Genomic DNA, 996,513 nt, shown 5'->3' with positions numbered 1-996,513 from the left:
CAACCAACATTTGCTACAGATGTTGTCACTAGGAACCACAATGGGATCCACCAACTTCCACATCATGCAGCTCCAACACATCGCCTGGCCCTGCATCTCTATTTTATTTAATTAGTTTTTCAATTTATTTTTAAATTTTCTAATGGTCTTTAGTTTATCAATCTAAAATATTTCTCCTATTTACCTTTAATCTGAAAGCAAGTTAGAATAGAGATTCAAAATACACTTTTCAAAATCAACTGGAACTTGCTCTCTCTGCTGAGTTGAAGCTGAAGTGTTTGGCCTCCAATCCTGGGCCCCTTTAATCATTGGTTTATTTAATTTAATTTAATTTAATTAATTACCTTTAATTTTCTTCACTGGTGTCAGGAGCCCCTATCGCCCATGTGCTCTGCTGACCCACAGCAACTCTGGGTTAAACATCACTCGATTATAAAATCCTCATCCTTGTTTTCAAATTTCTCCATGGCCTCACCCCTCCCTATCAATGTAATCTCCTCCAACCCCACAACTCCCCGAGATACCTGCGCTCCTCTGGCCACCTGAGTATCCCTGATTTTAATTGCCCCACCATTGGTGGCCAGGCCTTCAGCTGCCAAGGCCTAAGTCCTAGAATTCCCCACCTAAATCTCTCCACCTTGCTTGATTTCTTTTCATTCTTTAAGACACACCTTAAGACCTCCTTCTTTGACCAAGCTTCTGCTCATCTGATCTAATATCTCCTTATTTAACTCGGTGTCATTTATTGTTTTTTAACGCTCCTTTGAAAAGCACCTTGAGATAACATGTTAATGGCACTTTATAAATATAAGTAATTGATGGGGTGATGTGCATACAACATGGAGATGAAGATATTCTTATAACATGCTGCTTTTTTTCAGTGGTAGAGATCACAGGAGAGGGAGTGGCAGTTGCTGGGCTATGAGGTTAGAGATTGTGGTTGAGTACAATTCTTCTGCTGCTGACGGCCCACAGTGCCTCATTGTTGTCCAGTTTATAGTTGCTTGATCTGTCCAGATGGAATATAACATGGGTAAATGTGAACTTGTCTATTTTGGCAGGAAGAGCAGAAAAGCAGTATATTACATAAATGGAGAGAGATTGCAGAACTCAGTGGTACAGAGCGATCAGCGTGGCCTGGTACACGAATCACATAAAGTTAGTATGCTGGTACAGCAAGTGATTAGGAAAGCAAATGGAATGTTGGAATTTATTGCAATGGGAATGGAATAACAAGTGGGGATGTTTTACTGCAGCTGTACAGGGCATTTGTGAGACTACATCTAAAGTACTGTGCACAGTTTTGGTCTCCTTATTTGAAAAAAGTTATAATTGCTTTAGAAACAGTTCAGAGAAGGTTTGCTCGACTCATTCCTCAGATGAAAGGCTTATCTTATGAAGAAAGGTTGAACAGGTTCAGGCTATACGTATTGGTGTTTAGAAGAACAAGAAGTGATCTTTTTGAAACATAAGATCTTGAGGGACTGGATAGGATGGATATTCCTCTTGTGGGGGAAGCTAAAGCTTGGGGACATAGTTTAAGAATAAGAGGTTTCCCTTTTAAGGCAGTAATAAGGAGAACTTTTTTTCTCTCAGCAGGTCATTAGAGTGCAGAATTCTCTTCCCCAGAAGGTAGTGGAGGCTGGGTCTTTAAATTTATTCAAGGATGAGTTAGATAGATTTTTTGTTAGGCAAGGGAGTCAAGGGCTATGGGGTGCAGACAGGGAAGTGAAATTGAGACCACAACCAGATCAGCCTTGACCTTATTGAATGGCGGAGCTTGAAGGGGCCGAATGCCTACTCCTGCTCCTAAGTCCTATGAAGAAAGAAGCTGAAATATCATGAAACAATTCTTTTTCAAAATCTAGTTCATAAAAACCTAGAAATTAATCATGACTGAGCCAGTTAACAACATTACTCAAACATAGAATTGTTTATTTCAGGGCCACATCTATTGTTCAGCAATAGTTATTACTCAGGTTATCATTAAAAATGAAGTTACCCTGATAGAATAAGGTGTAACTTTTTCTCAGGTTTCTTACAGCCATGTGAGAGCAGAAAGGGGAACATTTTCACTACATCAACTGATTTCACTGATTGCTGGCTCTGGGAGGAGGGTGGGCGGCGTGGTTGGGCCACAGTGCAGCCTATGTCAGAACAGTTAATGACACTGCAACTTCAGGATTTCTGCATTGATCTGCATTTGTGCTAAATCCAGAAGCTGCAGTCAGATTCAGGGAGGTAAAGACGGCAAATGCTAATAGTTCACTGCCTATACCCCCACAAAATATGGATCACTAATTATTGTAACAGTACCTAAATAGGTACAAGGGACCAATAGAATAGAAAGAACCAAAGTTAGGTAACCAGATATATGCAAAATTGGAAGGCATAAGCCCAACTCAAAATGATTTTTAAGAAATACAGATCTTGTCTGGGATTTCTGTGGAATGCTCCGCTGGCTTTTCACCATAGCAAGGAATATTTTTGCTGGTGCTTCAAATTTCAGGCCATACTAGCAAGTTGTTGACATTCTTATGTTGATTTAAGCAATTGTTATGGTCCTCCCTCTTAGGAATCTGGATACACAACTGTTAAATTAGCCCACTGTTTAAAAGTGTTGCCTTACAAATCTAAGAGACCTTAATCAAATGCATGGCAATCAAGTCAAAAAGGGAGGTATTCACTGTGCCTGTCAACATTGGTAATATTACAATGCTTAATGGTTACAGAAGTGCACTAAAATAATATTTATTGCCTACCAGTTTACAAACCTTGTTTAATTGTAACAAACTCCGATTCTTACCGTTCAGGAACTACAATTCTCGGCGGACCCCGGGACTTCTGCACATGTGCTGGCCAGGGAATGGCCGCACATGTGCAGTTTGTTCATTGTCATACCTTTAGGCCAGGAACTGGCCCTGCGCATATATGCAGAAGAAAAGGAAGTAAAGAAGTGAAACAACGTGAAACTGCAGGCTGGGTGACCTGGAACCAGAGCACCATTCAAGAGGAGGTGTCCCAGGGAGTAGGACACAGGGAGGGGTTCAGGGAGAAGACACAAACCGAGAAGAAGGTCCCAAGGAATTGGGACAGAAAGAGGTCACAGAAGAATGTCCCAGGCAGGGACAAAGACAGAGATCAGAAAGATTGAATCAAGATAAATGACAGGAGCAGAGAAAGAGACTCCAGGTTAAAGAGCTGCAGGGAGCAGACTTGAAGCAAAGTGGGCTCAAGAGAAGCCCAGAAGAACTGAGAGGGCAGCCGAACGTTGGTGACTCCGTGCTGCAGGCTTTAAGGGCAAAGGTACTCTTTTAGAGCAGTGGTGTTCTGCTTGGCATGGCCAAAGATCTGATATTGTGCTTGGAAGGTGAAGTTTAAGTGTATGCAGGGATCCAGAGGAAAGAAATCTCTGAAGGCGAGATTGAAACTTTGGACGTGTCCTTGTTGAAGCCGTCCAAGTGGGAGTGACGTTTGGAGAGAATTCCAAGGCGAGTTCTTCAAACATGGAGATTGGAAACCCTCATGAGTAAGACAAAAGTTTCAGTGAGACTGGTTGGCTCACAGTGTGACGAGCATCTGGGTGGGTTATTGAGAAATCCATAGAATCTTCTTTGGCCGCATCTGTTATTTACTTTGCACTGTGGTGTATCTAACCACAGTTCACCAGTTGGTTCACATGTACCGTATACTTAACCTGAATATTGGAGTATCAGATAGATATGGTAAATTGTTTTATCTTTCCAAATTTGTATCTGTCTGTAAAGATATAGATGGGGTGAAGGAATCGTGAATATTTCAATCATTTTCTTGTGTTTGTATTAAGATCTTTCCAACCTTTTTGTCAGGTATAATATCGTTCATTTTTCTTACTTAATAAATATTTTATTCTTTGCGTTAAAAGTTCATCAACAGACTCCTGTGAATTTGTTCAGTAACGTTCCTCCGCGGTTAGGAAGAAAAGGTTAGGATCTATCCAGCCAGGTTCCCCTCTGGAATCTGTCTTGTCCAGTAGTAACATCAGCTGGGATTGCAGCATAATATACAAGTAACTTTATTTTCTACTGACCAGAATTTTTTCTTCTCATTTACTTTGCAAGATTTTTAAAATTTTTCTTCGCAGGAAGACTGTGCAGCATTTACATTAAATTTCTAGTGATCAGTACCTTGAACATATATTCTCATATATCCCATATTCTGCCTCTGTCCCTTCCATCCAAGGAGCCATAAAAATTCAGTCCATTAACTATCTTTCTCTATCCACACAGATGCTGCCAGACCTGTGGAGTATTTCCAGCATTTTCTATTTTTCCATGCTATAAAGGTTGCTAGCTCTTTTGTGAGCAGCTTTCTTCAAAGTCAGTGGCAAGCACCATTGCTTCACTGCTGACTGCAAAATCTAGTCCATAGGGTTAGCCCACAATATGTCAAAATGCTACTTTTTCTTCCATGTTTCTTGCAGTGGTTATCATAGATAAGGCTTCTGGATGAGGCAATCTTTCATGGACCTTCAATAACAAGTAGTTTGTGAGAAATGCCTCTCTTGGAAGCGATGTTAAACTGAGACCCCCAACTGCCCCTCTCAGGTAGGCGTAAAAGACCCCAGGCACTATTTGAAGAAGAGTAGGAGAGTTATCCACGTTGTTCTGGCCAATATTTAGCCTTCACCCATCACAAAAAATAAGATTATCTGGTCATTATCAAATTGCTGTTTATGGGAGCTTGCTGTACATAAATTGGCTGCCGTCTTTCTTGCATTATAACAAACTACACCGCAAAAGTATTTCACTGGCTTGGGAGATAAAACAGCGAGAGTTCCGGGGATAAAACAGCGAGAGTTCAGGAAATAAAACAGCCGAGTGGAGAGGCAATTAGGAATTGAAAACAGCATGAGTACAGAAACGTAAATTTCTAAACAAGCATATGGAAAGTAAGAATTTATAGGCACAGGAAAGGGAGCTGATTTATGAGTAAGGGCGGAGAATTTCTGCTTTCTACTAATCTCCAGTTTATAGTTAATAGTACAGGAGTAAGGTTAAAGTAAGTAAAATTAACTAAAGCTTAAGTAAAAAAGTGATATAAATGTTTAAAGTTAAGGCATGACAGGACAGCTCAGCCAAACAGAACGCTGGTCCTGTGGCATGTGGGAGTCGTGGACACTTCTCGTGACCCAGCTGAGCCCATGTGCAGGAAGTGTCACCAGCTGCACAAACTTGAGCTCCGCATTTCAGAGCTTGAGCAATGGCTGGAGTCACTGAGGTGCATCCTTGAGGCAGAGAACTATGTGGATAGCATGTTCAGAGAGGTGGTCACACCATAGGTTAGGGGCAAGTAGGCAGATAGGGAATGAGTGACCACCAGACAGTCCAAGAGAAACAGGCAGGTGGTGCGGTAGTCACCAGAGGTCCCACTCACTAACTGGTTTTCCATTCTGGATATTGGTGAGGGCAATGGATCCTTGGAGGACTGCAGCAAGAGCCAAGCCCGTGGCATCACGGGTGGCCCAGCTGTACAGGAGGGAAGGAAGAAGAACGGAAGGGCAGTACTGATAGGGGATTCTTTAGTTAGGGGAGCAGACAGGCGTTTCTGCGGCTGTCAACACGCCTTCAGGATGGTTTGTTGCCTTCCTGGTGCTAGAGTCAAGGATGTCACAGAATGAATGCAGGACATTCTTGTGGGGGAGGGAAAACAGCCAGAGGTAGAGGTCCACATTGGTACTAATGGCATAGATAGAAAGGGGGATGTGGTCCTGAAGTCAGAATTTAGGGAGCTAGGTAGAAAACTATGAAGCAGGACCTCCAAAGTAGTAATCTCCGGATTACTCCCAGTGCCACACGCAAGTGAGTACAGAAATAGGAAGATTAGACAGATGAATGCGTGGCTGGAAAGTTGGTGCAGGAGGGAGGGCTTTAGATTCCTGGGACACTGGGACTGGCTCTGGGGGAAGATGGCACCTGTACAAGCTGGACAAGTTGCATCTGAACAGAGGCGGGACTGATTTCCTTGAGGGTCGTTTTGCTAGTGCTGTTGGGAGGGTTTAAACTAACTCAACAGGGGTGTGGAAACCAGGAGAGAATATTAGAAAGTAATACCAGTGTGCACAGAATGTTGGGAGAGAGAGATAGCACTAAAATAGAAGGTAATAAGTTAATAAATGGAGTCGGAGTAAGGGACCAAATAATGAAATCTAAATCAGGGTTACACTGCATGTATGTGAATGCATGGAGTACAGTTAATAAAATTGGGGAGTTACAAGCACAGATTATCTTGTGGGATTATGATGCTGTGGCGATAATGGAGAACAGGTTTAAGGAATGGCAGATCTGGGTGTTAAATATTCCTGCCTACAAAGTGTTCAGAAAAGATAGGAAAGGGAATAAAGGAGCAAGCATTTTTGGTTAAGGAGAGTATTGCAGTATTGGAGAAAGAGGATGTGTCAGAGGATTCAAGGACAGAATCGATTTGGCTAGAGCTAAGGAATAAGAAGGGTTCAATACATTGCTCGGTGTAATATATAGACCACCAGGCGTTCAAACAATGCCACACAACAGACTTGTGAGGAAAGTTATAGGTCATGGAATAAAAGAGACAGTAGCAACGTGGATATAAAATTGGCTGAGGGATAAGAAACAGAGCAAAGGTTAGTGGGTATTTTTCAGGCTGGAAGAAGGTTTGTAGTGGAGTTCCCCAGGGTGAGTATTGTGACCCTTGCTTTTCGTAATACATATAAATGATCTAGATCGTGGTGTGCAGGGGACAATTTCAAAGTTTGCGGATGACACAAAACTTAATTATAAAGAATTATAAACTGTGAGGAGGACAGTGTAGAACTTCAAAAGGACATTGACACATTGGTGGAGTGGGCAGATAGGTGGCAGATGAAGTCCAATGCGGAGAAGTGTGAGGTGATGTACTTTGGTACAAAGAAAATGGAGTGACAGTATAAAATAAAGGATACTATTCAAAAGGGCGTGCAGGAACAGAGAGACCTGGGTGTATATGTACATAAGTCATTAAAGGTGGCAGGACAGATGGAGAGAGCTGTTTCTAAAGCATACAGTATTTTGGGCTTCATTAATAGGGGCATAAAGTGTAAGAGCAGGGAGGTTTTGATGAACTTATATAAGACACTGGTTAGACCTCAGCTGGAGTATTATGCACAGTTCTGGGCGCTACATTATAGGAAGGATGTGAACGCATTGGAGAGAGTGCAGAAGAGGTTTACGAGAATGGTTCCAGGGATGAGACACTTCAGTTATGAAGGAAGATTGGAGAATTTGGGACTGTTTTCCTTGGAGAGGAGAAGGCTGAGAGGAGACTTCATAGAAGTGTTCAAAATCATGAGGGGTCTGGACAGAGTAGATAGGGAGGAACTGTTCCCACTCGTAAATGGATCGAGAACCAGAGGGTACAGCGTTAAAGTGTTTTGCAAAAGAAGCAAATGCGAGGTGAGAAAAAACTTTTTCACTCAGCAAGTAGTTAGAGTTTGGAATGCACTGCCTGAAAGTGTGGTGGAGGCAGGTTCAATTGAGGCATTCAAGAGGGCATTAGATGATTATTTACATAGAAACAATGTGTAGGGTTACGGGGAAAAGGCAGGAGATTGGCACTAAGTTAAAATGCTCAGAGAACTGGTGCAGATACAATGGGCCGAATGGCCTCCTTCTACGCTGTAACAATTCTGTGATTCTGTGAAGCACTTTGGGACTACCTGTGGTCATCAAAAGTGCTATATAAATGCAAGTTTTTTTTTCCCCCCTTTTTAGGCCTTTGGAGTCCAAGTGTTATTTCCAGAAACTGAACAGAATTGATAATTACAAAAAAAACTGCAATAATTTCCGGGTCTCCAAAGTTCAGGATCCATATCCACCATCAAAGGTCTATTCGCATGTGTGGCATTTGCCGCACATCATCTAGGTCTCTTGCCTGACAATGCTTTCAGCAATTTACAGTTTGAAGTTCTAGGCCGGGATTTTCAGGTCCTGCCTGCCACGGGACTGGAAAATCCCACCAAAAGTCAATGTACCTTTGGCTAGTCCGTCAAATTTTCCATTTCACCCGCGACGATTCCCGCCACAGGCGGGGCCAGAAAATCTTGGCCCTAGAATGAAGCTCTCCTAGCCCTTTAATTACCAGGTAAATCACTGTGAGCTGCTTTGCCTCAAATAACATGGGATTGATTTTACTGGGAGACAGGATCAGTACACAGGGAACAAAATCATGCAGCATACACAGAAGCTAGAAATCAAAGCTAGGCCCAAATGATTTTAATCGCTGGGCCTCACTGTAGTAAGAATAGCGCCTATCGTATCACAGCAGGCTGCCCACCCACCAAATCCGCAATTTTCAGTGGAAGTCTTGGGCTACTACCTAAAGGACAAATGCATGTCCTAAAGGGAGGTTGCTGTAGCTCAATTTTAAAACTGCTTTTGAAACAACGTGACATCAATTACACAAACATCCTCTATTTGACATGAGACTTTTATGTTTTTGGTTGCGTCCGAGTGTCTAACAGCGCTCTCCATGGCTCTTGCCAATTCTAATGCCTTACTGAAGTCTAGATTAATTTCAGATAGCAATTGCTTTTGAATAGCATCGTCCCCGATTCAACATGTCGATCAGTCTCTCAACATGTCATTAATTTAAGTTCTGAACTCAGAATATTCCGTTAATTCCTTTAAAGCAGCTACATAGCCAGTGATTGTCCTTCCTGGAAGTCTATTCCTCAAATTGAATATAAAACTCTGCATAGTGACTGAGGGCTTTGGCTTCAGGTGGTTTTTTACAATGTTTACTAACTCGTCGGAAGTCTTTGTATTGGGGGTGTTAGGTGGTGTGAGGCTGCGGATCAGCCCATATGTTTTGCTCCCGCATGTGGACAAAAAAATTGCCCTCCTTCTTGTCCTCCCCTGTGATGTTGTTAGCAGTAAAGAAGAACGCTAGGCATTCAATGTCGTGAGATCAGTCATCAGAAACCGGGTCAAATGGTTCAAGATGCCCAAACTGTGGCCCACTCGATGACTAAGGAAACTCTTTCGAGTTACCAACAGTCACAGATTGCAACTTCTTTCGAGTACATTCACAGTTCTTGGTTTCCGGGAGTGGGACATGAACCCACAACCCTCTGATTCAAAGGCGAGGGTGCTATGAACTGAGCCACAGCTGACACCTCTTGATGACTAAGGAAACTGCACTTTCAAACAGCTTTCAAGATAGTGGCGACGTAACGCAGCTAGCTTACCGAGACTTTCTTGATTACCATCAATTGATCTGGTTTATCCTCGTTGCCAATTTTATGTTTTTCGTTATCAGGTTTGCTTTGTCCAGCGAATACTAGCTGTCCCCTTGATATTAACACATTAGTTGGAGCTTGAAACAATATAGGCAGAGAGATTGGTTAATTGAACAAACACTGGTGGTTTATTGGAACTAAGAACATGCACTAACACCATGTGTGCTTCTTCAATCATCTCCAGCTCTAGACTTACAGTTACCAAAGTAGCCCGTGCTGTGTAGTGATTGGTCAATATGGTCAATTAACTACATTCTCTTAAAGGTACATAGCACTCCACTTTACCACAGAGGCTATATCTTTTACCATAATTAGAAAAAAAAGGCAGCCTATAAAACTCAAATATAAGTCAATAGGTAGATTATGATTTGTTCAATTTCAAGCCAATGGAAATAAAAGCTGAGAGAGATGTAAATCATGCTGTTAATTTACCATCATTTTATACCATTGCACAAAGTCACGCTTTATCCCTGTGTCTCTGTAAGACTACAAATGCAAACTTAGGGGTAAATTTTGCACAAACACACCAGCACTAGCAGGATCTGCACACAGCCGGTAAGAATCTCAATATTGCAAGAATTTTGCCTCTGATTTTTCATTAATGGCATGTGCACAGTACGAAGTGAGCTGTATGCAAGACGTAGTGTAAATACCTTTTATTACATCAGCTAAATAGATTATAAATGATACCTTGTTTATATCTGAAATTTTATACATCAGCATAACATTTCTCCTGATGTAACCCTTTCCAAGAAATGTGAGTATGTATACTGATGAGAAATTGCACTGGAAACTGAATTAATCTTGCCTATGGGCAATTTTTCCTCTAAAACATTAAAGCTTAATATAAAACAAAAGCCTTTTAAGAAAGTGTTAGCTGTATGTTAGTGTCTGGAATGTGATTGCTTATTTTTTCTTTGCCAAAAGAAAGTTGGTACTTTTCTCAAGGTAGAAACAAATCGCATAGGGCAACAGTTTAATTTAGTGAGAGCTGTCGTTCATTTCTGAGCAGATGTGAAACTGTGCAATACGGTCAGCGGAATATAATTATTCAGAATTTTGAAGCCTCTTGTCAATCCATGTTATTTCTGGTTTGAACTTGGCTCTCTTCAGAAAGCAGTGATTTTTAGAACCTCAAGCAGAATGGGAGTGGGCCAAAAGTGGTAGTGCATCATCTGCCAACCCATTCCTGCCACAGATATGGCCACTGCCATTTATGATCCATGGCAGATCACTTGTTTTGGGGGACTCTATTTTAATGTGTAAATTTGAATCCTTCGTCAATTGTAGGATTCCACGGTGATCAGGCATAGTGTTGCGTGGCCTCAGCAACTATCCTCAAAAGAACAACTGCAGGCTGCTCTAGGAAAAGCTAAGCAAAGGTTATTTTTAGGATCCTTTTGGTGGCAGGGGAAGGTTTCATGCTCCTCCTAGCCCCTCCAAAAAATAACTCCCAGACCACTGCTGGTCGATCTGTTGTAAGAGAATAATATTTTAGAATCACACTTTGTTGCAGAATCAAGCCATGTATTCAGCTTTAACACATATATGTGTTTAGACTGTAGACTGAACTTTCGTAACCTTAGTTTGCATTTGAGCTCATAACTGCATGAAACTGTCAAAATCAGTACATAATTGATAAGGCGCCTAGATGTGTGAGAATTCTCCTACTTAGGAATGTTGTAGATTAAGAGTTGATGCCAGATGTCAGGGACCAATTAAAGATCAATTATGTGCCCTGGTAACTGGTCAATTGGCTCAAATGGTTTGTAAAGGAGGGGACTAAAAACTGATTAGAGTATAAGAAAGGTGGTTGAACCCATGTTTATTGTAGCAGAGACAAGAAAGATCCAAAGGGAAGGGGTCGCCCCAGCTGGGACCTGAGAACTACAGAAGCCTCAGTCATTCACAGAAGTCTGAGGAGCCTGCACCAAAGAGAAGTCCAAGAAGGACAAGAAGGAGAATCAATACATAAGTACGTAAGAAGTCTACAAGACAAATCCAGCCCGAGTTTTTGCACACACTGTTGTCCGTGGTCAAAATGGAAAGTATAATCTGTTAAACTGTGTTAATTACTGCTTAGTTTACTAAGTCATATTTTATGCTTAATAAATCGTTTTACTCTGCTACAACTTGACTGGTCTTGCTGTTGACTTAGTTATCATGCCCAAATTATCTGCACTGTGGCCCCACCGTATCACACCACATGATTGCTTCCCCACTTAACATGTAACTTCTGGTTTGAGTCTGCCCAAGAAACACCAGAATTTCCACCCCACCAACCTGTGAATGCTGATTCAGTGGTCTGAACATCGATGCCATTGGCACCTAATTGGCACCAAGGACCAGGGAGATTCATCTCTTACCATCCACTCATCTGCCAAATGGCAACAGCTGGCTCACAATCAGCCCCTTCTTTCATTCTCCTCTTCCACCCCCTCCCACTGTCACTCACCTGAGGGCTACTGCTTGTGTGGCAAGTAGTTTGAAATTTGAAGGCTGCAGAAGGGTGAGATGCCTGCAGAGGTGCACAGGCACTGGCTGCCACACTCATGTCTTTTAGATGAGATTCACAGCCCAATTTCAGTGAACCTTGGACTTGTGGCTTGGCCAGGCATTGTGACAAATTTCCACCCAGGTTTGAAAGATGCCAATTCTGTTTGTTCAGTACCACCTTACAAAACCAGTTGGGTATAATTTAAAGTTAAATTAGCATACGATTACAATACAATCAAATTGAAACAGCCAGATTCCTCTTGCTTGAGTTATTAAAGACAAAGACAGGCACAGGCATTAACTCTACTAAATTTAATCAACATAAAAGTTAACCATAACTAACATTTTCATAAAATAAAACATTGATTGATATTACAACAAGCATGTAGTTAGGCCTCCTGTTTACAGCAAGCATTTCATTAAAAATTTAGTTTACTGCAGACATTACGTTCACCATTGAGTTTACACCAGCCTTTGATTAACATCAAGTTTACAGTCAGCATTATGTTGCATGTTTAGTTTACAGTCAGCAATGGTATTAGCAATTGTCTTTATTGTTAGCATTCCATTACACACTGAATTTACAGTTGGCAATGGTTTAAGCATTGAGGTAGAAGTTATTAAATTGTCGAGCATTTAAATTATTCCAGGCACAATTGGACTTTCTGAGCTTCAGCTATAGTTGTGAACAATTCAACCTGAGGCTGCCATATGGCTCACTAAGTTCATTTATTACAGGGTCCTTCAGTAGCATGACTTTATGGTCCTGTTGGCTCACTTCCTTCTGGAGATTTACAATGTATCACCATCTGTAGTCATCTCTCTAGATCATCTGTTTTTCTTTGTGGTCCAGCTCCTTGTCAATTACCAACTTTGTTCTTTTGTTCATTCATTCTTAGGCCTAGAAGTCATGTCCACAGATCTCTGAAGGTAGCAGGACAGGGAGATAGAGTGGCTGAGATGGCACATAGGAAACTTTCCTTTATTAGTGAGGCATAACATTTAAGAACCAGAACAGTAAAAAAAAGTTAGATCACAGCTAGGGTACTGTACACAGTTATGGTAACCACATTACAGGAAGGATGTGATCATGCTAGAGATGATACAAAGGAGATTTACAAGGATGTTGCCAGGAGTGGAGGATTTTAGCTATGAGGAACGATTGGATAGGCTGGGGTTGTTTTCTTTGGAATAAAGGAAGCTGAGGGAAGATTGAATTAAGGTGTATAAAATTTTGTGCTGGCTTGATAGAGCGAATACAAAGGACATATTTCCCCTAGCAGAGAGGTCAATAACCAATGGCCATAGATTTAAAGTAGAGAGGACTTTAAAATAAATAGAGAGAGGGTTCTGGAAAGGGGATACGTAGGCTTACAAAGCAAGAGAACATGGCAGCCTTGCAGGGCAGCTATTTAGGTAATGATACCCAGAGTGTGACAGGAAGGGACAGAGTGTATAAACATAAAAAAAAGCAGCAAATAGGATCAAAAGGGGAATAATGGTAAAAAGGCAAACTTAATGGCCCTTTACTTAAACGCACGTAGTATTTGGAACAAAATAAATGAATTAATGCCCCAAATAGAGGTTAATGGGAATGATCTTATAGCCATTACGGAGATGTGGTTACAAGGAGATCAAAGCTGGGAACCAAATATTCAGGGGTATGTGACTTTTCGAAAGGACAGACTGGAAGGAAAGGTGTGGTAGCTTTGTTAGTACAAGATGGAATAAATACAATAGCAAGAAAGGACCTTGGATCAGAAGATGTAGAATCCATATGGGTGGAGGTAAGAAATAACAAGGGGAAGAAGACACTGGTGGGAGTAGACTATAGGCTTCCCGACAGTAGCTATACTTGCGGACAGAGAATAAATCAAGAGATAATGAGGGCATGTAAAAAAGGCAGTACATTAATCATGGGTGACTTTAATCTTCATATAGATTGGGAAAATCAAATTGGCAGAGGTAGACGCGAGCAAGAATTCATAGTGTATTCGGGACAGTTTCTTAGAACAATATGTTGTGAATCCAACCATCAGGCTATTTTGGATCTGGTATTGAGTAATGAGGCAAGTTTAATAAATGATCTCAGAGTAAAAGATCCCCTAGAAAACAGTGACCATAATAAGGTAGAATTTAGCATTCAATTTGATAGTGAGAAACTTGGGTCGGAAACAACTGTGCTAAACTTAAGTAAGGGTAATTACAAAGGAATGAGGGCAGAGTAGGCTAGGGTTGACTGGGGAAGCAGTTTAGCAGAAAAGGCGGTTGATGGAACAAGAAAATACTTCACAACTCTCAACAAAGATATATCCCAGGGAGGAAGAAGGATTCAAGGAAGGGAATCAACCAACATGGTTAACCAAGGAAGTTAAGGATAGTATCAAATTGAAAGAAAAAAAACATACAATGTGGCAAAGATTAGTGGTAAGCCAGAGGATTGGGAAAGTTTTAAAAACCAACAAAAGATGACCAAAAAATATAATAAAGAGGGAGAAAATAAACTTTGAGGGTAAACTAGCAAGTTATATAAAAACGGACAATAAGAGGTTCTTTAAATATATGAAAAGGAAGAGAAAAACCAGAGTGAACATAGACCCCTTAAAGAATGAGGGTGGAGAAATAATAATGGGGAACCAGGAAATGGCAGTGGAGTTGAATAAATATTTTGCTTCCATCTTCACAGTAGAAGATACTAATAGCATTCCAAAAATACTAAATAATCAAGGGGCAAAAGGTGGGGTGGAAATAAATACAATAACAAACACTAGAGAAAAAGTCCTAGGGAAACTAATGGGGCTAAAGGCTGATAAGTCCCCTGGACCTGATGGGTTGCATCCTAGGATATTAAAGAAGATAGTGGATGCACTGGTAGTAACCTTCCAAGAATCCTTAGATTCTGGAACAGTCCCAGAGGATTGGAGAACGGCCAATGTAACACCCTTATTCAAAAAGGGAGGGAGACAAAAAACAGGTAACTATAGGCCAGTTAGCTTAACATCTGTCATTGGGAAAATGTTGGAGTCTATTATAAAGGATGTAATAGAGCATTTAGAAATACATAATCTAAACAAGCAGAGTCAGCATGGCTTCATGAAGGGGAAAGCATGCCTAACAAATTTATTAGAATTCTTTGAGGAAGTATCAAGCAGGATGGATAAAGGGGAACCAGTAGATGTAATATATTTGGATTTCCAAAAGGTGTTCGATAAGGTACCGCAGATAAGGCTACTTAATAAGATAAGAGCCCATGGTGTTGGGGGTAGTGTATTAGCATGGATAGAGGACTGGCTAACTAATAGAAGACAGACAATTGGGATAAGGAGGGCATTTTCGGGATGGCAACGTGTAACTAATGGAGTGCCACAGGGATCAGTGCTGGGGCCTCAATTATTTACAATATATATGGAGGGATTTTCTTATGAGGAGAGGTTGAGTAGGTTGGGCCTGTACTCATTGGAGTTTAGAAGAATGAGAGGCAACATTATTGAAACATTTAAAGTTCTTAGGGGGCTTGACAGAGTAGATGCTGAGAGGTTGTTTCCCCTTGTGGAAGAGTCTAGGACCAGAGGGCATAATCAGAGTAAGGGGGCACCCATTTAAAACAGAGGACAGTCAATCTGTGGCATTCTTTACCACAGAGGGCTGTAGAGGCTGGGTCAATAAGTAAGATAGACAGATTTTTAATCAGTAAGGGAATCAAGGGTTATGGGGGAAAGGTAGGAAAGTGGAGTTGAGGTTTATCAGGTCAGCCATGATCTCATTAAATGGCAGAGCAGACTCAATGGGCCGAATGGCCTATTTCTGCTCCTACATCCTATGGTCTTATCCTTGATTAGACACTAAAGTAACTGGCAAAAGAACTACTGGGGAGTTGAAAAGAAAATTTTCACCTAGATGATAATGGGGCTGTCTAACTCTTACTGCCTGAAAGGTTGGTAAAAGCAGAAATCCTCGTGATATTCAAAAAATACTTGGGCATGCATTTTAAGAGCCATAACCAACAAGGCCACACATCAACAACTGGAAAGTGGGACTTAGGCTGGCACAGATGCAATGCATCATTTTGTGCCATAAACTTTTCATGTTTCTAAGGCCCAAAACATATGATCAAAGTCAGAAATCCTGTGTCCGAACCTGATCAGATGGAAAGCTACCCACTTACCTGTATATGTTGAAAAGGATCCAACTTCCAGTCCATGATGCAGAAGCATTCCCTCAGCACAGGAATCCTTGCAGAGAACAACAAAGAAAGTCAGTGCAGAAGCTTTGTCCCCTTTTTACAGCAGCAGCTGTATTGTGGTAAATATTTAAAGGACCCCAAGCTTCTCAGAATGTTAGTGAATGAGTGTATGAGTGAATGTGTGAGTGAATGGGTGAGTATGTAAGTGGGTAAGTTGGTGAGATAAGTGGGTAGGGTGGCAGCTAGGTAGGATGGTAGTTGGGTGAAGTGGGTAGGGTGGGTAAGTGGGTAGATGGGTTTGGGGAGTTTGGGATAGTCAGGGGGTCAATGTGAGTGATTGAGTGTCAGTTGTATAATCACACTAAGAGATAGACTAAGATTTTCCTGTCTAGCATTTCCTGGGTAATTATTCAGGTAACTAAGTCCAAACTGTCCAAAGTCTCCAGCTCTAACTCAGAGATGGAAACTTTTTTGGAGACTCCTGGAAAGCAAGGGAATTGCCCATTGGAAGTTCAAATTTTCTGGGCAATTCCCACAGAGTCAGTGCATCAGGACATCTGCTCTCTCAACATCTCTGACTGTGCCAAACCTGGATTTTGACTTTGACTACCAACTCCACTTAATGGTTGGGATTACAACATTGATTGATTTGTCTTAATCAAAGATCCTGGCTCACTTTGCTCTCCTGGTGGATTCTATGATACTGGAAAAATTTCAGTTACTTTGTGACTTTCACTTTATTTCTGACTTGCACTTTGGACTGTAGGAGCAATTTGGACTCTAGGAGGTTTATCATGCTCTCCATTTGTCAGATTTGGTCTTTCAAGCAAATGATCTACATGACACCAACAGAGTCTATCTCCAATCTTCGCTAGATATGTGAATGCATCTAATCTCTTTGCAACAATTCCAATCACATACTTCTCCTTATCACCTTGGTGCTTTCTCACCATGATCTCCTGAACAGCACTGAACTCTATGTTTTATGTCTCATGTATCATGACTCATTTTCACTTTGTCTTGCTTTTCTCTTACTTTGCTATTGATGTAGGGCTTAAGCAAACTAAACCTTGTCCAAGGAATGTGTTTAAAGACTAATTTGTCAGGTGAGCAACCTGTTGTAGACCGTGAAGTTATTCTATAAGAGAACAGAAAATTGCCTAACCTGTGTAGAAGCAAAATGTGGGAATTACTACCTAGCTTGTCACCTAGCAAATTCTTCTACAAAGACCTCTCACAATCTGTGCACTTCTTTCTGTAGCACCATTGGATTCTGGATAATATGGTGGTATTCAAGGGTGTTTGATTCCATTTGAATCAAAAGTTTTCAAACTATTCTGACGTAAACTGTGGACCATAACTTGACACCAACAACTCTGGCAACCCATAAACTGCAAAATCAGCTTCTCAAAACCTCAACAGTTTTGGCACTTGTGGTATTCGGCATACACTCGACATTTATCCACTCTTTATAGCTATCACCCAAAACAAAGTAATTCTTCCCTTCCATTTCAAAGAAATCAATATGTACTCATTCCATGGTTTTCTTGTGGTTGACCATAGGATGATAGGAACTTTGGTTGGATCATTTCTCATTCTGAGACACACATCACAACTTTTCACCAACTCTTCAATTTCTTTACCTACCTTTAGATACCAAAAAATAGTTTCTTGCTACTGCTTTCATATGGACTATTCTTGTTTTCTCTTGATGAAGTTCCTCTAACAATCTCTCTCTAAATCTTAACGGAATAATGATCCTTAAACCGCACAGGAGATTGTCTTAACCTACACTCAATTCAGTTTTATGTGTGAAATACTCCTGCAATTTCTCATCATCACACTCTTTAGGACAGTCATAATTGACTGAGCATCACATCCTTGCAAGTGTCTTCACTAATTTCTTTGGCAGACACTGCCATGTTATTTCTGTATATAAAAATATTCACAGGTAATGCAGTGGCTAAAAATGAATCAGTCTTCATGGGAAATCTCAAAAGAACATCCCTATTTGCAAGATCTTCTGACTTACAATATTTAATGTCGTACTGATGGGCCATCAAAATCAACGCCCATCCCTGAAGCCATGCTGCTACTAAGGATGGTACTCCCTTCGTGGAACCAACTAGCTTTCTTCATTCTTTCATGGGATGTGGGTGTTACTAGCTAGACCAGCATTTATTGCCCACTGGCCAGCATGTCACCCATTTATTGCCCATCTCTTTCTGCCATTTCCATGGCTATGGCCTCCTTCCACGTTAGCTTACTGCCTTTGCTCAGTGCAATCTCATTCTTACTTGTGCCATAATATGAGTACAGAATACCATGAATTTCAGAATAGTCCATAGTACTGGGGTCTCATGGGCGACATTGGTTAGGTACCACCTCAAAAGCATCTGGCCCCATCATGGTGAGGAAAATATTTACTTTATCCTCATCTCCTACTTTATTCACTTTTGGCAAATACGTATCCCTCATTTGTAATTATACCAGTCCTCTTTCTTACAGTTGAATTCCCCCATCGTCCTCAAATATGCCTTCAGTGCCATTTTTCAATTACATGCCATACTGGCTCGCTGTGTACCTGAATACAATATGCACTTGGAACAATCTTTCAAATTGCTCAAACTTCCTCAAAATCAACTTTAGAAGTTCCAATAATTGTGCCACAAGGTTCTTCAATCCTTAAGTTATCAAATGAAATGTAAGAAAGAATTCCATCCTATCCTAGTCACCTTCTTTCTGCTGTGTATTGCACTGAGTAAGGCTGACACATGCTCAACTGCAGGCAGCATTATTGAGTTACATTTATTTACACCTCCCCAACAGATAGGCAGCAGAGAGGCTACAACCTGCTTCTGTGCACATGTGCAGTGCTCACTAGCTGGTGCCACCTGTTCTAACTGTGCTGTGTGCCCCACTGAGTGGAAAGCATCCTTAGAAGGCACCTCCTCCTCTGAGATGTGGGCTGGCTCCAAAGCACCACGTCTGCCCCTGGCCCGGTGGGAGAGACAAGAGTGCAGTTAATGACACAGCCATGCACCCCTTTCTCCTGCCTGTACATGCTTCCAAATGTCATATGGTGATCATGGGCCACATAGATGCCACTGATAAGTCATAACAGAAGGAGTTGTGCCAGTAACCAAGGCAGCATTCAATCTTTCTGGGCTCCACATCCACTTCACCATTGGTGACAGCCTTTCAATCTTCATCACTTTCTCCTTCATCAGCGTTATAATTGTAAGGAAGGGCACACTATCAACCATCTGTCTCTGCTCTTATGTGCTCTCATAAGCCCTCTTCTCCCACAAAGCCACAAAGAGTCTCATACAACGTTCCTGCCCCTGCTATGCTGGTAAGGCTGTACAATTTTTAATGGCTATCAGTGTGGCACTGGGAGGCCTAGTGCTGACATTCAGCCATTCAGATTGGCACTGCTTTCTGCACAAGTGATTGACCATGATCCTCTGTCTTTAGTCACATATTGGTTCTCATTGAGCTCCTGTGCATCAGTCTTCTATGGCACATGTCGTGGCCACCATATTTTATATGCAGGGTTGCCACCTAGCCAGCACGCATGTTACTCATCTTGCCAGCCCTCATTAGGTCATTGAAGTACTTCCAACATCACATTCATGTCTTGCAACAGTCCCTCAGCTGCAACGCTCTTTGGTCACCTCTAACCAGGATATCTACATGAGGCTGGGTGCTCTCCTCCTCCTGTGCTCTGGGGAAGGAATCTGCCTCCTTTCCGTCATGACCTGCAGGTGCACCTCCAGGAAAGTCACTAAACTGAGGTGCAACCCTTCCTCATATTCCTTCCATTCCTCCATATAATACAATGCCTCCTGCTGCACCCCTCCTTCATCCTTTTCCATGTGCAGCCAGTATAAAGGCTGCAGTCTGCCCTTTAAATATGGTGGCCTCAATTGAACTGCTGACTGTCCTTGGTGCCACACACTGTGGAATGCAGCCTTTATGTCAAGGGAAGTCATCCTCACCCTACCTGTGGAATTCAGCTCTCATCCATACTTGAGCCAAGGCTGTAATGAAACCTGGAACTGAGTGTTCCTGTTGGAACACAAACTGAGCATCGCTGAGCAGGCTATTGCTACCTGATATTGCTTATGACTCTTTACATGGGCTACCCAAGACAAAAGTGATGTCCCTCTATCTTATCTATGAATGGTACTGCACGACATGAATTGGCCAGATGGTTGGGTGAATTGTTACAACCAGTTTTGAACAAGTTTTCCACATACGCAGTGAAGGATCCCTTCACATTTGCAAAGACCATACAGGACTTATCGATAGCAATGCTGTGTCCATGTGCTCATGACATTGCTAGCCTATTCACCAATATCCTACTTAAGGAAGCCTTATTGCACTGTATCATGGTGATCTAGACCTGCCACCATTGTGTGAATCAGTATTCGTTGAACTTATGAATTCGGCAACTCGCGCAGCTGAGTTCAGTTTTAATGACACCATGTATGCCCAAGTAGATGGTGTTGCCATGGGATCCCCTCTAGGTCCATCTTTCACAAACATCTTTGTTGGGTTCCATGAGAAACGTGTCTTCAATGGAATGAGACCTAACCTCCTACCCCTCACATATTTCTGATTTGTGGATGATACGTTTGCTACATTTAAATCCACAGTTGCATGTAACAATTTCCTTACATGTCTTAATGGGCTCCATCCTGCGCTCAAATTCACCTATGAAATGGAGCAGTCAAATGAACTCCCCTTCCTTGACATATTAGTTGAGAAACCTACCAGGGGATTCTCTACCATGGTCTACTACAAACCTACCTTCACTGGTCGATATAAACATTGGAATTCTTACAGTTCCACATGCCATAAGATTGATCTTATTGGTAACCTTGTAAATAGTGCCCAAGCCATTTGCTCACCTTGCAAGCTTGATGCTGAAATAGGGCATATCAAAGGCATCCTGCAGGACAGTGCTACCCTGATCAGATCATTTTGCACTGTATATCACGCAAACTCATGAACAGGCCTAAGGCCATCACTTGCAGCCTTGAAAAGTGCTCAGATTGCCATGGAAGGCCAAGGTATCTCAAAAATTTGAGCAACAGGTGAAGCTAGCTGTTTCACGCTGTTACTATGCAGTAGCAGCATGAGTGGTATTGGCCACTAACAGGATGCTGCCATCAATCCAAAAAGATGTTTTGCCTATCACACAAATGAATAATGTGGTAAATGCATTTCAGTGCCAGTGTGATGTTAGGTACATAGGCCGTATGTCCCAAAGACTGGCGGATCATATCAAACAGCATGTCCTGCAAACTGCTGTTTGCAACGGGCAGGGTACAGACCGTACCCAACCAGCCTGTGCTTGCAAAACTCAAAGCACATTGTCCAACATTAGATGCGATTCCATGATTGGGCAACATTTGCTAAATAATCCTCAATGTGCTAAGAATTATGCTGAAAATCATTTTAAGATTCAGTCAGGCTCGCAATGTGGCGCATTTGCATGTACTGGAAGCTACATATATTAATACACAGGGCCCTGCTCTCTACAGACAGAAAGAACATGTACATATATTGCGCCTGTTTCAGCTAAACAAAATAAGTGACAGCCATTCGATGACTCAATTCTTAGGCCAATGCCTTGACCAATCAGGTTCAAGCTGTCTGGTTTTAATTTCAAACAATACTTGGCAGTTAGTTGTCAGTCACCATAGTGGTGCATTCTCTATGGCAACGCCACTTGCCAACCAATCAGCACTCTCTTCACATACAGTATAAATTGTTGTTTTCCTCCTTATATTGGTATTCTTGTGAGTGTCCTGATGTGTGCAAGGTGAAAAACTTAGACATGTCTCTTTTTACAGCAATACTCAAGTGCTGTACTACCAAACTACTATTTCATTACTTTGATAATGATTGGGATTAGACAGATATAGCTGTAATTTTCAGGGTTGGATTTGTCCTTTTTTTTTGTGGATAGGACATTCCTGGGCAATTATCCACATTATCAAGTAAATGTAATTTTTGCATCTTTACCGAAAACAGTTTATCTTAGGTCATGGGTCTTTAGCACTAGAGTCAGGTATTGTCAGGGCCCATAGTATCTAGAGGAGACTGAGAAGAATCATCCACTTGACACTTCCAGCTGAAGATGTTTGTAAACACTTCAACTTTGCCTTTTGCACTCGTGATGGGCTGGTCATGGAGACCCAATTTACTGTGGTCTGGTCACAGGTCTTGTTGAGTGCATGCAGTATGCACAGCACTGGGTTGCACCATGATTAAGATGTGATCTAATTTCTAGGCCAGTAAGTCCAATGTTCCATATATTTTGTGTCTGAAATTAACCAATTTAGCATGAACTAAAGATAAAACCAGGGATCACACCAGTCTATTCAATTCGGCACTACATGATATGAGTAACTGAGCTATCTAGGAAGCTCTACTTCCCTTTCACAATTGTGTATAGATTATAGAAAATAAAATATATGCCTTTTAGAATGTGTTGTATTTTAATTTTAAATATCGTTGAATTATACAGGTAATAATTCCTGATGTTAGACGTCTTGCTGTTTATAATGTGGATTCCATCATTTATATTTTAACTAATGTACAACCCTTATAAAGAGAGCATTCTGAAACTTATAGGACATAAAAAAATCATCTCATTCATTCTGTTCAGTAATGTGTCTCTGCTTGTAATACTGCACCAGATGAATAGCAGCTTTTTTTAAAAAAGAGAATTAATTGAACATTGAAATTCAGGACTGGAGCAGCTATGGACAGTTGCCAATATAAGGAGTGGGTGACATAATAAACATAAGAGGACAAAACACAGCGTGACAAACAGCAAAGTCCATTATTTCAGTAGCAGTACGTGCAATACTAAACACCATTCCTTTTCAATGAGCTACTGTTCATTAATAGAGCTTAAATAAATATTGTATTTGCAATTCAACATTCCCTGGATAATCCTATGCCAATTAGAACTACCTCTTTATTTAGAATATATATAATATATGTATATTTTATATATATATGTTCAATTTTTTATCAGTATAATTGAATTGAGAAAATTAGAGGTAGACCATTGTCTAGCTGTTTGTTTTTAGTGACCAGCTGAATAACAGAATTGATGTATGCCTGCAGGAAGGTTATCTGTCTAACCTCTCAGCTGCAGGATGTGTACAAAACTGCAAGGTGCTTGCAGGGAGAAAGTAGTTGACAATTGTAGGCAACTCTGTAGCTATTTAAAACAATGATTAATCCTTCTAATGATGTTGACCCATGTATTCACACAGCTATCTGGCATGGTTGGAATGGATGCCTTTACAGCCTAACAAAGATTATTTTCCCCTTCAGTGTTCAATAACAAGCGTATAAAATTCAATTTCATTGTAGTGTGGCCTCCTGTGTAATTGCTTAACAGTGATTTTGTGTGTTTCCCAGCATCAAGGTACTAGGTCACATCACTGAAATTTGTCAAGTGGCTCATTTGTTTCAATAAATGTGTTAAATCTCTGTGATGTTAGCTAACATATGATTGGAACATTTAACTTTCAGCAGGCAGACTGGCAAAATCCAGGGAATTTGATCAATTTTCAATAAAAAAGAAAAAGATTTGAATTTATATGGCACTTATCACGAACATCAGACTCTCAAAGCACTTCACAGCCAATGAAGTACTTTTGAAATGTAGTCACTGTTGTAATGTAGGAATTGTGCCAGTCAATTTATGTGCAACAAACTACCACAAATAGCAATGTGATAATGAACAGATAATCTGTTTTTGTGATGTTGATTGAGGGATTAAATATTGACCAGGACGCCAAGGATAACTACCCTGTTCTTCTTTGAAAAATGCCATGAGTATTTTATGTTCACCTGACAGGGTAGACAGGGCCTCAGTTTAAGGTTGCATCCTGAAAGACAGTCCCATGACAGAGTAGCATTCCATCAGTACTGTGTTGGAGGGTCAGCTCTGATTTTTGTCCTCAAGTGGAACTTGAACATGAAACATTGTAACTTAAAGGTGAGAGAAGCTACCAACTGAGTCACAGTTGACAAATAAGTAAAATAAAATAAATAGAATTAACGTCTTAATACCTAAATTCCACAATTAAACTGCCATGGAGACATTTGATGGACCTCAGAGAGATGAAAAAGGTTGTGAGGATTTCAAAGAAGAGAGCATGTTGAAGACCCAGAAGTAACAGGAGCATCTTGAGATTCTGAGCAAGCAAAAGAGGTGATCTCATATATATTGTGAACAACATGGGGGCAGGGGTGTTGAATGCCTGTTGCCTCCGATTCATATAATTCTCAAAATTATGAAGCTATTGAGCTCACTTATACAGAAATGAAAATGAGGGGAAAAATAAACTTGTAGTTGGACTTGGGCAAATCCTCCACAGTGCTACCTAGTGGCAGGAAATCTGCAACTACATCATGATAAGAACTATTTACATAGGGAAATTTTTATTATAAATGTCTGCACAAGTATTTTCAATTGTATATGTTAACATATAAGCATTTTTGGAATCTTGATGTATAAAAATGCTGTGCTTTTGTCTGTGTATCACATTAAGAGTAATTAATTGCTTAGACAGCAATGAGAGATCCAAAACATGTATAGGTGACTATATCAATTATATTATCTGTATATTTTTTATGATAAGTGTTTGTTTTGCAACTTGGCATGCACAATGTATGTCAAATCTTTGTGCTAAGTAAAATGATTCACAATAATAGTCAAGATAAAGTAACTTATGGCTTGATCATAATTATTATCATGATTTAGTTATCCAATTTGCCCAGAGTAAAATTGCATCTGTAATTTGGTCAGAAGAGATAGAATTCATAAAGTTAATGTGAATTATCTTGTATTTATTCACTGTAGATCTACAAATGTCCCACTTGATGCTAATGAATATAAAGTGCAATAAACATTGATTCTTCACCTAACAGACTTTGCTTGTTTGCAGTTGTCACAGTGACACAGTAATAAAAGCAGAAAACGTTGGGCATACCGTTCTGATGCTGAATACACAACTTAAATTGTTGGAATCTATCTTTTCTGTTTAACTGTTTCCTTGTTGGTAGTACTATTATCCCAGAGTCAGTCAAGTTTTAAGTTCCACTTTGGAGCATATAATCTAGGTTGACACTTCATTGCAATACTGATGGACTGTTGCACTGTTTGAGGTGCTGTCTTTAGGATGAGTTATTAAACTGAAGTCATGTCTACTTCTCAAGTGGACATGAAAGGTCACATGGCATTCCTTGTTTTGTTCAACCAAAAACAGATTATCTGGTCAATTCAAAAACAGAATTACCTGGAAAAACTCAGCAGGTCTGGCAGCATCGGCGGAGAAGAAAAGAGTTGACGTTTCGAGTCCTCATGACCCTTCAGCAGAACTGAATAAAGTTAGGAGAGGGGTGAAATATAAGCTGGTTTAAGGTGGGGGGTGGGGTGGGGGGAGAGAAGTTGGGGGGTGGGGTGGTAGTAGGGACAAGCAAGCAGTGATAGGAGCAGATAATCAAAAGATGTAGTAAACACCTTGTCAAACACCAGGAGAGAAATGGAAAGCAATGAAGGTGAACAAGGCAGAAGAGAGATCCGAAAATCCTGTCAGAGAGCAGAGCAGTACTTCTTCAAGGTAGGCATTTCTTGAAGAGGAGTGGCAGTCAATTGAACACAGAGATAAAAACAAAAAACTACTGCAGATGCTGGAAATCCAAATCAAAAACAGAATTACCTGGAAAAACTCAGCAGGTCTGGCAGCATCGGCGGAGTTTCTGTTTTTGTTTTGGATTTCCAGCATCCGCAGTAGTTTTTTGTTTTTATCTGGTCAATTATTTCATTGCTGTTTGTAGGCAGCAAATTGGCCAACTTGCTTCCCTCGTTGCAACAGTGACTACACTTCAGTAATACTTTGTGGGCTGTGCATTGCTTTGGGGTGCCATGAAAACAGTCATAGCAATAGAAGAAGAACTTATATTTCTAAAAATCATGACAACCAGAAGTTGGAAAGGAAATGCAAGCATTTGCAAGGTGTATGTAGATTTATAAACATAGATTATTGATCCCATCCGGTCTTGGTTGAATCCTACAGTGCTATATGAACGTTGGTTCGTCAATCTATTCATGATGATATTGTGATTCCTATATTGTGATACAATGTTGCTACCTTTCGGAAAATTTTGATGAAATGTAACTTTTTAACAAGCGGCTCTGAGTAACAGTGTTATTGGCTGCATAATGGTGCTACTTTAGTCATTTAACCAGGATGCTCATTTTCCTCACTAAAATATATACTCTATATTTTGTTAAAATAATACATAATAAAGTGCCATATTCAAGGTTTTCTGAGGCTGTATGTCCACAGACCTCTCTAGGATGTGAATCCTGCATGTTTAACCCTTGTACCCACCTTAATAAATCTCTGGATCTTCACTGCACTCCATTATGTCATCCAAATGAAATTGTTGTGTGTCATCTTACATGTTGAGTGCCTACTCAACTTTTGGGGATATACAAGTCATTCCTCCCTGAAAATTCATAGGTACATTTCCAATAGGGATCGCTTGATTGTGATTTGAAGCAGAAACGCAAAGTGATTTTTAACTTCCTTTGCCAAAAATGTTAGGATCAGCAATTGGACCCAATACTACCCTGGTTGATATCAGCTAGTGAATAGAGACTGATCAGCCTTTACTGCAAGTTGATGGAATATAAAGGTATAAAAGTCTTGCTCCAACTGTACTGGGCATTGGTGAGACCACACCTGGAGTACAGTGTTCAGATTTGGTCTCCTTACTTAAGGAAGGATATACTTGCATTGGAAGTAGCTCAGGGAAGATTTAGTAGGCTGTTCCTTGGATGAATGTGTTGTCTCATAAGGAAAGGTTGAGCAAGTTGGGCCTATACTCATTGGAATTTAGAATAATCAGAGCTGAACTTATTGAAACATTTAAGATTCTGAGGGGGCTTGACAGGGTAGATGCTGAGAGGATGTTTCCTCACATGGAGGAATCTAGAACTAGGAGGCACAATTTAAAAATAAGGGGTCTCCCATTTAAGACAAAGATAGGGAGGAATTTCTTCTCTCAGGGGATTGTTAGTCTTTGGAATTCTCTCCCACTGAGAGTTGTAGAGGCTTGGGCCATTGAATATAGTCATGGGTGAGTTAGACAGATTTTTGATTGACAAGTTATGGGGGCAGGCAGGAAAATGGAGTTAAGGCCACAATCAGATCAGCTATGATCTTATTGAATGGCGGAGCAGGCTCAATTGGCTGAATGACCTGTTCCTGCTCCTATTACTTATGAATTATGATCTTACGGTCAAAGATTGAATTTGGGGGTAATTCCCATGAAATACCTTAACAGAGGGAATAATCCTAGAATCATGTGTGAAACAAGTTAATGCTGCAATGAAAGGAGTTTATCATCTTTTTGAGTGGATGAATTAAGATGGGTCAAATGGCCTTCCACATCCATAATTACCTTGTGGTTACAATTGAGAACAGACAGCATTGTGGGGAAGAAGTCTCCTTGCATTGGCAACATCGATGTAGTTCCAATTTCAAATAATAATTTGGAGCTACTTATTATTGTTTAATTACCCAATGCAATGGAGTGCAAAGTCAGATCCACAGTGCCACTGCAGATGGTGTTACAGAAGCCAATCATCCTCCTGAGGATGTGCCAACAGCCATTTCCAGCAGTGTACCATCTAGTAAAAGGTGTTCCCACAAGCAACACCCTCCATGCACAGAAACCTTTGAACTAGGAACATAGGAACAGGAGTAAGCCATTCAGCCCATCAAGCCTGCTCCACCATTCAATTAGATCATGGCTAATCATCTGCCTAAACATCACTTTCCTGTGCTATCCCCACAACCCTTTATTTCTGTCTCGAACAGGCTCAATGATTGCATTTCCACAGCCCTCCGGGGTAGAGAATTCCAAAGATTCAGCACTAAGTGTAGCAATCCCCTCTCATCTCAGTCTTAAACGGCTTGCCTTTTATTCTGAGGCTGTGTCCCCTGGTTCTAGACTCACCAGCCAGGGAGAACATCTTATCTACATCCACCCTGTCCTGTCTTGTAAGAATTTTGTAAGTTTCAATGAGATCACCTCTCATTCTTCAGAAATCTAGACAATATAGGCCCTCATAAGACAATCCCACCATCCCAGGGATCAGTCTGGTGAACCTCCATGCACTCCCTCTATGGAAAGTATACCCTTTCTTAGATGAGGAGACCAAAACTGTTCACAACACTCCAGATGTGGTGTGAGCAAGGCTCTATACAATTGCAGCAAGATATATTTACTCCTGTACTCAAATGCCCTTGTGAATAAGGCCAACATACCATTAATAACTTCCTAATTGTTTGCTGCACCTGCATATTAGCTTTTAGTGAATCCTGAATAAGGACACTCGGGTCCCTTTGGATATCAACACTTCCCAAACTCTCACCATTTAAGAAATAATCTGCCTTTCTGTTTTTCTACCAAAGTGAATAACTTCACATTTTGTCATGTTATATTCCATCTGCCATGTTCTTGCCCATTCACTTAGCCTGTCCAAATCACCTTGAAGCCTCTTTGCATCCTCCTCACAACTTACATTACCACCTGGTTTTATGCCATCAGCAAATTTGGAAATATTACATTTGGTCCCCACATCCAAATCATTTATATAGATTGTGAACAGCTGTGGTCCCAGCATTCATCCTTATGGTACCCCACTAGTAACAGTCTGCCATCCTGAGAATGATCTGTTTCTTCCTACTCATTGTTTTCTGTCTGTTAACCAATTCTCAATCCATACCAGTATATTACCCGCAATCCCATGTGCTCTAATTTTGTTTACTAACCTCGTGTATGGGACCTTGTCAAAAGCCTTCTGAAAATCGAAATACACTACATCCACTAGTCCTCCTTTATCATTGCTACAGGTAACATCCTCAAAAAACTCCAACAGGTTTGTCAAACATGATTTCCCTTTCATATATCCAAGTTGACTTTGCCCAATCATATCATTATTTTCCAAGTGTTTAGTTTATCACATCCTTTATAGTAGATTCTAACATTTTCCCTACTACTACTACTGTCAAGCTAACAGGTCTATCCTATCCTAACAGGTCCTCCTATCATGCATCACTCAGCCCTACCTCTAATCTGATGTAGTAATGATCTCCTTAAGGGCAGATCAACTGCTAGACTCACCAGCCAGGGAGACACAAGTCCTCTTCCTAAAGGATCCTCTTCCTGTAAGCAGCCGTCGCCCCCAAAGTGCTAGCTCATTTGCCATCACCTTCAAGAATGCATTGGTTCTGCCATTGATAGTGGCTCATAACGCTGAGGATGGGATCCTTACCTGAGCCTGGGGTAACTCGCAAAACAGCAGGAACGATCACCCCCTCAGGTCGCAAATTACCCTGCTAACCTTAAATTTGGAAGACGCATGCCCACTGGACAAATCTGCTTGCCATTCAGCAAAGATCAGCTGCACAAGGGGCCCAGCATTAACATTACTTAAAGGAACATGTACCTAACTTGTAGGTAAAGTAAGTTTGAGTAACTTCTAACATCACAAAGTCTCTGGAAGTACTGTGCAGTGTTTTTGTAGATGTTGTGTGAGTTCCTGGACTTTACAAGGACTGTTGCTTCATCCTCAAAGGGAGAGCAGATGGTTTGGTGACCTATCCACACAAAGGCTGCAACAGGTATGGAGGCTGCAGTTCTAGTGCCTCTGGGATTGCAGGATGACAGTGAGATAGAGCAGAGGCTGCAGTAGACGGCAAGCTCTGCACGATGCCCTCTACCAACTTGGAATCAGATATCTCCATATACCTTGACAGTGACAGGATGGTGTCTGGCAGGCCAGTCTATGTACCCAGTATTTTGGTATCCATGTGCATGAGTGCTCTCTTATATTCCCCCACCTCCTTCCAGAGTCTTCTGCAGCACAGCTTGTCTGCAATCTCACCTACTCCTCCCTCCAGTGAGCTGGCATCCCTCACCCTTAGCATGGCTGTAGCCAAATCATGACCACTGACCCATTAGGAGCTAACTCTATGCTAACTTTTAAGGTAGGTGAACAGCCAATATCTGAGCTGATGGCTGCGAGTGTCAGATCAAGTGATGGTGCCTCTTTATCAGTGCTGTGCTGTTGGTCTCTCATCTCCTCCTGGGGCTGTTGTGACTGGGCAGGTGGCAGTTCTTGGGTCTCTGAAAGCAAAAATCAGAAGGGAAGCTGGGGTGAGAGAGGGGGGATGAGATGGAAAACAAGAGGTCCATGGTGACACTATCTGCAGCTTGCTCATCATGCTAGGTAACAGGATAAGGGCGAGGTGGGGATTGAGAAGGTCATAAGGCAGGAATAGACCATCATCCTGAATGTTCCCAGCAATGTCAAATAGCATGGGCTCTGTCGCAGCCAGCCCATTGATGTTGTGAACCTTCTCCTCTATAGAGCTCAGGAGGCGCAGGCATCGTTGACCTCCCATTGGTTCTGCTCTGCTCCCTTCTATTGTGTGACCCCTTGTCCTGCAAGAGAGAGGGGAGAATACTGGTCATTATGCAGTACTATGTTTGTGTGACGTATCTGCCAGGTCTGAATAGCTGGAGGTACGTGGAGGCAGTGAGAGGTGGGTGTGAGGGTGACATAGAGTATTTGGATGTTATGTATAAGTCCTGAATGCCGGGTACTGATGCTAGATAAGTGATGGGGATTTGATGCATTGAACAGCGTGAGAGGCTGGTGCAGCAGTGGGTAGGTGAAGGTGCATTCACTGACTTTGACTATCCATGTGACTTCTTGTGGCACTGCTACCAGGCCCTCGGGTCCAGACACTGGGAGCTGACATCCCTGTCCACCTGCTCCCAATCCATTTTAAGTATTATCCTTGAGAGTCCCCTGACCTCCTGCAGAACCACAGCATTTGTCCCCTTGTCTACCTCCAGCAAAACGTCTGCAGCATGGCATCCGTGATCATGGAACCCGTTCTCTAATCTTCTTGCCCATCCTCCTTGTTCGGAATTGCAGCAATAGTATTCAGTAGCAGGCTCCTGCCATTCAGTGTTATTCATTTAAGGAGAGACTCCCTTTAAGAATACACCAGGTGCTATTAGCACATGCTGAGCAACGAGGCAGCCGAGGGCAGAGGAGATGCGTAGCTCTACTCTAAAATTAGTTAAATGAGGTGGCAGCACCAAATTTGTGTGCTGTCTACCACCACCAGAACTGACAAAGCAAGTCTCGAATCTCTACCCACGCACCTAAATTAGGGGACAGACCAATTTTTAGACTTTTAGATGGTGATTACCCCTCCTAATTTGGGCTCGTGCTGATATTCTTCTGCTTACCCTCAAGGCGCCTTGAGATGCGTCCCTGTGTTAAGTGAGCTAAATACATTCTTTCTGCTTAAAACGGCTGCACTGAAAGAACTCTGTGTATCCGGCTTCGTGTACCTGTAGTTTAGACAGAATCACTTCAAGGCAAACTTGAACGCTTATCTTGGGAGAGGGAAATATTCTTAACAATAAACAACCACCTCGCTAAATAATTGATTCATGTAAGATGATAAGAGAAAAACACCGACTAAATCAATCCTAAAGAATGTACGAACTCCAGATTTATTCCAGAATCCAGGAGGTTAAATATTAATCTAAATCCAAACCAATTTGGCTCTGATTGTTGTAACACGAGACACTGGATCTCTAGGGAGTACGGCTCCAACTCAACAGCACCTCTTCCTCAAGTTTTGCGTCCAGTTTCAGTGTTGCCTGGTGACAGGTCTGCTGAATGCAGCATCAGTTGCGATGTTACTGCAGACCTGCATCGGTGACGTGCCCATTCGAAAAGCCCCTGCTTCCACTTGGAAACCGCTGGTAGGCGCTGCTCACCCACAAGCTTCACTCAGACCGGGTACCGAGCTCACCGTCTTGGAAGGGCGGACAGTAAATTGGTTAGGGGCTGAAACCTGAACTGCCAGGATCCCCATTTGACCACTTTGCTGAGTCCAGTTTTATAAACTTCATGATTTATATGACACACTTGCTTAATATAATAATTTTGAAAGAATTATGTGATTTACAAATAACGCTGGCGTTCTCTGTAGAGTAGTAAAATGTACTTAGCAAATTAAACATTAAACTAAGATTAACATTTCTGCTTGCCTTAGTATGTGGTAAAAAGTCGCTGATAACATAAAAAACTATGCCAAGACACCATTAAAAAAGCCATTATATTTTACATCAGTAGATTAAACAGCAACTTAAATATATTAGAATTTGAATGTATTAGTTTACAGTCCTTGATTTGAGTGCGTGTTTTCTCTGTTTCACTTTGATTTCCCCACCAAACCATTCAAGTTTTTTTTAGGGTATCTGGTAAACAATTTCCCATGGTGATGGACACAGGGAATCGAAACCAAGTGGTAAAAACAAAAAACTACTGTGGATGCTGGAAATCCAAAACAAAAACAGAATTCCCTGGAAAAACTCTGCGGGTCTGGCAGCATCGGCGGAGAAGAAAAGAGTTGACGTTTCGAGTCCTCATGACCCTTCAGCAGAACTGAGTGAAGTTAGGAGAGGGGTGAAATATAAGCTGGTTTAAGGTGGGAAGGGGGGTGGGGTGGGGAGAGAAGTTGGGGGGGGGGTGGGGTGGTTGTAGGGACAAGCAAGCTGTGATAGGAGCAGTTAATCAAAAGATGTTACAAAGGAACAGGGAGGATATATCACCACCTTTAACACCTCCCTGTTCCTTTGTCTGTAACATCTTTTGATTATCTGCTCCTATCACTGCTTGCTTGTCCCTACAACCACCACCCCCCAACTTCTACCCACCACCCCCCCCCCCCCCACCCCAACCTTAAACCAGCTTATATTTCACCCCTCTCCTAACTTCACTCAGTTCTGCTGAAGGGTCATGAGGACTCGAAACGTCAACTCTTTTCTTCTCCGCCGATGCTGCCAGACCTGCTGAGTTTTTTCAGGTAATTCTGTTTTTGAATCAAAACCAAGTGTCGTTTTCAGTGAAATTAGCGTGCCTCTGTTTGTGTTCCACATGAGCCTGTGAGCCAGTTCATTCTGTCCTTTAAATTTCCATTATTAATCATTTCTCCAATTTCCAATGCAAATTGACTATGTAACCACGACACATTGTAATTACACTCTTCTACCATTGGTGGTGCTTCGACAGCTCGATTGGGGAGGCAGTACTATTTCAATGTGCTAAGTTTACCTAGTGCTATGCAGTTGCTATTATAAATGCGGACATAGGCATTTGTAATAGAAAAAAAGTTGGAAGGAATTTGGCACAGATATAATCTATTATGTTCTATGCCCATATCTATAATGTAAACTATCTATCTAAACTTGTCACACCCTATTACATCCTCCCAGCAATGGAGAAACTGTAGGGCCACCACTTGCAAGATGCTGTAATGACAGCATGACCAGTTTACATCATTTACAGTTTACAGCTAAGTTTACATAATCATATTCCATTCTAAATGTGGACATTGAAACTTGTGTGGAAAATATGAAAGAAACTGGGACTGAATTACATTTTTTAATTTGTTCACAAGATGTGGGCATTGATTGCTAGGCCAACATTTATTGCCCATCCCTAATTGCCCTTGAGAAGTTGGTGGTGAGCTGCCTTCTTGAACCATAGCAGCCCATGTGGTAAATCTCTGCACATCTGCGCACCTCTACCCTTAACCCTACTTCACCACAAGGCTACATGTAGTCTTCACTCCTCACATGCAACACATCATGAGATTGATTACACAATAGAGATGTGATAACAAGAATACTGTGAGGTTTGTTGGATTGCTGATGCTGAATGTAAATAGCAGCTGAGAAAATCTCACATGAGAAATTACGATTCAGAGCCTGGTGTATCCAGGATCCACTATTCAATCTAGGAATGCTCAATCCAATCATTGCAAAAAATGAGATGACATTCCAGTTGTCTTCAATATCAAACAATGAACGACAATGACAACAGATGTTTGTACTTTTTAAAAGTTGATTGCAACCCACCCTGAAGAACTATTTTCATTACTTTGGGTAGTAATGATAATGCTACAGGAACTATAAAAGTGTGAATTGTTAATTGTTAATAATTAATGGAATTGCTAAATTATTTAAATAGTTAACTTCCAGAATTTTTCCTGGATAAGATTTTAAAATTTTCTCTCTTGAATAAATTCAAGTAGAAATAAATAAAACTTTATCAATCCCTTCTGGTACATCAATAAATCAATAAATATGTTTATACTAAATGTGATGAACTCGCATTGATAGAATATTTATACATGTGCGTAGGGGATGGGTGAACAAAAAAAGCACAACTTCATTAAAAGTAAGGTTACTCCTGAAACAATAATAACACTGATTAGTTGTTGAAGTTTTACAAACCCTCAGTATTCATTTAGAATATTAATTTTTAATTTTAACTTGTTCTTTTGCAACTGTTACTCCCAATGCTGGTGCAAGTAACTGTCATTTCTAGCTTTAAATGTTTATTAAAACAAGTACACAAAATATTGTTAAGAAACAATATTGACAGTAATAAACACTGAAGGCTGTATATTCAAAATATTTTAATCACCTGAGCAATTGCTTTAATTTGTGTCAGTTAAGTATAGAAGTGGTTAAGTTCTGACATACATATGCCTTATCATTCATGATTTTAAAAAAGTTCTCCAACAGCTCAGTTAGCAAAAGCACCACAGGGTGTTGTGTTGATCTCTACAGACTCAAACCAAGAAGGTGCGCGTATAAATGCTGCTTCTGCACTCCTGGCCAGTGCCAGGAATATATATCACAGAACTGCAGAACAACAACAAATGATTTACCATTCATTCAAATTAATGAAAGAAAGTCATGGGCAGTGGAAAATTTCACTACACGTGCTTCCAGTGTACTCCAAGCACACAGAGGGGAATTTTCACCAAATGGTTCACTGTTTTGTGCTTAGTTAGCTGATCTCAGCAGGAATGGAGTTAGCAGAACTACAATCAGTCTTATTGTTCCTAGGCTAGGGAGTGAAAAATCATTCATTGTACCTGTACCTATTTGCTATCTCACGATTCGAACAGAATTGGAAATATGTGGATGATGGCAAAATTTAGCTTGACTATCATTTCCCTCCACCCTCCCCCTCACCCCCAACCATCTTATTTGAAATAACCTGGCAATCTAAACTGCCTAGAGGCTGAAGTAAAAAGATTCGATCCTGGCAGGAGCATTGATGATTTGCAATACTTGTGCAAATAACCTCACAGAGAAGAGGCAATGGAAGAAAAACAGGAAACTTGGAGGGAGAAAAAATGTCTTGTGTAAGAAAAGAGTATGTATCCTAATTTATTCTCTGTGATAAAGATGAAACCCAGATGTAACATATTTTCACCACCCCACCTTTCTGTGTTTCCATAGACAACAATGAAGTGGCTAAGAAAGGACTCCATTGAAGTTTGCAAAATGATAGAGAAGCAAACCCAACTGTTTTTTCAACATGTTATCAACATAACATCAGGATGAATATCAGAGGAGTGAATGGCCTTTGCTTGTCCTTGGTCTTTCTTAAGTTCTTACACATTTCATTGGCTACTCAGACTATATAGGAACATAGCAACATAGTGACAGGAGCAGACCTTGAGACTGTTGCACCATGCAATAAGATCATGGTTGATCTGTGACCTAATTTCATATAGAACTTGTTGCTTTATTTGTCCTTTAACTGAGGTGCAAATGATCAGCTAAAACACCAGAATTTACTGCATCAGTCAGTAAGTCACAAATACTTGACTAATACAATGTTATTGCATTTGTATAAAGTCAATCCATTTTTTACATATCCTGCATGTGGATTAAGATCATTTAGGTAGAGTCCTAACCCTATGCGATTGTCAAGTATTAGGCATTGAACGTGTTTGAATGCTTTCTGCAGCCATGCCTTGTACCTAAATCATCCTTGGGGATGTCAGCTCCATTTGCACATCCAGCTATTAGGCCCCCTCCCTGTGTTTATGTTGTTCTGGCACATGTGTTAACCTTGAAATGCTGCAAATTTGCACAGGCCATGATTACAATGAACACCAAAGCATCAGTACATCTCCATGCCAGAGATTTTATTGCATCAGAAATTGTTCATCACTAACCTTTGTCTTATGGCAAAAAAATCCCTCGTATTACAACTCTTTCTTTACCAAGCCCTATATTTCTCACAGATGTGCTGCAAAAACATAATTAAACCTAACATGGCCTGAAGGTGCAATGACTTAATGTACCAACCAGCTGATAATAGAACATGTGTTTTTCTTGCAGTTCCCCACACAGTAACTCAATGAATTCTGTCATGCCGTGGGTGGAAATGCTTCATGGAAAGAGACGTTCTTCTACAGGGAGGGATGTGGGAGGTGTGGAGATGTGTCTCAGAACTCGTACAGATCCTACCAGCTAGTTACAGTCATCGCAGACACCTTTGTGCAGATTGCCCTCAAACCTTCTCGGCTGATGAATGGTGACGGTGGTGTTCAGATAGAATTTAATAAAATAAATCGGTTACAACGATTGTGCTTTAAGTCAAAATAAAAAGGTTGATATTCAACCATAACTTGGATTGCCTGGCCATTGCATTTAAAATGTGCAACTTTTGAAACAAATTGAAATAGCTATTATACTTTTACAACTAGAGCATGGATCGCTGCAGTTTATGAATCAGCTATATTTCAATTCGTATCTCTTTATGAGTTGACTTCCTTCCTGCAAATATTATAATGAGAATGGGAAATCCCACAAAATATCTTGCACAAAAAATCTATCGGCGCCTATCCTCTAAAGACTGCAGTAGGATTTCGACACCGACATTTAAAAAAAAAACGAGGTTACAATGCTTGGTTTTATTTCAACAATATTGTGAATTAAGGGATACCCAGTTATTCTCTATATTTTCCCAAATGCCCTGTATCACGCTTAATCTTTAGAAATGTTACAGTATATATTCCACATGTTACATTATGGAATGCAACATGTGTACATAGTCGTAGTCTGTTCGGGCAACTGAAATAGTCTGTCGGGGCTCCAAAGCAGAATGTAAAGCGTTTGTCCCATCGAAACCAAATCGAAAGGAGCAATTTATTGCGATCATTGATCAATTAGTATTTGGCGGCGCCTTTTTTCGACAGCCTAATAACTGGTGTAACTGTAGTTGGCTACTACTATTTGCACCAGGTAGATATCGAATAACTGAAACGCGTTCATTCACTAAAACACAGAAACCGGTACAATAAACGCGCGGTCGCTAAGAAACGATAGAACGAATGGCAGTTTAGAGTCGCTGTTGCGATTATTTAGCAGGCAGGGACTGTGCCTGAGTGCTGCTTGCTAGTGTAGTAATGGCACAGCACTCTGTTGCTCAGCCCTGGAGGACTTTCTGACGTCTTTTGCGCATTTCCTGCATCAAGGCCAACAGTGGAGGAGGGGGCGGGGGAGGGAAGGAGAGACACACAGAGAGGGAGAGAGAGACAGAGTAGGAAATCACCGCAACCACCAACAACAACAACCTCTGCAGTTCGGCGCTCCGCGAGTTGCCAACAGCAGCCAACAAACAACAACAAAAAGAAAACAGGTAGTGGCGAGGGTCCCATTTCTCTATACGCCTCTCTCTCTCTCTCTGTGATCGTACCTGCGCTGAAAACCCAAATCCAATTTGTTTTTGACACAAACCAAAGAGAGAGAGAGGGAGAGAGAGGGGAAAAAAAAGTCGATTTCCTGCATGAAAATCCCTCATGCATCGTGTGTGTGTGTGTGTGGATCTGATCTCAGCGAAAGGAGGAAGAGCCGCGATGCGAACCGCTAGATGAGGAGCGGGAGAGCTCTCGTTTATTTTTTGATTGGGCTATTTTAATTAGTTTAAGGAACAATTCTCCCTGCTTTCTCCACCTCCCCTCTCGCCTCATCCTCCCCATTTTCCAACCTCTCTCTCATTGAAGAGTTGTTCTGTGTTGAGAAGTGGTGGTGGTGGTGGGGGGGGGGGGGGGGGGTGTTTTTTAAAAAAATATATTTGTGTTGCTGTCCCCTTTTTCCTGGGTCAAGTTGTGCCGCAGCTCCGGCGAGAGGGAAATCTGTCGACTGGGGTGTCGCGAGAGCAAGAAGGGGAGAGGGGGGTAGGGGGGGTGGGGAGAGGAGGGGGGGGGGGGAAAGAAAAAAGACACTCAGATCCACTCACACTTACACACACACAAAGATCGCTTTCCTCTCTTTGCCTTTCTGAAGTAAAATAAGGGCAGGTCAGTGAGGGAGTCAGTGGCGGCGCTGGATTGTGAGGCGGGTCCTAGGCGGATTTTCCTCCCTCTTCTCCCCCTCTTCTCCCTGTCCGCTCAGCCGGAGCGATGGTCGTCTTCAATGGATTACTGAAGATCAAGATCACCGAGGCTGTGGATTTGAAACCCACTCCCTGGTCCCTGCGACATGCCGTGGGCTCCAGGCCCCAGACTTTCCTGCTGGACCCTTACATCGCCTTGAACGTTGACGACTCGAGGATCGGCCAGACTTCGACCAAGCAGAAAACCAACAGCCCCGCCTGGAACGACGAGTTCGTTACCGACGTGTGTAACGGCAGGAAAATCGAGCTGGCCGTCTTCCACGATGCGCCCATCGGTTACGACGATTTTGTGGCCAACTGCACCATTCAGTTCGAGGATCTGTTACAGAATGGCAGCAGGCACTTCGAAGACTGGGTAAGACTCTTCTAATGTATAAACACTTCAAACAAACAAATCATTCCCCCCACCCCCCCCCCCGCACCACAGCACAATTTATATGACCGTCAAGCTGACATGCAATGTTTTGCTTGTGTTATTAAGTGCTCCCTTCGCCACATCCCTCCTTCTCTGAACAACGTGTGTCCCCAGCCTGTCATTGACAGGAGAGTTGCAGTTTATTGAGAATACGGTGCATGTAAGTTGCTTTGACCTTTTATTCCCGAACCAATGATTTGTGTCGCATCCAAATACTACTTTGCGCCTATTGACTTGTTCAGTGGTGTAATAATTGTGGAAAAAATTGGATTCATGTTTTATTTTATAATACTGCATGCATGAGCATATAGTGTGCATGTTTTAAGTGACACTAATATCAATTAGTTCATATCTCCAAGAACCCTTTGGTTGAACCTAAATGCACGTAGAACCTGTGCTAATGTACATTGTATAGATTCCGACATAGCTAGTGGTTGAGATAATGACTTTCTTCCTATCTGATTCCAGTACACACTGTCTGGTCACCATTGTGGCATATAAATAACTCAGCAGTTATATGCATTATTGAAATAAAGCTAACAAGATTTTTGATTTTCATTTTATTCCCTTCTCTGGAGGGACTTTGCTTTTATTTTTCAGCGGTGACTTTTCTTACATAAAAACACTTTAAAAAACACACAGATGTAATTAGATAGAATGCAGGCCATGGTTGTGTGAGGTGAAGGTTTGACTTGAGGATGTAGTGAGCATCTTAAGATAAACAGTAGCATCGCTTGACAGCTTGGGCAAATTTAAATTTAGGCGATGTACTCTGGCTTTTTAAAAGTTCTCCACAGTTTATATTGCTCAAGGTTATACATATAGTGGTGTTATGACACCTATTATTAATTTATTATATGAATTTCAGTGTAGGTGCAAATGGTTACGGATGATGCCGAGAATGTGCAGCTTTTTAAAATAAAATAATAACTCTTGGATACTGCAAGATATAAAGTGTGCCATTTACATAGATATCCTAGGGGAGATTTCCTTTGTGTGCTATGTGTAACATAATTTTGAGGCTGTTTATAAAGAATGTGTTTACAGTTTTACTACATAGTTTACAAAAGGAAATCTGTTCCCTCCCCCACCGTCAAGTGTCAGCTTATGCAAAGGAAACCAGCATAGATGAGAGTGGTGGCCTAGGCCCACAATGGTATCTGTCATTGAGCTAATTTAACAGTGTGAATTATTCATTTTAATATATTCTCCTTAGCGTTCACTGTGTATTGTGGAGGGAGGGGGTTGGTAATGCTGACAATGATTTTGGTAAATAATCCTGCTTAGGTGATCATTTGTCTCTGGCAAAGCTATTTGTATGCTCGGATGGATGGATATCGAGGTGACAAATATAATTTTTTTAAGGTATAAATTCCTCTTTTGTCCAAACTCACTTCTCGAGTTATCAGATCATAGGGTAGGAGTAGGCCATTTAGCCCCTCGAACTTCTTTCCCCATTTAGTTAGACTACAGCTGATCCACACCTCAACTCTATTTACTCTATTTACCCACCATTGTTCCATGTCCCTTGAAACACTTGGCTAAAGAAAATCAATCAACGACAATTTACATTTATATAGTACCTTTAATGTGTTAAAATGTCCCAAGGTGCTTCAAAGGAGCATTATGAAACAAAATATGACACCCAGCCACATGAGGAGATATTAGGTTAGAATGCTTGCTCAAAGAGGTAGGTTTTAAGGAATGTCTTAAAGGAGAAAAGCGACGTAAAGAGACAGAAAGGTGTAAGGAGGGAAATCCAAGGCTTAGCACCAATGCAACTGAAGGCACGGCCAGGAATAGAGGAGCGATTAAAATTGTGAATGCTTAAGAGGCAAGAATGAAAGGAGCACACATATCTGGGAGGGTTATGGGGCTGGAGGAGATTACAGAGATAGGGAGAAGCTATCAAGATTTAAGATTTTTCAATGTCCTTGGTTCTAATTTTATTTTTCTGTGGCATCTTTTTTTACCTAAAACAAAAAAACACTTTTTAAAATAAAACACATATGTAAGTAGATATGAATGCAGGTCAGGTTGTGTGAGGTGAAGCTTTGACTTGATGATGCAGTGAGCATCCTAGGGGAAGCAGAAGCATCAGTAGGCAGCTTGGGGAAATTTAAATTTCAGCAATGTACTCTGGCTTTTAAAAAATTCTGCACTGTTTGTATTATCTGCTCAAGGTTATACCGTACACATAATGGTGACATGACACCTATTTTTATTTTGTAATATGAATTTGAGTGCAGGTGCAACTGGTTACGGATAATGCTGAGTATGTGCAACTTTAAAATAAAATAATAACACTTGGCAGACTTTATATTTTGCAGTATCCATTTCCATAGATATCTTAGGGGAAAAATTTCTCTCTGTGTCATGTCAACATAATTTTGAGGCTGTTTGTAAAGAATGTGTTTACAGTTTTACTACAAATAGTGCACAAAGGAAAGACTGGAAAACAAGGATAAGAGTTTTAAAACCAAAACATTGCCTGACTGGGAACCAGTAAAAGTCAGCGAGCACAGGGATGATGGGTGAATGGGACTTGGTCTGATTTAGGACATGGGCAGCAGAGGTTTGGATGACCGCATGTTCATGGAGGGTAGAATTTGGGAGACCAGCCAGGAGTGTGTAGGATTGGTCAAGGCTAGAGGCAACAATGGCATAAATAAGGGTTTCAGCAGCATGAGCTGATATAGGGACGAAGTCGACTGATGTTGTTGAGGTAGAAATATCTGGTCTCAGAGATGGCTTTGAATATATGATTGGAAGCTCAACTCAGGGTCAGATATGACACAAAGGTTTCAAACAGCCTTGTTTAGTCCGACTGTTGCCAGAAAGTGGAATGGAATCAGTAGCTCGGAAACAGAGTTTGTGGCAGGTACCTGCAAATGGAGTGAAAGCTGCAGAGAGGGGAAGTTCTGCGAAGAGGAAAGAGGAGGAGGGATCTCCATTGAAAGCGCAACCCACCACTGGTTTCTCGAGAGCACTTCTCCTACCTCCATATTATCGATTCAAGTCTTGAAAGCTTCAATTGGTTCAGCGTCCACAGCTTCTTGGGAGAGCAATTCCCAGAATTCTCTGACCATTTGTGTGAAGAAGTGCTTTCTCATTTCACTCCTGAGTGATCTGGCTACAAATTAAAGATAAAGGCCCTGAAATTGGGTTCCATAGTGTTGTTGCTGCCAGCTATAGAAGCTCAAAAGGCCTAAAATGGCACTAGACGAGCTTCTGGCCACTTGTGGTGTGGTGGCCTATGCTGTGAAGGGTGCTACTGTGGGTGTGATATACATGCACTGGAAGTGTCAGAAGAAGTTCTATTGTGATGTCAAACAGCCGCTCCTGCTGATTTGACACTCAGTTCACTAACTTGGTTTATGCATGTACTCCGAACGCCTGTGCTAATTACTCATAGCTGAACAGACGTTCAGCAGCTCGAAGGCCTCCCCCCCACCCCCCACCCCCCGTGACCATCTCTGCACGAGGTATGGGTGCCTCTGGGTCTGCATCATGACTAACAAATGGAGCGAAGGCTGCTGAGAAGGAAGAATGAGGAGGAAGAGGGCTCTCCACAAAGCCCCACCCACCACTGGTTTCTCAAGGGCACTTTTCCCACCTCCACCACAACCAGGGTAAATGTCTGAGGGAACTCAGGTTCAGCAATGAGGTGGTGACAGATCTATGCCACCTCCTTCAACCTGCACCAGGGCAAGGACAGCGCTGCCAGTAACTATAAAGGTCACAGTGATATTGAACCTTTATGTGTTGGATCTTTTCAGATGGGAGCGGGTGACATTTCCAGCATCGCCCAGTATGCTGTCCGTCGATGCACCCAGAAGGTGTTTTAGGCTAACTATGCCAGGAGAGCCGAGTAGACCATTTTCTCCCTCAGCAGGGAGAAGTAGGTAGAGTGGACACATACATGGCTTTGCCAGGGGGATAGTGAGATTCATGATGATGTGGGTCATCACCAGCTGCAGGCACATAACTCTTTGTGCAGTCCATGTCAATGGGGAGAGATATAGAATCTGCAAAGGCTACCCATCTCTCAACATGCAGATGACCATCCATACATAATACACTATGTCAGCGAATGCCTGCTATCCTGGCAGTGGCCACCATGCCTTCATCCTCAGGTAGTCTCCCATTGCTGCCAATCTCGGCCTTCCAATGAAATTCAGAGGGTAGTTGCTTAGGGCACAGGCTACCCCCTGGCCAAGGGGCAGATGACCCCTTTCCATCACGCAGACAAACAAGGACAACACATGTTTAATACGAGCCATGAAGTAACAAGAAACATTGTAGAGCAGACCATCGGGGCATGCTCAAGCATTGCAGTGTTGGGTGCCTTCTGCCTGTGCTGCAATGGAAGTTGAGGCATTGGCCGCCAGATGCTACATCATGGGTGGGTTTGCAGGTGCTGTTATAGAGTTGGCCATCACTACCATGCTGAAAAGGATGGGCTCCAAATTCTGTGCGAAGCCCTGTGCCATGTTTGAGCTCGACTCTTCCACGCTCCGTGACAGTGACAAGAGGCTCTGTGGAGGTCTGCCAGTGCATCAGGCATCTCTGTAAGCATGCCCATCAGCGTTCGTACCCATGCGTGACCCATCTAAGTCCCCATCTGTGTCATCTGCAGCAAAACTCATCTGCGGCAGGCAAGTTATCTTTTCCCCCTAGCCTGCTTGCAGTTCACTCACGCCCAGTGACTCACCATGTGCAGGCCCCAAATCTACACGAACATCTGAAGTTTGCCAGATCAAGTGACAATGCATCTTCCTCAGAGCCCTGGTGCAGCTTTTCCTCCTGGCACTGCATGGCTGCGTGGCTGCGGATCTGAAAGCATAAAATCAGAATGGGGAGCACTGGGGTGTGAAGCAGTAGACCCAAGGTCACACCATCTGCAGATTGCACATAATGCCAGATAGCAGGTTGAGGGAGTTGAGAAGGTTAATAAGGCAGTAATATAGTTTCATCCTGAATGCTATCAGCGACTATGGGCTTAGTCACAGCCGGCCCTATGATGTGCAGCACCATCTCCTTGTCAGGCTCAGAGAATGAAGTCATGCCTATCCCCTGCTGATCTGGCTTTACTGTTTTCTATTGTGTATTACCTTGTCCAGCAAGAGTGTGACAGAATGCCAGTGATCATTTTGCACTGTATTTGGTTGATGTCCCTGCCATAACTGAATAGCTAGAGGTGTGTGGATGTAGCGAGAGGTGGACGTGAGGCTGGCAGCATTGGAAAGTGCGTGAGGGTCAAGTGGAATATCTGACTGCTAGCCGTGAGTCCTGTGTGCTAGGGATTGTTGATGGGTGAGTGGTGAGGCTTTGCTGGATAGGAGATATGTGAAGGTGCATTCACTGACCTTGACCATCTGTGTGAGGTGATTGAACTTCTTCCGGCATAATCCCAGGTTTACGGGGGCAGAATCCAGCAGTTGATCAGCTGGTCTTCTCCCATTCCCTTCAGAGGGCAGTCCTCGAGGGCCTGCTGCAGAAACATGGCATCTCTTCTCCTGGTCATCTCTATGACCAAGGCCTCCAGTGCTGAATCTGTGAACCGCAGAGCCCCCTCTCTGTCCTGCTGCTCCATTGCCATTTCCTCCATTTGCAATGATAGTCAGCACCCTCCTGCTTTCAGTCAGTGCAAGCTTCTCTTTAAGAGGGACAAACTGCCTGTAGATGCTGGGTTTATCCTTACATTCTTTTTTGAGTAAGGGTGTAACATTGCAATTCTCCAGTCCTCTGGGACTATCCTGGAATCCATGGAGGATTGGAAGATTATGGTTAGTGCCTCCTTAATTTTCACCCTTACTTTCCTCACCATCCTTGGATGCATCCCATTTGGTCCAGGTGACTTATAAACTTTATGTACAGCTAACCTTTCTAATAACTCTTCATTATCAATTTTTAGCCCATCCAGTATCTCAACTATCTCTTCTTTCACTATGACTTGGGTAGCATCTTCTTCCTTGGTAAAGACAGATGTAAAGTACTCATTTAGTACCTCATCCTCTATGCATATAACTCCCTTTCAGTCTCTAATCAGCCCCACCTCTCCTCTTACTACCTTTCACTATTATGTGCTTATAGAAAACTTTTGGATTCCCTTTTATGTTAGCTGCCAGTCTCATGTCATACTCTTTCCTTGCCTCTCAGATTTCCTTTCTCACTTCCACTATGAACTTTCTTTATTCAGCCTGTTTTTCAATTGTATTAATAACCTGATATCTTCACACACACCCTTTTTTCTGCTTCATCTTACCTTCCTTCTCTCTTGTCATCCAGGGATGGCTTTGGTTTCCTTACCTTCCCTCTTTTTGGGACTATACCTCGACTGTACCTGAACCATCTCCCCTTTAAGCGCAGCCCATTGTTCCACTGCAGGTTTGTTTCCATTACTCGATTCCTATTTAAGTGGGACAGATCCCTTCTCATCCCACTGAACTCGGCCCTCCTCCAATTAAGTATTTTTTTATTTTAGATTCCGCCTTGTCCTTTTCCATGGCTAACTTAAGCCTTATGATAATATGATCACTTTTTCCTTAAAGTTCCCTGACTGACACTTGATCCACTTGACCCACCTCATTCCCCAGAACCAGACCCAGCAATGTCTTCTTTCTTGTTGGGCCTGAAGCATGGGGGTAGATTTAATGCTTCTCTCGCTGCTTGGTTTGAAGGCGAGGAGTAGGGGGAAATGTAAAATCCAGTGGGCATGGTGCCCGTTGCCTAACCCCTGCCTCCACCTCGTCACAATTTTACCAGTGATGTGGTGGGGGGAGGTGGTATCAGGTGGCCTGCCAGCCTGTGGGCCAATTGAGGCCCTTAAGTGGTCAATTAATGCCACTTAAGGGCTTCGTCCCACTGCCACTGGGATTTAACCAGCAATGGGAGAGTACGACACCAAGCGTCCAGCCTGGCAGCTTTCCCTGCATGGGCTGGTGATGGGGAGAGGGTCTCTCCTTAACAGAGCCCCTGGGCCCATCGGAGGCCCCCCCATGAGGTTTAACATGCTCCCTGGTTCCCCTCCCCCTACTGTCCTTTCTACACTGGCCTCCCCACCCTCCCAGTGCCCCACCCCCTTTCTGGGACCCGCCGTCCTGGCCCCAGCGAGGCTCCAAGACCTGGACTCCTGGTCCAGGCTGCAATGCATCTCTCCCTCCTCTCAGCCTTGCTGTAATTTTCCTGCACATTTGCACCTCTGTTTCTTTCCCACTAGTTGCTGACCTAAAGAATACATCCAGTAGCTTAACGGCACCTCTGTTATTTCTTTTCACTAACCAAATAGATCCAGTCCTTCAAAAGAGCATTATAAAATGAATTGTGACAGCAAGCCACATAAGAAGTTATTGAAGATGATGACCAAAAGCTTGGACAAGGAGGTAGATTTTAAGGAGTGTTTTAAAAGAGGAAAGCAAAGGAGAGAGGCAGAGAGGCGTAGGGAAGGAATTCAAGAGCTTGGGGCCTAGGTAACTGAAGGGGCAGCCAACAATGATGGAGCAGTTAAAAATCGAGGATTCTCAAGAGACCAGCTTTAGATAAGCGCAGATATCTCAGAAGGTTGTGGGCTAGAGGAGATTACAGAGATAGGGAAATGTGGAGCCATGGAGGGATTTGAAAACAAGGATAAGAATTTTTTAAAATGAAAGCTTTGCTTGACTCGGAGCCAAAGCAGGGCAACAAAAAGGGAACAGGTGTGATAGGGGATCAGGACTTGCTGCGAGTTAAGACATGGGCAGCAGAACTTTGGACGGCCTCAAGTTTACAGAAGGTAGAATGTGGGAGACAGCCAAGGGAGTGTTGGAATAGTCCAGTCTTTAGGTAATAAAGGCATGGATCAGGGTTTCAGCAGCAGATGAGCTGAGGCAGGGGAGAAGTTGCGTGATGTTATGGAGGTAGAAATAGGTGGCCTTAGTGAGGCACGAATATGAGGTTGGATGCTCATCTTGGAATTAAATGTTGCAAATAGATTGGCTGAAGCACAGACTGTTGCCAGGGAGAGGGATGGAATCAGTAGCTGGGGAACAGAGTTTGGAGTGGGGTCCATAAACAATAGTTTCAGTTTTCCCAATATTTAACTGGAAGAAATTTCTGCTCATCTGGTACTGGCTGTCAGATAAACAATCTGATAATTTCATAATTTAGTGGAGGAGTTAAGAGAGGTGGTCATGAGGTAGAGCTGAGTGCCATCATCATACATCTGAAAACTAACACTGTGCCTTTGCATGATGTCATCAAGGGGCAGTTTGTAGATGAGAAATATGGGGGTGGGGGGGTGCTAAGCATATATCTTTGGGGGACATCAGAGGTAATGGTGCAGGAGCAGGAAGAGAAGCCATTACAAGTGATTCTGGCTATGATTACATAGATAAGAATGGAACCAGGTTAGGGCAGTCCCACTCAGCTGGACGACAGTGGAGAGGTATTGGAGGAGGATGGTGTGGTCAGCTGAGTCAAAAGTTGCAGACAGGTCAAGAAGGATGAAGGATAAGTTACCTTTGTCACAGTCACATAGGGCAGAATTTTGCTGTCGGCGAGCAGGGGGCGGGGCCCACTCGCCAACGTGCAAAATGACATTGGGGAACCCCCGATGTCATCCCGCCCCATTTAAATCTTCAGGAAGGCGGGGGCTCAGCGAAATCACCTGCGGGCCCGCCGACCTGTCAATGGCCAATTGAGGCCATTGACAGGATCAATTATACAATTAAAGGACCTGCCCGTCCAACCTTAAGGTTAGCGGGCAGACCAGGAGCCCCGGAGGCAAATAGAGAAAACATGAAACCTCATCCACTGGCGGGATGAGGTTTCATGTAGGGTTTAAAAATGTTTAATAAACTTATTATGTAAATTATGAACATGTCCCATCTCATGTGATACTGTCACATGAGGGGGACATGTTAAGGATTCTTTTTTTCCTATTTTTAATCTTTTTAAAAGTGTCAGCGATCTCCCTGAGGCAGCACTTAGCCTCAGGGAGATGTGCGCTCTGTCATGTGCATGCGCGAAAGAGCGCACTCTCACTTTTGGGGAATTCCCCCCCCCCGCCCACACAGGAAGCACATAGCGCTTCCCGCCGGACGTCACACTGGGCGGGCCTTAATTGGCCTGCCCATGTAAAATGGTGGCGGGGCCCACTTTTCTGGCAGAGATCGTCTCCCCGCCCGCTGGAGATTGGGTCAGGCCCGCCCGCCCGACAGGCAGAAAATTCTGCCCATAGAATGTCATTTGTGACTTTGATAAGAACTGTTTTAATACTATGCGCCGGGAGTAATCTAGAAATTACTACTTTTGAGCACTTGCTTGCTCGTCTCTTTCTTGGCTCCCTAAATTCTGCTTGGAGGGCCTCAACCCTCTTTCTGCCTGTGCTGTTGGTACCAATATGGGCCATGACCTCTGACTGTTGACCTTCCCCCTTCAGAGTGCTATTGAGCTATTCAGTGACATTCTCAACCCTGATACCAGGAAAGCAACATATCATCCAAGAATCAAGTCTGCAGCAACAGAAACTCCACAAAATCAAGATGAGGTGATGGCGTAGTGATAATGTCTAGTAATCCAGAGACCCAGGGTAATGCTCTGAGGACCTGGGTTCTAATCCTGCCATGGCTGATGGTAGAATTTGAATTCAATAAGAATCTGGAGTTAAAAGTCTAATGATGACCATGAAACCATTGTTGATTGTTGTAAAAACCTGTCTGGTTCACTAATGCCCTTTAGGGAAGGAAATCTGTTGTTCCACTAAGCCAGTAAGTAAAGTGTTTAAATGTCCCACAGCTACTTTGAAAATAGCTACAAAGAGAAGTTAAGTGGGTCAGGGGGAAGTTGTGTGGTGGGGACTACTTGGGTCAGGTTGGGGAGGTGTCAGGTGGTTGGGTTAGTTAGTGGTCAGGGGGCCAAGGTAGAGTTGAGGGGTGGTCACTGTTAGTGATTGGGGGGAAGAGAGTTGTCAGTTGTATAAATTGCTTGGGTGTAAGGCTAGAATCTTTCTGTCTAACATTTCCTGGGCAACTATTCAGGTAAGTAAGTTGGAACTGTCCGATTTTAACTCAGAGTTAGAGACTTTTTTGGAGAGTCCCAGGGAGCGGGGGAATTGCCCATCGGAAGTTCAAACTTCCCAGGCAATTCCCAAGGATTCCTTGCATTGGGACTTTCGAGGGGCCCCATAGCATCTTCTGGAGTATGTCCAATCTCCAACTATCTGGAGACTGGAAAATCTGGGCCATAAAATTCTTAATGGGCTTTACAGGGTAAATGCTGAGAAAATGTTTCCCCTTACTGGGGACTATGGAACGTGGGCTCAGAGTATTAGAAGAAGGAGTCAGACATTTAGGACTGAGATGAGGAGAAATTTCTTCACTCAAAAGGGATGCAAATCTTTACCCCAGAGATCTGTGGATGCTCAGTCGTTAAGTGTATTCAAGACAGAGGTTGATAGATTTTTGGACACTAAGCAAATTAAGGGACATTAGGAATAGTGTGGGAATGTGGACTTGGTAGAAGGTCAGCCATGATTTTGTTTAATGGCAAAGCAGACTTAAGGGGCCAAATGGGCTACTTTTGCTTCTATATCTTATGGTTTTATCCTTCCTGTAGTGCGATTCCCAGAACTGAAAGTTTTGACCTATCTAAACATCATCATTCATACATCTAAATTTGTAAACAGAAATAAGAAACGTGAGCTAAGAACTTTGACATCTCAGCTCCATTCTAAGTGGCCCAAGGAGGAGGATATTGCTGTGTGTGATCCATATGAAGTTAATATTGGTTCAAATAGATAAAAACAAAAAGCTAAAAGCTACTGCGGATGCTGGAAATCCAAAACAAAAACAGAATTACCTGGAAAAACTCAGCAGGTCTGGCAGCATCGGTGAAGAAGAAATCAGTTAACGTTTCGAGTCTTCATGACCCTTCGGCAGAACTGAAGCATAGTTAGGAGAAAGGTGAAATATAAGCTGGTTTAAGGTGGGGGGGCGGGGGAGAGAGAAGTTGAGGGTGTGGTGATTGTGGAGATAAGCAAGCAGTGATAGGAGCAGATAATCAAAAGATGTCACAGACAAAAGGATCAAAGAGGTGTTGAAGGTGGTGATATTGTCTAAGAAAAGTGCTAATTAAGAATGGAAGACAGGACACTCAAGGAGGTTGACCCAAACCTCCCTGTCGCTTGCCATTTTAACACTCCACCCTGTTCTCTTGCCCACATGTCTGTCCTTGGCTTGCTGCATTGTTCCAGTGAAGCCCAACGCAAACTGGAGGAACAGCACCTCATCTTCCGACTAGGCACTTTACAGCCTTCCGGGCTGAATATTGAATTCAACAACTTTAGGTCTTAAACTCCCCCTCCCCCCATCCCCACCCCGTTTCTCCCCCCTCCCTTTTTTTTCAATAATTTATATAGATTCTTCTTTTCCCACCTATTTCCATTATTTTTAAATCTAAAACTAAAACTTTGTTAGTCTTTCCACCCCACCCCCACTAGAGCTGTACCTTGAGTGTCCTGTCTTCCATTCTTAATTAGCACTTTTCTTAGACAATATCACCACCTTCAACACCTCTTTGATCCTTTTGTCTGTGATATCTTTTGATTATCTGCTCCTATCACTGCTTGCTTATCTCCACAATCACCACACCCTCAACTTCTCTCTCCCCCCGCCCCCCCACCTTAAACCAGCTTATATTTCACCTTTCTCCTAACTATCCTTCAGTTCTGCCAAAGGGTCATGAAGACTCGAAACGTTAACTGATTTCTTCTTCACCGATGCTGCCAGACCTGCTGAGTTTTTCCAGGTAATTCTATTTTTGTTTTGGTTCAAATAGATCTAGTTTTCCCCATATCTTTTATGTATTTTTAAACGTCATGTCATGTCTGCCTTGCACAATGACAGGCTCCTGGCTCATTGTCTGCTGATGTTTCATCCTGAGCCATATTGTTGGCAGCTTTTGTCAGTGGTGGTTAGTCATTACCTTCCACTCTCAGTGGCAGGGTGAGGAGGCAGGCTCCAAATCTACCTCAGCCTGAACGAGAATCGAGTCTGTGTTATTTTGAACAACGCGCTAGCCGTCTAGCCAATGGATCTAACCAGCCCCCATATTTGTTTTATTCATTCATGGGACGTGGGCTTCGCTGGCTGGGCCAGCATTTATTGCTCATCCCTAGTTGCCTTTGAGAAGGTGGTGGTGAGCTGCCTTTTTGAACTGCCTTGAGCTGCCTTCTTGAATTCTTAAATAATACATTTAAATCAACAGAATCAAACCTTCTAAACAACTTCCTTCTTGAAGTAAAGATTTATCAAACTCTTCTCAATGTTGTCATTAATATTTCAATAAAGCATAACACTGAATTTGTGAAACATTCATACTGGCCTTGGTTGTCTGATCATAATGCAATCGGGAACCCAACATTTTAATTCCATTCGTGTCAGCTTTACTGATGGGAGGCTGATATGTACTTGAACCATAGTACAATTTTAGCTTTTGTCTTCCCAGATTTGATTGTGTCTGGAGAGAGCACTTTGTACTGTGAAACGCCAGATTGCCGTACTCTTGTTTACAATTCTATATCAGTCGTGTTTTTGGGAGCAATTTGAAGTATGAGTAGTAGACAAAAGTTGCGCACAATTGTATATTAACATATCAAGTAAATTTTTTTTTAATCTTCACTGCCTTGGCAGTAAATTGGAATGAAAACTAGGTGCGCTTTGTAAAGGGCAGGTTATTCTCGCACCATAATACTGCCCTGATGCTGAAGACAAAAGTCTGTCCAATTGACTTTATGTGCAATTGCTGCTATAATGTCTCTGTGCCAATACATTAAGGAAACCTCATGGCGGGCATTGCGAATGCAGTTCTGGCATATTTATTTATGAAAATCTACAGAATTATTGTGTTCTCATAGCTGGTATTTTCATACCCTTGGCATGAAATGTCATTAATTAACAGATGTAGCAGAGGCTAGTGGGTAGTGGTGCTCTTGTGATTTAAACAGGCAGTGGAGTAGACTATTTCCAGCTAGCATCACAAAGCACTTAGCCTTTAAATAAACAGGTTTCCTATTTGACTTTCACTCTTTTTTTCAAAGATATAATAAAATAGTGACCACAGGCTCTTCGCAGCCAACTATTTCTTGCAGGTGTTTTCAGTATAATTATACTGTATCAGTGCAGTCAATCTCGTTCTATGAAGTTTGATTATAAGTGGCTCAGTTGCATATCTGCAATGGATTTCACTTTTGCCCAACATTTAAGCCATTGGCAAAGGAGCTTCTACACACTAGTTTAAAGCTGTACTTTGTGTTGCTGCAGCTGTATTTGCAACACTCGCAGTTTTGCTCCTTTGGTAATACATTATAACAGTTAATTCCAATAATTGTATAACGAGGAAGAATGAGTTGAAGCTAACCCGTACCTTATAGCAGATTTATTTCCAAGACAGCAACATTAAGTCACAAACTCCCCAGTTCCTCCCAGACTCCCTGAGTGAACTGGCTTATATACTCTTGCAATGATCCCCTAATCCATCCCCAAGTGGGGACAACTGTGCTTAATTACCAAGCATGTATTCAATTGCAGCACAATTGCAACATTAACAGTAATTATTTCCAGCAATACATTAAAACAATTGCTGGAGATATCACATTGAAAAAATGAAATACTTTTTTCTCAATACAATGTATGTGAGCTAAATGAAGTAAATATGGACCTTTCTCCAAGCAGCATTGGAATGCTTCTTGATAGTGGGGTGGAGGTTACATGATAGCAGATACATACGATAGTCAGCAGGATGCAAGTGAGGATGATCTGATCTGTGTTCTTCTAGGAAAATATTTCTGGGTCAGTACTAGTGCAACATAAAAGTGAGTTTTACTTTATGCCAGCCAGTGTGAATTTCTGTTCACAGTTGCAAGTAAAGAATGCATATGCAGGAAACATTTCTTTGATGGTATGTAATTTAATTATGAGTGGGAGACATACTCTCTCTAACTCCACCACCACCCACCCCCAACCTTACCCCATTTTCTTCTCACTCGCCTTTCTGTTCAGCCACATATTTCCTGTAACTGAGATGACAGGTTGACTGAATTGCTATCAGAATGGTGCTTTTAGACAGCTGCCAGGAGACTTAATGGGATTGGCCATCTGATTGATTGCCTTTACCGCACAGATAGACCTGGCTTCTGCACAGTAGTTCAATTAAGCAGTGTCGCTGAGATTGGGAACTCCCAAGATAATTTGAGTAAGCAGAGGCTTGTGTGAAGTATAAATATCAGCATTGACCAGTTGGGCTGAATGGCCCATTTCTGTGCTATAGATTATATGTAATTTGATGTAATAATTGAGGAGAGAATCTGCACCCACCACTTTGTGATATTGTTTATTGGAGCTGCAATGCACTCCACTGTGCAGTTTATGACACAATGGCAGTTTAGCATTTTCTACAGTTGGCAGGGGTGGAGAGGGAAGAACATGTTAACCCACTAGCATGATTTTGTATTCCAACAGCCTTTAATAAATGCTAATTATTTTCATTGTCTGTGAACTGTCTAAGTGTCCCCAGCTTTATATTCAAGTTTACTGAAATTAATGGACACATACGGCCTTATGTCAGAATATGCCAATTTATCCAATAGTTTGATCCCTGATGACAAATGACAACTTTATGTTGTCACCTGTAATGCCACATGACCATACTTTATCACTGGTTTTCTTGCCTGTGTAATTACCTCTCAGCAATGAACATAAGTAATAATTGGACAGAAAGTTAATTACCGATGTGTAGTATGGTTCCCCCGTTGATTTTCTGAATGTGCATGGGTATTCATAACTGCCTTACTGCCCCAAACCGAAAATGGAACTGCATTCCTTTCTTTAATTCACCCCGTGCTATGTGGTTTTGTATATGTGCTAGGCACAGCACATCAAATACTGCTTTGGAAGAGAATTATTCTTGTGATTTTTCATGTTCTGACATCACAACATGCATAAGAATAAACCTGTAATTTTTGCCATCTTAAATCATTCATCCACAGTTTTTAATTACAGATGCTGTCACTGTGTACTTGTACGGTTACTTTTATAGTACATTTCTTCTGTGTAGGCTATTTATTTTGACAATCCATTTATGCGCTGCATAGAATAGAATCATAGCAGAATAGAGCACAGAAGGAGGTCATTCAGCCTATTGTGCTTTTGCTGGTACTTTGAAAGAGGTATCTTGGTGTCCAGTTATCCCACTTCCATGTTATTTCCCTATAGCCTTGATTCCAGATAATAACAACTCAATGCATAAAATTTCTTTCCTCATGTCACCTCTGATTCTTTTGCCAGTTACCTTAAATCAATGTTGTCTGGTTGCTGACCCTCCTACCACTGGAAACTGTTTCTCTTTATTTGCTGTATCACAACCCTTCAAGATTTTGAACACCTCTATCAAACTTTCCTGCTTTAAGAAAAACAACAGTAGTTTCTCCAGTCCCTCCATGTAACTGAAGTCTTTAATCTCTGCTACCATTCTAGTAAAAATTCCTCTGTACCTTCTCCAAGGCCATAACATTCCTCCTAAAATATGGTGCCTGGACTTGACTGCAATATTCCAGCTGCGGCCTACTAGTGTTTCTTAAAGGTTTAGCATTACTTGCTTACTTTTGTACTCTGTGATTGAGGTTTCAACTAACTCAAAACCCATTCATTTACATTTTTAATTGACAAGGAAGTCAAGGGTCATGGGAGATGGACAGGAAAATGTAGCTGAGGTCACAATCAGATCAGCCATTATCTTGTCGAATGGCAGAGTAGGCTCGAGGGGCCGAATGGCCAACTCCTGCTCCCAACTGTTGTATTCTTATGCACACAGAGCTAAGATTGGGCCTATGTCTCTATAAAACCAAGGATCTCATATGCCTTTTTAACAGCATTCTCAACTTGTCCCTGCCATCACAAAGATTGGCCGGGTGGTTGAGTGTCTTGGGCTACAGGAAGATATAGACGGGATGGTCAAATGGGCAGATAAGTGGCAGATGGAATTTAACCCTGAAAAGTGTGAGATGATACACTTTGGAAGGAGTAATTTGACAAGGAAGTATTCAATGAACGGCATGACACTAGGAGGTTCTGAGGAACAAAGGGACCTTGGCGTGTGTGTCCATAGATCTCTGAAGGCGGAGGGGCATGTTAGTGGGATGGTGAAAAAGGCATATGGGACACTTGCCTTTATCAATCGAGGCATAGATTACAAAAGTAGGGAGGTCATGTTGGAGTTGTGTAGAAGCTTGGTGAGGCCACAGCTGGAGTACTGTGTGCAGTTCTGGTCATCACATTATAGGAGGGATGTGATTGCATTGGAGGGGGTGCAGAGGAGATTCACCAGGATGTTGCCTGGGATGAAGCATTTAAGTTATGAAGAGAGGTTGGATAGACTTGGGTTGTTTTCATTGGAGCAGAGAAGACTGAGGGGCGACCTGATTGAGGTGTACAAGATTATGAGGGGCATGGACAAGGTGGATAGGGAGCAGCTGTTCCCCTTAGTTGAAGGGTCAGTCACAAGAGGACATAAGTTCAAGGTGAGGGGCAGGGAGCTTAGGGGGGATGTGAGGAAAAACCTTTTTACCCAGAGGGTGGTGATGGTCTGGAATGCACTGCCTGGGAGGGTGGTGGAGGTGGGTTGTCTCACATCCTTTAAAAAGTACCTGGATGAGCACTTGGCACGTCATAACATACAAGGCTATGGGCCAAGTGCTGGTAAATGGGATTAGGTAGGTAGGTCAGGCGTTTCTTACGTGTCGGTGCAGACTCGATGGGCCGAAGGGCCTCTTCTGCACTCTGTGATTCTGTGATCTTCACAGACTTGAGTACATACACCCCAAGTCTCTCTGTTCCTGCACCCCCTTTAGAATGTACCACTTAGTTTATACTGCTCTCATTCTTGTGACCAAAATGAATTACTTATTATTTTCTGCATTAAACTTATCTATCACATGCCTGCCCATTTCATTATGCCATATATTCTGACACCAGGGGTCGGTGTTGAGACCCTTGCTCTTCCTGATATATATCAATGACCTAGACCTTGGTATACAGGGTGTAATTTCAAAATTTGAGGATGATACAAACTTGGAAGAATTGTAAATTGTGAGGAGGATAGTGTAGTATGTCAAAAGGACATAGACAATTTGGTGGAATGGGCGGACAATTGGATGATGAAGTTCAATGCAGAGAAGTGTGAAGTGATTCATTTTGGTAGGAAGAACATGGAGAGACAATATAAAATAGGGTACAATTCTAAAGGGGATGCAGGAGCACAGGGACCTGGGTGTAATGTGCATGTCATTAAAGATGGCAAGACAGCTTGAGAGTGTGTTTAATAAAGCATTTGGGATCCTAGGCTTTATTAATAGGGGCATAGAGTACAAGAGCAAGCAGGTTATGTTAAACTTGTATAAAATACTGGTTCAGCCTTAACTGGAGCATTGCATCCAGTTCTGGACACCGCACTTTAGGAAATATATGAAGGCATTAGAGAGAGTGCAGAGAAGATTCATGAGAATTGTTCCAGGGATGTGGAACTTTATTTACATGGATAGATTGGAGAATTTGGGATTAGACCATAAGACCATAAGACAGAGGAGCAGAAATTAGGCCAATTGGCCCATCGAGTCTGCTCCGCCATTCAGTCATGGCTGATAAGCTTCTCAACCCCATTCTCCTGCCTTCTCCCCGTAACCTTTGATCCCCTTACCAATCAAGAACCTATCTATCTCGGTCTTAAATACACTCAATGACCTGGCCTCCACAGCCTTCTGTGGCAATGAATTTCATAGATTCACCACTCTCTGGCTAAAGAAGTTTCTCCTCATCTCTGTTCTAAAAGGTCTTCCCTTTACTATGAGGCTGTGCCCTCGGGTCCTAGTCTCTCCTACTAATGGAAACATCTTCCCCACGTCCACTCTATCCAGGCCTTTCAGTATTCTGTAAGTTTCAATCAGATCCCCCCTCATCCTTCTAAACTCCATCGAGTATAGACCCAGAGTCCTCAAACGTTCCTCATATGTTAAGCCTTTCATTCCTGGGATCATTCTCGTGAACCTCCTCTGGACCCTCTCCAGGGCCAGCACATCCTTCCTGAGATACGGGGCCCAAAATTGCTCACAATATTCTAAATGTGGTCTGACCAGAGCCTTATAAAGCCTCAGCAGCACATCCCTGCTTTTATATTCTAGTCCTCTCGAAATAAATGCCAACATTGCATTTGCCTTCCTAACTACTGACTCAACCTGCAAGTTAACCTTAAGAGAATCCTGGACTAGGACTCCCAAGTCCCTTTGCACTCCAGATTTCTGAATTCTCTCCCCATTTAGAAAATAGTCCATGCCTCTATTCTTCCTACCAAAGTGCATGACCTCACACTTCCCCACGTTGTATTCCATCTGCCACTTCTTTGCCCATTCTCCTAACCTGTCCAAATCCTTCTGCAGCCTCCCCACCTCCTCAATACTACCTGTCCCTCCACCTATCTTTGTATCATCTGCAAACTTAGCCAGGATGCCCTCAGTTCCTTCATCTAGATCAGTGATGTATAAAGTGAAAAGTTGTGGTCCCAACACTGACCCCTGCGGAACTCTGCTAGTCACTGGCAGCCATCCTGAGAAGGACCCCCTTATCCCCACTCTCTGCCTCCTGCCAGACAGCCAATCTTCTATCCATGCTAGTACCTTGCCTCTAACACCATGGGCTCTTATCTTACTGAGCAGCCTCCTGTGCGGCACCTTGTCAAAGGCCTTCTGGAAGTCCAAGTAGATAACATCCATTGGCTCTCCTTTGTCTAACCTACTCATTACCTCCTCAAAGATTTCTAACAGATTTGTCAGGCATGACCTCCCCTTGTTGAAACCATGCTGACTTTGCCCGATTTTACCATGCACTTCCAAGTATTCTGAAATCTCATCCTTAATAATGGACTCTAAAATCTTACCAATGACCGAGGTCAGGCTAATCGGCCTGTAATTTCCCGTCTTTTGCCTCACTCCCTTCTTAAACAGGGGGGTTACATTAGCGATTTTCCAGTCCTCTGGGACCCTCCCTGACTCCAGTGATTCCTGAAAGATCACCACAAACGCCTCCACGATCTCTTCAGCTATCTCCTTCAGAACTCTGGGGTGTAATCCATCTGGTCCAGGTGATTTATCCAGCTTCAGACCTTTCAGTTTTCCTAGCACCTTCTCCTTGGTAATGGTCACCATACTCACCTCTTTCCCCCCCCAACTCTCTTGAACTTTGGGGATGTCACTCGTGTCTTCCACTGTGAAGACGGACGCAAAGTACCTATTCAGTTCCTCCGCCATTTCTTTGTTCCCCACTACTACTTCTCCAGCGTCATTTTCCAGCGGCCCAATGTCCACTTTTGCCTCTCTCTTACCTTTTATATATCTAAAAAAACTCTTGCAAACTTCTTTTATATTACTGGCTAGTTTACCCTCATATTTAATCTTCTCCCTCCTTATTTATTTTTTAGTTGTCCTCTGTTGGTCTTTGTAGGCTTCCCAATCCCCTGGTTTCCCACTGCTCTTTGCCGCATTGTATGCTTTCTCTTTAGCTATTATGCTGTCCCTGACTTCCCTTGTCAGCCATGGTTATCTCGTCCTCCCTTTAGTATGCTTCTTCTTCCTAGGGATGAATTTTTGCTGTGTCTCCCAAATTACTCCCAGAAACTCCTGCCATTGCTGTTCCACTGTCTTTCCTGTTAGGCTCATCTCCCAGTTATTCTGACCAGCTCCTCCCTCATGCCTCTGTAGTTGCCTTTATTCAACTGTAATACCGTTACATCTGATTCCAGCTTTTTCCTCTCAAATTGCAGGGTAAATTCTATCATATTATGGTCACTTCCTCCTAAGGGTTCCCTCATCTTAAGCTCCCTTACCAAATCTGCCTCATTACATCACTAAATCTAGAATTGCCTGTTCCCTAGTGGGCTCCACCACAAGCTGCTCCAAAAAGCCATTTCGTAGACATTCCACAAATTCCTTTTCTTGGGATCCACTACCAACCTGATTTTTCCAGTCTACCTGCATATTGAAATCCCCCATGATCACTGTAACCTTGCCTTTCTTACACACCTTTTCTATCTCCTGGTGTATCTTGTGCCCCACATCCTGACTACTGTTCGGAGGCCTGTACATAACTCCCATTATTGTTTTTTTACCTTTGTGGTTCCTCAACTCTACCCACACAGATTCTACATCATCTGACCCTACATCATTTCTTGCTATTGATTTAATTTCATTTCTTACTAACAAAGCAACCCCACCCCCTCTGCCAACCTGCCTATCTTTTCGATAGGATGTATATCCTTGGATATTTAGCTCCCAGTCCTGATCCCCTTGCAGCCATGTCTCCGTAATGTCCACCACATCATACCTGCCAATTTCAATCTGCGCCACAAGCTCATTTACCTTATTTCGAATACTGCGTGCATTCAGATACAACACCTTCAGTCCTGTATTTCCCATTCCCTTTCTTATTGTCATCCCTTTATCTGATGTGCTTGAAGTTAGATTCCTAGCCCTTTCCAAACACTCTGTCCTAATTTGTGTTCTGGAGACTTTAATAGCCTCTCCTGGGCTCTCCTTTCTTTTCAGTTTTTTCATAATTTTCCATGAAGTTGAATCCACCCCCCCACACGCTAACCTGCTGCATTGTTTCCCATTAGTCATACTTCTTGGAGTTTTACCCTTCCCTCCCCCCCACTTTCTAGTTTAAAGTCCTGTTGACCACCCTATTTACCCTTTTCGCTAGAACATTGGTCCCAGATCGGTTCAGGTGGAGACCGTCCCAACGGTACAGATCCCTCCTGTTCCAATACTGATGCCAGTGCCCCACGAAATGGAACCCCTCTTTCCCGCACCACTCCTTTAGCCACGTGTTTACTTCCCTTATTCTCGCGTCCCTATGCCAATTTGCATGTGGCTCGGGTAGTAATCCGGAGATTATAAACCTTGAGGACCTGTTCTTTAATTTAGTTCCTAGTTCCTGATAATCCCCAAACAGGTCCTCTTTCCTAGTCTCACCTATGTTATTTGTCCCGACGTGGACCACAACAACTGGATCCTCCCCCTCCTTCTCCAATATCCTTTCAAGCCGGTCAGAGATGTCCCTCACCCTGGCACCGGGCAGGCAACATACCATGCGGGGCTCTCGATCCTGCTTACAAAGGAAGCTATCAATTCCCCTAATTATAGAATTGTGTTCTTTGGAGAAGAGAAGGCTGACAGGAGATTTGATAGAGGTATTCAAAATCATGAGGAGTCTGGACAGAGTAAATAGAGAAAAACTGCTCCAACTTGTGAAATGATTGAGAATGAGATATAAGGTAATTGGCAAAAGAAGCAATGGTGATGTGAGGAAAACCTTTCACACAGCGAGCGGTTAAGGTCTGGAATGCACTGCCTAAGAGTGTGGTGGAGGCAAGTTCAATTGAGGCATTCAAAAGGGAATTAGATTGTTATCTGAAAAGGAAGAATGTGCAGGGCTGTAGGGAGAAAGCAGGCGAATGGCACAAAGTGAATTGCTCATTTGGTGAGCTGAAGCAGACATGGCAAGCCAAATGACAGCTTTCTGTGCTGTAACAATTCTGTGATATGTCCTCCTGCAGTCTATTACTGTCTGCCTCATTGTTGATTATATTTCTGAGTTGTATGCCTTATGAAAACTTTCAAATTATGCCCTATATACTCAAGTCCAGGAAATTATGCCCTATATAACCAAGTCTTCAGAAAGTGCAGTGGTACTAATACTGACTGTTGGGAGATATGACTGCATGTTTAATGTACAATCTGCAAAACAACCTAGTACTCTTTACTCCCTGTCTCTTAACCAATTTCATATTCATTCAGCCACTGCCCCTTTAATCCTATGAACTTCAATTTTGATAAGACATTTTCATAAGACACATTTTCATAAGATATTTTTCTTTGTCAAAATAGAGGTGCTACACATAATATAGAAAATAACAGATGGTCATTAAGTGTTTGAAATCTTTTCCTTCCTCTCCTCCTTTCCTGATGCTGTTAACTGGTTGCAAGGGTGCAGTTCCACTATTAGGTGGTGTTCTCCAGTGGTTAGCCCAAGTGGTTGTTCCTCATGCCTAAGACTTGAAGGTAAATGTCACAAGCTATTCAATCAATTGTTCCTCTAAGACCCACAAAAATAACTCAGCATTTACCTTTGACAGGCCTCTTCAGCTCCATTGCCTATGGAACTGATTGGAACCTGTTCAGTGCAGACTCCAAATAGCCCCGATCAAAGATAGCAATTGGAGCCCTATTTATGTCATATGACCCTGATTTCAATATTAGAAGAGGTTGATACAGGCAGACGCTTTGGCCACATCCCTTTCAAAATAGAACCAGCTGTATTACTGGTGTTAATGGGACACAGGATACTAACCCCATTTTGAGGCTGTTGCAATCTCATGTTATGTGAAGCTAGTGAAAATTGACTCCAAAGAGTCAGGAAGAAATGCTGTATTCAGGTTTAGCAAGCTTGGACAGCAGGATATAATTGAATTAGATCAAGGGAGAGGGGGGGAGAAGTGGCAGATGGAAAGATAGAGGAGGGTTAGCAGAATGAGGAGAGATGTCAAGAGAGGGAAGGAGAGAAGAAGGGAAGAGAAGTGGGTAGAGGGAAAAGAAGAAGGAGTAGAAATCTGAGGGAATATTGTATTCTCTCAGTATCCCCAGTGGGGGCAGGAATGGGTTTGATTCCTGTTTTTGTTGGGAGGTGGGTTGGAGTTAGGATTGGGTTTCCTGCCCTTTGCTAGAATTTCTCTCCATTGGAAATGTATCCATGTGTGTTTGTGTTTTTAGGTGGATGTTTTTCCTCATGGAGGTGAGGTAAGATGGTGCAGTCACAGTACCTTTTTTTTTTGCTGCAAGATGTATGTGGAGTCCTTCTGCTGAATCAGTCTGTGCTTTTGCCTTTCTTTCTGTTAGAGGGTCAATATCAATTGAAACTAGTGGGGCAGTGGTTTGCGTAATGGGTGCACTTTAACCTGATGTTTCGAGGAACTGCTTTGTCCTTTGTAAGTTTGTTTTACATTATGCTGACTTTTAATATTTAATTTACTGTTTAGCAGCTGTAACAATTTCAGAGGATACATGCTTCATCTTCTGCTTCTAGATACAGTTGCTTGCTTCTTTCCTGTCATTTTCATTTTTTTAGGTGCACATTTCTTTAGTTTTCAACATTTTTAATGTTTGCAGGGATAACCTTCGCAACCTTTTTGGAGGGACTTTAGTAGAGAAACCTTTGTTTTACACATTTGTTTTTGTTCATACATTTGTCCACACAGGTTGTTTTAAAGCATTGCCTGCTTGGTTTATGAAAGCCAGAAGACACAATTTTTTAAAGAAAGGAGTACCAGTTGATGCTGAGGGGTTAGATAGATGCCTGACAGGTAACATTAGGTGTTGTCTCACTGTTCTCATTGAGTCGTATTATGTTATACTCACAGTAAAGAAAAGAAAGACTAGTATTTAAAAAGCAACTTTCACAACTTCTGGACACCCCAAAGTGCTTTACAACCAATTAAGTACTTTTAAAGTGAAGTCACTGTTGTAAAGTAGGCAATGTGCCAGCCAATCTTTTGCTTAAAAAATCTCATTAATCATGTTTTTTTTTCTGCTCAATGTTTTTCTCAGCTTACATCCCTTTCATCTCCCTCCTGAATGTAGTACTCAGGTCAATTGCCCCAATTACTATTTTCCTGATGTGAGCTTGGACAGTATCAGCAGGACATTATTGATGAGACTGTCATAGCTGGAGTGTCCCACCATCCATTGATATTGATTTATGGACACTTTCAACAAGGTAGCAGTCAGTGATTTTCTTGCCCCTTCATAACCCAAGGCAGGGTTTTGAGGCAAAAACAAAAATTGCTGGAAAAACTCAGCAGGTCTGACAGCATCTGTGGAGAGGAAGACAGAGTTAACGTTTCGAGTCCGTATGACTCTTAATTTTGAGGCAATTTGTTGTATCCTAACTGAACACAGAACATAAACTGAACTTGATATGTATGGCTCAGTACATTACACTTCGTTCATCCACTGAACAGTGCTGACAGAGATGGGTGTGCCCTTTACCTCCATTTAAAAAAATCTACTTTTCTCCCCTTCTTTAGCTTTTTTTCCAATTTTACAGGTCACTCCCTTTTTAAATTCCGCCAGTCACTTCTGAATCATTTGCACTGCAGTGAGGAAGTTCACTTGACTTTTGATTTTCTTTCCCTTTTTGAAGTTAAATCAACTTGCCTCTTCACTGTATTTTCCTTCATGGTCTAACCAGAATCAGGAACCTGCTGCCTCAGATTAACAAAGAATAGAAAAACCTAGATCAGACCATTGCAAAATGCAACATTTGAAACACTAAACCCTGTACGACTAAAGTGTCATCTGGAGGAAAAAGGATAATTCTTAAGTAATTATATTGGGAAAATAATTCATTTATTTTGATACCCAGAATTATTCTCTGTGATGAGATTTAAAACAATTATGCTATGAATTTCATCTGACCATAAGATAACAGCATCATTTTCACAGAACTATTGTTCCTTCTGCAAACAATTCAGATTATGCTGAATTTTAAAACTGAGAGCATCTGTTCCTCTTTCACCCCCTGTTGCAGTACATAGCGTTAAATAGCCACTGTTCTCTTAGCAACCACATAACAACCAATGAACATGCTGCGAATAGGAGGTCTAAAATGACCAATAGAAGCACTCACTGTCACCATTCTTAAGAACCACAGTGGTAGTTTTAATTTGCTCAGTGAGACACCAAAGGGGTTGGATTAGCCGTCTTCAGTAGAAAGTAAAATCTGATGTGGTGTAAATTGGATGGCTATTCTGATGTCATCAGTTTCCTGCTGTGTGAATTAGGTTAAAATCATGCCCACATTTCAGTTTGCATTGACATCATCATGCACTGCAGCTGCATTAAGCTATCTTTAGTTTCATTCATATTTTCTTTTATTCAGAGAGACTCACTATTTCTTCCAGTGTTAGCGCTGGCTGCATTCAGAAAAACTATGGGCAAAATCTTTCGATCTGGAGTCTAAGTTCCGTGGCGAGTGGGAAAGTCGGTGTGATTCCTGCTGGGCAGCGGGATGGATGAACACGCGTGATCTTCCGATGTTCAGCTCATTAGTTTGCATCCGCAAGGAGCACAACGGATCTCATGGCAGGACAGGCAGCAAGTCACCCACCCTGCCATTACCTCATGGGGTCGAAGGTTCTAGTGTCATATTTAAAGGGCACCCAGACAGCCATTCACTCATTGCAGGCCAGGAACCCCATAATACTCCAGAGCCCTTGGGGCCGCAGCTCATCCTGGAGAAGCTGGCAGATGTGAGCAACCACATGCCGGGACATACGAGGGCGCCTCTGGCATTGCCTTTCACTCATTTCGAGATAAAAACACTACCTGCGATATACAGGCCAATGCTTGCCATTGCAGTGGAATCTGTTTGCCAGCATCTTGAGTTTACAGAGACCTCACCGTCCCTTGCTCCTCCTGGCCTTGTCCCAACCTGCGATGGGCCCCCTTCTCCTCATCTGGGTGAGAGCCATTACCAAGGCAAGGTTGCCTGCAGCCTGCATCATCGATGCCTCAGTGGACCTGTGAATGAATTGAAGTGATACATTTAGTGAGTAAGTCCTTTATGGGTTTGAGTCCATCTCACTGCCAGCAGGCCAGTGCTAAGCCTTTCGCCTGGCTTCTGTCTAGACATGGCTACCCCTCCCCATTCCTTGTAGGTGAAGGACATCTTGGAGGACCAGAGATGGATGTTTCTCCTGTTCATTCTTGACTGGGCATGGAGACTTTGCTTTTTGACTTGGGTGATGAAAGCCATGTGCGCGAGGACTAAATTTGACACTATTTCGCTTGCCTCCACTATCCTCATGACTCTATAGAGAGACCTTTGTCTTAGCGGCATAGTAAGACTAACCACATGAGCTCTTGTCAACCATGGCCATTCACCTGGGAGGATGGAGGTTTGGAGTCGGGAGTTGGCTGCCGTCCGCCACCATCCACCTCCTTCCCTCCCTTGATCCCTGCCCCTGACTGTAGCAGATCACAAATGGCACAGAATGAATTGCAGCTCCACACCTTACTGGGATCTCAATGTGAGACCCATGAGCCAGGAACAAACCTGCTGCTCTGTGGGCTTCACCATAGAGAGGAAAACACAACTGAGCATGGTTGACATCCAGTTGCCTCATAATTACTAGGGTGTCCCTTTAGTCAGCCACTGTGCTGCTCTTGAATTCTGCCCACCTGAAAAGACCCTCTTACCATCTCAAGGGATCTTACTGACTAACTGCGTGGTCAAGGTCAGATTTGAAAAATGGTGCATGTCACTTTCCAGACTAGGTCCACTTCCTTCAACCCTCTCCCTGACACCCACCAACTTCCCCCCCCCATTACCCTTGACACAGTCAAGATCACCATTCATCTTCCCTCACACCATTGAACCTCCCCCTGTTACTCTGGACCCTATTACAATCCACCTCCACATGTCTTTCCTCCCCTCAGAGCCGACATCCATTATCGTCCCCATGCCCACCCTGACCCTGGCCCCTCCTGTTATCTGAGCCACATGTCTCATCCCCCTCAGTGTCACTCCCATGAAACCTCCACCTACCAACCTCTCCCCCTGCCACCTGACTGCACCCCACTCCCCACTCTGACTGTTACTGTTCCCTCCTATCGCCAGCACCCTGACTCCACCCCCATACCCCACTGTCGACACCACCGCCCTCTAAGACACTCATCCACCCCCCCCCATTCCCTGGGCACTCTCCCCCTTTCTTCCCAGGACACTCTCCCTTCCATTCTTCCCTGCCTCCCATGTCCAGCCTTGGCACAGCTTTTGCTACCAGCACTTGATATGAGTGAAGTTATGCAAGGTGCCCGATAAGGCAAAATTAGCATCAGCTGACCTAAAAGTTGTGAAAGAAGTGAAGCTCGCCAGGTGCATGCCACTTTATACAGTCATAAAACTGAATGTTCTAAATTCTCGTTGGCCGGGAACTTAATTTGGAGGGTTAGCTTGATCCTGGCGAGGTGGCCTTTTAATGAGCATGCATGAGATACTAATGCATGCAATTAGGGCTCCAGCATTTTGTCAGGAAGCTTGACTTTAAGGACCCGCCTTTAACCTGCCTTGAAAGTCAGGAGAACAAAATTCAAACAGTTTATCCCACTGTCAGGAAACAGATTTTTTGCCTCTGCCAAATTAAGTGCCCCGCCCTCCACAATTCCTGCTACTCAGGTCTTCACGCGGCCTAACAGGCCCTTAAAGGGACCACTGCAGGCTCTTATAAAGGTATAAAAATACTTACTTGAATGTGGAGCAGGAAGGTGCAGTCCTCTTCCTACTAGTCCCATATTAAAGCCATGGACCGTTGCTGGCGACCACTTGTCCCTTTTCTGTCCTCAACCCTCCTGACCAGCCCCGGCCCCAAACTCTTCAGATCGCCCCCACGCTTGATCATTTCTCTTTGGCCTCCCTTAAATACTTGCATGAGGGCAGCTACCAATGACACAGTGGCCTGATCTTCAAGGCTCATTCTTCAGTGAGGCAATAGGGGATGACTGCTAGGTGTACACAGCTTGTCGTTCAATGATAATGAGGCTCAAGGCCTAATGTTAGGTGCATATCAGGGCTAACTAATTATTGTTCCCTGCATGTCCACTCTTGGGTGCAAAGGAAGTTTTATTCCATAGTTATGTAAATATGTTCAATTGAGTAGAGTGTTTACATAAAAAATTGAGAAGTACATGGGAACTTTAGATTTAATAAGCTGTACTGCAAACCATTCTGTAATGTGAAATGCGTAAAGGAAGATTATTATTAGCACATCAACGATTTTGCCAAATTATAAACAATAAGATATTCTTGTTTGTTTATTTCAATGCTAGTCTGTTTCTTATTGCTTTTTCCTTTAGTTCTCTTGCTGAAGACAGGTCCAACCCCCAGTGGCACAACCTGCAGCACTGGTAGGCCATGGAGGTAGGTCCCATATCCACCCTAGCCAGAATGGGGATTGAACCCTGTGCTGTGGCACCAATCTGATTCACACTGGCTGTTCAGCCAACTGAGTCAACTGGCCTCCCTAGAAGTCTTGAGTTACTGTAGCAACTTACACTCCTCCAGTATAATTAGGGATGGGCAATAAATGCTAGTGCAGCCAGCAATGCCCACATCCTATGAACAAATAAATTTTAAAAAGTGCATGTTGTCGCCTGGAGCTGTGGATACTGATGTTAGAGGCTCCCATTTCTTTCCATCACATGGCTGACCATCATCTCTCCCACTCTTAACGCTTGCCATTGGCATATGTTAGAAGGATTTACAAGTTGATACTCAACCTGGTTGGCCACATTATGAATGCACTTTCCTTGGGCATCAAGTCCTGGAGTGGGGCTTAAACCTGGAGCTTCTGGCCCAGAGGCAGGGACACGACCCACTGCACCACAAAACCTCCACAGTTATTGCTTAGTGTAGAAGAAAATCATATTAATCTTTTGTAAGGGTAATTTTTGTTGGAATTTCCACATCATAGTTGTATCATTGGCTATTGATTCACAAAAGCCAAAAGCATACTAAAAAGCACATAAAGATCAGATGTTGAATAAGCTTCCTCTGAAATTGCATTTATTCATAACTATACAGATGAAAATAGAGAAGGACTGTCAGTGGAGCATACCCTCTCTTCTGTCATGATGTGTAGTTTACAGTTTTAGACTTGAAAAATCACTCTAATTATAAGCCCTAAAGCTATTTCATTTCGTGTATGCTTCGAATTTATTATCTAATGAAAGGTCATGGTCTTTAGAGTTAGGTTTTTAATTTCAGGCGTTTGTTTTCAGACATCATAAAATGAGGTACCAGTTCTTGTTAGTCCTGTGTTAATTTGCATATCAGTAGTTCTAATATTTGGAGAAGGTATGTTGAAGTTTTAAAAAAGGCAATCACAAGGCAAGCTACACAATAGATCAGAACAGCGATACAAGACCAGACAGTTTAAAGATGAATATACCACTCCTTTTTCTATCTTCCTGTCCCAATTTCCAGGAAACTCCAGGACAGCATGTGTGCAGTCTTTTCCAAAAGCAGATTAGATGATGGCTAAATGCCTCCAATACATCCGAAATGATGCCCTAAGCTTCCTGTGATTTCCTATGCAAACAACTCCTCCCAGACCCACCCACATCTCTTCATCTGTGGTCCCCCACAGTGTTCCAACTGGACTTAATTCAAGCTTCAAGGCCTGAATTTTCCATTTGGCGGGGGGAGAGGGAGCGGGCACGGACCTGATCGCCACCTGCGATCGGGTCCGTGCTGCCATTTTACGCGGGCGGGCCAGTTAAGACCCGCCCAGCATATTTCTTGACCCCTGAGGATAGCGAGAGTGGGCGAGCGGTGGAAGGCGTGCACAGACCGCCAAATCCAATGGCGACCTGGCAGCCTGTTTAAATGAAGGCCTGGCAGCCTTTTCTAGGCTGCTCACAATGGCAAGTGCAAGGCCACAGCAAAGGGCTACTGGTGAGCAGGCCAGTCTGGAGGGTAGGGCAGTGGGACAGGCCAGGCCGGAGGATAGGGCGGCGGGCCAGTGTGCCTCCTCGTTTTTCAGATGACTGACTTGCTGCCCTCCTCAAAGAGGTGGCAGCACGGCGGGAGGTGCTGGTCCCCCAGGATGGGAGGAGGTGGCGGAGGTGGTGAGCTCCCGCGACATGGTGCGGTACACCTGGATCCAGTGCACAAGCGCTTCAACGACTTTTTGTGCTCTGGCAGGGTGAATACCACGTTGGCATTGGGCATTTAACCCAGCAAGTCAGCTAACCCCCTGCTGCCCACCCCCCCCACACAAGTGTGAGTGTCATGATTGCATTGAATCATTGACGGCATTTGTCCTTTGCTAGGTTGGCAAGCAGATATTGCCCATGCTGAGGTCAGCCTGAGATGGTGATGAGAAGATATGTTTTGCCTCCACAGCATGTGGTACACTGAGTCCCACATGACTGGTTTGGGGCAACCTGGAGGAGCTGCACCTAGGCGGTGTGTTAGAACTCCAGGACATGTCCTAGTCAGGGTGATGAGTTGGTGGGAGGGGAGCTTCAAGGTGGCGGGGCAACGAACCATCTGCGCTCTGCGCTCCACGTGCTTGCGCCTCCTTGCTGTGGAAGGAAATACCGTGTGGTGCCTAATGTGATGCAGGCAGCATGTCCAAGTGAGGGGTTGGAGGGAGGTGGGGAGCAGGCCTAGCATCTTTGTGAGTGCTCGGCAGCAGTGAGGTGAGGAGACACTGGTGCCCTGCAGCACCAAGATGTAGCACCCGGAAACAAAAGCATAAGGCACCTTAGGCACACCCCGGGTTTTTCACTGGTGCTTTTGTGTTGGCCTGAGATGAGGTCCTTTTTGATTTTATTTGATTTGTAACATTATTGTCTTTTTTTTGTAATAAGCTGCTTTGCTTGACACATTAAATTCAGATATGTCACCATGGCTGAGGGTGCCTGTTTTCTTCTGCATGCGTATGGTTTCCAAAACTGTAATGAGTGCTTTGTTGGACATTTAGCTTTATTAACAAGGCCCTTAATTACTGTTCCTAACCCGGTAGATTTTGCACTTGGGTGTCGAGTATCGAGCCGACAGCCCAGGCTTGTCCTGGTGGACAATCTGTGCTGTGCTAGCTGAAGGTTCGTTGGATTAAAGCCTCCCGGGTGTCGCTGCCTCCCTGGAGTATGCCCGGGTCAGCGTCTACCCCCTCAGCATTTCCCTGTGCGTGCTCATCCTTGGACTCACTGCTGGACTCATCGTGTGCAGCCGCAGCCACTGCATCGACATCTTCATCATCCACTACATCCCCTCTTTCCAGCGCAAGATTGTGGAGAGCGCAGCATGCAACCACTATCACCGGCACACGATCTGGGGGGTACAGGTGTGTGCCCCCTGACCGTTCCAGGCATCGGAAGTGCATCTTGAGAAGAACGATGGTTCTGTCCACCACAGCCCTTGTGGAGATGTGGCTCCTATTGTAGCGCTGCTCAGCTTCTGTTCTTGGATGGCGGAGAGGCATCATGAGCTACCTTCTGAGGGGATAGCCATTGTCACCCAGCAGCCATCCATCCAGCTGGGCTGGAGCACTGAAGAGCCCCGGCATCTGGGAGTGTCTGAGGATGTAGGTGTTGTGGGAGCTGCCTGGGTACCTTGCACAGACTTGTAGAATCAGCATCCTGTGATCACACACTATCTGCACGTTCATGGAGTGGAAGCCCTTCCTGTTGATGAAGGCACCGGGCTCACCTGCTGGCGCCTTGATGGCCACATGTGTACAGTCTATTGCACCCTGGACGTGGGGCAAGCCAGCAATGGCCGCAAAGCCTCTGGCTCGCTGTGCCTGGCTTGCCTGGCCCCAACGGAAGTGGATGAAGGTCAAAGTACGACTGAACAAAGCGTTTGTAACCTGCTCGGAACAAGTGTGGACAGCTGATTGGGAGACACCGCAAAGATCACCCACCGAGCCCTGGAAGGAGCCAGAGGCATAGGAGTTGAGGGCAGCTGTGACCTACAGAGTCACTGGCATGGGGTGTCCGCCCACACAGTTAGGAGAGATCTCAGAGCCAATCATCTGACGGATATAGTTGACTGTCTCCCTTGAGAGAGGGAGCCTCCTTCAGCACTGCACCTCAGACATATTGAGGTAGCTGCTTCGCCGCCTGTATACCCTGGCAGCAGGATAGTGGCATCTTCTGTGGCCCCTTCAGCCTTGGTCTGCCTCTTGGCCCTACGCCCCTTGTGCCTGCGCCTGTCCTCCCAAAGGTGGCTCCCCTGGAGGCTGAATGTGCACTCCTGGCTTCCTCTCCCTTCTAGCCCTCCCTTCCTCCTCAGAGAAGCTGCCTCCAATGGATAGGTCAGCTCCCATTCCCAGGCTAAGGGAAGACTTCCTGAAACCTGCAGGCCCAGAAAGGATTCCTCATTGCAGTGTGCTGACCTGAAGGTTAAGAGTCAAGACAGAGCAGCTGGCATGCGTTTAGAAGTACTGCAGATCACACAGGTAAGTTTGAAAAACTTTCAAAAATGAATACTTGACTGTGCACATTCACGACCCCAGTGAGCCCTCTTATCCCGCCCGTGGATGAGGTTAATACAAATGCCTCCTACCCGCCTGTCCATTGCGCCCGTGCGCCGACCCGAAGATTGGACGGGCGCCGAAAAATCGGCATCGATTGAACATTCAAGGGCCTTAAGCGGCCCGTTAATTAATGGCAGGCGCACATTGGACATCATTGCGTGCCCGCCCAGCGAAACATCGCGATGGCACACGGTGACGTCGGCACAGTCGCCCGATGTCACCACTCGTAAAATGACGCGTGGATGTGCGGGGCCCATCCCTGAACGACAACGGGAAAATCTGCTCCAAATTCCTAGCGTTTGGAGCTTTTTCAATTTATGTAAGAGCTCAGTTTATCAGAGCTGAAGAACTAACTATTCTAACGTTGACCACTGATTGTAGGTACTTGTTTAAAGAGAGTCCTGCAATCTGCAGGGGATCCATGATTCAAGCGTGTGAATAAAATGTTTTTCTGAGCAAATGATTATAACGTAGCCTTGTTTTGTAGCTTTCTGGACTTAAAACGATCCGGGGTGAAATTCGGAAACATGTGAAGGATGTTAGGCATTTGGAACTCTCTCTCTTAAATGCCAATTAATGCTGGGTCAGTTATTAATTATAAAACTGAGATTGATAGATTTTTGTCAGGGTTATGGTTTATGGAGTTAGGTGTCATGTTAGCCATGATCTTATTCAATGGCAAAACTGGCTTGAGGGGCTAATTGACCTACTCCTGTTCCTGTGTTCCAATGGCCGGAATTTTACCCGGAGGCGGTGGCCCCACCTCCCAGCTGAAAAGTTGGGGATTGGACCACCGCTGCAGAACTGGGAAGCCCTGACCTGATCTAATGGCAGTGGGCTGTTAATTGGCTCAGGTTGTGGCTTCTGCCGTCATCTGGAATGAAGTTCTGGTTCGAGAGGTACCGGCCAATCAAATGGCCTGCAGCTCTCCAGTCCCAGGAACAATGGCCACTGCAAGGACTGCAGCCAGTCCCTCACAAGGATTGTCACTGGACGCTGGGCACTGAGGTGAGTGGAGCAGTTTTGCCTGTCTGGCAGGCCCCAGTGAAGGAGGCGGCTGGGCTGTGATTTGGTGGCCTGGAGGAGGGTGGGGACAAGTGGGTAAGGGGACCACCATTTTGGGGGAGGGGGTGGGGACAAGTGGGTAAGGGGACCACCATTTTGGGGGAGGGGGGGTGGTGGTGGAACCTTCTGTTGTTCACAGTGCCTAAACAGGAGAAAGCCCCCCCCATCCTAGACCACAGCCAACCCACTAGGGTTTACCTGGTGGCCTTGCTACATATCGTGGACCAGCGACAATGTGAGGAGGCCCTTAAATGGCTAATAATTGATCATTTAAGGGCCTCAATTGGGCCAAGAGCAGGAAGCCCACCTGATACCTACTCCACCGCTGGTAAAATTCCAGCAGAGGCGGGTAGGCGCCCCTCCACCATCCCAACAGCATGAGTCCAGCACTGTATGGCTAGAGATTTCTTTGCTTTATTCTGTTCAGCAGCTATCACCCTAAGCTACTGCCATGTAGACAAGTTCGGAATTTTCACTTCTTGAGATAGCTCGCATGTTTGGGTATTTGTCTATAAACTGCAAAAGAACTAAAGTTGGTAGGATTCCAGAGACTATGGAACATCATCAAGGTGTTTTTCTGCATTGGATGCTACCAGTTTTTGGGGTACACTGGGCCTTTGGCTACGAGTATACCACTACTCTGGGATTTACAGAACAGCATCTGTTAATGAGATGCTAAAGTGCTGGTTGCTTGCTTTCAAACTCATGGAATTGGAAATCCTAATCAAAGCCCTGGCAGCCTCGCTTCTCTTAACTCTACTTCAGTTACATATTTAGAAATTTAAGTACAGAAATCTTGCATGTTCCAGTAAGTAACAGAAGTATTGAATAATATTGGAGTATTGACGTGGCAAGTTGCACAACTGTCTCTTTCCTAAATGACGCTGTTGCTTTAATAGCAATACAAGATTCAGAGCATGATACACAGCTGGCAGACTGTAGTTATACTTTCTATGATGCCTCACGTTGAGCTCTGTTTCCTGCTCAGCCATTAGGCACTGTTGAAAGATGATTTTGCCGTGAAATGTGATTTTATTTGTGAAGTCCAAGTTGAGGGCAGCCACCCAGTTGAGCTGGCACCTCAGCTTTTGGTTTCAGTGTGCTTGAACTTGAAATGCAAGCCGATTCAAGTTAAATTACTGCTTTTGCGCAGCTGAAACCACTTTGAATTAATGTCAAACTGTAAGTAAATTAAACATATTTAAAAAGAAAGTAATTAGTCTCAGTGGATAGGTTTTAAAAACGTTGCTGTGAAGCCAATTCTGCTTTTAATATATAGCTGGAGCTAGCATAATGTTTCAGGACATTGGAATGCCAACATGCTGCTCCACAGCATATTAGGACTTGGACGAGCACCCATAATCTCCACGTTGTTTTTTTTATGTTTAAGATGGATTTAGGTTTGATTATTTGTAGAAGTCAGGTCCCAAGTACAGAGGACCAATCTGGGAAATATGGGAGAATAGACTAGTTGTGTCTTCCTTAATTAGAGAAAATGATCTTCCACCATCATTACCTCCCCTACATGGTACTGTGATTATGAGTAAAGTGCACACATTATGGGCACAAAGCCATTCCCTGATTACACTGAGCCACCTCTTTGCAAACACTCTCTTTTCAAAGATAAGATATTGTATAATAGAACAGTTTGCAAAAAACTTTCGTTAAATTGTTTGGCATAAAAAGTTTGAGGAACTGAAGAAATTATTCAATAAGTTAACAAAACTCAAACCAAATCAAGCATTCCGAGGCAGCAAAATCAATTTTGAGGGAGTCATGTTATATCATTTAAAAATTCTATTTATCTTTTTCTTTTTGATAGTTGTTGGTATAGGTGACTCAAGATAGGTGAAACTGATACGGGTTCTTTTATAACGGTTTTGCTTGGCTGGAGTGAGGTACAGCATCAGAGCTATGAACTGGGTTTATATTACAGCTCAGAATCATATGTCCTAGAGAGAAACAATGGTGACTCCCTTGGTTGATTAAATATAGGATAAATGATCTTTGGGAGTCTGTTCGTACAAAGCAGGCATACATTTGTGAGATTTGTATGATGCCATACATGAAAGAGACTGAAGCACAAGCAGTTTCTGAATGAGGATCAAACCTCGGCAGTATTAACAGTATTTCTCTCATGCCCAAGTGTTGTCTCTTTTTTGATACTCACCATTCCCTGTAGTTTAGCTTTTGGGCAATTTCTAATTTGAGGTTTGAATACTTTCTCTTGTGGTACTATTTCCATTACACTAAAACATGCCTTGATATAATACTTTTACTGTAGCCAGTGACAATACATTAATTAGTAATAATTAATCTGAGGCATGTAGGGTATAGCGGTAATCAGCCTGGCGGATGTGTCATCTGTTACGATCCGATAAGGGACCAGTAATTTTTGTTTAAAGTAGACAAAATTTGAAATTCCAATTATCCACTAGGAGAATAAAACTACAAGATTCCATGGTTTTAAACAAACAAAATAAACTTTACCATACAATGTCCAAAAAGTAAAACAATTTGCAATATTTACCTTATCCTCTAACATTCAGAATTAACATGAGGTAAATATGAATTAACAGGCAAACTGTGGTTGAACACACCACACTGCACATTAAATGGCTGTTGCAACCAAGATAGACCCACAGGTTTCTCAGCAACCCATCCAGAAATCAGTGACCCCCATGAGTCACAATATCTTGTTAAGACTCTATCTCCCTCATGAGAGGTTTCAACGCTTCACTTTTGAAGATCTAGCCTTAGAATTCCCTCAAAAGCCACTCCGACTTGGACTGCCTCAACAACTGATTGTCTCCTGATTGTTCAATCCATTCTCCTGAGACTGCGTCCCATGGGATTCACAAAGCTGAACTCCTGCTTCTAATTACCGACACAGTTCCAGCTCTTTCGCAAACCACTAGCTTCACTTAGCAGGCACTTTCCCTGGGTTTCTCCCAACTCCAGTTACTCAGCTGTCTGGAGCTGTAAATGAGTCCTAGGGCTCCTTATGGGCTCTATCTGCCTGACATGGAACCAGTGAGCTTCTGCCACCTTCTCAGCTCCCCAGGACTTCTTAACACCCCAGGACTTCTCTGAGCACTCACTGCCTGTGCTAACAGCTTCCAGTGCTTCTCTGTGAGCTGCAAACTACACAAGGTCTAAACTGCATCTGACATTCTCCCCCCACACCCATCCCAGCAAACACACAGATAAATTAAAATCAGAGAACCTTCTTAAGCTCCACCCATGTCCATGACAGCATAGCCTTTCCGTGTTCACTGAATGCTTTTAAACTAATCTAGTTCTAACTCCCAAAACAAAACATCTCTCTGGACTTAATTTCTTTACAAGCAGTGTGGACGTCTCTAGCTCTCCAGCTAAGTAAGCCCACCTGCTCTTTATGGCTCTGACTTTATTAAACAAACAGGGGTAAACTTCTGAACTGCCATTTGTTTTTTAGATGTTCTGGCAGTCTCTAGAGCCTTCACAACAATAATCTTCCCAGAGCTAAAAATTACCTCTAAAATAATAAAATGAACCATGAACTAGATATTCATCACACATCTATTTGACCCCAGGGGGAGCAGTGTGTTAGAAGGTTATGCTTCAGAAGGGATGTGATCTCAATCCTGTCATTTCCTGGAAATAGATCCACAACAATGGAACAATATCCAGGTGACACTTAGTAAGAATGATACACTACTGGGCGATTGTGGGCACCAATGAGAGACATTGCTCAGACGAGTCAGTGTGCAGTTCAGAGCTCTGCTGAAATGGTAACATGTTTAATAATCACCTTGATAGTCATAATGGATTGTGAGAAGAATGTTTCAGAAGCTGGCCTAATAGGGTAGAGATTGGCAGAGTAGTGACCTGAGACTTTCAAATGTTACAGTCTCATCAGAGTAGCACAACAGAGCATTCTATCATGAGGACTCGAAACATCAACTCTTTTCTTCTCCGCCGATGCTGCCAGACCTGCTGAGTTTTTCCAGGTAATTCTGTTTTTGTTTTGTAGAGCATTCTATCTGTTCAGGGTCACAAGATGTACAAACAAGAAAGAGAAAAAATAAACTCCTTTGGCTATAAGAAAATCACCTGTCAGCCAGCTGTAAAAAACCATTAATAATGGTCATGAAGAAATGAACAACCTTACTGCCCTAATCATCTTGATAGAGTTAAGTGCATTGTAAGTCATAAAAGAAGACAACGGAATAAGAAAACTTATCTTGGTGGCGAATAATACAGCATTTCCAAGAGATAACCCGATTGATTAGGGATATCTCAGTGCTGTGACTGTGAAATGACATAAACTTTTACTTGCCAAATGTGCCACTTTAACTAATCTATACAACCAAAAGATTTTCACATAGTGGGGGAAATATTGTTAATGGCCCGTTTGCAGGTTTGAGGCAAGTGGAGAGCTCGGACTGCAAGGTCGAGGCTAGAGCCTTGTTTGAAATTCAGTCTCAAGGGATACCTGAGATGTGCATGCCACTCAGGCGTTCAGTGACAGCTTGCTGGTTTTCTGTATTCCAGTTTGGATGAGCTGCAATAACAGCAACGGCCCTCAGGTAGGTCCAGGGAAGGTGATGGAGCTAGACAGGAGGGGCCAGTCTGGACAGGCAGCGGCCACAATATTGTTGTGGAGCCAGGAGGAGCACTCCTGGTGATCCTAGCTGCTTATCAAGTTGCTAAAATTCAAAATTCACCATTCTGTTAGCCTGCTTCAGTGGTCCAATGTTGCTATCTGGTACCTCAAATGAGACAGACTTAAAAAGAGTGGATCACACTTTTTTTTTTGATTATCTCAGATAAGCATGATGCTAAGTTAGCCATATTGATTTACTCATGTAGGAAAAGCAAACAGTCAGAAACTAATTTAACAATGAATCAAATGATTCAATTTATTTTTTGTCAACTTCCAAGAACTGTGAGAAGCCTGTGGATTGTGAAAAGCCAGCCCTGAGATGCAGTTGGGCAGCAGTTTTTTCTATAATTAATGGAGATGTTCTTAACCTAATGGCACAATTGTCAGCTACTCAATAAGAACCTGGGCCTGCTTTGCTGCTACAAATGCCTGAGGCCTACATCACCCATTTTACCCCTCCTATGGTTGACTCTCCAGCACAGTTGGGAATCCCATCAGGGACCCAGCAAAATTATACAAGTTAGGATAACTCCGCTTCATGTGTTATATATTATTTTATTTTAAAGCAAAAAAGATCAAATGCAGGGGCAATGTCCCAATGTCTACTGGTTCTAATGGCTCCCCGATGATCTAATGGGTATGGAGTCACACAGGACTGCTAAGTCCCAAATTTAGTTCCCAGGCTGCGCTGAGCTTGTTAATGTAAGTTTGGGCAGCATGTTGACTCAGTGCTCCAAGGCGAGGGAGATATTCATAGCTACACCTCTGTATTCTTGTGTTCATAGCTCCCACTTCTGAATGTCATCCATTGAGCTCCACTAGAAACTGTGTGCATGATGTGTCTGCAATTGAATACGCTGCTGACACTGTACAGGTTGAAGAATTGAAGAATGGTTACTTGACGGAGGTACTGAAGTGTGACTGACAAGCATGGAACCGTGCCCAGCAAGATTCATTGCCTTCAGGAAATTAGTGGAGAATGTAGGGCTGGAAAGAAATTTAATTTAATTGTTTCATTGTTCGATTGTGGTAAAACCATGTTTGCATATAATTCATGTCTGGTGTGCCAATTTGATAATGGAAAGATTTCATTTTTAGACAGCTGTATAATGTAACCATAGTTGGAACTGAGATTATGTCAATATGTACTGGTCTTAATCTGAAATTAGCAGATCTTTGACCTAGGACCAATGATAATTTTTTGTTACCTCTGCTGGCCTTATTAATACCAAGAAGTAGTCATTATTAAATGAATTGTTTCTGAACGCTTTAAAGACTTTGATCTAGAATGGCTTTTAATCATATGAAGCATAAGAAGAAAAGTCATAGTGCCACTGGTTGAAGATTATTGAATTGCTATGTTCATTGTTTTCTAGCGTGCTTGTTGTGCCAGACAGGAACAGATGGTAGGTTTCTATGGCAGAATGACACGGTGTGAAAAGAGGTGGCAAAATTTTTATCTGTTATTTTGCAGGGTAAAATTGTTGCAGTCATAGCTTCTAAATATTGTTCTGAAATTAACTTCGCAGCTGACCGAGGTAGAAACTATCCTACTCCTATGGTACCTTATGTCCTATGGGCACTTTAATGATGTAGCAAACATCATTTAAATGTTCAGCATACCATCGTCTCATTGCCAGTTAGTAAATTAAACATCAGCTTTTCTTTCATTTAGTACTTTTGACTGTCAAAAATGAAACTATGAATATTTTTGTCTTAGCAATTCTATAAATCTTTCTCCTAAACAAAACAAAATAACAAAAGTTATCTGGACTTCAGAAAGAATATGTTGTAAAGAATCCAATTCTTGAAAATCTGCATTCAATATCTATTGAACACAGGTGCATGAAGGTTAGTGACGTCTACAAACTCATAAATAACTATATGATTTGATTAAAAATTGAATCGCCTAAATAGACTTTACGAAATTCTTAATAACCCAAGGTACAGTTCAAAGTTGCTTGAGGATGGAATATCTTCCATTATAAAATTCCTTTATAATTTCACTACACATGCCAATTAGTTGAATTTTCCCCTATTCATCTTAGGTGAAAGTACAAAGTTATTAGCGATCACAGCAGAATTAATGCAAAGGTTGATGGGTCATTAGTGTATTACTGAGTGAAGCATGAAGGAAATTTGTGGAATATTAAAAAAGGAACAAAAAATATTTGGCTATCAAAGCAGATAGTTCTCATTAACTTCAGCAACATATTAACAACCTGTGTGAACAATTTCAGGCTCCATTATTAAAGTACTAATTTAAAATCTAGGTGTACCAAGAGTGGTGCATTCCATGGACATTTTTGGATACCTGAGAATGATTATAATGCAGCAATTTTACTGGGGGTTGACCAGTTAAAGGCAGTCATCTGAATTCTGAAATGCATGTCCCACAATGTTACTAGAACTTTGTCCAGGTCTACAGTCCTAAATGATGTTCTGATTGAGGGCTATTCTCAAACATGCTGCCTCATGCAGTCAAGGGGTGCTGGTCTTATACAATTCCCCACACAATGAGCTCAGCCTATTGATCTATCTATCACTGTCTTGATTTCAGTTCTATCTCCATGTACCGTGGACCAGGGTAGGGCAGGAAAATAAACCATGAGGCCAAATAGTTCTGTTTTAACAGGGCACATTGAATTATGTGTGTTAGTGGAGTGCAGCCAGAACTCACACCTGTAATTATGTACACAGTAGAATTCATAGGTTTTATTCAATTTTGAGTCAGTCATTCCACTAGCTATTGCATATGTTGAGTTTGCTTCTCATTGTTAAGTCATGGCTCCATGAGGAAAGATTAATAACTGTTATAATGTGCATTTATTGAGTGTTATCAACAGTTAATTACTGAACAATAAACGTCTTAAAAGCATATGTTATGGGCAGAATTTTATGCTGATCGGGCGGGTGTGCGACCGACCTGATTGGACGTGAAATCGCGTGAGATGACGTCGGGCAATTAAGCCCCTTAACAGTGCACTTATCTGTTGTTTTACGTAGCCTGTCCAACCTTATGGTTGGGTGGATGGGCGAATTGGCCAGGCAGCCTTTACATTATTCAACCAACCTCGTCCACGGACGGAATGAGATTTCTGTGATGAAATTAAGTGTAAATAAATTTCTGTGGACAGCATTTTCATAAGCTAAATTTTCAGGTGACAGATTATGATGCATGGACACTTTTTTTTCAGCTTTTAAAACCTTTATTTTTGCTGTTTCAGGTCTTCAGCTCCCTGAGGCAGCTCTCTGCCTTCAGGGAGCTTTCTGTCATCGCTGGCCCTTGTTGATGTCATCACCCACCCTCTTCCCCTGCAGCGCTGAGTTATTCAGCGCACGTTTCACGCTGGCTGACCATTAATTGGCCAGCAGCACCCTGAAAAGGCACTCTCAAAAATTGGAAACCCCAGGAATGGGGTTGTGTTGGATCCTGGTCACCAGTTTGTTGGGACTTATGGATCCGGGTTGCATGCTTGTTTTGCGATGGCCGAGTTGGTACCATAGACAGAATAGGTCAGTAAACACTTCTTAGGTGGAACACATTCTGTTTATTTACAAAGGTATTCAGCAGCTATACTTGTGTGCTTTTAACTCAAACCCTGTCTCTACATTATAGACTGTAACTATAGACTACTGCTTACTGAGGTAGTCTGCGGTACTCTTCTATTGGATACTAAGATCATGTGATCTTCCATTATAACATCCTTCTTAAAGGCATATTACACGTCAGATTACCACAGGTTGGGAATCCTGGAATTGGGTCTTGGCTGCCATTTTCAAAGGGTGCCCTAGACATCCTGACAGTGAAATTCCAGGCCAAAATCATTCACAGAAATAAGCTCAGAGCTCTATGTGATCAAATTGTCTTAAATCAATAACATTTACCAAGGAATGAAACTAAAACAACCCTCCCCTCTAACAATTTCTTCCTAACACCTTTTGTTGCAGCTAATTTACTTACTCTAGTCCTTAATCCATTAGGCAAAGCTCCCTGAGTGGCATAACCATGGTGGTGAGTGTGTGGGATGGAGTCTTAGAGACCTGAGATGACTCTTAGAGTAGCTGTCGCCTTCAGGAAAGATGGCACTTACAAATGCAAGGGTATTCCAGGCCCGCGTCTGAAGCTTCTTCATATGAAGGCATTGAGGGGTGTTAAGGAAGTGGGCTTATTGCGCCGCTCAAAGATGGCAATGCCTGCATCTATTCCTTGCAGTCCATAGCTGCTGCCCCCAATTTTTGAGATGCTGCTGGTCAAGTTTCATCACAGACTAAATTGTTACAGTGAAGTCTTAGAAGCCTTGTGCAAGTGTGATGCCCAGCCTGATCCTCAAGGCATCTATTGAAACATTAACAATTTCCACTCTAAGAGCGACCAGTGCCCGAGAAGTTCTTCCTGGTCTTTTGGCACTGCTGAAATCTCCAGGATTGTCACAATACCTAGAAACATTCTGAAATGTTCTGTCATCTGCACCATATATGTGGAAATTGTCTCCATGACCTCCACATGAGATTGATGCTTCAGCATCGTCGTACTTTTGAAGACTTAACCCCTGAGGTCTGGTTCCCTAGACTTATCAGCTGAAGTGTTCTGAGCGTATGGGAAGTCTCTTTGCTGTTAAGAAGTCACACATTTATTTTTCAGTAATACTTTCCCTCTGACTTCTGATTTTTTTGAAAACAATCTTTCTCCATCAAAGATCGAAAAAAATTGACACTGTATACACATAGCAAATAATGGCCCCAAGTTAAAAATTGAAACTCAAACATGAAGGTTTGTGTGAAATATATAATGCAATTCTAGGATTCAGTTGATTTCATATAGTACTCGAGCTTCAGTGATGCTATCTTGCATCGTGCAGTCTTGCAGCAAACTTTATTTTCTGCTGGGGTAAAATTGGGCTGCATCATTGCAATATACAAATCTGTTGACACATTTGCGATTTACAGTTGCAAAGTACAAATTTGCTTCATATGCAAAACAAATGTGCGTTTTTTTAGGCTTTCGGAATTCAAATTCTGCAGTACCAAATTATTCTAATTTATCTTCATTATATCTCCTGGATAACTTTCAGACCATTTTACAGGCTGATTAAAATGTTGAATTATTTATAATTTTTTTCTGAAAAGGATGTACTTGCAAAAGGTGCATCCAATAAATATTTTAAATTGATAATCCCATTTGTATAAACATGAGAAAATGTTGACCTAATTAGGATTATATCAGGTGAACAACAGAGAGCTAATGTGCTGTCAAATCAGTATTTGGATGTGAAAGTTTGAGGAAGCAGTGCATTAATCCTAATCATTATAGTACCATAAATTTCACAAGTCTCTAATATGGCTGTTCATAAATTCTCATTGAAACTGTTGCATATTTGTGTGCTATGTGCTTTTTTTTTGTTTGGACATTCAGGTCTAATTTAAAAATATTTTAAAAAAATTATTGCTAAAATGACTCCAAAATGTGTCAGTGTTGACTTTTAGCATCCATCCTCTGGTAACCAGTTTGAGGAGTAAAGATGAAGTTGATTGACTATGTGCAGTAATTTTACTAAATTTATAAGATCATAAGCTCATAAGACGTAGGAGCAGAAGTAGGCCATTCGGCCCATTGAGTCTGCTGTGCCATTCAATGAGATCCTGGCTGATCTGATAATCCTCAACTCCACTTTCCTGCCTTTTCCCCATAACCCTTGATTCCCTTACTGATTAAAAATCTGTCTATTTCAGCCTTGAATATACTTAACGACGCAGCGTCTACAGCTCTCTGCGGTAAAGAATTCCACAGATTGACTACCCTCAGAGAAGAAATTCCTCCTCATCTCTGTTTTAAATGAGCGCCACTTTACTCTGAGATTATGCCCTCTGGTCTTAGGCACTCCCACAAGGGGAAACAAGCTCTCAGCATCCACCCTGTCAAGTCCCCCCAAGAATCTTATATGTTTCAAAATTGTTCACAATATTCTAGGAGTGGTCTAACTTGTTGCTTGTATAGTTTTCGTGAGATTTCTCTATTTTTATACTCCATTCCCTTTCAAATAAAGGCCAACGTTCCATTTGCCTTCCCTATTACCTGTTGAACTTGTATGTTAGTTTTTTGGGATTCATGCACAAGGACTCCCAAATCCCTCTGTGCTGCAGCCTTCTGCAGTCTTTCTCCATTTAAATAATATTCAGCTCCTCTATTCTTCCTGTCAAAATGCATAACCTCACGTTTTCCCACATTATATTCCATGTTTTTGCCTACTCACCTAACCTGCCTATATCCCTCTGTAGACTCTTTGTGTCATCCTCACCACTTGCCTTCCTACCTATTTTTTTGTCATCCGCAGACTTGGCAATAGTACATTCACTTCCCTCATCCAGGTCATTAATATATATTGTAAATAATTGAGGCCCTAGCACTGATCCCTGTGGCACTCCAGTAGTTACAGGTTGCCATCCTGAAAATGTCCCCCTTATCCCAACCCTCTGGGCAGAATTTTCAGTCTTTTGGGTGGGCGGGTGGGCCCGACCCAATCTCTGGCGGATGGGGAGCCGATCCCTGCCCGAGAAGCGGGCCCCGCTGCCATTTTACGTGGGCAGGCCAATTAAGGCCCGCCCAGCGTGACGTCCGGCGGGAAGCGCTATATGCTCCCTGTGCAGGTGAGGGGGGGGATTCCACAAAAGCGAGAGTGCGCACTTTCACGCATGTGCACGAAAGAGCGCACATCTCCCTGAGGCTAAGTGCTGCCTCAGGGAGATCGCTGACACTTTAAAAAATATTAAAAATAGAAAAAAAAAATTCCTTTACATGTCCCCCTCGTGACAATGTCACATGAGATGGGCATGTTCATAATTTACATAATAAGTTTCTTAAACTTTTTTAAACCTTACATGAAACCTGATCCCGTCGGTGGATGAGGTTTCATGTTTTTCCTTAAGGTTGGACGGACAGGCCCTTTAATTGTATAATTGATCCTGTCAATGGCCTCAATTGGCCATTGACAGGTCGGTGGGCCCACAGCTGATTTGGCTGCGCCCCCACCTTCCTGAAAATTTAAATGGGCTGGGATGATGTCGGGGGTTCCCCCCGACCTCATCCCGCGTCATTTTACGCATCAGCTAGCGCGCCCCGCCCCTTGCTCGCCGATGGCAAAATTCTTCCCTCTGCCTTCTGTTAGTTAGCCAATCCTCTATCCATGCTAATATACTACCCCCAACACCATGGGCTCTTTTCTTATTAAGAATCCTTATGTGCAGTACCTTAGCGAATGCCTTTTGGAAATCCAAATATATTACAACTACTGGTCCCCCTTTATCTATCCTGCTTGTTACCTCCTCAAAGAATTCTAATAAATTTTTCAGGCATGATTTCCCCTTCATGAAGCCATGCTGTCTCCTGTTTGATTAGATTATGTATTTCTAAATGCTCTGCTATTACATCCTTTATAATAGACTCCAACATTTTCTCAATGATGGATGTTAAGCCAACTGGCCTATAGTTACCTGCCTTTTGTCTCCCTCCCTTTTTGAATAGGGGTGTTACATTGGCTGTACTCCAATCCTCTGGGACTTTTCCAGAATCTAAGGTTTATTGGAAGATTACTACCAATACATCCACTATCTCTATGGCTTCCTCCTTTAATATCCTAGGATGCAGCCCATCAGGTCCAGGGGACTTATCGGCCTTTAGCCCCATTTGTTTCCCTAGTACTTTTTCTCCAGTGATAGTTATTGTATTTATTTCCTCCCCGCCCCCCCTTTTGCCCCTTGATTATCTAGTATTTTTGGAATGCTATTAGTATCTTTTACCATGAAGACTGAAGCAAAGTATTTATTCAACTCTTCTGCCATTTCCTGGTTCCCCATTATTATTCCCCCAGCCTCATTCTCTAAGGGGCCTATGTTCACTTTGGCCTCTCTCTTCCTTTTTATGTATTTAAAGAAGCTCTTACTGTCTATTTTTATATTACTTGCTAGTTTACCCTCAAAGTTTATTTTCCCCCTCTTTATTTTTTTTGGGTCATCTTTTGTTGGTTTTTAAAACTTTCCCAATCCTCTGGCTTACCACTAATCTTTATCACATGGTCTGTTTTTTCTTTCAATTTCATACTATCCTTAACTTCCTTGGTTAGCCGTGGTTGGTTTATCCCCTTCCTTGAATCCTTCTTCCTCCCAGGGATATATCTTTGTTGAGAGTCATGAACTGTTTTCTTAAATGTCTGCCATTGTTCATCAACCATTTTTCCTGCTAAACTGCTTCCCCAGTTAACCCTAGCCTACTCTGCCCTCACTCCATTGTAAGTACCCTTATTTAAGTTTAGCACAGTTGTTTCTGACCCAAGTTTCTCAGTCTCAAACTGAATGCTAAATTCTACCATGTTATGGTCACTGTTTCCTTAGAGATCCTTTACTCAAATGATTCATTAACCTGGCTCATTACTCATTACCAGATCCAAAATAACCTGATCCTGGTTGGATTCACAACATATTGTTCTAAAAAGCTGTCCCAAATGCACTCTATGAATTCTTGCTCGTGTCTACCTCTGCCAATTTGATTTTCCCAATCGACATGATTAATGTACTGCATTTTTTACATGCCTTCATTTTCTTCTGATTTATTCTCTGTCCTACAGTTTAGCTACTGGCAGAAGACCTCTAGACTACTCCCACCAGTGTCTTCTTCCCCTTGTTATTTCTTACCTCCACCCATATGGATTCTGCATCTCCTGATCCAAGATTCTTGCTATCGTACTTATTCTATCTCGTACTAACAAAGCTATCCCACCACCCTTTCCTTTCTGCGTGTCCTTTTGAAAAGCCACATACCCCTGAATATTTAGTTCCCAGTTTTGATTTCCTAGTAACCAAGTCTCCATAATGACTATAAGATCATACTCATTAACTTCTATTTGTGCCACTAATTCATTAATTTTGTTCCGAACACTACGTGCATTTACGTAAAGGGACATTAATTTTGCCTTTTTACCATTTTTCCTCCTTTTGACCCTATTTGCTGCTTTTTATTATGTTTGTACCCTCTGTCCCTTCCTGTCACACTCTGGGTATCATTACCTAAATAGCTGCCCTGCAAGGCTGCCATGTCCTTTTGCTTTGTAAGCCTACATATCCCCTTTCCAGGACCTTCCCCCCCCCCCACCCCTCTATTTATTGGTCCCAGCATGGTTCGTGAAGCCCATCCCACCGGAACAGCCCCCTTCTACCCCAATACTGGTGCCAGTGCCCCATGAACTGAAACCCATTCCTCCTGCACCAATCTCTGAGCCATGCATTTAACCCCTTGACTTTATTTACCCTATGCCAGTTTGCCCATGGCTCAGGTAGCAATCCCGAGATTTTTAACTTGGAGGTTCTGCTTTTTAATTTAGCTCCTAACTATTCAAATTCTTTCAGCAGAACCTCCTTTCTCATCCTATCAATGTCATTAGTACCAACATGGACGATGACAGTTGGATCCCTCCCCTCCCCTCCCACTCCAAGTTCCTCTCCAACTCTGAGGAGATATCCTTAACCTTGGCACTGGTGAGGCAACACAGCCTTTGGGACTCACGCTCATGGCTGCAGAGAACAGTATCTATCCCCCTAATCATATTCTCCCCCACCACTACTACGTTCCCATTTCCTCCCCACACTTGAATCGCTCCCTGTACCATGGTGCCATGGTCAGTTTACTCATCCTCCCTGCAGCTCTCATCCAAACAGCTTGCAAGAACATCGTAACTGTTGGACAGTTGCAGGGGCCAAGGCTCCTCGAACGCTACCCCCTGGGTCCCCAAACCTGCTTCAACTGCAGTCACACCCTCCTGTCCCTCATCACAGACCAAATTTGAATTACCTCATCGGAGGGGTGCGACCACCTCCTAGAGCAAAGTGTCCAGGCAGCTTTCTCCTTCCCTGATGTGGCGCAATGTCTGCAGCTCGGACTCCAGCTCCTTAACTCGGATCTGAAGTTCCTTGAGCTGAAAACACTTGGTACAGATGTGTTCACTCTGGATCACCTTGGTGTCTAGCAGCTCCCACATGCTGCACCAACAATACTTCACCTGTCTTGCCATCGCTATCATATTTATTCAATTTATTAATTAATTACTGTAGTATCTCCACTCTTTATGCCTTGTTATAATTATTTTTTATACACATTAGTATCAATCTTATACTTAACAAGCTACCTTTAAGAAAAAGAGAAAAAAAGACGAGAGATCTAAACACAAACTAAAGACCTCACTTTTACTTTAAAGACTAGAAATACTCACCAATCCTACTCACCAATCAGCTGCTCTCCGCACTCTTTAATGGTCTCGCACTCTTCTCTCACTCTCACTGTTAAAGGCCCCACTCTTCTCGCACTCGCTCCCTGTAAATGACCACGCTGCTTCTCTCACACTCTCTCTGTAAATGACCATGCTGTTTCTCTCATACTCTCTCTCTGAAATGACCATGCTGTTTCTCTCACACGCTCTCCCTGTAAATGACCACAGTTTCCCTCACACTCTCTCCCTGTAAATGACCACGCTGCTTCTCTCACACTCTCTGTAAATGACTACGCTGTTTCCCTCACACTCTCTCCCTGTAAATGACCACGCTGCTTCTCTCACACTCTCTGTAAATGACTACGCTGTTTCCCTCACACTCTCTCCCTGTAAATGACCACGCTGCTTCTCTCACACTGTCTCTGTAAATGACTACGCTGTTTCTCTCACACTCTTTCCCTGTAAATGACCACGCTGTTTCTTTCACACTCTCTCGTTGTAAATGACCCCGCTGTTTCTCTCATACTCTCTCTCTGAAATGACCATGCTGTTTCTCTCTCACTTTCTCACTGTAAATGGCCCCGCTGTTTCTCTCTCACTCTCTCACTCTAAATTTGTAACTGGGCAAGCTGGGAACCTTGCATAGGTGGGGAAAAAATTATGCCAAGCATCGGACTTTTGACACAATAGGTTAAACAACAGTGACTATGTTTTAGAAGCATACGCCAAAAGAGGCAAAAGATGCAATAAGATTCAGTCCTACATTCAGGTATTTTAATATACTTTCCTGTGAAGTCTTATATCTTAGATGTATTGGATCCTTCCCCAAAGTTGTTTTGACAAGAAAATCTGTTCTAAGACCCACCTACGTAGGAGGCTTCAATGATCTGCGCTAAATGTTTATTTTCCTCAAATTGGCAAATCTGGAATATAAGTAGATTCAAGTAGTTACCGTGGAGCTGAGCAGCCTGCAACACAGAACTGAGGTTTTCTGTGTAATACAGAACACCACAATGAATGTGCAGCCTGTAAGTGCATCAGGGAATCTGTGTGCAATATAAGTCATTTTCTGAGTGCATGGTGGTGGCAGGAAACCTCACCTGCCAGCAGTGCATATTGGAAAATTATTCCAGTATTATGCGTCATGTCCTGTGGTATTTCAAGTTAAAACAGAAACTAGAGAACTAATTAATAATGGCCAGAATAATGCTGCTAGGATTAGTGAGGCAGCTTTGTTTAATAAATCTCACTCCACTGCTCCTTTATATAATTATAGGGCATTGATACCATTCTTATATTAGTATATTACCAGTGGCTTAAGCCTAAGGAAGTGATGCTGTTGGGGAAAGTTATCTGAACTTTTCCACATAAATTTCAACTCAGCTGTCATGTCTCGTGTACTTGTGTAGCCTCTGTTTTATTTTAGTGCTTCTCCCCTTGCCTCCTGAAAGTGACATGTCATGCAGCAGTATATCTACAGGTGCTTGCAGCCCTTTATTACCCTGTCCGAATAGTGATTCTTCACACTTAGATCTAGTGAATGATATCAGATTGTTGATCACAGCTATCACAGCCAAACCTGGTCCAATCCTCAGCCAATATTTACACCCATACACTTTCTAGCAGAGATTATCGGAGAGAGATCAGGAATAGAAATATTTGCTGATTTTCTCCAATCCTTAGAATATTATTATTTCTTGTTGCACCCCTGACACCAGTTTGCTAAGATCAGCTGTCTTATCATTGACTAGGAGCAAATTTGGAACCAATATGGTCACCCTGAATTTTCAGGAATTTTTTTTAAGAAGACATTTCTTAAGTTGTTAGTGTTGTTAAAAAAAAACTTAAAACAATTGCAATCTTTAAACTTGATCCTTGTGGTAGTCCTGAAAATTGTAGAGGACAAGATTTGTTACCTTTAATGTTGTCAAGGAAAAGTGTTCATGCTTCAGTTCAAATATAAGTATCGCAGTGGTGGACCAGGTAAAATTAAGAAGCTGTGCATTGTCAGTAAGGGGCGCGTTAGGACACAGGCGACTACGCCGGAGTGAGATAGGGACCAAGGGAGTAGTGAATTAGGCTCACATGGGAATTCAGTGCATGATGGAAAGAGGTATACATAGGAATTATTCTAAGTCGGGAACAGGAATAGCTTAGCAGAAACAGACCTGGGTGTAAACTTCACCTTCGGAGCTGAGCTTAAAAAGAATTGAACAGTGACATCACAGGAAAACCGTAAGTTCATTTGCTGGTAGGACACTGCTGTTAGGGAATGTCTTTACTTAGCTGTAAATTAGATAAGTGTATTATTTTTAAAAATGTAGCTACTTGGATTTGAGTAAGAAGCACTAGGAATAAGAGGAAGTCAGGGCCAGTAATGTAAAGTAATATAAATAAGCCAAAGTAAAAAAAAAGTTAATGTAAGGAGAGCAAAGTTAAGACATGGCAGGGCAGCTTGGTTGTGTGGAATGCATGTCCTGTAATATGTGGGAAGTCATGGAGACAACTGGTGACCTAGATAACCATGTGCAGGAAGTGCTGCCAGCTGCAGAAACTTGAGCTCCAGGTAAACCCTGGCATTCTTTCAGCGGGCTTCGGGGGGTGGGCGAGTGCCTTCCTTTTTGGGTACTCCATGACCCATGGAACGGCCCCCACTGGCAGTGGCCAGTCCCACAGCAACAGCACTGCCTGCCCGCAACGACACTCTCGTGGGGCCTGCTTGACTGGCCTCAGTGCCCCCATACCCCACTTCCCTAACTTTGTGGGCAGGTGGTCATTGAAGCGCGTGCTTCATTCTCCACGTGCAGCTGCAGCAATGGCTGCTGGTAGTAGGATGGCAGCCCCAGTGCAGATTGAAGCCCTGGGCCCTGCTGCCTGCTTAAATGGGGTGATTTCCCATCCCCCCAGCCTTTTAGTCCTGGTGTGGGACCCCTGCCACATGAGAACGATTCTGCCCAGTGAACTGACAGCCCATTTGACACCTCACGTAATTTTTTTCCCATCGGGCAGGGTGTTGAATGGGCAACTGATTTTCAATTACCCGTTTACTCATGCGCTACCATCGAAGTCAAATTTGCTCTCCAGCAAACTTAATGAAAGGTAAAATTTTGAAACATCCTTGTAACAGCAAATAGTCAACATGAATTTCTGTATCAGAAAACTTATCTTGTTGCAGTTGGTGGTTGCATTTCAGTAGAGCAGGAGGAGAGGCATTGCATTATCAAATGGTGGAGCAGGCTGGAGGGGCTGAAGGGGCTGCTCCTAATTCGTATGTACATTTATGTTCGCAGGACCTTGATTTGTAGTGCGTATCCCCATGTAGGAGGTGTGCTGCAGCAGAGGCAGCTACCTTGAGATAGTTGAGAGCAGGCATAGTTGGGGAACAATATGTGAAAGACTCAACCTTGACAAGAAGGCTATGATTAAAGTGTGTCACCTGGTTGAGAATACCTGCAGGAACACTCAATTATCTGTTGCTGGATAGGGGAGGTCATCTCTTTTCTCAATTCATGTGTCACAGGACCTGTCAAGCACCCAGTTTATTTGCTTTTTAGATGACTGATGCCTTGTTCTTTGCACAATGAAATTATGGCAGACTGCATTCGTTTCCTCTATTTATGTGTGTTCAATAAAAGAGTGTTACTATCAAGAAATGACTCAAGATAGTTTGATGAAAAGAATGAAAATGTGGCTCTTTGATGCCATCCGGTCTCTGAAACCACCAGCGTAGCACAGGGGATGTTATGAATGCTGGGAGAACTGCATGCTTGATGTCACCAGCACTTTGTCAGCATAAATGTCTTGTATGAATGCTTGAATTTGTGCATATGTTTAGGTATTGTATGAAAATTAAATTCACTTCTAGACAATCATTTTGGGTACATGTTGATGTAATGTATCATGCAATTGAAGAATATGATTAATATGGTACACACCAGTAGTTTTCCTTCCTGACTGTTAGGCTTTCAGCATCTTCCCTCCTGAATAAATCAGTGATTGTTTCTCCATATGGAGTGAGTTGCTTAATGTTATGGAGTCCATCACCTGTTTCATACTGAGACCTCCTGTTATCTGCTAATTTTTCCTTTAAAACTAAGAGCAGTGGAGATTGAAGCATGGTGATTGAACTCTAGAAAGTATCTTATGTTTTATAATGTGGTTTGTACAATCCTGTTATTTTAATTTCTTGTAATTTACCTACTACGTCATAGCTAACATTTCTTTGACAGTTCATAATTTCTGATAGAAATCTTTAACAGCAACTGCCAGTCTATGTTACGTTCACATGTGCCCTGTGCTGCTACCTTACAATAATATTTATTCCTTAGCTTTGTCCTGTTCTTTAAACTGTGCATTTTCTTGCATTTCCAGCCAAGTCCTCCAAGTTGTTGAGCCAGTGTTCACTTTGCCACTTACTTTGCCACATGTAGCATTCTTACATATTTGGGGATTATCTTCACCTGTGAAAATAGTGCCAGCATCATTCCATTATTGAGCCTACCAGCACTCGTGCCTTGTTGTTCCAATGACATTTCCTTATTTACAATGCAGTTATTTTCACTAACAGTTGTGTGCACCATAGCTGGATTAAAGAAATTTTTGAATTATTTATTGGCAAGTCCCTTTTTAATTAATTGAGAAGAATTAAAGCATCATTATCACTGGTGTTTGTGTACTGGATGCTATTTTTCGAACAAAACCTCATACTACAAATCTGCAATCCCACAATTTATTTTAATTCCACGGAGAAATATGTATTTTCTGTATTTTCATAAGAGGAATGTTAACCAACAGTTTAGGGGTGCTGAATGGAGACCAGAGGGAGGAGCTGCCAACTTCCATATTTCTAGAACATTGCTTGCTGACCAACAGGAGGATTGATTGAGGCTTTGGGAATAGATTGCCTCTCCATCACTTGAGAAGTGCATTTGTGCATTGGGCAAGAACTGAACATGTTAAAATGCAATATCAGGATTTGGTGTTACATCAAGTTTTGTTGATGGATCCAATGTATTAGTGTCATGTTATTTCAGTTGCTTATTTCAAATTGCTGGGAAATGAACATTTTTGCATCCAAAACACGACTTTGAATTCTTAGGATTAGAATGGAGTCAATTTTGGGGCTGAGACATATCTCCACTGCTATGGCTCACAATGTCAGATGAACTCCTCTGCTAAATTGTCTTGCAATGAATTTAATATATTACTGAGCTTCTAATATTGATAGGATTTTGAGATATTGAAAATCCAGGTAGCATACTGTATAGAGGAACTTTCACTTTTTCCTCCTGTCACATTATACCCTCTGTCCTAATTGTTCTACATCATAGTCCTTACCTTCCTCCACCCATTAACTGTGTTACTCGATCATTCATGTGGTCACATTAAGCAATGACGAGTGATGATAGAAATATGGTTCCAGAAATGAAAAATTTTAAGTCCTCGAAAGCAAAACTGAACATGAGAAGCCAAACATCAACATTTTGCAAGAGGATCAGGGGTTCCAAACCCACACAACAAAATTCAATAGTACAAAATATAGATCCATGTGACAACACTGCGTGAATATGAAATGGAACAGGAAATTATGTTTATTCTACAGAGATAATAACGGATATGTGGGAGTGATTATAAGGCAGTAATTACATTGAGAGGTGGAAAGCAAACTTAAGTGGTTTCTATAACTATCAACTGAAACTGAAAATGAAATTACACCCTTGAAATCACTCCCACGTATCTGTTTTATTAAATATATGTTGGGTTCCAAAGACAGTTTTATTAAATTTTTGGTCTTTTTTAAAAATGCTGCTGATGAGTGTTATGGTAGATGTTGATACCCTCTGCACTCCTTGTGTTTATTTCATGATAATGTTGATAGTTCAGGACTAATGACTGTGTTTTGACTACTGTAAGTGTTTTAGTATTAGGTGATATAGCAGGGTGTAGTTGAAGACAACTGTAATGTGGACAGACCTCTCACTTATGACCCTGAGGCTTGCACAGAAGGACTTGAAAGAATTACTGGTGGATCAAAGGGAAAATCATAGATTTCCTGTATTTCAATGCTTTTAATGCTGTTTCAGCAAGCAATCATTCAAATTTTCTGTATACAAGAGGCAAAGTTCTAGGCAAATAATGGTGCCAGGGAGAGAACTGCACAAGCAGGAGAAGTTGTGTTTGAAGCATAATTACTGGACATTCTTTATGAACTATAACTGCAGTGGTTCTTGTATTCTTGGCGTCAGTGAGGAAGGCTGGCTTTAGTGCTAAAATATGTACTGTTCGAGCCATACTCATGTAGACGGCTGACTGCTTTTCCAAATCTGCTTGACTGGATTAAGGTATTGAGTCGGCTATTAACATGAAGTCTGCAGTAGACTGTATACCATTGGTCAATACTAAGTTGTGTTTCCTCTGCCTTTTGCCAAACAGGCTACAGCTGTCCTTTAGTTATGAGATTTGTGGAATACTGAGGATGCCGTTGGTGACTAGGTTTCCTTGGCATTCTCATCAGTTATGAAGTGATAATGTACATTGCACAATACAAATGCTGGAAATGTGTATCAGAAACTGTGATGCAGAATCAGGAAAGGAATGATAAACCACTTGCGTTTTGCGTTTGTGGCTTATGATAGTGTTGCTGTGTTTTAATTTAAACAGGGATGCTGTACCCCTTTTTAAAAGAAAGATACATCATTTGCCATGAAACTCTCAGTTGAATCCATTATAATAGTCTTGTGCTTTAATGTTGAAAACACCCATCCTGCCACATGACATAGAGCAATATGGAACAAGTCAATGCCCTTAATGCCGAATGTTAATGACAGTAATGGAAAGTACCTACTCCTACAGGAAAGCTTCAGCAACATTGTCAAATTGTGACTTATGACGCCAGTTAAACTTTTCAAGTATCTTACTGCAATACAATAAACCCCAGCTATTGTTTCTTATGTGAGAAATATGCTGCAGTCTTGATGTTATTCAATATTTGTCCTTAAAAATCATTTATGATCTAGAAGCACTTTGTGCAATGATATTCCTTGATGAGCTTTCCTAAGCTTGCCCTGTTCATGCAGTGTGGCAGATTTCACAACTTCTTAGGCGGTCTTAGGTAGGCCCTTGGGATCAAGGATGATTTACTTCCATTCTGGCTTGATGGGCTCTGAATTGGCTCATGTCCAATATGTGAGCTAAAGACCCTACCACATTGGGGCTAGAAGGTACTTGGAGGGTTGGGTAGATGAAGGTTTGAATGCTCAGTCTTTCACCTTGACTTTGCCTCTGCATGTTCCTAGCAAAGTTTCTCAATGTTTTGGATGCCTTCTCAAATGAACCTTCCCCATTTTGGCCAGTTACAAGCCTGGGTCTTCTGTGAGTCGGCAGGGATGTTAGACCTCTTTAGGGATGCTTCAAGGATATCCCTAAAGCTTTTTGCTATCCTCCTGCCGTGACCAAGTTCTGAGTAGGGCAGTTGCTTTGGGAGTCTGGTGTCAGGCATAAGAGTAACATGTCCTACCCAGCGGAGCTGGTTTTGAGTGATTAGCGCCTCAATGCTGGGCCTGTTGGCTTGTGGAGGATACTGCTATTGGACGGCCTTTTTTAGTCACTGGTGTTGTGCTGGGGAACTGGTTTGAAGAGGACCTTAGTTTTCCGGATGTTTAGTGAAAGGTCCATTTTCTCATATGCTTCAGAGAAGGAGTTGACAATGACCTGGAGCTCAGTGTCTGAGTGAGTGCACATACAAGTGTCATCTGCGTACTGAAGCTCTGTGACTGAGGTTGGTTTAGGATTGAGGGCTGCATGGGTTGAACTGCCTGTGGGTGACTTTCTAGAGTGCAGTATTGCAGCGAGGAAGATAGAGAAAAGGGCTGGTGCAATCACAAAGCCTTGCTTGACCCCAGTCTTCACTGAGATAGGTTCTGTGGTTCTGTTGATGAGGATCATGGCTTGCATGTCTGTCTGTAGTAGGCGGAGGATAACAGCCCATTTCTGAGGACAGCCAAATTTGTCGAGGATACTCCATAAGCCTTCAGAGTTGACAGAGTCACTGGCTTATGTGAGGTTGATAAAGGCCGTGTATAGTGGCTGCAGCTGTTCCTTGCACTTTTTTTGAATTTGCCGTGCAGTGAAGATCTAGTCTGTGCTGCCTCTCAATTGGCGAAAACCGCACTGTGACTCTGGAAAGAGCTCTTTGGCCACTGGGAGGAGGAGATTGAAGAGGATCCTTGCAGTGACCTTCCCGGGCAGACAGCAGGGAGACTCCTCTGTAGTTACTGCAATCGGACTTGAATATAGTCACAATCTCAGTGCCCCTGAGCTCCCTGGCATGGACCAATCTTTCCAGATGAGGGAAATGAGGTTGTGCAGCTGTATCAGGAGTGCTTCTCCATCATATTTCAGAATTTTGGCAGGGATTCCATCTACTCCAGAGGCTTTATTGTTTTTCAGTTGTCGAGTGGCTTTTTCAACTTCGCTCCCTACCTGGGTGGAGATTTCACAACACCAGGGCGAATGCACAAATGTAGTCATGCATGAAATATTGTTTTTTGTTATCGTTTGTGACTTGGTGTTTGACTGGTCAGTAAGGAGGAAGCCACATCAAGTTGGATGGGCATTAGAATAAGTAGCCCAACCTGCGAGAGATAAGAATCAAGCAGCTGCTGCCAGGAACAACATTGTTTGCTGAAACAATGGTAAAACATGTATCTTTGGTTGGGTCTTAGAGCATAAGAGGCATGAGGGCTATCCTGCTTTCTGTTGTTAGGACCAGTGAGGGTACATATCAGGACTCGACCTTTCTTTCCCATTCCTCGATTGATCATAACAGGTTTTTAAAAATAATTTTCAAGGATGAAGGTATTAATTCAGTGTCTATACTTAACCATTTATGTGCTGATTGCAAAGAATTCAGACTGGCAGGCTTTCTTGAATTTAAACGCAAAGGGTTTAGTTTTTATTATGCTAAAAACCCACCCAGGTAAAGATATAAAGATGCTTAAAAAGATAAACCTCCGTCCCGATCTTTGCAACACATACACACACACACACACACACACGCGCACGCAAAATTACAAGTTATACAGTAGGAGGTTACCTTTTGTCCAAATTTAAGATTCAATGATTAAAAGTAAAAAAAAAAGAGTTCACTGTTTATTAGTCCTTCTCTGGGGTTTGTGGCTAAGGCAGGTTTTTCCCATGTTGGTCTTGAAATTCCAGCGGCATTGAGGCCGATGTCAACTGCAGTTTCTGGAGACAGTCTCTTTTAAACTGTAATCTGTCTTTTTGATTGAAATTTTTTATCTCTGTGATGGATTCCACAATATACCAGAGGATAGGGCTCCGAACTTGAAAACAGGGGAGAGAGAGAAGGTGTTACTGCTCCATTGGTAGATTTCTTCTGGATTGACCTTTAGCAACTTGGGTGTTGTAATAAAAAGACACTCCAAAATAGTTATTCTGGTCACATGACCTCTACCCGAGAAGGTAATTGATTAGCCAAGGTCTGGGCAGACATGAGATACTGTTTTATGGCCTAGGTGATTAGTTTCTTTAATGTCCAAGCCATCACTTCTGAATGGACCATTCTTCCCTGTGATGAGCTAGGAAGAACATCTATATAGCCATTGTCCTGATGAACTTTCTGTCTCTGCCTGAAAGGTATCGTATATAAATGCAAATTGTGAGAGCTAGTACAGTTTCAGTTCATTTTTGAAGTAATTCTTTACATCAGCAAGTGTGAACTTCTGTAGGAAGTTGCCTTGGCATGTCCTAATTGCAATCCACATTGGAAACTTCCAGAAACTGGCCAACTTGCAATGCCAGATGTGTCAGGTGACCTGTGGTAGCCATCTTAAGTCAGTGTTTTTGCTTGCTTTTTAAAAGTCCTTTGAAAGTAATTCAATGCATATTTGACCACCCAATGAAATTAAAGGTTAATATTACACATGCACATGTCACATCATCATGACACTGTGCAGTAGCTGTGATGAAGCAACTGAGACATTAAGCATTTTCTAATGATTTGCAGCTTCCATACCAAGAAGTCAGAGAAGTAGCTTCTTGAGTTTCAGTTTTCATGCAGAATGAAATGAGATTCACTCTCATTTCATTACAAGACTGGGATAAAGCACAAAGAATAATAATAAAAAAAACAAATCCATACACATACATTCACCAACACCCTCACATCTTCCTTTTTACTCTGTTGGGTCTGTTCTGTTGAGGTTCGAGTTGTTGTTCATATGCGGGTTTTAAACTCTGGACAGAGCATCCACAATCACATTATTTTTCCCTGCAATGTGGGTAATTTTAAAGTCATATAGTTGGAGGAGCAAACTCCAAGGAAGTAGTCTTGCATTTTTGGTTTTGAACTTTTCTACAAAGATTAGAATGTTGTGGTCTATATAGACTGTGGTCTCTGTGTAGCCATTTCAGACATTGGGCAGGATGTTCCCGTTGGCGAGTGGGGGCGGGGCCCGCTTGCCGACGTGTAAAATGACACGTGGTGACATCGGGCGGAGATCCCGACATCACCGCGCCCCATTTAAATTTTCAGGTAGGTGGGGGCACAGCAAAATCAGCTGTGCACCCGCCGACCTGTCAATGGCCAATTGAGGCCATTGACAGAGCCATTGAAGCAATTAATGGACCTGCCTGCCCAACCTTAAGGTTGGTGGGCAGGCCAGGAGCCCTGGCAGGCTTCAGAAAAGGCATGAAACCTCATCCACAGGTGGGATGAGGTTTCATGTAGGTTTTAAAAAATGTAATTAAAGTTTTTTTAAAAAGTTATGGACATGTCCCAACTCATGTGACAGTGTCACATGAGGAGACATGTCAGAGAAATTTTTTTTCTATTTTTAGTGTTTTTTGAGAGTAGAAGCGATCTCCCTGAGGCAGCACTTAGCCTCAGGTAGACGAGTGTGCTCTTTCGTGTGCATGCGCGAAAGAGCGCACTCTCAGGCTTAGGGGATCCCCCTCTGCCCGCACAGGGAGTGCAAAGCGCTTCCGTTCGGACGTCATGCTGGGCGGGCCTTAACTGGCCCGCCCACGTAAAATGGTGGCACGCGCCCGATCAGGGGGAAAACCCTGCCCATTAACTCAAAGTGTTTGAGAGCTAGTAGTAATCCGAAGGTTTCCTTCTCCACAGTGGAAGAGCGTTTCTGGTGTCCGTTCAGTTTATTGGAGAAATACCTGATTAGTATCTCTATGCCTAATTCATCCTCCTGGAGTAGGACAGCCCCTACCCTCCAAGGGTGCGAGCATGATGGCTACTTTAAATGCTTTGTTGAAGACTGGAGCTGCTAAAACTGGTTTGTTTGCTAGAATGGCTTTGAGCTTCTCAAAAGCTGTTTGGTGCCGCCTTGTCCACACTACTTTTGCTTTTTTTCTGTAATAGGTCTGTTGTGGGGCAGCTATAGTACTAAAGTTAGGGAAACACCTGCGGTAGGAACCACACATCCGTAGGAATCTTCTTATTTCCTGTATTGCTGTGGGGATTGGAAAATTCTGCCTGTGCCTTCGCAGCTCTGGGCAGTTCTTGTCCTGGACCCACCCCCTGAGCCTTAGCGAACTCGCTTTTTGCGAAGTTGACCACAAGGTTAGCTGACTATAACCGTTGGAAGTGGGTTTCCAGTTATTCTAGTGACTTTCCCAGGTGTCATTATACAGTAGTAGGTCGCCTCGGTATACTTCACAGTTGGGCAGGCCCGCCAATACCTGGTTCATCAGCCTTTGAAAGGTGGCTGGGCCATTTCTGAGTCCAAATGGCTTGACTTGACACTGGGATAACCCATCTGGCGTTATGAAAGCCAAGGTCTCCTTCGCTGAGGTGGTCAGAGGCACTTGCCAGTATCCCTTTAATAAATCTATATTAGTGATGTAGGCTGTGCTACTGACTCTGTCTATGTAATCATCCAAGCTGGAGATCAGATAGGAGTCAGCTTTACTAGGCTCGATTAGTTTGTGCTCCAGCATATACTTGATCTCCTCCTGGACCTGGGCCAGTTCTTCTGGACCTAAATTGGCTGGGATTCTGTTTAACAGGAGAGGTTTCTCCCACATCCACATCATGTAGAGCTAAAGTGGTGGAGCCTGGTTCATCTCTACAGATGCTGTTAAATGTGGTGAGCAACTTTGCCAGGTTGCTTCTTTGTTCCGCATTTAAATGGGTGAATACGGTATCTAATTTCTCTAAAACTTCCGTATTTGCTAACTGGGTGGTAGGGGGTTCAATTTGGGCCTCACCCAAGCATCACTCTAATCCCTTTCCTCCTCCAGTTCTTTTGCTACTTTATACTTTGTTACCTGCTTGTCCCTTTCCCGGCTGCGGTACTGCTTTAATATGTTGACATGACACAGCTGCTGTTTTTTCCTATGGTCTGGGATGTCGATTGAATATGTCGCAATTCTCTTTGCTTCCCTGTACGGGTTACTGAACTGGTCTCTCAGGGGTTCACCCTCCATTGATAGGAGTACCAGCACATATTCTCCTGGCTGAAGGGTTTGGGCTTTGGCATGTTTGTCTGCCCATTTTTTCATACTTGTTTGGGAGGTTTCCAAGTGCTTCCGAGCCACACCACAGGCTCTTGTGAGCCACTCATGAAGCACAGATATATGGATACCTCTTTCTTCTCTTTAAAAATTTCCCCTTGATTAGTTTCAGGGACACCTCCCTTGGTGTCCATAAAATAATTCAAAAGGAGTAAACCCGGTGGACTCATTGTTTGAGTCCCTGGTGGCGAACAGAAGAAAACCCAGTCCTTTATCCCAGTCACGGGAGTACTTGTGACACGATTCCCTGATCATTGTTTTTATGGTCTGGTGGTTCTGTTCTAAAGCTCCTTGTGACTGTGAGTGATATGCTGAGGACTTTAGCTGGGTTACACCCAGGTTACCCATGACTTCCTGGAATATTCTGGACATGAAATTCGAGCCCTGATCTGACTAGATCTCGGAGGGCAGCCCATATCGTATAAATAATTTTGTTAATCCCTCCATCCTCTCTTATCACAATTTTGGGTCATTTATAAGGTTTAGTACCCTGTTGCATTGGTTGTCTGAGTGCTAAATAATCAAAACATTAGCCATTTGATCCAGCTTTTCTAACATAGTATTGTTGTTTTGTGTTGACATCATAAACCTGTTCCTTGCAGACATTCGTGCTCAGCTACAGTCATTGACCAATTAGAAGTTTTTGTCTGTGGTTAATGTGCAAACCTGGTTCACTGGGAGGACTCTTGCCTCTGTATCAGAAGCTGATGGGTTTAAACCCCATTCCAAGACTTCAACATATAATCTAAGCAATATCAACAGAGGACTAAGGGATGCTGCCTTACAAATGACATGTTAAGTTGAGTCTCCACTTCTTTAAGTGATGTAAAGGATCCCACAACTCTTTGAAGAAGAGCAGGGAGTTCTTCCAGTGCCCTGGCCAACAAATTACTCTCAAACAACATCACCAAAACAAATTCACTGGTCATAATTTCTTTGTTTTTTTGAGGGACCTGTGTTCAAATTGCCTGTTGTGTTTCCTTATGTAAATCCTGATGGAGTGGGGAGGGAACTGACTTCTCCTAAGATGGATGTGAAATCCTTGAATGGCTATGTCACCTGCTGGAAGACATCACCAAGAGGCCCAAACTATTTTTGGGTTCGGACCTCATTGCATGCTGGTGGCAAGCCGGGGTGTGGGGGAGGGCGAGTGTTAAGTGAGTATCTTGACTGCAACCCCCCCCCTGGTTATGGGATGCCATGAAACTGGCTGGCTCACACACACAGCTGGTTGGCAGTTTGGACCTTGTGGGGTGAGCACTTCTACTCCTCTTGATTGCATGAAAGTTCTCTGAAAAAAATTCTGGGCTTTCCATTTGTGGCGAAGAGGACCCTTTATAAAATTTGGGGTAGGCCGCTCACCGGTGAATATAAAGGGCAGAGCATGACAGAGCAGGAGCTTTGCTCATTTATATCTGAAATTTGCAATCTGGCAAAGGACCCCCATTTGAAACTTCAAGTAGCCTCCTGCCCAAAACAGGCCGATGTAATGCTTGCCCAAGGGGCGTTGGACAACAGTGGGGCAGCTGCAATGCCCCTCCACCCCTAGCATCCCCCCCTCCTCAATTTTCAACTGTTAATGACTTATTGTTCAGGTGGGAAACAGATGGATGGCAGTTGATAAAAACAATTCATGGGCTGGGAAGCAATCTGGAAAACTCCGAGGACATGTCAGGCGCTATACAAATGTAGCTTTATTTTTAAAGTGTGTTTTAGAAGCCGCTAAAGCTTACATAATCATTTTTCGTTTGGTTCTCATATGGTTGTATAAGATTCTGGTGAAGCCCCCCACCCGAAATAATAACAGGTCTTTTCTCTTTTCCAGCTGTATTGCCAGTGTTTCAGTTTTCAAATCCTAGCATTTGTAAAAATTGGAAACTTTTTGAATTACCATAGTTTATGTCTGAAGGTCTTGTGACTTGACTGAGCTAGGATATTAAGTATGAATGTATTGATAATATTTTGATTTGCACAAAATTAATAAAATCAAACAAAATCTTTTCCAAAATAGCTTATGGCCATGAGCTTATGCAGCAGTCCTGTGTTTCCATTAAAGCTTAAGATGTGCGGTACATTTGTTGAACAAAACATTGCTTTTTATTGATAGGAATCTGTCAGATCATAGATCAAAACAAAACCCTGTCATCCCATTAATACCATCTCCACCAACACACATTATAATTCTAAGGGATTTAGCACAGATTTGATTGGTGTTCTGGATATTATCCAAAATATCACGTTATCCAGCTGAGGACTAACATTGGAATGAAAACAGCTGAAACAAAAATTGGTGAATTTTCATATTTATCAGAGTGAGGAGTATCAGTGCTGGCTATGCTATTTTTATCACAGGGCTAGATGTACAGCATGTCACAAACCTACAACCTCTACCACCTAGAAGGACAAGAGCAGCAGATGTTTCCCTCCAAACCGCACACCATCCTGACTTGGAAATATTTCGCCGTTCCTTCGCTGACACTGGGTCAAAATCCTGGAACTCCCTCCCTAACAGCATTGTAGGAGTACCTACACTACTTGGACTGCAGCGGTTCCAAGAAGGTGGCTCACCACCACCTTCTCAAGGGCAATTAATGATGATCAATGTTTGCTGGCTGAGCCAGCGCGGCCCACATCCTGTGAACGAATAAATAAAAAAAAAAGATTAAAGTTTCTTTAACCCTGCTTTTGCCCCAACCTCAGAAGAGCACCATCTTCTTGTCCAATGTAAGTTTTCCAACTCCACGCACAAGCTATATTAATAGTCTTTCTAAGTTAGATTGCTGAGTTACCAAGGTAGCTGAGAGCCAACACCTGCTAGAAACAAAGTTGAGAATGCTTGAATCACATTCCACAAAGGACCCCTTTGAGTAACGAAATGTAAACCTTGTAAGTGTGGACTAGTTTCAAACCTGAAGGTGAAAGGCCAATGTGCAAAGCCAATGTACCTCCCTGCTTCCCCACAAGCATCAACATGTTTTTAATGGAAGCAGCATGGTAAGTGCCTGATCTCAGGCCTGCTTTCAAATGAAGATGTTGGAGGTCATTTGGACTTTGCCTGATAGTGCAAAACAGACATTTGAAGAGGTGTATAACTAGCAGCTGAATCAATACTGCCCATTTTACTCTATTACCCAAAGTCAAAATTACCCTGGTTACTTTTTGAGGTAACATTTCCTGCTCTGTTGACATCAAAATTTGAAGAAGTATTCTCCTTTGTGAAATGATCATGCAGCAATATGATTTTCCAATAGAACTCTGTGCTGCAATAAAACGTGATGTAGTCCATTAAAGTGATGATTAGCAGCACACCAGTATGGATAAGTGTGTTTTATAGGTTCAGTTCCCTATCCATGCTGCTGAGTTGTTATCAGCCACATCAAATGCCAGAGGGAAAAAAATAAACTTCTACTGTATTTCAACTACTCAGTTCTGAATTTCTGGCTTAATATTGCATTGGTGAAAGTCTGTGAGCAGAATGCTCATTTCATGGCACAATTGATTTGGAAGGACATTGAAATATATGAGTAGACCAATCAGCTCCTCGAGCCTGTTCTGCCATTCAATTAGATCATGGCTGATTTGTGCCTCAACTCCATTTACCAGTCTTTCTTTCATATCCCTTGATACCTTTACCAAACAAAAATCGATTGCTCTCAGCCTTGAAAGTTTCACTTGACCCAACATCCATTATGCCCTCACACAAAATTAAAATAATCTTAGATGCTAAGGGGGAGTAAAAGTATTTTGATTTTCAATATAACGTTACTTTGCTATTTGCTTTGCTTTCATTCCCCCTCGATAACACTTAAGATTATTTTAATTTTGTGCAAGGGCATAATGGATGTTGGGCGAAGTGAAATTTGACTAAATGGTAGAGAAGTCCATTCAAGCCATGAGTTCTGTCATGGCTCCAGTATGTGAGTGCATGGCTTGCTCCATGGAGGGGTTGTCAACCGACATGAAGAGCCAGGGAAAGCAGAACATTCAAGTGACTGCCGGATAAAAACTTGAACCTGAATTCTGTCACTTTGGCCATGGGCTTTATAGCCTGTTGGCTAGGTGAGGGGGCAACAAGGTACCTTGACCTTCCATCAGGTGCCCCCTCTCCTGGAGTCAAGGAGGTGCCGTCACACAAGAGCAGGGAGGAGAAACGCTAGTTATCTGCCTCGGGGGGCATCATCTCAGGGTGTTCCAGTGGTGAGTTGGCGCTTCTCCTCCCCACTGCCAATGACCCCAGTGCCTCCAGTAGGTGAGGTCGCTGAGGGTATACCTGCACTTGTGCAGCAGACCATTAGCAGGCCAGAGCCCTCAGAACACCAGAGCACGGCCGTCAAGGTCATCTCAAACATAGCTCTGAGAGGCTGCCTCCACCTCAGCCCTGGATGTCAAGGTCACACCAGGGTGTTTACGTAGGGTATCCAAGTCTAATCTGTTATATGGAAACTATTTGTTTTAATATTCTTTCCATGATTTTCTGTGTGAGTTTGAGATAGATTAGAAGTAATTGGAAAAGCTATATTCCCACCATGACTAAATGTTTTTTAAAATTGCACTAATTGTGGCAACGTTACTGTTGCTAATTACATTTTTTGAAAAACAAACTTTCATCTTTGTAGTAAACCTGCACCACCTTCTTTCTTAGATGCAGTACTGGATGTATTGGCTTGTTTCTCTATTTGTTCATAGTATGTGAGTATTGCTGGCAAGGCCAGCATTTGTTGCCTACCCCTAATTACTTTTGAGAAGGCGGTGGTGAGCCACCTTCTCGACACTGCACTCCGTGTGGTATAGGTGCATCCCCAGTGCTGTCAGGAAGGGAGCTCCCCGATTTTGACACAACCACAGCGAAGCAACAGAAATATAGCTCCAAGTTAAGATGGCCTGTGGCAGGGAGGGATCTTGCAGGTTGTGGTGGTCCCATGCATGTCCTGCCCTTGTTCTAGGTGGTAGAGGTTGTGGATTTGGAAGGTGCTATCGATGAAGCCTTGGTAAGTTGCTGCGGTGCATCTCATGGATGGCACACACCGCTGTACTCACAATGGTGGAGTGAGTGAATGTTTAAGATGGTGGATGGGGTACTATTCAAGTGGGCTGCTTTGTCTTAGATGGTGTCAAGCTTCTTGAGTGTTATTGGAGCTATACTCATCCAGGTAAGTGGAAAGTATTCTGTCGTACTCTTGACTTGTGCTTTGTAGATGGTCAACAGGCTTTGGTGAGTCAGGAGCTGTGTGACTCGCTGCAGAATACCTAGTCTCTGACCTGCTTATTTATATGGCTGGTCCAGTTAAGTTTCTGATCAATGGCAACCCCTAGGATGTTGATGCTGGGGGATTTAGTGATGGTAATGCTGTTGAACGTGTATGGAAGATGGTTAGATTCTCTTTTGTTGGAAATGGTCCATTACCTGACACTTGTGTGGCGTGAATGTTTCTGGAACTTAGGTTGAAGCCAGATGGTCCATCTGGTTTTATTCTTACTTGACTTTTCTGTAGCAATTTGACACAACTGAGTGGCTTGCTAGGCCATTTCAGAGGGCAGTTAGTAGTCAGCCACATTGCTGTGGGTCTGGAGTCACATGTAGGCCACACCAGGTAAGGATGGCAGATTCCCTTCCCTAAAGGGGCATTAGTGAACTAGATAGATTTTTTGTAACAATTCATTAGTTTCATGGTCACCATCACTAGGGTAGCTTTTTATTCCAGGACTATTAATTCATTGAATTTAAATTCCACCAGTTTTTCTGGTGGGATTTCAACTCATGTCTCCGGAGCATTAAAAACAAAAAGCTAAAAGCTACTGCGGATGCTGGAAATCCAAAACAAAACAAAAACAGAATTACCTGGAAAAACTCAGCAAGTCTGGCAGCATCGGCGGAGAAGAAATCAGTCGACTGATTTCTTCTCCGCCGATGCTGCCAGACTTGCTGAGTTTTTCCAGGTAATTCTGTTTTTGTTTTGTTCTCCGGAGCATTAGTCTGGGTCTCAGGTTTGCTACACCAGTAATATAACCACTATGCTACTGCCTTCTTCTATTTTAACAAAGGAAATACATTTGGAATTTTCTATTGCAGTTTGAGTGATGATGGTAAAGATATAGTGGGGTAATTTCTGTACTTTATGCTGATTATATTTAGTCATCTTGCACGAAGAATGTTGACATTTGCTTCTATCTGAACAACAGAAAAAAAAAGGAAAAAGGTGGGAGGGAGAAAACAGTGAATTACAGACTGGTTAGCCTAACGTCAGTAGTAGGAAGAGTCTGTTATTAAGGATATGATAACAGGACACTTAGAAAATATCAACAGGATTAGACAAAGTCCACATGGATTTATGAAAGGGAAATCATGTTTGACAAACATACTGAAGTTTTTTGAGTTTGTAACTAGCAGAATAGATAAGGGAGACCCAGTGGATTGGTATATTTAGATTTTCGGAAAGCTTTTGATAAACTTTCACATTAGAGGTTAGTGTGCAAAATTAAAGCACATGGGTTTGAGGTAATATATTGGCATGGATTGAGAATTGGTTCGTAAACAGGAAACAGAGTAGAAATAAATGGGTCTTTTTCGGAGTGGCAGGCGGTGACTAGTGGGGTACCGCAAGGATCGGTGCTTGGGCCCCAACTATTCACAATATATATCAATGATTTGGATGAGGGAACCAAATGTAATATTTCCAAGTTTGCTGACGACATAAAACTTGGTGGGAATGTGAGTGATGAGGAGGGTGTTAAGAGGCTTCAAGGCGATTTGGACAGATTGAGTGAGTGGGCGAAAACTTGGCAGGTGCAGTATAATGTGGATTAGTGTGAAGTTATCCACTTCGGTAGAAAATACACAATGGCAGAGTATTATTTAAATGGTGATAGATTGGGAAATGTTGATGTACAAAGGGACATGGGTGTCCTTGTATACTAATCACTGAAAGCAAGCATGTAGGTGCAGCAAGCAGTTAAGAAGGCAAATGGTATGTTGGCCTTCATTGCAAGAGGACTTGAGTACAGGAGCAAGGATGTCTTACTGCAGTTGTACAGAGCCTTGGTGAGACCACACCTGGAGTATTGTGTATAGATTTGCTCTTATTACTTAAGAAGAGATATACTTGCCATAGGGGGAGTGCAGCAAAGGTTCACCAGACTGATTCCTGGGATGGCAGGATTGTCGTATGAGGAGAGATTGGGCCGACTAGACCTGTATTTGCTGGAGTTTAGAAGAATGAGAGGGAATCTCATTGAAACATATAAAATTCTGACAGGGATGGACAGATTGGATGCAGGGATGATGTTTCCTCTGGCTGGGGTGTCTAGAGCAAGGGGTCACAGGACACGGGGTAGACCATTTAGGACTGAGATGAGCAGAAACTTCTTCACTCAGAGGGTGGTGAACCTATGTAATTCTCTACCACAGAAGGCTGTGGAGACCAAGTCATTGAATATATTTAAGAAGGAAATAGCTTTCTGGACCCTAAAGGCATCCAGGGGTATGGGGGGAGTGCAGGAGTATGGTGTTGCGATGCAGGATCAGCTATGATCATATTGAATGGCGGAGCAGGTTCGAAGGGCTGAATAGCCTACTCCTGCTCCTATTTTCTATGTTTCTATGATTCATGAGATTCCACTAGTGTGGGATGTTATCTGCTTTAGCAAGTTTGCATGCAGATAATATGTGGCTGGTAAGGAAAATATTACATTTATATAATGACTTATCATATTCTGAAGATGTACGAAAGTGCTTCACATCCAATGAATTACTCTTTTAAATGTAATCACTGTTATTATATAGGCAAACCAGTAAAATGAATGATCTGATAACCTGTTTTTGATGCTTTTGGTTGAGAGCGGGACATTGGCTAGTACACTGGCAGAGAGTGTAGTGTAGAGTCTGTTCCACTTGGAACAGAAAAACAGGCAGACAGAACGTTGGTTTGATGTCTTTTCTGAAAGATAGAGTGAGTTACAAAATAATAATTGAGCTATTCTGATTATGCCATAAGTTATGAGCAAGTATCAATCATCATTTATTTGCAATGTATTTTTATTGACTTTTTAATGTCATGCAGTAGCTGTGGCAAATCTGGCAAAGGCAGTAGTAGATCAGTGAAAGAGTAATAATAGTAAAGATGTTCTTGACATAGACTTGAACATATAGGGAGTTACATATGTCTAAAAATCTATAACTTGTGCTTCACCTCATATGTTACAATACAGTGTTATTAGTAGTTGTATGCATTATCAGAAATCTTTCTATAGGTTATATATTCATGTTAACAGCTCTTACACCTGAAGTGGAAGAACTAAACAAATTTGAGATTCATGTTTTCGGTGCACTTGTATATTACTGCAGATTTGTAACTGCAGTGGATTTTCATTTCTGAATGCTCATCATTTTCTAAGGTATGTGGCAAAACATGTATGAATGTTATCTTCAAACCACAGTGGGAGTCTCATGGCTGATGTTATGATCATCCACTTCCTTGTGCTATGAACAAAAACTGTTTTCATTTGCATCTCCCAGAGAGGGGGAAAAATCACTAGCAACTTTCCAGTGTCCTAACTTTGTTGGAAAACTAAGTGAAAACATCAGAAACTTAAAACATTCTCAGGTTATAATGGTTTCCATCTTTATGGATATTTGCAGTCACAATGATGTTGTAGAAGGGTTAACAAAAACAGAAATACCTGGAAAAACTCAGCAGGTCTGGCAGCATCGGCGGAGAAGAACAAAGTTGACGTTTCGAGTCCTCATGACCCTTCAACTGAACTAAGTAAAAATAGGAGAGGGGTGAAATATAAGCTGGTTTAAGGTGGGGGGGATGGGGGAGAAGTGTGGGGGGGGGAGGTGGTTGTAGGGACACCAATATCCATTACAAGCCTACCGACTCCCACAGCTACCTCGACTACAGCTCCTCACACCCCACTTCCTGTAAGGACTCCACCCCATTCTCTCAGTTCCTTCGCCTCCGTCGCATCTGTTCTGATGATGCTACCTTCAAAAACAGTTCCTCTGACATGTCCTCCTTCTTCCTTAACCGAGGTTTTCCACCCACTGTAGTTGACAGGGCCCTCAACCGTGTCCGGCCCATCTCCCGCGCATCCGCCCTCACGCCTTCTCCTCCCTCCCAGAAACATGATAGAGTCCCCCTTGTCCTCACTTATCACTCCACCAGCCTCCGCATTCAAAGAATCATCCTCCGCCATTTCCGCCAACTCCAGCATGATGCCACCACCAAACACATCTTCCCTTCACCCCCCCTGGCGGCATTCCATAGGGATCATTCCCTCCACCCTGGTCCACTCCTCCATCACCCCCTACTCCTCAACCCCCAACTACGGCACCTCCCCATGCATACTCAAAATATGCAACACATGCCCCTTCACTTCCTCTCTCCTTACCGTCTAAGGGCCCAAACACTCCTTTCAAGTGAAGCAGCATTTCACTTGCATTTCCCCCAACTTAGTCTACTGCATTCGTTGCTCCCAATGCGGTTTCCTCTACATTGGAGAGACCAAACGCAGACTGGGCGACCGCTTTGCAGAACACCTTCGGTCTGTCCGCAAGAATGACCCAGACCTCCCTGTCGCTTGTCATTTTAACACTCCACCCTGCTCTCTTGCCCACATGTCTGTCCTTGGCTTGCTGCATTGTTCTAGTGAAGCTCAACGCAAACTGGAGGAACAGCACCTCATCTTCCGACTAGGCACTTTACAGCCTTCCGGACTGAATATTGAGTTCAACAACTTTAGATCTTGAACTCCCTCCTCCATCCCCATCCCCTTTCCGTTTCTTCCCCCTCCCTTTTGTTTTTTCCAATAATTTATATAGATTTTTCTTTTATTTTTCCATTATTTTTAAATCTATACCTTTTATCCCCTTTTAGTCTTATTTCACCCCACCCCCACTAGAACTATCTGTACCTTGCTTGTCCTGCTATCCATTCTTAATTAGCACATTCTTTTAGATAATATCACCACCTTCAACACCTCTTTGTTCTTTTGTCTGTGACATCTTTTGGTTATCTGCTCCTATCACTGGCTGCTTGTCCCTACAACCACCCCCCCCCCCCCCCCCCCCCCCCAACTTCTCCCCCCTTCCCCCCACCTTAAACCAGCTTATATTTCACCCCTCTCCTATTTTTACTTAGTTGTGTTGAAGGGTCATGAGGACTCGAAACGTCAACTTTGTTCTTCTCCGCTGATGCTGCCAGACCTGCTGAGTTTTTCCAGGTATTTCTGTTTTTGTTTTGGATTTCCAGCATCCACAGTTTTTTGTAGAAGGTATACATTTGTGTTATCATTTTGAGGATATGTTCCTCCCACACTCCTAGAATTGGCAGGAAAAGCAAAATAAATCATGAGCAGTGGTGACAAGGCACTCTCATAGAGGCTGAGAGAAGTGAATAATTTATTTTACCCATGTGAACTGTTGCTGTATGTAAGAGGAACAATTAGATGTAGATAATGTGCAAATTATCCTTGTTTCTCGCTATGTTTGAAATATTTATTCAGTTTCCCATTATGAGAGGCAAAATGTCTTTGCTTCCAACACTCCCTGTGGAAAAACATTTCACGCTCTCACAATCTTAGGAACATAGGAGCAGGAGTAGGCCATTCAGCCCATCGAACCTGCTCCACCATTCAGTATGATTATGGCTGATCATCCACTTCAATATCTTTTTCCCACAATATCCCAATAACCTTTTACGTCACTGGCATTTAGAAATCTCTCAGTCTCGACCTTAAACATACTCAGTGACTGAGCTTCCACACCCCTCTGGGGTAGACAATTCCAAAGGCTCACAACCCTCTGAGTAAAATAAATTCTCCTCATTCCGATCCTAAGTGGCTTCCCCCTTATTTTGAAATTGCCTATCCTGGCTATAGACTCCCCAACAGAGAAAGCATCTTACCTGCATCTACTCTGTCTAACACTTCAAGTATTTTGTAGGTTTCAATGAGATCACCTCTCATTTTTTGAAACCCTAGAGAATACAGGCCCAGTTTCCCAATCTCTCTTCATAGGACAGTCCTGTCACCCTGGGACAAGTCTGGTGAACCTTCGTTGCACTCCCTCTGTTGCAATAATATCCTTCCTAAGGTAAGGGGACCAAAACTGCACACTGTACTCCAGGTGTGGTCTAACCAAGGTTCTGTACAATTGAAGCAAGACTTCACTACTCCTGTACTGAAACCCTCTTGCGATAAGGGCTAACATTCCATTAGCCTTCCTAATTGCCTGCATGTTAGCCTTCAGTGACTTATGGACAAGGACACCCAGGTCCTTTTGTACATTTACACTTTCTAATCTCTTACCATTTAAGAAATACACTGCGCATCTGTTCCTCCCACCAAAATGGATAACTCACATTTTCCATATTATATTCCATCTACCATGTTCTTGCCCAATCAATAGTTCTGTCGAAATCCTCTTGAAACCGCTTTACATCTTCCTCATAACACATATTCCCACCTAGCTTTGTGTCATCCGCGAACTTGCAAATATTACATTTGGTCCCCCCATCCAAATCATTGGTATATATTGTGAACAGCTGGGACCCAAGTACTGATCCCTGCGATACTCCACTAGTCACAGCATGCCAACGTGAAAATGATCCGTTTATTCCTACTGTTTTCTGCCTGTTAACCAATCCTTAATCCATGCCAGTACGCTACCTCCTATCCCATGTGCTTTAATTTTGCAAACCAGCCCCCTGTGGGGGACTTTATCAAAAGTCTTCTGAAAATCCAAGTATACTACGTCCACTGACCCTCGTTTATCAAGCCTGTTAGTAACATCCTCAAAAAACTCCAACAGGTTCGTCAAACTTGATTTCCCATTGATAAATCTAAATGACTATACCCAGTCGGATCATTATTATCTGAGTGTCCATTTATCACACCCTTTATAATAGATTCTAGCCTTTTTCCTACTACTGATGTAAGGCTAACAGGTCTATAGTTCCCTGTTTTCTCTCTCCCTCCCTTCTTAAATGGTGGAGTGACATTTGCTACCTTCCAATCTGCAGGAACCATTCCAGAATCTATAGAATTTTGGAAGATGATCACCAATGCATCCACTATCTCCATAACTACCTCTATCAACACTCTGGGATGTAGGTCATCAGGTCCAGGGACTTCTCAACCTTCAGTCCCACTAATTTCTTCAATACAGCCTTCTTACTAATAGTAATTTCCTTCAATTCCTCATTCTCCCTATCCTCTTGGATCTCTAATTCTGGGAGATTTCTTGTATCATTCACAGTGAAGTCAGACACAAAGTAATCATTTGGCTTCTCTGCCATTTCCCTATTCCCCATTATAAATTCTTCTGAAACAAAAACAAAAATAGCTGGAAAAACTCAGCATGTCTGACAGCATCTGCGGGAGAGGAATAATACAGTTAACGTTTTGAGTCCGTATGACTCTTCATCAGAACTTCATCAGATAAATTCTCCTGACTCTGGCTGTAATGGACCCACATTTGTCTTAACCAAACGTTTCCATTTATGTACCTATAGAAGCTTTTACAGTTTGTTTTTGTTTTTTTGCCATTTTATGTTCATATTCTATTCTTCTTTCTTTATCAGTTTCTTGGTCCTCCTTTGATGTATTCTAAAATCCTCCCAATCCTCAGGTTTACTACTATTTCTGGCAACTTTATAGGCCTTTTCTTTTAATCTTATACAATCGCTAACTTCCTTAGTTAACTACAGTTGACTGGCTTTTCTTTTTGGGTTTTTGTGCCTTAAAGGAATGTATAATTGCTGTGAACTATGTAATAATTCTCTAAAGACTGTCCATTGCATATGTACGGTCATACCTTTTAATGTATTTTCCCAATCTACCTCAGCCAATTTGCCCCTCACAGTTTCATAATCTCTTTTGTTCAAATTTAACACCCTGGCTTCAGATTGAACTCCCTCAATTTCAAAAATAATGTAAAATTCTATCATTATATGGTCACTCATCCCTAAAGGTACTTTTGCAACAAGATTATTAATTAGCCCTTTTTCGTTACATAATACCAGTTTTAAAATAGCCTGTACTCTAGTCATTTCCTCAACATAATGCTCTATTAAGCAATCGTTAATGCACTCCAGAAACTTGTCTTCCGTAGCATTAGTGTTCAATGGGTTTACCCAGTCTGTATGCAGATTGAAGTCACCCATAATTACTGTATGACACATGCTACATGCTTCTCTAATCTCCTGATTAATACTTTGTCCCACACTACGTCTACTGTTTGGTGGCCTATAAACATCTACTACCAATGTTTGCTGCCCTTTGCTGTTTCTTAGCTCCACCCAAACAGATTCTACATTTTGTTCTTCTGATCTGAGCTCTTACCTTACTAATGTACTGATCCCATCCCTTATTATCAGTGCAGCACCACCTTTCCCTTTTTTGCCTGTCCTTCCTAAATGTTGAATATTTTTGAATATTCAGTTCCCAGTCTTGGTCACCTTGCAGCCATGTTTCTGTAATGGTAATTAGATCATACCCATTTATCTCTATTTGTGCCTTTAAATTATCTTTCTTGTTGTGAAGGCCATGTGCATTCAGGTAGAATGCCCTTAACTTTGTCTTTTTGACAATATTCTGCATTCCAGGTTTAGTTGATGCTTGCCTTTGTTCTGCCTGCCTTCTAATTTCACTTGCCACTTTTCTACTTCAGTTACCAGCTTTACTTCCTTACAATTTGAGCTACCCCTCAGGTTCCCACCCTACTGACAAGCTAGTTTAAACCCTCCCTAACAGCACTAGCAAATCTTCCTGCAAGGATATTAGTCCCAGCTCTATTAAGGTGTAACTCGTTCAGCTTGTTCAGGTCAAACCTGCTCTAGAACCAGTCCCAATGCCTCAGAAAGCTGATGCTCTCCCTCCTACACTAATTCTCCAGTCACGTGTTCAATTGCTCAGTTCTCTTATTCCTATGCTCATTAGGACATGGCACTGGGAGTAACCCTGGGATCACTACTCTTGAGGTCCTGCTTTTTAATTTCCTTCCGAACTTGCCAAAATCTGCTTTCAGGACCTCATCTCGTTTTAAAATTCATTCACGGGATGTGCGCTTCACTGGCTGGGCCAGTATTTATTGCCCATCCTTAGTTGCCCTTGAGAAGGTGGTGATGAGCTGCCTTCTTGAACCGCTGCAGTCCAGTTCCTACCTATGTCATTGGTGCCAATGTGGACCATGACCATTGGCTGTTCATCTTCCCCCAGAAGGATGTCCTACAGCTGCTCCGTAATATCCTTGACCCTGGCATCAGGGAGGCAATGCACCATCCTGGAGTCACGTTTACTGCCACAGAAACACCTGTCTGATCCCCTGACTTGGAATTTCCTATCACTATTGACCTCCCACCCTTCTTCCTCCACTCCTGTGCAACTCAGCCACCTTATGGTGCCACAAACCTGGCTCTGGCTGCACCCCTCTGAAGAACCATTGCCCTCACCAGTATCCAAAATGGAAAACCGATTAGCAAGTAGGATAGACTCAGGGGACTCCTGCACTACCTGCCTGGACCCCTTAGACTGCCTGGCAGTCACTCAGTCCCTCTCTGTCTGCATGCTCTTAATCTGCGGTGTGATGACCTCCTTAAACGTGCTATCCACGTAGTTCTCTGCCTTGCGGATGCACAACAGTGACTCCAGCTGTTACTCAAGTTCTGAGGCCTGGAGCTCAAGATTCTGTGACACTTCCTGCAGATGTGCTCGTCTAGGACACAAGGTGCGACCATGGTTTCCCACATACGCAGGAGGCACATTCCACTCGGCCTGTAGCAAGAAATTTGACTTGACCCTCTCATCGCTCCTCGTGATAACTTTAAATCAGTATCCCTCTGCCAGACTCTCTAACCAGAGGGAAAAGTGTTTCCCTATTCATTCTACCCAATACTTTCAAAGTTTTAAAAACCTTTTATTAGGTGGTTGGGCTTAGGGTGGCGGTGGGGCAGTGGAGGTGGTTGACTTGTGCCTAAAGCTGCTGCAAAGTTAGTGGGAAGACAGTTTTGTGCTAGCCTGAGGCATGAGCCAAATTCAAGTGGGAAATGTCGGTGAATTCTCCAAAACCTCCAGCAATGATATTTTGAGCTGGGTGCTGGGATACCTGTGAGATTTCCTGCTTCCTCTTTTTGTGCTTCTGTTTAATGGCCTTCCTTAATGAAGCAGCTGAGATTTGAAACTTAATGGAATGGAAATTTCTATTACACAATACACTCGTGGCAGATGTAATGTCATTCTGTGCTCTGTGGTGACTATTATACTTGTTTGAAATTCATTGTTTTCTGGGAAAGGATGGTTGGAAAAAAAAAAGGAATAATATTGATTAAGCAAAGGCACTCCTTGAAATGACACAAAAATACTTTTGCCAGCAAATCATAAGTAAAAGCAAAATACTGCGGATGCTGGAAATCTGAAATAAAAACAGAAAATGCTGGAAAAACTCAGCAGGTCTGACAGCATCTGTGGAGACTCTTCTCCACAGATGCTGTCAGACCTGCTGAGTTTTTCCAGCATTTTCTGTTTTTAATCATAAATTTTAAATGGTCAATTCGCAATTTTTTTTTACACATAGAATAAATGATTTACAGTTGATTTAACTGCTGGTCTATTAATCAAGTTAAGGTGTGTGTTATTACATGCCTGTTCCCTGTGAAGAATCTTTGGGGTTAACTTACATTTTGAAAATGAAAATACATATAGATATTTGAAGCAGCTTCAATTGGCTTATGCGCAAAAACACTGGTGTACTCCCGTGCTGTGCAGACCAGAATGTCCCACATTTGATTCCCAATCTCTGTTAACTGATCCCAGCTATGGCAGTAGCTGAGATATTACATTTTGGCTGTCAGCATCACTCGACTAGGGAACGTAAGGAAAAATTAGTGAATGAAATCCTGTTGAAATGTACACATTTGGACACTGGTGAGAGGAGAATCAGGCTCGGCTATGATGTCATGCTCTGTCCAGACCTACGAATAATCACTTGGGTGAGCAGAAAAAGGTTGAACGTGCCATTGGTTTTGCAACTTGGAACAGCAGCCCGAATAGTGCTTTAATCAGAGGAATAGCATAGAAGAGGTAAGGTCAGCTTCCTGGCCACAAAGCAGCATGAACATGCTCTTTGGAAAATAAGAGTCTAAACATGGTAGAGGAACAAAAAGATCTGGGGTCACAGATACACAAATGACTCAAAGTACAGATGTAGGTTAATAAGGTCATAACAAAGCAAACAAAGCTCTGAGGTTTATTTCCAGAAGGATATAACTGAACAGCAGAGAGGTTATGTTAAACCTGTATGGAACTGTCACTAGACCACACTTGGAGCACTGTGTTTGGTTCTGATCTACATTTTATAAAACAGATATAGAGGCATTGGCGAAGGTGCAGAAAAGATTTACAAGACTGGTACCAGAAGTGAGAGGTTATACCTATCAGGAAAGTTTGAACATGCTGAAACTCTTTTTCCCAGAAAAGGGAAGTCCGAAGGGTGGACTGATAGAGGACCCTTACAATTATGGAATATTTGAAAGGGTAGGTGTAGAGAAGATGTTTCCACTTATGGGGAAGACCATAATTATAAAGTAGTCACTAATGGTAAAAGAAGGGAAAATCCCAAGATATTCTATAAGTATATCAATGGGACGAGGATAACCAGGGAAAGAGTAGGGCCCATTAGGGACCAAGGGGCCAATCTATGGTTGGAGCCAGAGGACATCGCTAGAGTGTTGAACGAATACTTCACATCCGTCTTCACCCAAGAGAATGAGGATGAAGGTATCGAACTCGGGGAGAGAGACTACGAGGTTCTTGAGCAAATTGATACAGGGAATGACAAGGTATTGGAGGTGTTGGCAGGCTTAAAATTGGACAAATCTCCAGGTTCGGATGATTTGTGTCCCAGACTGCTGAGGGAGGCAAGGGAGGAGATCGCAGGGGCTCTGACCCAAATTTTTAATTGCTCTCTGGCTACGGGGGAGGTGCCAGAGGACTAGAGAACAGCTAATGTGGTTCCGCTATTTCAGAAGGGTTGTAGAGATAAGCCAGGGGACTACAGACCAGTGAGTCTCACGTCACTGGTAGGGAACCTTTTGGAGAAAATTCTGAAGGAGAGAATCTATCTCCACTTGGAGAGGCAAGGTTTGATCAGGGATAGTCAGCATGACTTTGTCAGAGGGAGGTTATGCCTAACAAATTTGATTGAATTTTTTGAGGAGGTGACTAGATGTGTAGATGAGGGTAGTGCAGTTGATGTAGTTCATATGGATTTCAGCAAAGCCTTTGACAAGGTCCCACATGGGAGACTTATAAAGAAAGCAAATGCACATGGGATACAGGGTAACTTGATAAGGTGGATTCGAAAGATGGCAGATGGAATTTAACCTTGAAAAGTGTGAGATGATATACTTTGGAAGGACTGTTTTGACAAGGAAGTATTCAATGAACGGCATGACACTAGGAAGTTCTGAGGAACAAAGGGACCTTGGCCTGTGTGTCCATAGATCTCTGAAGGTAGAGGGGCATGTTAGTGGGGTGGTGAAAAAGGCATATGGGACACTTGCCTTTATCAATCGAGGCATAGATTACAAAAGTAGGGAGGTCATGTTGGAATTGTACAGAACCTTGGTGAGGCCACAGCTGGAGTACTGTGTGCAGTTCTGGTCGCCACATTATAGGAAGGATGTGATTGCACTGGAGGGGGTGCAGAGGAGATTCACCAGGATGTTGCCTGGGATGAAACATTTAAGTTATGAAGAGAGGTTGGATAGACTTGGGTTGTTTTCGTTGGAGCAGAGAAGACTGAGGGGCAACCTAATTGAGGTGTACAAGATTATGAGGGGCATGGACAGGGTGTATAGGGAGCAGCTGTTCCCCTTAGTTGAAGGGTCAGTCACGAGGGGACACAAGTTCAAGGTGAGGGGCAGGAGGTTTAGGGGGGCTGTGAGGAAAAACCTTTTTACCCAGAGGGTGGTGACGGTCTGGAATGCGCTGCCTGGGAGGGTGGTGGAGGCAGGTTGCCTCACATCCTTTAAAAAGTACCTGGATGAGCACTTGGCACATCATAACATTCAAGGCTGTGGGCCCAGTGCTGGTAAATGGGATTAAGTAGATAGGTCAGGTGTTTCTCACGTGTCGGTGCAGACTCGATGGGCCGAAGGGCCTCTTCTGCACTGTGTGATTCTGTGAATACAAAAGGGAATTCGAGAGAAACATCTTTATTCAGAAATTGGTTGGAATATGGAACTTGCTACCAACAGATGTACTTGAGGCGAATAACATAGATACATTTAAGAAGTTAGGTAAACACATGAGGGGGAAAAAGGAATAGAAGTTTATGATAGAGTTAGATGAAGATCTGGGGGCAGGCTAATCTGGAGCATAGATTCAGCATGGACCAATTGGACCAAATGATCTTTTTTTTGTACATTCCACGTAATTCTACGTAATATATCCCACGTAACGTTTAAATAGGCCACTTAAGTGAGGATATGGGAGCAGAGGTAAGAGTTTCTCCAACTGTATGCCCAGTCTCTGGAAATGTTACATTTTGGTTTGTTTGTATGCGTCAATAAACCAGTGAATTCAGAGAAGATATGTCTGCATTGTGGATTCATACATACATGAGAGGTTATTACTGAGGCCCAGCCTCAAAAATTAAACCTTTTCAATGCTTTAAACTGGATTGAATCTGTGCTTCACAGTAGAAAGAGCAGGGAATGATTAGTTTTGATACTGCACGTAGAAACCTGAATGTTTTTTCTGACCATTTTAAGTCTCATTTACAGTGCTCTGGTTGTTGGATTAAAAAACTGCTGAATGACGAAGAAAAAATACAAACAGTAAATTTTATTGAGCTAGTAAAGCCTCATAAATCTTTTGAGTGTTTCATCTTGTACTACTACTGTCCTTGGAGCATGGTGATGAGCTATATTTGTACACAGTTTATTTATGGTCACCAAGGACTTTTCTCTGGCAAGAAGAATAATATAAACTTTCTTCTTAGCACTTTACATCCCAGCAAAACACTAAGTTTAATTCCTTATGGGTTTAAAGGCACTAATAAAAATCCTGTTCCTTCCTATGTAAGTATAACTTGTTTCGTGCGCTAAGGTGGACCCAAATGTGCTAGGTTTGAATTCCATTTGATTCCAGTTCATCTATTTAGACATTGATCAAAATCCATCTCGGTATCTCACTGATTTGAAAGACAGAGATGGTATAGCTATTTTGTTTGTGAGAGAAGAATTCAGAAATGTAATGATTTGAAAATTATGGCACGGAGAATTGGGTGATGCAGTAGGTTAGAACTTTCTTTTAACTCTGGAACATGAACCTGATTGCAGCTGAGCTTGATGGGATAAAAGTCTCCTTTCTTCATTGGCCATGAGATTACAGCAAGACGTTAATTGTGACAGTCTCGACACAGTTCCCATTGCTGTCCTTTCTGGTTCTGCTCGTTGAATTTTGTTCCAATAGCTTTAGGAGACATAAAACTATTCAGTTTGATCATTAAATTTTATTTTATCGGAACTCAGATCCTCCAATTTCTGGATTCTAATAATACAATTTTTTTGTGACAGATGGGTGACACGGAGAGAAATGTATTCTATGTTTAAGAATCTTGGAAGCAAGGAAATGAAACATTCAACAAGGAGAGTGTCTGTTTGCCTGATGCTTTCAGAGAGCGTAAGTGTGAGTGAGGAGCAGGAGTGCCAAGGGTTAGTCACTATCTAAACAATGGTTTAAAAGGAAAACTAATCCTGAAATGGTGCTGATGAATAAAAGAGGCGTATGTGAGATAAACCTTCTGCTGAAAAATGTTGACCAGGATACTGGGAAAACTCTGGGGCAGGGGAAGGGTATAAATATCTTTAAAAAACATTCAGAAGGGAAGGTAACAACAATATATTTTGCAGTCAGTTGCAGCACTGACTAATAGCAACTATCCCCCAACAAAACCAAGACATTGGGCAGAATGTTCCCAGCTAGATGGAGGTGGGTTCTAATGCTTGGGGGTGTTGGGAAAGTCTCAGAAAATGGAGTCACGTCATTCCAACGTCATTCCAACGTCATTCCAACGTCATTCCAACGTCATTCCACTCTCTCCTGGCATTGCTTGGGGTGAGTTCCGAATCCAGCAGGGAACTCGTGGGTCTGGTGGGAAGCCAACTAAAGTGATTAACTTTTTAACCATGAATTCCTTCTTCCCCAGCACACTGTGAGCGGTTTTAATGGACGTGACAGGGGTCTTGCAAGAGCCCTGCATTACCTCTTTTCAGGAAAGTCTGCCAAATTATGTGCCAATTGGTGGGCCTTCCCTAACACTAAGGACCCTGGGGGCGGAAGTCCTGTCCGCCAGGATTTGCTGGCAAATTGGCACCCAAAGCCAAGGACCTCCATGCACCCAGGCACAGTGAGTGGATAGCGGGAGGGGGGTCGCTGGGGAGAGGTAGGCTGGGGGTTGGCAGCAAGGGCACTTTCCCATTGCCGCATCCCTCAATCGGGCACTCAATGTCTTTGAATGAGGGACACCCTTCTGACCCCAGAATCCTGCAAGCGAACATGTTAGTATTTACTGTTTGGACTTTCCACATGGTGACTTCTCCTGCTTGCTGCTCAGTGAAATGCAGCAATGGGATGAGGCCCTTATGTGGGCATTAACTGCCCACTTAAGGGCCTCAATTGGTGATGGGGCAGAAGGCGGTCCACGGGCCTTTCTGCAAAGGAGTTAAAGGCAGCAGGTTCCCCACCCACCATCCTCCCAGCTGATTAAATGCCCCAGTCACCAAACTCACCTTGGGGGAGGGAATTAAATTCTGCCCTGTGTCTCTGTTTCACCAGGGTCACTGAGACAACTGCACAGCTGGAAGAGCTTCTTAAGTAGCAAGCTGGGAAGGCTCTGATCAGTGAAACTGAAGAGCTCCAGTTATGGTCATTGAGAGACTGCTCTACAAAAGCACTTCTTCTCTCAGAGTGTACTTACACTGCATGATAGGTAATTGGCAACTTCTTGGAAGGTACTTCACCTATCTAGCACTTTACTTACCTTCAGTTGCATTTCCCAGCTGCCAGCCTTCACCATGACAAAGGTGCAGCTTTCTGCTGCTGCACCTTCCGCTCCTACTGAGGGGCAAGAGCAGAGGCCACTCCACTGCCTCAACAGTTCCACCAGGAGCAGGAGCAAAACCAGTAGCAATACCAATTGCCATCCCCTCAGCTGCATTGCACCCTCCGCAGGGCAGATGGGATGGACACCAAATCCAGCTGGAAGGAGGCGACACCCTCCAACACAAGATCTACAGACAGAGGACCAGATCTCTTGACATCTCTGAGCACCATTGCCTCACTGCTGATATCTGAAGCCTCCTAAAACAAGACCTCCTTCCCAGTGGACCAGGTGGGCACACATTTCCAAAACCCGAGAAGTTGTCTGTCGCTGGAGAGTCAGAGCCCCCAACTCCTCTGGGTCCCTGCCTATCGCCAAGTAGGATGTCCTCTTTTTTTGGCAAGGAGAGAGGTGTGAGTGTTCGTCATGGCTTGTGTGGTGAGGATCAAAGGACACCATTTGTGGAGGGAGTCTGTGAAGCATGGATGCCAGAGGCAATAAGCTGAGGTTGAGTGTGCATGATGGCAGTTTGGATGGGGATGTGAGGTGCCTGGAGAGAGAGAGGAATGAGTGGAACTGCACGGTGCATTGGCCTGAGGAGTGCCGTACAGGAAAATGCTGGGGAAATCAGAGTGAAAATCAGGGTAGGGCCTTGCACCTGAAAATGTTCCTCTACTTATCTTTCCCGCCCTGCTGATGCCCTGGATCCTCGAGGTGTGCTGTTTCCAGGTTGGAGGGCGCAATGCTCTTGTTGCTGACTTCCTCGGACAATTCCATCCATGCCTGCTTGGTTGGAGAGGTTGTCCTCGTCCTCCTGTCCTTGAGAAAGATTCCCTTGCTGCAGTCATTCCAATCCCGCAGGAAGACCTCCAGGTAAGGGTGAGAGATCCAGGGAGCAGCTTTCCCAGGTCTCCTCTCCATTTAACTCATGCTGCAGTCCCTTTGGTTAGAAATCATTCCTTTGACAGAATGGACACATTGTACGGAATCGTCCCAGATTTGCACTATATGCAGTAGTGGGCGGGTAAAACGTTTCACTTGCCGGCCGCAATGGCGGGTTTCACGCCATACCATCCCAAACCCGCCACATTATTTATGCATTCCTGGGAACACGCTGTTTCCATGGCAGGTGGGCTCCGATTCGCCTGCCACACCGTCACCTCGCCACTCCATCATGCCAGGCACCACATTTAAAGTACAGCCGTGCTCAGTGCTTCCAGCCCAGGGCTGCAGCAAAGAAGACATGGCCCCGAAAGGCAAGAAGACTGCAGCTCTCAAGTGCCTTTTGGACACTGTGGAGGCCTGCTGTGATGTCCTCAACCCTTGCTCTGGCCGCAGGAGGGGCAGCAACATTACCACTGCAGCTTGGTAGGCGATGGCAGTGGTGATCAGTGCCAGTGCTGCACAGAAGAGGTTAGCCATCCATTGCAGATAGAGGATGAATGATCTCATCCAGGGTATGGCAACTATCTCATCACTCTAAACTCACATACTCAAGCCCATCACACATTCACTGGCATCTCACTCACTGCCAGCTCAAGGGACATCACCACCCATTCTCACACGCATACCCTCACATGTCAATCTGGCCTCAACTCCTCTGGAGACTGCCTCCTCAGCCCTCACCATCTTGTGGTCACTTGAACAGATCAACATGTGCCCCCACACATACCCTGGGTTACCCTCCTTCCCCAGTACAGCCCTCGTCCTGCAGCTTCTTCCCTTGCCTGAGGCCACTTCTCCCCCTTCGCCAAGCAAATCCTAGCCCTGCAGCCATTGAAAATTCACACATATATGGCTGATCTGATAGGTAGAGACCTGCCCATGAGCCCCCCTCAAAGTGATGTGGTGCTGTCTGTGAAGCCTGGCGCTGATGACTGCGAGTGCTGACCGAAGCAAGGTAGGCAAACAAACCTTGAAGTCCCGAGTGAAGTGTAGCCCGCCAGGTACATGTCGTTTACGTGCTGTTATGAAACACGTCAGCGCATTTTCCCACCGATGTGGGTGGATGACCCAGCATGGGTGTTTGATTCCGGTGGGCCGGCCTTAAAATGATACGCTGGTGTAATGTAATGAGGTTCCCGACGTCCGATGGCGGAGAACGCGGTCCGCCATCGGTGGGCTGAGCGGACGATTGCGAACTGGTTTCACGCCGTTGTGAAACTGACCGCACCATATTGTCCACTCATTCCAACGAACATGCCCGACGCTAGTGTGCAAGGAAAATCCCGGCCATCATTTGCCCTAGAAGTGGAATAATAATGCTATTGCTTTGTGAAAGAGCCTTGACATTCCACAGGGACTAACTAGAAGATGCCAATATAAGGTGATAGGCAAAAGAACCAGAAGCGACATGAGGAAAAACTTTTTTTACGCAGTGAGTGGTTAGGACGTGGAATTCACAGCCTGGGATTTTCCTTGCACACTAGTGTCGGGCATGTTTGGTGGCATGAGTGGACAATATGGTGTGGTCAGTTTCACGACGTTGTGAAACCAGTTCCCGATCGTCCGCTCAGCCAGTGGAGGTAGATTCAATCATGGCTTTCAAAAGCATATTGGATACTTATCAGAAGAGCAAAAAATTGCAGGGCTACGGCAAAAAGCCGGGGGTGAGGCGGGGAGGGGAATGAGTGTGTGGGACTAGCTGAGTAGCTCTTACAGAGAGCCAGCACAGTCAGAAAAGGCCAAATGGACTCCTTCCATGCTGTAATCATTCTGTGATTCTAAATGGACAAGGTTCTATCCACTGACTCCAAAATTGAAAGAGTAGTTTCAGGTCATTTCTGCAATCTGAATCAGAGTCATACAGTGATAGAGGTCAGCAGCGCAGAAAAAGGCCCTTCGGCCCATTGAGTCTGCGCCGGTCAAACAAGTACCTAACTATTCACATCCCATTTTCCAGCACTAGGCCCATAGCCTTGTATGCCACGGCGTTGCAAGTGCACATCCAAATACTTCTTAAATGTTTTAAGGGCTTCTGCCTCTACCACCCTTTGGTGGTAGAGTGAGTTCCAGATTCCCGCCACCCTCTGGGTGAAAAAATTCTTCCTCACATCCCCTCTAAACCTCCTGCCCCTTACCTTAAATCTATGCCCCCTGGTTATTGATCCCTCCACCAAGGGGAAAAGTTCATTACTCTCTACCCTATCTATGCCCCTCATAATTTTATACACCTCAATCATGTCCCCCCCTCAATCTCCTCTGCTCCAGGGAAAATAACCCCAGTCTATCCAATCTCTCCTCATAACTAAAACTCTCCCGCCCAGGTTACATCCTAGTAAATCTCCTCTGCATTCTCTCTAGTGCAATCACATCCTTCAAACAATGCGGATTCCAGAACTACACGCAATACTCTAGCTGTGGCCTAACCAGCGTTTTATACAGTTCCAGCATAACCTCCCTGCTGTTACATTCTGTGCCTTGGCTAATAAAGGCAAGCATCCCATATGCCTTCTTAACCACCTTATCTACCTGTCCCACTACCTTAAGGGACCGGTGGACATGCACACCAAGGTCCCTCCGATCCTCGTTACTTCCCAGGGTCCTACCATTCATCATCCTCACTATTTATCACCCCACCAATTTTCGTGTCATCCGCGAACTTATAGACCAACCCTCCTACATTCATGTCTAATCGTTTATATATACCACAAACAGCAAGGGACCCAACACCGATCCCTGTGGAACCCCACTGGACTCAAGCATCCAGTCACAAAAACACCCCTCAACCATCACCCTCTGCTTCCTGTCACTCAGCCAATTCTGGATCCAATTTGCCAAATTGCCTTGGAGTTGAAGGACAAAGTAGAATAACAATTATGAACAGAGGAAACTATTTGGTTCCTGACTGCACAGTATTTTTACCCCTCTGAGAGCTAATGTTACGTAGTGCTCAATTTCTAACCTCCTCCCCAAGCAAATCATTTTTCCCTTTTCCCTTAGACTCCTTCATATTTCTCTCTTTTTATTAGTTACTCATATTCCATTCACACATTGCATGAATAATTTTCTTTTAATCTCCTCCATTATGTAACTGGTACTCATCTTGAGATCACAGCCTGTAGTCTTCAATTTATTAATAATCTATCAACGTTTACCTAGTCTATTGCTTTGATTGTCATAGTTAACCAGAGGCAAAATTTAAATTCAATCTGGTACTGAAGCAAAGGCAATTAATGTTGAACTTTGTAATGAATATCTTGTAATGCATCCTTTTTTTTGTGTGTTCCAATCTGGGGAAAAAACACAATGAGACAGGACATGTCAGATGTTGCCACACCCTTGCAATTATTCAGCTGTACCCATTTTAGGTTTGTGCATCTGATCAGAGCTCTTGCTTTTCCAGCAGTTTCCCACTCTTGTCAAGCAGTCCTTTGTCTTGAAATAAATGTTACAATGTCTGTCTGAACATTTAAATACAATTGCGTAATATGAAAATAAATCTGGTAGGGTTGTATGTTTTCCTTAGTTGTTTTATGTTTAGAGAGCAGCTTTCTGTGTGAAGTTTGAAAACATTATTGTCTGATTATAGAAGGAAACCTTCTAAAAGTAAAGCTGAGCCATGTTATTAGATGAAAAAGTACAAAACATATAAATAGAAAATCATAAGGTCAGGCAAGGTGATGCAATCTGAAATTTTAATGTCAACTCATTGTACTCGTTTGTTCAGTTTGTGAATTTATTGTGCTTAACACACTGTCACATTTATTCTTATGCCTGATTCTGAGCACATACTTTGACAGCTTCCTGCTGTTTCTATGACGTACAGATCACCAATAGGAACACTAAATATCTTGTCTTTGGGCCCCCATAGAAAAATGTGTTGGTGCATAATTGTCTATGCGGATACAACCAACACAGATGCTAAAAACCAAACTTTAAAAGTAAAGTGAAAATGGGAGAGGATGAGAGAAACAGCTATCCTAAAAAGTTATTCCGTTAGTACCCTGATAATGACAAATAAAATGGTCCTGCTATTTATTGGGTGGGGAGGTGTGTGTGTGTGTGTAGGGGGGGGTGGGGGGGGTGGGGTTGGAGGCAAGGGGTGCTTTTTTGCTTTTGGGAAACCTGGAATCATGGGTTCCCTCAAGTTCTGTTGAATTTAAAAGGACTTAATTAGTATTTCTGTCTCATTTTCCTGACTTCAGTCAGCCAGATTGAGAGGCTGTGGGCTGGGTTGACGGAGTGCTGGGAGGGAGGGTGTGGGTAGGGCAATAGCATCAGGCTGCAGCTGAGACACAGAGAAAAAGGGGGACTGGGAAAGATTGGAAGGATTGGGTTGGTGGGAAACTGGAAGAGTCAGAGGGGGAAGTGTGGTGGGGGTGAGATTGGAAAGGTCAGGGGTAAAATCAGATGGTTGGTGTCAGATTGGAGGCCACCACTGGAGAACAGAGGAGGGAAGGAGGAATCAAAAAGACTGGGGTGGGGAGAGGTGATGTTCTGGTTCAGGTAGACATTGTGGCTCGGGATGGGGTGGTGGGCAGTGTTCGAAAAGGCAGGGGCAGTGAGAGATCATGGCTCAAAGAGGTCAGATTGCAGGAGGTGGGAATGGCAAGTATTGAGGGTCTTGGGGGATGAGCTGGTTGGTTTGATGGGCTGGAGGGAAGGACTCTTGCACCTCCTGGCTGACAGGTAGGTCTGAAAACGCACTTACTTTCAGATCCAACAGTCCGTTCCTCCCGTCAGCTGCTGGATTTCTTGAGGCCCAAGAGGAGTTAACTGAAAAATAGAAATAATATTGAAGACATGCAGTCCCATTAAAATACCTAAGTGAGGGACCTTCCTCTTGGAAGCCCCCACCTCTCCTTGCCCACCAATCCCTGTCCTAAGACCGTAACTTAGCAGCCTCATGCCACTTGAGTTTGGGTGTGAGATTTTTAACATTTTAACATCCCATCTGTTTTTGGATGTTAAAATTCCCCCAATATGTCACTCAGCCATGCTTAATATTGGTTGGTTGATGTAGGGGCAGTACTGTTGGGCTTAGCAGGATTGGCAGGGAAGATAAATGGGCTGAAGGGTAGGGGCGTGGAGCAGTTCCTGCTCATGATCATTGGCCAGGGATTCATCCTGGAAAATGAGGTTATGTGCACATCAAATGAGGACAGGCTTCTCCCTCAGGGAGAGAAGGTTAGGGGGAGATGAACCTTAATAGAGGTGTTCAAAATCATGAAAGATTTTGTATAAAAGCAGAAATTGCTCACACTGCCAGAAGAGACAGTAACGAGAGGACACAGATTGAAGGAGATTGACAAAAGAACTGGAGGCGCCATGAGGAAAAATAAATTAATGTTGTTTTGATCTTGACTGCATTGACCGAAAGGGGTGGTGGAAGGGAATTGGATAAATCTTTCAAGAGGAAATATTTGTTGGGATATGGGAAAAGCGGTGAGGAAGGAGACTAATTGGATAGCTATTTCCAAGAGCTGGCACAGGCACAATGAGCTGAATAGTCTCCTGTGCTGCATCGTTCTGTAATTCTATGGGTGGACTCACCGAAGCATCTGTGATCTCTCTAAAATCAAAGTAGCCTGTCATTAACCGCTATCTAGGCTGGTAGATAAAGAACAACTATTTGAGTGAGAGAGACACTGTAGGGCATTTACTGCCTTGCAACTGTATCCAAGGATGAGTAAGCCTTTCCAGGAGCAGGGAAAACTAAAAAAAAATGCTGGGCTTGTTTCTCGTGATATTCTGCCCTACACGTTATTGTAGTTTTGAAACATGTAAGTATATCCCTGCGATTCCCCACAAAACAATTTTCCAGTCTGATTCCCCTTGGTTTGCCCATATAGCAGCGAATGAGATGTTGGAGCAACTTTATGCACTGTCCCTGTAGATCAAGAACAGTGTGTGCTACACAGAACCAAAAGAACAGAGGAAAACAAGATAAAGTAAAGCTAGCTTGGCCTGGAAAAGAATAGGTAGAGAAAGAGAAAATGAAAAACAAATGCCATCAGTGGATTTTTATGTGTGTCTTATTTTCACAACAGACCTTTTGTTTCAGAAATAAAGTAATTGAATGTTAATTATAAAATGGCATACAGAGAGGCAGGTAGGATATTAAGGTTTGTTGTTAAATTCCCTTGTGAACTTATCCAATTGACAGTAGTTTTCTATTTGCCCTGAATGCTGAGGCAATAAATGAAGGCCTATTCACTGATGCTGAACTATGTGCATGTGCTGCTGTGAGGCTGAAGTGTTTAGAAAAAAAATCATTAAGTACTGACTGCTCTTATGTCAAGAGGGCTAGATGAACAGGGCAAGAGGATGCAGTAAGCATCTGTGTCTAAAAATAAAGAAATAATGGACACAGAAGGATCTGTTTCCTGTTTGTAACAATAATTCTGAGGCTGCATAGGGATGTGATTCTTGAGGTTAAGGTTTGGATTGAGGCAGGGTTAAAAGTTTGAACAGTTCTGCTTACCTTCAGCTCTGATAACACGCTGAAGTGAATTACGTTTTATTGATTACCACTGCAATTGCTGAAGAACTGTTTTTAGTTTTTGTTCGATCAATTTAAAAACTAACATTTGCAGCAATGCTGTTTCTGCCAGTTGAAAAAAAAATCTTGAAATGTACATAACAGAAATGTATTACATTAGGGCCAAAAATAGGCAGCCCATCAGGCCCAGTGCACTCATACTGTAACTCTGACAAGGTGTGTGGTAGAAGGGCCAAGGCTTAGGTTGGGATCCAGATACTGGGTATAATCTTGTAGAGGCAATGGGGTTCTCCGCCACCGGTTGGAGAGCTGATGAGAGCCTCACATTGTCTCTTTTTGGGATGGCCTGCTGCATCTTGTGCCACTCAGGCACTTGACAGGCCAGCGGTGAGCCATCCCTGGAAAAGGACCCCAGGGGCAGAAGTTCACTCACCGAGAGCTCCACTCAGGCACTTGACAGGCCAGCGGTGAGCCATCCCTGGAAAAGGACCCCACGGGCAGAAGTTCACTCACCGAGAGCTGCTGGTACGACACCCACTTGAGGCCTCAGATTGAGGAGGAACCCAGGCATAGGTGAGTAATGGGGGGAAGGGGGTTTGTAGGGGATGGGGGTTGGCAGTATGGGCAGGGGGTTGGCTCTCAGCGGGTCTCTTCTCCCCCCCCCCCCCCCCCCCCCCCCCCCCCGCTTTACTCTGTCAGGCAAGCATGCCAGGGTTTACTTGTCATGCTCCCAACATGTCGAGTCCCCCCGCCCACTGCTTGGTTAATACCAGCGGAAGCAGGATTAGGCCTTAAGCGGGCATTAATTGGGGCCTCAGTTGGCAGTGGGACGAGAAGGCCCTCCACGGGCTGTCTATGGACTGTGCATTTTTGCTGTGCTTTCGGCATCTGGGAAATATGGCTGTCCAACATCTGCCACAAGCGGACCCACCAGTACCATAGGAACCAGTAGGAACATAGGAAGAGGAGCAGGTCATTTCACCCCCTTGAGCCTGTTCCGCCATTCAGTGAGATCCTAGCTGATCTGCGACTTGACACTATCTACTCACTCTTGTACGATTTCCCTTAATACCTTTGAGAAACAGGTCTATCAGTCTCATTTTTAAAACTAGCAATTGGTCCACCATCAACTGCCATTTTGCAGAAGAGAGTTGCAAACTTCTGCCAATCTTTGCATATAGAGATGAGTTTTCACTTCACTCTTGATATGTAGGCTATGTTCCTTGCTCTTATATTCCCCAGCCAGAGGAGCTGGTTTTTCTCTGTCCACCCTGTGTTCACCATTTGGATGGGATCTGCCACTGCCCCTGAAAACTCCAGTGCCAGATATCACAGCAGGCACATTCTGACACTTAGGGCAGAATCGTCCGGCCCCATTGGCGTCGGGTGTCATGGCAGGCAGTGGGGGAGGGGAACAACTCGGTGTGTGGGTCAGAAATTGGTTTCACGCTGGTGTGAAAGCACAGCGGGGTCATTCGATGGTGCCTGACATGGCGGAACGCGAATCCTGCTGGAGGCCGGCGGGAACCCGATTTGCATCCTGGTAAAAGGATGCAAAGTAAGGCCTGACTGGAATCATCCCCCCACGCCCAATTTTCCGTTACACCAGCGGGAAAACACGCTGGCCCAGAGCACATCTGGACAAGTGTGACGTGCAGACATCGGAATTTACCATTGGGGCCTTGCTTAGCTCATAGAGACATCTGAGGAGAAGAAGATGTTGGAGGCCTACAGCTACTGGACCCTGGAGGAACCCCTGCATCGCATGCTGGGCGGATTCTCATGGACATGGCACTGCCGCAAACCAGCTCACGGAAGGTGGGAGGCCTCTGTTGATACTTCAGGTCTGCTTCGGAACATCACGGTCTTGGCCACGGGTTGCAATGGAATATCGGCGAGGCGGGAAGAGAAAAGTCTATCTGAGTGGGAGAGGAAGGTATACCAGGGAGGTGATGGGGTTGGTGGGAGAGGAAGATCTAGGTTTGACTGGAAGAGGAGAGAATGTCCAGTACCATTTGCGACTCCTCAGATACTGAAGTTATCCATGATCCAAATGCAGCAAGACCTGGACAATATCCAGCCTTGGGCTGACAAATAGCAAGTCACGCGCCACACAAGTGCCACAGTGACCATCTCCAACAAGAGAGAATCTAACCATCACCCCTTGATGTTCAATGACATTACCATCACTGAATTCACCCACTATCAACATCCTAGGTTACCATTGACCAGAAACTGAATTGGACTAGCCATATAAATACTGTGGCTACAAGAGTAGGTTAGAGGCTAGGAGCCCCGCGATGAGTAACTCATCTCCTGACTCCCCAAAGCCTGTCCACCATTTACAAGGCACAAGTCAGGAGTGTGTTGGAATATTCTTCACTTGCCTGGATGAGTGCAGCTCCCATAACACTCAAGAAGCTTGACACTGTCAAGGACAAAGCAGCCTGTTTGATTGGCACCACTTCCCCATCATTCACTCCCTCCACCACCGACGCACAGTGGCAGCAGTCTGTACCATCTACAAGATGCACTGCAGGAATTCACCAAGGCTCCTTAGACAGCACCTTCCAAACCCACAGCCACTACCATCTAGAAGGACAAGGGCAGCAGATAGATGAGAACACCACCACCTGGAAGTTCTCCTCTAAGTCACTTGCCATCCTAACTTGGAAATATAACGCCATCTCTTCATTGTTGCTGGGTCAAAATCCAGGAACTCCCTACCTAACAGCACTGTGGGTGTACCTACACCACATGGGCTTCAGCGGTTCAAGATGGCAGCCCACCACCACCTTCTCAAGGGCAACTAGGGACGGGCAATAAATGCTGGCCCAGCCAGTGAAGCCCACATCCTGTGAATGAATTTTAAAAAAGGGAGGTGTACTGGGATGGGTGAGATTGGGAGTGGGGGTGACGAAGGTGTCGGGGTGGGGTGTGAGGTTGGGAGTGGGGAGAAGGGAATAGGGGGAGAGGAGGGTGTAACGGGGGAGAATGCAGCAAGTGGGGAGGTAGGTGTAAGGGAGGGAGTTTGGAAAGAGGAAGGAGTTTGGCGGGGGGAAGAAGTGCGAAGGGGGGAAGTAGTTTGGAGTGGGGATGGAATTCGGAGGGGTAAGCGTCTGGAGGGAGGAAGATTTCTAGGAGGAGGAGGGAGTTCGGAGAGAGGAAGGTGTCCGGGGGCGGGAGTGAGGAGGGAGTAAGTGTGGGGAATGTTCAGGTGAACATGCAAGGGAGGGGTCTGTGGAGCCAATGACTGCCTCCTGAGGAGCGAACTGAGGGTGGATGTGGTAGGAGGGAATGATGAGTATGAGAGGGGGCAGAGCAAGCCAATGGGGTGGGAGGGTGAGGGTGCGTTGGTAGTGGTAGAAGGCGTGGCGAGGGTGGTTGGTGGGGATTTGGAGGCAGCCATGGACTCGGGAGGTGCGAAGGAGGAGGTCAGGGAGGTCAATGTGGATGGGGGTGGGATTCTCAGGAAGGTAGGGATCGTGCATATTCACCTGGACATCCTGGAAAGACATGGGTTTGGGTTGGTAGGTGATGGTGGGGAGGTGGAAGGTGATGCCAACAGTAGTGAGGGAAATTACATGGGTGACTGGGGGAGGGGAAAGGACAGGGGAGTTGACAATAAACTCGACAGCTACAATTTTGCAGAATTTGAAAGTGAGCGGAGCCTCGTGTTGGACGGGCACAGGTGCTGCATGGGAGTGTGATCAGTGGGTGGGCGGAGATGCAGGTCAGCTCAGATGGACAACTGAAAGAGAACCCCAGCAGACAGCATTGAAATTGCTCGGGACAGTGAGATGAGTGATGGACGAAGGCCCCATGTGCATGGGAGAGTGCTTGTGCGAGGCTCTGAAAGGCCCTGCCACACACACGTTTCTCCCTCCAGAGTCACTCATGGTCCAGCTGTGTGCAACTGAACTGCTATTGGGGGGGCATGCAGTGGGTGGACTTGCAAACCCTGTCAATGAAGCTGAAAGACAACATTACATATTATTCAATGAAAGTGAATATATTTTCAGATTATAAACCGACAAAACCTGTTCACCAAAACAACCACCTGTGATCGGAATTTCTTAACTTTTCTAGGCCTGCCACTTCTAGGTGCTGCCCTGACGTCCTCAGCAGTGATGGAGACAGCCTGTAGAATGGTTGCCCTGTTGCATCTGATGACTTGGACATGTGTCCTCTGGAGAGCCGAGGCCTGGAGGGCCCGGCTTGCTTTGGCTGTCCTCCTGTGGGCCAGCTGCTCCCTCTGCAGTGGCAGAGGACGAGGTTGAGGGGGGTCACAGGCAAAGGGAACTCACAGGGAACGGACAGCCTCTGAGATTCCTGAGTGGATGACCCAGGGGTGTCCAGCTGCCGCTTCACCTCCCTTCGGGTGCCCTAGGGCCCTGGCCTGACTCCTTGAGGGATAAGGAGTGCCTGAAGGATGTCGAGGTGCCCCGTTTCCCTCTCATGTTGCCACTGCAGGAACTCACCCATGGTTCCCGCGATCGAGTGCAAGTCTGCGCAAATCTCTGCGTTCAGCTGGACGAGGGTCTTCATGGCATCCGCCATCCTTCCCATGGAGACCTTCATATGCACACATGTGGGCACCGCTTCATCGGAGAGCAACTCAGCTCAACTGAGTAGGGCTCACGTGATTTGTTCAACCAGTGTATGGCTAGCGCGGAGGAGTAAATTCAAGGGAGGGGTTTCCTAGGAAAATTTAAAAAAAAAATTCATTCATGGGACGTGGGCTTCGCTGGATGGGCCGGCATTTATTGTCCATCCCTAGTTGCCCTTGAGAAGGTGGTGGTGAGCTGCCTTCTTGAACTGCTGCAGTCCATGTGGTGTAGGTACACCCACAGTGCTATTAGGAAGGGAGTTCCAGGATTTTGCCCCAGCGACAGTGAAGGGACGGCTATATGAGGGGCTGGCTGGTTACAAACAGCCGTGGACGCTCTTGTATAAATAAAGTTTGTTTTGTTTGACTAAGGAGCCTCCCAGAGCATGTTTCGGCATTTGGCGATGAGGAAAAATCTATCCTGGCACTGTCTCCATCGGTGAGTATCGTGTTTAATCGACAACTGTGAATAGGAAATTATATTACTCACTGAGATGCTGCTTTTCGGCCGATAGACTGATTCGACTGCTCTGCAGAGGATTGAGGTCATTTCCAGCCGAAACCTCCAGTCATAACGCAACGTTTCAGTTTAACTCACGAGTGAGAACCCTGGGGTAGTCGATTGCGATGTACATTGTGAAACTCAAACAATTATCAGAGTGTTGCAATTTTGGTACGATGCTAAGTGACATGCTGCGGAATTGATTAGTCTGTGGCGTGTGTAATGATACCATACAATTGTTAGCGGAAGCTGATATCGATTTCAAACGCTCGATGGAGATTGCACGCGCCATGGAAAGCGCTGAGGTAGATGCATTGGAATTGCAGATCACACAAAGTGACACCATGCACCAGTTAGAGCCAGAACCAGCAGCCAGCCGTGGCGCCAAATCGACCAAGGCCATTGGAAAAAGGGAAGCATTTCCAGGAAGCTACAGAACTAAAAGATATAGTGGAGTCAGTGTAAGATCCAATGTTATTGATGGAGTAACCACACTCCTGAATCTTGTTGATTTAAAGAGGCTGAATGCCATATTGTGGAAAAAAAGGACACCTGAGGAGAAAATGCAGGGCTACTTCCAGGCAGTCGAATAGCCAATCCAACAAGATGTTACAGTGTGGAAGACCCTGGTACCAGTAATATTTACTCTCTTTGCAACCTCAAGGATGTTAAGCCAGACCCAATCTCTGTAACGCTCTGTGCGAATGGGAAGCCTCTGAATACGGAAGTAGATACATGTGCATCAGTCACTGTGATGGGTGAGCACACATTCCAGTGTCTGAGAGGGAGTGTCCAGCCTTTAAGTTTAGAGCTCTTCAGCCAAGCTGAAAACATACACCAGAGAAGAAGTAAAGGTGAGGGGTTCTACCATTGTACCTGTAAGCTGTGGACAGCAGCCTGCCCAGCTACCTATCGTAGTAGTAATGAGTGAAGGACCAAGCCTTCTGGGCTGTGACTGGCTCAAGAAAATAAAGTTAAATTAGGCTGATATTTTCCAGGTGAGGGCAGGGAGATTGTCAGAATTGTTAAGAAAATATGACAGTGTCTTCCGGGACGAGTTAGGCAAAATTAAGGGCTTACAAGCAAATATCCAAATGGATCCGGAAGTTACCCTTGATTTTTCAGTGCAAGACCCGTACCCTATGCTCTGTGTGAGAAAGTGGAGACTGAACTAAAGAGGTTAGAAGAACTCGGTATTATCCAGCCGGTTCAGTTTTCAGAATGAGCTGCACCCATCGTCCCCGTTTTGAAGCCAGACAAGACTACTCGCATTTGTGGTGATTACAAACAAACCGTCAATCAGGCCGCAAATCTGGACAAGTATCCTCTTCCACGAATTGAAGATCTTACTGCAAAACTGGCCGGGAACCAGTCATATACCAAGTTGAACAGTGGTCACGCCTACAAACAGCTTGAGTTTGATGATGGTTCTTGAGGATATGTCATGATAAACACCCACAAAGGGCTTTTTCAATCCATGTGCCTGCCTTTTGGTGTCTTGTCAGCATTTGCAGTATTCCAACGCACAATGGAGAGCTTACTACAGAGCTTGCCACAGGTTGTGGTGTACCTCAATGATGTACTCATCACTGGGGCCATGGAGGCCAAAAGTCTGGCAAATTTAGAGGAGGTGTTAAAAATCTCTCAGGAGGCTGGAGTTCACCTCAAGAAAGAAAAGTGCACTTTTCAAGCCGGGAGGTGACTTACCTGGGACACAGGATCAATGCTTAAAGGCTACCCCCGGTCAAGGAGAAAGTCAGGGCCATAAAAGAAGCGCCTTCCCCCACAATCATGTCTGAATTTAAATCGTTTCTAGCAATAGTTAATTATTATGGATGGTTTTTGCCAAATCGATCCACTGTGCTGACCCCCTTGCACATCCAACTAAAGAAGCACCACCGCTGGTTTTGGGGAATTCCTCAGGAAACGGCTTTCAACGCGATGAAGCAATTGCTGCAGTCTTCAAACCTACTTACTTTTACATTTTGACCCTTCGAAGGAACTAATACTGACGTGTGACGCCTCGAGATACAGCGTTGGGGCAGTGTTGTCCCATGAAATGGCTGACGGCTCAGAGAGGCCGATAGCGCTCTTGACACATATCCTATCAGTAGCTGAGAGAGGCTATTCACAAAGCGAAAAAGAGGGCCTATTAGTAGTTTTCGGTGTCAAAAAGTTCCATCAATATCTACATGGGAGACACTTCACTATTTGTTTCAGACCACAAACCGCTATTGGGCCTTTTTAAGGCGAACAAAGCTATTCCACCAATAGCCCCTGTGAGGATTCAGGGGTGGGCATTGATCCTGGCCTTCAAACACTGACCAGGGGTACACATTGCAAATGCCCTGAGTCACCTGCCCTTGAGACAAAGTATTAAATGTACATCTATTCCTCAAGAAATTGTCTTGTCCTTATACCTTTTTGAATACGCTACCAGTCTGTGTGAAAAAAAATCAAAACCTGGACCAGTCAGGATCCACTGTTAACTGGAGTACGAGATAAAATCCTTACAGGATGGGGAAATGAGGCAGTTTCAGGGGCATCAAACCCTACTCCATCTGTAAACATGAACGTAGTTGTCAAGATGGTGTTGTGTCATGGGGAGCATGTGTGGTCGTTCCTGTGCCAGGCAGGGAGCTACTCCTGATGGAACGACACAGTAGCCACCCTGCTATCTCGAATGAAAATGTTAGCCAGGAGTTGTGTGGTCGCCTGGAATCGACACTGATATTGAGAACATAGTAAGACACGGCAACAGTGCCAGTGCAGCAAAACCTGCCAGCCACAGCTCCACTACACCCTAGGGAATGGCCTGGGTGGCCATGGGCATCCATGTAGATTTATGTCGGACCATTTGTGGGTGCAATGTTTCTCCTCATAATTGATGCACATTCTAAATGGATAGAAATGTTTGAGCTGAAAACACCGACATTGATGGCGACCATCGAAAAGCTGAGGCATTGTTTTGCAACTGATGGTTTGCCTGAAGGAATCATGTCCAATAATGGGGCAATGTTCATGAGTGTGGAGTTTCAAAACTTCACCACTCCCAATGGTATAAAACACATAAAGACAGCACCCCACCACCCAGTGTGGAACGGCTTAGCCGAGAGAGCCATCCAAACTTTTAAATCTGGTATGAGAAAACTATCAGGTGGATCTTTAGCAACAAGAGTCTCACATTTTCTGCTGAGTTACCATCCCACCCCACGCGTTACGACAGGTGTTCCTCCTGCTGAAGTGTTAATGAAACATCGTCTCAGGTCGAGGTAGGTCAGGTGTTTCTCACGTGTCGGTGCAGACTCGATGGGCCGAAGGGCCTCTTCTGCACTGTGTGATTCTGTGAGGTTAAGTCTTGTGTTTCCAAATTCATAGGGGAAGGTAGAGCCAAATCAGTGCAACCAGAAAAGAAGTCACGATTCTCACAGAGCTAGGAAGTTCTCGACTAATGAAAATGTGTACATGAGAAACTTTGTTCGCGGTCCTAGGTGGATTCCCAGAAGGGTAGTGTCTGAGACCGGACCTCTTTCGTATCTTAAGGATAGAGGGACAGATCGCTCGGAAGCATGTTGACCACTTGAGGGGTAGAGAGACGTTCTCGCAGTCAGTGTTCCCACCAAGTGTTGGTGAACTTGTGTACACCGAAGATTCTGGCCGACCTCTAATAAACGTCAAGGACACCCCTGTGGAAGTTAATGATCATGAATTGTCTGTACCAAATGTGGCTGTGAGCCCAGGGCGGCTGGAGCGGAGGACTGTCAGGGAGCAGGAGGCAACTTGTCCCTGTGCCCACAAGAGGAGGAGCTCCGAGCAGTGGGGAGCAGAGCCCACAGGCCCACTCAAAAGGGCCAGGACTGAGCAGGAGCTGGTGGTCCTCCAGGAGGGACCCGTTCGTACAATTCCGGAAAATGTCAATCCTCATGATCTGTCAAACCACGCCACTCAACGCAAATTTGAAAACCACCCCAAAGGCTTAATTTATAACTATATTTGTAATTATTTCTAGAATTGAAAAATTCTTGGTTCAATTGTTTAAAGCAATTATTAACGAAAGATGTACAAAGGAGTTAAGGGAGGAGGGATGTGATGACTGCCACTTTAAGATCAGTTCAACTGAGTAGGGGTCACGTGATTTGTTCAACCAGTGTGCGGCTAGTGCGGGGGAATAAATTCTAGGGAGGGGTTTCCGAGGAAAAAAAATGGCTGTGAGAGGGGCTGGCTGGATACAAGCAGCCACGGAAGCTCTCGTGTAAATGAAGTTTGTTTTGCTTGGCTAAGAAGCCTCCCAGAGCATGTTTCTACAGACACGCTCCTCCGAATCGTGTGCCACTCTGCTGAGGGCTTCCGACAGCTATGCGTGATGTTTCCCACCTTCTGCTGACTCTCCATGAAGGTCAAATCTAGAGGCTTGTCATCGGACTTGGACCTCACAAATGCCTCTTCCCCAGCAAACCTCCAAGTGCTGGGGAGCTCGGCTGAACTTGCTTCCTCCTGCAACAGACATTTCTGTGCAGTGACCACCAGATTGTGAACCTGAGCCTGCTCTAGATCTAGGTCCCACCGAAGTGTGTGTCTCTGCGCTGGTGGAGGGTGTGGGTAAGCGCTGTGACGGGTCTTCCAGGCTGCTTATTTCCAGCTCTTCAGTGGAGGAGGTGTCCTCCTGACTGGAGGTGAGGACCTGGATGGAGCTGAGGGACTGGCTGGCTGAGGGCATCAGTCGCTTGGCAGAGCTCCCTGTGAACCAAAGTAGAGATAATTAATGCATGGCAGCAGAGTCAAAAGCAGGAGAGAGAGTTGAGAGAGGGATGATGTGGTGCAGGATCCTCACGCGGGTGTTTGCTGCCGACCTCACCGTTGCAGCAAGCACAGTCCATGTCCTCACTAGTCAGCCCGAGGCCACGTTCCTCAAAGTGAGTGAGGCACCTAATGTGGGCCACTCCACCCCCTGGTCTGGGGCCTCTCCCTCCGGTTGTGAGCCAGCTTCTCCTGCATGAAAACAGATGGAGAGAGTGTGAGCAGGACACATGGCACCACGTGGAATGTTTGTGTGATGAGTGGAGCCGTGGACGGGATGAGAATGTGAGCTCCAGAGGATATGAGCCTGATGGAAATGCAAGGGTGTATGTGAGATTTAGTGGTGGTGTTTCTTGAGGTGTGAGATCCCTGTGGATGTGTGATGAGTTTGGGAGTGTGTGAGTTGAGAGTGATGAGGTGGTTGACTTACCCTGGCGGAATGGATGAGAGCATTCATCGTCTTACTGCACTGGATGACTGACCCCCTCTGTGCTCCAGTGGTGATGACTGCTGCTGATACCGCCTCCCAGGCTGGATTAGTGACTCTGGTGGACCTCCTCTGGCCAGAGCAGAGGTAGCGGGCATTGTTGCGGCCTTCCACTGCATCCAGCAAGTGCCCCCAAAGAGGCGTCACTAAATTTGGGGGCTGCTGTCTTCTTTGTTTTCGGGGCCATCTACCGCCTGGAGCAGTCCTGGCCTGAAGACATGAAGTAGGCTGTGCTCTTTACACTTTGAATATGGCGCCAAGAGTGAGGAAGTGCTGAGGTCACGGTGTGGTGGGCAAATCCGAGCCCACCTACAAACGATCCAGAGCGTTTCCTGTGAATGCATTATTAATGAGGCGGGAATAGTTGGGAAGGGGGCGATATGTTGCAAAAACTCACATTACAGCCAGCGGGTAAAACGACTTTTTTCACACCCGCTACTGCACTTAGCGCAAAACTGGGATGATCCCGCTTTTAAACCAGAATATTGCCCCCTGGGTGTTCAGCTCCATGTTCCTTCTAATTTACCACATTTTAAAATTGAAAACCTAGATACAAGTCTTCAGTAGTATCGTTCTCAGGCGACCTTTCACCCACAGCAATTCAGTAGAATTTGGGAAGCAGGTCCTCTAAATAACAATTCGTTAATGCGCGAATGCTGCAAATGTTTAGCTTAATGCTAAGAGAATTTCCATTCTTAAAAGGAATAAGGTACATCAGGAATTAGTGATTAATGATGCTAAGCATACATTTAAAAAGCTTTACGATTGTAGAAGCGCGTGAGCAATGGAAAATTAGAAGGGACAAAACAAAGTTTCTGCTAATCGCCTCAGGATGCTGGGTCATCCTTGTGGGATTGTGCTGTTTCAGTGAGAGGTATTGCAGGTAATCCAAGAGATCAATCATCAACAAACATACATGTGACACAAGTTTAACATTCTTAGGGTGAATTTCTGCAGGGATTATCCTGCTATTCTGCTGCAACTTCAACAACAAAGCTGTGGAAACCCTGGGAAAAGTCATTTTTCTGGGAGCTCAAGAGCTTTTTCACCTAACTTACGGTAGACAAATGAGAAAACTCGCATGTAAATTCACCCCTTTGATGTACTATTTTAAAGTTCTTTGGATAACTTCGGTAATTTGTATCACAATTTGTTGAATTGTGTTGGATTTTGAAATGGCCAAAACCTTTCTTAATATTAGGCAAACAATGAATTTTAAGTGAACTTTTGATTTGTTTGGGAAAATGATATTGGTAATAGATCTCAAAAAAATTATGCTGCCAATCTATAATAATTTACCTCTAAACAAGGTCTTCAGGCCATCTTGATTAGTCTGTCTCCTTCTTGGAATGCAGTGTATAATTTACTGCCAATTGTTCTGTGTCTGCAAATTATTAGGATTCGGTTTTACACCTGCAATTCCTCACATGGTGATTTTCTGACGTCACTTTCCGTGATTGGATGCCAGGTGCTTCTTCCAAGGTGGGAAATAAAGCCAAGAACAAGAAAGTAATTCCTGGGGAGCAGAGCAGCATTGGCAATGGCAGCTTCTAAATTGCTATTGGCTGAAAATGTGCCGTGGGAATGGCGGAGAGAGAAAAGAAAAGAGAAATAGCTGAAAAATCTTAATTCAAAAGAAAAGAGATCAAGACCTTGACTTAAAGGTGGAGGTATTTGCTAGGGCAGTCATTTGACATGCCTTCTTAGATTACCTAGATATTTCTGCTCATGGCTGGAGTTTACTTTGTTTTTATTTGAAAATATGGATTGAATATTACACCATCGTCCAGAGAAGTGTCAGTTCTTTTTTCTTTCCGGGAGTGGGACATGAACCCACAACCTTCTGACTCAAAGGCGAGGGTGCTATGAACTGAGCCACAGCTGACACCTAATAACTTCCCTATGCATTGGCCCTTTTTTCCTCCACTGGTCTCCCTAGGCCTATCTCCTGTGGTTGATGGCTGATCTTCTCTTAGGCCTCTGGGCACAGCGGATGGTAAGTGCCGAGCTGCTCAAATCCCAGAGGGAAACTTGAAACAGCTGCCACAACTGTTCTGCAATTTGTATTTTATTTCGATATGCATGCCTTGAATTCAGTAGTAATGAGCCCACCAAGACTTAGAGGATTGTTTTTACAAAACTAATAAAACATTTATTAATAGAAGAAAAGATTTTAAGCACATACATAGGTCTACAAATTACTACTATAATAACTCCTAAATCCCCTAATTAATCTGGCTTCCAGTTACACCTCTATTAAGGCAATAGTAAAATAAAATAGATTTCAACAGACCCAGGCAAAGCACACAATACCCTGGACTGTGATATTCAAAGTGAATTCTCTTAGCTTTGGTTCCTGTAGACAGCAACTTAGTGCACAGAAGCTGGAGGCTTTTCACACATGTTAGATCTTAGAATTCCTTCTCCTTTCATGTAACTTCATCTCCTTTATACATGTTTCTTCCTTTTTAATGTAAATCCCATTGTTCCAATATGTCTTTGCAACTTTACTTTCCTCATAATATAAATCTTTCATAGTGCTCATCTTACCAATAACCTTTGGGAAACATAAACACACTGTTTGGCTTAACTTCTTATGGCTAAGTATAACATCTTACCATCTCTTTGAAATTCAAATTACTCTGCTTTATTTAAAAATGCAAATGTTCCTCACATCTCACGTTCTAAAACTTCAGCCATGTTTATGTATTTGGCATTTCAAACCTAGCTTCCCTTTTGATAACGCAAAAGCTCCAGACTAGCTGTCTGCAATTCAATTAAAACCCACACACATACATACACACAGAGAAACTAATCCAAACCCCACTTTTAACCTAGCTTTACAATAAATCACAATAATATTATGAAAATTATTATATTTTCATGGCACTCTGCCAGCACCTTTCTGAGCTTGTTGCCTGAGAAGAGTTCAGTACCTTTCTGGAATGATGCATTGGAGAAATGAAAAAAAAAAATGACTTGCATTTATGTAGCACCTTTCATGACCACTTGACATCCCAAAGTGTTTTTTAGCCAATTAAGTACTTTTGAAGTGCCGTCACTGTTGTAGAAAACAAAACATTAGTGACATGGTGGAATTAAGCCTGCACAACCCCATTCTTTTTGTAAGTGCTACACTGCTTTGAGCTACTGACCTACATCAAGTGGAAAATCTTTTAGGAAAATGTATCCTTTATCAGTTTAATAGTCGGAGGCACTTCACTTTGAAAGCATTTTCCCCACAGTGAAGTTCTCCTTTAAATAGGATTTGTAGCATCACTGTAGCAACTTGTTGGGTTTCCCCAGACACTGGTGAAAGTGAAAGCCTAATAAATAAAACAGAATTAAATCCTCTTATATCAACAAACTTTTATTACAGGCCTCATGAAGATAAAGCTTTCTCTGGCTCTATCCGAAGTTGTGTTTTGAATTCAAGAGAACAGCTTGAGCCTTGACAGGGTGAGCTGAGTTGAAGAGTGGCTTTTGACAGGTCCCTTTGGTTTTCAATAAAGATATCTACTGTGCCGTAAAAACCTGTCTTTATTTCCCATTATTCTTTTCAGTGAGAGCTGCATTAGATGGAGCTGATCACAAACAGCCAGGATGAGTCATTTAAACATAACTGGAGCATACACCTCAGTTAAGCAGTCAGGAAATTGCTGTATACGCCTGAATATAGAGCTAGGTCCTGGCATTTTGGTCCACAGTTATAATCTATAATCATAGCCTGTTGTATAAGAACAAAAAGTCTCCAAGGGCAAGACTACAGGGGTGAAATTGGTCCACACCAGCAGGGTGAAACAAACCCATAACCAATCAGCACCCTTTTTTACGCTTAACTAGTTTTTATTTTCTATTGATTTGGAAAATATTGTCAAGGTTTTTAATTTGAAACCATGTAAAAACAACAGTGAGACCAGGAAACAAATCTCAAAAAACAAGATTGAATTGTTGTTCTATGAATTTTGTCCACTTTGGCAGGAAGATTAGAAAAACAGTATTATTTAAGTGGAGAGGGACTGCAGAATGCTGTGGTACAAAGGGAATTGCATGCCCTTGTACACGAATCACAAAAGGCTAGCATGCAGGTGCAGCAAGTAATTAGGAAGGCAAATGGAAGGTTGGCCTTTATTGTTGGAGCATGAAAGTAAGGAAGTCTGGCTACAGCTATAAGAACAGTGGTGAAACTGCACCTAGAGTTCTACGTACAGTTTTGAGACCAATACTTGTATTGGAGGCAGTTCAGAGTAGGTTTACTAGGTTGATCCTTTGGATGAAGGGGTTGTTTTATGAGGAAAGGTTGAAGCGTATAAGATTCTTGGTGGGGGGAGGTGGGGGCTTGACAGGATAGATGCTGAGAGAATGTTACTCGTGGGCGAATCCAGAACTAGGGGTGAGTTTCAAAATAAGGGATCTCTCATTTGAGTCAGAGATGAGGAGGAATTTCTTCTTTAACAGGGCCATTGATCTTTGGAATTTTCTACACGAGAGCACAGTGGAGGCCAGGTCATTGAATATATTCAAGGCTGAGTGAAACAGATTTTTAATCTACGAAAGAATCAAGGTTGTGGGGGGCAGGCAAGAAAATGGAGTTATGGCCATAATCAGATCAGCCATTCTTGAATGCTTAAGATTCAAAGGATCGAATGGCCTACCCCTGCTTCTCATTCTTACGAACTTCATTGGAGTTAAGATCAGGCACCATGAAAGATCAGTGCCAATTCTTGACGAGCCTCTTTCATGTGACAGGCATGGATAAATTTCACCCTCTACATGGGCTTCACAGTTTTGCTTTAATTGTGATTATTAAAGACTGCCACCAATATTACAAGTTGTAAGATCAGAGTGTGACCTGAGACCTAGGAAGAAAAAGGTAGTGTGGCAAGGGTTGGCAGGATTTGCAGATAAGGAGAAATATTTTGAAATCAATGGGTGCAATTTTGAAAAACTGTGGATAGTGAATTGGTCACACATTTTGTGCCATGGCCAATTTTATTTCCCATTGACTTCTTTGGAAAAGAATATTGCATGCAGTGCAAAATGGACAGCTGATTCGTTACTGAGGGTTTTTTCTTATGCGATAAATGTTAAAATGACCCCCAATGTGTTGATAGATGGGAACCTGCTGCAGGACGTCAAAATCTGGCTAACAGGTGAACGGAACTTGAAGTGAGATGAAAAGTAGGTGGTGGAGTTCTCTATGAGCTCAAGTTTGGCTGAGCCTTGGGAGGCCAGCAAAGGAATCATCAGGGCAGTTGAACATGGAGGTGGCGAAGTGCTGGATCTGGACTTTGGCAGCAGTGGGAGTAAGACCTGCAATATTGCAGAGGTGGAAATACATGGGTACAGTGATGGACTGGATGCAAAACTTAAAGTTCAGTTTGGGCTGAGACAGGACAATGGGGCTCAGTACCATAGGATCATCCTTAGGAAGCACCTGGGAACAAGGATATGATCAAGGGTTAAGATTTGAAATCTTTTACAAAGAGAATTACTTCTGTCTTGCCAGTGTTGAGTTGGACAAATACCTTAATTTTACAATTAAATTAGTAATGTTATGGGAAGACAGGAATTCATCATGTAGGGAGATTATAGTAGTAGGACTCTATGGTGAAAGTGATTTACATTTGTAAATTCAGTTTTTATTATTTCATCCTAAGGATGAAGTTATCACTGTCATCCCTAGTTGCTATGATAAGGGGATACTGGATCTTCACCTTGAACTTCTTGTAAATGGAATGAATTACAAAGAAACATTAATAAATGAAGTGAATGGGAATAGGCTAATTTGTGTTAAATTGATTTCAGTGTAGGCAAGTATGATGTCATCCACTTTGGACCTAAAACGGATAGATCAGAGCACTTTCTAAATGATGAAAAGCTGGAAGCAGTGGCGGCCTGAAGATACTTAGAGGCATGGATCATTAAAATGTTATGGACAAGTGAAAAATGTAATCGAAAAGGCTAATGGAATGCTGGACAAGGAGTTACAAGTCATGCTTCAGCTATACAAAGTTCTGGTCAGACCATACCTGGAATGCTTTAGTTTAGTTCTGGGTTCCACAGCTCAGGAAGTATATACTGGCCTAGGAAGTGAGTGCAGCTTAGATTTACCAGAATTTACCTGGACTCCAAGGGTTAAAGTATAAGAAGAGATTACAACAAACTGGGATTGTATGCAATGGGCACACGCCCCCCAACCCATCTATTTTTTTGGTTCTCTTTAGCCTAGTCATATAAGTGCACACGACCTTTAAATTTTTTGCATGGTTGTGCAAGCACAGTAACTTAAGGGGCCAACTTCTGTCTGGCTTCTGTGGGAACTTCTGGATTAGAGAAAACATTGGGTGTATTCTCTGCAATTTAGAAGGTTAAGGGATGATTTAATTGAAGTTTTCAAGGTATAAAAGGGAGCAACTAGGTTGATAGAAACTATTTCCCCTGATTGGGAAGTCTAAAAATTAGAGCCAGATCTTTCAGGTGTGAAGTTAGGAAACACTCCTCCATGCAACGGTTGGTAGAGGTTTTGAATTCTCTTCCATAAATTGCTATTGATGCTAGGTTAATTGTTAATTTTAAATCTGAGATTGATAGATTTCTGTTAACCAAAGGTAATAGGTGCTATAGGACAAAGGCATGTATATGGAGTTAGGTCACAGATCAGCCTTGACCTTATCAAAAAGGCAGAACAGGCTCAAGGGGCCAAATAGCCGACTCCTGTTTCTATGTTGCAATATATTCCAAAGCACTACAGTCTTCTTTGTGGCCTTTTGATACAACTGCTAGGCCATTTCAGAAGGCTGTGAAAGGTCAACCATGGTATGGGACATGAGTCACATTAAGGACATTAGCGCATCAATCGGGTTCTTACAACAATCCAATTACTCCGTGTCCTCTCTTATTTTCAGATCTTTTGATAAATTCAAATTCTCTAATAAAATCTTAGAGTGCTTATGAAATGCTAGAATCACAAATTTTAATTTGATTGTACTTCGGTATAATAATTTACAATTGGTGCTGGCTGTCTTACAACATGCCAATCATTCATAGCTGAAAAATACCGAAAGCATAGATTTGACAAGCAGAACCGATGGTGTACTTTAATCATCCAATCCCTCCCCACATTTACAGTTTCCTGTCAAAGCAGCACAAACCTTGTGAATAAGAGTTCTGTAGACAGACTAAACAAAAGGTAACATTTCTAAAATAACAAGGATAAGTAGGTATTGTGAAAACTGGTAAGATTCTTTGAATGAAATTGAGAATGTAGGATAAGCAGTATACTTTCAATATTGAAAAGGTCCAGCCCATTTGAAGAAGTTAGAAAAAATTCTGACTTAATGAACTAACAGCTTGTGGAATAAGCGGCCGCCTGCTGATTCTTGTAAAGGGAAACTCGACAGATATCTGCTGTAGGAGGTTGTGAGTACCAGAGACTTAAAATGAGACCAAGGTAACATTATGTAAGCAAAGTATAAAGTTAGAGAGGACTGGAAAATCTGATTTAGGATCACTGTCCATACTAGACAGAAGAGGTTTGTTTGACTCTTCCTGTTTCACGGATTTTCTTTGTTCTGTCTTTTACTTTACCTAACATGTTGTTTTATTCTTATCAAAAAAGGACAAATATTTTAATAAGGAAAACATTACGTCCTGAATTTTCGCAACGACAGAGAGGATCTCCAGCTTATCTAAAATGACACCAGAGGCTCAATTCCTGAAGTCCCATCCCCAAACCTGGCATCTGCCATTTCACCGGAGGGGGAACAGGGAAGTTGTACTTTGCACATCCGCAGCTCACAGAGGCAGCTGCGCATGTAAAACTGCAGCTGCCTTCAATCAGATCGAATTTTCGCTAGAGGGATGTCCAATTTTCGCTAGAGGGATGTCCAAAACACAACTCATGCATCTATCAGGAGAATGTCTAAAGTTTTTTGGAGAGATAGGATAGCCTTTTGGAGAGGGAGGTACTTTTTGGATAGGTCCATGGATACCTGTGGAGAAGGGAAAGTGCCCTTTTGGAGTAGTCAGGTGTCTTTTGAGATGGTTAAAATTAGAAATGAATGTGTGTAAGAAGTGGATAAACACATTGGAACTGTCAAGTGCATTGGAACTCTCAAGCTGTCAAGGGAGCTGCCAAGCTGTTAAGGGAACTCAAAGCTCATTGAAAGTGTTAAGCCATCAAAGGATTTAAATCTCCTGGGTCTGAATTTTTCAGCTGGCACCTGAAGAGTTGGCAAAGAACCCCCCCTCCTCACCCGCTGACTCTGAGTACCCTGCAGCCATTTCATGCTTTAATGAGCATCAATTGGCTGCAGGCGGGACTTCTGCTCCTCACTCAGGAGGAATTCCCATCTGATTGGCCAGCAGCTCTCCAGTCCCTGTAGCAACAAAAGCTGCAGTGGACAGAGGAGGAAGTGCAACAATGTGCCTGAGATTAAGCCCCAGGCCAAGGTGAGTTTAAGGGATCCAAGGCGGGGGAGGGTAGGGCAAGGCTTGGGGGGTGCGAAGGGGTCAATTGGGGTCTCGGGGAGAGGCCGGCGACTAGAGGGAGATCTGGAGACCAGTGGCCCTTAAGGGTGGGTGCTTGTTAGGGTACAGCGGATGGTAAATACTGAGCTGCTCAAATCCCAGAGGGAAACTTGAAACAGCTGCCACAACTGTTTGCAATTTGTACTTTATTTGGAGATGCATACCATGAATTCAGTAGTAATGAACCCACCAAGACTTAGAGGTTTTTTTTTACAAAACCAAATTAAACATTTATTAATATGAGAAAAGATTTTAAGCACATACATAGGTCTACAAATTACTACAATCATAGCTCCTAAATCTCCTAATTAATCTAGCTCCCAGTTACACCTCTGTTAAGGCAACAGCAAAACAAGATAGATTTCAACAGACCCAGGCAAAGCACACAATACCCCGGACAGGGATATTCACAATAGCCAGAATCTTCAGGTCGGCGAGTGGGGGCGGGCCCTGCTCACTGATGCGTAAAATGATGCATGGAGACGTCGGGCATGTGTCCCGACGTCACCACGCGTCATTTTGACCTTCAGTTTTGTGGGCGCGCACCGGAGTTGGCTGCGCACCCGCCGAACTGTCAAAGGCCTATTAAGGCCACTTAAATTCCAATTGAAATAACTAACTGAGCTGCCCATCCAATCTTAAGGTTGGCGGGCAGACGAAGAGCCCAGGCAGCCTTCGCATTTATCACGAAACCTCATCCACGGGCGGGATGAGGTTTCATGAAGGTTTTAAAACATTAATAAAAATTTTTAGTAAAATTCATAGACATGTCCCAGCTCATGTGACACTGTCACATGAGGGGACATGTCTTAAATTTTTCTTTTCCTTTATTAAAATTTTTAAAAATGAAAGTAATCTCTGTCCCGCACAGGGAGGCACAGCGCTTCTGGGTGCGCATCACACTGGGCGGGCTTTAATTGGCCCGCCAACGTAAAATGATGGCATGCAGCTGATAGCGGGCAGCGATTGGTTGCACGCCCGCTCCCGCCCAACCCCCCCAACGGGAAAAAAATTCTATCCAATGTGCTTTCTTAGCTCTGGTTCCTGTAGACAGCAACTTGATGCACAGAAGCTGGAGGCTTTTCACACTTGTTAGATCTTAGAATGCCTTCTCCTTACACATAACCTCATCTCCTTTATGCAGGCTTCTCTCTTTTTATGTAAATTCCATTGTCTCAATATGTCTTTGCAACTTTACTTTTCTCACAATATAAATCTTCCAAAGTACTCATATTATCCGTAATCTTTGGGGAAAAATAAACACACTGTTTGGCTTAGCCTCTGTTGGCTAAGTGTAGCGCCTTACCGTCTCTTTGAAATTCACGGCTCTGAATTATCTAAAAATGCTAATTTTCTTCACACCTCACATTCCTAAAACTTCAGCCATGTTTATGTATTTAGCATTTCAAACCTAGCTTCCCTTTTGCTAACTCAGAAACTCCAGACTAGCTGTCTGCAATTCAATTAAAAGCCCCAAACACACATACACACAGAGAAACTAATCCAAGCCCCACTATTAACCCACCTTTACAATAAATCACAATAATATTATGAAAATTATTATATTTTGATGACAGTGCACGATTTCAGAAGGGGGCTTCTGATGGAGGGCCCCCCTCCTTCCTGCCCGAGATCTGAGTCAGTTCATTTTCAGGCTTCCCCCATGCAAGGTAAATCCTCCCACCAGCCTGAAAATTGAGGCTTGGCAGGAAACAGCCTATAAGTGGCTAATAATTGGCCACTTAAGGGCCTCACCTGGGGAAAGGGCAGGCCTTGCCCACCCTAATGTGAAATCACTGCGAGGTCAGGACAGGCGGATGCCTGGAGGGAATCCTTCAATTTCAAGCTCCTCATCCACGGCGCACACACACACCCCCCCCCCCAAAAGGCCTGAGAACCTACTGGTGGGGGAGCGCTTGATTACCAAGGGGGTAAAAGGTTACTGGGGGTAGGCAGGAATGTGGGGTCGAGGATACATTCAGTTCAGCCATGATTTTATTCAATGGCGGAGCAGGCTCAAAGTGCCAAATGGCCTACTCCTGCTCCTAATTCGTGTGTTTGTATTTTTAACTAGTGGATTCATCAGTAGACACTTAGAACTTTATTTCTTCTCAGCCTGGGTTCTGCGGCCTGCCTTTGGTGGATACTGGGTGAGTTGGCATGGAGGGTGTAGAGCAAAGGGTGGTGAGTGAGGGAAATAGGTTGGCATGAATTGGCACTCAGTTGGAATAGGGACTACAAAGGACCATGGAGGCTGGGTGGAGAGGGGTAGGTTAGCATGGAGAATATAGGGCGTTATAGGGGTTTGGTAGAGTGGTATAGATTGGTACCAAAGGTATGAGGGGCCATGGGGGGTTGGGCAGGGGCATGAGATGGCTTAGGTTGGCATGGATGGGGTATGGAGAGTATGTAGGGATGAGGGCTCGAGGGCTTTTATTGTTTTGTTAGTTTTTTGCAGCTGGGACAAAGTGCCGGATCACCTTGCTCAGGCAAGTATTTTTTTCTTTCAGTGATCCGCCCTCGGCGAGCCTGGTTTCTTATAGGGAAGCTTTGTTGATGTTCAGCCTATCAAGTTCCATATCGATCACAGCTGTCTTGTTAACAACCAGCTGCAAGTCATCTGACAATCCTCTTTCAGTTTGCCAATCGAAGAGCTGGCATCTTCTTTCTTTTTGTTTGTTTCATTGTTTGCTTGGTGTATTGGATTCCATCCACATGTTGAACAGATTCTATGCTACAAGCACCCACTGAAGCAGATGGCCCATTGCGGTTCAACATCTTACTAATCAGGCACTGTCTGACTTGAGGTGGACGGTGGCTGACCAATGGGACACAGTGGTCCTTCCCACCACCAGAGAGAGCTCGTAGCACCTGCTCTCAATGCTAATCCAGTTGGGTTTATCACTCATAACCGCTGATTCCCATGTTGTGTTAACACTGTGCAGCGATACTGGAATGTCCTCTCCAGTGCATAAGCCTTGGCAAAATTTATAGAGACCCTGGCTTGCACAAAATCAGGGGCCCCTCTCTATCTCCCCAGTTGAGTTCAAAGGATAATGCAAAGCACTATGCTTGGCACCATCTTGGTTGCAAGAATCTTTGGAAAGATGATATATTTAGACATAAGTCCCCTTTTGGGCTCCACTCTGGATGTTTTGTCTGGGTTTACTTCCTTTGCCTTCAGCTCTCCTGAGGTATCCACAAGGCAGTGAAGCTATTCGCCTGTAGCTGGGACTTTAATTCATGAGTGCCAGGACTTGCAAACTGCATGTCGGCAGCGGTGTGGGGGTGGTCGGCGGGAGGGAAAAACTCCCCCGAGTTCCTCTGAAGCTTTAGCCTGGGGCCATGAGAGACCCAGTTTCCGTGTGTCACTACAAGAAGGCACAGATGAGGACTTGCCGATGGAGAGGCTGTATCCTGACACGGGGAGACTTACACATTTGGCTTTCCTTTCTGCATTGCTGCTAGCCAGTGGTGCAGGCTAAAAATCAGAAACAAATCAGCACACAAATGTGGAAAGCATGCCAATTCTCTTTGGCTACATTCTAGATACATCACATTGACCTGTTCGACACAACCTCTTATGTGGCACCTTTATCGAATGCCTTTGGAAATCCAAATACACAACATCTACTGGTTCACCTTTATCCACCCTGCTTGTTAAGTCTTCAAAGAACTCTAATAAATTTGTCAAATGGGCTTTCCCTTTCATAAGGCCATGTTGAATTTGCCTGATTGTATTATTATTTTCTAAATGTCCTGCTACTACTTTCTTAATAATGGATTTCAGCATTTTCAGTTTTCCAATCTGCTTGGACCTTTCCAGAATCTAAGGAATTTTGGAAGGTTACAACCAATGCTTTCACTATCTTTGCAGTCACTTCTTTTAAGATCCTAAGATGCAGCCCATTAAGTCCAGAGGAATTGTCAGCCCTTAGTTCCATCAGTTTGCCTCATACATTTTCTCTAGTGATTGTGGTTGATTTAAGTTCCTCCCTCTGTTTGCCCCTTGAATTTCTACCATTCTTGAAATGCTTTTAACGTTTTCTACCGTGAAGACAGATACAAAATGTTTGTTCAAAGTCTGCCAGACTTATTCACCCAGTTTCACTCTCTTGTAGGTTTTTGATATAGTTATGGTGAGGCAGAGTTAAATTAGTTCCACTGGCTGAGTAAGTTTCTGTTGAATGATTTAAAAGCTAGATGTGCCATCATATGTATAATTACTGATGATAGATGGGGAGAAATTGTGCTTTTCAGTTTTCATGTACACATGTTTAATAGGTTCATGTGCGGCCATGCAGCAGTGTAGAATATATTGTTCTCTTTGAGAAAGAATGGGAGCCAATCTTTACACACTTCTGTAAGTTTTTGTTCACAGAGATACACACTGCAATGTGCACTTCCCAACCCAAACACCCAAGTTACTGTCCATTCCTATTTATAGGAGCACAAGTGAATCCCCTGTAATTGATATAGAATTAAAACATACTTCACAGGGGACAAACCGGCTGCGCGCAGCGAGGGAGCATTGGTTATGTGAATTAATTAGTATTTCTGGCACAGTTTAAAATCACAATGTTGGGTTTTGGGGAGATCTCCATTTTGCTGATATAATAGATTTTTCCTGCTAAAACGTGTGAATTGCATTGGGATAAAAATTTATTATTTAAATCATGTTATTACTGCCAGAAAAATAAAATCTTGGGAAATTAATGATTAGTTAAAACATTCACCCAATGACCATTTTAATAAGTGATCATTGACTGAGGATGCTTCACTGATCTTGTCACTCTGACTTTTTAAAATCAACTCCCTTATATTATTGGGCTCAGTATTTTATCCTAGCTGAAAATGCAATACCCTGAAAGTTACATCAGAGAGTCTGTAGAAGTCCTTGCCGAAAAGCATTTTGACTTGCTTTTGATTCCAAAACACTTTAGCTGTTAAAGTGCACAATCGGATAGATTTACAGCTTTACACGTGAGCTCATTTCGGTAACAAATGCACAGTCCTTTTGCTCGGCTTAATTTTAATGCAAGTGATTATACTTCTTTAACTTAACTTTTTCTGCTCTCCTCTCTTTCCCTGGACTGGTGCAACATTCGCTGACCAAGAATGCTGGCAGCTCTGAAGAGCAGTCATATACGGACTTGAAACGTTCACTCTGTTTCTCCCCACAGATGCTGCCAGACCTGAGTTTTTCCAGCATTTTCTGTTTTTATTATTATTCATGCAGGCAGTTAATCTGCTTCCATGCCTGTAGCCATACTGTTCTGTTATGTGCCACTTTGAGGTGAGTGTGACTGGCATAGTTTTAACCTTGAGCAGGTTTTGGGTGAGTGGAAAACTACCTTGCTGCTCCAGAAAATGAGACCCAAGCTACTTAAGCTCTGGGGCCGCATTTAAATCCCGCTGCCTGGCTTCCTGCACAAAACGACGAGAAATTGGCGGACAGCCATTTAACAGGCCTCCTCCTTGCTCACCATCTTTATTTGGATTGGGCAACGACATGGGAGGCCCAATGAGAGAGGGTCTGAAAATGAGTGTGGAGGGGGAGCCTCTCCAAGGAATGATTGTGGCCATTTCAAATTTGCAGCCCTGTCATTGTGGGGTTTCAGAGGTGATTCTGCTGTCCCTCCAACCTTCCGCTGGGAGGCTGTCTCCAAGTAGTTGCGGGACCCCGGACTCAGCGAGGTGTCTGCCCAATGCAGGTCCAGTTCTATCAGCGTGGGATAATGGCTCTTTGTCGGAGCCATAATTGGATTGATTGGCTGCCCACCTCTGTGGAGCGGGCTGCCGATTCCCATCGCAGCCGGTCCCTGGGAAAGTCGTCCGGAGGTGGGACAATGTTGGGAAGTCAGCCCAATGGGGTTTGCTGATACTTTCCCATCCCCCACCTCCCCACACCCCAAAACCACTTCCGAAGGGGTCAGGACGATTCCGTCCAACATGGACTCTTCTGGAAGAGTCTGGGTATTAGATGAGGGATAGATTTGGCTTTATCTGTGATCTGTTCAGCCTCACACTTGAAGCATAAGGGGCATCCCAAGCATAAGTCCACCGCTTCAGGAGAGGAGGGCCGAAGAAAGATTTGAGGAACTAAAGACCTTTCTACAGTGGAAGTCTGCAAAGCAGCAACATTCTTAAACTAATCTTAACTTTCTGCTCTACTCCTCCTCAAATGCTGGGAAATGTGGTCCCTTCAGCAGCAGCTACAAACAAAGTACAGGAAGATTTTCTTCATTTAATACTTCTGGCAAAACTTTAAATGTATTCTTGTTATTAGTTTTTATGATTTTGTCACAAGTTGTGAACAGAGGAAACCTACTCATGACTTCTTTGAAAATGATCCATTATTCAGAAGGAACCTGAATATAACCAATCTCTACCTTTCTGCCACTTGTCTAGTAATTCCAGGCATTATTGACCTGGATAGTGTCTGTGATATCTCTCTCCTTGTCTCTTAGCCTGCCCTGTAACAATTCAGAAATTGCTTTTTTCACACATGTAACAGGACCATCCGTCTGATCACAGCCTGTAAAATTAAAGCAAGACATGGTGGATGGAATGCTGTAAAGTGAATTTATAACAGGCTTGCTTTCTAAGAGAGGATATAATGGAGCATTAATGAGCTTGTATTAATGGTGGCACAGAGATTACATAAAATCATCACAGATCCGTCTCAGTGGATCTCAGGTGAATTCCTTCAATTTATTTTGGGTTACAAAACTTAATGCACACTTCCAGCTATTCAGTCATGACAGGCATATCACCCAAAGTGATTACACCACACTCATGACACACTTGCTTCTCTTCTGCAGGAAAAGGTGGCGCAGAACTAGAGGCAGCAGGTGCTAACCGGAGGGGAACACATGTGCCTGCACATCCTAACTGCCGTGGAGGAGAATGTGCTGGTCATTTTTGGGACATTGTCTGATGATGTGGCCGGCAGCAGTTTGAAGCCATTGAAGAAGATGGCATCTTCTTACCTAATCCTCCTCCACACATCCAGCTTACTCCTCAACTCACAATCTCTTCTGAGTTATAAGCTGCAGATGGTGTAAGCACACATCTCTTACAACAACAACAACGCCCTCCCCCCCCCCCCCCCCGCCCCCCCAACCACCACCAAGCTGCGGCACGGAAACACTTCCCAGCACTGCAAGCTTACCCTTTCAAATACCCCAGAGATACAACCTGGTCAGGCAATGGAGGAACAGCAAGAAGGCGGTAATAGTTAAGGCACACCATCACTTGATTTCACACTCTCAGCCACCAGCTCAGATACTGACACTGCCCTTAATTGAGAGGATAGATTAGGGGTGGAATTGCACATGGTGAGGCACTGGTCATGTGTGGGCTGCAGCCAGGGCTGGGGGCAAGGATAGTGAAGGTGTCAGCTCGCCAGAGGGCAAGGTTTTAACGTGGGTTCTACCGCAGAGGAGTTGGATGAGAACTGTGATGGGGAAGCCTACAGAAGAATGCTAATGGGTACGCACAACAAAATGCTTCATGCATTGGGAAGCCTGCCAGAAAGTCTGAGATCAGTGTTAAGGAAATGGAGGAGTCCAGCATTAAATTGGGCACTGGGCTTTGTGTAGAGCTTGGGAGACTATCCTTTCCAGCATGGAAGTGGTGGACAACTCCATTTACACACTTGTGGGCCCAGCCGTGATCTGTGTCTGATGGCTGTTGTCACATCTGCCAATGCAGCTCAAGCAACAGCCACCCAACATTTGAGTGCTGGATTGGAAGTTCAGACTGCTCCCATGCAGGGTCAGCTTGCTGCCATGCAAGCTCAGACTGCTGCAATCATGGTATTTGAATAAAGTGTGCAAAGAGGCTTGAAGGGTGTCACAACAACCTTGGGTAGCACTGCCTCCACCCCGGATGTCTGAAATGACCCTTTCATTTGAACCAAAAGTCCACTCAGTGCCTGTGCAATAAAGTTTAGAGCCACTCATGTCCATCATTAGCTACTGGTGTGCCCTGCACCAAAACAGAAAGGTGATACATGCTCGGGGCGTTACGACAAAAACAAAATTTATGTCATTTTCACAGTCCAAACAAATTAGTATAACCTTCTCTGTTGCTCCTTCCCACACCATTAAACATAAACAAAATATTACAGAACAGAAGATCACCCATGACCATTCCCTATTGTACTCATGGTGCCTTAAACTTACGTTTACGAGTGCTATGTCTTGGTGCCTCTCCACCTCGCTGGTAGCAGCATTGGAGACAGACTCTGCTGTCTTGTTGGCCATGATAACCTTGGAGGTCATCCTCTGGCCTGTGAAGCCTGTGCTGGCCCTGCCTGGGAGGGAGCGACCAGTGCCACGTTTGGCGTCTCCTCAGTCATCGCAGCCTCAACAGATGCCATGGTTACTAGCAGAGGAGTGGAGGAGCTGCTGCCATCATCCAGAGTGCTCAGAGAGGAGCCCGCAGAGACGACAAGCAGCTACTGCATCAACGTGAGGTTGCTCTGGACTTCCCTACTCGCCATTCATGAACGGGCACTAGCTGGGATACTGTGTGTCTCATCCATCTCCCACACTGGCACTGACCACATGAGGTCATTGCCTGTGTGAGGGCAACCCCAGGAAGCCCTGATTCTGTTCCTGGAGCTGCCTCTCCATGAGAGTCGCCATTCTCTCAATGGAGGAGGCAGTACACTTGTCCATGAGGGTCAATGCAGTGCTGATGCTACGCATGGACTCCTCCATAATGGAGACCATGGCACACCATCAATCTCCACCAGATCCTCCCGTGCATCTCGGTGGACATCCAGCATCTGCTGCCTAATGGTCAACTCCAGAGGCTCATCATCTGCCTTTGACTCAGCATCATCCTGGTCTCCAGCAGTCCCCCGACTGCCAGCGCCCTGGGCACTCTCTGCCTCTGCCTGCTCCTCAAGTGAGTGTGAAGTGCCCTCACTGCTGTGCTCCGACATTCTATCTGAAGAATGAATGCCTACCGAGTTGCTATCATATGCACTGGTGCCTGGTTTAGAGAGCGGGTATGACGCAGGTGCAGCTGAAGCCCGGCGGTCCTCTGGCGTCAGGGGTTGCTCTCTGGGGTCCTGTGAATGAGTGCGTGCTGGTGAATCTAAGGGAGAACAATGACATGTCATTAGTTTAAGTCATCACACTGTTGTGCATGCCAGGCACCCTGGTGACACAATGGAGCTCTACATCATGGTGCCATCGTCTTTCAGTGATCATTGGGGACTCCAGCTTTGAGGGTCCCATCAATGAAGAGACTACACAAGAATGTTTACACCATTTGAAACTCTCACCTCTGTGCACTGCACTCTTACCTTCCGTTGCCACGTGCTAGTGAGTATAGAAATAGGAGGTTAGTTCAGATGAATGCATGGCTGGAGAGATGGTGCAGGAGGGAGGGCTTTAGATTTCTGGGACATTGGGACCGTTTCTGGGGGTGGTGGGATCTGTACAAGATGGACGGGTTGCACCTGAACCGCAATGGGACCAACATCCTTGTGGGGAAGTTTGCTAGTGCTGTTGGGGAGGGTTTAAACTAACTTGGCAGGGGAATGGGATCCTGAGAGGAGGTTCAGCAGGGGGAGATGCACAGCCAAAATTAGAAAAGAGAGCAAGTGAGTCTGGAAGGCAAAGAAATTATAGGCCAGTTAAGGGAGTTTGGCAAGGTTGGATGGTATTTATTTTAATGCGAGGTGTCTAAAGAATAAGGCCGATGAGTTGAGGGCACAAATTAACACATGGAAGTATAATGTCATTGCTGTCACAGAGACATGGTTGAGAGAGGGGCAGGATTGGCAGTTCAATATTCCAGCATTATAGGGTCTTCAGGCGAGACAGTGAAGGAGGTAAAAGAGGAGGGGATATCGCAATGTTGATCAAGGAATCAATTACAGCAGTATGAAGGGATGACATCTTAGAAGGCTCCTCAAATGAAGCCATATGGGTAGAACTAAAAAACAAAAAAGGAGCAATCATATTGGTGGAAGTGTACTATAGGTCCGCAAACAGCCAGAGAGAAATAGAAGAGCAGATATGTAGGCAAATTTCAGAGAAGTGTAAAAATAATAGGGTAGTAATAATGGGGGATTTCAACTTCCCCAACATTAACTGGGTTAGTCATAGTGTGATAGGTTTAGAGGGAGTGGAATTCTTAAAATGCATCCAGGAGAGCTTTTTAAACCAATACATAGAAGATCCTACAAGAGAGGGGGCAGTCCTGGATATAATTTTAGGGAATGAAGCAGTAGCAAGCAGTGGGGGAGCATTTTGCATATAGTGATCATAACTCCGTTAGATTCAAGGTTGTTACGGAAAAGGACAAGAATGGGCCATAAATCAGAGTTCTAAATCGGGGGAAGGCCGATTTTAATAAGATCAGATATGATTTGGCCAGAGTGGACTGGGAACAGTTACTTTTAGGTAAATCTGCATCAGAGCAGTGGGACTCATTCAAGAAGGAAATAGGGAGAGTACAGGGCCAACATATTCCAGTAAAGACAAAGGGTGGGACCAACAAATCCAGGGAACCCTGGATGTCGAGGGATATACAGGATTGGATAAAGAGAAAAAGGGAGGCTTATGGCAGATACCGAGAGCTCAAAACAGCAGAAGCCCCAGAAGAGTATAGAATGTGTCGGGGGGAACTTAAAAAGGAAATTAGGAGAGAAAAAAGGGGGCATGAGAAAACATTGGCAGGTAAAATAAAGGAAAATCCTAAGTTATTTTACAAGTACATTAAGAGTAAGAGGATAACTAGGGAAAGAGTAGGGCCCATTAAGGACCATAGTGGTAATTTGTGTGTGGAGCCGGAAGGCGTAGGTAGGGTTCTAAATGAATACTTTGTGTCGGTGTTCACAAGTGAGAGGGACAATGTGGGTATGGAAATCAGGCAGAAGAACCGTGATATAATTTTTTAAATTAGCGTAGAAAGGGAGGAGGTTCTAAGTGGTCTGGCAGGCTTAAAAGTAGATGAATCTCCTGGCCCTGATGAAATGTATCCCAGGCTGTTGAGTGAGTCAAGGGAGGAGATAGCAGGGGTGCTGGCAATAATTTTCAATACCTCTCTGGCCAAAGGAGAGGTGCCAGGGGACTGGAGGACAGCCAATGTGGTACCGTTATTCAAGAAGGGAGGAAGAGATAAACCAGGGAACTACAGGCCAGTCAGTCTAACCTCAGTGGTGGGGAAACTATTGGAAGGAATTCTGAGGAACAGAATTAATCTACACTTGGAGAGGCAGGGGTTAATCAAGGACAGTCAGCATGGTTTTGTTAAGGGGAGGTCATGTCTGACCAGTTTGATTGAATTTTTCGAAGAGGTGACCAGGTATGTAGATGAGGGCAATGCATTTGACATAGTCTACTTGGACTTCAGCAAGGCTTTTGATAAGGCCCTGCATGGGAGACTGATAACGAAGGTAAGAGCCCATGGGATCCAGGGCAATTTGGTAAATTGGATCCAGAATTGGCTGAGTGGCAGGAAGCAGAGGATGATGGTCGAGGGGTGTTTTTGTGATTGGATGCTTGTGTCCAGTGTGGTTCCACAGGGATCGGTGTTGGTCCCTTGCTGGTTGTGGTATATATAAACAATTTAGACTTGAATGTAGGAGGGTTGATCAGTAAGTTTGCGGATGACACGAAAATTGGTGGGGTGGTAAATAGTGAGGAGGATAGCCTTAGATTACAGAAGGATGTAGATGGGCTGGTCAGATGGGCTGATCAGTGGCAAATGGAATTTAATCCAGATAAGTGTGAGATGATGCACTTAGGCAGGACAAACAAGGCACGGGAATATACGATGAATGATAGGACCCTGGGAAGTACTGAGGATCGGAGGGATCTTGGTGTACATGTCCACCGGTCCTTTAAGGTAGCGGGACAGGTAGATAAGGTGATTAAGATGGCATACAGGATACTTGCCTTTATTAGCCAAGGCACAGAATGTAACAGCAGGGAGGTTATGCTGGAACTGTATAAAACGCTGGTAAGGCCACAGCTAGAGTATTGCGTGTAGTTCTGGAATCCGCATTGTTTGAAGGATGTGATTGCACTAGAGAGAGAGTGCAGAGGAGATTTACTAGGATGTACCCTGGGCGGGAGAGTTTTAGTTATGAGGAGAGATTGGATAGACTGGGGTTATTTTCCCTGGAGCAGAGGAGATTGAGGGGGGACATGATTGAGTTGTATAAAATTATGAGGGGCATAGATAGGATAGACAGGAAGGAACTTTTCCCCTTGGTGGAGGGATCAATAACCAAGGGGCATAGATTTAAGGTAAGGGGCAGGAGGTTTAGAGGGGATGTGAGGAAGAATTTTTTCACCCAAAGGATGGTGGGAATCTGGAACTCACTGCCTGAAAGGGTGGTAGAGGCAGAAACCCTCATAACATTTAAGAAGTATTTAGATGTGCACTTGCGATGCCATGGCATACAAGGCTATGGGCCTAGTGCTGGAAAATGGGGTGAGAATAGTTAGGTACTTGTTTGACCGGCGCAGACCCAAAGGGCCGAAGTGCCTTTTTCTGTGCTTTAGACCTCTATCACTGTGTGACTCTATGACACCCCAGGCTCTCCACGACTGGATGACTGGGGTATGTGGTGCCTCTCCAGCACCAAGGCGACCTGCTCAAATCTTGTAAGGCTTAGGAAGTGTGTGGGGCCTCCGCCTGTCCGTGACCTCTCAATGTTGTTATGGCTCGTCTTCTCCTGAAAGGACAGAAAAGCACGGAGTAATCCACTCTCTACCTGCAGCGCCATAGCAGCCTGGCTAAACCCAACTGAGGAACATCTGGCAGGGCACATCCGAGTCGTGGCCCTCAAGCTGCAAGGCACTCAGTCCAAGCAGCCAGGATTCACCCCCTTTGGCCAGCTCCGATGTCATTGACACTTGGCACTCAGGCTATAACATCCCTGAGCTCCAGGGGGGACGGCCAGCCCTTAACACTTCACCACACTGATCCATGCCAACACAGTGGACACCCTTGCCAAGTGCAGCAGGTCGTTGAACCTTTTGCGGCACTCTATCATGTGCACCGCACAACGCCGTGGCTGCTGACCTGGGCAGCCACCTCCTCTCAACTGTTTTTTTATCAGATGCAGTGGCCTCCTCCTTCCATCTCTGGGGGCTGAGGGGGTCTCTCCTGGCAGCCACCTCCTCCAGGAAGACTACGAGGCACTCATCCGAAAACCAGGGGCCCAAGTGCCCATCCAACCTGCCTTCCCGCCTGGCATCTCCAGCTGCAGTTGAGGCCATAGCTTTGATCTTCAGCATAAAGGAGCCTTCAGGAGCTGCCTGTGCCATTTTAAAACCGCCTGCCGGGTGGCCAGGCCCCCGCCCCTGCCCGGTCCTTCCCGACCATCGGGAAGATGCGTTTCACGCTGGGCCGGCCTTAATTGGCCAGCCAGCATGAAATCGCGATCGGGGGCCTATCGCGGGTGGGGGCCCGTTTCAGACCTAGGCCCGCTGATTCCATGCGCCCGCCAAGGGTAAAATTCAGGCCAAATTCTTCATGGGCAGCCCAGGCAGAAGGGAGCTGTCTAAGTTGTCTCCTCCTTTTCACTTCACCTCTTATACGTCCTCATCCTTGTCCTCCTGCTCAGGCTCCTGCTCAACTGCCCTCCTTATAAATGGTGGCAAAGACGCCATGATGGTGAGTTTGTGCAGCATGCAGAAGAGCACCATGAATCCTGCCGCCTGGCCTGTCGAGTACTGCGGGTATCCTTCAGAGCTGTTCAGACAGAAGAAGTGTAGTTTCACCATGCCATTGGTCTGCTGTATCACATTTCATGTGACAGCATGACTTTCATTGCGTGTATGCTGCACACATATACGGGTTACATATGAAATCATGTTATCAGCCGTGTCATTAGTGGATAGCCCTTGACACCCAGTAACCACTCTTTGGCTTGTCTTGTTGACTCAAATACTTGTTCACTGAGAATGAGGCCTGAAGCCCTATATCTGACGCACCTCAGGTGTACAGCACACTGGGTTTCTAGGCCAATCTTTTTTTCCATCCTCTGCCTGCCAATTACTTTCTCATCCATTACCTTGTTTAAATCCACTCAAAGATAACCATTGGGGAGAATCTTCAGCTTGGCAAGCGGGGGTGGGGCCTGCTCGCCGAGGCATAAAATGACGTGGGGTGATGTCGGGTGTGCTTCCCGACGTCACCGTGCATTATTTAGATTTTCAGTTTGGCGGGCACGCAGCTGCCTTGGCTGCGCGTCCACCGAACTGTCAAAGGCCTATTAAGGCCATTTAACTAACAATTAAAATAATTACGGAGCTGTCCATCCAACCTTAAAGTTGGCAGGCAGGCGAAGAGCCCAGGCGGCCTTCGCATTATTCATGGAACCTCATCCATAGGCGGGCTGAGGTTTCATGAATGATTTTAAATTTTCTCAAAATTTTTATTGAAAATAATGCACATGTCCCAGCTCATGTGACAGTTTCACATAAGGGGACATGTCGTAAAAATTTTTCAACACTTTATTGAACTGTTAAAACTTAAAACTAATCTCCCTGAGGCAGCTCCGTGCCTCAGGGAGATTTCTGCGCAATTTCGCGCGCTTGCGCAAAAGAGCGCAGGCCCCGACTCAGCCTGCTCCCCTCTCCCGCACAGGGAACGCTAAGCGCTCCTGGGTGCGCGTCACGCTGGCGGGCCTTAATTGGCCTGCCCACGTAAAATGGCGGCCCGCCCCCGCGCAACCCCCCCAATGGGGGTGGGGGGTAGATTCTACCCATTGGGTTTTGGCACTTGTACAACTGTACTGGAGCAACAAATAGCTTCTTCTGAGGAAGAGAAAACGAAAGGGACAGTCACAGCACAAAAGACATTAAAAGCTCTTTGCTGATGGTGGTTGAAGTAAAAAAAAAACAATGCTGGCACGTGAGAGTTAATTTGGCTGAGAAGAGCATTTTGCTCTTTTTTGTTTGCAGCTGAAAAGGAAAGGGATCTGCTGGTGGGGTGTGGGTGGAGAAGCGGTAGCATTCTCCCAGGACCGCCAGTCTTAAATCTTCCCTAAATTTTTGGATGGCAGGACGTCCACCCAGAAAGTTTGGAGCTATCTTACTTTTAAGCAATTTTCCCACAGAATCATCTCCCACAACAAAATGTCTGCTTCTCATCAACACGGGCATCCCCCGAGTCTTATTAAAGATCCTCAGCTCCAGAAGATCTTGGTGTCACTACTCTAACAAGCGCTCAACCAGTTCACGTGCCTCATGTGCAATCCAAGATATGCCTGAAAAAGGCGAATCGTAACTTTTCCCAATAATTGTCGTGTTTTAAGTTATAAACGATATGCTGAAAACTCCATCTCTGTTATGTCACTGTCTGTTATTATTCCATTGACAAGAAAGTACTTTCGTTAGAAACTAATGGACCAGGATTTTACATCGGTTGGGCAGGCTTAGCGGGGGTGGTTGCAGAGCCGACTGCCGCCCGCGATTGGCTCCGTACCGCAATTTCACGCGAGCGGGCCAATTAAGGCCCGCCCAGCGTGGATCGCGAGCGGGCGGGGGGAGGAGGGAGAGCCGGGCCTAGCGCACAGTTTGCGCATACGTGCGAAAGAGCGCTTTAATCTCCCTGAGGCAGCTCCGTGCCTCAGGGAGATTGAAGCGCTTTTTAAAAAAATAAATAAAGACATGAAAAATTTAATGAAACATGTCCCCTCATATGACTGTGTCGCATGAGGTGGGGCATGTTTTTATTTTGAAAATGACGGTTTTATTTAAGTTGCATTAGCTTTAGGAAACCTCATCGCGCTCGTGGATGAGGTTCCCATAGAAAACGTAAAGGCCGCTTGGCCTTTTCGCCTGCCCACCAACCGTAAGGTTGGACGGGCAGCGTAAAATGCAACTTAATTACCTAGCTAACGGCTTTAATAGGCCTTTCAATTACATATTGTGCGAGTTCACGGTGAGGTTGGGGCACACGCCCGATGTCAGCACGCGTCATTTTACGTTCCGGCGTGCCCGCACACTGAATGTAAAATTCTGCCCATAGTTAATTTTGAATTAAATGCTATCTGACCTCGACACAGCTACACTGCTGTCACATGTGACATTCCTTTCAAGGATTAGACTCTTAAACAGATAAATTTGGAATTTTGAAACTAGCTGTGTGTGAATGTGCTTTGTGTGCTTGTTTACTCAATTAATTGATGCTTCTCCAGATTGTGATGAAACTTTTTCAATGCTGTATTTACATTGCCAGTCTGCTACCAATGACAGCTGCTGCCAGCCAGATAAGGTTTTCATTACTGGAGTACCACCAAAAGGGGAGAGGGTGGTAACTGGACTTCTGGTATCTGGATAAATTGAGGGCAAGCTTCCTGGACAATTTAACATTTACAAATATGCAAATGGGTGGTTATTTCATATCGCCCTGGATGGTAGGTATCCACATTTAGTTGTGTTTGCATATATAGGCTTTTATTCTTTCATTGTAGTATTCCAAAATGTACATGAACAGATTGCTTTAGGAGTTTGTGAGAAGCTGAAAACAGTGGAATGTTTAATAGCAGGTTATGCCTCAGTTAGCTTGTTTTCTAATTTTCTACTAATACATTCCGGTCTCTTTTACAACTCCTTATTTTCTGCTTAGTGTCAATTTAGACACTGGTTTTTCTCAGCTGATTGCTTTGTCAGTTGTTTGCTCTTCAGCTGTTGGAGCTCAGCAGCAGGCCCCATCTGGCTGACAGGAGAGAGCCTCTTAACCGAGATCCATTTTTTGTATCTGGCGTCAGAAAGCCATGGTTTCACAGCACTTCGTTTGAGTGCCTTTTGCCGAAATACCTGTTGTTTATTTTTCTTCTGGTTTTCAAGTGTATTGTGACGTTCTTTTGCAACGACCAGGGTTATCGCTCCTGATTGCTAACCAGTTTCTCCAAATAGAAGGTGCATACACGTGGTCAATTGGTAAGACAGGGGGTCAGGCTTGGCTGCCGTGCTCTCCCATGTTTGACTCGCTTGTTGACACTAATTACAACAGCTCATGCATGAAGAAACCCCATTTAAACAAGGTACCAAAGGGCTGCTGGCATTAGTGCAAGAAACATTGAAAACTGGATTTGGAAACTGGGGGTGGGGGGTGGGGTGATTGATAAGGATGGATGAGCAGGGTAACATCCCACTATCAGATCACATTTGAGAATTTTTATTCTGTTCCTTCCTCTCCCCTATCCTATGTAATCTGTAACTTTTTATTTCTCTAACTAGCTTTGCCAATTAACGATCTTGATTGAGAACCTGAGTCCTCCAGTTTCCTTGCAGAACACATTGGTGTACTTGCTGTCTGATTTTTATTGATAGTTGGAGAAATGTTGTATTCAAGCAAGCTGAAATAGATCTAAATTTTCCAACTTGTTTAAAAATTCATAACCAGACCATTACTTTTTTCACAGCCCTGATTACACAGAATTAAATGAGCTTTATGGAAGGAAAATCAAAGGGCAGGATCTTCTGGTAGACGAGCGGGGGCGGGGCTCACTCGCCGACGTGTAAAATGACGCAGGGTGACGTCGGACGGTACTCCAGATGTCACCTCGCGTCATTTCCATTTTCAGGTCAGCAGGGGCGCAGCCGAATCAGCTGTGCACCCGCCAACCTGTCAACGGCCTATTGAGGCCATTTAAAAACTAAGTAAGGTAATTAATGGACCTGCCCGACCAACCTTAAGGTTGGTGGGCAGGCCGGGAGCCCTGGCAGGCTTTGGAGAAAGCATGAAACCTCATCCATGGGCGGGATGAGGTTTCATGAGGGTATTTAAATTTTTATCGAATCTTTCAATAAAAGTTATGGACATGTCCCAACTCATGTGACAGTGTCACATGAGGGGACATGTCAGGGAAATTTTTTAATCATTTCTATTAAAAATTTTAATTCCGAGCCAACCTTCCTGAGGCAGCACTTAGCCTCAGGGAGATCAGTGCGCTCCTTTGCGTGCATGCACAAAAGAGCGCACTCCCGGCTGAGGGAATCTCCCCCACCGCCCACATAGGGAGTGCATAGCGCTTCCTGGCGGACGTCACGCTGGGTGGGCTTTAATTGGCCCATCCACGTAAAATGGCGGCGTGCCCCCTGATTGGGGGCGCGCCTGCTCCCACACTTCCCCCCACAACGGGGTGAAAATTTTTCCCAAAGCTTTTGTTGGTCACCTTACTACAGCCTTCCTTAAATCTGTGCTGTTCTAAAGTTACATTTATTTTCTACATCTGTTGTAAAAATTCTAATATATCCTCTATTGAAAGTACAACAGCTTAGCCATTTATTCCCTGAATTCCTATTTCTTTGCATTGATTTTATAAATTATTATATTTAATTTCCTATTAACAAAGCATATAATGTTTGCTATGTACCTCTTCGGAAAATAGCTCTGATGCATGCACTTTCCATTACCAGCACTGACATCCTTCATACTTTAATGTGCATAATATTTATCATTTGCTTTGAAAACAGAGTAAAAATGCTAATTGGACTTTAACCAAAAATCATAGGTGATTTCCTGTCATTAGATATGACTTTTCTTGTGAAAAGGAAGCTGGCTGTTGAGGTACTGATCATTATTGGCTAAATTACCATGGAGAAGGGAAAACAAAATACACTGTTACAGTTAGGAAAAAAAGAAATAACTCTGTAACATAACTGTGTAAGAATCTTTGGGTATATTTTATGCGTTGGTTTTTAAAAAAAACCAAACTTAATTACGAAATAACCAATGTTGGAAATATTTTCTGCTCCGATCTGATTGAAAACTATCTTTCTCTGCTGGATGGTGTTAGATCTGTTTGAATACAGGCTGATGGGATAAATGTTTCCTTTTTTTTTGCTGGCAGCTAGTTTGCTTTTCTCAAACCTGTTTTTAATGAGCTGGTTTGGTCATAATTTGTTTTTTTTTATTACACCTCTCTATGAATCACCTTGGGATCCTCTTCTATGTTAAAAGCACTATATATTTTCAAGTTGTTTTAGTAGCACTCATGAAGTCAATATTGGGTTATGGAATGTGCATTTAAATGCAACTCAGTATAGTTAGATGCCAAGTATTTTGCAGAAAGATACATACCAAACACTGTATGAATGAGAATGTCACCTGCTCGTTTAAGAATTGAGAGTTTGGTGTTTACATTATTGGGATAGACTGCCTACATGTATCCGTACTGTATTTGACCAGAGAGTACTTGCTGCTGATCATTGAATACCAAAAGTCGAAGATCTGATACCCTTCTGCTTCTCACGACGCATGGCCTCTGTCCTCAAGAGGACAACAGTCAGCTCACCCATGCCACTGACAATTCTGCTTGCAATTGCACATAGAAATTCAGAAATCAGAGCACTCTGTCCAGTTTCCCATTACCCATTGGGAGCCAAATGTCTGCCACCTGGTATAACCAGCATTGTGTAAATGAACTAAGGGGGCGGGGGTGGTCAATAACAGCCACAATAACAAAAACAGCAACAACAACATACATTTATATAACATCTTCAATGTAGTAATGTAGTAAAATATCCCAAGGTGTTTCATAAGAGTGTTATCAAACAAGATTTATACTAAAATTTCCAGGTGTAAATGTTCATGTTTGATCAAATTTAAAATTTTCCTAAAAACTAAATTTTCAAAAGCTTTTAAAAAATATTATTATACAGGGTCATTCCATTTTTATAATCCTTGTTTTCCCTCCCAGTACAAATATAAAGCTAACATTGTAAATGTTATAAATCTTGAAACAAAAAACAAAAAAAAACTGGAGATATGAGATATGTCAGTCGGTTTCGATGGAGAGATGGGGCATGTTTAACATTGAGCGTGGAGATCCTTCATCGGAACTGAACATTAAAAGAGAAGAGAGTTCTGTAGGATGGAAGAGGAAAGTTTAGTGATGAAGGTGGGACAGGCTTGGGGCAAGAGGAACAATTGATAGTCCAGTCACTGAGAGGAAGTTAATGAGTTTAATGGCCTATAAACTGTTTAATGAAGAAACTGCAACCTGATAAATAATATAAAAGATTATCTCAGAGAGGGAATGGAAAGACATTGGAAAAATTTAAACACATGCAAATAATTAAAGTGGTGCAGTGGCTGGGGGAAACTTATGCATGGAAAAATCAAGAAAATGTGAAGAATTGAGACAGAAGTATGTCTTAAGTTCAGGATTAGAAGAGAAACCAGTTGACTTCATCCACATAAGAAACCAATTGCTTTTGGGATAGCAGTACCGGAAGAAAGGAAAAAATAAAATGAATGAACTAGTTACTCCAATTTTTGAGACTAATGCAGTATAATGTTGCATAGTGATTTCACTTTATTTATATTAATACTGCTTTGAACTACAACCTGTTTTAAATCAGAAATGATATCATTTCAATAAAGCAACATGGAATGACATCCTAACATTACCTTAATATAATCAACAGCTCTCAGAAATTTGAGTGCAGATGAATGTTACTGCTATAGCTTGTCATTATTTATTAATCCATACACATGGATTTCAGATGAATTGACGTATGGTTGGACTAACAACATTGGAATTGCTTTGGCTATTTTTACCAATTTTGTTGTTATGTCGTTTTAAATAAGCTAATCAAAAAATAAACGAACTTCTCAATCTTAAAGTGGAAGATAAAATTCAGACTTATTAAATTAACCTTTCAGTTATTTTGGACTGATTTGTGGTACAAATGGTTTGGAGCTAACTGTGTGACACTAAGCTAGCTATTCTTGTTTGGATAGGTGGACCTATAGGCCATTAACCAACAGCCCTTGGTGATGTATTCAGGTCACCTGAGACTGTTCTGAAGAGGTGGTGTGGATTGAACTCTCCATTTTTACTGTGTCCGTAAAGACGCCATTATTATACTTTGGTTATATATGTTGGCAGCATTTCTCACTGGGAATTGATGGAATAGGAATTATATTGCATGAGTGTGAGAAACTTACTGGGATTACTGAAGTCGAGGTTTCATTAAATGTGTATACGCTTCACACGTGATTTTACAGGTGAGGCTCTTCCGCATGAAACCATTATAAATTTTGTTATGTGAAGTTTGTGGCAGACAATGCCTCTCATGTATTCTTGAGATATAAAAATTTAATATAACGGAAGGAGGCCATTAGCCCGCTGTGTACGCGCTGGCCATCCTGGAGCTGTTCAGCCTCATCTCATTTTGCGGCTCCAGGTCCATAGCTTTGTAGATTACGGAATTTAAGGAGATTATCCAAGTACTTATTAAAAGGTATGTGGGTTCTTCCTCTATCGCCAATTCCAGATCCCTATTACCATTAGGGTGAAAAATTCTCCCCTTGAATTCCCTCTAAATCTCCTATCACTTAGCGTAAACCAATGCCCCCTGGTTATAAACCCCTCAACCAAGGAGATTAGGGCCTTCCTATCCATTGTATATCAACCCTTCAAAATTTTATACACTTCAATCAGCTGCCCTCAGATTCCTCTGTTGTAAAGAAAACAACTCTTGCCGATCCACTCTTCCCTCACGACTAAAATTTTCCAGTCAAGGCAACACCCTCATTAATCTCTGTACTCTCTCTAGTGCAATCACATTTTTCCTATAGTGTGGTGACCAGAACTGCATGCAGTATTCTAGCTGTGGCCTAAACAGTATTTTAATACAATCAAGCACAAACCTCCCAGCCCTTATATTCTGTGCCTTGGCTTACAAAGACAAGTATCCTGTATGCCTTCTTGACCACCATATTTATCTGTCCAGTCAACTTTAGGGACCTGTGGACATGTAAATCAAGGACCCTCTGTTGGTCTACACTTCTCAGTATTCTTCCATTTATTTTGTATTCCCTTGCCTTGTTAGCCTTCCCCAAATGCATTACCTCACACTTCTCTGGTTTGAATACCATTTGCTGTTCTGCCTACCTGACTGATCCTGCAGTCTACAGCTTTAGACCTCTTTATCAACCACAAAGCCAATTTTTGTATCATCTGCAAACTTCTAACTCATATCCTCTATATTCAAGACCAAAAAGCAAGGGACCTGATACTGAACTTTGTGGAGCCCCACTGAAAACAGCCTTACAGTCAAAAAAACACTCATCGACCATTACCCTTTGCTTTCTGTCTCTGAGCCAATTTTGGATTTAACTTGTCACTTTGCCTTGAATTCCACGGGCTTTTATTTTCATGATCAGACTGCCATGTGGCACGTTATCAGCGTTACCAAAACCCACGGGCACAATTTTGCCCTGGTTGAGGGGGGCGCGGCGGGTGGGCCCCGGAGTGGCCGGGAAACCAGCGCTGCTGGGGTGGGGGGGCCGGAGGAGCGTGACAGAGCTGAAGTTTGCGCATGCACGTGGGGCACAGAGCTGCCTCAGGGAGCTGAAGATCTTTATCAATAAAGATAAACATTTTTTAAATAATGAAAACATGTCCCCTCATGTGACAGAGTCACATGAGCAGGGACAGATTAAATATGAGTGCAAAATTTCTTTTTTAGTCACTGGTCGAAACCTCATCCATGGGCGGGATGATGCAAAGACCTTTTGGCCTGCCCGCCAACCGGACAGTTGGACGGGCAGTGAAAATTTCCAATCAGTTAGCTGATTAAGGGCCTTAATAGGCCGCATAATTGTCGGCGGGCGCGCTGCTAACTCTTGCACATGCCTGCCGATCAAAATATTGCGCAAATGTGCGAAAACCCTGGGACGCTCGCCCGACATCATCGTGCGTCATTTTACCCTCAAGCTTGTCGGGCGCATGCCCGCCAAGTGAAAAATTCTGGCCCATTGGGACTACATCAAATGCAACATTGCTCCTTGTTACCTCCTCAAAAATGTAAATGATGTTAGTCAGACACAACTTTACCTTAACATATCCATGCTGACAGTCTTTGACTAACCTGTGTCATTATAAATGAAGATTTATCCTGCCCCTTAGAATTTTTTCCAATAATTTTTCTACCATCAAGGTTAGCCTGTCAGGCCTATGATTACTCGGCCTATCCCCTTCTCCCTTTTTAAACAATGGTACAATGTTAGCTGTCCTCCAGCACTCTTGCACCATGCCTGTAGCCAGAGAGGATTGGAAAATGATGGTCAAAGCCTCCCTTATTTCTTCTAGGCTGCTAAGGGAAGGGAGAAGGATACCTTTCATCTGGGTCTGGGAATTCATCCACTTTCAGAGATGTCGAACCCCTTAATACTTCCTCTCTCGTTATATTAATTTAATCTAATATTTCATATTTCTTCTCCCTGATTTCAATGTCTGTATAGTCTTTATTTTTTGTAAACAGGCAAAGTATTCATTAAGAGATGCCATACCACCATTTTCCCCTTCCATGCGTAGGTTACCCTCATGGACCCCAATAGGTCCCGCTCTTTCTTTAGTTGTCCTCTTGCACTTTATGAATTTATTTTAAAAAATCCAGTCCGCTTTAGCTTTAGTCCACATCTCAGCTTAGTAAAATTAGCTTTTCCTTAATTGAGAACTTTTATCCCTGGTCTATCTTTGTCCTTTTCCATAACTGCACTAAATCTAATTGAATTGTGATCACTTCACCAAAGTGCTCTCCAGCTGATACCCTTTCCACCTGCCCAACTTCATTCCTGAAAACTAAGTGCTGAATCTGCCCCTTGTTGGGCTTGCGATGTACTGGCTAAAAAAGTTCTCCTGAATGCTCATTCTGTTCCAGGTGCTGTTATGGACCATGATTTCTGGCTGTCCACCCTCCCCCCTCAAATGTCCTGCAGCCATTTAGTGACATTCTTGATCCTGACACCAGGGAGGCAACATACCATCCTGGAGTCACATCAGTAGCTGCAGATAAGGCTGTCTGTTCCCCTCATTATCAACTCCCCTTTTCACTATTGCTCTTCCATTCTTCTTCCTCCTTCCACCCCACGTGCAGCTGAGCTACCCATGGTATCGTGGACTTGGCTCCTCCTGCACTCCCCAGAGGAACCATCACTCTTCTCACTAGTATTCAAAAGTGAATACCAATTGGAGAGTGAAATACACTCTGGGGACTCCTGCACTACCAGCCTGGACTTCCTTGACTACCTGGCGGTCACCATTTCCTCTGTGTCTGCATTATCTTAAGCTGTAGAGTGACCATATCCAGAAAAGTGCCATCCATGAAACTTTCAACCTCACTGGTGCCCTGTGGTGACTTCAGCACTGCTCAAGTTCCCAAACCTGGAGCTTGAGCTGTTCTAGCTGGCGATATTTTCTGCACATGTGATCGTTCAGGCCATGAGAAGCACTTAGGATTTCCTACATGGCACAGGATGTGCATTTCACAGGGCTAAGGTGCCCTGCCATGCCCTTACTTTAGACTGCTAACTAGAAATACTTATAAGCTACTCACCAATCGACTTTTTCCCTGGTTTTGACATCATTTTGGTGTTTTGCAGATGTTGCTTTTGTTCTTGGTGATTTTACTGGAGGTTCCCTCCCTCACTTTAACTTCTCAGTTGCCTTGCTCAGTCTCCACCCACGTCCGCTGCTGCCTGAGAGTTCCTGGGCTGCCTGTCTGCTCCTCACTTTTAACTCCTCAGTGGCTGTGCTCAGTCTCCACCTCTGTTGCTGTTGCTGTGACAGATGAGCCTCTCTCCATTCGCCTGCATAGTCACCATGAACTGATGTTCCCTTTTTTGGCAAGTATGAGGGACAGACTATTATCATAACTTGTAGCTGCTATTTCATTTTTCACTTGTTCTGCTGTTTTATTTAATTCAGAAGTTCTTTGTTTCTATTTTATTTATGCAGGGAGGGGAGAGTTACTTGGACACTGTTTCAGGAGGCAGTCACACACCTTAGGTTATGTAGAATTTTAGATTGGTCAGTGGTCAGGGACAGGAGGGTGTGCATGCGAGTCAGGCAGGTATGGGGATCCAGGATGTAGTGATGGGGGAACCTTGGCCCTTGACTTTGACCAACTGGTTTGAAATACTTGCTACCTGTGTGGATGAGGAGCTGGACTGCAGAGTGGATGGATAACTGATCATAACATAATGGTGGAGGAAGCCATTCTAGTGGGGGCAGGGAGAATTAATAGGATTGTGAGAGGGAACATTATAGTCGGGAGGGGATACATACTGTTCTGTGCAGCTGTGACCAAGAGTTCCCAAGGTTGTCCTTGGGTTAAAGGCATCTCTTTATGGCTGGAGACAAACTTGGAATGGAAGGGCGAGATCCTGTTGTGCTGTTTCATGTAGGAACCAACAACATAGGTAGAACTAAGAACGATATTCTCTGAGAGAGTTTGATGACTTAGGGTCCAAATTAAAATGCTGAACATCAAGGGTAATCATCTCATGGATTGTTACCTGAGCCACGTGCCGATTGGCACATAATCAAACAGATTAGAGAATTAAACGTGTGGCTTAATGAGTAGTGTGGGAAGAAGGGCTTTTGATTCACTGGGCACCTGAACCAGTACTGGGGAAAGAGGGTGTTTTTCCATTGGGATGGGCTCCAATTCAACACAGTTGGGATCAGTGCCCTGGCAAATCGTATAACTAGGTCTGTAGATAAGGCTTTCAACTAATTGCACAACACCTCTGTATGGGGTGCAATGAATGTTTCCTGCTATCTCATCTCTGCATCATTATTCAATGAATGCTGGGAGGTACTGAAAGAGGATATCTTCTAAAACCAGGCTACAATTGTTCTACAGTTGTAAACTACCCGAATATTGTCCACGTTATTATAGTCATCATGACACTTATAGCAATCTAACCACAATGAGCCTTTGTTCGCATATAGATTTTAACTTTGTTGCTGTTTGAAAAGAAAACACTTTCAGGTTATTGCTTCACGGATGCCTGAATTTAAGTGTATTATGAACAGGACAAATTAGCATGCTTAGAAAGAAGCAGTTGTATAAATTATTTGATCAAATGTTCAGTATGTCAATCTACAGTCGAACTGAAAATAAACAATATTAACCTGCTTCAGGTTAATGGGCAGCAGGCCCTGGGGTACATTTGAACCCTGATCTTCTGTTGTAGTGGCTGAGTGGAAGGAATGTCAGCGACAGACGTTTTGTTGCGGCTGCAGTTTGTGGAGTGCAGTGTGGTCCGTACGTCAATTGCATTTCCCAGCTGATCATAAATAAAACATTGGAAGGATATTTAGGAGGTTGTACATTTTATCAACTGTGAAACTTATTTCCGTCTAAAGGGAAGTGGAAGAACAGCGATTGGTATTATCATCCTGTCAACAATCTATTGACTTTAAATTGTGCACTTACATGTATAGGTTAAATACTGAGAATCAAAACCAATGAGTGGGCTGGTTAGTTATCTGGAAAAGACACAGCTGCGGTTTTGCATGTTTATGGCGGAGAGGATGGTACATCCATAATTCTTCATATGGCAGGTTGCTGAACTTGACCAGATTTAGTGGGGTAAGGGAAAAGACTAAGTAGAGGCCAGGTGTTTCTCAACATGGAGGAAACCAGTGGGTGAGTTAGCCAGTAGGTGAGTTGGCTGCTCTCTCAATATCCCCCTCCTCCACTGGAAAAACTGAAATAAAAGAGGAAAATCCTGGAAAATGCAACAGAAATGTTGGGATTTATCATGGCAAAAAATTAACGAGAGCTGGATTTTATGGCTCCCCCCACCCCCCCTCAACAGACATGTTTCCGGCAGGGGGTTGGGGGGACATGTAAAGTATGATAGGTGGTTAGCCCACTGCCTTCCCACCCATTCCCGAACTGTTCCCCATAAAATGGCAGGTGCATGGGTGCAGAAATTGGCAACCTGCCCACTATTTTAAAATAATAATTACCGAGCGATTGAGCCTGTCACCAAGCCAATTGACATGAATATTGCTCTGCCAATGCCATTATATTGTTGGCATGGTCTGACGGGTGGGAGTTCACCATTTTTAAAATAACTTTGTTATTGCAGGAAGGGGTCACATCATTCAGGGGGCGCCCCGTGTGCCTTGGGGGCAACCCCCCCAAGATTTCAACCTCTCCCACTTTTATTCTTCCCTGCCTGGCCTCCAAAACTCACCGACCCCTCGCCCCCACAGCACCACCCCCCCTCTCCCTCTCCCTCCCTCCCTATGCTCCCTGATCCCTTCCTGTCCAAAACCCTGGACCTACCTGAGTCCAAACACCATGGACTATCTTCATACCAGGGTCTGCTTGCAGACTCAGCAGCATCCACTACTCAGTTCTCACGCTGCCGGGACTGTTGGAACTGCCGGCAGCTCTCAAGGGTGGGACTTCCTTCCAGTGAGGGATGGAAGTCTGACCCAGGCCAAGGCCACACACAGCAAGTTATGGTCATTGGTGCGGCACCAACATCTGTAAGGGTTGGTTGACTGGCCCCCCCCCCGCCCCTGTTAAATTCTGCCCCATTTGTGGTCAACTTCCTTCATCAGAACTGAGTGTCAATCTAAATTCATAACTTGACTTTCTGCTGCTGATGGACTGATTTTAATTTTCAGTGTTTTCCACCTTGGTTTACAACTCCACAGCTGCCAGCTGAGCCTCAGCATCTCAGTCAGCCGATCGTTCTTCCAATGTGAGCAAGATAGTTGGTTTTAGAGTTTGTAATGGTTTATGTGTTATAGAAGACATTTTCATTAATATTAAAGGAAAAGTCTGGGCAGTGATTTCAGCTGAAGGCACTCAATCTCCACCTGTTTGCAATATTCATCAAGTTTTGTTTTCCCTTCCGAAAGTATTGTGGCTTACTACTTCAGCTATACATCCCGTCAATGTTTTATGATCCCAGCTGATGTTACTACTGGACAACCTGGGTCCCAGAGTGGAACCCGGCTTGACAGATCCTAACTTTTATTTTTTTGTTTAGAAACGTAGAGGGCGGCTACTAAACAGAGTCACAGGAGACAGCTGATGAACTTTTAACAGAAGAATAAAACATTCGTTAAACAATAAAAGATGAACTATATTACAATGCTCTTTCACCCACAACTACACCTTTAAAGATATGTACAAATTCATAAGGATAACACATGTTACAAAAAGCTATCTTATACTCTAATGTTCACAATAAGTACACAGACCATGTAAACCAATAGGCCACCTGTGGTCAGACACACCGCACTCTGAAACCAAGTGACAGATGCCACCCCAAACAGATGCTATGGACCCTTCATCACCCCCCACCCCTCCGCCGACACTTGTCACATTGTGAGCCAACCAATCGCACTGAACTCTGTCTTTCACACAAGGGTTTCTAATCTCCACTCTCGAAGAAATTGCTTTGGAATCTTCTCCCAAATGACGCTTTCTCTCAGACGTCTTCCACAAGAGTCCACCTCCAGGGTTTTGAACTCTCTTTCTGATGTTCCTCTCCCCGGGTCACCACATGCATTGAAGCTTCCTTCCACGCACTCTCTCAAATGCTCATAGTAAAGAGCTACAGACCATCGGCTGTCTCCTCGGATTATCTGGCTTCTCACAACTTTATTTTGCTTTAAGTCTGCGTCCTGCAGCTTTCCCTCTTTAAACTTGGAGCCTCCCTATGCTCCTCACTCTTAACTTCATTAACAGGACCTTTTCCAGATTCCAGTCCTTGTCCTTTGACTTAACTTGGAGGTTGGGCCTTTCTCCTTTTCCTTTAGGACCTTCTCTCTGCAGTTTCCTCTTCCAGTAGACCGCTGACAACTTGGTATCTCCCTTAATATCCAGAACTCAATTGATATCCACTGTTACTTTAACTTTAGAGCAACTCATCTAAGATTCTTAAGCCTATTTTCCTCACCAGTTGCTTGTATGCCAGCTAGAGAGACTTAAACTCCTCCCTTCACCTTAGAGCATAATGACCAACTGAACCCAAACTGCTTTTGGTTTCTTTTTGTCTGTGGAGCTTCTCTCTCTCTGGACCCTTTTTGCTAGACAGCTGCATAGTTTTTTTCTACCTTGTGTTTGTTTTATCTCCCCTTCAAGAGTCGCAAACCTCATTAAGGTGCAGGCATGTTTTAAAGTGAAACTAAAACTCAAGTTCTCCTTTTTTTCCATACGCCAATACAGAAATACAAATTAAACTTAAAGCTAAAACTCATTCCTAACGCCCACAGTACAAATATAACTCACTTGAAACTATCTCTAGTTCCTAATAAATGTTTGTTTAAACCTGGTTGCTGCAGTGCGACCTCTTAGTTGGTCTGTTGGTTGCACTGAAGATCATTGTGATCGGTGAATGATCCCATTTGCAGCTGGTTCTCACATACCTAAATCTAGTTCTGCACAGAAGCCTGAGCATTAAGTGCATAAAATGCTTCTATTGGCCTGCCCACGTAAAATGACGGTGCGGACCCAATCTGGGGCGCCGATCGGGTCCGCGCCCACCCCCCGAACAACCCCCCTATGGGGGAAAATTCTCCCCCAAGTAAAATGCCACTTCGGGGCTATTTTCCAACAGCAACATCAGTTTCCCATTGTTGGAGTACCCCTCCCCCCCCAACCCCTGCTGAGTGCATAGCCTACCAGCTCCTTGCAGACAGCCTCTCACTGGGATGTTTGTGGCCCACCACAGCTAAACAAAATAAGTGACAGCCATTCGCTGACTCATTCCTCAGGGCAATGCTTTGACCAATCAGGGTCAAGCTGCCTGGTTTAAATTTCAAACCATGTTTGACAGTTAACTGGTCAGTCACCAACACTGGTGCATTCTCCATGGCAACACCTCTACCAATCAGAGTCCAGTTGCCAATCGATTAGCACTCTCTTCTCATACAGTATAAATTGTTGTTTTCCCCTTATATTGATATTCTTGTGCCCTGATGTGCAAGATGAAAAGCTTCAAAATGTCTCTTTTTCAGCAATACTCAAGCTCTGTACTACCAAATGACTATTTGAATGCATGATTCTTCAATCGTAAATATTGACCTTGTTTTACTAAGTCATCAGCTGTGATACACATGAACACTTAAATAGGAAGAGATTTATTAAGCACCTTTCATGAGCTCATAGGGCAGAATTTTCCCGTTGGCGGGAAAATGATGTGCGGTGACGTCGGGTTAGCATTCCGATGTCACCGCGTGCCATCGCTATATTTTGTTGGGCGGGCACGTGATGATATCCGATGCGCGCCCGCCATTAATTAACGGACCACTTAAGGCCCTTGAGGCGCCAATCAATGGTGATTTTTTGGCGCCTGTGTGATCTTCAGGTCGGTGCACGGGCGCAACGGGCAGGCAGGTAGGACACATTTGTATAAACCTCATCCACAGGCGGGTTAAGAGGGCTCAGGGTTACTGATACTTGCCTGTGTGATCTGCAATACTTCAAAACGCATACCAGCTGCTTGAACTGGACTCACGACCTTCAGGTCAGCACTCTGCAGCGAGGAATCTTTTTTGGGCCTGCATGTTTCATGAAGCCTTCCCTTAGCCTGGGAATGGAAGCTGAACTGTCCACTGGAGGCACCTCCTCTGAGGAGGAAGGGAGGGCTAGAAGGGAGAGGAGGCCAGGAGTGCACATTCAGCCTCTAGGGGAGCCACCTTTGGGAGGACAGGCGCAGGCACAAGGGGTGCAGGGTCAAGAGGTAGTCCAAGGCGGAAGGGGCCGCAGCAGACACCACTATCCTGCTGCCAGGGTATACAGGCGGCGAAGCAGCTACCTCAATATGTCTGAGGTGCAGTACCGAAGGAGGCTCCCTCTCTCAAGGGAGACAGTCAACTGTATCTGTCAGATGATTAGGCCTGAGATCTCCGCGAACTGTGTGGACGGACACCCCATGCCCGTGACTCTAAAGGTCACAGTTGCCCTCAACGTCTATGCCTCTGGCTCCTTCCAGGGCTTGGTGGGTGATCTTTGCAGTGTCTCCCAATCAGCTGTCCACATTTGTGTCAAGCAGGTCACAGACGCTCTGTTCCGGTGTGCATTGACCTTCATCCACTTCCATTGGGACCAGGCAAGTCAGGCACATCGAGCCAGAGGCTTCGCAGCCATTGCTGGCTTTCCCCGTGTCCAGGGTGCAATAGACTGCACACATGTGGCCATCAAGGCGCCAGAGCGTGAGCGCAGTGCCTTCGTCATCAGGAAGGGCTTCCACTCCATGAACGTGCAGATAGTGTGTGATCACAGGATGCTGATTCTACAAGTCTGTGCAAGGTACCCAGGCAGCTCCCACGACGCCTACATCCTCAGACACTTCCAGGTGCCGGGGCTTTTCAGTGCTCCAGCCCGGCTGGATGGATGGCTGCTGGGTGACAATGGCTATCCCCTCAGAAGGTGGCTCATGACGCCTCTCCGCCATCCAAGAACAGAATCTGGGCAGTGGTACAATAGGAACCAGGCCTCCACAAGGACTGTGGTGGAGAGAACCATCGGTCTTCTCAAGATGCGCTGCCAATGCCTGGACTGCTCAGGGGGCGCACTCCAATACCCCTCAGATTGTGTGTCGCTGATAGTGGTTGCATGCTGTGCTCTCCACAATCTTGCGCTGGAAAGCGGGGAATGCTGTGGATGATGAAGATGTAGACGCAGTGGCTGCGGCTGCACACGATGAGTCCAGCAGTGTGTCTGAGGATGAGTATGCACAGGGAAATGCTGAGGGGGTAGACGCTGACCCGGGCGTACTCCAGGTAGGCAGGGACACCCGGGAGGTTTTAATCAAACAAACCTTCAGCTAGCACACCACAGATGGACCTCCAGGTCAAGCCTGGGCTGCAGGCTCCACTCTTGATGCCTTAGTGTAAAATCTGACTGGATAGGAACATTAACTAAGGGCCATGTTAATAAAGGCGAATATCCCCACAAATCACTCATTACATTATTGGAAGCCATCCACCTGCAGAAGAAAAGAGGCTCCCTCGGCCATGGTGACATGTCTGAATTTAATATTACAAGCAAAGGAAACAAAATGACAAAGGTGTTAAAAATCACACCAACTCATAAAGACCTCATTGCGGGCCAACACAGAAGAACCAGTGATGAACCCGTGGTGTGCCTAAGGTGCCTCTGTTTATGTTTTCGAGTGCTACGTCTTGGTGCTGACCCCTCGCTGGGAGTGGCATCTGAGACAGCCTGCTCACTCTGCTGTCCTGTTGGCCTCGATGACCTTGGCGGCCGCCCTCTGGCCCGTGGAATCTGTGCTGGCCCCGCCTGGGACGAAGCTGCCAGTTCCACAGCTGGCATCTCCCCAGTCGTCGCAGTCTCATTGGGTGCAACTGTCACTGGCAGATGGGCGGAAGAACTGCCGCCCTCATCCAGAGCGCCCTGAGAGGAGCCCGCAGAGATGATGGAGGGTCACTTCGGACTTCCCTGCTCACAGTGGATGGATGGACACCAAGCTGGGAAACGTGATGCCCACACCATCTCCCACACTGGCATTGACCAGCTGTGGCCAGTGCCGATGTGAGGGCTTGCAGGAAGCCCTGGTTTGTCTCCTGGAGGAGCCTCTCCATGAGAGTTGCCACTTCCTCCATGGAGGACGCATGGCGCTTAGCCATGAGGCTCATTGTATTGGCGATAGTCCGCGTAGACTCCTCCCCATGGACACCAAGCCGAGCACAGCCTCATGTATCTCCACCAGATGCACCTGTCACATTTCCTGCATTTGCTGCGTCGCGGACAACTCCAGAGGCACATCATCAGGCACCGACTGAGCATGTGCCTGGTCCCCTGCAGTCCTCCAACTGCGGGCACCATGGGCACTCTCTGTTTCTGCCAGCTCCTCCAGTGACTGTGAAGTGCCCTCACCGCTGAGCCCCAGGACACCAGCCGATGTTCTCATTCCCACCCAGGAGCTAATATCTGTGCTGGTGTCTGCCTGGCAGAGATGGTGTGACGTTGGTGAGACTTCAGTGCCCTCAGGTGTGAGAGGGGGCCTCTGCTGCTCCTCCTCCCGGCCCTGCTCCGATGATGCTGAAAGAAAGAACAAGGACATTTGATTAGTTAACGTGGAGACAATGTCAATGTGCATCCCTGTCCCCCGGATCATTATGCGCTTATGCTTCCATAAGCAATGGTCAATGTTGCAAACTTCAATCACTGAACATTCAGCACTGCCATGGCTGCTGGGAGAACAGTGGTGACCTCACTGCTGGGCAAACATACCTGGCCGTGGCACCCCAGCCTCACCGACACCGGTGGACCTGGGCACATGACATCTCTCCAAATCTAGGGCCTCCTGCTTGAAGCAGCTGAGAATCGCCAACTGTCCTTGGCTGCCACCAGTCCTCAACCACTCGGCGGCATTATGTGCATTCTTCTCCTGAAAAGGAGAGAAGAGCATTGATTAGTGCTAATTGTACCCGGATTCTCTTCACGGACGGCCCACCCTAACCAGAGTGGGACATTGCAGGGCTCCAGTGTCTCCTCACCCCGCTGCTGCTAAATACTCACACAAAGATGCTAGGCCTGTTCCCCTTGTGGCCCCCCACCCCTCCCCGCCAACCCCCTTGGCCAAATGCTGCCTGCATCACATTAGGCACCACACGGTCTAACCTTCCATAGCAAGGAGGCGCAAGCACGTGGAGCACAGAGGACAGCAGATCGATCAGTGCCAACGCCACCTTGAAGCTCCCCTCCCAGCATGTCATCACCCTGACTTTGACATGTCCTGGAGTTCCAGCACTGCGCCTGGTGCAGCTCCTCCAGGTTGCCCCCAAAACAGTAATGTGGGTCTCAGTGTACCACATGCTGCGGGTGTAGAACCCATCTCTTCACCACCCTCTCAGGGTGACCTCGGCATGGGCAATATCTGCTGGCCCACCCAGCGAAGGACACATGCTGTCAATGATTCAGTGCAGTCCCTACACTCAGACTTGGGGTTGGTGGCACCAGGGGGAAGAGCCTACCTGCTGGGTGTAAGTGACCAATGACAATATGGTTCTCACCCTTCCTGAGTGCAACAGGTCGTTGAGGCATTTGCGACACTGGATCCAGGTGTGTTTCACCATGTTGCGGGAGCTCACCACCTCCGCCACTTCCTCCCAGGCTGGTTTGGTCATGTGGGGGGGGCCTCCTCCTCCCGTCCTGGGGTATGAGGACCTCCCGCCGTGCTGCCACCTCCTCGAGGAAGTCAGCAAGGCAATCATCAGAAAAACAGGGGGGTGGACATAGTGCCCCCCTGCCCTACTCTCCTGCCTGGCCTGCTCACCAGCAGCGCTCTGGGGAGCCCTTCCACTGGCCGTGATTCACAGCCTTTGAAAGGCTGCAGCATTTTTAAAACCGGCCGCTGGGTCGCCATTGGACCTGGTGGTCATTGCAGACCCGCCACTGCCCACCCTCTCCCACTGTCCTCGGGAGCTGCGATTCACACTGGGCTGGCCTTAATTGGCCCGCCCGCGTAAAATGGCGGTGCAGACCCGATCGCGGGTGGCAATTGGGTCCGTGCCTGCCTGCACCTGCTCCCGCTCCTGCACCACCCGCCTGACAGCAGAAAATTCTGCCCATAATGTCCAAAGGCGCTTGGGATATTTTACAAAGTTAAAGCCCCCAAGTTATGCATGCTGTTGCTTACACTTCAGGAAATACATTTGAAGCGTAGCCACTGTTGTCATGCAGCATACATGACTGCCAATCTACACAGCAAGGTCTCACAAACATTGAAAGAAATATTCAGATCATTTTTTAGGTGTTGGTTTAGGGATAAACATTGATCAGGATACTGAGGGGACCCCGGCTTGTCGTCGGTATAGTGTCTTGTGATCATGAGAGGGCAGACAGGGCTCTGGTGTAACATCTCATCCGAAAGACAGCATTATGGCAGTGCAGCACTCCCTCATGCTTTTATATCGGTGACAGTACAGTATTTGCCACTGATATCTCAACTGCTGGTCTTCTGCAGATTGCAACATGCCCAAGATAAACCTGTGGGATGCTCTGAGGCCAACGTTGAAGAAGATATGTCACCTTGTAGCCGTGACAGATCTTACAGGTTAATACTGGGCTGCTTCCCTCCGTGCAAGACTTTCATTCCAGGAGCGAGCAGTGCAGGACCCTTCCCTAACAGTAGAAAAGCAGCTACAGTCACTCTAGCACGTCACTGGATTGCAATACCTGTTCGAGTAGATCATTTTCCTCTCTGCAATTAAAGGATTGTTAGGTCAATTGTTGTACTGCTGCCCATCATCAGACTGGAATCAGGAATGTGGGTCTTTCCTCATTTGTATGGCTTAATCACATAGTTTTGCTATTCATTGAGTCATGAGGGCTTGGCCTGAAAATTGGATCTTTAACTTTGAAGTGTCCCACAAAAATGTCTTAGTGTTGCTTGGTATGCTCCCCAGACAAACAGGAAATATGTTCTTTTAGCAGCCTTGCACTGTTAGTGGAACATGGCTATAAATTTGTCAGCCTGCCAACCACAAGTGGTTTCTACATCTTAGTAACCAACACTGTGCAGTGCCTTATCTTTTAGATTCAACCATAGGCTTTCACTCTACACACAATCCTTTCACACGTTATATACCAATTTCAGTTATCTGTAAATTGTCACAGTACTTGGGTGGAGTGGTGAAATTTCTGAAGAGTTTACATTTTGTCTGCAGAGTACAACAAACTCACTGAGGTAAATATTTGCCTTAACTACATAGATGCTAATCGAGCAAAGTAGGTCACCTGCCTATTATAGAACCCAACCAATTTTTATTCCATTGCTTTATACTCAGTACAGTGTGGTACAAGTTAGAGAATATCTTGAATATTATGTTTAGATTTGATTACGGAGACACAAACCCTGGAGGTGGGGGCTGGAGTGTGTGGGTGTGGGGGGTGGCGGGGAGGTGTGTGGGGATTCTGTATGTGCTATAGGGAAGATGCACAAGCCTAATCCCCCACATCAGAGGACTAAGTTATGAGCAGATACTGGACAAATGTGGTCATTTCAGGCTTGAAAGGAGTGAGTGAGAGACCCCTTTTTCCCAATAATTTATATAGATTTTTCTTTTCCCACCTATTTCCATTATTTTTAAATGTATTTCCATTCATTGTTTTATCTCTGCCTTTTAGCCTATTTTGATCCCTTCCCCCTACCCCACCCCCACTAGGGCTATCTGTACCTTTATTTTCACATTCCTTAGATAATATCACCAGCTTCAACACCTCTTTGTCCTTTTGTCTATGACATCATTTGGTTATCTCCACCTATCACTGGCCCTCTATCCAGCTCTACCTGTCCCACTGCCCCCCCAACCAGCTTATATTTCACCTCTTTTCTATTTTTACTTAGTTCTGTTGAAGAGTCATACGGACTCGAAACGTTAACTGTGTTCCTCTCCGCAGATGCTGTCAGAGCTGCTGAGTTTTTCCAGGTATTTTTGTTTTTGTTGCGAGTGAGAGAGGACTTGATTGATGCATTTAAGATAATAAATGGTACAAAATAGGGAAAACTGCTGCAAATCAAACCATAAAAGTAGGGAAAGGTAAAAACAAATACCTTCTTTTTTAACCAGTGTTGCTTATATTTGGTCAGCTGTCCAAACAGGTCGGAGAACCTTCTGGAGGGTTTGTTTAATATGCTACATGTGGATCCAGGATGTGAAAAATCACTAGGGAGGGTGTCTTTGTCTGCTGGCCCATGTTTAAATCTATGGCACATGCTTGATAGCTAAAGGAATATGATAAAGCAGTGCCCAGCAGTTTGTTAGAAATTTTCTAGGTGGATATCACAGGACTTTGAAAGTTTCAGCAATTCCAGTTTCACAGTTGTTATGTAATGACTTAGTTGATGCATCTCGAGTTTGAACAGATTGCCAGGTATGTATCAATCATTATTGGGTCCTGCTCTTATCTGCTAAATCTGCTCATTATTCAGGATTATCCTGCAATGAGATAACCCTTAGCTTCCTTACTGTACTGTAAACAGTTTTCTTAAACCTTCTCCCCTCTATCTTTTACCTCCAACAACATATGTGAAAAACTCATTAACTTCTTTGTCACTAAGATACAATCAGCTGCCTCTGCTGTGTCCCTCCATTCTACTAGCCAACCTTGTCAAACTCCCTCCTCCCTGTCCTAGCCCTGAGCTTGCATCTTTTTCTAGTTTCTGCTCTCTCTTCCCTCATGCCTTCTCTGAGTTCATCTTGTCCATGAGATAGATCTCCTGTCCTCTCAATCCTATTCCTGTACACTTTTAATCACCAACCTTCCCCTTCTGGCTCCCATGCTGGCCAATATTGTAAACAGTTCGCGCACTTCAGGTGTTGATCCTCTCTCATTTAAATCTACCATCATCAACCTTTGACCCCATCACCATCCCATCTCCAACCTCTCCAAAGTGCCTCCCACTCTGTTCCCATCTTTCCCAGAACTCCCATAATTGAATCCCCCCAATCAGGTTTCCATCTCTGCCATAGTACTGGTAAAGAGCTCTTATCAAAATCACATATGACATTCTGTGTGACTGTGAGAAAGGTAAACTCTCCCTCGTCGCCTTTCTCAACTTGTTTGCATCCTTTGACAAGGTTGAGCACACCATCCTTCTTCAATGCCTCTCCACTGTTTTCCAGCTGAGTGGCATTGCTCTCACCTTCACTCTTGGCTTGTCTCCCACTTTCTACCCTCTGTACACTTGCCAGTCAAGCAATGTCTTGATTTTAAATTCTCACCCTTGTTTACAAATCCCTCCATGGCTTTGCCTCTCCCTATCTCTGTAATCTCCTCCAGCACCACAACACATCGTGATATCTGTGCTTCTCTAGTTCTGGCACCTTGTACATCCCCAATTTTGATAGCGCCATTTTTGGTGTCTGCCTTCAATTGCCTAGACTCCAAGTTCTGGAGTTCCCTCTCTATACCTCGCCGCGTTTCTACATTGCTGTAAGACACTTGTTTGACCAAGCTTTTGGTATTTGACCTAGTGGGTGGAATCTTCCAGCCACCCCCCAACCCCACACACCTCCCTCTCCCCCATGGCAGGCCCGGTGAGCCATTGAAATCTCCGTTCACATCACTGGGACCAGAAGATCCCACCAGTGTGAGGGGCTGGAAAATTCCAGCCAATATTTGTGTATGTGGCTCGGTCCTACTTTAAAGGCGTTATATAAATTGTTGTTGTTTATTAGCAGCCTCTGCCTTGTCTTGGTGGTTAAGGTGGAGGGGAGTAGGGGACAATATATAGAGTTTTCTTTTTCTGATATTGGGCTTGCCAAATGCCATCCCACTCGCCTGAACCAAATAGGACAGTAGGCCAAGAAACACAAGATCAAGTTAGTACAAGGAACATTGACAAATTGTATCAGAAGGATGTTCACACAATTAAAGAACAATACTTGGAACGACTCCCTGGATAAAGTAATGGACACAGAAAAAAATAGAATCAGTTCAGAACTTGACGGATGCTATGAAGGGAACAATAGGTACTCGCTGGGTGGTTGACCTAAAATGACCCATTAGCCTTCCAGATCTAAATCTATTTTTTAAATTCACAGGGCAGAAGTTGCTTTCTTCAACCTGTTAGTCATCTTCTAAGTCCAATTCCTGTTGGTCTATATAAAAACACAAGTAAGGTTCATACCAACCCCAACAATTACTGAAATAATCCAAATTCAGAGGCAAGAGCATCAGCAGCATACCACACAATGTTATTCCTTGAAAAATAACTTTTAAATCATTTTGTCAACAAAACATCTTTTAAAAGAATTATTTATTATGATCAATCTGTAACCAAAGCTATTTACTGGCAGGTTATCTCAGAAAATTATATTGATAAATTAAATTGTTTCATATTACATACAAGTTGTTGAGTTATTTATTGTGAAACTATGGTCACACAATAATTTAAATGCTAGTTGATGACAAACACTTAATGTACTGTATGATATTTCTTTGTAATTTTTAAGCTGACTAACCTGTTCTCTGAATGGGTCATCACTTCCACTCAACTAGTGAACAAAGGGTAATCATAATTTCTTGGTTCACCATAGGATTTTTTCCCTCTATGTCACCAACATAATGCTGTCCCCAGTAAACATAAATGGTGGCTTAGGATAATGTGGGATGACACAGGCATTGCATTGAACCTTGTGTTTTCCTTATCCACTGCCTGTATTTGCACACTTCATACTTTAAAGCTAGGACTGTGAAGCTGGTTGACCTTTACTCTACATAACTCAAGGTTCAAAGGTTAATTATTGTGCCACCAGCCCTTCTCTGTCCCACAACTGCTACCTGATGACAGCTGTTTCACTACTGACCTGTGATGAAATATAAAACTGCTGGTTTTTTGGCTCACAAGGCAATGAGCTAAGCAACTAAATTAACAGCAGACTCTTCAGTATTTTTTTTTGTCTCCTGAGCTTTTATAGTAACAATGGGAAGAAAGATTAGCTGCAGAAGGAATGTATAAATATAAAATCTGGTCAGAATTGTGACTGGATGCTGAAACAGTAATAATTCCTCCTGGAGCCTTTAGAGTTATATTTATAAACTTAGAAATTGAATCAGGAAAAATCAGAAAAATCCATTTAAACTGAATTGTCACAAAAGAAGATAAGTTAAAAGGGAGCACTGATGGAAACACATCATCTGAGTTGTGGTTGGTTGTTGTAGAAAGTGCTGTTGGAGAGCAGGTGGGTAAAGGAACCGGCCTAAGGTGTTTTTAGTAAAATCATTGAGAATAAAAATGACAGTGAAGTGAAAAGCTTGATCATATCTGACAGGAGTTTTCACATTCCTTTGAATAATCTTCTTAATTCTTTCTTAATTAATTTCAGTAGGACACCAACCATTTGGAAAACTAGGACTAGATTAATTTATAAACTGTATTTGTAATGTAATGTGTGTGTGTGTAATTGTATACATTGTTCTGCATCTTTTTTACACAATTTTCTTGACTTTATCACTTATGTAAATTACTGTTAGAGTCAGAAGATCAATTGTGTTTGCGTCCTAATTGGGATTCCAGAAATGCCAGGGGTAAAAAAAACTGCGTATGGAAGGAAATAAATAAAAACACAAAATGAAATTGGTAGTGAGATGGTGCCCGGAAGTGAGATAGGTGGGACTGCTCCTTCAGCAAATTGAGAGAGCGGTCCCACAGACTAGTCAAACAACAGCCTGACAATCATACTCACCGAACCATACCTTACAATGCCCCAGATACCACCACCACCATCCCTGGGTATGTTCTGTCTCTCCGGCAGGACAGAGCCTGAATAGCTGAACTTTCACAAGCATTTATTCTCGGCTCAATCTGTAAATACAACTGTTGAAGATAATCTTATGAGATTACTGGGTTAGCATGCACTTGTGAAAACAAACTACCCGTATATGTAATTTGTCATCTGAGGGCTCTTACTTTCAATGAACTCTTCAAAAACAAAAGGGAGATATAAACAATAAAAAAGGAGGAGAAAAGTTCACACTTGGCAGAGGAAGGCTCCAGGAATGAAGTCTCGAAAAATAAGCACCTTCATGTTCTGGGTGAGTGCAAGGTGAAACTAATCCCTAGCTCCTACTGCTTTATCACTCAGATTCATTTCTATCCGGGAAGTGCTGTGACCTTATTTGCCATCAAGTTCTGATGTAATAATGGTACATGAGCCTGCTGATAATTTACAAAGAGGTGCTTTGTTCATTATTTGGTCAGGAATAAGTTTAAGGCTCTTTTGGTAAGTCCCCAGATATTGCCATTATCTCACAAACAGACAAAGACTAATGCTGTAGTAAACCCATGAATTCTTGGGACATGTTTTGTCCCCACAATTTCAGAGTGCTGGGCACTTGCCTTCCTGTGCAAAAAAAAACGCTGGAGGAGAACATTCTGCACCAATAGAGAGAAAAAGACGAGTTTGGGAATCTGTCAAGATCTGAACAAGATAACAACAATAACAACAGCAACTTATATTTATAAAGTATCTTCTTCACAGAAAACCATTTCCAAGCCACTTCACAGGAGCATACTTTGACAAAATTTATTACAGAGCTAAAGGAGTCATCAGGTAACCAAACTTTTCAGTCAAAGATGTAGGTTTTAGTGAGGTTCTCAAAGGAGGAGGGAGAGATGGAGAGACAAAGAGGTTTCGGGAGGGAATTCCACAGTTTTGTGCTTGCATCGCTGAAAGCACAGCCATTAATTGTGGTTCAAAGGAAATTGGGAGAGCGGGAGTGCAGTTCTGGAGGAGTCAGGGTTGGACAAAAGTCCAGAATCGGAAAAACTTTTTTAAAAACTTCTATATTTTATAAATGGTATATGCTCTTATGGGAAAGCACTCCTTTAAAATTAGGAGATCAGATTGCGTTCTTCCTTTTAGAAATTCTTAAATTGATTAGCACAACTTTAGATACTGCATAATGAGATGCTCATTTATATTTATCAGACCATAACATGGTAAGGTGTGACCTATAGGACTAAAAAAAAAATTGCCAGTATTTTTGTATAAATATTTTATGCATTTAATAACCCATTTATTTTAAAAGGTTTATGCCATTTTAAAAAAAACTTTTTTTCTCTTTACCCTTCCTATATCCCTCTCTCCTGTTATCACGCCTCATTTCATCTCACCATCTTGGGTACTTTGCTCTCCTAAATCCTTTGCTCAACCTTTCAATACTCCTCAATCTTCCTACTCGCTTGCTGCTGCCCCAGGCTTAACTCCCTCTGAGATAAGCCTACAGCTTTCCTCTGTGCATCTCTTGATATCCTCTAAAGGGCCCATCAAGGCACTCGTCACTTTCTCTATTCAAATAGCAACCACAAGTGCCCCATCTTATTCTTCTGCCGAATTTCCCACCCAGAGTGCTTGCTGGGGGATATTCTTGCCAATCTCCTTCCCATCCAACTTAACCTCCCGGTGGTGACCTTGTGGATTTTGCCAGCAGATCAGTTGCCTGCTGCCCCTCTCTGTATCCGCTTCCAAAATGAATGACCTGTAACTCCCGAAGAAGGCCCTTGCCATGCATAAGCTTCTTATGGGTTTTGGCTTCAACATAATTTATGAAAGGGAAGTCATGTTTGACAAATCTGCTAGAATGTTTTGAGGATGTAACTACACTGGGGCCCTGCAGTAACACGGTCCATTGGGACCATATCACAAGAGCACACTTTAGGTGAGACCATGCTATATCAACCATCAATAAATAGCGTTTCTGACTTCAGTCGGTTTTTCTTCCCTTTTGAGATGACGTCAAAGGAAGTTCATTGAAGCTGTAGAAGTTGTGAAAAATGTCACTGCTCTGCTCTGCCTTACGACACACTTGGCAAATGTCAAAAGGGAGAAGGAGTTTGAAAAGTGGATGTTGCTACTGAAGAGTGAATGTTTATGAAAAATGATTAGCCGTATCACCTTTCTGGTTTTTAATTAATCTAGGAGTGGTCCGAATTCCCAGTGTTCACCCTGTTTCCATATCCCCCTCGCACCCCCACCCCCCCCAGCCCCACCCACACCTTTCCTTTAACCATATGTCTATATGTCCATTTTTAAAATGTCATGGGGCTGAATTTTCACTCCTGAGTCAGGAAAACGCCCAACTCTGCAAACCTGGCTGGGGCGAAAGTGCCCTGAATCTTTGGATTTTCATTCTGGTGGGGTGTGTCGGGGTGGAGGGGTGCGGGTGCTAACAGGAGTTGGGCTTGCCGACCCCACAAAGAGTTTGGTGGCAGCCACAGGAGCTGCTGGGTGTGGAGGCGGGCTGGTTAGAAGGTCCACCTTGGTGTCCTGAGACTTCGTCCAAGCTACAATAAAAACAACAAAACAAGTAACAACTCTCTAACCTCTCACCCCCATATACTCCCCATGCCTCATCCATGCCAACTTTTGCCCCCCGCCTACCCTCCCATGGCTCCTCACATCCTCCATGGAACACATGCCTCCCACTCACCCCAGGGCCATTTATAGCCCCTATGCCAATTTAGCACCAAACCATGCCCCCCATCCACCACCCTTTGCCCTACACCCTCCATGCCAACTCACCCAGTATCCACCTTGGGCAGACTTCAGGAGCCATGGTGAGATGAAAAAAAATACATTTCTAAGTGTCTATTGCAGAGTTCACTATATTAAAAAAAAAGCTAATAAATAACAAATAAATCCCTTCAAGTACTTAATCCATTACAAAACAAAAGTTTCCTTTATATAATTAATCCCTTATGAAAACAAACATTTGTATTCATAGCCCCACATCAAAGCAGCTAATCTCCTTATAAGCACTTGGAGCTGGCAATCAAACTTTGGCTTTACAGGCCTCTGACTGTGATTGTGATAGGTTGTGGAAGCAGTCAAGCAGCACTAATCCTATAATGATAATCCTCACGATTATGTCAACAAACAGTGAAGTAGCAAGCACCATTCTTTTCATCTACAGCTTGATGGTTTTTATCAAAAATTTAAAGTGCCTGGTGATTAAAATGAATTGACAGCTAGACAGTTCCATGGAGCTTATCCACTTTTTCTGCACATTCACACCTACTCTTAACAATCCTAAAGGGGCACCTGACCTCTCCCAAAAACATACCTTACCTCTCCAAATAACTTGAGGGGCGGAATTTTGCCCTTGATGGCCGGTCTCGGCGAGGGAGGTTGGGAAGCCGCCTGCGATTGGGACTGGACCGTGATTTCACACTAGCGGCCAATTATGGCCCGCCGAGTGTGAAATGCGAGCGGCAGCTCTCAGCGCTGCCTGTGCAGGGGGGGGGTGGAGAGGAGGGTGAGCGGGCCCGAGTGTGAACTTTGCGCCCGCACACAAGTGACCACCCTGAGGCCTCAAGGAGATGGAGCCTTTTTAAAAAATAAAATGAAGAAAATGAAAATGGCCTTTTTGCCTGCCCGCCCGCTGAGCGAAAATTTCTGCCCCAGATTGTTTCCTCAAATGTTTAAAGCTCACGAGTTGTGTTATGGAAACCCCAATAACAAATGTTGGTTCTGGTTGAAGGCACAGAAGGTGCAGCTGCCTCCATGAACCATGATGCGCAAAGGACATCCCTGTTCTTCCCCCCCCAAGTGAAAACGGCGGGTAATGAGTTTGGGGGGAAGACTTCCGGAATTGGGGATCCAGCGCCACTTTGGTTAAGGCACAGAACCCTGCTGTCTTTATGAATATTCAGTCCATGATTTCTGCACTGGTTCTATGTAAAACAAAGTTTCTGTTACTATCTCATAAATCTCTTACGTTTAGGGCAGAATTTTGCCCTCGTCGGGCGGGCTCAGCGGGGGTGAGCGGGAGCGGTTGAGAAGCTGACCACCGCCCACGATCGGGGCCCGACTGTGGTTTCACGCTGGCGTGCCAATTAAGGCCCTCCCAGCATGAAACACGCGCTGCAGCGCTGCCTGTGTTGCAGGAGGGCGAGGGTGCAAGTTTGCACATGTGCGTGGGTGCGTGCAGGAAAAACGCAGCTCTGTGCTTCAGGGAGATGAAGATTTATGAAAATAAAAAGAAAGATTAACAGCATTCCCCTCGTGTGACTCTGTCATGAGCAGGGACACGTTAGAACTTAGTTTGAAATTTTTTTAAAATGACGGATCGAAACCTCATCCCGCCCGTGGATGAGGTTTCGCAAAAAAGCCAAAGGCTGCTTGGCCTTTTTGCCTGCCCGCCAGCCATAAGGTTGGACGGGCAGTGAAAAATTTAATTCAGTTAGACCTTTAATGGCCTTAATGAGCCTGTTAATTGTCGGCAGATGCGCTGCCGACTCCCGTGTGTGCCGCCAACCAAAATATCACGTGAGTGCGCGATGACGTCGGGACACTCGCCCGAGGTCATCTCGCGTCATTTTACGCTCGTTCGGGTTGGGCGCGCGTGCGCCCAACAAGCGAAAAATTCTGTCCTTAATCTCTATCCCTCCTTATAAAGTCCTAAATTACTGGAAGCAGTCTGATTTAATGTACACTGTCTCATCCCTGTGCGAGAGGAGGACCCGGAGCCAGGCAGTCAGCAGCACCTAGAGGAGGGTGAGAGAGGAAGACCCTGGGACAGGCAGTCAGTAGTGCCGAGAAGGAGAGTGTGAGAGGAGGACCCGGAGCCAGGCAGTCAGCAGCACCTAGAGGAGAGTGTGAGAGGAGGACCCTGGGACAGGCAGTCAACAGCACCTAGAAGAGAGTGCGAGTTGAGAATCTTGGGACAGGCAGTCAGCAGCATCTAGAAGAGAGGAATACCCTGAGCCAGTCAATCAGAAGCACCTATCAGCTAACATCACAGGAGAAACTAACATTCATGGGTTGGTGAGAAACTGCTGTTAGGAAGTGTCATCAAGTAGCTGAGAATTAGAATAATGCATTCTTTTTAAAAGAAGGGACTACTTACATTTAAGTGAGAAACATAAGCAATAGGGAAATAAAGTTAAGTTGCAGCCAAGTAAAATAAAGTTGCATAAGTAAACCAAGGTTAATGCAAGGGAAGTAAATTGAAGCCATGATAGGTCTGTTTGGTCGCCTGGAATGTGTGACTTGTAATATGTGGGAAGTTGTGGACACTACCAGTGTCCAAGACGACCACACTTGTAGGAAGTGTCACCAGCTGCAGAACCTTGAGCTCCGGGTTTTGGAGCTAGAGTGGCAGCTGGAGTCACTGTGGCGCATCTGCGAGGCTGAGAGATACATGGATTGCATGTTCAGAGAGGTGGTCACACCACAGCTTAGGAGCCTTGAGGCAGAAAAGGAATCGGTGACCGCTAAGCAGTCCAAGAAAATTAGGCAGGTAGTGCAGAGTCCCCTGGGGTCCCACTCACCAATCAGTTTTCCATTTTGGATGCCGATGAGGGCATTGGTTCCTTGGAGGAATTCAGTCAGAGCCATGTTTGTGGCACCACAGGCAGCTCTGCTGTACAGGAGAGGGGAAAGAAGTGGGGAAGAGTAGTCGTCATAGGGGATTTGTTAGTTAGGGGAACAAGCATTTCTGTAGCAGTAGGCGTGACTCCAGGATGGTATGTACCCTCCCTGGTGCCAGGGTCAAGGATGTCATGGAGTGGTTGCAGGACATTCTTCTGGGGGAGGGTGATCAGCCAGAGGGTGTGGTCCAGGTTGGTACCAATGACTTAGGTAGGAAAGAGGTTGACACCCTGAAAGCAGGAAGGAGCTTGGAAGGAGATTAAAAAGAAGGACCTCTAAAGCAATCTAGGATTAAAGTACTCTCAGGATTACTCCCAGTCCCACATGCATGCGATTATAGAAATAGGAGAATTGAGTGAATAAACATGTGGCTGGAAAGTTGGTGTAGGAGGGAAGGTATCAGATTTCTGAAGCATTGAGACTGGTTCTGGGGAAGATGGGACCTGTACAAGCTGGACGGTCTAACACCTGAACAGGACTGGGATGAATATCCTCGCAGAGAGATTTGCTAGTGCTGTTGGGGGTTGTTTACACTAGATTGGCAGGGGGATGGGAACCTGAGGGCAAATTCAGAGCAGGGAATGGGAGATGGAGAATTAGTGAGTGACAGCATAAGTTAAAAAGTGTACAGCACAGAAATTTGACAGTGTTAAAAGCTTGATATGTAAATGCAAGGAGCAGAGTAAATAAAGCCGATGAGCTGAGGGGACCTGTAGACACGTGACAGCATGACATAATAATGATATAATGGGAATTTGGCTTAAGGAGGGGTAAAAATGGCAGCTCAACATCTCTGGAAATAGAGTTTTCAGGCAGAGTAAGGAGGGGGATAAAAAAGGTGGGCGTGTAGCATTATTGGTTAAAGAATCAATTATACCTGTGAGGAGGGATGATATACTGAATAAAGCATCAAATGAGGCCATGTGGGTTGAGCTCAGAAATAAAAAAGGGTAGCCACACTGCTAGGAGTGTAGGAGTGTATAGATCCCCAAATAATGGAAGGGAGGTAGAAGAGCAAACATGTAGACAGATTTCTGTGTGCAAAAACATTAGGGCAGTAATCGTTGGGGACTTCAACTACCCTAATGTCAATTGAGATATGAACAGTGTGAAGGGCACAGAAGGCGCAAAATTCTTGAACTGCATTCTAGAGAACTTTTTTAGCCAGCGCATAATAACCCAAATGAGAGGGGGCGCAATTCTAAATTTAGTCTTAAGAAATGAAGCTGGGCGAATGGATGAAGGAGAAGTGGGGGAACTATTTTGGAGATATTGACCATAATATAGTTAGATTTAGCATCATAATGGGAAAGGACAAAGATAGAACAGGAGTAAAAGTTCTAAATTGGGGAAGAGAAATTTTATAAAGCTGAGAGGTGAGCTAGCGAGAGTGGACTGGATAGAGCTATTAGAAGGAAAATCTGTGACAAATCAGTGGGAGGCATTCAAAGGTGAGATTCTACGGGCACAATATAGGCATGTCCCCACAAAGAAAAAGAATGGTACTGCCAAATCTAGAGACCCCTGGTTATCCAGAAGCATACAAGCCAAGATGAAGCAGAAAAAGAAAGTTTACGACAGTCACAAAAGACTTGGTACTGTAGAAAGCCTAGAGGAATATAGATAGTACAGGGGTGAAGTAAAAATGGAAATTAGGAAAACAAAGAGAGGATACAAAAAATGTTGGCAGATAGAATCAAAGAAAATTCTAAGATGTTTTTCCAGTACGTTAAGAGCAAGAGAATAACCAAGGAAGAGGTAGGGTCTATCAAAGATGTACATGGTAACTTGTGGGTTGATGCAGAAGATGTGGGCATCAATGAAGGTTCTCAATGAGTTCTTTATCTCCGTCTTCACTAATGAGAGGGATGATGCAGACATTCTAGTTAAAGAGGATATAGAAACATGCTCTGGGAGGCTTCTTAGTCAAACAAAATTAACTTTATTTACACTAGAGCTTTCGTGGCTGCTTGTATATAGCCAGTCCCTCTTACAGCCATTTTTCCCTAGGGAACCCCTCCCTAGAATTTATTCCCCCGCGCTAGCCACAAATTGGTTGAACAAATCACGTGACCCCTACTCAGTTGAACTGATCTTAAAGTGACAGTCATCACAGAGGAGGAGTGTGAAATATTAGATACAATAAGCATAGTGAGAGAGCAAGTACTGGAGGGACTGGCATCCTTGAAGATGGATAAATGACCAGGGCCAGATGAATTGTATCCCAGGCTGCTGAAGGAAGCCAGGGAGGAAATAGCAGATGCTCTGAGGATCATTTTCCAATCCTCACTAGATACAGGCGAGGTCCCAGAGGATTGGAGGTCTGTGAACATTGTACCATTATTTAAAAAGGGCGTGAGGGGTAGGTCAGAAAATTATAGGCCAGTCAGTCTGACTTCGGTGGTGGGCAAATTATTGGAAACAATTCTGTCATTTAGAAAGGCATGGATTGATCAGGGTTAGTCAGCACGGTTTTGTTAAGGAAAGATTGTGTCTTGTTAACTTAATAAAATTTTTTGAGGAAGTAACAAGGAGGATTGATGAGGGTAGTGCAGTGGATGTTGTCTACATGGATTTCAGTAAGGCACTTGACAAGGTTCCAAATGGCAGACTGGCCAGGAATGTAAGATCTCATGGGATACAGGGGAAGGTGGCAGGTTGGATCCAAAATTGACTCGGTGACAGGGAACAAAGGTTAATGGATGTTTTTGCGAATGGATAATAGTTTCCAGTGGTGTTCCACAGGGCTCTGTGTTGGGGCTCTTGCTGTTTGTTGTATATATTAATGATTTAGACTTAAATGTGGGAGGCATGATTGGGAAATTTGCAGGTAACACAAAAATTGGCCGTGTAGTTGATAGTGAGGAGGATAGCTGTCGACTCCAGAATTATATCAATGGTTTGGTTGAATGGGTGGAGAAGTAACAAATGGAATTCAATCCTGAAAATGTGGGGTAATGCATTTGGGGAGGGCAAACAAAGCAAGGGAATACTCAATAAATGGGAAGTTATTGAGAGGGGTTGAGGAAGTGAGACACCTTGGAGTGCCTGTCTACATATCCTTGAAGGTGGCAGGACAGGTAGACAAGGTGGTCAAGAAAGCATATGGAATGCTTTCCTTTATTGGGCGAGGTATTGAATACAAAAGCAGGGATGTAATGCTTGAACTGTATAAAATGCTGGTTAGGCCACAGTTGGAATTTTGTGTATAGTTCTGGTCACCACTTTATAGGAAGGACATAATTGTCCTGGAGAGAGTACAGTGGAGATTTACAAGAATGTTGTGAGGGCTTAAAAGTTGCAGTTATGAGGAGAGAGTAGATAGGCTAGGGTTGTTTTCCTCAGAACAGGGGAGGCTGAGGGGTGACCTAATTGAAGTGAGGGTCCTAGATAGGGTACACAGGAAAGGCTTGTTTCCCCTCGCTGAGAGGTTAATTATCAGGGGGCACAGATTTAAGGTGATTGGTAGAGGATTAGAGGGACATGATGAAAACCTTTTTCATCCAGAGGGTGGTGGGCGTCTGGAATTCACTGCCTAAGTTGGTGGTTAAGGCTGAAATGCTCAGCTCATTTTAAAGATACCTGGATCTGCATCTGAAATGCTGTAACCCAGCAAGGCTACGGACCAGATGCTGGAAAGCGGGATTAAAATGAGCTGCTAGTTTCTTCTTTGGATGGCGCAGACTCGATGGGCTGAATGGCCTCTTTCTGCACCGTAACTTTTCTATAGTCCTATGGTTCTAATTTTAAATGACTTTATCATGCTGAAATGTTCTCTCTTTTAGCAGAAGCAGCCCCAGCTGCTCGCTGTATAAACTCACTGAGAAAATATTGCTTCAGGTATTATTACTTCATCTTTATTCTGCTAGGCTCAGTCACTCCTCGGAATCTCAATTCTTTTGATGTCATCTGCAGTCTGGTTTAAACAATAATAGACAATGTAATAAATTAAAAGATTTTCATGCTTTCTTGAAAATTTTCAACCAAGATAAATATTTGTAATACTCTTGTCCTATCCTGAAAATTTTGATCCCTGAAATCAGAGTCAAATTTTGGGGTCCAAGACGAACCTGTGTTGTACCAAATTCTGCACTACAGCAGATTGCATAATAGTGGAGCCCCAGTGCAGTCAGATGGAGAAGGGGAAGCAATGTATTTGGATTATCAAAACAAATTCGATAAGGTGTTACACTAGATTAGGGCTCGTGGGATGGGGGGTAATATATTAGCATGGCTTGAGTGTTCGTTAGTGGACAGGCTGTAACCAGGTACCGCAAGTACCACAGCTTCCTTGCCTCAGCTATTTGCAATCTGTATCAACATAGGTGAGAGGATTGAGTGTAACGTATCCAGGTTTGCTGACAATACACAACTAGATGGGAAAGTAATGGTTAGGAGGATACAGAGAGGCTGCAGAGGCATATGGCCAGGTTGGGTGAGCGGGAAGGAAATGGCAGATAGAATACAATGTGGTGAAGTGTGAAGTTATCCACTTTGGTGGGAAAAATAGAAAAGCAGAGTAATTTTTGAATGGTGAGAGACTGGAAAACGCTTGCAGTCAGAGAGACCTGGGTGTCCTTGTTTATGAATCACAGAAAGTTAACATGCAGGTATGGAAAGTAATTAGGGAAGAAAAGTTTATGTTAGCCTTTGTTACAAATGGAACAGTGTACAAGAGTAAAGAAATCCTGGCCTGAATCTGACATCTGACCTATGTCAGGCGGGCTGTGCGGGAGCGGGCGGGGGCGGGCGTGGAGCCGATCGCTACCTACAATCGACTGTGTACCGCCATTTTAGCACTACCTGTGTGTGGGGGGGTGGGGGGGGGTGCTGGGGGGGAGTCAGGGCCTGTGCTCTTTCGCACATGTGCGCAAAAGGGCACAGCAATCTCCCTGAGGCACGGAGCTACCTCAGGGAGATTAGGTACATAATGAAACCTTTTTATAAATAAAGTGAAAAATTACTTAGACATGTCCCCCTATGTGACAGTGTCATATGAGCTGGGACATGTTTGTCAATTTAGCAAAATTTTTATTTATTAATTTTATTATATCTTCAGGAAACCTCATCCCGCCTGTGGATGAGGTTTCCTGAAAAACGTGAAGGCCGCTTGGGCTCTTCGCCTGCCCGCCAACCTTAAAGTTGGACGGGCAGTGTTGTCAACAACTTTGATTGCTTTTTTAATGGCCTTAATAGGCCGTTGACAGTTCGGCAAGCGCGCAGCTGCCTCTGTGGCGCGCCCGTCGAACAAAATATCGAAATGACACGTGATGACGTCGCGATATTCTGCCCCCTGTTTCAGTTGGCTAGCATGTGGTTCAGAATAACCCCAACAGTGTGGGTTCAATTCCAGTTTCAGCTGAGGGAGATTTGGGACCCGCCTCCTCACCTCGCCCCCGAGCGTGGAAGGCAATGGCAGACCACCATTAAAAAAAACAGCCAAGGAAATGGCTCAGGCTGAAGCATCAGCAGTCAATGACCCAAGGACCTGCCTTTGGGTAGAACACACATGAAATGGATGAATGAATGAAGTAGTGAGGCCACACCTGGGATTCTGTGTGAAGTTTTGGTCTTTCGAGGGAGAGTACAACGAAGGTTTGTCCTATGAGGAGAGATTGAGTAGACTAAGCCTATATAAAATAGGCAATATAAAATAAAGGACACAATCCTAAAGGGGTGCAGGAGCAGATGGACTTAGGGGTACATGTGCAAAAATCATTAGAGATTACAGGGCATGTAGAGAAAGCAGCTAATAAAGCACATGGGATCCTGGGCTGTATGAATAGGGACATAGAGTACAAAAGCAAGGAAGTTATAATGAACCTTTACTGGTTTACTGGTTCGGCCTTAACTGGAGTATTGTGTCCACTTCTGGGCACCGCACTTTAAGAAAGATGTGAAAGCATTAGAGAGAAAAAGATTTACAAGAACAGTTTCAGGGATGAGGAACTTGATTTAGGTAGATAGGTTGGAGAAGCTGTGCTTCTTCTCCTGAGAGAAATGAAATTTAGAAGAGCTTTGATAGAGGTTTTCATACTTATATGGTATCTGGACAAAGTAGTTAGGGAGGAACTGTTCTGTCCCTGATAATGAACCAGATCTGAAGTGCATAACCTGAGGGGCGTGACTGCCTCCTGAAACAGTGTCCAGGTAACTTCCTCTCTCCTTGTTGCATCGCAACATCTGAAGCTCGATTCCAGCCCATCAGTTCTGAGCTGATGTTCCTCAAGCTGCAGTTACTGCAGATGTGATTGCTGTGCATTAAATTGGTGTCCACCAGCATCCACATGCTCCAGCTGCAACACATCTCCTGTCTTGCCATCTAGAACATAAAAAATAGGAACAGGAGTAGACCATTCGGCCCCTTGATCCTGCTCCGCCATTCAATAAGATCATGGCAGATCATCTTGTGTTTTGATTTCTATGTTCCCATCTAACCTTGATAACCTTTGATTCCCTTGCCCAACAAGAATCCATCTACCTCTGCCCTAAAAATATTCAGTGACCCCACCTCCACCACCTTCTGAGGCAGAGAATTCCAAAGTCGCACAACCCTCTGAGAGAAAAAAATTCTCCTCATCTCTGTCCTAAAAGAGCAACCCCTAATTTTCTCCATTGTATTTTAACCACTTAGGATTTCAAGTTTTGAAATATCACTCAATTGTCTATTTATTGTTTTCAAATCTAGTTAATAACCTTGATTAATTGATTATATTTAGTTGTAATCAGGAGCAATTGTACAAAGAACAGTGGAAATGTGAAATTCTTTCTCCAAAAGGCTATGGACATTAGGTTAATTGAAATTTCTAAGAATGAGATCAACATTTTTTAATTACGTTAACAAAGAAAGGAATATGGCTCAAATATAAGTAAATTAAGTTGAAGTTCAGATGATATAACTGAATGGTGGAACAGATTTGAGGGGCTGAATGACTTATTTCTGTCCCGGTGTTCCTTTGAGTCATTATCATAGGTGTGTCCAAGATATTGTTTATTGTTCTGTTTTGTGGCAGTTGTTTCATAGTTGAGTATCTTGTTCACCATTTCAGAGAGCATTAAGGTTAAACTTCAAATGGAGAAATACAAAATGTTTATAATGGTACTTGTTCAGGCATTATACCCACAAGATTGAGAAACACTGAGCATATAGAAACCAGGAGCAGGAGTAGGCCATTCGGCCCTTCGAACCTGCTCTGCCATTCATTATGATCATGGCTGATCATCCAACTCAATAGCCTGCTCCCATTTTCTCCCCATACCCTTTGATCCCTTTCGCCCCAAGAGCTATATCTAACTCCTCCTTGAAAGCATAAAATTTTTTGGTCTCAACTACTTTCTGTGGTAATGAATTCCACAGGCTCACCACTCTCTGGGTGAAGAAATTTCTCCACATCTCAATCCTAAATGGTCTACCCCATATCCTCAGATTGTGACCCCTGGTTCTGGACTCCCCCACCATCGGGAACATCCTTCCTGCATCTACCCTGTCTAGTCCTGTTAGAATTTTATAGGTTTCTATGAGATCCCCCTCATTCTTCTGAACTCCAGTGAATATACTCCTAATCGACTCAATCTCTCCTCATATGTCAGTCCCGCCATCCCAGGAATCAGTTGGGTAAACCTTCGCTGCACTCCCTCTATAGCAAGTACATCCTTCCTCAGATAAGGAGACCAAAACTGCACACAATATTCCAGGTGTGTGGTCTCAGCTGTTTATCACAGCTGTTTGCTTTCATTATAGCCAATGGAGAGAGATGCAGGGCATCTAGAAGGTTCAAGAGGATGGTAAAAACCTGCAAAAGTTGACTGTAGACTGCCTGATAGTAGTAGCAATGAACCTTTATCATGGAGGGTGGCATGACTTGTCTGTAGCTTGACAATTAAGAGCGTAGTCCTAGGAAAGAGAAAACCTGACTCTCTCAGTTTCAATCTTTAGCTAGCTGGGTCCCGGTAAATCTTGAGAAATCCCAGCTGGACACACGCCAGGTCACTATTATCACGGGACCTAATTTTTAAACCAGTCCAGGTTTAGTTTGACTATTGGGAAGCAGGGATGCGGGGGGTGGGTTGGGGCGGGGGGTGGTACGTACGTTGACGGGGGAGATAGTTGGTGCAACTTATTTGGGATATCCAAGGAATAGCTGACACTCCAGAATGCAGAAATAACCCTTAACACTGACCTGGGGGAGGTGGAGGGAGGGGCTACAGTTTGATAGCAGTAGCTAGTTTTTGCATTTTATATCTGATTGTTTTTAAGACTTTTGTAGCTGAGTCTCTTGGAACAGGGAACAGTAATGACTTTAAATACAGATTCATAGCTCAGCTGGCGTGGGTGGATTCTGCTTTGACAAAAGCTTCTCAGTAATGAAACAACAACCAATCTTCTGGTAGGTGTTAGAGTACAACTGTCCCGACTTTCTATTACACATAACAGATGATTGCTAACTGCCAGGGGAGTACATCAGGGGAACAGATGTAGACAGGGCTCAGTGCCAAAGTGGCTCAAAAATAAATTGGAATTGAAGTTAATCTGGTTTGTCTTCCTGCCTGGGATACATACATAGGATTGAAATCATCCTGGATTCTTCATGAGCTTCTAGGAATTACTACCTGGTGCCTTTTCCTGATCTGGGAACATGAATATTAGGCAATTGCTGAACTACCTGACTATCACTCTTACAGACTTCCTTTACTTAATTGTTTCTCCATGTTATCTGCTTATGCTTGCCCATTTTTTTCTTGGCCTCTATATTCAAGTTTGTGTAAATTAATATTTTCTGTACTCTATGGCTGTGTTAGAATAGACATATCTACAATAAATAATTGGTGCTTTTCACAAAACAACTAACAAGAATAGAGAGAATGGATTGAACAGTGGAAAGGACAGAGACCAGAGAAGCAGAATGTGGACCCGTGACCAGCAAGGAGGGACTGGGATCAGTACCACTCTGCTTTTAGTTTCCTTTAGATGACCACTAAATACTATTAATGATATAGATGTGAAGTGTAAATATTTAGTGGTATACATATCTGTCTTTATTGTCAGCTTTCTCTTATTCCCCAGTTCCTAATCACTCCTATTACAAACTTTCTTCACATTGCTGCTATGTGTGGGCAAAAACAATGACTGGAACGGCACTACTCACAAGGTAACAGTGGAAAACAAAGGAGATCTTTTGCTAATTGCTCCTTATACTGCTCTTGCAACTTAATTAAAATAATTTCCTGATGCGCCTTGTCCATAGCGTTAGCTATGTATATTTGGAGAGATCACTTTCAAGGCTGAAAAGCCCAAGTTTCTCCAGTGATTCCTCATAACTCCAAGTTTTGACACTAGGGGCAAAATCTCAACTGAATGAACCCACATGCAGCAAAGAAGCAGGTAGTGGGTCAGGAACCTGTTTGCAATTGAAGTGGACTTTGTTGTGGTGATTTAACTCAACCAAGGCATTTGCATCCTGCTTTTGGGTTTTCCAGCCAATCAAAGAGGGGTGGAGGGGGGGTCAGTGTGGATGATGCGATAAAAGGGACCCTGGCAAGGGGGATGAATGGCTGAACTAGACATTGATTCCTGTGGCTTCAGCAACCACAGTAATGGAAATGAAACCTGGAAAGGCTGAGCCAGGGTCTCAGATTTTTAGCTGGAAGTCCTGCTGTGGAATCAGAGGGACTGCAGTGACGTGATGTTTGCCAAGGACAGGAGGAAGAGGCCAGCCTCGCAAACTAAGGAGCTGTGGATGGAAGTGGTCGAGGAAGCGAGCTGTAGGAGTGTGGTCCCTTGAACCTGGAAACAATGTCCCAAGAGATTCAAGGTCCTCAGGAAGGCAGGAAAAGTGAGTGGCATAACCCTTTTAGGTGCCAAGCCCCACACTCTGACTCCCAGCGTTTTGCTCCACAGCACTCCTCAGATCAATGCACCTTGCAGTGCCACTCATTCCTCTATCACCAGGTACCCCCTCACATCCCGATCTGAACAGCCGAAACTCACACTCACCCTCATCTTTGTGCCACCTCACACTGATGTCTCACAGTCACCCTCCACAAATGTCCTTCCTCCTCTCCACACAATCAATTTCTCACATTCACAATTTTCTGCTTTCTCTCCTTGCAGGAGAAGAGAGTGCAAAACCCCAGGGAGATACAGAAAGCTGGGGGTGTTGAGGTGCTCACACATGTTGAGAGAACTGATTCTCTGCCTATAGACTCTGAGTTAGGGGGGCAGTCTTACCTCCTTGGAGCTGGATCTCTGTCCATCACTTCTGTCTTGTGGAGCGGCAGGTGGCTGTTGCTCATGTTTCTGCTGCTGCTGGAGTTATTGGCAGTGGTGTGGCCTCTGCTCTTGACCATCAGCAGAGGTGGAAGGTGGAGCTGTGTAAGTTGCTCCCATGCCATGGTGAAGGCTGGTAGCCGGGAAGCACAGCTGAAGGTGAGTGAAGTACTAAACATTTGTAGTGTGTTCCAAGAAGTGGGAGATCATCTGTCACTGAAAACGTACTGTCAGAAGAAATGCGGTGAGCAGCAACCTCTGTCCTGGCTATGGCTGCAGCTCTTCAGTTTCACTGTTCATAGGCTTCTCAGCCATTCAGTTTTACTGAAGAAGGACTCTACACTTGCCTCGGTGACCTTGACGAATTGCAGACAGCTCAGGAAATGTGTGCAATGGCTGTTAAACAGAATACTTGATTAATTTATAAGATGCTTGCCAGTTTGCATATTGTAATGACTTACCCAACAGTTGCAAGAGGGTTCCCCACTCATCTGCCCAGGTTAAATCTGGAAATGGGTGGGATCGTGTCAGGTTCCCCACCTGATGCAGCTTTTTGAGAATTTAATCTGTCCCTTACGTCCCAACCCATCTTCCCTTAGCTGTTGAAATTCTACCTGTAGTGAATAGTCTCATGGCTCTTCTGGTGAAAATACTTAAAGCGTAGTCTGTCCAGAATACTATATAGTTTGATTGCTGCTATACATTGGTTGGACTGGTTGAGCTTTGAGTCCACCAAGACTCCTAGGTCTCTTTCAACTTCATTCTTAGCTATCTCAGAACCATTCATGGAGTTTAGTATTGGCCGCAAATAGACCAGTTGAATTGGGTTTCTTTACTTATCGCCTCTCTTTTAACTCAGGGAAGACTCGAGGGCAGTGAACTATTCAGCATTCCAGAGTATGACGCTCAGGAGATTTTTACCTTCCTAACACTGACCTCCACCTGAAGCTGGTGGGATGACCTTAACACTGGTGAGGTGTGACATGTGGGAAGCCAAGCTAGCAAAGTAAGTAAGGATAGGGAAAGCCCATGGTCAGTGGAGAGAGGGGGAGCCTGGGACAAGGGAGGCTCAAGGTATCCTTATAGGGTCAGAAGGAGAACTCCTGTACCTCCTGACCTACATGGGACCTTCTGTGTGCAAGATCCTGATTGCCGCCAGGTTCTAATGCGTTTGAGAACATAACGGTCCCTACTTGGGCCCATAGTTAAAATGGTGTGCATGTTCTAATGACATCATCAAGATGTGGCTTTGCCAATTCAAAAAAGCCCTTACTTCACCTGGCAGGCAGCACTTCCATGCCCGATTTCTGGCTAGTTAAGATGTTGGGGATGGGAACATGTCATGAACGTGGTAAAAATGCCCCCCTTCATCTTCGTTGACTGCCTGCACAGTTGCTGATGGGTTAAAATTTATCCTTAAGTCATTGATGGAAATGAGAAACAGTCATGGCCCCAACACAGATCCCTGAGTCATTTCAGTTATTACTTCTTCACCCTGACAAAACTCATCTAACAATTACTTGCAGCTTTCTATCCTTCAGCCAATTTGTTATTAATTTTATCTCTGTGTGGTTATCTTGGTGCTGCACCTAGATGATAACTGAAGGCAAGGTACCCAGGGAGGGAGCTTGCCTTTGTTGTGTTATTCTGAGCTCTGGAGAGACTTGTCAGCAGCCTACATTGCCATTACGGGTGAATGGACTACCTGGTTTTGTATTTTGTCAACTCTGTAAGTAGGCATTTGAGAAGGATAGCTTGAAAGATTCAATAAACTGACAGTAGAACAGAAGTCAAAATTATAAATGTAGAGCCTGAGCACCCCAGTTGTACTGAACCCTGAGTTCTCACTGGGGGCAAACCTGATGGTATCACTTCGATCTTGCAGACTGTGAGAAATGTCATCCTTAACCTCTCAAATTTGTCTTTTGTTATTATCATTCAAAGCTCCCTCTGGCCTTGAAAGCCACTGGTCCACTCTGAATGTACTAATTGGTCTGTACTACTCTCTATCAAATGTATGGATGCAGTTTTTCTTCTTTCTACCCCATCCCTTCTAGGGAGTGCTGCATTTTGCTGAACCCTTCCCCAGTATTAGCACTGAGGCTGCCATTGAACTTTGCTGTGGCTTCCCCATCTGTCTCAGGTCCGATCCTCTCTGATGGTCTTTAGTACTTCTATGTGAGTATCCTTTTAAAGAGGGCCTTGGTATCTCAGCCTGCAACCTCATTAGCCTGGAATGACTTTTACAGAGACTTCAATCTTCCCTGAGGAAATTTGACACCGGTCTTTTCAAAGCTTTAAGTTCCTAGATAAACTCAAAGCTTTAATACCAAGTTTATGATGATGAATTTTCATTGGAAATTCTACTAATTTAAATTTAATTTAAATTTAATTAAATTCTACTAATTGTGTCATGGGTTGAGTCTCAATCATGTCCTTCAATCATATAATTGAAATAAAGAGTGGCGAGCTAAATGATTTTGGCTACAAAGTTCAGTTTCAATTAAATACTTTTATCACTTGACTTTTGACCTTCTGAATTTTAAAAATGCATGGTCATATTGGTATCTGTGGAACTCCTATCCTTCCTCAAGATGCCCGTTCCTCCTACAAACTTCAGGTTTTTAAAAACCCAAGTATGGCATCACCTAACCACAACTCTTAACCACTACTTCCTGATTTTCTTTGCCTCTCTCCAAATCTTTTCAATGTTGCTGCTGTCCTACACTATGGGTCTTACAATTTGCCTTGATTTTTCAATCTTTAAAAAACACTTTTTTTTTTACACATTGGGAATAGATTTAAGGAAGTGGTGGTCATAAAGTTGAAGAGGATGGTTATAAGTATGAAGTTGATGTAACAGATAGGGGATGGTTCATACAAAACAAAAAGCCTTGGGTGGAGGTTAAAGGAGGAATGTCGTTGCTTATTTTCATGGATTGACCTTTTGGTGAAAAAATTTAAAATGTGTTAAATGTAATTTTCCCAAAAGGACGTATTGAATTTCCTTCAATGTTGTGTGTTGGCATTCTGGTGTTCCAACGAGACATATCGCCGGCAGGGAACATTTCCTCTTTGCATTACGCGTAGTGAAATCAGAAACACATTTATAAAGAATGTGTTTATGGTTTTTTTGCTGTTGACGCGCAGAGTATATCTTCCTTGTCGGAAGGTTAATTGTATCTTTGTGAGTGATACTAAGAGCTAGTTAAGCGATAGCACAATTCTTAATGATACTTAGAAAAGAGAAAAATGTAATTGAAAGTTCTTATTTTTTGTGCTTGAGGAGGACCAACACCACACTTTATTCTTTGTAATCAATAATTGAAATCCTTTACTTGTCGGTTAACAGACAAAGAAACAAAAAAGTGGCGTAAAAGCCCATAACTGGTTAGTGAAGTTTGAAATGAGAGCTAAGAGGATTTCATTCTTGTATCTGAATTTGTGTGAGTACGACCATACCTTAGCAAGGAGGCTAACACCTTTAGACAAAAGGAGAAAATTGACAAAAAAACAAAGGATTCCAGGTGCAATACTTAACAGAATTGTAACCTGAAAGCTACTGTAATGGTTGGCGAATGTATAATGAAGTAGATTTGTTGCATTGCTTTTTCCTGAATTTTAAAATCATACTTGCGATATTTTGAACACACTTTAGATTACATTTCAAACTGTGAAAAAGGTGCAGTCAAAAGTTGACAGCCTTATGTTAATTTATGGAGTTAAATGTTTGATACTTTAGCGTCATAGGGCAGAATTTATTGCCCTCCTTTGTGGCGGGTTTAGTGGCAGAGAACATTTAATTAGGTGGGAGGGTGGCAACGATCCCGCTTCCACTCTGAGTAAGTTCCTGGTGGGAGAGCCGATGGATAGCCTTCCCAATCTGCCACCAATTGAGGGGTCATGGGGTTGCTTGCAGGCTCCCAGAGTGGTCCCTTGTTCAAAATGCCTGATTGAGGGACCCGGCATTGGGAAGGGTGGGACTTGCTGAGAGCCCCCCCACCGACCTTGCTGCCAACCACCCTCCCCATGACCCCCCACCTGCCATCACTCAGCTGTGGCCTGGGATCCTGGGCCTTGTATAGGTGTTGTACCAACAGTAGCAACCGCCTCCCCAGTGGCACTGCTGTTCAACAGAGCTGTCACCTCTGATTGGCCAGCCGCTCTTGGTTGGCAGGGCTTGCAACCCTAAGGACCTTGATCCCGAGGAAGATCCGTTACTGTCCAGTTAAGAGCCTAAGTGGCACTTAATTCGGTGGGCCTTCCACAAAAGAGGCAGCAAAGTGCTCTTGTTGGCTCTTCAGCAGATGGGCAAAACCCTCTTTGCCTGCATTAAATACCTCCCATAGATTCATTATGGTACAGAAGGAGGCCAATTAGCCCATCAAATCCACTCTGGTTCTCTGAAGAGCAATCCACTCAGTCCTATTCCACTGCTCTATCCCCTGTCAGAACTTATAAAATAGGCACGTTAAAGAAGAGTAGCTTTGACTTTTTTTTCTACTTCTGTTATTTTTAATGGGCTATTTATATTGAAACTGTAACTGAAATAATTGGGGAAACAAGCTATGAAGGAGAAAGATAAATGATAGCAGTAGTGGTGGCAGGATGTGGGACATTACCAATTTTGTAGCTTTCAGTTTTATGTTCTCTGAACACATCTAGTTTATCTATTCCATGACTTTCTTCACCAATTGACAGAATTTATTTTATTTGTTTTCAAGAGTTTACATTTATATTAATTTATGGAGTGATTGTACATTTCGAATGCAAAGTCCTTGCTGGAGAAGTCATTGACACGTTAAGAATGTTTTGTATTGTTGTGAGTAATGCAACTTGAAGGAATTTAAAGCAGTTGGTTCTCAATCTCTGGAGCTGAGTGGCTTCTCTGCCAGGCCCTGAACATGGTTGAGATGTGAGTTAGTGATCTAAACTTTTCTGCCAATGCAAAGTATGCAACAGCAAAATGCATTGGCTAACTCATTGGTTTTCCTTCTTCCCTTCTAACTGGGAACTCCTGGCCTGCACTCAATGCTGTTTTCTCACTGTCCCATAACTCCCACCCCACCCCATTTCCACCATTTCCTCTTTACCTCTTCTGAAGGCTAGACTCCATAATACTTTCTCCAAATAGCCATTCTGCATTTATGAGTCTACAAAATGACTGTCAGGAAACCATATTGCCACATGCTCCCACCACAGTAGAGTCTGATACTGCATTCAGCTGATATCCACAGACACATATGCTCTAGTAAGAATCACAGTTTATTACCTCAGTTTTGTCTTCAGCTAAGTGAGTGTCAACAAGCCTTTTGAACATGGAGGACATCAGAGACTATGCCATTATGGTCATCATCTAACATTTACAAATTCACTTTCTGAGGGTCATTGGAAAGCTATCAAGAGGGGGAGCATGGATTGATTTCCCCTCCCCCCCACAACCCAGGCCAAATGTGGCCAATTGTAGCGTTGGCACGGCTATCTCAGCACAGAGCAGGAATTTAACTTGCATATAACTTGCATGTTTTATATGGCTTTTTTATTCAGTAGATTCAGTCTATTTTACTTTTGTTAACAACCTGGTGCAGTTTTATTCAACATCAGGACACCTATGTTCCACCCCTATAGCTTTGCTTGCTTCTGGTGCTCCCTCAAACCCATTGCCACAAAAACCATTATCTACACTTTTGCCACCTCGAGACTCATTGGTGATAATTTTGACTGAATACTTTGACTTTAATGGAAATGCATAACGGGTGGCGAAATTAAATCACCCATTTTACACTATCAGCCATCGTCAAAATTACTGCCAGTTTCTCTAATGTCCTTCTTTCTGATTTCACAGCTTCCACCTTTCATAAATACCAGTTTATTGTAACCTCAACCAACTGTATTTGTTCTAATAAGGCATGTTACCCTAAGTCCTTCATCTACTTTGTCCCTGTCGCTACTGATCTACATTGACATCATCACCTCTAATTTAAAGTCCTCATTGCTATTTTAATCCTTTAGTGGCCTCACCCCACTCTTGCAATTTTCTACAGCCTTATTTCCCATCCCAAACCTTCTAGTCGTCTAACTCTAGCCTTTTGTACATCAACTGCTCCACTCACCATTGGTGGTGGAGCTTCAGTTGTGTTGGCCTTACTCCCTGGAACTCTCTCCCTGAATCACTCTACTTCTCCATTTCCAAAAACTTATTGTTTGACTAAGTTTTCAGTCGCCTCCTGGGTCTCTCACTATAGCAAACATCACTTCCTTTGTCCCTATCTATCTATGTCATTTCCCTGCTCCCCCTTCCAGCATCCCCCTCCCTATCAACGTTAGAGTTCCGAAAATGGGACATTTACTACATTAAGGGAATGACCTAAATACCTAAATGCATATTTGATCTTCCTCCTTTTTTTCCTTCTCCTTCTTTATCGTCTAGCCTAGAAAGTACAAGATTACGGATATCGCTCTTAAGTGTATTTAACTAGAATTACCACAAATGAATTATTATGCCCCAAGAGTCATTCTTTATAAGGCCTGGGCATGTATCTTTGGATGTTGCTGGTAATTCTGTTTACTCATTATTATCATTATTTGAGTGTAATTTGTAAAAGCAGTGCATTAGAGAAAAAAATAAGCACTTCTCAGCTAATCTGATCTCTGGTGCTGTATTATAATTGCAACATGCTTTTAGTACATGTTTGATCTTTTCATAGAAAACTTGGAAGGACCTTGTTTGGTTAAAATAAGGTTTGAAAAGTGTGTAACATTCTGTTTTTGGAATAATAGGTTAGAGAGCTCACTGTCAGTTAAGTGAATAAAGAGCTGTGTGTGTGATTATTAACGTACCTGCTGGGATGAGGTAGTGAGGAAGCAGTTATTGGGCCTACTCAGAAACCTCACAGTGATGACACTTCTGAGAACTGGCAGATTCTTAGTACACTTCAATCTGTTTTTGAAGATCATTTATAACTCCAATAATTAAGGTCTGCTACATAATGGATCTTACTAATAATATTGTAATGTGCAGTGATTAAAATCATTAGGAAGGGAAAAGGCTATTAGGTCTGCACCTCCTTTATAGTTCTTCTGATGACTCCTCATTCAAGTGCTTCTTTCTTCCAGAAATCCACCTCATTGTCTCTTGAATCCATTTATACTGTCCATTTCTCTTTATTTGTACTTACAGTTTACTGTCCAATTTAAAGTTGCTCATCTGATTATGTGGGTTGAATTTTTGCCATGCTGCTCTTTGCCGTTAATGACTTCATCTGATGGAATAGATGTTATAAGAGTCGAGTTCATGATAATTGCAAGAATAAACTTCGAGATCTAACCTATAAGTTTCCAGTGAACTATTGAGATATTAATAATTACACAGTTTGGGTATTTACTAAAAATAAATCTAACTTGGAGAGCTTTTATCCTGCATGGCAGTTTGTGTCTGATATCTCACAACACCCCTGATTTGATCATTACTTGAATCTAAATAGTCGTTTAGTTGTACAGAACTTGAGTATTGCTGAAAAGAGAGACATTTCTAAGCTTTTCATCTTGCAGTCATTAGGGTACTCTCTTCACATACAGCATAAATTGTTTTCCCCTTATATTGGTATTCTTGCGTGTGTTCTGACAAGTGCAAGATGAAAAGCTTAGATGGTTTTTTTCAGCAATACTTGAATCTAATTATAAAAGAAAATAAGTTGTAATGAGCTATTTCAAGGGAAAAACATAGAAGATATCTTACTAGTTTAGAAGAGATATCGACCACAGGTCTGTTATTGTATCCAAATAAATCTGAATTAGTGTTCACATTTTCTTCAATAAAAACTAGCTGTCTGAAAATTGATGCAGCAGCTATTCTGCAAATAGAATCTATCTCAAAAACTCTATGGGTTGGTAAATTTCAAAAGTCAGCAAATTTCAGCTACATATTTAAATTGCTGACAAAGCACTTAATGTCTCCATCAGCAGATTAATGGTCATATTAACAGCTTCCCAGTTGTGTGGTCACATAGTTCGTTGAAAGTTTATGATCTCCATTAATTAGTTGGAGATCGGCCTCCATGCTACAGATTTATATGTTTTTCTATTCACTCTGAATCAATTAGAGGTGGGCAGTGTATGCATAATTTAATCTTCAATCCAAATTTATTGCCTGTTACCAAATTATGAGTTCAGGATTGTTATTTTTAACTTAATAAACTGTCTACTTGTCTAAGGAGACCTATGTCCTAATGTATTTATGGCAGCAGAATAACTCCAGAGAATCCAGATATTATAAGAAAATTCAGGCAAAACGTCAATGGTACTTTTGTAAGTTAATGTAATGTGTCATGTACAGAAATCAAAACCAGCTCAATTTTGAGACATACTTTTTCTTAGTACAGTGAATTGCACATAAATTAAAACTGTTCAGAGTTAAGTTAGCTCTTGCTTAAACTAGACTTTCCAAAGACAATAATGCATATATCAAACTCGAGGTTTTTACACAGGATTTTGCCTGGCCATAGTTCTCCTTTCATTAAAATAAATGAGGCAATTCAATGGTTGGCAAGGGCACAAGCTAAAGACCCTGCCCATTGCATGTAGATCAGTTCAGAGCTTCTAAAGAAATAAAAGTCAAGGACCTGGATTTTTGTAATGACGGAGAACTTATCCTACCCCTGACTATGGCACCTACCATTTTCTCGGGCACACGAATGGGCCTGGGTCAGGATTCGCGCATGCGCGCTTAAGGGAGACAGCTGCCTATAGAAATCAGCAGCTGCCTCCACTTGTGTGATTTTGGTATGAGAGGTTTCTGAAACCTGGCTTGCACAGATTAGACCTGGCAGCAGCATGTTTGGATTTGGTTGGATAGCTAGGGCACACTTTTGGAGAAGTAAGATACTCCTTTGGATATGGTCCCAGGACATGTTTGGGAGAGGTAAGGTGCCCTTTGGAAGAGATGACGTGCGCTTTGGGATCTCTAAAATTAGGCATGAATGTGTGTAAAAAGTGCATAAACTCATTGGAACTGTGAAGCTCATTGGAACTGTCAAAAATAACTGTCAGGAGTGTCAAGATGAATTGTCAAAGGGATCTGTCAAGCTGTCAAGGCATTTAAAACTCCTGCTCTTTCACTCTTTGAAAAAACTGTCTGAAATGTTACAAAAAATGATTGCCTGCTATTTCACTCTGTCTGTTGACATAAACCTTAGGGCTACCATTACTGGATTAGTGCTGCATGATTGATTTCGTAACTGCCCATTATCACATTAGGGTGTGTGCCATTTCACAGTTTGATTGACACCTCCAAGTGCTTATGGACTTTTGAAGTGGGACTATAAATTGAAGGAATGTAAATGTTATAAATGGCTTTTATGAATGAGAGTTTAAAAAAAAAAAATTCTGCAATAGACACTTGGAGCTTCACTTTATTTAATCGCAGCATGGGCCCTGAGGGTGAGTTGGCATGGAGGTGTAAGAGCAAAGGGTGATGGGGGAGAGCATAGGTTGGCATGAGTTGGCACTAAGTCAGCATAGCAGCTATAAAGGGCCATGGGGCATGGGTTGGCATGGGGGTATGAGGGGCCATGGGATGGGCAGAAGAGCATATATTATCTTAGAGGGTATGGGGTGGGCAGAGGGGCAGAGGTTGGCATGAGGGCCATGGGGGTGGTGGGCGCAAGAGGTGCCATGGGTTGGCATAGTTGGGGCATGGGAGTATATGGGGATGATGAAGGGGCGTAATGGTTGGAGGGCTGTTTTATGTTTTTCCTTTTTTTTGGTAAAACTTTGATAATGTGCTGGTGCGGAGACAGGCCTTCCGCACAGCCTGCCACTGCACCCAGCATCTTCCGCACTCATTCAAGGGTCGCCCACCCCGACTCCCACTGTACCCTGCCACCACAGAACGAAAACCCAGCCTTACGTGGCAGTTTCTCCGGGGTCGGGTTTGTGGAGTGGGGAAATGTCGCAACTCAGCTCTTCTGAACTGGGAGAGAAAATCCAAGCCAAGGCCTTCCCTTCTCTATCATTCTGCTTATCATTTTCTGAATTCACAGGTATCTACAAATCCTCTATTAGGCAGTAACAGTGACCTTTGATAGTACACATGTCTGGACCTCAATATTTTTAACTTGGCTCCAGAATTATTTTTGGGAGCCAAGTGTTTCCAGGAAAATCAATTTGCTTTGACAGCAGTGGCTGACATCCTCATATACTTCAGAAAAAACATCAACATACTTCAACAGAGCCTTTTTCAAGCCATACATTGTTTATCCCAAGCTTAGGTACAGACCAAAGATGGGATGCAAAAGAAGCATAATACAAGAGGAATGATGGAATAAATTTAAAATAAAACCTTGAACACAAAAGACCAGAAGAAGAAATTACAGAAAAACAGAAAGAGAAAACCTGACAGAAAAAAAAGAATGAAAACAGAAGTACGAAACAAAGGGGCTGAATAAAATAAATAAATTAAAACATGGGCCAGAATCTTCGGGTCAGCGTGCAGGGGCAGGCCCTGCTCGTCGACGGATAAAATGACACTATAACATCGGGCATGCGTCCCGACATCACCACGTGTCATTCAGACCTTCAGTTCGGCAGGCGCGCAGTGGAGTCAGCTGCGCGCCCACTGAACTGTCAAAGGCCTATTAAGGCCATGTAAGAACTAATTAAAGTAATCAACTCAGCTGCCCGTCCAAACTTAATGTTGGCAGACAAAGAGGCCAGACGTCCTTCACATTTATCATGAAACCTCATCCACGGTCGGGTTGAGGTTTATAATTCAAATAAATTTTTTTATTCAAGTTCATTGACATGTCCCAGCTCGTGTGACACTGTCACATGAGGGTACATGTCCTAAAATTTTTTTTTTTCTTTATTAAAATTTCAGATAATGAAACTGATCTCCCTGAGGCAGCTCTGTGCCTCAGGGAGATTTCTGCGCTCTTTCGCATGCATGTGCAAAAGAGCGCCAGCCCCAACTCAGCCTCCTCTTCCTGCCTGCACAGGGAGCGCTGAGCGCTTCCGGGTGCGTGTCACGCTGGGCGACCCTTAATTGGCCCAACCACGTAAAATGGCGGCGCGCAGCTGATCGTGGGCGGCGATCAGCTGCATGCCCGCCCATGCCCACTCCCATTCAGCCCCCCCCCGACGGGGAGTAAGTCCTCCCCATGAAGGAAGAAACCAAATCACAAAAACAAAGAGAAAAACTTGGAATGTGATGATAAGGAGAAAGAAAAAGATTGCTGCTCCCAACAGAAACAAAGCTTGATTCTCAAAAGCTCTCTATAAACAGCCTCACACACAATTTCAAACTGGAACAAACTGTATTTTTCTCTCTCCCCAAAATTTGCAGATCCCATTTGGAATTTCATCTTTTGCCATTCCCAATTAGAAATTTGAAAGTGATGCATTATTATACTTTTTACACAAATTATTGTTCTGATTTTAATTATATTTTATGTTATTTGATATTTTATATATATTTTACAGTTATTTTTATCTCATTTTATAGTTATAAATCATAAATCATATTTTATAGTTACTTTTTGAATCTCTAAATTGTCATTATGAAATTGTGCAGAGGTAATCAATTTTCAAGTGTGCTTTCAATTAGTGGAGTATTAAATGTTTGTAAAACAAAAAGGCTCCTCTCTAGAAGATGTTGGCTTGAGCTGGCGTACATTTCCATAAGTGCCACTCACCCTCTGCTACTGCACTTAAGTGAGTATTTTTTCAGGTGTGAGCTCAGGCCGTGAGCATTAAAAGGCACCTCGACGGCATCGACCATCATAGTCAGCTGTATCCTGCTTGCAACAAATGCCCACACACATACACTGTCCAGCAGAAGTCACTGAATGGCAGTTAAAAGTGGGATTTCCCTCAGAAGACAGTTGAGATAATTGTAGCAGCACACTGATTCCATACTTCTAACAAACTCAGGATATATTGAGAATCAAACCTATGACTTTCTAGCATGTTTGGCTCAGTTGAACACGGTCATTGCCAGTTGACCCAATAAAATGACTTTTTATGATGTACATAATAGAGCTTTAATCTTTGTGGTTACATTAGGTACTGTGGCTGCCACCCACCTCCTGTTATCCCTTCATTTTCTAATCTGAACTAACTAGTTTGTCTCAGTTGGCTATCACAGCTCAATGTGTGAAAAAATAGGTGGCATAGGCTTACTGAATGCTTGTGGTCTGTGGTTGCGGTAAATTACTGGATTTCCAACCAAAAAGTAACAGTTTTGAGTGCTAAGATTGCCTATGACGAGAATGTTCCTGTCTCATCAGGGTGAAACTTGTCTCCTTCATGCTGGGCTGCTGTGTGGAGCTATTGGCGACAGCGAGAAACTCTCAGGGTTGGATGGGGAGATGGAAAAAGGGAGAGGGATGCTCAAGTAAAACTTTAGGATTAGTCAACATATCCTATTTGACTCACATTCTTTGCCAGTTCATCTTTTGAGTTGCATTGATGGTGACCCAGAAGAGTCTGTGGTTTAGAATGCTATGTGTGCTGTTTACATTTTTCTTAGTCCTTGGCATCTTCTCACATTATATACTATATATATTTCCATGCTGAAAGGATGAGTTGAACCTGAACCTAAGCCACAGTTAAGACTGCCCTACAGGCAGTTGTCAGTAAGCCAATGAGGTGCCCAGAAATGAGGCTGCAGCTAAAGAGAGTCATAACATACACCTGGGGCTCTTGCTTTTTATGCATTCAAGGTAGCACAGTTTAGGTGAAAGGGTGGCAATTATTAAAGGAGACAAAGGGTGGAATTTTCCATGCCCATTGGCGGCGGGCGTGTTTGGCGGCATGGGAGGACAATATGATGAGAAGACCAAAAATTGGTTTCATGACATCATGAAACCAGTTAGCAATCATCCGCTCTGCCTGTCAGTGGACGCCGGGAACTTCATTGTAGTACATCTGCATATCATTATAAGCCCAGCTCTCTGGAATCATCCCCCCATGCTGGATTATCCAAGCCAGGCCAATGTGTTTCATAACTATACATAAGCAATGTGCACCTGGCGAGCTGCACTTCGCTCAGGACTTTGAGGTTTGTTTGCCTACCTTGCTTTGGGCAGCACTCACGGTCATCAGCACCAGCCTTCGCAGGCAGCACTGCATTACTTTTAGGGGGGCTCATGGGCAGGTCTCCACCTATCAGGCCAGCTGTAAGGCTGGGTGCAGGGCTAGGGCTTGCTTGGGGAAGGGAAAGAAGTGACCTCAGGCAAGGGAAGAGGCTGCAGGACGAGAGCTGTATTGGGGAAGGGGGGTACATAATAACATAAGAAATAGGAGCAGGAGTAGTCCATTTGGCCCCTCGAGTCTGCTCCGTCATTCAATAAGATCATGGCTGATCTTTTTGTGTTTCGATTTCCACATTCCATCCAACCCTGATAACTTTTGATTGCCTTACCTAATAAGAATCTATCTTAAAAATATTCAGTGACCCCGCCTCCATCACCTTCTGAGGCAGAGAATTCCAAAGTCGCATAGCCCTCTGAGAGAAAAAATTTCTCCTCATCTCTGTCCTAAAAGGGCAGCCCTAATTTTAAAACAGTGCCCCCTAGTTCTGGAGTCACCCACAAGAGGAAACATCCTTTCAAAATTCACCTTGTCAAGGCTGTTCAGGATCTTGTATACTTCAGTCAAATCACTCTTCTAAACTCCAGTGGAAACAAGCCCAGTCTGTCCAACCTTTCCTCATAAGATAACCCACTCATTCCTGGTATCAATATAGTAAACCTCATTTGAACTGCATCCAATACATTTACATCCTTCCTGAAATAAGGAGACCAAAATTGCACACAGTATTCGAGGTGCAGTCTCACCAATGCCCTGTATAACTGAAGGATAACATCCTTACTTTTATGTTCAAGCCCTCTTGTAATAAAGGATAACATTCCATTAGCCTTCTTAATTACTTGCTGTACCAGCATATTAACTTTTTTTGACTCATGTACTAGAACACCTAGATCGTCTGCACCTCAGAATTATGCAGCTGTTCTCCATTTAAGTAATACTCTACTTTTTTGTTCTTCCTGCCAAAGTGAACAATTTCACATTAAACTCCATTTGCCAGATCTTTGCCCGCTTACTCAACCTATCTATATCCATCTGCAACCTCCTCATGTCCTCTTCACAACCTACACACAACCTACATACCTATCTTTGTGTCATCTGCAAGTTTAGCTACCATGTCTTCACTCCCCTCATCTAAGTCACTGATGTAAATCGCAAACAGTTGAGGCCCCAGTACAGACCCCTGTGGGACTCCACTCGCCACATCGGGCCAATCAGAGAAAGACCCATTTTCTGCATACTCTCTGCTTTCAGCCAGCTAGCCAATCTTCTATCCATGCTAATATGTTACCCACTTACACCATGCACTTTTATTTTCCATAATAATCTTTGATGTGGCACCTTAGCAAATGCCTTCTGGAAATCCAAGTACAGTACATCTACAGGCTCACCGTTATCCACTGTGCATGTTACTCCTTCAAAAAACTCCAATAAATTGGTTAAACATGATTTTGCTTTCACAAAACCATGCTGACTCTTCCCTATTTCCTTGAATTCTTCTAAGTGCCCAGCTATAACCTCCTTAATGGTCAATTCTGATAACTTCCCCACGACAGATGTCAAGCTAACTGGCCTATAGTTTCCTGTTTGCTGCCTCCCTCCCTTCTTGAATAGAAGGGTTATATTTGGTACTTTCCAATCTGATGGAACCTTTCCAGAATCTAGAAAATTTTGGAAAATTACCACCGGCGCATTGACTACCTCATTGTCCACCTTTGTTAAGAGACTAGGATGTAGTCCATCGGGACCCGGAGATGTGCCAGCCTGCAGCTCCATCAATTTGCTCAGTACCGTTTCCCTAGTGATTTCAATTTCACCAAGTTCCTTCCTCCTGTTCACCTCCTGATTTGCAGCTATTACTGGAATGTTTTTTGTAACCTCTATGGTGAACACAGAAGCAAAATATTTGTGAATTTCTTCTGCCATTTCTTTATTATCTACGATTAACTCCCCACTGTCACTCTCTAGAGGACCGACACTCACTTTACTGACTCTTTTCCTTTTTAAATACCTGTAGAAACTCTTGCTATCCATTTTTACATTTCTAGTTAGCTTCCTCTCATGCTCTAATTTCTTTCTCCTGATTCACCTTTTAGTCATTCTCTGCCTTTCTTTATTTTCTGTCCAATCATCTGTCCTGCCACTCATCTTTGCGGAGTTATGCTTTTTCCTTAAGTTTTAACATCTTTAGTTAAACACAGATGGTGGGTCCTCCCCTTAGAATTTTTTTTGTATAATAGGAATGTACTTATTCTGAATACTCTGAAATATCCCCTTAAATGTCTGCCACTGCTTCTCTGTTGATCTATCCTCTAGCCTAGTATCCCAGTTCACTTCAGCTAGCTCAGTTTTCATCACCACATAGTTACCCTTATTTAAATTTAAGATACTAGTCTTAGTCCCGCTCTTCTCCCTTTCAAACTGGAAGTAAAATTCAATCATATTGTGGTCCCTGCTACCTTGGTGTGCGTTTACTCTGAAGTAATTAATTAATCCTGTCACGTTATACAATACCAAGTCTAATATAACCTGCTCTCTGGTTGGTTCCAGAACATGCTGCTCTAAGAAACTAACTCAAAAGTATTCTAAGAACTCCTCATCCAGACTACCACTGCCAAACTGATTTTTCCAGTTTATGTGTAGATTAAAATCACCCATGATTATTGCCGTCCCTTTGTCACAAGTTGTCATGAAGATATTAATGTATATAATGTTATTGAAAATTTTTTAACATTGAAAACAGAGGTTTAGTCTGTGGGTGTGTCTATGTGTGTTAATTGGATTAAAGCCAGCTAGTCTGGGTGCTTTGATGTATAGTAGTTTTGAGATGTAAACAGTAAGGTAGAGTGCATTTGCATTTTGTTGAATAGAGCATTCAAAAGTGGGAGTGAAATCTTGCACCTAGCTAGGAGACGCCAAGCAATATGTTTATATTACTAATAAAATTGGTACTATGAAAGGGGTTTTATTGTTAGAAGAGGCGCAGTTCAAAGGGCCTGGTGATACAATGAAAATTTACATTCAAAGAGAAGTGCTGGGTATAACAGACAGCAGTTTTGTATGTGCAGGGCAGAGGCGTGTAACATCAAAGCAGCTGTGAGCTTACAACTGTCTGCAAAGGAACCAAAGTGAAAGGAGTCTCATTTTGAATTTGTAAGGTGAAAATGCTTTGCCTGGCAGCTGCTTAAAGTCTATGGGTTGTTGTTCCCTTAGTGAAGATTAGTTTGGGAATTTGTTAAATAGTTATGATAGTAGCAATTTGTAACCATACATATATGTTTAACTTGTGTAAATTAATAAATGCCTCATGTAGTATGATATAAAAACCTCTCGAGAACTGGTGGTCTTATTCCTGAATTTAGAGCTGCATCTCAAACATACCAATTGAAAATATAGGTTATGATAGTTGTTTAAAGTTTCCCTCTGGGATTTTAAATAACAGCCTTCACCAACTGCTGTGTTATAACACAAGCACACAATATTTTCTCTTGGATATTTTGTCCTAAACTGTGGCTACTGTTAGGGGGCCTGTAGACCACTCTCACTAATGACATTTTTCTCCTACTATTCCTCATCTTCACCGAAACCAATTCTACATCCTGATTTCCTGAACCATGGTCATCTCTAACTATTGCACCAGTGCCTTCTTTGAATTACACTGCCTCTTCACCTTCACCTAGCTTCCTATTCTTCTTGATCCTAGGGTGTGTGTGGGGGTACAAGTTGATCTGTGCAAGTGGCCTCAAGATGATGAGGGCTGAGAAGGCAGTCTCCAGAGGAGATGAGGCTGGTTGGGAATGTGAGAGTGTGTGTGATAGAGTGAGTGGTGATGTCCCTTGAGCTGGCAGTGAGTGAGATGCCAGTGAATGTGTGATGGGCTTGAGTGTGTGAGTTTAGCGTGATGAGATGGTTGCCTTGCCCTGGCGGCACGGATGAGATCATTAATCGTCTATCTACATTGGATGGCCAACCTCTTTTGTGCAGCATTGGCACTGATCACCACTGCCAAGCCGGAGTGGTGAGTTTGATTGGCTTCCTGCGGTCAGAGTAGGGGTAGAGGACATTGTGGCGGGCCTCCACGGCGTCCAGAAGGCGCTCCAGGGATGCGTCACTGAATCGTGGGTCTGCAGTCTTCTTGCCTTTCGGGGCCTTGTCTTCTGTGCAGCAGTCCCGGGCTGGAAGCACTGAGAGGTGTGCACGCGGCTGCAATTCAAATATGGCACCCAGCGTGGGGGAGCGGCGAGGTGATGGCTTGGTGGGCAAATGAGAGCCTGCACACCACCGAAATGATGTATTTCCCAAGAATGCATGATTAATGAGGTGGGAGTGGGATGATACGTCGCAAAATCCCGCCATTGTGGCCGGCGGGCAAAACGTTCTGGGACGGTTCTGCCCAAAGATACATGGACATCACCTGACTGACACTTTGTGATGTTAGTTTTATTCCAGTAGCAAAATACAGGAAATGCACTGAACACATTAAGCAACAAATTTTCTAGGTGAGGAAAGTGGAATTCTGTTCTGAGGTAAAAATTAGTGTTTTGGTCTTGTTGGATTTATATTAATGTACCTAATTTAAGGCGTTTTGGCCAGGTTTCTCATTGGTGTGTTAGTGTTAATTGGGCTAATAGGAAAGAAATAACCTAACACACACGTTAATAAGAATGATTCCCTATGTTACCCAAAGTGAAGGAATCAAAACCAATAACTGAATCATCACAGACGTCATAGACGTGATATTTACTGGGAGGCAGGGAGGGAGCCATGGTGATATGTCAGTGACTGGGAAACCAGGAAATCCAAATTTAGTGGCAGGGTCACTTTAAAGGCTGGCTGAGTAGAAGGCAGCAGTCAGGGACTGATGGGATTGGACCCCGGCATTGAGATCAGGAGTTTGTGAGGGCGGGCAGCGGCTCAGAGCTCAAAGGAGGTAGAGATTGAAAAGTGAGGGAAGGATCAGATTTCAAGGGAAGAGATCAGCTTGCTGTTTATTAGATAGCTGTAATAGTGATCAGGGTGGGAGGGAGAGATCCCAGTGGGGGAGAAAGATCAGTCATGGGGGGAGAGAACAAGGCAGGTCTTCTGAAGGAGCAGGGGCAAAGCACTCCTGCTAATTGCTGGTTCGCGGACAGTGCTGAAAATAGCACTTGCCTTCTAGATCAGTCAGTTCTCGCCTCCCTAGCTGCTGAGTTTCTTGAGTCAAGGGAAACGTGGCCTGTAGCCATTAAATGAAGTGGCTGCCAAAGCCTGAGGAACACAATCTCATTAACATATTAAAATCACTGTCTCACCCCTCTGGAACAAGTTATTCGGATGTCCCCCCCACCTGCTTGTGTGTACCAAAAGTAGGCGCATTCAGGGCTGGTTGGGGTCGGGTTTCAGAGATCTTCTGATTTAATCCCACCATTTGAGATAGAGAGTTCAATAAGCATAAAATATTGCACTTGGATGTGCAGAGCCATCTGGGAGATGGTGGCGTAGAGATAATGTTGCTGGATTAGTAATCCCGCAGCCCAGGCTAATGCTTTGGGGACATGGGTTTGAATCCCATTATAGCAACTGGTGGAATTTGAAATCAGCTAATTAATAAAGTCTGGAATAAAAAGCTACTCGTCAGTGGTGGTGACCATGACAGCCATCATTGATTGTTGTGTAAACCCATCTGGTTCACTAATGTCCTTTAGGCAAAGAAATCTGCTGTATTTATATAGTCTGGCCTACATGTGACTCCAGACCTATAGCAATGTGGTTGACTCTTAATTGCCCTCTGAAATTGCCTAGCAGGCCCCTCAGTTTAAACGCAATAACACAAATGGCCAGCATCCCATGGAAGAATAAATAAAAATTCTTGTTCAATGTCGATTGCGACCAGTACCTAAAAACTAAAGCTAAGCACCATGTTTAAATAGAAAAGTACTTTTAAACAACCAAGTTCTGCCTGGAAATGATGAACGATAAAGGATTGTTTAGTCTGTTCACAATGTTTACGGCATTCTACATAATTTTGAATAATTTCTGAATCTCCCACATACTATGTAATTCTGAAAAAAAGTAGTGAATTATTAAACTGATGGGATCAAGCAGAGAAGTTAAAAGCATTTCACTTCATTGTCTTCACCAAGGCTGCACAGTCTCCTACCTTTGTGTCAGATGGGTTAAAAGGAAGTATTAATTGCTGGCTGCTTCCCTGGGCAGTTGTGGCTGTTACCAGTTCACCATTCTAGTTCCTGCTTTTGAGATTCAAGTTTGCTTGTTATTTAACAGTACGTCTTAACATGAGATTTGATTTCCTTTATTCTGCTTTAGTCTCTTAAATTATACTTAAACTCAATAAGAAGGTGCTAACTTCAGGCACATAAGAAAGGTGCTAACTTCAGAAAATAACACTTTTAAAATTCATTTGTGAAATGTGGGCGTTTTTGGCAAAGCCAGCATTTATTGCCTATCAGTTGTCCTTGAGAAGGTGGTGAGCCAGCTTCTTGAATACAACTGAATGGCTTGCTAGACCACTTCAGAGGGCAGTTAATTATGTCAACCACATTGTTGTGGGTCTGGAGTGACATTTGGACCAGACCAGGTAAGGATGGCACATTTCCTTCCCTAAAGGACATTAGTGAACCGATGAGTTTTTATAACAATTCAGTACTTTTATGGTCACCATTACTGATAATAGCTTTTTATTTTAAATTTATTTAATTAATTGAATTTAAATTTCTCAGTTGCCATGGTAGGATTTGAACTCCAGATTAATAATCTAGGGGCAGAATTTTACGGTTTCCTGCAGGCGTGTTTGCCGGCCAGGGGTGGGGGTGGTCCATAAAATTTTGCAGGTGACTTTCCCGCCACCTACCTGCCTGCCCCAGACTTCAGTGAGATTTTACAGGTAGCAGGTTAGGCCCAGGGTGGCCTGTCCTCCCTCACCCAAATTGAGGCCCTTGAATGGGCCAATAATGGCTGCTTCCCTTTCCAGCTGCAATCTTTTGACTGGTGGGAGGAGGCCTGTGTCTGGGGTGGAAGCCTGCAGATTAGCCTGCTCGGGCCCCGGACAGGAAAGGTGAAGAAGTGCTTCCTTCGCAGGCCCCCTTTTCCAATCTTCTCTGCCCCAGGTGCCCCTGCCCTGGCTGGTCTTTGCACCGCATCCACCACCCCCTTTGCCAGGTCCCAGCAGGGGTCACTGCTGGGATCAGAGGGCAGCTGGCCAGTTGGATGCATGGTAGCTCTTGGAGGCAGGACTTCCTCCCAGATGGGGCAGAAGGCATGTCTCCAGCCAATTAACATTCCTCAAATCATGATATGGCTGCACAGCAACCATCTGGAGCGGGGTTAGTTCCCTGACTTTTTTGGTGGCGAATGAGAAACCCTGTGACCTGTTAAATGCATCCTCAGATCTCTGGATTATGAGTCCAGTATCAGAACCACTATAAGAACATAAATATAAGAACATAAGAAACAGAAGCAGCCCCTTAAGCCTGCTCCGCCATTCAATAAGATCATGGCTGATTTGATCTTGACTTCAACTCCACTTTGTCCCCATAATCCTTGACTCCCCTATAGTTCAAAACCTGTTTAACAAAGTGTTGAATATTCAATGATTCAGCCTCCACAGCTAGTTTCAGTTTGCCACCTGAAATGACCCATTTATTCTGAGTCTCTGTTTTCTATTCATTAGCCAATTATTTGTCCATGCTGATATATTACCCCAACACCATTATCTCTTATCTTGCATAATAACCTTTTATGTGGCACCTTATTAAATACCTATTATATCCAAATATACCACATCTACTGGTTCACCTTTATTCACTCTGCTCGTTACATCCTTGCTGAACTCTAATAAATTTGACAAACATGATTTCCCTTTCATAAAGCTGTGTTGACTCTGCCTGATTGTATTTTGATTTTCTAAATGTCCTGCTACCACTTCCTTAATAATGGATTCCAGCATTTTCCCAGTGACAGATGTGAGGCTAACTGGCCTGTAGTTCCCTGTTTTGTATCTCCCTCCTTTCTTGAATAGGGATGCTACATTTGCGGTTTTCCTATCCACTGAGGCCTTTGAAGAACCTTAAGAATTTTGAAAGGTTACAATCAGTGCACCTACTCTCTTTGCAGCCACTTCTTTTCAGAACTTTAGGATATGGGCTATCAAGTCCAGAGGACTTGTCAGCTTTAGTTCCATCAGCTTGCTTAGTGTTTTTTCTGTAGTGATAGTGATTGCTTTAAGTTCCAACCTCCCTTTTACGCCTTGATTTCCTGTTATGCTTGGGATGCTTTTTGTGCTCTACCGTGAAGACCATACAAAATACTTGTTCAAAGTCTCTGCTATTTCCTTGTTTCACATTATTAACTCCCCAGTCTCATCCTCTGAGGGACCAATATTTACTCCAGCTACTCTCTTCCTTTTTATATAATGTAGAAGTTCTTACTGCCTGCTTTTGTACTTCTTACAAGCTTTTTCTCATATTCTAATTTCTCCCTCTTTATTAATTTTTAGTCATCCTTTTATGCTGATTGCTAAAATTTTCCCATTCTTCTGATCTGTCACTAATCTTCGCTGTATGTCTTTTCTTCTAATTTGATACCAACCTTAACTTCCTTTGATAGCCAAGGATAGCATATCCTTCTCGTGGAGTCTTTCTTTCTCAATATGATATATCTTTGTTGAGAGTTATGATATATCTCCTTAAGTGTCTGCCACTGCTTATCTATCATCTTACCTTTTAACTTATTTTCCCAGTCTTCTTTAGCCAATTCTGACTTCATACCTTTGTAATCGCCTTTGTTTCAGTTTAAGACACTAGTTTCGGGTCCAAGAGCAGAATCTTCAGTTCGGCGAGCAGGGATGGGGCCTGTTTGCCGACGCGTAAAATGACGCGCGGTGACGTCGACTGTGCGTCATTCAGATCTTGAGTTTGGTGGGCGCACACCAGAGTCGGCTGCGCGCCTGCCAAACTGTCAAAGGCCATTTAAATTCCAATTGAAATAATTAACTGAGCTGCCCGTCCAATCCTAAGGTTGGCGGACAGACGAAGAGCCCAGGCGACCTTTGCATTTATTATGAAACCTCATCCACGGGTAGGATGAGGTTTCATGAGGGTTTTTAAATTTTAATAAAATTTTTCAAAAAAATTCATAGACACTGTCACATGAGGGGACATGCCTTAAAAATGTTTTTCTTCCTTTATTTAAATTTTTACAAATCAAACTGATGTCCCTGAGACAACTCTGCCTCAGGGAGATTTCTGCGCTCTTTCGCAGGCATGTGCGAAAGAGCGCAGGCCCCGACTCAGCCTCCTCCTCCCACCCGCACAGGGAGCTCTCAGTGCTTCCGGGTGCGCTTCACACTGGGCGGGCCTTAATTGGCCTGCCCACGCAAAATGGCAGCACCCAGCCGATCGCAGGTGGCGATCGACTGCGCGCCCGCCCACTCCCACCCAACACCCCCCGACAGGGAGAAAATTCTCCCCCAAGTGTCTCACCCACAAGCTGAATGTGAAATTCATCATATTACAAACAAGCATCCCTAGGCGATCCTTTGCTATTAGATCATTAATGAATCCTGACTCATTACATATTACCAGATCTAAAACACCTGTTCTCTAGTTGGTTCCACAATGTATTGTTCTAAGAAAGTATTATGAACAGACTTTATGAACTCGTCCTCATGGCTAGCTTTGATTTCGATTTGTCCAATCTATATGAAGCTCACAATTATTGCAAGCCTTTCTTGCAGACCTCCGTTATTTCTTGATTTATACTTTGCCCTACACTGTAGCTGCTGTTGGGGGTGGCGGGGTGCTATAGGTTACTTTGACCACTGACTTCCTGCCCTCTCTATTTCTTCTCTCCACCAAACTGATTCTACAAGCTATGCTACTGTCCCCCCATTATAAGGCAACAAGCAGGAATTAACTTAATTCTTAACCTGGCCACAAGCATGCAGATGGTTTCAATTTTAAAACTATATAAACATTTTAATTCTACTCATATCTTGCAGTGTTTTGAGTCCGGTTACAATAAGCCAGTTGGTTGATTTATAAATATATTGAAAACTGTTTCTATGAGAGTGTGTGAATCGATGGACATGTGTGAGAGTGTGGGTCTGTTCCTATGTATGTGTGTGTTGGTGTGTTTGGGTCTGTGAATGTGCATTTATGTGATTGTATGAGTGTGAATATGTGGGTCAATGTGTGTGTCTGTGTGCGCTCCTGGCTCCTCAGTGTAGATCAGAGTACAGATCAGTTGAAAAAAGTTTTAAATTGCTTCCTGTGGAGACTGAAAACCAGATTGTGTCTCGTTTTGATTTCATGTATTTGGTCAGCGCGCCTAGTGAACAAGTCTACACTGCATTTCCCCAAGCTCTCTAATAAAATCACTTGACCCATGGCCTACCCCTCCAGTCATTTACTGGTAGCACTAGATCATCACGAGGGTGGCATGACAAATTGAAGCAATGATGCAATAAATGTGCAAAAGAGTGTGTGTGGGAGTTGCACAAGTGAACAGAGGAGCAACATGTGGGTGAATGAGTGTAATTGAGAGCAAGACTAGCGTGTGAGAGCAAGCTTGTAGATAACACTGGAAGTGGCACAGCCATGTCACAGTCTGGGGGTAATGAATGTGGAGTGAGTTGGGTGAAAAGCTACAGTTTTAAAAATTCAAATCTGACTAACATGCCAATGTCCACTTTTAACAGAGGTGGAGGATGGTTGGGTTTGGTGGGGTCGGTGGAGTAGGAGACCAATTCACTCTCAGGAACTGGATCAGTTAGCATAAGAAGGTTGCATACCTCCCTTTAACACGTTTTTATTTTTAACTCATGTCAACTGGATTTCCCTGAACTTGGAAAACCAGTGGGCCAAAGAAGCAAGAAGGGCCAGGACCATAAGGTTGTTTCCTTTATGACACTGCTTGTGAGCTAGGAGGAGCAGGAATGTTTCCCCCAGGTCCAACAAGTTAACCTGTAAACACCCATGCGATCTGTCTGACGCCTTAGCACCCCCCACCTGCAATCGGATCTACTACCATCGCCTCCAATGTCCTAGCAATCTGTCCCTGATCACCGTTTCTCCCTGCGATCTCTCTATGATCGCCATCTCTCCTCACAATCTCTCCCTGATCACCATCTCTCCCCATGATCTCTTTGTGATTCCCATCTCCCTGATCACTACCTCTCCCCTGAGATTCCATGTTAAATATCTCTCCTCATTGATCTCTCCAACCCCCATTTCTACCCCACACAAGCTATCCACTGAACATCATATTTACCCCCATGATCTCTTCCTGATCACCACCTCTCCCCTCCAAATCCCCTGATCACCATTTCACCTCTCGATCTCTCCCTGATCATCATCTCTATTCCCATGATCTTTCCCGATCACCATTTCTCCACCTTGATCTCTCCCCAACCTTAATTTCTATCCCTACAATCTCCCTAGATTACCATTTCTATCTCCATGATCTCTCCCCTTATCCCCACCAACTCTATCCCAATGATCTCTCCACCTGATCACCTTCTTTGTCCCCATGATCTTTGGTGTGTGACTTGAAGGGGAACTTCTTTTTTTTTGTTCATGGGATGTGGGCGTCACTGGCTCAGCTAGCATTTATTACCCATCCCTAGTTGCCCCAGGGTGTTTAAGAGTCAACCACATTGCTGCGGGTCTGGAATCACATGTAGGCCAGACCGAGTAAGGACAGCAGATTTCCTTCCCTAAAGGACATTAGTGAACCAGATGGGTTTTTACAACAATCGACAATGGTTTCATGGTCATCATTCGACTTTAATTCTAGATTTTTATTGGATTCAAATTCCACCATCTGCCGTGGCAAGATTTGAACCCTGGTCCCCAGAGCATTAATCTAAGTCTCTGGATTATTAGTCCAGCAACAATACCACTACACCATCGTCTCCCCCAATTTGCAGCTGGTGGTGTTCCCATGCACCTGCAGCTCTTGGTTTTCCAGGTGATAGAGATCGTGGATTTAGCAGGTGCTGTCGAAGGAGCTTTGGTACGTGGATGTACTGTTTCCAGTAGCTGGTATATATTGCTGCCACTGTGCACTGATGCTGGAAGGAGTGAATGTTTGAGGTGGTGAGTGGGCTGCTTTGTCCTGCATGGTGTTGTGTTTCTTGAGTGTTGTTGGAGGTGCACTCATCCAGGCAAGGAGAGAATATACCATTACACTCCTGACTTGTGTCTTGTAGGCAGTGAACAGGCTTTGGGGAGTCAGGAGATGAGTTACTTATCGCAGAATTCCAAGCCTCTGACCTACTCGTGTAGGCACAGTATTTATGTGGCTAGTCCAGTTTAGTTTCTGGTCAATGGTAACCCCCAGGACATTGATGCTGACAGATTCAGCGATGGTGATGCATTGAGTGCCAAGGGAAAATAGTTAGGTTTTGCTTGTTGGATCTCTGTAGAGATCAGTAACTTTTTTTGAAAGTAGACAAGATTAGAAATCCCAGTTATTTACTAAGAGAATGAAGCCACAAGGTTCAACCATTTAAAATGGAAGAAATTTTACTATATGAGTCAGCAAAGGAAACACTAAATACTATCTATCCAATACTCTAACATACAGAATTAAAATGAGTTAAACATGAATTAACAAGCAAATTGTGGTTGAATATAGGCTCTTAATTTGCACTTTAAAGGGCAGATGCAACCAAGAAAGATTTTATGAATTGGCTCAGATTTTAATGATCATAGTGAGTCACAAAGCCGTTCAAACTCTGTCTTCCTCATGAGGAATTTCAGTTCCTCTCCTTCTAGGATCCAATCTGATCCCCAGCTGAGAGCAGCACACAACCAACCTGAGGTCCACAGGCCTGGTCATCATTACAAATGACACACATCTGCAGAATCTGCTTAACTTGTCTGGATGGTGTAGATCCATCACTGATATATTCAAGTAACAGAAATAGCTGCAGCAACTTATTTTCTTTTGCTTATTCTCAGCTTCTGGATCTAGCCTTTTACTTCTTGAGTCTTCTTCAATTTGTCTGCCCTGCTGCAATGGACTCAACAACTGCTGCTGCACAGCTTGGACTGATCTGTGTCCTTTTATAACTTCCAGACAGTTTTAGTTTTGATTTACCAAACTCAGTTTGCTCCTGATTTCTTTAGAGACTGGGAGGTTCAAGTTCATTTCTGTGTTGGTCTTTTCTGCTTCTCTTTTAGTTCCATTTTCAGTTAAGCTTCTGTTTTGAGGTAGAGTCTGCCTCAAAAACATACAAATTAAAATTAAAAATATAGATTTCCTCACACCTGGCACTTGGGTGGAGTGAATGTTACTTGCTATTTATCAGCCCAAGCCTGAATGTTGTCCAGGCCTTGCTGCATGTGGGCACAGACTTAACAAGTTTCATTATATGAGGAGTTGATTATGAATGGTACTGAGCATTAAGCAATCATCAGCAAATATCACCATTTCTGATCTTATGATGGAGGGAAAGTCATTGATGAAGCCGCTGAAGATTGTTGGGCCTAGGACACTACCCAGAGGAACTCTGCAGCGATGTCCTGGGAGTGAGCTGATTGACCTCCAATAATCACAATCATCTTCCTTTGTGCTAGTTATGACCAGTGTAAAGTTTCCCCTCCTTGATTCCCAACTTTAATATTGTTAGGGCTCTTTTATGCCGCACTCGGTTAAATACTGCTGTGATTCAAGCATAGTCACTCTTACTGCACCCCTGGAAGTCAACTTTTTTGTCCATGTTTGGATCAGAGTTGCAATCAAGTCTGGAGTCAAGTGGTCTTGCTTTAACCCAAACTAAGCATTGGTGAGGAGTTTATTACTGAGTAAGTGCCACTTGATAGAACTATCAAAGATGCCTTCCATCACTTTGCTGATTGAGAGTGGACTGATGGGATGGTAATTGGTCGGATTGAATTTGTCCCACTTTTTGTGGACAGGGCATACCTGGGCAATGTGCTACATTTTCGGGTAGATATTGTTGTAACTGTACTGAAACAACTTGGTTTGGGGTGTGGCTAGTTTTGGAGCACAAATCTTCAGCACTATTGTCAGGATGTTGTTGGCTGCATAGCCTTTGCTGTATCCAATGCGCTCAGTCTTTTTTTGATATCACATGAAGTAAATCGAATTGGCTGAAAGCTGGGATCTGTGATGCTGGGGACCTCAGCAGAAGGCCAAGATGGATCATCTACTTGGTATTACCGGTTGCAAATGCTTCAGCCTTGTTTCTTTCCATTGATGTGATGGGTTCCAACATCATTGAGATTGGAGATGTTAATGGAGACTCTTCTTCCTGCTAGTTGTTTAATTGTCTACCACCATTCACCACTGGATGTGGCACGAGTGCAGAGCTTTGACCAGACAAGTGGTTTGTGAGATCGCTTAGCTCTTCCTTGAACACCATCTCCACACCTGCAGTCTTTCCCACTTCACCCAAGTAGAACCCCCGACAGCAATCTCTCCCTAAGCGCTCTGCAGCAGACGGCCTGTCAATCAGGTTGGCTGTTCGGCAGGAAACGTGGAGTAAAAGTTGAATAGATGTCCTGCAGTTGGAAACTGCGTAAAGAAGAAATAATTTATACAGCAGGTTTCACAATCTCAAGATGTCCCAAATTGTTTTGCAGCCAATTAAGTACTTTTTGAAATGCAGTCACTATGGCAATGTGTGAAATGCAGCAGCCAACTTGTGTACATTCGGGTAACCCATATTTTCAGGTTTCCTGTCCATAACTTCTCTTATCTCCGCTCCGAATGTGCAGCCTAATAAATATCGAGGCTACTGTCTTTAACCTCCCCTTCCTCCCTTTGGTTGCTTGTTTCTCTCACATTTTTGCTTCATCTTCTATTTTCAATATTCCCTGTTCAATTTCTCCATGAAATCATCCATGGGCAGAATTTTACGATCCTCCGCCGACGGGTTTGTAGGTGACCATAAAATTTCTCAGGTGGCCTTCCCACTGGGCTCCCGTCCAGACTTCTCTGCAATTTTATGCTTGGGTGGTTGAGACCTGGGCCGGCCTGGCCACCCTTGCCCCAAATGAGGGACTTAAGTGCCAGTTATTGACCATTTAAGGGCCGTTTCCTGCCCAACCTCAATTTTCATGCTGGCGAGAGGAGTTCAGGGGTGGGGGGAGCCTGAAATTAACCAAATTCAGGCCTCAGACGGGAAGGGGTGGGGGGGGCACCTCCATTAAGCCTCCTTTTAGCATCATATGCCCCCCCCCCCCTTCAAAAGGACTGGTCCCTCCATGTCCTTCCCCGCCCACTGGCCTTTCAGCCAACACCTTCACCCCCTCTGCCCACCACCCCCCCCCTTAGGCCTCACCTCTCCTTGCCGCTTTGAGACCCCCAAAACGTACCTGGCCCTGGAACCCCGGCACCTAGGCTCTGGGGGCTGCCTGCAGTCCCAGTGCTGTCCACTGCAGCTACTGGCGCTGCAGGGGTGAAAGAGCTGCCGGCCAATCAGATTGGCTGGCAGCTCTCTGAGGTGGGACTTCCTCCAGAGTGAGGGACGGAAGTCCCACCTCCAGCCAATGAATGCTTGTTGGAGTGTGAAATAGCTGCGGGGCAGGCAGTATCAGCAGGGACGTGTTCTCCGCCGATTCTTCGGATGGTGGGAAGGGAAACCCTGCCACCCTAAAAATCCTGGCCCATATCTTGTTGCTAACCTTCCAGTTTCATTTCACAGTCGTCTTTTTATTGATTAGCTTTTTAACTAAATTTAGCTGATGTTTTTCATATATTTCTGTAGGGCCTCTTTAACCTAAGAAAATTCCGAGCTTGCTTTATCAAAGCTTTTTCTTGTAATTGTCCATGCCTGATGGAGCATGCCAACCCACAAATAGAGCACCTCTAATATTTGGTCTGTGTTTATCTGTAAGCAAGTTTCTGAATTTCTGAAATTTGAAAGGTCAAGAAAGCAAATCATTTGGAATGCACAGCACAACTACCCAGGAGCAGAAAGTACCTTATTCATACAGGAAGCACAGGAGGGGTGATGTTATGTCTGTGCTACTGGTAGGGAGCCTTGTCTGCTAGCAGCACACATCAGTAATTCATACATTTGCTGCCCATAATTTTCTGACCATTTATTGACTGTGGCAGCATGGGGTCAGAAAACTGCTGCTAATGTCTGTACCCTCAGACTGACCTTAGCAATTGTATTTTTTAAGAAGAAAGCCAGACATTTCATTCAGAGCTGTGGCCTGAAATTTGCAACAAGTCACTTTCTATTTGGCATGGGAAGGCGGGGTGCCGTGATCGGGCAACCAATGGCAGGTTTGTGGGTTGGTGCCGCAGGAGGTCATGTGATGATACCTCCAGGAATACGTCCAATCACATTTGGCAAGCTGAGCAACCCAACTGAGATGAGCTAGATTTTATTAATAAGTGTAAAAGCAAAACGCTGCAGATGCCAGAAATCTGAAAAAAGCCTGAAGTATTCAGCAACATAAATATGTAATCCAAAGTTCAAACTGGAGACAGACATTTATTCCTTTGCTTCTTCAGCATCAAAGGACACCTGCAGCTGGGTGCTATGGTGCATTTATATATTGCATTACTCCTCATGTGATGAGCTCCTGACCTCGGCCATCCTGTCAGGGCAAGGTGCTGAGTAAAACTTTGCTCCACAGTCAGAGACAGAGAGAAAATCAAGGAGTCTTTCTGGACCACTCATAAACCTCCTTTTGGCCTTTTATAGAGCTGTACAGTCAGAGATACCGTGTGAAATGGACAGAATGAGAAGAGGATACTTTAAATTTGTCCAGCAAGCGGGGAACATAATACCTGTGCAGTACAAAATAAAGCAAATTCTTACTGCCGATTCTTTTGAGCTTTAGTAAGGAATACATACAGTCCTCGAGCAGGCATGCCACATACTAAAGTTGTCTGTTCAGTGTACCTTAATCAGCTTTAATTGTTGGAATTTAGCACACAATATGTTTAGATTGCCCGAGTTGAGCAGGAAATCTGACCTTTCCTGGTTGATAACAACAGTTGGATTAAACCCAACAACATTACTGTTCTGAAATATTTCAAATATTTTACATGTAGTATGGTAATTAGTTGTCAGGAATGTAATCACTGAAAAGAACAGGAGGGACAGATGTACTTTTTCCCTTCCATTCTGAAGACATATCATCACATGTGCCAAGATGATTGTTAATGGAGTTGCAGAAGAGGCCCTTCCAGGGGCAAGGTCTTAGCTGTGTCGGGCGGGCTGGGTGGGAGCGGGCGGGGGCGGTCATGGAGCCGATTGCCGCCCACAATCGGCTGTGCACCGCCATTTAACGTGGGCGGGCCAATTAAGGCCCACCCAGCGTGAGGCACGGCCGGTAGCGCTCAGCGCTACCTGTGTGGACAGGGGGAGGAGGGAGAGCCGGGGCTTGAGCGTGTGAAAGAGCGCAGGAATCTCCTTGAGGCATGGAGCTGCCACAGGGAGATTAAGCTGATAGTACAAATTTTTAATAAATGAGGGAAAAAAAAATTAAACATATCCCATCATGTGACAGTGTCACATGAGCTGGGACATGTTTGTGAATTGGGCAAAATTTAATTATATTATAAAATCTTCAGGAAACCTCATCTTGCCCGTGGATGAGGTTTCCTGAAAAATGCGAAGGCAGCCTGGGGCTCTTCGCCTGCCCGTCAACCTTAAGGTTTGACAGGCAGTGTTGCTAACAACTTTAGTTGGTTTTTTAATGGCCTTAAAAGGCCAAAAGAAATATCTAAATGACACGCGATGACGTCAGGACGCGTGCTGACGTCATCACGCGTCACTTTGTGCGTTGGCGTGTTGGGTCTGCCCCCATACACCAACGGCAATATTCTTGCCCAGGTATCTGAGCAATTGTCTTCTGATCTTTGTGAAATTGACTGAATTAGGAGTCGCTTTATCCAACAAAATCGGAAGATCAAGGAAAGTTCCTCCAACTGCACTCTTTTGCAGATGGAAAGTAAACGAAATCATTGAATAGATAAATGGTTTTTGACTTCGAGTGGGTATTTCCCACCCTACATATGTCAGAGTTTCAGCTGCCCAGTCTCCTCCACAGGAGCGCAAGCAATCACCAGTTAATCATGTTGTCTAAGCCTTTTATTGTACCAGCAATTTTGAAAAAATGCTAATTTGGGAGTGAGCGCGAAACATTTAAAAGAAAAAAAGAAAGACTTGCATTTATATATTGGGCAGAATTTTCCCATTGTTGTGCGGGGGCGGGCCCCGCATGTCTGCGTGTGAAATGACACGCGGTGACGTCAGGCAAGCGTCCTGACATCACCGTGCGCCATTGCGATATCTCACTGGGCGGGCACGCGATGAAGTCCGATGCGCGCCTGCCATTAGTTAACGGGCCGCTTAAGTCCCTTGAGTGTTCCATTGATGCCGATTTTTCGGAGCCCGTGCGATCTTCGGGTCGGCGCACGGGCGCAATGTGCAAGCAGGTAGGACACATTTGTATTAACCTCATCCACGGGTGGGATAAGAGGGCTCACTGGGGTCGTGAATGTGCACAGTCAAGTATTTATTTTTGAAAGTTTTTCAAACTTGCCTGTGTGATCTGCAGTACTTCTAAACGCATGCCAGCTGCTCTGTCTGGACTCTTAACCTTCAGGTCAGCACACTGCAATGAGGAATCCTTTCTGGGCCTGCAGGTTTCAGGAAGCCTTCCCTTGGCCTGGGAATGGGAGCTGAACTGTCCACTGGAGGCATCTCCTCTGAGGAGGAAGGGAGGGCTAGAAAGGAGAGGAAGCCAGGAGTGCACATTCAGCCTCCAGGGAAGCCACCTTTGGAAGGACAGGCGCAGGCACAAGGGACGTAGGGCCAAGAGGCAGACCAAGGCGGAAGGGGCCGGAAAAGACGCCACTATCCTGCTGCCATGGTACACAGGCAGCGAAGCAGCTACCTCAGTATGCCTGAGGTGCAGTGCCGAAGGAGGCTCCGTCTCTCAAGGGAGACAGTCAACTATATCTGTCAGATGATTGGGCCTGAGATCTCTGTGAACTGTGTGGACGGACACCCCATGCCAGTGGCTCTAAATGTCACAGCTGCCCTCAACTTCTATGCCTCTGGCTCCTTCCAGGGTTCGGTGGGTGATATTTGCGGCGTCTCCCAATCAGCTGTCCACACTTGTGTCAAGCAGGTTACAGACGCTCTGTTCAGACGGGCATTGACCTTCATCCACTTCCGTTGGGACCAGGCAAGCCAGACACAGTGAGCCAGAGGTTTCGCAGCCATTGCTGGCTTCCCCCGTGTCCAGGGTGCAATAGACTGCACACATGTGGCCATCAAGGTGCCAGCAGGTGCGCCCGGTGCGTTCGTCAACAGGAAGGGCTTCCACTCCATGAACGTGAAGATAGTGTGTGATCACAGGATGCTGATTCTACAAATCTGTGCAAGGTACCCAGGCAGCTCCCACGACGCCTCCATCCTCACACACTCCCAGGTGCCGAGGCTCTTCAGTGTTCCAGCCCAGCTGGATGGATGGCTACTGGGTGACAAGGGCTATCCCCTCAGAAGGTGGCTCATGACACCTCTCCGCCATCCAAGAACAGAAGCTGAGCAGTGCTACAATAGGAGCCACGCCTCCACAAGGGCTGTGATGGAGAGAGCCATCGGTCTTCTCAAGATGCACTTCCGATGCCTGGACCGCTCAGGGGGCGCACTCCAGTACCCCCCAGATTGTGTGTCTCGGTGATAGTGGTTGAATGCTGCGCTCTCCACAATCTTGCGCTGGAAAGGGGGGACGCTGTAGACAATTAAGACGTCGACATCGTGGCTGCGGCTGCACACGATGAGTCCAGCAGTGACTCCGAGGATGAGCACGCACAGGGAAATGCTGAGTTGGTAGTCGCTGATCCGGTCATACTCCAGGGAGGCAGGGACACCCGGGAGGCTTTAATCCAATGAACCTTCAGCTCGCACACCACAGATGGACCTCCAGGACAAGCCTGGGCTGTCGGCTCGATACTTGACACCTAAGTGCAAAATCTGCCAGATTAGGAACAGTAACTAAGGGCCTTGTTAATAAAGCTGAATGTCCCACAAAGCACTCATTAAAGTTTTGGAAACTGTACACATGCTGAAGAAAAGAGGCATCCACAGCCATGGCGACATATCTGAATTTAATGTGTCAAGCAAAGCAGCTTATTACAAAAAAAAAAGACAATAGTATTAAAACTCAAACCAAATCATAAGGAACTCATCTTGGGCCAACACAAAAGCACCAGTGAAAAACCCATGGTGTGCCTAAGGTGCCTTATGTTTATGTTTTTGGGTGCTACGTCTCGGTGCTGCCCCACCGCTCAGAGTGGCATCTGAATCAGCCTGCTGACTCTGCTGTCCTGTTGGCCTCGATGACCTTGGTCATCTCAAAGCACATCACAACTAATGAATGAGTCTTTGAAATGTGGGCACTGTTATAATGTAGGAATTGTAGCAGCCAGTTTTGTGCAGAACAAACTCCCACAAACAACAATGTAATAATGGCCAGGTAATATTTTTTGTGATTTTGATTGAGGGATAAATATTGACCAGGACGCTGGGAATAACTCCCTGCTCTTCTTTGAAAGAGTGGTGTGGAATCTCTGTCATCCACCCAAGCAGGCAGATGAGGCTTCAGCTTAATGTTTCATCTGAAAGATAGCCTCGCCAACAGTGCGGTGCTCCCTCAATACTGCACTGGAGCATCAGCGTGGATTTTTGGGCTCAAGCCCTGGAGTGAGACTTGAACTCAGAACCTTGTAACTCAAGAGGTCAGAGTGCTGCCAACTGAGCTGTTGCTGATATTATCGACATTGAGAAACCTGGGTTTTCTTGAAAAACGTAGTTTGCTTCTGGTGTGGGTTCAGTGCCAGTTGGAACTGTATTGACAGCACTAGAAAAAATGGCAGCACCACCTTTTGAGGGAGATGGCTGGTTACAATTGGAGCTCTGTAATCTTCACTGCATTGAAGGTGGTATGTAGAGTTGTAGTAAGTAATCATATGAAATGACCTTTCCACCTTATTCCATTTGTAGAACATACTGCATGAATCTGAATATTGACATGCCTCAATTAATTATGGCACCCAATTTTTGTGTCAAAATATTTGACCACTTGATATATTATTTTAACATCAGGGTCATCTCTGAAATCAAATGTTGTTCAGGCTTAACTTAAGGTGAATATACATAAAGCTAGGCATACATGATTGGTCAGTTGGCATCAAGAAGGATAAAAGACATGTTAGTGTATTGACTAGAACTCACCCTCTTGCAGATGCTGACTGATGGGCTGTGTATTTCCAGCATTCCCTACATATGCATTTTCAATCAAAAATTTGATCTGGCCAAACATAGAAAGATGCTGGGTAAACGAATGATCCATTTAAATGAATATTTAATTATGGGTACTTATAAAGCACCCCTTTAAGACTGATAATAAGCAGACCTACACTTATGATGACTGTCAAATTGGGCTTGGTCAGAAAGTATGCAAAACATGTAAGGAAAATAAATTCAAAAATTATCTAAATTTTAAATCCCATGGCGATAGTTAATTTAAATGGAAGTTTAAACATGGTGCCTGTTTCAGTATAACATTGCTTTGTAATCTAAATACTGATTTGTGCTATAACATGGCATAAACAATACATCTTTAATTATTAAACAGTCTAATTTAAACCTAATCTTCTCTAGGGACCAATATTCACAGTTTTAACACAGTAAAAGAAAGTATAAAGTATAACTCAGGATACAAAACAGCTTTAAATCCTCCCCTTCACCTCTTAGGCCTGTTATAATGGAGTGTTCTAATCAGTCCCATTTGCAAATGTTAATGAGGAGTGAGCTGGTGGCATAGTGGTATTGTCACTGGACTGGACTGGTAATCCAGAGACCCAGGGTAATGCTCTGGGGGCCTGGGTTTGAATCCCAACACGGCAAATGGTGGAATTTGAATTTATTAAAATTCCATGAAATCATTGTTATAATTAAGAGAGATCTTTAGAGAAATCTGTTTGGCCTACAGGTGACTCCAGACCCCACAACAATGTGGTTAACTCTTAAATGCCCTCTGAACAATTAGGAATGGGCAATAAATGCTGGCCCAGCCAGTGACACCACATCCCATGAACGAATGTCAAATTTTTGCAAAGCACAGTCAGTTGATGGTTTGTTGGTAGATTGCAAACAAATCAAGTTCACTGGTAATGTTGACTGGTTCCTCTGTACTGACTCTACAGTTCTATGCATAAGATATACTTATGTGTTGATACCATCATACATGGGTGCAATAATACCATTTTGTGTGAAGTTCTTATTGCCTTTATTCTGGTAGCTCAAGTATGCACATCACAGACATACAAGAGTACAGCTGGTAAACTGGCAATAAATTAAACCAATCAATTTGGATGATCTGGGACAGATCTGATTCTCAGATCACCCAGTCATAAATCATTATGCTGAGAGATTAAACTTGGTCTCTGCCTCAGCTCAGACAGATGGAGATGAAAGTTTTCGATCTATGATGACTGTTAAGTGAAAGGAGTTTGGGCGATTTCCATGCACTTCCTAGTGGGTGTGAACTAACACTACAAAACATGCCCATAATTTGTTGCTAATTGGGCAATCTCATTCAGAGAGGCCATATGGATGGCTGGTGTGATTGATTCAAATTTCACACGGGTACATGAAATGCTACCCATCTTGGGCACTAACCTGGAAACATTTGCTTAAAAAAAACCTAATCTTGATTATATTCCTAATTGGACAGTGTTTGCTTTTATCACCAGGAGGAAGAAGGGAAAGTGAATGAACCACACTTTATGAAACCCTCAGTGGACCTATTTCAAAAAAAAATCATCCATTCTTTTCCCATTGTATACAGTAACCCTACACTGTTCTAATGCCGAGGCATTTTAATATAAGTCGCTTTTCTTCCTGATTTGTGAGTATATGTGTGTGTGTGAGATACAAATCTGTCCCGCAATGATCTTTCTTAAAATTCTCCAAAATTACAATGAATAGGCATCTTTTTCAAGGCTGCGACAAGCTCCCCACTGTCCTCACTGGGCAGCTGATTCCTTGTCCCAAACTGATAGCTTTCTACAATCTCTAATGGTTTGGGATTGTAGTGCTGCTCAAGCTTGCACAGCATATCCCAGCAGCGGTGTGTGTTTTGCCTTAGCAGGGGCAAGCAAATTCTTGAGAGTTTCATATACATCTGGGCCTGCTTCCATCAAAAATATTGCCCTTTTCCTTTCTCCCGCTGCCTGATGAACAAGTGGATTATCAGGATTTTCAAGAATATTATAATCTTATATTATAAGATTTCTAGCCGCTCCACATAGGCATTGAAAGACTCTCGGTCATGGCTATACTCTCCCAGTTGCCTAATAATGCCTGTTGATGCAGCCATCTTTGAAGGTCAGTCCAGCCATGTGTACAAGCAACTAAGACCAGATTTTTATGCTTATTTCTCACCAACAAAATCTCACAGGTTCCTCTGGCTTCTCCAACCCAAATTTGCTCGGCTAGGGAATCCGCAATTCCACCGTGTTGCTTGACTGTGATATCTTTGCAGGACAAAAACACTGTGTGCAGCATGGGCCTCAATTTTGAAGGAACGGAATTCCCTCTGGCTTCCCGCTTATTTTGACCTCACAGCGATTTTACACTGGGTCTGTGTGGGAAATGGCCCTTAAGTGGCCAATTATTAGCAGTGAGAAATATTTCTTGCCTCTCCACGTATGTATTGTGGATGCCACTTAATGGCCGTTTCCTTCCTAGCTTCAATTTTTAGGTTGGCGGGAGGGTTTGCTTGACTGGGGTGGGGGGGAGCCCAAAAATAAATGTACCTTGGCCTTGGGTGGGAAGGGGGGAGCGGTGTGCATCCACCAGAAGCCCCCTTCTGACCTTGGGTGTACCCCCCTTAAGGCACTGCGGCTGCTGGACCTTACTCCACCCCTCCCCCCCCAAACCTGGCCTCTCCCCTAATACCCAATCGCCCACTTTCCACCCCCCAGGCCTTCCCTATCATCCCCACCTGGGACCCCCAAAACGTACCTTACTGTCCAGTCCTGCGACTTGGGCTCTGGCATGTTGAAACACTTCCTCTTTTGTCCACTGCAGCTCCAGTCACTGCAAGGCCTAGAGAGCTGCTGGCCAATCAGACTGGCCGGCAGCTCTATTAAGGCAGGCCTTCCTCCTGAGTGAGGGGTGGAAGTCCTGCCTGTAGCCAATCAATGCTCATTCGAGCGCGAAATGGCTGTGGGGCAATCAGAGTCGGCAGGGATGTGTTCCCAGCTGATTCTTCAGATGGCAGAAAGAGAAATCCCACGATTGGAAATATTCAGGCCATGGGGTGTAGTATCCAAGTGAAAACTGGTTTAATCTGGTTTGGTTTATGCATATGCATACACAAATGACCACAAGAGGGTAATATTGTAGGGCTTATGGCCTGAATTTTTCGGATAGTGGGGTCTCCCTATCATCCGAAGAGTCTAAGTGCACCGCAGCCATTTCATGCTTGAGTGGTTGCAAGCGGGACGTCTGCTCCTTACTCAGGACGAAGTCCTCCCTTAGAGATCGATTGGCTGGTAGCTCTCCAGTCCCTGCAGTGACAAGAAAAAGTGGACCAAAGAGGAAATGTAGCAATGTGCCTGAGTCTAATTCCCGGGACTGGGTCACTAAGTTTAAGGGGTTCCAGGGCAGGGAGGGTGCAAAGGGGGTAATTGGGGTGTCATGGGGAAGGCCACGAGGGGGAGGGAGATTCAGCGGCCACTGGACCTTAAGGGGGTGTGCCACAGTCAAAGGGGGCTTCTGATGGAGGCGCATTTCCGCCCTTGCCCTCCGACACTTCCCACCTGCGATCTAAGCCCGTTCTTGTTTGGGCTTCCCCCTGCCAGGTAAATCCTCCCACCAGCCCAAAAATTGAGGCTGGGTGGGAAATGGCTCTTAAGTGGCCAACTTAAGGTTCTCAACTGGGGCAAGGGTGGGCTTCCTGTCCTTCCTGTTCCTTGCCCGGCCCAGTGTAAAATCACCGTGTGGTCAGGAAAGGCAGGAACCTGGAGGGAATCCAGTTCTTTCAATTTCATGTTTTCCCCCCCTCCCCACCCCCCCGGCTAAAGACCTGCTTGTGGGGGAGTATGAAATTCTGGCCCATGTCAGCAAGCAAATTCTTCAGTATTGATGTCCCAATTATTTAGCAGGGAATTGATATGTGAAGAGGTAGTTTAAATAAATCTTAAAACAGAAAGTTGGGGAAAAAAATCTTTTGTTTAATGACAATTTAATGTAATTAGATTAGTGTATCTTTTTGAAGGTGAAGCACAATGTTACACTGAGTAGCTGTGCAGAATACAACATTTTTGTATTGACAGAAGGAATAGCAGTTTGTTGCTAAACAGACTTGAAATGATTTACTGATAGTGTCTGTCAGGTTATATCATGTTTGTTGTGATGATCCACTCATGCCTTTCCTGTGTACAGGAAAAAAGACCTTGTTTAATCCAGTAATGTCCTTGTTATTGTAAGGGTGCCAGTGCAAATGAGCCACATTAAACTATGTTGCCCTACTTGCTCTGGCAGGGTTATCTGTACTTCCTTTGAAACTCATTCGCTGCTCTGTAGGCTGTTCCACATTTTTATCGGAGCAGTGCCTAGTGCTGCCTCAGGGTAAGACATGTACACTTGAGACTTCAAAAGTGAATCATGAGTACGTGTTTTCTGGGGCCAATATGACATGTGGCGTGCCCGCACTCATTCAAGCATGTGTCACACCCCATATTGGTGTTAGGCTGAGATAACAATGATCTTCTTCCCACCTCTGCCATTTCCAAGATCCTTACATTGTTGCTGTATTTGATTTTGTAACTAGTCTCTTATGATATCTCCAATCGTCAAAAGGAATTATTGAAGTGCAAGTAGACATTTTCAGTGAATTACAGTTAGCTTACTTGGTTGTTCCTACTTGTCCAGTGATTGTAAGAGGGGAGGATGCTGAGGACATTCTAATTCTTAGGTTATTCCATCCTTTATTGGTAACAGCTCTGCTGTTTTACATCATTCATATCTAATTTGCATATATTATAAACTGAAGTGTTGGAACTAGTTTAAAATGAGCAGTTCACCATTGATGATATTGCATTTGTGGAAAAGGCTGTATTTTGGCCAGATTTGTGAAAAGAATGAAATTGAGAGTTTTGAGCATTTGTTCAATCTCAGTTGTCTGCATTATAATTGACTTTTGATTTTATTTATTAATTGCAGATAGACCTGGAGCCAGAAGGAAGAGTGTATGTTGTCATAGATCTATCAGGGTCATCAAGCGAAGGTAACGTTTCATTAAACAATTAGTCCAAGCATGACATCATCTTTGTTTTATTTTATTTAGCAACTCAAATATTCTTTAGCTTTCCCTTTTCACTGTCTTGTTAAGCTTTTCTCTCAATGACAGTATGTTAGTTGGTAAGCTCTCAGTACCACATTTTCCTCAAGCATCAATCAAAATAACTAATATAACAACATGTGACTGACTCATTATTTCATGGAGCTTTGAATGTTTAAGCTGTTTTCAGCTGTTCTGATGCAATGAAGATCATTTAAGGTCAACTAGAAGATCAATGACTGCTTCAAATCCAACATCTTTACATTATTTTTTAACCTTTCACCATCTGTAGTCAATTCCTTTGCCCTTCTATCAGATTTCTGAATGAACAGCCTTCAAGGTTGGAAGTGAAGGATCTGAATTTCAAAAGGATTTAATTATTTACACCCTATGGTACAACTACTGCTAAGTGTTATTTGAACTGTGTTTGGGTATGATGCACCCTATCAATTTATCTGCTCTATAAATAAAATATAGTTAACCAAAGTGGGGTTATGCTTTGTCTGCGCAGATATATAAGTATTTTGTTCATATTGTATTAGTTTAATTCTTGGAGTACTTGTGGATGTTTTACTTGCTTGGTGTCAACTCAGGAATGTTGTACATTGCTTTATTTCCAATTAATTGAAAATATTGGTGAAGGAATAAAAATGAGAATGTGCTACATTGCAGATGAAATGAAGTTTGGAGATGCTAAGGATTAAATCCAAAATCACACATATACAGAATGTGTGCCCTATCACTGAGCTGTATCCCTAAGGCTTTGCATTGCATCTGGAGAGAGGTTCTGCTAAAATATGCTAAAAACCACACATATAGTGAGCAGTAGCAATGTGGTGTTGGTGCAGATAATACACAAGGGTATTTTTAGCATCCGAGACATGCGGAATTACTGTCAGTAAATATAATGCGCTAGATTATTTGTACCTTACATTATGTATAGCTATTCCATTTTTTTAAATGAAAATTTCTGTATTTCTCTTGTGCTATTTTTAAGCATAAGAAAGGATCTTATTATATTTTTGCCCTTATGGAACAATCCTGCTTCAATAAGGGAATAGGATGGTTTACTGTACCCCTTGCTCACATTATTCATATCACCACTGGGAAGTGAGTCTGCTTCAAGCTTTGGAGGTTGCAGTGTGCTGATTGGAAAGATTTTAGAGTCTGGAGCTTTTTAACAATGACCTGCAACAGGCTTTGTGGAAAACAATTTTAAAAAATGTTCAAATTGATCCAAAAAAAATCCCCCAAAAGTCTTGTGGCACTGCCTGGCCAGTAAAACAGTGCAATAATAAAACTCTTGCAAGGCAGAAATCTACTATGGGCACAAGCATTAGAACACTACTTGTGAGCCAAAAGGAGCAGGAGTGCATTTCTCCCAGCAAAACCACCCACAATCTGCCCCTTTCCTGTGATCTACTGAACCTCCCTCCAAGCCAGTGACCTTCCCTTCTTCCTCACTGCCATGCTCTGAGCCCCTTCACAATGTGCTGATCTTTTCCGGTTGCTGGAGTCCATCTCTGCACTGTCCCTGGTTGTGGCCTTTATCATTGTTGGCTTTGCCGTCTGGCAGGTGGACAGTCTGACTGGCTGCTAGGTGGAAAACAGATGAAAAAATAATAATGAACTCCTGCCATTAAATTTGGCTGGATATCTGCGTTCCTGGAATTTCTGGGTTCCCCACCCTCTGTCCCTCGCTTGCAAACAGTGCTCCGCCTTCTTCCCCCCCCCACCCCCACCCCCCCGTAAATATTGGGGTCGGAAACTCCCAATTTTTCGAATTAGCTAGTGGAACAAAAAGAAATCCGAATAAAAGCAAAATAGTGAGGATGCTGGAAATCTGAAACAAGAACAGAAAATGCTGGGAAAAGTCAGCAGGTCTAATAGCTCATGTGGAGAGAAAAACAGAGTTAATGTTTCGAGTCTGTGTGACTCTTCTTCATAAAAGCTTTGAAAATTGTACAAAAGTTGTGCATCGTTTCACTCCAGTCTGACAAAGAAAATAAAACATACCCAGTGTATTTATGGTTATTTTAGGGGCAGCTTGAAATGTCAGCCGTTGCATCAGTGCCAAGTTTTTGAAGAAACCAATAGCCACTAACTGCTCTGACCAGAATATTCTAATCAAGGCATAACCAGTAAAATCATTCTTCTGCTGTTCTCAAATGTTTTGAAACTATGGATACTGGCATCAGTTAATTAAGGGGGAAGAAAGTAAATAGCGTTTGCTGTTTGGAATGGGCCATTTTGAATTTAATGCAGGTAAAATCGGGATCAGAATATGTCTGAAGTAAATTGGTGATCTCTGGTGTTAGAATGTAAACCATGTGCCAGTTGTCTTTTGTCACCATTGCAAGGCTGTGGTATCTTCATACTTTTGGGTAAATATTGAACCTTATTTTGCCTGTTTTACAGGCACAAAATAGGCACTGTGAGATTCAGTTTCGGGAACCAAAGTCATGTGCCCCATGCACACCTGAAATACATTTGACTGAAAATTGGATCGGGCCTTTTTAATCAGGTGTCCCCAGTAGTTGCCTAAATTATTTTTATTTGTTCATGGGGTGAGGGCGTTGCTGGCAAGCCCACCATTTGTCACCCATCCCTAATTGCTGTTTAGAAGGTGTTGGTGAGCTGCCTTCTTGAAGCATTGCAGTCAATGTGGGGTAGATACACTTACAGCACTGTTAGCAAGAGAGTTCCAGGATTTTGACCCAGTGACAGTGAAGGAACAGCGATATGGTTCCAAGTCAGAATGGTGTGTGGCTTTGACGGGAATTTGCAGGTGGTTTTGTTCCCATGCACCTGCTGTCCTTGTTCTTCTAGGCAGTAGAGGTCATGGATTTGGTAGTTGCTGTTGAAGGAGGCTTGGCCAGTTTCTGTAGTACATCTTGTAGTTGGTACACACGGCTGCCACTGAGCACCAGTGGTAGGGGAATTAAATGTCTAAGATGGTGGATGGGGTGCCAATCAAGCGGGCTGCTTTGTCCTAACTGGTAATGGACTTTTTGAGTGTTGTTGAACTGCACTCATCCAGGCAAGTGGAGAGTATTCCATCACACTTTTGACTTGTACCTTGCAGGTGGTGGATAAGCTTTGGGGAGTTTGGAGGTGAGTTACTTGCTGCAGAATTTCCAGCCTCCCACCTGCTCTTGTAGCCACTGTAATTACGTGGTTGATCCATTCTGGGCTCTTGTCAATGGTGACGCCCAGGATGCCAATGTTGGTGGTGCTGTTGAACGCCAAGGGCAGATGGTTAGATTCCCTATCTTGTTGGAAATGGTCATTGCCTGGCACCTGTGCAGTGTGAATGTTATTTGCCACTTATCTGCCCAAGCCTGACTATTATCCAGGTCTTGCTGCATGTGCGCACAGTCTGCTTCAGTATCTGAGGAGTTGCGAATGGTACTGAACATCGTGCAAACATAAGCGAACATCCCCACTTATGACCTTATGACATAGGGAAGGTCATTGATGAAACAGCTGACAATGGTCAGGCCCAGGATATTACCCTGAGGAATTCTTGCATTGATGTCCTGAGATTGAGATGATTGACCTCAGTTGTATCAAACCACCTCAAAGTCTAAAAGGAATGAAACCGGATGGACCATTTGGCATTGACTTAGGCATGGGAAATGGCAACAGTAAACTACACCAGATGAACTACAGCGGTTCACCACCTCCCCATGATCTCTGGCTCCTTATCCCGATTTCTGACCGCTTTGTGACCTCCAAAATGCTCCCATCCTGTTCTCTGAATACCTGCACTCTTTAATCTCCATCCCCTCTATCCCCATGTTCCTGACACCCCGTCCCAATCTCTGACTCCCCTCACCGCTTACCTGGTATCTGTTCCCAGGCTACTTTCCTGCCCAACAGACACACAGCCTGTCAATCATCTTGGCTGTCAGAGAGGAAACCTACTGAACAAATTGAAACAATGACCTACAGTTAAATCTTCCGGGTCACCCAGAAAATCTGGATTTCCCGTCTGAGAATTCTCCCCACTGCCACACCCCCCTCACCTCCGCCCCATCTCTTCACAAGTAAATATCAGGGCCAATACGTGTCTCAGGTTGTCTAAGTGAACACACCTGATTTTAACATAGAACAACATCAAGTTATAATGTAAGAATGAGAGACACAGAGAGAGCAAGTGAAATTCTAAATGGAAGTTTTGATTGAGCCTACACAGCACACACAGTATTATTACTGATAACCCAGCAGTGATCTTTTGTGACATTTTGTAACAGAGACCTTTATCAGATTAGCTTGTCCACATGGACCCTGTAGTGCATGTGAACACCAATGCAATCTAATTTATCTTTCTTGTGCATTCCCTGGAAAAGACCCAGAGCTGTAATTTATTCTGAAATAAGATACATTTGTGAGGGATGCTCAGAAAAAATTGTAGGGTGATGAGACAGTGAAGTGGAATAGAATACTTTTAAAAATTGCTTTTTATATTCAAAATATTGAAAAGATAAGAATGTTCCAAGATCCCTTCAGAACATGTTTCCCATCTGAATACTACTGATTTTCAGCCCTGTAACTATTGTAATTACAGTTGACACAAATTGCAAAGGCACTTGTTAAAACTCTAAGACATCTTAATTAAATTGCTGTAATCATTTGCAGGATGTATGACAAAGGTTGAAGCTAAGCAGCAAAGGAATAACAAAGATGAAGAGTTTAGGCAAACAAACTTGGGGCAGTGTGTTTGATTCCCTGATTATCATCAGCTTAATGCCCTTTTAATTATTATAAACAGGAGGTTTGGAGCTACAACCCCAGCCCAATTAGGTGAACTATTTTGTTTGCACTCTTTATGGTCTTATCAACTCACATTATTATTTTTAGCAATTTATGTGTTTATATTCCCAGCTCGCTTAGCCCTTCTATCCCATTTACATTTTTATCTTCCAAGGAATAGATGGTTTTCTTACTCATCCTACAAAAAGGAACTATCTCACACTTTGCCTTAGTGAATTTAATTTCCAATTTATCTCCTGACTATTTAAGCTTGTTAATGTCTTATTGTATTTTGATGCAGTCTTCCATATTATTAGCTATACCCTCCAATTTGGCATTACCTACAGGGCTCATTGCTAGAACAGAATACAGAGTACTTTACACACATCTGGTCTCCATAACATTCGACATAGACCAGTTGGGTCAAATAGTCTGTTTCTGTGTTGTGGATTCTATGCAACATATAATACATTGATGCACCTTGAATACAGGCAAAATATTTGTAAGGGTAGCTTAATGTTCCTAACAAGTAGAATCTCAATGGCAAACACAGCATATATGCCACCAGTGGAGTTATTTAGTGGAGCTTGTGTGTGACTAACTAGATACTTGCAGTGCAATATGATTTTGCTTTAAAATGTGAAATTTTAAAGAGCTCTAGTCTATGAAATAGGCTGTGGAATACTCTGTTTAATATTTAATGTATTTGTTTCAAATTCTTCTCCACTTAAATGGAAGCCTGGACATGTTTGTTTTAATGGATTAGCACTCTATGTGGTAAAATGTTAAATGTTTGCCTGATAACATCCCAGAGCATAAATCTTTAAATTATTCAAATATACTTGAAATATTCTAGGTATGAGAATACAAATATACATCATCATTTCTAAATTTAAATTTTCAATTTACTGTATGAGGATGGTCTTTAGTTGGTTGCAGTTACAATTAGAAACCGTGGCAGAGAAATAGTCAATTGTCTTATTCGCCAATAAAATGGTCAAATATGTACATGGGGGACTTGAAAGCATCTCCTTCCCTAATTATAACATATTCTGAACACATATTGAGTTCTGGTTGGTGGCTTTGAATATTAAAGCTATCCTTTACTTCAGGGGTTCAGAATTCTCAGAAACTAAGGGCAGAGTTCAAATCCCCCCCACCTCCCCCCCCAGGAGCATGTTGGGATGTGGTGGTGGGTAGGGCCTGTAGAATCAGGAAGGAAGGCAGGAGGCAGAGTTCCTGTTGCCTTCCCAACTCCCTCTGGTTAAATCAGGGACGAAGAAGATTGAGGATGGCCTTTCTGTCCTGAGGCCAATTGAGACTCTTAAGTGGCTGAATAATGGCCATTTAAGGGCCTCATCCTGCTGCTGCTGGTATTCTACCAGCAACGGGGCAGCTGTACACCACATGGGGAGGCCACCCATAAAGGTTGGCAGCTACTCTGCAGAGAGGGGTGGGGGTCATGGGGTGAGGTTGAGGCCCTCCTGTTCAGGCACACTGTGACCCACAGAGAGCATTTCCCTCACAGCAAAGGACTGCTCTAGTTGAAAAACTCCCCGTCATTCGCAATGACTCCTTCTACCCCCTTGCTAGAACCTGCCTGACTGGCCCGATAAACCCATCCCACTCACCAGGTGTTCCCGGATTTGCTGCAGTACCAGGAGTGGCCCCCAGTCTCGGTGGCGCTGCTGGAACTGAAGAACCTCTGCCCTTCCGATTGGCCTCAGAGACTGGCTCTTCGTCTTTACAGGCAAGGAAGCCTCGATAGCAGGCAGTTAACTGATTGATTCACATGTCATGCTGTTGGTGCTTCCAAAAATGACTGGCGGAATGGCTTTACAGACATCATTTGAGCCCCCAGTTTTTAACTCATCATTTGCTCTCTGGAATTTATATATATGTGTGATATACAATTTTGTAGCCTCTCTGCTTTACCACAGGTTTGGCAGCAGGAACAGTTTTATCTTTTAAGAGAAAAGAGGAAGAGGCACTGCTGTGGGAGAAGACTAAGGCAGTGGAATTAGTTTGAATTGCTTTAACAAAGAACCAGCACTGACACAATGGATTGAATGGCCTCCTTCTTTGCTAGATGGCTCATGGTTCTAATAAAATTGAACAAAAAGGAACTAATCCAAAGCTTTCAAGACTCAGGTATCATTGTGTAGGTTGACACATGAAGGGCTGTTGTCACATAGCCTAACATTAATAAACGGGCTGGAGTAAAGGTCAAAATCGTTGGCGGAAAATACATAAAATTACTTAACAGAAGCAATGAATGATGACATGAGCAGGAGTGGAGCCTGTTATCTTGCCATTGCAAGATAACACTACCACATGATTAACAGGCCAATCCAAAAAATGGAATTAGTTGCAGTTTAAACCAGAATTAGCACAGAATTGAGAACTGCAGTTTATATTTATACTATTGCTTTACTTTGAAAAAAATAATGAATAATTTTGCCCAAATAGTGTGAAAGAAGAACAATGTTGTCCAAAATGTTCACTAAATGGGGTGTTTGGTAATGTTAACATTGTTTTGTGCTGGTTTCAGCAGTCCGCATTCTGTTATATCATTTCAATAGCAACTGAATATTTTCCTAAAATTTCTAAAATCTAGTGAGTAAACTAAAGTGGAGAATTCTTGTGTTGCAAACCTATTTGTTTTTTGTTAATGGATAATGACAACAATAGTCATCATTTTCTATTGTAAATATAGTTTTTACTGGGATAAGTTCATTTCCACCCCTCACCACTTCTTTAAAAGAACTTACAATTAAACTTAAAAGTTTCAGTTTTTGCTATGATTCCTAAAGCTCCATTTTCAGTGCCCTTTTCCTTCTTCATTTTTGGTTGCTATGTAGCACATATGATTTCCCAACCGGTAGGACAGTGAATGTAACTTTTGACTTACTGGTTGAAGGGGGCAAGTGACACAGGAACAGGAGTAGACTATTTCTCAAGCCTGTATCGCCAATCATTGAGATCGTGGCTGATCTTTGACCTAACTTCATAAACCTGCCTTTTTCCCATATTCCTTAACAACTTTGATTAATAAAAATTGATCAGTCTCAGATTTAAAATTAACTATTGATCTAGCATCAATTGTCATTTGCAGAAGAGCATTCTAAACGTCCACCACCCTTTATGTGTACTACTGACATTAGAGGTGACGTGAATTGTTAATCAATCTTTTCCCTTCCCTTTCAAGATAGTATGCTTGCCTTTGTAACAACAATACTTCATGAAGGAGATCCAAAACTAATCACTGACTTATATTGATCAGAAATAAATTGTATTTCAATTCCCCCGGCTGCCCCAAAGCACTTCACAGCCAATGTATTGCTCTGGAAGAATAGTCGCTACTATTATAAGAGTGTGACAGCCAATTATCAGACTGCAAACAAACAAGTAAAATGAGTGACTAGTTCACCTGCCTTTAATGTTGTTGATAAGGCATAAAGGAGGAGAAGTGATAGTCTCCTGCTTGCCCCTCGGAATGGAACCCTTAAGAAGTACTCTCTATTTCCAGGCCTCATTTATTCAAGTCATATAATTTTGTTAGGGAAGTGCCTGTTGCCCATAATGTGCACATCATTGATAGTAGCTGTGCACATTGAGATGCTTTCTTCATGTCTGCTCCCTCTTTGAATCAGTCTGGTATTGCTCAATTCTGACCTAGAAACATTGGTTAATATCCTTGCTGGGGTGATTAACCAACTACAACTATGTAATAATACATGAAGTACAGTGAATTTGAACTGGGACTGGGTCTCGCAAAGACCTGAGAGAGGCTAAAAATGCACAAAGGAAAAAAGAAGTAATGTGTTCAAGAAACAAGGGCAGAACACAAAGTCGTAAAGTAATGGGAAAATTATTGAGACCCACCATTTGTTGAATAAACCGACGCATGTAGCTATTTAAACAAAACCGATTTCCACATGACCCTTGAATGTTATGGATAATTAACGATTAATATGAAGATATATGTTTGCTTTGTGTGTCAAGTCCTCATGTCTGAATAAACAAAAATGAAAAAATAAACAATTTAGTGTGTAGGATGTTTGGTGTCAGCTAACACATCCAGGACTGTCACATCATCACACAGCGCTGTTTTGATTATGCTTCTTCCTCCTGCTTCAACCTCCTGTTATTAAATTACAATTGTCAAGTCTACGTCTTTATTGGTAATTACCAGCAGCAAATTGTCAGCTTGCCTGCAACAGGCTCAGTGAAGGTTATAATCCTGCTCTTTGCTTTCATGCATTGTGTTGCACTCTGTTTTTAGCTTTTATTTTTAACTGTGTTTTCCCTAAGAAAGGGAAAAAAAAGGATTTGATCCTCCCTTTTATTTTCCGAAGCTATCATGAATGCAGGTTGTATTAGTTGACATCTTCCATTTGGTAATCCTCCGCATGCTGAAGCTTGTGACTTCTGGAGAACATGGCTGAAATCAGGAGAGATTTGGTATATGATTATGGATATATCACTTAACCATTAATGGCTAGGGAATGTGAATCAGATAGAAGACTAACACAGACAATAAGGTGAAAGGCAGACAGGAGGGGATTTAAGGTAGAAATATGGACTATGCAATTCTGTGTCATTCTGTACAAAATAAAATGCCACTCAGCGTTTGCTAAACAACCAGGCATGTTTACTATTCTCCTGTGCCTTAAGTGCTCCTTTTAAACAAACTAAATAGGGTTGCCTTCTTACTGTTTTATAATTTAGCTATAAGATAATAGGCCTTGGTCCGAGTGTCTGCCAACAATCATTGCTCTAACTCTGATCAGCTGATTTTTCAATTTGGGCAGTGGCAGAGTTATGTGAATTATTACTTTGTGATCTGAACTTCCAAAGAGCCTTTTTTGCCTGCTCTGAGTTGTGCACTTGGGAGGAGCAGCAGATTTATGAAGATGTGTCTTTCCTCCTTTCCCACCCATGCCAAGAAATTGGCCGTTTCACCTGAATTTAAACTTAGCAGTGTTCCTGTAATCTGACTGAAATATTTCATAAGCAGTACAGGGGCACTTTTGGTCACTGAAGTTCCATAGCTCCTATGGGTGGAATAGTCTCGGATTTGCACTAAGGGCGGGAGTGGGCATGAAAAAAGACGCTTTACCCGCTGGCCACAATGGTGGGTTTTTGCGCTGTATCGTCCGCTTCCCATCTCATTAATTATGCAGCCACGGGAAACACACTTTCTCGCTAGTGGGCAGACTCCGATTCCTCTGTCACGCTGTTACCTCACCGCTTCCTCATGCAGGGCGCCATATTTAAACTGCAGCTGCACACACAATTCTCAATGCTTGCAGCCCAGGACTGCTCCGGTGAAGACATGGCCCCAAAACCCAAGAAGAGTGCAGCCCCCGATTCAGTGACACGTTCCTGTGATGCCATCTGGATCCCGTGGAGGCCCGCCACGATGTCCTCTATCCCCACTCTGGCCACAGGAGGCCCATCAGTCTCAGCGCTCCGGTTTGGGAGGCAGTGGCAGAGGTGGTCAGTGCCAACGCTGCACACAAGAGGTCGGCCATCCAGTGTAGAAAACAGATGGATGATCTTATCTGCACCGCGAGGGTAAGTCGACCATCTCATCAATCTCAACTAACACACTCACAAACCCATCACACATTCACTGGCATCTCATTCACTGCCAGCTCAAGGGACATCACCACTCACTCTCTCTCACATGCCCTCACATCTCCATCTGGCCTCATCTTCTCTGGAGACTGCCTTCTCAGCCCTCACCATCTCGAGTCCACTTGCACGGATCAACATGTGCCCCAGCACCACCCGGGGATACCCTCCTACCTCAGTACAGCCCTCACCCTGCAGTCTCTTCCCTTGCCCGAGGCCACTTTTCCCCCTTCCCCAAGCAAGCCCTAGCCCTGCAGCTGTTGAAAAGCCACCCCCGCCTTACGGCTGGTCTGGTAGGTAGAGACCTGCCCGTGAGTCCCCCTAAAAGTGATGTGGTGCTGCCTGTGAAGCCTGGCGCTGATGACTGCGAGTGCTGCCCGAAGCAAGGTCAGCAAACAAGTGTCAAAGTCCCGAGGGAAGTGCAGCTCGCCAGGTGTACGTTACTTATGTACAATTGTGAAACATGTCGGTGTAATTGCCCAGATGATCCAGCGTGGGGTGGGGGGGTGATTCTGGCGAGCAGGGCTTATGATGAAATGCTAAAGTATTGAAATTAGGTTCCCGATGTGTGGCAGCGGGAAATGCAGCCCGTCGTTGATGGGTGGAGCAGATGATTGCAAACTGGTTTCATGACGGCGTAAAACTGGTTTTTGGCCGCCTTGCCATATTTTCCATGCACATGTGCCATGACACCTGCCCCCAATGGGACCAGACAATTCCGCCCAATGATGTTATCTGCGATTTGCCTTTCCCTGAGCTATAAGATTTCATTGAAGTAAGTCCATCATTGCCATTAACTCTGGAGGCCTAATTTTAACCCTCTGTTTCTGAGAGAAACAAGTCAGGTGGGTGGTTAGAATAGTGGGAGATTTTTTCCTGCTATATTTCCAACATACTTCCCCCACCACCATTTAAACTAGACATTATTGGGGGCAGCCGAGACCAAAGTTTCTTTTAAAATTTAGTTGTTGTACGTGGCCTGTTTTTGCAGTGTGCTGTCTCTTTAAATTTTTTTGGATAGCCACCTACATGTTATTTATTGCAGAACAAGGCCTTGCAAGCTGCTGCCTGGCTGCGCACCCACATAGGTTTAGCGGGTATATTGGCTGAAAGAGCCAGTGTAGACTCATGAATATATTTAAATTGAGGTCTTATGGTGCAATCAAGACATAAATGCCATTTTAACACAAAATCGTGGAAAATCCTGCCAGGTGCTGGACCTGCCAATAAAACCTGAGCCACTGAAACCATTTTTAATGGGGTACCTACCTGCAGCTAATTGACACATGGGCTGAATTTTGGGGGTGGGGGGGTGGTTGTGTGGGGGCGGGCCACCATTTTACGTGGGCAGGCCAATTAAGGCCCGCCCAGCGTGCCGCACACCCAGAAGCGCTGAGCACTCCCTGTGTGGGCTGGGGGGGGGCGGGATTCCCTGAGTCGTTCCCTGCGCTCTTTCACACATGTGCGCAAAAGAGCGCAGAGATCTGGTGCCTCAGGGAGATCGGTTTGACATGTGTAAATTTAACTAAAGGGAAATAAAAACTTTTAAAACATGTCCCCTCATGTGACACTTTCACGTGAGCTGGGACATGTGAAAGAATTATTTTGAAAATTTTTATTGACTTTTAAAATCCTTCATCCACCCTCACCATGGATGAGGTTTCATGAAAAATGCGCTCTTTGCCTGGGCTCTTTGCCTGCCCACCAACCTTAAGGTTGGACAGGCAGCTCAGCTAATTGAATTAATTACTATTTAAATGGCCTTAATAGGCCTTTGACAGTTTGGCGGGCGCGCAGCCGACTCGGCTGTGTGCCCACCGACCTGAAAATCTAAATGACGCGCGGTGACGTCGGGACATCTGCCATTTTACGTGTCGGCGAGCGGGCCCTGCCCTCGCTCACCGACCGGAGAATGATCCTCTTGCCATTTGACTTGCCAGGGAAATTTCTAATTTCCAGATTGCTTGATAGGAAGAAAACAAAAGCTTTTTTTTTGCTTTAATGCCTAGAGTAAACTTGCTCAGTTTGTAATGGTTCTGTTGTTACTAATTTCATTTGAATGGAGAGGGACAGGTGGAGGGAGTGGAGCAGCAGCAGCCTCAGCAGCCCGAACCTCAGCAACAGCGGTGCCCACCAGAAGACAGTGGGCGAGGGTGATGTTGGTAGGAAGCACGCACACTGTATAGGCCAAGAACCACTTTTTTGGATCTATCTGAAGAACAGTGCATCAGGGAAGTGTCCTTATTCTGTGCAGATTCCTGCAGCCTGCTGGTTAAGTGGGGGTGGGGAATGTTTTTCCAGAGTCTGTGAAAGTCACCACAGTCCTTAACTTCTTTGCTGGTGACTCCTATCAATCTGCTTTCGGGGACATCAGCTGCATATTCAGGTCTGCAATGCGTTAAACAGTTCACTGATGCCCTGGGCTGAATTTTCACCGAGTTTGGATGACTCAGGAGCTCTTTAAAAATGGCAGGCGGGTCCCATTTGTGGGATTCCTGATCCATTCCTGGGCTGCCTGATTTTCAGGAGTGCCTTTAAAGGATGCAGGCTGGCTCCTGTCAAAAACCCCCAGCCCACACTCCTGACCTGGCTGGCTCCATTGCGTAGATAGGCACGTCTTACTCCTCCGAAATTTTCATGGAGTCAGTCCATAAGACCATGAGATGTAGGAGCAGAAGTTGGCCATTCGGCCCATCGAGTCTGCTGTGCCATTCAATGAGATCATGGCTGATCTGATAATCCTCAACTCCACTTTCCTGTCTTTTCCCATAACCTTTGATTTTCTTACTGATTAAAAATCTGTCTATCCTTGAATATACTTAACGACCCAGTCTCTACAGCTTTCTGCGGTAAAGAATTCCACAGATTAACTCCCCTCTGAGAGATGAAATTCCTCCTCATCTCTGTCTTAAATGGGTGACTCCTTACTCTGAGATTGTGCCCTCTGGTCCTAGGCACTCCCACAAGGGAAAACAGCCTCTCAGCATCTACCCTGTCAAGCCCCCTAAGAATCTTATGGGGAAAAGTTTTCCTATGGTGGGCAGGGGTGGGCGGGGACTGGCACGGAGCAGCTCGCCGCCTGCAATCGGCTGCGCGCTGCCATTTTACGAGGGCGAGCCAATTAAGGCCCGCCCAGCATAGCGCGCAGCTGGTAGTGCCCGGCGTTACCTGTGCGGGGGCGGTGGGTGGATGAGGAGGGAGAATCAGGGCCTGTGCTCTTTCACGCATGCACGGAGCTGCCTCATTGAGACTAAGTAGGTAATAAAACTGTTATAAAAATAAAGTAAAAAATTATTTTAAGATGTCCCCTCATGTGACAGTGTCACATGAGCTGGGACATGTTTGTGAAGTTTGCAAAATTTATTTAATTATTTTATAAAACCTTCAGGAAACATCATCCTGCCCGTGGATGAGGTCTCCTGAAAAATGTGAAGGCCGCTTGGGCTCTTCACCTGCCGCCAACCTTAAGGTTGGACCGGCAGCATTGTTAATAAGTTAAATTACTTTTTAAGAGCCTTAATAGCCCGTTGACAGTTCGGCGGCGCACGCCCGCCAAATGCAATATCAAAATGACGCGCGATGACGTCGGGATGCACACCTGACATCATCTCGCATCATTTTATGTGTTGGCGTGTTGGGCCCACCCCCACACGCTGATGGCAATATTTTGCCCTATATGTTTCAATAAGGTTGCCTCTCATTCTGCTATACTCCAATGAGTACAGGCCCAACCTATTCAACCTCTCCTCATAAGAAAATCTCCCCATACCCGCGGTCAACCTCGTGAACCTTTTCTGCACTGCCTCCAATGCCAGTACATCTTTCCTTCGAAAAGGGGAGCAAAACTGTTCACAGTATTCTAGGTGTGGTCCAACTAGTTTTTAAAGAGTTGTGGCTCATGGCCACTCAGAGGAGTCATGAACCCTAGTCTGCATGAGGGGACCTTTGAAAAGGCGAGCTCAAAAAGTGCTCCTCATGTTCCCTATGCCAAGCTATGGCAACTTCTATGCCCATTGGCTCACTATACACTATAAAAACGTCATTAGAAGAGGAAGACTAGGAGGAAGGCGAGGAAGCAGGAGAAGACGGAGGAGCACCTCACCTTCATGCAGCGAGAGATGTGAGGGATTGGCAATTTCAATGACCAGTTCATTCCCCTGCCCTGAAATGTACACAGAGTCCTTATGTTCCTATAAATGACCCAGATTTCAGGGAATCTATTTATAGTAGTTACTGTGGCTTATTGAGGGCACCATTCATCCAATATATGTATTATTTTTGATATATCAGTTTGCTGTGATTTCTTGCTACCATTGGAGCTAGTATAATTATTCATGTAGTTCTGTGTTTTGCTTAAAAGAAAGAAACCTTTATGACAACTAAAAACAAAATCCCATGGTAACTCATAGGTCCTGATTACATCCTTCAGCACTTCCTCCTGCATTGAAGAACATTCAAATCATTCAGCAACCTTCTATATCAATGACATTCTGACATTGCAGACTCAGAAGCTGCTATCAAACCACACTGTAGACCAAAGTGTGAAATGTGATAAACATGATTCATTTACTGAATATCAGGAGTTAAAATGTTTTGAGCCCCATGCTTGCTATGTCACAGGGCCTTGCCACCCACCTCCACCACACCAGATTCACATACCTAGTTAAAGTTGGAGCTTGCAATTCAGTAACAATGAAAGATTGAATGAACGCATATGACCTCCATTTATTAAGCTATGATGGCATTAAAGCCCTGTAAACTGAATGAAGGTTGTGCCAAGCTTGTATTGCCATTATAATGGTAGAATTAAATCTAGGTCACAGTTGCAGGTGTGACAGCTAAATCCATCATACATAACCTGGGAAGATCAAAATAACTTAATAAAATGTAGGGCAAAAAGAGGAAATTAATTTTTGAAAAGACCCTCTTCTTGTCCCTTTTTAAAATTTCTTTTGTGACAGACAAAAATTCAACAACTTTAGAAGCCAAGCTTGCTGTTTTAGATTTTAAGTGCAAATATCAGCTCTCCCCAGTCTGCAGCCAATGAACTTATTGATAAGATGTCAATGGTTCTACCAGGTAGCTGCAGACCCAGCCTGTTGCAGTTATTTTCATTGCAAGCACACTGACCCAGATCTCAGGGAAGCCTATTTTCAGTAGTTACAATGACTTATTGAGGCTTCTCACTGTCTAGAATAGTCCAATCTTTAGTCAGGGCAACATTCATGCAATGTATGTATTTTTGATGTGTCATTTTGACACGTGACTTCTGGTTACCATTGGAGCTAATGCTTATTCGTGTTATTTACCTTTTGCTTAAAAGAGAAAACTTAAATAAAAAGTAAAAACAAATCCCAGGGTAGTTCAGAAAAACATATTTAACCGTCTTTAATGCTTCCTTGAACAGAGCAGGAGCTAGGCAACTATCTTAAAAAAATGCCATTTTGATTTCTAAGTTGTACCTTTTCTGTCCTCTGATAAGACTGGAATTTCATTCATAGAGGCTGGAGAAGGCTATTCAGCTCATCGAGCCTGTTCTATCAATCATGGCTAATTCTTGATCTCAGTCTTGAAAATTTCAATTGGATCAGCATGCACAGCTTTTTACTGGAGAGTTCCAGATTTCCACTAAACTCAGTGCTTCCTGGTTTTACTCTGTAATGATCAAGCTCTAATTTTAATAAATTCTTTTTTAAAAATTCGTTCATGGGATGAGAGCATTGCAGCTAGGCCAGCGTTTATTGCCCATCCCTAATTGCCCTTGAGAAAGTGATAGTGAGCTGCATTCTTGAATCGCTGCAGTCCATGTTGTGTAGGTACACCTACAGTGCTGTTAGGGAGGGTGTTCCAGGATTTTGACCCAGTGACAGTGAAGGAACGGCGATATATTTCCAAGTCAGGATGGTGAGTGGATTGGAGGAGAACTTCCAGATGGTGGTATTCCCATGTGTCTGCTGCCCTTGTGCTTCTAGATGGTAGTGGTCATAAATTTGGAAGCTGCTGTTTAAAGAGTCTTGGTGAGTTGCTGCAGTGCATCTTGTAGATGGTACATACTGCTGCTATGCGTCAGTGGTGGAAGGAGTGAATGTTTGTGCATGGAGTGCCAATTAAGTGGGCTGCTTTGTCCTGGATGGTGTCAAACTTCTTGAGTGTTGGAACTGTACTCATCCAGGCAAGTGGAGAGTATTCCATCACACTCCTGACCTGTAACTTGTACATTGTGGACAGGCTTTGGGGAATCAGGAGGTGAGTTACTTGCCATGGGATTCCTAGCCTCTGACCTGCTCTTGTAGCCACCGTATTTATATGGCTAGTCCAGTTCATTTTCTGGTCAGTGGTAACCCCCGGGAAGTTGATAGTGGGGGGATTTCAGCAATTGAATGCCATTGAATGTCAAGGGGCGATGATTAGATTCTCTCTTGTTGGAGATGGTCATTGCCTGGCACTTGCGTGGCGTGAATGTAACTTGCCACTGGTCAGCCCAAGCCTGGATATTGTCCAGGTCTTGCTGCATTTGGACACGGACTGCTTCAGTATCTGAGGAATCATGAATGGTGTTGAACATTGTGCAATCATCAGCAAATACACCCACTTCTGACCTTATGATGGAAGGAATGTCATTGATGAAGCAGCTGAATTTGGTTGGGATTTTAAAGACCTTGATTTGAATATGATTAGATCATCCTCAACCTTCTAAACTCAAGGGAATACAACGAAGATTATGGCCGGAATTTTCTGGCCCCGTTGCAGGCGGGACCCGCTGTGGGTCCAGGCGGCGCCCCAGCCAGAGGTCCATTGACTTCCGGCGGGACTGGAAGATCGCAGCATGGGTGGATGCGGAAAATCCCTCCCTACGTTATCTGCCATCATGATTTAAGCCTTCAAGCGCGGATACAATTTTGCTGAACCTACGTTATGCCCTGTCCAACATCACTGCTTTCTTCCTTAGGCTTAGCGCCCATAACTGAATGCAGTTCTCCAAATGGGGTCTGACCAGGGCTTATACGTTTGTCACCTTAATGCAGCATTAAAAGCTGCTTTCACTCTGACAGAAAGGGGGGTAAATTTGATCATCATTTGCAGGGTTGTAAGGCAGGGGAATGGGATTAATTGGATAGGTCTTCCAGAAAATAGGCACAGTGTGATGTGCCATAAGATTCTATAATCACCCTATACAGATCCTGACCACACCCTTGCGATTAGTCAAACCATTATCATCCTGGAACTGTGCTGGGAGGAATGGAATACCATCGGGTTTTTCCTCCTCCCTCCTCCCCTTAATTGGCCTTGGAATTTTTTTGTTTTGGTTTTTCACCTCTCCCAAGAGACTAAATGGCACCTGGGGAGTAAGGAGTGATGTATTAGGCATCACAACTATATGGGGTAAGCTAGATGGCCTAGCTGTCTTTTTCTGTCTGGTGTTTTTGTATGTTCTTATGTATCACGTACCAGAAACACTGGCCAGGATTTTTCCTACGGCGGGTGGGCTGGGCGGGAGCGAGCAGGGTGAACGCGGAGCAGATCGCCACCCGCGATGGGCTGCACACTACCATTTTACGTGGGTAGGCCAGTTAAGGCCTGCCCAGTGTAATACATGGCCAGTAGTGCTCAGTGCTACCTGTGTGGGCGGGGGGAGGAGGGACAGTTGGGGCCAGTGCTAAGAGCTCAGCAATCTCCCTGAGGCTCGGAGCTGCCTCAGGGAGATTGAATGGATATTAAAATAATTAAAGAATTGGCTTAAAACTGTATTTAAACATGTCCCCTCATGTGAGTGGGGACATGTTTTTATATTTATGAAAATTTATTTATTTATTTAATAAAAGCTTCAGGAAACCTCATCCCACTCGTGGATGAGGTTTCCTGAATAACGTGAAGGCTGCTTGGGCTTTCCGCCTGCCCGTCAACCTTAAGGTTGGACAGGCATTGTTCTCAATGGTCTTAATGGGCCGTTTACATTTCGGCGGGCACGCAGCTGACTCCGGTGCATGTCTGTTGAACGAAACATCACGATGGCGTGCGACAACGTTGGGACGCACACCCACCGTCATCGCGCGTCATTTTACGTGTCGGCACGTTGGGCCCGCTCCCACATGTTGACCAGATAATTCTGCCCACTATTTTCAATACTACAGTTGATCTAGAATCAAATCATGAGGAAGTCGACACAGATTGCCTTTATATTCAGGTTAGAAGAACTGGCGTTGTCTAAGTTTTTTTGATATCCATATGTGGGACTCAGTTGGCTTAAATTATGAAAATAAAAATATTTTTAAATATTAAGGCATGAGTTGTCCAGCTTTTACTAATATTAGTGGCAATTTAATGTACTTAGTCATGTGGCTAAGTGCATTTTATGCATAAAGTAGAATGGCCATTAGTGCCCACTTAATGGAAATAGTACGGGGTTATTTTGTTACTTTTGCTGTTATTCCCATTAAGTCACACTTAGGATATTTATTAATGATAGATGTAATGCATTGCTACATAAGCATTAAGCTAACGGTGCAACAAGTCATTAAAGGACAGGCCTTACTAAAGTAAGAACAATTATTTTAAATTAAACAGAGTAAAACAGGAGGTCACAAGTTTAAACTGTAAAATGCGCATTTTGGACTTATATCAGGAACTACTTCTCCACTGAAAGTGTGACAGAAATGTAGCATGGACTTCCAAATGGAGTTTTGGAAGTTACAGTTTTAGAATCATTTAAGAACCATGTTGATATTTAAGTGGAGGACTTTCGGTTCACTCTGAATAGATGAGCTAGAATGGGCCTAATGTCTTCATTCATAATTACTATGTGAAAATATCCTGTACTTGATATATTAGTATAATACACATATCCTTGAAGCTTAAGTGTCAGTTTGGTTCATTTGGTGCCACTTCTACCTTGGGGTTGGAAGGTTTTGGGTTTAAATTCCAGTCGCAGATTTCAGTACATAACCTAATCTTGCTGAAGTACAGAAGGGGTGCTGCATTGTTGGTGGTGCCATCTTTCGGAAGATATGTAAGGATGAGGCCCTTGTGTGCCCTCTGAGATGAATGAAAAAGGATATTAGGCACTATTCAAATGAGACAATGGTGTTCACCAGTGTCCTGACCAACATTCTTACCTGAGCAAACAGGGTACGTGGGATTAACTACAGTGAAGTCTAAGCCATTTCAAGCGCAGCAGATACCTTTTCTGATTTCAATTGCTTTATGTTTAATGTTAATGATCACTGCTCCCATGAACTTCTGTGCTCGTGGCTATGTGCATGCATGAATCATTCAAACAACCACGCTCGACTGTACCCAGGAGTTTGTTCATTCAGTCATCATGAAGGCTTAGTACCTTTGCCTAAAGGAGAGAAGAATTAACACATACACCATGTATAGCCAGTATTTCAAGGGTAATTCCTGATGTCAGCTTGTGGAGATACATTACCAGTATATAGTGACTTAGTGCCTGTGACGAAGTATCTGTAGGTGTTTTGTAATGCTCAGAATATCATCACCCATGCATATTCCTGGCTCAGTAATGATTCATGCATTCTGCTTCAGTCTTCTGTGCTTAGATTTGAGGCAGGTGATGGATTATGTGGAAGGTTTTTGGGTGGCCTCCAAAGTGGCATTGAATCATGGCTCATAATCCATAAACTGCTAGAGAGCGCAAATACATTGAGATACATAAATCCAGATGGTTATCTAATAAGAACAATTGGAATGCTGTAAGTTCTTGTAACTAAACAGAAGGTGCTCTTCAGTATTTACAACAGATCTTTATGCTCTTTATACCAGTTTGGCCACAGATGCCAAGAAAGAATGCTTATCTTAGCCATCGAGAATGCTAAATTACAACAGCTTGTTGATGTTGGTGAGTCAGTTGCCATGCCAGAGAAATAAGGGTAAACTTTATCTATTGATCAAAAAAAAATGTAAGATGTGATTTAATTTGGTGACTTATTTTATCTTTATTTGTAAGGAATTATGTTTGGCGATTGAGGATAATTCGCGTATTTATTGCCTGACAGGTTTTTACAGTTGCAGATGGGTCTACCCAACCAGCAATACAATTTTTTTTAAACAGTAAGTTTTAACATGGTCTGGCAACATCAGTCCTTTTCCACAAATGTCATCATTTACATCTGATTCTGTTTGGATGATTCCTTGAACAAAGTATAAGAATTCCTCTAGTTGCTCAATAATGACATTGTTAATGCATTGTTGAAGATCTCTCTAGCAAAGGTGAGAATCTGACCTCCATTCTTTTTGAGTTTATTGATGATTTTGCTCGAAGTGCAGGATAGAGGAATTGCTTGTAATGCACTGGCATGTTGTCGCATACAGAGATTACAGGCTAGGGGGGCGGATCTTGGGAGATCAGTCAATTTTTTCCACTCTGGATTTTGCCTGACACTAATTGTGTTTAAATACATATTGGCAGTGATAGTGTCAGTCAAGGAAAGTTAGGAAACCAAGAAAAATAGCAACAAGCATAGATTAAGGAAAATCCATAATCCCAATTCCAGTCAAAGTCTGTGCAAGCCTGTCCTATTCAACAGATAAAACCCAATGTGAAGTTGGGATCACCATTAGTTGTGCACTTCTTTTGTTGGTGGCATGACTTCTTATTAAGTAGTTTCCCACTGTATTACATTATACAGACTGAGTAGGCAGGTAGAACAAAAGGGAATTTCACAAATAAATACATTTCTGATGTTGTTCATCATAACCATTATAAGCATGGTTAAGCATAACCATAACCATCCTTGATGTTATGGCTCTATACAGATTTATACTTTGCATTAATTAGGTTCTGCAACTAATGGATGGCAGAAAGTTGGAGAATCCCAAAGATGATTTTTCATGTCTCCCTGCGGAAGTTGAATTTGTGGCACCCATCATTAACCCAAATGTGTGGATGTTTGCAGGCTCCATCCCACAACTCATCAACCCAGACCATTGCTCTGGCCCAGTGTGTGTGTATTATCTATTGTCAACACAGATATGATTGTCGATGGGGAGCTATTTAGATATTTATGTGTGCTTCGCATGGACTATAACTTCTATCATTTTAAGCACAAGCACCCTCTAGTGGTCAGTGACACATGATTAAGAACTAAAAGGTGAATATGCTGGAAATAGACAGCAAGTCTGTTAGAATCTGTGAAGGGATAAGATAAATTAATCTTTTGGGTGTAAACCATCTGTCAGTGCATAATATTGCGTGACAGTCTACATTTTCTATCTTTCTTGTTCCAGATTGCGATACCTACTGTGTCCTTTCAGCATGTTTTTAAAAAAAATTTGATATCTTCAACATCCACAGTCTTTCTGTTTATCGTTAGATAATTAGCTTTGAATTAAGTATGGAATCAGTTTGCTAAAATGAATGTTTTACACTGATTTGTATGGGGAGAATAGCTTTTGACTCCACTCCCCGCCCTTAGGCTGTCTTGAGTGAAACATTGACAACAGTTTATATGTGTTAGTGGGATCACTTTCATTTGGAAAAAAAGACACACAGAAGGTCAAGGTCTGGCCTTAAGTTAGATACATCTCAGAATTCATCATGTTTCTCTCATGTTGAATGCTGAAAGAGTTTCTACCATTGGAAAAATAACTATTTATTGCTTTTGTTCAGACAATTTAGCTCTGTTTTTCCAATTTCATCGCTCTTATATATTAAGCATTTATTATTTCATAAAATTTCATCCCCTCCCTGATGGTGAATTTGGTGGCAGGAGGCATTTAATCAGGTGGGAGGGTGGCGGGTGTGGACCCCACCACTTTCCCACAACTGCCCTGATTAAGTCCGTGATGGGACGATCCGTGGACAGGACAGCCTTCCTGCCCTGCTGCCAAATGAGGCCCTTAATTCTCTACTTAAGGGCCTATCCTGCCATCACTGATATGTCCCAGTGGCAGGCAGGGGGGCAGCTCGCCATGTGGAGAGCGTGACAAGCAACCCCGTGTGGGATCCTGGGGTCCCTCGTTCAAAGGCACTCAGTGCCTGATCGAGGGACCACGCATTGAGAAGGAGTGGGGTAGGGTTGTCTGCTGAGAGTTACCCCTCTGCCCTTGCTGCTGACCCCTCTTCCCTGTGACCCCCAACCCACGACCCCTCTCCCACCATCACTCACCTGTGGCCTGGGTCCATTGGTGGTCCTAGGTCTCGGGTGGATGCTGTACTGGCAGCAGCCACTGCCTTCCCAATGGTGCTGCTGTTCAGTAGAGCTGCTGGGCTCTGATTGGCCGGTAGCTTTTGGCAGATGGGACGTCTACCCCTGGGGTCCTTGATCCCAGGGAAGGCTTGTTGCTGTCCAGTATCTGAACGGCACTCACACAGTGGGCCTTCCCTAAAAGGGATAATTTGGGGCTCCTACTAGGTCTCCAGCTGGTGTGTGTGACCCCCGTCGCCTCCATTATATACCACCCATAGTCTTTTTTTTGCATTCTGTAATGGCTGCATTTCTTAACCATTTCTTCAGTGCTGGTTAAACTCATAGGTACATTGAATTTGTTTGATTTACAAAAAGAGTTTCCTAGTTTTACAGATGTTGCAGGAACTGTTGTCTGATTCTGTGGACTACTTGCTGCTTAGTGATTGTGGAACAGTTACACAGTAATTTCACCTGTTCTAGACATCACTGGTTAAAAAAATGTGATAAGAAATTGAGGTACAAAGCATATTGATTAATAAAGATTATCTAGGCATGATCTGACTTTATAGAAGCATAGGAGTTTTGTAACTTCAGTATATATTCCATCCCTTATACGTCCAGCATTAGAAAGAAAAATTCTAAAAGTAAATACAAGTCACTGTGCATTTATTAATAAAACACTTGTGTACATGCAAATAGGAAAAACTGACAATGCTGAACGCATAATTTCTAATAACTTCAAAGCTCACAGTGGCATGATGTTAGATATATGAGAAATGAACTGAAGTTCAGCTATGATAGTCAAAGAGAACAGCAAAATCCATGCCCATTTCAGACTAATACTGGGACAGTAAAGGGTAAGAGCCAACGGTATTATCTCAGAAACAGGGAAAAGGAACAATAATATGGGAGCATTGGCACCGCTTAGCTCAGTTGGCTAGCATGTGGTTCAGAATTAACACCAACAGCAAGGGTTCAGTTCCCATTTCTGCTGAGGTAGACTTTGTACCTCCTGGCTCTGCCCGTGAGAGTGGAAGACAATGGCAAACCACCAGTGACAAAAACTGCCAAGAAAAATAGCTCAGGATGAAGCATCAGCAGTCAGTGAGCCAAAGGACCTGCCTTTGGGCAGAGCATACATGAATGATTGAATAATGCATTAGGAAAATGAACAATTAAAAAAGGATGGTAATATATGTGAGCCACAAAGCAGTAGGCTAAATAAATAGGAAATGACATCATCAGTTTTTGAAACTGCAAATGAAATTATTACAATTTCAAAGTCTGTTTGCATAAAAGACCATTGGTTGCCACAAAATATCCTTTGATCTTTCATCACCATTGTTTGGTCACTGTGTTTAATTATGAACAGATTGAATATAACAGATTAAAGGATCCAGGGAAACAAACCAAACAATGTTTGAAAAGATTTCAGAATGATTGCAGTTGAGAGATTCTGTTCAAAGAATGTTATGCAAATCATGTAGCAACATGTTTCTGCACACATTGGAGAAGGAATTGAGCATCATGTATTTTAAGGTCATGAAATGAGTGCAGTGGGGTCGATTATTGGATGGTGGTTCGGTGGTCGCAATGCTCGACTGATCAAATTTTAGTTGCCCTAACTAAAATTTGGGCAAAAAATTTAGATGCCAGCCTGAATGGAGTGCTGAGGCAATTGAAATATATAAATATGTAAATACAAGCATCCTACAGTGAGGCTGGAAATGACAAACAGGAAAATAACTACTAGCCCATTCATCAGCCTGCCCTACAAAGCTGTAATGTTTTATGCATCACAATACAATGACTTCCCATCTATCCAAAGGGTTATGAGAGCATGGAATACTGTCACTCAGGGGAGTTGAGCCAGAGATTATGGCACCTTTTAAGAGAAAAGTGTGTAAAGGTTTGAAGTAGAGGGTTACGGGGAGAAAGAGAGCAGTGCAGTGGAGTTTTGCCTATTCTTCCCTGTGTCATTGGTCCCAATATGGAGCACAATGATTGGAATTTTTCCAGTCTTCTGTAATAATTTTTCAAGCCGGCACTAGATGTTTATTCTCTCAGTTCCTTCGCCTCCGTCGCATCTGTTCTGATAATGCCACTTTCAAAAACAGTTCCTCGGATGTGTCTTCCTTCTTCCTTAACCGAGGTTTTCCGCCCACGGTGGTTGACAGGGACCTCCACCGTGTCCGGCCCATCTCCTGCGCATCCGCTCTCACACCTTCCTCTCCCTCCCAGAACCATGATAGGGTCCCCCTTGTCCTCACTTATCACCCCACCAGCCTCTGCATTCAAAGGATCATCCCCCACCATTTCCGCCAACTCCAGCATGATGCCACCACCAAACCCATCTTCCCTTCACCCCCCCGGGCGGCATTCTGCAGGGATTGTTCCCTCCGGGACACCCTGGTCCACTCCTCCATCACCCCCTACACCTCAACCCCCTCCCACGGCACCTTCCCATGCAACCGCAGAAGGTGCAACACCTGCCCCTTTACTTCCCCTCTCCTCACTGTCCAAGGGCCCAAACACTCCTTTCAAGTGAAGCAGCATTTCACTTGCACTTCCCTCAATTTAGTCTACTGCATTTGTTGCTCCCAATGCGGTTTCCTCTACATTGGAGAGACCAAACGCAGACTGGGTGACCGTTTTGCGGAACACCTTCGGTCTGTCCGCAAGCATGACCCAGACCTCCCTGTCGCTTGCCATTTCAACACTCCACCCTGCTTTCATGCCCACATGTCCGTCCTTGGCCTGCTGCATTGTTCCAGCGAAGCTCAATGCAAACTGGAGGAACAGCACCTCATCTTCCGACTAGGCACTTTACAGCCTTCCAGACTGAATATTGAGTTCAACAATTTTAGATAATGAACTCTCTCCTCCATCCCCACCCCCTTTCTGATCCCCCCCTTTCTTTACAATAATTTATATAGATTTTTCTTTTCCCACCTATTTCCATTATTTTTAAATGCATTTCCATCCATTGTTTTATCTCTACCTTTTAGCCTATTTCGATCCCTTCCCTTCACCCCACCCCACCCTCACTAGGGCTATCTGTACCTTGCTTGTCTTGCTTTCTACCCTTAATTAGCACATTCCTTAGATAATATCACCACCTTCAACACCTCTTTGTCCTTCTGTCTATGACATCTTTTGGCTATCTCCACCTATCACTGGCCCTCTATCCAGCTCTACCTCCCCCCCCCCCCCCCCCCACCCCCCACTTTAAACCAGCTTATATTTCACCTCTTTTCTATTTTTACTTAGTTCTGTTGAAGAGTCATACGGACTCGAAACGTTAACTGTGTTCCTCTCCGCAGATGCTGCCAGACCTGCTGAGTTTTTCCAGGTATTTTTATTTTTGTTTTAGATGTTCCTCAGCCTGGCACCAGGTAAGCAACACACCATTGCAGAACTCTCCATTCTACTTACAAAAGATGCTGTCTGTTCCCCCTAATTATTGAATCCTCTACAGCAACCACGTTATGCTTCCCCTCCCCTCCTCTTCCTTCTCCCTTTGTACAGCTTCTTGCTCCAAAGTGCCAATGTAAGCACTCTGGTTGTCTTTCAGGCAGTCTTTATCCTTATCCTGTCAGGTTGCAAGTACATTGTACCTATTGGATCAGATCATTTTCTGTGGATCCTCATTCCCTGCCTTACCTGGGAATACCTTACTCTGTGCAGTTGGTTATACCGACCCTGTTTTAAACCTGCACCTCTTTACAAAGTTTTGACCAATGTCTGAAGCAAACTGTCCACATGCTCCTTCCCGCTATGTGTCAGACTGGCCCTAACTCAATGCCTCGGAGCCGGAGAGATTCAAGACAAAGACATCTACTGCTTAAAGTCCACTCCATATACAACTGCTCTGTGCAGCCACACCTGGAGTATTGTGAGCAGTTCTAGCCACACCTGAGGAAGGGAGTGTAGCATAGATTTATTAGAATGATAACTGGACTCCAAGCGTTAAATTATGAGCAGAGATCACATAGGCGAGGGCTGTATTCCCTGGAATTTAGAAGGTTAAGGGTGACTTAATCAAAGTTTTCAAGATATAGGAGAACAAATAGCTTCTCTCTATGTATCCTATTTCTCCTGTTTGAGGGGTCTAGAATGAGGGGCAATAGTCTAATAATTAGAGCCACATCTTTCAGGAGTGAAACTAGGAAACACTAATATGCATAAAGTGTGGTAAGAGTTTATTGCTAGTTAATTTTAAATCTGAGACTAATAGATTTTTGCTAATTTTTGCTTAAATATACGGCAAAGTGGGGGGGATATGTGGGCTTCAGCCTCAGATCAGTCATGATTTCAGTGAATGTCGTAATAAGCTCGAGGGGCTAAATGGTCCACTCTTGTTCTCAAGTTCCCATGCTCCATATGGCCTGCTTCTGTTCTGTGTATGCTTGTGGCTCATTCTTTATACTATTACATCATCTATTCATGGTATGTGCATTCACTGGGGCCTGCAATCTTCGAATGGGAACAAAATCAAAGTTCAATTATAACTCATGACTAATTTATTTTAATATATTTTACTATGTAACCTTTCTAGAATTAATTATTTTTGGCTTCAGAGGCAGTATAGATTGTATAATATTGGTAAATGCATCAATGCATTTGGTGGAGGAAATTAAAATGTCATATTGGTTCGGTGAAGGAGAATTATTCTCCAGCCTCCCTGCTATGATGCATATGTAAATAGTTAATCTTCAATGAGTATGTAAAATGAAAAATATATTCCATTCCATAGAACAATCATCCCTTGCCTTGGAAAGGGCAAACATTCACCAAAAAACAGGGCATACCACTCATTAATGATATCTCTCCTTTTAGTTAGGCTGCTGATATTTTTAAGTCAACCTAGTTAGTAAATATAGTCAAAAACCAGGCCATCTAAAATCTTAACTGAAATACATTTTGACACTTCACAGAAATACTTAATACATAAATAACACAGGGTTTATAATAAACATTACAATTAAGAGCAGTGGCAGTAAAATTAGAACCTCACATAAGTGACTAGTATGGAAAGCATGAATTGAATGTGGTGTTTCCACATATTGTAAACCATATCCAACAAGCGTTATTGGTGCCTAGGATTTAGCATCGGCCTTCTAGTTCCCAAGATGTTGCTGGCTAGTGTTTATTTATTGCAGATCAGGGGTCATTTTATCTTTACTTCTAATCCTACAATCTGTTGGATCTGCATCTTTTGGAGTCTCTCATTGCCCATTTCTTCTTCTCCATCTTCCCTTTCAGTTGATCATGCTATGATGCTGACTGCAATTGCAGCAAGCTTTACCATTTACACCCTCCTGCTCTGCTGTGAATTCGTAACACTGCATCTTTTGGGGAAGAAGGGAAAATTGAAAGCAAAATGACTTGTGTATGAGTCTGAAATATACCTCCTCATATTGCAAGGTAATTCAGACCATCAATGACGGCAATTAAACACCCAGGCATGACCTTGGGCACATGCACTTTCTCAGGGCTCACATTCATGATTACATTTGTGGCCACTGACCTTCCCCCAGTGTGAGAACTCATCCCGCCCATAATAAGAAAAACGACAGCTAGCAGACCTAGCCATTTCTTTTTTGGTAGCCATTTATGGTCAAGATGTGACAAAATTACTTCTGTTCTGTCTAACTGAATAGGGAAATGGCCTTCACCCAAAGGACAATGCAGCACCCCCTCAGTAATGCATTAAAGTGCCAGCCAATTATCTGCCTAAGGTGAGCCTCAAGATTGAAACACACAATGGGGGTAATTTGGACTTTGAGCGATAAAACTGGCTATATCGACTTGGTGACACAGTTGAACACCTCCCCCAACTTTCGTTTACAGTGAAGCTGATTCACCCCCTCTTTGCCTAGACAGCATATGTAAGCATCTGTTTTCTTTCTTCTTGTGAATTGAATTTGAGAGTTTAAAATCAGTCTGTAATTAAGAGAAATGTTTTATTGTGGCTGAGAGAGAAACAGTTACTGATGAATTTGTACATGTGAATTAGCAGATGTCTGAAAGAATCATTTTACATTTTGCTTGCTAAGCAGGTCTTGCATCTTGGGAAACTAATGGAATTTTATTTATGATGTGAGAGTGTTTCTGCAGAATTTCTGCCAAGATGTTTAACTTTCACATAACTGAGCCGACTGCAGTTGAACTGACTGTGTTGATGCTAAAGGGAGCCTGGGTTTATATAGTTTATAATACATACAGGTTTTCAGAACTCAGCCCTACAATGTGAGCATCCAGCAAGTTTAGAGTGTAAAGTCATATATGGCACAGAAGGAGGCCATTTGGCCCATCGATTCCATGCCGGTTCTCCATGGAGCAATCCAGTCAGTCCCACTCCCCTGCTTAATCTCCATCGCCCTGTTTATTTTCTTCAGATGCCCATCCAATTTCCTTTTAAAATCATTGTTTCTGCTTCCACCATGGGCAGTGAGTTCCAAGTCATTGCCACTCGCTGCATAAAAAAGTTAATTTTATACTTCATTCATGGGATGTGGGCATCACTGGCTAGGCCAGCATTTATTGCCCATCCCTAATTTCACTTGAGAAGGTGGTGGTGAGCTGCCTTCTTGAACCTCTGCAGTCCATGTGGTGTAGGTACACCCACTGTGCTGTTAGGGAGGGAGTTCCAGGATTTTGACCCAGCGACAGTGAAGGAACGACGATATATTTCCAAGCCAGGATGGTGAATGGCTTGGAGAGGAACTTCCAGGTGGTGGTGTTCCCATGCATTTGCTACCCTTATCCTTCTAGATGGTAGTGGTGTGGGTTTGGAAAGTGCTGTCTAAGGAGCCTTGGTGAGTTCCTGCAATGCATCTTGTAGATGGTACACACTGCTGCCATTGTGCGTCGGTGGTGGAGAGAGTGAATGTTTGTGGATGGGGTGCCTAGCAAGTGGGCTGCTTTGTCCTGGATTGTGTCAAACTCGGTCAAATGCTGCTTTGCTGTCAATAGCAGTCACTCTCCCCTCATAAGTATGACTATGTCAGGCAGCTGCTTGACTAGACTGTGAGACAGCTCTCCAACTTTTGGCACAAGCTCCCAAATGTTAATAAGCTGGACTTTGCAAGGTTGACAGGGCTGAGTTTGCCGTTGTCCTTTCCAGCGCCTAGGTCGATGCCAGGTGGTCCGACCAGTTTCATTCTTTATTGACTTTCTAGTGTGGCTGAATGACTTGCTAGGCCACAATATATTGTCAGTAACCTTTAGGAAAAATAAACACATTCCTTAGCCTTGCTTATCTGGCTAGTTGTAAACAGACTAAGATCCCTTTGAAATCCAAATATCCATTCATTTATCTGAAAATGCAAATTCCCTTCACACCTTACACCATATATGCTAAACCAGCATCTATGTTTACTTATTAGCATGTTAAGCACCTAGCTTCTTTTGATGATTTAAAGCTTGCAATCTACTGACCCAACTACACTTACCCCCATAAACCTACTTCACAATAAACCAGAAAAATATTATGAAAATAATATGTTAGTTTCATGACACCAGCAATTATTTAAACATGATTTTCCTTAAGAAATTCACACTGGCTCTTCCTAATCAACCCACATCTTTCCATGTGACTATTAATTCTATTTTGAGTAATTGTTTCTCGAAGCTTCCCCACCACCGGAATTAAACTGTAATTGCTGGGCTTATCCTTACAACTTTTTTTGAACAAGGGTGTAATGGTAGCAATTCCCCAGTCCTCTGGCACCTCCCCTGAGTTGAGGGAAGACTAAAAGATTATGGCCAGTGCTCCTGCAATTTCCACTCTCACTTCCTTCAATATCCTTGGATTCATCTCATTCGGTCCCAATGCCTGGTTAACTTTAAATACTGACAGTTTATCCAATACCTCCTCCTTATCAATTTTGAACCCTCCTAGTAACAGAGTTTCCTCCTCTGTCACCGTGGCCTGGGTAGCACCTGTGTCCTTGGTAAAGACAGATGCAAAGTATTTATTTAACGCCTCAACCATGCCCCCACCTCCATGTGTAAATTCTCTTTTTGGTCCCTAATCGGCTCTTACCACCCTTTTACTAATTATGTGCTTATAGAAGACAAAGTAGAAGAGTAGAACCGGGATCTATCTGCTTTCTGTCCTGTTTTTAAGAAAATGTCAAATTGCAGTAGGGGGAAGGGCAGGCAGCTCTCCTGCCCACTCCTTTATGTTCTAACACCAGTTTAGTTAGGAGTGTGGCCACAGGTATCTTTGGTCTACCACTAGAATCTTACCAGCGATGCTTCAATAGACTCATCTGTACTAGTTCCTATTGAGAACCAAATGTGGGTCACACAAGAAGGAAATTCAGTTCCTGCTAGACTCCGACTGCCAGCGTGGGATCAGGACTCTTGGCTTACAGGGTGAGATGAATACTCAGCAATTTGTACGTTCTTCTAGATCTTTGGCCTGACTGGGCAGTGGAATCCCTGGGGAATCCCTGAAGGGGAAACTGAGCAGTGGCTTCTTGAGGGATGAGACTATGTCATAATTTTTAAAAAGTAGTAAAAGTTTACCCTGCTTTAATCTCCTGGAAGAAGAGTTCCACCTGCAGAGAAAATCTACCAAAAAAACAATAAGATAAGTGACTAATTAATCTGCTTGCCTGATGCAGAGTCTTAGAATGATACAGCACAGAAGGAGGCCATTCGGCTTATCACTCATGTGCCAGCTCGTTGAACGAGCCAACCAGTCAGTCCCACTCCCCTGCTCTTTTGTTACAGCCTTGAGATTTCCTCCTTTCAATATTTATCCAATTCCCTTTTGAAAGTTATTTCTGAATCTGCCCCCATCAACCTTTTAGGCAATGCATTCAACATCTTCATTGCTGCATTTACTTTTTCTCTCATGTAACCCCTGGTTCCTTTTCCAATTATTTTAAACCTGAGTCCTCTTGTTACTGTTTTCTGCCACTGGAATTAGTTTTTCCTTTTTTACCCTTTATGATTTTGAACAGCTCTAGTAAATCTCCCCCTAACTTTCTCTGCTCTAAGGAGAACAACCCCAGCTTCTCTGATTTCTCTATGTATCAGAAGCCTGAATTCTATCCTTCCTCGCTGGCTGGTTTTTAGATTGTAGGGGGAGAGTGTGAAATTGAAGGAACATGTTTCACTCTGGGCCACTACCTGCTCTGACCTCGCAATGATTTTACGCTGGGGTCGGCAAGGCGTCAGATGGGAAGCCCACCCTTGCCCCAGTTGAGGCCCTTAAGTGGCCAATTCTTGGCCACTTAAGGGCTGTTTCCCACCAGGCTTCAATTTTCAGGCTAGCGGGAGGATTTATGAAGTGTGGGGGAAGCGTGAAAATCAACGGCTTAGGCCTCTAGTGGGAATTGGGGGATGGGACGCCTCCATCAGAAGCCTTCGTCTGACTTCAGGCCTCCCGCCACCTTAAGGTCTGTGGCTGCTGGACCTTCCCCAACCACTGGCCTCTCCCCCAACATTTCAATTGCTCATTTTCCACACCCCAGGCCTTCCCTACCCTCTCCACCCTGGGTCCCCCAAAACTTACTTTGCCGTCCGCTCCCAGGACTTGGGCTCTGGCGCACTGAAGCACTTCCTCTTCAGTCCATTGCAGCTCCTGGCACTGTAGGTACTAGGGAGCTGCCTGCCAGCCAATCTGATTGGCCGGCAGCTCTCTTAGACGGGACTTCCTCCTGAGTGAGGGATGGAACTCCTGCCTGCAGCCAGTTGACGCTTATTTGAGTGTGAAATGGCTGCGGGACACTTGGACTCAGAGGGGATGTGTTCCCTGTCGACTCTTCGGATGGCAGGTAGGGAAACCCTGCCATCCAAAATATGCAGGCCAGAGTCCTTCATTGTGGTACCATTCCAGCAAATCCACTCTGCATCCCCTCCAGGGCATAAGCATTGTTCCTGAAATGTGGTGCCCAGCTGAGGCCTAACGAGTGTTTTTTAAAGGGGTAACATAACTTCCTTGCTTTTGTACTCTTTGCCTTTATTTATCAAGCCAAAGATGCTGTACTCCTTTTTAACACAAATATTATGGAACAATTTTTAAAATTGAAATAGTCTGACAATAACAGGTTGAGGGGTAAATGTTTGCAAGAAAACCAGGAGAATTCCCTGCTCTTCAAATAATATTATGAGATGATGGGAACTTTTACATCGGGCTTTAGTTTAACATCATATCTGAAGGTTGGCACTTCTGGCAGTGTTGTGCTCCCTAAGTACTGCAGTGCCATCCCTTGCACGCACAAAATTGGTGTATCATTCTCAAGAATGCTTCATTATATTGTACCACAGAATGAAGGGACATGTGTCAGCACCTGCAATTTCACGTATGGTGAGCTCTGGATTTCAATCCTGATATTATAAGCTATCACCAACTGGTGCTTTCACTTGTATAATTATGATTTGATAATCCTACCCCTTAATGATCCTTTCATTTTCTCTTACTTGACTGTGAGAGAGAACATTGCTGAATCCCTGCTGCATCATTATCGCACTGCTAAACAGGCTGAGGGAAGGCCCAGAGACGGATGTTCAGGTGAGGAGGAGATAAGCTGCGTGTGAGTTCCTGACTCTATTATAACTACCACAGATGCAAAGCAGAGTGCGAACCTATTTATGGCAGACTGATCCTTGCTGACCTGATTTTTATGAATTACCTAATGCCATTTGTAACCAAGGAAGCTATATTTGGCCTGTAACACGAAGCAATGGAGTATAAGTGTCATTAGTGATGTTTGCAGGCAATAGGAGAAATTTGAGTAAAAAATAGAGTGACCGTGAGACATTGCCAAGATAGTTACACCTTGGCCCCACTCCAACCCTGTGTGCCTAGGTAGCTACCTGCCAAATTCTGAGTCTTGCACAGAAAGAAGCTTGTCCTTGGTTGAAAGAATGTTCTAGAGGTCGACCCATGACGTTTGTGAGAAATTGGTAAAATCAAATAAATCTTTGCCAGTTTACTATAATTTTCCAGGCCGCAGTGCTTGCAGTAGTTTGACTCATTAATTTCCAACTTATGCCAGTAAGTCATGTAGGCTTGCAATACGATAAGGAGAATTAGGGAGATGTAGCACTTGATCCCAAATTCAGTCTTGCACAGCTCAGATGCCTGGGTGAGGGAAGGTGACCTTGGTTGGGGGAGCATGAGGGTGATGTCCAATCATGTGGGTTGCTCAGAACATCATGCTGGATTCAGGAGGTCGGCCAAAAGGCACTCACCTCCTGCATCCTTGCCTGGGTGTAGCTGCTGTGTTCTTGAGGCCCTAGGGGACCCAACTGACCATCGTTGAAAAGCTGTATAAGAGAGAGGTTCCACACCCTCGTTATAATATTTAAAATGCCAACCTGGCTCTTTGGTGTGAGTTGGTTGCCCACCCACCTTCTGACCTCAGTTAAAGTCAGTAATGTGCAGGTCAGAGGCGGATCTGGGTAGGGAATCTGAGTTTTAAGACTTTAAAGCCCCCACCCCTCCCCCACCTCCCAACCAGACCCACACCTGCCTGTTTGTTTTTGGTTAAAACTCACCCATTATCTCACTTTCATTGATTAAAGGTTACTAGTTCCAACTATCCAAATGACTAATAACACAAAACTTTACATTGGTGACGTTTTAAAAGGCATTTGCCATTTGGCTAGAAGGAATTTTAAGATACTGTAAAGTCTTTTCATTTGTGTCAACGTAAATTTGGAAGAAGTGAGTTGAAAAAAGGAATGGTTTTGGTATAAACAAAGATGCACTCAGTGGTGTTAGAGAGGAACTAGAACAGGCCAGAAGAGAAAAAAAATCAGGGGTAGCAGACAGCAGAGAGAGAATGAGTGAATAACTTTGCTAGCATTAACTTGACATGGGCCATTGACTAAGATGTTTCAGTCTTGGTAAAGGTGGTGGTAAACAGATTAAATCCAAGATCACTTCACAATAAATACTGCTTTTGGTCTAATTCAGTAGCTCTTTCTTCATGGTAATCTGTTCAGATGAAGAGTCCATTCAAAATGGTCTTTATTATAAAACGGCATCTGGAGTCAATCTCTGTGGCACATTGTTTACTGTTGAAAAAAAATCTGTGTTTCTTTCCTACACCAAACAATAATTGTTGTCAGCTACTGCTCTTTGTGTCTCTTAATCCGTAAGGACTTGGTCTAATGCAAGGTTTTGAGTCCACTCCATTATTAAGAGGAGCATAAACACCAGCATAGAAAAGTTGGGCTGAATGCCTGTTTCGGTGCTCTTAATTGTATATAAAATCAGCTAGAAAGTGACTTAAGTCGGTTTGAAAACCTATGATCTCCATTTTTCTTCACTTCTCCCCCTCAGTTTTTTTTAAATTCCTCTGCTAAAGATGTTGGATAATATTCCAGGATCCATGAAGCTGTTCATCATATTTTCAGCTTAGAGGATGAATGCTGACCGAGGAAGGAGGATCATGATCGAGCTGAATCTTGACTTGTTCTGACGTTCTGAAGCAGGCTCTTGGTAACAAAGTTCCTAGAGAGCAATTGGTAATGGGAACTTGGCTTACTTTTCCCCTTCCTTAGTCTATGGGGACTGATGTTAATTGCTCCCACAATTGCCACAGAAGAGATCACCTCACTCAGTGGAGATAACGGATTGAACCTTGGATCTACCTGGGCTTTCCAGTTCAAATTGTAGTAGCACAAATTGCCCCAGGTCATTGTTGCAGAAGTTCCTCAGGGTAGTATCCTAGGTCCAAACATCTCCAGCTGCTTCATAATAATCTTCCCTCATTGTAAGGTCAGAAGTAAGCATGTTCGCTGATGATTGCAGTGTTCAGTTATATTCACAGCTTCTCAGATACTGAAGTAGCCTGTGCCTGCATGCAGCAAGACCTGGAAAGCATTTAGGCTTGGGTCAATAAATGGCAAGTAACATTGGCGCCACACAAGTGCCAGGCAATTACCATCTCCAACAGGAGAGAATCTAACCATCTCCCCTTGACATTCAATGGCACTACAATCACAGAATACCCGACCAACACCATCCTGGGGATCACCATTGACCAGAAACTGGCCCAGCCACTCTCCACTTGCCCATAGAGCCAACAACCTTCAAGAAATTCAACAACATCCAGGACAAAGTACCCCACTTAATCAGCATCCCCATCTACCACGTTAAACATTCACGCCCTGCACCATTAGTGGACCATGGCTGCAGTGTGTATCATCTACATGATGCACTGCAGTAATTCACCAAGGTTTCTTCGACAGCACCTTCCAAACCTGCAACCCCTACCACCTAGAAGAACAAAGGCACCGGGCGGCATGGGAACACCACCACCTATAGATTCCCCTCCAAGTCACACACCATCCTTACTTAGAAATGTATCATTGTTTCTCTAATAATGCTTGTGTCAAAATCCTAGAGCTCTGTACCTAACAGCACTGTCACACGGAATGCAGAGGTTCAAGGAATTGCCTCACCACCACCTTCTCAAGAGCAATTAGGGATGGACGATAGATGCTGGCCATGCCAATGGCACTCATGCTCCTGAATGAATATATTTAAAAAACTGTTCACCAGCATTGGGAAAAGCTGCACTCCATTTTACATCAGTATGAATGGATTGTTTATTTTTGGTGGGCAGGTACTGAGAAGAGGTGAGAAAAAAACCTGAGTTTATGAATGTTTAAAATTAGAAGTTCATGCTTACTGAAATTTTAAAGAAATAAACAAAACTTGTCCCTAAGAATAAGCATGTGTACTTGCTGACTCTGTTGTTTCTTTTTGTATTTCCCTCCCCAATTTCCACCTCCCTCTTCTAAAGACACATTGTAGCTGCATTGTGTTATGACCAGGTGAGAAGGGGTGAACTGGTTCCCCTCTATTCAATCTCCTGGATTGGTCACAACAAAGGTATAAGTTTCTTTTTTACAAGGATATGCCTTTTCCAAATCCAAATGTATTTAACCATTCAAGCTGTGAGCAATAAGGAGCCAATCAAGCAAGGTTTTCTCGAGTCAAAGAAAAGGCAAATTTATTAACCACTAAACACGAGGGTGAGAGTCCAATAATAAAGTTAAAAGAATATACAGCTAAGTGTCCTTTGATTGTCCTTGAGATGTAGATTTTTAAACATTGCGGCCAATTTAGGTTAACTGGTTTCGTGGATACGGTCGGATAGAAGATGTTGCAATTATCACGAGATCTCAGTTTGCTGGTAGATTTCTAGTAAAGTTGGCTTCTGAACTGGGTCATACACTTGTTTGCTGAAAACTTTCTTGCAATCTCTCTGCACTGGCTGCAGCCTGGCTTGAAATACTTCACCAATTGTGTATTTGCAAGGGGTTTTGGGTGGGTCTATCTGTGGCAACCATTGTTTCAGTATCCAGTGCTTTGCATTTTAATGTCTCTTCCTTAGACAGAGATGAGTTTTGATGGGTCTCTGAATTCTAGGAAATGTCCCTCTCTTCGCACTCCCCTGAAGGTGATTTATTTGTTTTTCACCTTCACCTTGGAAGGTGGCCTTGCATTTTTAATTAGCTCGTTCTGTCTCATTTTAAATTGCAAAATTTCCAGTCAGTTGAAAAATCATATTTTCAAAAATAAAGGGGCTTAGCCTCCTAACAATTGGCATAAGCTACCCTCCATTACTAGTGCAAATGATCGTTCTTCTTGTGTGAGCTTAAGTAGTGAGTGTCAGCGTACTATTTAATCATGCGGGTGCCAATGGTCAACTATGTAACCATCCCCAATTCTGTCTTCAACCTACATTCATATGTATCCAGTTTCCAGAAGGAATCATTGTATGAAAGTCAGGAGTGGCATCCTTGGGTGATTTTGCGCCTCCATATTCCGAAGTGCAAAAGCAGAACCGGAATCACCATTCTGGCTGAAATCAACCAACACAACATGGACCAGGGATCAAACCTTGGGACCTTTCTGCTCTGTGTGAATCAGTTCACTCGGCTGTTTATTGTAATAGTTAAGTTTCCTGGTAACAAGCTGCCCTTTGTGAAATTGACTTTGGTGCAAACAATGATCTATCCATTGATAAAGTGGACAGAAAGCATTAGTGACAGCAGGAAATGGAGCTCGCAGCTGGATTTATGTTTGTCTTACACAGAACTCTTCTGTGAGGGAGACATTGCAATGGAATACAAAAATATGGATTAAAAGAAGCTTGGGTGCACTGTGTTTTTTCCCTGTAGCTTCCTGATGTTGCAACACCATTTAAACAGTTTATCAGGCAAATCTTCTTCATACAAAGTGTGGTCAATATATGGAATAGACTTCTAGATTTAATAGTGATAGTACTTGCATTTGTGTCAAAATGTTGTTGATTCATCCAGAGATGAGCGCATAATTTAGGCTAGCCCTTGGGGTTCAGTACTGCACTGCCAGAGGAATTGGCTTTTGGATGAGAACCATAGAACCATAGAAAATTTACAGCACAGAAGGAGGCCATTCAGCCCATCTTGTCCATGCCAGTCCAAGGACACCCAGGTGCCCTTTCTAATCCCACCTTCCTGCACCTGGCCCATAGCCCTGCAGCTTACAGCACTTTAGGTGCAGATCCAGGTACTTTTTAAAAGAGTTTAAAGTTTCTGCCTCTACCACCAACTTGGGCAGCAAATTCCAGACACCCACTACCCTCTGCGTAAAAAAGTTCTTCCTCATGTTCCCCCTACACCTTCTGCCACTTATCTTGAATCTATGTCCCCTGGTTCTAGAATTCTCCATCAAGGGAAACAATTTTATCCTGTCCACTCTATCTATTCCCCTCATAATTTTGTACACCTCAATCAAGTCACCTCTCAGCCTTCTTTGTTCCAAGGAAAATAACCCCAACCTATCCAATCTCTCCTCGTAGCTACACTTTTCTAACCCTGGCAACATTCTTGTGAACCTCCTCTGCACTCTCTTCAGAGCTATTACGTCCTTCCTGCTGTTTTTGCCTACTGAACATTAATTCCTTGGCTGTGGTGGCCTGAGGATGTGAAACGCAGTCTAGTGTTTGCTTTCCCTGCTGGAGTTTTACATAGAATTTACAGAAACTGTTCATTTGGCCCACCTCATCTATGTTGGTGTTTGTATTCCACACAAGCCTGCTCCCTACCTCCTTCATCACGCTATCAGGTAAAAGTTCAGTTTCATTCTTCCTCGTGTGTTTATCAACTCCCTGATTGTATCTACACTAGAATCATAGAATGGTTGCAGCACAGAAGGAGGCCATTCAGCCCATTGTTTTTGTGTCAGTTCTCTGCAACATTAGTTTAGCTAGTCTCATTCCTCCACCCTTTCCTTGTAGCCCTGTAAAATCTTTTATCTTCAGATAATTATCCAGTTCCCTTTTGAAAGCCGCAATTGAATCTGTCTCGACCACACATAATGGCAGAATATTATGCAGGCACGCGCCCCACATGCCTGAGCGTAAAATGGCGTGATGATGATGTCGGGCGAGTGTCCCGACGTCATCGCGCAGTCTCGCGAGATTTCATTTGGCGAGCGCACGCCAAAGTCGGCTGTGCACTCACTGACAATTAACAGACCTATTAAGGCCATTAAAAATCTAATTAAATTCAAATTTATGCTGCCCATCCAACCTAACTGTTGGCGGGTAGGCGACAAGACCAAGCGGCCTTTACATTTTTTCGGAAACCTCATCCACGGCCGGGATGCGGTTTCAGAAGTTAAAGTGAGGCCCAATTTGCCTTTTGAGATGAATGTAAGCAATCCCATGGCAACCTTTTGAACAGATGGGGGCTGTGTAGCACCGCTGATGGTGGCCACTTCCACCGTGGCCTGCACAAATCACCATGCTTGGAAGGTTGCTAGCGTGAGTGTGCCGTGTCATTTGCTGGAAACATGCAGAGTGGGCAGATGATGATGTCACTCAGTGTCTAATGCTGATTTGACAACAGATTTGCCATTTTGGACCTTGCAGGTCCTGTTAATGCTCCGCCTCCAAAATGAAAATTCTAACTACTTGGCACAAGGTAACATTAAGAATGAGTCTCACATCTGCAGCCCCTTCTAAAAATGAATTGCAAGCAGTTAGCACACTCCAGTAATCTTCCCCCTCAATACTTCTGCTTAAAGTGAATGCTGACAAATGTCAGGATACTGACTTCCAAAGGTCCAACTGTGCAACAAGGGCAACACGCAAAATAATTCTGTAGCACCAAACTAGCCAACAGATAACAAATGGTTTAATTCACATATACTTCACATTTCAGTGATTTTTTTCCAAGCTAATATGATCATCTGTGCTTTAATGGGACATAAATTGGAACCCCTTGGCGCAGAAGCATCCTAGTTACATTAAGACGCATAGCACTTTATAGAGGTGGTTTAACTCACTAACTGTGCCGGCTGTTTAAGAGAGAGCTATCAAATTCATCCCTACTGCTGTCTCCTCTTACCCCATGGCCCTGCAAAATTGTTTCTCTTTGAATATTTATCCAATTCTTCACGCCTTGCTGCAAACTATTATTATTAATGATTTATTAAAGTCAACTCCGTCACAGCCAGTGGCTGAATTAAGGTACGTTTTACAGTCAATTTAAGTAAAATACAAAAATACAAGAAAAAGAAAGAGAAGCACAAAATAAAAAGTTCAGGTGAAAATTAACCAATAACATTGCAGCCATCATTGATTCACCAGGCAGCCATAACTTCCTTGAGATTGTCTTTTGCTTGAACCACTGTTTAATGCTGAAAACCTTCCAAACACCTCTAGTTCCAAATGCAGTTGTACTCCTGCTCCAAGTTGCACAGCCCATCAAAATCAGTAGTCTTCTTGAGAATGCCTTTGCAGACCAAGGCGTCAGCGTCTTTAAAGAATTTGCAAGCAAGGCAGTAGAATTCATTCAAGTGGAGACCCCGCCATTTCTCCATTGTCTTGGCTTCTATTTGCCCCTCCTGCTGCGGTTGGTCTCCTCCACGAACATCCCCGGCCCTACCCTGTCTACCCCCTCAGCCTGAGCCAGGTCCCCATTGAGACAAATCTGGAACACCACTGAGTGACTGGTGTGCAGGAGAGGCTACACTGCAGCCATGGGCAAGTGGAAACTGCAAGAACACCCATGGCCATTAATTCTCCCTCCAAAGCCTCCAGTCCATGGTCGTCTGTCTTGCACTGAACTGCAGGGAGCAGATTCATTCCACCCGCCCCCAAACCCTATCCTAATTTAAAAGTAAAATACTGTGGATGCTGGAACTCTGAAATTAAAACAGAAAATGCTGGACAAACTCAGCAGGCCTGGCATCGTCTGTGGAGAGGGAAACAGAATTAACGTTTTGAGCCTGTATAACTCCTTCTAGGTTACCTAAGCCTAACAGCAGAAGCCATTTCTTACCTCCTTTCAAAATGGCCTGCGGTCTAAGTGATCGGTGATGGCGGCAGCGCGATTAGCCAGAGAAATTGCTCCAGCTCCTCCAATCACAGGTTCCCTCTCTCCTGCCCTTACTGCTCCTTCAATCATAGATTCTGTCTCTTGAGGGCAGCAGGAGCAGGAGATGGGAAACCTGTGATCTGAGGAGCTTGGGCAGTGAGCATGGAGGAGACATAATCTGATTGGAGGAGACGCTCCATACGATTCTGTCTCTCCTGTGTAGGGGGTGGTGTGAGGGAGGACGTTTTGTACTCAACAGAGGCACTGCCAGTCTCCTAGAAGTGCTGGAGCCCAGATTGTTGGGCTACTGTGAGAGGCTGCATTCCCCTTTGAGCACTGGTATGATGGCACCAGCCTGGACTTGCATCTCAACAAGCAGAGATCTCATGACCTCAGTCTGAGCTCCCACTGCAGCACTGAAAAATTGGGTGGCTTCTGCCTGTGCTGTAGTGAAAGCTGAGACCTTGGCCATGAGATGCTGTGTTACAGTTGAGTCTGCAAGTGCTATGATGGAAGATGGCCACCGCTTCCATGCTGGAAAGGGCGGCCTCCAAGCTCTGTGTAATGCCCTGTGCCAAGCTGGAGCCAGTCTCCACCATGTTCCCTGATAGCGACAGCAAGCTCTATGGCAGGCCTACCAATGCAGGTGTGCCTATCTCCAACAACTTCTCTGCTGCTGCCTCTTGTTTATTGGCAAGATAGAGGGCAGAATGTCAGTGAGTGTGGAAAAAGTGTTTATGTGATGCGTCTGTCATAACTGAATAACTGGCAATGCATGCAGACAGCAAGATGTGGGTGGGAGTCTTGCTTTCATGATAAGTCAGTGAGGCTGAGGTAGAGAATCTGAATGTTAGGCACGAGCCCTGACTGCTGGAGATTGTTAATGGACGAGTGATCAGGGTGTGGATTATTGAGTGCATAAGGTTGGTTGATGTGCTGAATCGGAGATGACATTTGAAGATGTCTTCACTGACCTTGAATACTCATGAAAAGTCATTCAGCTATTTGTGACATTGCAGCCAGGCCACTCCCTGAATTGACCTCTTGCCTTGAGGGCCTCCTGGTCCTCTGCAGTCACCTCTCTCCTCATTTCCAGCTCCTGGATGTAGGGACTTTAAAGCGGTATCAGAAAACGTTGAATCCCTCTCTCTGGCCTGCTCCTTCACTGGTAATCTAATTCTTTCAACAAAACAATTTTTGTTACAGTTTTACCACTTGAAGCAGCCAGAATGCACTTTCCTTTTACGAGATGCAGATGCCATTAAGAGGTGCAGGTGGTAACGTGTGCTAGATACTCCTTTACCTGGGCTCCTGTTGAGCATGCAGTCATTCAGCAGCAAGTTTAGGGCTAGGCTACATACTGCAATCATTGAGATGAGGAGACAGCACAAAGTTTATTTAATGTCTGCACCATCTCAAACTGGCACAGGGTACAATAGCAACTTATATTTATATCACACATTGTGATCCCCATGTCCAAAAACTGACACTGTCCAGTTTGTTAGCCTGAGGAGTTTTCCCCAGTGTACTTGGTGTTATCAATCCCTCAGCCAAAATTACTAATAACTATTATATATAGTGATTTTCACATTGTTGTTTGTGGGACCCTGCTGTGCATAAATTGCCTGCCACTTTTTCTACATTTTAACAGTGACTACATGTCAAAAAAGTGCCATTTGAGCTTTGTGATAGCCTGAGATCATGAAAGGCGATGTGTAAATCCAAGTCTTTCTCCTTTTCTATGGGTAAACTTTGGGGCCATTCTGGATGGATGAACTGAAATGATTGACAGGCCTCCATCATCCATAATTATCTTGTGACCTTTGCAGACATAGGTACTTTACTGGGTTGTTATCTTGCAGGAAGTGACCTATCACAGAGCCATACATACCCCTACTCAATACTGGAGTGAAGCCATACCAGCACTCAGTTGTTCTTGAGAACCCAAGTGCCTATTAAAATGAGGGCCCTGATTTAGAAAGTAGTTGTCATGCCAAATGACACCATTGAGGTGTCATTTTCATTCTCTATGATACTAACTTCAAATATTGCTCTCATTTTTATTCTTAGGTTAATTGACTATCTCAGGCTTGTTACACTTTGAGCTTCATTACAAACTTTAATCATTATAATTAATTGCAACCACTATTCATTGAGGCACTGATGAATTTGTGTTATGTACTAAATGACAACTGACAGCAAGTGACTAGAGTACAAACAGTGCTCAAAGGAAATAACAGAATGTGAAACAAACATTCCCAGTTGATAGAGAGCAGTGAGTAGAGAGGGGAATGTGGGTGGAAGAGAGAACTAACAGTGATAAAGGCCATTGACGTGTGCTTTCAAATGTCATTTCTGTTGTGGAGGTGAGTGTTATATACCAGTGGTAAATAATGAGTGGAAAAAGAAACAGAGCTGAGGAGATTATCAAGCAACACAGATTCTGGGATGGCATGGCAATGCAGTGATGAATTTGAAGGGGCCTATCCTATGTTAGTTTCTATTTTAAACCACCTGTATGGTGTTTTCTTTGAAGTATTTACATTTGTTTTGCTTTTCCCTGGAAGCTTCTCTCGTTTTTTCTGTAGATGTCAAACCATACTAAGCTACATTTTACAAGTACTGACTTTGGTGTTTCATTCAGCCCTCCTGAGCTAAGTGCACTATTCAGCTGCCTAGACCCTAAGCCCTGGAATTCCTCCTTAAGCCTCTCTGCCTGCTCTACCTTGCTTTCCTCATTTAAAATACTACTTAATACAAACCTTTTCGACCAAGCTTTTTGTCATCTACCCTAATATTCTCTTATGTGACCAGGTGTCATATTTTGATACTATCTCTGTGAAGCACCTTGGGGCTTTTACTTACGAGGGTGCTACATAAATACAAATTGTGAATCCAAGTAGTAAGTATTGGCTGGCTATTTGGCTATGAAGAGCATCACAGCTCTGCCTGATCCTTTCGCCAGCTAGCATTTACATAGACAGCTAGAGCAGAATTCTCTCATGGATATCAGTATTCCAACACTGGGCCCATATCGCAGCATGACTGGCGTCACAATCTTCCGGGAGATGGCGTCCTAATTTATCAACTCTACACTTGTCATCCTATTAAGGATGGTGGGTGGACTCCTGATGCTGTAGGTCCAATCACAGGGCCTACAGCTCTGGAGTCTCAGTAACCTGACGAGGAGAGGTGGGCACTGCTGAGGCAGGTTGGAGATCACAAGGGCACCTCAACATAGAGACTTCCTCGCTGGCCTGCGCAGAATACAGAAACTAAAGACTTCCAAATTCCGTAGGGCCATTGGGATGGAGGGGAAGCCCCTCTGCAGGATCAGATGTGACTGCAATTGCAGCCTTTCAGCTATGTAGCTCCCGTCACTGGGGCATGATGTCTCTGGCTCCACAGGGCCAGGAAAATCCTGTCCCCAAGGTCATTGAATTGGGAGCATTTAGTTTTTGTCCCCAGCCCAGATTCAGTGAGGAAATTTGTATCACCTCATTTATTGTTCTAACTGAAATTTGGGATTTCTCTGGTCTCAGTATCACCTGAGCTGTTGAAATCTTTTCAAAGTGCTGAACAAAGAGAATGATAAAGCAACCAGAAGCAGGATTGCTGCAAGCCTATTTTTTCCTTTATTGCTGTTATCAGCATATAGATTAGCTCTCCACACGCAACAATGGGTAAAGTAAATCACAGATGCATTGAAAGATAAACATTTGAGCTCCAGTAGTTGCAAATACAATAATTTCTATTATGCTATAGCAAGCAGCAATTATTCAGGTACAACTGATACCAACATGCATTGAAGACTGATTATCAGATTGAGGCATGTTTTCAGCACAGACATATAATAAAAAGGTTAAGTGGTAATTCTGCACTCAGAGTGTATCTGACTGTTTCATGTCAGCATTGCATGAGGACGTCTTTGCAATGACCTTGAAATACTCGCTGTGGGCTAGTGTCTGGGTCAATTGCTATTCAAATAGGTTGATTTTTCATGAGCATTTCACACTTAATTACATCAGCTGATCACCACACACATCGTGTAAAAGTATTAGAAACTCTTCCTGTGAGGAAGCACCGGTGACTGCATTGAGCATCATGAATATAAATACCTATATCTCTTCATCCTTATCCCATTGAGAAGGTACCTCTATTTTATTCATGTTCCCTGCTTTGTGCCTCCTGGTGAGATGAGATTGGGGACTCGCAGTGAGAGAATATTTTGATAATACAGAGAAGACCTTCTTCCAGGTGTGGAGACCCCAGACACGAAAGTGAACTCTGTGAGGCAGCATATTAGTGCACCAGCATGCTGTGCTCCTCTGGACTTTTTTTTCACAAAGCTGTTAAAGGTGAGGACAGTCGATCACCACATGTTAGTTCATCCATCCAGAAAGATCCTGCAATCCTCCATGCTGGCAACCAGCTGCTTAAATATTTCCAGGACTTAGCTTTGACTGCCCAAGCCAAAATTCCATTCAAAAGGTTAACCACTTTTTGTCTGAAGAAGAACTTCTTGACATCGGTGCTCAATTCTCAATTGTATTTGTTCAAAAAACCAAAGCCCTTGTCTTATTCTCATAGTTTAGTTTGAAGTAATATTCCAGGTCAATATTTTCTGTAGAACTTATTTTTTCATATAAGGTCACTTGTCACTTCAAGGATGAAACTTAAGATTCTCCAGCCTACCCTCGTTACTCAGCCCTCTGACAAGGGGAATCAGTCTTTGTGGTTCTTCCCTGACTTGTCTCCAGGGCTTGAATGTCTCACATGTGTCTCAGTGAGAAAAACTGGAAAAAATATTCAAGGTGTGTGGTGCTTTAATAAGAGCATGATGCAATTTAAGTACGACGTCCTCTAATGTCCATTCCAATATATTGGCTATACAGATCAGCATTCTTTTTGCCTTGTTGATCACTGCTGCACAGTACCTAGACTTGGAGTGTTAAGTGCACCAAAATCCCTACATCCCCTTCAGCTTCACTTAAACTATTATGAGACCATTCATGGAATGTGTGGGCCATATTTTTTAATCCTATATTCAAAATTTACAATTGTTATAACTATTAAGATTAATTTGCTATAAATAGTAATTTTTTGCATTGACCAGATAATTAATACCGAAACTATAGTACTAGAGAACCTGCTGTTAAAACAGCATACTGAGGTCTTTGGCTCCTCAGTATAAATATATTTCAATGAATTAAAGAGAATTTTACAATATATCTAAGAACAAGTTTGAGTTATTACTAGTCTGGGATTCTGATGCCACAATCCCTCATTATGGTTTGATATTCCTGAAAATTCATTGAGTGTGAGAATTCAGTGAACGTGCTTGAAGGAAAGATGAGAAAATCAGCAGTACAGCCTTGCAGAGAGAGCAGGCTCAACAAAAAAATGCCGTGCCAACTGTAGCTTTTTGATCAGTATCTCAGTACTGATGCTTGGTGACATTATAGTATCTGGAGAGCTATCTGCCTCATTTGCCTGTCTGTGTGGTGAAGATTGGCAGATGGAAAAATAACTACCCAGACAGCTACTATAATGTAAGCCACTCAGCTGGACCACCTCAGGGAGCTTTGAGGAACTGTTCTGGTAAATTAAAGCCGTGGATCCAGCTGGGTCCACTAAAAAGTAGCATTAACAGATACTTAAAGTTGGGAATTGATTCCATGGATGTTCTCTGAAGAGCTGTAACAAGTATTTGAAATATGATGCACTTTCACAGTGATTTCCAAATCTCAGGGCTTGGAATGAAATATTTAAAAATTTAGACTAAGGCACACTTAATGCAAATTGTATCCTATTCAACATGCAAATTCCCTTGGGTTTGTGCAACTTGGAATATGCAGAATTGCAGGGATAATCTGTCTGGTGTTGTTTCTGGTGCTCTGTTCTGTTCTGCATGGTTCTAATGAGGCTAGATCAATTGATATTCAGCCTTGAGTCATGAACTAGAAAAGAACAGTCATTATCAGTTATGCCAAATTTGAACATGACTTCATCAATTTGGGCAAAAAAATCTAACATCTATACTGTCATATTTTAAATGAGTCTTACTAAATAGCAGACAAAAATAAGGATATGTATTAATCTATATTATAATATCTCAGGAAGAAAGGAAGGACTTGTATTTATAAAACACTTTTGGATCTTAAAGTGCCACAGTATAATTTTTGAAGTTTAATCACTGCTATTACATAGAAAAGTAGGGCAGCCAATTTGCAAACATCAATCACCAGTGAAGTAAATGGTCAGCTAATCAGTTTTGGTAATGTGCGATGGCCAGACATTAGAAGAGCTTTATGATCTTTAATTGGTGCCATATAATAGGAACATAGGAGCAGGAGTAGGCCATTTACATTTACCTAGATGGGCAGGCTGAGCCTCAGTTTAATATTTTAGCTGAAGGAAGGGGCTCTGCCAATGCAGCACACTCTGTATTGTGCCAAAATATCAGCCTAGATAATGGGCAGAGTTTTCTCTTTGGCGTGTGGGGGCAGGCCCCGCATATCGACGCGTAAAATGACGTGCAGTGACGTCGGGGCGTGCACTCAATGTCACCGCGCGCCATTCCGATCTTCCATTCAGCGGGCACATGACGGAGGTGGATGTGCGCCTGCTGAACTGTCAAAGGCCTGTTAAAGCCATTTAAAAACCAATTGAGATAATTGACAGGGCTGCCGGTCCAACCTTAAGGTTGGCGGGCAGGCAAAGAACCCAAGCAACCTTCACGTTTTTCATGAAATCTCATCCATGGGCAGGATGAGGTTTCATGAAGGGTTTATTAAATTAATAAATACATTTTTCACATTTCATAAACAAGTCCCAGCTCATGTGACACTGTCACATGAGGAGACGTGTAAATAATTTTTAACTTTATTAATTAAAAATTCACAGTATGTTCTGAATCTCCCTTAGGCAGCTCCGTGCCTCAGGGAGATTTCTGCGCTGTTACGCACACATGCGGGAATGAGTGCAGGCCCCAGCTCTCCCTCCTCCCCCCCCGCCCCCACAGGTGGTGCTGAGCGCTACCGGGCACGCGTCTTGCTGGGCAGGCCTTAATTGGCCCCCCCATGTAAAATGGCGGGGCGCAGCCTGCCCAAGCCTACTCTCACCCAGCCCGCCCGACAGGGAGAAAATTCTCCCCTATGTGATCAATTGTATAAGAGGACTTAAACCTACAACCTTCTCACTGAGAGGTGAGGACTACTAACTGATCTAAGCTGATGCTGTAGCTAACCTGTGCTCTGCACGCATATGCAAGCATGGAAAACACTATAGGGCTTTTGCTGTTGTTACTTAGTTTAAGCAGAGATTATGCAGTCTCTTACATATTTTATTTTTCATTTTTAGGCAATTTTAGTTCTGTACCTTTATTTTGCATATGATAATGATTTCCATTAGGTGCTAAGCTGTAACTTGAAACGGGCATCTAACCATTTCATTCCAAAATGTTCTTTTATGTTCATCAGTTCGGGTATGTTGGGTCATTTATGTTGATGAGATTACTGTGGATCTAACTGTACCGTGCAACCATTAGGTTGGTTTGGGCAAAGAAGGGGTATTAAGAGAGGAAGAAAACTTATCAGTGACTTGGATGAGGGGAATGAAGGCATGGTGGCTAAATTTGCAGATGACACAAGATAGGTAGGAAAGTATGTTGTGAAAAGGACATAAGGAGGTTGCAGACGGATATAGATAGGTTGAGTGAGTGGACAAAAATCTGGCAGAGGGATTATAATGTAGGAAAATGTGAAGTTGTTCACTTTGGCAGGAAGAATGAAAAAGCAGAGTATTCCTTAAATGGAGAACAGCTGCAGAATCCGAGGTGCAGGGGGATCGAGGTGTTCTGGTGCATGAATCACAAAAAGATAGTATTTAGGTACAGCAAGTAATTAAGAAGGCTAATGAAATGCCATTCTTTATTACGAGAGGAATTGAACATAAAAGTAAAGATGTTATGCTTCAGCTATACGGGATATTGGTGAGACCGCATCTAGAATATTGTATGCAGTTTTGGTCTCCATATTTAAGGAAGGATGTAAATGTGTTGGAGGCATTTCAGAGGAGGTTTACTAGATTGATACCTGAAATGAGTGGGTTGTCTTATGAGGAAAGGTTAGACCGACAGATCTTGTTTCCACCGGAGTTTAGAAGAGGATGACTTGATTGAAGTATATAAGATCTTGAACAGTATTGACAAGGTGGACGTGGAAAGGATGTTTACTCTTCTGGATGAGTCCAGAACTAGGGGGCACTGTTTTAAGATTAGGGGTCCCCCTTTTAGGACAAAGATTAGGAGAAATATTTTCTCTCAAAGGGTTGTGTGACTTTGGAACTCTCTGCCACCGAAGGCAGTGGAGGCGGGGTCATTGAATATTTTTTAAGGCAGAGGTAGGTAGATTCTTGTTGGGCAAGGGAATCAAAGGTTATCGGAGGTAGATGGGAATGTGGAATTCGAAGCACAAACAGGTCAACCATGATCTTACTGAATGGCGGAGCAGGCTTGAGGGCCCGAATGGCCTATGTCTGCTCCTAACATAAGAGCATAAGAAAAAGGAGCAGGAGTAGGCCATTTGGTCCCTCAAGCTTGCTCCGCTATTCAATAAGATCATGGCTCATCTGCCCCAGGCCTCAACTCCAATTTCGTATGTTTGTAAATACAAAATATGTAGCTCCATTGCCCACATAAGAAAAATATGGAAATTGTCAAAATGAGTGTAGTTACTGAAATTGACTTAATATCCTCAACCAGAGACGCACAATACAGGCTCTGGTGATGGAGGAGATGCGCTGTGTACTTAAGAGTCAGGACTCTTTTTTGCCTGTGATTAATGTCTGCACAATGTTGTTTGATGTTTAGAACATTTTGGCTCAGACATTTAGGTTCCTGTTATGCCTTTTGCAGAATAGTATTATGGAGCCAAAAGAGTGTGATTAAACAAGAAAACAATTGAAAGACTCAGATTTATGCAGCACCGTGGCACATCCTTGAGAAGCATTTCGCAATGAATTATTTCAAAATGCAGTGACTGACTGTATTAGTTGGATGAGTATGATTAGTGATTTTCTGATTGATTATCTATCTCTTTGTCTGGGGTCATTTAGGAAAGGGGAAACAAAAAAAATGGAGTAAGTTCATGTTGATGGGCATGAAAACATTTAATTCATCTCACGATCTAACGTGTGTTGACTATATATTAACGTCAGTCTGCTATGAGCTAGAATTGCTCGACAGGCACAATTGACCTGGTGCATGAAAAGCAGGATCTCAAGGGTAATTTGTGTCATGCTGTCAACTCCTTTTATGGTGCACAGGTCTGCACCTGGTCCTATTGCCAGCCTCCCCCACCCTACCTCCCCCTCCCCCTCCCAACCAAATCTAACCTGGAAACAGAGGGGTAAAATTGAAGCCTGGAATGCTCACTTTTATGCAGTACAGGTGCAGGATTGCATCCTTCTTAGTTTTGTCTTATGGTATTTTCCTGCCTCAACATACACTTTGAAACACCGTTGTGTCACATTACAAGGATTCTCTACAAATGTGGGACCTGCTGTGAGACCATGAACAATTGCCATTACAGTTCGACATAAAAATAGAGAGAAAATTGACAGAGAATTTGAGCCAGTTGTTATGGCTTCTTAAATTTTGGAAATGTTTTCAATTTTTTTAATTCATTACTGGGATGGGAGTGTCACTGGCAAGGCAGACATTTATTACCCATCCCTAATTGCCCTCGAGAAAATGGTGGCGAACCACTTCCTTGAACCACTGCAATGGTATACCCACAGTGCTGTTAGCTGGGGAGTCCCAGGGCTTTGATTCAGCAATGATTAAGGATTGGGGATATATTCTCAAGTTGGACTTGGGGAGGAACATGCAGGTAGTAGTGGTGTTCCCAAATGTCTGCTACCCTTGTTCTTCTAGGTGATAAGGGTCATGTATTTGGAAGGTCCTGTCAAAGAGGCCTTGGAGATTTACTACAGTGCATTTCATGGATGCTGCAACAGTGCACCGATGGTGGAGGGAGTGGGTGTTTAAAGCGGTGGGTGGGGTGCCAATCAAGCAGATAGTATTGAGCTTCTTGAGTATTTTTGGAATTGTACTTATCCAGGCAAGTGGAGAGTATCCCATCACACTCCTGCCTTGTGCCTTGCAGATGGTGAAAAGGCTTTGGTGAATCAGGAAGTGAGGTATTTACTGCAGAATTCCTAGCCTCTGACCTAGCCACAGTATTTATGCATCTGGTCCAGTTCAGTTTCTGATCAATGTTAACCCTCAGGATGTTGATGGTGGAAGATTTAGCAATGGTAAAGCTGTTGAATGTCATGAGGAGATGGTTAGATTCTCTCTTGTTGGAGATGGTCATTGCCTGGCACTTGTGCGGCACAAATGTCACTGATCAGCCCAAACCTGAATGTTGTCCCAGTCTTGCGGCATACGAGCAGGAACTGCTCGAGCTTTTGAGGAGTTGCAGATGGAAAGGAAGTGCAAAATAAGTGTGTGGCAAATGTACTTCACAAAAAATGTGACTTTTCCCTTGTACAAATGGCATTCAGCTATTTGCATTTCCAATGCAAATAATTTGATTTTGGGAGTAAACACAGTAATATAGGGCTGGATTATACACTGAGGGCAGGCTTCCCACACTCCAGCGGAAATTTCAGGGGCAAGCCCACCTCTGTCTGGTTGGTTCACCGCACCTCAATTTTTCAGGCGCCGGCCCTTTAATTAGTATGAGGCGGGACTTCCGTCCATCTCTGGGAGGAAGTCCTGTCTCATAGAGCTGCTAGCCAATTGGACAACAGCAGCTCTGCGCTGCACCAGGATCGTTGACCATTGCCGGTATTACAGGATCCTGGGAGGAAAAGGTATTTACTTACCCAGGTAATTCTGGGATCTCGTCGGGTCTGGGTTGGCAGGTCCCAACTAGGGGGTTGGGGAGGCACAGGTTGGTCGGTGCAGTGGTGGGAGGATGGACAGTGGAAGGGAGCTCTGATTGGCACAGGGAGTCAGGGAAGGAGGCAACACCCCCTCCCCTTTCACTGACCATCAGTACACAGGGTTAACCAAGCCGGGCTGCATGTTGGGCACAGGTCTCTCTCGCCGCCTGTGTAATTTACTTGGAGCTGGTGTACTTGGTGACCGCCTTTGTCCCTTCCGACACAGCGTGCTTGGCCAGTTCCCCGGGCAGCAGCAGGCGCATGGCTGTCTGGATCTCCCGGGAGCTGATGGTGCTGCGTTTGTTGTAATGGGCCAGGCGGGAAGCCTCACCCGCGATGCGCTCGAAAATATCGCTCACGAACGAGTTCATGATGCTCATGGCCTTGGAGGAGATGCTGGTGTTGGGATGAACCTGTTTCATCACTTTGTAGATGTAGATGGCATAACTCTCCTTCCTCGACTTTCGCCGCTTCTTGCCGCCCTTCGCTACCGGTTTCTTTAAGGCTTTCTTGCCTCTCTTCTTAGGAGCTGGTTTCTTCTCATCAACCATCGTCACTTAATTGAAGCACTGGTGGGATGGGGTCTTTAATTGGGCATTCATTTCCCACTTAAGGGCCTCAATTGGGCCACAGGTAGATGGCCCACCCAATGCCTCCCATTTCCAGTCAGCAGTGACAGCACCAATCTTTATATACTGCTTTAGCCTAGTAAAACATCCCAAGGTACTTCACAGGAGCATTGTCAAACAAACATTGAGCTGCATAAAGAGATATGACAGGAAAGGGGTAGGTTTTAAGAACCATTTTAAAGGAAGAAAGAGGTGGAAAGGTTTAGGGAAGAAATTCCAGAGCATATGTGTAGGCAGCTGAAGGCATTGCTGCCATAGGTTGAGTGATTACAATCTGGGATGTGCAAGAGACCAGAATTGGAGGAGTTTTCTAAGGGTTGTCAGGTTGGGGGAGGTTACAGATTTAGGGAGGGCTGAAGCCATGAAGGAATTTGAAAACAAGGATGAGAATTTTAAAATTGAGGTGTTCCGTTGAGGCACTGCTGGATCAAAAGCAAAAATAAGTCAGCGAGCACAGGGATGATGGGTGAACGAGACTTGGTGGGAGTTAGGATACGGGCAGCAGATTTTTGGGTGAGCTGAAGAATATGAAGGATGCAAGATGGCCAGGGAGCATTGGAACAGTTGAGTCTAGGGGTAACTAAGGCATGGAGTGAGAGATTCTGGAGCAAATGAACTGAGGCAAGTGGCTTTGGCAGTGGCCTTAGTCACACAGCTAGCACTATTTTGTTCTTGTGGCAGCATATACTCTGGGTATCTTGGATCTTAGCATGCTGACATTTGTCATTTCTGTAAGGGTTGTTTTCAAGTCATGTTGCAGAGAAGTGCTGTAAAAAATCTTCATTGGAGTAGACCCAGGATTGGAGGAGGTAATCAGACTGGATATTCCATTACAGTGGCCATCTTTTCCACTCTCCTGTTGGTGCAGTAGAAGCAGGAAATTGAATTTATAATTGGACTCTGTTCTTTCTTACATAACCTTTTTGGGATTCAGTAAAGGAATTCCTATTGAAGGCTAAACTTTTAAGTATTGACGAGGCCCAAATTTCTGTCATGCTACATGCCACTTTAGTTTCAGCATTTTTAAACAGAAGGGGTCCAAGGAAGAATTAATTTATACAACTTGCTGTGATCTGTCTTAATTTTAGCATGCGTAAGTTGTTACTGTCATGTTGGTCACGTGTTTTTTGGATAAATTGACCAGTTCCAAAACTGGTGTGGGAGCTTTCTTTTGAGCTGAGCTCAATGTTGATTGAGCCAACCTAAATTGTTTGCATAGTGTGGTTTAACTTTATTTATTCAACACTTTTCAATAGCTTTTATATCTATCCTCATATCTATCAGGTAGAGTCACCTGTTGGATGTGGTACTGGACTAGTGACTGAGAGGTTTGAGTTCAAATCCCACTGCAGCAAATAGTGCAATTAAATGAATTATCAGGAATTAAAAGTTTCATTTCTGAATTGCCCCACTCCAACCTGTCATGGCTTTATGTAACTCCAGCCCAACACGATATGGTCAACCAGTAAACGATCACTATTAAGTTCAAAAATAAGGAGGAAATTGGACAAACCCCTCAGCAAGAACCAGGCATTGAATCATGACATGACCTCACCTGGTAAACTCTGAAAAGTACTTAGGGATATCTGGATGCTTAGGTTGGGAGGATTATCCCACATACTAATCCAGCAACAGATTGTCTGAGTTGTACTCACGCAATTATATCTATCTAACAATATCCCAGATTTCAGATCCACCAGCAGTGAGTCCTCAACGTTGACTGCTCTGAAATCTCTTGTTTTCAGGTCAAACAAGATGCCGGAACCCTTGTGCTAACTTTTACTTTTTATCCACACCTCAACTGAAGAATCCGTTTTTCTCCATGCTGAGCATAATATAAAGGAGCCTCAAGGAAGGAAGGTTGCACAATGTACAGTAGGTGGGAAATTCACCAAGGTTGCCTGACAGTATTGCCTTCCCCTGTGACTTCTACCACTGAGAAGAACAAGAACAAGAACAGCAAAACTTCCAAGCTACACACCATCCTGACTGGAACACATGTTGTCATCCTTTCATTGTCACTGAGTCAATATCTTGATATTCCCTACCTAATTCCACTGTGGAAGCAACATCACCATCCAAACTGGAGCTGGAGTAGGCCACTCCACCCCTCGAGCCTGCTCCACCACAAAGACTTTGGCCCCCTACCCAGGTCAGCTAGAGATGGGAAATAAATGTAGCTTTGCCAACGCTGCCCAGCTTCTAAGAACCACTAACACATATATTAATGTTTGTTTATTAATGAAATCACTGTTTTAATTCCACACCTTATTTCCTTTCCTTGCCTTGTCTGATTTCTTGAATGTGCTGACTGTTGCTGTAGTACATTTCCATGGGTGTCTTGTACAAGTAGCCTTCCTTCATGCATGAGCACAAACAGCGATTGCCAGCTGACGGTTTGACTTCAGGAGTAACAGCATTGTCAAATATCCTCCTGATACTCATGTTAAGGTTCTCACCTGGAAAATTCCATGTTTGCTGTGGTGAAAGGAGTCTCTCATCCTGTCCTCAGAGGAAATTCCTATGTGAATTTTCCAGCAAAGGTCTGTTGCAAGTAGTAAAGGGCTCTGTAACAAGTCCGTAAAAGTACAAGTTGAAAGATGTTTGTAATGTAGTTTATAAGAAACTTATTTTACCAGAGAGCCAGTTTTCAGCTTTTCACCAGAAAAAACCTTCTGTGGCTTGATGTTGATAGTGACAAAGGAGCTAAGCTGGTTTGGAAATTTAAATGTTTTACTTAAGTAAACCTGTCTGCCAGCTTAGAGCCCAAGTTTCATTGTCATAAGAACATTTAGCTCATTTTTTTTGAAAAGAAAGGAATCACGTGGTGACTTGTGGTACACTCTAGTAATTGTTGTACTGTGTCAAGGCTCTCTGTTTTAATCTTTACAATTTGCAATCATTTACTAGATTTGGGGCAGTGAAAGGTGCGCTTTCATCATGGACGATGGGAGTGGTTGGTGTCACTAAGCATTAGAAAATACCTAGTTCAAAGATATGACAGAGTGATTGAATCTAGGAGCTTTCTGGATGGCATGGCTCAATATCACATCAGTACTTATTCCTCTGAGTCATTGTAGGAGCTCTTGGAGATCAGGGCCATGAAATTCATTAACCCCCAAAACAGACAGGGAGATCGCAATGTGCGATTAATCAGTTGTTTCTGATGCAGGCAGCGCAAAACTGTGCTGCCAGCTAATTTAGATGAATGTAGTGCACAACCAGGACTAAGCACCCTTTTGAATGGCTGTATACCTGAGCAGGGCATGCAAAACTATGAGAGGTTAAATGAGTTAAAGTTGGCCTCAGCTACTTGAAGCCAACCTGTAGCTCTGATTGGAGCAGATGCTGGAGGTCATTCCAGAAGTGACTTTTCCACGGGAAAGACACAAGAAGGTACAACATTGTAGAGGGAAGGCTCCAAGATTTTCTGGCACAACCTGAGGCTTGGTGCAGGAGGTAATGAGGAGGAGCAATACCATTTGCCCACAGGGGGTCAGGAGACCCTCCAGACAAACTTTGCAAAGGCAGTAGGACCAGATAGCTGGGGGGTCAATGCTAGGAGTCTAACCTTGAGGACTTGGTTGCAGTGCTGCAAAAAGTTCAATGACCTCACACGAGTGCTCAAGGTCAAGGTCAGTGTATGAATCTTCAAATGCCAAATTCTTACAAATGATCCACTAGTCTCATAATGCTCAGTGCGTCACGTCCCCATAATTCACCTACCAATAATCTCTGCCAATCATGACTCATACCTAACATTTAGAGCTCCACTTCACCATCGCACACTTAGCAGTGTTGCAAACCTCACAACTATTCATCTCACTGGTTGTACATACTGTCAATTAGTCAACCATGACAGTTACATCACCCAAACTTATTCATGATATTAATTCTTCAATGGCTTCAGTCCCACCACTAGCCACAGGCTTAACAATGGCTGTCTCGTCCATGGGAATTAGGACATACAATTACCCTGTCCCCCTCCACCTAACTCCTGTTGCCTCTGGTTGTCTTGCAGGAGAGAAGGATGTGTCAATGAATGTCATGTGATGTGTTGCGGTGATATGGTTGTCATGTAGAGTTGGCAGTGTGTGTGAGATGTGTGTGTGAAGCTTGCACCAATGTTAAGTGTGTGAGGGTGAGGTGAAGCGTATGAAGGTTAGTTATGAGACCTAATTGATGGAGATTGTTGGTTGGTGAGTGATGGGGGTGTGGTGATTTGAGCAGTATGTGAGGCTAGCGGTGCAATTGGTTGGATATGGCATCTGAAAATACATCCACTGAGCTTGATTACTTGTGTGAGGTCATTGAACTTCTTGCAACTCAGCATCCAGGCCCTTGGGGCTTGAATCCTAGCATTGACCTCCATGGCTATCTGTTTCCATTGCCTCCGAGCATGTGCCTGGAAGGTCTCCTAGTCCCCTGCTTACACGAGATATCTCTTATCCTTTCCACCCAGTCCATTAAGGTCTCTGGTGCGCATCTGAAAATCTTGGAGCCTGTGTTCCCCCATGTTGTGGCATTCTTCAGTGTTTCACAGGTCAGGCTCCCTTTTAAGAGGTGCATTCACAATATTGGGTCCTTGCTGATTCACCCAGCCATTCAGCAATGCGATTAGTGCTGAAGTCATTGAGGCACAAAGTTCGATAATTCCTGTGAAGTGCCTTGGGATGTTTTAATATATTAAAGGCACTATAAATACAAGTTGTTGCAGGTTGGAGGGATTCGGGGAGGGGAAAGTGTTGGAATGAGTGGATGGGGGAAGAGGAGAATGGGAAAGGGGGTCATGTTATTCATGTTCCCCAGCAAATTTAGAGGACCACATAGGTTACAATTTAAAATGGATATATTTTTAAAAAACTGTACATTTTGGTTAAAACTGGATGTTGATAGAAGGGCAGCTAAGTTACCACATGGGAGCTCCTCATCAGGTAGACTGTTGAAGGTAGGAAGATAACAAAGCAGCTAACACAGATATGAGTAGGGCCTTTGAAGCAGAGTTTAAATCATTCACAATCCAAACACTGAAGTTACATAAACACGGAGAAAAGGTTGCATTATCATGCCTGTTTTGCATCCTTTAAAGCTAACAGATTCACTTTTACCACAAGAGTAACTTTCTGGAGTATTTTTGTGTTCACTAAAGTGGGTGTGATCATATTGGGGAATGGAACGCTTTTCTGCTTTTAGTACCAACTGTCAGCATCAAGTACTTAGGTTATCAGGGGTTAAGAAAGTAAGCAGTTCTACTCACTAATATGCCTTACATGCTTATAAAACTATGATTTTCATGCCAAATGTGTGCCTGTAAATGCCAGTGTTAAAACAGCACAAAAATAGCAGGAGAAAGCAGTTGACTTGTGTTCCAGTTTGGCTTCTTCTTGACTGAGACCCACTAAAGCAGTCCATTCTGTGGGTCGGAAGCTCTGTGTTGAGCCTATTCTCTTGGGTTTTTTTTTAAACCAGTGCTTTTCCCCTTTTTTTATCTGTTGATACCCAGTTTTGCTATGTAGTTTCCCAGGCACTTTATTATCTCAGTCAAATTGTTACTTTTTAATGTGTGAATATTGCTACTGAATTTCTGCAGGTTATTCAACTATGGAGTTAATTCAGTTGAGTTTGGTCCTCACTAAAATCACACAAGCATATTTTCCAAGAGATATACTCCAACCAAACTTAGTTTCTTTGGATAACATGGCAAGTGAGTCGACCTACTGAACCACCCATGGTGTTCCCAAACCCACTGTACCACCCAGTGCCCAACGGTCCCCAACCTATTGTGCTATTCTGTCTCTAGACCCACCCATTGCCCAACACATTGTGCTACCCTGTTCCAAACCGATTGTGTCACCCAGTGCCCAACCTATTGTGCTGCTTTTTCCTCAACCCTACTACTCCACTTGGTCCCTGATCCCACTGCACCACTCAGCAAACATCATTCTGCAGTTTGGCATTTTTTGTAAATTGTCAAATAGGGGATGGGAATTTGCAGAACACTCAAGTTAGATTCAGGTAATCTAGTAATTCATTCTATGGCTTTCACAAAGCTTCGAAGTGGAGAATTCGTAATCAGTGTTGCTGGGCATCAAGTTAAACATAACAGACAGAATTTTTAGCTTGTCAGGCGGGCATGCGCCTGACCCGAATGAGTGTAAAATGACGCGCGATGATGTCGGGCGAGCATCCCGACATCATCGCACAATATTTCGGTCGGCGGGCGCACACAAGAGTCGACCGAAAAGGCCGTTAAAACACCAATTAAATGAAATTTTTCACTGCCTGTCCAACCTTACAGTTGGTGTGCAGGCGATAAGGCCAAGCGGCCTCTGCATCCACGGGTGGGATGAGGTTTCCAACAGCAATTAAAAACAAAATAAAAATCTTAACATTTCATTAATATCATGCCCCTGCTCATGTGATGAGTCACATGAGGGGACTTTTTCTTAAACATTTTATAATTCTTTATTTTTCATTTTCAAAACTCTTTATCTCCCTGAGGCAGCCCTGTGCCTCAAGGAGCTTTTCCTGCGCTCACCTGCACACATGTGCGAAGTTCCCCGCTCGCCCTCCTCCCATCCCTCCCCCCCTCCGCCCCCTGTAGGCAGCGCTGCAGTGCGCACTTCATGCTGGGCGGGTCTTCATTGGCCCGCCAGTGTGAAATCGTGGCCGTGGCCCGATCGCGGACGGCGGTCAGCTTTCCAACCACCCCCGCTGGGTCCGCCTGGTGAGGGCAAAATCCTGGCCAACAGATTTTTAGATAGTGATCTTGTACTTTTTAAGTTGATAAGACTTTCAACAGCTAATGGAAATAATTGGAATTTTGCTGCACAAAGGGTGACCATTTTGTTAAACATGAAATAAGCAAGTGCTGAATATTTTGCATGCCTTGCAATTTGAATCAAAATATTTCATATATTGTGTTTTGATTTTCTAAAGAAAACATTCTCTTTCTTGAAAAATAGCTAGTGCCTATATGTTCATGAAGTGCACACACGCATTGATGCCTGGTAGCCTACATATACCACTCCACATGAAATTAATGCTTTGAGGTATGTTTGATGTCATTTTCTGTTGATTTTTCTGACCTTGATAACCTTGCCTCTCTGCAAGCGCAGAAGCCCAAATCATTTATAAAAAAACTTGTCAATTTACAGAATCCTCACTCAACAACTTGCTTACTTCAAGCTCCCTTCGCATGAGGACCTGGTCCAAAACTGACCAGCTTGTCCAACCCCCAAGTACCACCTCCACCGCACACTGTCCCCCTGCACCCCACCACTGCAGCCGGGGAAGGCAGCTGACAGTAAGATGTCAGCTGAAGTTTGGCATTTGAACTAAAGCCAGGTGTATAATTATAGCTCTTTAGCACATGTGCGACTTCAAGTTAATGAGTAATTTTGCATATAATCCAATCAATGGCTGCTATATGTTTGATGTTTCTATATTATTGCTGAAAGAACATGGAGCTGAAGATTGGAGTGATTTCAGTAAAGCACTCTGCTGGTGAATACGGCAAATATCAGTGATGCAGTAGTTGGCACCATTACTGGTGTACACCGCTGAAGCTAATAGATGTAGAGCCATTCACTCAGGCAACATATTGAACGATGTGCCTGTAGAACTTCACTCTAGCAAGAAATGAAAATCTTGAGGAGTAGAGAAGAACATTGCAAAACAAAACTAATCCTGCCAAATTTCCTCTGCCTTTGAAGACAGGCGGCAGTGGTGTTCACTATGACTCACTTATGTTCTCGAAGGCTGACAGCTGTTGCTTTCCCATTCCTCTTGCCTTATATATCACGACACATCGCTACTTTCTTTTATTCTGTCATTCCCATCACAGCTTTTTTGTCTCATGCAACGAGACCATGGGAGGAATCTCAAGTGTATCCTCACTTAAGAAGACAAAGATTCCAGTCCTCTGCAGCATGTTGTTGTGACTGTAGACTGGAATACAAGAAGCATAGGAAGTAAAGTCTACACAAAGTCTACTAAGAGTCCACACTGAAACTGCTAACTGACCATCCTAATGGTTTCAGTGACACCACAAATAATGCAAGATGTCTGTTAACATGACTTTGCAACACTGATAATAGTGCATGATAACATTTTTAATTGTGCACACTGAAACTGTGCCAATAGTGGTCATTTTTTTCCTGCTGCATAGCTTTCCAGGATAGATTGAATTGAGATTAATCAAATCTTTTTTGTTTTCATTCTGTTTATGGGGCTTTATAAATCCAGCTAAATGACTCAACTTTGAATGGATTAAAACCATGGATTAGAGAGAATTTCAAATTGTCCTAAAATGGTGGAAAGATCATTGTTTCCTCTTACGTAAGCATATAAAAGCTGCTGTTGCAATCCCCATAGAAACCGATAACTTTTAAAAAGAAATTCTAACTTCCGGTTACCAGTTGAAAGAATGGCACGTCAAAATTTCACTTCTAAGACATTTACTGTAAGAAATGACTAAAAACACTCTTAACTAAACACTATAGGCAACCTATACTTTAAACCACAGATCGGAACACACCCCTTTTTATTCTTAGCCCAACCAAAAAAATTCTCACTTCACAGGTATACTTTACACTGTCCTTTATATAGACATTCGATTTTCCTAAAATCATTCCAAAATGATTCTTAGCTCCCAAGGGCTTATTCCTGTTCTTTTCCTTTCTCAGCCTGGCAACTTGTAATCTTAGAACTGTTTTTTACAGCGAGGATTTTCTTTTTCCAGAGTCTCTCCTATCCCAAACGAGGTGACTCTTCCAGCATCATTTAACTCCCCACGAGTTTAATCGTTATTATTTGGGCATGAGCTCCCATCTGCATTCCTCTGTGGTGAACCATCAAAGCTTTTTTTGGTTTCTAGCTGCTCCCTCTCTCCTGGATCCAGGCAGACGGAAAACCCTGTCTGTGATATTCAGTGACATTCTAGGAAAAGTCTGCAACCTGAGTTTTATAATAGCTTCCTCTGCATCCTTCCCCAAGGCAATGTGAATCACATGGGCCTTGAATCTAGGTATAAATGTTAATTAGCTATCTTCGAGAGCTCAACTCCCTTTCATTTTCAAATTAATTGGACAGTTTAAAGCACAGTGGTTTACAACCTGACATTCCCAACACTTTTCTGGGACTTTAGTGACTTCAGTTTCCACTCTTTACAGACAGGCTACTGCCATTGTCTCCAATAGTAAATATCTTGCACCTTCTTCCTGGCAAAACAATCTAAACCTTCCTTTGATTGCTAACAATCAAACTACCCAGGCTTACTGTCAGGCAGACTTCAGAACAGACTACATGACCCCTGTCATTTTACCTTAAATTTAAAGACACAGCCCAAAGCATAACAATCTTAACCTTATAATTGTAACACTGCATAGTAAACATCAATCAATTTTCACTGTGGATTCATGTTTATTGATGACTTGTTTCTTTTAGAATATTGATTTATTTTAATAGGTTACATTTGTTATTGATTTTGAAATAATTTCGCCCATTGAACTTTGCAGTGACATTTTTTCATCGTGTATAAGTTGAGCACTATACAGGATTAGCATTTTCCAATCTGTTTTATATAACACCTATCTTTACCAATAGTAATTTATATCTGCAAACATTTTCTCATGTATTGTTGTGGCTACCAAAGTTAAAACTATTTGTTCTAAGGATTGCGGCATTTTCTTATTGTTTGCACCCTGTACTAGCATCAGGCACCCAACAGATCATGAACAGCGTGACAAGATGTAGAGGGAGGCTTTGTAATGTCTCAACAATTTGGGCGGAATCGTCCAAGATTTGCACTAAGTGTGGTAGCGAGCAGGAAAAGGAATGTTTTACCTACCGGCCATATTGGCGGCTTTTCACTCAGCATCATCGCAATCCCGCCTCTTTAATCATGCATTCCTGGAAAACATGCCATTTCAATGACAGATGGGCTCTCATTTGCCCACCACTTTGTCACCTCGCCGCTTCCTCATGCCTGGCGCCATATTTAAAGTGCAGCCGCGCGCACACCTCTCAGTGCGTCCAGCCCAGGACTGCTGCACAAAAGACATGGCCCCAAAAGTCAAGAAGACCGCAGTCCCCGATTCAGTGTCACATCCCTGGAGTGCCTTTTGGATGCTGTGGAGGCTTCCGTGATGTCCTCTACCCCAACTCTGGCAGCAGGAGGTCCAGCAATCTAACTACTCCGGCTTGGTAGATGATGCCAGTGGTGATCAGTGCCAATCCTGCACAGAAGAGGTTGGCCACCCAATGCAGAAAGAGGATGAATGATCTCATCCATGCTGCCAGGGTATGGCAACCATCTCATCACTCTAAACTCACACATTCAAGCCCATCACACATTCACTGGCATCTCACTGACTACCAGATCAAGGTACATCACCACTCACTCTCATGCACACTCTCACATCTTCATCTGGCCTTATCTCCTCTGGAGATTCTCTCCCCAGTCCTCACCATCTTAAGGTCGCTTACAGTGATCAACTTGTGCCCCCACACACACCCTGCGATACCCCCTTCCCCAGTACAGCCCTCACCCTGCAGCCTCTTCCCTTGCCTGAGGCCACTTCTTCCCCTTTCACAAGCAAGCCCTAGCCCTGCAGCCATTGAAAAGCCACCCCTGCCTTACGGCTGGTCTGGTAGGTAGAGACCTGCTTGTTGGCCCCCCTAAAAGTGATGTGGTGCTGTTGGCGAAGCCCGGCGCTGATGACAGCGAGTGCTGCCTGAAGCAAGTTAGGCAAACAAATCTCAAAGTCCCGAGCAAAGTGCAGCTCACCAGGTCATTTATGTACAGTTATGAAACATGTTGACATGCTCGGATGATGCAGCACGGGCTGGGGGGGGTGCTGATTCCCATGAGCTGGGCTTATAATGATATTCAGATGTATTACAGTGAAGCTCCTGACGTCCGATGGCAGGAAATGCAACCCACCATTGACGGACAGAGTGGACAATTGCAAACTGGTTTCACAACGTCTTGAAACTGATTTTTGGCCTTCTCGCCATGTTGTCCTCTCATGCTGCAGACACGCCCGCCTGCAACGGGCAAAGAAAATTCCGCTTTTTGTCTTGACCCAAAATGCAGAACATGCTCCGCATTGTACCTACATGAGTTTTGTCGCATTACCACACCACCTTATTTGTGGCTTGGAGAGAGACTGTACCAGCTTGATGTTGTGGTTTGTGGCCTATTTGTTACGAAGTTGTCTGTGTTTCAGTTTATCACACTCAGAGCTGTAAAGAGAGGAACTTTTCAACCCCTCAATCCGGACTGAACTTGAACTCGGGTTTTGGAGTTGAAAGAACACAAGCGGTGAGAATGCATTTCACTCAGTCGCCTTGGATTTTTGTTTCAGTGATTCTCCAAATATTCAGGGGGCTAGAGTATACGCTGAGGGTGAGTTCCCGCACCCAAGTGTAAATTTTGGGGATGAGCCCGTTTCCTCATGGCTGCCCCACCCCATTTAAATTCTTTTGGGCGATGGCCCTTTAATTAATATGAAGCGGGACTTCCGTCTGCCTCCAGGAGGAAGTCCCAGCTGGTAGAGCTGCCAACCAATCGGAGGCCAGCAGCTCTGTGCCGAACCAGGATCAGTGGCCACTGTTGGTATTGCAGGAGGCCCAGGAAGAAGAGGGACACGATTACCCCCAAACCCAGGTAAGCCTGGGATCTCACGCAGGGTGGGGGAGGCACATTGGGCAGGTTGGGCGGGTCGGATGGACGCGGGGAAGCACAACTGCGGAGGGAGGTGGTGGGGGGGTGCTGCTGTGTGTGGGGTGGGTGGCGGAGGACACTGATTGGCACGGGAGCCTGGGAAGGAAGCACCCTCCCTTTCACTGATCAGCAGCCCGGAGAACTAAACCTGCCAGAGCAGACGTTGGGCGTAGGCCTCTCCAGTGACCATTAAATCGGAATGGCAGTGGGATGAGGCCTTCAATTGGGCATTGGCCCACTTAAGGGCCTCATTTGGGCTGCAGGCAGATCACCTACCTACCCAACGCCTTCCCCGCTGCCTGTAAAAGTATGCCAGGATGGGTGGGCTGGCGGATGCAAGCTCCCAATGGCACGGCACTGCATTTTATGGGTCCACCTGCCAGTTTCTCCACATGTGGGTGGCCTATAAAATTCAGTCCATGAGGTTTTTGATAGGAGTGTTTGGATTACCTTTATTTAATTTTAGACTGATTAGGTAAATGTGAGCATCTGCTATTTAGTGGAAATGTAGGGTATTAGTTGGAATGCACTAGAACAGAGGAAGATTGTGTTTTATTTTTAAAAGGGTCGGAGTAAATTTACCATGTCAAAGTATTCCATGAAAAATTGCCTCATGTCACGATGACTCCAGAAACAAAGAATAGCCTTCCTTATGCCTTACCAGAGGATGCCTTTGCCTTTGCAAGTACAAGTGCTTACAGCATTTCACAGAAGAAAAGCAGATAAATGACTGCCTTTTGTTCTGGACTGTTATCATCTGGACTCTGTGTTCAACTGAGGTCCTTTTTAAAAACAGATCATTCCCTTAAAGGGATGGCTTTATTAAAACTCTGTTTTCACATTAGTATAATCACATAAATTCCTCCTTTTACTCATTCTATTCTTAATGCAGTGAGTCATGCTGGGGTGTAGTTCCATGAGCATCAGCAGACCTTTAATACCGCCCTTCCATTCTCTCATATCTTAGGGAGGGAGTGTCAGCAGGATATTTAACTATGGATGGAGCCTCATAGCCAAGTTGAATCCTGTCCACATCACATGTACACACGTGTGTACAATGTGCAAACTGTGCTATTGTGTCCAGTTCTGGGCACCACGCTTTGGGAAGGACGTGAAGGCATTAGAGAGGGTGCATAAAAGATTCATGGGAATGGTTCCTGGCATGAGGAACTTCAGTTACATGGATAGATTGGAGAAGCTGGGGCTGTTCTCACTGGAGAAGAGAAGATTAAGAAGAGGTTTGATAGAACTTTTCAAAATCATTGAGGGGTCTGGACAGAGTAGATAGGGAGAAACTATTCTCATTGATGTAAGGATCGAGGACCAGAGGACACCGATTTAAGGTGATTGGTAACAGGAGCAACAGTGACATGAGGAAGATTTAAGATGCAGCCTGCCTTGATCCTTGCATTTGTCCTGATGAGTGTAAGATGAAAAGTTTCAGCGACATGTCTCTCTTTTCAGCAATATAAAAGTTTTTTTACGCAGTGAGGGGTTAAAAGATCTGGAATGCACTGCCTGAGAGTGTGGTGCAGGCAGTGTCACTCAAGGCTTTCAAAAGAGAATTAGATGATTATTATTTAAGGAAGGATGTAAATGTGTTACAAGCAGTTCAGAGAAGGTTTACCAGACTAACACCTGGAATGGGCAGGTTGTCTTATGAGGAAAGGTTGGACAGGCTAAGCTTGTATCTGCTGGAGTTCAGAAGAGTAAGAGGCGACTTGATTGAAACATACAAGACCCTGACTTCACTGGGTGGATGTGGAGAGGTTGTTTCATCTTGTGAGAGGAAGTAGAACCAGGGGGTCACTCTTTAAAAATAAGGGGTCGCCCATTTAAAATGGCAATGAGGTGAAATTCTTTCTCTCAGAGGGTTAAGTCTTTGGAACTCTCTTACTGAAAAGGCAGTGGAAGCAGAGTCTTTGAATATTTTTAAGGCAGGGGTGGATAGATTCTTGGTAAGCAAGGGAGTGATAGGTTATCGGGGGTAGGTGGGATGCAGATTGGAGGTTACTATCAGATCAACCATGATCTTATTAAATGGGGAGGAGGTTCGAGGGGATGAATGGCCTACTCCTGCTGCTAGTTTGTACATATGTTCGTATGAAGAGAAGAAATTTGCAGGGCTTTGGGGAAACAGCGGGGAGTGAAACTGCATGGGCATGATGGGCTGAATGGCCCTTTTCTGTGCTGTAGCCTTGGCCAGGGTTTTCCGGTCATTGGGTGGGCTCGGCAGGGGTGAGCGGGAGCGGCTGTGAATCGGACCGTCACCCGCGATCAGGCCCCGACCGCGATTTCACGCTGGCTGGCCAATTAATGGGTGCGCGCAGTAAAAGCTCCCTGAGACACAGAGCTGCCTCAGGGAGCTGAAGATTTTTAAAATAAAAAATGAAGAATTTAAAAATGTTAAAAACGTATTCCCTCATGTTACTCTGTCACATGAGAGGGGCATGTTAGACATTAGTCTGAAAATTTTTAATTTTTAAAAAATCACTGATTGGAACCTCATCCTGCCCGTGGATGAGGCTTCAGAAAAAATCCAAAGGCCGTCTGGCTGATTCACAACGAAAAATTTATTTTAGTTATGACTTTAATGGCCTTAATGGGTCGCTTAATTGTCGGCGGGCACGCTGCTGACTCCCGCGCACGCCCGCCGACCAAAATATCGCGCAATGACGTCGGGACGCTCATCATCGCACATCATTTTACGCTCGTTCGGGTCGAGTGTGTGTGAAATATTCTGTCCCATTTTGTGATTCTCTGTGCATTTTTCAGCAAGGGCCACTGAATAGTGATCAGGAGCAGAAGCTATAACTGACCTGCTCAGAGTTGCTTGTATGGTGACACTGAGAACAATTTTAGCACTTACATCTTTACCCAAGCAGGGATGAGCTAATGTGACATAAAGCAGAGAGCTTCTGCTTCTGTGTTACTTCATACCATACCAAGCAGTGCACTTACTTATTGTAGCAACAAGAAACTTATTTTTAACATCAGACCCAGTTAATGATTTTAAGGCATCAAAACATCACGGCCATGTCACGAAAAGCTCAGGTCTTATTAACTTGACTTAAAATCTTGAAAGGTAAATCAAAAGATGCTTATGCTCCTGAATTTACTGAAAGAAAACACATATTTGTCTTTTTAACCAATCATTAAATTGTGTAGATGTAATTTTATCCCTATATTTAAGATGCAGCCTGCTTCGATTTTCAGATGCATATTAGCTTCATATCCTATTCCAACCTTCCAGGAACTGTTAGCTAATTAAGCCATTTCTATGGAAACAAACACTGCTAAGTAAAAATTTATCCCAAGTAAATTCTTAGGGAAAATTAAGTTACAGTGCAATAAACACATCAAGCAGTATACTTATACATGAGTAAATTGAATCCAGAGAGCAGATGTTGGTTATATAATGGGATATCAAGAGAAGATGAAAATAAATCTAGTTATGAAAAACTCATAATTAGTGACTGCAATATGATAGTATATTTGATCTGAATCCAGACCCAGGCAAGGTCATTTATACTGTAATAGGAAGGGATACAACACCATCGCAAATACATATGTAGTTCTAGATACTGTAAATTGAGGAATTTATGCAGGATTAAATATTCACAGAGTGGCCTTGGAGACAGTTTTTATGCATTTTAACTTTTGCATCTGGTGTGTTGAGATTATTGATGGGAAGATATTCTCATGGGCTTTACTCTCCTGACAAATGGGCAGATGTGAAAATAAAGTCTACCAGAAAATTAACAGTGTACAGCAGAGAGAGAAAAAATGTTCCTTTTGGGAAAGGTGCCACACTACCAGTAATTTTCATTTTCTTGGGTAGTTAGTATATTTCCGTACACTATTTTATTGCGCATACAGTATACAAGATGCAGTGTTCATGCATGGATCGCTGACTCTTGTTGTGTGGCTAAGTTTGCAGATGACTGTGCCGGCCATCTACGAGCAGTGGTCAGGCTTGGTGTCAGGTCAGGATGGCGTAGTGGTATTGTCGCTAGACTAGTAATCCAGAGACCCAGGGTAATGCTGCGGGGACCCGGCTTCAAATCCAATAAATTCTGGAACTAAAAGTTTGATGATGATATTGAAACCATTGTTGATTAAAAAAAAACACATCTGGTTCACTAATGCCCTTTAGGGAAGGAAATCTGGCCTGACCTACATATGACTCCAGACCCACAGAAATGCCCTCTGAAATGGCCTAGCAAGCCATTCAGTTGTATCAAACTGCTGCAAAGCCTCAAAAAAGGAATGAAACCAGACGGACCACCCGGCATCGATCTAGACACCAGAAACAACAACAGTCATCTCAGCCCTGTTGACCCTGCAAAATCCTCCTTACTAACATCTGGGGACTAGTACTACAATTAGGAGAGCTGTCTCACAGACTAGTCAAGCAACAGGCTGACATGGTCATCCTCACAGAATCATATCTTACAGACAATGTCCAAGACACCATCATCACCATCCCTGGGTATGTCCTGTCCCACCGGCAAGACAGACCCAGCAAAAGTGGCAGCACAGTGGTATACAGTCGGGAGGGAGTTTCCCTGGGTGTACTCAACATTGACTCTGGGCCCCATGAAGTCCTACGACATCAGGTCAAACATGGGCAAGGAAACCTCCTACTGATTACCATGTACTGCCCTCTCTCAGTTGATGAATTAGTGCTCCTCCATGTTGAACATCACTTGAAGGAAGCAATGAGGGTGACAAAGGTGCAGAATGTACTTTGGTTGGGGGACTTCAATGTCCACCACTAAGAGTGGCTCGGTAGCACCACTACTGACCGAGCTGGCCAAGTCCTTAAGGACATAGCTGCTAGACTGAGCCTGTGGCAGGTGGTGAGGGAACTGCCAAAACACACTTGACCTCATCCTCACCAACCTGCCTATCGCAGATGCATCTGTCCATAACTGTATTGGTAGGAGTGACCGCTGCACAGTTGTTGTGGAGACAAAGTCCCGCCTTCGCATTGAGGGTATCTCCATTGTGTGTTTGGACAGATCTAGCAACTCAGGACTGGGCATCCATGAGGCGTTGTGGGCCCTCAGCAGCAGAAGAATTGCACTTGAACACAATCTGTAACCTCATGGCCCAGTATATCCCCGACTCTATCATTACCATCAAGCCAGGAGATCAACTCTAGTGCAATGAAGAGTGCAGGAAGGCATGCCAGGAGCAGCACCAGGCATACCTAAAAATGAGGTATCAACCTGGTGAAGCTATAACACAGGACTACTTGTGAGCCAAACAGCATAAGCAGCAAGTGATAGAGAGAGCTAAGCGATCTCACAACCAACAGATCATATCTAAACTCTGCAGCCCTGTCACAAAACAATCGTGAATGGTGGTGGACAATAAACAACTCATTGGAGGAAGAAGCTCCACAAATATCCCCATCCTCAGTGATGGGGGAAGCACAGTACATCAGTGCAGAAGATAAGGCTGAAGCATTTGCTACAATCATCAGCCAGAAGTGCCGAGTGGATGATCCATCTCGGCCTCCTCCGGAGGTCCCCAGCATCACAGATGCCAGTCTCCAGCCAATCCGATTCACTCCACGTGATATGAAGAAACGGCTGAAGACACTGGATAGTGCAAAGGCTATGGGCCCTGACAATATTCTGGCAATAGTACTGAAGACTTGTACTCCAGAACTTGCCGCGCCCCTAGCCAAGTTGTTCCAGTATAGCTACAACACTGGCAACTACCCGGCTATGTGGAAAATTGCCCAGGCTCTATACACAAAAAGCAGGACAATCCCAACCCGGCCATTTACCACTCCATCAGACTATTCTCGATCATCAGTAAAGTAATGGAAGGGTTCATCAACAGTGCTGTCAAGCGGCACTTGCTTAGCAATAACCTGCTCACTGATGCCCAGTTTGGGTTCTGCCAGGGCCACTCAGCTCCTGACCTCATTAGAGCCTTGGTTCAACCATTGGACAAAAGAGCTGAAGTCCCGAGGTGAGGTGAGATGAGAGCCACTGCCCTTGACATCAAGGCTGCATTTGACCAAGTGTGGCATCAAGGAGCCCTAGCAAAACTGGAGTCAATGGGAATCAGGGGGAAAACTCTCCACTGGTTGGAGTCATACCTAGCACAAAGGAAGATGGTTGTGGTTATTGGAGGTCAGTCTTCTCAGCTGCAGGACATCACTGCAGGAGTTCCTCACGATAGTGTCCTCTGCCCAACCACCTTCAGCTGCTTCATCAAAGACCTTTCTTCCATCATAAAGTCAGAAGTGGGAATGTTCGCTGATGATTGCACAATGTTCAGGACCATTTGTGACTCCTCAGATACTGAAGCAGTCCATGTCCAAATTTGTCAGGCTTGGACTGACAAGTGACAAGTAATATTCATGCCACACAAGTGCCAGGCAATGACCATTTCCAGCAAGAGAGAATCTAACCATCGCCCTTTGACCTTCAATGGCATTACCATCACTAAATCCCCCAGTATCAACATCCTGGGGGTTCCCATTGACCAGAAACTGAACTGTACTAGCCATATAAATGCTGGGCTACAAGAGCAGGTCAGAGGCTAGGAATCCTGCAGTGAATAACTCACCGCCTGACTCCCCAAACCTGTCCATCATCTACAAAGCACAAATCAGGAGTGTGATGGAATACCCCCCACTTGTCTGGATGAGTGCAGCTCCCACAACACTCAAGAAGCTTGACACTGTCCAGGACAAAGCAGCCCACTTGATTGGCACCACAAACTTTCACTCCCTTCACCACCGACACACAGTACCAGCAGTGTGTACCATCTACAAGATGTGCTGCAAGAATTCACCAAGGTTCCCTAGACACCACCTCCCAAACCCACGATCACTACCATCTACAAGGACAAGGGCGGCAGATTGATGGGATCACCACCACCTGGAAGTTCCCCTCCAAGTCCCTCACCATCCTGACTTGGAAATATATCTCCATTCCTTCTCTGTTGCTGGGTCAAAATCCCGGAACTCCCTTCCTAACAGCACAGTGGGTGTACCTAGACCACATGGACTGCAGCAGTTCAAGAAAGCAGATCACCACCACCTTCTCAAGGGCAACTAGGGATGGGCAATAAATGCTGGCCCAGCCAGTGAAGCCCATTGTCATGAAGCTATTAATGTATATAATATTATTGGAAAATATTTTTCTTTTAAAATAGAGGTTTAGTCTTTTGCGTGTCTTAATTGGATTAAAGCCAGCTAGTCTTGGTGCTTTGATGTGTATTAGTTTTGAGATGTAAGAGAGGGAGAGTGTATTTGCATTTTTTGAATAGAGCATTCAAGAAGTGGGGTGGAATCTGGCACCTAGCTACCAGAGACCAAGCAATATGTTTATATTACTAATAAAATTGATACTATGAAAGGGGTTTTATTGTTAGAAGAAATGGAGTTCAAAGAGGCTGGTGATACAATGAGAATTTACATTCAATGAGATGTGCTGGATATAACGATAGCAGTTTTGTGTGTGCAGGGCAGAGGCAATTTAAGATCAAGGCAGCTGTAAGCCTCCAACTATCTCCGCAGGAACCAAAGTGAAAATAATCTCATTTTGAATTCGTAAGGTGAAAATGCTTTGCCTGGTGTCTGGTTAAGTCTATGCATTGCCGTTGCTTTAATGGAGATTAGTTTGGGAATTTGTTAAAAGTTATGATAGTGGTAATTTGTAACCATGTTTAACTTGTGTAAATTAATAAAATGTTTCCATTAGCTTAATATAAAACCTCCCGAGAACTGGTTGTCTGATTCCTGAATGTAGAGTTGCTTCTCAAACATACCACTGAAAAATATAGGTTATGACAGTTGTTTAAAGTTTCCCTCTGAGAGTTTTATGTAACTCAGTGGTGAAAAGCTTTGGGAATCATAGGTCCAAAGTCATCTGTTTCTCCAAAGCATACTGCACTCATATCCCAAAATGTTAGTTTCTGCAGTATAATACTGTACTGTTGTGCTTAAATGTGCATCAGAACTGATTTTATTCAATGCAAAACGGTGTAGACTTTCCTGTCAAAATGCCAGTGAGGCTAATGGTGCTTGGCGTTATTTATGCACGTATGGATCAGCAGCTTCAAGCAATGGGCAGATGCATGATTAAACTCCAACATCCAACAGATGATGTCCACAATGTACCACTCCACTGTTAGCTTCGTGGAAACACCAAAGAGTGGGGAGAGCAAGGAGACTTAATTTTAAAAAGAGCGGGTAGAGCAGGGAGACTTCATTTTAAAGGAGAGCAGGGAGACTTCATTTTAAAAAAGAGCGGGTAGAGCAGGGAGACTTCATTTTAAAAAAGAGCGGGTAGAGCAGGGAGACTTCATTTAAAGGAGAGCGGGGAGACTTCATTTTAAAAAAGAGCGGGGAGAGTGAGGAGACTTCATTTTAAAAAAGAGCGGGGAGAGTGAGGAGACTTCATTTTAAAAAAGAGCGGGGAGAGTGAGGAGACTTCATTTTAAAAAAGAGCGGGGAGAGTAAGGAGACTTCATTTTAAGGTGAGTTCATGTCAGACCAGTGGTGGAATGACATCATGAGCTACAACGTGATGCGAGCGCAGGGGAAGCAGCTGATTGGTGAGTATTTCCAGGTTTAAAGTAAAAATAAGGTCTTTAGTTTGTGTTTAGGTCTCTAGTATTTTTTTCTCTTTTTTTCTTAAAAATAGCTTGTTATTTATAAGATCGATACTGGCGTTAAAAAAAAAATAATTACAATAAAGTGTAAAGAGTGGGGCATTCTTCAAGTGTAAAGAACAGGGATACCAGAGTAATTAATTAATAAATTAAATTAAATACGAATGTGATGGCAGGATAGGTGATGTGTTGCTGCTGCAGGATATGGGACCTGCTGGACACCAAGGTGATCCAGAGCGAACATGTCTGTAGTAAGCGTTTGCAGCTCGAGGAACTTCGAATCCAAGTTGAGGAGCTGGAGTCAGAGCTGCAGACATTGCGCCACATCAGGGAGGAGAAAGTTACCCGGACAGTTTGCTCCAGGAGCGGTCACACCCCTCAGATGAGGTAATTCAAATTTGGCCTGTGATCAGCGACAGGAGGGTATGACTGCAGGTGAGGCAGGTATGGGAACCCAGGGGGTAGCGTTCGAGGAGCCCTGGCCCTTGCAATTGTCAAACAGTTACGAGGTTGTTGCAAGCTGTGTTGTCGAGAGCAGGGATTGCAGGGAGGATGAGCGAACTGACCATGTCACCGTGGTACAGGGAGCCTTTCAAGTTGGGGGAGAAAATAGGAACGTAGTAGTGGTAGGGGACAGTAAAATTAGGGGGATAGATACTGTTCTGTGCAGCCGTGCATGTGTGTCCTAAAGGCCGTGTTGCCAGCCTGGTGCCAGGGTTAAGGACATCACCTCAGAACTGGAGAGGAACTTGGAGTGTGAGGGGAGGGATCCAGTATCATTATGCACGTTGGTACCAGCGACATTGATAGGACTAGAAAGGAGATTCTGCTGAAAGAATTTGAACAGTTAAGAGCTAAATTAAAAAGCAGAATCCCCAAGGTAATAATCTCGGCATTACTGCCTGAGCCACGGGCAAACTGGCAGAGGGTAAATAAAGTCAAGGAGTTAAATGTGTGGCTTAGAGACTGGTGTGGGAGGAATGGGTTTCAGTTCATGGGGCACTGGCACCAGTACTGGGGCAGAACGGAGCTGTTCCAGTGGGACATGCTGAGACCAATGTCCTAGCGAATCGAATAACTAGGGCTGTAGAGAGGGCTTTAAACTAAATAGAGTTGGGGAGGATTCTGGAAGGGGATATGTAGGCTTACAAAAGGAGATGGCATCATTGCAGGGCAGCCATTTAGGTAATGATACACAGAGTGTGACAGGAAGGGACAGAGTGTACAACATAAATAAACAGCAGCAAATAGGGTCAGAGGGGGAAAAAATCGTAAAAAGGCAAAATTACTGGCTCTTTATTTAAATACAGGTCATATTCTGAACAAAATAAATGAATTAATGGCACAGATAGAGGTTAATGGGTATGATCTTATAGTCATTATGGAGACATAGGTACAAGGAGATCAAAGCTGGGAACTAAATATTCCGGGGTATGTGACTTTTTGAAAGGACAGGCAGGAAGGAAAGGGTGGTGAGGTAACTTTGTTAGTACGAGATGGAATAAGTACAATAGCAAGACATGATCTTGGATTGGAAAATGTAGAATCCATATGGGTGGAGGTAAGAAATAACAAGGGGAAGAAGACAAAGGTGGAAGTAGTCTATAGGCCCCCTAACAGCTACACTGTAGGACAGTTAATAAATCAGGAGATAATGAGGGCATGTAAAAAAGGCAGCACATTAATCATGGGTGACTTTAATCTTCATGTAGATTGGGAAAATCAAATTGGCAGAGGTAGACACAGGCAAGAATTCATAGAGGCCAGAATTTTTCCCTTGTTGGGGCAGGCTCAGCAGGGGCAGTTGGGAAGCCGACCATCGCCTGCGATCGGCGCCGCACCTGATTTCACGCAGGCTGGCCAATTAAGGCCCACCCTGTGTGGATCGCGAGCGGCAGCGCTGAGAGCTGCCTGTGCGGGCAGGGGGAGGTCAGGGAGCTGGGCCTGGTGCGCAGTTTGCGCATGTGCGTGAAAGCGCGCTTCAGTCTCCCTGAGGCATGGGGCTGCATCAGGAAGATTGAAGCGCTTTTTAAAAAAAATAATAAAGACAGTAAAATGTAATAAAACATGACCCCCTCATGTGATTCTGTCACATGAAATGGGACGTGTTTTTAATTCCAAAATAAAGTTTTTATTTAATGTGTATAAGCTTTAGGAAACCTCATCCCACTCGTGGATGAGGTTTCCTAAAAAATGTAAAGGCCGATTGTGCTTTTCGCCTGCCCGCCAACCATTAGGTTGGACGGGCAGTGTAAATTTCAAGTTAATGATGTTGTTAATGGCCTTAATTGGCTTTTTAATTATCAGTGGACACGCAGCCGACTTCAGCAAGAACCTGCCGAACATAATATCGCGAGACTGCGCAATGACGCTGGGACACATGCCCCACGTCATTGCGCATCATTTCACGCTCGGGCATGTCGGGCACGCCCAGTGTAATATTCTGACCAGAGTTTATTTAGGAAAACAAGAGAACAATATGTTGTGGATCCAACCAGGTATCAGGCTATTTTGGATCTGGTAATGTGTAATGAGGCAGGTTTAATAAATGATCTCAGAGTGAAAGATCCCTTGAAAACAGTGACCAAAACATGGTAGAACTGTGCTAAACTTAAATAAGGAATGAGGGCAGAGTTGGCTGGAGTGGACTGGGAAAGAAGTTTAGCAGAAAAGATGGTTGATGAACAGTGGCATACGTTTAAGAAAATTGTCCATGACTCATAATAAGGGTATATCCTGGTGAGGAAGAAGGATTCTAGGAAGGGGATAAACCAACCATGATTGAGCAAGGAAGTTAAGGATAGTATCAAATTGAAAGAAAAAAAACATACAATGTGGCAAAGATTAGTGGTAATCCAGAGGATTGGGAAAGTTTTAAAAACCAAGAAAAGATGACCAAAAAATAATAAAGAGGGAGAAAATAAACTTTGAGGGTAAACTAGCAAGTAATATAAACACGGACAGTAAGAGCATCTTTAAATATATAAAAAGGAAGAGAGAGGCTAAAGTGAACATAAGCCCCTTAGAGAATGAGGCTGAGGTAATAATAATGGGGAACCAGGTAATGGCAGAAGAGTTGAACAAATACTTTGCATCAGTCTTCACGGTAGAAAACACTAATAACATTCCAAACATACTAAATAATCAAGGGGCAAAGAGGGGGAGGAAATAAATACAATAACTATGACTAGAGAAAAATACAATAACTATGACTAGAGAAAAAATACTAGGGAAACAAATGGAGCTAAAGGGCGATAGGTCCCCTGGACCTGTGGGTTGCATCCTAGGATATTAAAGGAAGCAGCTACAGAGATAGTGGACACACTGGTAATAATCTTCCGAGAATCCTTAGATTCTGGAAAGTTCCCAGAGGATTGAAAAACTGCCAGTGTAACACCCCTATTCAAAAAGGGAGTCAAAAACAGGTAACTATAGGCCAGTTAGCTTAACATCCAATATTGGGAAAATGTTAGAGTCTATTATAAAGGATGTAATAGCAGAGCATTTAGAAATGCATAATATAATCAAGCAGAGTCGGCATGGCTTCATGAAGGGGAAATCATGCCTGACAAATTTATTAGAATCCTGCTGAACTTGTATGCTAGTTTTTTGTGATTCATGCATGAGGACAAAGGGGAACCAGTAGATGTAATATACTTGGATTTTCAAAATGCGTTCAATAAGGTACCACATATAAGGCTACTTAATAAAATAAGAGCCCATGGTGTTGGGGGAGTATATTAGCATGGATAGAGGATTGGCTAACTAATAGAAGACAGAGAGTTGGGATAAGGGGAGCATTTTAAGGATGGCAACCTGTAACTAGTGGAGTTCCACAGGGATCAGTGCTGGGGCCACAATTATTTACAATATATGTTAATGACTTGGATGAGGGAAGTGAATGTACTATTGCCAAGTTTGCAGATGACACAAAAATAAGGGAAAGGCAAGTGATGAGGATGATACAAAGAGCCTACAGAGAGATATAGACAGGTTAAGTGAGCGGGCAAAAACTTGGCAGATGGAATATAATGTGGGAAAATGTGAGGTTATGCACTTTGGCAGGAACAATAGAGGAGCTGAATATTATTTAAATGAGGAAAGACAGCAGGCAGCTGCAGCACAGAGGGTGTTGGGGGTCCTCGTGCGTGAATCCCAAAATGCTAGCATAAAAGTTCAGCAGGTAAGAGGGAAGGCAAATGGAATGTTGGCCTTTATTTCAAAGGGAATGGAGTATAAAAATAGGGAACTCTTGCTAAAACTATACAAGGCACTAGTTAGACCACACCTAGAATACTGTGAACAGTTTTGGTCCCCTCATCTAAGGAAAGATATACTGGCATTGGAAGCAGTACAGAGAATGTTCATTAGGTTGATCCCAGATATGGAGGGATTTTCTTATGGGGAGAGGTTGAGTAGGTTGGACCTGTATTTGTTGGAGTTTAGGAGAATGCAAGGCGACCTTATTATAATCGGTTTCAGGATTTCATGCAACCAGTTTGCAATTGTCTGCTCTGCCCGTCAGTGGTGGGCCCTGTTTCCCACTGTCGGCCATCGGTAACCTCATTGAAATATGTCTGCATATCATTATAAAACCATCCCACCGGAATCATCCCTCCTCGCTGGATCAACTACCCACATCGGAAGGAAAACACACCGGTGCTAACACATCTTGACAAGTGTGACGTGCAGAAGTCGGGACTTACCGTCAGAGCCTTGCTCACATCGCGGACATCTGAGGAGCAGAAAATGCTGGAGCTTCACAGCAACGGGACCCTTGAGGAACGCCCATCGCATGCTGGGTGGATTCTCATGGACATGGCTCTATCGTGAAGCAGCTCATGAAAGGTGGAAAGTCACCGTTGTGGGACTGCTCAGCACGGATGATGGTCGAGGGAGAGGAAGATGTACTGAGGGGTGGGGGAGGAAGGCCTAGGATTGACTGGAAGGGAAAGGTGTGTCGGGTGGGGTGAGATTGCGAGGAGGGGAGTGAAGGTGTCGGGGGTGGGTGAAACGGGGGGGGGAATAAAGGTGTTGGGGGGTATGACGGTGTCAGTGGGAGGTGAGGTTGGGAGGGGAGAATGAATATGTCAGGGAGGGGGTGAGGTTGGGGGGAAACAAAGGTGTTGGAGGGGTGAGGTTGGGAGGGGGGGAAACAGAGGTGCCGGGGGTGAGGTTGGGCGGGAGGAGGGAGGATAGGAAGGAGAGATTATCACGGGAACTGGTGAGGTAGGTGTAAGGTGGGAAGAAGGTGTAAGGGAAAGAGTCCAGAGAAGGGAGGAGTCCGGAGAGGGGAAGGAGTAAAGGTTGCGGAAGAAGTAAGAGTATCTGAAGGAGTCAGGAAAGGGTAAGAACTAAGGGGGGAGGGGGGATCTGGGGGGCTGGAGGGGGATTTCGCCGGGGGGAAGGAGTTCCAAGGGGGGAACAAGTCTGGGGGTTGTGGGGGGATGTCGAAGTGAACGTGCAAGGGAGGGCGCTAAGTCGATGACTGCCTCCTAGGGAGTGAACTAAGGGTGGGTGTGGTAAGAGGGAGTGGTGAGAATGAATGAGGGCAGAGTGAGGTGGTAGGGTGGGAAAGTTAGGTTGCGACGGTCTTAGTGCAAGGGGCGGCAAGGGTGGTTGGTGGGCACTCAGAGGCAGACATGGACCTTGGGGGTGAGAAGGAGGAGGTTCGGGAGGTTATTGTGGATGGGGGTGGAATTTTAGGGAAGGAAGGGAACGTGCACGTACACCAGGATATCCCCAAAAGAAAGGGGCTGTGGCTGGTAGATCACGGTGGGGAGGGGGAAGGTGATGCCAAGGGGTCGACAGTGATGGGAGAAAAGAAATGGGTGACTGGGACAGGGGAAAGTAAGGGGGAGCGCAAGAAAAACTGTAGCACGACCATGCTTGCTAAATCAAAAATGAAACGTGAGTCTTGGTGGGCGAGAACAGGTGCTGCATGGGAGTGTGATCATTGGGTGGACGGAGATGCAGGTCAGTTCAGATGGTCAACTGAAAGTGAACCCCAGCAGACAGCATTGAAAATGCTCAGGATATTGAGATGAGTGTGATGCGGGAAGGATCCGCGTGCGTGGGAGAGTGCCCGCACGAGGCTCCGAAAAGCTCTGCCACACACACACTTCCTCCTCCAGAATCACTTGTGGGTCGCTGCGTACAGCTGAACTGCTAGTTATGGAGGGGCAGGGAGGGGAATGAAGTGAGAGGATTCGCGAAGTCTGTCAATGAAGCTAAAAGGCACCATTACACATTATTCAGTGAAAGTGAATATAGTTTCAGATTGTAAAGTGACAAAATGTGTTCACCAGTGCAACCAACTGTGATCAGAAATTCTTAACTTTTGAACACCTTAGACTACTAGGTGCTGCCCTGACAGCTGCAGCAAGGGTGGAGACAGCCTGAGCAATGGTTGGCCCTGCTGCCTCTGTTGACTTCAGTGTGGATCCTCTGGAGAGCTGAGGCCTTGGGGGCCCCGGCTTACTTTGGCTGTCTTCCTGTGGGCCAGCTACTCCCTCAGAGGTGATAGTGGATGAGGTTGAGGTGGTCACAGACAAAGGGAACTCGGAGGGAGAGGACAGCCTCTTTCATTCCTGAATGGATCACCCAGGGGTGTCCAGCTGCCACTCCTCCTCACTTCTGGTGCCTGAAGGTCCTGGCCTGACTCCTTGAGGGGAAGGAGCACCTGGGGGTGTGTCGAGGTGCCCCATTTCCTTCTCTCGTTGCCACTGCAGGAACTCACCCAGGGCTACTGCGATGGAGTGCAGGTCTGCATGCATCTCCGCATTCTGCTGGACCAGGGTCTCCATGGCGTCCGCCATCCTTCTCATGGAGACCTCCATATGCACACATGTGAGCATGTGCGCACCACTTCATCAGAGAGCAGGCAGACACAGTTCTCTGACTCACGTGCCATTCTGTTGAGGGCTTCCAACAGCTCTGCACAATGTTCTTCACCTTCTCCTGAATCTCCGGAATGAGTTGGAAGGCCAAATCCAGAGGCTCGTCGCCTGACTCGGACCTCATAGATGTCTCTCCCCCAGAAGTCCTCTGAGTGCCAGGGGGCTCAGCTGAGTCCTGCCTCCTCCTGTTGCGGACACGTGGCTGTGCAGTGACCACCAAACTGTGAACCCTAGCCTGCTCTAGATCTTGTTTCCACTAAGGTGTGTGTCTCTGTGCTGGTGGAGAGTGTGGGTAAGCACTGTAACTGGTCTTTGAGGCTGCTTATTTCCAGCTCTTCAATGGAGGAGGAGACCTCTTGGCTGGAGGTGAGGGTGTGGATGGAGCTGAGGAACTGGCTGGCTGAGGGTGTTGGTCGTTTGGCAGCGCTCCCGGGGAACCAAAATAGAGATAATTAGCTGATGGCAGCAGAGTCAAAAGCAGGAGAAAGAGCACTCACAGTTATGTTGAGAGAGGGATGTTGTGGTGCAGGATCCTCACAATGGTGTTTGCCGCCGACCTCACCAGTCAGCCCGAGGGCACGCACCTCAAAGTGAGTGTGGGTTCTAATGTGGGCCACTCCACCCCGGGTCCAGGACCTCTCCCCGCTATTGTAAGCCAGCGTCTCCTGCATGATAACGGATGGAGAGAGTGTGAGCAGGACACATGGCACTGCATGGAATGTTTGTGTGGTGAGTGGAGACATGGATGGGATGAGGATGTGAGCTCCAGAGTATATGAGTCTGAGGAAGATGTGAGGGTGTGTGTGAGATATAGTGGTGTTGTCCCACTCGAGGTATGTGTCATTAAATCTTGGGGGGGGCTCCAGTCTTCTTGCCTTTCAGGGCCCAGCCCTCTTTGCAACAGTGTGGGCCGGAAGCACTGAGAGGTGTACGCATGGCTGCACTTTAAATGTGGCACCCGGCGTGATGAACCGGTGAGGTGATGGCGTGGTGGGCGAATGAGAGGCCGCCCACTATCGAAATGGCATGTTTTCCGGGCATGCATAATTAATGAGGCGGGATTGGGACGGTACAGCTTGAAAAGCACCATCGCGGCCGACGGGCAAAATGTCCTTTCTCCCGCCCACTACCGCACTTAATGCAAATCTGCGACTTTCAGCCCATAGTGTGAAATACTGCCTGCTACAACGCTGTCAGTATTGGGTCAAAACTGAGGCAATATGTCAGAAGAATCACATTAAAAAAACAAATAATGAGGGCTTAAATATACCTTTCTCAAAACCAAAATGCTAAATAGGCCCAGTGCAAAAATTACAATGAAATTGCACAATAATAAATGATAAGAGTTATGTTTTAGGGATAATTTTACTTAAGTGATCTTTATTTGGATAACTAAATAAAGTAGGAATGGTTGGGTAAATGAATTAACCTTGGTACCGGAGCTGTGTCTGAGATATCAGTATACAACATTGTAGCACTGATATTCTGAGTGGCTCTCCTGTTCAGCATGGCCCTTTGCTCAGATCATGGAATCGGTAAATTTATCTCAAACCATGTATTTCTGCAAGAACAATTCTAACTCCCAACATATTCACATTTGGCCTTCCATGTCATGAAAGGAGGCACTGACATATCACTGGAATCAGCTTATCTGTTTCTAACAGCTGCTGACCATAGTTCTGATAGATCCCAAACACAAAACATCTCTGCAGTATTTTCAACCACATTTGGAGAATTCGCAACAGATGCCTCACTAGATTCTTATTTCGCCAGAGGCTGGTTCAGTGTTTAAGTTTGTTTGGAGGGCAGCCACTTCTTTGCAAATGTGCTCGGAGCTATGTAATCTGTAAGTATCACTGACACCCAGTCAGTAATAATTAATATTGTACTGTATTGCAATATCAGGTCAGCTGAGAATGGGTGCCACCTGTCACATCGCTGTAGCAGCAAATGTTATCTCTGTTAACTATAACCCAGTTATAAAATGCAGGCTGTTTTGTTCCTCATTATTGTACAATATTATCACTGACAGAAAGGGTATTAATAAGTAAAAATCATCTTTTTTCATTCTTTGTTTGGATTTAGGATTTCTTTGCTTCAAGTTTCTGTTTTTTCTCCTATCCTTGACTGCTGCAGGGGTGCCTAAGAACTTTGTCTAAATGACTGTTCATCACATATGAGTCCAAATGGGGAGTATAGGTGGACTATTCAACAGGGAGAGTGACAGCTGGATCACAAAACTCCATCCTGACTCCACAATCGACACATGTACTTTCCAGCGGTTGTGATTAGATAACTTCCAGGACAGGGACCCAGGCAGACTTCCTTCCCATCCCTATACTGAAATCACTTGTAGTGCTCTAATTGCAGATCTAAGTTAGATCACCTGACTAAAGGTAGATATGAAGCAAATCTAGAATCCACACCACATGGTGTATATTCCAGGAGACATTATTTCAAATCTACTACAGGCACTTCATTAAAAGTCCGAGTGCCAATAGAGCCAATTTACAAGGACTTTGGGCAGAATTTTCACCCTGATATGGGGGCAACCGAGTGCGTAATTTCATTCCGCCTGCCTGCATATGTGTTTTCCAGCAACATCCCACCCTCAACTCATTTTCCTCGAGGTGGAATTGGGGGCAGAAGATTCACCTGCCCACAAGTAATGGGTGGACAATTGAGGTGAAATAAAGGCCAATTAAGGCCAATTATCAAAGGTTGAGTGGAATTAACTGGGTGCTAGCGCTTCAGATAGTCTCTGAGACCCCCCACCACCTACGTGGGTACAGCTCTGGCTGCAGGCTGCCCTGTCGAGGGACTCCCCCTCCACAATGTTGGCCTGGTATTTGTGGCCATTTTTTATTTCGGATTTTTCAAGTGAGCGGTTGCCTCAAAATGGAGGCACTTTCTCTCACTCTTACCATCAATGACAGGCTGCAGCTCCTTCCAGTCTGGAGGGCCTCTTATTGGCTCATTGCCCTTAGTTGGACAGCCAGCGCACCCCTGGCCACTAGTTAGCCAATTCAGGGAGTATGATTCCCAGGTGAGTTCTACTAATAAAGTGCGTGGTTTGGACCCTCATGTTGATGCTGGGATTCCAGCCAAAAACTTAAATCCTGTCCTTTGTGACAATGGGTTTTTTTTTAGTTAAAGAGGTTTAATGCAAATACAAAAACAAAATACTGCAGATGCTGGAAATCTTAAACAAAACCAGAAAATGCTGGAAATATCAGGCAACATCTATGGAGGGAAAAGTAGAGTTAACAGTTCAGATTGATGATCTATCATCAGAACAGCAGGAGGCGTCATTGTGAGGCTGCTACCACGATGGCAGCCATAGCTGCCAGGGGGTCTCTCCAGGGGCCATGCAATGCCCGTGAAGGAGGGCTCCACCCCACAGAACCTGCTGGGAGGTAGCCAGGTTTTACTAAATGGGATCCCAACTCAGTGGTGAGCCTTCCTCATGCAAGCAAAATGCCCACAGAGGTGGAAAGTGGCCCTTAACTGGCCACTTAAGCAGGCCAATTGGGGTGGAGGACGGGGAGAGATGGGTGTCTGCAAGGACAGGGCTCTCAGCAGGTCCCCCCCACCTTCCCTGATGCTGGGTCACTCGATCAGACACTGATTACCTCTGAACCAGGGGCCCCCTGGGAGGCTGCAAGAAAATCCACATGGGTTTGCTTGTTGTGCAAATGGTGAGACCTCCCCCAGCTGCTGCTGGCTTAATATGAGTGGCAATGGGATGAGCCTTTAAGTGGGCATTAGTTGCCTACTTAAGGAGTTCAATTGGCAGCTGGGCGGGAAGGCCGTTAATGGGGCTTTCCGCAGCCAACGTCATCGGGTGGAGCAGGAAGGTGGCAGGGTCCCCACCCATCATCCACCCAACTAATTAAATGCCCCTCCAACTGCCCCCTCCCAGCCATCAAAATTGGGGACAGGTAGAAGATTCCGATCATTATGCCACTAAAGCAATTACAAATGATAAAATATTCATAAGCCTATTAAGTCACTACTTTAATGGAATTAAATGTAATCCTACACTGGTTTTATTAATGGTTGAATGCAGGCAATAGTACAATGGTTGTGTGCTCAGTTAGCCTCCCGGTAGGCGGCCGGTCTGACAATTTTGCTGCCACTGATAAAATGACACGGTGGCGCGAAAACATTAGACACGCTCCCTGACAACCCCCTGCACCATTTTGCCAGCCTTGCACCATTCCAGCCCAACCAAAGGACTGGTAAAATTCAGGCCATTCCCTGTTTCTGCTGCTTGACCTGCTCAGCATCTCCGGGTTCAATACAAAACCAGCCATGACCTTTTATTAAGTTCTGCTAATATTCTCTCGGTCCGCACATATCTACAGTGATTCAGAATAATTGGCTTTTTGATGAGGATTCACCTAAATGCGCAGAAAGCGACGGCAAAAATTTGTGCTCACTTTTGACTTAGAGCCCTTTACAGGCAAAACAGAGACCAATATGCTGCATTGTAGGGCACTGTTCTCCACACTGTGACTGCCCAATCTCAGCTTCAGTGACTAGGAGAGGGGAATAGCCCCACAGAGAGAAGACTGAAGTAGAAGCTCACTAATTTTATTCTTGTGCAATTTTCAGTAGCCACATAAAGTAAGGAAATTTGCAAATTTTCTGCTCAAGACAATTGCCAAATAATATTCAGGAAGTATTGGAACAAATGGCCAATCAAAGCCTTTATTACTGTTACAAGAAAGCAACTCCAGCTAAGTTGATGAATGCCGCTCATTTGTATCTTCATGTTCTTGTTTCTTATCATCAAATATTCATCAGTGTTTTTCCAAGCTCCTATATGTCTTTCTCGAAGCAGTTTGGTGCTTCTTAAGGAGATTATGAATTTTAACACATCCTTTGTACAAGACCATCAATAGAACTGTTGTAGGGTTCCACTTAATTCCATTAAAGTGGTGACTAAAAAGGCTTATGCATATTTTATCAGTTGTAATTGCTTTAGTGATGTAATGGCCGGAATCATCTTCCCACCCCTGTGGCAAACATGGTTGCTCGGGGGGGGTGCATTTAATTGGGCGGGAGGGTCAGGGCCCTGCCTTCACTCTGATTAAATCTATTGCAGGGAGTCCCATGGACAGCCTTTCTGCCCAGCCACCAATTGAAGCCCTTAAGTGGGAAATTCATGCCCACTTAAGGACACCATCCCACTGCTGTAGGTATTAAGCCAGTAGCAGGCGGGGGCTCGCAGTGTGGGGAGCACAACGAGCAAACCCATGCGCGATTGCTTGGTGGCTCTAGCGGGGGACCTCATTTAAAGGCACTCAGTGCCTGATCAAGGGACCCAGCATCAGGAAGTGGAGGGTGGGGCACTGGGAGTCACATCCCCTGCCATAGCTGATCCACCCCTCCCGCCATCACTCGTCTGTGGCCTGCGATCCAGCAACGATCCTAGGCCTCGGGCAAGTGTCTTCCCGACAGCACCTCCACCCACCACCTCCCCAGTGGTGCTACTGTTTCTTTCGGTGGGCAGGATGCCTGTTCCCAGGGTCCTTGATCCCGGGGAAAGGCCTGCCACTGGCTTGTCAAGTGCATGGAACATGATGCAGCGGGCTTTCTCAGAATGAGGCGACGCAGGGCTCTCGCTGGCTCTTCAACCAGTGGCTGAGATCCCCATTGCCTCCCAATTGGTTCTGCTAAACGTCCACCCTTAACAAATAACTCGGGAGTTCTGGATCACAAATGGAAACTTGGTATATATGCCATTGATTTTCTTTCCCTTTTCTACATCCCTGAGCGAAGAATGATGGGGAGGGGGATGGAACTTTTTGATCAGTAATTGAGGAAAACCCTCACAGTTGATCAGACAGGCCCAATAGGACAAAAGTAGTTAGGAACAACTGTATTTCTGGGATAAGTTTAACCTCAAAAGAAAATACAAGAACAAAAGTGAAGCCGCACAGGGGCAAAGAAAGGAAGATGGAAAGTAATTGTGTTATAAAAAATGTCACCATCTTATAGACATGAGAAAAAAAAATCCAAAAGGAAGACTCAAAAGAAGGAGGCAACAAAGAAATCTAAAAATGACTGCAACAGACAAGCAAAGAAGATGAAAAGTAGAATAAAGCAATAATAGAGCTCATGTTAAATCAGGACAGCCTCGTCTAGTTACCTTGTGATTTAATGAAAAATGCAACTGCTCGTCCAAGTTCAAAAATACCAATGTTAAGCTGTGACAGTCTTACTTCATCATCATTTACCTTGACTGCAGTACAAAGGCAATACTGTTATTTAGGCCTTCAAAGGATTAAGTAATTGATAACAGAAGGCTGCCTTTTGATGTTTTGCTGCAAAGAAAATGTTGGCACTTCTTCAGATAGTGCTCAGCACAAAAGGACCACAATTCCATTTGATTTCCAGCCTCACTAGAATGGCTCTGGCAGCAGGACATAAGCCTTATGACAAACTTGCACAAGGTTTTCATTTTTAATTCCTTTTACTGCTGCAAGGTTTGAAGGACCTGCTGGGAAGAGAGAGATTGAACTAGGAACACTAATTGATTTGATGGGCTGAATTTTACCAGCGTTTTGGGGATGTGCTGGGAGGCAGGAGGACTGGCAAAATGGCATGCAAACGCTTAGGGTGGAGTGGCTGATGCCTTCTTACTGTTATGCCATTTTGCCAGTGGCAGGAAAGGTGGCAGATGGCCTGCCCACCCATCCGGAACCCAGTTGAGCCAAATAAGGACCTCTTCCTGCCTTCACCGACACTTGGGGAGTGGCCCTCCGCCACACCCACATACCACAAGGTACACTCTGTTTCCTTGGGGCCCTTACCTTTAGGCACACTTTGATCCATAGAGGGACGCCAAGCAGTAATTGTCACCCCTACAGCAAAGGCACCGCCTGTGCTCAGCAACACCCTCCCCTCCCTCTTGCCAGGCCATCCTGACTGGCCCCAGTGGTCCTGGGTGCCACTTAACGGACTTTGAGCATGCACCGCCATCGGGGTACCCTCATCCCATAGGTGCAGCCCCAGCAGTAGTCATTGTTAGTGGTCACGCTGCTGGGCATTGGCAGCTCTTGGCAGCGGCTGCTGACCTTAGGATAGTAAGGTCAACCTGCAGCAGAAACCTAATTGACTGCCACGGACAAAATGTGGCTTTTGGCCCTGGCGTTGGGAACCCTGCCACCAACATAAAATTCAGCTCGCTGTGTTTAACACTGCAAATTCTCTTCAGTTTTATTTTTACAAGTATACAAACTTCATTTCAGCACTGTTAAGGCTACTTTGACAGTATTCATAGAGAAGTGTTTGTTCCATCACCTTTTTCAATATTGTCAGCCAAAGAAGAAAACCAAATTCTTGAGGAAGCTGCATCTCTGATGAAGGAAGTTTACAAGTAGAACTTACGTCATTTCCATATTTTAAACAATAAAATCATTTCTTATAAGTGAATAGCTCCTTTAAGCTAGCTGGTTGTGCTTCTTATTAATTGGGGATGGCTGTACAAGATGTTAGAAGCATACTTAAATATTCTTGTGACATAGTATGGTTACATATCATCTCACCAATAGAAAGTTTCTTTTCCTGCATGACTGCCTAACTGGATTATTATAAGCAAACCCCACTGTAGACTGAAGTATTAAAATTCTGTTCACAGTGTACCCTTAAGCATGGTTTGCTCATTTAATAGACCGTGGTGAAATATTCATATCAGTCAGTAGCTTCTTAGGCAACAAAAAAGAAGATGCAGCTATTTTAGAGTGCAAGAAACCACCATTTAAATATTGAAACCAAATGATAACAAATGTACTTTAGAAAGAGACAGAAGCTTATCCCACTCGCATACCTCATCACCTGTAAGATGCTAACATGAAGCAAACTTGCTTTACAACTGTTGTAACCAGGACACATCTAGTGTCCATTGTGCTCAGCAGTACAAATAGCACAAACCGCCCATGGGGCACAAATAGTTATTTGAAATCTATGATCATTGCTGTACCGAGTCTGTCGCTGTAAATACAGGATGAAACCAGAAATGTTTTTGATCCAGGAGCAGTGAAGGACAATTTTAGGGCCAAGGAAAGTTGACGCTCACCAACTGCAATTTTATAACGTAAGAACATAAAAAATAGGAGCAGAAATATGCCATGTGAGCCTTTGAGCCTGTTCTACCATTGAACAAGATTGTGGCCGAATTTGTACACCAACTCCACTTTCCTGAATGTCCCCTTATTTCTTGATTCCCACAAAATTCTGTCGATCTCAGTCGTGAATCTACTCATCGACTGAATATCCACAGCTCTGTGGGTTAGAGAATTTCAAAGCTTCACAACCACCTGAGTGAAGAAATTTCTCTCCAGTCGTAAATGGCCGTTCCCTTATCCTAAGACTAAGAACCCTAGTTCTAGAATCTCCAGCCAGGGGAAACAACCTCTCTGCATCTACGCTACCAAGCCCTCAAATAATGTTATATGTATAAATGTGATCACCTCTCATTGTTGTAACCTCAGAGAATATAGGCCCATTGTACTCAAGCTCTCCTCATACAACAGTTCAGGAATCAACTTAATGAGTCTTTGTTGCACTCCCTCTAAGGCAAGTATATCCTTCCTTAAGTAAGAAGGCACTGTACACAGCACTCCAGGTGTGTTCTCACCAAAGCACTATATAATTGCTGCAATTCCTTTCTCTTATACTCCAACCTTCTAGTAATAAAGGCGAACACACCATTTGCCTTTCTAATTTCTTGCTGAATCTGCAATATTTATTAGACCCTTACCTTTTAAAAACATTTTGCTTTTCCATTCTCCCTGTTGAAGTGGATAATTTCACCCCTTCTTCACATTATACTGGTATACTGTTTTAACACAGTAAATGAATTTCCAGGATAATGGCCTGGTTTTGCTGTGGTAATGATAGTGAAACTAAGTTCACTGTCATTACTCCGCCAAAACTGACAGCAACTTTGGGAGTCCACCCGTGTGGAATAATGTGGAAATCTAGAAGTTGCAGTCAGTGAGTCTGCTCTCTGCCATTTGGTGCATTGTAGAGGCTTCCACAGACTTCAATCTCCATTGCAATCATGATCTGTCAAGGACTTCCACTTCTACACTGTTCGCCTTGCCTTAAAAACTCTTAAAGAGAATATGAACTCTTATTAAATGAGTTTTAATTGGGGTATTAGCTGTAAGTTTTAGCTGTTTACTAACTTGATTTACTGCTAAACACCCTTACTGGCCCTGAAAAGCTCATTTTAACTTTTGTGGATTGGCTAATTTTGCTATAATTTTAAAAATAAGCCACATTTTTAAATTTTTTTCATTTTTTCCAAGTTTGTTTATCTTTATTTTAGCTTCTATCTTCATCCAATCATAATCATTTATTTCACTATCTGAATATTTAAATTAAAACTGAAGGATATTGAGTGCTTTAAACTTCCTGGCTTGCTGTGTGTGATTGGTTCCTTAACTACTTGCTGAAATCACTGCTGCTGCTGAACACCAAGACATCTTTTTGGCACCACGTTTAAACTGGCAGCAAGTGAGGAGAAAACCACCCTGTAGAGATTGTTAGATCTTTGTGGGAAGCTTTCTTTGGGGGCAGGAACGACTGCAAAGCCCAGGTCTTTATTTTGTTCTATGCATTACATGAAACAGCGTTTAGCCTCTGACTTGAGAGAAAGAAAGACCTTGGATTTATATGACATCTATCAGAATGTTTCAAAGTGCTGCATAACCAGTGGATTACTTTCCAAGTGTGTTCATTGATGTTATGTAGGCAGACACAACAGGTACTTCTAGTGCAACAATGACCAATCAATCTTTTTTGTTTGAGAGAAGAATGTTAAACATAACACCGAGAGAACTCCATCAGTTAATGCCGTGGGATCTTTTACATCCACCTGAACTGACAGATTGAGCCATGATTAGGCAGCTGATCCAAAGAGCGCATCTAAACTGTGCAGCACTTCTGCACAATATAGTATTGTCAGCCTAGATTATGTGCTCAGTGCTGGACAGAGAGAGAGGGAGAGATTAAATTCATCGTGAATATAGTTTCAAAATACAAATAACATTACCTCAAATGAAATAATTCAGTGCATTGATTACACAATCAATGGGCATCTAAACTGTAAATATCCAACAATTCTATCATAAATTAGATAATAATTACTCTTCAAGCAGATTTTCCTCTAGACCCACTACGTATTTGTCCGTACAGTTTTTCCATTTGCCTTTGGCCTCAATTATTTTTGCTACAATGTAATCAGCTAACATCCATACCATGTCATTCATTAAAAACCATTTCACCTGTTGATTCAAGAATTTTTTTTATTAATTGATGGCAATTTTTGTTGTCCATCCCAAATTGACATCAAGAATGTTCTTGAATAAAACTGCTAGGACTGAGGACAATTAAAAGTAACCACATTGAAAAAGCTCTGGAATCATATATAGGCCAGACCAGGCAAGGGTGGCAAATTTTCTTTCCTAAAGGACATTAGTGAACCAGCTGGGTTGTTGTGACAATCTGATAGTTTCATGGGCACCATGACTGAGACGAGCTTTTTAATTCCAGATTTATTTGATAGCGTTTAAATTCCCTAGCTGTAGCGGTGAGATTCGAATTCATGGGCCAAATCTTCCTCTGGGCTTGGGAAGCCTGACCTATGCACTTTCGGGGCTCACAAACTGCACACCCCACCCATGTGTGACTCCACACGTCATTTTTGTCTTTTCGCAACAGAGCCGGGTTTGCAGTGCAGCTTGTGAGTGCGGCTGCGGACAAAGGCCAGTTAGAAGCCCCATCTTGGTTCTACAGTACAGAATCCCAGCTCCCATTAGTATTTAAAGGCCACCTAAATCTCACCCCTCACCTTCCTCACCCCTCCCCGCCCACCAACAAACCAGCCAGCCAATGACCCTCTGATCACCCATGCCACCTCTATGTACCCCATATATCCTCCATGCTGCCCCAGACCACTCATACCACCCCATGCCACTTCTATGCTGCCCAGTTATCCTCCATAGCCATCCGCCCAGTATGCACTATGTACAGCCGTGAGATTCCATTCAATATCAATGGAAATATTTTACATTTCTTAGGAGAAAATAAACCTCTTACCATTTATTAACAGCCTCCATATCATTGGTACTGAGAAAAAAATGCATACTACCATGTAAAAAAAACTTGTAACACTTATAATACTATTATCTTTTGTCACCAAACTGGAAACCACATCAAAGGGACATTCTGTTATTACAACTTCTTGAAACTGTCATTCATTCTCAGATGAGTGGAACACCTACTATGCTGAAACCCATTAGCACTTGAAATGTAGCCAAACATTGATAATGGCCACAGTTGACCAAACAACGGACTGTTCTCTGGAAAGGAAAGGACAGAAAGTGCTCATTTCAGTTTCAAAGCAGAGTGCCTGTCAATCAATATAAGCGAGCATGTGGTTAGATTTTTTTCAAGTGTAGATATTTTATAATTATCAAGACCAATTTTTTTCAATCAGCCATAGCCGGTTAAATCACAGTAGAAAAGATGACCGCACAGGCTGAAAGGGCATTTCGTAACATTTTTCACATTATTATGGTGCTTTCTGCAGTGGAAAAGCACTGTAATGCTTGTGAACAAAAACACAAAGCTGATCAACGTGAGGGTCAACTTACCTTTAAAGGTCAGAGCCCTATGCTGGGTCACTGCATTAAAAATGCAGCTACATTACACTACAGCACCTAATAATGACATTTGAAGGTGCAAAAGCACTTTACACTGATGTTTCAGAATGTTCCAGACTCCTCACCATTTTCTTCATGAACTCTCAAACCTGGTGTGCTTTTAATGGGCTTCCAAAACCCTGCACCACCAGACGAAAATGCACACTAGGCATTCTTGACTTGCAAAAAAGGCTAGAGGAAAATGGTGCATTGTTGGGAATGTGAAAAAAAATAAGATTTCCTCCAAAAAAGCTGTGGTTGGTCATTCTTGCACTGAAATGTGCCTCTGCACCCAGATGCAAATTTGGCCTCCTGACTCTGGATTTACTAATCCAATCCCATAAACACTATGCTACCGTATCCCAGTAGAGTGAAGCCTAATGCAACATCAAAACAGGATTGTCTGAATTGCCAACAAATTCCCCTGTTTTACAGCAGAATTGCAGTTCAGAAGCCTCTTGGACTAATTGCTTTTGAATAAATAACGTACGTGAGAAGAAATCTCAATAAGAGCAGAATGTTTTTTATTCTTGTGTACTGCTCATATTGTCCTTTACAATTTTGTTGTAAGCAGATGTTAAAGATAAAAAGAGTTATTTTGCAGGTTGAGGTAAAGGGCAATGTTGGCAGGTATTTACCTGTGCCCAAATCTTCCAGCCTCCAGGTCGCCAGAGACTGGACGCATTGGGATCTCACATGAGGGCAACACTCTGGCTCTGTGGGAATTGCCCAAGAAGTTTCAGCTTCGGCTGGGCAATTATCCTGCTCCCTGGGTCCTACCTGAAAAGTGTTCACTCTGAGTTAGAGTCAGAGACTTCAGACAGTTCTGACTAACTTACCTGATAGTTACCCAGGAAATGTTAGACAGAAAAATCCAAGTCTAACACAGGGGTAACTATACAACTGACACCTCCCAAACACTCACATTGACCCTCCACCTGCCCCCTTACCTCCGATTACCCACTGAACTGATCCCACCACCCGACTCTCCTCTGACTCCCCCTCGGCTCCCTAACCACCTCCATGATGCCCCAACTCACCCTCCCCCCCTCAATCTCTGATTCTCTTTGGACCCGACCTGACCCAAGCTCACCACCTGACTTCCCCCTGACCCACCTGACTTCCCACCCGCTCAACCCAACCTGACTTGACCTCGCCATCCCCCCACCTACCACCCTACCCACCTGCCGTTCTGCCCATCTACCACCCTATTTACCTGCCACCCTATTCACCTACCAGCTACCCACTTGCCACCCTACCCTAACCCTAACCCTATGCACTTGCCACTTTACCATCCTACCCACCTACCACCCTACTGCCTTACCAACCTGCGCACCTGTCAGTCTATGCACCCTCCACCCCACCCATCTACCACCCTACCCACCTGCCACCCTACCACCCGCCCCATCTACCACCCGCCCCACCTACTGCTCTACCCATCTGCCAGCCTACCCACCTGTCACACAACCCCCTTACCCAGTTACCTCACCCACCTGTCAACCTATCTTCTTACCCAGTTACCTCACCCACCAATCAACCTATCTTCTTACCCAGTTACCTTAACCACCTGCAACTTTACCCCCTTACCCACTTACCTCATGCACACTATATCCTTAGCTACCTACACATTCACCCATTCACTCATTCATTCACTCAGATGCTCCTACACTAACACACTGAAAAGCTGATTAAGTGTCCCAGATTTTCAGTGTGTTAGTGTACACTTACCAGAATACAGCAGCTAGTGCTCTAAAAAGGAGTGTGGTTTGTCTTCCCCGTCAATCCAGCGCTATGAGGAAGCAAAACAAAAACAGAATTATCTGGAAAAACTCAGCAGGTCTGGCAGCATCGGTGGAGAAGACTAAAGTTGACGTTTCGAGTCCTCATGACCCTTCAACAGAACTGAGTAAAATTAGGAGAGGGGTGAAATATAAGCTGGTTTAAGGTGGGGTGGGGGGTGGGGTGGGGGGGGGGGGGCGGGTTGTAGGGACAAGCAAGCAGTGATAGGAGCAGATAATCAAAAGATGTCACAGACAAAAGAACAAAGAGGTGTTGAAGGTGGTGATATTATCTAAAAGAATGTGCTAATTAAGAATGGATGGCAGGACACACAAGGTACAGCTCTAGTGGGGGTGGAGTGAAATAAGACTAACAGGGCATAAAAGGTATAAATTTAAAAATAATGTAAATAGGTGGGAAAAGAAAAATCTATATAAATTGTTGGAAAAAACAAAAGGGAAGGGGAAGAAACGGCAAGGGGGTGGGGATGGAGGAGGGAATTCAAGATCCAAAGTTGTTGAACTCAATATTCAGTCCGGAAGGCTGTAAAGTGCCTAGTTGGAAGATGAGGTGCTGTTCCTCCAGTTTGCGTTGGGCTTCACTGGAACAATGCAGCAAGCCAAGGACACACATGTGGGCAACAGAGCAGGGTGGTGTGTTAAAATGGCAAGCGACAGGGAAGTTTGGGTCATTCTTACGGACAGACCACAGGTGTTCTGCAAAGCGGTCGCCCAGTTTGCATTTGGTCTCTCCAATGTAGAGGAGACTGCATTGGGAGCAACGAATGCAGTAGACTAAGTTGGGGGAAATGCAAGTGAAATGCTGCTTCACTTGAAAGAAGTGTTTGGGCCCTTAGACGGTGAGGAGAGAGGAAGTGAAGGGGCAGGTGTTGCATCTTGATATGAGGAAGCAGCTGGATTGAAGGTATGCTCCACATTTCTGAATAAGCTGAGATTGGAAGTCCTGACCAAAAATGCGGAGCTCCAGCATGGCACAGCAAAGCAGGAGAGGCACGGCAATCCAAAGGAAGAGTCGGGTCCTGGTTCTTGAGGGAAAAAATAAATATACGAACAGTTTCCTCATGTTTCCTATAAAATGCAGGACTTCACACTTCTCTACATTGAATTGCATCTGTTTTGTGTCTGCCCATTTCACCAGTCTGTTTATATCCTCCTGAAGGAGTCACACACGCTGTGGATAAAGGGGAACTGGTGGATATACTGTACTTAGATTTACAGAAGGCATTTGATAAGGTACCATATCAAAGGTTATTGTGGAAGATAAAAGCTCATGGTGTAGGGGGTAACATATTGGCTAGCTAACAGAAAACAGAGAGTAGGCATAAATGGGTCTTTTTCTAGTTGGCAGGATGAGTGGTGTGCCACAGGGATCAGTGCTGGCACCTCAACTTTTTACAATTTATATAAATAACTTGGATGAAGGGACCGAAGGTATGGTTGCTAAATTTGCTGATGACACAAAGGTAGGTAGGAAAGTAAGTTGTGAAGAGGACATAAAGATAAGGCGACATAAATAGGTTAAGTGAGCGGGAAAAGATCTGGCAAATGGAGTATAATGTGGGCAAATGTGAAGTTTTCTATTTTGCAGGAAGAATTAAAAAAAAGCGTATTATCTAAATGGTGAAAGATTGCAGAGCTCTGAGATTCAAAGGAACTGGGTGTCTTAGTGCATGAATTTCAAAAGGTTAGTATGCAGGTACAGCGGGTAATTAGGAAAGCTAATAGAATGTTTTCATTTATTGCGAGGGGAATTGAATACAAAAGTAGGGCGGTTATGCTTCAGTCATACAAGGCATTGGTGAGACCAATCTGGAGTACTGTATACAGTATTGGTCTCCTTATTTAAGGAAGGATGTAAATGCATTAGAAGCAGTTCAGAGAAGGTTTACTATACTAATACCAGTCATGCGCAGTTTGTCTTATGAGGAAAGTTTGGACAGGCTATGCTTGTATCCACTGGAGTTTAGAAGAGAAAGAGGCGACTTGATTGAAACCTTTAAGATCCTGAGGGGTCTTGATAGGGTGGATGTGGAAAGAATGTTTCCTCTTGTGGGAGAATCTAGAACTAGGGGTCGCTTATTTAAGACAGATGAAGAGAATTTTTTTCTCCTAAAGGGAAGTGAGTCTTTGGAATTCCCTTCCTCAAAGTCTTCAAATATTTTTATGGCAGAGCTAGATAGATTCTTGATAAACAAGGGAGTGAAAGGTAGGCAGGAGGTTACAATCAGATCAGCCATGATCTTACTGAATGGCGGAGCAGGCTCGAGAGGCTGCTCCTAATTTATATGTTCGTATGAAGTCTGTTATTATCTTCCTCACTTTCTACTAGATTTCTAAGTTTTGTCTCAGCTTTAAACTTTGAAATTATGGCCAGTATGCCCAATTCCAGGTTATTAATATAAATCAATACCTAATAACAACTCTTGGGGAAATGCCACTGCATACTTCCCCCCAGTCTTAAAAACACTCATTCATCACCTCGCTCTATTTTTTGTCTCTTAGCTAATTTCATATTCATGCTGCCACAACCCTTTTAATCCAGTTTTGCTACCAAGTCAATTATGTGGTACTTTATCAAATGTCTTTTGAAAGTCCATACTCACAAGATCACTAGTACTACCTTCATCAAACATCTGTTACTTCATCAAAGAACTCAATAAGTTAATCAAACATGATTTGCCTTTAATAAATTTATGCTGGCAGTCATTTAGTAACCTATATCTTGCCAAGTGACAACCAATTTTGTTCAGATTATTGTCTTTATGCTTAAAATTTATATTGTGAATTTAATTTTTTTACTCACAGCAGCATAAATATTTCTTTGAAAATATACCCTTTTTTGGAAATAGAAGATTTTTATTGTTCACTTTGACTTGTCTCCTTTTCTTGCCTATTATATTTCATCTGGTTGTACACAAGGAAATAAATTGGCAGTGCAATCTGACATGTGATTATTATGGGTTTCTGGAATCATTTTCTCCCACTCTACCTTTTAGATTGGTCCTAACTTCATTTGTATGCTAATAGAACATATGTTTTGGATTGTATCATTTCACAGCTGTGTTGACATGATTGGTTATTGCTATCCTTTTCACAAGCTCAGTTTGCAAAAATCCTTTTTCAATGCAGTAGAGGGATAATGGTGACAGTATTTGTTATAAGGTGTTAGCATTCAGCAATATATACATGATTTGTTAGATTACCACCACATATATTTATAATAGGAAGTAAGGGAGGTATTGCACAATGTACTTGTTGACAAATATAATGCAGACACTCAGAGGTAAATTTTGTCTGTTTTTTCTTCCACATATTAGAGTTGTGGTCTGAATTAACTTGGGTTCTGCCCAGCCGTTTAGTTGATATAGATAATCCAAATCCACCTGGCCCTTCATTAAATGAGATTCCCCTCCCAATAATTGACAAAAGTGATTGATCAGAATGCTAGTCCTACAAAGATCTTTCTGCACAAATCAACATGAGTTAGACAAATTAGGTTTGTAGGAATTTAGCCATAGTTCAGTTTTCCACTAAAAATGTCTACATCCCAAGTTTTAAACCACCTCAAGTTAAAGTAGTAAAACAAGTATTTATAATATTTTCTGCTTTTATTTCAGATTTACAGCATCTGCGGTATTTTGCTTCTATGTGAAAAAGTATTTTTAGATTTCTTTCTAGGTCAACGATTAGTAGATTTTTTAGTAATATAAAGCTCCCAAACAGTTTACTAAATATACTGTGGAGACAAATTCACAGTAACTCTAAACTCAGCAGGCAAACAATATGTCAAAATCAATCAGTTTGTTTTCTTTGTAATCTAATTTGACCATGGAATGATACAGCACTGAAGAAGGCCATTCAGCCCATTGTGTCTGTGATGGATGTATTTCAAAACTAAAATGCAGCTACGTTAATAGGTTTGCAAGCTGTGTCAGCCATACTGGTTGTTAAAAATGACACAATTTTTTCATCCATTCATGGGATGTGGGCGTCGGTGGCTAGGCCAGCATTTATTGCCCATCCCTAATTTCCCTTGAGAAGATGATGGTGAGCTGCCTTCTTGAACCGCTGCAGTCCATGTGGCGTATGTACACCCACAGTGCTGTTAGCGAAGGAGTTCCAGGATTTTGACCCAGCGACAGTGAAGGAACAGTGATATATTTCCAAGTCAGGATGGTGAGTGGCTTGGAGGGGAATTTCCAGGTGGTGGAGTTCCCATGTGGCTGCTGCCCTTGTCCTTCTAGATGGTAGTGATCGTGGGTTTAGAAGGTGCTGTCTGAGGAGACTTGGTGAGTTCCTGCAATGCATCTTGTAGATGATACACACTGCTGCCATTGTGGATCAGTGGTGGCGGGAGTAAATATTTGTGGATGGGGTGCCAATCAACTGGGCTGCTTTGTCCTGGATGGTGTCAATCTTCTTGAGTGTTGTCGGAGTTCAGCCAAGCAAGTGGGGAGTATTCCATCACACTCCTGACTTTTACCTTAGATGGTGAACAGGCTTTGGAGAGTCAGGAGGTCAGTTAGTCGCCACAGGATTCCTAGCCTCTGACCTGCTCTTATAGCCAAAGTATTTATATGGCTAGTCCAGATCAGTCCTGGTCAATGGTAACTCCCAGGATATTAATAGTGATGGATTCAGCGATGGTAATGTCATTGAATGTCGAGGGTTGATGGTTAGATTCTCTCTTGTTGGGGATGGTCATTGACTGGCACTTGTGTGGCACAAATGTTACTTGCCACTTATCAGCCCAGGCCTCGATATTGAGCAGGTCTTGCAGCATTTGGATATCCCCACCTTCGACCTTATGATTGAAGGAAGGTCCTAATGCGAAGATGTTCCTGTCCTTGCAACAAATAGGCAGGTGGTGGGCTGGGTCCTCATGGCTGTAGCCAGGAAGGCCTGTGTGAACCTGTGCAAATTTCAATTGCTCCTTGTTATCGAGCAGTGGACCAATTTAGTACCAGATTCTTTAGACTTTGTGTGTTGTGATTCAACCCTCAGCTCAGGACAAGGTTACGTATGTTCAAGCTTACTTCATATAAAATCCTTATGTTAAAATACAAAGCATTTGAATGTTTTACTTTTTTGGTATTTTTTTTCCTTCTCCAAGTTTCTCTGCCAAGTTTTGATATATTTGTTGTTGAGGTCTCTCCAAGACAGGGACAAGATGCGTTTGTGTGAATGCAATGCTTTTTGTGACATAGTGAACTGGAATGAACTACAGAATTGGAGTGTGGTATAATACAGAAAATACAAGGTCAGGGAACTACATAAAAATTACATCACAGAGTCTGCCTGTTCAATCTCATTAGTTCATCCTTCACGTCAGCCACAGTCTTTCTCTTCCATTCCTCTCTGCAATTAAGGTTTTCTCACAGATTGTAACAATTCCTTTGAATAATTTTTAATCATGTTGATACCATCTGAACCTCTTTCTTATGTGCATCAGTCTCTCTACGCCATATATTCCAATCTTCACTAATACTCCAACTCTTATCTCGTTATCTATTTTTCACTCCTGATTACTCAGCATCCAAGGGCAGAGTTTTGCCCTTGGTGGGTGGGCTGGGCGGGGCAGGCAGGGGCAGTTGGAAAGCTGACCGCCACCCGCGATGGGCACCGGACCACAATTTCACACTGATGGGTCAATTAAGGCCTGCCCAGCATGAAACATGAGCAGCAGCGCTTAGTGCTGCCTCCGTGGTAGGGGCACAAACTTCTTGCATGCGTGCGAGTGAGCGCTGCATAATCTCCCTGAGGCATGGAGCTGCCTCAGGGAGATGAAAAGAAATTTTTAAAAATGAAGAAAATAAAAATGCTATAAAACATGAGCAGGGACATGTTATTAATTAATTTTTAAACTTTTATTTTATTATTATTCGCTTTTGGAAACCTCATCCCACCTGTGGATGAGGTTTCCAAAAAATGAAAAGGCCGCTTGGCTGGAAACAGCATGTTTCATGCTGGCCCGCTAACCGTTAGGTTGGACAGGCAGCGAAAACTTTAATTTAACTGATTATTTAATGGCATTAACAGACCTTTTAATTTTTGGCAGGCGCGCTGCTGACTCTGGCGCGTGCCCGGTGACCGAACTATCGCACGACTGCGCATTGACGTTGGCACGGTCAGCCGACATCAACGTGTGTCATTTCACGCTCAAGCGGGTCGGGTGCACACCCACCCGCCGAGTGAAAATTTCTACCCCAAGTTTCTATTTGTGCTGTTAAATGTGTGCCCACATGTGACATAATTGCTTCTAGATCCCCCAGCGATTCCTTTCACTCTAAGAATTGCAATACATGATTTTAACTTTTTAAAAATCTTATTGAATGCTACTACTTTTCCTGTGATTTTTTTTTTGTCCAAGCTTAACACCTTTTTTCTTTATTCAAGTCTTTTCCCTGCTTGTAACTGATGGATTTGACTTTCCTTTTTTATTCATGCTCCTTTTCCATGCTTCTTGTTAAAATCTTTTGGCTTAACTGCATCTATTTTGCCTTATTTCTAATTACTTTCCCTGCCCCCACTTCTTTGTTTGCATAGCTCTTCACTTCCCTCTTTGTTCATTTTGCCAGTTCATTAGCTCCCTTCCTGTCCAAATGTGGCCCATGCTTGTGGAGTAGCTCTTATCTTTCTAAGAACTAGTGCTAATGGTTCATAAAGTAGAAACTCAATTCCTGACACCACCGCTTTAACCATGTGTTGGGTTCTCTAATCTTCCTGTGCTTCACTATTCTAGTGGAATAATCCAGCGGCGATGCCTCTTGAAGTTCTGCCCCCCCTCCCCTCTCCACCAGCTTGTTACCCAGCCCAATGAACTTCTTTTGCAGGACTTCAAGTCTTTCTGTCCCCTAATTCTCGGCCTTCACATGAACTTGCTCTCCATCCCTTTCCATAAATTTTTCCAGTCTTTCTCTAGTTTCCCTTCTATATTACTGAAAATAGATTATCCCAGGTCTTTTATCTAATTGCTATCTGCTTTGCTGTGTGCAAATGTACTGCCATGTTTACATGTGTAAGAACAGTGCTGGCATTTCAGGTGTAATTCAAAATGCTCTGAGGACATGTAAGGTACTATGTAAAACTAGGTTCTTCCTTTCCCACTGTTTTCATGGAAAAGTGCTTGGCAAACTTTAATTTGGGGGGAGTAAATTGAGAAGAGCAGTGTGTCCTTTCTGTCATCCTCAGCATGGAATGATGGTGATGTGATTTGCCATCATACCCCACATTCATAATCAAGTAAAGATAGCTTTGTCAGACATGTTTCCAAATATGTGTTCATGGAGAAATGCCCCTTTGATGTGTTTTGTGTTAAGATTTTGCTGTGTCTGTGACACAGAACTTTGTTTTCAGTTACTGGCCAATATTTATCTCTCAATCAACATCACTAAAAACAGATTACCTGGTCACTACCATGTTGCCATTTGCTGTGTTCAAATTGTCTGTTGTGTTTCTTACATAGCCACAGTGTTTACACTTCAAAAAAAGTACTTCATTGTCTGTAAAGTGGTTTAGGATCTCCTAAGGGTAGGTGCTATATAAAAATCATTTAAATTTCTTTCTAGCAATACTGTTTCCAAATATTGGAATGATTTAAACTACAGTTAAAGGAGTTTGAGCTACTGTGAAACTGTGATGTATTTTAGCACTTCAAAGATGGAATTGCGAGGATGGATGGATTTGTACTGGCTGGTGTTGTTTCAGTTGATGGTTCCAGTCAGGATAACATGACTGGTGTAAATGGAGTTGAACACCTGCTGCAACATTCCACCTAAAGCAGCTCAACTGCAAGTACTAATTAGTGTTAATTAATTTCAGTATTAGAAATGGGAGAGGAGTAATTGAACCGATAGAGAGAGGATACCTTCTGCTTCATGTCACAAAGGGTTACAAAGAAGTACCATGTCACAGTTGCGATTGTGTGCAAGTCAGGTCATGAACCCATGTGGCAAAAAGTGAGCCTGCAATAGCTTTCAATTCTCTATCCAATTGGTTTGAGGTATTCAATTTCAAACATACTATTCCAGCGATCACTTTCATTTCATTCTCCAATTGCATCTGACAGTTCCATTAAAGTTATTTTTTTTCACAGCCAGGAACTAAAGGAATTAATTTGCACAATAGTGTTTGACTGGAAGGTAAGGATTCTCAAGAAAACGAAAATACAAATACAAGAAACGTGAAATAAAATTAGAGGATGCTGATAACACACAGAAACTCGTCCTATATTGAGTACATATTGGCTACCATTCAACCTTAGAAATGACTGCACCTGCTATTCAACCTTGCAAAGTACTTCACATGGGTTTCAAGAAGTGGCTCTTACATGATTGGAAAAAAAAAGTTAATAATTGCATGGAAGATGCAGAGGGTTCTGGGGTTCTGATTGACAATAAATTAGAACTATTGCAATAATGTTCGGTAACAGTGAGTAAAGCAATATAGAAGTTGGCATGTCTGCAAAGGTCAATATTGATCTGAAATAGGGAAGACTTAACGGACCTTGAAAAATGGCAGGTGGGACCTGGATGTGGAATTCCCTCCTTCATTTCTGACAAATTCAATTTTTGCCAGCGGGGGAAGGGAGCAGGGCATGACTTACACCAGGAGTAACTCACCCGAACTCAGCAGGACAATTTGAGCTGGGTGCTGAGTTCAAACTGACCCCATTTTGGCTGTTGTAATGGCCTTAATCCACAGTGTGGGAGTTACAAATTGATATGGCAGATGTATATATTCTTGAAGATCAGGTAAGGTCTGTTTAAGTATCGTGATCAGAATTTTTTAAAACATCTGTTCTTTAAACATGGATAAAAAGGCTTAAGTTATCAGTGAAAGTTTAAAAAAATCCTCTCCTGGACTGCTTTGATTGACAGGCCATCTGGTGTTGGTTAGAAAATAAAAATTACCATCTGGCCATGCAGTTTCAGCAGAGGTCTTTGTTGACATTCCCTCAAGGGCTAATATTATGCTCGGGAGGAACAGGTAATCTCAAACCTATGGTTCCCAACCTTTCCAACACTGGAAGATTCCTCATCGCATATCTGGGTCTGTTGTTGACCAATACATGTAGATTGATTGCTATGATTAGCCAATAATTCCATTCATCATTGTATCACGAGACTCCTGGAATGGTAAAAGATTAACTAGATGGGTCTTTTTTTTTTCATCTAACAATTCCTATTTTCCTATGAGAGGTATTCCAATTAACCCTGATCATAATATGATCCAATATCCACCGGATGTCGATACACACCCAATTTCACCAGAGTTCATTTGTTTTTTCTTTCTTCCTAGTGCAGATGCTGAGGCTAATTGTTTTGCTGCCACTGTGATCAGTTAAGTCAACACAGACCTGGCGTAAAATTTTTCGCTCGGCAGGCGGGCACGTGCCCGACCCCACCGATGATGTCGGGCGAGCGATGTCATCGTGCAATATTTAGGTCTATTAAGGCCATTAAAAAGTTAATTAAAATAAATTTTTTGCTGCCCGTCCAACCTTATGGTTGGTGGGCAGGCAAAAAAACCAAGCGGTCATTGCACTGTTTTGGAAACCTCATCCATGGGCGGGATGAGGTTTCCAAAAGTAAATAAAAATAAAATAAAAACTTTAATTTTTCATTAATAACATGTCCCTGCTCTCAGGTGAGAGTCACATGAGGAGACATGTTTCATTACATTTATATTATGTTTATTTTCTTTTCATGTCTCTTTATCTCCCTGAGTCAGCTCTATGCCTCAGGGAGATTATGAAGCATGGACTCGCGCGGATGTGCGAAGGTTGCACTCGCCCAGCTCGCCCTCTACCTCCTGCTTGCACAGGCAGTGCTGAGCGCCGCCACTTGCGTTTCACGCTGGGCGAGCCTTAATTGGCCTGCCAGCGTGAAATTGCGGTCCAGTGCCGATCACGGGTAGTGGTCGGCTTCCCACCCCACTGACATGGGTGAAATTCTGCCCCAGGAAATCACTCTTAATTTTGTTTAATCCACAAGGGAAAAAGGCCACATTCTGAAAGCAGCAGTTACTCTGTAAGGTCACACATCTTGCCATTGGAGCATGGTACTAATGGGCTTCCAGGGTCATTGCCTGCAGAGACAAGAGGAGAAAATTAGGGGGAGGTAATCCAGGACTATAGTGACTTGAGAGTGGGTTGCTCTTAGAATGACTTAATGCTTGATATTTTGTATCCAAGATGTGGTCCATCAATAGTTGATCTTTGCTTGTGTAATGCATCCTTGCATACAGACTTCTGAGATTTAAGTGACAGAGACCATTAGGTGTGAAAACTAAAATCAGATGATCTCACTCATTCACACCCACTGTTCTCAGATTGTTTTGGGGATTGCATATGCATGGGGCTGATTTAGAGAGTGAAAACAACTGCTCCTTCCTTCCAAAATTAACCGTAACAATGTGTGTGCTTTTCACATGTGGACACGCTTATAACAAAACATCAACCTACTGCAGCAAAATGACATTAACTACAGGATCCATTATTGTGGACTGTTTGAATGGTCTTGGTAGATTTTTTTCTGGTAGGTTACTTATTGCAAGAATAATATCAGAAGGCCTTTCGGATTCTTCCAAATACTTTTTCACATAGAAATGACACCAGACTCCTGTGCATGATGTCAAATAAAAGTGGAAATGCCAGTTTTAATTTATTGTTCATTGAATATTTAACCTTTATTCCTATAAGTAACCTAGGCCTTATGTTGGCTGTACTAACAAACGTGGCATAAACAGCCTCCACAACATTGGGAACACAATAGGGTGGAAGAGTGCAAACAGATTAACATTTAGTAATGGATTCAGACAGCACAGAATAATAATGTGTTGCTACCGCAGGCATTGTACAAATTAGTGTTCGGTTTAAATAGTACTCATTACTCTGTAATGAATGATTAGTGGTTCAGATGCGACACGACAATTGGTGTGAACGCAATTCTGGTGAAGAGAATATTTCCACACAATTGTGATAGAGTAGCACTGAAAGCAACCCTGGGGGATGCAATATACCATTCTCTACCCACCTGCTTAATGGGGCCAGATGAGCCCTTATTTGATAATTAAAGTCACAAGCTGGTTTCTGTTCATAACACACCATGCTATAAATGCACAGCAGCTCAATCAACATTTGAAACAGAGGTTGGCATTTCATGTGGAAACCCTTCATTGTTAAACTATTATTTCCCTTTCAGATGCTGCTGGATCGACCGAGTGTTTTCCAGCATTTTCTGTTTCATTACACGTTTTTCTTTTTTTACTCCAAGCCTGTATTAAAATTAGTTAATTTTGCTTTTCTTTCTGTGTATTTCTGTATTTAGATGTTTATATTAGCCTCTTGCTAGTAGTGCACAGTCAGAATAAGTAAAGAGATAGAGTCCGTCACTGCAAACAACAATTAACTGTTAGTGGGTCAGTATGTAAAAAAGGGTTATTTTAAGAACTAATATTAAATTGCTCATAGTTAATATAGAATCATAGGCCACAATCTTTCACTGAGCAGGCGGGCACGCGCCCAACCCGAACAAGTGTAAAATGATGCACGATGATGTTGGGCGAGTGCCCCAATGTCGTCGTGCACTCGCACGATATTTTGGTCAGCGGGCGTGTGCGAGATTCGGCAGCGTGCCCGCCAACAATTAATGGCCTGTTGAGGCCATTAAAGACCTAATTGAATTAAATTTTTCGCTGCCCGTCCAACCGAATGGTTGGCGGGCAGGTGAAAAGGCCAAGCGGCCTTTGGGTTTTTTGCCGAACCTCATCCATGGGCGGGCTGAGGTTTCGATCCGTCATTTTTAAAAAAAAATTAAAATGTGGCAGAGTGACATGAGGGGATGCGTTGTTAACATTTTTTAAATCGTTTTTTTTTTGTTCAAAATCTTCATTTCCCAGAGGCAGCTCTGTGCCTCAGGGAGCTTTTCCTGCACGCACTCGCATGCATGCATGAACCTCCGTGCTCGCCTCCCTCCCCCCACCCCCACACACAGGCAGTTCTGAGCGCTGCAGTGCGCATTTCATGCTGGGTGGGCCTTAGTGGCCCGCCAGTGTGAAATTGTGGTCGGGCTCCAATCGCAGGCAGTGGTCGGCTTCACAACTGCTTCCGCTCGCCCCCGCTGAACCCGCCACGAGGGCAAAATCCTGGCCATAGAACTATTATAGCACAGAAGGTGGCCATTCAGCCCATTCTGTCTGTACCAGCATTGTACAAATTATTGTTTGGTTTAAATGCTACTCATTACTCTGTAATGAAAGATTAGTGATTCAGATGCGACACTACAATTAGTGTGAACGCAATTCTGGTGAAGAGAATATTTCTGTACAATTGTGATAGGGTAGCACTGAAAACGCCCCTAGGGGCTGGAATACACAGCCACCTGCTTAATGGGGCTAGATAAGCCCTTGTGTGATAATTAAAGTAACAAGCCATCTGGTGCCACTCGCCAGCTGTATCTCTGTAACCCTGCAAACTTCTTCCTCTTCAGACAATGACCCAACTCTTTTGGAAAGCTATGATTGAATCTGCCTCCACCAAACTTTTAGGCAATGCATTTCCAGATCCTAACCATTTGCTGAGTAAAAATGTTTTTCTCATGTTGCCAATGCATCTTGTGCCAATCGTCTTAAATCTTAAATGTGTGAAATAGCCAAACCACCAGACACGTCAGTTTACCAGGAGAGATAGAGATTCAGGCCCAGATTTTCGTCCCTGGGTTGAGTTTGCGGAGTCGAGAAATTTCCTGACTCGGCGAAACATACCTTTAAAAATGGCTGCCTGCAAGTGGGATTTTCGTTTTGGGGTGGGGGTGGAATAGGAGTGGGGGCGGGCGACCCTGGAATGCGCAGGCTGCCGGATACAGAGGCAGCCTGAGCACAAGGCTTGCCTCTGTACTCCGGCACTGTGTTTAAATAAATTAAAAAAACAAAATACATTCCTCCAGCCCTCACCCCTTACCCCCTCACTCCATGTGCCCATCCATTCCAACCTATGCCAACTGATGGTCCCAAACACCGCTCCACCCCAATGGTCCCATGCCCCTTATGCCAACTTAGTGCCTCTCTACCCACCTTCCCAATCCACATACCCCAGGCCAGCCTAGTGCCAACTCATGCCAACCAACGCTCCTCATCTACCACTCTTTCCCCTTACTCCTTCCGTGCCAACTCACCTAGTTTCCATGGGCAGCTCCTTGACAGCTTTTATACTTCCTGGACAACTTTGACAGGTTTGACAGCTTTAACATTTCCTGAATAGCTTTGAGAGGTTTTCAGCTGGACAGCACTTTAACAGTCCCTTGCAACTGGACAGTTCCTTGACAGCTGGACAACTTTTTAACAGTTCCTTGACAGCTGAAAAGCTCTTTATCAATTCCTTGACAGCTGGACAGCTCTTTGACAGCTTGACAGTTCCAATGGGCAGAATTTGACATTTGGCGGGAGCAGGCGGGGGGCGGGCCCGACACGCCAGAACAGAAAATGATGTGCGATGACGTCGGGCATGTGTCCTGATGTCACTGCGCTGTCTCGTGACATTTTGTTCAGCAGGCGTGCGCCGGAGTCCACTGCGTGCCTGCCGATAATTGAAAGGCCTTATTAAGGCCATTAACAAACAAATTAATTCCACATTTACGCTGCCCGTCCAACCAAACGTTAGGCGGGCAGGCAAAAAGGCCAAGTGACCTTTATGTTTTTAGGAAACCTCATCCACAAGCGGGATGAGGTTTCCTAAAGCTATTACAACTTGACTAAAAGCTTTCTTTGAAAAATGAAAACATGTCCCATCTCATATGACACAGTCACATGAGGGGACATGTTTCATTAAATTTTTTAACGTATTTATTTATTTTTTTTAACAATTGCTTCAATCTCCCTGAGGCAGCTCTGTGTCTCAGAGAGATTGAAGCGCTCTTTCGTGCACATACGCGAAAGAGCGCTGGACATGATTCTCCCTCCGCCTGTCGTCCACACAGGTAGCGCTCAGCGCTACTGCTCACATTCCATGCAGGGCGGGCCTTAATTGGCCCACCCGCCTGAAATCGCGGTGTGGAGTTGATTGTGGGTCGCCCCCACCAGTTTCCGCCGAGCCTGCCCGACCAATGAAAAGCCCCAGTCAATGAGTTTGTGCGTAAAAAGTGCATAATCATGTTCACTTTCAACAATTCCAAAGGGTACCTTACCTCTCTCAAATGGTACCTTACCTCTCACAAATGGTGCCTTACCTCTCACAAATGGTGCCTTACCTCTCCCAAATGGTGCCTTACCTCTCCCAAATGGTGCCTTACCTCTCACAAATGGTGCCTTACCTCTCACAAAGTTGTCCCAGGACCCTATCCAAAGGGTGGTTATCCAAACACATCCACCAAGTTCAGACCTCCTCCTACCTGTTTCATTCTGCACGTTCCAGATCTTACACTCCTATTCTTCCAAAATCCCACTTCATTGGAGGCAGCTGGGGATTTAAATGGCCGTCTGTCTCTGCGAATCACGCATGCAGACTCCAGTCCTGCCTCTGCAAAGATGGGAAATGCCAGGTTCAGGGGCAGGAGTTAGAATTTTCAGCCATTTCCGGATTTTTGCCACGATGGAGAGCCTCTCCTTGTGACAAAAATCCAGGCCTCAATGTTCATTTCTAATAGTAGATTTAGAATTTGTGAAGTGTTATTTTGCTTATATTGTCTGATATGTGTGGTTTGTTTGGCTTCTATTAATTATACAGTCACCATATCATATTGTGATTGTGTGCAGTTTGGGTTGTAACCCCGGCAGATTGCAATTTAGATTTGGACATATCCAAATGTGCCCATAGAAAATTATTCACTTCAAGGGGTACTTTTGGGACATGTAGAAAAAAAAATGGCTCTGGACTATCTATGTTCCCCCCACTACAGTTCCACGGATAAGGTGGAAAACACCAACAAACACCTCTGTGTATGAGAGATGGATTTTAAATATCTGTTTGAACTCCAATGATTTTAAATGCAGGGCAATGCCTCTTTGTCAGCTGCATTTCTCACTGCTGATTTGTTTTGGAGCCTAAGTTTTGAGTCCTTCTAGTTACTTGTTGAATATTAACTATGCTTTGTTAGAACGAAGAGGAAAAATGTAAGGATTGGTGTCCATTCACATGTTTTTGGGTTATTAGAATCCCTTGTATTTTTGCTAATGTGAACTGATGAGGAGAATGTTAAATTTTCAAGATGTTGTAATTTAAGTGATGCTAACATATAAATGAACCCAAGACGTTTGCACATATAGTTCCCTACCAAAAAAAGTATTAATTTTCAGTATGCCGAAAGAATGGGAGGTATATGAGATCTGCTCAAGCTGGCAAATTATGAATTTCCTCCTATTTACTCTGTGTAGGGACATGGTTGATATCTGCTTGGCAACCCTGTCTTGGTCAGAATGTTGATATTATGATGCTATTTTTCCCCTCTGGTAATTTAAGCATTAAAGAGGCTCTAAGGTGGTCAGGATGTGATCTTGAACTGCAGCATCTGGTTAGCACATCTTTCCTGCAAGGTGCCATTTTGGTAAAGCAGTTTCAAACTCTTTCAAGTTATCAACAGTCACAGATTGCAACTCTTTCGAGTACAATCACAGTTCTTGGTTTCCGGGAGTGGGACATGAACCCACAACCCTCTGATTCAAAGGCGAGGGTGCTATGAACTGAGCCACAGCTGACATGTGCACGAAGAATGGCGACGCCAAGGAAGATTAAGCTCTGATTACCAATTAAATTGGCCCCTAATGCTCATTAAAGAGGCTGCATTCCATTTTGCTGCCTAGTGACATTATTAACAGCTTCTCCTAACAGCGACCAGCTGAACAAGGATAAAAAAATTATTGGTGAGATTTACGAGCACTACTTAAAGGCTTGCTCAGCTTTCACTGTGTACTTGCTGATTGAGGTTGGCTGACTACACTGCATTTGAATAGGACTTTCGATGTACATTAGAGACAGAATTTTACATCTCGCGGGCAGGTGCACGCCTGACCCGATTATTTTGGTCGGTGGGTGCGTGCGAGAGTCGGCAGTGTGCCTGCCGACAATTAAGAGGCCTGTTAAGGCCATTAATGTAGTAATTGACCTGGATTTTTTTGCTGCCCGTCCAACATTATGGTTGGCGGGCGGGTGAATCGGCCAGGATGCCTTTGGATTTTTGAGGAAACCTCATCCAAGGGCGGGATGAGGTTTCCAATATTAATTTAAAAACATGTTTGGGCAAAATTTTTATCATCAATATGTTTAGGTGAGTGATTCTTATGCATGGAAATTATTTTTGGAATTTGATGTTTACTTTTGATTTTAAAATTCTTCAGCTCCCTGAGGCAGCTCTCCGCCTTCAGAGAGCTTTCATTGCGCCCCGCGCCCGCGCTGACTTCAGCGTTCACCCTCTCCCGTCCCCACCCCGGCAGCGCTGAACTTCTTAGCGTATGCTTCACGCTGGCCGGCCATTAATTGGCCAGCCAGCGTGAAATCGCGGTCGGGGATCGATCGCAGGTGGCAGCCTGTTTCCCGGCCACTCCCGGGCCTGCCCGCCCAACGACCCGAAAATCCTGCCCTAGGAGTTTTTCTTGTCAGTACTTTGTCAATACTTCACCAACACTGTCAACATTTCTTTGGAAATAATCAATAGACTTCACCTAAAAAGAGTCAGTGCAGTGTTACTGTATCTTATTGGAAACCTATGGGAGTCACCAGGAGAAAGGGAGATGTTTGTCGTGGGAATCTTACCATGGAGCTGCCTTGGTCTGGAGGAGGATTGGGAGGAGAGGGTGAGACATGTTTTTCCTGGCAAAGCGGCACCTGTGGTGTCCCTTCCACCTGGCATGGCTGCTGCCCACCAGCGCTTGTGACTGTGAGGATCCGTGCTGTACCTTAACCATTAAGTTATGTGAAGTGCCAATTTCTGACCTGGTGCCTGTGACAGCGATTGGCACAGTGCCTTCTTCCTCGCTCTTCTCCTTTTCCTCTAGGGGGTTGAGGTGGCTCTTCCCTCTTGGTAGTTCTTCCAGAGGGATGGGCGGATGGTGGTGGTAGGGTCAACCTTGTTCCTAGAACCTTCAATAATAAAGCTGGAAGGGTTCAGGTGCAATGCCCTAGGCCACGGTAGGAGGGTGTGTGTGATGAGACCAAGATAGGTATGGGATTAGGGATCGTGAATAGTTGAGAATATTTATCCCCCCACAATGTTAATGGTTTCAATGAATGTTACTTTTTCCTGTTTGATTAAATAGCACTTCAAATATAAGCACACAGTAAAATGTTTGACCTTCCTTGACGTCAATTATATCCTCTTCACATGAAACGCCTCTCTTTGTAACTACACACAAGATTCTCAGCAGTTTCTAGTCTGACTTCACTTAGTCTTTCTTTGTGTTTTTGTGATTAAAACTTTGATATACCTAAGTGAAAATTTTATATGGAAAAATAGGAAGTATTTATCAGGAAATGGTAGGCTTTGATATGAAAGGATTGAAAACTAGGCAAAAGATTTGATTTAAGTTAACTTACTAGTTTAATCATATACTGAACTGTTGCTCCTTGTATATTCCAGGAAGTAGTGTCTGTGATTGCTATCATGGTGGTTTTAGCAGGCTTGAGTCACAGGTCTGTCAGTTGGACCCGTCTTTCAAACAATGGAATTTTTATGCAGGCCACTAAAAAGAGCACTTCTTTGTAAGTAATGGGATGCAGCAATCCTATTGCAAATGCCTGTTTTTTGCCTAGCCAAGCCATCTATGCAAGACATAGCCCTATGAACACAATGCAGAAAAGTCTCAAAGAGTACTGGACTGGCAAACAATTGGATATACTGCGGTTCATCATAAGGCAAGCTGAGCAAAAATGTTTGAGAGGCCATTGTAGTTCTACGTGTTACTCTGTATATTTGCCTGCTCCCAAATCAGGAACCAAGTGAACCATTTTATTGTTTTGAATTTCCCACAGGTGGGATGTGGGTGGAGGAAGGGAAACGTAGCAGGGCAGGACCAGCACCACACCTTGGAAGTGCCCACTTTTTCAATCGTGAAGCAGCCTTGATAGTAACCATGAAAGCTGTTTTTCAGGCTACTCCATAACTCACTCATCTGCTCTTCTGATCAATTGTTTTGAAACAGAATTAACTGAAATGCTGCATCTTTGCCAATGAAGCATTCAATATTGCACTGAAGCATCAGCCTAGATTATATGCTCAAATCCTGGAATGACACTTGAAAACACAACCTTCTGACTTTCAAATGAACCAAACTTATCAAACTTGTCAAATGCTCATAGCACATTCATCACTCGTATTTAAGAGGTTAATTTCTATTAAAATGTGACAGTGTTATTCATGATAGTGATGTTTGTAAAGTTATTTCATGCCATTAAAGACTTATGGAGCAAAGCCTAATCTGTAGCAGGAGAGAATTTAGTGAGCTTTAATACTTTTTTGTGCACACAAATTGACAGGTCAGAAATGGCAGCTTTCAACATTATTAAATACAATCTGAGAGTATATTTAGTAGAAACAGTTATGAAGAGATGAGTATTTTAGCTTCATGAAAATCCTCAACTGATCTCTAAAATAGAATTGTGGATTTTCTTCTTTTGAGGGAATCTGTTATGTAGCCTGCAGGCAAATAATACATTGGCAAACACAAGGGTGCAATGACATGGCAATGTTAAACCACAACAGTGAACTGAAGATCCTTCTTTTTGGTTATTGTGGTTTAATCTAATAGTCTTGAACAGCATTCCTGTAGGAGCAATGGAAAGACTACAAGACTACACAACTTCTGTTTCTACTTTTTCCTTTTAATGAGAGAATTGAAGAAGTGTTGGGCAATAATTTATTTTTGTTATTTCGAAAAGAAAGGGTAGTGCAAGTGTGTTTTGGAATCTCAGTTTGAATTCAGATTCGACTGATGAGGTGAAGTCTCCACTCTCTAATGGCTGCATATGTCCTAAATGAAATGAACTTGCGCTGAACGACCTACATGTTTCAGCGCAAGTTTGCAGCACAACATTATCACTGATTTAGCATTTGTTATCTGGACTTTATGGGCTGAATCTTAATTCCCAAAAATGGGTGAGTTGCAATGGTGTCAGAGATTAAAATGCAAACACTTTTGAACAAGAACTGAATCTGCCTTAAACTCAGCCATTTCCTATTTTAACGGAAGCAGGGCAAGGTCATTCTTCTCAAGAGAATTAGCTTGGTGACTTAAATATTATATATTTAAGCACAGCCAGTCGGTTTCCCGGGCCTTGGGAAACCCAGCAGCTTAAAGGAGGCGAGTGGGTGGAATCCATGCAGTAAGTGCCTCTACAGCACTGCTTGTGGGCCAAGAGGTACAAGAGTGTTTATTCCAGGCCAAACAAGCCACTCAGTAAATTCATCTCCATGATTTCTTTGCTCCCCCTCCATCTGCAACCACCCCCCCCACCATGAATACCATTGAACACCGCCTCCGACCACCAGCTGCCCCTCCTGCCCACAAACTACCCCCCCCCCCCCCCCCCCCCCCCCCAATCCCCACCCCCAACCCCTTTCCACCTATAATCACTATTGGACCTCCAAAGACTATTGGACAATCCACTGCAACCCCGCCTCAAAATCATGAACACCAGACCGCGGTGAAGTCCTTGCTTCCACAATCCAAAATCCCTCCCTCCCCGCAATATGGAGGACAATATGGGACATGTTATGGAGGAGTTATCTAGATCAGGTGATAAACATTGTTTATTCTACCCAGGAATGTGATGAAAATGCAATTTATGGGAGCAGTGTTCAAGCATTTTGGGTGTACTTTGGCTAAGTCATGTTTATGACAACTTGTGTTTGTCTTTAACATGGGAAAACATCCCAAGAAAATTGTTTCAGGCCAAAATTGACACTGAACCAAAGAAAGGCACATTGGTGGGGGTGGGGGTTAATGACTATAAGTTTGATCAGAGAGATAGGTTTTAGGACAAGATGAAGATGGAGAGGCGGACGGGATTAGGGAGGGACTTCCAGAGCTTAGGTCTAAAACGACTGAATACCTGGTTGTCACTTGTGGAGCGAAGAGACTGGTGGTTGCTAAGGAGGCCAGGGTAGGAGGAACGCAGAGGTCTTGGAGGGTTGTATACTGAAGAAGATGATAGAGAGGGACAAGGCTATAAAAGGGTAATTAATGTTACTTGCATTTGTGTTAGTGCAGCACAGTGAGCTGATCACCTGCAAAAAAAAAAGTGTTGGACCTGATACTAGTGACATTTGGCTTCAAACTATATTTTTCCCAGAGGCTGCAAATTATGCAGTGCTTTAGCTGTGGCTCTTCCTGTTGCTTGGCAGCTGTCTTTGTTGCCAGGTGATTATCATATTCTGCATGTGTCAGTAGCAAAAATTAGCACTTTCTTTTTTGAATTATGGAGTGCTTTTAAACACACGATTGCTTTAAATAGCATTGAGAAATTTGAAAGTTCTGAATCTCCTTTAAAGTTGATAAAATGGTGGTGCTTGGTTTGTGTGTGTTTGTTCCACTGATAAAAGAATAATAATGTTTGTAGAATATTCAAACATCCTCTCATTTTCATGCACAAACCCCTCAAAATGCATGACAAACAATAAATAATTTTGGAATGCAGTGATTGTTGTTACATAAGCTGACACTGCTGCCATTTTGCACACAGGACAATCTCACAACATAAATTACTGGCTAATGTATCTTTGGTTGAGAGATGAATGTTGGCCAGAACAATGAGAGAGCTCCCTACTCCCCTTTAATTGGGGTCCTTAATACCGAAAACGAAAATGGTGGGCGGGATCTGGAAGTCTGCCCATGATGAATACTGGATGAATTGGAAGGGCAAAGGGTGGTGGATGGGTTGGCATGGAAGCTACAAGGGGCCATAGGGGTTGGCATGAGTTGGCATTAAGCTAGCATGGGAGCTAAAAGGGGCCATGGGGATAGGTGGGGGACAAAGGTTGGTATGGAGAGTATGAGGGGCCATCGGGTGTGGGTGGGGGGTTTAGTGGGTGTGAGGAGTGCAGGCTAGAGGGCCTAATATTTAATAAAACAACTGGAACTGAGATGGGCCTTTTAACCAGCTCGCTCGGCACTCAGGCACCTGTGGCCACCTCCAATCTGGGTTCGGGGGTGGCAGGCCCAACTCCATCCAGCACCCGCCACTCCAGTACAAAGATCCTGCCATTCAGGGGAATTTCTCCTGAGGCAGACGCAGTGAGCCAGGAGTTCCCCCAACTCCTGTGAAGTAACTCGGGAGCAAAAATCCGGGCCGAGATCTTTGAAGTCCAGTTGAAAAGTCAGACAGGGCCTCTAGGATTTCATTTAAAGGACAGCACCTCAAACAATGTAAAACATCCTCAGTGCTGCACTCTTGTTTTAATATCTCTGTGGACCTGGATTCTGTGCGTAAGTTGTGGATTTGGCATGAAATTTATCTCTCCAGAAACATTCTGCATTTTAATTTCCTGCAAGTTTCAATATGAATTAATTCTTCTTAAGACTAACAATTGGCCAGCTCAATAAATAACCTTGTATTTGAGCTGGCTGTGTCAGCAGGCAGGGGAAGGGAGCTACAATGTCCATGTATAAGATTTGCTACTAAAATATTCATTGAGGGCTATGGCATTTTACAACAATTATTTTGCATGTGTAATATAGACTTTGGTGTATAAATTTTAGCTTGCCGTCATTAGCCTATGCACTCATATCAAATACCGCCCTAACATTTTAACTTGTTTATTTTAGTAACATGAGGCAGATTAGGAACCAAAAAGAAGATATTTTTGTGGAGGCATTGGGCATGGCTGAGATACTAAATGAATACTTTGCATCTGTCTTCACCAGATAAGGGATTGCAACCATGAGAGACAATAAATCTTAACAAAATGAATTGGCATTTGAAAAGTATAGGTAATAAATGAATGTCAACACTAATTTGTAAAAGACAAATCATGTTTGACAAACTTGATCAGTTCTTTGATGAAGTAATGGAGCGAATTGATGAGGACAGTGACTTTGCTTTGTATATGAACTTTCAAAATGCTTTTGATAAAGTATTGTGTAATAGACTTGTTAGCAAAATTAAAGCCCATAGGATTAAGGGGATAGTGGTAGCATGGAAACAACACTTGCTAAGCAACAGAAAGTACAGAGTAGTGGTGAAAGGTTGTTTTTCAGATTGGGGGGAAATATACAGTGGTATTCCCCTGGGGTCGATATTAGGACCGCCAATCATTTTGATGACCCGGATTTTGGTGTATAGGGTATATTTTCAAAGTTTTCAGATTACACAAAACTTATAAACATTGAGGGAGATTAGTAACAGATGTCAGGGAGATATAGGCAGTCTGGTGAAATGGGCAGACACGTGGCAGATGAAAGTGTGAAGTAATACACCTTTGGTAGGAAGAATAAGGAGAGACAATATGAACTAAATGATAAAATTTTAAAGGATGTGCGGAAACAGAGACACCTAGGGCGGAATCGTCTGGTCCCACTGGTGGCAGGGGGACAATATGGTGAGAAGGCCAAAAGTCGGTTTCACACCGTCGTGAAACCAGTTTGCGATTGTCCGCTCCACTCGTCAATGACAGGCCGTGTTTCCCGCCACCGCACATCGGGAACCTAATTTCAACACTTTAGCATCTCATTATAAGCCTTGCTCACTGGAATCATTCCCCCCCCGCCACGCTAGATCATCCAGGCAATCACGCTGACATGTTTCACAACGGTACATAGGCGATGTGCACCTGGCGGGCTGCACTGCATTGGGGACTTCGAGGTTTGTTTGCCTACCTTGCTTCGGGCAGCACAGGTGGTCATCAGTTTCAGGCTCACAAGCAGCACCACATCACTTTTAGGGGGCTCACAGACAGGTCTCTATCTACCAGGCCAGCCGTAAGGCAGGGGTGGCTTTTCAACAGCTGCAGGGCTAGGGCTTGCTTGGGGAAGAGGCGAAATGGCCTCAGCCAACGAAAGAGGCTGCAGGGTGAGGGCTGTAGTGGGGAAGGTGGGTATCCCAGGGTGTGTGTGGGGGCACATGCTGATCTGTGCAAGTGGCCTCAAGATGGTGAGGACTGAGGAGGCTGTCTCCAGAGAAGATGAGGCTGGATAGAAATGTGAGGGCAAGTGTGAGAGAGTGAATGGTGATGTCCCTTGAGCTGGCAGTGATTGAGATGCTAGTGAATGTGTGATGAGTTTGAGTGTGTGAGTTTAGAGTGATGAGTTGGTTGCCTTACCCTGGCTGCACGGATGAAATCATTCATCCTCTTTCTGCCTTGGATGGCCAACCTCTTCTGTGCAGCATCGGCACTGATCACCACTGCCACCGCCTCCTAAGCCGGAGTGGTGAGATTGTTGGACCTTGGAGGACATCACGGTGGCCCTCCAAAATGTGTTCCAATGACAGGCCACTGAACTTTCCTTGGCATTCAGGGCCATGTCTTCACTGGAGCAGTCCTGGGCTGCAAGCGTTGAGAACTGCGTGCACGGCTGCAGTTTAGATACGGCAGCCGGAGTGAGGAAATGGTGAGGTAACGGCATAGCGGGTGATTCAGAGGCCACTGCCATCGAGATGGTGCTTTTCCTGTGGATGCATAATTAATGAGGCATGAAGCAGATGATACGGCGTGAAAACCTGCCATTGTGGCCAGCGGGTAAAATGACTTTTTTTCACACCCGCTACTGCACTTAGTGCAAATCTGAGACAATTCTGCCCCTGGTGTGTATGTATAAACACAAGCTTTTGAAGGTGGCAGGACAAATTGAGAAAGCTTTTAAAACATTTCTCAAATCTCTCTGCATAACTGAAGCTCTAGTAAATCTTTTCTGCACCTTCTCTAACACGTTAATATCCTTATATGAACATGGGATACTTGACTTTACTAATAGAGGTATAGAGTATAAAAGCAAGGAAGCTAAATTTTAATAAAACATTGGTTATTCAAGATCCTGAGAGGTATGGACAGGGTAAATAGTAAGAAGCTGTTCCCTCTCAAGAGAGCATCAAGAACTAAAGATTCAAAATAATTGGCAAAGGTGAGGAAAAGTTTTTTCACCCAGAGAGTAGTTGGAGTCTGGAATGAACTTCCTGAGAGGGTGGGGGAGGCAGGTTCGATCAAGGTATTCAAAAGGGAGTTGGATTGCTATCTGAACAGAAAGAATGTGCAAGATTACGGGGATAAAGCAGGCGAGTGGGACTAGGTAGAATGCTCTTTCAGATAGCCAGCGCAGACTCAATCAGCCGAATGGCCTCCTTCTGCACTGTAAAGTTTCTATGGCCTGAATTTTTCCCGCGTCAGGCGGGCTCGGTGGGAGCGGGCGGGGTTGGTCGGGGAGCTGACCGCTGCCCGCGATTGGCTCTACCTGTGCAGGCAGGGGGAGGAGGGAGAGTCGGATCTGGCGCGCAGTTTGCGAGAGAGCATTTCAATCTCCCTGAGGCACGAAGCTGCCTCAGAGATATTGAAGCGCTTTTTAAAAAAATAAAGTCATTAAAAATTTAATGAACCATATCCCCTCATGTGACTGTGTCACGTGAGATGGGACATGTTCTTATTTTCAAAATGAAGGTTTTATTTAATTAGCATTAGCTTTAGGAAACCTCATCCCGCTCCTGGATGAAGTTTCCTAAAAAACGTAAAGGCCGCTTTGCCTTTTCGCCTGCTCACCAACTGTTAGGTTGGACGGGCAGTGTAAATTTCAGATTAATTAGGTCCTTATTGGCCTTAATAGGCCTTTCAATTATCGGCGTACGCCCGCCGAATGAAATATTGTGCGACGCACGCCCGACGTCATCATGCGTCATATTATGCTCTGGCGTGTCGGGCGCGTGCCCGCATGCGGAAGATAAAATTCAGGCCAATGATTCTGTTAAGACCCAGCTGGAATGATATGTTAAGTTCTGGGCACTTCAGAAAGGATGCCAAGGCCTTTGAGAGTGTGCGGAAGAGGTTTACTAGAATTGTACCAGGGATGAAAGACTCCAGCTATGTGGAGAGTCTAGAGAAGCTGGGTTTGTTCACCTTATAGCAGAGAAGATTATAGGGAGATGTGATAGAGGTGTTCAAAATCATGAAGGGCTTTGATACAATAAATAAGGAGAAACTTTCCAGTGACAGGAGGGTCGATAACCAAAGGGTACAGATCTAAGGTGATTGAGAAAAGAATCAGAGGGGACATGAGGAAGCATTTTTGCACACAGTGAGTTGCTGTGATCTGGAATGCACTACCTGAGTGGTGGAGTCATAGTTCTGGGTGGTGGAAACAGATTCAAAAATAATATTCAAAAGAGAATTGTATAAATACTTGGACGACAAAAATCTGCATAGCTACGGGGAAAGAGCAGAGGAGGAGGACTATTTGGACAAATTTACTAAAGAGTGGCACAGACACAATGGGCAGAACAGCCTCATTCTGTGCCATACCATTCAATGGGCAGAATTTTATGCCAGTGGGATTTTATGGTCCTGCCGAAGTGAATGGAGTGTAAAATGGCTCGCTGCATTTTACAGCCCCCTCCCAGCCACGACGCGGCCGTAAAATTCTGGCCTATGATTTTAATTGGGCAATGGTGTCATTAGAGTAAAAGAGAGAAATTTGATATAAGCGCAATGAGCCATAACTTGTAGGGTTTCATTACTTAGTACATATTGATGTCAGAAATAAGAAGCAGTTGATAAATTTTAGCCTTTTTTGAATTTTATTGCTTGCCACTGCTAGTTAACAGTGGTTTAATCAGGGAACCTTAGGGAAGAAGCAGCTGAATAAGGGGACATAATGCCTAGTAAGATGCAAATTGCTCCTCTCTGGGATCCAAACTGATTGGCAAGCAGAGTGCGGTTGTTGGGAACGAATGAAGTGATGCGAAGCAAATTAGTACTAACCGAGGATTAACCATTGTTTTCTTCATGTTGCAAGTGAGTTAACTGAATATTTGATGTCATTGTATAGTTTCTGTTCATTTTCACTGTAATTATCTGCAGGTTTTTGCTTTGTGATCCCTGTGTGCCTGCTTTTCAGGTGATGCGCTCAAGCATATCGTCATCTGGGGTGCACTCTTGATTAATCCCTGTCCTGAATGAAAGGGGCGGTTTCTGTTCTCTGGCAGTCATCTGTTTCCCTTAGGGTTGAACCATCCCTTATAATAGCTTCCATCCAGCATGACATGTGAGTGTGTGGGAAACTCGTCTCGTTCGCGGTATGTGCTTATATTGGACTTGTTGAGAAAAGCTGCCATTTATAGAAAAAAAAATCCAAAGAAAGAATAATTTACCTTTGGGCTGGGCGACTTGATCGAGGCGCATCCGAAACACTAACCCACCTTTCCTTGTTCAGGTGCTGACTCGGCACCTGTGCCGTTCCAACAGCTTCGGATAGATTTTCAATATTGTGCTTTTCCTTTTGCATCTCTTATTGAACACGTTTCCCCAGACGCAGTTTTAATTTGGAGATGCTTCAACAATCTCCACATCCCTACTGTCCACGTTTTACCTGGCATTCAGCATTTGGTGGCCACTGACCCTGGTAAGCGCCTGTTGAAAATCAGCACTGCCACCCTGTTGATGCAAACATCCCGTGGCCCATAGAGCTGCCTTTGCACACTGCTCAGTTCTAAAAGATGCCCCCCCAATGCTGTCACGTGGCTCCCTTGCTCATCATTGCAGGTGTTAAATGCATGCATCATTGGTGCAACTATGATTGTCTTGGGCGAGCTGCACATCAGCTGTCCATTTCAGGAGGGTACGCCAGAGGCCTGTGCACATAGCAGAATGCAAAGTTCCAAAATTCAGTGAGTTCCTCATCTCTATTTTGCAGAGTACAGGTCAGCGATGGATGAATTTGTATTAAGTGCTATTATTCATTATTGAACAATAATTAGAAATAATTTTGCTTCAGCACTTTTCGGAATTTATAGTGAATAGTTTGGAGGGAATTATAAAACGCTATGGAGGCCTGATGAAGATAGTACCCACCGGCAACTAGTTTTGGAACATATTGCTCTTTTCATGACGCCACAGCTGATCACTTCATGTGGAAATAAACAATGAATTTGGTGGCAAAGAGGTAGAATTTTGTTCTTGTCGGGCGGACTTGGCAGGGGCGGGCGGGGGCAGTTGGGAAGCCAACCGCCACCCGTGATTGAGGCTGGAAGGCAATTTCACGCTGGTGGGCCAATTAAGGCCTACCCAGCGTGAAATGCAAGCGGCAGCGCTGCCTGTGCAGGGGTGGTGGGGAGGAAGACCAGTGGGGCGGGCTCGAACTTCGTGCATGCGTGTAAGTGCGCGCGTGAGAAAGAGTTTTTAAAAAAAAGATTAGGAAAATGTAAAACACGTCCCCTCGTGACTCTCATGAGTAGGGACATGTTATAAGTGAAATTTGAAAAACTTCATTTTATTTTTATTTGATGCTGGGAACCTCATCCCGCCCGTGGATGAGGTTTCCAAAAAAATGCAAAGCCCGCTTGGCCTTTTCACCTACCCGCCAACCGTGAGGTTAGACAGGCAGCGAAAAATTTAACTTAATTGACACTTAAATTGCCTTAGCAGGCCTTTTAATTATCGGCGGCTGTGCTGCCAATTCCCGCGCGCACCCGCTGACCGAACTATTGCGCGACTGCGCATTGACGTCAGGACACTCGCCCGACGTCTACACGCATCATTTCATGCTCGAGCGGGTCGGGCGCGTGCGTGCCCACCAAGGTGAAAATTCTGCCCAAAGGGAACAGAAAACTCTTTACAGCACACAATTTAAAAAAAAGGTTTCAATTAACTAAACCAATATAATGTTCCTCCTCCTTCAGGTACCATGCCCTAAGAGGGCATTGGTGACCATGGACTTCCATTGGATTGGTCCATGATTATGCTTGGCAGAGTAGTGCAGTGGTTTGCCATTGCCTTCTGCAGTATGGCTGACCAGGAAACTCTCCTGCTCTTACAACCTGCTGTCAAGCATATTGGGAGGATTTGCAGGCTGATAATCAACCTGTTTGGCCACATTATGAACACAGCTTCCATGGGCGTCAAGTTCTGATGTGGGACTTGAATCCGGAGCTTCTGGCCCAGAGGTAGGACCCTATCACTGTGCCACAAGACCCCCTCCCCCCCCCCCTATAAGATGCTATTGGGGTTAAATTCTAAATGAAGGGGATGGATTCCTGTACATTTGCACTGAAGTTTGCACTACTACTTTAGTTTTATATTTAAAATACCTGGAAAACTGTTATAGGACTAAACACTGTTGGATCGAAATGTAGGCTTACAGTAGATCCCAAAATACTGGGAAATGACCCAAATAACAGTTTTAAAAGCACATTTCAGTGTGGGAAGTTAGATCCCCAATCCCACCAAAATTAATCCCTCACCTCAGTACTCAGATTTTATTTTGATTACTTCTGAATCCTCCACTGTCGAAACTCACTCTGGTGTATTTTATACCCATCTCCACATCAGGCCTCCCCCCTATAGTTTAAATAATGGATTGCTGGGTGTGTTTGGAGCTTAAGTTATGAAAAATCTGTGTTCCACTGAATTTTCAATGGAATTAATTCTTTTAGGAGACTTTTGGAGGGTTTTTAAAAAGGTGATGATTGGCTTTTAATGGTAATCGATGGTGACCTGTTAAGTCACATGCCAAAAGTTATAAAAGATTATGTAAAGAATAATGTCTATTTAAGTGTCATCACAAGGCAAAAATCTAATGAAGGTGTTTATGTAACATTCGTTGAAATGGTTAATAATTGCCAACGCAACCGTGAGATTAGATTACTGCCTTGAAACCATTGCAGAGTGTCATTAGTACACTGAATATTGTTATCAGGCTGGTCATATCCACTTTGTGGTCCATTTTTGTGCAGCTGTTGATGAACGCAATTCCTGATACACTCCATTTAATTGGTGTGGGAAGGATTAAAGACTGTCGTCATTACTGCAAGCCTCATCAAAACTGATTTGCAGCAGATTACTGGAGAATCTGTGACAAATACATTGAATATATTTTTAAAAATACACAAGCTTGATTGTATCATATGCCTTAATCCTAAACAACATTTTTAATATGGGTCAGAATTGAATGCGTGTTTGTAATATGTGGGGAGTAATTAGCTAAGGTAATAATATGTTTTTGGAATTAGAAAAGGCAGTCAGGCCCAACGAGCCCACCCTATTTTGATGGATTAACCAAACTTCCCCCTTGCCCAATCACTCAATCTCTTACCTCTCCAGAAGAAACACGTCTATTGAAAACCTTTGTAAAGTTTCAATGACCTTCGATGCTAATTTATTCCATAACGTATTCCATAATTCCATTATTCCTTGGGTCAGAAAGTTTCAGATAACTTGAGTTTATGTTAAATGAATGTTAAGATTAATTCAGTACTCAAAATATTATACAAAGAATTATATACTCAGAAATCAGTGATGTTATCTGAAACATAATTATATCTACATAGTCTTTTTAAAATTGAGAAATTTACATGCAAGGCCAGTGCCTGAAGTACTCTAAAATTGAAAAGAACAGAATAAAAGAGAAGGTAACTGGCTTAGCAGCGATTAGTTGATATCAAGCTTGGCTTTTAAAATGACCCAGACTGATGAAAAACTAAGAGACGTAAGATGTTCCACAAGCTGCAACATCATTTAGATGTCACACATCAGAAAGATAGAATGGAAAACACCAGGATAGGGGAGTTGAGTGTATCAGACTCCACTGATTGTATTGTCAACTCCAATAATGGGAAGATTTGCTCTTATTATTATTCATAGTGACATCATAAACATATTCTTCTACATTGCTTTTACTGGAAATAATAATTGGAAACCTTCTGCTGTTTACAATGTCACTAACAGGTAGCAACCAGAGAAAATCTTCTCCCTGTGTTCTGCTCTTATTTTAACCAATTGTGTTGAATTTTAAACACTGCTGAAGTAAGCATTGATTCTCCATTCATTCTGCCAATTTGCAAATATGAAAGCACTGATTTGAATTTATTCCTGAAGATAGTGTTGGAGCACGTGGGAATGCCTTTATCTATGGCTATCCATCAAATGGTCCATTTATGACATTGATTATACTCTGTATTTATCTGCAAGCATGAACATTTAAGATTCTTCTTGGCAACACTGTCAGTGGACATCTCTTCAAATGTCAAGTTGCAAAAGATCCTTTGAAAAGTTACAAGCTGACAAATGATTGAAGATGAATTATTGGGCAGTATTTAATGGAGATGGCGGGGTTTTTTTCCAACAGCTGGAGAAATGGTGAGAGTCCTTGTAGGGAAGACTCGCTGTATTAAGTGGCACTCGGGTGCTAACTGGTCAGTAGTCGGCCTTCCCTGGGATCAAGAACCCTAGGGGCGGAGGTCCTGCTCACCAAGAGCTGCCAGTCAATCTGAGGCTGGCAGCTCTATTGAATGGCAGTGCCAAGAGGAAGGCGGTGGCTGACACCAGTTTGACACCCACCCGAGGTCAAGGATTGCCGCTGGATCCCCAGGCCACAGGTGAGAGATGGCGTGAGAGGGGTCTCGCGCGGGGGTAGGGAAGGCTCAGCAACAAAGGCAGGTGGGTGGCTCTCAGTGAGCACAACGCCCCCCCACCCCGACTTCCCAATGCCGGGTCCCTCGAGCAGGCACTGAGTGCATTTGAATGAAGGAATGTCGCTTGGGAGCCTGCAAGCAACCCCTTACATTTTTGCTTGTTGTGTTCCCTGCATGGCGACGGGTTGATTGGCGGAGGGGCGGGAAGACTGACCATCGGCCTTCCAAGCACAGTCAGGGTGGAAGTGAGATGGTGGTCTTCTCACCTGATTAAATTCCCCCTGCCACCAAACTTGCCAGACAGGAAGGGCATTAAAGACCGCCTGTTGAAACTGATTTTATCTCTGGAAACTACTGATAATTGATCTGATTAGTCTGCTAACTAAAATCAGCATCAATCTTCCCACTAGTAAGAGAAAGCTAAATAAATTCAGTGCTATTGCAGCTAACTCAAGTATACCAGTGGGAAGAAATTAAATAATAACTAAAGTCCATTCAGTTAACACGGTTTTCCATTGGTTTTTGATAAACAAGTTAATTCCACAATTTGAATTGTATGTGAATTGGATGAGATGAAGCATATTTAAGCCAAATAGTCTGTCTCTTTGTGGTGAAAACAAGAATGACAGAAATGCTGAAAAATATATTTTTCACACTGTTGTGATGTTGGCAATGACGTTAATATACATCGTTCATTGTAAAAACTTGTACAAACGTAATAATGACTAAGAGCGAAATAAACCTCATTATAAGAACTTTCAGGTGTTTGTCAATATACTGCATTTACATGTCACCTAGATTACTCACTTTTTAAGTTTTAAAATACTTTCACCTCAAAATATCGGTTGCAATGAAAACAAAGGTGTTGTTTAACATCAGTTTAAGGGGAGCTGCTACCCTAATCGACCCGTTATACTACATATTCTGCATCATCAGAAAGCACTTTGGCTTCATGTCAATAGTATCAAGTTAAGTATCAAGCTACCCAGATGATTTTGAAGTAAAGGCTGAGAGACCGTCTCCAAAAAGTGGCTCCACGGGTCTTGAAATTCACTCTGGCTGCCATAAACTCCCTGGGAGCTTTTCACCTTTTTGATGTTAGCAAAGAAAGTTGACTGCTAATATAAAATGAACACACCCACATCTACACACGTTCTGCTTTCCCTGTCCAGAGAGAGAGAAAGATCTGGAGATTGTTGTATATGGCTCGCTTTTAGGAACTGTGTACATTGGTGGTTTATATCCTCTGAGAGAGCACAACAGATGGATCAGATTGCCCTTGGTGTGTTTATGAAAACAATTTTGTTAAGTCCAAGACTGACTCCTCTATGAAGTATGTTTCCCTACTTTTTGTGTTTACATCAGACAGAAAAATGACTATGTCTGTGGGGACACTGTGAATTAGAGGTATACACTAAGGATCTTTACACTAGGACCTTTACAATAAGGAGCTTTATACTTGGGATCTTTACACTGAGGGTCTTTACACTTAGGGGGCTGAATTTTGCCGTTGGCGAGCAGGGGGTGGGGCCCGCTCGCCAACGCGTAAAATCACGTGGGATGACATCGGTGGTTCCTCCCGACGTCATCCGCCCCATTTAAATTTTCAGGAAGGCGGGCAAAATCAGCTGTGGCCATTGACAGAATCATTAAAACAATTAAAGGACCTGCCCGTCCAACCTTAAGGCTGGTGGGCAGGCCAGGAGCCCCGGCGGGCAATAGAAAAAACATGAAACCTCATCCACTGGCGGGATGAGGTTTCATGTAGGGATTTAAAAAGTTGAATAAAGTTTTAATGAAACTTATTAACATGTCCCATCTCGTGTGACGTTGTCACATGAGGGGGACATGTTAAGGATTTTTTTTTTTCTATTTTTCATGTTTATACAACTGTCAGCGATCTGCCTGAGGCAGCACTTAGCCTCAGGGAGACGTGCGCTCTTTTGGGCGCATGCGCGAAAGTGCGCACTCTCGCTTTTGGGGAATCCCTCCCGCCCGCACAGGAAGCGCATAGGGCTTCCCGCTGGACGTCACGCTGGGTGGGCCTTAATTGGCCTGCCCACTTAAAATGGCGGCAGGGCCCACTTCTCCGGCGGGGATAGGCTCCCCACCCGCCGAAGATTGGGTCAGGCCCGCCCGCCTGCTAGGCAGAAAATTCTGCCCAGGGCCTTTACAATTACTAGGCTGGTGATTATCCATTCTTGAGAATTTCAGCAACACTGAGGCACAAAGTAACTTAGATGATAATAAGCTTGAGTTTTAATAGACTTAAAATTTTAGGGACAAAGAACAACTGAGAGGGGTAAAGAGTTCCACCGTTTAGAAATGCTGGGAAGGAAGGAGTTGAGGTTGTTGTCTATAAACGGTCACTAATCCATTTGTTGTAAATAGGTTAACAGTCACATTACAAATAGTGTACACAGCAATGTTATGAGAACAAATTAAGTGCTTTGATGGGACTTTCATCTGTCAGCTCTTTGATTTCAATGCATGAAGATGTAGGGAGAAGCAATAGCTCATAGCACGGCATACTTGTAGCTTAAGAGATGCAAGAGAGGAAAGTGCATAGGACCTATGCCCGTATTGGTAGTGATAAAACAGAGGGACATAAGGTTTCATTGGAGACAGAGATTGAAGGATAGAAGTGGGAGAAGGATAAGCTCCAATGAAGAGAGATTTTGGAGGGTTGGAGTGAGAAAGCAATATACAGTAATAGAGGGTGGAGGTTAGAGGTGTCAGAGGGCTAACCTATCAGACAGCAAGTTTTAGAACTGTGTTAAAAATATATCATTCATGAATAGTTACAATTATCAGTCACAAAATATTTGGTTTTTTTTCTGCAGACAGCTCATTAAATTGCATGCATTTCTGATCTTCCTCCCCAAATATGTTTACTGGTACTTTATTTCTTCCAATATCATAACTTGTAGTTTTGATTTGTGTTCTGCGTGTTCAGCCATTGTGCTGTTTCTTTTTACTATAGTAAACATCACAGTAAAAGTCCAAGAATATAGCTCAGATGATTGCAGTGTTGTCACTTGGATTACTACAGTTTAATGGCGAGTGTATTTAAATTTTTAAACTATGTATCCTTGAACTATAAGAAAATACCTAGCACAGTCATAAATGCTTCCAAACTTGGGTTTGTATCTGGAGAAAACATGTGAAGTAGGGTGAGGTCCTGGTGGCTACTATTGGCATCTGTGATGAATTAAGAGCTTGCATTTATTTGTAGAAGAATTTGCATGTACATAGTGCTGTTCATGATCTCAGGATGCCCTAAAGCAGTTTATAACCAATGAAGAACTATAATGTAATGTAGGAAATGCAACCACCAATTCATGCATTGTAAGATCCCACTAACACCAGGAGATAAAGGGAGATTGTGGCATATTGGTAATGTCACTGGGCTAGTAATCCAAAGGTTCAGGCTAATGCTTCAGTTGGAGGGGGGTGGGGTGGATGGCATGGGTTCAAATCCCACCCCAGCAGCTAGTGGAATTTAAATTCAATTAATAAATCTGGAATTAAAAGCTAGTCTCAGTAATGGTGACCATGAAACTATCATTGATTGTTGTAAAAAGCCATCTGGTTCACTAATGTCCTTCAGGGAAGGAAATCTACTGTCCTTACGTGGGCTGGCCTACATGTGACTCTGGACCTACAGCAATGTGGTTGACCCTTAACTGCCCTCTGAAATGGCCTAGCAAGGCACTCAGTTCAAGAGCATTTATGGATGGGCGATAAATGTTGGCCTTGCCAGTGATGCCCACATCTCCTGAAAGAATAAAGAATAAGATAATCTGTTTTTTTCAGTGATGTTGGTGAAGGGATAAATGTTGACCAGCACACTGGGAGAGTTCCATTGTTGTTCTACAAAGAGCATTGTGGGAAAATTTACACCCACCTGAGAGGAGAGTCGGGGCTTCGATGTAATATTTTTCTGAAAGACAGCTCCTCTGACTGCACCGCCCCATTCAGTACTGGGTTAGGTGTTGCCACCTCTAGAACAAGGCTTGAGTCCACAACCTTCTGACTCAGAGGAGGAAGTGCTACCTCACAACGAAGGCTGACATCCTTATGTAGTGCCTTATCATGTCATTAGGGCAGTCCAAATCGCTTCACATTCAATAAAAAATGTTGAAGTGTACTCAGTTTTGTTATTTACTATCTCACAAGAACTGTAGTAGTCCAGCATTAAAGTTTAATAGTTTGAGTGAAGGTTTGCCTATAGTATACTGTTATGTGCTTAATGGCAACACTAATATGATGTAATCATGGAAATTTCTATTCTGAAAAATAAATTGCTAACACTGGACCTCCAACAGTATCCACTAATCTGGAATAATATTGGCCGCTGTTAGTCCAAGAATGTAACAGTGACACAAATGAATGCCAAAACATAAATTTACCAGATTTTTGCGTGTCAACATCAATGGCATTTCTGCTCCTGAATATCTAACCTAGATTTTCCACTTAATGTTATTTTGGCATAACTTGCTTCTCTTCTTCTCTCTCCCCCTTGCTCCAGAATCTCTTTTCTCATGGCAAACTGTACATTTCTAGGTTCAGTGTCTCCCTGCTCCAGGCTGCCTCTCTTCCAGTTCCCGACACTCTCTACCTTCCAGCTCCTGACTGTCTTTCCATGCTGCAGGTTTTCTCTCCCTGCTTATCTTCTCTCCCATTCCACCCTCTCCCCCCGCCCTTTTACCCATGCTATTCCTGCACCTTTAACTCTTTCGTCTCCCTTCTTCAAAGCTCTCTCCCCCTTGCTGCGTTATAGTTCCAGGTTTATTGTGTTCTCTTTTCACCCCACGCTGGGATCACTCATTTCTCCCTGCTCAAGGCTCTCATTTCCTCCCCCTTCCTTGTTCCAGGTTCATTCTTTCTCACTGCTTGAGGCTTTCCCTTCTTCTCTTCTGTTCCTCCAGATTTGTTTCGTTCCTCATGTTGTCTCTGTTAGAAAGTAACAGCTTGCAGCTCCATAGTGCCTTTCATGGCCCTAGGACATGTCGAGGAGCTTCAAAGCCAATGGAATACTAGTTGCTGTTATAAAATAGGAAACAGCAGCCAATTTGCATGCAGCAAAGAACCAACAACGACAATCTAACAATGACCAGAAAATCTGTTTTAATAATATTGGTTGAGGGATAAAAATTGGAAATGGCATTGGGGAGAACTCTCCTGCTGTTTTTTGAATAGTGCCATGGGGTGTTCTATGTCCACTTGAGAGGGCAGACTGAACTTCAGTTTAACACCCTCATCCAAAAAATAGAACCTCTTACAGCATGTCATTCCCTCAAAGCTTTACTGAAACATTAGCCTAGATTAGATTATATGCTCAAATCCCTGGAGTGATTCTTGAACCTACAAAGATTCTGACTCTAGAGGCAAGCATGATACCACTGAGCCACAACTGACACCTGTTGCTTCTTAATTTGGCTATTTTTCAAGCTCTCTCTGTCTCCTTCCTGCACTCTCTTGCTGTAAAGCCCCTCTCTCTTCTTGCATTGATGAAGTAAACAACACACAAACTTCCAGTGATCGCCTTCTCAACAGCCTGTGATCATGGCATGAACTTATTCCAGCTTGCCTTTGACTACCGTAGGAGTGTAATTTGTTCTTGTCTTTCCATTATACAATGGGCAGAATTTTCTGTCTGTCGGGCGGGTGGGCCCAACCCACTCTCCGGCGGGCGGGGAGCCGATCCCCGCCGGAGAAGCAGGCCCCGCCGCCATTTTAAGTGGGCGGGCCAATTAAAGCCCGCCCAGCGTGACGTCTGCCAGGAAGCGCTATGCGCTTCCTGTGCGGGCCGGGGAGGATTCCCCAAATGCGAGAGTGCGCTCTTTCGCACATGCGCACGAAAGAGCGCACATCTACCTGAGGCAAAGTGCTGCCTCAGGGAGATCGCTGACAGCCTCATAAACTTTAAAAATAGAAAAATAAAAAAATCATTAACATGTCCCCCTCATGTGACAATGTCACATGAGATGAGACATGTTAATAAATTTCAGTGAAACTTTAATGAAGTGTTTTAAACCCTACATGAAACCTCATCCTGCCAGTGGATGACGTTTCATGTTTTTTCAGAAGCCTGCTGGGGCTCCTGGCCTGCCCGCCAACCTTAAGGTTGGACGGGCAGGTCCTTTAATTGCTTTAATTATCCTGTCAATGGCCTCAATTGACCATTGACAGGTCGGCGGGCGGACAGCTGATTTCGCTGTGCCCCCGCCTTCCTGAAGATTTAAATGGGGCGGGATGACGTCGGGGGTTTCCCCTCATGTCATCCCGCGTCATTTTCGCGTCGGTGAGCGGGCCCCACCCCCAGCTCGCCGATGGAAAATTTCAGCCCTTTGTGTTTTTATTTGAAGGATGTACCTTCACTATGGCACAACTGGCCCATATAGCACAGGTTTGCAGTCACTGATAGACCACATCTCAGGTTAGATGGTGACGTTTCACTTTGGTTATTTTTGTTTAAGATGTTATCTGCATTTCTCAATGGTTGCTGTAATATTGCCCAACCTGGTATATATGTATACCTGTACATGCACATGTCCAAGCTGCACGTACTGTGCACTTTTAAATATGTATGAACTAATTTTAGGAATGTTAGTGTGAAATACTTGCCTCTTCAAAATAAATTCCTGTTCAATCAATTGGGTTCATGTTGGAAGTTTTTCACTGTCTCTGTGCTCTGTTTTCTCTCTCGATGCTAAGGGGGTTAGAGATTACTTCAATGTTACCTGTCCAACAAAACTGCAGAAAGGAACATGTGCTAGAGTTTAAAAATTAAAAACATTTCTTAGTAATTTAATGAGTGCTACTGACTGTAAAGACTGTGAATTAATAGAATCTGTCTTCCCTTGTGGACCTTGCCAAGAATTATTTACATGAAAGGTAATTGGAGAAAATTAAACTCAAATTTGTTAGGCACAGGTTGCTGAAATAATAACCTACTGGGAATCTGCTGTTGAGCTCAAGGACCAAGTAGTATTAGTCATTTTCTCTATTTTAGTACCTCTATTTTCTCCCCAGCTCCTCAAATACTTCATGACTACAGCTCAGAGACAGCACAACAAGGGAAACTACCCTGACCACTCTGTCAACACTAACCTGGCCTCTAGAAATATGGCTTGGGGGTAATTCTCTTCCCTTTGGAGTTGCTGAGATTGAGAATTCGACATAGTGCTTCAATGTTAGTGCTGCAGAAGCATATGCTACTGTGATGCACACAGTTAACTGCAGAGCTGGGGGAGAGTCACCACACACTATTCAGACAGTGATGAAATCTATGCATTATCTCCAGCCACTAATTCTTGGCCTGAGACTCCTAACAAAGTCCACCTGGGCAAGGAAATTCAAAGGAGAAGTTGTTTCCACACTCTCCATGGGCATTTCCTCGTAGCTTCTGAAGTGAGCATTTACTGGTACTAGGAAATAGGTCACACACCTAATATCTCAATGAATATGGCTCATAGCTCAGGGACCCTGAGGTGAGAATGGTTATAAAACATTAATAGGTCACTGACAAAATAATATTTTAATAGTCCACGAATAGTCCATGAATGGCATAAATTGAACTTAAATATTTTAAATTAGGATTTAGTTCTCAAAATTTAATTATGAATATTTTGCAAAGCCGCTTTGTTTTATCACAGATTAGGATTAATGCAATTGTTGTTAATGCATTCTAATCTCATTGGCTGATTTATTGCAGTAATCCTGTATATTGCTGGAATTTGATTTATGTTTTAAAAATGTGAACATAAAGGTACTTATGTGTCAAACTGTCTAATAATATTGGTTGAATGAAAACATACTGGTTTTGAATATGGAGTGGAAAAGCTTAAGATCTGACCTAATTGAAGAACTTGGCTGTTACCTTGTCTTTTATTAATTTCTTCTCTGTCGCCAATTCTGTTACCAATTTCCATTTTTGCATCTCCTGTTCTTGCACAGAAAGGTGCTACCAGAACACTTTTGATTTGGAACTCCACTTAGGTATGGACTTCAGACCTACAGGCTTGTGACCAAAATGGCACCCTAATTGTTGGCCAGTGAAACACTGAAAAGTTGCTGTTCAGCGCATCAGGGTCTGTGTAATTATTTTTCTGAAGTTCCCCTGTTCATCTATGATGTCTTTTTCAGTTTCTGAAGGATGTACAGAGGCCTTTACTAGAGCAACTTGATTATAAATGAATATGTAATTTTCAATACTCCACTCAACAATTTAACTTCCTTGCTTTAATGATAATAGTTAAAACTCAATATGTTAATTATCAAGGTGACAACTGTGCAAGACATTTTAAACAAGAAGGACATTCATGTAGATCTGCATCAATAATTTAAACATCAGCTCATGTCATTTATGTGTATGTTAATAAAAGCACTAAAATATCAGAATAATAATTGTGAAAAGCTTATGGAAGCCATGGCATCACCAAGCACAGTTAAGGAGCAGGTCAGAAACAGGCAGGACTAGTGCATTTATTTGTGTGAGGCTCAACATTCAAGGAAGCTTTAACTAGATGCAGTTTGTTGGACTGTGGGCGGTCGTATTTCCTTCAATTTTCTTCAGCTGCCTGTTTTCTAGGCAGCACTGAAGTTGTCAAGGTTTTGCTGGTCTTTAGTTTTGTGATTTTTTTCATTATTTCACAGGATATGGGCATCACTTGCTAGGCCAGCATTTGTTGCCCATCCCCAATTACCCATGAGAAGGTGGTGGTGAACAGCCTTCTGCAGTCCATATGGTGTAGGTACACACACAGTGCTGTTAGAACGGGTGTTCCAGGATTTTGACCCAGCAACATCGAAGGAACAGTGATATAGTTCCAAGTCAGGATGGTATGTGGCTTGGAAGGGAACTTGCAGGTGCTACCTACCTGAAAAATCTGACATCGATTCAGCGTTTATAAAAGTTTGGCAGCAATCATTGCTGATCTGACTTCAAATGGTGTAATTTGGAATGAGTATTGAAGCGCTCGAAAACATGATCCTGCACTAGGATTCATTAAAAGCACTCAAAAATACTCGAAAGCCATCATGGCTTGTCAAGGTTGTGGAAGCGATATTCTGTGGTCAGAGGTGATCATTAGTAATTGGAAGCACTTGGGAATTCAAGGGAATATAGGTCTTCACCAACTCTGGGCAAAAACAAGGGACGCTTCGTAGGGGTGAGGCAGGTGGTCCGGTAAAAAAATAGTCAACAATGTAAGTAGTAAAATATGTGTGGCACCATTGAGAAGTAACAGTGAAGTGGAATTAAATTTAAAAGTGTATAACAAAATAAAAAAGCTAGCAACTCACCAAGGCCCCGTGACAGCACCTTCCAGACACACAACCTCTACCACCCAGAAGAACAAGGGCAGCAGAATCATGGAAACACCACCACGTGCAAGCTCTTCTCCAAGGCACACGCCATCCTAACTCGCCATTCCTTCACTGTCGCTGAGTCAAAATCCTGCAACTTCCTTCCTAACAGTCCCTGTCTACTGGGCCGCTGTTATTGAGTACCTGATTGCCAAGATCCAGGAGCTGGCGGGCAATGTGGCCCGGGACAACAAGAAGACCCGCATCACCTTTCACCATCTGCAGCTCACCATCAGCAATGACAAGGAGCTCGGCAAGCAGCTGGGAGGAGTCACCATAGCCCAGGGTGGGGTCCATCCCCAACACCCAGGCGGTGCTGGCCCAAGAAACCACACATCCCAGCAAGGTTTATGCCAGAAAGGGAAAGATCAGAAAAAGATAAAGATAATGTGAATGAAAAAATTTTAATGAAAACAATATATCACCCAATACATGGCAACAACCTTGCGGTACACCAAACCCGCTCAGTTCTTCCCACTTCCTTTGCCATAAGCCAGCAACACCCAGCACTCAACTCTGATGGCCAAGACCCTTCCCCTCGGGCCTGCCGGAAATGCACCTACACGGGACTTAGTTCACAGCTCTCCCTCCCACTCTCTCCCCACCTCCCTCCCTCCCTCTACCCCTCCCTCCCTCTCTCTACCCCTCATTCCCTTCCCCTCTCTCTACCCCTCCCTCCCTCTACCCCTCCCTCCCTCTACCCCTCCCTCCCTCTTTACACTCCACTTCCTCTCTACCCCTCTTTTCCCCTCTCTCTGTCTACCCCCTCCCTCCCTCTCTCTCTCTACCCCATCCCTCCCTCTCTCTCTCTCTCTCTCTCTCTACCCCTTCATCCCTCCCTCTCTCTCTCTCTAACCCTCCCTCCATCTACCCTTCCCTCACCTCTGTACTCCTCCCTCCGCCTCTCTCTACCCTTCCCTCTCTCCTTCTACCCCTCCCTCCCCTACCCATCCCTCTACACCTCCCTCCCTCTCTCTTTCTATCCCTCCCCCGTCCCTCCCTCTCTCTACCTCCCTCTCTACCCTTCCCCCTCTCTCTCTCTACCCCTCCCCCATCTACCCCTCCCTCTCTCTCCACTCCTCCCTCCCTCTCCCCCGCACTCGCTCTTTCTCTCTCTACCCCTCCCTCCCTCTCCCCTGCACTCGCTCTCTGTCTCTCTACCCCTCCCTCCCTCTCTCTCCACACCTCTTTTCCTCTCTCTCTACCCCTCCATCCCTCTCCCTACCCCTTCTTCCCTCTCTACCCTCCCCCTCCCTCTCTCCCTACCACCTCCCTGCTGTATAAGTACCTGGGTTTGGAGCGTGAGAGTCTGCTCCCCCTTGTCCGAGTGAGCATCGTTACGTAATCTATCCATTGGCTCTCTGGGTAAATCCTCAGCTCCACTGATTAGCTGGAGTTTCGGACCATTAGTGTGATTTAATAACAGAAAACACTTGGTTGTCATAATGCAACGATGCAATTCTTAATGACATGGAAAAGCAAAATAGAGCTACAGGAGGCTGTGCCACCATTGATGTTTAGCTCAAGTGAAATTAAGCATTATTGCCAACTGTTAATAATCTTTCAGGCTATTACCCAGGTAAGGGATTGGAGTCTTTATATTTATCAAGGTGGCCACCAGTGAACTGAGACAGAGCTGGATTTTCAAGGGGGAGAGCGTGAATTGGGAAAATTCCTAGATCAGTCCACCCGCTTTGGGAGAAAATGCCAGGAAAGGTGGGATTTTCATTCTGGGGGGGGAGAGGGGTGGAGGGAGGGGTGGAGGTGCAGCAGGCATGGGCTGCGGTCAGGCAGGTGACGAGACAGCATGTTTAAAAGGCCTGCCACGGTGCTGTGGAACTTCATCACAGCTATAATGAAAGTAGCAAGGCCCCTTAGCCCTCAGCCCTCACACCCCTTCACTCCCATGCTCCACCCATGCAACCTCATTGCCTCCTATGGCCTCTCATTCCGCCATACCAAGCCATGCCCCTCCACCCACCCCCATGGCTCCTTATACCCTCCACGAGGTTTGACCCCCAAATAACCCACATGGCCTCTCTTGCCCCCATACTAAGGTATGCCCCCACCCTATGGCCCTCATGCCAAGCATTTTATTTCCATGCCCATTCACCCACTATACACTGTTTAGAACCAATGAACCCTATAGTGATAGTAGGATGTGTAAAAAAGCTTTAAAAAAAACAGTCATTCATTGGTAAGTTTCCATGTTCTGAAATCAAGAATGCATAATAAGGCTTGGCTGAGAGCCCAGAAATCCATTAGCGTACTGAAGCACCTGAGACCCAGGGAAAACATTGCTTAACCAACAGCTCTGGTTACCTGATCTACGCTGTCAATTGCACAATGTTTAATTAAATAATATAAAGAGGTTTCAAGTGCTTGTAGTTTCTGCTATTGATATTTTAATGGGTCTGGATGATTGACACTTTTATTGGCCTGTAGTAAAAATCAGTTTTTTTAAAAGAAAGTGGAAAGGTGTCAATGACTTTTTTTATCAAAGCTTTTTTTTTTACACATCCTATTGTCAATATAAGGTTTATTGGTTCTATACAGTGTATAGTGCCATAGTTTGGCATGGGGCATGAGGGGCCTTTAGGGTGGGTAGAGGGCATACATTTGCATGGGTGGTATGAGGGGCCATAGGGGATGGATGGGGACATACCTTATCATGGGGGGAGGGGGGGGGCATGAGGAGTACCTTTAAACTTGCCTTTCCCTCATGTAGACCATGATTCACAACAGCCCTGAGGTGTTTGTGAACCATGACTATGAAAAGCTAGCCCGACAAGATGAAAATTGTGGAGGACTAGGACGTACCTGTTCCCTCAATGGAGACGTCCGGATTCGGAATGCAGGCTGCGAGCTCGCGACCTGAACCAAACTGCATCCTTAAAAGGCACTGTCAAAAATTGGGAAATTAGCAAATGGGGTCAGGAATCCCGGAATCCGGTCCTAGCCACCATTTTTAAAGGTCTGCAGAGTCAGGGAGACTACACGAAAATTCAGCCCTTAAAGTTGTTCACCTATTTAATGACTTAACCACCAATATTAGTGCGAAGATATTTTCTTTCGATTAATTGCTATTCACCTGGCCTCCATGGTATCTTGGCTAAATTTCAGAAACTGTTCTTGGTCTATGTGCAGGTCTCAAAGAAAGTATCACATTCAACAAATTGTATAAGGGTCATTAACAGTTACATTTTAACATTGGGCCACCTGGGAAGCTCTTAAACTTGGCATTACACCAGACTACAGAGACCACCTCTTGGAGGTTGTTTCACAGCTCTTGTTCAGAGTCAGTTTAGAGTGACTTTGAACCAGAGTTAAATTGCACACATTTCTATTGATGGAAGCCAAAACCATTACATATCAATGCAAATTGTGTTGTGCACCTGATCAACAAAATTTTGGTCAGAACGCAATCTAGCCATTGTTGGGTCAGTTGCAAATTCAAAGGCGGACTCTGATCTACACATCATATTAAAATCATGCCAGATGACCAGAAAATCAAGTATAAATGCCTCTGCACACAGCCTCTCAGATAATATCAAGACAACCTCTCAGCCTTTTATCAATACAACTTCGGGTGACTAGGAATGGATAATGGTGGTATAATTTAATCATGGGGTTCAGATTATATTCATAGATCAGGAGAATTTTAACTTTGCAGTTCATCGAAACTGGCAGTTAAATTGTAACGTTGTTAATCTTTGCAAACCACCCAGAATTCCATTTAGAATATATTCCTGGCTTCTCATTCCTGTCCCTGCTTTAAAGCCACAATAACAGCATTCTTCTTAAGCTGCGCTGTGCACCATCTAATAGTATTATTCTACAATGATCCCATCACAGTAGATGCTCAAATTCTTCAACCAGAGCAATAACAGTAAACTTTAAATGTAGTAAAATGCCCGAAGGTGCATCTCAGGAGTGTTACCAAACAAAGTTTGACCCTAAGTCACATAAGGAGATATTAGAACAGGCGAGAGGAAGGTTTTAAGGCAATCCTTAAAGGGGAATGGAGCGGTCTAGGAATTCCAGACCCAGGGCCTAGGAAGCTGAAGGCACATCAGTGGTGAAGCGATGAAAATTGAGGATGCACAAAGGACCAGATTTGACAGGGTTTCTCATTCTTACCGTCACATGTATTTTACAGATAGTCTGAGTGCAGTTGCTGATGGGATACCATTGTACTAGCACAGGTAGGATTAGTACAGATCAGCGTGCTTGACGCCTGTGAAAACACAGGATAAAAGTACAAGTAGTGCAGACTAAAAGGTAAATCGTAAATGTTGGAATTGTGAGATGCTGAAAATTGACAGCAGGTCAGCCAGCATCAGGAAGAGGAAAGAAAGAGACAGTTTAACGCTTTGGATAGGGGTTCTTTACCAGAGCAGTGCTGATAACTGGCCTGGTCCAGAGACGTTAATCTGTCTTTTCTTTTTCCAATGCTGCCTGACCTTTTGCATTTCAGCTTCTTGTGGTTTTTTTATCCCAATAGCAAACATTTCTTTTTAAAGATAAACAGCACCGGGTTGATAAATAAGTGCCCAGATTTCTATTGTATACGTTCCATCTTTCCATGTTATTTCTTGCTCCGTCAACTGCTGTGCTGGGATCAGTTGCCCTCAGGAGGAAGCTGCTCGTATTAAGTGACTTGTTAAGTGAAGTGAGGTGCATTTTAAAATGTGCATTATTAATGAAATGTTCAGGGTATACTGGTATTTCTACCATCCAGACAGAACTCACACAGCTGCTCACCTCAATGTGCAGCTGTCAACACATACACACTCACACATGGCAGAGTTTTCCCAGGCCATTGGAGACAGGTTGGGATGGAACGAGCAGGGTGGAAGAGTCCCAGAAATTAATGAATTAATGTCAGATCGAGACCTCGATGTGATATCGCTCTGTTCCAGCTTTTCCCAAGGCAGCATTGAAGGCGAGCGGGGAGCGCCCTTGGCTCTGCCGGGTAAGTAATTAAGAAATTGTTGAGGCTGTTAAAAAGCCAATTATGAACTGCTTGGCCTTGAATCCTGGATTTCCCAACCATGGAAACCTGGGCTAGGATTTTCCGGTCCCGCGATGAAATTCCCGGCCAAAGTCAACAGACCTTTGGTTGTTCCGTCAAATTTTCTGCCCCACCTGTGACAATTCCCGCCTTGGGCAGGACTGGAAAATCCCAGCCCTGTTTCCCGACCTGTCAGCAACTCACCAGAGTCACTGAGGCGATGCACAACAGGAAGAGCTTCTTCAGTGAAACTGACAAGCTGGGAAGGTGGGAAGTTACACTGAAGAGTTTCAGCCATGGTCATTCGAGAATCTGCTGTTCAAAGCATTTCTTCTTCCAGAGAGTGCTTTCACTGCTTGACAGGTGATCTTGGAAGGCACTTCACCCGTCTAGAAATTCACTCACCTTCAGCTGCGCTTCCCTGTTGCCAGCTTTCACCATGGCAGTTTATGCAGCTTCACCTTGCACCTTTGCTGAGGGTCAAGAGCAGAGGCCATGCCACTGCCAACAGCCCCACTAGGAGCAGGGGTAACACCGGCAGCAGCACAAACTGCCTCCTCCTCAGCTGCATGCCTCTCCAAAGGGTAGATAGGATCGAAACCGAGATCCAGCTGGAAGGAGCCAAGACCCACAACACAGAACACAGACTGAGGATCAATCCTCTAGACATCTCTGAGCACTACTGCCTGAGAAGGATCAGGCTCTAACAGAAAGTTGCTGTTGACATGTGCAGTCTCCTAAAACAAGACCTCCTTTCCAGTAGATCAGGTGGGCACACATTGACAATAGACAACTGGTGGAGAACCTCAACCCTGCACCCCCAGCCCCACTGTAGCTCTCTTCCGGAAGGAGAGGTATGTGGTGTGTGTGTGTTCATAATGGCTTGTGTAGAGAGGAGGGTAGGACATCATTTGTGGAAAGTGACTGTGAGGGTGTTGGAGGGCAATAGGCTGAAGGAGTACTTAGATGTGCTAGTGGGATGCCTGGAGAGAGAGGAGTGAGTGAGTGTGATCTGATGAGTGCTATGTAGGAGAATGCTGGGAAAGTCAGAGGGTGGGCCTTGGCACCTGAGATTGCTTTGCCATTCACCTTCACCACCCTCCTGAATTCCTGGATCCTCTCAGTGCACTGTTTCCAGGTTGAAGAGAGCATATTCCTGCTACTGAATTCCTCGGCCACTTCAATCCATGCCAGTTTGTTTGGAGATGTAGCCCTCCCACTGTTTCAGACAGCAGCAGTAGGTGATGATTATGCCATTCCCATTTGCACCTCTTCTGCATTTTACTTCTTTACTTACCCGTTATCATCTCCCTTTGTCTTTTACTATTAGTTTTTTCCCATGAAATCCCTCCTGCTTTCCACCCTATCAGAGACCCCACCTTTTGTTCTTCACCCCTCCCCCTCCCCCTTTCCCTGCCTCTGTTCTTGCTTAAAACCTGTTACATCCCTGATGTTTTTCCAGTTTTGACGAAAGGTTGTCAATGTGAAATGTTAACTCCATTTCTCTTTCCACAGATGCTACCTGCACTGCTTCTACTTCTAGCATTTTCTGTTATTATGAAAGATTTCCAGCATCCGGAGTATTTTAGTTTTTAAAATTACAGGAAACTTCATTAACTTGGACATTCTACCGGTTTTTGTCAAAGGGTGTTCATTCTGTATTTCCAGCCCTTTGATCGACTAATTGGCTGCAGTAACAATAGAATCTTTGTTTTATGGGAGTTGCAAAGTCTATTTGTTGCAAATTATTACCAGATTGGCATGAAGAAGTTAGTTTGTCAGTGCATTGCCATTTGGAATAGGTACTTCCATCTCTTGAACTCAAACTAGACACAGTTTGAGAAGTAGATCCTTTATGTCCACGTTTGTGTAGGTACGCAATGCTCCTGACCCTCCTTATTTATTTTCTCTGATCAAAAATTAAGCTTAACTCTTTTGTGAGGAAGCTAACTTAATGCAGTCTCACACGGCAACTTTCTGCAGCACATGAACTCGCTGTGTCAAAGCTTGAAAAATTCTAACATCTGCAGGTTTTTAGTTTTTTTTATTCGTTCATGTTTTCTTTGCAGCTGGCAGTTGAACAATGTTTTTCTTATCTCCTCGTGTTTATCTCATTCTCCCATGTAGGTGTAGTTTATGAAAGAAGAGAAAAAGAACTGCAAATCAAAATTAAAAGGCGGAGGGGGAGGTGGCTAGAATTACATGGAAGATAAGTCAGCATCTATAAAAAGAAAAATTAAAGTTTAAAGTTTCAAGTGTGTATATCCTTCATTAAAAGAGTTCTGGTGAAGGATACACATGCAAAACGTAAAGCTGTCTTTTCCCTTCACAGACGCTGGCTGCTTTGATGTGTATTTCCAACATTTTCTGTTTTACTTCCACGCTCAGTACATCTTACACAGGCAATGGCAGCTCTCAGGTACCTGACTCGAGGCTTTTGTTCATGTGTAGATTAAATCAGTATAGCACAGGAAAACACTAGTGTGTTAAATTGTGCTTTATCCTGCGAGTAGGTTTACAGCCAAGGGAGATAATTGCGAAACAAAAGAGATTTTTCTTTCCCCCCCCGCCCCCCCATTTTATCACTCAGTCACATTTTGTACTCCATGTAGATGGACTGAAAAGTGAAGCTACATATCTGTCCGTTTTCCATATCGCTCTACAGGTAGACCTGGATATAAATCTCAGGATTTAGTCGATGATGATAAGCCACGCACAGTTTCTCACCTGAATTCCACTCTCATCAGTTCGTAGTGGGGTTGCCTCCATATGAATCAGGGGCAGGAACACATGCCAGCTTCACTGCGACCCCCCCCTCCAGTCCTTTGACCGTACAGGGAATTAAAACTCAGCTGTAGTGTTCCTATTTTAGTGAGACAAAAACTTAGCACCGTCATTTACTACCAACAGGTAGACACTCACCTCATCGATTTTAGGCTGGCTTCAAACCAGGTGAAAGAACAGTATCCAAACCTACTGTGCTAAGATGAACACTATTCCCTTATTACAATATAAATATTCATCAAGATTTTGCATCAATAAATAAGGTTGGATACTGAATAACTGTAAATGTTGCCACTAAAGCCCCTGCAGCTGTGTGTGTTACATTATTTGCTCTGTTACCCTTTCATTTGATTCACAGAGGAGCAAGGCTGGTGGTACCTTTTCAGCTGTTCACCAGTGTAACCACCCAAACGTCTTGACTGGGAAGCAGTTGTGTGGATTTGACGATGGAACGTGCAGAGAAGACCATGATAATTTAAACAGGAATTGCATCAGGACAAAATTGATAGAGCTAATTGATTTGTAAAAAAAAACTCTTCCATTTAACCAAAATAAAAAATACAGGATTATGTTTCTCAGACACCAGCATGGTGTGTTTTGACATCATTAAAATTATTGGCAAAAAATTAACTCCACTATTCATGACACCAGTTTGCTTAATCTATTCTGATTCAAATGAATGGAGAGAGTTTATAATGTACTGCCCCCTTGTGGTTTCATTACAAACCACTAAGATTGATATAACGTATGACACATTTGACATGTTTCTGTTTTGTTAATTTTGAGACGGTTGGAAGATTGCGCTTGAAAAATAATCGCCAAACATACAGGAGCGGGTAACAAATACCCAATTTCATATCTCCTTGACTGTCCAATTTGACGTTGACAGTATATATTCTTATCCAGAACGCATATCATATTTTATGAAAGTGTCACTGTTATTTTAAGTCGATATTTCCATATTTATTTCCCATGCTTAGTAAGCCGAGTAGAGAAACGAGCCAAGGCACTGACTAGGGTATACCAAACCACACAGACCTGGAAGATGCCAGGTTTGACTACCAGACCTTGTGTTGCTTTATCCAATTTAAATCAGATTGGCAATAAAGGATGTAACAGTTAGCCTCAGTACACCTATGACAGGGAGCAAAGAAAATAAGAAGGCCATGTGGCTAGGTGTATAGCGTATGAGTCCTGGTGACCCAATTCATGTGTTATGGTTTGGACTCTCAATGCTTTTTAATTCATTTTCACCACAAAAAGCAGCTTATGTAATGTGCCTCTGCATCCTGGAACTGCTTAACCATACGCATTTGATATTTATGATATAGCATGCAGGGGCCATAACATCCTCCATTTTATGAGAAATCTGTTCCTGGACAATATATGGAAACCCGCTGCTTCACTGCTTCAGAGGATGAATATTATTAGCCGCGCCAGACACTTTGCATAACAGGCCAAACTGCCCAATCCATGTGACTGCCCTTGACATCAAGGCAGCATTTTACTGAATGTGGCATCAGGGAGTCCTAGTAAAGCTGAAATCAATGGGTATCAGGGGAAAAGCTCTCCAATGGCAGTCTCAACCTAGCACAAAGGAATATGGCTGTGGTTGTTGGAGGATCTCAGTCTCAGGTCATCGCTGCAGGAGTTCCTCAAGACTGTGCCCTAGGCCCAACCATCTTGAGCTGCTTCGTCAATGATCTTCCCTTCAATATAAGGTCGGAAGTGGGAATATTCACCACGTTCAGTAACATTTGAATTCTTCAGATAATCTATACCTGCATGCAGTGAGACCTGGAAGGCATTCAGGCTTGAGCTTTTGAGTGGCAATTAATGTTTATGCCACACAAGTGCCGAGTAATGATCATTTCTGAAAAGAGAGAGTCTAACCATCTCCTGTGATATTCAATGGCATTATCATGGCTGAATCCCCCACCATCAACATCTTGGGGCAGGGGTGGTCACTACTGACCAGGAACTGGACCAGCCACATAAATAATGTGCTTACAAAAAACAGGTCAGATGTTGGGAATTCTGCAGCAGGTGACTCACCTTCTGACTCCCCAAAGCCTTTCCACTATCTACAATGCACAAGTCAGGAGTGTGATGGAATGCACTTCACTTGCCTGGATGAGTGCTACATCAACAACACTCAAAAAGCTCGACACCATCTGGGACAAAGCAGCCTGCTGGATTAGCACTCCATCCATCACCTTAAACACTCACTCCCTTCCTCACCAGCTCACTGTAGCTACAGTGTGTACCACTTGCAAGAGGCGCAGCAGAAGCACGCAAGGCTTCTCCAACAGCACCTCTCAAACCCGCAACCTCCAACACCTCAAGGGACAGGGCAACAGGTGCAACGGAACACCAGTAAGTTCTCCCGCAAGTCACAGACCATCCTGACTTGGAAATATATTGTCGTTCCTTCAACATCGCGGGGTCAAAATCCTGGAATACCTAACAGCACTGTGAGATTACCTTCACCACATGGACTACATTGGGTTAAGAAGGCTGCTCACTAGCACATTCTCAAGGGCAATTAGAGATGGGCAGTAAATTATTGTGGTCTTGCCAGCAATCCTCAAATTCTGTGACAACTTAAAGGAAAACAATTAAATGAGCTTATTGATAAATAGAATAGTTTGCAAATTAAGCAGTAAATATAAGATACTGAATATTCCAATATGATATTAGAAGTCTGAAAACAGGTTAAAAACTGTTTAGCAAATTGGTCAGACAGATCCTTAAAATATTTTTACTAGTGGTGGAGTATTTCTCCGTAAACTGAAATAAAATCTTGTTTCTGAAGTAAAAACAGAATAGTGTTCCTATGCATATTTATAACGTGAGCTTACAGAGCTTGACAGATCTGTAACATTTACCGCCAGGATTCCATTTTGACCTCAGACAATTTTCCTTTCAGATAATGATCAGAAACCCAGCCAGATGTGACTACAGAGCATATACATTATTTTCAAACAACCCGACAAGTTACAAAGGTTCAGCGTGGCAAATTCAATTCATCAATGGCTTGTGCAAATTGTTAATAAGAAATATTTGTGCAGTTTCTCAATCTTAAAAAGCTTGGAATCAAAAGGTTAGCATGTCAAATATCCTGATCCTTTTGTAATGATAGCAATAAGCCAGACATCTCTTTTGCAAGCAGACATGCTTCTCCTAGAAAGTTTCAATGTTAGAGTGCATTCGTACCATTTGGTTGCTGAGAAAATCCACTTTTCACTGATTTGTGCCGGTTTTGATCCTTTGCACTATTCTCAAGTTACGTTCACCAAAAAAGCACTTGGCTCATTAACCTAACTCCAATCCCCGTACAAAGCCCTGAGAACTTGAGTTCCCTGAAAATTTATATCCAAACTTTTAGATCCAGCCAGACCTGAAGTCACATTCTGCTATTTACATAGAAGTTATTTTTTTCTTTTCTGAAACTTGAACTGCCTTCTATACATTTGAATACTTTTTCATGATATCACCATCAGCCAGTGCCAGAAAAGCTGTTGAGGTGGACAGATACCAGGTGAGTGATTCAGCTGGATGTGGGCTGAAAGGTGTTAACCAACTGCTTAGCAGTTTTGTTTACATTAGCTTTATCCCCTGTAATACAACTGATGGAAGATTGGGTATATGACAAATTCATGTCCTACTATAAGAAACTCTTCTAAATGGGGGCTATGTTTTGCTTTTCACAGAAAAACAAACTGTATTGGAAAATGTGATCCACTTACTAAGTTGCCTTGAAGCGTAGGCTTATGCCACGGGCCATTACTCAGGACTGATTTCTAGTTGTATATTGTTTTGTTGAATGGTGTGTGTATATTTAAAAGGGATTTTTAACGTAATGGAATTTTTAGGTTGTTATTATATCCTTAAGGTAAGTCAGCTTGTGACTATTTTGGGGGTTGATGAATGCTATTTAATTCTGAATTGGGTAATATCATGTAATCAGTTTTACATTAAGATATATCATGTACGTTCTTGTTGAAATAATACTGCTACTTATCTTAATTTGCAGAGGAAATGTGACTGCTTATGCTGACGAGAGGGGCTTTATATTAGACAGGATTACTTAATTCGATTTATATTATTAATATTGAAATGATCCATTAGAGTAGTTATTTTGTGCTGTAACGAAATTCGGGAATTTCTCACTCCTTTGCCTATCTGACCCTTTTCTACATTTATCAAGGTTGTTGTGTTCTGGTGGTCAGTAAAGGAGTAATGGAATGACTGGCTAACCAGAGGAACGTGTGTGTATGTGTGTTGTGTTGTGTGTGTATGTGCGTGCTTGCGTTTATGTGTGTGTTTTTCCCTGATAAGTTTTAAAAAGTGCACCAAGAATGAACACAGGATGCTGTACTGCCTCCTTTACTCTGAGCTCTCAAATGAATAACCTATAGTGGAGGAAGGAAGATAACATCAAAGTATCACATTTCCCAGTTATTTAGTTTGGACGTAACACAAGTTAATGCACCCTGTATAGAGAATGAGATTATATGGAAAAGCAAAACACAGTCTCCGTTTAGAAGAGTTTCTTATAGTAGCAGTTTCCTCCTGTTTTTAACTTCCTATTAAAACAAGCAAACAAATTAGCTTAAATGTTAATTTGTTTTTCATTGTACAGTACCACTGTTCCATTGTGATTAAAGAACTTGTATCTGTAGCTTGTAGTTTACTCGAACCCACTTTCAAGGTGCTTATCTATGAAATTATACATTCACATAGCAACTTTCATGATTTCAGGATGATCGAAAGCACTTCACAGTCAATTAATTACTTTCTTTGAACCTACTGTTATAATGTAAGGATATGGCAGTCAATTTGCACACAGCAAGGTCCCACAAACAACAATGAGATAAATAACTAGAAAGTCTGGCCTTTGTGCGATAAATGTTGTCCATGGATCCTTTACATCCACCTGAAAGACATCAGATCAGGCCTTGGGTTAACATCTCATATTGAAACAATTAGCTTAATATTACAGTGGGTGGACGGCTCGCCAACCCTTCCCCCCGCCCCCCCACGGGAAGTAAAGTCGGCATGATGCCGACACACTCCACGCCCTCATCCCCGCAACCATCATGCGCTGCGAGCGGACTAAAAAGGGCTAGTGTGGGACTTTGGTCCCTCACAGGGGAAGAAGTCCCACCCTCAGGAGCACCAAGAGTGCATTAGTGGGAACTGCTGGGACTGCAATAAGGAAGCAGAAGAAGGCCCAGTGGCTCCCTGGAAACAGGTAAACCCAGGATCTTGGTCAGGGAGGGTTTGGGCAGGTTGGGGGAATGGAGGGGGCATGTGAGTGTGGTGAGTTTAAGGCAGCAGGCAAGTAGGATGAAAGGGAGCATGTTCTCTCTTAGTTGGGCCACCCCCTCCCTGATCCACAAAGGGAGGCCCCCAAAGATAGAACCCTGCCCTTTGAAGAATTTTTTTTAAAAAGGCTGCCCACTCCCACCTGACTGCCCATACAAAATTGGTATGGGCAGCAGGTTATTGAGTTCAGTTGGCTTGGTAACAAGGCTAATGGTCCCTTGATTACCTATTTAAATATAGCGTGCGGGCTGCCAATTTCGACATTATGGGGGTGAGCTTGAGGGTGTGTGGGATGTTGATGGGGTGGGCATCTGTCCTAATTTACATGCCATCCCACCGAAACCACACCCAGCCTGGGCAGGTAAAATGCAGCCCAACATCTTCAACACTTCCTTATAGTGCACTGAATTGTCAGCCTTATTTCCATGCTTAAATCTCTGGAGCTTGGATCCATAACTTTTTGATTCAGAGAAAAGAATGCTACTATTCATCCAAGGCTAATTACGCTAATTTATCTCCCATTGGTGTTCCACTTGGGGACTTAAGGCCATGTAAAGACGGTAAGTGAAGTGGGGCTTGATTGAATGAGGGCGTGCAGAGGTGATTCAATGGGAGATGCAAAGCTGAGGCATTACATCATTGCTGCTGGTAGGAGGATGTAATTTATGTAAGCGTGTTCCAATATAAATATTGACAAAGGAAATTACAATAGGAAAAGTTAACAAAAAAACGCGACAGCAGTAAGATTTTGGAGAGACAGGAAATATGCACAAGTGCAAGATTTTTAATATATACATTGCCCTGAAGGAGCAAATAATTTTGGAAATAGAGGTTTCCTTCTTCAAGGGCAGAATTGATGCGCGGTGTCGTTGGGCAAGTGTCCTGATGTCACCGTGTGCCATCGCAATATTTCATTGGGCGGCTGCACGATGCTCTCCAATGCAAGCCCGCCATTAATTAATGGGCCTCTTAAGGCCCTTGAGGCTCCATTCAACCGTGATTTTTTGGCCCCTGTGCGATCTTCGGGTCAGCGGACGGGCGCAACGGGCAGCCGGGTAGCACACATTTGTATAAACCTCATCCACGGGCAGGATAAGAGGGCTCAGTAGGGGCATAGGTGTGCTCTGTCAAATATTGATGTTTCAAAGTCACTGATACTTGCCTGTGTGATCTGCAATACTTCAAAATGCATACCAGCTGTTTGAACTGGACTCACAACCTTCAGGTCAGCACTCTGCAGTGAGGAATCTCTCTTGGGCCTGCATGTTTCAGGAAGCCTTCCCTTAGCCTGGGAATCGGAGCTGAACTGGAGCTAAAGGTCACTGGAGTCACCTCCAGTGGAACGGAGGGCTAGAGGAGGAAGGGAGGGCTAGAGGAGAAAGGGAGGGCTAGAAGAGGGAGGAGGCCAGGAGTGCACATTCAGCCTCCAGGGGAGCCACATTTGGGAGGTCAGGCGCAGGCACAAGGGGCGTAGGGCCAAGAGGTAGTCCAAGGCGGAAGGGGCCGCAGAAGACACCACTATTCTGCTGCCAGGGTATACAGACGGCGAAGCAGCTACCTCAATATGTCTGAGGTGCAGTGCCAAAGGAGGCTCCGTCTCTCAAGGGAGACAGTCAAATATATCTGTCAGATGATTGGGCCTGAGATCTCCGCTAACTGTGTGGGTGGACACCCCATGCCAGTGGCTCTGAAGCTCACAGCTGCCCTCAACTCCTATGCCTCTGGCTCCTTCCAGGGCTCGGTGAGTGATCTTTGCGGTGTCTCCCAATCAGCTGTCCACACTTGTGTCAAGCAGGTTACAGATGCTCTGTTCAGACGGGCATTGACCTTCATCTTCTACCGTTGGGGCCAGGCAAGCCAGACACAGCGAGCCAGAGGCTTCGCGGCCATTGCTGGCTTCCCCCGTGTCCAGGGTGCAATAGACTGTACACATGTGGCCATCAAGGCACCAGCAGGTGAGCCCGGTTCCTTCACCAACAGGAAGGGCTTCCACTCCATGAACGTGCAGATAGTGTGTGACCACAGGATGCTGATTCTTCAAGTCTGTGCAAGGTACCCAGGCAGCTCCCACGACGCCTACATCCTCAGACACTCCCAGGTGCCGAGGCTGTTCAGTGCTCCGGCCCGGCTGGATGGTTGGCTGCTGGGTGACAAGGGCTATTACCTCAGAAGGTGGCTCATGACGCCTCTCCACCATCCAAGAACAGAAGCTGAGCAGCGGTACAATAGGAGCTACGCCTCCACAAGGGCTGTGGTGGAGAGAGCCATCGGTCTTCTCAAGATGCGCTTCCAATGCCTGGACTGCTCAGGGGGCGCACTCCAGGACCCCCCAGATTGTGTGTTGCGGATAGTGGTTTCAGGCTGCGCTCTCCACAATCTTGCTCTGGAAAGGGGGGACGCTGTGGACGATGAAAACATCGACGCATTGGCTGCAGATGCACATCATGAGTCCAGCAGTGAGTCCAAGGATGAACACGGACAGGGGAATGCTGAGGGGGTTGACGCTGACTTGGGCATACTGCAGGGAGACAGGGACACCCAGGAGGCTTTAATTGAACAAACCACATATGGACCTCCAGGACAAGCCTGGGCTGTAGGCTGCATATTCGAGATGTAAGTGCAAAATCTGCCTGGTTAGGAACATTAACTAAGGTCCTTGTTAATATAGCTGAATGTCCTACAAAATACTCATTGCATTATTGGAAACCATCCACCTGCAGAAGAAAAGAGGCACCCTGATCCATGGTGACATGTCTGAATTTAATATTGCAACCAAAGAAACTTAATGAAACAAAATGAAAAAGGTGTTAAAAATCACACCAACTCATAAGGACCTCATTGCGGCCCAACACAAAAGCACCAGTAATAAACGCGTGGTGTGCCTAAGGTGCCTTATGTTTACGTTTTCAGGTGCTATGTCTTGGTGCTGACCCCTCGCTGGGAGCGGCATCTGAGCCACCCTGCTGACTCTGCTGTCCTGTTGGCCTCAATGACCTTGGCGGCCATCCTCTGGCCCGTGGAGCTGTGCTGGCCTCGCCTGGGAGGGAGCTGCCAATTCCAAGCTGGCATCTCCCCAGTTATCGCAGACTGACCAGATGCAACAGTCACTGGCAGAGGCGGGGAGGAGCTTCTGCCCTCACCCGGAGCACCCTGAGAGGAGCCCACAGAGATGACAGGCAGCTGCTGCGCCAACGTGTGGTCACTTCAGACCTCCCTGCTCACTGTAGATGGATGGGCACCGAGCTGGGAAACTTGGGAAATGATAGTCTGCGTGGACTCCTCCACTACGGACACCAAGCCAAGCATAGCCTCATGTAACTCCACCAGATCCTCCCGCACACCCGGCCGCATTTCCTGCATTTGCTGCATCACGGACGACTCCAGAGGCACATCACCAGGCACCGACTGAGCATGTGCCTGATCCCCTGCAGTCCTCCGACTGCTGGCACTATGGGCACTCTGTCTCTGCCAGCTCCTCCAGCGAGTGTGAAGTGCCCTCACCACTGTGCCCCAGGACACTAGCTGTTGTTCGAATTCCCACCGAGGTGCTAGTATCTGCGCTGGTGCCTGCCTGGCAGAAATGGTGTGATGCTGGTGAGACTTCAGGCCCCTCAGGTGTGAGAGGGGGCCTCTGCTGCTCCTCCTCTCGGCCCTGCTCTGATGATGCTGAAAGGAAGAACAGGGACATTGGATCAGCTAATGTGGAGACAATGTCAATTCGTATTCCTGTCCCCCGGATCCTTCCATAAGCAATGGTCAAGCCATGTTGCAAATTTCAATCACTGAACATTCAGCACTGCCATGGCTGTTGGGAGAACAGTGGTGACCTCACTGCTGGGCAAACATACCTGCCCGTGGCACCCCATCCTCACCGATACCGGTGGACCTGGGCACATGGCGCCTCTCCAAATCCAGGGCGTCCTGCTTGAAGCGGCTGAGAATTGCTAACCGTGCCGGCCCACCGCCAGTCCTCACCCGCTCAGCGGCATTATGTGCATTCTTCTCCTAAAAGTGAGAGAAGAGCATTGATTAGTGCTAATTGTACCTGGACTCCCTTCGCGGACGGCCCACCCCAACCAGAGTGGGACATTGCAGGGCTCCAGTGTCTTCTCACCCCGCAGCTGCTGTCGAACACTCACACAAAGATGCTAGGCCTGTTCCCCTCGCCCCCCCCACCATCCACCCCCTTGGCCAAATACTGCCTACATTACATTAGGCACCACATGGTCTTACCTTCCATAGCAAGGAGGCGCAAGCATGTGGAGCGCAGAGGACAGCAGATCGATCGGTGCCAACGCCATCTTGAAGCTCCCCTCCCAGCATGTCATCACCCTGACTTTGACATGTCCTGGAGCTCCAGCACTGCGCCTGGTGCAGCTCCTCCAGGTTTCCCCTATGGGTCTCAGTGTACCACATGCTGCGGGTGCAGAACCTGCCTCTTCACTACCCTTTCAGGGTGATCTCGGCATGGGCAATATCTGCTGGCCCACCCAGCAAAGGACACATGCTGTCAATGATTCAATGCAGTCACTACACTCAGACTTGGGGGCGGGGGGGCACCAGGGGGGAAAGTCTACCTGCTGGGTTAAGTGACCAATGACAACATGGTTCTCATTCTTCCCGAGCGCAACAGGCCGTTGAAGCGCTTGCGACACTGGATCCAGGTGTGTTGCACCTCGTCGTGGGAGCTCATGATCTCCGCCACCTCCTCCCAGGCAGGTTTGGTCATGTCGTGGGGGGGGCCTCCTCCTCCCGTCCTGGGCTACGAGGACCTCCCGCCGTGCTGCCACCTCCTCGAGGAGGGCAGCAAGGCAATCATCAGAAAAACGAGGGGCACAGTGCCTTCCTGCCCTACCCTCCTGCCAGTCTGCTCACCAGCAGCGCTCTGGGGAGCCCTCCCACTGGCCATGATTTGCAGCCTTTGAAAGGCCACAGCAACGTTTTAAAACAGGCCGCAGGGTCGCCATTGGACCCGGTGGTCATTGCAGACCCGCCACTGCCCACCCACTCCCACTGTCCTCGGGAGCCACGATTCATGCTGAGCTGGCCTTAATTGGCCTGCCCGCGTAAAATGGCAGCATGGACCCGATCGTGGGCAGCGATCAGTTCCGTGCCTGCCCGCTCCCACTCCACCCCCCCTGTCAGCTAGAAAATTCAGCCCCAAGTTTCACCAGCTGTATTAGTTTGTGTTCATTAAATGCCTTATGGACCTTCCTGTTGCCTCCCGATTATGTTTGGAGTTAATGGGAATATGCGGCACAACATGGGTAACAAATACTGTGGAACTGCCTCACAATAAATTGTAAAATGGTTTTGAGATATTTTGAGATTGACAATTATTCTAGATTCCATTATGCTTGTCATTAGGGGTCATTTTCACTTTAGGGAGAGAAGGAAATGGAAAGAAAAATGGGCAGGGTATATAACAGGGTATATAACCCTGCCAACTTTGTATTCCCTCCAAGAGTGAACACCCATCCTGCAGCATACAAATCATGGCATCAGTTCTGCTTCCCCCAAAGTTTCATGGAGTGTGTATGAGGATGAGCTTCAGTGGGCTTGATAGTCTGTTCTCATCCTTTGCTTTTCGTAAGTGACTCGGTCATGAAGGTGTTAAAAGTTGGTTCAGATTAAGGCTTGTATAAACATATTGTCAGAGTACTCATGAGATGTTCAATTTGTTGAATGAAGCTGCTTAAAAATCATTCAAAGGCGCCCTGTACCAGTGATTGGATTTTATCAACACTGCGGTGTTATCACATTGCTGAGACAAGCATGGCATCAGACTGATGATGAGAATGCTATAAAGTTGCTGTTCGCATGCATCACGTATTTCTCTGTAGACCAGTCAGTCATGCAATAAATTTGTAGAATACTGCTGCCTAAAGTGTCATCATGATTGACTGTTCAGGCACTTTAAGCAATAGAGCTTTATCTAATTGTAATTATAATTTGAAGATTATTTGATTTAATTTTGTAGTGAGATGCATTCCATTCATTTCTTGTGGAGAAAGAGACACACGATATGTCAGTGAGCTTCTTGGAGAGATAATGCCTTTGTATTCTTTCATTCATGAGTCAGTCATGCTCTCTTTTTGTTGATGTATCAGGTCAGATTGTCTCTCAAAGTATCAGAGAGGCAATTGCCATGGAGATGAGGTGCTGATGCACATTTAGATGGCACCATACGTAGATTATAATCTAAATTGCGCTGCTCTGCAAAAACAGTACCTTGCTGCCTGCCTGCCTGACCATTAAAATGCATTGAATGGTGTGAAATTGCTATAAGCACAGTTGATATGAACTAAATTTGCAACATAAAATTGAATTGTCTCATTTTAAGTAGTTTAACAATATGTTAAACGTTAATTACTTCCAATCAACCTCTCTGGCACAGAAAATTAATAATTAAAAATGAGGAGTCTCATTCCTTCAGGTTTCATTTGTTGTTGGAGGCTTTAATAAATGCAAAATATTCAATGAAAACCTGTTTTTTGATTTTCCTTTCTCTTTTTTTCTCTCTCTTTTAATCTAATCTTCCTTTCCCTTTCCTTATTTCTCTTTCTACACCTGATTTGAAATTGAATCGACCCATTCTTTTTGATATTATTTCTCAGTGTTCATGCGGTTAGTTTCTCAGCCAATTCTACCATATTGGCTGAGAAGATTATCGGTTGCTTGCCCTGTTCATTCAGATCTCAGATGCCTTACTTCCATCGCCGCACTGTTGTCAGCTCGCACTTTCAGTAACATGCCACAAAAAAATGTAAAAGCTCAAATATGCAAGGGCAGTGACAAATGCCACTGGATGCCAAGCTACAGCAGATTATAGTCTACTGCATTTGCCTCATTGATAAATGTTTTGTAAGGGGGATGACTTTTTTCCATCCTGCTCCAAAAAGTGCCAAGAAATGGGTACAATGCAGTGGTGAAATGGATGCTCATCAATTATACTGCTGAATAGCACTGCGCACACACTTCTTCTGTGGATTTCTTGGTGTCAACATTTGACTGCACCTCCAGTGAGTCCACCAATATAAATTACAAGCAAATGAAATTGCAGACATCTGTGCTGTGTACTTAAATTTCCTCTCAAGTACCAGGTACAGCCTGGAGGAAACTTGCTCAGGACAAGCCTGTCAGTACTGATTTCGTAGCTGATGTTTCAGCAATATCTGTCTGAGAGGTTAGACTGATATTGCCAAGAAAGGTTTTACATTTTGAGTTTTTTAATAAAAGAATTGACCTTACATTTTTACACTTACTGCTGGTTACCTTTTCAGTACTCAGCCACCCTTCCCTTGTCGATATGGCTTATTTGGAAGTGAATGAGTGGAAATAACCACAACCCCTTGACAGCAACTGAAGGAATTTTTCTGAGCTTCTGCTGAAATGCAGACCCCTGTTTCTCTACCACAGAGTAGCAATTTCTCTGTCTTTGGACTATACACCTGCAAATGCCCCAGAAATGAAAAGATAAGTCTCACATTCAAACCAATGCCTTCCTCAGCCGAGACTCAGGGCAGGATTTACCCCCTGGGGGAATGAGGTTGTGATTTTCCCCAGGTGGCCAATTAGTGGCCAGAGGGCAGGCTCACTGTCCAATTAGGGTTAGTGGGCAGGCTCTCAAAGCTGGAGGGCCAATTAGAGGCCCTCCAGCTTGAAAGGACCAGCAGACAGCAAAGGAGGGTAAGTAAGAGAAAGGGTGCTTCAAAATGAAGGCATTCTCTCTCCAACTTTCTTAATCAAATTAAAAAATGAATCTTGGAGCTAGGCCACTAAGTCTGCATATAGTTCCGTCCCATGGTTCTGCCTTCAGACATCTAAATGGGCCCCCACTGCCTGCAGCAACCTGGACGCTGTTTGAAAAATCCCTTTAATTGGCTTCAGTAAGCCTTTAATGAGCCATTTCAGCTACCCGGCAATTTCAAGCTCGGACTTTATCCTGAATAGTCACTGTGATTGTAGATGAAGCAAGTTTTGCCCAGTTTTCCCATCTCTTCTTGGAGTCAGTCACAATCCAGTATTCAACCCTGATGGAATCTGTGCCTGTGGCATATCATAGTGGATGGCAGGAGCACACACAGAAACAGTCTATTTTATATTCATTACTGCACTGTCCATATAGTCTTCAGCTACTATGTGTGGTTCACATCATTGTTACACTGTGCTCAGTATATAGGTGATTTAGCACCACTGTCCTCAGCTGACTTTTCAGTATCACTTGATCTGAGTACTAATTACTTTGAAACTACCATGGGAAATATCCTGTTCAGGAAATACACAGCTGCCTTTTCTTTCAAAAAAATACATGTCCATGTGCTGTCAAAGCGCCAAAACGAGAACAAACAAAACAATGATTTGATAGAGGTGCACAAGATTATGACAGTTTTAGGTAAGATAGACAAAGAGAAGCTGTTCCCAATAGGTGATGTTACAAGGACTAGGACACACAAATTTAAGGTTTTCGCCAAGAGATGCAGGAGGGATGTGAGGATGAACTTTTTTACGCAACGATCTGGTAATGATCTGGTACTTGCAGCTAGGAAGGTGGTGCAAGCGGAGACGATTAATGATTTCAAAAGGAAATTGGATGAGCACTTGAATAAATAAACTTGCAGGGCTATGGGAATAGATCTGTGGAATGGGATTGACTGGATTGCTCTGCCGAGATCTGGCATGGGCTGGATTAGCCAAATTGGGCCTTCTCTGTGCTATAGTAACTCCAAGATCTCTAATGACTGAAACTGTTCCAGCAAACACAGCAAGATAGTCACTGAATGACACAATACTGAAAATACAATGTCCTCCCTACCCTAAGGTGCTGAGTGTTCCCAGAATTAGATTCCACAAGTAGACAGCTGTCAGTGCCTCATCCAAATAACAATTCTGCACAAGTGGAACTAGACAGTGAACATAAGCAGATTTTTCCATTGCCGATGGGGAGGCCTATCATAGTTCAAACCTAATCCTGTCCTAACCTAACCCCCAGAGCATTCCAAGCTGTTGATCAGAAGCAGTAATCTATCTGATGTTCATCCCTCTAAACTAGGAGTGGTGATGGTAATTGTATCGCTCCCTACTGCCATCCCAGTTGAGATCAGCCAACTCAGCAGAGGCAGAGGTCAAACGAAGTAAATTTGTGGTTGCTGTGGCTTAGTTACTCCCTAGCTAAACACTGAGCCATTATGGGAGCCCTGTTGTCAATTAACTTCGTTGCGCCAGGAAAATGCACCAAGCAAACTGTCAAATGTCAAAGTTTCCAAGTAGGTGAGAGGAAGGTCCGCAGACCTCATGATAAAGTAAATCTCATGTTGCCCGTTCTTACTTGCCCTCAAATTTTAAAATCCATCACTGCTGCAAAATGCATGTTTGACTGCTTGAGGTTTTGCTCCTTTATAAGAATGATTGAATATGGGACATGCCTGCAGCTCAAACTATGACTAACTTGGATTGGATCCCACTGTACTTTCAATCTAACTCTTTGTTTTAGGTGTCATTGGTTAATATTCCAGGGCTGCTGTAAAGCTGTCAGCAGCCTTTTTTTGAAATTGCTCGTCATGGAAAAATGATCTGAAGTGAGAAAAACAAAAAGCTCAGACACATGAGTTGTTTGTTTCAAAAAACATACAGATGTTTGAAAATTTAAACCATCTGAGAAATTAATTCTGCTTTTAGAAATGTTAAAACAGAAAAGAATGTTGCAGTTATGCTGTTTGCTGTGTCTAAAATACCTGAGTATAAAATGTGAAATTGAGGGACCAAAGTGACCCAAAGCATTTTTGCCTAATATCATGTTCTGATAGCACATTGATAATTCTGAGGGATGCATATCCAGTTGGTTTCCTGGTATAACATTGTTTTTTACACAAACATTGTTTTTTACACTTTTGAAATATGCAGAGCTGGTTCAAGTTTGCATTATGAACATTATCTGTCAGACTGCATTAACAAGATCTGCATTAACTGAATCACTCCCATAGAACAAACTCTTATTTTTCAATAAGATGAAAGCAAAATTAGATCTGTTGAAGAGTCATAGTGACTCGAAACGCTAACTGTGTTCCTCTCCGCAGATGCTGTCAGACCTGCTGAGTTTTTCCAGGTATTTTTATTTTTATTTTTGTCTTGTTTTTCAATGCCTGATGAGACCAACAACAAACCTAAGGGACTGACGTCTTGATACAAATGTTATTTTAACCCCTCATCTTAATGACCTTGGCCTCTATTAGAACCTTTTGCTTTCTCAATCTTTCTGTAAGTCAAGCAGAGGCAGGCCACAGCTTCAAGGCCTTTACCAAGGTTGCTGTACAAATGAATGGGATTGTGCAACTTCAGATTTCTCTACAAGAGACCTCTCTTCTGCTTGTTGTCATCCTTAACAACTCAGAGGGCAGGATTTTCCCGTCGGCGAGTGGACCCCACCCCGCCACTCGCCAATACGTAAAATGACGTGTGGTGAGGTCGGGCGAAACTCCCAACGTCACTGCGCCCCATTTAAATTTTCCAGTAGGCGGGGGCGCAACAAAATCAGCTGCGCCCCCGCTGACCTGTCAATGGCCAATTGGGGCCATTGGCAGAGTAATTAAACTAATTAGTGGACCAGGCCAGGAGCCCCGGCGGGAATTTAAAAAAGCACGAAACCTCATCCACAGGTGGGATGAGGTGTTAAAAATTTTTAATAAGGCTTTTGTAAAAATTGTGGACATGTCCCAACTCATGTGACAGTGTCACATGAGGGGACATGTTAGGGAAATTTTATTTTTCTATTTTTAGCTTTTTTACATTTAGTGCCGATCTCCCTGAGGCAACACTTAGCCTCAGGGAGATGAGTAGCCTCTTTCATGCACATGCATGAAAGAGCGCTCTCTCGATTTTGGGAACCCCACCCCCCCCCGGCCCGCACAGGGAGCACACAGCGCTTCTGTGCAGACGTCATGCTGGGCGGGCCTTAATTGACCCGCCCACGTAAAATGGTGCTGCATCCCCGATCGGGGGCACCAATAGGAAGCGCGCCTGTGCGCGCCCGCAATTCAACTTCGCCCCCGACGAAATCCTGCCCAGAGATTTTTTGTGTGGAGTCATGGCCACCAAAAATCATTCCACCCCTCCATGATATTTGTTATTACAATAGATGCGCCATAAGGTGACTCCACCCTGTGCAGGATGAGCAGAAATTTTCTCGAATTAAACATTAGGAAAACTGATACCATTGCCTTTGGGCCCACTACAAAATCAGTTCTCCAGCAACTGACTCCATCCCTCTCCCTGGCAACTCTCTGGAGTTGAAACAGACTGCTCACAACTTTGGTATCATATTTGACCCCAAGATGAGCTTCTGACCACATATCATCATCAATAAGACTGCCTATCTTCACCTCTTTAACATAATCTGAATCCATCCCTGCCTCAGCTTATCTGCTGCTGAAATCCTCATCCTTGACTTTACTGCCTCTGGATTTAATTGTTCCAATATCCTTCTAACTTGCCTTGCATGTTCTCTCTCTCTCTTCGTGTAGAGTCCTCTGTGTTGGAGGGTTGCTAATCAAGGCTCAATGATGTCATGATATCACATTGGGGCAAGTAGAAGAGGAAGGTCCCAAGAACTACCTCAAACAGTATAGGAATTGTTGGCACCTTTAAGCACCACACTCTTAACCATCTGAGCTACTTACATGTCCCACCTTCCATAAACTTTAGGTTATCTAAAACTCTGCTGCCTTTATCCTTGCAAATCCTATTCGCTCATCAACCCTGTGCGCGATGGCCTACATTAGCTCCCGGTTAAGAAAGATCTTGATTTTAAAATTCTCATCCTCGTTTTTAAATCTCTCCATGGTCTCACCCCTCCCTATCTCTATAATCTCCTTGAGCCCCCCAAACCCTCCATTATATCTGCATTCATCTAATCCTGGCCTCTTGAGCATTTCCTATTTTAATTTCTCCACCTTTGGTAGCTGCACCTTCAGCTGCCTAGGCCCCAAGGTCTGGAAATCGCTCCCTAAACCTCTTCATCTCTCGACCTCACTCTCATCCTTTAAAATACACCTACCACTTTGACCAAGCATTTGGCTGTCTGCCCGAATATCATCTTATGGGGTTCGGTGTCAGATGTTGCTTTATAATGTTCCTGTGAAGCACCTTGCGACATTTTATTATGTGAAAGGCACTATGTAATGATGCATTGTTGTAGGTCTCCCTCTAGGACAATATTTTAGGCTGAATTTTTATGCAGGAGGCAGAACTTCAGCCGCTTGAGCAGAAAGCAGGAAGCGATCCTAGGGTAGCATATTGCTGGCAGTGGCCAGTTAAGTGGCCACTGCAGTTAGGGATGGCGGTCTGCCCTCAAGAGCTGCCAGCCAAATCAGAGGCTGGCAGCTGCAGTGCCAATGCTAGTGGTGTCCAGTGCGGAGGCTGCAGCTGTGAGAAGAGGGCTAAGTGGGGTTGGGGGATACCTGGGCCAGGCAAGCAGTTCTTAATGATCAGCGGGGAGGGGTTTGCCTTGGCCAGACAGTGCTGTTGCTGCCGGGATGGCCATTGTTGCCAGGGGGCCCTTCCCAAGCGCCTAAAGAAGAGGGCCTCCCTCCTTCGGAGCCCGCTGGGAGACTTCCAGGTGAGCCTGTCAGACATCGGCAAAATGCCCACGGAGGCAGGAAGAAGCACTTAATTGACCACTAAGTGGTTTAATTGGGCTCCTGGTGGGCAGCCGATCTGCCAGTTTTCCTGCCTCTGGCAAAATGGCATGGTGGCAGGAAGGTGTCGGGCACCCTCTAATGTCTCCTTGCACCATTTTGCCAGCTTTCCTGCCTCCCAGTCTGTCACCAAGGAACTTGTAAAACTCAGACAATTTTCTGTTCTTATTTTCTTCCAGCCATATAGACGTCTAGGTGGAATCGTCAGTGCCCGCTGGCCTTAGACATGCTTGGTGGCATGAGCAGACAACATAGCAAGAAGGCCAAAAATCAGTTTCGCAACATTGTGAAACCAGTTTGTGGTTGTCTGCTCAGCCCGACAGTGGTGTGCTGTGTTTCCTGCAATCGGATGTCAGATACCTCATTGTAATCTATCCGCATATCATTATGAGGCTAGCCCACCGGACTCATCCCCCCCATGCTGGATCGTCTGCCCCAGTCACGCTGACATGTTTCACAACTGCACATACGTGACGTGCACCTGGAGGGCTGCACTTCACTAAGGACTTCGAGATTTGTTTGCCTACTTTGCTTTGGGCAGCACTCGCAGTCATCAGCGCCAGGCTTCACAGACAGCACCATGGCACTTTAGAGGGGGCTCATGGGCAGCTCTCTATCTATCAGACCAGCCATAAGGCTTTGTATGTCTGCAGAGCTAGGGCTTGCTTGATGAGGGGGAGAAGTGGCCTCAGTCAAGGGAAGAGGCTGCAGGGTGATGGCTGTACTGAGGAAGGGGGGCTTCCCAGGGTGTGTGGAGGGGCACAAGTTGATCTATGCAAGCGGCCTCAAGATGGTGAGGACTGAGGAGGCAGTCTCCAGAGGAAATGATGGCAGATGAAGATAAGAGGGTGTGTGTGAAAGAGAGAGTGGTGATGCTCCTTGAGCTGGCAGTGAGTGAGATGCCAGTGAATGTATGATGGGCTTGAGTGTGTGAGTTTAGAGTGATGAGTTGGTTGCCTTATCCTGGTAGCACGGATGAGACCATTTATTCTCTTTCTGCGTTGGATGGCCAACCTCTTCTGTGCAGCAATGGCACTGATCACCACTGCCATCGCCTACCAAGCTGGAGTGGTAATGTTGCTGCCCCTCCTGTGGCCAGGGTGGGGGTAGAGGACATCATGGCGGGCCTCCACAGTGTCCAAAAGGTACTCAAAGGAAGCATCGCTAAACCTGGGGGCTGCAGTCTTCATGTCTCTCTGGGCCATGCCGTATTTGCAGCTGTTGTGAACTGGAAGCACTGAGGTGTGTGCGTGCGGCTGTACTTTAAATGCAGCACCTGGCATCATGAAGTGGTGAGGTGATGGCGTGGTGGGTGAATCGGAGCCCGTCCCCCAGGAAACGGTATGTTTCCTGGGAATGCATAATTAATACGGCTGGTTTGGGGCAATACAGCGTGAGAAGCCTCCATTGTCACCGATCTGGGATGATTCCACCCCTAATTTTCTCTCAACCAATGCTAGTTTGCCAACCAGTCCAGCCAGGAGAGCATGACAATTTTCTTGGTGGTTGCCATCAGTGTTTATCTGAGATTAGTAAGCAGCAGACACAAGGTGAGTCAGTCAGTGGCAGATATTTGCTCCCACCTTATGATGGTACACATCATCTGTCCATGGTTCTTTATCCAGGGGCAAGGGAGAAAGCCAATTGCAGTCATGTCATTGAGACAAATGAGTTTTGGTGGGCAGCCCTGGGACTCAAATTTGTAACCTTCTGTTTGAAAGTCATGCACATGCTACTTATCATACTGGAGGAATTCTCCTCTTTAATGATAGTCATACAGATTATTTTTTGATCATTTAAGTCCTGATGGTGTAATCTATCAGGTGTTTGACTGTAGTACAGACTTAGCGTTGACATCTTTGGTTGGAATTATTCTGTGGAGGCTTTAGCTCATGATGTAATAGCTTTAAGGACTGTGCTACTCAAAATTCATTATAGAGCAGGCAGTTTGACCACAATGAAACAAAAGGACCAGTGTGTGTATCAGATTCCCGATGTGCAAGCAAATTTCAAAATCATTACATAAATGAACAATATTTAAACATTACCAGTTATAATAATAAGGTGAATCTTATTTTTAAAAGGATTGATGAGGTTTTAGGCTATTTTATGTCCCAGTGCATATTTGCTTTTTCAGTTTTGAAGAACCACTACTGGATGATCATTTTGGAAAAGGACCCCTTTCCCTGTGAAAGAGTGAAATGCTTTTATTGTTCAGGGGCCAGTGTTACGTTTGATTGTTGTCATACAGTGAGACAGCAATGACGTTACAGTAGGGTTGTACATCGTCATGCCAGTATATCAATAAGGTGGTTGAAAGAGGGCAAGCATGCATTCCCTTGACATTTCAAACTTCAACTGGACTATAGAGTTTCTAGGAATGTATGAAAGCAGTGAGAAGCTTATAATAAGGTAGGTCTGATTCATCATTTAATATTATTTTGAGAATTTCCTATGATTTAGCAGGAGAGAGTACCAATACATATCCCTTACAGGTTGCAATTACATCACAAGAAATATGGCAAATTCCTGAGAAATTTTTTTTTTTTCTGGTATGCAAGTGATGGAGTATACCTGCAATTTAAGATTTGTCAGGCCCACTCTCCACTATACTTTGAATGTAACTGCATGTCATAGCCTATATTTTGGACTATTTTTGAGCTATCAGCTTTTAGGAGTGGCTTTTGCTACTTGCTCAAATTGGCATGTATGCCAAGAGTAAATCTGCTTTTCATTTATTCCTCTCTTTATCCCTTGTCAAATGATTGGCCTGTTTTTTATTTCTTCTTCATTTTCGTATCTCAAATATGGGTAAGTTCTGGGATCGTTATTCACAATTACTCTGCCTGTAACCACGAACTCATTATTATAGCATAGACACTGGGCTGGATTTTCATCCTAAAGACAGATAGTGGGAGTCAGGAAATTTCTTGGCTTGGCCTGCCCGCCTTCAGAGAAAGTGCCAGAAAAGATGGGATTTTTGTTCCGGGGATGTAGGAGCAAGTGCTAACTGGGGTCAGGCTCACCATTCACAGAAAGAGTTTGGAGGTAGCCACACAGGCTGTTGTGTGCCAAGGCTGGCTGTTTAAAAGGCCCACCTCGTTGCTTTGGGACTTTATCCCAGTTGTAATAATGACCATAAAACAAAGAACAGCCCTCCAGCCCTCACCCCTCACACACACCCCATGCCCTATCCATGCCACCTCATGCCTCACCCGCTCCCCATGGCCCCTTATACCCTCCATGCCAAGCTATCCCCCTCCACCCAACGTTCTCCACCCCCTCCCCCAAGGCCCCTTAATCCCTCCATGCCAAGCTATGGCATTTCCATGTTCATTCACTCACTATACATTCTATTCAGAGCCAGTGAACCCTATAGTAACAACAGGATGTGTGAAAAAGCTGAAATAAAAGCAATCATTCATTCATAACTTTCTACTTATAAAAGCAACTCATTTCACTACAGCCCTATAAATGTGTCAATCATCTAGATCATTTAAAGTATCAATAGCAGAAACTACAAGTACTTGAAACCTCTTTATCTTCTGTAAATAAACATTGTGCAATTGATAGAATAGATCACAGAGCAAGAGCTGTCAATCAAGCAATATTTTCCCTGAGGCGTAGCTGTTTCAACACTCTAATGGATGACTGGGCTTTCAGCCAAGATTGCATAGTGAGTTGACTCTCTAAGCTCAAAGCATCCAATGAAGCAAGCAGGCGGTGGTGGGACAGCACCTAACTGAGTGAAGGCTTCCCAGCTTGAGTAGCTATCCAATAAGATGCGATGATCTCACCCACAATCAGAAGTCACCCCCACAGCAATTGAACAAGTGCTTATAACTGTTTCTTTTCATGTTGTACCAACGTAAACCGCAAAGCTGGAGTGTCTCCTCCAGAGCGCAGGCTAGAGGTGTTAGGGGCTTTCTCTGAGCCCCCTGTAATTTAGCTTTGGTCCTTCAGGTACCCAGTTTACATATGTCAGCATGTGGAGGCACTACACAGGTTATGTACTGGTGGGAGAGGCTAACATACTCAGCTCTCTTTTCTCAATAGTCATACTGCTAGCCAGCGGTGAGAGCTGAAAGCAAGAAATGACAAGCAGACTAACTATGCATCACCCAATATGCTAACACACTTGATGCAAACACACCAACTGGAGAAAAACAGCTTTTAGTCCCTTTAATTTCTCCAGTGTTTCTTCTTTACCAACGTTAATTGCCTAAAGTTCCTCATTCTCATTAGATCCTTGGTTTCTCATTATTTCTGCTGTTTTTTTTGTGTCCTCTACTGTGAAGACAGACACAAATATTTGCTTAACGATTCTGCCATTTTCTTATTTTCTTTTATAACTCCTCCTACCTCAGCCTCCAAGGGACCCAGATTTATTTTTGCTGCTCTCTTTTTACATGTCTGTTGCTGAATTTCTTGCGTTAACTTTCATATTCTTTTTTCTCCCTCTATTTTTTTTTCGATGATCCTTTGCTGGGTTCTTTAATCTTTACCGGTGCTCTAGCTTGCTGCTATTCTTGGCAATATTATAGCTGCCTTCTTTTAATCTGATGCGATTTTAACCTCTTTAGTTAACCATGGATGGATTACCTTTCCCACAGAGTTTTTATTTCCCAATGGAATGCATTGAAAATTATGAAATATTTCTTTAAATTGCTTATCTACCATCATACCTTTTCACATCATTTCTCAATTTACATCAGTCAATTTATGAATTGGCTTTACTTAAGTTTAATGGTCTAACTTCAGACATTACCCCAAAAGTCAGTGTGAAATTCCATCATATTATGATCGTTCTTTCCCAAAGGATCCCTTACTATGAGATTACTAATTAACCCTGTCTCATTATACAAGACAAGACTCATTATCAAGACAAGATCTAAAATAACTTGTCCCCTGGTTGGTTCCACATGCGTTGTTCTAGGAACTGCCTTGAATGCATTCCATGAACTCATCCTCCAAACTACTTTTGCCAATTTGAATTTGTCCTGTTTATATGAAGATTAAAGCCCCCTGTTGCAAACTCCTCTTATTCCTTGAGCTACTGTTGGGAGCTTTAAACGACTCCCACTACTGTTTTCTGCCTCTTATCATTTCTTATTTCCACCGATATTGGTGGTTCTTCCTCACCAAGATCCTTCCTCATTACTGTCTTTAAGGTTCATTATCAGGGCTACCCCCCACCCCTTTCCTTTTCCATTTTGTCTGTCTTTTCAAAATGTCATGTACCCTGGAATATTTTGTTTTCAACCTTCATCACCATCCAACCTGTGATGGCTATTAGATCTCTATTTATCTCTATTTGTGCCGTTAATTTATGTATCTTTTTATGAATGCTTCATGCATTCAGATAAAGCACCTTTAATTTTAACTTGTTCCCATTTTCCCCTGATTGGACCTTATTCACTGATGCACAATTACCATTAAACTCTTTGCCCCTTCCTCTCATACTCTGCTTATCTTTACCCAAATTACTGCACTACTCTCTGGCCTTGACTTTTCTCTTCCGATTTATAAATCCACCTGCTCTGATCTGAAGCCCTCCCTTTTTAGTGTAAAGCCCAAGTTATTTCATCCCTCAGAACACTGGTTCCAGTCCAGTTTAAGTGGAGCCTGTCCCAATGGAACAGCTCCCTCTTTTCCCAGTACTGGTGCCAGTGCCCCAGCAATTGAAACTCCGGTCTCCCATGTCATTCTTTGAGCCACTGAATTCTCTGATCTTTGACACAATGCCAGTTTGCATGTGGCTCAGGTAGTAATCCAGAGATTCTGCTTATTAATTTGCATCCTAGCTCCTCAAACTCCCTTGGCAGAACTTCATTCTTGATTCAGCCTATGTTGTTAGTCCCTCCATGAACCACAACAACTGGATTCTACCCCCCACTCCAAGTTCGTTGCTAGTCGCGAGATGTCTTTAATCCTGGGAGCGGGCAGGCAACACAACCTTTGGAACTCCCAGACATATCTGCAGCGAATGGCATCTATCCCCCTGACTATGCGGCCTTCTAACTTTACCGTGGTCTTTTTCACTTGGCCCACTTGAATGATGTCCTCTACTACAGTAAGTTTATGTACAAAATTAACTTAATTTGCAATTATTAATTTTTAACTAATTACTTGATCTAGTTTAAGTTATAGGCAGATTAAATTAAATATTTACCTATACAATGAACCACTGTAACTATTGGAAGCAAAAAGCAGCTCCTCCTTCCCACTTCTCACTGAATTCCCACTCTTACCAAATTCCCAACCTTTACACTCTGTTTATAATGCAGTCTGATTATGACTACTCTGTGCAACAGCTGATACTTACTTTTCTTGTTCATCCTTCGATGTGAAGATGACTGTGTTAATCATCTGGGGTCTTTGGTAGAGTTCCAACTGCTAAGGCCGACCTGCGCCCGGAAGGTTCTGTGCAAATGGGACAGGATATCAGTTTTGAACGAGTCGGTGGCTCGGGATTTCCTCCCTTTGCGTTTTCTCTCTGCCCCTGATATGTGCTTGCTTTTGAGTGAAGCCACACCATTTTTTCTATTCGCTTGTGCCAGGTGCAGCAATCTTGGGCGAACTTCTCCCAGGATGCCTTTTTGAGCCAAACCCAAGTCACAACTCAGCTTCATGCTCATAGTAATTAGTCCCTGTCCAGGTAGTAAGTCTGAGACAGTAGGTTTCCTTTGAAAAGTGATCTAATTGTTCACCTGTCTGTCTCCCTCTGACTTCTTTTTTAAAAAGAATTGTACATATTAGGCATTGATCACAATATCTGATGACACTTTGCTTACATATTACTATGTCATCTCAGAATCAATCTTTATTCTATAGAGCTGATTTTAACTTGGTCTGCTGGCCTGGGTTGTAGCAGCCGTAAGATCAGGGTGCTGCACTTGCCGGGTCAATCCTGCTGCTCACTATTTTGCCCAGGGCATTTACAAAGACAGTGCAGACACCCGCCTGAATTGAGAAGGAGCCGTGTTAAACTGTTCAAATTGGGGGAATGCATTTTGGACCCTAGTTTCAAGTTTGAGCTACAAGTGGGGACGACCTAACCAGGGGCCCTTAAAGAGACAGCTGGAGGCTGCTCATAAAATCAGCCCAGGATATACCCAATTTCATTCTTTAGATCGAGCTAGGAGAGGCAGAAGTGTTCCTCCTGGGCCCGCACCAAACATCTGGGCTGCAAGAAGCATACTTGGATCCCCCTGTCCAATCCCTGGAATCGTCTCCCTATATTAGGCTCTGACTGTTGGCTGACTCAGCAGGGGAACCCGCTAGTTGTCTCTCCTCCCAGAAGCGGTAAGCTGCAGCACAGGACCTCCATTCTAGCATCTGGAGCTCGCTGACAGAATGGAAATAAGAGTCAAGGTTTCTAACTGGACTGGGCCTCCTGTTGGCAAGAGCAGGTGCCTCTCACCAACCTATTCTTCGCCAGTAGTTAATATTGGCCATTTGGCTTCTTTTCAAAATGGGAGCATTGAAGAGAGAATGTGTGCAATTGTGTTGGAGTACACAAACATTGGCTTCGCAGTTCAGTAATTTAAAAAATTGTTTTATTAAATTTTAATTATACCTCACTAGTGATTTCCTCTCATCCAACACCATGCTCCTCTTGAGAATGGATATGTTGCAAACTGTATGTCCTTGTACACATAAACATTGCCTTTTCACCTCAGTAAGTTAGAAAAATCTTTTCAGTAGATTTTAACTAAACTTCACAAGTGACTTCCTCTCATCAGGCACTGGTTTCCTTTCGAAAATGGGCATGCTGGGAACTGATCCGCTATCTGGTCTCCAAAAATCAGGTAGGGTATTTTTTGTCAAAAGGCACAAACACTTGAAATTTTAAATCTGTTTTAATGATTAACAGCCTGCAAAGCTAATGCATCATTTTCCAACTTCATGATAGCTACACGAGATGCTTCCAGGCTCCTTTAGAATCACCTTTCTTACCTATCGCAGCTACTGCAAAGCTCCATCTTTTAACTCCTAAATGATACTTCTGCATTTATTCAACTCTCTTTATTATGATTCAAATTCTTATTAATTTATAACAGACATTAGAGGAGGGTTTAGAAAGCATAAAGGAAATAGTCACAACACTTTGCTGCCAGTTACTGACCAATATTATAGTGCAGCCTTATTGTCCTCAAGTTACAGTTGATATTATTTTGTATAAAATATTCTAATCTCCTACAAGCACCGTCTTATTTAGTGTTTTTATTGCTTTGGAAGGATTCCATGAAATGGTGTAACTAATTAAAACTTAATATATTTTTCTCACATGCTACTTGAAGGCATATTCATTGCAATGCTGAGTTGCTGAGAATGATACTTGTAGATGGTGTTATGTGCAACGGCAAAAATGCAATTGTAACCCAGTGAAAGTGTTTCATCTGATGGATAGTTTCCTTAGTGATGCCAGGCAGACTTTTTTTATTGATTAGAGATGAACAGTATAATTTTCTTTCTGGAGCAGTGTTTTAATCCTTTCTTTAAAGAGATATCACAAGAAGTTGTCATTCCCGCTCCAAAACTATTGGCAAAGCGATTGTTTTGTCAAACATATATAGACTTTATATGTCGCACAGACTAACATAACACTTCTGTTGCACTATCAACTTCTTTTTATACCGTTGTTAATGAATGTTCATCTCTGTTCAACATCCCCTCTTTCCAGAACTCTTGAAGAAGGTGTAGTTTGATTAAAAGTTAGCACAATATCAAACCAAGCACAAAGATAAGGGCTTCTGGATCTAGTGAAAGGGTTAATGTTTGTTATTTAATGTCAGCTTATACATTCGTAACCCTCTGTGATACTGAAATGATTCACTTGACACCCACAGAGGAGGCTAAGAAATGCAGCTGGAATCGAGGAGGTTGTGATTTTGTTCCAGGTTTAACCTGAGTTGGTTGATAACATAAATTCTGGAGTGTGCTTGCTTGTGCTTCTTAAATGTTTGCCTGCTACTGAGCTGCAAAATATCACAGATCCTATTTTCAAAACTTTTCCTGACAGCGCAAATACTTCTCTACTGAGTTCATTTTCTCTCTTTAGATGTAGCTTGAGCCTGTTTTGTGCCAGCGGAATCTTACTTGTGCCATTTTTTGAACTATTCAGATGAATGCCAGTATAAATTTAGGAGAGATTCAGATGTAAAATTCAGCAACGCCTTGTTTTCAATTCTTTGTGTGGGTGCAAAATGTGGGTTTTAATTCAAAACGTACCTATGTTTAAATTCCCCTTATTAAATTTGCATTTTGAGTCGTGTCTTATGTATATTTAAATACCCAGAAACACAGAACAGAGAAAGGTTTTACTGCAGAAGGAGGCCATTCGGCCCATCGTATCAGCTCCGACTTACTGAATGAGCAATTCAATTAGTGCCATTCTCGAGCCTTCTCTCCATAACCCTGCACATGTTTCTGTTTCAGTTAACTGCCTAATTCCTTTTTGAATGCTTCAATTCAACCTGCCCCCACCATACTCTCAGGCGGTGCATTCCAGACCTTAACCACTCACTGCATGAAAATGTTTTGTCGTTTTTGCTTCTTTTACCAATGACTTTAAATCCATGCCTCTTGTTCTCAATGCTTTCATGCGTGGGAACAGTTTCTCTCTGTCTACTCTGTCCAGGCCTCTCATGATTTTGAATACCTCTATCAAATTTCCTCTCAGCCTTCTTTTCTCTAAGGAAAACAATCCCAACATTTTCAACCTATCTTCATAATTGAGGTTCCTCATCCCTGGAACCATCCTTGTGAATCTTTTCTGCATGCTTTCCAATGCTTCTATATCCTTCTCAAAGTGCAGCACCCAGAGCAGGACGCAATAGTCCAGCTGAGGCCGAACTAGTGTCTTATACAAATTCAATATAACCTCCTTGCTTTTGTATTCTATGGCCATATTAATAAAGCCTAGGATACAGTATGCTTTATTAACCGCGCTCCCAACCTGTCCTACTACTTTCAATGATTTATGCACACTTACACCCAGGTGCCTCTGCTCCTGCAACTCCTTTAGAATTTTCCCTTTATTTTATATTGTCTCTCTATGTTCTTCCTACCAAAGTAAATCACTTCACATTTTTCTGCATTGAATTTCACCTGCCACCTGAAGTTCTATCCTCTTCACAGTTCACAATGCTTCTATGTATCGTATCATCTGCAAACTTTGAAATTGTGCCCTGTACACCAAGGTTTAGGTCATTAATATGTATATCAGGAAAAACAAGTGTCCCAACCCTGACCCCTGGGAACTCCATTATAAATCTTTCTCCAGCCCGAAAAACACCTATTAACCACTATTTTCTACTTCCTGTCACTCAACCAATTCTATATACATGTTGTTACTGCCCCTTTTATTCCCTGAACTATAACTTTGCTCACAAGTCTGTTGTGTGGCACTGTATAAAATGCCTTTTGGAAGTCTATATACACCCCATCAACTACATTGCCCTCATCAACTTTCTCTGTTACCTCTTCAAAAAACCCCAGCAAGTTAGCTAAACATGATTTTCCCATAAGAAACCCATGCTGGCTCTCTTTAATTTACCTTCATTTGCCCGTGTGACTATTAATTTTGTCCCAAATTATTGTTTTTAGAAGTTCCCCACCACCAAAGTTAAACTGACTGACCTCTAGTTGCTGGGCTTATCTTTACACCCTTTTTTGAACAAGGGTGTAATGTTTATCATTTTCCAGCCCTCTGGTGCTACCCCCGAGTCTAAAGATGATTAGAAAATTATGGCCAGTGCCTTTGCACTGTGGACTATAAGGCATGTCTTATGTAGATTTAAACACCCCTTAATAAAATGTGGGCTTTAAGTTATACCTAATGTGTATGTAACTCCCCTTCTTATAATATGGGTTGTAAGTCATGCCTTAACTATATTTAAATTCCTCTCATTATGGTTATAAGTCACACCTTATGCATGTTTATGGTGCCCTTATTATAATATGGACATATGTTACACCTTGTGCATATTTTTAATTCCCCTTATTAAAAACATATGACTTTATGTGCTGTTGCGAATTACAGTTTGTTTTTAATGAGAATCAAAATTGTGACATTGGTGCAATTTATGATCTATTTTAACATTAATTTACACCCAAACGTTGTGCTATGTTTCAAGCAGTGTAACTGTGATGCTAAGCAGAGAAAAAAAAGAGGTTTTAAATTAACTTTTTTTAGGTGTGTGAAAACTTAGATTGAAAAGAATATTTTCACCCTTTCACTAAATTTTGAGGAAATATTCCCCTTTAAAAATAGCCTTCCTTGGAATTTTAAAATATAACTTTTAAAAATTTGGGCATGTAGAATCTATAGGGCCTTCAGTTTTTATGAGTAATTCTGGAATTATAACTTTTGCATCTTCTGGACCTGACCACTTCTGATGTAGTTGGTACAGCTATATATCCCACAACCATTGCATAAAATATCCATGCTTTTGAAAATAGGGTCTGGATACTGTAGTATCTCCTGTAAATGTGTGTTCAAAAAAAGTAGGATTAATTAACTGCACTCCAGGTGTTAATTGCACACATTGCTCTTAGACGGTGCACCAATGGGTTTCACTCGTTTTGTGGTAAACACCTCTTGCGCCAGTTGAATTATTCATCTGCTTCAATTATTGGCAACAATTTATTTCCATATATTTTTATTTCTATTTATAGAATAAGAACATGAGAAAATTTATGCAGCTGTAGAGTATAACTTTGCCCCCTAATTTTTATTATTAATATAAATTTCATTGCACCTTTCCAAAACCATTCCTAGGTATCTTCTCATCCATTTTTCTAGTGTATTGCACCATGCCCTGATTGAGGATAAGTAGGCAGTCTAATCGACCAATTTCTCTTTAGAACTAAGATTAGTTCAAGATGGACATGTGTTAATTTGCACTCTGACTTCCTCTGTGGAAGCTCCTCCTCTACGTGGTCCCACTGAGGTCTGTATGAGAAAAGCCAGTGTTTGAGGAATCATGAACATCCAGCCTACCACTCTGTGATGCAATGTGTTGGTGCAATAGTGTCCGATTAGAAAGTACGAATAGTAAAAGTGCTAAAAAATTGGCATAGAAACATTGCTGTGCTCCACCAAAGATAATTGCAGTGAAATTAAGCTTGCCCTGAGGTCCATTATCAAATTTGGCTTATTTAAATGCCACCAGTGAACTGTGGGCACTACAGCTTGCCGACTGGAGAGGGCAGGCAATCAGCCAGCACACTTGCAGAGCTAAACAGCAGGTCTAGGGTGGCGGGGAGGGAATGAGATAATCTTGGGGGCAGTGGGCTTCAAAAGCGCCAGCAGTGGATTACAATTTTTTTTGTGGTCCGCAAAACTAAACCTGAAAATTTGCTTTGCGTCGTTCTGATCAACCTGCAGTGGCCATTTTAAGGATTGATTGCCCCATGCCTGGTGTAACAAGATAAGGAAAGCTCTGTCCATCCATACCTGAATTTCACATTTGAGATCCTAAAACCAGTGCCTGTTTCAGGTGGGTGTGCTGGCCTTTGAGATGCCACCCAAGCCAATATGGGATCAGACTCATTTTGAACATGGCAATCTTCATGGAAATTTGGAAGGCCCACGCTGATTTTATGCCAGGAGAGTGAGCAACCAGGAGGTGAATCTCTCCCCGGATTTTGTTATCTCAGCCCTTCAGATTTGTTTCAGTAATCATTTTCTTGCTTTCTGCAGCACCAAAGGAGAATGAAGAACGCGTGTTCAGAGAACGAATGCGGCCCAGGAAGAGACAAGGAGCTGTACGGCGCAGGGTCCATCAGGTCAATGGGCACAAGTTTATGGCCACCTATCTTAGACAACCAACATATTGTTCACATTGTCGGGACTTTATTTGGTAAGAGCAAGAAAGTTGTCAAAGGCAAAAAAAAAAGTCATGAAGAAATGCTACATTATGTTGCAACTTGTTTTTGCAGATGACCTGAGGTAATGCTTTAGTAAGGTGAAAGTGTAAGATCACGCATGAATGAAGACAAACCAACTGGAAAAATAAATACACTACCCTACAAGCTCCCTAATGCTGGCTCTGATATCATTAAAGCTCTTGTGAATGTTTATTATTGACATGACTTCGTAAAAGGAAAGACTTAAAATTGTATATTATTAGCAATTATTGCATTTCTAAACATGGTGCTAAACAACAATGCACATAAATTGGAGAATTTGACGAATAATTGTGAAATAATAGTGTATAGTAAATGGAACAGGTTAGGAAAAGAATGAGAACCTGCAAATATATTTATAGTGATATGTTGTAGATTATACATTCCAGATTAAGCATTAGAGGCATTTGATTTTAATTGTTGATAAGAGAAAGGTACAATGCTTAAGAACTCCATGGCTGTGTAATATAGAGGCCTGCATATAGCAATGTTATATATTTTTGAACCCTAATTTATTAGTGTGACAGTAGACAGTAGCTTATGTTAAAGTGGAGAAATGTTACTTCAAAGTGAAAGTGTTCAATGGCCATAGACGTTCAAAGTGAAAGCATTCAAAGGCTGTAGGTATATGTAAATTTACGACTAACTTGTGCTGTATTACAGTTTGAAAATATAAGAATAAGGTAATTCATACAAAAAGTCCAGCTAAAAGTGTTGTCTGTGAAATTCCATGTGGTGAGTTTGTTGGACTTACACCAGAGTGTCAAGAGCTATGCCACTGATGCTCAACAGAGCTAAATCTGCCTAAACTTCAGATGCCACCTTATACCCACATTTAGTGGATGATCTCTGGTACAAATCACATGTGAAATGGTAATAATGTGCCAGGAGTGCTTTGAAATCAGAATGCAATCTTTAAAAAGCTAAGTCTGACAGGTTGCAGCAGCAGGTAAGCAGGAAAGGCTTTTGATCACACAGCTCACTGATACGTGTCAATTTGCCGACTTTTCAAGTATGAATTCCACTGGAGCATCTGGCACAGAGAGCTGGAAGAAGGACAAAGGCAGTGGAACGAAGAACAAAAGAGCTCAAAATGTCATTGAGACTGACCCCCAAACCCAATTGAGGAGAGTGAACATAAGAGAAACAGACTTCTGGGTCAGCACAGGAGGAAATGTTCACACATTTTTCTCATGTCATGCAGAAGGAGGTTGTACTGCCAGCTATCTTACTGCCAGTCCTGCAGACCAGTACTATAAGTTTAATGACCTGACAAGAGCTGGCACGTTAACTCATTGACTGCTGTTCCCTTTTCACTTGGGGCACTGTGGGCCCTAGTGCATTCTTCACTCTTGAAAATTAAAAGCTCCACAACTAACCCATCACAGTTATTGGGTGTTTAAAAGGTCACACAGTTGAGATCTAACAGTATGTGTAGCATCTCCCCTAACAGCACTTGCATGGCGAATCTTAAAACCCATTCCTCTACTTCAGTAGGGTGATACCTGTAGTATAAGGATCTGGCACATAAAAGGTTAACGTGGGACTGAGTACAGTACTGCCCACACAGTGATGTAAGAGAACACATGACCCGCACCTAGGGATCAGTGTACTGTCGGACCGAACAGTGTATAGAAGCAAGCATGGAGACAGCCCCTAGCTTGGACCTTTACTGTACCTATGTATATAGTTTCTAGTCGTTAATAAATACTTACTGTTGAACTACCTAAGACTACGAAGACCTTAATAAGACCTACTGAACAATGCCCAATGCCTTACAACACTGCGGCAGCGAATGGAACAACTCAAAACCTCGCAGAGACAAATTAAAATCCTGGAAAGCTGAAGGAAAAAACCAAAGAAGCATTCTGACCTGAAGAAAAGCTCAAGAAGCGAAGGTGCAAAAGGAAATCGCCAGAGAAAATACTTGGAAGCCAAAGGCAGAAATTAAATTCCTCACTGCAGCAGAAGACTGCATTGAATCCCATGGAAGCCCAGCTTCAATACCCATAGTGTGAAGAGTCAGCAGACCCAACAGCGCTCAGCTAACTATTTTAAATTTCTGTACAGCACAAGTCCTGAAAAAAAAGTTAAATTGAATAAACATGTTCAATAGCCAGCAGAACCGGTTGACTCCTTAATTAACCAGCTTTACAGAATAGCTGAAGGCTTTGATTACGGTAACATGAAATCTGAGCTAATCAGGGATAGAATAGTTGAACGAGTGGCAGATGACATGCTTCAAGCGAAAGAAGATAGAACCCTTGAAAAAACCATCCAAGTTGTCAGGCAATCTTAAACCTGTTTGCAGCACAGATCCATGTTAAGGGGAGAAAGGAAACCGTGGTGCAAAGTAAACTCCACTGTCCAGCTAGTGAAAGAGCACAGAAACAGGAACACTCCAGGCCAAGGGAAGCATTACCCTAACAGACCAGTAGAGCAACCATGACAGTGCTGTGGAGCAAAGTCAGGCAACTTTAGCCCAATGCTTTCAGTGTAACCGAATAGGACACTTCAGGAAGTTGTGCAAAGCTAAAACTTCAAAACACGCAGAAGATCAGATGAGGATTTGTGAGGTTGAGACAGCGCACCAAGAGGACACATGCTGCTTGGGTGAGATCAAAGTTCCTGGATGTTCATTCTGGAATGCAGATAGCTCAGTTAATGGCCATCTCACGAACATTAAGTTGGACACAGGAACCAGTGTTACGGCCCTATCAGACTAAGAACTGTGGCTAAGAGACCTCTGGACCTAGAGACCTAGGAAACAGTGACCATAACATGGTAGAATTTAGCATTCAGTTTGAGTGAGAAACTTGGGTCGGAAAAAACTGTGCTAAACTTAAATAAGGGTAATTACAAAGGAATGAGGGTAGAGTTGGCTGGAGTGGACTGGGAAAGGAGTTTGGCGGAAAAGACGGTTGATGAACAAAGGCAGACATTTAAGAAAATAGTTCAAGACTCACAACAAAGATATATCTCAGTGAGGTAGAAGGATTCTAGGAAGGGGATAAACCAACCATGGCTAACCAAGGAAGTTAAGGATAATATCAAATTGAAAGAAAAAACATACAATGTGGCAAAGGTTAGTGGTAGGCCAGAGGATTGGGAAAGTTTTAAAAACCAACAAGAGATGAGCAATAAATAATAAAGAGGGAGAAAATAAACTTTGAGGGTAAATTAACAAGTAATATAAAAACAGACAGTAAGAGCTTCTTTAACTATATAAGAAGGAAGAGAGAGGCCAAAGTGAACATAGTCCCTTAGAGAATGAGGCTGGGGAAATAATAATGGGGAACCAGGAAATGGCAGAGGAGTTGAATAAATATTTTGCATCAGTCTTCATGGTAGAAAACACCAATAACATTACAAAAATACAAAATAATCAAGGGGCAAAAGGCAGGGAGGAAATTAATATAATAACTATCACTCAAGAAAAAGTATTAGGGAAACTAATGGGGCTAAAGGCCGATAAGTTCCCCGAACCTGATGGGTTGCATCCCAGGATATTAAAGGAAGTAACTACACAAATAGTGGATGCACTGGTAGTAATCTTCCAAGAAACCTTAGATTCTGGATAAGTCCCAGAAGATTGGAAAACTGTCACTGTAACGCCCTTATAATGGGAGGGAGATAAAAAACAGGTAACTATAGGCCAGTTAGCTTAACACCCATCATTGTGAAAATGTTAGAGTCTATTATAAAGGATGTAATAGTAGGGCATTCAGAAATGCACAATATAACCAGAGTCAGAGTCAACATGGCTTCATGAAGGGGAAGTCATGCCTGACAAAGTTATTAGAACTCTCTGAGGAAGTAAGAAGCAGGATAAATAAAGGGGAACCAGTAGATGTAATATATTTGGATTTCCAAAGGCATTTGATAAAGTACTGCACATAAGGCTACTTAATAAGATAAGAGCCTGTGGTGTTGGGGGTAATATATTAGTATGGATAGAGGATCAGCTAACTAATAGAAGACAGAGTGTTGTGATAAGGGGGGCATTTTCAGGATGGCAACCTGTAACTAGTGGAGTGCCACAGGGATCATTGCTGGGGCCACAATTATTTACAACAATATATATTAATGACTTAGATGAGGAGAGTGAATGTAATATTGCCAAGTTTGCAGATAACACAAAAATAGCTGGGAAGGCAAGTGGTGAGGATGACACAAAGAGTCTAAAGAAGGATGTAGACAGGTTAAGTGAGTGGGAAAAAAACTTGGCAGATGGAATATAATGTGGGAAAATGTGAGGTTATTCACTTTGGCAGGAAGAATAGAGGAGCTGAATACTATTTAAATGGAGAAAGACTGCAGAAGGCTGCAGCACAGAGGGATTTGGGAGTCCTTGTGCACGAATCCCAAAAAGCTAACATACAAGTTCAGCAGGTAATAGGGAAGGCAAATGGAATGTTGGCCTTTATTTCAAAGGGAATGGAGTATAAAAATAGGAAGTCTTGCTAAAACAATACTAGGCACTAGTTAGACCACACCTAGAATATTGTGAACAGTTTGGTCCCCTTATCTAAGGAAAGATATACTGGCATTGGAGGCAGTCCAGAGAAGGTTCACTAGGTTGATCCCGGGTATGGGGGGATTTTCTTATGAGGAGAGGTTGAGCAGGTTGGGCCTGTACTCTTTGAAATTTAGAAGAATGAGAGGTGACCTTATTGAAACATATAAGATTCTTAGAGGGCTGGACAGGGTAGATGCTGAGAAGTTGTTTCCCCTTATGGGAGAGTCTAGGACCAAAGGGCATAATCTCAGAGTAAGGGGTCATCCATTTAAGACAGGAATGAGGAGGAATCTCTCTCTCAGAGGGTAGTGAATCTGTGGAACTCTTTACCGCAGAGCGCTGTAGAGGCTGGGTCATTAAGTATGTTCAAGGCTGCAATAGACAGATTTTTAATCAGTAAGGGAATCAAGGGTTATGGGGAAAAGGCAGAAAGGGGAGTTAAGGATTATCAGATCAGCCATGATCTCATTGAATGGTGGAGCAGATTCGATGGGCCGAATGGCCTACTTCTGTTCCTACATCTTATGGTCTTATGCTCTGGCTTTGAACAACTGACACACCACTTTATGGGCCCAGAGGAATCTGACTTCTGGTCATAGGTATCATTCTGGAAGCATTATGGTATGACAGAAGACAAACTTTCGAGCTGATGTACGTTATCCACAACCAGTTTTTTTCTCTCTTGAGCAGAGATGCCTGTGTAGCCCTGAGTCTCCTCAAAATGACAGAAGATGTCAAGACAACCACTGTTGTAAATTATACAGAACTGCAAGTTCCCAAGAGCTCCAACAGGAAAGATTTTCTCAACTGAGGCTACAGCTCTGAATTGTCTTCTCTCTTTGCAGAGCAGATTAGTCCATTTTCGTTACAAGTCCCAGAAGCCCCTCATTGGTCAGACTAACCCACCACTCAGATGGTTACCATTACACTTCGAGTAGATGACAGCCAAGAAAGGAGCCAGCAACTAGAAGTGCCTCAACCTCGGGCTCCAATGCCAGTTGGAGAGACAAACCCTGAGACCACAGAGCAGATGCTGAAATCCCCAGTTAGCATTACAGTGCACAAACAATGCTGGAATTGAATAGCAGCCACCTACTGGCGACAACACACCACATAGCCAAATGCAAAGGTGAGCTTACTATTAAGTCAGGCCCTCACAACAGGAAGAGCCATCTTCCATCCCAGTGTGCGTCATAGCAATTCACAAGAAGGAAGTGGAGAAAAATACATATAGAGACAAGCCCAAAGTTCTCCTGTCCCATAAAGAGTGGAATGAACCAACCACCATCTATCACCACAATTGGGGAATCAACAAAGAGCAATTCAATGCCAAAGAATGGAAAGAGGGGATGAAAAGATACCCAGATGCCAGAACAACCCCCAATTCAACAAAGCTTACCTGTAGCGACAGAGCCTACCACTCCCCTGACAGAAGTGAGAACAAGATATGGAAGGGTTATAGGGTCTCCAGGCTGCCTGAATCTATGAACTCAGAGGCTTGAGAGGGAGGAGATGGGGTAGTAGTAATGATGTAATACATGGGGTAAACTGGGATAACAAATACATTGGATAAAGTATTGGGGGCAGGTGTAGTGTCAGGGTCTGGCACATAAAGGGTTAACGTGGGACTGAGTACAGTACCGACCACACAGTGACGTAAGAGAACACATGGCCCTCATCTAAGCGTCAGTGTAGTTTTGGACAGAACTGTGTGTCAAAGCAAGCCTGAAGATAACTCCTAGCTTGGACCTTTACTGTACCCATGTATATAGTTTCTATTAGATAATAAATACTTACTGTTGAACTACCTAAGAATATGAATACCCTTAATTATATCATAAGACAATCTGAACTATGCCCAACACCTTACAACACTACCATCACATCTTTGCATCACCCACACAATGGAGACAGTCATCAATTGACACTCTTCACCAAATGCATTCAATCATGTTGCAACTACACGATGCCTGTAAGAGACATTCAGGAAGTCAGAAGGGACACCACAGCTATCAAGGAACTAACCTGTTGTGAGATGCAAGATCAATCCAGAAAGGTCAAATTTGCTGTCAGTATAGACTTCAGTGTGTATTACATGCACTAGCTGCAGTGAAGGCTGAAATGCTGAGGTCACTCAAGTGTATCAATGCACTTGATACAAATGCATTGGTCTTGACAATAATAGAAGGTAAACAAAGGGAAAGCTAATGTTTCTACCTAGTTGAAGTTTAATAACTCCACCCATTTGTAGTGGCCTAGAAGCATTTGCATTTCTCTTCAAATCATAAAAAATGCTATCATTTTCCAGCCTCTCACACTGTAGTGACTTTGCTGCTTTGCACTACAATGTGTACATGATTCCTTGTCACAAAAATTATTCAGACCTTTGTCTTCACCCATTCTCATCCCTATACAATGATGATGAAAGTGGTAAGGGTGATGATGATCATGAGGAAGGAGAGGAATTTGCTGTCAAGCCTACATATGGATTCCTGGACCAGCATATTGCTCCATATTCCTCTGCCACAGCCCCCTCATTTTTACCGCTTCTGTCATTTGTCTTCTCACTTCCTCGCAGCAGCTCAGTGACTTTCACTTTGGGGTGTGGAGTATTTAGATAGTACGAGTAAAGATGTGATATCTTATGAATCACAGAGCACATGACAGCTAGAGAATTGGATAGGGATGATTCACTTTCCTAGCATAGACTGACAATATACCACCTTCATAAAATAGGATAAGGAGAAAATTGCCTAATGTTTCAGTATTATGGAACCTAGAGCTGATGGGTGCTCAGCTAAACAGACTCCTTGTGAAACGATGCACAGTTTGAGATGCAGACTTTAAGGTCGACTTCTGAGATTATTGAAGGGCCTGGTGGCTGGGGGGGGTGGGGTTGGGGGGCGGGTGCGGCTAGTAGTCTCACATTCCCACAGACAAGTGAAATAAGCAACAAGCACAAGGTTATTTAGGCAGAAAGCAAAAAGTAAAGAACTTACCTCCAAAAAGTCTTCTCCAGCTGCAGTAATTGCAGTAATGAAAGTTTCAGCAATCTTCAGGCCCACTGCACCGAGGGGAGAGGGACACTGGCTCAGTGCTGCCCCTGCACCGAGGGGAGAGGGACACTGGCTCAGTGCTGCCCCTGCACCGAGGGGAGAGGGACACTGGCTCAGTGCTGCCCCTGCACCGAGGGGAGAGGGACACTGGCTCAGTGCTGTCCCTGCACCGAGGGGAGAGGGACACTGGCTCAGTGCTGTCCCTTCATCGAGGGGAGAGGGACACTGGCTCAGTGCTGCCCCTGCACCGAGGGGAGAGGGACACTGGCTCAGTGCTGTCCCTGCACCGAGGGGAGAGGGACACTGGCTCAGTGCTGTCCCTGCATCGAGGGGAGAGGGACACTGGCTCAGTGCTGCCCCTGCACCGAAGGGAGAGGGACACTGGCTCAGTGCTGCCCCTGCACTGAGGGGAGAGGGACACTGGCTCAATGCTGTCCCTGCATCAAGGGGAGAGGGACCTATTGGGTAAGTGATTGAAATATTCAAAAAGGCAATTAACAGAATGTAACCCATATTCTGACTTTAACAGCTAATTCATCGGTTTCCCAGGTTATGTGGAACGCATCAGGTTCAGTCAGGCAAGAGCACAGTGGAGAGCTCCTCCAGAGAAACTGACTGGTTGGGAAGCTTTCAAACAGTGAAGCTGAAGAACTGCAGCCATGCCTAGTTGAGAAGCTGGTGGTCTTACTTCTTGACAGGTGATTCCAACTTCTTGGAAGTCAGTTCACCTGTCTAGAAATTCACTCACCTTGATCTATAGAAATTTCCTTGCTGCCAGCCTTCAAGGCTTGGGATCGGCTTATGCAGCCCTACCTTGCACCTCTGCTAAGAAACAAGAGGACCAGCAACACCAACCATACCAGGAGCAGCACCAGCACCAGCTGCCTTCTCCTCAGCCATGTGAGGAGCCTTTGCTTCACAAAGCAGAGGGGATGGACACAGAGATACACTTGAAGGAAGTGAGATCCCCAATCCAGGGTCTACAGGCAGGGAATCAGCTCTCTCAGCCCCAGTGCCTCAGGAAGCTCAGGTATCTATAGCAAGTTGTTGCTGATGTTTGCAGCTTCCTGGAGCAAGACCCCCTTGCCAGTGGACCAGACAGCCAGACATTGCCAGTGGCAGTAGTTCTGCACTCTCTTCTCCTGTATGGAGAGAAGACAGAGACTTGTGGCTGTGAGAAATGGATTGTTTGGAGAAGAGGGAATGACAACATTTATAGCGGGTACCTGTGAGGCATGAGTGTGAGATTGCAATAAGATGAGGGTGAGTGTGAGTATTGGCTGTTCAGATCGGGATGTAAGGAGGTGCTTGGAGGGAAAGGAATGAGTGGAGCTGCAAGGTATGTTGACCTGAGGAGTGCTGTGCAGGAGGATGTTGGGAAAGTCAGAGTGTGGAGCTTGTTGTCTGAAATTGCTATGCTGATTACCTCTCCTGCCATCATGAGCTCCTTGAAACCTTTGAGGCATTAACTCCAGGTTGGAGTGACCACACTCCTGCTGTTGACTTCCTCAGTCACTGCCATTAACGCCTGCTTGCTTTGAGAGGCTGACCTCTTCCTCCGACCCTAGGCAAACATCACTTCACTGCAATCTGTCTGATCCTGCAGCAGGACCTCCAGCTAAGAGTCCATGGCCTTCCCAGTTTCCTCTCTATTACTGTGGCTGCTGAAGCCACAGGAATCAATGTCCTGTTCAGCCATTCTGACCACTGCCTTTGATAGATTCGGCATGTCATTCCACCAGCTTTCTCTGATTGGTCAGGAAACTCTGTGTTACAGACAGGAGAGGGCAAGTTCAAACTGCACTGATTTCCCCTTACTATCTGTCTGTAAACAGAAGGTATTTTGAATTAGTTTTTTGAAAGAGTAGGTGGTGGTGTGTTTTTCTAATCCCTCGGTTTTTTGTGATCCAATTTTACTAATAATGCACAGCAAACTCGAGTTAGGATTAACTCAGAAGGTTAGTTTATTCTTACAATACAAAGCCTGAAAAAAAGAAGTGTTTGCCATTTCCCACTCCGGATGTTCACACAGTAAAAAGGGAATAAAGGAAAAGAGTTTTACAATATAAAGATGGCAGAAAAATTAATATTAGTTCACATACGTGCCAGAGTCCAGAGGGTATTTCCTTCACGGCGGGGTTCTGTTCCGATGTGTTTCTGGCTGGTTAAACAAAACAAAAATCCTTGAAATAAATGATGCTGATGCATAATGGGCTTTTCTGTGTCGAGACCACTTGACAGGTGTTGATCAGAGATTTTTAGAATGAAGCAGGCTTTGTAGAGTTGAGACTGCTTACCCAGCCTGGCTGCTGGAGTTCTGCCAGTTGATGTTAGCCATCTGGCTATGAAGACCAGAGATGTAATATTAAACTGCCGAAAAGGCCAGAGGCTTGGGCCACGTGACCTGCCTTCTCCACAATGACTCCAAAAGGGATGTTTATCCAGCGCCTGGTATTGGCTTTGGTTTCAGGGCTGATAATGCCTCAGTCATTAGTTGTTGAAAGGGGTGCCATCTATGTTGAGGATCTGGCATTTGGGAAGCCATTGTCTCAGCAAATCCACTGACTCCACTAGCAAAAGGTTGGCTTATCACATGCAAATGACATCCCCATAGTTCCTTTTGCAATTGGTCTGCACAGTCCCAAGTGTGATGTGAATCTGTTAGTGGCTCTCTCGACATAACGAGTGTGACATTCCAGACACTTAACAAATAATTATTTTGTTCTTGAAACTGCTGGTTGGCCCTCCCAGACAGAGGGCCAACCCTGTGATCAGGTGACTTATAGCAGCCATCTTAATTTTCTTTGTTCAGCGGAAAAAGTCTAATTTTTAAAAAAAATGGCAATAAGAATAAAGTTTTTAAATATACAGTTTTTTTTTTCTGTGTTATAGGAACCCAACACCGGAAATAGGTATTAATGCTGTGGCTGAGTTAAAGAACCAATGTAAAGCCCGCTGACTGAACAAACAAATTCCTGACCCACTTCCTGTCACTTGTTGCATGCGGATCTACTAAGATAAAATTCTGCCCTATATCTCTCATTCTAAATTATCCCCAGCGGAGTTTGAGTCTAAAATTAGGAAATTCAGGGACGCAGCAATATTTGCTGTCATTATAATATAAGACCATAAGACATAGGAGCAGAAATTAGGCCATTCAGCCCATCGAGTCTGCTCCGCCATTCAGTCATGGCTGATAAGTTTCTCAACCCCATTCTCCCGCCTTTGCCCCGTAACCTTTGATCCCCTTACCAATCAAGAACCTATCTATCTCAGTCTTAAATACACTCAATGACCTGGCCTCCACAGCCTTCTGTGGCAATGAATTCCATAGATTCACCACTCTCTGGCTAAAGAAGTTTCTCCTCATCTCTGTTCTAAAAGGTCTTCCCTTTACTCTGAGGCTGTGCCCTCGGGTCCTAGTCTCTCCTACTAATGGAAACATCTTCCCCACGTCCACTCTATCCAGGCCTTTCAGTATTCTGTAAGTTTCAATCAAATCCCCCCTCATCCTTCTAAACTCCATCGAGTATAGACCCAGAGTCCTCAAACGTTCATCATATGTTAAGCCTTTCATTCCTGGGATCGTTCTCGTGAACCGCCTCTGGACCCTCTCCAGGGCCAGAACATCCTTCCTGAGGTACGGGGCCCAAAATTGCTCACAATATGTACTGATGAAGAGGTTGGGGACTCAACCGATGGATCACAGGAAGGACCAATACTGTAGAAATTTTGGGGGCTTAATTTTAGAGCCGGTTACTGGATAATTGGTTTTTGTCCCAATTTTCTTGCCATAAAAAAAGTAGTTGCCTCAATTTTCTGTGAAAGACAGCATGGAATTACAGAAACCTTCAGTTTAAGCCTCATTTATTGCAAAACAGTCAATTATCATTAATTTACATGTAAAATTCTACAAAGTGACAATTTAATAGGTGGAATTTTGTCAGTGGCATACCATTCCAGACAATGGAACGGCAAATGTGTACCACTTCCTCTCTCTTGCTTTTTCCCATTTCCTATGTGATTACAATTGAAATTTTAGGTGCTGGTATATGCATGGGGGACACGTGTGATTCCATGGTGCGGGAAGCTATTCATTGGTGAAACACGCCATTAGCTGAAAATGCTGCAATTACTGGTGGGCTATAAAACACACACCTGGTCAAACAGGTAGGCACTGCATCACAGCTAAACTTTCCCGTCCAACTCCATTGCCATTGTTGTTAGACTTATTGAAAGCACAAAGGCAGCACAGGTGTTTTTTTCAAATTTAAATTTTGTTTGTAAGTATTTCACATTACATTGGTTTCACGTAATCCATGTGTGCATCATCTTTATTTGTTGAGGCTAGCTTATTCAGAGATCTAATTGTACTGGCACGCCTCATGGTTGGCATGCACTGATGGTTACAGGGGAGTTAGGGACATTTCCTTATTGTGGAAGAAACAATGTTGTGTTTTTTTGTTCACTCTTTATTGAATGCCCATGTTAGGTCTAGTGTTGTACTCACCACTCTGTGGGACATGGCTGAACTTGCAGGATCAGCTGGCCTGCTCTTCTTGCATTGTAAAGAAGATTGCCCAAGATCACTCTCAGTGAGTGTAATTGAAATGTTATAGGTGACCTCAAAGGACTCTTGTCAGCCAACACACTGAGATGGACCTACATTTGGACAATACTGCCTCTGCCCTTTCAGTCCCTCATTTTCTTACCTTGACTGTCCCCACCCCCCCACCTCACCTCCCCCCACACTCAGGATGCCAGGCCCTTCCCTCTTCACTCCTCCAGGCCCCCAGCCCTAATCTCTGTCTTCCACTGGATCTCTCTTCCACTCCTCCAGGTACCTGAACCCCAACCATTAAACCACCACTCCACACCTGACTCACCCTTTCCGGTCCTGAACATCGATGTAAGCTGCCATTCTCCTGTTCCCCTCCCTTGTGCCACAGAGTTCAACAAGGAAAACCGCTGACCTCAGACACAACTGCATAAAGCTGACAGGTGCACGCCATCTTTGAGCAACCCTGAACTGGGTGCCAAAAGATTCTTTTGCGCTGCAGGGTAGTTTGTTATTGGTCACACTCACCTCCTCGACTTTGACATGGCAGCTGTGACCTTGACAATTCTCTTGCTGATTTTGGCATCAAGGGACAGGCTGCTGGTGATTGTTGATCCAATGTGTGGAAAGCTGTCTACGACCTCCAGGTTGAGGTTATTGATGAAATGTGGAGTCTGTATTTCCTAGCCCATAACTTTGGTCTTCCTGACACTATTTGTCAGTACAAATTCCATGCATGTCCAGGAGAACAATATTGTTGGCTTATTTAATAGAGTAAATTATTTGTCACCCTTGGTGTTGTCTCAAATAATATGGCTTGGAATTGTATCCTTGGTAGGACATTTTAGCTATGAAGCCAATAAACTTTTCAGAAAAGAGCCACACAAACCAAATTGTTCATTTGTTCCAGCTCTTTTATTTCTTCTCGAGCTATGCACAACACTGACAAGTGAGCATTTATTCCTATCCCTTGTGGCTCCGAGAAGTTCGTGGTCAATCTTTAGACAGTGCAGTTGCAATTAAATTGGAAATTAGAACATGAAGTTCTATTACTATCTACTGGAAACCTGCTGTTGCCTTCTAATATACTAGTTTAACCTGATGGAAGTTCAAGTGCCAGTTGTTTAAATAAGATGTAGATGTAATTGATTTCCTTTGAATTGTTTCATTTTTTAATTAACCCCTTGTTCATTAACTTTCTCAGCTCCTGGCTTTCTTTAATGCAATAATTGCAGATTTTTTTAGGAATGGTATTGCTAATGTAATACTATGAGCAGCTGTGAACAACAGAAGCAAATTCTCTTCTGATTCATGCAGCTGGGGCATATTTCTGTGAACATTTAATATTCTGTGAACGTTAGCAAAGAAAAGAGCCGAAGTTTCATAACACATTTTCAACATTTAATTAGGATTTTGTTTGTAATGACCATTACGTAAGGACATCGCAATACAGGGTTAAACAAAATAGGTGATCCCAGCTTCAATTATTGGTCTGTACTAAATCACTTGATCTCATGCAGGGAAAAATCATAAAGTTTCTACTCCTTGTAGCTGTATAGTAACAATAGCAACATCTTGTATTTTACATGTTTAATGTAAAAATGCCCCAAGCTGCTGCACATGAACATGAAACCAAGAAACGGGAGATTGAGAACCATGACCAAAAGCTTTGGTTGAGGTTGTGGGTTCTGAGGAGGATGAAAGAGGTGGTAGAGTTTGGCAAAAGGAATTCCAGGTTAGAACTGTGCGTGGCTGAAAGTCTGGCACTAGTGTTGGGGCAAAGGTAGAGAGGAAGATGAGTTAATACCTTCAGAAAAGGAGAGAAAGTTAAAGAAAAATGTACACATGTCACAGTTTGGCAGATGTGAAGATGATTGAAATGTTTTTGATTGATGCTGAAACTTTTTCAATGGGAGGGAAGGTAAAAGTAGCCATTATAGATTGTCACTGTACTTCTGTTTTCTCTGTTGAGAGCAATAGTACCGAACAACTTAATTCAGAATGCAAGATGGAGTGCAGGTCAGAATTCCGATTCTTTTCCATTCCAAATTTGCACTTGCTCTGAGGCAGGATATTCATGGTCTAGAATATGCAGGTGATACATAAAGGGCAGAATTTTCCAAGCCCGCTGGCGGCAGGTCTAATAGGTGGCATGCACGGAAAATATGGCGGGACTTCACGACAGCGTGAAGGCAGGTCGCGATCTTCTGCTCAGCCCACTGACGGCGGGCTGCGTTTCCCGCCATCGGTCGGCGGGGAGCTAATTGTAATACATTAGCATATAATTAAAAGGCCATCCCGCCAGGCTCTTGGAACGCCGCCATATCGTCCATCCGAAAACACGCCGATGTGTTTCACAACAGCACACAGGCAACGTGCACTTGGCGGCCTTCACTTTGGGGGAACTGAGGTGAGTGAGCAGCAGCGTTCTCCACAGCTCGCCCGCTGTTTACAGGCCACAGGGGCGCCGGGGGGGTGGGGGCAGGGGAAACTGATGCCTGGCCCCGCAGGCAACTGCTGAGGGGTGGGGGGTGTCAAGGAGCAAGTACTGGCCAGCCTCGGAGGCAACTGCCAGTGGCTGTGAAAGTGACTGCGGCACTCAATTTCTATGTCAGTGCTCCACAGGTGATCTCTGTGGGATTTCAGAATCCGCCACCCACAAATGCGTCCAATGAGGTCACAGATGCCACCTTCTCCATGGCAGACAACTTTGTGCATCTTGCCTGGGACCGGGACAGCCAGGATGCAAGAGCCATTGGATTCACCCTGATCTCAGGATTCCAACAGGTGCACTCATGTGGCGCTCAGGTCTCCATCGCTACACTTGGTGGACTTCATCAACCGCAAGGATTTCCACTCACTGAACGTGCAGCTGGTATGCGACCACCAGAAATGCATCCTGCAGGTATGCGCGCGGTTTCCAGGAACTGTGCATGATGCCTACATCCTGAGTCACTCGCAGATCCCTGCAGTCTTCCAGGGTCCAGAGAGTCTGCAGGGTTGGCTCCTTGGGGACAAAGGCTACCCGCAGAGGCTGTGGCTGATGACACCCATGCGGCAGCCTCAGACTGTAGCAGCACGATGCTGTAATGAGGCTCATGCAGCAGCTCGCAACTTGGTGGAGCAGACCATTGGGATGCTGGAGATGCGGTTCCGGTGCCTGGACTGGTCCTGTGGAGCCCTGCAATACAGCCGCAGAGGGTGTCATGCATTGTCGTCGTCTGCTGCACTCTTTACAGCCTGGCGCTGCAACGGGATGAGGAGCTGGCTGAAGAGGAGATGGAGGATCTGCACGTCTCCTCCTATGAGGACGACGCTGGCGGGGATGAGGGTGAGTGGGTCCTTTATGGTGGCAATGACGGGGATGAGGCTCTCACACTGGCTAGACTAGACAGGCGCATTCAGGAGGCCCTCATAGCTGCCAGATATTTGGAGGATGATAACGACATACAGTCTACCAGGACCCCATAGATCATCAAATTGCAGTTGTGAACTTTTAACTCCAGTCTGGCTTATCTCAGCACCAATACCCTCTAAGAGAATGCTCCTGTCATGGAGATGCAGTGGAGGCCCTATTAGCCGCTCGATCACAGGAGTATAATGACAACATGCAGTGAGGACACTTCATAGATCTTCACATGGTCCCTGAGAATGTCTGACTCCTGTCGGTCCGAGGGCAGCTCGCTTGCGTTCTGTGATCAGGGCCATCTCAAAGACGCAGCCGTGAAACTTTAGATGCATCTGATGCTGTGTCTCCCTTCAGCACCTCAGCCCTTCAGGAGCTCGTGCACAGCATTACTGGTCACAGATGCTGGTATGATGGGGGCGAGCCCCACCTTAAAGGTGCTGAGAGCACACAGAGAGTATGAGAGAACTCTGTGGGCCTACCCATTACATTCTAGCAGCAATGACCAGCACTACCAAGGTACAGGCATCAGTAAAGTTTCCAGGGAGTGTGAGGCTGGACCATCACTGTGCACAGGCAAGAGGCCCTGGACTGAGACACCTGCCTTTTATCTTGTGCAGAAAGGTTTCACAGCTGAGGGACAAGAACACTGCTGATCAGAACAAGGAGCCATAGGCAGGGAGACATTCTTGGGAGTTTATTGACAATAGTGAACATTATGTACAAGTGATTAACACCCATGCCCAGGCTGTGAAACTAACTCTACTTAATTGTCCTAACCCTTCCGCTACATCTTGGTGCTCCCCAGACATCCACAGTGGAGGTGGAGGCAGCCTGCTGACAGTGATGCCCTGTCTGTGATGACTTTGGCAGGCGTCCTCTGGAGGACCAAGACTTGGAGGGCCCCGGCCTACTTTTGGGGCCCTGCTGTGTGGCAGTGGCACCCTCCTCAGCCTGTGAAGCTGGATCTGCGGAGGTCACAGGAAGAGGAGAGTCAGATGGGCCGGTCACTCCCAGAGTCACCTGGGCGGATGGCCCCAGAGTGTGCACCTGCAAATCCTTCTCCCTATGGGTGCCCGAGGGCCCCGGGCTGACTCTGTGAGCAGAAGGGGTAGCTGGAGTGAGATCGAGCTGCCCAGCACCACTCTCGCATACACACTGTTGGAGGCCACTATGGCATCAACGATGGAGTTAAACACATGCAGCAGTGCAGGAATGACATCCCGCACCAAGGTCTCCATAGTGGCTGCCATCCTGCCAGTGTTGACCTCGGTGCGTTGTAACGCCAGCGCTATCACCTCAGCCTGAAGACGGACGGACTCCTCCATCATGCCTTGCAATCTGAGGAGTGCAGCGACCATCCCTCCCTGATATTCCCGAGCTTGCCTTTGCAGTTTCAGCAACTGTGCCATGACACAGTCCAGAGGTTCGTCATCTGACTTGGACTCAGCAACGTTCTGGCCTCTAGCAGTCCTCCGAGTGCCGGGGACCTGGGAGGTCCCTGCCTCCACCTGCTGTGGATCAGAAAGTGCGATGTGCTCACCAGATTGTGGTCCCAAGGCTTCTCTAAAGCTAGGTCCCACCAAGGTGTGTGTCTCTGCCCTGGTGGAGGGCGTGGGTGAGCGCTGTGATGGGACTTCAGGGAGGGTGCCTTCAGATTCTTCTTCGGGGGTTTCTTTAGAGGTTGCTTGGAGGTTCTGGGTCGTGGACTCAGATGTGCCTATGAAAGCAAGGGGAGATAATTAGTGGCCTGTGAAAGAGGACACATCACTCACGACATGGTTGTCTGATGGATGTTGCACTGCTGGATCCTCACTTGGTAGTGAGCTGACCTTACCGTCAGCACAAGACCGGACCCGGTCATCGCCGGCAAGCTGGAAGGCTCTGTTTTCAAATTCTGTGAGAACTTCGAATTCCAGCATCCCTCCACCTGTCTGCGACCTTCCCCCCCCCTGTTGTCAGCCAGTTTGCCCTGCATGGATAGAGATGGGGAGAGTGGATCAGGACACCTGCCGGGACAGATGATAAGTGTGCCTGGCCTGTGTGGGTGGTGAGTGGTCCCATGGACGGGATGAGGACAATGATGGCGTGTGTGAAATAGTGAATGGTGATGTCCCTTGCACTGGCAGTGAGTGAGGGCCCTGTGGGTGTGTGATGGGTTCGTGAGTGTTGGCAATAGTGACTTACTCTGGCAGAACGGAGGAGATCATTCATCCTTTTGCTGTACTGGGTGGCTGTCCTCTTCTGAAGGGTGTTGGCGCTGACCACCACTGCCACCGCCTCTCAAGCTGGGTTGGTGACATTGCTACCCATTCTGCGGCCAGAGCGGGGGTAGAACACAACCCGGCACACCTCTACAACATCCAGCGGTCGCTCGAGGAAGCAGGGGGCTGCAGTCTTTTTGCCTTTGCTGGCCATGTCTCCCGAGTAGCGGTGGTGAGCTGGTGGCGATGAGTGCTTTGCTGGCGGCTGCCTTTTAAAGATGGCGGCCGGTGTAATGGAACAGTGCGGTGATGGCGTGCGGGTGAATGAGAGCCCAGCTACCATGGAAACGGTGCGTTTCGCTGGAGTGAATATATAATGAGGCGGGCTTGGGAAGATACGGCGTGAAAACCCATAATTTTCATTGGCGGGTGTGACTCCATTTTACCCGCCCGCTACCGCACTTCATGCAATTCTAGGAAAATTCAGCCCAAAGTATATCAAGCAAACGTTTCAAAAGCTACCCTATATGTAACCAGCAGATTTCAATCAACCATGGCAATGTGTTTTAGAAACTTTGCATTCATAAAAACTTCATGTCACAGGCATATTTTTGGACAATTAAATCAGCAAGTTCAATAATACATGAAATATTTATTGTAACAGCTGTTGAACTACTGACACTGAAACTAAAACTCAAGTTTTCGTCAACTAATTGACAAGTCAGGCAAACATCTACCCATAGAACACAGCAGACACTCGTCATCTCAGCGCAAAAGAGCACTTTATAGCAAGTGGGGTCTGGGAATAGTTCAGGAAGAGATGTTTTCCCATTGTCTTGGCTAATGGAGAATGTATGATGGTGAATCTATGGGTGGAATTGCACTAAGTGCAGTAGCAGACGTGAAAACGACGTTTTACCTGCCGGCCGCAATAGCGGGATTTTTGCGCCGTATCATCCACTTCCCGCCTCATTAATTATACAGCCACAGGAAATACGTCGTCTCGATGGCAGTGGCCTTTGAATCACCCGCCACGCCATTACCTCACCATTTCCTCGCTTCAGGTGCCGTATCTAAACTGCAGCTGCGCGCACACAGTTTTCAGTGCTTGCAGCCCAGGACTGCTCCAGTGAAGACATAGCCCTGGAAGCCAAGAAGATTTCAATGACCTGTCACAGGAATTCCTCTTCTTCAGTGAATGCAGGCCCGCCGTGATGTCCTCCACTCCCACTCTGGCCGCAGGAGGTCCAACAATCTCACCACTCCGGCTTGGGAGGCGGTGGCAGTGGTGGTCAGTGCCAATGCTGCACAGAAGAGGTTCGCCATCCAGTGCAGAAAAAGGATGAATGATCTCATTCGTGCCGCTAGAGTAAGGCAACCATCCCATCACTCTAAACTCACACAGTAACAAGGCCATCACACATTCACTGGCATCATTGCCAGCTCATGGGACATCACCACTCATTCTCTCACACACCCTCATTACTCCATCTGGCCTCATCTCCTCTGGAGACAGCCTCCTCAGCCCTCACCACCTTGAGGTCACTTGCACAGATTAATGTGCTCCCACACAGACCCTGGGGTACCTCCCTTCCCCAATAAAGCCCTTGCCCTGCAGTCTCTTCCCTTGCCTGAGACTATTTCTCCCCCTTCCCCAAGTAAGCCCTAGCACTTCAGCTGTTGAAAAGCCACCCCTGCCTTACAGCTGGTCTGGTAGGTAGAGACCTGTCTGTGAGCCCCCCTAAAAGTGATGTGGTGCTGCCTGTGAAGCCTGGCGCTGATGACTGCGAGTGCTGCCCGAAGCAAGGTAGGCAAACAAACCCCGAAGTCCAGAGCAAAGTTCAGCTCGCCAGGTGATGTCGCTTACGTACAGTTGTGAAACACATCGGCATGCAATCATACTGACATGCTCGGATGATCCAGTGTGGTGGGATGATTACACTGAACAGGGCTTGTAATGAGATACTAAAATATTGAAATGAGGTCCCTGACCTGCAGAGGCGGGAAACACGGCCTGCCATTTTCGGGTGGAGCAGACGATTGCTAACTGGTTTTATGATGGTGTAAACCGATTTTTAGCCTTCTCGCCATATTGTCCGCTCATGTTGCCAAACATTGAAGCAGAAAATCCAACCTGATTATATTGAATGACAGATCAGATTCATTCGGGGCTGTATAATCTACTCCTGCTCCTATTTCTTACATTCTGTGTTCTGTTCGTCTCAATTTCTCCACTTGGAACATGTGGAAATGTTGTTTATACTAAACTGAGATTGTGTTTTTGAAAATTAATGCATAAATGGCAATATACCAATAATCTAATGAACACTTGTTTGTTCTGTGTTATTTTACAGGGGTGTAATAGGTAAACAAGGATACCAGTGCCAGGGTAAGAAATGGGTTTCAAATTTCCATATTAAAAGTTTTTTGTCTCTACAGTTTCACTGTTCTATTTCAGTTGAGTGTACAGTAGCTATATGACAGATGCGTGTTGAAACAAAAGATAAACATGGATTTCTGGTTGGCTGAGTTTGGAATTGTAAAATTAATCATCATGTCACATACATACGAGCATACAAATTAGGAGCAGGAGTAGGCCATTCGGCCCCTCAAGCTTGCTCCGACATTTGATAAGATCATGGCTGATCTGGTGTGGCCTCAATTCTACTTTCCTTCCTACCCCCTCTACTTTCCTTCCTACCCCCTATACCCTTTGACTCCCCTGTCAGTCAAGAATCTATCTAACTCAGCCTTAAAAATATTCAATGACCCTGCCTCCACTGCTCTTTGGGAAGAATATTACACGGAGAAAAATATTCTCCTAATCTCTGTCTTAAATGGGTGACCCCTTATTTTTAAAATGTGTCCCCTAGTTCTGTACTCTCTCATAAGGGGAAACATCCTTTCAGCATCCACCCTGTCAAGTCCCCTCTCACTCTTCTAAACTCCAACAGATACTGGTCCAACATGTCCAACCTTTCCCCAGTAAGATAACCCCATCATGATGTGGCAACTGTTAACAGTCTTTAACTCCTTTAAGCCTCAATGGAAGTGCTTGTCGACAGAACACTGGTTAAATGACTATTGTTTATGTCTCTGATGGGCTTTTTGGCTTTTAGCCCAATGCCTGAAGGAGTTCTCCACAGTGCCAACAAAATTACTTGGAGGCATCATTCATAAATGTTTTCAGCACTTATGTTTTTGCTCAACTGAATTGGATAATTCTCCAACTTTTGAACCTCCCAGGTGTGAGATGTTACTAATGTAAATTGTTAATAATCAAGGATATATTGTACCACAAGTACATTATTCCTCAATTTGCTAATACAAGAACAATAATCTTGTGGGAGGTGGAGGAGTTTAAAGATTCCAAAGTTTAACAGGGAGCAATTGAAAAGATCTAAAATAAAAGCAAAATACTGCGGATGCTGGAAATCTGAAATAATAACAGAAAATGCTGGAAAAACTCAGCCGGCCAGCCAGCATCTTTGGAGAGAGAAACAGAAGTTAACGTTTCGAGTCTGTATGACTCTTCTTCAGTTGAAAAGATCTGTTGCCTCAGAGGAAATTCTTTACTGTATTGTGCAGTTTCCTGATGACCTGCCATTTCAGGCCTCCCAGTCTGAAAATGGCCTGCTTAAGTGGCATTTGGGGGTGACTGTCACAAATAAACTGTCATTTTTCTGAGGGGGAGATTAGCATTCTTCCTGCTGCTGGATGCTATTCCCTGAGAGGAAACATAAATGTAAAACTTGCTGTCATGTGGGAATCTGCTGTTTGATGTTGAAATGAGTTTAACGTTTAGCCATTTGTGGGAATCTTTAAAAGACAACTAGCTACTCAAGGGTATGGGTGAGAGGGAGTTCATTTGGCCTAATGTGACCATGCCACAACATCAATGGTTCATGTAGAAGAAAAGAAATAAATGAATTCAATACCCCAGAGGGAATTAACCACTTGACATCAGTATGGTTAATGGGTCATTGTCACAGTGGGCAGAAGGGATATGCCATTGAATGGATCTATTTACGGAAGTCTGTTATTGGTCAACTAAAATTCCATTGACAGCCTTATTGGTATTTTTATGGTAGTTTTTTTTATATTTAATGAATTAAAAAGTAGGTTGGCAGGGAACAGTTTATTCACCATTCAGCCTTTCAGTGTTCACGTACAAACCAGAAACTTCTTGAGAAAAGGGTGCCTGCTAATGTTTACAGAGAATCAAGGAATCCAAAGAGACTGGTTAACAAAGATTGTTTTTTCACATTTCACGGGTTTTTTTGGCTTTGTGCATACAACAGATGATAAATTGACCCTAAATCTAAGACATGTTGATAAACAGTGACCAGTGTTAATAAATCATTCATTTTGTTGATAGATTAATGAACTGGTGTAACAGCAGAGCTCCCTTACCAATTTAGCTGTCATTGTGATCATTGCACCGCCAAGAACAGCCTGTGGTTCACAGTGTGTGCACCATCCTTCTGCTTTAATGAGCGGAGAAGCAAAAGCAAAAATTGTTTGGCTCTTGCCTTGCCTAGGATATATAATGTTTGGTGGTACTTTCTGAAATATTTTTGTAATATTGAAAAAAATGGCTCTTACACATGGCTGTACTTCTTTAAAAAAATTGTAATGATGAAGGACCATAAAGTAGCATCAGATTGAAAAGTGAATAGGCAGAGTACACCAGGAATGAATGATTATGACTAGACTAAGTATAATAAAGCAGGTGTTAGAGCATCAAAGATATAACTCGGGCTGCATGATATTAGTTCCTCAGGTAAGCAAGAAAATGCAGAGTTTCAGAGCAAACCTTGCATTTGTGGGCAAATTCCATTAGTGCTTCCGGTTGTATCCAGTTGCAATTTTGATCGCAGACTAATATTGATGATCATACAATTTATTGACTTTAAATATTGAAAGGAAGAAAGTTTTTATTTATTTGTTCATGGGGTGTGGGCATCGTTGGCAATTAAAAGTCAGCATTTGTTGCCCATCCCTAATTGTCCTTGAGCTGAGTGGCTTGCCAGGCCATTTCAGAGGGCAGTTGAGAGTCAATTACATGGCAGTGGATCTGGAGTCACATGTAGGCCAGACCAGGTAAGGATAGCAGATTCCCTTCCCTAAAAGACATTAAAGAACCAGATGGGTTTTTACAACAATTGATGATGGTTTCATGGTTGCTGTTACTTAGACGAGTTTTATTAATTACATTTAAATTCTGCTAGCTGCCGTGGCAGGACTTGAGCTCATGATTTGAGCCTGTGCCTCTGGATTTCTAGTCCAGTAACATTACCTCAATGCCGCAGTCTCCCCCACAAAAAAATGTACAAAAATAAACTGCAAATAGAGTAAATGTAATGAAACCTTGACTGACAAAATCAATTGATGAACTAGGTCGTTGTTTTTTCGTTTTGTGTTGTTGCACTTTTTGTTTCTTGCTTTGATTACTATTCAGTGAAGTTTAAAGCTGACAGTAAACTAATGTTTTTTTATTTATTTGAATTTACAGTCTGTACCTGTGTGGTGCATAAACGATGTCATGAACTAATCATAACTAAATGTGCTGGTTTGAAGAAGCAAGAAGCGCAGGATGAGGTATATATTTTGCCTGATGCACTTGAACATTCATCCCTAGCAATCTCATGCTTCTTGATCTGTCTGCAGCCTTTGACACATTTGACCACGCCATCCTCCTCCAACACCTCTCAACCATCTACCAGTTGGGTGGGGCTGCCTAGTTTAATTGTTATCTGTCTAATCTTAGGCAGAAATTTACCTGCAATGGCTTCTCTTCTCACTCCTGCATCATTATGCCTGGTGTCTCCCAAGGATCTGTCCTGGGTCCCCTCCTATTTCTCATCCACATGCTGCCCTTCAGTGACATAATCAGAAAACATGTCAGCTTCCACATTTAGGCTGAAGACACCCACTCTACCTCACCACCAACTCTCCCTTTACTGTCATTATGACTTGTCCAACTGCATGTCTGACATCCAGTACTGGGTTAGCAGAAATTTTCTCCACCTAAATATTGGAGAAGATCAAAGCTATGGGCCTTGGCCCCTGCCACAAACATTGTTCCCTCGCCGCTAACTCCATCCCTGTCCCTGGCAACTGAGGCTGAACCAGATTGTTCACAACCTTAGTGTCATAATTAACCACAAGGTGAACTTTCAACCATTTATCCACACCATCGTTAAAATTGCCAATTTCCACCTTTGTAACATTGCCCAACTTTGCCCCGGTCTTAGCACATCTGCTGCTGAAACCCTCACCCATGCCTTTCCTTGACCAGTCTAACCCATCCTGGCTGACCGCCCATGTTCTATCCTTCGTTATACGTGTTTTAACTCACACCAAGTCCCATTCACCCATCGCCCCTCTGCTTGCTGACCTGCACTAGCTTCTGGTTAAGCGATCCCTTGATTTTAAAATTTTCATCTTTGTTTTCAAATCCCTCCATGGTCTCCCTCTTGTCCATCTCTGTAATCTCCTCCTTAACCCTTCTAGATATCTGTGCTCCTCTAATTCAGGCCTCTTGAGCATTCCCAATTTCAATGATTCTGCTCTTTGTGGCCATGCCTTCAGCTGCCTGTTGCCTGAGTTCTGGAACTCTCTCCCTAAACCTCTCTGCCTTTCTACCTCTCTTTTCTTCCTTTGTGATGCTCCTTAAAACCTATCCCTTTGATTGATCATCTTCCCTTACACCTTCTTTCTTGGTTCAGTGTCACGTTTTGTTTAATAATACTCCTGCGGAGGGCCTTGAAATGTTTTATTATGTTAAATGCATTATATAAATATAAGTGGTTGTTATAATGACATGGAATGGATAACAGTCATATTTCTGTTTGGGAAGGGAACTAACAGAATAGATTTTTTGTCACATTTTCAACAATAAATAACGTAGTCACATTGTTGGCTTAGCAGCCCCGCTGACCTCACTAACTTTGACCTTGATCAAATGTGATACAATACTCATAATAACAGAGAAATAGCTAAGTGGTGAACCTATTGAGGCCTTATAAAATTTCAACAAAGCTAACAAAAAGTGCATCAGAATTCATTTTCTACATTGCTCTAGACGTTTGTGTACTACCTGAATTTGGCTCTGGATAGTACAGTTCTGTTTCAGTTCTGTGTTTCCTACAACTCTTTTGTGTGCGAGTGTCTGAAACCAATTCAAAATCATTGTCTGAAATGCATCTTTTCTGTGTGCAGGTGGGCTCCCAGCGCTTCAGTGTCAACATGCCTCACAAGTTTAGCATTCATAATTTCAAAGTGCCCACTTTCTGTGATCATTGTGGCTCATTGCTCTGGGGTTTGATGAAACAAGGGTTACAATGTAAAGGTAAGAAATCCGTGATCACTTCTTTTAGTGAGTTACTTCATATTGCAAGGATGCAAAAAATGTCAATTACTGATCATTTAACACTATTTTCACATAATAACGTTTTAATCAACAATATTTGTTGATGGAAGAAGCAGTCAGTGAGTCTGAGGAAAGAAAGACTTGCATTTATATAGTGCCTTTCACAACCTCCGGATGTCCCAAACTGTTTTACAGGCAATGTAGTACTCTCAAAGTGTAGTCACAGTAGTAATGTATGAACTGTACAAACCAATTAGCACACAGCAAGTTCCTATGAGCAGCAATGTGATAGTGACCAGATAATGTGTTTCACTGGTGTTGGCCAGGACACTGGGGAGAACTCTCATGTGCTTCTTCACAATGGTGTCATGGGTCCTTTTATGTTCACCTGAGAGATGGGGCCTCGGATAAATGTCTAATCAGAAAGATGGATTTTACTTTGTATTTTCTTTATTTCTGGTTTACAAAACTACATGACAGATGCTACTTCTCCTGTTGCCTGGGGATATGAAATTGGATTTAAAAGCATAAAAAAATAATTTCACCCACACAAAGGAGCATGGTAATACATGCTAGCTGGACACATCAAGCAATGACAGGCTTGAACGCTCCTTCACCAGAACTGCCCCTACTCTGGAATCACACTGTGACTGTAACCATGGTGTATTATCCCTTCTTGACCCTCTCTGGAACATGATTGACCACACCAACTTCCCCCAACATCTTTTCTCCATTGTGCACATCATTGGGTTAGCCTTTATTTGGCTTGACTTAGCTCAGATGATTGTAGCCAGATCATCTCCAGCAATAGCTTCTTTTCACCATTTTTAACAGAGTCTCCCAAGGATCTATCCTTGCCCCTCTCATCTTTCTCATTTCCATGCCACCCCTTGGCAACATCATCCATAAACATAGAATCAGCTGCCACTTGTACACTGACATCACTCAACTCTATGATTTACCACCTCATTTGATCATTTCAGTGTCTCTGAGCTCTCAAACTGCTTGCATGATATCTGGTTGTAGATGAACCACAATTTCCTCCAGTTAAAGATTCAAAAAACTGAAATCATTATAAGCAAAACAAAACTCTGCAAATGCTGGGAACCTGTAACAAAACCAGAAAATGTCAGACATACTCAGCTGCTCAGGCAACACCTGCAAAGAGAGAAAAACAGAGTGAATGTTTCAAGCCAGTGACCTTTTGTCAGATTGCAAAGAGATGTAAAAGATGTTAAGCAAGTGCAAAGACCGGTAAAGGGGAAGGTTGGGGAAAGGAGATAAGGGAAGGTCAGTGATAGGGTGGAAGGCAGGTGTGATTAAATGAGATGAAGGTGCAAGGCCATTATCTTCAGCACTTGCCACAAACTCCATAGGCCTCATTATGAATGCTTGGCTGAGCTCCAAGTACTGTTAATCCACTTAGACCCCAGCAAGCAAAGTTTATACTGTGTAGAGGGAAGGAAAAGCTTTATTTAATTGACATCTCTATTACCTTGTAATACCTGCTATTTCCACGAAGAGTTGTTTTCACTACCTGTGTGTTTATTTGCACAGTGTTAAAAGTGACTTTGATACTATGAATGGCTGTGATTAATTGACAGCTTTAGGAGAAGATGAGAGGGTCACTGTATTTCAACTGGAATGTTGAATGGCTTCTTTTTGGTTGATGATTGGTTCACGACTCGTCTGAGAGGCCATGGACCACGTCCACTTACAGAAGGGGACCAACGTCACCACAGTTGTTGGGGGAGGGAGCTTTGTACTGCCCAAACCTGTAATGGAGTCAGGGGAGGAGTGCTGTATGCAGGTTGGCTACCTGTATCCTTAACCTGGGCTGGCGAAAATTGCCAGAAAAAGGAATGGGGGCGGGAATCCCAGAATTGGTTCCAACCCGCCATTTTTAAATACCTCCTGAGTTGGCCTGACTCATCAAACCTCCAAGCCCATACCTTCTCTACAATTTCAACTTCACCCAGCCATTGGAAAAGACCATTCGCAATCATGGTGCCCTCTTCACCCAAGCTGAGATGCTGACCCCGTATGCTTTCCGTAACAAATATCAACTACCTCTGCCTCAATAAAATTGTCTGCCTCTGCCCCATTTTCAGCAAATCTAATCCTTTGTCAGTTGCAGGCTTGACTCTCCCAAAGGTCTTCTGCTCAGCCTCTCATTCCTCACCCTTTGAAAACATCAGCACATGCAAGATGCTGCTGCCCATATCCTAACCCACAGCAGTTCCTGATCCTGCATTACTCCTGTGAACATTGACCTGCATTGTCTCTCAAGCCAATACATTCAATTTAAAATTCTCCGTCTTGTGTTTAAATCCCTACATGCTCTAGCTTGCTGCTGTTTGCAACCTCTGACAGCGCACTGCGCCAAACTCTCCATCTTTCTGATCTTGGCTTTTTATGCAACACCCCCCCCACTTAATGCAACCATGGGATCAATGCCCACAGCCATCTGAGCACTACGCTCTGGAATTCCACCCCTAAACTACTTTATCTCTACACTTCTCACTCTTTCTTAAGGCCATCCTTAAAACCTGCCTCTTTGCTTTTGGCAACGTCTCCTTACATCTCCTTCTTTGGCTGAGCATCTACTTTTGGACTGCTCTTCTTGGGACATTTTTCAGTGTTAAATATGCTATATAAATGCAATCAATTATTATTACTGCTGTGTTATATTGTGTGGGTGAGTGGAAACAATCTGGAAACGAAGGCGGAATTTTACGGCAGAGGTATTTTACATTCCCGCCAAAGTCAGTGGAGTTTAGAATGGCTCGCCACTTTTTACAGCCCTGTCCCTGCCATGATGGCGCCCATAAAATTCTGGCCAAAGTTAATAATGGGGCAGGTTGAACATCACATGGAGGAAAATTTTCACAACTTCTATATGCACAATTTTCTTACACCAAGTTAAAGTAAGTGGATATTAAAAAAAACCAGGAAATATTTGCTGTACTGGTACTAAATTTTGGGAGCTGTAAATTTTAAGTTATTGTTACAAACTGCAAGGGGGAAACTGTAAAGGTAGGTAATTTTTGCACTTAAACAGTGCCTCATTTTTCCTGCAGGTGGCAGTGTGTGACACACTTTACTTCTCTGGTGATTGGTTGCCTTTTGTAGGCAAAGATGCCTCAGGATAAACCTACGTTTTCAGATTTGTGAACGTCCCCTTTTTGTCAACAAATGCCATCAATTCTGCATACAGGCATTCTGTACCACAAAACAACTGACATACTTTTTCACTGGAAAGAACTTACTAAATCTTTAAAAAAAAACAAGGTTTCTCCTACCATAGTAAGTTTTCAGCTCAAGCCACCACTTGGGCGGCCTGTGGACTAGGGAAGACTACCCCTCACATAATGTTTCAGCCTGATAAATTTACACAACCTCTTTAGTGAAGGTGAAACTGCTGTGTTCCGAGTTCATTCTGCGTGAAAGGGGTTGGAATCAAGAGACAGGTAATAGGGTTTGTGATTGGAGCTGAAAATAATGATTTCATTCTTTATCAGGAGGACATTGCAGCTCATCCACAAATACCTATTAGATATTTCATCACCATGATCCTTATCACAATCTGGACATATTATCGTCATAAGAACATGAGAAATAGCAGCTGGAGTAAGCCATATGGTCCCTTGAACCTGCTTTGCCAGTCAGTAAGCTCATAGATGATCTTTGATCTCTACTTCACTTTCCTATTGATCCTCATGTCCCTTGATTCCCATGGATTCCAATAATCTATAGATCATAACCTTGAACATACTCAATGACTAAACATTCTCATCTCCCTGGGGAAGAGAATTTCAAATACTTACAACCCTCTGAGCGGAGAAATTTGCCCTCAATGGCTGACCCATTATCCTGAGCCTTAGTTCCAGCAAGGGTAAATAGCCTCTCAGCTTCATCCCTATAAAGTCCTCTCAGAATCTGATTTGTTTCAATGAGATCACCTCTCAGCTAAACTTGAGACAGTATAGGCAAATTTCACTCAACCTGTCCTCATGGGAGAATTCTCTCATCCCAGGAATTAACAAGTGAACCTTTGTTGCACCCGCTCTAAGGCAAATGTATCCTTAAGCATGGAGACCAAAACTGTATTCATTTTACTGTAATCTGGACATGCTTCACAGTGGTTATTACTATAATCTGGAAATGTTATCTCCATGGTCCGTGGAGTAGGTGAAACAGTTCTGTAAGTATTCAAATCCAATATTGGCACCCCCCAGGGCACAGGGGAAGCAGAAGCTGTCATTTCGACCTTTTAAACAGAAATAAAGAAAACAGAACGTAAAAATCAAATTCACTGACATCGTCCACCAATGATTGCAAACTTTTATGAAACACCAAAATGATGTGAGGTAAAAAATAATTGTTAACTATCATTTCAGCTGGAGTGGTGTTAGTGGCAATTCCCCACTGCAGGGATCAAACATGTTCCTCCCTCTCCCCTGATCCAACCTTCATTGTGGTGTATATTGGCGCTGTAACCAAGTGCCACATCAGGTCATCTACATGTGTAATTTAACTTTAACTTTACCATTGTGATATATGGCTGGAAATTACAGCAATGCCAGCTGGATATATTGCCACTTCTGGTACATTTACAAATAAAAACTACAGGAGCATTGATAAAGTAAACACTGCTGAAAACTGGTGGACTGGTGGATCGTATCAAACAGCATGTCCCAGCCATTGTTTGCAACGGGCAGGGTACAGACTGTATCCAATCAGCCTGTGCTTGCAAAACTCAAAACACAGTGTTCAACATTAGATGTGATTCAGTGATTGGATAACATTTGCTAAATAATGCTCAGTGTGCTAAAAATTACAATGCGGCGAAGAGCAGTGGGAAACCAGGGGACTGGGAAGCCTACAAAGACCAACAGAGGACAACTAAAAAAGAAATAAGGAGAGAGAAGATTAAATATGAGGGTAAACTAGCCAGTAATATAAAAGAAGATTGCAAGAGTTTTTTTAGATATATAAAGGGTAAGAGAGAGGCAAAAGTGGACATTGGGCCGCTGGAAAATGACGCTGGAGAAGTAGTAGTGGGGAACAAAGAAATGGCGGAGGAACTGAATAGGTACTTTGCGTCAGTCTTCACGGTGAAAGACACGAGTAACATCCCCAAAGTTCAAGAGAGTCGGGGGGCAGAGGTGAGTATGGTGGCCATTACCAAGGAGAAGGTGCTAGGAAAACTGAAAGGTCTGAAGGTGAATAAATCACCTGGGCCAGATGGATTACACCCCAGAGTTCTGAAGGAGATAGCTGAAGAGATAGTGGAGGCGTTAGTGGTGATCTTTCAGGAATCACTGGAGTCAGGGAGGGTCCCAGAGGACTGGAAAATCATTAATGTAACCCCCCTGTTTAAGAAGGGCGTGAGGCAAAAGACAGGAAATTACAGGCCGATTAGCCTGACCTCGGTTATTGGTAAGATTTTAGAGTCCATTATTAAGGATGAGGTTTCAGAATACTTGGAAGTGCATGATAAAATAGGGCAAAGTCAGCATGGTTTCATCAAGGGGAGGTCATGCCTGACAAATCTGTTAGAATTCTTTGAGGAGGTAACGAGTAGGTTAGACAAAGGAGAGCCAATGGATGTTATCTACTTGGACTTCCAGAAGGCCTTTGACAAGGTCCTGCACAGGAGGCTGCTCAGTAAGATAAGAGCCCATGGTGTTAGAGGCAAGGTACTAGCACGGATAGAAGATTGGCTGTCAGGCAGGAGGCAGAGAGTGGGGATAAGGGGGTCCTTCTCAGGATGGCGGCCGGTGACTAGTGGAGTTCCGCAGGGGTCAGTGTTGGGACCACAACTTTTCACTTTATACATTAATGATCTAGATGAAGGAACTGGGGGCATCCTGGCTAAGTTTGCAGATGATACAAAGATAGGTGGAGGGAAAGGTAGTATTGAGGAGGTGGGGAGGCTGCAGAAGGATTTGGACAGGTTAGGAGAATGGGCAAAGAAGTGGCAGATGGAATATAACGTGGGGAAGTGTGAGGTCATGCACTTTGGTAGGAAGAATATAGGCATAGACTATTTTCTAAATGGGGAGAGAATTCAGAAATCTGGAGTGCAGAGGGACTTGCGAGTCCTAGTCCAGGATTCTCTTAAGATTAACTTGCAGGTTGAGTCGGTAGTTAGGAAGGCAAATGCAATGTTGGCATTTATTTCGAGAGGACTAGAATATAAAAGCAGGGATGTGCTGCTGAGGTTTTATACGGCTCTGGTCAGACCACATTTAGAATATTGTGAGGAATTTTGGACCCCGTATCTCAGGAAGGATGTGGAGAGAGTCCAGAGGAGGTTCACGAGAACGATCCCAGGAATGAAAGGCTTAACATATGAGGAACATTTGAGAACTCTGGGTCTATACTCGACGGAGTATAGAAGGATGAGGGGGGAATTGATTGAAACTTACAGAATACTGAAAGGCCTGGATAGAGTGGACGTGGGGAAGATGTTTCCATTAGTAGGAGAGACTAGGACCCGAGGTCACAGCCTCAGAGTAAAGGGAAGACCTTTTAGAACAGAGATGAGGAGAAACTTCTTTAGCCAGAGAGTGGTGAATCTATGGAATTCATTGCCACAGAAGGCTGTGGAGGCCAGGTCATTGAGTGTATTTAAGACCGAGATAGATGGTTCTTGATTGGTAAGGGGAATCAAAGGTTACAGGGAGAAGGCGGGAGAATGGGGTTGAGAAATTTATCAGCCATGATTAAATGGCAGAGCAGACTCGATGGGCCGAGTGGCCTAATTTCTGCTCCTATGTCTTATGGTCTATGCTGACAACCAATTTAAGATTGTCAGTCAGGCTCGCAGTGTGGCACATTAGCATGTACTGGAAGCTATAAATATTAATACACAGGGCCCTGTTCCTTGCATACAGAAAGAATATGTACATAAATTGCACCTGTTTCAGCTAAACAAATAAGTGACAGCCATTCGCGGACTCATTGACCAATCAGGGTCAAGGTGCCTGGTTTAAATTTCAAACAATGCCTGGCAGTTAACTGTCCGTTACCATCAGTGGTGCATTCTCCATGGCAACGCCACTTGCCAACCAATCAACACTTTCCCCACATACAGTATAAATTGTTGTTTTCCCCTTATATTGATATTCTTGTGATGGTCCTGATGAGTGCAAGACGAAAAGCTTAGACAAGTCTCTTTTTTTCAGCAATGCTCAAGTTCTGTCCCCTGAGCCATGTACCAAATAAATACCCTGAGCCATGTACCAAATAAATACCCTGAGCCATGTACCAAATAAATACCCTGAGCCATGTACCAAATAAATACCCTGAGCCATGTACCAAATAAATACCCTGAGCCATGTACCAAATAAATACCCTGAGCCATGTACCAAATAAATACCCGGAGCCACGTACCAAATAAATACCCTGAGCCATGTACTAAAGAAATACCCAGAGCCATGTAGAACTTGTGTTGCTGGATTTGTCATTGGGCAAAGTTAGTCGTAGAAACAATGCCATATTTTAGAATTCAAAGTGATTTTGTCTTCAGCAGTTTTCACTTGCCTTGTCACTTCTCTATGTCAACAATGCTAATAGTATATACCACAGCAAGGTAAAGAATTTAAGATTCCATCTAATGCTGTATTTGAGTGCTGCATTTATTTTTAAATGAATAGGTATAATTTTGAATATAAGATTTGACACTGGGAATTCAAGCTTTCCATCTGCTATTTACAATCAAACTATTTTCTGTTCCATAACTTTGAGAAAAGTAGTAATAAAACATAAAACTCACATGACATTTATGTACATTGAAATATTGAGCCAGACATATAGGCCCAAACTGACGCTCAAAAAAACTGGCATCCAACTGCCCCATCCAAAGAGTCTTGTTCAGCTAACTTCTGGGGCTGGATATGCCAGCGGGCCAATCCCTGCTCCCGGTGGCAGTTTTACCAATGGTGGGGGTGGTGCCAGGTGGCCCACTTGCCAGTGGGTCAATTGAGGCCCTTCATGGTGCCACTGGGAATGGGCAGGGTGGTCCCTCCCTAACAGGCCCCCTGGCTCCATCAAAGGAGCCCCCCTGGCTCCATCAGGGCCCCCCCCCCACAGGTATTACCCGCACAGGCTCCCCTGGCGCGCACACACACACACACACACACACACACACACACACACACCGCCGCCCCCCCCCCCAAACCAATGGCCTCACAAACCCAGGCTCCCCCAATCACCTGCCGAGGCCCCGGCTCACCCCCAACACTAGCAAAGGCACAACCCAGCGCCGATCTCCACAGGCCCTGGTGCGGTACCGACAGTGGCTACCAATACCAGTGGGGCTGCCGGTACTAAAGGGCCGCCAGCCTCTGATTGGCTGTCGGCTCCCTGAGGTAGGATTCCCTGTCCCTAAATGCCACTTCAAGTCTATTAAATATCAACCTGCCGTCAAATGGGAACCACAGCACTCAGTAAAATCCAACCCTGGTGTCAAGTTGGGTACGGAGGCCAGGTCCAGGCCGCATTTACACTGGGATGCAAGCCAAATCCCACTAAAAGAAATCCACCAGTTTGTTACCTACAGAAGGGTGTTCAGAAGAGCTTTAGAAAACTAAACAACTGAGATTGTTTTTATAAATACAGTAAAGTCCTGCCATTTGTGGCTTCCCTGTCCACTTACCCGTGCTTTGTACTTTGTACACAGCATCGCCCATCGTATGAGCAATGCTCACTTATCCGCGGTTTCTTCTCTCTCTTTTCCTGGGGAATGGCAGCCATGACGGAGCAGAGACTGAAATGGTTTCAGCTGAAGTGCAGCCCGAGTGAAGGGATTAACCTGGAAGTGTCAGAATTGCTGGGTCCAGAGCGACAATAATGGCTCTATTCAATTTTAAATCTTCACTGATGTGTTGCTCAGAGGCTCCCCCATCTGCCCTATGCAGGTACTGCACCACATGGCTGGAACCGATCTAATTGAATCCCATTCAAAAACCCGTTCCCCCGTCGCGATTTCGCCGTTTGCGAGATATCGTGGGAACGTAGCCCCTGAGAATGGTGGGACTGTACTGTATGCTATAATATAATATTATCCATGTTCCTTCAAAACTACCTCTTTGACCAAGCTTTTGGTCACCTGTCCTAGTACCTGCATGGGCAGGATTTTCAGCTTGGCGTGCGGGCACACGCCCGACACACACGAGCATGAAATAGCACGTGATGATGTCAGGTAAGCGTCCTGACGTCATCGCACGCTCGTGCGTTGTTTCGGTTGGCACGTGCACACTGGAGTCGGCAGCGCTCCCGCCGACAATTGAGAGGGCTGTTAAACCCGTCAATCAATTCATTAAAGTGAAATCTTCCCTGCCCGTCCAACCTTATGGTTGGGCAGGCGGGCGAATAGGCCAAGCGGCCTTTGCATTGTTTTCAAAACCTCATCCACAGGCGGGATGAGGTTTTGAACAGTGATAAAAACAACAATAAAAAATTTTAAAACTCACTTTTAAAATGTCCCTGCTCATGTGACAGAGTTTCATAGACGTTTACAGCACAGAAGGAGGCCATTCGCCTCACCGTGTCTGCACCGGTCAACAAAGATCTGACTACACTAATCCCATTTTCCAGCACTTGGCCCACAGCCCTGGAGGCCATGGCAACACAAGCGAATATCTAAATACTTCTCAAATGTCACTAGAGTTTTTAACTCAACCACCCTTTCGGGCAGTGATTTCCAGGCTCCCACCACCCTCTGGGTGAAAAAATTTCTCCTCAACTCCCCTCTTAGCTTTCTACCTCTTACCTTGAATCTATGCCCCCTGGTTATTGACCCCTCTACTAATGGAAAATGTGCCTTCATATCCACCCTATCTATGTCTTTCATAATGTTAAACACCTCTATCAGGTCCCCTCTCAATCTTCGTTGCTCCAAGGAAAACAACCCCAGCCTATCCAATCTTTAGCTCAGACCCTCCAGCCCAGGCAGCACGCTGGTAAATCTCCTCTGCACCCTCTCCAGTGCAATCACATCCTTCCTATAAAGTGGTGACCAGAACTGCACACAGTACTCCAGCTGTGGCCTAAGCAGCGTTTTATACAGTTCCAGCATAACCTCCCTGCTCTTGTATTCTATGCCTTGGCTAATAAAGGCAAGTATTCCATATGCCTTCTTAACCACCTTATCTGCCTGCCCTGTTACCTTCAGGGATCTATGGATATGCACAGCAAGGTCCCTCTGATCTTCAGTACTTTCCAGGGTCCTACCATTCATAGTTTAATCCCTTGCCCCCTTGTTAGCCTTCCCCAAGTGCATTATCTCACACTTTTCTGGGTTGATTTCCATTGACAACTACTCTGCCCCCCCTGACCAGTCCACATGAGGGGACATGTTTTCCTTATTTTTGAAATCTTTATTTTGAGTGTTAAAAATCTTCAGCTCCCTAAGGCAGCTCTGTGCCATCAGGGAGCCTTCACTGAGTGTGCCCACACACGTGTGCACACTTCAGCGCTCATGCTTGTCCCGCCCCCACCCAGGCTCCGCAGAGGTTATCAGCGCGCGTTTCACGCTAATTGGCCACCCGGTATGAAATCGCGGTCGGGGCCCGATCGTGGGCAGTGGGCCCTTGTGCTGCTGCTCCCGGGCCCGCCCGACGAGGTAAAAATTCTGCCCCATATGTAGCTTGTGTCATATTTTATTTGATAATGCTCTTTGAAGTGTCTTTGGATGTTTCACTGCGTTAAAGGCACTATTTAAATACAAGTTGTTGTTGTTACTGCTGTAATGATCTTGGTTATTGCAAGAAGTAAATAAAACGAGTATAAAGGAACATAAGAAATAGGAGAAAAGAGTAGACCATACAACCACAGAAGTCTGCTCCATCATTCAACATGATCATGGCTGATCTTTTGCCTCAACTCCACTTTCCTGCCCACTCCCCATATCCCTTGGGACGGAATCTTGTGTGGAGGCCGCGGGGATCTTGGCCACCAAGTGGAGAGCCAGTCAGTGCCCTGCTTCGCCCCTTTTAGGCCACCACATCTTGTTCCGCTCAGGCACTTGACAGGCCAGTGGTGGTACTTTCCTCTGGATCAAGGACCCCCATGGGTGGAAGTTCTGCCCACTGAGAGCTACTGGTCAATCAGAGGCGTCGCCAGGGAGACAGCTAACCGAGGCCTAGGATCGCCCCTGGTTACCAGGCCAGAGGTGAGTGATAGCAGAAGGAGGGGACGGGGACGGGGGTTGGGGTGGGGTCACAGGTGACGGGCAGGGGGCAGAGGGGAGGCTCTCAGCGGGGGCAGGGACTGCCCACCCCCCCCCATTCCCGATGCTGGGTCCCTCAATCAGGCACTGAGCACCTTTGAACGAGTGACACCCCCTCCTCTCGCCCTCCTGCACTCTTACCACACCCCCCACGCTGGGAGCCCACAAGCAACCTCGCACGGATTTACTTGTCATGCTCCCCGCATGGCGAACCCCCTGACATCTGCTTAGTTCATACCAGCGGCGTCGGGATGAGGCCCTTAAATGAGCATTAATCGGTGGCTGGGCGGGAAGGTTGTCCATGGGCCTTCCCGCCACAGACATAATCAGGGTGAAGGCGGGAGGATGGTGGGGTCACAACCTCCCATCCTCCCATCTGATTAAATGCCCCCCAAAAACCAAACTCGCCCATGGGGGAGGGCACAGGATTCCACCCCTTATTCCCTGAGAGACCAAAAATTTATCTGTCAGCGTGAATAAGAACAGGGCTGTACCAACATCTCCCAGTAGATGGCAGTAAATTGCAGAGCAATCAAATGTATGCAGATCATTTAAACCAGAAATTTTCAAGGTCATGAGAATTTAAAAATGAATGTAAAAGAGATTTGTTACATTGAACTAATATTTTGATGTTTATAGCTGAGCATATAAATGGAGAGCGGCAAAGAAGTAGGAGGAGAAAATAAGCATGTTGTAGGAGAAGCTTAAATGTTTTTTTAAACTAATGAAAGGCATTTAAACGATAATCTCCTGAATATGTATTCAGCTCATTAGAATATGGGGATAAGCTGGAGATAGGATGCGAATGGAATGATTGCCAAAAATGTGACAGGATAATAAAAATGCATTAAATTGTCAGCTATAACAACAGAAGAGGAGAGAGATGGCAGGAGTGAAGTGTGTGGAAATTAGTAACGATTAGGAAAACAAGGTAACAATTGGATTCTGATGTTAATCAGCAACTCAAGTTGAAGAGATGGATAGAGAGCTGTTGAGGCAAGTAAGACAGTGTTCAGGGTATCATAATACAGAAAAACCTGATGGCCTTTGAGTAGTGCGGTCAGGTCAAGGTGAACCAGAAAGAAGGGGTGAAAATGCAGCTTCTTTGGTGTGGTGGCTGCTTAACGTAGCGCTCAAATACTGGAGCAGATATTACCTTAGATTTAGGCACATGCTATTTGATTCAGCTCTTCTGAAATGGTCCTCATTGCCTCCATGCGAGTGTTATGCTCATTCATCATCCTTCTCTTTACAACAGGGCCCCTGAGATTTGAGCCCGCAGGCTCAGGAGCTAAATGCTGACTTCTGTGGAGCATCTACTCCACAATGTGAGACCCCACTTTCACCTCTTTAAGTCTCCAGGCATCCTAGTGTGTTGTGCCACCACCCTCCTTGGAGCTATCGACAGCCCCCTGGGTGGATTTCCCTGGGCTGGTGAGTCAGTGAGAGAGAAGGGGTGAATTGAGGAGTGTTGAGGATATGGTGGGTTGAGCAGAGCTGGAAGGTCACTCTCTTCTTTCTTCCTCCTCCTTGGCACGCCTGGCTTTGGACTATGTAGAGAAAAAGAAAATGAAGACATCCCCAACAGCTCCTCTTGTAGCTTTTGGGAAAATAGGAACAGCAGTAGGCCATTCAGCCCCTCTAATCTGTTTCACCATTCTGTCAGATCATGGCTGATCTGCACCTCAGCTCCATTTACCCAATTTTCCTCCATTAACATTGATGCTTTTACCTAACAAAAAAAGATCCATCAACCTCAGTCTCGAAAATGTAAGTTGCCCAAGCACCCAGAACCCGCTGGGAAGTGAGCACCAGATTTCTAGTACCTTTTATGTGAAAAAATGCTTCCAGATTTCACTCCAAAATGACCTACCTCTAACTTTAAGATTATGTCCTCTTGTTCTGTATTTCCCCACCAGAGGAAATAGTTCATTTTTAGCAACCCAATTGATTCCCTTCATCGTTTTGAACATCTTGATTTGGTCACCCCTCAACCTTTTGAACTCAAGAGACTACAAAGTGCGTTTACCCAACCTGTCCTCATAATTTAACCCCAGTATCGTTCTGGTGAAGCCACTCCAAAACCAACATTTCCTTCCTGAATGCAGTACCCCAAATGCAATCTCACCAAAGCATTACTCCCTCACTTCTGCATTCTAATTCCACTGAGGTAAAAGCCAACGTTCTGTTATCCTCCTGATTGCTATTGGACCTTTAGATTAGCTTTTAGTGACTCGTGAACATGAACAAAATCCATTTGCACCTCCACAGCTCCTGGTCTCTGAGCATTAAGAAAATATTCACCTGTGTCTTTCTTGGATTCATAGTGAATGACCTTTCGTTTGCCCACCTACGACTTTTTATTACAAAAACAAAATGTTGTGAATGCTGGAATTCTGAGAGAAAAAAAAAGAAAATGCTGGGCCTGAAATTTACCCTCGGCGGGCAGGCGTAATCGGTGGGAGGTGTAATCGGCGGGCAGGCGTAATTGGCGGGCAGGTGTAATCGGCGGGAGGTGTAATCGGCGGGAGGTGTAATCGGCGGGCAGGTGTAATCGGCGGGCAGGTGTAATCGGCGGGCAGGCGTAATCGGCGGGAGGTGTAATCGGCGGGCAGGTGTAATCGGCAGGCAGGCGTGTAATCGGCGGGCAGGTGTAATCGGCGGGCAGGTGTAATCGGCAGGCAGGCGTGTAATCGGCGGGACGTGTAATCGGCGGGCAGGTGTAATCAGCGGGCAGGTGTAATCGGCGGGACGTGTAATCGGCGGGCAGGTGTAATCAGCGGGCAGGCGTAATCGGCGGGCAGATGTAATCGGCAGGCAGGCGTGTAATCGGCGGGACGTGTAATCGGCGGGCAGGCGTAATCAGCGGGCAGGCGTAATCGGCGGGCAGGTGTAATCGGCGGGCTGGCAGGGGCGGGGGCCTGTTGGCCACCGAGTCCAATGGCGACCTGGCGGCCGGTTTAAAAATGGCCCAGGCAGCCTCTTAAAGGCTGTCAGGAACGAACATATTTGCAGTGTTGTGAACACCAAAGTTATGGCCTCAAGCGTGGCTGGAGAGGCCAGGCGGGAGAGCAGTTCGGGTGGACACTCGGCTCCCCGGTTTTCGGATGAGTGCCTCACGGTCCTCCTGGAGGAGGTGGCTGCCAGGAGGGACACTCTTGTACCCAGAGATGGAAGGAGGAGGCCACAGCACCTAAGAAAAAGAGCTTGGGAGGAGGTGGGTGCGCAAGTCAGCAGCTACGACGTTGTGCGGTGCACATGGGTGCAGTGCCACAAAAGATTTAATGGCCTGCTGCGCTCAGCAATGGTGAGTGCCATGGTGGCATGGATCAGTGTGGTGGTGCTAAGGGCTGGCCATCACCCCGTGGAGCTCAGGGGTCTGAGTGCCAACTGTCAATGACACTGGAGCTGGCCAAGGGGGTGAGCCCTGACTGCTTGGATCGAGCGCCTTGCGGCTTGAGGGCCACAACTCGGATGTGTCCTGCAAGGTGTTCCTCATTTGGGATTGGTCAGGTCGCAATAGCGCTGCAGGTAAAGAGTGGACTAATCAATGCTCCTCTGTCCTTTTAGGAGAAGATGACCCATGACAATGTTGAAAGGTCGCGGATAGGCAGAGGCCTCCCAAAATGCTAATTGTATCCAGATTCGAGCAGGATGCCTTGGAGCTGGAGAGGCGCCACACACCTTGGTCAATCAACTACAGAGAGGCTGGAGTGTCAGACAAAGGTAAGAGTGCAGCATACAGAGGTGAGAGTTTCGGATGGTGCAAACATTCTTGTGTAGTCTCATCATTGATGGGAGCCTCAAAACTAGATTCCCCATTGATCAATGAAAGACAATGGCACATGATGCAGATCTCCATTGTCTCACCAGGGTGCCTGGTATGCACAGCAACAGTGTGATGACTTAAACTAATGACATGTTGTTGTTCTCCCTTAGATTCGCCAGCATGCAGCCAATTTCAGGGCCTTGAGGAGCCACCCCTGACGCTGGAGGACCACCAGGCTTCACATGCCCCTGCATCACACCCACTCTCTGAACCAAGCACCAGCGCAGATACCAGCACCTCGGCATTCTCAGCTAGAATTTTGAGGCACAGCGGTGAGGGCACTTCACAGTCACTTGGGGTGCAGGCGGAGGCAGAGAGTGCCCAGGGTTCCGGCAGTCAGAAGACTGGAGACCAGGATGATGCTGAGTCAAAGGCAGATGATGAGCCTCTGGAGTCGTCCATTAGGCTGCAGATGCTGGACATCCAGCAGGATGTTTGGGAGGATCTGGCGGAGATCCATGAGGGTTTATGCGCCATGGTCTCTGTTGTGGAGGAGTCCATGCAGAGCATGAACACTGCTTTGACCCTCATGGCCAAGTGCACTGTCTCCTCCATTGGGAGAATATGACTCTCATGGAGAGGCAGCTCCCGGAACAGAATCAGTGGTCCCTGGGGTCGCACTCGGACCTGCAAGCACTCACACTGGCAATGACCTCAGGTGGTCAGTGCCAGAGTGGGAGATGGACGAAGCACCCGGTATCCCAGCTAAGTGCCTGTCCATCAATGACGAGCAGGGAGGTCCAGAACCACTTCATGTTGGCGCACGAGCTGCTTGTCGTTTCTGCGGGCTCCACTCAGTGCGCTCTGGATGGCGGCAGCAGCTCCTCCGCCCCTCCACCCGTCACCGTGGCATCTAATAAGGCTGCGATGATTGGGGAGATGCCAGCCATAGAAGTGGCTGCTCCCTCCCTGGCAGGGCCAGCACCAGGCTCCATTGGCCAGAGGACGACCACCAGGGTCATCAAGACCAACAAGACAGCAGGGTCAGCAGGCTGTCTCCAATGCCGGTGCCAGCGAGGGGGGGCACCAAGACATAGCACTCGGAAACCTAAGTTTAAGGCACCATGAGCACAAGAGCGACTGTTCACAGGTGATCTTCTGTAGTGTAATGTTTTGTTTATGTTTATTGGTCTGGGAATGAAGACCAGGGAAAGTTATGTTAATTTATTTGGATTGTCAAAATGAAATAAATTTTGTTTTTGTCGTAATGGCCTGAGTATGCTTGACCTTTGTATTTTTTGGTGCAGGGTCGCCACTATCTAATGCTGGACCTGAGTGAGTGGCCCTAAAGCTTATTGCACAGGCACTGAGTGGACCTTTGGTTCAAATGAAAGGGTCATTTCATACATCTGGGATGGAGGCAGCAGCCCTGGAATGAGGTGGAAGCAGATCTTTGGCAGCCTGGCTGAAGGAGTGTTGGATCAAGGCGTCCCTGGTGTCCCTGCCTCCCTGAAGGATGCAGAAGTCTGCCTCCACGTCCTCAGCATTCTCCTCCTCACCATGCCCCTCTTCGGACTCACTACTGAATTCATCATCTGTGGCCTGTGGAGGTGTGTCAAGATCCTCCTCCTCCAGTGGCTTCCACCTTGCCAGTGCCAGATTGTGGAGAGCGCAGCGTGCGACCACTATCAGTGACATCCACTCTGGGGATATTGTAGTGTTCCCTCTGAACAGTCCAGGCATTGGAAGCGCATCTTCAGAAGACCTATGGTCCTCTCTATTACCGCCCTTGTAGAGGCATGACTCATATTATAATGCTGCTGTGCCTCTCTTCTTGGGTGGCCGAGAGGCATCATAAGCCACCTTTTAACGGATACCCCTTGTCACCCAGCAGCCACCCATCCAGTCAGGCTGGAGCACTGAAGAGCCTCAGCACCTGGGAGTGTCTCAGGATATAAGCGTCATGGGAGCTTCCAAGGTACTGTGCACAGAATTGCAGAACTTGCGTCCTGTGGTCACACACTATCTGAACGTTCATCGAGTGGAATCCCTTCCTGTTGTGGAAGGCACCCGGCTGACCCACTGGCGCCTTGATGGCCACGTGTGCAGTCAATTGCACCCTGGATGTGGGGGAACCCAGCAATCGCTGCAAACCCTCTGTCTCGCTCAGCTTGGCTGGCCTTGTCTGTATGGAAATGAATAAATGTCATTAGCCATCTGAATAGAGTGTCACCAGCTTGACGCAACTGTGGACAACTGATCGGGGCACTCCACAAAGATCCCCCTCTGACCCCTGGAAAGAGCCAGAGGCATAGAAGTTGAGGGCCACTGTGATCTTCTGAGCCACTGGCATGGGGTGTCCACCCACACAGTTGGAGCTGATCTCAGGCCCAATCATCTGACAAATGGAGGTCATGGTCTCCCTGGAGAGGCAGGGCCTCCTTCGGCATTGAACTTCGGACAAATTGAGGTAGCTACATCGCCGACTGTAAACCCTGGCAGAAGGATAGCGGCATCTTCTGCGGCCCCTTCCTCCTTGGACTGCCTGCTGGCCCTGCACCCCCTGTGCCTGCGCCTCTCCTCCCACAGGTCGTTCTCCTGGAAGCTGCATTGGGACATCTGGCCTCCTCTCCCTTCTGTCCCTCTCTTCCTCCTCAGAGGAGGTGCCACCAGCTGAGACCACAATCGCCATTACCAGGGTTACAGAAGGTTGTCTGATACCTGGAAGGGTCCACAAGGTCAAAATTCCCACCAATGAGTCTTGAAAAGAAGCCTGGAAATGCTAAGAATGAAGCTCAGAACAGAGATGAAGTTGTCAAGTTCAAATAAGCAACCAGCAGCAAACTATCTCCTGAACTCTTCACTCTTCACGACTGACTCTGGCAATGCTGCTGACCCTTTTTATCCTGCCCTTGGATGAGGTTTTGCAAAATGTGGGCTCTCGCCTGCCTGTTTTGCCCGTGCGCCGAGCGCGAAATCGCATGGGCAACGTAAAATCGGGTTCAGTTAGCTTCTTAATGGCTTTAAGTGGCCTCTAAATTGATGGCGGGCATGGCTCCGATGCCCACGCACACCCGCCAACCTGGAGATTGCGCACGTGCGGGATGATGTCGGGACGCTCGCCCAACGTCTTCTCATGCTGTTTTATGCCCGATCTGGTCGGGCGCATGCCCGCCCGCAAGGCGTAACACTCTGCCCCTGGAAATATTCAGCAGGTCTGGCAGCATTTGTGGAGAGATGCCCCACCCACCGGCTAAAATGTCCAGAATGGGGTGGGGGAGCTTGCTGAGGGGAACACCAGCTGCCCCCAGTTGTCTGTTAATAGACTTGAGGCAGTACTTCTGCCCCTCAGGGACAGGAAGTCCCACCTCAGAGAGCTTCCGACCCATCAGAGGCTGCAGCTCTCCACGTTGGGACAGAGGCTATGGATCAGAATTTGGGTAAGTGTGTGAGGGTCTCGCCAGGTGCCGAGCTGGCAGGCTCCAGCGAGGGGATTAGGGGCTGTGGTTTGAGAGGTCATATGGGGAGGGCAAACTGGGCGGAGTAAAACCTTGGGGGGAACCATTTGATGGGCCCTGGGGGGCGGGGGGGTGGGGGGGGTGCGGTGTGCCATTAAGGAGGGACGTCCCCTACCCACTGCCAGCCCATGCAGGAAAACCTGCCAGACTGGCCACTTGGGATGGTCCTCTTCCACCGCCAGTTAAATCCCAGCAGTGGCAGGGTGAGGCCCTTAAGTGGGCAACTGACCCACGGGCAGGCCTGACACCAATGCCACCACTGGTATAAGTGCAGCGGGGTCAAGGTCGGACGGGTAGGCCACCCACTAGATTTAACAAGCCCCCCCCGCCCCCCCCCCCCCCCCCCCCCCCCCCCCCACCACCTTCAAACCCAATGGCAGGGAAATGTAAAATCCAGCCCAATGTTTCATTGTGTGACCCTTCACCAGAGTCTGTTGCCAGACCAACAGGGTATTCCCAGCATTTTTTGTTTTTATTACAGCTGTTCATTCCTCTATTTTGACAGTGCAAGTTTCATGCTGCTGGGTTTTCGCTCATAAACCATTGTACAGGCAAGCTGCTTGGCGAACAGCTCCAGCCACAGCAAATCAAGCTGCGCAGGCACTTCAAGATGTCAGAGCTTTCTTGTCATGAGTGGCTAGGGGGGTTAGTATCAGCACAACCAACATAGCCTGAGATTCCCAGATATTAAGAGCCACCCTCTCCTGCAAGAATAAAGCAAAAAGGAGGCATGTCTGTCGCAGTGAAGAATGAGCAGAAGTTTTTCTTAGAACGGTTTGACCCGTAAAGTTCTAACAGGAAAAGCAAGAATGGAACGGTGTTGTAAGTGAGGGAGAATTGCTCCTACATGGTACGCTCTGAGGGCCAAGAAATTTTTAGGTAGCAGATAACACAGGATAGAAAAAAGGTCTCCAAGGTTCAGAGAACAGTCCGAAATCACTGAGTACTGATGAATGAGTGTTAGACATATAAAGAGACTGCAAGGAAGGGTCAGGAGAGCAGGACACTTAGCTTGGCTCTCCTGGTCAGGTCATGTATGTTCTTCTTCAAAGGAGGCCTATATTCCTCCAGGAAGTACATGTTTGTCTGGTCTCCTGCCCCTGACCTCAAATGACCCATTCTTGTCTTTCCAGATGTTCCCTTCCTCTCTCAGCATATCTGAGGAATTGCATGCTAAATTAGCACAAGCCTGTAGGCCTCTTTATATTTAAATTAGCCGACCCCACCATTGGTGCCATAATGTCATGGTCGGTGGAAATTCTGTTACTTTGCCTAATTTCCGGCAGCGTAGCAACCACTGGAATTTTGAGCTCCCTTATCTTCCTGCATCATGTACATGCCTTTAACACAGTAATCTTAAATATTTGAATCAGTTCACTTGTAGGTTACTGCCCCTCCAGTAAATATAAACATGAGATATTAAACAGGTGATGTTAACTCTCAGATATTCGGCCATCAAGGTGAGGCCTGGTCAGTTTTGAGCACCGGCCTAGTTAGCATGTCACCCAGCAAGCTGCATTTCCTGAATGGGCATCCCAGGTGCAGCTCACTGGCTTTGACAAGCAGGATATTCAGCAGGCCAGCAATGCATACATTCAGGAAAAGGAGGTTGACCGTAGAGGGAGAGGAGCTGTGGTTGGTGGTTGCCCACATTAGTGTTGTGCAGGCTGGAGGATCGTTCCTCCTCCCCCTGTGCTCTCAAAATTATTCTGGACTTATCATTTTGGGGTCTCTTCCTCCTGAATCGAGTGCACACTCTCTAAATTGCACTGAGGTTCTCTATGTGTCATTAAATACAATTTGCCAATATTAATGAAGCACCCACCTGATTCAGGCAGCAACTAGGCTGTTCAGAGAAGGTGCAAATGGGGTAAATTGATCATTTTGATTTCAACACCGCAACTGCTCCATTTCCTAAGGAGAAGGGAATTAAAATTGTTCCTTTTTTTGTAATAAAACAGTGCTTTCAAGCTGAGGTTCGCCCTTCTTACCCTGCTTTGCACCTACTTCAGACTCAAATGGGGTGAAGTTAGTCTTGGGCGATAACACATCATTAGTGAGAGTGGATTATAGGTATGGTGGTCGAGTGGCTATGTTACTGGATTGGTAAACTAGAGACCTGGACCAATGATCCAGTGACATGAATTAAAATCTCATCACAGCAACCAGAGAATTTAAATTCAGTTAATTACATTTTTTTAAAAATCTGAAATAATAAGCTAGCATCAGTAATGGCGACCATAAAATTACAGGATTGTCATAAAAACTCATCTGTTCCACTAATGTCCTTTGGGGAAGAAAATCTGTTGCCTTTACTCAGTCGGGCCTAGATGAACTCCAGACCCATTAGCAATGTGGTTGACTCTTAACTGCCTTCTGAAATGGCCTAGCAAGCCAGTCAGTAGTATCAAACTGGTACAAAAAATCTAACAAGAATAAAATTGGATAGACCACTCGGCACCTACCTAGGCACAGGAACCAGAAAGGTACACCTAGACCAGTCAATCCTGCAAAGTCCTCCTCACTAACACCTGAGAGTGTGTGCCAAATTTGGGAGATCTGCCCGCAGAATGGTCAAGCCACTGCCTGACATAGTCATAGTCACTGAATCATAGCTTTCAGCCAACATCCAGACCCCTCCATCACCATCCCTGGGTATGCTCTGTTCTCCCAGCAGGGACAAACTGACCAGAGATAACGATACAGTGGTATACAGTCAGGCGGGAGTGGTCCTGGGTGTCCTCAGCATTGATTTTCCGGACCCCTTGAATTCTCATAGCATCAGGGCAAACATGGGTAAGGAAAGCTCCTACTGATTAGCACCTACCACCCTCCCTCAGCTGATGAATCAGTTCTTGCCCATGTTGAGCACCACTTGGAAGAAGCACTGAGGGTAGCAAGGGCATATAATGTCAATCTACCTGTCACAGATGCATCTATCCATGACAGTGTTGGTGGGAGCGACTACCACACAGTCCTTGTGCTGATGAGGTGCCATCTTCACAGAGAGGAAAACCTCCATCATGTGTGATTTACCACCGTGCTAAATGGGATAGACCTAGCAGCTCAAAACTGGGCACCTGTGGGCCATCAGCAGCAGCAGGATTATTTTCTGCCACCATTTGTAACCTCATAGCCCAGCATACCCCTTGCTCCATCATTACCAGCCGGCGGATAAACCTTGATTTAATAAGGATTATAAAAGAGCATGCCAGGAGCAGGAGGGGGCATGCCTAAAAAATAAAGGACAAATCCATTCTGACCAATTACAGCCACATCAAACTCCTCTCAACTGCCAACAGTGTAATGGAAAGTGTAGTCAATAGTGCTATATTGCTTAAATGCTTACCAATAACCTACTCACAGATGCATAGTTTGGGTTCAGGTACCAGGACCACTCAGCTCCAAGGTCATGACAGCCTTGGTCCAAATATGGACAAAATAGTCAAATTCCAGAACTGAGGTGAGAGGCATCAAGGAGCCCTAGCAAAATGAAAATCAGTGAAAATTAGGGAAAAATCTCTACTGTCTGGAATCATACCTAGCACGAAAAAAGGTGGTTGTGGTTGTTGGAAGCCAGTCATTTCAGCCCAGGACATTGCTACAGGAGTTCCTCAGGGTAGTGTCCTCAGCCCAACCATCATCAGCTGCTTCAGCAATGATTCCCTCCATCATCAGGTCAGATATTGGGATGTTTATTGATGATGGCACAGTGTTCAGTACAATTGGTGACTCCTCAGATACTGAAACAGTCCGCGTCCATATGCAGCAACACCTGGACAACATTCAGGCTTGTGCTGACAAAATAGCAAGTAATATTCCTGCCATACAAATGCCAGGCAATGGCCATCTCCAACAAGAGAGAATCTAACCATCTCCTGCTGACAATTAAGGGCATTACTTGTGCTCGTTTCTCCTGCCATCAATGTTAGTGGTAACCATTAAGCAGAAACTTAATAGGACCAGCCACGTAACTGTTGTACCTGCATGAACAGGTCAGAGGCTGGGCATTTTGTGGCAAGTAATACACCTCCTGACTTCTAAAAGTCTGTCCACCATCTGCAAGGCATAAATCAGGAGTGTGATGGAATACTCTCCGCTTGCCTGAAGGTGCGCAGTTCCAACGACACACAAGAAACTCAGCACCACCAGTCAGAAAGTGACCTGCATGGTTGACACCCCATCTACCATCTAAAACATCTACTTACTCCACTACTGGTGCATTATTGCTGCCATGTGTATCATCTACAAGATGCACTGTAGCAACCAGCCAAGGCTTCTTCAACAAAACCTTCCAAATCTACAACCTCTGCCGGCTAGAACAAGGGCTGTAGGCACATGGGAACAAGACCTCCTGCAAATTCCCCTCCCAAGTCACACCCCATCACGACTTGGAAATATATTGCCGTTCCTTCACTGTTGCTGGTCAAAATTCTGGAACTCTCTTCCTAACTACCACTACCACTTTCTCAAGGGCAGTAGTTAGGGATGGGCAATAAATGTTGGCCTTGCCAGCAATTCTCACATTCCTGCCTGATTTTCATTTCAGAAAAGTAAATGGGCTGCTGATTCGCTATTGTATATTTTGTATATCAGTGTGCTCACACACAAGCAGGGGAGTGACCTCATCCTGAGTGAGACACAGCCAGGGTGAGTGTGGGTATTGGCAATTTGGTGCACAGTGGGAATTCGGTGCAGAGGGGAAGAGGTGCTATTTGCATTTTTTCTTTGCTATCCAACTTCTTAAATCATCAGAGAGTGGTTTTGCCCTGCTGCAGCAGTAGAGGTTACAAGGGAGAGGAATGACTGGGAACTGGTGGGTAAGATCGGGTAAATATTTACTACTTTTATCGCTTATAGTTTAAGGTCTTTTTGTGGTTTATAGTTTGTATATTCTGTAGTAATGAGTATCAGGAAAGAAGGGCCCTAGAGTAATTGATTTAAAAGGTTTAATTTAAAGGGATAAGTCATGGCAGGAGAGCTCAAAGCCATGGTGTGTTCCTCGTGCTCCATCTGGGAAGCTGGGAGCATTTCCAGTGCCTGGGATCAGCATGTGTGCAGAAAATGTTTCCAACTGCAGTTCCTGGAAACTCAGGTTTCAGAGCTGGAACGGCGGCTGGGGACACTGTGGAGCATCCGCGAGTCTGTGGACATTGTGGATAGCACGTTTAGAGAGGTGGTCACACCGCAGCTGAAGGGACTTGAGGAAGGAAGGGAATGGGTGACCACCAGGCAGTCCAAGAGAAACAGGCAGGTAGTTCAGGAGTCCCCTGGGATCCCACTCACAAATTGGTATTCCATTTTGGAGGCTGATGAGGGCGCTGGTTCCTCCAGGGAGTGCAGACAGAGCTAAGCTTCTGGCACCACAAGCAGCCTGTCTGTACAGGAGGGGAGGAAGAGCAATAGTAATAGGGGATTTTATGGTCAGGGGAACAGATAGGTACTACTGTGACCGTCAACGTGAGTCCAGGATGGTGTGTTGCCTCCCTGATGCCAGGGTCCGGGATGTCACTGAACGGCTGCAGGGCATCCTGAAGGGGAAGAGTGATAAGGCAGAGGTCATGGTCATGTTGGTACCAATGACATAGGTAGAAAGAGGAATGATGCCTTTCATCAAGAATTCAGGGAGTTAGGCAGTAGACTGAAAAGCAGGACCTCTCGGGTTGTAATCTCTGGATTACTCCCAGTGCCGCGTACTAGCAAACACAGAAATAGGAGAATAGCACAGATGAATACATGGCTTAAGAGTTGGTGCAGGAGGGAGGGTTTTAGATTCCTGGATCACTGGGACCGTTTCTGGGGAAGGTGGGACCTGTACAAGCGGCACGGTCTACATCTAAACCAGAGCGGGACTAACATCCTTGCGGGCGTATTTGCTAATGCTGTTGGGAGGAGTTTAAACTAATTCGGCAGGGGGAGGGAACACAGAATGTTAGCAGAATAGGGACACATCATAATACAGTAAAACAATCAAGTCAGAGGGAGTGCAGCTGCATTAAGTTTCAAGGGAGTAAGGCAAGGCTGGATGGCCTCTACTTGAATGCCAGGGGTATTACAGCTAAAACAGATGAGTTAAGGGTGAGGCCTGACACGTGGAATTGTGATATAGTAGCCATCACAGAGATCTGGTTGAGGGAGGGGCAGGATTGGCAGCTCAACATTCCGGGATATAAAATCTTGAGGCGAGACAGGGGAGGGGGAAAGAGGAGGCAGCATTGCATTATTAGTTAAGGAGTCAGTTACTGCCATAAGGAGAGATGATATCTTGGAGGGGGCATTGAATGAAGCTTTGTGGGTAGAGCTTAGGAATACAAAAGGGGCAGCCACATTGTTAGGTGTTTCTTATAGACCCCCAGATAGTCAGCGGGAAATTGAGGACCGGATATGTGCACAATTTGTGGAGGTGTGTAAAAACAATAACAATAGGGTAATTATATTAGGTGATTTCAACTTTCCCAACATTAATTGGGATAGACATAGTTTTAAGGACTTGGATGGAGTGGATTTCTTAAAATGTGTACAGGAGAACTTTTTAGGTCAATATGTGGAGGGTCCAACAAGGGATGGCGCAGTGCTGGACCGAATTCTGGGCAATGAAGCTGGACAGGTGGCTGAGCTGGTGGAGGGGGAGCATATTAGTGATAGCGACCACAATATGGTACAATTTAAGCTTGTGACGGACAAAGAAATAGACAAGTTGCAAAAAATGTTTTGGATTGGGGGAGAGCAGATTTTAGTAAAATAAGGCAGGATCTGGCCAAGGTAGACTGAGAACAGCTACTTGTGGGGAAATCTACAGAAGAGCAATGGGGGGACATTCAAAAAGGGCTCAACATGTTCCCTCTAGGGTGATAAGAAGGAGTAACAAGCCCAGAGAACCATGGATGACCAGAGATATTCAGGATAAGATGAGAAGGAAAAGAGAGGCTTTTTAGCAGGTACAAGGGGAGCAAATCAGCGGAGGCATTAGTGGAGTACAGAAAGTGCAGGGTGGAGCTTAAGAAAGCAATTAGGAGAGCAAAGAGGGGATATGAGAAAGCTCTGGCTGGTAAAAGTAAGGAAAATCCCAAGATATTCTATAAGAATATCAATGGGAAGAGGATAACCAAGGAAAGAGTAGGGACCAAGGGGACAATCTATGGGTGGAGCCAGAGGACATCAGTAGAGTGTTGAACGAATACTTCACATCCGTCTTCACCCAAGAGAATGAGAATGAAGGTATCGAACTCGTGGAGAGAGACTGCGAGGTTCTTGAGCAAATTGATATAGGGAGTGATATAGAACCAGGGGACATAGATTCAAGATAAGTGGTAGAAGGTGTAGGGGGGACATGAGAAGAACATTTTTACACAGAGGATAGTGGGTGTCTGAAATTCGCTGCCCAAGTTGGTGGTAGAGGCAGAAACTTTAAACTCTTTTAAAAAGTATCTGGATCTGCACCTAAAGTGCTGTAAGCTGCAGGGCTATGGGCCGGGTGCAGCAAGGTGGGATTAGAAAGGGCACCTGGGTGTCATTGGGCTGGCATGGACAAGATAGGCTGAATGGCCTCCTTCTGTGCTGTAACTTTTCTATGGTTCTATGGAATGACAAGTTATTGGAGGTGTTGGCAGGCTTAAAAGTGGACAAATCTCCAGGTCCGGATGATTTGTGTCCCAGACTGCTGAGGGAGGTAAGGGAGGAGATCGCAGGGGCTCTGACCCAAATTTTGAATTCCTCTCTGGCTACGGGGGAGGTGCCAGAGGACTGGAGAACAGCTAATGTGGTTCTGCTATTTAAGAAGGGTTGTACAGATAAGCCAGGGAACTACAGACCAGGGAAACTATTGGAGAAAATTCTGAAGGAGAGAACCTATCTCTACTTGGAGAGGCAAGGTTTGATCAGGGATAGTCAGCATGGCTTTGTCAGAGGAAGGTCATGCCTAACAAATTTGATAGAATTTTTTGAGGAGGTGACCAGGTGTGTAGATGAGGGTAGTGCAGTTGATGTCGTTTATATGGATTTCAGCAAAGCCTTTGACAAGGTCCCACATGGGAGGCTTATATAGAAGGCAAATGCACATGGGATACAGGGTAATTTGATAAGGTGGATTAAACATTGGCTTAGATGTAGGAGGCAGAGGGTGAAGACAGAAAGCTGTTTTAGTGACTGGAAGCCAGTGGCGTACCACAGGGACCTGTGCTGGGTCCCCTATTGTTCGTCATTTATATAAACGACATAGTTGACTATGTGGGAGGTTGAATTAGTAAGTTTGCGGATGACACAAAGATTGGCCGGGTGGTTAATAGTGAGGTTGACTGTCTTGAGCTACAGGAAGATATAGACGGGATGGCCAAATGGGCAGATAAGCGGCAGGTGGAATGTAATCCTGATAAGTGTGTGGTGATACATTTTAGAAGGAGTAATTTGACAAGGAAGTATTCAATGAACGGCATGACACTAGGAAGTTCTGAGGAACAAAGGAACCTTGGTGTGTGTGTCCATAGGTCTCTGAAGGTGGAGGGGCATGTTAGTGGGGTAGTGAAAAAAGCATATGGGACACTTGCCTTTATCAATCGAGGCATAGATTACAAAAGTAGGGAGATCATGTTGGAGTTGTATAGAACCTTGGTGAGGCCACAGCTGGAGTACTGTGTGCAGTTCTGGTCACCACATTATAGGAAGGATGTGATTGCACTGGAGGGGGTGCAGAGGAGATTCACCAGGATGTTGCCTGGGATGAAACATTTAAGTTATGAAGAGAGGTTGAATAGACTTGGGTTGTTTTCGTTGGAGCAGAGAAGACTGAGGGGCGACCAGATCGAGATGTAGAAGATTATGAGGGGCATGGACAGGGTGGATAGGGAGCAGCTGTTCCCCTTAGTTGAAGGGTCAGTCATGAGGGGATACAAGTTCAAGGTGAGGGGCAGGAGGTTTAGAGGGGATGTGAGGGTGGTGGAGGTGGGTTGCCTCACATCCTTTAAAAAGTACCTGGATGAGCACTTGGCATGTCATAGCATTCAAGGCTATGGGCCAAGTGTTGGTAAATGGGATCAGGTCGGTAGGTCAGGTGTTTCTCACGTGTCCATGCAGACTCAATGGGCCAAAGGGCTTCTTCTGCACTGTGTGATTCTGTGATTCTGATTCTGTGATTTTGATCTACCGCCCAACAAATTGTATTTATACAGCCCCTTTGATATAATAAAACATATCAAGGCGCTATATCAATGTAAAGGTCTCCAGGCTAATTGCACCTCCACAATTTCCTCTTCAGGTGAGCGAACCAAAATTGTATCATATAGAGTATTAAATAACCCTTTGTTTTACTGTCTCCTTGTAACAAACAGTCCATACATTATATCCTACGACTCTGCTTTCTGGTACTTGCAAATGCTTATTTATAGCCTCTGATGCTTTCCTTTGACTTCTGTTGTGATCAGGTGAGGGTGGGTGCAAAGACTCCCCTTTTTCACCCACTGCTCAGTTGATTGCAACATGATTTGTTTGAAATTTATAAGAACGAATGTGCCATTCAGCATATATTTAACAATTTACATGCTGATTGCAGAGAACTCAGTCCAACAGGCCCTTTTGAGTTTAAACAAGTAAGGGGTTAGTTTTTGTTGTGCTAAAAACCCACCCAAGTAAAGCTATTAAAATATCAAAAGAAAAGGTAAACACATGTCCAACTGTCGCAACACACACACAAGCATGCAAAAATGCAGGTTACAAAGTAGAGGAGGTTAACTTTTGGCCAAATTAAGATTCAACAATAAAAGACAAAAGTATAAAAAGTTCACTGATTATGAGTTCTTCACTGTTGTTCGTGGCTGAGGTAGTCCTTAAAGCAATAGTCATTGTTCTTTTTTTCCTGAAAATGCTGCTTTAGAATTTGAAGCCTTCGTTAGAATGTCTTTGTCTGTTGTTCACAGTACGATATAAGCAGCCAAGGTCTAGCTAAGTTTAAAGAGGGAGTGAGGCAAGCAGCTTTGTTGCTGCCTTCATATGTTACTTCTCTAGACTGCCCTTAGCAAGCAGGTTTTTGTGACATTACAAAAAGGGTGATCCTGAACACATGACTTCTCTTTCTACAATGAATGAGTATTCTGCAGAAGGCAATTGATTAACTCATATCTGGATGGACCTTGGCTATTGTGTTAAGGCCTATTTGATTAATTTTTAATGCCCAAGCCATCATTCCTGATTGACGTATTCTTCCATGTAATGAGCTAACAAGAACATATCAACACCTCCAAGGAGACTCTCCATCTCCAGCCCACATTGGAAACTTACAGCAACTTGACCAACTTGCAGTTGCAGACATGTCAGGTGACCTCTGGCAACCATCTTAAGTCAGTGTTTTTGTTTTAATAGTTGAAACTGCCCTTGTTAAAAAGTTCCATATGTGAGTCCAGCAGATGAAATTTAAATGTAATATTTCACATCAATTCACCTCTGAAACACTTCCCCACTGTTAAGGTTGGACTTCTTGGCCTCTAGTTTCAATGATTTGACTTTGGTCCCTATTTGCATGTGCTTTGCTAAAATGCATCTGGCTCTACCCGGGTGCAGAGTTAGTTCTGGACTCTGCACAAAAACTAATTGGATTTTAGTCCTATCCACTTTGTAAGGTGTTGATGAAAACTTCTAAAGCATCCCGGAGTCATGGAGACTCCGGGAACCTTTAAAAATAGTGGGTAGGACCAGATCTAGAAGTCCTGCTCCCATGTTCGAGTGATCCCATTTTCACTGTAGGGGAATGGGAATGGACTTGGACCCACATTGAAGGAAACCCAAACTCAGCAGGGCTATTTGAACTCAGTGCTGAATCTTTAGCGAGGTTGTAAATGCTCTTGAAGGGTGGGTAAGATATGTAGGACTGTCAAGCTGTCAAGTATTTAAATGGCCATCTGTTAAAAATTGAAAATAACGGCTTGCCTGTGTTCGTGAGAGTTGAAAAGAAATCTGTTCTAGCAGTTTCAATAGCTGTTTGTTGACATAATCCTAAGTGCTATCATTACAGCATTATTAATGGTTGGCTGATTTCCACAGCCTATCATTATTACAGTTGGGAGTTGCAAGTTCACAGTTTTATTGACACCTCAGAGTTTCTTAAAGGATTAACTTATTTGCTGTAGCATTGTGAATACAAATGTTTGTTTTTATAAGGGTTTAAGTACTTGAATGGATTTAAATGCATTGAACAGCTTTCATGAGTGGCATTTTTTAATATATAGTGAACTCTGTAATAGATATTTAGAACTTTATTTTATTTCATCTCAGCGTGGCTCCTGAAGTCTACCAATGGTACATACTGGATGAGTTGGCATGGAGGGTCCAAGGGTGGGTGGGGGACATGGGTTGGAATGAGTAGGCACTCAGTTAGCAAAGGGGGTATAATGGGCCATGGCATGGGTGGGGGACATGAGTTGGCATGGAGGGTATGAGGTACCATAGGGGTTGGGTGGAAGGCATGAGTTGGCATGGAGGATATGAGAGGCCATTGGCAGTGAGTGGGGTGTGTTGATTGGACAAGGGGAGTGGGTAAGGTGTGAGGGGTAAGGGATAGAGGGCCTAACATATAAAAAAACTGGAACGACTGAGGCAAGCCTTTTAAACACCTGCCTCAGCCCTAGGCAGCCCCTGTGGCTGCCTCCATCCACATCCAACCCGGCACCCTCCCTACCCTGGCCTTCCCAACACCCCTCCCATGGAGCAAAGTACATGCCATTTGCTGCACTTTTCCCTGAGGTGAGTGTGAAATTTACTGGCTCGAGCTACCTGACTCAAGAGTGAAAATCTGGCCTGAAATATTTGATGGACTGAGTAACCAATTCATTTTGTGGTATAGGTTAAGGGATTTAACACTTTGGAATTGAAAAGCTGACGATGAAATGATTTGGGAGTTTTAACTCAGGCTAAGGATGGGATGCAATTAAAATAGAGCAGAGATCTTACAATGATGTGTTTCTTGTCAGGCTAGACATGGTGAGATCAGAACCCAGGGCCAGAAGAGATTTTTTCAGTAATTCTTTAGGAGCAAGATTTTGATCCTGTGCTCAGCATTTCAACTTGATGGTATGGTAGAGGTTGGGAATTCCCATTGTGAGGCAAAGGATCTTCAAACCCGTCACTCCTTAAAGACTGTTCACATGGTGCAGCTTTCATCTTGAACCACTTTGGATAAGTGACACACATAATTTAGGTCGCTCAGGTCCTCTTCAATTCAAAGGAGAGTGTAAATCTTATAATCACCTTTTCTTCAGAGTAGTTACCCATTTTATGTGATAAATGACTTACTGATATCTAGTTTGATTTCGTTTAATAAACATTCATTTTTAATAGCTTGCCTGTTAAGGTGCTCTATCATATCACCAGTGGGCAGTGCATCTTCAAAAGGGCTTTAGCAATAGGAGCCACGGCATCAGATTACTTGGAGAGATGGTCCAGAGTTGTGATACTGGCTGGGTGTTCGCACCCTCAACCAGCCAGTGATGTGACCTGCCAGGCTTCACAGTTCTCAAAGCTCCCTGACCTCATGCCCACAGTTCTTGATAATGGAGACATTCTGGGATGCATGGGAGAACTTTCCCATGGAGCAGATTAAAGGAGGGAGCTGCAACCTCATACATCTCCGAGCAAATATGAAAATTGATTTTGTCAAAAAAAGTCAATTAAAATTATTATATTCACTATAGAATGGGCAAGAACTTAACTTGCCGTTTTAACTGGAAAGGTATAAAAATACTTTCTCTGCACTGATGTGGATTTGTACGAGTGAGCTACTGAGATTAGAGTTTCAGGATCTGTGCTGTCAAATGTCCTTATGGGTAAGGGTAGTTGAAGTAGCATAATTAGGTATTAGTGGCGTTGTTGAGGATTTCATTTATTTATGTTTCTTGCCAAATCCCTGACAGTCAAATCTTTTACAGTGTAAGAGAAATTCAAAAAATCAAAGGCAAAGCTTTGAGTAGGCTTTGCATTCATTGATTTTTAACTTATAATGACATTGCAGCTTTGCACCTCTTTAGCTACTCTAACTGCTTATTGAGTGATTTTGACAAGCTTCTTATTCTATTGGGGTGACACAGTAGTTACTTGGTTACTTTGTAGTTACAACAAAGGACACCTTTGCCTTGGGAATTGCACTGTGCAGTGGGTTAGACATTAGCTTTCTCAACACAAGCTGATTGGACCAAAGTCCCCTCTGCGGGCTGTAAGAGTCCAACGTGAAATGAGTTTGTGTCTTCTCAATCAAGTGGCTGGCAGGTGTGGCCCTGCACTGCAAAATTTGGCCAAAATTGACAGTATAACAATGACAGGTTTATGAAGGAACTGGGAAAGAAATGCTCCACTAATGGGCAGGTGTCATGTTCTGAGGGTGAAGCTAAGTAATATTGTTGGAACAGAGGAAAGCTAGCATAAGTTTCTTGGCTATGTTAGAGGTGGCTGGGGAGTGCTTTTTGCTGATGCCAGGTGCCTGAGATGAAAGGTTTTTCATTCTCCAATATAAAAAGAAAAAAAAACCCTGTGAACTGTCAGTTCTCGCTGGATCTGCCCATTTCCAAGGTTTTAAGCTTGTGCTTTGAAATACAGACATTTAAGCCTTGATATTGATGAGGGACTGACAAGGAACATGGTCATAGTGACCTGGAAACCCAGGAATATGGGTTCCCTGTTAAATTTAATGAGAGGATTTCTTTCAAAGTTTTTCACTCTGTTTTCTGGTTGGTGGGAAGGCCTGTAGCATCAGGCCACAGTTGGGCGTGGAAAGTAGGGAGGGAGAGATGGGGTTTGTGGGGAGCCCAGGGGTGGCGGTGGGGTGTGGCTCAGGGATTCGAGAGATGAAGATGGAGAACTGGAGAAGACATGGGGGAACCAGAGACCAGAGAAGACATTGGGGGCTATGTGCAGACTGGCGGATCTGATGGCGGAAAGGGAAGCAGGTAAGCTTGGTGGACAAGGGGAAGCACTCTCCCTCCTCCTGGCCCACACACAGTGATGTAGAAGTATTCACCTGATGATCCAGCCTCAGTAAATGTGCACTTACGTAAATTAGTTGATGAGCAGTATGTTGCGTCCTTGTTTTGGTTCCCTCAATATCTTCTGTAGGTCCAGTTTTGGCAAAAATGAACATTGATTTACACGACACATTTCATTACTTTAGGACACCACAAAGCACTTCACAGAATCACAGAATCGCACAGTGCAGAAGAGGCCCTTCGGCCCATCGAGTCTGCACCGACACGTGACCTACCTACCCAATCACATTTACCAGCACTTGGCCCATAGCCACTTCACAGCCAATTAAGTAAATTTGAAGTTTAGTCACGACTGTAATCAGGAAAACAACAATAAGATAAATGACTGGATTGCTTTAATGTTATTGGCTGAAGATTAAATGTTGGTCAGGATATCAGGAAAATTTCTCTGCTTTTCTTTGAATATTGCCAGAAGACCTTTTACTTCAACAACAGCTGCAGCAACTTGCATTTATATAGGACCTTTTATGTAGGCCTTTCAGAGAAAAACAAACAAAATTTGACACTGATGCTCATAGAGGGATGTTGGGAGAGGTGGCCAAATGCTAGGTCAAAGATGTGAGTTTTAAGGAGCATCTTAATGGAGGAGAAAGACGTAAAGAGGCAGAAAGGTTTAAAGAGGGAATTCCAGTGCTTGGGCCTCAGCAGCTGAAGACACAACCGCCAATGGTGGAGCGATTAAAATTGGGATGCGCAGGAGTCTGGAATTGGAGGAGTGCAGCAATCTTTCAGACTTGTCGGGCTGGAGGGGGTTATAGAGATTGGAATGGGTGAAGCTATGTAGAGATTTGAAAAACAGAGATGGACATTTTAAATTGAGATGTTGTCAGATCTGTGTAGGTCAACAAACAGAGGTGATGGGTGAATGAGGTTTGGCCCATTTGCCTGAGAGTCTCTCAGTTCAAAATATTATCCAAGCGACAGTTTTTACAGTTCAACACTTCCTCAATACTGAATTGATGTGTCATCTGAAATTTTATTTACTCAAATCATATAGTGGGGCTTGAACCCATGACCTTCTGAGAATTACACTCTTGCAGCCACAAAACTTTTTATTACATTGATATATCGAAAATTAAGTACAGCTCAGCATATGACCCCTATTAGTCATTCATGGAGCAGCTTTAGTGAGCTAGGTTGAATTTTCATTCACCAAAGTGTTCTTGGCTTGGGAAGCTGCTCATCACCCCTTTATCACCCTATCCAAATGCCAGCAGGGAGATGGCACCCTGCAGGACAGCCCCACTTATCTGCCTTCCAATGATAACCCTTCCAATCCCAGGGACTGCTGGGAGAAGAGTGGCAATAATCCCCCTGAGGGGAACAGAAGGCTGTTTGGACTCCCAATTTTGGAGGGAGCAGGCCCAATATTACTTATAGTATCTCGGTTTGCAGATAAAGTTGCCATCGGGCTGCTGACCCTGTAGAACTGTTCTGTGAAAGTAATGATGTCAAGGCCTAGAAGTGTGATGGTGCACATCAGTTTTACAGGCGCAACACTGGAGCCTCAACATCCAATATGGTTTTCACCAGAAGTGCCTGAAATAGGCTTGGAACCTATGCAAATGCAAAATTAGACTGGAGCCCCTTTTCCAGTCACTGCCTGCTGAAAGGGGTGAAGTGGCCTAAGATTGAAATGCTAAACGCCTGCGAGATTTCTGAGGATTCTCAGCAAGCATCTGCAGCTAACCCGTCAAACATGAAGGAGGCACAACGTCCAATACTGGGTGTGCCTTTGGCATAATATACAGTACCTGCATCAAGTTCAGACCAGCCCACATATTTTGTGAAATTTAATGTAACTTTCACAACTTTTAATAAACCTTCTGGAGAAAGATTTTCACCATTCACTTTTGTAGTGAACCATGTCCTTTCTCTACATTTCTCTGATTTTCTAGAAATAATGAACAGAGAAAATCTTCCTTCTTGTAATGTTTTGCTTTACTAATAAATATTGGAAAAAAAAAATCTTGAGTGATTAGTGATTAGATCCTACCTTTTAATCAAAGTCAGAAATGGCTAACAGTTGTTAAAATATTATTAGGAGCAGATGTTTAGGTACAGCAAGCTTTTAGCTGTGTTTTGTTTGATTTGGCATTGGCCACTTGTCCTGATTGTCTCAGTATTTCTTTTGCAATCCTGGGAATCAACTTAAGCAGTTCCAGTTCAGTCCATTTATTTCCCCACCCTTTTTTTACAGTCAGTTTCTGTCAAATTCAGACAGAACTTCATTTTGAGATTTAATACAGAAAGTAACAGCAGTCTTTCCCCCTTTGTGTCTTTTCTACTTGTGAGGAGGGGAAGAAGAGACCAAACGACTGATCAGCAGCAACCTCAATTGCCCTGCATATCACAGACTTACCAGCGATGGTTTCAGGATCTCGACATCACTGGCAACAAATTTTCAGGAATTTTGTTTTACAATAAATAAATTATTTTTAAGAAGATCTATTTCGATTATACAATTATTTTTTATTGCCATTTTTCATAATATATTTCTGATGAATGGGGTTCTGGGTACAATACTGTTCAACTTTTTGTGGCTCCCTTGGCCTGAAACCTGTAGCAATGAGAACAAAATGATGAAATGGAAAGGGAGCCAACAATGACGTGATGTAATGTACTCCATTGACTTGGCTTCTTTCTTGGGGCAGGGTAGTCATTGATAACTGTTTCACTTCTTTTCATTTGTTTATAAATATTGAACTGCCTCTGCTGTCAAAATGATGGATATAACCTTCAAAAATGCTAATTCTATTTTAGCTTTTGTTTTAAAACAAAATAGTTGTGACAAAGGCATATAAATCCACCGTTTGCTAATGAAATGTTCCCATCCTTTATGTATCCAGTATGCAAGATGAACGTCCACAGGCGCTGTGAGACCAACGTGGCACCAAACTGTGGAGTCGATGCTCGAGGGATAGCTAAAGTGCTGGCAGATCTCGGTGTCACTCCAGATAAGATCACCAACAGTGGACAAAGGAAGAAAAAGGTAGAGCATTAAAAGTAAAAGTGAACAGCTGAATGTGCCACTGAATGTGGTATAATGTGCTCTCGCATGACAATATGCTGCCTCCATCAGTCTAACTGAGATCTAGTACCCCAAAACACTAAAACATGATATAATATATAGTGGTTATGGCTCCCCTTCAAGGCAGAACTGTCTGTGCACAAATATGTGTTCATGTATTTGGTCTCTCTCTAAAATGCTTTTGCCGTAACTAGCCAATGGCTTAAAATGACTTAATAGTTAAAATTACTATGGAGTAAAGAAACAAAGCTATGTAAACTAGATTTGATCCTTAACCTGATATATAGTTAATTTCATTGGGGGTGGCAATATTAGCCCTAACATAATCCTTTGCAAGGGCTGAGAGGTTACACAGTGGTGGAGGGGGCAGGGGATGAAGATGGGTAGTTGGCGGTTACAGATCTGTTGCTGGATCTCAAGCAGTGTTTCTCTTGTCCAGCCTTTGTATAATATTAGAGAGCTACTTCCCCTTCTCACTCTTCATTTTCACAATCCCCACTGTGGGGAAGTAACCACTGCACGGAATGAACAAACTTTGGGATCTTCAAGATTGTTGGCATTCATCTACTCTCATTTTGACGCTTTAATGTATTGTGCCACTGTGTCAACCGTGTCTTACTGTATATGGTCAACTGATGTGCCACATTCATCATTTCCACTATAAATCCAAAGGCAAAAGGATGTCCTTGGGCCATTTTTTATCCTCTAGACAATAAACAAGCTTAAGACCCAATTTCATTGCACATTAAGATCCAGCGAATAAAATGGCTGGGCTGCTAGGTTTGCTGTGACCACCTGGCTGATGTTCACTAAGAAAGTTTGCATTAAAGGAGTGGAAAGAGCTTACAAATGGATATGGTGGCCTTACCACACCGTTCACCCTGATGATCGGACTGCTGTAACTTTCATGGAGGCCTAACCCGGGGCGGCCGCGGCACCTGCCGAAAGGCAACGTTAGGTCTCTTTTCCATGCAAATCAGGGTGCTAATGATATAGAGAGGTCTGGGTGATACAATGTAGGAGGGCACACCTACCTTCTATGTGTATATATATATATATTATATATATATATTGACCTTTCTCAGAAATTCATGCCACTTCATTTTGAATGCTTACAACAAATCTGCACTCACAACACCTGCCGGCAACCTATTTCATAGACTGGCAGCCCTGTAAAGTTAAGTACCTCCTAGAATCTAACTTAGTCTTATGCTTTGGTAACTCATGCTTATGTCCCTGCTTCTATCTAACCTATCCAGCTCAAGTAGCCTATCTAATTGAGCAGAGTCTAAGGCCCAGATTTTTGCTCCCCGGTCGGGTGCGCAGAGATGGGAGAACTCCCAGCCCGCAGTTGGGATTTTTGTTCCGGCAGCGCAGGCTGGATTAGAAGTTGGACCCAACACTCCCAGAACCAGTGTGGATATTGCTGGGTGCTGAGGTGGACTGGGCGGATGGCCTGCCTCTGTGCTCTGGTACTTTGTTGAATTAAATTTAAAAATTATGAAAACAATAAAAAGTCCTCCAGCCCTCACCCCTCACCCACCCACACACACTCCCAAGTCCCATGCATGCCAACCTATGCCAACCCATTCCCCTCTATCCATCCCCATGGCCCCTCCTACCCTTTGTGCCAACCCATGCACCTCAACCCACCCCCACATTGCCCCTCATACCCCCATGCCCCTCTACCCACCCCCATGGCCCCTTATAGCCCCTATGTCTCCCACACCCACATGCCCAGTGTCTTATAGCCCCTCACCCATCACCGTTTGTCCCTCCCCACCCCCCCCACCCATGCCAACTCACCGGGTATCCTTTGACAGTTTCTTGACAGCTTCTTTGGAAATCCCTTCCTCAAAGAGCAGTGGAAGCAGAGTCTTTGAATGTTCTCAAGTCAGGAGTAGATAGCATCTTGATAAACAAGGGGGTGAAAGGTTATTGGGGGTAGGTGAGAGGTTACAGTCAGATCAGCCATGATCTTATTGTATGAAAGAGCAGGCTCAAAGGGCCTAGTGGCCTACTCCTGCTCCTAACTTGTATGCTCATATGTTCCTTGACAGTTTTGACAGTACTTTGTCAGCTCATTGACAGCATTGATAATTGCAATGAGTTTATGTGTTTTTTACACACAGTCATGTTTAATTTTAACGATCTCTTACCTCTCCCAAAGGGTGCCTTACCTCTCTCAAAGGCATCCCGGGATGATATACAAAGGGGCACCTTACATCTACTAAGGAGTTCCTTGGCTATCCAAACGAATCCACCAAGTTCAGACTTGCTCTTACCTGGTCCAATCTGCGCACTCCAGCTTTCACACTCCTGGCCTACCAAAATCCCACTTCAGCGGAGGTAGCTGGTTATATAAATGGCCAGCTGCCTCTGTAAACCATGCATGTGCGAAACCTGGCCTGATTCCACTCCCACCCCCGTGAAAATGGAAAGTGCCATGTCTGGGGGAAGGACTTAGAATTTCTGGGCTAATCCGCCATTTTCACCACAACAAAGATGCTCTCCATCATGGTGAAAATCTGGGTCTAATTCTTCCATTATTGAAAGGGCCTCAAACATATATATTTTTTATTCATTCATGGGATGCCAGCATCACTGGCTAGACCAGCATTTATTGCTCACCCCTAAAAAAAAACCATTGTTGAAATACCCATCTGGTTCACTAGTGTCCATCATCAGACTTTTAATTCCAGATTTTTTTTATTGAATTCAAATTTCACCATCCGCCATGGTGGGATTTCAACCCAGGCCCCCAGAGCATTCTCCTGGGTCTCTAGAGCACCAGTCCAATGACAATACCACTGCCTCCACATAGTCTCCTTGAAATTAACACTTTTGAAAGTAACTCTTTCGAGTACATTCACAGTTCTTGACTTTTTTTTTCCGGGAGTGGGACATGAACTCACAACCTTCTGAATCAAAGGTGAGGGTGCTATGAACTGAGCCACAGCTGACAGGCCCCAACACTCTTTCCTGGTAACTAGTTACAGCTGGCAACTAATTACAAATCCCCTAATTGAATGAGAATGTGCAAGGCTCATTCGCCCTTTTTAAACCTGACTTGTAATTATGCTGGAGCTACAGTCTATGTGGCGACAAATGCAGGTGGTGAAGGGAAGACCTCTCTGGGGAAGCTCACATTGCCTTGTTCAATAGAGTCAGATCAGATTTTGAATCTGGAATTACACTCACTTTTGCATCACTGCGTTCTAACATAAAATAACTGTGTGATAGAGCCATGTAGAGTAATAATTCTCCAGGTTTGATCCTCAGTCTGTGCGAGCATTTCAGTTCAGGAGAAAAGCAACCCCTTTTGAGGATTGAACTACAAGGGCCAAGCAAAAAGATGCAGCAATGAGGAGTGCTGCATTAAAAGGACAGGGACATCCCAGAGGAAAAAGCTCAGTTTTTTTAAAGGCCTACTTTGAATCATCTATTGTAAATGTGAGCTCGAGCACACGATAGGGAGAACCTACAATAAACATAAAAGCTACCTCTCGTCTGGCCCTGGAGACATGAGCCAGAATTTTACATTCGGCGTGTGGGTACGCGCTCAACACGCTGGAATGTAAAATGACGCGTGATGACGTTGGGCGTGTGTCCCAATGTCTTCGCGAACTCGCGCGATATTTAGTTCAGCGGGTGCGCGCCAGGTTTGGCTGCGCGCCCACCGATAATTGAAAGGCCTATTAAGGCCATTAACAAGGTAATTAAGTTGAATTTTACGCTGCCCGCCCAAACTTACGGTTGGTGGGCAGGCGAAAAGGCCAAGCAGCCTTTACATTTTTTGGGAAACCTCATCCACGAGCGGGATGAGGTTTCCTAAAGCTTATACAAATTAAATAAAAACTTTTTTTAGCCATTAAAAGCATGTCCCATCTCATGTGATACAGCCTCAGAGTGATTGAAGCGCTCTTTCGCGCACATGTGCGAACTACTTGCTAGGCCCGGCTCTCCCACCTCCCCCCACCCTCACAGGTACCGTTCAGCACTACCGCTCGTGATCCACGCAGGGTGGGAAACCACGTGAAATCGCGGTACGCAGCTGATCACGGGTGGCAGTCAGCTTCCCGACCGCTCCCACCGAGCCCACCCGACAACTGGAAAATCCTGGCCATGGGGTGGAATTTTACACCCCCCCTCTCCTGCTCCCGGGAGTAGGCTGACAGGCTGAGGAGGCATAAAACCAGATAGCATTGCAGCAGCATCATATTCATTACCTACCTGCTTTGCTGGTATTTTATCAGTGGCAAAGGTTGCACAGGCCACACGTGGCAAGATTTTGTGGCCTGACGGCGGGGAAGGGTTGTCCCTCTGCCCAACTCTGCTCCCCCTTCCCCGAACCTGGTCCTCCACCCCTCTCGCTGGGCCCTCCTTGTCTAGGTTCAGCAAAATCCCACTCACCTTTGATTCCAGCCTCCATGGCTCCTCAGTGCATTAGAGTGCCTTCAGTTCCAGCAGTGGCCACCACCCCCAGTGGTGCTGCTGGGACTAGAGAGCTGCTGGCCATCTGATTGGCTGGCTGCCCGCAGAGATGGGACTTCCCAAGGAAACTATATACTTTTTTAAAAAAAACTTATCTGACTGGGTGTCTCCTGGCCCAGGAACCATTTCCCATCAGGTTTGCCTGTCAGGAAAGCCAATAGTGCTCTTTCTCAATAAGGCTTTCAATTAAAATAGCAGATTGGACATAATTATGTTATCAGAGCCTGTTCTCCATGTTTAAAGATGATCCCTCTGGTTTGAGTGCAGTATCCTTACTGCCCAATTTAAAATTGCTGGTGGCCATATTGGAGTCCAGACTATTTTAACTTCTCACAATCCCCCTCCACCCCCCCAACCCCCGCCGACCTACTTTCCACCAGCCATGAGGCAGGTGGGTGGGTGCATAAAACCTGGTCTTCCATTGTTTAACTGGACAGAATCTTGTTTCTTTTCAGGAAATTAATCTGGTGGAGGTGATCCTTAGAATATTCTCTCTTTATTCCAAAACCAGCTTGAGAAAGTGTTTTGCAGTTTATTGTGGGACTGGCGGTGTGTTTAACAGCGTGTCTTTTTTATTGGGAGCTAGGCGTTACAGCACTAAAAAAAAAGACAAGCTGCTGTAGACAGCGAAGCTTTGTTTTGTATGGCTCCTTCAAAATTGTTATTTGCAATTGGGTCTGAAGGGGCTGACATAGTAAGGCATCCACAACTAGAAAAGGTGTCAAAACATGCAGAAGGAAGTGCCAAGAAAGATCGCCACTTTTAGTGAGTTTCAACTCCCCCAAAGGTAGCAGCACCTTATAGTGAGCACTGCAACTAAAATTGGGGCTATATCAATAGCAAAACTGCAAATAAAGATAGGTGCTGGTTATGGCATTGGTTTTGTTCCTCCAGTACACAAGGAGTTAAAAGCCACTGCTTTCAGTGATTTTTTTCCTGTTGTTTTGTATGATCGCTATTTTCCCATGGCCTTGAGGCAGAATGTATTTCGGATCTCCCTAATCCATTCAGCTCTGCTCCTTGTCCTGTTTTTTTTTTGGTCTATTTCTGCCAATCTTATAACCTTTTGAATGAAGGCCAATTGTCTTTGCTTCTACCTTCACTTAAAGTGATAGAAACAAAAGTAACTTCATCGGCATCACTTCATATGGTAAGTAAGTTAATTTAACCGTTATCTCTTAAAAGGCATATGCATTTCTGTTGGTGGTTGCGTGATCGGTCATAAAGGATGGAAGTGAATCAAGGATAGGATTTTACAAATGTTACCAAGAGAAGTTGTTAGGTCACATCCTAAGGTAGAGGTTTCTATGCATCTATTGAGAAACAGAGCAATTTACGTCTCCTTATGTCAAACAGACTTGGCTGTGAAGCTCATTTTTGTATGGTACAATTTCACAAGTGAAGACAGCAACTTATATTTACACAATGCCTTAAAGATTAGCATACCAAACATTGCAAAAGAGATCATGTTTCATGCCTTCTTGGCAGATACCCAGTTCTTCCCCTTACTCGCCAGTACTCCCTCCTAGTGTTTGGCCCCTCAGTTCAACAATCATTATTATCCTGAATATGATATCAAAGTAAATTATTCCGCAGTATAAGTGACCCTGTGGCTGGACCTTCATTTCCTTTGGTAATGTTATATTGCTCATCCGTATGCAGCTTCTGTATTATTATGAGTTAATCTACTATGACATCACATACATGGGATTGGCAATGTACGTCAACTGGAAGTTTGGCAACACAGAGAAATCACAGGACAGAAACATAAACACCAGAGCAGATTTGATAAATGTGAGAAGATGCCTTCAGTCACTTCGTTTGCACGCACTGTGGAGATAGGGCACCTCCTGAAATATTCCTTTCTATTTTCAAAGTTATCGCTTTCCCACCACCAACCCCAACCCAACCTGACTGCCATAGGTCATTCCTGTGGGTACCCAGCATCGGCCTCTTGCTGCCGGAATTCCTGTTTCTACCGGTCAGACAATGATTTCTGCCAGGTTCAGGTGGGAGTAAGAGCCTGAATATTTAGGAATGATTCTTTTCTGAGTTAATCCTGTTAAAATTTGGGCTTGCAACTCTAGACAAGGCCAGGGCAGAATCCCTGGGAATCCCATGTTTGACAGTGAATCAATTTCCAGTGGTGAGGGCTTCAGCACATCTTCGGCTTGTACCTTCCATGTTGAACAGACATGTTTGGAGCAGTTACAGAACTGCACAGGAGTTTCTGCTGTGTGCCGCAAGTAAATTTCATGGGAACTCTCACCGGAGTTAGCAAGAGTCCGATTGACGGACCAGGAAAACTTTCAAACCATCAGCAGTCAAAGGTTATTGTTCTCAGAGATGATCAATTACCTTAAGCTCAAGACCAAAATCTCCATTGGGAGCTGAAGGAGTAACAAATTTAACTGTTCACTAGACGATCATGGCTTTCTCTTCTGTCTTCAAAGTGGCAGGATGCTGCTATAAATTTCCAGGTCCAGGTAGCACGTGGGATACCCACTCCAATTTTGCAAGTAGCCCCATCACCATAAACTTGAGCATCAGAGGCTGGTAGTCACGCTCTGCCAAACCATAGAACCATAGAAAAGTTACAGCACAGAAGGAGGCCATTCGGCCTATCTTGTCCATGCCAGCCCGAGGACACCCAGGTGCCCTTTCTAATCCCACCTCCCTGCACCTAGCCCATAGCCCTGCAGCCTACAGCCTTTAAGGTGCAGATCCAGGTACTTTTTAAGAGAGTTTAGAGTTTCTGCCTCTACCACCAACTTGGGCAACAAATTCCAGACACCCACTACCCTCTGCGTAAAAAAGTTCTTCCTCATGTCCCCCCCTACACCTTCTGCCACTTATCTTGAAACTGTCCCCTGGTTCTAGAATACTCCACCAGGGGAAACAATTTTATCCTGTCCACTCTATCTATTCCCCTCATAATTTTGTACACTCAATCAAGTCACCCCTCAACCTTCTTTGTTCTAAGGAAAATAACCCCAACCTATTCAATCTCTCCTCGTAGCTACACTTTTCTAACCCTGGCAACATTCTTGTAAACCTCCTCTGCACTCTCTCCAGAGCTATTACATCCTTCCTGTAATGTGGTGACCAGAACGACACACAATACTCCAGTTGTGGCCTCACCAGTGTTTTATACAATTCCAACATTATATCCTTTCTTTTATATTCAATACCTCTGTCAATGAAGGAGGGCATTCCATATGCCTTCTTTACAAACTTGTCTACTTGAACTGCTGCCTTCAGGGACCTGTGTACTTGTACGCCAAGATCTCTCACTTCATCTACCCCTCTTAGTATATTCCCATTTATTGTGTAATCCCTAGAACTGTTTGACCTCCCTAAATGTATGACCTCACACTTCTCTATGTTAAAATCCATCTGCTACTTTACCGCCCACTCCACCAACCCATCTATACCGTTTTGGAGATTATGGCTATCCTCTACACTATCCACTACTGAGCCAATCTTTGTGTCATCTGCAAATTTCCCAATCGTGCCCCCCCATGTTTACGTCCAGATCGTTAATATATAACACAAACAGTAAGGGTCCCAACACCGAGCCCTGTGGAACACCACTTGAGACAACTTTCCATTTGCAAGGGCGTCCATCGACCATTACCCTTTGTTTCCTGTTACAAAGCCAACCTTATACCCAGTTTGCCACATTACCCTGAATCCCATGGGCTTTTACTTTCCTGACCAATCTGCCATGTGGGATCTTGTCAAATGCCTTGCTAAAATCCATGTACACAACATCCACTGCACGACCTTCATCAACCCTTCTTGTCACTTCCTCAAAGAATTCAATCAAATTTGTGAGGCAAGACCTTCCTTTAACAAATCCATGCTGACCATCCCTGACCAGTCCATGCCTTTCCACATGACAGTTAATCCTATCTCTCAGGATTGATTCTACTAATTTGCTCACCACCGATGTAAGACTAGCTGGCCTATAATTGTTTGGCATTTCCTTTGATCCCTTTTTAAACAATGGAACTACGTTTGCATTTCTCCAGTCCTCCGGTACCTCCCCTGTATCTAGTGAAGATTGGAAAATCATCCTCCCTGACTTCCTTCAGCAGCCTCGGGAACAATCCATCTGGCCATGGTGACTTATCAACTTTCAAGGATTTCAACCCTTCGAATACTTCCTCTCTCTTTATGACTATCCCATCCAATATCTCGCAGTGTTCCTCCTGGACTACTATATCTACATCCTCCCTTTCCTTTGTAAACACGGAGACAAAATATTCATTCAAAACCCTTCCCACAGCCTCTGCATCTACACACAAGTTTCCATCTTCATCTCTGATAGGTCCCACTTTTTCCTTAACTAACCCTTTAGCATTAATGTATTGGTAAAACATCTTTGGGTTATCTTTAACTTTACTTGCTAATCTGTTTTCATGCCCTCCCTTTGATTTCCTTATTTCCTTTTTTACTTTGTCCCTGCACTTCCTATATTCGTCTAGGCTATCTGCAGTGCTTAGTTCTTTGTGCCTATTATACGCTTTCTTTTTCTGTTTGATCTTCCCCTGTATTCCTCTAGACAACCGGGGCGGGAGGGGGGAGAGTGGGGGTCTAGTTTTGGCAGTACCACTCTTATTTTTGTAGGGGACATGTATACTTTGTACAATTAGAATCTCGCTTTTTAGTGCTTCCCACTGGTTTTCCAGTGTTTTATCTTCCAGCAGTGCTGTCCAGTCCACCTCAGCCAAGTTCCTTCTCATTTCTGCAAAATTTGCCTTTCCCCAGTTCAAGACTTTTACTCCTGCCTTATCTCTGTCCTTTTCCATGGTAATGCTAAATCTAACTGAATTATGATCACTGTCCCGGATATGGTCGCCAACTGTCACTTCACCCACTTGCCCTTCTTCGTTCCCCAAGACTAGGTCTAGAATTGCATCTGCTCTCGTTGGGTTTGTCACTAATTGGTTGAAAAGATTTTCCTGGACACACTGCATGAATATTTCTCCCTCAGTGCCCCTTATATTGTTTGAATCCCAGTTGATATTAGGATAGTTGAAGTTTCCTACTATTATTGCCCTCTTGTTCTTGCAAGCAGAAATTTGCCTACATATTTGTTCTTCTATCTCCCTTTCACTATTTGGGGGTCTGTAGTATACTCCCAGCAGTGTGACTGCCACTTTTTTATTTCTAAGCTCAATCCATAAAGCCTCATTTGTTGACCCATTTAGTATATCATCCCTTCTCACAACTGGAATTGATTCTTTAAACATTAGTGCTACCCCCCTCTCCCTTTTTATCTCCTACTCTATCATGTCTGAAGACTCTATAACCAGGGATATTAAACTGCCAGTTTTGTCCCTCCTTTAGCCAGATCTCTGTTATAGCAATGACACCCTGCTGCCATGTGTCTACCTGTGCCCTTAACTCATCTACCTTGTTTGTAATACTCCTTGCATTGAAGCATAAACAGTTTAACCCCATCAATTTCCCTTGCTGGACACTTTTTAAACTTTGCTTCTCCTGTAACTCCATGTCTATCACAACGTCCCTAGCTAATGTTCTACCTCTATTTTTCTGATCTGAATCTGACCTATCTGATCCTACTCCTGGGATCCCACCCCCCTGCCACACTGGTTTAAATACTCCCCAACAGAACTAGCAAAACCTATGCTGGCAGACGGGATTCCTTTGGGTAGAAGTTGAATGTCCTCGCACCAGTTCTTCAGACGTAAATCCAGTACAACAAGGCCCAATTTCAGGGACCAATAGGCCATTCTTTCAGGCGTACCTCGCGTTAGGCCCCTTACAAAGATAAATGAGTGGGCTAACATCTATTTTTGCCCCTTACAGAAGTTGTTCTGCAATGAGTGGGGCAGGCAGCCAACACCAACAAAAGTCACTTTTTTGCAATCCCAGCCCTGGAACCATGAGGAACAGAAGTGCTCTCAGATGCCACAGTATTGGCGATTCCTTCCACCTCACAGCAGTTGTCACAACTACTGTTCCGAGATTTGCCTTCAGGCCAATGCTGGCAAGGCAAGCTGCCTGCTATTTGCGCTGGCGGATCTGTTTACTTTAAGTGGATTAGCAATCTATTTATTTTCTGTCCACATTAAACATGAATTGCACAAATGTGCAGCATTCTTCATTTCAAGATATATGACTAATGACCATTTTAAACCAGGTATGTAGAATACGCAAATTTTTATGTACTCCTTTTAAGCACCCAGAAATTAAGTAGTGGCAATAATGAATAAATGATTTACTCGGTGAAGAAAGGACTGTGTGGTCAGCCTGCTCTGACTTTGAATTTCAGGTTTTGAACAATACAGAATAATTTATTTAATATGGAACACAAACGTCATTCCAAATAAAATAATCCTATCAATAGTTTTGTCGTGACCTGTTCATTTTTATTCTTTCACAGGATGTGGGTGTGGCTGGCTAGGCCAGCATTTATTGCCCATCCCTAATTGCCCTTGAGAAGGTGGCGGTGAGCTGTCTTCTTAAACTGCTGCAGTCCCTGTGGTGTAGATACATCCACGGTGCTGTAAGGGAGGGAGTTCCAGGATTTTGACCCAGCGACAAATACAAAATAAAAATAAAAACTAAATACAAACTAAACTAATACAAACTAAATATATCTTCTTCCTATCATGTACAGCTGCACCTTTGTTCTAACATTGTGTAAGCAGAATGTTTGCCCTGGTTGTTTCTATATACTAGATACATGTACTTTTCTTTTTAGTTGAACACAGGTCAGGACCCACAGCAGTCAATCCCAGGAGCGGCACCATCTGAGGAAGACAGATCAAAATCAGCACCAACATCACCGTGTGATCAGGGTAAGATCAAGAAATTGTCAAATTGTAGATGATTCGAAAAACTTGCTTCCTTTCTTTACCAATTATGATTCAAAGTTCCTCTACCCCATCTCTTCTGCTTGATTGTGGAATGATTGTTGTTGTCGGAATGCAAAATGCCCTCGTATGGTAAGGCGTTGCCATGGCCGAGTGGGCAGGGTCTTAGGTCATATAGACAAAAACATGTGTTTTTATTTCCTCTCTCCCCCTCTGTGACTCCAGTCGTACTTTTCCAAGATGGTACTCCACGTGAGGAAAGATTATCGTTATCCACTATTTGTAGCAAAACTATAAACGCAAATACCACATATCTCAGTTGCTGACCTCAAGTGACCACACTCCTCCAAATGAGACTTAGGCAGTTCAAGTATTCCTAAAAGTTCCTGCTGAAGCCATGTGCACTGTTGTTTGAATTTAAAGGAACTCCTCCAAAGTAATTGTGGCTAACAAAGAACAGTAGTCCAAAATAAGTTTGGTGTATCTGAATTTTCTTCTTCTGCTTGGAACTTAAGGTTTACTGATCAATGCTTATATTTGGATTGTTCACTAAACTATAGAGTGCACCTTCATGAGCTCCCCCCATAACTCGGTAAGTGAACGTACTTTCTGGTATGGTGCTGTTGGTAATGTTCAATCCCCAGTTTGTGGGGAGTTAGCTGATTTCAGCAATGACCAGGGTTCAGTTTAGCTCAATACCACTGGGCCAAGAAATGGAGAAATTAAGCAGGATGCCTAATTAAGCTGGATTAGGATCTGGTGGCGCCCATGCTGGGAGTGCACATATACTGGATGAGGAGATGGGCGCAGGTGCTTTGTAGCCCATTATCAAATAATGTGTCAACACTAGCTTTCTAGGGGCTCATATGAAAATGACCAGTTGCCTGATGTACCCGAGTGCTGCTGGCCCCTCTGCACCTGTACCCAGCAAGAGGGAATATCATCTGAAAAGCAAAGAGGAACTTGAGTGAAAACAAGGGAATGCTGTGTCTTTTAAAAAGTCTTTCAACATATCTTTTTGTTTGAATACTCATTCTTGGGATGTGGGTGTCACTGACATGGCTCAGCATTTACTGTCCATCCCGAGTTGCCTCATCAGAGGCTGATGATGCGTCTTCTTCTTGAAGCTGATGCTGCAGTCCATGTGGTGAAGATACTCCTCTTGTGTTCCTGCTAGGTGAGAAGTTCCAGAATTTTGATCATGCAGTGATGAAGATAAAGAATGGAGCTGGCGCAAGCTATTAAAAGAAATTGTCAAATTGTAGATGATTCGAAAAACTTGTTTCCTTTCTTTACCAATTATGATTCTGAGTTCCTCTACCCCCATCTCTTCTGCTTGATTGTGGAATCATTGTTGTCGTTGGAATCAAAACTCAAAATGCTCTCGTATGGTCAGGCGTTGCCATGGCCGAGTGGCCAAGGGGATAGGTCATACAGACAAAAACATGTGTTGTTATTTCCTCTTTCCCCCTCTCTGACTCCAGTCATATCTTTTTAAGATGGTACTCCACGTTGCCGCGCCACAGTTGTGCACGAATATGCTTTGCCGTCAAGATGGATACAAACATGCAGTTGACCAATCCACGTAGCATTTACCTGATCTTAGCTATCAGCTGCCAGGAGAGGCACACAGCAAACAGTGAGATAAACCAAACTAGAGACTAGAGAGCCTGGGTCCCCTCATGCAAGAGCTGAGAAGGTTAAGAGGAGATTTGAAATGGGTGTCGAGATTATGGTCTGGATTTCTTGGCAGGGCTGGGGAGGTGGAACAGAAACTGAGAGGTCCTCCTGCTCCCGCTGTCTCTGCACATCCAATCAAGCGTCAGATGGCCAATTACTGGCTGTCAGGTGGGAAGGAGGCCGATTATAATTGAAAAGGAAGCTTGCTTCCTGATCACAAACACGTCCCCTTGCTCCCTTCCAATCTTGCAGTTATAATCAGGGCCCATGTTTCTCATGCCTGTTTTTAGATGCCACAATACAGTCAACTGTTGTGACTTTGAATTTTTGTTGCAGCTATATTCATGGTGGAGTATGAATCACACCTTGGTGTGAATACATAACATATAAGTTCTGAGAAACAGTGGTGCAAAGTTGGGGCTCCAAGCCCAATTGGCACTATAAGCGGCAGAGGGGTAATGTTGCAGTCACAGCTATAATTGTAAAGGCTCCCTGCTCTCAGGGTCAGCCTTTATTATTCATTGAAGGTGCAAAAAACATAAAATTTCACTAAAGCTGCCACCTTCCCTAGCAGAATCAGTTGGTATATTTAACCATGGCCCAGGTGCCAGGCCTTTTCTATCGCCCTTCTGACGCCTCATTATGGCTGGCGTAAACGACCCCAAAACTTTTTTTTATGTCGACGCCCGAAAAATGCAGCAGACAGCAAAAAATTGCAGACATTTGGGTTGTTAACAAGCTTAATAGCTTGTTAATTCATTATTTCAAAATAACGAGTGCGCTGCGGATTTTGGCACCTGTGTGTTCCGTGTTACCAAAGACTGATGTGATGATGTCAGGTTGTTGACCTGATGCCATCACGTTGAACTTCTCATCAGTGCGGGGGTGGGGTGCAGTGCACCTGATTTGGGGATGTAAAATCCAGCCCGATGAGTTTTAATGAAGTAAATATAGAAAATATATTTCTGCTCTGCGTCAGTAACAGGAGAGTATAATTTAAAGATCATTGACAAAAGAATACAAAGAATGATTAACCATGCATTTTTTTCACATGCAATGGTGGAAGCAGAATCTGTAATGTATTTTGGAAGTGAAGTAGATAAATGTTTGTAAAATAAATTGTTGAAATGATATAGGAAAATGGACTATTCTTTTAGACGGCCAGCTCAGACGTGATGGGCCGAATAGCCTTCTTCTATACTGTAGAATTCAATGAACTGGATTTAACGGGTCACCATGGTCTTCACTGCTCCAGCTAAAATGCTGGGGGTGGGGGATGTCCATGCCTGCTCCAGATGGCTGCCCTGCAGCTATTTAACAGCCAGTTAGCCATTAATTGGCTTCAGGCGGGACTTCTGCCCTTTGGCAAAAGGAATCCTGCCTCAGAGAGCTACTGGCCAATCAGAGGTGAGTGGTGGCCGCTGCTGGTGCTGCAGTGAGGCTAAGAGGATAGCGAGCATGCTGGAGTCAGGGCAGTATTGAGTTTGGGGGTCTTGACGGGACCAGGCTGGCAGGCCCTGGGGAGGGGTATTGAGGGGTGTGGGAGGGGCTGGATAGATAAGTTGAGGGTGGGGGTTGGGAGTGGAGGGAGAGACAAAACTGTGGGGAGGAAAGGTGATTAGACCTTTGGGGGGCCTTCCAATGGGCTCAGAGGTTCCGTTAAGGAGGGAACCCCCTCCTCCCTTGCCCGCTGCCAGCCCACGCAGAGGAAGCTGCTGGGCTGGACACTTGGTTGGCATGGACCTGTCCTGCCCCTGGTTAAATCCCTTGAATGAAGCCCTTAAGTGGGCATTAATTGCCCCCCTCCTGCTGCTGTTAAAATTGATGCGGGAGTTAGGAGCAGGTGGGTAGGTGCTGGGCGTGGAGCCAATGGTATTTCACAGGCCTCCCCGCCTGACAACTCACTGCTGGGGGTGCATATATAATCCAGCCCTAGGATTCTATATCTACCTCCACCATTCGTGCACATCTCCTCACAGCCATTCACAGCTAGTATTTCCTGGAATGTGGCAGGAGGATTCCTGCCTGCATCATTTCAAAAGCATTTTAATGGACTGTATAGAACTTTTAGGATGTCCTGAGGATCTGAAAGGTGCCATATAAATGCAAGGTATTTCCTCAGTTAGAGACTGGCGTGAGGAGCGGATTGGAAGAATGCAAGTAAGGAGAATGAAGTGTGAAGAGCTGGAACTTGGTGATAAGTGACAATGGAATTGTATCATATTAATGAATGTAAGTTAAATCCTATGTCAAATGTTCATTTTGTCCCCCAGAACTCAAAGAACTTGAAAACAACATTAGGAAAGCTCTTTCATTTGATAACAGAGGTGATGAACACAAAGGAGCAGGAGCAGATAAACAAGCGCTGACACCTGGTGAAAATGGAGAACTGAAACTGTTCCAGACCAAGCATTATAACTTAGAAGACTTCTCCTTCATTAAAGTATTAGGGAAAGGCAGCTTTGGCAAGGTGAGTGTTCAGCAGTAGAGAACCAGCAATTGTGTCCAATACCTGTTCCAATATCTTACTTCTAAAGGAGATAATCGACATTATGAATGGTAATTATCCCTCATGTAATTGCCCCAATGTGATTGCTTTCACCAGTATTTTCTTTGAGGTGAACTTTAACTGAAAGAAACATGGGTTTCATCAGGTGGTGGGGGAATGGGTTAAATCTGTTTCCCCGACCCAAATCTGCTCCTAACCTGCCCATTTTCATCTTTAACTGAGGCCGGGATGGGGATGAGCAACCAACCATCTCCCAGGAGGCGACTTGCAGCTTTACATATGATAATAAGATGGCAGGCCTCATCGTATTTCTGCTTTTGAAATTTAACAGCTACTGAGTTGTGTGGAACTCACAGCATCCCCGAGCTGAAGCCTTGGTAGATTTAGGAGGTAAGTGCATCACACTTTAGCCCTGAAGCCAGGTGCCTGTCTGAGGAGCCTCCATGATTGGGCTCCCACTTGCCCAACAGCCTTTCCCCACGAGGTAGCTGATGTCCATTGCTAGGCCTCAATCCCACTACCACAAGGCTTCCAACTTCCCCTCCCACGGAATTAGCAGCCTATTGCCCACGACTCCAATTGCCTACCTCCCTCCGACCACTGCCTCACCCCTCCAGCACCCTCCGATCATCCATCTCCCCCCTTCTCTGGTCAACAACCCTCCTGATCGTCCCCCACCCCTCCCCTTTTAAGGCATGCACTTACTTGTTACTGTGGTCATCGGTGACAGTTAGCTATCTTTTCCACACAGCGAGTGGTTAGGGTTTGGAATGCACTGCCTGGAAGTGTGGTGGAGGCAGGTTCAGTTGAGGCATTCAAGAGGGCATTAGATGATTATTTAAGTAGAAACAATGTGCAGGGTTACAGGGAAAAGGCAGGAGATTGGCACTAAGTTAAAATGCTCAGAGAGCCGGTGCAGACCCAATGGGCCAAATGGCCTCCTTCTACACTGTAACAATTCTGTGATTCCAGGCATGGAATTGATGACTCCACAGTTAAAATTCCACAGCTTTGGGACAGAATCACATTCTGTCAGTGTGGGAAAGCAGAGATTAACCCATCAGTTAGGAAGAGCAGACATCACTCTGTCAGTTTGGTAGAGTCAGTTTGGGAGAACAGAGGTCACTCTGTCAGCATGGAATAGCAGAGATCACTCTGCCAGTTTGGGAGATAAGATCCTGCTTCATGATGCTCAGCTGTGATCTTAAAATTAGTTTAAACATTCAGTCCAGCAGTAAATGCAGATAGAATTACCAATAGGATCAAGAACCAAATATAGCTTTTACTGCAGATCACTATTGCACTGTTTTTCCTGTGGTTTATCCATTATATTTTGTGTACAGCAGTTAGAGTCATCACAGCCTGAGGGGAATGTTTTAGCCACTGATTTCCACTGGGAACACCAGTAATTGATTTTTGGTTGTCAGCTTAGAGAGATTCTGCAACCCAGAATAATAATTTTGACATACAATTTAAAAACATAGACCTGCAACTTCCAACCTCCATGACATCGTAACTGGGGGGTACCCCAAAGATGCACCCCCCCCAAATCCCCTAAGTTCCCAGGCAAGGATTGCATGGCAATTGCCCGGGAAGTCTAAACTTCCAATGGGCAATTGCCCTGCAATGAGAACCATCCAAAAGTAAATCACAAACTTTGGATGGTTCCGATTGCCTTACCCAAATAGTTACCTAGGAAAAGTTAGAAGAAATAAAACCACTGCTAGGTAATTACAGTACTGACTTACCCCCACACCTACCCCGATCCCCATGGGGCTACCTCCACTTCCCAGACACCTCACAGGGCCGCCAGCTAACACCCCCCCCCCGAACCCCTTAGGGTCACCACCCACTCCTCAGCCCCCCCCCACCACGGGACCCCCCGACTACCCCTCCGAATCCCTCAGGGGACTCGCCATACTCCCCCGGCTACCTTTCCCGATCCCCCACTAGACTCTCCCACTCCCCCCCCCCACCATAGGACCCTCCAACTACCCTGACAGACCCCCGCCACAGGACCCCCTGACTGCCCTCTCAGACCCCCAACTACCCTCCCCACCATCCTGACTGACCACCCCCGAGCCCTTGACCTCCCCCCATTGACTGCACACCCGACCACCTAATCCCCCTCTACTGACCACCCAACCCCAAACCCCCCCCCCTCCCTCAACCACCTGATGTCCCCCCACTGACCACCTCCCCCACTGACCACACACCACACTGACCACCCGACACCCCCACTGACACAAGGCCTCGGGAACCCACTGCACTACACTGTGCTATCCCGGCCTGAGTCGGAAGCTCGGGCGAGAAAGGAGCAGCTTCATTTCCAGGTAAGTAAGTAGGAGCGGCGTGGCAATCTGACTCTGAATATATTCAAGATAGAGGTTGATAGATTTTTGGATACTAAGGGAGTTAAGGGATACTAAGGGAGTTAAGGGGATAGTGCAGGAAGGCAGAGTTGAGGTAGAAGATCAGCCATGATTTTGTTGAACTGAGGAGGTGGCTTGAAAGCCAAATGGTCTACCCTTACTCCTATTCCTTATTTTTAAAAATTCTTTGCAAGACAATCATTAGCTTCTTGTAATAAAAACAGAAAATGCTAAAACTCAGTGGATCAGTGAGCAGAAGAGAAGAGACAAGCCAGCATTTCAGATGTTGACACTTTGTCAAAACTCACTGTGAGCTCCATCTGAACATAGACCCTGGAGGATCAATCCTGCCCTTGATCACTCCACTACTCACCCTCCCCAGTCATCCCCCACCCAGGTTCTACCAGAGGGCCCTTTACCAGGGACACAGCTAGCCCAGCTTCCTCCTCGAGGAACCACTGAGCTACCTCTGGATGTCCAACTGGCATTCGCAGCTCACTGGATACCTGCTGACAAGATCCAATGTCAGATGAGCCTCAGGAGTTGGGCTTCTGGCATGTGTCGCCAGAAAACAGGGCAAAATGAATTTCCACCCGACAGAGTCTTGTTTAGTTCTAATAAATGAGACTTGGCAGGTTTGCATTGTACTATTGGAGAAATTGTCACCCAATCCAGCGAGAAACTGACGGAATCAGATCAACTGCATATTTTACTCCTTGCCCGATGTTACTATCCACTGACTACAATTACCCCTAGGTTTGTAAAATGTGCTATAAGCAACTAGGACAGTATACCCTTATTGTATTTACTTCCATCTTCAATTCAATATTGCATTTTTTTAAGATAAGATTTTTCCATGGGCTTCAGGACCCCAACATTAGGATCAAATAGGGATCCTAAGCCCACACTTGCTGACAACAAAACCAGCTTTGCAATATTCCCGAAGGCGCCAATTAGGGACCATGGGTGCACTCTCAAATCTGCTGGCCAATTCAGAGGGCTGGCAGCTGTCAAGCCTCAGCAGCCCCACTGGAAGAGGTGGGCACTACCTTGAGGACACCTCAACATGGAGGCTCCCTCAGAGGCATAAAATTAAATTAATAGTGCGGAGCAGGGAATGCTGAATGCCCTGTGGAATGGAGGGGAAAGCCCATTGGGGGGATCGTTGGGGCCACAGGGGCAGCCTTACCTTCCTGTGGTCCCATCAGTGAGGCATGGAGCCTCCAGCTCATTAAGTCCCCTGGCCTGTCACAGGGAAACCACCTCCACTGAGTTGGCAGCCTCCCCACCTGGCGGGGAGGGCTGCTCTGCCCCCAGCAAAATGCCGGTGAGCCGGAAAAATCGCGCCATGGAGTATGCAGCCGAGCCACATTGAGGCCCGTCTCTACAGTTCCTCGATGGCAGGAAGGCATCGGGGAGATGTTCCAACACGGCTTCTTGCTGTTTTCCTGGACCCCTGCCTCCAACCATGTCTCCATGAGGTGGGAAAATTCTGCCCTTGGATTGTACATCTCTGGATCCACTTCTTGTAATAGAGTATAAATACTACTGTTTTTATTTTCAAATTGTAGGTCATGTTGGCTGAGTTAAAAGGTACAGATGAAGTCTATGCTGTAAAGGTGCTAAAGAAAGATGTCATTCTCCAAGACGATGACGTGGACTGCACAATGACTGAGAAGAGGATACTTGCATTAGCAAGAAAGCACCCCTACCTGACCCAACTATTCTGCTGCTTCCAGACAAAGGTATATGTTTCCGGACACCACAGTATGTACAGATGGAATTACACCTATATGCTGAAAAACTCAATGCAATATGATTGTGTGAAGAGTAATTTCAATGTAAGGATAGGTATTGTGCAACAAATCCTCAGAACAACTTAGCTCAGCCAACACTACACTCCTGTGGGTATGTGAACCATTCAAATCAGGAGGATCCTGGGTTTTATCTCAGGAATCTGTGCTATATCAACTGATTTCAACTAAGGTTGGATGTTGCAAGTGCCCTCAGTGCCCCTGGGTTAAGGAGGGAGAAGTCATTCCAGGTTTTTGTTCATGATCATTATCTCCATATCCATTGACCCCTCTGTGTGTGAGCATTGGGAGAGGACAGGGTCTGGCTTGGTTGTGATATCCATGTAGTCTACCTGCCATGTAGCCTGTCATGACTTACTACTTACACAAAAATAGTGAGTACTAGTACTAGAGGGCACCCGTGGAACCAAATCCGACAAGGGGTTAGTGTGTTTAGGAGCCAAACAAGGCGGGGGAAATTGAGAGAAAAACATTTAAACTTGATTGAAGATAATCTGATTTTTAATCTGCTCTCAAACTCCTACTGTTACCAGCTTCAACTGCTCCTATACAGGTCTACCCAGATATTAATCTATTGCAATCTCACTAGTGCCATTCACTAAGTTCAGTGGAAAATCGCCCAGCTGTCATCTGGAGTCCTGATATGGAACTTCAGAAAATCTCTGATCCACTTGGAGATCTATTTTAATTTTGTTTTTAAAATACCATTCATTATATTGAAAGCACATATTCTACAATGTTTCCTTCGTGTGATTTTAAGGCAACACACCCTTAAATGTCAACTAAGTGATATAACTGCTTAAGTGCTCTTTCTTTATGATACATGTTCTGTGAATGGGCTGGTATGTTTTCTTTGTTATGTACCCCAATCTTTTTCAGAGATGGGTAAAGTCTACAAGTGAGCAGGAATTCAAAGCCACAGTGACAACAGCACTGCCCTGGAACACTTCACAAATTCTCCACTCTGGCACAGATCCCCAAACATACCCACAAAAGGTCATTTTGTAAAATCCAATCCAGCCAATTACTGCGCCATCAGTCCACTCTCAATCATCAGCAAAGTGATAGAAGGTGTCGCAACAGTGGTATCAAGTGGCTCTTACAAAGAAATAACCTGCTACTGTCACACTTGTGCCCAGGTCTTGCTGCACTCGGGCTTCTGGCTTGGGCTGATAAGTGGCAAGTAACACTCACGCCACACAAGTGCCAGGCAATGATCATCTCCGCAACAAGAGAGAATCTAACTGTCTCCCCTTGACATTCAATGGCATTACCATCACTGAACCTCCCACTATCAAGATCCTGGTGGGTTACCAGAAACTGATCTGGAACAGCCATATAAATACTGTGGCTGCAAGAGCAGGTCAGAGGTTTGGAATTCTGTGGCAAGTAACTCACCTCCTGATTCCCCAAAGCCTGTCCACCATCTGCAAGGACAGGTCAGGATTGTGATGAAATATTCTTCACTTTCCTGGATGAATACAGCTCCAACAACACTCAGGAAGCTCAGCACCATCTAGGACAAAGCAGCCCACTTGATTGGCACCCTATCCACCACCTTGAACATCCACTCCCTTCACCACCAACGCACAGTGACAGCAGTGTGTACCATATACAAGATGCACTGCAGCAACTCACTAAGGCTCCTTCGACAGCAACTACAAAACTATGATCTCTGCCACCTAGAAAGACAAGGTCAGCAGATGCATGGAACACCACCACCTGCAAGTTCTCCACCATGCCACACACCATCCTGATTTAGAACTATATCACCCTTCTTCACTGTCGCTGAGTCAAAATCCTGAAACTCCCTTGCTAACAGCACTGTGGGTGTTTCTATACCACATGGACTGCAGCGGTTCTAGAAGGCGGCTCACCACCACCTTCTCAAGGACAACTGGGGATGGGCAATAAATGCTGGCCTAGCCAGTGACACCGACATCAAGTGAAAGAATAAAAAAAAATTTGTATGTATTGGGAGGGGAGAGACTCCGGTCGTTATGTATTATATAAGCTATTTATAATAGACTTAAAGTATTAGACAATTCTGTTGTTAATTACTTAACTCAGACCAAATTACTAATTTTCTAGGCACAGAGCTCTTTTTCCAAGTTCTTTAAGTATCGATTCATACTGCTGTATTGTTTTCAGGGTAACAGTAGCCCTCCCATATCTCACCCAAATGGATCTTATATCTCACTTTCTCAGCAGCCTTTCATTTCCCCTGCTCAAGCTACTGGAGGAGCAGTACATTAGAAAGGAGATGCAAAATGGCACTGGAAGATTGATACCTGGATGTGCATATTTTCTTTTTGCATTTGTGAATATGATTAAAGTGTAAAACCTTTATTTTATTCTGATCTGTTCTGTAGAGTGCTTCTATAGGAATTGAGAAACATGGCAAAGGAAGGTAGTTTATGAATGACAGTCAGAGGGATGGAAGATCTTTACTGGAGTGTGGATGGACTGGTTTCCCAGAACGAAAAAAAACCAGTAAACACTGGGAAACAAGAATATTGGTCCGAACTATGTTTTTTCCTATTGGGCTGGATTGCATTCTGAGCAGGGAATGACGAAGGTGTGGTATAGCAGTTTGGGAGAAGCCATGTTAAGTGAGTTACTGGCACATGGCTTTAGCTCCAGGCTAATTTTGAAGACCACCCACTGCAACTACATCATTCAGTTAATCTGTTTCATCCTGTTCATGTAGCAGATGGCTCTCTTTCTCTGTTAGCAACATTGGCTCTCCTCATCACGTGGCAATATTATGCAGGAGGTAGCACACTACCACGGACCTCAACACTCTCTCGTAGCTGTACTTCAGGAAACCCCCAGCCCCACAACTCCCAAACTGGTCCAGGCAGTGTAATTATTCTCTAAGCACGCCTAATGATTGCTCTGGTTGAATCATGTCAATTTTTATATCTGATCTCTGCCAGCATTTATTGGGTCATCAGCCAAAGTCTGCAGGGGTACCCCTCATTTCCTAGTCCGTGGCATGTTGCTCCTCATCAAAGAAAGGGGGAGTATTGGAGTGTTGCAGGATGTAGGCATCATGTGCATTGCCTGGAAAGAAGGTGCACACCTATGTGAAGCACTGCAGGCGGTTATGTCACTGTGCATTAAGGAAGTGAAACATTCTACAGCTCATGAAGATGCCAGGCTTGTTAGTGCCAGTCTGGATGCCATAGGTGTACAGTTGATGGCACCTTACACCTTACACATTTATATTGGCTGCTCTGGCTCATGGAGACTGAAATAAATTTATTAGTACAATTGTGATCTACTTTATATAGTAACACACTGTAGTTGAGTATATACCGTAATATATCTACAGTGATAGACTGAAATGACCCCAATGAAAATTGGCCACATTAATGTACTGTCATTAGGAGGGCACCATCAGTGGTAAAATAATGTAAAGTGATATAATTGCATTATTTTGTAAACAAGCATCACAATTAACTCTTATTGATAAAATATGAGTGCTTCAATAGCATGGAACACGAAGTGACCCTCTCAGATTCTTAAAGTGTTTCTTTTACATCATTTAGCTATGCATTAATGCTTAGCAGTACAATGTAATGGTCAGTTGCAACAATTCCTCATTGTGATTGTGTACAACTTATTTGATTGCATTTTGCTCTTAATTAAGTATTTTTATTTTCCAATGTAAAAATTGGTACCTTGACTTCAAAAGAGAGCGAAGAAACCTCAAATGTAGCTTCAGTATCCATAGAGTTAAAAATTTAACCGCAAACACTGTTTGACTTGTGCTTTTCATCATTCCCGGTAGCTGTGGGCAAATTAAATGCTTCAAATATAAAAAAATCCAGGGACCTCTTAACTGGATCTTTAGACACTGTGGTGCTTGCCAATATCACAAGGAACACTTCAAGTGACAGAACTAGTTCCGCCCTCTGTTTGAACTTTGCTATAGTTTTCAGTGAATGAGAATTTAATTGAGGTGACCTGCAAAAAGATAACTTCCATTTATCAAAATGGCAAGTAATTATGAAAATCTTTTCCCCTGCACTTGTACTAACCTCTGCGAATGATGTATATATGGATCAGAAGAATGAGCCTGGAGTAAACTTTGGGCAGAATAAGGGGCTTGTCAAACTAAACAAAGCTGCCAAATGTTTTGGCGACCAAAAAAAAGTACAATAATGCCTTGCACCCTTTCACTTCTGCATTGCGTGTGCACAGAGATGAGATTGACACATTACAAAGGCAAGTTAAAATGTGCAGGAATCATTGAGCATTAGGGCCAACAGGTAAGTAGTATAAAATGCATATCTCTTGCTAACAAACTATGACCTAAGTGAAAAAGAAAAAAAAAGAAAAATGTTCAGATAGCCCCTCTGCTGCAAGTCTTACTATAGGCTTCTTTGAATATACATCCTAATAGCCCTGAAGGGTGGGTATATGACTGGCCACTTTAGTGATAAATCATTGGAAATGTTTTGATCTGCTAATTTACATTATACGTGGATACTTTGATTATAAATAAAAGCAAACATGTTTGTGGTGCCAGTGACCTGAAAGTTCAGGATGGCACGTTACACAGATGGAAATCTATCATAACTCGTTTCCCCATGCATTTTTCCGATTTGATCCCTTCATTCAGAAAATGCACCCAATTGTATCTAATCTGAACTTCAGGATACAAAAGTGAATTAACAAAATCATGATTTGCACATAACTGTTTTAGAATTTACAGTGACAGATGTGGCACCTGGCACATTGATTTGATTTCCACGAGCTTCTCTGTCAATACTATCCACGGGATGGAAGGTGAATTTTTTCAAAATGATTTACAATTTTCCATCTTCCTTTGGAGTTCTTTACATGCAGGCTATACGCAGTCACCTTACTATGAAAACATTTTCTTAAGTGCTGACCTAACAGATTTGTTTTATCTATTCTAAGATTGTTTTTGTAAAAGTTAAGCTAGAAATTTAGCTTGTCGTGTAGCTGCAGCTTTAGTCTAACCATATTACTTCAGATTTTAATACTCTTGGATACAATTGGCACTTGTATGGCACTGCCTAAGACTAACATGTGGACTCACAGCAGGCAGCCATTATTGAACAATTTTATTTACACCTCCCCAAAAGTGATGGCAGCAGAGAGGTAGCTGTAATGTATGACATTCACTCCCCACTTAAAAGAAAAACAACTTATACATTAAAATGCAAAATGATACATGTGCTTAATTTTCCAAAGTACAATATGACTAAACCAACATCAACATTACCTGAACATTTAAAAGGTTGGTTTACATATTTGTTTTTACTGTAATCACAACAAATACATATTGCCCAATACTCCCAGAGTAACTTACACATAAAAAAATTGTTTCTCCTTAACACTAATATGTATTTAACAAAAATATAATTTGGCAAGAAATAACAGAAAGAATAACTTTTCCCTTCTTCCTTCCTACATATTTTCGATTAACTTACCTGGTTTCTTTCTCCTTATGTCTGGTCCCGCTTTCCATTTCCATTAGCTTAACTCTGCTCTTTCAACGTCTCTGACTGTGTCAACCCTGAACCTTGATTTTGACTCCCAGCTCCACTTAATGCTTTGGACTATGAAATTGATTGATGTATCTTAATCCAAGATCATTATTCTTTTTGCTCTACCAGCAGATTCTGTAATAACGGCAAACTTTTAGTTTCTTTGTGACTTTCACGTTCTTTCTGGCTTTCCCACTTTGGTCTCTCGGAGCAATTTGGACTATTGGAGCTTTATCATGCTCTCCCTTTGTCAGGTTTCCTCTTTCAAGCAAATGATCTACATGACACTGACAGAGTCTCTCTCCAGTCTTCAGTAGATATGTGAATACACCTAGTCTCTTTACTACAACTCCAATCACATACTTCTCCTTATCACCTCAGTGGATTTCCACCATGATCTTCTCTTCAGCACTGAACTCTCTATGTTTCATGCCTCATGTATCATGACTCATCTCCACTTTATCTTGTTTTTCTCTTACTTTGCTATTGAAATCAGGCTCAGGCAAACTAAACTTTGTCCTAGGAGCATGGTTGAACACTAACTCGTAAGGTGAGCAACCTGTAGTAGACTGTGGCTTATTCTGTAAGAGAACAGAAAATTGTCCAGCCATGTCATAGAGAAACAATTACTGCCTAGCTTGTCACCTAGCAAATACTTTTGCAAAGACTTCTGCACAATCAGTACACTTCTTTTTGCAGCACCATTCGATGCTGGGTGACATGGCGGTATTAGAGTAAGTTTGACTCCATTCTTACTCAGAAATATTCTGACGTAATGTGTGCACCGTCATCTGACATCAACACCTCTGGCAACCCATAAATTGCAAATCAATTTCTCAAACTCTCAATAGTTTTGGCACTTGTGGTATTGGGCATAGACTCAATATTTATCCACTTGATATAGCTATTAACCAAAACAAGATACTCTTTCCCTTCCACGTCAAAGAATTTGACATGTACTCATTCCCAATGTTTTCTTGTGTTTGACCATGAGATGAAAGGAACCTTGGTTGGATCAGTATTCATGGGAAATCTTGAAAGAATATCCGCATTTTCTGCTAACTTACAATATTTAATATCATGATGATGGGTCATCTAACACCCATCTTGGAAGCCATGCTGCTACTGGGGATGGTACTCGCTTCTTTGAACCAAGTGTGACAATCAGAGCTTGGGGGGATCAGGGATCAATGTGAACTTCCCACAGTCCAAGTATTTGTGGAACTTAGTAACACCGCATTTGATTGCTAGTGCCTCTTTCTCAACTTGTGAGTAATTTTGCTCTGACTTCATTAAAATACATGAAGCATATGCTGCAGGCTTCTCCATACCATTTTCTATTATGTGAGATAACACCATACCTAACAGACAAATGTAATCTGGAAGTATAACTATCTATCCCTCTTAAAATTCCCCAGCACAAAAACACACACACACACACAAACAAACAAAGGACAAACAGATAGAATCTCTGCAGAGATGGGTGGTTGAAGAAACGACTTTATAAAACAAAGGGGAAAGTTCACAGGGTTTTGACACTGTCGATCTGGAGCTCCCTCGTGTGAAGACAGATTGCTAGAGCATGCAGATGCCTGGAGGTTCACACCAATGGAACATTGATGTGGAGGAAGATAGAGCCGAATCAATCTTTCTTGTCTCAGCCTCTCGGGTTTCCAAAGACAGACAAGTTTCACTGAGATGAGGATTCCTAGCTGGATACTGATCACAGAATCACACAATGCAGAAGAGGCCCTTCGGCCCATCGAGTCTGCACCGACATGTGAGAAACACCTGACATACCTACCTAATCCCACTTACCAGCACTTGGCCCATAGCCTTGAATGTTATGACATGCCAAGTGCTCATCCAGGTACTTTTTAAAGGATGTGAGGCAACCTGCCTCCACCACCCTCCCAGGCAGTGCATACTAGACCGTCATCACCCTCTGGGTAAAAAACGTTTTTCCTCACATCCCCCCTAAACCTCCTGCCCCTCACCTCGAACTTATGTCCCCTTGTGACTGACCCTTCAACTAAGGGGAACAGCTGCTCCCGATCCACCCTGTCCATGCCCCTCATAATCTTGTACACGTTGATCAGGTCGCCCCTCAGTCTTCTCTGCTCCAATGAAAACAACCCAAGTCTATCCAACCTCTCTTCATAACTTAAATGTTTCATCCCAGACAACATCCTGGTGAATCTCTTCTGCACCCCCTCCAGTGCAATCACATCCTTCCTATAATATGGCGACCAGAACTGCACACAGTACTCCAGCTGTGGCCTCACCAAGGTTCTATGCAACTCCAACATGACCTCCCTACTTTTGTAATCTATGCCGCAATTGATAAAGGCAAGTGTCCCACATGCCTTTTTCACCACCCCATTAACATGCCCCTCCACCTTCAGAGATCTATGGACACACAGACCAAGGTCCCTTTGTTCCTCAGAACTTCCAAGTGTCATGCCATTCATTGAATACTTCCTTGTCAAATTACTCCTTCCAAAGTGTATCACCTCACACTTTTCAGGGTTAAATTTCATCTGCCACTTATCTGCCCATTTGACCATCCCTTCTATATCTTCTTGTAGCCCAAGACACTCAACCTCATTGTTAACCACCCGGCCAATCTTTGTGTCATCTGCAAACTTACTAATCCTACCTCCCACATAGTCATCTATGTCATTTATATAAATGATGAATAATAGGGGACCCAGCACAGATCCCTGTGGTATGCCACTGGACACGAGTTTCCAGTCACTAAAGCAGCCTTCTGTCATCACCCTCTGTCTCCTACAACTAAGCCAATTTTGAATCCACCTTATCAAATTACCGTGTATTCCATGTGAATTTGCCTTCTTTATAAGTCTCCCATGTGGGACCTTGTCAAAGGCTTTGCTGAAATCCATATAAACTACATCAACTGCACACCTGGTCACCTCCTCAAAAAAATCACTCTATTTCAGCAAGGCAAAGAGAATGCAAGTTTGGCAGCTTTCCCGTTCTCAGTTCATTCCTAACTGAGTTGAAAAAAAACAAGCTGAAAAGATAAAGCACCTACGTCAGGTGATATCCAGTAAATCACCAGGCCTTTGCCTTTTAAACAGTTTTTTCCCCCCATCTATTGAAGCGATTGCAGTTCAAATAGCAAATAGCCCTCCCTCATCAAGTGCTATGCTGCTCAGGTGACTTCTTGGAAAAAGCGTGCTTGCTCACAGTCCAAGATGAACTTACGACCTTTTTAAAAAAAAAATCCAAGTCAGCTTCCAAGTGTCCAAATAATGCAAAGCCCTTCCAAATCGTAAATAAGAATATTGTCCTGGAAGATATGGTTCTAACACAAGTAATAGCATGTATCATTATATTCCACTCTAACACCAACTTCACCTAACACAGGAATACTGTTACCCAAATAACTAGTCAGTTTCACACAAGGGAATATGATTTTGTGGCTTTTTGTACTCTCCTTCTGAGATAACAGACACGGCTGCAGCTGTATCAGCGATGAAAGTAAGTTGTGAACGTCTGACTTCAATTTCTACTGTGGGCACTGGGGTTTTATCTTCAGGCCTTTTACTCTCACCTTCCATGCGCTGATTTTCTTGCCCTTTAACTGAGTAACGCGCTTAATCTTCCTGCTCGATAACTTCCCTTTCAATATCTCTTATACGCGCTTTTGAGGATTTGCAGACTCCTGAACTAGCTTCAGGTCTACCAGGGCTTTGACCTGGTGCGTGGCTGCAACCTGGAGCTTTACCACAACCTGGAGCATTACAGTTTCCCCTAATTGTGCATGCCATCTGGACCAAACAATTTGACTGGTAATGGGGGCATTTAGATGTTTGGTGGCTGCCATGGCAACAGTAGCATCTAAATTTCTGACGCTGCCACGGCCTAGGTCCCGCTGAAATCCAGTAGACCTTCAGTGCCAGCTCAGGAAAAGAACTCCCTTGCAATTTGCAACCGTCTCTTTCTGCCATTTCCATGGATGTGGCGTCATCTCAGGCCTGCTTCCACATCAGCTTATTGCTTTCGCTCAAAAGCGTGGCCTCGGTTTTATTGGTCTTTAGGCCTCCTATGAGCATGTCTTTAAGGTCGATTTCTGAGGTTGTGCCATACTCACCCCGGCAAGAGAGTTTCTTTACCTCAAAAATGTAATCTGTAACAGTGTCACTTGGTTTTCTTTGATGGAACATAACTCTCCTAAGTGCAATTTTATTCTTAGTAGTACCATTATTTCATTAATTTCATGAATCTCTTTTCAGAATTTAATTAATCTTAGCAAATTCCATACCACTTCCCATGTGTAACATTTGTTAAACACCACTTCAAAAGCGTCTGGCCTCATCATGCTGAGGAAAATATTTACTTTATCTTAATCTCCTATTTTGTTCACTTTCAGACAAATGTGTAACTTCGTTTGTAATTACACCAGTCTTCTTTATTAGAGTTAAATTCCGCCATTGTCCCCAAAAATGCATTCAGTGCCATTTTTTCAATTATGCCTGTGCTGACTTACTGAGCTGTACCTAAACATGGCGTGAAAACCAGGGTGGCCAACTCCGAGCAAATTAATTAAGGGATGCTTCACAGGTAGCGGGGTGCTAGGACCAGCGACCATGGCGGAGGGAGTCATGGTGTGGCTAATGAACAGGACGGGGGTTCTAATAAGACTGATGAATGGGGAGGGGCTGCCAAGGCCCCAGAGCAGGGGGGCAGGGGTTGTTGGTGAGTCTGGGATGGGGGCTAGAACAGGGAGTCAGGGCTTGTTGGCGAGACCGGGACTAGCGTTGCTGGTGGAGGGCTGTTGAAGTCGCGGAGGGGTGGTGGGTAGCAAGATGGATAGTAGAGTATAGAGTAACCTGGATGCTCACCGGAGGCTCGAGCTCTGGATCCCAACTGAGCTTCAGCCCTTCACTCCTTGACCGAGCCTTGGGCCTGAAAACCCCGCCGAGTCTTGGGCTGTGCCGTTACTCCCCTCCTGCCCATCCAGCTCAGGTATGCCGGTCCGCGAATCCACCCCCCGCATCCTCCTCCCCATACCTTAACTGCTCTTGCAGTTTAAAATTTAGTGAGTCCACTGAGGCTCTACTCCAGCGCTTCTCCCGTGGGCACCTTTCTGGTTCCAGTCCAACTCCAGGCAGGCATGGGCTGATGTCATGGCAGTGCACCTTCAGTAAGCACCAAGGATACAAGAAATACAAAAATCGTAGAAATACAGAATCTATGTTGTCCTGGGAGGAAACGCTACAGGGCATGAGACGATTAGCTAAATTACAGGACGATCCTGTAAAATATGGGGCTTGGTGCACACGGAGCAACCTTTCAAATTGCTCATGCTTCCTCAAAATCAACTTTAGGAGTTCCAAAAAGTGTGTCCAAATATTCTTCATTTCTTAATTTCTCAAATGAAATGTAAAAAAGAATTTCATCCTATCCCTGACGTCATCTTTCTGTTGTGTACTGCACTGAGTAAGACCAACACGTGTTCAACAGAAGGCAGCCATTATTGAACAACTTTATTTTCGTCTTCCCAGCAGAGACAGCAGCAGAGAAGTGGCTGTAATATGCTATAGGTACATTGCTATCACGTTGGTTTAGACATATCAGTTATTTTTTGTGCTTTTAAAAGAGCCACTGTTCTGCCAACTGGATTAAGCACAATGGGAAAAATTTCCCCCCCCCCATTGGGGGGGCGGGAGAAGAACGGGTGCAGGCAGGCGCACCTCCAATCTGTGCCCCCGATTGGGGGGCGTGCCGCCATAATTGTCCCGCCCAGCGTGACGTCCACCAGGAAACGCTATGTGCTCCCTGTGCGGGCAGACGGAGATTCCCTCAGCCGGGAGTGCGCTCCTTTGCACATGCGCGCGAAAGAGCGCACAGATCTCCCTGAGGCTAAGTGCTGCCTCAGGGAGATCAGCTCTGAATTAAAATTTGTAATACAAATGATAGAAAAATTTCCCAGACATATCCCCTCATGTGACACTGTCACATGAGTTGGGACATGTCCATAACTTTTATTGAAACCTTTATTAAAAATTTAAATACCCTCATGAAACTTCATCCCGCCCGTGGATGAGGTTTCATGCTTTTTCCGCAGCCCGCCAAGGCTCCCGGCCTGCCTGCGAACCTTAAGGTTGGACGGGCAGGTCCATTAATGACTTTAATTAGTTTTTCAATGGCCTCAACAGGCCATTGACAGGCCGGCGGGCGCGCAGCTGACTTGGCTGCGCCTCTGCTGACCTGAAAATGGAAATGCCTTGGGATGCCATTGGGAGTTCCGCTCAATGTCATCCCGCGTCATTTTATGTGTTGGCGAGTGGGCCCCGCCCCCGCTCATCGACCAGAAGATCCTGCCCAATAATGTTGGTTTGCATTGCAAGGCTATACTACTATATAGTTGATTAGATCATGTAATAAACCACAGGAATAAAGCTCAAGTGACTTGTGAATATCTGCTGGTTGCCAAGATAGTTGCAGCCTCTAACTCACCCCAACACCACTGTTATTTCAATATGCAGTAGTTAAGATGCTGTAAAGACTGCCACAGGTCATGGAGTCTGCTGTTTTCCATCAATCTCCTCTGTGAGAAGCTGTTAGCATTTGTTCTGTTATGTGACAGAATAATAGAATTCAATGACAGTTATGATAAAAGTTCTTCAGTAAGCAACAACATTGCACGTATCTCATTTTAGCTGAAATTAATTCTGAGTAACTCTTTCAAGTCAGATTCCCCTTCACCCCCACCTCCTCAGCCACGCCAATAGTCATTATTTAAACAAAGCTATGAATTAGTTTCTTTGTAACAGACTGATTTTTAAAAGTTTAAAGCCAATAAAATTCATTTAACAAAATTTAAAATTTGACATGACATCCCTCACCACTTTTCACGATAACAGCTCCTGTAAAACAACATTTTTTTAAAATCTTAAACAACAGCCAGTCTCTATCAACAGTGTTTAACATGGATGCTTCTTATCTGGGCATTTTTCTGAAACACATTTTTCATTCCAGAGATTGGTAGTGAGATCTTTGATTGCTTGTGTGAAAGCGTGACAAGGGTTGCCAGTGCGTGAGACTCAGCAGCTATGAGGAACTTTTATAAGAAGCAAAGGTCCACGTTTTTTTGAAACATCTTTAAACAAGTCTCGCCTCCTTCATTTCTCATGTGGGTGTCTAACATGCAGTGGCATTTCCTTCAGTTGGTTTCCTTAATCGCTAATGAAGATAGCACATCACTGAAGTGCTTCACAGATTTTCTCATATCTATGTGAGGAAGTAGTAGTTTCGGGCATATAAATCAGTGCATGGTGCGGTATTGAGTTACGTTGTCCAGGAAGATCCAGGTTGATTCACTGGACAGAATCATACCACCATAGTTTTTGGTGGAGGATTGGGACCATTTTTGGACCAGTAACCCAAGCGTAAGAATAGTGGGCCTTCTGGTTGTTCTTTCTGGAAGACAATCAATTAAGAGCTGGCCTCTGGAGTGCCTGACCAATTAGGGAGGGCAGGCAGGATGATACAGACATTTTGTCAGGGGAAGGATTTCTTCTTAATGACATGCTGCAGAGAAGCTCACCAGCAGATGGATTTTTTATACTGTTGCACCTCACATCCCCTTCTGAGCAGTCAACACTCACCCTCAGCCTATTTCCTCTCACACCCATGCCTCACAGTCACCCTGCACACCCTTCACTCCTCTATACGCAAGCCATTATGATAACTCACACCTCCCTGTTTTCTTTCCTTGTGAAAGAGAGCACACAACTTGGCAAGAGGCAGAGAAACCTGGCTGGGGAAGGCAGCAGGTGGGCTTCTTGTGACAGGCACCTTGTCAGCCGCTGGCAGTGCGTTCCCACCTGGTCCACTGAGAAAGTCTAGTACCATGAGAATGCAGATTCCAGCAGCAATCTTCTATGACAGCCTGAGCCTCCTGAGGCACTGGTGCTCATTCATGTCAGGAGAGTTAACCCTCTGCCTTTAGATCTGTGTTAACGGCCTCAATGTATCTTGGTAGCCATTCTCTGCCCTGTGGAGGGGCAGGTGGCCAAGGAGAAAGCAGCTGATGCTGCTGCTGGTGTTGCTCTTGCTGCAACTGGAGCATGTGACAGGAGTAAGCCCCATGCCCTACACCCTCAGCAGGGGTTGACAGTGGGGTTGCATAAGCTTTTCCTGTGCTGCTCTGCGTGCTTGCAGAAGGGAAGTGCAGCTGAGGTGCTGATCAAGTGAAGTGCCCTCAAAGCAGCTGGCAATCACCTGTAAAAGTTAAAATTATACCAATGTAATGTGTCTGGCAGTGTGATAAAAATATCCCTACCCATGATTGAAGGTACTCTAACCATAGTCAGAGGGAGGTAAAGCCTAACAAATTTGATATAATTTTTTGAGGAGGTGACCAGGTGTGTAGATGAGGGTAGTGCAGTTGATGTAGTTTATATGGATTTCAGCAAAACCTTTGACAAGATCCCACATGGGAGACTTATAAAGAAGGCAAATGCACATAGGATACAGGGTAATTTGATAAGGTGGATTCAAAATTGGCTTAGTTGTAGGAGACAGAGAGTGATGACAGAAGGCTGCTTTAGTGGCTGGAAGCTCGTGTCCAGTGGCGTACCACAGGGATCTGTGCTGGGTCCCCTATTATTCATCATTTATATAAACAGCATAGATGACTATGTGCGGGGTAGGATTAGTAACTTTGCGGATGACACAAAGATTGGCCGGGTGGTTAACAGTGAGGTTGAGTGTCTTGGGCTACAGGAAGATATAGACGGGATGATCAAATGGGCAGATAAGTGGCAGATGGAATTTAACCCTGAAAAGTGTGAGGTGATACACTTTGGAAGGAGTAATTTGACAAGGGAGTATTTAATGAACGGCATGACTCTAGGAAGTTCTGAGGAACAAAGAGACCTTGGCGTGTGTGTCTATAGATCTCTGAAGGTGGAAGGGCATGTTAGTGGGGTGGTGAAAAAGGCATATGGGACACTTGCCTTTATCAATTGCGGCATAGATTACAAAAGTAGGGAGGTCATGTTGGAGTTGCATAGAATCTTGGTGAGGCCACAGCTGGAGTACTGTGTGCAGTTCTGGTCGCCACATTATAGGAAGGATGTGATTGCACTGGAGGGGGTGCAATGGAGATTCACCAGGATGTTGCCTGGGATGAAATATTTAAGTTATGAAGAGAGGTTGGATAGACTTGGGTTGTTTTCGTTGAAGTAGAGAAGACTGAGGGGCGACCTGATCGAGATCTAGAAGTTTATGAGGGGCATGGACAGGGTGGATAGGGAGCAGCTGTTCCCTTTAGTTGAAGGATCAGTCACGAGGGGACACAAGTTCAAGGTGAGGAGCAGGAGGTTTAGGGGGGATGTGAGGAAAAACGTTTTTTACCCAGAGGGTGGTGACCTTCTGCACTCTGTGATTCTGTGATAATAGAGAGTTCTACAGGTATTCCAGCAACAATCTTCCTTCAGCCACTGCCAACTAAAAGCTGATGAATTGGCCATTCATTTCATGGATGTTTGTGGTACGTTGTGAGTACTTGTACCTACAAAACAAACATATTCCAAAAGTAATTATGAAAGCATTTTATTAGGCACAATAGAAATGCAAGTGTTTTCATGACTCTATTACTCTTTCGTCATCCAGTCATTTCAGATTGCACTGCTGATCATGACAAATCCGCTTGAAATGGAATTTCTACTTTTAGCCTTCTCAGAACACTTTCCTGTTCAATGTTCCCATGAAATATCTTGATTTTAAAATTCTCATCTCTGTTCTCAAATTCCTTCATGGTCTTACCTCTCCCTATCTCTGTATTCTCCTCCAACTCCACAACTCTCTGAGATATATGCAGTCATCTAATTATGGCCCCTTGGCCTCTTGCACATTTCCAAACATAATTGCTCCACCATTGGTGACCATGCCTTCAGTTGCATAGGCTCCAAGCTCTGGAATACCCTCTCGGCACCTCTTCACCTCTCAACCTCGCTTGCCTCCTTTAAGACTCTTCTTTAAAACCTTCCTCTTTGACCTAATATCTCCTTATATGGCTAGGTATCATAATGCTCCTGTGAAGCTGCTTGGGACGTTACATTATGTTAAAGGTGCTACATAAATATAAGTTGTTGTTGTTTTTGGATGCTGTCTGTATGCTGGTATTCAGAGAGCATTGTGCCAGCAGTGGAAGAAAGAGAATTGATTCTTACAGCACAAATGCAGAGATCATGCAATGGAATTTGCGTTAAAATGATTGGGTAACCCAGAACACACCAGAATAAAAACCAAGGGTATCCTATTCTGTATAGTATTTGTTTACTATTGAGCCATTGTAGAAAGTGGACTCTGAATATTCAAACTAGACTGCAGTCGGTCAAGCCTGTCTGAGGAGCCCTTAAAGAAAACAAATGATGAGGTGTCAACAAATCATCTTCATCTTCAGCAATTGGGATTTCAGATCCCCTTACAGGCATTTTTGAAAGATGTAAATGATTGTAAAACAGTAAAGAGCATCAAATAGTAACAGAAGCTAAGCCTGAATAATAAGTGGCTAATTACTGGACTGGACTGTGCTTGTTTCTTCTGACTGACTGCCAGTAGAATACAGGTGGTCATTCATTATTAAATAATCTGTGCCTCACTAATGATACTTTACCCCATTTGGGATCTATTAAACATAGCAGTCCCATTTCATTAGTGCTCCAAATGATGTGCATGGCTTTCGCTTACAGTTGTTCATAATTGAAGCAATATGCTGTCCATATTTGGTGAAAGCAATTGAATAGGGTGAGACTTCCCTGACTGAAAATGAACATTTGTGGTACTGGATAACTCTAGTAACACAGCCATTTGATAAATAATAGATAAGAAGATGTCAGCAATGTAATTGTATGCTGCAGAAAATAATTATGATTTTAAAGCAAGCATTTTCTTTCCTAAATCTTTCAGCATTTTGCACGTCCCTGATATGGACTCTGATTACAAGTGAACACTAATGATGTTCCTTCATTTTCCAAACATTTTGTTCACAATGTCCTAGTACAATGGGTGGAGAATTTCATTCCTGTGTTCCTTTCGGGAGACCTGTATTGTGAAAAGATTTTTTTCTCAGATCTTATCATTCTGTACGTGGAAAAGTTATGTATAAACATGAAAAAAAAGAAAAAAACTTTCTCAGCAACATGTTCTGTCGCAAATGAGTGATAAGTTTTGTGCTCCAAGTTTAAAATAACATTGAGGCATTCAAGGGGACACGACCTATAACTGAACTTTATAACATTGCTGATAACAATTATAGACTCCTTTGATAATAGCTACCTGAGCTGTCTGCATTGCTGGTGCAGTTATATATATATATATCTATGTGGGTGTGTATATATGTGTATATATTTTTACATATAGTGGAATCCATGTATCAACACTTTCCACTTACTGACCCCAGAAATTGACAGTCAAAGGATTTCACAACAGGGTGGGGATGCCTTTTTCTTTTTAAGAGATATTCAAGGTTTATGTTATTCTGCAATATATCATTATGACATAAATTAGTGACCTTTTGAACTACAACTGCAGCTTCCTGACATTTTCTCACATTGCTCATTCAGATTGGGCTGTACGAACACTTGTGTCAAAGAAGTAATGAGAAAGTGAAAATCCTTGAGTTAATTCAAGGGGAAAAACGAGTGACAATTCACATTAAATTTGGCATTGCCAATGGGACAGCTGGATGGTGCACAGGCAGGCAAAACACAGGTTTATGCACACAATTCCCCAGAGGAGAAGTCCATCCATCAGCTTAGCAGTTCTGCTTACAAGAGACAATGTAACTTTTCTATCGGGAGGAATACCTGCTGCGCTTTCCAAAATGGCTCTGGCACGAGTCCTGACTTCAGGTGGTTTGTCAACCCTTTTGGTAGGAAAATGTTGCTTGACATTGGATGGCGACTAAGATGTAGAAGATTACTTTAGAGAGAAGAGATGAATCCATTTATTGATTGATTGATTGCTTTTGATCCATTGATTTATCTATCATTTTAAGGTCTCATGAAGGAACTTTCTGATTGGTTCACTGTGATCAGTTTCTCTCGTGTGATTTCTGATTGATTTAATCAAGTTCTACCAAAAAAGATTCGGTGCAGCATAGCTGCCATGTGACTTCTGTGGCCTAGCATGGGATGAAATATTATTTAATTCCTACATTTCACTAATATTTACTAATTAATGCACATACACCCACTGCACCACATCCCATGGGCTGCAAGTCACTCATTGACATATATTGAATGGGGATTATCAAGACAGCCCAGAGACACATCAGGTCAGGGTTGTACTGTAGAGTGCTTTGAACTAGGTTTCCTACATTACAACAATCACAGCGCTTCAAAAGTACTTCATTGGCTGTAAAGTGCTTTGGGACTTACTGAGGTTGTGAAAGTCGCTATATATATGCAATTCTTTTTATGTATTTCCTGAATGGTGAGTTTCATATCTCCTCCAGGTCTGACTTAGGAAGGAAAGTACTTTCTATGAAGCTGAGAGGGGAAACCTGAAGGCAAAGTTGCTCACGTGAACCTAATTCAACTAGATTATGAAAAAATGTAACATTATGAAATGTTACCAAAACATTGATGTAACAGCACAAGAATGAGGAAAGGAGAAAACCCATTCAACCTGTCCAGCTCATTCCATTATCCAAGTCCTGATTCAGACCCTGATTTAAAGAATTGTTACTTTTTTTCTAAAGAACTTGATTCTTGCACTTTCTGCAGATTTTGTAATCAATCCAGCTTCATCTTGGATGCTTCGGTGGAATCAATGCATCTATTTCAGCGTTTAGTGTGTCAGAACATCAATCAACAAAGCAAACAGAACGCTGAATTATATAGTCAAAACTGTGAAGTACTGGAAAATTCCTGCAAAACCATACTTCAGGCCACACCTTGAGCATTATCTCCATGTGTGTTGCAGTGGCATTCAAGCCATGGAGACAGCACAAAGAAGTGTCACAAGTCTGCTCCTCAATGCAAAATGATTGAGTTACAAAAAAGTATGGGCTTTTCATCATCAATAGGACGAAATAAGAGGGAACCTCATGGAAGTATAGAACAGTGAATCCAGAAAACCTTTTGAATCATGACAGTAGGGATAGGTTCAAATTGATTAAAGGAATTTTTCAGACTAAAATCAGGACATCCTTTTATGAATAATGTAATCAGCACATTGAAATGCATTTTCATGTAAGGTAGTAAAAGCCCTGGAATCATTTTTGGATTCGGTCGAATGCTATGATGGAAAGTTTTCATGATAGATGAGCATAGAAGCCTGAACAACTTTCCTCTGTCTAGGGGCCATAGTCCAAAAATTAGAACTAGACATTTCAGGAGTGAAATTAAGAAACACTTCTACACACATGGTAGAAGTTTGGAACTTTGTTCTGCAAATGGGAACTGATGCTAGATCTTGTTATATTTTATTAAGGGAAATGGGACAAAGTCAAGTATATGGAGTTAGGTCACAGATCAGTGATGATTTCATTGTAGGGTGGAATAACTTCAAGCGGCTAAATGGCCTACCCCTGTTCCTATGTTCCTATCCTATGATCATGAACTGACTACTCAGTGGTTGGAGTATTTATACTTCTTAAAAATCAAAGGTGAATTTCCAATGGTGTTGATAATGATGAATGCATTATTTTTAATGCAGATGCACAAAAATCTTTCCTCTCAGCAGAGTAAGACATACCCCCATACAGCAGGGTTTGTCCTCTTCTCTGTTCCTTACCTAGTCATTCACAGAATGTCTCTTTTCCCTGCCACACTTCAATTTTCTCCCTCAGCAGATTCTTTCTCTGCACTCCAAAAACATGTACCCTATCATCTCCCATCTTGTCTTCTCCGTGAACCCTTTGCCGAGACATTATGGAAACGAAGAAGTGTTCTGCTGTGCATGCATTAGAGCCCCAGTTGTGGAATAAATCCTGGGAATAAGAGTCGTTTTGGCTGTTTTTACTGGGCCTGTTCCTTAAGGCCTTAAGGCATGGTAAATTAGTCAAGTGAGGTATTGGGGAAAGATGTACCTGGAAAACACAATGTTCAAAGGTCAAGTGAGATGTCTTGTACTGTTTCAGAGAGTGGAGTGGTGGAGATTGTAGATGGATAAGTTTTTTAATGTTTTATGAGTGTTTAAATGTGTTTATTTTGTGGTAGATTTTATTTGTAAGAGTATATGGTGGGTGAAATAAATAACTATCATAGCACCTGCATTGCAGATACATTTTTTGCTGGAATGTAATTATGTAGAGTGTATTTGGTGGAATGTGCTTAGGGAGAAAATTGAGATTGGAAAGAAAGGTTTTACACAATGTTATTGGTGAATAACAAGGCAGAGACAAAACAATTAGAAAGGATAAAAATGGCTAAGCTTAAATGCATGTAGAAGAAAACTTAAATTGATTGGTGATCACAATGTAGGCAAAAGACAGAAGTTTCAGTTCCTTTGGCAGTGCTTTTGACAGCACATTCACGTAACACTCCTTTGTGAGCTGGTTTAATGCAACCAGTAATTCATTTAAAATAAATAATTTGTGCTATTTTAGTACAGTAATTAAAAATAAATAGGTTCGCAACTGGCTAAAATATAAGGAATTTTATGCAAATACATTAGTCAGTGTTCTACCTGAGGAAAATAAGATGGTCTCAAATTGTTTTTACTGTATGAGAAGCCTGCCTTTCATATACCTCTTGCTTTTGTCAGCTTGACCCAGTTGGTACCACTGTCATCTCCAAGTTAAGAACCTGTGAGCTTAAGTTCCATTATAAATTCAAAAATGTAAGAAGGGACAGGAAGTGCAAGGGCAAGATTTTGAGTTAATGGTATAAGGACTAGGCGCACAGGTTTAAGGTCTTGGTCAAGAGATGCAGAGGAAGAACTTCTTTATGGAGTGAATGGTAATGACCTGGAAATGCTGTCTACAAGAGTGGTGGAAACGGAGATGATAAATGATTTCAAAAGGAAATTGGATAGACACTTGAGGGAAATAAACTTGTAGGGCTACAGCAATGCAGTGGGGAAATGGGATTGACTGGAATTGCTCTAAAGAGAGCTAGCAGTCAAATCTGAATTCCAGTATTGCTCAATGCAAAAGAGGACGTTATCCAATGGATAATGTACTCTAATGCATCTGAAGACTTTTCCACTTTCACAGTGCTGGTGAATTTAAAGTCACTTACTTTTTGAGAACAAAGCAACATCTTTTGAACTTAACTGTCAAATCGCTCCTGACACCAAACCAGGGATCCCCCATGAATCACGACACCTCTCAGCTGATGTGAATCATGTTGCCTTCAAAAGCCAGCTCAATTTTCTGTGACCTGACCCCTTATTCCATATCGCTGAAAGTTGCCAGCAATAGGGTTGGGAATCCCAAAATTTGGTTCCACCCATGGGCTGGGATTTTCTGATTCCTCCTGCAGAAATTTCTGCTGTGGGTGGGACAGAAAATTTGATGGACCAGCCAAAGGTCCGTTGACTTCAGGCGGGAGACCGGAGGATCCTGGCCACTATTCCTAAAGCCCATCATAAGTAGGTCGGCCCTTCGTCAAGGCGGAAAAGCCCACCCCCAAGTTTCCATACTGATGGTGTATGAGTATAGTCAACCTATATTTGCTGTCATGATCAAATGAACTGTTTGTACTCCTACTCATTTGCTCAATTTCAGTTTATATTCTTCTTTAATACTTGATCGCTATTTGCTAATGAAAGTAGCAATTCTCAGAAAAAGTGCCATGGAATCTTTTCCGTACACTTGAGAGGGCAGACGAGACTTCTTTTTAATGTCTCTTCTGAAATTCAGCGCCAATATAACATTTCTAGTTTTGGTACTTCAGCTCAATTGCATTAAAGGCTGTTAGGCCCTCTAGCCCACACCTCCTCACCCACCCACCTGCTCCCCATGCCCCATCCATTCCTCCCATGCCCTGTCATAACCTCCATGCCCCCCATCCCCCTCATATCCCTCATGCCCCCTCCATGCCCACTGTACACCCTCCTTGACCAATCAACCGGTAGGTATTATCCACTGAACCAGTGAGCCATAAAATAACAGTGGCAAGTTTTGAAATGCTTTTGAAAAAAACACAACATTCAAAAATGTCCTTTGTAAAGAACTGCTATTCTTAAAGCCTTATAAAAGTGTCAATCAGATACAATCATTCATTGTCTCAATAACAAAAGCTTTGCCCTACCATACACCTCTTAATCTTGTCCAAATAAACATATAGAATAATATTATAAGATATTATAGAATATTATAATAAGATCATTATTATAACCTCATAAATATGTCAACCAATCAAAGCAAACACATCTCTCCAACCTGTGTAAACAGACCCCCGCTGAGCTGATTCCATAAGTGGATCTTGGAGCTCAGCCAAGCATTCATAATGAGGCCATCTAGCAATTATATCAACAGAAGCAGATGGCCAGACATTTATTTTTCCAGGTGGCATTTCAAGACTTGCCACTGTTATTTTATGGCTCACTGGTTCAGTAGATAGTACGTACCGGTTGATTGGTCATGGAGGGTGTACAGTGGGCATGGAGGGGGCATGAGGGATATGAGGGGGAATGGAGGGGGCATTAAGACTTGCCACTTATTATATGGCTCATTGATTCTGCACATTGTGCATACTGGGTGAGTGGGGATGGAAGATGCGGGGGCATGAGGCATGGAGGGTGAATAGGGGATATAAAGAGGCATGGATTGCATAGACTGGGCATGACAGCATGGAGGGGCATGGTGGTTATGAGGTTCCTGAATCCAGACTATGGTTCACAACTCCTCTAAGGAGCCCTGAACTACGAGTCCTCGAGAAGCTGGCCCAACTGCACAAAAATCTCGGGGAGCGGGGTTGGAGGGTGGTGTTGTGCCACTCCCCGCAATGGAGGCAGCCAGGTTGTGAGTGCAGGGTGCGGGCTCATTACTTCACCTTATCCTGTGCCGGCAAAAATTGCCGGAAATGAGAATGGGGGCAGAAATTCTGGTATCAGGTCTTGTCTGCCATTTTTAAAGGCCACCGGAGCCGGTGTAACTCTGCAAAAATCGGGGCCCCTAAGCCACTTGTTCCTCTCAATCATGCCGTACCCAGTAAATGCCATGCTACAGATTACTCATGTACTGTATCCCATATGCTTAATGCACTTATCTGAAATTCTCCTCCACTTTGGTTGAGCTATTGAAATAGTAGAGAGAGCAACTTTAAATAAATGCACTAAATATTTGTGCAATAGTACCCCGAAATGTGGTTTCAGGGACCGAAACAACTATAGTCTTCCTTGTAAAAGTAAACGATGGAGTATCTACCAGTAGCCCATTAGATTGCTAATAAACAACACAATGTTTGCTTGTGGATAGAAAGGTCACCTCAGTTAAATACTTGTCAGATTTGCAGCACTGGGGCTCTAATCCATTAAGTGAAACAATAACTATTAAAGGCGGGACAGAACCCAGAGGCAGAGTGCCCACATTTTCCAATTGAAATAGAAAACCATTACACTTTCTTTTTTCACTCAATGCTACAGTGACATTTAGCATTTGATCCATCAACCATAAAGAAATCAAGACCCAGCAATGCAGAACATTAAGCTCACACACCCAAGGCTTTGGGTTGAAAACATGTTAAGTAACAGAAAAAATTATGTCATGGTGTATCAAAAGCAATCAGTTTGCAGGTCCTACTGTTCACAAGCCAAGTCACTTCGCAGTATTACTTCCTTTATCTCTGGTTGGGAATCCTTGCCAAATTTTATCATGGTAATTACAACTCTGAAATGTAAATAACATTATGCAACCATTTTGGAACATGTTTGTACTTCTTATAGACATGCTTGCATTGCCAAGAAAATATCTCACGAATCAGCTACTATTCAAAATGGAGGGAGGAGGTGGGGGGAGTAACGAACACACGAAGATAATTTGCTGTGGTTGCTACAGATAAACAAGTTTTTTTTTAACAAAGTACAGGTTATATAACCACAGTATTTATTTTCTTCTGACCTGTGGTTCTGGTTGAATTGTGACTGTAGACATAGATATGTAGTTATGTACCCGGACTGTCCAACCCTGATAAATATGCGACTGGTTTGCCAAGGAATGTTATGCTGTTTGCTTGAGATATCTGTAAGTTTGGAATTGAAATCCTTGCAGAACTGCCCTTTTGTTCATCATCATCATCTGTCCATCCTAGACTTATGATGGAAGAAAAAGAACCTAAAATGGTGCATAAAAATCAAAATAGTTGTACAAAATTGATTAAATGGAATGTGCCGTTTTGAAAGGTAAGAGTTGGTAGTAGATTATACGGAGTTGAACCATAAACGCTGGGTTAGGGAGGCCATTGTTCTTGCTCCTGATTGCTGTCCAGTGGCCTCTGATTAAATAAGGGAGGTGGTGGCATAGTGGTATTATCACTGGACTAGTATTCCACAGACTGGGGACCTGGATTCAAATCCCACCATGGCAGATGGTGAAATTTGAATCCAATAAAAATCTGGAATTAAAAATCTGATGATGACCATGATCATTGCCGATTGTTGTAAAAACCCATCTGGTTCACTAATGCCCTTTAGGGAAGGAAATCTGCCACACCCCTTACCTGGTCTGGCCTACATGTGGCTCCAGACATGCAGCAATATGGTTGGCTCTTAAAGGTGCTCTGAACATTTGCAAGGGGCAATAAATGCTGGCCTAGCACTAAAAAAGTGGGGAGGTTAGTAAGTGGGTAGGGGTAAGTGAGAGGTGGGTAGATGGGTGGGTAAGAATGAGAGGTGAGTGAGGTAGGGTTAGGTGGGTGAGTTGGTAGTTGGATCAGGTGGGTGGGTGGGGGTATATTCAGGTCAGGACAAGAGGTAGTTGAGTGATCAGGGTGATGTTGGGTCAGAATGGGGGTGGTGTGGTTGGGGGTTGCTGAGTGGTGGTGGTGGGGGGTAGTCATGGGAGTCAGGGGGTGCAATTGCAGGATGAAGGGGGGTGCTTAGGGGGTCAGTTGTGTAATTACCCAGGTTTTACTTGCTTTTAATCTGTCTATCATTTCCTGGCTAAGTACTCAAATAAGTTCCATAGAGCTGTCCAAAGTCTCCAACCACAGCTGAGAGTCGTAGAGGTTCGCGGGCAAGAAGGGAATTGCCCATCGGACGTTGAAACTACCCAGGCAATTCCTGAGTAGGTCCACGCATCAGGACTTCCACAGGGTCGAGATGTATATCTTTGGTCATATGTCCAGTCACTGGCGGAAAATTTGGCCCAGTGTTTGCCAAAGGTATGCAGAGCAGACAGATGATGACATCAATCAGCGTGCATTACTGATTTGATGCAATTGCTGCCATTTTGGAACTTCTGTCCCCAGCTGGTGCCCCTTATTAAACTTGGAAAGCTGAACGTGCATGAAGCAACCTGAAGGGCCCCTCACCAGTGCTATTTAAAAGGATCGTCAGTGACTTGCACATTAGTTGTTGGCGTATTATTTCTGGCTGTTGCCACAATTCTACATGTTTTTGATGCTTTCCATAGTTAATTCATTTTTCAGAAATCTACAAGGAGAGGTATGGTAATTGCTATAGAACTTATTATTAACTTCAAAGCTTCCAGATAAACCAGTTTCTCCAGATATGGGTGCAGTAGTAGACCTTCTTCTTGGAATTGAGCAAACTAGGAGAATGAGCAGAGGTCACACAGAACAGAGCAAGCTGCTGGAAGAAGGAGAAGGGCACTCAGCAGGAAGCCATGTCAGCCCAGAGTGCTCAGGGAACAACTCACTGATTTGAATTACAGTGATGATCACTGTTTGAGCATTTTGTACTTCACTAAAGAGGTCATCACTAAAAGCTGTCAACTTCTGCAGTCCCAACTGCAACCTCAGAGCAGTACATGGACTGCATTGCTAGTGATTATGAAGGTGACTGTGAAAATGAGCTTTTATGTGTTTGGCTCCTTCCAAGCTGGAGTTCGGGTTGTTAGCAACTTCTTGCAGTTTGCCATTCATTCTTGCATAAGGGAGGTCTTTGAGGCTCCCTATTCAAAGGAAAATAACTTCATTTCATTTCTTCTTACCAGAGACAAGCAAACAGAGCAAGCATGAGGCTTTTTAAAGAATTTCTAAATGAAATCATGCCATATCGCACACAAAATTAAACTAATCACCCTTGTGCATTCTCTTGGTGCTTGTCTTCCATACGCTTTTGCCTGTCCTACTGCAGTGGCTGCAGCATGAATGGTGGAATGCTGCTGGATTTCCGTAGAGGAGACTGTAGATGATCTTTCAGGATGACTGCGAGCAGCTCTACGACTAGAAGGTCTAGCTTAGATTGCAGTATCTTGACATGGGAAGCATGTGTCTGGACTGGGTGACAGCAACAGCAAGGCAGTGGTGGTATGGGAGTGGTGGGAGTGTAAGGTGAAGCTATTAATGTTAAGTGTGAGGCCTGATTGATGGAGATTATTGGTGAGTGATGGGGGCGTAGTGATTAGAGCATTGCCTTAGGCTAGTGGTGCAAATGCTAAGAAGTGGCATTTGAAAATGTATCTACTGACCTTGACCACTCATGTAAGGTCATTAAGCTTCTTACAACACTGTATCCAGATCATTAGTGCTGCACTCCTGACAGTGACCTCCATAGCAATGTACTCCCAGTGCCTTTTTACTCTAGGTCTGGAGGGCCTCCTGACCCCTTTTGGATATAGTACATCTCTCCTTCTTTCCATCTCTTCCACCAAGACCTCCAGTGCAATGTTGGAACATCTGGGTGCCTGCGCTCTCCCATGTTCCGTCAATTTTCTGTCTTTTCCAGTTCAGATTAAGCGCACATAAGACCCCTAGCACCTGACATAATGCACTTCCTCTTTAAGAGTTACTTGCTAGCTTTAAGTAGTGCGGGCTAGCTTTAAGTAGTGCAAGCAAGTTACGATTTTGGGCCCCATGCTGATGCATGCAGTTGGCACTGGCTGCACATAGAAAATGTACTGCCTGCATTACATCAAATGGGCACAGCTTAATCACACTTTGTGATCTTCATGCCTGTTTTCAGAAGCTATCCAGTTTAGCCCCCTTGATAATATGCAATTTCATAATTTCTTTCCAAGCTTGATAACTTTTTCAAATAAAAGTTTTCAGCGAACCAAGATCTGGTAAACTAGCAGCATTTATTTTTCCTGACCACTGCATCTGCATAATTATTTGTATGCGGCTTTATATTATCTGCTGTGTGTGGTGATAGATGGCTTCTGAAAGGAGGAATAATTATTTGTAAATATTATATACGTCCGTCCTGCATGATCCTTAAAAAATTTCATTAGGATGTTCATTTAAAACCATAAAAAATAAAAATGTAGGTGTAATAGTTGTCCTGTCCTTTCCAGCTTATTCTGTACTTTATTTCGCACAATGCAGGAGATTTTTGAAGTATTATACTGGGGATGGGGGACATTTAACTTGGGTAGCTATTTAAAATGGATGGTAGCAAATTGTACTCCCATTATACACCCTGTCTGATCTTATTTTCCATTGAGTCAATATTCTCTTGCTAAAGTTGATTTGCACCCTGATGGTTTCTCCTTTTCTCAGTTGTATTTAGCTTGTAGCTTCTCATGCTTATAACCATTTACATTCCTTTGAGGCACAAAAGCTCAGCAGGAAAGGCAACCCAACCATTGCTAAGAAGAGAAGTTAAAGATTGTATTAGATCAAAGGAAGAGGCTGATGAAGTTGCCAAAAAAAGTAGTAACCCTGAGAATAGGGAGTATTTTAGAATTCAGCAAAGAAGGACCAATCAACTGATAAAGAAAGAAGAATGGAATATAAAAGTAAACTAGCGAGAAACATAAAAATTGACTGTAAAATCTATCTATAGGCATGTAAGATGGAAAATATTAGCAAAGACAAATGTGGGCCTGCTACAGGCAGAGACAGGAGAATTTATAATGGGGAATAAGGAAATGGCAGGGAAACTAAACAAATATTTTGTGTCTATCTTCACAGAGGAAGATACAAAAAACCTCCCAGAAATACTAGAGAAGCAAGGGTAAGAATGGGGGGACTGAAATAAATTAATATGAGTAAAAAATTAGTACTGGAGAAATTAATGAAATTGAAAGTTGATAAATCCCTGGACCTGATTATCTACATCCCAGAGTGTTGAAAGAGATCCCTGCAGAGATAACGGATGCATTGATGATAATCTTCCAAAATTCTACAGATTCCTGTACAGTTCCTGAAAATTGGAAGGTAGAAAATGTAACCCCACTCATTAAGAAATGAAGGAGAGAGAAAGTGGGGAACTGCAGATCTGTTAGCCTGACATCAGTAGTAGGGAAAATATTAGAATCTATTACAAAGGATGTGATAACTGAATGCTTAGAAAATGATGTTAGGATTGGTCAGAGTCAACATGGGTTTATGAAAGGGAAATCATGTTTGGCAAACTTGTTCGAGTTTTTTGAGGATGTAACTAGCAAAATAGATATGGGGGAACCAGTGGATGTGATGCATTTGGATTTTCAGAAGGCTTTTGATAATGTGCCGCACAGGAGGTTAGTAAGCAAAATTAAAGCACATGGGATTTGGGGTAATATACTGGCTTGGATTGAGAATTGGTTAATGGACAGAAAACAGAGAATAGGCATTAATGGGTCATTTTCAGGTTGGCAGGCTTGAATCTTGGGTTATCGCAAGGACCCGTACTTGGGGCCCAGCTATTAACAAACTATATCAATGATTTGGATGTGGAGACTGAATGTAATATTTCCAAGTTTGCTGTTGACACAAAACTTGGTGGGAATGTGAGTTGTGAGCAGGTTGCAAAGAGGCTTCAAAGAGTTTTAAATAGGCTAAGTGATTGGGCAAGAACATGGCAGATGGAATTAATGTGGAAAAATGTGACGTTATCCACTTCAGTAGGAGAAACATGCAGATTACTTCTTAAATGGTGAGAGATTGGGAAGTGTTGATGTCCAAAGGGACGTACGTGGGTGTCCTTATTCATAACCTACTGAAAGCTAACATGCAGGTGCAGCAAACAATTAGGAAGGCAAATGGCATGTTGGTCTTTATTGCAAGATGAGTTGAGTGCAGGAGTAAAGAAGTCTTGCTGCAATTGTATAAGCCTTGGTGAGACCGCACTTGGAGTATTGTGTACAGTTTTGGTCCCATTATCTAAGCAAATATATAGTTGCCATAGAGGGAGTGCAACAGAGGTTCACCAGACTGATCCTTAGGATGGCTTGGGATCCTTGTGATCCTATGAGAAAATATTGAAGAGACTGGATCTATATTCTCTAGAGTTTAAAAGAATGAGGTGATCTTATTGAAGCATACAAATGTTTACAGGGCTTGACACAGTAGATGCAGAGAGGATGTTTCCCCTGGTTGGTGCATCTAGAACCAGGGGACACCGTCTCAGAATAAGAGGCCATTTAGGATTGGAATGAGGAGGAATTTCTTCATTCAGAGGGTGCTGAATCTTTGGAATGGAATTTTCTACCCTAGAGGGCTGTAGAGATTCAGTCATTAAGTATATTCAAGACAGAGATCGACTGATTTCTAGATATTAAAGATATCAAGGGATATGGGGATATTGCGGGAAAATTGCCTTGAGGCAGATGGTCAGCCATGATCTAGTTGAATGGCAGAGCAAGCTCAAGGGGCTGAATGGCCTAGTCTTGCTCCAATTTCCTATGTCCTATGTTCCTATGTAACCATATCCTTAGGTTTTCCACTCCTGGTAATGTACAACATTCCTCTACATCAGCTTTTATCAATTTCCATGAATATCTTAAAAATGTCAGTGACATCCTCGATTAGTGTATCATGAAATTTGCAGAGCCCAAGGGCAAAGATAAACAATAACTTCCTCATATGTAATAACAAGTGGAAAAATGCAGTTCGACTTGCATCACTTTTAACATGAATGAAGAGCAACCAAGAAGAACAGCCAACTGTTTAGTACTTTGAGCAGTCGGTTCCTGCCATCCAGTGATGTGACAGTGAAGAGAGTGGAATTCTCAACTTTGGTAGAACCATGGACAGAATTTTGCCCTCGTCAAGCGGGTGCAGCGGATGGGCCCAGGAGCGGTCGCGAAGCCAACCACTGCCCATGATCAGGCCCTGACATGGATTTCACGCTGGCTGGCCAATTAACGACCAGCCAACGTGAAACGCGCACTACAGCGGTGTTGGGGTGGGGGCAGGAGGAGCGCGAGCACGGAAGTTTGCGCATGCGTGGGGGTGCACGCAGTAAAAACTCCCTGAGGCACAGAGCTACATCAGGGAACTGAAGATTTTTAACAAAAAAAAAGATATTTAAAATAATGACAACATGTCCCCTCGTGTGACTCTCACATGAGCGGGGGACATGTTAAATATGAGTGTTAAAAGGTTTTAATTTTTTTAAATCACTGGTCGAAACCTCATCCCGCCCGTGGATGAGGTTTCGTCAAAAATGGAAAGGCCTTTGGCCTTTTTGCCCACCTGCCAACCGAACGGTTGGACAGACAGCAAAAAATTTGAGTCATTTAATTGATTAAGGGTACTTAATAGGCCGCTTAATTGTTGGCGGGCGCGCAGCCGACACCTGCGTGCGCCCGCCGACAATTAAGTCACAAGTGCATGATGACGTCGGGAAGCTCACCCGCGTGTCATTTTACACTCGTTTGGGTCAGGCGTGCACCCGCTCGACATGTGCAATATTCTGCCCTATAAAAACGGCAATACTGCATTGGATTGGACACCAAAGATACAACCACCTTGATTATCCTTTCCATTCCCTTCTCACAGTGAATTCCCAGTCTCAGCTGGAGCTATCAGAGGACAGTGTAGAGCTGTAGCTTATCTCATTTAAGTTACAAATTTCCATCAGTTTTCAAAAATGAACTGATAATCAGAGAGCAAGACATTTGTTATCTGATCAGTGAACTGGTCATGAAAGAATAAAGTTGCCCTTTCCTTTCGATTGAATGGTGTACAACTTCTATATAACTAAGTTGGTTGACCTCAGCGTCATCCTTAATATAAGTCAACACTAATTTCACAGTCTTCATTGCAGTCTTGTTCCTTTAATCTGGATGTATAATAATCTTGAATACTCTGTAATCATTCAGTTTACATATCTGAACGCCTGCATTTCCATCACCCGACTTAATAACATTTTGCTCAGGCCAAGTTTTCTTCAGCTTTTGCCATTTCTGCTTTTCTGAAGTCAAGAGGTATCTAGAATATAGATCAGGCAAGCCATTCCCACCACCTTTATTCATCTTCCGCCCCAAAGCACCATTACACTGCTGTGCTGTAAAACCTGATCTCATTTAGATTGCAAGGAGATTGTCCTCACTTCCAATATAATTTTCAACTGGCAAAAATTGGCAACTGCCAAGGCTGGTTTTGATTTAATCTGGCCGCTTCTCTTAATTCTTCTGTAATTCTTCTTGATAGCTATGCAAGTTTACCCACATTTATTTATTTTCTTATGATGGACCGATCATCTCTACACAAACAAAACTTTCATCCTTTATTTATATTTAATCGAAAATGCACGCTTGCTTCATTAATTATGTTTGTTAGGTCTTGAAGGCCATCTCTATTTCAGCAATAATGGCCTGCATTTTGTGATCAGCGGTGAAGGGGCAACTCTCGCTGGTTCATCCCTGGTTGATCTCAAAGAAAGCTGCCTTCTTAAAGTCTATGTGGTCATGGTACACTCATAGTGCTGTCAGGGAGGGAGTTCTGGGAATTTGACCCAGTAAGGATGGAGAAACAGCAATATATTCCTGAGTCAGGAAGGTGTGATTGGAGGGAAACTTGGTGGTGGTGGTGTTCCCATGCGTTTGCTATCCTTGTCCTTCGAGATGGTAGAGGCTAGGACTTTGGGAGATGCTGTCAAAGATTTGGCGAGTTGACACAGTTTATCTTGTAGATGGTACACACAGCAGACACACCACGCCGGTGGTGGAGGAAGTGAATGTTTAAGGTGGTGGATGAGGCGTTGATCAGTCAGCTGCTTTGTCCTGGATGAGGCCAAGCTTCTTGAGTGTTGTTGGAGCTGCATTCATCCAGGAAAGTGAGCAGTATTCCATCACACTCCTAACTTTTAGTAGTTATATGTCTGGCCCAGTTAAGTTTCTGGTCAATGGTGATCAATGTGCCTCCTCCCCTCCCCCACATACCCAATGCACCTAATTGAATAATGCTTTACATTGTTTTTAGATTTTACATTGGGAATAGTTCATTAAATGTTGAAGTTTGTATCAAATCAGTGATTGTTGATTGCATCTGTGAAGACTGCGATAGCGCACCCTGTGAAGAAGCAGGGTATCACCGACAGCAACTTGTAGATTTACATAACCAACGGTACGTGTGTGGACACCAATTTAATGTTCCTGTGAAGCTCCTTGAGTTGTTTTGCTGTGTTAAAAACAGTATTAATGCAAGCTACTACTGCTGTTGATGATTGACAATTTAGTGTCAATTAGAACTGGATTATGGATATTTTAGGCTGTTTATTCATGCCACTATAACCAGGGTTGAGACTACATTACACATTTCATGTACGATGCTTACAATCAATAGGGGTTAAAAAAATGTTCATCCTGTCAGTATGTGCTGCATTGAAAACCAGATCATACAGAGAAGGCACAGAGCACTGACCAGCTGCATGGCCAGTAGTCACCTTTAATTTGTTAAGTAATAATTTGCGAATTTTCAATGCCTGTTTTGCTGCTGACAGGTTGTTGTTTTTGTGCTTTTCCTATGTCTCTGATTGACATCTGTTCTCATTTTTTTTTTGTAAAGTATCTTTTTTGTGGTAATTTATTACATCAGTGAAAATCAACTCAATTACTAACAGCCTTTTCTCATTTCTGATAAGGGACATGAGAATCCAGGTTGAGTTTCTGGTAAACAAAGTGCAGTTTAATTACTTCTAGCCGTTTTTAGCAGCACAGAGATTGTTTATGTACAAAGTGACAGCAGCTGTCCATCCGAGCACCAAGTCAGCTTGTTTTTGTCATCATAAATTATAGTAAAAAAACATTTAAATGCATGAACGGAGAGCCATTAAAGGAAGCAGCACATGGTATTCAGATTAAATGATTGCATATAATTTTGAACAGAAGTAGGAAACCCAAATGTCATGGAGAAAGAAATTGTCTATTAAGACATGAAGAGAAAAGGAAATTAATCAGTAACCTTAGTGTTGATCTAAATATACGGCAGGGTGGCTGTGAGAGATAAGATAAGCTGGTCTTATTTTCCTACTTGACGAGTGCACTACTGAATTAATGGTCTTTGCCAACTGCTTTGAATTTTCCTTGTTCAAGAAACATCCATATTCGCAATCTGACTCAGCTGTTCTGTCATGTGCTGGAAAATTTGGATCCAGAGCACCAAATGTTTTAATGTCATGACTGCCATTTTGCATCCAAAATGGTGCTTGCACAAGACACAATTTTAATGAGGGCTTTAGCAGACACACAGAGAGAGATATGCAGAGTAGGCAGACACTGACATCAATCAGCGTGTAATACTGATATGATGCCACCACTACCACTGTGGTATTCAATGCTCCAGTTAAAACCTTCCCTTAACCTTGCATGGCTAAATTAGCATTCAGCAGTGGGAAAAGATCTTCCACCAGCGCTATTTAAAAGGATCATTAACTGCTTGCATATTAGCTGCTGATTGATTTCTACTGGCTGTTTGTGTGATTGTTGAAGTTTTGGTGGGTTCTAGAGTGGTTTAAATTTACTAAAGGCCACTGGAAGTGATATGGAACGTGATAAAGGACTTTGACCTGACTTCTAAGATTACGCACAAACTACTAGCATGATGAGGAAAATGAGCAGAGGTATCAGAGAAAGACAAGCTTTTGGAAAAGAGGGGAGGAGAAGGAGAAGAATCCTCATCGCCCCTTGACATTCAATGGCATTACCATCGCTGAATCCCTGACTATCAGCATCCTGGGAGTTACCATTGACCAGAAACTGAACTGGACTAGCTATATAAATATTCTGGCTACAAGAGCAGGTCAAAGGCTAGGAATCCTGCAGCGAATAACTCACCTCCTGACCCCCAAAGCCTGTCCATCATCTACAAAGCACAATTCAGGAGTGTGATGGAACACTCTCTACTTGCCTGGATGAGTGCAGCTTGTCAAGAAGCTTGACAACATCCAGGACAAAGCAGCCCATTGATTGGCACCCCATCCACAAAAATTCACTCCCGCCACCACTGACGCACAGTAACAGCAGTGTGTATCATTTACAAGATGCACTGCAGGAACTCACCAAAGCTCCTTAGACAGCACCTTCCAAACCATGACCACTACCATCTAGAAAGACAAGGGCAGTGGACACATAGGAGCACCACCAGCTGCAAGTTCCTCTCCAGACCATTCACCATCCTGACTTGGAAATATATCACCGTTCCTTCACTTTCGCGGGGTCAAAATCTTGGAACTCCCTTTCTAACAGCACTATGGGTGTACCTACAGCACATGAACTGCAGTGGTTCAGGAAGGCAGTTCACCATCATCTTCTCAATGGCAATTAGGGATGGGCAATAAATGCTGGTGCAGCCAGCGATGCCCACATCCTGTCAATTAATTCTTAAAATCCTGCCCAGGATGTTCATGAAAAAAATCCTCCTGCCTGAACCTCAGAATTGAACAGTGTCAGATGTCTAATGCCTTCACTGAAATCTGCCACCAATTGCAATCACAACTACATCCTCAGAGCAGGGTGAGGACAGCATTGCCAGTAATTGTGAAGGTGACCATAGCTATGAACTTTTATGCATCTGGCTCCTTCCAAGCTGGAGATATTTGCAACATCTCGCTGTTTACTATCCACTGCTGCATGAGGGAGGTCATTGTGGCTCCCTATTTCAAGAAAACCAAATACATTTCACTCTTTCAAGCAGGTAAAGCAATCATGTGGCTTGGCGAGGATTTCAAGCTTCCGCATGTTTCAGTGCGCCATTGACTGCACACTTTTCAGGCTTCACAAGTCAACTCTGTCCTATACCACAATTGAAAAGAATTCCATGCCCTCAACATGCAGCAGGTGAGAAACTATACGCAAGTCAATGTCTAGTATCCTGACAGCAGTCGTGATGTCGTCATTCTGCATCAGTTCACTATGCCACCTGCATTTGAGTCACCAGGACAAACCATAGAGTGGCTACTAAGCAACACGGGCTATTCCTTGATGACATAGTTAAGGACTGATGCGCAACATATGCACACGTGGGCAGCATGCATATAACAAAAGTCATTCTACCACACAAAGTGGGATCAGGCTGACCATTGGGGTGCTTAAACAAAGCCTCCACTACTGGACCACTCTGCAAAAGCCCTGTGGTACTCAGCAGAGCAACTATTAGGAGTCATGGTGGTCTGCTGCATGCTGGAAAACTTAACCCTCAAAAAATTAAAGAATGGTAGAATGGTTAGAGCACAGAAGGATGCCATCCGTCCTGTCATTTCCATGTTGGCTCTCTGTAAGAGCTATTCAGCTAGTCCTACTCTCCTGTCTGCTCCCTGTAACTCTGCAATTTTTTCTCTTCAGGTAATTACCCAATTCCCTTTTAAAAGTCATGACTGAATCTGCCTCCAACACACTCTTCAGGTAATACATTCCAGAGCCGCACCAGTCATGAGGGTGATGTGGTGTAAATGGACTTCCAAAAGGAATCTGATAAAGTGCCATTCAATAAAGTGTTGTGAACTTTATAAAAATCAAGGGTACAATTCTAAAGTGGGTGCAGGAGCAGACGGACATGGGGGTGTATGTGCACCAATCATTGATGGTGGCAAGGCGAAGAAAGTGATTAATAAGCATCACTTATTAATCCTGGTCTTTATAAATAGAAGCATAGAGTACAAAAGCAAGAACATTTATAATGCACTAGTCTGGCCTCAACTTGCATAATGAAATTTGCCATCTGGGGCATTGTATCCAATTCTAGGCACCACACTTTAGGAAAGATGTGAAGGCATTAGAGAGAGTGTAGAAAAGATTTATGGTAATGATTCCAGGGATGAGGGACTTCAGTTACATTGATAGATTGGAGAATCTGTTCTCCTTAGAGTAAAGAAGGTTGAGAGATTTGATAGAAGTGTTCAAAATCATGAGAGGTCTAGATAGGGTAGATAGGGAGAACGTGACCCTATTGATGGAAGGGTCGAGAACCAGAGGGCACTGATTTAAGGTGGATGGCAAAAGGCAACATGAGGAAAAACACTTTCACGTAGTGTGTGATTAGGATGTAGAATGCACTGTCTGAGAGTGTGGTGGAGGCAGGGTCAATTGTGGATTTAAAAAGGGAATTTGAAATTACCTGAAAAGAAAAAAAAAATTGCAGAGCTACAGGAAAAGGGCAGGGGAGTGGGACTGGTGGAGTTGCTCTTGCAGAGAGCCATCACCAACATGATGGGACTTCTGTGATGTAACCATTCTATGAATCTATGATTCTAACCCCAATTCCCCATTCGCCAACCGTCCTATACCTTCCCTTCCCTTTGTCACTGACCATTACAGAATTCCCCCTGGTTACAATGCAGAAGGAAATGCTGCCACAAAGTAAACATTCCAGATGAAAATTAGAAATCAACCCATGCTTTATTGCATATGTGTCAACTAATCACCCTTTGCGGATGTCTTCCATGTGGCTTTGCCTGTCCTAATGCTCCTACATGGTGGTACCCCAGTGATTGTAGCATAGCTGGTGAAAGGCTGCTGACTTTCACTTGGGGAGATAACAAATGGTCTTACAGGATGATCTCCACAGCTCTGGGCCTTGAGGGCCTAGCTTCAGACTGTACTATCTCAGAATGGATGGCAGCAGTCTGGGCTGGTTCACTGTTTGAGCTTCCACTGCAGAACCCAGATGTTGGGTGGCTTTTCCTTAAGCTCCGATGGAAACTCAGCGATGCATCATGGTTGGGTCCACAAGTGTGCAAATGGAGTTGGCCAGCACTTCTATGCTGGAAAGGATGTGCTTCAAGCTTTGTGCAAAACCCTGTGCCATGCTGGTGTTGGACTCCTCCATGATCCTTAACATGGACCTCAGGTTTTCGGGCAGGCTTGCCAATGCACTAGTCATTTCATTGTGCGTACCCATCAGCCTTCTTCTGTAGGTATCCCATTGAATTCTGCCTCTGAGTCCTCTGCGGCAGAACTCATGTGTACCCTCAACTTCTGGTAACCTGGCATTTGTGTTACCCTGCCCCTGTCCTGACTGTAGGCCACTCAGGCTTGGAGTCTCGCCATGTGCAGATCCCACCGCTAAGCCATTCTTTAAACTCCATGCATTGTTAGTATCTGAGCTGGTAGCTGCAAATGTAAGTGAATAATGCTGTTTCTTCTTCATAACTATCTTTCTGCTCTTCCACCTCTTACTCTTCCACCATTGCCTGACCAGGGTGCTGTTCTTGGGTATCTGAAAGGAGAAAGGCACAAGGGTAGATTTATGGTGAGGAATGGGAGTAAAGTAAGAGTTACATGCTTTTCCCATCTGCAGCTTGTAAATCAGAAGAGATTGTGCGATGGGTGGGAATTGGGATGAGAGAAGATAGGTTAGGCGTGAAAGCATCTTCATCTTCAATGGTTTCAGCCCACCACTGGCCACGACCTCGGTAATGATGGTGAACACCATCTCCTCCATGGCGTAAGGACATGCAGGCATACCTGTCTCCCCCTGGCCAGCTCTTGCTGCCTCCAGTTATGTACCACCTTATCCTACAAGAAAAAGGGAAGTATGCCAGTGAGTGTGGTGCATGTATTTGGGTGATGTGGCTGCCATGGTGATTAGTTGCCAATGTGTGCCAGTTGTGAGATGTGTGTGTGAGGTTTGTAGCAGCGTGAAGATGAGATGAAACTGTGAATGTCAGGTTTGAGTCTTGACTGAAGAAGATTTTGATAGATGGTATTTTGAGCAGTGTGTGAGGTTAATGGTGCAGTTGGTGGGATATGGCATTTGAGCAGATATTCATTTTACCGTAACCACTTACATGAGGTCGTTGAACTCTTTGTGACTCTACTTCCAGGTCCTCGGGGCTAGACTCCTTGCATTTACCACCACAACTATCCGGTCCCACTGCCTTTGAGTTCTTGACCAAGGACTCTCGTGCAGCATCGGAAAATCTTGGTGCTCACCCTCTGCCATGTTGTGGCATTATTGAGTTTTCCATTCGTCAAAATCACTTTTAGAATGAACTCCATTGCTTGTTGCAGCCACAATGCCTTTGTGCTTTCAGAGGTGCAGGCTGGCTTTAACAAGCGCTAGCCTCACATGATTTTGTGCCACCTGCTCAGACCCATAACCACTCAACTGCAGGCTTAGTGTTGGCTGCACACTACAATCATTCAAATTAGCAGGCAGAACAAAGTTTGCATGCTTCCTGCACCGGAAGCAATGGGCGCGTGATCATTCTGCATTGTGAACGCCACACCATGTTTCAGACTCTGCCTAATTTCACAGGCATGATGTTTTCACTTCTTGTTGAAATAATTCACCCACCACTGCTTTACCGTTGTATGCATCTGTGAACATTATCGTCTTTACCACATCTATTAAGAATCCTCATCTGCAACTGAGGGGCACATGTATTTCTCTCTATGAGCCAAAGGAGTCTTAGGGTGAGAGTTAGCAATTATAGTTCAACAAGAAAAATACCATAATTTTACTCAACAGATATTTCCTTTTCTAAATGAAGTGCAGCTTATATACTGAGACATAAAATGAGAAGCTGCAAATCTGAAAAGCCAAAAGTGTTGAAGGTACACTGCAGGACCGTCAGCAGCTGAGAGAACAAAAACAGGTTCAAAAGGAGATCTTTTATCAGAAGCACTAGCTGTCATCCCTCTTTCAGATGCAATGGGCCTGTGAATTTCCAGTGGTTTCTGTTTTTAACATAGCTTCATCACCACCACAATTAATGGTAAGTGCAGTTTATTAACAACAGCATGTTTGCCTTAAATCCCCATTTAATTTGTATATATTTTGACAGTGGTTTGTCTTACATTGATGGCACAGCAGGAACATTTCCTTTCTCTACGTATCAACATAGAGGGTCAATAGAATTGGTGATAAATTGATATCACACCGTCCTTTCTTTGGCACTGGGATAAAGGAGCGGATAAGAAACAACGAGGAAATTGGGACCAAAAATTTAATTCCATCTTCTGCTGCACTTAGTATGTTTTTTGTTACACTTCCTGAACACCCAGCAGCTGAAATAATCTTTCATTGTTTTGGCCCTTTTCAACAGAGATGTAGGAACTTGTTTTTGTTGGCAAAACGACTGGCCTGCCCACCTGACCGGGTTCGTCTCTGCTTTGTAAAAGCTCACTGGGGCTGTGTGAACTGGTGCTCGGTTTGCTTTATTTTTTCCTATTTTTGATTACAGTAGAAAACACCAGAGCACCCGTTGAAATTTGTAATGACCGCATCAAGAGAGAACCTTTTAGAAGTGCATGGGTAGAAGTTCAAGAGGTTAACCATATTTCCTCTCTTTTTCATTGTTTATGTCTTCCAGATAGGAGTGTTCAGTAAAACTAATTTATAATCCCTCTGCATTGCTTTTTAAAGAAAAATTACCCTGTGGTAACAAACTGTTAAAGTACACTTTAGTGTGTCTGCAGTTGTCTGAATATCATGTTTGTGCCTTGCACTATTTAACAAAGCTGGACTTTAAGTTACAGTGACAGTGGGTGGGGCTAGAAATCACCATTCTGAGGTCTCATGTCAAGTGGTGTTTCTGGTGCTGAACCTCGTGTTTTGTTTCGACTGTGCTTCTTTGTAGACTCGCAGGGGTTCTGGGGGGGACAGATTTTCACACCCAAGAATGGGTGGGTTGGCTTGGGTAGGTAGTCAAAATGAAAGTAAAAAAGAAGCTCGATTGCAACCTGGCTCCCACGCACAAACTCTGGGCTTGGCTGCATATGAGTAAGCCGCTCACCGGAGTCAGCCTGGCCATCGGCACTTAACAGACCATGTGACAGCATAATTTGCATGGAAATGAGGGAGCTTTCAAATGTTTTATAGTTCTTTTAATTTAATATGTCCAGCACTGGTTTCCAGGGACTCATAAAATTCACCAGTGAAAAGGAGGTGACCTTTCAGCAAAACTCAGAAAATGTTAAAGGTCTTCTTGAAAGTGGCAGATAGCTTGGCATAGCTGTGGTCATGACCTGCATGGGCTAATTTTGAATGCTATACTTAAAGATCCTTGGAGGGGCCTCTCTCTCTGCATGGCAGAAATTCTTACAATTCCCTTTGCCACCTATGCATTAGTGTTCAAGTTGGACTCTTTCATCCTTTATTATGGGGAGTGTACATGGCAAGGGCTAAAGGGTTAGGAAGGAGCTGGATAGTAAGGAGAGTTAAGATGCCCTTCATTCACAAAAAGTCCCATATGGTCAGCATCTCAAATAACCTCTCCTAATCAAACTCCTACTGCCTGGTTTCATGTGCCGATCCCTGTTTAGAACTGTGGGCAGAGATGTGAAGGCGGGTCACTGGCTCTACTTGTCCCACCCCCCCTTAAACCAGCTTATATTTCACCTCTCTTCTATTTTTACTTAGTTCTGTTGAAGGGTCATTCGGACTTGAAACATTAACAGTGTTCCTCTCCACAGATGCTGCCAGACTTGCTGAGTTTTTCCAGGTATTTTTGTTTTTGTTTTGGATTTCCAGCATCCGCAGTTTTTTGCTTTTATCTTATGTGAAGGCAGGTGTTTGACTCCTCTTAGCCAGGCAGCTCCGGATTGGTAGGGCTTGTCAGCCTTAATTGGCAGTCAACCTAGAAGAAGGTAACTCTGATTTCAAAACTCTCAGCTATGGGTTAACTTGCACGTAAACATCGGCTGACAGTGTGAAAGATCACAAACAGTGCCAATGGATTGGATGGCGATGTTAAGGGTAGATGAGGCTCTTCAGCCTGCTCAGCAGCTCATCTACGAAAAGGACAATTCCAAAATTAAACCTGTATCCTTTCAGCTGCTATGCTTGCACCAGTGTAGTATTAGCTGCCTTGGATGAGGAAACTCCACCCACTTAAATTTCTTCAATGTGCAGGTTGTTCATCAATCAATATATCAGACATACCAAGCCCTGTGACAATGGCGAAGTGACGATGGGGACAGGTAGAGGATGCTAATCGCACCTTCAGTTATAAACTGGCACACAGGTGGCCTCAGGGTGATGGTCGTTCTCCACAGATCGTGGCAGACATGGAGCTCATATCCTCCTGAGACGACAGAGCAGACCTTCTTAGGTACAGTGCTGCTTGTTCCCAATCCAGGGAAGGAGAAGACAAGGAATCCTAAACACAGCCTGCTCTCCCTGCACCTGCCGCGTTACCGTTCCTGGCTGGTCATCTAAAGAACAAGACTACTAGTCATCGTATGAAGCTTAGTTCATGGAATGTCAGAACTCTTCTAGACGAAATATGAGACCAGAGCACAGAACAACTCTCATAGGCAGAATGCTGAGCAGGTGTAACATTGACATAGCCACCTGAAGAGAAACAAGGCTTGCCGAGAAGTCTCAACATGAGATTGGCGCTCTACTGGATTGGAGAGTCCAAGAACCAGCCTCGACAGTCAGGTGTGGGCACACGGGCTCGACTCACTTCCTACAGAGATCAGCGATTGACTCATGGTTCTTCATTTAAGTCTTGCTTGTAACCAGCATGCAAAACTCATTAGCACCTATGCTCCAACAATGACACACACAGATGAGGTCAAAGAAGCATTCTATGATGACTTCAGCAATAAAATTAGACAAATGCCCCACTTGGAAAAATTCATTATTCTTGGTGAGTTCAATGCCTGAGGGGACAAAGAGATGGAGAGGAGTACAAGCACTCCATGGTATTGGCACAGCAAAGTCCAGTGGCCAGCTCCTTCTCTCTAAGTGCAGCAATTTTGACCTAACGATCACAAGCAGTCTTCCAGCAAGAAGATAAATTAAAAACAACATGGATGCACCCCAGATCCAAATACTGGCACATGTTGGACAGAGAGATTTCAAGGACGTGCACTCTACGCATTCCCTTAGAGATGCAGAATGCTGGTCTGACTGTCAGCTTGTCAGGGATATTGTGTCATTGAAGATAAAATCTAAGCTGCTTTAACACAGAGTCAACCCACAAAGGATGCTTGATGTAACTGTTCTTAAAGACATGCCAAGAGACAAGAACTGGAACACAAACTAGACACAAGAATTGCTGGTATCCCGGAGGACAATGTTACCATTGAAGATTCTTGGAAAAAGCGAAAGGATGTTACTAACAGCACAACATCTGAGGTCCTAGGATTCATTAAGTGGAAGTGCCATGGTTCGACAACAACGACCGAGACATAGTCAAGCTTTTAGACAAAGTGCACGAGGCCCACAGATCTTATGGCCCGTAACTTCTAGGCTCTGGGGCATCGTAACTGGAGGGGGGTACCCTAAAGATGCGCTGGGGAAACCCGCACCCCCCCACTCCCCACCAAACCCCAGACGTGTCCAGGTAAGGATTGCACAGCAATTGCCCAGGAAGTACAAACTTCCATTGGGCAATTGTCTTGCAATGGGAACCATCTGAAAGTACTATTTAAATCACAAACTTCAGATGGTTCCAGCTGTCTTACCGGAATAGTTACCCAGGAAAAATTAGAAGAGTTAAAACCACTTCTAACTGCTTGATTGGCATCCTATCCACAAACATTCACTTGCTCCACCACTGACGCACAATGGCAGCATCGTGCACCATCTACAAGTTGCACTGCAGGAACTCACCAAGCCTCCTTAGACAGCACCTTGCAAACCTATGACCACTACCATCTAGAAGGACAAGGGCAGCAAACACATGGGAACACCACCATCTGGAAGTTCCCTTCCAAGCCACTCACCATCCTGATTTGGAAATACATCGCCATCCCTTCTCTGTTGCAGGGTAAAAATCTTGGAGCTCCCTTCCTAACAGCACTGTGGGTATACCAACAGCACATGGGCTGCAATGGCTCAAGAAGGCAGCTCACCACCACTTTCTCAAGGACAATTAGAGATGGGCAATAAATGCTGGCCCAGCCAGCGATGCTCACATCCTGTGAATGAATTTTTTTTAAATATGGCTGCCCTGAAAAGATGTGTCATTCGCTCATTTCACAATGGCATGATGGCCAGGGTGATGCAAAGTGATATGTCATTGGATGTCTTCCCTGTCACCAATAGCACCAAACAAGGCTGTGTTTTGTCTCCAGCTCTGTCTGTCAAATATTTCTTGGCTATGCTCCAGTAGGCACCCAAACATCTTGATACAGGAGTACACATCAATTCAGGACAGATGGTAACCTCTTCAATTTTCAAAGGCTGAAGGCTCGCACAAAGGTTACTGAACAGCTACTGTGAGAACTCTTGTTCACAGACAACTGCACTCTCATAACCTCATAACACATACTCCGGAAGACATTCAGCTGCTTGTTGATCGCTTTGCCCCAGCCTCAGAACACTTTAACCTGACAATAAGTCTGAAGAAGACAGAGATCTTGTATTAGCCCACCCCTGGCCACCTATTCCAAGACCCTACAGTCACTATCCATAGAAGTTTTGCTATCTTGGAATTATCCTCTCCAATAATGCTACGCTGGATGACAAAATCAACCATCACCTGGTGAAAGCAAGCTTAGCATTTGGTACGCTCGCTTACAGACTTTAGAAAGAGCACTGAGTTTATCTCAGGCAAACGATCAAAGTCTACTAGGCAGTGGTTCTTATATCACTTCTTTATGGGTGAGAAACTCATCTGTTGAAGTGACAGGATCCAATCATACATGGCATGTCTGTCAGCCCCTGGCTAAGTTGCTGACGTATCATTCTCCTCAAGTATTGCCCCTGGGGTTCACCGCCTTTGTCCAGCTATGCATAGCTTGAAGAGGATTGAACCCCATTTCCCACCCCAAGCACAGCTTCCTACATTACAACAGTGACTACACTGCAAAAGTACTTTGAAGCGATTTGGGATGCAGGTGGATGTAAGTGCAAGTCTTTCTTTCCTTTCTGTCCTTACCACCAGTCTTTGCTCTTGCTCACCTGTGAACGGAGAAAACCCAGTAGGTAAAAGCCCACAATTGCACCCACAAAGGTGTGAATATTTGCACTGGCTTAACATCCCGTGACAGTGCACCTTCATAAGGAATGAGACTCTCTGAGGAATCATCATCATGCATCTCCAGCGACTCTTGTTCTACGTGTTAAAAACCCTGGAAGACAAAAGTCAGGGATATGAATTAGTCCTGGCGAAGTAACAACCTGGACAGTCACCATTCCTGGTCTTCTTATAGATTAGCCATTGTTGAAATAAAGTCAGTGTGTGTGGGAGAGATAATTTTCATTCTGTGTTAATGTTCCGAGTTGAATATGACTCCTTTTCTCCTGCGTTCTGAAGAAATCATATTCAACTCGAAATGTTAACTCGGTTTCTCTCTCCACAGATGCTGTCAGACCTGCTGAGTTTTTCCAACGCTTTCTGTTTTTGTTTCTGATTTCCAGCATCCACAGTATTTTGCTCTATTTTTTATTCTGTCACCAGCCACCTGCACGTTCTCAATTTTGCCACTTCCGATTAAGAGGGATGCAGATATGCTATTTATGGCCAGGCTATCCATTTTTGCATCTAGGAACTGCACAGTTTATGGCAGATCATCTCCGGTTCTGTCCCTCTCCCTTGTGCTTTGCTGTCTCCTACAAAGGCAAAAAAACAGACCTGAGACTGAGTGAAGGTTAGGTATTCACTGATGGATGCACTGTATCCGGTGAGGGTGACTATCAGGCATAGGTATCACATTGCATCAGTATTGGGGTGAGTGGCAGCATTGCATGAATATATAGGAAGGTGAGGAAATACACAGCAGGTGAAGGATGTATGTGGCTGAGTGGAGTGATGGGATAGAGTAGACTTGGCAGTACAGGGTGAAACGGAGCAGAGGAAGCTGTTTACACCATCGGATGGAGGTGAATCAGCAACTGTGCTTATTTTCCTGTGGAGAGAGAAACAGAGTTAACGTTTCAAGTCCAACATGACTCTTCTTTGTTCTGAAGAAGAGTCCCATTGGATTCTAATCATTAGCTCAGTCGCCAGACCTGCTGAGTTTTGCAGCATTTTCTGTTTTTATTTCAGAGTTCCTGCACCATCGATGTTTTGCTTTTATTTTAATTTTCATTTTTCTGACTGGTTTAGATCATGAAACTGCTTCCTGTATTGCATCCATGAACTGTGCACAACACACCTTCTCAGCCACCTTCAACCATTCCTTCCTGGTGAGAGCCGCAGGTTTCTTTCTCCTGTTCCCTCTCCCTGGTAACAGACTGAGATTACACCAGCTTGTTCGCAACCTTGGCGTCTCATTTGACCCTGAGATGAGCTTCTGACCTCATATTTGTGCCATCACTGAGATCGCTTATTTCGAACTCCATAACATGGCCTGATTTCACCCCATCTCAGCTCATCTGCTGCTAAAACCCTCATTCATGCCTTCATAACTTCTACATTTGACTATTCCAACGCATTTTACCCTCTGTAAACCTGAGATCATCCAAACCTCTGCTTCCCATATCTTAACTCGCAGCAGGTCCCATTCCCCTATCACCCCTGTGCTCACTGACCCACATTGGCTCCCAGTCCAACAATGTCTTGATTTTAAAATTCTCATCCTTGTTTTCAAATCCTGCCATGGCCTCATCCCTCCCTCTCTGTGTAATCTCCTCCAGCCTCACAACCCTCCAAGCTACCTGCACTCATCTAATTCTGGCCGCTTGTGTGTCACCAATTTTAATTTGTTCCCCATCGATGGCTGTACTTTCAATTGCCTAGGCCACAAGTTCTGGAATACACACCCTACACCTCTCTGCTTCTCTACCTCACTTTCCTCCTTGAGGACACTCCTTAAAATCCAGCTCTTTGACCAAGTTTTTGGTCATCTGACTTAATACCTTGCCAAGTGGCTTGGTATCATACTTTGTTTTATAATGCTCCTGTGATGTTCCTTAGAACTTTTCATTACTTTAAAGGTGCTATATAAAAATAAGTTGTTATTGTGGGAGAAAAGTCCTCATTCTCCTGACTCCACCCAGTAATTCCAGGTAAGCATCATTAAATCTTACTGCATCCATCCTAAACACCTCTTGACTTCTTCAAATTCTATTTCTGCGTTGGCCTTTAAATAATGGACTTCAGGTCACAACACAAGGATGTGCATCAACCCCAAAGTCAAAGTTTAATCCCTCAAAGAAGTTGAAATCAGAAAGTTGACCTTACAGATTTCTACACTCTGAACTTGCCCTTATATTAATATCGAGGTCACAGCCTTAATGTCATGGTCAGCATAACCTCCTTTTCAGATGGTAGTGCAACCATGGACAGGAATTTCCTCTGTCAAGAGCTTCATGTGGCAGACAAGCCTACCTGTTCCAACAGCTTGCGCCCATAGCTTTTATTATTTATATACATATGAGTTTAGGAAAAAAGCATTTTGGTTATAGCTGCCTCCAAAAGAGAATTCCTTAGAACTGTAGCTTTCTATTCACAACTGTACCAACTATGCAGGAAAAGCTGGTTTATTTCTGTGCTCTGGTAAAAATTGAGTTTTGGACCAAGAATGCCATATTTTAGTGTGTTTATTTAAGTTAAAGAAATATGTCATTCACAACCTCAGGACTTTGCAAAATATTTTACAACCGATAAAGTATCTTTGATAAGTGGTCACTGTTGTAATGGAGGAAACATGGCAACCAGTTAAACATGGAAGTTGTACAAACATCAGTGTCTTATCTGAAGGACGGCACCTCCGACAGTGTAACACTCTTCTTCCATACTGCACTGAAGAGTCAGCCTTAAAGTTCTCCTTACTTTTTTGTTAACATTGCTATGGTTTCTCAGATGGCTGCAGTAGAGTGGGTGTGTAGGCACTGCCAGGGGTTGCACCTGGACTGGCAGAGCATCAGGGCAGCAAAACTAGCCAAGCACACTTCCGATATGGGTGCAGTGCACTCAGGTCCACTGCACCTGTTAGTTGGCCAGCAGAGGCCCATAGAGGGAAATCTACCCTTCTGTCCTCTTATAATTAATCTTTTTGTCAGGTGTGTCAACTATTCTTTATAATTTTAGCAGCTGGTTATCAAATAAACCCAACTATGCAATTGTATTGCAAAAGCTAAGCACCTTGTCATTAGCATGCTAAAAAAGCCAACAACAGATTAGTTGAAAGATAACACCCTTGTGTAAAAAAGCTAATGTGTTATTCACAGAGCAACAGTTTGAATAAGCTGTGCTATTGCTTAATGTGGTTGAAAGTCTAATGTGCAAAATGATCGCATTTGATATTTTGGAGTAATATATTCATTTGTAGGGATTATATACCCTACAAGAGGGATTTCATTTGAATAAACATAGGAGGGTAATACAGCAGAAAGAGCTGGATAGAACCCTTTAACAGCAGGAAGAGGGAAATAAAAATGTCGAAAACTTGTATTTATATAGCACCATTAATGTTGGAAAGTGTCCCATGAAATTCAATCAGACAAAAAATGTTACTGAATCAAAGGAGGAGATATCAGGACAGGTGACAAATAACTTGGTTAAAAAGGTAAATTTTAAGAATGATCTTAAAGGAGGAAAGAGAGGTGGAGCAGGTTGGGGTGGGAGTTCCAGAGGCTAGGGCCTAAACGGTTGAAAGCACAGCCGCCAAGGTAATGGAGGATTCACAAGAAACCAGAGTTGGAGGAACGCAGAGATTTTAGGGATTGTAGGAGTGGATGAGATCTTCAAGACAGGAAGGGGTGGGGTCACAGTGGACCGGGAGCTAATGTACGCCAGCGAGACCAGGTGTAAGAAGTACATGGGGCCTCATAGTCAATTTTGTAGTGGCCTGGTGTAGGATAACATCAGCGTGGGTCATTGGAACAAATTCCTGGGAATGAGGAATAAGAGAATTGGATGTGACACAAAATTAACACAAAATTGAGAGTGGGAAGCTCAGGAACATAGTAAAACTAAGCTTTTTCCATGTTGTGCTCATGTGCCCAACGTTGCTTTTTTTACTCTTGCACTATCCTTTTCATAATTTTGTTTTGCTTTACAAGCAGAGAAGACCTTTTTAGAGAGAAACAAGATGGAACAAAGCAGAAGCATTGATGAACTAACAAAATAGCAAGGTGATGAGAAATTGTAAGCTTAAGATATAGAATTCATTTTCTGCTACTTCAAAAAAATACCTTCCTGTGCCATTGGGGTAATTTTCTCTCCTTTTAAACAGCGCTAGGCCCATGCTTTGTGTTCCTATGGTTATACCCACAGTGGAAATAGTTCACAGATGGAAATCTGTGTTCATTTTTCTGTCTGTTTTCATTCTTTTTTTAAAAATCCACAAATTTTACAGTGAAATGGCTCAATTGCAAATTGTGCTCAATCAAAATGAAAATTGGGTGCCCAGATTCTATAACAGCCAAGTAATCCACTCCAGCAGTTTACGGCCTAGTAATAAATATGAAAATTACCCTCCAGATCTTTACAAAGAAGATTTGGTAGCACAATGGGTTTCATGAAATTCTTTGACTTTTTGTTGGCGAATCATTGGTAATTTGATCTCCCATCATAATACAGGATTAGGTTTGGATAAAGAAATTTAATTTAATTTGAAACCCTCCCTAACACAATTTTATTCAGTACTGTCACCATTCTGGTTTTGCGAAAATGATACAAGTGAAATTATTCTACAACAGCCTCACAGAACTTCAGATTTTACTGTTAAACTCCCTGAAGAAGGGATAAGCTTTAAAGATCACTTGAGTCTCATTTGTCTGAGCTGGTCTAGTTCAGAAATGTATCTGAACTAAACCAACTTGGAATAGTTCTGAGTTCAGTTCTCACTTTCCTCATTCCTGGTAAGTATTGCAGCATTTGCTGTGATAGATAACATTGAAAATATCTACAAAACTGAAAAGTATTTGGTGGTTAAAAAAAATACAAGTATTTGGCAATTAAACAAATAGATTCAAATATTTAGCAAATCACATATACCGATTTCCAGTTGAATGCAGCAAGATTTATTTGAAAGAAGGGAACTCCAAAATCAAATGATTGGCCTACCTATTGATCAAGATCTATTTATAAATGAATGCCCATCCTCCTTTGACTTTCTGTGTAAATCTGGTCCAACTTGAAATTGCTAAAGTTAACTTGTTTCACCTAAAGACATAGGAAAACTCTTTGAAACTTGGCTCGTCCAAGGATTGCATCTGCAGCTTTGGAGCCGCATGTGACTCTTTAACATCTCATTTGCAGTTCCCAACCTTTTCCAGTTGGATCGCATTAACGTGAAAAAGTCAAAAAAAAATTAATCCAAGAAAAGTAAGAGCTGTGTTTTTATTATGGGGAAAAAGGCCAGCCATTATGCTGCATTTATTTTATAAATAAACCTGTTAGAGAGTTACAACAATACTATGGTTATAGATAAAAACAAAAAACTACTGCGGATGCTGGAAATCCAAAACAAAAACAGAATTACCTGGAAAAACTCAGCAGGTCTGGCAGCATCGGCGGAGAAGAAAAGAGTTGACGTTTCGGGTCCACACGACCCTTCAGCAGAACTGAGTAAAGTTAGGAGAGGGGTGAAATATAAGCTGGTTTAAGGTGGGGTGGGGGGTGGGGTGTGTGTGGGGGGAGAGAAGTTGGGGGGGTGGGTGGTTGTAGGGATAAGCAAGCAGTGATAGGAGCAGATAATCAAAAGATGTCACAGACAAAAGGAACAAAGAGGTGTTGAAGTTGCTGATATTATCTAAGAAAATGTGCTAATTAAGAATGGATGGCAGGACACTCAAGGTACAGCTCTAGTGGGGGTGGGGTGGAAAGACTGACAGGGTATTACAGTTATAGATTTTAAAATATTGGAAATAGGTGGGAAAAGAAAAATCTATATAAATTATTGGAAAAAACAAAAGGGAGGGGGAAGAAACGGAAAGGGGGTGGGGATGGGGGGAGGGAGTTTAAGATCTAAAGTTGTTGAATTCAATATTCAGCCCGGAAGGCTGTAAAGTGCCTAGTCGGAAGATGAGGTGCTGTTCCTCCAGTTTGCGTTGGGCTTCACTGGAACAATGCAGCAAGCCAAGGACAGACATGTGAGCAAGAGAGCAGGGTGGAGTGTTAAAATGGCAAGCGACAGGGAGGTTTGGGTCTTTCTTGCGGACAGACCGCAGGTGTTCTATAAAGCGGTCGCCCAGTTTGCGTTTGGTCTCTCCAATGTAGAGGAGACCGCATTGGGAGCAACGAATGCAGTAGACTAAGTTAGGGGAAATGCAAGTGAAATGCTGCTTCACTTGAAAGGAGTGTTTGGGCCCTTGGACGGTGAGGAGAGAGGAAGTGAAGGGGCAGGTGTTGCATCTTCTGCGTGGGCATGGGGAGGTGCTATAGGTGGGGGTTGAGGAGTAGGGGGTGATGGAGGAGTGGACCAGGGTGTCCCGGAGGGAACGATCCCTACGGAATGCCGCCAGGGGGAGTGAAGGGAAGATGTGTTTGGTGGTGGCATCATGCTGGAGTTGACGGAAATGGCGGAGGATGATCCTTTGAATGCGGAGGCTGGTGGGGTGATAAGTGAGGACAAGGGGGACCCTATCATGTTTCTGGGAGGGAGGAGAAGACGTGAGGGCGGATGCGCGGGAGATGGGCCGGACACGGTTGAGGGCCCTGTCAACGACCGTGGGTGGAAAACCTCGGTTAAGGAAGAAGGAGGGCATGTCAGAGGAACTGTTTTTGAAGGTAGCGTCATCAGAACACATGCGACGGAGGCGAAGGAACTGAGAGAATGGGATGGAGTCCTTACAGGAAGCGGGGTGTGAGGAGCTGTAGTCGAGGTAGCTGTGGGAGTCGGTAGGCTTGTAATGGATATTGGTGGACAGTCTATCATCAGAAATTGCGACAGAGAGGTCAAGGAAAGGAAGGGAAGTGTCAGAGATGGACCATGTGAAAATGATGGAGGGGTGGAGATTGGAAGCAAAATCAATAAATTTTTCCAGGTCCCGATGGGAGCATGAAGCAGCACCGAAGTAATCATCGATGTACCGGAGAAAGAGTTGTGGGAGGGGGCCGGAGTAGGACTGGAACAAGGAATGTTCCACATACCCCATAAAGAGACAGGCATAGCTGGGGCCCATGCGGGTACCCATAGCCACACCTTTTATTTGGAGGAAGTGAGAGGAGTTAAAGGAGAAATTGTTCAGTGTGAGAACAAGTTCAGCCAGAAGGAGGAGAGTAGTGGTGGATGGGGATTGTTCGGGTTATCTATTATCTATGGTTATAGATAATGCCTTTGGTCGGAGAAACAGATTTTGTGGTTGCAACCATTATTGTTTCTCATATAGGTGAGATAATAAATTATTCCCAGTGTGCTATTAGAAGCTTTTCTTTTTGCAAGAATAAATAGCCTAAAAATCGTCTTAATTCGCCACATCTTAAGTTAAAGTTTGTTTTAAGGATGAATTTACTGACAAACTTATAGTATAAAAGTAAAAAAAAGATAATCCAGAGATGGATTTATATTAAATTTGAATTTTTTTCCCTAATGATACATGAATTCATTACATGTATTTTATTTCTTATATATGCAAATTATGCATTTTGTCAGAGACACTTGGCAATTTGCCAAGCACTTGGTATGAAAATGCCAAATTTTCATCTTGTAGCTGCCAATAGTTTTGATATAAGGCCAAAATGTTAAAAAGCCTCTTAAGGTAAAAAAGTTGCTGACCCCCAGCTGGGCTAGTCAGTTGTAATTCGTGGCTGGAATTTTACACTCCTCCTGGGTGGTGGGATGGCAGGCAGGGGGATGTAAAACTGGGTGCCATGGCAATGAACTCATGCCCTTCGTTTGCCCAACTCTGTGGGTATTTTACCTGTGGCGGGAGAGGCTTTGGATGGCCCGCTTGCCTGTGGGCCAATTGAGGTCCTGAAGTGGCCAATTAATAGCCACTTGAGGGCCACCTCTCCTGGTAGGGCATCCTCTGCCTATCACAGGACCGCCCCAAGATATTCCCCATCGTGCCTGTTATAACTTGCTGTTCACTCACTGAGCAAAGCAGGAATCTGGGGCCAGTCTTTCCTTAACATAGGTTTCTTCACATAACCCAGAGAACACAGACACAGTCTCCCTTTTCCTCCCTCCCACCATGATGGAAACCAGTTCTTATATACTTAAGAATAATGCCCGAACCTTTCCCCAATTAGTAACAGCTGCTCTCACTTACAACTAGAGCATGCACTTCCTTGTGACAGGATTCCAACATTAACACCACCTTTCTCCTAACCCCCTGCCCGGTCAAGCCCCTGGCCCCTTGAGACCCCGGACTCGACTGGGCTCCTGACTCCTCTTCTTCAGGGCTGGCTGCAGTGATCTTGGTGGCACTGCTGGGACAAGAGAACTGCCAGCCATTTGATTGGCTAGCATGTCTCCGAGGCAGGACTTTCATTCTGATAGGTGGTGGGGGAAGTCCTGCCTCAGACCAATTAAAGGCCCTATGGCCGTAAAATGGCTGTGGGGCAAGCGGACAAGCACAGGTGGGCTCACCCCCAACTTTTATGTTAACGGGGTGGGCAAGGCTACTGTCCCACATGTAAATTTCAGCCTATGTGAACTATTGTGTCACTAACTGCAGGCCAAACAAAATTTGGCTTATCATGTTAGAAATTAAAATATACTTATTTGCTATATGGACCCAAAAGTAGACTGAATTTGACAAACAAAAATGAATCATAAAGTTCAATGTGTCATATTATAATAGTATTGTGCAAGGGTTTGACATAACTAATGATATTTTAGTATTGCTAAAAACTCTTGCATGTTTTCCTGAACCTGGAGAGTATTCCTCAGCTGGATTTCCTCTAATGCTCAGCCAAAATGATTGCCTTATGAATCCTTAGCAAGCTAAATGAGAGATCCTTAATTTTCCAGCTTCCAAAACCATTCCTTGCATAAAGTAAAAAACCTATGCTCATGCTGATTCTGTTTTCCAGGATTCTACGACATCCTCATTTTCTGGCTGTAGCTATTCAAAATGGGATATAACTTGTGCTAAACAGTGGTCTAGGGTTGAGGTGGCAGAAGTCCAATCAGATATTCCTCACTCTATCTCACAGTCACTACAGCCGAAAAAGTTATGCACAAGACTAGGGTGCAACATTGGAGGATGTCTTAGAGTTTGAATCAGCAGAGGCTAGCATAGAGAGTCGCTCTAGCCACTGAAAGGTTCAGCAGTACTGAATAAAATTGTGTTAGGGAGGGTTTAAAATTAGATTAGATTAAATCTATTTAACTGAATCTGAGCTGGCTATCACTTCAGAAGTAAGCCCAGTGTATTGGCCATTTTACGGCACATTAGCTATTATGTATTTTCAGTGATAGGCTGTTACAAATAAACTCAACCAATATAAGCAGCTGTCTAGCTTTCTCAGCTGGTGACACTAATACCAGAGTCCTGCTGGGAGGATGAGCAGGACTGACTGTTGTGCTGGCTACCCTCCTTTTATAGAACGTGGGAACACTTCTAGCTTACTTGAGACCTGACCCCTTGACAAGCATGCTCTCTGACACTGCTGTGCAGCTCTATTTTAGAAATACAACCATTTTATCACTGAATTGCAATGTTTATGTATTTTTATATTATAGACAAAATTTATAGTGTTGCCCATGTGCATTGTTGCAGAAGAATGTGAGAGTGTGAAAGGACTCAGATGAAAACTTCAGTAGGGCTGTCTACAAAAGAAGGCTGATGGATATGTACAATGAAATGCTTGGAGCTTTAGGGCTGCTAAAAAGCCAGTGTGCAACTTCAAGCAGTATAGAAAAGTCTGATGCCAACTTTGCACAGGGCACTCTGCAGACCTTAGAGCCTCCTTTCCACTATGGAAATGACAGTGAAGCCCATAGGCACAATTTTGGATCCAACCATGATGCAGTGTCTGCTGGCTGATGGTGCAGCTTTCACTGCAGTGCAACCAGAGCCACCCAACATCTGAGTGCTGCAGTGGAACCTCAGGCTGATGTCATCCAAGCTCAGGCTGCTGCCATCAAAGAGCTTTGGAGGATGCCATAGGATCAGAGGGACCTTGGTGTGCATGCCCCTAGATCCTTGAAGGCAGCAGGACAGGTAGATAAGGTGATTAAGAAGGCATATGGGATACCTGCCTTTATTAGTCGAGGCACTGAATACAAGAGCAGGGAGGTTATGAAGGAGCTGTATAAAACATTAGGCCACATCTGGAGTACTGTGTGCAGTTCTGGTCGCCACACTATAGGAGGGGTGTGATTGCACTAGAGAGAGTGCAGAGGAGATTCACCAGGATGTTGCCTGGGCTGGAGCGTTTCAGCTATGAAGAGAGATTGGATAGGCTAGGGTTGTTTTTCTTGGAGCAGAGAAGGCTGAGGGGGGACCTGATTGAGGTGTACAAAATTGTGAGGGGCATAGATAGGGCAGATAGTAAGAAACTTTTCCCTTTAGTGGAAGGGGTCAACAACCAGATGCATTGATTTAAGGTAAGGGGCAGGAGGTTTAGAGGGGATTTGAGGAAAAAAATTTTCTCCCACAGGTTGGGGGGTATCTGGAACATATTGCCTGAGGGAGTGGTAGAGGTGGGAACCCTCACAACATTTAAGAAGTATTTAGATGAACATTTGAAACACCATAGCATACAGGGTTATGGGCCAAGTGCTGGAAAATGGGATTAGGGTAGATAGGGGTTTGATGACTGGCGCGGACATGATGAGCTGATGGGCCACTTTCCGTGCTGTAAACTCTATGACACTAAGTCCAGCAGTCTGCCCTTCAAAAGATTACTGGGAACGCAGAGACGCTGCCCGAGGAGTGGCAGTGCCTTCGTAGCCCATAAACCCACTGTCCTTTCTCAGGCTGACAACATCCATCCTCCCACCTCTACCGCTCCGCCAGTGGCCTTGCTGTTACCTGTCAGCCATTCAGCCCAGACTGCTGCCATGCATGCCGTGATGGTGCTGTCCAAATCCAGGATTTCTACACGCGCAGCTACTCCAGGTCATCCTCTAAGGACATTTGCTGTCTCCTTCACTGAAAGTCAGCGACCTTCCACAAGCCATGCTGCAGCCGCTGGGCTGAATCTTGCGTTCCGAGGTCGGGTGCGTGTAAAATAGCGCAAAAAGACGTCGGGCCTGCATCCTGACATCATTGCGCATGCGTGCAACATTGAGGCCGGCGGGCGCGCACGGGAGGCGGAGCAGCACCTGCCAACAATTAAAGGGCCAATTAAGGCCATTAAAAAGTCTAATGACCGCGATTTTACTTTGCCAATGTGATTTTTAACTCATCGCACGGGCAAATGGGTGGGCGGAATTCACGTTTCAATCATTTCCTCATCCAAGGGCTGGATGAAATCTCTGTTAGGATATAAAATAAAAAGAAATATCTGGGGACAGCATTTTTATGAGGTATGCTCTCAGGTGCTTGATTGTGCTGCATGGACATTTTTTGCAGCATTTTTGTTGTTTTGTTTATTCTGTGGAGGACTGCAGCTCCCTGAGGCACCTGTCTGCCTTCAAGGAGCTCACCAGCACCCCCGGTGATGTCGGTGCCCACCCTGTTCCCGCCCCCACCAGCAGTGCTGAGCCTTTCTCAGCACGCGTTTCACGCTGGCTGGCCGTTAATTGGTCAGCCAGCCTGAAATCCGATCGGGGCCCGATCACAGTCGGGGGCCCGTTTCCCGTCCGCTCTCGGGCCCGCCAATTGCGCGTGCATGATGAGCGCAAAATTCAGGCCACTGTGATTAGCACTGCGTAGGAGCTCTGGACCTGACAAAGGTAAATGAAAGACAGGAACTAAAGGAACGCAGAAGGGTAATTAGTTCATGTTTGCATGTCATTTGACATGGTTTGCTTTATGAACTTGATGTAGAATGTTTATTTTGTGTTCACTTTTGCATTGTGGTCAATTGCATGCTGTGATGGTCAGTAACAGAGAGAAGGTAGGTTATGGGGCTGTTGGTGAATGGAAAATTTGGGTCACATTTACTGATATTGGATGAGTCGGTCATGGATGGCCCAGGCAGAAAGGGGCTGTGTTGGTCCCCTCCTGCCTTCCTCCCCATCTTCCCCATCCTCCTCTTCCAAAGCTGTTCCACTGCATAGCTGGTGGCCAGGATAGTAGCTTCATGATGGCAAGGTTAGGCAGCATATAGCAAACTATTATGTGTCCTGACACATACTCTGCCAACTACTGCATTGCTCCTCCAGAGCAGTCCAGACGGCGAAAGCATTGTATTAACCCACCAATGGTCTACCCTATCAGCATGGCTTTCATCATATTCATGCTGTCCAAGGTTACGTGGGTTGCAAGCAAAAGTCATTAGCCCGTGTGGTCAGCGAATAGCCCTCCTCACCCAGTACCACCCTTTGATTTGCTATGGTGGTTCGGAGGCAGGTGGCACTGTGGACTGCTGTGGATTGAAGGCATCATGACTGCTGTCAGGATACTGGTCATTGACCTGCATGATTCACTGCCCATTGTTGCACACCTGCTGGATGCTAAAGGAATGGTATTCCTTAGAGTTGACAGCGCCCTGAACCAGGGGAAAGTGTGATCACTCAATCTGGTGCTCTCTGGCAAGAGAGAATTAAATAAAGCTAGCTCTTTGATTGGAGAGCGCCATGCAGTGACCTCCCTTATGCAGGAATGGATGGCAAACTGAAAGATGTTGCAAATATCTCAGCTCTAGGCTGGAACGAGCCCGCACATGGATGTTCATGGCAATGTCACCTGCGCAGCCACTGGCAAGGCAATCTTAGCCCTGATCTGAAGTTGCAGTTGTGGCTACAGCAGGCAGGTTTCAATGAGGACATCCCTAGTGAAATGGAGACATCTGCCACATTGTTCCTCACTGAGGTTCGGGTATAATTGCTCCCCGGGTATCATAACATTCTGTGATTCTTTACCCTGGACAGATAAACCTTCTTACTGAGAATCCTTCTCCTCGTCCTCCTCCTCCCTCTTCCATCAGTATGGCCTGCTCTGCATGCCCTTTGTGCAATCTCCCAATCATTCAATATTCCAAGGGGAATGCCTGCATCTATGTTCAGGAGCAACTAGTTTGTGCAGATGCCTTGAAGGCAGCACCAAATCCTTCAGCCATTCCCTGTATATTTCAGCAACTTTAGAGAATTTTAGAAAGCACTAAAGATTTATACAACCATAGCAACAGCCAATATAAATCAATTGTCAACATACCTTAAAGTAGTTGATGACCCTTTAAACAGCACTGGTGGAAGGTCCTTCCTGCATCTGTGTTCAGCTGTGCGCGATTAGTTGGAGTGTTGAGTGCCAAAATGGCAGCACTGCCACCAAATCAGCATTACATACTGATTGGCATCATGATCTGCCTTTTCTGCATACTTGCAGCGACGTTCAATGTGCACACACTAACGCCCTCGCCTACATGGCGGCTGGCATGACCCACATCAGAAATGTGTGCATGCATCACAAACGCCATTTTGGGCCACTAAGGCTATTTGTTTCACCTAAAAAACCTACATTATGCATCTGAATTTTGAGCCATGTATCTTTAGGGAGCAACGATAGTTTCTGACAAACTCACTACCTTTCTATGTATTTGCACTAACATATGCAGCTTACCTTGTGAAAACTTAACCCATGCTTTGCTTGCTGTTATCTCACAAGGCCACATTTAGGGGTATATGTTACTCTCCCATGATGTGTAGAAAGCTTGCTTTTTGCTTAAGAATTAACAGCAGAATTAAGCGGCTTAATCACTTTGTTTCTTAGATTTGTCACAATCAAGGACACTTATGCTGCTGGCTTAAAATAAATGGAGCCTTCAGTAGTTTACAGGTTGTCATCCAATTGATTAATTTGAAAAATACCTGTATCTGCTTTAGTGGTTGGGTCCCTATCTTTTTAAAGTGGCTACTAGTCACTTCTTTTCTAAAATATATTAATATGTAAACAAAATTCTCAACTGTAGTACACGCAGTTCAGACATCTGTTCTTTGAAAGTTTTGCATACTTGCAGGTCAAATTCATCAGCAAAGTGATTTGACATAGAGACATTGCAGGAACAGAAATAGAATTGAGAATCCACCATTCAGATACCATGTCATGGGCATTTGCTATGTGAGATGCATACATGGACAAATTGTATATTCAGTCTACTTTTTAAAAAAACTATGAATGAATCTGAGGGAAGTGAACCATAGAAGAGTTGCTCATAGCATTCTATCAGTCTTCATTTTTATCTGCTATCTTAGGAAGCGTTTCAGATAACCCTGTGATGTACTTGAACTTTACAATCACCGCACTTATTCTTCAGATCTGTATTCTATCCAACGATCTAATTTATTTGACCCCTGGGATAGGCTTCTGACCATCACTAAAACCACCTATTTCCACCTCCACAGCATCGCCAGACTTGCGCCTGCCTGAGCTCATCGGCTGCTTAAAGCCTCTTTTGTGTCTTTTTTTACATCTCGACTTGACTATTCCTATGCGCTCCTGGATAGGCTCCCAATTTTCTACCCAACAAAAACTTTAGGTCATCAAACACTCTGCTGCCCATGGCCTCAATCACATCAAGTCCCATTCCCCTATCTCCCCTGTGCTCACTGACCTACTACATTGGTCCTCGGTCAAGCAACTCTTTGATTTTAAAATTCTCATCCTTTTGCAAATCCCTCCATGGCCTCGCCCTCCTCTCCAGCCCCTCAAACCCCACTGCAATCATCTGAAGCTGATCTTTTGAGGAACTCTGATTTGAATTGCGCCACCATTGGTGCTGAGCCCTCAGCTGCCAAGACCTTGAGCTTTGAAATTCCCTCTCTAAATGTCTTCAACTCTTTCGTTTTCTTTCTTCCTTTAAGATGCTCTTTCAACCCTGCCTCCTTTACTATCTTTTTGGTCACCTGACCTAATTTCACCTTATGATATGGTGTCTCTTTTTGCTCCTGTGGGGCTTTTAATTATGTTAAAGGCACCATATAAATACAAGTTTTTGTTGACACTGTAAACGAGATGTACTCTGCCTTTTTTTCTGGGTTTGTATACTGTTGCCATCTTTTGCTCTAACTGGAATTGAGAAAGGTTAGAGGCAGTACAGGAGATGGATGGTTCAGGGGCCATCTGGTGTTGCATTTATCACTCGTGTCCACTTTATATTTTTGTAATCTTCAAGGATAGCCCACTCCAAAATTGGGTGTATGGTCTAAAGTCCAAGCTTTGACTTTGCTGATAGTTTTCACATCTCTTATCAGCACCAATTATTTCTTTACTTCTGCTAATTGCCATCATTGCAGTCTCCAAGCCTTTGTCTTGTGTTTCACAGGAAATCTTTTTTTTAAATGTAGGGTTATGATATCAGAAGTGTTCCAATTGCATGAGCTGACAGGAGCATAATCTTTGAGAAAACAGTACACATTCTCTTACTGGAATGTAATATTTCTGTCACATTGTTATGAAACAAGTGACTGCAGATGTGTTTCAGAATCGATGCTTGTTATCTCATGGTTGGTCTATTTTAAACTGTTGAAAACCAAAGCATTTTGATGATAACGCTCATGTTCAGTATTTTGTGTCTGTCCGTCAGATACTGCTGATAAAGTGATTTGTTTCTGAACTATACTTTCTTCTTATCTTATATGTCACTATAAAGCATGGTAGCTCTGCAATGATGAAATGAAAAAACAGTACTGCAAGGGCCCTGGATAGTAAGTGATCAAAGATAACTAAGCAGAACTGAGTTTTTATTTTAATTCATTATTTGATGTGAGCATTTCTTGCATAGAGACGGTATTATACTAAGGACGGTGATGGCTGTCACTGAATTATAAGACAATGGAGTAAGCTTTAGATGATATCATAATCAAGGAGAACAAAGCTGGAGTTATTTATGTTTAGTTATCTGACCCTGTAATTAAGGTACTGGGTAAAATTCATTGATAGCCATCTTGTGTCACTTAGATTACAGTATATCTAACAGACTCACAAAGAAATCTGTTTCAAAAAGGAACATGAACAGATTATGCACATCAGTGTAGTTAGCACCTGGAAGAGAAAGACGGACAGACTAACATATTGGTGAGATTGTTCATCAAAACAGCCATAGTCAGGTCGGAGAAGTCCTTTTATAGTACTGATCAAGACAATATTGTTCTCTTTCTGAGGCTCGATAGCCTGCTTCATTTCCTTGCATTTTGTGAGATTTAATATATGTATTGGAGTGCCACATAGACACAACATATTAGACTCAGCAGACTGCGTCATTAAATGGTAGGACAGGGTATGTACCTGCAATCCTCTACAAACTATGTACATATTTGTAGGGAGGTGGAAATCAGGAGTTAGGTGACTTCCTACAGGGTGAAAGGGTAGATTGGAGGGACACCATAGGGTGATTTTTCCAACCTCTTTATGGCTTAAAAATGATAATGGCAGAAGCCTGATAAATGTGCAATATTGGCCTCTGGTGATTTGATATAGAGTGTTGTCTATTTGAAAATTTAGCCATGGCATAGGGAGAGCCAAAAATGCTTTAATATACCTGGGAATCACATTATGCTGTGTTATCATACAAATAATTAGGCCTGGATTTTCATCATGACAGAGAGCCTCTCTGACTTCTGGAAATCAGAAGTCCCGCTCCTGAACCCGGTGCATCCTATTTTCATGGCGGCCGGAATGGAGTTGGGCCAGGGTTCACAGGTGTGAATTTACAGTATCAGCTGCCTCCACTGATGTGGGTTTTTGGTAGGCCAGGATCGTGAAACCCAAAGTGTGCAGGTTAGACCAGGTAGAAGCTAGTCTGAACTTTGTGGATTCATTTGAATAGCAAGGGTACCCCTTTGGAAAGGTAAGGTACCCCTTTGGATCTGGCCCTGGGACACCTTTGGTGGAGGTCAGATGCCCTTTGGGGTAGGTCAGGTGCCCTAGTGGCATAGGTTAGGTGTCCATCGGAATTGTTAAAAGTAGACATAAATGTGCTTAAATAGTGTATAAACTCATTACTGTCAAGCTCATTGGAACTGTCAATAAACCTGTCAAAATCAACTGTCAGAACTGTTAACAGGATCTGTCAAAAGCAACTGTGAAAGGGAGCTGTCAAGCTGTCAAGGCATTTAAAAGACCTGCCACTCTCACTCACTCTCTCTCTCTCACACTCACTCACTCTCTCTCCCACACTCACTCTCTCACTCCCCTACACATTCTCTCTCTCCCTAACTCTCTTCCACATTCACTTTCTCTCACTCTCCCACACTTACTCATTCTCTCACTCCCCCAAAACTCTCTCTCCCACACTCACTTTCTCTCTCTCTCTCTCCAACACTCTCTCTCTCTCTCTCCCACACTCACTCTCTCTCCCACACCCCAGTGCAGCGAGTCTCTTGACCCTCACCACGCACCCCTCCCCACCCACCCACTCACCCGCACCATCGCATCCAACCTCTTCTGGCATGGCATGGCAGCCTGCTCCCACACCCGGCCCAGCCTGGCATGGTTCCCTCCTCCCTCCCCCACCTGTCCTGGCAGCCAGCCTCTCTCTCTCCTCCCTCCCACCACCAATACCCCTTTTTCCGGAGCACACTCACTGCCACCAGTGTTGCTCCTCCTCCAATCACAGACTGCTTCTCTCCCACATTTACTGCTGATAGCTCACTGGTGAGCCGATCAGCAGCAAATATGGGAGAGGAACGGCCTGTGATTGGAGGAGCAGTTTCTTTCAGAATCTTCTACACCACTTAACAACATTTTGAAAACAACCTCCAGGGACCACATTGGGGGTTTTCAGGGAGCACATCCGGCCCGCGGGCCATGCATAGGACAAGTCTGGTCTGGAGTGCTAAAACAAGATTGTTTGCTGTGGGTACAGGGGAATAGGTTAGCATGGTGGGTATCGGGGTGGGTGCAGGAGCATAGGTTGGCACTGAAGTATGGGAGGGTATGGGGGTTATAGGAGATGGGTACAGTGCCATGAGGTGGCATGGGTTGGCATAGATGGGGCAGGGGAATTGTGTGCAGGTGAGGGGATGAGGGCTGAAGGGATGTTTTTCGTTTTATTGTTTTTTTCTACCTTACACAAGGTGCCAGTGCACAGAGTTAGGCCCTCCAGCCAAGCTGGCTCCGCACACGGTTGCCTCTGCACTCATTCTAGGGGCAGCAGGCCCTAATTGTAATCCAGCCCATGCTCACCCCACCCCCAGAATGAAAATCTGAACTTCTGGACCTCTTTTTCTTGGGTTGGGTTTGCGGAGCCGGGAAATGTCCCAACTCTACGCACCCCACCCGGGAAGGAAAGTCCGGGCCTTAGTCTCTGTTTCAAATTCCTCTCTTTACTGCTTATTTTAAATAGATTAATCCCCCTGATTAAATTAAGAGCAAGAGAATTGATACAAATATGTTAAGCATTCATATGGAAATATCAGAGAAGAATAATTTCTAAACATATATATTTTAAGAGCCAGTGGCATTGATTTTGCCGTCAGGTTGACCAGCATGATGTAGAATATTAATAAATGGGACTTTGTGGCAGGGAGGATTTCTCTAAGTGAATATTTTTGTTGCTGGATGTTTCTATAGATCCACCGCAATCCCTCTCCAACCAGAATCTTGCTGGGAGGCATTACTATGTTTTTCCCTGCCTTTGTTCTCCCTGCTCCACGGAACATTCCTTGGCTGAGAGCAGTTTGGTAACTTGTTCCTAAGAAAGAAGTAAGATTTCTTTGGCACTATTCACAACCTTAAGATGCCCTAAAGCGTTTTACAGCCAATGAAGTACTTTTGAAGTGTTGCCACTGTTGTGATGTATGCAAAGCCACAGCCAATTTGCACACAGCAAGAAACTTCACTGGAGCGGCCACCTAAATACTGTACCTACAACAGGTGAGAAGCTGGATATTCTGCAGCAAGTGGCCCACCTGGGGAGGTGGTGGTGGAGTGGTATTTTCACCAGATTAGTAATCCAGAGACCCAGGGTAATGCTCTGGGGAACCCGGGTAGGAATCCCAACACAGCAGATCGTGGAAATTGAATTCAATAAAAATCTGGAATTAAAAGCCTAACAATGACCATGAAACCATTGCCAATTGCCGTCAAAACCCATCCGGTCCACTTAAGCCCTTTAGGGAATCTGCCATCCTTACCTGGTCTGGCCTAAATGTGACTCCAGAACCACAGCAATGTGGTTGACTCTTAAATGACCTCTGAAATGGCCTAGCAAGCCACTCAGCTGTATCAAACCACTAATAACAAGTCAATAAGGAATGAAACTGGATGGGCCACCCGATATCAACCTAGGCACCGGAAACGACAACGGCAAACTCAGCTCTGTCGACCCTACAAACTCCTCCTTGCTAACATCTGGGGGCATGTGCCAAAATTGGGAGAGCTGTCTCACAGACTAGTCAAGCAACAGCCTGACAAAGTCATACTCACGGAATCATACTTTACAGACAATGTCCAAAACACCACCATCACCACCCCTGGGTACGTCCTGTCCCACAGGCAGGGCAGACCCAGCAGAGGTGGCGGCACAGTGGTATACAGTTGAGAAGGAGTTGCCCTGGGAGCCCTCAACATCGACTCCGGATCTGCATCTGGTCAAACATGGGCAAGGAAACCTCCTGCTGAGTACCACGTACTGTCCCCCCTCAGCTGATGAATCAGCACCTCTCCATGTTGAACACCACTTGGAGATAGCACTGAGGGTGGCAAGGGTGCAGAATGTACTCTGGGTGGGGGGACTTCAATATCCATCACCAAGAGTGCCGCGATAGCTCCAGTACAGACAGAGCTGGCTGTGTCCTTAAGGACAGAGCTGCTAAACTGGGTCTGCAGCAGGTGGTGAGGGAACCAACAAGAGGGAAAAACATACTTGACCTCATCCTCACCAACTTGCCTGCCACAGATGCATCTGTCCATGACAGTATCAGTAGGAGTGACCACGGCACAGTCCTTGTGGAGACAAAGTCCCACTTCATATTGAGGATACCCTCCATCATGTTGTTTGGCACTATGACCATGCTATATGGGATAGATTTCAAACAGATCTAGCAACTCAAGGCTGGGCATCCATGAGGTGCTGTGGGCCATCAGCAGCAGCAGAATTGTACTCAACCACAATATGTAACCTCATGGCCCGGCATATTCTCCACTCTACCATTACCATCAAGCCAGGGGATCAACCCTGGTTCAATGAAGAGTGCAGGAGAGCATGGCATGAGCAGCACTAGGCATACCTAAAAATGAGGTGTCAGCCTGGTGAAGGTACAACACAGGACTACTTGCGTTCCAAACAGCAGGTGCAGCAAGCAATAGGCAGAGCTAAGCGATTCCACAATCAACGGATCAGACCTGAACTCTGCAGTCCTGCCACGTGCAATTGCGAATGGTGATGGACAATTAAACAATTCACTGGAGGAGGAGACTCCACAAATATCCCCATCCTCAATGATGGGGGAGCCCAGCACATCAGTGCAAAAGATAAGTCTGAAGCATTTGCAACAATCTTCAGCCAGAAGTGCCGAGTGGAACATCTATCTCGCCCTCCTCCTGAGGTCCCCAGCATCACAGATGCAAGTCTTCAGCCAATTCGATTCACTCCATGTACTATCAAGAAATGGCTGAAGGCAATGGATGCTGTGAAGGCTGTGGGCCCTGACATTATTCGAGCAATATTGAAGACTTGTGCTCTAGATCTTGCTGTGCCCTTAACCAAGCTGTTCCAGGACAGCAACAACACTGGCATCTACCCTGCAATGTGGAAAATAGCCCAGATATGTCCTGTACTCAAAAAGCAGGACAAATCCACCCCAGTCAATTACTGCCCCACCAGCCTACTCTTCATCATCAGTGAAGTGACGGAAGGGATCATCAGCAGTGCCATCAAGCAGCACTTGTTTAGTAATAACCTGCCCACTGATGCTCAGTTTGGGTTCTGCCAGGCCACTCAGCACCTGACCTCACTACAGCCTTGGTTCAGACATAGACAAAAGAGCTGAACTCCAAAGATGAGGTGAGAGTTACTGCCCTTGACATCAAGGTAGCATTTGACTGAGTGTGGCATCAAGGAGCCCTAGCAAAACTGCAGTCAGTGGAAATCAGGGGGAAAATTCTCCGGAGTCATACCTGACACAAAGGAAGATGGTAGTGGTTGTTGGAGGTCAATCATCCCAGTTCCAGAACATCACTGCAGGAGTTCCTCTGGATAGTGTTCTAGGCCCAACCACCTTCAGCTGCTTCATCAATGACCTTCCTTTCATCAGAAGGTCAGAAGTGGGGATGTTCGCTGATGATTGCACAATGTTCAGCACCATTCATGACTCCTCAGACACTGAAGCAGCCATGTCCAAATGTAGCAAGACCTGGACAATATTGAGGCTTGGGCTACAAGTGGCAAGTAACATGCACGCCACACAAGTGCCAGGCAATGACCATCTCCAATAAGAGAGAGTCTAACCATCACCCCTTGACATTCAATGGCATTACCATTGCTGAACCCCCCTCTATAGACATCCTGGGGGTTCCATTGACCAGAAACTGAACTGGGCTAGCCATATAAATATGGTGGCTACAAGAGCAGATCAGAGGCTAGGAATCCTGCAGTGAGTCCCCAAAGTCTGTCCACCATCCACAAGGCACAAGTCAGGAGTGTGAAGGAATACTCTCCACTTGCCTAGATAAGTGCACCTCCAACAACATTCAAGAGCAAAGCAGTCTGCTTGATTGGCACCCCATCCCTCCACCACCAACGCATAGTGCCAGCAATGTGTACCATCTACAAAATGCACTGCAGGAACTCATCAATTCTCCTTAGATAGCATCTTCCAGTTCCACGACCGCTACCATCTAGAAGGACAAAGGCAGCAGACCCATGGGAACACCACCACCTGGAAGCTCCCCTCCAAGCTACACACCATCCTGACTTGGAAATATATCACCGTTCCTTCTTTGTCGCTAGGTCAAAATTCTGGAACTTCCTCCCTACAGCACTGTGGCTGTACCTACACCACAGGGACTCTAGCGGTTCAGGAAGGCAGCTCACCACCATCTTCTCAAGGGGCAATTTGGGATGGACAATTGCCTACATCCCATGAATGAGTTAAAACAAGGTCCTATTAACAGCAATGTGATAATCTGGTTCTGTGGTAGGAACATAGACATAGGAACATAAGACATAGGAACAGGAGAAGGCTATTCAGGCCGTTGAGCCTGCTTCACCATTCAATAAGATCATGGCTGATTGAACACTTCATGCCTTTTACCCACGCTATCCCCATAACCCTTTACATTATTGTTAATCAGAAATCTGTCAGTCTCTATCTTAAACATACTCAATGACTGAGCTTCCACAGCCCTTTGGGGTAGAGAATTCCAAAGATTCACAACCCTCTGAGTAAAGAAATTTCTCCTCATCTCAGTCCTAAATGGTTTCCCCCTTATTTTGAAATTGTGTCCCTGGTTCTAGACACCCCAACCAGGGGAAACATCTTATCTGCATTTACTCTCTCTATTCCTTTAAGTATTTTGGAACCATAGAACCATAGAAAAGTTACAGCACAGAAGGAGGCCATTTGGTCCATCTTGTCCATGTCAGCCCAAGGTTACCCAGGTGCCCTTTCTAATCCCACCTTCCTGCACCCGGCCCATAGCCCTGCAGCTTACAGCACTTTAGGTGCAGATCCAGGTACTTTTTAAAAGAGTTTAAAGTTTCTGCCTAATCCTAACTTTTATATTCTATACCTCTGCCAATGAAGGAGAGCATTCCTTAATACCATAACAAATCCTAAAATTCCTAATTAACCTGACTTCCAATCATGGACCCCCTTTAAGGCAGCAGTCCAAAATAGATTTTAAATTAAAAAAACCAGCAAGTTAACACTGTACCCACTTGACATTGGAATTCCCAAAAGCTTGTCTCCAACTTTAGTTACTGGACACAGCAGACTTATGCGCAAATGACTGGAGGCTTCCCAAAGGCTGTTTCACACACTCCTGTTAGATCTTCCATGGCCTCCCAATATTTTGTAGGCTTCAATGAGATCACCTCTCATTCTTCAAAACTCTACAGAATACAGGCCCAGTTTCCCCAATCTCTCTCCATAAGACTGTTCTGCCATCCCCAGAACAAGTCTGGTAAACATTCATTACACTCCCTCTATGGCAATAATATCCTTTCTGAGGTCAGGGGACCAAAACTGCACACAGTACTCCAGGTACGGTCTAACCAAGCTTCTATACAATTAAAGCGAGACTTCACTACTCCTGTATCAAATCCTCTTGTGATAAAGGCTAACATTCCATTAGCCTTCCTAATTGCCTGCTGCACCTGCATGTTAGCTTTCAGTGACTTATGGATAAGGACACCCAGGTCCCTGAGTACATCTACACTTTCTAATCTCTTACCATTTAGGTAATACTCTGCACATCTGTTCCTTCTACCAAAGTGGATAACCTCATAGTTTTCACATTATATTCCATCTGCTATGTTCTTGCCCACTCACTAAGTATGTCCAAATCCTCCTGTAGCAGCTTTACATCTTCCTCACAACACACATTCCCTCTTAGCTTTGTATCACCCATAAACTTGGATATATAACATTTGGACCCATATCCAACTCATTTATATATATTGTGAAATGCTTGGGCCCAAGTACTGATCCTTGCGGTACCCTACTAGTCACAGCCTGCCAACGCAATAATGGCCCGTTTATTCCTACTCTCTGTTTTCTGCCTGTTAGCTAATCCTTAGTCCATGCTAGTATATTGCCTCCTATCCCATGTGCTTTTCTTTTGCAAATCAACCTCCTGTGGGGGACTTTATCAAAAGCCTTCTAAAAATCAAAGTAAACTGAGTCCATCGACTCTCCTTTATCAATTTTGTTAGTAACATCCTCAAAAAACTCTAACAAGTTCATCAAACGTGATTTCCCCATTCGCAAATCCATGCTGACTATGCCCAATCAGATCATGATTACCCAAATATCCATTTATCACATCCTTTATAATAGATTCTAGCATTTTCTGTACTACTGATGTAAGGCTAACAGGTCTGTAGTTCCCTGTTTTCTCTCTCCCTCACTTCTTAAATAGTGGGGTGACATTTGCTACCTTCCAATCTTCAGGAACCATTCCAGAATCTATAGAATTTTGCAAAAGTGTTACCAATGCATCCGCTATCTCTATAGCAACCTCTTTCAACACTTTGAGATGTAGAATATCAGGTCCTGGGGACTTATCAACTTTCAGTCCCACTATTTTCTCCAATGCAACCTTCTTACTTATACTAATTTCCTTCAACTCCTCATTCTCCCTAGTCTCTTGGATCTCTAAATCTGGGAGATTTCCTGTATCTTCCTCAGTGAAAACAGACACAAAGTAATCATTTAGTTTCTCTGCCATTTCTCTATTCCCCATTATGAATTCTTCTGACTCTGCCTTTAATACACGTGTATTAGCCAAACACTTCCTTTTTACGTACCTATAGATGCTTTTATAGTCCATTTTTATGTTTTTTGCTAGATTGCATTCATATTCTAATCTCCGTTTCCTTACCAGTTTCTTGTTCTTCCTTTTGCTGTATTCTAAAAACCTTCCAATCCTCAGTTCATTACGACTTCTGGCAACTTTATAAGCCTTTTCTTTTTGATTAAGGTCTAAATATTGGTCAGGACATCAGGGCACCCCTGCTCTTCTTCACAACCATGACATAGGATCTTTTATGTCCACTTGGGAGAACAGATGGGGCCTCAGTTTGATGTCTCTTCAGAAAGACAGCGTAACACTCCCTCACTACTGAACTGGAGTGTCAGCCTAAACTTTTACGCTCAAGTCTCTAGAGTGAAACATGGACTCCCCCTTTTCACTCAGGATGCTGCCAGCTGAGATACAGCTGGCACCTCTGCCTGTGTTACTGTTAGTACAACGAACAGGAGAGGTGAGACAATGGTACTAGTTAACCTGCCTTGACATTCTTTCATCTTTCACTCTTGAGAAGTGCCTAGATTCTGTCTCCCCTCGACCACAAGCTGATCATGCAAGAAGCGTGAGCATGAATTTACTTATTACCGCTCTATAAACATTGGGGTGGTTAGCACAATTTCAGAGCTGAACTGACCTCTACAATACAACTCCTGATGAGCCTAGACAGGGGCACCTTGGGATAGATTGTCAAACATTAGCAGCTGAGAAAGGCTGCTGCCAGTTTTTGCAGCGCTGCTGTTTTTGAAAAGGATATTGGACTAGAGATTGATTAGCCTGCTTTTTTTGGGCGTGGGGCTTGCGATTCATGACTTCCCCACGCCCATGTATATCAAGGTAGACAACAGGCAAAATTTGTGTATCCACCTTATCTGAGTAATTGTAGCATTGGCCTGAGTGGCTCCTATGCTGCTTTCTACTCTGAAACGTTGCCTGCAGCCCTTGTGCGCAGCAGGGAACCCCAGCAGCATTGTTTGCAGACCACATGATACAATCTGCCTGCACTTAAGTGAGGCTGTATCTTAAATAAAAATTGTGTAGAAATATTGCTGCAATGTAAATTATTGCAAACTGAACACCTAGTAATGGATGCCTACTGCTGGAGGCATTAATGGCGCTGGTGGGCAATGGGAAAGATGTCATGCATCCATGGGGGCTGGAGAGGAGTGGGAAAGAGCACCGAAAGGAGCACCTTCAGAAGGACGTGGGAACGGGTGGCCAGGAAGGTTAACTCTCGGAGTCTGGCAGCAGTGCCACTAGAAGTCTAATGACCTCACAAGTGGTCAGAGTAAGTGTATTCATCTTTACGTGACATCTGTACCCACCATACCACTAAACTCCCACACTGCTCTGTGCATCACACACCCATTACTAACCCAGCAGAATTCCATAGTACTCAGAACTCCTGCCTAAAATTCAGATACTCCACCCCATCCACACAAAAGCTACCAACCTCATACCCACGTCTTACATAGTTCTAGCTATTCAGCTATGGCAGGGATTTCACCGAAATATGGCACTACACGATGACTGACATCCTTTCCTCATTCTTGCAGGACAAGATAGCACACAATAGGGGTTGCATTTTCAACCACGGATTGGGAACTGGAAATGGGCCCTAGTCCTCAGTCCTGACATGGTCCAGACCAACATGGACTTCCTGTATGCTGTAGAAATAGGTCCCTTAATTAACAATAATTGGCTTCAGTTAGTCACATGCCACTTCCTGGCAGGCAGCCAATCTGACCCCAAGTCACCTCATTCAAAATAGTTTAGGGTCAGGATCATGGCGGTGAATCAGCACGAATGCCAACGACATCAAGTTGTGCACCCAACCACCTCCAATCTGGATCCCAACCCTTTTTAAAGTACAGCCCAGAAAGAAACATAGCTGAACTAGTCGTGGACATGGATGGCTGCATCTCCTGGTCCGAGGGAGGAGATGGGGTGTGCTGCATTGAGGCCTATGGCATCCAGCATCACTGAGAACATTAAGGATGATGGTATGTACCTGCACTATGCCCAATGCCAACTCTCAGTTCATCGTCATCCTGTTATCTGACACAATGAGCAAGTTCCTTATCGTGTCACTGTGGACTCCTTGCTTCCCACCCTGACCCCTTCCTTCACCTCACGCTTCCCTTTCTGAGTTGCTACTTTCAGACACATGAGAACTGCCACCTGCCAGTCACAGGAGCCCCAGGAGCAGGATAAAGAGTAATAACACAACATATGCCTGGCATTTGCAGCCATCAACTCAGATACTGGCACGGTACTTACCTCAGAGGCTGGTATAGGGTTGGGATTAGCATGTAGTGAGTCACCTGGACATGAGTGGGCTGCGGCCAGGCAAGGGGTAAGGAATGGTTCATTTGTCATCTCACCCGAGAGCAAGGTTGTGGACAATTCCTGATGCAGAGGACTCAGTTGAGGACCTTGCTGAGGCAGCATGCAGGAAACACTGAATGGCCATTCACACTGAGATGCTGGGTGTATTGGCTGGCCTGCCAGGCAGCTTCCTCTCACTGTCAAGGAGCATCAAGGAGTCCCGCTCCAAATTGACAGAGGGCATTGCACAGAGCTTGCCCCTTCCACAGCCTCAGCTTCATCTCCTTGTCGTGCTGCAGACCCAGTGGCACTGCCATTGCTGCCCCCTATTTATTGCAGTGTTTGTGTGCACAGGTCACCTCCTCCCTGTGGGATGCTGCAAAACTCACTGGCAAATGCAGAAATTCACCATAAACTTCCAAAAGACACTCCAGGATACTTCCAGACATTTTGCAATGGAAAAGTTCCAAAAATCTAACTTAGCCGCAACCAGGATGCTTTGCCCTTTAAGTAACACTGCTGTATTGCCCACCTTGCAGCTTCACATTTGATTTTTTCCTTAGTAAACAACAAATGTTTGCCAGAATATTCATTTCCCAAATTTGGGATCCTGGCAAAACATCAACTCATTGGGCTGTGTAGCGTCAAGATAGCGCTGAAACAAATCCTTCCGGCTCACACAGTGGATGCACCTACGTGCACCCTTATCCTGGCAGAATACTATGCAGGAAATGGCCAGTGATGCAGGGTCACTGGTTGAGTGGCACAACGCCTTCATAGCACCACCATAAGTGGCGCTACATGAGAAATGTTTTCCTCTGTTGGGTTTGATACAGTCTGCGTCGCAGAGAGCCCCAATCCTCGATTGCTGCTCTGCGTCTCAGCAGGAACAAAATTTATGCTTCGCGTTAAGCAAAACAATCGTCATGTGGGCAGAACTATGCTAATAGTCAACGAATGGAGCTCTCAGCAACTTCTGAAGGTCTCTGCAACTTGCAGAAAGCAGTATTACAATAACATCTGCAGCAATGGCTTCTCTAGATATTATTAGAAGCAACTTTACAAGTTACAAAGAACAAAAGAAAAGAAAGAAGTTTCATTTATTTAGCCCCTTTCATGACCTCAGGACCTTTCCAGCCAAGCAAGTAATTTTGCAGTTTAATCACTGTTTTAATGTAGGAAACTAGTAAAAAAAAATACATTTTTATTATATTTTTTCATTTGTGGGCAAAATTGTGAATAAAGCCCTCACAGGGTTAATGTGTTTGCATCCCTATTCATTCAGTGATTCATTCCCTCTCCTCATTGATTAAATTTGATTAAAGAAAGACAGATTTAACTGCTCAGTATTTTGTATACTATATATTAAGTTTACACAATTCCCCATTTTGTGACTAGATGACTTTAATAGTCGATGTCTTGACAGCAAATAATTTTAAGATCTGCTGAAAAATACTATTTCCTTGTCGTAAAAATTGCCTCTCCAAAGGATTCTTTCCAAACCCATTTCATCAAGATGTCTATGTGTTTAGTGCAGAGCGGCATTCTGAGTATCCACCTGGAGATTCCCTAATCTGAGCTGAAAAACTGATGGAGAAGAAGTCAAGACTTTTCTCCCAAAGAGAGGGAAAACAGAGGCAGTTGAATTGAACGACCACATTTACCGCTTAGTAATTACTCACAGATCAGCATCCGCAGAGTTCTGGGAACTGACATTGGGCCCTCGCTTCCAGCATGGTACGGTTAGGATTGATAGAATAATACTCATTGCACAGGAAAGGATGGTAAGTTTATAACTTATAAACTAACATCAATTTTCTGCTGTTAGATTTCTATAAATATAATTGTGTTGTTTTTTCCAGTGACCCAGCATGATAATGCATGATGCCCTGTAGCACAGGTTAGCTCCATGACAATGTATGATGCATCGTAGCACAGGTTAGCTCCATGATAATGCACGATGCATTGTAGCACAGGTTAGCTCCATGTTAATGCACGATGCATTGTAGCACAGATTAGCCCCATGCTCTTTCTTACCAACTGCCCCTCTCCAATCTTAGGCAAACAGAGGGTGAAAACAAAAGGGTGAGTTAACTAGACACTCTCATGCACCTTTCAACAGGCAATTCAAGAATGGTATTGGCAAATTGGATGCCTGCCCTCCAATGGACATCTCAGGGGAGAGTAATCCAAAAAAAAATCAAGAGAAAATAAGAAGAAAGCAAAAGTTTTATTTCTTTCATTGTAAAATTGTTAGGATGTCAATAAATAATGTTATGGAAGAATCCCTTCAAAGTAAAAGTTGGTAGGATTTCGAGTTTTTAAAGATGCTTACATTCTCAGACAGCTTGCTTGTGACAGGAGACTTCTGCTAGATTATCCTTGTAGTATGTCTTTGCAGGTCATAGAGCCAAATAAGCAGTTTAACAAGACATTCCTCAACATGTTCTCCTCCTGATTTCAGTAGATCATTCCAAGATTAAATAAAACAGAAATTGAAGAGATAAAAGATTTGAACGAAAACTTTTCTGTACCTTGTCTGTCAACAGATGATGACAGATAAGTTAGCTGGCACCATGAAGGCATGAAACTCCACTTGACCTATCCAGGAAGTTTGTACTGAAGCACTTCAACTCTTAACCCTCATCAAATGCAAACCTGAAGGTGGAAAGAAGTTTGATTTGATAGATGGATTAATATGTTTACCTAACCCTGTGAAGCCCTTCACAACAAATTCGGATTGTACAGTTGCTAACTGGCAACTTACTTCCTGAATTGCATAATATTGAATTTGGAGAGAAAAAAGGAGATTCCAATGTTAATTTGAGCACATCCAAATCCAAACACCAGATTTTGTCAGAGCAGCAGATTTGGATTTGGATTTCCATATTGGATATCTAAACTCTGGTTCTGCCGATCTTAAACATCCTTTCAGTGAAAGCATGAATTCAGGAGTACACTTTGCTCCAATTTTTTAAAGATATATCAAGCTGGCCTCATGATAAGGAAATAATGTGTCACAATTTCTAGGTCAGGAAAATATATGCCCCCAAATAGATGCTGTAATGAAACTTGTGCCTACAGCACATGTCCATCCAAAAGCCAGAGGCTGAAATAGTCAGCAAGCCTCTAACATCTCATTTGCTATCTGTGTTCATCCCGCCTGATACAAAGGAGCTGAATTTAATTTTAAATTACAGATGGCAGAATTGGAATGTGGGATTCCAATGGCTTAGTCTCATGCTCCTAACTGCCCTTCACCCAGTTTCCCATAATTTACAATTTAGCGAACAAAATATAGCGTTTGCCTCCATGACTGCTTGTGATTCGAAGTAACCATTAAGGTAAGTCATGAGTCTGACTCGATATAAATTTTACACAACTTACACCCACATACATTTTTCAATGAAATTCTGAAGTCATCTTGGATCAGTATTTGAATGTTTTGCATGTGGACTGATAATAAGCTACAAAAGGATGAACATACTGCATATATTTAGATTCTCTGAACATAAGTAGAGATTATGTGAAAACGTAGAGAATCCATATGAAAATTACAGGTGCTTTTTTTAAAACCTGTGCCATGTTCTGATCAAGCTGTGGCATTAATACTGCTGATCATTTTCAGCTGTGGCTGCAGTGGATAACTAGCAGCAATCATGAAAAGGAAAATGGAGCAGGCTGGATAAAAGGTTGTTGATCCGCTATGACCCATTTTCCGTCCACTTCCAAAATTGTAATCAACTCCCACTGTGTCCAAGAAACAGGGAAAACATTCAAGCCATGGACGTAGTGGAAGAGCCTCGTAGCTGATTCCTGTGTAATGGGAATTCAGCCCTGGAAGGAGGTGTTTGATAATAAGCATAATATAAGGATATGAGATTGTAAATAAAAGGCAAATTTAAAGCACCAATTCAAGCAAGTTATTCCATGGAAGCAGTAAAAGGAGTTTATAATCAAACTGGTGAAAGGCAAATTTAGGCTAGATAAAGAAAGAACTTGTATTTAGATCATATTTATCACATCATCAGAATTTCTGAAGTGCTTCACCACCATTGAATTATTCTTAAAGTATAGTTTACTCTTAAAGTGTGGGCATTTTTAAGTTATAGGCGAACCCAGCATTCTAATTAGTGAATGTTCAATGAAGAGTGCCGGAGGGCATGCCAGGAGCAGCACTAGGCGTACCTAAAAAATCATGTGTCAACCTGGTGAAGGTACAACACAGGACTACTTGCGTGCCAAACAGCATGTGCAACAAGCAAAAAGCAGAGCTAAGCAATTCCACAATCAACGGATCAGACCTAAACTCTGCAGTCCTGCCACATGCAATTGTGAATGATGATGGACAATTAAACAGGAGGAGACTTCACAAATATCCCCATTCTCAGTGATAGGGGAGCTCAGCACATCAGTGCAAAAGCTGATGCATTTGCAACCATCTTCAGCCAGAAGTGCCGAGTGGATGATCTATCTCGGCCTCCGCCTGAGGTCCCCAGCATCACAGGTGCCAGTCTTCAACCAACTTAATTACCAGAATCATAGAATTGTTACAGCACAGAAGGAGGCCTTTCAGCCCATGGTGTCTGTGCTGGCTCTCCGAATGAACAATCCACAAGTACCAGTCTCCTGCTTTCTTCCTATAACCATGAACATTTGTCCTTTTCAGTTAACAATCTAATTCCCTTTTGAATGCTTCAATTGAACCTGCCTCCACCACATTCTCAAGCAGAGCCTTCAAGAACTTAAGCACTTGCTGCATGAAAATATTTTTTCTGATGTGGCTTTTGTTTCTTTTGCCAATTACTTTAAATTTGTGCCCTCTTGTTCACAATTGTTTCACGAGTTGGAACAGTTTCTCCCTATCTACTCTGTCCAGACCCTTCATGATCTTGAAGACCTCTATCAAATTTCCTCTCAGCCTTCTTCTTCTCCAAGGAAAACAATCCCAACTTCTTCAGTCTGTCTTCATAATTGAAGTTCCTCATCCCAGGAACCACTCTTGTGAATCTGTTCTGCACTCTCTCCAGTGTCTTCACACGCTTTCTAAAGTGCGGCACCCAGAACTGGACACAATACTCCAGCTGAGGCTGAACTAGTGTCTTATACAAGTTCAACATAACCTCCTTGCTCTTGTACTCTACACCCCTATTAATAAAGCCTAGGATACTGTATGCTTTAGTAACTGCTCTCTCAATCTCTACTGCCACATCCAATGACATATGCACATATACACCCTGATCCCTCTGCTCCTGCACCCACTTTAGACTTGTACCCTTTATTTTATGTTATCTCTATGTTCTTCATGCCAAAATGAATCACTTCACATTTCTCCACATTGAACTTCATCTGCCATCTGTGCACCCATTCCACCAACTTGTCTATGTCCTTTTGAAGTTCTACACTACCCTCCTCACAGTTCATAATGCTTCCAAGTTTCGTATCATGTGCAAACTTTGAAACTCTGCCCTGTACACCAAGGTCTAAGTCATTAATGTATATTATTAAAAGCAAGGGTCCCAACACTGACCCCTGGGGAACTCCACCACACACCTTCGTCCAGCCTGAAAATCATCCTTAATCACTATTCTTTGTTTCCTATCACTCAGCCAATGTTGTATCATGTTGCTACTGCCCCTTTTATTCCATAAGCTATAACTTTGCTCACAAGTCTGTTGTGCGAAACTGTATCAAATGCTTCTTCACAGTCCACGTACACTACATCAACAGCATTGCGCTCATCAACCTTCTCTGTTAGTTCTTCAAAAAACTCCAGCAAGTTAGTTAAACACAGTTTTCCCTTAAGAAATCCACGTTGGCATTCCTTAATTAACCTACATTTGTCCATGTGACTATTAATTTTGTCCTGAATTATTGGCCTGGATTTTCATCACCAACGTGGGTAGCAGGATTCAGGAAAATTGCCAGTTGAGCCCACCTGCCTTGGGAGAAGGTGCCCGCAAAGGCGGGAATTTCATTGCTGGGGAACAGTGCTGGCTGGAGTCAGGCCAACTGACCCAGGAAAGAGGTCAGAGGAGGCATGGGGTTTGCCAGGTGCCAATGCGAGATGTTTAAAAGGCCAGCCTCGGTGCCCAGTTAAAATAAGCACAAAGACCCTCCAGCCCTCACCCCTCAAAACCCTGTCATCACCCCAAACACTCCCCATGCCCCATCCATGCCATCCCATGCACATCACTATGGCCCCTCATGCTCCAATGCCAAGCAATGGCACCACCATGCCCATTGTCCTGCTGTACACAGAACCAATGAACCCTATAGTGACAGTAGTATATGTAAAAAAAGCTTTAAAAAAGCCATTCTTTCATTACTTCCGCTATATTAAAAAAGGTAATTACACTGCAGGGCAATAAAAGTGTCAATCATCCAGACCCTTTAAAAGATCAATAACAGAAACCACAAGCCCTTAGAATCATTTAACCTTGTGTAAATAAACGCTGTGAAATTGACTGCAGAGATTAGAAGCCAGAGTTGTCACTCAAACAATGTTTTCCCTGGGACGTACTTGTTTCAACGAGAGTAATGGATTTATGGGCTTGAGCACATTGGGGGCACCCCCCCCCAATATGTTACACACTTTTGTTCCTCCCCACCTGGCCTCCAAAAACTGTCCCACCTCATCCCCCCTCCCTGGAATCCCCGATGCCTCCTCATCCAAAATCCGGCACTTACCTGGGCCAGACACCATGGCTGTCTTCATCCCAGGGCCTACTTGCAATGCCCACTACTAAATTCTGGTACGACTGGGCCAGTCAGGTTGCCCAGCAGCTCTTGAGGGCAGACCTTCCTCCCACTGAGGGGCGGAAGACCCATCCCCACCTACTTAAGGTGCCATGGGGACATGTTATGGCTACAGGGCTGCCTTGTTTAACGTCTGTTGGCTCAGAACTAACGTTTCTTCTAGGGGGCAAACAGTATGCACCCCCCCCCCCCCCCCCGGCCCCAACCCCCAAAACCCATGTAAAGTTCAGCCCATAAATTAATGGGGACAAAACACTAGATTTATTCATAGAACAACTGTGGTTGGGAGTGAAGATTTTTCCTAAATTAGATGAAATAAGTTTGGTCTAATCTATATTTGCCTTGTCTTTCCACATTAGCATACCTTTAATAATGCCAATCTCCGAGGGACTGGCTAATATGGTACATTAGCACCTTTCACCAGGATCTGAATCTGAGACATGTGGATGAGATCAAAGGTTGCTCTGCCTGCCAATTGAGTTATATCAAATAGGGAATTAGACATTTTGGGTGGAATTTAATCCAGTCAAGGGGGGTTCTTGTCCAGAGTTGGTGAGAGCTTCTGTTGGGGAAGGCCAACCTTATTAAGAGCCTGTCAAACACTTAAGTGGCCACTGTCAGGCTTTCCCTAGGATTGAGGACCCTGGGAGCGGAAATCCCACACCCAGAGGGCTGTCAACCAGGCTGGCAGCTCTCCATTGCAGGCTGTACCACTGAGAGCAATGGCAGCTGCAGGCAATGCACCCTCCAGAGACCCAGAAACAAAGAGGGACTGAGGCCACAGATGAGTGAGGGTGGGATGAGGGTCGCAGGGTGGGGTTTGTGGGAGTAGGCTGGGGGTTGGAGGCTTGGGGCTTTCAGCAGCCCCCACCCCTTCACGATGTCAGTCCCCTTTATCAGGCATTGAGTGCCTTTGAACCAAGAATCATCCCCACACTGGGAGCCCGCCTTTCAGGCTTCCCAAGATGAATACCAGCGGCAGTGGGATGAGGCCCTTAGGTGGGCATTAATTGCCCACTTGAGGGCCTCAATTTGTATCCGGGCAGGAAGGCCGTCCACGAGCCTTCCTGCCTTGGACGTAATCAGGTGGAGGAGGGAATGCATCAGGGTCACCACCCAGTACCTTACAGATTAAATGCCCCCCACAAATTTGCCACTGGGGGCATTAACTTCCGCCCCGTAGTCCTACTGGACGTGGAGTGAAAGGAAAGAAAAAGTATCCACCTGTAGTTACGAATTTTCACTGGATTGAGCTAAAGGTACTGTATTGGTATAGCAAATCAAAATGTCACTTGGCATAGTAAGAGCAGCTCATTTGAGGCAGAGATTAACTATATGGTTGACACAGAATTGTTACAGCTTTTCTCTGCAGCTGACTATGATACACCTCACCAGGGAGTACTTGGATATTGACATTTGAAGGTAAAAGTAATAAAATATTCTAATCCCCAGCACAGTCTAATGGGCATTCAAACATAAAATAGAATTTAACCAAAACTTATGGGCAGAATCTCATGAAGGCGACGAAGGTCTTGGCTGCCAGCTGGAGAGCCAGTGAGAGCCCTCTGGCCTTCCCGCTGCATCGTGTGCCAACCTGGCACCTGACAGGCCAGCAGTGGGAAGTCCAGCTGAGAGCTGCCAGCTAATCAGAAGCCAGCAGCTCTTTTGAACGGCACCACAGCCGGGGAGGCGCTGGCGATTGCCAGTACGACACCTGTCTGAGGCCAAACTCATTGCTGGATCCCAGGCCAGGGGGAATGAAGGGTTGGGTGGGGGTGCACAGGGTGCGGGTTGCACAGGCTTGCTTGTCGTCCTCCCCGCATGGTGACGTGCCCCTGGGTAATATCGGCAGTGGCAGGATGCAACCCTTACGTGGGCATTAATTGGTCACGTAAGGGCCTGAATTGGCAGCAGAGCAAGAAGGCCATCTATGAGCCTTCCATAGACTAAATCAGAGTCCCCACCTGACACCCCCTGGCCAATGAAATGCCCCATGCCACCAAACTTGCCACATGGGGCAGGCATAATATTCCGTCCTATTTCTATTAATTATTTGACCGTTAATGTTTAGTTTGATTGTTGAGTATTTCATTATTGGTGTTGTATAGCTCATGGGAGGTCCTCACTAGGGTCCTTCTCGTTTCAAAGGGAACTACCTTCATATTTTAAAACAAACATAAAGCATCTCTGTATAAATACCATGTAATGGCAAAGCAGCTATTAATCATTCACTGTGAACACTGTCAGAAATGAACAGCACAGAGCAGTCACCATCAGACTGAGCCACTTCCAGAACAACAGCGGGTCTAAAGCTGAATAAAAATCACCCACTAAGAGCATGGACAGTCTTGGGTAGCAACGGCTTCCATCATTTTTATATCTGTTCGAGTATTCCTTTATTATTAATCATGGAGAGAGCTTTTGGCTTATTGGTAAGGTTTTCACCGCCAGAGCATGGTGCAGGGTTCAAAACCTAGTCCAGCTAATCTCGTCAAGTGCAGACTGGAGCTCCAGCTCAATTCTGTCTTCAGTCTTGTAATATTTGAAATGTTTTTCATGTCTATACATTTGGTTAAAACAACATTGATGGATCCCTGGTAATTAAATAGAAAATGGCACGAATCAGTGAAACACTAATTTATTCAAGCCTGAATATCCCAGTTCAGGTTACTGGTCTGTGTTGATTTAACTGCTTGGCAGGGTCCCTCACTCCTGATCACTATCTAGTGGCCCCTACTGGAAGACATAGCCAGGTACAGTTAAATCAGTTCAACTGTAATGCCTCCCCAGAAATGAATGACCTGCTGACTCTCCACTGAATATGTTCACGTATGAAGATACCTGAATGAAGCAGCAAACAGATGTTAATGCCTCCAGGAGAGAAAGGGAGAAAATTGGTGGAATGAAACACATTGGTATGGAAGATGCATCAGTGGCATTGTGAATATATACCCTCACATAAGGATACAATTAGTACACTTCGACAAGACATGGGTTATTGATGTTGTGTGAGATTTTAACATTACATGAGCACTCTATTAAGAAGCTATCATGAAGATTTGTGTAAAGAATGCCAAGAGCTTTGCAAGTATTGAGTAGAAGGGTTTATTATTATTGTGTGCAGAACACTTGAATATCTTAACACAGAACACTTAAAGGAAATGCCGATCATTTTGTTTTAGTTGCAAAGCTGAAAGTTTAAAACAGACAGTAGCATTTCAGTAGAGCAATGGAATCAGTCTTTGGTAGTACAAATGCAAAATTATTCCTGTGCAAATTATCAAACAATGCTGCCATAGCAACATTCAAACAAATGTGTCATTCATCTTTCACTTGTGCTCATTTCTGCCTGTGTTGTGATCCAGCTCAAAGCATTTTGACAAAGACTACAAAATGCATTGAAGAAAAGAATTTCAGAAGCTAAATCTCAAGAGAAAAGAAAAAAAAACTATAAGTCCTACCACGGAGAGGTCACTGTACTTTTGCATGGTATTAAGCATCGGGATAAACATTCCTGAAGCCAATCTAGGGCCACACAAAATACATTCTGTACTACACTTATAATTGTTTCCTGCTGCACTTTGGTAAAAATCCTGATTACTGAGAAAAGCTTGTTCTACACAGGGAGGACATGGTTTTCTAAACAGCCAAGTCAAATTTGCCTCATGCTGCTGAGAACTAATTAATGGTGCACTGATTATTTGATTAACTTAATTAAGAGTTTGTAGCACAAGTAGACTAAATATAGTTTTAGTAAATGGATTGACTTGCCCTGTTGCATGCCATTTTCTGCCATGTGAATGGGGAGTGATGGGGCACTGCTTGTATTGTTTACATTTTGAGTTCATAGGGTCACTGGTGTCTTTGGGTATGCGTGAGTTCTTGAATGTTAGCCATCAGCTTAAAATTACCATTTGAAGTAAGCAAGAGAGAGGATAAGTTAAGTAAAAGGATTGTGTTTTTAAAATCAATTTTTAACCCAGCTATAAGATTGTAGAATTAAATGGGTGCAGGTTCTGAAATGGATAAATTCACCATCTAGTATAATACTGATCACACTGACCAAAAGGACTCAGGTTTGATTCTTCATCTGTCTTCCGTTAGCCATTTTCAACCAAGGAATTTGTAGGATTGTAAAATTGAATATGAGTACCCCTGGATTATCCATGATCATCCATGATTTCTGCTCCTGACACCATCCAGTAGCCCCTTTTTGGAAAGTGTTAGCTTGCTCTGGTGAGAACAAGTTCAGCTGTGGCTGTGATAGCCTTCTCCCCACTTTAATAACTTCCTGCCTAAATTCACAGTTGAGGGGGGCCCACTTGGGTGAGCTACTAAGCCTCTGGCACCTGTGGTACACTGTTCAGCAAAAGTCACCCCCTTCAGGAAAGGAGAGAAAAATGGAAAATTCTGAGAGACGTTCGGGGGTGGTTAAGAAGTTAAATCCATATTGGCAATATTTTGTGCCTAGCAGAATTTGCCCATTCTTAAAATTCATCTTAAAGTCTGAAGTTATTCGCCAACTTGTATTTGTGCTGCAGGAACTACAAAATCTATTACAAGACAAACTCCCAATTCCCTTTTTGTTTGCAAATGCCATGTTGCATTTCCTGCAATGAAAGGGCATGCTGATAACCTGCTCTTTAGTCTTTGTTTGTATTTGCCAACTAGAAAGCGCGCAGGTGACTCAGCTGTTAGTTTTTCCTTTCTTCACGTGGAGGAGCATATGACCATGGCTTGGCACTTCTCCTTGATTATCAGACTGAAGTCAGCACCTCACAAAGTGAGAGGTTATGGCACAAACCTACGACATCCACTCCTTGGTACAGTTTGTAATCTGAACTTTTGTAGATTGTGGGTATATTAATCTTAATTTTATGTAAAAAAATACTGTGTTAGATTCAAATGGTAAGAATTTTGGTTGCAAATATGCTTGAAACAATCTAATAAGTTCAGTGTTCGTTTAATGGGTAGACTAATGGTGCCCCAGCCCTTTAATACAAGGTCAGCTCATCAACCAATTATGCAGATGATACTTGGCTACCTGGGCGGGATTGATCAGCAATCTTCTAATAATATCCTAAATCATGAGAGTGAAACATACAGAATTTATCATTTTCATTTAATCCTGAAATTTGATGACTGTCTTGAAAGTATTTTCTGGAGCTTATTAATGGGACAGAAAGACAGAGAATAATAGATTCTGAAGACTGAATATCAACAGTTACTTTAATTGAGACGTTTAGATTATGTCATAATCTAAGACCAGAGCTCAAGTGGCTAGACCTCAGGAAAATAATTTCCACTAATCACTCCCATGCTTGGATTCGTTCATGTACCTATAGCTAAGTGTTGCAAGGTGATTCTGTTTTTGTTGCTTATTTTGCCTCTGAATGTCCTGGTGGCCAGAATGGTCATGTTGTTGATGTACGATGATGTTCAGACCAACAGATTAACTATTGTCGTATGATCTTTGAGAGTTCATTGCATTTCACATGCAGTTGATTATTGGTGAGTAGTCTAGGCTTTATGTTTATACTATTTACTATTTTACATGGGAAGCTCCCCTACTGATCTTGTGAATTTACAGACACAATGTAACACTAAAGTTTACAAACCAGAAGGTTCTACTTTCAGTCTCTGGAATGTGATCTCTGCCAAAGCAATATTTGGGACCCTACGATTGACCTCAGAGCCATTGCACCAGAGTGGGAAAAAGCAGCCAACGTCCCTTTCATGGCAGTTATGTATCCCTCACTGAGCAACACTGAAACAGGTTCCCTGATAATTATCTCACTACTATTTGTGAGAGCTTACTGTGTGCAAATAGGCTACCACACTTCCTGCATTACTTCATTGGCTGTAAGGTGCTATTGGATGTCCTGAAGTTGTGAAAGGCACTGTAAGGCCCAGATTTTCGTCCCCAGTTCGGGTACGCAGAGTCGGGAGATTTCCTGGCTCTGCGAACCCGAGCTTTAAAAATGTCAGCCCACAGCTCAGATTTTTGGTCAGGGGTGGGCAGGCACAGGCTGAAGTAGGCATTAGGGCGTGCGGCCCTGGAACAAATGCGGAGGCTGCCAGGTGTGGAGGCGGGCTGGACACAAGGCCTCCCTTTGTGCTCTAGCACTGTTTAAACAAATAGAAAAAAAACAATAAAACACCCCTCGTTCCTGTCACATGCCCACAAACTCCCTATGCCCTATCCATGCCAATCTGTGCCAACCCATGCCCCTCTACCCATCCCCATGGCCCCTCATACACCCTATGCCAGCTCATGCACCCACAAACCACCCTTTGCCCTTACCCCCTCCATGCCAAACTCACCTAGTATCTTGGACACTTCCTGAAAAGCTTTGACAGTTCCTGGACAGCTAGACAGTTCCTTGACAGCTTGACAATTCCTTGACAGCTGGACAGTCCCAAGGAGTTTGTGCGTAAACTGTGCATAATCATGTGTAAGTCTAACAATTCCTAAGGGTGTTTTACCTCTCCCAAATGGTCTCTTACCTTTCCCAAATGTGTCCCGGGCCCCGATCCAAAGGGGTACTTTACCTCTCTTGTCTATCCAAAGAATCCATCAAGTTCAGACCTTCTCTTACATTGTCCGTTCTGCAGACTCTGGGATTCTTGCAGCTAGGGTTCAAAAATCAGAAGTCAGTGGAGGGTGATGGGAAATTCTGGGTTTGGGAAAGGACTTAGCAAAACTCGGGCATCTTCGTGATTTTTGCCCCAACGGAGATCCTTTCTGTTTGGCAAAAATCTGGGCCTGAGTACTCTTTTATTCAGTGACTCCTGCTGGAAAATGTGCATGTATGTCGTTGTATGAAGAGGGGACAGCTGTAATGCCCTTCACAGTTACAAAGGCAGTCACCACTCATTGTTTTGGCTCAAAAATGAAGGATGGCCATTTGGGTGAGGTATTAAAGCACTGGCAGCACCCATGGAACCATATCTTCTCTTATGAGTCAGTACCTTAAGGAAGGAAAGGGACAGTGGGAAAAATAAAAGCCTCCAAAGCTATTTATTGAGATCTAGACTGTTGTTACAGTGCAAACAAACGAACATACGAATTAGGAGCAGGAATAGGCCACTCGGCCCCTTGAGCCTGTTCCCGCCATTCAATAAGATCATGGCTGATCTGATTGTAACCTCAGCTCCACATTCCCACATTCAGAGCTGACACCACTCCTTATGTGCTTCAATTCATTGACATATATTTGTGGCACTTTTAGTTCAGCAAGGATAAAATAATTGATAGCAATACATTGGAGTTCTGATATTGTATATCTCAGAGGGTGCGATACATTTCATGATTCCACTTCTTTACTTTGCTTTCCTTCCTTAAAACCTACCTCTTTGACCAAGATTTTGGTCTTCTGACCTAAAAACTCCTTTTGTGGTTCGGTGTCATACTTTGTTTTATAATGCTCCTGCAAAGCCCCTTAGGAAGTTTCATTACGTTAAAGGTGCAATATAAATATAAGTTGTTGTTATCCCCAATTGCCCTTGAAAGGGTGGTTGTGAGCCACCTTCTTGAACCACTCCAGCCCATGTGATGTAGGTACACCTACAGCGCTGTTAAGAAAGAGGCTCCAGCTTTTTGATCCAAGGGCAGTGAAGGAAAGGTGATACTGTGCCTGTTGTGGATGGGCAAGACTGCTGCCACTCTGTGCCAGTGGTGGAGGGAATAAATGCTTAATGGTGAATGGGGCGCCAGACAATCATGCTGATTCGCTTTGATCGTGTTGAGCTTCTTGAGTATTTTTGGAGCTGTACCCATCCAGGCAAGTGGAAAGTATTCGATCGTACTCCTGGCTTGTGCCTTGCAGATGGTAGACAGGCTTTGGAGAGTCAGGAGATGAGTCACTCGCCTCAGAATTCCCAGCCTCTGACCTGCTCTTGTAGCCATAGTATGTATATAGCTGGTCCAGTTAAGTTTTTGGTCAGTGGTTGCACAAGATTTTGTTGGTGGAGGATTCAGCGATGGTAATGCCATTGATTGTCAAGGGGAAATGGTTAGATTCTCTCTTGCTGGAGACAGACGTTGTGCAGCATGAATGTTACTTGCCATTTATCAGCCCAAGCCTGAATGTTGTCCAGGTCTTGCTGCATATGGAGAGAAAAAAAGAGTTGACGTTTTTACTCTGTGTGACTCTTCTTCAGAGCTAAAGAGAAGTAAAAATGTGATGAAATTTATACTGTTTAAGGAGGGTGGAGCAGGTGAAGCTGGATAGAAGGCCAGTGATAGGTGGGGGCAAAGGAGAGATTGCCAAAGGTGTCATGAACAAAAGGACAAAGGGGTGTTAATGGTGTTGGTGCTGGCTAAAAGAGGTGCTGATGGTGGCACTAAGGTAAGAAAGCAGAATGTGATAATAGCAGGACAAGGGTAAGCATTCTGGAAAGAACAACATGAACAAGTGACAGATGGTCCTTGTCGGGGTGGGGTGAGGGGAGGGGACGATGGTGGAAAAAAAGACCGAAAATAGGATAAAAGGTGGGGATGATTCTCCGTGATTCCCATTAACTTCAATTTTGCTGGAGCTCCTTGCTGCCTTTGTCAAATGCTGACTTGATGTCAAGGGCAGTTATTCTCACGTCACCCATGGAATTTAGCTCTTTTGTTCGTGTTTGGACCAAGGCTGCAATAAGGCCAAGGATCAAGAAGCCCTGCCAGAACTCAAACTGAGCATCGGTGAGAGGGTGGTAATTGGCCGGATTGGAGTTGTTCTGCTTTTTGTGGACAGGTCACACCTGGGCAATTTTCCACATTGTTGGGTGGATGCCAGTGCTGTAGCTGTACTGGAGGAACTTGAATAAGGGTGTTGCCAGTTTTGGAGCTCTACAACTGCGATATTGTCAGGGCCCGTAGCCTTTGCTCTATCCAGTGCCTTCAGTGTCTGAAGACTGGTTGGTCTGTTTTTGTCATTTCCTTGGTCAATGCATGGTGGTCCATCATGTTTTATTCTTATTTGACTTTTCTATAGCGGTTTGACTGACTCTATGATGGTAGAGATGTTAGGAGGAGCCTAGCTGTGTCATTCAGCCAGCACTTCTGGTGAAGATAGTTGCAAATGCTTCAGCCTTGCCTTTTACAATGGCTGCTGGACTCTGCTATCATTGAGGATGGGGGGCCTTCTCCTCCTGTTAGTTGTCAACCACTATTTACAACTGGATGTGGCAGGACCTCAGAGCTTTGATCCGCTCCGTTGGTTGTGGAGTCACTTTGTTCTGTCTATAGTATGCTGCTTCCACTATTTAGCATGTACTTGGCCTTTGTTATATCTTCAATAAGTTGGCATCTCATTTTTAGGTATTTCTGGTGCTACTCCTGGCATTCTTTCCACCATTTTATAAGAGCCAAACATTGTACAATCCTAATTAGAAGGCAGGAAATGTTTATTGAAGTTTTCAGTGGGTGGAGACAGTCTCTGCAATTTTAGGTACATTTAAACAAACTTCCCTTTCATCCTGTTTAAATTCTAGTGAATGATTATAAAATCGTTTTTGAGGTTGTGCACATGGAATTCTGGGATCAAAAATAACTTATCTAACACATATCGGGCTAAGTAATGAAGTCACCTTCTATGACCCAGGCCATGTGACAATTTGAAAATTGTTCAATGGAACACATCAGCCTATATTTGAGCTGGCATTTGATCAAGTGCCATTCAGAATATTTCCTTGTTGTCTGAATTGGCCAGTGCAGTCCCCACTTTGGAGGTGAAACTGGGCCACACAAACTCAGAAATTTCCAAGTTAACTGATCTCACTAGATATGGGAATAAGGGTGCAACAATTGACATGAGTGTCCCACGTTTGAGAGAGACTAGAATGATCAGTCAGTGTCCCAACTCCTTATCAACATCTTCAGTGACCCCCGCTGGAAAGTGTGAGTGAGTGAACGGGTGGGATTGGGTTTGGGTGGTGGGTTAAATTGGCAAAAAAACCCAATCGCATTGGGAACCTGGCACCAGCCCACCAACTTCTAGGTTTTTACTGAGGTGGGACAAGACACAGGCAGCCAATCTGCTCTGAGGAGGTGTTGGAAGCCTCATATACAACCTGTTTTGTAGGTTTAGTTGTGGACGGCTGGGTTTGCTGGGCCTAGCGAAACTTTGTTTCCGCTGTGAGGTGAGGGCAGCCTCAGGAGAAGGCAAATGTCTTCACAGCCAAACAGAGTCTCCAGAGCTCCTTTTCTCGGCCAAGCGGAGCAGGTGTGTTCCCTTCCAACCCTGCAAGCTCCCTCACCATCAGAACATGCCCCTCCCCCCATCCCACCCCTGGGATTGGAACCCCCTACAGCACTGCAATTGCCTCTACCCTGGATTGGATCTGCCTGGTTCTGTGGCCTCCCCTGGCAAGCTCCCTGCCTGCCATGAAGCTAAACCTGTCAGTCAGGCTAGCAAGCTAACCTGTCAGGGCCAACAGTCACACTCTGTGGCATTAAAACTGTAGAACATGCAGGGAAATTGGACCTGGCTTTCCGGCTTTTCCAAGTGTTACCAGATATCCAGTCCCTGCCCCCTTCCCCCCACCTCCTAGTGCATTGATGAATAAAACCATCCCTTCGTACGTATGTGTGTGTGCAAAATCAGACTTCCTATAATAACAGCTTCTTGAAAGTCAACATCTAGGCTGGTACTTGATAAAACTCACATGAGCAATGTCTCAGAGGGCAGGCGGGGTCTTTAGAATCATTTCCCAGCATGAGGGTGTCAGGCTTCATGGTGGGTGAGAGGGGTACACAATAAGGCGAGAAGGTCAAAAATCGGCTTCACACCATCATGAAACCAGTTTGCGATCGCCCGCTCCACCCGTCATTGGCGGGCTGCATTTCCCACTGCCGCACATCGGGAACATCATTTTTATATATTTGCATCTAATTATAAGCTCTGCTCCCCAGAATCATCCCCCCACGCTGGATCATCCGGACACGTTGCACAACTGTACATAGCGATGTGCGCCTGGCGAGCTGCACTTCGCTCGGGACTTCGAGGTTTGTTTGCCTACATTGTTTCGGGCAGCACTCGCGGCAGCACCACATCACTTTTAGGGGGGGTTCACGGGCAGGTCTCTACCTGCAGGGGCAGCTTTTCAATGGCTGCATGGCAAGGTCTTGCTTGGGGAAGGGGGAGAAGTGGCCTCAGACAAGGGAAGAGGCAGCAAGCCAAGGGTTGTACTGAGGAAGGGGGATATCCCAGGGTGTGTGTGGGGGCACATGTTGATCTGTGCAAGTGGCCTCAAGATGGTGAGGGCTGAGGAGGCAGTCTTCAGAGGAGATGAGGCCAGATAGAGATGTAAGGGTGTGTGTGGGAGAGTGAGTGGTGATGTCCCTTGAGCTGGCAGTGAATGAGATGCAAGTGAATGTGTGAAGACCTTGTGAGCGTGTGAGTTTAGAGTGATGAGATGGTTGACTTACCCTGACAGCACAGATGAGATCATTCATCTGTTTTCTGCGCTGGATGGCCGACCCCTTGTCCGCAGTATTGGCACTGACCACCTCTGCCACCGTCTCCCAAGCCGGAAACTGAGACTGATGGGTCACCTGCGGCCAGAACAGGGGTAGAGGACATCACGGCGGGCCTCCATAGCGCCCAGAAGGCATCCCGGGGATGCGTCACTGAATTGGGGGTGGCTGCAATCTTCTTGGCTTTTGGGGCCATGTCTTCACAGGAGCAATCCTGGGCTGCAAGCATTGAGAAGTGTGCGCACGGCTGCAGTTTAAATAAGGCGGTCTGCGTGAGGAAGCGGCGAGGTAACAGTGTGGTGGGCAAATCAGAGGCTGCCCGCTACCGAGATGTCGTGTTTCCTGTGGCTGCATCATTAATGAGGCAGGAATGGGTCGAAATGGTGTGGAAACTGGCCGTTGCGTCTGGTGGGTAAAACGACTTTTTTCCCGCCTGTTACTGCACTTTGTGCAAATCTGGGACGATTCCGCCCATGAACTCAGCAGTTGTACCAGGAAAATCTTTGAGCAATAAGTTTTTATTTTCATTAATCGAATAGATGTTTTTTTTTCTAAAATCCTGCCTACCCAGCATGTTAAAGAATAAAATAAGTATAAAACTACTGAAAAGGACTTCATTGGCAGTTCCAAATAGACGTACAGCTTTGCCTTGGTATATTGTGGCAGTGCGTGGGGTCACATCGTTCCACTGATAGAAAGTTCCTTATTTTGGTTAGGGGAATCGGAAAGAGAACATAATTCAAAAAGTTCTCAGGACTTCAGGGAGAGAATTTTCCCCTCCGTCGGGGGGGGTTGTGCGGGGGCGGGCACGGACCCAATCGGCGCCCCTGATCGGGTCCACGCCGCCATTTTGTGTGGCCGGGCTAATTAAGGCCCACCTAGCATGATGTGCATCTCCCTGAGGCACAGAGGCACCTCAGGGAGATAAGTTTTAAGTCTGAAAAATTTTAATAAAGGAAAAAAAAATTTTAAGACATGTCCCCTCATGTGTCAGTGTCACATGAGCTGGGACACGTCAATGAACTTTAATGAAAAACTTTATTTAATTTATAAACCCTTCATGAAACCTCATCCTGCCCATGGAGGAGGTTCCATGAAAAATGCGAAGGCCGCCTGGGCTCCCTCAATAGGTTTAATTAGTTAATTAATGGCCTTAACAGGCCTTTGACAGTTCAGCGGGCGCACAGCCGAGTCGGCTGCGCGCCCACCGAACTGAAAATCTAAATGATGTGCGGTGACGTCGGGACGCACCCCCGACATCACCCCACGTCATTTTATGCCTTGACGAGCGGGCCCCGCCGAAAATTCTCCCCCAGGAAAAGCAGCAAGACAATTTACGTTAACATTGCATTGAAAACAATTTCAGTAGCAGTAAGGCCCAGAGCAATCTACACCTTTAGCAGCCATCAAAACCTAAGATTGGTTATTTTCTAAGTCAATCATTTGTCAGTAATTCATGATCATATGGGGCATTGAGAATTGGCAGTTTGTCCTTCAGTTTTCATGTAATTTCTGCATTATGATTTAGTCTTTGAAATTGTTGCAGCCTGACCCTATGCTTTACTTTGCCTCTTTGCAGCTTCTATACATTGATACCTTTATTGAAACAAAGCTGCTGGCACTTGGAAAGGGCAGTTGGGTAACATCTTGTGATGTCTATGATCATCCCTCAGTCAGCCCTATTGTACTAGTTTGGCTGTCTAATCTATCAAAGCCCTCCAGTTTTCTGAAAATGCATTAGCATACGAGTCCACATAGGCACAAACCTAATCCAACAATTCTTCATTTGTGAGCTTAGTAGTGGAAGTAGTGACAGCAAACCACATCACAGTCAAACCCAATGTTATCCTCAGCCAATGCACATTTTCACACTTTCCAGTAAGTGTCTCTGGGTAGTGATTAGGTATGGAAACCCTTGCAAATTTTCCCCCTCTAACCAAATATTGTGCCCCTACCAACATCTTAAATGAAATCAACTAATTTAACACAAATTTAAAATTAAAGCTGGTCCTCTTTGACTTATTTTTTCACCAATTAAGCTGGAAGAACTATCAAACTCTGTGCGCTCACTTGCACATTCAACATTGGTTCCTGATGTTCCTTGTATCTAGTATACACTGGTCTCCCACATAGTTACAGAATATTAAGCAATACCAATGTACTATTTTTAAGATTAACTGCAGAGATATGAATGAAAATTAATAAAAGATGAAATAGCCAATAGCACCATTTTGTCTGTGGGAACATTTCAGGCTGTAAGAGTACACAAAGTGCTTCCAGCTCTTAATTTAATGGGTATGCTATTGATGGGAATTTTCTTCATTTCTGCTTCCCCTGTCCAACCCTACATTTAGAATTTAGACACACTGAACTCCAGATGACATGAAGTGAGATTTTTGTTTGCATTCAAATTTTAATTTAAAATTTTATGTAACTTTTCTCACCTTGAATCCACATGCAATCAGTTACAACTTGACAGGAGAATGTTTCAAGAATTCTGAAACAATTAATAGAAAGAGGGAAGGTAAAGAGCACCATTCACTCGATAGAACACAGCCTGTAACTGAGCGCTTTGACAGAATAAATAGTTGGCCTGGTTGGTGAACCAGTTAAAACGAGCACTTTCTCAGGCACCTAGTCATTGGGCATACATTGCAAAAGGAGAAAACAAATTTTTGGCTTAGAGGGACAGATCAACTTGGAGTGACTGATTTCTAAGTGCAGTTCTTAACAAATGCTGCAATAATCTATTATTTGATTAAGAGGGAAGCAATTTAAATAAAAGCCAACAATTTTTTTCCATGAAATGTTCAGACCTTTCAGGTGAGTTCTGATGGCTTTTCTCACAGTCAAATTATTGTCTGAGAGAATCTGTGTTACACCAGTTATCATCACGCAGCAGGCTTAGTCCTAGGAAGAGAATGGACCAGTATAACAACATGACCATTGGCAGTTTGCTGCACTAGTTGTTGCCCAATTAAAAGGGAGTGCTCATGCTTTATACTATTGTCTCCAGTGTCAAAGACAGTGACAGGAGTAACTCTGCCAAATAAGTGAGACTTGCATTTGGAGGCAGCAATATCATCCTGGAAAGTCGCTTTCACTCACTGCTTCCAACCAAAATTGTTGCCAGCAGCAAATGTAAACAGCACGCACAGATAGCACGTAAATTAAGTCTGCCGTTCTTGATCCAGCCTGAGCAGACATGAGCTGTCAACCAGTTCATTCAGTCAGCAATGTAGCTACATTATCATTGGCCTCTGATGCCCTTGGCCCAACATTGCAAAAGTAAAAGTCAAGGTTGTGCTAAAAACTGTCCAACACTCTAGTCAGCCTCCAAAGTAAGACAAAACAGAAACGCGTTGCAAAAGGCAAATTTCAGATTGGCACCAGGAAGTTTTTCTTCAAGTAATGAGTAATCAACACAATGAGTGGGACAGTCGGGTAAGAAATGGTACCTTTGTTTTTTTTTCTTTCTGAATGGATAAGGATAGACTTAGTGGCCTTCTGTGTCTTTGTGTATCTTGTGATCACGTGATGCGATACTCTTAGTACTTTTTGATGAAAGGTTATCGACCTGAAATGTTAACACTTTCTCTTTCCACAGATGCTGCCTGACTTCCTATTTCCAGCATTTTCTGTTTTTATTTCAGATTTCCAGTGTCTGCAGCGCTTTGCCTTTGGGTTGACATTTGGTTGTCCAGTTTGTGCTAAGAGTGTGCTCATTGAATTATTGTGTTCAACCATCAGAGTTAATTGTGATCCACTTGTTGAAATGAATAGCCCATTGTTAAGGATCAGGTCACTATCAAAAATTTTTTTTAATGTGAACCTCTTGACAATATTTGCACTCAAAGCAGTAAGTTTTAAAACTGAATCCTCTCTGATACATTGAGCTATTGTAGCCTGGGCTGAACAGCCAACAGTTGTGGATTACCTATGGAGAGCATCTCCTATCAAACCAGAAGACAGAAAGTATCATTAGATTACTTTATACAGGCTGAGATACTAATGAAATTTAGCTACAATAAAAAATGATTTGGATAGCAAGAAAAGAGGGAGAATACTGGAAAACAGGACCATATTTAATCCAGGTGACGGGGGTCTCGCCAGACAGTTGGAGAGCCAGCAAGAGTGCTGCCAATCAGGCACTTAAGTGGCCAGTGGCGGGCTGTACCTGCAGGCTGTCGGTGATTAAGGATCCTGAGGTGGAAGTACCCACTCAACCTCCCAAGAGGCGCCAGCCAATCAGAGGCCAGCAGCTCTCCGTTGTAGGCAGCACCACCAGGAGCAGTGGCAGCTCCCAGCAGTGCACTCACCAGAGTCTCAAGACCAGCAAGGGATCCAGGTCAAAGGTGAGTGTGGACATGATGGAAGCCATGGGGCAGGGATCACAGGAGGGGAAGGAAGAAAGTCAGCAGCAAGTGCAGGGGTGGCTTTCAGCAGCCCCTGCCCCCCCTTCCAAATGCCAGGTCCCTCAGGCACTGGGTGCCTGATGACGTGGGACGTCCCCCTCAACCAGAGCCTCCAAGGATTCCATCATTGAATTTGATTACAAGCACTTTAAAAGACATACCTACAAGATAGACATACCTAATAGGATGGCATTCCATTGCTTACACCCTTCTAGTACTCCGGTTGTAGGACACTATCACCTAAATCTGCAAACACTTGTAGTGCTGTGTGGATGTTAAAAAGTGTATGTTAGTACTAAATGGTACTGCAATAATCATGGGTGATTTTAATCTACATGTCGATTGAACAAATCAGATTGGCAATGGTAGCCTGGAAGATGAGTTTATTGCGTGTTTTTGGGGCAATTTCTTAGAGCAGCACATTCTAGAGTCAACCAGAAAGCAGCTGTTCTGGACCTGGTGTAATGAGGCAGGATTAATTCATGACCTCACAGTAACTGAGCCTCTAGGTAGCAGGGATTATAACATGATTAAATTTTGCATTCAGCTTGAGGGAAAGAGGAGTGGATCTAAGACTAGTATTTTAACTTAAATAAAGGCAATTACAAGGCTATGAAGACAGGGCTGGCTAAAGTGAACTGGGAAATTAGGTTAAGGGGTAGGTCAGCAGAGATGCAGTGGCAGACATTTAAAGAGATATTTCATAACACTCAGCAAAGATACATTCCAATGAGAAAGAAAGACTCTAGGGGCAGAATTTTCCCGTTGGCATGCAGGGGCGGGCCCTGCACACACGCGCGTAAAATGACCGCACACATGTGGCCATCAAGGTGCCAGCAGGTGAGCCCGATGCCTTCGTCAACAGGAAGGGCTTCCACTCCATGAACATGCAGAGAGTGTGTGATCACAGGATGCTGATTCTACAAGTCTGTGCAAGGTACCCAGGCAGCTCCCAATATGCCTACATCCTCAGACACTGCCAGGTGCCGGGGCTCTTCAGTGCTCCAGCCCAGCTGGATGGATGGCTGCTGGGTGACTAGAGCTATCCCCTCAGAAGATGGTTCATGACATCTCTCCGCTATCCAAGAACAGAAGCTGAGCAGTGGTACAATAGGAGCCACGCCTCCACAAGGGCTGTGGTGGAAAGATCCATCCTTCCGATGCCTGGACCGCTCAGGGGCCGCACTCCAGTACCCCCCAGATTGTATGTTGCTGATAGTGGTTGCATGCTGCGCTCACCACAATCTTGCGCTGGAAAGGGGGGGACGCTGTGGACAACAAAGACGTAGACACAGTGGCTGCGGATGCACACGATGAGTCCAGCAGTGAGTCCGAGGATGAGGACGCACAGGGAAATGCTGAGGGGGGTAGGCGCTGACCCGGGCATCCCCAAGGAGGCAGAGTCACCTGGGAGGCTTCAATCCAATTAACCTTCAGCGAGCAAACCACATATGGACCTCCAGGAGAAGCCTGGGCTGTAGGCTCCATGCTCGATACCTAAGTGCAAAATCTGCCTAGTTTGGAACATTAACTAAGGTCCTTGTTGATAAAGCTGAATGTCCCACAAAACACTCATTACATTATTGGAAACCATCCACCTGCAGAAGGAAAGAGGCACCCTCAGCCATGGTAACATGTCTGAATTTAATATTGCAACCAAAAAAACTTAATGAAACAAAATGACAAAGGTGTTCAAAATCACACCAACTCATGAAGACCTCACTGCGGGCCAACACAAAAGCACCAGTGATAAACCCATGGAGTGCCAAAGGTGCCTTATGTTTACGTTTTCGGGTGCTACGTCTTGGTGCTGACCTCTCACTGGAAGTGGCATCTGAGATAGCCTGCTGACTCTGCTGTCCTGTTGGCCTCGATGACCTTAGCGGTTGTCCTCTGGCCCATGGGGCCTGTGTAGGCCCCGCCTGGGAGGGAGCTGCCAGTTCCACAGTTGGCATCTCCTCCGTTGTTGCCTGACCGGATGCAATGGTCACTGACAGAGGGGTGGAGGAGCTGCCACCCACATCTGGAGCAGCTCCTCTGCCTCTCTGCCTGTGATCGTAGCATCCTGCAAACAGTGACAACCCTCCTATCCCTCACTGTGCCTGCCTGATTGGTCCTCGTGAGCCCAACACCATTTTCCTGGGTTTCGGGGCCTCCTCCATGATACTGCCCCTGGCTGGCTGCTGCCGGAGCCTCCACTTCCAGTGGCATGGCTGGGACTGAAGAACTGCTTGCCGGTAGCTCTTGGAGGTGGAATCTCTGGCTTTAAAGGGAGCCCCAATGCCAGGCACTTAATTGCCAGAAGGGCAGAGTCAGGTCAGGGCTCCCGGAAATGACCAATACAGTACTGCCATCAGCATTAAATTCAGCCCAAAGAGTGCAGGCAGTAAGCACATCAGGGTACATAGAATAATGCTTGGGTGAAACGATATGGGTTTGTGCGTAAGAGAGAGAACACATATGCAAATAAGTATATGAGAGTTTGCATAGATAATAATATAATCATTGAGAAGATGATTTCCCATGTTCACTATTTTTAGCAAAATCATAAATCTGTTTACTGAACATTTTTTTCCAAGTGTGTGCATGAGAAAGAGACCATAAAGAAAAACGTAAGATAACTTTGCTTGGGATCAGATATTTCTTTCTCCTTCCTTATTTTCTATGTAATATTGAATGAGCATAGAATGAGAATATTACCTATAGTTTTTGGTCAAGTGACCTGAGGTGAAAACACTCTTGAGTTGTGTGTGATTTCCAAATGCAGCACAATAAGCTAAAAACCTTTGGATTTCCCGGAGCTTGTAGGTCAGTGGGACTAAAAAGATTGAAGAATGAAAGCTATTTGGTATAATGGTTCATTCAGATGTGCTTTTGAAATGTATTCTTCTTTCATCATCAGCTAATTACTGTTTCGACTGATCAGCTTTTGCTGACATAATGAAACTCCTTCTCTACAAACGTTTAGCTGTTTACCCACAACAACAGCTACTTGTGAGGCTTTAAGAAATTTAACTGAAAAAGCTCTTTCTTTCTTCATTTAGGACCGCCTTTTTTTCGTCATGGAATACGTAAATGGAGGTGATTTAATGTTTCAAATCCAGCGTTCCCGCAAGTTTGATGAAGCTCGATCGAGGTTTTATGCAGCGGAGGTCACTTCAGCACTCATGTTCCTTCACCAAAATGGTGTCATCTACAGGTACTTGCTGAAAAAGAACAGCTGGGGTTCATGGTTGGCTTGTGCAGAATGCTTTCATATCTTAGCAACTAGTTTGGGTCAAAGCATACTGCCTCAGTTCTCGTGCATGTTGAGACATGGGTCTATGTTGTATTCTTTTTTTGTCTGTCATTCAAAATGTTTACATTTGAATAGCACCAGAAGCTGCAATCAGATGCAAAGCCAAGTTTGTATTATGATGTACTTAGAGCCTTTACAAAATGTTTGGCACAGCCTGACCGTCTGCTAACCTGCCAACGGAGAGACACAAATCTCTTTACTTTCTCTCTAAATCCAGTGCAAACTTCTAAAAGGCCTTTCATTCCCACCTCCTCCCCCCACCCCACCCTCCCATCCCTACCCCCATTCCAAAAAGAAATGTTCTCCTATTTCCTTTGTTTATTTGTGTTGTCCTCTTGTTGACTGAATAAGACAACAGTCACAGGGTCCTTGTTTCTTCCCTTTTTTTCTCAGCATTTAAGGACAAACTGTGAGTCATTCACAGGAAGTGGCTGTTAGTGAAGTGTAAAGGCTCTGCCAGTTGTGTTATTGAGCCAATTGCCCATGTTTTACCTCTAGGATAAGCAGAACTCACAATGCTTCTGGTAAGAGATTTTTAAAAAATAAATGCAAAACTACGTATTCGCTCTAAGCTAGGGAACAAAATTCTTTAATGGAAAAGGAGAGTTAAGGCAAAATATTTGCTGCTCAAATGACTTGCCCAATGTCTGTCGAGGAAATGCAGAAAAATACTCCTACTGTTCTCAAAGTTTGTGTAGCTTCACAGAGACCAAACATTTTGGCCTGAACTTTTCGCTTGTCGGGCGGGTGTGATCGGCGGGCCCGGGAGCGGATGGGAAACGGACCGCGATCGCACTGCCATTGGGGGCGGGAGGAGGGCGGATGCCGACATCGCTATGGGTGCTGGTGAGCGCTTCCAGTGAGCTCCCTGAAGGCAGGCAGCTGCCGTAGGGAGCTGCAGATCTCCACAGGATAAACAAAGCAACAAAAATGCTGCAAAATATGTCCATGCAGCACAATCAAGCATTACCTCATAAAAAAAGCAGTCCCCAGGTATTTCTTTGTATTTTATTTCCCCACCGAAATTTCATCCCACCCTGGACCGTGGTTTGGGCAAAAATGTAAAGGCCGCCTGGTCAATTGGCTCGTCCACCAACCGTAAAAGTGGACAGGCCACAAAAAAAAATCGCTTTCAATTGCCTCCTTAATTTGAGTTTCTTTCCCTGAGAGCCATTCCAATCATGTCAGCAATGAGAAGGAATTACTTGGATGCCAGAGCAGCTCCATTCAGTTCAGTGAGGACCAGATCCTCGTTCCGGCTTGGAAAGTCAGTGCTGCTTTTCCCAGGAAATCTACTCCCAGCAAAATACGCCCATTTTGTCAGAGCATGACTAAATGAACAAGCTCTCCATCATCTTTCACATTGCTGGTTTATACAGATCCTCTCCTGACTGTGGGTGGTGGTGGGGGGGGGCGGTTGAAAATCCACAACCAGAAACTTAAACATTGCACCAATATTGTGAGTTTCACATATAAACACGCATAGTGTAAACACTGCAAATTTAGAAAATTGGGAGGCAACTCTTAACAGAATCATTTCAGGCAGAAGTGATTCACTTTTGTTCCTGGCACTTTGCATACTATATAAGTAGGAAGTTGTCTGCCTTTACTCTCTTCCTAGTATTAATAACATTTTGTACCACATATAGAAGTATGACATTATGGATCGAATTTTCGCCACGTCAGAAGGGCTCTGCACCTTAGCCAAAATGGAGCTGGGGCTGCGGTTCCAGAAGCCCTTCCCCCAAACCTGACACCACCATTTTCGCTGTATGGAGAACATGGAGTGGGAGACATTTCACACATCCACGGTTCACAGAGACAGCAGTACATTCAAAAGTGCAGCTGCCTTCAATCAGAAGCAAATTTCGCTCCTGGGACTTCTAAAACTCGACCCTGGTATTTGGAAATTGGGAAAAAACATCTGAACCTGCCCGAGTTCTTTGAGGAAGGCGGGTACCCTTTTGAAGCAGTACGGTACCTTTTCAGAGTGGTTAGATACCCCTTTGGGAGAGGTCAGGTACCCACTGGGATTATTAAGAGTAGACATGAATATGCATAAAAAAGTGGATAATGCCCGTGGAACTGTCAAGGTTTCAAGTCATTTAAATCACCTGCCCTTTAAATTTTGAAATAAAAAGCCTGCCTTCAGTTGAAAAAAATTAATGCTTGCAATTTCAATAGATGTTTGTTGACATATGCCTGAGCGCTATCATTAAAGTATTATTTCTGTTTTATTGTTCCACAACCTATCATTATCACAGTGCATGGCCTGTAAGTTCACAGTATGATTGACAGCTCCAAGTGCTTATAAAAAGATTAGCTGTCTTTGATGTGGAGTTATGAGTACAAATGTGTGTTTTTATAAGAGATTATGGATTTAAATGTATTGAATGCACTTTTATCAATTAGAGTGTTTTTTCAAAATATAGTGAAGTCTGTAATAGAAACGTAGAACTTTATTTTATTTCATAACATGATGGCTCCTGAGGTCTGCCCATGGTGCATACTGGCATGGAAGATGTAAAGGTAAAGGGTGGTGGGTGGAGAGGCATGGGTTGGCAATAAATTGGCAAAGGGGCTATAAAGGACCATGGGGGTGAATGGGAGCATAGGTTGGCATGGATGTATGAGGGGCCATGGGATGGGCAGAGGGACATGAGTTGGCATTCATGCATGGGGGATAAGGAGGTGCGAGGAATGGGGGCTAGAGGGCCTTACTATTATTCAGCCTGTGGCAAAGTCCCAGAGCACCAAGGTGGGCCTTTTAAACAGCTCACCTTCACACTGGGCAGCCCCTGTGGCTGTCTCTGCACTGTTTCCAGGGGCGGTGAGCAGGTCCGGGCAGTTTCTCCCGAGTCAGGAAATTTCCCAACTCTGCGCACCCGACTCGGGAGTGAAAACTCAGGCCTATGTTTGTGCTCCACAAGCTTTATTTCAAATGGCTGATAAATAAACTAAAATCCATTTTCCTATTTGCATAATTCTTCCATAATGCCACTCCATCCTTACCCTGTGATTTCTTCCATCCCACTTTAGCATGCACTCTCCACTCATCCAACTCTGGTCCAGTTGGAGTCTTCTCCCTTCCACACCATGATCAATGTAGAGCCTCAGCAACAATGCTGTTCACTTTGAAACTTTCTCCCTGAACCCTTCTGCCTGGCTACCACTCCCCGCGTTCATTAATCTCCTGTGACCACACCTTTGTTCATTTCCCATACATTCTTTCCCATTTCTTGGCCAGTTTCATCCAATTTCCAATCAAACGCCATGGAACATTTATATACAAAAGATACTATACAAGTGAAGTAATTAGCAAAAGTATGTACTGAACAGAAAACGACTGTCCTAACATGTATAATCTCATGGCACAATCATAATAACATTCCTTATAAATTTGTGTGGTGTATGTGCACATTCATGTGTAACTGGATGATGCATGTCAAAAATATATAGAACTCTCCAACCAATTCCAGATTGGCTGCTTTGGGTTTGTTGCAAAAACCTGGTGCTCCAAACCAACTGAACCTCAGTTTTTATAACCAAGCTTAAGCTTCTATTTTGGTAAGACCCCTTGATTTCAGGTGGAATGTGTCTGTTGAAGTGAAAGTCAACATTAACTTGCGATCTGTGGAAATCGGTTTGTGTGTATGCTGGATGTATAAACATGACATTTAACAAGAAGCTTTAATTTCCTTTGTGAGGGAAAATATCCTCCATGCACTCTCTGGTTTTATAACTTTGTTGCAAATGAAGCAGACAGAAAATTTCTACTAACGGTGCTTAGATTAAACCTAGAAATTTGAAAAGGCACATCAAGCCCTTGCCAATAAGTCCACTCTTAAGGACTGGATTTTCATGGAGCCAGGGAGACACCATGGGAGGGGTGAAAATCACACTGGGACCCGATTCTGGGATTCCCGACCTCATTCCCAGGCTTCCCAATTTTTAACAGTGCCTTTTAAGGGTGCAGGCTGATTCAAGTTGTGAGCCCACATCCTGCACTCTGACCTGGAGAGTGGCCAGAGCTGTCAATGTTTTCTCTGGGGCTCAGGTGTTTCAGTACTCTAATGGATTTCTGGGCTCTCAGCCAAAAATGCATAATGATGTGCTTGCACTTTCTGCTACTGATACTTTAAAGGGTCTGGATGATTAACTCTTTCATTGGCGTGTAGTAAAAAGGAATTTTTTTTAAGAAAGTGGAAAGTTATCAATGAATTACTGTTTTTTTTAAAGCTCTTTGTACACATCCTGTTGTCACTGTAGCATTCATTGGTTATATACAGTGGCCATGGAAGTCCCATAGCTTGGCATGGGGTCATGAAGAGACACTGGGGGTTGTGGGGGGGAGCAAACCATGACATTGGGGCATGAGGAGACATAGGGGTGGTTGAGGGGGCATACCTTGGCATGGGGCATGAGGGACCATGGGGGTGGGTGGGGTGTGAGGGCTAGAGGGCCTTACCTTTTTCATTATAACTGTGACGAAGGCCCGCAGCACCAAGGCCTCAACCCCAGTGGCTGCCTCTGTACTTTTTCCTGGGCTGGCTCACCCAACAGCAGCTTGTACCTATGCCCCACCCCACCAGAATGAAAACCCGGTCTTTCCTGGCCCTTTCCTCCGAGGCTGAGAATTTCCCTGGAGGATGAAAATCCAGGTCTAAGTCTCATTTGCAATTTAAAAACAATAATCCCTTCAGCAAACGTATTCTTTGTATGACATCCCTAGCTGTTCAGTTAAACTTTGGGAAAAAAATACAGTGACTTCTAGGCTTATTCAGTTCATCGGTTGCCATAATTAATGTCAATCCATCCTATCAAATTAGGAAAGGATAGTCAGTTATTTCAGCACAAGCAAACTGGCCATGGACTCTACCACAAGAAGTTTTGTGCTTTGAGTAACATCCAATTAGAACTGCAATGCGACTGCTCAAAGCCAGTAATGTAAAGGGAAATAGCAAGGTCTTTTTGTCCAACTCAACTAGATTTTCTGGACTCTACCCTTGGGCTGGATTTTCAGTCACTCATGGAAGTGAGCTCGGGTGTGGGTATGCTTTAAAAGTGATGCTCCCAGATAGCATACCAGTCTTCTGACACCTCCATGGCGCACTGCAATTTTCAAAGGGAGGACGATGGGGGGAAGCCAGCAACCTGCACGTCTTCAATTAGCTGGCTGTTAAGCTCATTGAAGAGGACTGACGAGGGACAGAATTAAATTTCCGAAGGGCGAACGGTCTGGGGCACATTAGTGCACAGCTGTCAGAGCACAGTGGGAAGCCATTATTTATTGTGGCTTTGATTTAAAACCTTGGGGGGAAAAAGGATAGTCAAAGTGAGATGCTCATGCCTTGGCTCAAAGTTGCCATTGCTTGAACAGAGCAGATTAAGTACCTGACGAGTGAGTGTTTGGGCACTTGTTTGGACCATGAGGCTGCTGGCCCTCTGCTCTCTGCCTGCTCCATTCCACAAGCCAATGGCAAGCCCAGTCATGGTTGTCATCTGCCTTTAAAAATCGGCCTTCAGAGCTTGTACCTGCCTCCGGGTAGTACCTGACACTACTAATTGGGAACCGAATTTGCCTTCAGCACAATTAGGTCTTTGTATACAAAAATCACATTGGATTGAAAATCCAGCTCCATTAGCCCACTAAACTGTGAGAAAAGACGTGTACTCTTGTTTAATGCTTAAGTTTTGTATATGTATCCTCTAGTCTTGTGTTCATTGTCTATGTCAAATACCTTGCTTACTAGAGCACCATCTATCTATGTCATGTCTTCTCTCAATCTTTTCTCCAATGAAAATAAGTTTAGTTACTTGAGCTCTTCATCTTTTAAAGCTATTTTTTTAAGTATTTCAAAAGCATCAAAAAAGCAATTGATGTCAGGTGACTGCTGCAGATATATCTAATTTCATCTGAACTCAGAAGTTGACTAGAGTCAGTTCTAGTTAGTACTTGTTTAGGAGACTGCCTGGGATTCCCAACAGGCTTTTCTAGTCAGCAGAGGGCGATTGCATTGTTGCACATTTATGCCTATTTCCAGTGTTCTGGTCCAGTACTCAACATAGGGAATGAGAAATTGGGCTCAGTAGCATCTATTTTTTTGGAGCTACGAGGGCGATTATGCATCCGCAATGGCGCCTGCAGCACACGCACACACTTCTGATGCAAGTTGCATGAAACATCATTTTGGTGATGGTGTTAGTGTAGTGCAGAGCAGGCAGATCTGTAACATTGATTAGGCACCAGCATTGCCATTTTGGTGCACAATGCTCCAGCCAACCTCAGCTTGCAGAGCTGAATGCATGTTAAGCACAGGGAGTACCTACCTCCAGCACTACTTAAAGGGATCATTAACTGCTTACAGGTTGATTTCTTTTTTTCTGCAATTATACATTTTTGTGGTGCTTTTCATAGTTGTCACAGAAGTCTACAGGGAGTGGTGTGGCAGATGCTGAAGTACTTTTTGTTGACCTGAAGGTTTTGTACAAACCAGTTGCTCCCTGATGGGAGAATTAGCAGAGGCCACACAGAATAGGTCAAGTTGCTTGAAAAGGCATTCACTGTCCTAATGCTTCATTGCAAGGTTACCCAATGGCAGCAGCATGTCTGGTGGAAGACTGCTGACTTTAAGTACAAGAGACTGCAAAGTGGCCTTGGAGGATGACTTCGAGCAGCTCTGGGCCTGGAAGACCCAGCTTCATACTTTACTATCTCAGTATGGGCTGGTGGGCTGACAGGTGACAGCAAAGCCATGGGTGGATTGGCTGGGATGGGAGGACACTTGTTCTCAATGACCATATCTGCCCTTGGTGTTCAGCTTTCAGCTCTGCTACCTGAACTCCAGCACGGATCAGTGTTTGAAATGTCTGTGCTTCACTGAAAAGGTCCTAACTAAATCTACCAACTACAGTTAGCACAACTACAACCGCAGAAGAAGGTGACATGGCTGTGAAATGGCGATGAACTATATGCATGTGGCCCCTTCCAAGCTGGAGTCAGAGATATCAGCAACATCTCACAGCTTGCCGTTACTGTTGAATAAGGAATGTTACTGAGGTTCTTTATTCAAAAAGGGCTAAATTCATTTCATTTTCTCTAGTCAGAGACAAGCAGGTGGAGCGAGCATGTTGTTTTGCTAGGGTTGAATACTTCCCCATGGTGCAGGGTAGCATTGACTGCACACACATTGCCATACAGTTGCCACATCAATTCTATCATATACCAGGGCCACCCCTTCAACATCCAGCTGGTGTGTGACCATAGGCATGCACCATACAGATTGATGTCCAGAATCCTGGCCGCAGTTAGGATACCTTCATTCTGCAGCATTCCAACGTGCCAATTGCATTTCAGCCACAATGGCAAACCAAAGGGCAGCTACTGGACAACAAGGGATACTGATTGATAACATGGCTGATCACTCCGGTGTGCAATCCGTGCACACATGAGCATGAATAACAACGAGAGTCATGCTGCCACCTCAAATGAGATAGAACCAGCTGTTGGCGAGCTAAAGCAACAGTTTAACTATTCTGCAGGAACCATGTTGTACTTAGCAGAGTGAGTGTCAAGATTTGTGGTGGGTCTGTTGCATGCTGCACAGCCTCGCCTTCATGAGAGAACAAGCTTTGCCGCTAGCAAAGAAGCTACAGGCAAGAAGCTGAGGAGCAGGAGCATGTAGAAGAGATGGAGGTAGGAGACGAAGGGAGGCTGCAACCTCAATGGTCCCCTTCTGCCTGGGCTGTCCATGAAAAACTAATTTGAGTGTGATACCAGTGACCCAACCCCAATTCCCCATTCACCAACAGTTCCACAGCTTACCTTCCCAGTGTCTCTGACCATTATACTGTCCTCTTGGCCTCAATGCAAAGTTAAAAGTCACCACAAGTTAAAGATTCTAATTCAGATTTATAAATGAAATCATCCCATATTGCATACAAATGTAAACTAATCACCTTTCTTCATTCTCTGTCCTAATGCTTCATTGCAAGGTTACCCAATGGCAGCAGCATGTCTGGTGGAAGACTGCTGACTTTAAGTACAAGAGACTGCAAAGTGGCCTTGGAGGATGACTTCGAGCAGCTCTGGGCCTGGAAGACCCAGCTTCATACTTTACTATCTCAGTATGGGCTGGTGGGCTGACAGGTGACAGCAAAGCCATGGGTGGATTGGCTGGGATGGGAGGACACTTGTTCTCAACCCGAGGGAGGGCAGCAGGCATGTGCTGCATGGAACCACTGCCACTTTCCCAGGCCATTGCCTCGGTAACCCTAGTAAGCTGTTGGAGGACAGATTGTGAGACTGCTGTGACAGTCTGCAAGCACCTTTGAACACCAGTATCCGCAGCCATGATGGCAACACTCTGAGCTTGCATGGCAGCAAGCTGGCCTTTCATGGCTTCAGTCTGAGCTTTAAAAGTAGCACTTTTGGTGGAAGCTGCATGTTCTGCAATGGAAGATGAGACATCAGCCATGAGAAATCATGAATGGACCCACAAGTATTGATGAAGATACCCACCACTTGCTTACTTGAAAGGATGGGCTCCAAGCTCTGCACAAAACCCTGTGCCAGACTTCTCCATGCACAGAGACTTTTTAGCAGGCTTTCCAATGTACGCTACCCCATCAAAGTCCTCATCTGAGCCCGATGCAGCAAAATTCATGATCAACTTCACCCTCTGGCAAGCTGGCACCAGCTCTATCCTTGTCCATTGTCCCAGCTGCAGTGCACTTGTGCTCAATGTCTCATCATGTACAGATCCAATCTCTGACATATCCTGTAAGATATCCGCAGTGCCAGTATCTGAGCTGATAGCTGCAAGTGTGAAATTGAGTGACGGTGCTGTGTCTTCATTATCACTGACTTCTCGCTGTTTCTCCACTGCCTGGACATGTTGCACTTCTCAGGTATTTGAAAGGATAAAGGCACAAGGGTAAGGTTGTGGTGAGGGGAAAGGGGAAAGCAGGAGTTGCATGCTTACACCATCTTCAGCTTGTAAAACAGGAGGGATTGTGGGATGAAAAGAAGCTGGACGTGAGAAGGAAGATTAAGTATGAGAATACAGTCATCTTCAGTTTCAATCCTGTTGCTAGCCATGGACCCAGCTTCCAATTTTGGCCAGAACCATCTCATCCATGGACATTAGAACATACAGGGAAATGTCTCTCCCTCTAGTTAGCTCCTGCTGCCTCTGGTTGTGTGCTACCTTCTGCAATAGAAAGAGAAGCATCAATGAGTGTTGAGCAATATAGAAGCATAGAATGGTTACAGCACAGAAGGAGGTTGTTTGGCCTGTTGCATCGGAGCAATTCATCTAGTGCCACTCCCCCGCCTTTTCCCCATAGCCCTGTACATTTTCTTTTACAGATAATGATCCAATATGCTTTTAAATGCTTTGATTGAACCTGCCTGCACCACACTTTAAGGCAGTGCATTCCAGATCTCAACCACTCGATGTGTAAAAAAGTTTTTCATCGTGTTGCCATTGCTTCTTTTGCCAATTACTTTAAATCTGTGCCCTCTGGTTGGCTAATATTTGGGTAATGTAGCTGTCATATTTGAAAAGCTGGAAATGTGTGCACTCTGTGCGGTGTGGGTGTGAGGGTTGTAATGTGCGAAACTAAAGTGAAGCATATGCATTTAGATATGAGTCCTAACTGATAGAGATTGGTGGTGAGTGGGTGATAGGGATTTTTTTAACCCATTCATGGGATGTCAACACTGCTGACAAGGCTAGAAATTATTGCCCGTCCATAATTGTCCTTGAGTTGTTGGTGAATGACCTTCTTGAATCACAGCAGTTGGTATGGTATTGATAAACCCACAGTGCTATTTGGGAGGGATTTCTAAGATTTTGAATCAGCGATGATGAAGGAGCAGCGATATATTTCCAGGTCATGATGGTGTATGGCTTGGAGAGGGACTTGCAGGTGAGGGTGTCCCATGCGCCTCCTATCCTGTTCTTCCAGATAATAAAGGCTGTGGTTTTGGATAGTGTTCTGGCTATTTGAGCAGTGGCAGAGGCTAATCATGCATTTGGTAGCATATGGAATTTGAAGATATGTGAGGTCATTAAACTTCCTGTGGCTTTGCATCCAGGCCCTTGAGGCTAGACACGTGGCATTGATCTACATGGCTAACTGATCCCACTACCTTTTCACCATCTGTCTGGTTGCTGCAGATACAGGAACACTCTCCTCCTTTCTACCTCCTGCTCTGGAACATCCAGTACAGCGCCCGAAAACCTGTGTGCCACACTGTCCCATGCTCAACCGTTGATCTCTCTTTCCTTGGTCAGATTCAGCTCCCACAGGGCTCTCAGCATCTGCTTCAACCACAATGCGACACCCTTGTAAGAGATGCAGGCTAGCTTAAGTATTGATTTTGGGCCCCTGCTGACACACACAACCAGTTAACCATGATTTTAGTGCTGATTGCATGCAAAAATCATGATAATGAGTTGGCAGCATGAAGATGTCATGCTGCCTGCATTACAACCAACAGGCGCAGCTTAATTGTGTATCATGATCAGTGCGCCTGTGTTTCAGGGCTATCCAGTTTAGCTCCTGAGCTTTCTCCATTTCATTCAAAAATATGGTGAATAGCGTGGATCCCAGACAGGAACACCCCTTTAAATACTGAAATGTTAATTGATGGTTCACAAAATGCTTCTGTCTGCAGGATGCTTCCTTGTTCCACATTCTGATTTTATTCCTCAACAAACCCTGGAAACTTTTTTGCTGAATGGACAACATAATACACCTCCCCATCATGACACTCAGTCAAAGGCCCTAGCTGTCTGCAAAGCCCTATTGTTTAATGATATTCTAAACATTGCATTTAAAAACCAATGTGTTGATGGAAAAGACCTTTTAAAAGAAAAGGTTTATTTAATTTTATTTAGATGCTTTGTTAAACCAAGGCAATTAAGGCAATCCCCTAATCAGCTAAAAAGGGGTTCTGTCAGCAACATGTCAGCATGTTTTTGGCCAGGATTATCAGCAGGATCTGCTTGATTATACATCTTTGACATAAGACCACCCATTCAGCCCTTCGAGCCTGTTCCACCAATTAGATCATAACTGATCTGTATCTTAAGTCCATCAACCCACCTTCGTTTTGTAACCCATAGTACTGTTGGCTAACAAAAATTGGAATCAACCTCAGTTTTGACACTTTCATTTGACCTAGCCTCGACAGCATTTTTTGGGAGAGAATTCCAGATGTCCACTACTGTGTGTGTATGTGCGTGCGTGCGTGCCTGTGTAGGAATGCTTCCTAACATCATTCCTGAATGGCCTCGCTCTAATTTTAAGTTTGTGCCCCCTTGTTCTGGATCTTCCACCAGAGGAAATAGTTTCTATCTACTCTACCAAATTCATTAATTATCTTAAACACCTCAACAATATCCCCTTAATCTTTATATTCAGGAAAATACAAGACTACCTTATGAAACCTGTCCTCATTATTTAAGCCTTTTAGCTACGGTATCATTCTGGTGATTCGGCGCTGCACCCCATTTGGGGTCAATATCTCCTTCCTGTGGTGTGGTCCCCAAAACAAAATCCTGTACTCCAGATGGGGCCTCTCTGTACAGCTATAACATAACTTACATCCCTTTGTATTCCAACGTTCTGGACACATCACAGTAGTGAACGTGAAAATATTCCATGCACACACCCCTCTATGACTCCACACACAATTTATGACTAAAAGCATAAGTTTTTCGGGAAATGGTTCTACAATCCGACAGAATTTATGTTGTAGGGCAACTTGTTAATGCTGGAGAAACTACACACTTGCAATTTGAGCCCATTCAGTCACTGAGATGGCAGAGAAAATCTGAATCGAACACTAATTTAAAGATCATATCAGTGCCATGTACACGTGAGCTCAGAGTTTAACTCATCCACAGCTGATAGCAAACAATGTTGATGTCAGCTTTCCACCTTGCTGGCAGGCTGGCTTTGTATCTGGAGATGAAGAACAAAAATGGCTCCTGAGCAATGCTCCCTCTAAACTGTGCGGCCATGACCCAAAGGTTCCTGCGCAGGCCGTAAGCAAGTCAACCCTTAAGTTACCTCATATTTGCAGCCACGCAAAATAATTTAAAGGACTCACACACTTTAAACAATCACCCAGGGACCACAAAAAAATTCAGAAGGTACAATGCTCTTGAGGTAATGTCTTCTGCCTCCCAAATAATACTGTGAGGGATATCATTTGTTTTATAACATTGAGTATACTCTGATGACAGGGGAACCGCAATCGCCTAATGCACTCTGAAGCCTCATCATACTAGAAATTAGAAGGTAGATTATTTTTTATGATAGATAATTCAGCCCAAGATGCCATGATTTTATGATAAACATCTGATAGATAAAGATGGAGGTTAGAAGAAACCTTTATATGCAGATATTAGTGATCAATGATCAATTGTTTACAGCATTCAGAAAGGTACCATCTAATAAAATGTAAAAGGACTTGAGGAAACGGCAGGAAAATTAGATTAGTTTGGGAAGAAAATAGGAATATGAGATTAGTTTGGAACAAAAGACAGGAAAATGAGACTGTTCTAAATCAGCTCCATAACCTTCTATGTCCCTGGTAGTTTTATCATGCATATTAATAGGTATATACAAATGAAATCTTACAATTTCAAGCTTTCAGAATTGTTTTTGACCATCTTTTATTTCCCTAAGTATACAAAGGGATCCATTAAAGATGGAATATTCCAGTGGTAATGGAGTATTAGTGGGATTTTAATTATGATAAAAGGCAATGTGAATAACAAGATAGGCTGCTGGGACTGTGGTTTAACTACAGTTTGATGCCCCAGCTCCTAAGCAGGCATGATCCTTGACACTCTGAAGAAGAGCAGGGGAACAGGGAGTTTGCCAACATTTACCCCTCAATGAAAACCACCAAAACAGTGTAGCTGATCATTTACCTCACAACCATTTGTGGGACGTTGCTCTGTGAACTTTGCCTATCTAATCAGTGGCTGCGCTTCAAAAGTAATTATTTAGCAGGATATCCAGAGGACTCATAAAACACTATATAAACATCCATCTTTAAAATTATAATTCTAAATAGGCAGGAACTGCATTCTTATCACATAGGCTGATATAAATTTAATATTCGCCACATATACATGACAAATGTTCACAGAGTAAATTTGGCATTAGAAAGAAAATAAACAGGTGGTTTGAGAGCATTGTTCACTGTTTATTATAACTCTGAAATCTGTTCAAATATTTGCAATTAAATATGCAAACCTACTGATTTAAAATAATAGTTTTGAGAGAACAAAGACTGAAGAAAGCCAGTGTAGTCCCTGTGCAGGGGAACATGATGATTTGTCAGGGTTTAAGCCAGTCTGATTTTCAAGGTTTCAAAATTGTTAGAATATACATATATAGTATGAACTAAAAAAGGCTTCTTTGGCTCATCAAGTCCGCATTTTCCATTGCCCATGTACAATCATGAACGTCATCCCATGTATTTAATCTCCTGAGAGAAGATTCTCTAGACGAATGCATAAAGACTTCCATACAAACCTGTAAAATGCTCAGTGATCCCCGCATCCCCTTTATTCTGCATGCTCTCATCTGGAATGAGTAGCAATACTTTGGTTCGGCACCCTCCTGGGTCCCGACTGACATGGATAAAGATGTATTTTATTGTGACACAACCACAGTAGTTGCCTTGCCCAGCTAGCTTAAAAGAGTGGATTATGGTCTGTTTAGCAGTGCTGGTATCAAAAGTGCTCATCAAAAAAAATACAGGCGCTAAAAATATATAACATTTTAAGAATTAATTTCAAGCTCAAGGGTGCACTTCCTTTGATTGTTAGAATGGATTTCAACTTTACGTTTCATCTTGCTAGTTCCACATGGTATAATTTCAAGGCCTTAAATATTTTAATTAAACATGGAGAATCTGGCATCCACCATTCATAGACAGGAGGGACTGGAAAGACCAACTATGCTTAGAATGGATAAATTGCCTGGTCCAGATGACTTGCATCCCAGGTTGCCAAAGGTAGTTGACGGGCTGGTGGAGATAGCGGAAGGACTTGCCTTGCCTTAATTTCCAAATCTCCTAGATAAGGCAGAGGTGCCAGAGGATAGGAAAGCAACAAATGTGACACTAGAGGATTGGAAAATGGCAAATGTGAAACCTTTATTCAAGAAAGGGTGTAAGGACATTCCTAGTAACCATAGATCGGTCAGATCCAGAAACAATAACCAGGGAAAAAAATCAACAGGCACTTGGAGCAGTTTGAGTTAATTGAGGAGAGCCAGCACAGATTTGCAAAAAGCAAATGGTGCTTGACTAACCTTATTTAATTTTTAACAGAGAATATTGATGAAGGGAATGTTGCGAACATTGTCTGTATGAATTTTTAGAAACCATTTGATGAAGTACAACACAAAGGGCTGGTTAACAAAATTGAGGCTTATGGAAAAGAAGAGTCAATGTTAACTTGGATAAAAAGTTGGCTTATGCACTGAAAGCACTGATGGATTTACCATGATTGCTTTTCAGTCTGGAAGATGGTGGACAGTGGTGTTCCTCAAGGGCCACTATGACTTGGATATTGGAATACAGGATAAAATTTCAAAATTTGGCATTGATAGCAAATTTGGAGCTGTGGCAAACAGTGTGGATGATACCAAACAGCTGTAACAGGACATGCACAGGTAGGCAGAATGGGTAGACAAATGGCAGATGGTAGTTAATATAGAGAAGTGTGATGTGATGCATTTTGAAGAAGGGATAAAAAGTGGCAATATAAACTTAATGGCACAGCTCTAAAGAGTGTGAGGTCTTCAAGAGGGTATAGAGGAAATTTACTAGAATGGTTCCAGGGATCGTCATCTTTAGCTACAAGGTCAGATTGGAAAAGCTGGGATTTTCTGCATGGAGCAAAGGAGATTGAGGGGAAGTTTGATGGAGCGGTACAAGATTATGACAGGTTTCAATAAGGTAGACAAAGAAAAGCTGGTCCCATTTGCTAATGAAATAAGGAATAGGGGACACAGACTTAACATTTTGGGCAAGAGATGCAGGAGGATGCGTGGAAGAACATTTTTTACGCAGTGTGTTGTAATTACCTGGAACTCGCTCTATGCAAGGTTGGTGGAAGTAAAGACCATTAATGATTTCAAAAGGAAATTGGACACAGTGAATGAATTGGTTGTAATTTTCCAAAATTCCCTAGATTCTGGAAAGGACCCAGTGGATTGGAAAACCACAAATTTAATGTACCTATTCAAGAAAGGAGGGAGACAGAATGCAGGAAACTATAGGCTGGTTAAACTAACAGTTGTTATTGGGAAAACGCTGGAATCCATTATTAAATAAGTCGTGGGGAACATTTAGGAAATCATAATACAATCCAGCAGAAACATCATGGTTTTATGAAAGGGAAATCATGTTTGACAAATTCATTAAGAATTTTTTGAGAATGTAGCAAGCAGCATGGATGAAAGGAAACCAGTAGGAGTGTTGTATTTGAATTTCCAAAAGGCATTTGATAAGGTGCCACATAAAAGTTTACTACACAAGGTAAGAGCTCATGATGTTGGGTGTAATATATTAGCATGGATAGTGGATTGGTTAACTAACAAAAAACAGAGAGTCAGGGTAAATGGGTCATTTTTAGGTTGGCAAAATCAAACTATTGGAGTGACACAGGGATCTGTGCTGGGGCCTCAATTATTTACAATCTATTTAATGACTTGGATGAAGGGACAGAATGTATTGTAGCCACATTTCCTGAAATACAAAGATAGGTAGGACAGCAAGTTGTGGCAAGGACACAAAGAATCTGCAAAGGTATATGGATATGTTAAGTGAGTGGGCTAAAATTTGGCAGATGAAGTATAAATGGAAAACGTGAGGTCCACTTTGGCAGGAAGAATAGAAAAGCAGAATGTTATTTAAATAGAGAGAGACTGCAGAATACCGTGGTGCAGAGGGATCTAAGTGTCCTCATATATGAGTCACAAAAGGTTAGCATGCAGATAGAGCAAGTAATTAGGAAGGCATATGGAATACTGCCCTTTATTGCAAGGAGAATGGAATATTAAAGTAGAACTGTAGCATGACTTCCCTACAGAGAACCAACATGGATTTGTTGGGACGAAAGGCCTCCTTCGGTGCCCTATTGACTATGAAAGTCTGCTCATTTGGTTTCCAGGATTGTTTCCATCAGTTAGTTTTTGAAGTAAAGGAGGGACAATTTGCAAAAAGCAGGGCAAATTGTAATGAACATTTCTTAAGGACTGTTAAAAAAAGTATCCAGATTCATTCTGTATAATGCAAAGACTAAGGGCCCTGACAACAGCAATAGTACTGAAGACTTGTGATCCAGAACTAGCAACCCTCTAGCCAAGCTTTCCAGCACAGCTACAGCACCGGCATCAACCCAGTAGTGTGGAAAATTGCCCAGATATGACCTGTCCACAAAAAGTAGGACAAACCCAACCCGGCCAATTACTGCCTCATCAGTCTACTCTCAACCGTCAGCAAAGTGAGTGAAGTTGTCGCCTACAGTGCTATGAAGCAGCACTTACTCAGCAACAACCTGCTCACTGACACTCAGTTTGAGTTCTGCCAGGGCCACTCAGCTCCTGACCTCATTACAGCCTCAGTCCAAACATGGACAAAAGAGCTGAAGCCAAGAGGTGAGCTGAAAGTCTCTGCCCTTTACATAAAAAACAGCATTTGACGAAGTATGGCATCAAGGAGCCCTAGCAAAACTGGAGTCAATGCAAGTAAGTGGGATAAACTCTCTGCTGGTTGGAATGATACATAGCACAAAGGAAGACGGTTGTGGTTGTTGGAGGTCAATCATCTCAGTCCCAGGACACCACTGCAGGAGTTCCTCAGGGTAGTGTCCTAGGCCCAACTATTTTCAGCTGCTTCCTCAATGACCTTCCCTCCATCATAAGGTCAGAAGTGGGGATGTTCGCTGATGATTACACAATGTTCAGCACCATCCACGATTCTTCAGATACTGAAGCAGCCCATGCCCCTAAGCAGCAAGACCTGGACAACATTCAAGCCTGGGCTGGTAAGCGGCAAGTAACATTTGCGCCACACAAGTGCCAAGCAATGACCATCTCCACCAAGAGAGACTCCAACCATTTCCTCTTGTTATTCAGTGACATTACCATTGCTGAATCTCCTGCCACCAACGTGCGGGGGGTTGCCATTGACTAGAAATTGAATTGGGCTGGCCATATAAACATTGTGACTACAAGAGCAGGTCAAAGGCTGGGAACTCTGTGGCGAGCAACTCACGTCCTGACTCCCCAAAGTCTGTCCACTATCTACAAGGCACAAGTCAGGAGTGTGATGGAATACTCTCCATTTGCCTGCATGAGTACAGCTCCAACAACACTCCAAAAGGTTGACACCATCCAGGACAAAGCAGCCTGCTTGGTTGACACCCCACCCACCACCTTAAACATTCACTGCCTCCACCACCGACGCACAGTGGCAGCAGTGTGTACCAGCTAGAAGATGCACTGCAGTAACTCACCAAGGCTCTTTCGACAGCCAAACCCACAAACTCTACCACCCACAAGGACAAGGGCAGCAGATGCATAGGAACATCACCATCTGCAAGTTCCCTTCCATGCCAATCACCATCCTAACTTGGAAATATATCGCTGTTCCTTCACTGTCGCTGGGTCAAAATCCTGGAAATTCCTCCCTAACAGCACTGTGGGTGTACCTACACCACATGGACTGCAGCGGTTCAAGAAAGTGGCTCACCACCACCTTCTCAAGGGCAATTAAGAATGGGGAATAAATGCTGGCCTAGCCAGTGACGCCCTTATCCCATGAACGAATATAAAATAAATTCTAGTGCAGTGAGAAATTTGGGTCTGCTTTTATGTCTGCGGAGCTCGGAATACTTCAAGTCGTTAGCCAATTGAGGAAAGAAATACATGAATAAAATGAGAAGAAAAATCTAAATCCTTTACTAAAAATACACTCAGTCAGTATCTTGAAAGATTTTCACTGCCACACATTCGCACTTAAGCCGACATCGACCTTTATTCTTATCACAATGCAAAGTGCTTTTTCAATGATTTAATATTGATTTTGCTGCATGGGGAAGGGGACAGGTATTTTTTCTCGTTTCTGTTTGTTGTTTTACCTGCTGCCTTATACAAGAGTCGCCCTGAAACTAAGTGGTTTGAAAAGTCCTTCCTGCAAATGATACAGGCACTGTAAATCAAACTGAGATATTAAGATATGTATGAACCTCTAGCATTTTACAACCAGCATTAATTTGTTCTTAAGAAGGAATTTGCCTTATTTTGCTTGGATGATTCTGCCTTTGATCTTTAAGCTTCTTTAATATCTTATCACAGGGATTTATGTCTCATTGGTAAAAAGATTGGTACTCAGTAAGGTAGAAGAGAAAAGCGCACACTACTCGTCACTGCTTTGTCTGTAGAACTTTGGTAGAAATCTTTACTTTTCATCTCATCTCATTTAACTTTATTTGACCTTTTTCCAATGCTTATAATGTTGATGTGTAACTGGGAGAAAAAATTGGTTGAAAATCTCAACAGTAAGCTGTGTTGTTGTTCTTCATCACGTGTTCTCACAAGCATGTTATGGCTTGCAGAGAGATCAGTTAAGAAAATTTAATACAGAACGCATTGTGCTGTGAAGAAAATCTAAATAGCCATTGCAGCAAGGCTTTCTTTTTTTGTGGCCCTCATTAACCTCGGGCTACTTTCACTGTTAACATCTAAAACTAATTTAGATTCAATTCAGACTTAACGTGCCAAATGTTCACATCTGATATGAATACTTCTGTGTTGTAGAGACACTCTGTATGCCCACTTTCATCGATGAAAATCAGTGTGGCGTGGTCTCCTCCTCTTGCCCTTCCTGTTCTCAGTGCCACTCCAGAGTTCTTATGTTCTCTTATTGTTGTGACTGATTGAACACCACTGTACACTATGGGAGGGAATTCTCACAAGATTAGGTAATTCTACCACTATGTGCAGCAGCACTGGGAAAAGGAGGTAAGTGTTGAAGATATCTGACTGATCTACTTTATGGATCCAGCAACCACCACTCATAAAGACAGCACAGCTGCAATTCCACACCACACTACACACACTACTGCTGATCAAATGCTGCTCGATATCATGGCTACCTGCTCATTTGCACATTCCCTTAAAGTGATATCACAACATACCCGTCTTTTCCTCCAAGATAACATTACATACAAATGTACATGCACAGTAGGGTGGTTATGAAAACCATTTACACGAAAGTTAGATCTCTATCTAAGAGTTTGAGATCAAGGGTCTGTATAACATATGGTGGCTTCATATTCCTCCCAGTTCTCGTAACGGTATAACCTTCCAGAGATGTAGACTTGTCTCACCAAGTCTGACGGACGTCATCCTCGATTCCGAGGGACTGACGACGACGATGGCTTGTTAGTTAGGTGTTCTTGACTTATACGTGTGTTGGCATCCTGTGTATTATGGTAGTGTTGATTGTTTTCATGGTGGTCTTCCACAATTTCACTTTCCGAGTTTACCTTTGGGTACGTTTTAGATGCAGTTGGAGCGCTGGGTATTATACAGTTGCACAATTCCCTTAGCTGGTTTCTGCTTCTCTTTAGTGTAGCTTCATTTGGTGTTGTGACCTCATGATCTAGGCTAACTACACACTTTGGATGCTTCTGCAGGTTACCTGGTTCCCTGGGTAGGATGGTTGAACCGAACCTTTTTTCCTACTCACAGACCAGGCAGGACCACACCTGCATGTCGGTTATGTGCTGTCTTCATTTTCCCTTGTTTTTTGGGAAGTTACTCCTGGATATTTGAGAACTGGACAGGTGATGGCTTGCCAAGGTTATCCTAATCTGCCTTCTGAATATGATTTCCGCTGGTGCCCGTAAGCCCATATCCAAAGGCGTTTCTCTCAAGTGTAACATGGCAATGCGAAGATCTTGTTTTGTCTCCCTGCACTTTGTGCTCAGTGCCTTAACAGTGTGAACCAGTTGCTTGGCAAGACTGTTGGATCTGGAATGGTTGTAACATGGTTTCTGCCCCATTTAGCACACATGTCCATAAAAGGCCTGCAGTGTACTGTGGCCTGTTATCTGATAAGATCTCCTCAGGCATAGCGAACAAACTGAACGTTGCACTCATTGTGTCCTCCACAGACGCACTTGATGTATCCTTCAATTGCCTGATGATTGGGAACTTGGAAAAGTAACAAGTGATAGGAGAAAGTTGTTGCCATGGATGCTGAATAAATGTTGCAACTTTAGACCAAGGATATGATGGAATCTCATGAGGGTGTAAAAGTTCTTTGTGTTGATGTGGTTGGTGACTCTGGCATGCTCGTTCATCCTCACTGCCTTCTCAAGATCATTATTGATCCCTGGCCAACACACAGTTTCCCCCACTAGGTGCCTTGTTTGCTATATTTCCATATGCCCCTGGTGTAACTTTGACAATATGTCCTGGCGAAGAGCTTCAGGTACAAGCACCTGTCTTCCTTTGAAAGTCATGCTTCTTGAAATACCTAGTTCACCTCCGTATGGCCAAAAACATCCGACGTTGTCTGGTACTTCTTGCATCGTATCAGGCCAGCCTTCTACAAAAACGCTTTCAGTCGTGGATAATTTGCTGTTTCTTCCTGAAGCTGGTTGTGTTCATGTTGACCAATACTCATCAAATCAACATTGTGTACATTTGCTTTGATGTCTACGCTGTCCACTTGTAGGTCCAGAAAAATATCCACAGTCTTTTTCAGATTTAGTAACCTGCTCAATATGTCTGAAGTAACCATTTAACTACCCTTAGCTACCATTTAGTCATGTTCCTGTATTTTTATCAGAAGTCGTTGTAGTCTGGGTGATACACTTGTCAGTGCCTTGTGCCAAATCATTCCCAATGGTTTGTGGTCAGTTTCCACATGAATCATTTACTGAATAGGTACATGCAGGATCTTGTGATACTGAATACTAGAGCAAGTGTCTCACGATCTACGTTCAAATAATTGGACTGTGCTTGTGATAGACTTTTGAAACCAAGTGCAATTAGTTTGCCATCCTGCATGCTGCACGCTCCTAACCTTTTTTGAGATGCATCGATCTCCAAGACCATCTTTTTTCTTGGGTCTTGATAGCGTAGAACACATGCCTCTTTTAACAATGCCTGTTTAAGTGACTCAAACATGTGTTGGTAGTTTTCCTGCCATATGTATGGAACATCCTTAAGAGCTCTCTTAGTGATGATGCTTCGTCGGCTAGGTTGGGTATGTACGGCGCTAAGAAGTAGAAAAATCAGAGGCATCTCTGCAAGCCCTCTTTGTCCTGGGGAGTAGGCATGTGTCATATGTCTTCGAGTTTGCCTGGGTCAGGACAGATCCCAGAACTTCAATATAGAGAGTCGGTAAAGTCAATCTGTCCTACATTCACCTGGCATTTCTTGTTGTTGAAGATGAGTCCTTCTTGATGAACTGCTGCCATCAGTAAGTGTAGATTTAGGTCATGCTCATCTTTGGTTTTCCCCATTACCTCAATATCATCAGCGATGCATACGCATCAGGAATATGTTCTGTAATTCTGTCCATACACTGCTGGAACAGATCCTGACTGATGGATAAACCAAAGGGTAATCTCTGGAAGCAGTGTCTTCTGAATGGTGTCCCAAATGTAGTGATTTCTTGAGATCCCTCTGCCAAATGAACTGACCAATATTTGGCATTCAACTTGGAGAAAAACTTTGTTCCTGTGAATTTGGGATTCAATTCCTCTAATGTTGGAATCTTGGGTGGGCATCTCTTCAGAGCAAGATTTAGACATCTTGGGTCCAAGAATACCTGGATTGTGCCATCGTTTTCAATAATAGAACTGCACCAGTCAGTGTGTTCATGCAGCCGACGGATAATGCCATTTCACTCATGTCGTCCAACTCGCTCTTAAGGTTCTCCTATGTGTGCACACTACACTTTCTAGGAAGGTCGATCGATGGCATTGCATTTTCTCTGAGGTGTAGTACACCAATTTTGCATCTGTCTGGGTATATCCGCTGTAGGTCATGGACTGACTCACTGATTATTCTTGGCCTCTTCTGCCATGCTTGGTGTATTGGTAATCTCGTGTATGGTCACAATGTTGAGTACAGTGCACGTTGGTAACCCTGCTCCTGTCCACCAGGTAAAATACTTGTGGTTTACATGCACACTTGCCATAGTTGCATTTCAATGTCAATGCACCCGTGTAATCAATGGGTGACCAATTATGTGCAGCTAATTTGGCTGTTGCAGGTTGTGCAATTTACTTCCAATCTGGATACATGTCCTTCTGGATACATATCCTTCAGGATCCTGACAGGCAACTTGTTCGCACTCGCTCTGTGTTGACTTTGGTTGTGAGTATGTGTTTGCTGTGTTTCTTCAGCATATGATGCTGATAGTAGCAAAAGCATCTAAACGTTTGACTTTATCCACACATTGTGTCGCATTCACAGTGTAGAAAACCTGTTCACTTTCCAGTTGAAGATTTTTCCACTCTGAATCTTCAGCCTGGTCTGTCTGGCTGCTAACCTCATGTTTGTGTTTGTACTTATGCAAGTCTCTGCTGCACTTTCTATTGTTGCTGCCAGTATGCTGCACTTACTTTGTTTGGCTGTCTCTTATTGTAACCTCTGGAACCAGATTTTCTACATTAGCGAGCCCAATGTCCTTTTCTACCGCATGTCTTGCAAAGATCTTAGAACACAGGACAGTTTTGTGGTGGGTGCAGTAGACCACAATTCCTATGCGATTTGGTTGCTTTTTGCATCCTGACTACTGCACAAATACTGGTAGCTGTACCTAATGCTGGCAGGTGTTGTGGTCCAGCCACAGTGGCCTTGTATTTTCTGCCATCTTTTAGCAGTATGTCAATACTGTGACCTTTCCTTTTCTCCAGAAGGTTTTAATGGAAGGCTTCAATCAATGTCAATGCAATAACCAACTCCATTATCTGTTCAGACAGCTCAGTTTCTGAAAAATCGCAGCCCTTGCCTTTACCAAGGCAGCTGCTGATGAACTGATCAATTGATTCTTGTGGCTGCTGTCTGTAGAACATCAGCTCCAAACGGTGAATTCTGAAGTTCAGTTTCACACAAAGCTGATACCCCAGCATGTTACAGGGTCCTTCTGATCCTCCTCAGACAGGCCCGAAGTGTTGACTTTATGTCACCCCTCATTTCCTATCTTTATTTTTTATCTGGTTCTGTGATGCATAAATCTAAAAAGCATAGTTCCATCCTTTGCTTGAAAAGCCTAATTTTGGATAGGACATCTGTGACCTTCCAAAACATGCTGGGGAATTTGGTCACCTTTCTGATGTGTATGGGATTTGTAACCTCTCTACCCTCTGGAAAGGTTCACTGATGCACCTGCTGTGTTTCCTTTCTTCTTCCCTCTTGCTCCATGGCTGCAGTTTAGGGTTTTTTCTGTTTTGCGTGCTTTTGTCTTTTGTGCAGAATAGCACTCAAGGATGCCGCAATGGCCCTGCAGCTTTTCTTGCCCAATTCAGAACTGACTGCACAGCATGACTTTGAATTAACTTATTGCTCTCATAACCACCGATCTGGCTAGTTCACATACTGTTCTGAAAAGCACCGTCTGTAGAGGGATTCTGCCTCCCTGGGTTTCAATGTCCATACAGCCTCTGTCTTGTCTATGACTTGTCCTGTGGTCTTCAAATTCACATCACTGCCACCATGTTGCGTTTCAATGTTTCCTTTCCACAAACTTAACAATCTCCCACACAGGCCTGGTAAATTAGGTAGGTTCGGTTTATTTGAAGATACAGTACAGGATAGCTCAACAAGAGATCTACTTTATAGATCCAGCAATCACTACTCATAGACAGTAAAGCTGCAATTCCACACCTCACTGCTAACTGCTGATCACATGCTGCTCTACATCCTAGCTACTTGCTTATTTGCATATTCCCTTAAAGAGATATCACAACAGTAAGATGTTGGGAGTGACACTTAGAGGAAGTGAGGAAGGAGCAGGAAGTACTACTGAGCAGGGGCAGAATAAAAGTGGCAGCATTAGTTGGAGGAAAAGGAGAGTGCCAAGGAGAGAAATTAGTTCATGCAGTGGTGCCAAGTAGGCTGTCAAATCTCCGGGAGCTGACAGCGCTGCAAGTCACTACCTGCATGGTCTGTGTGGAGTTCTTCAATTATGTCAATGGAGAATGCTATGCCAATGCACAGGGAGTGGTCCACAGCTCTGCCTGCCCGCCTGCAGGGAATCGACTTCAGTCTATGTAAATTTCTACCCCACTCCACACCCAAATAATGTTCATGGGGGCTGAGCATTGCCAATGTTAACTGACAGGAGAAAAAGATAGTACCATTGCTAACTAAAGTGGGCACGGAGACGGAAGCTGAGTTCCATTATTGACTGAACAGAGGGAGGAGAGTACCATTATTAATCAGGGGAGGGCTTTGCAGTGAAATATTGCCAATACTGACTGAGGGTGTACTTCCATGATTACAAGTTTTAAACAAACAAATCATGTTACCTTAAACTTAGCCAGCTCGTAGGGTATGTGTGCTATTAAGTGTCAACTGTGGCTCAGAGGCTGTGGATTCAAGTTCCACTCCAGATACTTGAGCACAAAAGTTTAGGCTGACACTTGAGTGCAGTACTGAGGGAGAGGTGCTGTCTTTCAGATGAAACATTAAACTGGTGTCCCACCTCCCCTCTCAGATCCCATTCTAGCATTGAAAGATTGAAGAATAGGAGAAGTTTACCCTAAGGCTCCCAACGTTCCCGGAATGACCAGGACTTTCCTGGAATCAGGAGGGGAATCCTCCCAAGCTGTGCCTCCAGCAGCTATTAAATTTTCTCACCATGGTGTGTTCCCCCCAACCCAGGCTTGGTGGCATCTCCAACTGGTCCTGTAAAACCTGAAGGTTGATGGCATCACCCAACTACTGCAACAGAAACCCGCGATAATGTGGAGTCAGCAGGAGTCGCTAAATTTGTGAGTGTTCTGAAATGTTAAGTGATCAAACCTCCAGGAATATTTCCAACCAGAGTTGGCAACTGTTGTTGGCTCTGGTGTCCTGGCCAATATCTGTCTGTAAATTGACCTCACTAAAACAGGTCATTATCACATTGCTGTTTGTGGGAGTTTGCTGCATACAAATGGACTGCAACTTTTTCTGTATTTTAACAGTGACTGCATTTCTAAAGTTGACTGTAATATGCTTTGGGAAGCTTTGAGGTTGTCAAAGGTGTCATATTGGTGCAAGTTCTCAGTCCCTCTCCATATTAATTAACATATCTAACAATCTACAGTTAACACGTACACTACTTTTTGGCAGCTTGTAGTGAAATTTCAGTGTTATCCCCACTTTTCAATAGATCACTTGTGGCGAATGACTGGTGAAAAATTTTAAGTTTATTAATTAGGGTATGATTCATTCCAGCTTGTGGCAGCAAAATTCGGCTCAGTTACGGTGCTGGTGGCAGCACTATTGAAGCCTGGAGAACCAAAAATGTTTGCCAATCCACTTCCATAGCAGCCCGCGGGGAACACCATGCCTGTGAGGGCACTAGCAAGGACATGCTGGGCATGCGCCAGAAGCATGCAGTGTGGATGCGTCATGACGTTACTATGTGTCTAATGCTGACCTGGTGCCTGTGCCATTTTGGATCTCGCAGGTCCTGTTAACGTCCTCCCTTAAAACTAGTCGGCTGAACATGCATTCAGCTACACAAGGGTCCCATCCACTGGAACTATTTAAAGGGATCAGCACAGGACTTGCAGGTGTGCGGCGTTAAGAATTTCTTTTGCAGCTGCAGAGGAAGTGGAAATACTGTGTGCTGTGATGTTGGAGGAGCTCTGAAAAGTTGTTGGAGTCAGAAGGAGCGCAGTGGAATTTGAAGGCATGAGAGCAGAAAGCCTGCCATCACCCTAGGGAGTATAGCTACAGTACCTTCTGCAGTATGACAGGGAGATAGAGCACAGGATGCAGAGAGAGGAAGCTGCGCGAGAGGCAGGAGGAGGAAGGATCTCTCCTCTGAAGGTTGTACCCACCTATGGTCTTCAGGGAGCATTGTCCTACCTCCACCTAAGTCAGGAACAGTGTTTGAGGCAGCTACAATTCATCAGGGAGGTGGTCACTGAACTGTGCTACTTCCTCCAACCGGACCTGCAGCCACACAGCAGGCCAAGGACAGCACAGCCAATGGCCATCAAGGTTACCGTCTCCTTCAGTTTCCACACAAGTTTTTCCAGGCTGGGACTGATAAGGTTACCAATATCTCACAATCCGTCATGCACCTTTGCATCAAGGAGGGTTGTGTGACAGGGGAGGATCTTTGTAGTCTTCCCCCTGCCAGAGCGAAGCAGGAGGAGCAAATACAAGGCGTTGCCAAGGTATTGGGATTGCCAATGATTCAGGGAACCATCAACTACACTCCAGTGACTTTGCGAGTGTCACATATTAACAGGGGGATGTACCAGAACCACAATGGGTGCCACTCCCTTAACTTGAATATGATGTGCAGTCATGCACAGAGCATCATGTCAGTGAATGCCCGCTATCCAGTCAGTAGCCATGTGTTTCCATATTATGCCAGTCAGCCTTATCCACCATATTTGAACCACTACAATGGACTCAAGGCTGGCTGCATGATGACAAGGGCTGCCGGCTGTACAAGTGGCTATAATTCCTCCCTGTCTCCTGACCACATATGAACAGTGCGTGTACAATGGGAGCCAGACTACCATGAGGAATATTATGGAGCAAACCATCGGCATTCTAAGACGACAACTCTGCTGTCTGGGTCTTGACCAGGCACAAGTTAAACATGCTTCACAATCTTCATGCCTGCTAACAGGCCTTGTCAAATTTCTAGCACTATGCTCGTTTCCCTTCACACTCTCCCATGCACAGTAATACCTAGACTGTGAAAAGTGAGTTACGCATTATGATCATTCAACATTCTTGTTGTTCCATTATGTACAACAATACCAATACCCACTATATAGTTATGTAGAATAACACTCAGGGTGATAAATGGAGGAAAATGAGCAGGCGCCATGCATTTATGGGAGCGTTAGGAGAGAAAAGCAAAATTTTGCTCTAACTTCTGCGTTTTCAAAAGATTTTTAAACATGAGAAAGAGGGTGAAGAGGTAAAAAAAATTAAATGTGATATAAAATGTAGAACTAAAACCGTGAAGGCTCTGCCTTCATTAATGGTAAAGACATGATGATGGCTACACAGGAATAAGAGTCAGAATACCAGAAAGCAAGGTAGGGGAACACAAAGCTTGAGAAAACAGCAAGTAAGTCTGGTGCTGCTACCCTCCCAAGAACAAGGTCTCTCTTTCCCTGTTAGCTTGATCACTGCAATGGACTCAAGTGAATGAATATAAAATAAAATAAACAACATCCAAAGGATAGCATACATAAACATATCCAATTCTCCCCTGAGATCCATGTAGTTGCTAAAGTGGAGAGAAGTCACTGCATGAGAGGATGAGACAGTTATCCTTTTTCATCCACACCGGAATGGACTGAAAGCAGGCTGAAAGGTGAAAGGGGCGAGTAAAATTGGATGTACCATGCCATTCACCTTCCCGCTGCCACAGGTAAAATATCAGCAACAGGGGGGGTAGTGGGCTGCCCATCTGCACTTAGATCAATTAAGGCCCTTAAGTGGCCAATTAATAGCCTACTGACATAAGTGGGCCATGACTTCTCTCCACTTTAGCAGCTACATAGATCTCAGCAGAAGTGGACATAATTATGTATGCTATCTTTTGGATGTTGTTTATTTTATTTAATATTTATTCACTTGAATCCATTGCAGTGATCAAGCTAACAGGGGAAGAGAGACCTTGTTCTTGGGAAGGTAGCAGCACCAGACTTACTTGCTGCTTTCTCTGTTACTTGTTATCGCCATTGTACGAACAAATAACGCAGAGAAGATATTCGAATATTGTTGAACAAAGACATATGTTGCCAAAGCTTTTCTTCTTGTACTCATCAGGACAATTCACAAATACCGAATATAAAGGGAACAAGAATTTATATTTCACAAGAAGAGAGTACTAATTGGTTGGCAGCTGTACTCTGATTGGTAGAGGCGTTGCCATGGAGAATGCACTAATTAACTTATGACTGACAGTTAACTGCCAAGCTTTGTTAAAATCAAACCAGGCAGGTTGACTCTGGTTGATGAAGGCATTGCCCTGAGGAATGAACTAGAGAATGGTTGTCACCTATGTTGTTTAGTTGAAATAGATGCAATGTGTGTACATGTTCTTTCTGCCTGCAAAGAACAGGGCTCTGTGTATTAATATATGTAGCTTCTAGCACACGTAAATGTGAGCCCAGCTGATAATCTTAAATTGGTTGTCAGTGTAATTCTTAACATTCTCGAGATTGTTTAGCAAATGTTGTCCAATCGCAGAATCACATCTAATGTTGGACACTGTGTTCTGAGTTTTGAAAGCACAGGCTGGTTGGGTACAGTTTGTACCTTGCCTGTTGTGAACAATTGAAGGACATGCTGTTTGATACGATCCACCACTCTTTGGGACGTACAGCCTACATACCTAGCATCACACTGGCACTGAAATTCATATACCACATTACTCATTTGTGTGATACGCAGATCATCTCTGGCTTGACGCAGCCTCCTGTTAGTGGCGAACAACACTCGTGTTGCTACTGCATAGAAGCAGCGTGAAACAGCTAGCTTTGCCTGTTGCTCAAATTTTTGAGATACCTTGCCATTCCAGGGTAATCTAAGGTACACTGGGCACTTTTCAGGACTGAAAGTGGCGGCCTAAGGCCCATTCATGAGTTCACCTGATATACAGCAGGGTAGCCATTATCTCACAGGATGGCTTTGATGCACTCTATTTCAGCATCAAGCTTGCACAGTAAGCAAATGGCTCGGGCCCTGTTTATGAGGTTGCCAATAAGGCCAAGCTTATAGCACGTGAAACTGTAGGAATCCCAATGCGTATATTGACCAGTGAAGATAGGCTTGTGGTACATGGCAGTAGAGAACCCCCTGGCAGATTTCTCAACTAGCACGTCAAGGAAAGGGAGCTCATTTGACTGCTCCATTTCAAAGGTGAATTTGAGTACATGATGGAGCCTATTAAGGTGTGTAAGGAAATTCTTAGATGCAGCTGCGGATTCAAATATAGCAAACATATCATCTACATGTTGGAAATATGCAAGGAGTAGGAAGTTGGGTGTCATTCCATCAATAATGCGTTTCTCATGGAACCCAACAAAGATGTTTGCAAGAGCTGGACCTAAAGGGGATCCCTTGACAACACCATCTATTTGGGCATACATGGTGTCATTAAAACTGAACTCAACTGTGCGAGTTGCTGAGTTCGTAAGTTCCATGAATACTGATACACACAATGGCGGCAGGTCAAGATTGTTGTGATGTAGTGCTGCAGTACAAATGTCTGTGGCTTCCTTGAGCGGTACACTGGTGAATAGGGTAGCAATGTCAAATGAGCACATGGACGTGGCATTGCTATCAATATGCAAATCCTGTATGGTCATCACAAATGTGAAGGAGTCCTTCACCATGTATGTGGAAAACTTGCTCAAAACTGGTTGTAGCAACTCGCCCAGCCATTTTGTCAGGTCATGTTGCACAGAACCGGTCATAGATAAGATAGGGTGTAAAAGGACATCACTAGTATGTGGATGCAGGGAACCATGAAGATGAATCCTAGCACATATATCACCCGGCATCTCATTGTTCTTGCACAAGTCCAACAAGCATTATTTTAGCTTGCTTTCGAGCAAGGCTGTCCGATCATGCTGAGCGGCAGGTCCAGTGGATACAAATTTAGACTCATCATTAAGAATGGAATGCATTTTGTTGATATAGTCATGCTTGTTAAGGATGACCATTCCAGTCCCATTGCCGGGTTTACAGATCTGTATGTCTGAGTTGGTGTTGAGGGTTTGCAATGCTACCAAACATTCATGTTGCATGTGAAAATGGGCCAAGTAATTTGGAATCCTGCAATATGCGTGCACTAGAAGATACTTGGCAATTTATCAAAGGATTTCAAGTTCTTGTGCGCTTCTTAATCTAGAGCAAAATATTGTGCTTCACTTAAAACTGGTTATGCAATTTGCTTAGTTAGACAGTGTAGTCACTTTTCCAATACATTTTGAATCCTTAAATCTACCAGGACATGTTGTGATTCAGGTGCCTTCAGCTAGAAATGTAACCGTCAATCAGAGAAAGCAGTTTCTCATGATCGTTGCTGTTCGTTTGACAGGGTTTTAGAGGTAATAAAATGACAACCCACAAATCATTCAGTTTCTAGCAATCAAACACAGAAGTCTGACTAAACTAGCAGTTTTTATTTTTATTCTATGTTGATGTTATGTGATGTTGCTTCCAAGGAACAAAATAATAAAAGTGACACCCAACTCTACTTAGGATTTTTCTCTAATAAAACTGTTTGTCCTTGTCACACCATTAAATTGGTCTGATCTCTGAGTTTAGTTTTAAGGGGTTCAGGCTAATACAGAATTTGAAAGTTCACAGAACTTAATTTGCAACACGGATGCAAAAATTTACAAAATGACAAGGATTTACAGAGAAGGATGGATTTTCAGCTCATCTTAGTTCATCCATCCAGAAAGATCTTAAAGCTGCTCTATTTCAGTATCCAGTTATTTCTGGGAATAATGCCTCGATTAACATTCTTGGAAGCCTGTTCCATACATTGGGCACTCTGTGTGAACATAAATTTTCTGACATCAGTCCTAAATTTAGCTTTGTGTTGTTTGACTCTGCCTCCTCTTGTTCGACTCTCGCTATTAACTTATGGTAATATTTCAGACTTTCCTTTTCCATTCATTTAATTGCGCTATGCCTCGATGAGATCATGAGCTGAATTTTGCTGGGTGGGTCATGATCCCGGCATTGGCCTCAATTCTGCATCAGGAACCTGAAAGCAGTCATGGCGGGATGGTGGCTGTAATCCTCCAGGAGGAGGCCAATTAAAAAGCCGCCTCCAAGGAACTGCTGGGCTCCACAATAAGCGGGCGCTACTCCAACAGTGGGAAACTGTCGCCTTTGGAAAATAGTCCCTAAATGGAGCCTTAATTGGCCTAATTTTATGAGCCCCCCCCCCGCCCCACCTTCAAACCCGCCAGTGGGGGAGCCTAAAATCCAGCCCTTCGTTTCTGAACCCAGGTCATTTGTGTGAATGAGAAACAGTAATGATCTCAACATTTAGCCACAACCTACACTACTCCACTTCGCCCTGATATAACCTGTCGAATAAGTACTTGCTGCTTCCTAGCTTGCAGCTAATTTCCTCTCCTTTCACAAGATTCAGTACAAATCTCTTAATGCCTTGAGTTTAACAAATAACCTTTTATGTGAAACTATATCAAATGCCTTTTAGATGTCTCGCTACATAATGTACATTGACTGGACCAGTAACATAGTAATTTTGTTACTAGATTAGTATCCAGAGGTCTGGACTAACAAACTGGAAATTTGAGTTCATATCAGTGACTGGGGAAATATAAATTCAGTTAATTAAATAAAACTGGATTAAAAAGCTAGTATCAGTAATGGTGCCCATGTAGCAACCAGATTGTTGTAAAAATCCACCTTAGTTACTAATGTCTTTCAAGAAAGGAAACCTGCTGGCCATACCAGGTCTGGTCTATGTGTGACTCCAGATCAACATCAACACGTTGATGCATTTCTGAAACGGTTTAGGAAGTTATCCTGTTTTATCAAACCACACAGCACACGGGCTACAATGGTTCAAGAAGGCAGCCTGTGCTTCCATCTAATTTCTATCAAAGGCAATGATTTTGCTTAGGTTATCTCTTTCTGAGGAAGGTGTGTGTGCTACTCATGTATTCCCTGTGAATCATTGGGAAGAATATTCATTCAGAATATCTACTATTTACGTTCAAGCTCAGTTTCAAGTTTGTTTGCATCTTTTACCATTTTCACCTTTTCTGACTGACCTCTTACTGTTGTCTTCATGTTGAAATAATTTTTCCTGTTGCGTTTAGCCACAGCTGTTATGATTTTCCTAGGTTCCGCTTGCTCCTCTAATCATCCTTCTGGTAGTATGTTTCTTATATTAATCCGGTGAGCCCATTATTCTTTGCAGGATTTACGGTTGCCCTTTCAGCTCTTTATTTTATTTTTTATGGCAGTCTGATTTCACCAACCTGCCTCCTGGCCCATCCCACTACTGCTCTTAAGTTCTTGCTGCCGAAGACCCAACCCACTCCTTAGTCCCTGCCGCAATTTTGTTTGTTACTCTGCTTCATAGAAACTCTGTTGGTACTTGACCCACTTCACAGCCCCCCTGCTTAGCCCGTATTAGTGCTGCTTCTTAGACCTCAATGTCCACAAACTGATCTACTGCTACAACCCCAGAACCCCAGCAATTTATTTTTAAATTGATGTTTCGGCTCAAGAAACTACCATAATAACAGAGATCAGAACTGCGTTTAAACACTAGACAGTCGGCAACAATATTCAGGAACAATAGCTTGGAAACAGGTGAGTGATACAGAATGTGTATTGAGTTAAAAGGGAAAAGTTAAAGATCTTCGCAAAGGTCATTGAGGTACTTATGGAGAAGGAGCTTTAGCTGATAATATACAGGACGAAGCATTGATCTTATTGACATTACAGAGAATTAGAGCTCCAGGGAGGAAAAGTACCAGTTAGATGATGGCATTGTCCATCTGAACCACATACAGCAGTGCAGTTCACGACAGGTGCATGCCAACAAGGTGAGTGGTCACAGAACTAAAGGTAAATGACAAAACAACACATCAGGAGTTGGTTAGAACCTTAAGCATTGGGAGAAGTGTTTGAAACGAGAGCATCATTCAAACAACAATGCGTTCTTACCATGAGCAGTAAGATCTCTTGGATGGCCCACTAGTAATCATTTAAAGTCTTGCCTATTATGTGCACTTCCTTTTAGTGTGACATATACTTCCTGTCACACTCTTCCAAATGCTTATGAGTAGCATCACGGGAGGTCTGCAGTTTTTTTTATAAAACAAAACTGGGTATGGAATTAATTAAATTGTTCTGTACAATTTAAGGCAGCTGCTGGTTCTGTGTTTTCATGAGCCCTAACCCAGCTCGAGTTCACTGATGCGTAATGGAAAATAACCCTTGTTTGATGTGAAAGAACAGGAAATGCCTTAATTCGCTGCTAAATTTTGATGCTTTTTCATGCAGCTATGGCTTAGATTGACCATTAAACATCTGAAAAGAGTAGCCATGTGCTATGTATTTTTTTTATTGAGAGCATTTTGTGGAAAATGTGAGCTTTGCCTGTATTTGAAAATTCAGCTTTTACTATACGTATCTCACAGGTACGCTTACTGCCCTGTTGTAATGATCATACATAGAGGGAGAAGTTCAGTGCCCTTAGTCGGGCATTTAATTGGGCAGGAGGTGGTAGATGGGGACCCTGACACCTTTCTGCTTCTGATCCACTTAAAAGTCATTGAGTTACAGAAAAAGGCCATTCGGCCATCGTGTCTGTGCTGGCCATCAAGCACCTATCCATTCTAATCCCATTTTCCAGCACTTGGCCCATAGCCCTGTATGCTATGGCGTTTCAAGTGCTCATCTAAATACTTCTTAAATGTTCTGAGGGTTTCTGCCTCTACCACCCCCTCAGGCAGTGTGTTTCAGGTTCCAACCACTCTCTCTACTATGGTTCACAGGGAGCTCTGCCAAGCTACCGACACTCTCAGCCAACCAGTCCCTCAGCTTCATCCAGATCCACACCTCCAGCGACGAGGACACCTCCTCCATTAAAGAGCTGGAAATAAGCAGCTTGGAAGACCCATCACAGCGCTTACCCACACCCTCCACCAGCAGAGAGATGCACACCTCGGTGGGACCTTAAAATACACTCAATGACCTGGCCTTCACAGCCTTCTGTGGCAATGAATTCCATAGATTCACCACTCTCTGGCTAAAGAAGTTTCTCCTCATCTCTGTGATCTAGAGCAGACTCAGGGTCACAATCTGGTGGTCACTGCTTGGACACATGCCCGCAGCAGGAGGAGGCAGGTTCAGCCGAGCTCCCCGGCACTTGGAGGACTGGGGAAGAGACATCTGTGAGGTCCGAGTCAGATGTTGAGCTCTGGATTCAGCCTTCCAACTCATTGTGGAGAGTCAGCAGTAGATGGGGAAACATCATGCAGAGCTGTTGGAAGCCCTCAACAGAGTGGCACACGAGTCGAAGGAGTGTGTCTGCCTGCTCTCTGATAAAGTGGTGCCCACATGTGTGCATATGGAAGTCTCCATGGAAAGAATGGCGGAAGCCATGGAGACCCTGGTCCAGCAGAACATGGATTTGCGTGCAGACGTCCACTCCATTTTGTCACTTTATAATCTGAAAATATATTCACTTTCATTGAGCAATGTGTAATGGTGTCTTTCAACTTCATTTACAAATTTTGTGAGTCCTCCCACTGCATCCCCCCCACAAGTAGCAGTTCAGCTGCACGCAGTCGGACTAGAGGTGATCCTGGAGGGAGAAGTGTGTGTGTGGCAGGGCCTTTCAGAGCTACACGCAAGCACTCTCCCATGCACCAAGAGCCTTCCTCCATCACACTCATCTCAATGTCCTGAGTATTTTCAGAGCTGCTTGCTGAGGTTCTTTTTAAGTTGTCTATCTGAGCTGACCTGCATCGCCACCCACCCACTGATCACACTCCCATGCAGCACCCATGCCCGCCCAACACGAGGCTCCTTTCACTTGCGATTTCAAAAGCATGGTTGTTGTAAGGTTTGTTTACAGCTCCCCCATCTTTTCCCCCCATCCAGTCACCCATGTCTTTTTTCACCACTGTTGACCCTGCTGGGATCACCTTCCACCTCCCCACCGTCAATTACCAACCCCAATCCTTTTCTTTTCAGGATGTCCAGGTGAAAGTCCAGGACAGGAAGGCTCATTGACAGCCTTCTCACCCTGTCACCAGTTGAGACCCTGAAATGGGCAATTAATGCCCACTTAAGAGCCTCAGCCTGTCACCGCTGGTATTTACACAGCCAGCAGGCAGGGGACTTGCCATGCAGGTAGCTGGAAAAGCAAACCCTATCAGGGTTGCTTGCAGGCTTCAGTGGGAGTGGGTGACCCTTGTTCAAAGACATTCAGCAACTGATTGAGGGACCTGGCATCAGGAAGCAGGCCAGAGGGCCCGCTGAGAACCATCCACAAGAGGGCCCTTGCTGCCGACCCCACCCACAAGCCTCAACCTGCGATCTCCCTCCCACCATCACTACCTGTGGCCTGGGTCCCTCAGCGACTCTGGGCTTTGGATGTGTGCATTACTAGCAGCTACCACCACCTGCCCCGTGGTGCTGCCGAGCAATTCATAGCTGCTGGCCTGTAATTGTCTGATTGGCTGGCACCTCTTGGTGGGCAGGACTTACACCTCTGGGGCCCTGGACCTTGGGGAAGGTTTGGCACTGCACAGTTAAGTGCCTAATTGACACTTAATGCAACGGGCCTTCCTGAAAAGAAGTGACATGGAGCTCTTCAGGCTCTCCAGCTAGCAGGCAAGACCCCCGCCACCTCGATTAAATTTCACCCAGAACATGGGAGAAAAATATGAACTGAGATTTTTTGAAATGAAAATGGTAATAAAGGGCATAATTTTATGTCCCGCGGATAGGTGCGCACCCAACCCAATCGGGCGTAAAATCGTGCGAGATGACATCCCGACGTCAGCGTGCACTCGTGCAATATTTTGCTCAGCAGGCACACGCAAAAGTTGGAAGCGCACCCACCAACAAGTAAGAGGGCAATTAAGCCTATTAACAACACAATTGTCTCTGATTTTTCGTGGCCCGTCCAACCTTACGGTTGGCAGATGGGTGAATCGACCAGGCGGCCTTTACATTTTTCATCAAACCTCATCCAAGGGTAGAATTAAATCTCCATTAGGAAATAAAATAAAAGTAAATATCTGTGGACATCATTTTTATGAGGTATGTTTTCAGGTGCTTGATTGTGATGCATGGACATTTTATTTTGCAGCTTTTTAAACCTTTATTTCTTCATTTGAATGTCTGCAGCTCCCTGAGGGAGCTGTCTGCCTTCAGGGAGCTCTCTCTCAGTGCTCACCCACGCGCGTAGTGACGTCATCACCTGTCCTCTTCCTGCCCCCCCGCCGGCAGCGCTCAGCTTTTCAGCAAGTGTTTCACGCTGGATGGCCGTTAATTGGCCAGATTGCGCGCGCCCGCCAAAGGTAAAATTCAGGCCACAATGTTAAAACAGGAATACATGAAATGCACTACAGATCAACAGTAACTACAAAGAGGGCAAGCTTTGGTGTCATAAGTAGAACATTTGTCAGAATTGAAATTATGAACTGTACACACCCAAAACCTCAATACACCTTGTTTTTGCAGGTGTTGACAGAACTGTTGTGCAATTTCAGTTTGTTCCATTATTATTTCACCGAACGTTAATAGTCTAATGCTGTGTAATCAAATAAAGTTTTCATGCCCTTCTTTGGATGGTTGTTATCACCATGCCCTCTCTGGTTCCACTTCTCCATTCTTGTTTGATTAACCAGTGATTAGCTTTTGCTACTCTTAATACCTGGTCCAGAAACGCTCCATGTCTCTCCCCGCTTAAGACGGCAGCATAGTATCTTATTAAGTATTTGATCATCTCAGTTAATGCTGTCAGTACTTGTCAGCAGCATCTGTTCATATTTTATATTTATCTAGTTTCCTCTTGACGAACAACATGCAATCATACGGTGCTCCTTACACACAGGAAATCTCTCAGAATGCTTCACAATAAAAAGGGGGGCGGAAAAGGGGTTGTGATGGACAATAAGCATTGGGAAGGTGAAAAGAATAGAGAGGCTGAGGCGGGGAACATGGTTAATAGCTTTTGAAAACAAGAGATGGCAAAACAGTGAGAACTGGGTAAAATATTCCACAAGAAAGAGAACAGCAACTTTTAAAAGAGCTGAGTTTAGTGTCCGCACAGAAATAAAGCAGGGGTAGCTCACTAAAGTACACTGGGAGAGGTGAGATTTGAAAAAAAAAAAGATGATAAGAATTTTGGAATCAGCATGCAGGGCCAGAGTGACCATTAGAACTTGGAGAAGGCAGGGGTTGATGTAAATATGACATTTCATGCAGATTGCATTTGGGGTGTGGCATTTAGAATAAGTTAAAGATTATTGAAGTTTGACCCTGGAAGGTTAGCTGAAAAAAAATGAGGGAGTTAAGCCTTGAATGATGAAGGCATGGACCAGCATTTTCATGACAGAAAGAGAGAGATTTGGAGCAGTGTTACTCAAATGAAAGGAAGTTTTGACAAAGGAGCAGATGAACTCTCGGCTGATGAGGAAGGTGAATTCAGGGTTGAGCTGAACGCCAAGAATCTGCACTTCCAGACATAGCTTGAGATGGCAGCCAGCTGCTGTTGATGGAATCAAGGTCAGAACTTAAGAAGGATTGGCAGAAGACTGATAGATAACTGCTCAGCGCTTGACTGAAGTGCAGCAGTAAATGTGCCATAAAAGCAAAATACTGCAGATGCTGGAAATCTGAAACAAAACCAGAAAATGCTGGAAAAACTCAGCAGGTCTGACAGCATCTGTGGAGAGAAAAACAAAGTTAATGTTTCGAGTCCATATGACCCTTCTTCAGAGCTATAAATGAGTTCAGGGCAAATGTGTTCAGAATTCAGAGTAAATGCACATTTATATCACAATTAGTTCCTAACTCTATGAATAATATAATAAAACAACAAGCTCTTTCTTTAAAAAAAAAGCACCTATGTCAATATAACTGTTCCAATCACTAACTTTTTTTTAAACATTATATCTAACTAAAAGATTATCAACTTTTATAATTAAACTGAAGATCTTTAGATGTCAGGTTACAGCTGGTTTTCTCAAAATATGATGGCATCGCTTAGGTGGTAGGATGTTGTGCCTCTAACTTGTGGATTTGACATTCGTCGCTCTCAGTGATGAGTTTTCACACTGCACAGGCAATATGTTTTGCTCTTGGTGTCATCTGAGTCATAGTTGATGTCACTAATGTTATCTGCTGGTGATGTTGTTGATGTTGCACCACTTGTTGGTGATGCTGTTGATGATCTTTACCTGCTTTTTCTAGCTCAGGTGTATGTCGAATATGGAATCTGTTCCTTCCCATTTCCTTACCGGTTTCGATCTCAATGATGTATAACCTTGGAGTCTCAGCTGTACCAGCAACTTTTGCTGGATTCCAGGTTTTCATGATTGGATCCTGTACATGTATGGTTTCTCCTTGTCATGCCTGTTGAAGTGCTGACCACCTATATGTGTATCAGTGAGTTGTTGTCTTACTTCCTCCTGTATCTTGCTTGGCAGAGTTGTCTTATACTTTCTTCCATTCAACAATTATGCAGGCGATTTCATGTCAACAACAACAGTAGATCAGAATGACAATAAGGCAAGGTTTGGGTCTTCCTTTGTCTCTTGGCATTTTGTGGAGGTTCTTTTGACCACAGCCTAGACGTGTCTTTCTATAAACCCGTGTCCCCTTGGGTAATGTGGTGATGAGGTAATGATGTTGAACCCCAACTGTTTAGCAAATTTCTTAAATTCTCTGGAGATAAATTGGGTTCCATTGTTACATATTATTCTTTCAGGATCCCTTGCTCAGCAAACAGAACTTGTACTGCTGAAAAGATTGTCATAGCTCTCAAATCTTTGACCTTTTAGATAAAAGTCAGGTGCCGAGCAACAATGTATCAACCCACCAGCCACATGGAGAGATGTAAGAAATACACTCAAACTTCAGCATTTTGAGTTTAAAAATGTGATTATTTCAAATTCTGAGAGCCAGAAGATATAACATGGTGGCAGCAGGTGCCTGAGAGTAAGGCCGGAATTTTCTGGCCGCATTCGCACGGGCATCATAGCGGGCGGGGAGGGGGGGCACAATATGGGGAGAAGGCCAAAAATCGGTTTCACGCTGTCGTGAAACCAGTTTGCAATCGCCCACCCCACCTATCAATGGCGTATCGCATTTCCCGCTGCTGCATGTCGGGAACCTAATTTCAATACTTTAGCATTTCATTATAAGCCCTGCTCACTCGCATCATCCACCCACGCTGGATCATCCGGGCATATCGTAGTGATTGCATGCCAACATGTTTCACAACTGTACATAAGCGACATGCAGCTGGCGAGCTGCACTTCACTTGGAACTTTGAGGTTTGTTTCCTACCTTGCTTCGGGCAGCATTCATGGTCATCAGCACCAGGCTTCACAGGAAGCATCACATCACTTTTAGGGGGGTTTCACAGGCAGGTCTCTACCTATCAGACCAGCCATATGGTGAGAATGGCTTTTCAATGGCTGCAGGGCTAGGCCTTGCTTGGGGAAGGGGAGATGTGGCCTCATGCAAGGGAAGAGGCTGCAGGCCGATGGCTATACTGGGGAAGGAGGGTATCTCAGAGTGTGTGTGGGGGCATGTGTTGATCTGTGCAAGTGGCCTCAAGATGGCGAGGGCTGAGGAGGCAGTCTCCAGAGGAGATGAGCCCAGATGGAGATGTGAGGTTGCATATGAGAGAGTGAGTGGTGATGTCCCTTGAGCTGGCAGTGAGCTAGTGAATGTGTGATGGCCTTGTGAGAGAGAGAGTTTAAAGTGATAAGATGGTTGCCTTACCCTGGTGGCATGGATGAGATCATTCATCTCTTTTCGGCACTGGATGGCCGATCTCTTGTGTGCAGCATTGGCACTGACCACCTCTGCCACCGCATCCCAAGCCAGAGTGATGAGACTGATAGGCCTCCTGCGGCCAGAGTGGGGGTAGAGGGCATTGCAGCAGACCTCCACAACATCCAGGTAGTGTCCCAGGGATGCATCACTGAATTGGGGGGTGGATGCACTCTTCTTGGCTTTTGGGGCCATGTCTTCACTGGAACAGTCCTGGGCTGCAAGCATTGAGAAGCGTGTGCGAGACTGCATTTTAAATATGGTGCCCTGTGTGAGGAAGCGGCGAGGTAATGGTGTGCCGGGCAAACTGGAGGCTGCTCACCAGTGAGACGGTGAGTTTCCTGTGGCTGGTATAATTAATGATGCGGGAATGGGACGGTAGGGCACAAAAACCCACCATTGTGGCCAGCGGGCAAAACAACACTTTTCCTGTCCGCTACCACATTTCGTGCAAATCTGGGATGATTCTGCCCTAAGAGTCTAACGTTTTAAATGGATTAAATATTGAATTAGATTGCGAAAAACAAACCTGAATTAATGCCAGAAAGAGAGAGAAAACTGAGCAAATCGTGTGAAAACACAATGGCTACCGCCACAGACTTTTGTGGGCAGGAAAGAAAACATTAGATTTGGTTTAATAGCTGGGAGATGAGTGAGGAAAACAGTGAAGACACAGGCAAAATTTTTGAAAATTCAGCACACATCTCCAGCCAAATCATTGGACCCACTGATATGAATTTCAAAGCCCGAGGCAAGAACAAGGAAGGTCTGTTGACAATTTCTTAACAAGATTGAATAATGCAGCCAGAAAATGTAAATTCAAGGAAACAAATGAAAGGCTGATAGATCAGCTCCTCTGCGCTTCTGCACACCCTGAAGGACAAAAAGCTTTGATTGGAAAGTTCACAATATTGCAAGTTGTGAACGCTGTCAGAGCACGAGGCCATGAGTAGACAGATGAGGACATTAAGAACCCAAACAGCTAGTTTTCGGTTAAGTCAAGAGAAGGGCAGCAGGGTTGATGCAGTGAAACAGCAGCAAATTAATTCACACGGGACAGAAAGAAAGATGTGCATGAGCTGGACAACCACATGGCTCACAGACAGAAGGAAATAGCCCGCGTGCGGATCAAATTGCAGAGCTGGTGGAGAGCCCAATCACTGGGAAAAGATGTGCAGAACAAGGAAAAAAGATGGTAAACAAGTTATCAAGGACAGAGCAACAGGCCGGGTGAAAAGGTAAAGAAACCAAAACATCCATACCCTGGAAGATGACAATGAGTTTGAGAATAAAATAGGCATGGGAACCATACAACTGCATGAAATAGCTGGATGTGGCAGTTCCCAGAGAAAAGAAATTCACACAACCATTCAGATCAGGAACAGGGTGAAAAATAAACCCTTCAACCATAAATCTGAAGCTGAAGATTGATACTGTAGCACAGAGAAACTTGACCCGGCTCAGATTATACCAGAAGATCGCTCCTGAAAATTTTGAAAGTAAATAATTACCCAAGGAAACATGCTGCGAAACTGAACAAAGTCATGCTAGTGGCAAATGGGGGATCTGCGATTCTACAGCTAAAATTAACCCAAATCAGAGGACACACGAAGGAAGAAATGTTAACTGTATATTCCATGTCACTGAAACAGAGGGCCCTGCTATCCTGGGGTTGAGCAGTTGTGAAGGGCTGCAGCATTTCTCAGTAAAGCATGGTTGAAGGAGGCATACAAACATATGAATTAGGAGCCGAGGTAGGCCATTCGGCCCCTCGAGCCTGCTCCACCACTCAATAAGATCAAGACTGATCTGATTGTGTCCTCAACTCTACATTCCACCTACCCCTGATAACCTTGGATACTTGACTAACAAGAGAGTAAATCTACCTCTGCGTTAAAAACATTCAATGACCCTGCCTCCACTGCTCTCTGGGGAAGAGAGTTCCAATGATTCACGACCCTCTGAGAGAAAAACATTTCTTCTCATCACCATCTTAAGTGGGAGACCCCTTATTTTTAAATTGTGCCCCCTAGTTTTAGTCTCACCCACAAGGAGAAACATCCTTTCAGTATCTACCCTGTAAAGTCTCATGATCTTATATGTTTCAACAAGATCACCTCTCAGTCTTCTAAATTCCAATGGATACAGGCCTAGCCTGTCCAATCTTTCCTCGTAAGATAACTCCCCCAATCATGTATCAATTGAGTGAACCTTCTCTGAACTGCTTCTAACACATTTATATCCTGAAATAAGAAGATCAGAGCTGTACACAATATCCCAGATGTGGTCTCACCAAAGCCCTATACAACTGTAGCAAAACATCCCTACTTTTATATTTCATTCCCTGTGCATTAAGCAACAACATTCCATTTGCCTTCCTAATCACTTGCTGTACCTGCATACTAACCTTTCCTGATTCATGTACCAGAATAGCCAAATGCTTCTGTACCTCAGGGTTCTACAATCTCTCTCCATTTAAATAAAATGCAGCTTTTCTATTCTTCCTTCCAAAGTGGATAAGTTCATATTTTCCCACATTATACACCATCTGCCAAATTTTTGCCCACTCACTTAAACTATCAATGTTGCTTTGCAGACTCCTTATGTCCTCTTCACAACCAACTTTACTACCTACCTTCGTGTGATCAGCAAATTTAGCAACCATACACTTGGTCCCTTCATCCAAATCATTGCTATAAATTGTAAATAGTTGAGGCCCCAGTACTAATCCCTGTGGCACTTCACTCGTCACATCTTGCCAACCCGAAAATGACCCATTTATACCTACTCTCTGTTTGCTGTTAGCTAACCAATCCTCTATCCATGCTAATATGTTACTCCCTAGACCATGAGCTTTTGTCTTGCGTAGTAACCTTTGCTGCGGCACCTTGTTAAATGCTTTCTGGAAATCTAAATACAGCATATCCACAGGTTCTCCTTTATCCATGTTACATGTTAATTTCTCAAAGATCTACAGTAAATTATTCAAACATGATTTCCCTTTCATAAAACCATATTGACTCTGCCTGATTGCACTGAGATTTTCTAAGTGTCCCACTATAACCTCCTTAATAATAGATTCCAGCAATTTCCCTACGGCAGATGTTAAGCTATCTGGCATGTAGTTTCCTGCTTTTGCCTCCCTCCTTTCTTGAATAGAGGTGTCACATTCACTATTTTCCAATCTGATGGGACGTGTCCAGAGTCTAGAGAATTTTGGAAAATTAAAACCAATTCATCTACATTATCAGCAGCTTTTCTTTTAAGATTCTAAGATGAAGTCCATCAGGGCCTGGGGACTTGTCAGCTTTTAGTTCTAATAATTTTCCCAGCACCCTTTCCTTGGTGATTGTAATTGTTTTAAGTTCCTCCCTCCCTTCCTCTCCCTGATTCACAATTATTTCTGGGATGTTATATCTTCTACAGTGAAAAAAATGCAAAATGTGTTCAATTCATTTGCCATTTCCTTTTTTTCAATTATTAATTCCCCATTCTCACTTTCTGGAGGACCAATGCTCACTTTACTTTCTCTTTCTTTTTTAAATACCTGTAGAAACTCTTACTATTTTATATTTCTAACTAGCTTTCTCTCGTACTCTAATTTCTCCCTCCTTAATAACCTTTTAGTCATTCTTTGCTGTTCTTCATATTCGGTCCAAACTTCTGAACTGCCACTAACTTTGTGGAATTATATGCTTTTTCTTTCAATTTGATATTATCTTCAACTTATTTAGTTAATCATGGATGATGTGTCTTTCCATTAGAGTCTTTCTTTCTCACTGGAATGTATCTTTTCTGAGTTTTCTGAAATATCTCCTTAAATGTCTGCCACTGCATCCCTCAAGCCAATTTCCCGGTTCACTTTAGCCAGCTCGGTCTTCATGCCCTCATAATTACCCTTATTTAAGTTTTAGTCTTAGATCAACTCCTCTCTCTCCCTCAGACTGAATGTGAAGTTCAATCATATTTCACTATGAGGTCATTAATTAATCCTGTCTCATTGCACATTACCAGATCTAGTAGAGCCTGCTCTCTGGTTGGTTGAATAAACGTGCTGTAAGAAACTGTCCTGAAAACACTCCATGAACTCATCATCCAGGCTACCTTTGTCAATCTGATTTGTCCAACCTATATGTAGGTTAAAATCACCCATGATTTTCACCATACCTTTCTCACAGGCCACCATTATTTCTTCCTATATACCCTGTCCTATGGTGTGGTTACTGTTAGGGGGCCTATAAACCACTCCCACAAGTGACTTCTTACCTTTACTATTTCTCATCTTTACCCAAACTGATACGACATCTTGCTCTCCAGAACTATGGTCATTTTCTCTATTGTACCAATGTCATCCTTAATTAACAGAGCTACCCCTCCACCTTTTCCAGGCTTCCTGGCCTTCTTAAATGTTATGTGCCCTTGGATATTCAGATCCCAGTCTTTGTTATCCTGCAGTCATGTCTCTGTAATGGTTATCAGATCATACACATTTATTTCTATTTGTGCAGTCAATTCATCTGTTTTGTTACGAATGCTATGTGCATTCAGATACAGAGCCTTTAGTTCTGTCTTTTTACTATTTTTGTAACCTGTAGCCATATCTGCTGGTGCATTCTTAGGTTTGTACACTATGTCCCTTCCTGCCACGCTCTGATCATCATTTTCCTTATTCCTATTTTGCTCCCTTGCCTTGTGTTCTCTATTTAATTTATTACATTTTCCGAAACTTGATCACTTGCCCCACTAGTTAGTTTAAAACCCTCTCTACCACACTAGTTATATGACTCACCAGAACACTCGTCCGAGCACAATTCAGATGAAGACCATCCCAACGGTACAGCTTGCACTTCCCCCAGTACTGCCACCAGTGCCCTATGAATCGAAACACATTTCTCCCACACCAATCTTTGAGCCATGCATTTAACTCTCTAATCTGGTTTACCCTATGCCAATTTGCTCATGGCTCAGGTAGTAATCCAGGAAATTATTACCTTTGAGGTTTTGCTTTTTAATTTAGCTAGTTGCTCATGCTGCCCCAGCAGAACCTCTTTCCTAGTTCTACCTATGTCGTTGGTACCTGTGTGGACCATGGCCACTGGATTCTCCTCTCCCACTGTAAGTTCCTCTCCAGCCCAAAGCAGGTGTCCCAAACCCTGACACCGGACAGGCAGCACAGCCGTCTGGACTCTCAGCCTTGGCTGCAGAGATTTCTGTCTATCCCCCTGTCTAAACTGTCCCCTACTACCACTACATTCCTATTATTTTCCCCCACTTGAATGGTTTCCTGTAACATTTTGGTCAGCTATGGTCAGTTTGCTTATGCATCCTGCAGCCACCTTTTTCATCCAGGCTGCAAGGACTTCCAACCTGTTAGACAATTGCAAAGGCTGAGGCTCCTCCACTTCTACCTTCTGAGTCCCCATATTGCCTCTCTTGCAATCACACCCTCCTGTCCCTGACCACTGATCAAATCAGAAGACCCTATCTTAAGGGACCTGTCTGCTCCCTGGTAAAAAGTGTCCAGGTAACTTTCCCTCTCCCTGATGCATCGCAGTATCTGCAGCATGTTCTCCGGCTCAATTACTCTGAGCTGGAGCTCCTCAAGCCACAGACACTTACTGCAGGCGTGCTTGCTTGCATCATCAGGAAAACCCACATTCAACAGTTGCAACACATTACCTGCCCTGTCATCTTTATTATGTGTTAATTACTTTATTTTTAATTAATTTATAAATAATAAACACTGCTACTCCCAATAATCTTTACTACTGCTAGTAAAACTTATTACAACTAATAAAACCTTACAATTAACAATAGGTTGCAAGAGATTTGAAGATAAACTAGCAAAATATTCACAAGTCAATCACTTATCTATTTTCCAGTGCTTTCTCTCAGAACACAGCTGCTTTACTCTGGAGCCACAGACTGGACTGAATTGGATTGGGTAGCTCGCCTAGGTTCTGCTGACTGTCTCCAGATCCTCTTTTCACCTGCTCTTCTGGGTGGTGGTTACTGGCTCTGGGTCCTCTTTTTGCCTGCTCTTCTAGGTGGTGACTCTGCTCCAGGTCCTCTTTTTGCCCACACTTTTAGATGGTTGCGACTGCCCCTAGATCTTCTTTTCATCTGCCCTTCTAGGTGGTGATTTCCCCCAATTCTAGCAAAACTAAATGTTGAAGGTAGTACACCCATTGAAAAGTGCCCTCTGGTCAGAAGCACAAAAGCGATTGCCAGAGTCACAATGCTGAGATTGGGTAAATTCCACCATTATGAAAGATAACATGCAAATCCAAACAAATGGGCTGCAGTCAGATATTGAAATTCTTCAAGGCCAATATTGAAATACATCAAGAGCTCTTGACAGAAAAGCAAAGAGAGCTAATTTGGAAAGTTCAGGCAGCTAAAGAAGAAGATTTCTAGAAACGTACAGCACTCCAAGATGTAAAGTTAGAACTACAGAATAAAGCTGCTGACCTGGAAAGACTGAAGGCTAAGCAAGACATAACATGGTAAGCTGAAAAGGAGCATATTAAAGAGAAACTACAAGCTGTACAGTTATCAGAGGGGGCATCCTAGAGGGAGACCCTGAACCTCAGGTCAAAACTTAAACAGCACATGCTTCAAATAGAAGAACTTGAAAAAGAAAAGAATAACAGTGCTGAGTTCAGCAGCAAATTAGTGATACAGCTTAACGCTGTATCAGAGTCAGAGAATGGTTTATTGGAGATCCCCCAAAATGTAAAAAGTGCTGGGGCTTCAGCGAATGTATTAATGTATAGATTTATTAGAATTCTTTGAGGAGGTAACAAGCAGGATAGGTAAAGGGGAACCAGTAGATGTAATATATTTGGATTTCCAAAAGGTGTTCGATAAGGCACTGCACATAAGGCTACTTATTAAGATAAGAGCCCATGATGTTGGGGGTAGCACATTGGCTTGGATACAGGATTGGCTAATTAATAGAAGACAGAGAGTTGGGATAAAGGGGTCATTTTCAGGATGGCAACCTATAACTAGTGGAGTGCCACAGGGATCAGTGCTGGGACCACAATTATTTACAATATACATTAATGACTTGGATGAGGGAAATGAATGTACTATCGCCAAGTTTGTGCGGATGACACAAAAATAGGTGGGAAGGCAAGTGGTGATGATGACACAAAGAGTCTACAAAGGGATATAGATGGGTTAAGTGAGTGGGCAAAAACTTTGCAGATGCAATATAATGTGGGAAAATATGAGGTTGGAAAATATGAGGTTATGCACTTGGCAGGAAGAATAGAGGAGCTGAATATTATTTAAACGGAGAAAGACTGCAGAAAGCTGCAGCACAAATGGATTTGGGGGCCCTCGTGCATGAATCACAAAAAGCTAGCATAGAAGTACAACAGGTAATAGGGAAGGTAAATGGCCTTTATTTCAAAGGGAATGGAGTAGAATACTGTGAACAGTTTTGGTCCCCTTATCAAAGGAAAGATATACTGGCATTGGAGGCAGTCCAGAGAAGATTCACTAGGTCGATCCTGGGTATGGAGGGATTTTCTTATGAGGAGAGGTTGAGTAGGTTGGGCCTGTACATTGGAGTTTAGAAGAATGGGAGGCAACCTTATTGAAACATGTAAAATTCTTAGGGGGTTTGACAGGGTAGATGCTGAGAGGTTGTTTTCACTTTTGGGAGAGTCTAGGATCAGAGGGCATAATCTCAGAGTAAGGAGTAGCCCATTTAAGACAGGGATGAGGAGGAATTTCTTCTCTCAGAGGGTAGTTAATCTGTGGAATTCTTTACCACAGAGGGCTGTAAAGGCTGGGTTGTTGAGTATATTCAAGGCTGAGATAGACAGATTTTTAATCAGTAAGGGAATCAAAGGTTATGGGGAAAAGGTAGGAAAGTGCAGTTGAGGATTATCAGATCAGCCATGATTTCATTGAATAGCAAAGCAGACTCAATGGGCCAAATGGCCTACTTCTGCTCCTATATCTTATGATTTTATGGTCTTATTTCTTATAGCTCTCCATGTGGCTGATAGATTGTTACACTGTTGCTCAGCACCTGACTGCAGTGCAGCAGTAAATGTGGTACCCTGGATGCACATTCGCCTAACAATCAGTTCCTAACTCCTTGTGGATAATATAACAATGTAACACCAACATTTATTTGGGAGAGCTTTCGTCTCAGCGTGGTATTCATAACAAACTTCTAGAACAAACGTTTAGAACAATGTTTGTGTCAATAGAGGAGCAGTAAAGTAGAACTGGGTGTCATCAGCATGTATCGTCAATTTATTTTTGCCTGGAGCCTGGTTCACATCCTCACCAAAAAAAAATCTCTTCTAATTTTAGTTCTCATTTGAAATTTTTGCTAAATATGAAGTTGTGCCTTTAATTTTTCACTCACGGTCAAAATCACATTTCAATGGGATATGTTTCTGTAAACACACTGTCTATCACCTCAGGAGAAAGAACTGGCTCATCGTTTTCCCAGTGCCATCTCGCCAACCTGGAGTGAAGAATCACAGTTTTTTAAAGTGGTCAACAAGATGCCATGACATTTATTTGTGGCAGACAGCAGAACTGCAAGAATGTCATCCTGCTGTAGTTCAGCTGCAGGTACTTTTTCAAACGTGGCTCGACATGTTGGACCTGAATAGGTGCTTGGGAGTCAGAACATCAATCTTCTTATGCTGATTAAGTCTTAATGCAGAAGTGAGGGACCCTGGCTGAATGCAAATAAGAACTTCATTTTAATATGTTAAGAAATTATAATAAAATACACACACGATTTCCAGTGATTTGTTGCCTTCACTGATATAAACCAGGCAATGGGAAAAGTGATGCACCGCGCTCATAGGAAGTCAGGTGCTGTGCTTTGAAAAGAATTTCCTAATATAGCATCTTTCTTTGAGTTTAGTATTAAATATCTTTTTCAGTGTTAATTTTTGTCATATTAATTTATTTGAGCTTTCAAAAAAGTTGTGCCATCTCCTTGATTCTGACCTCCAGCCAACCCCCATCACAGGGGCTACACTGCCACTGGCCATCAAGGTTAACCTCTGTGCAATTGGCTCATTCCAACCTGCAGCATTAGATGACAACAACATCTGCCAATCTGCAACTCACAGATGAATCCATCAGATGACCACTGCACTATTCGGTCAATTTCATCACTTTCTCCATGAGCAGCCAGCCACAGAATGAAATGGCTATGAAATTAACCTTTTTCCTCAAATGCTCCCACATTGTCTGAGTGTTTGTCACTGCACTGACTGGTAGACACCACTAGTCTCTTGGAAGACCAAAAATGGCAACCTTCCTTCGGTCACTTCATTCATCAATGCCTACAAACATATCTCAAAGATATCGCTGTGCCTTTGCATCAACCATCGCCCATATGTGCCCAGCAAGCATGAAACAGCTCCTTTCAATAAATAGCAGACATTTTTATAGCAACTATTTATAGCAGCTCTACTTTTTGTGGCAATGAGCATCTGTGAATGGACCCAATCTGGCAGCTCGCTATGAATGTCATAAGCAAGCCAAAAAAATTATGTGAAATTGACTTGCGACAATTTCAACAGATAGTGCACTAAGGTTCCATTGCTTCAGTGCCAGGACTGGAAAATTTTCTAAAAGTTTCAAATGAGAAGGATATGTGTTGGAGTCCTGGGATTGCCTGCACTTTAGCTTTTGTTTTGTTTTCATGAGTTTACCATGTACTGTGTTCAGCACACAGCTATAAGAAGGAATATTGATTGATTTTATTTAGGATGTGTATGACACTGGAAAGACCAAATTTTTTTGGCATTTTCATTGCCAAAAACTATGAATGTTTTATCATGTACCCTGTGACTGAAGTCACATGCGGGCCAGACGGGGTAGGGGTGTAAGGTCATTTTTTTGGTGCTTGCCCATGAATCACCAGATTTATTGGATTCAGTTTCACAACTTGACATGATAGGATTTAAATTCTCAACTTCTGGGTTGCTAGTCCAGTAAAATAACCATCTGGGTACTGTAACCTAAATACTTAACTTCTCTATAATTAAGGCAGACAGAAATATAGGGGATAAATTCATTCACCCCAACTTCCCCACGCCTGTTGGAAATAGTCACTGGGGTAGCACTGTAGACCAGGCAAGGGCACCTGCACAGGGAAGGGGCACCTGCAAGACTAAGAGAATAGACAAGGGTGTTTAGTTCTTTTATACATATTGTTGGTGTGCTGCTGGATAAAGTTGTTGAGTGAAGGTTTTTGCTGTTGGCCTTTATTGAGTGATTTTGGCCAGGAGGACTTTGTCACCACCTCTGTAGTAAAGTGAAACCTTCTTAGGCACTACTCCTAGCTCAACCCAAGGGAGGAGAGGGGCTCCCAGAGGACCCTCTAAGGGTAGGGTCTTGTAAGGGGTGTCCTCCTTCACCCTTCTCACAGAGATTCCCCTCTCTGCCTTCTCCTTTGTCCGTCTTGCTTATGCTGCAGAGCAAATGACACTGCAACTAGTGTCCTCATTATCAAAGGTTTTGTCATGCTCTCAGCCTTTCTGTATGTGGTCAGCAGGAACCTTCAAGGTTCTCTAGCAACTCAACACAGTGTTTCCACCCAACTTGGGCATAAGTCAAAAGCACCTCAGCTGCAACTTGTTGAGTGGCCTTTTAATTTTTTTTATTCGTTCATGGGATGTGGCCCTCGCTGGCAATGCTGGTATTTATTGCCCATCCCTACATGCCCTTGAGAAGGTGGTGGTGAGCTGCCTGCTTGAGCTGCTGCAGACCATGTGGTGTACGTACACACACAGTGCTGTTAGGGAGTTCCAGGATTTTGACCCAGTGACAGTGAAGGAACGGCGATGTATTTCCATGTCAGAATAGTGTGTAGCTTGGAGGGCGACTTTCAGGTGGTGGTGTTGTCATGCACTTGCTGCCCTTGTCCTTCTAGATGGTAGCTGTTGTGGGTTTGGAAGGTACTGTTTAAGGAGGCTTGATGAGTTCCTGTGGTGCATCTTGTAGATGGTACACACTGCTGCCACTGTGCGTCAGTGGTGGTGGGAGTGAATGTTTGTGGATAGGGTGCCAATCAAGTGCGCTGCTTTGTCCTGGATGGTGTTAAGCTTCTGGAGTATTGTTAGAGCTGTACTCATCCAGGCAAGTGGAGAGTATTCCATCACACTCCTAACATGTGACTTGTAGATGGTGGACAGGCTTTGGGGAGTCAGGAGGTGAGTTACTCGCTGCAGGATTCCTAGCCTCTGACCTGCTCTTGTAGCCACAGTATTTATATGGCTAGTCCAGTTCAGTTTCTGATCAATGGTAACCCCCAGGATGTTGATAGTGGGGCATTCAGCGATGGTAAGTAATGCCATGGAATGTCAAGGGCCGATGGTTAAATTCTCTTTTGTTGCATTTGGTCATTGCCTAGCACTTGTGTGTTGCAAATGTTCCTCGCCACTTATCAGCCCAAGCCTGGATATTGTCCAGTTCTTGCTGCGTTTGAACATGGACTGCTTCACTGTCTGATGAGTCATGAATGGTGCTGAACATTGTGCAGTCATAAACAAACATTCCCACTTCTGACATTTTGATGGAAGGAAGGTCATTGATGAAGCAGCTGAAGATGGTTGTGCCTAGGACACTACCCTGAGGAACTCCTGTAATGATGTGCTGGAACCGAGATGATTGACTTCCAACAACCATCTTCCTTTGTGCAAGGTATGACTCGAACCACCGGACAGTTTTCTCCCTGATTCCCATTCACTCCAGTTTTGTTAAGGCTCCTTGATGCCACATTCGGTCAAACGCTGCCTTGTTGTCAGGGCAGTCACTCTCACCTCGACACATATATCCCCAGAAAAGGGTCCATTTTGTTTGCTATCAGTTTGTTGTTTCAGGAGTGAATAAGGATGGCATCCCTGCACGTGGATTGGCCAATTTTTGTACTTCTGTATTACATCAACCCATTGATATTATTGATGTCATGATCTTGCCCCTTTGAGCTCTTTTGGTGCACAAAGGGGTTGCAGCTGCATACCCCACTCCAGTCATCTGGGCGGCTAAAAAAGGCACTAAGTGATTGAGTTTCACGCCCACAGAGTTTTGAGAACCTACCACGATAAAATTTAAAAATTTCACATAACAAGGAACTAGAGAGAAACATATACATTTCGTGAGAATACACATGAAAAGAAATTAATAAAATCACCGTCCTGTTTGGTTCTCTTTAATGGGATAACTTTGTTCGTTGTATTTATTAAATGGTTTATAGTGATTAGAGGATGTTTAAGGGTGAATGGTAAACAGAACTAAACAGTTAGCTGCTTAGTTTAAAGTGAAGCATTTGCAGCAACATTTCTGGTTTGTTAGCAGCCTGCCTCAGACAGAAAGTAAGACTATTTGTAGCTCATTTATTTGAAGTTATTACTCATTATGTTGCTGTAAAAAATGATTCCATATTTACAAATGGAAGACAACTAGGTGGCACTGGGTTCAACCGTACCTGAGTTTGAATCCAGCCCATGATGAGATGAAAGGCTTTACTGTTTAATGGTTTAACCTGGTTCCAAGTGAGCACAAACAAATAGCACAGTTACTGCTTCAAGTTTACAACCTATTGGCACTAAATTGTCAGTGTCCCACATATTGCCTGCTGTGGCATTGGAAGTGTTACACAATGAGGGCTGCATTTCATGAATTGGGGTTAGGAACCATCATGTAAAGATTACATTATGAAACTGCATTGGGATTCTATTATCAATGTAATAATGGAGAGGAATGATAAGGGTAGTGGGATTGGTGTTGCGTATATGAACTTTCAAAAGGCATTTGATAAAGTACCACATAAATAAAAGGTTTTGCTGAAGAATTGTTGAAAAAGCAGTCAACTAGAAATGTAGAGGAAGTGATTGAAAAATTGTTCGTTAAAGTTACAGCTTTGGCTGAAGCAGAGAGAAACAAAACCAAGGATGCTCAGGTTTGGCAAAATACTTGAATCTTCTCCAGTTGTAACTGGTAAACATTCATGGCCTCCTGGTAGTTTGCCAATTGCAAGGTCAGTCGTGATGCTGGTACTTGGGAGCAATTCCAGTATAATTTGTTCTGGATTCTTGTTTCTCTTGAATTGTCTCGTTTCATGTGGTCAGCCATATATGTTTAGAGGTCTGCTATAGCTAAACTTTTGTTCAGTGTCATTTGTCACTCCTGTAAGCAGACCTTGCATTCCTTGCATCTGGAGAACACTGGTACTGCTCAGTATCCACTTAAATGACAGCTGACCTGAAGATCATAGAAATAAGATCTCTTGCACATATAATCTCATGCCCATGATCACATATGTTCTCCTAATCTTTTTGAAGACATGTTGGAAAGCTGCCTAGTGAGTCAAGGCCAATTGCAAATGATTTAGACATGAATGTAGGAGGGTTGATCAGTAAGTTCGTGGATGACACGAAAATTGGTGGGGTGGTAAATAGTGAGGAGGATAGCCTTAGATTACAGGAGGATATAGACGGGCTGGTCAGATTGGCTGATCAGTGGCAAATGGAATTTAATCCGGATAAGTGTGAGGTGATGCACTTGGGCAGGAAAAACAAGGCACGGGAACATACGATGAATGGTAGGACCCTAGGAAGCACCAAGGATCAGAGAGACCTTGGTGTGCGTGTCCACCGGTCCCTTAAGGTAGTGGGACAGTTAGATAAGGTGGTTAAGAAGGCATATGGGATTCTTGCCTTTATTAGCCAAGGCATAGAATATAAGAGCAGGGAGGTTATGCTGGAACTGTATACAATGCTGGTTAGGCCACAGCTAGAGTATTGCGTGCAGTTCTGGAATCCGCATTATGGGAAGGATGTGTTTGCACTAGAGAGAGTGCAGAGGAGATTTACCAGGATGTTGCCTGAGCTGGAGCGTTTTAGCTATGAGGAGAGATTGGATAGACTGGGGTTATTTTCCCTGGAGCAGAGGAGATTGAGGGAGGACATGATTGAGGTGTATAAGATTATGAGGGGCATAGATAGGGTAGACAGGAAGGAGCTTTTCCCCTTGGCGGAGGGATCAATAACCAGGGGGCATAGATTTAAGGTAAGGGGCAGGAGGTTTAGAGGGGATGTGAGGAAGAATTTTTTCACACAGAGGGTGGTGGGAATCTGGAACTCACTGCCTGAAAGGGTGGTAGAGGCAGATATCCTCTTAACATTTAAGAAGTATTTGGATGTGCACTTGCGATGCCATGGCAAACAAGGCTATGGGCCTAGTGCTGGACAATGGGCTTAGAATAGTTAGGTATTTGTTTGACCAGCGCAGACGCGATGGGCGAAAGGGCCTTTTTCTGTGCTGTAGACCCCTATGACTCTAATAGGCTTGTTAACAAAATTTAAACCCATGGGATTAAGGGGAAGTTGCTGCATGGATGTCAAATTGACTAAGAGGGTAGGAATCATTGGTGAACAATTCTTTTTCAGACTAGAGGGAAGTGTGCAGCAATCCCTCCCAGGGGTAGGTGTTAAGACCAGTGCACCTTTTAATTTATGTTAATGACCTGGACTTGGGTATACAGGGCATATGTTTGCAGATGCAGCAAAACTTAGAAAGTTAGTAAACGATGAGGAGAATAGTAGCAGACTTCATTCAGGAGGACATAGACCAGTGAAATAGGTAGACACATGGTGGTAGAAATTTAATGCAGAGGAGTGTGAAGTGATTCATTTTAGTAGGAAGAATAAGGGAAGTTAATATAAACTAAGTGCTTCAGTTTTAAAGGGCATACAGGAACAGAGAAACCTAGGGGCGTACATACTTACATCTTTCAAGGTAACAAGGCAAGTTGAAAAGTTTTTAAAAAGCTTATCTTTGGTTTTATAAATTGAGCTATACTGTACAAAAGCAAAGAAGTTATACCAAAACTTTATAAAACTCCAGTTAGGCTTCCACTAGAGCATTGTAGCACTACACTTTCGAAAGGATGTCAAGGCTTTTGAAGGGGTTTGGAGAGAATTTACCAGAATGGAAACAGGTGAAACACTTCAGTTGTGTGGAGAGACTGGAGAAAGTATGTTTGTTTTCCTTAGAGCAGAGATGGTTAAGGAAAACTTTTATAGAGGTGTTCAAAGGCCTTATCTCAAGTGGCAGAAGGATCGGTTACCAGAGGACACAGGTTTAAGGTAATTGCAGAGGTGACATGAGGAAAGAAAATTATAAGGTAAGTTGCTGTGACCTGGATTGCAAGGCCTGCAAAGCAGATTCAATAATAGCTTTAAAGAAAGGAATTGGGAAAATATTTGAAATGAAAAACATTGCAAGGGTAGCGGGGGACAGACCAGGGAAATGGGACGAATGGTTAGCTATTTCAAAGAGCTGGCAGAAGCACGATGGGTCGAATGGCTTCCAATGCTATATTACTCTATGATTGAATTAGAGATTTTTTCCCCAGTTGGTATCCATTCATACAATGGCACAGTTTCACAAAGGAAATATGGCGCTGGCCTGCCTGACTGCTTTGCTGCATTGTACTTCTGTTTTGGCTGCTTTTCAAATGGTTCCCTTGACACTTATCTGTGAATTGACTCTTTTTGTGGAGCGAGGGGGAAAAGAAATGTATAACTATTTTCATGTAAAACTGCCTTGTTCTTTCACTGTAGCATCAGGTGCCCTGAAATCAGTGCTACTCTACATCGGAGAGCTCAGATCCCCAGCGCATTAAAATTGCTACAAAGAAAAATTGTTCTACAGGATAAAGGGGGCATAGAAGTGACTGAAACACCCCAATACAGCATCACCATTCTTTTAATTACAATCTGAAGAGACAAAGGCCTCTCTGACATTGCAGTATGCTTTGCTGCTAATTATTGACTTTTTTGTTGCACAGGTATTCTGTCCTTTGTAAAGTGAAAATACAAGAAAGGCAATAGTTTGAAAACCAGAAAATTAAGACAGGAGCTGTAGCAAATTACATACAATACTTCATTTATGACCGAGCTCAATCTCAGATTAGGATAGTTCAAGTATTTCCCCCTTTATTATAATTCATTTTCATGAGCATTTTTCTGATTCTTTTTTAAATTATTTTAACTTTGTTCTTTTATTGTCAGTGTGAAGGAATGGTTTATACTCTGGAATTTGTATTTTTGCACAAAGTAATATTCCAGTAGTCATTCCACAATTGCATACGCCCAGCATGGAGCCACATTGCATGGAAGAGCAGATCAGAGAACCAGGACTAAAATTCCCATGCGGCCATGGTTGGACTGAAGGAGATAATTCCTATCAGTCCTTCACCTGGATCAGGTTCACTACAATTTACTTAAATATGCTTTGAGTACAGTTAACATTATTTATTGAAAGTCTTGACCTTCTAGCTCCCCGCGCTTCTTCTCCCTAATTATACACCTACTGTGGCTGATATGTGTCCTCAGCCAATTTAATTCACTGCACGTGATATCAAGAAACGGCTGAAGGCACTGGATACTGCAAAGGCTATGGGCCCTGACAATATTCTGGGAATAGTACTGAAGACTTGTGCTAAAGAACTTGCTGTGCCCTTAGTCAAGCTGAGCCAGTACAGCCAGAACACTGGCATCTACCCCACAATGTGGAAAATTGCCCAGGTACTTCCTGTACACAAAAAAGCAGGACAAATCTAACCTGGCTACTTACCGCCCAATCAGTCTATTTTTGATCATCAATAAATGGAAGGAGTCATCAACAGTGTCATCAAGTGGCATTTGCTTAACAATAACCTGCACACTGATACTCGGTTTGGGTTCCACCAGGGTCGCTCAGTGCCTGACCTCATTACAGCCATGGTTCAAACCTGGACAAAAGAGCTAAACTCCAGAGGTGAGTGAGAATGACTGCCCTTGACATCAAGGCAGCATTTGACCAAGTGTGGCATCAGGGAGCCCTAGCACTACAGGAGTCAATGGGAATCAGAAAGAAAACTCTCCACTGGTTGGAGTAATACCTAACACAGCAGAAGATGTTGGGGGTCAATCATTTCAATTCCAGGACATCACTGCAGGAATTCTTCAGGGTAGTATCCTAGGCCCAAACATCTTCAGCTGCTCCATCAATGACCTTGCTTCCATCTTAAGATCAGAAATGGGAATGTTCGCTGGTGATTGCACAATGTTCAGCATCATTCATGACTCCCCAGATACTGAAGCAATCCATGTAAAAATGCAGCAAGACCTGGACAATATCTTGGGCTGATAAGTGGCGAGGAACATTCACAACACACAAGTGCCAGGCAATGACCAAATGCAACAAAAGAGAATTTAACCATCGGCCCTTGACATTCAATGGCATTACTAACCTTCGCTGAATGCTCCACTATCAACATCCTGGGGGTTACCGTTGACCAGAAACTGAACTGGACTAGCCATATAAATACTGTGGCTACAAGAGCAGGTCAGAGGCTAGGAATCCTGCAGCAAGTAACTCACCTCCTGACTTCCCAAAGCCTGTCCACCATCTACAAGTCACAAGTCAGGAGTGTGATGGAATACTCTCCACTTGCCTGGATGAGTACAGCTCTAACAATACTCCAGAAGCATAACACCATCCAGGACAAAGCAGCGCACTTGATTGGCACCCTATCCACAAACATTCACTCCCTCCACACTGACGCACAGTGGCAGCAGTGTGTACCATCTACAAGATGCACCACAGGAACTCATCAAGCCTCCTTAAACAGCACCTTCCAAACCCACAACCGCTACCATCTAGAAGGACAAGGGCAGCAGTCACACGGAAACACCACCACCTGGAAGTTCCCCTATAAGCCACCCACCATCCTGACTTAGAAATATAACACCATTCCTTCACTGTCGCTGGGTCACTGGACAGGCTTTGGGGAGTCAGGAGGTGAGTTACTCACCGCAGAATTCCTAGCCTCTGACCTGCTCTTGTAGCCACAGTATTTATATGGCTAGTCGCTGGGTCTACATCCTGGAACTCCCTCCCTAACAGCACTGTGGGTGTACCTATACCACATGGACTGCAGCAGTTCAAGAAGGCAGCTCACCACCGCCTTCTCAAGGGCAGTGAGGGATGGGCAATAAATGCTGGCCCGACCAGCGATGCCCACATCCCATTAAAAAAATGGCTGTAAGCCTCCTCCACCTGTTCAATTGCCACCATTCAGTTTTAATTTCTGACATTTGTGAAAAAAACAACATTCAATGATGGTTCTCCTTCCAGTTTACTCTCTTCATGAAGAGAAGTATCTGTTTCCCACTCAGCCTATCACCCTAATCACATGGCTAAGACCAGAAGCTCACTAAACATGCATCCCACCATTCTCTGACACTTTGGCCTGGACTTTGGCTCCCGAAGCAGGTGCACAGAGTTGGAAGAGTGCCCAGAGTAGTGGGGTCTTCTTTCCAGGGTCAGGGGGCAGGTGGTTGGCAGCAGCTTGCTGGATTCGGGCCTGCTGCCCGGAGGCTGTCATGGGGGCTGCCATGTGATGAGGCAGGCTGCTTAAAAAAGACCATCTCAGTTCTCTGGAACTTCGCCCCAGTTGTGTTTTTAAATATTAGGCCCTCTGGCGCTCAGCCTTCACACCCACTTACCGCTCCACCCATTCCCCATGCCGCATTCATGTCAACCCATGCCCCCAGTGACCCCTCATACTCTTCATGCTAACACATGCCCTCCACCCACCCCCATGGCCCCTCCTAGCCCCATGCCAATTTAGCACTAACTCATGCTGGTGGGGAGGTGATGGCATAGTGGTATTGTCACTGGACTAGTATTCCAGAGACTCAGGATAATGCTCTAAGGACCTGAGTTTGAATCCCACCATGGCAGATGGTGAAATTTGAATTCAGTAAAAATTTGGAATTAATTATCTGATGGTGAGCACAAAACAATTGCCGATTGTAGTAAAAACCCAGCTAGTTCACTAATGTCCTTTAGGGGAGGAAATCTGCTGTCCTTACCTGGTGCAATGTGGTTGACTCTTAAATGCCCTCTGAACAAGGACAATTAGGGATGGGCAATAAATGCTGGCGATAAAAACAATGACACCCCCACAGTCCCTTCTAGCTCCTGCGCCAATTTAGTGTCCACCCATGCCATCCCACCCACCTCCCTTTGCCCTTACACCCTCTATGGAAACTCACCCAGTAACCACCATGGCCTGACCTCAGGAGCCATGCTGAGGTGAAATAAGGTAAAGTTCTAAATATCTATTTCAAACTTCACTATTTAAAAACACTCTTGTTCATAAAAGCCCATTTAATACATTTAAAACCCCTCAAGTACTTAATCCTTATATTTGTATTTATAATCCACTCCACCACACCCCCCCCTATCAAAATCAGCTAATCCTTTAATAATCTCTTGAAGCTGTAAATCAAACTGTGAATTTACAGCCCCCACTATGATAATGACCGGTTGTGGAAGCAGGCAAACAGTAATAATGATATAATGATAGCGCTCAGTGTTATATCAACAAGCATCTATTGAAACTGCAAGCACATACTTTTTTTCAACTCTCAGACACAATATTTTTCAATATTTAAAGGGCACAAGATTTAAATAATTTGACAGCTTTACAGTTCCACAGACGTATTCACCCTTTACAAGCATTTACGCCTACTTTAAAAGATCATAACTCTCACATTGCAGGATAATTCTCCAGGGAAAATTGGGTCTGTTTGAACTCAGCAATGAGCTCAATTGGCTCTGCTGAGTTCAGGTTTCCGCTATGTGTGAGTTATGTCCAGCTCCCTTTCCCCTACTGGCGAAAATAAAATCCGTCGGAAATGGGGGTGGGACTTCCCAATCCAGGTTCCCAGTGCCATTTTGGATATGCTGTGGAGTTTTCAGAACTCCATGAAAATCTAGGCCTCTCTGTTGGTGCTCCGGTATAATGTGCCCACCCCTGCCCAGTGCTTTTTTTCTAACAAAAAATAAAGTTGACCCAGTGAAAGAGAGGAAGGGAAACCATTTTGAGGAAGTCATCTTTGGTTCAGCTAGGAGTGAAGGAGGTTCTCTGGTGTAATAAGCATCTCTGATGTCGGGTGCAATCACAGGGCATCAACCATACCAACAGCAAAACTAAGCAAAAGAGCACTGCCTTCATGGAAAAAAACCTTGGCAAACTTTTTCTTGAGGAGCTGACCAAAAACTTCAAGCTACGCATTATTTTCAAAATGATAGGGTTGCAAAACCATAATCACACATCATATATCCATTGACAAATGGCAAAAGGCTTTCTGACAGATTTTTCATGAAGATGATGCCCCTTTAGGATTACTTATTACAACCAGTTTAAACTTGAAAGCCATTAATCAGGAAAATAAATAGTAGGTGGGTTCATAAATGCAATAATCACTAAAAGATGGTATTGCATACTTTCAAATTAACATTATGATGTTATTTTTAGCTTGTCAGCATTTGTGTTTATTTCCATTAGCAACTATACCACAAGAACCTCAAGGCCTGTCTCAACTCGAAATTTAGCTTTCTCTCACATTCAGGGCATTGGAAGCATACCTAGCAGTTGTTAAAAAAAAACATCTTCACTGGTCCAAACACCATTGTTGGTGACAAATGAACGAGACAAGATTAACCTTTTAACCTTGAATTTAAGCCGTTTGGTTTTAATATAGGTTTCTGTAACAATACTGTACCTTTTGTTCAATGTGCTGCTCCTTCATCCTGCTTTCTTGCTATTTAGTCATCATACTGTCACCTAGTCCAACTCATTGCACCCGAAGATCCCTAAACTATGGAATTCCATATCACCCTCAGTTTACACTTTGCTTACAATATTGAGACTTTGAAACCCCAAACTTGACATCACTTAATCACCACTTCTTGAAGTATCCTGTCGTCTTTCCTAATCTTTTCAACCGTAGCAATGTCCTGCACTGTGGAACTTGCGTCTTAATATCAGAGAGCACAGTGATAATAACATAGTTGGTCAGCTGCCATCAAGGCTGGCAACCAGAAGTGACCCTAAATGTAAATTGCACATTCTGTTTATTGATTTCAACAAATGGGCTCATTGAAACAAGGAGCTCCCAGATAATTCTTTGTTTTAGATGGTTCTGCAAGTTATTTGTGGGTCAGCTGATGGCAGAGAAAAGCCTAAGTTGATATTGAAAACAGGAGCAAGAATGCTGCTTGAAAAGAGGAATGTTTATCTATGAAGGAAACATACCCTCTTCTCAATTAGTTCAGTAATTATACAAAATATTGGAAACATTGTGAAGTTAGCCTTTCAGGACAAGCATGACCTACCAGCCAATCATTAGCAAAACTGAAGTTAAATAGAAATGAAGCAAAACATGAACATGAGAACATTTCTTGAGGCCAATGTAAGAATAAAAATTTGCATGTACATAGCACCTTTAATGTAGAAAAATGTCCCAAGGTGCTTCACAGAAAAATTATCAGACAAAAATAGACAGTGGGCAGAATTTTACGCCTTGCGGCCTGGAGCACACCTGACCCGATCGGGCATAAAATCGCATGAATTGACGTCAGGCAAGCGTCCTGACATCATCCCGCACGCACGCAATCTTCAGGCCAGTGGGTATGCACTGGTGTCGGAGCCGTGCCCGCCATCAATTAAAAGGCCACTTAAAGTGATTAAAAAGACAATTGATCCCGATTTTATGTTGCCCATGCGATTTTGCGCTTGTCGCACGGGCAGGCAGGCTGCCCACTTTTCACAAAACCTCATCCAAGGGCAGGTTAAAAAGGGTCAGCAGCATTGCCATTGTGACTAGTGAGGGGGTTAGGAGGTAGTTTGCTGCTGGTTGCTTATTTGAACTTGACAGCTTCATCTTTGTTCTGAGCTTCATTCTTAGCGTTTCCAGGCGTCGTTTCAGGACTCATTGGTGTCTCCAAGGCCCCCAGAGGATTTTGACCATGTGGATCCTTCCAGGTATCAGACAACCTTCTGTAACCCTGGTAATGGGGATCGTGCTCTCCACTGGAGGCACCTCCTGTAAGGAGGAGGAAAGGGCCAGAAGGGGGAGAAGGAGGCTGGGTGTCCCAATGCAGCTTCCAGGGGAGCGACCTATGGGAGGAGAGGTGCAGGGCCAGCAGGCAGTCCAAGGCGGAAGGAGCTGCAGAAGATGCCACTACCCTGTTGCCAGGGTTTACAGGCAGTGATGCAGCTACCTCAATGTGTCTGAGGTGCAATGCCGAAGGAGGCTCCACCCCTTCAGGGAGACTGTGATCTCCATTTGTCATATGATTGCGCCTGAGATCACCTCCAACTGTGTGGGTGGAAACCCCATGCCAGTGGCTCTGAAGGTCATAGTGGCCTTCAACTTCTATGCCTGTGTCTCTTTCCAGGGTTAGTGGAGGTTCTTTGTGGAGTATCCCAATCAGTTGTCCACAGTTGCATCAAGCTGGTGACATAAGCTCTGTTCAGGCAGGTAATGACATTTATTCATTTCTGTACAGACGAAGCCAGCCATGCTGAGCAAGCCAGAGGGTTTGCAGCGATTGCTGGGATCCCCCACATCCAGAGTGCTATTGACTGCACATATGTGGCCATCAAGGCACCAACAGGTCAGCCGGGTGCCTTCGCCAACAGGAAAGAATTCCACTCGATGAATGTTCAGATAGTTTCTGACCACAAGAAGCAGATTCTGCGAGTCTGTGCAAGGTACCCTGTCAGCTCCCATGACGCTTGGATCCTGAGACATTCCCAGGTGCCAAGGCTCTTAAGTGCTCCAGCCCGACTGGATGGATGGCTGCTGGGTGAGAAGGGCTATCCGTTGAAAAAGTGGCTTATGACACATCTCCACCATTCAAGAACAGAGGCAGAGCAGCGTTATAATAGGAGTCATGCCTCCACAAGGTGATAGGTCTTCTGAAGATGCACTTTTGATGCCTGGACTGTTCAGGGGGAGCACTATAATACCCCCCAGAGCGGGTGTCACTGATAGTGGTCGCATGCTGCGCTCTCCACAATGTGGCACAGGCAAGGAGGGAGCCACTGGAGGAAGAGGATCTTGACGGATCTCCACAGGCCACAGATGATGAATCCAGTAGCTAGTCAGAAGAGGATCATGGTGAGAAGAATGCTGAGGGCGTGGAGGCAGATCTCTGCATCCTTCAGGGAGGCAGGGTCACCAGGGAAGCCTTGATCCAACACTCCTTCAGCTAGGCTGCCAAAGATCTGCTTCCACCTGATGCCAGGGCTGCTGCCTCCATCCCGGATGTCTGAAATGACCCTTCCATTTGAACCCAAAGTCCACTCAGTGCCTGTGCAATAAAGTTTAGAGCCACTCACATCCAACATTAGATACTGGTGCACCAAAAAAATACAAAGGTGAAGCTTACTCAGGCCATTACGACAAAAACATTTATATAACCTTCATACTCAAAACAAATGGACATTACCGTCTCTGGTGTTAATGCCCACACCAGTAAACATATAAACAAGACATTACAGAACAGAAGATCAGACCTGTGAACAGTCCCTTTTGTGCTCATGGTGCCTTAAACTTATGTTTATGAGTGCTGCGTCTTGGTTCTAACCCCCACCTTGCTGGTAGTGGCATTGAAGACAGCCTGCTGACTCTGACGTCTTGTTGGCCATGATGACCTTGGAGGTTGTCCTCTGGCCAGTGGAGCCTGTGCTGGCCCCACCTGGGATGGAGTGGCCAGTGCCACGGCTGGCATTTCCCCAGTTATTGCAGCCTTATCAGATGTGACGGTCACTGGCGGAGGAGCAGCTGCCTTCATCCAGAGTGCCTTGAGAGGAGCCTGCAGGGACGACAAGCAGGTTGTACGCCAACATGAGGTCGCTCTGGACCTCCCTGCTCACCATTGATGGACCTGCCTCTCCGTGAGAGTCATCATTCTCTCAATGAAGGAGGCAGTGTGCTCAGCCATAAGGGTCAACGCAGTGCTCACGCTCCGCATGGACTCCTCCACAACAGAGACCATGGCACGCATACCTTCATGGATCTCCGCCAGATCCTCCTGCACATCCCGCTGGACATCCAGTATCTGCTGCCTAATGGACAACTCCAGAGGCTCATCATCTGCTTTCAACTCAGCATTGTCCCGGTCTCTAGCAGCCCACTGACTGCCAGCGCCCTGGGCACTCTCTGCTTCTGCTTGCACCTCAAGGGAGTGTGAAGTGCCCTCACCATTGTGCACCAACATTCTTGCCACCAATCCATGCCCACTGAGGTGCTGGTATCTGTTCTGGTGCCTGATTCAAAGAGCGGGGGTGATGAAGGTGCAGCTGAAGCCCGGGATTCCTCTGGCGTCAGGGGTGGCTCTTCGGGGTCCTGCAAATGGGTGCGTGCTGGTGAATCTAAGGGAGAACAAGGACATGTCATTAGTTTAAGTCATCATGCTGTCACCATGCATGCCAGGCTCTCTGGTGAGATGATGGAGACCTGCATCATGGTGCCATCATCTTTCAATGATCAATGGGGACTCCAGATTTGGGGCTCCCATAAATTAAGAGACTACACAAGAATGTTTGCACAATCCAAAACTCTCACCTCTGTTCACTGCACTCTTACCTTTGTCTGACACCCCAGCCTCTCCGCGACCAGCTGAACGAGGTGGATGGCAGCTCTCCAGCTCCAAGGCATCCAGCTCAAATCTCATCAGTATTGGGAGGTTTGGGGGCCCTCTGCCTGTCCTTGACCTCTCTATGTTGTTATTGCTCATCTTCTCCTGAAAGAACAGAGGAGCATTGATTAGTCCACTCTGTACCTGTAGCACCACTGCAGCCTGGCCAACCCGACCTGAGGAACACCTTGCAAGTAGTGGCCCTCGAGCCACAAGGCACTAAGTCCAAGCAGCCAGGGCTCACCCCCTTGGCCAGCTCCAGCATTATTGATAGTTGGCACTCAGATTCTAACACCCCTGAGCTCCACGAAGGGGGGATGGCCACACCTTAACACTTCAGCACACTGTTCCATGCCAACACGGTACTCACCCTTGCCGAGCGCAGCAGGTCGTTGAACCTTTTATGGCACTACAACCATGTGCGCCGCAGAATGTTATGGCTGCTGACCTTGGCTGCCACCTCCCCCAAGCTTTTTTCGTCTGGTGTGGTGGCCTCTTACCCCTCCCCCATCCCTGGGAGCTAGGGTGCCCGGCCTGACACCCACCTGTTCCAGGAGGACTATGAGGTACTCATCTGAAAAACAGGGGACCGAGTGCCCATCCAACGTACCTTCCCGCTTGATGGCTTCAGCCACTGTTGAGGCCATAGCTCCAGTCTCCAGACTGCTGAATATGATTTTCCTCTGGCAGCCTTCAGGGAGCTGCCTCTGCCATTTCTAAACCGACTGCCAGTCACCATTGAACCAGGTGCCCGACAGGCCCCTGCCCCCGCCCGACCCTTCCCAACCATTGGGAAGATGCATTTCACGCTGGGCGGGCATTAGTCGGCCAACCAGCGTGAAATCACGGTCGTTTGCTGATCGCGGTCAGGGGCTTGCTTTCCGACTGCTCCCGAGCTCGCCGATCATGTGCGTCTGCCCGGGGTAAAATTCAGGCCAGTGAGTCAAAGGAATAAAATATTAAGGGTGACGAAAAGCTTTGCCAAACAGGTCTATTTTAAGGAGGGTCTTAAAGGAGAATTGGCGGTTATTAACTATTGAGAGAGGCAGACAATGGGTGTTTATTTAAGCAATATCAAAGTCATTAATGTTGGGGAACCTTCTGCTACTAGTATCTGCTGCCATGATCAATTCAGCAAGTAATAATTTTATATGTTAAATATTTTAGTTGGTGCAATTTCAAAATCTTTTGCATCCTTCAAGGATCTGAATTCTACTTTGATAGCCCTTGTTGTTATAATATGGCGAGAATTTCTGACTGTTAGGTTGGCTTCTGCAGCTATACTCATTTCAAGTCCCTCTTTGCCCCCAGTCTAGAACATTTTTAGGAATTTGAAAGAAATTGAAAATTGTCATTGGATTAAGCATCAGAGGATAACTCTTGGACCCAACTAAAAGAAAGTAGATGAATGCATTCAAGGAGTTCTTTACAGCATGATACAGGCAGGATTTTCATCCTCCTTATTAACACTTTACTGGTGTGTATTGTGCAAGAGTGGAACTTATCTCACTGGTTTCCTGCCCATTTCAAAGGTAGAAGAATTTACCGCTGGAAATAGTGTCAGGCTCCCAAAAAGATACATCCATATTTGGGTAAACTTAGGTGACATGAATGGAATGTTGACAACATTCACTACTGGCATTAGCATCACATTTTCTACCATTATTGCTCAAGTGGTGCTGAGCACTAAGAACATGTCTCTACAACATTTATTAGCATGGCTAGTGCCAACCAAGATTCTGTACCACAGAGTGCAGTCAATGCACTCCATCCCTCATATTGGCAGATTCTACTTGGGTGCTTATAGGCTACAAATGGGTGAAGATTGGGGAGGAGGGCATGATATTGGAAATGGCAAACCATGTAGAATCACGTTTGCTGAGTGTTATGTGACAAAGTCAATAGAACTGAATATTGGGCAGAAGGTGACTGATTTTGACATCGCATGTCTAATTTTGCCCCCTCTATTTCTGACTGGGTGACAGCAAGTCCCTTTAACACAGTCCGAAAGCAGTGGGAGTGATTTTCTGCCAGTCTGGCGCCCTCTCATTGCAAAGGAAACCCTGTTGGGAGCCCCCAGGAAAACTCAAAGTAAACTAATCGTGGGAAATGAGCCCAGTTCAGGGGATCAGTTATCAGGCAGGCAAAAGTCCCATCCAACAATCTAAATACTAGTTCTTGCAGAGAAATAAATCTAGGTATCCCTGTGTGAAAAATGAATCAGTGTACAATGCGAAATTTCAAAGTAGAAACGTTATATTTTATGATGCATTCTAAAAGTCATAGCTGAGAATTTAAGAGCAGTAAGTGTTCAGATATGTAATCTGTAAATTTGTAAACAGATTTATTGATATAATTGGTATTGATTTATTTGGGGTGGGCGAAGAAAATATTTTAGACTCAATTTTGCTTTATGGACTCTCAACAGGTAAATCACCTGTAAGCTTGTGGCTGCATGAATTTTTCCTGCTGCAGTCTATTTGTATGGCCTTGTAAAGATGCAGAAATCATCAAAAATTAAATTGAACTTGCTGAACCAGGGTTGCTGTGATGTGTGCCAGGACATGGAAAATCTATCGATGGAAAATGTGTTGCCTTTTCATTCTCCAGTCATGTCTTTCTGCTATACTACTATCAAACAGTGCAAATCTTTGAGAGATCTGTGCTTGTTATTGTTTTCTCTGTTTGCAACTTCTTGCTATTGCCCTATTATAAAAGAGAAAAGACAAAGAGTGAAAAAATACACCCTAGGGAGGCCCATCAAAAAGGATTCCATCCTACCTGAAAGAGGCCTTCAAATAGATTGATGAAATAATAGTTGAATATATATCTGAAATACAAAACCTGACTAGACCATTGAGGAGATGTTGACATTTTTTGTGCAGTCAACCATCAAATTTGATCCAACTAGAATATTCTGGTATCATACTGTCCCTCATCATTTCTTTAGTCTTTTATCCGTTGGTTTTATCTTTTTAGTAGTTTTATATAGTTGATTACAATTGTTGATAATAATTAAGGCACCGTACAGTGTTTGTCATATGTTCCATTTCTGATACTTAGGACTACACCTGATACTTTAACATCGGTTTTCATACTAAAGGCATTATTTGTAAATATTTTCAAACATTTAGCTGTATCCTAAATAGGTTTTGAGAAAGGGGGGTTTTATCAAGCACCAGAAAGATTCTGGAGAGGAGATTATTGCAGACATGCTTCTCTGGATGAGATAGCTGGTATTATGTGTTTGCCAGTTTGCTATATATATTATTTATCTCAGAGCAATGCAGAGGTAACTCAAGTTCTAAATCCAAACAGATTATTTACAGAACTTTAAAGCATCTCAGAATTTGCAGGATGTTGTACATACTTCTGCAGGGAGCCTCAGTCTAGCTGAAACATTCTCAGATTTATCTGGCTCCACCCACAGGCTTAAGCAATCAAGTAATGTTACAAGGATCAAAGACCAGACAAACATAATCAAATGCACATCAATCAAGCCAATGAACACTTCGGTCCAGATTTTCACTCCCAGGTAGGGCACACAGATTCAGGAGAATTCCCAGTTCTACATACCTGACCTTTAAAATTGGCTGTCGGCAGGTCGGCTGTTTGTGGCAGGGGTGCAAGCTGGTTTGGAAATCAGGCTTGCCACCCAGGAATGAGTGCTGAGGCTGCCAGGTGTGGAAGTGGGCTGGGCACAAGGCCTGCATTGTGTTGAATTAAATTTTAAAATGAATAAGAGGCCTCACCACTCACCCCCTTCACCCCGCTACACATTCCTCTTGCCACATCCATGTCAACCTGTGCCACCTCATGGCCCATCATATCCCCTTTATAGCCCCTATGCCAACTTAGTGCCAACTCATGCCAACCCATTACCCCCCCCACCCACCACCCTTTTCCATTACCCCCTCCATGCCAACTCACCGAGTATACTTTGACAGTTCCTTGTCAGCTTTGACAGATCCTCAACTGCTTTGACAGCTTTGACACTTCTTGGCAGTTCCTTGACAGCTCTACAGTTCCAATGAGTTTATGCACATTTTATGTAAATCATGCTTACTTTTAACAATTCCAAAGGGTGCATTACCTCTCCCAAAAGGTGGCTTACCTCTCCCAAGGTTGTCCCAGGACCATAACCAAAGGGGTATCTTACCTTTCCAAAGAGGTACCTCAGCTATCCAAACAAACCCACCATGTTCAGACCTCCTCTTATCTGTTCTAATCTGCACACTCCAGGTTTCACACTCCTAGCCTACCAAAATCCCACTTCAGTGAAGGCAGCTGGTGATTTAAATGGCCAGTTGCCTCAGTAAACTGTGCATGTGCAAACTTCAGCACGACTCCACTACCACCCTGGTGAAGATGGAACATGCCGTGTTCGGGGGCATGACTTAGAATTTCTGGCCATCTCTGTTGTTCTGGCCCTACATCTTCCCACCTTTTAAGAAATGATTTAATTCAAAACAAAGTCTTTAGAGTTCAACTTGTGTGTTTGCTCAAAGTGCAGAAATAGTCTTTGAGATACAAAGGTCTCTTCAATCTGTGATTAGCTCTATGAAATTTGATGTTGTGGTTCTGTGTGACTGACTAGATGAGGCAGATGATCAATCTCACACATAGGAAAAGGAAATGTATCCTGATCATCACTGTCCTCAGACTTGTTATATTCTGCTCACTGGTAATGCTTTCCTATGTATGTGTTCTTATATGCATCTTTAATCTGTCATTCTTGCTAAAGCTTTGTCACAGTAGAGACACTGGTAGGGCACTCCCAGAAATACACACATAATGTTCCATTACTGGCAGGTTTTTTGCCACAATATGGACAAATCTTTTCCTTCTCTCCAGTATGTGTCTTTTTATGACTCTTAAGTATGGAGGGAGTCAGAAAAGGCTTTATCACATAGATCACATTTGAAAGTTGGTTCACTGTTGTGTATCAGCAGATGTCTCTGCAGGGAGAAGAGAGTCTGAAACAAAGCCTTATACTCCTCATACTGGAATGGTTTCTCTTCCAAGTGTGTATTTTTGTGGTTCTTGTACACATTTCTTTGAGCAAATGCTTTATAACAAGGTTTGCATTTTTAGGGCATGTCCTCAACTAAGCATTCCTCAAAATGACCTGGGGCAGAATTTTGCCGTCGGTGAGCAGGGGGCGGGACGCGCTCGCCGATGCGTAAAATGATGCAGGATGACTTTGAGCGGAACCCCTGAGGTCATCCCGCCTCATTTAAATTTTCAGGAAGGCAGCGGCGCAGCAAAATCAGCTGTGGGCCCACCGACCTGTCAATGGCCAAATGAGGCCATTGACAGGATCATTTAAACAATTAAAAGACCTGTCCATCCAACCTTAAGGTTGGCGGGCAGGCCAGGAGCCCGGCGGCAAATAGAAAAAACATGAAATCTCATCCACCGGCGGGATGAGGTTTCATGCAGGGTTTTAAAAAGTTTAATAAAGTTATAGTGTAAATTATGAACATGTCCCATCTCATGTAACATTGTCACATGAGGGGGACATGTTAGGGAATTTTTTTTTCTATTTTTAATCTTTTTCAAAGTGGAAACGATCTCCCTGAGGCTGTACTTTGCCTCAGGGAGATGTGCGCTCTTTCGTGCACATGCGCTTCCCTTAATTGGCCCACCCACATAAAATGGCGGTGCAGCCCGCTTCTTCGGCAGGGTTCGGCTCCCCGCCCGTCGGAGATTGGGTTGGGCCAACCCACCCGACAGACAGAAAATTCTGCCCCTGGTGTTTTACCTTTTGGGATGGTATATACATGCTGTACCTCCCTCTCAGGAAGAGAATCTTCCTTATGTCAAACTGATGAAGCCTTCTTCTTCGACAACCTACACACCTTGGCAAAATTATTCCACTTTAAGCAAGAGTTACACTTTTTTCTTTGAGCTGGACATGGCATTGTTACTCGATAAGCCTTGCCACAATTTGAGCACTGTTTTGAAGGTGTCTGACTGTGATGGGGCATACATTGAAGAGATTGCTGAAATCTCCTTGTTCCTAGCTCTTGCACTTGAGCTGGTTGGGTAAGCTGTGTCTGCAGCCCTGAATCTAAGGGTGCATTGCTGTGTAACTTCTTTAAACCTAACATGGCAATTCGATATGGAATGCCAAGGTCATGGCTTTTTCCAAGGTAGATCATCACCCTCCATGAAGAGATGTTCCCTAATTCGTGGAATTGAAGTATTTTTAATTAATTGGTCATGAATTAGCTCATTGGTTAGTGTACCAAATTTACATGTAGAAGCCAATTGCTGCAAAGCTGCCACATATAGTTTAATGGACACCCCATTTCCCTGGAATCTTTGATGGAATGTATATCGTTTAATCATCACACTTTTCTTTGCCCTAAAGTATTTTTCGGGGAGCACTTACTGCCATATCAAATGTGAACATATCTTTGTGAGCTTCTCAAATATGTATTGGCCTTCTGCTCCAAGACAATGTTCAAGCATCACTTTCTCATGGATCGCTGCTTCATCCAGGCTGTCCATTCCTACAGTGAGCAAGTAGATCTTGAACCTTGAAATCCATCACTCGCAGGACATGGGAGGATCTCCTGGCGATGAAAGAAGTGATATTGGAACTGGTAAAGTTAAACTTTTTTCTTAACCATCCTCATCATCAATTTTTGTTAAGTATTCACTGGTTTGCTGTATATCTTCTTTATCTCAGAGAAATGCAGAGATGGCTCTAGTTCTAAATCCAAACAGTGTATTTACAGAACTTTATAACATCTCAGAACTTACAGGGTATTATACACACATGGGCTGGAATCTTGTGCTCTCACTGGTGGTGAGCTGGGGGGAGGTGGGAAGGGCATTTACTTAGGCGGGACGGTGGAGTACCAGAACCCTGTCGCCATGTTGCCTCCACCAGAATTAAGTTCTGGGCGGGAAGGCCCATGGTCGACCTTCCTGCCACCACCCAGCTGCAGGTGGCCCTGTCGCATGTAGCATTCATGGCAGATAAAACTGTGCAGCCGGCTTGTCTCCTGTCGGGAGGGAGGAAGGGAGAGGTGCTGATCAAGGGACTAGACATCAGGAAGGGGGGTGTCTGCTGAGAACCACCCCTCTTCCCTTGCTGCCCACTCCCCTGCACCACTCTCTCTGCAACCTCCACCTCTGCAAACCATCCACTCCTCATTACTTACCTGTGGCCTGGGTTGATCCGCAATCCTGGGAGTCTGGTACCTGTCCTTTCACAGCCTCCCCAGTGGCGCTGCTGAGCACAAGAGCTGCTGGCCTCTGATTGGCCTTCAGTGCTCGATAGGCGAGACTTCCACCCACCTCTTGATTCCAGGGGAAGGCCCCTACCGGTTTTGTCACTGCCTGATTGGCTTGTGGTTCGGCAGGCCTTCCCAAAAAGAGGCAGCAAGGGTCGCGCGCCGGCTCTCCAGTCAGCAGGTAAGACCCCCGATGCCTCAACAAGATTCCACCCATGGTTTCTACAGGGAGCTTCAGTATTTCTAGAACATTCTCAGATTTCTCAACTCTCTAGCCCCATCTGTAGGCTTAAACAATCGAGTATGATTACAAGGATCAGAGGACGGACAAACATAATCAAACACACATAAATTAAACCATTGACCACTACACCTGGTACCCTGGAGCACTTATCCCAAGTGATTTTAGAGATTCATTAATTTTTTCTCGGATTGCATAATCTCAGTATAAGCCTCTGGGTATCACTGCAGGAGCCAAACAAATTGCTTCCTTGGGTTTGCCAACTTTTTGTTGAGGTGAACCTGGCATGAATTCATCTCCAGGGTGAGTTTTTGCAGGTAGAGCCTTGTTCTGTTCAGGCATAATATGGGAAACCATGCTTAGGACATAATCTGCTGGTGCGTTCCACTGGAATGTCCTCAAACTGACCCGGTTAATTCTGCCCTCACATGTAGAAGTGGTAACATGCGCTACATAAAAATGCAAATCGTAGTGCTTTGATTCTTTAATGGGTTTGTTCCCTTGTGCTTTGGTCTATTTTCTCTGATTATCTTCCTGTGTAGACATGTATCAAAAGCTATAAAGGTATTGAAGCAGTGAGGCGTTTCTTTTTATCATTCCTCTAGTGCTACACTTTTTTTTTAAATCTCAGGGCAGAATTCTCCTATGACCCCATTGGCGGGATCAATGAGGGGGAGAGAATTTGGCAGAAGATCATAAAATCAATTTCATGCCAGTGTGAAATGAAGGTGAGATCTTCTGATATTGCCACCATGACAGATTGGGATTCCTACTAGAGAACGGCGTGAAACCAATTTGCATCCCGCTAATGGGATACAGATGAAGACGCGACCAGAATCTTTGCCCCCATGCCCGATTTTCCAAGATGCCAGTGGGTAAACAAGCTGGTCCAGAACACGTCTGGACCAATGTGGTGTGCAAAAGCTGGGACTTACCTCAAGGGCCTTGGTCAGCTCACTGTCATCCTTCAAGAAGATGGAGGCCTCCAGCTACTGGACCCTGGAGCACCACGTACAGCACAGGGTGGGTGGAGCTTCATCCATGTGGGTCCTCCATGAAACAGCTTCCAGAAAGCGGGAGTTCTTGACGCAGCAACCTCACTCAAGCTTCGGACTTCCATCCAGGAACTTCGCCATGGGTTCAGACCTTCTTTCAGGGACGTCACCATGGGATTGGATTCTCAAGCTGCAGGTGGAAGGCAGCAGGAGGCACTGTTGGATGGTGACAGACTGTTGCAGCAGGCGGATTCCCATGTTGGGCCATTCTCGCCCTCACTAAACTGGGGATAGTTTTCCTGACTTAAATTGGAACAGGTACTCCCGCCTGATTCTCCCGCCCTCTCATCGTGCCTGCTCTGGCAGGCTCCATTAAATTCAGCCCATTGAATTAGCTGCCTGTTTTACATCTCTCCTGATTTTCATTTCCACAATGGAATGAAAATTGGGAGTGATTTTGTTTGCTGATTGGTGTGGGTGTCATTGACAAGTTCAATATTTATTACCCATCTCTAATTGCAGTTGAGAAAGTGGTGGTGTGCCACCTTCTTGAATTGCTGCAGCCCATGTGGTGTTGGTACACCCACAGTGCTGTTATGGGGCAGGGAAGTTCCAGGATTTTGACCCAGTAACAGTAAAGGAATGGCGATATAGTTCTAAGTCAGGATGGTGTGTGAATTGGACAGTGTAATATTGGGGTGTTCAAGGTTGAAAGGGACTGGAGAAACAGTACCGGCCACAAGATGATGTAAGACATACATGACCAAGAGTTGAGAGAGAATGTTCATGGCTTTGATTGAGTAACACCTAGTCTTGTATATATCTGTATATAGCTATGTTCATCCGATAAACTAGTTGTTGTTCAGACATATCTATGTCTCAGCAATAGTTCCTTAGCCAGTCACAATCAACATACAGCCAGCCATAGTTCCTTAGCCAGTCACAACCAACATGGTTCAGAGTTTGGATCTTAAAACAGAGGAGAATATACAGCTGTTGATGCTCCCATACATCTGCTATCTTGTCCTTCTAGATGGTAGAGGTTGCAGATTTGAAAGGTTGTTGAGGAAGCCTTGGCGAATTTCTGCAGTGCATCCATTCACTGGAGGGAGTGAATATTTAAGGGGTTGGGTGCGGTGCCAGATCAAGCAGCATGGTCTTGGATGATGTATAATAAGAATGCTGAATCGATACATATTTAGACCAAACCCCAAAGTCAAAATACCTCCACAATTTCTGTAAATGTTATTTTTAGCAGATTGCAAACTACAAGGAAATATTGCACTGCCTTATTTTTCATTAAATTAAATATTTCCTCTCCCACATCTTCCCACCAGTCGTGTGTCCACCTGCCCCTCCCTATTGCCTCTCTGTCCTTGCAGCTCAAGACCAACCATCCCAAAAGTAAATGAGTGTGATTAGCTTTATCATGCTATTCTTTGACTTGCAAGGAAAGTGAATTAACATACAGCTGAAATCACTATCATTAAATCACCATTAGATTCTTGAGCCTCACTGTTGATGTGAGTTCATCTTCCTCACCACTGGCTATAGGTGCACTGATTAGCAGAATTGTTTCTCATTATTTAGAAGCTATTTAATTTAGTAAGGATGTTAATGTTCGTCATAGCTCAACTGTACTTTTTTTTTACTTTTGTTTTAATTTATAATTAGAATTGGATAAAGAAATTATAAAATTTGTTATTCTACTTCTGATATAGTCAGTGGAATTTAAACTTAGATTCAGATTAGTGTTTTTATAAATTTGAACCTTGCTTTTCCTGATATATATTAACGATCTAGATCTTGGTGTGCAGGGGACAATTTCAAAGTTTGCGGATGATACGAAACTTGGAAGCATTGTAAACTGTGAGGAGGACTGTGTAGAACTTCCAAAGGACATAGACAAGTTATAGTTATATCCTTCATTTTTTTCTTACCAATATATACCACTTCACACTTCATTAAATTTCCTCTGCGTTGTGTCCACCCATTCAACCAGTCTATGTCCTCTTGAAGTCTATCACTACCTTCCTCACAGTTCATAGTGCTGTCAAGTTTTGTGTCAGCTTTCAAATTTTGAAATTTGCACAGTACACCCAAGTCTACATCTATATATATTAATAAAAGCAGTAGTCTCAGTACCCATCCCTGGGGAATCCCAGTGTATACCTTCATCCAATCCAAAAAACAATGATTTACCACTACTCTTTCCTGTCACTCACCCAGCTTCATATCAAGGCTGTCACTGTCTCTTTTATTCTATGGGCTTCAACTTTGCTGGCAACCCAATTATGCGGCACTTCATCATATGCCTTTTGGAAGTCCATGTGCACCACATCAACCACATTAGGTTCCAGAGCTTAGGTCCTAGGCAACTGAAGATGCAGCCATCATGGTGGAATGACTAAAATCTGGGATGCTGAAGAGGCCAGAATTAGATGAGCACAGATATCTCAGAGGATTGTGGGCGCGAGAGGAGATTACAGAGATAGGGAGGAGCAAGTCACGAAGGGATTTGAAATCAAGGATGAGAATTTTAAAATCAAGGCATTGCTTTTATTGGAACAAATGTAAGTCAGCAAACAGAGGTGACACCCAGCAATTGGAAACAGAAATTGAGTGGTCCACTGTGGCAGGTGCAGTAATTTCAGAGCCAAACCAGGCATGTCTGCAGCACTCCCACTGAATGACAACCGGTCTGGCCCAGTAATGTGACCCGGAGGAGTAAACCTATCACAAGGAGCTAGGGATTCTTATTAATCAGCTCCAAATACCCTCCAAGCAAATGCCCCAACGCATAGGTGACCCTGGCTAAACAATAACGGGTAGCCTATCAGTGCTGTGTGTTGGTAAACTGCGGGGTTATAGCTGGAGTAGCCCAACACTTTAAATCATGAATCTGTCAACCTATGCATAAATGTTCTGGACTTAGATGAGTGAAATAGTCCCTATGGGAAGAGGGTATATAAACAGATGTACTGCCTCTGGGTTTTTTCATCAATTTGATTTGAAACTCAAACATGGAATGAGCCTTGATAATGAATATTATCAGGCTGTTCATCCATGGGACCCCACATCTAAGCTTCTGTAATCTTAGCACACTTTATGGAAGGGAGTCACTGAATTGGGAACCCTGTTTGATTTATCCCCCCTACCTGTTTTAGCTAAGGGGCAGTAGGACCAATTGTAGTCTCTAAGCTGCAAACCTAGTAGAAGTAGTTTCCCTCCCGCCGCCCCCCCCCCCCCCCCCCCCCCGAAAAAGGGTGCTTAATAAATGTGTAATATATTTTCAGTTAGAAAACTATAAATTGTTGTTCGTCTAAAATATTTTGGATCAGAACAGAAATTGTGTGTAAATTTTCCAGGAAACCCAACCTTATTAGACAAATAAATTTAATGATATTTTGACTTTGCCCTATTGCCGCTAATTGTAGTAAAAGTATGGCTAACCACATAAACCTGTAATGGAAAAGCTTAAATTGTAGACTTATTGTGCGTGTGAACATTTCCCAAGCCTATAGAATAAGCAGTGACTATGCATACAGTATAATCACTGAACATTCCCTTGAAGAGTCAGCAACATTTTCTGTATGATTTGCAAACAATGAGTTCACTGGGGAGCAGAACAATAGGAAAGCAAAGGGCAAGAGTTCACGATCTTTTGAAGCCAGTAACCGGACATTAATGGCCTTTTATTTGTTACTGAAATTGACAGTCCTAACACTTCTATGACTGATCCACTCCTTATTAACAAAAAAACAATTTGCATTGCCTGAAATTTCCAACTGGAACAGGGTTATCACAGAAATCATAGAAAATGCGTGACACAGCAGGAGGCCATGTAGCCCATCATATCTGTGCTGGTCGAAGAAGAGCAACCCAGCCTAATTCTACCTTCCTGTACTCAATCCGTAGCCCTGCAGGTCACAGCTTTTCCAGTAGATATCCAAATATTTTTTAACTGTGGTGAGAGTTTCTGCCTCTACCAGCCTCTCAGGCAGTGAATCCCAGGCTCCTACCACCTGAAGAAATATTCCCTCATCTCCCCTCTAATCCTTCTACTAATTACTTTAAACCTGTGTCCCCTAGTTTTTGGTACCTGTGATAAGGTAAATAGGTCATAGAATCATAGAATGGTTGCAGCACAGTAGGAGGCCTGTCATGTCTGAAAGTGCAATTCACTTAGTGCCACTTCCCGTACCTTTTCCCCATAGCCGTGCAATTGTTTCCTTTTCAGATAATGACCCAATTCCCTTTTGAAAGCCTCAGTTGACTCTGCCTCCCACATTCTCAGGCAGTTTATTCTAGGTCCTAACCGCTCGCTGTATGAAAAAGTTTTTCTTCAAGTCACCATTGCATCGTTTGCCAATTATCTTATACCTGTGCCCTCTGGTTCTCGACCCTTCCACCACACTTTCTCCCAACTATTCAGACTCTTCATGATTTTGAATCCCTTTGTCAAATCTCCTCTCAACATTCTCCTCTCCAAGAAGAACAGCCCAACTCATCCAACCTTTCTATGTAACTTAAGTTCCTCATCCCTTGAACCATTCTTGTGAATCCTTTCAGCAACCTCCCTAATGCCTTCACATCCTTCCTAAAGTGCTTGCCCAGAACTGGACGCAATACTCCAGATGAGGCCAAACCAGTGTTTTATATAGGTTTAACATAACTTACTTGCGCTTGTACTCTATTCCTCAATTGATAAAGCACAGAATTCCATATGCTTTCTTAACCGCACTCTCAACTTATCCTGTCACCGTCAATGATTTATGCACTTTACTGGACCAGTAATCTAGAGGTCCAGGCTAATGCTCTGGGGAGACGGGTTCAAATCCCATCAGCTAGGCAGCTGGTGGAATTTAAATTCAATTAATACATTTGGAATGAAAAGCTGGTCTCAGTAATGGTGACCATGAAGCTGTCACCAATTATCATAAAAACCCATCTAGTTTACTGATGTCCTGTAAGGAAGGAATTCTGCCATCCTTACCCAGCCTGGCCTACATGTGACTCCATTCCCACAGTAATATGATTGACTCTTAACTGCCCTCTCAAATGGCCTAGCAAATCACTCAGTTCAAGGGAAATTAGGGATGGACAACAAATGCTGGCCTTGCCAGTGATGCCCACATCCCATGAAAGAATAGAGAGGAAAAAAAATTATACCCTTTAATTTATATTGTCTCTCTGCATACTCCCTACCAAAATGAATCGCTTCACACTTCTCTGCATTAAATCTCCTCTGCCACTTGCCACCCATTCCACCAGTCTGTCTTAGTCCTTTTGAAGTTCTGCACACAATACTTCCAAGTTTTGTATCATCCTCAAATTTTAAAATTGTGCCCTGTACACCAAGGGCTAGGACATTAATATACATCAGGAAGTGCAGGGGTCTTAACACCGACCCTACTATAAACCTTTCTCCATTACGAAAAGCAACTGTTCACCACTACTCTTTGTTTTCTGTAGCTCAGCCAATCTCATATCCATATCGCTACTGTTCCTTTTATTTCAAGAGATCAAACTTTGCTGTTGTGTGGTACTTTATCAAATGCCTTTTGGAATTCCTTGTACTCTGCATCAACAGCAATACCTTCTCTGTTACCCCATCAAAAAACTCAAGCAAGTTAGCAAAACACGGTTTGCCCTTAACAAATCACTGCTGGCTTTCCTTAATTAACCCCTATTTGCTCAAGTGAATATTAATTTTGTCCCAACTTATCTTTTCTAAAAGCTTCCCCACCACTGAGGTTAAACTAACTGACCTGTAGTTGCTGGGCTTATCAAAAAAGGGTGTAATATTTGCAATTCTCCAGTACTCTGACATCACTGCAGAGTCTAAGGAAGATTGGAGAATTATGGTCAGTGCCTCTCCATTTTCCACTCTCACTTTCTACAGTAACCTTGCACACATCTCACCCAGTCCTGGTGCCTTACTAAGTTTAAGTACATACAACCTATCCAGTACCTCCTCCTTATCAATTTTAAACTCTTTAATTGCCTGAACTACCTCCTTTCACCATGACCTGGTTAGCATCTTCTCCCTTGGTAAAGACAGATGTAAAGTATTCATTTAATACCTCAGCCAAACCCCCTGCCTCCATGCATAAATTCCATTTCTGGTCCCTAATCAGCCCCACTCTCCTCACTGCTTTTTTGCTATTTATATTCCTATAGAAGATTTTGGATTCCATTTTATGTTAGCTGCCAGTGTCTTCTCATATTCTATTTTTGCTTCTCTTATTTGCTTTCTCATTTCCCCACTGCACCTTCTATATTCAGCCTGGTTCTCAGTTGTATTATTCACCTGACATGTGTCAGAAGCACACTTTCTTGCTCCATTTTAATCTCTATCTTTTTCATCATCCAGGGAACTCTGGATTTATTTGCCCTATCTTTGTCCTTAGCGGGGATATACCTTGACTGTACTTGAACTACCTCTTCTTTAAAGACCACTCATTGTTCACTTACGGATTTGCCTGCTAACCTTTGATTCCAATTTAACTGGCTTAGATCCATTCTTTTGAAGTTGACTTTCCCCAGTTAATTATTCCTAACCTGGATTGCTCCTTGTCCTTTTCCATAGCCAACCTAAACCTTATGATACAATGATCACTGTCCCCTAAATGTTCCCCTACTGATACTTGATCCATGAGGAACTCTTGACCCACTCTGCCCTTTGCACTACTACTATCCCAGTCTATATTTAGAAAATTAAAGCCTCCCATTATTACTGCTCTATAATTATTGCACTTCTGTATAATTTCCTTGCAAATTTGTTCCTCTACATCTTTCCCACTGGTTGGTGGCCTACACCGAGCAAAGTGTTCCTTAGCTCCAGCTAAATAGATTCTGTCCTTGACCTCTCTGGGACATCCTCTCTCTTTAGCACTGCAATGTTCTCCTTAAGCAATACTGCCACCCCATCTCTTTTCCTTCCTTTCCTATCCAGAAATATTTAATACCCAATCCTTCCCTTTTTGAACAGGTTTCTGCTATTGCTGCAACATCATATTTCCACACGATTATCTGCATCTGCAACTCTCCAATCTTATTTACCCCACTCCATGCATTCACATACATGCACAGTAACCCTAATTTAGACATTATGACTTCCCCTCTTACACTGAACCCACCCATTTCCTGCTCTAGGACTATTGCCAGGTAGCTCTATCTTCAGTAGTGCATTCTGTGTTGAGAGGAGCCAGTGACAGCTCAACCCAGCCCAACCTCTTCAACAGACACAAGCTCCTGGCATCACCTGAAGGAAGCTGCATGTGATTCAATTTTCCACTTTTATTTCTTTCCTCTTCCATGCCTTCCTAATGCTCAGGGTGTTTCCCTCCTGCAGAGGGTGTTGTTCCTCATCACCACTGGGCCCAAAGTTGGACAGTCATATCCCCATTACTAACTGGGACCTTCCTCCCAGGCAGGTGGCCGCCCAATTTTCTTTGGCAGCCTTGCCTCCTGCTCTTCTGCCTCACAATGCCAGGGTCATGCTGTGCTTGTTCAAAGCCTGGGTACTGAGTGCCCGCTCTTCCCTGCCATCTGTGTAGAACCAAGGGGAAAAGTGTTTTTTCAACCTCTTACCAAGTGCTCAGTCCCCCTTTGCCTTGTTGACCCTCAAGTAGGGCCAAGTTGATGCCCTGGGGCAGCTATGATAGTCTTCCCATTCTTTACCCACCTGCCTTCAGCTGGTCAGTTTCTGAAATCACAGGAAGCCTGTCCACCCCTTTAAAAATTTTAAATATCTGTGCCTCAATCACTCCTTATGGTAAAACCGCTCCACTTTAGGAAGGATGTCATGGCTGTGGGGAGGGTACAGAAGATATTGGCTAAGCATTTACCTCAAATGAAAAGCTTAAATTAAGGAGAGATCTGATAGAAGAACAGAGAAAGGTTATTTAATTCAACAAACTCTGAACAATCAAACGGTCAGGAGTTTATTTAGTGTAAACAATATGACATTTTTCCTGTGATACTCAGGTCCCTTGATCTTTGATACAAGAATAACAATAGAAATAAGGATATCTGGATCAAGAAAAGATTGTTCAGACCATGTCTTGTTTCATCTGTCTACCAGTGTTGCATACAGTCCCTGTCTATTGTATTCTTTAATTCTCCCAGCCCCAGACCAGATTTCCTTCTATCAACATTTGGCACAAGATTTAAGACTTTATCACGTGACAGAAATATAGTCAGTTTCCTTTTGTAAGATTCCACAGACCCAGCATTCACTGCACGGGGTGGCAGTTTTTTTTTCCCACACAGTAACAATTCTGCAATAATTCATGTTTAACTCCTGACTTCATAATTACAGAGAATGATGTCGAACATACAGTCTAGAAATAGGCTATTCATGTCTATGCTGGTGCTTTCTCCACATGAGCCTCCTCTCATCACCTAACCTTACCAGCATAACCTACTATTCCTTCCTCCCTCATCTAGCTTCCCCTTCTATGCACCCATGTTAATTGCCTCAACTATTGTTTAATATCTAAAATATATCATTTATGCCCTGCATTCATAATTCATTTAAAAAAAAGCTTGTTAGCTTTTAGTTTCTCTATTCTTGTTACTGAAAATGTCTCTCTTCCGTTATTGGATTGGTGAATAAATGCACTCTTTGGCTGGAATTTGGTGAGTTTGGTGGCGGGGAGGGACACTGCTGCCTTCCCACCTCTGCCCCAATGAAGTACCCAGGCTTTGAACAAGCACAGCATGACCCTGGAAGGATCATGGATGATTTCGCCACTCTTTTGCCAATTGAGGCCCTTAAGTGGGCAAATAATGCTCACTTAAGGTCTTCACCCGCCGCCGCTAGTATTCACCCAGTGGCGCAGATGCAGGAAGCCTGAAGAGCAAGCTCTGTTAGGGTTGCTTGGGGGCTGCTGGGCGGGGGCAGAGGCCGGGGCTCGTTCAAAAGCACTCAGTGCCTGATCAAGGGGTGAGGGTAGGGGAACTTGCTGAGAGCTGACATCCCTCTCTACCCCCATGACCCCCAACCCATGATCCCCCTCCTGCCATCACTCACCTATGGCCTGGGTCCCTCGGCAATCCTAGGCTTCAGGTGGTTACAAAAAAAATTATGAGGGGCATAGATAGGGTAGACAGAAAGGAACTTTTCCCCTTGGTGGTGGGATCAATAACCAGGGGGCATAGGTTTAAGGTAAGGGGCAGGAGGATTAGAGGGGATGTGAGGAAGAATTTTTTCACACAGAGGGTGGTGGGAATCTGGAACTCACTGCCTGAAAGGGTGGTGGAGACTGAAATCCTCATAACATTTGAGAAGTATTTGGATGTGCACTTGTGGTGCCATGGCATACAAGGCTATGAGCCTAGTGCTGGAAAACGGGATTAGAATAGTTAGGTACTTGTTTGACCAGCGCAGACTCAATGGGTCGAAGGGCCTTTTTCTGTGCTGTAGACCTCTATGACTCTATCACAAGCAGCAACCACCACCTCCCCGGTGCCGCTGCTAAGCAGCAAAGAACTGCTAGCCTCTGATTAGTCAATAACTCTTGGATGGGGGTGATTCTGCCCACAGGGTTTTCATCCCAAGGAAGGGCCGCCACTGTCCAGTTAAGTGCCTGATTGGCACTTAATGTGGCAGGCCTTCCCGAAAAGAGGCAACGTGGGGCTCTCGCCAGCTCTTCAGCCGGTGGGTGAGACCCCCCCCCCCAGCAATCGCTTCCACTAAATTCTACCATATGATATGATACTAAGCTATACCATAAATACTCCAATCTCGATCCTTGGACTAGCTGATCTCAGTAGATGGTGGAGGCGCTACAAATGGTAATTGTGTTCTCAGGCTAGGGAGAAGAATATTTTGCCAAGTTTCCATTTCCAGTTATCTCTGTTGAGTAGTGCATATATGGAGTGTTGGACAAAGACAGGATCAGACTTGCCAACCTTGCCTGGATGGCGGTTAGTCTGCCAGCAAAGGGATGGTGTTAAGTAATTGGGTACTAGAGGATTTCTGGCCTTATGGAGGTATGAATCTACCGTAACCTGTCTTCATGAGAAAAGGAGAGAAAATGGAAGGAGAGTATCATGGAAGAAAAATCTTGTCACTTCTGCTCTAGCTCCTTGTTAAGGATAATAGTCTTAGTTTCTGTAACTTGCTGATTCAAGTTCAAGGTGGAGATTTAAAAATCCAGTTGAACATCCTCAAAGACCTATAAACAAATGGAAACAGGCAAACCTTGGGCTGTCTTAAGCCTCCTAACAGAAAAAGCATGGATATTGTCTATGTTGGATGCACCATGTAAGAACATCTTAAGAGAAAATAAGAATATGCTACTAATAAATTACATACTTCTTGATAAACTGTGGACTGGGACAGAGAAATACATTTTGTAAATGCATAGCAATCGAAATTTACTTTGATCACAAGGCAACATTCTTTTTTTGGATTTCAAGTCTCATATATACTCAGCTGAAACAATGGAACTAATTAGTCTGGTGTTTGAAATATTTTCCCTTTAGATGGTTTAGATTGTAATTGAGGACTGTAGGGAAGGATGGGGTGGATTCAAGATGCCAACAGTGAGAAATTAGTAGTTCTATAATTGTATCAACACCTGCAGTAGAGCCAATGTGCTGCAGAAGTATCATCTATAACCCTATTTATTGGAGTATTTAGACTATGTGAAAATTATAGTTTCATTCTTTGAGGAGTTAGAAGTAGAATAAAAAGCCTAGGAGTTGGAATAGTCAGAAGGTGATGGAATGAGTCCCAGCCAGGAAAATCACCAAGTTGAAGGACAAAGCTGAGATGCTGGAACTGCATGCAAGAGTGACATTGGGTGGATAATTGCAGGAGTTGACAGGAGAGAATATGATGGTGAAGTCTTTGCAATGGCTGTAACTAGCCTGATTATAGCAATTGTCTGGATTCATTCTGTACTGCTTTGCAGGCTTTTATGTTACTATTGTTCCCCGATTCAGGTCTCTAGTTTAAAATCTCTCACCAGAAACCTTCTGAGCTCCTGATTTAGCAAATTCTATATTCACTAGCTGTAGTTTAGTCCACAGATTCACAGCTCTACTTTGCTAATTCTTTATTTTATATTTGCATTCCCTATCTTAATTTTGCATCTGCTTCCTTGAAGAGGATTTCTCAATATCTACATAATTGTTCTTGTCAAATAAACAGAAAATGCTGGAAACACTAAACAGATTAGGCAGAATCTGGAGAGAAACAAACTTTAGGTTGCTGATAACAAATAAACTGAGAAAAATATTGAATGGAAATTATGCAAGAAAGAAACAACAGTCTCTCCATGTTTCAGAACCATGCAGAAGACAGTTTGCTCTGCTTTGGCCAGTTTGCTGTGTGTGATCTCAACTCCATTTTGTTTGTAGATCCTACACAGATTTAGCAAGAATTTCACTGTCAGAATGGCAGCCATCAGTTACCAAAGTCAATTTTTAAAACTAATATTTTTCTCGCAAGTGAAGATTAGGGAAAGTTTGGATTGTTCCCTTTAGAACAGAACAGCTCAAGAGGAGACCTAATAGAGGTTTTCAAGATGATGAGAGGATTTGATAGAGTAGATAGGGAAAAAATATTCCCTCTGGAATGTGGGTCAATAACTAGAAGCCATAGATTCAAATGCACTGACATAAGATCTAGAGGGCAGATGAAGGGAATTTTTTCAGTCAGAGATTTGTCAGGATCTGAAACTCTGTACTTGAAAAGGTGATGGAAGCTGACTCCATAAATTATTTTAAAAGGGAGTTGAGGATGAAGAACTTAGTGTTACAGACAAAAAGCATGGATGTGGGACTAAGCACGACTACTTTTTCAAAGAACCAGTGCAGGCAAAACAGACCAAATGGCCCCCTTCTGTGCTATAAGTTTCTATGATTCTATCCATCTCTTCAATTGCCCCATTAGTCATGTCTTTCATTTTCTGCTCATTGTCAATTGATCTTCTGTAAAACACCATGGGACATTTCTTACATAAAAGTAACCATACAAGTGCAAGATGGTGTTGTCCAGCTGACTTGCTCATTTCTTATGGAAATCCCTCTTTTCCACAAATGTGATTGAAACCTTGCCTTACAGGGAGTAGTAGTCATAACCCTGTACTCTATCAAGGGTGGAACACTGCTGTGGGACACCAGTGTGCTAAATTACCAGCTTTTCTGTTTCACTCAGTCTTCTCCTTGCTTTTGAACATGAACTGAGCCTTTAAGCCTTTCTTTCTAATGCTGCTACATAAGTCCTAAAGTCATTTTTTTTTGGTATCCTTTCCAGTTTAGATGTAAAGTTTAATTTGTGCAGTGCATGTACATTACAGTTACAGCATTGAGGTATGAGATAGGAAGACTGAAGAAGAAGCTGCAACAGCCCCTACAGGATTGAAGGAAAATAAGATGGGCAGTTCCCACCTGGAAGGTTGTAGAGCCTTCTGGCACTGGCTGCATGTGCATTAGTTGTGGCCTGACAGGATGTCAAACACTCGCTCTCCTGACAGCAGATAAAGGCAGTGATGATTTACAGTTTTTTGAAAAATTGGATTAAAAAAATATAAAAACATATACGGTGGGATTTTTTAAAAAGAAGTTTGCACTCATATCACTCTTATTGTTTGTGTTGTCTAGCCAGAGTCCCGTTACACTGAGAATCTGTCCAGTATGGTGACGCATGCCAGTTAAATTCGAGGAAATCTTGTATGTTTACTGACCTCATTCACTGCCTGGACATTGTTTAGGAATGTAGGGGGTAACTTTAACTGGAAAGGAAAGCGAGGTAGGGATGTATAATAGGCAGATAACTCAACATCACCCATTCTGTAACAGCTGCAAAATTTAATGACTCCCATTGTGTCCAAGTGGCAATTCATTAAGCATTTATTATCCAGAAGCCTGACTCATACGTAAAACCTGGGACTATGCTGTGAGATGAACTTGTGACAAAAAAGAGAATCATACCATTTTTCTGCAGCAGGTTGAGTAATACAACAGTGGATCTAGGTATGTCTACGATATTTCACAATTGTTGATGGATGGCCAGCTAGCTTCGCTGATTTGTGGGGCCTGGAGAGGTTCACCTGTCTCAAGGAATTGGGATTCTTATCACGTGGCCTCAGATAACCTGAAACTATTTTTCTAATGGAGTGGGTGGCCTTGGCTGAGCAAGCAGCAGGAATATCATTAGCACTTCACACTGATGATGTCCACAGTTTTAGCTGGTTCAAATCCAACAGTCCTTTTGGTCCCTGAGCTCTTGGCTCATATCAACCTGTCTCTTTATTTCTTGGCGCTCAGGTTAACAGATACACAGCTACGGGGAAAGAGTATGCATTGCACACCAGGTGACCAGGAACTCCTTATTTGAACGTCTCAGTGGGTTGGGTTAGCTGGACACTCATGAGCAGGGTGCTGCGTTTCATGCATGTATGGCACCCAACTAATAAAATGTGCTGTCGCTTTGATATTAACTGATGGGAAATTGATACGTTCAGCTCTCATGTATTTACTTCAATTGTCCAACCATAGGAAATTTAAACTAAACTAATCAGAAATTGAAATAGTGGGCCAGATTTTCCATTCATTATGCTAGCATTTGCTGATAATAAGCAGAAGGAAAAAAAATTGGATTGAGAAAGCGATAAAAGAAACAGAAAGAAAAAGTTTTTAACAGATTTAATTTATTTTAAATCTCCAATAATAATTAAAATCAGAAGGATAGAACCTCCACACTTGTTGAAGTTATTTTTTAGTGCCAGCGTTTTTTTTGGCAGTATTTAAGACTTATCTTGCTGTTAATAAGTTATTTACACTGGAATGAACAAGCCCTAACTTTCCCTGGTGAGTTTAGTGCATATTTATTGTTTAAGTACAGCAGCTTCACGGCATTCCAAGTATTTCAAAGGTGAGTCTCCCAGCATGATACCATCCTCACACAGCATCTGGAGGAGCAGCCATCTCAGACAATTTTGTGATTTATACGTTTAACTGCATGTGCAATGACTGGAAGGTAATGTCCTATTTACGCGTTAATAATTGGGGAGCACTGTTAGTGTCACTGTTATTTCTGCCATAATTGAATGAGAAAATATGTTTTTTAAAGAAGCCATAATTGAGCTTTGACTTTCTAAAATTACTTTAATTTACCATGCTGTTCATGGGTGGAAAGGAAGGTATGACTGCAAGTACTAATGGCAGGAAGATGAAACACGTTCTTCACTTGAAGTCCTGAATAATAGAATAAATATCACCAGACACAATGGTGAGCAAAGCAATAATAAAGATCCTCGTGTCTATTATCTCCAATCTCTCTCCAATTTTTTTCTCTTCTGAGTTAAAGTGGTTACAGTTCGCGGCAACTTTCAATACCTCGGCCATTCTTCAAATATGAGCCTAAACAGCAGAGGAAGTTTTATCCTGGGCGGAAACAGAGGTAGAGCTCCAAAAAATAGCAGGCAATGATTTCCCACCCTGTTCCCAATCTGGCCGATGACACCAAAAGGGGAATTACTGTTGGATGACTGGAGCACTCACCTGTTTCAAGCAGAAGACCCTTTTAATATATAGATCCTAGCTCTCAAAGGACGTTGATTGCAATTATTGAAGACAGCTTGACATGGCATTCACACTTCCCCCCAGTTGAACTGCATAGCTGGAGACAACCAAATAAACACATCTTTAAATTATTCCTCTAGGACCATGGGGTTTGAAGTGTTCCACAAGAATAATATGGGTCTCCTTCACCCCTGCCAAAATGGCACTATGCTCCCTGCTCCCCAGTCCTATGTGGGCTTCGCTGGCTGGGCCAACATTTGTTTCCCATCCCTAGTTGCCCTTGAGAAGGCGATGGTGAGCGGCCTCCTTGAACCACTTCAGTCCCTGTGGTGTAGGTACACCCACAGTGCTGTTAGGAAGGGAGTTCCAGGATTTTGACCCAGCGACAGTGAAGGAACGGTGATATGTTTCCTAGTCAGGATGATGAGTGACTTGGAGGGGAACTTCCAGGTGGAGGTGTTCCCATTTATCTGCTGCCCTTGTCCTTCTAGGTGGTAGTGGTTGTGGGTTTGGAAGGTGTTGACTAAGGAGCCTTGGTGAATTTGTACAATGCATCTTGTAGATAATACACACTGCTGCTACTGTGCGTCGGTGATGGAAGGAGTGAATGTTTGTAGATGTGCCAATCAAGCGGACTGGTTGTCCTGGACCATGCCCAGCTTCTTCAGTGTTGTGGGAGCTGCACTCATCCAGGCAAGCGGGGAGTATCCCATCACATTCCTGACTTGTGCCTTGTAGATGGTGGACAGGCTTTGAGGAGTCAGGAGGTGAGTTACTCGTCGCACGATTCCTAGCCTCTGACCTACTCTTGTAGCCACAGTATTTATATGGCTAGTCCAGTTCAGTTTCTGGTCAATGGTAACTCTCAGGATGTTGATAGTGGGAGGTTCAGTGATGGTAATGCCATTGAATATCAAGGGGCGATGGTTAGATTCTCTCTCGTTGGAGATGGTCATTGCCTGACACTTGTGTGGCGCAAATGTTACTTGCCACTTGTCAGCCCAAGCCTGAATATTGTCCAGGTCTTGCTGCATTTGGACATGGACTGCTTCAGTATCTGAGGAGTCACAAATGGTGCTGAACATTGTGCAATCATGCAGCGCACATCCCCATTTCTGACCTTATGATGGAAGGAAGGTCATTGATGAAGCAGCTGAAGATGGTTGGGTCTAGGACACTACCCTGAGGTACTCCTGCAGTGATGTCCTGGAGCTGAGATGACTGACATCCAAGAACCACAATCATCTTCCTTTGTGCTATGTATGACTCCAACCAGCAGAGAGATTTCCCTGATTCCCATTGACTCCAGTTTTGCTAGGGCTCCTTGATGCCACACTTGGTCAAATGCTGCCTTGATATCAAGGGCAGTCACTCTCACCTCACCTTGGGAGTTCAGCTCTTTTGTCCATGTTTGAACCAAGGCTGTAATGGGATCAGGAGCTGAGTAGCCCTGTCGGAACCCAAACTGGGCATCAGTGAGCAGGTTATTGCTAAGCAAGTGCCGCTTGATAGCACTGTGGATGACCCCTTCCATTACTTTACTAATGATTGAGAGTAGACTGATGGGGCGGTGATTAGCAGGGTTGGATTTGTCCTGCTTTTTGTGCACAGGACATACCTGGGAAATTTTCCACATAGCTGGATGGATGCCAGTGTTGTTGCTGCATTGGAACAGCTTGGCTAGGTATGCGACAAGTTCTGGAGCACAAGTCTTCAGTACTATTGCCAGAATATTGTCAGGGCCCATAGCCTTTGCAGTATCCAGTGCCTTCAGTTGTTTCTTGATATCACTTGGAGTGAATCGAATTTGCTGAAGACTGGCATCTGTGATGCTGGGGACCTCCGAAGGAGGCCAAGATGGATCATCCTCTCAGCAGTTCTGGCTGGATATTTGTTGCGAACGCTTCAGCCTTATCTTTCGCACTGCTGTGCTGGGCTCCTCCATCATTGAGGATGGGGATATTTGTGGAGCCTCCACCTTCAGTGAGCTGTTTAATTGTCCACCACCATTCACAACTGGATGTGGCAGGACTGCAGAGCTTAGATCTGATCCGTTGGTGGTGGGATCGCTTAGCTCTGTCTATCACTTGCTACTTATGCACGCAAGTAGTCCTGTTTTATAGCTTCACCAGGTTAACACCTCATTTTTAGGTATGCCTGGTCCTGCTCCTGGCACTCTTCATTGAACCAGGCTTGATCCCCTGGCTTGATTGTAATGGTGGAGTTGGGGATATGCCGGGCCATGAGGTTACAGATTGTGTCAGAGTACAATTCTGCTGCTGATGGCCAACAGCGCCTCATGGATGCCCAGTCTTGAGTTGCTAGATCTGTTCGAAATCTATCCCATTTAGCACAGTGGTAGTGCCACACAACACAATGGAGTGTATCCTCACTGTGAAGGTGGAATTTCATCACAGCCACATTGGCCTTTTGGTCGCCTGATATTGCACAACCTTAGGTCAGGAAGCTCAAACAGTAGGGAACCACGCTGCCATGGTGGCGCAGAGAATTGGATTCCATTGTTGTACACCTCTATCTGATTCACACTCCTTGAAAACGCTCTTTTCCTTCTGGGAGCATAGTATCATATGCTGAACTTTCACAGTCACTGTTGTTACTTAAAGGTGTGGAGATTGTAATCAGATCAACCTCTACAATCTCCTTATCTGTGATGCACAACTGGTTAAAAATGACATTATGGCATGGACATGATCTCTCGTCTAATGTGATGCTATATCTTTGTGGACCCACTTGAAGCTTAGCAACACAACATAGTCATGGTCCTTATAGGATCATAATGCTGGATCTGTCAGGTAGAACTCTGTGGAAGCTAATCCTTGCACTGAAATCCAACTAATAACAGCAGCAAAAAAGGAATATTCTATGAGCTTGTGAATGCTAACGTCTCTGTACGATTTTCTGTCGTATGTGACGAATTAGCCTTTGCTGTAAGTGGTGACCCAAATATGGGTGGAATTTTCCGTGCCCACTGGCGTCAGGCATGTTTGGTGGCGTGAGCGGACAATATGGCAAGGGGCCCTAAAATTAGTTTCACGACGTCGTGAAACCAGTTTACAATCGTCTGCTCTACCCATCAATGGCAGGCCGTGTTTGCTGCTGTCGGATGCCGGCAACCTCATTGTAATACATCCTAACGTCATTATAAGCCCAGCTCGCCGGAATCATCCCCCCACCCCCAGGCTGGATCATCCGAGCACGTTGGCGTTATTGCACGCAGACATGTTTCACAACTGTACAGAAGCGACGTGCACTTGGCAAGCTGCACTTTGCTCAGAACTTCAAGGTTTGTTTCCCTAACTTGCCTCGGGCAGCACTCACCCTCATCAGCGCCAGGGCTCGCTGACAGTAGCACATCACTTTTAAGGGGGCTCTGGGGCTGGTCTCTACTACCAGACCAACCATAAGGCGGGGATCACTTCTCAACGGCTGCAGGGCCAGGACTTGCTTGGGGAAGGGGGAGAAGTGGCCTCAGGCAAGGAAAGAGGCTACAGGGTGAGGGCTGTGCAAGGGATGGGGTATCCCAGGGTGTGTATGTGGAGGCACAAGTTGACCTGTGCAAATGGCCTCAAGATGGAGGCAGTCTTCAGAGGAGATAAGTCCAGATGGACGTGTGAGGGTGTGTGAGAGAGAGTGAGTGGTGCTGTCCTTTGTGCTGGCAGTGAGTGAGATGCCAGTGAATGTGTAATGGGCTTGAGTGTGTGAGTTTAGAGTGATGAGATGGTTGCCTTACCCTGGAAGCACGGAGGAGATCATTCATCCTCTATCTGCATTGGATGACCAACATCTCCTATGCAACATTGGCACTAATCGCCACTGCCATCATCTACCAAGCCAGAGTGGTAATGTTGCTGCCCTTCCTGTGGCCAGAGTGGGGGTAGTGGACATCACAGCGGGCCTCCATGACTAAAAGGCGCTCAAGGGATGTGTCACTAAACTGAGGGGCTGCAGTCTTCTTGCCTTTCAAGGCCATGTCTTCTTTTCAGCAGTCCTGGGCTGGAAGCACTGAGAGGTGTGCATATGGCTGCACTTTAAATGTGGCACCTGACTTGATGAAGCAGCCAGGTGATGGCGTGGCGGGTGAATCGGAGTCTGTCCACCATTGAAACGGTGTGTTTCACTGAAATGCATGATTAATGAGGTGGGTTTGGGACGATACAGCATGAAAAGCCCACAACTGCACTTAATGCAAATCTGGGATGATTCCGCCCTATGTGTTTCTTTTGCCTTTGGTACAGTCAGTGGTTATGAAAAAAAACATTCACAGCAGGCCCCAATGGGCATTCTGTAAGTGACATTGGGGAATAGTAAGTGCACACTGTGCTGGGAATTAATTTGTTAAGGGTGGAGGATGAATGCTACCATTCACATGCTAACACATGTGAGAAGTTTCATTTTGTACAGAGTGAAGATGGAGTATGAAGTGTGCCCACGTGGTTATCTGCAGGAGTTGGAAGCTCTTCACACTAAACTTTTCATGAAAGCCACATCTTACCATAGAAAAAATGGACAACTTCACCAGTCTTTTGTTCCTTTCGCAGCTAACAAGGCAGTAAACAAAATTCCTGTGTTCATAGTGTATACTCTGCAATCAAAAGTTTGCTCAGCATTCAAAATTTCCCTTATGAAACTTAAGTACCAGTCCAGCTTTGGTGAACATCAGTGCTCTTTATGTCTTAACCCATATGATGTAGTCAGACATTTCACAGTGCACTGTTTACCATCCCAAAGGACGAATGTATGTGGGCAGGTTCAAGCTGACACCATTATTTTGCCATTGGTGTTCCATCACAGCATCATCTGAAAACTGTATGGACGAAGATGAAAGAAAGTCATTTTTTTCAAATTTCAAATGAGACTCAAGTTTCTTTTTTTAAACAGTGAAAGGATATAAATTAATAGTACAAAATAAACAGCTTCTGAACTAAGTCGACCCTTAACAGTTACGGCTCATTAAACCTACTGAGCTGGGTCTAGACTTCAGTAAGATCAATGAGTGAGGTAACAGGTCCTTGGGTATATACAATTAGGTATCCCTGCTGCATAGTGTCATCAGAGACCATAAACACCATGCCTAATGTCAACCATAGACACAAATAAAAGAAAAACAACGTGAGACATGTTACATTTCATAAATACAGGCAAAGCAAGTCTTTTTTTCTATGGAATTGTTAAATTTAGCTTAGCAGTAATTTATCAACCTGCTTTGTAAATAATGTATGTCCTTTTCATTTCATTAGACCAAACCTCTATCTAGGCCTGCTCAATTGAAGTAGCATGTACTCTATGTTTTAAGGTTTAGGAGACACAGATTGCTCAAAATAGGCGGTCAAGATTCATAGTGATTTTTAGTTTATTAAGAAGCAACAATTTAGATATGATACAAAATCTAAATAAGCAGAAAAGACATACAACAGGCGAGAATGATTTACTGGTCACAGCTTGGACAAACAGATGGGGGAAGAAGGATGGTGCTGATCTCCATGGTTGACGGTTGCAGTCTCCTCTGAACGGTTTACTGGCCCAGGATTTGTCAAAAAGGTGGATAAAGCTGATCTCCAGGACTGGAAGTGGCAGTTTCTTCTGTTTTCTTCCGGCTTCTTGAACTAGCCAAAGTATTAAAGCAAAGACAGCATGAATCACTTTGAAAAGCTCTCTGCCCAAAGTCTTCTTTAGCTAACCAAGGAGAGCCAGCATTGGTACCCCTTGAGAAGCCCTTTTCCAAAGTAATTTTTCTGTCATGAGAATCCATTTAAATGCCTTATTTCTGGGAGGTTTATGCCAATTATTTATTCAATGTTTATTGGCAAGGGACAGATACTCAAGGTAATCCCTCCTTTTTACATCAGAAGCCCATGAAGTCAACTTGAGATTCATTGTTTGCTAGGACATCCTGTTTAGCCTTCAGGCAGTGGGTTTCCGTATGGGTCATGAGGTAACCTCTGACCACCCCCCATCTCGATTAGCAATGTCTTGTTTCAGTGCTTGTTCTGGAAACATGTCCTTGGCAGAGATACAAAGAGCCTTCACAGTCTTATGTTTATCAGCCCAGGAAGCTGGCATGGGAGCTTTCTTTATAAGAAAGCTTGAGTATATAATGTTTTCTTAGAATTTTATTAAGTTATTACACAGTGATTTTCTACAGTGCATCAAAACTAATAGAACATTTGTTTGTTACTTGCAGAGATCTTAAACTGGACAATATCTTGCTGGATGCTGAGGGGCACTGCAAGTTAGCTGACTTTGGCATGTGCAAAGAAGGTATTCTGAATGGTATCACAACGACTACTTTCTGTGGTACACCAGATTATATTGCCCCTGAGGTATGTTTGTTTCCTCCCATTGATCTTTATATACCAATACACTGCAGCAAATTTGCTCTTAAGTGTGAGTGAAACAATTGGTTTTACATTGCCTTTTGCAGTATGAAGTTAAAAATTATAATTTAAATCTTGCCATAGAGTGTTAGATGCCTACAGGGAATGTGACTTCAAATCCCAGTCTGGATTAACATTCACAATTGGATGCCCCTCAGTTGGTGAGTTTTTTTGGTTCTTGGGTGGTCTGTTGGCAGAAGTATTATGCCATGGTCACAGATGTCCATTTCAAGAGAGTGGAAAATTAGCAGGAAAACCTTTCCACAATAAGCACCTCTCCTGCTAACCAACACCGAGCAGTAGCCAGCAACATCAAGTTGGTTATCGAGAAGTTGGCAGGCCAGGTTGTCTCAGTTCTCTGGGTATAGTTTTCAGCCAGTTTTTTTTTAAATTGGATTTAGTAATAAGATTTGCAATTTGTATATAAATCACCAGTTGTGTCCCTGCCTTTAATTTTTTCAGTTGTTTTTGTGGCCCTTATCTTTACAATTTCTGTATTATACACCAACAAGAGGTTGGGCAATTGTCATTGATGATTTGTAAAATAACTATTAAGAGATAGAGAAGATCTGGGATTACTGTTACCCTCATGGCCCAGCTGAGATCTTGAAGTCATCCTTTTGCAATTTTTAAAATGTTAATGTGATGTGGGTGAGGCCGGCAAAGGAACATAATAGCATAGGAGGAGGAGTAGGCCATTCAGCCCCTTAAGCCTGCTCTGCCATTCAGCTAGATCATGGCTGATCTTCTACCTCAATGCAATTTTCCCACACTATCCCCATATCCCTTGATGTCTTTAGTATCTAGAAATCTGTCCATTTATGTCTTGAGCATACTCAATGACTAAGCCTCCACTGCCCTCTGCGGTAGAGAATTCCAAATATTCACCACCCTCTTGAGTGAAGAAATTGCTCCTCATCTTGGTTCTTTATGGCCTACCTCTTATTCTGAGACTGTGCCCCCTGGTTCTAGACCTACCAGCCAGGGGAAATATCCTTCTTATAACAACTCTGTTGAGCCCTGTAAGAATTATGTATATCTCGATGAGGTCACCTCTTATTCTTCTAAACTCTAGAGAATACAGGCCCAATCTCTCCTCAATCTCTCCTCATAGGACAATCCTGCCATCCAGGAATCAGTCTGGTGAACCATCATTGCACTCACTCTATGGCAAGTATATCCTTCCTTAGGTAAGGAGACGAAAACTACCCACAATACTCCAGGTGCCATCTCACCTAGGCTCTACATAAAGCTGTACTCATTGTCCATCCTGAGGTGTACAACCAGATCCTGCCACATTGTGCCATGGGAAGTGCCTCAACATGCAAGTCTTTTCTGTCATATGACTTCTTGTGGGCATTAGTGTTGCTCTCCTTTTGATGCTAGATTTCGAGTAAATAGAGAACTTACATTCATATGGTACATCTCATGTCCTGAGGATGTCTCAGGGTGATTTGAAACCAATGTAATCACCACTAGGGAAGGAAATGTGCCATTCTTATCCAGGCTGACTTCCATGTGACTCCCATCCCACACCACCGTGATAATAATTATACTGTAGTGCCCGTCACAAAACTGATTAGGACTATAATGTTTTTCAGTGCACTCTACAAGTGAACCATTTCTTGCAAAATGCACCACATACAGTACACTTGTATAGTTTTGCTTTATGTTTGAATATATTTCCACCCACTTTTTTGAATTTTTTAAAAAATTTTTGGCTTTCGCAATAACTGAAAGAATTTGGCTGTCAATTCCGTATTGTAACCTGGACAGTAGGAAATGTGCATAAGTTTATTGGCTTCCTGATTTTCGTTCCTTTTCTTTGGGGAAGTGTATGCATTGCACATGCTGCAGGTTAGAATCTTAACTGTCAAATCATCAGTATAACTGTTCACCTCTATTGCTTTGTAATGCAGCATGTGAATGAAGTAAAGTAGAGCAGTCATTGTAATGTTATAACTCAAAAATGATCAGACAACATTTCATTGCCTTCAAATACTGATGTCTGTAAAGTGACTGTTGTATTGAGTTGGATGCATTATGATGGTTAATGGTAGAGTCATTTATTGATACAAATCTGAACTCTGTCACTGAAGTCTCTATGAAAGACCACAGATGTGTGCACGAGACTATTTATAAATCAACAGAAGAATTGTTTCTTAAAGTTTTTAAGAAGTTAACCTTGGCTCAGTGATAGCACTTTCATCTTTGAATCAGAAGATTGTGAGTTCAAGTCCCTCTCTAGATTCTTAAGCATGTAATCTAGATTGACATTTCAGTACAGCACTGAAGGAGTGCTGCCCTGCTGGAGGTGCCGTCCTTCAAACGAGACAATAAACTGAGGTTCCACCTGCCCTCTCAAGTGGAAGTAAACTACCTCAAGCACTTTTCAAGCGGAGTTCTTTCTGTCATCCTGGGCAATATTCAACAACCAACATCATTAAAATCACATATCTGATCCAGATCTCATTGCTGTTTGTGGAAGCTTGTGCACAAATTGGGTGCCATGTTTCCCTATATTACAACAATGATTACACTTCAAAAGTAGTTCATTTGCTGCAAAGTGCTTTGGGATGTACTGAAGTCATGAATGGTGTTACAGCAATGCAAATTCTTTCTTTCTTTAGTTCATGAACATTTATAGGTTGAAGTCTTGTGAAAGTAAGAATTTTGGTGAAGAATTTTGTAGCTGTGTGGCCCTTCTACATTACAATGTTCTTCATTACTGCATTTCTTACAGTAACCTGTGATTGATGCGTTTTCATAGAGATGTGATACTAATCTAAAAATAGTAGGATGATTCCAAGTTCTGCTTCTGATGTGTGCCGAATTAGCCATTCTTGACTCAGCAGCAGTGAGGACAGTATAGTTAGACGCAAGGTATTCAGATTGAGCAAGCAGGCAGACCACCCAATGTTCTCACAGCTCATCATGGTTCATAGACCCTTCTCATGCAGATAGTGAACATGTGAGCCTAGATTAGAATAACACATACCCTCCTGTTATTAAGTGTCGAGGGACACTTGAATGGGGTACCTGAGATTCATGCTTGCCTGGGAAACGATATCTGAACACAAGTAGTGCCCACCTATAAAGGATAGGAGAAAGTTGGGGGTAGTAGGGATAATTAAATACATTTAATGTATACCTGTATATACATTATTTTCACAGTCAACTCACAAATGTTCTGAAGTAAAAAAATATTCTACTTGGAGCATAGCTTTCACTTACTGGGGGTTGGGGGTAAAATTCCACTTTTCTTAATTGTGTAAATGAGCAGGAGCAGATTGGTCACCCATTCTAGATTTACCCTCCCCTCCCCATCTCCAAATATCCTATCAATTGACTTCAGTAGAAAGTAAGCCAGCAACTGGCCCACTACTGTTCTATTCCAGAAAGCCAGCTGGTGAAGGATAGGACTGGAATCAATTTTTACACACTTTTATAATTATTTACAGTTACACATTACAGGCGTACACCTTCGAACCCGACCATCATTGATTTGTGTCTATCTATAAGTTATTTGCATGGTGAGGTCAATATCAAAATGTCTGAATACTGGTCTTTGATAGGCATATTTTGAGCATTGCTTGGGAGTTGCCACACAATGGGCTGGATTTGACGCTGAGGCCATAAACCCAAGCGTAGATTTCTTGGGCAAGCCCATCTCCACTTAGCCAGCTCGCCTCACTTTAATTTATAAGAGGTAGGACTTCTGTCCATCTACAAAGGGACATCCTGTCTCATGAAGCTGCTGGTCAAACAGAAGCCAGCAAATCTACATGGCAGCAGCGCCAAACAGGAGCAGTGGCCACTGCTGGTGCTGTAGGTTAGCCAAGGAGGGGGCTTTCAACCATTGACCTGGACATAAGTCTGAGATCTCGCTGGAGCCCGGCTGGTCAGGAAGGAGGCACCTCCCCACCCTTCACTGACCAGCAGCTCGCAGGGCTAAACCTGCTGGGCTACATGTTGGGTGCAGGCCTCTCCTGCCACCTTTTATATCTGAGCGGCAGCAGGATTGCGCCACAGGTGGGCGAACCACCCGATGCCTCCCCGGCCACCCGTAAAATCATGGAAGGGACCGAAGTGGGTGGAACCACCACTGATGGCACGGTGCCCTAGTTCACAGGTCCACCCACCTGTTTTCCCCACCCAAATGTGGCCCATAAAATCAACCCAATGGCTCAGGAATGATATGGAATCCCTTTTCGAACAAGTTCCCTCCTCCGCTTCTCTAGGAGGATCAAGTGAATTTCCAGCTAATCCCCAGCACCTACATACAGCTAAACACAATTAATATACAATGAACAGCTATCATCTTTTTTGCACCCGTGCCCAAGCTGAATTTCACCCCCATTATTTGGAAAAGTCACTAGTCGTTTAAGAAGAGCACATGATATGTTAAAAACAGATCAAAGGCATTTAAAACAGTGAATTATAAAATCTGTCCATTTATGACCATCCTTCATGAGAAATACCGGAAGCTTTGAGTGTAAACGTTAGGCATCAAGGAAGTGGCTGGAGGGTAAACATTCTCAAAGTAATGGTCTAAAATAAGTAATGAATTGTATCAGCTGAGCAGCACAGTACATTTGTTTAACATCTGCTTGCCTTTCTGAATAGATCCTACAAGAATTGGAGTACGGCCCTTCAGTGGACTGGTGGGCTTTGGGGGTCCTGATGTACGAGATGATGGCCGGCCAGCCCCCTTTCGAGGCTGACAATGAAGATGACCTTTTTGAGTCCATCCTGCACGACGATGTGTTGTACCCGGTCTGGCTCAGTAAGGAAGCAGTCAGCATCCTGAAAGCGGTGGGTTCCTTACACCCTTTTACTGTCCAATCTCCCATTCCCCACCGCCAGCATCCCCCCCCCCACCTCGCCACACCCTCTGCCACTGCTTTGCTTTGAATTAGTTGCAATTAAAACTGGATTTATTAACTTTGTGTATCCACTAGTGGGAGTTGAAACATAGTTCATAGTGTCACAGCTAGGACAGAAGGGCTTGGGATAAATTACACAACTTGTGGGAAAAGGACAGAATGTTTTGTGATGTGTATATGTTTATACTGGCTTATATTTACACAGCAGAGAAATCTGTTCTTTCCAAACTTATCAAATGCCACAAACATTATCTGTTTTGCTGCCAACTGGTGGAATAAAGTTTTAACATATTTTATCCAACAATTCCAATTAACGAGTTACCACCAATCTCTGAGCAATGTGGCACTAGGGAGTTCTGGTCATCTGTGAACACTGACCCTCTAACTTAATAACTTAATCATATAACTCTTGTGATAGTGTAATGTTGTTACTTTGGTTTCACGCCCTAAGTTTATGTTATTTTCATTCTCTATTCTGTCTCAAAGTTGGGAAACAATGGGCAGTTGAGGGGAGAGCAACATCTCGAGTGGGAAATGACTTAGGGGAAAAGTGGGAGAAGTGAAGAGAAGCTTCAATGTTAGTGGCTTTTAGAGCACTTTTTAAGATAAAGTTCAGGCATGGATTGGAAATGGGTTCTTTATGATTGTGATTATATTTAAGATAATTGAACAAAAAAAAAGACAGTAGCAGGGTTTAAATTGAGATGGGCAGCTTAGTAGCCCATAACTGCTCCTCCTCCATCTGACCCTGACTTTCCACTAGGCCGGCCCAAACACTTGCCTAAATCAGGCAGGAGCCTCATTCATCTATGGAAATCTGAGTCCTCTGATGGGGATAGGACCCTAATGCAATCTAGAGTGCCAGCTGGGTGGAGCGTGTGCGTTGAACGCTCACCTTAGTAAAACTTGACGCTCAGGAGGAAGATGCCTCATAAGTATAGGCCTAAAGTTATTTTGGTGGGGTCAGAAGGAGCAGGATCTACCTTTCTGCCAGCCAGGCCAGCCTCCAACCCACCCGATACTGTGCCAGTCCAGAGCCAGCAAGCTGCAGCAGGACACCCATTTGGGATATTCATCTCACCAGCAGCATTTTTAATGATCAAAATGAACTGGGCCACTCAAAAATTAAAATCTAACTCCAAATTACTAATGCATACACTTTGAACCCTTCAGACAGGTCAGAATCTAGGCATTTTAAATCGCAAAAACAACTGAAGCAGTAATGTTTGGTGACCTTCATCTAATATGTCCTTTACCTATTCAGTTGATGCTGCTCTCTTAACATGAAATCATAGCCACTCTAAAATTGTTCAATGTGGCAGAAGTTACCATGGAAACCCATTAAGGAAAACAGTATAAATAGTTTACTGGATAATTAAATGTGTTTCTCGGGAAGAGAATGAGGCGATATGATAAGAAGTTAAATGGATGTGACTAAGATCTATCAAAAAAGGATTACCGTTTCAGGTCAATGACCTTCCATCATTGTTCTGATGAAAAGCCATCGATCTGAGACACTGGATGGGATTTAATGGCCGAGGTGAGGGGGCCCTCCACCAGCTGGAAAACCCGTGGCAACCCCGCCACATCCTTTTTCCATAGCGCCAATGGGATTAAATCCTGATCGGGCACTTACCTTCCTGTCGTTGAGCTTCCCAGCTCGTGGAGGTGAATTTTCCTCCGGAGGTCCAAGTGCAGGAAGGAAATCCCACTCCCAAGAGCTGCTGGACAATCAGTGGCCGGTGGCACTCTAGTACCAGCAGCGCCACTAGGAGCGTTGACCACCGCCAGTACTGCAGTGCGGCCCAGGCAGAGGATTGGCAGTGGTGCCCCAGGGATAAGTTAAGTGGGACGTGTTTGCTGAGGCTAGGCAGGGAGGTGCTGGCACAGTGAGGGAGGGGGGTTAGTCTTTAGGGCAGGCGGGAGGTCTTCATCCTTGGGCAGCACATGCCTCCGGGAGGTATCTCCACTGGGTATGGGTTTCCCAAGTAGAAGAGACCCCCTGCCCCGCCACCCCCACCACCAGTGTACTTGGTGAGTTGCCCACATGTCTGGGTCCCCGCCAGCCGCTGGTTAAATACTAGCAGCGGTGGGATGAGACCCTTAAGTGGATACTTAAGGGCCTCAATTGGCCTCTGGGTGTGAAGGTCATCTGAGGGAGATGGGAGGGTGGTGTGATCTCCACCCTGCCCCTTCTTGACCAATCACATAGCCTCCCCTGCCTCCAAACCCCCTGTCTGGGAGTGGTGTGGGGGGGGGAATTAAATTCTGCCTCCTACCTCTGTTTCTCTCTCCACACATGATGCCTGGCCTTTGAGAGTTTCCAGCATGTTTTGCTTTTATTTTAGATTTCCAGTGTCTGCAAAATGTTGCTTTTGTATCAAAAAAGGATCCTGATTGGATCACAAATTTTTTTGAGGAAGATATGTCCATTTCCTCCTTTCTGATGTGAGAAAACATTGTGTCATTCCGGCAACTTTGCAAAAGCTCGGTTGAAATATCACACTGACAATTTTGTTTGCTTTTACACGTAATTCGGAGGGCCAGATGAAATGAAAGTTTGAGTGGACGCTGCACTTTTCACTTCAATGGCACGTGATTACAATGGTGGTAGTTTCTAACTGTCTGACTGAGACTGCTTTCAAAGCAATTTCTAAGGTCTTTATCAATCAGTGCTTTTTTTCCTGAGAGAGTCTTCTTGGGAGCATTGCTGGCTTTTACTGTGTCATTAGTAATCCTACAATTAACAAAGTATGAGTTAATATTACGCCTAGTAGTTGCCACAGTAACTGCAGAGCGTCGAGTCCCTGTAAGCTTTTGTTGTCTAGCTTCTGTCGGTTGTATAGGTAGAGAACAGGAAGAGGCATTGGAATTAAGTAGGCAACTGGGGAGATTTATTTTTGTTCGCTAGCTGGGGATTTGAATTGGAAGGGTTGGTTTCCTAACATTGTGCAGCTTGACATTTGATCTTGGATTCTGACACAATGTTGTCTAAACTGTGTCCCAGAAACTTGGACAAAGAAAAGTAGTTAACTTACTTCTGAATTATGTAACAAACCACTCAGCAGAAGAGACAGGATTGTGCTGTTCTAAGAGGTGTTAATATATTTATTTGGGTTTTTAATCCCCTTGCACAAACTAAATTACCAGCAGTTATAGGTCAGATGCCAAATCACTGGGTATGTTTTCCTTTGGTAGCAACAGTTAGCTGGTCATCAGTCAAATGATCGATAGGATGTGTTGGCGAAGTTTGGGCTGTATTTATTCAAACAGTAAATGATAAAATCAAATGGTAATTTACCTGTGCCAATGTTGGCATTTGCCAAAGGTCAGGCCAAGGGCAATACTGACAGGTTTGAGAGCAAGTTCCATGATGAACCTTTGACCAAATGGAAAGGAACCAGTAGGCATAGAAAATAAGGCAAAGGATTTAAAACACTTTGTTATATTTTAATTGTTATGAAATGCTTTAGCCACTTATTCCCTTTATATTTTTGAGTTTTTATCCATTTTATTTCCTCTACCTGCCCTGACCTCTGCAGCACAGCAGTCAGGCCACTTGGCCAGCATTTCCTCTCGTTGACTACCCGGAGTAGAACTCCAGCCCCAATCCCACTCCTGGTATAACTCCTTTCCATATTCCACCCCCAGCCCCACCATTTGGGAGATACTGCAGTATCTGCTCTGCATTTAACTCAGCTCAATCAGGAACTGAACAGGGTGAGATTGAAACCTGCATCTCTAAAATAATTTCAAGCTGCAAAACGTACCATACAAAATGTTTTTAAAGTTAAGAAAGTGGAATCAGGAAAGTTAATCTAGCATAAAAAGGATCCTAAACATTGGGCAGAATTTTCCGTGCCTGTTGGCAGTGGGCGTGTTTGGCAGCATGAGCGGAAAACATGGCGAGAATGCCAAAAATTGGTTTCATGACGCCGTGAAACCAGTTTGCAGTCGTCCACTCTGCCCGTCAATGGCGGGCCATGTTTCCCGCAATCGGACTTCAGGAACTTCATTGTAACACATCTGTATATCATTGTAAACCCAGCTCACCGGAATGACCTCCCATGTCAGATCATCCGAGAACCATGCCAGCGTGTTTCACAGCTGTACATAAGCAATGTGCACTTGGCTCGGGACTTCGAGGTTTGTTTGCCTATCCTGCTTCAGACAGTACTAGCAGTCATCAGCGCCAGGCTTCGCAGACAGTACCACATCACTTTTAGGGGGCTCAGGGGCAGGTCTCAACCTACCAGACCAGCCATAAGGCAGGGGTGGCTTTTCAACAGCTGCAGAGCTAGGACTGTACTGGGGAGGGGGGGGTTATCCCATGGTGTTTGTGGGGGCACAAGTTAATCTGTGCAAGTGGCCTCAAGATGGTGAGGGCTGAGGAGGCAGTCTCCAGAAGAGTTGAGGCCAGATGGAGGTGTGAGGGTGTGTGTGAGAGAGTGAGTGGTGATGTCGCTTGAACTGGCAGTGTGTGAATGTGTGATGGGCTTGAGTGTGTGAGTTTAGAGTGATGAGATGGTTGCCTTAGAGAAAAGCAAAATACTGCAGATGCTGGAAATCTGAAACAAAAACAAAAATAGCTGGAAAAACTCAACAGGTCTGACAACATCTGCGGAGAGGAATACAGTTAACATTTCGAGTCTGTATGACTCTTTATTAGAACCAAAGAAAAATAGAAATGAGGTGATATATAAGCTGGTTGAGGGGGGTGGAAAAGGTAGAGCTGGATAGAGGGCCAGTGATAGGTGGAGGCAAAGAAGAGATTTCCAAAGATGTCATAGACAAAAGGACAAAGGGGTGTTGACGGTGGAGATATTAGCTAAAGGATGTGCTAATGGAGTTATAAAAGGGTAGAAAGCAGGACAAGCAAGTGACAGTTGGCCTTAGTGAGGGTGGGGTAGGGGGAAGGGATCGAAATAGGCTAAAAGGTGGAGATAAAACAATGGATGGAAATAAATTTTAAAATAATAATAGAAATAGGTGGGAAAATAAAAATATATTAAAAAATATATATAAATTATTAGAAAAAAGGGGGATCAGAAAGGGGGTGGGGATGGAGGAGAGAGTTCATGACCTGAAGTTGTTGAACTCAATGTTAAGTCCGGAAGGCTGTAAAGTGCCTAGTCGGAAGATGAGGTGCTGTTCCTCCAGTTTGCATTGAGCTTCACTGGAACATTGCAGCAGGCCAAGGACGGACATGTGGGCATGAGAGCAGGGTGGAGTGTTGAAATGGCAAGGGACAGGGAGGTCTGGGTTATGCTTGCGGACAGACCGAAGGCGTTCCGCAAAGTGGTCACCCAGTCTGCGTTTGGTGTCTCCAATGTAGAGGAGACTGCATTGCTTTACCCTGGCGGCACAGATGAGGTCATTCTGCATTGGATGGCAAACCTCTCTTTGCAGCACTGGCGCTGACCACCACTGCCATCGCTTACTAAGCCGGTGGTGAGATTGCTGGACCTCCTGCAGCCAGAGTGGGGGTAGAGGACATCACGGCAGGCCTCCACGGTGTCCAAAAGGTGCTCCGGGGCGCGTCACAGAATCAGGGGGCTGCAGACTTCTTGCCTTTCAGGGCCATGTCTTCTGTGCAGCAGCCCTGGGCTGCAAGCACTGAGAGGTGTGCGACGGCTGCACTTTAAATATGGCACCCAGCATGAGGAAGCAGCAAGGTGACAGCATGGTGGGCAAACGAGAGCCTGCCCACCATTGAAACGGTATGTTTCCTGGGAATGTATGATTGGGATTGGGACGATAAGGCGTGAAAAACCGCCATTGTGGTCGATGGGTAAAACATTATTTTTCCGCCTGCTACTGCACTTTGTTCAAATCTGGGACAATACTGCCCAGTAACTTCGAACGATTTAGGTATGTCTACCATTGAAAAAAAATAACATGACTGAGATTTAATTAGAAACAAAATAAATAACTACTTGTTTAAATCTAAGTACAATGAAACTGTCAGCTCATCTTCATTGACAAGTCTAGTGTAAAACCATCTAAGGGTTTATACTGAGGAGAATTGGTCACTTTATACAGTTTAAAGCAAATTTAATTGTAGAGGACTGTTGAGTGCAAAGGGTAAGTGTGCTTCCTCTTCTCCATCAGGACCTGGGATTGATTCCAACCCAGCTTGGAGCAATGAATGTCTCTCCTCTCTACCAGTTATAATGGAAATTAATTTGAGCCAATAGCGATTTGAGACTACAGATTAAAGCAGGGCACTTAGAAAATCTCAGTACAATCAAGCAGAGTCAACATGGTTTTGTGAAAGGGAAATCATGTTTGACTAATTTATTGGCATTCTTTGCAAAAGTAACAAGCAATGTGGATAAAGGGGAACCTGTGGATGTGCTGTACTTAGATTTCCAGAAGGCATTTGACAAGGTACCACATCAAAGATTACTATGCAAAATAAGAGCTCATTGTGTAACATATTAGCATGGATAGAATTTGGTTAGCTAACAGGAAGCAGAGATGGGTCTTTTTTGGATTGGTAAGATGTGACGAGTGGAGTGTCGCAGGGATCAGTATTGGGGCATCAACTATTTACCATTCATACCAATGACTTGGAAGAAGGGACGGAATGTATGGTTGCTAAATTTGCTGATGACACAAGGATAGGTTGGAAAGTAAGTTGTGAAGAGGACATAAGGAGTCTGCAAAGGAACCTAGATAAATTAAGCAAGTGGGAAAAAGTTATGCAGATACAATGTAATATGGAAAAATGTGAACTTGTCCACTTTGGAAGGAAGAATAGAAAAGCAACATATTATTTAAATGGAGAGAGATTGCAGAACTCTGAGGTACAGAGGAATTGGGGTATCATGGTCCATGAATCAGGAAAAGTATGCAGGTGTAACAAGTGCTCCTCCTGCTCTATGTGGGAAGCTGGGAACATTTCCAGTGCTCGGGGCCAGCATGTGTGCGGGAAGTGTCTCCAGCTGCAGCTCCTGGAAGCCCGGGTTTCGGAGCTGGAGCGGTGGCTGGGGACGCTGTGGAGCATCCGCGAGGCGGAGGATATCGTGGATTGCACGAATAGAGAGGTGGTCAAACCGCAGGCTAAGAGTCTACAGGCAGGAAGGGAATGGGTGACCACCAGGCAGAGCAAGAGGACTAGGCAGGCAGTGCAAGAATCTCCTGTGGCTATTCCCCTGCAAAACAGATATACCGCTTTGGATACTGTTGAGGGAATGGCCTCTCAGGGGAAAGCAGCAAGAGCCAAATTCGTTGCACCACAGTTGGCTCTGTTGCACAGGGGAGGAGTAAAAAGTGTGGGAATGCACTAGTTATAGGGGATTCAATTGTAAGGGGAATAGATAAAAGTTTCTGTGGCCACAAACGAGACTCCAGGATGGTATGTGGCCTCCCTGGTGCTAGGGTCAAGGATGTCTCAGAGCAGCTACAGGACATTCTGAAGGGGGAGGGTGAACAGCCAATGGCCATGGTACACATTGGTACAAACGACATAGGTAAAAAAAAGGGATGAGGTCCTAAAACAGAATATAGGCTGTTAGGAAGTAAGTTGAAAAGTAGGACCTCTGAGGTAGTGATCTCAGGATTACTACCAGTGCCATGTGCTAGTCAGAGTAGAAATAGCAGGATATATTGGATGAATACGTGGCTGAAGAGATGGTGTGAGGGAGAGGGTTTCAGATTCCTGGGACATTGTGACCCGTTCTGGGGGAGGTGGGACCAGTACAAACTGGACGGGTTACACCTGGGCAGGACCGGGACTGATGTTCATGGGGAAATATTTGCTAGAGTGGTTGGGAGGGTTTAAACCAAAATGGCAGGGGGATGGGAACCTATGCAAGGAGTCAGAGAGGGGGGAATCAAGGACAAGAACAAAAGACAGAAAGGGGAATAAGAAAAGTGATAGGCAGAGAAATCAAGGGCAAGAATCAAACAGGGCCTCAGTGAAAAATAGCGGGAACGGGTTAAATAATGTTAAAAAGACAAGCCTTAAGGCTTTGTGCCTTAAGGCGAGGAGCATTCGCAATTAAGTGGATGAATTAACCACGCAAATAGATGTAAACAGGTATGATATAGTCGGGATTATGGAGACATGACTGGAGGGTGACCAGGGATGAGAACTGAACATCCAGGGGTATTCAGTATTTAGAAAGGACAGACAAAAAGGAAAACATGGTGGAGCTGCATTGCTGGTTAAAGAGGAAATTAACACAATAGTAGGAAAGATATTAGCTCCAGCGATGTGGAATCTGTATGGGTAGAGCTGAGAAACACTAAGGGGCAAAAAATGTTAGTGGGGGTTGTATATAGACCCCAAACTGTAGTGGTGATGTTGGGAATGGCATTAAACAGGAAATTGGAGATGTATGCAATAAAGGAACATCTGTAATTATGGGTGATTTTAATCTGCATATAGATTGGGCAAATCAAATCAGTAACAATACCATAGAGGAGGAATTCATGGAGTGTATACGGGATGGTTTTCTGAACCAATACATTGAGGAACCAACTAGAGAACAGGCCATCCTAGACTGGGTATTGTGTAATGAGAAAGGAATAATTGGCAATCTAGTTGTGCGAGGCCTCTTGGGGATGAACGACCATAATATGATAGAATTCTTCATCAAGATGGAGAGTGACGTAGTTGATTCTGAGACTTGGGTCCTGAATCTTAATAAAGGAAACTACGATGGTATGAGGCGTGAGTTGGTTGTGATGGATTGGGAAACGTTATTTAAAGGGATGACGGTGGATAGGCAATGGCAAACATTCAAAGAGCGCATGGGTGAACTGCAACAATTGTTTATTCCTGTCTGGCGCAAAAGTAAAACACGAAAGGTGGCCAAACCATGGCTTACAATGGAAATTAGAGATAGTATTAGATCCAAGGAAGAGGCATACAAATTGGCCAGATAAAACAACAGACCTGAGGATTGGGAGCACTTTAGAATTCAGCAAAGGAGGACCAAGGGATTGATTAAGAAGGGGAAAATAGAGTATGAGAGTAAGCTTGTGGGGAACATAAAAACTGACTGTAAAAGTTTCTATAGGTATGTGAAGAGAAAAAAATTGGTGAAGACAAATGTAGGTCCTTTACAGTCAGAATTAGGGGAATTTATAATGGGGAGCAAAGAAATGGCTGACCAACTAAATACATATTTTGGTTCTGTCTTCACAAAGGAGGACACAAATAACATACCAGAAATGTTGGGGAACACAGGGTTTAGTGAGAGGGAGGAACTGAAAGAAATCAGTATTAGTAGGGAAATGGTGTTGGTGAAATTGATGGGATTGAGGGCCGATAAATCCCCAGGGCCTGATAATCTACATCCCAGAGTACTTAAGGAAGTGGCCCTAGAAATAGTGGGATGCATTGGTGGTCATCTTCCGAGGTTCTATAAACATTGGAACAGTTCCTACAGATTGGAGGGTAGCTAATGTAACCCCGCTATTTAAAAAGGGAGGTAGAGAAAAAAGAGGGAATTATAGACCAGTCAACCTGACGTCGGTAGTGGGGAAAATTCTAGAGTCCATTATCAAGGATTTAATAGCTGAGCATTTAGAAAACAGTGGCAGAGTCAGACAGAGTCAGCATGGATTTACAAAAGGGAAATCATGCAAGACAAATCTATTGGAATTTTTCAAGGATGTAACTAGTAGAGTTGATGAGGGGGAGCCAGTGGATGTGGTTTATTTGGACTTTCAGAAGGCTTTCGACAAAGTCCCACAAAAGAGATTGGCATGCAAAATTAAAGCACATGGGATTGGGGGTAGTGTATTCAGATGGATAGAAAACTGGTTGGCAGACAGGAAACAAAGAGTAGGAATAAATGGGTCTTTTTCTGAATGACAGGTGGTGACTAGTGGGGTACCGCAGGGATCAGTGCTGGGACCCCAGCTATTCACAATATATATTAATGATTTAGATGAGGGAATTAAATGTAATATCTCCAAATTTGCAGATGACACGAAGCTGGGTGGGAGGGTGAGCTACGAGGAGGATACAGAGATGCTTCAGTGTGATTTGGACAAGCTGAGTGAGTGGGCAAATGCGTGGCAGATGCAATATATTGTGGATAAACGTGAGGTTATCCACTTTGGTAGCAAAAACAGGAAGGCAGATTATTATCTGAATGTCTATAAATTGAGAGAGGGGAATGTGCAACGAGACCAGGGTGTCCTCGTACACCAGTCGCTGAAGGTAAGCATGCAGGTGCAGCAGGCGGTAAAGAAGGCAAATGGCCTTCATAGCGGGAGGATTCGGCTACAGGAGTGGGGATGTCTTGCTGCAATTATACAGGGCCTTGGTGAGACCACACCTGGAATATTATGTGCAGTTTTGGTCTCCTTATCTGAGGAAGGATGTTCTTGCTATAGAGGGAGTGCAGCGAAGGTTTACCAGACTGATTCCTGCGATGGAGGGACAGACATATGAAGAGAGATTGAGATGATTAGGATTATATTCGCTGGAGTTCAGAAGAATGATGGGGGATCTCATAGAAACCTATAAAATTCTAACAGGACTAGACAGGGTAGATGCAGGAAGGATATTCCCAATGGGGAGTCCAGAACCAGGGGTCACAGTCTGAGGATACAGGGTAAACCATTTAGGACTGAGATGAGGAGAAATTTCATCACCCAGAGAATGGTGAGCCTGTGGAATTCGCTACCACAGAAAGTATTTGAGGCCAAAACATTGTATGTTTTCACAAAGGAGTTAGATATAGCTCTTGGGGCAAAAGGGATCAAAGGATATGGGGGAGAATGCAGGAGCAGGCTATTGAGTTGGTTGATCAGCTATGATCATAATGAATGGCGGAGCAGGCTCGAAGGGCTGAATAGCCTAATTCTGCTCTTATTTTCTATGTTTCTAAGTGATTAGGAGGGCAAATGGAATGTTGCTGATTATTGCAAGGGCAATGGAATATAAAAGTAAGGATGTTTTACTACAGTAATACAGGGCATTGGTGAAACCACATCTAGAGAACTGTGTACAGTTTTGATCTCTTTATTTAAGAATAGATATAAATGTGTCAGAAGCAGTTCAAAGAAGGTTCACTCAATTAATACCTGGGATGGGTTTGGGGGCCAGTTATCTTACAAGGCAAGGTTGGATAGGCTGTGCCTGTATCCATTGGAGTTTAGAAGATTGAGAGGTGAGGTGATCTTATTGGAACATATAAGATCCTGAGGGGACTGCTGATGCTCCACCCGGAGCAGCTCCAGAGGCAATGGCATTAACTTCGCCAGCTTTCTTCAGGTAAAGCATGCAGCCCGCGTAAAAACTCGAGGCCGAGCAAGTCATTCTGATTGTATCCTTTGTTTTGAAAATGCCAGGCGATCTGTTATCGGATTAAAGAGGGAAAGACAGGGTGGACACCAAAAGAATGGGCAGAATTTTCCGTGCCCGCTGGCGTTGGGCGTCATGGCGGGCATGAGTGGACAATAAGGCAGGAAGGCCAAAAATCGGTTTCACAACGTCATGAATCCAGTTTACAATCATCCGCTCTGCTCCGTCCGATGATGGTGGGCCATGTTCCCACCATCGCACGTCGGGAACTTCATTGTAAAACATCAGCATATCAGTATAAGCCCAGTTTATCAGAATCATCCCCCCGCACTGGATCATCTGAGCACATCGGCGTGATTGCACGTCAACATGTTTCACAACTGAACATAGGGGACATGCACCAGGCGAGCTGCACTTCGCTAGGGACTTTGAGGCTTGTTTGCCTATCTTGCTACATCAGCGCCAGGCTTCGCAGACAGCACCACATCACTTTTAGGGGGTCTCATGGGCAGGTCTCTACTTACGAGACCAGCTATAAGGCGGGGGTGGCTTTTCAATGGCTGCAGGGCTATGGCTTGCTTGGGGAAGGGGGAGAAGTGGCCTCAGGCAAGGGAAGAGGCTGCAAGGCTAGGGCATTACTTGGGAAGGGGCTACCCCAGGGTGTGTGTAGGGACACATTTGTGCAATTGGCCTCAAGGGGGGTGAGGGCTGAGGAGGCGGTCTCCAGAGGAGATGAGTCCAGATGGAGATGTGAGGGTGTGTGTGCGAGTGTGAGTGATGGTGTGCCTTGAGCTGGCAGTGAGTGAAATGCCAGTGAATGTGTGATTGTGAGTGTGTGAGTTTAGAGTGATAAGATGGTTGCCTTACCCTGGCAGCCTTACCCTGGATGAGATCATTCATCCTCTTCTTGCACTGGATGGCAAACCTCTTCTGTGCAGAATTGGCACTAATCATCACTGCCACCGCCTCCCAAGCCGGAATGTGACACTGATGGGCCTCCTGCAGCCTTTGTGGGGGTAGAGGACATTGTGGCGCGCAATGTGTCCAGAAGGCACCCCAGGGATGCGTCACTGAAACGGGGGTCTGAAGTCTTCTTGCTTTTCATGGCCACGTCTTCTGTGCAGCAGTCCTAGGCTGGAAGCATTGAGAGGTTTGCATGTGGTTGCATTTTAAATATGGCACCTGGCGTGATGAAGCGGCAAGGTGACAGCATGGTGGGTGAATCAGAGGCCACCCGGCAGCGAAACGGCATGTTTCCTGGGAATGCATGATTATTGGGGCAGGATTGGGACAATATGGCATGAAAACCCACCATTGAGGCCACCGCACTTAGTGCAAATCTGGGACGATTCCGCCCGATGTTTCTCCTTGTGGGAGAGACTAAAAGTAGGGTACGGGTTTAAAAATAAGGGGTCGCCCATTTAAAATGAAGGGGAGAAGATTTTTTTTCTCTTAGTGGGTCGTGAATCTTTGGAACTCTCTTCCCCAGAGCGCAGTGGAGGCATGGTCATTGAATATTTTTAAGGCAGAGGTAGATAGATTTTTGACTAACAAGGGAGTCAAAGGTTATTGGGATTAGGCAGAATGTGGAGTTGAGGCCACAATTATTCAATTATTATAATTGTTCAATTATTGAATGGCAGAGCAGGCTCGAGGGGCCTACTCCTGTTCCTAGTTTGTATGTTTGTATGTATGACTGTCTTAATCAAGCTCTTGGTGGGCTCAAGTCCGTGGTATGAAGCTGCTCATTGTTCAAAAATAAATTCAACTGAGTCAGTAGCTGGTATTGGGATTGGAATATTCACATTTGCAGCAGATGGTGTGTTTTTCTGGGGCATATTGCTGGGCCAGAGTTGAAGAGCTTGTACTTGAGCTATGCTGCACTTGACCTGCTTGATGAATGCATTTTATCTGGACAATACAGTACAGCTAAAAAAAACATTTAGAAACCATTTGGGAATAACAGTGATATTTAAGTTAAATGTTGTGACATTCCAAAATGTTTAGCAAAAGACTTTTATTAGCTAAGTAAATGGCCTAAACCATGCATTAAGTTATATCTTACCTTCCGAGAGTGTTTATTGTGGAAAAAGTCCATTCACTTCGGTGAGAAAAAAACTAAATGCAGTAGTTCACTGTACATGTTACAAAGTATTTACAGAAATAACCTGATCATAATTAATTTCCATTATACTAATGATTTGGTCATAAGCAAATAGGAAGAATGAATGAGTTGAAAGAGAACATGGGCTAGCAGAGTGGGCTATTAGGTGGTAGATGCAATTCAATACAGTTAGTATGAAGTATTACATTTTCAGAAGAAGAAGTGGCAATTATTCCTTAAATGATAAAATTCTTATCAGGATAACAACAGAGAAAGCTAGGGATGTAGGAGCATAGCCCTTTAAAGATAAGAATGCAGTTTTTTTTTTAAAAGGCCATAAAAAATAGCAAATGGGATACTGAGGGTCAAAGTTTAAATCTGGACCAACGTTGGGCAAGTGGTTAGCTTTGTGAGTTTGATACCGTACTCACTTGTTGCTCCGAAATTGAAGCCTTAGATGTTTTAACTCTGAAACCTCCTTTAAATTCAGCCAGTTAACTGAGCACCTGCAGCTTTCGCAAAAACTGTCAACTTACATTTAGAGTCCGGCCCTAGCATGCAAATGTAGAAAAAGTCACAGCTGGCTTTGGTCAGCTATCGTCACCTCTGCTCAGTAGAGCAAATTAAAATCAGCAACCGGCAGTCCAGGTAATGAAGTTAGGCAATTTTGACTGCCTGCCGCCCTGTTTTTTATATACAAGGACATTGAATGAACAGCAACAAAATGATGTATTTGTATAGACACTGGTTAGGCCATAGTTGAATGCTGCTTACGGTTCTGTGTATCCCATTATTGTAAAATGTAAAGCCATAGGTATAAGTAAACGTGATTAAAATGGTACAATAACAAAATACTGTGGGTGCCGGAAATCTGAAATAAAAACAGAAAATGGTGGAAATACTCAGCAGGTCTGGCAGCATCTGTGAAAATGTCAACGTTTCAGTTCTGTCATCCTTCATGAGAACGGAAAGAAAACCATTTCTTCATTTTCAAGTATATGTATCATTGTAAAGTACCACAAATTTTCTTCCAGCCACTTTCCAAAGGGAATCGTGTGACTGTTCAAAAGATCTAAATTTTACAATTTACATTATTCAGTCTTAACCAGTTGCACTCCATTGAAATGCATTACCATGGGCAGCAACACTTCAAGAACCATCATGTTTATTTAATAAAATTTGATTATGTATATCTAAACTTAGCCGTATAACTTTTGATCCCAATCTAACTAAATATTTATCTAGCTTTTTGATCAGTTCATTGGGATGACTCTAAATACTATTTTTGAATTCTATTCCACATTTTTATTACTACTTGGGAAACAAAGATCTTGTCCAATTTCTCCACCACACTCCACATCCGCCGCCATCGCCATTTTCCTAAAGTCAGCTGCGCCACCCCACCACCCCCCACCACCGGTAGCAAAGTCAGCATGGGGATGACCTACTCCACACCAGCCCGCACCGCAGTCATAAAGCAGTGCAGGGGGGCTAAACAGAGACAGAGTGGAACTTCCGCCCCTCACTGGAGGAAGTCCCATCCTGAGGAGCTGCTGGCCAATCTATCAGTCCAGGCAGCACCAAGAGCACATTAGTGGGCGCGAGGCATACAGCGAGGAAGCAGAAGAAGACCCAGTGGATCCCCGGAAACAGGTAAATGCAGTATTCTGGGCAGGGAGGGTTTATGCAGGGTAGGGAGGGGGGCACGTGGTTGGGGGCTATCTTAGGGAGGCCACCACCCCCCACCGCACCCCCCTCCCCCCCGATCCGCAAAGTGCAGACCCTGAAGATAGAACCGCCCCTTAATTGCTTCCTTTTGAAGATCTTTTTTAAAAATCGGACTGCCCACTCCTGCCCGACTGCCCAGGCCAACAGTGTATGGCATGGGCAGCATATTATCAGGGTCAGTTAGCTCGGTAACAAGCCTAATTGACCCTTGACTATCTAGCTAAATATGGTGGGTGGGCTGCCAAGCTCAGCGCCCGCCCACCCCACCCGTATTATAGGGGTAAGCTCGGGGGTAGATGGAAAGGTGGTGGGATTGGCACCCACCCTATTTTTCGTGCCCCCTGCAGGAAACACGATCGACAAGGGCACGTAAAATTCAGCCCCTTGTCTGAATGACCACTCTTTGTTTGTAAGGCTAGAGTGAGTATTGGCAGCAAATATAAGACATAGCATATGAATCCGATCTTCTCCTTATCCAACATCCATGTTGCACACTTTTCTGAAGGATCACAAAATGGAGATCAGCTGAAGGAAACTTACCATTCCCCCCCCCCCCCTCTATCTCTTTAGTCTAGTGATCTTGAAGCTAATTGTAGTGTCCCTACTGTCATCCCTGCGGAGGTCAGCTCACCCAGCATGAGTCATGGGTCAAATTGACACCTTCCAGATCTATATGGCTAAATACCTTAAGCAACAATGGGGTTGATTTTCTTCTTCGTTACCTGGATAGTAATCTGGTGAATCAGTTTGCCTGGGTTTTATAAAACTGCCTTGAGTTTCATTATATTTATTTCAATGGAATGCAAATCAGGCAGGTTCAATGAAGGATGGCCTATCTATGCTGCCAGATTTCTGCACAGGCAATGAAGGTGAGAAGGTATCTTAATTCTTTTATCCATTGAGATATTTGAGGAGCTCAAAAATGTCTTTTACATCTGGAATTTCCTTGTGCTTTTTCTTGACCAGACTGGGTTTCTGCCAATCTTCCACTAAAATTCTACCAACCAATCGGGAGAGCCCCCAAGGTCATCCCTCCAGTTAGTTGTTAACCTGATTTAGGATGCGCTATTTTTAACCTTGTATCCTCCAAGCTTGTGTTCCACAGTCTAAATTAGATAATCTGCTTTCCTCTACAGAGCTAATTTTAAGGATTTTCATAAGATCACACAATGGTTCACATGAAGAAAGTCTTTTGGCCTATTTGATCTCACCCTCTCAGAATACCAAAATTGCTGCTTTCCCATTACAGCATCTAGCTTTTTCCTAAATGAGTCAATTGTCTTGATTTCAATTATGCTTCCTGGTAATCCATTCTAACTATCGACCACCCTCTATGTAAAGAAATACTTCCTGGCATTTGTTCTTTGAAGTGTTCCTGGTAGCCAAACATTACAAGAATTGGAAACTCATGATCCACATTTTCAGAAACCTAAGTGACCATCAGACTGAATGCAGTGTAAATATTTTTGATGCCAGTTTGGGGATATATTCTCATTGGAATATTTAGAGTTTGGCTTGGCGTCACAAGTCCTGGATAATTGTGTCCTCGACTGGCAAAATTTCCGACCACCTTTAACAAATATCAGCAATTTTTGCATCAAGCGTATACACTATTCTGACTCCGAGAGTCCCTTACTCACCTTTACTGCCTGACCCAAGCCTGTCCTAAAGCAGGGATCTGTACGTTTGGATTGAGGCCTTGTCCTTACTGTTGTCATTGGCAATTTTTTAAACCAACACTTGACATTGCCTGTAAAAGTTGACATCAGACTGTGCATCCAGGATATTGAATTTTTGCATGTAACTGTGGGAACTACATCATTTATCACTGTCCTATTGTCACACAGTTGAAAATAATGAGGAAATACTCTGCATCTTTTCTATGAAATGATTTACAAGTCAAATATCTTACATATTCCTTTCTTGATTTCAGTTTATGACAAAGAGCCCAAATAAACGCTTGGGTTGTGTTACATCACAAGGTGGGGAGGAGGCCATTAAACAGCACCCATTTTTCAAGGAAATTGAATGGGTGCTGCTGGAACAGAAGAAAATAAAACCTCCATTTAAACCAAGGATTGTAAGTACCATTGATCAGCAATTCATTTACAGGGAAATTCATATGAATCAATTTTGTTTCAGAATTATTGAGAAACTGTGCGCATGTAAAAATGAAACTGCCAGCATGCCAAAAGCACTGTTTCTTGCCGTCCCAGAAAGCAGGAATGGAGCCAATAGCATGGTTGAGGTAGGTTCATCACTCCTGCATGCAGGACACACCCAAGTTTGTTTTTTAATTCATTCATGGGATGTGGGCGTCGCTGGCTAGTCCAGCATTTATTGCCCATCCCTAATTGCCCTTGAGAAGGTGGTGGTAAGCTGCCTTCCTGAACCGTTGCTGTCTATGTGGTGTAGGTACACCCACAGTGCAGTTAGGGAGGTACATACTGCTGCCACTGTGTGTTGGTGATGGAGGGAGTGAATGTTTCTGGATGGGGTGCCAATCAAACAGGCTGCTTTGTCTTAGATGGTGTCAAGCTTCTTGAGTGTTGTTGGAGCTGCACTTATCCAGCCAAGTGGAGAGTATTCCATCACACTCTTGACTCATGCCTTGTAGATGGTGGACAGGCTTTGGGGAGTCAAGGGTTAAGTTACTCACTGCAGGATTCTGAGCCTCAGCCACAGTATTTAAATGGTTGGTCCAGTTCAGTTTCTGGTCAATGGTATCCCCCAGGACATTGATAGTGGGGGATTCAGCAACAGTAATGCCATTGAATGTCAAGGGATGATGGTTAGATTCTCTCTTGTTGGAGATGGTCATTGCCTGGCACTTGTGTGGCACGAATGTTACTTGCCACTTGTCAGCCCAAACCTGGATATTGTCCAGGTCTTGCTGCATTTGGACATGGACTGCTTCCGTATCTGAGGAGCCACGAATGGTGCTGAACATTGTGCAATCATCAGCGAACATCCCGATTCCTGACCTTATGATGGAAGGGAGGTCATTAATGAAGCAGCTGAACATGATTGGGCCTAGGACACTACCCTGAGGAACTCCTGCAGTGATGCCCTGGAACTGAGATGACTCAGCATGACTCCAACCAGCGGAGAGTTTTCCCTGATTCCCGTTGACTCCAGTTTTGCTAGGGCTCCTTCATGCCACACTCGGTCAAATGCTGCTTTGATGTCAAGGGCAGTCACTCTCACCTCATATCTGGAGTTCAGCTCTTTTGACCATGTTTGAACCAAAGCTGTAGTGAGGTCAGGAGCTGAGTGGCCTGGCAGAACCCAAACTGAGCATCAGTGAGCAGGCTATTGCTAGGCAAGCGTTGCTTGATGGCACTGTTGATGACCCCTTCCATCACTTTACTGATGAGTTGAAGGCTGGTATGTTGGAATAGCACCATGGTGCCCTGATGCATCAAAGGAAGCCTTGGCAGGGCACCACATGAATGTACAACAACAACTTATATTTATATATTGCCTTTAACACAATAAACGTCCTATAGTGCTACACAGAAGCATTAAGAAGCAAAATTAGATACTGAGCCACATAAGGCAATTGGCCCATAACTTCCAAGCTCTGGGGCGTCGTCACTTGGAGATACCCATACTCCAGAGATGCAGAGGGAACCCCTCCCATGTCGAGAAGTCCCCAGGTAAGGATTCCATGGCAATTGCCCAGGAAGTTCAAACCTCCATTGGGCAATTGTCCTGCAATGGGAGCCATCCTAAAGTACAATGAAAATCGCAAACTTCGGATGATTCTGACTGTCTTTACAATAAGAGCTACCCAGAAAAAGTTAGAAGAATTTTAAGAGTTAAAACCACTTCTAACATCTGGGTAACTATGGTACTGACCACCCTCAACCTCCCAAAGGTCTCCCTCCAAACCTCCCGACTCACAACGGGACTCCCCGACTACCCCCACTCCCGCCACTAAACCCCCAATCCCACCCCGACACCCCACGTGACACCCCTACTCTTCCCAGACCCCCCCCCAGGTCTCCCTTGAACACCCATGGGACCCCCCCCTTACTGCCCCCGATCCCACACAGGACTGCACCCACACCCTGACCCCCCCCTTGATGCCCCCTACCTCCCATGGGACCCCCCCAAACTGTCCTCCCTTCCCTCCCCAGTGAGTACCCCCCGACCACCCGATCCTCTACTGACCAGCCAAGCCCTGACCACCCAATCCCCCATACTGACCACCTGGCCCACCTGCCCGCCCCACTCCCATCCTCACTCTACTGGTCGACTCCCTCCCCTGACCACCTCACCTCCCTCCATGAACTATCCGACCCCCCATCCCACCCTGCCACTGACCACCCAACCCCCACTGACCACCCAACGCTCACCCCAACACTAACCATCCAACTCCCCCCCCAACCACCCAATACAACCCCACAACCACCTGAACCCCCCCGCAAACCTCCCCCAACCTACCAACCCCCCACCCCCGCATGACCCTCCACCCCCCCCTAAACCCTACCCACTTACCTTACAAATTTACCTTCTCCTTGGCTTCTTAAAGTGGCTGAACCATTAAACTTACCTGCTTTATGGCAGCTAGTGCCGTAAAAAGGGGGATGGTGGTGTGTCTTTCTTACCTCCAAATTCAGCTGCCCTTGACACAAGGCCTCAGGGACCCGCTGCACTACATCATTCTTGCTCGGCCTAAGTCAGAAGGCCAGGCACAAAAGGAGTGACTTCATTTCCAGGTAAGTAAGTACGAGTGGAGTGGCAATCTCACTCTGATTGCCACTGCACAGAAGTTATGAGCTATTATTACAGATGGCCAAAAGCTTGGCCCAAGAAGTAGGTTTTAAAGAGCATCTTGAATGAAGAAAGAGAAGTAGATAGTCAGAAAGGTTTAGCGACAGAATTCCAGAGCATAGGACCTCGGGAGCTGAAGGCATGACCACCAATGGTGGAGAAATTAAAATTGGGGATGCGCAGGAGGCCAGTGAATGCAGGTACAGTAAGCCCTCACTTGAAGTTGTTGTTGCAGTCCTAAAAATCGCGACTTGAAATTAAACAACTTTAAATGAATCATGGGTTCCCATAGGATTCAATGTTAAAGCCAGGATTAGGTTCCTTCAGACATTTCTTGCCCGGAAAAACCAATGTACAAGTTGAAATATTGTACCATAGATGTGTAGCACTGTGCATTCCTAGCTGGAATAACTTGCAAAATCAAATAAATCACTGAATATAACAGAAATGCTACATAAATTCAAATTGGATAACATTAAGTCACCCAAACAAGCCCTGAGTAGCACAGCTCACCCACTGCACCACTGAAACTTAGCTGTCTCCTTCCCTCGCCTTTCCCTCTCTGTCTCTCTCTCTGTCTCCCCCTTTCCCACTCTGTGTCTGTCTTCTCTCCAGAGCCTGCACCCCTTCCTGAGTGTCTTCAGGGGCTGAGCTCCTGTCCTGGGGTGCCGCAGAAGAAGCCAGGGAGGGCGCAGAGGAGCTCAGGGGGGGAGGGTTGTGATGGAGGCAGGCGGGCTGTGGATGAAGCCATGGGGGTGGCAATAGAAGCCACGGTGGGGCCGCTCACTCCCGCTCGCCCGAGTTACCTTCAGTTCATCACCTGATTGATGCTGGCAGCCTCCCATCCCTGCCCTGCGCTCCTGCACCTGGATCTCAGACCCCGCTCTCTCTTCGTATTCGGGATCCTGGTGACTGCAGCAGCAGCTCCAGCATGAGACCGTGGCAGTGACTGACCCACAGTGCAGCACAGGAGGGGTGGGAGAGTGTAGATGATGTAAAACCGAAAATGGCGGCGCCAATCAGAAAAAAAGGTCCGAAAGAATAACAGCATTAAAGAGAAATGACTTTAAGCAGAGCGACTTATAGCGAGGACTTGCTGTATTTTGGAGGGTGTAGAGCTGGAGGAGATTACAGAGATAGGGAAGAGCGAGACGATGGAGCGATGGACCAGGACACAACCTGACGTTCCAGAGAGGGGAGGCCCTGGCAGAGATGATCTAACAGTGTGAGCCGCATCCTCCGAAGATGAGTCTCAGGATGAGACTGAGGACGAGCAGGAAGCCATCGTTGAACCATGAAGCCATCTTTGGTCCGAGTCCTTTGCCTACAGCTGCAAGAGGTGGTGACAATTCAAAGCAGAAAATGCTGGAAATAGTCAGGTTGTCTTTCAGTGTTGGTGGAGAGACAAACAGGGTCAAAGAGTAGAGACTCTTTTTTTGAATACTTATTATTCAGGAGGGAAATGGGACAGGTGGGTCCTGAATGAGACACTGCTGGCACAGTAGTCCACAGAATGGAAAAACATGCTCTCATGTGCTGCTGCTCCAATGCTTCAGTGCCAGCTATGGATGCTGCCTTCTTCAAAGAGTGGTGCTGCCAAATGTAGTTTTCTCATCACGATGCCACCAACCCAGTGCCTGCGTGTCTTTAAATGAGTAGACATGACCGACTTCTGGTTCACGGCCTAACCCCTCTGCAGCAAATGTCCCATCCGACAAATCCAGTTGGGTGATGAGTCCCTCCTTCCCAGCGCTAATTGGACGATCTTCCTGCCGATAGCTGCCAATAAGCTGGTCAACGCTTGATTTGCTGTACTGAAACAGTGAGGGCTGGAGCTAGCAGACCATGTACTTCCTATTCCGTGTCCCTCGTTCCGCCAGAAACTATAACGTGAGGGCACCCACACTTACCTGGTCCTGGACTTTGGGTGGAATTTCCCGTGCCTATTGGCAGTGGGCATGATCGGTGGCAGGTGCAGACAATATGGCGGGATCTGGTTAACAATGACGGGAAGGCAGTTCGCGATCGTCCGCTCAGCCCGCCAACAGCGGTCTGCGTTTCCCACCAACAGTCGTCGGGGAGCTCATTGTAATACATCAGCATCTCATTAAAAGACCATCCCGCCAGGGTCTGGAGTCCCGCCTGATCTGCCATCCACGTTGGCAGGAAAGCACGTCAACATGCTTCACAACAGCACACACGCGACATGCACTTGGTGGCCTTCACTTTGGGGAACTGAGATGAGTGAGCAGCATCGTTTTCCATAGCTCACCAGGGTTGCCTGTTGCTTTGCAGGCTTCAGGGGTGCAGGGGGGCCTGGGTGGAGTGCTGCCCAGCCTCGGAGGCAACTGTTTTCGGGGGGGTGGTGTCTGGGGACAATTGCTGCCCAGCCTTGGAGGCGACTGTTTTCGGGGAGGGAGAGCAAGGTGGTGTCCAGGAGCAGCTGCTGCTTGGTCCCGGAGGTGATTGTACTCGGGGTTGGGTGTCCAGGGGCAACTGCTGCCCTGGCGTTGGATTCTGCGCACAAGAAATCGAGATGGGGGCAGGATAGGCGAGAGAAATCACCATGCAGTAGGGACACCTGTATAAACTGACCATCCCTCTGCAACTGAGACAGTTCAGGCCCAGTCACAGTGATACGATTGGGGTCGGATTTTTAGCCTGCCCACCCACCAATGTGCCAACAAGCCCTCCAGACCTAACCTCCCCACCACCCCGGCTGGATCCCCCACCACTTCACCAGACTGAGCAGCAGTTGAACTGCTCAAGTTGTACAATCTCCTTGCCAATGCTGGCCATGTAACAGTCACTGCTGGAGGCACTCACAGCCCCTGGCAATCTCAGCATCCCAGTTTGGACCAGTGCCACCCTTATGGCAAGTTGACAGGGCGGCCATGCAGCGCACCCATCTCTGGCCATCCGAGGAGCGGCCAGCACTTCCTGGAAAGCATTAAGGGGGTGTCACACAGGGCCAGGAAAAGATGCTAAGTACACCCATGCTAACCAGATCTCTCTCTCTCTTTCATGCTGCAGGAGGAACACGTTAGGATCATGGATCCTGGTGACCTAGCTGTATGCCTGATAGCCCACAGAGAGTGGAGAGTGACTGAGGCTCCTGGCCGCGCAAAGGCAGGAACAGCAACCTCAGGAAGAAGGGGCTGCTGGGGCTTCCGTACACGCTGCCCAGGAGCGACAACGAGCCGTGGCTAGTCAGCGCCTAGTGACACCGAGGGTCTATAGACGCCGCCTGTCATTCCTGCAGATGACTGAGAACCAGTGTCGCCGAAGACTGCACATGTCTAGGGCCCTGGTCGCTCACATCTGCCACTTACTGCAGGACTTGGCACCAAGGGGACATGGAGAGCATCCACTGCCAGTGGCTCATTTCAGGAATCTACAGATGACCTCTGTGGGATCTCACAAGCCGCCACCCACAAATGCACCCATGAGGTCACAGATGCCATCTTTTCGAGGGCACACAACTTTGTGCATTTTGCCCGTGACTGGGACAACCAGGATGTAAGGGCCGTTGGATTCGCCCAGATCTCGGGATTCGCACAGGTGCAGGGTGCGATTGACTGCACCCATGTGGCGATCTGGCCTCCGCCGCTGCACTTGGTGGACTACATCAACCGCAAGGGCTTTCACTCACTGAACATGCAGCTGATGTGCAATCACCAGAAACACATCCTGCAGGTACGCGCATGGTCTCCAGAGAGTGTGCATGACGCCTACATCCTCAGTCGCTCGCAGATCCCTGCAGTCTTCCAGGGTCCACAGAGGCTGCAGAGTTGGCTCCTCGAGGACAAGGGTAGCCCGCAGAGGCCATGGCTGATGACACCCATGCGGCGGCCTCAGACTGCAGCAGAGCAATGCTGTAATGAAGCTCATGCTGCAGCTCGCAACTTGGCGGAGCAAACCATTGGGATGCTGAAGATGCGAATCCAGTGCCTGGACCGATCTGGTGGAGCCCTGCAATATAGTCCACAGAGGGTGTCACACATCGTCATCGTCTGTTGTGCCTTTTACAACCTGGCGCTCCACCTGGGAGACAAGCTGGCTGAGGAGGAGCTGGAGGTCTCCTCAGATGAGGAGGACGGCAGCGGGGATGAGGGTGAGGAGGTCCTTGGTGGTGATGATGGCGGGGACGAGGCTTTCGCACAGGCTAGACGAGGCAGGCGACTCGGGAGGCCCTCATAGCTGCCAGATATGTGAAGGATGATAACGACATGCAGTGAGGTGTCCCCATAGATTCTCACATCACAGTTGTGAACATTTGACTCCAGTCTGGCTTATGGCAGCGCCAACACCCTCTGTGAGAATGCTCCTGTCATGGATATGCCGTGAAGGCCCTAATAGTAGCTCGATCGCAGGGGGATGATGACAACTTGCAGTGAGGACAGTCCATGAATCTTCACATAGCCTCTATGAACATCTGACTCCTGTCTGGCCGAGGGCAATTCGTTTGCGCTCCGTGATCAGGGCCATCTCATAGAGATGCAGCCATGAAACTTTAGACGCATCCAATGCTGTGTCCACCTTCACCACCTGACCCCTTCAGGAGCTGGTGCACAGCATCAATGGTCACAGACGCTGGTACGATGGGGGCCAGCCTCACCTTAAATGTCCTGAGAACACACAGAAAGAATGAAAGAACTCTGTGGCATCTGCCCACTACATTCTAGCAGCAATTAACAGCACCGCCAAGGTGCAGACATCAGTAATGTTTCCAGGGAGTGTGAGGCTGGACCATCACTGTGTCTGAAGGCTGCACAGAGCCAGGGAAGACGCCCTGGACTGAGATACCTGCCTTTATCTCGTGCAGAAAAGTTTCACGTCCGAGTGACAAGAACACTGCTCATCAGAACAAGGAGCCACAGGCAGGGAGACATTCTTAGGAGTTTATTGACAATAGTGAACAGTATGTATAAGTGACCAACACCCATGCCCAGGCTGTGCAACTACTTTTCCTTAACTGCTGTAACCCTGCCGCTACGTCTTGGTGCTCCCCGGACATCCACAGCGGAGGTGGACGCGGCCTGCTGACTGTGACGCCCTGTCTGTGATGACCTTGGCGGGCATCCTCTGGAGGGCCTGGACTTGGGGGGGCCCCGGCCTGCTTTCAGGGTCCTGCTGCGTGGCAGAGGCACCCTCCTCGGCCTGTGAAGCTGGAGCTGCAGACGCCACGGGAAAAGGGGATTCAGGTGGGCCAGACACTCCTGGAGTCACCTGGGTGGATGACCCTGGGGTGTGCACATGCTGATCCTCTTTCCTATGGGTGCCTGAGGACCCCTGGCTGACTCCATGAGGGGAAGGGGTAGCTGGAATGAGATCAAGCTACCCAGCACCCGTCTCACATGCACACTGTTGGAGGGCAACTACGCATCAGCGATGGAGGTAAGTCCATGCAGCAGTGCAGGAGTGATGTCCTGGATCAAGGTCTCCATGGCGGCTGCCATTCTGCCTGTGTTGACCTCGGTACATTGCAGTGCCGGCGCTATCACCTCAGCCTGAAGGCGGATGGACTCCTCCATCGTGCCTTGCAATCTGATGTTTCCTAGCTTGTCTTTGCAGCTCCAGCAGCTGTGACATGACCGATTCCAGAGGCTAATCATCTGACTCAGACTCAACAGGTTCCTGGCCTCCAGCAACCCTCCGAATGCCGGGGACCTGGGAAGTCCCTGCCGCCACATGCTGTGGATCAGACTGTGCACTGTGCTCACCAGTATGTGATCCCGTGCCTATTCTAGAGCTGGTTCCCACTCAGGTGTGTGTCTCTGCACTGGTGGAGGGTGTGGATGAGCGCTGTGACGGAACTTCGAGGGGGGTGCCTTCAGATTCCCCTTCGGAGGTTTCTTCGGGACTTGATTGGAGGCCGTGGGTCATGGACTCTGTCGGCTGTTTGGCAGATGTGCCTGTGAAAGCAAGGAGAGATTATTAGCACAAAGTCACGGCATGGTTGTCTGATGGATGTTGCACTGCTGGATCTTCACTTAGTTGAGCAGTGCCGACCTCACCATATACACAGGAGCGGTCCAGATGGTGGCCAGCCAGTTGCATGGCTCTGTTTTCAAAGTCCATGAGGACCTTGATTTCAGACATTCCACCACCAGTCTGTGACTTCTCTCTCTTGTTGTGTGCCAGCTTGTCCTGCATGGATAGAGATGGCGAAAGTGTAAGCAGAATGCCTACTGGGCCAGATGATACATGCGCCTGTCCTGTGCAGGTGGTGAGTGGTCCCATGGTCATGCTGAGGACAACGAAGGTGTGTGTGAAGGAGTGAATGGTGATGTCCCTTGAACTGGCAGTGAGTGAGGGCCCTGTGGATGTCTGCTGTGGTTGTGAGTGTGAGTTGAGAGTGATTTACCCTGGCGGAATGGAAATCATCATTCATCCTCTTGTGACACTGGGTGGCTGTCCTCTTCTGAAGGGCGTTGGCTCTGACCACCGCTGCCACCACCTCCCAAGCCAGATTGGTCACGTTGCTGCCCATCCTGCGGTCAGAGCCGGGGTACGGGACATCCCAGCGGGCCCCCACAGCATCCAGCAGTTGCTTAGAGGACCCATCATTAAACCAGGGGGTGCTGTAGTCTTTTTTCCTTTGCTGTCCATATCTCCTGGGCAGCGGTGGTGAGCTGGGAGCAATGAGCGGTGTGCTGGCAGCTGCCTTTTAAACATGGTGGCTGGTGTGATGAAATGGTGGGGTGATGGTGGGAGGGCGAATGACAGTCCACCCAACATGGAAACGGCATGTTTCCCAGGAATGCATAAATAACGAGGTGGGTTTGGGACAATACAGCGTGAAAACCCGCCATCGTGGCTGGCAGGTAAAACATTGTTTTATCCACCCGCTACCGCAAATCTGGGAAAATTCCGCCCTTTGAATCTGGAGACTGCTTATATCCCAGTCCTAGCCACTGTTGCTACTGGCGCTGCTGGGACTAGAGAGCTGCCTTGGAGCATTAAATGGCTGCGGGGCAGCCAGTATTGGCGGGGATGTGTTCCCCACTGACTCTTTGAGTGGCGGGGCAGGAAACATTATCATCTGAAAAATCCTGCCCATAATTCCAGAAACACTGGAGATGTAGAAATCTTGAACAGCATTTATATCTATACCCATGTTACTTCACCGTAAGAAAACAATTCATGCATTATGTCAAGATAGGGTACTAAGGTCCTGAAAGGTTTAAATCGATGAAGAAATTCAACAAAATAGGAAAATTCCTGATGTGAATTTTAATTGAAGATCTTAGCTGAAAATAAAAACTGGGAACAATTTTGAGGTAACCTTATATCCTGCGTAAAAGTTTTGATTGAAGAGTTGTGGTTGGGAGTAAAAGAAATTGGATAAAATGCATTCTTCAATGCCAAAAGCCAAAAAGAATCTTGCTGCTATATATTGATACTTGCAGTGACATTCCTCTTTATAGGTTACAACATGCTCCACAACTATTTTGAATAATGGTGTAAATTTAGTCATTAAATTGATTCAAAATTATTTCAGAATTTGACAAGTTAATGAATTGGATCAAAAGCAAAATACTGTGGATGCTGGAAATCTGAAACAAAAACAAAAATTGCTGAATTGGAATAATAATTTTAGAAACTGATAAGAGTACTGAAGGTTGATAATGCCAAATTTATTTTAATTAGCCTTATTTAAATCATACCGCTGAATAATCACTGAATATTGCATATTTATCAACAGTTGTTGAACCAAAAAACAGTATTGTCAATGTAGGGTTCTACAGCAGTGTAGATTGAGCTTGACAGAAGAGTTTTTCCAAATGTAATTTAATATTTAAGGAGAGCAGTTTTCCAAATTTTCTCTTCTTTTGATGTTAGAGTATATTTCCAGGGATATTCAAAATATTTGGTGCCTCACCAAGTTACCATTCTTCAATGTGTATACAGCCATAGAGGGCAACACAGGCAGAGCTGCTCCTGTTCTTATCAAAACTGATAGCTTTGAACAGACTACAACCTGAAGAAACTTGACTTCTAATCTAACCAACACGCTCTTTAGAGGAGAAAATGTCCCTCATCCTGCACATTTCTGTAACAATACAGTCAACTATAGGGTCATCCATGTAAGAATCATTGGATCACTATTGATGATGAAGTGCTTTCTGAAACTATGGATGGCTTAGCAGAGGGAATAATAATCATTCCTAGTTGCTCTCACACACCTCTAGTGGTCAGTTCAAAATGCCATTGGATAAGATGCTTGAGGAGCAGTTCTTAGCTGGCTTGCTGGCACACAAGCCTGAGAAGAAAAATATTCACACCTCTGAAAAAACTTATTCCTGCTGAACTGCTGGAAAATATGTTTTTTATTTAACTTGTTTGTATGTTTTTTATTCATTCATGAGGTGTGGGCTTCGCTGGCTGGGCCAGCATTTATTGCCAATCACTAATTGCCCTTGAGAAGGTGGTGGCCTTCTTGAACTGCTGCAGTCCATGTGGTGTAGGTACATCCACAGTGCTGTTAAGAAGGGAGTTCCAGGATTTTGACCCAGTGACAGTGAAGGAACAGTGATTTATTTCCAAGTCAGGATGGTGAGTGACTTGGAGGGGAACTTCCAGGTGGTGGTGTTCCCATCTATCTCTGCCCATGTCCTTCTAGATGGCAATGGTCTTGGGTTTGGAAAGTGCTGTCTAAGGAGCCTTGATGAATCCCTGCAGCAGATGGTACACACGAATGCGACTGTGCGTCGGTGGTGGGGGGGAGTGAATGTTTGTGGATGGGGTGCCAATCAAGCGGGTTGCTTTGTCCTGGATGGTGTCAAGCTTCTTGAGTGTTGTGGGAGCTGCACTCATCCAGGCGAGTGGGGAGTATTCCATCACACTCCTGACTTGTGCCTTGTAGATAGTGGCCAGACTTTGGGGAGTCAGGAGGTGAGTTACTTGTCGCAGGGTTCCTAGCCTCTGACCTGTATTCAATTGAATATTTGCATCATGACAGCGACTCCACATTGCATCTCTCCACGTTTGGCTCAAACGGGAGAAAGGCTCCATTAGACCTGATGAGACACTACTCATGTTCTCTGCACTTCTTCTGAAGACAGTTAGGAAGTCAGAACTACGCAGAGGACCACATTCACAGATTGAATCATCACAGATATCCCTGTCACATTCACACCTTTAGGTTGGGGTTTTGCAAAACCACAACCTACCTGCTGCTGCCCCTGGAAAGCAAAGTAACATACTAGGGAGATTTTAACCATATATAATGTCTTGCGTGGATAACTTATAAATTATCGAATTATTTTAAATTATCCTTGGAGCCTCATGATGTTGCATTCAAGACTAATCACACTGTCTTTTGCTGTTAACTTATTGGGGACAACATTGTAACTCATTCAAAGCCTAATCATTTACACGGAGTTAAAATCAGACCCATTATAGTTCAGGACCTCATGCAGGTGCAGATGTTGCTCTTTTCATCCTGTGATCACCAGGCTTTTAAATCTCACATAAAAGTAGAAAATGCCAGAAACATTCAGCAGATGAGTCTTCGGTGGGGAGAGAAAGAAAGTTAGCATTTCAGGTCCTTGATATTTCATCAGAACTAGAGAATGTGAAAGATTTAACAACTTATAAGCAAGCACAAAGCCAGAGCAAGTGGAAGGGGGTGTTAGTGGAGGAAAGAACAATGGGGAAGGTCTTTGATGGTGCGTAGGGCAGAGAATGATTAAATGACAAATAGGATGATGGTACAAGGCAAAAGGGGGTGGTAATGGAGTGGAGAAACAAACGGTGGTTCCAGAGGAGGTCTAAGTGGCAACGGCAAAATAGCAGAGGGGCAGGGAAGCATGGAAAAGCTGGCAAAGAGGTGAAGGTGAGAAAGATAGGTAGACTCCAGTGATACAGATCAGACTATCCACCCACAGCACCAGCTCTCAACTCCCCCACTCTGAGGGGCTCTGGTGCAGTCATCCTCCATAACAGGACTTGACCTCCAAGAGAACGGGGGCGATGGTTAAGCTCCAAAGTTGTTGAGCTCAATATTGTGGCCGGCATGTTGTGTAAAGTGCCTAATGGAAAGATGAGACGTTGTTGCTCGAGTTTGCGTTGAGCATCATTGGAATAGTATAGGAGACCAAGTACCAAGAGATCAAAGTAGAATGGAAAATTAAAGTGGCAAGTGACCAGAAGTCAGGGTTGCGCACTGAATGGTGGTGTTCAGCAAAATGATCACCCAACTGACATTTGTTCTCCCTGTTGGAGGCCATGCCTTGAGCATTGGATGCAGTTTTTTTTAACTGGGCATAAGTACAAGTGAAGCACTGTTACTCCAGGAAGGAGTGTTGGGGCCATGGATGGTGGGCAGAGAGGAGGCAAAGTAATGGTGTTGCTTCTTCTGCGCTTGCATGGAAAGATGCTGTGGGAAGAGGGGGGTTTTGGGGACGATTGAGGGATGGACCAGTGCGATAAGAATGGAATGGTCTCTTTAGAATGCTGAATGGAGAGTGGAGGAGAAGCAATATTTACTGGTGGCATCTTGCTTGAGATGGCAGAATAGGTCTATTGAATGCAGAGGCTAGTGGGGTAAAGGGTGAGCACAGTGTGAACCCTAGTGTGATTCTGGGAGAGAGCAAAAGGGGTAAGGACGGATGCACAGGAATTGGGAAGGATCCTGTCGAGGGTCCTAGCAACCACAGTGGACAGTTTTAAACAAGAAACTTAGAGATGTCTGACCATTACTGCTTGATTTATCTCATTTGCTACTGTTCCCAACTGTACTGGGTGTCCCGCAATTTCTGCATTGGCCCTTAAAATTAAACAACCCTTTTCTCAATTTAGAAAAAATATTGGACTTTTACCATTGTTGTTAAATTGTGTCATAAACTTAAAAGTGCCAGATAGAACGTTAGGGAAAGCAACTAAAATAATGACAAAGTTAATGTCTAAGGGCAGAGGTCACCCACGAGGCCTGGTAACTATGAACCACTGGGTACACAGAATGAACCTTATTTGAAGAAGTTCACATCAAAGGCTGAAGGGCTTATAAGTGAGCACTTTGTGGTTTGGGTGGCTCATCCAACCAGACTGTGCAGCTTTTCCGTTTCCTGCTAGTCTGATGCTTGGGTGCACACTAATTATAGGACAGTGCCTGTCTGGGAGAATCTTGCCTGACATCTGCATTGAGGTTTCAGAGAAGTTCTTGAGAAAGGTGACGAGGAGGGCACTGGTATATGGTTTAACCACAGTGACCTAGTGCCAACTTATTTTTCTGCAAGTAACCACAACGATAACTGTCGATCTTTGGTGGCTGACAGTGACCCGAAACCTTGAAAAAGGTCATGAACTTTCAGATGTGTGGCATTCACACAGACACACACATAGGCACACACAAACACACGCACAAAATGTGTTGAAATTCTATGTGTGGTCACTGCATTTAAGGAGCAGAAAAAAAACTTAAGAATCTTTCACATATTTAATTTTTCCAAATACCTTACAGAACCAGAAAGAAATGGATGGCAACAGTCAATTTCTAAACTCTGCTTCCACTAACAACAGAGAGCAGACATAATCCAAAGGGGTTCCTTTTTCCTCTGACCACCTTCAACGCACCAGTCTGGTGTCTGGCTAATAAAATAGAAAATATACATGGGGAGCACTGTAAATATAAATTTTGTTAGGGTTTTTTTTTGTACAAGGAAGAAATAAATGTAAGAATGGGTGACTTTAATCTACATGTAGATTGGAAGAATCCGATTGGCAAAGGTAGCCTGGAAAATAAGTCCATAGAGTGTATGTAGGACAACTTCTTGGAGCAGTACGTTCTAGAGCCAACCAGGGAGCAGATTATTCTAGACGTGGTGATGAGCAATGAGACAGGATTAATCAATAATCTCATGGTAAAGGAGCCTTTCGATGACAATGATCATAACATGATAAACTTTAATATTCAGTTTGAAGGGGTGAAGTGTAGGTCTAAGCCTAGTGTTATAAAAATGAATAAAGGTAATTATAAGGGTATGAAAGTAGAGCTAGCTAAAGTAGTTTAAAAAGGTAGGAGAGTAGAGATGCAGTGGCAAACTTTTAAGGAGATATTTAGTAACTCTCAGCAAGGATTTATCCCAGTAAGAAAAAAGACTCTTTGAAAAGGATGCCTCACTCACTGTTTAGAAAATCTTAAGGGTAATATCAAATTGAATGAAAAACTGCACAAATCTGCAAAAATTAGTGGTAGGTCAGAAGATTAGTCAGATGTTAAGAACCAGCAAATAATGACTAAAAAATTATAAAGGGGGAGGAAGTTGAGTATAAAAGAAAGCTAGCTAGTAATATTGAAACAGATAGTAAGAGTTTCTGCAAGTATTTAAATAGGAAAATAATAACTAAAGCTAGTGTTGAGCCTTTAGAGAATGACTCTGGGAATTGATAATGGAAAACAAGGAAATGGCAGTGATGCTAAGCAGGTATTTTGTGTCTTTCTTCACTGTAGAAGACTTAGGAAAGTTCCTAAAGATACTTGAAAATCAAAAGGTGAATGGGAGGGAAGAACTTTTAAAAAATCACCATCACTAGGAAAAAGTGCTGGGAAACTATTAGACCTAAAGGATATCAAGTCCCCAGGACCAGATGGCCCACATCCTTGGGCCTTAAAATACGTGGCTGCAGAAATAGTAAAGACATTGGTTATAATCTTCCAATTCCGTGGATTCTGGAAGGGTCCAAGCGGATTGGAAAATAGCTAATATAACACCTTTATTCAAGAAAGGAGGGAGACAAAAGTCAGGAAACTGCAGGCCAGTTAACCTAACATCTATCATAGGGAAAATGTTCGAACCCATTATTAATTTATTAATGTTATAAATTATTAAGGTTATAGCAGGACACTTAGAAAATCATAATGTCATCAGGCAACGCCAGCATGGCTTTGTGACAGTGAAATCGTGTTTAACTAATTTATTAGAGTCTTCTGAGGAAATAACAAGCAAGGCGGATACAAGGGAACCTGTAGATGTGGTATACTTGGATTTCCAAAAGGCATTTGAAAAAGTGTTACATCAAAAGCTAATACACAAGATAAGAGCACATGGTGTAGGGGTTAACATAGTAGCATGGATAAAGAATTGGTTAGCTAGCAGGAAGCAGAGAATAGGGATAAATGGGTCTTTTTCAGGTTGGCAAGCTGTGACCTGTGGAATGCCACAGGGATCAGTGCTGGGGCCTCAAGTATTTACGATGTACGTCAATGATTTGGATGAAAGGGCCAAATGTATGGTAGCTAAATTTTCCGATGACACCAAGATAGATAGGGAAGTATATTGTCAAGAGGTGGAGAAAGTTGGCAGAGGGATATAGACAGGTCAAGTGAGAGAGCAAAAATTTGGCATTTGGACTATATTGTGGGAAAATGTGAACTTGTCCACTTTGGCTGGAAGAATGGAAAAGCAGTATATTATTTAAATAGAGAGAGACTGCAGAACTTAGTGGTACAGAGGGATCTGGGAGGCCTGATACATGACTCACTAAAGGTTAATATTCAGGCACAGCAAGTGATTAGGAAGGCAAATGGAATGTTACTGTTTATTACAAGGGGAATGGAATATAAAAGTAGGGAAGTTTTACTGCAACTGTACAAGGCATTGGTGAAACCACATCTGGAATGCTGTGTACAGTTTTGGTCTCCTTATTTGAAAAAATATATAATTGTGTTAGAAGCAGTTCAGAGAAGGTTTACTCGAATCATTCCTGGGATGGAGGACTTATCTTGTGAAGAAATGTTGAACAGGTTGGGCCTTTACCCATTGAAGAATGAGGGGTGATTTTATTGAAACATATAAGACCCTGAGGGGACTTGACAAGGTAGATACTGGGAGGATGTTTCCTCTCGTAGGGGAGACTAGAACTAGGGGACACAGTTTAAGAATAAGAGGTCTCCCTTTTAAAACTGAAATGAGGAGAATTTTTTCTGTTGGTATGTGGAATTCTCTTCCCCAGAGAGCAGTGGAGGCTGGGTCACTGAATTTATTCAAGGCAGAGTTAAACAGGTTTTTGAAAGACAAGGGAGTCAAGGGTTATTGGGGGCAGACAGGAAAGTGGATTTGCGGCCACAACCAGATCAGCCATGATCTTAATCCAAGGCAAAAAGAATCATCTCTACATGAAATTAGACAGGGCACAAACGAGGGAAAGGAATCATTTCAATTCAATAAAGAGCATTTGGAGGTTGCAATATTTGTCACAAAGTCAGCCTTATAAAAACCCTCTAATTTCTATTTCACACAATGCTTTCTTTGGCCAGCACAGACACAATGGGCCAGATGACCTCTTCTGTGCTATAAGTCTTTCTATGTTTAAGGCAGTGGACAGAACCATTGCATGTGGACATGTTAGAACCATTGTTTCTCATATCGCACAGCTTACTTTCAAGCTTTTGGAATCTCTTATACATTGTCACCTCCAGTGTCATTATATTAACTTTCTTTGTGTCTCAGATTTCAATGTAATCATCATTATCTGCTCTTCTGAAATACTTCTCATTGTTCTTTAGAAAACCAAAAGGGATGTGAATAACTTTGACCAAGACTTCACACGTGAGGAACCTGTGTTGACGCTGGTGGATGATGCTATTGTTAAGCAGATAAATCAAGATGAATTTAAAGGTTTCTCCTATTTTGGTGAAGAATCAATAGCCTAAGACATTTTCCTGGTGCTGCCACTACATACCATTACCATGCAATGGTCCGAGAAATCTAGAAAGTTATTAGGATCAAGTTTTTTTTAGTACTGTGTAGTACCTGCATTTCCCTGCAGTAATAAGTGTTTATGTTTCTACCTTGTTTCCATTTTCTGGTGTCTGTTTAAATTAATGCACTCCAGGGTTTTCGATTTGTTATTTCTATTTAAATAAATAGTTATTTTGCTCATATTTTAAGCCTTCTGCTCCACCTGGGCTTTTCAGAAGAGACTTGTGTGTGTGATGCAAACAGTATTAAATGTACTGTTATACTTGTAGAACTGCAGGTTCATTCATATACAGCAGGAACTCCGGTACAAGGAAGTGGAACAACCGTGCAACAAAGGCACGTGAAACAGAACTACATACCAGAGCTTGACATAGAAATAGAAGCCTAGGAAAGTCAACCATTTGGCCAGCTTGTCTCGTCAATCAATTGATTATTCCGCCAGTATGGAAATTGCTCAGGCGAACAGAAAGGGTTACTGAGTGGTTTATTTAGTTATTTTTGTCTTTTTGTGGAGATGTTACACTGTTTTAAGTTGTCACTTTTTTGTGCAATTTCGAGTGAATTAGGGTGTTTGAAATTACATCACACATCTGGCTGTTACCCAGCCTAGATAAATACTCAACCTAGTAGATTGCAAGTCAGTCATGATTATTGTGCTCACCTAGTTGACTACTCAGTTCTTTGGTGACAGTCCTACAACTTAGTGTAATATTTTACTGTAACTTAGATCTTGAACAATCACCTTGCACTGAATTGTAGGCTTACTTCACAAGCAATGCTCGTCACCAAGACCAGAGTTGTTTGAGTTTTTTGTTATAGTAGTGTGTTACTTTGGCACATTGCACAAATCCTTATTTATACTACTGTCCCTTATCTGTACTATATTTTCAAGTGTGTATCTTATTTTTTTAATAAAGAATAGACTATGAAATATTGAGCATTATACCTAGACATAATAGAGGACTGACGATCAAATGACACAAAAACTGACAAGATATATGATGGTGTACATTGTTTAGCTTTTTATGAGTTACCCGTTGATAAATTGTGGCTGTGGTTGAAAAAATGATAATGTACACACATGCTGCCAGCTTGAGCAGTTCAGGTCTGGTTGTATTCTATTTTAGTGTTTCATGTGTGTGTGAATGTGTGTGAGCGTGCGTCTGCATATGTGTGTGAGCGCGTGTATGCATGCATGTGTGTGTGTCCTAAAGTCACTTAGAATTTTACTGGACTGGTTTCCCAGTCACTGGGATCCATATTATCTGATGTATCTGGATTGCCAGATGCACAGAAATACTTGTGAGTGGCAAAGTAGCACTAAAAAGGGCTCTTTGCTTTTTGTACAGGCAAGAAGTTGTAAATACTGTTTGCTGCAAGGCCTGTGGAGTTCATTGAACAGTATCAACTGCTGCATGTTCAGGCATATTATATATATATTATAAATATATATATATATATATATTAGTCATTGAGAAAAGTAATTAATGATAATGTCCATGTGCAATACTCTGTATGTGTATTTGTTCAAGTTGCTAACTCAAGTCTAACAAGTTGAGTTCTTTTTTGTCCAATGTCATAACCTTGTATTAAGCTATACTGGACCTCAAGTACAGTGCTTCAAACTGTATTAAGGGTGTTATTAAACATTGGGATGGAAATTAATGCAGACATTTGCAATGTTGTTACAGTTGCTCTCTTAAAGCAAGATTTTTTAGAATGGAGACTCAAAGTCGAAGGGCATTTTTGATTATTTATGTGATGCAAAACACGTAAAAATTAGTACATTTTTGTTATTCAGTACATTCCTCAAGCTTCTACAGATTCTTCAATCTGCTGTGTTAAGCATGAGCATTCATAGTATTAGTGATATAGATCAGGCCTCAGACTAAACACACTAGTGTTTGGTTTGTACAGTATATGGCAACTAAAACAGATGGCCAAGTTGGTTCATTGTGAAATCTTTGCATGGACAGGTGTTCCTCCATTATCAGCTTTTGCCTGTCTTACCATTTATTATTGGTTTACATTCATAGAAAAACGTGTTACCTTTTGCTTGATTGTTGAAACTTTTTTTTTCTCTCTTAAACGTGAATGCACTGTTGCATCGCTTCCCTGTCTGTGGTTAGATCTTCCCCTTCCCTGTGTATGCCAGCCTGCCTGGAGCAAAAAAAAGTGACAGTGTCTCTGTCTCCTTGCTTCTCCTTCCTCCTCTATTTTACATAGAAGAAAAGAATCGCATGTCTGCTTTATGGAGAGCGATAAAAGGTTTGTCTCCGAAAACAAGGCTAAAAAATTACCTCTTTTTAACTTAAACAATGTACAAAACATGAGTCTGGCCGAATCAAAATGTTTTAAGTTTAGTTTCTGTTTTTTTTTTGTGAGGCTTTGTTTGTACAAAAGGTATTTTCTTCATGGATGTATTTTAAATTTCCTGCCATCATTAGTGTTATTTCATTGTAAACATTATTACTGTGTGCCAAATGTACTGTATTCAACAGGACGTGAATGTGTAATGTTTGTTTTAAAACCCAATAATAAAAAAATACAATGTCAATGCATTGCCTGTTAGCTTTCTTTCTGAATTACACAATTTATATCAAAATCATTGTATCGCTTAATGGCCCAAATCTTCCAATCAAGGTTGGTACCCCTGGTCCTGACCTTAATCAGACAAAAAACCTACCCAGTTACCTCCCTCCGATTTTTGTGAGTAATTTTCCAATGGCACATCCTTCCAAGCTGACTCAGAGCAGGAAGCCTGAGAGACATCAGCAAAGGGAAACTGCGCAGAAGACATGTCCCCTTTTTATGGCACTAGCTGCTATATTCTGGCAAGTAAAGAGTTTAAATGCCCCAAAGCTTCTTTGAAAAGCTACAGAGAGAAGGTAAGGGAAGGTTGGTGAGGGAAGGCAGTAGGGTGAGTGGGTAGGATGGGTAAAGTAAGTGGGTAAGGAGGTAGGGTAGTTAAGGTAAATAGGTAAGGGGAAGGGTAGGTGAGGGGGTAGGGTGGCAGCTGCATAGGGTGGTGAGGTCTAATATTTCCTGGGTAACTATTTCAGGTAAGTTAGTCAGAACTGTCCGAAGTTTCTGACTCTAACTCAGAACTGGAGACTTTTTTGGAGGGTCCCGGGGAGCAGGGGAATTGTCCATCGCAAGTTCAGACTTCCTGGGCAATTCCCACAGAGTCATTGCGTTGGAAAATCTGAGGGTCCCGGCAGTGCACCTTGGAGGGGGTACATTCGGTCTCCAACTATCCAGAGACTGGAAGATCTGGGCCAATATTTAATACTCTTTAAAAAAGCATTCACATCTAAGTGTGTTGATAGTGTTTTACTGTGGAAATGCTTTGTAAGTGATTAATACAACGCCTTTCTGTTTTTCTCTAGAACATTGTGTGCTTTGTTTTCCATGCCAACATGCCATCAAATGAATCAAAAGGTATTAGTGCCATTCTCAGGTGATTCCAACTTATATGGCAGAAGATTTTACTGTTTCTTTGTTGGGTACTGCATGATATTTTGCAAACACTACAGTAATATATTTTACATTTCAGTGTTATTTTTCCAAACTCCCTTTTGCTGAGTTCTGTTGTTTTTTACCCTGGGTATATCATTGCAGCCCAAATAGAAACAGGAAAGTAAGGGACAAAAACAGGGGGCAGAATTTTCTGTTGGTATGTGGGGGCAGGCCCTGCACGCCAATGCATAAAATGATGCACGGTGATGTCGGGCATGCGTCCCGACGTCACTGCACATCATTCCGATCTTTCATTCGGTGGGCGTGCACCAGAGCCAGCTGTGTGCCTGCCGAACTAGCAAAGGCCTGTTAAGTCCATTTAAAAACCAATTGAAATTATTAACAGGACTGCCCGTTCAACCTTAAGGTTGGCGGGCAGGGGAAGATCCCAGGCGGCCTTTGCATTTTTCATGAAACCTCATCCATGGGTGGGATGAGGTTTCATGAAGGGTTTATAAATTAAATAAATGTTTTTGAAACATTTCATAAACATGTCCCAGCTCATTTGACGGTCACATAAGGGGACATATGTAAATTATTTCTAACTTTCTTTATTTTAAACTTTAAAACTGGACTTAATCTCCCTGAGGCAGCTGCACTTCACTCAGGACTTCAAGATTTGTTTGTCTACCTTGCTTCAGGCAGCACTTGCAGTCATCAGCATTAGGCTTCACTGGCAGCACCACATCACTTTTGAGGGGGCTCACGGGCAGGTCTCTACCTACTATACCAGCTGAAAGACAGGGGTGGCTTTTCAATGGCTGCAGGACTAGTGCTTGCTTGGAAAAGAGGGAGAAGTGGCCTCAGGCAAGGGAAAAGGTTGTAGGGCTAGGGCTGTACTGGGGAGTGGGGTGGGGTGTGGTGTGTGTGGGGCCACATGTTGATCTGTAAGTAGCCTCAAGGTGGTGAGGGCTGAGGAGGCAGCCTCCAGAGAAGATGAGGCCAGATGGAGATGTGAGAGAGTGAGTGGTGATGTCCCTTGAGCTGGCAGTGAGTGAGTTGCCAGTGAATGTGTGATGGGCTTGTGAGTGTGAGAGTCTGGAGTGATAAGATGGTTGCCTTACCCTGGTGGCACGGACGAGATCATTCATCCATTTTCTGCACTGGATGGTCAACCTCTTGTGTGCAGTATTGGCACTGACCACCTCTGCCACCGCCTCCCAAGCCAGAGTGATGAGACTGATGGGCCTCCTGCAGCCAGGGTGGGGGCAGAGAAAATCGCAGCGGGCCTCCACGGGATCCAGAAGGCATCCCAGGGATGTGTTGCTGAGTCAGGGGGGCTGAATTCTTCTTGGCTTTTGGGTCATGTCTTCACTGGAGCAGTCCTGGGCTTCAAGCATTGATAAGTTTGCGTGTGGCTGAAGTTTAAATATAAAAGATAAGATAAAATATAAGATAAAAGCAAAAAACTGCAGATGCTGGAAATCTGAAACAAAAACAGAAAATGCTGGCAAAACTCGGCAAGTCAGGCAGCATTTGTGGAGAGAGATACAGAGTTAACGTTTCAAGTCCATATGAAGAAGGGTCACTCTGAAGAAGGGTCATATGGACTTGAAATGTTAACTCTGTCTTTCTCTGCACAGATGCTGTCAGACCTGCTGAGTATTTCCAATATTGTTTTTGTTTCAGATTTCCAGCATCCGCAGTATTTTGCCTTTATCTTTGATTCAGATGTGGTGACAGAGAGGGAGCAGGGGCGTATGCCATTGTATCTTTTTACTTACACCCCACCATCTCATCAACATCATGCTGCATTATGAAATCTGCATCTGCTACCATCTAGTCAGTTAGTGCCATGCTAACTCCTGTTGCTTTCTTCTTGATCTAGGTTCTTCTCAGCCCCTGGATGGTCTCAGGGAGGATTTACAAGACGAAAGCCTTCCAAAAGAAGCTGGAGTCCCCAGTCCTCTATTCCTTACAAACGCCAGTACAGAGATCAGCACTGCGGATGTTTAGGAGAGTTAGAAGGGTCTGCCCTTGAGGAAGTGCCCACAGTGAGTTAGCAGGAGCAAAAACCTAGTGGATAACACAACCTTGGAGACAGCCCACCAGAGGTCAAACTCTCCTCCAAACCCTGCGGAGGAGAATGTAGTTGCTGAATTCAAGGGCCCAGCCTTCAAAAGAAAACTCTTCTCGGTACACATGCAATTGCATGTTTTGGAAAGTCTGCCAAAAGACCTTCTGTAAAGTGAAAGTTTGGAGGACTTTACTTCCAACTTGTGAGGTGTTCTGTCACAGGACATCAGTATTCTGTAATCTTCCATGAAGTGATTAGTAACCCACTGGAACGTTGCAGCTATGCCTTCACAGGAGCAGGCAATTTCATTTCTATCACCTGACATGAATGGGGCCCTAACGGCTTCAAAAATGGGGTAAGTTGCCCTACCACCCTGTCAACACCAACAAAGAGGCTGGTGACATTTTGAAAGGGTTCCCTGCTGAATACCCGAGACACCTGCCTGTCTCAGATTGTAGGCCTTGTTTAAAGTGCAAATTTCCAGGAACCCCCAGTTACCATTTAACGTTGGAGCTGCTTGGCGGGAGCGTCGTGCTCCCTCCAAACGCTTCCACAGTTAATGGAATCAAAGAGGCCCAACAGAGGTAAGTTTGGAATTATTTTTGTGGGGCCTGGAAGAACACACCTTTTTGTATGGTCAAGGTTATGTCTCTTCCATTCACGTTAGCATGATATCGCTAAGTGTGCTTCAGTTCAAGAACCTTACTGATTCTTTCGGGTTTCGAAACATGCTGCTGACAAGCTGCCTGAGTTACAAACAAAATCAGGAGGTTCAGAAAGGAAAACATGAAATGAGCACACTTCTTGCCGATAACCAGGATCCACTTTCCTCATCATCAGAAACTGGTACAAGTTCCTCTTCACCATTAGCATTTTCTGGAATCAAATGATCCTCAGCGCAATCTGAAGACTTAAAATATTTTCCGCATCCTTCTGTGGTTCGAAATACTAGCTGATCAAGTTTTTCAGCATTCCAAGTGTATTTGCGGATGATGTGCCCATCATTAGCAAACATCAGGCCTCCTGTGAAATTCAGTGAAATATTTACACAAATATCTGAAAACAACTCTCCACACTTTAAGGATTGGCTAGTCATGCTGGACAAGAGAGGGGGAGAAATTTGGTCACGTAGCTGTGCGGATTTGCATCAATTTCCTGGAGCAAGCTGTGATCTACAGCACAGTTTGTCCCTTGGGGAGTCAGGGTGAGTCTGTTTCACGCCAATAGAGGTAAGTTTCTTCCCCATGGTCTCAATGATTAACTTGAAGCATTCAGTTTGACACTTAATGGTACTTTGTGGAGCTTTGCAGCAGACAATTTCCCTGGGCCTTTATCTCTTCCACCAAACTTGGCTCTACAACTATACATTATTACCCCAGTCATCTGAAAATTCATTTGCTTGATCAACAAAAGCAGCAGGGTATCCAACCATTTTTGAAAAATCCCATTTCATCCTCTTGACTGGACTGCCGACTATTGTGCGAGCCACTGCTTAACCAATTCTGGCCGTTTGTAGGTATTTCAATAAAAGAACTGTCCAAAACAGATTTGTGTAAAAAAAATTGTCTTGTATTTTAAGAAGTAAATTCACAATTTCACGTGGGTCAAAGCAGATTTTGATTGCAAAATATGTATCTTGAGAAATACACTTTAGTGCCAAAATGCCCTCAATGTAAAGGAAAGTTCATGGATGCTTGACTCTTCCATAAGACCATAAGACATAGGAGCAGAAATTAGGCCATTCGGCCCATCGAGTCTGCTCCGCCATTCAATCATGGCTGATAAGTTTCTCAACCCCATTCTCCCGCCTTCTCCCCGTAACATTTGATCCCCTTACCAATCAAGAACCTATCTACCTCGGTCTTAAATACACTCAATGACCTGGCCTCTTTCAAAGACTCTCCACAAAACATGGTCTATCACCATCACTTGATCATACTAATCTCTATTCAGCTTTTCAGGTCCAATTTCGGACTCCAATTGTTTGAGCCATACATTCGCTCTCAGGTAAAATTCACTGAAGGTTAAAAAGATTTGCAGATGCAATAGTTGCAGCACTCATATTGGATATAAGAAAGTTCAGAACATTGGCAGAGCACGAAATATGAATGTGACCTGAGGCGGCTTCTTTTGGTCAAGCAGTAAAACAATGATACAGCTCGCTTACATTGAGCCTGCAATTTGTAGTGCGCAAGACAGACTTGTCTATGTTCTGATGAAAGGTCATTTCTGTGAAAAGTTAACCATTTCTCTCTCCACAGTTACTTCCTGACAAACTGATGGTTCTCAGTATTTTCTATTTTTATTACATTTTTCTTAGTCAATCCTATTCCCAAGGGTTGACTTAAGCAACTTAAACAAATCCTGTCTTTTAACTGACTGGAAGTTTGCATAAGTGAGAAGTTGGCTCATGCACTTCTCTGTTGTTTACATCTGCAAGAATGACAGAGGGTTGCTCAGTGCTGGTTATGTCTTGTGCTGTCAATCCGAACAGAAACAATGGGGAGGATTCTGTGTACGTCGTCAGGAACCCCTCATTGGAAATATTCCTGGCTCCCAACCTGCACCTGGGAAGAAGTAGTCGCACCCGGTGATTTTTCCTGAGGTTAGCTGCTAATTAGCTGGATGACAGGTTTGGTGGTCAATTAGCAGGAGCAGGCGCAGCATGGAGGCGGGATGATTCAAGGGACGCAGCGTATAGAAATGGCTGAAAGCAAAGGCCAGCTGGTCAGATTACTGAGTGGTTCACTGTGGTTTATTTCACCCGTAAATGTGCACATTGTAATTTATTATTAACACTGGGTAATGTTGAGCCATAATGCCAGAAGTGTGAGCATACGTTCTTTATTAGGTAGACTGCAAAAGAGGGACGAATGGTGAAGGGAGGCCATAACCTTTGAATGAGCACCCTGAGACCACTGGAGAGATATGCGCCATGCCTTGGCAATAAGAATGGGTCTATTCACGGTTCTGTTTTCAATGGCTGAGTTCTCACAAGCAGAATGCCAGAGCATGCAGCCCTGCTGGATGAGAAGCATTCAGGTGAATTGTGCCAGGATCAGATGTGCCCTCGTGTTCACACCGTCCTGACGAGAGTTTTGATTCCTGAGTTGGCCACAGCTACCTTCCCGCTCAACATGGGCACCTGTCTGTTGTGCATTTCCTCCCCCTCCTCTTCCTCCTCTGTTGAGCTGTGTTATTTCAGGGTCTCCCTTCTTCAAGGTCCACTTCTCTCTGGAGGGCCATGTTATGGTGAGTGCTGCGGACCACCACAATGTGCACAACCATTGCAAGAACGTACTGCAGGGCGCCACCTGACCAGTTCAGGTACCATAACCGCATCTTCAGAAACCCAATAGCCTGCTCTATAGCGGTCCCTGTGAGCAGATAGTTTTAGTTCTGTGCCCCTGTGCCTCCATCTCAGCAGCACAAAATAGTAAGAGTAGCATGTCTTCAAGGGATAGCTCTCATCCCCTACAATAAATCTATGAGTTTCAGTGACATAAAGAGCTGTAGCCTTGACTGGTGGAGGATGAAGGAATCAAGGCGGCTGCCAGAATAGTGAGCTCACACATGCATCAAGCTCTTGTTGTGGTCACAGAGCAACTGAACATTTATGGAGTGGAAGCTCTTGCTGTTGATAGTCTCACTGGCCACTCACTCTGTGCCTTAATGGTCATAAGGGTGCAATCGATGATGCCCTGCACCTGAGGGAATCCAGCGATGGAGGTGAAACCCTCTGCCTTTTGTGCTTGCAAGGCCCCCTCTGGAATTGAATATACTTTTGCAAATGGGGCATCAGTGAACTGCGAGATGCAGTGGCATGCTGCTGCTTGAGAGACACACCAGGATCCTCAGCTGATCTTTGGCAGGAACCAAAGGTAAAGAAGTTCAAGGCCTGTGGTTTTAACAGCTATAAGCAAGCAGTACTTTGAGGTCTGAAGTCTTTCCGAATGAGGGCACAAGTCACAGTGAGCATCTCCTGAGATAGGCACAGTCTCCTACAGCATTGTTCTCTGACATTTCCAGGTAGCTTATTCTTTGGTGGTGCACTTGATGCTGAGGGTATGGCCTTCCTGCTCGTTTTTCCTCTCCTCTGCCTTCGTGCCTAGGGCTCGGCATCTGCTCCCAAGCTTGTTGCTCCTCATTGGGGGGGCGGGGGGGTGGCCTGGTGGTATTGTCACTGGACTAGTAATCCAGAGACCCAGGATAATGCCCTGGGGACCTAGGCTCAAATCCCACCTCGGCAGATGGTGGAATTTGAATTCAATAAATAAATGTCTAATGATGACCATGAAATCAGTGCTGATTGTCATAAAAACCCATCTGGTTCACCAATGTCCTTGAGGGAAGGAAATCTGCCATCCTTAACTGGTCTGGCCTACATGTGATTCCAGACCCACAGCAATGTGGTTGACTCTTAAGTGCCCATTGAAATGGCCTAGCAAGCCACTCAGCTGTATCAAACCGCTAAAAACAATGAAACCAGATAAACAATCCATGTCGACCCAGGCACTGGAAACCCTGCAATGTCCTCCATACAACATCTGGGGGCTAGTGCCAAAATTGGGAGAGCTGTGTCACAGACTAGCCCGACAAAGTCATAGTCATACTCACAGAATCAGACACCACCATACCCATCCCTGGGTATATCCTGTCCCACTGGCAAGACAGGTTCAGCAGAGGTGGCAGCACAGTGGTATACAGTCGGGAGTGAGTTGCCCTGGGAGTCTTCCACATGGACTCCATGAAATCTTATGGCATCAGGACAAACATGGGCAAGGAAACCTCCTGCTGATTACCACATACCACCCTCCCCACCCCCCCAACTCAGCTGGCAGATCAGTGCTCCTCCATGTTGAACACCACTTGGTGAAAGCATTGAGGGTGGTAAAGGTGCAGATATACTCTGGGTGGGGGACTTCAATGTCCATCACCAAGAGTGGCTCGGTAGCACCACTCGGTAGCACCACAGAGCTAGCCGAGTCGTAAAGATCATAGCTGCTAGAGGGGGCCTGTTGCGGGTGGTGAGGGAACCAACAACCTCATCCTCACCAATCTGCCTGCCGCAGATGCATCTGTCCATGACAGTATCAGTAGAAGTGACCACTGCTCAGTCCTTGCGGAGACAAAGTCCTGTTTTCAAATTTAGGATACCCTCCATCCTGTTGTGTGGCACTATCACTGTGCTATACCTAAAAATGAGATGTCAACCTGGTGAAGCTACAACACAGGACTATTTGTGTGCTAAACAGCATAAGCAGCAAGTGATAGACAGAGCTAAGCAATTGCACAACCAACGGATCAGATCTAAGCTCTGCAGTCCTGCCACATTCAATTGTGAATAGTGGTGGACAATTAAACAACTCACTGGAGGAGGAGGCTCCATAAATATCCCCATCCTCACTGATGGGGGAGCCCAGCATATCAGTGCAAAAGATAAAGCTGAAGCATTTGGAACAATCTTCAGCCAGAAGTGCCAAGTGGATGACCCTCTCAGCCTCCGCCGGATGACCCCAACATCACAGATGTCAGTCTTCAGCCAATTCAGTTCCCTCCACGTGATATCAAGAAATGGCTGAAGGCACTGGATACAGCAAAGGCTATGGGCCCTGGCAATATTCCGGCAATAGTACTGAAGACTTGTGCTCCAGAACTTGCCATGCCCCTAGCCAAGCTGTTCTAGTACAGCTACAACACGGGCAATGTGGCAACCTTGCAATGTGGAAAATTGCCAAGGTATGTCCTGTGCACAAAAAGCAGGACAAATCCAACCTGGCCAATTGCTACCCCAACAGTCTACTCTCGGCCATCAGTAAATTGATGGAAGGGTCATCAACAGTGCTGTCAAGTGGCACTTGCTTAGCAATAACCTGCTCACTGATGCTCAGTGCGGGTTCTGCCAGGGCCACTCAGCTCCTGATCTCATTACAGCCTTGGTTCAAACATGGACAAAAAAGTTGAACTCCCCAGGTGAGGTGAGAGTGACTGCCCTTGACATCAAGGCAACATTTGACTGACTGTGGCATCAGGGAGTCCTACCAGAACCGGAGTCAATGGGAATCAGGGAGAAAACTCTCACTAGTTAGAGTCATACCTGGCACAAAGGAAGACGGTTGTGGTTGTTGGAAGTCAAACATCTTAGTTCCAGGACATCACTGCTGGGGGTCCTCAGGGTTGTGTTCTAGCCCAGCCATCTTTAGCTGCTTCATCAATGATCCTTCTTCCATCATAAGGTCAGAAATGGGTCACTGATGATTGCACAATATTCAGTACCATTCACAACTCCTCAGTTATTGAAGCAGTCCATGTCCAAATGTAGCAAGACCTGGACAACATCCAGGTTTGGGCTGACAAGTGGCAAGTAACATTTGCACCACACAAATACCAGGCAATGACTGTCTCCAACAAGAGAGAATCTAACCATTGCCCCATGACATTCCCCTCATTTTCCAATCAGTTTGACTAATTCTGCAACCTCAAATTTTACCCATACTATACTGAAAAGAAAACTAAATTAACATTGCAATTTTGCTTCCTGGAGATTTCAGCTTGACACAATCATGTGATCCACATACTGAATCCTAAAATACACATGTTTCCATTCCTTCCTTCCACTGTAAAAGCATCTGTGTTGGTTTTTCCATGAGCCTCATAGGCTGTACAAAACAATGGGCAGGATTTTACTTTCATCAGGCGGGCGCTCCCGACCCTATTGGGTGCAAAATCACACACAATGATTTCACAGCACTTGGGGTGGTCAGAAAGAATGACTCGCATTTTTAAGGTGCCTTTCACAACTTCAGAGCATTCCAAAGCAATTTTGAAGTGTTCACCGTTGTAATGTAGGAAGTACGGCAGCCAATCTGCGCACAGCAAGTTCCCATAAACAGCAATGTGACAATGACCAGATAATTTGTTTTTTATAGTGACTCTAATTGAGGGAGAACTATTGGCCAGGACTAACATTCCCCTTAAAATGTTATTGTTGTGTGCAGTCAGTTTTTTCCATGCATGGGGTACCTTTAAATTTTACACTGATTGTACATGCACAGTATTTATCACAGAACAAGACTTGCAGATTCCCTTCCAGGTTGCTGCACAGTCACACATGCAGCTTAGCTGGAACATTGTCCAGGACATGGGGATATCTTCCCTTCTTCAAAATAGTGACATGGGCTCTATTGCCTCCATCTGAGAGGACAGGTAGGGCCTCAGTTTAGCCTCTAATTTGAAGGATAACTGCTCCAACAGTGCACATTCGCCCAGTACTGCACTGAAATGTTAACCAAGATTATTAGCTCAAGTATGTGGAGTAGGACTTGAATCCACGATCTCAGAGGTAAGAGTGCTATCCAATGAGTCACAGTTATCAACAAAAAGTTTGGTGACATCTTGGGGCTAGTAAACCTATCCTTTTGTAGTAATTATGGTTTTATTTAGTTTGTAATGTACCTTTAAGAATAATACTTGTTAGGCAAGACTAGATGACCTGTAGTAACCAATTGGAGAGTAGCGCATGGGCTGCCTCAGCAGTCACTGTAGAGATAGAGTTGGAGTTGAAAGCACACATGTAGTTGCTGCTGAGTATATTGTAAATAAACTTAAATTTTCCACCCAAGGAGTGTCTGCAGTTCAACTCTATCATTAATAGCACAACTCTTGGACCATCAATAGATGTAGAACTCTTCAGGTACGGCTATAAGACTAGTATCAGTTAGTTGCCCTGAATTTCCTCTCACTTGAGATGAAGTTGGGTTAACTGATGGCCTTCAGAGCTTCCAACGCCATCTGCATCACTACAAACTTTGTCACATGGAGTAGTTGAGGTAGAGATCATTGCCTCTTTTAAGTAAAAAAAGTGGATAAATATTTAAAATAGAGAAATATAACAGGGCAATGGAGAAACAGCAATATCATTGGATTAGCTTTGGATCACTTTATTCAAAGAAGCAGCATTGGCCTCCCTGTATGCTGTAAAATTCATTGATTCCAGCAACTCCTACTGGAATATACATTTGTGTGGAAGAGGATAGGCTCAGGAATAGCCTGGCAGCACTTGCTATTTAGGTTCACACATGAAGAATCACCTCAATGGTGATGTATGTATCAGGGAATTGCTTCCTGCTTTGAAACTGTACCCTTCATGATAACTTCACCCTTCATGAAACAAAAGGATGACAGTAAACAAATGAACATGTTAATTTCTGTTCATGATATTTAAAGTTCATCCAGGAATTAATATTTTAGGTACACTGGGCAGAACTTTGTATTCCCCCTAGAGGCAGACTGGGAAGCAGGAGGGCCTGTATAATCAAGCAGGAAGGTATGGGGTAGAGATCCCATTGCCTTCTTGACTCTCCTGACTAAGCCTGGGGCAGGAATGGTCAAGTTGGCCTTCTCACCCGGAAACCAATTGAGACCCTTAAGTGACAAAATAAAGGCCACTTATGGGTCTCATCCTGCCTCCGCTGGTATCCAACCAGGTATTGGCAGGGACCACGTCATGTGGGCAACCTATCAAGTGAACCCTGGCAGGTATGCCTGCAGCCTGGTTGGGTGCTCCCTCCTACTTGGGCAGCCCATTCCCAATGGAGAGACCTGCCAGCAGCAAGTGTCACCTATGCATGAAGACCTCTGCCTACCCTTAAAACTAACCCACTTCCCCTCCCACACCCTCGCTGGGGTCTTTCGGGAAGACCTTGGTGAGGTCACCTCACCGACTCTCGCTCCAGCATCCAGCGACAATCCTGCAGCCTGGGCCTCCTGTAATACCTGCAGTGGCCAATGCTCCTGGTGGCACTAGCAGTACTAGAGGGCTGCAAGCCTCTGATTGGTTGGCAGCACTCCGAGGTGGGAAATTCCCTAAGTGCAATGAGGGCCCTAACTCCGACCAGGTAGGTGCCCGACTTGCATTAAATCAGGTCGGGGTAGATGGTGGGGGGCTTGCTTAGAATGGCCGCAGTGGGGTTGTCAGTGGACAGGCCTTCTGCAGTGAGCATTGAATTCTGTCCTCTATTTCAATGTAATCTCTTTGAAAATACACAATTTTTATTAACTTTGACTGGAGTACTGTTTTTCGCGTATTGTGTTTATTGTGCAGGTTTCAAAGTCATAGAGTGATAGAGGTCTACAAGCACAGAAAAAGGCCCTTCGGCCCATCGAGTGTGAACCAGTCAAACAAATACCTAACTATTCTAATCCCATTTTCCCGCACTAGGCCCATAGTGCTGGCTTATTTTTATTAATAACCTGGGAATTTGGCGCATTGCTAATTAATAATCATGGAGACTATTATAATCCTTTGTGAACACAATTACTGCAGGAATATTGGGCAGCAGACCTTGACACAGTGTGCTAATGCAAAGTCATTGCATTTAAATGCATTAGATATGCCATAAAATTTGAGAGACTGATCTTGAACTCTGATGATAGGGACATCTCAGAAACAGTTTGTTGACAGATTCATGTAGGGCAGCCTACCTGAAGTTATCTTTACCCCTTGCATGCTGATTTGAGTTGTTTGGTATATAAAAAAGAAAAGCTGACAACTCGTGCTGATTGGATGAGCCAGGAGTCAACTCCTGGGAGATAGGAACAGCGTGTTTTAGGGTAAAGTTCTATCATTTTACTCCAGAACAAAAGCAAGATCACTGAAAATGCCCTTGGCAAGATGAATTATTAGAAAGCCATTTCTGAAAAGAAGTGCACCTTCAGCATTGTTATTTACCACTTTTGCATGAAAGATCTTTTGAAATTCCAACATTAATCATTTTTTGTTGACATCAGCACCTTCTCTGATGTAAAAAGGCAAATGGGTTTGAGCACAGCAAACAAAGTGATGAGAGCAGGTACATTATGTGCAGTCATAACAAATATGACAGATGTTTAATAAAAGCACATTACCAACATTTTGGCAAGGGACTTTGCAAACTGGTACACAGCTTTCACATACACACACACACACACAAACATACAGACCAATGAAAGGTCAGGTACTGAGTTAGCTGGAATGTGGGTGGGGGCAGAAATGCAATGATTCTTGTCGTAAAATTTAATTAACAATCATGGGAAAAACACCCCCAAGTGGAAGAAAATGCAAGGTTGCATTTTGTTTTTAGTTTATTTTGCTTTCTCAAAGCAAAGCAATTTAACGGTGCTTTCCCAAACAACTCTTGCCACTGTGCACAGAATCCAGGAAATAATCGCAGAATTTGAGATAAACTAGTTAATGCAGGGAAAATGTCTCGACACAAAGACTTTTGAGAATGTGCAATACACTGTCTCAGAAGGTCAGAGCTGCAAACCCATAAAAAGATGTTTAATAGGAAGATTGATAACTGCTTGAGAGTAAAAAGATGCCAGGAAAGAATTTGCATTTTGAGTTTCACAACTCAAGATGTCCCAAAGCACTTCACAGCCATTTAAGTATTTTTAAAGCGTAGTCATTGTTGTAATTTAGGAAAAATGTTGTAATTAAGGAATGTGGAAAAAACGCAGGGAATAAAAGAAAAGAAAGACTTGCATTTATATAGCGCTCTTCACAACCACCAGATATCTCAAAGCACTTTACAACCAATGAAATACTTCTGAAATGTAGTTACTGTTATAATATAAGAAACACAGCAGTCAAATTGTGCACAGCAAATTCCCACAAACAGCAGTGTAAGAATGACTGACTGATCAGTTTTTTTTCTAATGTTGATTAAGGGATAAATTTTGGCCAGAACACTGGCGATAACTCCCCTGCCCTTCTTCAGAATATTGCCTTAGGACCTTTCATATCCACCCAAGGAAGCAGCTGAGGCCTCAGTTTAACATCTCATCCAGAAGATAGCACTGATAAGAGTGCAGAACTCTCTCAGTTCTGCACTGTAGTATCAGCCTTGATTTTTGTGCCAAGTCCTGGGTCGGGATTTTCAGATGGCGGGATTTCCTGGCCTGCTACCCGATGAGTCACTGGAATGCGCTATCGCTGCCGATATTGGCCGCCATGCAGCCATTTAATGCTCCAAGGGGCATTAATTGGCTGGAGGCCAGACTTCAGCTCTGCACTTGGGAGGGAATCCCGCCTCAGCGAGCTGCCAGCCAACCTGATTGGCCAGAAGCTCTCTAGTCCCAGCAGCACCAGAAGCTACAGTCCTGGAGTCCAGGACAGGTAAGTGCCGGGAGCTTCGGGCAGGGAGGAAAGGTGAGGCCCGGTGGCGGAGGGGTGGGCGGGCAGAGAGGTTGTGGTAGTGATGGTGGAGAGGCTGGGGTCCGGGGTGGGAGGGAGCACTCGTAGGGACAGTGCCCGATGTTGAAAGGAAACAATCTACCCCCCAGCTTCCCGCCCAAGGCTTGAGCAGAGTAACTTTCTGGGCTTCCCCCTGCTGCTGTACCCCTCCTACCAGCATGAAAATTGAGGCTGAGTAGGAAACGGCCCTTAAGTGGTCATTAATTGGCCACTTAATGGCCTCAATTATGGCAAGGGCAGGTGGGCCAGCCTGGGCCTTGCCCGTCCCATTGCAAGATTGCAGAGAGGTCGGGGCTGGCAAGTAGTCAGTAGGAGGGCCATCTATGGAAATTTGTGGGCTCCCTCTGCCTGCAAACCTGCCAGCAAGAGAAAATAAAATTCTGCCCCTGAAGTGGGACTTGGCCCTGGAACCTTGTGACACAGGAGGTAGAACTTCCATAGCTAGCAAAAATGACAGAGCAAGCTTGAGAGACTAAATGGCCTACTCATGTACCTACTTCTGAAATATATAAAAATGACAAAATTCATTGAACATCATTTCTCAGTCACTACACTAGGGGAAATAATAGTTGATGTGCAGTGGAGCAGCTCACTTCATTGTCATTTGAATACACTGTACCAGTGGGGTTTTGGATTTCACCCTTCTGTGAGTTCCTAGTCTTAATTGTATTCGCAGGAGCAGGAGTCAAGCAAAAGTGGTTATTGGTCCAGTTTTATGCCAAACAGTCCACCTGGTCTGGTCTGATCCCTATTTGGTACCAGACGACTTTATGTCCAGTACTTTAATTTTGAAATGTCTCTAAGAACCACAATTCTCTATCTTGATTGGAGTGTATGATTCCCCTCAATAGCTGATGCGCTCAGTGTGTGAGATTCCCACCAAACCTATAACTGTCAGGACTCCCGCCCCCCCTTGTCCTCCTCACCGGTCCCTCAGCCCCCACCCCGCAGCACTTTGCACTACCCACGTCCGCCCCATCCTGCCCCCCACCCCCGACGCCTGTCTCACCTCGGTGCCTATGCCGCAACATTTGCCACCAGCCACTCCGAGACTGAGAAACCCCATCCTAAACTCTGACCGCAGCACAGGCCCCACCCCCATTTACATCATTGGAAATGGAGTGAAGAGCAAGTCTTTCAATTTAAAAGGGGCCACATCCCAGGGAAGAGACAGTGTGGGGGTTGGCGGACGAGTGTCTGGGGGTCCATCACTGACCACCTTAAGTTTAGGTGAATGGCTCCATGAAAAGATAAGGACAATCATTGAGTGGGGGCAATTTTAACTGAGGCTTAATCAGGGAAGCAGTTGTCGCTTTCCTACCAGGTGAACACAGCAGGAAGAGGATCTGGGGGCAAAAGAGGCTCAAAAAAAGCAAATTTTTTTTAACTTTCCTTGGGGGATCATGAACAAGAATGGTCTTCTAGGCCCCACACAAAGAGAGGCCCACCCTAGCCCCAGGCTTCAACCTTTCTCCCTTCAAGACCATCCTGATAATCCCTCCCTGAGACTTCATCATCAATGACCTTTTCTTTTATGCTAGCTGGTGCCCTCCTGCCTTCTGATATTTTATTCCCACCCATCAATCAGCTGCTGCTCCCTGATTGGTTTGGGCCAGCGATTAACTGACGGTGCTGAGATGAGGCCCAGCCTTCGCACTGCCAAAGTCAGGAAGGAGTTTGCCATCTGCCCTTGCCCCCCCCCCCAACCAATCTGCCCTCTTCCTGCTCCTGGTTAAAGTCAGGACTAATATGTCAACTTAGGTTGCTATTGCATACCTGATAACAGCACCAGGCAAAAAAGTTATGTATAAGGGTGTTGAAAATCAAATTGAAAAAAAAAACCAAAAATGAGTCCTTAATATCAAAACAAATATAAATTTGAAACCATTTTTAAAACAAATATCTTGAACAAGAAAAGGAGCACCATCTCTGGAACCTTTTCTTTAAGTTTTTTAACATTTCAGCAAGGTAACAAATGCAACCTGATAAAAACTTAAGTTCCTCAATATAGTATACGGGTCTGGCATACATAGGGTTAATGTGGGGCTAAGTACAGTACTGCCCAAACAGTGATGTAAGAGAGCACATGACCCACACCCATGGTCAGTCTAGCGTTGAACAGAGCCATGTTTACCAGCAAGCATGGAGACATCTCCTAGCTTGTACCCTTTACTGTGTATTTATAAATGGTTCTAAGAGTCAATAAAGACTTACACTTAATCTATGTACACTTAATCAAAGGCTTCTTCAGATCTACTGAACTGTAATAAACATCCTATAACATGGTGGCAGCTCGTGGAAAAACCCAAGACCTCACAGAAAATGCAGAGAAAAACGAAAATGCTGGAAGACTGAGGAAAAATTCAGCAAAGCAGTCCAACCAGAAAAAAAGCTCCGGAACAGAGGTGCAAAGGAAAAGTCGTCAGGACAAAGCTCCAAAGAAAGGCTTAAATCTGGAGGCAGAAATTTAAAATTCCTTGCTGCAGCAGAAGATCACCATTAGATGTTCAACTTCTAATCCCAAACCGCAGCATCAGCAGACCTAACAGGGATGAGCTAAATATTCTAAAACTCCAGGCTACAGCAAGTCTTGAGAAGTCTTTAAATAAATCAGAGTCAATTGCAGTTTGAGAAACCTGTCACTAAAACCTGATCCCCAAGTCAGCTCCTTAACTGAGCTCACTCTGAAAAATTTGTAAATAATTAATTGAATTGAAACTTTTAAACCCAGCTGAGAGAAATCAAAAGCCAGGATTTGACAAATTTGTGACTTTAAAATACTGAGCAAGAGGACTCTGCAGGCAGTCAATCAAGGCATCCACTGTTGAAATTTCTTCTTCAAGCTGAGAACGATCACCATTATAGCAGAATCCGCCAAAACCAGCAAGCGGGGGAAATCCCCTTGTCTCCAAGTGAACGGTAACATCATCTTGAAATTCAGAAAGCAGAACCTACACTTCTAAAAATTTAACCATGAATCAGAATTCCACATTTCCAAATCAATTTGGACTAATCTAAGGCTCAGATCAATCAGGTAATTTAGGACTTTGGAGGAAAAGATTCCTAAAATACAGCATTGCTTCAGATTTAGACAAAAGCCAGAAGCAGAGCAGGTTAACACACTGCTTTATTTAGTCCCGATTGCGGACGACATTATCGCAAGACAGAGAATCAATGAAGCATCTGCTAAATTTGAAGAAGTACTAAAATCTTTCAATGTTTATTTAAATCTAAGAAGCAATGAAACATTTGAAAGAGCTAAATTTAACAAGTGAGTCTGGCAGCCAGGAGAACATGTTGAAATTGGTGGAACGCTTACCACTTTATTTATTTTATTCGTTCATGGGATGTGGCCAATATTTATTGCCCATATCTAATTGCCTTTGGGAAGGTGGTGGTGAGCTGCCTTTTTGAACCGCTGCAATCTATCTGGTGTAGGTACACCCACAGTGCTGTTAGGGAGGGAGTTCCAGGATTTTGACCTAGCGACAGTGAAGGAATGACAATATATTTCCAAGTCAGGATGGGTGAGTGGCTTGGAGGGGAACTTCCAGGCGGTGGTGTTCCCACATATCTGCTGCCCTAATCCTTCTAGATGGTAGCAGTCGTGGGTTTGGCAGGTGCTGTCTAAGGAGGCTTGGTGAGTTCCTGCAGTGCCTCTGTAGGTAGTACACACTACTGCCACTGTGCATCGGTGATGGAGGGAGTGAATGTTTGTGGATGGAGTGCCAAACAAATAGACTGCTTTGGATGGTGTCAAGCTTCTTGGGTGTTGTTGGAGCTGCACTCATCCAGACAAGTGAGGAGTATTCCATCACACCCCTGACTTGTGCCTCGTAGGTGGTGGATAGGATTTGGGGAGTCAGGAGGTGAATTACTTGCCATAGGGTTCCTAGCCTCTGACCTGCTCTTGTAGCCACAGTATTTATATGGTTAGTCCTGTGCAGTTTCTGGATAATGGTAACCCCCAAGATGTTGATAGTGGGGGATTCAGTGATTGTAATGCCATTAAATGAAAAGAGGTGATGGTTAGATTCTCTCTTGTTGGAGATGGTCATTGCCTGGCACTTGTGCGGCACGAACGTTACTTACCATTTATCAGCCCAAGCCTAAATATTGTCCAGGTCTTGCTGCATATGGACATGGACTGCTTCAGTATCTGAGGAGTTGTGAATAGTACTGAACATTATGCAATCATCAGTGAACTCCCCACTTCTGACCTTATGATGGAAGGAAGGTCATTGATGAAGCAGCTGAAGATGGTTGCGTCGAGGACACTACCCTGAGGAACTCCTGCAGTGATGTCCTGGAACTAAGATGATTGATCTATTACAACCACAATCATCTTCCTTTGTGCTAGGTATGAGTCCAACCAATGGAGAGTTTTCCTGCTGATTCCCATTGACTCTGGTTTTGCTAGGGCTCCTTGATGTCACATTTGGTCAAATGCTATCTTGCTGTCAAGGTAAGTTACCGTCACCTCACCTCTGGAGCTCAGCTCTTTTGTCCATGTTTGAACCAAGGCTGTAATGAGGTCAGGAGCTGAGTGGCCCTGGTGGAACCCAAACTGAGCATCAGTGAGCAGATTATTACTAAGCAAGTGTCGCTTGATAGCACTGTTGATGACCCCTTCCATCATTTTAGTGATGATCGAGAGTAGACTGATGGGGCAGTAGTTGGCCGCGTTGGATTTATCCTGCTTTTTGTGAACAGGATATACCTGGGCAATTTTCCACATAGCCGGGTAGATGCCAGTGTTGTAGCTGTACTGGAACAGCTTGGCTAGGGGCGCGGCAAATCCTGCAGCACAAGTCTTCAGTACTATTGGTATATTCTCAGGGCCCATTGCCTTTGCTATATCCAGTGCCTTCAGCCATTTCTTGATATCACATAGAGTGAATTGAATTGGCTGAAAACTGGCACCTGTGATGCTGGGGACCTCCAGAGGAGGCTAAGATGAATTATCCACTTGGCACTTCTGGCTGAAGCTTCTTGCATATGCTTCAAACTTTTCTTTTGCACTGACATGCTGGGCTCCCCCATCATTGAGGATGGGGATATTTGTGGAGCCTCTGCCTCCAGTGAGTTGTTTCATCATCCACCACCATTCACGACTGGTTGTGGCAGGACTGCAGAGCTTAGATCTGAGGCATTGGTTGGCATGTGGAAATGTTTGGCTCTGTCCCCACATTGTACCCTGCAGTCCTGCTTGTGTCCTGTACTCAACTCAGCATAAAATGAAACATGCATTAATCTGCACAAGAGGACAGAACTCATCTGGTCCAACTACTTAGACATTTACCTTTACATCATACCCTCCTGGAACTATCAAAAAAAAACCCATGAAACAGCATTAATGAATCAATAACAAATGACACAAACAGATAAATCCAAACACTTGGACTGCCAACTTGGTGCTGCCAATCAAAGTGCTGATCTGAATTACTATTGCAAAACAGTAGAAAATCAATTTTATGATCAGAATTTCTACTTGTGCACACTGCAAAGCAAAACCTATTCCTCTGAAATGTTCTGCCCACATCTCCACTTACTGTTCTGCTACATGAGGTTTGTGGTTTAGATGAAGGCAGTTATCAACATGCCATATAAAGCCACTTCAACAGCACTCAGTAACACATAAGGCAACAAACCTGTCAAGATGATTGTCCTAACTCTGAGGGGACGGCATCGGCTACTCATTATTTTTTGCATTTATAAAAAATTTATTACCCTCACATAGCAGACCCAGACTGATCGAATAGGTAGCTAGCAGTACATCATCACCACTCCAAGCACCAAAGGAACAGTGACAAAAACTGACAAAAGTATTTGTGTATTGTGTATTCCTGCCTGGCTTTCTCACACAGTCGTTCTCTTTCTCTCTTCCTCTCTCTCTCTCTCTCTCTGTCACTCTCTCCGTAGCAGGCTTTATCTAATTGTTTGGGGCCTGAGATAATGAGGCTGGCTTTACAAATCCACGTGACCAACAGCGAAGGCTCCCAGCCTCATGCACGTATTGGTAAAATGGGCCCCGTTGTTTGAGGGCAGGATCATTGATACATAACGCTGTAACAAGTAGTTTGGCTGCCAGTTATTTAAAGTGCTGCTCAGCATAGAACTGCTGTATTGCATAGTACTACTTTGATTCAAATAGTTTTTGCTGAGTTGGAGTCTACTGAGGCATACCTTTTTTATATATATATATAAAACACATAAAATATGATAGTCAACCTTCCAACAAGCCCATGGCAAATGGTAAGAGTGGCAGAGATTCCTGGTTAGCCATCCTTGATGCAGATTGATGCCCTGAAGCTATAATAACTTGTTGCTCTCTGAAACATAAAGAGTTGCCTGTTGTTCCTTGCAGACTATGGACGGAATCATCCCAGATTTCCACTAAGTGCAGTACCGGGCAGGTAAAACGATGTTTTCATGCCTTATCATCCCAAACCCACCGCATTAATTATGCATTCACAGGAAACACGCCATTTCCATGGCGGACAGGCTCTCATTCGCCCGCCACGCCATCACCTCACCACTTCAGCATGCCGGGCACCATATTTAAAGTCCAGCCGTGTGCACACATCTCAGTGCTTCCAGACCACGACTGCTGCAGGGAAGATATTGCCCTGAAAGGCAAAAGGACTGCAGCCCCTAGGTTCAATGGCATGTCCTTTGAGCGCCTTGTGGATGCAGTGGAGGTTCGCCGTGATGTCCTCTACCTCTACCCTAGCCACAGGATGAGCAGCAACATCACCAATTCGGCTTAGGAGGCAATGGCAGCGGTGATCAGCACCAATACCCTTCAAAAGAGGACAGTCACCCGGTGCCACCAGAGGATGAATGATCTCCTCTGTTCCGCCAGGGTAAGTCACTCTTCTCACCACTCTCAACTCACACGCTCACAAACCCATCACATACCCACAGGGCCCTCACTCGCTGCCAGTTCAAGGGACATCATTCACTCTCTCACACACACCTTCATTGCCCTCATCCCATCCATGGGACCACTCACCACCCACACAGGTCAGACATACTTATCATCTAGCCTGGCAGGCATCCTGCTTGCACTCTCTCCATCACTATTCATGCAGGACAAGCTGGCACACAACAAGAGGGAGAGGTCGCAGACCAGTGGATGAGTGCCTGAAATCAAGGTCCTTACGGACTTTGAAAACAGAGCCATCCAGTTGGCCGTGGAAAGGCTGAACTGTTCCTGTGCTGACAGTGAGGTCAGCAGTGCTCTATCAAGTGAGGATCCAGAAGTGCAACATCCATCAGACAACCATGCTGTGAGTGATGTGTCCTGTTTCACAGGCCACTGCAATGCACTAATTATCTCTCCTTGCTTCCGCAGGCACATCTGGGAAATAGCTGGCGGAGTCCATGACCGACGGCCTCCAATCAAGCCCCGAAGAAACCTCTGAAGAGGAATCTGGAGGCACCCTCTTTGAAGTCCCGTCACAGCGCTCACCCACACACTGTACCAGTGCAGAGACACACAGCTTGGTGGGACCTAGCCTTACAGTAGCCTCGGGATCACAGTCTGGTGGGCACATCACATTGTCTGATCCATAGCAGGTGGCAGCAGGGACTTCCCAGATGTCTGGCACTCGGAGGATTGCTGGAGGCCAGATATTTGCTGAGTCTGACTCAGGTGATGATCCTCTGGGCTCAGTCATGTCACAGTTGCTGGAGCTGCAAAGGCAAGCTCGGGAACATCAGGAAGGGCTATTCGCTGCACTCCTCAGATTGCAAGGCACAATGGAGGAGTCCGTCCACCTTCAGGATGAGGTGATAGCACCGGCATGCAAATACACTGAAGTCAACATTGGTAGGATGGTGGCCACCATGGAAACCTGGGTTCAGGACTTTGATCCTGCACTGCTGCAGGGGCTCAACTCCATCGCTGATGCCATAGTTGGCCTCCAACAGTGTGTACGTGAGAAGGATGCTGGGCAGCTCAATCTCTTTCCAGCTAACTCTTCTCCTCAAGGAGTCAGCCTGGGGCCCTTGGGCAACCATAGGGGGGAGGATCAGTAGATGTACCCCTCTGCGGCCATCCATCCAGGTGGCTCTGGGAGTGTTCGGCCCATCCGTATCCCACCTTCCTGTGACCGTAGCAGCTCTAGCTCCACAGGCCAAGTAGGGTGCCACTGCCGAACAGCAGGACCCTGAAAGCAGGTTGGGGCCCTCCAGGTCTCAGCCCTGCGGAGGACGCCTGCCAGGGTCATCACAGACAGGGTTTAGCAGTCAGCAGGTTGCCTCCACCTCTGCTGCGGATGGCTGGGGAGCACCAAAACGTAGCGGCAGGGTTAGAAAAGTTAAGAAGTTGTAACTCTTTCGAGTTATCAACAGTCACAGCTTGTAACTCTTTCGAGTATATTCACAGTTCTTGGTTTCCAGGAGTGGGACATGAACCCACAACCTTCTGACTCAAAGGTGAGGGTGCTATGAACTGAGCCACAGCTGACACCTCGTTAAGAAGTTGTAGTTGCACAGCCTGGTCATGGGTGATAATCACTTGTACGTGATGTTTACTATTGTCAATAAACTCCCAAGAACGTCTCCCTGCATTTGGCCCCTGATGAGCAGTGTTCGTGTCATTCAGAAGTGCAGGTGTCTCAGTCCAGCCTCTTCCCTGTGCTTTGTGCAGCCTTCAGAGCAAAGTGATGATCCGGCCTCTCACTCCCTGGACACATTACTGATGCCTGCACCTCGATGGTGTTTGTCATTGTTGCCAGAATTTTGTGGCTAGACATCACAGCATTCCATCATTCTCTCTGTGTGCTCTCAGCACCTCTGCAGTGGATCTGGCGCCCATCTCTTCAACATCTGTGACCAGTGAAGATCTCTGGAGTGTCCTCACTGCACGTTGTCATCATCCTCCTGCAATTGATCGACTAGTAGGGCCTCCACTGCATCTCCCTTAAAGGAGCATTATCACAGAGGATATGTGCGTTTCCATCAGCCATTTGGAGTCAAACGTTCAGAGATGCAATGTGAGGATCTATGGTGTCTCCTCACTGCATATCTTCATCATCCTCCACAAATCTAGCAGCTATGAGGGTCTCCCGAGCTTGCCTGTCTCGCCTGGCCAGTGCGAGGGCCTCATCCCCATCATCATCACCTTCGAGGACCTCCTCACCCTCATCTCCATTGATGCCCTCCTCTTAGGAGGAGACCTCCAGCTCCTCCATCTCCTCCTCAGCCAGCTCCCTTCCCCGTTGGAGCGCCAGGTTGTAAAGCTGCAGCAGGTGACGACAATGCATGACACTCTCTGTGGACTATATTGCAGGGCTCCACCAGACCAGTCCAGGCACTGGAGCCTCATTCTCAGCATCCCCATGGTCTGCTCCATCAAGTTGCGAGTTGCAGAATGAGCCTCGCTATTCCTTCGCTCTGCTGCAGTCTGAGGCCGTCACATGGGTGTCATCAGCTACGTCCTCTGCAGGTAGCCCTTGTCCCCAAGGAGCCATCGCTGCAACTTCTGTGGATCCTGGAAGACTTCAGGGATCTGAGGCCGACTGGGAATGTAGGAGTCATGCACACTCCCTGGAAACCATGCATAGATCTGCAGGATGTGTTTGTGGTGGTCGCACACCAGCTGCACATTCAGCGAATGGACTCCCTTGCGGTTGACATAGTTGACCGTGTATTGCGACAGAGATCTGAGCGCACCCTGCACCTGTGAGAAACCTGAGATCTGGGCAAATCCAATCGCTCTTGCATCCTGGCTGTCCTGATCCTGGGCAAAATGCACAAAGTTGTGTGCTGTCGCGAAGATGGCACCCGTGACCTCAGGGTGCATTTGTGGGTGGCGGCTTGTGATAACCCTGAAAGGGGCCAATGGCATAGGAATTGAGCACCGCAATCACTTTCATGGTCACAGACAGTGGATGACGTCCATGTCCCCTTGGCGCCAAATCCTGCAGCACCTGGCAGATGTGTCCGACCAGTTCCCTAGGCATGCACAGTTTTGGCAACACTGGTTCTCCATCATCTGCAGGAATGAAAGTCGCTGGCTATAGACCCTGGGTTTAACTAGGCACCGACCAGCAGCAGCTCACTCTGGCTCTTCAGCAGCGTGTGTGGGAGCCCCAGCCACCCCTTCTTCCTGAGGGTGCTGCTTCTCCCTCTGAGCAGTCAGGCATCTCAGTCACTCTCTTCTCAGTGGTCTTCGCTCTCTATAAGCCATGAGGCATACAGCTAGATCACACCAGGCTCCGTGATCCTATGTACTCCTCCTGCAGGATGAAAGAGAGAGATGCATGGGTTCGTATGGGTGTACTAAGATCCTGTCTTGATTAAGTTTGAAGGCCCCTTAACACATCCTGGAGAATGCTGGCCACCACTGCGATGGCCAAAGATTAGTGCACTGTATGGCTGCCCGAAATCCCACCCACCTTCACCCCACTCCACCCAACCGATTGGCAGCAGATTTGCCCATTGGGCTGCATGCTCTGCTCTCAGTTCAGGCACAGGCATTCTTCTAAACCGCACTGCAAGGCTGCGCTGTTAGCTTGAACCATGGGGGAGACTGGTCCAAACCGGGATGATGACATTGCAAAGGGCTGTGAGCACTTCCGTCAGTGACTGCTCCAGGGCCAGCTTTAGCAATGAGATTGTACAACATGCTCAGCCATCCAACTGACCTGCAGTCCACTAAAACGCTCATTTCTTTGCAGTCTGTGCCCGAGGGGTGAAAAGCTCTGGAGCACTTGGTGGCACTTTGATGACTCTGTGTTGCTTGAGTGGGCAGAGAAGCTGGAGGCCCGACTCCAATCGTATCAATGTGGCTGCACCTGAACTGTCTCAGCTGCAGGGGAATGGTCACTTTATACAAGGTTTTCCTAATGCGTGACCATTTCCCCTGCCCACCACCCCCAGCACCCCGCATATGCTTGTGCACTACCTTCAACCGCAGGGGAGCCCTTGCACCCCCTGCAAATTGCCTCAACCGCAGGGCAGCCTTTGCCCCCCTCCCCAACGTGCCTCAGCTGCAGGGCTGCCCTTGCCTCCCCGCCACCAACTCGCCTCAACCTTGAAGTCTAACAGGCGACCTGGGCGAGCACTCCGCAACGTTACTGTGCACTCACCTCCGAGTTCCCCTCAAAGTGCAGCCTGCCAAGTGCACACCTTTTATATGCTGTTATGAAACATGTCTTCGTGATTGCATGCTGGCGTGGGCAGATGATCCAGCGAGGTGGCGGGGGGTGGGGAATGATTCCTGCGGGCTGGACTTAAAATGTTATGCTGATGTATTACAATGATGTTCCCGACGTCCAATGGCAGGAAACGTGGCCCGCCATCACTGGGTGGAGTGGATGATCGCAAACTGGTTTCGCAATGTCATGAAACTGATTTTTGGCCTTCTCGCTATATTGTCCGCTCAAGTCACTGAACACACCTGACGCCAGTAGGCACGGCAGTGATATGGCCATTCCTACCTGGCTGACCAGCGTGGAAAGGAAACTCTTACATCGACAGATAACTGTTGCAGATCATGGAAGTCCACACATCAAACTGCAGCAATGTCTGCGGAGAAGCAGCTTCTGTTACAGCAGGAGTAGCTGACCCAAAGTTCACTAACTCTTGTTCTGACAAGAGAAAGGGATAAACAGGGATTGACTCCAAAGATCACAGGAGAGGAAGACTAAAAAGATGTTCCAGTGTCATAGAAGGTGCCAAGAGCTGTCAGTGTCACTTCTTCCTCATCACCCCAACAGCTTCCTGCTGCTCAACATGAAGGCTTCATCTTACTTCCTCACTCACCCTTCCTTTTCCTTTTCTTGGAAATGAAGGTATGTCGCCTTGGCAATATGGGAATGTTGTTCTAAGATTGAGGTTGCAGCATTTTGGGCTAGATTAGAATCTGATCTGGGAGTGCTTAATGCTGACACTGGATGCCTGCAACAAAAAGAGTATAATTCCCTTACGCTAACGTTCGTCACCTTGAAAAAAACAGGCTTGATTTTGCATCCCATCTGAAAGGCAGCAATTCTAACAGTATAGAATTCCCTGAGTATTTTGCTAAGGTGTCCACTTAGACGATGTCTGGAGTGCACTTGAGCCCACAATCTTCTAACCCATAACAAACCTGCTTCAAATGGTGCCAAGTTAATACTATTAAAGAGGTTGTGTCATCAAAGACGACATCTAATAAAACAAACATTTCCTTGGTCAGTATGGGGGTCTCAACATAGGGCAGAGCAGCCTGTCCACTCTTTTTCAGATAGTAGCATGTGGACTTGAAAATTGTGGACATGCACCGGTAGATGATTTCACTAAACCACCTCATTCCAAATATACCAACAAAATCTCTATTTTCTTCTTCATACTGTTAACAGCAATTTTCTTTTACAGGTTGTTGCTGTGTAGTGGTTACATTGCCTCCCACACTAACCATGCACACAGACATTAGAGTTAGCATTTATTGCTTTATATATTACCTCGTGATAGACTTTATTGCTTTATTAGGAAGGAAAGTTCAATGCCTCCCCTTGTGTAAAATATTCTGGAAGTTTCTAGCATTTAATGGGAGTCCTTACATCTGTTTTGGTAATGTATCTCAAGCTTCCTTCTCACCCTTTGGAACATGAGATAACAGCTAAACAGGTCTGGAAAGAGCCAAGAGAAGTGAAACTGTGAATGAGAACTTCCTGCATCAGGAATTGCGGTCACAAATCTACATTGTACATAGCAGAAGTCTTCCCAACAAATGTGGTTTCAAAGTTGTTAGTATTTGATTCCGGTAACACAATCATTGTTGTAACAGATGAGCAAATTGGTAATGCCAAAAATGTTTAACTGGACACCTGATTGTAAAGTAAAGAGTTAACATCAGGAGGCCTGATAGTGATGTAACTACTGATGTAATTATGATGCAAGGTCACATGATTAATTAACAGATCTAGTGGGAAGCAGATGTACAACCTCATGTAGAGTACTGAGACGTACATAGATTTGTAAATAAACAAGAATAGTTTTTACGATTAGCAGCTTATGGTAGCCTCCTTAGAGTTACAGGCAAACCTTAAAGGAGCCCATCTAGGCCTGAATTCAAGATGAAACATGGTGGCAGCGGACAGAACACAAAGACCCAGAAAAACTCCAAGTGAAGACTGTAGCCTTACGAACATACGAAATAGGAGCTGAAGTAAGCCATTTGGCCTCTCAAATCTGCTCCATCATTCAATAAGGCTGATCTGCTTGAGTTTCGAGTTCTACATTCCTATCTATCCCCGATAACCTTTGATTCCCTTGCCTAACAAGAATGTATCTACCCCTGCCTTAAAAATATTCAGTGACTCTGCTTCCATTGTCTTCTGAGGCAGAGAGTTCCAAAGTTGCACAACCATCTGAGAGAAAAGAATTCCCCTGATCTCTGTGCTATAAGGGTGACCCCTAACTTTAAAACAGTGCCCCCTAGTTCATGACTCACCCACAAGAAGAAACATCCTTTCCACGCCCACCTTGTCAAGACCATTCAGGATCTTATAGACGTCAATCAAGTCACCCCTCACTCTTCTAAACTCCAGTGAAAACAAGCCCAGTCTGTCCAACCTATCCTCATAATATTCAATCACCCATAATATCACCAATACTCCATCACCCCTACTCCTCAACCCCCACCTATGGCACCTCCCCATGCCCACGCAGAAGATGCAACACCTGCCCCTTCACTTCCTCTCTCCTCACCGTCCAAGGGCCCAAACACTCCTTTCAAGTGAAGCAGCATTTCACTTGCATTTCCCCTAACTTAGTCTACTGCATTCGTTGCTCCCAATGCGGTCTCCTCTACATTGGAGAGACCAAACGCAAACTGGGTGACCGCTTTGCAGAACACCTGCGGTCTGTCCGCAAGAAAGACCCAAACCTCCCTGTCGCTTGCCATTTTAACACTCCACCCTGTTCTCTTGCCCACATGTCTGTCCTTGGCTTGCTGCATTGTTCCAGTGAAGCCCAACGCAAACTGGAGGAACAGCACCTCATCTTCCGACTAGGCACTTTACAGCCTTCCGGGCTGAATATTGAATTCAACAACTTTAGATCTTAAACTCCCCTTCCCCCCATCCCCACCCCGTTTCTCCCCCCTCCCTTTTTTTTCAATAATTTATATAGATTCTTCTTTTCCCACCTATTTCCATTATTTTTAAATCTGAAACTAAAACTTTGTTAGTCTTTCCACCCCACCCCCACTAGAGCTGTACCTTGAGTATCCTGTCTTCCATTCTTAATTAGCACTTTTCGTAGACAATATCACCACCTTCAACACCTCTTTGATCCTTTTGTCTGTGACATCTTTTGATTATCAGCTCCTATCACTGCTTGCTTATCTCCACAATCACCACACCCTCAACTTCTCTCTCCCCCCACTCCCCCACCTTAGACCAGTTTATATTTCACCTTTCTCCTAACTATACTCAGTTCTGCCGAAGGGTCATGAAGACTTGAAACGTTAACTGATTTCTTCTCCACTGATGCTGCCAGACCTGCTGAGATTTTCCAGGTAATTCTGTTTTTGTTTTGGATTTCCAGCATCCGCAGTAACTTTTAGCTTTTTGTTTTTATCCTTACTTCTATGTTCAATTACTCTTGTAATGAAGGATAACATTCCATTAGCCTTCTTAATTACTTACTGCATACTAACTTTTTGTAATTTATGCACGAGAATACCTAGATCCCTCTGCACCTCAGAATTCTGAAGTTGTTCTCCGTTTAAGTAATACTCTGCTTTTTCATTCTTCCTACCAAAATGAACAACTTCACATTTTCCCACATTATACTCTGCCAGATTTTTGCCCGCTCACTCAACTAATCTATATCTATCTGCAAACTCCTCGTGTCTTCTCCACAACATACTTTCCTACCTATCTTTGTGTCGTGTGCAAATTTAGCTACCATGCCTTCGCCAACCCCTCCCTCATCTAAGTCATTGTTGTAAAAAGTTGAGACCCCTGCGGGACTCCACTCGTCACATTCTGCCAATCAGACAAAAACTCTGTTTCCTTCCAGCCAGCCAATCTTCTATCAGGGCTAATATGTTACCACCTACACCTTGAACTTTTATTTTCTGCAATAACCTTTGATGTGGCATCTTATCAAATGCCTTCTGGAAATCCAAATGCAATACATCTACAGGCTCCCTTTATCCATAGCACATGTTAGTCCTTCAAAGAACTCTAATAAATTGGTTAAACATGATTTCAATGGTATAGCCCCCACTTTCCCTAGTACTGGTTCCAGTGCCCCACAAACTGGAACCCACTTCTCCCACACCAGTCTTTGATCCATGTGTTCACCTCCCTAATTTTTATGTACCTTATGCCAATTTGCATGCAGCTCAGGTAATAATCCAGAGATTATAACCTTTGAGGTTCTGCTTTTCAATTTAGTACCTAGCCTCTCAGGCAGAACCTCTTTCCTGGTTCTACCTATGTCGTTGGTACCTACATGGACCATGACAACCAGATCTCTCCCCAGCCCCGCCCACTGCACATTGTTCTCCAGCCCTGAGCAGATGTCCTGAACCCTGGCACCGAGCAGGCAACACAGCCATCTGGACTCTTGCTCTTTGCTGCAGATTACAGTGTCAGTCTGCCTCATTATACTGTCCCCTACTACTACTACATTGCTGTTTTCTCCCCCTGCTTGAATGGCTTCCTGTACCATGGAGCCATGGCCAGCCTGCTCATCAACCTTGCAGACCTCGCTTTTGTCTACATGACTCTGAGCTGAAGTTCCTCCAGCCATAAACACTTACTGCAGATATGTTTTCCCTGGATCACAATGTTATCCAGGATTCCCCACATGCTGCAACCTTAACGCATCACCTGTCTTGCCATCCTTAATGTGTTTTAAATAATTACTTAAAGACCTACAAGTACTTGGAAAAAGGATAAGACTAAAAAAGATTGAAGACTCACCTGAGAACGGAGCATCATGGGTGTAGCAGATGCAAGCAGACACACAGACTCTGATTCCAGACAGCAGTGAGTACAGATCACAATCTACAGGTCAAACTACTGAAGCAGCAAGAGATCCAGAGCTTAGGGCAAGCATGGAGTCTACATTGCCATTCCCAGGACCTTTCTGAAGCGCTGAAGGCTCACAACAGGCTCAACACTGGGAACATTGGAGGAAGAGATTCTCTAAATACAGAACAGCTTCAGGTTTGCATAAGAAGGAACAAAGGGATCAGGTCTGGGCTTTACTTTATGGTGTAGGGGTTATTGCAGATGGCGTAATAGCGATTCAGGGAGTTGATGAGGTTTCAAGCTCATATAATGAAGTTCTCAAGACATTTGATACATACTTCAGTGTCCAAAAAATATGATCATCAAATGAGTGAAATTTAATCAGAAGAAACAAAAACCAGGTGAATGCATGAATTCATTCATAAATGATCTACAGACTTGCAGAGACTTGTGACTATGGGATCCTCAGAGATGAATTAATATGCAATCGCATAGTAGTTGGGGTTTTCCATGAAACCCTATCAGATCTTTTGCAAATGAGGGAAGATTTAACTCTCACAAAGGCAGTACAGATAGCGTGACAGACCGAGCTTAGGAAGCTAAACAGAGCAGCTGTTCGTGGGGAAAGTGATGTCCCTTGGAAAAGAATGAATGAGGCCATTCAATATGCCAGACATGAAAAAGAAACTGCAATGAAGCAAAAGCCCATGAAATTGGAATAAAGCGCACCAACTGCCATCTTGAGATACTCTCGGTGTGGTGGGAAAACCCTGTACAAGAGGGAAGAATGCCCAGCAGGGGTACAGAGTGCCACAACTGTGGAAAGTTAGGACATTTTAAATTGTCTATGGATCTAAAATACAAGTGGCTCATGGAAAGAAAAAGAAAATAACAAGGCCAAATCAAATGCAAGAAGTGGAAGAGTTACTGGAAAAACAAATAACCTTCCTAGCAGAAGTTAATGAAGCAGAAAATAATTATTGCAGAATTAAACTAGAAGTTGATGGTTACCCCACAGAATTCAAGCTAGATACAGGTGCAGGTGTTTCAGTATTATCTAATGCAGCAAAGTGGCTTAAAAATATCACATTACAGCAATCGTCCATTCAGTTGCAAGGTCCGGGGGGACTAAAGTAATAGGCCGACGCTTGGAAAAATTAAGATACATGGATAAAGAAATTATTGAACCCCTGTACATTATGCAGAACCAGGAGTCAACATTACTGAACAGAAAAGCATACAAGGCTGATGAAATTGCTGCTTAGCAATCTAGTCATATATTCAAAAGTGAATTTCCATCCCTATTTTCAGGCTTGGGAAAGTTGGAGACAGAATATCATGTAACCTATATGTCTCTTCACAGCAAGGATTGTCCCTCACCCACTCTTGGACAAAGTCAAGAGCAAAGTTGAACACATGTTACATCAATGGGTCATTTCTCCAGTAACCATACCAACAAAGTGGTCTTCTGGAATGGTCACAGTACCAAAGCATAATGGTTCATTTAGAACCCGGGTGGACTTGACTCAATTAAACAAGCCAGTAGAGTGTGAGATCTCACCAAATTAGCGAAAAGTACCCTCTTCAAAAAATTGGATGCAAACAGTGACTTTTGGCAGTAGCCTCTGGACAAGAATCCAGTTTGTAGACACTTTTATCACTCCATTTGGTTTGTTATTTTTTCAACAGGTTACCATTTGAAATTGCTTCTGGACCTGACATATTCCCAAGAACAATGTCTCTGACCCTGGAAGGCATGGCAGGAGCAATATGCCATATGGGCATTTTTCCTATACATGGCTCATTGAGGAAGGAACATGAGCGTCGAGTGAAAGCAGCCCTCAAAGATTAGCAAGAAGCAGGTTTGATATTGAATGACAAAAATGAATTTGCAAAGCCTATGATAAAATTCTTTAGGCACATTGTGCTCGTTCCAGGAATTACTGCTGACCCACAGAAAACCAAGCCAATTAGAGAGTTCCCACAGCATAGAACCATCACAAAATTACAAAGATTCCTTGGGATGGACAACCAAATAGGCAAGTTCCTATCAAAATTGGCGGAAATCAACATTTTTGAGACAAAGTCAACAGTAGGGCTGGAATGTGAACCAGTAAAATGCTCATGACAGGATCAAAAATCTCCTCATTTCACCAGAAATTCTAGTACATTATGATCCAGAATTGCCAACAATTGTAGCAGTGGGCACATATCCTATAGGCTTGGGCACAGTACTGTTTCAAATTCAAAAAGATGGACAAAGAAGACAAAGTTTATTATACCTCAAGATCTCTCACAGACACAGAGAAAAGGTATGCAACCTTTGAGAAAGAAGTATTAGCAGTCACATGGGCGTGTGAGAAGTTCTTTGATTATGCCATGGGATTAAGGTTTAGAATTGAAACCGACTACAAACCTTTGGATACTCTTCTTAACCTAAAGGAAATTTAAAATATGCCACCTAGAATTCAATATTTTAGACTGAAACTCATGAGACATGATTCAGTTGCTGAGTATGTTCAAGGGAAGTACCAGACAAGAGCAGATGCACTATCAAGAAGACCAATGGATGGAGTCAAACTGGAAGATTAAAATTTTTTTGAGGACGTGGGAACATATACATCGCTCACTACTAAACACTTATTAGCCACGGAAAAGAGATTACAAGAGATTAAGTAAGCACAAAAGCAGGATGACATATGCATCCAAATAAAAGAGTATTGCCAGAACAAATGACCAGATTATACGCCTAACAACCCAGCACTTTGCCAATACTTCCAACAAAGAAAACATTTCACAATTATTGATGATTTGCTAGTTTTTTATGACAGGCTGGTCACCCCTAAAACACTTCAACTCAAAATCCTCCAAAAAATACATCAAGAACACTTGGGAATAGCAAAATGCTGAACAAGAGCTCAGCAGTCAGTCTGGTGGCCAGGTATCAGTCACTTCACTGTAGAATTAATCACGAATCGCCTTATGCGTGCAGTGAATAGCCAACAGCAGAGCAAACCACTGGCACCCCCCACTTTTCCTTCAAGGCCATGACAGCACCAGGGAATGGATTTATTTGAGTTCAAAGTCAAAGCTTTCATCATTATCATTGATTATCATCTTTACCATCACTCTAGATGGTTTGCAGTGAGTAGCCTGCAACGCACCACAGCGGAAGCAGCCATTACATCACTAAATAGAATATTTGCAATACACGGCAACCTGGATGTTGTGGTGTCAGACAGCAGTCCTCAGTTTGCTAATGAACTGTTCCATAACTTTGTGCAGGAATATGGTTTCATATATGTGACTAGTTCACCTAGATATCCTCAGTCAATTGAGAAGCAGAAAATGGAGTTTGAACAATTAAGAAGTGGATGAAAAAGAACAAAGATATTAGCTTAGCCTTTCTTAACTACAGAACGTCACCACTAACAAATGGGTTCTCACCATCAGAACCATTGATGGGGAGACAGCTGCGAACACAACTTCCAGCTCTACAACGAACACTACAACCTAACATTACCTCAGATGAACATGAGGAAGTTAGGAAATGTGAGGAGCAACAAAGAGACAGTTAAGCTTGTAATTTCGACTTCAGGGCACAGAGCACGAAACTTGAAAGCGCTACAGCCAGGGAGAGAGGTGGGATACGAGATCAACAGAAAGAAGGTATTGTAATAGAAAGAGCTGCACAGCCGAGATCTTACAGAATTGAGATGGACCAGGGAGCTATCAGACAGAACCGAGGAGCTTTGATATCATTGGGAAGGAAACCAATGGAACCCTGGACATACTATTTAGATCTGGATAGGGACAACAACAGAAACAAGTAGAAACTCTATAACCACCCAGATGGAAGACCCTCCTATCAACTGATGAGACAGTGCAGTTCATCCTCAACCTCGAAATGAAATCAGGACCAGATCAGGGAGATTGATCAAGGCACCACAGAGACTAACCCTGTGAAGTCCAAGATTCTGAGGGGAGATGTGGGGCGGAATCATCCCAGATTTGCACTAAGTGCAGTAGTGGGCGGGTGAAATGACGTTTTATTTTCACACCGAATCACCCCAAACCTGCCACATTTTTTATGCATTCCCGGGAAACACGCCGTTTCAATGGTGGGCAGTCTCTCATTTTCCCGCCCGCCATCACCTCGCCATTTCATCACGCCGGGCGCCACATTTAAATTCCGGATGCGCGCACACATCTCAGTGCTTCCAGCCCACGCCTATTGCAGGGAAGATGTCCAGAAAAGGCAAAAAAACTGCAGTCCCCAGGTTTAATGACACGTCACTGCAACGCCTTTTGGATGCCGTGGAGGCCCGCCACAAGGGGGGACAGCAGCATTACCAACCAGACTTGTGAGGTGGTGGTCAGTGCCAATTCCTTGCAAAAGAGGACAGCCACCCAGTGCCACTGCAGGCTGAATGGTCAAATCCATTCTGCCAGGTTAACTCAATCTTCTCATCACTCTCAACTCACAACCTCACAAACCCATCACACATCCACAGGGATCTCACATCTCTAGGGACAACACCACTAACTCTCACACACACCCTCACATCTCCATCAGGCTCATATCCTCTCGAGCTCATGTCCTCATCCCGTCCATGGTGCCGTTCGCCACACAAACATTCCATGCAGTGCCATGTGTCCTACTCACACTCTCTCCATCTGTTTTCATGCAGGAAAAGCTGGCTCACATCAGCAGGAAGATGTCCCAGACCAGAGGGTGGGGTGGCCCACGTTAGGCCCCTCGCTCATTTTGAGGAGCGTGCCATCGTGCTGACTGGTGAGGATTTGGACCCTGCCTTCGGTGATGCTGAGGTTGGCGCAAACAACCACCTGAGGATCCTGCACCACATCATCCCTTCCTCAATGCAACTGTGAGTGCTTTCTCTCCTGCTTTTGACTCTGCTGCCATGCACTAATTATCTCTACTTTGGTTCAAAGGGAGATCTGCCAAGGGACCAACAGAAGGATGTTTGACCATTTGGGCACCACAACTGAGTCTGATTGTGCTCTCACCTAATAGTTTAGGTAAAAAGAATTTCCAACACCTTTTAATTGGTTAGTCAGGAATGAAAGTCTTTCCACTGTCTAGGCTGTAGACACTGGGACTGTGAGTCATGTCCAATTGCTGCCCTGGCTGATATAATTTCATTTGGCATCGATCAAGGATTGAAACTTGATCTTCAAGTGGTGCTGGGTATGATAGGGCTGTGCTCGCATTGCCTGATTTGTGACGCTCCACATGCTGTTCTTAGGTTCATGGAGCGACTGTTGCAATTGTTTGAGTGACAGGAAAATAAGTGAGTCAAAGGTTGTTTCAGGAATTTTAAGTTTGCTTCCTGTGCACTTATTTCCTGGTCTGCATGATTCAATGCTTCACTCAGTAATACATACGCACTGTCAAGGAAATCCCCTTCTAGTTTTTATTCAACACATATGTGAATGGCAATAGAAACCTCAGGGCAGAATTTGCTTCCTACACTCTCGCGAGTAATATGAATAATATAAATATATTATAAAAATAATATGAACAATAATACACAAATTTGAAAGATTTCTTTTCACCTTTGGATACTTTTTCAACATTTACTAACTAAAATCACAAATTTCCACTGATATTTATGACGGTCGATGCGTGTTCTTATAACTGAAGAGTTTAAAAGTCAAAAGGAAGGCACCAATATTCCCAGTTTCAGTGGCCGGGATTTTTCGTGCCCGCCAGCGTCGGGCATATTCGGTGGTGTGAACGGACAGTGTGGCGAGAAGGCCAAAAATTGGTTTCAAGATGTTGTGAAACCGGTTTGCGATCATCCACTCTGCCCACTGATGGCGAGCCGCATTCCCCACCATCAGACACCGGGAACCTCATTGTAATACACCAGCATATCATTAAAAGGCCAGCCCGCCGGATTCATTCCAGCCCACCGAAGCAAGGTAGGCAAACAAGCCTTGAAGTCCCGAGCAAACGTGCCAAGTGCACGTTTTATATATGCCGTTGTGAAACATGTCGGTGTGTATTCCCGCCGACATGGGTGGACGATCCATATGTGAATGGCAATAGATACCTCAGGGCAGAATTTGCTTTTGACTTTTAAACTCTTCAGTTTTAAGAACACACATCAACCGTCATAAATGTCAGTGGAAATTTGTGATTTTAGTTAATAAATGTTGAAAAAATATCCAAAGGTGAAAAGGAATCTTTCAAGTTTGTGTATTATTATTCAAATTATTTTTATATTATTCATATTACTCACAAGAGTGCGGGAAGCAAATTCTACCGAAGCGTTTCACAACAGCATATATAAGGTGTGCACTTGGTGGGCTGCACTTTGCTTGGGACTTCAAGCTTTGTTTCCCTATCTTGCTTTGGTCAGCACTCGCAGTCATCAGTGCCAGGCTTCACAGACAGCACCGCATCACTTTTAGGGGGCTCATGGGTAGGTCTCTATGTAGATGGCTTTTCAATGGCTGCAGGGTAGGGTCTTGCTTGGCGAAAGGGGAGAAGTGGCCTCAGGCAAGGGAAGAGGCTGCAGTACGAGAGCTGTATTTGGGAAGGAGGGTATCCCAGGGTGTGTGTGGGGACACATGTTGGTCTGTGCAAGTGGCCTGAAGATGGTGAGGGCTGAGGAGGCAATCTCCAGAGGCGTTGAGGCCAGATGGACATGTGAAGGTATGTGTGTGAGAATGGGTGGTGATATCCCTTGAGCTGGCAGTGAGTGAGATGCCAGTGAGTGTGTGATGGGCTTGAGTGTGTGAGTTTAGAGTGATGAGATGGTTGCCTTACCCCAGCTGCATAGATGAGATCATTCATCCTCTAACTGCATTGGATGGCCAACCTCTTCCTTGCAACATTGGCACTGATCACCACTGCCAACGCCTACCAAGCTGGAGTGGTAATGTTGTGGTAAAAGCTGGACTAATATTCCAGAGACCAAGCCATAAGCTCTGGAGACCCGGGTTCAATTCCCATTATGGCAAATGGTGAAATTTGAATTCAATAAAAATCTGGAATTAAAAGTCTGATGACGACCATGAAACCATTGTTGTAAAATCCCATCTGGTTCACTAATATCCTTTAGGGAAGGAAATCTGGCCTACATGTGACTCCAGACCCACAGCAACGTGGTTGGCTATTAAATGCCCTCTGAACAAGGGCAATTAGGGATGGGCAATAAATGCTGGCCTAGCCAGTGACGCCCACATCCCATGAGTGAATTTAAAAAATCCTATTTTCATTGGGGCAGGAGTAGAGTTGGGCTGGGGTTCGCGCATGCACAATTTACTGATGTAGCTGGCCATTTACATCAGCAGCTACCTCCAATGAAGTGGGATTATGGTAGGCCAGGAGTGTGAAACCCAAAGGTTACACACTGTTTTGGTTTGAACTTTTATTTTCCTTTATTCTTTCATGGGATATGGGTGTCGCTGGCAAGGCCAGCATTTGTTGCCTGTCTCTAATTGCCCTTGAACCGAATGGCTTCTTCAGCCATTTCAAGAGTCAACTACGTTGCTGTGTCTTGGAGTGACATGTAAGCCAGACCAGGTGTCGCTGGCAAGGCCAGCATTTGTTGCCTGTCTCTAATTGCCCTTGAACCGAATGGCTTCTTCAGCCATTTCAAGAGTCAACTACGTTGCTGTGTCTTGGAGTGACATGTAAGCCAGACCAGGTAAGGATGGCAGGTTTCCTTCCCTAAAGGGGCAGTGAACTACATGGTTTTTTCTAACATGAATTGAAGATAGTTTCACATGTTACCATTACTGAGAATAGCTTTATATTCCATATTTATTAACTGAATTCAAATTCCATCAGCTGCCATGGTGGGATTTGTACCTATGTCCCCAGAGCATTAGCCTAGGTCTATAGATTACTTGTCCAGTGACATTACCACTATTGCGCCATCTTTCCTTGATGCACTCATTTGGATAGCCTGGTACCTCTCTGGATATGGTCTCTGATACCTTTGGGAGAGGTAAGGCACACTTTGGGAGAGGTTAGGTACCTTGTTGGATTGTTTAAAGTAAACATGATTATGTGTGTAAAAGTGCATAAACTCATTGTAAATGTCAAAGCAGTCAAAGAACTATCAGAGGATACTAGTTGATTTGGTATTGGGGGGGGGTAAGGGCATAGGATGGTGGGTGGGGGCATGGGTTGGCATGAGCTACCACTAAGTTGGCATAGTGCCAACTTAGAGAGTTTCAGAAAACATGCAGGACTATTTATGTACTGCACCCTGAGGCACTGCAGCATGCATTGAAGCGAAGGAGGGCTACAGGTACACTAGTTGGCACAAGCGGTACTCACCACAGAGAGGACTCGGCTAAGCTGCCTGACAAGGTGACTGCTGTCGGCAACACCAAAAACACCTGGGGTTGCACATGTGAAAGAAGATGGCAGACCTGAGGAACAGTGTCAAGCTAATGCTCCTGTAGAAACCATCTACCCCAATGTTGCATGCCACAGCCTGTGCACTCAGATTCTATTAGGGGATAGGTGCAACCAAAGTTTTACCCCAGATTCAGGCCAAAACCACCCTACCTTTTTGTCCATATCACGGTTCTGGTTGTGGAGATGGAACTGATAGGATGCAAAACTCCCCCCAGAAATCCTGACAGCTCTACCCAGCAAAGAACCAACACATCATGATTCCACATCACCCGTGCCCCCTCCCCATCCCCCATTGCCTTTCCATCTTGTTGCTCCAGAGTTCTAGTGTCCTGTAGTACTGTAAATGGTGCAGATGACAATCCCTTTCATGCTAATTGTCCTGTCCCCATGGTTTAACATGGAATCATCACCAGCGCAGTCCAGCGGGTAAACGTCACCTCCTGCTGTACTTCCAGAAGCACAGATGTTGAACTGGAATTTCTGGGTTTATGTGTTCAAGTTCTGGTATAGAGCTTGGCCTATAGTCTAATAAGGCTATACTGTTATCAAATGTGGCAGCCTGACCAGCAATCTATTAGTCAGATCTGATTATAATAGGCCTAAAGGACCCCAGGTGTACAACAATACGAATTGATTAAAGCTGTAACTTAAATGTTGATTTAGTCAGATGTAAAATTCCACACAAACAGTTCTACTGTCTACTATTCATTTAAATATAAATATCTGAGAGAAAGAAAATGTAATCAGAAGGCAAAGATAATCTCAGATCTAACAACTATGCAACTCCTGCATATCAGCAAAACAAATCAGCAATGATTTTCAATAGAAATAGCAACCTGACCCCGGTAAAGCACTGACTAGTTTTATATTGAAGTAGTATTGATACCAGTGTTGCAACTAGCTTAAAATGTAAAGAACCTTTATACGTCACATCTTAAATTGCTTAACTTGGTTTCACCTTCTTTGTTAAGCTGTTTGTATTAAATAGAGTATACACTTATAAATAAATAAAGCAGCTGTTTGATCTGAGAGTGAGTTAAATAAAGGGCACCCTGATGTAAGAACCCTGATCTAAGTAAACTCTGCTGTATCCAAATACTGCCTCTTGCTCTGTTGTGTCATGCTGGTGGTGGAAATTATCTGCCTTTCTAATGTGTTTGCATATTTTTGTAGCTTTCATGTGCTGTTCCTAAATGAAATAAGCGTTAGGAAGAACTTATGTGAAAAACTTTTTATATAGAGGGAAACGACTGACAATGTTCGGGAACATGATTTATTCACTATATAATGACAAATGCATTTTACTGAAAGTGAATGATAGGAAGAAGCACAATTTAAAAGCAAATGTCAAATGTAATGCTAGGTTACCTTATTGATGTTTTTAGTGTGTGAAATTTTTTCCCACAATCTGATGGTGTACGATTTTCAGTGTATCAAGGAACTGTCAAACGCAGAGCCAGAAGCTTCCCCGCCAACTAATTTCTTTTCCTAATTGATTGTTCCTCTAAAAATAACAACAAATGATTTACATTAAAACTAACATTTCCACATATACCTGGAGCAAAGGCTGACAGCACAGGCCACACACCACGAGAAATGGTCACCTTCATTAAAATAAACTGACCCAGCCCTTTAAAATCCTTCTGGTGATCTTCCGCTCCCTCCCTCTCTCAGACGGTAGCAGTTTCTTGGTCCTAGCTAGTTAGCCAGTCTGAAGCAGGAACCAGTCCATTAAATGGTAAAACGAAATAGGCAGTGACCAGGAGCGACAACCTTTTTAAACATACAGCAAGTTAGGGTTAAATGTCCAATCTTAATGTTGGCACCAATATTAAAAAGAAAAACTGTTGTTTTTTGCAAGGAATCAAAAGGCCTTGCTTTATAAATTTCCAGATGATGGACAGTCCCAATATCAAAGATGTCAATACATTAAAATGCTTAAAGATCTCCCATACCGCTACATTAAAGCACATTGCTGACAGAGTTAGCTCCATTTTATTGCCTAGAACGGAGAGACTTGAAATCCACAAATAATTTTAAACTATTTTGAAATATAATCACCACCATTCATAACTGTAAAAGTTATATCAGGGAATTCATTTTTCTCGGGCAAGTTTTGAGTTTGTTGTGGAGTTCCCCAGGTGTCAGTGTTAGGACCCTTGCTCTTCCTGATATTTATTAATGACCTCGATATTGATGTACAGGGCACAATTTCAAAATTTGTAGATGATACGAAGCTTGGAAGCATTGTGAACAGTGGGGAGGACATAGACAGGTTAATGGAATGGATAGACAAGTGGCAGCTGAAGTTTAATGCAGAGAAGTGAGAAGTGATACATCTTGGTAGGAAGAACATGGAGAGAGAATTTAAAATAAAGGGTATAATCCTAAAGGAGGTGTGGGAACAGAGAGACTTGGGTGCATGTGTGCATAAGTCATTGAAGGTGGCAGCACAGGTTGAGCAAGCAGTTAGTAAACCGCACACCATTTTAGACTTTATTAATAGGGGCATAGAATACAAAAGCAAGGAGGTCATGTTAAACTTGTATAAAACACTGGTTCTGCCTCAACTGGAGAAATGTGCCCATTTCTGGGTGCTACACTTTAGGCAAGAGTTGAAAAGATTCAAGAAAATTGTTCCAAGGATGTGGAACTTCAGTTACATAGATAGATTGGAATGGTTGGGACTGTTTTCCTTGGAGAAGAGAAGAACGAGAGGCGATTTGATGGAGGTATTCAAAATCATGAGGGGTCTGGACAGAGCAGATAGAGAGAAATTGTTCCCATTGGCAGAAGGATTGAGAACAAGAGGGCACAGATTTGAGTTAATTGAAAAAAGAAGCAATGGAGTCTTTTTCACACCACACGTGGTTGGGATCTGCAATGCACTGCCTGAGATTGTGATGGTGGGGGGACGGTGGGGGGGGGGGGGGGGGACGGGGGGTGGTGGTGTGTGTGTGTGTGTGTGTGGATGGTGGCGGGGGGGTGGCGGCATCAATCAAGGCATGAGAATTCTCTGAAAAGGAAAAATGTGCATCAGGAGAAGGCCAGCGAATGGCACTAGGTAAATTGCTCCTTCAGAGACCCAGCACAGACACAATGGAGCAAATGGCCTCCTTCTGTGCTGTGTGGTTGTGTATTTTGTTTTAAATGACTTGATGAGAAGAAGATGGTCAATTGGATTGCTTCACAGTACAAAGTGTCGCTGCACCAGCGTCAGTGTCTTAAACAAAAATTAAATTAGTGAGTTTTCTTTTATTCTTTCACAATGAAAACAAATAAATGCAGCATGGAAAATAAAGAGGAACATAGAGAGTAAAAGAAGATGATCTATTGCAAATGCTGAAAGTGCTGGATTTCCTTAATTAAAAACATTTCTGGTGAGGTACTCCTAAGGGGGAGGATGACATAATTGCAGAAATCCCTCTTTCTTTTTGAAAGGATCCTGGCAGTTATGTGAATAAATTATGTGTAATGCTGTACAGTTATCACACCAGAGTTTGGAAACACATCTGAACCATCATGTTCCATTTAACATTCAGTTCCCAGTCATCAGCATCAGGCTTCACAGACAGCACCACATCACTTTTAAGAAGGCTCATGGGTAGGTGGTCTATCTACCAGATCAGCCATATGTGGGTGGCTTTTCAATGGCTGCAGGGATAGGGCTTGCTTGGGGAAGGGGGAGAAGTGGCCTTAGGCAAGGCAAGAGGTTGCAGGGCGAGAGCTGTACTGGGGAAGGAGTGTAATCCAAGGTGTGTGTGAGGGCACAAAACAAGAACAGAAATACCTGGGAAAACTCAGCAGGTCTGGCTGCATCGGCAGAGAAGAACAAAGTTGACGTTTCGAGTCCTCATGACCCTTCAACAGAACTAAGTAAAAATAGGAGAGGGGTGAAATATAAGCTGGTTTAAGGTAGGGGGGTGGGGGGAGAAGTGGGGGGTGGGGGGTGGTTGTAGGGACAAGAAAGCAGTGATAGGAGCAGATAACCAAAAGATGTCACAGACAAAAGAACAAAGAGGTGTTGAAGGTGATATTATCTAAAAGAATGTGCTAAGTAAGATCGGATAGCAGGACACACAAGGTACAGATAGCTCTAGTGGGGGTGGGGTGAAATAAGACTAAAAGGGCATAAAAGGTATAGATTTAAAAATAATGGAAATAGGTGGGAAAAGAAAAATCTATATAAATTATTGGAAAAAACAAAAGGGAGGAGGAAGAAACGGAAGGGGGGTGGCGATGGAGGAGGGAGCTCAAGATCTAAAGTTGTTGAACTCAATATTCAGTCCGGAAGGCTGTAAAGTGCCTAGTCGGAAGATGAGGTGCTGTTCCTCCAGTTTGCGTTGAGCTTCACTGGAACAATGCAGCAAGCCAAGGACAGACATGTGGGCAAGAGAGCAGGGTGGAGTGTTAAAATGGCAAGTGACAGGGAAGTCTGGGTCATTCTTGAGGACAGACCGAAGGTGTTCTGCAAAGCGGTCGCCCAGTCTGCGTTTGGTCTCTCCAATGTAGAGGAAACCGCATTGGGAGCAATGAATGCAGTAGAATAAATTGGGGGAAATGCAAGTGAAATGCTGCTTCACTTGAAAGGAGTGTTTGGGCCCTTGGACGGTGAGGAGAGAGGAAGTGAAGGGGCAGGTGTTGCATATTTTGCGTATGCATGGGGAGCTGCCGTAGGTGGGGGTTGAGGAGTAGGGGGTGATGGAGGAGTGGACCAGGGTGTCACGGAGGGAACGATCCCTATGGAATGCCGCCAAGGGGGGTGAAGGGAAGATGTGTTTGGTGGTGGCATCATGCTGGAGTTGGCGGAAATGGCGGAGGATGATCCTTTGAATGCGGAGGCTGGTGGGGTGATAAGTGAGGACAAGGGGGACCCTATCATGTTTCTGGGAGGGAGGAGAAGGTGTGAGGGTGGATGCGTGGGAGATGGGCCGGACACAGCTGAGGGCCCCGTCAACTACCGTGGGTGGAAATCCTCGGTTAAGGAAGAAGGAGGACATGTCAAAGGAACTGTTTTTGAAGGTAGCATCATCAGAACAGATGCGACAGAGGCGAAGGAATTGAGAGAATGGGTTGGAGTCCTTACAGGAAGCGCGGTGTGAGGAGCTGTAGTTGAGGTAGCTGTGGGAGTCGGTAGGCTTGTAATGGATATTGGTGGGCAGTCTATCACCAGAAATTGAGACAGAGAGGTCAAGGAAGGGAAGGGAAGTGTCAGAGATGGACCATGTGAAAATGATGGAGTGGTGGAGATTGGAAGCAAAATTAATAAATTTTTCCAGGTCCTGACAAGAGCATGATGCAGCACCGAAATAATCATCGATGTACCGGAGAAAGAGTTGTGGGAGGGGGCCGGAGTAGGACTGGAACAAGGAATGTTCCACATACCCCATAAAGAGACAGGCATAGCCGGGGCCCATGCGGGTACCCATAGCCACACCTTTTATTTGGAGGAAGTGAGAGGAGTTAAAGGAGAAATTGTTCAGTGTGAGAACAAGTTCAGCCAGATGGAGGAGAGTAGTGGTGGATGGGGATTGTTTGGGCCTCTGTTTGAGGAAGAAGCTGAGAGCCTTCAGACCATCCTGGTGGGGGATGGAGGTGTAGAGGGATTGGATGTCCTTGGTGAAGAGGAGGCGGTTGGGGCCAGGGAACTGGAAATTATTGATGTGACGTAAGATGTCAGAGGAATCACCTATGTAGGTGGGAAGGGACTGGACAAGGGGAGAGAGAAGGGAGTCCAGATAATGAGCAATGAGTTCCGTGGGGCAGGAACAGGCAGACACGATTGGTCTGCTGGGACAGTCCTGTTTGTGGACTTTGGGTAGGAGGTAGAAGCGGGCCGTCTGAGGTTGGGCGACTATCAGGTTGGAAGCTGTGGGAGGAAGATCTTCCTCTCTCCTCACCGTCCAAGGGCCCAAACATTTTAACACTCCACCCTGCTCTCTTGCCCACATGTCTGTCCTTGGCTTGCTGCATTGTTCCAGTGAAGCTCAACGCAAACTGGAGGAACAGCACCTCATCTTCCGACTAGGCACTTTACAGCCTTCCGGACTGAATATTGAGTTCAACAACTTTAGATCTTGAGCTCCCTCCTCCATCGCCACCCCCCTTCCGTTTCTTCCTCCTCCCTTTTGTTTTTTCCAATAATTTATATAGATTTTTCTTTTCCCACCTATTTCCATTATTTTTAAATCTATACCTTTTATGCCCTTTTAGTCTTATTTCACCCCACCCCCACTAGAGCTATCTGTACCTTGTGTGTCCTGCTATCCGATCTTACTTAGCACATTCTTTTAGATAATATCACCTTCAACACCTCTTTGTTCTTTTGTCTGTGACATCTTTTGGTTATCTGCTCCTATCACTGCTTTCTTGTCCCTACAACCACCCCCCACCCCCCACTTCTCCCCCCACCCCCCTACCTTAAACCAGCTTATATTTCACCCCTCTCCTATTTTTACTTAGTTCTGTTGAAGGGTCATGAGGACTCGAAACGTCAACTTTGTTCTTCTCTGCCGATGCAGCCAGACCTGCTGAGTTTTTCCAGGTATTTCTGTTTTTGTTTTGGATTTACAGCATCCGCAGTTTTTTGTTTTTATATATATGTGTGTGGGGGCACATGTTGATCTATGCAAGTGGTCTCAAGGTGGTGAGAACTGAGGAGGCAGCCTCCAGAGGACATGAGGCCAGATGGACATGTGAAGGTATGTGTGTGAGAACGGGTGGTGATGTCCCTTGAGCTGGCAGTGAGATGCCAGTGAATGCATGATGAGCTTGAGTGTGTGAGTTTAGAGTGATGAGATGGTTGCCATACCCTGACTGCATGGATGAGATCATTCATCTTCTATCTGCATTGGATAGCCAACCTCTTCTGTGCAGCATTGGCATTGATCGCCACTGCCACCGCCTGCCATGCTAGACTGGTGATGCTGCTTCCCACCCTGCAGCTAGAGTGGGGGTTGGGGACATCACGACGGGCCTCCACAGCGTCCAAATGGCATTCCAGTGATGCATCATTAAGCCTGGGGGCTGCAGTCTTTTTGTCTTTCGTGGACACTTTTCCTGCAGTAGTCGTGTGCTGGAAGAACTGGACTTTAAATATGGCGCCCGGTGTGATGAAGCAGCTAGGTGATGGCCTGGCGGGAGAATGCAAGCACCCCCCGCCATGGAAATGGCGTGCTTCTTGGGAATGCATGAGTAATGCGGTGGGTTTCAGACGATAGGGCATGAAAACCCACCATCACGGCTGATGGGTAAAGCGATGTTTTACCCACCCGCTGCCGCACTTAGTGCGAATCTGGGATGAATCCGCCCATGGAGTCTGAAGGTCAGCAGAACCAGAGAGGATATTGTGGTTTTAAATGGCTCAGCCTGAGAGAGTGGCTGGGGAGGGAGCAGAATTCAGTGGCAAGTTTATGTTGGAAGATGATAGCGATACCATTGGCCTTTCCAATGTATATTGAATTGGACTCTCACTCAACATCCTGAATGGAAATAGCCTGAAAAACATCTGGGACTGGCCAGAAGTAGCCACCAAATTGTTTCCTGCTCTTCTTAAAGCTATCGGTGATAATCTTACAATCAGTAATGTTCCTTTCACTAACATTAACACTTTACAACTCTGTTGGGGCATAAATGTGTGAGGTTTTTCAAATGTATCATGCGTTCTCCATTTCTCTCAGGTTTTCTCTCGAAGACATTTTTTTGGCAATGTACAGTGAATTTTTCAAGATACCATTCCCAGTGCTCACCAAGAGGGAAAATTGAACACTTGAGAGCAGAGGTCAATGCAGCTGGTTCATGGCCCTTTCAATTTTCATGTTATTAATTTAAAAGACTAATAAAAATCTAAAACACTGTGAACTGGGTGGGGTGACCAGTGCATTTAATTTTCTGATCTGCCCACCAATCAAGTATGGCTTCTCAATTGGAGTGCTGAGTAATAACATTTCCCAAAAACATCAGCTGAAGTGTTTTCTCAGTCTGCTATGATCTTCCTCTACATCTACTGCCCAAAATTTGCTCCTTCTGTTGGCTACAGCCCAGTTTCCCCTTGCTACTTAATTGCTTCGCTTGGCCTTGATTAAATGATTGCCCGACTGAGCTCTGTTTCTAGTGAGACTGTAATCTCTCAGTCTTTTATCACATAGTCCCACCAGAATATGATCAGAAATCATTTTATTATGTAGGGCACCATGGACACAGCATTCAGTCAGAAGTTATAGGTGCTATAACAAAACTGACTCCAGAATTTTCTTTTTGTTTTCAATGGTTCATTTTCACTCTTTTAGAAAATTGAATATTTAAAATGAAATATTTATTCATGAGATGTGAGTGTCATTGGCAAGGCCAGCAGTTATTCCCCATCCATAATTGTCCTTGAGAAGGTGGTGGTGAGCTGCGTTCTTGCATTGCTGCAGTCCATGTGGTGTATGTCCATCCACAGTGCTGTTAGGAAGGAGTTCCAGGATTTTGTCCCAGCGACAGTGAAGGAACGGCGATATAGTTCCAAATCAGGACGGTGTGTAACTTGGAGAAGAACTTGCTGGTGGTGGTGTTTCCCTACGCCTGCTGTCCTTGTTCTCCAATGTGTTAGAGGTCGCAGGTTTGGAAGGTACTATCGAAGGAGCTTTGGTAAGTTGCTGAAGTGCCTCTTGGAACACTGCTGCCACTCTGCCGGTGGTGGAGAGAGTGAATGTTTAAGGTGGTGGATGGGGTGCCGATCAAGTGGGCTGCTTTGTCCTGGACGGTGTCAAGCTTCTTGAGTGTTTTTGGAACGGCATACATCCAGGCAAGTGGAGAGTATTCCATCACACTCCTGACTTGTGCCTTGTAGATCAGGCTTTGGAGAGTTAGGAGGTCAGTTACTCTCCACAGAATTCCCAGCCTCTGACCTGCTCTTGTAGCCACAGTATTTATGTGGTTGGTCCAGTTCAGTTTCTTGTCAATGTTAACCCCCAGGATGTTGATAGTGGGGGATTCAGTGATAGTAATGCCATTGAATGTTAAGAGGGGAGGTAGTTAGATTCTCTCTTGTTGGAGATGGTCATTGCCTGGCACTTGTGTGAAGCGAATGTTACTTATCACTCCACAGCCAAAGCCTGAATATTGTCTATGTCTTGCTGCATTTGGACATGGACTGCTCCAGTATCTGAGGAGTCATGAATGGAGGTGAACATTGTGCAATCATCAGTGAACATCCCCACTTCTGACCTTAGGATGGAAGAAAGGTCATTGATGAAGCATTTGAAGATGGTTGGGCCTAGGTCATTACCCTGAGGAACTCCTGCAGCGATTTCCTGGGACTGAGATGATTGACGTCCAACAAGCACAACAATCTCCTTTTGTGCTAGGCATGACTCCAACAAGTGGAGGGTTTTCCTCCTGATCCCCATTGACCTCAGTTTTGCTAGGGCTCCTTGATGCCATATTCAGTCAAGTGCTGCCTTGATGTTAAGGGCAGTCACTCTCACCTCATGTCTGGAGTTCAGCTCTTTTGTCCATGTTTCGACCAAGGCTGTAATGAGGTCAGGAGCTGAGCGGCCCTGACGGAGCCCAAACTGAGCGTCAGTGAGCAGTGCTGAGTAAGTGCCACTTGCAAACACTGTCGACAACACTTTCCATCACTTTGCTGATGATCGAGAATAGACTGATGGAACAGTGATTAGCCAGATTGGATTTGTCCTGATTTTTGTGGACAGGACATATCTGCGCAATTTTCCACATTGCCGGGTAGATGCCAGTGTTGTAGCTGTACTGAAACAGCTTGGCTAAGTGCACAGCTAATTCTGGAGCACAAGTCTTCAGCACTATTGCCAGAATGTTGTCAGGGCCTATAGCCTTTGCACTATCCAGTGCCTTCAGCCTTTTCTTCATATCACGCTGAATGAATCAAATTGGCTGAAGACTGGCACCTGTGATGCTGGGGACCTCCATAGGAAGCTGAATTGGATCATCCACTCGGCACTTCTGGCTGAAGATGGTTGCAAATGCTTCAGCCTTATCTTTTGCACTGATGTGCTGGGCTACCCCATCATTGAGGGTGAGAATATTTGTGGAGCCTCCTCCTCTGGTTAGTTGTTTAATTGTCCACCACCATTCATGACAGAAAGTGGCAGGACTGCAGAGCTTAGATCTGATCCGAGGGTTGTGGGATCGCTCATCTCTGTCTATCACTTGTTACTTATGCTGTTTGGCACGCAAGTAATCCTGTGTCATAGCTTCACTAGGTTGACACCTCATTTTTAGGTATGTCTGGTGCTGCTCCTGGCATGCCCTCCTGCACTCTTCATTGAACCAGGGTCGACCCCAGCTTGATGGTAATGGTAGAATGGGAGATATACCAGGCCATGAGGTTAAAAAGTGCGGTTGTATAAAATTCTGCTGCTGCTGATGGCCCACAGCGCCTCATGGATGCCCAGTCTCGAGTTGCTAGATCTATTCGAAATCTATCCCATTCAGCATGGTGGTAGTGCCACACAACACGATGGAGGGTATCCTCAATGTGAAGATGGGAATTCATCTCCACAAGTACAAATTCGTGTCCTACCAATGCTGTCATGGACAGATGTATCTGCAAAAGGTAGATTGGTGAGGATGAGGTCAAGTTGTTTTTTCTCTTTTGTTGGTTCCCTCACCAGCTGCCAAGAACTCAGTCCAGCAGCTATGTCCTTTAGGACTTGGCCAGCTCGATCAGTAATGGTGTTACCAAGCCACTCTTGGTGATGAACATTGAAGTCTCCCATCCAGTGTACATTCTGTACCCTTGCCACCTTCAGTGCTTCCTCCAAGTGGTGTTCAACATGGAATACTGATTCATCAGTTGAGGGGAGATGGTAGATGGTACCAACAGGAGTTTTCATAGCCCATATTTAACCTGATGCCATGAGACTTCATGGCATCCAGAGTCAATGTTGAGGACTCCCAGGGCAACTCCCTCCTGACTGTATACCACTGTATACCACCACCCCTGGCGGGTCTGTCCTGTCGGTGGACAGGACATACCCAGGGATGGTGATGGTGGTGTCTGGGACGTTATCCATAAGGTATGACTATGTCAGGCTGTTGCTTGACTAGGCTGTGAGACAGCTCTCCCAATTTTGGCCCAAGCCCCCAGATGCTAGTAAGGAGGACTTTGCAGGGTCGACTTGTGCCGTTGTCACTTCTGGTGCCTAGGTTGATGCCAGGTGGTTCATTCGGTTTCATTTCTTTTAGACTTTGCAGCAGAAAATCTTGTCTTTGGTGAGTGATGTACAAATTCCCTGGACTTGTGTGCTCCAAATTAAGTATCTGGCATCACTTTGGCTGTTGAGCTGTCAGGATTGCATCGGTTCACAATCTTCCAGCACACACTAGGGACACACTCATGGTGCCCTTTTCCTGCTGGAGAACCATGTGGGCTGTGCAGGTAGCGGTTGGTGGCACAGGGCGTCCTAGTAAAACTAGGCCGTCATAGAGAGATTAATTTCCCACTCCCAATGTCATCTTAAGTACATATTGTGGGTCAGTCTCTTTAATTGATAATTGAGTATTGTCAATTATCTTTTCATAGTACATGGCTCACAGTAAACCTATATTTATGAGGCATAGCCATCTTTAGTGCTGCTCCATGCATGACTTATATGTAGCAGATTAAAGACTTAGTGCGAGGACTGTGACTCATCAGCTGCCAGTTTACTACAGAAACTTAAATTGAACAGAAAAAGAAGTATTTAAACATCATAGTGGAAGCTTACAACATGGGCTGTAGTCAACTCTCATTTGATCACCAAAGACAGGGAAGTTAGTTGTTTATACTAAGAAGTAGAGGCAAACTGTGCAAAAAAATTACGTTTATACTGGCATGGGACCATACCTGATAGGTGAATGATGGGGCGTGTGATGCATTGAACAGCTTGAGAAGTTGGTAGTGTGGTGGGCAGGAGATATCCTTTCAGGATGCATTTGCTACCATGACCATCCACATGAGGTCATTAAACCTCTTATGGCACTACTGCCATGTCCTGGACATTCACCTCCAAAAATAACAACTTGTATTTAGCTCCCTGGCCATGTTCTCCCATTCCCTATGGAAGCCACTGTGTAAGGGCCTCCTGGCCCCTGGAGAAACATGGACTGTACCTGTGTAACTCGTGCCTCCAATGCGACATCAGAAAATCTGGGAACCCTCTCCCTTGTATGTCACCATTTCTGCAGTGCTTCACTCTCCCATAATTTCTGGCAGCCTCTTGTTTAATGGTGCTGCTTCTCTTTAAGAGCTGGAGGCTAGCCTTGAGCCTGTGTGACAACCAGCAGCACAGCAGAAACTGGGTCCCATGCTACAATCATGCAGATGAGAAGGCAGCATTTCAAAGGAAACCGGTGCAGGCAGGTCACGAATCACAACCCCCACAGACAATGCATCTTTAGTCCCCAAAATCTGAAATAAATCCCCATGAAAATAAGTCAAACATCATTTTGCATGTAGTAGTATTCTACTATCTACGTTCATTCCTGTGAAAGATTGGAAGTTCTGTCAGGTTCCTTAGTCATAGATTCTTCTCAGTTGTGGGACAATTATTACGATATACCACTGTCATAGTCAGAGAACATTTCAGCATAAAATAATGCCATTTAACCGATCAGGCTTGCACTACTTCTCTTCCTGCATGAGCTACTTTCTCTAATGCCACTCATCTGCTACTAATAGTCCATGCCTCTTTCTTCAAGCAAGTCTAATTCTCTTCTCTTTGGGAAAATAAAATCAGGGATGGTGTAAAACATGCATCCAATTTGTTATCAGTTCATATTCTGCTGCTGATACTGACTAATTTCAATTCTCATAAGTCCAAACCTCACCATGACAGATTATGAAACCGAGCTCAATAAATCTACCTATTTGTGGTGTGGCACCAGAACAATGGCTAGAAAAACTGTTGGACTGTTGTATAAACTCAGCTAGTCCATTAGTGCCTTTCAGCAAAGGGACCCTGCTGCCCTTATCTGGCCTTTTTGTTTTGTTCATTCAGGAGATACGAGCATTGCTGCCAAGGCCAGCATTTATTGCCCATTCCCAAATGCCCTTCAGAAGATGGTGGTGTGCCACTTTCTTGGACCACTGCAGTCCATGTCATGGAGCTAGTCCCACAGTGCCTGCCTGACACGTTGCACTAGTTCAACTCTACGTGGTTGACTCTTAATGACCTCAGAACAACTAGGGATTGATCATACATATTGCATAACAGGTACTCATGCAAAGCATTCTAATTTTTGTGGGAGTTAACTGTACATGCCATCAGTGCTTAATACTTTTCACTATTATAAAATTATGGTAACATCTGCTATAGTGGCAGATCTGGTGAGGTTATCAAGTTTCTTTTGGCACTCCAGCCACATCTAATTTGTCAACAATATTTGGAACTACTGATGTCAGTAGCGATAACCTGCCCCACTACCTGAGATGTTTAGATGATCATGGTGTCACTTGCTGGGGGAAAAAACCTTCCTTCTGTAACACACTTGCTCCAGCAAGATATAAATTGCCGACCTGAAAGCCAGTAGCAAAACCATGTGTGGACATAGTTGAAAATTTGTGCCCTATGACTTTGCAACCAGAAACAACCATAGCCTTTAAATGGCTGATGGCAATTTCCCACCAATTGGGTGACCTCCCAATAAGAAGCATTGCTGATGTTTGGAGCTCAATCACAAATTAGACTGAGCCTTAAAGTAGAGACTGGTTCAGTGCACTGATTGTCAGATACAAGCTTAAATCATCTGTCATGCACCTGAATGGAGGCTTCAGATAAAATGTTGGACTCCCAACATTCACACATATACACTGATTGGAAGCAGAAGGCATGGTCAATTTCTTTCTCATAATCTAAAGCGCTGAGGTCAATTGTAGTGCCCCTGCTATTGCTCCGCCAGAGATTAACTAATTTAGCACAAACTGGGACCTTTCTTGTTTTGCACAGCTCAGCCCTTCACTGGATAAACTTGTTGAACTATAAAGAAAGTCTAATTTACCTTCATTTGTTTTCACAGTAATTTGGTATTTAAGAGTTTGTATTTACATGATTTTTTAGAGACTGTGCTCTGAGGGCATCCTTGCACCCTGGGGGCCATGTATTGCTGAATCTGGGTCAACATCTGCATAACCATCCCCTGTCCCAACTTCTACCTGTGCAAAGAATCCTAATTCCATTTTTGCCACGATCTCTGGATCAACCCATTACTGTTTGCATTCTGAGGGGAGTGCAAGTGCAGTATATTAACCGTAAAAAATCCTGTCGATTTTTACCAGGTAGAGGAGTGGTCCTCCAAAGTATTGAGCTAAAAGTGAAAACTATCCAATATAATCTAAATTTGTTTTGATACTGTCTGTGGTATTAATACACATGATGAATAAAGAAAATGCTTTCAGCAAGAACACCAGGTCAGAATTACAGAAAAATGGCTTTTGAGAAACAAGTGTTTCATTTCATCAAGTTGGAGGTAAATTATTACTCTGTTTAAGATTTAGGCTCATTGGGTTACAAACCCCTTTGTTGTTTGTGAAGATTTACAATTTGTCAGCCTGAAAGGAAATAAATTGTCCATTAAAAGTTTCGGCAATTTTTCAGCGAACTATTTGATACATTTAAATCACTATAAAAAGTCAAAATAAGCAACCAAACTTACATCCTGCCAATATAATAGCTGCTGCTCCAACAAAAACTTACAAATATTGGTTTCAATTCCATGCTATAATGAATTTTTTTTATAAGTAGGCTGATGGCAAATTTCCTCCTCAAACTGCATGCTACACCTGTTTGTCAAATGTAGCACAGCTAACCCTAGCAAATAAGCATGTACTGGGTGAGTTAAAATTTCAGTGCAATTCTTTAGCAGCCGCATTTAAAGCCTGTCCTGAGGAAAAGATTTGTTTTCCCCATCTGTTAGAAAGTGTCTGCTTTCCTTCACGTAATGTCTTCATGCTAAATTGAACAGAGCATGTCTTATGCAGCTTTCATGCTTGCTGGGCAAGCATAGGATGCACAGAGATAGCATGTGTATATGTATAATAATGGGCTACAGCAACAATTACCTTTAATGTAATAAGATGTCCCAAAGCGCTTCACAGGATTGTGATTAAGCAAAATTCGACACTGAACCACTTAAGGTGATCTGAGGGCAGTTGGCCAAAAAAACATTTAGAAAAAATGTCAATATTTATGCATTAGGAAAAGATGTGTGTTTAAACTGAAGACATGGCATGTGCAAGAAGGGGTCATTTCCATAGGAACAGGACTACTTGGCTAGGTAACTGACTATATGTTTAAGGTGAAAGTGTGCAACCATTTATGAGGAGATGATTATTCATGGGATTAGAGTTGGGATGTGGCTTAGACAATGGCAATGGAAATTGACAGTGATATAGGTGGAATTTAATGCCCTCCACCATCCCTTCCCCCGCCCCACCAGTGGGTTTGGAGGTGGGGGTTCATTTATTCGGGCAGGAGGGTGTGTGATCATTATCTCGCCACCTCCTGCCTCTGCCCCAATTAAGCCTGGCTTGGGAAGGCTCATGGATGGTCTGCCAATCCAGAGGTTAATTGAGACCCTTAAGTGGGCAATTAATGCCCACAAGGCCCTCAACCCATCACCACAGGTATTCAACCCTGTTGGGATTGTTTGCAGGTTCTGGTGGGGGGAGAGTTCCCTCATTCAAAGGCACTCAGTGCCTAATTAAAGGGTCTAGCTTCGGGAAGGGAGGAGGTTCCATTGAGAGACACCCCTGCCCTTTCTTCTAACCACACCCAGCCAATGACTCCCTCACCACGACCCCCATCCCACCCTCATTCATTTGTGGCCTGGGCCCCTTGGCAATCCTAGACCTCTGGCGGGTGCATTGCTGGCAGCTGTCCCTGCTCCCAGTGGTGCTGATGGGAAATGGCCACTGACTGGTACCTCTCAGGGGTTTGGGATTTCTGCCCCTGAGGCCCTGCTGCTGGCCAGTTAAGTGCCTGCTGGGCACTTCATACGGCAATCCTTCCCCAACATGGCGACATCAGGCTCTCATTGGTGGGCAAGGCTCTAGCTAATGTTTGGTTTTATCTCTGGTAGTTTAATTTGGGGAATTGACTACATTTTAAGACACTGTGGGCCTTTTTTTTTAAAAAGGAGCAATGGGTAGAATGGCGCTCTGGAATAAAAATCTACCTGCAAGAACATTTTCATTAAGCAATAATTTAAAGGTTTTGCTTTTGTATATAGGTCATTTTGATATGGTCCAATGTGTGTAGTGTGTTTTATTTATCAATCTATTTCTGATTCTTCATAGCAATTGGGAATTGTATAAGGTGGGTGCCTTCTTTTTGAAGTTCCTATGCATTTACCATTTTGTTCCAAATTTTTCATTTTAGCAACATTTGTTTGTCTTGAAACATTAAAATTGATGTAGATTATGTTATTCTTCAGAATTAAAAGTGGGATAATCGGAGATTGGAGATCTAATTTTGTCATTTTAATTTATGTGGTCATGTGTGGTGTGTGCCTCACCTGTCAACAAGATCACTGGTGAATGGATTAACATCCTCACAACAGTCAGAGCAAATTGGTGGCCTTGATGGCTAAAGCCAGTCCTAACAGCTGTTGCCACTGATGATAGTTTGCCTTAGGAGACAAGGAACAAAAATATTACTGTGCTACATCTATAGAAAGGACTGCTTCTGGTTGACTTCACGACAATATAGAAGTGGGGGTTCAGCTTCCTTCAGTTCATATAAAATACATGAAGTGAAAAGTTAATGTATGTGTATAAGATATTTGGAGCCTTTTTTGTTAAATATACTGGTAGATCATCCATGTCATTTCTCAGAAGTAGTCTTGGCTGCTGTTTGAGGAGTGCAGGAGTCAGATGGGAAGGGGGAACAGAGTAGAAGCTACATTGGGGATAGAATGGGATATACAAGGCCCGAGGAGAAGTAATGATAGAGCTGCATGGGTTTTCTGTTGTCTGGCAACTGAAAACATTTAAGTCTAGAACAGGGAGGACACTAGTAGTGGGATTGGAAAATTGATTGTGGGGAATAAAAATGAAGGAATTCATACAATGAAAAGAAAATGGTAGAATAGTGGACTTGGATACTTATATCATTTGAAAATGCTCAAAAGGCATTTCAACCCATTAGCAGCCTTTGCCAGGGCAGAGAGGGGGAAGCGTTAAGAAGTAACAGGCAAAAAAATAGGGAAAGGGAACCCAAAGTGCAAGTATGAATCTGGACGCAGATTGATAAAGCAGCCCAACATTTGATAGCTGCTGATTTGGAGGTAATATTTCATGAGATGATAGAGAGAGCTATCCAATAGCACTATTCTCATAAGTTCACATTCGCAAGATGCCTTGAAGGAGATGGAGGCTGGCTTCTGGCCATAACTGACCAGTGCTGCTATTGACTGTGCCAGACCTATGATGGATGTGAGCAGCAGCTAATACTTCTCTGCATTTGGCTCTCTGCTGACCTAGATGCTGTAAAAACAGAATCACAGAATCTTTATAGTGCAGAAGGAGGCCATTTGGCTCATCGAGTCTGCACTGTCTCTCTGATCTACCTAGTCCACTCCCCTGCCTTATCCCCTCAACCTTGCACATTCTTTCTTTTCAGATAACAATCCAATTCCCATTTGCGTACCTCGATCAAACCTGCTTCCACCACCCTCTCAGGAAGTTCGTTCCAGACTCCAACCACCCTCTGGGTGAAAAATTTTTTCCTCAAATCACTTTATTACTTTTGCCAATTATTTTGAATCTGTGCCCTCTTGTTCTTGATGCTCTCTTGAGTGGGAACAGTTTCTCACTAATTACCCTGTCCATCCCCCTCAAGACCATGAAAATATCTATCAAGTCTCCTCTCAGCCTTCTTTTCTCCAAGGAAAGCAGTTCCAACCTCTCCAATGTATCCTCATAGCTACAGCTATTTATCCCTATGATTAGCAGTGAGGATAAATTGAAGAGGTTAGGACTGTTTTCCTTGGAGAAAAGAATCATTCTTGTGAATCTCCTCTGTACCCTCTCCAATGCCTTCACAATCTTCCTCAAGTATGACGTTCAGAACTGGATGCAGTACTCCAGGTGAGGCCTAACTAGTGTCTAATACAAGTTCATCATGACTTCCTTACTCTTGTACGCAATGCCCCCATTAATAAATCCTAAGATACTGTATGTTTTATTAACTGCTCTCTCAACATGCCCTGCCATCTTCAATGATTTATGTACATATACACTGAGGTCCCTCTGTTCCTGCACCTCCTTTACAGTTCCTCCTTTTATTTTATGTTGTCTCTCCATATTCTTCCTGCCAAAATGAATCACCTCACGCTTCTGTGCATTGAACATCATCTGCTACTTGTCTGCCCAATCCACCAACATATCTATGCTCTTTTGAAGTTCAAGGCTATCCACATCACAGTTGACAATGGCCAGGATTTTCTGTGCCCATTGGTGTTGGGCAAGTTTGGTGGGGTGAGCAGACAATATGGCGAGAAGGCCAAAAAATGGCCTCATGACATCATGAAACCAGTTTGTGATCGCCTGCTCTACCCGCCGATGGCGGGCTGCATTTCCTACCATTGGACCTCGGGAACCTCGTTGTAATACATCACCATATCATAATAAGGCCACCCGCCAGATTGTCTGCCCACGTCAGAGTGATTGCATGCCAAAGGGCAGCATTTTCCCCCCCGTCGGGGGGATTGTGTGGAAGCGTGGGCGGGCGGGTTCCTAATGGCACCCCCAGTCAGGGGTGCGCCACCATTTAACGTGGGCGGGCCAATTAAGGCCCGCCCAGCGTAACGTCTGCCCGGAAGCGCTGAGCGCTCCCTGTGCGGGCAGGGGAGATCCTCTGAGCCGGGAGTGAGCTCTTTCGTGCATGCGCATGAAAGAGTGCACAGATCTCCCTGAGGCAAAGTGCCGCCTCAGGGAGATCTGTTGTAATTATAAAGATTTTTAAAGGTGAGGAAAAATTTTCCTAACATGTCCCCTCATCTGACACTGTCACATGAGCTGGGACATGTCCATTACTTATATTTAAAAATATTCTGAAAATTTTAAATCCCTCATGAAACTTCATCCCGCCCATGGATGAGGTTTCATGCTTTTTCTGAAGGCCGCCTGGGTTCTTCGCCTGCCCGCCAACCTTAAGGTTGGATGGGCCAGTCCATTAATCATTTCAATTACTTTTTTAATGGCCTTAATAGGCTGTTGACAGGTCGGCGGGCGTGCAGCTGACCTGGCTACACACCCACCAAACTGAAAATCTGAATGACGTGGGGAGACATCGGGATGCACGCCCAACGTCACCCTGCATCATTTTATGCGTCGGCAAGCCATCCCCGCTCCTGCTCGCCAACCGGAAAAAGCAGCCCAACGTGTTTCACAACAGCATATAAAAGGCGCACACTTGGCGGGCTGCACTTTGAGGGAACTCAGAGATGCTTTTACAGTAACATTGCAGAGCCCACACCTGGGTCGCCTGATGGACTCCAAGGGTGAGGCGCGTTGGTGGGGTGGTGGCAAGGGCTGCCCTGCGTTGAGATACTTGAGGGTGGGGGAGGTGATCTGTGGTTGAGGCGACATGAGGGGGTTGGGGGCAAGGGCTTCATTGCAGTTGAGGTGACTTGGAGGTGGGGGGGGCGGTGGGGCAAGGGTTGCCTTGTGGCTGAAGGTATCGCACGAGCATGTGCGGGGTGGCGGGGGGTTGGGCAAGGGAAGCAGCCATGCATTAGGGAAACCTTGTATAAACTGACCATTCCTCTGCAGCTGAGACCGTTCAGGTGCGGCTACATTGATATGATTGGAGTCGGGCCTCTAGCTTCACTGCCCACTCCAGGAATGCAGAGGCAGCAAAGTGCCACCAAATGCTCCTGAACTTTTCACCCCTTGGGTACAGACTGCAAAGTAATGAGTGTTTTAGTTAATTGCACAACAGTTGGATGGCTGTGCACATTGCACAATCTCATTGCTAAAGCTGGCCATGGAGCAGTCACTGGCGGAGTTGCTCACAGCCCTTTGCAATGTCATCATCCTGGTTTGGACCAGTCTCCCCCATGGTTAAAGCTAACAGTGCAGCCTTGCAACATGGGTTAGGAGAATGTCTGCACCTGAGTGAGAGCACAGCATGCAGTCCAATGGGCAAAGCTGCCACTTTTGGTGACGTGGGCAGCTGATCTGGCGGGTGGCCTTATAATGATGAGGTGATGTATTACAATGAGGTTAGGTGGATTGGGGTAGAGGAAGATGGGGTTTCAGGCAGCCATGCAGCGCACTAATCTCTGGCCATCGCAGTGGTGGCCAGCATCGACAGGGATGCGTTAAGGGGCCTTCAGACTTAAACAAGACAGGATCTTAGTACACCCATGCTAACCCACATGTCTCTCTCTTTCATCCTGCAGGAGGAGTACATCAGGATCATAGTAAGCTACCTGTATGCCTCGTGGTATACAGAGAGCAAAGATGACGGAGAAGAGAGTGACTGAGGCGCCTGACTGCGCAGATGGAGGGACAGCACCGTCTGGAAGAAGGGGTGGCTGGGGCTCCTGCATATGCCACCAAAGAGCCACAGCGAGTCGTCACTGTTCGGCGCCTAACTAGACCTAGGGTCTATAGACGTTGCCTTTCATTCCTACAGATGACTGAGAACTAGTGCCTCTGAAGACTGCGCATGTCTTGGGAATTGGTCGGTCACACCTGCCAGCTACTGCAGGATTTGGTGCCATGGGGATATGGAGGGCATCCACTGGCAGTGGCTGTGAAAATGACCATGGTGCTCAATTTCGACGCCAGTGGCTCCTTTCAGGGTTCCACAGGTGACCTCTGTGGGATATCACAAGCCTCCACCCACAAATGCATCCATGAGGCCACAGATGCCACCTTTGCGAGGGCAGACAGCTTTGTGCATTTCGCCTGGGACCAGGACAGTCAGGATGCAACAGCGATTGGATTTGCCCAGATCTCAAGTTTCCCACAGGTGCAGGGTACTATTTACTACACTCACGTGGCGCTCAGATCTCCGTCGCAACACACGGCCAACCGCAAGGGATTCCATTTGCTGAACGTGCAGCTGGTATGTGGCCACCACAAACACACCCTGCAAGTCTGCACATGGTTTCTAGGGAGTGTGCACAACTTCTACAATCTCAGTTGGTCACAGATCCCTGAAGTCTTCCAGGGTCCACAGATGCTGCAGGGACGGCACCTCAGGGACAAGGGCTGCCCCCAGAGGACGTGGCTGATGACACTCCTGTGGCGGCCTCAGACTGCAGTAGAGTGAAGGAACAACAAGGCCCATGCTGCAACTCGCAACTTGGTGGAGCAGACCATCGAGATGCTGAGAATGAGGATCTGGTGCCTGAACTGGTTTGTGGAGCCCTGCAATATAGTCCACAGAGACTATCACGCATCATCGTCGCCTGCTGCGCCTTTCACAACCTGGCACTGCAACGGGGAGAGGAGCTGGCTGAGGAGGAGATGGTGGAGCCGGAGGCCTTCTCCTAAGAGGAGGATGCTGAAAGGGAGGAGGTCCTTGAAAGCGATGATGGTGGGGATGGCGCCGTCGCACTGGCCTGGACGAGGCAGCCGTGTTCAGGAGGCCCTCATAGCTGCTAAATTTGTGGAAGATGATGATGACATGCAGTGGGGAGATGCCATAGCTCCTCTTATTGTATCCATGAACGTTTGACTTCAATCTGGCTTATGGCAACGCCCATACCCTCTGTGATAATGCTCCTGTCATGGAGACACAGCGGAGGCCCTAACAGTCACTCAATTACAGGAGGACGATGATGACATGCAATGAGGACATGCCATAGATCTTCACATAGCCTCTTAGAATGTCTACTCCAGTCTGGCCGAGGGCAGCTTGCTTACGCTCCATGATCAGGGCCATCTCAGAGACGCAGCTATGAAACTTTAAAAGCATCTGATCCTTTGTCAGCCTTCAGCACCAGACCCCCTCAGGAGCACTGCGTCACTGGTCACAGATGCTGAAGAGATGGGAGCCAGCTGAACCTTAAAGGTGCTGAGAGCACACAGAGAGAATGACAGAACTCTGTGACGCCTGCCCACTACATTCTGGCAGCAATGACAAGCACCGTCAGAGTGCAGGAATCAATAATGTGTCCAGGGAGTGTGAGTCCAGACCATCATTTTGGTCTGAAGACTGCACAAAGCACAGGGAACAGGCCCTGGACTGAGGTACTTGCCTTTATCCTGTGCAGAAAGGTTTCACCTGAGTGACAAGGACACTGCTCATCAGAACAAGGAGCCCAGAGGCAGGGAGACATTCTTGGGAGTTTATTTACAACAGTGAACATTATGTACAAGTGATTAACACCCATGCCCAGGCTGTGCAACTATATCTTCTTAACTTTCTTAACCTTGCTGCCAGGTCTTGGTGCTCCCCGGGCATCCACAGCAGGGATCGAGTCAGCCTGCTGACTGCTACGCCCTGACGTTTGCGAGCTTGCCTTTGCAACTCCAGCAACTGAGACATGACCGAGTCCAGAGGTTCGTCATCTGACTCACACTCGGCAAATATCAGGCCTCCAGCAGTCCTCCGAATGCTGGACACCTGGGAAGTCCCTGCTGCTGCTTGCTGTGGATCAGAAAATGTGATGTACTCATCTGATTATGATCCCGAGGCTACTGTAAAACTAAGTCCCATCGAGGTGTGTGTCTCTGCATTGGTGAAGGGTGTGGGCGAACGCCGTGACAGGATTTCAGGGAAGATGCCTTCAGCTTCCTCTTCAGAGGTTTCTTCGGAGCTTGATTGGAGGCTGTTTGGCTGATGTGCCTGCAAAAGCAAGGAGAGATAATTAGTGCATGGCAGCGGCTAATGAAACAGGACACATCACTCACAGCATGCTTGTCTGATGGATGTTGCACTGCTGGACTCTCATTTGGTGGAACACCACCGACCTCACTGTCAGCACATGAATGGTTCAGAACCTCGCCGGCCATCTCAAACTCCATGAGGACCTTGATTTCAGGCATTCCTGAGATGATGGCGTGGTGGCTGAATGACAGCCCGCCGCCAAGGAAATGGTGTATTTCCCAGGAATTCATAATTTATGCGGCGGGCTTGGGATGATACAGCGTGAAGAGCCGCCATTGTGGCCGGTGGGTAAAACGTCTTTTTAACTCCACGCTACCGCACTTAGTGCAAATCTGGGATGATTCCGCCAATGTTTCCAATCTTCATATTATCTGCAAATTTTGAAATCATGCCCTGAACACCACAGTCTAGACCATTAATATATATCAGGAAGAGCAAGGGTCCCAATACTGAACCCTGAGGAACTCCACTACAAACCTTCCTCCAATCTGAAAAACACTTATTTATCACTACTCTTTGTTTCCTGTCACTCAGCCAATTTCTTATCCAAGTGCCTACTTTCCATTTTATTCCATGAGCTAGAATTTTGCTCACAACCCTGTTGTGTGGCACTGTATCAAATGCCTTTTGAAAATCCATATACACCACATCAACAGTGTTGCCCTTGTCAACCTTCTCTGTTACCTCCTCAAAATACTCCAGCAAGTTAGTTGAACATGATTTTCCATGATTGAAACCATGTTGGCTTTTCTTAATTATTCTGCACTTGTCTAAGTGACTATTGATTTTGTCCCAAACTATAATTTCCAGAAATTTCCCCACCACTGAAGTCAGACTGACAGGTCTGTAGTTGCCAGCTTTATCCTTGCACCCTTTTTAAACAAGGGTGAAACATTCGCAATTCTCCAGTCTTCTGGCACCACCCTGTGTCTAAGGAAGACTGGAAGATTATCATTAGTGCCTCTGCAATTTCTGCTCTCACTTCCCTCTGTACCCTTGAATGCATCTCATCCGGTCCTGGTACCTTATCTATTTTAAGTAAAGATAGCCTTTCTAACACCTCCTCCTTTTCAATTGTAAATTCTTCTAGTGTACCAGTTACCTAATCTCTCACCTCAGCCTGGGTAGCATCTTCTTCCTTTATAAAGACAGATGCAAAGTATGCATTTAATACCTTGTTATTTCTCCTGCCTCCATTTGTAAGTCTCCTTTTTTATCCCTAATCGTCCCTACTCTTTCTTTCCCACCCTTTTATTACTTATATGCATAAAGAAGACAGGTTTCCATAGACACTGCCATGCAGGTATGAAAATATTTACAGAAGTTCAAAACATTGGCTCTAGCTTGGCTGCAGTTCCATGGGCACAGGCAGCCCTCTCATACCTTGCCCAACTGGTTACACTTCACCTGCGAGCCTAGCCTTAGATGGTGACGGTTAGCAGGCTATATGCCTCTCATGCATCACAAATTGAACCTGACCTTTTTATCGTCTGTTGTCCACATTGACACTTCCCAGTTGGGGTTAATGGATAGCCTGCATAAATCAGAACCCTGGTTCCATTTATCACCTCTTAGCCCATGTTCTCTCAGAACAATTGTAGCACCTCACTGTTGTCTTCATTTCAACACAGACAAGCAATTTGACCTGGGAGCCAACCTGGCCTGCATGACTTAATGACATACTTTTTAATGCATTCACCCCTACATCAGCCAGAATACCTACACTATTCGAGTATTTTTGAATTACCCAAATCCAACAACCATTGATGAAGCTATAATTATTTAAAGAAAGACTTGCAATAATATAGCATCTTTCATGACCTCAGGATATCCCTTAGTGCTTTATGGCCAATTAAGCACTTTTTGAAGTGTAATCGCTGTTGTAATGTAAGAAATGCAGCAGCCAATTTGCACGCAGCAAACTCCCACAAACAGCATTGTGATAATGACCAGATAGTATATTTAAGCAATGTTGATTGAGGGATAAATATTGACCAGAGCATCAGAGGATAACTCCATACTCTTCTTCAAAATTTTATATCCACCTGAGAGAGCAGACAGGTTTAATGTCTCATCCAAAAGATAACACCTCCAAAAGTGCAGCACTCCTCCAGTACTGCACTGGAGCGTCAGCCTAGATTTTAGTGTTTAAGTCTCTAGTGTGAGACTTGAATCCACAACCTTCCGAGGCAGAGGTGAGAGTGCCATCAACTGAGCCATGGCTACTATAGCAAAGTTTTATATTCTTTCACAATGCATTTCAAAACAAAATTTTATTTAACTTGCAGTTACAATTTTAATTGAACATTACACTAGCAGTCCAAAAAACTCTATATGAATACCAATCATCAAATATTAGAAGAAGATTCATGCAGACACAAAACACTAACTCTGTTTCTCTCTCCACGGATGCTGCCAGACCTGCTGAGTTTTTCCAGCATTTTTCTGTTTTTTTCAGATTTCCAGAATCCACAGTAATTTGCTTTTATAAAATATTTGTTGTTTAGTGTCTGATTCATCATAATAATTGTAACCATGTGCACAAGTTAATATGTCAGAAGTTTATCGTTGCTTTAGTTTTCCTATTTATAAGGTTGAGTCCCTGACTCATCTCTAGAAAATTTGCATAATAGTAATTCCACTAATTACTGTGGGTGGCTAGGGTTAGCACATAAAAACTCCAAGCAGTATACCTCATGACTGCTATCAGAAATGGAAAATCTTCACTTCCAAACTTATGCAACTGCAAGAATTTGAACAAAGCAAAATAGAAAAATCAGGTGATTCAGTCTAGACTGCAGTATCTTTCTCCACATCTCTACTCCTTCTTTCATTACCCAGTCTTTCACCCATTTGCACAAATAAACACCCTTTCAGTTTCACTGCAACAAGCATAGAAATTGCAACATAGAAAGCCATTATTAGCTCATTGCACTGATTTGTATACTGGCGTTAGGCCTACATTGGAGCTAAATACTCTAATGCCATTGACGGAATGACTTCACATGCCCAACCGAAGCTGCCCCTGTACTTTTGTTGTCAAGAAATATGTCCTACATTCAAACTTTCATCTTTAATGGAGGCCATATGTGCCGCCGTGAAGCTGCTAATGAGATTGCAGACATTACTGAAAAAAAAACCACACATGGGCAAAAAGTTCGACTTATGCAGTTTCATTGGCAGGAAAAGCATCCTTTCCTTGAAGTGTAGATGGATCCGTCACAAGGTTGAAGATGTGGCAATATTTATTATAGCATTGTTAGAGAGTTGATTTTCCAGGCAACCTTTTTTGGTGGAAACTTTGAACTTTATTTACAAGACAACAGCTGCAGCTACATGTGTGCGTCTAACTCTATGACTAAAGAAGAACTCCCTCCTACGGGTTCCCTGTGCTGCTAACTTATTGGTTTACACTGGTCATGTGATCTTACAACACAGGATTATTCTTAAAGCTACAGTCCCATGTTTATCAAAACTACAATTACTACATTCCTCCCGCTTTAACTTTTCTGCACACTTTGTATTTACAAGGATATTTATCTCATGACATTACAATATTTACACAGATCATTAAATTACAAGTTCAGTCTTTCAGGTGGTTTCCTGATCCGTGTGTAACGTCGTAGCTCCATGACTTCCGATTCTTTGACAGGAACCAAATTCTCTGGAACCGCATCAACATCAGGTACCTCATTAGGCACAGGCAGCTCAGTGTCTTCCAATCTGAAAGAGACATTGAGCATGTCTATTCTTGGTTGAGCAACTTCAACAGGAACCATAGGTTCAGCAATGGTTACAGGTGGAACATCATTTTGTTGGGGTATCTCCCTTCTTTTTAAATGATCCACATGATTTTGGGTGATCCGGCCCTCCACTTCCACATGGTATGACAATGGTCCGGTCACAGAGCCTACTTCACCAGCTAACCACTTCAGTCCTCCACCGAAATTCCTTACATATACAGCTTCTCCAACAGTAAATTGTCACTCTCGACTTTGCAAATTTGGTTCCCTTAACTTTTCTCTACCTTCCCCTCCAAAGTGGGAAGTATCAGGCTTAGTCTTGTTCGAAGATGGTGCTTCATCAGTAATTCTACATCTTCTTCCTATGTGTCCTCTTTCGACCACAGAATTTAGTCACGGCCTTTTCTTTTTTACTTCAACATCGGCCAGACTTCTCTCAGGTGAAATCTCAACTTGTCTTAGTTCGGTAGTTGAGCTACCCATGACTTCATTATCTACTTGCATCTTCGAAAGTTCTACGAATTTTCCTTTTAAGGCCTCTTTAGCTTCATTCAGCTGATTCATCAGCTCTTCTGTCTCCTTCTTGTGTCTGTTGGTTTTGTCCTGTAAGCTTGAACATTGCTGGGTCTTCTCTGCCAATTGGTTCTTCAGTTTGTTCAGAGTGACATTAAATTCTTCCTGTTTCTCTTTGTAACTTTCCAGAGGTACAAACTTTGATCTGAGGGATCCTTGTAGTGTGTGAAGGTCTTTCTACAGGTTTTCCTTTTCTTTGTGAAATTCACTTGCTTCATCTTGAAATCTATCATTCAGCAGAGTCTCCTTGAGTTTCTTCTGCTGTTCTTCCATGTCGTTGTTTAAGACAGTCTTCATTTCTTCAGGTTGCTGAATGGCTACACACTCCTTTTTCATCCTGTTGCAGTCCTTGGATTCTCCAGGCTCTTTCTGAAGTACCTTGCCTTGTTCCTTTTCCAACTCAGGAACTCTTCCAGCTTCTTTTTGAAACCTCACTGGCCAGTCAAGGTTAATTTCCATCAATCGATTTCGACCTAGAAGGCTTGGTCCTCTGCCTTCTAATACCATCACCGGTAGTTGTGCTGTTTGGTGTCTATAATAAACAGGTACTCTGGTGATACCTTTTACCTGGATTTCTTCACCTGCGTACATTTTCAACTTGGCAGAGGTTTGTTTCAAATTTAATTGTTGAGCACCTTTATTTAAATATCTGAAAGTGTGTTCTTCTACTACAGTGGTAGAAGCACCCATGTCTACTTCCATTTTTAAGGATTTACTATTCACTTGCAATGTGACAGTAATTGGTTCTGACTTCCCAACTTTCATGTTGAATAATGAACATATGTCAGAATTGGTTGTTTCTGGCTCTTCCACACTATATATTTCATTTGACTTTGTTTGTTGCTTGGAAGCCTGTTTTAATCTCGCCTTACAATGTTTCAATATATGCCCACTTTTGTGACAAAAATAACTCTCAATTTCTTTAAATCGCCAATCGTTGGGAGTATGATTGTTTTCACATCAATAAAAGTTAGTTTTCGAATTTGCTGCCACGGTTGACTGACTTTTTTGGATTTTGCACCTTGAAGGAATGTATAGGTTCTGTAAGCTATGTAATAGTTCTTTGAAGTCTATCTATTGCCTATGTACAGTAATACCTTTTAATGTATTTTCCCAATCTACCTCAGCCAATTTGTCCCTCATGCCTTCATAACTTCCTTTATTCAACCTTAACACGCTTGCTTCAGAGTGAACTACCTCTTTCAAACATAATGTCGTCACTCATCCCTAAAGGTTCTTTTACAACAAGATTATTAGTTAGCCATTTCTCATTACATAAAGCAAGATCTAAAATAGCCTGTCCTCTAGTCGGCTCCTCAACATACATCTAGAAAACCATCCCTAACAAACTCCAGAAACTGGCCTTCCACAGCATTAGTGCTCAATTGGTTTACCCAGTCTATATGCCGATTGAAGTTAACCATAATTACTGTATTGCCCATGTGACATGCTTCTCTCATCTCTTGATTAATACCATGCAGCACATTACCACTTCTGTTGGGTGGCTGATAAACAACTCCAACCAATGTCTGCTGCCCTTTGCTGTTTCTTAGCTCCACTCAAACAGATTCCACATATTGTTCTTCTGATCTGAGATCCTCCCTTACTGATGCAATGATCTCATCCCTTATTATCTGCGCAACTCCACCCCCTTTCCCTTCTTGTCTGTCCTTCCTAAATGTCGAATATCCTTGAATATTCAGTTCCCAGTCTTGGTCACCATGCAGCTATATTTCCGTAGTGGCAATTATATTATACCCATTTACCTCTATTTGTGCCTTTAGATCATCTACCTTATTGTGAATGCTGCGCGCATTCATGTAGAATGTCTTTAACTTTGTCTTTTTGACATCATTCCACATTCGAAACATACCCAGTGCTCTGCTTTGTTTCTCCTGCCTTCTGATCTCATGACTACTTCCTGTTACCAACTTTACTTTCGTCCAATTTGGTCCACCCCTCAGGTTCCCACCCCCCTGGCAAGCTAGTTTAAACCCACCCCAACAGCACTAGCAAATCTCGCTGTGATTATATCAGTCCCAGTCCTGTTATGATGTAACCTGTCCAACTTGTACTGGTACCACCTGCCCCAGAACCGGTCCCCATGCCTCAGAAATCTGATGCCCTCCCTCCTACACCAGTTCTCCAGCCACGTATTTAATTGATCTATCCTCCTATCCTTATGCTCACTAGCATGTGGCACTGGGAGCAATCCTGAGATTACTGCTGTTCAGGTCCTGCTTTTTAATTTCCTTCCTAACTCCCTGAAATCTGCTTTCAGGGCCTCATCCATCTTCCTATCTACGTTGTTGGTACCAATGTGGACCACGACTTCTGGCTGGTCCCCCTCCCCCTGAAGGATGTCCTGCAGCCGCTCCATGACATCCTTGACCCTGGCACCAGGGAGGCAACACACCATCCTGGAGTCACATTTACTGCTGCAGAAACGCCTGCCTGTCCCCCTGACTATGGAATCCCCTATCACTATTGCCCTTACATTTGTCTCTCCCTCCGCCCCCCTCCACGTACAGCTGAGCTGCCACAGGCTTGGCTCTGTCTGAACTCCCCTGAAGACCCATCGCCCTCCTCAGCATGCAAAATGGAAAATCGACTAGCAAGCAGGATAGACTCAGGGGATTCCTGCACTACCTGCCTGGTTTGCTTAGGTGGTCTCCCATTCCCTCTCTGGCTGTACGCTTTTGACCTGTGATGTGACTATCACCCTAAACGAGCTATCCACGTAGTTCTCTGCCTCACGGATGCACAACAGTGAATTCAGCTGCCCCTCAAGTTCCGAAACCCGGAGCTCAAGCTTGTGCAGCTGGTGACACTTTCCACAGATGTGTTTGTCAGAGACACATGATGCGTCCACGACTTCACACAGACCGCAGGATGTATGGTCCACTTGGCTGAGCTGACCTGACATCCCATAACTCTAAAAACTATTTATTACATGTAGAGTAAGTAGAATAAATTACTAGTGACTTAACTTTACTACACCTACGCTAACTTTATCTTACTTTGGTTTACTTTAGTACTTTATTTCACTTTGACTTGATTTAACTTTACTTCCCTATTGCTAGTGTTCTTTACTGAAATCCAAGTAGCTACTTCTTTATAAATGATACGTTTTTCTAATTTTAAGCTACTTAAAAACACTCCCTAACAGTAGCTTCTCACCAACCAATGAATTTACAGTTTTCTTGTGATGTCACTCCTGGATTTTTTTCAAATTCAGTCCACTGCCCGAGTAGAGGTGTCCCTTGCAGGTCTGGCTGTCTCCGCTCCCGGAAGGTGACCATCCTGACTTGGAATTATATTGCCATTCCTTCACTGTCGCTGGGTCAAAATCCTGAAACTCCCTCCCTAACAGCGCTGTGGGTGTACCTACTCCACAGGGACTGCAGCGGTTCAAGAAGGTAGCTCACCACCACCTTCTCAAGGGCAATTAGGGATGGGCAACAAATGCTGGCCTAGCCAGTGACGCCCACATCCCATGAATGAATAAAAAACAAAACCTCTATGATATTGCCCATCCCTGACCCACTTCAGCTCACTCACTGCTGAAACCCTGATCCCTGTTTTTGTGACCTCTAATCTTGACTATTCCAATATTCACCTGACAAATCTTCCATCTTCCCCTCTCCATTTATTTGAGCTGATCAAAAACTATGCTGCCCACTTCCTACCCCACTCTAAATCTCCTTCACTCATCATCCTGTGCTCACTTACTGACTTTGGCTCCTGGTTGATCAAAACCTCATTTAAAATTCTCATCCTCATGTTCAAATTCCTCTGTGCCCTCAGCCCATCTCACCTCTATCATGTTCTCTAGCCCTACATTCTTTGGAGAATGCAGCATTCTTTCATAACTGGGCTGTTAGGCAACTTGCACTCCATTCAAAATTGGTAGTCTTGTCTTCAGTTGTCCTGGTCCTGGGCTTTGGAATTCCCTCCCTAAATCTCTCTATTTCTCTACTACTTCTCCTCTTTAAAGTGGGGGGTATTCAAAAGCGAGATTCTATGGGCACAGTGTAGACATGTCCCCACAAAGAAAAAGGGTGGTATTGTCAAATCTAGAGCCCCCTGGTTATCCAGAACCATAGTAGGAAAAGAGAGCTTATGACAGACACAAAAAGTTTAATACTGTAGAAAGCCTAGAGGAATATAGAAAGTACAGGGGTAAAGTGAAAAAGGAAATTAGGAAAGCAAAGAGAGGATACAAAAAATACTGTCAGGTAAAATCAAAGCAAACCTAAAGATGTTTTACCAGTACGTTAAGAGCAGAGGATAACTAAGGAAAGGGTAGGACCTATCAGAGATGTACATGGTACCTTGTGCATTGATGCTGAAGATCTGGGCAGGGTTCTCAATGAGTATTTTTTCACTGTCTTCACTGAGGAGAGGGATGATGCAGACATTCTAGTTAAAGCGGAAGAGTGCAAAATATTAGACACAGTAAGCATAATGAGAGAGGAAGTGCTGGAGGGACTTGCATCCTTGAAGGTGGATAAATCAGCAGGGCAAGATGGATTGTATCCCAGGTTGTTAATGGAAGCCAGGGAGGAAATAACGGATGCTCTGAGGATCTTTTTCCAATCCTCACTAGATACAAGTGAGGTACCAGAGGATTGGAGGTTTGTGAATATTTAAAAAGGTTATGAGGGATAGGCCAGAAAATTATAGGCTGATAGTCTGACTTTGGTGGTGGGCAAATTATTGGAATCAATTCTGAGGGATAGGATAAACTGGCACTTAGAAAGGCATGGGTTGATCAGGGATAGTCAGCATGGTTTTGTTAGAAGAAGATCGTGTTTTACTAACCTAATATAATTTTTTGAGGAAGTAACAAGGGGGATTGATGAAGGTAGTGCAGTGGATGTTGTCTACATGGATTTTAATAAGGCATTTGACAAGGTCGCACACGGTAGACTGGTTAGAAAAGTGAGGTTCCATGGGATACAGGGGAGGTGGCGAGTTGGATCCAAAATTGGCTCAGAGACAGGATACAAAGATTAATGGTCAATGGATGTTCTTGCAAGTAGAAAGTTGTTTCCAGTGGTGTTCCACAGGGCTCAGTGTTGGGGCCCTTGCTGTTTGTTGTATATGTTAATGATTTGGACTTAAGTGTGAGAGCATGATTGGGAAATTCGCAGATGACACAAAAATTGACCGTGTAGTTGATAGTGAAGAGGTTAGCTGTTGTCTCCAGAATGATATCAATAGTTTAGCTGAGTGGGTGGAAAAGTGGCAAATGGAATTCAATCCAGAGAAGAGTGAGGTAATGCATTTATGGAGGGCAAACAAAGCAAGGGAATACTCAATAAATAGACAGGGTATTGAGAGGAGTTGATGAAGTGAGAGACCTTGGAGTGCATGAAGATGACAGGACAGAAGAGTGAGATGATAAAGAAAGCATTTTTAAAAATATTCGTTTATGGGATGTGGGCATCGCTGACTAGGCCAGCATTTATTGCCCATCCCTAATTGCCCTTGTTCAGAGGGCATTTAAGAGTCAACCACATTGCTGTGGATCTGGAGTCATGTGTAGGCCAGACCAGGTAAAGACAGCAGATTTCCTTCCCTAAAGGACATTCGTGAACCAGATAGGTTTTTATGACAATCAGCAAAATCCATGTAGACAACACCCACTCCTCATTGGACTTTTAATTCCAGATTTTTATTGAATTTAAGTTCTACCATCTGGTGTGATGGGATTTGAACCCAGGATCCCTGGGTTAGCAGTCCAGTGATAATACCACTATGCCACCACCTCAGAAACAGGGTGAAAGCCTAGCTGTGACGTGGAGTTTGAGGTGAGAGTGGGTGGATGGGTACAGCTGTACATTTTGAACATAACACTGATGGATGGCTTGCTTTGACAGCCCATTAAATGTGAGACAGTAAAAGCTTTGAAGGCTGCCATTGAAATTGGATTGTTTTCTTTTATTGGACGAGGTATTGAATACAAAAGCAGGGATGTAATTCTGGAACTGTATAAAATGCTGGTTAGGCCACAGCTGGGATTTTGTGTACAGTTTAGGCCACCACATTACAGGAAGGGCATAATTGCTCTGGAGAGAGTACAGAGGAGATATATAAGAATGTTGCCAGGGCTTGAAAGTTGCAGCTATGAGGAAAGGTTGGATAGGCTGGGGTTGTTTTCCTTAGAACAGAGGAGGCTGAGGGGTGGCCTAATTGAGGTGTACAAGATTATGAGGGGCCTAGATAGGGTAGACAGGAAAGACGTGTTTCCCCTCACTGAGGGGTCAATTACCAGGGGGAATAAATTTAAAGTGATTTGTAGAAGGATTAGAGGGGACATGACGAAAAAAAATTTCACCCAGAGGGTGGTGGGTGTCTGGAATTCACTGCCTAAATTGGTGGTTGAGACTGAAAAGCTCAGCTCATTTAAAAGGTATTTGGATCTGCATTTGAAGTGCTGTAACCTGCAAGGCTACAGACCAGGCTCTGGAAAGTGGGATTAAAAATGAGCAGCTAGTTTTTTTTTTCTCTTTTTATGGCTGGTGCAGACACGATGGGCTGAACTTTTCTATAGTTCTATAGTTAAATACCCTCCTTAAAACTTACCTCATTGATCAAGCTTTTGTAGAATTTCTCCCACAGTGACACTGTGAGTCATTTTAAAGAGCTGGATGCAGTGCTGCATATCAATTTATGATATACCTTTGATAAATTGTGTCGGATTGGCAGGTGTGAGCCTTATAGCCTTATGATATTGTGCTTCAAAATGTTAGCCTGTTTTTCAGTCAGGATCATATTGTTCAGTCTTTTAATCAGAAGAGTAGCAAAGGCTGTTCCATTTAGTGAAAGAAAATTAAATATCTTCACACATAACTTTAGTCTCATGCACAGAATAACTTGGGTGAGTTGGAATAATGAGAAATTGCTCTTGATGGCCAATAAATAGCAACCACTGTCAGTTAGATTTTCCCTTGTTTGTTTAATGTAGGCAATATTTGTCCTGCAAGTTGCAAGATGAAAATGGCATGGCACCCTCTACAGGGCACCTCAGATCTGTGTGGCCGGAATTTTCTAGTCCCTACACCATCACCCACTCCCACCCCCCACCATAGGGGGTTCCCCTGCAGCGGGGCCGGCGAGCCATTGAAATCTCTGTTCACATCGGCGGGACTGGAATTTTGACAGCAATATCCAGACCCTTTACTTATTTGGCTGCATGAAGCACCTTTGGGGCACTCTGCTGTACTGTTGGGGTCCTGTGTTTTGTCACCAAAGGGCAGTGTCATGGTGTAACTTCACAGGGTACAACAGTGGTTTATATGAATCCAGTAGTACTGTTCAAAGAAGTGCAGGATTTTTGCAGTGAGTTGGCTAACACTCCCCTCTCAGTCAAAACCATTAAACCTGATTAAATACTCAGCTGGCCAAGTCCTGAAGGACATATCTACCAGACTGGGTCTGTGGCAGGTGGTGAGGGAACCAGCAAGAGGGAAAAACCAACTTGACATCACCCTCACTAATTTACTTGTCGCTAATGCATCTCAGTCCATGACAGTATTGGTAGGAATGACCACCGCAGAGTCCTCATATAAAACCCTGTCATTTCACTTGAGGGTGTTGCCCATGTTGTTGTGTGGCACAACCACTGTGCTAAATGAGATAGATTCAGAACAGATCCAGCAGCTCCATATTGGACATCCATGAGGCACTTGTGGGCCATCAACAGCAGCAGAAATGTATTCAATCACAATCTGTAGTGTTAAGCCAGGGGAGGAGTGCAGGAGAGCGTGCCAGAAGCAGCACAGGCATGCCTAAAGATGAGGTGCCAACCTGGTGAAGCTGCAACACAGGACTATATGCATGCCAAACAGCAGAAGAAGCAGGCAATAGACAGAGCTAAGAGTTCAGAGCTTTGCAGATCTGCAACAACCACTTGTGAATGGGGTGGACAATTAACTAACTAGAGGAGGAGGCTCCACCAATATCCCCATTCTCAATGACGGGGGAGTCCAGCACATCAGTGCAAAAGCCAAAGCTGAAGCATTTGCAAATGTCTTCAAACAGAAGGGCCAAGTGGATAATCCATCTCAGTCTTCTCCTGAGTTCTCAAGCATCACAGGTGCCAGTCTTCAGCCAATTCAATTCACTCCACATGATATCAAGAAATGGCTGAAGGCACTGGATACAGCAAAGACTATGAGCCATGACAACATCCTGAAGACTTGTGCTTCAGGACTAGACTCACTCTTAGCAAAGCTGTTCCAGTACAGCTATAACATTGGCACCTAGCCAACAAAGTGGAAAATTGCCCAGGTATGACCTGCCCATGAAAAGCAGGACAAATCCAATCTGGCCAATCACTGCCCCATCAGTCTGTTCTCGATCATCAGTAAACTGATGGACGGTGTCGTCGACAGTGCTATCAAGAGGCACTGACACAGCAATCACCTGCTCAATGATACTCAGTTAGGGCTCTACTAGGTCCACTCAACTCCTGACCTTTACAGCCTTGGCCTCAGCATGAACAAAGCTGAACAAAACTGAAAACTAAGCTGAATTCTAGAGGTGAAGTGAGAGTGACTGCCCTTGACATTAGGCAGCATTTGACTGAGTCTGGCATCAAGGAGCCCAGGCAAATTTGAAGTCAATGGGAATCAGAAGGAAAACCCTCCGCTGGCTGGAGTCATACCTAGCACAAAGGAAGATGGCAGTGGCTGTTGGGAGCCAATAATCTCAGCGCAAGGAAATCACTGCAGGAGTTCCTCAGGGTAGTGTCCTAGGCCCAACCATTTTCAGCTGCTTTATCAATGATCTTCCCTCCATCATAAGGTCAGAAGTGGGATGTTCATTGATGATTGCACAATGTTCAGCACCATTCGCAACTCCTCAGATATTGAAGCAGTCCGTGTCCATCTGCAGCAAGACCTGGGGAAGGATTTTCCCCTCGTCAGGCGGGTGCAGCGGGTGAGCCTGGGACCAGCCATGAAACAGTCCGCCGCACACGATTGGGCCCTGACCGCGATTTCACACTGGCTGTCCAATTAAAGGTCAGCCAGAGTGAAACGCGCGTTGAGAGCCTCAGCGCTGCCAGGGTGGGAAGAGCGCGAGTGCGTAAGTTTGCACGTGTGCGAGGGTACGCTCACTGAAAGCTCCCTGAAGGCACAGAGCTGCATCAGGAGGTGGTGGAAGCAGGTACGATCGTGGTGTTTAAGAGGCAGCTTGACAAATACATGAATAGGATGGGAGTAGAGGGATACAGACCCCGGAAGTGCAAAATGCTTTAGTTGACAGGCAATATGATCGGCGCAGGCTTGGAGGGCCGAAGGGCCTGTTCCTGTGCTGTACTTTTCTTTGTTCTTTGTTCTTGTTCTAATGATTTAAAAATGAAATATAAAGATTTGAAAAATAAGGGAAACATGTCCCCACATGTAACTCTGTTACATGAACAGGGAAATGTTGAAAAATAGTTTAAAAATGTTTTCTTTTTATTCACTGTTGGAAACTCCACACGTGGATGAGGTTTTGCAAAAAATGCAAAGGCCGCTTGGCCTATTCGCCCATCTGCCAACCATAAGGTTGGAAGGGATGCGAAAAATTGAACATAATTACCTGCTCAAGGGCCTTGATTGTCGGCGGGCGAGCTGCTGACTCTCGCGTGTGGTCGCCAACCGAAATATCACGCAAGTGCGCTATGTGCTATTTCACGAGCTGAAAATCCTGCCCTGGGCAATGCTTGGGCTGGTAAATGGTAAGTAACATTCATGCCACACAAATGCCAGGCAATGACCATCTCCAACAAGAGGGAACTTAACCATCTCCCCTTGACATTCAATGGCATTACCATCGCTGGATTCCCCACCATCAACATCCTGGAGGTTACCATTGACCAGAAACTGAACTGGACCAGCCATATAAATACTGTGGCTACAAGAGCAGGACAGAGGCTGAGAATTCTGTGGAGGGCAACTCTCTTCCTTACTTCCCAGAGCCTGTCCACCATCTATAAGTTACAAGTCAAAATGATGATGGAATACACTCCACTTGTCTGGATGAGTACAGCTGCAATAACACTCAAGAAGCTCCACACCATTCAAGACAAATCAGTCCACTTAATCGGCATCCCAGCCGCCACCTTAAACACTTACTCTCTTCACCACAAACACATAGGGTGGAATTTTCCATGCCCACTGGCATTGGGTATGTTTGGCAGTGTGAGCGGACACTATGGCGAGAAGGCCAAAAATCAATTTCATGACATTGTAAACCAGTTTGCAATGGCGGGCCGCATTTCCTGCCATCAGACATTGGGAACCTCATTGTAATACATCTGCATATCATTATAAGCCTAGCCTTCTGGAATCATTCCCCCAACGGTGGATCATCCGAGCACATCAGCGTGATTGCACACCAACGTGTTCATAACGGCATATAAGGCGTGCAATTGGCAGTCTGAACTTCAAGGGGAACTCAGAGGTGAATGCACAGTAACATTGCGCAGCTCACCAGGGTCGACGGTTGGGCTTCAGGATTGAGGCGCCATGCATTCAGGCAAGGGTACAGGCAAGTTGCTTTTTCCCGGCTGGCTGACAGTGCAGTGGCATGGCAAAGGCTTCCCTGCGGTTGAGGTGACTTGTCGGGGGCAAAGGCTACACTGAGGTTGATGGTAGTGCACAAGCATGTGCAGGGTATGGGGAAGGGAAGTGGCCACACATTATGGAAACCTTTTATAAAGCGACCATTCCACCACAGCTGAGACAGTTCAGACGCAGCCACATCAACATGCTTGGCGTCGGGTCTCTAGCTTATTTGTCCACTCAAGCAATGCAGAGGCATGAAAATGCCACCAAATGCTCCTGAACTTTTCACCTCTCGGGCACAGACTGCAAACTAATGAGCATAATAGTGGACTGTAGAACAGTTGGATGACTGCGCACATTGTACAATCCCCTTGCTAAAGCTGGCCATGGAGCAGTCACTGGTGGAGACACTCACAGCCCCTTGCAATGTCATCATTCAGGTTTGGACCAGTCTCCCCCATGGTTCAACCTAACAGTGCAGCCTTGCAGTGCGGGTTAGGAGAATGCCTGTGCCTGAGCTGAAAGCATAGCATGCAGTCCAATGGGCAAAGCTGCCACCAATCGGTCAGGTGGAGTGGGGCAGAGGTGGGTTTGGTCTGGGGCTGCCATGCAGCACATTGAACTCTGGCCATCCAAGTGATGGACAGTACTTTCTGGCATGCTTTAAGGGGCCTTCAGACTTAACCAAGAGAAGTTCTTAGAACACCCAAGCTAACCCACGTGTCTCTCTCTCTCTTTAATCCTGCAGGAGGAGTACACCAGGAGCATGGAGCTTCATGACATTCAGAGAGTGGAGATGAAGGAGAAGAGAGTGACGGAGGCACCTGGCTGGGCAAATGGAGGAGCAGCACCCTCTGGAAAGAGGGACGGCTGGGGTTCCAGCACATGCTGCTGAAGAGCCACAGTGAACCGTTGCTTTTCAGCGCCTAGCTAGACCAAGGGTCTAGAGACACCGCCTTTCATTCCTGCAGGTGATTGAGAACCAGTGCCGCTGAAGACTGCGCATGCCTAGGGAACTGGTCGGTCACATCTGCAAACTGCTGCAGGATCTGGTGCCACATGGACATGGAGGGCATCCACTGCCCATGACCGTGCAAGTGACAGCGGCGCTCATTTTTTATGCTAGTGGCTCCTTCCAGGGCTCCACAGGCGGCCTCTGTGAGATATCGCAAGCCTCCACCCACAAATGCATCCATGTGATCACAGGTGCCATCTTCGCAAAGGCACACCAATTTGTGCATTTCGTCTGGGACCAGGAAAGCCAGGATGCACGAGCGTTGGGATTTGCAAGATCTCAGGTTTCCTACAGGTGCAGGGTGCTTTCAACTGCACCCATGTGGTACTCAGATCTCTGTTGCAACAAGCGGTCAACTATGTCAACCGCAAGGGCTTCCACTCACTGAATGTTTAGCTGGTGTGCGACCACCACAAACACATTCTGCAGGTCTGCGCACAGTCCCCAGGGATTGTCCATGACTCCTACATTCTCAGTCGGTCACAGTCTCCCCGGGTCCACAGAAGCTGCAGGAATGGCTCCTCAGGGGCAAGGGCTCCCCACAGAGGACATGGCTGATGACAGCTGTGTGGCAGCCTCAGACTGCAGCAGAGCGACGGTATAACGAGGCTCGTGCTGCAACTCACACCTTGGTGGAGCAAACCATCGGGATGCTGAAAATGAGGTTCAGGCGCCTGGGCCGTAGGAGCCCTGCAATATAGTCCAGTGAGAGTGTCACGCATCGTCATCGCCTGATGTGCCCTTTACAACTTGGCACTACAACAGGGAGAGGAGCTGGCTGAGGAGGAGATGGAGCAGCTGGACGTCTCCTCTGCTAAGGAGGACTTTGACAGGATGGTCCTCAAAGGTGGCGATGAGGCCATTGCACTGGCCAGATGATGCAGATGCTCTCGGGAGGTGCTCATAGCTGCTAGCTTTGTGAAGGATGATGACGACATGCAGTGAGGAGACACCATAGATCCTCAACAAAAATAAAAATACCTGGAAAAACTCAGCAGGTCTGACAGCATCTGCAGAGAGGAACACAGTTAACGTTTCGAGTCCGTATGACTCTTCAACAGAACTCTTCTGTTGAAGAGTCATACGGACTCGAAACGTTAACTGTGTTCCTCTCTGCAGATGCTGTCAGACCTGCTGAGTTTTTCCAGGTATTTTTATTTTGTTTTGGATTTCCAGCATCCGCAGTTTTTTGCTTTTACCATAGATCCTCACCATTGCATCTATGAACATTTGACTCCAGTCTGGCTGATGGCAGTGTACATACCCTCTGTGTTAAGGCTCCTGTCATGGAGATGAAGTGGAGGCCCTAATAGTCGCTTGATTCCAAGAAGATGATGACGACATGCACTGAGGAGACACCATCGATTTTCACGTAGCTTCTGTGAATGTCTGACTCCTGTCTGGCCGAGGACAACTCGCTTGCGCTCTGTGATCAGGGTCATATCATAGAAACGCAGTCATGAAACTTTAAATGCACTTGATCCATTGTCCGCCTTCAGCACCTGAACCCTTCAGGAGCACAGCGTCAGTGGTCAGAGATGCTGACGAGATTGGGGGGGGTGGGTGCAGCCCACCTTAAAGGTGCTGAGCTCACACAAAGAGAATGATGGAACTCTGTGACAACTGCCCACGACATTGTGGCAGCAATGACAAGCACCCTCGAAGTGCAGGCATCAGTAACGTGTCCAGTGAGTGTGAGACAGACCATCACTTTGATCTGAAGGCTGCACAAAGCACAGGGAAGAAGCCCTGGGCTGAGACGCCTGCCTTTATCTTGTGCAGGAACCAAGTTTTCATATCTGAGTGACATGAACACTGCTCATCAGAACAAGGAGCCATAGACAAGGAGACATTCTTGGGAGTTTATTGACAATAGTGAATAGTATGTACAAGTGATTAACACCCATGCCAAGGCTGTGCAATAACATCTTCTTGACCTTTCAACCCTGCCGCTACGTCTCGGTGCTCCCCACACATCCACAGTGGAGGTAGAGGCAGCCTGCTGACTACAATGTCCTTGTCTGTGATGACCTTGGCCGACGCACTCTGGAGGGCTGAGACCTGGGGGGCCCTGGCCTGCTTTCGGAGTCCTGCTGTGTGGCAGTGGCACCCTCCTTGGCCTGTGGAGTGGGAACTGCTGGGGTCACAGGAAGAGGGGATTCGGTTGGGCCGGACACTCCTGGAGTCACCTGGGTGGATGGCTCCGGGGTGTACACCTGCTGATCCTCCTCCCTATGGGTGCCCGAGGGCCCCTGGCTGACCCCTTCAGGAGAAGGAGTAGCAGGAGTGAGATCGAGTTGTCCCGCACACCTCTCGCATACACACTGTTGGAGGCGTCGGCAATGGAGTTCAGCCCCCGTAGCAGTGCAGGACTGATGCCCTGGACCAAGGTCTCCATGGCGACTGCCATTCTAGCAGTGTTGGCCTCAGTGCATTGGCATGCCGGTGCTATCACCTCAGCCTGAAGGCGGACAGACTCCTCCATCGTACTTTGCAATCTGTGGAGTGCAGCGGACATCCCTTCCTGATGTTCCTAAGCTTGCCTTTGCAGTTACAGCAACTGAGACATGACCAAGTCCAGAGGCTCCTCATCTCACTCAGACTCAGCAGTTTTCTGGCCTCCGGCAGTCCTCCGAGTGCCAGAGACCTGGGAAGTCCCTGCCGCTGCCTGCTCTGCATTAGACAGTGCAATGTACTTACCAGATGTGCACCAAGGCTGGTCTAAAGCTAGGTCCCACCAAAGTGTGTGTCTCTGCGGTAGTGGAGGGTGTGGCTGAGCGTTGTGATGGGTCTTCAATGAAGGTGCCTTCAGATTTCTCTTCAGAGGTTTCTTCGGGGCTTGATTAGAGGCCCTGGGTCATGGACTCTCTTGGCTGTTTCCCAGATGTGCCTGCGAAGGCAGGGAGAGATAATTAGTGCATGGCAGGGGACTGTGGAACAGGATACATCACTCACAGCATGGTTGTCTGATGGATGTTGCACTGCTGGATCCTCACTTTGTAGAGCACCGCCAACCTCACCGTCAGCACAGGAACAGTCCAGATTGTTGCCGGCCAACTGGATGACTCTATTTGCAAAGTCTGTGAGGACATTGATTTCAGGCATTCCTCCACCAGCCTGTGATCTCTCCCTGTTGTTGTGTGCCAGCTTGTCCTGCATGAACAGAAATGGAGAGAGTGTAAGCAGGATGCCTGCCAGGCCGGTGATAAGTATGCCTGGCATGTGTGGGTGCGAGTGGTCCCATGGATGGGATGGGCCAATGAAGGTGTGTGTGAGAGAGTGAATGGTGATGTCTGTTGAACTGGCATTGAGAGAGATCCCTGAGGTAATGATGGGTTTGTGAGTGTGTGAGTTTAGAGTGATGAGAAGAGTGACTTATTCTGGCAGAATGGAGGAGATCATTCATCCTTTTTCAGCACTGGGTGGCTGTGCTCTCTCGGAGGGAATTGGCACTGACCACAGCTGCCACCACTTCCCATGCTGGATTGGTGATCCCACTGCCCTTCCTACAGCCAGAGTGGGAATAGAGGACATCATGCTGGCCTCCACTGCATCCAAAAGTCACTTGAGGATATGTCATTAACCAGGGGGACTGCAGTCTTCTTACCTTTCAGGGCCATGTCTTATTTGCAGCTATCCTTGTCTGGACGCACTGAGAGGTGTACACGTGGCTAGACTTTAAATGTGGTGCCCGGCATGACGAAGCAGTGAGGTGATGGAGTGGCGGATGAATAAGAGCCCGCCTGCCATCGAAGCTGCGTGTTTCCATGGAATGCATTATTAATGAGGTAGGATTGGGATGATATGGCACGAAAAGTCACCATCGCAACGGTGGGTAAAACGCCCTTTTTCCTGCCCGCTACTGAACTCCGTCCAAATCTGGGACAGCTCCACCCATAATGACAGCAGCGTGTACCATCTACTAGATGCATTGCAGCAACTCACCATGGCTCCTTTGACAGCATCTTTCAAATCGCGTATCCTCTACCACCTAGAAGGACAAGGGCAGCAGACACCTTTGGAAAGCCTCCAAATCTGACTTGGAATTATATCACCATTCCCTCACTGTTGTTAAATAAAAATCATGGAACTCTTTTCCTAACAGCCCGACACACAGATGGATTGCAGTGGTTCCAGAAAGCAGATCACCACCAATGGGTACCATTGGCCTGTGCAGCAAATGGTGGCCTTGCAAGCAATGCTCATGTTCTACTAACGAATAGAAAAAAAACTTGTTTCATTGTGTGGCGAATGTCTGCCGTGTTTTCCCACATGATAACTCTCCCTTAAACTTCAAAAGTAATTCATGTAAGTGGACATCGTTGAAATGTTTCTGAGAGACATGTTAAGGTGATATATAAATTCAAATGTTATTATTATTTAAAGTTAGTGCATCACCTTTAGCTAGCACAGAGACAGGGCCCCAAACAGAAATGAAAATAGTGAGAAAGGTGGGCTTTGAAAACAAGGGGAATATTTGCTATGGTATTAGATTATGACAATCGAAAAGCTCAAATAATAGTTGGAATCGCACAACAGGTAAAATGCATTATGTTGCAATCAGTGCATTATAAACAAAAGATTGCATGGCAGCAGTAATTTCTATTATGCAAGTAAGGGTAAACTGCAGAATATTTAACATCCTATCCATAAAAACATCAAAGAACATTTCACGCAATGAACTACATTTTGAGTATAGTGACTGTTTTTACAGATGTGAATGCAAGCAAAATAAAATAGGTACAACATGGTATTTTTAATTTTCTAAGAATGCCTTTTCACTTTACTTTCTTGTTAATGATATGGCATGTCAAAATATACATAGGATTAGTGGTTATTTTTACATGTAACAGGGATATGGAAAACTGCACATTTGATCATTGTCAACTTACAATTGCCATTTTGTGATGTAAGAAATTAGATACTGGTATCATCAAGATGATGACATAAATTGGAAGTAATGGAGAACAAACCAAATATGTGAAAGAAGTCTCAGTCGAGATACTTTTTCAAATCTAAATGAAATGTGACTTACTTTTCTACCGCTGGGTCATCAAAGGTGAACAGAATTTGGGGTGAAAGGAAAACAAGTTGGCAGTCCATGGTGCTTCTCTGTAAACAACATGACCCACAAACAAAAGAAGTGTTTAACTAATCTTCACCTCTCTAGCATAAGTAGCATTAGCACAATGTGGATCCATGACATTCATTAATTTTCATTGAGGGTCAGACCCCAACCAATGACTCTCTTGAGAGCTACACTTTGGCATTCTGCAATTCATTGCACCATGTAGTCAGATGGTTGGTTGTCTGTTACTGATCTTTTCCAAAAAGCACAACCAGAAGACTTTGGGCAATTGCCAATTGGAGACACTTCACAAATTAAAAGAAACTCAAGATCAATAGTTGATTCTTAAGCTGCTTCTGCCATTTGGTGAACAGAATTTAGAACAATTCTGGGAAAATTTTGCACTGCCAGCATTTTAATGCTAATTTTCTGTCATGCAGACTTAGTTATTGAATGGTATTAATAGCAGGGTAGAAATTAAAATATGTTTTAAATATGGTGATAATTATTTTATTCCCACAGGCTAAAAACAATTTTCCAATAACTGAAGAATACAAAGTTTTGAATTATCATGTGGCATAATTATGAGTCATAACTGAAACAAATTTGAAAATATATGTTCACAGATTAAAGTTATACAATTGAAGTCATTTTTTGTTATCTTTTAGAATGTTCTGGATAAAATGAGTGTGCATGCTGTTCTGATTTATGCTTGTAAGCCAAAGTGTTACAAGTTTGGATTTTATAGACTCTGTCTTTCAATAGTTTCATAACACTTGCTGTGAGCAGACTTTGTCCACTATGACCAGAAACTTTATCTCATTTGCAATATGAACATACAAATTAGGAGCAGGAACAGGCCACTTGGCCCCTCAAGCCTGTTCCGCCATTCAATAAAATCATGGCTGATTTGAATGTAACCTCAACTCCACATTCCTGCCAGTCCCCAGTAACCTTTCCCTGCCTTGTTAATCAAGAATCTATCTAGCTCTGCCTTAAAATCCAGTTGTAATCCTGGGCGTCACTCCATTTATCATGATACTGGGTAAATAAAGGCATACACTGATTCATAGTGGATGTGAGTTCCTGAAACAAGAGTGCCTATTGCCACTGAAGCGAATGAAGTCATTATTAAAATGTAGCAATTGCTCTAGCTGCAATACTTCCATATTGGACTATTGCATTAATGGAATAGACTTTGTACAGATATAAAGTCCCCAAAAAGGGATAGTTAGTCAATCTATCTGCAATAATCTCTAGATTGGATTAACTGCAGTCTATTATTATAAAATCACTCTGTTTGGAAACTGTGCAATAAAGATTAGACAGATTAAATGACTGAATAGTTATTTACCATTAGACATAAACATAGGCACTCAGAAATTCACAAAACTAGAAGTATAATTAATATAATGGATAACTTCACATTTATCCACATTATTCTGCATCTGCCATGTATTTGTCCACTCACTTAACCTGTCTACATCGCCTTGAAGCCTCTTAACACTCTCCCCATTGCTCACATTCCCACCAAGTTTTGTGTCATCAGCAAACTTGGAAATATTACATCTGGTTCCCTCATCCAAATCGTTGATAGGTATTGTGAATATCTGGGGTCCTAGCACTGATCCCTGCAGTACCCCACTAGTCACCGCCTGCCACTCTGAAAAAGACCCACTTATTCCGACTCTCCGTTTCCTGTCTGCTAACCAATTCTCAATCCATGCCACTATATTACCCCCAATCCCATATGCTTTAATTTTGCACACTAGTCTCTTATGTGGGACTTCATCAAAAGCTTTCTGCAAATCCAAATACACCACATCCACTGGTTCTCCCTTATCTATTCTACTAGTTACATCCTCAAAGAACTCAAGCATGATTTCCCTTTCATAAATCCATAGTGACTTTGCCTAATCCTGTTGATACTTTCTAAGTGTCCTGTTATCTCATCCTTTATAATAGACTCTAGCATTTTCTCTACTATTGAGGTTAGGCTAATCGGTCTGTAATTCACAGTTTTCTCCCTCCCTGAAACAAGATTAATGGCACCTTGCTTTTATCTTTTTGAACAATAGGCTCCTTCTAGGTTTATATTTTAACAGCCATACATAAATCAACATTATTGCAAAAGGCAGCATTACAGATAATTTTTTTTATTCGTTCATGGCATGTGTGTATCGGCCAGCATTTATTGCCCCTTGTTCAGAGAGCATTTAAGAATCAACTACATTGTGTGTTTGGAGTCACATGTAGGCCAGACCAGGTAAGGACACAGCAGATTTCTTTCCCTAAAGGACATTAGTGAACCAGATAGGATTTTACAACAATTGACAATGGTTTCATGGTCATCATCAGACTTTTAATGCCAGATTTTTATTGAATTCAAATTTCACCATCTGACACAGTGGGATTCCAACCCAGGCCTCTAGAATACCAGTCTAGTGACAACACCAGTCTAGTGACAATACCACTATGCAAAATACTTTTTTTACTTCATAACATTTAAAATATATTGGTTAGATGTGGGTAAAGTGAACCTGGAGAAGTTAGACAAAACAAAGTTTAAATGTATATATAGTAAATCCCACAGGATAAAAGAGAAGCACAGCTGACTGAAAATTCCAGAACCGTTACAGTAATACCAGTAAGAGTGAACTGCCAATATGCTGAACAGTCCTGTTTACGTATCAACAGGAATGAAAAATGACTAAGGATTGAGAAAACACATTAATGGAAACAAGTTGAAAAAATACATTTCAACAAGTAGAAAAATGTTAAAGACAAAAAAACCTCAACTTATCTCGGTGTAATCATATTCAATAAAATCTAAGTAGCAGCTATGGACAAATGAATAATGACACTTTAAATATTACAAATATGCTTATGCAATGTGTGCTTCTAATTATAGATTTACCAAGTATTGGTTACTGAGTTTTGGGAGGTTTGATCTCAGTTGGATCGCACACTGGATGTCCATTCCACAGGGTAGGGATCAGGGGTCACTGTGGGGAACCCGAATACACAGTCCTGAATTCCTGTGTACAATACTGTTATGATCAGGTGAAGAGGGGTCTAATTGCTCCCCTCTTTTCCCTCTCCTCGTTTAACCATGACAGGTTTGTTTTAAATGGATGTACTTGCCAAATCGGTGGATATTTATTTAACTGTTTACGAGCTGTGACCATAAAAGCAATGATCAGACACATTTTCTTAAGTTTTTGAAAAGAAAATCCAGTACTTAACCCTGTCTAAGTAAAAGGATTTTTAAAAATGCTCCGACTTTCTGGTGCGCACGCACGCATGCAAGCACGCTCACCAGTATGGGTCGTGAAGGTTGGTGACTTGGCTGGTAGTGATCCTGTTCTTCTGGACACAGCAGCACTGGGTTTAGTTATTTTTAAAATCTCTGTCTGCAACAACTGGATCAACAGACAGGGTTCAAAAGTTATGACCAGAATTTTCCCGTTGACATGTGGGGGCGGGCCCCGCACGCCAACGCGTAAAGGACGCGCGGTGACGTTGGGCGATCGTCTTAATGTCACCGCGCGCCATTGTGATATTTAGGTGGGTGGGTGCGCGATGTTCTCGGATGTGCGCCCGCCATTAATTAATCACCCAGTTAAGGCCCTTGAGGCAGCAATTGACTGCAATTTTTTGGGGCCCGTGCAATCTTCAGGACGTCGCACGGGCGCAATGGGCAGGCGGGTAGGAGACATTCGTATAAACCACATCCACAGGCAAGATAAGAGGGGTGAGTGGGATCGTCAATGTTATCTGTCAGGTATTTAAGTGTGAATGTTACTGATACTTGCCTGTGTGAGCAGAAATACTTCAAAACTCATACCAACCGCTTGGACAGGAGGAATATCCTTCAGGTCAGGACTCTACAGTACAGATAATTTTTGGGGCCTGCAGCTTTCAGGAAGCCTTCCCTCAGCCTGGGAATGGGAGTTGTGCTTTCCACTGGAGGCACCTCCTCTGAGGAGGAAGGGAGGGCCATAAGGGGCAAGAGGCCAGGAGTCCACATTCAGCTTCCAGGGGAGCCACCTTTGGGAGGTCAGCCGCAGGCACAAGGGGTGCAGGGCCAACAGGAAGTCCAAGGCAGAAAGGACCGCTGAAGACGCCACTATCCTGCAGCCAAGGTATACGGGCGGCAAAGCAGCTACCTCAATATGTCTGAGTTGCAGTGCCGAAGGAGGCTCCACCTCTCAAGGGCTCTCATTTGTCAGATGATTGGCCCTGAGATCTGCACAAACTGTGTGGGTGGGCACCCCATGCCACTGGTGCAAAAGGTCACAGCTGCCCTCAACTTCTATGCCTCCAGCTCTTTCCAAGAGTCGGTGGGTGATCTTTGCGGAGTCTCCCAATCAGCTGTCCACACTTGTGTCAAGCAGGTGACAGATGCTCTGTTCAGGCGAGCATTGACTTTCATCCACTACTGCTGGGATGAGGCCAGCCAGCCTGAGCAAGCCAGAGGCTTTGCGGCAAATGCTGGCTTCCCCGCGTCCAGGGTACAACCGACTGCACACATGTGGCCATCAAGGCGCCAGCAGGTGAGCCCAGTGCCTTCATCAACAGGAAGGGCTTCCACTCCATGAACGTGCAGATAGTGTGTGATCACAGGATGCTGATTCTACAGGTCTGTGCAAGGTACCCAGGCAGCTCCCACAAAGCTTACATACTCAGACACTCCCAGGTGCTGAAGCTCTTCAGTGCTCCAGCCCGGCTGGATGGATGGCTGCTGGGTGACAAGGGCTATCCCTAAAAAAGGTGGCTCATGACACCTCTCCGCCATCCAAGAACAGAGGCTGAGCAGCGCTACAATGGGAGCCACGCCTCCACAAGGGCTGTGGTGGACAGAACCATCGGTCTTCTCAAGATGCGCTTCCGATGCCTGGACCGCTTGGGGGCGCACTCCAGTACCCCCCAGATCGTGTGTCGCCGGTACTGGTTGCATGCTGCGCTCTCCACAATCTGGCACAGGATAGGGGTGACACAGTGGACGAGGAAGACGTTGACGCAATTGCTCCAGATGCACATGATGAGTCCAGCAATGAGTCCGAGGATGACCGTGCATAGGAGAATGCTGAGGGGGTAGACGCTGACCCAGGCATACTCCAGAGAGGCAGAGACACCCGGGAGACTTTAATCAAAAGAACCTTCAACTAGCCCACCACAGATGGACCTTCAACACACACCAGGGTTGCAGGCTCCATACTCGATACCTGAGAGCTAAATCAGCCTGGATAATAACATTAACTAAAGCCCTTGTCAATAAAGCTCAATGTCAAACAACTCGCTCATAACAGCATGGCTTCCTGTACACATGCAGAAGTAAGGAATCACCATGAGGCATAGCAACATATCCAAATTTATTGAGAAAACAAATGTAGCTTCATAAATCAAAAAAAAACGGTGTTGGACATCACACCAAGTCTTCAATAAACTACTATGGGCCAACATAAAAGCACCAGTGAGAAACCCATGGTGTGCCTGAGATGCCTTAGATTTATGCTTATGGGTGCTACGTCTAGGTGTTGTCCCCTTGCTGGCACTGGCATCTGAGACAGCCTGCTCACTGTGCTGTCCTGTTCGCCTCGATGACCTTGGCGGACATCCTCTGGCCTGTGGAGCCTTTGATGGCCCCGCCTGGGAAGGAGCTGTGAGTTCCACAGCTGGCTTCTCCCTAGTCGCAACAGCCTCATCGGATGCCACGGTCACTGGCAGAGGGGTGGAGGAGCTGCTGCCCTCATCTGGAGCGCCCTGAGAGGAGCCCACAGAGACAACAGGCAGCTGTTGCACCGATGTGAGGTCGCTTCGGACCTCCCTGCTCACCATAGATCGATAGGCACCGAGCTGGGATTCTTGGTGCCCAAACCATCTCCCACACGGGCAATGACCAGCTGAAGTCAATGCTGCTGTGAGGGCTTGCAAGTCCGAGCATAACCCCAGGAGGCCCTGCTTGTTCTCCTGAAGGAGCCTCTCCACGAGAGTTGCCACTCTCTCCATGGAGGAGGCATGGTGCTGTGCCATGAGGCTCATTGCATTGGTGTTGCTCCGCGTGGACTCCTCAAGCTCGGGTACCATGTGGACCTGGGGGCATGGCGCCTCTCCAGATCCATGGCGCCTCTCCAGATCCATGGCCTGCTGCTCAAAAGGTGTCAGGATCGCCAACTGGGCCCGGCCTCTGCCAGTCTGCATCCGCTCTGTGGGATTGTGCACAGTCTTCTCCTGAAAAGGAGAGAAGAGCATTGATTAGCCCAGTTTGTACCTGAATTCCCATCACATCCCTGCCAACCCAGCCAGAGTGGGACATTGCAGGACTCCAGTTCTTCGTTACCCCGCAGCTGCTGCATACTGACACAAACAAACCAGGGCTGACCCCACCCTTGCCCAAATGCTGCCTCTTTCACATGTGGCACCACAAGGTGTAACTTTGCAAAGCAAGGAGGCACAAGCACGTGGAGCACAAAGGCCAACAGATGGATTGCTGCCCCACCACCTGGAAGCTCCTGTCCCAGCGTGTTAGCACCCTGACTTTGACATGCTTCCCAGTTCCAGCACTATGCCTAGGTGCAGATCCTTGAGTTTCACCCACATTCTATACTCTGGATCTAGTATCCATGCTGTGGGTGCAGAACCCATCCTAGCTCAACCCTCTCAGGGTGAACTAGGCATGGGCAATAGCTGCTGGCACACCCAGCGAGGGATGCATGCCGTGAAGGATTCAATGCTGTTACTGTACTCAGAGTTGTGGGGGCGGGGGGGCTGGGGAGAAAGGGTGATGGCTGCATTAAGTGACCTCAGCCAACATGGTACTCATCTTTCCCGAGTGCAGGAGGTCATGGAATCTTTAAAGTACTAGACCCATGTGCGTCGCACCACATCATGGGAGCTCACACTCTCGGCCACTCCTCCCATGCACATTTGGTCAGGTGGGGAGGTCTCTGCCTCCCGTTCCTCGGAATCAGGACCTCCCACCATGCTGCCACCTCCCCCAGGAGGGCAGCTAGGCACTCGTCAAAGAAACGAGGGGCACACTGACCCGCTGGCCTACCCTCCGGCCTGGCCTGCCTTGCTGGCCTACCCTCCGGACTTGCATGACGCACAGTATCCCTCTGTTGTGCTCTTCTCCCGCCCATTGTGAACAGCCTTGCAAAGGCCGCCAGGCCTTCATTTAAACAGGCCGCCGGGTTGCATTGGATCCGGCGGTCTATGCACGCCCACCGCTGCCCGCCTACTCCTGCTAACCTCGGGATTTGAGAAATATGCTGGGCGGGCCTTAATTGGCCCACCCTTGTAAAATGGAAACGTGGACCCGATTGCAGACAGGATCGGGTCCACGCCCACCTACATCCGCTCCCGCTCGGCTCACCCGAGTTGGGGAAAATACTCCCCTACAGGGAGAGGGAACCCACTTGGGGTTTTGCTCCTTCAGCGTTTCAGTTGTTTGTCTTTTCCTGCAGAGAAAACAAATGCCTAAACGCACAATGGGTTGGCCTGTCACATGACTTTCTCTCTCTAACTGCCCTGTGTCCCAAATATGACAGAAGAGAGAGTGATATAAATCTACAGCCATCTTTGACTGTGATCCCAAGTTGCTTAAATGTAGCTATAGCATTTAAAAGAAAACAATTTGGTGTTTCCAGCCAGTAAATTCAAAATATATTTTTAAATCTAGGGCATGGTTTCACAACACCTTTGCACCATGCAGAATAAAATGCTATGGTATTAGTATTTCATTACAAGGTTGTTGAAAAATAAGAGATACACGTCCATACTTAAACACACATTCAACAGATGCTGTGGCTACATTCTGTACAGCTTGGAACTATCTTCCCATTATCCATGTCATTTGGGTTGATTCGGTGCTGAGTTAAACTCTGGATATAGCATCAGCTATCACATTGATTTACCCTGCAATGTGGATAATTTTTAAATGAACGGTTGTAAAAGCAGGCTCCATCATAATAGTGGGGTGGTGAAAAAGGCATATGGGACCCTTGCCTTTATCAATCGAGGCTTAGATTACAAAAGTAGGGAAGTCATGTTGGAATTGTATAGAACCTTAGTGAGGCCACAGCTGGAGTACTATGTGCAGCTCTGGTCGCCAAATTATAGGAAGGATGTGATTGCACTGGAGGGGGTGCAGAGGAGATTCACCTGGATGTTGCCTGGGATGAAACATTTAAGTTATGAAGAGAGGTCGGGTAGACTTGGGTTGTTTTCGTTGGAGCAGAGAAGACTGAGAGGTGACCTGATCGAGGTGTACAAGATTATGAGGGGCATGGACAGGGTGGATAGGGAGCAGCTGTTCCCCTTAGTTGAAGGGTCAGTCACAAGGGGACATAAGTTCAAGGTGAGGGGCAGGAGGTTTAGGGGGGATGTGAGGAAAAACCTTTTTACCCAGAGGGTGGTGATGGTCTGGAATGCACTGCCTGGCAGGGTGGTGGAGGCGGGTTGCCTCACATCCTTTAAAAAGTACCTGGATGAGCACTTGGCATGTCATAACATTCAGGGCTATGGCCAAATGCTGGTAAATGGGATTAGGTAGATAGGTCAGGTGTTTCTCATGTGTTGGTGCAGACTCGATGGGCTGAAGGGCCTCTTCTACACTGTGATTCTGTGATAATAGCCTTGCAGTATGAGTTTTGAATTTCTCCACAAATATTAAGGGGTTGTGATCTGAATAGACGAAGGTGCCTCTATATCCATTTTGAACTTATATTTCAAAGTGCTTGAGAGCCAGTAATAGTCCCAGAGTTTGCTCTTCCACAGTGGAATATCTTTTGCAGTGTCTGTTCAATTTATCTCCTGATGCCTGATCGATCATCTTGGAACAGGACTACCCCTATGTCACTAGCATCGATTGACACTTTAAAAAGTAGGTTAAAGTTTGGAGCTGATAGCACTGGCTTTGAAAGCTGTTTGGCACCTCCCTGACCACAGTACTTTGATTTTTTTCTGTAACAGGTCTGTTAGTGGGACAGTTATAGTAATGAAGGTTGGGACAAGCTTGCAATAAAACCCACACATCCCCAAAAATTGCATTATGTGGCAGTTAGTTATGAGGATGGGGAAATCCATCAATGCCTGTACCTTTGCTGCCCTGGGCAACATCCGCACTTGACCCACAACATGCCCTAGGGTAGGTCACCTCAGCTTAAGCAGACTTGCTCTTTACAAGGTTTACACCGACTGTAACCTTAGGAATTGCACTTCTAACTGGTCTGGGTGGTCTCTCCCAGTGTCATTGGATACTCACAGATCATCTAGATATACTAACCAGTTGGGTAGGCCATTTATTACCTGGTTAATCAGCCTTTGAAAGGTTGGAGCATTTCTTAACCCAGATGGCATAACCCGACATTGGAATAAGCCATCTGGTGTGACGAAAGCTGAGATCCCCTTAGCTTGGGTGGTTAAGGGAACCTGCCAGTATCCTTTTAACAAGTCTATTTTTGTTATGTAAGTTGCATTCCTGACTTTATCAATACAGCCTTCCAGGCAAGGAATTGAGTAGGACTCAGCTCTGATCACTGCATTAACTTTTCTGTAATCAATGCAGAGTCTTGTTGAACCATTGGGCTTGGCCACAAGTGCAACTGGAGAACTCCAGCTGCTCTGGCTGGGCTCAATCAAGTTGTGCTCCAGCGTGTGTTGAATTTCTTCCCGAAACTGGGTCAGTTTTTCAGGACCTAGGCAATAGGGATATTGATGGGAGGGGTCCTTCCAACACCCATGTCATGTAGGCCTCAGCTTGTGTATCCTGGTTTGTCCCTACAGTTCTCTTTAAATGCTGTGAGCAGCTTTGTCAGGTCTCCTCTCTGCTCTCCGTTTAAATAAGAAAGCATGGTGTCTAATCTCCCTAACATTTCCATGTTGGCTAATCTGACAATAGGGGGTTCAACCTGGGAATATTCCCAGCCTCCCTCTCCCTCTAACTTGTCCTCCCTGTCTCCTTCGCCCTCCTCTTTCCTCACCGCCTGACAGACCTGTGCTTACTTGCCCCCTTCCCGGCTGTGATATTTCTTTAACATATTGACATGACACAGCCTTTGTTTTTCCCTATGGTCTGGGGTGTCAATCAAATAATTTACCTCACCAATCCTCTTTAGTACTCTGTACGGGACACAGAACTTAGTTTTCAACAGTTCACCCTGTATTGGTAGTAGCACTAACATGTGGTTGGTTGGCTTGAATCTTCTGTCCTTGGCATGTTTCTCTGCCCGCCGGAACACAGATATATATTGTCCGACAAGGAAGACTCTTTGCTCTAAAAGCATCTCCTGGATTAGTTTAAAAGGACCTCTCACATTGTGTCCATAAACTAATTCAAAGGAACTAAAAAAACCTGTGGACTCATTGGGTGAGTATCTAGTCGCAAACAGGAGGAATCCTGGCCCTTTGTCCCAGTCATGGGGGTACTCATAGCAGTATGACTTGACCATTGTCTTTAGGGTCTGGTGGTACTGTTCCAAAGCCCCTTGTGACTGTGGGTGGAAAACTGAGGACTTTAGATATGTTATGCCCAGGTGACTCATGTCCTTTTGAAAAATACTGGACTTAAAATTTGTGTCCTGATCTGACTGAATCTTGGTAGGCAACCCATATCAGGTAAAGAATTAAGTTAGCCTCTCAGCCACAACTTTGGCTGAGATAGTTCTTAGGGGAATGGCCTCTGGAAATCAGGTAGCTACATCCATGATGGTAAGAAGATACTGGTAATCCATTTTTGTTTGCAGCAGGAGTCCCACACAATCCACCAACACTCTTCTGAATGGTTCCCCAAAAGCTGGTACGGGGATTAGTGAGCAGGTTTTATAGCAGGTTGGAGCTTCCCCTCAACTTGGCACGTGGCAAGTTTTAAAGAACTCCTCTGCATCTGTAAAGGTATGGCCAATGAAAATATAGCCTTAGATTTTTTTTAGATACCGACATGTTCAGCCATTGGAATTTCATGGGCTATCCGCAATATTTCACCACCATATCTCAATGGCACCACTGTCCGCTCCTTGTCCTCAGGTCTATGAGAAAGTCTCCACTTCTTCATCAGTACCTCATTTTCAGCTTCAGCTTCAGTCTGGACAGTCTGTGCTAACTTCTTTAACACTTGGTCAGTTTGCTGAGCCTCGACCAAGGAAGACATGCTTAATACTTCCTTTGGTACATCTAAATTTCTGAAGACAATTATGGATAGCTAACTGACAGTACACCTCCAATACCAGCTCGTATGCACTCAGGCTAGCATTTTTGGTCAGCTCATAGTTTGACAAACTGTCATTGGACAACAGGGAATAAACCTCATGGGCTTTTCCTGTTAATCTGCTTTGCAGTAGAAAGGTCCAAATCTCTGCTGGCCACTTCAGCTGCTTTTGCAAGATTTTTGAATGAGACAGAAAATGCTTCCCCATCCCCATCATCAAACTTTGGTATCAGCTTTGAGTACATTAAAAACTCAACACTTGGTCCTGAGGCCTGGGAAATTATCTCACTAGTGGTGTCCTCAATGGATACAGTGGGCCTTTCCCTAATCAGTTCAAGCTGCTTTAAATCCCTTTCATGTTTTTCCTTCTAAAAAGCTAGTTCTTTCTCCTTTCCCTGGAATTCTATTTCCTCCCTCTGATACTGTCTCTCACTTTCTTTTCTTTTGGAAACCAACTTTAGTCTCTGCTGTTCCTGCTGTATCTTTGCTAATACTAGCCTGTCCGATTCAGATTCTATGCCAGTCTCCAGTTCTTCATGTTCAATTACAAGATGGCTGCCACAAGTTTTAGGATTTCTGGTTTCTGAGCTTTTACATGGATATTTATTTCTAAATGCCCAACTAGAGTCCTTAACTCTTCAATGGATAGGGATTTTAAACTGTCCCAAGTTACCTCACTCTGTTCTAGGTAGGTACTGACCTCAACTGTGGACATTTTAAGTAATCTAGCACTGCAGCCCACGAGAAAACCTGATGGAAGTTTTTTTTAATATACTTCAAGGGATCAATTTTGTTCCCTGCTTTCAATTTTTCGTTTGTCTGTGGGTTTGATCCTAAATGCAACCCCAAAATTTCTGTAATGATCTGGTGAGCAGGGGGTCAAATGGTTCCTCTCTCTTCCCTCTCCTCATATTACAACAGTTTTTTTTTAAGAAAGGATATACTTGCTAGTTCTGTGGGAGTTTTACTATTTGCATGCTGTGACCATTAAAGACATGATCAGACAGGTTTTCTTGAGTCTTTAAAAAGATTTTTTTTGTACCTTACTTTATAAAAAAAACAGCAAAGGATGACCAAAAGATTGATAAGAAAGACAAAATTAGAATACAAGTGAAGGCTAGTTAGAAATATAAATACTGATATTAAGAGTTTCTAGAGATATTTTAAAAAGAAAGGAATTAACAAATGAGCGCTGGCCCTATAGTGAGTCTGAGAAATGAATAATGCAAAATAAGGAGATTGTAGATGAACTGAACTTGTATTTTGCAAAGGCCTTCACTCTATAGCGGGTATAAGTAACATCCCAGAAACAGCTGTAAATCAGGAATTGGAAGGGAGGGAGGAACTCAAGAAAATTACAATCACCAGGGAATTGGTACTGAGAAAATTGTTGAAGCTGCGGGCTGATGTTATGGTACAGCCGATGGTAAATGCTGAGTTGTTCAAATCCCAGAAAGAAACGAGACAACTGCCACGATTATTTTTGCAATTTCTTTGTTTCGAGATGTGGGCTTTGAATTCAGTAGTAATAAGAGCACCTTAGATTTTAAAAGACACAGGCAAAGAAACATGAGCCAGGAGTTTTCCCTCGTCGGGCGGGCTTGGCAGGAGCGGTCGGGAAGCCGACCGCCGTCCGCGATCGGGGCCAGACTGTGATTTCACACTGGCGGGTTAATTAAGGCCTGCCCAGCATGAAACGAGTGTGGCAGTGCTCAGTGCTGCCTGTATCGGGGCGGAGAGGAGGGCAAGAGCGCAACTTCGCGCATGTATGTGGGTGCACTTGAAAAGCTGCCTGAGGCACAGCGCTGCCTCAAGGAGGTGAAGAGTTTAAGAATTAAAAATAAACAATTTAAAATTGTTAAAAAACATTCCCCCTCATGTGACTCAGCGCTGTGCCTCAGGCAGCTTTTCAAGTGCACCCACACACATGAGCAGTGACATGTTCTTAATGAAATGTTAACATTTATATTTTATTTTTAATTGCTGTTGGAAACCTTATCCCGCCCGTGGATGAGGTTTCTTAAAAAGTGCAAATGCTTGGATAGGCAGCGAAAAATAACATTTAATTAGATCTTTAATGGTCTTAATAGGCCTGTTAATTGTTGGCGAGCACACTGCTGACTCCCGTGCCTGCCAGCCTGCCGACCAAAATATTGCATGTCATGTTATGCTCGAGCAAGTCGGGTGCATGCCCACCCACTCTGTGAAAAATTCTACCCAAGAAACCCTGAACAATCCAAATCAAAGTGAGTTTTCTTAACGTCAGTTTGTTGTAGACAGCAGCTTGAGGAGTAGATGCTGAAGGCTTTTCACACTCGTTAGATTTTAAAATGCCTCCCTTTACACACAGCCTTCTCTCCTTTATACATATTTTCCTCTTTGAATGCAAATTCCCATTGTTTCACTATGTCTTTGGACTTTACCTCCCTGATCATAAAAATCTCCTATTGTACTAATTTTACCAGTAACCTTTGGGAAAAATAAACACACTGGGCAGAACTTTGTCCTCGGATGGCGGGCGAGCCCCACTGGCTCGGCGGCGCGTGGGCAGCTGAACTCCGCTGCCGAAACGGGGCCGGCCGCCATTTTGAGTGGGCGGACCAATTAAGGCCTGCCCAGCAGCCTTCCTGACAGGAAACACTATGCGCTTCCTGCAAGGGGGGTGGAGGGATTCCCCATCTGTCAAAGTGAGCTCTTTCGCACGCATGCGCGCGAAAGAGCGCACTGCTCCCTGAGGCAAAGTACTGTCTCAGGGAGTTTACTGACAGGTAAGAAAAGTCAAAAAATAGAGAAATATTAAAATTATTAACATGTCCCCCTCGTGTGACAATGTCACACGAGATGGGACATGTTAATAAGAAACACATAAAGTTTATTAAATTTTTAAAAAACGGACATGAAACTTCATCCCGCCAGTGGATGAACTTTTATGAATAATCTGGAGCCCGCTGGGGCTCCTGGCCGGCCCACCAGCCTTAAGCTTGGACGGGCAGGGTCTTTAACAAGGTTAGTTAGCCTGTCAATAGCCTTAATTGGCCATTTCGCTGTCCACCCGCCTTCCTGAAGCTTTAAGTGGACCGGGATGACATCGGGGGTTCCTCCCGACATCATCCCGCGTCATTTTCCCCTTGGCAAGCGGGCCCCGCCCCCAAATTGCCGAGGGGGAAATCCTGGCCACTGTTTCTGAACTTCACCTGGCTAGGTGACACATTTCACCCCTCCTTTGAAAACTATTTAGTCTGGTTTATTCAAAAATGCAAATGTTATTTTGCACCGTACATTCTAAACTTACCCCATGTTTACCTATTTAACATTTCAAATCTAGCTTATCAAGTAATACATCAAAGCCTTCAGACCAGCTGCCTTTAATTCAATTCAGTCACACACAGACACACATAGACACAGATACCACTATTTTACCATAAATTCCAAAAACATTATTATATCTTCCTGACAGCTGTCATGACCCTGGGTCCTGATATACTTCATCCTAGGGTCTTAAAAGAATTGGATATTGAGACAGTTGATGCATTGGTTTTAATTTTCCAAAATTCCCTCAATTTGGGGAAAGTTCCATTAATTTTAAAATAGTGAATGTAACTCCTTTATTCAAAAAGGGAGGGACACAGAAAGCAGGAAACTACAGGCCAGTTAGCTTAACATCTGTCATAGGGAAAATGTTAGAAGCTATTATTAAAAACATTATAGCAGGGCACTTGGAAAAAATCAGGGTAATCAGGCAGAGTCAACATGGTTTTGTGAAAGGAAAATCATGTTTAACCAATTTATTGGAGTTGTTTGAAGGAGTAACATGCGCAGTGGATAAAGGGGAACCAGTGGATGTACTGTACTTGGGTTTCCAGAAGGCATTTGATAATGTGCCACATCAAAGATTATTATGGAAAATAAAAGTGCCTGGATCCAGTGGGTAACATATTAGCATGGATAGAAGATCGGCTGGCTGGCAGCAAGCAGAGAGTATGCATAAATGGGTCTTTTTCTGATTGGCAGTGTGTGAAGAGTGGCATTCACTAGGGTCTGTACTGAGGCCTCAACTTTTTATGATTTACATCAATGACTTAGATGAGGGGAGTGAAGACATGGTAGCTAAATTTGCAGATTACACAAAGATAGGTAGGAAAGTATGTTGTTAAGAGGACATAAGGAGGTTGCAGATGAATATAGATAGGTTGAGTGAATGGGCAAAGATCTGGCAAATGGAGTTTAATGTGGGAAAATGTGAAGTTGTTCACTTTGGCAGGAAGAACAAAAAAGCAGAGTACTACTTAAATGGAGAACGGCTGCATAATTCTAAGGTGCAGAAGGATCTAGGTATTCTGGTACGTGAGTCACAAAAAGTTATTATGTAGGTACAGCAAATAATTAAGAAGGCTAATGGAATGCTATCCTTTATTACGAGAGAGATTGAACATAAAAGTAAGGATGTTATGCTTCAGTTTTACAAGGCATTGGTGAGACCGCATCTCAAATACTGTGTGCAATTTTGATCTCCTTATTTAAGGAAGGCTGTAAATGCATTGGAGGCGGTTCAAAGGAGGTTTACTAGATTGACACCTGGAATGAGTGGGTTGTCTTATGAAGAAAGGTTGGACAGACTGGGCTTGTTTCCACTGGAGTTTAGAAGAGTGAGGGGTGACTTGATTAAAGTATACAAGATTCTGAATGGCCTTGACAAGGTGGACGTTGAAAGGATGTTTCCTATTGTAGGTGAGTCCAGGATTAGGGGGCACTGTTTTAAAATTAGGTGTCGTCCTTTTAGGACAGAGATGAGGAGAATTTTTTTCTCCCACAGGGTTGTGTGACTATGGAATTCTCTGCCTCAGAAGGTGGTGGAGGCAGGGTCATTGAATATTTTTAAGGCAGAGGTAGATAGATTCTTGTTAGGCAAAGGGGATCAAAGGTTATCGGGGTTAGATGGGGAATGTGGAAATCGAAACACAAGAAGATCAGCTATGATCTTATTGAATGGTGGAGCAGGCTCGAAGGGCCGAATGGTCTAGTCCTGTTCCTATTTCTTATGTTCTTAGGTGCTGACAGATGATTTATCTGCTCTTCTTGAGACAGCAATGCTGGGTTGAGTTATTTTTTAAAATCTCTGTTGCATCTGGCTAATCAAAATCAGCAGACAGGGTTCAAAGCTTGCAAGTTGGATGGAGAGTGAGAGAGAGAGAGAGAGAGAGAGAGGGGGGGAAGAGAGAGGGAACACACTCAGGGTCTTGCTCCTTCAGCATCTCGGTTGTTTGTCCTGTTCTGCGGAGAAAACAGATGCTTTAACACACAAAGCATTGGCTTGATACACAACCTTCTTTCTCCAATTGCCTAGTGACCCAAACATGGTCATGGCACGACCTTCCAAACGCAGGACCGCTATCATCTAGAAGGACAAGGGCAGCAGACACATGGAAACACCACCACCTACAAGTTCCCTTCTAAGCCACTCACCAGCCTGACTTGGAAGTATATCACTGTTCCTTCACTGTCACTGGGTCAAAATCCTGGAATTCCCTCCCTAACAACACCTACAGCACATGGACTGCAGCGGTTCAAGAAGGCAGCTCACCACCGCCTTCTCAAGGGCAATTATGGATGGGCAATAAATGCTGGCCTAGCCAGTGACGCCCTCATCCCATGAATAATTTTTTTTTAAATTCCAGTTGTAACTTGGTTAGATCATGGCTGGGAATTTCTCCCTCAGCCAGGGTCCCATTGTCCAAGTGGTTATGTCTAATGATGAGTACCCAGGCGATTGTCTGCTCTCATTGCCAAAGGGATAGGAGATGTCCCCCATTCATACTCTTTCAAGACCCTTGTTCCTGTTGCAGTTTTGCAGACAGGCTGTTTCCATTTCAATGGTTTTGGAATATAAAAGGCACAGTGATGCAAATCTGCACCCCTTTTTGACTGAGATCCCAAGTCACTGGAATATGGCTTTAGTCTTTTAAAAAAATCAACTAGGGTTTTCCAGCAAGTAAATTCAAAAATCTATTTTTTTTATATAAAGCATGGTTTTGCAACAATACCAACACATATAGAATATCTTCAACTTTGCAATTTGTACCAAGATAATTCACACGGGGACTAGGGGGAAATATGCACCAAGCAGATATTGTGGGAAATGATCAATGGTATGGTCAATGAATAGATTTTAAAGAGGCTCCTGAAGAAGGAGACTCAGCAAGGTTGATATGTTTAGGCAGTAGAGGTAGTTAGAGGATTTAGAATGTTCCTTAAAAGCATTAGCTTGGAACAATAATGAGAACAATTTTGGTCTTCCAATTATAATTGTTCATCATATGGTGATATGTAACATGAGGAAATCAACTGCTACCTATAACAACTAATGGGTAGTACAGTGGAAATTCATGCATGATGTTCATGGCTTCATCGTAAACTGATGGGTGTCACCTTTCCAACCACTTCAATGACTCCACTGGTTAGCAGGTTCTCTGAAGAGTCAGTCTCTCAATGAACTGTGAATATTATACAGTTTCTTTATTTTTCTGATGAAAGGTCACAGAGCTGAAAGGTTAACTCTGTTTTTCTGTCCACAGATGCTGCCTGACCTGCTGAGTAGTTCCAACATCTTCTGTTTTTATTTCAGATTTCCAGCATCTGCAGTATTTTGCTTTTATATTATATATAGTATTATCCTCCTACCTACAGACCAAATTATTCATCTGGTTATTACCAAACTAGCTAGGCATTGTGGCTTTTTAAAGCAGGCATATACCCTCCTCCACTACTTCTAGCATAGTGAGCAGAGTATCTCATGATCAGTATTTAGCTTATGCATTCTCATGTCTGGAAGGCAAAATTGAATAATCCCCAAAATGTTTGCAGGGATTTCCATGCATGATTAACCTGTGTCCATACCATCCAATGTAGACAGCATGCAAACTTTACACTGCCTGCTCATGGCCATAATTGCAGCCAGAGCTAAACGCATTGCTACATGGCTGCATACCTCAGCAGGGGTTCCAAGTTTGTGTGAGGCTAGCACCACTGAAAGCTAGCCTGCACGACTTAAAGCCATCCTGCACCCCTTAACGGGATGCATTCTTATTGTAGCAGGTGCTGGAAGTAATTCAGGCAAGGTGTCTGAGTAGGAAGAACACAGAATAATAGCATAACAGTGCGGAAAGTATGCTCCAAAGTTCTCCACTGCAGCACTGGAAGCCTTGGTGCAGGAGGTGGACAGGAGAAGAGAGATGTTTTATCCACAAGGGATCAGGAGGCCCTCATGCAGCCACTGTGAAATCCGTGGGAACAGATAGCATTGGCAGTCAATGCCAGAGGCATAGCCCCGAGGGCCTGGATACAGTGCCGCAAGAAATTCAACGACTTCATAAGAGTAGTCAATGTCAGTGAATGCATCTTCAAATGCCATATCCTTACAAATGAATGACTAAATGCACACTCTGCCCTTATTCACTTACTTGCCAACAATCTCGAGCAACACAATCCCTAACTCACATTCATTGCTTCACCTCACCCTCACACACTCAGCATTGCCACAAGCCTCACACCCAAGCTTCCACACACTGCCAGTTAGTAAACCATGACAGGCACATTCACCCAAACCAATTGCTCCACACTCACTTACATATCTCCCTCTCCTTTTCAGGACAGGGGTTAGAATAATCCCAGATTTGAACTAAGTGCAGTAGCGGGCGGGTAAACGACATTTTACCCACCAACCACAATAGCAGGTTTTCATGCCATATCGTCCCAAACCTGTCGCATTACATTTGCATTCCCGGGAAAAGCACTGTTTCCATGGTGGTGGGCCCTTATTCGCCTGTCACGCTATCACCTCGCCACTTCAGCACTCCAGGCACTGCACTTAAAGTACAGCCGCACTCAGTGCTTCCAGCCCAGGACTGCAGCACAGAAAGCGTGGCCCCGAAAGGCAAGAAGGCTGCAACCCTCGAGTGCCTTTTGGATGCCTTAGAGATCCTCTGTGATGTCCTCTACCCCTGCTCTGGCTGCAGGAGGCACAGCTACATTACCACTACGGCTTGGTAGGCGTTGGCAGTGGTGATCAGTGCCAGTGCTGCACAGAAGAGGTTGGCCATCCAATGCAGATAGAGAATGAATGATCTCATCCGTGCAGCCAGGGTATGGCAACAATCTCGTCACTCTAAACTCACACACTCAAGCCCATCACACATTCACTGGCATCTCACTCACCGCCAGCTCAAGGGGCATCACCACCCATTCTCACACACATACCCTCACATCCCCATCTCGCCTTATCTCCTCTGGAGACTGCCTCCTCAGTCCTCACCATCTTGAGGCCACATGCACAGGTCAACATGTGTCCCCACACGTACCCTAGGATACCCTCCTTCCCCAGTATAGCTCTCGTCCTGCAGCCTATTCCCTTACCTGAGGCCACTTCTCCCCTTTCCCCAAGCAAGCCCTAGCCCTGCAGCCATTGAAAAGCCACCCTCGCCTTACGGCTGATCTGGTAGGTAGAGACCTGCCCGTGAGTCCCCCTAAAAGTGATGTGATGCTGTCTGTGAAGCCTGACGTTGATAACTGCGAATGCTAACTGAAGCAAGGTAGGAAAACAAATCTTTAAGTCCTGAGCCAGGGTGTCTAACAATGGCAAGCAATAGCACCTAAGCAGTGGGGGGACAGACAAGGCTACATGTCCTCACCTCTAGGAAAGAGTGGTTGCCATCATTACAGTGGCCAGTGGGGAGACTGAAAGCATCAAAGATGACGGTACTTAATACTTAATCCTTAATCTCACACTTAATCCTCCTCCTCACATCCCACTTCCCGTCATCCCACAATCTCTTCTAATTTACATGCTGCAGCTCTTGCTTTCCCCTTCTCTCCTTACCACAACCCAACCCTTTTCCTTTCGGATTCCCAAAACTCCCATCTAGCCAGGTTGTGGTGCAGGACCAAAAAGTGGAAAAAACTGGTGCTAAAGAAACACCATTACATGATCCCACTCTCACAATCATCAACTCAGATACTGACCTGTGTGTCCATTTGAAATTGGTGTAGTGGTGGGATCTGCATGTGGTGAGATGCTGGATATGAGTGACCTGCAGCCAGGACTGGGGAACAGTAGTCCAAATGCCAGCTCACTGGATTGTGAGGTCATGTATAAATTCAGAAGAGCACTTCGATGGGAGTGGCTTAAAGAAAAGGTTGATGGATATGCACACACAAATATTTGGTGCATTGGCAGGCCTGGAGAAAGTCTGTGGTCCCTATCAAGGAACATGGATGAATCCATCCACAATCTTGCACAGGCCTTTACGGAGAGCTTGGAACCCATCATGTCCAGTGTGGATGTGGTGGTCAACTCCATTGCCATACTTTTGGACCCAACCTACTGAGACGGTCAATGTCTCAGTTTCCATGGTAGCAGAAGTAGAAGTCACCTGACATCCGAGTGTTGCAGTGGAAGCTCATACTGAAGTCATGCAAGTTCAACTTGTTGTCACGTGAACTCCAACTGCTGCCATCAGGGCTGCAGACACCAGTGCTCACAGTGTCTCACAATAGTCCAGCAACCTGTCCTCCAAGGATTACTGAGGCATTGCCATGAGAGTAGCAGCAGTGATTCCATGAAGAATGAACCTGCCGTCCTCACTCAAAATGATAGCATTCATTCTCATAGCACTACCACTCTGCCAGTGCCTTTGCTGTTACCTGTCAGGCAGCCAGGCCAGATTGCTGTTGTCCAAACTGAAGTGGTGCAGTCCGCAGCTAGGTGTTCTACTGCCTGAGCTGCTTGGAATCGTCCTGCAAGGCCAAATCCAGTTTCCCCCACTGAAAGTCAGCAGCCTTCCGTCAGCTAGGCTGCAGCCACTGGCATAGCACTATATGGGAGCGCTACAGCAATCAAAGGCACTAAGGGAATGCAAAGAGGTGTTGCATTTTTTATGGAATAATGAAAGGATTGATTTATAAAATTGGTTTGGAATGTTTGTTTTGTAGTGCCTTTTATTATTGTGGCTAAAAGGACAGTGTGGTGGTCAGGAGCAGAGATGAAGAAAGGGATACAACTGTTGGCAAATGATGAATTGGGATGGTGTTCATCAGCATTGTAGTCAGATAAGCCAATCATGGACAGCCCAGCCAGAAAGAGAATTGCCTCCTCCCTTCCTCCTTCTCTTCCTCAACTACTCACTGTATATCTGGTGAGAAGGGCTGTGCCCTCATGATGGCAAGGGTATAAAGGATGCAACACATGACCACAATGCACACACTGGTGCGTAATGCAGGGCTTCCTCAGTAGTCCAGGCAGTAGGTCCAAGTCCTTTCTTGCTGCAGGTCAAGGGAATAGAAACTACAGCACCTATGACTGGGAGCAAGTGCTTGATCAGAATGCTTGAAGTCAGAAGCAAGGCCTTCTTCATGTGTCATACCAGCCCCTGTAGACTTCAGCAACTTTAAATAGCAGTACAAACCACTGAACGCTTCGACTACTTAGCAGTAGCCAGCAGCAACTAACCTGAAGGTAATTGAAGACCTCTTTAAATAGGGCAGATGAAGGGAATCCTTCCTGCTGTTGAGAAAATGTTTAGCTGTGCAAGGTTAAGAAAGGGAATTAGAGCCCTTTTTGGTTCCTTTTCTTGGCTTGCTTTAGTTGTTCTCTTATTTTTGCTTTCAGTCAGCAGCACATCTAGATGCATCTTTTGTTTCTGTTTCTTTCCTTGCTCCATCATCACCACCTTTGGCCCTGTAAGATTAACTTCTGTCATTCAATCTCTCCTGCCTTCCACTCTATCATAGACCTTCCCTTTGTCCTTTCCCACCTACCCATACTCAAAACCTATTCCACCTCTAACTTTTTTTCCAGTTCTGATGAAAGGTCACAGGCCTGAAATGTTAGTTCTGATTCTCTCTCCATGAGTGCTGCCAGATTTGCTGAGTATTTCCAGCATTTTCTGATTTTTTTTTTTCAGATTCTAGCATTCTGCTTTTTGAAATAATTAGAGCGTTCAGGTTGAACATGTCATTGTTCAAGTCAAATCTGAGTTACACACTGACCGACATCATTATCTGTCCACTCTGAATACTTCTGTCGCATGGTTCCTGCGCTGGTTCTACCCAAAATGGTGTCCATCACGACCCTCTCTAGAAGCGTTCATATGCACCACAGACACCATTTTGGACCCATAGTAGCACCCACAGTGCCGAAAATATGGGTGCGATGTAACTGAATTTTGCAGACTGGTGTTGCATACCTTGTTTGTATGGTACAGCCCAGAGGACCATTCATGGAGGAGGCAACAATGCATCATGGACACTTCCACTGCTTGTGAGCACATGTTGGTCTCTCTTGGATGTGTTAGCTGTGGCTCAGTAGGTAGCACACTTACCTCTGAGTCAGAATGTTGTGGGCCATTCCAGCTACTTAAGCAGAAAATGGATCTAGGCTGACACACCAGCGGAGTGCTGAACAGTTGTAAGTGCCATCTCTTGGGTGAAATGTTAAATGGAGACCCTGTCTATGCTCTCAGGTGAATGAGAAAGATCCCATGGCACTATTTCATAGAGAACAGATACATTGTTCATAGTGTCCATGTAAATATTTATCCCTCAAACAACATCACAAAACAATCATCTGGTCATTATCACATTGCTGTTTGTGGGAACTTGCTGTGTGCAAATTGGCTGGGATACTTAATTGGATTTAAAGTGCTTTGGGAAATCCTGAGGTTGTGAAAGGCAGTATATAAATGCAAGTCTTTCTTTTAGGAATTTTGTTTGTGATTTTGGTTCCCTCAACCTAGGATTCAATGTCCTTCTGTTCCTGAACAGTGGTCGCTACCTTCTTCCAAGTTCTCTAAAGCCTTGTGAATGACTCATCAGAGTTGGATAACACAGCTTATTTGTGGAAACCTGAAGGATATCATTGCATTTAGTACTTTGAATTACAGAAGTCTGGAATTAGAAAAGAACTTTTGCAGATACCAATAACATATGTAATTCAAACACATGTATGTAAAATGCACAGAGGTTAGGGCTCTATTTATATGAACTGGTGACTTTACAAATGTACTTCCAAACTGAAGATGATGCTCTGGGCAAAAATGAACAGTGCTTTGAAATTCAAGTCTCAGATAATAGATGAGCCATAGTCTTTTGAGAGTTATTTATCTATGATAGGGGTACAACTTTGAGAAGTTATATAAATTTTCAGAAAGACCAAGGCAAGGTGGTATCATTGGCCTTAATTGCCTTCAATGTGAAACAACTCCCAGCTTGGAAGGATAAAAGGCAAATAAATAGGTCAGTTGCAGAAAGGAGCTTGGAGGGGAAGAAATTGAGAGTGAAAAGGTGTACACAATAAAACAGTGTTTGGAGTCATACCTAGCACAAGGGAAAATGGAGGTGGTTATGGGAGGCCAATCATCTCAGCCCCAGGACATCAGCGCAAGAGTTCTGCAGGTTAGTATGCTAGGTCCAATCATCTTCTGCTGCTTCATCAATGATCTTCCCTCCAACTTAAAGTCAGGAGTGCAAATGTTCGCTGATGATTGCACATCATTCAGTGCCATTCGGAAATACTCAGACACTGAAGCAGTCTGTGGTGTATACAAGACCTGAACAACATTCAGTGACAAATAACTTTCGTGCCACTCAAGTGCCAGGTAATGGCCATCTCCAACAAGCAAGAATCTAACCATTACCAATTGATGTTCAATGGCATTGCCGTCGCTGAATCCACCACCATCAACATCTTGGGGATTACCATTGATCTGATACTTAACTGCACCATCCATATAAATACTGTGGCTGCAAAAGCAGGTCAGAAGCTGGAAATTCTGCAGTGAGTAACTCATCTCCTGACTCCCCAAAGCTTGTCCACCATCTACAAGGCAAAAGTCAGGAATGTGATGGAATACTCCCCACTTGGCTGGATTAGTGCAGCTGCGATAAAACTCAAGAGGCTCAAAACCAAGACAAAACAGCCTCTCCAACACTTTAAACATTAACTCTCCCCCCATCATCAGCGCACTGTGATAGCAGTGTGTACCATCTTCACGCTGAACTACAGCAACTTTCTAAGGCTCCTTTGACAGCAACTTCAAACCTGCTGCCTCTACCACCTAGAAGGACAAGGGTAGCCGATGTAAAAGGAACACCACCCCTTCAAGTCACACACCACCCTGACTTGGAACTACATTGCTGTTATTTTACTGTCGCTGGGTCAAAATTCTGGAACTCCCATCCTTACAGCACAGTGGATGCACCTACACTACATGGACTCTAGCGGTTCAAGAGGTGGCTAACTATTGGTTGCTCAGGGCAATTATGGATAGATGATAAATGCTGTCCTTATTCCTGTCTCATTCATTGCTGCACTTAAAGATACAACTGCCATGGTGAATAAACCTGACTTGTTTTAACCATTAAGCTCTGGTCTGCACGTCTGAGGGACCACTGGGTCTTTGGCCTGCTTCAAATTGTTACACTAGGTAATATGGTACACATAGATCTGACAATTTAAGGGACACAAATGTTTCCCAGGCCCTGGATGTATGCATGCAATTAATATCAGAATGACCAATGCGTGTATGTAAAGTGAATTAATAAACTTTTGCTTCATGTACAGGAAGTAACTTGAAGTTACAGGGTGGTGCTTTCATAGGCCTAACATCCCCATGGTAAAGTTCATTCATCTAATGTCCTGCTCTACACCTGAGCTCTAGAAAACATTTTATAATGCTGCCTGGGAACTTCCTAATTCTCAGCACTAGTTTTATTTCCACTATCATGTGCTATGGAATCCTATAATTGAACTGACTCCTTCACATTATTATAAAGTGGAAAACAGTTCCCAGTCATCCAATAGTGGCAGTATAACTGCAGCCTTGACTTTGTGCTAGTTGGCATTAAGATGCTCTAAATTGAAATTTACAGTATTACAACTTCCATAGTATGTGAAGTTATTTTCCAGCTCATAATCGCTTAACAGTACATTTACACAAAAACTTCAATATTATGTCAGGTCTTTCAGCTGACACAGTACAGATCCTCTTTCAAATATTTACACTCTTTCAGGGACCCTCTATACACCTTTAACTTTTCCCTTTAATCTCTTGCATTTTGATGCACCTCGGTGGACCCCTGGAATCAGGCCTCAGACTGCATGGGTTTTGACACCATGTGGAGAACAACTGCAGCATGGGCTGTATTCTCAAAATATTTCAAATGGATCTCACAGTAAAGTTCTGCTCATACTTATAACTATGAATTCTCTTTGCGGTGGGAAATACCAACCAGTAGCAGGTAGAATAAATCAGCGAACCTTGCTGAAAGTAACAACACCATATAGAGACAGATACTAAAGGTCAAGGCCCACAAGTCGAGCTACTTCTCATAAAGCATTCATTTCGAAAACTGTTTGACAGTCTTGTTTATAAATACCATCAGCAATGGTTTTATATTATAGTTTCAGGGATGAGGGACTTCAGGGCTCGTTCTCATTAGACAAGAGAAGGTTGAGAGGAGATTTGATAGAGATGTTCAAAATCATGGGGAGTCTGGACAAATTAGACAGAGAGGATTTATTCTCACTGGTGGGAAGGTCAAGAATCAAAGGACACTGATTTAAGGTGAATGGCAAAAAGACCAAAGGCGACATGAGGAAAAACCTTTTTACACAGTGATTAGGAACCGGAATGCACTGCTTGAAAATTTGGTGCAGGCAGATTCAATTGTAGCTTTTAAAAAGGAAATGCATAAGCACTTGAAGAAAAAACAAACGCAGGTCCATTGGGAAAGGGCGAGTGGGACTAGCTGAGTTCCTCTTGCAGAGAGTCAGCAGGGATTCGATGGGACGATTGGCCTCCATCTGTACTGTAACCATACGAGTCTATAGGCTTTAAGTGCTTGTTTTGTGCTGTTATAAGTATTCATAACACATTTTTAAGTAAACCCTACTGACAAAATTCTAGAGAGTTCTGCTTATGAGTATCTTTAAACACTTTACCAAATTGACTAAGATCCCCACTAGTTGAAGACTCCCTTTGCTAGCAGCAAATGTACAAAGACCATGTTGTTTTGAAGGTTGTGCTGGTTTATGTGTAGCCGGGCAATTCCGTCACTAGTTATTTCTTCAGCCACCATCGCAAATGGGTCTTATCAGACAAGAACATTTTTTTTTGAAAGTTGTTATGTAACTACGGCTGATGCTCCGAGCTCGTCCTCCCAATCGCACCGGCCAAAGGTTGATGCAGATAGAAAAGGCCCCAATTAACCCAGTTCGGAGGGGCGGGGCGGCGCTCTCTCAACCTATCACATGTCGAAGATCGATTTACGACCTGTCATCCGGCCCAAGAAGGACGAGAGAGAGAGAGAGGAGAGAGAGCGAGCGAGAGAAACCCCGCCTCAGCCGAAGATTGAACCTCCCGCCCGAGCGGTAGTTAAGAGCGAAACTTTTTCTCCTGTCTGTCCTCTTTATAATTGGTCTTCGCCTCGAAGTGGCTGTACAATCCTCAGCAGTGTTTCTGAGACTGTATGGTCGCGTCTCGTTTCCGGGTTTCTTCATGATCTCAACCAATTGACCCAACTAGACTTTTTTTTTCACACACACACACACACACACGAAGAGATAAGAGAGACTGACAAGCGAAGAGAGAGAGAAAAAAAAGTTCGTGAGGAAGGGGAAAGAGAGATTTAAAAAAAAAGTCAAGGAGAAAAAAAATTATGAATTTTTTCATCCATATTGCATTGTAAATTTGAACTTCGATTGTCAACAGCACTTCTTGATCAGTTTTTCTTCTATAAACGTGAATCGTCCAAACCATGACAGCAGAGAAGGAGAAGAAAAGGTAAGGAATGAGATTGCGTTTCTCCTGATAAAGTTAGTAATAACCCATTTCTGATAAGGATAAGTGATTTTTTTTTAAATTAAAGTAAGTTTTTATATTTTAACTCCATGTCTGATTGAAGGACTGGACTCCCCCTGCCCCCCCCCCCACCTCATTCCCCCCCCCCAACACATAAAGAAGACAAGAATAGAATAAATAATAATAATTCTTCTTGTGATTGTTTTTGATTTAATCGCCGTGGGTTGAGGTCAGGAGTTTGCTGGCAGCTGCCCGTCTCTCGCTGGTTGTCAGCTGCTACCTGCCTGTAGTCTGGGTCTGCGGGCCAGCAATGTTGGCAGTATGTCCCTCAAACCTTCGCCAAGGGCAACCCCCAACCTTACGCCCCCCACCCCCCCCCCCCCCGCCCGACAAAAATGTCCGCTCAAACCTCAGTCACACCAAGCAAAAAGGGAAAGCGCTGTTTAAATAATGAGTTTATTGACTTATTTTCCCCTTCACCTGTCATTTTGCATGTGCTGTTAAATTACACTCGGTGTTATCAATTGCCTAGCGAGGCCTGACCCACGGGTTAAAGGTGGCAAGTGCGGGCACGTCCTCTCCGTGATGGAGAGTTTCTCACTGAACAGCGACTTAAAGACTGTTTGAAGTTTTGAGCGTTTGCTGCAAACTTATGTCACGAGTGCTATCGAACATCTGCGACTATGCTAAATGTCGACCTTCAGCTCCTTTTCCCATCCTCCCTTCCCTTCGCACCTGGAGAAACCTGTGGATTTATAAAGCAGAACTGGTACAATAACGGTATGTTATTATTTGCAAGAAGAAAAATGTTCACTTTGGAAAATAGTCGGACTGCAAATGGCTGCTGCCTTCGTCTGTAAGTGGCTGGAGGTCAGCTGGGATTGAATTTGACAACCGACCTGAGGGACACGAGCATCAGATGGCTTTCTACATCTTGGAACCCACGGTTTTGGTGAAAGTTCAACATTAGATGAGAACAGAAATAAAAGCACCCAAAAGCTGAAGATTTTATTTTTATATTTTTGTGGGGAGGGAGGGTAGAACTATAAACAAGTCATTTCATTCCGAGTGGCGACATTTAACCGACTCCCTGTGTCTTGTACATTGGGAGATGTTAATTGTGTCTAAGGAATTACATTGAGAGAATTTGTTGGGGGTTGTGCGTTGGGATGGTTTCGCTGTGCGAGGTGCAGTCCCGGAGACAGTAAAGGGCTAACATTGTAAGGAAGTGGCAAACTTCTCCTAACAGTAATGTTGCCATTAGGGTTTGGGTGAATAGCAGGGACTGTTCTGTCTCAGGGTTAGAATCAGAAATGATTTAAGTTTAAATTTAAGGTAAGCAGACTGACCCTTCTGTTTTCCAGTAACTGTCAGATGTGATAGTCCTGTTTTAGGACTTTCTTCCCTCCAGAATTACTACCTGGTTTTGAGCTGGGGTCCAGGAATGAGAATCTCTGTTCAGGAAAAGCGTTGCTTTCAGGTTGACAGGAACCTTATCCCAGAATACTTTTGGCCAGACCATTCCAAGCGATTCACAACAATTTAAAGCAGAAATCCGAACATTCATGATGTAAAGGTTACCTGGCAAAGCGGTGAATTTAAATGAGTATGCCACCAAACAAGCTGGCACTCAGGAGGACTGTGATATTGGGCAAAAGTGACATTCAGGTCTGTGTGATATAGGTCAAATGTAAATATTAACCAGGAGGCGCACAGCCCTGTCCACATATTTTTGTTGCCGCTGGAGTGCTGCTGATGTTTACTAACATATACGCAAATTCACAGGGAAACTTTTGTTCAGCAACTAGCCTTTATTTATTTTACAGTAGCTGTTACCTTAATGCATGAACCAGAAGGCTGTGAAAAGGCTGGCTGTCTGATCTCCCCCATCCCTCACGAAATTAGGTTTGCTATTCGCAGACAGGGAACCGTCTCATTTTAAAACTTATTTCAGGAGAAGTGTTTTCGAGTCGTCGTGGGGTCTTTTATTCCGAGCTGCTGCTCATTACTAGGTTAAAACGAACCCCCTTGGCTTTCACAGAGAGGGAGAAAAAAATCACTTGTTGAGCTAATTTAGAACTGTTCTCACACTAAGATGGAGCTTTGACTTTTTTAGCAAGCTATCCTTTTATGTCTGATAACTGCTTTCTTTCAATCGGGGCTAGCAGGTGGTTGTGTTCTGTTTTATGCCGAAAGGACCAAACTCAGCAGTTGCTCTCAAAGACTAGTTGTTCAGTGCAAGTTACAACACGTTACAACGCTGACATGAGTGATAGGACAATTGTAGTTATTGTGGTAATTGTAGTCGATTAGCTCTGTTGGCTAGAGAGTGATGCAGATTGACACCAACGGCGTGGGTTCAGTGTCCGTATCGGCTGTGCTTGTTCCGCACTTAGGTGCCTCGCAAGCTACAGTATATCTAACCAAGTGTGTCACGCTAATACAGAGCGATGCCTATGCTCCTTACCGAGCAGCGGAGTGCACGATAAACTTGCTTCCGAGGTAAACAATAAAAAGGACCACTATGTCAGCCTTAAACTGCAAAGCTTTTCTTGAGAAATTTAAACCCAATTTGCTTTTACTTTCTCTTCAAACCGTTTTATTGAAGTTTAGGAACAGCTTAGGAACTTCAGTAAACTCGCAGAAATGAAATAAAAGTGACTCATCTCCCTTTTAAAAATCAGTGAGGGAAATAGTTTAATTTACATTACAAATCTTTCCTGTTTGTTCGTTTTCTAACAGTTTAATCATATCGCGATCTTTGATATTGATTTACGAATGCACATTTTGCAACACCCACAATGGGTTTAGGTTTCGAACTCAGTTTCAAATATTTCACTCTCACACACAGAAGAAACTTTACGATTCTTATCCCTTCGACTGTTTAATCAACTGCTGGATGACTGGAGTGTGTAAGGAAGGGAGCAAGTCCAGAGCGGTTCTGTTTGTTTTGCGGGTTCCCCGTGTCAAAGTTCCGTTTGGGGCACTTACATGTTACTATATACCACCTACTTAATCTGGTATCAAATATGCATGTGTACGTTTGTTAAGAAAAGGCATGTTTGCAATACATGAAGTCGGGGACAGCTATGCAGTGTGAGTAACCTCTGGAGTGAGGTCCATAATCACCACGAATTCGTTTGATTACAGCTTGAAGGACGATTTCCCATCAGCTCGATCGATTCTTTCTCAATATCCCTGTTCAAATAATAGTCTAAAACGGTAGCTCACATAGCTTAAACTAAGGGTACGTGGCGCGCCATTACTAAACAGACTCATGATATCTTTTGAACAATAAAAACATGTTTGCTAGCGGATGAGATTTCGAGCAACTTCACAACTCTCAGTGCAGCAAATATGTGACGCACTGTCACTCAGCTCAAGATGCGGCATCTATCTAAATAACACAAAGGCGGGTGTGTTATTGAAATGTGTGTTTAGAAATAAAATATAGAATAAAAACAGAAGTGGTATCGGGAAAGAGAAAAAAGCGTAAAATTTACTCTGAATTTATTTCTACTTTGTCATTCTTTTACATGTGTTACAGTGGAGATATTACACACATGTTCTCATAACACAGACTGCACAGACTAAATAGAATACCTATAAATTATATCTATTTTCTGCCCGAGAGTACATCGCGTTCAAATTGACCAATGTTTCGGTTTAATAAACGCATTAATAAAGCTGTACTTGGAAACCAGAATTAAAATCATATTGCATTTATTTTAAAAAATTGTTTTTGGAGATGTGGGCGGTACTGTCAGGGCTGCTTTTATTGCACATCCCAAGTTTTCCAATACATCTGAGTGGTATCGTAGTCACTCCAGAGCGCATTAAGAGATAGCCATGTAGCGTAGTCTAATGTAGGCTGGGTTGGCTGGCAGGTTCCCTATCCTGAAAGAACTTAACCAAATATTTTGGGATATTTCCTCATTTAAAATCTGAAACTCATACATGACACACGTGTATACGTCATATAAATGCTTAGTGGCTGCATCTGTTTCATTCAAGAGGACATTAGATGATTGTTTGAATAGAATTGAACATGCAAGGATACGGGGAAAAGGCAGGGCAATGGCCCTAGGTCATAATGCTCATTTGGAGAGCCTGTGCAGACATGATGGGCCTCCTCCTGTGCCGTTAAGATTCTGTGATTCTGTGATAAAGATCATGTTTCAGTAACACATCACTGCATGTTATTTCATGAATTAAAAGTGTAAATTCACTGAACCTGAACTGAATTCAGAGCAAGCAGAAGTCAAATAATTTTTGCTTGGTACTGTAACTCCAGCTCCAACCTGTGCTCATTTTGAGCAAGATTCACTGTTGGGCCTAGTGAATTTATTCTGAATAATTCAAATTTTATCTTCCCATCTTTGCAGGAATTCCCTGTATTTAATAGAAAAAAATAATCTGTATACATAAACAGGAAAGAATATAAGGCGCTTGACATCTGCAGGTGTGTGTAAGAGACTGTGAAAGATGAAGGAAGCAAAATGTAATGACTGCACTTAATGAAGCTTAGTAATGCTTAATAATGAAGCACTTTCAGACATCCTGAGCAGATGACAAAGCGTTGTACAATAGTACTTTCTTGTTTTAATTCTATAAGGTAGGTACTAGTATCCCATTATTAATTCTCCAGGCTAATGTAGGTATTTTAAAATATGGGCATACATCAAATGGGTATATCATTCATGGAGATATGACCAACACTGTGCTACTAACTTTCAGTGTGTTGATCCCATAGCAGAGTGACACTTTGGGGTTAATAGCCTCAACAATATTTTTTATGTTTAGTAAAATATCATAATTGTTTTCATCCTTATCTAAACAGAGAAAAAGACTGAGAAACAACCATTGGAAATGTTAAATTGAACATAGTGTAGAAGCAGAGTATGATTATATTTCACCAATTCTGCTTTCCAACATTAACATCAAATTATGTGTTTGATGCTGTGGCATTCTGTACAGCCCAACTTCCCTCATAAATCAAAGAGAGACATTTTAATGTTCAGGAGCAACTAGACATTTCAACATGCATTTAAAAAGTTTTTCTCATTTGAAAAGGAAAGGTTGCTTGCTGCTTGTTATGTTGATAAACCATAACTTGACTTGCTTTAGGGCCATTAATTTAATGAAAGGGCCCCAGGTGCTTTACATAGCAACAAGAAAAGAGGGCACTGAGCAAAGGCTGGAGAAGTAGGGAAGTTTACCAAAGCCAAAGTACAAGAGGTATATTTCACAGAAGCTCTTAAAGCAGAAAGAAGTAACTAGATTTATGGAGATAACTCATGAGGGTGGGATCAAGGTATCTAAGTGCTATGATCCCGACAGAAGAACAGCACGAGGAAGAGGAGATAAAAAGGAGGCCAGCGTTTGAAGAGCAGTAGGCATATCCTGGCACATAGGGCTAAAGGGAGTCACAGAGCTAAGGAAGGGCTTGATCTTGGAGGAATTTGCAGATCAGGATTAAGTTGGAGACCTAATTGCTTCTGAACAGAAATGATACAAGTGTGGGACAGGTTATAGCTGCCAGAGTCTTCGGTAAGTTTGTGTTTGTAGGGTGGAGTTTTATGTAAAACCTATGTAGGGTGTAGATTTTCTCTGGTTGGTTTTTCTAGTGAAATCCTAAAACACAGTTTTGAGCATATTTACAGTGTTGCTAGAAATACTGATAGGAAGACATGTCACTGGAAGGGATACAGGTACCGAAGTGGCCAGGTTAGATCAGAATCAATGACAATGGAGTCATATGATCCAATTATTACTGCTGAGCTGACAGAATGGGATTTAGCAGTAGCAGTGGTAATAGTTGTACTGATGGGAGGAAATCTTTCTGAATACATTATGATGTAGATATAAAGTGTCAAGAGCAACCCTTCCTCCTTAAGCAATAGAATCTGATATTTTCACTTTTATTTATATTTATTGAGTTAATAAACTGTAAAGTAAAGTTATTTTCCATAAAATTATCTTGCAGTAAGTTTTATCTTATGCATTATGCTCAGCTGCCTGACTCATTCAGAAGAAGTTGTCTAAAATGTGGTTCCAAGTATTTGTCATTGCCAAGAGTAACAAATGTGTTCCCAGGACATCCCCTGTTTGGGGAGGGGCAAGAAGAGGAAGAGATCTGGGTGCATGTTATGCTGGACTTCTGTTTTTATTATTATAAGGCAGCTGGAAATGCAATGTTGTTGGTGCCTTGAACGTGGGACAAATTAAATGACAATGGGAGTGTTTGCAGCTGTGAACCCCTTGTGTTCTGCATATCTGCGAGAACTCTTCTGAAAGGAATAGTCTCCTTGCCTGAGATATTTAGACGTAGTCAGGAATGATTGATCCTTGCTAGCAAACAGCGCGATGACCAAAGTGTGACACAAGAAATATGCTGTGCCAGACAGGAAATATAATTGTACAGATAAAAAGAAGTACCACAAATGTTGGACATCTCTGAAACAAACTCAGGGCAGGCAGGAAATGCACAGCAGTTTAGTTAACATTTGAAAGAAAACGCTGGTGCAATTGACTCCTTATGGAAAATGCCCTTGGATAGACGTTGGGTAACAACAAGACTGTGTTTGGCTGGGATGTCTTAATAATGAAATAGCTCAGTAGCACTCACTTTTTAGGTTCATATATGAAGAATGGCCAAAGTGTCCTGGTGCCCGTAATGTGATACCTCAGAGAAATCAGGAAAAAATATATTTTGAGATCTAAATGAAAGACTAGAATGCCTGTAGCGTGGTCTTATCTTTCGCCATGGCGCATAGGTAAGAAGTGTTACCACTTGAAAAATACTTGCCAATCTATTGATAATGGCACACTCAGTATTGCCAAACTGAGTTGACTTCCCAGCTCATGTGATTATGATCCCAAGTGGAATATTCCTGTGGTAGATTTTACCACTAAACTTGTCACACTTCCACTAGTGGAATACACAGGTTGAAGCTAACATTAACAGTAAAGATTAAGAATTCAGCTGGAAAATATAAGCTTTATTTAAACCTTTGTCATTATTAGTAATGTATGTAATATTTTGACCAGATTTTTTCTGTAAAAAGTTAGTGATTAACCATTAATAACTGAATTGAAAAGCAAGCTATTGTTAATTCAAATTGATTTTTAAAAAGACTGAGTGAGGAAATAGGGTTAGATAAGAAGTTATGGTAGGCTGACAAATTGTGTTTTAATTGCATGTAGATAGTAGGAAAAAGGGATGACTGGGGGAGGTAAGGGGGATTCCTCAGTTGTGAAGTCCTGGAAATGATAAATTAGAGTAGTCGATTGAGCAATGAACTTTACCTTCAGTACTGCAAGGAAGGCACAGTGAGAATGAGGGAGGAGAAATGATCACATGATAAAATGAAGGGACATGACAGGTCTTGGCAGAGAGGGAAAGAGATTGGTGATTAGAGGTAAGTAAGTATGGCTTCAGTGGGATTCCCTTTGTTACCTAATATCCGAGTCAGAAGACAAAATTAAATTAGGGTGCTGGAAGTAGGAGAACCAATGTGCAAAGATTCACCTATAACTGCATCATAGTTCACACAATAGTCAAAAAAATGAACTTCCCTCTCTGTGCATAGCTCTGCAAAGATATAATGGTCAATAGTTTAAAATAAATTGAATGGGGAAGTTGTTGAAAGTGCCAGCTGATAAAGCTGCAGCAGGGAAAACAGGGTACCTGGGACCTGAGTGAACCAGGCAGATTAAGGATTGTGAAGTTAACAGTGAAAGGGTTGAAAAGGAAGTATGAATTAGAGTGGGTGAATTCAATGTCAAATCAGGTACAGGGAGAGAAATAAACAGAGGGAAAAATGGTTGGATTAAGAGAGGAAGAAAAAGAGACAAAAAGCAAAGTAAAAACATTGCAGTTAACTTTGGATATTTTTAAAATATCCAACAATTAAGATCTGAAGGAATGAGACTCCATGTTTGTAATAGTTATTTTTCAGTGCCTGAGTGATTGATTGGCAGTAATTAACACTTTCCATGTCATTTCTTCAACAACATCTCCCAAACCTGAGACCTCTACCACCTAGAAGAATAAGGGCAGAAGGAACATAGGAACACTACCACCCCCGAGTTCCCCCAAGTCACACACCATCCTGGCTTGGAAATAGATCACCGTACCTTCATTGTCACTGAGTTAATACCCTGAAACACCCTACCTAACAGCTCTGTGGAAGCATCCTCGGTACATAGGTTAGTAGTGCAAGAAGGCAGCTCATCACCCCATACTCAAGGCAATTAGGGATGGGGAAATAAATGCTGGTCTTGCTAGTGATATCAAAATCTCGCGAATTAATCAAAAAAAAAACAGAGGGTACTTGGACTGAAATGGATAAGGCTTAACTTACTGTTTGTATCTGTTGTGCGTGCTGTTCAATGGTGAGGCAGGCAGTGAGATGTCATTTTAGTGACAATAATGGTGGAGCGAAGCAACTTGAATGGCAACTGCTGGATTTTTGAGTACATCTACCCTCAGCTGAAGTTGTAGTTAAAGTTGTGTTTAAATAATGGTGAGAACTACTTGGCTTGCCGTTATTTTGAGAGCAAGTCATGGCCCAGCATTTAGTTTAAATAAAAGAAACAGAAAATGGTTTGTGAATTGACACTCACAATTACAGTAGCTGTTGGATGACACTACAAAAGCTGCACATTCACTACTATAAAAACTAATTAGATATTTTGTTAGACAAAAAACAAAGTTGATTTAGTTGAATTTGTATGTTGAATCTTTAATAAAAGACGTGCCCTGATTGTGACCTATCCTCTGTTGATTTTAAATATATATGTATGAAGTCAGCATTTTTCTTTGATTTGCAGAATGTTTAGGGTGTTCCCATCAAAGGATCTAGACAACAATATTCAGGAGCCTACCACTGTTTAATTATTCAAGCCTCTGGATAGAAAAGATTGGTATCTGATTCCTGCAGCTTTTTGCATTGGATTTCATTGTGTGTAGTAAGATAGAAGTAAAGAATTGGGCAGGTCTTGTTCAATTTCCCCAAGCGTCATTATTTTTTCCCCTGTTGATTAGTGTCACTTTGAGCCTCGGTGTGTCATAAACATTAGATTTGGTATGTTGTTTTTCAAAAAAAAGAAGATTTTTAACTATTGACTGAACTGAGATATTTCCTCCAAAGTTAAAAGAACAATTTTATGTTTCAAAATCAATATTTTTTTTTACTTGGTTAACATCTTTGTTGAAGTATAGATACATCAATCACATCTTTTTGTACTTTGGGCTTGATTGAAGACAAATATTAGGTGAACTGATAAATATATAAGTATTGTAGGATTTGACCTGACTGTGGCTTTTGTCACTTATTATTCAAAGAAATATCACTTTCCTAAGCTATTGTACTAAAACAGAAATTCAATTTCAATTAGTTTGCATTATTTAATGATAACATGTTTCCTAGTTTGTGTTACCAACATATAACCTGCTTGTGCATAAACAAAAAAAAATTGTGACTACTAGTGTCAAACTCATTTGGGTAGAGGTGTGTCTTAGCCCTGAACGACCTATCCTTCCCCACCCAAAACTTTGCTTTGACTTCTCACATAACACCAGAAAACAGTCAGAACCACATTCTTTCTGACTGTATCACTGACCCTTCCATTGCCTTTGTGCTGTCACACTGTATCACAGATATTCAGTCTTTGATCTTTTTGCTTTTTCCAACCAAGCATTGGGAAGACTAAAACCATCATCTTTAGCTCGGAACATAAGCTCCATTCCTTTGCTCCTGGCTCCATTCCCTTTCCCTGCCAATATATCAAGCTGAACCAGACCGGCTGTAATCTCAGTATTGTATTCAACTCTGAACTGAGTTTCTGATCCCCTATCCTTTGATCACAAAGATCAGCTACTTTCATCTCTGTAACATTGGTCACCTCCACCCCTGCACCCTTGCCTCAGCTCACCTGCTGCTCAACCCTCATAAATGTCTTTGTAATCTCCAGCATTGATTATTTCAACGTTCTCCTAGCAGGACCCCTATTCTTTACCATTGGTAAACTCCAACTCATTCACAATCCTACTGCTTGCATCCTGTCCTGCATGGCCATCACCTCCTACACAAACCCCAGTATCCCAAATTTAACAATTTTGCCTGTTTTTAAATCTCTTCCTAACCCCGCCTCAAATTTTCTCTGTCTCTGACTCTGCCCTCTTTTGAACCTTGCTTCTTTTCAACTCATTTTCTCAGCTCTATCTTTGGGTGCCTATTCCCACATTTTTGGATTCCCTTTCTGAACCTCTCTACCTTCCTCTCTTTATACCTTCCTCCTTCCAACCCACCTCTTCAGCCAAGCTTTACACCACCCCTCCTGGTATGTCCTTCATTTTTCTATTTCTTCACACCTCTGGTGAACCACTTTTTCACTTTTTTTAATTTCAAAAATGCCACATAAAGCCACAGCAATATATTGTTGTTGAGCCAGAAACAAATTTACATATTCTTGTAAATTTGCAATTAAACAATAGGTTTATCAACTAAATAGTTTTGCTATTTTCACCAAATCATACAGAGGCCATTTGGGCCATTGTGCTTGTGCCAGCTCTTTGTAAGAACTATTCAATTAATTCTACTCCCCTGCTCTTTCACATAGCCCTGAGAATGCTTCTTTTCCAAGTACATATCCAATTCCTCTTTGAAAGCTATTATTGAATCTACATCTACTACCCTTTCAAACAATGCATTCTCGATCATAACAAGTCATCCATTTAAAAAAAAATGTCTCCTCATTCCCCCAGTTCTTTTGCTGGTTGGCTTAAATCTGTCTTCTCAGATTCCTGATCCTTTTGTTAGCGTAAACAGTTTCTCCCTATTACATCAAAACTCCTCATAATTTTAAACATCTCTATTTAATCTCCCCTTATTCCTTTCTGCTGTAACAATTCCAGCTTTTCCAGGTCACCACACCTCGAAAATCCCTCAAGACTAGTACCATTCCAGTAAATCTCCTCTGCACCCTCTCCAAGATGTGGACATCCTTCTAAATATGTGGTGCCCTGAAGTGGATACAATACTCTAGCTGAGAAGTAACCAGTGATTTTAAAAGATTAACATAACCTCCTGGCTTTTGTACTCCATGCCTCTATTTATAAAGCCCAGGATCCCGGATGCCTTATTGACCTGTCATGCTCCTTTCGATTTGGAGTTGTTCTAAAATCAGACCAAAGGTGAGTGCAATTTGAAATCATGAAGCATTATGAGAGCTAATTGGCCTTAATTCTGAAGCAACAGGCTCCCAGTTCATAGTTGAGGAGGAGGGAAAATGGGTAGGGGAAAAACAGGAAAAGTGTACATCCTATCTGGGCATGAAAATGATGCATTAAATATTCATTCTCTATATATAAGATAAGGGTTATACCCATGCTTCCAGCTCCAATACTTACACAATGTGAGTTTAGATCCATGAAATACAAAAGAGAAAGTTTATTGTCGTCTTCTCAATGTGTCCATCTCCACAGGTTTTTAAAGATTCATTGCGGAAATACAATTTTCAAACTTAACCTGAGCTACTGCTCGTAACAAGGGAATCCTGATAGTCGAGCTAAAAATGTGCACGTGGAGATCTAAATTGCTGTTCAGTGGGTTATTCTAGCCGGACAAGATGTTTGTGGTTTTAGGAACCTCACGTCTAATACTCTAATATTAGCCAGGATTTCAAAGGAAAATTAGACAAGTGAGGAGTGGTGCAGTTTACTAGTGCACAAATTCAGGTACCCTTTAAATACATGTAGCACTTGAAACAACAGGTCATTAATCCATTTGCTGGAGTAGTGATTCTTCTGGTTCCTCTTTCCGAGAGTAAACCTATTAAAAGCCCCCCCTCCAGGCTCCCCGACCAATTAGGGAGGGCAGGTGGTATGATGTGACCATTTTGTCAGAGGCAGGATATTTCATTAAAGGGACTATTTCTTCATCATTCACCAGAACGTGGGTGTTTTGGCTGCAGCAACCACAGGAATGGTGAGGCGATTTGAGAAAGCTGACCTTGGGTCTCCCACTCTTACTTGGCGGGCCAGTTGAGAGAACTGAGGGGCTGCAGTGAGGTGAGCTCTTCCAAGGGCAGGAGGATGAGGATGGGTTCTTTAGGCAAATAGGCATGGATGGAAATGGTCGAGGAAAATAGCAGCAGCATTGTGGCCCCTTGAGCCTGGAGCCTGTGGGCCATGAGGGTCCAGGACCTCAGGAGAACAGGAAAGGTGACTGACAGGTGCCAAGCATAACATTCTAACTTGCACAACATTCCCCTGCATAGCATGCCACAGGGCTACATACCTTGCAACTGTATTCATGGCTGCTCACACTCTCACTCACCTAAAGCCTATTGCTCTCTCGCACCCATGTCTCACAGGAATCATACAGCGATATTGTCCTTCACTCCTCCTCTCACAACCCCACCTCCCTGTGTTCTCTCCTTGCAGGAGAAGAGATCACACAGCTTGGCGAGAGTCAGGCGCAGTGTTGTGGAAGACAGGGATGGTGGACTTCCAATGACAGACACCTTGTTGGCTACAGGCAATGTGTGCCCACTGTGAAGGCACTCCGGCACCGTGAGGATGCAGGTTTCAGCAGTGACCTGCCATGATAATCTGCTCCTCAAGAGGCTCATGTGTTCGCATATTTTGGGATGGACAGTTGATTGCCTATAGACCCTATGCTGGGGGTCAGGCCTCCTTCCACCTGCATCTCGGCATCCATTCCCTCTGCCCTGTGGAAGAGCATGTGACTGCATACAGGCAGCTGAGGTTGTTGGTGCTGCTGCAGTTTCAGTGGAATGGCCCATTCCCTCTAGCCTCAGCAGAGAGAGAAAACGCAGCTGAAGGGGGTGAAGTGCTGGTCAGGTGAAGTGCCTTCCAGGTTGTTGGCATCCACCTGCCAAACAGCTATAGCATTCTCTGGCAGATTCAGTGTTGTTCAAGGCTGCCTTTCATCCTGTCCTTTCTGTAGTTGTTCAGTGTAACTGGTCAACCACTTCTCAGCTTGTCAGTTTCACTGAGCAAGTCCTTCCATTTTTCTCTCACCCTATCCTACCTGCCGGGCTGGAGACACAGCGTGGGATTGTCCCGCTGTGAGGAAAGAGGTATTTCACTGGAAAAATCCCTCTTAATTTTGGCTCCTTAACAGTTTCAATTTACTTCCCACCCATTGCAGGTGAGTGGCTGCCACCTCAGTCAACCCACCCCTGGGAAACATGGGTGGGAGCAGGAACTTGTCAGGATATCTGTCCACAAATGATTTTTTTCTAATTTTTCAGACCCTCCTGCCTCCAAACTGCCTTCATGAGCATGGGGAAACATCCCCCCAATGAGTTGAGAAGTCAAGATTAGGAGAAATGAACTACCAATGGCATTAACATGATTAGTTATTAATTCGAGGATGAGTATTTTGTGCATTTTAAAACATTACAGTGCAAATGTGATTGGCTGAAGAAAAAGAAAAGTGCCGTGTATTTTTTCTACATTATAGTCATGATGTTTGGTATCTAACAGCCTGATCCTGTCCTTACGCTCACTCTGGACAAATGCTTTGCCCAGTTACTACAACCATTACCACTCCCTTTGCCTTGACACCTCTGTTATTGAACCTCTCCCGCCCTTTACTCTAACCCAGACCTTCGCTTTTGTCCTTCCTTATCCACCCCCCCACACTTTTGATGGCGTAGAACCCATCATATTTCTACCCTCTGTCAGTTTTCAAGAAGAGTCACCTTCAACTTGAGCCATTAACTGTTTCTCTCTCCAGAGATGCTGCCAGTCCTGCTGAGTATTTCCAACACTTCCTGTTTTTATTTCAGATTTCCAGCATCTTCAGTATTTTGCTTTTATATTATTGGTCATAAACCATTGTTAGAATTGCTCCTCTTATCAGAAATGACACGTTTGTTGATGGCCCCACATTCTACAGCCCAGAGTTCAACTCCTGATCAAGTCTGCCATTCTGAGCCAGTTAACAATGTACGCTTTCCATTACTGCTTATTTGTTCACTCTCAATCTAGTTGAAGCATACTTTCTGGCAGCTCTTGCATGGAACAGTACATGATGCAGGAGCTATGAATTTACCTGGAGAGGAGGGTGTGCAAAATGGAACCAGGGCCTAAATCTTGATATCTGCTGTTCTTGATTTCTTTTCACAAACCTCTAAACTGCAGAAGAACCTGAATTGTTTTGATTCGTACAAACCTTTTTCAATGGTTTAATTTCAAACTTTCCAGTTACTGTTGTGTTACATGTACTTTGTACAGCATCAAGATATCCTAAATAGCATGAATTAGTAAAAATGATTTCCTGTGTAGGACTTAATACATTGGTTATGATTTCGAGTAATTGAACATCTCAAAACACTATAAACACTGCTGAGTCAGCCACATTTAATTCCATTCAATGGCTGATTCCATTCTGATGTTTAGGAAGGATGGTGTAACGCTAAGCAAGCCTGAAGAGGAAATTGAGTTGAGGAAAAAAACAGTCGAAATGATATGATTATGCATTTTCAATGTCATGTTTAGTTTGGTCAATGTGACATTAGAGACCATTTCTACGATAATCTCTGGTGCCGAAGAAAAAGTGTATAACTGCACAGACATTTCTGTGTCTCCTGCCTAGGAAATGACACTTCATTATAAAATGTTTTATTATAGCGTATTTTAAAAATATCTTTCTTACACTATCAAATCATAATGAATAATGATAATGTCAGATCATAATGAGTGATGATAAAGTCTTGCATTATATAGCTTGTTTCTTGTTTTGTTACAGGCTCCCTCAGAGGTTTGATGAGTAAATGCACTGTTCTGGCATTAACCTATTTTGATAGAAGGTCCCATAGCTGGTCTCAGTTAGGGTGCTACAATTGGTCTGAGTGTCCCTGGACAGGGAGAAAACAGATCAGCCCCAATCCTGTTGCGTTACCTTTTGACTCCAGGTGGAAAATGGTCACTACTCGATTTAGATTAGCAGAGTTTGAGCACTTCCTTTTTTATTTCTTGGTAAATACAAATATTTGTTTTTCCATTATTCCCATGTGTTTGGGTTGGCGCACATTCTGCTGCATCATGAGTGCTTTTGCATCATTTATTTGCCCCTGATTTACTCCTCTTGTAGATCAGCCACTAGCAGTCCAGTTGTTTTCATGAGAGTGTCTGGGTATTTCTGAATTCAAGTAATTCTTGACTGTCTGGCTTTTGGTGTTGACTGAGAAGTGCAAGACCTGAGGGCAGTAAGAGAAGAAGAACTACCAGATTTTTTCAGCCACGCTTTTGAATTGGAGATAGCTTAGATCAGCCGAGGATAAAGGCACCCATGTGAGGGATGCAAAGAATTTTCAAAACATTTTACGTCACAAGTCAATGTATCTTTGCTTATGGCTGCTGATCATATCATTATTTGGCATGTGGTAACTATAATAATGCCTCAACCCAGACTACCATATTTAGTAGTTTAGAAACCTATTTTAGTTGTGATAGAAAAAGATTTTTTTCCCTTTTTCTGGACAGTAATTCCAGTGGAAAATGCCAATTGTTTTTTTTTCTCTAAATCCACAGAATCACTTGGCAGCTTTCCCTTTGGTAATGAAAGGATAGCTGTTCAAAATTTGTTGCCTACATCCTTGGCAGCTTTTATCGCACCAGCGATCCCATGTTTCAAAGAGGAAAAACCTCTCAGTCTATAATCAATGTAGCATTGGTTATATTCTTTCAAAAGTTGTTTTTCCATAACAAGCCTTGAAAAAGGGCTCACAAAAATAATGGGCGGAATTTTCCATTCTGGTGACCAAGTGTGGTGGCGGTGGGAAAGTCGCTTTGATTTCCGCTGGACAGCAGGACAGATATTCGCGCCCAATTTTCTGTTTTTCAGCTCATTAATTATGCATCAACGAAGAGCTCATCGAATCTTGTGGTGGGGCGGGCAGGGATTCATCTGCCCCGCCGTTACCTCATGGGGTCGAAGGTCCTGGTGCCATTTTTAAATGGCACCTGCACAGACATTCACTCACTGCAGGCCAGGTGTGTTCTAAAGTTCAGCTTCACCATGAGGCCCAAAAGGACAAAACCCTCCGCCCCATGCTTCACGACGCCTCCCTGGGATTCTGCTCCAAGCCATCTACGACAGGCAGGAGGTCCTCTTTCTGAGGGATGGGAGCAAGAGGCCCTCCCACCTGACCACGCCGGCCTGGAAGGAGGTCGCGAGGGAGGTCAGCGCCCATGGCCAACAGAAATGGACTGCCCTGCAGTGCAGGAAAAGAATGAGTGATGTGTTCTGCCAGGGTAAGTGAAACTTCTAGCACTGATTGTCTGCCAGCCACATGAATCTCACCATCTAATGTAAGATCTAGCACAAATGGCATCTTAATCCCTGACTGGAAAGGGCTCAGCAGACACAACAGGCATGCATGCTTCAGAACTGCTTCTTCATCCATAGTGCTCACAGTTGATCCAACTGTCTTTATGCAGGACAAGATCTCCCACAACAGATGGAAGAGAGCAAAGACTGGAGGTGGGACCCCTGAGGTGAGGACACTGTCCTCCCATGAGGAGCAGGCGAAAGAGCGCGCTGGAGAGGAGAGGTATCATTCCTGTGCGGGGAGCCAGATTGGCCTCCCGCGACAAGCCAGTGAGGGCCAATCCAGTATACATTGGCCACATGCAGACAATGACTCTGAGTGACCTATAATGTTGGAGCCAGCCTAGCCAATTGCTAATTATCTCTTCTCTCTATCCCAGTTACCCGCCAGAAAAGGCAGAGGAAAAGCTCCAGCGAGCGCCTCAGCCCCAGCCCCCAGACCACCACACGAGACGAGGCAGAGAAACCGTCATATGAAGACCCATCACTTCATTCACCTGCACCCTTCACCAGCGCAGGTACACAGATCTTGGTGGGTCCTCATTCTAGAGTAGGCTTGGGTTCACAATCTGATGATCACCTCACCGACACCTGTCCACAGCAGGCAGAGGCAGTGGCAGCCAAGGTCTCTGACACTCAGAGGACTGCTGGAGGCCAGGCCTGTGTTGAGTCCAAGTCTGATGATGACCCTCTGGAGTCGGCTCTGAAAGAAATGTTGGAGATGCAGAGACAGGCAGGGGAGCATCAGGCAGAGCTGTCAGAGGTTGTCATCAGACTGGATGAAAGGTGGACATGTTCTGTCTAAAGTCGCGGCTCCATCATGTGAGCATATCAAAGTCTCCATTAGGAAGAGTGGCGGCTGCCTTGGAGACCCAGATCCAGCAGTTTCGGAGGATTTGCGCTCAGACCATCACTCTAGCCATGGGTGCATTCTAACAGCAGCTAGGCGAGAAGGGGACAGGGCATCTTGACCTCCCTGCAGAGAGTGAGGGAGGGGCTCTTGGACACCCAAAGCATGGAGGAATACCAGCCAGACACCCTGGGCCATTCACCCTCCAAGGGTGTCCAGCCACTCCAAATCCTCTCTGCCTGTGACCCCATCAACTGCAGCAGGTCAGGCTGAGGAGGGTGCACCTGTCTCAAAGCAGGAGACCCTTAGCAGGCTGGGGCTCTCCAGGCCTTGGGCCATCAGAGGACGCCTGGCAAAGAAATCTCAGACAACAGGGCATAGCAGTCAGCAGGCTCCCTCCACCTCTGCTCCAGATGTCAGGACCTTATGGCTGAATGTGCAGCATTGTATCTCTCCTCAGATGCACTTTGTGGATGATGAATTGGTGTCATTAGCCATGTCTTCTGGGGGTACACCTTATCACCAAGGAGCCAATGCTCAGCACATAGCTGAGCTCCGTCAAATATCTCTGGCACCTGAGAGTGATTCAAAATGTACAAGTTGTGTGAGCTCTCTGGGCACCTAGCAATAACATGTTGGATCTGTTTTCTGTGATCACAAATTAGCTGGATGTTCAGATAGTGCAATCCTTTTCTATTAATGAATCTCACAGGCTGCTGCCAGGGAGCTCTCAAGGTCATGTTTGCAGTCAATGGCGCCCTGCACTTGTGGGAAGCCTGATATTGCAGCAAACTCCATAGCTCTGGCAGTCTGGCTTGCTTCATCCATGCAGAACTGAAGGTAATGGTGAGCTTTACTGAAAAGGGTATCTGTCACCTCCCTTGTGCATTTGTGAGACATATATTGTGGGATTCCACAAAGGTCCACAGTGGAGGCCTGGAAGAATCCACTTGCAAAAAAGTTCAGTGTGGCAGTTACCTTCAGAGCAACCAGCATTGGATACCCTCCAAGTCTGTGCAGCGTGAGTTCCTCACAGAGAATGTGGCAAATATGAGCTACCATATCCCTAGACAAGCGAAGGTGCCTGCGGCACTGTCTCTTGCTCATCTCCATGTATGAGCTGTGTCTTCTGTAGACCCTCGGTTGCACCAAAGGTTTTCATAGATTTGGCTCCTGTCAGCATCTGGGACTTCTTGGGGGCCCCGCTGGCTGTTGTTCCTCAGAACGATGATCTTCCCTGAGCTGTGCCAATCAATGACAGGCCCTTCTTCTCATTCACATCAAAGATATCAAGAAGGTAGCGTTGCCTGCAGCCTGCATTCTCCACTCCTGCTTGTATTTGTGAACGAATGCAATTGAGATCAATGGTAGTTTCCATTGAATGGTCTCCTTCCATATGGAAGGAATGCAGTCTCTAGCTCTTGACTTGCCTTCTGTCTGCACATGGCATACCAAAGCCACCTTTTGCATTTTGGAGGACTACAGGTGGCTGAGCTTACCCCTCAGATGTGACTGAGCATTCAAAACAAGGGTCTTAATTAGGGTCAGAAGACCAAAGCCCTAGCATTCGCAGTCAGGCTTCTGGTGGTTGTCTTCCAGTGGCCTTGATAATAACAATGGATAACCAATCCTTGGACTTATGTCAAGGCTGCAAGCATGGTGCCTTGAATGCCATGACCAGTACACAGGGAACATGGAGGCTGGTAGGGCCCATGCTGCCTTTGTGCAGCAGGCGGGGCCCTTGATGCAAGTGAATGCAAATGTGGCTCCTGACATAGATCAGCAGGAAACTCGACCCACCTTTAACCCACCATCAAAGTGTGGAGAAGAAAATTCCAAACTAATTTCCCAGATATCAAATTTAATGTCCCCACCTGCTAAGATTCCTGCCAGTGGGGGAGCAGAAAATTCCACCCAATGAGTTTGAGTTTCTGCCTGGTTTTTAGTTTCATACTGAAAAATTTCCATCAGGCATTTGTGAAAGGAATAAAAATGGAATTCAATGGCCTTTATTTCTTTCCATTACTTTTGGCGAAAGGGAGGACATCAGTAATGTTTCTGAGAACATAGGTCATAAAAATAATAAAACTAATGGTCATGATCTTTGGGACTTCCTAACTACCAAGTGTCTGGCAGACCTGTACCACTGACAAAATTAATCTGTTTCTCCAGAGGCATTTACTCGATTTTCATTCCAGTGCCAACTTCTTGAAGCCCATTATGAGTACCAGGGAGCATCTTAAGGTCCCAGTGAAGAACACTGAAGCTATTTTCCATATGATGTCACACAAAAATGGCATGAAATTGGCTTCGGCCAAGAGTCAAGGTAGAATTTGACTTGAGTTGTACTGGTTCTGATTGTTGAAAGTTAAAAGTTAACACCTCTCTGGCACAAGATGGCAACTTAAAAGGATTTCTAAATGCTGGATAGCAGTGCATTCGTTCCCTGATACATCACCAATTCCCTTGCAAGAGGTTAAAAACACAGTCCTTTGGAACCACATCATCTTTTATAGAGGAAAGGAGAAGAGTCTCAAAAAGAACGGGTAATTTATTGGAGGAACAAGTAAAGATTGCAGAATTTTCAGAAAGTATTTGGTCTTGGGAGACTAATATAAACCTTGTAAATGTTCTTTATTAACAGATAAAGTAAAATGTTCTCACACAGAATCATCTTATCTGAAGTTAAAACATTGTTAATATGAACATGCATCCATGCATATTCTTTTCACCGCAATTGATGAAACATTTATAGGCCTGACTGTAATTTTGTTAACATAAGGCCATTAGTAATAGAATAAAATCATAGTTGTTTGCACACATGTGCATTTATAGAATCAAATAACCTTGATAATAGGTGCAAAATGCATCAAAGTTTCTAGTTTTCCTATCGGGTAAAAAGTATCAACCTAGATCCATCAGAATTTGTTTGGAAAAACTGGGTCTAAAGTTCACAGCACAAGTTTACAATATTGCTCAATTATCTAGTTGTAATGAGTGATAATTGTCCAGACAGCAAGCTGAACAAATACAATGTAATTTCTACATTATGAAGCTGACTTTTTGACTTTCTCAGAAGTTGAATTGAAGAACTTGATGAAGAAGAAATAACTGTAGCTGTTTATCATGGGGCTCTTCTGGTTAACTGTGTTTGGTGTTGGGCAGGTTTCTCCAATATTTATTCTGGGTAGAGATGGCAGAACTGTGATCCTTAAATTGTCATAACATAAATTGAGTACTGCAGGCAGAAATCTGGTCAAAAGCAGCAACCTGCGAGTAAGCACCTAACAATTTGGGGTGCATTTATAGTGTAGTTACTGTATTCCGATCAATGTATAGTGGGAGATAAATTGTTTATAGTGCCTAGATGTAATCTGGACCCTTAAATGCGGAGACAGTGTAGACCTGCACTCATGATGAGTATATGCTTGACAGAGCAGAGCTTGTGACCATTTTACTAAATATTCAAATGAGCTTTGCTTCAGTTTATAAAGTGTTCAAAAAGTTCTGTAGAACCACTCCTACCACTTGTCAAACTGGTTTGATATCATGCAAGAGGTATCCTCCATATGGGATCACATAAAACTAGTTCGAGCTTGGCTTCAACCAGGAAAAAAGCTGGCACTCGAGTTATATTGGCAACATTACAATCCTACCATTACAAAAGTTCTAACACAATGATAGTACCTTTATATTAATTGTTTGAATCAAATACACTATTGTAATTCTAGATTTGATGTTATTCTATATTTAGGTTTTGTGGTTTGTGTACAAATTTCCCCCTTACATGTCGCTGTGGTATTTTTCACAGTGTTGTTTTATATCATATGCTTTATGGCATGTTGATATATTTAAAATTCCTGCATCATCATTATTTGCCAAAAACTCATATTAAAAATAAAATTGCTGATATTAGGAAAACAAGAACATATACTTCAAACTCTGAGGGTATTATAATGCTACAGTACTACAATGAATACACCCTGTCATAATTACTTTTCTATTGTAAACGCTGAAGGACTGATAACACAGTATCCTCCCAATGCTGCTGAACCTGCTGAGTATTTCCAGAATTTTCTGTTTGAAATTCAGATTTCCATCACCTGCAATATTTTGCTTTTGTCCCAGTAGCTTTAGTAGTTGAAAAATGGACCCCCTGCGGTGAATGTATCTGTGCTGATGGGCCATGTGCAGGAGTCATGTGATGGTGTTTCCTCCTCTGAGGATTGCATGACCTCCTCCCTCACCTCTCACTGTACCTTCTGCCATGCCCCTGCTGGAGATACAAGACAATCGACAGTGCTATTCAAAGGTGACAGTGAGATACAACCCCAGCATTTTGTTGATCATTACATTTTGATATTGGTGAAAAAGGCTCCACACAAGTTACTGTGCCTGCTGCAAATGTTATATGAAATGCTGTCACCCAGTCTCTGAGGCATCTCCATTCGTGACAGCCTGTACTAATTCCCAGCTGATTTCCAGTGCCTTCTCCTCCATTGCCATCAGGATAGCTACTGACGCAACTCCACACATTCTTCTCCACCTCTCTTGGGAGTTGTAGGTTCTCTTCTCATGCAGTGAGAAAAGGCAGTGAGTTATGACTCTTGGGAATGCACGCAGAAGGTGGGCATAACATTTGAAGGGGGTTGACTGTTAGAATGAGGAATGTGAGGTTGGCATTTTGAGGGTGAGTGTTATTGCAGCCTGTGCTGCTGAAGAGTTAAGGTGGTACCTGGTTGTAGATGGTGTGCCTCAAAGGATATCTGTGCTGGAAACGGCTAAGGAGGTAAGAGAACGATGGCTGCCAATTGGGAGTTGCATGGCATTCACCTTGTTGAACTCAAAAGGTCAATGAACCATTTCCTGCACTGGATCTATGTACTCTGCACCACTCACCTCCCCTGCGACAGCCAGTTCTGTTTAGTGAGGATAGCTGGCCCTCCCTCCTGCCATGCTCTGGAAAATGCAGCTGCTTCCATGCCCTGGCTGTTTACAGCATCACCTCAAGTGACACATCCGTAAATCATGAACCTTCCCCTTGTGCCATCCATTATCCTCGTCCTTTTGTGCCTGCAAACGAGTAGCCCACAACGCACAGTGCTGGCACTATGAGTGCTTCCGATGTCCCTTTAAATACTAGGCCCTCATTCAGGCTTCTGACTCTCCATCCTGCCCACATCCCCTAATTGCACACCAATCCTGGAGGTGCCTCTTAATTTGCTGGCCCTCTGCAAAAATCAACTGGAAGGCCCGTTACTCAGAGGGTTGGATTGACTACCTGGAAATGGGGGTCCCACCATTTCACCAGGGACTAAGTCCACAAGGTACCTCTCCATTAAAAGTGATGTCACACAACATTCCAAGGCCTAGAGAGCCGTCAGGGGAAATCCTCCAGCTCTGATGGAAGACAAGCAGTTTTATGGTGCAATTTATATTACATCTTCATTATTACTATAAAAAGGATTGATTTCAAACTGATGCTGAATTTTCAATATAATCCAAGAATTGGATCCTTACATGATTCAGGAGGAAAGTTTACTGGAGGCAACAGTCTCATACTTCCTGAGCTTGACAATGTATAGAGTGTAACTTCAGTTACAACAGTGACTTGGACATCCGGAGCACGTCGAATTCATAGATATCAGCAGAGATCTCTCATCAGGATGGAAAAGTCCCAGTTGGAACTAGGCAGGATATATAAAGCTCTGTGCTAGCAGGAATGATGCAGTCAGACTTTGTTTACACTTTTTGTTTACTAGGGAGTGCAGTGGCTTTTAGAATTTAGTGTATTGTTAAAGTATAGTAGAATTTTTAGATGTAGCTTGTTGAACCCTCTAAAGCACCTCTAATGAGAAGCTGGTATAGCATGCAGGTGTGGATTTGGTTGATTATGGTAACTGTTCTTTAAAATGGCATGGATTTAGAGAAAGTGCAGCAGTGGCTAAATAACCTGAATGATTTAGGACTATTCAGCATTGACCACTTTAACTTCAATAGAAAACCAGTGGTTTCAGTTAATTTACCGCCTGTCCATGGCAGTTTGAGGCCATAGCAATTTGAATAAGACCTCATTAATATGCTGGAGGTCCAGTTTCTTCCCAAAATGGGAAGGAAGTGGCTGCTCCTTCCACTTCCACAAAAAATTGAATGGCCCTTGGCCGCCCATCACCACTCAGTTAATTGTAGGAAAGTGGGTTCCTGGGTACCTTGCAGTAGAGAAGGCCGGGGTGGGGCTACTCCAGGGGGAGAGGCTTAAACTTTCCTTATGGAACCAGACGGGTTTCTTCTGTGTCTCCTGGCTACACTAAGGACAGTAGAAAAACTTATGTCAAGAGTTCTTCATCTTCCCAATCCTCTTCACGCTGGTCAGAGCATTGCAGTGGCTTTCCCACTCATGGTGAAGTTAAAATCGCTGCTGATACCTGATAACATCATCAGACCCCAAATTTCTCTATGAACCTGGTTCCCAGTGGCTTTGGATGGGTGACTTTGGCACCAGTTGAGAAGTATCCATTAACATTGGAAATGGATCTGGGTGACTTCCTGACAGGTAAGTAACCCCTGGGGCAATCTAACTGTCCATCTGCCTTGTTTCTGTTGGGTGGCTAGGGTTAAATTTCTCTGCCTCCTACCCCCTGACCCCCACCTCATTTCAAGAATTTTTTTTTCCCAGAAAGCAATTATCTTGTTAGTTAAGCTGGTATCCCACATAATTGGCATTAGGTATGTGAACAGAAGAAATTTGAAACTTGTTTCCAGTTGTGATTATTTAAAAAATCTTTCCAAAGACGTAAATTTTACTGTTTGAATTAAAGTAAATATAGTTTTAGGAGTTTAATTTTTAAAAATTCACTGGCTGTCAATTGTCCCTGAGAAGGTGGTGGTGTTCCACCTTCCTGAACACAACCCATTGGGGGAAAGCACTTCTATGGCACTGTTAGGCATGGAGTTCCAGGATTTTGACCCAGCAACAATGAAGGAACTTCGATATAATTCCAAGTCAGGATGGTGTGTGACTTAGTAGGGAACTTGCAGGTAGTAGTGTTCCGATGCGCCTTCAACCCTTGTCCTTCTAGGTGGTAGGGGTTGCAGGTTTGGAAGGTGCTGTCGAGGAAGGCTTGAAGAGTTGCTGCTGTGCTTCTTGCAAATGGTGGAAAGATTTTGGGGAGTCAGAAGGTGGGTTGCCTCGCAGAATACACAGACTCTAATCTATTCCTGCAGCCACAGTATTTCACAAATTTGTCTAAAAAAGATATTAGTTTTCTTTCTCTTTATTTTTCCCACTTGTGATATTCTGATCCCTAATTTATGTTCTCAAAGTATGAAGTATGATGGCTGATCCTAACTCCACATACCTATCTACCCTTGATAACCTTTTCACCCCTTGTTTATCAAGAATCTATCTAGTTCTGTCTTAAAAATATCCAAATACTCTGCTTCCACCACCTTTTGAGGAAGAGAGTTCCAAAGACCCATGACCCTCTGAGACAAAAAAATTCTCCTCATCGCTGTCTTAAATGAATGACCCCTTACTTTTAAACCATGACCCCTGGCTCTAGATTCTCCCACACGAGGAAACATCCTCTCCACATCCATTCTGTCAAGACCCTTCAGGATTTTAACGGTTTCAATCAAGTCGCCTCCTACTCTTCTAAACTCCAGTGGATGCAAGTGTAACCTGTCCAACCTTTCCTCATAAAACAACCTGCCCATTCCTGGTGTGAATCTAATAAACCTCCCCTGAACTGCTTCTAATGCATTTACATCCTTCCTTAAATAAGGAGAGCAACACAGTACACAATACTGCAGATGTGGTCTCACCAGTGCCCTGTATAACTGAAGCATAATCTCCCTACTTTTGTAATCAATTCCCCTCACAATAAACGATAACATTCTATTAGCTTTCCTAATTCCTTGCTGTACCTGCATACTAGTCATTTGTGATTCATGCGCTAGGACACCCAGATCCCTCAACATTTAAACAATTTGACATAATTTGAACCCTTTTTTGAATTCAAATTAATCTTATTGTTATGAAATTTTCTGTAGATAGCCTGGAAATGCTTTCCAGCAAGGGTTGTGATTTTTTTTTACCATCAACAAATTTCAAAAATGTTGCTGAAAGCTGGAGATGAGCAATGCTGCAAAAATATGCTCACAATTTAATAGAAGTCATATCTTTCTATGTGACTCATAGACTGCCAAAATATTCAAGCTGTCCAAGTACAATATTTCATTTGGAAGATTGTCTTCAAAAAAGCAACATAGCACTTCAAAAAAAATCCTTGAGTTAGAAAAAACTCTCAAGTATTTGCAATGCAAGTATATTTGTTGTTATAATTGAAAACAGGCAAAGAATAAATAAATTAATTTAAAACAAAAAGTGGATTCCTTCAGCCTTTATCAAGTTATAATTAAGAAATAAATAAAAAAGAGCATACTTTCTGGGCTGAATCTTTCTCTGGGCTCGAGAAAATCCAACCAGCACTTTCACGACTCACAAACTGCACACCTGACCCATGTGTAATTTCACATGCCATTTTTGTCTTTTCATACTGGGATCAGGTTTGCAGTACAGTTTGTGAGCCCTGAAACATGTGGGAAGAGTGTGGGTGAGGAAGTGGACTGTTTAAATGGTCTCCAACACAGTATCCCAGCCCCCAGTAGTGTATTAAAGGGGCCCCAAAACCTCACCCTCACCTCCCACACCACCCAGCCAGCTCCCATGTCACCTCAATGCCCCTATGTATCCTTTATGCCCCCTCAGATCACCCAAACTATCTCTGTGCCCCATGTATCCTCCATGCCCCCTCAGATAACCCATTCCATCTCTATGCCCCATGTATCCTTCATGCCCCCTCAGATTACCCATGCCATCTCTATGCTCTATGTATCCTCCATGCCCTGTCAGATAACCCATGCCACTCATGTCACCCCTATGCTCCACCCCCCATGTATCCTCCAAAGCCACTTACCCAGTATGCACTATGTATTGTCCTCAGAATCCATGCAGTATTAATGGAAAATATGTTACATTCCTTTGGGAAAAATGAACCTCATCATCTAAGAAAAGCCTCCATATCATGAATGAACTGAGAGAAAAAATGCATTCAGGATGTGAAAAAAAACCTTGTATTACTTGTAATGCTATTGGCCTGTGTCAACAAGCCAGAAACCACATCAAAGGCACAATCTGTCATTACAAGTTCTTGACATTTTCATTCATTCTCAGAATAATGGCACAACTACTGTGCTGAAACCCATTAGCACCTGAAACTTAGTGAAGCATTGATAATAGGCATAGCTCTCCAAACAATAGACTTCTCTCTGGGAAGGAAAGAACAGGTGTTCATTCATTTCAGTTTAAAGCCAGAGTGCCTGTTAATCAATGTAGGAAAGCAGGTGGTTAATTTTTTTTCAAGTGTCAAAATAATTTATCAACCAGCACCATTCAAATCACAATAAAAAAGATGACAGCACATCTGTTTTTTGATACATTTTTCAATGCATTATGGTGCTTTCTCCATTGGAAAAACACTGTAATGCTTGTGAACAAATACACAAAGCTGGTCAATGTAAGGGTCAACTTATCTTTAAAGGACAGATCCTTATGGTGAATCGCTGCATTAAAAACACATCTACATTACAATACAACTAACTAATAATGACATTTGAAGGTGTGAAAACACTTTACACTTACCTTTCAGAACATTCCAGACTCCTCAGAAGATTTTTCATTTTCTTCACAAACTGTCAAATCTGGCATGCTTTTAGTGGCCATATAAAACACCACACCACTAGGTGAAATTGGGGTGTGGAAAGAAATCCAATTTTTTCCCCCATTTTGAATGAGGAACCTGACCTTGGCAGAAGAGGGTGTGCATTTTCCACACTAGACATTCCCAACATGCAAAAATGCCAGGGGAAAATGGCGTGGGGTTGGGAGTATGCATGAAGATAGGATTTGCTCCAAAAAAAAACCTAAGTGTAGCCATTCTCTGAGCCCTGACAAAACTTTGATCCCATGTGTGTATTCTTGCAATGTTATCGGGAATGATGTTTAAAGCTCAATTGATAAACATAACTGACCAGATGCTCTTTTATGTGACAATGTACCCACAATCAGTTAAGTAGTTAATCAGTGTTGTAGTAATGAACGACATTAGGAGTAGGAGTAGAGAAGCTGTACTCCTGTTGATCAAGTACATAAAGTTCTGGATTACAGCCCACACACTATGTATAGTAAATTCCCTTCCCGCAGTAGAAATGACTGCCACTGGTTTGGCCCTTATTGTTGAACTCTTGCTTGTCAGTTGGAGTTCACACAGACTTTTCACCAGGCCTGCCCAGAAAACTGTCTCCTTCAACTTCCTGTGGACTTGCATAATATTTCCTTGCTTCTTGCATAACCCTAATATTTGGCTGGGTCGCTGCCCAAGTCCTATTTGTGAATTACAAAAGCTGTTATGAAAGTGTAGGCACCAGTAAACAATGAAACATATCACATGTCTATTATACGACATCAGATTATATTAATATTAAAAAGAAATTCTGGTTGTTCTAAATGGTGTGTTTTTGAACAAAGGCTGAAGTTTGACATTACTCGAATGGAACGTTAAATTTGACACGTACCATGTTGTTGATTACTGAAACAATGTTTCAAAGCTAGAAAGTAGGGTACCAGCAGTTTGTTGTGTCACTTTTATCTGTTAATCAAAAATAGCTCTGCTGCGTATAAATATGGAGCTTGTATTAAATACACTTTTCGCTGTTGGTCTGCTGATTGTTAAAGGTAATGGAGATTATACATTTTTCTTTACATGTTTAAAAGAGATATAAAATTCAAGCAGTAATTCATATCCCAATGAAACAGTCATACGCTTGAATCCCATGGTGCAGGTTACGCAAATCTGGTGGTTGATTGAACGGAATTCAGTAAAATCTAGATGCACAGTGCTGTGTTTTGTGAGAGTAACACATTGATGGTGGGGATGAGAAAACTAGCATTCTCCACTTCATCCTGGTGACACCATTCCTCTAAATTAGCTTGTTATCACATGTCCTTCCCAGTGAGGAGCTCATGATGACCCAAGGAAGAGCAAAAATGAGAATACCATTGTTAGGAAGCAGAATGAAACGCATTAATTCCCGAGTTAATTAGGTTTGAAGATAATATGCCCCTATTTACAATGAGAGCGTTGACTATGCAAATAATTATTTTCAAAGTACTACAATGTTGCATTTAGAAAATATGACTTAAACATCAATAGTTGTTTCATCACAGAGGTTGTGCGTGGTTATAGACTACAGGTAACTTACAACAATGTCAAGTCCAGTTCAGCTATAACTAAGGACATTCCCTCAAAACGTTATCAAACCTTGTAGTGTGTTGCATTAAATAGCATTTTCAATCAGAACTTTTACTCATTTTATCTTTATTTTGTTTCTAATAATTATTACATATAAAGGTATATCAGATATTATCAATGTGAGCCCGTGTTTATTGCCTAGTCTGAAAAAGGCACTTTCACTCTGCAAGATTTATGGATGCATTTCATGCAGTGTACATTTTTAAAATATTGTATTAAGTGCTCCTCTTTGTGGTCTGGAATTAGCCGCACCTCTAGCCAAGCTATTCAGTACAACTACAACCTTGGCATCTAACTGACAAAATAGAAAATTGACCAGGTATACCACAAAAAGGACAAATCCAATTCCGCCAATTACCACCTCAACACTCAACTCTCATCACCAAGGCGATAGAAGGGATCATTGACAGAGCTATCAAGCAGCTTTTCTCACCAATAATCTGCTCACTGATGTTCAGTTTGGATTCTGCCAGGACTACTTGGCTTCAGATCTCATGACAGCCTTCATCCAAAAATGGGCAAAAGAGCTGATTTCTGGAGGTGAAATGAAAGTGACTGCCCTTGACATCAATGCAGCCTTTGCTTGAGCCCTAGTAGAATTGAACTTAGTGTGAATCGGGGGAAGATTTTACACTGACTGAAGTCATACCTAGCACAAAGGAAGATGATTGTGATTATCGGAGGCCAATCATCTCAGCCCAAGGACATTACTGTAGGAGTTCATCAGAGTAGTGTCCTCGGCCCAGCCATCTTCAGCTGCTTCATCAATAACCTTCCCTCCATTGTAAGGTCAGAATTGGGGTTGTTCTCTGATAATTACACAATGTTTCCTTCCATTCGCAACCCCTCAGATAATGAAGTACTCCAATACCACATGCTGCAAGACCTGGACAATTTTCAGGCTGGTGTTAGTGACAAGTAATGCAAGTGCCTGGCAAAGATCTCTAATAAGAGTGAATCTAACCATCTCCTCTTGATATTCACCGGTATTATCATTGTCCAATCCCCCGCCATCAATATCCTGGGGTCATTTTTGACTAGAAATTTAACTGGACAAGCCACATAAGTACTGTTGCTATAAGAGCAGGCTAAAGACTGGGTATTCTGCAGCAAGTGACTCACTTCCTGACTCCTGAAAACCTGCCCACAAGGCACAAGTCAGGGATGTAATGGAATACTCTCCACTTGCCTGGATGAGGACAACTTCAATAACTCTCAAGAAGCTCAACATCATCCTCTTGACATAGGTGACCAACCATTCTGTAAAGCATGTGGAATAGATGTTAATAACATAAATAAATGGAGAAACTTTACATCAGAAAATTGCCACTGGCATGGTGTGTCCACCCACACAGTTAGAGCTGATCTCAGGCCCAATCAACTGACAAATGGAGGTCACAGTCTCCCTTGAGAGGCGGAGACTCCTTCCGCATTGCACCTCAGACATATTGAGGTAGTTGCATCGCCACCTGTAAACCCTGGCAGCAGGATAGTGACATCTTCTGCGGCCCCTTCCGCCTTGGACTACTTGCTGGCCCTGCGCCCCTTGTGCCTGCACTTCTCCTCCCATCTGTCGCTCCCCTGGAAGCTGCATTGGGACACCTGGCCTCCTCTCCCTTCTGCCCCTCTCTTCCTCCTCAGAGGAGGTGCCTCCAGCAGAGACCACAATCCCCATTACTAGGGTAAGGGAAGGCTGCCTGATACCTGGAAGTGTCCACACAGGCTGAATCCACCAGGGGCTTGGCAGACAGCAGTGAGTCCTGAAATTAAGCCTAGAAATGCTAAGAATGAAGCCCCGAAAAGGGATGAAACTGCCAAGTACCAATGAGCAACCAGCTGCAAACTATCTCCAAAACTCCTGACTACTCACATTGGCAATGATGCTGTCCTCTTTTATCCCACCCTTGTGAAAAAGTCGGCTGGGCGCCTGCCTGTTTTGCCCGTGCGATGAGCAGAAAATCGCACGGACAAGGAAAAATCACAGTCAATTGGGCTGTTCAGGGCCTTAATTGTCTGTTTAATTAATGGTGGGTGCTGCTCTGTCACCCGTGCACGCCTGCCGAGCGAAATATTGCGCAAGTGTGTGATGATGTCGGGATGCTCACCCGACGTGATCACGCACTATTTTACTCTTGTTCGGGTCGGGCGCCTGCCTGCTTGCAGGATGAAAACTAAGGTTTGTTTTATATCCTGCATTTCAAAAATAAATTAACTCGATTTTTCTAAATTAAAATATTGAAATAATGATGACATAACTTTGGCAAGTAAATCTGAATTATTTTAAAGAATTGCGGCTTCTTCTGCAGGAAAATGGTAAATCATTCACCCATCGAATATACAGTGACTTAAATTCCATGTGAGTAACTCCCAATGATGGCAGACCAGGAAAAACTGCAAAAATTTCAAAACAAATTTGAGTCAATTTTATTATATATATATTGATTTTCCTGCAGTGTTGTGATGGAGACATCAACAATTGAGTTCCTCATGTGTAGGAAAATGCATATGCACTTTTGTGTTGCAATTTTGTCTTTTCAATATTGAATGAGAAAAGTCATTAATTAAATCACTGTCAAACCATACTAACAGCAATCACAGCACTTAACAAGCAACATTTGTCAAGTGAGGATAAGGTTAGCATTGGTTTATCATTCATCAGTAATTTCCCAGAAATTTATTTTCTAAACTTGGCAACTGTACAGATAGTGACGCATATTATTAAATGCCATATGACACAGTGAGTTGTGAATGGAATTTTGGAATGGATTGGGCTCAACAGGAGAAATTATATTTCCTCATTCTATACTCATCTCTCGTAAAATGGAGATAGCCATCACACATTACTTAGATTGTGTTAGAGAAGTCTTCGGCTCCTCTTTACCCTTGGATTATTTTCTGCATGAAAACTGTAACCCAGGATTTAAATCCATTCTGGGTAGAAACTACACAAAAGGGAAAACAGTCTGTTAATGAACAAGCATTGTTTTCATTACTAGCCTCTCCAAAATGATTATTTCAGAGAGACAATTGCAATTTCTGTCCTTCCACTTTCACTCTTGAATGTGGAGCAGTGGGATGACATGTATAGTATGGTCCTAAAGGTACCCTTAAAAAGGGCTCCTCTGGATCTCACAAGGGCCAGTGCTTCATCTGCCTAGTCATCCTCTCAACCACCAGATTCACCGGTGGAACCTCTACCCCTCTAGTCTTATATTTGCCAGGGTGGGCATTGGGGGAACCATTCCAGTGGGTCCATGCCAAGGATCAGATGCTATGCTTGTCTGCCTCTGCCACATCAGTTGACTCTGGATTTGGGCAGAAGTCAAGTTTAAGTTATTTAAATGAGGCCGAGGAGTTAAAATGTTCACGCTGCCAAGCCTGGCACTTATTCCACAGGGCCCATAGTTTCCTCTCAACCCCAGTTGAAATCAGGGCTATAGCCTTTCTGAGCCATTAAATAAAGAGTTATAGATGTGGGTCATGTTGCAGAGGAGATATCTTTCTGTAAACGGGTGAGCTGTAAACATACATCAGAGGCTGTAGTGTCTCTGAAAGTCTAAATGCTTCTTGTTTACATCAGTCAGTGCAGTAATCTTTACGTGGAATCATGCATGTCAACCCGAGACAACTACAAGCAGGCCCTTTCTCAAAATCTGATAAGTGCTTTCTAGTGCACTTGTTTACAAACCGTTAGGACAATTAGTTCTCGCTTATCTGACATTGATTGGAATCACTGTAGAACATCTGAGTGAGGCACCTCCCTTGGATGCTTTGCCCTGTAAAACTAAAACCTGGAGTGATGCTCCACTCTGCCAGAGATGCAAGTTAATGTTTGCAGTCAAAGTACCATTGCTTCTACACTGAGTGAAATATTTTCATTTTAATGGTTTACTTCAATTGTTTTATTCCTCTATTATATACACTGCACTGTACACCCAAATGAGACTTTGGGAAAAATGTTTGACTGCAACAGGGGCTAGCGACTGGCTTCAATAGAAAGAAATCCAAGGCCCCAACCACCATGGATACCAGTTTCCAGCAATTAGGATGGGCTGCTTTGTGGATATCACCATATCCTGAGAACAAAAAAGGTTGTTTTCTAATTTTATAAAACAGCATTTCCTCCTATGGAATGGGCCACAGGACAAGCATCATTATGGCAACAAGTTGCCATTACAGAACGTACATCTCCAATGGTAAACAGTCTAACACAACAGTCCACTGAATGGATTTGAACATATAATGTAGACTTCAGTGCAATACTGAAGAAATGCTACAATGTTAGAGATTCTGGACGAGAAATTAGGAATTTTTGCGCCCATTTTTTGAGTGCTATGAGTACCCTTAGTGCTCCAGAATAGTGTCCTTGGTATATTTGTACACATTTAGTGCGACTCACATCAGATGCCATGTTGGTGAGGGTGTTAGTGCATGCAGTGACTGGCCACCGGAAGTAAGCAGAGCAGGCAGATTATGGCGTCAATCAGTGTATAAGACTGATTTGATGCTAGCAATACCATTTTGGAGCTCAGCACTCCTGCTAATGCTCTCTCCTAGTCTTGTGCAGCTGAACATGTGTTCAGTAGCAGGAAGGGCCACCCCACCAGCGCTTCTTAAATGGATCACGAATGATTTTTTTTCTCAGTGTTGTTTCATTGCTACAAGCGTTTGGTACTTTTTATAGTAGTTGAAAGTTGTAAAAGTCTACAGGCAGGTGCTAAACGATGTTTTTTGCTGATGTCAAGGCTTCTGCACAAACTGGTTGTTCCCATGCACTAGTAGGCATTCCCCTTAGAATACAGCATAACTTGGAGAATGAACAGAGGTCGTGCAGAGCAGAACAAGTTGTCGAAAGAGGGAGGAGGAAGAAGGAGGAGGATGGAGAGAAGGGCCTTCAACTGGAAACCATATCTGGGTTTTGAGGGAGCAAATTCCGTACCTGAATTGCAACAAGGGACAAAGTGTGAAACTTTTGGGTTTCAGTAAGGAAGTCTTCACTGAAATCTGCCACCTACTGCTGGTGCAACTACAACCTCAGACCAGGGTAAGGATGACATTGTCATGGCTGTGAAGGTGACCATTGTGATGAACGTTTATGCATTTACTCCTTCCAGGTTGGAGCTGAAGATATTTGCAACATCTTGCAGTTTGTTCTTTACTGTTGTGTGAGGCCGGCCACTGAGACTCTCTACTCAATAAGAGTAACATTTCACTCTCCCTTACCAGAGAGCAGCAGGCAGAGTGAGAATGCTACATCACTGGGTTTCAGGTTTCCCATGTTGCAGGATGCAATTGACTGCACACACATCACCCTGTGGGCATGGCAAGTTAGCTTGGCCCTATACCAGTGCTGAAAGGCATTCCACTCCCTCGAAGCACTCAACATCCAGCAGGTATGCAACAAATTACTCAAGTCAATGCCTGGTTTCCTGGCAGCAGTCGCAATATTTTTATTCTGCGGCAGCCTGTGTGCTAGCTGCATTTGAGCCATCTTGGCAAACCGAAGATTGGCTACTGGATGACAAGGCTGTCTGCTCATGACATGGTGTGTGACTCTAGTGTGTAATCTATGCACACCTATGCAGCATGCATACAATGAAAGCCATGCTGCCACACAAAATGTGATAGAGCAGACCATTGGTGTGCTGAAGCAAAGCTTCCATCGGCTGACTTCCCTGGAGGAGCTTTATGGTACTCTATGGTAGAGCGGGCTTCAAGACTCCTGTGCTCTGCTGCATGTCGCACAACCTCAGGTATAGGAGAGCCCCTGGCAACAGCTATACAGGAAATAACTGAGGAGCAGGGCCATGAGGAGGAGGAAGACAAAGCGAGGAGGCAATCTAGAAAACTCCCTAGAAGGCCCAGGTTTTAGCATGTGCTGGCTGGCAGATGGGCAACAGCAAGGTCAGTAGTGGAGTAGCCGGGGTATGAAGATGAATGGTGTTATCCTGAGAGAGGTTGACAGGTCCATGCATATTGGAGCCACTGCCACACCCTGGGTGGTGCCTCATCAGCCCTGATAATCTGTTGCAGTTGAGATTGCTAGATTGCTGTGACACCCTGTAAATCGCTTTGCTCACTGTGGGCTGGATTTAATGTCCCCAATATAGCCCCGGGGAAACCCATGCAACTTTCGTGAGGCAGAACCGGCCAAATTAAGTGCCTCTCAGGCACTTAACATGCCAGCATCAGGCCTTCTGTGGGATTTAGGACCCTGGTAACAAAAGTCCCGCCCGTCAATTAGAGGCTGGCAGCTCTCCATTACCGCCAGCACCACTGGGCGCAGTGGCTACTGCTGGTAGTGCTGCAGGGAATTCACCAGGAATCGCGATTGTGGGACGCTGGGAGCTCAGAGGCAAAGGCGAGGAGGTGGCTCTTATTGTCCTCACCTCACCCCCCACCCCCTTCCCAATGCCAGGTCTCTCAATTGGGTACAGAGTGCCTGACAATAAGGGACCCATCTCTGGTAGACTGCTGGGAAACCTGATAGGGTGCCCTTCAAGAGGTAGGGGAAAGCTGTGTTGACTCCTGTATAATCCCACTAAATTCCGGTAGGCTCAGGGATAATTGGTGTTTGTTGGCGCATTAATGACGCTAAACAACAAGCCGCTGTGAGCAGGCGAGTTACCCAAGAGCCGCTTCCCACCTCCGACTTAATCGCAGAAGGTTTTCCCACTGTCGTGAGATTGTATCACACCCTCTCCCGCAATTAAGTGGGCCCGGAAGCCATGTTTCCTGCCGCAATGGGCTGGATTAAATTCCCCCCGATATTCCACAGAGGGCAGCACTGTGAGTCTGCCTGACAGCAAGTCGACATTGCAAGACAGAAGTGTGAGCTTCCACTGCAGTGCTCAGACATTGGGACTGTTGCTTGTGCTGCAATGAAACCTGCAACATCAGATACAGCATCATGGTTGATTGCATCCACAAGTGTGCGAACACAGTTGTCCATCATTCCATGCTGAAAGATTGGGCTCCAAGCTCCAGGCTCTTTGACAATGACCGCAGACGTTCCAGCAGGTTTCCCAATGTACCAAGCATTTTGTTGTGCATATACATCAGTGTTCCTCTGCAGTGGATTCACTCGTGTATGCCCTCGCCCTCCAGCAAGCTGGCACCTGTGCTAGCCTCCCTACCCTGGCTGCAGGCCACTTGTGCCCAGTATCTCACTATGTGCAGATCCTGCCTCTAAACTATCCTCAGGATTACACGCAGTGTCAGGGTCTAGAGGTGTGAAATTGAGAGATGATGTGTCTTCATCATCAGTGACATCCGGATGTTCCTCCACTGCCTTGCCAGGCTTCACTTTTCGGGTGTCTGAAAGGGTAAATTTGTGGGTAAGGATGGGGGAAATAAGATACATGCTTACACCATCTGAAGCTTGTAAATGTGGAGATATTGTGGTATGAAAGGGAGGTGGGATGTGAGAAAGCAGATTCTGTTTGAGGTTACCATCACCCTCAATAGTTTCTGCCCTGCTGCTGGCCATAGACTCAGCAATGACCATTCCAATAATGGTCAGCATTGTCTCCTCCATGAGAGTTAGGGCATGCAGTCTCTCCCCATTCTGGTTAGTTCCCGCTGACTCTACTTGTACGCCACCTTGTCATGCAAGAGAGAGGCAAGTATATGATTGGGTGTTATGCAATTTATTTAAGTGAAAAAGCTATCATAGTTGATTAGTTGACAGTTACATGGACTGCAGTGGCTCAAGAAGGCAGCTCACTGCCACGTTCTCAAGGGCAATTAGGGATGGGCAACAAATGCTGGCCTAGCTAGCAACACCCACATCCCATAAACGAATTAAAAAAAAGATATGTTAAGCATGTGAGGGTGTGATGGAGCATATGAATGTATGCTATGTGTCCTGATTGATAGAGAGTTGGTAGGTGAGTAATGGGGGTTAATGAATTGAGGCTAGTCGGTAGGATTTGATCACTCATTTGAGGTCATTGAACATCTTTTGGGGTTTGACTCCTGGCATTGACCTCATAGCTCTCTGCTCCCACTACCTTCTAAGCATGTGTCTGGAGTCCCTCTTAGTCCCCTACAGATCCAGGACATCTCTCCTCCTACAGATCCAGGACATCTCTCCTCCTACAGATCCATGACATCTCTCTTTCTTTCCACTTTCTTCAGGGCCACAAAAACCTTAGAGCCTGCTAGTTCCTATGTTGTGCCAATCTGGCCAGATTGACTTCCTGCATGACTGCCAGTACTTCTTCCAGCCATTGTGTGCCTTCCCTTGAAAAGGTAAAGGCTCACTTTAAGTCAAGCAGTCCATCATCTTCAAATTATGCTAGCTACGCACGATATGGTCAATCAATAGCATGATCAGATAGCATGGCTGGATGCTGAAACCGTTGAACTGAGCAGGCAGCCTGATGTCCGGGTGCTGCCAACATTGCAGTCAACAGATGCCAGGTTAATCACACATTGTGATCATTGTGATCCCGCTCCCATTGCCTTTTGGATGAGACTGAGGCCAACTGCCTGCTCTGGTGGATATAAATGGTGGCATTGAAATATTTGAGGAAGGGCAGGGAATTGGCCCCGTATCCTGGCCAGCATTTGTCTTTCAATCAACACCAACAAAAGAAATGAACTGGTCACTGCTGAATGTGGAACCTTGTGCATATATTAGCTGTTATGGTTGCTTGCATAACAACAGAGACTACTTTGAAAGTAATGTAAAGCACTTCAGGACGTCCTGAATATCTAAGGCAAAAGTGGCAGAAGCAGGTTCAATAGTAATTTTCAAAAGGGAATTGGATATAAACTTGTGAAGGAGAAAGCCCTTTGAAAAAACGAGCACAGGCACTGTGGGCCGAATGGCCTCCTCTGCTTTAAGAACCTATGATAAAAAATATAAATATTATGTTAAAATAAAAATCACAATTATGGATCTATCGAAGATTTTAATACTCATTTTTGGCTCAGATGACAGTGTTCATTGCTCTAACTTCCTTTTATAATCATCTTAAGTCCTAGCCATTGTTTATTTGCTATATGACATAGGTCGAAAGCAAGTAGTAACTTTTTGGGGTGGTTTTAATGGCAGAGGAGAAGGAACTAAATACGCTGCCATCAATAGTGTGATGAGGGAGGAGAGAATGAAGAGAAGCCATATTCATTGCCTAAGTACTAATCTGTTCAGAAGGATTTTCTATTCGTTGGCATGAAAATCAGGTGGATTCTGCTATGCACTCAGACAGATTATCCCCCAGTTGGTGAAAGTGAAAATAACACCTGATTGCATTGGACTTCCCTGATGCTGCACTGGAGGAAGCTGTGGCTCGTCCAATAGTTAATGTTGGCCAGGCAATATACTAATATGGATTCAGTCATTAGAGATTACAGAAGGGGGCCATTCATCCCATTGTGCCTATGTTGCAAATTTTTCCTTTTCAAGTATACATCCAATCTCCATTTGAAAGTTAATATATTGAATCTAATCCAATACCATTGCAGGCAGTGCATTCCAGATCATAACAATTCATTGTGTGAAAAACGCTTTCCTCATTTCCCCTCTGGTTCTTTTGTCAATTATGTTTTATCTGTGTCGACTGGGTACTGACTCTGTGGAAACAGCTTCTCCTTATTTATGCTTATCAAATTCCTTCAAAACATTGAAAGCCTCTATTAAATCTTCCCTTAACCTGCCCTCATTCAGGTAAATCTCTGCATTCTCTCCAAGGCCTTCCTAAAGTATATTGTCCATAATTTATGTGAAAACCTAAACCATAACTATAGTTGTTGTCACTATAGAACATCCTTAGAAGAGGGGCCCATTGATGGACCATTAAGGGGATTAAGAGGTGATGGTGTGGGGAAGGGAAACAAAAACTTTGCTTGAGATGCATTCAGGTAAATAGAAATGGAAACAAGCAAGCATAATCCCATAGAGCATGGGTGATGTAGGAGATCATGTGTGTTGAACACTGTGGGGAAGACAAGGAAGGATAAAACACTGTGGTTACAGTCACACAGGCTTTAATGTTGACTAGAGCCACACTGGTGTTTTGAGAAGAATTGGAGCAGGACTAAAGGGATATTCACCCAGGAAATTTTGTGGAAGAGGTGGACATGGAACTAGGAAGTGTTAATATATTCAGAGAATCACTTTCAAGGATCTTAATGAGGGCTGGGTTTTTTGGAAGCAGACAGTTTTCCCCTTGGTGCGTGGTTTTTAGTAACAGCATAATGGTATGTGCTGTATCATTGTAGAATTATAAACTGCATGCTTGATTATTCAGTCCTCAAGCACACATAAATCGCAATTATGGAATAAAAACAGCAAATTCTGGAAATGGACATAAGGCCAGTCAGTGCCTGGCAGAAAACTACAGGAAGTTAATGGGATTTTTTATCAGCCGTGTTGAACAGTCACACTCAAAACAAGAAGAAAATAAGAAAACAAGATGTTGACTGGCCTGTTGTGCACTTGCAGCATTTTCTGCTTGCAATTCAGACTTTTATCCCAAATACTATTATGATAAAATTTGGAGTTTATGTAAAGCTTCATGGAGGAAAATTGTAATTCTTCTTCTTGAGTTCTCTGCCTGAAGACAGGTCCAACCCACAGCACCATGACTTCCACCATGGGTAGGGCAAGGAGGCAGGTCCCACATCCACCCCAGCCGGAACAGGAATGGAACCCTCTGCTGTTGGCACCAATCTGATCCACACTAGCCTTCCAGCCAACTGAGTGAACTGGCCTCCAAGGAGTCTGAGTTGCTGGGGCAATTTACAGTTTTATATGCATGTTGTAGCCTGGAACTATGGATAGTGATAGTAAAGGTGTCTTTTCATCACATGGCTGACCAAGGATCGCTCCTGCTCTTACTGCTTGCCATTGGCGTATGTTGAAAGGATTTGCAACCTGTTTGGCCACATTGTGAATGCATCTTCCTTGGCCAAGTATTATAATTCATTTTGACATTTATACTCACTCTGGACAAATGCTTTGTCTCTTTACTAAAACCATTACCACTCCCTTTGCCTTTTGTTCCAGGACATTTTGGACATTTAATCTCTCCATCCTCTACCCTGTCCCAGACCTTCCCTTTTGTTCTTCCTCCCCCTCCCCTCTTTTGACGGCATATAACCCATCAAATTTCTACCCGCCGTCAGTTTTGAAGAGTCATATCGACTTGAAATGTTAACTCTGTTTCTGTCTCCACAGATATTGCCTGCTGAGTGTTTCTGGCACTTCCTGCTTTTCGTTTGAGATTTCCAGCATCCAAAATATTTTGCTTTTATTGTAATTAATTATTGTTCAAGATGGTGGTGTAGTTGTAATGACTGTGATAGATTAAATAAAATATTTACCTAAAAGGTCATTAAACCATTATACTAGCAAGAAAATTAATTATCTACAGAGAAATGGTGCAATGTGGTTTAAGACACATTATACGGTAGATTCGCTAGTGCGTACACACTTGTGATTTACAATAAACCTTCAGAAACAGACGCATTGGGATGCATAGACAAGATAATGTAAATCCACTCTTCAGTCCATTATATGGGTTTCATTAAGCAGCCTTTACAGTTCTTTGAAAATATTTCAAAGGAACATTTTTAATAAAAATAGGGTAAATTGGATATCATGGGGAAATGTCTTTTTAAGGGAAAAATGATCTTGGTATTCTGCCTAGCAGGAATTCTCAGTAAGGACTCGGGGGACTAACAGAGTCCAAGACTTAACCATCTGTTTAGCTTGTTGAGCTGACCATTTACCCTACGGCAAATTATCCCTGAGAAAACTGCTAGCAAGCTTGATGCAGCAAAGGTCAACCTCAAAGAACCTAACGACTGACTCCCAAAGGATTTGTCCCCCAGCCAAGTTTTCATATTTATTTATAAACAATGTTTTCCAATGTACATAAAAACTCACTGTAAATTTATGATGGGGGTCATGGAAATATTGGCTAATTAAAGTAATAGTTGGAACAAACTGTTTCAAGCTGTGGATTGCTGAGAGCTTCCTTCCTGCAATTCTTGATCTGATGCATTCTCCTACAGGTTTAGCACTACGACTCAAAGGATATTCTGCATGTACCAGTTTTTTGAGCGAAGCTACCATAAAATAAGCTTATTTTAGCATGCATCGAATGATATGCTGTAGGAACAGCCGGTTTAGTACTTATGTCAATATGTTTAAAGTTGTACTATTCAGTGCTTGATTGATTTTCACTTCACACCAATGATAGACCTTTGAGTACCTTTACATCCGTCTCATGTTTGTAGCTGAAAATGTTCTAACTGGATATAATGCAGCCTTGAAAGAAGGTGATGAAGGGAAGATTTCTAGAGACGCATAAGATAGTTAAAAGATACATAGATAAGTAATTCTGGAAGACTGGTTCATAAAAAAGATAATTAAAAATTTGTATAGAAAAGTAATTCTGGAAAACTAGTTCAAGTTAACAATGACAGGAGAACCAAATGTTGTACCCGCATCAGTGAGCTTTACTGAAACCTCAGTGATGATAATATTTATTGGATTTTGAGGTCAATGGCAAATTGGTGGCACCTTCCCCAGGAACTTGAAGAAAGTTCCCCATAAATATCTCGTGACCTCTGGGGCATGGATTTCATTTTTCCCAATGTTAATTTGATTCTGGCACCAACTAGAGGGGGTTTTCAGCATGCATCCAGCAACATTGATATCATCAGCAGGCTAAGCAGCCAATCACATTGAGGAATTCTCACAGACAGCAAGCCAAGAAGTAAAACATACTAACTATCCTTCACATTGTAATCATGTTAGAGAGAGCAAAATAAAGATTGGGCATACACATGGAATTATGGTGGAAGGGGAAATATTGAACAGCATTTTAAAATTTTTTATTGCATTAAAAACTGTTGAATTTTTAACATAATGGAAAAAATTGATATTCCACAAAGATAAATTTTAATAAATAAAAGGTAAAATAAAAATAAATTCCTGGAGCTTCCTCCCCAGCACAACTGTTTGCCTACTTACAACACATAGGGTGGAATCATCCCAGATTTGCACAAATTCCAGTGGTGGGCAGGAAAAAAGACGTTTTACCCGCTGGCCGCATTGGCGGGTTTTCACGCCAAATCGTCCCAATCCTGCCTCATTAATTATTCAGCCACAGGAAAGACGCCGCCTCACTAGCGGGCAGATTTTCCCACCACCCCATTACCTCATCACTTCCTCACACAGGGCACCATATTTAAACTGCAGCCGTGCACGCTTTTCTCAATGCTTGCAGCCAGGACTGTTCCAGTGAAGACATGGCCCCAAAAGCCAAGAAGAGTGCAGCCACCTGATTCAGTGACGCATCCCTGGGATGCCGTCTGGACATCGTGGAGGCCCGCCCTGATGTCCTCTACCCCCACTCTGGCCAAAGGAGGCCCATCAGTCTCACCACTCCAGCTTGGGAGTTGGTGGCAGAGGTGGCTAGTGACAATGCTGCACACAAGTGTCATGGAGTCATACAGTTATACAGCACAGAAACAGGCCCTTTGGCCCATCGTGTCCGTGCCAGCCATCAAGCAACTATCTGTTCCAATCCCATTTTCCAGCTGATGGTTGGCCATCAGTGCAGAAAACAGATGAATGATGTCGCCCGTGCTGCAAGAGTTAGGAAACCACCTTATCACTCTAAATTCACACACACTCAAGGCCATCACAAATGCATTGGTATCTCACTCACTGCCATCTCAAAGGGCATCATCACTCATTCTCTCACACACCCTCACATCTATGCTTTACCTCAGATCCTCTGGAGACTGGCTCCCCAGCCCTCACCATCTTGAGGCCACTTGCACACATCAACTTGAGACCCCATACGCACTCTGAGATGCCCCCTTCCCCAGTACAGCCCTCTCCTTGCAGCCTCTTCTCTTGCCTGAGGCCACTTCTCCTTCCGCAAGCAAGCTATAGCCCTGCGGCCGTTGAAAAGCCACCCCCGCCTTACAGCTGGTATAGTAGGTAGAGACCTGCCTGTAAGCCCCCCTAAAAGTGATGTGGTGCTGCCTGCGAAGCCTGACGTTGATGACCGTGAGTGCTGTCTGAAGCAAGATAGACAAACAAACCTCGAAGTCCCGAGCTTGCCAGGTGCACGTCGCTAATGTACGCTTGTGAAACATGTTGGCGTGCAATCACGCTGACATGCCCGAATGACCCAACGTAGGTTCCCAACATGTGGTGGCAGGAAATGCGGCCCGCCATTGACAGGTGGAGTGGATGATTTGCAAACTGGTTTCATGACATCATGAAACTGGATTTTGGCCTTCTCGCCATATTGTGCCCCCCCCCCCCGCTTGCCATGATGCCTGATGCCAACGAGGCCCAACGGTTCAAAAAGACAGCTCACCCACACCTGTACATGGACAATTATGAAGGGGCAAAGAATGCTGGCCTTGCCAGTAATGCCAACAGCCCAAGAATAAGTTTTAAAAATTTAGTTTTTCAAGACAAGCAAGATTGTTCTGCAATAGTTATGGCTAGAATATACTGCTTGTCAGGTGGGTACGCACCCGACCCGACTGAGTGTAAAATGACACGCGATGATGCTGGCCGAGCATCCCAACGTCATCGCGCACTCGCGGGACATTTCAGCTGGCGGGCGCGCTGCCGACTCCTGCGCAATTAAATGGTCTATTAAGGCCATTAAAGTTATAATTGAAAGAGATTTTTCACTGCCCATCCAACCTTACAGTTGGCGGGCAGGCGAAAAGGCCAAGCGGCCTTTGCATTTTTTAGGAAACCTCATCCAACAGCAAATAAAAATAAAATAAAAACTTTAACATTGCATGAATAACATGTCCCTGCTCATGTGACAGAGTCTCATGATGGGACATGTTTTATAACATTTTAACAATCTTTATTTTTAATGTTCAAAACTCTTCATCTCCCTGAGGCAGCTCTGTGCCTCAGGAAGCTTTTCCAGCAGCCACGCGCATGCCTGAACTTGTGCTCTCGCCCTCCTCCCCCTCCACACAAGCAGCACTGAGCACTGCCACTCGCATTTCATGCATGGCGGGCTTTAATTGGCCTGCCAGTGTGAAACCGTGGTCCGGCCCCGATTGCAGGTGGCGGTCGGCTTCCCGACTGGCCCCGCCCAGCCTGCCTGACCAGGGCAAAATTCTGCCATGTGACATCATTCTTTAAGGACCACCTGGTCACAACTCATTCAACAGTGCATAACTTTTTCAAGGGTTTTTACACCGAGACTAATAGCAGAAAAGTGGAAGTTCATGTCAATTCAGGTGATTTCAAATGATTTCCGCCTGTGGGGGCTTTTGGTCGTGCACCCTGTGAAGGAGTGAGGAATCACTGACAGCAACCTCTGGATTTTCCACACTTATCTCCACGTGTGTAGACGTCAGAAGTTGTGATCAGTTTCGCAGTTGTAATGACGTCGAGTGCTAACAGCTTTGCTACTGTTACAAATGGCAACGTCTGGGTCAACATGCCCTGTTATTTTACAAGAGCAAAATACTGTGGATGCTGGAAATCTGAAGTAAAAACGGAAAATTCTAGACATGCGCAGCATCTGTGGAGAGAAAGGCAGAGTTAATGGGCCAGATTTTCTTGTGGGCTTCAGGACCCCGATTTCCCGTAGGGATCAGATGGAGGTCCCAAGCTTGCACTTGCCAGCAGCATGACCAACGCAGCAATTTTATAGGAGGTGACCTCCTAATTGGCTACCACTGGGTTTGCCATCCAATTAAGGATGGTGGGCGGGATGCAGATTCTGAAGGCCCAGTCAGAGGACCAGCAGCTCTGAAGCCTTGGTAGCCTCACTGAGAGAGGTGGGCGCTGCTGAGGAAGGTTGGAGATTGGGAGTGTACCTCACCATGGAAGCCCCTTGGGAGAGATAAGTAAACAATTTAAAATCAGAGGGGCCAAGAGGGCAGGCCCCTCAGGACGTCCCATTGGGACCACAGGGGAGGCTTTCCCTGTCCATGGCCCACTCTTTGTGGTATGGACCCTCCAGTTCCAATGGCATCCCCTGGATGGCCACAGGGAAGCCGGCTTCATGAAGTTGGTGACTTCCCCAACAGGCGGGCAGCTGCTTCTCTGCTGGCAGAATGCCAGAAGCACAGGAAAATCACCCTTAATAGGGTTTTTAGTTATTTAAATTGGTTTTCCACCACCATTTGGCATGTAGCTAATCCATATCTGGTCATTTTGTTAGGAAACTTCCGAGCAGCATAACTGCATTGGGAGCCATCTGATGTGGCTCCCTGTTATTTTTCCAGCACCACCCCAACTCCAACCTCCTGACCCGCCACCCTGGAGTTGGGAGAATCCTGCCCAATGTTTCAGGTCAGTGGCTTTTTCTCTCAACTGGGAGTGAGATGTGAGAGTTTTTAAGTATGGAAGAGAAAGAGGGGAGAGGGAAGGAAAGAGCAAACAGAAAGGTCTGTGACAGGATAGAAGTAAGAGGAGATTAAATGTCAAAAGAAGTTCATGGCAAAAAAAAAGGCTGTAATGGGCAAGTAAAGGAAAAAATGTGTCCAGAGGAAGTGTAAACGGGAATAGCAAAATCATCACCAACAATGTCGTCCAAAAAAAAAATGAAGCAGAGGTTTATGATCTGAAATTGCTAAACTCAGTGTTGAGTGCGGAAGTCTATAAAATGCCTAGTTGAAAGATGAGGCATTGTTCCTCGAACTAATGTTGAGCTTTATTGGAATACTGCAGGGGACTGAGAACAGAAAGGTCAGAGTGGAATTGAAGTGGAGAATTAGAATGACAGGTGACCGGAAACTTGGGGTTACACTTATGGATTGAACGGAGGTATTCTACAAAGTGACGAGCCAGTCTGCGTTTGGTCTCCTCAGTATAGGGGAGCCTGCATCGTGAGCAGCAAATACAGGATACTGAATTGGAAGAAGTACACGTTTTGTTCTTTTGGCAAGATCCCACTGGAATGGCCAAAGAAATTTGGCCCTTTTTTAAAATCCTTTATTTTGATATTAGTTATTTTCATCCGGCAATACTGAAACATAATTTTCTTTGTGGTTAGTTTATTGGCTTGTTAATTTAATAGCTTGTTAGTTAATATCATGAGTCACTTAAAATTTACATAGGATTTTTCCCTCGTTGGGCAGGCATGCGCCTGACCCGAATGGGAGTAAAATAGTGCACGATGATGTCGGGCGAGCATCCTGATGTCGTCGCGCACTTGGCACGAGAGGTGGCAGCACGCCTGCCGACAATTAAGAGGCCTATTAAGGCCCTTAATCAATTAATTTTTTGCTGCCTGTCCAACGATTTGGTTGGCGGTAGGGCGAATAGGCCAGTGGCCTTTGTATTTTTCGCGAAACCTCGTCCACAGGCTGGATGAGGTTTCGACCAGTGATTAAAAAAAAAACTTTTAAAACTCATTTTTAACATGGGGGTATGATTTCCTTATTTTTCAACTCTTCATTTGTTATGTTAAAAATCTTCAGTTCCCTGAGGTAGCTCTGTGCCTTCAGGGAGTTTTCACTGAGTGTATCCCATGCATGCACGAACTTCGGTGCTCGCGCTCCTCCTGTCCCCACCCCGGCAGCGCTGAGGCTCTGAGCACACCTTTCATGTTGGCTGGCCATTAATTGGCCAGCCAGCGTGAAATCGCGGTCGAGGCCCGATCGCGGGTGGCGGCCGGTTTCACGGTCACTCCCGGGCCCGCCCGCCGCACCTGCCCGACGAGGTAAAAATCCTGCCCATAGGATTTCTATCATGCTGCCCAAATATAGCATCCAGTAATAGATGCTTCTTTAAACAACTTTAGAACTGATGTAAAATAGATTGTTTCAGAAGAAGGTTTTTACAAGACTGATTTGAAAAGGAATTAACATGATTAAAATGGAGTGAAACTGGGTTGGAAGAAACAGGTTGGTTAAATGTGAGGTGAGTAAGTCCTGACTCCCACCTTCTAGGCTGACAATGCTCTGATAGCTTATTTCCTAATACTCTTTGAATACTATTTGTGAATTTTGTGAGTCAAGGTGAGGGATCTTAGGCTGGGATTTTACGGCCCCAACCACTGTTGGGACCTTCTGGTCCTGCCAAAAGGCAATGGACTTTTGGCTGGCCCACCGCCTCACCTGTGCCGTGCCCCACCATGAGTAGGGCGAGGGGGGTGGGGGGGGGTGGGCAGTGGTGGAAAATCACGGCCTTAGTGTTGTAAAATGGAACACTTCCCCAAGCCAAGCAGTCATGGCCAGAATCAAGCACTTCCAGAGCAAATGCAACAACAGGTAGAAGCAGTGTAAAGTTGCCTGCACTCCAACCTAACATCGTGCCTCTACCCAGCCTTAGGTGGATACTTGCACCAAAGTGATATTTTCCATTTCTCACACCAGCCATCATTTTAAATCTTCCCTTTTTAATACTAGATGATGTTAAAGTAAAATGATAAAAGAATGATTTTAAAAAAGTATTATTAGCCACATCACTTATGAAGCCTTCAAATATCAGTAGACAGTATAAAGGAGAAAGAAAATCACTGAGATTCATGCATGGAACTCTCTCATTGCAAATCATCTTTTATGTATGAAATATTACAGACAATTAAGTTTGAACCCACTTGTATTTTTTGCGAATGATGGGTTAAAGCAGATAATTTTTTAATAATTGGTGAATTAAAAGAGAGGGAAAAACTACACCTAATTAGTTTTATTCATAAGGTTATGAATGATGATATCTGACAGATATAATGCATAAAACACGCAATAATGTTTTATAGGAGGATAGGAGGAATGATATACCTTACTTGCTCACTAACTTTTGAGGGTGACAGCCAAGCAAAAACTATGACACCGAAAATCGTTTTGTTTTAGCTCAGCTCATGAGGAAAGGCTTTTAAGATAAGAATGATTCTTGTGATATTAGTGGACAAATGCTTGATGTGTTTGCACAGCAGTCCTCTGTCTGGTACTTTAGTGATGGCATTGCCCCATTTAACGCCTGCATTACAATAGTGAACAGAGGAACCATACGAATGCAGTGCCTGTCCTCTGACATGGTCAGCAATGAGAATGTCATAGAAAATGTGCTACAATAATTGCATTAATAAAGTAGTACTTATGTTTATGGCTTCCTACATTTCAAAGAATGTACATAAAAACCATGGACTGAATTTTTATGGGGAAACTAAAGTCCAGCCGCCAAGGCCGAAAGCGTGAGGCAATTCCACTTCGGTGGGACCTTGGGCTGCATTTTGCTGGCAGTAGCCATTGAACAGGTCGCAGCTGGGGCCACCATAAAGATGGTGGCCTGGCCCATAGAGATACTGGCCCAATCAGAGGGTTGACAGCTCAACAGCCTTGGTAGCGCCACCACTAGCGGTGGCCACTGCTGAGGCGACAACACCAGGGAGAGGGCGCCTCAAAAGCGAGCATGTAAATATTTGGGAGGAAACTGGGGCCAGGTAGGCAGGGAAAATTCAGCCCTGTAGGTTTCATTGTTTTTGGTAGCACATACTGTTTATTTCTTGATTCTGACAATTGTGTGTTAATTACAGTACTGTGTTCTTGGTAACATGAGCTTGTGATAATAAGCATTTTAATTTACAGTTGCTTTCTGATGCACTCTTGCCATTTTCTTTGAAAAAAGTACAAATAGATTTTGTAATTGAATTCGTGTTTTCATGTTGCCTATTCATACAACATGCACTGTAGATTTAAAATCCGGAAAATATAATTATAAAAGTTTAGTGGATAATGGTGTAGCTGTGGTTGCTTTCTGTCATGACTTAATTTGTTTACTTTACATTGCAGCTTTGGTCTTCAAATCACAATTATGAAAACACATTATTTAATGTATTGTGCCTTTTAGCAGTGACCTCTTAAAAAGCCTGTGCAGTGCTTAATGCAAACAAGTACTTTTTCTTTGAAAGACAATTATCCTTCATCAGTCACTTGGTAAAAGGCTTAAGTCAGAAAAACAAGTATCTCCTTCCTGTCGGTCTGCATCAGACAACAATTGCGTCAGTTCAGATACTGTTTTCAATGAACACCCCCAAAATAGTACTCTTTTAAATCCCTCGGAGAAAATACAGATATAACCTCAAGGCCAACTATTGCTTTATTTAGTGGGCTATTTTACTTTTACAACAGAAACATGTCTCATTCTTTGTGAGTGAAATCTGTAAAGCCCAGCAGTAAGCACAGAAAGCTCATCCTACTGAATTCATGTAATTGCTGCAAAGTAACATTAATAATAGTGCTTTCAGACTGTGACCAGTTTTACCCATATGTTCTAATTTTCCTATTTTTGTCTTATAAGCCCTTGATTGTTTTATTCTTTGGCTTTGTTTGTGCATCACAAATATACAAATTATGGATTTGCTGTGACGACCTGTAAAGACATACAACCTATCAAGTGTCACCTGAATAACCCCAGCACTGCTATATGCAGAGGAATGCCACTCAACCGCACCCCACCAATCCCCCCCGGGCTGTTGGTTCCGTGTAACAATTACCCTTATTCAACATCATGAAAACAGATTACCCCACATCTCGTTGTGGTTTGCGGGAGCTTGCTGTGTACACATTGGATGTCATATTTTCTACACTACAACAGCTTGGATTTGTGTAGTGCCCAAGGCATTTTGCAGGATCATTAGCAGACCAAATTTCACAAGAAGACGCATGGGGAGATATTAGATCAGATGACCAAAAGTTTAGTCAAAGGAGTGTCTTAAAGGAGGAAAGTGTTGTAGTGAGATGGAAGGGTTTGTGGGAGAATTTGAGGGCTTAGAACCTCAGCAATTAAAAGCATAGCTGCCAATGGTGCAGCAATTAAAATCATGCATGCACAAAAAGCCAAAATTGAAAGAACAAAGATATCTTGGAGGGTTGAGGGGCTCGTGGCGATTACAGATATAGGGAGGGGTGAGGCCATGAAAGGATTTCAAAACAAGAGTGAGAATTTTAAAATTGAGATGTTGCTTCATCGGGAGCTAATGTAAGTCAGTGAGAACAGGGTTGATGGTGAATGGGACTTTGTGCAAGTAAGGATACATGCAGTGGAGGCTTTAAAGTCCTTTGGGATATCCTGAGACCACGAAAGATGCTATATAAATGCAAATTATTTCATATATTGAATTAAATTGCATGAAGAAACGTCGAACCAACAGACCTCAATGAGCAGGCTATGCAGCTGCACCCTTAACTTTGTACCTGCTTTATAATGCAGCATTTAAAATCAACCCAGTTATAAAAGTGTCCTTAATGTTACGTAGTTATTACATAGTAGTTATCGCATAGAAACAGGCCATAAGGCTCAATATGTCCATGTCAATGTTTATGCTCTATATCAGTCTCCTCCCACACTTTCTTTATCTAATGTCATCAACATATTCCTTTCTCCCATGTGTTTATCTAGCTTTCCAAGCTATTTGCCTCAACTGCTCCTTGTGGAAATGAGTTCCATACTCTCACTACTCTCTAGGTAAATAAATTACTTCTGAATTCCCTATTGGATTTCATAGTGACTGTCTTATATTAATGGCTCCTAGTTCTGGTTTCCCCCACACGTGGAAACATCTTCTCTACGTCTACCCTTTCAAACCATTTCATAATTACAAAGACCTCGGTCAGGTCTGCCCCCAACCTTATCAATCTTTACCGATCAGTATAACCTCTTATTCTAGTCAATCTTTTTTTGCATCTTCTCCAGTGCCTTTAAATCCTTTTATGATTATGGAGACCCAAACTGTTCATAGTATTACAAGTGTTCAACCAAGTTACTACACAAGTTTGACATAACTTCTCTGTTTTTCAATTCTGTCCCACTAGAAACGAACCCCAGTGCTTTGTTTGCTTTTTATTGTGGCCTTATTCACCTGTGTCATTACTTTTGGTGGTTTGTGTATCTGTACCCCACACATTTATCTGCTCTTCTACCCCATTTAGACATTTATTTTCCAAAGAGTTTGTGACCTCCTTTTACTTCCTACCAAAATCTACCACCTTACTCTTAACTATATTGAAATTCATTTGCCAATTACATATCCGTTCTGCAAGTTTATTAATGTTTTCCTATATTCTGCCCCAGTCCTCTTCCATATTAATTCCACTCCGATGTGGTATTGTCTATAAATTTTAAAATTGCATTTCTGGTTCCCGAGTCCAAATTGTTTATGTAAATGATGAACAACAGCACTCCCAACACCGATCCTCGTGGAACATCACAGTTAATTTGGCTGCCAGAAACTACTAAAATCAGCCTATGACATATTTTTGCACTTCTAGGGGATATTTCCTATGTGTTATGTGGAACAAAATTAGAAACCCATTTCAAATAATGGATTATGATTTTGCCGCACAAGTTACACAGAGGACTATTCCCCTGAAATTAGCTCAGTTTCTGAAAACAGCTAGGAGATTTTTTAGGTTTGGGCAAAAATAATTTTTAAGAATGAGATGAAATTGGGCATTGTTGCACCCATTGTAAGGGTGAAAACAGGTGTAATCAGATCCAATTTTGGTGATGACCAGTGTCCTGCACCCAAAGATGTTTGATGTCCGCTCCGTTCAACACCATTTAATTTTGGAGTGGGGACCTAAAACAGGCAATAGGCCATTTAGTTACATATATAAGAGCCGAATGCCTGTTTTAGGTGGCTGTTGGGGTGTCCAAAAAATCTTCCAAAGGAAATTGGGCTTGAACGTTTTTCTGATACCCTTAGGATAAAATGCTCAAAAAAAAACCGTAAAAGCAAAAGTTAGATGGGTGGCAACTATAATGCAATTATAGGTGCAATAATAATGATATTTACATCAGTATCATTATCTTTAATGGTTCATTAATAATGTTATTCCAGTTCTTATGAAACAAATTGTCCTTTGGAGCTATAGAACAATTGGAAGTGCTGCTTGTCTACTTCATATAAAATGTAGTGTATACGTCATACTTCCATTCATATTTTGCATCCTCTAAATTAATTGGTGAAACTTAGAAATGTGATTAATGAGAGTTCACTGAAAATATTTTTGAAATCATAAGGTGCAATGTATGGACTGAACTTTGCAACCACCAATGTTTATAATTTGATAATGAAACCAAAACCAATAAAGTACCAGTAACATATTGAGAGATCTGTTTAATAGTTTACTTTAGACTAACACACGCTAACTGTGCAAATAGATAGATAAAAAGCATTGGGCTTGTTCAACTTCTCCTGTAAAGCATGAAGCTGCACACAAAAACTAAAGGCCTTGGATTAAAGTTTAAGAGAGATCTTTGAAGCAGCTGGATTTGGATACATCAAATTAGTCAAATTAATGGAGTTCAATGATTTTATAAATAATGTGGTGAGATTAATCTTTCTAACTGAACAAAAAAATGGGTATTTCACACAATTCAAATATAATTATTGGGCTGGATTTTGTGGGGCTGATGAGGATCTTACAGTCGGAGTACCTCTGTCAGGTCTGTGGGGGCAACCCGATGGAAGTGGCCACTGCCAGGCCTCATCCCATGATTGAGGTCCCCAGCGACGGAAGTCCTGCTCGTCACGAGTGCCTGAAAACAAGGGACCACCCCACATCCCCTCACCGGGAATCCATTAGCAAACACCACAAGATTCGCTGGGGCGCTTTCCAAGGCTGTAGGGAAGCTGTGCAGCTCCCTTTCAATCACTGAAGCGCAATAAATTGTGGTGGGCTCAGAGATAATGGGTGTCAATTGGCTCATTAAATGAGCTGAATTGAAATCCCACAAACGGCGCCTGGGAATCCCGCATTGGCCTCTTCATGCTTCCGACTTAATCAGGGGAGGTTCTCCCACTGCTAGGAAACTGATGTGGGGCATCTCTCATGATTAAATAGACCTGGACACCATAGTTCCCCCCCCCTCCACCTGCCTCCCATGATGGGTTGTATTAAATCCAGCCCATTAAGTATGATTGGATTGGTATGAACTGAGAGCAGAAATTGGTTTAGACAGTAACATTTAGACAGAAACATTTTATGTTTCTCAAACATCTCAAAGTGTTGGCATGCAAGGGATTAATTTGAAATGCAGTGATAAACACTGTGCCACTTTTGTACACAGCAAGACCCCGCACAAACAACTGAGATGAACAAATGCGTCTTTCTGTTGGTTGGTTGAGTAAGGAATGTTGATCAGGATTATGTATATGTTTATGGGATTTAATTTATCAGTACAGGCAGACAGGACAGTTTAACATCTCTTGTGAAGGACAGCGCGTTTAACAATTGCATTGGAGTATCAGCTCAAAGGTTTAAAGTAGGAACTGAATTCACAAACATCTGTCTCCGGGAAGAGCACTCCTTACTGAACCAGGGTGATGATTTGGATTGTGGTCAATATGTTTATATAGCATTCCATAAGGACCAAGGAGTTGGCAGATATTTGACAAGATTGAATGATCTTATGCAATTTTCCATTGGGTAGTATAAAAGTCTTAGTAATACTAACATCACATTGAAACAATTAACCAAGAACATAGTATATTCTAATACATAAGTATGACTGAGCTGTATGTTTAAACTTCCTTATGAGAGTCTTCTAAAAATATACATGTATTACCCATGAACTCTGACATTCTTAAAATGGATATTTGTTCAAGTTTATGTTTGTCTTTCTAAAACCATGTATATGCGCAAAGGAAAAGGACTTTAAAGAATGCTTAACTTACCTTGATTAATACTCTGGTGCTGAGAAGGACACTTCTTTGTTTATTTAATACCCAGATCATTCTAACTCATTTGTTAATGTAGCTGTATTCATCAGCTATGCACACTTGACACCTGGGTTTTCTTAAAATTTCCTCAGCATCTGGAACTAATGTGCTGGTTGACGTCTGGAGGTAAGTTAGAGCTAGTAGCTATCTGCCTAAGCCAGGTAATTGTTTCTCATGTGCACAGCTATAATCATATTGTGTAGGTTAAGTAGTATTTGAAAAACAGTGTTGTATTTAAAAGTTATTAAGAGTTAAGTAATTAGCCATAGTCCACAAGGGACTGTATGCATTCTCTCTATTAGAGAAAGACAGTTGGTTATATAGCTTAAGGGTCACACTTTACATCAAGCATTGGGTAGGTAAGGAGACAGGTCCCAAGTCCTCCATAGCCAGAGCAGGAATTGAACCTACACTGGCATTATTCTGAACTACAAGCTAACCATCCAGCCAACTGAGCTAACCAGCCCTCTACATGACAGAATTAGTTGGCTTAAATTTTAAATGTCATTTATACTCACCTTATTGTTATTGCTGAGACCAAACAGATGGACTAGTTCTGTAAAGTCCTGTGCTACTATGAGAATTCTTCCAAATCGAACTTGTTTATTTATATCAGACTTTTGATATATTCTACTATACTCTTTATCTTCTCCTGTGATAAATTTGTCACAACATTTTGCATGATGTCCTTCCAGAATTCATAATTCAAGGTCAAATTAGAGAGTATTTAGAGCTGCATAGAATAATAAAGGACAACCATTAGGAATTTGTAAAATGCAATATTTCTTTTAAAAAGTGATTATGTAGATAAAGAGGATGCAGTAAATGCAAAGTTCCTATAGACTTTCTGAAGTAGTTAAAGGTTTGTTAAAAGAAGCTTGTACAGAACTTCAGGTGTATGGTAGAGGAGGAAATAGAGCAGCAGCAATAGAAAGTTGGTTAATAGGCTGGAATCAGAAGGTTAGTTGCTAAAGGTTATTGTTTGAATTGGATATACCTTTATTCTTGATTTTTTAAATATATATATATAATAAAGGAGGGTATAAAAAATAGCAAAAATGGCAGTTAGGTGGTAGATGCAATTTAATGTGGTGAAGCATGAGGAAATTTATTTTAGGATTCTTCACTCAGTTTAAAGTTACTGAAGGATGAAAATACATTAGATAGAGCTATCAAATAGACCTGTACCATTTTGCGTTTTATAAATAGGGACTTAGAATACTGAAGAAGTCATTTATGTAGGGCGGTGGCTAGACCACACTTCGAGTAGTGCGTACAGTTTTGACACTTCATTACAGAAAGGACATTAAAGAGATAGAGAGCATTCCATGTAGATTCACTGCATATATCAAGGGTAAGAGCAAGGAGGGTTTCCCAGGTGACAGTGATAGGAGAGAGTGAAAGGAGAAGTCTGGCATTAATGGATCAGAGCAGAAGTATGAGGCAGAAGGATATCTGTAAGCTGGTAAGTGGGGATGGGGATGCGAAATCATGGAAATATTTGAAAACCAGAAGCACTTTGTGGCAGAGGGAATCTCTGAAATATGAGGAGGATAGGTGTATGTGATACTTAGTGTGAATGAAGATGTGGGTTATATCATTTTACATGACTTCTGGAGGCTTGTTGCAGGGAAGTTAGTCAGGGGGTGCTGCTGAAGTCAGGTCCTGGGATAGGGTGGAGGCAAGGACCCGTACTTCTAGGCTTAGCTTGAGATGACAGCAGAGGTGGTTGAAGAATAATTGGAGTGCCTGACAGGAGCCAAGGAGAATAAGTTTAAGTTTGCTGACGTTCAACTACTGGAATTTTTGATTCATCCAGGCCTTGACATGAGAGGAGTTTGAGAGTGTGCTAACAGTCTTTAGGTCAACCAGAAAAGCTTTAATGTCCTCCGACACTAAGGGCTCCATTACTCATGCAGCTTCATTTAGGTGCACTCCAAACGGCAACGGTAAATATTAACGCAAACCCATTCTGAATGGGCAGTGAACTGTAACACTTAAACGAAGATTTTTTTTAAGAAAATCACTATTAGATACCCTAAAATTAGAAAATTAAAAAGCCAAATATTTTGGTCTGTCACTTTGCCTTGGCACCGGAAATATATATAGTAGTGAGTAGTGTAACCTGATTTAACCTCCTGTGAAGGACATGGGTTTGTTTCTTTTGGGGGTTATGGTTTTCTGTAATGTTGAAAACACAGTGGGATGATTTCCTATGTTTTCTATATCTAGTAAAATTATATGTGTCCTGAGAGATTACAAGTCCACTAGAAATAGCAATAAGAGGAAATCTTGCTGTTCTATTTACAATGCTGCAAACACGTAGTCACAAGAGGAAACCTTTCCCTATACTGAGTGGAAGCAAGGTGCTTCTCTGCAAGGGAGAGGACAAGTTAACTGGGGAATTCTCTCACTTCTCGGCAGCCAATGGAATGCATTGGCAGAGACTGTAGCAAGTTTCCCATCCATACTCATAGCTGGGCAATGCTGTACATTATGTATGGCTGGGGCCAGGGGATGGAGGGGTGGGGGGGGGGAGGTGGGGGGTGGGGGGGCGGTTGCTGATGGTGGTGGGCTGTGGGACATTTATAAAGAGAGAGAAAAATTTTAAAACTAGGGGGAAAAAATGTAATTTGCACTTCAAATACCCACTTGCACATCAAAAAATAGTACGCGTTTTACCTTACTGTAATATCTGAATTATAATTCAAACCTGCAATTGGAAGATATTAAAAATACACACACGTATGCTGGAGTTTATAGTATTAACTGCCATTGTGTTAACATAACGTAACCTCACATAGATTTATTCTTGAACAGGCTTCCTGCTTGCAGTGTGCAGTTTTCATTTTGCACTCCGGAAAATTTCTTCGAAGTTTGATCATGTAAATTATATTGAAGTGCTAAGTCAGAATAGCTAAGAGTGTGTCCTGTGAAAGTGAGGGTGGAGAGAGACTTACTATACAAATAAATCTTGTTTTACAATGTAATTCTGCAGTTGTTAATAGCAACCACACTATATTTTGTTTTCAAGGTTAATTTTATAAATCATTTCATTGCATTTATGTGCTCGCTTTAAAGACAGCATTTTCTGTATGAGTTATGTATACTGGCTTACAATACATGAACCCAGGATAATTTAGAATGTAGGAATACTGTGTAGAATTAGCTGGATGTGAATTCAGTCCCTGTTTCATGTAATCATGTGTAACATAGTGATGGTTGTATAGTCTCATTGAAATCTGATCTCCAAAGCTGTGAAAACACTACATTTGCTGTGGTAATTGTGAATTGTGCAGTTTTTGCACTGCATGTATTTTTCTTAATTTTATTGCAAGCGCTGATTAGATGTCTGGTCTAATAGATGAATGAAGCAAAACTTCCTAGCTGGAAGGAAAGAAAAGGGGTCAGTCTTTCCTCAGGAAGTGGTAAATTCTTCTACTCGGTGCAAAAAATTCATAAAATAAACTGTACAGAGCTTGTTAGCTCCCATTCTATTTACTAAATTGAGTTAAATGCTTCTTTAAAGTTACTGGCATTTATTGCAGCATTCATCAAGTGTAAGTGTGCATATTTTTCTAGTCTGCTTTCTGTAAAGTTTCCTGCATGATTATGAATGAAAGAGCATCTGCAATAATTGAGCCTTACTGACGAACCCATCTTGGGCCCCTTACATATCTCCTTGCTGATTTTCTCATGACGCACTGATTGCTATTGGCACAGCACAGTTATTTTCTCCTCTGTAATTATGTTTGGGTTTTTCTCTGTGCTGGTGAAGTTAGTATGTTTAATTGTCACAAAGGTGAAAATTTGCTTGTGTCATTTCAATTGAATGTTCTTCAGATGATAACTTTTGTGAACTTGAAAGGGCTACATTTTTCTAAGTAATTAATTTTCATGATTGAGTAATTAATTAATCGGAAATTGTTAAAGCTATTTTGCACCCGCATAGTCAACATGGTGGGGTTACCATTCACCAGAAACTGAGCTGGATCAACCATTTAAATACTGTTGCTACAAGAGCAGATCAGAGGCTGCAAATTCTTTGGTTCCACAAAGCCTGTTCACCATTCTACAAGGTACAAGTCATGAGCGTAATGGAATATTGTCCACTTGCCTGGATGAGTACAGCCCCAACAACACTCAAAAGGCTCTATACCTTCCAGGATAAAGCAGCCTGCTTGATTACCATCCCATCCATCATGATAAGCATACACTCCCTCCACCACAGTGGCAGCAGTGTGTACCATCTACAAGATGCACTGCAGCAACTCACCAAGGCTCCTTCGACAGAACCTTCCAAACCCGCAACCTCTAAAACCTGGAAGGACGAGGGCAGCAGGTGCATGGGAACACCACCACCAGCAAGTTCCCCTCCAAGTCACACACCAACCTGACTTGGAACTATATCGTTGTTACTTCATTGTCATGGGTCAAAATCCTGGAACTCCCTTCCTAACAGCACGTGTACCTACACCACATGGACTACAGCAGTTCAAGAAGGTGGCTCACTACCACCCCCTCAAGGGCAATTAGGGATGAGCAATAAATGCTGGCCCTGCCAGTGATGCCCACATCCCGTGAATGAAATTTTAAAAATAGTCATCAGAGTCGGCATGCTTTCATCTCTGAAAGACGATGGACCAACAATAAACTATCCATTTCAGATGGGGCCTCTTCATATGACACACCTTTGCTGAAGAGGTCAATCCTTGAGAGGCAGGTTCTGCCACAAATGCCGCAGATGAAGGTTCCAAGTGTTATTGTGGATTCTTGTTTTTGGTGTTGGTGCCTGTTGCCAAGCTGCTGTAGCCACTGGTCATTGTGGTGGTGCACGCCAGCCCACAGGATTTTCCTCTGCTGTTAGCTAGTGACTCCCAGGTGCGATAATCGGGTTTTAGGACCTTCATGTCACGGTTGCAAGCATCTTTGAAGTGGAGTTTTGGGCATCCTACTGGTCACCTGGTTCCGGCTACCTCAAGATACAGTAAGTCCTTGGGTATGCAACCGGTCTTCCATCCTGTGGATATGCCCAAGCCAACAAAGCCGCTGTTTGATGAGTGCTGATAAACTTGGGATCTCTGCCTTTGGGAGGACTGCTGCATTTGTGATTTTGTCCTGCAAGGATATACCCATAATGGCCCCACAGACAAGTTTGTATCATACTCTAATTGAATTATATAAACCTGTTAAGTTGACATTTACATGTAATACAAAAAGAAAAATACTGTAGATGCTGGAAATCTGAATGTCCTGAATGACTAAAAATGACTAAAAGAGTAAAGGGAAGACCTTTTAGAACAGAGACGAGGAGAAACTTCTTTAGCCAGAGAGTGGTGAATCTATGGAATTCATTGCCACAGAAGGCTGTGGAGGCCAGGTCATTGAGTGTATTTAAGACGGAGATAGATAGGATCTTGATTGGTAAGGGGATCCAAGGTTACGGGGAGAAGGCGGGAGAATGGAGTTGAGAAACTTATCAGCCATGATTGAATGGCGGAGCAGACTCGATGTGCCGAATGGCCTAATTTCTGCTCCTATGTCTTATGGTCTTATGGACTCAGTAGGTCAGGCAGCAACTGTGGAGAGAAGAAAATAGGGTTGTTGTTTCAGGCTATTGTCTGCTTGTCAAGAACGTCAGTCTGTACTAAATTAACTGACCTCAGCTAAGGGGGCGATAAGCATTCTACAATTGACTTCAACGTTAATGGGTTAGGAAAATGGGGAATAGTCCAGGGTTTGGGGAATAGTCCAGGGTTCCTACTCCTGATAGCTATTCAGCAAGCCTTGTTGGAATTGCATGTGCATTAATGTTGGCTCAACTACGATGACTTTCTGTTGACATTCACTGGTTTCCTGCATGAATATTGGTGGCTTTCATGCCTTCTATAATGGAACTATCTTTAAGGGAGGAAGGAAGATAAAATTAACAAGCAAATTAAAACTCATTTGAAAAGACCAGTGAAGGACTTCTGTAAGTCAATATTCAATTGTGTGAAGTTCTCAATGTTAGAATATAGGTTAGACAGAGAGAGAAAGAGAGAGAGAGGGAGAGAGAGATCATCCTATAGTTAAACAGAAAAGACACAAAATAAGAGGGAAAATCATTACAAATGACAAATAACTCATTACTGACTTTGCTTAGCAAATGCCTATTGTGTTGTGTTGTGTAATGCCAACAATATTTGCTGATATGAACAATATACTAAAATACAGACAATGGTAGGATTCCATGTCCTTTTGTTTCCTGGGTTAAACAAAAAGAGTGTATAGTTCATATTCAAATAAACCTTTGCTCAGTGTCATTTATCTGAGAAACACCATTGTCACATCTACTGCCAGCTGATTTTATGGATACCCAAACATCCTGCGATCTTCCAAAGTTTCATTTTCATTCTTTTTGATCTTAACAGAGAGACAACAGAATAGAAGTTAACCTTAAAATTTAATCAGCATTTCGTGAGCAGAACTCTTACTTTTACACAGAGCACTCAGTCTCAACCTCACATCTGTACACGCTGTCTTTCATACAAAGTTGCCATCCAATGCTTAGTTGCAAAACTTCTCTTGTGTATAACCCTTTCTCACCCATAATTCCTTATATTTTAAATGCATTACGTGCGTTATTTTCATAATATCAAGGCAAATGTTGAATAAACCTGTTTGAGGAAATGTAAGCATTCCTTATAGGTAACCAAAGTAACCAAAGTGTCAGAACCTGTATCATACAGAAATCCTATTTCATCTGAAAATAAAGAAAAACAGCTTCTCATAAATCACCTAACCAGCCAAATGAGCTTTTATGTTCAGAGAAAGATGCCATGGTCTGGATTTTCATCCTCGAGGCGGGTAGAAGGAATCGGGAAAATTCCTGGCTTGGCCTGCCCACCTCGAAAGTGCCCACAAAAGCAGGATCTTCATTGCTGGAGGCTTGGTGCAGGCTGCAGTCAGGCCAGCTGACCTGGGAAGAAGTGCAGAGGCAGCCACAGAGTCTGCTGGCTACGGAGGCGGGCTGTTTAAAAGACTCGCCTCGGTGCTGTGAGACTTTGTCCCAGTAAAAAAAACGCACAAAGGCCCTCCATCCCTCACACGTCCTTCACCCTCCAAACACTCTGCATGCTCCATCCATGCCACTTTATGCCCCCATGCCAAGCTCTGCCCTTCCATCCACTCCCTCAGACCCATGATGCCCCTATGGTCCTTCTACCCACCCCATGGTCCCTCATGCCCCCTTTGCCAAGTTACGGCACTTCCATGCCCATTGACACACTGTACACATTCTAGAACCAAATGAACCCCGTAGTGTATAGTGGATGTATAAAAAAAAGCTTTGAAAAAGAGTAATCCATTGATAATGCTCTCCTGTGCTTGGAAAAAAAAGGCTGGAATGCAACTAAATAAAAGTATAAATCATCCAGACACTTTGAAGTTTCAAAAACCTTAAACCGCAAACCCTTGAAACCACTTAACTTGTGTAAGCAAACATTGTGAAGTTGGCTGCAAAGATCAGGGAACCTGAGCTGTCAATCAAACAACATTTCCTCTGGGGCACAGTTGTCCTCATATTATAATAGCTCTTTGGGCTCTCACTATACACCATGGGTTTCATTGGCCCTAGAAACTACAGTGGGTCAATGTGCATGGAAGTTCCATAGCTTGACATAGGGGGCATGAGGGGGCATAATGGGTGGGCAGGGGTGTAACTTCACATAGGGGTTTTGAGGAGGACCTTTTTGAACTTACCTTGTAAAAGGTCCCCTCATGTAGGCTAGAGTTCATGACTCCTCTAAGGGGCCATGAACCATGACACTTTAAAAACCTGGCCCGACTCCATGAAAATTGAGGAGGAACCAGAGATGCCTATCTCTGCAATGGAGCCGGCTAGGTCAGGAGTGCCGGATACAGGCATTTCATAGGAACCAGTCTGTACTCTTTAAAGGCACTCCTGAAAATCAGGCAGCCTGAGAATGGGGCTGGGAATCCTGGAATCAGGATCTGCCGCCATTTTTAAAGTGAGTCAACTTGACTCGGTGAAAATCCAGGCCTGTGGCTCTATTATTTTTTTGAAAATCCAATCACACTGTGTAATATGGAACCCTAGGTTGGTCTTATTGCTGCAATGAAAACATGTTTTAGGTATAATCTGTTCCTGAAATAGGTGTTTACTCTCATTAATCAAAAGATCTTCTTCTAAAGCTGTGACAGCCAATCAGGACCATTCTGGAGGAAATTTCCAGTGGAAATGCTGATTGGTTTACTTATTTACAGCAGTGAGCACAAGTATGTGAAGGAGCTGATTTCGCACATACACCGTTGAAGTAATGCTGAATTAAAGTGTGCATGTGTGTTGATATTAATTCATCTCAGTACCAGACTCAGTGATTCCCCCAAAGCAGTACCGCTACCCTCTTCCCCATGATACCATCAACACTCACTGCTTAAACAAAATACTGGTGAATGTCCACGGACAATGGGGGAAAATAAAATCAGCCAAGGCCCCTCTTTCAACTTCCTAATCACAATTGAGTGATTCCTTCTGAAAATGTGTGTGAGCATGTGAGTGTTCGTATGTGTGTATGTGTGTGTGAATGGGTGTCTGTGTGTGTATGTGTGTGTGTTTGTGTGTGTGTTTTTTATTCATTCACGGGATATGGGTTTCGCTGGTTGGGCCAGCATTTATTGCCCATCCCTAATTGCCGTTGAGAAGTGGGTGGTGAGCTGCCTTCTTGAACCGCTGCAGTCCATATAGTGTAGGTACACCCACAGTGCTAGTAGGAAGGGAGTTCCAGGATTTTGACCCAGCAACATTGAAGGAACTGCGATACATTTCCAAATCAGGATGGGGAGCAACTTGGAGGGGAACTTCCAGGTGGTGGTGTTCCCATTTATCTGCTGCCCTTGTCCTTCTAGATGGTATTGGTTGTGGGTTTGGAAGGCATTGTCGAAGGAGCCTTGGTGAATTCCTGCAGTGCATCTTGTAGATGGTACACACTGCTGCTACTGTGCATAGGTGGTGGAGGGAGTGAATGTTTGTGGATGTGGTGCCAATCTAGCGGGCTGCTTTGTCCTGGATGGTGTCAAGCTTCTTGAGTGTTGTGGGAGCTGCAAGTGGGAAGTATTATATCACACTCCTGACTAGTGCCTTGTAGATGATGGAGAGGCTTTGGGGAGTCAGGAGGTGTACTCGTCGCACGATTCCTAGCCTCTGACCTGCTCTTGTAGCCACAGTATTTATATGGCTAGTCCAGTTCAGTTTCTGGTCAATGGTAACCCCCAGGATGTTGATAGTAGGAGCTTCAGTGATGTGTGTGTGTGTGTGTATGTGCTAAATTTTCAACTCAGTGTACGGGTGCGCGCCCGACATGCACGAGCGTGAAATAGCGTGTGATGATGTCAGGCGAGCATCCCAACATCATCGCACACTTGCGTGATATTTTGGCCGGCGGGCACACGTGGGAGTCGGCAGCGCACCTGCTGACAATTAAGAGGGCTGCTAAGCCCATTAATCTATTAATTAAATAGAATTTTTCCCTGCCCGTCCAACCTTATGGTTGGTGGGTGGGCGAAAAAGCCAAGTGGCCTTTCGATTTTTGAGGAAACGTCATCCAAGGGCCGCGAACTGTTGCGTAGCCACTCCTAGACCCGCCTGCCGTGCCCACCTGATGAGGGGAAAATACTCCCCTATGTGTGTGTGTGGTGTGTGTGTGTGTGTGGTGTGTGTATGTGTGCCTGTATGTGTTGTATGTGTGTGTGTGTGTGTGTGTAGGTGTGTGTGTGTGTGTCTATATGAGTGTGTGTATGTGTGTGTGTGTGTGTGTCTACGTGTGTGAATGTCAGTATATGAGTGTGTGTGTGTGTGTGTGTGTGTGTGTTGCGGCGGGTTGAAAGGAAGGGAGGAGAGAAAATGGGAGCAAATTCTTTTTTAAATGGAACATTGAATAAATCAAAATCATGTTGGAATTAGTGATAACTGTTTGTGATTTATTTTTGAAAGGCATATTAAAGGTTGATGTAGTTCTTTAAATCCAAAGAGGCCCAGCAGGTGAAGGTACAAGAGTGGATTATATGCTGCTGTGATTTCAGAGATCGATTACGCTCAATTGGCTACTTTAATCCCTCTGAATGCTGTTATAATGCAATGTCAATAATTAACATTGCAGACCTTTCATGCATGCTGCAATTACCATATGGCGGTTAGCTGATTCAGCCACATGAAAGTAGTGCTGCAAGAGAAGTGCCCATTTCAGATAAAGATTAGGTGATGTGGGCTTAGTGTTTTGGGCACAGTGGAGTGCCACTGCTGTTACCACATAATCCACAGCTCAAGTTGGTATTTCCTCCACTGAATTGAATCACTTGTGGTTAAAGGTTCATGGTTTGCCAACAGTCTTCAATGCTGTTGTATTCAATGTCAAATATTACTTTGGACTTCTTTCAATGATTTAAAGTGTATCTAAACATTTGAACTTCAGGCTTGCAACATTGGCATGTAAATGTAACACAGAAAACCGCAGGTGCTGGAAATCTGTAACAAAAACAGAAAATGTTGGAAATAATTAGAAAACAGGTGAGTGTAGATGCTTCAGAACTGGAAGAAATTACAGTTGCATTGCATTTAAAATGAAACAGGGCAAAGGGGAGGGGAGGGAAACACACACATGCACACACACACATACAAACATATATACATACACATACAAATGTATGCATACATCCATATGTATACATAATCAATATATAATTTTATATTAACATGCTAACTCAGTTTACAACCTGGTGTAAGTGAGGAACATCAATTTTTCATTAGGATTCCCTACAGACCATGGCATGTTCAACATACCTCCAGTTTTTCACTAAGGTCAGCGAAGACAGGAATGTTGGCATCTTAGTTATGACCATATGATAATAAAACATTCAGTTAAGTCCTATGTTTGACTGTTGATGGTAGAGGTCTCCAAGTTTCTGTTTTTCTGTCGTGCTTAGTAATTATTTCTTTTTTTGCAAAATTGAACCGTTCAGTAGTAAAGCTGTCAAGAAGCCCTCCTTAATGATTTCTTCAAAGAGTGTACCCGTTGTTTTCAAGACTAACTGATTTGTGTTGGAGATTGCTTAGGGCTTATCACTTAAATGAATTATTCTGAAGAAAGTTTTGGGGCTGTAAAATGTGGAACATTTCCATCACTCTAAAATTAGTATATCAGAATTGCCAAATAAGTGCAGGCATGTGACTTTTACCTCAATCTTCCAGTTAGGTTTTACAAATTCTTTTCTAATAAGTAAATTGATGAATCACAATGATCACAGTTATATTTTTAAGCTATCAGCAGATATTTTTCTGATGGTCGTTGTCAAGAGATCTTTTGCCCTACCTACTGGACTAAACAGAAGCCTTGTTAATGTTACTAACAGAAATTGGCACTATTCCTCTCATGACCTCTTGGATTTCAGAGAAATCCCTCAGGGAATAATCCCTCAATCAGGCATGGGTGGGACCTTGTGGAGGCAACAGGGGCCAGAAAGAAGTCCTGCCTGCCAAGAGCTGTCGGCCAATCAGAGGCCATTAGTTTTTCTTAACAATACCACTGGGGAGGAGGTGGCTGCTGCTGGTGTTACACCCACCCAAGGCCTTGGATCAAGGAGGAACCCAGACGCACGTGAGTGATGGTGGGGAGGGTGTTCGCGGGAAGGAGCTCATGTGGGGGCGGGGAAGGAAGGGAGAGGGTTCAGCAGCAAGGGCGGGGGTGGCTCTCAGCAAACCCCCCCCCCCCCCCCCCCCCCCACCTCTGGTTGCTGGGACCCTTGATCAGGCACTGTGCCTTTGAACAAGGAATCTCCCCTGGGGGCCTGCAAGCAAACATGCCAGGGTTTGCTTCATGCATCCCACTTAGTGATACCCCACCACAAATAGCACCTCCCTCCCCCGCCACCCTGCCTCTAAGGGGAGGCAATGGCGTAGTGGTATTTTTTGCTGGACTAGTAATCCAGAGACCCAGAGTAATGCTCTGGGGACCTGGGTTCGAATCCTGCCACAGCAGATGGTGGAATTTGAATTCAATAAAAATCTGGAATTAAAAGTCTAATGATGACCATGAAACCATTGTCAATTGTTGTAAAAACCCATCTGGTTCACTAATGCCCTTTTCGGGAAGGAAATCTGCTGTCCTTATCTGGTCTGGCCTACATGTTATTCCAGACCCACAGCTTAACTCTTATATGGTTGACTCTTAAATGCCCTCTGAACAAGGGCAATTAGGGATGGGCAATAAATGACGCCCATATCCCATGAATGAATTTTAAAAAAAAACCACCTGCTGCTGGGTGAATACAAATAGCAGTGGGAGGATGCTTATAACTGCCAACTAAGGGCCTCAATTGGTGGCAGGGCAGGAAGTCCCGCGATGGACATATAGTGGAGGTGTGAAGGTAGCGGGGTCTCCACCTGTCACCCTCCATCCTCCATCCTGATTAAATGCCCCCCCTGCCACCAAACTTGCCATGGGGGAAGGGAACAAGATTGGGCCCCATGTTTCATGCTGTAAGCTATGAAGTAGATTTATTAAGAATAACAGTTAAGCAACGGCAGCAAAAATATAGCTGCTTATACAGTTTTTACAAATTTTTAAAAACTCACACTCCTCACTCTAATATAAAAACAATAACATATCATTTTGCCAACTCTACATATTATATATGGGCTAGGGTATAAACTGTAATTCTTATATGCAGGGATTTGTAGTGACCTTACTGAGCTCCACGAGGCCTCCGCTATATGAGCTGTGTTTTCATCATATGAGAGGAACTGATAAAATGGGACTCACTTGTCTGGAAAGTGCCTCACTCAACCTTTGAAGGTGAAATGTGGAAAACAGAAAACCAAAAAAGCTCCATTTAGTTAATTAAATTTATCCAAATAATACACTGAATTCCTGATTCTCCCCGATGCAGGATTCCCGCTCACATGCTCATCCCCAATATTTCACCTTAAATTTGATTGACTTCAGGAAAAAAGGTCTGTTTGTTTACTTTGCATTCAAAATAAATTTGCAGAGGAATAAAGTTTTAAAGTGATGTCATGCATGCCAGACAGCAACGTGAATCATCTCCCTGGTGTAAATTAGCTGTAGCCAAATTTAAAATTACTTGACATCTCGTAAATAGACAAACAAAATAATATGATTTGTATTGTGACAGAGCTGCTCCTTTCTATTGATACATATCAATACAGGTTTTGAATTGAACATTTAAGGCACAGATTTGCTAACACAGATGAAATATTTAATCTGTTACTGCTTAGAATAAATCATAAATGAGAGTATAAAGATTGTGTTTCAATTTTGCTACAAATAAAGAACAGAGGAAATCTTTCTCTAGTGTGAGTAAATATGTTGTATTAAAGGTGCAGTCCCCATCATTTACAGTGGGTGTGTTGATGTTAATGCATTTACCCACTGAACATGGTGAATGGTTAAACCAAATATTTTTTTAAAGTACAGGAAATATCACTTAGCACCTAATTGTTAGCAGTTGCATGAGAACCTCATCTCACATTTAATGAGATGTGAACATTTGATTGAAACTGCTTGCAGCTCTGAATTTGGTTGAAATCAGCAGTGTTTTACATTGGTAAATATATGGTAAGTAATTATTGAACTGCCCAAAATAGCTGGGGTGTTTAATATGTTATAAATGACATCTTTGTAAGTGACTTCTTTGGAATGGTAAATGGTTAGAGCCATTCACCCTGATATAAGTGGCTGCCTGTGACAAGCACGGACACTGTAAGTGATGAGGTCCATACCTGAAACCTTTAAGAGTGATGTGTAGCCGACAATCTCACGTTATACCATTGGATCTGTATCTGTCCCGGGATAAGGACCAGCAGTTCTAGTTATGCACCTAAGCTTCATTTACAGGTATCTAAACGCCAATTAAATTTTGATCCCCTTTACAAATATTGGAGTTAATTAACTTACTAAAAGTTTGCTTCGCTGTGCCTGCATTGTGAAGTTGAAGCAATGGAGCAATCCCCTCAAGCTGATTTTACACAACCTACTTGAATTCAGTTAGCGCAACAAAAATAGAAGAGGCTGGAAATACTCAGCAGGTCCATCGCCAACTGTAGAGGGAGCAAACACATTAACATTTTAGATCTAAGCTTTGTCAAAACTGGAACAAAACTAAACATGGACAACATTTAAATAGAAACAGAAGAAAGAGTAGAATTGGGTCAAAAACCCATATACAAGGGAGAAGAAATGGGCAGAATGACCTGTCATGTCCTTAATAGAAAAACAGGGGATGGTTAAATAGAATGAATAAGGCAACATCACGTACCATTGGACCACACATTTATGTTAATGCAAAGTCTAAACCAGTTTGTACTGACACACAGTGTTACAACTAACCTATCAATGCATGCAAGCGAGCAACAAATGTCAGGCAACGAAAGAGCCTATCAAGAGCAATGCCACAGGAGATACAGCAAAATATAAAGGGCGAATTTTAATTTGGTCCAGCATAAACAATGTAGTAACTGAGTCAAAGTAGCTGTGGGGACATACCACCCTATTTCTGCTCCACCGCCATATTTCTGGGACCTTTTGCTGAATGTCCCAGAGTGCTCAATTGAATTGGGTGGGGGCCTCATTCCTGTTTTGCAGATTGAAGGTCTATGATGTGTGTAGGGATCCTGATTCAATTTTGAGGGACCTTTTGTCCAACTGTACCTGGCTGCTGAAATGGATGAGGCCAAAAAAAGATACGTGCTAGGAGCAGCATTGGTGCTCGACTGGGTTCCACAAGAATAACACGGGCGTTGTCGCCCAGGCTCCCTAATCCCTCCATCCATGATCCATACCCCTCTGCTAGGATTTAGCTCCCAGCTGGCTGGGTTGGCCTCCTGTTTTTCCGATATTGGGTTGGTCTACAGCATGATAATGAATCAGGCCTCCCGCCAGCAGGAATAGCTGACTGGACCAATGCGCTTCACTGTCTGGATGCTTAACATTAGCGTCTTGTGTATAGCTCACACTTCCTATATCCCACTCACTGTAAATAACTGCCCCATCATATTATGTCCATAATGAGCATATTGCCAGAGAAGTGTTTCTTTAATTTACTGTAAATGACACAGTGGGAGGTCAGCCATTATCTGTATAAAAGTATTGCATCAAGTGAAAGTGTATAACACTTTCTAACTTACACTGAAGTTTGTCTTAAGTATAACCCTAGGCAGTCACTTCTTGCTGGGTTTTTGGTGCTGAAGTTGTAGACATCTACTTACATCTCCAAGCTTCCTTCATCAATGGCAATTAACTTTTAATTGATTAATTAGATTCTAAGCTTAAAGGGACATATCAAAATTGCCATCTTTGCAGCAGAATAATATCCTCTACCTGACATATTATAATGGTCCTATCGTCATGAAATAGTACATATTTCAACCAAACAGAATAAAATGTAAGATCTGTTGTTTATATAGTATGTTGTTAACATTTGAATGTTAACAATATACTATATAATTTTGTTAATGTTTCTGATTATTTTTGCTTCATCACGATAAAGGTTTGTCAGTGTTAGGAACAAATTATTTTTCCATTTGGACACTGGGTGTTGCAACCAAGCATGCTGTATTAGAAACGTTATGACTAGCAGCAGGTGAAGGTGACCTCTGCTCTGACTGTCTTCATCTCAACCTTAAACTTTTACCAATCCCCCTTGTGGTCTCTGAATGATGTTTTATGCTGCTTACACTCATAGATTAAAATATTTGCATTCACAGGCAACTGGGTTGAAATTTCCCAGCATCACTTTGCATAGATAAACTGCAGTCCCCCATCCTTACGACCAACGTGCAGGCCATAGGTGAGGCTTTTAATTTGGATCCAGTGGAAGTCCTAGAAAGTCACAGCAGGAAACATGGTGACTGGGCCCATATCATAGGAGAGGATGCACGTCATTCTCCTGGCAGTGGGAAAACCTCCCGCGATTAAGTTGGAGGCAGGAACAGGTCCATGGGGGAAACTTGCCTGCTCACAGTGGGTTGTCAGCTAGGCTCACTATTGAGACAGGTAACACCAATTATCCTGAACCCGCCACAATTTAATGGGGCTCAGGGATTACATGCGAGTGGTATGGCCTTCTAGTTGGGGGGTGTCAGGATCCCTCTTTCAAAGGCACCCAATCAAGAGACCTAGCATTGAAAACAGGGGTGGCCGCTAAAAGCCACCTACCTACCCGTGCCTTGGACCTCCCCGCCCCGCCCCCGGCCTCCCATGATCCCTTTTCCATGATCCCCCCATCCCGTTCCTACTCATCTGTGACCTGGGTCCTTTGCTGATCCTAGGCCTCTCCTTGGCAACACATTGCTGGCAGCAGCCACCGCTCCCAGTGGCACTATCTGTAATGGAGAGCTGTCAGCCTCTAATTGGCTGGTAGCTCTCAGCAGGCAGGATTTCCACCCCCGGGTCCTGAATCACGTGGAAGGCCCTACACTGGCCAGTTAAGTGCCTAACAGGCACTTGACCTGATCTGGCCTCCCCCTCAGAAGTGACGGGGGTTTCCCACCAGTTCCCCAACAGGTTGGCTGAACCTACATTAATTACATTAAATTCTGCGTCACACAACTCCTGTGTTTCGCAATGTTCGAATTCTTGTCCGAGTGTGTTTTGCAGTTCATTTTAAAACTTTTTTGCATTATTGTTGGGTGTGTCTGAATGTGGTTCATAGATTACCAGCAAATGGGTTACTGTAGTGCATTGATTAACAGTCTTGCAATGAAATAAGATTACTATATCTGTGCTGTCATGAGTTGTGTCACCTGGGAGATTATAATTCAGTGTTGCAACAAAAACCATTCCACTGAGTAACCTTTGGCTCTTTTAATACTGCGCTGCCAAAACATAACTATAATATGCAGGTGTACAGTAATAAAGTAGCCTATTTAGTTTAGAATATTGCCTCTGATATGAAGTGTACTATTGGCAACATGCACATACTGTAAATGTAGCAAGACCGGCACTCTTATCGGCAGTTGGCTGTCCTTAAGAGGATATTTCATCTGGCGCCTGCAATGGCATATATAACCAGTTCCTACCAGCATCACCAGGTTTGGGATTACCATTTCGTCTGCCTGTGATATCCTGCCCAACCGTGCGAGCAGTGAAACTGAGCTTTGCTGAAATGCACCTGCATAGAACATGTGCATGTGTGATTCTGTCAGTTGCACTGGAGCAATTGCACATGGGTGAACCAATTAGGTAGTGTCCTTAAATCCATTGAAAAACACAGCACAAGTTGTAATAAAAGCAATTCTGTAATGTACGTGAGGTATCATACATGTTACTTTGTGTGCTTTGGTAAGTTGGTAATTACCAATAATTGAAAAGAAAGCTAAGTGAAAGTACTCAATGGCAGCTAATACAAAGAAACACACATGAATAAGAGGTTACAGCTATTAACTCTGTTGAAGAAGACTCAATAACTTTGCCTATAAACAGCAGCAAAGAGGTAAGAGTAGGCAAAGGTACAGGCCTCCACCAAGGGTGGGATTTTATGCCTTCTGGGGGCTGGTTGGCAGATTGGGGGTATTAAATTGGGTGCAATGCCATGGGCACCATTCCTGGTGCCTACCTGCAATTTCGCCCATGGCAGGGGCGGCGTTGGGAGGCCTGTCTGCTTATGGGCCAATTGAGGTCTTAGGTGGCCAATTAATGCCCTCTTCCTGCCATTGCTGGAATTTAACCCTCAGCGGGCCAGCACCAAGTGTGTAGTCTGGCAGCTTTCACTTCACGGCTGGTGAGAGGCGTGGCGCGCGTACCTCCTTTATAGGCCCCCTGTTCTCATCGGAGGTCCACCCACCAAAATCTTCCAACCGTGTGTTGCTCCTCCCCTCTGTTTTGTCCACCGTGGCCCACCCCATCCCTGTCATCCCCTCATGGAGTGTGCTAGCCTCACCCCAGTTATACCTGCCCGTTTACATTGATTTGCGGCTCTAGCGATGATCGCTATTGCAGGCTGGATACAGTCCCAGCAGTGGCCACTGCTTCTGGGGTGCTGCTGGGACTATAAAACTGCAGGGGGCCCATAAAGGAGGTCCCATCCCCGTGCCCCTCACCAACCATGAAGTGAAAGTTACTGGACTGATTGGCAGCTCTCAGAGGCAGGACATCCTCCCACGATGGGGGTGTAAGTCTTGTCCTATGCCAATTAACAGATGTTAAAAACCTGCGTAGCACTCATGAGCATCGCCCGTAGGACATCGAGGAAGAAGTGCTGCACATTCGTGTGGGGCATAGTCAAGTCACTTTTTCTTGGCTGGCCTTCAGTGTCTTGCCGGGGCAAGGGCTCCAGTGCGGGTGAGGCCAGGGTGGGGGTGGGGGGCAAGGCAGCACAGACTGAAGGAAGAACTCAAGCATATGCTGGGGTTTGGGGGGAAGTCGGTGGGGGAGGGAAGAGGCCACACAGTTGGAAAAGCCTGTCAAAAGTGAGCATTCTTCTGCAGCTGAGACCAACCAGGGCCTTTAGACAACGCATGTCTTTTCTGCAGATGACCGAGAACCAGTGTTGCTGAAGACAGCGCATGTCTAGGGAACTGGCTGGTCACATATGGCCCCTGCTACAGGATTTGGTGCCACAGAGTCATGGAGGGCATCCACTGCAAGTGACCGTGAAAGCTCAAGTTTTACGCCAATGACTCCTTCCAGGGCTCCACGGGTGACCTGTGTGGGACCACATAAGCCTCCATGCACAAGTGTATCTAGGAGGTCACAGACACCATCTACGCAAAGGAACAGAACTTTGTACATTTCATCTGGGATCAGGAAAGCCAGGGAGCAAGAGTGCTGGGATTTGCACAGATCTCTGGTTTTCCACAGGTGCAGGGTGCCATTGACTGGACTCACGTGGTGCTTACCTCGCTGTGACAACAAGCAATCAACTACATTAACCACAAGGGCTTCCACACACTGACTGTTCAGCTGGTCTGATACCACCACAATCGAATCCTACAGTTTTGCGCATAATTCCCAGGGAGCGTCCACGACTCCTACATCCTTAGTAGGACTCAGATCCCTGACGTCTTCCAGGGTCCAGAGAGGCTGCAGGATTGGCTCCTCAGAGACAAGGGCTACCCACAGAGGATGTGGCTGATGACACCCATGCAGCAGCCTCAGGCTGCAGCAGAGCGATGTTATAATCAGGCTCGTGCCATTACCCGGATTTTGGTGGAGCAAAGGATACGCATTTTGAAAATTAGTTTCCGGTGCCTCAACAGGTCTGGTGGAGCACTGCAATACAGTTCACAGCGGATGTCGGTGCTTCATTGTAGCTTGTTGCATGCTCCACAACCTAGTGCTGTAATGGGGAGAGGAGCCGCACGTCTCCTCCGATGAGGAGGATGTCGAAGGGGATGCCGATGATGAGGTCTTCAGAGGCGAGGATGCCGGCGAGAGGCCATCGCACTGGCCAGATGAGGCAGGCGCGGTCAGGAGGCCCTGATGTTGCATGTTTCGTGGAGGATGATGACGAGATGCAATGAGGACAGTCCTGACATCTTCTCCTTGCATCTGTGAATGTTTGACTCCTGTGTGGCTGATGGCAGTGTACATACCCTCAATGCTCGGGCTCATGTCATGGAGATGCAGCGGAGACCCTAATAATTGCTAGATCCTGGGAGGATGATGACGACATACAGTGAGGACCCTTCATAGATCTTCACATGGCCTCTGAAAGCTTCTGACTCCTGGCTGGCTGAGGGCAGCTCACTTGCGCTCTGTGATCAGGGTCATATCATGGAGATGCAACCATGAAACTTTAAATTCACCTGATCCTTTGTCGGCCTTCAGCACCTGACCCCTTCAGGAGCACAGCATCACTGGTCATAGATGCTGAAGAGGTGGTGGGCCAGCCCCACCTCAAAGGTGCTGAGAACACACAGAGACAATGACTGAACTCTGTGACACCTGCCCATGACATTCTAGCAGCAATGACAAGCACTGTCGAGGTGCAGGCATCACTAATGTGTCAAGTAAGTGTGAAGCCGGACCATCACTTTAGTCTGAAGGTTGCACACTGCACAGGGAAGAAGCCCTGGACTGAGACACCTGCCTTTATCTTGTGCAGGAACCAAGGTTTCACATCTGAGTGACATGAACACTGCTCATCATAACAAGGAGCCACAGGCAAGGAGACATTCTTGGGAGTTTATTTACAATCATGAACATTAAGAAGAAGTGATTAACATCCATGCCCAGGCTGTGCAACTACATCTTCTAAACTTTCCTAACCCTGTCGCTACGTCTTTGTGATCCCCGGACATCCACTGCGGAGATGGAGGCAGCCTACTGACTGATATGCCCTGTCTGTGATGACCGTGACAGGTGTCCTCTGGAGAGCCGAGACCTGGAGAGCCCCAGCTTGCTTGGCAGTGACACCCTCCTCGGCCTGTGGAGCTGGAGCTGCTGGGGTCACAGGAAGAGGGGATTTGATTGAGCCGGACACTCCCAGAGTCACCTGCGTGGATGGCTCCGGTGGGTACACCTGCTGATCCTCCTCCCTATGGGTGCCCAAGGGCCCCTGGCTGACTCCTTGAAGTGAAGGGGAAGCTGGAGTGAGATCAAGCTGCCTGGCACCCCTCTTGTGTTGCCACTGCTGGAGGCCAACTATGGCATCAGCGATGGAGTTCAGCCCACGCAGCAGTGCAGGGCCGATGCTCTGGACCAAGGTCTCCATGGCGGTCGCCACCCTACCAGTGTTGACCTTGGTGCATTGGCACGCCAGTGCTATCACCTCACCTGAAACCTACATTGTGCCTTGCAATCTGAGGAGTGCAGCGGACATCCCTTCCTGATGTTCCCAAGCTTGCCTTTGCAGCTCCAGCAACTGAGGTACGACCAAGTCCAGAGGCTCATCATCTGACTTGGACTCAGCAGATTTCTGGCCTCCTGCAGCCCTCCGAGTGCCGGAAGCTGGGAAGTCCCTGCCAGTGGAGGGTGTGGGTGAGCGCTGTGGCAGGTCTTCAATTAGGGTGACATCAGATTCTTCTTCCGAGGTGCCTTGTGGGCATGAGTCAAGGACCTGTGTCATGGATCCCCCCCGGTTGCTTCCCTGATGTGCCTGTGAAAGCAAGGAGAGATAATTAGTGCATGGCAGGGGACTGCAGAACAGAGGAACTGAGTCACAGCATGGTTGTCTGATGAATGTTGCACTGCTGGATTCTCACTTGGTTGAGCAGCACCGACCTCACCGTCAGCACAGGAACGGTCCAGATCGACGCTGAATGACTCTATTTTCAAACTGTGTGAGGGCCTTGATGTCGGAATTCCTCCCCCAGTCTGCAACTTGTTGAGGTGTCAGAGATAAAATCGAGAGTGATTGATTTATTGCCAACTTCCTGCTTCACAGGCATTTCTGCTGGGCAGTCCATGCACCTGCCTGAATTCAGGGGAAATCTCATTAACTACACAATTCAGATTCCTGTGATAGACATTAAGTCAATTTTGAGGGCACACCGTTTTAGACACTGCGCTCGGTAAAACTGATGGTCAAGAGGAATTCTCCCAGAAAGGTAAGTGTCAAATTAATTTTGTGGAACCAGGAGGAGCAGAAGTGCTCCTTGTGGGTTCTGTAAGATTAACGTGGGCTGCTTCCATGTTGGACTCTCCCTCCTGCTATGATCGGTCTTCCTCTGGAACTAACCTTCTACCAGCAGGTGACCAACCTTCTGCCAGCTGGAGCCAGCAAAATGCAGCTGGGCATTGTTCGAGGCATGTGATTCCCTATTATGTTAATGAGGCCCCAAACTCAACATCATGGGCCTTCCAGCAATACAATTCTCTGTCCTTTAATTGGGACTTACAGCAGCTGCCCTTTAACACACTAATTTCTACCCAGAAATCAGAAATACAGGCATGTCAGCTAGAGATCAGATCCAAGGAAAACAGGTAGAGGAAAGGTTTTCAATGGATGCCAGGTGGGATTATTAGCCACACAATTTTCAGGTCCTTGCTCCATTTAAATCGTGTCACACAGGAGCTAAGCAGACCTGAAGAAAATTCTATTTTTTAAAAGTGTTAAAGCACAAGAAGTGGCAGAATGTCGACCTACATCAGCATTTATTTTAATTACATTTTATATGCTTCACCCTGAATATTTTGAATATTCATCAAATGTAAATTTCATATTGCTTTATGCAGTACTAATTGGATTTTGTTGGTTTCAGTGATTCCACTATAAATAAGATATATAATAAATATGATTTTTAGTCATACAGTGTATAATATATCGAAAAAATAGGTGGTTAGGAGTGAGCGCTAATCATGGCTGCAGCTGACATCGGAACAGTCAAATTTGGTCATTTTTTGTCATTCAAATCATTCGGTTTGTTGTTCGCTGATTTGATGAGTAGAAAGAAACAGCATTCTGAAGGCAGTGTGCTGTAGTATGTTGGTGATGGGCCCAAGTGATTCAAAAGGATATTAAAACCCTTAGTGAGAAAACTATCGAAAGATTACAACATCATGTTAATGATAGAAGGTGTTTAAGAAGTAGTTTTCTCACTTTGCATGATTATCTATTAAACAAACCCCAATGGAATTAATTATCCAAACATTTATACTTTAGGGAAAAAGGGGACCATTTTGCTTAGTTAAAACCCCCAGGCAAGTACTAATCCTTATCCTACTAATTAAATAAGAATTGTGTTTGCCTGGTTCATTGACATTTGCTAACTTCTGTAATTTTAAATTTGGTATGCTGGTATTACCTTCGTTCCCTTTAGTGTTCTTGTAAATTTGAGCAAAATTAGTCAACAGTGCCATCTTTTGTGAGGCTACTTTTAAAATTGAAAGAATGTACTATTTGAGTGAAGGTTTGTGCTCATTGAGGCTCTTGGGGCGTAAGGGAAGACTTTCCAATTTCAGGTTTCCAGTGTCACTAGCAAGAGTTCACAGGCCAGGCAAATCACAGTTTTAAAAGTAAAGAAAAAATATTGTGATTTCATGGAGGTGAGATCTGACCACTGTAATGAGATACTACTAATGGATGCATTTGATCGAAAATCCTCTCTCATGAAGTGCTAATCCATTTATTTCATAGGATAACTTATGAGATATATTTTTGGAACTAGACTTTATACATTGAAAAACTGATTGAGCCAAAATGGAATTTGATAATTTAGTAAATATCTTGGATAGTTGCATCCCAAGATAATCGCCCTAAACTGGTATTAACAATTCCATTGATTTGATGTCAAGGATTTGACTGTACAGAGACTTTGTGGCATTGTCACGTTTGGTTATTTGACCTGGGTTTAAATCCAACGCAGAATAATGCCTTTCTCTGGGGATTCTTTATATAATGCTTGGTTAGTCTTAGTCTCCAGATGGGTAAGGACACAGAATGTAAAGCTATCCATAATCCAGCAGTAATTGACACTAAATTGTCAAACTAATTTGGAAAGCTATAAAGATGGTAGATGTGGAAAATGCTTATATTCAATCACGTGTAATAGGAGGTGCTTTTCTGAGGATGGGGTTAAGAACATGTTGGGAGCGAGAGAAGGATATTTTGCTCTACATCTGACTCTTGGGAGTACTTGAAGCTATCCAAAATGGTCAACGTGTTCCAGTACTTGGCACCAACTCCCCTTATTTTGTGCAAAGTGCTAGTTTGGCACTTGGCTTGAACGCACCTGCTGTCAGTGAAAACCAGTTGGGCTGAATTATACGAGGCGCCAGATTATCTGCCACCCCTCACTAAAAATTCAGGGTAGAGCCTGCTGAGGGGAACAGCAGCTGTCCAGCAGCCATTTAAACACCAATTGGCCATTAATAGGCTGGAGATGGGACTGCTGCCCTTCTGAACCAGGAAGTCCCACTTCAGAGAGCTGCCGGGCAATCAAGCAGCTCTCCAGCACTTTGGGACAGAGGTGTCCGGTGTCCGATAGGACTTGTGGTCTTGCCAGGTGCCAAGCTGGCAGGCTGCGATGAGGGGAATTGGGGTTTGAGAGGCCAAAGAGGAAGGGGGGCAAACTGGGGGAACTGGGTAAAGTGAGCCTTCTGATGGGCCCGAGGTCCTGTTAAAGAAGGACCCCTGCCCCGCCCACCAGTAGCCCAAGCAGGGACCCTGCCGGCCTGGCTGCTTGACGTGGGCCGTTCCTGCTGCCATTTAAAGCCTGGCAGTGGTCGGATGAGACCCTTAAGCGGGCATTAAGTGTCCACTAAGGCCGCTCGCTGGCGGGTGGGCTGCCTGATGCCATCCTCAATGCTCGGACAATTGCGGTGGGGGCAAGGTGAGTGGGCAGGCCACCTGCTGGATTTAATGAGCCCCCTCCCCCACCTTCAAACCTGTTGGCGGAGGTGCGTTAAACCCAACCCATTGTTTTTTTCCAACATTCATAACACGTAGTGGAACTAATAAAATTGAATACATTGTGAATGTAAATCCAGTATTGCATACTGTGTGAAGGTTTCCTCTGTGCACAAGATTAACCATAGACATTTTTACAATGATTTTGATTTAGCACAGAGAAAAATATCACAAAAAAGTTTTGAGTTGTTTATTGAGGCAGACCAACATCCCCCATTTACAAAAATAAAATTGAATACATCGTACATATTTCCTCAGCTCTGATGAAGAGTCATATGGACTCGAAACGTTAACTGTATTCCTCTCTGCAGATGCTGTCAGACCTGCTGAGTTTTTCCAGCTATTTTTATTTTTGTTCCCCATTTACAACTTCTCTTTCAAGTTACATGGCCATCAGGTAAAAGTTGTACAAAATCATGCAGCGAATAATTTTAATGAGTGTGGGTTGTGAACTAGGGGTTGAAGCATCTGGGGGCATGAAGATGTCAACTCCACCCTCTGATGGCATCAATTTAAGCTTAGGTCCCAGGGGAGGCAGAGGGTGGACTATTGGTAGGCAAAGATTGGGCGGCCTGGAGGTACCTGCAGGTATGTTGTTAGTTCTGGACTTTGGGATAAGCTGACAGAAGCTTCTGTCTACATAATTAAATAAACCTGATTTATGTTACTGTGATGTTATTTGGTATTTTGTTTGAGTGCCCTTAATTAAACTTGCAATGTTTGTTTTCAGAAGTAACTCGGAGAGAAGGAAGGAGAAATCGAGGGATGCAGCAAGGTGCAGAAGGAGCAAAGAGACAGAAGTGTTTTATGAGCTGGCTCATCAGCTGCCACTGCCACATAATGTCAGTACGCACCTGGACAAAGCATCTATCATGCGCCTGACAATTAGTTTCTTACGTACCCGCAAACTTTTGAGTTCAGGTAAGATTGACAAGAAAAGAATCCTTAATTATTACAAAGTACAGTTAAGATAATACAAAATAAATTAAGGTTAAAAGTAAACTCTATTATATATCAGTGCAAAACTTTGTTCTGTCACAGAGTCCCATCACAAGCTGGTTGTATATTATGAGCCCAGTTTTATGAAACTGTGCTCCTGGTTGAGAAATTTTTTGCAGAGATCAAGAATTCCGGTGCCACTCCACTTGTTTTTCACCTATTAAAATGAGAGGACAGAAGATCGGGAGAAGCATGCAGTTTTCCCAATACCTGCTGCTGGAACGCAAGACTTTCCCTCCTCCAATTTTCTGATGTGTGTCGTTGGTGAACCAGGAGCACTGTAGCATAGGGAAGGATTTTCCCCTCGTCGGGGGGCATGGCAGGCGGGCCCGGGAGTGGCCATGAAACGGTCTGCCACCCGTTATCGGGCTCCAACCGCGATTTCATGCTGGCTGGCCAACTAATAGCCAGCAACTACATGTCAGTCAGTTTAACCTCAGTGGTGGGAAAGCTTTTAGCAACAATAATTTGGGGTAAAATTAATAGCCGCTTTGCCAAATACAGGTTAATTAAGGAAAGCCAACACAAATTTGTTATGAGCATGAGGATATGGTGGTGTTGTGGTAATGCCACTGGACTAGTTATCCCTGGGGACACAGGGTCAAATCCCACTGTGACAGCTGTGAATTTAAATTCAATTAATAATTCTGTAATTGAAAGCTGGTCTCAGTAATTGTGACCATGAAGCTATTATTGATTGTCATAAAAACCCTTCTGGTTAAATAATGTCCTTTAGGGAAGGAAATCTGCCATCCTTACCTGGTCTGGCCTCCATGTGGCTCCAGACCCACTGCAATATGGTTGACTCTGAAATGACCTAGCAAACCACTCAGTTCAAGAACAATTAGGGATGTGGCAACAAATGCTGGTCTTGCTAGCGATGCCCACATCCCATGAAACAATAAAGGGGAAAAGAAGAGCAAATCATGTTTAACTAACTTGCTTTAGTTAACTTTTTTGAAGAGGTTACAGAGAGGTTTGATGAGGGTATGCAGTTGATGTGTTGAACATGAACTTCCAAACGGAATTTGATAAAGTGCTACATATCAGGCTTGTCACCAAAGTTGAAGCCCAAGTGACAGATGAAATTTAATGCAGGGAAGTGTGAAGTGATTTATTTTGGTAGGAGGAACAAGGAGAGGCAGTGTAAAATAAAGGGCCTATTTCTAAAGGGGGTGCAGGAGCAGTGGGGATTTGGAGATATATGTGTGCAAGTCGTTGAAGGTAGCAGGGCAGGTTGAAAAAGTGGTTAATAAGTGTACTGGATTCTAGGCTTCGTCAATAGGGACATTGAGTTCAAAAGCAAGGAATTTATGATGAAAAAGCAAAATACTGCACATGCTGGACATGTGAAATAAAAACAGAAACTGCTGGAAATGCACAGCAGGTCTGGCTGCATCATGGAGAGAAACAGAGTAAAGGTTTCAGGTTGTGACCTGTTCTGATGAAAGGTCACGACCTGAAACGTTAATTCTTATTTCTCTCCACAGCTACTGCCAGATTGGCTGTGTATTTGCAGAATTTTCTGTTTTTATTTCTGAAGTTATGGGGCAGAATTCTGCCCTCGTCGGGTAGGCTCGGTGGGGGCAAGCGGGAGCGGTTGGGAAATCAACTGCCACCCGCAATTGGGCCACGACCGTGATTTCACGCTGGTGGGCCAACGAAGACCTGCCTAGTGTGAAATGCGTGCTGTATCTCTCAGCGCTGCCTGTGTGGAGGGAGAGGGGTGGGGAGGGCAAGCTTGGAAGTTCGTGCAGGTGCGCACAGGAAAAGCTCCCTGAGGCACAGAGCTGCCTCTGGGAGATAAAGATTTTTGAAAATGATAAAGAAAGATTTTTAAAATGTTAATAACATGTCCCCTCATATGATCCTGTCACATGAGGGGACATGTTACAAATTAGTGTAAAAATTTAGAAATTTTTTTTTAAATCACTCACCCGTGGATGAGGTTTCACAAAAAATGCAAAGGTCGCTTGGCCTTTTTGACTGTGCGCCAACCATTAGGTTGGACGGGCAGCGAAAAATTTCATTCAATTAGATCTTTAATGGCCTTAATAGGTCTGATAATTGTCAGCAGGCGCGCTGCCAACTCCTGTGCGCGCCCGCCGACCGAAATATCGCATGAGTGCGCAAGGACATTGGGACGCTCACCCGTCATCATCGCACGTTATTTTACGCTCATTCAGGTCAGGCGCACGCCCGCCCAACGAGTGAAAAATTCTGCCCATGGTGAACCAGTATGAAACCTTGCTTCAGCATCAGCTGAGTATTGTGTCCAATTCTAGACGCTGCACTTTAGGTAGGATGTGAAGGCATTTGAGAGAGTTGGAAAAGATTCACAAGAATGATTCCGGGGATGAGGAATTTCAAATACATGAATTGATTGGCGAAGCAGGGATGCTCTTCTTGGAGCAGAGAAGATTAAGAGCAGATTTGGTAGAGAGGTTGGAAACCTGTGCAATGTAAATAGGGTGAAACTATTCCTGTTGGTGAAAGGAATGAGAACCAGAGGACACTGATTTAAGGTGATTGGCAACAGAAGCAACGGTGACGTGAGGAAAAACCTTTTTATGCAACAGGCGGTTAGGATCTGGAATGTTCTGCCGGAGGCAAATTCAGTCAAGGTCTTCAAAAGAGAATTGGATAACTATCTGAAATGAAAAAGATTGCAAGGCTGCAGGGAAAAGGCAGGAGAATGCGACGAGGTCAGTTGCTCTTCCAGAATCTGGCATGGACATGACAGGCTGAATGGCCTCCTACTGTGCTGTACCCATTTATGATTCTGTCAGTAAAGATTTTGTAGCTAAGTGATTTTAGTGCATAAAACAGAGTATTTCATATTTGAAAATAGATGCAGAAATCAGGTGCATACCACAGAGGTAATTTTGTAGCAAAAATAATTGTGATGGAAATTTTCCAATTGTATGGAACCTTTGTCCACTGGCAGAAAAATTTAAAAATTCCAGGTAGGCTGCCAGTGATTCTTTTTTCCATCAAACTCACTGGATGGAAGGTTGTAGGCACTGTTTCTGCTCTTTCCTGATAAGTGCTGTCAGAATGTGAGGTTCCTCCCTGCCTGTGCCTACTCCGAAAGTCACAACATTACCCCCAATAAGTAAACAAATAAATCAGAAAATTACTCTTCACAAGTGATGCACACAAATTGTGTTATAAAAGTGGTGGTTGGTGCATGTTATATGCTGAAATCTACAGTAGTTTTTATTTAATTAGCATTCCCTCCCTGCCAACATTATTGTCAAGCTTTGATTAGCAGTGAAAGGCTGCTTTTTAAAATACATCTTGTGCTTTTCCCTTTCTTGCATTGCTAAAATTATGAAAGATATTCGATAATGGGGCGACAACAGAAATGTTTTGTTTTGCTTATAATTCTTACACTCTACAGAGAGAGGAGTATGCACGATGTAATGCTAAGCCTCTATCATTCTAAACGGGGCACTGAAAAGTGTGATGATTGCATGTAGGTGATTCTCCCTCTATTTTCACCTCCCTCCCTGCAGGCTGGTATGTGGTTATGGTCAGTACATAAGTATGTGGGAGGACTGGGGCTGCAAGCCCAGGACCCAGCACCGTGGTGCAGCATTTTGGTGCTCCAATCTAACAGCCAATTAGAACTTTTAGAAGAAAACCATTAAAATGTCTTACGATTTTTGCTGACAGGTAAATCAGGGAATTGTAACTGCCAGGACTATAATTGAAAAGTGCCAGCAATTCCTCTGCTAATTTATTTTTTATACCCGTACAAATTATACATTTTATCTCCTCCGAGACTAGAAATCTAATAAAGATAATGAAAACAATTTAACCCCAGGAATTTTCCCAGCCCGATTCTTTGATTTTAAACAGCTTATAATAGAATTATCTCTAGGTTTTGAATTCCTTTATGGCGCCAAATCAGTAGATAACAAAAGATTTTTTCTTTCTCTGCGGCCAGTCACTGTATATTATTCATATCTTTAAGAAAAATAACTGATATCTGGGCCTATGTTTTAAAAATGTATTTTTTGGGGATAGCCCAATAAGGTAGTGAGGTGCTCTAATAAGGCATAGCTTTATGCTAGGTATATCTCACAAAGTGGGTTTCTAGTTTAAGGTGGGGTGTTTTGGGGTAGTGACATATCAATCAGGAGAGAAAAAGGGAAAATCAAAAAATACTTCAAATTACACAGCTGTTATGACTTTCCATAGGAAAGAATTTTATGCCCCCCCCCCCTCCCCCCCAACGGCAGGTTTGCCTTACTGCCATCCTCCCACCTGGCCCAACCTGTCCTCAATCTTACAGGGGCATGATTGTCAATTGCCCCCAGTTGGGACCCTTAAGTGGCTAATTAATGGCCACTTAAGGGCCATTACCCACATGGCCTCAATTTTGTGGCTAGTGGGAGGAGGTCAGGGATGGGGAAGGGGAAAGCCCAGTAGGTTACCTTACGTGGGGCCTGGGTGGGAAAGTTGAGGTTGTGTCACCCCCGTGGGCCTCCTTTCTTGATCAGGGACCCCACCTAAGTCTGCTCCCTCCCTCCCCCCAGCCTGTCTGTCAAGGCCCCCAGCCCTTCTTGCCCCCACCCATCCCCTTGGGCCTGTCCCACCATGACCCTCTCCCACCCCCACCCCTCCCCGCCTGCACCAGTACTTCCCTGCATCCTGGCATCCGGAACTGATCTGAGGGACTGCCTGTAGTCCCAGCAGCGGCCCAATCAGATTAGCCAGCAGCTCTATTAGCCAGTTCTTCCACCCAAATGAGGGCTGGAAGTCTCACCTCCAACCAATTAATACCTCTTGGAATGTTAAGTGGCTGCGGGACGGCCTGCATGGCCGGGGTGGGGTACGGGAGGTGGGGGGGGGTGGGTCGTAGTGGGATATGTTCCCCACTGATTCTTTGGGTAGGGAACCCCACCACCTGCTAAATTCTGCCCACAATATCTCATTGAAGTGTATATAAAAACCTAGACTTAGGATGCTTGCTTACCCTCTCAGTTTAGACAGTATAGGTAAATTTTAACCCCCCAAAACAGGTGAGCTGGGTTGGGTGGAAGTTAAAGTGTTAATAATTTGATTTCTGTCACCGAACCGACCTACCTCTGGTAGATAGGGGCACAGGTAGCCCACTTGCTCCCAGAAATCAATTTAAATTGGTAATTTAAATATTATACTGAGGCTGCATGCCTCATATTTATGCACCTTTGCAAATTTAACTCTGGAACTCACTGACAAATGAGACTTCCAAGGAAAGCCGGTAACTACAGGGAGGCGAGGACTGTTGAATCGAGGAAGTGAGCATATTTCCAGTTAAGTGCTGGATCCAGCATAACCACCTCGCCAATCCCACGCAATCAGATTGTTCTGGCTTCCCCCGATACTCCCTCACCTGAGGCTCCGACCTTGTCTCCCTGCCCATCTCCCAACCCTGACAATCCGCTCCTTCAGGCTTCTGAGTTAAAACTCCACAGCATGCAGGGAAACCTGGGCTTCACACGCAGTCCCAGGACCTCTCGCTCCCACTGGGTCAAACATTAAACCACTCCTCCCCTCCACTTATGGGGTTTCCTGAACAAGGGAAAACAGTAACAAATGTGAAAAAAGGAAGTAAAAAAAGGAAAGACCCTACATAAATATTGACCAGGATACTGCAGAGAAATCCCCTGTTCTGAAATAATACCATGGGATCTTTTACATCCTTCTCAGAGGGAAAATAGTACCTCAGCTTAATGCCTCATACAAAAGATGGCACTTCCAACAATCTAGCATTTGTTCAGTACTGTACTGAACTGTCAGCAAAACATAATTTAAAAAATAATTCTAACATGGAGTTTTAAATGTTCACAAAGGAGGAGTCAGTGGCCCGAATTTTTGCTCCTGGTTCGGGACAATTCCCAGCTCCTGAAACTCAACCAAGGAAAAAGTGCCCAGACGTTTGGATTTTTGGTCTGTGGGGTGCAGATGAAAATGGGAGTCATGGTGGGAAAGAGTTCAGAGGCTTCTGGCTACAGAGGCAGGCTGGGCGGAATGCTTGCTTCGGTGCTCCGGCACTTTGTGGAAGATGTCAAAAAATGAATAAAACAGGAAACAGCCCTCCAGTCCTCACCCCTCACATCCTCTCACCTCCCCACATACTTCCCATGCCCATCCATGCCAATCCACACCACCTCACACCCTTCACCCACCCCATGGCCCTTCATAGCCCTTATGCCAACTTAGTGTCAACTCATGACCACCCATGCGCCCCCCCGCCACCACCATTTGCCCTTACACCTTCCATGTCAACTCACCCAGTGTGGCTTGGGCAGACCTCAGGACCCATGTTGAGTTTAAATAAAGTTCTTAAGTGTCTATTGATAAATTCACTATTGAAAAAAAAAACACTCTCATTGATAATGATCATTCATTACATTTAAATTCCTTTAATCCCTTATGAAAATGAGGATTTGTATTCAGAGTCCCAATTCAAAGAGTTTATAACCACTTGGAGTTGTCAATCAAACTGTGAACTGACAGGCACCCAAGTGTGATAATAATAGGTTGTCAAATCAGTCATACAGAACTAAGGCTTATGCAACAAACAGTGTGAAATAGCAGGCACTGATTTTTTTTAAACTGCAGACAGATTTTTTAATATTTAAAGGGCAGGACATTTAAATGTATTGAAAGCTTGACAGTGCTTTTAACAGTTCTTTTGACAGTTCTCTTGACAGTTCCAATGAACTTGACAGTTCCAATGAGTTTATGCACTTTTTATGCACAGTCATGTCTACTTTTAACAAAACTAAAGGGCACCTTACCTGTCCAAAAGGGCAGCTTACCTCTCCCAAAGGTTACCTTATCTCTGCCAAAGGGCACCTGACCTCCCCGAAAGGTATCCTGGGACCATATCCAAAAGGGTAGCTTACCTCTCCAAAGAACTCCAACAGCTTTAGGCCTTTCCTCCAGTGTCTAGAGTGCACAAGTCATGTTTGGACATCCCACTAGCCAAAATCTGACCTGACTGAGGCAGCTGCATTTTAACATGTGCAGTTGCCTCCATGAACCACGGAAAGCCTCTTCGCCTGCATGAAAATTCTGGCCAGTGTAATCACTTATCTAATCCAGAATTAAAATTGAGATCTTTTCTTTCTTATCTTCATCCGTCCTCATTCCGAGGAATCATGAAGAATCTTTCTTCACTGATTTCTATTCTCCGCTGCCCACAGCCTGTCCCATAGAGGGGACCGTTCACATTCTGATATTATCCATCCATGCCATCTTAGGTCTTCCTTGTACACATTTTCCAGATGTTTTGCCTTGCATTACCTCTTTTTCCAAACACTCCCCTCCTGTTCACATCGCATGTCCAAAATATGTAAGCTTCCTTGGGATATCATTATCTGAAACAAGTTCCCCTTAACACCAGCTTTCTCAAGCACCCACTCATTTGTCCACATGGCCATCCATGACACACATAATATATGTCTGAGTCCTTTCATTTCAAATGCTCTTCTTTGAGCTTCGCCACTCTTCTTGATGGTCCAGCTCTCGCAGCCACACATCGTCACTGGCCACACAAGGACTTTCAGAAGATGAATTTTCATTGTAATCGAGATGCTGTGGCTACACCATACTCTTCTAAGTGAGTTCACAATGCCATCATCCTGTTGAGTCCAGTCCGAATTTCTTTGGTAGACTGCATCTTCCATGATGAGTGACTCAAGATAGTGGAAGGGATCAACCTATTCAAGGGAAACTCCGGTGATCAGAATCTTTCATGTCTTTCCACCCGTCCCCATCGCCGTTGCGTTGTCAACATTGATCAGGAAACTGTACTTCCTGTTAATTTGATCAAGACAATCTACTAACTCCTGTAGCTCCTCCACTGAATTAACGAGCAGAAAAATGTCGTCAGCACATTAAAGATTTGAAACTCGCCGCCTGTCTATTGGTATCCCACCTTTATATCCATCAAGTGTCTCTGTCATAACCATTTCTGCTCGGACGTTGAATAAATATGGTGAGAGCGCACACCCCCGTCTAACACACTTATTGGCTCTGAACCATTTTGAGAGGGTGCCAGCAACTCTGACTCTAGCTCATTGCTTGGCTAGCAAATCGATTAAATGTAGTGGGTATCCTATATCTAACATTATCAACCAGAATTTCTCATGCAAAACCGAATCGAATGCTTTCTCAAAAGCAATGAAGCACACGTATATATTGGCTGCTGATGTTCTTGGACTTTGCGCATTATGATTCTAAGGTTAGGGACTTGATCTCTGGTTCCTCTTCCACGCTGAAATCAAGCTTTCTCATCAGCAATCTCACTCTCTGTCTTTTTTGGGATCCGTTCGGAAAGTGAAGACAAAAAGTAAAACTGCAAATGCTGTAAATAAAACATAAAATGGTCAATGTATACAGCAAATCAAAAGCACCTGAAGGGTAAGGATAGTTTAACGGCCCAGATGTTCATAGCCTAGCTTTCCTTTCTTGGATTCTGACCAATTTGCTGTTCATTTCCAGTACTTTTTTGTTTTAATGCCCTCTAACCACAAACAATAAAGATGTTTCATACAATAATTCAATGAAACAATAGTAAAATAGATGAAGATTTTCATATATATTAGTACTTTGTGAAACGAAACAAAATGTTATGTTCCCAAAGATTGCCTTGTGAAGGCAAATCACAAGAGAATTGAAAGTAAAAGGGAAGCATGATGAACTGATTCACAAAATCATTCTGCCCATTACAGTGTGAACGATGAGTGAGTATAGCTGGCACCAGGGAAGCTTGTTTATAAATTTGTCTATGAAATGTTGTTTGTGCTTGCACAGTTTATTGTGCACTGTTAATGTTAAGTTGTATAATGAGTTCAGGGGCAAAAGGAAACTGGGTTTGAGAGTTCCAGGGCCAGAATTTTATGTCCCACGGGCGGCCGCGTGCCCAACTCGTCTGGCTGTGAAATAGCGCGAGATGATGTCGGGTGAGCATCCCAATACCATTGTGTACTCGCACGATATCTCAATCAGCGGGCGCACGTGGCAGTTGGAAGCGCGCCTGCCAATAATTAAGTGGGCAGTTAAGCCCAATATCAGGAGGCAATTGAAAGCGATTTTTTGTGGCCCGTACACTTACATGGTTGGCGGACAGGCCAATCGGCCAGGCGGCCTTTACATTTTTGCTCAAACTTTGATCCAGGGCGGAATGAAATCCCCGTGGGGAAAATAAAAAGAAATATCTGGGGACTGGTTTTAATGAGGTATGCTTTCAGGTTCTTGATTGTGCTGAATGGACATATTTTGCAGCATTTTTGTTGTTTCGTTTATTCTGTGGAAGTCTGCAGCTCCCTGAGGCAGCCGTCTGCCTTCAGGGAGCTCACTGGCACCCGTGGTGGTGTCGGTGCCCACCCTCTTCCCGCAGTGCTGAGCCTTTTTTCAGCGCAAGTTTCATGTTGTCTGGCCTTTAATTGGCCAGCCAGTGTGAAATCGCGGTTCGGGGCCGATCGCGGTCGAGGGCTCGTTTCCCGTCCATTCTTGGGCCCACCGATCGCGCGTGCCCGAAGAGCGAAAGATTCAGGCCCAGGAATCTTAATTCAGTGAACTGCTCAAAACATTATTCATTGATACTGAAAAGCTCTTGATTCAGTCTTACGTGAGGTAACCTATTTATGTGATGAGGACTTCTAACAGTTGTTCTCCAATGAAATTCAGAAATTACCACCAAAGTGATAATGCATTAGTTTCTACTTTTGACTTCAAAGTAAATCCATTAATGATATATTTTACTTTCCAACCATGCACAACTTGACATGTTGCTGTTTAAATAGCTTGATAATGTGGAGATTAATCCATGATCCAAGAACATGACTAGCAAAGATACACCAGGAATAGAAAATGATAGGGGAAAATTAATTTTCAGATGCTGCATTAACTGTACTATTTCAAGATGAATTATAAACACAGCTGGTTTTCCATTGCTCCATGATGCTGCTACACCACAGAGTGGCAGGATGTGGCTAACGGGACACATAGGGTGGAATTTTCATTCCTGGGTCAGGAGCGCAGAGTCAGAAAAATTACCTGCTCTGCAAACCGGACTCAGCACTTCGGGTGCTGAACCAGCCCACCCGGGTGCTCTGGGACTTTGTTCCAGTTACAATTAAAAACAAGAAAACAAAAAACAGCCCCCTAGCCCTCACACCCTCATACACTCCATCATACTCTCCATGCTGCATCCATGCCAACTCATACCCCCACTCACCTCCCCATGACCCGTTATATCCTCTATGCCCACCTCTGCCCCCTACCCATCCCCATGGCCTTCATACCCTCCATGCCAACCTATGCACATCTACCCACTCCCCATGGCTTGTTATAACCCAATGCCAACTTAGTGCCAACTCGCACCAACCCATGACACCCCACCATTTTGCCCTTACATCTTCTATGCCAATTCACCCAATATCCACCTCATTGGGTGACCTCAGGAGCCAAGGTGAGATGAAATAAAATGAAGTTCTGAGTGTCTATTGCAGACTTCACTTTAAAAAAAACTCTCATTCATAAAAATTCATTCAATACATTTAAATTCGTTCAAGTGCTTAATCCCAAATAAAAGCCAAATATATTCTTCAAGTACTTAATCATTTATGAAAACAAACACTGTATTCAAAGCCCCACATCAAAGACTGTCAATCAAACTGTGAATTTACTGTGATAATGATAGGTTGTGGAATCAGAAATGCAGCACTAACCCTATAACGATAACCCCCAGGCTTATGTCAACAGACAGCTAGTGTTATTTCATGCAGCCAAGCAGGCTGGGCTTTTTCAAAAAAATTAAAAGGCTTGGGGATTTAAATGAACTGACAGCTTGACAGTTCCACTGAACTTATCCACTTTTTACGCACATTCATGTCTAATCTTACAAATCCCAAACGGCGCCTTTTCTCTCCAAAAAGGGTATTCTACCTCTCCAAATAGCTCCGGCAGTTTTAGACCTTTTCCTCAAATGTCTAAAGCTACGAGTTGTATTTTGGACACCCCATTACGAAAATTGGATCTGTTTTAAGGCAGCTGAACTTTTACATGTGCAGCTGCCTCCATGAACAATGCATGTGTAAACTACAACTTACCCTGTTCCCCTCCCCCGCGGACCTCTGGATTCGGACCTCCAGAGCCATTTTGGCTACGATATGGAATCCTTCTGGCTTTGTGAAAATTAGAGCCAAAGTGAGTTTCCAGTCTCAACTGTGGAAAGGTGTTGAGCAAGAGACTCTCGAAAGGCAGGCACCAACAGATGTATCTCATAAGCTGACTCACTTCCTAATTTTCTCTATGTTTAGAGTGATGCTTCTTTAAACCATTCTAGTGAGACAAGCAGCTCTATGCAGTGAATCACATGGTGCAATGTTTTACTTCACCAGTATCTAAATATTGAATAATGCATAACTTGGACTAAAAATGACAGGTTTAATGACAGCAATTTAGTTGAAAGCAGGCAACTAACTGGTTAATAGAGTGGAGTTTTGCAATATACTTCATTTGGCTGATGAGCAAGGATTGATCTTAATGAGGGTCAGCTTCTATTGAAAATGGTGGATTGGTCCTCTGAAAACTTGTGTTGTTAAAAGTTTCTGTGAATCAACGACAGTTGTGCCCACTTATGAAAGAAGTTATATTGTTGGGGCAAGTACTGAAGGTGGTAATTATTTACTCCAATAAAGAATTCAGATAAACCAGATTTAACTTAGTAAAAACAATTTTGTTTAAAATCCCGTTTCATGGCTCCAATGCTTTCATCCGTTCTAATTCAGCAGACAACTTGAAATGCATTTGAAACGTAATATAGTGTAGATTGCGTCGTATAGGTCAGCTTTTGAAGCCTCCAAAAATCCTTCCGAAAAACAAGGGTTGGCTTATAGGTCGAGTATAAAATGTAAACTCCTGGTGCCAATGTAGGTGGTCACCATTTTGAAATTTTAAAAAAACACCGGGAATTCAAATTAGATCAATGTGACACATTTTACTGAACGAATTATTTCTACAAGGATACCTTTAACCACAGTCAAAATGTTTTAAAGCCCATCAAATTCATTGTCTTTGGTATCCGATGCAAAGTGCATTGAATTCATTCTTGGCTGTGGCATCATTATAAGGATCCCACTCTGGATCAGATTTGAGCGCTTTCAGTTTCAGAATCATCCCTCAGCAACAAGCCATCCTTCTCTCCAATTGGATATTACACATTTTATGAATGATCTGATCACAATTTGTGCTTTAACAGCATCCCATGACTTGATGACAAAACCACCCAAAACATCAAACAGTGAAGGTTTTTCTCTGTCAACCATCCACCTATCCCATGGTGTGAACATGTTCCTTAACTGGCTTGTTGAGGCACACATCCAAAGGTTGAACTATGGATGTTAGAACCCCAGGTATAACTGCAATCTGAAATCCATACATAACTGGGGTCACACTATGAGGTCAGCACAGGTTTGTGAATATACTCTTTAGGGCTTGATTCCACACCGAGGAATGCCTTTCCCCGCTAAAGTTTTCTGGAAACAAAAGAGGTTCTCTTTGTTTAATAACAAATCTACGCTGATTGGATAATCTTATGTAGTGCGATCTGAAAATGCGGGGAGGGAAGGAATTCAATGGAAGGAACTGCGGCTCCTGAATTAGGGACTAGATTGAGATTAGCATCGCAGGAAATTAGCTGGAACAATGGTTTATAATAATACTTCCATGTTCTACACAGAAGGTACACAGTGTAACTGAAAAACGAAGAAGAATTGATTTAACATGCTTGAAGTATAGAGTTCTTCTTAAGATTTTTTGTCTTGTTTTGATTTCCCTTCTCAAAGTTTAACCCCATTCTCTCTGAACTAAAAATATAATTTACTTTTCATCCAAACTAGCCTTGTTTCAGCAGTAAGGGTAAAGAGAAATCAGTTTCACTTCAAATGCTATTAGTTTAATAAATATTGAAATGTTTTCTAGAGTTGTTGACATATTTATTTCAAGTCATTTTTAAAGCTTGAAAGACCACAGAAACAGAGTCAAACCAGTGCATTCATTCATCAAATATTCAGATATATTCAACCATTATAAAAAAAGCAGTCCATCTTTCTGCTTTCTACCTGTTCATCGCCTTATGCAGCAGTGCAGTAACATTGTCATTTGTTCAATTTCTATTCTTGACCTGACACACTGATGTCAAAAGTCAAACTTAAAGAACAATGACAAAAACAAAGGGAAAGGACTTTTTGTGTTTGCAAGCTTGTACAATCTATTTTTGTCAACATTTGTTTTATTATCACAGCAAGGTCATTGGTTATTGGTAGAACAGGACGTCATTGCCAAAGTCAAATATGTGTACAGCATGGTGATGCTTGAATACACTGGTACAATAAAAATAATGTTGCAAGTAAGATCAAATGCATTTGACTAACCAGCAAAACTGCTTTGGTTGGGAGTTTTGCTTTTAACTGAAATATTTTTCTTTCAAAAAACAATGGACTGATAAGTAACAATGAGATTGGGACTATTAGTAACACCGAGCATTAAGACTGTAACATGAGGTTGGGATCACAATAAAATTAAATAGGTACAAAATATTGAATTTTTGTTTTTATTTATTCCACCGCCCTTTTAGGTCTCCATGCACCACAAATTATTCCCCAGACAGACAACCTGCTACCAGGCCTTTGGAAATAGCTGATATGAGGTGTATAGGAGCAGTTTGGGATGACTGCATTTGCAAATTTTCTCTCCCTCCGTATGGAGAAATGGAGAAACCCAATGGCTTCCACTTTGCAACTGTCCTTATCTGCCAAGACTGGGACATTACCACATGGGGATTTGTAGGGGTAAGCCCTTCTCCCTAGACTCCACTATATAGGGCACTGGATTAAAACCAGATGGGTATTTTTTTTTAATTACCTTTTTTTTTAAAAAGAAACTCACTTTTAAGGTGGCTCTTCCATTGAGCATGGAATATCATTTAACCAAAGAAGATAGATTTTGATGGCAGCCACAGAACTCATTAAACCTTTAGTACCTGACTTTCATGTGAGTCTTGCTGGTCTGTTTCCAAACTGATTGGGAGTTGTCTATTTTTACCTCTAACTTTGATATAAACAGAGTTAAAAATAAAGCCCTACTGATTTAGTCTGGAAGCAGAAGAGCTATGTATTAATCAGTGCCAAGTAGGAGATACATGATTCAAAATTATCCTTGGCTGATAGCATGGAGAACTCTCTTTTATTTAATTGAGGCTCATTTGATTCTTTGGTCGTCAAGGATTCATAGAGGTGCTTTAAGTGTATAATATAGAGCACAGAAAAGAATAAATATTTCATACTGGAAGCATTCACCTCTGCTCTTTTAAGGTGTTATTCTTATGACATAATTCTGCAATGTTGTGCTCCCAGCTGGAAGTTCCAACCCACTTGTTGAACATTTGGGGCTATGGTGATGTTGTCCTACCCCTTTCCCATTCTCTTTGAAAGTTTGTTACCCCAAGAGGGGATGCAGATCCTCTCTCCTGGTGTCATGTTTTCCTCTCTTTGCTCATTTTAACAAAAGGCGGAATTGTCCCAGATTTGCACAAAGCGTGGTAGCAGGCAGGAAAAAAGTCATTTTACCCGCTGGACACAATGGTGGGTTTTCGCGCTGTACCATCCCATTCCCACCTCATTAATTATGCAGCCACAGGAAACACGCTGTCTTGCTGGTGGGTGGACTCCAATTTGCCCGTCATGCCATTACCTCGCCGCATCCTCATGTAGGGTGCCATATTTAAAGTGCAGCCATGCGCACACTTCCCAAAGCTTGCAGCCTAGCACTGCTCTGGTGGAGACATGGCCCCAAAAGCCAAGACGAGTGCAGCACCTCCACCCCCCCCAGCCCTGGATTCAGTGACGCATCCTTGGGATGCTTTCTGGATGCTGTGGAGACCTGCTGCAATGTCCTATACCCTGGCCCTGGCCGCCGGAGGCTTATCAGTCTCACCACTCTGGCTTGGGAGGCGGTGGCAGAGGTGGTCAGTGCCAATGTTGCACACAAGAGGTCAGCCATCCAATGCAGAAAACGAATAATGATCTCATCCGTGCAGCCAGGGTAAGGCAACCATCTCATCACTCTAAACTCACACAATCACAAGGCCATCACACATTCACTGGCATCTCACTCACTGCCAGCTCAAGGGACATCACCACTCAGTCTATCATACACACCCTCACATCTCCGTCTGGCCTCATCTCCACTAGAAACTGCCTCCTCAGCGCTCACCATCTTGTGGTCACTTGCACAGATCAACATGTGCCCCAAACAGACCATGTGATAGCCTCCTTCCCCAGTACAGCCCTCGCCCTGCAGCCTCTTCCCTTGCCTGACGCCACTTCTTCTCCCTCCCCAAGCAAGTGCTAGTCCTGCAGCCGATGAAAAGCCACCCCTGACGGTGACTCAGGAGCACAATTGACATAGGAGGCTCATAATACTACCTTGAGAACTGGATGACCTGAGGCAAAAGCAGACTGAATATTTTATATATTTTGAACATATAATGTAAACATTTTTTGAGATCAACAGTGCAGCAATTTAAGGAAAAAGGGACTATAATGACCATAATTGGCATGTAATAGAGAGTGAAGCGCAATTGAAAACCATTGTTCCTGTATCATGGTTAGATCTTCCCTCTATACAACATACTTTATCTGCATTTCCTTAGTTTTCCTTTCCTGTGTATTTCCCAATATAAACACAATAATGAGAATGCAACAGTTCTAATGTCAGTGATATTGCTGAATCAAGTTTGAAAATATAAAATGTTTATAATTTCTCTATTTTCTTTTTTGACATTTTCCTTTATTCTTTCTCTTTCCTTATTTGTCCAAGTTTTACTCTAACTCCAGTAGGGAGACAGAAGAGAATCTATGGGTACTGTTACCATGTATGTGTTACCCCCTAAGAGATGGAATGTTATAATTTAACCTTCTGAACATTTTAGAAAATGAAGCAAAGATTTCTAATTTTTTTTTAAGTAGGCACAACCTCTTGCGCGTTCAAAACATTTAAAATTTACCTGCCAGGCTCAGAAGTCTGCGCATGTTCCTAAGCATGAATGTGCAGAGTCTCCCATGGCAGCAAGAGTGCAAATTTGTGCAGATCAGCCCTGAGTATAAAAGCAGTGTTAGTGGCTGTGAACCACTCTTTGCAGCTACCTGTTCAAACCAGTAGCTCAAAATAAACGCAGCCTGAGAGCAAGGTCACCTCGTTTAGGTCTTACACATTTCCTGAAGACCAATTCAAATCAACAGTCAGAAACCGGATCTGAACTGGTGATGGTACATGGCGAGGGAAAAATAAGAGCTGGGGAAACACAAAAGGCATGTATTTCCTAACTTTGAATTGAAGGTCCATTGCTTCATTTTTATCATGGTGTGCATACTTTACAGGGCCAGGCATGGAGTTGTTTGCTGATGATTTCACAGTGTTCAGCAGCATTAGGGACATGGTAGTAAAGAGGATTTTTACTGGGCAAGCAATCTAAATGTTTGAGCCTACTAATCTAGACGGAAATTTCAAATCCCATCAAAGCTGTTGAGAAATTTAAATCCAGTTAATTCATTTTAAAAAAGCTAGTCTCAGTAATGGTAACCATAGAACTACTAGATTGTAGTAAAAATCCATTTGTTTCACTGATGTCCTTTACGGAAGGAAATCTGCCATCCTTACCTGATCTGGCCTGTAAGTGACTCTAGACCCACAGCAATATGGTTGATTCTTAACTGCCCTCTGAAATGGCCTAGCAAACTACTCAATTGTATCAAACCCCTGCAGAAACAATATGAATAAAACCAGGTGAATCACCCAGCATCAACCTAGGCAGCAGGCACCACAAAAGTGCATGCAAACCCCTGCTCATTAACATGTAGACACTTCTGCCAAAATTGGCAGAGCTGTCTCACGGACTGGTCAAGCAACAACCTGACATAGTTATACTCACAGAATCATACCTTTCACCCACCATCCCAGGCTCCTCCCACTGGCAGGCCAAACCCCCTAAAGGGGGCAGCATACAGCCAAGAGGGCGTGGCTCTGAGAGTCCTTAACATTGATTGCAGACCTCTTGAAATCTCATGCCATTAGGTCAAACATGGGCAAGGAAACCTCTGGCTGATTACCACTTACCACCTGCCCTCAACTGTTGAACACAACTTGGAAGAAACACTTAGGGTGGCAAGGATACAGAATATGCTTGGGGTGTCTATCACCAAAAGTGACTCAGCACACCACTACTGACTGAGCTGAGTCATGAAGGACATATCTTCCAGGTTGGGCTTATGGCATGTGGTAAGAGAGCTAACAGGAGGAAAAAACCTACTTTACCTTGACCTCACAAATCTATCTCTCACAGATGCATCGGTCCATGACAGCATGGGCAAGAGTGGCCACCATTCCTTCATTATCACTGGGTTGAAATCCTGACATTCTTATAACAGCAATGTGGGATTCACCTTTACCTCATGGACTGCAGCGTTCAACAACCATTTTCTTGGGACAATGGGCAATCAATTCTGGCTTTGTTAATAATGACCACATCCCGAGAATTATTTTTTAATGAAAGATTATGTTGACTATGTAAAATGTGTCTTAAAAACAGTTTGGTTTAAACTTTAATGTGTTTAGATTATCACAGACACCATAGAAGGATGTATTAATAATGAATAATTGTTATGCAACACACTGTGTCTCAGAGCTCGTCCTCAAAAGGAAACTGGTGGAGGAGGAGGGGAAGATTCATGGAAAAGTGCTCTAAAACCGCAGGACTATGCACATCCTGTGTAGACAATTAATCAAAGTTTGTTTATAGCTGCTATTTTTAAAATAAGGTTATTATACATAACTGAATGAAAGTTTCAATGCACCTTGAAGATCCAAATACATTTGTTTCCCTAGCAGACTACCAAGAGGTTTCTCTATTGAACCCAATTTCCTTTCTGACTCCATCAAATAGGATATTCAACTACTTAAAGTGACTTTGTAAAATCAATGCTATACGAAGTTAAATATATAAAAAATTTGTACAATTTTCTAAGTGTACAAAAAGATTATATAGATTTGGGAAAATGACCCAGTAAAATTATTATGTAATTTTAAATAAAGGCAAATTTCAATTTTTCCATTCATTCTGAGGATTATAATTCTGTAATATAATGTTTTACTTCTTGAAATCCAATTTATGTTATCATATGCTCTGTGGCTGTATATGCCAATCACATAGGGTCCGCCAGCTCCAAACAGGTTCTAAGTCTGGAATCTTGCTATTTGCTCTGAAGTTGCTCCAAGACACACAAGGGGCAGAATTTTACAGCCTCGTTTCGGCGGGGACGGGGCCGTAAAATGCGGCGGGCCGTTATAAATGCCATTGACGACAGCGGAAACATAAAATGCCGCTGTCATAAAATTCTGCCCAAGGAATCTCTCCATTGGTGAGGTCAGAGGAGAGTTTGGATAACAGAACAGAGACTTGACAAAAACAGCTTCTGTGTAAAATAGGGGAGTATAGTACTTTGTACAATTTTGTCACATTTTAAGTAAGACAAATGTTAGAAAATCAGCTGTTACATTTTTGGGTCTTTTTAATCCTCTTATACATTAGTTTGCTTCTCATACCTTTGTTGCATTCCCAGGTAATGCTAATTCCCCTTAAAATGTCATTCAGGTATTCAAAAGTAGTAGAGCATCATATCAGCCAATTTTTTAAAAGTCTAAAATAGCAAGCAAATTTATTTTACAAGAAATAAGCACATTCAAATAATGTAGTTACATAATCAAATTAGATAACCTCCATGCAAAATAAAATTGAACTCTAAGAAATAAACTAAGTCCTAATTCTTTCTAAGTAGTTTTCAGATAATAGTGCTTCATTCGCTTTCAGTTCTTTACACTGTGGGAATCTAACTAATCCACATTGTCTCTTGGAAGCGCAATTATTTTCTTTCTTTCAGGATTTTCAATCTAATAATTTTCAAATTAACTCTGATTTGAAAGGAACAACTTCTCATGTCCAATCTAATTTAGAAAAGGAAACAATTCTCTTGATCATGTACAAACTGAATCAATTGTGCAACATTTCTTAAGTTGGAAATAATTATTTCTGTGCAGACTATAACTGACAAAGCTTGCAACATGTGATTACTAGACTCAACTATTCCAGTATTCTCCTGGCTGGCCTCATACCTTGCACCCTTCATAAACCTGAGCCCATCCAAAACTCTGCTGCCTTTATCCCATCCTGTTCATCCATCACCTCTGTGCTCACTGACCTGCATTGGCTCCCTGTTTGGCAACACAACAGTTTTAACATTTTCAACTTTGTTTTCAAATCCCTCCATGGCCTTGCCCCCCTCTATCTCAGTAACCTCTTCCAACCCTTCATGATCTCTGAGATCCTCCAATACCAGCATTTTGCAGGCCCTGATTTTCTTCATTCCACAATTGGTGGACAAGCCTTCAGATGGTTAGGCCCTAAACTCTGGAATTTCCTTCCTAAATCTCTGTGCCTCTCTCTCCTCCCCTAAGGCGCTCCTTAAAATCTATGTTTTTGACGAAGCTTATGGTCACCTGTCCTAATATCTGCTTAAGTACATATATACGAACATATAAATTAGGAGCAGGAAATGCCTTGGGACATTTTACTACATTAAAGGCACTTTATAAATGCAAGTTATTGTCATTGTGATACAGATATTTGAACTATAATTGGTGTTTAAATTACTTATGTATTGTAATTGGATTTAAAGAGTCAGCCACTAAATAAAACTTAAAATGTTTAAACAATAACCACTTGCATTTATGCAACACAATTAGTATAGTAAGTCTTAAGGCACTTAAGTTAAACTAGACAAAAACTCCTAATTTCATCACAAAATATACCAATTTAATTTTTAAACTGTTTCCTAATGCAAATGAGGGACAAAAACCTAAATGTTTCACTCTAGTAGAGTTCCCGCTAGAAGAGAGTTGGATGGAATGTCTGCATGCTGATTTACCCTTAATATAACACCGTCTGCTAACTGTGATGAAGCTAATTTAAAAGTTGGTGGTGGGCTGCCTGCCGTACTCCTGGGTCTGTGAGCTCATCAGTCGCAGGTGAGGATTGGGAGTGGTGCTGAACGAAAATATTTGCAGTTCTTACCACAATGTACCAGCAGTGCCAGCTGAAGAAAACAACCTTTGTAATAAATTATTTTAACACTCCTGCATTCTTAAGGCAGTTGATCCCTTTATGATTGATTTACTAGTTAAGAGAAATCTTTCATGTTGCAACCTCCCTCTTAAGTGACACTAGATGCCAAGAATGTAGTGACATCTAAGCACTCAGCATTGGCACGGCATCACGTAAAGGAGGACATATTTCGAACAGCACCCCACAATTCTCATGTCCTAAAACAGGTGGGAAAGAAGAGTGAGTGCTTCTCTTTAGTGCAAATATTTCTCTCATTTCACACATGAGGCTCTGTAACTAATTACAATTTATATAATCAATAATTATATTTTGTTTCAAAATTATGCAAAATAATTACAGTGATAGCCTTTGAAGAGGATTGGCTACTATTCTGCTGTATAATGAAACTAGTTTCACCAAACCAATGAAATAAAACAAAATATTTAAAAGAAGTTGGAATAGAAGCTAAAGACATGTATATGTAAGAACAGTTAACAGTTATGTTATATAAGTCTATAGAGTGTTAATGCTCATCTTAAGAATTGCTCTTTGGTTGAGGTATAGGCAGGCGCAAGTAGTTGAGTCATTCGGGAGAGAGAAGAGAACATTGATGGAAAACAAAAAACTTAAATATTTTATTGGGGTGGTGGAAGTGGCAAGGAGCAGTGTACTGAGTGACCATTGTCCTTACAGTAAGGATGAATTTTTGGGCCTTTACCTTCAGGTGGCTGAACCGAGCTACTAGCAAAGAGATTTTCTTATAATCATTTTCTAAAGACAAGTTAGCATTAGTGACTCTGGGATGTTAAGCAAATAATGTTTTTGTGGAATACTCCTATGACAGATCTACTTATAGCAACTTCAGCAAACTGATTTGAACTAGAAATGATCTGTGCCAGGCTACCAAGTAAATCTAACAAAACATTTGTACCAAGATCCCCATTTTCCTTTTTGTTGTGAGGTTCTGCCCATTAATGTATTTATATTATCGTTTGCTATTTTTAATATTCCTGTGAAAAGGTAGCAGTGGGTGGGAAAGGATATTCCTTTGCAAAACAATGCATATTTGTAATTTTTCATTCTCATGATAATTCGTTACAACCTTCAAAAGCATTCTCTGAAATGCATTGTGCTGAATCTTCACATCTCACTTTTGGAATTCAAAACAAATACAACTTCTGCACAGTCAAAAGGTCAGCAAGATTTAGACTGTTGAGAAGCAGGATACCTTCAGTTTGTCTTGGGCATCAGCCAATGTCTTAGTAGTGAGGACCAACTGATTATAATTATGTCAGTAGCATTTTAAGGACTTTGCATTGAACTAACAGCCAAAATTCTTATGAAAGTTCAATAGTTTTTTAATTGTTTCAATTCCTTGTGTCAGATTGGAATAGTTATTCAAAATATATCAAAAAGATATCTGAAGACAAATGCTGATGTGATTTCCTGAAAATATTTGATTCTAATAACAGTTGAAAGAATTGTTGCAAAAAATTGGAATATTACCTCTGAACATTTTGTCATTCCTCATGCCAATGGTAAGTGAAGTACCTGCAGTTTTATCACATCACTTCCAAGACATTTTAAGTTGTGTGGTGGTGCCACTCGTTAGTGTCAGAGTGAATTCCCTACACTAGAAATTCCTGAGTAAGGTCCTAGGCAATCGCCACAAAGAAGTGAGAATCTATGAATGAATTTGATCCCTGGCATGTCTCATAAAGCTCAATGCTGTGTTAACTTGGGAAATGGGGTCTAAAATAATCACTTCAGCATTGCCAGGCTGGCCATGTTCAGCATTGCATTTTCTCCTTTGTTAGGTCATGAAACTGTTTGGCTTTTATGATTCTTCCATTCAGCTTTTCTTGTCTGCAGTCCTATCTATCATGGGCAGGACAGAAAATTTGGCGACCCATCCGAATTTTCGGCAGGGCAGGATTTTCTGGTCCTGCCGATCATGGAACTGCTATTTGGTCATTTCTCAGCTGGGAGCCAATTCATTATTTTTTATAAGATAGAGATCTTTAGTCATAGGTTCTGCTTTATGTGAAAAATTGACGGAGTCGAGATGCATATGTAATAGTGCCTATGTCGTATGTGAATTTTAGCAGATCCAAATCTTTCATGGTCTGGGTACTCAATGTTGACTTGTGTAGCTGCTCCTTAAAGCACAGGAAATTTGAATCTACTGGTTTAATTATAACCGTAGACAGCTAGGCTGCCAAATTCAAGCAGTGAGCCCTCCACAAGGGAAGTAAAAACAATCATCTCGGATGCTTCACCATTGCAATCTTCTTACTGGACCATATGATGCAACTTGCACACATCATACTGCTTTAAACAACCACAGGATATCCCAAAGTGCTTTAAATCCACTTACTTTTTAAATGATGTCACTGTTGTAAGAAACGCGGCAGCCAATTTGTGCACAGCAAGCTCCCACAAAAAGAAATGCGATAATGAGCGGATAATTTGTTTTTGTGACACTGATTGAGGGATAAATATTGGCAGGACACTGGGGATAATTCCCCTGCTCTTCTCCTAAATAGTGCTAAGGGAGCTTTTACATCCACCTGAGAGAGCAGAGAAGGTTTCCCTTTAACAGCACTTCTGACAGTGTAGCACTCCCTCAGTACTGTAGTGGAATGTCAGCCTTGGTTTTTATGCTCAAGTCCTGGAGTGCGACTTGAACCCACAATCTTCTGACTCAGAGGCAGATCTACCAACTGAGCCATGGCTGACACTCATCTCTATTAATGTAGGTGAAATTGGTTGAGTTTTTTCAGCTAAATTTTGTATAATGTCACACTTATATTGCTGTGAATATCAGCAAAGACTACAATTTTGATACAAGAATTCAAAATGAATATAAGCTATTTGCTTCCAAAGCCATTTAATTTAGATTAATATATAGATTGATTTTGCCAGCAAAAAGGAGATAATGGCTTTGTATTAAAATATATCTGTTATCCATCTACATGTTAAAATCCATCTGTTAAATCAAGTTCAGTACTAGTATCCCTTGATATCCTGCCAACTTGAAGAGAAGATGAATTAGTGAAACAATTTGTGAGGGCAGGTCCCTCATACCTTTTAGCTTCTCTTCAAATGTTATATATCATATATTCAAACCACTTCAAGTATTAAGCTATTAGTGTAATTTTAGCGATACTGGCAGAAACTAGCAGATCTCCCATGCCATTGCTCCCAAGTAGTTTAAGATGTGGAGCATGGTAATGATGTTTGGCTGTGTAATAGCACCCTCTCCTTGTGGCCATTTGTGTATGGATGTATATACAGTCAAATCTCATTTTTGGTTGGTACTTGACTTTACACGTGGCACACTGTCCCTTTCTGTCTTGTAAAGATATCACTGTCTGGCACTGAGTTGGGATTGTAGATGTCCTTAGCTTTTTTTTGCTGAGAAATAGTTTTAAAAGTCCAGTCTTGGTTAAAAGGCTGTTGATACACTTGGGTGGACTTACCTTCAAAGATGGCTGCATCGACGGGTATTATTTGGTGACTGGGAGAGTATAGCCATGACCAAGGGCAGAATCTTCTGCCTGTCAGGCGGGCCAGTTAGGAACGGGCACCGAGCCATTTTACAGGTCTTAATTAGCCCGCCCAGTGTGACGTGCGCCCGGTAGCGCTCAGCGCCGGTAGCGCTCAGCGAAAGAGCGCAGAAATCTCCTCAGGGAGATTAAGTTCAAATTGAAAATTCAAAATAAAGAAAGATTAAAATTATTTAGACATGTCCCCTCAGGTGACGGGTGGGACGAGGTCTCACGAAAAACGCAAGGCCGCTTGGGCTCTTTGCTTGCCCGCCAACCTTAAGATTGGACGGGCAGCCCTATCAATTATCTCAATTGGTTTTTAAATGGCCTTAATAGGCCTTTGACAGTTCAGTGGGCACGCAGCCGCCTCTGGTACGCGCCCGCCAAATGGAAGATCAGAATGACACGCGGTGACACCGGGACGCACGCCCATTGTCACCGCACGTCATTTTACACGCCCGCCCCTGCACGCCGAAGAGAAATATCTGCCCCAAGAGTCTTTTGGAGTGCTACAGATGTATTTCACTGCTAGTAATATCCTCAATGTTCCTGATAATCTGGCTGTTAATCAGGCAGCGAGGGAAAGGAAAATCGTGATATTTCTGACTGAAGCAGCACAGGAGTGTATGAAATGCTCAAGAATTTGCTCGCCCCTGCTAAGCCAAAAAACCTGCCACTGTCAGGCACATTTTGTAAGCAGCACTACAATCCCAGATCATTAGAGATTGTGGAAAGCTATCGGCTTGGAACAAGGGGGAGAATTTTCGGCTCGGCGAGCGGGGATGGGGCCCGCTCGCCGAGGCGTAAAACGGCGCGGGGTGACGTCAGGCGTGCATCATTTAAATTTTCAGTTCAGCGGGTGCGGAGCTGACTCGCCTGCGCATCCACCGAACTGTCAAAGGCCTGTTAAGGGCATTAATTAACTAATTAAGGCTATTGAGAAAGCTGCCCATCCAACCTTAAGGTTGGCGGGCAGACGAAGAGCCAAGGTGGCCTTCGCATTTTTCATGGAACCTCATCCACAGGCGGGATGAGGTTTCATGAAGGGTTTAAAAATTAAATAAACTTTTTCATTAAAGTTCATTGACATGTCCCAGCACATGTGACTCTGTCACATGAGGGGACATGTCTTAAATTTTTCTTCTTTATTAAAACTTTTAAAACTTAAAACTTATCTCCCTGAGGCACCTCTGTGTCTCAGGGAGATTTCTGCACTCTTTTGTGCACATGTCTCGGGGAACTCCCCACCCGCACAGGGAGCGCTCAGTACTTCCAGGTGCGCGTCATGCTGGGTAAGCCTTAATTGGCCCGCCTACGTAAAATGGCGGCGCGGACCCGATCAGGGGTGCTGATCGGGTCGGCGCCCGCCCCTGCACACACACCACGCCCCCCCCCCCCCCCCCACCCCCCCGGACGGGAGAAGAATTCTCTCCAAGGAATCAGTTGCTCAGTGAGAACATTGGAGACTTTATCGTGGCTTTGAAAAAGCTGTCCATTCATTGTAATTTTGGAAGATTTCAAAAGAGAGCATTGTGGGACAGATTTATGTGTGGTTTAAAAAGTGAATTTATGTTTTTAGTAAATTACTGACATTGCCAAAGTAAACTTTCAACCTAACTTGCCAAACAGTATTGTTCATGGACATGGTGGAACCATGACTTAAGAGAAGTCAGAGTTAACATCTTATCAGTCATCTGCTGAAGTAAATAGGATGCAGCTGAGTAAGCAGTAGACCCTCATACCAGCGTTTAGCAGTAGCACTGGTACTAAATAGTCCTACTAACAGTGCTTAGGCTAATATTGGGCACAGAATTGTCCATTTCTGAAGGCAGAGAGCTACAACTGGAGGAAGAAGTGTCACCTTGCCAAAGCAAGTTGAAAGAATGTAAATGGAGAAAAGGTTGGCTGGAGGAAACGGCAGTTCCTGCATATGGTTGTCGAACAGCGCCAGTTCGATGAGGGGTCAGTTGAGACCCATACGATCCGAAGTACAAGGATGTCTGGTGGAAATTCACAGTCCAAGTAGCATTGGATCAAGCTCCAGTAAACATGGAGGTCGACACGGGTGCATCAGTCAGCATGATTCCTGAATTGTTATAATGTCAAAAGTTGAGTCAGCATCAGCTGGAGAAATCATGCATAGAATCATGAAGTTATGGAGGAGAGAAAATCCCCATAATGGGAAGTGGTGCCAATCACATACAAGGACCAATAGCAAAACTTCCCATCATTGTAGTGAAGGGTGAAAAACAAGCCTTGTTAGAAACAAACTGATAAACAGCACTTAAGTTCAATTGGGATGAGCTTTTTTGTGCAGAAGTGAAATTCACAATGCTAGATGATACATACATATGAACATACATTCAAACAAGGAGCAGGAGTAGCCCCTTGGGCCTGCTCCACCAGTTAATAAGAACATGGCTGATCTGGTAGTAATCTCAAATCTGCATCCTGCCTACCCCTGATAACCTATAACCCCCTTGTTTACCAAGAATCTATTCAACTCTGCTTTAAAAATTTTCTAAGACTCTGCTTCACCACCTTTTCAGGAAGACAGTTCCAAAGACTCAAGACCCTCTGAGAGATAAAATTTTGCCTCATCTTCATTTTAAATGGGCGACCCCTTATTTTTAAACAGTGATCCCCAATTCTAGATTCTTCCACAAGAGGATACATCCTCTCCACATGCACCCGTCAAGTCCCCTCAGGATCTTATATGTTTCAATCAAGTTGCCTCTTACTCTTCTAAACTCCAGTGGATACAAGCCTAGCCTGTCCAACCTTTCCTCATAAGACAACCTGCCCATTCCAAGTATTAGTCTGGTAAACCTTCTCTGAACTAATTCCAATGCATTTACATTCTTCCTTAAATAAGGTGACCACAATACTCCAGATGTGACCTCACCAATGCCTGTACAACTAAAGCATAACCTTCTTACTCTTGTATTCAATTCCCCTCAAAATAAATGATAACATTTTATTAGCTTTCCTAATTACTTGCTGTACCTGCATTCTAGCCTTTTGCAATTCATGCACTAAGACACCCAAATCCCTCTGCATCTCAGAGTTCTGCAATCTCTCACTATTTAGATAACATACCTCTCTTTAATTCTTCCTGCCAAAATGGACAATTTCACATTTTCCATATTAGACTCCAATTGTCAGATCTTTGCCCACTCACTTAACCTATCTATATCTTTTCGTCGCCTCCTTATGTGCTTTTCACAAATTACTTTCCTACCTATCATTGTGTCATCGGCAATTTTGGCAACCACCCCTTCATCCAAATCATGTAGATAAATTGTAAACTGTTGAGGTCCCAGCACTGATCCCTGTGGCACACCACTTGGTACATCTTGCCAACCTGAAAAGGACCCATTTATACCTGCTGTCTGCTTCCTGTTAGCCAGCTAGTCTTCTATCTATGCCGCTATGTTATCCCTTACACCATGATCTTTTATTTTCTGCAATAACCTTTGATGTGTCTTCTGGAAATCCAAGTACAGTACATCCACTGGTTCCCCTTCCTCAAAGAACTCCATTAAGTTGGTTAAATATGATTTCCCTTTCACAAAATCATGTTGACTCTGCCTGATTACCTTGAACTTATCCAAGTGCCCTGCTATAGCTTCTTTAATAATAGCGTCTAACATTTTCCCTATGACAGATGTTAAGCTAATGGGCCTATAGTTTCCTGCGTTCAGTCTCCCTCCATTTTTTCTATCTTCCAATCGAATGGAACTTTTCCTGAATCTAGGGAGTTTCGGAAAATTAAAACTAATGCATCAACTAACTCACTAGCCACTTCTTTTAAGACTCTAGGATGAAGTCCGTCAGGATCTGGGCACTTGTCTGCCTGCAGCTCCAACAATTTATTCAGTACCATTTCTCTGGTGGTTGTAATTTTCTGGAGTTCCTCCCTGTCTTCCATTTCCTGATTTATAGCTGCATCGGGGATGTTATTCTCTATTCATGAAAATATTATAATAATAATGTTATTGGGATTCATTATAAAGTAGGAATGGTGGGGTCGAGATAGTCTGTGTGAGAGTGTGTGTGTGTGTATGTGTGTGTGCGCGCGTGCGTGGGACTTAACTGAATTAAAGACAGCTGGTCTGAAGACTTTAGTGTATCAGAAGAGAAGCTAGATTTGAAATGCTAAATAAGTAAACATGGCTCAAGTTTTAGAATGTGAGGTGTAAAGGAAAATTTGCATTTTTAGATAAGCCAGAATAGTTTGAATTTCAAAAGAGTGAAATGTTACACTTAGCCAGAAGAAGCTAAACTGTGTTTATTTTTCCCAAAGCCTACTGATAAAATTGGTACTATGAAAGATTTTTTATTATTAGAAAGGTAAAGTCCAAAGACATATTAAAACAATGAAATTTGCTTTCAAAGGGGAAAATATGTATTAAGGGGTGAAGGCTATGTGCAAGAAGAAGGCATTCTAATATCTAACAAATGTGAAAAGCCTCCAGCCTCTGTGTACAAAGCTGCTGCCCATAGGAATCAAAGCTAAGATAATTCACCATGAATATCCCTGTCCAGGGTATTGTGTGCTTTGCCTGGGTCTTTTAAAATCTATTTTGTTTTTACTGTTGCCTTAATGGGGGTATAACTGGGAGTGAGATTAATTAGGGGGGATAGGAGTTCCATAGTAGTAATTTGTAGACCTATGAATGTGCTTAAAATTATGTATTTTATTAATAAATATTTAATTTAGTTTTGTAAAAAAAAATCCTCAGACTCGTTGGACTTATTACTACTGAATGAAAGGCATGCATCTCGAAATGAAACAATTGCCACAACTGTTTTGCAATTTGTATTTTTAAGTTTCCCACTGGGATTTCAACAGTTTAGCATTTTCCATCCGCTGTGCCATAACAGAATTGGGGGCTCTTTGCAGGATATATTTGATATTCCTTGATTGGTTTGGAGTTGGTGAATCTTAAGCTTACAAGTGCAAGAAACACTTTGAATTCAAGAGTTGGTGTGAGGTTTTTTTTAAAGTAGTGAGACTACAATATGGCTTTGCCAGCTGCTAAGACTTGTCTGGAAGTTGAAAGTTATAACTTTGGTTGGTTTATAAAAGGTAAATAAAGCTAAGCTAATAGAATTGGCAGATAAATTACAATTAGGATTACTTGCAGGGATAAGGAAATCAGACATAATTGAAGGTATAGCACAGCATTTAAAATTGGAAGGAATACCCGAGAGACTGAGTTCTCCAAGGGGTGGTTCATTGGAATGGGCTCAAATTCAGTTGCATATGAAAAAATTGGAACTAGAGGCAGCAGAAAAGGAAAGAGGAAGGAAACAGATGAAATGGCCACAGGAAAACTGGACCTTGTTGTTACAATCTCGGTTGGTGGGTAGAACACATGAAGCTTATGCTTCATTGTCAGAAGAAATGTCGGTCAACTATGATGTGGTAAAAAAAAGGCTATTTTGAGCGCATATGAGTTGGTTCCTGAGGCATACAGGCAGAAAGTTAGGAATATGAGAAAACAGCCTGGGCAAACTTATATTGAGTTTGAGAGAGTAATTTTGACCAGTGGATATTGGCATTGAAGATAGAGATGACATATGCAGCTCTTATAGAAGTAATTCTTTTGGAAGAATTTAAAGATTAAATACCTTCGGTAGTGAGAACTCATGTGGAGGAACAGAGGGTTGAAACGGTAAGACAAGCAGCAGAGATAGCTTATGAATATGAGTTAGTTCATAGAGCTAAATCTTTCTTTCGTCACCCTTTTAAATCAGAGAAGGATAGAAAGTGGAAAGGTGAAAGGAAGGTGGGTAGTTAGGGAAGAGAAGGAGTAGGCAGAAATTCCCAGGAAGCTTTTTCTTAGAATAAAAAGGAAGGTGCTGAGGGTAGAGCTGACACTCGAAAATTGAGGTATTTTCATTGTAATAAAGTTGGACACACGAAGTCAGTGTGTTGGAAATTGCAGAGAAAATCTGTTGGGATTATTGGGGTGCAGAAAAGTTCTGTAAGTAAAAGTACTGTGGGTTCTTAAGTTCAGGCACAGGAAAAAACAGTGGTTTGTGTGCAGGTAAAACAGGAAGAATCAGTGATAGGTAAAGAAATGGGAATGTGTTCACAATTTACCCAAGAGAGTTCCAAGGAGCAGATTGCAGAAGTGTTTAAAGATTTTGTATATGAAGGGAAAGTCTTTCCATGTGTAAAGGGTGGAGTAGGTAAAAATTTTAAGAGACACATGGATTGGTCAATCCTTAATGTTGTGGGATAGTAACATTTGTTGTTCAGAGAGAATATTGCAGGAACAGGTGATAATAAGTGGGGTTCATGGAGATGCTAAACCTATTCCATTGTAGAAGGTAAATTTAAAAGAATAAGTGGAAAACAGGTTAGATGATTGTTGGAGTAATGGGAAAAATTGCCCATTGCAGCGGCTCAATTTATTTTAGGTAATGATATAGGTGGGTCACATATAGGGTGATGTCTAAGGTACTGTAGAAGTGTTTGCCACAGAAGTGTTGCAGAAAGAGCATCCTGGACTGTTTCCAAATTGTGTGATAACAAGATCACAGGCTCACAGGTTGAAACAAGGAAAACAGGAAATTCAAAGGCAGAGAGAAAGTGTGGAAGTCCAATTAACTGACACTGTGCTTGATAAGATTGTTCAAGAAGAAAGAAGCAGAGTGTGCGTCATGTAATTATGCTTAAGAGTTACTTTGACAGGGAAGAGGACCAAAAGGAATTGTTAGTGGGGGTAGATAAAGGGAAAGAGGTAGAAATGCAAGATCCTGAATTTGATTTTCCTCTAATCAAATTGGATAATGAGGGGTACTTGAAAATTTAAATATAAAATTGAGCTACCTTCCAGACAAGTGCCAAAGTGATTTGGAGAAGCTATTGCAGCCACACAAAGCTGTTTGTGGAAATAAGCAGGAGAGGGCACATTTAGCTATACATGACGTATGTGTAGAAGTTTCGTCTTTGATAAGGCAACTTCCTTGTAGATTAAATCTGGCAAAATTATCACAGGTAGAGAAAGAAATTGAATTCGTGCTTCAAAATGATGTCATTGAGTCTAGCTGCAGTAACTGGAGTTCACCTATTGTGCTGATAGTGAAACTGGATGGAACACAAAGACTGTGTTTGGACTATCGAAAGGTGAATGTGGTGACAAAAGCGGATTAATATCCTATACCATGGTTGGAAGATTGCGTTGAGAAAGTGCGATTGCATTGAGAAAGTAGAAATTTATCACAAAGATTGACTTGCTGAGAGGATATTGGCAAATAGCGTTATTGGAGAGAGCAAAGGAGATATCAGCTTTTGTGATGCCAGATTGACTGAACTATTAAAAAAGAACAAGAAGTTTCAATGGGCACAGGAGTATTAGAAGGTATTTGACAGTTTGAAAACTGTATTGACTACAACACCAGATTTGGCAGTACCCAATTGTGCCCAACAATTTAAGTTGGCCATTGACACAAGCAACATAGGCATTGGGACAAGAACATGATACTGGAATTGAGAAACCGATAGGGTATTTTTCACGGACGTTGAATGTACAACAGAGAAGGAGACTTTGTGTCTGGTGTTAGCATTTAGCATTTTGATATTTATGTGGCAAACAATTCGTCAGAGACAATTATTTATACAGACCATAATCCTTTAAAGTTTCTGGACAAATTTCAAGTCAAAAGTACAAGGCTCTTCAGATGGAGTTTCTTACTGCAACTATTTAATTTACAAATTATACATTTAGCTGGACGAGAAAATCTGATTGCAGATGAATTGTCAAGAGTTTTAAGCTTAAAGGGAAAATTGGACATTTCAAACCTGGACACTGGACTGGAATGATTTCTGTTGATACAAAGGATTTATATATATATATATATATTATGTTAATGCATGCATCTGGTAATGTAATAGTGTAATAAGTATAGGAGATAATGTAAGATGGGTTAAGAAAATCAAGCCGTCTTTTTAAATTATGACGATTCATTTTTCAATAAGGAGGGGGTGCCATGAAAATATAATCATTTTCATACTGTTTTGGGATTCATTGTAAAGTAGGAATAGGATGGTCTAGATAGTCTGTGTGTGTGTCCGTCTGTGTGTGGGGGACTTAATTGAATTAAAGACAGCTGTTTTGAAGGTTTTGATGTATCAGAAGAGAAGCTAGGTTTGAAATGCTAAATAAGCAAACATGACTGGAGTTTTAGAATGTGAGGTGTCAAGGAAAATTTGCATTTTTAGATAAGCCAGAGTAGTTTTAATTTGAAAAGAGATGAAATGTTACACTTAGCCAGAAGAAGCCAAACAGTGCATTTATTTTTCCCAATGCGTACTGATAAAATTGATACTATGAAAGATTTTTATTATTAGAAAGGTAAAGTCCAAAGACACATTGAAACAATGAAATTCGCATTCAAAGGGAAAAAATGCATAAAGGAGAGAAGAAGGCATTCTAAGATCTAACAAGTGTGAAAAGCCTCCAGCCTCTGTGTACCAAGCTGCTGCTTATGGGAACTGAAGCTGAGAGAATTCACTGTGAATATCCCTGTCTAGTGCTTTGCCCGGGTCTGTTGAAATTCATTTTGTTTTTACTGTTGCCTTAAAGGGCGTGTAAACTGGATGTCAGATTAATTAGGGGAGATTAATTAGCTAGGAGTTATCATTGGTATTAATTTGTAGACCTATGTATGTGCTTAAAATATTTTTTTTATTAATGTTTAATTTGTAAAAACCTCTATGACTCAGTAGACTTGTTACTACTGAACTCAAGGCGTGCATTTCGAAATAAAAATACAAATTGCAAAACAGTTGTAGCAGTTGTCTCAAGTTTCCCACTGGGATTTGAGCGGTTTAGCATTTACCATCCTCTGTGCCATAACATATAGTGAAGACTGATGCAAAATATCTGTTCAATTCATCTGCCATTTCCTTGTTTTCCATTATCAATTCTCCAGACTCACTTTCTATAGGACCAACACTCACTTTGTTAACTCGTTTCTTTTTTAAAATATTTATAGAAACTCTTCCTATTTGTTTTTATATTTCTGGCTATCTTTCGCTCGTACCCTAATTTTTCCCTCCTTATTAATCTTTTAGTCATCCTTTGCTGTTCCTTATATTCTGTCCAATCTTCTGCCTTCCACTTATCTTTGCACAATTATATATTTTTTCTTCAAATTGATACTATTTTTAAACTTTCTAGTTAACCACGGATGGTATGTCCACCCATTGAACTTTTTCTTACTGATTGGATATACATATACTTTGTGTGTTCTGAAATTGCCCCTTAAATGTTTGCACTGCATCTCTATTGACCGATCCCTTAACCTAATTTGCCAATTCACTTTAACCAGCTCTGCTTTCATGCCCTCAAAATTGCCCTTATTTAAGTTTAAAAACATAGTCTCGGGCCCACTCCTCTCTCCCTCAAGCTGAATGTAGAATTCACCGTATTGTGGTCACTGCTACCTAGGGACACTTTCATTATGAGATCATTAATTAATCCCACCTCGTTGTACAATACCAGGTCTAGTATATCCTGCTCTCTGGTTGGTTCCAGAACATGCTATTCTAAGAAACTATCCCGAGAACATTGTATGAACTCCTCATCTCGGCTACCTTTGCCCATCTGACTTTTCCAGTTTATATGTAGATTAAAATCTCCCATGATTATCGCCGTGCCTTTCTGACTTGTGCATTGTAGGTGGTGGACAGGCTTTGGGGAATCATGAAGTGAGTCAGACTAGCAAGGCAGCCTGCAAGGCATTGGGCTGACTCTTCAGTCCCACACATGTAAGTGGAAATCCAGCTCCAAGTTGGTGTGCAAAACCAAAGGTTTCCTTTGACTTGAATAACAGATGAAAATTTTAAAAGCAACTTTCAGCAACTTGATTTATTGATCCTATTTCTGCTTTTGTGAGTAGTGCTGTCATTTCTCTAGTCTTTGAGGTCAATTGCAAATTGTGGAAAAATGCACCTTGTAGAGTATAAAATGCACAAAAGAAGACGCCAATAGATTTACATATAGAGTGTTATTATTTATTACAGGAGGGCCAGAGACTGAAACTGAAACTGAAAAGCAGATGGATGCTTTGTACCTTAAAGCCCTGGAAGGATTTATCATGATGGCCACGCAGGATGGAGACATAATTTTCCTATCAGAAAATATTAGCAAGTACATGGGTCTTACACAGGTGAGTTAACAGCTAACAAAACTGTCAGTCTAAAAGTACATTAATAGTACAGAACAAAAATCGGGGTTTAAATCCTACACTTGGATGGAGTTGAGTGCAGATTACTATATTTAGTCTTATAGTTAGCATGTCTATTATATGCATATTACTATTAAAGTTTCTGTGCTGTTGCATCTGAACATGCCCTGCTGATGGAATTAACACAGTCAGCAAGAGGCAAATGTCCATCTGCCATGAAAGTGCAGCAGAATAAGACTGACTAATGTTAGATGTTAAACATCAAGGGGGTTTATTTTTGTGATGGATTATGCCATGTTCCTATGGTCACCACAGCTTTTTCACTGAAGTTTCAGAGGATAAGTGAGAAACTCCCTGTGGCAATTTCACTCAACCCCTCCCCTTTAAGATTTCATCCATTATGTTCAGCTGTTATTCCTGATCCTTTGGGGATTTTAAAGGCGAGTAAAAAAAATGCAAATAAATGGTACTCTTGTACTGACTAAGTTACACGGGTTAAAGTTCCTTTGAAATACAAGGCAATATTGTGTTTCTGCATTTGTAGCAACTTTTGGAGGAAGACAGAATCTCCATTGTTGGCAACTAGTAAAACATGCGTTTTATTTGTCTACAAGGCCAAAGGGATCAGTCTCAAATTGGTGGGAGTTTCCAATGCATGTCATGATGTTGTGACATTATGAGACACATTGGATTTTGTCAAGCAGAAATTTTGGATTTTGTAGTCAGCGGTGAAGGAAGGGTTCTCATCGCTGACCAGGATGTAAATCTCACTGAGAGATCTAGCGTGAGAATCTCAGCCCTAGCATCCTGCAATGGTACTGCGACTGATTGTGCTGTTCTTTACCAAGCATTCACGACGCAGAGCAACAGTGACTGTCCAGATTAATAAATGTGGAATTGAAAGCTAACCTCAGTAACAGTGCCATGAAACTATCTTCTATTATTGTAAAGACCCATCTGGCTCACTCATGTCCATTAGGGAAGGAAATCTACCATCCTTACCTGGCCTGGCCTACCTGTGACTCCAGACCCACAGAAATGTGCAGGAACTTTAACTTCCCTCTGAAGTGGCCTAGTGAGCCATTCAGTTGTACCAAAGTGCTACAGGTACCAGATGGACTGCAGTGGTTCAAGAAGGCAGCTTACCACCATCTTCTCAAGGGCAATTAGGAATCAGTGATGCCCACACACCATGAAAGAACAGAGTAAACAGCAAATCACATTAAAGAGTTATCATAGACCACACCTGCCACCGCCCCTCCCCCAAGCGCAAACTGAAAGAACTAGAATAAAATCACTTTCAAAATGTTTTTGTTGGGGAAAATTCTTTAATTTAAAATGGGACATGGATATGGGTGGAACCTAAAATATTCTAAGCAAAATTTTTTGAAATTATTTAAAAAATTTAGCTTAAAAGTAATTCAACATTTAAAAGCACTCCATGATTATAAAATTATTTTTTCAGGGTCATTTCTGTTGTTCATCAAATTTTATAAATCACTGGGCTGAATTTTGCCGTCGGCGAGCAGGGGGCGGGGCCCGCTCGCCAACGCGCAAAATGACGCAGGATGACGTCGGGGGGAGCTCCCAACGTCATCCCGCCCCATTTAAATCTTCAGGAAGGCGGGGGCACAGCGAAATCAGCTGCGGGCCCGCCGACCTGTCAATGGCCAATTGAGGCCATTGACAGGATCATTTAAACAATTAAAGGACCTGCCCATCGAACCTTAAGGTTGGTGGGCAGGCCAGGAACCCCAGCGGGAACTAGAAAAAACATGAAACCTCATCCACTGGTGGGATGTGGTTTGATGTAGGGTTTAAAAAACTTTAATAAAGTTTGAGTGAAATTTATTAACATGTCCCGTCTCGTGTGACATTGTCACATGAGGGGGACATGTTAAGGATTTTTAAATTTTTCTATTTTTAATGTTTGAAAAACTTTCAGTGATCTCCCTGAGGCAGCACTTAGCCTCAGGGAGATGTGCGCTCTTTCGTGCGCATGCGCAAAAGAGTGCACTCTCGCATTTGGGGAATCCCCCTGCCCGCACAGGAAGCACATAGCGCTTCCCGCCGGGCATCACACTGGGCGGGCCTTAATTCTGCCCACTAAGTTCAGTGATTGCCAGCTCTAGGAGAAGCCACAGAACAGCCTGTGCCAGAACTCTGAGTGACAGCTCACAACTTCAGGATTTCTGTTAACCTGCACATGCCCTGAAGTCAGTTTCAGATGGGTAATGACGGCGAAAGCTAACAGCTCATCATCAACGCCCTTCCTGACCCCCAGGTGCCCACCCCCACCCTTTAACTCTGGCCCAATGATTAGTGCAAATTTACCACAATACTACCATCTTGGAATGATCTTGATAAAGGCAGCACAGGTGGATTAGAATGAGATTCAGTGACTTTTCTTGTTGCAATTATAACTTGAAAACTTCCTTGGAGCTCCTCCCACTTTGAAGCCATAGTTTAGTTGAAAGTGCAGTAGAAACTCTGCTTTCACTCCTATCTTCCAGCATTGTATCAGGAGTAGCCTTAAGGAAATTCTGGCCTCTTGTGATGACAGGAATCAAAACTTTTGCAAGGATACAAACGTCCTAGGAGAAACAAGTGCACCAGTTTCAGTTCCAAGTAGAAACCTGCACATGGAGCACTTATGCAGTTAATTTCTCTCAATAAGACCATAAAGACAAATAGTACTGGTATAGCAGAAGGTTTCCTTTAACATGAGTGAATATAAGGAGATTCTAAACAGCATTGAAACTGTGCTGAATCAACTTGTTAGTACACACTATAATGGAAAATAATTACATCTTCAGTATGACCATTCCTTATTTTGAGCACAAGATTTGTTTTACCACCTTAAATTGAGTGTAATTCCTGAGTTTATTAATGACATTTAAATCTTGTTCTGCACAACTAATCTCAGGATTTGTTTGCAATAGGTGGAGTTGACTGGACACAGCATTTTTGATTTCACACATCCATGTGATCATGAGGAGATCAGAGAAAATTTGACTGTAAAAAATGGTAAGAAATATTGTTAGTTTTTGAATAATTATAATTTCCTCTTTTTCTCCCACCACTACTTATGCTTTCCCTGTTGGTTCCATATGCTGTGAATCACATGGGTGAACAAGCAATCATGTTCCATGTGTTTGCCACTCTTGTATAAGCCCCCATGGGTGGCTGAGAGCGGCTTGTTATGTCCCACCTTTAAGTTTCCCTCTCCTTTGGAGAAAGTATGATAATTCTTAATGGCCTCTGGCATACAGACTGATAGGGACATGTGGGGGTTTACGCCGAGATCATGCATCCTGCCATTCTACAGAGTGAAAACAAGAACCTTCTGCTTGGTATTTTAAAGTGCTGTGCTTGCTTCACAATTATTTTGTCTTGCTGAATAAAATTGAAGGGTTACCGATAACCACTCTGCCTAGGAAAAAACATCGTCTGTACCATTCATAATGTGGTAAAGTATCTATTGTGACACTACAAAATTGCTTTGTCCCATGAATCGTAAGAGGTAGGAAATCTACTTTGCCCGTATCAGCGACTTTTTAAGTTTTTCCATGCAAACATGTGCCTGCTCCTGAGGACCTCACATAAATATTAACACTCTCCGAAGGATTCTAGAAAGACAAAGTCTGCTATCAAACCAAAATCAGTGCAGAAGATATTTTATTAGTATATTTCAACAGAAAGTGTGGCAATAAATTAATAAATACGGAAAAATGTAGAAATCTGACATCAGATGAAGAAAATGTGGATAACCTTGGGAACTCCTTAAGATTCTGAGACCTTAGTTCAAAACTTGGAGACTAGCGCAGAGTTGTCAGTGACATCCAAGTGTGTGAGTGCAACAGTAAACTCAGTTCAGTTTCAAGTTTCCTTGCATGCTGCACATATCAAGTTTATAGGAGCAGTTGTGAGCTCAAGCTGAATATTACTTAGGCTCCTCTTAATTACAGTAGATAATGCAACTCCAGAAAGCCAACTCACACAGGACCCATTTTTCGTTGGCACATTTTCAAAAGTCAGTGGCCAAATTTATCTGTGCTTTTTTTAAAAATTCATTCATGGGATGTGGGCTTTGCTGGCTGGGCCAGCATTTATTGCCCATCCCTAGTTGCCCTTGAGAAGGTCCTGCAGCCAAAACAAGATTGTCAAATCTACTTGCCCACTTGTTCATGCTCATACTTCAGTTGAAACAATGGCTCTTCTCTATTATTGTATAATTGGGTAGAATTTTTTAAAAGCTGCACGTGGATTAGTACACAGATGTAATGAAAACATTAACATGAACAAGATAGAAGGGCCACTGTGCTGGCATGTTACTTAGAAACTGCTTCATTTGCAATACAGCCTGGGAGCAGAGCTGCTTAATTTTTGGGTGCCACAACTATCTTGTGTCTCCCTTTTCTGAAGCTACCTCATTGTAGAAATGGCACTTATTTATCAGCAGGAGGACCAAACAGTAAAGGATCAAATTGGCTTGAAATCTATAAAGGGTAGCTGTTAACATAACAAGAGTTGCCTTCAATCATTGTCATGCTTACTTTGAAATTAGCAGACGGATTGATAATAATAGATAGCTTTATAATTCCCAGGTTTTTTTGCATTATTCTTACTTGGGATGCGGGCATCGCTTGCAAAGCCCTTCCCAAAATGATAGCAGATTACAAACAAAACTAGTAACTATACGTTAGAAGTCTTGTTTTAGCTTATGGCACTTTAAATGTGTTGCTGGCAGGAAAAGATACTCACTTTGAATAACCTTTCTGACCTTCTTTAAGCCTGCTCCATCAATCATGTGTGTTCATTTTCCTAGGAAATAGTCTCTCTGTGCTGTTTTGAGAGCACCTCTGTGGCCATCCTTGTATATCTGCAGGCTTCAATGGAATGGCATTTATTTTATTCATTCGTAAGAACTTAAGCCAGCATTTATTGCCCATCCCTAAATGCCCTTGAGAAGATGGTGATGAGCCACCTTTTTGAACCATTGCAGTCCATCTGGTGTAGGTACACCTAGAATGCTGTTAGGGAGGGAGTTCCAGGATTTTGACCCAATGACAGTAAGAGGTAACAAGGAATGGTGATATTTCCAAGTCAGGATGGTGGGTGACTTGGAGAGAAACTTGCTGGTGGTGGTGTTCCATGTGTCTGCAGCCCTTGCCCTTCAGGGTGGTAGAAGTCACGGGTTTGGAAGATGCTATTGAAGGAGCCTTGGCTGTAGTGGATCTTGTACATGGTACTGCCACTGTACACTGGTGGAGGAAATGAATGTTTAAGGTGATGGATAGGGTAACCATTAAGTGGGCTGCTTTGTCCTACATGGTATCGAGCTTCTTGAGTGTTGTTGGAGCTGTACTGTTCACAGGAGACATACCAGTATTTGTATTTGCTCAAATTGTAGCTTGCCCTTATGCTGCTGCCTCTGTGTACAGGACCAAGCTATTGCAATAGGACTTCATTGAAAACACCTGTATGCAAAGACTTTAATTCCTGAAGGAGGCCATCACAAAATTTTGCACACCCTGCACTGAGACTCGGAAACCATTCCTAGTACAGGATGCTCTGGAATAACTGGGAAAGTAACAGCTGGGTTGAATTTCTATGTAGAAGGAACATTCCTAGCAATTGCAAGGTATCTCTGTCATATTTCCCAATCTTCAGTGCAGACTGTATTGAATAAAACATTGACGTATCTGTAACCACAACCAGTATTTCTTTGGAAAGAAACCAACAATATGAAAAAGTCCTTTGGGATTTCCTAGAGCATAGGACATTGATTGCATTCATGCTGCCATACATGTCTCTAACCCTGAGTGTTACTCAATTAATGAACAGAAGAGGCTATTACTTCATGAATGGAGCATATATTCTACAAATCTATACAGGAGGGTGGCCTAAACTCAGTGCTCTTGTGCTGAGCCTGTGGGCAACAGATTACACCAACCTCCAACTCCACCCACACTTTCTCCCCTGTATTTGTGCTCTGTATTTCATACTGCTGCAACTCTTTAACTGGACCCCATAAAATGTATGGGCATAGTGAAACATGGCATGTCTGTGCATTTGGAAAGTAGATCAAAAGTTACGGAAAGGTTTGGCATTGGCCCCCTTTTAACGCTGCACTCTGTTTACTTGAGGTGCTTTTGCATTGCATTTGAGAGTTGCCAACTCTGGCTGGACATAGTGTGGGAGTTGCCAATTCTGGCTGGCCATACTGTGGGAGTTGTCACATGACTTCCTATCTTCAATTGCCCCTCCCCCAGACCCCTGCCATTGGTCTCTCAGCCAGGCTGAGAGCAGCAGAGCCCAGGGCTGCCCCACTCATCTAGGCTGAGGCGCTCACTGTATTTCAGGCTCAGCCCCGCTTCTGCCTCACACCCCACCTAGAACAGGCAGACTTTCAGCAAGAACTAACCCTGCAGTGCAGCGCAGCGCTACCCAGCTGCACTCCTTTAATCTCAGAAGTGCTGCAGCTGGCAAGGAGACCCAAAGCAATCCCCAGGATCCAGAGAGAAAGCGGCGGGCGGGCCGGTGGGGACCAGAATCTTTACTGTAAGCAGGACCGGTGCTCTGCGAACGTCTGGCAGCCATCAGCCCCCCAGACAAAAATTCCAGCTGTCTGCAAACCCCATCCACTCATTCACTCTATATTTATTAACATTTCACTTATCCCAACTCTCCCAGATTGCTTTTAACGGTCACAGGAGATAGATGCTGGTTCCATTAGACTCCTGGCTAATCCAGGAGGGTTGGCAACCCTAGAGACAACCATTGCATTATGCAAAGCACATGCATATTTACTTTGGTAATCTTGCCTGGGTCCAGCAAATCTTCATCTGTTCCCAGTTTCTGGCTATAAGTGAGACAGCGTTAACTTTTGCCATGACTTCCATTGCAGGCTGCTCTGGCAGTACTTTTTGACAGGAGAGTGGCCTTGACCTCCCGAAATATCAGTCCTTCTGTGCAACACCTCTTAAAGCAACATCAACAGACTGAACCTTGAAATGGTACTGCTCTGCTTCTGCATGTTTTCTGAAGTTCCAGCCACTTCTCTTTTAAAATCTGCTGGTGCTAGTTAACCTGGTCTCCTGACCTCTGGTGCTCCCACAACATTGAAACATTATTTAAATAGCCAACTTCATGTCAGAGTGTGAGATCAGCTCAGTGGATTGCAGATACAATTATTACGGAAAGGCCAGTGAACCTGGTGCAGCTGAGCCCTGTTTGCATTATCTGCTCCAGAGAGTCCCAGAATCACAGCTAAATGAGGCCATCTGGCAGGAAACTGCTCAATAGCTTAAATCACGGATGAAGTTTATAATTAAAAAAGCCACAACCTGCACAGTCTAACTGTCCTATTAATCTGAATTTAAAACCTCAATTTTTTTTTCCAGCTTCTGAGCTGCTAATGTTTTGGCTGAAGGTGGGGGCGAAAGAGGGAGAAGTATGTAAGAAAAGTGACGAAGAGATGTTTGATAGCAATGTTGAAAATAAATATCATGAAGGCTAATTATCCTTGTTTGTCTATAGCCCCAGGCTTTGGAAAGAAACACAGAGATATGAACACAGAACGTGACTTCTTCATGAGAATGAAATGTACTGTGACAAACCGCGGAAGAACTGTCAACCTCAAATCTGCCACCTGGAAGGTGAGAAACCAGAAGTAAAAATTCAGTAAGCTACATTTGGTGGTTTTCTCAATATGCCTTAGAGGTCAAAAGTTCATTTCCTGTGTAAAAAGAATTTTGCTAATCAATGAAGATTTTTTTCTCAAAATAATATTTTAGTATGTCAAAGCTAAAGTAATATTTTAAGATTATGATAGTGAAATAATTTTGAGGGGACTGTAGCCAAATGAAGTATCCATTAGCAGTTTGAGCAGCAAAGAATCCTGTGGTCACAAACTGGACAAAAGGTTTGATCCCTACACCTGAATGGGAAGGCCTAAGGTGCACCTAATATTGGGCCTTAGGCTTCATTGAAATGAGAAAAGGCAGAGAGGTTTTAAGTCTGGGTCTGCTGCATCACTACCAGTGACTTTCAGGTAGGCTGTTAAAGGGGAACTGATTGGGATGGCAGCAGCCAGAAAAGAGAGGCAATCAAGGTAGTGGGAGCAATTAGGATATCAGGATGGTGGGGGTGGGGGCAGGGAAGTGAGCAGTGGCCTGCAGTGAAACTAGGGCTGCCAACTGCGATTAAATGTATTCCTGGAGGTTTCATCACATGACTTGTCCACATGCTCCAGCCATCCATTGGCTAACACTTCCATCCTTGTGACGCACTACCTTCCTATGCCAATTGATGAGCAAAAATACACATTACCTGATTGGGTAATGCTTGCCAAACAACCTTCTTTCCCCCGCTCCCCCCCCCCTCCAGCCATTTTCACTATTTTTATATCTGGTAAAGAGAAATGTTCAAAGAAAATGACAAAAAAATCTTTCTTAATGTCCCTATGATTTTTCTCCAGGGTTGCACACAGCAGTATCCTGGAGATTGATCTTCAATTCCTGGAGACTCCAGGCCAATCCTGGAGGGTTGGCAACCCTAATTGAAATGTGGTTCTAATGTGAAGCCGGGAGGCGGGCTTCTGCACCCCCCAGCTCCACATTCAGGAAAATAATCTTTACAAACTTACCTTGTTGGCTGTGCCCTGCATGGGTCACTTTAAAGACGTCTGGCCTGATGCCATTTAGGTCAACCCAATTTTCATAGGCGGCTCCAAACAGGCATTAGGCCCCTTATCTACACATACAAAAGCCCTAATGCCAATTTCAAGAGAGGATCTTACACGTCTTTTGTTTTAGCCTACATCAATATGATGAGTGGAGATGACACAAGAGATGATGCAACTTTATCACCATGTCCTTAATAAAGTGAAGCCTCCTGAGGCACTGCTCCTGGCTCATCCCAACGTAGCACTGGTGCTTCCAGAAGATCCTCTTGGGGTGGGGCTTTTTTCTCCCTCTTCGCTGGGATTCCCCTCTCTGTCTTCTCCTCTGCCTGACCTGCTAATGTTGCAGAGCACGTGGCACTGCAACTACTGCTCTCATACATATCAAAAGCTCTGTAATTCTCTCACTCTTTCTGTGGTCAGCAAAATATTTCAAACTCCTCCATTATCTCACCACAGTGCATCCGCCAACTTTGCTATGCAGACCTACCTCCATGTTAGTAGCACGGGAGGTGCAGCTGACCGGTTCTTGCCTGGATCGTGCGACGTCAGGCGACTGGAGTGATGTGCAGCTGAGTCCCGTGTGTGTGCTCAAAGAGGTTGAAAGGTGACATCATGAAGCCGCGGTAGTCAATGGGCTGGTGCAATGCCCAACTATGAACATTGGCCATAAAAACAAAAAAATAAAAACATTGGCCAACGGATGTACATGGAATGCCTTTCTTATTTGCTCCTGAAACAGCAACTGATAGCAATCAAGATGGGTCCTGTTATACAGCTCTTTAAAGGGCTGCTTGACTTAGGTATGCTCAGGCAAAATTGGTGATTGCCTTGAAGGATGCCCTCAAGAAGGCCCTCCAGACCTTAAAAGGTGTGAGTCTGGACTGCACTAGCTTGACATGGTCTGGGCTGGCTGGCTAAGACGCACCAGAAAGGGCACTAGGTGAAGTTGTAGTTGTGGAAGCACGAATGCTGTCATCCTGAGAGAGGACAGCAGGTTTGTACTCCATGGTGCCACTGCTACTTCCACCAGCACTCCTCGTCATCCACTAGAGCACAGGTAGTTGGACTGCTGTGAGAGTCTGCGTGACCTGTCCAATACTGAGATCTGCAATCGTAATGGCAGTTGAATGTTCTTGGATGGCAGCAGACTGAGCCCGCATGTCAGCAGCCACAAATCTCATGACCACTGATGTGAGCTTCCAGTGCAGCACAAATACATCCGCTGGGCTCCACTCGAGCTGACCTATCCCCTTGTCCTGACTGCAGTCCACTCATATCCGGTAACTAACAACTTGCAGAACCCAACCTATTCTAGCCTTTAAGATACTCACTGTGCCTCTCCTCCTCTTTCTCCTCCTGCTTCAGGAGGGTTTAAGCAGCAGGCAGTTGCTGGATATCTGAAACTACAAGAGCATAAGGGAAGGGCAGGGTAAGGGAATGGGAGATGGGAGGAAATTAGGAGGTCCACAGTTGTTCCATCTGCAGTTTCAATTGCATGGCACCATTTTGGATGAGCATGAGTAGAGTGAGTGGGGAGCATGCATAAGCTAGCAACTTACCTTTGTCCAGGATGGACTCCACTGCACTGGATGCCAGTAGCTCCTTAGTACCGTGGCCCGTGATTCAAAGAACCATTCCCTCCAGGGCACTGAAGCTATGCATAGGTCTTCCTCCAGCTTTCTCTCCTGCTGTGGGATACCTTCTCCTGCAAGAGAGAGGGCAGAATGTAATTGACTGCAAGTCAGTGTGTTTGGATGATGCCTAACATAGTTGAATAGATGGAGTTATGTAGAGGCAGTGGGAGGCGAGTATGAGGCTGGCATGCTTCACAGGGGTGTGTGTGGGTGATTTGTAGTGTTAGGATGTTAGGGGTAAATCCTGAGGGCCAGCTGTGGGGCTGGGTGAATGATGAGGGTCTGGTGCATTGAGCAATGTAAAAGGTGGGTGGGGTGGTGGGTGTGAGATGCAATGTGCAGATGCATTCACTCACCTTGACCACCTGAGTGAGGTCATTAAACATTCTTTGGCACTGCTGCCAGGTCCATGCCTGCTACACCCTGGGCATCGACTACCCTTGCCACATGTTCCCACTACCATCTCACCCTGAAGGGGTTCTTTTACATCTGCGGTTCCTCCAACAGGGAGTTAATGCCTTCAAGAGAAGAGGGGAGAAAATAGTGCCAAAATGACATAGTATGGGGAAAAGATCCAAATCAGTTTTAAATTTTCTATTTTGCTTTGTTAAGGTGTTGCACTGCACCGGCCACATCAAAATATACAATGCCTGCCAGGCTCACACACTGTGTGGATACAAGGAGCCGCCTCTGACTTGCTTGATCATGATGTGCGAGCCAATTCAACATCCATCTAATATTGATGTTCCACTGGACAGCAAGACATTCCTGAGCCGCCACAGCATGGATATGAAATTTACCTACTGTGACGAGAGGTACAGTGATTTTTTTAAATGATAAAATCAAATCAGTAAATGGCCTTGAGTTCTTCACTGCATTTAGCATTTTCTTTTTTTAAGAAGCTCGGGAGGCTCTGACCTAAATACAGAACTGATAAATTAATTCACCACAAACAAATACCTGAAGCAGTGGATGAATATGATATGGGGAATGTTCTTCCATGGCAGCAGTAAGCATTGGGAATGGATCTGTCTTTACAAAGGAAGAACCGAGGTGAGAGAGGAGGTAACTGGTACACTAGAAGGACTTACAATTGAGAGGAAGGAGGTTTTGGAAAGTCTATATTTACTTAAAATAGATAAGGTACCAAGACTGGATGAGATGCATCCAAGGATACTGAGGAAGTAAGAGTGAAAATTGCAGAGGCACTGGTGATAATCTTCCAGTCTTCCTTAGACACAGGGAAGGTGCCAGAGGACTAAAGAACTGTGAATGTTATACCCTTGTTCAAAAAAGGATGCAAGGATAAAGCTGGCTACTACAGACCAGTCAGTTTGACCTCAGTGGTAGGAAACTTCTGGAAACTATAGTACGAGATAAAATCAATAATCACTTAGACAAGTGCAGGATAATTAAGGAAAGCCAGCATGGATCCTTCAAAGGAAAGTCATGTTTAACTAACTTGCTGGAGTTTTTTTGAGGAGGTAACAGAGAAGGTTGATAAAGGAAGCACTGTTGATGTGGTGTATATGGATTTTCAAAAGGTATTTGATGCAGTGCCACACAACAGACTTGTGAGCAAAATTCTAGGTCATGGAATAAAAGGGAAAGTCAGCACTTGGTTAAGAAATTGGCTGAGTAACAGGAAACAGAGAGTGGTGATAAATTGTTGCTTTTCACATTGGAGGAAGGTTTGTAGTGGAGTTCCCCAGGGGTCAGTGTTGGGACCCTTGCTCTTTCTAATATATATTAATGACCTAAACTGTGGTGTGCAGGGCATGATTTCAAAATTTGCAGGTGATACGATGATTGGAAATGTTGTCAACCATGATGGAATAGTCTTGAACTTCAAAAGGACATAGCCATGTTGGTGGATTGGGCACACAAGTGGCAGATAAAGTTCAATGCAGAGAAGTGTGAGGTAATTCGTATTGGCAGGAAAGATATGGTGAGACAGTATAAAATAAAGGGAGAGACTCTAAAGGAGGTGCAGGAACAGAGGGACCTTGGTGTATACGTACATAGGTCTTTGAAGATGGCAGAGCATGTCGAGAGAGCAGTTAATAAAGCATATAGTATCTTAGGCTTTATTAAAAGGGCATTGAGTACAAGAGTAAGGTCATGTTGAACTTGTATAAGACACTAGTTAGGCTTCATCTGGAGTACTGCATCCAGTTCTGGGTGCCATACTTGAGGAAGGAAGTAAAGGCATTGGAGAGAGTACAGAGGAGATTCAAAAGAATGATTCCTGGGATGAAGAACTGAAGCTACGAGGATAGATTGGAGAGGTTGGGACTGTTTTCCTTGGAGAAAAGAAGGCTGAGAGGAGACTTGATGGAGGTATTCAAGATCCTGATGGGTATGAATAGGGTAACTAGTGAGAAACTGTTCTCACTCAAGAGAATATCTAGAACTAGAAGGCACAGATTCAAAATAATTGGCAAAAGGAGTAAATGTGATGTGAGGAAAAGATTTTTCACCCAGAAGGTGGTTGGAGTCTGGAACAAACTTCCTGAACGGGTGGTGGAGGCAGGTTCGATCGAGGTCTTCAAAAGGGAATTGGATTGTTACCTGAAAAGAGAGAATGTGCAACATTATGGAGATAAGGCAGGGGAATGGGACTAGGTAGAATGCTCTTTCAGAGAGCCAGTGCAGACTCGATGGGCCGAATGGCCTCCTGCACTGTAAAGATACTGTGATTTTCAGGCAGGTATCCAGTATGATCACAGGGCTCCCTAACCATTATGGCACACCACGCACTACTCCTGTGGACTGAGCACATGCTATATTGGAGTCAGCAGTGCCTTTTTCCACCCGCAAAGAGCAAAGTGAGTATATGCTGGCCTCGGACCCAGGCTCAAATCCACCACTGAGAAAAGTGTAAAACTTTTTGCTGTGGATGTGTGATCAAGGCATAAGACTGTTCATTTTTAAGCTCTAAATCAAAAATCTTGTTCACAGACATCATATGGTGAATTGTGTGGGGTATGAAAACATATCGAACTGAAGCAGTCTGGTAACTCTTTTGATCTTCAGGCACATCTTTGGGAAGTGTTGCACTGCATCTAACCACAGTGAATTTGGATGGGAGATCAAATGGTATCATCTTCAGTTCAGCATAGCATACATTCAACAATATTTTGGATAGAACAAAAGCCTTGTATGTACAAAGGACACAGCCAGTAGACAGCTGCGGTACTGGAACAAAAGCAAATTTGCAATCTTTGAAATTTGCAGGTTACGAACAGTGACATAATAAGCTTGCCAATCTGAGATTCATACAATTTAATACCCTGAATGAACTGAAGAGTAATAGAGCTTGTTTAATCAGCAGATTCAAGCTACACAGATCCTCTCCACAATAACAATAATTGTCTTTTACTGACATCTTCCTTAAATCTATTGGTACCCCGACCACTGTTGAAACCTCACAGTTAAGAGTCATAGTCATAGAGGTCTACAGCACAGAAAAAGGCCCTTTGGCCCATCGAGTCTGCACCGGTCAAACAAGTACCTAACTATTCTAATCCCATTTTCCAGCACTAGGCCCATAGCCTTGTATGCCATGGCATCGCAAGTGCACATCCAAATACTTCTTAAATGTTATGAGGGTTTCTGCCTCTGCCACCCTTTCAGGCAGTGAGTTCCAGATTCCTGCCACCCTCTGGGTTAAAAAGTTCTTCCTCACATCCCCTCTAAACCTCTTGCCCCTTATCTTAAATCTATGCCCCTTGGTTATTGATCCCTCCACTAAGGGGAAAAGTTCCTTCCTGTCTACCCTATCTATGCCCCTCATAATTTTATACGCCTCAATCATGTACCCCCTCAATCTCCTCTGCTCCAGGGAAAATTACCCCAATCTATCCAATCTCTCCTCATAACTAAAACTCTCCAGCTCAGGCAACATCCTGGTAAATCTCCTCTGCACTCTCTCTAGTGAAATCACATCCTTCCTATAATGCGGATTCCAGAACTGCACGCAATACTCTAGCTGTGGCCTAACCAGCGCTTTATACACTTCCATCATAACCTCCCTGCTCTTATATTCTATGCCTTGGCTAATAAAGGCAAGTATCCCATATGCCTTCTTAACCACCTTATCTACCTGCCCTGCTACCTTAAGGGACCAGTGGGCATGCACACCAAGGTCCCTCTGATCCTCGGTCTTCCCAGGGTCCTACCATTCATCGTATATTCCCGTGCCTTGTTTGTCCTGCCCAAGTGCATCACCTCACACTTATCTGGATTAAATTCCATTTGCCACTGATCTGCCCATCTGACCAGCCTGTCTATATCCTCCTGTAATTTAAGGCTATCCTCCTCACTATTTACCACCCCACCAATTCTCGTGTCATCCGCGAACTTACTGATCAACCCTCCTACAGCTATACACAGGGTTATTAAAAATGTATTGTTTCAAACAACAGGTTCCTTAGAAGGGAGATTATTGTTGAACCAATCATTTGCCACTGTTAATTTTTCTGAGTAGGACACCTCAAGCTTGACTTTCAATTGTCCACGGGGGCGAGAATGGGTGCGGGCACACTTTGAAAATAGGGCTGTCTGATGTTGTGGGGTTGGGGGGCGGTTGGTGAGAGGGGGAGCTGGTAACCTGTTTGCCTATTATTAACTGCCCGTTAAGCTCCTTGAGAAGCTTGTTAACGGGCTGGGGAGGGACAGAAGGTGATTTTCAAATCTCAGATCGGCAAGCCCGAACAGTCTGGTGCACATTAGTTTGTGGCTGTTGGATGCAATGTGGGGAACCATTAAGTAATGACTTTTCCTGAGGAAAAGTTTTGTCAGTAAGAGTTATTGCCTCAGGTCGGATGCACTACCTTTTCATTGGCTGTTCTCTGCACTGTGAGGCTGCTGGTCCTCTGAAGTCCTGCCTCCCCTATTCTGCAAGGCAGCAGCAGGGTCATTCATGGCTGCCATCTGCCTTTGAGGATTATGCTCAGCAGTGTCAGTGCCCGCCTCCTGGCAGTGCTGAGTGCCACCAATTGGGCATTGAGCTCGCCAGCCCAATTAAGACACCTGCATTTGGAGAGTGATGCAGGGTTGGGACCCAGAAGTTATCTGGGTGTCAGGTTTCTGACACTGGATTGAAAATCAAAATCTTCAATAGGGGTGGTGGAGCTCACCAAGTGCCTCTAAAAACCTTTGTACCCAGCTCTGTTCTGAACTTTGCTCCCAAATATTGGCAGACTTAGTTTCCATTCCAGAGGCTGATGTCATCTTCCAGTGCGAAATAATGAAAATATTTTGTTTCATAGTCAACAGGTTTCAGCCAATCATAAATAGAAATTTTAATCTAAGTTTATGATTAATAAACATCAGGTAGATCTTATGACTTGGAAGCATACAGTATATGATTCATGCCTTGTTGTCTTGAACTTTTTCTGCCCAGCTATTTAGCACAAAATCACGTGTTATGGATTGGCTTGCAGTTTCCAAGCATAGTACATGCTAATAGTTAATTCTTCAGCCTCTTAATTCTGTTTATTCTTTCCCGCCTTCCCAGGTACTAATAATTCTCTGCATCGACTTAAAGAACACAACTAAGTTCAAAGCTGCATCTTCTTTGAAAATTATTGTACATTTTGTTCATTGGGAATATTCCTTCCTCCATTAAAATGGGTACACTGTACAGTTTTTTAAAGCCTCCCTCTCCCTTTATGTTACCTTTAAAATTCCCTTCAAATATTTAATTATGCTTCACTGCATTTTACAAAATATATAGCAGGTTCTTTTGGGGCTCAAGGGAATCTTTATGTACAAACTGTGATGGCTTAACATTTGTTTTACCAGAATTGCAGCACTGATGGGATATTGTCCAGAAGAACTGCTCGGACGTTCGGTTTATGAATTTTATCATGCACTGGATTCAGATCACATGATTAAAAGTCACCAAAATTGTAAGTGGTCCAATCAAAGGACTTGTAGCTTAATGTGGTAAGCACTACGTAGGAAGTTAATTAATTACGGGACCATTTTAAAAACACAACATTAAAAGGCTGTGTTATAATTTTCATGTCATCAGATCTTGATTCAAGTTATTGTGTGGATTCTTTTGAGGCCCTCCCCCACCCCTGCCAGTAGTATGTTTATGAAACATTCTGGTGATACATTAGTATTAGTACCTTAGTACTTTTAATTATTTATGGAAGCAGCTTCCATTATTGCAGCAACTTTCATTCTTCTACATAAGATACATAATTTTTGTAAAGAGCCCAATGGAATTCCCAACACTACCAAGATAAAAACATTTATGAAACAATTAATAATAAATATTATAAGTGCATCATTGAAAAACTAATAAATTAATGAAGTCTTCTTGATAATATGAAGGACATTAAAAATTTAATGAAACATGTCCCCTCATGTGACTGTGTCATGTGAGATGGGACATGTTTTCATTTTCAAAATAAAGTTTTCATTTAATGTGTATTAGCTTTAGGAAACATCATCCCGCTCGTGAATGAGGTTTCCTAAAAAATGTAAAGGCCGCTTGGCCTTTTCGCCTGCCCGCCAACCGTAAAACAACCTGATTGAAATGGTCCAACTTAACACCCTATGGAAAGACACAATGTGAATGCCCATTAAGAGCTGTTATTTTAACTATGGAACGGAAAGTGGGGAAAGGTGTAAAATGGGTGGCCAACCCACTGCTGCCTGTATCCTTCCTGATGGGAACAGTTCAAATTGACCCTATAGATTTAGTTTATAAGATTTCCCGTTACAATACTGTACATTTAGAAAAAAAAAATCCATAAATAATGGAATTGTTATATTTATTAAAAGTACAGTTGAACCTTTAAATAGTTTTTTATAGCAAAAATAAAGGAATGGTAGAAGCAAAAGTATCCTATAGATCCTTCAAAAGATACCAATCTTACATACCACTGCTAAAGCAATTAAAATGCAGATACATTCCTGATAGTTCAAAAACCAAGTTGCCAAATTATGGATTCATGTGAATTTCCCAGAATTTCAGTGGTGTTTTTTCTGATGCAGCTATGGGAAAGTACCCAGTAAAGCCTGGATGTTTTCCCTTAGCTGAAAGGAAGATTGAAGATCTATCAGCAGACATCTTTCATACAATTTCTATAAGTCAGCAACTTGCTGAAAGCAGCTATCATAAAGGACACCCACAGTATGCCATCTCATATCAACCACACGGATATGCAGGGACTACGATATTAGTGAACCAAAAGGTTCAGGCTGATGGGTCTGAATTCATAATTACTCAGGATAAGCCCATTCATTCCATCAAGTCCATCCCCGTTCTCTGTAGAGCAATCCAGTCAGTCAGCCCTTTTATTCCCATAACCCTGCAAGTTTAGTTCCCTCAAGTGTCCATTATACTCCATTCAATTACACTACAAGGCACTTCAAGAAATAAAAAATGATTTGTGAAGCACAGAAAGTCACTTTGTTAGAAAAAAGTGAACATTGGGCAGGTTCCAAGAGACTGGGAGTAGGCACATGAATTCATCCTATTGAAGAATGGTGAAAAAGCCATAGGTGGCAACTACAGGCCTCAGTAATTGGGAGAATAATGGAATCAAATAATCAGAAAAAATTAAAGAATATGCATTGTTAATAACTAAATAAATGACAACCGACATGGTTTTAAAAAGAGTAGGTGGTGCCCTTTTTGAGGAGATAATATGGCAAATTGAATGGTGGGGGGAGGAAGAAAGAAGCAGTATGAAGTATTGCGCCTGGAATTCCAATAGATTTTCAACAATATGCCTCATGAGAAACTCCTTTACTAAGCAAGGTCACTGCTTACCAAGGATAAAACCAAGGCACAGAGTAACAACTGGTTAAAAGGAAGGATGCAGAAGATGGGGGGGGGAGATGGGTCACGTTAAGGGGAAATATTGAGGGGGTGGTGCAGTGGGGAGACTATGCGATTTGTATTGTAATCCCTCCTTTTTCTAGTGCACGTAAATGAATAAAAATCACAGTATCATGATAGTTAAATGTGCAAATGTGCAAAGCAATGAATTCATGTGCCTCAATGAACCATATACTGAAAGGAGGCAGCCAAGATGTTATTAAGAAAGCTCAATGAGGTTTGTGCCTGGGTTATTCAGTGGCAAAAGAAGTTTTACTGCGTAAACATTGTGAGGTGGTAATAAAGAAAATTGAGTGCTGAATGAAGGCAAAGATTTGAAGGAATAAGGGAGCAGGGTGAATGTGATTAGAACTATTGCTCCACTTGACTAAATTAATAATTTAAAACTGGATAAACCAATTAATAAAGGAAGTCTTGTGCCACGTTGAGTAGTGTCCTTCCCTCTGAAGCAGAAGCTCTGGGTTTGAGTCCCACTCTAGCACTTGATTTTTTAGAACAGTAGGGTTTCCCATCCCTCCTCCAAAATGAGTTGGAGAGCTCATTGCTGCTGATATTGGCTGCCTTCCCAGAAGGAAAAAATAGTAAAAACTGGGAAATAAGAATATTGGTCTGAACTGGTCTTGTATACCTTAAAATGGAATACCAGTAAAACTGGTAAATAAGAGTACTGGTCCGAACTGTTTTTTCCTTCTGGGCTGCAACCAAGGATTGTTAAATAGGTGGAGGCAGGACTTCCACCAATCAATTGAGACGAACTCCCATCTTTGAGAGCTACTGGCCAATCTGATTGGCCAGCAGCTCTCTAGTCCCAGCAATGCCAAGAGGACTGGGAATGCAAGCAGTCCCCAGCGTCTAAGTCCCGGAGTCCAGGACCGGGTTAGTTTGGGGTTCTCAGGGCAGGAAAGGGAAGTGAGGCCTGGGGAGGTGTGGTGGTGGGCAGAGGGGAGTGTTGGCGGAGAGGCTGGGCGTGGGGGAGGAAGCACCCGATGTTGAAAGGAGGCCTTTGATGGAGGCACATTCACCCCACCACCTACCTTTCCTTCCCAAGACCTGAGCCCAAGGGTCTGGATAAACAGGGCATTTTTGAGTTGGCAGACTGTTACTATTGAGGTTCTGCAGTGATCAATGCTGGGTCCTCTTCCACAGGGTTAGGAAAATTCTGCCCAACATGTCTGCAAAGGGATATAGATAGGTGTGTAAGAGGGAAAGAAAGTGGCAAATGGAGTATAGTATGAGGAAATGTGAGGTTATTCACTTTGATAGGAAGAATAGAAAACCAATGCTGGGAAGCTATTAAATGCTGCAGCTCAGAAAGATTTGCGTGTTCTTGTACATGAAACATAGGAAGTTAACATGCGGGTACAGTAAGCAATTAGGAAAGCAAATAGTATATTGGCTTTTATTGCAAGGGGACTGGAGTACAAGAGTAAGGAAGTCTTTCTGCAACTGTGCATAGCTTTGGTAAGGCCACACCTGGAATACCGCATACAGTTTTGGTTCCTGACCTAAATAAGAGATATTTGCCTTGGAGGCGGTGCAACAAAGGTTCACTAGATTGATACCAGGGATGAGATGGTTGTCCTTTGAGGAGGAACTGAGTAGAATGGGCCTGTACTCTAGAGATTAGAAGAATGAGAAGTGATCTTACTGAAAAGTATAAGATTCCGAGGGGGCTTGACAGAATAAGTGCTGAGTGGCTGTTTCCCCTGGCTGTAGAGTCTAGAACTGTGGAAATAGTCTGAGAAAAAGGGGTGACCATTTAGGATTGAAATGAAGAAATATTTCTTCACTCAAAGGGTGTGGAACTTTTTGAATTCTTTAACATAGAGGACTGTGGATGCTTAGTTGTTGAGCCTATTCAAATTAAGATTAATAGATTCTTGGACTCTAAGGGGATCAAGAGAGATGGGGATCAGACAGAAAAGAGGATTTGAGTTTGAACGTCAGCTCAGATCTTACTGAATGGTGGAGCAGGCTTGGGTGGGGTGAGGGGTTGTGGTGGTTGCATAGCCCATTCTTGCTCCTATTTCTTATGTTCCTACATGGGGGATAAATACAGACATGGACTGGAATACTTACATGCCATAACTTCTATATATGATTTGGATGCCAGGTTTTTTGCCAAATCTCCATTAATCATACAGAAGCTGTAGATTGTCCTGATCAGGCTTTACAGCTAATGCTGGATATAATTCTGATTACTACTGGAGGCAGTGTAGAAGACAACAGCAAGGCTGATCTTTTCTGTGACAGCAAAGAGCTATAACGAACAACCGGGGACCCACCAGCCTTTAAGGTACATCTTACAGGGGTCTTCACAAAGATTGCTCAATAGGATAGAGAAAGCAGTCCTGAAACAACGGACAGGATTTTCCAGATGGTGGAGTTTCCCAGCCCGCCTGGGAAAAGGTCAGTGGGGAACGCATCCTCACTGATGTCGGCAGCCCTGCAACCATTTAACACTTCGTTAATTGCCTGGATACGGGACGGCAACCCCTTACTCAGTAGGAAGTCCCAACTCAGAGAGCTGCCGGCCAACCTGATTGGCTGAGTCCAGTCAGCGCTACCGGTGGCAGTGGCTACTGTTGAAACTACAGGTAGACTCTGGATTCTAAATACTGGGAGCCCGGGACAAAGGTAAATGCAGGGGTCTCGTGGCAGGAACAGCTGGGAAAAGGAGGACTGACCCTGGGGGAGGGAGGGGCGATGGGCCCCATCGGGAAAGGGCGCCAGTGATGGAAGTGCCCACCTTCTTTCTGACTCAAGGCCCAAGCAGGCTAACCATTAATTGGCCATTTAATGGCCTTAATTGGGACAAGGGTGGGCATGCCGTCCACCTCCTGTAAAATTTCTGACAGGCCGGGGTGGGCGGGTCAGTGGTGGGAAGGCCACCTGCAAAATTTTAAGAGCCCCCCTGCCTGAAAACCTGCCAGTGGGGGCCATAAAATTCTGCCTAATGTTTTCAGATATGTTTGGGCATTGGGACAAGACAGCATAAGTTTAGTGTTGTGAAGGGCGAATTTAGTATAGATCTCAGGAATCTCAGCTTATATTTGTTGCCAGAAAAGATGTCTTTAAGAAGATTATATTAATGAAACATTTGTCTTCAGTTTTCATCAACATTGATTGTCTGCAGACATTTATAAGATATCTTAGGTTATTAAGGTGTAGTTTATCAGGAAATTCTTCTTTATGATTTCTAGTTAAGTCTATGGAAATGTAGTATGGAAGTTTTCTTACACCTTTAACCTAAACTGTTCAGTTGATTAATAATGTTGGCAACTGAAATACCCAATTAGTGAATTGCAAATTTACAGATCTGATCAATGTACAATCAGCGAGTCACTTGAAACCATCTTATGCAAAGTTATGCGGCGGAATTTTCCAAGCCTGCTGGCGGCGGGCATGATAGGCGGCATGAGCAGACAATATGGTGCGATCGGTTTCACGATGGCGGAAAGGCAGGTCGTGATCATCTGTTCAGCCCACTGACGCCGGGCTGCATTTCCCGCCATCGGTCATCGGGAATACATCAGCATATCATTATTAGGCCAGCCCGCCAGGCTCTTGCACCAACCCCCCCCCGCCCCCCTCCCGCCCCGCTGGATCATCCATCCATGTCGGTAGGGACTCACAACGTTTTACCTACCCACTACTGCACTTAGTGCAAGTTTGGAAAAATACCGCCCATAGTATTATTCTTTTATAGCCACTTCTTTGACGGCAGAATGGCCCGATTTTCCGTCTCCAACTTCCTTAACAGGAACCATTCTTTTGGCGAAAAAGACACTATTGAAGAACTAGCTCGATGTAGATGCAAAAATGGGAAATCAATAAGGTGGCATTCTGGGACAGAGAGAAGAAATGGGCTTAAAGGTTTTCTTCATCTGAACTTACCTTGCAAAGAGGGATAGCAGATTTTTGGTTTCAGCACTCTCAAGTTTCCTGTTGTGTAGCTGTATTCCCATAACCAACAGCAAATGTTACCTTAAAAAAACATATTTAGGAATTTATTCATACCACTGGAAATGTCCAGACTGAACTGGACAACACCCTTCAAGATATAATACTCCTAGCTTCCAAATGGAGATATCCTCAAGCTCTACTGTTAGAAATTTTGAGTTGGTGCTTAGAAAATGCACATTAGTATAGTTGAAATTGTGAATATATACATCCCATTATATTACTTAACTCCAACAATCATTTGCCGTCACCTGGTAATATAATGGCTATAATTAGAATAATTTAAAAAATTGTAGGAACAGCCTCATGGATTCAGGAGTGATCTACAAAAGGTTCAGGCATTTGAATCCTGATTTTAACCGTCCCAATTGGGCTTTGACAGTTTCCAGCATGTTCAGAACATGGCTCACTGGAGGAAGGAGGAAAAAATTTCAGGGTCAAACCTAGCTCAGGATCACACCTCCTGTTTCCTAGTCAATGTTATTGGCAAAGGCAAAGAGGAATTCATTGATCTAAATTCCAGGTCTTATTGGATGAATAATAATGATTGAGGGATGGGGTTATAGTACAAAGTACGTGAAGAGAGAAATGAGAAAACAGCAATTAAGTGAAATTATATAAATTAATGTGGAATGACTTTTAAACCCTATTTAGTGGGTATAATTCATCCTTGAGGCTTTAATTCAGTTAACTGTCTCCATTAATGACCCATGTTCTTCAACCAACTCCAAATGAATGTAATCTCAAACCTTCTGTTTCTTTTAACTCTACACTTGCCCCTTTGATACCTCATTTAATTTCTCATCTTACAAAGCTTTTATCCTCAATGGTGGGAAATCTTTGAAGTTTCAGTGGTGGCAAAATAAAAAATTCTAATCTATTAAAATGACAATTTCTGTTTATTCTGTATCCTTTGTGTCTAATGTAAGGTGTCCCTAATCAACTGTTTTGTAGATCAGTAGAAGGCAAACAGAGTGATCAGCAGTGTAGTTTAGCTTCCACATGGCAGTACTTATGTTAAAAACTGGCCTATCAGATTGGCAGGTATCCTTCTGGTGACATTGTGTGCTGTTTAAAACAAGATTACAGCAATAACAAGGCCTTCTGGAAAAACAAGTAACTGGAGCATGGCACACATTGAGATTTTATTGATTGCAACCAATGTAATTATCCTTTCAAAACACAATGATAACTACCAGATTAAGGCAGCCTACCAAAACACATATTGGATCAAAGTACAGTTTAGATTACAAAGTAACAGGTTCATAAGTCAGATCACAAAAATAATGCTGTGTTAAGTACAGGGTAAACAGAGGAAACATCGGCAATAAATGCTGAATGTAATTTTTCTAGTCTTTTCATCTTTTAAGTGTTTTTAAAATGTTTAAGAAGTTGGAATATATATTTTAATAATATTTATAAATGTAACAACACGGTGAAGTATAGACATTTCTATTCAGAGCACAAACAATAAAATAGGATACAATGTTTCTTGGGTACAGTATATAGTATTGTCAATGTTATATAATCAAAGATTATATTATAATATGAAGCATGGGTGATGAAGTGCAATATATGGTTTGTATATAACAACCATCAGTACTTTTTGCTAGGTAGTAAAAAAATAGTTATTAACTGGAGTGAGGGTCTTTGTTTTGTCTTTTTGTTTTAAAAGTGTGCACAAAAGGTCAAGCAGTTACTGGCCAGTATCGGATGCTCGCAAAACGTGGTGGATATGTGTGGGTTGAGACCCAAGGGACGGTCATCTACAACAGCCGTAACTCTCAACCACAGTGCATTGTCTGCATCAACTATGTACTGAGGTATGCCTGCATTATTACATAATTGATTTCAGAGCCAGGAAACTAAGCACAGGCTTTCTGCCTTGAAATGATCCTATTTTGAAATCTATGAGTCTTCTATTGTTCTCGAGATGTGGTGAATCAAGACATTGGTGAATTTGCTATCTACTGCACAGCCCTAGTTTCTTGAGAAGGTGTGCTTGGGCCTTCTGCAGTCCTGGTGGTAAAATACACTTCTGCATATGGAATTTACAAAGATTCTTGAAGGAAGGACAGCAAGCAATTTACTCAAAAATGTCAGGAGACATAACAGGAACATAGCCCAGCTATTTTTGCATTAAAAACAACCAAAATGTTTAAAAATTAGAAATACAGAATGGCTCCTGGTTGCACCTGCATATGACTAGAGTTTGAATCTATCAAGAGTGCTGAAAATCATATTATTGTCCACAGTTATTGAATACAGACGTGGTGCTAATATTTAAAAGTTACTATGCTCCAGTACCATCGAAGGGGTTTCATTACACATTAGAAGAAACATGATTTAATCAGAGAAAATAATTCTGTTAGGTAGATTTGGATTTCAGTGTACGTAAGAGACGAAAAGAAACCTGAGGTCATTGGATGTGTAAAAGCAAACATTTTTGTAGAAATGGTAACGAGGGTATTTTATTTGTATACATCCCTGCTGAATCAACTATTTAGTGATTATGTTAAGGATAGGAAGAAAAATACTGAGAGATGAGCAAGTCTCTTGATTGAATACTTATTGTAAATCATTTTGTCAATCCCAAATAATAAACAGGAACTTTTTAACGGCAAGTCCCTGTCCACCTTTATTAAGATGACAATGTACAATGTAAATGGAATGATCAATCATCTCTAAAGCTTAGACAAATGGGTTACAAGACAGATTGAACATCAAAAATCTCAAAGCAACAGTGGAACATCAGTCATTGTCTTCTTGCGTGATCATTTTGTATCAAGAAGCACACTGATGGATGTTGCCAGCACCAAAACTGATTGAAAACAAAACAAAATTCTTCACATAAATTTATAATAGTTGTTACTCACCTGTAATTAAAATACAGAGCAGGGAAGGAAGTCGAATAAATGCAACCAAGGTGTTCAATGAACAACCACTTATTTTGTATTGAGAGCCTTAGAGATCAGACTTTATTGCAATTGCTTGTTTACCTTGTTTACCATGTATACTAAGAATAGAGGTTTTTTCACTTCAACTGCCTTTACTTTTACCAATAGCAATAAAACTATAATCAGGTTTGGATAAAATAAATTTAGGGGGGGTCTAAGGTTTGTAATTGTTATCTCCATTTGTTTTACCAATAAAATGTTTAACTGTGGAACAGATTGTGACTGAAGAAAACATAATAAGAATCTCGTTGAAATTTTTAAAAATTACAAGATGGTAATTCATAAAATTCTACATTCAGAAATTGCTTCAAAATATAATTCCCAGCGAATGTTATTGATGGCTGGATCAAATTCAATGTGCATTGTTGTAAGTTATCAATAATTATGTAGAAGGGTTACTGCAGTGACTATCAACTTGGCTCAATTGATAATATTCTTGGAAGCATGGGGATTCTGACTTGAGCATATTATGTTAGATCACAACCCAGTGCAGCTGATTGTTGGAAGTATTTAGATGAGATATTAAACCATAACTCTATCTGTTTACTCAGCGGGACACGAAAATCCCATGGCACAATTTGGACATGAGCAAAGAGCTCTCCCAGTATCTGGGCCAACATTCATGCAAACCAAAGCCAGATTTTTAAAATTCATTCAATTGCTATCTGTACATGAAACCTTGCATTGTGGCTACAGTGGTTGTCAACATAACTGTGACTACAGTTCAAAAGTAATCTATGGATGATAAATTGCCATCAGATATCCTGAGAATGTGACGTGATGTTAAATAAATGCACATTGTTCCTCTCTTTCATTCTACAATACAGTTTTAAAAATTCTGAAATCAATTATTTTGCATTCTCAGTGAGATTGAGGAGAACAATGTTGTGTTCTCCATGGACCAGACGGAGTCTCTGTTCAAGCCTTGCCAGGCTGTGAGAAATATGAATGGGAAGCACATCAATGGAACTCCAATGCCAGATGATGGTAATCTGCTGTTCAGTAAACTGAAGGAAGAACCTGAAGAACTAGCACAACTTGCTCCTACACCAGGAGATTCCATCATTTTACTTGATTTCGGTATCAATGGTACGCAGTTACAAACTGTTGTAAGTTGCTAGAATTTAAAACATTGTGATTTAGTTAAACTTTAATGATACATAAGCCATATTTTCTTCAATAAATATTTGATTTTTTCCCAATTTTTAAAGAAATATCCTCCCATGATTGGGATTGTGCTCAACGAAGTATACAACAATCTCAGTTGTGCATTCTGAGCAAGGCAACCAGGTAGAGAACAGGCACCTCCACACGAGGAAAGAAAAATGGGAGGAAAAATAACTCAGGATGCTCTCATGCTCTTTTGAGTACCATTGCAAGAGATCTAAGCACAGTTTAGGAATGCTGTATTATGAGAGTAAAACTTAAAAAGGAAACAAATAAAAAAAATACACTGGCCGGGATTTTCTGGCCCCATCGCAGGTGGGTCCTGCCGTGGACGAGGCGGCGCCCCAGCCAGAAGTCCATTGACTTGCGTCGGGACCAGAAGATTGTGGCGGCGGGCGGGTGCGGAAAATCCCGCTGGCTGGTTAGGGCAGTGATTAGGAAAAATGTCTAGTTGAGCCTTTATTGCAAAACAATTAGAATTGTCTCAGACGCAATAGAAATGATTCATTGTAAGATCATTGTTGGGTGCAAATTTGTCCATATCCTGTCAAGCTGGCAGCTTAGGGCCATTTTTGCTTAGCAATGCATCAATATGTGAGGATGTGGCTGACCAATAATTTCAGCAAATGTACTGTTCTTTGTCACCTTCACTAGGAAACCAGCAGTTTGAGGAAACCCCTCTTTATAATAAGATTATTATGCCACCAAACAAGCGGTGGCCAATGGAAGTTGCAAAACCAAATGTGAAAGGTCCGGCCGAGCTCAGCAAGCAGTCATCATCAGATCTGCATCCATTTACAGTGCCGCAGGTCCCATCAGGCAATTCCACCCCAAGCTCATGCAGCAGCACCTCTTGCTCTTCAGTAAGTGACCAGATAAAATTACTGTCGCTCAACTTTAGAACAGCAGTAGCAGTAATTCACAGCTATATAAAATCTTTAGTATAGAACATGCCACATGGGGAAGTGGGAAGAGGAATAGAAAATAAATTAGTTAAAGGAATAGTCACTGTGCCATAGTAATGGAGTTAAGAGAGGTTGACAACAGATTGATCGAAACAATGCCCATTTTCACCTCTACCTTACCCCATTTACCATATAAATCTCATTCACAGTTTCATTTCTTCTACCTGTGATTCATGCAATGTCCCTGACCGCCAACCTCTACAAACTTCAAATCATCTAAAACTCTGTCACTTCCATCTCCCTTGCCCTAAGTCCTGTTTATCCATCAGATCTTTTCTCCTTGGCATGTACTCATTCCTGTCCCAAAGGATTGAATCTGAAGTCCTTGCCTTCATCTACAAATCCCTCCATTGTCTTGCCTCACTCTCTGGTTCTGCATTCCCTTCCACATCCCACCACCCTCTAATGCTGGCCTCCTGTACATTCCCCTCCCATTGCTCTCTTCCCCCTAACCTTGCCTCACTCTTTAACTTCCCTGCCTAAAACTCACCCCTTCATTTTATCATTTTTAAAAGACTTTTCAAAACACAGCATTTCAATCCAGTTTTTGGCTATTTCTGCTAACATTCCCAAATGCCTTGCTTCTCTGAAAAAAAAGGTACAATATAAGTGTAAGCTTTTGTTGAAAAAAAACCACATAATTACAAGAATGCAAAGGAGCTGCTCTCCAGTTCAGCCATGTGGGAAGCCCGAAAAGCAAACCTTCTCTGGTTGCTTGCAGTCTTCTGGGCATTCAAAGACACTCAGTGCCTGATTGAGGGACCTGGCATTAGGAAGTGGGGGGCTGGGGTTAAGCCAACAGCTGCCAAACCCCCCCCCCATCCCCCTTTCCCCCCACCCTATGCCACAACCCCTATCCTGCCATCACTTAGCTGTGGCCTGGGTCCCAGTAACCCTGGCCTCAGGTGAGTGCATTGCTGGCAGCAACCACTGCTCCCACTGACGCTACTGAACAATACACAATTGCCAGCAGCTCCAGGGTTGAGATTTCTACTCCTGGATTCCATGATCCCGAAGAAGCATTTAATACAGCAGGTCTTCCCAAAAGGAGGGGACATGCGGCTCTTGCCAGCTCTCCATTAAGTGCTGTCCATTGACTATGACTTTCTGATCCTTGATTTCTGATATTTGACACCGGTGAATATTGCATGCTCCTAAATTTATTCCTATCCTGTGTATGTATCTAAAGGGTGCTTGAAAAGATTTTTTACAAGACAGTATTGAAAAACACAATTAGAATTGATGGCTAAAATAATATTTTTTAAATAAAGCTAAGTCTAGTTTATGTGATAGTTGAGTGTATACTATGTAAATTATGTTTTCTCTAGTGTCTGTAGACACAAAAATTAAAATTCTCTGAAATTAAAAGGATCTTATACTGGAATGTTACGTTTTAGTCTACCATCACAATGTTCTTTTACTGCCGGTGGGATGAAATTTATCTCACATTTTGTACCCATTTCCACAGCATTCCCTAAGTTAGTTAGAATTGCAGTATCTGACTATTTTCTCGATATCATTGTTTTTGAAACCGAGTTCTGAAAAACAACAGTACCTTCATTCATTGCACGCAACAAAGGTTTAGAATCAGACCTGTGAGTCAGCTGTAAGTGATGCTTGATACCATTTGGTGATGTACTATAGTAACGGGATGAATCAGATTATTCATCAGGTCAATACATTTTAAAATGTACCTTTAACTTTGCAATTATAGCCAAGTAGCCCTGGAGACTACTACAGTTCCTTGGACAATGATCTCAAGATTGAACTGATTGAGAAGCTTTTTGCTATGGACACTGAAGCAAAAAAACAATGCAGCACTCAGGTTAGTTCATTAAAATAAAGACAAAATAATTGTTAAAATAAGTTGTATTACCCATCAGAGAGGTTCCTTGGAGACAGATATAAAGACAGGAGCATCTATTTCATCTATTTGATTAAGATATAGTAAGGTCACATCAGAATTCTTTGAGCATGATTATTACTTTTACTGTGAAGGAGGTCGGAGAACTAGACCCATCCTTAATTTCTAACTAGTATATGAACTTTTATAGAAATATAATAAATATTTTGAGAACAGCATAGATATGCATAGGTATACAATAGACACAAGCAGAATGGTACCTCATCCCGTTTCAGTAGTCCTTGATGCGTATCCTAAAATGTTAATATGGTTCAAAATTATTATATTGAATGAATTGTAGCACTGCTGTTCATGTTGCTTTGCTTCTTCAGGGGAAAAAACAGTCATTGTGCAGACAGGGGTTGGGGTTATTGTAGGGCTGACTTCCTCTCAACAGCACAATGCCAGTGACTATTAACATATCTCAAAGTGCAGTACACTCTCCACAATTTTGCCCATTGTTAACTCAATTTTCAAAGGATTTGCAAAAGTCCGCTGGGTAGACAATCTGGGGAGTATTTTCCCCTTGTCGGGCGGGCGCGGTGGGCAGGTCCGGGAGCGGCCGCGAAACCGACCACCGCCCGCGATCGGGACCAGATCGCAATTTAACGCCAGCTGGCCAATTAACGGTCAGCCAGCGTGAGTCACGTGCTGAAACGCTCAGCGCTGCATGGGTTGGGCGGGGGGAGGTGGGGTGGGTAGAGGGCGAGCGCGGAAGTCAGCGCATGTGCGCGGGTGCGCTCACAGAAAGCTCCCTGAAGGCAGCTGAAGATTTATAACTTTATAAATGAAGATTTTAAAATTAAGGAAAACATGTCCCCTCATTTGACTCTGTCACATGAGCAGGGACGTGTTAAAAATGAGTTCTAAAAGTTTTTATTGTTTTTTTTTAAATCAATGGTTGAAACCTCATCCCGCCCATGGATGAGGTTTCGCAAAAAAATGCAAAGGCCGCTTGGCTTTTTTTGCCCACCCACCAACTGTTAGGTTGGGCGAGCAGCGAAAAATTCAATTCAATTAATTGATTAAGGGCCTTAATAGGCCTCTTAAATGTCAGCGGCTGCGCTGCCGCCTCTTGCGTGTGCCCGTCAAACGAAATATCGTGCGAGTATGCGATGACGTCGGGATGCTTGACTGACACCATCATGCACCTGTTCGGGTCGGGCGCACGCCCACCCAACGAGGGAAAGATTCTGCCCTCTATATCTGAATCCTCTTGTGATGTGAAAGAGTGGCGCATAAAACCTACACTTTTATAACGCAATAAAAAATAATTTGCAAATTTAATAATTTTAACACCAAATTATTTCTAAGCGAAACACGCCTTAATTTATTTCTACTTGTGAGACACTTAATTGAATCTCCAACCTGCTGAATCTGGAGAAGTCTGGGAGGCCTTCACTGTCGTTGGGTCAAAATCCTGCAACTCCCTTCCTAACAGCACTGTGGGTGTACCTACACCACATGGACTGCAGCGGTTCAATAAGGCAGCTCACCACCACCTTCTCAAGGGCATCTAGGGATGGGCAATAAATGCTGGCCCAGCCAGCGAAGCCCACATCTCGTGAATGAATGAAAAAGAGGAATATTGGCCAGGATCTTGCGGTAGGATTGATGGCAAAACTGTCAGCGATCGCTGTCACTATTCCTTTAAAACTGACAGCAACTTCTGGGAGAGAATTTTAACATTCTGACACACTGGGAGTGGGTGGGAGGGTGGTGCTGGTAGTGCATGGGAAGTCTGGAGGTCTGTGTTTCCCCACCGGCTGTGGAGTTTTACCTCTATAGCATGTGTCTTTTGTCAATCTGCCCAGAAGTCAGCCTGATTTACAGGCTTGGCTTCCAGTCAAACAGGGAATGTTTTGGAGAAGGCTGTAGGACCGAATAGGCCTGATTGATGACCATTGGGGGTGGGAGGGGTTGGGGGTATAATTCTAACCTCATGGGAGCATCCAATCCCAGTGAGTATACAATCTTGAGATAGGTTTCAGGGGTAGGTCTCATGGTAGGGGAGCATGTGGGGCCATGAGGAAGGACTCCTGCTTCTCCTGACCCATAAGGACTGCTCGCACAAGTAGCTGCCTAATTTCCCAAGGCCTGGGAACCCCAGTTAACCCTGTAAAGCAGGTTAAATCTTAGCTTTCCAGCCTCAATGTATTCAAAATACCAACCCACCCCCTGGGAACAGGTTGGTTGTCCGCCTCCATTATCCCACTTGTTGGTGAGTTGAAGCCAGCTTCCAATCAGGCTTTCATTTTTTGTCCATTTAACATCTCCTACCTGTACCCAATTCCACCTGCTCATCCATGTTAAGATTTCCACTACACTACCACCCCTTCCGCCCACAGTTAAATGCAAAAGTTCTACAGTGCTTCGACACACTGTTGAAGTCCCCACAGTCAATTAGATATTAGATATCACTGAACTAACGGGAATTTCCCCTTCTATGCTACAAGATCACTGTTCAAAGCCTTCTAATAAGTTATGCCTTGTTAATGAGCTAACTGGGTTTTTTTTTGCAGTGTACTAAGTAATAACTACTACTGAAGAAACTCTCTGGTTCTAGAAAAGTAATTTTATAGAGTCATAGAAGTCTACAGCACAGAAAAAGGCCCTTTGGCCCATCGAGTCTGCACCGGTCAAACAAGTACCTAATTATTCTAATCCCATTTTCCAGCACTAGGCCCATAGCCTTGTATGCCATGGCATCGCAAGTGCACATCCAAATACTTCTTAAATGTTGAGGGTTTCTGCCTCTACCACCCTTTCAGGCAGTGAGTTCCAGATTCCCACCACCCTCTGGGTGAAAAAAATTCTTCCTCACATCCCCTCTAAACCTCTTGCTCCTTACCTTAAATCTATGCCCCCTGGTTACTGATCCCTCCACCAAGGGGAAAAGTTCCTTCCTGTCTACCCCTCATTTTATATTTTTGCAATGTTATTTTTTTCTATGCTGATAAAGATTTCAATTTTCAATGTTTTTTTAAGTTTATGATATTTCAGCTTCTAATCTGTATGTTCCAACCATTTATTTCAGTTTGTAACATTCAATAAAAATAAAGTTAAGGATAATCAGCTGGAATTGGTTCGTAGTTTATTCTTGTAAATTTTGCCAGAATGCTTGAGAACAAAATATTTACAATTTACATCTTCAGGAAAGCGACATCTATTAAAACAAATACGTTCAATCAAACATATTCTAATCATGAATCGCTCTCTCTACATTTAAGTCTCCATAAAGGTAGATTCATTTTTAAACTATATGGGTTAAAATATTATCCTGTAAGATTCTACCAGTTTTCAAATCAGACAAATTTCCGTAGATCGTAACGCACAGGAAAACCCAACATACAGATTTGTTATGTCAATTTGAGCTAAGACAGCACATCACCTTAATTGTACCTTTTATAGACAATTTATCTTTCAGGAGCCTTCCACTAGCAACTGCAGGTTCAGTTTGAAATAATAATAGGGCAAAGTACAGGAAAAATAGGTCTTGAGGTCTTTAATTTTGCTGGAATGCAATGCAGCTACAAATATTTGTTTTCAAATATAAGGATAGCTTTCTCTCATCAGGAATTTGATGCTCTGGAGTTATATGATATGGAAGATAACTTTTTTTTCGCCAATTTCTCATTAAGGGAACTAAATGCTCTTTGAGGGGAAAAAAGAAGGTAAATTCCATTTACCGTTACTATTCCTCAGGGCATTGTTTCTGAAAGCATTGAGAAAACATTTTTTTTCTTTATTTTGTATGGTTGTTGTGGCCAGCATGTCCTCAAGCTGTGTTATCCCTAGCTAACTCTATCCCGCTTCTAGGAAAATTGTACTGCTCATAAGCCAATTTATTTCCCTTCAATTTGCTGTCAAGTAGAATAGTCTATATATTCTCAACTGCGTAAAGCTAAACAATCTGACATAAATTCCAAGTATTCTGCACATAATATCGTGTATTCTATTCATCATCCTTAATTTGTTCTAGGTGGAACTGAGTGATCTGGATCTTGAAACTCTGGCTCCCTACATTCCTATGGATGGGGAGGACTTCCAGTTGAGCCCAATCTGCCATGATGAGCAGCCCAGTTCTGAGAAATCATTAAGAACGCAAGATTATTCCACCAACATGAACAGCATGTTCCAGTCATTTGCCCCAAATTTTGTGACCTCACACAGACAGATGATGCTCGATAAGTATAGTCCCCAAGTGACATCAGTAAAGAAGAGCAACCCCACCCATATTCATCCACTACCATACAACTCTGGAAATGGTGTTTCCCTGCCGCCTTACCATGCACCTATAACTACTCCAGCATCCTCAATGGGTGGCAGACCAAATCAATGGCCGCCGGATCCGCCTTTTAACTGTACACCCAGAAAATGGAGGTTGATGGATCAGAGGACAGGATCATTGCCTGGTATCCCACCTGGCCAACCGGTGCATACGTCACTGTATAAACAAAGGTAAAGGGAACAATAGGAAAAGCTATTACTGAATTTTATGTACTTTCCAATGGTGGTTTAAAAGTTGAAGACATTTCTGCTTGTTTTAGGGAGTGGTTCTGAAACAATACTTCTTTAGAAATTTTTTTAAAACTTGCTTTTTCCCTGCACCTTCAAAACTGAAGTGCTCATCTCTAACAATTGTACACGGATATTCACAGCATAATTTCATTCCAACACACAGAGCTATTCATCACAATTTAGCATTTCCTTGTCACTCCGCAAGCTCTAATCTTAAAAGGGAATTAGAATTCTGAATTAAAATATGGGGCAACATTTTCCCCCCGTTGGGGGAGGTGGGGGGGAAGTGTGGGAGCAGGCGCGGGCAGCCGGGCCTCCGATCGGCGCCTCCGGTCGGGAGCACGCCGCCATTTTACGTGGGCAGGCCAATTTATGCCCACCCAGCGTGACATCCGCCAGGAAATGCAATGTGTTCCCTGTGCGGGTGGGGGGATTCCCTCAGCCAGGAGTGCGCTCTTTCGCGCATGTGTGCGAAAGAGCGCACAGATCTCCCTGAGGCAAAGTGCTGCCTCAGGGAAATTGGCTCCGATTCAAAAGTTGAAATAAAAGTAATAAAAAAATTTCCCTGCCATGTCCCCTCATGTGACACTGTCACTCGCCGACCGGAAAAACCTGCCCATGAGCTTTATCTGAAAAACTTTTCTTCCAATTGAAACAAATTATTTTTCTCTGCCCTATCTCAGTTGTTTATTTTCAACTGAACTCCTGAAACAAACACAGAGAGGTTGTGTAATTTGATACAATACTCAATATCATGGGCTGATTCTTCATGTAGTGTCCTCAATGAGGATCGCAAATCATGGCTCTCCACACATCTCTATCTTTAGCAGTCTTTCCATGATGCCATGATATCACAATGGGACAAGTCAAAGTGGTAGGTCCTAAGAACTACCTCAGTCAGATTGGGATTCAACCCATGTTGTTGACACTATTAAGCACCACACTCCTGAACACAACTGAACTAACTGGCCCCTCTCCATAAACTGCATTTCTAAAATAATGCCTCGATCATCAGGCCCCCTTTCACTTCAAAGTGCTATTTTATCCTGAAATGAAAGTAGTGAATGAATTCATCGTGTATTAATAGTAAGTTTGTGTAAAACATAGGGCAGAATTTTACAGTTTGCAGTGGGTGGGTTTGCATGTGGCAGTGCTGGTAAAATTCTGTAGGTGGCTTTCCCGACGCCTACCTTCTCACCCTCAACCTCGCTGCAATTTTACGGGTGGTGGACAAGACCTAGGGTGGCCTGCCCACTCTCTCCTCAATTGAGGCCCTTCACAGGCCCTCTTTTGTGATTGGGGCCCCCCCCTTGCACCTTCGTTGGGTGTCCCCTCCCTGCCTGGCCTATGTGCCCTGTCCCCTTGCACCGCCCCTTCCACCTTAGGGCCCCCTGATCTGGCCTGAGCGAACCCTCCAGCTCTCACCTCACATCTGACTCCTGGCTCTTCTTCGCTGGGACTGAATGCAGTGCCAGCAGTGGTCACCTCTCCCAGTGGCGCTGCGGGGCCACAGAGCTGCCGGCAAATCAGGTGCCAGTAACTCTTGGAGATGGGACATCCTCTCCAGATGGAACGGAAGGCCCATCTCAAACCAGTTAATGCTCCTCAGGGCATTAAATGGCTGTCCGACTGCCATACAGATGGGGGGAGTGAGTTCCCCGCCAACTTCTTCAGTAGCTGGGCAGGAAACCCTGCCACCCACTAAATGCTGCCCATAGTTATAAAAGTAAATTAATACAGAAAGAAATTGAAGTCATTTAAACTTTAATCCAATTTGCAACCAAAGATGTATGAAAGCATGAAGAAATAAATATTAAACGCAATGATACAGCATATGCAAGTGTGGTTTGGCTGAGTTCCCATTCTCAGCTTCTCTCTCATGATGAGCTTGAGTGCTTCCTTATAGCAATGGTGGAAGAGAGAACCTTAGTAGTTAGTTCTACTTCACACACCTCCTCGTGGTCAATATAGCAGTTTTGGTGGGTGGAGAGGGTGGTGATGTACTGGATTTGGGTTGCCTGTTTGGCCATCAATATAGAGAAAGCTTTAGAAGAGGCCAAGAGATCACAGAAGAATATAGATGCCTCAGCTGGTTAAACCAGTGACTAGCTAAACTGTACAGACTGGCAAAGTCCCAGATTAGGCTGCTAGTCTATGCTGATTTACTAGTCTCATTTGAGCTAGTGGTAGGACTGGTAAAATTAGCCTTAGCACCCCAGGCGGGGAAAGGAAAGTGGCCAAGACTCCCTCTATTGATTGCTTCCTGCTCTAAGTGCACAGGTGGAATTCAGGTAAGGACAAGATTGGATACAACACCTCCCATGATCTTATATTCTGCTAGTGCTCACTGTATCAGGTATCGTATGGGGAATGGTCTCTATAGCAATGCACCACATGGTGATCAGCACCACTACCGTATCCTACCATGGAATCAATAGTGGTGAAATTAGCCTTTACCAAATGTCAGTGGAAATGAAAATTGGGCACACAGTAAAACGGGCTGCCGATTTGCTATGAAGCTCTTTTGCACTACTGGTAAAGACTAATTTTGGCCCCAATATTTCAGGAGAGGGCCGAGCAAAAGAAGAGCTTTACACCATATTACTGCTTTGTATTAGGTCTCTGGACAACTTTGGACAACACGGGAAAGACATTAATACCGAAATGACTTTCAGAAACAACTTAAAACGCAAACTGCAGCTGGATTTTGGAGAGCAGATATTCCAACTCTCAGCAGTAAGTCTATTTTCAAGTAATCAGTAACGGCATTTTTCAAAATGCTTATTTTTTTTCCATATTTAAATTGGTTGAAGATGATGTTCCAATGACCAAATGTGATACTTATTGGCACAATTCTCTGATAAGATGCCATGGTGCGATAAAAGATAATAACAGCTCAAAGAACAAACTCAATTTGTAAACACTAGTTCTCAATTATATTCAATGGTTATATTACCAGCTCCATTTATTTTATACAAAGCGAGAACAAGCTTATCAACATGTAGAGCCCTTTAATCCAAAGCAGTAAACTAAAATTAACTTAGTCACACTGACTTTAAGAATGTGCCCTTGAATCAGGTTTGAGTTCGCTCACTTGAAATTGTTCAACTTGATTTGTATTGAAGTAAGTTCCAAAAAGGGAATACAGTGCAATGTCTCAAGGTGGAAGATTCGTATGGACCTGATTAGTCCATTTTACCCAATCTCCATTGTAATCAAGTTAAGTCTGCAATTTGTAGTCTGATGTAATTTACTTTAAAGAGGTGACCAGGGACAGTTAAAGTTATGCTGCTTTTTGTTTTAGCTACAATAGTATTCAACCTGAGGATTGAGAGGATTTTGAAAACCAGCAAAGAGGGGCCAAAAATTTGATTAGAAAGAGAGAAAATTGGACAGTAAACTAGCCAGGAATATGAAAAACAGATTGTAGGAACTTTTACAAGTATAAGATGGAGGAAAGTAGTTGACGTAAACAACCCCTAGGCCAGAATTTTACATACGGCGTGTGGGCACGTGTCCGACATGCCCGAGCGTAATATGATGCACGATAACGTTGGGCGTGCGTCCCGATGTCATCGTGCACTCGTGCGATATTTCATTTTGAGGGCGCGCGCCGGAGTCAGCTGTGCGCCCACCGATAATTGAAAGGGCTATTAAGGTAATTAACTTGAAATTTACTCTGCCCATCCAACCTAATGGTTGGTGGGCAGGTGAAATGGCCAAGTGGCCTTTACATTTTTTAGGAAACCTCATCCACGAGCGGGATGAGGTTTCCTAAAACTAATACATATCAAATAAAAACTTTATTTTGAAATTAAAAACATGTCCCATCTCATGTGACAAAGTCACTTGAGGGGACATGTTTTATCAAATTTTCATTGTCTTTATTCTATTTTTTAAAAAGTGCTTCAATCTCCCTGAGGCTGCTCCGTGCCTCAGGGAGATTGAAGCGCTCTTTTGTGCGCGTGCGCGAACTGTGCGCCAGGCCCGGCTCTCCCTCCTCCCTCGCACCCCCCCCCCCCCCCCCCCCCCCCCGCCCGCACAGGTAGCGCTGAGCACTGCCACTTGCGATCCACGCAGGGTGGGCCTTAATTGGCCTGCCCACGTGAAATTGCGGTGCGGAGCCGATCACTGGCGGCGGTTGGCTTCCCGACCGACCCACCCGCTCCCGCCGAGCCCGCCCAATAACTGAAAAAGCCTGGCCTAGAGTCAGAAATAGGAGAAATTATCATGTGGAATAAGGAAATGGCAAAGACAGTGAACAAATATTTTGGGCCTATCTGCACAGAAGAAGACACAAATTACAGAGCAGAAATAGAGGGTAGTCTCGGGCTATAAAAGTGAAGAACTTAAAGAAATTAATATCAGCAGACATAAAGGGCCTGAACTTCCTTGCAGTGGCAATCAGCGTCGGATTACCACTCTGTGCCCAATTACTTATCTCAATTTATCTTCGATCCTATCTCGCCCGACCTTCCGATTCAGGCCGTTCAGGATTCAGGCAGTGCAGCGCATCCCCGGGGTCCAGTGTCGAAGTCCGGGACAGTCGAAGTGAAGGAGGCCACACACCCTTTTTTTACAGCACTAGCTGCTGTAAACCAGATAAATTTAAAGGTCCAGGGAAATTTAAAGTTCCTTGATAGGCCAGGTGTCTAAGGGCAGAATCGTCCCAGATTTGCACTAAGTGCGGTAGCGGGTGGGTAAAACGATGTTTCACCCTCCAGCCGCAATGGCGGGTTTTCACGCTGTATCGTCCCAAACCTGCCGCATTAGTTATGCATTCCCGGGAAACACGCCGTTTTGATAGAGAACAGGCTGTCATTCTCCCGCCATGCCATCACCTCACCGCTTCAGCACGCCAGGTGTCATATTTAAAGTGCAGCCGCACGCACACATCTCAGTGCTTCAGTCCATGACTACTGCAGGAAAGATGTTCATGAAAGGCAAAAAGACTGCAGCCCCCAGGTTTAGTGACGCTTCACTGGAATGCCTTTTGGACACCGTGGAGGCCTGCCACGATGTCCTCTACCTCCGCTCTGGCTGCAGGATGGGCAGTGGCATGACCAACCAGGATTGGGAGGTGGTGGCAGTGGTGATCAGTGCCAATGCTGCACCTAAGAGGTTGGCCATCCAATGCAGATAGAGGATGAATGATCTCATCTGTGCAGCCAGGTTATGGCAACCATATCATTCTAAACTCACACACTCAAGCCCATCACACACTCACTGGCATCTCATTCACTGCCAGCTCAAGGGACATCACCACTCACTCTCTCACACACACACTCACATTTCCATCTGGTCTCATCTCCTCTGGAGACTGCCTCCTCAGCCCTCACCAACTTGAGGCCATTTGCACAGATCAACATGTGCCTCCACACTCACCCTGGGATAACCTCCTTCCCCAGTACAGCTCTCGTCCTGAAGCCTTTTCCCTTACCTGAGGCCACTTCTCCCCCTTCCCCAAGCTAGCCCTGCGGCCATTGTAAAGTCACCCACATATGGCTGATCTGGTAGGTAGAAACCTGCTGTGGAAGGGCATCACTTTTAGGGAAGTGACGTTAGTGCTGTCTGTGAAGCCTAACGTTGATGGCTGAGAGTGCTGACTGAAGCAAGGTAGGCAAACCAACCTTAAAGTCCCGAATGAAGTGCAGCCCGCCAGGTGCTCGTCACTTATGTACAGTTGTGAAACACGTCGGCATGTTTTCCCACCAAGGTGGGCGGACGGTCCTGCAGGGGGGTCGATTCTGACAGGTTAGCCTAATAATGATATGCAGATGTATTACACTAAGGTTCCCAATGTCCGTTGGCAGGCTGAGCGGACAATCGAAAACTAGTTTCACACCGTTGTGAAACCGATCGTGCCATATTGTACGCTCACGCCAACTAACGTGCCCGATGCCGGTGGGCACGGATAATGCTGGCCTCAGTGTCTAAGGTAAGTGGATAGGATTTGGCGGGTGCAGGGATTGGAGGTTGGAGGTGTTGGAGGTCGGGGTGTCAGAGGTTGGACGTCAGAGGTCGGGGGTCAGGTGTTGAACGTTGGGTATTGGGCCAAGTCAAGTTGGGGCTGCAGTAGGGTAGGGAGAGGAGGGTGTCGGGCCTCAGTGTGGCGGGGGGGTGGGGGTGCTGGTGTGTGTGTGTGTTGGGCCTCAGGTCGAGTCTGATTGGGCTTGGAGGGGATGGGGGTGAGAGACAAGGTTGCTGGAGGGAAGGGTCCTGTGCAGGTGGGGGGGCACAATCAGTGGGGTGGGGAGTCCCGTGATGGGGGGTTAATTAGGGAGTTGGGGGAGTCTTCTAGGGGGTTGGGGTAGTCCCATAGGTGAGGTAGTCAGGGGTGGAGGAAGACCCCTGGGGGTGGCAGGAGTCGTGTGCAGGATGGATCTGGGTCTGTACAGTAGTTACCCAGAAGTTAGAAGTGGTTTTAATGCTTCTAACTTTTTCTGGATATCTATTGGTGTGACCCAGTCGGAATCATCTGAAATTTGCGATTTGAATCACATTTTTGAATGGTTCCCAACGCAGGGCAATTGCCTATGAGAAATTTGCACTTCTGGGCCAATGCCATGCAAACCTTACCTGTGAACCTCCGAAGGGAATTCCCCAGCGCATCTTTGAGGTACTCCCACAATCGGATGCTGGGGAGCTCAGAAGTTAAGGCCCAAAGAATTAGAGAAACATAAGGAACTAAAAGCTGACAAATCTCCAGGACCCGATGGCCTATGCCCTACATCCTAGGCAGCTGCAGAGATAAAGGATGCACTCATTATGATTTTCCAAAATTCTCTAGATTCTAGAATGGTCCCAGTATTTTGGAAGTCAGCAAATGTAACACTGCTAATCAAGAAATGAGGGAGAGAGAAAACTAGGAACTATAGGTCAGTTAGCCTGCTGTTAACCATAGCAAAAATGTTGGAATCCATTATTAAGAAAATCTTAACAATGCACTTAGAAAATCATCACATGGTTTTATGAAAGTCGTAAAAATTCATTGGAGTTTTTTGAGCATGTAACTAGTAGTAAATAAAGGGGGACCAGTAGATGTAGTATACTTGGATTTCCAAAAGGCATTTTATATGGAGCCACACAAAACATTGACACACAGTGTAAGGATTCATAATGTTTGGTGTAATATAAAAATTTGGGTGGGGGATTGGTCAACCGGCAGGAAGCAGAGATTAGGGATAAACGGGGGAGTTTTCAAGTTGGCAGGCTGTAACGAGTGTTGCCTCAAGGATCAGTGCTTGGAGCCTCAGCTATTTACAATCTATATCAACGACTTAGACAAATTGACCAGGAGTAAGGTATCCAAGTTTGCTAACGATACAAAGCTAAGTGGGAATGTAAGCTATGCGGAGGATGCAAAGAGGCTACAAAAAAAATAGACAGGTTAAGTGAATGGGCAACAAGGTGGCAGGTGGAGCATAATGCGGGAAGTGTGAGGTTTTTCATTTTGGTAGTAAGAATAGAAAAGCAGATGAGTTTTTACAAGGCGTGAAACTTCTAAATATTGATGTTCAGAGAGACTTGGATATATGCGTAGAAGGAACACAGAAAGTTAGCATATAGGTATAAGGCTCGGTGTCAAATTTTGTTTGATAACACTCCTGTGAAGAGCCTAGAGACATTTTACTATGTTAAAGGTATTAAATACAAGTTGGTGTTGTTATGTCAACTACATGCCCCAGCTCATGATACGTAACTACAATAGTTAAGCACAAAATCCTTCTGGAAGATATTTGTTCGCTTAGATCACCATCATGAGATGAAGGAGGCCTGAAAATTGCTTACCATGTGAACCAATCTTATATGGATTGATCACTTCAAAAAGCTATTAGTGCCATAGTAAAGTCATGTCACCCAAAGCTCAGTTTGAATGTAGCATTAAAATACTGTCTGACATGACTACGCTTAACCTGGCAGACAGGTTAAAACTTTTACCCAAATAGGTGGGCATCAGTGCTAAAATCATGGCTGCATCACATCAGTACATTATATAACCACTACTCAATTGACAGCAACAGTACAAAACTACAGACTTCCCAATGACACTTTGGCAACCTATGCTTGGAAGCACTAGTGGGCAATTTATAAACCTGTTATATTAGCTTTTTGCTTTTGTTTTTGTTTTAAATTGTTTTTAATGTGCAGAAAGACTGAAGTATTGAAAAGCTTGAAATTGTGATATTAGGTTAGGTTTTGTCCTGGGTGGTCAAGCATAAACAGGGTGGAGGGTATCCCCGGTTCAAAGGCATTCAGTGCCTGATCGAGAAGGGAGTGGCCTGCTGAGAACCACACCCACCCCGCCCTTGCTGCTGACCTCCCATTAATGCAACCCCTCCCCCAACCCACAATACCCCTCCCATCAACACTCATTTATGGTCTGGGATCCAGCAATGATACTCAGCCTTGGGTGGGCAGCAAAGCCGTTCACTAGAGCTGTCAGTCCTAGGGTCCTTGATCCTGGGGAAGGCCCAATGCTGTCCAGCTAAGTGCCTGAGTGGCATTTAATTCAGCTTGCCTTCCCTAAAAGAAGTGATGTGAGACCCTGTCGCCTCCATTAACTACTGTCCAATGTGTCTTTTTTTATTCTTTCTGGGATGTGGGTGGTCCCTGGCTGGGCCAGCATTTGTTCCCCATCCCCGATTTCCCTTGAGAAGGTAGATTGACTGCCAGAATAAAGTTATTGTAAAGTACATGTTGGTTGCAGTCCATGCCATCATTTGGCATGTTAAGTGTGGACACTTAGGGCTTTTATCTCCTAATAAGGACACAATTGTTTAGTGGAGCTGATTACTCATGGAAGAGCACATTCTTATAATTAGAAACTGAAGGACATATAAAATCAGCACAACCTAAGGGGGTGTTATTAGGCAGGGATGGCCAAGTCCATTTCTCCTTTTTACAGTTACTAAATATAGAGGATTCATTCCAGTGATATTACCTGCCACCAACTAGTCAGGAATGCTGTTAAATCCATTGCACAGAAGAGACTACAGGATTCTAACGGAGCTCAACTTCAGATAAAGATAGTGAAGTGCTGTCAATTTGAAGATAGCGTTTAAAATATCTGTAGCTTGTACATAGCCTTGTCTGTACTACATGATCAAATGGATATGTATGGACTGACTTCCTATTTTTGTCTAAGGATACTCTATTTGACAACTCACCAAGAAGTAACGCTTCTTCACAGATGCTATGGAAGCGAATGAAGAGCATTAAATCTGAAAATGATTCCCCATTAATACATAAGAAATCCTGGAGTTCAGGCTCACTTACAGGTAAGAATGTAAAAAATTGTACTCGCCTTGGTCCTTTTCCATCTTCACTTCCCTTTACTTTGTATCTTGATTTATTTCATGTCGAGGCTTATCAAATATAATTCAACTATATATTCCCATTTATTAAGCAGAAATTCAATCACAAAATACAAAGTTTTGTTACTATTATCGATTTTGTTTGCAACTCAGGTTAAGTTTTTTGCAAATCCCATCTCAGCAGCTTTCTCCCACTGAAAATAATGGAAATAGAAAATTGAACTGACTACTGAGATCTGCGCAATCTCGACACTTAAGCAAATAAGAATAAGATTAATATTAAAAGGTTGAATGGATTTTGAGCTTGTGCAATAGTGTTAAACAGGTGATACTGAATTCGTTTAGTGCAATGGAAATAAAAATCACGATTGATGTAAAATGTGTTGCCGACTCACTGTCACTCGTTTTACACGAACGCACAAAATCAAGGGACTGAATGTTAGGCCCCAATGTGGGGCAGCATGGTCAATCTGCTCACATTCTCTTAAAGGTATGTTGCACCTCAGAAGTGCCTGTAGGATTCCTTGAGCCTGAGAGAGTTGAAGAAACAAACTTACAGGTTCCTACTGGCAGCACGGAGCCTTTAGGCTGTGCAAACATAAAAGCGGGCGGGTGCAGAAATTCGTGCTGCCAGCCAGCATACCCGGTCCCTGGCACCATCCTGCCCCCAGGTCAATTTCCCAGAGGCGGGATGGAGTGTAGTGAGTCTACCCGTCCGCAAGCTGCGGGTAGCCAGTTAAGCCTGTTTTAAGGGCTTTTATGGCTATTGTCAGAGGCCGGTTCAGCAGCAGTCAATTGCAAATCTTGGCAACGCCCAGAAAGTCAAAACTGAAAGGTTAAACTTTTTGAAATAGTTGGCAAAATTTCAAACTAACCATGGCACAGCAAATAGCAGAATGACCTCTTTAAACGTGTATCGTTGTGACTGATGTTGTTGCAAGTGCCATTAATATGGGTTCACTGTTTATATTCTTCTGTACAGTATTGACTGTTAAAAAGAATAATTACATCAATGTACAGGAGTGGAAAAAAATATTGTTTCTCCAACTGGTATTTCTGTTGATTCAGAATTTTATACCTAACACCACCTCTTAACGCTTCCGAGTTAAAATCTTCACCAGGTTCTTAAATTAATCAACTCTGTTCAAATTTGCTGATGTGATCCATCTTCCTTGGCAATCCACAACATTCATTCACCATCATATACGAATTTATTCAAATAAAAAATTTACTCAAACTGCATCTTCTAAAGGCTTAAGGATATAAACTGTCATTGTAGAATTTGTAAAAATGTTAAATATATTGGCGTATAAATTTGGCTGCGCAGCGGATTTGTTTTGGCGTTAACTGACTTACTAAGTTCCAAACATGAAGATCAGGAATGCGTGCTCATTTCCAGTGGAAATGTGCTTCCCACCATATTGGGAAAGAAAGTCGTGCTGGCAGCAGGAATGCGCGTCAGCAACAGTAAAAGTGAAGAATAATCTCGGTAAATTAAGACCCTTTGCTCCTTGAAGGATTTCTTGTAGATTTCACAGATGACCTTGTACAGCACAACTTGGTGATAACCGGCTGGAAGACCCCCATACTTACCTGAATGTGGAGCCCCCACATTGAAAGAACATAGGCCGCTCCCCCTCCTCCCAACCACCAACACCTCCCCCACCCCAATCCGGCCACCCTGATTCAGTCACTGATCCCTCTGACCTGAGTCCCAATTGTAGCCTTCCCCAGTCATTGATAGCCCCGAACAGCTGATGCCTGATTGCCTACCCTTCCTCACTTATCTGAGAGCTGCTGCCATAATTTTTTCATTAATGATTTGCTGCCACTCACTGGCACCATTGAAATGAGACCTGAGGCCCAATATTAGGGCATCTTGGCCCTCACCACTCAGATGCAGCAGTTGGCCCCTGGTGTACCCCAATTTCTACGTCATTATGTTTATTCTGTCTCCACCTGTTAAAACATTGGTTTTAAGCATGTCCCTCTTTAATTTACTTTTTTAGGAACTGTACAAAAAACAATGTGCACAGTAGTCTGAATAATAAAGTCATCACTTTCTATCATGATGCTTTGTGGATAAATATTTTAAAGTAATCTTAATCATAGTATAAACATTTCTTTGTCCATTTTTATAACTGCAGGAATGGCAAGCCGTCTTTTGGGTTCATCATTTCTGGCTTATTCCTTGCCAGAGCTGACAAGGTATGACTGTGAAGTAAATGCACCTGTACTGGGGAGCTCAACACTTCTGCACGGACGTGAATTGCTTAGAGCGCTCGACCAAGCAACTTAAATGGTTCTGCAATAAACCACTAGCCTGAACTGTGATAACTGCTTCAGTTTCTAAAGATATATTTTGCAGGTAGTCTATTATTGACATGTAGTTTAAAGAATCACTTACTTGTTCAACTTGTCCACATCTTTACATAATGACTTTTCTCAGATTAACCTGTGTGTTCAATTATTCTTGCCATTATAACATCACACTTGTTAAATCTAATCTTTCTTGGATTTTAAACTAAAACATTTTTCATTTTGAGAAAAGGTTCTCAGTTTTTTTCTTGTAGCATTATGATGTTTCCTAACTCTCAACTTACTCTTTCAATTAAAAAGCAGCTATTTTCATGTGTTGAAAGAAATGCACTTAATTTTTTAAAAATAAGACAATTAAAATGTTCCACTATTTTTCCTACAGGCGATCAGTGAATTAAAATACTAACGGCTAAAAATTTATATTAGAAAGCAGATATATTGTATGTGGACATTTTGTTCAGTTGCACACTGTAGCTTCAATAAGCTTTGTCTTTTTTGTGATTCATTTACTAAATATTAAGCTTTTAAAGATTTATAGAATTTTGATGTTAATCTTGTACTGGTACTTCAAGTAGCAGAAACAGAATGGATTTCTACTTGTATTCACATAATCAAGTTAATGCGTCATTTTATTATTTAGTGCTGGTTTTGCATTCAATTGGTATTCTGGTCGGTGGTAACCTAGGGGTGTCTTGAGAATGGCAAGCTGCCAACAAATTAGTATTAATGTTTTATTAAAAAGCTGGAATATTTTACATATCCAATGCACAGTAAGAGAAAAATCAAAACACAAAAAGTAAAAGATTTAAAATATATTTAGTTGTATTTTTCTTTGGTCAGGTATAACACAGTTCTTTTATTCTGTTGACTTGTCTTGGATCTTTGTGGGACCCTGCTAAATTAAGGTCAAACCTTTATGCTCTATGTAGGATAAATGAGGCTAGCTGTTGCAGGAAAGTATTTTACACTTTACTTCACTAAAGGAAGGTGCAAAATATTCCCAAATGACTGCAAATTGAGGATTAAAAAGGTCAATTCTCACTGTCATTGAAAAACAATGGACTTTAATTTTTTCTGATTTATTTGTTGATCTCAAATTTCCCTTTATAAGGGCATTCTACAGTTGAGTAGCGTTATATCCTGATACTTCATCCCCACTGTACATTCAACAGGGCCACACTTACAACAGACTGTGAAGGTTTGACCTCAATACATATACTCTTCAGTGATAAAGTTGCTTTTACATTGCTGGGAACCCTTCAAGTGCCACAAGTTTTGAACAGTGATTTGTTTTTCCCGAAGGAAACATTTAAAGGAAGTACCAAGATTAGTTCCTCAAAATCAAAGGGAGGGGTCACGGTACAATGAATTTGAAGTGGAGGAATCATCTGATATTTTGGCTCAAAAATGTCAACGCATTTGAAGGGTTAGGGTTGCAGGCAAACTTTTGGGGATTTATAGGCTTGGTGCAGTCTCAACATTAAACAAACAATGCAAGCATCTTGTTAAAATAGTATGCCAGTGTTTCAGTTCTAATATTAACAACCATAGGTTTTATTACAAGTATTTAATATCTGTATGGCTTGGCTCTTAATACCTTATTCTGTATGGGAAATTTTAATCTAATGAGGTAATGTATTTTTGACACCATTAGCTTATTAAAGCATAAAAAGTTTCATGTCACAAATTTACTTGTGCTTTATTATGTCTTTTGTCATTCATTTTGCGGTTATAAAAGCAAAGCTACTATATAATACATGATAGGAGTGAAAGGGGATGTAGCATAAGTACCAGTTTTGCAATCCTTGCAGAGTGAGCCAAAAGCACAAAGCTGACTATCGCAACATTCTAATGTCAGCTTACTTGGAAAAATAGGCATCAGTTCCCAACACAGCTTTTTTCTTTGGCACAAAATTGGTTTAATGGAAAATGTGTAAAACATGGTTAACAGCTCATACCTAAAAAGATGTGTCCCCTTTAAGTTAAGTGGCTGCAAGTATGTTTCACTTTTTAATACGACTTTTTTATAATCAAAGTGCATTCTCAATAATAGCCTTTGTGAATGTGAGTAATTGGAAAAGAGGTAGTGCCAGGAAAAAAAGTCAAGTGAAAAGGCAGAAATTGGAATCTGCACGTTAAATAACAAGCAGCATCCGACATCCTTTGCAAAGTGTTGAGCTGCTGAAGCCAGCTTTCATCTGACACACCCAAGTGTTTGAACCAGTAAGCAGTCCGGATATAAGGATGAGTGTG

At 43.8% G+C, this 996,513-nt stretch overlaps 2 protein-coding genes and 1 long non-coding RNA gene across 4 annotated transcripts; all 3 read left to right on the top strand.

Moving 5' to 3' along the window:
* Positions 1–37,496: 37,496 nt before the first annotated feature.
* LOC144689791 (protein kinase C epsilon type) lies at positions 37,497–726,870 on the top strand. 2 transcript variants are annotated; one of them, XM_078557176.1, is made up of 16 exons: positions 37,497–38,737; positions 242,233–242,296; positions 409,081–409,146; positions 414,045–414,204; positions 434,348–434,382; positions 437,509–437,594; positions 439,218–439,347; positions 474,762–474,904; positions 486,174–486,270; positions 490,239–490,435; positions 494,418–494,591; positions 590,778–590,932; positions 684,647–684,785; positions 689,466–689,654; positions 706,760–706,906; positions 724,118–726,870. In XM_078557176.1, the coding sequence occupies exons 1-16, from the start codon at positions 38,390–38,392 to the stop codon at positions 724,262–724,264; spliced, it is 2,277 nt and encodes a 758-aa protein (XP_078413302.1). In that variant the 5' UTR covers positions 37,497–38,389; the 3' UTR covers positions 724,265–726,870. The 2 variants fall into 2 exon arrangements, with proteins under 2 accessions (XP_078413302.1, XP_078413303.1); XM_078557177.1 differs by lacking the exon at positions 409,081–409,146.
* Positions 726,871–835,307: 108,437 nt separating this feature from the next.
* Positions 835,308–995,947, top strand: epas1b (endothelial PAS domain protein 1b). Its single transcript, XM_078557169.1, has 15 exons — positions 835,308–836,322; positions 914,715–914,905; positions 948,798–948,943; positions 951,904–951,988; positions 956,504–956,622; positions 959,897–960,099; positions 965,093–965,199; positions 972,787–972,934; positions 974,934–975,157; positions 975,890–976,098; positions 977,915–978,025; positions 982,086–982,564; positions 985,243–985,360; positions 991,773–991,905; positions 994,089–995,947. The coding sequence occupies exons 1-15, from the start codon at positions 836,297–836,299 to the stop codon at positions 994,238–994,240; spliced, it is 2,451 nt and encodes an 816-aa protein (XP_078413295.1). The 5' UTR covers positions 835,308–836,296; the 3' UTR covers positions 994,241–995,947.
* Positions 928,221–933,154, top strand: LOC144689790 (uncharacterized). The gene is made up of 2 exons (XR_013578709.1): positions 928,221–928,839; positions 932,391–933,154. It is a non-coding gene; the product is annotated as an uncharacterized LOC144689790 (long non-coding RNA).
* Positions 995,948–996,513: the final 566 nt, after the last annotated feature.

The sequence above is a fragment of the Cetorhinus maximus genome, chromosome 14 (genome assembly GCF_964194155.1).
Source record: "Cetorhinus maximus chromosome 14, sCetMax3.hap1.1, whole genome shotgun sequence".
Lineage (NCBI taxonomy): Eukaryota > Metazoa > Chordata > Chondrichthyes > Lamniformes > Cetorhinidae > Cetorhinus > Cetorhinus maximus.
Note: the sequence above shows the minus strand (reverse complement) of the source record. Positions and strands in the feature narration are given on the sequence as shown.

Coding starts and splice junctions, on each gene's coding strand:
- LOC144689791 (XM_078557176.1), top strand. CDS start 38,390: ATGGTCGTCTTCAATGGATTACTGAAGATCAAGATCACCGAGGCTGTG. Junction 38,738..242,232: donor GCAGGCACTTCGAAGACTGG/GTAAGACTCTTC, acceptor TATTAATTGCAG/ATAGACCTGGAGCCAGAAGG. Junction 439,348..474,761: donor ACAAGGGTTACAATGTAAAG/GTAAGAAATCCG, acceptor TTATGTATCCAG/TATGCAAGATGAACGTCCAC.
- epas1b (XM_078557169.1), top strand. CDS start 836,297: ATGACAGCAGAGAAGGAGAAGAAAAG. Junction 975,158..975,889: donor ACTTGATTTCGGTATCAATG/GTACGCAGTTAC, acceptor CACCTTCACTAG/GAAACCAGCAGTTTGAGGAA. Junction 991,906..994,088: donor GAGTTCAGGCTCACTTACAG/GTAAGAATGTAA, acceptor TTATAACTGCAG/GAATGGCAAGCCGTCTTTTG.